This window comes from Dermacentor albipictus, chromosome 2 (assembly GCF_038994185.2).
Source record: "Dermacentor albipictus isolate Rhodes 1998 colony chromosome 2, USDA_Dalb.pri_finalv2, whole genome shotgun sequence".
NCBI classification, from domain to species: domain Eukaryota; kingdom Metazoa; phylum Arthropoda; class Arachnida; order Ixodida; family Ixodidae; genus Dermacentor; species Dermacentor albipictus.
Window position 1 is genome coordinate 27,850,952 of NC_091822.1, and position 981,464 is coordinate 28,832,415.

At 45.5% G+C, this 981,464-nt stretch overlaps 4 protein-coding genes, 1 long non-coding RNA gene and 1 other non-coding gene across 19 annotated transcripts; 4 read left to right on the forward strand and 2 right to left on the reverse strand.

Moving 5' to 3' along the window:
- Positions 1-179,327: 179,327 nt before the first annotated feature.
- LOC139055901 (uncharacterized) lies at positions 179,328-306,539 on the reverse strand. 11 transcript variants are annotated; one of them, XR_011511987.1, is made up of 7 exons: positions 306,281-306,539; positions 268,952-268,985; positions 243,403-243,433; positions 242,553-243,261; positions 239,311-239,381; positions 216,200-216,485; positions 213,893-215,143 (listed from the first exon to the last, which is right to left on the reverse strand). XR_011511987.1 is itself a non-coding variant. In XM_070533535.1 (2 exons), exons 1-2 carry the CDS (start codon positions 237,905-237,907, stop codon positions 220,405-220,407), a joined length of 1,311 nt encoding a protein of 436 aa, XP_070389636.1. In that variant the 5' UTR covers positions 237,908-238,211; the 3' UTR covers positions 220,243-220,404. The 11 variants fall into 11 exon arrangements, 2 of the variants coding, with proteins under 2 accessions (XP_070389636.1, XP_070389635.1); XR_011511988.1 differs by having other exon boundaries at positions 243,171-243,261; positions 306,281-306,533; XR_011511989.1 differs by lacking the exons at positions 239,311-239,381; positions 242,553-243,261; positions 243,403-243,433; positions 268,952-268,985 and having other exon boundaries at positions 306,281-306,530.
- LOC139055900 (gonadotropin-releasing hormone receptor-like) lies at positions 246,038-809,420 on the forward strand. Of its 2 annotated transcripts, none has more exons than XM_070533533.1 (3): positions 246,038-246,776; positions 803,319-803,502; positions 806,601-809,420. In XM_070533533.1, the coding sequence occupies exons 1-3, from the start codon at positions 246,210-246,212 to the stop codon at positions 807,305-807,307; spliced, it is 1,458 nt and encodes a 485-aa protein (XP_070389634.1). In that variant the 5' UTR covers positions 246,038-246,209; the 3' UTR covers positions 807,308-809,420. The 2 variants fall into 2 exon arrangements, with proteins under 2 accessions (XP_070389634.1, XP_070389633.1); XM_070533532.1 differs by lacking the exon at positions 246,038-246,776 and adding an exon at positions 674,471-675,461.
- Positions 324,553-324,740, forward strand: LOC139056474 (U2 spliceosomal RNA). Its single transcript, XR_011512368.1, has one exon. It is a non-coding gene; the product is annotated as a U2 spliceosomal RNA (small nuclear RNA).
- LOC139055353 (uncharacterized) lies at positions 383,948-388,635 on the reverse strand. Of its 3 annotated transcripts, none has more exons than XR_011511698.1 (4): positions 388,421-388,635; positions 387,491-387,582; positions 386,393-386,511; positions 383,948-384,344 (listed from the first exon to the last, which is right to left on the reverse strand). It is a non-coding gene; the product is annotated as an uncharacterized lncRNA (long non-coding RNA). The 3 variants fall into 3 exon arrangements; XR_011511696.1 differs by having other exon boundaries at positions 386,393-386,520; XR_011511697.1 differs by having other exon boundaries at positions 386,393-386,520; positions 387,484-387,582.
- Positions 809,421-818,572: 9,152 nt separating the features above from the next.
- LOC139055672 (uncharacterized) lies at positions 818,573-961,514 on the forward strand. The gene is made up of 5 exons (XM_070533202.1): positions 818,573-818,692; positions 873,902-874,032; positions 936,966-937,039; positions 958,341-958,421; positions 961,378-961,514. The coding sequence occupies exons 1-5, from the start codon at positions 818,573-818,575 to the stop codon at positions 961,512-961,514; spliced, it is 543 nt and encodes a 180-aa protein (XP_070389303.1).
- Positions 841,740-846,076, forward strand: LOC139055902 (uncharacterized). The gene is made up of 4 exons (XM_070533536.1): positions 841,740-842,004; positions 842,259-842,438; positions 842,760-842,955; positions 843,264-846,076. Exons 1-4 carry the CDS (start codon positions 841,811-841,813, stop codon positions 843,723-843,725), a joined length of 1,032 nt encoding a protein of 343 aa, XP_070389637.1. The 5' UTR covers positions 841,740-841,810; the 3' UTR covers positions 843,726-846,076.
- Positions 961,515-981,464: the final 19,950 nt, after the last annotated feature.

A 981,464-nucleotide genomic window follows, 5' to 3' on the forward strand; every position in this document is an offset into this window, starting at 1 on the left:
ACTTTGACTTCTGTTAACCAAAGGACCAGGAGGGATTTCGTAAAGGCTACTCTACAACAGACCATATCCACACTATCAATCAGGTGATAGAGAAATGTGCGGAATATAACCAACCCTTATATATAGCTTTCATTGATTCGGAGAAAGCATTTGATTCAGTTGAAACTTCAGCAGTCATATAGGCATTATGGAATCAAGGTAGAGACGAGCCGTATGTAAAATTACTGAAAGATATCTATAGCGGCTCCACAGCCACCGTAGCCCTCCATAAAGAAAGCAACAAAATCCCAATAAAGAGGGACGTAAGGCAGGGAGATATGGTCCCTCCAATGCTATTCACAGCGTGTTTACACAGGAGGTATTCAGAGACCTGGATTGGGAAGAATTGGGGATAAGAGTTAATGGAGAATACCTTAGCAACGTGCGATTCACTGATTATATTGCCTTGCTTAGTAACTCAGGGCACCAAATGCAATGCATGCCCACTGACCTGGACAGGCAAAGCAGAAGGGTGGGCATAAAATTAATGTGCAGAAAACTAAAGCAATGTTTAACAGTCTCAGAAGAGAACACCAGTTTACGATAGGTAGCGAGGCATTGGAAGTGGCAAGGGAATACGTCTATTTAGGGCAGATAGTGACCGCAGATGCGGATCATGAGACTGAAATAATCAAAAGGATAAAAACGGGCTGGGTTGCGTTTAGCAGGCATTCTCAGATCATGAACAGCAGGTTGGCTTTATCCCTGAAGAGAAAAGTGTATAACAACTTTGTCTTACCTGTACTCACCTACGGGGCAGAAACTTGGAGGCTTACGAGAAGGGTTCTACTTAAATTGAGGACGACACAACGAGCTATGGAAAGAAGAATGATGGGTGTAACTTAAGGGCTAAGAAGAGAGCAAATTGGGTGAGGGAACAAACACGAGTTAAGGACACCTTAGTTGAAATAAAGAAAAAGAAATGGGCATGGACAGGGAATGTAATGAAGAGGGAAGATAACTGTTGGTCATTAAGGGTTACGGACTGGATTACAAGAGAATGGAAGCGTAACAGGGGATGGCAGAAAGTTAGGTGGACAGGTGAGATTAAGAAGTTTGCAGGGACAACATGGCCACAATTAGCACATGACCGGGGTAGTTGGAGAAGTATGGGAGAGGCCTTTGCCCTGCAGTGGGCCTAACCAGGCTGCTGCTGCTGCTGCTGCTGCTGCTGCTGCTGCTGCTGCTGATGATGATGATGATGTTTCGGAGACGGCATAAAAAGTTAGACAGCTCGAATCGTTCATTCACTGTTGTCAACGCTCTTTACCACGCCAGCGTTGTGACTGCGAGTGTCCGTTGTCATTGAGTAAGATTCGTTCGTGCTTACCTGTGCACGCGTGATAGTATGCTTGCTAGATTAATCGCTGGAATTTGCGCGACACATAAAACTAGGAATGTTAGTTTGTGTAGATGTCGAATAGTTTAGTACCGCTATCAATTATCCTTACGCTTAGGGCGAAACTGTGACATTTCTGAACAGAGCGCCACTTTACACAGTGAAGCAATGTTGCCATTCATTTTTATTTAAGAAGACCGTATGCAGCAACCGAAAAAGAAAACACTACATAAGCATACGCGACCTTTGACTTTGCCCTACGTTTGTCTCTACGCACTAATGTTGCGTTCAAATTCACAACGACATGATTTCAAGCAAGAGTAACGATAATAATAAATAATGGGATGTTGAACAAATGACAGTGATGATAAATAACTAATAAGAACGTTTTATAATAAGTGATGTTTTTGGAACATCTCTATATCTATATTTATTACGCAGTACTATATGGCTAAACTTCGAACAATTTGAAAGCTGACCTTAGCACGACTTCCTCCAGCAAATAAACTAGAATATGTACAGGTCAAATATATTCTGATTTTTTGTTTTGTGAATTTCAGTAGCAGAAATACAGACTATTATTTCAGAGTGTGGTCACATAGTGAAAGGCCAACCATGTGATCATGAATTGTTATCTTTTGAGTTTTGTTTTCTTCTAAGGCCATAAAGAGGAGACTACGAAAGCAGATTGACCTTTTATATCTTAGGGTGACATTCATGTTTTCAGGTGAATCGTATTTAGAACTTTCTTCTTATATGTAGGCATTCAAGTTCTTTCAGAGGCAGCAATAATATAATATATAGGTGCAGACAATATTTTCATTTGTGCAAACGTGCTGATATCTCTGAGCTTTTTTGAGGCGATTTGATGCTTACTGGGACAACGGTAGAGGTCTTATCTGAGGAGGTCGGCGAACTCTATGTAAACCCCGGACGAGGTTCGTAGCATTAAAGTGGCCTTGTCGCTCATCTGTTTGTGTAGGTGAAATTACCTTGAAGTAATTACGGTGTAGAAATGAGTCGGTTTGGCTTCTTGTTTTTATGGAACCGGTTACGAACTTCTCAGATAAGAGGTTTCAAGTCTAGGATTGGCGTTAAGAAGGGCTTATGTTTGGGCTAGTTGGTCTTGCACTGCGTGCGTATTTGCTTGCTCTAATACCCCTCATCAGCTTGCATTGTGAATAATCGCCTGACTCCTTGGGCTTGAAAGCTAGTCTAATTTATCAGTTATTGTGTACCCATTACATCGAGTATTTTTAATACATGTGCCTCTATGGTAAGTATAAATCCGAGGGAATCGGTGAATTATCGCGTCTTCGTCATGTTTAGGAAATTTCGAACGCATTTTCTGAAGCGCTATATGTATTGTAAGATTTCTCACCCGCCTCCTACCTGGGCCACGTTCAAAAAAAGATGACGGGGTTCCAGGCCTTCATATATATCTAGCATGATAACGGACAATGTAATTGCTAAGTTTGAAGACAACTATTGCGTATATTTTGACATTTGTACCTCTCTGTTAAAAAAATTTGATCTTTTAACTCAGTAAGCCTTTGATAGTTTCCTTGCCAGCTATGAGATGGATTCAAAAACTCCGGTGACTGCGCAGAGCAAGCGTTAGGATAAAGCGGGGCTGTACCCTAATGTACAAGTGGTGTTTCGCAAGCAATGCACAGTAATGTAAGCCAGCTTGTCCACATCGACTCAGGAACCTCAGGGTCGCGCTTCGCTTTTGGCGCTGTCTAGTACAGCGGGCAATATTGGATACACTTTGGATATTGCAGCTTTTACCTGTTGCACGCGTGTACTGACAGTTCCCCCAGACTGAACCGCCATCCGAGGCAGACATGCGTTCATCCAAAGATACACCTATTTCACCACGTTCAAAACGCTTGTACAGCGCCCCTGCCTGCACCATAATGACCCAGCAGTTTTGCTGCATTCATACTGCATTTGAGTTCAAGGAACTATTGAGCAAAATTCCCGAAAACATTTTTTTTTGCTGATGTCTTAGCGAATTTCAGGGGGAGGAGGGGATATGTCTGATTACATATCCATCTTTGATGGACATGAAGGTTTAGTTCACAGAGTGCCAACACGTGATGTGGTGGCCATAAACTTTTCAAACTTCCCACAGTGACGTAGTGATCCCGTCAACGAAATAAAAATAAAAAGAATGAAAGCTGTCCGTGCGCATTGAACTTCACCACAATGGTTCTCCCGCCGGCGTTATCGGTGTTCTTAATAAAGAGTAGCCGCTCGTCCGATTGAAATTGCTTGTCATCCTAACAACGTTTAGTCGCAACGAGCCAAACCCAGCGGTGACTGATTCCGGGCTTTTCAGAGGCTTCCCAAAAGACCACCACGGCTTTTTTCTTTTTGAATGCTGCGGAGTCAACGTGTTCGGATAATCTTCGGAAGCACTTCGCGGCAGCTTTATCTCCTGCCTAACTCCGATGTCACCTATTCAAATGCATTTAAAACGCAGAAACGCTTTTCTGATATAACCACAAGGCCGATTCTAATTAAAGTTGTTGCATTGAAAATGGCATGTTGGATTATAGTGAATGGGAGAAGCATAATTTCAAGTTTGTTCTGGATGCCTGAAAAAGAATTTTCAGGAACTGGTAAGCTTGCAAAAAAAAGAAACATGGAACGCGAAGCTTGCAAATTTGTAGCTCGGCCCCTATAATAGATATCACAGTTCTGTAAACTGCACTCATGAGAGCATCCAAAGCGGCCAACTTTGATATGTTGATTTACATCTTACATGGATTTGTTACGTATAGTTTACGATGATTTTGCAAAAGATCTCACAAATTAGTGGTATCTTTGAGAGTCATGTATAATAAATCAATTTTACCCGCTTTAGATGTACCTTTAGGTGCAATCGACGAAATTGTTATATCCCGTTTCATTGCTGAGTTAGCGATAGTTTCGTTTTCTGAAATTATGTGATTTCTGCTAATTTTATTTAAAAAATGACGACATTGATTAAATATTTGTAGCCAACAGTAACTATATTTAAAATGTTTGTTTTAAGTGCAACACACCTAATTGAATTTGGCGCTGTGGTTGCGGAGAAAAACGATTTCTCGATCTCCATGTGTTTAGGAGCAGGTCGGAGCTAAAGCTTTCTCAGCGTCGCATAGCGTTTGCGAGAGACGCCGTCGTGGAGGTGTGTATATTTTCACCTATTGGCTTCGTTAAGATGTCTCCTATTATTTCCTTAGCAAGACGCTGCGCAAGCAGTCACAGCAGTGTTGCACATGTGCAGCGGCTCCATGTGCCCACTCAGGCGTCCTCGAGCGGAACACAAACAGCAGGAACGTTGACACGCGTAAATTGCGGATTTGGCTGTTGCACGCACGCCCGTCGTATGTTAAAATGAAACTCACGGAAACTGACGCGATATGTCGCACATGCCTAAATCATTGCCGGATCTCTTTGACAGACAGACAGACAGACAGACAGACAGACAGACAGACAGACAGACAGACAGACAGACAGACAGACAGACAGACGGACGGACGGACGGACGGACGGACGGACGGACAGACAGACAGACAGACAGACAGACAGACAGGCAGACAGACGGACGGACGGACGGACAGACAGACAGACAGACAGACAGACAGACAGACAGACAGCCAGACAGACAGACAGACAGACAGACGGAGAGACAGACAGACGGAGAGACAGACAGACTGACGGACGGACAGACGAACAGACAGACAGACAGACAGACAGACAGACAGACAGACAGACAGACGGACGGACGGACGGACGGACGGACGGACGGACGGACGGACGGACGGACGGACAGACAGACAGACAGACAGACAGACAGACAGACAGACGGACGGACGGACGGACGGACGGACAGACAGACAGACAGACAGACAGACAGACAGACAGACAGACAGACAGACAGACGGACGGACGGACGGACGGACGGACGGACGGACAGACAGACAGACAGACAGACAGACAGACGGACGGACGGACGGACGGACAGACAGACAGACAGACAGACAGACAGACAGACAGACAGACAGACAGACAGACAGACAGACAGACAGACGGACGGACAGACAGACAGACAGACAGACAGACAGACAGACAGACAGACAAGAAAATTTATTTACCTGCCGTGGCTGCCCAGTGGCTATGGCGTTGGGCTGCGGCACACGAGGTCGCGGGATCGAATCCTGGCCGCCTACGTTTGTCGTAGTCACGGGCCGGAACCGCGAAAAACAAGTTTCAGGTATAGTTTCAGGCATTTTGCAAAAACTAAGGCCACTGACTCAACGGTGTTGTGTCACAAATGGCATGTGATGTGTGCTAGGCTTAATTATGGAATCATCAATGGTCATCCTTCAGATATGTTGGCTCTTCGTTTTGATAACGTAACAGAATCGTGAGCCAATGTCGTGATTACGTGAATCCCAGAAAATTGTTATCGTATTGCTCCATCTGATGGCTGGCTCTAGAATATCTGAACTGGTGTTTAAGAGTTTTTCCATTCTGTACGCTGCCATTTGCTCTAAGGCTCATTGTAGGGGAACGTTGGCACGTCCCCAGTAATAATCATATCCAATAAGTTTTCGACACGTTTCAAGTATCAGTCATGACGTTACAAATGCTATTTTACAATGTTGGGCCTGCACGTGGTAAAGGTATTTTGGAATTCGAGCCACTTGTAAAACAACAAATAGGGAAAATAATGACCAGTGTACAGACACGTGTACTTGTTTATCTTTCTAGGCTTAACACGTGTTCGTGTTTATATTTTCAACGTCCAACAAATGGTATCGCTCAGCGCAAGACGCGCCCGCATGTATCGGAAATTTCTCGAATGGTACGGATGGTTCTATCCGCTGTGTGTTGTCATCGAACCTTGTGTAATGGGATTTTATGCGGGGCACGAATTGTGTAGTACTTTCACGAAGACACGTGGGCACCAGTGATTACTCTAGAACATTCGATCACTCACGTACAAAAGCCGACGCGATTTACTTGCTGGTCACATTTTCGCCGTTCGCTCACTGTGTTCGTCGCTATCGTTGTGCGTTCAGCAGTGCAGCCTGTCTTTTTTCTGGGCACAGTTTCGCACAATAAGGAGTTAGTTTCGCCTTTCGCACTTCTATTATGTTCTTGATCGTCAACGTGACAATATAAGTAACCTGCCAGGCCATGCAGAATTAGTCATTCATTTGAAAGTTCACAAGCATACTCAACGTTGTATATACCCGTGCTCGTTGATGGGTTCCTGCGCCTTGAAAAATACTCGTACGTCTTTCCTTCACATTTCTAAGCAATGAAAACTCTCTCAGATAAAACATGTGCTGCACATTCTAAAAAGATGTTCAAGCAGATGACAAGTGTAAGCCTGAAGAACCTCTTGTTACCATTAAAAACGAATAGAGTGCTCTTCCTTGCTGGGGACATGTGGGGCGTCAAAAGTTAACGGCAGTAGCCAATCCGAACGCGGATACATCTGCGACTGGCGAGATAGCGGTACAGTCAGGAAATCCCCCACAAGACGGCGCGCCATGTGGAATATTTTCTTTAAAGAACTGCCGCGCGGGCGACTGTTTACGCGTGTTAAAAGGTGCTGTCTTACAAAGTACACAAATGAGTCTTCCCCAAATGCAACCTCATGGTCACTGTAAAGCAAATCAAAACCTCCTGCTGTGGCTGATTTAGGGACGTTCGCGAAGCACGTGAATGGGTTGGGATGCACGCATGTGAAAGAGAGACCCCATTGCGGCCTTTCGAGAGAACACTCCGACAGCTTTCACAGGCGTGCTCGGCGGCCAGGCTTCTGGGAAAGCAGATTATAGCGGAGGGACGCCGGATGCGAGGTAATTTACGCACGTGATGCATTGTTTTGCGAGGACAGCATCTGGTGCGGTATTCTGGGCGGTGGCAAAACTGAGGGGAGCAGACCAGGGCGTCGCTTGCGAGGATAAAACGTGCGTTCGGTCTCTTTGTTGACGCGACAGCGTTGGGCGAATGCCTATAGCATAGACGGTGAAACTAGCTGAGCTGTACCCTTGCCTACAGATTTTTCAACCAGTGTGAGAAATTGTAGTGTATGTACAGTGTCGGCGCAGCTTAATGCCCGTGGTGCAGTGCTCCTTTCCTTTTAGCTTCTCTTTCAATGCGGAATGACCTTATTTTGCAACTGTTAAGTGCACTCTTTCAAATAAAGAAATAGTTTGTTTCTTTTTCAGAATACTTTCGCTGTCGCGAAACCTCTGGCAAGGTACTGTCACGATTGATGCATGACTTTAAACCACTCAGGGCCGCGTTAAAAGTTCCCGAAATAGGTAGGGCCACCACAAATGAACGATAGCCATGCATAAGTTCATCATGTTGTCAGAGCATTACTCAAGTGGCCAAGTGGGCGAATTCTGGATCCATTAACACTGTATATATATATATATATATATATATATATATATATATATATATATATATATATATATATACAGTCTTTTTTTTCTGTTTCATGAAATCTCGATTATGTATCACTGTACCGCATTCTTCGCGATCGGGTGGCCATATAAGCCACATGCTGCTCAAGTAAGCATTGCTGACATGTGTGTTATGAAAAGCCTCACGTTCACGTCAAAGTTCGCGATAACTATTTGCCACAGCCAGTGGTTGTACCATCCGTGCCTTAAAGTGCTAGTGCGAAAATTTGTATCTTTTGTAGAAAGGAAGCTCGGGAGCAATACTTAGAAAGTACACAATTTTAGCAATCGGAGTCAGCAGTATTCTAGACAATCGACGACAGGCACAAAACATTACAAAACAAAAAACAAAATTGAAACCACGATGTACATGGCACAGTCAGTAAATTTACACTTCGTTTCTATGGTATTTCACTTTGGAATCGCATCCCTGTTAATATTAAGTCATCTCTTTCATTGCAGTTCTTTAAACACAATATGAAAAGAATACTGTTAGCAGAACCATCTTTTCATTTGTCATAAATACATTTTCATATTTATTGCATTTCCTTTACATTACTTCTATTATTGTATCGTTAGGCTTCATATTTCTGTAAAACACTTTGTATTTTTCTTTGTTCGTCATATGCAGAAGAGCCGAATTTTCGTTACAGATTACTAGATATCCCTGCTTATGATTATTTGTTGTGATATTACTAGATAACGCTGTTATTAATATATATCTATTTGTCTTCTATTTGTTTGCACTTGTTCCCTACGAATTGCATTTCTTGACGCGTTTTTTTCTTTTTGTTATGTTTGTTTGTTCGCCCTCTACTTGCTGCTCTAATACTCTTATGCACCCACTAATGATAGGAGGTCCCCCTGGCAGTTTCTCACTCTGGGACCTCCTGATGCTGTATATAATATGTAAGCCCGTTTCTTGTACATGCAATAACAATAAACTTGAACTTGAACTTGAACTTGAATTTGAATTCGTTGCGAGGGAAGAAAATTAAGTCCCGTTACAGCCGATGGTGTCACATTCATAGAAGGTTACGGCCGCTTAATTGAAACAGGAATTCCCTTGCAGTGTAAGTAGCGCCTCCTATTATTTCCTTAGCAATTCCTTATTTCCTGAGCAAGACGCTGCGGAAGCTGCAGTATCCGCAGCTTTTTCGCCGTCTCCCCCTTTTCACACACGTTTTTGTTTGGTGAAAATAAAACGCTGACTGACTGAGTGCTCACTGCTGTGCACTCGTACAACACGCTCGCCCACACACACACACACACACACACACACACACACACACACACACACACACACACACACACACACACACACACACACACACACACACACACACACACACACACACACACACACACACACACACACACTCACTCACACACACACGCACACACACGCACACGCACACACACGCACGCACGCACGCACACACACGCACACACACACACACGCACGCACGCACACACACACACGCACGCACACACACACGCACGCACGCACACACAAATACCCCGGCGATATTCTTGTGCCATTTTATAACACTCCTGTTCACAAATATTCAGTTTTAGTCTGTTCTCAAGAAATTACTTGGGGCGCCCGTGCTAACGTCTGACGCGATCGAGGCACGAAAAAGAGATATAAGTTAAGACGGTTGTCGATTCTAGATTCTATACTGAGGAAGGCAAAGAATGCACATAACTTTTTACTTAGAATTACGTAACAATTACTGTAGTACCTGTTGTTATTTTTTCACCAAGAATGTCCCTTGCAGCGAAGTTATGGAGTAAAAATATAAGGCTGCACTTCTGGCAGCGCATGACTTATTGTTGTCTGACCTTGTTTTCCAAGGTTTTTCTATTTCTCTAATCAACCACGCAAATTTTACAGCGACGGCAAACCTATACTCTGCTCTTTACTGACAACCAGGATTTGTATGAAGATGACGGCAAGCACAGAACTTTTCATAAATTGGAAACCTTTCTGGAGTTCTTAGACTTATCCGTGGAAACTCTACTTGATGAAAAGGTAGTTTTCGGCACTGTTGCTAATGTAATTATTTAATAAATGTCAGGTTTGGTAGACAGAATTAACGGTTTCATGTAAATGAGGACAATAATACGACACCGAATTCACGCCGCGGGTAGAACAGAGTTGCAAGGTGCGAATGTTTTTTATTAGCAATTCAGATTCAACGGCGTGGTGATTTAGATGCCATAAAGTCGAACTCAATCTCAGAGAGAAACATTTATCTCACCGAACACTGCATGAACAGCCTCGAGGGGCCATTTAATGTCTGTTAAAACTAAAGCTGAATCAGTGTTCTCTAGGCTATTCATAATTATATCCAGAGCAGTTCTGCCGCAGTCGGACAAGTATGATTTAAAACGGTAGCGCCCTCATAAATGCACCAGTTTACATTAGACAGAGTCGTTCGTTGAGCTACCCTTTTCACTAAGGTTAAGGCACCCTCTTCCGAAGCTCGACAGGAAACTTTGGATCGACACCCAGAACACGGTGACCATCTTGGGAGATCATGGCGGCGTCGATGGTGTGCACCGGCTGACCGCAAACATTTAAGACGCTAGGTCTTGCAGGTTCGTAGTTACTAGAGAGTGTGTTGCCACAGCCACTCCGTCGTCTCCGTCCAGGATACGCTGTCCTTCCGCTGCTCGCAAAGGTCGCAAGAGTGAAAAAACGAATATACGCGCAAAAAGAGACACGCCTTGTACAGCTGTACTACATGGGCTTGGCTCTCGCATTTTACGATCTGGCACATTTTCTTCAAGACAGCGTAGAGTCTTGTAACATACAATGCACGCTGTGGGAGAAGAAACACATAACTAGATGGTTCATGAACGACATAACCCGCTGGAAGCCAGGGTGGCGAGAACGCAGGGAGCGACATTGAGATTGGTTACAGTGCACAATTTACCAAACACAAAGTGTAGTCGAGTATACTGGCGGGCTAGTGGGATTGCATCTTAAGAACAGGGCTAAAATAAATTCTTATATTCAGGGTGGTTGCTTGGGCTAGTTGGTAATTCATGATCAAAAATAACGTACAGCGCAAAGGACAAGGACAGCGATAGACGACATACACAGCGCTGTGTATGTCGTCTATCGCTGTCCTTGTCCTTTGCGCTGTACGTTATTTTTGATCGTATGTTCAGCGTGACCGGCTAGAATCTAATTATGAGGCATGCCGTAGTGGGGAGCTCCAGATTGACTTGGCCATCTGGGGTTCTACAAAGTGCACCTCTATATCTAAGTATGCGATGGCTTCTGCATTTCGCGCACATCGACATGCGGCCGGCGTGGGTGGGATTGAGTCCGCGACCTCGAGCTTAGCAACGCAACGGCATAGCCGCTGTGCTACAGCGGCGTAATTGAGAACAGGGCTTGACACACACCGAGCGAAGAGAGAAGGCACATGGACGAGGCGTTGATTAGCAAATTATCTGGTATATACAGCATCTTGCTCAAGGCAAGATGTATATACCACAGTATCGAACCAAAAGCGAACCGAAACCGAAAGCCGTAAATGAACCGGATTTCTAGCGGGAACAGAACCCGAACGCGAACCGATATTCCTTAAACGTGCATGAAACAGAAGTAAACCGGAACAAAAAATAATAATATGGATTACCGGTTTGGCATGAAACGGTTCAAATATGCAAGGTTCAAATATGCTCTACCAATTGAACTACCGCGGCGCCGTTTTCCCATCCACTTTCTTGAGTATTTATGTGTCCTAGTAGAACCCTGGGAGTGTTAGCCAGCGCCACCGAAGGTTAGCCAGTGCCACCGCGAAATGCGAAGGTTGTGGCTTCGGTTCCCACCTGCGGCAAGTCGTTTTTTCATCCACTTTAATTTCCATTATTCTATCGTTTCTTTATTTCATTTATTAAGCACAAGTAATTTCCCCTATGTTGTCCTTGGTGTCAGTGTTTGTTGGCTTATGATATGACTAATAAAAATCGGGCCCCTCGGTTAACCCCCTTTCTTCTCGTTCATTACATAACGAGGGTCTCGAATCCGGCAACATTGATGCCTTCAGGTAGCATATGTGGGTTTATTGACCAGTTGCCTTCACCCTAAAAGATCACGTTCTCGTGACGCCTGTGGCAAAAAAGACGTTCCATGTCCTCCGCCAAGGTCTGTGAGTGGTGGCGCTGGCTAACACTCCCAGGGTTCCACTAGGACACATAAATACCCAAGAAAGTGGATGGGAAAACGGCGCCGCGGTAGCTCAATTGGTAGAGCATCGCACGCGAAATGCGAAGGTTGTGGGTTCGGTTCCCACCAGCGGAAAGTTGTTTTTTCATCCACTTTGATTTCCATTATTCTATCGTTTCTTTATTTCATTTATTAAGCACAAGTAATTTCTCCTATGTTGTCCTTGGTGACAGTGTTTGTTTGCTTATGATATGACTTTGGCTTGCAGCGTGATTCTTGTCCATGGACTTGATTATTCAAAGCTGATATTACTGGCACGAGAAATCAAAGCACATATTCAACTAATTAACAGAAGATATCTACTTATCTTAATTAGTTTACGGCACATATTGAAATTTAGAAATTATAGGCAGTGAGCTTGCAAGACCTATCCACTTGGCATGAATTTTCAGGATGACACCACTTTCGTGACATTTCTCAAACTGTGGAATGAAATACATGGGCGTTCCAGTTACTTTTGTGCTTCAAAATATAAAAGAGCGTTGTGTTAAAGAAGTAAGCCGAACAACAGTGAATATTTACACAGTGTTTACACAACAATGCAAGCGTAATGACGCATATCTCCAAACTGGCGTCATTCTGCATATTCATTCGAAGTGGATGGGCCTTGTAGTCTCATTGGCTACAATTCGTAGATTGCAATAGGTGTCGTAAAGTAATTATGTCTGAAAGGTAATTCGTGTATTTTTGTTAATTAGTTAAATATACGTTTCGATTTCTCTTGCAAGTAATGTCCGCCTCTAAGAATAATCAACTGCAAGAACTAGAAATGCGCTATCTACAACAGGCTGTTTCTTTGTTAAATTCCACAGAACTTAAAAATGATCGCTCTGTATAGTGAGGAAACGCAGGCTCATATATGGGCAATCATGCAAAATAATTACTTTTAAATGGGCGTACTGCATGCGAACATCGATACGGCTGACGAGTGACGAGTTGCGTGACCGAGGGCAGCATACGGAAAATTACTTCTGCTAAATAAATGAAATAAAGAAACGATAGAATAATGGAAATGAAAGTGGATGAAAAAACAATTTGCCGCAGGTGGGCAACGATCCCACAACCTTCGCATTCCACGTGCGATACTCTACCAATTCAGCTACCGCAGCGCCGTCTCCCCATCCACGTTTTTGGGTATTTATGTTTCCTAGTAGAATCCTGGGAGTGTTAGCCACTCGCAGACCTTGGCGGCGGATGGAGAACATCATTTCTGCCGCAGGCGTCACGAACACGTGATTTTTTTTTGGTGAAGGCGACCAGTCAATAAACCCACACGTGCTACCTAAACGGTGCCGCGATAGCTCAATTGGTCGAGCATCACACGCATAATGCGAAAACGTGGGATCGTTCCCCAGCCGCGGCAAGTTGTTTTTTCATCCACTTTCTTTTCCATTAATTTATAATTTATTTAGCTCATTTAATAAGTACAAGTAATTTCCCCTATGTTGTCCTTGCTGTCAATGTTTCTTGGCTTCTTATTATATGATTATTAAAAATCGGGCCCCTCAGTTGACTCCCTTTTTTCTCTTTGCACATGTAACACTGAAGTCAGCTTTTTGTATGCACTTATGATTTTAGCACGAAGTCTCACTGCTTTCGTGTCTTCGCGCTCTTCTGGATGCGAAGCCGAGTATACCAGTACATCAGTTTCAAAATTATTACAGTTTACAATTATACGGACCTGAGTGCATGATGACGTTATTGGGCAGGCTGTTTCAAAAATTATTATAAAGGGATCGCTGTTGGCAGCACAGTGCAACGGTGTGCAGGAGTAACTAATGAGAGATGAACCTACGAAATTTTAATCCAAGGATGAGCGGGACTGATTACATATAAATGTAGGAACTCTAGAGTAAAGACAAGACATATTATTATAGATTGTCCAATGCTGCAAGTCTTTACAGCATTGGTCAGTTCGAAAACTTCAACACGTGTGATGGGAGCTGGCATATCCATCAGGAATTTCGTCCTTACACCGTGAAGTCATAGCGGAACCCAAACATCGAGTTTTCTGCACACCCGCAGAAAAGTATAAATTTAATAACGAGAAAGGTAGGCACCCTGGTACAGTTTTATCTAAGGCAATAATTTCATATCCGAGAGGCATATATTTATATGAAATATTTGCCTTAAGACTAATTATATTAGTGATAAAGGAAGCTAGACCTCCGTTCTTCAATGAACGGTCCAGCCGGAAAGATCGGTAGTTATTGAATTGAAAAGATAGATGTCCGGAAAGCCACGTTTCTTGCAAAGCAATTATATCCAGGGTGACTTTCAATGATAAATACAATAAATCTGTTGCTGCAGAATAAATTGATCGGCAATGTTCCAATGAAGAATTTCGAGGAATCGCATGATTGCGAAAAATTGACGCCTTACTTAAAATGCTTTCCTTTGGGAAATATTCCTTTGGAAGGCTGTCTTTCGGATCTTCTGGTCTTTGAATCACTTAGTGTCGTAGCATTTTTGCGGAAGGGGATCTACATTGTTTTAACGGTCGAGGATTCATGTCCATTTCATTTGAGCCCTGTGTGTTGTTAAAGATGCCTTCGCATTGGCTCTGGTTGACATCGATGGATGGGCCTGCAATTTGGGCATCTTGGGACGTGAAATTGGGAGTTCTGCATTTGAGAAGGATGTGGCCATCAGTTTTTTGAGAAGGGATACCACTAGCTTTTATTTTACCGAATATCTATACCATCTGGTCCATTTGGATTTGTGTCACAGACTCGCAAAGGTTTTTAGCTAGGCGCTCCATGGCTTTTTTCATTGCTCTTTCTACAGCATCAGCAATAGAGAGTGAAAGAGATGCGTATGTTGCTGCCACACGACGGGCTGTTACACCGGCGTATCCCGGTGTGCTAGGCTGAATTTCAGCTGTGGATCTTCTACTTGAACAACGTCTTTTTTCAACAATTTCTAGGATTTGCATTTCCCGGGCCTTCGCTGAGCAATCAGAATAATTATCAGAGTGCGCATCATTGCAGAGGCACCACCTTTCTTCCTTACTTTTGAACCCGCTGTAACTGCGCTCCTCAGCACTAATTCGGCACCTGGGAGCAGACCTACATCCTTTCGAGGTATTTGCATAAGGTCAGCACTTTACACATTGGAGGAGACGAGGGGACATAGGTTGAACTCTTTAGATCAGGGGCCATGCCTAATTTCTTATGGTCAAACTGTCCCAGCAAATGTGAAAAATGACAGACTCAGTAGGGATACTGTTTTTGTCGTCCACACGTCAACACCGATACACTTAATTTGCACCTACTGGCGAAAACATCTGTAGAACTCTAGTCGGTGTCGCCGACGCCACGGACAAGCTCTTTCACGGGAAGACGTAAATGCACTCATCGGATTAACGGAAAACAGCGAACACTTTAGAAGGTCTTGCACACAGGGCTGGGGTACTATGCAGGATGCGCCGAGTTTGGTGAAACTCGAGATCTTCACGAGCTCTGGCGACACCCCAAGATGAAATAACAAATGGCACCGAGACACAGTTTATCTTTCGACAAGCCTCCAGCTTCATTGGTTTTTCTAGATTCACTTTGGCTGGCTATCATTCCTTGGGAGCGGCCTTCTGGGCGGTCGACCAACTGCGGCTCACCTGAACATACCGTCGGTGCATGATCGTGCCTTCTTTAACTTGTTTGCCGTTCCACCTAGTGCATCACATGCAGAAGCAAGTTATAAAACAAATGCATTTAGTACAATATTATTACTTACTATACCGTGGTTTAGAAGCATTTTAATGCTTACAAGATGTGCACGGAATGCGTCTTAGACTAATTTGTAATTTAGTACGCTTCGCATTATACCACGAGGGAACGCTGTCACATCCATTCACTGTGAGAGCATGACGGTTAAGCATCGGAGAGGCCCATTGTAAACAAACTCGTACAACAAGCTTGCAGTGCGCGGCGTAGTTAACAGGCTCGACGATGGCCACTATTTCTTGGATAGTTCTGTTCCTCCGTGAGCAACATTTGCGTGCACCCCGTAAGACTGCCAAGAGCTTCGGCGATTTTACAGATTGCATCACGCTTCTGCTGTTCACGGCGTAATACTGAATAAACAACTTGTCCGGTGCTGTTTCTGTGAGTGCGCTGAGTTCCTGGACTCTGCGTGACGGCGAGCGTCACGAATATTACATAGTGTGTGCAAAAGGAAGACAGCCTATATAGCTACGATTTGACAAGGAGGTGGTACCAACGATGGATCTCGCTACCAACACAGTGAAGGAGACATCGACAAACTGCAGATAACTATATTTCTACTGTTTCATATTTAGCATAATAAGAGTGCACGGATTAAGTCGCTTTCGTAGTAACAAACTTTATGTCCAGCTGTTTAAAAAAGGCATTGAGAACCAATGAGTGTTCGTGCACATGCAAGTGGGCCCGCGAAAATATGGAAAAGATGAAGGTAACCTTCACTAACCTGTTGAGGTAACAGAAATTCATGAGTGACATTCAGCCCGCAGAATCTATGGAAGAGTATCTTCAGCCAGGTGAAATATCAATAGCAGTTACTGATATAAAGCAGGAAACATATACAAACATTTCATGGGTTGAACAGCACATGGAAGGCATTACCGAATCGTGATCGCCACGTTACCGATATCCTTGAAAAAATCAAGAATCATTGCATTCCACCGGTTGTGCAATATGGGACATAAACATGGAGGCTAACAAATAAACTTGAGAAGTGGAGAACTGTGCAGAAAGCGAAGTAAAAAATAATTGTTGGAGATAGCATTAATGCTGGAAGACAGTGGCGTAGTAAACCGTGGCAACTGATATGCTAGTTGAGATTCAGAAAAGAAATGCAGTCTGTGGGCAGGCCATGCACGTCTTCAATCACTTGTTGCCGATAGGTAACAGGTGATTACATAAGCGTGACAGAATGGATGTCAATGAGAGAGAACTGCAGCCGAGGATGGTAGAAAATTGCGTAATGGGACAAAAATATGATGTTTGTAGGCATATGATGCAATCAGCTCGCATAACTCGGGATTGTAGGGAGAGGCATTTGTTTCGCAGTCAACAAAAATAGGTTTGTGGTGCTGACAGTAGAGGCTCGTGAAGGTGTGGAGACACCTCAGCTGCTGGCACAGTAATCAACATGACAATTGGCTGTTAAAAAGACAACCCCAGTTATGAAAAATAAACCAACGTTGTCCCAACCCATTGTTTTATTATGCATACTACACTAAAGGCTTCCACAGTTAACGGCACTTAGTACCAATAGTGCAACGAGCATTTTCTTTGTAAATAATGGTTTATATGCGGTGTTAAGAATGGCCAGCTGCAGTGCAAGATTGCCACCCACTTACGACAATGATGGCAACCTCCCGGCGCTGTTAAGAATGGCCAGCTGCAGTGCAAGATTGCCACCCACTTACTACTATGACGGCAACATACCGGGAGCTTCGCCGCCAACTTCTAGCCACAGCGTGACTAAATAGACTTCGTGGCGGAATGAGTCCGGTGGGCCAACTATTGTTCCCAAACTCCCCAACGCGCTACCCGGAACGACTCCGAGTTCTACGGGCCCCTTTGACGTCGGCTCCGGACATTAGAACGTGTGTGCCTTTGTGTGTGTAGGCCGTCCTGCGGGAGGCGGCTAGTTTGCGTTGACGAAACGAACGTTCGCCGCCTTGTATGGCCGGAGGACCGAGTGTTTAAAAACTGCTGTTGTGCGGATGCTCGACAAACTTCTCTTGAGCAGTCATGTTGGACTGACACTCTCTCTCAAGCAGTCATGTTAGGCTGATGTACTTTCTCAAACAGTCATGTTAGACTGATATAAATATTGTAAATAAACCTGTATTCCTCGTTCTCATTGAGGAGCACTCCTTCCCTTCATCAACGTCCTCAGCGTGGATACGTTGGACGACGGCATGGGCCAGCTACCTTCTAATTCATGCCCGACTCCAATCTTGACAACGGATCACGAACGATGGGATTGAGCCCCCAATGCTGACAGCGGTTGATTCATTCCAACGGTCCACTTTTTTTGCAGCAGAGCATTCTTCTGCTGGAAGCACTGAGCCACCTGGTGGCAGTAGGCGAGCGCCAGGCACGTGCTCTTGACAGTGTGACAGAGGTCCAGAGGGCTGATCTGCAACAGAAGTATCGGTGCCCTCACTGCTCTCCAGTCGAGCCCCCAGAAGACAGCTTATAAAGGTTTATTATGTTGTTTATTATTCAAAAGCATGAACAAAATTATTGCAGTAAACATTGTGCTGTGCGGATTAGTAGACTTGTAGCATGCACTTGGTGCCTCTTCGAAATGGGAAAAACGTAAGACAACCTGTGCCACTCTTGGACCATGTAGATGAAAAATACACTAATGCAGCATACACGTCCTTGTGCTGTTTGTTCTATGTGCAAGAATACAGTGCGTGTTAATAAGCCACAAGATGAACGGTGTGTGCATTTCAACATGAAAAGACGAGAAACACAGCAGGAGCCTAATAATGCTATCAAATATAGACTGTTCATATGAATGCAACATTCCCCGATTCAAACGTGCCATTACATGCATGTTCAGTACCATGTATTCTTTAGCAGCGTCATATATTTGCATTGACTAATTTTCACACAGCTTAAGCCCTCGCATAGCTCACTTGTGATGTATCCGTTTCATAGGCCTAATAATTGTACACTTTGTCCTTTTGTGTTGTACGAAAAGTTGCATCCTCTACAGTCGAATACAACTTCAGAAGACGGCAGAGACCCCACCCAGATGACGATAGCGCAGCAGCCGATTGCCTCCACGTCTACAGAAATAGTCCTGCTCCAACGAACGGGTATAGTGCGTCCGGCAGCACGATGTCAGTCTAGAGTGCTTGCCCATTGGTGCAGGCTTGTGTTCACTTGACTTTGAAGTGTAGATTCCGTGGCCTCCTAAAGTGGTATCCAACTATAGAATCAGGCAATACCTTGCACTGGTTGCACAGACTTTAGTAACTTGATAGCACACAATGATCAGGAACAGAATCATCTAAGCAAAGCTGGCTGGCCACACTTCCATTATGAGGGGCTGTAAAAAGGTGTTGCCAAATATTGCCATGACTTCATTGAAAAAGAGATGGTGTTTGGCTCTTGTTTAGAATCAAAAACAAATGCTGTGTACCACATCAAAACAAACTGAACTTGGTTATCTGCACAGCATGTAATGGAAGCTTGTTCTTCACATAGGAAAGAAACTGCTCTGCCGAGTACAGTTGTTGGGTCCGGTGCGGCGCCTATTATGTACATAGTGTCAATATACAAACTACACTTTTCAAAGGCCAATAATTTCACCCTTATTTTCGTATGAAGGTTCTTTCAATCAGTGCCTGTATTATATGAACAGGTGTAGTTGAAAGCAAAGCTTTGTTTGCAAACCTTCAGACTTCCATAATTGTGTGGCAAGGCACTGGCCCGTTGTCGAATAGCTCACACTTCCTCGGTCCTGCACCAAAGAAGCCCAATGCTCTATTTGAAGTTGGATCACGCAACGATTCGACGGCACACAAAGAAAAGTAACACACACAGCAGAGCGTTCCGCTGTGTGTATTTCTCTGCTTTGTGTCCCGTCGAATTGTTGTCCAATTCAACTTCAAACTCCTATAGCAATACACCCAGTCATCAACCTCACCAATCTTCTAGTTAATAGGCCACAGTGGCGCACATCCTTGAAATGTTCCAACACGAATCAGCTCTCCAAAAAGTCACCGCAAGTGTTGTATTTTCCAGCGCAGGTGTGTGCACGTGCCATATTCTTAACCACTGAACTCACAGGAATCAAAGGGGCAAGCATTAAGCAGCCTTACTGCTGCCGTTACCATCACCGCCACGGCACCAAAGGGAAGACAGCGCCACGTTTCAATAAATGGAGTGCCGAAGGGAAAGGCGTGACAGCGAGGCTTACAATAAAAATAGCAGTTATAAGATGTTCAATGCCAAAATATGTCGGTAACACAAAATGTAAGTGGGCTACGCAGATGTGACAAATTTGGGAATATGGCGTGTCTAGACATTGCTTCAATGCTAATCACAGTAACGCTGACATTCAAGGCACCTTAATTCCTACGTACATTCTGTCGACACACCCGACAATGTTCGTAATGTTCCCGCGAAGTAGGAAGCGTTCTTTTATACATGTCCGCTCAGCCGCAGTCTTCAGGAAAGCCAGCCACTGCTTACGCACTGCCGCATGGAAAAGCGCGTCAGACACATCTCTGACACAGCGGCTCACAGTAGGTTGATGACGTCCAATGTAATGCTCGGCGCCGATGCTTCCCTGAAAGCTCCCAGTCCTGTAGAAACGGAGGGCGTAGAGGACTCGCTCTTCGGTGGTGAGCGAATGAAGGCCGCCACGCTGTCTCCACAGACGAGAGTCTTCGCCTAGCTCGTCACACAGCCAGTGCACTGAAGTCTTCGACAGGCGAAAATGACGCTGAAACTCCACGGCGGTCATGCACGTGAACGGGTCCAGACGGTCATACTGACGCCTGCTGCCGCTGGATGCAATGACACAGGCTGCTGCTGCCACCGCCATGTTCCCGAGTTGAACTCGGAGGGGGTTTCGCGATGTACAAGTTTAGCACGAGTTCACCTGTCAATAAAAATCAGAGGTCACGCCCCGCGCAAGGCATGTAACTCTTCTGCGCGCACCCACCACGGTTGGGCCACGTCCAGAGAGAGAGAGAAAACTTTTATTGTCAAGTTTGAGTGGAGGTTTCTTTCCCAGCGTTGTGGACTAGAGTGGCGACTGCTTTGCCGCGACGCTATCAGCCTATTCCGCCAACCGTATCTGGTCTTGCGGGTTGGAAGTTTTCGTCTTCATCTCCCACTCGTCATGTGAGGGAGCTCGCCTAAAGAGTTCTCTCGGGGGAGGCTTCTTTTGGCATCCCCACAAGATGTGTTCGTGGTCCGCCAGGGGGCAGCTACAATGTTTGCAGTTTGGCAGATATTCACCACCGGTCATTACAGCTAGCGTTTTTGGACTAAGTACAGATCTAGTCTGTACTCTCCTGAGGTTAGGGGCCTGTATTCTTGTCAGTGTCTCGTGCGGGGATGGGTATATTCGCCTGGATTCGCGGTAATAAACGGTCATTTCGCTATAGGTGTGGATACCTTCATGTCGGTCAACGCCGTCGGCAAGCCCACCTCCCGGTTACTAGCTGCTCGGGCGGCTAGGTGGGTGGCCTCATTGCCAGGGTTGCCCGCATGAGTAGGTACCCACACCAACTTGAATTGCTTGAGGTTTTTGTTGATGATTCTGAATGCTCGAGGGGAAATGAAACCTGTGGCGTAGTTACGAATCGCTGTTTTCGAGTCGGATATAATAATCTTGGTGCCCGGAATGGAGGTGCCCATGGCGATGGCTGCTTCTTCCGCCTCCACAATGGAAGGTGTGTTTACCGTCGCACAGTTGATGGTGTGTCCATCGCCATTAGTGACGGCTATGGTGTGTCGACCATCACTGCTGCGAGCAGCATCCACGTATATGGCGGGTTGGTTTTTGTAGCATTGCCAGGGTGCCGTCGCCCTAGCTTTGCGTCTACCGCTGTTTTCAGTGCTCATGTTTTTCGGAAGCGGGGGATAAGGATCTTGGTCCGGATAGTGTTAGGTATAATTGAACTGTTTGAGCCCATTTGTGGGCCCAGTTTCTTCTTCACTGTTTTTAGGCTTCCTCCGTTCCTGAGAGCATGTTCAATTCTATCCATATTATACTTCCTTATGTCAGCTGTCTTACGCTTGTTGATTAACTTCGAAAGTTATGCCAGTTCTATTCTAGCTGTAGGGTTAGAGGCTTTCATACATTGGCGTTTCTTGATCAGATCTTTCGTCTCCTGCGATAGTTTACTGGTATCCTGCCTAACGGAGTTACCACCGACTTCCATCGCACACTCCTTAATCATGCCCGATCAGCTTACTGTCCGTTGCCTACAAACTATTTACTAAGGTAATCGCAAATAGAATCAGGAACACCTTAGACTTCTGTCAAGCAAAAGACCAGGCAGGATTCCGTAAAGGCTACTCAACAATAGATCATATTCACACTATCAATCAGGTGATAGAGAAATGTGCGGAATATAACCAACCCTTATATATAGCTTTCATTGATTACGAGAAAGCGTTTGATTCTGTCAAAACCTCAGAAGTCATGGAGGCATTACGGAATCAGGGTGTAGACGAGCCGTATGTAAAGATACTGAAAGATATTTATAGCGGCTCCACAACCACCGTAGTCCTCCATAAAGAAAGCAACAAAATCCCAATAAAGAAAGGCGTCAGACAGGGAGATACGATCTCCCCAATGCTATTCACAGCGTGTTTACAGGAGGTATTCAGAGACCTGGATTGGGGAGAATTGGGGATAAAAGTTAATGGAGAATACCTTAGTAACTTGCGATTCACTGATGATATTGCCTTGCTTAGTAACTCAGGGGACCAATTGCAATGCATGCTCACTGACCTGGAGAGGCAATGCAGAAGAGTGGGTCTAAAAATTAATCTGCAGAAAACTAAAGTGATGTTCAACAGTCGCGGAAGAGAACAGTAATTTACAATAGGCAGCGAGGCACTGGAAGTAGTAAGGGAATACATCTACTTAGGGCAGGTAGTGACGGCAGATCCGGATCATGAGACGGAAATAGTCAGAAGAATAAGAATGGGCTGGGGTGCGTTTGGCAGGCATTCTCAGATCATGAACAGCAGATTACCATTATGCCTCAAGAGGAAAGTGTATAATAGCTGTGTCTTGCCAGTACTCACCTACGGGGCAGAAACCTGGAGGCTTACGAAAAGGGTTCTACTCAAATTGAGGACGACGCAACGAGCTATGGAAAGAAGAATGATAGGTGTAACGTTATGGGAAAAGAAAAGAGCAGATTGGGTGAGGGAACAAACGCGAGGTAATGACATCTTAGTTGAAATCAAGAAAAAGAAATGGGCATGGGCAGGACATGTAATGAGGAGGGAGGATAACCAATGGTCATTAAGGGTTACGGACTGGATCCCAAGGGAAGGGAAGCGTAGCAGGGGGCGGCAGAAAGTTAGGTGGGCGGATGAGATTAAGAAGTTTGCAGGGTCGACATGGCCACAATTAGTACATGACCGGGGTTGTTGGAGAAGTATGGGAGAGGCCTTTGCCCTGTATTGGGCGTAACCAGGCCGATGATGATGATGATGATGATGGTGGTGGCGGGCCTCTATGGTTTCCTCAACGTTATTACGCACCCCTAGAACAAAGAGTGCCTCCGTATTAGTCCCTTTTGGTAGCCCAAGAGCCAGTTTGAATAACGTTCGGATTAGACTGTTAATACGTTCCAAACCCCCCTTCCTGAGATGCAGGTAAGGGAAGACATACGCCACTTGGCTCAGAAAAAAAGCTTGGATTAGCCTGCAGGCACCTTTCTCCTTAACTCTGTACCGTCGGTTGGAGACCCTCCTGAGAAGGCTCTGTAATCGCCCAGCTGTAGTTTGGAGTCGTGCTACGGCTTCTTGGTTGTGCGTGTTTTGCTGGATCCACAATCCTAACACTCTGAATTTAGGAACGGGTGGGACCGGTTGTCCAGTTACCTGTACCTGAATGTGTGCGGGCATATTGGCCGCCGGATCTGCGGGATTTCGCTGCAACAGCGACGTGGTGCCGAGCTGAGAGGCATCAACAATTTTGACCGCCGATATAAAACACGCACAACGCAGTGTCATCGGTGATGTACTAATTAAGTAACAATAGCAAAAACAACGCGTTGACTGTCGCTGGCTTATGCATATATCTTTCGGGCTGAGATGGTCCCACAACACAGTCTCATTGCCTGCATTGTGGCGGCGTAGCGCACAGTGAATAATTATCGGCATGTCACTGTAGCTGCTTGCAAAGCGTCGAAGCGCCGAGGTGGACGACGATGTTGAGGAGTGCGTATCGCAGCAGTCGTTTGAGATGGCTGCTCTGTCATCGGTGATGTATCGGAGCCACAGCGTCGCAAACATGGTCAGCGTCCGAGAATCGCTCGCTTTTCTAGACCCAGTGCAATGGCATTTCTCCATCACAAGCACTGCGCACTCAACATTTCCAACGCCTTCCTCCGTTCGAAGTCTCATCGCATAACTGCACGCAAGAGCCGTCACCTACCAAAATGCGAGTGCTGCGGCGTCGTTACGATATCCATCTGCGATCGCTGCTGGCTCCAGCAGAGGTAATCCGCAAGCACCTTCGACTGCACAACACACTCATATACTGCGTACATGCGCTCAGAGGCACATTCACTTAGCAAGCGATGACAAGCGATGAATTGTGTCGCTGGGAAGCACGCACTTCTTCGCAATGCATCTCATAAACTTCGCGCACAAAGACAAACTGGTGCATTTCCACTGTATTGCGTCGCTACGGACCCTAAAATAACGTACCGCCATTTTGCAGCGACAACCGTTGCTCCCGTATCTATGACTCATGTGTCGTTTTTAGTTGGTAAAGCGGGGGCCTTAATATCCTAGTGAAACGCCTGCGTTGAACAGCCGTACCGAGGCACGGTGTTTCCATTCCCGTAATAGAGAAAGAGTGATCATGACCCTTGATGGGCGTTGAGGGGTGATGAGGTACTTAATTACTAGCCGACTGCTGACCGTATGAACTCCCTCGTGCGTGTGACCCTTTTTAAAATTTAATAATTTGCTCGATCTCTGCTTGTCATCCGAAATTTCTAGCATTCAAAACGAAAAACAGATACTTAAAGAAATAAATATGTTCAGTATTCTATTTGTTGTATTTTAACTTATTCGAGTGAGAGAAAGTGTAGGTGCAGGAATGCGGCGCATGTACCCTGTTCGCATTCGACGGAGGATAGAAAGATAGCGCCTGAAAGAAGAGGCACGCCCTTGACGCGCCCGGGAAAGGCGTGGCAAGCGGCTCACGGCAAGTGTGCACACAGTAAGCTGAAAAGCCCTCATATTTAATCTATAGAAAGATAGAAGCTGTTTATTCGGGCGTTTTGCAAACCTCTCTGCAACGTTCTAATTGAATTTTCTTGGCCTAGCTTCACTGCTTCCGAAGTTATTTTAATAATCTTGACTAATTTTCTAATTAGGCAAAATAAAGAAAGGTAGCGTGACACACTGCATACAAACGTGAGAAACCTGCATTTGGTCGCGTCGTCTGAGAGTGCATCCGCATATTTTTAAACTCTGGCAAAAGTTAGCTGAAACACCTTGTATATAGCGCAATGCATTGTAAATATATTTTTTGGTTGCGTCACAGCGTATCTTAAATACTCAATACAATCCTATATAGCCTAGTCAAACTGAGATGCACGCATACCTGGTATGCACTAATGCACTGAAAAAGTGCCAAAGCATTTTTGTAAGTAAGGAATGGTTTTCGTGCCCTTGTTTAGTAAGCATCCATGAAATAACCAAAGTCTATAGTGACTTTAGCATAAGCTAAACAAGATGAAGGTGAAAGCCTGCGCGCTCGCGAGAAATTCATTAAATTACAGGACATTCTCATTCGCATACGTTGCTGCTTCGCACACTTTTTACCCACAACTCTACCCTAATTAAATGTGCTCTAATTAGATTCACCGTAGTTAACGCCACATGTCAATGGTTCGAGTGCCGTAATTATCTCTGTAGTAACTGTACATTATTTAACTACGCTGCAATTAACACCAGAGCTCGAGGGCTGGACTCAGAAAAAAGGTCGAGGGTTCGGCTCCAATTCTTGGACTATTGAAATTTGGTGCCATTGAATTTTCCGTACGGTCAAATTTTCGACCCAGGAGCCTTAATAATGATAAAGAAAGCTAAATGCGTATTAGTTTGTGCATGCGGGTAGGTCAAGTGCGGCTGCCCGGAGCAATGCTCCCATTGTAACCTCAACCCCTATTGCGAGTGCGTTATCGTGAGTGTCTCCGCAACCTTTCCAGTGCAAACCATTAATGTGCTCAACGTGCGCGTGTAGTGGAAGCGGGGAAAACAGAGAGGGGCGGGCCATGGCCGATCTCTCCAGAGCGACGTGACGTCACGTCCGAACTGCTGGGCTGCGCTCGCGACCACGAAGATACGGTCGGTCGGGTCTGCGGGTTGGGAGAGGGGGCAGTGTACCCGTGCACGGTGCCTGCCGTGTCACACAACGGCACGCGATGAAGACGGATGAACATTTCGTCCACGACCGAAAATTTGGGGCGTCCTGGCAGCGCATAGTATTTCATTAATCGTCGCGCTTCGTGGTCTCTGATTTGAAAAGCGCTGATCACTTTGGGTCAAAGCTTCAGAATGCACTCGAGGCAAGTGTGCACATCAGTGTTGCAGAATAAGTGTTACAGAATCAATGTTATACTAAACATTTTCCATACCCGCCGTGGTTGCTCAGTGGCTATGGTGTTGGGCTGCTGAGCACGAGGTCGCGGGATCGAATCCCGGCCACGGCGGCCGCATTTCGATGGGGGCGAAATGCGAAAACACCCGTGTGCTTAGATTTAGGTGCACGTTAAAGAACCCCAGGTGGTCAAAATTTCCGGATTCCTCCACTACGGCGCGCCTCATAATCAGAAAGTGGTTTTGGCACGTAAAACCCCAAATATTATTATTAAACATTTTCCATGTATTTGGTTATCAAGCATTGTGTTAGCTTCCGCAAAGCGTTGCCAGGCGGAGCATGCTTGTGTAAAGTCTGTATGACATATTGCAACTAGAGCGACAAAAATCAGTGGAATCGCACGCGTCGCTATGCGATATTTAAGGGTCAATCACACTAATCCGACCCGACACCAATTTCAGTCTGCCGGCTGTCGGCGACAGCGTTTTTTTCCTTCTTGTCGCCGCCGCTGTCACACTGTACTGACGCCGACAACATGCCGACGGTCACTAGAGAGATGGGCGTCGGTATAGTGTTACAGAGGCGCCGACACGAAGGGAAAAAGTGCTGTTACCCACAGTCGGCAGACCGAAATCGGTGTCGCGTCGGCTTAGCGTGAGCGAGCCTTTAGAGGGCTCATTTCAGACGATTGCGATTTCAACAATGCGACTGGTACGTGGGACGCGCAGGATTGCTTGCAGTCAGGTTTGGTGGCACATATGGATGGATGGATACAACTTTCTTGTACGTCCGGCAAGGTTTAACGCGACCCGGGCTCAGGTCTCCCATGGAGGAACGTCAAGGCCCTGCCTCAACGCCGCCTCACGGGCTTGCTGGACTGCCCACGTCTGGATTCCGAGGTCTGAGCTGCGCAGAGCGGCGGCCCACCTCGACGACAGGGTCTCCGGAGTAACTGCCATCCCTCCCATAACTACATTGCACTCCCACAGCATGTGTTTGAGTGTTGCTGGTCCTTCCTGGCACAATTTGCACGTGTCGTCCTGATGCTTATCTGGGAAGATGCGTTTGAGACGGAATGGATTAGGGAACGTGTTTGTCTGGAGTTGTCGCCAGGCGACGGCCTGCCTCCTGTTCAAATTGGGACTCGGCGGGGGGTATATCCTTCTGGCGTTCAAATATGCACTGGTGATGTCGTTGTATCTTGTGAGCCTGTCCCGTTCTGCTCGAGAAGCGTTCGCTATCGCTCGAGAGGCGTTGCCCTGTTCGGCGCGGCGGGTCATGTCTCGCGCCGTCCGGTGCGCCGTCTCGTTTAGGTTCGGGAGCGCGTCGCCTTCCGTGGTGACGTGCGCGGGGAACCATATGATCCTCGAGCTCGCGGTTTTGGATCTGCCCGCTTTGGCCAGAATGGACATGGCTTCCTTGGAAATTCGACCTTTGGCATAATTCTTTACTGCCGTTTGCGAGTCACTTAGTACGACTTCGCATTCCTGTTCTGTGAGGGCTAGCGCAATCGCTACTTCCTCCGCTATTTCTGAGTGTTTGGTGTATACACTACATGTGGTTCTGATTTTTGATTCTGCGTCTATGACTACGGCGGCGTATGTTTGGCCGTTCGCATATTCGGCTGCGTCAACAAAGCGCGCGTTTCTGTCCCTGCCGAATGAACGGAGCAGAGCCTCGGCTCTTGCCTTTCGTCTACCTCGGTTGTAATCGGGGTGCACGTTTCTTGGGATGGTTGCCACCGTAATGGTCTCTCTGATTTGTTGGGGATTTGCATTTTCTGGCCGTGCTGGTTGTGGTACGTTATGCCGAGCGTGTTCATAATGTGTCTTCCCGTCGTGGTGGTCGACAGGCGTTCGAGCTGCGAGATGCGTTGTGCTTCGGCTATTTCTTCTATGGTGTTGTATATGCCCAGCTGAGTCAGGAGCTCGGTGCTCGTCGATTCCGGTAGGCCCAGGGCTATCTTGTACGTTTTCCTTATGAGCGTGGTGGCACACACCACAAAATTCTTTTAACGTGATGAAAAAAGAACGTGTGCGTTTTAATATTATTACCTGGTCTGTATTAGGAGGAAATGTTACGCGTGTTTTGTAATTTAAAAGTGTTTTCAATTTTATATTTCTTTGGAGTGCGCAACGGCGGTTGCTGAAGTTCAGTGCGAGGAGGCACGGAGCACGTAAACAGTTGTTCGCAGCTGGTTGTTCAGGGTGGTGTTTTTTCATGGGCCTTATAGGTTCGTGTCGCTTTGCCTGCTCTGCACCAAATTACAAGATGACCTATCAACCGGGCTATATTGCTAGCCTCACCGCAGTATTCGGCCACAGCAAAGTCATCCTGTCGTCAGCGCAAAGAGGTCCTCGCGCTACCAGTGTTCAGCGCAACCTTCGGAAAACATGATGTGCGCATATTGCTCGTGACTGCGCATAATCGGTGTCTGCTCCTAAGCATATTTCTGCACCCAATACAGCAGCAAGCACCAACCCTCAAGCTCATGTCTGGCCCCGAAGGAGGCCGGAAATTATTTGTATGTGCTTGTTGGAATGGAATTTGTGTTGTTAAATTCAATCTTTGCACTGACTTACATTCTAGCACACACTCTACTGTAGACTTTTGCGTGCTACATGTTGATTGTGTTAAAGCCTTCGCCAAGGTACGGCAGAAACGCTTCATGTTTCAAATGAAAGAAATAGCCTTTGATTCCTTTGCGATCACCAGCGTTTCTTTGAAGCGGTTTTGAATACATTGTAAGCAGCAACTTAGCCTCTTCTCCCAAATGGCATTGCATCTACTGTGCAGCAGTTTACCGATGATTGTGTCATATACACAAAACTAAGTTCATGGTGCAATAGCGCAAAATGTAACGCACATAGCTTTTTCGATTATTGTGTGATGCATAGACAAGTTGCCATCTGGCAATAGTTTAGAGCGCAATCTGGACAAACTGAGTTGGTGGTGCAGTGTAGGCTTATAGCATGAATACTTCGACAAGCAAGTTCACAGCTCCTTTGCGACTAGGAAAGGCTGGCTCTCCAGGGCTCGCGTATCAATAATGTTCCTTTCATAAATATTTGGGCATTCATCTCACTTGTTTGTCATGCGATACGTAACAGCCTGTCAGCTCTACGTTGGGTTTCTTTCACGGTCCTTTGTGTACCTCTTAGCAGTGAGAGTAAATGAGTTACCTACAAAATGTTAATTAGCTGAGAACTGGAATATGCGTCCACATTAGAAATTATCATCTGATTGTCCTGAAAAAAGCGTTTGAGGTATTTACAAAAGAAAGCAGCTCATTTTATTCTTCAATGAAATTTAATTCAGATTCTTGAGCTTTGCTCACAACGCTAGAACCAAGATATGATTACGAGGCACGCCATAGTAATGGACGTGGATTTATTTTGAAAATCTGGGATTCTTCGACGTACACTCAATGCACAGTACACGGGTGATATTGCAGTTTGCCCCCATTAAGATGTGACCGCAGTGCTAGGGATTACATACCGCTACTTCATGCTTAGCGGCGCAACGCCATAGCCACTAAGCCTCCATGTTAGGTGCCATTTTAGTCTTTCCCTTTGCATCGCGCAAGGCAGTGTCTGCTGTAATAGAGGCTCTCTCTACAGAGGCTTGCTGATAGGTACTCTCTTCGTTCTTTCATAAACGGTATCAGACAAAGTCCTCTAATAAAGTTTCTGCTGCTTAGAGCCCACTCATATCTACCAGAGGGAAAAACTCTTGAAATATGTTTTTTTTTGTCTGCTATGTGCATCATGCAGTACGAGCTTTCATTGCTGTTGGCACTCATACGTCTCCGTCTGCCCGATAGAGTGCTTATTATGCCTCATCACGCTTATTTGTGTAGCGCTGTTCAACAATAGACATTGACGCGACGAATGTTTTCCACGTTTGAAGTAGCGGAAAGATGCTTGTCTTACAATTGTGCTGTTTCCTTTCGGTTGAGGTTAGTATTGCTTCTTAGGTTGCACATGCATGCCGCTTCCCCTTATGCAATACCATTTGGAAGTTTAAGAGTTCAAAAAATGACGATGAATTCAATCTAAGTGCAATAGCTTTTCTTTAAAGCGACTATCCACCGAAATGTAACAGCCAATGCTGGCTATTCTATCCCACACCTTGTGTTAGCAGCAGAATGCCATAGCCTCACTGGCAAGTTGCAAAAGAAATTTTGTTGTGGACATATTTGTTTTTTTTTCTTGAATATATGTAGGTAAGCATTGCAATAAGTGATTGTGTCATTGCAGAAAAAAGCTGCTTGTGGCACTTTATTGAATAAGCTGCAATTCTGCATAGTTGAAATGCAGAGAGAGAAAGAGAGAGAGAGAGCAAGGACAGGAAAGGCAGGGAGGTCAACCAGGCGAGCCCCCAGTCTGCTACCCGACAGTGGGGTGGAGGAAAGGAGAATAGAGAGCAAATGCAGAAATTTCTTTTAAAATCCCAGGGTGAGATGTTCTTGCAAGTAGCATGGTACTTCACTAGTTATAAAAGCAGTAATGAAATAGGGTGTCATTTTATGGGCTTACTCACTAATAAATGTGACCACGAATTTATTAGAAACGATATTTCTGCACACTTGATTACCTGCGGACGGGCAAGAACCCTTTATACTTAAAGAATGTAATCATTTAGTGGAAGGGACGCAAATGGTTGACTTCATTGCACTATTTTGATTTGCTTTCATTTAACCCCTCGTCTTCTACTGCTTCACCAACATAAGAACAAGCTATTTGCCTGCTTGTCGCATTGTTTTGCAAGAGTTTTACATGCCGCTGAGGCAGGGTACGTTGTCACTGTGCAACTTTACCAAACTATTAATGTTATAGAACTGTGCAGTTAACAGCTGGTCGAAGCTAGGTTTAATACAGTTGCTGTAAAGATACAAAGTGGGCAGTATATTTAATTTTTTTTTGTTTCTACACAGAACCAAAAGATCCTCCATCAAAGAAGAGATGCATCTTAACGTGCATGAAATATTCGAAAACAAATTGACCACGCTGTTTATTCAAACCACGGAGTTAAATATGCTATCGCAGAAAATTAGTTACGATAGCCTACACACGTGGCATGTCAAATTTATTATTCAGGGGAGGTAAGATAAGCTTTCAAGATATATCGAGAAATTTACGCGCGACAGGAAAACCGACGCCGAAGGAGTGCAACTGAACGGTTGTGCGTTCAGTGCAACGTCTAGTCTTCGGGTATTTTGCTGTCCTGTCGTACGCCCTTGCCGAGGTTGCAATTATTTACACTACTCTACACGCGCGAATTTTGTACGCTTCTCAACAATTAGGAAAATTGTGACGACCCCCAAAGGCCATTTCGTCTCGTGGGTGTCGAACATCTCGTAGTAGTGGCCACTCGCAAGCTCTGCAGTAGACATATAGCATACGATGCACACGTGAAAATGCACTTCATTTTCAATGTAGCGTGTCAACAAAAGCGTAAAAACGGGAGAATGGAATCTGCGGTAGACGTTTTCTTATGCTCCCTTCGTGTGTAGGTGCTACGTATCTTCTTCGGCAATCCACATCTCCATGCATTGCACTTGTTGAGCGAGACGCCATTTCTAAAAACAACCCGCGAAATAGCTCTCGGCGCCATTTCGACGAAAAATCATAGAAGTTGCTGCGATCGGTACGATGTCGAAAAAAAAAGGGGGGGGGGGTTAGCAGTGCGACTGAGATTTCCGTTGCGTGCAACGGATCGCGCTTCCGCTGGGATGAAAATCTCACCATGTGAAACAGACTTAAGGCAAGAAAATGTCTATGACGAAAGCTGGACGATGGGATGACAGCACCATGGCCACGACGACGCCGTCGACGATAGTGTAACGGTAAGAGCGATGACACAACGACCGATTTGTTCACCAGAGAAGAAACGTTGTGGTGTTGTGCCGGACTGGACAAAACCTTAATCTCATGTGATGTTTATCTTTTTCACCAGTCACGGGAGCCCATTACCCTTAGGATGTTGCACCGCTTAGCTCGAGGTTGGGTTCAATACCGGCACCGGCAGCCGCATTCTGATGGGGTCGCAATGAAGAAGTGCTCGTGCGCGTACATTCGGTGAACATTAAAGAACAGCAGGTGCTAATAATAATTTCAGAGTTCCCCTCGATGGCGTGCCTCATAATTACACCGTGGTTCTGGCACGTTAAACCCAAGAAATATATTTTTTAATCTTTTTTTTTCAATATACTGTTCAAAAGTTGCGCTCAAATCAGGAGGATGCGCAATTGGAGGTGTCGACGCCGCGATATGACTACTGAGGCAACATAGACACCTTGCCCTGAAAAATAGAGCACAGCCACGCAGGTACTGATGTTGCTTGCGAAGCCCGCTCACACTTTGTCCCTTTTATTTCGATAGCGATTATATGAACATTCCAGACACATTTCTTCCGTCGGCGTGATGTTCCTTATGAAGTCCAATGGCGATAACATCGTCGCCGCGTGCCGTATGCAGCATGTGCGAGTGAAAGCGTGCGAGGGTGAGCCGACGATGTCGGCTTAACGTTGCGCGCACAACGTAGGGAAAACACGGAGGAAACATTCCGTCATCTGTCGCGCGGAAGACACCGGGCGAGGGGAGGGACAGGGTGTCTTACTTCAGCTGTTGCTGCTTATGGCGCGGCCGTGCACAGCTGCGCGGGCCCTATCTTGAAAGTGATCGGTAATGGGGACAGAGAGCACCGAGTGCTGCGAGCTTCGTGTGCGTTGTGTTTTCGCCTCTTCGTTCGCGTTGAAGCGAGAGTCAATAGGAAGGTCAACTGGCTTCTTGTTCCGACCACTCTCCCTCACGCCAGCGTTATGATACCGGGTATCTGCGCTAATCGAGATGTGTATGATGTGAGAGCTTGACACCAAGCTTGTTAATTTAGTTAGTTAGCGAATGCTTGCGATTCGGTATGGCCGATAAGCATTCAATCATTTACTTTGTATAGCTGTCTATAAATTTGCTATCGCAATCGACGTTACGCCTTTCAGATAAAATTGGAACATTTCTTTTTCGTTACGTCGATCGTTGAATGGTCATTAACATCTTCTGGAGCGTCTTTGTTAACATCCAAGTTTCTGTCCTAAATGTCAGCACCGGTAGAATGCAATGATCGTACCCTTTTCAATGAGAGAGGGAAGCTCGCAGTAAAGATTTGGTAATGACTGCCGTACGCACTCGAACCATTTTTATTCTGCAGTAAATTTCCTTCTCATTATCAGGGTTCCCTGTGCGTAATTGACCTTGATAAATGTTTTCTTGTAGAGACTTTAGAGGTTGGCAGGCGATTGTGAACTCTTGTTCGATTTCCTGGTTATTGGACATTACCTCTGCCTTCTTCCCATTGTTACGGAAGGATGAAAGAGAGGAACAAGAATATCGCGGGACGCTGGCTGCTGCGTGTTGTTAGTGGTCAGCCACCTTTTCTAATCTGACTCATTTTGTATATATATTGTATATACAATCTTCTGTACCCCCAACATCTCCGTAAGATATTGGTGAGAGGTGCGGGGTACCACGGCTGTAAACGGAGTTCCGCAGTGGACGTCGCATCACTGTCCGCACCATGAACAACGGTGAGCACTCGGGATCAACGTCGTTGCCGCCTCCTACGTCACTGTAGCAATGTATGTCGCTGTCACCTTCGGTTGTCGTTGTTCAACCCAAGGATCCTGGAACGTCCTGCGGGACGGATGGCGCCAATGTTGAAGAGTGGGTGACATGTACGAACGTGTGAGGGGAATCAACAGATGGGACCCTACGCATATGTTAGCTAACCTGCGGCGCTATAATGTAAAAGTATTCCAAACTTGTCTATTCCAATTGTGCAATCAGCCCACCGCGATCGGTCAAAAGCTTTTTCGGACCACCGGCAACGTCAGGCGATGTCATGAAAACCGCGACAGCTCCCCATGATTTGGCGTGTACACACTGATTACGCATAATTTGAGTAAAAAAAAAAACAAAAATACCTATTTCTGATTCGACGCCCTTATGCCATTAGCCCTCAGTTATTGGTCAAAAGTTTTCGGGCTGCACCCACTTCAGCTGCCTCCCACGCGACGACACAAAACCGCCAAAGCTTACCGCGTCAAAGTGACGCATGCGCGTTAAAGATGCATTAATATGCCGAACAAAGCTGAATTTTCTTCTGAATAGCCACAGGCTGCCCCGTTCCGAAAGGAATAAAAGATGGCTGCCGCCGATCGCTCCGGCACTGGCTAGTCGCACCTGCCGGAGAGCATGGGTGTATTTGCGTGTAATAAAACATTCTGCGTGGCCGTGTAACGTTTTCGAGAACTTTCGGCACGTTTACGACCTCCTTCTGCCAACTATTCTTTGCTGAGGATCCGTTTTAGTATCATTCTTAAGCTTTATTTGCATGCCGCCGCGATTGTCGATGAACCACCGCAAGCTAAGTAAGAGAAAGTGCACCAATCGCAGACGCTGGCACCACCCTCTCCATCCGGCTATCGATATTCAGGGCAGTTGCTCGGTCCCATCGAATCGCTCTCCACTTGAGCATTATCCTCGTCTCTTGTGAGCCAATTACATAAGACAAGCCGCTTAGTGAAGGCAATGGTTTTTCAAGCAAACAAAAGTGACCTCCTATGAACGAGGGGAGCATTTGATAGGTTTGTTCAAACAACCCTGCGGGTGACCACCCGATGCTTGCGTCGGCGGTTACGCAAATTTGACGTCAGGAAATAGGAATAAAACATATTAGAATAGTTTTACGTTATACGGCTCCGGTTATTCTAAGAGGCACGGCAATGATGTGGTACGAAAGCCAGGAAGAGGAGTTAACTAGCTGGGACCAACGCAAAGAGAAATCGACAGAGTTGTTTGGCAAACCAGCCGGCCGTAATATTGCCGCAAAGCAGTAACTGGCCTCCCGTGCCCAATCTCCCCCGGAGTCCTATGTCTCGTGCACACAGGACGTACTGGCACTTTGTCGTAAAGCCCATCACGACATGACAGAACCTGAAAAGGTCGGGCACGTGCTTAAGGGCATTGCTGAGGACGCGTTTAATCTGCTCATGTGCAAAAGCTGCTCTACAGTAGATGAAATCATCAAAGAGTGGCGACAATTCGAGCAGGCCAAAATCCGACGTGTCTTGCAACCATTCGCCCGACTTCCCAATACTGCCGCAACGTCGACGTGTAAACATCAACCCGCACAGCTGCATGCGTCGCCATCAGAGGACGTGTAGCGAATCGTTAGACGTGAACTGGATGCGATGACGCCCACAACTTTCTGTTCGCGTAGCCCTGATGCTACATTTTCAGTTCCCCTTGTACAAGCCATCGTTCGCAAGGAACTTGAAAACATTGGTTTACATTCTCTGTGTGCTGTCGCCAATCCTAGAGCTAACGCCCTTCTACACTTTTATTTTTATTTATTTATTTATTCAATACTGCCGGCCGCCTTTTGGTAGCCAGGGCAGGAGTGTGTACATGACGCTTTTCATATTAATGGTCCGTCAAGAAAACAACAACAGTAACAGTTACGACAGACAACCACATAGGCACACAGTAAGGTTACTGCGAAGCAAAGCAAACAAAACAAGATGCAAACGCGTTACATTCAAATCCAAAAAAAGAAAGAAAAAAAAACGAGCTCACAAAGGTTATTGGCTAGAACTGACTGCTGAAAAAAATGCATCGGGGGATGATAAGGTGGCCACATCGTAGGGCAACTTGTTCCAGTCTGCTATCGTTCTTGGAAAGAACGACAGCTTGTATGTGTTGGTTCTGCACTGAGGCATTATACTTGTTTTGTCGTGTTTGTGTCGAGTCTGTCGGGTTATGTTGTACTGCATGTAAGTGTGTAATTTTAATTTGGTATGATTATTAACGATTGCAAATAGCAACTTCAGACGGTGCATTTTTCGACGAGATTCTAAGGTGGGAAGACCTGAGCGGCTAAGAAGATCAGATATCGATACCTGTCTTCCGTAGGCGTGGTATATAAATCTCAGTGCCTTTCTCTGAACCCCCTCAATACTTTTTACATTCGTTTTAGTGTGCGGATCCCAGATCACGTCAGCATATTCCAGTAGGGGACGCACGAGCGAAGTATACGCTACAAGTTTTGTTTTAGTGGTTGCATGTTTTAACCGCTGTCTTATTAGCCATAGTCTTTTGGATGCCACTGAAACCATGTTTTTAATGTAGGGGCTCCAACTGAGGTTCAAGCTGATCGTTACGCCAAGATAGTTAAATTGTTCTAATGGTTCTAGAGGAGCGCTATTAATTTTGTAAGAATACTTCAGTGGATCTTTCTTTCGGGTTAAGGTTATTTGCTTGCATTTCGTGACATTTAATGTCATCGACCAGTTTTGGCACCTTTTACTAACAGCACACAAGTAGTTATTTAGAATAAGCTGGTCACCTTCGGTAAGCATCGTGTGAGAAATTACGCAGTCAACTGCGAAAAAACGGGCCCGCACAGGAGAGTCAAGTTTTAGGACATTTTAAATATACAAGAAAAAGAAGCGGCCTAAGGACTGAGCCCTGTGGCACTCCATAAAATACTGGAGCGGTGGGCGAGCTTAAGCTGGATATCTGGACGTACTGTTGCCGGTGAGATAGGTATGAATCAAGCCACTGTAAAATTTGTTGATTCTGTAAGATGTGTCTAAGTTTTAGCAAAACTTTACTATAAAGTACGCGGTCGAAGGCTTTTTCAAAGTCCAGAAAAATGGAATCTATTTGTCCTGCTTTGTCAAGGGTTTTACAGAAATCATTGGTAGTGTGAATTAGCTGTGTCACAGTAGATAACCCGCGACGAAATCCATGTTGAGCTTCAGAAAAAAAATTATTGTCTTCCAAGAATGAGGCGATGTGTTTGAAAACAAAGTGCTCCATCACTTTACCTGCGGTGCACAACAAGCTAATTGGCCTGTAATTAGCGACATGGATCTTGGTACCAGATTTGTGCACAGGAATAACCTTAGGTAGCTTCCATTCACTGGGAACGTCACCCTCTCGTAGACTAGTACGCAATATAATAAAGAGGAATTTTGATCACCATTCCGCGTATCTGGAAAGAAACGTGTTCGGAATATCATCTGGTCCAGATGATTTCTTTGTATTCAGGTGTAGAAGGGCGGAAAAAAATGCCTTCTTCGCCTATGCTAAGATCGGGTACCTGGAAGCTGATTGATCTGAAATTGGTAGACGGACCACCACCACGCAGGAACACAGAAGAAAAATAATCGTTGAATGTTGCCGCTATTTGTTGTCCGTCTCTAACGTCCACGTCATTTATTCTCAATTTTTGTATGGGGTCCTTTTTTTTAGCTAGATAAGTCCAGAATTTCCGCGGGTCATTAATGAGGAAGTTGTGCAGTTTTACATTGATGAATTGGAATTTTGATTGTCTTATTTGATTTCTTAGCTCTCTACGAAGTGTCGCCACAGTACTGTGTGCAGCCCTCGAAGTGTTACGGGAAAGTCTGCTTACGCGACGTTTTAGGTGAATTATTTCTTGTGTAATCCATGGGCTGTGGCTATGAATTTTCTTTTTCTTCAGCGGGACGTACCGATGAATACACATATGTACCGTACTTTTAAAGTGCAACCACAATTCATTCGGACTTGTGTGGTCTTCACTGTACCTTGCAAAAAAATTGTCGTATTCTTGTTCAAGAAGATCTAAAATACTCTCGTCTTCAGCGTTATTGAAATCGTAAAACTGTTTTGTTGATCGGCGTGTGATTGGTCGTGCCATATTGGTCTTGAAAAGCACTAAATCGTAGTCGGATATACCAGGCATAATATTAACCGTGAAACCCAGTCTTTCAAGAGCATCAGACACAAATACAAGATCTAGAAGTGAGCCCGTGGTAGCAGTAACTCGCGATGGTTCAGCCACAACCTGCTTCAAATGAAAAGAAAAGGCAATATCGAGTAGCAAATGAGAGTGCCGGCATGAAGATGAGACGCTCAAGGATTCCCAGTTGATTTTTGGCAAGTTAAAATCACCACACAAAATGACATGTGAATATCGCTTTTTGTGCTCATTCAAGAAGTCATATAGCGTCTCGAGCATACCTAGATCTGAATTTGGTGGCCTGTAAACGGCGCCAATAAAGATGCTGTGTTTGCAAGTATGAAGCTGGATCCAGACCATTTCTATGCTAGTATGGTGTGGTACAAGCGTGAAATCTGTTCCTTTCTTTATCACAATAGCTACCCCACCCCCTCTAGAACTGCGGTCATGGCGGATAATTTCGTGCGAATGAGGTACCACATCCTTATGGGATATGTTATCATGGAGCCTCGTTTCGGTCAGCACTACAACATCAGGCTCATACGTTAAAAGAAGACCTTCGAAGTCTTCTGTTTTATTCCGGATGCTGCGGGCATTATTGTTCAGAACAGAGAACTCGCTTTGAACTATGGCTCTATGGCCTAAAGTGCGGCTCTTAAGCGGACTCTTTTTCCCGAAGTTACAGTTAGGCCGTCATTTTGAAGCTAGCGGGACTATTTTATCTTGAGTGTCGTCCCATTGGAACAGTTTACCATTAATTTTGATTTTGTCGAATGACAGCATGACCTTGGCACCTTTCTTCCTGTGTTCAGCAGCAGCAGCCCAGAGCTTCTTTCGGATTGATTGTACCCGCGGGGAGAAATCTTCCGATATGCTATAGGCTGTGTCTCTCAGTTTGTTACAATTCTTCAAAATATTGGCCTTATCTCTGCCATCCATAAGTTTGAATATGACTGGTCGGCATCTGCCCTCGGCTGCGCGGCCAATTCTGTGAATACGCTCGATAGCCACGTTTGGAACCTTTAGAGTGTCAGTAAGAATGTTTTTAGTCACGACTTGTTCGAGGGATTGCCAATTTTCTTTGGTCGATTCTTTTATGCCATATACAATCAAGTTCTCTCTTCTACTCCTATTCTCCAAGTCGTCTACTTTCAAAGCCAGTTTTTCGACTTCTGACTGCAGCTCGTCAACCTTGCTCGTGTAATTAGTCACCGTAGCGGAAATATCGTCAAGATTCTTGTCAATTGAAAACAGCTTAATACTTGTTTCGTTAATCTTGCTGTTAGTAGCTTGCACAGTGTGTTTAAGTTCACGAACATCATCAATTAGGGTCTGAAGCATCTCTGCAGTAGACGGTCCCGGGTTAGTCTCTACGTCACCATAGGTAGGCAGTAGGTTCACAAAGCAATGGTAAATTGCAGTAAGCATATCACTCAAAGACCGTGGGCACGGCAGAAGCAAGAGGCAAACATTGTCACTGCGATAGGTATACGTTAGGCGATAGTCTCTCACCTGAACAAAAAACAGCAAGGGATTCGTGAGCGGCATTGTCGCTGTGCCTCTGCCGCGCCCACTGGCCGGAATCCGCGAAGTGGCCGGATCTTCATGCTGCCAAAACTCTGACGTAACCGATGACGGCGAGGAAAATCCGGCAAGAAACGGTGCCCATGTGCGCATGTCCGGGAGCATGTCGCTGGTATCGCATCTCAGTGGACTGGTGGGCCTGAAGATACAGTATTCCGTCGTCTCAGCCGCAGAAAGGCCACAGCATGTCTCGATGGCTGGGGGTGTCCGGCAGATGAAGAGCACGGCCTGAACGAAAAACAGCAAGGGATTCGTGAGCGGCATTGTCGCTGAGCCTCTGCCACGCCCACTCCGACACTTCTCTCCGTTTTATCGCAACCTGGCTGAGTGAAGATCTGCGGATGACCAGCCGATATGTTTCACCTGTCGCCGCATTGGTCATGTCGCCCGATACTGTCGCCACTCGTCACCCTCTACACTTCGCACGCCGACCAACTTGAGCCGTGTTAATGGCAATGCCCGCAATGTTTCGCCCACCAGTGAGTCGAACAGCGCCGAAAACTCTGCTCGGAACACGTGGTACAGTTGCTCACCATCGCCGTGTGGAGACCAGTCTCGTTCACCGCAAACACGTCGCCCATCTTCCCGTTCGCCGCAGCGACGTCGCCTTTCCTCCCTTGTGGCTTTTGGCCGCAACTTTGCGGAAAACTAAGAAATGCAGCTGTCGGAGGTGGTGCTGCATTGCTGACTACTTCACCAAATTCTCTGTCTGTGCCACAAGGAGATGTATAATTGACGTTAAAATAGGCGGCGTACCTGTCCAAGCACTCGTCGACACTGGAGCCCACGTGTCTGTGATGAGTTAAGCTACGTAGACGTTTAAAGAAAGTCCTCAACCCAGCAGTGTCACGATCCACACCGGGCTCGTGAACAAGGGAGGTCTTGTGGCACCCTCCGTTAGACGGACGCTCCGCAGCGTGGTGGTGCTGAACGATGACTGACCGGCGAGCTGCCGAGCTCGGCGTGCGTCTATTTGCCGTACAAAAATCCCTCACGTGACCTGATCCTAGGTGCCTAGGGACAGCATCGTTTAGGGATTTTTGAGAAGGCGCGATGCTGGCGCCGAGCGATGCCGTGGCGTGTTCGTCCTCGGCGTGACCGTCCTCTGGCCCGCACGTTGTTCAACATTGCTCATGTGATTCTGCGTGCGTTGCTTGTGTGTTGGTTGTAGGTTCTGTGTTACTTGGCGGAAAGCCGTGAGTAGTGGCGGTGCAGCAGTGCGGCTTTGGCCTCGGTGAGCTCTGGCAGTGCAGAATCTGCATTGTGTGACTCGTGCTTTCTTCAGAAACCGGCGGTGGTGACAATTGAAATATCGAAGTGGCCTAGCGCCTCGGCAGCGAAGTTCTCCGAACCGCGATGTGGCGTCGCCGTGTCGGACTTTGCTTAACGGACATCGAGGGATGTGCTGCTCGCTGCAAGTCATGTAAATGCAACTGCGTCGACCACCCACTGTTGAGCGCTGAATGTGTGTTTGGTGTTCTGAGCTTGAAACGAGTGGTGCAGCCGTGCAGCGGGGGTGGCGGAGGAGCACAGTGGCTCAGGGGCTCCGTTTGTGTGTTCACAGACATGTGCTCTCGTCTTGGTCTCATTAGCGGCTGTCACGGGATTGTGCTGTGCTAGCTCCTTGCCTAGTATGAAGTTTACGGCGCTAACACACAGCATGTTGACGTTTTTCCGCGCTATATGTCATATGCATGACGGCCGAGTTGAAAACGAGACACATCTCTGTGTTGTTTGCGTTTGTGTGTTGTAAATTACTTTCTATTGTGGAAGTTCTGGGAGTCTTATTACGCATCCGCTAGTGCGAACGTACACATAAACACAGATGTGTATCTGAAATATTGAATTACCCATACTACCCTTTACGACTGATAAGTGGGCTACACGGCCTGTGTGAATCAGCTACCGTATGTTGCGACGCTCATCCGTGTGGTAGACTGATGCATGGTGCGCGTTTATTTCTGTACTGTTGTAGAAACCATTTGTTTATTCACTCAATACAAATGTATGGCGTCTTTACCGCAGTACATTTTAGTTACGTGGTGAAGCATACTAAAAGTGGGAGGGGGCCGCTATCAGCCAGCATAGTATGTCCACTTAGGCAACCTGAGATGCGGCGGGTGTGCGAGTGTATAATTAGATAACTCTTATTATGTCCAGTGACAGTGGCCCCTTTTCACTTTTAGTATGCTTCACTGCAGTACATTGCTTAGGCTTCACCGCGAAGTATTAGTGTTTTGCGAGAAAGATAATCGTAAAAAGCCTGATTATGCAACATTTCTTTTGTAGCTTGCTACACCGCAATACGGGGGTGTAGGCAGGCATCGTGCAGCAAAGCATACTAAGAGTGGAAAGGGCAGATAGGTTTACACTGTGCTCATTATTTTCGATTGTGACATAATTTGCAAGTGCATCTGTGCTCGCGGTAAGCTTCATCGACAATTCTTTGTACATTACAAATTCATATTGCAGGGAAGCTTACTAAAGCACATTCGCCATTATGGTAAGTGTTATTCACCTTCAATGTAGGAGCACAATGCGGATTTTGCCCCTGCTTTTGGCTGGACTGCACATACTGTTTGAGAATTGATTCATTGTTCATAAGTGCACTGGTACTTTACTCTAAACTGGAGGGCTCAAGTTAGTATGGAAGCACAATTTTTATTAAGGGGACAAGATGTTGCCGAGGTGGATGCAGCACAGCTTTTTTTTTTCTTCCAGGCATCTTTTCTACTTGAAGATTCCATTGCAGTGTTTCACGCCTCTTTGAACCAGCACATAGTGCATATAAAAATTGGACACTGATTGGGAACATCACCTAAGTTCATACCTATCTATAGTAAAAAAATGTAGCACGACCAGACAAAATAAATGAAGGGGGTGGGCTCTAGCAATACTAAGTGTTAAATGGTGCTTCATCCTTTCCCCTGAGTTTTCTGTTTTTGTGCTTTTTATGGATCCTTCGCAGTAACCATGTGAGTGCGGAACTTGAGCTTGTTGCTTTCAAGTCTCATGGTTGTTACTAACAGAACGGTGTGATAAATGAAGAAGGGCTTGGAAGCAACTGTTCACCTTGCTTGCCCCATGGTGCTGCTTTATAAACACCGTAAGCATCCAGGCCAACTAGGAAGGGAGGTTTGTTGCAATTGCTTCTGAACATTATTGCCACCAAACCAACAGTGCTCTCAATGACAGCTTTTGGACAGTAGAATGCTTGCACCCAGCAAAGTCTTAAGAAGGAAGCATTCAGGATTGTGCAAAATGGGCTTTTGAAGCTGGCAGCATTACTGAAGGGGCTTTGCCCATCTGCCCTTTTTATGGATGCACAAAGATTATTTCCTCTTTAGGAGGGATTGTTTCAGAGGTCGTCACATGACAATAGTGTTGGGTGTTTAGTAGCTTGTCTTTGCCCACTGTTAATAACCTGTTTCTTCTCCAGTGGCCCTGTGAAGTGCCTACTTTTTGGACACAATGTGCTCTCCATGCATGCATGCATTTTTGTCTCGTAAAGACGTCTATTACCCCTGGCCTCAAACTGGTCATTGCTGATGTCACCCAAGAAGGCTATGGGGAGTATGGCAATGTACGCTTACAAAACACTTTTGATACCAGTGAAACCAAATTAATGGAGCTGCTGTTCTTTTTTTTGTCCACTCCATCCCTGTTAGTTACAATGAGCAATGTCCGAACGGAAGGCATATGCAGTTGGTCGTGCATAGCCTGTGCACTAAGACTTGTTGGCATGTTATGACCTTAGCACAGTGTTTATGTGTAAAAACCTTCGGATGTGTTGATGACTTCCTTCTCTTTATCATACTTTGCTTGATGGAGCTAGCAAGTAGCGGGTCAACCAGATGTTCAACAGGCTTCCCACTAGTTTTGTCAGAGTCTCCTTTACCAGGGTGCTGCTCATAGATTTGTTTTCTTGACCTTGCACTGCACTTCAACCATGGCCACACCTGCTAAACCTATAGCATGCGATCAAAAAAGTGCTATACATGATGTTGCTCCAAACTCGTGACATGTGCTACAAGGCCTTGAGGAACACCCTCATTTATTTATGCCCTCATCACACTGTACGAAGCTTCGCATGATAAGTGCGAGAATTAACATCTGCTGGATTTTCAGTGTTATTCCTGTCCAGCTTGCTGAAAGCTATCCTGAGTGTTTCAAAAGCAAACGACCACTGCTGGACAAGAAGTGCTTAAAGCAAGGGTCGCTATAACCACATATGTCACACGAAATGAAGAAGGCCACTGAGTATACAGGCGGTTTGCTTCATACACAACAAGCTTGGTTCTCCCTTTGCTAGTGAGTGAACTCAACTTGCCCCGAATACATGGCCAGTGACAAACTGTGTGCCAGATGCTGTGTCCCCTGCAAAGCTGAAGATGTGTATGAGATCCTGACACCCTGCAGTGGCTTCTACACTGGACAAACAGGCTACTGTAAAAACGACTGCCTTTACTAATATGCTAATAACATGAAAACGGGCAGAAATTTGGCTATTCATTGGACCCAACTGCAGGTGCAAGCAACTCTTCCACCAGATGTGTGTTCACAGAAACTGGAGCTATACAAGTGCAGATAAGGACAATGATGTTTGAACTATATTCTGCTCAAGCAGTGCTACTTGCAGCACTGGTACCTTGTAGCCACAATTCATGGCTGCACCACCATGCAAAGGCACTATTGAATTATTACCTTCTATTATATCTGTGGTGGCCATATATTGCAATCACATCTCATCCACATTGTGTGCAATATGGTTAAATTTCAATTATGATAACCATTCCTAATCTGAAATGCAACAAAAGAGCAAATAGAGGCAACAAAATGCAATTCAAAGAGACAAAAGACAACCAGTGCACAGGATAAGTGACAGACTTCCTTTTATTGAAAATGAAATGTGACATGTTTCATGCCACCAGCAGTGGGTAGCAATCTTTCAAGCTTGGGTGACAGAGCCAAAACTTAGCAAAATGCTACAATCGCGCTGTAAAACGGCCTTGGACACCAAAAAACGACATCATATTGTACAGAATGAAAGGGCAAGACTACATCTACGAACAGTCTTTCGCACCACATACTTGAAATGGTGTAAAAAATGTTGACATGCCCTACCCATAAAGAAATAGCAACAAGCACAGGAAACACGCCTTAAAATGCAATGTGCTGAGTCTGAAACCAAGGAAAAACAACCTGAAAAAGGTTTCGCTAAGTCTTTCAACGATTAAAATTGTCAAACTGTCTCATCACTTCTCAATGAACCTGCACAGCTGAAAAGGAAGGAAAGCCCAATAGCAGGGCTGCAGAAAATGTCGCCGAATAAATATACTCTGCTTACCAACGATACCTGTGGTTTAGTTGTGGTCTGTGTATAAACTTTTCTTGTTTAGAATGGTTTAGCGGATAGGGAAAAAATGACCATAAGAGCACCAGGTGTATGCGTAGTCTACGCACAAAAAGCCACTGCTTTCTTAATTCTATTTCGCTCTACTACTATCCATGAGTAATTAAGTGCCTTAAAAGCACTGCTAACATCCTACTGCAAAAAACACAAAATTGGGCAAGTTGTGGCATAAAGAAAATTGCAGTTTCACTCATAATGTGAAGCAATGATGCCGTAGCTGGTGAAATATGCAGTTTGTTGAAGTGAACACTTACTTGCCAATGCAAGTCGGTAATATCCTTAAAAAAGTAAAATAAGTAAGAGGGGTATTTATTTGTGGGAGTTGTGCCTCCCAGTGTTGAAGTGGAAAGACTTGGCTTTTCTTCCTCCTCTTTCATATCCGGACTTGGCCACTGATCTACACCAAAACAACCCTTTAGCTTCTTACTGCTGAATTCGTTTTGGTTTTCACAACTCTGTATTTGGGCTACCCGTTGCTAAGTCTCGCGCTTTGCTTGAGGAAAACAAGACACCAACAGCTCCATCCAGTAAATCTGAGAAGCCAAGCACTAGAAGAAGATTAATGAAGCAGATGCACCCAATCATTGTCATCACATATAAGAAGAACATTTAACATAGGACTGCCTACACAAGTGGGAAGGTGATGTGTAAGAACTTGAAGGTGTGGATGCCAGCTCTATATACAGTATGCAGACATTAAGCAGGTGTTAGCCAATCATGGCACCTATTGGCTAGATCACGCTCTCCGGGTACAGTATTCACCACGACTGTACCTTCAGCAGAGTGGGTAAAATGTAGAATTGTCGACTGCCACTCTTTTGATCGTATGCTTGAATCCTCGCAGCACAATGAGAACTTTATTTGCAATATTCTAGCAAGAAATTAGGGAATTCCAATGACAACACCAGTCGACATCAGAACAACCAGGGGAATTAGCACATAGCAGCTATTGCTGTAAAAAAGAAGACTGGCATAAGCACAAAAATTGACATGGGCATACTACATGCCTTTGTTCTGGTAGTGGTCCACTACTTTGGTGCTACAGTTAATGATCTCCACTGTCACTGGACATAATAAGAGCTCTTTAATTATACACTCGCGCACCCACCGCCTCTCAGGTCGGCTAAGTGGACATACCATGCTGGCTGAGAGCAGCCCCGTCCCACTTTTAGTACGCTTCACCGCGTAACTAAAATGTACTGCGGCGAAGAAGCCGTACATTTGTATTGAGTGAATAAACAAATGGTTTTTACAACAGTACAGAAATAAACGCGCACCATGCATCATTCTACCACACGAAAGAACGTCGCAACATACTGTAGCTGATTCACACAGGCCGTGTAGCCCACTTATCAGTCGTAAAGGGTATTATGGGTAATTCAAAACTTCAGACACACATATGCGTTTATGTTTACGTTCGCACTCCTTGCGTAATAAGACTCCTAGAACTTCCATAATAGAAAGTAATTCACAACACACAAACGCAAAGAACACAGAGATATGTCTCGTTTTCCACTCGGCCATCATGCAAATGACATATAGCACGGGAAAACGTTAACATGCTGTGTGTTAGCGTCGTAAACTTCATACTAGGAAAGGAGCTAGCAGACCACAATCCGGCGACAGCCGCTAATGAGACCAAGACCGGAGCACATGTCTGTGAACGCGCAAACGGAACCCCTGAGCCACTCTGCTCCTCCGCCACCCCCGCTGCACGGCTGCACCACTCGTTTCAAGCACAGAACACCAAACACACATTCAGCGCTCAACAGTGGGTGGTCGACGCAGGTGCATTTACATGACTTGCAGCGAGCAGCACATCCCTCGATGTCCGTTAAGCAAAGTCCGACACGGCGACGCCACATCGCGGTTCGGAGAACTTCGCTGCCGAGGCGCTAGGCCACTTCGATATTTCAATTGTCACCACCGCCGGGTTCTGAAGAAAGCACGAGTCACACAATGCAGATTCTGCACTGCCAGAGCTCACCGAGGCCAAAGCCGCACTGCCGCACCGCCACTACTCACGGCTTTCCGCCAAGTAACACAGAACCTACAACCAACACACAAGCAACGCACGCAGAATCACATGAGCAGTGTTGAACAACACGCCATGGCGTCGCTCGGCGCCAGCATCGCGCATTCTCAAAAATCCCTAAACAATGCTGTACCTAGGCACCTAGGATCAGGTCACGCGAGGGATTTTGCACGACAAATAGACGCACGCCCGCGCTCATCGGTGTTCATTGTGGTGGGGTGACCAATGTCACCTGCCGAGCTTTAGCAGGCCACCGAGCTTGACTGGCGAACCAAGATTATGCCCGAGGGGGCGTCACATACTTGCTACAAGCAGCTGCCCGAGTGCTTCGTGTGGCCGACGGTGGTGTGCTGGTTGTTCTTGGAATGTGTACTGCACGTTTAAGTATAGTCGGCCGCCACACTTCTGCTTTCTTTGCTGAGATCGACAACTGCTCTCACGTTGTTATCCTTGGATTGGAATTTTCATCCACTCATTTTGCTCTCATCGACTGCGCGATCGGCGTTCTTTAGTTAGAACTGCCTCAGCTAGCCGATGCTACGAGCACCACCCCACCGCACTTGTTCTCGCTTAACGATGTGCGTCTGTCACCCGAAGCAGTTACTTACATCACTTTGACCGCCCAGCCACAGGTTCCTGACGGTGACTATGTGCTTGGCCGCCATCATCGACATGCTTTTGAACCGGAACGTTGCTGTTCTGCATACGTTGGTCACGGTTACTAATAGAGTGTTTCAGTTGAGCGTCTTTATGGTACGCTCCGCTCCGAGCTGCTCCGCTAAGCCACAGCGGAGCGGCGGGCGACTTTCACGTTTCAGTTATACTTTTAGTGTAGCGGAGCGGACCTTTCGGAGTTGCAGCGCCCCCTGGCCAATTTCAGGGTAATCAAAGAAACTAAAAACAACAATTGATCACTCTTATACATTAAAATGTATATATATATATATATATATAATTTCTTCATGAAGTATCTAGACGTGCGCTTGTCATACGTTACCGGGCCATTTTATCCATTGGAAAATAAAGCACCGTCTTGGAAATACAGCATTGGAAATAGAGGCCTCGTCGAGTATTTGGAAGGGAACACCGACGTTGTCCCTAGGGCATTTAAGCGCGGGTTGTCTTCGTTCACGCTACAAAACAATCTACTCGTGAAAAACAACTTCTCACCAGTCTGCGCCAGCTACCTTTTTTTTCGTTGTACCGTCAGCGCTGCGTCCAGAAGTACTGCACGCCCTACACGACGATCCAACCGCTGGGCACCTCAGATTCTCCCAGATGTTGTCGAGGATACAGGAAAGGTACTACTGACCGCGTCTGACCGCCGACGTCGCCCGTTACGTCAAGACATGCCGAGACTGTCAGCGACGCAAGACACCACCAACAAGGCCAGCAGGATTACTACAGCCGATCGAACCTCCTCGCCGACCATTCCAGCAGATCGGGATGGATTTGTTGGGGCCGTTTCCGACGTCAACATCCGGGAATAAGTGGATCGTCATAGCGACGGACTGTCTCACCCGTTTCGCTGAAACTAAAGCTCTACCAAAAGGCAGCGCAGCCGAAGTGGCGAAATTTTTCGTCGAGAGCACGCAGCTGCGACATGGTGCCCCAGAAGTCCTCAGAAGTGCGTTGCTCAGAAGTGAGGAGGCAAAGTAGTTCATTCACAGCCCTCCTCCCCCAACTGTTCAAAGCGGGCACTGTCTTCTGCATTCTGGCAATTTAACAATACAACAGCTCAGACGAAGTTGCTTTCCGAATAGCACCCACATAAGGATGTTTAATCTTTATTACATATTGCGTTCTTGGGCAACTAAGATTGTCTTGGGGAGGAAGACGACGACGTTTCCACGCAGACGTGGTTTCCTTGTGTTCCTTGGAAATTGCTCGACAGCAAAGAAAATCTCGCCCTTATCCGGATACGAAGCTCATCGGAAGCCTATGGGGACCTGTGGACTCTGGTGAGGACTCTTCTTTGCCTTGTCCTACTGATCCTGCTCGTCCGATAGACTCAAAACAAGCACGGCTGGCGCTTAGGCTTAGTGCGGCCGAGCCACCGCGCTCGCCCGACGAAGAAGTGTCTGTGCCAGATGTGAGCTCTTCATCTGTACCTTCCCCTGGACTGCTGCGCGTGACAACATCCATGCCAACTATGCAGCCGAAGTGTGCATCCGATAGGTCGAATACCCAAGATGCAACGCCGAAGGACAGTCCTCTTCGTGATGTGATTGTGAACCTATCCGCAGTCGTGCCGACGGACACTGGTGACCCTATGGACGTGCAGCCGTCTGGCGGTTCGATGAATGCAGCCAAGCGAGGTCCCCCTATCAACGTGCTTCAACAAGACGCCATCGCATCGGAGCAACCGGCAAAAAGGTAAGGGCCACCCCAGACTATTCCTCCATGGCCTCCCCTACGCCCGCTCCCTCTCAGTCTTACCCAACGCCCACCCCTTCTCAATCATATCGAGTTCATATACGGCCCCTTTCATGCTACGACATAACTTCAGTAGCCACAAAATATGTCCAAAGGGTGATCGACCAATCTCTTGAAACCACCGGATACAAAGGGTTCGCAGCATATAAATCTACCAACTCGATCACTGTGCACTTGGCATCTCTCAGTGATGTGCAGAAAATGTGCGCTTTAACATCTATCCCGCTGTCAGAAGATCAACACCTGCCTGTGCAGTGCTACTTTGCATCGGGCCCTAATATACAGAGGTGTGTTGTCTATGGCATTGACCCAGAAGACACCCCTGAGGTAATATGTCGTGAATTGACCTCCACGACACACAGGGTGCTCGCAGCTAGATTCATGGGCAAAAGCCATACATGCTTAGTGACGGTGCAGGGCCCTCAATGTATCCCAGAAAGGTTTTATTACTATGGTTGCATATTGCGACCTAAACCCTACCTCCCTCGAGCAATATTCTGCTACCGCTGCTTTCAACGTGGACACATGCAGGCATTTTGCCCACAGCGTACTATTGATCCAGAAAAGCTCACACCAGAAGGCCAACCACGATATCGATGTGGCTTATGTAAATCTGATGAGCACGATTTGACAAGCACAAATTGTCCGACTAAACAGAAGGCCACAATACGGATACGAAAGGCTATACCAAAAACGGCTATAGTAACAACACACAATCGTTATGAGGTTCTTGCAGAAGAGCCAGAGATGATCCTGGCAGAAGACGAAAAAGCCCCAGAAACACAACTGTATTCTTCTGTTCTTAAACCTGGCAAGCAGTCGCAGACAAAGAAACAGAAATTAGCGGAACCTCTGCATCAGTCAGATGATGACCATGATGACATTGACGCTCGGATAGACCCATTGGCCAGAGAGATTGAGCGACTACGCAAACATAAAGAATTGGTAATTCTCCGTCGTCAGAAAATGGGACCGACACGTGACGCATCAACCACTGCTAATGCCACCGTTACGCCTGGATCCAGTCCGGCACCACAGGTCAACCAAGCTGTTTGGACAGTAATTTTAGATCAACTTGCTCAACTAACGTTGCTCATTCAGAATTGCCTGCATCATGGCTAATTCTCTGCAGCAGCTGTCACAGGATGGAATTCTACAGTGGAATTGTCGGGGCCTAAACTCCAAGTTAGGAGAAATTAAAACCAAGCTTCAATACAATAAGCTACATGTGTGGGCACTGCTTATTCAAGAGCATAATAAGCTATGCTCCCTATCCAATTTTAATGGGTACCATAACCCAACTATTAGAGATAGACGAGCTACAACAATGGCTTCAGCTCCGGGAAAAGCTGCAGTTTATATATCATCGCATATTGCTCACACAGTGATTGACCTGGAGCCATGGTGTAGTGGTAATCAAGAAGTTGTCGGGGTCCTGACACGACCAGTGAAGACTCCTGTCATTCTAGTGTCATTCTACGCCAGACCGCAGCGCACACGTTTGAACTTGGGGTGGATAGCCCATCTCCGGTCTACGTACCCGGGAATTCCTATTCTCGCGCGTGGAGACTTCAATGCCCCACATGCAGAATGGGGGTACAAGTACAACTCCCGAAGAGGATGCCAAGTTAAAAACATCATGAGCGATGCCACTTTTACACTGCTGAACCATCATGCTGTGGCTACCTGTGTTGTACCCGAAGTATCTAGAACAAACGCTCCGGACCTCACGTGGTGGTTGGGTCCTGGAATGCCGCAGTGGCGGGTGGAACCAGATACATGGGGCAGTGATCATATGCCAATAATGATTGGTTTGCACAGAACGTGCATAAAGAAAATTCGACGACGAGTAACCGTAACGCATTGGGATAAGTTTCGGGAATCATCGAATGATAAAGTACCCTCAGAGCCCTCAGAAATTCTTCCCGCTTTGAAAGAACTGCTACGGAGGAACACCACTGTAACCACAGTTGACGAGGAACAACCTCAACCGGACCTCGCCCTTTTGCAACTTTGGGCAAAGCGACGTCAGGCAGAATTGTATGCGTCGAGGAATCCCGATGCACCAGGTAGCCGTGCACGTGCTAACCATATTGCGGCGAAGGCGCGTCAGCACGAAAAACAACTTTCTCGACGACGATGGTATGAGTGGTGCGAGAATCTTGGATCGGGCATTGGAAACAGAGCACTTTGGCGTACGTTCCGGTCAATGGAACGCGGTCATAAGCAACCCTGCAGCGAGCGTTAGGTTAGCGATGCGGAGTTCACCGCATCAATTTGCAGAACACGCTGCTAGAGCGTTTTTCCCGAAATACGACCAAGCGTCACCTATAAACTGCCCCGAAATTGATGAGTCTGACACAACCTCCAAATCCGATATCTCCAGCCCTTTCAGCATGGCCGAACTAATAGCGGCGATTGAAACTTCGAAGCAACGAACAACACCTGGTCCCGATGGTATTCCTTATGAGGTTTTCAAAAACATGGAAGGAGCAGCTCTCAACGCACTTCTTCAGGCTATTATTAAAGTATGGGAGACTGGAAACGTTCCACCTGATTGGAAGCATTCAATTGTTGTCGCGATTCCAAAACCAGGAAAGTCTCCAAATAGCCTGCAGTCTTTACGCCCAATTTCACTAACCTCAACTGTCTGTAAAGTCGCTGAAAAGATGCTGGCCACACGAGTTTCCTGGTGGCTTGAACGCCACGATAAATATCATCCTGCTCAAATTGGATTCCGTTCTTACTTGGTAACTGAAGACGGACTTTCTATGTTATCAGACGATGTTTTACAGGTTTCTCCACACAGTCACGCTGTGCGCACGGTAGTAGCAACAGACATAACGAAAGCTTATGACAATATAGACCATGAAATCATTATAGCCAACCTCATCGACCTGGGACTTCCACCGCGGGTGATAAGATTCATCTACTCATTCCTTCAGAATCGCACATTTGCGATTAGAGTAGATGGAAGGCAAGAAGGATACTTCACATCGAACAGAGGAGTCCCACAAGGTTCGGTTCTGGCTCCTCTTCTCTTCAACGTTGCTCTAATACCTCTAGCCTGGCAACTACATCGGATTCCAGATGTGAGGTTCTTAATCTATGCGGATGACGTCACTTTGTGGTCCGTGCATAAAGATATATCTAGACAAACTCAACAGCTTCAAGAAGCCCTTGATGTGCTGAACAACTACGCTCGGAAAGCAGGATTGGACATTTCCGCCCAAAAATCAAGCTATGTTGTGGTGGCCAACAAGAAAGGACGCACAAGAATCACGCAGCACCCCTTTACATTTAGACTCGGCGCACTGACAATCCCTGAGGCTTCTGAGGTCCGCATACTGGGTCTCGATATTCACCAATCCGGCAGTGGTGCACACTGGCTCCGTAAAACCAGACAGAGTTCGACAAAAACACTTCACCTTATTTGTCGCATTGCAGCAAAAGCAGCTGGAGCTCGTACTGACGTAGCTCGACGGTTGGTGCGTGCAGTCTTGCAGCCAGAAATTTTATATCAAGCACAATTTCAACGGCTGACTTTGGCACAGCTGGCACAGTTAGAGACGATTAATCGCGATGCTATGCGCACAATCACAGCACTGCCCCGCATCACTCCGATACCAACCTTACAGGAACATGCCCAGCTCAACACAATTGCAGAGCTAATTTTGCAACGTGAAAAAGCACGTGAAATAAAAAAGCAACTTATTCCGGCTGTCGCTGCGTTGCATGCTCATTTTCACCGCGGCTCTCGGATTGACAATCAGCCCTACCCAATGCCTCCCTGGGAATTCACCAGCATCACAACTAATAAGCCAACGAAGTTACGACGCAGCGATACAACAGGTACTGTTGACGAACACAACATCGTCGATGCATCATGCGTTAACACCTGCAAAGTCTATACGGATGCTGCCATTCTCCCACACGGCGGAAGGACATCATTCCTGAGTACTACGCATAATTTCATCAGCGGCCACCAGCGCTATTTATCTACGGAAGCCAGCGCTGTAGTAATGGAACTTCAAGCCATCCACGACGCTGTGCAAGATGCGACATCTAAGCTGCCTACCATCAAGAATCTAGATATCTTCACGGATTCTTTAGCGGCTATTCAGGAACTCAAGAAGGTTGATAAGGCGATGGAAATCTGTGAGAGAATACACACTATGAATAGTAAGACAGCTACTTGCGTCAAGGTACACTGGATTCAAGGCCATTCAGCGAACCCTCACAACATTGCTGATGACCAGCAGGCACACTGCCCTCCTAATCCTGATCCTCCACCTATTCCCCTCCCACCCCAACCCCGTAACTCGCTGCGAGCCCGTAAAAATATTCTCCGGCAGGACACACGCGCTCTTATCCAACCATGTGTCTGCTCCCTCCCTCTTCACCTTACTAGGGCGGAGGAAGTTGTGCTTAGGAGGCTTCGGGCCGGGGTGGCCCTTACACCGGCTGTTGTCTCAAGGTGGAACTGGTCGCATTTACCACTGGGTGCTACATGTCCATACTGCTCCGTTACTGTGGTGGAATCAGATGCATACCACCTAATATGGACATGTACGGGTTTACAATCGGAACGCTCGCGTCTCCTACTGCAAGCCGGCCTCCGCTACAGTGTGACTATGACCGCTATGACCAGCTATGACCGCTGGATACATGACAACAGATTTCACAAAACACTGCTTCAATTCATACACAACACAGGCCTCACAGCACACATATAATACACACATACGCTGCAAGAATTATGCCTTAAGCGCAAGCCTTCGTCGCAATAAAAAACAACAACAAAAGATTGTCTTTCAGATCTTGCGTCCACGCGCTGTAGCGGATGACACTCAGATGGCCGCACTAAGCTGTTCAGGGTTAAGGATCATTGTGGTGCCTGTGGGACGCACCTTGCATGCTTGAAACATTGAGGAAGCTGTCGTTGGGCAATGCAAAGCGAGTTTGATATTCCTTCCCTGGCATCATCGCGTGCTTGTTAGGGTAGTCTAAGCTAACCATCTTTGAAAACACAAAATGAGGTTTGCTTTTTTTAATTTACCGCGTTGCCAGTTTAGAGATTCTGTCGCTAGATTTATTGACGCCTTGTATGCTATTTAGGGATTAGTTTGCTATTTAGGGATTAGCGACATTCTTTATTGATTTCAATGAAGAATTGGCGTCATTTTAGCGAGTTATAAGTTAGCAAAGTTGCTTCGAAAATGACCTTCTAGAACACAGTTTATTATTCAAAAGTTACATCGAAGCGGGTGGAACTCCCTGTGCGATGCAGAGTTCGTGACCATGACGAAGCAACGGTTACCTTTACATTAATAATGTGCTTCACAGCACAGTGGTCACCACAGCGCTCACACTGGGCTCACAAAATTGATGTTTCTTTATTCTTTACAAGGCCTATTTGAATGAGATTAAGTGCTGCCGGTTCAGCGTCACTAAATGTGACTAAATGCATTCCATTGGTGGGCGTGAGCAAGCATAAAGTAAGCTAAATAATCAAATTCAGATTGCATATTCTTTTTCTTCAGATTTAAGACCCAGTAGGTGGATAATAAGTAGGAACCGAAGAATAAATGAGTGGTTTGTGGTCGGTGAGAATAGAGCACTGACGCCCTTCGAGATTGTGACGGAAGTGGCGGGTTGCGAGGTAGAGTCATAGCAATTCACGACCGAAAGTGCTGTAGCGGGTTTCTTGCGGTGTCAGCTGCCTTGAAAACAAAGGTATAGGCTGCAATGTTTTGCAAGCCAGTTGTTGAAACACGGCGCCAACAGCTATGTCAGAGGCGTCTACGATAACGGACATTGGAGCGTCTAGTTGCGGGTACGCCAGTAGAGTAGTGGTAGCCCGGGCGTTCTTGGCAGGGATTAAAGCAGATTCAGCCGCATTAGTCCATGATATAGGCGCGGTAGCTGGTGGTGTGCCAGAGCGTAGTATGTGTAGAGGCTGTAAAATTGAAGCAGAACGAGGAATGAAAGGACGATAGTAATTGATAAGGCCCAGAAATGCTCGTAATTGCTTTGTGAAAGACGAACTTGGGAAAGCAGTAATGACTTGGACATTGGAAGGGACGGGTTGGATGCCATGCTCATCTACTCGATGGCCCAGGAAATTGAGGGAAGCAACGCCAATGCGTTGTGCTCTGGAAGTTGTTACGTGCTCTCTGAGGAGAATTCAGCCGCTATGCTGGGATGCCGCATTTGCTGAGATGACAAATGTTGTGAAAGGATTGGAACACCGCACGACGGAAGGCAGCCGGAATAGAGGGGCGAGTTGCAGCCGTAGACATGGAACGCCAGAGCGAGCCAGGCTCAAGCGGGTGAGGAAGGAGTAGTGAACAGATGGAACGGGGATGTTGGCGCAGCCCTTGCAGCTTAGCGCCTTTCATGTGCGTGCCAGCTTGACGTTCCTAGTCCACAGTTGATGTAGAAGTGCCGAGATGGTTAAGCGGGAGAGTACACCAGCTGTCTCGTTTTCGGTGCCTTTGATGTGCCGAATATGTGTAGTGAACTCCGATAAATAGGTAAGTTAACAAAGTTCACGTGTGACGTACTCGGAAGAGGTTGTACTAAAGAGATACGCCAGAGGCTTATGATACGTTTTTATTTATTTTTTATTTCGGATACTTTCCTGGCCCGAAGGCATTACAGAAAGGAGTGGTAAGTGAACAAAAAAAGTACATCATTATACAATAATAGGTATTACAAAACGGCAGAAAATACAGCAGTTTTGAAGTTGCCAACGTCAGAAATGGCAGCGATGGAGGGAGGAAGGTCGTTCCAGTCGGCGCTGGTTTTAGGAATAAAAGAACCATGACACATCTTTGTTCTAAAATATGGAACACCAACTTTAAACATGTGATCGAAACGGGATGAAATGTATGAAGGGCGAGTAATAAGATGATCCTTTAATAGTGGGTTGTGGTGATACAGCCTGTGGAAAAGACACAATCTAAAACATTTACGGCGCAATGAAAGCTCCGGTAATGTAAGTGTGTTTCATGGAAGTAATGCTGGCGTAACGGGAATAGTTAGATAAGATAAAACGTGCTGCGCGATTCTGGATGGATTCTAGAGTGTTTATCAGTGTGAGTTGATGGGGATCCCATACGGTGGATGCATATTCTAGCTTTGGTCGCACTAATGTTTTGTAGAGGGTAAGCTTTAACGGCATAGGCGCAGCAGAGAAATTTCGACGCAAGTATCCAAGAACCCGGTTAGCGTTATTAGTGACGTGTTTGATGTGCGTATGCCATGATAAGTTACGTGAAATATGGACACCTAGGTATTTGTACGAGTTGACGGATTCAAGAGAAGTATCGTGAAGTAAGTAAACACGCGTATTGTCAGTATTAGTGCGGCTTGATACATGCATTTTTTTGCATTTATTAACGTTTAGTCGCATGAGCCATTTATCGCACCAGTTGGATATGCTTCTAAGATCGTCTTGAAGCCTATCAGTATCAGTGTGGTTAGTTATTTTGCGATAAATGACGCAGTCATCTGCGAAAAGCCTGATAGATGAATGGGAAATGCATTTAGGAAGGTCGTTTATGTAAATGAGGAAAAGGAGGGGTCCCAGTACCGATCCCTGTGGTACACCCGATGTTACGGAAGTGCGAGAGGATGAACATTCATTAGCTGAAACGTACTGAGTTCGATTAGACAGAAAGCTTTTAATCCAGTTTAGTACATTAGGGTCAATGTTAAGCATGCTAAGTTTAAGAATGAGAAGATTATGTGAAACAGTGTCGAAAGCTTTTGCATAGTCCAAAAACACGCAGTCTACATCGAAGCCCATATCAGTATGGGTAAATAGGTCATTAGTAAAACATATGAGTTGTGTTTCACATGAAAATGTTTTCCAGAAACCGTGTTGTTCAGTCGAAAAGAAGGAATTAGACTCCTTCTTGGAGTGGCTGATCCTCCAAGAAGTGCTGGAAGTGCTGAATGGTAAAGGAGATGGCGAGCAGAATCGCGGCCAATAAACACTGTAGCGAGGCTCGCCCGGTTGGAGCTTCCAAAAGAAGAAGCCCAGTGAACGCCACTCGGAATTAACTTGCTGCTGGAGAACCGTGCCTATGGCCACAGTAGAAGCATCCACGATGATGTGTAGGCACGTTAGTTTTCGGGTGGGTGACAAGTGCCGAATCGCGACGTCATTTTTCGCAGCTTTGAAAACAGCTTGAGCTTCGGGAGGCCAGGAAATCACGGATCAGGATCTCTCAGTCGTGCGAAGGTCAGTCAGTGGGTGCAGATGCTCAGCACAGTGCGGAATAAAGTATCGGGGAAAATTCATTAGGCCCAGGAACTCATGCAGCTGGCATAGGGTAGTGGGTCCTGGGAAGTCGTGCACAGCCTGGACGTGGGAGGGAAACGGACGCATTCCCGGCGCCGAGATGTGGTGACCCAGGAACTCGAGCTCGGAAGACCCACAGAGCAATTCTGGGGGCTAACAACCAGGCCAAAGTGTTGAAGGTGTTGAAGGAATTTCCGGAGGCGACACTCATGATGTTGTGGATAAGAACTCGCGACGAGAATGTCGTCGATGTAAGCAAATACAGTGGTGAGGCCACACGTTACCTCGGCAATGTATCTTTGGAACATTTGAGCGGCGTTACGTAGCCGAAAGGGCACTTACACATAATCAAATAAGCCGACGGGCGTAGTAATGGCCGCGTTCGGGATATCGGCAGGCTCAAAGACGATTTGATCGTAGGACTTGGGAAGGTACACTTTACTGTTTTTTGTCCTTCCATGTGGCCAGTGCAATATTGAATGAGTAAAAGGGGATGGCTATCATGGGCCGTGTGAGCGCTAAGCGCCCGGTAGTCGCCACACGGACGCCCGTCACCCTCTTCTTTCGTGGGCACCAGATGGACTGGGGAGGCCCAGTTGCTGGACCAAAGGCGAATAATACCCAGGTGGAGCATGTGCTCGAATTCTCGTTTAGCAATGGCCAAGCGCTCACCAAAGAGGCGGCGCGGAGGACCTGCGACGGGTGGACTACGGGTGACCATGTGGTGGGTTAGTCTGTGCCTGGATGGCCAATTTAAATTGCACGGCCTCGTCACCTCAAGCAAGGCTATGCGGACTGGAGCGTGTGGGCATGGTTAAACAAGGGCGCGGATGCCAGTGGGAGCGGTAGCCGACAGAGTCCCAGGGATGGAGGATCGCGTCTTCCTGTCAGTCAGGCGGCAACGGTGCATGCTGACGTCGAGGTCGAAATGGGTCAGACACCCACAGCCGAGGAGAGGCTGATTTACGTAGGCTACGAGGAAGACCCACAGAAACGTGTGTCACAGGCCAAGGTCGAGGGTGAGGGACCGTAGACCATACGTGGCGATTGAGGTACAGTTCGCCGCGTGGAGCGTAGGGCCAGCTGACTTAGAAGCGCGGTCGCGCTTAAACAGACCCTCACCAGGTCTGGCCATTTTGAGCTGACAAGCGCAGAGCATACATTGCGTGATAAAAATGGTGTCTGCAAAATATTACATTGCTACGCGCCTCAGAAAGATCTCAAATTTCAATCCCAACGCCGTTTCCCTCTTCACTAGCGGCCGTCGCGCTCTAAGCCGGACGGTGACATAATCGTGCCCCTGCACCTGCGTAATCACGTCCGCAGTGTGACGTCGCTCGTGCTGACACGTGACTTCGAGAATTATTCAAGATAACATCTGTTATCTGTGTGATTATTGCTTGAATTGACGAATTGAAGCTTAGAGAAATAATACAACAAACAAACGGAATGTGTGCATGTCTGCGTCTGCGTATTACTTCGCACCGAAGCAAGAGAGATGTACTTCCGCTTCATCAGCTTCTTCCCACGGTCGTGCGGTCACTTGCGCAGGTACCGAAACTATGCCATTTTCTACCACGTTCCAGCACATGATCCCGCTCTGCGATCCGCTTGTTCTGGCTCAGTATTCGTGTAGCACTGAATTACACCGCTAGTAATGTTTCCTTGTGCACAACGCGCAAAATCGTGCGCTGCTCTAAAGAGACAACAGCTCGTGCGCGACGCCGGCGGTGGAAGTGCGTAGCGCCGAATAAAAAAGCGAGAAGAAAAAAAATGAAGGCGGGGCCTGTGACGTATGCGTCACGCGATCCTTGAGGTCCGGTATGGCAGAACGCTGGGAAGGAATTTAGATTGCGTAGGCTAGACAGGGCGAGTGGAGTGAGCGTCTTGCTTGGCAGTAGAGCCCGTCTGCTGAAATGATGGGTTTGCGGCAGTGAAATATTTCTATCTCGGCTATTGTTGAGCCGATTTGAAAACCTTTTGCGGTAAAGCGCCCCTTAGTGGACACGTAACAACTTCCAACGTTTAACCGAAATTTCCTATTGGGCCTAGTGAGGGGCCCTTTAAAGGTCGGCAGTATGCTGACCTTGGCACCCGTGCCTATAAAGAAGTGCAGGCCGAAAATGCGATCCATGAGTATGAAAAGGCGGCCGGGTTGTAAGGCGAAGTCACACGCCGCCGTCAGTGATCTTGCTGTGCATTTCCCGACCACTGGCACGGGGGCTTGCACTGTTTGGCGCGGTTCTGGAAAGTGGAGATTATGCCTGCAAATAGGCAAGCTCCGAGGGCTGCACAAGCAAGGATTGGTCGGGTAAGAGGGGCGGCGGCTAGGACGTGAGGAGAAGCCGCACTTGTCGTGAGAGGATGACCGAAGGGCGTCAATGAAGACGGCGAGCTCGTCTTTCATGGAATTTAAGCGGACCATAATAGAGGGCTCAGATGTTGAAGAGGGCCTTGACAGAAAGAGGAGTCGCGTCTTGGAAGGCAGGTGGACTCCAGCAAGCACAATAGGACGAGCTGCTTCAACAGCGCACCGTTCGCGTCAAGGTTGCTTGGGCCAGGAGCCGTGGCAGGCTGTTGAGTATCTGGGAAGGGCGGGGATCTCCAAGCTCCTCGGAGGTGAGCAGATGCTGGAGACGCGCGCTCTCCGACGCCACGATGTGGTCCAAAATACTTTTCTTCATTTACTGCTATGGGGCATCCCTCGAATGTACAGCGGTGACGACCGCCACTTCGTGAGCAACATCAGGATACAGGTTGGCAAGTAAGCGGTGATACCGAGAAGCCTCCGAGGTGGTGTGGTGCAGATCAAAGGAGGCTTCTACCTGGTTGAACCAAACCTAAGGGTCCCTGCGCCAGAATGTGGGCAGGCAAAGCTGTACAGCTGCGACGACCTGTGGGTGCAAGGTAGCGTGAGGCATAAGGTAGCCTGAGGGTGCTAGGTTGCTGGGATCGGTCATTGTGTAGTTCGGAGTCACCAATGTCGCGAACCAAGGGGGTGTAGCGGAGCGCCAGACAAGAGGACCAGCGTAGCAGGTTCTTAGAACGGGCTAGAGCGTGCCGTGCTTGCGTACGAGCACGCACCGCCAAACTTCATTTTCACCATATTTTGCAGTGCCGACCGAGAGCACCGACCTTTGGCACCTGCGCGTAGCAGCGTCGGTGCGCGTAACACCGTCAATTGGTTCCAGCAATGCATTATGGCATTACCTCCAAATTCATATTGTCCACCGTCACATTACCTCCAAATTTAGCTTGGGCCATGTCCATACCACCCCCAAATTCAGGTTTGGCAACGTTGATATAACCTCCGAATTCAGGCTGGCTCAATCCCATATCACTACCAAAGTTAGGTTGGCCCACGCCCATACCACCCCTTAATTCAAGTTGCGCCGCCCTCATATCACCCCCAAAGCTACTGGAGCATATCATATATAAGGATATAACAGAAGACCTTGACTTCAGTAGACTTCTCTCTGACATACAGCATGGATTTTGTTGTGCTTTCTGCAGAACACAAGCGGCGGGATTTTCACACGACATTACTAGCAATCTTGAAATTATCATTCAAATTGATGCGCTATTTGTAGATTTTTACACAGCTTTCGACACGGTTATACACAACAAGCTACTAAGTAAACTAAACATAATTTTAAGTAATCCTAGACTGACCAACTGGACAGTTGGCTTTCTAAGCTCTGGCTTTCAATTCGTTTCATTTGATTCCACTTTGTCCTCTACTGGAAATGTAACATCAGGTGTTCCGCAGAGCTTTGTTCTGAGACCCTTGCTATTTTTAATATTTATAAAAAGATCTTATCAGCAATATTAAGTCCAAATTCCGTCTTTATGCGGAGGACTGCGTCTATACCAGCTAATTTCTCCTAGTGATCACCCCTTGCTTCAGCGTTCCTACAACAGATTTTGCATCTAGGGCACGGACTGGCCGAGGTACATTAATTTTCGAAAAACTGTAATAGTGGCATTCACGAACCGTCATTTTTCTTCACAGCAAGTGTACGCTTTCAGCAACACAATAGTTACCCGGGCATAGGTGTATAAATGCCTGCGAATTATGTTCACACACTATGCAGTGGTCACCGCATATCGAACACATTACGTCTATAGCACTAAGCAATTTGGTTACTTAAGACGAACATCATCTAAGCCTGCAAAACGCTATAAATTGCAAATATATGAAACGTTCTTTTACTATGTATTACAGTAGGCTTCTTGCGTCAGGAGCCCATATAAACTGTGCGACACAACAAAAATGAATCGGTACAAAGAAAGGCTCTTTGTTTTATTTGTCATCGCTACGTTCGTGATTTCTCGCCCTAGTCCGCAATGAATTCTTTGAATTTACGTATTCTGTGCAAAAGACGGCATATCGATTCAATGAAGGCTATTACGTTCAATTATTCAATCGTCTTGTCGACTATCCGCTGATGATTACATTGTGTATGCCAGTGTTTTTCATTCTAGACGTCACCGCCGCAACATAAAGCCTTTCTTTGCGCGCACTAACACGCTCAAACACAGTTGTTTCCCGAGGGTTGTCGACTGCTGGAACGAGTTACCCGGTCCTGTTCGTGCATTGGCACTGTCAGAGTTTGTAGAAGCATTACTGTGATAAGGCTGCTGCCCCTTTTTTCCCTTTCATGTATTTTGTCCAGCTACCTTTTTGTGTGTTTCTTGCATTTGTTGCACTCCACTCCTGCAAAAGCCCTCAACAGGGCTGCTGTATTTGAAAATAAATAAACAAAAATAATAATACTATCACCTCCAACTTAGCTTGGCCCACCCCCATATCACCCCCAAATTCAGATTGGCCCACCACCATATTTGCGAGGACGCACAAACCAGAAGTGCTGTTTCGCAGAATTGTAAGTGAAGGGGGATCTTGGCAGCACTAAAGTAGCCAATTTCTGCTTAAGAGGAAGCTTTACTTCGGGTGCTCCTATGTAAATACACGTTAAAGGAGAATTCGTTTTCGTCTGCAACCACTGCACGAAAGTTCACATTGTTTCATTTAAAAGGAAAAATTAAAGTCTAGTGACTGTTCACTTCGAATTTCTTACTTAGGCTGTCAAGTTCTTGCTAAAAATGTGGAAAAATCGCAAATTTTCCGACAACGAAACTATCAAGTCTACAACTCTGTAACTCAGCAATGAAAACTGAAATCACAATTTTGTGAATATTACATCTAAAGCGGACAAAATTCACATGTTACACATAAATCTGAAAAAGTTTAGTAATATGTAAATACAGCTTTTGAAGAACCCTTGTACGCAACATAAGAAATTCACTTAAGATATAAATTGAAATATCGCATTTGTCCGCTTTAAGTGGTCTAATGGGTTCCGTTTACAAAACTGCGATATCTGTTCTTGACGCAGAGCTATTATTTCGTAAACATCGCGCTTCTGTTTCTTCAAGCTTTCGCATTTTGAAAGCTTTTGTTAACAAATTCAGACCCTAAATAAAAATTTCGCCTACAACAGCCACTAGAATTTAATTTTCTCTCTCAAATGTAACAAATTTCACGAAAATCGGTCCAGGGGTTATCTCAGAGAAACGTGTTTGCGTTTTACATGTATTTGAATAGGCCGCGTCGAAGTCGGGGCCGAGCTGAAGTTGCCTCTTACGCATTCAAAGCGGTTTGTAGTCATTGATCCCTTCGCCACGTAGAATTGGGGTAAAGGTGTGCGGTATTTTCAGGAACGGAATTCTATTGAGTATTTCATCTCTGCTAATATAGACCATTTGTTCAATTGAGTTCCACGTGGGCCTTTATTTGCTTCTGTTCGTAACTGCGTGGAAGCCAGTGGGGTTATTACATTTCAGAATTCCGTGGGCCTGTCTGTCGACAATTCTTTGATTTTGCTTCATTTGTTTTCTTATTTCTATTTTTGTTTCATTTGAGAACGAATTTTCCTGCTCAAGCTAGATGTTTGCGTTAGACTTTGTGTTGCGCCTGTTTTATATGCAATATCTTCTTAGGGGACGTTCACCGTTGTTTGAATAGTGTTTTTGACGAGAGTATTGTTCTCGATGTTTTTAGGTACTTAGATGACTTTTCAATCTTTTTAAAGAAGCCTCATGTGGCCCTTGAGAAGTCTACTATTTTTATCCTTGACGCATTTGGACAATCTGGGAAGGGCTTACGATTACCTCCACTTACCTCCACTTACGAGTTACCGTCTGACGACTCACCGCAATTTTTGTTATATAAACTTAGAGCGCTAAAAACACAAAGGACGTAGAAAAAGAAACACACACCGCACGCGCGTCGTGTGTGTTTCTTTTTCTACGTCCTTTGTCTTTTAACGCTCTAAGCTTTTATTATAACGCAGTACCAACTAGCCCAGCTATATACCCTTCTGAAAAGTATTTCTATTACACAAGGCTATTTTCAATGTTTCTATCCCCCTCTTCAAGACACCGCTAGAGCGCGTGTGGTGTGTTTCTTTTTATACGTCCTTTGTGTTTTAACGCTCTGTTCTTATTATAATACAATACCAACTAACCCACCTATCTATCCCTTTGAAAAGTATTTCTGTTACACAAGGCTTTTTTCGATATTTTAACCCCTCTCTTCAAGACCCCGTTAGAGGGCGTGTGGTGTGTGTTTCGTTTTCTACGACATTTGTGTTTTTAGCGCTCTAAGTTTTTATTATAAAGAAATGCCAATTAGCCTACACCTATCCCATCCTTTTGCAATTTTTAAATTGATCCCTCTTTCCAGGTAATCATGTATGTTGGGTGTACAGCCCCAGAGCACGAAAGGCGCTGTTGCAACATGATTCTGCGCAGTCTAAGTTAGTGCCGAGGGGCATCGTTAAACTTTGCCTGGGATCGGCTCTCAGAAGATTATACCAACATGCAATGCGGAGTAATTTTAATGATCATGTACGGCGATTGGCTAATGCCGAATACCCTTGCGTAGTCGTAACAGAAAAAGCAAACGTTTTTCTGCGTGAAGCAAAAGCAGCCCGCTCCAGAGTGAACACAGAGAGCTAAGTAGGAGTCCCTCTAGGAGTGTTATCATAATTCATCGCCTATCCCACAGCCTAAATAAGGTAGCCCGCAGGAACAACGTGCCGAACGTTTCTTCTGGCCCGCTTAGGCTGGTTTGCTTTTGCCCCGGAATCTCTTCTGAATAGAGGGAAGAGCACGGAGGTTGCGGCGAAAAGCATGTTCGGCAATTTGCGAAATCCGTAGTCGGTGTTGTCTACGAGATTCCGTTACCTTGTGGAAAGTCGTATGTTGGGCAAACCGGACGTTGTGTTAATGATCGCGCAAAAGAACATGAACTTTCAATTAAAAATGAACATCATGCGCATTTGCCTATGCATTGTCAAGCTTGCATGTGTGTTCCAGATTTCCGAAAAATAAAGATCTGCGCGGGAGCTGATAGAATCTTTCTGTATACCTCTTAGAGGGAAGGCTTGCGTAAATGACACAAGTATTTCTTTAATGGATAGCGAGAAGTGTTTGTGCTGCTCGCTCTAACCTGTGGTGGTTACAATGTGATTACATGTTTCACGCATGTACGACTAAAGACATATATGGACTAGCGACGAAGTTGAAAGTTATTTTTGTCTGTGTCTCCTGCTACGACCTTGACTTGAACTCCATGCAGTATATTTATTTCCTCACAATGGCACGAGCATCATCATCGTCAACAGCTGGCCCCGTCGCCGCTCAACGTTCCTGCGTGGAATTTCGCTTCTGTCGTAGTGATGGGGAGGCCAAGTTTGCGAAGGCATGAGCCATTGCTTAACGGGATAGAGGCATTCATTGTCCTACATGACGGACAGCTTTAATAACGGAGGCGATACGCGAATATGTGTGCGTACCTATATCGCCACGATGACCGCAGATTAGGACACTAAATATGTTCGTACCTTTGTTCAATACTCTTGGTCACCTCTGCGTCGTGCGCTAAACAGCTTCGCTGGTCATCCAATTTCACAGAAATGAATGGCTCATGATGTTTTTTCTCCTAATGTCAATTATAATATCGGTTTTCCGCGTTCGCTCTCTGATCTACACCGCTCCCGTCCTCTCTCTTAACGTTACGCCTAATATTTCTCGTTCAATTGCTCTTTGAGTCATTCTTAACTTGCGCTCGAGCTTTTTTTTCAAGCTCCAAGTTTTTGGCCGACATGTTAGCACATGTAGAACACAGTGGTTGTAGGCCTTGCTTTTCAGTGATAGTAGTAAGCTCCCAGTCAGGATCTAACAATGCCTGCCGTATTATCTCTAAGCAATTTTTCTTCTGTAAGTTTTCTTCTCTTGATCAGGGACTCATGTCAGTAATTGACCTAGATAAACATGCTCCTTCACAGACTCTAGGGGCTGGTTCGGTGATCCTCGCATTCTTTTACCAGGCTATTGAATATTATCTTTGTCTTCTGTACGATCATGTTTAACCCCACTATTATACGGTGTCTGTTAACATCCTCAATCGTTTGTTGTAATCCGTTACAAGTACTGCTGAACAGGACAATGTCGTCTGCAAACATAATGCTGCTGAGATATATCTCGTTGACCCTTACTCCTAAGCCTGCCCCTTTTGATAACTTGAGCACTTCTTCCAAACCTGCAGTGAATAGCATTGCAGAGATTGTGTCTCCTTGTCTGATTCCTCACTTGATAGGTAACTTTATACTTTTGTGTGCGGAGAACCAAGGTAGGTGTGGAATCTCTGTAGATGATTCCCAAGATATTATCGTGTGCCTTCTGTGTTCCTTGATTACATAATTACTCTATGACTGCTGGTATCTCTACTGAATTAAATGCCTTTTCGTAACCTGTGACAGCCATGTAGAGGGTTTGATTGTACTCGGCAGATTTCTCGGTTACCTGATTGATGAAATGGATGTGATTCCATTGTAGAATATCCCTTCCTGAAGCGAGCCTGTTTTCTTGGTTGATTGAAATGAAGTGCTGCCTTTATTCTATTAGAAGTTGGTGAGCATACTATACAGCACCGAAAGCAAGCCAATGGGCCAATAATTTTTCAATTCTTTAACCTCTCCCTTTTTGTGGATCAGTATAATGTTGGCATTCTTCAAGTACTCAGGAACCCTTGAAGTCGTGAGGCATTGCGTATAAAGGGCCAAAAGCTTTTGAAGCATGATATCTCCTCCATCTCTGAATTAATCGACTGTTATTCCATTTTCTCCGGCCACTTTTTCCGGGTCATGGTTTCCAAGGTCCATCTAATTTCATCGTTAGTTATAGAAGAAGCCTCTGCATCCTGTTCTTTACTACTTTGAATGAAGGTAGCGTGGCTATTGTAGTTAGTGTACAAGTCAGTATAGACATATTCTACTGCTTTTACTATATCTTCTAAATTGCTGATGATACTGAAACGTGTTTAGCTTTATTGACTGACCGCATTTCATCGTCTAACAAACGCTGTCGCTCTGCACAGGCTATGCCTGCATGCATCGGAAGTTTCTCGAATGTTATCGATGGTCCGATCCGCTGTCTGTTGTTACCGAACCTTGTGTGATATGATTTCACGTATGCGTGACGCGAATTCTGCAGTACTCTGTGGAAGACACGCGGGCACCAGCGAGGACTCTAGAACCTTCGATGACTCATCTATAAAAGCCGACGAGCTTGAGCTGCTGAAAAGATTTTCGACGATCGCCGACTGCGTTCGCTGTTGTCATTCTTTGAGTGTAGCCTGTGCAGGTCAGCTGCTCCACTGCCGACGTGCTTCAGTTGAGTGTCACTTGGAAAAGAATATTCGATGTGTTAGCTCATGAGATGGTAATACTACTTGAACTCGTAATTTCACGAAATTCGTTAGAGAAGTTGCATAGATGTATAGTAAGTCGTTTAATATGTAGAAATTTGCACTCTTTGTGCCTCCCACTTTTTAAGTTGCATCATTTTGCGATTTGGTAACGAGATTGCTACACTTTCTCTCAGTTAAAGGGGTCCTGAAAAGATTTTGAAGATTTTCTACACAGGTACTGATTCGTTAGAGTAGGTCCTTCTGATGATTAATTGACGCATCTACGTATTCCGCGTAAAGCATGTAAATAATTGTAAGGTTTTAAAAATGTACATCGCTGCCGATCGCAGCATACTGCTCGGCGGAACTTTCAGCCACGCCTACCCATAAGGCCTAAATCACCCAATTGACGTCATGTGGGCGAGCTATCCGATTGGCTGCCCAGGGCGCGGCATCGATAATTTTTCCACCTTTATGATGGACAAATGATGTTCGTAATAGTTCGAATGTTAGCTAATCTATTTCTATAATAAGAAAGTAACAGAGAGAGAATGCACAAGAACAATTTCTCAGTGCACTTAAGCACTTCAGGAACACAGCAAGGGTCTTTTGCTGGTGTTAACACGTGCTCCATTTTGACCAGAGCTCCGCGGTCAGAGTCAGTCTCAGTCTTTTCGCGACCACTATGATTCGACTTAGTTGCGTTGTGGAGTGCAAACGTAGCGACTGGCAATATGTCATGCCACGACATCGTGTCCCTCTGCTAGGCAGCAGATGAGCGAACTGGCTGCAGCGCATCGGACTGCCGCTATCCAATCGGCGCAGGATTTGCGCGTTTACGGCCGTCACTTTACACCGGAAGATTACTAGCGCAATAGCGTTTCGCGAGTCCGGTATTAGGGTTCACCCAAGCGCAAGGGGACAGGGCCTGGCTATTTGAGCGTGTCGTTTCACGGGATGAGCAGAAGCGCAAATGTGAATGGTCTGCACGGTGCAGCCACCTGGTGGCACAGAGCTCAACCACACACAGTACCAATAACAAAATGTATTCTTCGTTGCTGCAGGTGTAAATTTTTCGCACAGTGTAATCGTTAACACGTTTTTTTGTAAAAGTTTCAGATGTTTTACACTTGATTAGAGCAATATTAGCTTTTTGTTTGGCTGGTTAAGGTCTGCGCCAATGGGTACGTTAAGGCAGCTCACGTACGTCTACGCTAAAGTTCCTTCATCAGCGTGTGTTCATGCCTCCACCGTTCCATCGAAACACCCGGCTCGCCTGTGGTTACCGGAACACCAGGCACGTTCGGCGCTGCGACAGAATGCTCGCACTTCGATAGCTCTCGCTTGGGGTCGACAGCCAAGCAGCTGGCGGAGAGTTTGGAGAGGCTTCGCGCGCTCGCTCCTAGATAACTGCAAGTCGACGACAGGACGTGCCATCAAGACGCAGAGCCAGTGAAGGCGGAGCTGAGCCCCGATCACTCGCTGAACGAGTTGAGGAGGAAATGTAAGACTATGGAGGAGAGTAACTTGTAGTCGTCCGTAGCTCTCTTAATATGAGACGTTTCACACAAATTGTGGCGCGCATGATTAACTTTAGCCTCACCCTGCGCGTGTACAAACTTTGTCCAAACCGTTTCAGGGACCCTTCAATATTTTTTTCTGGGTGAAACAGACATGTCGGAAAGCAGTGTCACTTGCGTTGTGTGGAAGGGTATTTGTGGCAAATATAGAAAGTTTTGTCAAACTCAAAAATAGTCGGTTCCTGGACTGCTATTCTGCAGTGGCGTCAATGCGCTTTCCCGCTAAGCTGGGACATTTGGTCAACGGTTATCATTTCATGAGCAGGTTTAGTTAGTAGTACCTGTAGTAGTTTTCTCAGACCAGCCTTAAACAACTGGTTTTGCGTATTCTCGCTTGCTTGCTACATCAACCTACACCCATGAAAAAGTACGGATACAGGAGCCCTCAAAACCCAAGTTACATTAATTTCGCAGCTCGGAAGAGGCAAAATAAGATGCAATCTACCCGCCGTGGTTGCTCAGTGGCTATGGTGTTGGGCTGCTGAGCACGAGGTCACGGAATCTACAACCGGCCACGGCGGCCGCATTTTGATGGGGGCGAAATGCGAAAACACCCGCGTACTTCGATTTAGGTGCACGTCGAGGAACCCCAGGTGGCTGAAATTTCCGGAGTCCTCCACTACGGCGTGCGTCCTAATCACAAAGTATTTTTGGCACGTAAAAGCCCATAATTTAATTTAATTTTTTAAGATGCACTCTGAGTCACTGTACTACCGCGCGAACAGCGAGCTCAGAAATAATTATGAATGCGATTTCGATTTTAATATTAAAACTACACGCATAAAAAGGGTGGTCATACAGGACTCCAAGAAAAGGTCTCATCGTTCCGTCTTCAAAAGAAAAATAAATACATGCTTTCTGTAGTACTACATATATCCTTCCTGCATATAACATTCCTTTATAGTTTTAATAAAGATCACCGAATATTGCTTTTTTAAACGCCTTTTATATCGGCGAATTTTCTATACTTTGGCAATCTTGGCGTTACAGGAATTTTATTACAGAATAAATTTGTAGTGAAGCTGCACATTCTTTTTGCATTATATTGCGAGAAACCCTTCGAAGATTCATCAGATAATTTTACAGCTTCATCGCTTTAGCTCAACTGGTGCCACATAGCCAGACGGCATCAGTGAGAGACACTCAGAAATCAAAGCTTGGAATTTAAGAAAGAATTACTATGCTGACATAATCTTTAATTTCCTTGGACCAATATGTTTATTACTCTGAAATAACAAAAAGAAAGCTTTTGGCCCCGTACAATATTTTAACTTTTGAGGGATACATCATAATTGTGAAATCTTCAAGTCGGTAAAATGTTCTTCTCCACGTGTATTCAATTATATCTTTCTTCTCAGAAAATCTGCGCTGCGCCTCGAAAGCAAAGGTTGATTTCTTTTTACAGAAACAGTTGGGCACCTCAGAGGAAGTTTTCACTGGAAACAAAGATTGATTGGCAGCCCCTTAAGTTTGTCCTTATCTGAATGAATTCTGGAATTTCACGTGCCAAATCCGCACTTTGATTATGAATAAGGTCGTAGCGGAGAACTCCCGATTAATTTAGTCCACTATCGTTAACGTGCCCCCAATGCACGGGACACGGGAGTCTTTGCATTACGCCTGCAGCGAAACGCGACCGCAGTGGCCGGGATTCGATCCTATCCTTATCTGAACACACCCTGCAGCCTACCATGTATTTTGCCGCGATTGATCCTCGCGGAAAAAATTGCATTATCCGGTGCATTTAGCTTCGAATAATAAGGTTTTTTCGTAATATTACCTTAAACGCCTTATTGTGGCATTACATGAGGGGTGGGTGTCCAAATGTTCAATGCACACGTGAGTTAGGAATCACAGAGCCTATGCGAAGTTTGAAATACAGCGCACATGAACGACGTGGGTAAATAATTTCATCAAGGAAATACATAGAATAGCACAAATATTGAATGCTAAAACATATGTAGTAGATTTTTTTATTATGGAAGATGACCTTCCAGAATAAAAAAAATATTTTTTGCATGAATGTCGGTGCACAGGTTAGGATGGGAATATTGATGGAGAGGGTGTTCCAATCTATCGCTGTGAGAAAAAAGAATGAGCCTGAAAAAGTCGCAGTACTCCGAACACGACCAATTTTGTCCGTGTGCGGAGTGCGATGCGGCATGCGGGCCTCGGAAATAATGTATGGTGGTTGATTTGGCAAATTATGTTAAGACTTATTAAAAGAGTGAGAGATTAGATACGTCAGTGATTAGCGAGGTTTGACTGGCACAAACCTAACGTAAGTTCTTTGCGAAATGCGCATCCTTGGCACCTCTTTGTAACCATGTTCCGTTATATCCCACAGTAGATACTCAAAGAGTCCACAGATTCTCTCGATTGAATCATCTCCGTTCTGAACCTGGTTTTTAGAAGTCGTTCATGTCGATAACTCCAATTTATCCGTTGAACACGGCCTCTTCTATGAAGATACGTTATTCAGTGCACTCAAGATGTTGTCTGATATGCTGCTTTATAAAACTCGAAGTCAAGCTGATTGACGTTGATGGAGAACATGTCAAACGTCGTGTGAGGTATTGTGAAGCAAGTTTTCACGAAAACAGCGAAAAAGTAAAGGAGACTCTGCATACGAAACGTTAAAAAGAATACGCGAGTACTGGCAAGCCCAGAATGACCTACGAGCGACCTGTAGAGGCCGAAAACGTGGACTCGACGTTGCAAATTTCTTCGTATTCTCAAGACACGGTTACTCCAAGAAGCGTACCTCATGTGAAAAGCGGCGTCACGTTTTTATCCCAATCGCACTTAAATTATGGACGGTCGCGCACGATACACACCGAGCCAATTACTGCTTGAACATTTTGCAAAGTTCTTGTCCACAGCCGCAGTCGAGATCACTTGGTGGGCACGTCACTGTAGTCTATGTTGAGTTTCCGTTTGTACTCTCACTCACAATTCCGCCAGACGCTGTTCCTGATACTTTGTGAACACTTAACCTGTTCTCTATGCATCTGCGCCAACCACCGCTCGCCTCCCGCCTTCGCTGTAAACGGAGCCCTTCTGCGTCGAACGGATACTTCTTGCTCTGTTTGGCTGCGGTGGTCTACTGGAAGCCGTGCACGCCACCGGAGGAGGAAGGGCTCGTCTGCACGCGGCACTGCTCGTGACGTGGAGGAGAACTGGCGTACACGGCGCTGCGAACCACACGACAACACATTATTGGCGCTGTGTAGCTCGTGTCGAGGGAACATAGCCAAATACGTGCGATGTGAAAGAAACGAAGTCGCAAGGTAAACAACGCGTCACGGTATTAACGAGATTATAATGCACAAGAGCTTATACAGAGATATAAACATTTTTTTTAGCATCCGACGCCTACGTATCTTTCCACACAGTCCCCGAATCACAGATTGTTCGCCCTGAAACACACGTCCTTCGCAGCTGTTCCTTAAATGACTCTTAAAAACTGGAAGAAACGCTCATTTTTTAAATTTTTGCAAAACTGTGCAAAGCGAGCAGCCTACTCAAACAGTCTCGAACGTGCGGAAGTTGGTACATCTATTTAACTTGGCGCCACTGCATTGTCGTACCCTTTATGGAGAGCCGCTTATATAGGAGCAAAAAAGAAAAGAAAAGAGGTTCAGGGCAGAGCACCAAACGCGTCATGGTCATCAACATCATAAACAAGGCAGGACAGTTGAAAGGAGGGACATTTTTTCGCCCACACAATAGCCTCGGAAGCGGCATTTTTCGACGCATAGGCGCCAGTGGCGTTAGGGCGGAAGAGCAAGGGAGGGGAGACGACACGCGGTGGAAAAGTTCAGCGTGCGGGTCCAAAGTGCGCGTGTTATGATATCAGCCCCAGCAGTTCGGCCACTCGGAACGATGTAAATAGAGCGACGAATCATGACGGCGTTAAGTAGGAGACACCTGAATAAATGACGCTCATCTGGACGCCGACCTTCCAAACGTGCTGTCAGCAGTGTCTAAAGCGTGCAGAACGTGCTACACGGCGGCGCCTTTAAATGACGCAGAAGTGTGTAATAGTCAACACTGCGACACCCCGTGGCTGTTCTGGCTTCTTGCAAACAGGCAGAAAGTGCCGAGAACTTCTAGCTACCACCATGAGTAGCGTGGCCAAAATATTGTTCTTTATTTTAATTCTCCCAAGACTTACCGCTCCCACCCACACACACGCACACAGGCACACGAAAACTATAGAAACGCTAAGATTAGATTCAATAAGTGTTTACGAAAAAAAGGAAATATAAACGTAATGTGAAGAAACAATAGCATTTATATGCTAAAGGTAACAAATGTGCCAATGTCGTATAATGTTTCCAGGATGTAAGGAAAGTATCATAGCAATCCTGTACTCCATTGTCGCCTATCCACGTCGTGGCCATTCGCAGTAGTTGGAGACAAGACACAGAATGCATACATGTAAATAGTGAAGGAGGACAGGAAGAAAGAAACAGTAGACGACCAGCTAAGAGTTGGTTTATTAGTTACTATGAGGATATTGTTTTCAAGAAGTCCGTCGCCCTTCATGTGCCAGCCAGCAGCTTGAGTGAACAAAAGGCTTGAAAGAATTCAAAGACGAAAAAATTGCTACACAATGAAATGTTAAATACCTGAGCAATCGTAGGCCTATTAGCACAAAGTTATTTTGGAAGAAAATCCCACAACAACTTCAATTAGGTCAGCCTATTGAACATGCCACATTTAGGAACAGACATTCAAAAGGGAATCACATTCAGCAAAACAGTAATGCAGTCGAGAATCATGCAGGATATATTGATCAACCCCCCTATCTGGCCTTCATAGGTTACGAAAAGGTGCTCGATACAATGCAGATACTAGGAGCCATGGAAGTTTGAAGTTTACTTTTACGGCATAAAGAAATATAGGTTTCTAGGTGCTGTGTTACAAAAGTGATACATGAGAAGGTTCCAAAGTAAAAACTAACTCTCAAGGATCTCATATAAGCGCGGTATCGATTGATTACATCGCACTGTGAGAAATTAAGAGAAAAATCAGTGACAACCTTAAGTAATATCTAGAGATTCCACAGCTAGCATACCTTTCACAGGAAGAGTAAACAGTACCAACGCAGAAAGGTGGTACCTATGGAGACACAATTTCCCAATTATTATTGACCGCTTGCATGTACACAGTAGTACTGGAGTTGTGTTATTAGGAAGTGTCACGTGCAAGTATCAATGGGAAAATGTTTGTGACATGCAGTTTATATATGTAATGAACATGTATAACAATACATGGTATAGCTTACAACAAACTGCTGCAGACCCAAATGGGCGAAGTTGTTTAATAAGCTTGCTGATTAATATGAAGAAAGTGCAGAAAAAAATATTGAAGTCAACGCCACCGCGCTGCACCCGTCGCCCGGCTGCCCGTGGTACGAGGACGAACTGGTCGCTATGGCACATTTGCTTTGGGAGTGGCAACGCCATGAGGAAGAAGGACCAAGAGGATGGGGGAACACAACAGCAGGGCCCGCTGAAGCGGAGCGCATCGCTAAGAGATGGCAAGCCGCCCTCCTCAGCGAGTCACCCGAAAACCAGGAGCGGGCCGTCCAGCGGGCCAGGGCCATTGCCGAAGATCTCGGAAGATTCTCCTCGGGCGATGGATCCCTGGCAGCCAAGCCCCGGGCACCAACATCAATAACCATTGGACAAATAAAGTTTATTCCTGTCCTATCAACGCCACCGAAGATTTCACATATACATACGTCCCTATCATTTACCTGTACCTTTTAAGGGGCGATATTTATTTGCTGTAGGGTGACCCTTCTAACGTCAGCCAAGCTGCTCAACAACAACAACACGAAAAAAGAATAAATATACCGTGAAAGACACAATTTTAAGACTTATGGTTTTCGGTTTTCACGACACTCAGGGCCGAACACCAGTGAGTCTTATAATTGTATGTTGAGTCGAGTTTTCTGAATATTATTTTTTCGTTGAACAGCTTGCCTAAGGTTGGCTGGGACACACGGTATACTCAAACTGCCTTGTGGTGCACCACACAATTGTGTCGTCAGCGAAATGAGCAGGTCTGCGCGAATAAACGATAGTCATCGAAAGTTCTTCTCCACAACAAATACGCAAACCAATAACCTGTAATGTTATATAATTTTAATTCGTAAGCAATCTTTGGCGACTACCTCAGCAAAACATGCCCATGGCGAAAAAAATGTGTCACGCTAGTTACTTTAAAATAAATGCATAGTTAGTGAAAATAAGACATTTAATCGTTAAATAGTGTAAATGTTGATTATTGGTTGCTTTAGAATCGACAAGGAAGAAACGAAAAAAAAAATTGTTCTCCCCATGCCTCCTTGAAAGCTCACTTCCCAGATTACTGGTGAACATGCAAAGAAGCCTGCTTTGGGATTGAGGAGCATAGAAATGATAGTGTATATGATTGATGATGTGATAATAGTGCAATAGTAGACGTTTCGTAGCTTCAAAAGGTTGATGATATCACTGTAGCCACATGTATGTCGGAACAAAAAAGGGGAGGGGGAAAGCTTGCCATCCCGAGCCTGGGGAAGTGTATTTCCAGCGAAGCTGTTGAAAATTGACATTTGTGATGCAGGTGTTTTTCCTTTAATTGTTGAAGACTGTTCCCCGAGGCGGAGCCTCCGACAACTCAATTTAGGACAAGGCCGTTTCTTCCATAACGCGCACGACGCTTTTAATGCAATAAACGAAAATAGAAACACATAAAGTAGCTAATCAATGAAGAACTCATAACCGGAGACAAAATACAGTACGAACTATCACAGTAGCCACAACACTGAAATTGAGGATACATGAGCGTGCACGCAACAGTTGGACACGGAGGGGCGGAGACGAGGCGTCGAGAGAAGTGGCGTTGGTCTCACCGCAGTGTTGGTGCAGTTGACCGATGAGCCAATGGCCAGAGCGCAGCTCGTGCTTGGGGAGTGGACGCAGGCGGCTTGGTGGCACGGGTCGATGCAGGTGGCGTCTCGGCCAGGCAGCTGGTCGCAAACTCGGGCTCGCAGCCCGACTGCTCGCGCTTGACCTTGGGACGCAGAAGTTCATCAGCCGTGCTCGGTAAGAGTAGCGACGCCTGGGAATAGGATGGCAGGAGGCCCGCATCAGTTGAAGCCCTGGTGGCTCGGGTTCGGAACCCGACTGCCCGTCCTCAGCTACCGCTGTGTTCTTGTCTGTAATCACACTGCGATATATCACTCTTTCCCATCATGCACGTACACAGAGTTAGCATGCGCCCGTCCTCACTTAACGATGACTTACAATGTGACTCACACCGGCCTCTTCCTTTAATTTTGTCGTAGTCTGTTTACCGAGCACATCTGCACTGATCCTGCCATCTTGACCTACCTAACCTTCAAGGACGCAGGCAGGCAAACTCACCCTCTCTTGAGGCAAGTTATGTGCGTGGTCCTCCCAATTGACGAGGTTACTTGTCACCACCACAAGTGGTACACCAGATGAATGGGCGACTGTCTCCTTACACGCCTCGCATTTCTCGAGGCCATTGGCTATGCGACCCATTGCCCAAACCATCTGGCTTTCTACAGGCACCGGCGTCTCCTTGTCCGATGTGTAATGTGTTTATCCAATGCGGATTTTGTGATGTGTGAAGTGCGGCAAACAGTGCCGTGGTAGAAGAAAAGCAAGAAGAGAACAACAGATTGCTTGCGAGGAGGGGAATTCAGTGCGGAATGGAAGACGAGGACGTCGAGGAGCGTCAAGCACGCGAACACGCGGCGCAAGAAGAAATCAAGCGCCTTTCCTTTCTTTAGATCACTAAAGAACTATCACGAAAAGGAAAATCACCCAATTGGGAAAGTGCACGAAGTTCCCAGGGGCCAAAAGGAAAATACAAATCGGCCAGAGGGGCAGAAAAAAAAAGCGCGCTGACGGAAAGAGGGGGAGTTCGAGGAAGCGACGCAAAGGTCAAGATGATGCACCGAACCGGGAGTTGAAGACGGGCCGTCGGATTCCGGCCCCGAGTCACCAGGGCTCCACCCGACCGCGGCCTCCTGCCATCCTGTTCCCAAGCGTCGCTAGTCCACCCGAGGCCGGCGAAAGTTTGCCCCCGCAATCAGAGTGCGAGCGATCGGGCTACGGGCCCGAGACGCCGCTTCCATCAGCCTGTGCCACCAAGCCGCCTGCGTCACCTCGCCAAGCTGAAACTTCCACGCGTTGGTCGCTTGCTCATCGGTCAACTACATCGAAGGTGTAGTGGGATCAACGCCACTTCTTTCGCCGCCTCGTCTCCACCCCGCCACGTCCAACGGTTACGTGCGCGCTCACACTCATAATCTGCCCTTAATTGGAGTGTTCTGGCTACTGTTATAGTTCGCGCTGTATTTTGTTTCCGCTTATTATTTATTCATTGATTGGCTGCTTTATGTGTTTCTATTTTCGTTTGTTGTATTAGAAGTGTCGTGTGCGCTTTGGAAGAAAAAGCTTCGTCCTAAATTGAGTTCTTGGAGGCTCCGACTCGGGGAACCGTGTGCGACAGTTAAAGAAAAAGAACCTGCATCACACTACTACAACTGCTGAAGGAGTTATGCAATGTGTAATGGATTTAGAGTAATGGTTGTAGTGATATTCAAAGAATAATGGTATGAATGGGGATAATGCTAATTTTGGCAGCACGCCACCACCCATAGCGGTGATTCAATAACTTTGAAATCAGTTGCTAGGCTGGTTATCTTATGCAGTACGAAAGGCTGTGGACGTCACACCCACGTCGCAACCGGGCGTCGCCGGGGCAGCTTGCGCAAGAGTTTATCAATTATGTGGTTGGGATGTTTGTTTTGAGCTTTTACTGAAACCTATGCTGTTCAGTATGTTGTATGCGTGATTCTAAAGAATGTATGCACTGTTCGCTTCACTTTGGTGAGTGCTTGTAGCCTCTGCCTTACACGGCTAGGAGTCATTGGAGTTCTTGCTTGCTTACGGGGGTATCAATCATTGATGATTATTGTTTTCGGTCAACGGTGGCGAAAGAAACCCAGGATCTTAGCCATATAAACTTCGCTGTAAAAGAAACAAATATTACTTATAAACTCCTCGGTGAGTTGTCTAAGTATGCGTAAAAATTCTACTGCTTTCACGTTTCTACGCAGTCTGGTGTCATTATTAATGTTATGAAACTTGATACGATCAGTGCACACGACAGATATGAGGCGACACGAACTGCCGCCGACGGCGGCGCAAAGTGAATTGATGACGCAAGCCAATTACTACACGTGGCGGCGCTAGCTGAGCTGATGGCGTTCCAATAATTATAAGCCGTTATCACTCCTTAGAGCCTTATCTATTTGGTGTCGAAACATTACGACCTACGATAAACCACACACCGGATGTGACTGCATGAGGCGCGGCCACTTGGGTGGTATCTTGAAAGCGATCTGTGATGGCGACAGACAACGCCGACTGCTGACGGCCTCGTGTGCTCTGTTTTCTCGGAGCTGGGCTCGCGTTGAAGAGAGACACATGGGCCCCAACCTTGAAAGTGATCTGCGATGGGGGCTCAGTGGGGCGAGTACTGACAACTTCGTGTGCTCCGTGTTCCTTGTCGAGAAGCTCAGTGCGTTGAAGCGAGAGGTAGCACTCGCTGCCGCGGGTGCTATCTTGAAAGTGAACGTCTTAAGGGATGGACGCACAGTTTCCTCATTGGGTAAGCACAGAAGCGCTTACGCGTTTGATAAAAACAATGGAGAGGCAAAAAAAATACTGGTGTGATGTTTTGGCTCTGTTAATGCGATATATTTGCAAAATAAATTGATAACTTGTCAAGTATAATAACGCATGAATGAGTAAAGGTAAGGCGCAACATAGCAGGACTGAAGGAGGACACAAACAACAGGAGCGGTGCCTCTGTCCTTCTTCAGCCCTGGTCTTATGCGCCTTCCCTTTACTCATTCAAGCATGAACCAACTAGCCCACGCAAGAGTTTTACTTGTTCATATTAATGCAACAATATTGTAATAGTAGATGATTGGTAGCTCTGGGTAGACATGCATATGCTAGCTAAATAAACAAGCAAAAGCAAAGTAGCCGCCGAGCCAAACAATGCTTACGCATTAGTGCGCAATTCTCAGAAATTTTGTTGTATTTTTCTTTTTTTTCAGTGATATTTTCAGCCAATATATCGGGAATCACGCACCGTGCAGTGGCTTACCAAGAATGCATGCATGTTCTTTATTCTACAAGCGCCTCCGTGTTGACATTCCGGGTGCTGCCAGACAATACGATTTCATTTCAAACAAGGGCAAGTGCATTCTCTGCGGTATAACTGCCTTTGCTGTGCTGCGTTGTAGCAGAATTGGAGTGGAAGTGTGGAGGTCGCGCAAGGCTGAACTTACTTGTCCGTAAAATAATCCGATCAGTGTAATGCAGTCTATATACCTTGAAAACTAGAAAACATTATCTGGTGACGTCGAAGGCTGAAGAGTGCTGGCAAGAGGGTACCCCGGAAAAACACGAAATTTTGCAGAAAAAGGAAAAAAGATTACGCTACTCATAAGTAAATTACACTTCTCGAAAAGAGAACCATATAACGCACCTTCGATTGTAACTCTGAAGTTCATAACAAATGAAATTTCTTCGAATGAGTCAGTTAATCACATTTAAGGATGATCTTTAGATTTTTTTGGTCATGAAACGTGCTTATGAACAGCAAAAGGGAGTCGCTTGCTGAAACCGATGTAACGTAAACATGAATAATGTTATGCCTATAACATTACCATACTACTGGTGAGCCGTAAATTGGCATTGTTGTTTAGAAGAAAGAAACCATTACTCGACCAGGCAAGTGTTGCATGAGCACATAGCGTTGCTGTAGCGCCGTGCATGATGCAATCGGAGCGAAATTTAGCCTTGTGCGCGGTTTTCAATGAGGCCTAGCTGGGCAATTCATTTCTACACCCGAGCAGAAATAGGCGCGTTTAAGAGAGCTCACTATGCCACTGCAGGTACAATTTATGAAGCTCAAACTGGTGTTATCAAAAGTTGTAAGGGCCGACAAATGTGCAATATATCGCAAGATATTCACGCTTGCTTGGCTACGCCCCTTGCTTAGTTACAGCAGACGCTGCAATTTACATGCGATATTTACCTTGCAATTTGGCTTGAACCTAATAAATGCGCTTACAAGGCGGATAAATGCCTCCAAGCCTTTCCATAAACTTCTGATGGTAAGGTGAGTCGTTCTGCAATGTAATAAAAACACTAATATTGCGTGAGGCGAGTATTGCTTACGCAAAACTTGCTATTACTGTCACCGTTCTTCGTAACAGCTTTTCATAAAGAGTGTTCTCTTGAGGAAAAGTGTGCACGTTATAAATAGCGTACACCTCCGTAATACCTGGACAGCAGTCACCTAAAATGCATGTTTTGTGGGAAAGAGGAAGCTTCAGCTCAGGGCTTTTACAAGCGGGACTCAGAAGCGCAGAGGTAGCGTGAGCCGTGTGGTCTGAAGCTTGACCAGCCGACCTAAACAGAGACGCGAGATTTATTTATTTATTTATTTAGAATACCCTCAGGGCCCAGAAGGGCGTTACAGAGGGGCTGGGTGCAATAATCATTCAACACACAACACGTTCAAACAATTATTAGTATTTAGATTGATAAACTCAAAATATAATCAGTTATTGCGACCTTGAAATATGATGCCTTCCCGATGCACGCGATGGAGGGAGGAAGGCGGTTCTACTCGGCACTGGCTCTTGGCATAAATGAATCGGAGAAAACATTTGTGTGACAGAAAGGAACGAACGTTTTAAACCGATGATCAAGACGCGACGACGTGTACGAAGGCTCTGAAATGAATTCTTGTTTAAGTGAGCTATTTGGTAAAGGATCTTTTGAAAAAGGCAGGGACAGGAAATATTTCTTCGAAGCTGCAAATTAATAAGGCCATGGTTTCACTTCATTAAAGAAACGCTAGCTGCGCGGGAATAATTTCAAAGGATCAAACGTGCTGACCTGTTCTCAACTGACTCAATGGTGTCTGCTAATGTTTTTTGACCAGGATCCCAGACAGATGATGCATACTCTAGCTTCCGTCTAATTAGTGTTTTGCAGATCAGTAACTTCAAGTGGGGTGGGGCTTTAGAAGAATTTCTGCGAATGAAGCCAATAGATCTGTTTGCATTTTTCATGATGTGTTCGTTGTGCGCATGCCACGAAAGGTTATTGTTTAGCTGGATTCCAAGATATTTGTAGGAAGTCACAGGCTCAACGTTGGTTTCATTGATAGTTGGTGAGTTTGAGCGACGCGAGACAGAGATAATTTTCCATTTAGTCGGATTTAAGAACATTAGCCATAGCGGTGCGAGACGCGCTCGCTACACCAAACATTTCAATGCATTTTGGTGCATTTCAATTAGGCGCAAGCTATGGGTCGATGATTACTGCTGTACACAAGTTCATTGAAGCGTCGGAAAAGTTTAGCTGCTATCTGGGGTACTAACCGTGGGACACTTCATTTTCATTTTTGGTTAAATTTATGAATGGGCCCTCTCAAAATTTTTGTTAGCATTCAGTTGCCTAATGCTTCGTTTTGAATGTTTACCTTGACCCCCTTTTGGTATTTGCTTAGATGCACTTTTCAATAAAGTAAGAGTGACCAATCTCACCGGTAGGTACGAGCCGTGTTTTGAGGCAACAAAAGCAACAACAGGTCAGTAAAACAGTTCGCTTTAGCGCGTCCTCCATGACAATGCGCAGCGAGTCAGTTCAGTCAAAATGACAGGCTACATTTCCAACTACCCTCCGTGGTTGCTCAGTGGCTATGGTATTGAATCACGGCCACGGCGGCCGCATTTCGATGGGGCCGAAATGGGAAAACACCCGCGCACTTAGATTTAGGTGCACATTAAAGAACCCCAGGTAGTCGAAATTTCCGCAGTCCTCCACTACTGCGTGCCTCATAATCAGAAAGTGGTTTTGGTACACTAAACCCAATAATTTAATTTTTCATTTTACATTTGCTGCTTCCAAGTTATTTTTTGAGAATGGTATATTTCCATATGTCGGACCAGTTTTCTTGCTGGTTGTACAATTATAAAAAAAAATTTAGGTCGATTCTGATGATCGTGCTATAAATATGTCCGCTGATCTGAAAGGTAGTGTACTCTAAAAATGTGGGCCTAACCTGGTTCGCGGCACTGTATGATGAAAGAAAAGATCCTTTCAAATTTTTTTCCAGTGCTGGCGGGAATATTTAGGCGGATTCCTCAAGCGCAGATGGCCTACCTTCTAGCGTGCTGCGCCACTCAGTCATTTTTTTCCTTGCTCCATTACATGGGAGCCGCACTTTCAGAAAAACAAAGCACTACAGAAAGTTGGGGTGACTGAAAACACACTTGAAAGTTAGACGAAAACGCGCAATCATACAATAAAGCTTGGCAAGAAACACCTCCACTATATGTTTCTTTTTTTCCTTTCTTTGTTGCATGAAAAAAAAAATAGACAGCTATAAGCTACGCAAACTAAGATGACTAGGTACAGTAAAAAAATTACAGCCGGTTTGGCTGCGCCAACTTTGGAATATCGTGCGAAAGCCGTCGCAGCCGTTGCGAAAGGCAGACGCTCCTCGGCCTTGGGTTGCTGGCATGCAACGTCCGCGGCTATATAGTCGCGCTTCTCGCTGTTCAACCGTTTCGGCAGCGCGCTTGGCACGTTTGTGCAATCCATCGTTCTGCAATCGCTTCTGTTAGTCACTTGTAGTTTTGTTGCCACGTTTCAACGTTATCAACTATCTTCTCTGCTGCAGTAGTCGCAATCGCTTGGCGACATCTTCGTCGGTCGACTCCGGCTGACTCTGTCACTGAGCTCGTTGTTCGCTGCGCATGGCGCGACGAATTTTTTCTTTAGACATTTCCGACAATGATCTCGATTCACTTTCCCTATTAAGGCGAAAGCCTTAGGTGTCTGTGTTGGCGGTGCCCTTGGCGAAACTGCGCCATGACAAAAAACAAAAAAAAAACCCCGGTCGACACCGAAAAGAGTAAAAAAAAACGTAAGATTGACGTCACGTTTCTCATCGAGGTTTCTTATGGTTTCCCATAAACAAAGTAAATTAGTGGCTTTGAAGAAGAAGAAATTTTGGTACATTCCTCTCTGGGTGGGAAGTGAACCCGTACTTCCGAGGTGCAAGACGAGCACGCTCCCCTGAAGCCACGGCTGCCTTTTCTTTTCTTTCATGGTATTTATTATAGTAGCATTCAACTCGACATTCACTAGTTCTGCATAGTCAGAGAATGGACGGCACAATGAAAGTCACACACAGAAAAGGCAGCGTTCATACTGTGAGTAGAAACGTTGGTTTCACTTTAGAAGGGTGGTAAGGACAAGCACCTCACCAAAATAGGGTACCAGTCCGGTTGTATATCGAGTCCATCATAAACATGCTTTAGGTGTACGGTCATTTGGATAAAATGTACCCTTGTAGGTACCACCATTTAGGCGTTTCGGTCCATCATTCACGTTTTCCACAAACTGTGCATTCCCATGAGAAAAAAACATATCGAAAGGTGCACTGTTATCAGAGATTGACAGCAGGTATCGCACAGTATGAGCATTAATCTCAAAGTTTTTCTTTAAAGACCGTTGGAGAGCATCCCAAAATAGGATGGCGTCGGTGCAGCTAATAAAACAATGTTCTATTGTCTCCGGTACATCACAAAGGCGACAGTTAACAGAAGAGACAAACATACCCTTACGTTGTAGCCATCTTTTTACCGGTATTGTTTCACTATGAAGTTTACAAAATAATGTTTTGCAGCAAGGGGGTAAATACATTTTGCGAACTCACTTTAGTACACCGTGTTCAGGCCATTTAATGCATAGTGATCGGTAAAATGGAGGCGGAAATAGCATGCACATTAAGCCTTTGTACAACGTTTTACGCGACACAGAGTACAAGTATTCAGTGCAAAACCGAACTGTCAGGAAACGAACCGCAAAGTAAATTTCTTGCATGAACCCCCACAAGCACAAACGCGAAGAAAAATGTGAAGAAACAATTAAATAAGGTAACGCCTGAACAAGTGTGACTTGCATGTATGACCCAATTATAGAATGCGAAGTATCGCGAAAAAAGAAGAAACGAGACACTATTTGCCACACATAAAGATGTACTAAGCCCAGCCCACCTTCACTAACAGACCTGAAAATATTGTCTCGCCTCATGGGCTCAAAAGTGGAAGACCATAAAGGTTGCAAAGATACGGCGAAAGTGTTGGATGTATAGCCTAGCACAATGAATCCCTTCCAAATACATAGTTAATTTTCGTTGCCAAGAACTTACGGCTTTCCCAAAAATAGAAAATGGTTGGGGAACGAATGTCTCACGAACGAATGAATTAGTGTTCCTGATTCTATTTGCGATTACCTTAGTAAATACTTTGTAGGCAACGGACAGTAAGATGATCGGTCTATAACTTTTCAAGTCTTTGGCGTCCCCTTTCATAAGAATTAGGATTACGTTGGCGTTCTTCCAACATTCCGGTACACTCGAGGTCATGAGGCATCGCGTATACAGGGTGGCCAGGTTTTCTAAAACAATCTGCCCACCATCCTTCAACAAATGTGCTGTTACCTGATCCTCCCCAGCTGCCTTCCCCCTTTGCATAGCTCCCAAGGCTTTCTTTACTTCTTCTGACGTTACTTATGGGATGTTACGTGTGGGATGACTTGTGGATGCTTCAATACTTACGTCACTGTAAAGCAGTAACAAAGAGTTAGTCTTAGCAATTACACACATGCGCTCGCAGGAAGGTGATACAACTAATGACATATGCTGCATAATATTTCTTTTCTGCAGAAAAGAAAAAAAAACTCGAGAAGCCTGCATCAGTCCACGCTAGCTTCCTACTGCTAGTATTTTCTTACACGCATATTCATGCCAAACAGATGTCAAGAAACAACACAGCTTGCAAAGATCAAACTTTTTTCTCGCAAATATACAAAGAAAGCGCAGCGGCACGCTCTCTGCCAGCGAGCTAAACGAGATTCGTAATTATGGAATTCCGGGTACCAAGAGCCAGGATATTAAAGGCCATGCTTTTGCCGTGCCTCGGGCGTCTGAAAACCGGTAGCGTCATAGCCGCCACGCTTTGGAGATCTATTTACCTATAAAAACAGTACTAACAATAGAAGTCAGCATTATTTTGTGCTGGGCACCATTAAGCAAATGTTTGTGTTTGAAAGCTGCGAGTGCGAACGGATGTTTTTGCGCTAAATAGAATAACCGCATAATTTACCCGATAAAATCCTATTTTTCTATTTTTATGAAATTTGGAGAAAAAAATTTGGTTTCCAGAACAGTAATTGTCTCGAAAGATAAAATTATACAGCCTTTAACTGCACAACAAAATTAGGCCAGATGTCTTGCCAGGTTCTTTTTTTCAACTTCGACCATAAGGTACGTTCCTCCATCTAAGTGCAGTTCCCAGAAAGGGATCCGTACAAAAAGGCCCGCCACACCTGATACCGAGAGGTGATGAATGTCTAGGTGTCAGTGAACCCTCGCAGGGGGGGGGGGGTGCATGGTTCTGCTTAAAGAGGGGCTTTAGTTCGACGGTGGTCAAGGAAAGAGTGTCACACGCCTCTCTCGCGCAAGCGCACAAATTTCGCACTGGCCCGAGTGGAGCCAAATAAGGCGGCCCTCGCCATTAGTTCCTTTGCAACGCGGGCGTGGTATGGTCGGAGCAATGTAGGTGTTTGGTCGCGTATTGTAGCAACAATCTGGCTATTTTACTTGCTGTTTATGCTTATGCTGTGTTGTAGCTGATTCATCGACGCAAGTCAACCAGTAACGTGCTTGCGAAGCCTGCGGCTTTTTCTTCGTTCCGTGATGTGAACGTCTCTGCAACTTCTCTGCCAGCTGCGAAGCAGTGTCGTGTGAAGTGATAGTGCTTTAATATTCGCACTGTCCATGTTTTAAACTGCCCTTTGCACAAGTAGCGAACAGCTGTTACTCAAGACAGCACTACGCCGAAGTTTTGTCTGTCTTCAAATTATAATAAAAGGTTTTTCTTTTCCATATTTTCCAGGAACATATTATTTGGTTTAAGTTTCCTACGCCGCATTTTGGCAGGTTTTTGTAGCGCAAACTTTAATGACGTGAAATGTTTTAAGAACAATTTTCTTACATGAACTTCGCAGTGGCGTGCGGTTCGCTTGAAGTTGCTATAATCACGAAGCGCACAAACACTACGTTTTCACAGCCGTCCCGATAACTTAGTGTGTGTGTAAATATTGTCTGATCGTGGATTCATTCTTTGCCCTTTCCTACTGTGGCTGTACAGGATGAAAAGGTAGTGAAATATTGAGCGTACAGTCTCGTGGTTCACAATGACATAGGTTGCAGTGGTTAGACAAGTGCGAATGATTTTCTTTCGCATTCGCACTTGTCTAACCACTGCAACCTATGTCATTGTGAACCGATATTTTTGCACACTGATATTTTGTTGTCGAATAAAAATAAACAAACACGTGAAATCACAGAAGCGTTCCATATAGTAAGGCGTGCTTAAAGATGCATCAATCAGCCATTGCTTGGTATTACTGACAAAGAACGTGTATTCTTGAATACTGCTTCAAACTGTGTAATCTGCTTATATAAAGATTGATGACGCGTTTTGCACATGCTCGGTGCAGCAAGCTGGCGCTTTTATGTTCGGTGTCTTTGGAAAAATAAACAGTTGTGAGTAAGCGCTCTTGTGTCCGCCTTCTCTGCGTCCTTGTACGCGCTACAAATTTCCCCATGAATAAACCATGTAATTGACTTTTTCAGTGAATAAACAATTTACGCAGAAAATAAGTTAAGAAAATATTTGGGGAAACTGAAATTACTCAGGCCACAACTTGGGGTGGGGGGGGTGGCGGGGTATTATAACAATAGTTTTAGGCCGCTCCCTCTTTTGCCGAAACACTTTGCACACCTTCCTAATTTTAATAACACGTAGTAAATAGAACGCAGCCAAGGATATGCATTGCAAGATGTGCCCCATCCTTGCACTTTCATCTGCAAGTATACAGCGATGAAGGCTACAGGTTTAGCATTCATGTGAACTTGAATGTGAACCTTGTTAAAAAGGTGTTCTATATATGTCATGCGCTAACCTAAATATAAAGTTAACACTGACCATCTTGTTTCTGTGCAGGGTTCACTCTGCAAACAATCTCAAAGACAGCAGCTCTGAATGTAAAAAAATGCGTTATCATCGATGCTTGCTAGACAGTATGCGGCAGCTGCCATTCCGTAATGAACTAAGTCCCTTTTTATTTATCATTTTATTAATTTCTCTCTTACTTTGCTCGTAATATTTTGTAAATATTATTGTGTAAATAACCTTCTTTTATAGCAAACTTGCATCTGTTTTTGATGCACATGCTCCTTCTAGGTTGCACATTGCCTTTTACCAACATGTTCCCACCTACTGATAAATGTTTACATTATGCTCCTAGCGCGTATGTAGAGCAGATGTTACTTGGGGGCTAATAAAACGGCAGTATACCAAGTGCTTAAGCACACCTAAGTAGAATATTGCCACACTCTTACTAGATAGCCTAAAGACTTGTATTGGCTGACGATTAGTAGAATGTTTACAGACCATCTATGAACACGCTTCGATTGAAGTACGGTGGCCAATTGTTGACAGGGTGTTACAAGGGTGTAAAAAAACAAATGTTTAAAAGTTGTTGGTAAGAAGTTAGCAGAACGTTTACAAACATTCTTCAGTTGGAAGATTGTCAATATAGTGTATAAAGAAGGCCTGTTCATAGGGAATTAATAGGAAGTTGGCAGAACGTTTACAAACATTCTTTAACTGGAATAATGCTAATAAGTGGTTGCTAGGAAGTTTATAGAAGCTATATAAACATTCTTCTTTTGAAAGAATGTTGCTAGGGTGTATAAAGAAAAATGCTCATATGAAATGGGTAGGAACGTTGAAGACATCCTCCGTTTCTATTCGGAGTTGGTGGTCAATTGTTTTCAGGGTGTTACTAGAGCGTTGTCAGGATGTATAAAGGCATTTGGCAGGACTTCAAATGACTGTTGGTAGGCTCTAGTAACAATAGTCTAAAGACGGTCTAAAAAATATTGCTAGAAATTTTTATAAAGACATGCATGAAACAAAGAAACAAATGTGCGAGAGCTAGGTTAACAACTTGCGTCCCTTCTATTTACGTGGACGCTTAGATGACTACGCATATGGGCCCGCCTAAGTTCATCGTCGCCTGTCGGCTTGCATAACGGGTCGTGCCAAGGAAGTTGAACTTTTTCTCTCAAGTCTTCAATGCAGCTCATGCCTTCGTAATATGGTTTCATTTATTTATTTATTTATTTATTCATTCAAAATAGCCCCAAAGGCCCTCATTACGAGGGTATTAAATGGGGGGGGGGCGATCACAGGCACTGGTAATAATTTGTACATACTAAAAACAAGAGAATGTAACAGAAGTAATAATACAGTGAAAGATAGGTAATATACAAGATTATTAGGTCACAATTATTACAAAGAAAATATTAGTACATATTAGGAGAACATAAGTCCACTGCAATGAAAAACACCAACAAACATGGAAAACACTGTAAAAGTCCCAAAAATAATAATAAGATTAGTCGATAAGTCGTGAGTGAACTAAATGTTGAAACTTAGTCAGTGTGGTTCCGTGGCAATGACTGATGGTAAGGCATTCCATTCAGGTATTGTGCGTGGTAAGAACGACTATGCATAATGGAATGACTGGCAGTTAATGCGTTTGACTTTGTAAGGATGGTCACGGCGTGGAAAAATAACTGTTGGTGACTGAGAGAAATCATCGTGAAGTGATGGATGGTGATAAGGCTTATGGAAAAGCGCTAGGCGAGAAATTTTACGGCGAAATGCTAAGTTGTCCAACTCGGCTTTATTTTTTAACGAGGTGACGCTGGTGTAACGTGAATAATCTGAAGATATAAATCGCGCAGCATGGTTCTGCAAGGCTTCGATGTTACTGATGATATAAGTTTGTTCGGGATCGCAGATGGCAGACGCGTATTTAGTTTAAGATGGATTAATGTTGTGTATGCTAGTTTTTTAACACGCATTGGGACTTCTTTTAAGTTATGCTTAATAAGCCCGAGAGTACGGTTTGAAGAGGCAAAGGTAAGATTAATATGAATATTCCATGATAAGTTAGACTGAAGATTGATGCCAAGGTACTTGTAAGTAGTTGCGAGCTCCACAAGGTTGTTATCAAAGGAGTAGGTGGTTGGAAATCGTGGCCTATTGGTGAAAGACATGAGTTTAGTTTTGGAAATATTTAATTACATTAACCAATTAGAACACCATGCACTTATTGCGTCCAGGTCAGTTTGTAGTAAGTGGCTATCAGTGTTACTTGTTACACATCGATAAGCTACACAATAGTCTGCAAATAGTCTGATTTTGTATGACACGCAGCTGGGTAAATCATTAATATAAATTAGAAAGAGTAAAGGTCCAAATACGCTGCCTTGTGGAACGCCAGACGTAACATCGGCATAACATGAGTTGGAATTGTTAACTGATGTAAACTGTATTCTAGATGCGAGAAAATCGGTGATCCATGCAATTATAGTAGGGTGAATGTTAAGCTGTGAAAGTTTAAGTAACAACCTAAGGTGTGGAACACGGTCAAATGATTTAGAAAAATCTAAAAATATTGCGTCAACTTGGAACCCGGTGTCTATTAGTGCACGCATGTCGTTAATAAATCCGGCAAGTTGGGCGTCGCATCAGTAGCCCTTGCGAAAACCGTGCTGATGCTTAAAAATAATGCTATGGTCTTCAAGAAAGTTGATGACTTGACTGCGTATGATATGTTCGAGTAATTTACAAATAGTGCTGGTTAAGTAGATGGGATGATAATTAAGGGGAGAAGCACGATCACCTGATTTGAAGATGGGTATTATTTTGGCAATGCGCCAGTCATTAGGAATACCACCAGTAGATAGTGACTGGGTAAATAGTGCGGTTAACATAGAACAAATACTATGCGATGTATTTAAAATTTTGTTATTAAAACCTAGATGTTCGGCACTAGATGACATTTTAAGATTGGTTAGTAGAGATAGACCACCAGCCTCACTGATGACTACTACATGCATTGTGATTCCCACTAATGTCTTTAAAGTTGGCAATGAGTTAACGTTTTCATGAGTGAAAATTGTTACAAACGTATCATTAAGAAGTTGAGCGCAACCTGAATCGGGGAGAGGGACACCATAAGAGTCAATAAGAATGATGTCACTGCGAACTGCAGAGTTCACCACATGCCAAAAGCGACGAGTATTATTTTTTAGCATGGATGGTAAATCATGAGAAAAAAAGTTATGGCGAGTAGATTTTAGCAATGCCTTATAAGCCTTTTCACACGCTTTGTGTTTATCATGGTTACTCGCGAGACCAGTCAGCTTTGCCTGCCTGTAAAATCTCTTCTTTTTGTTATTAAGTCGACAAAGCTTGTTGGTAAACCAAGGAGAACTGCTTTTGCAAGAAATGGATAACATAGGAATGTAAGTGTCAATGAGTGAACTGAGGGTGCCTTTAAAGAGGACCCAGTTCTGTTCAATGGAACGCGATTGAAAATTGACCTGAAAATGTTGTTAATTCATTGTTAATTGCGTTGTTATTTCTTTTTGGTAATTCATTGTTAATCGCATTGTTATTTTCTTTTTGGTAATTATTCGTTTGCTCACGCAAAATTTAATGCATAAAGTTAATGACGGATCCCATGCTCTCGCCGTCTTTCTGCGAGATGTAATGAACCTTTGTTCTAGATGCCAAAAATGGGTTGTTCTATAAATCCAGATTGCGTTGACGGATTGACTTCATTGAAATATGTATCAAGCGTAGCACTTGTACATAGTGTCATTAAATACAGCATTAAACAAATAACACGATGAAACGCTCTCTTGAGTCAATCATATGTTGAAAGAAAACACTGTGGCATTCGAATGCGCTTTTCGTATTGCAATAAAGCTTACGGTAAAGACGCGTTATACAGCAGCAGCAAAAATATTCTGCAGCATAAGCTGTTCGATGCTACGAAAGTGCGCAACTTGTGTCATGATCTAGCACCGATTAGCCGACATGAAAAGCGTGAAAGATGGAAGCCACGGAGTACCCCTTGTGCGTGGGGCGCTATCAGGCGGCTCACCAGCTGAGTTCTTGGGCAGACGCGAAAAGTCTTTGAGAGGCTAATAATGCGAAATGGCTGATCAAGAGGCTGCGATTCCCGACCGCCACAGTGCAGTGGTAGCGAAGAGCAGGAATGGTCACGTAGGTGCGCTGCGACAACCACAGTTGGTCAAAATGAATCCGCCGTGCCCCACTAAGCGTCTTTGGCATCGAAGGTGCTTCTTTGAAAATATTAACAGATGGGATATTAAAACTGAGGATAGTAGCGATACAAAAAAATGCTACAGAAATTCGTAGAATTGTCCACTAATTGGTATGTATTCATTGGCTCAGCAAATAATCGATGGGTCGACATGCATAAGCTAGCAATGTAAGCAAGCAAAAGCGAAGTAGCCGCCGAGTGGAAGAATTCTTACGCATTAGTAGACAATTCTCAGAATTTCGGTAGCATTTTTATGGCATCAACTGTCTATGTCGAGGCAATGGCGATATGGCTAGTTCTTTTTAATCAATTTGAGACCTGCGAATCATATACAGTTACACTATTATGAGGATAAGATAACTTGGCCAACTACGCGCTTGTTACTCAGTTACAAGGCACTATGGGGCAGGCACGGTTTCTCCGGGGTACTCGCCAAAGAATGTATTTTTATCGCTGATAATATACGAGGCAAATGTAATATATGTAATATATTACATTTGTATATGTATGTATATGTAATATATGCAAATGTATAGTACTATAGCAATTAAATATCTTAGCATGACCAAGTGCGCAATAATTTTCCAGTTACAAGGGGTCAAGGGTCAGGCACGCCTTTTTCGGGGTACCCTTCAAAGAACGTGTGCGCATTAAAAGATCCGCTGAGATCATAACGTCCAGCTAGAATATTCTAGCGTACAACTTAAGCTCTGTTCTTTGAGTTGTAACCAGGGAAGGAAATACGGCTCACATGAACAGATCCTGCTGTTTTCCATGCGAACTTTGTTTCGCCAGATACATTCGATAACAGTACGTTTGCTAATACCCTTGGCCGGTGCTTCGGCAAACTGTACATAGTGCTAATTATTATGGGAATGTCGGATTAAACTGGGGTAGCGAGCAGTTCAATGCTATTTCTTTTATGACTTCATGCGTGCCGTTATGCCCTTGTCATCACGGCGATTGGCCGGCAGTGAACGATTGGTGATAACGAAGGAATGGACTACATCGAAATGAATTATTACGTTATGCTGGCCCAGCTCACAATGGTTTCCCATAACAAAGAGGAATTTCCTATATAGCTACTGATTATCACTCGCGGCGAGCGCACTCGATGGGTAAGCGTTTTTCATGAAATTGTCAGCTCGTACTCATTTAAATAGTCAGCACAGCTACGAAAGATAATACAAGTGTTTTAAAGCAATGCTGCGAGCATTGTTCATTTCATGTGTGAATCGCACTTGAAACTATAAGGAGAAGAGGGCACAACTGTTCCGTTACCTCCCGTGAGGGCAAATCGTGCTCGGCATCGCAACAAAAGCATGCGCCATTCGTAGTGCGAAATTGGACGAAGCTTTCAGTTCAACTGCCAAGGCACGCATTGCGTGAACTACTACCAGCATCGACCAGCGTTGTTACAAACGACCTGCAAATGGCTCGAGACTACCTGCCTATTCTAAAGTACGTCTGGCAGTAAAAGTGAAAATGCTCAGCTCTAGAATTTACGATACGAGCGCAGACGGAACTAATAGTCGGCAAGGGTCGGCGACAGATGAGCTGAGGGTAGAAGAATGTCTGTCCTGCCCGTTTTGTTTCCTTCTACTGAACATTTCGCACCCTATTTCAATTCTAGAATGGAAGGCCTTGTATTTACCTGTGTAACGTTTTCGCTGCTTTGCGCACGTGTAAAGAGAAAGAGACTCTACATTGATGTTTCGTCAAAAAATAAGCTCATTCATAAAACTTGTATTGGTTTCAGCTCTTTGCTGACCTGTAGAAAGACAGTTTCTCTATACATTTTTACTAGGACGCTGCTTGACGCCTTCAATATAGAGGAAGTTTCAGTCAAAGTGCGGTGCTTCATGAAGTGGCGGGAAGTGTGTCGGGCGGAACGGAATGGGTTGACACATTTTTATGAGTTTTATGACTGCAGCTAGACAGCGATATCTTGAAATGGCGCTGGCTAGCAATGCCAGGATTTTATGCCTGTAGAAGTGCTTTGTCGGAAGCACTCGGGTGAAGCATTTTATTGCCTGTGCATTGCGCGGTGTCCTATCGACACGGAATGCATAGAGGATACTACGTTCATCTTCTGTAATAAAGACAGCCAGGCTGTTTGTGAGACAAATTTTTCATAGGCATATCAAATGCACTTCGCTTACATGACCGTTTGCACTGAGCTCAATATAGCCTGTGTGACAAATATTACATCTGTATTGTAAACATCTATAAAAACTACACAAACACAAAGATCAAAAAGGAGCATGCAGGCTCTAAATTGTCTCCTGAAAGGCACACCCAGCTTATCCACGTAAAAAGGAGAAAGAAAAAGGGAAAACATCGAAAAAGGTGAAAGGGAAGAACGCACACCACCTCTCTGTAAGCCCAGCCGTCCCAGTGGCTTAGTGGCAGTGGCGTTGCACTGCTAAGCACTAATTCGGGGGTTTGGTTCGCTGCAGCAGCAGCAGCCGCCCTTTGATGGGGCTTGGGATGCAAAGACGCCCACGCGCCTAGGTTCAGGAGCATGTTGAAGAGGCCTAGAAGTTCAAAATTATTCTGGAGTCTCCCACTACGGCGCGAGTCATGAGCAGACCGTGGTTGGGACAAACACACACACACAGAAAAATTAGAGTTTTATTCAGGAATAATTTCAGCCTATGACTTGCGATTGGTACAGTTATAGTTGCACAACGTGCTTAAAAGAACGACCGCGCACAGATTTGTGTTTGAGACAACTTTTGAAAACGTACATTGATTTCGTGTTGTGCCTTTCCAAACTGAATGAACGTGGGCGAGGCATGTGATGGGGAAGTTTACACTGACGCTTCACGCTGTGGCTCTGAACTTATTGCTTGAAGAAAGAGCGTGCCCCCCTTCAGCTATATTAGATAATTTTACACAGGCCAGTTTTTACATCTTTTTGTTAAGTTGTTTGACGTCAGGTGGTTTCAGCACCGCCAATTCAGGCAACCGTTGCCATACTTGTGTCATCCAGTCGTTTATGAGCACCTTGAGATCACTATTCTAGATTCATAGCGGACAGCGAAGCAACTCTGTCTGCTACTTTGATCAATCTTGATTCAGTTTTATTGAACGTATTCACATGATCGAGTTCAATGGAGAGTAAATTTTCTATTACCACGGCCTAGGTTGCAAGTCATTTACCACTTTAGTAATATCACGAACAAACCTGACGCCTGGGTTATTGGTGGCCCCAGATTTGACTGAACATCGCCGGCTAACAACGGTAGTTTCCACAGAACGCAAGCCCAGCTAGACAGATGCAATTTCACGGGACCGGCGTAAGCTCAGTAGCGCGCAAGGGCACGGTAACTTCTGCTTTGTGGAAAGACAGGGGCAGCCATTTTCCTGCATCAAAATGGCGTAAGTCAGCACCGACTATCCAAGCCGCGCCTCCGGGCAAACTTTATGATGATAGGGCTCGGCTTGGCTTTAAATCTGAGAAAGCAGTTTCTGATATAGGAGAGGAACTTACTACTAGTTTGGTGAGGGAAAGCCAAGGTAGTAGTAGCTACGGCAGTGGTTTGTGCTTAGACAGCGCGAGCCGGAATACGGGCTTTCCAGAGTTGCGAGGACAGTACCTCAGCGTCGCTCGTATCCGACGATTGGCAGCGTTTCGTACCAGCTCCATCTCAAGCTAGGACGCCCAGTAACTCGGGATGGCACTTAATATGAAAAGTAACGCAAACAAGACCGAACTTATGAGCTTCAACATGTGAAGTTGTGTACTTCCTTTCGTATATGCGGCAGATTCTTCGCGTAAACAGCCAGTTTATTGTTGCAAGTATATTGGAGTACATTTGCTTACCAACCTTTCATGGGACACTCATATAGACACTACCCACACTGCCTGTTGAACTTTTGAAATAATTCACTTCTATTATGCACTAAACATCAAACATGCTTCATTTAGTGTAGCCCAGCTCAATTGAATCTTATCCATAAGTTATAAACATTGCAAAATTAAGTAGTTTGGTTTATCCTTACCAATTTAGTTATTTATTTACAAGTGCCTTACTTCGACCTTGTGAGGCATTGTGTAAGGGGGTAGTGCAGTAAATGCATGCATAGAGGTCAAAATACATTAACATGTTAACCAAATTAAACAGTGATTAGCGTAGCAAGATTAGACTGAACCCACGAACTTAACGTGATAGACTATAGAAGGAATGGAGTAACAATATTAATTATAATTCAAAGAAACGCAACAAAGAAAAAAATACGAATCATACCTCAGAAGAAACAGTGCTATGGACATAGGACTTCATATAGTTACTTGGAGATAATTGTAGCGCTAGTGTCTACGGCAGCTGCAAGCAGGCCATTCCAGCACGTTAATAATGTCTAGGACATGGATTTGCCTAAACTTCATCCTTCTGGTTTTAAATGGCTTAATGACTTTGGAAACTGACGATTTTCAGGCAAACACTGCGTTATAAATAATTAGGTATTCCATTTTTTTTTCCGATGGCAGCATTCGGACATAGAACCTCTCAAAAAGAAGCCTGAAATTTAAACCATGGCGTGACGGACGCAGAAACAAGTGGAAGCATGGCAATTGGCAGCGAACATGAGTGTTTGCAGAGTCTTGTGTTGCCTTCTGCATTTTGAAAAAGTATAGCTCGCTTTACAGTTGTAGCGAATAAAGGCAGATACGGCGCATAATAGAGAAATACCCAAGCCCGAAGATCAGACAAATCAATGTGCTAACCATCCCTCCCATGATCCCTGAACGATCGCAGCGCCAGAGCTCTCTCTAGTGATTATTGTAGGAAAATGTAGTTATGGAGAATAAAGGTATCACCAAGGATCGTTCTCCAGTAAAGAAAGAAAAACGTATGAGCAAGATTAAGGGCGAAACAACAAAATCTTTCTTACCTCAGTAAGGAAGCCTTCATTGCGATGAGGCCACCTTATGTCACTCTGAAAGCTTCCTTACTGAGGGGCCCTCGGTGAAGGCTTCCTTGGTGCTTCATCAGCGTAAGGTAGCTCCGAAGCTACCTTCATGCGTCCTTACGCCGCTCCTGGCCCTGAACGAGCGCTTCACCTAAACGCATAGGCATGTGACGTTTCCTTGCGCATGCGCGCTGTCGCCCACCTGCGGAGAAGCGCGAGCACGGTACGTCCTGCCAGGCATGTTGGTTTCAGTCACGCATGTGGCATGAAAGCGTTGATAGGCGTTGCTGGGCGTTGCACGACGCCGGCGTGCCAGCGTTGCTGGAGCACATCAAGTTTCGCACTGTAATATGGTACTTTTTTTACGTTTAGTGAGTAAAAGTAGAAAAATACACCCAGGCATCTTTATATTAGGTCTTCAAATTAAAAACTGTGTGACGATACAACATATTTTATTGAATAATGGTGTTCGCGTAAAGCTTTTAAGAGGTAATCTCGAACTGAGGCATGTGACAACCGCGCCTCACGTGAGGACGGGCGAAGGGAGTTTTCAGAGTACGCTTGGTTCCTCCATCGGTCCTTCACTGTAAGGAGGCCTTACATAAGGTCAGGAAGCGCTCGAATGAAAGGAACGTTTCATTGTTTGGGTCTAAGTTAGCACCAGTAGGCATGGCAGAAACCTCCACAACAACGTGCTAAGAAATCCCTTTGGTTTCATGCTGTAGATTGTGGTAATTCTGCTGGGAGCCGAGCCATCATCATGCGGCTGCACCACGCAACAATAAAAACATGGGGGCGTACCCAGTATTATCGGCATGTGCCGATGACATCTGCTTCGTGGAAGATCGAGACGCCATGCGAACTGCATTTACGTCGGAACACGTGACCCACTTCCCCGCTATGAAAGGCCGGACCGTACCGAGCTTCACCAGTGGGAATAGCAACAGCCTCAGCGGCAGCATGCACAGGCATCTCTTATGTTTCGCTCTTCAGGTTAGTTAGTAATTACGTACTAAATGCTGCGGAAGCGATAATCACTTTTTGGTGGTACTGCCCTGCCCGCTATCTGTGACAAATGTTTTCAGTTATGTGATTTAAGTTTCAAGGGACCTGTGGCTCTGTGGCGATGTTGAGGCAAATCCGGGCGCTGCAGAAGATGACATGCTATCGAAATATTCGGCCAGGGAAAGTTGACCACATTTGTGGAAGCTTTGCAGAGTTCTCAAAACGATATTGACATGAACGTTCTAGCACTGACCAAAGGCCAAGAAGGCTTTGAAAAACAGCTGGCTGGTTGGAACGCAATGAGCAGCCGTGTGAAAACAATGAAAACAATGAAAGAGAGCAAAAACACGTCGGCTTGATCGATTTGCAAATCATCAAGTATGGCGATAAGCAAGGTGCTCCTTAGTAGAATCTCTCCAGTCCCGCAGTCAAGTGTAGCGCTGCATTTACGTAGGCAATCTATGCCAAAAACATCATGAGTTCCGTGGACCAATACAGTGAACTAGGTTCTAAAGCTCTGTCCTCCGATGGCAACCAAAAAGGAACAAACACCAACAGGGCGCAATATTTGACCTCCAACTCCACGAAAAGTTTTCTTGCGATCCCAGGCGAACATACCTTTCTGTCCTAAGCGATCTTTGAAGCGAAGGCTCATACCATAAATAGTGACAAACACCTATGTCATTGCGAACCGCGAAACTATAGGCTCAATATTTCACTACCTTTTCATCCTGTTCAGCCACAGTAGAAAAGGGCAAAGAATGAGTTCACGATCGGACAATATTTCACGGCTGTGAAAACGTAGCGTTTGTGCGCTTCAAGCTAACCGCATGCCGCTGCGAAGTTCATCTAAAAAAATTGTTCTTAAAACAATTCTTAAACACACACACACGCACAAACACACACACACACACACACACACACACACACCTTGTTCTTCAGGGTAACAACAGAAGGAGGAATTAGCGAGTCTGATCGTCCCGCGATCGCACCTCCACCGGCCAGCTGCGGCGGGGAAGGCGACCGAAGACGGCGTGGGGATGGCGAACGGCGCAGTCTGGTCGGCGGCTGTATAAGGCTGCGCTCTGAGACTAGGGGACTCATCGTGCGATTGGTACAACCACTGTTGCCGCAGAGGATGAAGTGCAAATGGCGCGGGCGCGCCTTCGTGCACAGGAGCTGCGTACGCCAAAAAATATGGCGCTCGCTGCGGGTGACTGCGACAAAAGCGCGCAGTATGTCCTCGGGAACCGCAAGCGTAGCAGACGGGCAGGTCGTGGTTGAAACTAAATGGATCAGGTACGCGTGGCCCCAGGTAGAATTCCGCAGGAGCTTGTAGTGGCACTAGGTATTGCACAGGAACACGTCGTCATGTTGCGTAGTACTCCGTAGTGTCCCGACGGACTGGCGAGGACTGGCGGAAACTAAGATTCGCCGGGAGAGACTGAAAGTTCGTGTTATTTAAGTGTGGTTCTTCAGAAGGCGGTCGGCGGTCGATACGATGTTCTCGTGACCAGGATGGTAGTTCGGGAATGCACGCGCATTGATAACCAGCGTCTACTTCCTGAAGTCGTGCTAGCTCTTCTTGAACCACTCGACGCACGATCGAGGCGATGTAACCGCAGGCAGCGATGTCCATTCTTGCAACTGTGTTGACGTTGTCCAAGCGTCCAAACTTCGTAAGATCCTTCGGGTCTTCAGACCTTGAAACGCCTGGCATTGCTACCTTAATTCGTAAGGAGTGTTCAGGTTTCTTTCGTTATTAAAATATTGAAGACATCTTCAGCGATGCCTTTTAGCAGATGTCCTACTTTGTCTTCATCCGACATATTCACGTTTACAATTCCGCATAGCTCCTATATTTCTTCAATATACGTTGTACACATTTCACCAGGGAATTGGGCTCCGCGCGAAACCGTGTGTTCCGCTTTCTTTTATTTGGAATTAGAGTCGCCAAAGCAGGCTTTCAATTCCTGAACAAATGCTTCCCAAGTGGTCAGCACGCGTTCATGATTGTGAAACCAAAGGTGCGCTGACGTACTCCACCCGTTTGCCGGCGTACTCTCTCTCAGTGTCTCAGCCAGTCATCCACGTCTTCATCTGTTTTACCTTATAATATGCTTGGTTCTGGCGTCCAGTAGGTAGGGTGCTTTGGTCTCTGGCTGGCTTGCACGATGCCTTCTTCGACGGTGTTCGCTGACCGGCCTGCTTGGGCGTCAGCCATGCTTGTTGGCTCTGGTGGTAGTCTAGCCAGGCGTCTGCATCTTCGAAGATCTGGTGAACTGGGTTGTCCAGGGCGTCCAGTACCCAGCTCTTCCATCACTTCTTATGGATGTAGAATGGACTAATTTACACTGAAAATGGTAGAGAATCAATGAGACGGTCCGAAACAGCTGATGATGATGATGATGATGTCCTGGATGAGTTTGGCGCTTACCCACTCGCGGGGATTGGCCAAGAGTCGGGCAGACTTTGCTTATGTGTTCAGAAAAGGAGGTAAAAATCTAAAATTTTGTTACATGAATTTAGGCGAGGGAAAATCGAAATGGTTCAGTAGATTGTCATGCTACGTAGAGGAGAAAAAAAAGTATAAAAAAAACAGCTCATCATTTAAAAACCTCGCGCCTCTTCTTCTTTCTCTTCCACACTCCTCCCATGCGGCGTTACAATATATTAATAATATTGTTTGTAACATTCCTGTGAAAATTAGACTTTACGCTGATGATTGGTCACTTATATAGAAATAAGAAGTGTCTCAGATTAACTACTACAGAATAGCGCGTTGCAAAAAGTTTCCGCATGGTGTGAATCATGGAAAATGTTCATTAACTTTGAAAAAAGAAACTAATTCTGAGGATCACTCACAAAAAAATGTCTTATTGTTTGATTACAGTACCGACGGTGTGACACTTACAGAAGTAACAGTATAGAAATATCTAGGCCTCTGGGTCACTAACAATCTCAGCTGGGATAGACATGTTGATTTCATAACGTGTAACGCTTGCCGTAAGTTGTTTTTCTTAAGATAAGCATTGCGGTAGCCCACTCCTTCTGTCCGTCTCCTTGCTTACAAATGCACTATTTTGCCTACCTTAGATGATGTGACCATCATTTAGGGCCCATTCATTAAGACTAACACATACAAAGTAGAGAGGGTTCAAAGGTGGGCTGCTCGACAAATATATAACGATTACGGACGTACACCACTAACACATACTATAATCAAAGCTGGCGTGCCGACAAACACTCAGCTAAATTGTTCTGCACGACTTAAATTCATGCAGAAATTATTTAAAGAACGCTAGAGAACTGAAGTCACGAGTTTACTTTTTGTGTTCGTCTGGGTATGTGGCCTAACAATGACATCAGCTAACTTTAACTCCCTTTCGCTTTCGTAATACCTGGTATATATACTCATTCCTTCGACGAACTATTATCGATTGGAATAACCTTACTAAGAAGCTGTTACTCGCGTCGTTAGCACAACATATTACCTAGTGTGTTTTACTGCATTCTGTCCGTTTATTGCCCACTGTATATTTTATTTTTTACTGTTTGACATATTGTACATATGTTGTATTTCTGATGCTGACTGCATGCTTAAACCTGCACCATTATTTAAGTGTTTGCGAAACTCTTTAGTTATTTTGTCCAATACGTTGGCCAACATGGCCAACGTATTGGCCATGTTGTATTGTTTAGCTTCCATCTCCATGCACTGACCTCATGAGATTTCTTTATTGTATTTGGTTATAAACGACTGGAACAGACCTCCAAGCAGAACTGCTTGCATTACTAACAATGAGCCGCTTATTCAAGAATTAAAGATGCCGTATGAAATAAGTGAGGGATAAGTAGTATTCACGTTCAGTGTTGAATTTTAGGCGTTTAGTGCACATGATTGTGTACTACAATAAATGTACATGATATCCGCATTCAATATTTTATCTATTGATACTTCTTGCTTGTATTTTCCAGGCCTTTAAGTTACGTGTATATAATTTGCTTGTTACGCTAACTGCCTAGAGTTGATTTCATAACGTGTAACGCTTGCCGTAAGAGAGAGAGAGAGAGAGAAATAACGTTTATTTGCACCCGCAAAAAGAGCCCCGAATTGTCAGGAGTCTACCTGTCTCTTCGGATTGCTCCTCCCTTTTCAGCTGGCTGACGCTCCTTGGAGCTCAGCGGTGTCCAGGGCCATGCGGATGACTTCTCTTTGATCATCTTCCTTCGAGCTGGTCATTAAAGTCTCCCAGGATTGTCTATCCCTGTCTGGTTTTTCTTAAGATATGTGCTGCGTACTTCAACATTTTGTTCTCGTTAATGATCTGTGCCCACCCATGTAATGCATGTGCACGCCTTCAGGGCAAAAACAGAAAAAAATGAAATGAAACGAAACGAAAATCGGAGTAATCCGTTATGGAACCAGTTAAGATTTTCTTATCCGAAGTGAAGCCACAGCCAACGGCGCTACTAGTTCTGTTGTTTTGGTAGTCCATGATTTTGGCATGCAACATGCTGTGACAGGTTAACGGGCCTTGTGCCTAATGCAAGTGCTATGAACAGCAAAAAAAGACTAAATTATGGGGTTTAACGTGCCAAAACCACTTTCTGATTATGAGGCACGCCGTTGTGGAGGACTCTGGAAATTTCGACCACCTGAGGTTCTTTAACGTGCACCTAAATCTAAGTACACGGGTGTTTTCGCATTTCGCCCCCATCGAAATGCGGCCGCCGTGGCCGGGATTCTATCCCGCGACCTCGTGCTCAGCAGCATAACACCATAGCCACTGAACAACCACGGCGGGTGAACAGCAATTCAAGGGGAATTCGTTGCAGTGTCCTTTATTGAGCAGTTGTTCGCACTGATGTCTATAAATTTAGGTGAAGCAGTTGGTGATACTACTCACAATACGGAACGAAAAGAACAAAATTCACGGCCGCTAATTAGAATAAACAAGAGTACAGAAACTGGAGGCGTCAGGATAAGTGTTTGTTGTCATCGCCTTGGATTGCATCAATGGGCAGATAAGCGTCTAGGTGAAATTCCAGCCTTCCAGCGATAAGCTGCATCTCAAAGCACGAGCACTTTGACTTCTGCGAACGTTAATGTGAACCTAATTAGCGGTAGTGCAGCGCGGCTTAAGAAAGGTACTCACATTGGTTTTGCTGATATAGATCAATGATATTTCTACATGCATAATGGGTTGTTGCGTTTGGACGATGCGCGTGGGCGCCCGGACGAAGAAGACGAACTTTAGGCGTAAGGCGGACGAACAACTTCGTCCGCCTTACACCTAAAGCCTTGATTTTCGTCGATTTGCTTTCATACTTCCCTGTGCCCGATGAAAATTAGGTTGTGACACTTGTTTATGATGTCAATTTGATTAGCAATATCCATGTGCCTCACTCCGTTGACACCGTTACCGATAACCGGACGTGCCTCCTCGTTGTTAATTCCGGCCTGACAAAGCAAGTCCTACCCCAGGGCATATCGATTGTGGCGCTGCGTGCTTTAGCAGATGCCCACGTTACGACTTTTTCATTAGACGTCTGCTCCGATTCATCAGCACGTCCACAGGATGCAATTTGTCTCTACGCCACATTTATTCCAATGATTGCTGCGCTCCTACTACCTACCGTAACATCTTGGACCTCAACAATCGACAATTGGCTCAGACTTCCCTTGTTAAACATCACATAAATGATGGTGATGCTAGTCCCATACATCGCCGAGCATATGGAGTTTCTGCGTCAGAGCGTAAGGTTATTCAAGATGAAGTGAACAAGATGCTTACCATAGGTATTGTTGAACCCTCCCTGAGCGCTTTGGCGTCACCTGCTGTGATTTCTAAAAATAAACATGTCACATGGCGTTTTTGCTTAGATTACCGTCATCTAAACAGAACTAACAAAAAGGACGTCTACCCTTTCCTCGCATTGACAACGGCCTCGATTGCCCCCATGGTGCTAATTATTTTTCCACAAGAGACTTTCGGTCCGGTCACTGGTAGATTTCTGTGGATGAAAAGAACGAAGAGAAAACCGCGTTCGTCACCCCTGATGAATCATATCAATTCAAAGTGAAACAATTCAGTCTGTGCAACTCTCCAGTAATATCCGAAGCTATACGGAGCCTTTGCTTCAAGGGTTCAAATGGTCGACATGCCTTTGCTCCCTAGACAACGTTCTCGTATTTTCCCCTACATTTGGGACGTACACCTCGAGCGCTTATCTGCTATTCAAGTCTTCTGCAAGCCTAGGTTCCAAGTGAATTCATCGAAGTATCACTTCGATGAAGTAAGCTGTTGGTCAAAGCCGTCCGAAGTTTTGTAGGACCATGCGCCTACTTCAGCCGGTTTGTGAAAGATTTCGCAGCGGTTGCCCCGAACCCTTACAGATTTTCTGAAGAAGGATGCGCTGTTTACGTGGCGTCCTGCTCAAGCTGCCGCTTTCGCCTACTTCACTACCATTCTCACCCAGCCACCTATACTGGCCCGCTTTGCCCGTCCTCTTCTGAACAGCTCCGTACAGGTACCAGTGGTCACGAGATCGGAGCGGCGTTAGCCCAATGCCAAGGGGCTAATGGCCTACGCTGACCGCTTCTTCACAGCAGCAGAGCGCATCAGTTCGATTACAGAACGTGAATGCCTGGCTATCGTCTGGGCGATTTCTAAATTGGGCCCGTGTTTGTATGGTACGCACTACGCGGTAATCACGAACCATAGCGCACTCTGTTGGTTTTCATCATTCAAGAATCCTATCGGTCATCTTGGTCGCTGGGCTCTGTGTATATAACAATATACCTAACCTGTACAGTACTGTACGAGTCACACACTAGACTGTTTATAACGTTATCCACTGGACAAATCAACCGATATTATTACACTGATACCGACGCTTGCGTTTCCTCTGTATCTCAATTGATCCACGTCGCCGACAAGCAACGCCGTCATGCCGCCTTGCGCACTATCATTGATGGCTTGGAATCTTCGTCTTCCGATTCGTTCATTCACTTGTGTGACTTCTGGGATGGTGTATTATACCATCACAACATTCACCCCGATGATAGGGCCCTACTTCTCGTCATTCCTAAAGACCTCCGGTCAGCGATTCTCCATGAATTTGTAGACTTACCAGCCGCTGGTCACCTCGGTGTCTCCAGCACTTGCGTCAAAGTCCGCCGAGCATTCCTCTTGCCAGGCCTTTCCCGTTCCGTCAGGAAATACTTTGCGGGTTGTGAGAAATATCAATGCCGAAAAACCCAATCCACGCTCCCTGCCGGGTGTCTTCTGCCATTCGACGTCCCGGAGCCGTTCTTTCCCGTTGGCTTGGACTTGCTTGGCCCTTTTCCTCTGTCATCGTCCGGCACCAAGTGGGTCACTGTGGCAATAGATTACGCCACGCACTACGCAATCACCAGTGCGCTTACAAGAAGCTGTGCCACAGATGTCGCCGATTTTTCCTTATACGACGTAATTTTCCAACATGCAGCTCCGCGCCAACTGCTCACGGAGCGTGCCCAGACATTCCTTTCGAAAGTCATCGTCGACATCCTACATTTCTGCTCAACCAGGCGCAAGGGAACTACATCTTACCACCCGCAAACTAACGGTCTCACAGAGCATTTGAATCTAACCATGACAGATATGCTTGCAAAGTATGTCTCGCCCGAGCATACTGACTGGGACCGTGCTCTACTCTATGTCATATTTGAATGTACTAATTCTTCACGCCACGACAGTGCCGCTTTACCCCCGTTTTTTCTGCTGTTCAGCCGAAAACTAACATAGGGACTGAACAGATTCGTTCCATCCGCCGCAGAAGAAACCAGCGAATATGCACTTGACGCCATCACCAGGACAGCGCAAGCACGCGAATTTGCCCACGCTCGCCTCCTGACCTCCCAAGAGAGCCAACGGCGGTTTTACGATCGACAACGTAGTGACGTGCAATTTTCCCCTGGATATCTGGCACTGCTGTGGCCCCCGATCCGTCACATTGGGCTGTCGGAAAAACTCCTGTCGCGGTACACAGGCCCATACCGAGTGCTGCGTTCCGTGACTCCAGTTACGTAAGAGAGCTGCCCCAGTGAATGCCAGTGCTTCATCTGCCCCGCATTCCACTTACGCTGTGCATGTCGCACGTCTCAAGCCTTATTACTCCCATATTGACACCAATACTTAGACGTACGAGGATGGTGCTCCTGCCGCCGGGGATAATGCTTCACTCATCGCGCGCTGTTGCTTTCGGACGATGCGTGGGGGCGTCTCCACGAAGGAGACTAACTGCTCCTGGATCTCGAGCTGTCGGCTGAACTCGCCAGCGCTGTAGTTGTTTTTGCAAATATACATTGTAAATATTCTTCAGTGTTTCAATATTCGTTCGTGCAACCATATATTGCAGCAGCAGCTTTCTGGACTGACGTGGTGGTGGATGAATGGTGACTGAACTTAACATTGTGGAAAGTTATCTCTCTCCACTTTAGCAGCACCATGCGCAGCCTAGGTAATATCTGTGCGACATTTGTGCATGATGTGTACGGAAGTATGCATCGAAAATTGATTTCATTGTCACTGTTGAACACAGTATGCCAATGTTGCCTTTTAGGGTGTTTTCTTGGGTTTAGGAGTTGGACACCTAATATCGTAACACCATTAAAAGTCCTAAAAGGTACTCTTTGCCTTTACACATCAAATTTCACTCTTTTAGTACATATGTCATCAGAAAATCCGATAGTTAGGGTGTGCACATAAATAATGTGGCTGTTTACCGTGAACAAGCCCAGTAAATTGAGGACTCAAGGGGGCTCAAGATACCGATGCATGAATTTGGGCACACGCGCTCGTATAGTCCACGCACTGCGCAATACGTCGATGCATTGATTTTTTTGTCAAAGGCTCTCATGTTAGTGCTACGGCGGTTTCTCCGAAATGTTATACATGTTTACTTACACGTCGATTTACAATTTTTGATTATCATTCGTGGTTGTGTCCACAGTATAATCAAGGCGCCTTTAAATGCATCCAAAAAATCTCCACAAGGAAGACAAAAACCTGCAAGCAACATAGACAATATTGTAGGAATTTCGCAGTGCCCCTGACAGTCCAACAAAAAGTCACGAGCCTAAACAAGCTCTCTTGATAGATTAGATAACAAACAGGGACGTGCAGTTTCAGGAGCATCTGCTCTAGAGTGGCATCAACGTAGGTTATATTTCAGGAAACCTTAAAGACGACATTTTTGCGGCGTGGTTAGGCTGGAAGTTCTCATACTCCCCTGAAGTCTCTACGTAGCCTGCCGAAATGCTTCCAAGCTTTATTAAGCTACTTTTGCACTTTCCAAGCACATCCTGACACGCTGTTGGTCATACTCATCCCATATTAAGGAGCTGGCGTCATCAAAGCTGAAATTGGTGCTCCACAGCTCAAGCTCTTACGAGCGTAGCCTTCGGTCCCCTCATTGGTTTCCGCAAAAGGTACCGACGTTTCAGAGAACTAGGTGGTGTGATGAAATTAGGAAATTTGCAGGCATCAGATGGTGTCAGCTAGAAGAAAGAGGAATAATTGGAGACCGCTGAGACAGGTGTTAGTACTGCAGTGGGCATAAATATACTAGCTGAGGTTGATTTGAGAGAACACATTCGGAAGTCTTTAAAGTTTCCGAAACTACGATCCGAACCAACTTCGTCGAGATTGCCTAACGGCGGCGATGTGCATATTTACACGGACAAGCATAAAAATTATGCTAATTTAGTTTTCAACCTACAAAGTCGGATGACTGATCCTAATGCCATACTTGAATTCCGTCAACCAAAATGTTCATAACATTTTTCATGCATGCATGGAAACAATGACGCCACTAATTCCTACAGCGTAATGAATTGCGGACAATAGCACTGTGAAAATGGAAACATGAACTGCGGAGAAGCAGAACTGTCCATTTTCGGCAGATCAGGGGTGACGTGAATGTTTACGCCTCACCGTTACACAATCAAAATTACCATGATGCGGCCGTCCTTGCCAAGCCACGACCTGGCTGAAGCTTTAACGCTTTACGCTGTGGCCTCGCATGCTAGCCTCGTTCCGACGCAGCGCGTAACTTGAGCGTAACTGCACAAGAGCGCTGACGGTCTCGTTCAGTATCACGATTAGTACGCAGTCCCCCCCCCCCCCCCCCCTAATGCGGCACAGGCAGCGTCAAAAACATCAACGGCATTTTAGCGGCGATGAGAGAGAAATGCCTGAGCATTGCGCCGCACCACTTTGAGCGCATGAATTCATGAAATAAACTACGTTCCCCACATTGCGAAGAATCGTTCAAGAGCTCACTGAACACTCCTCCTGCCTTTTGAATTAGCAGTTAGCAGAGCTGCCGGCACTCATCCCACAGCAATGCCAAGTCGTCGCGCTGTCGTGGCTTGATAGTGACACATCGCCTTCGAAGTTTTTTGGAGATTGTTTGAGGGCACTAAATTTTAATGTGGGCGGACGGTCAAAAACGCGATATTTATCAATTCATTCCGGTAGCCATTATATGGACACTCCAAGCGCATTTCTGCCATCGCCATGGACGTCACCGTAAGGTTTTGTATGAAGTCTAAGGCCGATAAAATCGTCGACGTGCCCCGTATACTATATGTGCGCGTGAAATCTTGCGAGAATGAGCCGGTGATCACGGCTCAATCTTGCGCATGAAGGAGGCGAAGCGTGCCGTCTCCATCACGTGCAAGGCTCCGAGGCATGGCGGAAGGAAAAAACTGAAAAGAGGCCCGACCCCCTTCGCGTGATAGGAGAAAAGTGTGAAGGAAGTGACGTATATTGTCTCTCTTTTCTTGCTTCATCTTTTTTTCGCTGTAGCGGCCATGTTCGTGGGCAACAATGGCCGCTATGTTACGGTTATGTGCGGTCACACATGCTGCTCCGTGGGTTCAGTAAGGCGGCAAAGGTGTCGTGTGTGCTGGATTGCATTAGTCTCCGTGCTTTTTACGGCTGTGTTATCCAGATTGTGCTCTCCCGGCTGTGGTTGTGGCCAGGTGGAAGTGGAAGTAAAAAGCGTGAAATGAGCGCGCGTGCAACACCGTACACAACGCCACGGACGTAGGACGACGTGGAGATATTTTTCCCTTCTTCGCTAGATTCACTCTAACCTGTCTTCACAGACTGAAAGCGCTGTGCTTCAGATTATGTGCAATAAACACCTTGCCAGTAAGTGACAGCTGTGCAGTGTTGCTGCTTTTGATAACGGACGCTGCATTCATGGCCCGTAACACAGCCATGTGGAAGGACGGGAATGAAGCGGCTGCTGTGAGCTATAGGGACGCGTCCACTTTATTGCACTAATGTTTGTGCTCGAGAGACGCAGGGAAGTCAGGGTTGGCGGATGGGGTGCTATAGTTAACAAGGCTCGACGGAAGAACGTACGCACGCCTGCACGTACGTAGGCCCGGTGAACGCGCTAGCCGCACGCATACGCGCTTACGGTTCGGCACCGCAGTACATTGTTTCCGTGAAATTTCAGTTACCGTGAGAACACTATACATCAGGCCGCAGTCCGTGTATTTAAACGCGCAACGACGTTATCGTCTGCCGGACTATTCGTCGGTCTTCTGTGGCTCGTGGCCTCTCCGCTGTGAGTGGCCACCCCAAAACGTTTCCAATAAAGCAAAGCGATTCCGATGAAGCCACGACCAGCATATGTGTTAGTTGTCATGAAAACTGCAGATGGACTTGCCATAGGTTGAATCGCAATGGGATACACCATGATTAGACCATTGGTGAGATCGCTACGGCGTTCAGCGCGGCGTGGTTGCGCCTGCGGCAACGCGCCGAAGGCGAGAAATGCAAACTAAAGGATGGCGGAGTAACGCCGACTTCTGGCGTCACTTTGCTGCACAAAGGGTGACGTCAGGGCCCCTCCTTAGATTCTCCTTTCTCCATGATCGCGGCTCAATCTCGCGAGCCATGTATGGAAGATAGAAGGGAGGCAGCGCACGAGGGAAGTGGGGGGGGGATGGGCTTCGACTCCGCCAAGTGTGTAGTTCACACGGCCGAGTGCGGTCGCGCGCGCCGTACCTTCAAAGGGATCTGCACGCGGCTCATACCGTTGTGCGCGCTGTGTTCTCACCACTCAGTTCACATTGAAGCGAGAGGCAACGCGAAGGCCACTTCGCTCGCTTTGGCAGCCGCGCTTGCGCACACCAGCGCCTTGACAGCAGCGACTGTCTGCGCTCATCGAGTGTGATGTGTTCATGTTTGCTTGTGCGCGCTTGCACCATGCTCGTTAATTGAGTTAGTAAGCGGATGTTTCCAAGTTTATATGGATGATAAAACTACTAACCTTACTTCTTATAGCTTGGTACGAATTCGCTATCGCAGTCGGTTGTTCGCCTTTCAGGTAAAACTGCGACATACGTTTTTTCACCACCTTTCTTTATCATAAGAAAGATAAACTGTGAAGAAGTACCTACCTCAAACTATATGACAGGTTTGAGTTCCTTTCAATCTTCTGCAAATTACTCATTGGCAGTGCGCCACATAAAGCAGTAGTTAAGGTAATTGCAAGTTATGAATAAATTCAATAGACTCATCATCATCATTAGTCCACTTCACGTCCCCTGCAGGACGAAGGCCTCTCCCTGCGATCTCCAATTACCCCTGTCCTGAGCCAACCGATTCCAACTAGCGCCCGCGGATTTCCTAACTTCATCGCCCCGCCTAGTCTTTTGCCGTCGACTGCTCTTCCCTTCTTTGGGTACCCATTCTGTAACCCAAATGGTCCAACGGTTATCTAACCAGTGCAATGCATGACCAGCCCAGCACCATTTATTCCCTTAATATCAATTACTATATCGGCTATAGTCGTTTGCTCTCTGATCCAAACCACTCTCTTCCTGTCTCTTAAGGTTATGCCTAGCATTTGTCATTCCATCGCTCTTTGCGCTGTCTTTAACTCGTTCTCAAGCTTCTTTGTCAGTCTCGAATTCGCTGCCCCATATTTCAGCACTGGCAAAATGCACTGATTCTTCACTTTCCGTTTCAATGATAATGGTAAGCCTCCAGTCAGGAGCTGACAATGTCTGCCGTATGCGAACTAACCCATGTTTATTCTTCTATGAATTTGCTTCTCGTGATCAGGGTTCGATCCCTGTGGTTAATTGACCGAGGTATACGTACTTTTTCACAGACTCTAGAGGCTGAGTGGTGATCCTGAACTCTTGTTCCCTTACCCAGCTATTCATCATTATCTTTGTTCTTCTGCATATTAATCTCCAACAACACTCTTGCACTCTCTTTGTTAAAGTCCTCAATAATTTTTTGTAACTCGTCTGAAGTAATGCTGAATAGAACAATGTCATCGGCCAACCGAACGTTGCTGAGATATTCGCCGTCGATCCTTACTCGTAAGCCTGCCCAGTTTAATAGCGTGAGTAATTCTTCCAAGCACGCAGTGAACAGCATTCGAGAGATTGTGTCTCCATGGCTGACCCTTTTCTCTGCAGGTATCTTCCTACTTTTCTTGTGTAGAATTAAGGTAGCTGTGGAGTCTCGGTAGATATTTGCCAAGATATTTACGTAGGCGGTCTGTACTTCTTGATTACGTAATGCCTCTATGACTGCTGGTATCTTTACTGAATCAAATGCCTTTTCGTAATCTATAAAAGCCATATAGATGGGCTGATTGCAGTCTGCGGATTTTTCGAGTACCTGATTTATGACATGGATGTGATCAATTGTAGAGTATCCCTTCCTGAAGCCAGCCTGCTCCCTTGGTTGACTAAATTCCAGTGTTGTCGTTATTCTATTGGATATTATTTTCGTAAATATTTTAAGGAATACTGGGAGTAAGCTAATGGGCCTATAATCTTTTTCAATTCTTTAACATCTTTCTTTTTGTGGATTAGTATAATGCTTGCATTATTCCAGTTTTCAGGGGCTCTTCTGTCAATACACACTTCGCATAGAGAGCCGCCAGTTTTCCAAGCATTGTTTCTCCTCCATCTTTAATTAAATCGACTGTCATTACAGCTTGTCCTGCCCGGCTTCCCTGTTTCATGTCTTGCATTAATGCTAAATCACTGGCGGCTGCTCTACTCGACTGTGAACAACACGGACTGGGTTATCTTCGCGTAGAATGGTCCGTATTAAAAAAAATAGATGAAAGTGTTTTACGTGCCAAAGGCATGATCTGATTATGAAGCACGCCGTATAGTGGGGAATGGGGAACACTAGAAGAATTTCGACCACCTGGGTCTTTAAAACATGCACCAAAATCGAAGTACACTGTTGCTTTGGCACGTCGCCCCCATCAAGATGCGGCCGCTGTGGCCCACTTGAAAAACGCGTTGCATGTTGCTGTTACACGCTGCATATATATATATATATATATATATATATATATATATATATATATATATATATATATATATATATATATATATATATATATATATATATATATAAATATATATATGAGTATATATTTATCTATATATATATATGAGTGGATTTTTCCAATGGCCAAACATTTAGAAAGACGAGAAGTACAACTTTCCGATAAGCTTTGGTTTCTTAACCAAACACTCTTGGCAGGTGGACTGACCGTTCTCAATGGATAAGGTTGGTCCACTGACCGAAACTGCTGGGTAAGTAAACAAAAGATGACCGTGAAGTTGTGCTTCTCAACTTTCTATTTTTATACATATATCACGCGCGTATTAAGCCTGTAGGTAATGAAGCCTTGAGGAAAGCATAGGGGCAATTCGCTGTGGTTGAAATCGAAACGTAGAAAATAGTGAAGAAAAGGGAAATGAAAGTGGACGAAAAGATAAGTTGCCACCAATGGGGAAAACTCTGGCATCAATGGTCACTGTCTTAAAATGACCATTATCGGTTCTTGTCATTCAAAGACACACACACACTCGCACCTATATATATATATATATATATATATATATATATATATATATATATATATATATATGTATGAAGGCTGGCCCAACTATCCTGCGCCAAGATTTAAATACGTGCCACGTATATGGACCACACCAAAGCAATCTGGTAGGGCGTCGCCTGCAGATACTCGTATTATATTTTTCCGCCTAATTGCATAATTATCGTTAATTAATGAATCAGCTCCTCAAATATCGTAATTTGATGAAAAGTGTCAATGAGAAAATTGTAGAGCAACTTGAAAAACTCCCAATGCACATTTCTATTGCTCGATACCTGTTACATAAGTGTTTATCTTAACTTGAAAGAAGCCCCGAATACATGCAAAGTGCCTCGAGCGGCCAGAGGCACGGCAATTTTTGCGTATCCGTGGACTTCGTCAGCGGAAAAGCTGCGTCAAGTGCAGCAGGCACATACCACTATCGTAGTATGTATGTATGTATGTATGTATGTATGTATGTATGTATGTATGTATGTATGTATGTATGTATGTATGTATGTATGTATGTATGTATGTATGTATGTATGTATGTATGTATGTATGTATGTATGTATGTATGTATGTATGTATGTATGTATGTATGTATGTATGTATGTATGTATGTATGTATGTATGTATGTATGTATGTATGTATGCGCATACATACATAGACGCTCTTCTAAGCACCCGCATCCCCTCTCTACCTGTACCCCGTGCCCGGCTTCCTACACTTCATGCACATTCACTTTTTTCCCCACTTTGACTCTCTTAATGCCAACGCATTAAAAGAACAGCTTGGTAAGAAACGTTTTGGCAATGCCGAGCTCACCGCTTTAGCGCCAAGCCACAACGAAATGACAGAAAGCAGACGGCTATGCGAGCAAGCGAACGCGACCACTCACTGCCTAAGAAAAAGCGACCGGAAGTGACGTGAAGACGATTCACGGTTGCCTAGACAATCCAGCACGCTCCGGAAAGGAAAGGCAAAAGTTGCTGCATTGTCGTATTCGCTGCTGTAGCTGCGGCAGATGCATAGCATCGTGAGATGGGCCCGAATACTTGCTGCAAAAGGCTAATTGATGGTTAAGTGGACAGTGCCCATCTAAAGTCTCGTTCCAGTTCTCACAAAACCCTCAAAGAAGACAGCTTCGCGAAGTGAAAAACGATGAAAGCCACTTTCCTATCCAAATATGTTGGCCACTGAGCAGGAAACTTGGGAACACGACGAGAAGGTCGTCTGCGCATAAGTAACGTAGCCGCGCTTTCGTATGCGCCTTATGTAAGTCACGTTGTGTGTGTTTTATGTTCGCACACGAACGTGTGCTTCTTTAGCCTTTTCTTGTTGCCGGGATGATGCGGGAGCTTAGAAGAGCTTCTATGTTTATGCACATACATACATACATACGTACGTACATACATACATACATACATACATACATACATACATACATACATACATACATACATACATACATACATACATACATACATACATACATACACGCTAATTTGGTGTCTCTTGAATTACAGCTTATCGTTACCTATAGAAATATCTCATAATGATCTTAGCTGAGATATTAGTGTGGCATGATGGATGCCATGCTTCCAGTCACATGCGGCACCTTCATTGATGTCAGGTTCGTGGGGGATCGAATTTCTCAATAGCAATTGGCTCACTGCCTCAGCTTGGGGATAGGACTCAATTGAGACGTTGAAATTTGATTACGTTCCGACACGATCGCAATCGACAATGCCCTGTCTGACAAGAACGTTTTTGACATACGTTGCGCGCTTGCACCGGGCGAAGCCGCCTGCATAGTGCTGCATGGTTTCTAAGCGCTACAACGCTTAGAAATATAACGCTTTTGCGAGTTCAGCGCGCCTTGTAACAGCGCGGCTCGCATTTAAGAAAAATGTCTGCAATTTTCGCGATGGGTACGAAAACAAGTGACGACAGGTCCCGCCGCCTTTCGAGAGCGCCGGTGCAATATTGGCTCTCTCTGGAGCCGTTGCGTACTGCAGTCGCTGCTTGCCGAATGCCTTTCTTCAGCCTGTTTTCGGCTAGCTTTGCGTGTTTTTTGTGTGCTTGTTTGTGTGCGTGCGTGCGTGCGTGTGTGTGTGTGTGTTTGCATGCGTATGTGTCCACGCGTGTTTTTGTGAGAGTATGCTTCTGTAGTGCATGTCTATGTGTGTGTTTGTGGTTATCTGCCTGTGTGGATGAGCGTTTGGGTATGTGTTCGCGTGCGTACTTGTGTGTTCGCGCTTGTGTGTTCGAGCCAGTTTGTGTGCGTGCATGTGCAGTCGTGTGTGTGTGCGTGCGTGTGTATTCTATATGCTTGGTAGGGTTGTCACCACCGTGAAAGCCGGGCTTGGTTTCGACGCAACTTAGACGACTGCAATATGAGACACCGTCTGTCGAGAGAACCAGTAGGATGGCGTCAGGCGTAACCTTCCACCTTCTTTCCTCCACCCTGATGAAGTCGCTTGTTTTTGCAATCAATCAATCAATCAATCAATCAATCAATCAATCAATCAATCAATCAATCAATCAATCAATCAATCAATCAATCAATCAATCAATCAATCAATCAATCAATCAATCAATCAATCAATCAATCAATCAATCAATCAATCAATCAATCAGTCAATCAATCAATCAATCAATCAATCAATCAATCAAATGTGTTTACTAAATTGCCCAGGAATAACCTCGAGGGTCTTGGGGCTGACGCACTCGGCAGAACATTGCACAGGAAAAGCCGTGCACGGCCACACACATATACAGACACACACACGTGCGCAGACAAAAAAAAACAATATTTTCAAGAATACAGATTTTAAATTTGCATAAATGTGTACATGAAGAGCATACAAGGCAAAGGTTGAGAAACAAAAAAAAATATTATAGAATGACGGCACACACAACAGATATGAGAGTTTTTGTACAGTTATTGAAATTCCTCTTTCACTCCTTCCAGAAAAATATTCAAATTAGGTATGACGTTATCCGGGCAGTGTGAATGGGCGTTGTATGTCGCCTACACTCTAGATATAGGATCACAAAAATCGGAAGGCTGAAAGGCGCGCTGCGTCCTTGTGGTTTTCTGCCATGCAAGTACGAGCAGCAGATTTATCCATGCATTATTTGTCTAATAATAATAATAATAATAATAATAATAATAATAATAATAATAATAATAATAATAATAATAATAATAATAATGTGTTACACGCATCTCAAAGACCGTGCTTACAGTGAGGCAGAGCGTACAAATTAGGAACACGGGTATACAGATATTAAAATGTATTGCGATGAGCAATATGAAAGGGAACACAGGAACGCGTAGAAAACACCCTCTGACCCAGCTATGGGTGATGCGCCGCGGCGCCGGCGGAAACAAAGTGGAAAGGGGAACGCTGTTCTAACAACTGTTCCCACTCCCGCCGTGCGTATGCAAAGTGCGGAACTTCGCATCGCCAGCAGACAGTGATAACACTGCTAGCTATTGCGCCACTGGTAACGTTTTTGCGACAAATCGTTATAAAAGGTAGCACTGTTCCTTACTTCGATATTGATTTATGGTAAATCTTGTAAATCGAGAAAGAGTGGGCTGTAAGGGTGAGTTCAGAATAAGTTTATTGGCGCTTGCCCAATATTAAATAGATATTGAAGCAAATGAAATAAGGCTATAGCGTCATCCTAGCTTATGATCGTCGTTTGGTTTGTTCGTTGGTGGCCTAATAACGCGTCATGCCACCGCCGACTTGAACGACGGCCTCTATCTTTGGGGCAGAGACGCGTGGGGAGCCTCGATGAATGCGGTATCAGGCTGAAGGCGCTTCCACTCATGTTCTGTTGCTTCCCATAGTTGGTCGGAGTTCGCGAATTCTAGGGACCTCATCGACAGGTTCACTTTAATACGGCCCCAAACATGCTCTATAATGTTCATGTCGGCACCCTTCGAGTACCACTGAAGTTGCATTTCCCCTCGCTCTTCCAATAGGCGCGCCATGTCCTTCGATGTGTGAACGGGAAACAAGTCCTGCTGGAAAAAATAACACCCATCTGGGTGCAGCCCGCTCAACACATAGGGAATTATCTGGTGCTCGAGCAGAGTACAACACGCAGCACTGGTGAACCTTCCATCAATTCTCACCAGTGGGCCTAGGCCTTCTTGGGAAATTGCACCCCAGACGTTCACAGACGTTCACAGTCCGCTGGTGGCCGCCTCCTGGATATTCTGCGGACTAAAGCATGTTTTTGGTCCACCACACTCTCATTCGTTGGTCCCAGCGGCTGGAGAACGTGGACTTATCAGAGAAAACCACATGCTTCCACTCGCTCTCGCTCGAGCTTCGGTGTTCTGTAGCGAACCTCAGGCGAGCTGCTTTGTTGGCTGTGGTGAGCAGAGTTTTCTGTGTGACGATGCGACTTCCCAGCCCTGCTTCTCTAAGCCTTCGTAGTACCATGCTGTCACTCAAGTTGTCCAGGCCAAGAGCACCTAGAACGTCCTTTGTACTTTGAAATGGTTTGTCGACGACGGCAGCCACGATGCGAAGGTCTTGGTCGTTCATTGTTGATCGGGATCGTCTGCGGTGCCGCGCATCGCTTATACGTTCTTCGTCTCGGTAAGCCTGGATAATCTGGTTGACCGTTTTCAATGGGCGGCCTGTCACGAGATCAATATTGCGTGGTGCATAACATCTTTTAGAAATTTCTATTATATCTTCCCGCTGTTTAGGAGCCACTCGAGGCCTCTTGAGGCTATAAAATCGCAGTTGACAGCTCTGCGTGGGCCACTGGAGTGTGCTACGTGAATTTTTCTGATCGAACTTGGTGCAACAATGTCGCACGAGCGACAGTTTAGCGACGTTCTTTTTTTTCATTTTTTTATTATGGTCGTCTGTCGTTATTGGTTGGAGCGCTACCGCTGTTCGAGGTGCCACTGAAAACCGGGTGCGTTGATTGAAATAAAGAATCGGTTTGAAATACAGGGCAAGCTTGGTCTAAGAGTACTATCAAGCGGTTGCGCGAAGAAAGAAAAATGAATGAAAGAAATGAAAATGAATCGGTGTAAGTCACTGTGACAATTACCATCTGATCTGCTGTCGGACGATACCATATTATCGGCGAAATGACGTAAGCTGCAGCTTTGCAGCAATGCCAGCGTGGTGCGATGGCCAACAGTTAGTGGCAGGGCGCCCTCCTTTCCCCCTTTGTTTTTCACAGCGCCATGTGCGTATCGCTCCGAGTCGGTTTCGAGGCTGTTTGCCACGCGTTCCTGTGTTCCCTTTCATATTGCTCATGTTAATACAGGGCTCTTTCCTAAACGTCTTTAGAAGCGTGATCATTCTTTCTACATAGCACACGTGGACGACACTACTCCTAAAACTCCAAAGACTTTCTGGATACACGTTCGTGAACAGTCACACAACATAACGAAACAAGATATCTCGCCACTCAGTGGCGACGGTCAACCTGTTCCAGATGTCGCGGGCGCCTTCGCCCTGCACTTCTGGTCTGTGTACGGTGAAGGCTACAGTGACGGAGTTGTGAGTTTTCTAGTCACCCTTTTCTGGGCTCAAGTCTATCGGTCTCAGAGGACTTTGTCTTCAAGAGTATCAAACGCATGCTTAAAGACGTACGGGTCGTTTCTTGTTCCGGTGCGTACTTGTATTTGTAGTTCTGATTCAAAGACGAAACACATTCCCAGAGGCTTGGAAAACAGCGCGGGTCGTTCCCGTGTCTAAGTCAGGGGTAAAAATTGCTACAAGTAAATAGAGGCCTATTCCTGTCCTATGCGCAGCATATAATTATTCAAGTCAACTCTACGCTAAATAATTTCATCCTCCATTAAAAAATACTATAATTCCTGAGTAGCATGGACTCATATCTGGGATTTCTGCAACTGTCAACCTCGTTAGCTTCTGGATGCACGCCTCAAGCAATGTGCAAGGATGGACAGCTGGATGTCATTTATTTTTACTTCAATAAGGCGTTCGAGGTTGCATACCTCGAAATACTGCTTCTAGCGCTGGCACAACGGGATTTACCACGCTCTCTCACAGCACTGATAAGAAGCTGTATACTCGACCGGTACTGCTACCTTAGCGCAAACGGTCAGTCGTCAGAACTTAGTGCAGTTCCAAGTGGAGTTCCTCAAGAGTCTGTCCTAGGCCCTCTTATTTTCTTGTTGTTTATTAATGACCTTTGGGCAGTCATTAAAAACTCCTCAGTTCTGTTATATGCTGATGAGGAGAAACATTTCAAAGTGGTAAAAGATGTTATTGATTGAGCCGCTGTTCATAAGGGCATTCGGAATTTTGCCTCATGGTGCCCTGGAAAGCAGTTGGTCTAAAATGCATCAAAAACGAAAGTTGTAAGCTTCACGTGGAACACTAACAGGCCTTTATTTCCCTATAGCGCTATAGACGTTCTCCTGCCAAGAGCTCAGGGAACGAAGGACGTTGGAGCGTACTTCGATAGCTCTCTGAGCTTGTCGCCCCACGTTCAACAGTCGAGGCAGCATGCACTTCGTATGCTCGGCACAGTATGTCGGTTGACCGGTCACTTCAAACAATCTGGTCGATTTGTAACTTTATGTAGGAGCGTATGCCTTCCAGTTCTTGAGTGCGCTTCAGAGGTTTCGGGCAGCACTTTTAGGTCAAATGGTGAACTTGTCGAGAGTGTACAAAAAAGTTCACGTCTATACTTAAGCATAGATTCTCTCAAGAGCCTTTGATCTCCATAGAGCTAACACCGACACTCGCGTTACCTACCCTCACTTGTACACGCAACAAATCTGATGTTTTTCTCCAGAAATTATTAAATGAAAAAATTGCTCCTCGCACTTGCTTTCTAATGTGCGTTTTTACATACCGCTGAAAGGCACAAGGAAACATTGGGCTTTTCAGCCTTCCGGTTATTGTGATCCCCCATCCAGAGTGTAGGCGACTTATAACGTCCATTCAGAGTGCCTGGATATCTTCATACCTAATTTGTATATTTTCTTGAAAGGAGTTGCAGAGGAATTTCAATAACTGAACAAAAACACTCTATTGTGCAGTGTGTTCCCTCATTCTGTAATCCTTTCTTCTGTTTTTCCACTTATGCTTTGTGTTCTCTTTGCGTACACATTTTATGCTCTGTTCAACTCTGTATTCGCGATTTTATAGTTTCTTTACGTGAGCGCGCGTCGTCCGTATGTATCTATGTCCGTGTGAGTGTGCACTGCTTTTCCTGGACATTGTTTAGGCGAGTGCGCCAGCACCAAGACCCGCAACCTTCTTCCTGAGCACTTTGATGAACACGTTTCACTGATTAATTCAGTGATTATTATTATTATTATTATTATTATTATTAGTTTCCCAATTTCGAGAGGATAATGAACGCCTTAGTAGGGACCACTTGCGTGGCGTGGAGCAACAGACCCAAGTCGTCACCTCCGTACGAGCGTAGGTTCGTTGTCTGCGCGATGAGCTGTCGCCTCGTCCAACTGCCAAGTCGCTGAAATCGCTTGTCGATTCAGAAAGGTCTTCTGCTTCTCATACTCCTGCCTCGACGCGACATGATCTGCCTGTGTTCTTTCGCGCTGCAGAGCAACGAGCTGTTTCTTCAGCCGCTAAAAATTCCCCTAAGACTAAAAGGAGAAAGAAAAGCAAGAGTCCTGGCTTAGTTGGAGCCCTAAAGAATACGGCATTGTCTGTAGCTCAGTAGCCCCGAGGACATGAGGCTATTTTTCTTTCTAAGTTGAGCACTGAAACACCATCTTCTTACCTGAAAAAGCACTTGAAGGCCTTCAGTATTTCTGCCCTCTCCTGGCAGCGGCGTCTTAGAACAAATAACTGTCGCATTCTTTTTCATGTAGCTGGAGATGATGAAGCCCTTAGTGCCTGAACAAACCGTCAGTGTGGGCAATAGGATGCCTTTTCAAGCCGTTCCGTAGGATGATGCACGACAACGTGCTTCATACTTCCGAGATATCATCCAAACGTCAATGCGGCGCGTAATTTGGACATCATTTACCAAAAGAATCATAGACTTCTCATCAAAACGCGTAAACTTTTCTGCAATGTCATTTCGGCTTGTTTTCCTATTTTCGTTATTACTAAGAATTCGATTTGCAGTAAAATTTCCTCTTCAGACTTATTTTCACCGCATTACAACGTCTTCCGCAGTGACCGGGACATCAATGGATCTCAACAAAAAGCTGGTGGTGTGCTGGCTGCTGTTGACAACTCACTAAAATGTGCTAGACCCAACGACACTGAAAGTGTACAGGAGTCGATTTGGCTACAAGTCAGCCAAGCGCGCTGTGAAAAATTGTTCATTACATCTTTCTATCTACAGTCGAATATTTCCCCTGTTTTGTTTGATGAGGTCGTCTCTTCTATTAAAGGTGAAATACATTCTTATAGAAAGTACAGAGTAATACTTCTTGGTGATTTTAATACAGCTGGAATTGTAGGAACACGCTTAGATATAATCATTAAAAGCATTACACAGACAACAGATGTTGTTGCACTTTCTGTCCTGTTCACTTCACCAGCATAACCTGATCGTCAATTCATGTGGCAACGTTTCAGACCTTTGTGCCTCGAATGCTCAAGTTTTAGATGTCTCTCGTTCTGACATGTCACTTGTGGGTCCGGAGAAGTTTTTTCTTAATTTAATTGTAGCCTCAAGACCACTGTATTACAGGGTGGAGTGGACAACAAACATATACATAAGTAAACAACAAAGCAGCAAGAGGTGGTTAGTTATTACAGCAAAATTGATTAGTTAATTGTATCCGGGAGTGATGATGTCTGATAACGCCGAAAAAACTTTTGAGCTGTCCTTGATTGCGATAACTGCGCCGGGAAGGTGGTTCCATTCCTTAGAGGTCCTGCGAATAAATGAGTTGTAACAGGTTCTGGTGTGGCATTGAATTATTCAAGCATTGTGGCTATGATCAATGCAAAAGTAAATGTAGGTAGGAGATTATATAAGACTATCGCGCCAGTAGGAGTTGTGGAAACGTAGTTTATGAAATAAAGCAAGGAGAAAGTACATACGTCAGGCTGAGAGAGGAGCAAGTAGCAAAGAGTTTTTCATGGCAGTTACGCTTGAGTTACGAGCGGCTATAATTGCTACAAATGAAGCGCGCGCCATTGTTTTGGATTAGTTCAAGTGATTGAATAAGGGTTTTGAGGTGTGGGTTCTAGATATTTCATTCGTCTCTTAAGATAACTGCCTCTGTGTCAGCCTTGAGGCTGATCTCCTCCAGTGGAATAAATGCATCCTCACGCTTTCCTTTCAAGCGTGGTGATTATCTTGGTTTATACAAGTTCTTGTCCACTACCGACTGATCACAGGTTACAGACAAAGCCAGTTTTGATGACAAAGTTGATCAGTGTGCGGAACTGACCCAAATGCTCTAAATTTCCCCACTGGTTCGCGTCAGAACTCATAATTGCCTTAAAACATTAAATATCGCGTGCACTGAAAGTCTAGAATTCATCTGCTCGTGAGTGGAGAGAAGAATTCGGCGTTCTTCGGGGGGGGGGAGGCTTTTTGTAAGCGGGTCTATAAACGGGACCAAAACTCATCTTGAATTTTTGTGCAATAACGCCTCTCACAGGCCGGCGGAATTTAGGAAGTGCCTGCGTAAACGCGTTAATATACGTGGAGAGTGTTTTCGCCTGCTTTACTCTGGAGGAGCAGGAGTCCAAGCAGTCGCGGATTGTTTTGCTGCCCATTTCTCATCATGATATAAAGCTGCAGGTCTCAACCCTGGAGTCCGTTAGCTGCACACGACGATTCCTACATGTAGTGCTTTATTATTTGATGAAAATCTCATCCACGAATGCCTTAAGCGCTTGAAGCCTTGCCTTTCTTTCGGCCGCGATGGCATCCCCTACTCAATTCGAAAATCTTAATTTGTTCCAGTATTGTAATCTATATATTTAAACCCTTAGAACTTCCACTTTGCCTCACATATGGAATACTGCTCGCGTTTTTCCTGTACTTAGGTCTGGCCGTAAAACCGATGTCTCGAATGATCGCCGTTTCTCTTCTCACTGCCTCGTCGAAGAGTTTTGTGCTTGCTCTTCACAACATATGGTCTTCTACCGTGAATAACTCACTCATTCCGAATAACAATGGGTTTCTCACCGGCTGCTCGACTATCACAGATCTCGCAGATCTCATGACACAGATCTCCGCACCGGTACTTCAAAGGAGGCCAGGTGACACCGCTTACTGTGACCCGAGCAAAGCATTTAATGCAGTCTGTCACTCACTGTTTCTGATCAAGCTTACACGCTGTGATGTTGACTCGTCAGTTGTCAATCTCTTGCGTAGTTATCGTCTTGGTAGATCATGTTATGTTAACGTCAATGGCCAAAGTCATGTTGAAGCCTCAAAAAGTGTTTGTAGAATGCTGATAGGATGTTTACAAAAGTCTGCAAAGATTCTTCTACTCGATGTAGCGCATTTTTCTCCCGTCCCTCTTCTTGTGCCTGCATGCAAGAAAGAAATAAAGAGACTACTACTACTACTATTAATACTACTACTACTGGAAGAAAATGAGGTTACATTAAGGAAAAAAAATTTTTGAAGAGCAATTCTGCCTTTTATCTACTGTCGCGCTGTACTTATCTGGGATTACTAACTAGGCTTGGTCGCATACATTGCTTTTTAGTGCGTATTAGAGAAGTGTCTATGCCTCCCGAAAACAGATTGAAAGAAGCAGGCCAGTTCATTCAATTAACTATATCTATAATGACGAAAGTAAGCTTAAAGTAGTCAACACGTTTTAGTAATTGCTCAAAAATTTTCGTAGAGCAGTGTATGATAAGTATAAACATTTACACTTTCAAGGAAGTAATTGTGATCCGTAGCTTTTTATCTGCAACGTGCACAAGTTTACTGTAGCTATGGCGGTGCGCTGCTCAAATTGAGGACGCAGGTTTGATCTCGGCCGAGGCGGGTGCATTCGCGCGGGAGCGAAATGCAAAAACACTCGCGTACCTATTTTTAGGTGCACGTTAAGGAGCCGCACGAGGTCAAAATTAATGGCGAGACACTGCGGCGTTCCCCAACATCTAATCATGGTTTTGTCACATAATACCTCGCATATTCGTGTGGGGTCGAACAGGGCTCATGAGGCTTGGACGAAAAAGCATCCCGAAGCTTTCGGCATCGCTGCGGCTCGGAAATTCGCAGCAGTGGATAGGTCCAAGCGGCTAGCCCGAGCACAGAAAACGCACGTTGGACTTGCCGTGCAAACAGCATGGCTGCTAATGTACTTTTAATTCCACCCCCTTCCTTAGGTACCCGCATATCTTCCTTTCCCCTTCATGAGGTATTTGCCAAGAGAGGAGGTATTATCGTGTGTAGGAAGCAAAACGCTTTACCACCGCTAACCCAGGACTTTTGGGGATTCCGACTTCTTCTATGTCACTGGGGCGATGGCAACGCAGTCATGTAGAGTTAATAGATGATAATAACCATTATTATTCTAGTGCCATTGCCAAAAGAATACCTAAGCTGAAATATGCAGCAGCCAATGCCTCGACACGCTACGAGCGAAGTGCGCAGTACATAGAGATACGCGCTATACAGAGTGCACTATAAGTGCAACGAGTCGTTATGATAACCAGAATAAGCTACAATGGGAACACACATATGAAGGGCAGTTTTCTTTTAATAATTTTCGTTAGGCGAGACCAGCTCTTCGAGCCCAAAGCCAAGTAATAGCATGAACTTGAATGACAAACATCGCACATACCGGCGAAGACTGCCTGATTAAAACACAAGTGTTCGTGCCACTAAAAGATATTCAAATTAAGAATAAGATATTCTTTGGCCTCTCAGAGGTCTCTGCCGTCGTTCTGATGGCTTATCGTACCCAACGGCGCCAAAAGCACCGGCCTCAGGGTGCTTTAAATGCACCAAAACGTCCCTGCGATGCTCGAGAAAACTGCTGCTTGGGTGCAAAGTTATTTCTATCAGTATTTCAAACTATCACTTATATTAGCATCTCCGGCATCGGCAAATATTTTCTTCACGTGCTTAGAGGAATGCCCACTGAAGGATGCAGTACGTCGGCACAACTTCCGGCTCTCTGCAGAGCTAGCGGCTCATCGGACAACAAAATTTCTTTCGCTGATGTTATCTTGGCTGTTTTCATGACAGACATGCGCTGCTGGAATAGGCTCTTCAAGGACAGTTGTGTTGTTGCGGCTCGGCCAGGACTCACTGTTACAACGTGGCATGTTACTCAAGAAATCACCTTTTAGTAACACAACGCAGCAACGTCATCGAACAGATCGTGTTCAGCGCGGCGCGCCAAACCAACTGGGATAACTTGCCGACGCTGCGGAAGAACATCGAGTATAGCATGCAGAAATAGGAGCACGCCAGACAATGACAACATGCACAGCTGTATTGCGCATTACCATTATCACTTAGACGACATCCATGCCGTTCGTCATTTTACTACGGAAACATGATTTCTTGTACACGAAAGCCCAGTCACGGCAAATGTTACTCTGTATGTTTGATGTGCGAAAAAATGTGGCTTTTAAAGTACTTCAGAGCCATCTGGCCATGCAAATCATGTTCGATTTGAAAGTCATAGTAAGCTCTGTGCTGCATGGCATTCGTATAGCTGCCACGTTTACATCCTACATGCCTTTTGAATCAGAATAAGATTGAGTTTGTGATGATTAGAAAGATTACAGAATTTGAACTTACCGAAGGAGCTCCCGAAGTCAAAGTCAACTCCTTTCCAAGCTAAACATAATAAAGCGCGGATGATAGCAGTTGCATAAAATCGTGAAAAAGGAACAATTACAGCGTATAGCATAAATTGCTAAATAAAGAATTGAATATAAATAAGTAAGAAGCATATAAAAGAGCAATGTAGCATAATTTCGTAAAAATGAATAAATTCAAAGCATAAATGACACGACGTACATGCATGATTGGCAAACTCGGATACATGTGGATAACAATGACGTCAACTAACCTTATAATGGTTGGATAATGAAAACGAAATTAAGGTGCACTGAAAGAATGGTTATGAGTATGAACTGAGCATCATTATTGGACAAAATGCATTCATTGAGTTGTTTCTTAAATTTGTGAATTAAGATTGTTTTACATCTAATGGTACTGCGTTCCAGAAAGCAACGCATGAAATATGGCCACTGTGCTTACCATGAAAATAAAGTATTTTGGGCAAAACGAAGTCCCTATTTCTTGGAAAGTTAGTAACGTTGGTTAACGTTGAAAGGAGTTGGGGGGTAAAGCCATCGCATCATGTGTAATTGATTTGTACGAACAAAAAGGCACCGAGGTTATATTTCACAGGTTTAGTGACTGATAAAAATGTGTTTAGTTTGGAAAAGATATGAGCGTTATCGTTGTATGGGTTTAATGTCATTATCCTAATAGCCAGATTCTGTAGGATTCGCGATGTGTTAAAGTGGGTTTCGTCAGTGTTTCCCCAACGAGTAACGCAGTAGTTATTGTGGATGAATAAATAAATGTATAAGAATAGTAATGTTTGATGGTGAAATGTGTTTCGTGATTTTAGAAGCATTAGAATGCCACGGGTAATATTCTGTATTAGTTTAGCTGTTTGTTCAATAAATCTAGGACTTCGGCGAGGATATACACCAAGGTATCCACAGCAACAATTTTAAGGGATAGGACAGGCGCCAAGGAATTAGGAGGTATGGAGTGAAGTGCTGGTTGGTGGGAAGTGAATACTACAAATTTTCTTTTCGAGGGGCTTGTCTGTAGCTGGTTGGTACGGCACAATTGGAGCAAGCTGTACAAACCGTCATTAAGGTTACATATTGGAGCTGTAAGAGATTTATCAGAGTTTATCATAGTAGTATCCCTTAGATAAAACATATATATCGAAGAAGTGCAATTAGGAAGATAATTCGCGAATATTAAAAAAAATGCAATCTCGCCCCAAAGGCGAAGTATCGATTGCGACAGCCTATTAGTAGACAGCTATACGAAGAAAAATAGTTTTATCGGCCGTATCAACATGTAAACATAGCCACACCAACTAAGTTAACAAGCAAGGTGCCCGCGCGCACAAGCAAACATGAACACGACTCACTCGATGATCGCGGAAACTATCTTTCGAAGTGCTGAAGCTAGGAAGCGCAGCAGTAGCAGTGAGCGAATCGACCTTCTTGCTACCTTTCGCGTCAACGTGAAATAAGCTATGAAAACACAGTGCACGGCGGACTTTAGCCCGTCGCACAAGGCTTTCAATTAGGATGCTGCGACCCTCCTCTCTGGCCTTCCCCCGGAGCCTGGCGTGCGACGAAAGACGGCGCGCTTCCTCACCCTTTTCCTCCCTTGCGTGCGAGAGTTTGAGCGCCGATCACGGTGTAAGAATTCTGACACCGTGGCGCTGATCGCTGGTTCGCCCGCACACGCTTTCGCTCGCACACGCAGCATACGGCGAGCGACGACAATCTTATAGCCCTTGGACTTGACACGCGGCCTCACGGCGACGGCGGCGGCAGAAGTGCGACTGGAGTGTCCATGTAATTGCTTTCGCAATAATAAAAAAAAAAACGTATCGAATATGGATTCCTGGGGAACATCAGTATTAGTGAGCATCGTTATGGAAAAAAATGCCTGAAATAGTTACAACCAGCATTCTGTCTTTTAAGTTATTTTGTAGTAACAACCGTGCTGGGCCAGGGATTGTTCCAGTTTGTTGAAACTGTTGAAGTTTATGAACTAAGATTTTATGATTTACTTGCTGAAATGCTTTCGTTAACTCCACAAACAGAGAAACTGCGTATTACCCTCACCGATAGCGAGCTTTTGTTGATCAGTTAGCACAATAAGAGCAAACTCGGTCGAGTAACCCAGACGAAAGCTGTTTTGTAATGCTTACAGAATGCTGAGTTTTTCTAACTTTATTAGTTCAGTGTTCTGTAATATCCTTTTCAATTACGTTTCTTAAAGAAAGGTAGCACACAGATGGAGCAGTAATTGCACAATAAAGATCAGTGATCTTTCTGAAGAATTGCAGCGATCCGGCCTTTTTAACGTCCCTGCTCGAAAGTACCCTGTTTAAACATGATGTTGATAATGTCCGCAAGGATATCGCTTATTAAGGATGCAATAAATATTGTATGAAAAGGGGGTAATTTTTCAATGCCGGCGCAGGTTATCTTCTCGTTGTTCATAACGTGTAGAACTTAGTGGGATGCCGTTGGAAATAAAAAAGTAAGACTAGCAGGCGCAGGGGCACGGGATTACCATGCGCAGGTGTCTGTAGTTCACTACTGAAGAAGAAATCAGTGGACGCGCGTTCACTGATTTAGAGAAGAAAGTAGAGAAGTTTTGAGGTAGAAAGAAGAACACTATGGAGTTATATAGAAATATGCTAGAATTAAAACGTGTATAGCACACCTGAATAAACCATACAGGCTAGGTGACTATTTGTCTCTTCCCCGTTTCAATGCGGATGACAATAAATGAGGATATTATTCATCATCAGTGGCAGAAGCAGCATCGCATCCTGCTGCTTGTAACGTGATGTGAGGTGCGTGCGGCGTAACGCCGATACGTCCGCACTTCGCATCGCACTTGCGTTCTATTCCACCAGGTGTCATTACATGTACCGCTTGCATCGTATCATGCCACGAGGTAACACGTGCGCCGTGTGGCCTCTATCGCTGTGTGTGCTCTGGGGTACACGTTATGGCGCCTCTTCGCAAAGTACGAACCGCTGATGAAGAAGCGAATCGTAGAGCTTCGCATACGGTTGCAACCGGGCACCGTTGGTTTCAGCAGGCTGAGAAAGACGTTGCCAAAAAATGAGCTGGTGCGCATCAGCTCTTTCCTTGGCAGTCTTAATCACCATGCCTTGATAAGCAATTGCTGTTATTGCTTCGCGATTATTTGTCCAAGTTAAGAAGTAGCTTACAGTATCTAATTTTCTTACGTTTTTACCGAATTCCAATATTTTCCTCTCGTATCATGTTTTGTTTTTCAACGTGACAGAAAGCTGGTTAGAAAAATTCTATGAATGGCAAAATGCTCAGTAAATGGCTGTCGTTTTGTTATCTTGTAAAGATTATCTTTTTTTCGCAATAAAGCGAAGAGCTTATCCGTTTTCTGTGAATTCTGAGGCGCCAAATGTTTTTGTTTTCTATTTAAGTTGATCGGAATTGAGATCGAAAAAGGATCTACGCATAGAGATAGTCTTTGTAGGTAAGATGTGGGGCCATTCAAGATTAAACACGGCTTCAACAAGGGATTGTTTGTCTAGAAGAAATTCTGACTACGTGATCTTTTCGGAGCCATCAGTATAGCAAAAATTTATAAATGTAGGATAGTGATAAGCTATGTTGATGATTGAATATCTGCATTCGGCAGATATGTCAAATTTGATCATGCATGGTCAATTAATGCACCATGCTGCCAGTGAAGCGAAATAACCAGATAATCGAAGCATCTAGCATTCAAGAAATCTGACATTATTCGGTCCTTTCATCAATGACGCATGAGGTCAATCCGATACGTGACAACCTGGTTATGACCGATGACAAAAGCAGCGACACAGCGCGAGTTCTTCAAAATGTCGTTCCATGGCATAAAATTTCGGCTTCCTAAACTTGAACCATCCCCCATCGGTGTCACTGTGCGCCTTCCATGTGGTTAAATATAGCGGAGATCAAGAGACACCGAGGCAAATGACTTTTAAACCTTTCCAGATGCACTGATTTTTGCAGAACTACCCATTTCTCTTCAAAGAGCTCAACAAGAACTGAAAGTTGGGCGCGTTTGCACGGCTTCATAGTTGACTAAATAGCTAGAAAAAGTTGAAACAAAGGAGAAGTAGATCTGACAAGCGCCGACTTCAAGCTGACGTTTATTGGATGACAAAGGCACAATTTTTATCATTATGTCTTATTTATCCTTGTGCCGTACCATACGCTGTGGGTTGGTTGAGGTGTTTCAATTTATTGTTCTCTTTCGGCAGCAGTTGAGAAGTCTGCGGTCTCCGGCAATAAACGTCAGCCGGAAGTCTGCGCTCGTCTTATCCATTTATTAACCTGTATATGTTTTCTAGTTTGGCGGAGTTGAGTCGAATATTAGGAGCTTGCAGCAGCTCAAGCTCAAGGCTGGTCACTTCCCGGTGCTTATGTCCATCAAATTAAGCAAACGGAAGTTATGGCTACATATCAAGATTTCCAGCACGCTATAAACTTTATTTAGCATTCTATAAGCCACCGAATTTATTAATAAGACCAAGCGAAGTCGGCACTCGTGTGTTGTCATTGCAATGAATCCCTTAAAAAGAGAGAGGTTATAAAAATCCTGATTGTACGGATCAGTATCGGTACAACGAGATACTAATACGGCCGCATGAAAAACACGTATAGCTTCCCTGATTAAATCAAGCGGGCTAGGTGACTATTAGACACCGCCCCATTTCAAAAGGGATGCCAATGAATCATCATCAGCGCCTTCATCATCATCCACAGCAGCAGCAGCATGTTTCGTGGCGCTTGTTAGCTGCTGCGGAAAGATGCCCTATACAGGCGTCCTAGCGCGCGAGGAGTCACGCGATGTGTGATGCGCACCGAGTAGCATAGATAAGTGAACACTGTAAATTGCAGTAGTGTATTATTGTATCAAGTGGCACGCTGCGTAGAAGTTGGATAGGTAGCTGTACAAGGTACATATAGAAGTTTTGAGGAAGAAAAGGAATATTACGGAGTTATGTTCAAAAATGTAAAATGAACCCATGTATAGGAGATCTGAATAAATCATGCAGGCTAGGTGACTGTTGGTCAACTCCGCGTTTCAAGGTGGATGGGAAAAAGTAATATTATTAATCATCATCAGTGGCAGCAGCAGCAGCGCATCGTGCCACTTGTCACGCAATCTGAGACGCGCGCGGCGTAGCGTCGATGCGCCCGCACTTTGCATTCCACTTGCGTTGTATTCAACCGGGTGTCGTTACATGTAGCATTTGCATTGTCTCGTACCCACGTGTCAATGAAAGTGACACGTGTGCCGTGCAGTCTGAATCCCTGTGTTTACGCTCCGGTACACGTTATGGCGCCTCTTTGCAAAGAACGAACCGCTGATGAAGAAGCGAATCGTAGAGCTTTGCATCCGGCTGCAACCGGGTAACGTTGGGCTCAGCCGATTAAGAACGACGTTGCCTGACTAACTTTATGTGAAGAGCAGTGCAAGGTGCAGCCAGTGCGCGGCAAGGACACTTTGCAATTGTATTGTGATACGATACAACATACTCGAGTAGGAAGTACTTGAGATACATATAAAAAATAGCACCGCAACTGTTGTACCCGATACGATACTCTCCATTTCTGTCTTATGATGCTTCGATACATTGAGAAATTTCTATTTATATCTATATAATATCGCAGCAAACGTGTGAAAGCCATATGACGTATGTCGACCCCATTCTTGCATTCTTCAGACTTCGTAACAAAGCACCACGCAAGTGAAACTTTGATAACGACACTGTAGCGGCATCAGAACTTGCGCAAAAGTCGCTGCATGTATTGGCGTATGCAGCGCAGAACGGTGCCTACGAGCAAGTGCCATGCAACCGATCCAATTAAAAACAATATATCCAGAAAACGAAAGACCGTATTCGCGCTTTCTTTATTCAAGACGGTGGGAGCGCCTCCACGTGATTCCGCTCTGCCAATAAGAACACGCAGATCTCATCGCCTGCCCTCGTTGGAGGGACCTGGCATAAAGATAAAATAATCTCCTTTCGTGAAGGAAACCGCGTAATAAATTGGTATTTAAAATATATAACAAGACTGGTATTCACAGATACATTTATCTTAAACTGCCGCACTACATATCTCAATGATCTATTTATTTATTATTTATTTCAAAGTAGTGTCACTCCTCTAGCGAGGATTGTTACAAGAGTGGGAACAAAATAGCAACATTACAAAAGCATAGGTAACAACTCACTCAAGAAATATAATTCAAAAACGTAAACAACTGCCTCTTATTTTCATGAAGACGTTTGTAATATCTTTATATGCACACAATATACAACATTACAATACTGTGGTTTCAAATGAGAAGAACACAGGAACGCACGAAGTAAGGAATCGTTAAATGAAAAGTCTACAGATGGACGTAAGTATTAGGAGCTTGGGAGCTCCAGGATATCTTCAATTCTTTCTAGAAATCCTTCCAGTGCTGTCTGGGCTACAGTAAGTGGGCCAAGCGCATTTTATTCCCTTATTACTTGAGGAAAAAAAAATTAAAAACGGAATGTATTGTTGTTGCAAAAATATTCTTCAAAGATTTGGTCATGTATTTGGCGCATGTTATTTTTTCTTGAGCACTGGCGAAGGCTGTGGCATTGGTTTTAAAGTGGCCGTTTAACCATTGATAAAATAATTTGAGGCGATGTATTTTGCCTCTGTCACAAAGAGTAGACAACTCTGCTCGGTGCAGTAGCTCTATGCAGACTCTTCTATGCAGAATCTATGCAGACTTTTTACCGGTTCTGATATTGAAGAATTAATAGACACAGTGAACATATCATTAAACAAACTCCAATTCATGGTCTATTGCAAATTTCCTAAATATAAACTACTAGAAAATTATGAGCCATTCCACTCTGTGAAGGCGGATGGCAAGCGAAGCTGTTTAGCATCGACGCAGAGGTGACAAAGAATATTTACCAAAGGTGTGCTCTCATTTACCGTGACTTTATACACACTCATGCAGACAATGGGACCACCCAAAGCAACCGGAGGAATCTAGACACGCGTTACGTGGCGATGATACCGCCACCACAGGAGAGCGAAAAGAAAGGATATATGCAAGCGCTTTGAAAGCCGACAAAGGGCGGGTGGTGTGAACGTAGACATGGCCGACGCGGATCAAAGTGGAGTATTTATTATCTGATGCGAGTTGCATATGGAGCCAAGCTATCAAACTTATTTTTGCAAAAATTGGGGAGTGCTTGAAGCCTGCTTCCCCCTCGCCGCGGGTGGGCGCGGTATTGCACTATCTTCGGGATCGGCCCATGGTTTGTGGTCTATGGACATTAATCCGCTGGAAACTAGCTATATACAGCTTCGCTCTAAAACAGAAGCTATTGTATTTCACTCAACATCAACTACGTGCAAGCCTTCTAAACTTTCTCACAATGACATTGATTTTTCGACGATCGCTAGAATAAAAGGTATAATTTTACGCGAAAATATGCTTGGGACTACAACATGCGTGATGTTGCTGTAAAACTCTGTCCAATTTCAAGTGTTCTTAGAAGAAGCCGACAGCCCCTTCATGTGAAACAAAAACTCTTTACTGACAACTCACTTACTCACGGTCACCTGTGATGTTGTCAGTTTGGAGCAACTGTTCATCGAAAGCGCTAAGCTAACCTACTACTTTGCGGAAAGATGCTTTGCAAGCAATTCATAACTTGGAGAACTGCGATCAGTCTGGACCTTCCTTCTCAAAATACAAAGTAATAAAATAGCTGGCTTCAGAGGCAGCAACTGAAGTGGGAGGCAAGGTACCAATCCAACCGGCAGGCAAGCTCTCCCAAGTAACGAAGGAGCTAATAAAGAAACGACGATGAATGAAAGTGTCCAACTCAGGAGGTAAGATAGAATTCGCAGAACTGTCAAAACTGATCAACAAGGCGAAAAGAAGAGATATTTGAAATTATCACGTGAGAAAGGCTGAGGAAGGCGCAAAAAATGGACGCGGCTTGAAATCAGTGAGTAGGAAACTTGGCATAGGACAAACCAAGATGTATGCACTGAAAGATAAGCAGGGAAATATCATCAGCAATCTCGAAGGTATAGTAACAGTAACGGAATAATTATGTACTCACCTGTACAGTAAGTACACAGATAAATCAGAATGCCTCCATTCGAAGCAGTAACGAAAAGGATTCAGAAAGTCCTCCTATAACTAGTGATCAGGTCAGAACGGCCTTGCAAGACATGAAACGAGGAATGTCGGCAGGATAAGATGGAATAACTGTCGATTTAATGAAAGATTGAGGAGACATAATGCTTGCAGAACTGGCGGCTCTATATACGAAGTGTCTATTGACTGCAAGGGTCCCTGAAAACTGGAAGAATACAAATATTATAGTAATCCACAAATAGGGAGACGTTAAAGAATTGAAAAATTATAGGCCCATTAGCTTAATCCCAGTATTATATACCATATTCACCAAAATAGTTTGCAATAGATGAAGGGTAACACTGGACTTTAGCCAACCAAGGGAAAAGGCAGGCTTCAGGAAGGAATACTCTACAATAGATCACATCCCATCCATGTCATTGATAAGGTAATCAAGAAATCTGCAGAGTACAGTCAGCCTCTCTATATGACATTCACAGATTACGAAAAAGCATTCGGTTAAGTCGAGATTCCAGCAGTCATATGGGCATTACGTAATCAAGGAGTACAGGCCACCTACGTAAATATCTTTGAAAATATCTACAGACATTCCACAGCTACTTTAATTCTGCACAAGAGAGCAGGCGGATACCTATAAAAACAGGGGTCACACAAGGAGACAATCTCTCGAATGCTATGCAGTGCGATCTTGGAAGAAGTATTCAAGCTATTAAACTGGGGAAGCTTCGGAGTAAGGATCGACGGCGAATATCTCAGCAACATTCCGCTTGCCGGTAACATTGTTCTATTCAGCAATACTGCAGACTAGTTACAACAAATGATTGAGGACATTAACAAGAGTGCAAGAGTGGGGTTGAAAAGAAGACAAAGATAATCATGAAATGCCGGGCAAGGGAACAAGAGTTAAGGATTGCCAGACTGCCTCTACAGTCTGTGAAGGGGTACGTTTACCTGGGTCAATTTATAACAGGAACCCTGATCATGAGAAGGAATTTCACAGAAGAATAAAAATTGGTTGGATCGGATACGGCAGACAATGTCAGCTCCTGACTGGAAGATTACAATTTTCCTTGAAAAGGAAAGTGTACAATCAGTGCATTTTACTGGCGCTTACATATGGGGAGACTGGAGACTCAGAGACAGATAAAGGAGCTTGATAACAAGTTAAAGACCACGCAAAGAGTGATGGAATGAAGAATCTTAGGCATAACGTTAAGAGAGAGAAAGAGAGTGGTTTGGATCAGAGAGCAAACGGGTATAGATGAAATTCTAATTGAAATAAGAGAAAAAATGGAGTTGGGCAGGTCATGTAATGCACAGGTTAGATAACCGTTGGACCATTTGGGTTGCAGAATGGGTGCGAATAGAAGGGATGCGCAATCGAGGACGGCGCGATTCTAGGTGGGGCGATGAAATTAGGAAATACGCGGACGCTATAGAGTTGGAATTGCTTGGCGCAGTACAGGGGCAATCGGAGATCACAGGGAGAGACGTTCGTCCTGCAGTGGACATAAAATAGGGTGGTGGTGGTGGTGAGGATGATGATGATGATGATCAAAATCGTTTCGTGTTAATGTTATTTACTTTTATCTATTTTGCAAACTGAACTTCGTAAACGACATAAGCTACGCAACATTGCTAATGCGAGGGAATATATGTGCATTGGAAACTATGGTTTCCAAAGACTGGCTAACTCTCTTCCTCGCATACTTTCTTATCGCTCGCTACGCCTCGTTCCTAAAACCAACCTTCATACTTCATGCAGTAATTCACGTGTTTACTGAATTATATTGAATCGTCGTTGACATTGTATAACGATCATGACTTATTGCACTGTCTAGCCTGCAACTTAAATTTCCCTTTCCTTGCTCGTCTTGTTAATTCCCCAAGGTATGTACCAAACTGAGCTGTTGCGGGTCGGTGAAGTGGAGGTGGGGCTAGTCAAGCTACTACTGTTCATGCAGCTTTTTTCCCGCCTTTCTCGTCCCAGTTTGTACAATCTCTACATTTTTGTGTGAAACAAATACCAATAAAACCACCTTTGTTTAAATGCATACATTCTCAATTTCAATAATATCAAGCCAGGCTATGATAGGGTATGCTTATCCGCCTAGTGGACTGCCAAAATGTGCCTTCGGTCCTAAGCTCGTCAGGTGGTTGAACAAAATTAGGCACACGAGTTCCGTCAGAACAAGACTTCTGAAGCCTTGTGACGTATCCTAAAATAACAGAAACAGTGCGAAAGTTCGTAAATACAAATTTAAGATGCAAAGAATACCAGTGAGCACAACTTATTCTTTAAATTCAAGGACTACACACGAACCTTAAGTATAAAGCAAATCAGTTCAACTGATGGTTTCATTGCATCACGTGACACGTAATTACTACTGCTGTACATTGACGTACTTTCTCGACACAATGCACTAAAAGCCGTGCTATCTTTAACGGCGCCTGTTACGTATGTACACTATGCCTTGAGTAGCCATCATACGTTAATTTTAGTGTAACGTTATGAGAGACAGCGCATTTACGCAAAAAGGACAGTGTGTTTAAAGCTTTCTGATTGCATTGACCTATTGCCTCTGTAAGTGACAAATGCAATGGCAAGACGAAGGAGGGCTGCATATTTATTGTTTTCATTCAAATTTTTCTTCTTAAATGTCTTTTGTGTGCGCTATAGCATGGAGGAACTGATGGAACCTTCTACAAATCGGTCCATGCAAATTTAGGTCCATCCAGATGGAGAAAATGAGCGGTATAGAATTCGGTTTTATGGAAGAAGAAGCATACATGCCAAAGTGAATGCAGCACAAAGAAAAACAACACTATCAATTTACTCTCTTTTCGCAGCATTAGGTCAATATGTAGAGAGGTAGGAGTACAAGAAAAAATCAGTTCTGTGGGTAGAAGCCCGTTAGGCGGATCTGTTTCAGGGAGTGAAAGTAAGAACACGGAGTGGGAATGCACGGACATCGAAGCATACAAATGATCGCAAAAGACCCATAACGGCGGTAAACATATGCGGCCTCAACTATGTTCGCGGAGAGAATGTGCCTGCTCCTTTCGGAAAAACTCGACCAGAGTACAATGGGAGCTGGAGAGAAAGACAGGGGCGAGCGTCAGCCTTCCGAGTTGCTATGGAGACGGAAATAGAAGGAACGTACGTGAAGGGAATACGAGAAGCCGCTGTGTGTGGATGGAGCCGGATGGTGTTCTCCCTTGGAAACATTTATTCGTTGCTTCCACTAGCGGCATGCAAAAAAGAGCGAGGTGCAATGAAGCAGCACGGAAACTGAGAGATGCCTGCAAGGGCACTGCCTAAATTGTTCCATAGACGTTTTCACACTCCCACCACTGATTTCAGTGACCGTAAATAGAGATTCAGCTAAATTCCCAGCGTCATTAAACTTATCACCGGTTCTTTGAATGTGCAGTCCTTTAAAGAGAGATGACATTTGGAGCACTTACAAATGAGCAGCAATGTTTCCATAGTAAGTTTATTAATTCAATCTCTTTTCTGTCGTCTGTTCAAGGAGATTTTCGTTAATAATATTCTTGTGAAACGCCACTTTTTATTTTCTTCACAAACTCCATGTATACTTTTATACCCTTCTTCACTGGCCGACTGCATTTTTCTTGATTACTCTAAACCAGAAGAGTGCTAAATAGGGAATGTTGGCATTCATATTGGAACTCAATACAGCAACCACGAGGGGGACTGCAGGAACGTCATTTCAGCGTTTTCTACTGTTTTCTACTGCCAATAACGTACGTGCTGTTGACCATTTAGCTTATATTCGAAAATTTTGGCAAGGTGTGTCGCATACTACTTCTTTGAAACCTGAGGAAGTTAAATAAGAATGCCGGTCGCGTAGCACTACTCAATAACTTATTTATTTATTTATTAGTACCTCAAACGCCCCAGTGTGGTATGAGGGAGTGTGATTGTTTCAATGAAGTGCGGACTCCATGACAGTCTCGAAATTACGCGGATTGGAGTTGTGCACGATGTCGGCTGTAAGGTCATTCCAGTCCCGGGCGGTCTCCCTTAAAAAGGAATGAAGATGCGAGCTAGTCTGAGCAGGCACAGGGTAAGGAGTCTTTTTGTGATTTATGCCGCATTATAGGCGATGTGCTAAAAGTACGGCTGAGGTACTATGAGAAGAATTAAGTTTCTGATGAAGATACACACTAAAAACATGACCCCTTTATCTAGATTAGAATGAGAAATTCCTGATGACGATGATCTTTGAGGTTTAATGGCGCAAGGGCCAGGTATGGCCAAAGAGCGCCACGCTAGTAGCAATGAATTTGTTGCGGTCTAATGGGCGCTCTGAATTTAATGTGACGTGGCTGTAAAGGGCCCTAAAAGAGTTGGTGTAAATTACGTAAAATTTGCACGTAGTAAAATTATGGCAATGATTAATTACGTGTACTATGATCACTAAAATGCATTAAGAAAGAATGATGCATTATATAAAATATGCGAGATGCTAAATTGGTTAGAGCACTACTGTTTCGCCAGAGCCCTTGAAACACAAAGGCCTAGAGGAATGCGCTATTCGAAATAATTATCACAGCGGTATCCTCTGAAGAGAGGAGGTGCTACGAACTAATGGGGCTAATAACATGTGGCTCAACATCTTTCAGGAAACCTTGGACTGCGCTGGTATCAAAAAGCGGTTCTGCACCGAGTAACATAACAGGATGAAGGGGGATGTGCTGCCGGTATGCTAAGGGAAAATGTTTCGTTCTTTCAGATTCGGCTTCGCGACACTCCAAGAGGACATGGAGGACGGTCAACCTCTCCTAGCATCTACCACAGGTTGAACGCTCATTTCCAGTGAGTAAAAAGTTATGGGTGCCAAATGTGCGTCCTCTTCTTAGACGGCAGAATAGGACATCTGTTCGGTGTGATTTTGTTGCAGAAGGCCAGAAACCTAATTGTGGCTTCATTACGTGCAGCTTATTATTTGTTTGCAAGTCCCACAAGTATTGCCAGTAGTTTCGTAGTTTCCTTCTTAAAAAAGTCTTCAGGTCTGTGACAGGGACCGAAGCAGTAGGATAAACTGCATGCAATGAAAACTGATGTGGCCATCTGGTCCGCTAGAACGTTCCAGGCACCCAGTATATAGTCACATGTTCATTCGAAAATTTGCGTAGCGAAATGCAGTATTTTTTGTTTGTGCACTTATGTGTTCTTTGAAGCCTAGTGGGTCTAAAGTCAGATCCAAGATTCGTCATCTCGGCGCAGAGCCGTGTTGTGGCATTTCTTTTGCTGTTGCCTGTCCTTGGTGGATGTTTTTGGGTGGTGTCATTATTTCGCAGCTGGTCGCTGCAAGCCATGGCATCCCCACCCCCCCCTTGCCACCAGCCAATCTCTTCCTGCCCAGCAGTTATCAGCACTGGCCAGTCAAGATTTTCCGGGGCGTGGAGAAGCTGGTGGCACTGGTGGGATAAAAAGGCGCCTGCTCGGGGCACGACCCATGTCTGCAAGAGCCCTCTCACCTCGCTGTGGTCAGTGAAACCTGTGCGCAAGTGAGTGCGTAAACCCTCCCCCTCAAAGGCGGGTCGGCGACGAGGACTTCGGACGCTCCGAATTTGCCGACGGTTGAACGGCCCTTTTCCCTCACCTAGGGATCTAGGGAGGACAGAGTGTTTATAAGCAGCCGTGGCGTTGCTGCTGGGTGTGTATTCTCTTTCAGTCATGCTAGACTGATGAGCGGTAACGTTCTCATGTAGATATTGTAAATAAATCTCCTATTCCTCGTTACGGATGAGAACAAGTCTCTCCCTTCAACAACGCCCTCAGCGTGGATAAGTTGGACGATGGCATGGGCCCGCTACCATCTATTTCATGCCCGACCCCAACCATTACAATAACGAGAACATTGCTCTACCTCAGCGCAAGATACCGGTAAGTTCATCGGCCTCGATGGTGTTGATGAAGAAGAATGGTTGAAGATATATGAGGGCGTCAGCAAGGTGAGCAGGTGGGATCCAACCATAATGCTGGCCAATATACCTCAACGGAACACCGCGAACATGGTCTTACACACACGAGGAAGAACTAACAAACTGGGACTTGTTCAAAGAAAAGTAGTCCGGCGTTTTTGGTAATCTGACCGGTCGACAACTAGCCGCCAAGCAGCAAATCGCCACGCGTGCCCAAACTGCTTCCTGGTAGTATGTCTCCTACATTAAGGACGTCCTAGCTCTCTGTCATAAAATCGACGCGTCCATGCCAGAGGCGGACAAGGTTGGACATATTATCAAAGGCATCACGGACGACGCATTCAACCTTCTAATCTTCAGAAACTTGTTGACTGTCGAAGCCATCATGAAGGAATGCCGCCGTTTCGAGGAGGCAAAGAGTCGCCGTATATACAATCAGTTTACATGGTTTCCAAATACTGCAGTGACCTCTTCCTGTAGCGACCCCACCAGCCAATCTAGCTCGCCACCACCAAGCGAAAACGTGACCCGAATTGTACGCCGCGAACTCGAAGCAGCGTTTCCTGCCTCGCCTCAACAGATGTCTTGGAACAACACTGCTGAGACGATACCGCTGATCCAGTCCGTGGTTCGCCAGGAAATCGCTAATATGGGTCTTACCAGTGCCTGCTCCTTGAGTAGCCGTGACACCCGCCCTGTTCTTATGCCTCGGCGCTATCGCATTAGTGTTTGTTATCCCTATACTACAAGGAATCCCTCGGACTAGCGTACACGGGACGACAGGCCGATCTGTTTCTGCTGAACACCTTCCGAAATTCAAGTTAGCCTCGAAGTTCCTCACCCCTTCTCTTCTACGACGCTTCCGACGCCACAACCTCGACTCGCCGCTATGCTTGCTCAACCTCGCCTCAACGTCACCAGCTACGTCCACCACAGCTTCACCGCTCGCCCTCGCCGACCTACCCAGGACCGTTCCAGCAGGGAAACTAGGCCCTGCGGCACCTCGACGTGGTGCTGCAATGTCAAATTCACCACAAAATCCTCCTTTGACGCTGTTTATGAGACATAAACTCCTTCACGTCGAAGTTGATGGCACACCCGTCACAGCGCTCATAGATACCGGATCACACATATCGATTATGACCAGCCGCCTACGCCACCATATAAAGAAAATTGTCACGCGTACCGTTACTCGGTTCGTATGAATCGCCGACGGTAGCACGGTGACCGGGGTCAGAATGTGTACTGCACGTGTGAGCATTTCCGGCCGCCATACTGTCGGCGTTTTCACTGTGCTTGACCACTGCCCACAAGATTTCATCCTAGGCCTAGACTTCCCTCTCCACCCCTTCAGCGCTCGTCAATTGTTCCTCGAGTACTGTGCCTCTTGACCTGCCTTTACTGGACGTTCCTCCAACACCACACGAAATTCGCCTAAGACCGACTGATTTTGCTCACGTTCCACCGCAGGTCTTGACACACATCGAAATGTCGCCTTCAATGCCAGTTCCCGATGGTGACTACATCTCCACTCCCATAAATGCCATGATTATCACCCACAGCGTTACTTCCCCACATACAATACTGAGGGTCACAGAGAATCGTACGTACCTCCCTGTTGGGAATTTAGGCCTGGCTAAGCGAATTTTGCCTAAAGATATCACCCTGGCTACAATCACTGCTCTAGAAGTTAGTTGCGTTGAGACTTTTGCCGTCGAGGCATCTTGTGAGCCTTTCCGGTCTGCCAAATGTACTGACAACAACATTAGGAAAATGGTCACCCCGAATCTCACTGCTGCGGAGATTGAACAGCTCTGCAGTCTATTGCTTTCCTATACAGATATATTCGACCTTAACAACCGACCCTCAGGCCAGACGTTTTTTGTCAAACATCGTATACATACAGGCGGTAGTCCACCCATCCATCGGTGACCCTTCCGAGCTTCAGCTTCGGTACGTCACGTCATCAAAGCGGAAGTAGACAAGATGCTAGCGAAAGGCAATTGAGCCAACGTCAAGTCCCTGGGGGTCCCCTGTTGTGCTGGCCAAAGATAAGGACGCCTCATGGAGATTCTGCATTGATTACCACCACCTCAACCGCATCACGAAGGACGTCTACAAATTGCCTATACGGGGCACAGTATTTCTCGGCCATCAACCTATGATCCGGATATTGGCAAATGGCTGTCGATGACCACTTCAAAGTTATACCTTTTGGGCTATACATCGCTCCGTCTACCTTTGAGCATATGATGGACTCATTACTCTAAGGATTCAAGTGGTTGACTTGTCTCTGCCACTTAGATGATGTTATTGTATTCTCGCCCTCATTCAGCACACACACTGAGTGCCTTTCAGCTGTACTTGTCATTTTTCGCAAGGCCGATCTACAGCACAATTCCAAGAAATGTAACTTCGGCAATCCTGAGATTACTGTTCTTGGACATGTCGTCAATGCGACTGGCATCCACCACACCCATAGAAACTTCGCGCCGTGAAAGAGTTCCCTGTTCCACGGTCCGCTAAAGATGTCCGAAGTTTCGCGGGCCTTTACTCTTACTTCCGCCGCTGTGTTAAAAAATTTGCCGCCATAGCATGCCCTCTCACATATCTCATGAAGAAAAGTGTGCCGCTTTCATGGGGTCCTCTCAGGCCAGCGCCATTTCTCGCCTTACTAAAATGCTCACCACCTCACCGATTTTAGGACACTTCGCTACTTCAGCCCCTACAGAGGAGCGCACCGATGCCAATGGCCACGGCATCGGTGCCGTCTAGGCACAAGTTCAACACGCTCGTGAACATGTCATCGCGTTCGCTAGGCGTCTTTTGTCACCTGCGGAGCGGAATTACTCTATTATAGAACGCGAATGTTTGGCAGTTGCGTGGGCAATGGCGAAATTCTGCCCCTATTTATACGGCAGGCCCTTTTCCATTGTAACGGACCACAACGCTCTCTGTTGACTTTCGTTCTTAAATGATCCCACAGGGAGGCTTGGACGATTGTTTTTGCGGCTACAAGAGTATTCCTCTTCAGTGGTGTATTGGTCTGGTCGCCTACACAAGGATGCTGACTGCTTGTCCCGTTACCCTGTACACATGCCCACCAACGCCGCATGGACGCTTCCTCAAGTGTTCTTTCCATTTCCCAGCTTTTGAACATGGCCAACGAGCAACGCCATGACGCTACATTGAGGACCCTCATTGACCGAATGGAATCTGCTTCTACTGATACATCGCTACGGTGGTTCGTCCTCAATGACGGGATATTGTACTGACGCAGTTATCATCCTGACAGTCCTATCATTCTCCTTGTCGTTCCTCAGTACCTCCGCTCAACCGTGCTTCAGGAGCTCCATGATGACCCAACTGCTGGTCACCTTGGGTTTTTGGCACTTACGACCGCATGCGCCGCCGCGTCTACTGGCCCAGCCTTGGCACGCTCTGTACGGCGCTATGTAGCTGCATGCAAGCCCTGTTAACATCGCAAAAAGCCAGCAACACTTCCTGTCCTGTACTTAAAGCCGATCGACATTCCACCTGACCCATTCTTTGGCGTAGGTTTGGATCTCCTTGGCCCCTCCCCCTCCCCCAGCTCCGGCAACGCTGTCGCTACTGATTAAGTGACGCGCTATGCCATCACTCGGGCACTTACCACGAGCTGCGCAGCCGAGATCGCAGATTTCCTACTCAGGGATATCATTGTAATGCATGGCGCCCCGCGACAGCTCCTTACTTATCGCGGCCGTACTTTCCTCTCCCAAGTCATCGCCGATATCCTACGCTCATGTTCTACCAAGCACAAACTCGCTACATCCTATCATCCCCGGACCAATGGTCTTACTGAGTGACTTAACCGGACCATTACTGACATGCTATCGAAATACGTTTCACCCGACCGCAAGGACTTGAATGTGGCGCTACCTTATGTCACGTTCGCCTATAATTCATGATGCCACGCTACTGCTGGGCATTCCCCTTTTTACTTATTCTTCGATCGGGACCCTGTATTACCATTGGACACTTCACTCCCCTTGATACAGGATTCGAGGACCGGGTACGCCCGCGACGCCGTCGCCCACGCTTACCATGCGTGTCAGCTTGCCCGTACTCGTCTGTTGGCATCCCAGGGATCTCAACGACACGGTAACTCACCCCCCCCCCTCACCTCGACGCCATCATGACACATATTTCTAACCAGGCCCTCTCGTGCTACTTTGGTTCCGTTGCCGCCGAGCCAAGCTCTCCGAGAAACGCCTTCCGAGATACAAAGGCCCTTATCGTGTTCTACGTCAAGTGACCAATGTCACTTACGAGATAATCCCCGAGACCTCCATCATGCCACGCGGTTCCACATCACCTGACGTAGTACACGGCTGTAGGCTTAACCCTTACTATGGCCTTACTGACCGCCCGTATGAAGCACCGGGACGGTGCTTTTTCTGCCGGGGGTCCTGTTACGGTGGAAAAAGAATACAAGGTCATCGACGGTGAAGACGACGAAGTGACAACAGCCTGTCAGAATTTTCGGCTGCTGTTTATATACGCCTTGTAAGCACACCGGATAAATAGTTTTATACCCGTGGCAATAATGTATTTTTTTCGGTTTTAAATTCTTTGTGCAACACAAGTGCACCAATATTAAGGCATAAAGCTGTTCTTGGGCACTTTAATAAATACATAATTAAATAAAAATGACATCGTCGTCACACACTCATCGTCAAGCCATTGTCCTCATACTATTATATGCCATACTCATCAATAAATCTTCTTCACTATGCATTCGTTGTCATACCATCATTGTGATGCCATCGTGCTTGTTCCATTGTCATCATTCAAACTTCGCCCTGCCCCCTCGCCAGCCGTGCTGGCCACAACATCGTCGTCACACAGTCGACCTATCATTGTCATTACGGCGTTGTCGTCACCCTGTCATTTTACTATCGTTGCCACGTAATTACCGTCATGCAATAGTCAAGCCGCCATCGTCGTCTTATTTCCTTGTTTGTTCCATACCATTCTTCCTTTTCCGTAATCCTAGGTATCATGCCGTTTTCATTCAATCGTGACTATGGCAATTGCTGTCATCGCATTATAGTCATGCCGTGGTGGCTTGCATTGCCCTCACACAGTCATTGTGCATTCGTTGTCATAACCTCGCCGCGATGCCGTAGTGGTCATTTACCTTCATCACTCCAGCTTCCTCATTCGTCTATTGTCATGTCGTCATCTGGTCGTCCAGCGTTTACAGATACATCATTAGCTACCGAACCCTTCGCCTCATCTGTGGGTAGCAGGCGACCCACCTCCGTGCGCGCTACTGCAACGCTACAGTCTACCTTTCTGCCAAGCGTGCGAGCGTCGTATACCTTGGCGCGGTTACGGTTGATTGTCGCAGAGCTCCCATTTTAATGGGACTTGCTGATTAAAGGAGCCCCGTCTTGCCTCACAACTTTTGATTCGCTGCATATTCTGCATGCCTGTTTTATTGTCCATATACAAACAGCCTAACTGGGAGGATAGGTACACGCGCCGTGCATTGTTCGAGTCTGAATAAAAGCGGCGCGTGCTGTAAGCAACCGCCTTTTTAAGTAAAATGACAGCAGTTTCCTGGAGATATTCGACGCTCCGCGCAGGAACCGTGTGATGAGGCTGAAAACATTTTGCCGTAAAAAAAAGCAGTTGAAATTGGACCTATGTAGTGACGTGGTTACACGAAACTATAATTGTCGCGTAACCGATGGCGCACCAGAACGATTACGTCATCGCTATCCACGAGCAGAGTGTCTTGAGTGCAGTTCGAAAGACCCAAGCTCGCATACTTTTCATGTACTTCTATTTACAAATCTCGTCGACGATCGCGGCATTTTGCCAACTTGCATGCACGCTAATAAGCTGCTATTTTTTGTTAAAACAGAACATTTACTTAAGGAAAGAATGCTCACTCGCGCCGAAATGTTGCCCTGTTCAGACGTCAGCTAGCTGTATTCAAGCCCTGAAGCTCTGCTTTTTATCGTTGAAATTTCAAGGATGGTACATATGTGCCAGATCTCCTTGGTGCACTCATCTATCATAAATTACTGCAAACTTTAACCACATCATTCAAATGTGCTTCAAGTTATTCAAACGTCTATGCTACATGCCTATAGCTAGGCGATAGTTAAAGCGTAATCCAAACCTTGCGTTAAAAATTAATTTCATGTTTACCATTCCCCTACGAGTTAAGGATCACTCAGAATGGCATCTTTGTAATTTTTAAGGTGAAGCTGTATATGGCTAGCAGGTTCGTTCGTGCGTCTGTCGGTCGCCTGCAAAAAGAGAGAGAGAGAGAAAGAGAAGCACGTGATTATCCAACACCACCAAGATATCGCAAGGCCTGTTTACTCTAATCGATTATGTCCCGCTACCTGGCCCAATATTTCCATTGGCAAGACTGGCGTGGTGAAAGCGGTGACGTCAAAATCACTATTGCCTACTCCGGAGCATCCCTACTAGATTCTGTGGGAGTCAGGCCAGGTAGCATGACTGCATGGATCAGAGTCAAAGGCTTTGTGCTTTTGCTGTGACACACTTACTAGCGCTGACAAGGCTGACAGAAAAAAAAGTTGGACAGGACAGAATGCTAGTGCTCTGTCCTCTTCCACCTTTTTTGTTAGTCTTGTTAGCGCAAGTAACTATGTCACAGCAAATGCATCATCACCAACTAGCGGATCTTTCTGCGTGAATTATCGGCCTTGTGTTATCTAGATGGTGTTGGATTAACTGCGTGAGCATATGACGTCGTTGCTCTCCGTCACATCAGGGCGTGCGGGCACCAGTTTCTCTTCGGCACGTTAGGAGCAGGTAGCCTCGATCAACAACACCGCGAGGAGAACTGGGAACGATCTCGTCTACGCTGTGCTGCTGCTGCAGCCCGGGAACAAGGACAGGCTCGCGCAGCGTAGCAAGAGCGGCAACTGCATACCGAGGTTCTGGCAGCCTACCAAGAGTTCGTTTAATGAACCGTCGCGATTAATCCAGTGATAAAACACCGGGGCCGGCCGTTTCAGCTTCGCTGTCATCAGCACGGAGTGGTTGGGCGGTAATTTTGTTTTTATTGAAACAAAGCGCTTGTCACGAGCACAACAGTCCGTGGTACTTCAAAATACATCATTAGAGTTTGACTTTCTCATACGCCCGCTGCGATTTAATTGTACGGTTGCTTTACTGGTACCTCACCGGTGTGAAAAGTGCATGCGCGTAACAAAATAGAAAATAGCTCCAATTCATTGACTTCGAATTTCATGGAGCGCAGCACTAGTCTTGACCCCCCGCGTCCTCCATTAAAAAAAATGAAGCTGCAGGTATACGTCTGAAGGAAGGCGTGACTACTGCGGAGATTTTCTGGACATGCCGCACCGTGATTCCGATGCTTGCTCATGCGCAAGCTCCATTTTGCTTGAAGACCTTCAATTTTTTTTTCTGTAGGTGCAAAACTAGGCTGGAACGACTGGAAGCAAGGAACTGTGCGTTTCTTTATGCATGCCCTTGCACCGTGCTCGCTTTCGAGGACCTCACCGCTAAATCGATGTGACTTGATTATCTCACCTTCCTGGAGACTGTAAATAAAAAAACCTTGCATGTCTTCCCTAAACTTTTCTCCGCGTAGGAAATGTATCCTTGCCACTACGCACCTTTTTCGCGGGCCTAATTTCCTGCGCCTGCTAATGAAAACAGACGTGAAATACGTCGGTGTGTTGTGAACTTCTATAATCTGAAATAGAATATGGTACCAAGAGTCAGGTTCACCTCAGGAGGCGAAAAAAGTGGGCCTATAGACCGGAGCGTGCGCGAGATATAAACACTCGGTGACCCGCACGTAACAGGTACTCGTGTCTCCATGAGTGCAGCACTTGTAACGAACGCAAAACACCTTGACAACCGCCTTGTGCACGCGGGCAGTGATGAGGCACACACAGTGAGAGAACGGAATCTGCGACCAGCACATGACGCCGCGCAAACAACCTCAACCATATGTCAGTAGAGCAACGCCGCTTACTTGGCGCAAAGCTGGGCTGCAGCGCCCTCACAATCCTTAGGAACAGGTCGCGTCTTGCTCGAGAGCAGGAGTTGCGAAACTAAAATGTATCTATCGACATCACTCTCGCCGTCGTCGTCATACAGTCTTTGTGGTAGAGTAGTCGTCACACCATTGTCGTCATGTCGTTGTCATGCCATTGTTGTCATCGCTGTGTCGTCCTGCATTAGTTGTCGTACCGTGCTCGTCACTCTATCTTCGTATACAGTCGTCGTCATACCGTCATCATCACTTTCCTTTTTTACCATCAACATGACTTCAGAAGCTTCATCCCATTGTCGCCATACTGCCTTGGTCGTTCCAGTGACTTTACTCTTCTTCGTCATTTCAGCGTAATCCTGCTGCCGTCTTTCATTTATGCACCCGTTCTCATGCCATCGTCATCACTGCGCTGTCAGCAGAGATTCGCCGTCATGCATTTGTTGTCACACTATCGTAGTCATGTCGGCGTGGCCGTCCCGTCCTCGTCATTGCAACTTCGCCATCCGGTTCTCATCATACACTCGTTGCCGTTACATGTACTCATGGTGTCGTTGTCATCATTTCAGAATCATGGTCTCATTGTCGCCATGCACCGTCGTCATAATGCCTTTGTCGTTCTATTGATGTCATTCCTTCCTCGTCACTCTATTGTTGTCACTGCGTCGTCGTCATGCTGTTATCGTCACGCCGTCATGCCCATGGGCGACCTTGGCAAGTGAGGGTCATATCAAATTGGGCACATGCAGCAGACAGTGCCTGTTGCACATATCGAATGCAAAGGAAATCTCAGAATAACCACTGTGAAACAAACATGGCTTCATCTATTTGGTGTGTCGCTATGCTGCTTGAATGATAATTGTGTTACCATCGACAGTCGTCGTGAGATGAGTTCTGCCGTAGTTATTTCAACATACGGCAACCACTTTTTTCAAATAAAATAAACTACTGCTACTCAGCGCAAACTATAGCATCAACTACAACAAAAATTGTTTGCACTGATACATTGCGTCGATGTTCCAGGTCATTATGCTGCTTACCATATTAGCCTGTTGTGAACGGATGTGTGAGGGTGGCATGACTGACGGTAGGGATAGCGTCACTTTGGCTATTCAACGCGTTGCACTATCAGGCAGATTGAACTCATGTCTTACCAGCAGAACTCTTGACGAATATTTCTTGAGCCATGTCAACCGCACACAGAAACAAATACGTTACTTTGTCCCCATATAGATAAATTCGTGAAAGAAGGGTCATTCACTGCTTTACTTCTGGTCAGAAAACATCCGCGAAAGATTTATATGGAGGCACAGGAGATGGCAGGAGAGACGCAGGCTAAGTAGCCGCAAGCCATATGACTATTTTTCTTCACCGCGTTGCAAAGGGGATCATCGTTACTTGGATAAATACGCCAGACTGGGACGATCCGGCCTGCATGATCCCCCGAATGTTTCACTAGCAAGGGCGTTTATCAGGCATTTATTAAGATGGACGCCTTACGTGTCTATGTTGGCGGTGCCCTTGGCGAATCTGTGCCGTGACAAGAAATGGCCGAGGCCGCAAATAGTAAAAAAAAACCGTTACCTAGGAACGTCACCAACGGACTCATTTTATGCGCTCATCCCGTGGCCTCGTCTCCTCCCCCCCCCCCCTTCCTCCCCGCGCATAACATGAGCGCGGTGATGACGTTCCGAGGTAAACAAACGGTATAATGCTTTCGCATTCCCACACGTACGCAGTCTTAAAGGGCCCCTAAACCACCCAGAGGTCGAAATTTAGTTGTGCTGTTGCAGTTGTGTACGAGTCTTCAAGGAACAAGTATATCATATTCGCCGCTAATAAAGATGAGGACAGGGGAAGAGAACATAAACGACGACACAGGGGGTAACTTTAACTGATTTATTCACGGCAACGCGGGGCAATATATGCACAAATATAGCTTGCGCAGAATGCAGGAACAAGACCACTTATCAGCCTAGCGAGGCGAACACTTATAAAAGAAATGTATCCCCCATTCAAACAGCCTAATGGAAGTATCGCTAAGAGAGTCTTGACCGTTCTTTCTTATATGATATACTTACGGAGGGTTCTTTATTAGCGGTCAATATGATATGCAGAAAATACCAAACAGACTGAACTGATGTCCTTCTCATCGAACACGTAGCCGCAAGAATTTTTCGAAACGGTGCCGTAAATTGGATTTACACGCGTTTGATGATCGAAACGCGGCCCTCGCTCGTTTCGCTGTTTCCATTGCTACGCTCCGTCCGTGGGCTGGTCTCACGCCGAGTAATCCTCTAAATATCACACGACTTACGCCATCGCCAACGCGCTGTTCAAAACACTGTGTACTTCCGGTCACCGCGATTCCGCGCTTCTCGGCTACCCTATGGTGCTTCCGCGCCGGCCAGTGCTCCTGCGCTAACGTTCGCAAATGCCATTCTGTGCCTAAAATAGGCTATTCTGTAGGCGTTGAAAGCTAACCAAAGGTCGGTAGGCCGGTTGGCTTTGGAGGCAGGGCAATCAGGCAAATGAGGCAGTGCAGGGGGACATGGGTTGGCTCTCGTTTGAAGTCGCCGAAGCGAAGAGCAAAATTAGCTTTGAAGATAGGCTCAAGAACATGGGACGATTCAAAAATATATGGGGGGCTAAATAGCACAAGTATCTCTACCCGGAAAGCGTGGAGAAAAAAGGGAGCAAGAAGTGAAGAAATTTGGCAACCAAGTACCCAGTAGTTGAAAGTTTAAGCGGACAATCTGGGGTCACCAGAAAGAAAGTGAGAAAAGTAGACAGTGAATTTGGTGCAAAGTTTAGGCCAACGTGTGTCGCTGCATTTCCGCACAAAGTCACAAGCCTCGCAGCGCTATGTGGCCCGCATACATCGGCCAAGGAATGTTTTCTTGCACTCTTCACCCCTCTATCTGCGCCAGCGCCGCGGTGCGTCCTCTGCTGGCTCTATATGAAACGCTCCATTAGCAATATGCTTTAACTTCGTGGCTAGAGTCCAAGCTAGGTTCTCTCTCACGAAATGTGCAGGTATACTAGTTCCCGTAATAATCCTCATGCTGCGGTGACTTTGCTCATGCACGTGGATTAATATGTCGCTGTTGCTAAAATAAATTAACATCTGATAATTTTTACTCGTACGTAGTGATACGCGAATCAATACAACCTTTCAACAATTTTTGGCTATGAGGAATAGCTCTCGCTCACCTTCTTTCACCGTATGTTATGAATGACGGGTGCTTCAGCAAGTATGTAATTATCTTAATGCTATGCAGCTCTCTGGGACTGGCAGAAAGTTCATTACGAAGTTACACCGACATATTATATCCTAACAAAGTCAAAGGCTATCTCCTCGGTGGCGCATAAGGTTACGTACGCTCTAAAGCAATGCCAGTTGCAGCGCAACGTGGATACATTCATACAAAAAATACATAACGCCGAAGAAAAAAAAGTTCTGCGCAAAGAAAAAACAAGCACGAGAGGTGACACTAGGGGACAAGGGCAATGTTGCGCTAAATGCTCAATGTGCGGCGTTTATCCGCGTCGATACATTTTAGTGCTTGTCTATGTTTGCACTGTACTTTATGCTTAATTATTATGAGCCAACTCACCTAACAACAAGTTTTATTAAAATATATAGCGTCTGAAGTGTTGTAAAACCTGACATGAGCGCAACTATTTCATGGATTCAGCCAGCTTCAATGACTTTTTCATAACCCCTAAGTAATGGCGAGATACAAAACATGTTTTTGGAATCAGTGTTTGTAGTCCTCGCCTGTTAGTTTATTGATTCACCGAGAGAAATGTTCCACGTATAATGCACGCCTAGACATGGGTTTTCCTAAGAATAGGCATACGTTAAAACACTGAAGTGCTTCCTAATCCGATGGATTTCGCAGAATTAACAATGAACTTTAGCGTTCAGTATCAAAGTTGCCGGCTACAGAACTGTTAATGTTAAATTATCTTTCGATTCAACCAACTTAATCTGAGCGCTACATGCCTTTTCTCTGATGGGGCATCCACAGTATATTCTGTTGCAACCTAATGAGGTTCCTCGTCTTGATACTTTTCGCACTGCCTTATTGAATTTTTGTTTTGCTTGCTTGTTCTTCCAAAGCTTTGCAACTGCGTTCTCTTCTGTAGTCGTTACGCCGAAGACTTATCTTCCACGTAGCGAACTCGGAGTTTAATTAACAGTGGCCGCGAACTCATTACAGCGGGAAACGCGAGAAGGGCGAGCATGAATCTGTATAAAACACTAAAAAATTCGAAAACTTTAAATAAAGTTGACGTCCGCAATCTTGTACGTTTCTAATAGGCTATGTAGCGATGCTACCATGGAGACAGTTTCTGGCTACCGTTTAGTGCGTATTTTATGGATACTTCCTCGCATTACCGCTTAGTGCCTATTTTATGGCGCATATATGGGATATGTGGGACACATACTTCTGACTGTTACAGCGCCATCACCAGGAAGCAAATATATTTGAACACAGTATGGGAGACAGATATACGCAAGTCGCTCGGCAATACTGCGTGTATTTATTTATTTATTTATTTATTTATTTATTTATTTATTTATGTATGTAGCACACCCTCAGAGCCATTACAGCAGTATAGTGGGAAGCGGTTACAAGCGAAACGGGTAAATTCAACAAAGGGGAGTTAATAAAGCAGAAAGCAGAAGCAGAAAGCAGACGCAGAAATATATATATATATATATATATATATATATATATATATATATATATATATATATATATATATATATATATATATATATATATATATATATATATATATATATATATATATATATATATATATATATGTATATATATATATACAGGCAAATAACAACTGGCACCTAGATATACAAAGTTAGCTATGACGTTTGTGAGCATAGGTTGAACGATGGGAAGAAAAAGGTTCCTAGTTATACAGTGCTAGCTATGACATTCTTGAATAATTTGGCATCTGCGATGGTGGCCGTCTAGAGGGGCAAATGACTCCACTCGTTGGAAGTGCGTGGTAAAAATTACTGCAAGAAAGTGCTTGATCTGCATAATGGACGGCCGACCTCATGAATGTTATCTTGTCTAGGTGATACATACTGAGGCGGGGAAATAAGTTTATTGCCTAATAGCGGGTAATGAAATAACTTATGAAAAAGGCACAAACGGAACATTTTGTGGCGTGATGAGAAGATAAGTTAAAAATTGATTTTATTGTGCTGATACTCGCGGTTCTGTTATAGTTTGAAATAATGAAATGAGTACAGTTATTCAGAACCATTTCCAGTGAGTGCGTTAGTTTTATTTGTACTGGATCCCAGATTGAAGCTGCGTACTCAAGTTTCGATCGTATTAGAGGTTTATAGAGGAGTAATTTTGAAGAAGAAGGTGCTTTGGAAAAGTTGCGTCGTAAGTAACCTAGCATTCGGTTAGCGTTATTTATCATATGGGTGATGTGGGTAGTCCAAGTGAGATCGGATGTAATGTGAAGACCAGGGTACTTGTAAGTTGTTACCAAATATATTGGAGCGTTATGAAGGGAGTAAACAGGTGGTTCATTGGTAGTTATACACACACGCATGAATTTGCAATTGTTAACCTTTATTTCTATTAAACACGAATGGCACCATGCAAAAATGGCCATTCGCGGACTTCGTTCACCCTGGCAAAAACACTTTTATGCGGCACATATTCCCGGACAGCATGCTGTATCTGGAGTGTGTCATGTTTCTCTACAATTTTCCTATTGCCAGCTTCCGATGTTAATAGTAATACTTCCGGTGAAATTCAATAATTAAAGCCAATTCTATAACTAAGCAGAATGCACGAAAAACATTCTTAGAATCTCGAAGCGACGGCAAACAAGATTACCTTGGTTCTGTCCACCTATGTGTCGTTGGCATACTTTTAAATCTTGGCGCATCACAGTTGGCACACTCGCTATATGATAATGAATAGGGGAAATATTTCAGCGACATTATAGGAGTGTGAAGAAGCAGGGTGATTGGTAGATAGCGCTGAGCTGTTTGGGATTCTGCGTTAAAGTGGTGGCGATAGGTTTTAAGAGGACTGAAAAATCACTAATGTTCTTTACTCACTAGGCACTCATGGCTGACTCAAAATGGGTGTCAGTCTTATGCGTTTATGATTTAAGTTCCGTCGAGTGAGCCCATAGCCGCGTTTACATAGATAAGGTAAAAAAAGTTATCGTATTAGTTTACCGTATTGGTTAACTCATGCGCTAACCTTTATATGAATGTGCGTTTTCCTGTGCCACAAACTAACGCCGCCTAGTGTCACATGTTAAAAGTGGAGCTCTTCCGATAAGCTTGCTTTTGCTGCCTGGTTGTGAAATACACTGAAAGTACCTGCCGGGTGTCGGCTACATTCCGTCGGGTTCGCCTTGATTTGCCTCCGTGGAAAGATTTACGCGGCGTTCATTTTGCAGAAATTCATCCTGTCGTATTAGGAAATTCAAATTTCTCAGCCCATCCGCAACTGTTTCCAAGGTCTAGCGGTAACACAGTGCGGACGTCTCTACTTTCATCTCGCCAAAGAGCACTTGTCTACTTTAATGCGGCGAATGAAGTAATTCACCAATGTTAATGTCATTTGTAGTTGATAAAAAAAGATACTATTTGAACGCGGGCAAAGTACTCACGAGTGAAAAGAAATCGCGCACTGCCTGCTTCGTAAGCTGCCATGTTTGTTTTGATCTTACGCAGAGCGGCCGGCTGTCGTCGCAAAGAGATCGTGTTATAATTCCTGATACGGTGCGCTTCTGTTTGCATATTCAAAACCAATAGAACCTTCTTCTTCGTCATCGCCCAATCTCCCTGACCCACTAGACGGAGTACGTTAGTGCTGCAATCGTCGTCGTCGTCTGCATAGAATACACGCGTCATTCGCCCTCCCTACGATAGCATCGCCCCGATGCCAGACAAGAAATGTCACTTGCGGAAATAAGGGCCGCTTGCATAGTTATTCGCTCACATACGCCTTCATGTGGACAACGTGGACAAGTTCAGGATGGTGTGCGCGGCGGGGCGTACAGTTGGGATCATCGGGAACGACCTCGTAGGTGACATCACTGAGTCGCCGCAATACTCGATATGGTCCGAAGTATCGCCTTAACAGCTTCTCGTAGAGGCCTCGTTTCCGTGTGGGTGTCCAAACCCGCACTCAGTCACAGACTTCATAGATAACTACTCTACGGTCTTGGCGGCCTGCGTCGTAGTCTTGCTGCGGGCAGATCCGCAACTGCGTGAGCTGTCGACCGTCAGCGCGTTGCGTAAACACATCGGTGTCCGTATGAGTGTCTTCAATGTCGTGTGGAAACATCGCATCCAGCATCGTTCGTACATCCCGTCCGTAAACAAGGGTGAACGGAGTCATGCGCGTCATCCCTTGTTTCGCTGTGTTATAGGCAAAAGAAATATAGGGTAAGATGTCATCGCAATTTTTAAGTTCAACATCCACGTACATTGATAGCATGTCTTCAATGGCTTTGTTTAAGCCCTCTGTTAATCCATTGGTTTGTGGATGGTAGGCGGTTGACTCCCGATGGGCCATTCCACTTAGCAGCAAGACGTGATCTAAAAGTACAGCCGTAAATGCGGTTCCTCGGTCTGTTATTACGACGGCTGGCACGCTGTGTCGCAACACGACACGCTCAATGAAAAAGTGCGCCACCTCGGCTGCTGTGCTTCTCTGGATTGCCTTTGTTTCAGCGTAACGTGTGAGATAGTCGGTTGCGACGATAACAAAGCGATTCCCTGACGTAAAAGTAGGAAGTGGGCCCAAAATATCCATTATGATTTGATGAAATGGTCTTCGAGGAACCTGGACAAGTTGTAGGAGACTTTCTGGTTTCGTCGGAGGCGACTTGCGCCTCTGGCAGTCGAGACAAGTGCGAACGTGGTGTTTCACGGTGGTGGTAAGTCTGGGCCAGTAGTACCTTTGCTACACTCTAGCTAATGTTGGCGTGTAGCCTAAGTTACCAGAAGTCACCTCTGTGTGGCAAGCTTGAAGTACTTCCGTACGAAGAGCCGCAGGAATGGCGAGCAGATAGGGGGACCCAATCGAAGAAAAGTTTTTTTTTGTAAAGAACCTTGGCCCGTAAACAAAACGACAACAGTCCTCTTGCGAAAACTCTAAGTGGTTTCGCATATATTTCCTTCAGGTAATTCACTAGTTCAAGCAACTCAGGGTCATCCTGTTGTTGTTTCGCGGTCACGGATGTCGCCATAACACAAAGAAATGCTGAGTATTCCTCTTCGGACGGAGCAGGCGACTCTATCAGCGATCGAGACAGGCAATCAGCATCCGTATGTCGTTTCTCCGACTTGTACGTGACAGTAATGTCAAACTCTTGCAGCCGTAGGCTTCAACGCGCCAGTCGTCCAGAATGATCTTTAAGGTTTGTCAGCCAACGTAGTGAATGGTGGTCGCTGATAACTGTGAAGTGGCGGCCATACAAACATGGGCAAAATTTAATAACCGCCCATACCACGGCGAGGCATTCTTTCTCTGTTGTGGAGTAATTAGCCTCTGTACGTGAGAGTGTTCCACCTGCATAGAGAAGCACTCTTTCTCTGTCTTCTTGCCACTGCACAAGAACAGCTCCCAAGCCAGCATTGCTGGCATCAGTGTGAAACAATGTAAGAGCAGTCTCATCCAAGTGAGCATGCACAGGAGGTGTCTGGAGACGTTGCTGCAAGTAATTTTTTGCACCTTGGTCTTCGTCGCCCCATACAAAAGCAACGTCGTCTCTCGTCAGGCGAGTTAACGGCAATGCAATGCGAGCAAAGTCTGCAATAAACCGACGGTAATAGGCACACAGGCCGAGGAAGCGCCTGACAGCCGTTTTATCGGATGGTACGGGAAACTGTGTGACGGCGGCATTTTTTTCGGAATTCGGGCGGAAACCTGCCTGGCTGACCAGGTGACCGAGAAACTGCAGTTCCGCGAAGCCAAAGTGGCACTTCTCCCGCTTCAGGATGAGGTCGGCGGACCGTATGGACTGCAGAACCGCTTCAAGGCGTTCGAGGTGTCCTTCAAGCGTTGTGGAGAACACGATGACGGCGTCGAGATACAATAAGCAGGTTTTTCACTTCAGACCCGAAAGCACAGTGTCCATGAGGCGCGGGAACGTAGCAGGGGCAGGGCACAAACCGAAAGGCAAGACTTCAAATTCGTATAGGCCATCTCGCGTCACGAAAGCAGCCTTTTCACCGTTTCTCGGGTCTACTTCAATTTGCCAATATCCCCTTTTTAAGTTCATTGAAGAGAAGTAACGTGCCTGTCGAAGCCTGTCGAGTGAATAATCTACACCAGGAAGCGGGTACACTTCTTTATTTGTCACCTGATTTAGCTTTCGGTGGTCCACACAGAAACGCAAGCTGCAGTCTTTGTTCTTGATTAGAACTAAAGGAGATGCCCAGGGACTCGTTGATGGTTGACTCACGTCGTCTTCAAGCATTTTTGTCACTTGTTGTATGGCTTCACGTTCTCTGGGAGCCACAAGATATGGATTTCGGTGAATTGGTCTTGCCATATCCTCTGTAATTATTTGGTGCTTTGTTAGAGGCGTCCGACTGACGTTGGACGTCGACGCAAATCAGTCGTTAAACTTTGCCAATAGCGTAAGAAGCCGCTCTCGTTCGTGCTGCCACAAAGCAATGCTAACGTCAAGTACAGGAGCTGGGTCTTGTGTAGGCGCTTCTTCGAGTAGTGAACAGCAGCTACGAACATCCGCAATGCCGTCAAAATAAGCCACAGCGGTGCCCTTGGGAAGGTGCCGTCGCTCTGCACTAAAATTTGTACAGGTTCGTGCGCCCATCGGTGACATTCATGATTCCTCGTGTGACCATGATACCGCAAGTAAACAACAGCGTGGTTATTTGGTCGGCAACTCCTTCGCAACGAAACGGTATGTCACATGCTACCGAAGCAAGAGCACATGGTCGAGGGGATATGACGACGTCGGCTTCTGTTAGACGAAAGCAGTTGTGTTGCGGCGATAAGGAATGGACTAAACGGGAGCTCTTATAAAACGTCACCTTGTGGTCCGGGATGCTAATCGCGGTGCCATATTCTTTTAGGAAGTCTATTCTCATAATCAAATCTTTGCAGCATACAGGAAGGGTGATGAAAGCGGCTACGAAAGAAGAATCCCCGATGTTAACTCTAGCAGTGCATCTTCCAGTAGGCATCAGTAATTGGCCGCCTGCCGTCCTTATGTGAGGTCCCGTCCATGGCGTATTTACTTTGTTCAGGTGGAGCATGAGTTGCTGGCTCATTATATAGAAGTCGGCACCAGTGTCAACTAACGCTGTCACCGGCTGCCTATCCACGAAAGCATCAATGTCGGCACTTACAATTTCTTGAGTGTTTATCGGCTTCACGTCATTCTATTGGGGGCTTTTGTTGTTGGGGGCTTTTTAGTGTCTTGCGGCGGGCCCGCAACCTTGCCTCCAGAGGTCGCCGCCTTCAGTTACCCCGATTGGGACTGAGCGAACTTCGTCCTCGGAGGTCCGCAAAAGTATGTCCAGTAGATAAAGCCTTCTGACGTGGAGGCGCTGGAGAGCGTGACCGACGGCCGAAATCGGACCAATCATTGGGCACGGATTCGTCACTCAGGTGCGCTATTGGAGGTCCCTTAAAAGCAGCGTCGTCGCGTCGTAGCATGGCGTCGTCATTTGCACGTCTACCATAGGACCATGGACGAAGAGGTCGAAATGATGTGTCACGATGCCAGCAATGACGCGAAATATGGCCGGCGCCTCCGCAGGGAAAACAGAGTGGGCACCTATCAACAGTGCGCCATGCAGCGGTTCTCCGAAATTGCGGCCGTCCCGTAGCATCGTTGTGCGGGGGTGACCATGACGCGGCGAACGATGGCTGGCGGTGTGACTGAAGTGGCATAACGGCTGCACGCTTCGCAACCTCCTCTTGCGGCGGCGACCAAGGAGCGGCTGTCTGGTGGTACGGCGATGCGGTTGCAACCGGTGGTGGACATCGGACAGCGGCGGGGTAACTCAGGGGTCGCTAGTGGTCTTGAAGATCGATTACCGGGAAAGCATACCGGATCTCGTCGCGCACCACTTCAGCGATTGACGCTAAGGGTCTATCTAGTGTCGGTGTCAGAATCTTGAATTTCCTCTCTGATTAGCTGTCTGACCAACTAACGCAAGGAGTTCTCACACTCGGCAGTCACTGCGGCGGCATTGCTTGTAGCGCTCGTGGACAGTCCATCGTATTGCCTGCATCTTTGATGAAGGGCCCGCTCAACAGCTGTAGCCTCTTTGATAAAGTCAGTGACAGTGGGTGGCGAATTGCGCACAATCCCCGCGAACAACTGCTTTTTTACACCTCGCATGAGGTAGCGCGGCTTTACGAAAGAGGCGGGCCATGTCCTCGGTGAACATTGTGACCGACGTATTAGGCTGTGGCACCCGTAGCTCCATCATTTGCTGAGTGTGGTCACGTCGACCGGCACTCACAAAAGTATCCGCGATCTTCTGTCGAAAGTCATGCCAGCTCAGGAGGCTACCTTCGCGGTTCTCGAACCAAGTACGGCCACTGTCGTCAAGGGCGAAATAGACGTGGGAGAGCTTTTGTTGCTCAGTCGACTGATTAATCTGTGCGACACTTTTGTACTTGCCAAGCCAGTCTTCAATGTCTTCGAAGACTGCACATCGATAGCGATCGGGAAGCAGCGGACACAGAACGGTTACCTGTTGTGGGCTCGGAAACCGGCTGCTTTGGGGTGCTTGCGGTGGCCTGGTTTCGGCCATTGCGAGATGTGTGCATCTACTGGCGAGAGGTGGTTGAAGAGCGGAGAACTCCGGGGCAAGGCCTAGCACTCGACGACTAAAGCAATGCACGGGTGTCGTAAGTGGTGACAGTGCGTTCGGGCTAGATGAATGACTCCCAGAAATACTCCGTCGCATCAGACGCAGTAAGTACCCCACTCCTCCACCAGTGTCGCGGTACAACGCGGACAGAACACAGGGAGACGTCCTTCAAGAACAGCAGGACAATCTGTTCAAAAACCAACCGAGCAGAGACACGTCTTCTTCGTCATCGCCCAATCTCTCTGACCCAATAGAGGGAGTCCGTTAGTGCTCCCATCGTCGTCGTCGTCTGCATAGGATACACGCGTCAATATAAAGACATCATTGAATGTGACATAAATAACAGAAAAACAAGGATAAGAACAATAACCGTCAGCCACGGAAATAACTCAGTTCTTTTGTTGAGAGCGTGAGGGACGCAGAACTGACGCACGCGTCGCCACTTTTGAATATAAAAAATACCTCGAAGATTACAAACAAACATTAAAACATTACAAACATTCAAAAGCAAACAAACATTTAAAAAATTTAGAAACAAGCTAAATGCTGAACTAAGAAAAGCAAAGGCGGCGTACTATGAGGACTTATTTGCAAAGGTTTCTAGACAACGCCCAGAGATTGCGTGGCAAACGATTAATCTTGTTCTAGGCCGCCGCAAGAACGATACGCACTTGACATCGATGAAGCTGCGCTCACGTGAGATAACAGGCACAGCGCTTTCCGATTACTTTAACCACCACTTCGTAACTGCACAAAGCGATATGGCTGAAGGAAATGATAGCATAGGGGTGGTTTGTCATAGCGATGCTGTTCGCGAAAGCGCATTCTTTGCACCTACTGATGAATATGAAGTATACAGTTCATATTCGTACGTTCGTATGGCCCTACGTTCCTAGCCAGTCATTGAAGACATCATGCGTGCCTGCTCAATACAGCATAAATTTACCAACTCCTACCACCCTCAAACGAACGGCCTCGCTGAGCGTTTCAACCGCACCCTTACAGACATGCTATCTAAATACGTTTCAGACGACCACCGTGACTGGCACCAGGCTCTACCTTATATTACATTTGCGTATAGCTCTTCCCGTCTCGAAACTGCTGGCTTTTCACCTTTTTACCTCTTGTATGACCGTGAACCGACGCTACCACTGGACACTGTGGTAGGGTAATTGTTTCGAGGAAAACCTTTGAAATATGGCTACTAGAAAGAACACAGACACCTTTTTGGGTAGCGCAGCCAGAAACAAAGGGAGAAATGTTTTGCGAGAATGACTGCCTTTCTTTATATGGGAATGCTCCTATGTTTCGGTCAGCAAAATTAAGTCACTGCTGCAGGTATTTTGGGTGTCCGACATTTTTCTAGCAGAAACAATTTTCATTTCACTGTTTCATTTGTGTGTGTGGCTTGCCTTGATGGCTTTAACGTTCGCCACCAGCTGAGCTTAATATTTCGCTGACTGCATTGCACCTGCTTGTAAATCTATTTCTCATTAATACAAACGACTTACTGTCTCCTGTTTATTCCCGTATTAGATTACTCGCTGATTGCGTTATTTTTTGTAACATTTCTTGTGACATTGAACGCCTGGCTTTACAAAAAGATCTTGACGTACTCAATTACTGGTGCCTCTGCTGGCTAATGCATTTAAATTTTTCTAAAGCCGTAACGGTCTGTTTAGGTAACAACATGTCCGGGTAGAAAAGTACTAGTACAATTATCAACCAACCGGTGAAGCTTAATAGCACGCAGAAGTACCTTGGACTGCAATTACAGGCTGACTTACAATTCTACTAACACATTGACCATAAGCATGCATCTCCGAACCACTCATTAGGACAACTAGAAGAGAATCTCCAATAGACTCCGGCGTACATTTGTTACCTTGCCTAGGTATCATTAATTCCTACGAATGTGTAATGTGCGTCCGCCAGCTGGGACTCGGAGCAGGCTTACAATATTGGTAACATAAAACCCTTGCAAAACGGGCTACATTTGCTTTAATTACTGAATTTTCATGAGGGTCACTGCTCCTAAACACACGTTAAATTCCCTCAACTATCGTGCCCCCGCAAAATTGTTTTGCCTTTCACTTCTTCACAAGCTTCATTACCATCCAACTATGAATCACGATTTCTTCCACAAATCCACCGCCACGTTTCCACGCCGAGATTTCGCTTATACAATCAAACGCGTAATGTAGAAAAGAACCTCACATTGCCAGGTCATTTATTTATTACGCTATAATTTGATTGAATAATCTGCTAGTAAAAATCGCCGCTTAGCCTGACGCAATGCAATTCTAAGAATTATTGCACAAATTGAACAAAGACCAACAAAGGTTTAGCGATTCATCCTCAAGTTTCACTTAATAGCATGCGAAAGTGTGTATATTTATGTCCATGCTTGCTATAAATTTGCTGTCACTTAGCACTTTCGTGTATATTTATTTACGTGTTACGTTGATTTTGTTAAAGATGTTGTTTTATTATAATAGTTTTTCATGCCTCTTTTTATGACTATCATTGCTTATTTATTGACGTGTTTTTTTAGTCAGGTTTGTCGCTTCATATCTTGGCCCGTGATTTTTTATGTGTAGTGCGTAAACGTATCTTGATGTGCAATTTTATTGTTTGTTGTTTATTTGCAAATTTCTCCCTTCGTCTTTTAATTCTTTTAGTAGTATGCTTTGTTCAAGCTTTTGTAACAATAAATACCGCTAATTGCAAAATTGTGTATCTTGGTGAAAATTTGTATTAGTTGGGCGCCCCCCCTCCTCACCTAATAGTGTCGTCCAACACCATTAAGGGGTATTGTCGAATGCTTAAAAATAAAAAAAGCGAGGAAGTAGGTCCGTCTACTCAGCAGGATTATCTCACAGTTTATCTACTTCCTCTGATGCGGACTGTCGAATACCAGGTTCTAGATTTTGCTCAATGACAACAAAGGTTACCGGCAAGAAGAAAAAAAGAAACTTTGAAAAACATTCACATGCGATGTCATAAAAGGCTTGTGAGCACGGGAGGAAAATATGACATGGGTCATCATTCATTTTAGCGCATGTCTTTAGCGCATGGCTTACGCATCTGCGAAAGGCGAGCACGAGGTGGGTAAGCCACGTGGCCGCTGCTGCACTCGTGCCCACTGAAAATGGCTGTTTGGTGGAAGCATTTTATGTCGCTCTGAAGAATTGATGACGTAGGCGATCCGGATAGGCAACTTAAGCATCAGGGCGGCAAATAAAAGAGATGATGTCTATCGTATGTTGTCGCATCTGAGACTCCACCAAGCGAGGTTTACATGCTGGCACGTCCTGCTCACGCCACACGGAAAGCAGGGTGGACATCGCGTAAGCATATAGCGCGTAACGAAGCGAATCGTCGCTTGTTTTGACGAGGCTGTTCCCGTGTCCATTGAAGACAACAGGCGGCGACCGCGCATCTAAATCAGCCGGAAATGATCCCGTCGACGATACTGCTGGCCGGACGAAGAGGACGGCGGATGATAGGCACCAGTAAAACCCCTCAATCTCCAAATGTAGCGCCAACAACTTTCCTCCTCCTCCGTTCGGCGAGGCTGGTGGCCCTGCCGTAGCAGACGACGGGTAACACGCTACATAAAGTTTATTGCAGTTTAACAGTTTTCAGAAGCTACGTCTGATATGCAGTTAGTGGGTATATTTTTGCATGGTTAGCTGTCCTTCTTTGCACATAATATTGCACAAGCAAAAGAGCTTGCACGTAAGAAAAACAAGAACAACGACAAAAGAATAATTTGCATTTGCTGGCTCCATGCGCATCGATCTACATGTGTTGGTTTTTTTTTTCCTTTTTACTTGCTTTATTGTTCATTCGTACCCATGGCGCGCTTACAGCAGCGCCAGACCGCCGAAATAAAAGCCGAGCCGGCAGAACATCAAACCTTTATTAAGTGTAGAGCGTATATAAAGAAACCGAGCGGCCAAGAGACACAGAAGAATACGAAGAGAGCGACGGGCAAGGTGAAAAAAAAATCAGTAAACGCACACGAGAAGTTGCAGCAATGTTCAAGCCACTTTACTCAAATGGTAAAGGAATTCAAATACCCAGTGTTTGATAATCACGTTTTCTGGTAATTGAAGTTAAAGTCAATTTCTTGGTTACATGGTTTTATTGCTGCTGCCGAATGACAGGTGGAATCCATACCTCGTTTAACCAACCTAAAACGGGACACTGTCCTCATTTTATACTGGTATGCAAACACAAATATTCGCGGTAACAATGATGGGAAAAGCAAGGGCGTTTTCAAGCAGGTTTCGTAACAGCAAAAAGGTATTATTTAAACCAGATTTTCTAGCAGTGAACAATGATGACTGTAAATGGTTGTCGGCACGACACTGTTCCTGCGCGTCAAAAATGGTTCCAGAATACTGGAACATCACTGCGAATATTTCCGAGACAGATAATCCACTCATAAACAAATTAAAACCATCATGCGGCCACAACAAGCCAGCCTGGCTGCTCAAAAAGAAAATACCACGTGTTCACAGCGGTAAAGCAAGCCGCACAAAGGTACAAAAAAAAATAAAAACCTCCGAGCAATACAGTCACGTTGTACGCATAATGGCCAATCGAACACTATTATTTTAGGGCCAAAGTAGTCTAGCTAGTTAAATTACACAGCTACAAATGCGCTGGGTTTCGAGCACACACTGATAAACGCGACGCAGCAAAGCAGCCACTAACATGCAATGGAGTTAGTTTCAGTTTGCTGGGCGCCATCCCAGATGGTGCCAAACGCGCAAAGTCGGCGCCGTCGGATGCGGAACCACTTTCCCACCAAGGCAACGCCACCGGTACAAGTGGGAACGTAAGACCAGCCAACAACGCGGAATGGGCAGAGTGCGCACTACTTTGCCCGACAAGACTTCGTCCTAAACTACGTAATACCCACTAAACTGGCACATATATTTTCCTAATGGCATACCGCGAACATGCGCGAGCGTGCATTGGACTAGATCGGCTCAGCGACCCCTTATCTCGTTTAGCCTCATGAATGGCAGGATACGGTACGAAACTCTTGGCATAGCGTGGTGGCGGCCGCCACCTGGCTCTGACTACAACTACTTTTTTGGCAGTGACCGCCGAGATCGCATGGCGCGGCTGGTCTTGGAGCAGGTTTGTAGCAGTTTCAGTCGTTTGTAGCGTGGTTGTAGCTAGTCTAACGGAATGTAGCAGATAGGAACGATTGTAGTAGTATTTCCATCACTTCTGGAAGTAAAAGGTCGGAGAGCTGAATACAAGTATTCTGGGACATTTTGTGGCAAACACGAAGCCCACGGGAAATTCCAGCGAAAGTTGGCAACATGTTAGCTACTGCATCATCAAAATCAATACAAGACCACTTCTTAAGAACAAGCCGATAGTCATCTACATACATGTGCGTGTTCATGATTGGTATGCGAATTAAACATTCCCGCATGCGTATGCCAACTATGGATCAAGAAATGTTGCAAGACATGGAAGCTATGGAAGAAAGTATGCATGCACTGTAGTTGGATACATGATAGATTGTTGGATGTAAATGTTGCCGTCATGAGAAATGGGGGCTGGTCGAAATTGTTTGCTGAATAAGCAACAAATGATCCCAAGGACTCCCGCACACAGCTTGACATTACAGGTAGCGTGCACGACAACTGCCAAATCTTTCGGACAGCACATGAGGTTGTCATTGCTGAAGACAGCCTCGATGCCTATGACTTCTAGCAAAGTTATGATAGAACGAGCCACGACTTCTAGTACGAGCCAAGAATGGAAGGCCATAAACTCCTCGCCATAGCCAGAAGTGTTGCAGACTAAGGAAGAAGGCTGTTTAAGGTTAAGAAAGAAGCCGTCGCTTTGCTTCACCACCACAACTTTTAGAAACTAGCGAGTGGCATCAAGAAGGCTCAAGAGCCACACCTAGCTACTTTCTTTACGGCAAAAACCCGCAACGAAGACATCCCGCTCCGGGCAATCGTTTCCGAGCGCAATGCCTGGCAATTAATGGCCATGGACGTACATTTCAAAGCATCTGGGAAGTCTCACTGGGAAGGATGCATTCATCATTCCAAATTCTGAGGCAGTGGTAAGTCTTCTCAGTAAAAGCAAGCAAGGACAGTGTACCGCTTTGAGCGTGGACATTGAAGACTTGTACTACTCAATTCCAAATGACGAACTAATGAAGAGCGTCCAGGAGTGCACCTCACAGCACAACGACAAGGCTAAATTTTCCGCCAGTGGCACTATAACGTAAAGCTATTCCTAACTTTTCTAATCCGATTCTGCAATCAGCCCTCGTCGATTGGTCACAAACATTCTAGGACCATCCCCACTTCGCCTGTGTGTCACGCGACGACACGACAACCACGAAAGCTCCCCATCTGATATGGCGTGTACGTACTGATTATGCCTGATAGGACCGAACAAAAGAATAATAGTTATTTCTGATTCGACGCCTTTTCGCCATTAGATCTCACCTATTGGTCAAAAGCTTTAGGGCTGCACCCTATACACCTATCTGTGGCGCGACGTCACAAAATCGCGAAAACTGAACGCGTCAAAGTCACATGTGCGTGTTACAAATGCTATAATATGCCGTACGAAACGGAATTTTTTTCTGAATAGCTGCAGGCTGACCCGTTCGGAAAGGAATAAAAGATGGTTGTCGCTGATCGCTCAAGCACTAGCTACTCGCAGCTGCCAGAGAGCATGGGTTCATTTGCGTATACAATAAAGCTTCTTGCGTGGCCATGTAAAGTTTTCGAGCACTTTCGGCACGTTTACGACCTCGCTCTGCGAACTCTTCTCTGATGAGGATCCGTTTAAGCAGCATTCTTAAGCTTCCGTTGCATGTCGCCGCAATTTTTGACCAGCCATCACAAGCCAAGTAAGGAAAAGCGGACCAATCGCAGACGCCGACACCACCCTCTTCTTCCGGTTATCAATTTTCAGTGCAGTGGCTCGCCTCATCAAACCCCTCTCCACTGGAGCATGCTCTTCGCCTCTTGTGAGTCAGTTAACTGTTACTTTGTTTAAAGCCTAGAAAAGTAATCTCCTATAAATGAGGAGAGCGTTTGATTTGTCTCTTCAAACAACCCTGCGAATTACCGCTCGATGCTCGCATCGGTGATTGCGCAAGTTTGTCGTCAGGAGATTGGAATGAAATATATTGGAACAGTTTTACGTTATGGACCCCAGATGTGGCGCTTCTGAGGGGTCTTTTTTTAGAAATACTCATGATTTGTCTAAAGTCTACGGTCATTGGATGGAACTAGAAATTTTTCGTACAGCGAACTGGTATTCGTATCGGGTCACACGTAGCCTCCGTCCTTACCATTTTTCTGGCAAAGGTAGACAGATCCACAAAACACAAATCAGGTGGGCTGATTTCAAAAGCATGTCGGTGCGTAGATGACACCTTAGTGTTGTCTTCGGAACCTATCGAGCAAAGTGCCATCGTCAACTTACTGAAACTTTTTAAAGAGTGCGGCCCTGGTCTTAATTTTCCAGTAACAATTGCTAGAGACCGAAAGCGCCAGTTCCTAGACCTGTCTTTGCATTTTCGCCCAGGTCTGGGTTAGTCTCCTACACTGTGTATTCTAGGCCAGAGTCCATTTACTAGAGCAAGTGAATTAAACTAGGAATTATATACATCAAATAATCTTGTTTAGGACACTAATGTGAAAATCGGCAAGGTTCTTTGTGCATTCGTTTCCAAATTTGTGTGGATATATTTTAGGACTGGTTTCATTATTGCGACAACAAATATTTGTTTATTGTCACACTAGAGTTGGCTGGCCCCATTTGTATACAACCCCTCTACAGGCTAAAAATTCAGCGTATTACCCTGTTTACTTGCATAATCATCGCACTTTTTTGTCAAAAAAAATTTACTCAAATTCAGGGGTGCGATCATTGCGCAGAATAAATTTCCCACAAAAAGAAAAAAATTCATCTGGCATTTGCTACGGGATGACAACAGGTCAACAAATAGGCGGGTGCCACTGTATGTAGTGTGGGACACACACAAAAAAAGAAAATGGTGGCCGGAGGAGCAAGCCGAATGCGTCGACCACTATTTTTTTTTTCTCGTGAGTACATTACGTGCATTAGAACAGTTTCTTCCGTATCAGTAATGAATAATATCGGCAGGTTTGCGGCAATAACATAGCCGTGTCCACTTTGAAGGGACAGAAACAGATGAGCGCGCTTAGCTGCCAGTGACATAGGAACACATGGCGGGCATGCTGCGGAAAATGCGGCATTTGTCTTCACTGCTATCCTAATACGGGACGTTTTTGCGAAGGGTGGGCGAATATCTTAGCTGTGTTACAGATGTTGGCGTATGAATAGGGTACACTTCTAACGTATCAGTGTAAACGTGGCTGCTATCGTTGCCGCTCACGATTTGTTGCGTGCTCAGGCGCGCAGACTAGAAAAATCGAAAGGCGCCTTTTTTGTTGTTTTTGTTGACCACAACCATTATAAAGCCTACACATAATAAACGCAAATTTGGTTGTAGCTTTTTTTTGTCATGGGAGTGTGGAAAGGGATGAAAGGAATGAAATGGGGCATCTGCTTAAGAATATTTGGTGCGTGCAGACCGCTTGGTTTGTCTTTCAGAGTCGTTCGCATAGTATTCGACAGATGCTAAGCGCTATCATCATTAGCTAGACTTGGCACACGACATATTGCAGCGGCAAGTTCGGGGTGCAATCATTACACGAGAAATAAAAAAAAAATCAAATTTTGACGAAAAATTTAGGGGCGTGATCAATACGCGAGTGCGATCATTATGCGAGTAGATACGGTAATAGGCTGTTTTTCGTTTTGCGCACTCAATGTTAAGGGATGGAAATGGTGATATACAACAGAATGCGAAAATGACCAAGGAGTGCAAGCAGGGGGTGGGGCTTTTTAGGCAGATGCGTGCGTGCGCTCTTTATAAAACTCCCCATGGTATGCCTGAAGGCGAAAGCCTGAAACATAAATAAATTATCAGTATAAGTGTTGCTGTACTTATTTTTGTAATATGGTCAGTTATGAAGTTTTTATACACTGTTGCATGTTGCATGACAGAATGAAATTGATGGAAAACATTTTAATGTGGTGTTCTTCAGATCAATTTTCATCTCATGCTAACATGCACAAATTGTGTGGGAAAATATGCCAACAAGAGTATCATAAAGTAAGAAAGCTGTTTTTACTGTTAGATTGGATTATGAATTGCGAACCAGTTGTTTTAAGCAAGCATAGTATAATGCATTGATTATGTAATCTAAGTTGGAATATTGTTTTTATTGCAGTTCATTATCTGGGTATCCTTTGTACATAAGTGCAGCATTTCTTATTTGTTATATGTAGCTTACTTGCTTAGAATGTTAAGTCGTAAGTTAAGTCATTTAGGAGATTGAAATAGGTTTAACTTATCTGCCTGATTTACATAATATTTTGGGGTCTCATTATGGTTATGAGTAGCATTGCGGTGTCATGTATATGCAACTGCAGACTACATATTGGATATTTATTTAATACTTTTTTTGCTTGGTTGGCTATTGATTCCAGATTAATAGTAATGAGAACTTTCTTGCTTTCATAGTGATTCTGTGCTGACTGATACATTTGAATTTTCCAGAAGGCAATAACAAAGATTGATGAAATATTAGCTTTTTCTTGCTAATCTGCCATGTGCTTTTTGGCAAGTTTACTATGGATTCTTTGTTATCCTATGTTGTCTTTTCACAGTAGTCTTCTTGAGAACTAGCCGTAGTCGTGTGTACTTACAGCAAGAGTAGCTGACACATTTTCAAAAGCGGCTCGACACGGCCATCCAAGAGGGAAACGACTTACATGAATTAGTTACTTTACTTTATTTGCAAGAGACCGGCACCACGCACTAAGGGTAACTTGACACACTGCTGGAGTCATCAGACTCATCTAGAATAGCTATCTAAACCCTTCTTGCAGTGGTCATGTGACACTTTATCTTGAGTCATCTGACTCATCTAGAATAGTTAACGGACTCCCTCAGCACTAGTTTCGTAACTCTTTTGAGAGGGTTAGGGGACTAGTACAACAGAGACTGCATCACTATTGTGTGCGGAGTCACGTAAACACCTTGTATCGAGCACAAATTGTCTCGGGACTCTCTGCCAAAAGAGAGTTCGGGCGTCTCCCACAAACTGTGTCGTATACGTGACAAGTCCAGAGTCTTCGAAAAGAGTAAGGGATACTCTTTTTTTTCTTAGTGTGTAGGCATATGCATAGATTTCTCTAAGGCACCTGATTGAATTAATCATTTTATCCTTCTTAACAAATTAGAAAGGCATGGTGCGTGCGGAACCACCGACTCGCTCCATAAATCTTATCTTTGCAACAGGTCGCAGTTTGCAGATAGTGGTAACGCGAAATCTTCAAAGAAGCCAGTTATCACTGGTGTGCTGCAAGGAAGCATTTTGGAGCCACTTTTATATTTCACTGCCACAAATGACATTATGACGCTACATTTTTTTCGTATGCTGATGACACAACTGTCTTTATTACATGCAACTTGCAATCAGATATAGAAATAAATGCTAACAAGACGCTGACTCATTTAGAACGCTGGGCCGCGATGAAGTGAATGAAAATCAAGCCTAAAAAAACTAAAGTAATTTTGTACATGCCTAGAGGTAAAATGTTGAACACTAAAATAAATTTGCGTCTGGGTTGTCAGCAGCTTAAGATGGTATTTCTGTTAATATGCTTAGAGACCATTTTTCAAAGTACGTTACCTGGAATGAGCATGTTGATTACCTCCAATCCAAAAAGTCATCTGCCATTGGTGTCATTGCACGTATGCGACGTATTATCCCTACTAAAGGGAAGGTAATGCTACATAATGCTCTGGTGGTATCTAGCATGAAATACTGCATCTTGGTGTGGGGCACAACTGGCGCGACAAATTTGCACAAGCTGCATTTGCTGAATAAAAGGGCCGTTCGTTACATAGCCCCCTGACGTACATTATACTTATCCTCAAAAACCATTTTTTCTAAACATGAAATTATTCGTGTATTTTCTTCTAACAGTTACACGTTGATGTTGTCTTCGAATGGCTTCGTTAAATTTGGTATTGATGATGCAGTTCACCTGGCAAGAGTACGAGTAAATACAAGTAAGTGTTCGTCAAACCAGACAAAGAGTTATGGTTCGTACCCACCCCTAGAACTTGCTATGACGAACAATCTTTGGTTTACACACGACGTTCGGTGCTAAACTTATTAAACTGTCAATATTTCGATCCTTATTGTAGCCAAAACTGCCTTATCAAACGTTTCTGCGAGCTTATTTATTTTAAGAACTAGTATATGCCTTCCATATTTTTCCTGTTCTTGTTGACCGCTGCTGTTCATGTTGTTGATTAATTATACTGCCATTCTGCTTGTGTGAAGGTTTGTCGTTTTGTTACTTTCGTTCTGTATTACATGTCACTCCATTATGCTTGTCTACTTTGCAATTCTTATGTATGAGTTGCTGTCTTCTTTCTGTTCTGCCAACTTGTAAGGCGTCGAGACCTCGTCAAGCTGTTCGAGCTTTTAGTCCCGTACTTCCCCTTTTCAAAGGAAAACATATGATTGACTGATACGATTGATCGATATTGCAACAACTATTCGCCATCATCTTGGACCACCAACCACCCTCGACACCGCGAGGGGCATTTACCAAAGCTCCCCGGTTTAGCCGGGAGCAGTTCTTCGCAGGCAGTTACGTGTGCTCGAAGAAATCTGGGGAGTTCCTGCTAAGTAGTGATGATTTTCTATGTGGCTTCGGCTACGTGCAAATGAGGACGACGTGCGTTGCTCTGTTTCCGCGCAAATGGGATCATAGCGGCCGATACAGAGTTTGAATTTTTGTCGTCAGTGGTTGGTCCGTGCCACTAAGGAGCACGTCACACGAGGTTTGCCGCTTCCCAGTGGGTCGTCGGCCCTCTGTCAGTGCTAGAGTGGTCAGCGACGGGAGGCGTACGTGTCACATGGGCATATGCGCCATCCAGCCATGAACATGAACTTGACTTGAATATGAATATGACTTGCATACAAATTACAGAACGAAAAGCTGGGTGCGCTGGTGATTAATCGTAGCAAAACAAGCGTGGATAAAGAACGAAGGATACAGGCAGGGCATCTACTTGCGTCATTTGTTCTTTGTGCGTGCTAGTGTAACCACGAAGAACTGTAAATAAATAAATACATATTTTATGGTAAAATGAGGTGGCAGTAATACCTCGTAATTTTTAAATAGTATGCGACCGTAAAACCAGCATCTACCTCCTGATCGCGCACCAGGGCAGTGCAGTTTCGCAAAGCCCCTTCTTTCGTTTCTTAAGCGACAGGTTCCCTGACGTCACAACCGGCCGGCTTCTGGTCGTGGCCGCGTGCCAAGTGGAGCGAGATCCCCTTCAACCCCCCCCCCCCCCCCCGGGTAATTTGATACATGGCGCGAACCCAATGCCCCAGCCAGCACGAGCGGGCGGGAGAGCGGAAGCGTTTCCCGGCCGATTGCTTTACGAACGCGATAGAATGCTGTGCCTGTGGCACTTCAAGTGATGGCTAGCGACCGTCATGGCTTTCAATGCGACCTTGCCGCACCCGCTGCGAAAACAAGCGTGTTCGCTTCTATAGTGCAGCAAATATTAGATAAAGCCACGTAGACGTTCTTGCGGGGAAACCGCATCCCACTCATTGTGTGTAGTGGAATCTTGGTGCCAGCACGGATGCCGGGTGCAGTGGTTCTGACCATGAAAAGTGTAGGGGAGAGTCAGCACGTCTTCCGTTTACGCTGGGAGCTCGACAAACCATCGCCAAAATTTACTCGTTTTTTTTGTTCGCGAATGTTCTCTCGAAAATAATCTTCAAATGTAGATATCGCGTCCCTTCTCTCGTGCCTGTTTCAACAGTTTAGAAGCGGAGACAATCACTCAAGTGTCTTTACGTTCGTGGTTTGACGCAGCTCAAGAGACGAAAAAGGCGAGCTGACTGCTGCCACAGAACATGGGGTTTCTTTATTTATTTATTTATTTATTTATTTATTTATTTATTTATTTATTTAGAATACTCTCATTGCCGGATCACATTAGAGAGAGCAGTTTTTTATGTATTTATATAATCAGTGTTGGATTAGGCATCGTTAAACGATGAATGATGAGGAGTGCTAGTGAATGAGGCTGGAGATAGTTTTACTCAGATGCAGTCTTCGGCAGGAAAAAGAACGCCAATAACCTTTGTTCATCAATTTGGCAATGAGACCTTTACGTTATGGGCGATTCGCGGTGGGTCCTAGACAAGCGGTGTAGTAATATTGTTGCTTAGTTCTGGATTGATAAATATATATATTTTTTATTTTTATTTGGAAAGACATCACAGCCCTACAGAGAGGCATAAGGTGAAGAGGGCATATGACACAATTGGTCGCAATATAGTATCGGTAAAAATATATCGAAGCATAAATGGATTCAAATATTTGCACAAAACGACGACATTTGAATATTTACAGAAAGATGTCAAAAAGAAAGAAAAAAGAAAAAAGAAATGAGCAGATGAGCATTGCATAAAAACAGCAAGAACAGCTAGAAGTGTTACATAAAAGCAGCCAGCTACTTTGCGTTGACACGTAATACATTGCGTAATGTTAAAAAAAGAGAAAACAAACACATAGCATAACACGTGGCGATGCAATGAAAACGTGTGCGTAATGGGACGGATAAGAACCCGTGTACTCACTCAACCCTAGGAGTGTGGAGATAGAAGTTTAACGAAACTACTGCAAAAGGCCTCATGATTTTTGAGTGAAGCAATGCTATCCGGAAGGCTGTTCGAGAGACGAATAGCGCGAAGCAGTGGTCAAAAGTCAAAAGCTTGTGTCGCTCCATATACGCGGGCATAGTTACAATTATTGTGCAATCTGCACGATGCGAAGACGTGGTGTTTCAAGCAAGCTAGGGATAATCCGTGAGAGCGAATGAAATTAAGGAATAATGACAGCAATACGATATCATGGCGAGTACTCAACGACTGCAACGATAGTTCGGCTTTGATCTGCGTTATGTTAGGCTGGGCCCTGTAATTATGAATTATGAAACGACTTGCCCTGTTCTGAATAATTTCTAAGGCTTGAACTAGGTATTGCTTGTGTGGAGACCGAATGGAAGAGGCGTGCTCAAGCTGGGCTCGCACGAACGATAAGTAAGCCAGTTTACACAACGCGGAAGGAACACTGCGTCAGTTTCGGCGCAAAAACCATAATGATATGGACGCATTTTCAGCGACACACGTAATGTGCGCAGATCATGATAGGTTAAGTGCATAGTGCACGCGAAGAAACTTAAATTGTGCAGTCGGGGATATAATACTGCTGTTAATGTGGTAGATAAACTGGGAATTAACCGATTTAGGGGTGACAGAGATTGTTTTCCATTTTCTTTTACATTGTTTTACATTTATTGTCATGAGCCACGTAGTACACCACTGGTTCACTATCTCTAGGTCTCGTTGGAGCGCTACATGATGATCACTATTAGTTACTGGACGCCAGATTATGCAATCGGCGAATATTCGTATGTAAGGTGATATGTTGTTAGGCGGATCATTTATATAGATTAGAAAGAAGAAAGGCCCAAGGACGCTTCCTTGTGGCACACCAGAAGTAACGTTACATTTGGGGGAATTGAAGTGAATGAAGAGATAAATTAATTGCTCTTCATTAGACAGAAAGTTATGTAGCCATGACACTGTACAGGAGTCTGATTTTAACGCACATAGGGCGGCAATGTGCAACACGATCAAACGCTTCGGAAAAGTCAAGGATTAAGCAGTCGGTCTATAAGTAGTGGTTCACGTAAAGGTTGATGTCTGTTGTGAATTCGAGTAACTATGTCTCGCATGAAAGACCTTTTCTAAAACCGTGTTGATTGCGGAAATAGAAACTGTTAGAGCCGAGACGGTTATAAATGTGCGAAGCGATGACATGTTCGAGCATTTTGAAGAAAATACAGGTAATCTAGATGGGCCTGTTATTTTCACTCGAGTTCTTACTTCCATTTTTGTAAATCGGTACAACTTTGCTATTGTCCAGTCAGAAGGAAGCATACGAGACATTAGGGACTGCCTGAATATATGAACCAGGATGACACTTGAAACAGTGGTGGTGTTTTTTTTTTATATCTCAGAGCATAGTTCATCAACGCCAGAAGAAGACAACACTTTAAGGTTGTTTATGAGCGAAGTACTGCCATCGATCATGATTTTTATCGGTGCCATGTAATCGTAATCAAAATCAGGCACGAAGGGCACATTTGCGCTTTTCTCACTTGTGAACACGGATGTGAAAAAAGAATTGAAAACTGTTGAACACTCACTCTTAGAAAGAGGGATTGCGTTATCATCGTGTAATAGAATGAGATTACTCTCTTCACCAAGGCCTATTGTTTTCCAAAATTTTATTGCATTGTTTTTAGGTAATTCTAGAAGGTCATTAGAATAGCACTTGCCGTTTGCTGTACGTAAGGCAATGCAACATGACTTAAGGTAGGCTTTATATTCAATCCACGATGAAGGCGTTCTTAAGTGCCTTGTGCACTTGTACAGCTGCTTTTTTTATTCTTCATGCGCTTAAGAGTTTTTGTGAAGCAAGGGTTCGATATATTATTACTTCTTTTTATGGGGGAATGTATATATCAATTAACGAGGACATCTTTTCCTTGAACATTAACCAATTTCCTTCAACTGATCGGTCGTAAGATGACGGCAGCATCTGCTGCTCCCAAAATTCTTCTAGGTCAGTGGTGATTACAATGTAATTTCCTTTTTTATAATCGGGAATGAGTTTTGTCGACATATTAGAAAGAGGAGAAGGTATATTTAGGGTATGTTAAAGCAAATTATGATCACTAAAACCGTCTAAATGTTCTATCTGAAGTAGTGTTTCAGGATTGTTTGTAAGTATAAGGTCTATATGTTAGAGCCACGGGTTTGCTGCGATACAGTTTGGGAGAGGTTGTTGTGAAGTTTCAAGTCGACGATTCCAGTCGACATGTTGCATGGTGATGAAACTTTGTCGCAGTCAATTATTAGAAAGTTGATGTCACTAAACCGATAGGTAATGTCAGCGAGGAAAAGCGCAGATGCCTTGTCTGTGCTAATGCGCGACTGATCTATACAATAGCTGTTTGAATATGGTGGGTGCTAAAAGCAGACGATCAGTATCCTGATGGAAAATACCGCGCAGGCAACCCAAACAACTTCAATGTCAGAACTAGTATTCACGAGGAATAACGTAGGATATTTTTTATGCCTAACAAGACACCACGAATATGGGCGAATGTCATTCTCAATGCCAGGACCGGTAGGTCAAGGCAAGTTTTGATAGCTGATACACTTGCACTGCGGTAATAATTGCACGGGATTGAGCGCGCGTACCTGTGTCCAATGGATTAAAATAAACATGTCAGCTTCGCTATGGATAGATCCCAAATGGATGCAGCACACTCTAGTTTAATCTTACAAGTGTTTTATATAAGATGAGTTTAAGGGAAGAAGGAGCACGAGAAAAATTGACACGCAGAAAGGCAATTGTTCGATTAGCAGCATTAATTATATATTCGATATGGGTTAGCCATCATCGATTGTTAGTGATGTGTGCACTTAAATATTTATACGATGGGACAGAGCGAAGAAAAATGTTGTTAGTAGCGTAGTTAAACGCGCGAACAGCACTATGACGCGACAACATCAATGTTTTACCTTTATTGACGTTTAGTTTCATTGACTATGACCACATCACGAGGAGACGTTGTCAAAATGTGGAAGGCGAGGGGGTATTCTGTATGTATCCCGCTAGTGGACAAGTCCATTTTGTCCGCAGGTGATGTCCTGAATGACTGGGCTGGGGTACGCTTATGACAAGGAGACAGGCACCCCCAGCCAATCTGCACTTCACCAGCAGATGAAATGGAAACGTCCACTAGGTGAACAGGGACAGAACACACCCCCCACCCCCCCGCCTCTTGGTTGAGATAAGAGGAATTCGTCCGGGTTGTTTATTTCACGATGAATCGCAGTTACCAGTAAAAAAAGCTGGATGCTGGATGGTAACTTCCTCGGGAGATAGTTATAAGAAATAACAAAGGCCAAGGATTCAGCCTCGTGGCATGCCAGAAGATACAAGACAGGTTATTGAAATGAAGGTGTTAACTAATACGCATTGTGTTCGATTATATAGAACGTATTCAATCTGGGTGATTAATTGTTGATCGTTAATGAAAAATCTGGGACGACGCCTAAGGCAGCGCAATCTGACACAGCGTCTCACAACTCTAGCTATATCGAGGGAAGAATGTGGAAAGTTTCTACGTAACGCAAATTCGAAATGTTTTATTGAGCAATTTTGGCACGAGGAAGCATGTGTGTGATCGCGCCTTGATGCTTAGAGCATTTGGCGGCTGCTACGGAAGACGGAGGTTGGATCCCATTATCATTCATCATCCTCATAGCATTAGTGGCGGATGCACCTGCATTGAATGTATCTAACCGAATATCCCATTTGTGTTGAGCGTACGACTGCGTGAACGAAATCGCAAGTTTATGAATAATATAAGCTGTAAAAGCGTTACTTTTGTTTATAGACAATGTGCAAGGTAGTTCACCCGCGACCAACGCGCATGCAGGTATGGATACGTCGCAATAGTCACATTCTAAGTATGCTGAGACCTCGGTGTACCATTGCATACATATAGGGAGTTACCGGTGCGAACGTCTGGCAGTTTTTTTGAACGGTGACGCTTCTTGACCACCGATAGGATGCCAGCCGTGCTGAAAAGGTGAAGCATCCGCTAACAACGACCGCAGAAGTCATACAGGCATATCTAGTGGCCAACGGTCTCAAGTGTTCGCCGTCCAAATGAGAACCCTTTCTCGCAGGCAAACCAACCCTGGCTACGCAGGCGACCCTTAGAATTACAATCAGTGGCAAGCCAGTGGCCTAAGTCCCCACCATATATGTGCTCGGGATTTTCCTTGAGCAAACCATACGCGGCCTCGAGCACACAGCCTGACAAATCCAAGGACTACTCAGGCGAATCACGAATAAAAACCGGAAAGGGAGGCTTGCAGGCTTATGCAGGCCTTTTTCATCTGTCGTATAGCCTACGCCTGCCCTTGTCTGTACCTGCGCAGAGCGCATCTTGATAAAATCAACCGGATGATCCGTTCCATTTATAGAACAGCAGCCGGAGTCCCCACGTGGGTATTAATGACAAGGGAGGTGGGACTAGTCAAGCTGCCGTTATGCAGCTTTTATCCTGCCATCCCTACCGCTTTGTATACATCAGTGCACTTACGTGGTAAAAATAAACTTGTTCTTCTTCTTCTTCCTAAACTGCTCAGTCTGGGGCTACACAATAATGAAATCACCGGTGCCAAACGTGCAAGAAGCTGTCAAGAGCACACCATAGACACGATGTTCTGAAGCTGCTAAACCTTCCACCAAGCACTGGTATCAATGCCAGGGCCAAAATGCCCCTTGAGATCAGAAATAAGATTGTTATCCCACTGCAGCTCAAGAATATAGGTGAACAGAACAAGGACAAGTGGCCCACATGCATAATTGCTTCAACGCACCCTAACAGGCAAGCCAGCCTTCTCCGTAGATGCAACCCCCGCAGACAGTGGCTTGGCTAGGATAGCAGTGGCTGACGGACAAGGCGGGATCTTCCACACAGAGACCATCATAGTGCCCATCATACGCGAAGACAAAGAGGTTGCCGTCGCTCCATTTGCCAATATCACAGGTACATGCTATATAGTGTCGGATTCAATGACGGTCATTAAAAATTACCGTACAGGATGTGTTAGTCGCACAGCCCTGCGGAAACAACGATAGCCACAGATGACCATCAGACTTCTTTGGGTCCGAGGCTACAAAGGCAACCCGGGCAATGAAGCTGGCCACCTAGCCACCCGCGCAATCACGAACCGGGGGGCAGGGGTAGCTCGCCGAGGTGCTCTTGAAGAGGCGTCAAAGAGCTATGAAGATGGCTTACACAACAGTGTCAGGAACGACGCGCGTATCCACCTCCATGTAATACTCTGGAAGGATACCAAGCGGCCTCCTTCCGGAAGGATCAGACCCACGGGTTGGCGGCCATTATCAAAGATGACAGCATGTCCGGGTGCACGGATAGCGGCTTGACCCACGCAAGGCAGGAGTACATAACGTGGGGGTGTATCCATAACCTACCCCCGGGTGACCTGAGGTGATCGGCTCCCGTCGAGGTGGCCTGGGATCGCGTACTCCGAACATCAAAACACCTACTCCAAGCCAGGCTGGCAGAATGGGGGGCGAAGGTTACGGCTCCATGGGCCCCGACCTAACCCCCCACACTGCAGCCTAGCCCCCGTCTTCCCCTTCCTGATAAAATAAAGTTGCTCCCGCGGCGAACTGTTCCGCATTTCCAGAGGTTTCTGAAAACTAGGGTGTTTATTCGGGCAGCGGGAGCACTCCTATTTGTGCTAATATGCTACATATAAATTCAAGCCATTCCGGCCAGGTTGTACGAAGCGACTAAAAACAGCTGCCTCACGGAGGCCCTAAGCTATATGTAATCTTAATGTTCTCTCGATAGATATTGCACAACGAAACGGATATTCAGTAATATGTCGAGTGAAAGAAACGACTCCTATGAAACACTATCGCTTTTGTTTCTCTTCACCGAGAGAAAACTGCTAGATCTTAACGAATCATAGGTAAAATTGGCCTTAGGCCACCTCATTAGGTCCTGTTCAAACGATAAATTAAAATCTGAAGTTGAGTAATGTGGAAAGCGCCTGAAAAATAATTGTATTGCGCGAAGACTTACTTTCATTTCCGCAGTTGTAGGAGCTTGCGCGAGACTGACTCACAAAGCAGCTGCGTATTTCATCAGTGCTTCTCTCAATATACCACCATATCAACTCTGTCTCAGATTCATTAAACCCTTCGTGGAAGACTGGGCCACTCTTCGCAGTCGACATCTTTATACTTATTTCTGTCCTGAAACAAAAAAAGAATATTGTCTTTAGCTTCTCGCGGCATTATTAGGGCCAGAATCCGTAGCTACCGACCAGATCGATTTAGATCACCGCCCTGCGTTAGATCAAATGGCAAATTTCGGGCGAGAGAGTTCACTTTTGCACGCAGAAGACCCTTGATACTTTTTTTTGATCTCATCTCTTTGTATGAGCGGGAAATTTGCCATTTTCAAAAAAAATGAATATATAAGCAAAATATCAAATAGCGGAAGCTGTTCATTCCCTATCTCTAAGAGAGTTTTGCTTTGTTCTTTATGAAGAGTTTTTCGAGACTGCATGAATAGAAGAAATGAATGAATGAATAAAGCCTTTATTTTAAGAAAGAGGGTGGCTCTAGGCCGCTGATGGGGATTAGGAGGGAAGGGAATGTGAGTTTCCAGACTGTTGGCTGAAGCACTTCTTCATCTCAGTCTTGGATCTTCCGCTTTATGCAGGCTCAGGTGCATGTTCAGTTCCGCCGCTCTCACATAGGCTGATCGACCCCTTCTACACTACTAGAAACAGGACACTATTTTTCTGTCATATGTCGTAATGCCTTTCTGTGTTTCAGGGTTAGTTTGTATTGCAATTCCTAGTGTTCTGATGTCTCCGTGTAGTAAATGCTGAATGTTCGATCTCCCTTGTGAAAAAGCTGCACAGCTCCAAATGAGGTGTTGCAAGTCTGCTCTGCATGGCTCCTGGCAATGTGTACATCGGGTAGAAGTCTTCGCAATCGTAGCTTGTCTGGGTTGGTGCCATTTCTCAAGCTTGCTTCTCCTGCAAGAAAAGTTGCTTCTGCAAAGGGTATGTAATTCGATGAAATCTTTTGGGCAATCCAATACATGATTTGATGATATTGGTAGTCCTGCTAATTTTTCTTTGCATATATGACAGCTTCGGATGACTATCACAATATGCGGGAAAAATATCTGTTGCACTGAAAATGAAAGACAAAGCCCTTTTTAAGCTGCCGTTTGAGGTCTGTCTGAGTGCCTGTGGCTGCTAGGTGGCGGTACCGTTAGCACAGCATGCATTCTCATTCTTGTATGCTGTAGCCATCGACGATGACCGTCAATGTAAGGGCATAGGCAGAACAAGTGAACGAGCGAGTGACGCCCATGCGCGCGAGCGTGCTCCGGAACGCCACGTGAAGATACTCGGCATTCCAATTCACGAGGATGGAGAGGCGGCTACCTGGCTAAAACAATGGCAGCCTACGTGGAAGAAACTCTTGCCCCTCGTGAAACGCACATCGCCGAAGCGTGGAAGAGCTGGCACCAATACAGCTCGCACTTTTACGTCGGCAGTGCTTACGTCGAGGGCTTGCTACTGTGCGGTATGCTTTGACACTGTCAAAGAGCAAACAACACAACAAGCTCGAAAGTATGAACTGGTAGTGTCGTTGGGGGATCACGGCTCTTCCCCGCAAGGTCGCGTGGAAGACCTGCAGCGGCAAGCCAGACTTCCTCCACTCAGGGACATTACCATAGAAAGCAAAGAGGGAGATGACCACCATCGCCGTCACACACACTCGCGGCAGCAGATCTTGCTTAGATGGAGAACGTTCGTCGAACAAGGTCGAAGCGCTTCCTGATGTCGCTCTTTAGGTCGACGAGCAAGCTCGAGTCACATTACATGTCATTTGCCGGCAAACGAAAGACTACCACACTGGTCATACAGCAAAACTCGCAGAACGGGCTGACTTGAAGGAAAATGCTATTTTCACAGATGCGGCCTAGGATCCTACCACCTCCTTAGCGGCGCTGGCCGTCGTTAATGGTGAACAGTACGATTGTCCGCATCCCCCAATATTAGCAAGAGTCGACCATTCAGTCACTTGAACTGCAGGCCATATTATTTGCCATAGTGAGACTGGCGAGAAAGGCAGAAAAAAGTGCGGAAGGTTACAGAAGCAAAGAGTTCACAATATTCACCGACTCCTTGGACGCCCTAAGGGCGCTCAGGGGGACGCCTACACTAGGCACATGGGCAAAGGATGTTAAGCTCTCAAGGGCATGCCTTCATCGGGACTGGGTTCCGGTGCACTCGGCCAGCATCGCCAACGGTGCGGCCCACAGTGCAGCGACGTGCTAGTATTTTCTCGCTGACTTCCCCTGGACCCGGTCCCTCTCATTGCTGTCCGCGTGGACCGGGAGGAGGAGCGCGAGCGACTCAAAGTGCAAGCAAAACGGGAACTGAAGGCGAAGTTACCACACAATGTCAGGCACCTATAGTGGGACTGTCCCGGTCTCGCGATAGTAAGAGACAAACACAAGAGACCCGGCATTACCTCACTAGAAGCATGGACCCCGCCAGCCCCTCAGATCAACTTCCGGTGAACTGCCAGCTCTTTATACGAGTTTGTGCGCGAGGCTGGCTTTGCCGGCTGGTTATAAACTTGTATTGTTTTATTTGTTTTGTGTTCTGGACTTTCTCCTTTTTTGTTTGATTGTTTGATGATCCCTATCCATGACCCGCACCCCTGATTAGGATACTGAGCCATCCTTTTCATTAAAGTTCATTCTCTATCTCCCCGCAGCTCTTAGCAGCTTGGCTGCTCGAGAGCACGTGCCCATTTCCTTGGCGCGATTCCTCGGCTTCCTTCCCCAAAGTCACACCGTCGTTGTACTATCGAAGAAGAAACTTTAATAAAGAATAGTCCGGCAGTGCTTGCTGTTGTGGCCTCAGGTGACGGCTCGAAGTCCTTGGACTCGAGCGGCATCTTCGGCTTGCCGGACGGCCCAGAGCTGGTCTGCCAGCTCTGAACTTCTGATAGCCGCCTCCCAGCGGCGGCGACGCCTACGGAGAAGGTCCCCGGCGGCTCCCGCATCCGGGGCGGCGTCGGGAAGAAGCGAGCTCGAGCCTTCTCCCACCCTGGCAACGGCCGCGATTATGGACGCGTCGCTAACGGAGCTGGTCTGATTGCAGTTGTTGCCGGCACACTCCCAGAGCATGTGTCGCAGCGTTGCTCTCTGTCCGCATGTTTTACACGCGTCTGTTGAATATAAACGCGGATAGCAGTGGTGTAAGATAGCGGGGCTAGGGTAGGTGTGTGTTTGGAGCAAGCGTAACGTTACGGCCTCGTTCCTGTTCAATTTGTCGTGCGGTGGCGGGAATGTGCGTCTTTCGAGTCTGTAGTGTTGGGTGAGGTCTCTGAACGTGGTTAGGCGATCGCCCCACGCCCAGTGTGCTTCTTGTTGTGTTTCTGTTGTAGTGTCCCGATCCGGCAGATCCGATGCCCCGCTCTCGGGGGCGGAGGCGGCCACATAATCAGCGACGGCTCGGCGTGTGAGACCTCGAGCCGTGGCGTGGGCCGCCTCGTTGCCCGCGAGCGGAACATCGGTATGTGCCGGGGTCCAGAGGAGGAAGACCGTAGAATTTTGGCGTTGCGAGGGCGATGACGAGTCGCCGTCGTCAGAAATTTGGAGTATGCGGGCCGCTTCCCGCGAGACACGACCGCGCGCGAAGCCGCGGATTGCCGCCTGCGAGTCGCTGATCACGATCGCAGCGTTCGGCACCGAGACGAGTGCTAGGGCTATCGCGGCTTCTTCGGCCGCCTCCGTGTGTCCCGTGGTCACCGTGGCGCTCGCGAGGCACCTACCCGAGCGGTCTACAACCGCTATCGCGTGAGCGCTTCTCCCTTCTCCATATGGAGCCGCGTCTACGTATACCGCCTCGTTGCTGTTACCAAACTTCTTCTGTAGGTCGCTTGCTCGTTTGTTGCGTCTCCCGGTGTGGTGCGTAGGGTGCATGTTCTTGGGAAGCGGCGGGATGATCAGGCGGTCGCGAACAGAGGCGGGAACCGCCGTCTTCTCTCCATGTTGGTTGTGGTACGCGATGCTGAGCGACTCGAGGATGCATCGACCTGCCTTCGACCTCGATAATCGTTCGTATTGTGCAATGTCGTGCGCCTCGATTAACTCGTTAAGGGAGTTGTGAACTCCGAGCTCTAGAAACTTGTCGGTGCTCGCGTTGAGTGGAACGCCGACCGCCCTCTTGAAAGCCTTTCGGATCATGCATTCGAGTTTGTTTTTTTCGGACCCGATCCACCTCACGTAGGGGGCAACATACGTTATGCGGCTTATCGCGTACGCCTGCACGAGACGGATCGCGCACTCTTCACGCATACCATTGCGTCTATTCGTGATGCGATGCAAGAGTCGGATCGTGTCATCTACCGAACGACGAAGTATTCGCACCGTCTCTCCGTTATGGCCGTTTGCTTGCAGGTGTAACCCTAGGATTCTAATTTTCTCTACGTGTGGTACGGGAGTACCATCTGCCAATGTGATGCGTATTTTGGAATAATCCCGTTCCTCTTCGAGCAAGGTTTTACGACCTCTCCTTGTGGGTTTATAGAGTAAGAGTTCGGACTTGGTAGCCGAGCACTCGAGGCCCGTTCCACGCAAGTAATTCTGAACCGCATCTACTCCTGCCTGTAGCGTTCGCTCGACGTGACCGTCACATCCTCCCCCGGGAACCCAGAGGGTGATGTCATCCGCGTAGAGACTGTGATATAATCCTTCTATTTCTGTTAATTTCTCGGGTAGACCAAGTAGAACTAAATTAAAGAGCAATGGTGATATGACGGATCCTTGCGGCGTGCCGCACGGACCCGTCTCAAATTCCGGCGATTCCTCGTCGCCGACGACGACGCATGCGCGCCTGCCCGCGAGGAAATCTCTAACGTAATTATACATTCTTTGGCCTAGTCCTAATGTTCTAATTGTTTTTAAGATCGATTCGTGCTTAACGGTGTCAAAGGCCTTTTTAATATCTAAGCCTAGAATTGCCTTAGTGGAGCTGGTAGTGTCGTCTACGATCTGGTGTTTAAGCTGAAGCAATACGTCCTGTGCGGAGAGGTTGCGGCGGAATCCTAGCATGGTGTGCGGGAACGCGTCATGATCTTATATCGAACTACCACGAAAATGGCCGTAACAGTCAAAGGACACTATTCGCTTCTGAAAGTACGCACGAAGCGCTGAATTAAGAGCTTCATTTTACAGGGACAAATCGTGCATAGGAAGGCAGGGAGGTTAACCAGAGGTAGTTGCGGTTACAGAGAAGCTGCTAAAAGGAATAGAAGCACTCGCAAACGTTATATATCAGTTTTCACTGTTTTCTGTAGAAATTAACTCACTCAGTAACGTTATCTTTTGAGGAAATATGGGACACTTCGGTATCGCCCAAACAAGCGCAAAGCACTGTCACCCCGTGGTAGAATAGTTGCGCTCAGTCGTGGACAGAAGAAGGCTTGCGTAAGCGATAACGCACTCTTGACCACGCTGCAGCTGGGTAACAACAGTGCCAGTGCCGTCACCACTGGCATCTGTACGGATTTCAGTGGGTGCGGAAGGCTCAAAATGGGCTAAAATTCGGGAGCTCGTGAAGAGACTGATGAGTGCTGGGAAGGCTTCGGCCAGCCGCTGTCCCCACGCGAAAGCGACGTCGTTCTTTGAAAGCTTGATGAGAGGACGCGCAATGTCAGCAAAATTTTGAACAAAGTGACAAAGGTACGAGCATAAGCCTATGAAGCTGCGAACATCCTTAAGTGAGCATGGCACAGAAAAGTATTGCGCGGTTCGAGCTTTGGCCGGGTCAGGTTGAATTCCATTGTCGTATACAAAGTGCCCAAGAACGGGTATTTCGCGACGATCGATGTGACACTTCTACGAGTTCAGCTGAAGGTTCGCAGCGCGATATACAGCAATCACAGTTGCGAGACAAGCAATGTCAGTTTCAAAGGTTGGAGCAAAAACGATTTCGTCGTCGACATAACACAGACAGATGGTCCAATTCAAGCCTCGGAGAAAGGTGTACATCGTTCTTTCGAATGTCGCTGGGGCATTGCGAAGCCCGAAGGGCCATGACACTGAATTAAAAAAGTTAATCAGAGGTTAAAAAGGCGATATTCTAGCGATCCTTCTCATCATCAGCGATCTGCCAGCAGCCCGAGCGGAGGTCAATTGATGAAAGATATTTCGCCCCATGTGGGCAGTAAAGTGCATCACTGATACGAGGCAATGTATACACGTCCTTCTTGGTGATCCTGTTCAGATGGCGATAATCAACACAAAGTCTCCAGGTGTTGGCTATTTTCTTGACCAGGACCACTGGTGAGGCCCACGGGCTAGCGGAAGGCTCTAGGATCTTCTTCAGCATCTTCGCGATTTCGGTTTGAGTGATGCTGCGCTCTGCAGTGGTCAGTCACGCAGTAGGGACGGCGATAAACGGGACTTGCGTCGCCGGTGTGAATCCGATGAGTGCGGCTGTCTGACCGAGAGGGTGGTCATCGAAATAAAAAATACTTAGGTAGCTGAACAGAAAGCGCCTAAGGTCTTCAGTTTGAGCTGGAGAGGGGTCGGTAGCGATCATTTTATCGATGTCGCGGTAGGGTGACGAAACTGAGCAGAAACACGGAACGATACGGCTGACAGAGGCAGAAATATTGGGCGCGAGCGGATATATCTCGTACTCGTTCACAAGTGTTGGACGGGCCACTGTTATGTTACCGGGAAGAACATGTGCAACATACTCGAAGTTGAGAACAGGAAGCCAAGTGGAATTATTTACAAAGGTGACAACGGTACTTCGGAGGGCGCCGTCATACTGTATATTAATGTCTACAAGCGGTGAGACGATGTAGTCGCCATCAGGAACATTTGGTAGAGCGTTACGAGGTACTGTAGCAGCGGCTAGAGGTGGCAATCGGGCGAATTCGGCAGGAGACAGGGGCGGATGATGTGCATTAGAAACAAGGTAGCTGCCAGAAGGAAGGTACAAATGCAGGACATCTGTAGCACCGTCTATTAGGGCAGAATGGGTCGAAAGAAAGTCGAGCCCCAAAATCAGGTCATGCGGACATCACTCTAACACAATAAATAAGGCTGTGCTTTGATGGCCGGCACATGTTACTCATGCTTTACGCATGCCGACAACCGGTGGCCTGCTGCCATCGGCTACGTATACTGCGCACGGTAAGGCAGGCGTGAGGACCTTTCTGGGTCTTTTGCGAAGGGCGGCACTAATTACAGACATCTGCACGCCGGTGTCGACGAAGGACTTGATTGGGACTCCATCCAACTCAACGTCTAACATACTTCCAAGGGCAGGCAATGCGATTTGAGGGTTTGCAGGGCGGGTCGTTGATGTAGCGTCACCTCCGGGAGCTGCACTGACTAGCTTTTCTGTGGCACAAACACAGCGGAAGTAGAGCGGCGGGCCTGCGGCGAACGAGACCGACGATTTAGGGGCGATGGTGACCGGCTGGTTCGGAAGGTCGCAGGTACTTTGTTGGCATTCGTAGATGAAGGACACACAGAGAAACGGGGAGCACCTTGATCTGGATGGTCGGTAATGCTAACTAATGAGGCGGGAAGATTGTTCCAGTCAAGGCTGGTTTTGGGCAGGAAAGAGTGAGAGTACGTTACAGTGTTTTGATGAGAGACATGGACTTTGCGGTGGTGATCAAGTCGAGATGAAACAAAATTAGGCGATTTAATCAGTCGGGTCCTAAGAGCATGATTATGATGATAGATCTAAATTAAACAACGCAAGTCGATATAGTTTCCGTGTATTTGCAAGCGGGGTCAGATTAAATATCAATTTCATGTTAGCTACGCTGGAAGTTCGCTGGTAGTTACTCAGGATAAAACGTGCTGAGCGATTCTGCATTGCTTCTAAGTTATTGGTAAGAGTTGCAAAGCCAAGGTCCCAGATTGATGTGGCATATTCCATATTACATCGGACATAAGTGATATATAACTGTCGCTTGAGTGATGAAGGTACGAGAGAGAAGTTTCTTTTCAGGTAACCAAGCATGCAAATGGCCTTTGATGTTACGTGCTCGATGTGGTACTTCCATGAAAGGTCATTAGTAATATGTACACCGAGGTATATATATGTAGTTACGGATTCAAGCGTTGTGCTGTGAAGAAAGTAATTCGGGCAAGGCATGCTATTTGGCGATACTCTCATTGATTTACGTTTAAGAATGTTAAGTTTCATTTTCCACATTTCGCACCATGCAGAAATATTATTTCGGTAAGTTTGAAGGATTGTTGTGTCAGTATCATAAGAAATGGTGCGGTAGATAACGCAATCATCAGCAAAAGACAGACAGAAGAAGCGATGCTAGTAGGTAAATCATTAATGTAAATCAAAGATAGTAATTGGCCTAAAACTGAGCCTATTGACACTCCGGAGGAAACAGGTGCCTCTAGAAAATTTATTCCGGAAGTTTCATTTCAGGAAGCCGTGCTACCCTTCTGCCTTTCACCTCTGTTCCCAAACACGCTTAAGACGAAAGCGCTGCATGAAGACCGTCGTTAGTCCAAAGCAACGAGCTACTGTAACTCCCCTCGCCTGTAATTCTGTCATTTAGGCTTAGATAGGAAGTATATATTTTAAATCGTCGCATCACGCATCCGAAAAGAGCTGCCCGCGACCAGCCCAGCTAGGTTTCTTTCATTTCGTAATTCGTCCTAGCGGCTAACAGTAGCTCACGGAGCAGAGCGCTGAGTGTGGATGTGGCCGAGAAGGTGTTCGATATACTGTCTCGTCACCCACCAAAAATTGCACGCCCTGCTGCTAGCCGTTCCTAGAATATTCTATATGTGACGCCCAGCCATTTGCAACACAGAAACTTTCTTTTGCGATGGGAGAGTCCAGGTGAGAGACAGGGTGGTTATGGAAATAACGACACGCTATTTTCTGCGACAAATTAGGAATGCATGAATAAATGCCTTCATATATTGAGAAAAAAGAGGAGCAAGCATCAGTGGAAGCATGTCTCAGCAGATTGGGAAAGCAACCGCGGATAAAGGAAAGCTGGAGCCCGGGTGGCAGGCGACGTCGCAGTTTAGGGTCGAGAGAATACAAGCAAGAGTTGGTGAAACCAGTTCAATTCCAGTGTAGATGTGTGATGTGGCGAGTGAATGATTGGAGTCACCGCACAGCATCCGTCCTTTGCGCTAGTATAAGCACCCGCCGTTCTTAGTAACAAACGTTTACTGAAAACCAATCTTCCCAATTAATTATTCATCAGCTATGCCTCGCCACGTATTCCTTACTGGCAGGGTCTGCATTACCACTACGCTGTCGCGACAAGTTATGACCATACCGTGAAGCTTGTGGTTACAGTTGCCATACTCTTGACTCTTACTATTGCTGGAATACTATAAACTTGTGTTTACTGCACAAGTTAAAGAGACATTTCAGAACAGCGTTTCTCGCCTTGCAAACACTCAACGCAAGCACCCTTGCAGTATGTTACAGTGCGCGTCCCTTCAAGACAGAAACGCGAGCGCAAACATAAGAACGCGTTAGAAGATAGGCTGCCGTCTTGGGCATCGTGCCAAACATATCCAAAAGGGTTGAAATCTGGGCCAGTTGGTACATACTTGAACGAAAAAACCAGTCAAAAACACAAAGGACAAGAGGAGAGGTTCACACCACAACGACTGGACTATCAACTGAGATTTACTAGAATCGGTGTAGTCACAGCAAAGCCAGCAGAGCATGCGCAACTGCATCATCGCTAATCACATAACATGAAACGACAAGAAACGTTTCTATCGGAACCGGCTTAGAAATTCAAATTCTTTTTCATGTAAGCGCACCGAGGTTGTACTAACACAGTCATCACCTAATAAACTGATGTAGTACGCTTCCAAAATTTCTCGCTCTTCTTTGCCCTTGCCCCTACCAAGAATCGTCACATTGCTAAACAAAGGATAACAACCACACTCATTGCAATGGCGAGGAAAGTTTGCACCGTTATCTGACCCCAGGGAGGAGTGGTGCTCACGCAGGCGGTCATTAATACATCGATCGGTTTGGCCTATGTAAAATCTTTCGCACGTCAGAGGGAACTTATAGACAACCCCTGCAGCATATGGCGTAAAACGGTTTTCATGCTGCGTTGTGCAAACATGGTTCCTTGCCCTGCCTCGAGAAATGCGCGAGCACAGACCCGAAAGCTTACAAGGGGCAGAAAACACAACACTTACTCCCTGCTTGGCGGCAACCTTCTTGATATTGTGGCTCACTTTATGCACATACGGCACAACTTCAAATTTCCTACTTGCAGTAGCTCCACCATCTAACAGCTTTGTACGTTCCTTCGTTAGCCTCTGAAGCAGCGATTCAGCCACCGCTTTCAAAAGAGGCGGAGGGACTCCTGCGGCTTCTAAACGTTGGGATTGTGCGTCAAAGCTACTTTTAATGGCGTGGTGACAGCTTCTTTCAAGTGCATTGCGGAAACAATTGATTGCTATCCCTCTTTTTACAATCTTTGAATGTGCAGATCCAAATGGTAAAAGAGCTTTCTTGCCCCCAGGTGAAAACATCCAGCACAAATGCCCGTCATCAAAGAATGTTAGTTGCAGTTCTAGGAACCTGATGGAATGATTCCTAGGAAGTTCATGAGTGAAATTAAGAGTGCGTGAAGAAGCTTTAAAAGCAGTCAATACATCGTCTACTGCTGCGGGCAGAGTGTCATTTGGTAAAAGCTCTAAAAGTACTAAACAATCATCCACATACCTAACAACTTTGCATACACGCTTGTTTAGAAGGAAGCCTTGAAGTTTCCTGTCAAAGTTTGCTGAAAATATCTGGGAAAGCACTGGGGCAACACTAGAGCCAATACCTATTCCTTTTTTCTGAAGGAACGAGGAACCTTTGAATTCAACAACAGTGGATGACAGATAAAAGGATAGGACAGGACAGAAATGATGACTCCTGTCTGCGTGACCATAGACAGGACCACGGTCCAATCCCGGTGCTCAGCGGAAATATACATCGACAGCGTGTCAACTAGCGTGTAATTGATACTTCATTAAGGTCGTTGCGTGTTTGTGTTGTGTCTACGAGGAGCGAGTAGTGTAAGAGATGACACTGGAGAAAACGCGGTGAGCGAAGTCCGCGAAAGGTACTGGAGGATAGCCATATTGAACGTCGACACCGTGTTGAAGAAAGCCTTAAGAAAGACTTCGGTTGCTCAGCCGCCAGAAAGGCTTGAGTGGTAGCATACCGCTGGGCGTGTTTCGTAACCACAGCGATAGACACACACTTTGCGTAAATAAACAGAGCAAAGGAATGAAGTGAGTTGGCCGGTCTTTTCGTCCTCTTGCATAGTTCGAAAAATAAATGTGGCGAAGTATGACGCACAAAATAGTGTGTGCCATGCCAAACCAAATTATTCAGCGTAATAATATTTGCGCGACACCCCATGGTGGCCTGCCACCAGGACATCATGAAGTTGCAGTGATGACAGTTTTCATTGGGTACTTGAGAATAAAAACGAGCACATCATAGATGCCCGAGGGACGTTTCTGCGGTACAAAAGCTCATCGTCGCCCCCCCCCCCCCCAAAAAAAAAGAATTCTGAAAACGGTGTAAAAAGGTCTTGTGATGTATGTATAAGAGCCGACAATTGCATATAAAATTGATGCATATTATAAGAACTCTGGGAATCAGTGGACTGGACAATAATTTAATGTAATCGCAAGCTTGTGTTACTGCCTAATATAGTGACAGCGCGTAATGTTAACAGCTGATGTGTTACGTTATGTTGGTGCCATACGCTCATGCCCTGTGCGTGGGACGGTATTGCTTGCTTGGAAGGAATAGACGGAAATTAATTACGTTGACTACTTTTCCAGGATGGAATGGAACCGCCGCCCCTGCTGGAACCATGCCAGGCGACTGGCGCCCAACAGCTGTGTGGGATACCGATCTTGATGGCGAACAAAGCTTGAAAAAATATATTCTAGGAATTGCGGGAAAGCTCATAGAAATAAAATACTGATATACTGGATACTCCTATTGAAGCAATGCCACAGAATATATATTTTGATTTGTAAAACATAGACGCAAAAAACAACCATACAGATTTGCAAGTTACACTCACAAAACTGTATAGACTAAAGAGAACGTAAAGTAAATACATACCGAATAATTTCGCCATCCCTTACCAGTGACACATCTACGTTCGTTAACCTGGTGAAAGTGGCTGATTTTCACTGGCAGCGTTCACTGAAATGCTGTTTACACTTTCCAGACTCTTGTGAAGCTTGCATCAATACTACATGTTTGTTGCACTAGCAATAGACGTCTCTCTTGCGCTCGAGGTCCTGTGTGGAACGCTGCCTTTTCGTCTCTGTGAATTTGAAGCTACTTAGTGGGAGACGCCACTCCCTTAACTACGGCGATGGACGAGGAGTCGCCTGGAGAGGTTCCTGGTCCTTCTACGTCAACAGCGACCGCACCGAGAAAGCGGTCTAGTCGCCCGAGTGACACCTACAGCGAGGACACTGTGATCTACTCAGGGACCAGTGATGAAACCTCGGATGACAGCGACTTCGTGCCCGTAGCGAAGCACAAAGCAAAGAGAAGACTCGTCAGGACGTCTCCTTCCACAAGTAAGGCAACTGTGATCCCGACGCGAAAGCCATCAGACCTCACCATTTTATATGTGCCTGTGGCTGCTAGCGACAATCTAAACCGGATCAACCGCCAAGCCACATCTGTATCGCTCGAGGCACACGTTCCGGGTCAGATCAAAGATATAAGGATCAACGCCCGTAAGAACATCCTCGCTATAGATGTCACAAACCGCAGCGCGCTAGACATTCTAAGCAACGTTAAGGTGCTGGATAGCATCAACGTACGCTGCTATAAACAAGACCATCATGACTCTACGGCCGGCGTTGTGTATGACGTAGATAATTCCATAAGCGATGCTGACCTGCATATACTCATCAAGCCGGCGACAGAGGGAATTGCCATATTGCAAGCCCGTCGCCTGGGAAACTCGCAGTGTGTCAAGTTAACTTTCAAAGGAGACAGCCTACCGTCCCACGTCAAGGTCGGTCACTTCCGACACATTGTACGGCCTTTTGTGCCAAAGCCGCTTCAGTGCAGGGAATGTCAAAGGATAGGGCACGTTAGTGCGGTTTGCACAAACGCTGCCGTGTGCTCCCGGTGCTCTGGGTCGCACAGCTCCGACGCCTGTCGTGCAGAAAACCAAAAGTGCGCCAATTGTCAGGGCTCTCACGATGCAACTTCGAAGAATTGCCCACATGTGAAAAATGAGGCGAAAGTCTTGAGGCAAATGGTCAGGGATGGTTCCTCGCACAGGGAGGCTGCCGCTAAGGTGCGACGTCGACGTTCACGTCGCCGGAGTTCTAGGAAACCCACTGCTATTGCTAAGGATGCACCGCGTCCACTGACAGTCCAGACACTTCCGCATACAACTAGCAATAGCAGCAACGACGTTACTCAGCAGAAAGTCTCCAATCTCATTGCCTCAAGCGAGGAGTGGCCGCCATTGCCACGGCTAGATCCACCAGCGGAGCGACAAGATGTAGCACGCTCGCCGAATCATGCTTCACCTTCTGGCAGCAACCAAGACAACGACAAACAAGTTGTCACCATGATAAGGGCCCTTATGAACACGCTACGAGCACTACTGACTGCCATACACACTCCGGCGGCTCGAGGCGCACTTCAAATACTGGATGCCCTGTATCCGGTACTTTCCGGTCTTGAGAAGTACCATGGCTGCTCCTCTACATTCGTTCCTTAAAGAGGTAAAGGAAGCATCTATCTTCCAATGGAATGTCAGAGGCATTAAATCGCGCATTTCGGACCTTCGGCCGTTTGTTTTTAAGAACAAATTTCCAATAATTGTCATTTGTGAACCAAACGTTGAGAGCGCCATCCGCCTATCAGGATATGAAGCTTTCATGTCTGCCACCTGTACCGACCGCAGCAAAGTCATCGTTTATATCAGATGCGATTTCACATATGTTTTACACCCAGTGGCACCTGATGACAACAATCAGTATGTGTGTTTGACTATAAAATGCAAGAACGTCGCACTCACGCTCATAGGTGCCTACATCTCACCTTCGAGTCGATTTGACAGCGCAAGACTAGGTGGAATTTTAACAGCGACATCTGGACCATGGGTTATTACCGGCGACTTCAATGCGCATCATCCGCTATGGGGAAGCTTAAAGATGGACTGTCGAGGAAGACGTGTACTATCCTTCGCGTCGGACCATGAGCTCTGCTGCCTAAATGATGGCAGTCCCACCTTTCTGCGGGGATTGACATACAGCAGCTGCCTGGACTTGACTTTTGTTTCAAGATGCCTCAGTGCCAGTGTGAAATGGTTCACGGACAACGAAACGCGTGGTAGTGACCACGTTCCAACGTATGTTAAAATCGACGGCATACGCAAGTCACACTCTACTACAGTTCTTCATCACATCGACTGGCCTAAATACACGTTGCTCATGGAGAAGAATTGCCAAGAGATCCGGGACTGTCTGCCTGGCAACATCGAGAAGCTAATTAACGCCGCTGCTCAAGAAGCCACAAGATCTTTTAGGCCTATTCCTAAATTCTCTGAATTCGAAGCAGAATTGGAGCGGCTTCGAGCAATCCGCCATCGCGCGGAAAGAAGGTACAGGCGCACCAAGTCCATCTACGACCTAAGGGAGGCGAGACGCATACAGAAGAAGATCCAGCGTCGGATCAACGCCCTGCAGTCTCTAAGATGGAAAACCTCCTGTGATACCCTTGATCCGCATAAACCCCTGTCACATATATGGAGAACAGTGCGTGGTCTTCGAACATCACCGCAACAACGCCACCCCTTCAAATGCCTGGCTCTCTACCAAGGTCGCAGAGAGCTCGACGTAGCGGACGACTTCTGTGTCAAGGTCGCTGGTCTACCGCCATCGTTCGCTACACATGATCCCCGTGATGTTCCAATCTCGCGGGATTCTCGTATGGACAATCTGTTTTCCATCGAGGAGTTGCAGGCGGCGTTGGCAGCGTGCAGACGTTCCTCATCGCCTGGGCCTGACGGGGTGACATACGCAGCTCTTGGAAACCTCGGTCACACAGCCCGGCATGCACTTCTAGACGTGTACAATAATTCATGGCGTGAAGGAGAAGTTCCAGCTACATGGAAGTCCAGCCGCCTTGTGCCTTTGCTCAAGCCAGGTAAATCACCCCTAGACGTGGCGTCTTATCGTCCCATTGCTCTGGCCAGTTGTCTAGGAAAGGTGATGGAGAGGATGGTGCTGACGCGTCTAGAGTGGTATCTAGAACATTACAAGTTATATCCTGACGCTATGGCAGGCTTTCGACGCGGACGCTCTTCTATAGACAACGTCATAGATCTTGTCTCGTCTGTTCAGCACGAAAAAAGCCTCAGGAAGCTGTCAGCGGCGATGTTCCTGGATGTTAAAGGCGCATATGACAACGTAACCCATCAAGCCATCCTGGACGCCTTGGGTGATGTCGGCCTAGGCGGCCTTGTTTTTCGGTGGATATCCAGCTTCTTGAAGGACAGGTCATTCTTTGTGCAAACAGAGGACGGTGCGTCATCACAACGCAAAACCTACCGAGGCGTACCACAAGGCGGAGTCTTGAGCCCCACTCTATTTAACCTGGTGCTCATCGACATGGTTCATACCCTTCCGGAATCCGTCCATGTGTCGATCTATGCAGACGATATATGCATTTGGTCATCAGGAGCGACGCGTCCTCAGGTGCGCGCCAGACTTCAAAAAGCGGCCACACTAACATCAGGTTATCTTCGAGCACGAGGTCTGGAGCTGTCCTGCGAGAAGTGCTCTATAGTCGCTTTCACGCGTAAAGCAATGAAACCATACGTTATCAGAATTAATGGACAGCCAATTGCCTACGAGAAGACGCACCGCTTTCTAGGAGTGATAATAGACCGAGACCTTTCCTGGAGTCCTCATATCTCCTACCTAAAAAGGAAATTAGTCATGATAACCCACGTGCTCAGATTTCTTGCGGGAAAGTCATGGGGTGCGTCTGTGAGTGCGATGCTCCAACTCTATAACGCACTGTTCCTCGGTCTCCTGCGCTATAGCTTACCTGTACTGGGTGGGACCGGCAAGACCAACCTCCGTGCCCTCCAATCTGTACAAGCTCAACCTCTGCGAATTTGCCTTGGTCTTCCTAGATGTGCGTCCACGGCAGCAACAATAGCCATCGCGCATGACCACCCTATCAACACGTATCTTCAAGTCGACACTTTGAGGATGCATATCAGGCACTTCGCCCGACTTCCATCGCATCATCTCGCCTCCCTTCCTGCCGCTCGACCTCGTTCAGCGTTTAGCAAGATTATTGCCGCCAACAATGGAACTTTACCGTCAAACTTCACGCCTGCAGCACGACCATCTCAACCGCTGTGGTGCCTCCATCCACTCCAGGCTGTCCTTGTTATTCCCGGTATCAAAAGGAAAACAGAGATGTCAACTTTTGCCCTCAAACAAACCGTGCTTTCAGTGCTACATGAACAACACAGAGGACGCATCCACGTTTACACTGACGGTTCTGTATCCTCTAATAGTTCAGCTGGAGCAGTGGTGATTCCCACAGAGTGCGTCACCCTCAAGTTAAAGACATCTCACATTACATCATCGACGGCTGCAGAACTCGCAGCTATCCGTGCTGCTCTGGAGTTTATCGTTCAGAAATCATCACATTCATGGTCCATCTTATGTGACTCAAAGGCAGCTCTTCAGTGTCTGATGTCCCCTTTCAACCATGGACCTAATGAGCAACTAGTCGCAGACATCCGACTACTCCACCATCACGCAATCAACAAGGGACACAACATCATCTACCAGTGGATACCGGGTCACTGTGGAATTTCAGGAAATGACAGTGCGGACGACGCTGCCCGGTCGGCTCATGATGGCGCCCAGATTATACCCATACCACTGTCAAGAACAGATGCAGCCACAAGTCTTCGCTCCCTCGCCCGCGAGCTTACACAAAATCTGTGGAACACCAGTGACTTCACGAACGCACGTCTCCACAAATTGGATCCACGTCTGCAACTCCGCCTACCACCAGGGTTGCCACGAGCGGAAGCAACACTTCTGTGCCGCCTGTGGCTCGGCGTGGCGTTCACGAACTCATATTCATTCCGTATCGGAATGGCCGACAGCCCTACTTGTGACACCTGCGGCTGCGAGGAGACGATTGAACACCTCCTTTGTGACTGTCCCCGTTACGCAGTGCGAAGAACAGTGCTTGTGACCGCTCTCGCAAAACTGGACAATCGCCCCTTTACAGAGGAAAAAGCTCTAGGACATTGGTCCAGACGGGCTTCGGCACTGAAGGCCTTAAGGGCTTTGTTGAAGTTTTTAAGGACGTGCGAATTGTGTGACCGCCTTTGAACGTTGTAGAGCGTAGTTTCGCGTTACTCTGTGAATTTCCCTTTTTTTTCTTTTTTTCCCTCTTCTTCTTCTTTCTCCTTTTATTCCCTTTACCCCTATCCCCAGCACAGGGTAGCCAGCCGGTACTTACACTGGCTAACCTCCCTGTCTTTTCCCTCCTTTGTCTCCTCCTCCTCCTTGCGCTCGAGCGGAACGATTCATTTTTTACTGCCAGAAGGGGCCAACCAGACCACGTGACCACGCTACATATAGCATAGCCAGGGAGCCAGCCAGACATTGGGTCATGCAGCCAGCCAACTGGTTCTTTAATAAGGGAGACAGTGAGCCAGACAGTGAACGAAAGATGCGATTGTGTTAAGAGTTGGTAGATAATGTCGGCCTCATTTGCGATATATCAAACTGCTATTATAAAAGACCAAGTTCCAGCGTATTCAAGTTACACAATACTGTCGTGTGGTAGTGACGTTAAAGAACACAGTAGCAATACTGTTAAAGACAAAGCTAACTTTTAATGGGCCAACCTGTTCCCACAAAAACAGGCTACACTTAAAGCACAACGATAGCGGCGAAAACAGTCGGCGATTGTCGAAATCTGATAAGCGGGTCAAGCGCGTCGGCTTTTATATATAAAATATCAGTCGTCGAATGTCCCAGAGTAATCGCTGGGACCCGCGGGCCTTTCACAAAGTTCTACACCATTCGCATCGCGCATACATGCAATCAGATTACACAAGGTTCGGAGACAACAGACAGCGGATAGAAGCATCGATAACATTCTAGAAACTCCGATACATGTGGAGGCGTCGTGCGCTAAGCGATGACATTTCTTAGACGGTAAAAGCGCTCACCCGTAAACGATAAATGAGTTCACGGGTCATTTGCCCCTCTCAATAGGCATCGTCCCGATGCTGCAAACATTACAGGAGAGTGAAACACAAAAGGACACTTATTAAACAAACAAAACAACAAAGAAAGAAAGTCCAAGGTGACACAGTCCAAAAAATGTCCAATGTTAAGCTATGCGAAGACCCCAAAGTTCATTAGCGCTGGTGGAACGGCTTAAGTCCCACAACATAAACTACTTCAGGTCTCGAGTGGCGCTGCTGTGATAGCGAAACGCCGTCTGGAACGACCTCATAGTCGAGTGCGCCAATGCGTCGGATGCACTCGTATGGTCCAAAAGAGCGGCGTAAAAGCTTCTCGCTAAGTCCTTGTCGGCGTATAGGGGTCCAAATCCAAACACAGTAGCCGGGCTGGTACTCAACGTAGCGTCGTCGAAGGTTGTAGTGTCGGCTGTCGGTGCTCTGTTGGTTCTTGATTCGCAGATGGGCGAGCTGTCGGGCTTCTCCGGGGCGCTGGAGATAGGCGGCGACGTCAAGATTCTCTTCGTCGCAGACGTGCGAGAGCATGGCACCGAGAGTAGTCGTCGGATTCCTGCCGTAAACTAGCTTGAACGGCCTGATCTGTGTTGTTTCTTGCACCACCGTGTTGTAAGGAAAGGTTACCTATGGCAGGACCACGTCCCACGTCTTGTGCTCGACGTCGACGTGTATTGCTAGCCTGTCGGTGAGGCTAGCAATTCATTCGTCTGTGGGTGGAAGGCAGTTGTCCTCCTGCGGCTTGTCTGGCTGTATTGCAGAATGGCTTGGGTTAGCTCTGCTGTAAAGGCCGTTCCTCTGTCGGTGATGAGGACTTCTGGGGCACCATGTCGCAGCAAGTTGTTCTCGACGAAAAATTTCGCTACTTCGGCTGGACTACCTCTCGGTAGAGCTTTAGTTTCAGCGAAGCGGGTGAGATAGTCCGTCGCCACGACCATCCACTTATTTCCGCATATTGATGTAGGAAACGGTCCCAACAAATCCATCCCAATCTGCTGAAATGATGGGCAAGGAGGTTCGATCAGCTGTAGTAATCCTGCTGGCCTTGTCGGTGGTGTCTTGCGTCACTGACAGTGTCGGCATGTCTCGACGTAACGGGCGACGTCGGCGGTGAGACGCGGCCAGTAATACCTTTCCTGTATCCTCGACAGCGTTCGGGAGAATCCGAGGTGCCCAGTGGTTGGATCGTCGTGTAGGGCATGCAGTACTTCTGGAAGCAGCGCTAACAGAACAAGAAGAAGGTAGTTTGCGCGGACAGGCGAGAAGTTCTTCACGAGCAGGTTGTTTTGGAGCGTGAACGAAGACAATCCGCGCCTAAATGCCCTAGGGACAACGTCGGTGTTCCTTTCCAAGTACTCTACGAGGCCTTTTAGCTCCGGGTCAGCTCGTTGCGGTTTAGTGAAATCTTACGCGCTCATTATTTCAAGGAAGGCGTCGTCGTCCTCGTCGTCTTGCGGCGGGACATTGATGGGGGCACGTGATAGGCAGTCGGCGTCAGAGTGTTTTCGTCCGGACTTGTATATTACCGTGACGTCATATTCTTGCAGTCTGAGACTCGAACGCGCCCTCCGTTCTGAAGGGTCCTTTAAGTTAGCGAGCCAATATAAGGCGTGATGGTCGCTGACGGCTATGAATGGCCTGCCATAGAGGTAAGGGCGGAATTTTGCTCTAGCCCAAATGATGGCGAGGCATTCCTTTTCAGTCGTAGAATAATTGCCATTCGCTTTTGACAGCGACCGGCTAGCATAAAATATCACCCGTTCAAGTCCGTCTTTCCTCTGGACTAGAACGGCACCGAGGCCTAGGCTACTAGCGTCAGTGTGTATTTCGGTATCGGCGTCCTCGTCGACGTGTGCAAGTATCGGCGGTGACTGCGTGCGTCGTTTGAGTTCTTGAATTGCATGGGCTTGCGGCGTCTCCCACATGAACTCGACAACACATTTGGTTAGATGTGTTAGTGGCTCCGCGATGCGTGAAAAGTCCTTGACCAAGTCCTTGACATCCTCGATGGGCTGCGGGAACTTTGCCATGGCAGCTGTCTTCTGCGGGTCGGGGGGAACTCCTGATTGGCTGATGACGGGGACTGGAAATAGAAGCTCATCGTAAGCGAAGCGGCACTTTTCTGGCTTCAGAGTGAGCCCTGATGACTTGATGACCTCCAGTACTGTCGCAAGCCGCCTAAGGTGATCGTCAAAATTTTTGGCGAAGACGACAACGTCATCCAAGTAAACAAGACAGGTCTGCCACCCCAATCTTGCTAAAACCATGTCCATCACGCGCTGAGACATTGCAGGCGCCGAGTACAGTCCAAATGGCATAACGTTGAACTCATAGAGACTGTTTTGCATGATGAAGGTGGTCTTTTCGCGATCCCTTTCGTCGACTTCTATTTGCCAGTAGCCAGACTTGAGGTCCATCGACAAGAAGTATTTAGCGTTGCAGAGCCGATCCAATGTATCGTCTTTCCGTGGGAGGTGGTATACGTCCTTCATCGTGATCTTGTTCAGTCGACGGTAATCGACGCAGAAACATAGGGCTCCGTCCTTTTTTTAACTAGGACAACACGAGACGCCCACGGGCTTTTCGGCGGCTGGATGATGCCGTCGCGCAGCATTTCATCGACTTGTCTTATCTATAGCCACAGGTTCTCGCGTCAAAACTCTGTAAGGGCTCTGGCGGAGTGGTCGCATCCCCACCAGATGCCACGTGGTAGTGACTTTAAAGAACACAGTAGCAATAGTGTGAAAGACAAAATTAACTTTTATTTGTGAACCTCTACCCACAAAAACAGACTACACTTAAAGCACAACGATAGCGGCGAACACAGTTGGCGTTCGTCGAAATCCGTTCAGCGGGTCAAGCGCGTTGGCTATTAGAGAGTTTTAGCTTGAGCGTTTTTACGGCCAGCGGAGCGGAGCGGACGAGCGCAGACGCCACTGCGCATGCGCACGTCGCTGGGCCGGCCAGCGTTTTTACGGAGCGCAGCTTACGCCCGCTGGGAAGCCCTCTCCAGCGGAGCGATAGGCAGCGCGCGAGCGTGCGTAAAAGCGCGCGGGCGTGTATGGGTATTCAAGATGGCAGCCGTCAACACAAGCGCCGGCGCTGCTGCGTTGTCGATGGCGACCGCTGCTCAGGCCCGTTTAGAAGTTTGACCAAATAACTAACTAAAAACACATAACCTACCTTTATTAAAGAGTTTCAGCGCATTATTAGCAGGTTTAATTGATATTCTTTTCACTCTAACTCGAATTGTGACCAATAGGTGGAGCAGCAGAGCAAGTGACTCTACTCCGCTCGAGAAGATGGGTGATCCGCCCGGCTAAAACTGTTTTCTCGCGCGCCTCTCCGCTGGTGTATCCGCTCGCCCGCTCCGCCCCGCTGGCCGTAAAAACGCTCAAGCTAAAACTCTCTATTATATATCAGTCGTCGAATGTTCCAGAGTAATCGCTGGGACCTGCGTGCCTTCCACACAGTTCTACACCATTCGCGTCTCGCATGCATGCAATCACATTACACAAGTTTTGGCGACAACAGACAGCGGATAGAAGCATTGATAACATTCTAGAAACTTCCGATACATGTAGGCGCGTCCTGCGCTGAGCGATAATATTTATTAGATGGTAAAAGCGCTCACCCGTAAAAGATAAACGAGCTCATATGTCAATATGATAAATCAAAGGAAATCGCACGCTGCAGAACGCTTGGCGATGGCGAACACCCGTACATTAACTTCGGCAACCGTTCTTTTACTTCGGCAAGCAGTTTCGAAATTTCCATATTTAATGATCCCTTCACTTGTCTGAAACTGGCAGTTTGCCCTGCGGATTAAAGCGGGTGGGGCATCTCATATGTAGTCCCCTAGAGAACAGTACGCGTACCAGTCATTCCACGAAACAGCGGATTTATTTATCTGCGTATGAGTGTAACTCAAAACTCAGAACTGCATTGCTAACTTGGCATTGAGAACTATCTCGTACACTGGTGAGTTTCACTTTAGGGATGGGAATTACAAATAAATCCTGCCTTTCTTTTGTCGAGCCTGCGGTCCGTAAACTTTCGCTCACGGCTGTACAAAGTAGCTCGTCTGCTTCAGTGATATTTAGCAAGCCAATACGGCGCGGACCCTCGATCACGAAAGCGTAAACCGACGAAGAACTAAAATCTTCCGATGATTTCTGTTGGTAAAAGTTATGGGGTTTTACGTGCCGAAACCACTTTCTGATTATGAGGCATGCAATAGTGGAGGACTCCGGAAATTTCGACCACCTGGGTTTCTTTAACGTGCACCTAAATCTAAGTACGCGTGTGTTTTCGCATTTCGCCCGCATCGAAATGCGACCGCCGTGGCCGGGATTCGATCCCGCGACCTCGTGCTCAGCAGCCTAATACCATAGCCACTGAGCAACCACGGCGGGTGCTTTCTGTTGTAGTTCATACGACTACATCCACATGAAAAAGTACTCAATGCATGCGCACTGAAGCTCTCTGTGTAGCGCAAAACAAGCAATACTCACTGTTCATTACCAGATATTTAAATAAATGTTTTTGTCATTCTACGCTTTGAAGATGCATGACCAGCGAAGCTGTTTAGCTTAAAAGCACTTCTTGTTGGGCTAGTTGGTAGCCTTTCATTAAGAAATGTAAAGACGCCAAATAAACGGACGCACACAAGAGAAAAGAACGCGACAAGCACCCCGTCAAGTTCTCTTCTCTTATGTGTGTTTGGTTATTTGGCGTCTTTATATTTTATAATGAAGCTGTTTAGCGCACGACCAAGAGATGACACTGAATTTCGAATGAAGCTATGAACATATTGTCACGTGGTAGTGACGTTAAAGAACAAAGCAGCAGTACTGTTAAAGAAAAAACTAGCTTTTATTGGGCGGACCTGTGCCCACAAAACAGGCTACACTTAAAGCGCAACGATAGCGGCGAACACAGTCGGCGATCGTCGATAATCTGATCTGCGGGTCAAGCGCGTCGGCTTTTATACAGCAGTCGTCGAATGTTCCAGTCTAATCGTTCGGACCCGCGTGCCTTCCACAAAGTTCTACACCATTCGCGTCACGCGATGAAATCAGATAATACAAGGTTCGGCGACAACAGACAGCGCACAGAAGCATCGATAACTTTCCAGAAACTTCGGATACATGCAGGCGCGTCCCGCGCTGTGCGATAACATTTGTTCGGCGGCCAAACGTGGTCGCCCGATAGAGATAAGTACACATGTCAATATTTATTGTCCCGATCGATAGTCATCGTGACGACACGTACGCAAACACATTCACGTATCACCCGTGTTATTAAACGTCTTTTTCCCGTAAGACACTGAACGGCTCATACCCCCTTAAGCAGTGGTTCATACCCCCGTAAACGCCGCCTCCCCATTACGACGACAGAAGAGTAGTGGAATTCTAAGCTGGAACCATGAGCGGCAATGGTGTCAACTACGCAGGAAGACGGTGACGACGAACGCCTGAGCAGTGCCACGAGCGCGTTCGCGTAGTTGCGCCGAAAGGCCGGAACGAAGAAGACAACGATGCTCGAGCCAATGCTGATGATGACAATTTCTGCTCGCATAGGCCACGATACCCCGCGTCTGAGCCACATACAGCTTCGCAGCAAAATTTCTCTTGGTCGCCTAATCAGGCGCACACTACGTCACAAACTACGTCACAAATCATGAGGCAGACATTGAAAGAAGCCTTTGATTTTGTTCTTGGCTCTTTCACCCTCTATTTTTACGGGACAGTTTTTCCGAGCGGACGCCATCAAGTCCCGGATCCTAGCTTTAGACAGCTTAGCCTAAACATCCTTACATTTACCGAATGTGAATTCGCTCGTGCTAAGCGGTGTTATGATCGGCCAGCGGGACCAGCGACCTTCGAGCCTGTTCTGCTTTCGTGAGATCAATCGGCTTTTGTGAAGCTCACGAGACGTCCCCTCGGTCAGACCAGCGGCGACATCAAGGTGAGACACGTCGTATGGATACGGGGTTGATGGATGACACTAGGTCGCCGACCTCGACGCTAAGACCAAGGAATCCTGCGAAAGTGCCTGCTACGCCGGTTCCTTGCGGCCGCTGCTAGCCGATGTTAGATACGGACCCGTTTCTTGGCATCAGTCGAGTTCCCCGACCACATCCAATCGCCGTCACATTCCAACTAGGGTGCGCAGGAGCGCTTCTAACACGTTCCCGGACCTTTCAGGCAAGTTGGCGACCCCAACCTCGTGCACCGCACGTCCAGCTATTGTCTCCACCCCTGCTTGACTCTTCCCGAAAGTGCAACGGGAGCTTGGCACAGTTCCAGGTAGTTGATCTTGGTCCCGAGCAAAGCTGTTTCGCAGGTCTGAAAGCTCGTTTGCAGAAGAACCCGTCTTCGCCAGCTGAGCGCTTGCGGACCAGGGGGCAACGCAGGTGACAAGTCCACCATCCGACAGTGGAGCCATTGGAGCAACCCGATCTGGCGATGGTGACAGCACTTGAAGGCCACGAGGCAACGCCGGTAACAAGTCACACAGTGGACACACAGTCACACAGCGTCCGACAGTGGAGTCCTTGGAGCAACCCGATCTGCCGAATGCGACGGCCCTTGCACGGGCGCCTACCATTGGAGGAAAATGACGACACGTGAGCGAGCTCGACGACTAGCGGAAAATGACGTCACACCAAGAAACCGAAGAGGTTAAAAGCGAGAAACAAGGATAAGAGACATGCATTCCTTCATTCATTCATTTTTTTATTCTTCTTGCGACGGGCCGCAGCGTCCGATTTGCTGCCGGCCATCATTGACTTTATGTCTATTATATATTGTGTTATTACTGCAAATAATGTAAATAAACCGCCAGTTTTTTCTCAAAATCGTCCTCAACGGCAAGATCCAATACCGCCCAACCCGATCGACAGACGAACCAGCTAATTTTGCTGTGCCATCCCCGCAGTCATTCCGTGCCAACGGAGTCATGCGTGGCACCTGCTGTCTACGAGCATCCCCGCCTTTAATTGGCGGGCCAGTTAAGCCTGTGGGTATTTCTACGATTGGGTTCGTGAACGAAGGTGCCAGAATGATTGTGTGCAGACTCGCCCTTCGGCGACTACAAACGCTCCGATTGAAGGATGGTGTGACCACGGCTTTCCCTGAGCTTGGGATCTAGGGAAACCAAGGGGATTTAAGCGGACGTTTTTGAGCGTGCTTTGCTGTGGTTTCGTCTGTCCCGAAGTGCACTCCGAATACATGTAGTAAGGCTTATTGTGTAACTCGTGATAGGAGAACGACGTACTGCGCTCCGTGTTCTGGCCCGTTCGAGTATGCCTTTTTTTAAATAAGTTTACCTCATCTACGGAAATAAACTCCCAGTTCCGTTCCCCATCCTTTCGACCTCGTACGTTTCACGAAAGAAGCAACCCTTATTCAGGAAAACCCGGACGACGGCGTGGGAGCACTCCGCCTCCGTTTCACGGTCTGGTTGCTTAGGCGAGCTACCCGTTACGAGGCGCACCGGTAGCGTAGGCTAGAGAGAGCGACCCTCTGCCTGAGGGCAGACTACGTGGCTACGACCCCCGAATCCTAAAGCGCAAACAGTTGGACTTTTTTATACACCTGTCACGCAGCATTGGCTTTGACAGTCATAGACAGTCAATAGAGCATCAGTCGCGGCCTCTTTGGTTGACTTCATATAAAAGCGCGCACGTATTTACCTGCGGCACGAGCCGACAATGTCCATCTTAGCAGCCCACATGTCGATCATAGTGGCAATGATACCCAACTACCGTTCTCGTTTTTCTTCAGCAGACGTAGTGAACGCGCTTGTCATGCTTTCAGCCAACTTGCTTGTCTGATCTTCGACTTCGTTTGACTTGGTTATCAGAGTCGACAAGTTGGTGATCAAAGGCATGGTGTGAAATGAAGGATCACATATTCCAACGTATATAATGCGAAATATTGATGGTACAGAAGTAGGTTTACCGCTCTTTTTTCCTCATTCTTTATTATCGCCATTGACATCATGTTAAAATTCTATAAGGTTTCGCGCTGCGGCAGCGCAGAGTGATAATGGCATAAACGTCAACAAAAGTCCGTGGTTAGAAATTACATTACATTTGCCATGTCACGTGTGTATTTATCAGGCCAATAATCTGGAACGTCACGCACAGCAGATGAACATCTCACAAAGGGAATCTGACAAGCACGCTGTTTCTTGGCGCATGCGCAGAAAATACGGAACCAGACAACGTGCAAAAGACAGCGCTCGCCGTGCACTGTTTATCGATGTCTGGCTGAAAATAACGAACTACAGAAGCAGAGCCATTCGCAACCACTAAAAATTGGTATACCTTTATTAATCAGGGACCGCTCTTCCACTCCAATACCACCAGCCTGGATTTAGCTGGGTCAGCCTAGAACCGCTCTGTCAAATGGTCCAAGAGAGGCCATAACCATTGTACATCTGCTCCCATTTGTGACTCTAATTGTAATTTCTGTAAGACCACACACGTCAGCGAACTCACTGCAATTTCCTTCTTTCCTTCCCTCCGCTCTCTCCCTGTTATCTTTGTTTTCCCTCTTTCCCGCTCCCCCGGTGTAGGGTAGCCAACCGGACGTGATTCTGGTTAACCTCCCTACCTTCTTCTTATCTATATCCCTCCCTCCCCCTCCCACGTCAGACCCTTCAGAGCTCACCGTTTAGCGTCGTTTCGTCATTTGTCATGCCTGAAAAATTGTCAAAATACCGCGTGGACATGAGTAAAGAACAGCTCAAAGCGAAACCAATATTCAGAACCCAAAGAAGCGATGAAAAATTACCTCCTTCTAGGCACAGGTTAATAAGGGAAGCGCACCTCGGTCGTCACTCAGGTGGATCCGACTCCTTCTTGTAATTCAAAACGCAAGCGGTGATTCCTACGTAATTCAATTTTCGTTTGGCTTCTGCCGTGTTTACGAAGAATCAAAGCTGGTGACGCCTCAGCAAAAGAACGGGTCAGTGGAATGTCCTCCAGCAGACCGAATTTGCTCAGCAATCATACAAATACGCGCAAAATATTATCTGCAAGTTTTGCATTCATGCAAAAAAAAATGGCTGTGGCTTAGGTAAGGTTAAGCCCAGGATGCGAAGCATACTAGCCTTTATTTTAGTTGTTGAACCACTGTTTAGCCTGGTGAACTGCTGTTGCTTGGCTATATTTGGTTCGGCTAGACGAAGAAACAACTCATGCATTACTTCTTCGCCTTCAAGAGTGGAACGCGACAGCGTTCCCGTCGACCCGCCAAGGGGTGTAAGACAATGGGCTACAGGGCAGCGACTACGCGCCCCGCATTGGACGCGGTGAGCGTCGAGCAAAGCAGCGTTCGGCGCGGCAACGAAATGTGCGCCTGAGCAAGAGACGCACGCCTTAGAAACAGCGCGTTTCTAAGGCAACACCGCATTCACTAGAGGCGCTTTTGTACCGCTTTGAAGCGTTGTACTCGTGGCTCAGTGGTAGCGTCTCCGTCCCACACTCCGGAGACCCTGGTTCGATTCCCACCCAGCCCGTCTTGCAAGAGTTGAGCCAAAGCCACTTCTCCTCTGTCGTGACGTCACGGTGTCACGTGATTTCATGGTCACCGCCGCGCCTGAGGAGCTGGGTTGAGCCCTCGTAATATGCTTCGCATAAAAATGAAAGCCAAGCACTAAAATTTAATGAAGCGAAATTCCTGTCTAGCTTCGTCTAGGATCAGTCGGCTCATTGGCAACTTTCACCAGTTATGTTGATTTTCTCATGGCACTGCACTAAAATGCTCCGCGCCAAACAAAAGCTATATGTAGTAGAAAGAAACTGCGGATGATTTTTCGCTTTGTCTTATAGCTTTTTTAAAAGGGTTGCGCTTGCTTCTTTTATGAATACTGCCACAAAAGTGTGCTTGCCTCAAGTTCACGGAGCAACAGATGATTCCGTCCCGCTGTTCTTCCTCGATCTGCCACACCACACAGCCTGACATCACGCTTTGTTAACTTTCTCCGGTATTTACCAACATTACCGGAACATTCTAGGTCACAGAAAAAAAGAATTTTTAACCGAGAACTTACACGCAAACTTGCACACACCCGCCATGGTTGCTCAGTGGCTATGGTGTTGGGCTGCTGAGCACGAGGTCACGGGATCGAATCCCGGCCACGGCGGCCGCATTTAGATGGGGGCGAAATGCGAAAACACCCGTGCACTTAGATTTAGGTGCACGTTAAAGAACCCCAGGTGGTCAAAATTTCCGGGGTTCCCTACTACGGCGTGCCTCATATTCAGAAAATGGTTTTGGCACGTAAAACCCCAGAATTAAAAAAAGAAATACACGTGTATTGAGAGCGGTAAGAGAAGACTTTCAGAATCGAAGCCGAAGCGATAACAGTGAAAGCACTGCCCGTTGACGAAGAAGTTAAGTAACTAAATACAAATTTCGGATGCCAAGAAAGAAATTGGCGAAATCACATTTATTTCTGCACATAATTGCGTCAAGCTATTAATCAGTAGGCTGCAAGAGAGAGAGAAATATACAAAAATCGTTGAATTCTCTGTTGGCTGCCAGCAAAATGGCGACCCTTTATTGTGAACACTCAAGCTAGCCCAACTGTCCACCCACTGCGCAAGACCACAGCATTCACTCGTTCGCAGAGAAAACAGCAAGATGAGTTCCGTAAGTGCCATTTAGATACAAACCGACGGCTTCAGTCTGGCCATGACTGGCCTCACGCTGTGGGCAACCATGGTCCCTAAATACGTGCTATGACCATCACGCGTTACCGTGGCATGTCATAGGGAATTATATCATCAACAATATAATAATAATAATTGGGGTTTTACGTGCCAAAACCACTTTCTGATTATGAGGCACGCCGTAGTGGAGGACTCCGGAAATTTTGACCACCTGGGGTTCTTTAACGTGCACCTAAATCTAAGCACACGGGTGTTTTCGCATTTCGCCCCCATCGAAATGCGGCCGCCGTGGCCGGGATTCGATCCCGCGACCTCGTGCTCAGCAGCCCAACACCATAGCCACTGAGCAACCACGGCGGGTATCAACAATATCCATGGGGGCTGGTAATTTGAGGGAAATAAACAGAGTTCGAAGAAATTATAGATTTGAAAAGAATATTGAACGCGTCTGCGCCTGCTTCGCTACATATGACGTCAATGAGGGACACCAGAACATTGCGCTGACGTCATTACTGACTACGTACCAGTGTAATTGCTGTACGTTCACTTGTGTACATTAAGCGCACGCATTCGCGGACAGATCATGGTGATCTTACGCTTCAAATCACGTGACTGGACTAGAAAGACGAGATGATTTTTTTTGCAAGCAGATGCTTTCTATAGGTGTTGTAAAGTGGCGACTAAGGTAGGTAATGCTCATTTATTGCTTTTTTTTCTTCAAGTAAGCAATAGCGCCGCACACATAAGCGGCAACTCCTTCCGGCAAGCGACCTGTCCTGGTCGGGAAAACATGCGGAGGGCAGCCGACACAGGCCGCGTACAAAAAATATTGTTTCGATCATCCCCGTGTATCCAACTTCCCAGTCTCTAAATCACTCTGTCTGCAGCAGCTCCTTAGGTGGGACATCGAAATCCACCACAGGATAGCGGGAGTGCAGAAATGAAGTCAACAACAGAATAAGTATAACAATTTTTGAAACAATACCGCTCGTAAACAGTGCGCAACTGACAGTCAAACACATTTCGTGAACTGTCTGTTGTTGGAAATGTTTTTCTGTAACATGCTATATATTGTTGTTTGGCTTCTGTAGGTCGTATTCATACAATCGAAGCGTCGAATATTCTAGAGTGACCCACCGTTGTAGCTAAGTAGCTTTGGCGTTACTCTGCTAATCTCGAAGTCGCCGGTTCCATCTCTGCCATGGGTCCGACTTTCGAGGGGAGCGAAATCAAAGAATGCTATTGTAAATTGCATTTGCATGCACATCAATGAGCTCGAGGTGCGAAAATTAATTTGAAGTACTCCACTGTACGGCATGCTTCATCTTGAAATCGTGTTTTGGGGCACGTAATACCGAAGAATTTGTTTTTATTTGCTAGAGTCTGTTTTTTTTCGTGCATGCAACACATGTATTTGCAAATCTTGTGTTCATCTCGTTTGAGGTTGCAAGCTTGTTCGAAGTCACCGCAGAAGTCTAGGTGGGTGACGGAGCTCTGACGAGTAACACTGAATTCCTAAGACCCTGTTTCCATTCTCGAGAAATGAAAACGCTTGCTCCTCGGTTCATTCAATAATTCATTCTTTTGTCAACAAAAGTACTGCTTATCCTCAGCACAATAAAAACTAAAATGCAAATAAATGTTTTCGTAAGGACTTCGGTATTAAACGACGACGTCTAAAAGAAAAAGCTTAGAGTGCGCCAATTACATCCTTTAGTGCATAATTATTGACAAATTGAAACTTGGCGCCACCACGCAGAATGTTCAGGAAGATTTTATAGGTTACACGTAATTTAACTTTTGCGGAACAAGTAATAGATAGGTAAAAAAAGAACCTGCACTTTCAGCTTCCGCGACTGTGGACTGAGAGAGAAACTAAACTTTTTAGAGAATTTGAAATGAATCAGTGAATTTCAAACATCTTCATTTTAAGTAATTTATATGGAGCGTGTCTCGTGCACGAAGTCATACAGAAGTACGTGTTAGTGCGCCAGAAAGAAAAAGTGCACGCAAGCTGTTTAGATGTTTAGAGTCCTCTTGAGAAACCAATAGCAATGCTGTGTTCTCTGACATCCAATAGGACTAATGAAATTAGCTAATTTTTATCGCTTGCTCTAATTGTCAACATGTCAATAGAATTGTAAGAAACGATAGCAGTGCCAGTGATGTCCTGTACTCGTCTTTCCCGCGTTTGTTTGCGCTACAATGGCTTCAAACTTATATGAGGTGTTCAGATTTCCTGAGAAGCGAGAAAGCACATGTAATATGAAAAATACTACGTGACCAAGCACTCCTGCGCGCGTGATAGCAGCTTCGGTAAACTGCCTGAGACGGAAAGCAAGATGAACAAGATTTCAATCTATAATACACATACGAGGGAAGATTGGCACTTTCGGTAGGAAGATTAGCACTGCACAAAGAAATACCCCATTCCTGTTTTGAGTTCGTGATGTCTTGCATAAGTATTAATGCGAAAGCATTATGTCCCCCTGAGGCAGAACAACAGGTGTTGTAGGCAACGAGTGGCACCAAAAGACGTCAGCACCAGTGACGTCACCAGCGTCTTGTATGACGTCAGTAGAAATACAGAATTAAGCTTAGATGAATTATAAGTAAAGAGACTGAAGAGGGAGTGAAGTGAATTAAGGTAAAGCCAAATGAATGTAGGTGAAATAAACTGCGTTGAGGTGCATTCAATCAGATTAATGTGGTTTAAAGTGAAATAAGGTGGATTAAGGTTGGTACAAATGAGACCAAGGTGGAGTAAAGTGGATCAAGGCTGGTATTAAATTGAGCAAGGTCGATTAGGGGGTATTCAGATCGAGATGTGAAGGACTCGTGACTTCGTATGACGCTACGTATGAGGATCTAATTAATTAGAAAAGTCATAATGTTTTGACAATAATAATCACGTTAGGTTACTTAAGTCAATGACCATTTTTTTCAACTATACTGTTTAAATGAGTTGCGCAATGGTTTCCTTGCGGTGGTGAAATGCACCTTCGTCGTCGATCATCAATTGTAGGTCAAACAGAGAACCCATTGGAGCCCGTTTCGCTTTCAAACGTCATGACCAAAGATTGTAAAAAAAATTTACCTTGAATGTATCTCATACGAATAGACGATGGCTTACATGCCTGTTCCTTTTAATCTGTTATTCGTCACTTTTGTTTCTCTCTTGACATTCTAACGGCTAAACATTGAATGTCAGCTGAACCTTTGCACAGCTACGGTGGCGCAAGCTGACGCCATCCTGATGCAACACAGCCTGTGGGGCAGTTATCTTTAAGTGCAGCTTCTCTTATCAACAAGAATGATGAAACATCAGAATGAACGCAGGTTGTAAGCATGATAACCGATATAATAAACATCCCTTTTTAAACAGGCGCCAGAATGCTGTTCTCAAACTCAGTTCTAATGGGATACAGAGAAAAGCAAAGGAAAGACAGGGAGGTTCACCAGAGGTTATCTCCTGTTGGCTACCCTGTACTGGGGTAGGGGCAAAGAGATGCGATAGGTGAAAGAGAGAAACGAAGAAAAAGAAAAAAAAAATCTAAACAGTATACACATGATACCCACGAACACTTTCATTGTGTGTGCACTATCACGCAGTCTGAGAAGGCGTTCCTAGTATTACGCATTGTCACCGTCGAATCCTACGTCACACAGTGTGCAGTCACAATTTGTCAGAAAGCCCCGTGTCTATTAAGAACCGCAGTAGCACCTTCATACCAGATCACGCTGATGTTCGCGTAGGCCTGTTTCCAAGGGTGTTGTTTCCTGTTATTGGGCGCTTGTCCAGTTTAGTGGCTGCAGTGATCTGGCTGTGCCCAAGCTGCGAGCGAGCAAACAGTCACCTAGTGCTTTCGATGTGTGGGAAAACTCACACAGCTTCGATGTATCACTTGCCCGACTGAAATGCTTATGTCAAGGTTTTCTTTGATAGCTTTATCGGTATGGCGCGAAAATGAAAACAGTGGCATGATTTCGTGCCAGCTCGCGCTACACGTGTAATCGGAATAGTGTTTCGAAAAAAGTGACCTTGCTTATCTACCTTGGCAACCGCCTGCAAGTCACAAACTGTCGGCTTTCGTGTTTTTTGAAGTGTTTAAGCAAACACAAATGGTAATGGGTGAAACTGGTTAAGACATTATGATACCTTTCGTATGTGGAAGCTGCTGCGTTTTTGTGCCGTTTGCTTTCCGTGTAGTCCTGCAGACGCACCAGGGTGGCCCTTCTTGGGATCATATGGAGGCCGAGAATGTAATTATCAAAATTGTTGGCATCATTCTAACACTGAATGCTACGTTAAATGCCTCTAAGTTCGTTTCTGTGCACCATAAAAGCAAGCAGGAGTTATGTATTATTCTGCATGCCTCTTATTTTCTGCGTCATGGCCAAACCACGGTTAATACAATGTTCCAAGAATTCGACTTATTGGAATAATTCGACAAAAGCGCTTTCGAAAATGTAATAAAGGAGCTTCGGTGGTCGGGACGTCCAGTGATAACTGGAACTGAAAGCGGTAATATAGGACACTGGTAGTTTAACGCAGTACAACCAAGAAGATCAAGTTCAACTATGCGCTTTACACAGCAGCAACTGCCACAACCGACATGTAAGCGTGTTTATCGGTTCATTCCTCCCTCAAACGTGCTGAAAAAAAATCGGATATATTTTGACTACACTCGCCGCCTATTCTCTCGTAAAGATCAGCAGCTTTTCGGGCAGACGCGCCAGTAGAATTACGATCACTCGCTTTGATGTCAGGACGCAGTTTCCCCACCATTATGAATTAAATTCTGGCGTAAGCAGCACGCCCACCCTGAAGTATCGAAACGAGGGAGTTCATGCTCAAAGCTATCTCCCCCGACGCCAAATGTCTGTCGAAACAAGCTGCTCCAACAGTAGATGTTCCGATTGCGTGTGTTATTAGAGCTTTGAATACACCATTCATCGGCGGCGGAGTGCAACAAACTTGCCGAAAATGGGGTTTAAAGTAATAAGCGAAGGCCTGAACAGTGCGAACGTTTAACTTTTTTCGGGCATTTCAGATGCAGGGCAACATACAGTACTATAGTGTAGTATCCACTACGAACGTCGCCTTGTATTTATTCACAATGGCAGTCGCACAGCAATATTAGGGAGAAAACATCGAGGTAGGCGCAATAATGTCAGAAACCACTCGAGGAGCCCATTGTTGAGGAATATCAACTTTATTAGTACAATAAATTAATAATAATACCAGTAAAATCCAATAAAACCCAATAAAATTTATTAAAATCCAATCAAAGCCAGTAAAATCGTAATACGTTGACAGTTACAAAGTACAGCAAATTATTTAAACAAGGAATTTCGCACATCTAATTTTATTTAGGCGACAGGATATAAAAAGTTCGCTGAGCTCATGTCACACACATGGGAAGTGGTAAGGACAATCCGGCAGTGCGTTACACGTTTAGTGATGACAAAGGTTAAGGTCCTCCTTTGATCCACGGTACATTTCTTCATCGTGGAGAAAGATACGGAGCATTAGCTTTCCGTCTCCGAGGGAACGGTCAAACTTCAGCGAGGCCATTTTTTTTTACTAAAACGTAAGTGAAAGTGTACCAATGACTCAATAATACACTCGCAGCGACAACAGTCGATATCAGAAGTGAACAAATTACATTGCCCTTCTGCAGTAGTCACCGCCCTCACTTGTCAAATAGGCGGCAAACACCTAGAGTCCTCCAGTATGCCGAAAAGCGCAATCTCCAGAGTGAGAAAAGCGACATTAGCGCAACAAGGTTTACATACGGCAAACGTAAATAAAGTACGTGTCCATCATGCGCCACACTAATTTGAGCAAACTTGTTCCTCGGTCCCTGATACTGAATGAGGGCGTCACAGTTTTACAAGGTCTGCAGATAAGTCACATATTTGATTGTTTGAATTCAGGTGGCTGTAGTAGTGGTCAAATGCCGTACGCCACCGTGCAAAGTCTCAGAATAGGCAATTACACTGCTGGCATCAGGATAAGAGGGGGAACTTGGCGCAAGTATTCCAGAACATCGCGTGACTGGTCGGCTACGTGATACAACTTTCGAAGCATCATCGCCTTTTCAGAGTGCAACAACAGCGACGACGACGTGCTCGCTTCCTCCGACGGAAGTTGCCGATACATCAGCTGGTCCGACACAGTCGACGAAATCGTGGAGATGATTTGATCCACCTGGCCTTTTAAATTCTGCTCGCATGCTCCGAGCTCACGAGTGATCTTGACTTGACTTCCTGGCTTCTCACTTGTTCTGTAAGGTCATTCAACTGACTGAGTCACTGTTAGCAGTGGTTGCCATGTAATTGCCTATTGTGAGACTTTGCACGGTGGCGTTCGGCATTTGACCACTACGCTATCAACTACAGCCACACGAATTCAAGCAATTAAATATGGCTTATCTGCTGACCCTGGAAAACTGACGCCCTCATTCAGTATCAGGGACCAAGGAACAAGTTTGCTCAAATTAGTGCGGCACAGGATGGACACGTGCTTTACGCTTTACATTGGTCGGGGTTGAGGCATCCCAACAGCGCTTTCACGTCTTCAAGGGCAGCGTTCACTTATTCATGGTCAGTGCTGTAGGTTGCCTGGACTCGGCGATCGCGAAAGAAACACGGCCAGTGCATCCGGCCACGTAGTGCGTTGACAGGTCTCTGTGCTGGACTCCCATCGCCGCATCGGAAGCACTGCGCAGTGTGAAACCTGCACTCGCTCTCCTAGTGTTCGAACACGCGTTCCATGGCGCCCGTGTACTCGCAGCCGTTCGCTTCGCTCCAGCGATACACCTTTCAAAGAAAAAAGTAATGACAACACAATTTTATGGGTACACAATAATTTTTACTAAAGGCGTGTTGTATCGCTGCCCTTAACAATTACAACATACATTTACACGAAATCTTGTTTGGACCAATGTAGGCGTGTAATTCTACAGGGAAGTAAGTATGCTCAAGATAACCAGGCACTATCTGTCGCTGTCTAAACATTAAACAGGCATCATACATGAATATTAGGTCAGCGTGAATCACATTAATGCTGCTTCTAATATTCTAATATGAAGGAAGCCAGTGTTGCACAAAAGGCAGGCTTGATAAGCAAGTATCGAGCGAGAAAGCGACGATACTCCTATTATTTCTGCCCCGGCGCAACTACGCCTACACCAGCATGCTTGAGTATAGTGGAGACCGCAATCATATTCTTATTTGCTAGCTTCCTTCACAAGTATATGCGTTACCAACGAGGGTCCTAAATAGCTGTTATAGACCAGTTGGTTGGGAAAAGGGTGGCCGGTTGTGGAATACAGTCCTAAAGAAAGAATTCCACAAAAATGTAACGTCGGAAGAACGCTATTGCGTATGAGAATGACGAGTAAATATTCGTTTGAGATATACCCTACTTTTTCTCATGTTTCATTGCGAAGTTCCAAAGACGGAAAGCTGATGTTTGAACAGACAGAGATTGTTATCACTAATTGAAACCGACCAATTTCTTCTTGAATTTCACATCGAACCGACAACGCGGGCACGTCAGTTTGTCGTCACAGATGTTAAAGCACTGCGATATTTATTTAGGTATTTTGCTCTGTCAAACTAAGAAAAGAATAAATATCGACTTCCCACAGAATATTTCACTTGAGCCTACAGGCAGCTTCTGTTATATTGTGTTAGTTTTGTTACACACTACAAGCGAACATTTACTCAAGGTGCAAGGGAGATGAAAGTTCGGCAATAGCAAAACGGGCACTCCTCTAGTTACGCATGTAGATAGGGCAACTATTGCTAATGCACAATTTGCTTGCCTCATTCAAAAACCCAACAACAGAAATAATTTTTGTTCTTCCTCACCTTCAAGGTGCTCGCTTTCCTACTAGGTAATTCATAACCGAAGCACTCCGCTTGTTCAACTTTCTCTTCATACAATGGACACTGGCCAACGCCCCCTTGGAAACTGCCTGCGCGGCAAGATTGGCACAGAGAGTGTGAGCACGGCAACAGCACCGCCCATGTTGGCATCATGCGGCAGAGGCCGCATACACGTGAACTGGGAATCTCGTCGACGAAGCGCGCCTCGAGAGCGGTGCACCCGTCCTTGTCCAGGATGCGGCATTCCGGTGTTTTCCAGGCACGAATCCTGCGTTTGCACAAGAGCGCATTGGCTTTCTGGCGAACTGTATGGCTACTGAGCGTCTGATGCACTTTGGCTAAAGCAGCAACAGGGAAATATAAAGTGATTCCTGCAAGGCTATCGCGTACAATGGCGAGCACTTAACGCACCTTGACCTTTGCAACGCTGCACCGAACAAGTGTTTGCTTACGGACGGCGACAGCCGTTCCTTATAACTACCATGGATGCGGCAGCAGCAGGTGCATATATATATTTAGCTTGTTTTGTTATCACGTGCCATCGTCTGGCTATTCGCAATGGCTAAGCAACTGAGAAACGACCAGAAAATGACAATTTTTTTGTCCTCGGCCAGCATATCGCCCGTTGTGAAGAAAGCTTCGACGTCTAAGATAATATCACCGAAACAAGAAACCAATCCGCCTTTTTCGACGCCAAACTGCGCATGCGCAGCGCCCATGCGGCTGAGAACAGAAGCAATTTGGCAGGCACACGGTCGGACTTGACTCTCCTCCGAGTTAGCGGAATAGGGCCGTGGCAGGCGCTGCAGTTGTCAGTGGAATAGGGTGCCAGCCGTTTCTCTTAGGCTCTTACAGACCGGTACATATCCGTGCCTTGCTGTTCTACACGGTTTACACCGACGTATATCGCGACGACGCCTGCCCATCCAGCGGGAAGTCCTCCACTCTAGCACACATGTTCCGAGATTGCGGGTTGAAATACCTCAAGCTCCGAAGGGAGGAGTGGGAGTCACGTTTACGTAGCCCCGCTCTAGACAAGCGAATCATGGCTGTACGGCATGCCCATGACTGGGCCGGTGGGCTAGACCTGCCGGTCCCTACGTGGAACTAGCCGGGTGGACGACGAGTTCGCGTCATCGGCGCGGAATTCCAATATAAAGTTCTTTCACTCATTTGTCAGCCTTGCCATTCTCTTTGCCGCGCGCACGGAACGCCTTTCGAACATTATTGCCATCGAAATTTGGCGCGATGCCAATGTCGTGTCTCGCTTAAGGCTGCACCTCCGGTTACCATCCCGGCAAGGCAATGCGGATTTTCCGATTTCCGTCGGTAAAACGCGATCGACAGCGCTTTGAAGCCAGGATTTCGGCATCATCTTGTGTCAGGTATGTATTGGCATATGCAATTTACCTCTCCGTTTTTGTCATTACTGACTCATACGAATAATATCGACGAAGACGCAAATTTACTATATTTGAGCCAGCGAAACACACGATCTCTGAGCTCGCGCGACCTGGTCGAGTGAAACGGGAAGTTATTTTTTTTCTATCGTGTCTGTGCGTCCATCGCTAGAACGCCGTCATCTCTCAACTTAACACTGTGCACACTTGCAGCTCTATAAACGCTCAGCGAATGCTCGTGTTGTCGGCGTAGTTATCTGTATGAGCCAAGCTCACCTGAACTGCCGGGCTGACATGGAACAACATATCGTGCACTGTGGAAGTAGCTAATAGTGCTAGTCAGCAATCGTTGCTAGTTGTTTCGTCATTCTTGTCGGCACCAAGTAAAGTATTATTTACTTGCAGAAGGCTTTTATCTTCGTTTAGCGAATCGGGATGTAATACGCTATGTACAAAGGCTCATTTTTCTGTGGGGTATGTTCTGGAATCGAGTGGCGCATCTTACTGTGTAACTAACACATTTCAGGGGCGCCTTCACTGTCGCCCAGACGTCTGGACTTCATACTGACACATGTACTTGTTCATCTTTTTCGGGTTACCAATTTTCACCGTCAAACAAATGTTATCGCTCAGCGCGGGACGCTTGCGCATGTATCGGAAGTGTCTTCAGTGTAATCGATCGTGCTGTCCGCTGGGTGCCGTCACCGAACCTTGCGTAATCTGATTGGATTTATGCGCGACACAAATGGTGTAGAACTTTTTGGAAGACACACGGGTCCCAGCGATTACACTCGAACGTTCGATGGCTGACGTGTAAAAGCTGACCCGCTTGACCCACTGATAACATTTCGACGATTGCCGACTGTGTTTGCCGCTATTATTGTGCTTTAGGTATAGCCTGCATTGTGGGCACAGGTTCGGCCAGTAAAAGTTAGTTTCGTCATTAACAGTATTGCTGGAAGAAATTGCCGAAGCCCAGCAGCGCGCCCAGCTTGCTAGGCTTTCGACGACGCCTCCGGGGCGCACGATCCTAGAGAAGCTGGACTTTGCTCAAGGAGACATAGAAAAAGACTTTGCGGATCTCCCACGCGACATCCGCGCCAAGATCACGGTCCGCCCTATGCACAGAAACGCACACCCCGAAAACAACAGGCGCAGACGACGAGCGAGAGGACAATTCCTTCTTAACCAAGCCTTGGCGAACCGTGAACGCTCAGCTTTTGAGGACGCGGCGGCGTACGCGGGAAACAAAGCTTTCGCAGTGGTGGTTGTGGACGGCCGCGGATCCACAAGATGTGTAGCCACGGTAATTGCAAGGAAGCCTGAACAGGCCGAACAGGTTGCGATCGCTGTTGCGCTCACCGACGAGAATCTTTACCTTATCTACAGCAGCTCCATAGCCGCTATCAGAGCTTTCCAAAAGGGCACGGTCTGCGCACAGGCTCTCAGAATTGTTTCAAAGAAAGAGATTAAGAACCACGTCATATACTGGTTCCCGGCACACTTAGGGACAAAGTTCGGCGACGACCCACACCTTCACCCACGCGGCTTCACCCGACCACTCGGAGAATAAGGACGCCGCCACTACATACATTGAAATCGCTAAACACTACCATCTGCAACGTAGACAGTATAGCACGCCACACCACATGCTCACTCGAGCTCAAGCGGTTACACTCAGCATGCTCCAAACAGACATACCCCACGCAAAACAGATTACACCATTACATGCCTGAGCTCTACGACAAGTCTTACTGCAGCATTTGCAATACATCCCCTAACGTATATCATTTACTCTGGCCATGCTCGCAAGCTCACATAAGCTGCGAACAGGACAAGTGCAAGTTTGAAGAAGCAATCCGGAGTGAAGAACTCGCTCCCCAACTCTGGGCCGTCCAGGTGGTCCACGACGCCGCCAGGAAACTCAACCTCCCGGTGCCGTCGTGGGAGACGCCCACTCCATGAGAGCCCAAAGCTCTCGCGGCCTGCAGGATCTGAATAAAGGTGATTTCTTTCCTTCCTTCCTTCCTACTGTGTTCTTTACCGTCACTACTAAGTGACAATACCGACGCTGTTTGTGTACGCGCACCAGCTCAAAAAAAGAAAGGACGCGGTCAACCGCTATGTTCGTACCGCGGCGCGTTCTAAGAGGCAAACAAGCGCCCAGAAACAGGAGGTATCACCGATGTCGGTCATTCAGACCATGCTTTTTGGCGTTTTTGTAAATGTACACACACTTTATTTGGGTAGAATATATTTGGGTAAGACCCGTGTCCTTAGATTTAGGTGCATGTTAAAGAACCTCAGGTGGTCAAAATTTCCGGAGTCTTCAACTACGGTGTTACTCATAATCAGAAAGTGATTTCGGCACGTAAAACCCCATAATTTAAGTTTAATTCTTTTTATTTGGGCAAATATCGTACGCAACTCGGCATTCTGTTGACCTCCCCACTGCCTGTGTATGTACGCACGCTTAGCACATGGCACAACACAACGGAAGACATGCAGTGGTGAAACGTGATATTCGCCATAAGAACTACACCTCCTGCCCTATTTGAGTCACGCGTTTTTCGTGCGTACTCACGCTGTTTTATTATTTATTCACTTTACGCCACAGGTGCAGCGGTTCCAAGCGAAGAAGGAACTTGTAAAGCGTTGCCGAAGCTCTTCTTCCAGCCTTTCCCCAGGCTGAAGAAACCTCCTAGTACAAAGCATTCACCAGCGGGCTCGATGGCTGGCTGACGATGACAAAATATGACGGCGCAGGCACTTTGTTTCGGTTTTGTCTCACACGCTGCTTGTTTGGCCACGAGTCTTGCATGCGGTGGCTGTGGCAGCGGGAAACGGCGCCTGCAAAATTGTTTTTTGTGGCCACCGCACAATGGCGTCACAATGCATCGCAAAAGGCGGATTACGCGAATGCATGACGTAACAGTTGTGCGAAAAGCCGCTAGGTGGAGAGATGTAATGTAGGAAAATAAGACCTAAACCCATACGTAGCGATTGCTCAAAAGGAACCCCATACGTGTTTCTGAAAAGAAAAAGCCTCGCAGTTGAAGAAAAATGGGTCCTGGTCCGGCACCAGGACATGCGTGCATGCGTCCATCCTTGCACCAAGTCCACCGCTGGTACACGGGTGTTCTCGCATCTCTCCCATCGAACTGCGCCAACCGTGGCCAGGACCGACATTTTGTTAAAAAACGTGAACAGAACACTTCATTTTTACCGGAAGTTTGACTGCGCTTATCTCAAAGCTGGCGGTGCTGTTAAAATTTGCATCAAGTGGGTGAGCTTTTGAAATCATTGGCTTCAGTTGCTGTATATTGAATGCGCTAACGCAATTTGTCGAATACGGATTCATTGAAATGTTGTTATTAGTCAATTATGCGCATTGATATCCCTTGTAGGCAATGTATACCTCTGAGTATTTCAGCTCAATAGGCATATTTGTGCGGAACTCCATACGCGATCTTAAATAAAAGTCATAATAACCACGTTATAATATAAGACGCACTATAATGTCGTGTCCATCTGTTGTAGCAGTTGCCCACTGTGGCATCCGAAATACGCGCACACGCGGCTCGGATCTCTGAGACTCGATGACGTGGAACGCACTACCCAAATTTTGAAGCTCTGAAACAGTGCTATTACGCAGTTATTATTGCATTCTGCTCCTCACTTATCATTACTAAATGGTCGTGGGCTCGATCCCCAGGGGTAGTAGTGGGTGAGCTTGGCTTTCCCTGCGATATATGAAAAATCAGAAGCGTAGCATAAAGAGGTAACCATTCGAGTACGGTGCAATGGCAAAGGCAGGCAAAGCAAACCAAGCTTGAAGCTATTGCGGTAAACCACAGCGCCGATAAACAACCAATGCGATTCGATACTTATTGTCGCGCGCGACCTAATCTTTCGGGGCAACGGCGATCGACTAAAACGTGACTGCAAGGAAACGATGTAATGTCAGAAAGCTCACTCGCGACCACAGAAAGGGATCCGAGACTTCTGCAAATACTTCAGTGCGCATAGACCGCATGTCACTTTCCGCCAAAACGGGGGGAGGGTGCTTCATTTCGCCACAACCGTTATCTTATAAAGTTGGCTTGTTGTGTATGGTATTTAGTAGAGCATTCCTGCAAACGGTATGTACAACTAGCCGGAAATTATGCGAGAAGACACAGACAGAGAAACAAGGGGAGTGCTGGAAGCGCCATGTAGATGTAAGCTGACAATACTTTCTTGAGGCTAACCACCTTTTCCTCTATGCAGTAGGCAACCATGGTCCCTCCTTAGATATGTGCTGTGGCCGTCACGTGTTATCGGGTTGTGTCGTCTGGTAATAGATTATCAAATTCAAATTTACTGTTTGTTATTGCATTGCCATGGATACTCAAATTCAACAAGAGGGGACACTCGGCGAAAACTGGCAGCAGGAATCACGTCGCGCCTAGTGATCGCCCTATCCGATAGCTGGCGCGGGTATTGGAAAAAATACGAAACCTATTTACAGACAACGTTTCATTTAATTTCTTTATTAATTCCCACTAAAACTAAAGAAGGAAGGAAGGAAAAAGTAGAGAAGGAAGGCAGGGAGGTTAACCAGTTTAGCTTACCCGTTTGCTACGCTACACATGGGAGCGGGATGAGGGGGATCAAATATGGGGAAGAGAGAGAGGGGTTCTATACCAAGGCGCACACATCGTTAGTTACAGTCTGTCACTTTTGCGCGGTACGTGACATCACTGTCACGGCCGCTTGTCCACGCCCGTCTCCTTCATAAACCAAAGTAGTCCCTTCGTCGCCTTCAGCTGCGATGTCTGCTGTCGGCGATATGTGAAAATAAATGCAACTGACAATGGTCTATTGTAAAGGTGCGCTAGAACGGACGCCAGGGACTGTCTCTGAACATTATATTCAGGACAGTCGCACAGGATGTGTTCCAGCGTCTTCTCGCAAACACAGGCATTGCAGAGAGCGTTGTCGGTCATTCACATGCGAAACGAGTAAGATTTCGTGAAGGCCACCCCTAGCCATAAGCGATAAAGCAGGGTGGCCTCGCTTCGGCGGAATCCAGTTGTCCAGCTGGCATACAAAGATGCATCAAGGAGGGCAAGTCATGTTGACGATTGCTCCGGTTGGTCTGGCTGCTTGGTGTGCACCACAGAGAGAGCGCGGTCTCCCGTGCAAGCACGCGAAGTCTGCTGGTTGCGTCGGACCGTGAAAGGGGTATGGCCTCTTCCTGTGTGTCTTCATGAGCTGTCCGAGTGGGTTTATCGGTGTCTTCATTTCCTATGACGCCGCAGTGACTTGGCAGCCAATAAAACATCACGTGATGTCCTTTCTCAGGTAATGCGTGGAGTAGGCATCTAATATCGAGCACGAGCTGTTCAAATGGTCAGCGACGCAGAGCTGATAGCACAGATTGTAGGGCGGCCTTTGAGTCACTGAAAATTGACCATTGTCCAGGTGGATCCCGATTGACGAAATAAAGTGCAGCGCGAAGAGCAGCTAGTTCCGAACATGAAGATGTCGTTGGGTGGTCAGTCATAAAGCTGATGGTAAGACCTCTTGCTGGGACGACCACAGCACCAGACGAACACTGGATGTTTGTGGAACCATCAGTATAAATATGTGCACTGTCCGAGTATCTCTCGTGCAGAAGAAGCAGAGACAGTTGTTTCAGCACAGCCGGTGACAGCTCAGACTTTTTCCCGATTCCTGGTACGGTGAGATGGACTGTGGGGTTGACAAGACACCAAGGGTTTAACGATGGGTTAGATGCAGCGGTGAAGCCCGAGGGAAGTTTGTCGCTTTACTTGACGATAGGTTTAGAGAATGATGCTAGGTGCCTGTCTGAAGGTAGTGTTTCAAGGTGGTGATAGGGGGGGACGTGCAAAATACCTGGTGTGCGTTCTCAGGACTTCCACCATGATGTGAGTTTGCAATTGGATGGCCCCGAGCAATCGCAAGAGTTGCCTTTGTTGACGTGTATCTGGGCAAACTAAGGCAAACTCTGAGTGCTTGAGCTTGTGCTGCCTGTAGAACACGAATATTTGTTTTGCAGGTATTCTTCAGTACAGGTAGACTATATCTTAAAAAACCGAGAAAGAGAGCTCTTTAGAGTCTCAGCACTGCGTCTACTGACATCCCCCACGTCTTGCTTGTCAGGTATTTAAACAACTGGGAGGTTACTGTCAGGCGCCGTTTCATGTAGGCCACGTGCGGGCTCCAACAGAGGCCTCGGTCGATAATTACGTCAAGAAAGCTGTGGGTTCCGACATAAGAAATGGTCCGCCCATTGATTGAGATGCATAAGGCGTCATTTGTTTGCGAGGAAATGCCACTAGAGCGTATTTTTCTGGTGATATGCTGAGACCTTGTTCACACAAGTAGCTCGCTGTCAAAGTAGCCGCTCTTTGAAGCCCTGCACATATCTGAGGGCGTGTCACTGCCGAAGTCCAGACACACATGTTGTCTGCGTATATTGAAATTTTGGTGGTAGTTGGCAAGTATTCAGCAAGCCCAATAAGAACGAGGTTGAATAGCGTCGGGCTGAGAGCACCGCGTTGAGGAACGCCCCTGCTGGTATAGCGTCGCGTAGTTAGGCCATCGTCAGTTAACACATAGAATGATCTTGCAGATAGGTAACTTGCAAACCACAAAAATACTCGACCACCTAGGCCAACCATCACAAGAGCGTAGAGAATGGCCTCATGTAATACGTTATCGTATGCGCCTTTCACATCTTGGAATAAAGCTGCAGATAAACGCTTACGGGACCTTTCCTGCTGGACATATGAAACGAGATACACTAGATTGTCGATGGAAGAGCGGTCACGTCGGAAACCAGCCATGGAATTCCGATAAATCTTGTAGTGTTTAAGGTACCATTCCAGGGGGCCAAGGATCATCCGTTCCATTATCTTTCCTACACAGATGGCCAGCGCTATTGGGTGGTAAGAGGAGAGCTCTAGTGGGGATTTGCCCTGCTTCAAGAGTGGCACCAGGTGGCTTACTTTCCATTCGTCAGGAACATTTCCCTCCTGCCATGAGGTGTTGTAGAGACTCAACAATTCTCTCCTTGTGGATTCTGCGACATAGCACAAAGCTCGGCATGATATACCATCTTGACCCGGAGATGAAGAGCGCTTGCAGAGAGCTAGTGCCGCCGCGAGCTCCTTCATTGTAAAAGGAAGGTCCATGCGGCAATCACGGCAGTGGGGGACGTCATCTCGGGCTGGAGGATCTGGACGAGTCGCTTTGTCTGCCGCCCGCGAACAAAAGTCTTCTGCGACACCGATGTCTTGCCGCCCTTGGAAGACTTCGAGCCCCTTGAATGGAAAACACTGTTCCGGAAGGCAACGGAGACCTTGCACCGTTTTCCAAATGTGAGACAGTGGTTTGCGGGGGTCGAGTGTCTGGCAAAACGTTGCCCAACCTTCCTATGCTAATCTATCCATTCGACGCTGAGTCTTCTTCGGCATTCTCCTGGCTACCCTAAGGTCATGAATTGATTTTGTGCGCCGATATCGACGTTCCGCCTGGCGACGAAGTGCTCGAAGTCGCTCTAATTCAATGTCGAAGTCGTTTCGCGTGTTAGAGATCGTCAGGATACGAGTGGCATTTTGCATCGTATTTTTAATTGTTTGCTCTAACCCAGAGGGTAGGCCCTCGCGGCAGGCATCTTCCATATCATATTTAAAGTTGGCCCATTGAATCGTCTGAATGAGATTCCGTGGACCAGATCTAGAGGACAAGCCTTTTACGTTCAGATAGGTGGGAATGTGATCACACCCATATGTCTCAATATCTGGAAACCACTTCACAGATCTAGCGAGAGAGAGCAAGGTCGAGGCAGCTGCCGTATGTCACGCCTCGAAGAAAGGTGGGGTTACTATCGTTCAAGAGAGTAAGGCCATAGTTGTTGGCGATGCATGCTAATCTTCGCCCTCTTGCATTTGTCTTTGTACTTCCCCATGCTGGATGGTGTGCATTGAAATCTCCTATGATTACCCATGGGGCGGGACAAACACTCAAGATAACCGCTAATCTTTTAGTCTCGAAATTGCTGGAAGGCGATATATACGCGCCTATGAGAGTAAACACCAGTTAGCTTGTTTAACTGAGATGCATATATATTGATTGTAGTCGTGGGGTGCAATTGGTTGCAAAACATAGGTGAGTTCATGACGAAGAAAAACGATTATTTTGCTGCATGCACCATTTGTTGATGACATGATACATTCGTACCCTGACAGTCTGATCGGTTTCAATAAGTTGGGCTCACACATGACGATGAGTGGAAACACATTGGTGTACAGAAACTGATGAAAAACTGAAAGACGTAATTTTAGCCCTCTGCCGTTTCATTGGATGAAGGACGCTGCCTTGACTTCTTTTCGGAAGGATGGGGTATCGGTAGCCATCTTTTTAGTTGAGGAATTCAAGCACTGCGCTTAAGGTGTCGAGCATTTCAAGTGCGCTTCGAGTAGACGGTGTCCCCATGTCCACTTAAATCATTCGGATGGCCTCCATGAGGGAACGTAGCACCGAGATGACTTGACAATCTGTTTTAAGTGAATCATCAATGGCCGGAGGAGGCTCTGATGGAGCCGCGACCCTCTGAGGTTCCTTTGCAAGGCAGCGGCTCGGTAGCGTAGGCAATTGCTCTAAAGAAAGAGTCTTATTCCCTCGTGGATGTGGTGGACCCTTTCGCGGCGCGACTATGTGGTACCGTAGTGGAGCGGGTACTATCACTTTGCGCATGCACCTTCTTTGAAGACGTACGATGGTGCCGACGTCCATCCCGACGCCGGACTACTTCGGCTTCCTCCTTGTGGGCCGAATTGTCTCTGGCCATTTGCTTCTAAACCGCGCGCTCCCTCTTGATGCGGGGACAGTCTTTCGACGAGGCCACGTGAGGGCCGCTACAGTTGGCGCACTTCAGAACTGTGGCACCACAGGTCTCTTCTACATGAGGTTCAGCGCTACGGGGACACAATAGCGCGTTGGGATACACGACCTTGACGTGTCCTAGCCTGAAGCACTGATGGTATTTAAGTGGCTACTAGATGAATGGTCGAATCGGATGTCGAAAATGTCCGACTTTAACGTGGGATGGTATACAATCCCCCTTGAAAATTACTTTTACGCAGCGCGTATTCCCAAGACAGTGCACTTGCGTAATGATCGTGACCTCGTTTGCCGGCTTGATGAGGCTAGGTAAATCATCATTGGGAATGGCAATGTCAATGTCGTTCATTACAGCGGCTATGAATGTGTGGACTATGGATCGAGATGAAGGGGCGCATTTTGCTTCCGCCTAGCTCCGTGATTTCTTGAAGTTTTCCAAGTGCACTCCCGTTGTACACGTCTACGGCGAGTATATTCTTGCGTGGATTTATTCTCATGTCTTTAATTTGATCAGGCACCACACATTTCAGAAAAATGGATAGGGCTTACGTGTTCAGCAACCGTAGGTTGCTTGACGGTTCTTCCGGCATAAAGATGATGACGTGTGAACAGTTGACAGGAGTTGACAGTGCTGTGTTGAGGATCTTTCTCTCCGCCCTTTTACTCCGAACGGGTATGAAGCCGTCGTCGGATTAGTCGTCTTCCGATTTAGAGTACAGCTCGGTGTCCTCGGTGTCGCTGGGGGAGCCACCTCGCTTTCTTGCGGTTGACGGTCATGATGACTTCTGGCCAGGCGGGCCTCTGGCATGCTCCGCGTCCATGGCCGCAAGACGGGGAGGTGAGGCACCCGAAAGGCGAAGATTTCACCAAAAATTTACAGCGCACAGAAACAAGTGTTCTGTCAAGAAGACACTTCGTCGTCTTCTCCACACTAAAATTAAAATGTTCTGCGTATAAATGAGCTTATACTCTGCGTCTTATTTTTTGCGCCACCTAGCAACAAGCTATCGGCACGCCAGACGCGCCATTTGCATGCATCATGCGCCAGACATGCAACCGAGGCGAGAGAAACTGCATGCCGGCGCGTGTAAAGTTCGCCCGTTCGGCGGCCCGTCTCTTTTGGGCGTAGCATGTTTGCTGGGCTCCCGGCGTGTTCTTGCGTTCCTTCTGCACTTTGACACGGCACCGCCACACTATTGGACTAGGGCAAGTTGAGAAATCTTGTTTCACAGTCTGCGACGCCTTTCAAGCAATTTGTAAGCTTACATCACGGAAATACCTAGACATGTAACGCAGTTAGCGGAAAACAGGGGTCCTGGCCCTGTTAATTTGGCTCAATGACTGGGAGATGTTTTCGACACTTTCTTTGAGCCCCAACGCTATTGTAACCGATTTTGGTTGTCTTTCGGCACGTTCGCCGCATGCGGCTTTGCGACGCAGTTAGCGAAAAGAAGCTCGGCTGTGAGTCGCAGTTGGTTTCGCATGTACTGAATCTTACTGGGACAAGATTTTTTTTCAGTTTCAGTTTATTTCATTAATAAGGAGGAGACATACATGTTTACACAAGCATACAGAAGGAGGTCCCAAAGCATGTGGCTGAAAGGGGACCTCCTGTCAGAAAATATATACATTAAAGGAAATACAAAGCATAAAACAGCAATACAGTAGTCACTATGAGAAAGATTATACAAAGTATGTGTACAAACTGTAAAGTAATATAAAGCCAATAGCTAGTCGTAGAATTAAAATAGTAGTTTGAGGCTTTCGCAACCGAACAAACCAAAATACTTATAAAGGCTATAAATGAGAAAAAAAGAACTAAAGGAAAAGAAAAAAAAACGGAAAAGAAATGAGCAGGAGGGAAGTGAATATCTTAGATATGTGGATTATTTTGGCTATGTAGTAGAAAAGTGAATAATGTTTTCTTGAAGAAACCCAAAGACGAAGAATGCTTGACATTTAGCGGGAGGCTGTTCCAAGTGGCTAATGCTGCGAAATAGCCAGATTCTTTTCCATAATTAGTATGTATTAGTCGCAATAAGAAATTGTTGTTAGCTGCAAACCCTGTGCGGTTTAATTAAACCAAAGTAGCCGCAGAGAAAATATGTACTGGAGAATCATTACGTATTACCTTAAATAACATTATGGCTAATTTATATTGAACAAGATTTTTTATTGAAAGTATTCTGTGGTTGAAAAGCATATCAGAAGCACTCCACTAGAATGGGCTGAATGACAATATCCGGATGGCTAGATTCTGCAAATGCTGTAGTGGTGCTATATGAGTTGGATATGTGTTACCCCATGCTGTAATGCAATAATTGGGATGGCTGTCAATAAAAGAATAATACAAGGTCAGCAATGTTGGTTTGCTAAAACAATATCTAGATTTAAGTAAAGTTCTAATACCGGTAGAAACTGTGCGCTTAAAATAGGCGATATGCTTTGTAAATTTTAAGTTTGAGTCAAGAATTACTTCAAGAAATGAGCATTCATTAACTGCCCTGATGTGAGTAGATTTTAGGTTGACAGTGACAATGAATTCTGGTGTCTTATGATTCGAATGAAAAAGCATAAAATACGTTTTGGTAGGATTCATGCTTAGCGATTTAACCTGGTACCACATTAAAATATTTTTCAGATCAGTGCTTAGCTTAGTAGTCAGGGAAGTTAGTGAACGATCGGTTGCAAGTAATGTAGTGTCGTCGGCGTAAAGAAAAGCCTCAGTTTCTGTTAAACAACCGGGGAAATCATTTATATAAAGCAGGAAATGTAGCGGGCCAAGTACAGACCCCTGCGGTAGCCCTTTATTGGTTATTCTGAAATTAGAAAGTGAGGAACTAAAATACACGGCTTGTTGTCTATCTGTTGGGTAAGTTTTTATAAGTGCTAATGCTGGGCCATCGACGCCTACTGCTAGTAGTTTAGCAAGTAAATTGACGTGGTTTATGGGTTCAAATGCTTTGGATGAGTGGATAAAAACTGATCCAGCGTAGAAACCGGCATCTATAGCACCTTTTATTTTATCCGTGAAAGAAAGTATAGCACAATCAGTCGAGGACCCTACCCTGAAGCCAAATTGATTTGGCGATAGAATGTTAAATTTTGAGAAGTATTTCGTTAGGCATTTTTCAATACCTTTTTCGATAACCTTGCTACAGAGAGGTACAATAGCAATAGGGTGATAATTAGACATGTAGGAGCAGTCACCCTTTTTAAATACTGGAATTATTTAAAAATTTTTTAGTTGACTTGGAAATACTCCAGTCTTAAAGATCAGATTGATAACAAGATACAATGGGCGAGCAATAAGATGAGCCACTAATTTGATATTAATAGAACTGATTTCGTCCAGACCTGCTCCTGTAACCTTTAAATCATGTGTTATATTGATTATTTCATCTGGGCCAGTTGGAAATAGGTACAATGATTGTAAGCAGTGCTGAAATTATAGTTGATTATCAGTGGTATGACCAGAGGAATGGTCACAGAAGAAGTCATTAAATGCGTTTGCGATTTTTTCTGCTTGTTCATACGTGGCGTCTGATGAATGAAGCGTACTTATTGGTTTAGCCCGATGGTTTCGGTTCAAGAAGGAATTTATTATATCTCACTGTCGTTTTGAGCCTGCGCCGGCTTCAGCTATATTTTCTTTTGGCTACCCTGAGCAGCCGGTTTAGCAAGTTACAACAGATCTTATAGCGAGTTTTGAGTCGAATGTTAAAAGGGCGTTTAACTTTTCGGTACAGGTTATCTTTTTCACGTAGACTAGTGAGTAGACCATTGGTTAACCAAGGGTTCTGTAAAGCTGGGACATCTCTTCTGCATTTTACAAAGCTTGTAGAATTAGCGATACATTTCTTTATGTTCTCCGAAAAGTCATTAAATGCAAATTCAACGTTTCGCTCTGAAAACACAGAACACCAATTTAGCTCACCAACGCGAGCGATGAAGTCGTCTTTATTAATCACGTCTTTATAGAATTCATGATAAGGTCTATATAATTGATAAGGAAGCTTAAAAAAGACAGGAATATTGGCAGTGATATTAATTTCAAGCACACCGCAAACTGGAGGGCAGATAAGGTTGGAAAACATGTGATCTATTAAGGTGGCCGAAGCCCCTAAGTGCTAACGCGCTTTCTTTGACCCCTAACATTATTGGAACAAATTTCGTGTTTTTTTTTGCCTACTTTTGAAGCACAGTGGTCGCGTCCGGCGTCGTGGCGCCGTTACTGAAAAGCAGCTCGGCCGTGTGGCGTATAGTTTGCTTCGTGTGCCTTGAACCTTTCTGGGACAAGATTGTGACGCATTATCTGCCCCGCCAAGATTATTGTGAATAATTTCGTTACTTATTGGGATATCTTTGAGGTACGCTCGCGACGCCTGACGTTGTGACGCAGTTAGCAAAAAAGAAAGCCGACCATGATGACAGTTTCGCGTGTACTGAGTCTTAGTGAGACAAGTTTGTGACGCTTTCTATCAACCAACACTGAAACATATACCTTCTTTCCGTACTCACGCTTGTCGAAGACATGACGAGCGATTGACACGACTGTTTTTTGCGACGGCAGCACGTGATAAAGATAACGCCGAGGAGCTTAAAAACCAAGAACCAAAGTTCTCTCTTCTGAACGACTGAAAACAGGATTTGCAGCCGCAAATTTGTCTTGAGTGCGAATAGAACGCATCCTGCGAGCGTCTACAATGTTGAGCATGCTGAGAGACTTTGTTGAGGCCACCTACGTGTATGTAGCGTAGTACTACGGCATCGGCAGAGGTCAATGTGCTTTGGAAACGCGCAGTCGCCCATGTATTTGTGCCCTCAAAGTGCAGGAAATAATCCAAGGGAATGGGGGAACATTTGGAAGTCAGATGTTTTCTTCATATCGACACACGAACGAAGGATTAAACCTGGAATTTACAAAGGATAATGCAGCGCTGGCCAGTTGAGTCAAGAACTCGAGAGGCAGACAGCCTTCGTCGTCTTCGTCGGGACGCCCGCGTGCATCGGCCGCCAGAAGCACGCAATATGTATGTATCAATATTATATGGTACTGCTTGGGATGAGTCCGGTATTATCTTTGCCATGTATGTAAGAGCGAATTGCTTTTGTTTGTAACGCCGCCAGTTCGCCACTGTCGCACATTTCTCGTCTACACGCATTATTCCTATAAGGTCTAAATACTGAAATGGCACATGCTTGTAATTTAATTTCTCTGCTGATGCCTTTCGATGGAGCATCGTACAACAACTACTGCTACTTACCTGGTGCCACAACGTTGGATGAATGCACAAAAATCACAGAATAAGAATATATACAGACCGAAATAAACATTTGCTCATATACAAGGCGTCTTGCGTCTACTTTATGAAATTGCACATGGCACAGATATGATGGAGGATGGATTCGATGATGGCGATGGAGGTTCGATGATGACCGAGACAAATATGCGAAATTCATTGAAGTTTTCGTTGGCTACAAGCAAATGGCGACACTTTATTACCAACACTAGCCCGACTGTACACCCACTGCGTAAGACCCCAGAATTAATTCGTTCGCAGAAGAAACAGCAAGATGAGTGCTGAAAGCGTCATTTAGATGTAAGGCGATGGCTTCAGTCTGGCCACGATTCGCCTCACACAGTGGGCAACCATGGTCCCTAAAAACGGGCTAAGACTGTCACGTGTTATCGTGGCATGTCTTCGGGAATTATGTCAGCAATATGCGTAGGGGCTCATAATTTAAGGCAAGTAAATAGCGTTGGAAGAAATATAGGATATGATAGGATAGGATAGGAATAACCGTTATTCGTCCAACGATTATTGATGTTGGCGCCCGAGGCTAGGCTGCCAAGGGTGCATCACCCGAGGAAAATATTTCGAGATTCAAAAGACTAACAACGGCCGAGGTCTCGTCATTAGAGAGAGAGAGAAATAACTTTTATTTATATAGCCGGCAGATTCGTGGGGGGGCCAACCCCGCCTAGATGGCGGCCAGAAGCCCTTGAGCTCTAGCGGCATCCTCGGCCTGCTGGACAGCCAAAAGTTGGTCTTCGGGGGCCGAGCTGAGCAACATGGTCTCCCACTGCTTCCGGTCCTGAATTTTTCGGCCCTGTCGTGGCGCCCGAGGGCAGGCCCAGATAATGTGATCCAGGTGCGCCCTTTCTTGACAAAGTTTACAATTGGCCGAATATTGGTCTCGGTAATAATGATTATAAGACACCGGGTTCGGATATGTATTTGTTTGAAGGAGGCGCCATGCCACCGCCTGCTGCTTATTAAGTGATGGGTGTGCGGGAGGAAAACGCACCCTCCCCAATCTGTAATGATTAGTTATCTCCCTGTAGCCAACCATCCGGTCCCCTGTCAGCCCCAACCACGGCACCCCGGTGGCTCGGTTTGTGAGTCCTCGAGCCACAGTGTCGGCTGCCTCATTGCCGGGGAGAGAGGAGTGCGCAGGTGCCCAGATGATATGGACCACCCGCTCACCGCGAAAGTTTGCCAGGATACGTTGTGATTCCGGCGAGATGCGTCCCTTTGCGTAATTTAAAATGGCGGTTTTAGAATCACTGACTATTATCGTGGCCAGTGTGGAAGCCATTGCGAGAGCAATGGCCGATTCCTCAGCCACCTCGGCTCTGTTAGTTTTAATAGATCCGCTGACCTTACGCTCACCTTGCGAGTTCACTGCAACGATACACATATTCTGAGTAGTCGTGTACTCTGCCGCGTCGACGTACACCACGTCCTGAGAGCGTTGGAATCTCCTCTGTATAGCTCTTGCCCTTTCCTCCCGCCTTTCCCTGTGGTGTTCAGGATGCATGTTTTTGGGAAGCGGTGGGATAATAAGCTGCTTTCTTATGTCGTGGGGAATGTCTACTTTAGTGCCATACTGTGATGCGTATGTTACTTTAAGCTTGTTAAGTATGTGTCTGCCAGTAGGTGTTTGTGAGAGTCTTTCATATTGCGCTATCGTATGGGCTTCTATGAGTTCTTCGAGCGTGTTGTGGACACCTAAGGCTAGGAGCCTGTCATTTGATGTGTTTATCGGCAAACCTATGGCTTGTTTGAATGATCGTCTAATGATGCCGTCGATTTTTGTCTTTTCTGCTACTTGGAGATTTAGGTAAGGGGTTACATATACTATGCGGCTGATGACAAACGCCTGGACTAGACGTACCAGATTGTTCTCTTTCATCCCATAATGGCGATTAGCTATTCTCTTAATTAATCTCAGTGTTTGTTGTGCGCTGTTTTCTAGTATTCTGATTGTTTCCCCGTTGTGACCGTTCGCTGATACGTGGAGTCCGAGGACTCTAATGCTGTCGACAATAGGTATTTGGGTGCCATTTACAAAAAGCGTGATGTTTGGTTTACCCGTAGAACTCTTACGGCCCCTGCGTGTCGGTCGGTATAGAAGTAATTCTGATTTTTGCGGCGAGCATCTCAATCCTTTATCCATGGCATATTTCTCAACCGTATGTATGGCTGTTTGGAGGACTTCCTCAATCTGCCCATCACTTCCACCTGTTACCCAAAGGGTGATATCATCGGCGTACAGGCTATGATGTAATCCTTCTATATTTTCTAGTTCTGCTGGCAGGCCAATCATAGCTACATTGAAAAGAAAGGGAGATAAGACTGACCCTTGTGGTGTGCCCCGGCTTCCGAGTTTTATCTCTTTGGATTTCACTTCACCGATTGTGATTTGCGCAACACGGTCGGAGAGAAAGTCTTTAACATACGCGTGGGTTCGTTGGCCCACTCCTAGGCCTTGTAAAGTTTCTAAAATAGCCCTGTGGGTGATATTATCAAAGGCCTTCGTAAGATCAAGACCAAGGATAGCTTTTGTATCTAGTGTTTGAGGTCCCGCGTCTATTATTTGGTGTTTTATTTGCAACATAATGTCTTGTGTAGACAGTTTTGGTCTAAACCCAATCATGGTGTGCGGGAAAAGGCCGTTATCTTCCATGTAATAAGTTAGACGTGTGAGGATGACGTGCTCCATGAGCTTGCCAGCACACGACGTTAACGATATAGGCCTGAGATTCTCAAGGTGAAGTTTCTTTCCCGGCTTTGGAATCATTATAACCCGAGCGGTTTTCCATTGACGTGGAGTATTACCCTGTTCCCAGCAGGTGTTAATATACTTGGTGAGGGCCGAGATAGATTCATCATCGAGATTTCTCAGGATCTTGTTGGTGATTCCATCCGGGCCTGGAGTGGATTTCGTGTTGAGCCTCATGAGTTCCGCTCGAACTTCAGCCTCGGTTATGGGGCTGTCAAGATACGGGTTCTCCTTACCAGTATACGGATGTTGTTGTTCTTTGGTTGTATTTCCTACGTATAGCCTTTGTAGTTCCTGTAGAAGTTCTTCTTCCGTGCCTTTGTATCTGTGAACTATTTTGTACAGGCAGTGTCGTTGTGTGGACTTGCTGTTTTCCGGGTCTAAAAGATAACGCAGAAGATTCCAGGTTTTAGGTAGCCCTATCTGTCTCTCCATGGCGTTGCACGCGGCCTCCCAATTTTGACGGCTTAATCTATTCGCATAGTCCTCTATTTCCTCATTCAGCATGGCGATTTTCCTTCTCAGGTTTCTATTAAGTTTTTGCTGCTTCCAGCGTTTCTGCATGCTGCTTTTTGCCTCCCACATATGTAGGAGTTTGCTGTCCGCCTCCTCTATCCCTGCTTTTTCCGGAATAGTCTTAGTGGCTCGTATCACACTTTGATGAAGTTTTTTAGTCCAAATATCGATGTCTTGTATGACCTCATCAGCTTCCTCCTCCCGGATTTTACGGAAGAAGTCCCATTCGACAATTGTTATTTTCCTGCCTTTCTTTCGTGATGGGCCTGCGTGTACAGTTGTTGCTACAATGAAGTGATCACTACCCAGATTTTCTTGTGTGTTTATCCATTTTGCATCAGGTGTGTTCTTTGTAAAAGTTAAGTCTGGTGTGGTGTCATTGCTGACACTGTTACCCATTCTAGTGGGCGCCTGTGGATCCGTTACGAGAGTGAGACCCTCCTGCTGAGCGTCTAGCCATAGATTACGACCCTTGACGTTCTCCAAACGGTATCCCCAAGCCGCGTGGGGTGCATTAAAGTCCCCTACAATTACCATTGCATTTCTTTCTGATAAATTTAAGGATTTACGAAAAAGCGGGCCGAATCTCATCTTGTGTCGAGGGCTACTGCATACATTTAAGATGAAAAGGCTTCCTTCTCCCTTGCGCGTGGGAATGATTTCAATCAGGACGTGGTCTACACCGGTCACGCCAGTGGTGTGTTCTATGACCGTAAGGTTTCTATGTACGAGAGTTGTAACAGACGCCTTCTCGTCGGAAGCACCATATGCTTTGTAACCGGATAATTTAGCCAGTCCCCCCGTTTCTTGCAGGGCGATGACGTCTGGGGCCTCCTTGCTACTTAGGAACTGCTGTAGGTGTCCCCGTTTCCGGCGATACCCGCGACAGTTCCATTGCCATATTATGTATTTATTACGCGGTATTTATTACGCGGTATTTATTATGTTTAATTGTTTGATTCTCCCCGGTGACTTTACTGGTTTCTGTCACTACGGGTCGATGATATGGTTTGGTGGTCGCTTTTACCGGTCCCACTCCCGCAGGCCTCAAATCCTTTTGCGCGTTTTCAACGACTGTTAATCGGGTGTCAATGCCTTCTATTCTTTGTATAATTTCCACGAACTGTGCCTGTAACCCGGCGAATTGTTGCTGTAGCGTCTTAGTTAACTCCACAAACATTCCCTCTACTTGCTTTTCTAAGTGCGTTGAGACGCTGCTTTGCGCGTCTGACGCGTCTTCGGCTTTTCTTTTGTGGGGCGGCGTCCCTGTCATTTGCGCGAGAGCGGGCGTTGACTCGCGGCTAGGCGTCTGTGCCGTACTGGCGGTAGGCGTATGACTTGGCTCGTGTGTCCTATTCTGCTGAAGCCTAGCGTTTTCTTGCTTTAATTGTTGAATTTCCTCCCTCTGCTTAGCATTTTCACGAGTAATTTGCGCTAGCAATTTTCTAATTTGGATCATTTCCTGCTCCAGGGCGGACCCTTCTATATTAGGTGTTATATTAGACGGAGAAGCAGCGCCGGAGACCGTGTCTGCCCAGCTCACCTGCGTTTTGTTGCCGTCGGACCCGCCAGAGCCCTCCGGGGTTCCGTGTAGTGGGGATCCTCTCGATCTCGATTCAGACCTGGGCCGGGACCTGGACCGGGACTTGGAGTTGGACTGGCCGCCACCGCCTCCACCGGGGAGTCTTGGGAAGGAACTAGAGCGGCTCCTGTCGCGGTGTCTGCTGCCGTGGCTGTTGGTCCATGTCGATCCCTTGTGCGATTCGGTGCTGCCCGACCGCTCCCTGGACCGACTTGGGCGATTGCCCGCCATAGCTTTCTGCGGTGGATGTTCATTCCGTTGTTGTTGTTGGTGTTGTTGTTGTTGTTGTTGTTTCCACTGCCTCTTTCTGAGAAGATATGGGGTCTTGAACCGTTCACGGCACTTTTTGTCTCCTGTGAGGTGTCCCTTCCCACACATGAAGCATCTTGGCTCGCACTGATGATCTTCGGGTGGGTTGAGAGTTCCGCACCCGCGACATTTCTTGCTGTTCGGTGTCGGGCAAACATCCGCTCGGTGGCCGAGGCGGCCACATGTGGTACATGTCTCGTACTGCTTGCGATATAGTAGGCATCGGTATTCAGCTGCGCGGTAGCACACGTAGTGTGGTACGTAGGTACCTTCAAACACTATCACAACCGAATCGGTGCGTCCCATGCGTCTTGCGTGTAGTATAGTCGGGTTTCTGCAGTTCACCAGGCTTTTTTCAACGTCTTCAGACGTGTCGTATTCTGGTACACCGTGTATGACTCCCTTGGAGGTGTTCTCCGGCACAGTAATGTAAGCGGCCGTACTGTAGGTGTTCGATCCAAGTTGGATTTCCCGTATCTGGCTGTAGCGTTTCGCATTCTCCAGTTTCGGTGTGCTCATGATCATGGTGTTTTGTCTTGGATTGATGCGTAGCGTATCTTCTCCGGCATTTTCTGGTGTCAATGCGGCTGCCAGCAGAACGCCATCCTTTATGTACGCAATGCGTTGCTGCGCCATGTCGAGCCCACCTCTCGGGCGGATCACGACCTTGTAGCCTTCCTCCGGTAGCTGCGGTTGCCTCGGGGCCATTGGTCGCTGTAGAATTCGTGCGTTCTTGGTTTTCCACGCCGTTGAAACCGGCGAGTCTCCGATGTTCTTCGATCGTTCATCGAGGCCTGGGCGTCTCTTGGCGTTACTGCGGCGTTCGTGAGCCGCAATCCAGCCCTGGTCGTCATATTCTTCCGGGGAAATTGGCTCCCCTTCCACTTCTACGACGTCCATCCTCGCGTCTCGTGGCGAAGCGGGGGCCCGCCCGCACCCGAGTCAGGCGGCGTTCCCGCCGAAGTGGTGGGAACAGTGGCGTCGTAGACCCAGCTAGTTAGGGTTAGCCAGGCCGCCGGCGTGGCAGTGTATTAAAACTGCCTTTGTGGCTCAAAAAATCGCCCACCTGGGATAATCCCGATGTCTTCGTAGTCCGTCGACCTTCCTGTGTTAGGGGTGGTAGTTCTAGACTCGACAACTGCCTTTTTCCGCCACAATCAGGGAAAGTTTTCGGAGCCCATGTGTAGCCCGTCTTGTCGGCTCGGCCCCCTAGCGGCGTCTCCTCGTCATTAGAAAAAAATATATTCCGTGCGTCTGCGCGTGATTTGCTACATATGACGTCATAGGGGGACGTCAGTACATTGAAGCGACGTCATTTGTGACTAGACACCAATGTAATTGCTCTACCTTCGCTTGTCTACATTAAACGCACGCATTCGCGGACAGATCATGGCGATTTTAGGCTTCAAATCCAATGACTTGACTGGAAAGACACGGTAAATGTTTTCTTGCCCATGCTTTATATGGGTGTTGTGAAGGCGCGTCAAACGTCGTTAATGCTCGTTCATTCGTCTTTTTTTTTTAAATAAGCAAGAGTACCGTACGCATTAGCGGCAACCCCTTCCAGCAAGCGACCTCTCCCGATCGGGAAAGCATGCGGAGAGCAGTCAATGAAGCCCCCTTACAAAAGCTCATTTTGGTAGCAACGTTCCCGTGTATATCTTACTTCCCCATGTTTTAACTCACTCTGTCTGCAGCAGCAACAAATACAGGGCATTCAAATCCACCCCAGGATAACGCGAGTGTACAAGTGAGCACAAGAATAAATAGAATATTTTTCTGGCCATACGCTTCGTAAACTAAGTGCGCAACTGAGAGTTAAACATATTTCGCTAATTATCTGTTGTTGCGATTTTTTCTCCGCAACTTGTTCTTTCCTTTTGTTGTTGTTGCTGCTGCTTTTGTTATTGTTTGGCTTCTGCAGGTCGTATACACACAATCGAGGCGTTCTATATTCTGGAGGGACTCACCATGGTAGCTTAGTAGCTTTGGCGTTTCTCTGCTAATCTCGAAGCGGCCGGATTAATCTCTCCCGCGGGCTCAGCGTTTCGAGTGGAGCGAAATGAAAGGATGCTATTGTTAATTGCATTTACGTGGACGTCAATGAGCTCCAGGGGGTCTAAATTAAGTCATAGCACTCCACAGTTAACCGTGATTTATCTTGACATAATGTTCCGGGGGCACGTAGTATCAGATAATTTGTTTTTATCTGCTAGAGTGAATTCTTTCTTTCATGCATGCAATACATGTCTTACCAATCTCAAGTTGATCTTGCCTGTCCGCACAAGCTATTTGAAACTCACTGTGCATGGCTAAGTGGGTGCCGGAACTCTCTCGAGCAGCAGGGTTCAATCCCATAGGCACCTGTCTTGCTCTTCAAGAAAGAAGAACGTTTGGACATTCATTCATTCATCTGTCAATACAAGCCTTGTTTATCCTGCTCACAATAAAAACATAAATGCAAACTAAAGTTTTTGTAAAAACTTCGGTGTTAAAACACGATGGCTAAAAAAAAACTTAGAGCCATGAAATATGTGTTTCATTGCATAAGTAGAGACAACTAGAAACTTCGCGCCACAACATAGAATTTTCGGGGCGATTTTATAGGTTACACGGAATTTAACTTCTGCGGAACCAGTGACAGATAATTCAACAAAAACTGCGACTTCACCTTCCACGGCTGTGCACACAGAGAGAAACTGAACTTTTCAGCTCATTTAAAATGAATCCATCAAATTGAAACATCTTCATTTTGAGTATTATATATAGAACGTGTCTGAGGCACCAAGTTTTAAAAACTAGTTATTTGTACGCAATTAAGAAAAAGTGTATGCACGCTTTTTATTCTTGTTGAGAAACCAACAATAATGCTTTAGTCTCTTCCATACCATTGGGCTAAACAAATTAGCTAACTTATATCGCTTGCTCTAATCGTCAAGATGTCAATAGAATCGTAAGAAATGAAAGCAGTGCCCCTCGTGTCCTGTGCTTATCTTTGCCGCGTTTATTTGCGCTACAGTGACGTCTGCAAAAATGAGCCGTGTTTACATTTCCTAAAAAGCTAGAAAGCCCGCGTAATATGAAAACCACCACCTTACCATGCACTCGGGCGCACGTGATAGTAGCCTCATTAACCTGCCTCAGTGGGCAAGGAAGAGCAACAATGCTTTAATCTATAACAATTTAAGTTAGCACTGCATACGGAACTGCCCTATTTCTGTTTTCAGATTGTGATGTGTTGCGTAATTATTAATACGAAAGCATTATATGTCACGTGAGGCAGAAAAGCCGGCGTTCTAGACAACGAGTAGTACCAAAAGACATCAGCATGAGTGACCTCATCAGCGTCTTGTTTGACGTCAGTAGAAATGCAGAATTAAGATGAGAACAATTATTAGCAAAGTGACTTAAGAGGGAGTGAAGTGAATTAAGGTGAAGTAAAGCGAGCATAGGTGACATAAACTGCACTGAGCTGTATTAAATCCTATTAAGGTGGTTTAAAGTGCATTAAAGCAGATTAAGGTGGATTAAGGTTGGTACAAATTAGAGAAAGGTGGATTACGGTGGAATAAATTGGATTAGGGTGAATTAAGCTTGATAAAAATAAGAGCAAGGTGGATTATGGTGCATTTAGGCTAATACTAATTTGAGCAAGGTTGACTAGGGGACATTGAGGTTGAGATGTAAACGACCCGTAAGAATGTATGACGTCACGTATCAGGAATAAAATCGAGAAGTCATAGTCCTTTGAGCATCACATTCTCGTTAGGATACTTAACTTACTGTATTTTTTTTTCATCGAGGCTGTTTAGATGAGCTCCGCAACAATTTTCTCGTGGTAATTAAATGCATCAAACGTAGTGTGTCCGAGCTCCGAGTTTGCTTTGAAACGTATAGACATAAGATTATATAATAAAGCTTACCTTGCGTATATCTCATTCCAATAGAAAATGGCTTACATTGCCTCTGCCTTTTAACCTGTTATTCGTCACTTTTACTTCTCTCTTGACATTATAACGGCTCAAAATTGTATGTCAGCACAGCCTCTGCACAGGTGCGGTGGCCGAAGCTGGTGCCATCCTGCTGCAACGCAGCCTGTGGGGCAAGTATCTCTGTGCGTGGCTTGTTTGGTGCACAAGGATGATGAAACGTAGCAAAAGAATGCAGGTTGTAAACTTGATAACAGGTTTAATACGCATCCTTTCTGAAAATGCTACCAGACTGCTCTCAAACGTAGCTCTAACAGGTGCTGCGTACTGGCTTCAAGCAAGTACATGTGGCGGTCTACGTGAGAGGTAGCTGTTAAGGCACTTAATCTCTTCCTTATGTAAAGTAATCGAAGGCTGACACACGCACGCACTTCCACCATTATAAGTATGACATGCCTCCACCATTGAACGGGTATCTTCATTCTTGTGCCTGTACAATATCGCGCATGCATCTAACTCTGGCGTGCAGTTACAATCTTGGCAATGTAGGGAAAGATTAGAAGCCGATCCACCAGCTAACGACCTTGTATGTTCCATTAGGTCATTGATACTCCGACATACCACTAGAGGTAACATAGTATCTAATGGGTGCACTGCCGAGTAAGCCATGGTTATTCTGATGCCACCACTTTCGTCCCACAAGACTTGGCAATGGAAATTGCAGTACAAGTATTATGATGTCATAATTCGGACTATACATGCCTTCAATGTAGGCACCGCTGGTTCAGCCGGCCGGGTAAGACACTAAGTTTGAGCGTGTGGTCAGATGTTCAAAACTCACTACTGCCAGCGTTTTCCCTTTCGAATTCCTTCTGTTTTTTATACATTAATTACTTTATAGTGATTGCCGAGGCTACGTTAAAATGCAGGCTAGACCTTCTGCGGACAAGGAACGCGCAGATGACACAGGCTTCCGAGAGTGAGGGTGACATGGCGTCGCGGCGATACTCTCTACCCTCATGCAACGCTTGGCGTGGTACCAGGCGTACCCTTTGTCCCACTCTGCTCCATCGAGCGTCGCAGGAAGTGGGAATTCAGGTGCCGTTGCGCTGCTACAGACGCCAGCTTTTTCTCTCAAAGGGCCATTTGATGCTTTCGCATCAAAAGTTCGAGACAACCCATCTCACTATGAATACCTTCCTTAATTTGATTAGCATTGAAGCAACGCAGCAACAGACTGTATTGTCACTACCGAAGCGCATCATGTACAAGGTGTGTAGGCCGCCGGATGGAGTCTTGTTCATCTTCAAGTTTCCGCGGCTTCTTGTGGTAGTGGCCAATCAGGCTGATGTACAATTAGTACAGCTGAGCAGAATATCATAGATTATTTCTGGGGCACAGCAGATGAATGCGATAGTGTAATGATGATCGCATTAATGTTGACAGTCATCATTTCCTCTTTGCGCTTCTACCGCTGCTTGCTGGCGCAAGCAGCAGTGGAACATCCTTCAAGTTTCTGCCCGAGTTGCACGGGTAGGGAGCAATAACTGAACACAAAGAGGACACAGGGAAGTTTATGTGGTAATGAAAGTTAGTATGTGGTAATGTGTACATACGTGCCACTTTTCAACGAAGCTCTTTCACCTCGACATGGGTCATTCTAGATGCGGTACTGCGTCGATACCGCAGTTCAATGAAGCTCTGACGCTTACTTGGAGCCTTGTGTTTGTGCCACTGGGTCTGTGCTGGTATTCAGTGAATCTCTTTGATGCCAATTTGGATCCCGGGGCGTGTTCCTGTAGGTGTGTGCCTCTCTTCAATGAATGTCTTTGCACCAACTTGGGTAACTAGGCGTCTGCCTGTCTATACAATATAGTGTACCCGTGTGTGGTATGGCTCACAGAAAGATAGAGGTATCCCCCTCTCTCTCTCTCTCTCTCTCCAGCCTACCGGTGATCCTTCTAGTTGCAGGATTCACCTGTAACCAAAGTTAGACCTAGAGTTGTCTTGGATTCAACGAAGTAGAAGGTTTTCGTTTTCCTTAATCCGGTAGCCCCAACGTCCGACCAGGTGCAGGGTTCACCACTTTCAAGCCGCCGCGTTCACGGGACAGTTAACCGCATGGACCGCATACGAGCAGTCCACACTGGAAAGGGGCTTGTTGCTCCCACATCGCCGTTTCCCCTGATAGAGCTGACCGGATCTCCTGCCGCAGGTCAGGTCAGTTTACTTACAGGGCTATATATCTATTCAGCTATATGGCATTCAGCTATGTGGCTTCAGGCAACATGTGTTCGGCGTGTGGGGTCCGTTTTCCCTTGTCAGCTGTAAGGACAGTAAAAAAAACATAAAAAATTTGGTGGCTGTCGCTTCACACGGATTAATACATGGCAAATGGCAATCAATATGGAAAAAACTGTAGTGATGTCTGTCACAAATAAGAAAACAAAACTTAATTTCTCTTACGGTACTGGCAACGGCGTTCTCAGAACAGTAACTGAAAAGAAATACCTTGGTGTGATTATTTCTGATTATCTCAGCTCTAAAACCCAAGTACAAAACATTACCAAAAAAGCAATGAACAGTTTATACTTACTTAAGCGCACCTTGCGCTTTGCGACTTCAGATACCAAGTTACTCGCATATAAAGTCCTCATCCGTCCAATCTTAGAATATGCAAACGTCGTCTGGTTTCCATATATGCAAAAAGATGTACACATGCTCGAATCAGTTCAACTAAAAGCTGTTCGTTTTATCTATCATAGATACCGGCGCACTGATTCTGCCACAGAGCTGCTTTCCTACACAAGCCTAGACACCTTATCAAGCCGCGTCACGCTCCATAGACTCAAATTTCTTTATCAATTAATTCATAACGCATTTAACAGGGATCCTGCTACTTACATTAGTTTTAATAGTTCTAGAGAAACACGTCACAAGCATGACTTTACGATTAATGAATACTCTTGTGCTAACAACACATATTACTTTTCCTTGTTCCCTCGAGCCATAAGAGAATGGAACAGCCTAGACAAATCTATAACTGCGCAGGATTCCTTGGAAAAATTCGCTGAGCTCGCAGCCTCGTCAGTCTTGTTAACAATCCAGACCTGATGATCATGTTCAGACTGTATTGATTTTGTGTTGTTGCCTACTCGGTGTGTAACTGGCGTATTACGGTACTGTACTGTATACTGTTTGTATTGTTGCCCGCTTGGTGTGTAACTGGCGTATTATGTACTGTACTGTATACTGTATTCCTGTATCTTGCTGATAAATCCACTCCTGTAACAGTCCCAGTGGGACTAACAGTGTGTTAAAATAAAATAAAATAAATAATAAAAGCTTGTGCGTTGCGCCACTCTATGTGCCGCTTTCGCGGATGTCTAGATTATAGCCGAAGCTATGAGAATAAGCGCCTAGCTTGCAAAACCTACACCGCCCGAAATTTGCAATATGTGCCCTTCACAATAAAATTATCAAGAAAATTTCAAACTGAACGTTTAGACATTTCGGATTTTGCTAGCTCAAACAAAATTCAATCCCGCATATTACGTCTACCTTATGCACTATTGTTTTTAGACTACTCGTCGACGGTCGATATGCAGGATGACTGGCTCGCCTCATTGTGACAATACGGCCACATCTATGAGAATATATCTATTGAGGCTATGACGCTTCCGTAAGAGAAAGCGTACGTGAGAAGTGTAGTGAGGCAGCGAGCTGGGCGAGTCGGTACATCTACATTACCACCGCAAGTAAAAAAGGTGGCAGATCCCACTCCCTGCGGGAATCGATGTTATGCGAAGCAGTGTGCGGAGAACCTACCAGGTTAACGAAGCGACCTTGAGAGAACCAAGACGTAGACAGCTGTTTCATTACCTACATGACACGCATGAGGGAGCAAACGCATGGGGGAGCGAACATGGGTGAGGGAACAAACGCGAGTTAGTTACGTCTTAGTTGAAATCAAGAAAACGAAATGGGCATGGGTAGGATATGTAATGAGGAGGAAAGATAACCGATGCGCATTAAGGGTTACGGACTAGATTCCAAGGGAAGGGAAGCGTAGCAGGGGGCGGCAGAAAGTTAGGTGGGCGGATGAGGTTAAGAAGTTTCCTGGGACGACATGGCCACAATTAGTACATGACGGGGATAGTTGGAGAAGTATGGGAAAAGCCTTTGCCCTGCAGTGGGCGCAACCAGGCTGCTGCTGCTGCTGCTGCTGATGATGATGATGATGACGATGGCACGCATGTGACACACCTATCATTTATGTTCGTCATATACTGTTGTCATACTATGCTAATTTTGGTACATACCAAGACGTAGGCAGTGGCTTCGTGAGCTACATGACAAACATGCCACGATATTCATATGTTGAGCGATCATTTATGTTTCATAATTAAAAAAAACAGCGCTATAGACGTACAGCGGAGAGCAAAATAGAGGATTGGAAACGCACGGCGCTAAGCTACAACTGCGTTTATCCATCCCAACCCATCCAATTTTCTATTCTGTCGTGCGGTGTAGGTCTTTAGCGCTGTTTTTTAAACATACTCGAAACCACCAACTCGCCGAATCCGCCATTCTTTATTTATGTTCGTCATATACTGTTGTCATACTACGTAAATTTTGGTGTATACCAAGTTAACGAAACGACCATGAGAGCACCAAGACGTAGATAGATAGATAGATAGATAGATAGATAGATAGATAGATAGATAGATAGATAGATAGATAGATAGATAGATAGATAGATAGATAGATAGATAGATAGATAGATAGATAGATAGATAGATAGATAGATAGATAGATAGATACTGCCAAAGTGGCAAATGTTCGCCACGTAAGCTTCACACTTAGTAACAAGTCAGAAGGCTTTACGGAAGCTCTAGGCATCTGCTCCCAGACCGCCAACCGATGCACTTTCGGAACCATGCGTGTGACTGCAGCACCGAGAGCGAGACACCAGGGAGAAAACGCGGCCGTTTCGCTCGTGGGAAGGTGCTCATCGATTCCTGCTGGCGCCATCTAGTCACCAGGGACGGAAACCGTCGCCTCGCGGGGACTCAGGTCGGTCGAGAGCGCCTCACTCGCGGCGTGGGACTGGAGAGGCGCACGCTGCTGGCACAGCGGCGTTTGTAACCGCGTTCTGGCGCGCGGTGCGATCACTCTCTCGGAAACGGTGCGCGTGGCGCGCTTTGCGGCGCGTTTACCCCTCGCTCGCCGTGTCCCGCTGCGGTGTCGTCCCGAGCCGCTTGTCATCCGCCATGGCTTTGCTGCATCTGCCGGCCTCTGCCGTGTGCTCGGCAAACGCCACGTGTCTGCCGCTTGGAGACGAAGAAGCCAACTCGAGCATCGCGCACGTCTTCTCCGACGGCAACTGGACGGCGTCTCCACGTGCCGAGGCAGCTCCTCAGCTGACACGAGCCGCGCTCGTGCGGGCGCTGGTGCTGGTGCTGATCGCCGGAGTGTCCCTGTTCGGGAACTCGGCCACTTTGCTCTCGATTTGGGCCATGGGCCGGGCTCGTCGCTCCTCCCTGTACCTGCTGCTCGCGCACCTCTCCGTCGCCGACCTCATGGTGACCGCGTGGTGCGTGGTGGCCGAAGCGGCCTGGACGGTCACAGTGCAGTGGTTGGGTGGTGAGCCCCTGTGCAAGCTCTTCAAGTACATGCAGATGTTCTCGCTCTACCTGTCCACTTTCATCCTGGTTGTGATAGGCTACGACCAGTTGCTGGCGCTTCGGTACCCCATGGAGCGTGCTCGAAACCGCCTTCGTTCCAAGAGGCTAACTCTGGCCGCGTGGGTGCTCAGCGCGCTGCTAAGTCTTCCGCAGGTGAGCGCCTCTCTTCCCTCCGCTACCTCCTCGCACCATGACATCGCTCACAGGGAGCGCTGATAGCCGGTTTCTTCAACCTTTACATTCTGTAAAGGTTGAAGGTTTACTTAGAATCGAAATGTGCAACTCCGACCCTCCCATCCAATTCTGATTGCCATGAAAAGGACACTCCTTTCGGATAGCACAACAAGGGCCACGTATATCTAATGGTCATTTCTATATGAAATTTTTCTTTACCTAGCGCTCTTTATTCTCAGCTGCGCAAAGCAAGGCGTGGAGAGTTACCGTTGATTCTGAGCAAACCTGCGCATCGTGTTCATGCTGCTAGACATATATACAGTGATGTTGCAATAGCTTTACAAAAATAATTTTATAAGTAGAAATTGCAAATAAATTTTCCAAATGCTCCTAAGTAAACTTGTAATGCAAGCTATGTTTCAAACAAAAGAAAGCTTCCTAAGCTATAGCCTTCGAGTCTTGCCGCTGAGCCGTAAATGATTGAACTGACCACTATTTTTCTACTGAACGTAACTGTATTGTCACTGAACTCAACCTCGCCACGGCATTCTTCAATAGGCGATGCGGAAAAAATAATATTTTGATGTATTTGGTTCTTCGTTGTTCGTGCTTTTTCAGAGCGCCTTCTCATTGTACGAAGTTCTTATCGTCATTGAGCAGAGGTTACGCCATAGTCAAGTAGCGAAAATCTCACTCGGAATAAGAAAAGAAGAAATAAAGAAGAAGCACCAGAAAACTCCTATTATGTTGACCGTTGAACACGAAACTTTGTCACCAGTAATGTTGTCTCCACTACAGAATGGGGGTGACAAAGTACTGACAAGATTTTTTTTTTGTGGATGGATTTTCAACCACCATCACCGGAGCTAATGTGCTAGTAGGTGGGAGGCTCCTTTCGCTTGAGCCTTTCATACTGTTTCGACAATTTGTGCGCTGCCTTTAACGACAAGGACCGAGTTCTGTTTATTTTCAGTTTGCAGCATAAAATTTATCTGAAAATTTTGGACGTTATAGGGAAGTGCGTTCTAGAAACTGAGAAAGTACGCATGCGGCCCATTGCATGCTTCCTACAAAATCCACAAGAACATTTATGTCACTATATTGTAACTGTTCACAAAACACTAACATTTTTACTCTCCCCAATGGCGCCACCTACGCGGATATATTCTGCGCTTTTATTTATGTAGGTGAGTAAATTTCGAGGAACAGTAAAGACAGGCAACTTTCTACCCGGGATGAGAACAGCATGCTGCTTTCATGTGATTTCTTTTCAATTATTTAGAAGGCTGTCATTGCAGCAGTGTGAGAGTAGGTATTCAGATAATCCGCTCTGCGGCGAGTGTTGTGTTGTCTCCGAGGGGGAACTCCATCTTAATCCTGTGCGGGTTGTTAACCGGAAAACTTCTGGTAATAGATTTGGAGGAGCAGTTAACTGCTCCTCCAAAACTATTACCAGAAGGTTTTCTGAACCTTCAATAAGGCGTGTGATCGCAAATATTCCCTGCAGTTGAAATATCTCGTTGGCTGCAGTGGGGGCTAAGGGTTCGTCGCGGTCGTTATAACCACGTCGCAGCGCCGCAGGGTGCTTCTGCAGTGCGCTAGCGACATCTTTGCTGGACATCAACCGAGAGAGTAAAATTTTGTTGCTTGTAATCTGATGAGTCGTGCTGCACATCTATGCACATTGAGCAAGTTTCAATAGAGCGCAGCTCCCCCTGGTGGCTCACAGGTGCGTCACGATGCCGCACGTGAGGATTAAATGAGGTGAGACCCGCCGTTGGGTCGTGACGAATTGGGTAGTTCGAGAACTGCTGCCGCAGTGAACGTATTAACGAGCAGCCAATTAATTTAGGAAAAAAACTCTTTGTCGCCGCCACATCCCCTACTACTTGTAGAATATAACTAAAGTGTGAGAATCTGGATGAAAAAAAGCGTTACGTATCAACTGATTGACTGAATAGGTATATTATTATGTATGCAGTGATAAAACCCTGAGTTTACAGACATGCGAAAAGTTAACCAGAGAAAGCATTTAAATTGCGCAGACCGTAATTAGGTTCGTTGCCCTAGAGCAAAGTACTACTTTTTAACAACATATTGCTCAATGTGTCACGGTGAGTGTATAGCTCCGAACCTGTATATCAGCGTCAGAAATTGAACGGAAAGCCAATATCAGCATTCTTGATACGCTGGAGCTTCAGTTGTATATAGTTTAGCAATGAAGTTATTACTTACCTAATTTATTTATTTATACATTAATTAATTTAAATAAATCTTATATAGTTGTCTAGCGTGTCCGGACATGCTCGCGATGGACAGAAGCAAGGTAAAACAAGTTGTTCTACGCTGGTCTTCAGCACCTACGCGCAAAGATTTATGCCCGCTGTTATTTTTGGCAGCATTCTGAATTGCGCTCTGCAAGCCATCGCACGCCAGTTAACGCAGGCAATCTTTCAAACGGGCGTGATATATCGACGTGAAGTGTCCTGAATACAATACATAGGGTAGATCAATACACAGTGGTAGGTGATGGGCAGCTTCGGCATTCACCCGTAGGGAACGTTGGAACATAGGAGCTTTGGCCCCCGCCCTCCCAGTGGTGAAATGCACGCTCTCCTTTAGGATAGACGTGCTAATACACGGCCATGTTATGTTAATATGATGTAGTGTCTGCAATGCTCGGCAAATGTTTCGAAGTGCAGAACGGCACTGATGAAATCGTGCGCGCAGGAGCATGGAGGCATTCACGTTAACGTAGTGCGCGATGTTCGTGGGCTAAATATTGAAAGTAAATTCCTGTGTCTTCTGTAGAGCAACGAAGTCAATCAGCCATTTCTTGTGCCCGCTTCTGATGTAACTTTGTAAGTGTGAAGGTAATTTTTCTGCGGAGCGCAACCGCTTGGAATTTTAGAGAGTGGTGTGACCGCATGCCTAACGTTTTAGAGAAATGCTGAGGAGGAACGTGCAGCGGTTCCATGAGTCAGAAAGCCGAGTAGGGAAGTATGGCGAAAGCGTGAGAAGAAAAGCGTAGTGCCGCGCAAGACGGGCTCTGCTGCGAGGACCGCTACGAGAGGGCGCCAGAATAGCGCGCCGTCTATTGTTCACCGACGGCATGCGGCGAGCTCTTCTACCAATACCATATATGGAAATAAGGCGCTGCATGAGCGTAGATCTGTCTGCAGCGGCTGCTGTGAATTGCGCCGATGCGTCACCCACGTGCTGCCTCTCGCCCTCCCCCGATTAGCGAGGTGGTCGGGCCACACGTCGCTGCATTGGCAATGTGCCGCACGAGACAGGTTGTGCACGCCAGCTAATATATCAGAAAACGAAAACACGTTAGAAGCGCGCTGAAATTTCGCATTAGAGAATACCGTAATCGTCGGTGAATTTTTTTATTTTCTTTACGTTTTATGGTTTAAAGATTTAATCGTTAAATTTTGAAGAACCGCATTATTATCTTTACCGGCGTCAGCCACAGGCACCTCCATGAAGGCGTTATCCGAATGTGACATCAAGGATTCAAAACCAGCTCCCCCTCCATACTGTTGGACTTGCTTGGGCGATAATTTTCGGGTGGTGCGAGTGTCGGTGCTACAGAGACGCTAAATTGAAGCAATGAATCAATCAACATGGCTAGGCGAAGCATTTGGAAAGATCGTGAAGTTTTTTTATGGCGACTTATTTCTAGAGAAAACTATGACCTTTAAGTGTTGCATAATACTTACATAGTTTAAATAGACCGCGGCAGACGACTGCGACGGCAAATGTTTTTATTTACTTTCGTATAGCACTCAGGATCCCGGAAGCCATGCACTATTAGGCCTGCTCGGGGTACAAAGGCCCGAATATTGTTCACGCCACACTACTGCACATAGTGGAAGGTGGTACCAGGTAAAACCCCGTAAGTTACGGAACGAGTAAATAAAGCAAGCTATAAAAACCGTAAGCAAGCTCTTAGGGTCGTACAAAACTGAGACAGTGTAGATTACACGAGAAGGACGTACTCTTTCCATGGAAGAAGTGGAGTACAGTCGCTACCTGGGCGAGTCGGTACATCTTCATAACTATTACACACAGCGTGCACTGAAACATACGGACGAAGAATAGACAAACACGAGCGCTGACTCATGACTAAAGGTTTATTGCGTTTGAACGCACACACATATATATATAGAAAAACTGATACATGCGTACACACGCGCACCAACATTCCCCAAACCAGAAACAAAACAAGAAATGCAGCGATAAAACAAGAAATCCGATAATGTTAACGATTACGCGCTACACAACATAGAAATAGCTTTTTTAGACACATCTAATCGTTAACATTATCGGACTTCTGGCTTTGTGGCTGCATTTCTTGTATTGTTTTTGGTTTGGAGAATGTTGGTGCGCGGGTGTACGCTTATGTCAGATCTCATATATATATATATATATATATATATATATATGTAATACGCATGAGCTGAGTTGATGTCAGTTGACGGTTAAATGTTCAAAAACTGGACGACAAGGCGGCTATTTAACTCGGCTCCCTAAATGTAAGCCCAGGGGCGCACTTGCTATGCGAATACCAGGCATATATTCGTTTTTGGGACTGTCTTTTTTCGCACCGTAGCTGGAGCACAGAGTTGCCGTAACGGGCCGTGCCTTGTATATGTGTACTTTGACACTGTGTTTCTTTCCTCAAGTTGCTGCTCTTCTGTCTTCCTTCTGGGTCCTTTCTCTATTGTGCTCCCCGCCACCCGATTCAACTTGCCCTCTCTCCCGCTACAACGGCAGCACGCGCACTGGGGCCAGATTCTACTTCGGTTCCGTCTCCGAACCGTTCCTTTCCGGAGTGACGTCAAAATGACGACAGCGAAGAACGCGAGGAGAAAGAAGGGGAAGCGAACGGCCAATCGGCGAGCGCCCGACCTCGCGGGAGCCCGGCCCACGACTGCCTGGCTTTTTCGGGGGCCGTACACTAAAAGATAGGTTGTTTTAAAAAGAAATCAAATATCACAAATAAATGGTAATACATACTATTTAATAAGAAGTCACAGTACGTGCAAGAGAGTGCAGTAAATAACCATTTTGACGTTTCTTTTGATACATGTTTATCTTTTCTGTCGGTAGAAGGCGTCGCATACGCGCGCGCGCGGTGCCATCTGGGAAATTGTGGGCTCTTTGGCGCGCGCTTTGAAGTTTCGTGTTAAGGGCGTAGTAGCCCTTTCTGGTCATGAATGCCTGCGTTTCACCGGGGCTGAGGCCTTTGGGCTGACTGATGGCAATGAGGGTTCCATCGATGCAGCCAACAACACCAGGAATTCGGCCGCGGTGCAAAAATTCTGCCACTGCCTGCTGCTTTTCCGCTGGCGTGGACGGAAAGGTTACCCACCCTCTTTGCTTGCCTACGCGAGTTATAGCTAGTGCTACTGCGCTGATGCAGCGGCTCATTGAGGATTGCGAGAGTTGGATGGTCACCTCACTGCCGACAGAAGTCTGAAAGCTCCCGGTCGCAAAAAACCGAAGCGCACAGAGAACTTTCGCTTCTGTTGGTAGTCCGGTCGGCCCCTTCGTCCCGATTTCGCCCTCAAGATCACCACACAGCCTACGCACCAGCGCTTTGCTCATCCTGAAATGGCGGCGGAAATCCTCCTCCGGCAGATCGAAGGCGTCTTCCCTGTTTCTCGGTCGTCTCTGCCCAGTGCGGCCGCAAAGAGCCGCGAAAAGATACGGAGTCATGGGCGCCGCCATGTTTGTTTACAGCGGTTCCCGCGAAGTGGACCTACTCGGCGCGGTTCTTGTGCCGGCCGGCGAAACGGTTCCTTTCGGCGCCGTGGCCACGCCCCGTGACGTAGGCGAAAACTGTGGAGCCGCCTCCGGAAGTTTTTCGTCACGCCGGACGTGACGACGGTCGGCCAATGAGAGGAGGCGAAAGGAACTGGTTCTCGAACGGAACCGCAGTGGGATCTGGCCCCTGGTCCTGCGCAGCGACCTTTTTCTCCCTCCTTGCCTCGGGTGAACGGGAACCTAGCTGCCGCTACTTCCCGCCCCCCTCACTCTCCGACTTTCGTCTCTCACCTCCTGTGGGCTTTTTTCCTTTTTTTCTTTCTTTTTTTCGTTTCTTTTTTTTTTTGTCACTGACCTCCTTGCTATACATACATGGAACTCTGCCTTCCCCCTGCCCTGCATAGCTGCAAAAGACAGCTGTAAATCTGCCAAAGGGCCTAAAATCAATCACTGTCACAACTGTCCCTCTCGATTTGATGTATCTGAGAACGACCTGGCACCCGGTCTGGTGTCTTCACTACCAGGGCCGAACTGCCATTTTTTTGTAAACCCTGATGAAGATCGCTCCATCGATCGAAACTGTTGAAATTAAATACTTGTTCTGTTTACCTTGTAACACCACTCAAGTTATTTACGTTTGAAAGGTAGCCTGAAGAATTCCTCTTTGCCTCCTCTTTGTGTGTGTGTGTGTGTCTAAACGCAATAAATATTGCGTGGTGAGTCAGCGCTCGTGTTTGTCTATTCTTCGTCCGCGTTTTTTAGAGCGTGCTGTGCTTAATAGTTATGAAGATGGAAGACGTACCGAGAAAAGAAAAGGCGGCGAGTGAGCTCGTGCAAGGCAAAGCTAAATACAAGTGATTATTGGGTGCATGGCATTCGCGCAAGAGACGAAGGCGTGCCGAAACGATTCGGGAACCGTGTAAGAGCGGTAGGAGCACCAACTAAAAATTGGCAAATATATCCTACTGGGATGAAGACGGTAACACCTTCGAATGGGACGACGCGCTGCGTTACATGAGAGACGACATTAGTGATAACGTGGGCAAGAAAAATAAAGCGCAGTCCGGTCTCCACCAGATCCAGGAAAAGACAAGCTTGAGAGATCAAAATTTAACGCAGAAAACTAAAAAAAAGCCGACGAAAATCTCCCTAACCACACGGCAGAAGGATCAGAAGAAATCCCAGCACAGCTAATGAAACAGTTAGACCCAAAAAGCAAGGTGCCGCTGCGATGAAGCCTGTGGTTAAAGCAAATAAAATCCCGATTAAACGGCGTGAAACTCACAGCATTTGCGTCACTTCCTGCAATGCGCCAGTGGTGTGCGGGACAGGAACTAAAGAACAGCTTTGATAATCGGTAAATGTCTAGAATTTTCAGAATTGTTTATCATCTTTACTGATTTTAGGTGGTGAAAAATACTCTCCTAAATCTACCGTTTCTCATGCTATGACGGTAGTATTTTCCGATTGCCACGCACATTTGAAGCTGGCACTTGAATTACCGATCGCAGGTATCTTCATGATTTTAGACCTTGGTCTACATCCCTGTTCTAGTCATGGTTGTTTCTCTAACGTAGCGACGAGCCACAAACCTGTCCCCATCTTTCAGCTGGCTCATTCAAAGCTTGCGAAGAGAGCGATTGTTCACCCATGCCTGCACAACGAACTTCTAAAATCGTTTGATCACAACTGGGAAAGCAGCTTCATAAACCAAGGCAGCCGCCTCATGCACACCGGCTACCCTTCGAAACTATTGGTTTAATATGTGAGGGCCACTGGAAAAGTTGACAAAAGCGGACGGTGCCATATCCTGTGATAGGAACTGTAAAGATGAGGTGGTTATCGCACACTATATGCACACACCATTTACGGATGTATTATTACGGATGTACGGTTAATCAAAGCCTAATTCACTGTATTCCAGTCGTCTATCTATACGCTTCATAAAGCGTGAACAGTAATGCAGACCGAGGTATTCCTTGTTTCACTCGTTTTTGTTTTAGTCATTAGTGGCTTCTCAAAGCTTCATTGCATTTCCGGTCTTTCCCTGTATACCGGGCTATCATTTCTTTATTTTCCGCAATTTTTTTTTAATCCGCCTGTAGGAGATAGCATAATATTTGTCCTTGAGCAGTTTTATCCGAAAAGGGGGACATTGGAACCTACTAGCACGAGAAATCGATAGAACTATCTTACTAATTAACAAGCATTCACTAATTATCCTAATTAATTACGTTAGGGCACATATTGCTCTTTACAAATTGTAGCCGGTGAAGTTGCAAGGCGTATCCACTTGGAATGAATTTCCAGAATGACACCAGTTTGGAAATATGGGTCATCAACTTAAAAATGCACTGTTGCATTTTCCTAACAAATCGCTCGCAAAGTAACTGGAACGCCCATGTATTTCTCCCACACTTTGCAAATATCTCAATGCGGTAATTAAATAAATGAGCAAGATAAGTAGAGAATGTTTGGTAATTATTTAAATATTTGTTTCGATTTCTCAGGCTAGTAATGTCCGCCTCTTTGAATAAGTCAGCTCAAGGACAGGAATTATGCTACCTGCCACAGGCGATTTTTAAAAAATTCTGGAAAATTCTGGAAAACAAAAAATGATCCCCCCGTATATAGGGAAAACCGAGAGTAAATCATATGGCAAGGCCGGAAATGCGATGAAATTATGGAAAGTCACCAACGACTGAAACAAGGAGAAGTGAAAGAACGAACTTTCGGTCGGCATTGTTGTTCACGCTTTATGAAGGGCACAGAAAGACGACTGCAAGACATTGAATTAGGCTTTGGTTAATAAAAGAAAGTGAGAAAAACAGAGACAGTATATTGGATGCAACCGATTGAAACAAGAAATACCACAGAGATTTAGAAAAGTGGGAAGAAAGGAATTAGAAAGGAAAATCTGTACGATAACACAAAGGGCAGTGCCTTGTTATTTGAGGCCCCGGCCGGTTGCCTAGCCCTTTGAGGTACTTTGTACATGTACGTGAATATTGTGCATCAGCGGCAAATGGATTGATGGAGGTAACGATATATGAAATGTGTCGTATACATCTTAAAACACATGTGATTGGAACTGCGCTGCAACATTTAATAACATGTGCAATAAATTATAGGAAAACGAGTGGTGGTGTGGACGGTTGGCTATTTTTTCTCGTTGAGAGTAAGTCATTGTATGCACTGCGTTACTCCTTTCATGGCTTTTCACAATTTTTAGCGCCAGGCATAATTTTCAAGTGGCTTAATAAGTGCTTATCAAGCTTGCCAGTAGTTGGTGTTCTCATATCTGATGTTCCTGTACTCTTTCGCACGGAGTCGACATTCTCTAGACTTGGCACACCTCACTGAACAATTGAAATAGTTAAATTCATTATAAAGCTGTGCGCTTCTTATCATTCTGAAGTTGTAAAACTGCGACTGAAGCAAGCTTTATAACAATAAAGTCAGTTGATGTCTGAAAAGAATAAGGACAAAAGTACACCAGGAGAAATATTCGCAATGAATTGAGTCATGTCTGTGCTGCAGCAAAACTCCGAAGACAACTCAGCGCATCCTAATGGAATGCGAACGTATTCACACTCCGAGATCCCTAGTCATCGTCCACCATACAAAAGCGTGGGTGTTTACAGTGGATGGAACCAATAACAGGTCGAGATTCGAGATAAGCGAGATACGGTTATAGCACTGGTGAGATGAAAGCAAACAGGAATTGATACGACCGAATCCGTTATAGACATAGGTACCAACTACAAGGTAGATTTAGAGGTTTTAAGGAACAGAGAAAAGATTAAGGGGGCATGGACAAAATGCTTGAGTGATCAATATATTTAGATTACTTGATTACACTAAAAATCCACGCTCATCTAAAGGGTGCGTTTGCAGTTTTTTTTTTTTGCACGCTTAATCTATGCGTGAAATTTCCCCATGCTTACGGATCACGCCTGCTAGGATTGATCAGCAACCCCTATTCGCGCTTAGCAGTCGTGATAAGGACCCCTGTTCCCACACCTATTGTGGCGTGACGAATCTCCACGCTTAGAGAGGGTTACCGAGGGAGCAAGGGGAGGAAGTGAGGAGCATGCCCCCCTTCGCCCCTCATCTGCATGCATTGGAAGCAACGTAGAAGCACCGGCCCTTGTCGGCTTGGGTGCTTGGGTAGCTTCTGTGAAGCGAGCTTCGCTCACAAAGGTCTTCGCAGTGCTCTTCTTCAACTTCTGCTAGGACGGCGCAGACTGTGACGAACCAAGATGCAATTACAGGAGCATTATGTTGAATACGCTGCAGAGAGACTGCGCAAGATGCTCTCACCAGTGACACTGAAACTAATCCACTAAGAAGGGGATTTGCGAACCCCTGGCACATTTCATCGACGCCGAGGAATGTAAAACGTTAACAAGCCCCTCGGCATCTCCTTGCACGAAGGACGAATGCCCTGTCAACCGTGCTTTGCGGTACCGGGCGTTCGAAAATAGCGAGCCGTGTGCTGGATAAGGACGTCATGACAGAATGTCCTGCATTAAAGTCATCATGCTATTGCACTCTTTCTCCGATTGTTGGCCCAAAATACCTGATCAAATTCTTTCTCGCTAGCTCCTTTTTTCTAAGAAAAACCAACATTTTATCTACGCAGTGAAAAAAGTATGACACACATATTTCTTCCTGGGGTAGGTCTTTTATTCATAATATTCATTCCCAGAAATATACAATAAAACGTCGATGGTTAAAAACAAAACTTACAGAGGTGAAGCGCTTCAAATCGCTGAGACTGCGTAAGTCTATATGTGAGTTTTATTTAAATGCGCAACGCGGTGGACAAATCTTTTATCGTTGTTTGCGCCCATGATATGTCTCCGATAATTCTTGCCCTTAAGTAGGTTGCACAATAATTGGCCATATGCCACTGGATATGTTATATATTACCACAGTATAGGTATAACTGCATCACTAGTGCCTTTTCTAGGGATGTTTCGTCACTGATCTCAATGCTTTCCTGCTCACAGCCGCAGATATGAGGAGCTTTCTTTCCCCACAGACAATGCATGGTCATACTTAACGCTATATGAAGAAAGAAAAATAGAAGAAAATGCCCTAATACCCAAAAATAATACTTCAGAGGTGAAAACGTGTTTATTTTGGACTGAGTGTAGTAACGAAGACCGTTTGCTTTTTCACTGCTTTTGCGCTGATTGCACTTCTCATATCTCTCCTACTGACTGCTCTTAAAATGTTGCGGTTTGGAAGTTTCTAGAAGTAGGCGATATGGGAAATATGGTCTAATCACCGCACTAATGAGAACATGCATTACAAGCCTGGGTCGCAAGCACGCTTCTAAAGCGACGTATGAAGGCTCCGAAAATTTCAGCATTTTTTAAAAGATCAGAAGAAGCCTTCTCAATTTTTGTCTATTTTCATCAATACTACATCCAAACCTTTATTCGCTTTCAAATGTGGCCTGAAAAACAATAGAAGAATGTGCAAAACGCATTTAGGTGAGACACTATTTAGGTGAGACACATTTAGGTGAGACTGATATTGTTCCATCATGCTCTTCATAAAAATAAATTTTAAAAATTCGAACTCAGCTGCCAACGTTTTCAATAAAACCTTTTAATAGCTATTCAAAAATGAGTTACAAATACGTAGTTACGCTTACTTCACAACGCAACGGAGATGGAAATTTTGATAACAATGACATTCTACGTGAACTCTCACTGCGGGCATAGATGGGTTTGCAGCTGGAAATCAAGAGCTGCAATGGGCAGACTATTTTCATGGTCATTGAACACAGTCACATCTTCTCTTTTTAAAGCCCAAAATGTAAAATATGCGGAGCTACACTAGATATATATCTTAATTTAGAGTGCAATTGAGGTTGCAAATTAAGTAGCACGTGTGGTTGCTACCTCGCATGCAGTGCTCCGGAGATGGAGGTTACTGTTAGTCGACAAATAGCTGACAAAATTATGAATTTTCGCTTTATAGGCAGTGGTATGCTATGAGCGCCATACGTGGCAACTACGCGGCATACACGGCATACCACTTTGATACGCCAGTAACCGAGTTCTAAATCGCGAGAAAAAGCACGGTGCAAAATGAAGAGTGGCAACTTCCACCTCGCCCCCCTTGCCCGAGGCGAAATAGCACTGGACAGATAGATAGCGGTGAGCTGGCTTATATAAAATAAAAACAACAGATATCGTGGGAATTTGCTACTTCAGCACAATAAACTGAACAATTCAGAGGAATTAATCAGTCGAGTGTCACAGCATGTTAAAAAAGCCCGAGGCTGACAGCTCTGTATTTCGATCAACGCTACTGCTCGCGTAAAAGGTTCTAGCTTTCCAATAAATGTACCATTGCGTAAAATTTTGCAAAATACATCCTACATGCACACAACCGAAATCATGACAAATTGGCAATTAGCCGCTATTTAGTAAAAGCAAACTATGACTAATGTTCTTACCTCTATATTTTAACCGTTCATGAATTGCAGATGAGGGACCACGACATATCCAGTATCCATACGGAAATGCTGCTCTGGAGCCTTGAGCCTGCGGTGGATTCTCTCTCGTAAACTTGACACAGTGCACAGTGTATGCATACACCACCCGCGTTTTACGCCATGAATTCCTATAGAAGTGAACATGGAGATACACACCAACTCTGACAATTAGACCGGAAGCTCTATGCTGCAATGAAAGAACGTCGATCGTGGCATTTCGCCGGAAAGTCCACACCAAGAATGGCCGAGCGCACTCTTGAAAACTCCACGGTCTCCTACAGCCTCCCCAAGAAAAGTTTCGCATTCCCCGCAGGGCAGTGAGAAGACGCAGAGCGTTGTTCTCCCTCGCCCACGTACCACGCAGATCACGTCGTATATCACGCATCCCCTATTGCGATATTTAAAAGCGTGATGGAAAGTTCCCGCGGGAGCGCTCCGCGGGAGGTTGAGCGTGTGATTTGCTTTTCTCGCGCGTGCGGGGTTCGCTCACCCTCGCACGAGACAGAACCATGGCAGGCAGTCTTGTCCTCACGCTTACATGAAAGAATGTCACGCTTATTGTCGGTCACGTGGTGCTTGAAAGGTCATCCGCGCCTTATTTACATGCGCGTCATGCTTAAACTTACAGTTTAGCGTGAGATTAAGCGGGGAATTTTTTAGAGTGTACAAACAAACATGTTATTAGCAGATAATTACAAACAGGCTAAGCGTTGGTTTGTCGCTGCCATGTTTCGGAGGGGATCCCAATAAATCATCATAATCACGATCATCATCATTCAAGGAATTTATACATCTGGATTTCTACATAAAAGAAGCAAAGCAGCTACTAAAACAACCGCCGAAATAATCTGTGGATGGAAGGTAAGTGGCGTGCCACTATAATAAAGCTTGGAGCACATTGTGGCTACAATAAACATGAGCTGGTGCGAAAAACCTATGAAGTATTAAGGGTGCTGGCGCTAACGCTGGGAAATGCCATCCTGTGCCTTAAATCAGAGATCTTGCCGAGGCTGGAAGTGAGCAAAGGGTCATTGGGCCAATTGGCACTGGCGGTCTTCATCTCATGACACACGTGATCCAGGTGACCGCTCATTACACTCTCTCTGGGATCACGCCGTTTTCAGGAGCGACCCAGGTTTCCATTTTGCTATCTCCAAGACCAGTTCCTACTAGACGTGCCTAACCACGGGAAAGAAAGCACAAAATTCTTCCCCTTAACAGAGTGAATTAGGCGCTTGAAGACATATCTTTGCTAAACTCAGAATATTTAGGCACCAGTTCTTGTTTTTCTGCGTGATTCTGTAAAGAACAAAGCCGGTGGCCGGCACTTTTTCAGTGGCAGTAGAGTTGGATTGCATACAGGCCGACTCGTTATGCAAGTGCATCAAAGCTATCGGACAAGACGGTAGCGCAACGTCAAGCATCACTCGAGACGACAATTTTGAAAGATGTGATCTTGTAGAAAATGTACGAAGTACATTCAGGAAGTACTTCGACCTCGAACGTGACAACGGTGCACAAGCAGCAAAATTATCGACATTCTACAAAATTCTAACAAATGTGTAGAAAGCAATAAATGCAGAATTCCCGCAAACGGGGGTAGAGGAAACACCAGCCATGCGGATAAGACGGCAAATTTCAGAACTGCCCAAAAAAGCAACAGCTAGACAAGGACTCCTCGAACGTCGCTCAGATCATCCAACATGGCAGGCGGTACAAAAACAATTAAAGTATACTAAGACACTAAGTACGTCTGTAAAATATTCTTTAGTTACAGTATTTATTCTACTCACGATGTTTGTCATTTCGAAAAGGAGGAACGCAGCAGTAGTGAATAAAAAGCTTTAAAGAGTAGCTTTCCCCACTTTGACAAAAAAATTACTTTTGTTATGGGAGATACTGTCGCACGAATTAGAGAAAGACGGGGAAGCGTCTTTTATAAGACGCTGGCGCGGAATATTTTTCAAGGTAAGGGAACGTATACTTGAGATGTCATTGATACCGTACTGAGCAAAGTAGAAATAGACACAGAAGAAATATGATCCGAATATAAATGAAGAGAAATGTAATTTACAAAGAATGCAATACGAATGTTGTAAAGTCGTATCATGTTGTATATGAATGCATATCGTTGAAATGTATTGGAAAAAACAAACAATTTGTAAGTGTCCGCCAAACATTTATATGGTTGCATATTGCTGTATGCGATTGTGTTACCTTGTATAACATAAGTAAAATCAATATAACATCGCTCGAATGTTGGACAGAATTAAGAGTATGTAGGTTGTCAAGAAGAACAAGCTGCAATACATTTCCTTCTTGAAGCAGGAGAAGTGCAAGCAGCAGCAGCAGCCGCCCGCGCCGTGGTGAATGATGTGGGCGAGGTTTCCTCTATAAAGTTTCGCGGCTATGTGCATTTGGGAGCTGTGCGCGCATAATCGAGATTATAGGTATATCACGTAGCTGTAGAAGTGGACAATTTTTCGGGAGTTTTGTGCTCTACGCGGACTGTAAAATTCACCGCGTAAGCGTAAATAGTTCGCGTATCACGTATTTCGGATGCTGCAGCAGGCGCTTCTGCAACGGGAGAATGCGATGCATAGCGCATCACGAGGAAGTTGTCCATGACAATAGTCGCTTGAGGTAAATTGCTGCTGTTGCACTAAACGACTGACGAACCCGGATGAATATTTGGAATGTGCTAAATTTATGAACGGCAAACTATTTCACACGGGAATTGATTAGGTATTTTCAAGGCAGTGCTCTGCAATGGTCATTATGTGTTAAGAATACGTCAATATTTTCACATGCAGCTACGTATTACACAGTTTTAACGCCTGGCAGCAATTATCTGTGGCATCAACACGACATTATTTACCCTTTCTGTCGCGCTGGAACACATATATAACTTATGTCTCGGAAATATACCATATTTCCATTGCTCAAAACAAACTTCACATGCGGGATAAACTGATGATTAGAATTATGATAAGAACAGGAAACAAAATTAGAAATGCGCTAATGCCACAGCATAGATTCAATAAATGGTTTGGGCTCTCCTGGCGCCAATGGCAGGGAAATATTCCCCTACGCGCCTATTTTGCGTATAAAACGGCAATAGCACGTGAAAAATGATTTTTCTAACTAGGGTAGCGACTAAACAGGCTGAAGAACAATCAGATATATGACTCGATATTAACGCCACTAGTGCGTACTACGGACCTCGTCAAGCATGTGCACATTCAATGATACGTCGATCAACTGGGTGCCGTCAACTTGTGAAAATTCCACTGATTTGAATTCGACTGCTTAGGCATCGCAAAATTTTATCCGCCCGAAAGTTAGGCTAGGATGTGTTTGGCACATACGTTCGCTTATCTGAGAATTTCCATTTGTTTATTGCTTTCTGTTAATTTAGAAATCGGTGACAACTGCGTTCGTAGTACTTTTCGCCACCTTTCAAGTTGGCGCTTACCTAACTGTAATGAACCATTGGTTCTGCCTGCTATTTGTTCCCCATGTGTGTTGTAAAAGATTCCTCCCAAAGCGGCGTTGTTGCTCCGTTTGAGTGCTTCTATGAGTTTCACAATATTCTCGACAAGCCGTACACTGGTAGGCGCGAACGAATTTCTCCAAGAACGATGGTTGTCAGCTCGAATATTTGTGCATCGTTGTGGTGCGTCCTGTCGTGCCGATTTGTTTCAAGGCCGCAAATAATCTGACGTAACAGTAGGCACGTGCGACTTTATTTAAATGACTTGAAGCCGAACACTACAACCACTACCTAACAGCCAGCTGCGAGAAGGAACGGATACCTTATTTTGTACCGATCTGTTTTATTTTGCACACTTTTATTTTGCTCTTTGTTATTCGCTGGGACGTGACTCTGACGCTGCAGTGCCACCGTCGTAGCAGGCCTCGTCACCAGGCTCGGCGCATGATAGCAAACGACGAATGGAAACGGAGCGTCGAACAATGCGGACCCAAATTGCCCCGAGGCATCGCAGCACGGACGAACGGCGATGGCATGACACCAGGCTCGACCTGGTGGCGCCTGGCCCGGTCATTGGTGCGGACATGTGCGCTGTGCGATCTCCCTTCGCTTGAGTGTTCCACGTTTGGCGCATTGCGCAGTCACGCAGTCTCGCAGTCACTGGGTTCGCGCCTAAAATAATTTCATGTGTTTTGCAAGGTATTAAACTCTTTTTTATGCCGCGTCAGTTATAGATAAAAAAAAAGATTTGAGCTTCAAAAATGAAGTGTCACACTAGTGCTATGAGATTGTTTTACTTTAATTTGCTTTTGCAGTGAACGCTTTTCTTTTTTGTTCTATTTCGCGAGCAGCCCATTGTTGCGCGCTTCGCCTGTGCTTACTCTGCCTGCGCGCAGCAAAGCCTAGACTGGCCAGTAGTTGCATCGCATTGTCGCGTGATCTTACAAGTCTTATATTGCATATAAGACGCCGCGCGTAGTTTCCGTGAGGCAACCTTCCAACTGGCCATAAAAAAAAATAGAAAAAAATTTATCAAAGAGCTTAGTGTGGAAGCCGCGTCCTTTTCATTCAGAGCTGTATTTCTGAGCAATTCTACCACAGAATGCGTTAAGTGATACTCTCCGTTGAACAAAATTATAGCTTATCTTCCACCGCGCTGCACGCTGAATATGAAACAGCGCTCAGCGGTCGTCTTGCAGTGGCCGCACGTCCTTTCTGAATGGTTCACGGGTTCTTGAGAATAGTTTTATAAAAACTCACCGAAATATTGTAAAAGCTACCGGGTAGTTTTGGCTAACCGCAGGTGCCTGTCTCGTATATCGAGCTTGCAAAACGATGGCCCTGCCTGTATCGCGAGTCTGCTTTCGTGGTGTGGCACCGGACGGCAGGGTGGCGCGTGTGGATACGGACGGGGAGAAATAGGACAAACAGATGCGTCTATTGAATTTTTTCGTAGAATTGAATAGTTCGGATACTGAGTAGTTTTTTAAGTATTTTAGAGCATAATCGAGGAGTCTGTTTAGCTAGCGTCATCGCGGCTCCGAAACTCCCCATGGCGGGATAGACGAAGAAAAAGTGCAGAACCGAAAGGGAAAACGCACTGGGGTGCAACATCAGCAGTGCGCGAAATGGTTAGCGTTGGAGGACACGAGTTTTTCGACTGCGGAGGAGGCCGACGACGCGGATTTCATGTGCAGGCTTTGTGTTATTATTGCGCGGATTGACCGTTTGGAAAGGCAAAACACTGATTTTGAATTGTATGTGGCCGTACTCCAGAAGGGGCTATTGGAGCAGGAGAAGGAGGAGACAGGGGTTTCGCTGAGAGATACCAGTGCAAGCAGCCATAGCGGAACCGACAGATTCCGGTTCGGGGCCCTATGCAGCCGACACTAGCTTGCAGGTCAATGGAAACCGGCAGAAGGAGGTCAGGGCTAGCTACGACGATAGCCTCGATAGGAAGTGTGAAACGAGAAAGGTGAGAAAAGGCAGAGGAGTGAACGGACAGAGGGAAAGGGGAACGACAGAGATTTTAGCTGGCGACTCCAACATGGCCAGGTGTCGCAAAGCAGTAGGTGATAGGGTCAGGTCGGACAACCGAGTCCATGTTGAAGCATTACCCGGAGAAATCGTAGAACAGGTAATGAATAAAGCCGTGGACAGTTGCGAGAGAAGAAGGAACAGCGGACTCTCGTTCGTTAATGAAACGGAGGCAGCCTTACCCTTCCCCTTTTGCAATAATACCCCTCCCTTTCCACCGCGGCGTCTTCGGCGCATTTTAATGTGGAATAAACGTGGTTTCATTCATTCATTCGCGATAATAGCTGCTGGTTTGATTGATATTCTGGCGGGTCAAAGGAATTACCATCGCAGCAGAAGAGCGACAAGAGTAGCCGACCTGCCCAAGACGGAACCAGATGTGAGTATCGGCACTGTCACAATACCCGAAGTGAAGAATCAATGAATCGAAGTAGAGCGCGATATACTAGCAGCAAACAAAGATTTGGGCCCTAGAAAATGAGCTCAGGCTTGAAGTAATAGATATGAATAAACAGGTTAGGAGCTTAGGCCACCGAGAAAGTTTTGGCCGTGATGGTATTCACTTCAGAGATAGGCTGAGAAGCGCAGTTGGCTCGCGACTCGCGGGGAGGGCGATGGCTTCCTTTAGAAAGGCCTCATGCTCTTCAGAAACGGTCCTCGATGGTAGCAGTAGACAGCTCTTTGTGTCCTATAGACCAGCTGCGAAAAGACGGGAAAACATCAAAGAAGAGGAGCAATCAAAAGATACAACAGGAAGGTGATCAGCTATACAAACAGGCAAGAGGACTAGCGGCAGGAGAAGTGGCTAGAAATAGAAGAACAGCTCATTAAAGGGGACATTACTATGTATGCAGTAACAGACACACATTTCGCAGATTTAGGGACGCCACCGAGGATCGCCAATTTTCTACGGGAGGGGTCTAACAAAACGACGAAGGAAAGGAAAGGAGACGGAATAGGCATGCTCATTAAGAATGTGAACTGGCGAAGAGTAAATTCAACATGTAAAGATCTTGTGTGGGTTAAGGGTACACTTGACAACAAAAGCACACTTATTGGGGAAGTGTATTTGTTGACTAGAAACAATTGCCAGCACGAAAACTAGTAAATAGTGCAGCGTCCCTCTAAAGATTTAAAGAGCTTTGGAGCTAATGCTGAAGTAATCTCGTTAGGAGATATGAATGTTCACATTAGAGATTTAGATGGTTACACCGACTGCAATGGTAAACATCCAATCAACCTTAGCGAGTGGCATAGCCTCGTAATTTTAAGTAGAGAATGTAAATATGTGGGGCAATTTACATGGGAACATGGAGATAAGCTGTCCAACATAGACTATAGCCTGATGACGGAAACATTGTGTGATAAACTGGGCAGAATAACAATAGACGAGTATGGAAATAACAGCCTGGGAGGGGATCATAGACGGATCAGGATCAGGAGTCAAGATCTAGAAGGAGAAATTTCAACGTTCAAGAGGTGAACTATATAGTGGTAAACATTTCAAATGTGATCGCAAGACATCCAAAGAAACAGTGAAATTACAGAAATATGGAAAATCTAATGCAACAGGAAATTCGGAAAGAAAATAAAAAAATTTCTCGGAAATGAAAGAGAAAGCCGTGGAGTTGGTGGAATAAAGAGTTTAAAGAGGCAAATAAAGATACATGCAACGCATCGAGAGAGCAAAGAAAAGCTAAACGCACTCAAATACCACAGGAATAAGTCGACAATATGCTGAAAAGAGAGAATAGGTGCAGATTCTAGTGCTAGCCAAAATTAAAAGTGCTTATTCATAAGGTTTTAAGATAGACAGAAGAGAGCTAAAAGAGTGCAAAGAAAGTTGTAGAACGACATGAAAGCACAAGGGAAGAACGCTGAAACAAAGCAACAGTATATCACAGAAAGTCGGGGAAATATACCCGCTGGAGTTGAAGCGATGAGATACATTATAACGACTGTAAAATAGGCATTTCGTAGCAGAGGCGATCAGGATGCGGACTCTGTGAACATACTTCCAGAAAGAATGCTGACAGAAGGCGAGTGATCTAGGCAGCCTAGATTGGAAAAAAGCGGGAGAGAAAGGTGCTAAGGGCACAGAGACAGGACAAGATGAAATTCCAATCAGATAATAAGTGAACTGGGTAAGGAATACAAGAAGTCGTTGTTAGATGCGCTGAACAGCGCATCTAACAACGACTAAAAAATCCCAGATAGCTGGCAACATAGCAGAATGAAATTAATTTACAAAATAAATAGGTAAGAAAGGCAACATCAAATCCTACAGGTCCTCAACTATAACGTACGTATTATGTAGAATGTCAATGCAGGCAATAAAACTGGAGTAGTATTTGGAGAACTACAGAACAGTTTTAGAGTGAAGGAAGATTGGATGATAACTTATCTGTGCTAACAAAGTGTATTGGAATAGCTAAGACTGACAGCCGATCGTCGTACATAACTTTCTTGGACAGAAATAGTGCGTATGGTAATGTAAACAGACAACAATTGTGAAATATTCTGAAAGAAGGGTGTCCGAATGAATGCATTGTATAACTGCTAATTAAATTGAGAGAAAATAAAGTTCACATTTCGTGCAAGACATAAGTATGGAAGAAGCAGTGGATGTTAAGAGGGCTGCGACAGGACTGTCCTCTGTCACGGCTTCTGTTCGTGATTTACATTAGGGGAATGGAGAGGGAGTTGGAGAGCACTAAATTAATGTTCGGTCCCTCGCATCATCAAAATGTAATGCTGATAGAACAAGCATTGCCAGGCCTAATATGCGTAGATGACATAGTCCTAATAGCAGGTAACCAGAGATATCCAATGACTTGCAAATATCCGCTGACAGGAGGACGGCACGTTGGGGCTTAGAGTAGACGCACTTAAAGTAAAGGCGATAGAAATGCAACTATAGTGAAGCATCGAGCACTATGGGGGTACAACTGGTCAGTGGACTGTGGAAGGGCGTAATGGGGCCTGAACTTACATTTGGGAATGCAGTGCTCTGTTTCAAGTCAGAAATGCAGTCTAGGCTGGAAGTAAACCAAAGCGGAGTAGGTAGATTAGCATTGGGAGCTCACGGAAAAGCGTCAAATGAAGCAGTACAGAGAGACGCGGGATAGGCATCGTCTGAGGTGAGGGTAGCACAGAGTGAAATATCTTATGAGCAAGGACTGGGCGACATGGAGCGCAGTCGATGGGCAACTAGAGTATTTAAGTACATGCATAGACAAAATGTACACTCCCAGTGGCGACGAACCAGGAAACTGGCGGGAAAACGTACGGGCCATAGTATTAGTGGGACAAAAAGTAACATAAAGCTTCAAGTTAGACAGACGGAATGCGACCATTGGTAGAGAAGATGGAAGGAAAGAAATCAATGGCATGCTATACATTACGGAAGAAACAGATCAGAAAAAAAAACTTTCGGTGATAACTCAAGAGGCAGCGCACTTCTTTTTGAGGCTAGGTCGAACTGTCTGAGATTTATCCGAGAAAATGACTTTTATATGGCATGCGGAAAAAACTTGAGGAAACATTACATATATCTTGTTGGAAAGCCAGGGTACACATCTAGTAGTAAATAGAAGTGGGTTCTGTCTTCGCGAAGCCCTGGCGTTTAAAGACGGCACCGAAGAGTTAAACATTGGCGCGGTAAATGTAAGTAAGAGACGGCTGGAGGATTGCTGGCCGATAAGAAGAGAGAGGGACGGGGAAAAATGTTCGTCACTACAGAATAGAACAAATATATAAAAGAAGATAGACACATGAAAATTTTTGAAATTAACATAAACATATAAACAGTAGACTATAGTGTGGTGACACATGCCACCACCCCGCTTCAAAGGTACTCCTAACCACCACCACCACCACCACCACCACCACCACCACCACCACCACCACCACCACCACCACCACCACCACCACCACCACCACCACCACCATCATCATCATCATCATCATCATCATCATCATCATCATCATCATCGTCGCCTGTATGCAAGCTCTGTAGACCGGAAATGTTTTGGGCAGTTTCGAGCTAATAAGTCCGATAACTAGCAGTATAGTTAAAGAACTCAGTCAATGGAAAACTGAACTACGTTTTTCCATCTTGAATATATTTTAAAGAGAGAATAATATTCGCAATTCATTGCGATTACGGTCAATTGCAGATGAGTCGTACGAACGCTCTCCGGGATGCTGATAAATCTTCAGGCTGACTCTGCTAATAATATTCCATGATAAGTTCGTGTATTTGGCAGAAAGCATGCTACGTCAGTAACTTGCGTGATATATTTTATTACGCTAATTCAGGCGTACGCTCACCTTTCGTAGCACGCCGTTAAAGAAGTGTGCCATCCTAAGTGAACGGAAGCAAAAACATTTTCATGATTTTAATATTTCAGTCGAAGAATCAGTGTGAGTTAAATATTTTATCATAGCACGTTTAGTTGAGTGACAATAGTTGCGATTCCATCTGAATTTCAGTGTTTGTATAAGCTCTGACGAGTCGTGTTGTGCTCTGCCTGAAGAATGACCTAGCAAAGCTAAGCAGTGTATCACGAAAGCATGGTGCAGAGCGCACAGGACAGTACATTTTTTTTAATACACTACGTGCGTCTTTCTTCCTTGCCCGGCCACCTGTGCTGTGCAAACTATGAACATAAGAGAACGTAACACAAAAGGACACTTATTAAACAAAAGTAACAAAACAACGAAAAGAAACAAAGTCCAAAAGAAAGTATTGTCAATATTGTACGTAATGCCGTCCGGCCCAGCAGCAGACTTTTTGCGACATGATGCAATTGCACATTGAAGCTTGCTTAATGTGAAAGCATGATCTAATTAAGGATATTGGGCGAGCAGTAATTTTCTGCTTAGCTAGCACTGCTGAAATATCAAATTCTGCACATTGTTATGGAAAAGTAGGTCTGGAAATAAGCTCGCAAAATTCATCTGCAACTATTGTCTCACACGTGTTCCACGCTGCAGCGAGAGCAAGAAATGGGAAGCTCTGTGTTACAGGTTCGCCTAAAGAATGAATTACTAGAATTGCACCAGCGCTGTTTGCCGAAAGTTTCCATGCGTCTGCGGATTACATTGTGTATTTTCGGAGCGTTTCTGTATGCTCCTAAACTTCCTTTCTGTCAGTATACGCTCTTTTGGATCTTCGTCGGGTGGCTCTTAAGTGTTCATGCTCTCCGTCAACTGCAGCATAATCTTTTGGAATTGAGACCTTCTTTTTGCATATGTTCATATTTACCTGCAAAAATTCTGTAAATCTTTCCACCGTTGCATGTTGATTATTTTGATCCGTTAAGCGGTACTGAAAAGCTTGCTAGTTGGTTAGTCTGCTCTAGCGCCTGATATCATAGAGCATGCTAGGGTGATTTAGAAGAATGGGAAAATGATCACTTCCGCGCGTTTGCGCATCTGCTGTCCATCCCACACCATTCACTAGATCATGTGAACACAGGGTAACATCTATGCAGCGTGAATAATTATATCCACAAAGAAATGTTGGCAACCCAACGTTTAAAACAGTCAACTTTCATTTATTTGTGGCGCACTCACTAACGTTACCACGTGCATCACAATGATCATTACCCCAGATAATGCTGTGTGCATTTAAGTCTCCACATACAAATTCATTAGAATGAGCTATTTTGAAGATATCCATTAGCGCTTCTACTGAAATCCGGTTTGAAGGTTGTAGATATAGATAAATCACTGTTATGCAGAGCTTACTAAAGGATACGTTTCATGCGATGAATTCTAGAAAGTCTGAATCACTGGACTGAATTTGATAAGATGGTATGTTCTTTATGGCGCACAGGAACACCCTGATAACAGCACCTCGACGAGAAGTCTTGTACATCACATAATTCGAGAGGAGAAAATCGTCATTGATTCCCACCCCTTGAATGCAGAGTATTGGGAAGGTGTATTGTACAAGCAGTTTACGAGAATCAGCACACTTCCACACTCCCGCAGTTTTGGCCCGGATGATTAACACAATAGTGCTTCCAGAGGCAACACGGCTGGTAGGTTGTTTGCTTCCGGCACAGCAGATAGGATTGCCTTAAGAGCTGCGAAAAGCATTGGCAAAATCAGTTGTGTCACTGATGCGGTGGTACGTTCGCGATTCACTTCTTCGGGAAGAAGAAGTGAATCAACCACGTTGTGCTTATATGAGAGAATCAGCACGACAGGCCGACGTCCTATAGAGGCTAAGTTGCCATGCGCCAGCCAAAGCGTAAAATAAACCCGTTTTGGTTGTGCTGCTGTTCAGCTTTAGCTATTGATATTTTTATCCGGGAGGGGAGAACCTCGTCACTGGGCTGTGCCGCGTGAACACATAAGCACACGCGGCAGCTTCCGCGATAGTATTGCGCGGGGGTCGACACACAATTAGCACAGCCCAGAAAGAAATATGGTGGCTTCCAGGAGGCTATCTTGAAAAGGGCTATATTACGTCATGCTTTTTTGTTCTCTTTATGTGGCCTTCACTAGGTCACCAAACGCTATCAATGCATTAAAAGACTTCAAACTCAAGCTTTTTGTCCCTGTCTAATAAGAGTAAGAAAGGTGACTTCCAGCATGATCATTTTGAATAAACGACTGTCGTGCCCCGTGCCGCCGGTTGTTAGCGAAAAAGACGAATCGGAATTGCATTGAAATCTCGCCGCCAGTGTTCCTACTTTCGGTTACGCTGCAGCTCCCAGTCGCTACGTTTAGCTACAGCTAACATGAGGAGCCGTTCATGACTTTGCTCAGATACAAGTGGGTTTCGGCGTACACCTGAGCTCAATAGGCTTCATGTTAGTTCTAGAAGCCAGTGCGCTTCAAAACTAGAGACCTCGAACCACCCCATGGCCCATACGATCCAGATGGCTTCCCTACACTTCAGCACTGTGAATCACATCTTGCTCATTTTGCTGCACATCATCGCCTTCGCTCGCCCTCGCGTCACAACATCCGCCCTCCCTCACTCTCACCAGAAGCCGACGCACACCTCGCCGCATGAGGGGTTGGCAAATGAGGGTAGCGACGCCCGCGGGCGGGCTTACCCTCACCATATCTGATTCTGAGTTTTTTGCGTCTCCCAAATTACGCAGCATTATTGACTGGCCAACAGACTCGAGAATGCCACAATCACGAGTACTGCGTGCTATTATTAAACGCAATACTTTACATATGTCCACAGGGCGAGTGTTACAAACTTAAATAGAATATCACTGACTAGCATCTCCTATACATTTCTCGTGTCACGAGGGCGAATCGAAAAGTATTTGCCGCTTTTTTTTGTTAGCCAAAATAAGGTAAGTAGAGGTAACTACAAATATCGCGTACTATATTCTACGCACCCTACACTATTTATCACATACACCCCACACTGGTTCAGACATTTGTCCCATCGCACAACTAAATTTCAGATGTCCTGTGGTAGAGTTCGTCAAGCTGACTGTGAAACCGCCGTCGGACTGCTGTCTTGGCTTCATCGTTGCACGTGAATTGCCGTACTGCAAGGAACTTCTTCAGCCGACCGAAAACGTAGACGTCACTAGGGGCGCGGTCTAAACTGTGTGGCGGGTGGTCCAGAATGTCCCACTGAAATAACCGGAGCTTGTCGGCGGTTCTGACAGCCATATGTGGCCTCGCCTTGTCGTGGAGGATAACCGCGTTGTCCACATCGAGAATCCCTGGACGTTTTCGCCTGATGGCAACCAGCAGACGTGACGGATTGGAACAATAACTGCCGGCATCGGTGGTTGCACCTTGTGGCATGAAATCCAGCAGGAGTGGTCCTCGGTGATACCAAAAGACCGCCAACATCACTTTCGCAAGAGATGACACTGAACGGATCTTTTTTTTTTTTGTAACAGGCGAACCCAGATGTTTCCACACGATGCTCTGCTGGTTCGATTCTGGCCTGAAATGCAGTATACACGTTTCATCGCCAGTAACAATGCCATCCAAGAAATGTTCACCCCCCTCGGCATAGCGTTGCAGGTGATTCAGTGATGTAGTTATTCGCTTGCCTTTCATCATGTCATCCAACTGCTTAGGCACCCACCGAAATGACACCGTCCAGTACATTAAGGACCGGTGGGCGATGTCATAAACACTCCCATACGATGTTCCAAGCTCCTGGGAAATGTGTTTCAGGTGCACACGCCGATCCGCTTTCTTCATTGTATCCACGCTGGAAATATTGTCGTCAGTGAGCGACACACACGGCCTTCCGGAACGCTCATTGTCATGCAAGACTTCACTGCCTTTTGCGAACTCTCAACACCGCCCACCTTACACTTCTCAAAGCGAGACACATTTCCCCATACATGGGCTACATTTCCCTGTGGATTTCGATGAGCGTTCAGCCCTTGCTTTATAGAAAACCAGTCACACTTGGTTGCTCATACGCCGTGCACGTGTGAAGCACAAATGCCATCTTCGACAACCGACAGCAGTGCCGTGCCGCCGAGCTAAGGTCAGAGACGGCCGGACTGGTCCAAGAAAGGTTCGCCGCTGGGAATGGATCCCTTGACTCCGGATTTACAGCCGTAAATGAGATTGGAGCAAAGGCTTTCTGACTCACACTAGTAAAAAATCCTTCACAATAGTTCAATTTTGCTTTCATAACCATAGTAATTTTGACTAAAATCAGCTATGGAAATGCGGCGCAAAGCTGGAGTCCTATAGAACCAGCCACGTGGCCACCACTCTCGGCTACGCCGGCTACACGTTCCTAGAGGGCTACTTAAAAAGACATCCCCGCTCTGCAGCAACAAACAGTGGCCTCGTCCTCTGGCACTGATCTTCCCATCAAGTGTCGTCATTACGCTCCGTAACGTTAGTACTAATGCTCCAATGGGAATTTACATTGCTTTTTACGAAAAGATAAAACAGCTATGCGGTCGACAAAGCATAACTCGACAACAATTAGGGTAATGCCAATGGAAGCCAGCTCTTTTATGTGGAGATTTCTGCAGAATACATGGTTAGAATGCTTAGCGTCAGGCCTCCCCTGCCCCATTTGGTTCATTTCTGGAAGGATCAGTACCGTAGACGCACAGACAGAAAGAAGTGCGAGAATCCCGTATGGTGGCATTGATATAGACCTATAACAAAGTAGTGAGGCAAGCTGACCATCGTGCTTAATCTTATGGAATCACGTTCACGTTCCGAACCTTTCATCAAAATTGTTTAGGTCGCATTATTCGTCTTATGTAGAATATACGTAATGCGCTATGAGTACAATAACAAAGGTCTCTGCGTCGTCTTCTGCATTATTCATTGCTTATGCCTGCAGGTACTGTGAACATGTCAGCAAACTAATACAGTACTGATGTAGTTTGTGAACATTTGAAACTATTTTCCATAACAAAATTTTAGAAAATATCAAGCTAGGTGCCTAGTAAAACTGTGTATTAAAAACTTTCACGAGTTCTATTGTTCTGGTTGCTGGAGCGCTTTTTGAAGACAATTAGGTGTGGCCACGTACGTCGTGGTATAAATGGACGCTGTCGTAGTATCGACAAAAAAATTGCAGGGGCGTGGCACACGGTAGTGTACCGGAGCCTTTGGAAGCATCGAATAAAAGCTCATTCAATCAATGCATAATTTATTGCACTTTTCTTTGGACCACGCCTATAGGTGTGCGTAGAAACAGGAGACGTCAAGATTGCAGGCTGGCGTTCATTCAGTGAAACAAAAGTGACAGCAGAACTTTTCCCTTGTTATCTGAAAAAAAAATGAAAAAGAAACGGAGCAAGTTTCCCAGAAGTAAACATAAATGCCGAAAGGGTTTCCCGTTCATAGCAGCCAGGCGCTCTTATATTGCGATATCGCGTCACGGCACCTGTCGTAGTGGTTTTGTTAACGTCGTCAGGACTGAATTCTTATCTCTGAAGTTATTTTGCTAAACAGCGCCAAGCGGCTGCACGCTTTCTTTTTTTTTACCTGTAACAGCGTCTTCACATATCTAGGAGTCTGAAATGCAGGTGGCCTTTCTTTTCCTGGTTTGATCTAAGGCACAGTGCAGCGCTTATGGGCACGGAATCAAAAAAGCAGTTCCTATACCAAAAATATGAAGGAAATCCCATGAGAATTGTCTCGAAATCTTGATAGCAAGAGAGGGATTGACCGAAGTGTCAACCAATCACAGAGGTATGACAAAAGTCATAACAGAAAAAACAACAGGAATTGCGCATTCATCGTGCTGCTCATGTTCCCATGGATCTACGAAGTGACTTAAGTTCACAACAAGTGGGGAAGCGGACGCTTCGTTCGTCTATTTGCGACCCGCATGGCAGCACAATGCATAACGGGTGTCTGCAAAACGACTAATCCTTGTGCAATGTACGGAGGGTGGTCCTTCATGCGCATACATTACTCCGTTAAGAGAGGCAAACGAATCATTCAGGCGACTCGCCGGGAGCTTATAAGTGACTTCAAAACTATTGTCCAACTCGTCCGTTCTGCGAAGGAGAGCTGAGCAAGTGATCGCCGATGCGTCGCCGAGTCACAAAAAGGGAGGGGGGGGGGGTCACATGCGCCGCGCGATAAACTGCTGGAGAGAAAACGGGTTTTAATGAAGGCCGCAGTCTATTGTTTCGACTGCGTGCGCGTAGAATGCTGGAATAAAATATTCCAGCGTTTCCGAAGCCTGAGCTGTTGTTCCCCTTCGGTGCTGTCTCCAAGGAAAAGCCGTTTCAGCAATTCATAAACGCGCCTAGTGTGTTTCTGGCACTAAGCGAAATGATCCTTTCTTTTTTTTGGAAGCGCATACGCGGCAATTTTACAAATGAACACTTGGCGATGGCTCTATGGAGCTGCAAATGTTTGTCCTTTAGCCATTCCAGCAGCATGGCGCCGAAGTGCGTGATGGAAAAGACTCGTCTTCTTCGTTTGTAGCGGCTGGCACGAATGGATTTTTTTCGCAAACAAATATACTTTGATCTCCTAAAACTAGTTCTCCTTCAAGAAATACCATTCCTCGCGATCAAAACAAAATGCTCTTTCTTTTTAAGGCGTAAGTGCGCAGCATGAAGACAGTAAAGCAAGTTCTACGACGGTGAGTGAATGTGCGGCATCTGGATAGAAATCGTCCCGCTTGCCTTTTCGTCCCAGATTGTTTCGCAAAGAGAGCGACAGCGAGTACTGAACGATATCACGAAAGTCCGCTGCGCAACAAGAGAAGCTCCTAAGCTTCTGTAGTAGCTCCTGATTCCCAACTTGGGAATCAGAGTTTTGTTGTTTAGTCTTACTTGCGCATATCATCAGACTTCTTACAGTGCTACAGTGTACCTATATGCAAACGGAAAAGTTTGTTTAGCCGACGGAAGGCCAACAGTTACCGTCTTGAGCAACGCATATTAAAAAAGCGTTGAATAAATCACAGCTCAAGAAAACTTCTTTCAAGAAAGTGAGCTCCCTAGGAAAGCCTGTACTAGTGACTCGAAATAACAAACAGCCCATAAACATGATGTAGAAGCATGACAATTAAGAACACGCAAATTTATAAAGGGCGTCAGCAGGCTTCAGCGTGGCGGCCTCAAAACGACTTATACCGACGAGAGGGATTACCGAGATAGAAGGTGATGGCACAAGCAAGAAAAACTGCCTAACTGCCGATACTCTACTCGGTGGTCTCGCTGTCAGAGGAAACGAAACATGTGAGAGTGAAAACTTATGTGGGTATTTCATAAGCGCTCAAACGTCAGCTTTAAGTGTCACCTAAAGTCAGCAGCCATGGAACGGGCAGAATCGTATAGGTATCATGGCGTCTAAATAACAAACTCACTTAACCCATTACAGCGCCAATTTTTAATTGCATGCGAAAAAAAAATTTGAGGAGCCTTTGTTTAGGTGAGATATACTTAAGGCAATCTCCATTTTTGAAGGAAACATTTGGTTGAATATTGTTGAAAAGAAAATGGTAGCGTATCATCATGAAATCAAAGGTGGGCAAACTTCCTCATAATGCTCCGCCTCACCTCAACCTCAAATCTGATTTGACGACCTCGTTCAACCTCAAAATCATTTCTTGAGTTCGTGGTCGGGTATTCAATGCGGATTGTCCTTCCTGTGCGTAAACGTAGATAGCATATTCTCATTAGGCATGGAAAATCTTCGGAAATTTTCTGCAGGAGAAAAACAAATTTTTCCCTTTTCCTTAATAAAATTTTGGTAAAATGGCAAGTGTTACGGTATGTCAAAATTTTGTTGGTTCTCATTTGTTTTCTTTGTGTGGAAAATAGAACGCAGAAAATCCATTCCTGTCGCCAATCTCTGCGTGTTCTTTTTTCCCCTAGCATCTCTAGTTCCGATGTCTCTGATGTATGGGCTCAAAGGTATGACAAAACGAAAAATGCCTATAATACTTTACTGAAAATACTCGTGTAGTAGTAGGTTCCAGCTGCGAAATACAAAATAGAGAGAAAGAAAAAGATAGGGTTTTTAATGAATTCAAGAGAAGCTTGACTAGTGGCATGTCATGCTACTCTGGATAGATATTTGAAATGAAATGATATTCACATGTATATCACAGATACGCAACATGTACAAAACACTCTACAAAACACTGTACAAAATAGAGAGAAAGAAAAAGATAGGGTTTTTAATGAATTCAAGAGAAGCTTGACTAGTGGCATGTCATGCTACTCTGGATAGATATTTGAAATGAAATGATATTCACATGTATATCACAGATACGCAACATGTACAAAACACTCAACAAAATAGAGTCTGATATTGATCTGTGTCTTATTAAGGGACATTGTGTTTTTGGCTATCTTTCGTTTAGGTAAACTATTCGACTCGTGTACATCAGATAATGGCACTAAGAACGGTACTCTGGTGTACTGGTACTGGTGACGCCATCTGGGGGAACCGCCTTCGTCGTCTCCTACACTCTGACTGCAATCTCTCAATGTTTATTCACTTAGCCTCACTTTGGAGAGAGACGGAAGGTAGGAAAAGCTTTCGGCCAGTTTCTCGCTACTGTCTGTTTCCTTTTTTGAGGGTTAATTTTATAAACATAAGTATTTTAACAAATCAACGCTATATTTTATGTTAGCCTCCCGTAGGAGCACAGCCGTCATGCTCACACACACAATCTCGCGACTCATTCGTAAAACATCAAGCCAAGTGAACTGTAACGTCGACGCAGCTGTAGAGTGGAAGCAGGATTTGAGCCCTAATGAAAGTCCCGTCGACTAAACAAGAGTGCAGGTGAACGCAAATTTTACATTGCGCGCTGAATTCCTCTCATTTGGTTCTACATAATAGTGTACTTAATTACCAAAACTCACAGTCTCACTGACAAGAGGTTACTCTCAAGGCGTCGTTGCAGCATGTTTTATAATATTTTGCAATCTTCTAGCACATTTGCACCATCATTCTGCAAGTAATCTTGTGATCACTTTCAAATACGAGAATTAACTGGTAATTCTAGCTAGCAGGACAGAACTATGTTTTTTTAATGCGCTTTTACTAAGCACAAACCATAGCAAAGCGCCCCTTTGTCACTGCAAGAATAAAAATGTTTTATTCCTTGAAAAATAAACGTGCATGAAATCATTTTAAGGTATCCGGGCAGCATACTACTTCTAACGAAGCATGTGTGCGTAGTCTTGCCTGTCAATGTAAGTGTAGCGTTTCAATTATTTAAAGCTTTGTGAACGAGCGCAAAATTACCTTCTTGATTTCATTTCAACATAAACCTGAGACGCTTACGGAAAAATATATTTAATGCAATACAGGAACTATCTGGCTGACGTTATCGCGTTCTAAACGTGAAATGCTTTTAGCTCCTGTTGTCGGAGATCTTCAAGTTACCTTGGGCCAAAAGCATGAGCCGTTATCCGGGCATTCAAGCGAGAACACCCGGGCAAGCTCCGTCAAAACGAGCTTATCCGGGCAACCAGTAAAAACTTTGAATATGTGGTCTCTGGGCCACCAACAGTTTGTACAGGACCGCATTACATACGCTGGTTACTGCTCAAACAAGGTACAAAAAATATTGCTTCAAGGATCTTCCTAATGCTTGTTCGTGATATCACTCGTGCTGTGACTACGAGTACGCCGCTGAAGTTTTAATTGTCATTTCTAGTAGTGACGTCCAAAAGCCAGACACGGGGCATGGTGCACTTCATTGTCACCATTCGGTGCTGAGCGTCGAACGCCAGCGGTCCGCGAGTTCCGCGGCGCGGGTTTAGCATCAGCTCGACAGATGACGCCAAGCTGCATGTAGCCTCCTTCAGGCGTTTCTGCCCGCCGTGGTGGCTTAGCGGTTATGGTGTGGCGCTGCTAAGCACGAGGTCAGCGGATCAAATCCCGGCCGCGACGGCCGCATTTCGATGAACGCGAATGGCAAAAGCGCCGTATCTCTTGCATTGAGGGCACGTTAAAGATCTCCTGGTGGCCAAAATCAATCAGAAATCCCACACTACCTCATAATCCTGTTGTAGTTTTGGCAATGCGAAACCCCAGGATTCAATTCGTTCTTCTTCTTGCTGGCCAGTGCGCTCTGTCTCGCTGGCGCCTTTCGCTGCCTGTCGTGCGGCTTTCAGCCGGTTTTACAGCGTCCATATGGACCAGCACAGAGTATGGCGTGGTGTGGTGCGGTGCGAGCGAGCGAAGCAACTTTATCAGGAATGCCTGCAGAACGAGTAGCCTTCCCCTGTAAGGGAGGCGTCACCGTGACGCGGCCATGACGTCTTCCCGGCGTGTGGCGCCTCTACTCCAGCCTTGGCCACACTACTCCCTTTGGTCGACCGCGCCTGCCCCTGTTTTGGGGTTGCAGCATCCCTTCGATTTCGCTCGGTCGTTGCCTTTCGAGAGCCGCCGAGGTCTGCTCGACGGCCTGCGCTTGGACCTCTTGATCGTAGCACCTCGTTGCGGCCTCGAGCCGCGGTGGTGCGGCGTCTGCGTTGTGCGGGAGACCCAGCAATTTTTTCTTACACTGTAGTACATGCGTGCATTGCTGGAGAAATCTACCTCGTGAGTTAGACGTACCAAAGGCAGAAGCAAAGAAAGAAATTTGCATCAGAGCTCCTGTATTCTTGCGCGTTGTAATGTACCTTGGTGAGCCTCTTCAAGTGCACATGCGACTAGTTATCTCCTTTTATTTCTTCCATTCTTTCTCTTTTTTCACGCGTTTATCTCCTCTTCCCCAGTGCATGACAGCAAACGGGCACCCGTCTCATGTCGAGAAATATTGTACACCGCCCCTACAGCTACTTGTCAAACTTTTGCGCAGAGCTCCGCCGTAACTCAATGGGCAGCAGTTTCAAAACAACATACTTCAGGAGGATGCCTGAATTTCAACAACACTTAGTCATATCGGGAGTGTGAGGCCTTTTTTAACAAGCGTATTTAGGGCACTTAGTCGTAACGTATTTGCTGCGTTATGGCAGTGTTTTGGGCCAGATTAAAACACTTCTATAATGCAACAGGGCAGTTACATATAAGCGCCGAAAGTACACGTATCATTAGCAGGGCGTACCGTCTCAACGTTCGTAACCAAATTCTGTTGAAATTGCTGTTGAAGCCACCCGCCCCCCGCCCGGCTTGCGCCTTGCCTGTTCATCGCTAAGGCAGCATTGCAGCAATTGCCACATTTTGCTAGACTGCTTCTAGAACACTGAATTGATACATACTAGTGACTGTTTAATTTCATGAGAGCCGCGTTAAATGCCTTAAATACTATTCGTAAAGCGCTCGGTGACGCTGGACACAAGCACTGAATTTATTGCAGCACAGAGAAGGCAGTACCATGCAGCAGGCATGCTCCATTACTTCACTAAAAGAAAGACACGTTGGTTATTATGGCTGCGTAATAAATGTGTTTGGAAAGTGTTCGCGAAGGAAAGTGCTTGCAAGATAATCACGCCGTACACGCTTGTCTTCGCGTGGACCACTAGCACACAACTCGAGCAGTGATTCGCCTTGAGCATGGTTACCTTCCAGGTGACGAGTCCGGCCGACTGATGTCCCGGCGAATAGCATATTACAATACAAAGTACCCTGTAGTGCAAATTTGAAGAATCACGAGGTCGTGAAAGAGTGACATGGGAGAGGTCCACCCACCACGTCAAGAAAGCTTCATGTAAGCGTGCACGCACGCGGCTCGGCAGCGGAGTCTCCGAGGAGACGTCACACGTAAGAAGACGCCACTCAAACTTTTCGTGGCTACTACTTACCTGTAGACACAGTTATTAGGATGCAAACACTTACATCAGGGCAAAGTCGAAGTAATGCGGTGGAGCACGTGGGAAGAAAAGTGCCTCAAAACTCGACCGCACAGAGCAACCGACCTCACTCAACCTCAAACTCACGCATGACGTAGCGGTCAACAATGTTTACCTCAATCAGAGATCTTCTACAGGCCGCAAACCTCACTTTGACCTTGCTTCGCTTTGTGAGGTCGAGGTCAAATCGTGTTTGACGCCGGTTTCATGAGGTGGGAACGCCAAGAGGTTGCTCACCTTTGTATGTGAAACAGCCTGCGGTTACAGGTATGCTCCTTGGCAGTGAAAAAGATCACGTCAATTTTAGGAAACTTACTAAAAATCGGTTAACCGTCGGAAAAGCTGGCACATTGTTTAAAAGGTGGAGCTTATTTCGTACAGCACCAGCTACCTGAAGTTTTGTTATTATTTGATGACGTTATCCTTGGTTGACAAATTCACACCTTTAATATCTAGGCCAGCTAAATTATAGGCCTTGCTTTAGGTTATATTTTGTTTTGCACAGTCTTTGCGAATTTGGCACAAGCCGAGAAAAAAGTCTTCCTGAGAGTTGCTTGTTGCTTCCATAGATGTTAGCGTCTGCAACATGGTACGCAGCACGCTTTTCACCGTAAACACTTCTGGAATTTTCATTTATTACCACTTCCGCACCAGTAATGGTTATAAAAGAAAGCATAGATTGTGGAAACAATAAACAACACTGCAAAATCAGTTCCTTAGAGAGGAAACATATATCTACTGTCCTCCATGAAACAAGCCAAAACTGCATGCTATATTATCATCAGTAGTAGTAGCCAATTTTTATGTCAACTGTTAGGACGGCAAGAAGACCTTTCTCACTTATCTCCAAACTAGGCCTGTCTTGCGTTAGCTGATTCGAGGTTGTTCGTGCAAAGTTTCTTGTTTTTATCCCCCACCTATTTTTCTGCCGCCCTTGAATGCGCTTCCTTTCCCTTGGTGCTCATTCTGTCAGTCTACTAGACCCCTGGTTATCTGCTCTACGCAATGCATGGCGTGTACATCACCATTTTTTTCTGTATCGTATTTGATACAGCAATAAATGCGTGTCCCATAGCTCACGCGAATGTATTTCTAGACATCACAATAGGCGGCTAATAAAAACTGAATAAATATCCTGACATTCTTGTGCGCTGCGTTAAGCTGTGTAAATTGTGGAAACAACCTGTTTCTTTACAAAGTTCTTTCGCGTTCTTGGCGAGCTGCCACCTAACATTTCTTTCAGGAGAAATAACTAAAACATTTCAAGGGCTAAAGTCGCTAGTATTTCATTGCTAAAAATGATATTTTTTCAGGCTATACACAATTTTATATGAAAAAAGTAATAAGCGCAGTGAACGTGCCGTTTTTGCAGACGAGTTTCAACGCGATGCGGACTGCTTTGCCGCCAATAACGTAAGCTTTAGGAGGATAATTGCCAAAATTCATTAATTATCGTCTTTATTAGTACTTTGGAGGCAGTTTTCTAAAAGGCAAAATTGGAAGCAGAGACATTTTTATGCGCACCCGTGTTTTCTTAAATAATGAAAATCGAAACCTAGTTTCACATATGTAACATCTAATTTCGAAGCTCAATCGCTGCAATATCGAACCTGAGCGCGTGCCGCTGCTCGTTAGACGGAAACGCCCCGTAAAGAAAGTCGGGGGGCGAAGTTCAATGCTAGCGTGCCGCCAAAACGTTCCTGACCCGACAAACAGCCGCACTGCTTGCCAGGCAAAGCGTGGCGTATCAGTAGCTACTTCCTCGCGCAAGTCATCACGCGGCATGTTTCGGTCTCGTGTGATGATGGCGGGGACGCCTCCTCTGCGCTTCCGCGGGGCTCGGTTTCGATATGTCTTGGACTTACCGTTGAAATTGTACGTTAAATATCACAATTTACGTGCGATTTGCAAGATTTTTTTTTCTAAAATGAGGGTGTAGTAAAACGTGACTCCCTTCAAATTCGCCTTACGAACAACCGCTGCTAATGAAGAAGGTAGTTAATTCGCTTGTGCTAATTAGTCATCGCATCCTCACGTTATTCGCGGCAAAGTATGTTGGGCTCGACTAGAAATTCTTCTGCAAAAACGCCACGCCATTTATAGAAAATCGCCGCTAAAAAAAAAACAGACTCTTTAGTGTGACTATGTAGGATATTCGTTCTTTTCAATTATCCCACTCTGTGAGAAGTTGTTCTATGCGAATCGTATGTGGTACACAAGCGGTTAGGGGTTGACTGGTCTATACACGCTTTAAAAAAAAAATTCTCTATTGCCGCCGTCTGGATTCAAGCTTGTTAACGAAACCATCGTGCAAGCAAAACTCACCTACATCGTTTGCCATTTGGTTCCCTTCGCAAATGGCTTCGAGTGGCCGGTTGTGCGGCAATTCGGCGTGCATTTGCGGCCTTCTTTCGCGCTCGCAAAAACACTTTTATGTAGCACGTATTGAGCAAGAGAAAGCCGTATCTGGAGTTTATCATGTCGCTCTACAATTTTCTGATTGTCACTGTTCACCTGATTATAATATTTCAGAAATTGGCTAATTAGATAAGACTGATCTAATTAGGCGGAATGAAAAATAATAATTTGGGTATCTCCAAGCGACGGAACCCAACATTACTTTGGTTCTGAGCAGGTACGTGGCATTCGCATATTTTCCAACTCCGGGTAAATTTACCGCTAGGACACCCTGTATATATATATATATATATATATATATATATATATATATATATATATATATATATATATATATATATATATATATATATATATATATATATATATATTCAAGGAAATGTTCTGTAGGTTCGGTGCATAGGTAGTTGCATAAACGAAGGAGCACACTTACGAAAAAACTTGTAACGTTCCGGCCATGGCACGGCCTTCGTCAGAATACCACAGAATGGTATTCTGCCGAAGGCCGTGCCATGGCCGAAATGGTGCGACATTAAAAATGCAATTTTCTTAAGTGTGCTCCTTCGTTTATGCAACTACCTATGCACCGAACCTACAGAACATTTCCTTGAAATATATATACATATATATATATATATATATATATATATATATATATATATATATATATATATGTATATATATATGTATATATATATATATATATATATATATATATATATATATATATATATATATATATGTGTATATATATATATATATACACCCTGTATATATATATATATACAGGGTGTCCTAGCGGTAAATTTAATTAAGTATTTAGAAAATTGCATCGATTTGCGCTACACGTCACTAATCAGCATTTATTGGTGTTAAGGGAGATTTACCATGATGCATGAGCGCCAGGTAGTAATGCGGCCGAGATGTTCCCGGAGAGCTACATGGTTGTTGGCTGAGGGGATTTTGTGATAAATAATGCACTCGTCGGTGAACAATTTGATTTTCCAGGTGATGCATATTGTTAAGTCATTAATTTAAATTAGAATGAATAATGGGTCAATTACACCGCCTTGGTATGTGCCAGGTGATACATAGGAAGATCAATAATTATAAACTGAATTGAACTTTTCACGACAACAGAAGATGTTTCTTATCCAAGAAATTGAGAAGGAATCGAGGCGCACAGAAGACAGTTTTGCTGTTAGACTATAATGCGGCACGCGATGGAAGGCTTTAGCAAAGTCGAGGAATAAACAGGATATTTCAAGACTTTCGTCCATTTCCAGTAGCTCGTTAGCAAACTCAAGTAGTTGTGTCTCGCATGATAACCCCTTCGTAAAGCCATGATATTTTCACAAAAATGAAACCGTTGCTTTCTGAATGTAGTGCCATGTTAGACGCAATGATATGTTCAATAATTTTGCAAGATATGCATGTTAGTGATATTGGGAGATAGATAGCAACGTTAGATCGGTTTCTGGATTTGAAAACTGCAATAGACTTTCCTAATTTCCCACTTGCATGGTATTTCACCTGTAAAAACAGATTATCGAAAAATATTAATGAGTATGATGCTGTACACCACGGTATGCTTCAGAATGTTTAAGTTAATGCCATCGACACCACGTGGAGTAGTTATTTTTAAATTATTAATCAATAATGCAATGCCGTTAACAGTAACGTCTACGTGTCTCATGTATGCAGAGTCATAATCAGGTGCCAATGGACAATTGGTATAATCTTCCTCCCTGAAAGCTTAAGCAAAAATGTTATTAGGAGACTGAGGGCATTCATCTTGGGCGATAGAGTTACCAGCTTCATCAACCAGCAAAAAATATGCCGACATACGAGCAGGGGAAATTGTTTTCCAAATTTTTTTTGGATTGTGTTCAATGAGGAACTGAAGAACTTGTGACATGAACTTATGCCTTGCTTTTCGGAGGGCCGTACAATATTATTTGTCAGTGCTCCTGTGTATTTTCCATGACGCTAGTGTTCCGAGTCGTTTAGCTGTTTTGAAAAGTCGCTATTTTTGTTCATTAAACTACGATGATTCCTTTGGTACCACGGTTTAGATAAGCTAGCACGAAAACATATGCGAGGTATGTAAATGTTTGTCAACTGGGTTAATTCCTCTTCATACTAGCGTCAGTTTTCATTAACATTTCGCTGGGAATAGGATTGCAGAAAATAACTTCACATTTACCGCAACCCAAGGTGAATTGCATCGTAGTTTCTCCTGTTTTCAACGAAGATGTGTTTGGACGTTACGCTGGGTGGGCGAGAGGGCATTTTACGGCGAACTTAAGTAGTATGTGATCACTGAGACCATCTAGTGAACTTATACGCACACGTATACTTATATATGTATACTGAACTTATGTTGTTAGCTACGTGAAGAATAAATTGGTATTGATTGTTGTTGTTCATTGTCAATATGTTTTACCTAATATTTACGGTAGTAATATCTACAGTAATTAGATATTCGGGTGGCGCATACGCACTGTCCTTCTCTACTGCTTCTGTAGTTTCGGTTTTTACAGTAAACGCTTAGTTGGTGCATGCGTCTTGTCTTCCTTCATCACCTTCTCCCTCGTTTCAAGAGACGTCTCAAACACAAATCAGAAAAATAGCCATCGATTGTTTTGAAAACATAACGAAATTCATTCTTCGTTTTTTACAGATGTTGGGTAGATATCAAATGATTTTAGGAATATCATCGTCCTTTGCAAAAGTCATCAGTCTGGAGGCAGTCATAGCCGCTGTGAAAAGAATGACATGGTCTTTTTACTGGTCGTCACCTATTTCCAAATATGCGATGTCCATAGTTATGGATTTGTTTTATAAGATGTAAGCGTAATGTGTGCTCTAATTCATCACAGATGAAAAATTAGTAATCTGTACACGAGATACTCGTACGTAACGAATTACATGTAAATAATTATATGTAATTATTTGCATCATGTCGTGATCTTAATGTTTATTAGGAAACGTTCACTGTAATTTTATTACTTTTTTGACTTACCGATAACGCGTAACCAGTTAAAAGGCCACAAAAGCTTTGCTGCGATATTTGAAAGCTACTGGATTGAGTCAGCGTCTGTGATCCGGACTGAGTGACCGAACGATATCCCCAGTAAACTTTCTCTTCTTTTAATCTTTCTGTCTCCTTTTCCCTTTCCCCAGTGTAGGATAGCCAACCGGGCTCAGTCCTGGTGAACCGCATTACGTTTCCTTTCTCAGTTGCTCCCTCTCTCTCTCTTCTTGACGAGAGAAAGTATAGCGGGCGCCACAGCTTTGAGCGCGTGAATTTAGTCGGAATTACTGTAGAGTGTTTGAGATCGTGCCAAGCAGCAGACACGTGGATGCACGTGCTGGCAAACTCGGGAGCGCAGTGTTTGTTTGCTCGCCTTAACAGGATCCGCCACATGTCGGCCAACGAATTGCACCTGTTCTTGTGTGTTACGATAACGATGACCACTTAGGACGGTAATGCCAAGAAATCACCTACCGACGATTTTTAATGCGTTAGCATTTTCAGGGTAGTTCACGCGCTATCCGGGGGCTATCTATGTATCTATCTATGCAAGTTTGTATCAAACCGTCATCCCGCCAACCTGGGTCTCTGAGTAGTCAGTGGTGGGATGGCTAGCACATCGGGCCGCTGTGTTGAGGTAGATGCTTGTTATAATTTGGTGTTTTAGTTCATTTGGTTACATAATGTAGTTCCCATCTTACATGTATGAATTAAGAAACATTGCTGCTGTTAGCTTTCGTTATCATGTTTTATTTACTTCTCCTAAAATGTCCGCTATCCCTTAACAATTAATTATTGGAACTTGAACACTCTGCGTGTACTCGTATTATTTAGTTCTGATAAAGTTTCCGCTGATGGGTACTGGGAGGTGGGGCCAGTCAAGCTATATATGTAGCTTTTTTCCCACTTTTCCAAGCACATTTCATGTGAAATTTCCTTTTGTATATTGTGTGTGTCAAAATAAATAAATCAAATCAAATCAAACAGGGTTAGAAATCGGCCATTGGATCAACTAGGTTACTGAGTCTGGGGCAATGTGCCTATAAGTGCCGTTCTTCAAAGAACCTCTTCTACTCATGGATCAATGTAGACGCTGGACTCGGTAGGTACCCCTGCCCGAAGAAACTCTGACGCCGACTTATATCACTGGTTATGTGTCACTCGGCCTGTGCTAGTCTCATATGAACCTCTTTGATGCCAACTTTGGTGAAGAGGTATGCGTCACTGCGAATGTGCCACCCTACAATGATGAATGAGCTCCCTTAAATTTATCCGATGCTGAGCGGAATCGAACCAACGTCACAAGATCCTGAAGGACAGCAACCTGGCGCTTTAGTAGCCTACGGCACAAAAGCAATGGGTATTTGCACCTTCTCAGCGAACGCCTGTCGCGACAACTTTTAGCTGGAAGCGCCATGAGTGCATTATGGTATGGGCTGCTTTTCACTGAATATCTCGCCCACTTCTGTTACTATGTGCCACTGGGCGTGCAGGAAGCGAGAGAACAATTTTCACTGCTCGCAGGCACCGGCATACCACGCTTCTCGTCTCGGAGGCAACGCGAGCACTTAGGTGGCGCAGCATGTCCAGAAAAAAGCGCGACCGAGGATTCCGGTTGCCACATGACGAGTTTCTCAGGCACCTTGCATTTCGAAGGCCACGCGCAGGATACGCAGTGGAGGCGCTAGATGGTATTGAATGGTTTTAGGGAAGCGCGAAATAGGAGTCCTGCTACAGTGCACGCCTCATACATAGCTCATTTCGACGGTGGCAACGTGTTGTGTCGCTATATCGATTCAAAGCTAACGCATTACCGTCAACAGTCATCGTGAAGTGGGTTCTGCCGCGATTTTTTTACCTTTCCATTGGCTTACCCGAAACCGTCTTCTCCAAGTCTGCTGTCGATGTTCAGCACCGTTTGCTGAGGCTTCTGACGACGGTGAGGTTACTTTGTATAATACACGAAGTGTATTTACATAATTACAACTTTGACTGCAGGAAAAGCTATGGGGTGATATGTGACCTTCGGTCGTTTAGTTGCTTTTGACCGGCAGAGCTTCCCCTTGCGTAGGTCCCTCTCACCCTTCTTTCTTGGTCGTCACATCGGTTTGTCTTGCAAAGGGGTAGTGCGAGGCCGGTTTCACCGATGGAAGGGAGACCACGGTCGCTCAGTCACCTTTACCTTCGCGGTGGAGAGGTGGCCAAACTTCAGGGCACTGATCTTAGGCGCGCCAGCTGGCTGTGTACATGAGGACGTTGCCGCGAACGCGGCTGTAACGCGAACATGAGCATATGCTCAGCAGCTCGCGCCGGCGTAGGACGGATGGAGGGACGGACGGACGGACGGACGGACGGACAGACAGACAGACGCTGAAGTTTGCAAAAAATGCTTCGCATTAAAAGATACCGTGGCGCTCTTTAGCCATTCGTGGTCCTTGCGCCGAAAAAGAACACTATGCATCATAATCAAAGATAGCGAAAATCGCCCAATGACACACCATACTAAAAGACGGACGGTACTCTCCTAAATTTACGAAGGAAGGGCCACACATAACTACACTAATAGTTTAATAAAGAAAAAAAAAGCAGGATGGTTAACGAGGTTTCTGCTGCCTTGATAACATCTACGGTGGATGAGATCAAAAAAGGAAAATTTTGCCGTTCGCCTCGCTTGTGCGGGAATTCGCATTAAGGGAAGCTTTCTTTGATGTTTACGCTAATGTGATGCAGATGTAACGCTAATGAATGCAACGGGACATTTATGGAAATATGACGCGATGACGGTAATCGAACAATATGTCACAAAATTTCAAAATACATGCTGCCTCTTTTTCAACGCGACAGAAATGCACAATAAACTGATTACGTAACTCACGTGTTGGTCTTTTGCACTGCATGCTAACACTAGAATAGCTCATCAGACACAGTTGCTTCACGTTAGGCAACGTCAAAAAATGTCGCTATTCTGACTCCCCGGTGCACATTCAACTGAGATTTCACACGGTTGCATGGACGTCGTGTTTTCTCTAGTCTATTCTTGCTTTTTGGAGATATTCTTTACTTGGCACAGTAGCGTGAAGTAAGCGCGCCTCGAGGAACGTAACGTGAGATATCCAACGTGCTGATCCTTCTGGTTAATACGTGACCAGACGCACCACCAGTTCACAACGTGGGCAGCCACGGCTGGCTAGATTCACAGCGGCCGAAACGCACACCGGAGACGTCTTCCACATAGATCGATAACCAGCGATTTTTCTAGGTGGATGGTGAAAGCTTCCGGGGTGAAGACCAACCGCATCGTGTTATCGCGGCTGTTGGCGTTAACAGCCTGTACAGAACGAGTCGCGCACAGGCCAAGAAACGACACTCACTCGCTGCCCGCCCGGAGGCATCAATCGGCTGCCCCCACTGCTCGTGTCCCCCACGCGTCTTGATATCGCTTCGTGTTTACGGCCTAGCGTTAGGCTCACGTTGTACACCACGCTACGCAGCGTAAAGATGAAATTGTTGTTCCACAGTATGTTCCATTCGGACATTTGTCTTTTCCGCACTAGACATGCTTTCGTCCTATTTTGTTGCTAAGAGGGTTTGACGCGCTGCAGTGATATCTGCACTCGGCTGCTTTTGTTGCCAACTTCTTCAGTTCTTGCCGCTGGTTGCACCACGTTGCTAGAAACAGAAGGCCGCGGCAGCATTGTGGCGACACCTATTGAGCCCAAGCGTCACGTAGAGGTGCGACTTGTAGGCAGTAGCCGTAGTGGGCTGTTAGGCAGTCCCGTGGTGACATGGACGATCAGAAATCAACCAATCGAGAACATTTACTCACGCAGCCAGCCTTCGTAAGGCAACTCTTCGATAAGGTATTCACTGCGATTTTACTTTCACAGTATCAGCCCAATACGTGACCTCTAAGACTCGGCCTATTTAACCGTTAATACGGCGTATTAGCAATATAAGTTCGATTCCAGGTTGTTTTTATTCGATGCGCTGTTGGTCGAATAGTTTGGCCGCCCTGCCGTAGCTCTGCCTGCAAAGTGGCAGTACAAAACCCTACCGTGCGCTCTGAATTGAAGATCACGTGTTGAACCGATACGCCTGGCTTCGATCGTGTTGTTCATTACTCTCTCTTTATTATTTCCTTCCTTCAATGGTAGCTGTTAGCGGGTAGTGGTGTTGGGTCCACTAGACAACACAGCTTGCATCCAGCACCTACAAAGAGAAGTGGTGAAGCAATGAGAACTTCGCTTAAAAAATGCGAAGAAGGGCACATATATTTGCCCGAACTGGCTAAAGCAGGATGCAAGAAAGGCCATTCCTTGTGGAGTCGGGGAATAGGCATTGCTGTCGGCAAAGTCGCCCCGCAAGATGTCTTACGAACGACGGAAGGAAAACCGCGCAGGCATAAATTCGTAAGAGAGCTTTCTGTTGAAAATTCCACGTGTCTCTGCTCTTCTTTACACAGGCGTGGCTGTGTGTACCTATTAAGAAGGGAAGGAAAAAGCAGGAGCATCTTGGCGAGAACTTCATGGCTGGGATATTGCAAAAATAAGTGCAGCAACTATTTGAGCATGTGCAGCAATGCAGCTTGCTGGCAAGATGGGCAGAATAAAGCTGCAATTTCCACTGTATGGACTTTACAACAAATTTAGGAGCTTTACATGCCAAAACCACAATATGATTATGAAGCACGCTGTAGTGCGAGAATCCGGAATAATTTTGACTACCTGGTTTTTTACCCTGTGCCGAATGCACTGTACAGGTCCGTCTTTTTTTTTTTCATTTCGCCGCCCATCGAAATGCGGACGCCACGGCCTGGACTGGATCCCGCGCCCTCGGGCTTAGCAACGCAACTTGAAAGCCACTAAACTACCACGATGCATGACTTACATTGAGTCAATAGCAACTTAGCTAGTGTAGTACAAAACGTTTTGCAGAAACCGTCGACCATTGTAGTCAAAGTAAGCTAATAAGCTTACGCTTCTAGAACACTATCTGCTTTATTAAAAGAGTGGTGCGCTTGAAGGCGTGAACTTCTAACAGTGAAACATTAAGATTGCTTCTGTCATTGCGTGTATACGCAGACAACAAAGCCATTAACCAGCTCATCTATAACGGTAGTGTTAGTGACTACGCGTATAGGCCAATTCGTCATATGTGCGTAGCCTGCAGTGGCGCTATCGCCAGTGTGGAATGCGACAGCCATCCTCCTCTTCCTCAACTGCTTCAGGATAGAACAGCGGGGGCCGACCTTCCCGAGCATTACACCACATGACGTAAGACGCGCCACAGCTATTGCGTGACATGATGCGTGTCTCAACGAGTTGCAGCAGTTGGCATTCGGCGAAGAACACTCATGGCTAATGGACTGCGCGAAAGAACGCGGTTATTTGCATCGGCACCTATGCAACGGAGGCACAAGTGCGACCACCGCCAATTAAACGGCCAACGAGGCAAGCTATTTGCCTTTAATTAAAAAATGATTTTGTCACGAGCGAGAGCAGATAACGCTCCCTTCCTGCCTCACTCAAATTATGCGAAGCAGAGAGAAGAGTAGCGGTGAGCTCGCAAGCTCACGTGCTTCCACGGAGAAAAAGAAACCAATTAATCTTTTCTGCCTGGGCTCCATGGCACCTGGATCTACGAATTTACTCATGGCCGCAGTGGCGCGTCTCAGATATTAATACTAATTATGGTTGCCAACCGTTCCAAATTTCATGGCACAGTACCGACTTTTGACAAAATGCCTCGACTTTTGCTTTTTTTCTACTAAACGGTGAATAAACCAGATCTACTTCCTACAGAGCGGGACAGTTCGCTCGCACATTGTTTTCGTTGGTCTTCCGTTGAATCGCACAAGCATAGAGGCGCTGTCGTTTTTGTCATGGTTCTAGTTCTGTGGTACGCCCTAACCGTTCACAGTATCTGTATCTCTATTGGCAAAGTCCTTTTAGTCAGGCTGCCACTGAAACTTTCTTGTTTGTACAACTTGTGCAGCATTGTTGCTCGTACTGGCGGCTCCTCGGACTGACAGGTTCGGTTGTCGCCAGCCAATCCAGCGTACTTACGTTACTTACTCGTAATACAAGAACCTACGCTAATAAGCACGTTACCTTCTCTGTTTGTACAAATGCTCATGCGCAAAGAGTAACCAAATGTCGTAGTCATGATCATCATCCTAAGTTCATGTCTACTACAGGATGAAGGCCTTTTCCAGCGATGTACGCACAACTTCCCCTGTCTTGCGTTAGCCGATTCGAACTTTCGCGTGCAAATTTGCTAATGTAACCGAATTTATTTGAGCGTTAACGTGGAACTCCGAATAATGCTAAAACTAATGGTAATTGAGCAGTGCTATAGAAGCTGGTATTGATTATGTAAATAGCATACTGTAGTCTTTCGTATATTTTGTATTTTTTCTTGCCTGTTCATAGTCAATTGGTGTGTATGGTATAGTTGTAATTCCAAAGAGCAAAGCACAGGTTGGTCCGACGAACCCGACACTGTTACGATTGCCATGGGGTCCAACACATTTTTATATTTATACCGTAACTCTTTCTCGAACAATAAACAAAAGGAACAAAAACCAGCTCAACTCAAGCAGTGTGCCGAGGAACGTGGGGACTCGCAAATTAATCGAACAACAGAGAAGCAGTGACCGCCCTTACAACGCAGTGCAATAGGCGAGAACGGCGTGCGCCATCGATTGCCGATAAAGACAAGGCTGAGCTTTGCCGAGAGGAAACGGTACAGGGACGCCGGGGGCTTTTCCCGGAAATTGCAAAGAAGCTATGAAGAAGGCTCGCAAAAGTCGTCGGAAGACCGGCCATTAATACTGCGACGTCAATACAGGCAAAGGACAATACCAGCGGCAAGATAAGGTGGTATATACAAGACGTTACCACAGTACACTGATAAATTGATTTTTTATCATTTTGCGGGCAATTCACCGCTGTGAACCGCTTTAACTCGCCCGTTGGTGACATCACATCTGGCGTGTCTCGGGCAGCGTCCTCGTTTTCTTGCTCTTCTTTAAATTTGTGTCAGCGATTTATCCACTAATATTTTGTACCGTGTGTGCCTTTTTGCTAACAATTGCGTCATTTATTGTGCAATGAAAACTAGTGATCACCACATAGCCCTTCAATATTCCCTCAGCTTTTTTTCCAAAAATCGTGTCACATATCGAAAAAAACGCTCAACTTACCAAAATACAAAGTTTTACCGGTTTATCGCAGGCGTGCGAATTGAAATTTCCCTAAGTGCATTGGCAACGTACCAGTGAACAAGAATAATAACTGCTAGAAATACATGATTTTGGCTTCTAGCGCGAAGTGAAACACGGACACAGAAAGGAACAGACAGGACTGTCCTGTCTGCTCCTTTCTGTGTCCGTGTTTCACTTCGCTCTAGAAGCCAAAATAATGTTACCGTACCAACTCGCCCAACTGTCTATCCTTTTGCTAGAAATACCTTGATTTTCACTTCGTAGTCGACTTCTCAGCACCAGTTCATATCGCCGTTTTATGACACATTATCAACATTATTTAGGTACTTACGTGGTGACGTAGGAAAATTGTTAATATTCCTAAACTGATATCTGAATTACGTTCGTCCACAGATAGGATTTGCATTAATGACGTGGTGTCCTTAAGGCACATATCTACTCAGTGACCAAATACTTTCAAAACAAAGTAGCTCGTCTTGTATCAGGTATTTGCAATTGTGATTATAACCAATATTTTCTTATACAGCCCCTGGAAATTCACGGAACTGTGCCTCTTTTGTGCTTGATTCACAAATATATCCACGCTCATCGGCCGTTTTTACAACCGCTGAATCCAGCTATACGCATGTGAAGCCTGATGCAGAATCGCCCTTGTTCCAAGATTAAGCGGTCTTTAAACGGCTTTTCACTCCTCTTCCTGTTACAATCTACCGTGACCGAACAAATAAAGCAATGAATAAGACTCCTGCAGAGCGCATTCTTTCATTTCTTCAATCGCATATCTTCAATCGCACACTTACCTGGCATAAGCGATCATTGTATCCTTCATGCCGCTTTCAACTCTCAAGTCCCAAAGCAAGAAATAACGGAAAATTATTCACAATTATAAAAGGTGTGATTTAGACGCAACTAACAGGGACCTAACCTCATTTCAGACGACTTCTTCCATGATTTTAACAACCGTAAAGTCCCAACTAACTGGGACTTGTTCGTTGCTAAACTAAACGAAAGAGTGTTCTAAATCCACAAGCGGCTTCGTATGGTTTCTATATCAGGTGGCTCGCCAACCGAAAGAAACGTTTTTTTTTTTCGCTTTGCTGAAAACTGGCCGACGGAATCAAGATGAACTACATATAAATTAGCATTTGATGCTTAGGTCACTGCACTAAAAGTTGATAAGCATAAAATTTTGTCTAGCACCCTTCCATCGATGCCAACCAATAACGTTAAAGAAAAGTTTGGGAGTTATCAACTCACTATCGAGTGACGAGATCGCTTCAGACAACGCTTCGGCTTCTTGTCTTCCGTACGATTGGTGCGCTGCTGTCTTAAACAAATCCTTTGATAGAAACATTTCCAACAAGCGTTAAAGAGTTCTGCCCGCCACACGTGAATATCACTATAATGAAATGCCTCCATTTACTGTTGAAACATCTGGTGTCCTGTAAAGCTAATCAATTCTCACGACATTAATTCATGGTCGTACCCACGCAAACAAGGATCAAGACTCCGCCTGGCTACAAGACGCATTACGCAGCACGGACCTGGCGGAGCAGCTCTGGGCCGTCCAGCGAGCCCACGATGCGGCCAGGGAGTTACAACTCCCGGTCCCAACGTGGGAGTTGCCCGCTCTATGGGACCTTGCGCCCCGTAGCTCGCAGGACCTTTCTATAAAGTAACTCCATCCATCCATCCAATTCATCTTCCGGCTATGACTCAATTGACACAACATTCTTAGAGAGTACGAATGCTTTTAGTTCGCTTGTTACAATGATTTTGCACCAGTTTCTAGATAAATCAACACTACCTAATCCGCCGTGGCTGCTAAGCGGCTATGGTGTTGGACTGCTAAGCACGAGGTCGCGGGATCGAATCCCGGTCACAGCGGCCGCATTTCGATGGGGGCGAAATGCGAAAACACCCGTGTACTTAGATTTAGCTGCACGTTAAAGAACCCCAAGTAGTCAAAGTTTCCGGAGTCGTCCACTGCGACGTTCCTCATAATCAAAGTGGTTTTGGCACGTAACACCCCATAATTTCTAACACTACCTAAGGAATGTACGATCTGGAAGGTGGCTCCGCCACATAAGACAGGTAACTAAATTTCACCAAATAATTACCGTCCCGTTTTGTTGACTAGTACGTGCTGTAAGCTGCTCATAATTTTCTCGCGTATAGTTAATTATTAACCACCAGCACAGCTTGGCTCTCGCAAAACATTTTAATGTGAAACACAACTGGTTTCTGCCAGTTGCGTACTACATCAAATTTTAGATTGGTCTTTTTTTGGACACTGCATTTTCTTAGATTTTCTATAGCGTTGGACAAGGTTTGCCATCGACTTTTCTTGTACAAATTAGGTAAACTCGATCTGGATCATAATCTGCACACGTGGATTAAGCTCTTTGGAACAAATCGCACTCAGTTTGCTACAACCAATGGTTTCAGCCCTCCTTTCAGTGATTTGCATATTGGGGTAGCCCAAGGATCAGTTCCGGGCCTTCTTCTTTTAGAGCGCAGCTCTTAGCCGCGCGTTCCTGCGTTTAGCGTCGGCGCGCCTCGACCACCCTTGTCGGGCCTCGTAACCGAGCGAACGAGCACAACGAATGTTGAAAGCGATCGCGGAGTGCGACCAGGGCCGCTATTTTGTAGCGATGCCTTATGCCTTATTCTATGCTATTCTTATCATCCACCACACACGGCCGCCTGATTCCGTTGATAATGTGGGCAGACCGTCGCTCTGACCACTGGCCAAGCGCGAAAAGCCTGAAAAAGCATAGAATAGGAAAAGGCATCGCTACAAAATACCGGCCCAGGTGACGAAAGACGGCGATAGCGAAAAGAACGCGAGCAGGAAAGCGGGGGAAGAAGGTACGACGAAACTGTGAGAAGCGTAACGCTGCGGAAAATGGGCTCCGTGGCGACGATGGCTACGAGATGGCGCCAGAGTAACGGGCGTCAAACATATGGAAAGAAAGCGCCGCGCGAGCGCAGGTCTGTCTGCGGCGACTGCTGTGAATGACGCCCACGCGTCACCCACTCTGTGCCTATCACGATTTCCCGATTAGCGAGGCAGTCGCGCCAGACTTCGCGTCGTTTTTATCGTGCCGGACGAGGCAGATTGTCCAGGCCAGCCAACATATCGCGAACACACGTATAGAGCTGCGCTCAGATATGGCATTAGGGAGTATCGTAATCGTAGGCGAATGTTTTTCTCAATTAATGACCAAATCATGCTACATTATTCTCTAACGTACACTTCTTCGCTGGTGATTGTGCGATTTTCCGCGAAAAAAAACAATGAAAACAACGTTAACAAGTTCCAACTTGACCTTAACACACTGTATAAGTAGTTAGTTAGTTAAATGTGGTTTAGTGGCGCAAAAGCGGCTAAGGCTATGCTGCGCCAAACACGAGGTGTTTTATAATACTATTTAACAGGAGAAAGTCTGTGTTAATCTATATGTTATGTAAGAAGCCAGTGTCGTCTAAGAATTTACGCAGGTCAGGTAATGGGACTATCGAATCATCTCCTAAAATTAAAGCAGGATGTAAAGCTATGTGCATTTGATATAGGTTGTGCAAAAGGTTTCGTCTTTGTACTTCAATGTGTGTGCATGTGAGTAATGTATGCATGACTGTTAGCTGTTCTTGGCATTTTTCACATGTCGGCACGTCTTCTTTTCTAAGTAGATAATTGTGTATGAGTTGTGTGTGCCTAATGCTTAGTCGGCATAGAACTACTTCAAAGAAGCGCTCCTAGTGGATGCACGACTTCCACTCACCAAGTAGGGTTTAGTGAGATGTAACTTGTTTTCTGTACAATGGTCCCAGTCGTGTTGCCACATTGACGTCACGGCCTTCTTAATGGCACGGATACTATCTTGATATGGAAGTGTTGTGTTTATTATGTCTTTGTGCGCTGCCATCCATGCACATCTATCTGCTGCTTCGTTACCCGGTATCCCAACATGACTTGCTACCCAGCAGAAGCGGATTGATCTTCCGTATTTGTTAAGCGCAACCATGTTTAGTATATCTCCTAACAGGGGTTCATACTCAGATTTCACATTTAGAGCCTTCAGTGTAGTTAACGAATCAGTGTATATGACTGTGTTTTTGTACTTGCCAGTAATAATCTTTTTAACTACAACCCATACAGCATAAACTTCAGTAGCGAAAACAGAGGCAATTTTCTGCTACGACCCCTACACCCACGTGTTCTTTTGTTTTGGAGCCATCAGTGTAGAATTCCATGTGATTTTGAAATTTGTCCTGAAGAGCACGGAATTCTTGTATGATGTGTTCGTGTGGAGTGTCTCTTTTCTTTAAATGTGTTAATGTCCAGTCGCACAACTGTGTGAAATCGTACCACGGGGCCAAGCGTTGCGGTTTCTTGGCAACCTGGAGGACATCGTGGGGAATGTCATAATCCCGACAGTATTGTTAATACCGCAGGACAAGTGGTCTAATCATGTTCGGTTTATTTGTATAGTGTAAGCGTGAGTTGCATTGTGTGAGGATGTTGTAGCATATGTGCTGTGGTGATGACTGAATTCTGAGTGCGTAGGAAAAGGTGAGTAATGCTCTGCGCTGCTGTAAGGAGGGTTCATTACACTCGACGTATAAACTTTGAATAGGTGAAGTTCTGTAGGCACCACTTGCCAGTCGCAGCACAAGGTTATGTACAGGATCAAGTCGTTGGATGTAGGACTGTCTGGCTGAGCCGTAAACCACGGAGCCGTAGTGTAAAAGGCTACGCACAAGAGACCGGTCAATACGTAAAAGACAGGTTCGGTCGGAACCCCAGTGCTTATGAGATAAAACTTTAAGGATATTTAGAGCTTTATTTGCTTTAATCTTTAGTGTTTTAATGTGGGCAAGGAAGTTTAGTTTGGTGTCCAAGGTTACTCCTAAAAACTTACGGTCTTGTTTCACCGCAAGTATGACGTCATTCAATTTTAGCGCTGGATTGCTGTGTAGTCCTCGTTTCTGAGAGAACAAAACAGTGACTGTTTTCTTTGTGGAGAAACGGAAGCCATTTTTGTTAGCCCATTGTGTAAGTTTATTTATTGTGAGTTGAAGCTGTCTTTTACAGGTTGGCAAATTTGAGGCGTGACAAGCCACTTGGAGATCGTCTACGTATAAATGGTGCATAAAAGACGACGGTATGATCTTATTGACTGAGTTCATTTTTAGTATAAACAGTGTTGTGCCGAGAACACAGCCTTGTGGAACAACATTTTCCTGTTTAAATGTACGAGATTGTATTGAGCCCAGACGTACCTGACGTACCTGTATAACTAGTGTCGCTCGTGGCTAATAGTAACAAATGTAAAGTGCTGCAGGTATCCGTGTTTCTCGCCAGCAAGCCAGTTACGACTTAAGAAGGAGCTTTAGCTTGGGTGCTCCCATCAAAATATATGTGCAGGGGAATTCGTTTTTTTCGGCAACCACTGCACCAAATTTGGCGAGGTTTGTCGCATTTAAAAGAAAAGCTTAAACGTTAGTGACATTGATTTTGAATTTTTTATTTCGGTCGTCAATTGTTTATCTAAAATTGGCAAAATCGTAAATTCTTAAAAACTAAACTATCAAGTTTGCAACTCTGCATCTCAGCAATGAAAAACAATATCACAATTATGTGAATTACACCTAATAGCACATCTAAAGCGGACAAAATTGAAATGTTACACATGACTATGAAGAAATATATTGACTTAAAATACAGCTTTTGCAGAATCCTTGCGCACAAGGTAACAAAGTCACTTAAAATATGAACTGACATACCACATTTGTCCGCTTTCAATGATCTAGTGGATGCCGTTTAAATAACCGCAATATCTGTTTATGATTCAGCTATATTAATTTGTAAACTTTGTGCTTCTATGTTTTCAAACTTCTGAATTTTCGGAAATGGTTTTAACAATATTCAGGCCCTAAGTGAAAAGTTCGCTTTCAACTGTCATTACAATTTGACTTTTTTCTCAAATGCAACAAACTTATTGCAAATCTGTTCAGGGCTTACCTCAGAAAACATTTTTGCCTTTTACATGTACTTTATTTGGCCGCGTCGGAGTTGGGCTGGAGCTAAAGCTTCCTCCTAAAGAAACGTTTCTTTAAAGCAGTTAACTCTTAAAAGTATCTAGGTGTCCGTACCCAGAATACGGTTGCTCAACGTGCATCGAAAGCATCGGTACGCGAGCGTTAATACACATGCTACTTCCATTTTAATGCCGCCGCTGCCACCGGAGATCGAACGCACCACCTTACTCGCGCCATTTAGCCATTGCAGAGGGTACTGATTCTGCAGCGTTTGAAGGCCTGGCATATAGATTTGCAAATATTGAACACTGTGTGGATCGTTTTGTTTATTCTTTATTTTTTGCTACTTATATTCTGCTAGTCCTCACTTTTTTAAAAAGTCACATACTTGCGAGTGATTGTAATCCCCTCTGTACGTTATCTTGTGACCTTCCTATTCCCTCGATACTCTAGTCGAGCCTGTTCGAGCCTGTGAGGTAATAGGAATTTTTAAAAAAGAAGGAACAGCGGTGCTGTCTGCACGTATTAGCAAAAACATGTGAAACCGATATGCTATACCATATACATATTTGGAAAATTTCTCGTAGAACGTAACGGAACAAAGCAAAGTCATTCAGTCAAAAGCAATTAACACGTCATATCTGTCTCGCGGTCAAATTGTGCTGAATTTCTTTGCGGAAATTTTACAATGAACTATCGTTACTCACGGAGTAGTCATAGAGAAATTAGCAGTGGAGGGTCAGATAAGGAATTTTAGCACAGGCTTTTATTGCTAAAGGCATCTATTACAATTGGTCTGCTGCTATAGTATCTTCGATCTGCTTAGCTACGTGTAACACCTATTACAAAATCATGTTGATAAGTATAAGGTGCCGCGCTTGTCCGCCCGGGAGCTATTTTTGTTTATATATTTTATTTACAACTGTATAAGCCGTACTGTGGTCAGTAGCCTGTGCGTCGTCATACGGTCAGTGGGGCTGGTCGAGCAGTCGGTCTGCAGTGCTGAGTGCCCTTTCATGTCTGAAATGTTGCTGCTCCGTCCAGTCTTCCGAAAAAAAAAAAACTTATGTAATCTACTTTCAACGATGTCTATGACGCACCTTATAAGATGAAGCTTTAGCTCGAGGCTTACTTTACAGATACGTGGGACCACACTGCTTTCATTAATCTTGTGGTTTGCAAAGGGACTGTCTACCGCTCAGAACATGTATCTGGATGGTGATAGGAATGAATAGATTGTGTATCACATTTGTGGGAAGGAACATGCTTGTATCCTATAAACATCGACTTAAGTTTTTAATTTGGACCGGAAAGTGATGCATAAATGACATGGGGCTTCGCCTGATGATGAAACAGCGTTAACCAATCTGTACACCACCGGCTAACCAAAAACCCATACGGAGAGATTAATTTCGGGTAGATGCATAATTGTATTGCCTAATAATGTATTTTATCCCACTTCTGCTAATTTTTATTATCGTGAGAGAGCAACTTCTTTCTTAATTACACTTAGTGCGTGTAGACGAGAGACGCTGCCTTAGTGCCGACGAGGGGCGTAGTGCGTGACATGGCGGCGCACAAGAGCAACGCGGTGGTGGTTTGGGAGTGGCGGGAGGGTGTCAAAAAAGCGTTGCCCGTTTAAGGCATGCCAGCGTCGTCCCAGTACCAGTGTAGGAACTCCTTACCACCACCACACTAAAGCTGTGGTTTGACTACGCATTTTCGGCTAGTTTGGAGACACGCGAGAGTAGTGAGGAAGAAGCGAAAAAAGGCTAATGACTTGTGCAACATGCTTAGGGTTATAACTTGGTGAATTCGTAATTAGGGTGATGATTTCAGTGTTTTACTCGAAGTATAGACATTCCTGCAGAAACCAGAAACACTCCAAGTTTCTCACTTTTAAGAGCAAGGCATCGCCTTCGCGTCAAGTACTCAAATACAAAACTATACAATACAAAATTTCTAATTTAAAAATTTCTACCCGCTTTCTAGACACTGGCTGTGTGTGCACTTCAAATTATTCGATTTATATTCCGCTAGCAAAGTTCCCCTAAACACGGTAGAATATCGCTTTAACAGAAAAAAGTTTAGATATATAGTGACTGTAGGAAACACATTCTTTGGCCTTCATTGTTTAGCGAAATCACCGAAAATTGCGAAAAGAAGTTAGTTATCGGGTTAAGGAACTCTAACTCGCGAATTAAAAACAATATTGCAATTCTGTATACCGCGCATACTCAAACATCGAAAGCAGACACGATTGATAGTGGTATATTATACACCACTCTGAATATTCCACATACATACATACATACATACATACATACATACATACATACATACATACACACACACACACACACACACATACATACATACATACATACATACATACATACATACATACATACATACATACTTTATTATACATTTCACTATTCTATATTTCATCAATCCTGCGCCACTTAACCACATGTGCTTGTGTACAGCAGTGGCAGCCAGCAAAACATTTTGTGGTCGTTTACACTAAGCAAGTAAACGCAATTTCCAGCGTAGTTGCAACAAAATGTGATCGTCAAACTTATTCAATGTAACGCATGACAAATACTGTTCTGTTCAACAACATGGCACCAAACTGCCTTGTCCGCATGTTATACATAAATTCATATTTTTGCATTTTGATAGACATAACCTACAAAAATACAATGTAACCAGGTAGCAATAACGTCAGCTGTGTCCCGAATAGAATTCACAAGACTCGTAAATAACATGTTTCGTAGTGCTTGCTTGAGACTTATAATCGAGCTTCACATAAGATGTAAATTAATATGCCAAGTTCGTCCGTTTGCGATACAATAAAGTAAGCAGCGTACAGAACTGCGATATTTGTTTTGGTCCATACTTACAGATTTGTCAATATTGTGCTTCAATTTTTTTTGGCGTATCAGTTTTCGGGAATTATCGTGAATAATTATAGACCCAAAATCTAAACAACTGCTTCACTGCAACTTGAATTTCTCTCTCAAAACAAGACATCTTTATCAAATTGGTCCAGCGGTTCTTCCATAACAGGATTTCTGCGCTATACATGTATTTGAATGGTTAAATTGGAGTTTTGCTTTTGAGTTAAAGCTTCCCTCTTCAGGAAACCACCGAAATACTTTCTTTTATAAACGTAAGCTGCAGTGTGAACAATATATTGCTTGAATCCCGTAAGGCACTTTCCACTGCACTAATTCAGACTACTTTTATCGGGTTACCTTGTGAAACCTATCGTAAAGTATCGTAAAGAAAACGATCAAGGACAGATCCGCCGAATGTGCGTTCCTCCTTAGAGCTTTTTTAGGGCTCAGAGGAAAAATTGAAAAACAACGCGCAGCAAAGTAGACATACACAGCGTTACATTCAAGAATGATTTATTAGAAGCCAGATCAATCAGTTTATATACGGAAGACAAAATCGAGCATGCGCAAATGATGCGATAGTAAGAAATGACAGTGTTTTCTCGATAAAGATATCGATGGAGTACTAACTCAGACATGGCCAACATTATCTATTCTTCCGGGTTCACTTATCAATCTCATTTTTTTTATGCCTGCGCACAACAAAGCAATCGTAAAACAAAGGTGAACAACGACACGTGCTCTGGCGTGCGGCTAACAATAAATCATGTCCTTTGTTAAAGTTATTACAGTGCTCTCTAAGCCCTGTCGTTCAGACACAATCCGATTTCCTCCACCTAGTGTTTACGACACGAAAGTGGAATCTGGTAAACAATGCTTTCTTGCAGCGTACACGCCGCGTCCTATGTTCATTGTCGCAGCAATGTGTTTCATAAGTGACTGGGTTGCTGATTCTGCATACCTGTCTCAATTTAGTGGAGGCCGTGCACATGATCCTCACTTTTGCGCGTGCACCCGCCTTTTTAATATTTTGGGAAACTTTGTGCACTTACGACATAATGGCAAATAAACAATTAAATATTGGGGTTCGATCTGCATGCCAAAACCACGAAATGATTATGAGGCATGCCTTAGTGGATGACTTCTTAATTCTTAATTATTTGACCACCTGAAGTTCGGCGTGCATAGTACACGGGCGTCTTTGCATTTCTCCCCCATAGAAATGTGGCTGCCGTGCACATGGCCAGGACTTGATCCCGCACCCTCGGCCAATGGCGGCTATAATCACAATTATTTGTAAATGGCTTTGTAAATTTCTTTTTTAGTTGATTTTTTCATCGAACTTACCGCTCTTTCTGTGTCGATGTCTTGTTCAGTAATCTTGCTGATGTTTAACATTATGTATTACTACTTGTCTTACACAAAATAAGAGTTTTCGACATGCAGCCTGATGCTGCTGTTGCTGATGATGGTGTAAAAGGGAGAGAAAGCGCTTTATAGAAAAGGCAGAGTTTTAGCCAGCGTATTTCCGCCTGCATGCTACTCTGCAGGGAATGGGACACAAGAGAAGAACGACCCTAAAGGCGGGCACAAGAAAAATAAAAAAATGCAGTTCTGGTGACATTATCAGCACTTCAGTAGGGTGAGAGAGATGCGAATGAGACGAAGTCAGGGACGTTAACCAGAGTTAAAGATTCCGGTTTGCTGCTCTGCACTAGGGAAGGGAAAGGCGAAGCAAGGACGGAAAGAACAGCGAGGACAAAAAGAAAGGCGTGAAAAAAAATTAAGAAGGGGAACGGGATGGGATCATTCTAGTCTTTCTAATAGGCCACTGCCACGTAAAAAGGTCAACAAAGCCTTTAACGACTTTCGGTGCGACGGCAGTTCGTGTCGGCATTCCTAGACTGTCTGTTCTGAAAGTGGCTTGTCGTCAAGGCATGGCCAACAGGGCTGCTAATGACATCCGGTGCGTGCAGTATCGCGCGCATTAGCAATTTCAGCGAGTGTTCCATAGCATCGTCACCGCCACAGTGACTGATTGCCGCGCTCTCATCCATACTGACTCGGAAGGCGAAATCTCTTGTGAAAGCGACACCAAGCCACAGTCGGCAAAGTACTGCTGTTTCGAGTCGAGAGAGTCCAGATGCGGGTCGAAGTCGAAGGGATGGGTCCAGTAGGTGTAGATGTGTGTGCTTCAAACTTAGTGTGTTCCATAACGACCTTATGGCTACATTTGCAACCACACAAATTTTCATTGCTGCGTCTGTTCTTGGCAATGGAATGCAGTCTTCCAAGCCCTCCCCATGTGCAAATCGTGCTGCTGCATCGGCATGTTCATTGCCAATTATGCCACAGTGGCTTGGAATCCACAGTAACGTGATGTTGTGTCCTTTCTCAACGACGTGGTGAAGCAGCAGTCTGATTTCTAGAACTAGACCTTCGTGGGGTCCGCGGCGTAAGGCAGAAACCAACCAATGAGCCTTGGTTGGTTGGAGCAGCCTTGGAGTTACTGAACATGCTCCATTTCTTGGGCAGTTGATCAGAAATTACGCGAAGGGCACAACAAATAGCAGCGAGTTTCGCGGTAGTCGATGTAGTCTGGTCAGATAGTCGAATCTTTACGGTGGAGATTTTTGCAGGTAAGATCACCTCTCCTGCAGACGCATTCACCGTGGTTGAAGCGTCAGCATATAGATGATGATGCTCGTTGTATGTCTCATATAGAAAGAGCAGTGAAAGCTGCTTGAGTGCTAGAGACGAGAATTGTGCTTTTCTTCGTATTCCTGGTTTCATTAGTCGAACTTTCGCTTGAGCCAAGCACCATGGGGGAAACGGAGCTCTCGCTGGAGCTCTATAACCTGATGGAAGGTATGCACGATTGGACAGGACTGTCTGACAAAAGGAGGCATGTGGTCGATCCTCTGGCAGTGAGGCTAGATGATGGACAAGGGCTCGAGCAAGGTGTCTTACGTGTGCTCTGAATGCGCACATGACTAGAATAAGTCAGCAGAGCAGTAAAGTGTTCCATGCGACGAACGTAGACCGTAAATGCAAAAAAAATCTATTTGATGAGACGACGAGTCAGAGTACAGACAGCAAACGAATTGACGCAATGTATAAAAACAAGAATCCGAGGACGTTGCGTTGCTTTGATGGGCAAGGCCGTCGACCCAGCATCGGTGCAAATGCCAAGGGGCCAACGTCGAGCATTTCTATGTTCATTTTGTATTGACGTCGTTCGTATCTGTAAGGTGGGCACTCAATCATGATGTACTCTAGAGATTCCAAGGCGCCGCCGTTGTCATAAGATATATTTGTGGTCTCGCCATTGCGAAGAAGAACATTGTTCGTGTATGCAACCGCAGTGTCTTGGAAGTCACTGAAATACTATCGCATGTCCAGCGTTAAATGCCAAGCGGTGTAGGTATGCTATGTCCTGTACCAAAATGTAATGGCTTGATTTGGTGCTTTTCGTGCAAAGGATTTGGAATGCTGCTTTCGGGCGTGTGAAGATTGTACACTGTTGTTGAAGCTGTCGTAGTACGTATCTTAGCACTAGATTCATCGCGTACAGCTGAGACAATGTTGATGACGCTACTCGCTCTAAACGCCATGAAATTATCTGGTCTGTGGCAGTAACAAAGATACCACAGGAAGAGCTATGTTGAGTGGAGGATTCGTCAGCAAATATGTGCTTCGTAGTGTAGTATTTTATGCTCATGCAGGCTAGTGCCGTCTTTGAAATAGCGACCTGAGGTGATCCACACTTACTTTGGGTGAACACGGCTTAGCGTGGCATCGCTCCGTGGAGCGCCAGTGCGTCCTGTGCGGCCGAGCATTGAAGCGAAGCGGCACCGGCGCGCAGGTACCCAGGGGAGGTGCTTCGCCCCGTCTCCTACAGGGCTCGAGCAGAGCAACTTCCTTTGCTGTGAGTACGCTCCTCTAAACATAGGCAACCCAGCGCCCGAGGCGGCTTCACGGGAAAACGCGCTCCACACTCTGAAGCATTTTCCGGCTGGTATTGTCTACAGCTTGTGACCAGCCTGCTTATTCAATATGCATAAAGGGAAACAAGTTTCTCGGCGCATAATCGACTTCGCTTTTTTTTTGCAGGTGATGAGGGTAAAAGAACAGTTATTTTTTGCGCGCTCTTCATTAGGCTGGGCCGTTTTATTTTACTGCCACAGCTGTTGGGGCAGTGCATCCGGAGAAAGCCATCAGGCGCGTTTTCATAATTGGACTCATGACGTTATGAGCCTAGCGCGTCGTTTCGTACATATGTTGATGATATAACGAATTGGGTTAATTGGCTTAAGAAAACGACCGACGCCCGTCATAATTTCACATAAAATTAAAGAGGGATTGTTAAATCGTGCACATATACTTGATAATGTTTGTCCTCGATTCTACAATTAAAGATGGCAAAAAAGAGTACTTCTACAGCAATGAAAGAGTGACATCCGCTGCTCCATGGCTCTCTTGTTGCCATGTTAATGCACGCGATGCTTTCGTCATGCTATTGTCGGCACAAGTTTGGTGTTTCGAGTGGCAGCTTTAATACCTCGGACAAAGGTATCGTCGAAAGAACCCTAGTCTGTGCATTTAATTTAATTTCAGTTTTATTTTAGTGAAGGCATCTTTAAACGAGAAGGCGATATTGGAATCCGCTAGTCTTCACTGCCCCTTGTCTCGAAGTCAGTGCACCGGCTAAACTTTTGTACAAAAGACCTCCACACATGGACAGATCAATGCAGCTACTGACTCATGGCCCCTTCAGGTAAGTAACGCTACCATAGTTTCATGGCTCAATGCGATGGTCCTTTGAAACAACCCTCTGAAACAGAACACATTCCATTAGAATGGACATTTTTCTTGTTTATTTAGGTTTTTGAATATTTTGAAACCTAAAGCTAGAATAATTTAAACAGAAAGTTCGCCTTATTGCGTATTCAGCTGCCTAGCGTCTCTGATATCCCAGCTCTTCTCTACTAGCAAAGGCACAACTCCATAGGGCGACAAGACAACGGGCGAAAATTAGGAAAATGTATTTCATATGCGAATACAAATAATTGAAGGTTTTATTTGTAACATTACGCGGCTAGCAGACCAACTAATAATAGTTTAAAACACGACAGGCTAGTGGCGACTCCACGTTTCCACCAGTGAACATGGCCAGTTTATTCACCTCAGCTCGTAGACGGCAAGAACCGTGACCAGACAGATCCTTTCTCCACTCCCACTCTTTGTGCATGCCCTTTTCGCGTTTCTGGTTTTTATCGCAGCTACTGGTGAAATTGCTGCAAATAAGAAATAAAAACTTCTTGGGCTGCAGTGAACCGTGACCTCCCCAAGGACCCTCGATTGAATAAATGTTTGCTTGCAGTTGCACTGCCATCTTTCACTCTGCGAAATTTAATTTCGGTAACCCTTTTCTGTTAAAGCCACGTTCCCGGAAAAAAGTTGGCCTACCTTTTTTGGTTCTTTGGTCAATTTAAACCGGAAAGGCTGAACCTCCACTGTTGCATGCATAGGGCTCAGGGCTTTAAATTTCCATTTCCATCCGAACATGGAATGGTTAGTGTATTCTCCCAGAGAAAATTTCATTCTACTCTTTTTCTTTTTTTGTACGTGTGTGGTCAACTTTCTGCATTGACCCCTTCGTTTTATCTCTTCAGTGAATATCATTCTCGCTAGTTTCGTAGACGCTGATGCCCGGTGTGTGGCTGCAGCTTATGCTATTAAACACTGTAATTATAACTAGTGTACGGAATCAGTGTGCTTGCGAATCAGCCTGGCAAGAAAACAACGCCATACAACGGCTTGTCTGTGCTGGAAGTAGGAGTTCATTTGAATTTCGATCAATACTTGCGAGAATTACATTTTATTTGTAGCCTAATAGTCCCCACAGCCCCTCGCCTCCCCTCCACCCCATCGCTACAGCGCTCACCCTAAATAATTCCCTAGGTAGACATGGCTGTGGCTTACCATGAGAGCACCTGACCATCCACCGCAGTGGCCGCAGAGTGAAGTGAATGAATACAAATGCCAGGATTCCTTGACCCGGTATCATGGGTCCTCCCCACTTCCATTCTCGGCGCAGCAAAATACAAGACGGGTGCAAATAGGAAAGCGAATCAAAGGTGGCAGGCTGTGAGGTGACGTTGTCTTCGCAAGGCATCTTGCATCGGAGCACGTGGCTCTCGCAGCATCGCAGTTTTCTCAACAACAGTCCAATTCGGGAAAAACAAGTTCGCTATGTTTTTCCCGCTCTAAACCGTAAACACTGCACCGTATGTATACGTTTTATACCGTTTAGCATCAGCGGCAGGCCTCCATGTCAGGTATATGATCATTATCTTAGGACAACATATAGTCTTCGGTCAAGTAGTGTAGGTATCTTTTACCCTGTCAGACGGGAAAATTTAGTGTCACTTTCTCTTAGTACACATTGCCGTTGGTGTCGTCGAGAAAGTCACGAGGAAATGTTTTGAATGGTTGGCTGCCGAACAAGTTAGCGTGCGAGGCTGATCGTCAAATTCACTCCGTCGCTTCCAAGTGAGGAGGCTCCATGGAAGCCCTTGAGATCTGAAGCAATAGTCCGCGGATGGTGAGCGCGAATTCTTAAATCATTTTCTGTGATTGAACATGATTTAAGCGCCCCTGAATATGAGAAGAGTAATTGTTTCTCTGCCCTCAAAATTAGTGTCGCTTTCTAGACGCCGTCACTCTGTCACAGCAACACGTATCGTAACACGTATCGCGCCGCTTGGCTGTTTGATGCAGTATCGTGTGGTCTTAGCTGGTGATAATCATCGTGTTAAAACTAGTATGCAAAGATTGGCTGAAATAACGAGACTATTATGGGCTGGCTGACTTACCGATAGGCGCTGCCATCAATATGAAATGACTCTTTCCTTTCTCGTCAAGCAGCGTTCCGTCAAACTGACACTGGACGCGGCGAAGTGCGCTCGCTCTACATGTCACTAGATTTGCCCATCTGACTCCGGTGGGACATGTGTAGCGTTCAAAGTAAAGTGGGAAGTGCGTCTAACATGCATGCAGCTAAAGGCCTACATGGTCATTCCTGCGTGAAACTGTGTGCCATACACGTAGGGCGTTCGGAAGAAACAGAGCAGTTGTTGGATGCGTGATTTCTTCGTGTGCGCAAAGTAAATGACGGTTCCTATGATTTCCTCATTTCGACGTCTTCTTGCAACATATTCAAGATAAAAAAATATTTACAATAGTGGTAGATGGATCATGTCGTGGCTGTGGAGTTCGTGGTTCAAATCCAGGGGGGGGGGGAGTATTCTGTAAGTGTCCACCAAATGGACACGTACATGGTGTCTGCTGCTGAAGATCCGATTGGCTTGGCTTGAGTATGCGTCAGAAGGAGAAGGGCGCCCCCAGCCAATGAGTACTTCAGCAGCAAAGTGGACATGTGCACCATATGGACACCTACAGAATGCATCCTCTCTCCACCTCAAGCTAAGCACAAGATGTGTTTCTTTCTTTGTTTTTTAGGGTGTTGCGAAGTCGGCCTTGCTGATACCCGCCCTCCGTTCAAGCCAGACTGAAATCAAAGTTACGTAAACTAAAGCAATGATTTATAAAAATTCAATAAAAAAAATAATGAGCGCGATGCTTTCCCTCATCCACATAACAGCTGGCCATCATCTCAGGCCATCGTTGCCTGTCACCTCCGGCCCTAAGGCGCACAAGCCATTTATATGTTGGCAGTGTGCATCAGTGCGTGTCGTAATGTGCAGCACGTGGCAGTTATGCCACATGTCATAGTACAGGTACGCTGCGGCATCCCTAAAGCAAGGAATAGCCCGAGTGTTAGGCAATAACGCCTTAGCACAGTAAAATAAAAAGTCACTGGTCACATGGAATTCGTCGGGCGCATGACAACGTGAACTACTGAGTCCGCAGTCATTTGTAGTGACGCAGTTGTGGGACCTGCTGCGTAGGATGTGACCCTCGAGGGAGCTCCCCTTTCAGAACCACGGTCATGTGGGCGACAGTGACAGTTATTTTGTAGCAGCACAACTCTGGTCGTTAGAATGTATAATTTATATAATGTATAATGTATAGCGTTGTCGAGTGGCAATTCTGACTAGTCTCTTGCATTAGCGCAGCCCGTACTTTCTTTTTAATGCTTGAAGAATACCTTTTGACCCGCTATTTGTTGAAAAAAAATTAATTATGGTGTTTTCCGTGCCAAAACCACAATCTGGTTATGAGGCATGCGGAGTGGGGACTCCGGAAGATTGAACCACCTGCGGTTCGTTAACTTGCACTTAAATCTAAGTATACGGTTTTCCTTAATCATTTCGCCCCATCGAAGTGCGGCTGCCGTGGCCGGGATTCGATCCCATGACCTCGTGCTCAGCAGCCTAACACCATAGCCACTAACAAATGGCGGCGGTTATTTTCTTTTTTCTTTTACTCTGGCGTTATTTTATTCCAGGAAGGAGTCTTGCTACTTTATATTCGCTATGACACCGCTTCTTTAGTGAGATGTGGAACGCCGCCTATAAAAATGATTGCTTCAGCTTCGGTTTACCCGCCTCCTATGCGCGCGCCGCACTGCATCCTCTTGTCGCAACAAAGGGGCTGGTGCTCTCTAGTGGTTGAAAGAAAGCTAAAAAGCACGAAGTCTCTAGGTACGCTTAGCTTTAGTTACTCTGAATGTGTTCGTGTAATTTGCGTTAGGAGTACCATCTGTACCAAAGCGCCTGCGCAACTCTTCGTTCAAGTTACTATATATGCTGTAGATCAATTGTCAGTTTGTAAAAAAAAAAAGAAGAAAATGAACTATAAGTATTAAAGCATGCAAACCCAAGTTATCCGTCAGGTAAATATCAAAATACAAGAACGAGAAGGGTTACCATCAACTCCGATTTTCGTGGTTCTGAATCCCACATTTCATTCAGCTATGACATCTCAGGGTGGCGCCTTTAGCATTCAGACTTTTGCGGAAGTCGGCGCGTCATGGTTGCCAAGTCTTCTCGGCCTTTTATATTGTTCCCATGGCCTCGGCGATTGGGCAGGGCGTGGTCCGATCTCGGAACTCATGGCGCCACCTCTACAGCTACAACAGCTTCCTCGAGGTTGCCACTGGCATGCCATGCGCTCGGAATGTTAAAGCACCGTTCGCGCGATTGCAACACTTCGTCCTAACTGTGTGGTAATCGGGCGATGCTTAAATTGCTGTAGCACTAAACACCGCGGTCGTTTTTTTTTTCAGAACTCGCAACATGGTCGGAATGTAAACCGCACAGTAAGCTTTAAGCCAGTATTCATTGTGACTCATCGTGACTCATCATCGCGATTATTGTACTCCAAATTGCCGCATCGTAATGCTGATATCGGGGCTACCCAAAAAAGGTGACTCGGGAGCATTGCAAGGCCGCTTTAAGATACACAATACCTTAGTTGTTATGCCGAATCGTAATACAATGACACTTCTTGGCGAATGTATCACGATACACATAAAAGATGCACAAAGAATATTTGATGATAGCATCTAAGATGTTTGCATCTTAGATACAGCTGGGCTAGCCTTGGTTACCGCACGATAATCAGCCTATCTATGAAAGGTGGCTCCGCCCGTCAGGTCGGTGGAAGACAACGCCACGTGAACTCACCGACGGGTAACTGAAATAAGCATTCGAAAAGAACTATTTGTTCAATACTGAAGACGTTTGAGTGGTTTGATTATCTGAGTCGTGAGATAGTCTACGTTAGTGCGCGCGAGCGCCAAAAAATAGAAGACGGCATGTTTGTCAGATCTTGCAGGATTGCAGCTCAATTTTCGGCGAAGCTGTTTCCTACGTGGACGTTTAGCTGCTTATAATTACACTACAAAAATTAAAGCTTTGTCCGAATATGACGCTTTCAAGCAGTCGTATAAGAAACTTTTAGCGAAGGTTGTATCCTCAACTCTCGTACTTTTGGCTTCGTATGTACATCAGCCATAATTTTCCCAATATTTTTACTGAAGTCAGATTTCTGTGGCTGTTATAGCTCTCCCAGTAAATATAGTTAAATTATACGTCACCTTGAAACGTTCATAACACACCACAGATTTTCTGCCCCCTATTTGCACCAAATTTATACAACGCGACTTTATTAAGTGAGAAGATGGCGATCGCCTAAGAACTATATTGAGTAATTATTTACAAGTCTCATAACAAAGCAAGACACATTCAAGATATATCACACATTACACATAATATGCCCTAACTTCCCTCCCCCTATATACACTAAACCTAAATTTCGTGGAACATAGAGTTCGCTAGGGACATTGTTGGTTCTTTTAAAGCTGCATGAAATCTTTATAATCCTTTCAAATAAAGCACCTATAGTGGCAGTAAATGAAGACGTAAAATTCTTATTTAGCCCATAACCGACCCGCACTCAAAAAAATGGTAATGCACATCTCCCCAGGCTTCCCTTCATGTCTTCAAGATAGCAAAAGTTTGGTGAACGTTTTAGTTCTCACAGAACTCGATGAAAACCCGCACACAACGTTTTAGACCGCTTCTAGTCGTACTAAAAACTTCACGGTAGTACGAAAACGTGTCGCTACCATTTTAACACAGGAATGTAGCTGTTTTCTTTCCTGCTCACACGCGTGCCTTCCTATAATAAGGCATTTGATATCCGCGTACACTTAACATGCGTGCACTTACAGCATGTACTTAGAACAACAACAACAAAATAAAAGACCACGCACAAGTGTTTTTTTTTTACTTCCACTAAGGAAAGTTCTGGTGATGAATCGAGAATTTGAATATGATGGCGTCAAATGCTAACAAACATTAAATAGCACAAAATCGTTATAGGTCACTAAGAGGCTCCTGCACATATGAGAGAAGTACATAGGCGAAATTATAATGTTTGCCTGCGTATTCATATACAGATGAAAACTGCACAAGCTTTCAGTTAGGTAGCGGTGAACTAATTTCAAATAAATTTGTTACATTTCTAAACAGGTTAAATTACACCAACTTCTGTCACTTGTTTGTATTGAGGCAAAAAAGATGTGCTTGTCAAATTTGCAGAGTGTGAAGCATCATTTTTAAAGATTGTGTAGATACGAAAAAAATACGTTGTAAGAATTATAATGTAGAAACAGGAAATATCACACGCACTGGTATGAAAGGTACCTCTAAATTGAAAATCCTTACAAAGAGATTACGTAAGCACTGTATCGCTCTCATGCAGGTACTAAATTTAAGCTTCGTAATGGTCAGCTTTGCAAAATTATTAGCATTTATATTTTTTTATATTTGCTTTGGGAGTTGATTTACATAGTGCAAACTTGTTTCTATAGGTTGTTATTCTTTTGTTTTTCTTGTTTACCTACGCTTTGTAATTCTTGTGGTCAATGGCGTGCTCAAAAATCAAATCACAGTGGTTCGGAGGCTTTGCGAATAAAGTAAATGCTAAGTTTTACTATTTCTCAACTGGGCTATTGAAGGTGGCCCCATGGTAAAGGTTCGCTTTTACAGGGCAACGCTACTCATCCATCTGCTTGATGGCTGCTGATGGTAACTGCTGCGCAGTCCAATATGTATATTTGACATATATATATATATATATATATATATATATATATATATATATATATATATATATATATATATATATATGTGTATATATATATATATATATATATATATATACACAGTGAAGTAGACGCGCGTATGAAGCGGCTTATTGACGTTTCGGCCGGGGTCCGGCCGAAACGTCAATAAACCGCTTCATACGCGCGTCTATTTCCCTGTGAATATTTACCCGGACCCAGAACTTACATATATGAACGAAAAGAAAGGGGGTTAACCGACGGGCCCGATTTTTATTAGTCTTATCATAAGAAGCCAACAAACACTGACACCAAGGACAACATAGGAGAAATTACTTGTGCTTAACAAATGAAAATGAAGAAACGATAAATAAATGGAAATTAAAGTGGATGAAAAAACAACTTGCCGCAGGTGGGAACCGAACCCACGACGAGGGCCTCGAATCCGGCAACATTGATGCCTTCAGGTAGCATATGTGGGTTTATTGACCAGTTGCCTTCACCCAGAAAGATCACGTTCCCGTGATGCCTGCGGCAAGAAGCGCGTTCCACGTCCGCCGCCAAGGTCTGTGAGTGGTGGCGCTGGCTAACGCTCCCATGGTTCTACTAGGACACATAAATACCCAAGAAATTGGATGGGGAAACAGCGCCGTGGTAGCTCAATTGGTTGAGCATCGCGCGCGAAATGCGAAAGTTGTGGGTTCGGTTCCCGCCTGCGGCAAGTTGTTTTTACATCTACTTTAATTTCCACCAATTTATCGTTTCTTCATTTCATTTGTTAAGCACAAGTAATTTTCCCTATGTCGTCCTTGCTGTCAGTGTTTGTTGGCTTCTTATGACATGACTATATATATATATATATATATATATATATATATATATATATATATATATATATATATATATATATATATATATATATATATATATATATATATATATATATATATATATATACGACTTTTACTTCCGTTTTGATCGCTTAAGAGGGTGAAGAGCGTCATTAGATTGCTGTTATATTTAGTTCATTTCCTTGCTTAGTAATGTTAAACCAATTTATGGCCATTCGTACATAAGCAACGTCCTTAATACGTTACGCCTCAAGCTATCCGTCTTACTCAGTAAAATTTCTTCCTGTTGCAGTGCGCTGTTTGCTCCACACTTTACGGTATCTCTTCCCGATATTTCTTTTCACGACTCTGCTGCTTTGCGAGCATTAGGCGTATAGCTAAGGGCATGGATCCCAATTACGTGTGTTCGACCTTCCTGGAAAAAAGGGTAATGTATTGATTTTCGCTTGGAGCGGACGGAAATACCCTTCGCAGCTTCTCGAGGCACATTTACTCTTCTTGAAGTTTCGAAAGAAAGCACTTGCTGTCAGGCTGGGACCTCGCTTTTAGGGCGGTTATGATATATATATGGTCATTAAAAGGCTTTCTGTTTTTTTCGAATATTTAGCTTTCACAGAGAGTAAAAAAGCGTAAGAACACATCTTCGGCGTTTAAACAGTACAGATGTTTTCCGGGAGAAAACTTGAACCAAGTCGAATCTCTAAGAAAAAGGGAAGGCCCTCGAAGGGAAACTGTGGAGTAATCATCTTTTCTGGCAGTCATAAGAAAAGTTGGGAGGTTTAAAAGGCGTCTCTTGCTGCCACAGTACGTTGAAAGCTCCCACCTGGTTTTCCTCTGTCCGTGGGCTCTTTGCTTGACGCCATCAAGTCTTTGTTACCGTATCGTTGTCGTCAAGCCACCCCCTCTACGTTATTTTCACCATCATCCTGCAGCAAAGATACAGAAAAAAAATCAACTCTGCCGTCGCTTTGGTGATGATCAGTTTTTATCCTGGCGATCGTGGTGCTGTGAAGAGAATTTAAAAATTTTCCCTAAGCCTTCATTTTGGCGATGAGCAGTTTTTTTTTTAGGTAGACGCGCTAACCACTGCACAGTCGCGGAGCTCCGTTGAGGCTCTCTGGTGCGGGCTGGATTATGAGCGCCACAGGGACAGTGTCAGTGGCAGTGCACCCATGTAGGAGGGCACACCAGGCTGTAAGGCACAAAGACGGCGTACGTTGTATTTTCCATAATTGCTCTGGACAGATCAAACGTTAAGACAGTGCTTAACGAGCTTACGATTATTTGCACATAAACAGCGATTATCCGGTTCCTTTGCTGTGAGATAGTGCCACGACTTAGGAGTTCATAAAATTATTGAGCTGTGCGTGATTACTGCTTTGATAGCAACACTGAGTCAGCGAATTGTCATTTTTTCCGCTTCAGCGATAGCTTTAGGTATGTATGACAGATTGAGTGCTGTTACGGAAGTCCTAAGGCCCTGCTTACGTTTCAACACTGCTTGGAATCCTGTTTAGCTCCTACGGCGAGACGTTTTTCGGCAGAACGTTGCCGCTGCCGCAGACGCCGCCGCCTTGTTCACACATGGGACAGCACTCATGTAATGAATCGGTTTATATGGAAGCCCTTCTATACTGCCGCTACGGATATGCCGATGGCTGGCTCTGTTCTCTGCAGAATTACGCAGCCGTAACAAGAAGTGCTACCTGAATATTCTCACTTCAATTAGACTATGGCGCTAAGAGCTTAATTCCTTTATTAGACTTGAGCTTTCTATGTCGCGTCCCTCGATGTTACGCAAGACCGCTCTCTCGGCTTCTTTGCGAGTCAGATGAGCCGGTGCGGAAGAGAGTGCATCAGTAACCAGTGCGGACCCCAGAAATGGCGTGATGAAAAGTGGAACGATCCCGGAGACCGAGTAATTCCCAGCCTCGTATGTCACGTGGGTGGCATGGTTGGGGTGTCTGTGTTTGATGATTTGCCTTGCAGGAGCGCAATTATTTATCTGAAAAACCTGTCGCAGCCGGTAAACAGCGTTATAAAATTTAATTAACCTTCCCACGAAAGCTTCGCTTCACATATATTCCAAAATATGCTATGCGTAGGATCTTCACACTTTTTTGTTATGCGTACTCACAATTCCTTCACGGGAATCATTTGCCCCTCGTGCGCGTCGGTGAATCCACTAGCTCATTTTCATATCACGCTGGCTGGGTGCACATATTGCACGTACGCGTGTGCATGCATGTGTGTGTGTGTTTGGGCGTTTGTGTGTGTGTGTGCGTTTCTTTCTGTGCGTTTGTGTGCTTGGATGTGTGTGTGTGTGTTTGTGCGTGTGCACTCCTTTTTTCTTTAATTCTTGAGCGTTTCCTCGATTCTGTCCATCTCCTTACTGCCACAAAGGCGCGGTGGCGCAGTTGAGATGCGCACCTGACTGCCGAACAGTTGCAATGCCCGCGACCACTACTTCCCATTTCCTCGAAAATAAAATACTATGTTCAGTAAAGTCGAAAGTTGGGCTAGTTGGTGAGTGATCATCGTACCTTGCTGGTGAAGCAGCGCACTGACACGGACACAGAGAAGACAAACAGAAAAAGACGACACTCGCTGCACTCGCAACTATTTTATTTCAGAACACATACTTCATATATATATACCCGCGCACCCTCAGGCGTCAAAGAAAATCAAGGCAAGATTACAGGCATCTTTTAACAATCATTTTCCCGCGCAAACTCGGGCGTCGAAGATATGGCACCTATCTATCATGGTGTGCAATCCCATCGTAAGTAGCAACCCTAACGACCATTTTTATTAAACAGTTTTTTTTTCCTATTTTTAGTGTACTTCCAAAAAGGTAACCTCACCATTGTTTAGATGTACAGATGGCTGACTGATACAACCCTCTCCCCTCTTGTGAATATGAAAGGCTTCGATTATTTCCCTGGTTAGCTGATCCTTATGGTGTGATAGAACTGTGGTGTCATTGTAAAGCGGCCAGCACCCATGTTGTGTGCAGTGCCCCTTAATGTGGGAATGAATGTTTCCCCCCAATGACCTCTTGTGCTCCGAAAGTCTCGTGTTTACACACCGACCCGTTTGGCCGATGTATACTTTTTCCACATGATATGGGCAAACAGTAAACTACACATGACCTGCACTCAACAAGTTTTTCTTTATGCTTGACTGTGCACTTACGACCATTTACTTTTACTTTAGTTGAAACTCTACGATCAAGTGCGGCACATATTTTTCCGAGTTTGTTAGGCGCTGAAAAAACTACTCGTAGACCATATCTGCCACCTACGTTTTTTAAGTTATGCGCAATTTTGTGTGCATATGGTAGTGACACAATTTTTTTGCTTTCAATCTCTTCTCTGTTTCGCTCTTTCTGATAGCCATTGCGCACATAACGAATCAACTTATAAGCTGATGTACAGAGTACATGTTTTTCATATCCTGCATTCTTTAATCTGCTAACTTGTTGGCTGAAAGTTTCTTTTATTTTTTCCGGACAAGACTTGGTTAAGGCCGCCCTCAGACATGAGAAAGCTATGCCACTTTTTACAATTTTAGAGTGTCCCGAATTATAGCTAAGCAAGGGTTTTTCTGATCGTGGATTGTATGACCAGCAAACGTGGTCCTGTGCGTAAGTTAATGCCAAATCTAAAAACTGTAGCTTGCCATTCTTCGGCAACTCGACAGTGAAAGCCAGTCCTTGGCTGTTGTCTTTGAACACATTCAAGACTTCATTCACTCTTACGTCCAAAACACCATGTTCGACTATAACCAAAAAATCGTCCACAAAGCGGAACACTTTCACCGCTAGGTCATTAAGGTTTGCATCTATCGCTTTGTCTATGCTACCTAAAAAAATTGTGCTTAGTACCGGAGCTACTTTTGAACCTATACATATACCGGACTTTTGTCTGTACATAACATTATTCCACATTACAAAGGTGGACTCAAGGTAAAATGTTAATAATTCAAGAAAAGTATTAACTGATACGCCACATTTGCTGACAAATTCCATCTCGTCGTTGTCTTCCGTTATACAATGCCTAACACTCGATAATAAGGGACCATGCGGAATATTGTAATACAGATCCTGTACATCTATGCTGAAGAATTCACATCGTCCAGGGTTAGACGTGCTTAAGTACGTTACTAAAGTTTCAGAGTTTGGTAAAACGAACGGATCGGTAACTATCAAGCCATTAAGGTGGTTTTGAAGTGCAACCTACACCTCGAATTGTTTTTCGTGGCAAAAACACATAAGGTTGACGTCCCGTTCAGAGCCATAGTATCAGAAAGGGACTCGTGGCAGCTGGTTGTCTCTTCATTTCTTCAAAACCACCTTAATGGCTTGATAGTTACCGATCCGTTCGTTTTACCAAACTCTGAAACTTTAGTAACGTACTTAAGCACGTCTAACCCTGGACGATGTGAATTCTTCAGCATAGATGTACAGGATCTGTATTACAATATTCCGCATGGTCCCTTATTATCGAGTGTTAGGCATTGTATAACGGAAGACAACGACGAGATGGAATTTGTCAGCAAATGTGGCGTATCAGTTAATACTTTTCTTGAATTATTAACATTTTACCTTGAGTCCACCTTTGTAATGTGGAATAATGTTATGTACAGACAAAAGTCCGGTATATGTATAGGTTCAAAAGTAGCTCCGGTACTAAGCACAATTTTTTTAGGTAGCATAGACAAAGCGATAGATGCAAACCTTAATGACCTAGCGGTGAAAGTGTTCCGCTTTGTGGACGATTTTTTGGTTATAGTCGAACATGGTGTTTTGGACGTAAGAGTGAATGAAGTCTTGAATGTGTTCAAAGACAACAGCCAAGGACTGGCTTTCACTGTCGAGTTGCCGAAGAATGGCAAGCTACAGTTTTTAGATTTGGCATTAACTTACGCACAGGACCACGTTTGCTGGTCATACAATCCACGATCAGAAAAACCCTTGCTTAGCTATAATTCGGGACACTCTAAAATTGTAAAAAGTGGCATAGCTTTCTCATGTCTGAGGGCGGCCTTAACCAAGTCTTGTCCGGAAAAAATAAAAGAAACTTTCAGCCAACAAGTTAGCAGATTAAAGAATGCAGGATATGAAAAACATGTACTCTGTACATCAGCTTATAAGTTGATTCGTTATGTGCGCAATGGCTATCAGAAAGAGCGAAACAGAGAAGAGATTGAAAGCAAAAAAATTGTGTCACTACCATATGCACACAAAATTGCGCATAACTTAAAAAACGTAGGTGGCAGATATGGTCTACGAGTAGTTTTTTCAGCGCCTAACAAACTCGGAAAAATATGTGCCGCACTGGATCGTAGAGTTTCAACTAAAGTAAAAGTAAATGGTCGTAAGTGCACAGTCAAGCATAAAGAAAAACTTGTTGAGTGCAGGTCATGTGTAGTTTACTGTTTGCCCATATCATGTGGAAAAGTATACATCGGCCAAACGGGTCGGTGTGTAAACACGAGACTTTCGGAGCACAAGAGGTCATTGGGGGGAAACATTCATTCCCACATTAAGGGGCACTGCACACAACATGGGTGCTGGCCGCTTTACAATGACACCACAGTTCTATCACACCATAAGGATCAGCTAACCAGGGAAATAATCGAAGCCTTTCATATTCACAAGAGGGGAGAGGGTTGTATCAGTCAGCCATCTGTACATCTAAACAATGGTGAGGTTACCTTTTTGGAAGTACACTAAAAATAGGAAAAAAAAAACTGTTTAATAAAAATGGTCGTTAGGGTTGCTACTTACGATGGGATTGCACACCATGATAGATAGGTGCCATATCTTCGACGCCCGAGTTTGCGCGGGAAAATGATTGTTAAAAGATGCCTGTAATCTTGCCTTGATTTTCTTTGACGCCTGAGGGTGCGCGGGTATATATATATGAAGTATGTGTTCTGAAATAAAATAGTTGCGAGTGCAGCGAGTGTCGTCTTTTTCTGTTTGTCTTCTCTGTGTCCGTGTCAGTGCGCTGCTTCACCAGCAAGGTACGAAAATACTATGTACTGCGTTCGTTGGCAAAGGCTGCTCTTCGCTCCAAAAATATAAAGGATAGCGTCGAGCCCTTGACAGGCAGAAGACTTATCGCTGACAAGCAGTACAACCATCTGTTCCTCGAGAAAGTTTGCTCCCTCGCACGGCCAACAACATCCTGCCACAATGTTCCCAGGCATTAGGCACTGCGGACACGCTCTTTCCCTTCACTTCGCCTCGCTCTTAGCAGCTCAGCGCCGTGTCTGCTCGGGCAGCCGTCGATGCCTTCTGGAGACATTTCAGACAGGCGCCACATCGCTCCAAGTGCGTAGGGTCGCTTGTACCGTGACGCTGATTATAAAGATAGAAAGATACATCGCGAGAAAGCGTATGAGCAGTCGGCCTGAACCAGTGCCTTCTAGCCAGCGACTCACAAAGGAAAAGGGAGAGAACAGCGATGAGGATGATTATTGTAAGCATCGCACGAGAAAGAAACCGAAATAAGTAGCTTGTCGCACACTGAGTTTGCTCTATGTCTCAAAATCCATATTTGCTTTCATCGTCTGACGAGCAAAGAATTCTGGCAACGGACCTCAAATAACTCTATCGGAAAAGAGCCAGTTGTCGATGCACAAACCAGATAGTGGCTGAGTCTCGTTCTCTCTCACAAGTACAAAACACAGCGTCGTCGGCATCTTTAGCATAGTGCCCTACTCTCATTGTCGATTGTCCATCGGGCCATTAGGATGAAGGCGGTGCCGAATGGAAACGCACCTAATGGTAAACGGGAACGATAAAACCACTACAATTTCCGCACTCTTTCTTCCTACGTAGGTTGTCGCTTCGTATCTCTTTTTCTTCTCATCCTTCTGTTTAATTATTGATTCGCTTACGGCGCACCCGCTATAAGGACTCCCGTATCGTTTCCTTCATTAGCCTTCTGAGGACGCAAATGGTTCGTTCATAGCTTGTTCGAATAACGCTGAAACTTGAAGCATCTCTTGTCAGCATTTCGCAGCATCCAACCAGTGATTAATGTCGCCGAATTTACCGGTATCGGAATTCTTTGTTTCAAAAATGTTCTGTGAAATGTATCTGAATCTTTTTGGCAGAATAGAATAAACTCGCTGGATGAATAGGGGAATAAGGGAAGAAAATAATTTAAATCATATGATTTACAGTCTTAAATTTGAACAGTTGGCCATGAGGGACACTGTAGGGTGCCTGATTAATTTCCACCGCCTCTTTATTTATTTATTTTTTTGATAGCGTTCACCTAAAGCATAGCAAACGAGCGCTTTCTTCAATTCCGCTTCTACTGGAGTGCAGCCACCACGTCTTGAAATTGGAAAAGTGGATAATACAAATCATGCAGGGCAGATTTATTTTTTATGCAGAACCGGTTATGTTATTTAGAATTTGTCTTATAAACAAGAACCATGTAGCTTGTTCGCCGAAGGTAAACTTATAGAAAGGAATGAACAATGGGCTTGGTAGTACCAGTGACTATCCAGTTTCATACACGATTTTCATTAAGTGCATCCATCCAGGCACGAATGCATTGACCTTTGCTCTCTTTGCAAGAGCAGGACAGAAAGTTAAAACATTTGTAAGAGGGACTCGCTGCTCGTGACCGGTGTGGTGAGATATGTAGGCGGGTGGCGTGATGTAAGGAGCGCGATTAATATATGAATAGAGACACACTGCGGAGCGGACAAAGTGTAGCTGTGCGTCGGCGTAAACATAATGTCCACTGTTCACATTCGACTTTTTAGGCTGGTATCTGTTGCATTCTCCAGGGCAGCGTGCCCCACCGCGGCCGAGTTGTTGCGACGCCTGTTTATCGAATCTCGATTGACATTACTATTGGGTAGCGTGGCGTTGTCGGTGGGCTGCAGGCATCCGGTAGACTACAGTGACCAGGCAAGGACGAGACGAGTTCTCGTGCGAAACTTGCATGGTTTATTCATTGGTTGGTGAAAGCTAAGAAGAGAATGAAGTGAAAAAGTACGTTGCAGGGCCCATTAAATAGGTCCACCAAAATCGTCACTTAAATCCACTTACGTCAACGTCACGTGATATGCACTGAGTTACACAGCCCTTGGGAACGGCACCCATTCACCCGGCGACCTTCCAGGAGCGCGCCTCTGCAGGTGACACTCAGCAAGTGACCCTGTAAGTCATCGTCGTATATTTGCAGCAGGTTCAACTTTAGGTGGGCCTTTCTTCCAGGCGACGATGGTTCGCGGAAGTTCTCCCGTAGAGCTTCATAGTTCGTGGAAAGGGCTTCTGGTTGTAGATAGGCGGCTGATCCATTGTCCCAGTTGACGTCTTCATGAGCATGCCTCCGCCAGTGGCACTCAATAGGTGACGTTGCAAGTCCTCGTCGTGGATTTGCAGCATGTTCCAGCTTCGGTGGGCATTTCTTCTAGGCGACGTTGGTTCTCGGAAAGTGTTGACAGTTCGTGGGAATTGTAAGCAGCTGATCACTTCTCTTTCGCGCGTCGTTGGTTCGCGGAAAGGGCTTTCACGCACACACACAAAGGGCCCTGTGAACACTGCGGTGCGTCCGCCAAACCGGTAACCACTCGAAACCACCAAGACGAATTAGTAATCCATTCTTCGTTTCGCTTAGGCATGCACACACACGAAGGGCCGTGCAAGCACTGCGGGGCCCCGCCAGACCGGTCATTCGCTCGAGACAACCATGGCAGATTAGGAATCCGTCCTTCGTTTCGATGAGGCATGGTGGCAGAGCATCCTTCTTGCTTGGGGTGTTGCACGCCAACCGTAACATAACAAAAGATATGTTGTGTGAATGAACTTGGTGGCATGCTTTAGTAATGCGTCATTGTCATCTGCGAGGCATGTTCTAGTAGAGGATCTTATTACTGACGCACACAATTGTATCGGACTGGTAAGTGATTCGTGGGCTAACAAATTAACGTGTTTAGATGCGTATCGAAGGTGGCGCTTAAAAAAATCAGCGCCATTCCACTCTGTGAAGGGGGATGACCAGTGAAGCTGGGTACGGGGGCCCCTAATGGCAAACTGTTTTTTGCCGTGCGTCAGACGCCGTATGCACATAAATGGGAGGCGAGGCGCGACTAGCCGCTCCTCCACGATGTTGAGCCTCAAAAGATGATCAGCCACGGGAAGTATACATACCCATGTATTGTTGCAAGCTGGGGCACGACACTTTTTACTAACGAATACCGGCACGTGGAACAGACTCGCACCTCAACGAAGACACACTGTTTCTCCGCAGCCAAGGCGTTCGTGCGTTGCTCGACGTTCCGCAGTGCAGTAGTGGTTCCGAGGTCACTCGGAAACCGCATGCAGTCACACACTACCCAGGCCAGGCAAAACTGTTTCCCCACAAACTCCCTCTGACCTGGCCGTTGCTTCGGGGAAACGTTTTGAATTTACGGGATTGGGGCGACATGGACGACTCGCATTTATTGCCGCCTCGCGGTCCTGGAGGGCAGCACGCTTACATTACCGCCACCACGGGGGAGCGGAAGCAAAGTAAAGGCGATTGCGCAAGCGCTTGAAACGCCGACAAAGAGAGGGCGGTGAGACCGTAGACAAGGCCGACGCGGGTGAAAGTGTAGTATCTATTCTGATCAGCCTAATTCTGATACGGGTTGTATTTGGACCTAATATAACAAGCTTATGTTTGCAACTTGGCGGAGTATTTAAAGCCTGCTTCATCTCCGCACCGGGTCGGCCCGGTTTGGCACTATCTTTGGGATCGGCCCACGTATGAGGAAAAATTCTCAATATACACGGCTCCATGGACGCACGCATTTTTTTCCGGACCTAGTCATATACAGCTTCGCTGTAACTCGAACTATTGTTTGACGGTGATATTGTTGAGGGTAGGGTCCACCGCTGGCGAACGCAGGACAAGCATTTACAGAGGGGAACCTGTGACTCGAATAACGAAAAGAACTAGTGCGGCCGCAGAAACATGTGCGAGCATGGGGCATGGTCGTCTAACAGAGAACATCATTCTTGTATGGCTAGTATTTAACTACGGCCAAAGAGCATGCGCAGAACTATTATGAGTCGTCGCCGTGCTTGATACGTTGGGCCTGTCGAACGTAACAAACTGGTATCGGGGTAGGTCTGCGCGATCGTAAACGCGATAATACTCGTAACTTAAGGGTCACAGCTGCAAAGCCCGAAAGGCACGTGGCAATATCACATTAGTAACATTCGTATGCCACGAGAGATTATAGTATAGCCTACACGTTTCAATAGTATTACAGGTTGTAAATGCCGCTTAGTAATTGGGTGCAGGAAAGTAACGGATTTCTTTGGCGGGTAGCATTAGAATGCTAAATTAGTCAAGTTAAAAGTCACATGCCACCTGCTGGCAACATTTCTGGACACAGTATAAATATTACTGAAGGAATACTGCGTCGCATTGTAAAAGACATCGATAATATACGCAAACGTAAGCGAAGATGCGTATGTGACAAAATAAATGTTCGTGGCAGTTCGTTATTATAGCTATAGTAGGCATAGGCCACGGCTGAGAGCACAATCCTGGGGTCGATCAACTGGCATAGGAACAATGCCAGAAGTATTGGTACTAAAAGGTACTGATAGTGATAGGTTGAAGAATAATTCTATCCAATTTAGAACAATGACCTCCTAGATGAACGGAGCTAGATTTAGCTACATTCATTGGTGTGGCCATTTACCGAACTTTTTTTGCGGAATCGAGAAAATGCCATCAGTTTAAGGTTCGCGTCGAGCTTAAAGGGTCCCTGTAACTCTTTTTTTTTTCGCCCACTATGTTTTCTCTAGATTCTATTCTCAGCACATAAATGAACAAATCGTAGAATGAATTGCGATAATTATTACATGAAAACAAAAGTTGTCATAAAGAGAAATTTCAATATACAGCTATTATTTCCAATTTTCACGGCGCTACCTGCAATTTAACTCTCCCAGGGTGGCGCCTAAAGAACATTGGCGGCAGTCATGGTTGCCAAGTCTGCTCAGTTTGTTGATCACAAGCATCGGCCATGGTTCAGGGCGGAGCGCGATCTCGAAGGCAATGCCGTCACTCTTAGGCTACAACCTTGAGGTGGCTGTGGACGCGCATGTTGATACGTCGTGTCCCTAGATGAAACACCTTCCTCGTGGCTGAGTAAAAAAATTTGACGATCCTTCAAACTCTTGTAAAAGGTAATGCCAAAGTATTTTTTACTTTTGCCATATCGTAAGAACTTCAACCGCACGCAAATTTCTAAACAATGATCAAAGTGCCACTCTTCGAGGCCACGCTTAACGCATGAAGTGCACGAAAATATAGAATCGCGATGCGGCTGTCGTTGCCACGCAACAACGTTTTTCGGGTGCGTTGCATGGCCCGTATATATAGCGTGCAACCAGTTTGTAAGATGACCATGTGTCTGTCGCATGAGAAGCCTCACAAAATCCATGATCGCCGAGATGGAAAGAAATAGTGAACCAAAGCTTTCCTTGCGTCTTTTCCCTACTTCGCGGGTGCTGTCTTGCCGTCTAGACAGCAATTTGGGTTACTGGGTACCTGCAGGAATGGACAGCTTTAATTACCGAGTATGTGGAGTTTTGTATGCACCTCTGGATATGTGCCAATTCTTGGTCAAACACTCACAAAACGTATATGCGGTGGCGTATATGCCCGAACAGATAAAAGCGGCAAGTGACGACGCCGCCCACAAAAAAAAAGAAAAAAAGAAGAAGAAGAAGCTTGCAACAGAAGCAGCCGAGTGTGGAGGAAAAAAGTGATGTGAAGAATATGCGTGATGAACACTCACAACAACAACAACGAAGATGACGGGAACAGCAAAATGGGATCCGTGCGTGCATTGTTTTTGAAAAAGTTGGAGGCCCTCAAGAAGTGTCGAGCGGAGCAAGAACCCGGTCGTTTCATTGCGAAGCGGGGTGAATTTGCTGGCTTGGAAACGCGAAACGGGGCGATGACGCCTCCCAGCCGTCGGCCGTGAGGCATAAAAGTCAAATGCGCAAGAGATCGAGTTCTTGAGCATTTCTCATTGCGTCTTGTATTTCTCGACAGTCGCACGCCCTCCAATGACGACACGACGCCCACAAAGCAATAATAATTAACCTTCATAGGGGAAGTACCAACGCCAGCTGCGAACACAGAAATTATCGGCCGGGCGTATGACATAAGTATACTCTCAAAATAGGCAATCCGAAAGAACCATAGACTCGTGCGTCACTCATAAAACATGTAACATTGATTCCTCTCGCGTTGATACAGAAACCGCGCTATACAACGAAATATTTACATTGTTTGTACTTGCTTAATTATTACACTCAGTTTGCGTCAATAGTTTGACGTTCTCTTTACATTGCATTGCATTTGCATCATTGCCTAACATTTGCTTTAGCATTCCCGGAAACATATAAAGAACGAAACACCTTCTCCTACCAATTATTCACGCACATCCTTCGGTTTGGTCGATTTTCTGACCGGGAAATCACATGATGTAAGAACAAATGACATCCTCAATCATACTGCACCGGATGCTTGTGAATAAAATATGGCGCTTGGTTATTGCGGAATTGTTTTTACCAGATTTGTAGACCGGACGGCTGTTTCCACATTTCACTTGTTTGGCATGTACCTAAACAGAATGATTGCGAAAAAGCGTTAAGGGGAAGCATTACCATGCCTACTTTTCTCTAACATGTAATTTACTTCACCGAGGCCGGTCTATGGATAAAGTTTCGTACCGCCTACCAAATTTAAAATCCCATCACAAGGTATTCCGAGACGAGACTCAGCAGCTGCAATCCTGGCCGGAGGCGTAGGCGAGAAATGCAGACAAAAAAGGCACGCAAACAGCAGCAAGCAAACAAAAACGGATATCAGGCAAAATTATACAATGTTTTAAAAGGTCCGTCGCAGTACACCTAAAACTTGCTCTTACCTGACACCCTTCTTGGACGCATATCAGTTATTTAGTTCGAATATGCTATCTCAAAGTTGACCGTTAGCAAGTAGTGCTATTGCGCCTTCTAAGGCTGACTCCTATAAGTCAACTTTGAAAAGACGTAAATTACCTCCCCGATTAAGGACGATGTTCAAGTGAGTAGCTAAGTAGGAATATTCAGTATAACCTTTTAATACTGACTTAACAATCCGTCCGACAGCTGCAGAAATCAAGCCGGGTGATAATCAATTGTCTACAAAGCAGAAATTTTGCGACTACAGCGCAAGTTCTGTGGTATACATCCGCAAAACCTGATGAAAGTTCCAATAGAAACAATCAATAACACTTACCAAAGACGGCTTTAGTTCCTTCAAGGTCCTCTGGAAATCCTTTGCGTAGCGACTTTAGCATGCCACTTCCCCTGACTCTCCCCACTCGCAGTAGCCCCTGAAATTCTTTTACGTGGAATTACCCCAGTGATCCGTACAGCATCTCCAGGATTGGTGCAGTTGGCCACCCCAGTGTCTCTCCGGCATTTGCATGATTGAGTCAGCGAGAAACCAACGCTCCAGGAAGAAGGAAAATGAAATTTCACCTTCTTAATAGAACGGCATTCTGTCACCGAAGGCGAGCATTTGTGGCATTGAGGATATTCAGGTGCGCCTCTTTCTTTCATCCCGTAATTTTGCAGAGAGCTGGTCACCGGCACATTTGTAGCGGCGGCAAATCAGGCCATATAACTGATTTTTTAGGTAGTAGCTGTCTCACGCAGCTGGACGCGTGTGATTCCTCCACCTCACTCGCCACAGCAGGAACTCCAGGTTCCTTTTCTCACTGCCACAAGAAATGGCGTCTGTGACGTGTTTCCGGCGCCACAATTGCTTCCGGCACCTGCAATCAGCAAAAAAAAAAATGGCCTTGGAGATCAGCTTCTGTTAGCCATAATCAGCTGTCCCTAGGGGCCGGGCATTTGGACGCTACCAATTGCTTTACACCGCCTTCAGTACATCTCCGCTCGCAGTCATTCGGGCCAATAGTAAACTGTTTAGAGGATTGGGTTGTCGCAAAAAAAGGTACTGCTTAAAGCTGGGCATGCGCGAATGGTTGACATTTGAAATAGAAATCGTATGCTGTTTACGATCTATTTCGCTTTGAATTGAGAATTCACATTTCGGAATTGTCGAATATTCCTTTCTCTTCAAATATAAGGAATAACGACACTTATTCGAGGTCTCGACGACAAAGAGAGAGAGAATATGGTGACTACGTTTTCTATGAGCGTCGCAGGAGAGCTGCAGCTCTTGCAGGGAGACATTATTTCCTGAGTGAGAGAACGAGGCAGAAGACATTTACTAGTTATTTTCAATCAAGAGATCAGAGTTATTTATTTTGACAGCGTATAAACGAATTTGCTGTCTTCATTTAGCCAAAGCATTGTGTTGAACCTAGCTCACTGTATTTGCATCCCTTCAAAACAATGTGTGATGCTGTAGTATCGCACTTGCAACAGTCTATATTGAACGGAGGTTGTGTTATTTGTTTCATTACTATCATTGGCATAATTTTCCAGAAAGCTGTAAGCATTGGTCTTTGTCAGTTACAACATCCTTACTTAACCCGATGGCCAGGTCTGAACGGAATTGCAGGGATGCATAAAATCAATGAGTAAGCCTCGTTTTATTAGAATCCGAGCTCCACAAAGACTCAGTTTGTTTCGATCTGACACAATATTCTGTATTTGTTTCCATAATTGAGCATCGTTTTTATATTTTTTATTATATATGTATTCAATTCGATTCGGAAATTTAGCTTTTTTCTTACAGCCCTATTTATTATGCGTTGGCACTGTAGTTCATATCAGTTCATATCGCTTTTACCGGCTAGCGGTTTGCTTTGCAATACTGTTATGTACAGCATTTTAGCATTTTTTGTAGTAATTACTGTGTGTAGAACTCTTAGTGGCCATCACACACAGGCTAGTAAGGAACTTGGTACTATGCTGCTTTGCGTGCGGGCCAAAAGGCACCATCAAACTGCCTTTCGGGAGATGCTGACTGGAGGAGCCCTAATAAACTCGTTGGAAGCAAACCTTTTGCTTGAGTGATTACTTTGCAATATTCGGATTGAATAGTACTTAGTATTAAACTTTTTGCGAGTGCCTCAAGTAACTCTAACAAGTCTTTAGAGGGCAAGAGTATGCTGAACTGGGCTGGCAGCATTCTTACATACTTAGCAGTTCATCAGCTTTCGTAGAAGTTAATCGAACAGCACTTCGGGCAGGAGGGCAAATGCACAACTATTTCTGTCATCCGTACGTTATCCTGTCTGAAGGACCGTTCCATTACCAGCCTTTGAAAGAAAAGTTCAAATTAGACCCACTTCATGTTTTACACAGTGGCCTTCATATTACCTACCGTGACGTTTATTTATGCAAAAAAATAAATTTTCGTGCTAAGGTATTTGAAACGTTGTAGAAACTTTTCAGTGACATCCTATGAAATTGTTTACAGGACGTTCTATATTTATGAGGTTCTTTTTCCGGCGTCTGACGAAAGCCAGCGATTTATAGAGAAAACATTGGCGATCTCATTATGCCGGCGCGTGCCCGGTTTTACTAGTTCTCCGGCGCTTCTTTGAAAGAATCGAACCCACTTGCCCATTGCAAAATAAAGAAAATTAAATAATAATAACATTAATAATTATACAATAAATATAATAACCACTGGGACCAGCCGTTGTCAGTAGGTTCCTTTAAAAGGCTTCTTTTCCTTCACTTATGTCGAATACCTACAAACGTCCGCAGTGCATACGTGAAGGGGTATAAGAACATTGAAATTCCAAAAGTTACATATACGTAGAAAAATGCAGATCGATAAAATTTCGTAGCAGTTCAGATACTCTTTCGAGAACAATTCAACAATGGACAACAAATGTTCACGAAAACTGAAATTTAAAAGACAAATAGCGAAAAGAAAACACCAGGCTCAACTGTGACCAGCCTAACACAAAATTATGAAGCGAGGATAAAAGTGTTGAAGGGGAGCAGATACAATTTCCTGGGGAAGGTTATTTCATTAGCGTATTGTACTGGGAGAAAAGTGCATTTACATAAGTTGATCCTGCATGCAAGCTCTCGTACCTTCAAACAGTGGTGTCTGCAGGCAGATACGTAGGCTCCTTGATGCATTTTTCTTTCTGAATACCCGTCGTGCCTAAAGGAACTTACAAGCGAAAGGCAATCGTAAATATTTTCGCATATTTTCAAGGGAAGGCCATCCCAACCCATTTTTGCATCGGAAGTGATCGCACGAAAAAACCGTCTTGTTCTGTGACAAAATGGGCCGCTCTGAACTGTATAGGCCTCAAAGCGGCAATGTCAACTTTAGTAAAAAGGTCCCAACCACTGCATGCGCATGCTTACTCTAAATGAAAAGCGGGGGAAGGGGCCCTTGGCATATAAAAAGTGTCCCTTTTAATGGCTGGTGCTTGCTCAATGTTGCGTTGCGTAATGTTCAATTAGTTCGTAGGTTCAGATAGCGCGCACTTTGTGTATTCTAGGTTAAATGATCGGAAAAAATAACTTCTACATATTTGTTCTCGTCTACAACAGACAATTCAGTCGTCTTTAAGAAATACCTTTATATAATTGATGAGCAAAACGTGAACAAGGTGAATGCAGGAGCCAAAGTTTCGACAAGTGGACTTGTCTTCTTCAAGGCGACATATGCTTTCCTCGCCACAGTATATATAAGTGGGGTTCTTCTAAAGGGAAAATGGTGTGAGGCGGGAGGGTGTGGAAACGAGGGAAAATTTGTTAGCGTGTCGAATTGAGAGTAAAGAAACGCTGTGTACAAGGTCAATGCCAGCCCCCCCCCCCCCCCCCCCCTCACCCCGGTCTGTTAACACACGCGCGTTAGCCTGCGTGTCAAGGGCGTCAAGGGCGATTTTGTGTTGAGCGGGGGTCAAATTGTTGCGCTTCCGGCAATGCTGCGTTGACTCTAGAATTTCCTTTGATATCAGTTTCAAGTATAAATCGAGGTCTGGGCACTGTTCGGTGTCCGGTGTCCACGTGCTAGGTGGTCTAAGAGAGTCTATATCTCTTCCTACATCAGGTCTGCCGAGAAAGAACTCCTTGATGCGCATGCGTCGTGAAAACTCTGTTAAATCTTTGTGGAGTTCGTATTCGTTTACTGCGTTGTACGCTCAACTATTTCGAATTCGATTCTATACACTACCTACAAATTTTCGGCACTATCATGGTGACGCCATTCACCCTCACGTATGCGAACATTTTCATGGGACAGCTTGAAGCAGACCGGCTGAAATCCTACCCTTTAAAACCCCACACCTATCTTCGTTACATTGGCGACATATTTATAATATGGGAACACGGCACAAGCGGCTTAACAGACTTAATTAGCCATTTCAATCGTGTTCACCCGAGTATTAAATTTACTGCTCACCACTCTCCTAGTCAGATCAACTTCCTAGACACGACGGTCTACATAGAAAACGGAAAACTGAGAACGACACTTTACCGGAAGCCTACAGATAGCCAGCAATATATAGACTACAACAGTCATCACCCGCGACATTGCAAGCAAGGAATTCTTGTCGGAGAAGCGAAACGTATAAGAAGAATCTGCAGCGAAGACCACGATTGTATCCACCACCTAAATGACCTTAAATCAACGCTAGCAGAAAGTAACTATCCCCAAGTTGCTCTCGATAGAGCGTATGATGCCGCGTCAAGATAGGAGAGACAGTCGGAATTGGCGAAGAGCCCACATTAGAATCTGACAGACCGCCGGCGTTTATAACAAAATATTCTAATGCACTCCCAAACATAAACAACATCCTAAGAAAATACCACCCAATATTATCAAGTAAGGAGCGTCTGCGAAAAGCGTTGCCGGATGTACCCAGGGTTACCTATCGCCGAAACAAGAACTTTAAAGACATGTTAGTGCGCGCAAAAGTCAGCCAGCAGCATTCCCCCGTAATAAAATCATGTTGTTGCCCTAGGTGCAAAACCTGCAGGCACCTTCAAAGTGACATTAAAATTAAAAGCACCGCAAATAGTTATACACATGAAGTCAAATCTAGCTTCACTTGCACAAGTTCAGATGTGATTTATTTGCTTGAATGTTCCTTCTGTAAGAAACAATATATCGGTGAAACAGGACAATAAATGAACGTCAGATTAAAAGGACATCGCGCGGACACAGCTAAAAAGCTTCCCAAAGCCGTCGCCGAGCATTTCAACCAACCAGGTCATAACTTTGATGAACTTAAACTCTACATCTTACAGTCAAATTTCCATGCTGAACGAGAAAGAAAATACCGAGAATCATGCCTTATCCATAAGTTCAAGACATTGCAACCAATAGGCATAAACGTTTCAAAGGGAGCTTTAGAATCTATTCGCTATGCTAAACTTCAAGCTATAGGCAACAACACTTAGTTTGATTTTTTGGCGTATCCCCCCCCCTTTTTTTTTCTTCTCCCCTTTCCTTTTCCTTTTTTTTTTGTCAGCCGGCGTGTGAGACGCCCCTGACACGCCGGCTAACGCGCGTGTGTTGGCAGACCGGGGTGAAGGGGGAGGAGGGAGGTGGCGATGCATTGACCTTGTACACAGCGTTTCTTTACTCTCATTTCGACACGCTAACAGATTTTCCCTCGTTTCGGCACCATCCCACCTCACATCCTTTCCCCTTTAGAAGAACCCTACCTATATATACTGTGGCGAGGAAAGCATATGTCGCCTTGAAGAACACAAGTCCGCTTGTCGAAACGTTGGCTCCTGCATTCACCTTGTTCACGTTTTGCTCATCGTCTTGAATTTCCATCTCCCGCATTCCCCGTCTTTTCTCTAGCTTTCTATAATTAGTTGTTTTTTGTTAGTAAATCTTAATATGTTAGACTTTGACGAGTTAAGGTTATGTTCGAACTGTCGCACCAAGATAAAGCATAATTAAGATGATTCTGTAACTGGTCGGTGTCTGCGTCAAATGATTCTTCCAGGTAAGTGCAATAATCATCCGAATATAATCGACCATGACAAACAAATTTTCTGCAAAGTCATTTATAAATTTATAAATATGACGAGATTCTATTCCACTATGGTCCTAAATGCTTGAATGATAAGAGATAGGTAGGCCCTGAAAAGGGTCGCAAACACACTTGTGGCTTCCTTTCGTTTTTCCTCGACGTGTGTGTTCTCTGAACCTCTCTAATGCGACCTATGTCTTAATACGAATAGTTATAATTGTATAATGAAACGCAACTACTCAGCTAACTTCTCGCACTTCAAGAAATAGTTTGATGTACATTCAGCTGGTCGCTTTCAAGCGCTCATTCAGAACGCGATCGTAAAAGCTCATTCAGAGCGCCTCGCTCCAGCTCAGAGCACTGCGAGGCGCCAGCTCCCACCTTCAGGAGCGCAACCGAGATCCGACAGAAACTTGACCACCTGGCTAGTCAGATTGCTCTGGGAGCAGCCACCGCGTTCGGCTGGTGCATGCTTTCAATGGCTCCGATTTAGAGAGGGCTCGGCATCGCTGCAAGCCGGGTCGAAGCACACCAGGAACCAGTCGGATGTACCACGAAAAACATGAAACGACTACGAAAAATGTGCCATTCATTCTTTTTAATGCCGTGAAAAACAGTTAGCACACAGCGAAAGCGACACACACAAGCACCATTAGGAAATTTTTATTAAAACCAAGGCCTCAGCAGAAAGAATAATTTTTTTTTCGCATGCGCAATAGATTGACTGTTCTAACATCGTGATGTATTTTCCTTCACTATGCTTATCAGGCGCACGCGTAAAATAAAAGCGTATTTTTGCTGAACGCAAGAAGATTCACGGGTTGCTAACAAATATCGCCCTTTGGTAATATATAGAATACGCTTAAAAGTCCTTGCGATGGTTTCTCCGCACTCTTGGCCAGAATCAGGGCATGCAAAAAGCAAGGCTCACAGGAAGAAATTCTGTAATGCGTAGCAAAGTGCGCACCTTTGCATTCAAGAAATTTTGTCAAGTGCTCCTTGAGCCGGTGGTTACTGCGTCTGCATGTTTGTCCTGCAGGCGGAACCTCCCGCAGCTTAGGGCGATATTGTGCAACACAGTCATAACGGGAAGCACGAAAGGCTTGGCATGTTCGTTTGTGCCTCCTCGCTTTGCATCGCATGTAATGTGAGGGCACAACCTTGCCAACTTCTTTGGGTGCGGAAAACGCCATAGGAATAGTGTGCCTGCCTTGAGCGTGTGGCTGCGGATGGTGTAGATAGTGGCGTTTTTCACTGGTCCATCTGGAGCGGCCACCGAAATCTTCGAGCGAGCACTCGGGTTTAACAAATCCCATTCGGCCAGTGGAGAGCAAAAGCACCCCGCGAGGCATCACACGGAAAGTCGGCGTGCACGTCACACAAACCGGTTCCGGAAACCATGCCAGATTTCCGCCCTGTACGTTTCCACGGCAACCAAAGTCGCCATTCCCCGTGCGTAATTTGACCGTGGCACTCGCAGAGTCCGTAATTTCGATGTCGCGCCCGCAAGTATTGTGCATTGAGAACGTACACAGAAGGCGTCGTACAGCACCTGCGCCACCTCGTAATCGCGGTCGTCCGAGCTCTCATCGCTCAACGCGAGCTCTGCAACAGCACCGAACGCAGCCACTTTGCGAAGCAACCCAATGTTGTGCGTACCGAGCGGGTACCGATTTCGCTTGAAGGCGAAAGGGACGCCAGCCCCGAATCTGCGTGTCGGTGGCGGAGCATGCGAAAGGGATCCGGCGCGCGGCGAGTTGATCCGAAACGACCAGCGGAAAGCGCGAATAGATCGACCAGTGAAATTCGGATTCCTTTCCACGTAGCTAGAAATCCTGCTCCGAATGGGCCAAACGCCACAAGGCACAACTACGGCTCTCACAGCTCTCAATCCCTCTTGCGCATTAGAGCGCGCTTCTTTTCGCTGCTTTTCACGTTCTGAAGAAAGGACTCGGCGATAGCAACCAATTCTGATATGAATATACTGATATGAATATTAAGTTCGCGGAATTTGCCAGCTGGTTCTTTACTGGCTTTTTTAGAGCGTACTGTTCAAACTAACTGGCTTCCTTTCAAAAGTACACTGTATGAGCTGATAAAAACATACGTACCAACTATCACTGTGACCGAAAAGCAGTCATTACCTTTGTTTAATGCGACACCAAAGCGTATCAACAATAAAAAATAAAAAAGGCGTTACCACACCGTCAGGAGCTCTGACTCTGAGTCTGTATGGCATAAATACCGCGCCGCTCAAGAAACGTACCTATCCCTTGCTAATCAAACTCTTTTTTTTCTACTACCTTACCAGACATTCTTCGGCATATTCCTAAGCGGTTCTGGAATATTTTAAATCCAATGCGATCTCTGCCACTATCAATGTGTGACGAGCAACACAATATATTCTTGATCATGAAATCTCCCAGGTGTTTAATGGTGAATTCTCTTCTGTGTTTACCAGCAAAGCATATGGTTAACTCCCTGAATTGCCATGTTTCAATTACGATACCTTGCTCGCAATCGCCTTCAGTTCCAATTGCATCAGTAAATGTATTGACTCCTTGAAGTTGTCATCGTCATCTCCCATCCATGGTATCAACGCTAAAGTCTTGACAAATATTCACTGCATTACAGTGTAGATCTTATGTCCTATATTCAGCAGTCTTTATGATCAGGAGTAGTGCCCGATGACTGGAAAGAGGGTAAGGTTATAGCACTCCCACAGAAAAATCTTTTATCATTATGCAGGAGTTACCACCCAATTTCTATAACCAGCATCTGTTCGAAATTAATGGAACGTGTACTTTACTCTCACATTGCTACATTTCTAACCTCTGTCAATACCTTCCACCCTTACCAGTATGGCTCCCCTTAAGGTCTATCTTGGGACATCCAGTTATCACTATTCATAAATGCCATAAGCTCTAACCTTGATCAAGACATCCCTCTTGATGCCTTCTCTTTAAATTTCAAAAAGACTTTTGACAAAGTTTCGCGTCACTGGTTTCTGAAGCTTTCTCGCTTAGACTTTGATCCTCTTCTTGTAGACTGTATGCGTATTTTCTTTTCTAACAGACAGCAGTGTGTGTATGCTAAAAACTCCTCATCTAGAAGACTGAGGCGCCCTTATCTTCCTTATATGTATAATGATTTACGCTCTATAGTCTCTTCCGACATTCCTCTTTGTGCTGACTATTGTGTGATGTATCGCCCAATCCTTGCTAGTACTAATGACTGCACATTGCAAGATGATCATGACGAAATTGCCCACTTGGTGAAACTTGTGGCTAATGTCACTGAATACTACAAATATTTAGTACTACGTTTTCATCGGTGGAAGCATCGCCATAATTGGAAGTACGTTTTCTGCAACTAAGAAATATCGTCTGCAGAGTCGTGCAAGTACGTTGGCGTTGTACTTTCAGATAACCTCTCTTGGTCTTCTCATGTTACGAACATTAATAACGAAGCCAGTCGCACGCTTGGTTACTTCCGCCGCCACTTGCGCGTTGCTCCCTCCGGCTTAAAGTTACTAACTTATCTAATTTTTGTGAGACCTAAGCTAGAATACGCATGCTCTGTTTGGGACCCACACCGACCTACCCTTTCTAACACTGCAGAAGCACTTCGAAATCGTGCAGCTCATTTGATTCATTCCGATTATTATTACCACAGCGTTCTCATTCCTGCCCGCTAATATTAAAACCAGGAATTTCTGATTTTAATCTATATACATAAGGCGTTAGTATTTCGACTGCTTCTTTATCAGACAGTTTATCATTTTTTTCCTAGTACCTCAGCTATCCTTCCAGCGCACCGTACATACTGCTGCATAAGTAAAAAAAGATTTGTGCATCCCGCGCCGGTTCAGACTATCCCTTTTCGGGAAGAACGCACGGGACTGGAATTACATTCCCGGCGAAGGCGTGCACCACTCCGACCCGCATCATTTCAAGGCAGCCATAGATTGTACACTTCACTGAAGTAATTGCCCGTCGCTTATGGAATACCTTTGATGTACTAATAAACAAACAAATGAATGAATGAATGAATGAATACCAGGAGGAAAGCCAGTTGTTCAAGTTCCACGTAATTGAATGGAGAAAATTGCCTGCGTATTGTGAGATCATGATTTCCCTCAGAATGAACTACAAGTCAAGCGAGGCGATTCCATGTTCCACCACTTTCAAATGAGCCAAATCACACAGCATAACTCTCATTCTTAAGTGACGCAAGTCAGAGATGCAAATGTGGTCGGGCAAAAACTGCATGCCGAAATCTAAACATTGCAGAGTAGTAGGTAAAGAAATCTTGAGCACCAATATCAGACCTTTCTTTTTGCGCCTCATCAATTCGATTGAAACCACTTTGTATGTGTTCTGATGCTTGGACGGACACCGTTTCTAAGAAATATCTAAAACACCTCCAACGTTCCCGAACACCCTGAAAACAAAACTGAAATGCCGCAGAGCGCTGGCCAACGCATAATAAGGCGTATATCGGAAGGGTGTTTCGTGACCTGTGCAGTACCATTCCTCTGCATTTGATGATCCTTTGTGAAAGCGAACCAAAATGCCGTTAAGAAGAAAAAAAAGGAAATCATGAATTTAGCGACGGTCATTCCGGCACTCTTCCACATCAACGCGTACGCCAAGGCACTGCCTTTATGCGATGTACAGGTACAGGTACAGTGCTGTAACGTGAAGGTACATTGCATTATTTCTTCCAATTTCCTGACGTCACATTTACGTAACGGCTTACGCAAGCACGGGCATTGATCCTCAAGGTTGTTTCAGCAGCCTATTCGAACGCTCTCCTCGTTTACAGGAGGTGATTTTAAACGCGAATAGCATTGCTTATCGCGGGAGTGTAGCTTAAATAATTACCTGACGAGAGGTGAGGAGCGCGCAGAAGAGATGGTTTCGGTGGCGCCGAGCTAGTGCAATGATGAGAGAGAGAGAATCAGCTTTTACTGAGCCCTTAGTAAAGGTTGTTGCGCGCTGGTACCAGATGGGGTGGAACCTTCTTCTCAGGTCCCATATGCGTCCAGCATTTCCTGGCCTCTAGCCGCCAGCGCGAGCTGGGTCGGTAGGTCGGGGCTGGACAAGAAGGTCTCCCATCGCTCGGGGGGGGGGGGGGGGGGGGAGGGAAGGATGGTGGGGGGGTTCTTGAGCTTAGTGCACTCTGCAAGGATGTGTGCTAGAGTGCCTTCCGGTCATCTGCAAAACGGGCATGAAGTGTCATGCTCTGCTGGAAACATCTTGTGGAAGATGGCATTCACTAGCGACCCCGCTTGCGCGCGTCGCACGATCGTTTGCTGCCTTCGGCTGAGTTGCGGATGCGGACGGGGAAGCCTACATCTGCCGGCTCTGTGCATTTGGGTGATATCTTTGTAATTTGTCATGGGGTGCGGTAGCTCTGGCTCGTCCTCGGCCCGGTTGACAGTTCTCGGGCATAGTGGTCGGCGAGTGCGTTGCCTTCCACTTGCGAGTGAGCCGGGACCCACGCCAGCTCAACAGCCCATCCCGGTGATTTTCGTTTTGTGAGGATCGCTAGTGCCGCGGGAGAGATGTTACCCTTGCGGTAGATTGCTTAGGCGGTCTTGGAGTCTGTGACCACGGTCCTCACTCCTGGTTGTGGGAGTGCTAGGGCTACGACCACTTATGCTTCAGCTGTATTCGTCGTCCGTATCGATGCGCCTGTGACCAGTTTATCGATGGTGGTGACGCCTGCCGTCGCTCTGGGGCCATGCTTGGGAATCGAGGTGTCCACGTAGAGAAACTCGGGGTCCTCTTCCAGCTGTCGAGCCCGTGCCTTGGCCCGCACAGAGCGTCTCTCGTCCTTCCTCCCCGGCTGCATGTTCCGCGGGAAGGTCTTGGTCTTAATAATGTCTCTCCGCGTTGTGGGGAGCGGCTCCGTTGTCTGCTGCTGTTCAATTTGTCATCCTATCTTGCGCAGGACGGCCCGGCCGTGCTCTGTCCGGCTCAGCCTTACTCTCTGGTGGGATAGGTGTGCTTCCACCAGCGCTTCGACGGTGTTGTGGGCACCCATATCCAGCAGCGTCTGCGTTGACGAGTAGACTGGGATGCCCATGGCGAGTTTGGCTGCTTTCCCTATCGTCGTGTTCAGCGTCTCGCGGTTCACCTTCGCAAGCTGGAGGTACGGGGCGGAGTACCTTACGCGTGACACGACGAATGCTTGCACTACGCACAGTCCGTCTTCTTCTTTGATCCCTCTTTTCCGGTTGGTGACTCTTCGGATCATGCTCATGACCTGCTGTGATGTGGTCTTGATTTTGTTTACGGCTGCGTGCGCCTTGCCATCACTGCGCAACAGCACGCCCAGTATCCGGATCTGCAGCGTTGGCTTGATCTCTGTGCCATCGGTGGTGACAATTATGTTTGGTGGTGGCTCTTTCTTTAGTCTTCCGGGCTATACCATGAGCAGCTCAGATTTCTGTGGAGCGCAGCTCAGGCCGCAGGTCATGGCGTACTCGTGGACGGTCGTTGCCGCTCTCTGCAGTGCTTCCTCCGCCCAGGCATCGGATCCCGCGCGGCTCGTCCACACCGTTATATCGCCGGCATAGAACGCGTGGTCCACGCCTTCAATCTGATTGAGTAGTTAAGCCAGGGGCAGGAGGGCCAGGTTGAAAAGCAGAGGCGACAGGACCGACCCCTGTGGGCTACCCCTGTCTCCAAGATCCACAGGCTCGGACTGTTCCTTTCCTACCTGGTTAGTCGCCATTTTGTTGGTTAGGAAATCTTTCATATAGCCGTAGGTCTTGCGGCCACGCCCCGTCTTGCGCAGGTTCTCGAGTACGCTGGCGTGCGAAACGGTGTTAAAGGCCCCCTTGGGGTCCAAAGCCAGTATACCGTGGGGCGCGTGCCTCGTTGCTCTCTTAATCAATAGTTCGTGTAATTGGATCAGGACGTCTTGGGTGCGCAGGTGCTGGCTGAATCCATGCATGGTCGCCGGCATCTGACACGTCTCGTCTAGGTGGGCTTGAAGTCTTCTGAGGACCATGCGTTCCATGACTTTGCCCACAAGGTAGTGTGCGCGATCGGGCGCATGTTTTCGATCGTCAAAGGTTTGCCGGGTTTCGGTATGAACCGTACCTCGGCCTCTTTCCGACTTCCAGCTTTCCCAGGTTCTGTTGATGTGATCCAGGAGACCGTGTGCCACAGCATCATTCATGTTCTTGAGCAGCTTGTATGTAATGGCGTCCGTTCCGGGTTCGCTCGTCTTATTACTTTCGTCTATGGCTGTTAACTCCGTGATGGTGAATGGTTCATCTAATGCCGGATTTTCTGGCCCCTGTACTCCTCCGGTACCGAAAATCGCCCTCTCTCCGTCTTGAGGTGGATCGCCTTGAGGTCTTCAGAGCCTTTGGCCGTCGCCATCGTAAGCCTGAAATTGCATAACCGGGTTAGAATGGAGGCTTGCGCGACTGGTCCACTTGCTTGTCCTGTCGTGGCTTGTCGGCGTGCAGCGCGGCCTTAAATATGACGCTTAGATGGACGCCCATGAAGATTTGCCACAGTGGTATCGTCTTTATGTCGAAATGACTCGGTAACCCTTACACAAAAGTTTTATTATAGGCGAAGAAATAAATTCTCGCCGGCAGCTTCGAGTACACGGCGCCAGAGCGATCAGCAGAAAGCCACCTTCTACTCGTTTTTGAAATGTGGCAGTATCCGTCTAGTTCAAAAAAGAAAAGCAGAACAGTTTAGTTTTGTTGAGGATGTTGATGCTTGTTTATGTTATGGGGTGTTATGCAAAAAAACCATATCTGATTATGAGGCTCGCCGAAGAGGGGGGGGGGACACCGGATTAATTCTGACCATCTTGGGTTCTTCAACGCGCACTCAATGCACACAACATGGGTGTTCTCGCATTTCGCCCCCATCAAAATTCGGACGCCACGACAGGGATTTCACGCGGCAATCTCGTGCTTAGCAGCGCAATGGCAAATCCACTAAGCAACAATGGTGGGTATTAATGTTTCCTGAGTGCTCACAGGTCACTTTGACGTAGTGAGTTTCTGAAGTTTTCTGGCCTCGTGTGACACAGGCTATCTAGGTGTGTAACGAAAACGATGCCACCTTTTCACCAATCGCGGAAGGCTAATGGTAACAAAATCTTAGAAGCAGAGAGCAACGTTTTTTTTTTCACCCTGATTTTGTATGATCCGTGGGTGCACTTTATATCTAGATGAAAGAAATGGGGAATTGTCGGTGTTTTTGTGCGTCTCGTGACAGACAGGCGAATCGGGCATGACAACAATAATGTTTGGCGTATGGCACAGGCCTAGCGAAGCGAAATAGAGTAGCAACATATTTGAAAAGCATTACCTTATAGCGAGCTCACAGCGTGGTGCCCAATAAAATGATTCTTCCGTATCCACAGTATAGGCGTACTGTATGTTTTCGTTAATGTAGAAAACCGACTGACTTCGTGAATATCTTTTTTGCCAGAACGTTGCTTGCCCCTATCTAGCACATTTGAATACTTTAACATGAAACTGCTCACTTGAAGCTCTAAAGTCCTTCGCTCACTAAAAATTATCCTGAAGGGTGTACCTTTCTTATAGGTATCGCACTGAATAATAATGTCAGAGATTCGTCTTTATGTTTTAAAATTTTGTTTGCCGAGCGTTTCATTCTCAATTTCTTCACATAGTTTTTCCACTTGCAAACAGCCAGCTTTTGTGTCAATAAATTTTTAGTAACGACAATTAAAGCTTTTTCTTCATTGAAGGTTTATTGGTATCGCGCCACGACGCCGCGATTTCCTTCTGACTGCAGCAGGCACAAGATTGCTTTTGAAAAGCACCACCACAGGTTGGACGGTACACATTTGACGTCTAGTTTTTGTCTTCGATACAGACATCTGTACACTGCCCCCACCATCAATAAACAGTTTTCACGTTACTCAACAGGCACGTTCTTAGCGATTCGGCGATCGACTGCCAGAAGATGATGCGCTGGCACGCGGGGCTCTAACCAATACTACTGTTTTTTTTTTATGAAACTAACGCGCGATCACTTCACAATGTTTCGTTCGCCTAACACTCTCAAGCGCCGTACCTTTAAATAAGTGTAGGCTGTGTTCACCGAGAGGCTGACCAAACTAGCAAGCATGCTTCGCCACGAGTGTGCTTAGCTTAGCTGGTTGGAGCTTGCAAAGATTTCTTAAGATGGGACATATAGGGCAGTCGACAGACACAGCTTTGATGCTTCTCCACATTGACGCTGTCGTTTGGCTGGTTGTACTCCTGAATTCCCTGAGCTTGTCTAGACAGCCACTGTGGATATAGTGTAACCTGGCACCAGAGCTCCCGAGCGTGGAATTTTGCTCACTCTATTAACGTGGCTCCACTACGGCTGCGCGCTACAGATGATGGAAATGAGCTCTAAAGGAGCAAATGCTTTCTAAATGCAAAAGCCATAATTCTTTGACGATGTCGTGTGCCATATTCTTGAAATACGGAAGATTTGATGAAAGGCGCGGATAATTATTATGGAAAAGGCATAGTAAGCGGCACCAACTTGCTTAGCAAAATTCTTTTGAATTGTATGTTATTGGCGTAATTTGCTTAATGCGTACCATTCTGTTTCTAAAATTTGGTTTAACTTACGGGAAAGAGAGAGAGAGACATCTTTACTGAGCCGAGCTCGACATCTTCTTAGACGCCGTCGATGGCAGTGGTTCCCTCTTCACGGGACCCATATGCTTCCCTAGCCGCCTGGCCCCTGGACATCAGGACGAGCTGGTCTTACGGGAAAGACTCAACACTAAAGCAATGTACGATGTTCGCGTAAAGCAGCACAAGAATTCGCCCCAATGGCATATTTTCCTTTCTGCTGACTCTTTCTCGTGCATGAGGCCAAAGGGGATGCCTTAATAGAGTAAGTAGAAAAAGAGGAGCAAATTGTCTACCTTTTGCCTTCACCTTTTCTTTTTTGACGTCTCCGATGAACAGAAGAGCAGTAGCCGTGTGCTTTTCTGTACTACAGCGACTCCTATTTTAACCGGGGCCCCGTTCCATTCCCCAAAGAAAAGGCGCGTACACGTACACGCCTGCGGGTACTGAAAGAAGGCCATCATCGAGAGTAGCTCGGAGACTTTCAGAATGTGGCTTCCGGCCAGTGGTCTTGCAAAGCGGAGCTGTCTTCCTATTTCACTCCTCCGTATTGGTCGGGCTCGGTGAGCTGGATGAAGCGCGTGGTGAGCTAAGCGTGCTGGTCATTTCAGCAACATGAGCAGACTAAAAAATACGGATCCGTCTTTTGGACCAGCGCTAAACTGTCTATCTATAACTCTGAAGAAAGCCGGACGAGGAATCATTTACGAGTACATCGTTTATAAAGGAGCAATAAAAAAGACGGGAGTGGGGCAGCTAAGAAACTGATACCCAGCAAGATGAAGAATAAAGAAGAGAAAAGTGCCTTAGCGCCAGAGTGTGGTAAAAAAACGCAGCATACAAAAATAGAAAGCCCCTGTAATGTCCTCGCTGTACCGCCTTCGGTAGTGTTTCTCTTGCGCGTGGCACGCACGCGGCAGAAATGACCGGGAGTTATGGCTCTCCGTCATCCTCCAGCGTTGCGTGTGGCAAGAGATAAAGGAAGAGGGAAACAGGCTATGGCAAAGGGAGCCCAGATTGTTGCGGAAAGTGAAGAGAAATACTCAACACTGGAAAAGACATGAAATGAGCAGGTCGTATAATAACGCCGCGTCTAAGCTTGAATCACTTACAATTACATCGAATATTTGAATAGGAAGCCGGGCTGCTATTAACTTCTTTCTTTTTAACTGCACCTACGTCAGAAATCTATGGGACAGATATCGAAAAGAAAGAAAAAAAAACGATTGAAGAACGCAAGCAAAAGCGCGCCATGTATGCTGCTTCTTCGTAAAACACAAGAAACACATCTTCATAAAGGGTGCGAGATGGTGGCTTGCGGGATAGTTTTTTGCATATCAGCTATGCGGGAAGATGACAGGCTTTAAAGACTCGTGCCCTAGCGGCCACCATAATTTCTAGCGGACATCAATACTCTGGCGTCCAGACGTGGCAGCATACAACGGAGCTCTCTGGCTAAAAGCATTTGCAGTATGGCGGAAGCAACAACAAACAAACGCAGACCCTTAAAGATAGCATAAAGTAGGAGGAATTAGGAGATCAAAACCGCGCTGTTAGGCCCGAGAGAAAGAACTTCTCCTGGTCGTCCAAGAAAACATTTATTCCGTCTATGTCCGGCTGCCCTCAGCTCACGGGTGGCAAGGAAGTCAGTCGTCTGATGCAGCGTTTATTTCTCGCAAAGTAGCTCACCATCCTTTGTTAATCCTGACGTTGACAGATCATCTCTCCCCGTCGATGACCTGCCGTTGACAGAACATCGACAGACACAGAGTAAATAAAACTTACGCTGCCCTGAGATATCTATTCGTGTAATATTCATGACCGAGTTGGTTGGTTCTTCCTTTTGTGCAGAATAAGAAAATTAAAGGGCGTCGCAGTGTAGGAAACGTTCGCTTCCCTAGCCTGTTTGTTCAGTGGTATTGTTCTCCACATATGTTGTTGTCATTGCTGCGCTGTGGTCTCTAGCATTATCTCAACGTTTGGCTCAAATAATGTTTTTAAGGAACTGCTGGACCATTTCTCACGTTGTCTTCGGTGTGCAGAGGATGCAGTACAATATCCGGTAGGAGACGAAGAAATGTATTTATGTTTTACGATTAGTCCGGCGAATGAGAACACTAGTAGAATGGCTGGAAAATAAGTACGGAAGTAAAGTACGTTGACTATACTGGGATTGCCATTGAAGCATAAATAGCTGTTAACGTAACTGTCTGCCATAAAAACGTATATATGTGACGTATATGTACAGGGGGATCATTTTCAAGGTTTATTGAAAGTTTAAAGATTGTATGTGGCAAATAGCATAATTATTGTCCTTGAGCTGGATTATTCAAGCAGGCATAAATTACTAGCGAACGAAATCAAAATATATATTCAACTAATTCACTAATTATTTCTTAATTACGAAATTTAGGGCATGAATTTACGTATTCTAGCCGGTGAACATGCACGACGTATCCATTTGAAACGACTTTCCAGAATGACTCCAGTTTCAATATATGATTTTCCAAAATGTGGGAAAAAGTAGATGGGCGTTACATTTACACTTTTGCTTCAGTGCATAAGAGAGCGTGTTGTTAAAAAAGTAACCGGAACAACAGGGTGCTTTTATGACCAGTTTGATGGCGCATATCTTCAGACTGGTGTCATCCTAGAAATTCATTCCAAGTGCGTAAATTTTCCAAGCTCACCTGGTATATACAATTCATAAATTTCAATATTTGGGCCAAAGTAATTATTTCTGCAGTTAATAAGCGATTATTTCTAATTAGTTCACATGCTTTTCAATTTCTCGTGCAAGTAATGTCCGCCTCTCTGAATAATCCAGGTCAAGGACGAGAATCAGCTTTTCTGCAATAGCAAATTTATAAAAAATCACGTAAATACACAAAATCATCTTGTATAATATGTACCTGTGCAGTATGAGTGCGAAGAATATTTATTTAAAATGTTGTACCGCCGTCATAAGTATCATCGCTATGCTTTGCTAGTAGATGCTTCTCTGCAAAAGAAAAACGCGGTGTGTCCACACGACAACAGTTTTATCTCTTGTCCACATGCTGGCGTGCCCCTTTAGTGGTGTCGTCGTTGTCGTTACTGTTGTCGTCAAGCTAGCTAAGTATCTGCTTGCGGTTGCACGTACTTAACCCGTTTATGACGGGCTTTTCCGTTTCTTGCTTCTTAACCGTCATTCACGATAGTTTCCAATATGAGACAGATATGAGACAGCTTATATTTTCCTACGATTTTGAAAAGTATAAGTTTACATTCCGTTGTGTGTGTGTGTGTATATATATATATATATATATATATATATATATATATATATATATATATATATATATATATATATATAGCACGAAGCACTGTGCGCCACGATGAGTTCTGCATCACGACTCAGCAAAAGTGTACGCGCCCGGTCGCAGTGATGACAGGGCGAGTGTCAAGATTCAACTGAAAATGCAACGATTGCCTTTTCTGATGCATCGAAAGCAAGAAGTGCTGACACTTCCCGATCGAGAACGCAATATTACCAGAAAGAAAATGAAACTATCTTGCACCGTAGCATTTGCACAACAAGTGATGACGCGTTCACTTATTTACACACAAGATTGCCAGATGGTGCGCTCGGCACAAGCGGCCATTATGTTCTATTTGCCGCTTTTTTTTTCTGGTGCTGACATGCCCCCAAGTAGGATTTGCATACATGAATTCCTAATACTAATCTTCTGACCATCCAACATCGCTTACAAATATCACGGATGAAATGTCGTCTGTACATCGAGTAACAGTGCGGCTGGGGTGTTCACTTGGTTTCTCACTCGCTTCATATATTCGCATATATATATATATATATATATATATATATATATATATATATATATATATATATATATATATATATATATATATATATATATACGTCGTCGTGAAGTTAGCTTTTTCGATGCATTGGCGCGGAATCTCACTCCGCAGGAAATTTCACCGTCGCGGTGTTTTCATCCTTCGGTTACTCCTCGACAAACTATGTTCGTCACTGGCAGCAGCGCCAACGATCTTCTGTAGCAGAGCTAAGCAAATTCCACAACGCGTGAATAGAGGCTCATTCAGCCTATCACCTTTGGACTCCGCAAGCAGTACTACGCTGAGGAGGCAATGAGTTTCTGAAGTCATAATGTATTCTAATAAGCCCTACTGTATATATATAGCAATAGGAGTGGTGGAGACAGTCAAAAGAAAATTCTGATAACTGCTGGAGTCGTTACACTTATTGATATGAGAACCAATAACCTGAGTACTGGCTTTATCACCGCGTTGCAAAAGAGCTGACGAAAACGCTTAGATGTCCTTTCCCACTCGAGAATTATGCGATGCATGTTCCCAATGTACGTTGGTGATGTTAGCATAATTTTGGATAAAGATAGCCGTTAATACCATATACAAAGGCCAGTTTCTGAAGTCTCTTTTACAGCCAATATCATTCGTTTATGGGCTTGATGAAAGTTTTTTTTTCTTGCCAGGAAGCATTATGACAAAAAAATGGCGGTCTCTGACCAAGTCAAGGGGAAAAACACAAGAATGTTTCGGAAGCCATGCGGTTTACTTGGTCACACTAAAACAGACAAAATTAAAAGTAAAGCAGAAGCAGTCTGCTTTAGTGTGAACTGGGCACCCCTGCAGATTCCGCAACATCTTTGTGTTTTTTACGTCGACTTGGTCAGAGACCGCAATTTCTGCGCCATCCAATATGATAAGTACACGAGGCTAATGATGCATCGTGAACGTTTGTAGTTGGGCTCCCAATTTTTAGCACGCTTAGGCGCTGTTCCGTGTGGTAATCCTCGTGTGCTATATGGAAAGAAGCCAGTGTAAATGGTAATCTGCGACATTGCATCCCTTGTTTTGTAGGCAGATACTAGTTTTGAAGTTGTCTCACTGTTTGCAACTGTTCTCTTATTCGCGACATTGCGTCATTTCACGGCACCCGTGTTGCCTTTTATGCGTTTTCCTTCTGTGTCTATTTTGACTTGCACCAAAAAACATGTCATTTCACGTCTGGCGCGCCGAAGATTGAGTTGGAAATTTACCGCGTGCCAAAGTTAAAACGTTGTCGTAAGATGTTTGATGCATACGCGGCAAGTTTCATTCGAAGGCGCAAAAGGAAAAAAAAAGGGGAGCCGGCAGAACTTCAGGGGGCTACTGCAGAAGCACTAAAGGGAACATATTGGGGCACTACATTGCGAAACTATTATGATTCACTTTTGTTTCCCAATGTAGTCCCCCAATGCGTTCCCGTTGGTGCTTCCGCAGTAGTCCCCCCAAGTGTTGCAGACTCCACCAATTTTCTTTAATGCAAACACGTGTATTTAGAACCATCACAATCTCCTATTTATTTGCTCCATTGACGAACGAGTTGGCGGTGTGCTAGCTGGTAATGGAGGCTCAACGCCAACCACCATATCGAACCCTCGACTTGGTGCTTAGCAACTCGTAGCCATGACCGCTAATCCACCTCCGTTGGGAAAAGCACAAAGAAGGAGTTTTATTGACTGCTATGTATTCGCTAGTTTATACAAGCTTGTGTTCTTTCGAATAAGCAGGTGGTTAAGGGAAATAATTTTTAGCTACAGCGCCTTCCACCCCCGTCTGCAGGAGGGTCCAAAGTCACTGAACCGTTCTCGGAATGTGGCCCACGTACTTAATTTTACCAATAAAAGTAAGCGCGCAATATACTGGTGATATTATACAGAAAGCATCTTGGCTAAAACAAACAAAACACTCGCTTTCATTAGCCGCCCACTACGCCACACTGGCAAAAACAGCAGGCTTGTCGCCAAAGCTTGCATAATGGGCTAGGAACTTGTGTGTGACTCATGCTCTTGGAGTTTCTATAAACACTACTTGATTAATAGATTGGAGTTTGTACAAACAAGGCCGATTGTTTTATCGCAAGAAAAGTTGTTCATCCTGTTACCGCTATAAAAGAGAGCTACTTTCCCTAAATGAAAGAAGAAAAATCGCATTTTCCACAAAATTTTTCATAACCCAACTAACTACGCAGCTGATACAATTACTTCTGCAAAGTGCTTACTTTCTCGTATCCTCCTTGGCAACAAAGATGAAAATCCATTTTCGCGTACTAATCTCCTACGGTTCCCATTTCTTCACTCAGTAGCCAGAAAATGGAATCGACTTTGGGGGCCTACTACGCAAAACACTAACCATGCTACCTTCGTAGCTGCTCTCAAAGGCGCTGCGATGAAACATACTCTAAAGTAAAAGGGTATAAATATAGGGGAAGAAAGGCCCTGCTGATAATTATAATCTCGTGAGCTCAGAGTATGTATTATGTTTTCCTCAGTTTTATCTTGTGCTTCGTATTTGAACGGCATTACTTAGTTCATGTTGAAATTGTTTGAAAAATGTTGTTTGTGTTGGTGTAACATGGTCTTAAATATAGTATAGTACTGTGTTTTTATAGGTACATCATTATGAAGTAGGTAAGGAGTAATAATCTATTATATTGTATTATGCTGTCAATTAATTAGTTATTAATATTTTGTATTCTCCCCTTTGTGATGCCCTGATTTAAAGGGAGCCTGAAAGGTAAATAAATGAAAAAAAAAGTGAAGCAACCCTCTAATGCGAATAAGTGGGGTCTTGCTGCTCTGCTCCGGTCTTCAGTTCTCTGGCAGAGTAATTGTGATCGCTGATGTGGTATTTTGGTTATGGATTTTACTAGCTCATCGCTAGGTAGTGGGTTCAACTGTCGGCTGCAGCAGCTTCATCCAATGGAGGCACCATTAAGAAGCGCCCGTGCGCTTACGTAAAATTTGGGTGCCCGCGAAAAAGACCGAGGTGAAGAAGAGCTCTTCAGCGCGGCATCCTTCAAGGCTGCTGCGCAATGTCAAACTCCGTTAATCAAGGCCGTGTGCAACGGCTTCGGCACACCAGGCCACGTAGCCAGATACCGTAACCGAGGCCGGCCATCGGGCTTTGGGCAACCCATGCCGTCTTCGTGGCACAGTGGTCGCATCTTGGACACACAACGGCCAGGGTACTCCACACTAGGAGCCCACTTCCGAGTGGACACGTAACCCGACCCTAGGAAGTTACTCTGGAACAGCAAGAACCCGCAGCCGTTCGCCATCTTCCGATAGCACCTGACAGAACCACCAGCTTTCCGAGCGTACCAGTCACCATGTCCCCGGCGCCATTTCACGTCGTCTTGCTTCTCTAGCCGTCCGTCTCAATAGTCATTCGTGCTCCTTCCGCCCTCCGTTACGAGATCTCGTGACATTAGTTTATTGTTGATATCGTATTATTAATAGCAATAATGTTATTATTTAGATAAAGACAACAAAAAGCACAAAGCGAAAACAAATAACGAACACGATGAAGACTGAGGAAAGGGAGTAGAACAGAAAGGCACATCACTACGCATCACATCACACGCCGAATAGAGACGTTGCGGATTAGAGCGTAGTGTCCCCGTTGACAAAAATTCTAGTACTTCTTTGTCAGCTTCATATAGCTTTGAAGCACGACCTTTCGGAAACAAAAGAGCGCGTAAAAATACCGCATCGAAATCCGTCCCCTCCTTCTGCTGGTCCTGATGTCACTGGTCAGCACGGTGGAGCCTGCTCAACTTGGCAGCTTATAGAGCTGCTCCTTTTTCCAAGTGCAGCTCATGTTTCACGACCTGCAGGAAGACAGGAAGCCGGGGGTTCACGCAGAGAGCAAGGGGATAGCCGCGGCACCGCTGCCGGCACACGCCATGGAGGAGCTTTTCACGTGTGGTGGGCCGGGACGCTTTTTTGCAAACAAGATTACCGCGAGGGGTGGGGAAGACCTACGTGGGCGATGCGTTACGCTACGAGTGGGAAAGCGTGGCTTAGAGCATTCGAGGCGGGTGGTGAAACTGAGAAAGGTGAGGCAGTTCATCACCGCAGAGATGAAAGCTCTGCATCCTTCGTTTACACGACATGGTCTCGCAGAGCGTGCCTGTCATGCGACACTGCCTAAGTGGATGTGCCCCTGGCTTGCTCACGTTGCGTGCAAAATGTGCCGTGGCTTCGTGATTACGGCTTGCAGGAGGCTCCAGCTGTCGGCTCTCCTTTCGGATGCTCGAGCAGCGGGACAATTTCTGTCGTGGCCTCCCCTCTGACGTTCGTTATTCGCATATTCGGTGTTCACCACTTTAAGGCTCTCCTGTCGTGTTTCGCAGAATAACAATAATTGCTCTACACTCGCCCACTTTTCGCGCGAATTTAGCACAATATTTTGTTCCACTTCGCAAACTTGGTAACACCGTGCGGGGCAAAGTCAATAGAGATGTCTTGATAATGACCTGTTATCGTGAGTTATACTATTTTTAAATGCGTTTCCTAAGTACGGCATCATTTATTTTGTCCATCACCACTCTTTAGCGTCCTCACATGTTCTCGGAGGTCGGATTGAATTCCCAGTATTCCTAAGAATGAAGAGATCATTCGTCAGTCGTTTTCACTTGATATCGCATTTAAAGCGCTCCAGATTAGCCATCGCTGCAGCGATGGACTGCCTGACGAATGCCGAAATGCAAACCGTTAAAGAATGCATTTTATTGAGAGAGTATTTTGTGAACACGGGACCTGTTTTGCATTACTATATTGAACGGTGTTGGTTCTTGAAGCCTGGTATTTCTTACCAGCTTTCCAACTGCTCCTCCTCTCAGCTGGCGCACCCGCCGTGGTTGCTCAGTGGCTATGGTGTTGGGCTGCTGAGCTCGAGGTCGCGGGATCGAATCCCGGTCACGGCGGCCGCATTTCGATGGGAGCGAAATGCGAAAACACCTGCGTACTTAAATGTAGGCGCACGTTAAAGAACCACAGGTGGTAGAAATTTCCGTAGTCCCCCACTACGGCGTGCCTCATAATCAGAAAGTGGTTTTGGCCAAAAAAACCCCACAATTTAATTTTTTATAGCTGGCGCTGGTGTTATGCTGGATGTACTTGGTTCTTTGTTCATACTCAAGTGCTCACTTCTGCACTGGGCTGGTGGTAGGGCGAACGCAAAGGGTGGAAAAGTCACGTCTGTGACACAGAAACGCACGATGGTCCTCTATGGGCAATTAACGCTCGCTACGCCGTCGTCCTAGTGAATACGGAGTGACTACTGAGATAGAATTTCGCCTGCAAGCATTTCTTGCCAGGAAACAAAAGGATGGTCAAGTGACGCACACCTTAGTCTTCGACTCAGCTCCAAGGTATAGAGTGCAGCTACATAACGAAGTAAGAGCATTTTTGCTCCCGTAAGAAGAGGGTGCATGCGAAGATTTGCGGAAGCTCTACGTCAGCTACAGGCTTATTAGGTCTAGCCAAGAGGTATGGCAGTCGCCAAGCTTACAGCGGCTCTAGCGTGGACAAATGGGCTCGCAGAGCTTAGGCACCACCGGTGAACTACCACTGCTAATGCGTGAGCCCGAGCAGTCGAGCCTGAAGGCGAACTGCAAAAAGAAAAGCTTAGACGTAAGCGTTGGGCTAATGGGCGTAGGATGGTAGGAGCAAGACAGGCGGGATGATGCATTCACCGTGCTGCTTGCACAGAATGACAGGCGCCTTTCCGCACAGGAGCATTTCAAGCAGAGCGTAGAATATCGAACGTTGGCCTCCTCCTGAGCCTTAACTGCGAGGGTGTTCGAAAAACCATGAGTTCCGAAACTTGTCGAGGGCACGGTCGCGTTAAATTCAGGAACTTCTGACTGCGATTCGGCAAAGCAGACTTACAACAGTCGTTCAGATCGGCATTGGTTGAAGGGACAGTGAAAATATTAGGTCGCACTTAATTCATAGATTATTCGTCCGGCAATCTCGCAAAAAAAGTGCCGTCAAACACCCCACTGCCGTAGCTCAATTTGTTCCACCTGTGCCAAAATATACTATTTGGCGTTATCTCCACGTGACCTCCCTCTATGCTACGCTCTGAATCAGCCACAGTTGATCCCGCACCATATAAAACAAAGTGTAGGAAGCGTGGAAGGAACGCGGGTCCTACTGTCTCTACGGTCACGATAGTATACTCAGCGCAACGTAGAACCTATAGTGGCGCAATTTTCAGGTGAATAAAATAGCAGTTTAGAGGTAGCGCTGCTTGTGTCCCCACCTTCAACTTTTGGCAACGCTTAACGTGCACCCTCACCGGGTCATCCACTGCTACCTGGTAAAAAGGTCTATCTACGCTCGTCGATAGTGTAAACTCTAAATTTTTGTATCTCTCGACAACGCAGAAAACAGTGCAGAATGTAAATGGAATGATGCTAAGTGGGATATCCTACATTCGCTTATTCCAGAATGGCACTTGTCAACCTTGAGTATTTGCCTTGTTTATAATGTCACGTGTCGTTAATAACAGGGCTTTTTCAGTTTTTAAAGGTCTATCAATTTATCAGTTGGCCACTTCCGTCACTGAGGGCGCACACTTCAATAGAAAAGTAGCATTCAGGGGGCGTAGCCACCACGGCATCGTGCACCATGAATATGACACCACAGAAGGACGTTCTTCGTGAGGAAGTCACCGCCGATAACTCTTATACTCAGGGCAAAGTCGCCCAGACGTTGTCGCGTGTCAATAATACACGGGCCTTTGAGGTTTTGTCGGCTGTATCAAGTTATCAGTTGGTCGCGTCCGTCAAAGAGCGTGAATAATACAGTGGAGACAAGGGAAAGTAGCATTCAGGGGCCGTATCAATCGCAGCATCGTGCACCATGAATATGACACCACAGAAGGACGTTCTTGGTGAAGAAGTCGCCGTCGATAACTCTTCTACTTAGGGTAAATTCGCTCACACGTGTCACCTGCCGATAAGACATGGGCCTTTGAGGTTTTGTCGGCTGTATCAGTTGATCAGCTGGTCGCTCCCGTCAAAGAGCGTGAATAATACAATGGAGACGAGGGAAAGTAGCATTGAACGGCCGTATAAACCGCAACATCGTGCTTCATGAATATGAAACCACACAATGACGTTCCGGCTGAGCAAGTCGCCGCCCAGAACTTTTCTACTCCAGGAAATGCCGCCGCGAAACCCCCATCGTATTGCATCGTGGTCTCATCTTTGCAGAAGCAGTTCACCAGAGTAAGCAGCTAAGTCGTTTGCGAATGCCCCCATTTTAGTGAGTGAGTTGGAAAACCAGCTCGGTCGATTGTTGAGAACGTTGCGTCCTTATGCAGGTTAGCTGCTACACTCTAAGAAAAATCCCGGGGAAAATGGGAGTAACTGGGCCGTTAGCAACTAAAAAGGGCGCTTTCGTACCTCAAAGGACTAACTGCATGAATGTGCGTGGAGTGTGCAAATTTTGGTGAGTAAGTATTGAGTCCCTGGTCGGAAAGAGAGCAACGGGAGGACGAACGACAACAGTTACTCCCCATGCACTTCGCTGTTTTCGTCCGGGTCATGAAGCGATGCGGCGAAAACGGTATTGTGTATAAATCGTGAATCAGAACGGCAAGTTGCGCCAGTTGGTTGGGATTCCTGGTAAGGGTTGTAACAGCGCACACAAAACAAGGACAACAGAAGGAATAAAACGACGACACCGCGCTGTGTCGTGGTTTTATTCCTTGTGTTGTCCTTGTCTCGTGTGCGCTGTTACAAGCCTTACCATGTATCAATCGTGAATTGTTTGAAGTTCGTGCGCTGTCTGTTGAAATACATGCACAGCAGCACCTTGACTCTTCGTGAGAAAATTGCGTGAAACTTAAGAGCTGCAGTGGGAAGAGCCATGTCTTTCGTGCGCACACCATAAGTGAGCGACACACATTAAAGGCGCAATACATTGACAGACAGCTAGATTTTCTTGGTCAATAGTGCCTAAGTTCCTTTCGTTCCAAGGAGGTTGCGAAGTGAAGCGATGTGTAGCTCAAACGGGACATGCTAAGCGACAGAGAAATTGGCCTTCTCTGTCACATTGGGTGCCCCGTTTGAGCTCGCTACACGTATACATCGTGTAATGCCTCAGTTTAGATCACCCTGAGAATACTCGGGCTGATTTCTTTTCGCAGTCGCTTATGGTTGCAAGTACACTCTACGTTAGACTCACGCTGCATAGCATGCACAAAATGCCAAGTCGCTTTTATATTGCCGCACTTGCGTTCCGATGCTTAACAAATAACCATTGCTGACAATCGAGCACCGTGGTGAAGTGGTTAAAATGCCGGACTTGTGAGCAAGGGGACGTGAGTTCCAAACCTGCTTTCGGGCACGTTTTCTTTTTCTTTTTTAGCTCGATAATTTTTTATTAGGGCATAAATTACTACTTTCATTAATTCCTCCTTTGCGGAGCATCGCAAAGAAGTACAGTTACTCCCTTGAGGAGCATCGGAAAAGGGCAAGATTTAGTCCTCGAAGGAGTAAGCGCATGGGGAGTCACAGTTCATCCCATGTCAGTTAGTCGCCAAAAGGACTGATGGTTGTGGCAAATCAGTTAGTCCCAAAAAGGACTAACCTCCCTACCCCTTTCAGTCCTTTTTTTCTTAGAGCGTATATGTTCCTTATTTGCATCCCTCGAAGCAACACTTGGTGGCCAGTTGGGGCGTGGAGTAGATCGTGAGATCGTGCGATCGTGAGATGGTGACATCTAGTAGGCGTGAGATCTGCAGCCGTTCGTGAGCGTCTTCTTCATGAGGGCGCTTCACCTTCTTTCACTGAAGGTGTTCTGATAGCTACTTAACGAAACTCATTATATTAAAGAAGACGTACCATTGCGTAGCCCTCGAGCCTGGAATCGTGCGCCTGCTTATTAGCGAAGCGACAGCCATTAGCACGTTGGCATGTGGAAGCACACAAACTCTCGGAATGCGCTAACAACGTCATTTTGTTTCCGCTGCGACTCTCAGAAGTGCAGTGCCAGGTCATTCCGCTGTTCGGCAGATGGAACATGCATGTTTTCTGCGGTTCTACTGGCCATTTCCAGTCAGTTTGTAGCAAAACAACAACGGTCTCGTGGGAAGTTATCGAGCTTATTGTTGATACAGACTGGAAGATAGCTAGCTTGTCCTTGTCATGCAGCGCTCTTCACATGGCGGAATTCACATTGCGTTAAAGTTTGCGCAGGTAGTGCTTCTGCCTCTCAAGGAATCCAGCTCTCCGGCTCAATATTGTTCGTAAATGTGGCCGAGCAACATGTAGCTGGCATTTATCTTGTTCTTGTATCGCTAGGCACATTGTCTCATTGTTTTTCGAAACGCCTGTGCCAAAACAGCATTTTACGGGAAACTGTGCCTAGCCTGCGCCAAACCATGCATACGAGTGAAACCCTCCTTGCGTCGATGCTTCGCAGCTAGCAAAACTGAAATCAAAACCATTACCACGCTATCATAATCATCGTGGAAGGAAGCAAGACTCCTCCATAAAGTTTCTTACTATATATAGTGAGACACTATGGGCCCGTCGGGTCGTACGGTTTGACATTCGCGAATTTTTCTCTGATGGTCGTACACTTTAGTGGCGCACTATCATCTTGCTGGCGCTTTGTTTCGGCGTTCATCAAACCAGCGTGGTACCGCAGAGTTTGCCGAAGGAGGATGTCACAATATATGCTTAAAGGTAAGCTTTTACAATGTTTATTGGTGATAGCGTGGCTTTGGAAAAGAGCCGCTGCGATCAGAATCGCACGTGGTGCTTAGTTACGAATGGTATTAGCAAATGAGCTCGAATGCGGTACACGGTAAGAGCGGCCACTTCGACGGGTTCCGTCATATTTGCTGACGCAAAGCTTTTGCGTGGAGCTGGGGTCGCTGCGCTATGTCGGTGGAATAGCGCCGCCGTTGCAAAAGAAAAATCCTATTTGCGTCTCGCGCATGCGCAGTGGTGTTGACGCTTTTTTTTCTTTTTTTTTTGCGGCCGGATAACCTTTAATTACGACCCCTATTCAGCAACTCCCTAATGTGCATAGCATGACAAGTGTATGGTGTGTTCAGTGCAGGCGTGCATACTGGGTCAGTCTTGCAGTGAGCCTTTGCCCACAAGCCCTGACTGTCGCACTCTGTTGCACCCTGGCTTAATAAACACGTGTTTGTTGGCGCTCGCATAGTTGTACCTTCTCGCCGGCGTATCGACGAACGCGGCCACGCCATTTGTGCGTTGCGGTGTGGAGGAGCATCGCGTCCTTTCGTGACCACGCTCGCTGAGTAAGCCTCGTACAAACCCGTCTCCACAACATATCGACTATATCAGTTAAATTTGCACGGTATATGATAAGCATACGTGCGGTGGGACCTGCGTCAAAAATGCTTGCTTCTGCGCCAAATCGGCTTTTTGCCTACGCCAGGATCAGCGCCGAAAGGTGAAGTGGCTGTTCCACCACTTCCAAAGTAACCTTCAGACGTTGTAGTGCACACCTTCTTTTCTAAGTGATGGAGGCAGGAACATGACATATTGGTGTGAATGATATTAAGGCATTGAGAGTTAGTCTCTGCAATGCCTACAGAAACGCCTCTTCTCCCCGCCTTTGGCGTCGTAGGTGTTATCGTTACTACATTCTTAGAGCGGGCAACTCCTACCACGTTTGACTTCAAAAGTTTCTCCTGTTTTCAGTCCTGAGCTCAGTCTCGCAAAAGGATTTCTTCGTATGTTCGAAGCACGCTCCAACATACCGTCCGTTGTTTCAAAGTTTCTGTCTACCGTTATTAGACTGTCCCCAGGTGTCAGCCAAACTCTAGAGGTGCCAACGTGAACACTACAGTATAAGCTATCAGGTGAAGTATATTGCTATAGCAATAAAGTGCTGACCTAATCACGCATTTGTTCTAAGGAAGCCTAAAATTTATCATTATCCTTAAACTATAGTTCCACCTGTACGTAAATGACCTTTATAATTTTATCCTTTATTTCACCAATAGTTTAGAAAATGCTTGCGTGCCATTTTTAGAGGTTTCGGCATCAAACGTAATTTTCTTACACGGCCAGGTGAGGAACACTTCTTAATGGAACCAGGAGAAGTGGGAAGCAGCCTTATGTGGGCAGTGCTCCTGGCGCTCTTTGTGCCGTCACTTTCAAAACAGGAGTGCAAGAAAAGAGAAAAAAAAACACGCCATGATTATCTGAACAAAGGATGGCGCTTTTAGTATTGTGTAAATTATTTCATCCGCCCGCAACACCACCTCGACTGCTTCCGTTGTAACATGGGCTTAAAAACCAAGAACAAATAAATTTAAAAAATACCAGCTCCAGCTGGTCCTTGTGCGCATCCACGAATGTTGTTTGCTACAAATGAGGGACGTCAGTCATACTACAACATGCAAATTTGAATTTTGTGAACTGTTTAGGAACATTTCTTATTGCATATTTTTGTTGTATATGCGAACTTCAGAACTGTTGTCGCGATAGTCCTTCCTCTGTCCTTTGCGTTAAACGTTTTTTTGATCACACGTATTAAGAAAGATCTCTAACAGGCATCGATATATCGATGAACACATATAATCATAAAGACAGTGGTTCAAAATATTTAAGTAGCAGAATGCTGCAGGCGACTGTCGCATCTCTGGCGTGAGGAACTGACCGCACGAGCAGTTATGAGGGTATCATCTCAGTACCTAAGCCTCGTTGTTTAAATTATTGCTTGCCATTAAAAAGCAGAAGCATGAATCAGAAGCAGAAGCAGAAACATTAATACAAAACAACATTAAAGAAGGTAGTCGCTCTCCTTCATGCCTAGCATCTAAATTATTTTTAGGAGCGAAAGATTGTATTGCTGCTTACAAAAGTAGCAGCTACTTGGTAATAAAAAAAAAACAGGGAACATATATAAAATGCACTCGGGTGAACAAAAATCAACCAAGAGTATTCCCTCCATTTCCGCATTTCCTCAATGTATAAGGCATTCAATCTTAGACAATCAAAAGGCCGAGGAAAGGGGTGCAGTAAATATTTCTACCACGTCTGCGCGACTGTGCAGTTTTGCTGACGCAAGCAGTAGCACTAATTTATCCAAAATAATAAACGGCAAATTAGTAAATTACGCAGTAATTGTCGCAAAGTAGAGAAAAATCTGTTCATAGGCGAAGCGCACTGCTTGCCTTAATGCGCACCGCTATCTGTGCTGGCCGGCACTTAGCTTTATTGCGCATTCGATGACGGAAGCCATGCTGCGAGGCCCCCAATCGATTCGGCTGAATATCTGGTAAGCCGGTGCTTGCGTTTCGCCCGCGTAAAGATAAGCGACTCGTTCAGTTGCTTCGGAACTCGGCGTCCTCGGTGTGAGCCCGCCTGCTCTGCGCGGCTGCTTGATAAATGAGGTGGGTCGATAATAAACATCCATGCCTTGTAACTAACTGTTCCCGATCAGCAGCGGTTATAATAATTGTCGCATTAGGCTGACAAAGTATCACGCTTGTTGTAGCATAGCTCTAGAAGATGGTTTTCCTTCTGAGGAGGCTTTAGCTGGAGGCGGACTCTAATTTGCCTATTCAGGTACACGCAAAACGCAGAAATGTTTTCATGAGACAACCTCTGGACCGATTTTCATAAAAATCCCTGCATTTGAGTAAGTTAACCTGCGGTGATTATGGGAAGCAGAATTTTGACTCCTGTAATATTTTTTTTTTGCAGGGATTGCCGAAAATCTGTAAGATAAAAAAAACAAACTTGAAACACGAAATTTGCAGATCCTAATTGTGCACCCGAAATCAAAACCATATACCGCAGTTATATTAACTGCATCTGTTAGAACAGATGGGCTCCGAAGACTGGAACGCGAGAGCCCCACGAGATTGATTGATTGATGATTGATTGAAAACATCTTTATTTACAGGATATTCGTAGAACTCGTGGGTGGGCCGCCTATTCCGGTAGCCCATTGGTTACTGCTGCTGCGCTGGCCCTCCCCACCAGCCAGTGCTGACGGTCAGGATCATCGCTGAGCAGAATAGCCTCCCACTGCTCTTTTGAGGGATTTGGGATGGGGTCAACTATGGGATTAAACTGGCAAGCCCACACCATGTGGTAGAGGTTAGCTACCGCTCCACAGTGCGGGCATTGCGGGGAGTATAGTGTAGGGTACCTTTGGTGTAACTTAGCTGGCGTTGGGTATGTATTAGTTTGTAGCCTCCTAAGAGTGTTCTCTTGCAACTTATTGAGGGATTTATGTGGTGTCGGGTACTCCTTCCTGGCTGTTCTGTATGGTGCGAGAATGTCAGCATACACTGCTAAAGCGGTTAGGTCCCAGCACTCTTCACGGTCATCAGGGGGAGACGCCCGGTATAGAAGAGCTCGGGCATGCCTGTGAGCGGCTTCGTTTCCTCCTGGTAGTTCCAGGTGACCGGGAAACCAGATGACTGAGGCTTGGCTGGGTGGATGCTTAGTCAGCAATGACAACCCTGACCTGTGAATTAATCCATTATTGAGGTTGCGACAGGCGTTCTGGGAGTCAGTGAGCACATCGGCGTTGGGGTTAGATGCTATAGCTAATGCAATAGCTGCTTCCTCTGCGTGAGTGGGGTTGGAAGTTTTCATCGAGGCGCAATTCACCATCGATCCTGAAGGCGTTGAGACCACAATAGTCATCACTCCATTCTTTGGCCCTGCGGCGTCCACATAAAGGCTGTTAGGTTGCTCGTCCCATTTCTTCTGCAGGGCTTCCCCTCTTGCTTTTCTTCTTTCGATGTTATATACTGGATGCATGTTCCGCGGAATGGGGTACACGTTGATGCGTCTCCTCACATCACGTGGTACCTCTTCCCTTTGGTCTATCGTATAGGGCAGATTAATATGGATCTTTTCGAGCAGATCTCTACCTGGTTTTGTGAGTGCGAGCCTATTGAGTTGTGAGAGGCATTGTGCTTCACACGAGAGGAGCGAGCGAGAAACTTAAAGCGGCTAAGGTGAACAGATCTGCTGCATTGTCGCGGTCACCAATATAGAGCCTACTGCGTAATCCCATGAAATCGAAACGCGGTTCCTTGGTGTTCTTGATACGGCCATCGTTTGACACCAGCGGCGTGATGACCCTGAGTTGCTTGCCCTAATTAGATTTTTTAGACGGACAAACGCCAAAAGCTGCTAGAATACAAGTAAAACACAGCTTGTTTTAGTGGTCGAGCCTATATAGGAATTCGTCTTCTCATCTCCGCTATAGGCCGATAAAGGAGACGAAGCCTACAAAAGCGCCCATCATAGTCTTTCTCGTCGACATAAAAGATGCGCGGAAATATGAATTTACAGCTTACGTGAGAATATTTCAGTGCGTGCCGGGGCTTACCAAAAGTCCGACTTACGAACTAGGGTGGTTGCTTGGGCTAGTTGCTAATTCATGATCAAAAATACCGTACAGCGCAAAGGACAAGCTGTACGTTATTTTTTATCCTACTTACAAATTAGAAGTGTATATCGCAGGGCTAACAGGGTGTTGCTATTAATATTTCAAGTAATACCTAAAGATATCCATTTTGAAATAAAAGGGCAGTTCTCTCGTACGCATGCCATCAGTGGTGGTGACCACGGGGAGGTGTTAATACGAAATAGTTAGTCGCCAATTACATAAACTTAATAATCAACTTATGAACATTCAAACACACCGCCGCTGGCTTACGTACGCAGGACGTCGCCTCGAGGCGCGCGGCTTTACGCTCGCTGCAGCGTCCCAGTTTCGCGCCCTGCGAAGGCCGAGATTAGTGGTGCCATAGGTGACCGCATTTTTCCAGATCCAGAAGTTGATATGGCTTGTAAGGAGGGCTCCCGTTCGATTTCCCCATTACGATGAACCCACTGAAACTAAAGGTTGGCGAACATCGCCGTCGCCTGAGAAACAGCTCATTTGCAACGCACACAACGTGTTTCTCTTGTTCCTTATGCATGTCATGGCTTGCGATGGCTTTCAAATACGTACGCAGAAGTGACGGCTCCCAAAGTGCATCACGTTGTGCAAAACACTCCGCGAAACGGGAAAGATACGCGCCCGGAGAAGGAAACGAAATTGGTGAGACGAGCGATATGCTTTCGAGCCTTCATTCGCAATCGCTGTAAAACATTTTAAAGCTTAACTATCAATCCCGTGCATTAATATTTTGATTTCACCGTGCTAAGCGGTGCTTCTTTAGCTTCGGTGGTAAGCTTAACCAGTGTCTCGTAAGTTTGAAAAGCAAGCCTAAGGATTAACCTTAGACTGTAAGCCTTTCTGCGCTTAGATTTTTGTAACACCTTCGAAATACATGTAGCAGGCGATCGGTTCAATCGAGTAACAATAAACTCCCACATTATAGTATGATGCGTGATACAAAACTGGCAAACTATTTTTCCGCCCACAAGAAATTTCAAATTTGTCATTTGCGTTGATATGTGATTGCGTGCTGGTTAACCGCAGCAACGGTGCTCCTCAGGACCGCGTTTCGCCTATCATAATTTCCGATGTCACATTTGCCGTGCTGCGAGCATCAGCGTCGATCCTTCCTATAACATTAAACGCGGTGAATGGAGGCTTAACTCGACCGCCAATTATCTCTGGCAACGTTCATGTCTGTTTGTGACGAATGACATTGGCGATAGATGACGTGATTTAAGTCCACATACTCGACACCAATCGGTTCTTTCTCTTTTTTACGAATTTCGATACATTATTGGTGCTTCTGCGTAGAGCAATTTGTGAATAGATGTACCGATCTTGAAGCTGTCGTTGGTGAATTTCATATTTGCTGCGCAATTTGGCCATACTAAGCTCACATGACATGGTACATACAATATCGGGAGTTCAGAATTCGCACGTTGAGCCGTTAACAGGCGCTAAAGTTTATAAAATAAATGTGAGCTAACTTGCCAGCTTATACGCTCCGTAGAGCTCTCCCTTCAGATTAACCTGCAGGCTAGGTTGGCCGGCGATATATCGCTGGTCAATGAGAATAGAGCATGACTCTTTGCGGTAGGTGGTAGTGGCTAGATGATTTATAGTTGCGTGTCTATTCACCCAAATTTCTTTCTGCCCTTCTTGTTTCTTCTCGTGTTGAAACCGTTAATTTCGCAAGCTTAAGTTGCGCTGTGTGCTGTTATTTCCGTGGCTATTCTAAACTGTGGCAGGAGATCGCATTGTTCTTATCCATACTCTGAAACATGCATTGCACTCAGCTCACTAGAAAGGGCGCGAGGAGTGTGTTTTTTTTAAACATGCTTCGGATAGCTGGAGACGGTAACATTTTAATGCTATCTGTTGCACTTAACTTCGTCTTCACTATAGCTCCATTGTGACCAGTCTAGCGATTTATCTCAGACAAGCAGCTGTGTCAAATACATGAAATCTCACGCAGTTCCAATTCGATGGTTAAAATTCTGAAATGCCAGCACTTAGATGAAATGCACAGAGAAGAACGATACATACAATTTTTCGTATAGGTGATGATTTTCCATAATTTCAACTATGATACACCACCTGGCCGAAGTTTCTAGCTTACTCCAATTGAATTGCACGCTGGCCGCGGCAACGTGGAGAGTGGGGTCTTGCTAAATATGGAAAATATTTTCTGCTGGCGAACGACGAATAAGGGAATTAATGTGCGGAATTGTTTGCGAATCGCAACCACGCAACGACGTCGGGTGAATCAAAGGCTCTTGCGCGATTCTTCACAGTGTCGTGGAGAAGTCAGCGCCAGCAGTGTTCAGACGTTGCAGGCAGCAGCTTTTTTTGTCTAGGCTATTTGGTTCATCACTGCTGTAGTGCACAGACGAAATTTGCAGCCAAGCTGACAAAAAAAATACCACTACAACATGATGATGATGATTGTTATTATTTGTTTCGGAAACCGATATAAATTTAACAGTAAAGGGAAAGCGAGCAGTAGGCTGGTAACTGCCACCGGAAGGGGCACAATGCCTGCCTACTCTTCCGAAGGGAGGAGACAGCAACACAGAAATGGAAGACAGGAAGGAGGGGAGAAAAGAGGAAAGAGAGAGCAACAGGACAAATCTAAATGAATGAAGTAGGGCACACAGTACAGATCACACACAGTAGGCCTGGTCACTGAAGGTCGTGCAACTGCAGAATAGTAAACAGAAGAAATAGTATCGACACTGCAAACGTGAACGTAAGTTAACTGTAGAAAAGTAAGTACAGTGCGATGAGCCTGATCACGTCGAGATGCACAGCCACTAGGGCACAAACATTCGCCGAGTGTCGTACACCGCAGGCAAAGGAAATGATAATCTCTCATTATAGCGACGTGCGCTGCGCCATGAAAGCGGAACTCCCAATATCAGCTGCTGAAGTGCGTGGCAGCAGCTGCCAGACGTACACGATGGACTGGCCACACGTCCTTGTCTGTGTAAACGTGTACGCTCGCTCACGCAGCCAGCCCTCAGCTTGGGTAGTTGCGCTCTAGCGCGACGAGGCACGACCCATGACAATACGACACGACGCATACAGCAACACGACGCACCTGTGTTTCATCTGGCTTCTCCTTTGTCTTGTCAGTAAATTTAGGCTGTATCCTACAATACTCAACGCCAGCAATGCGGGACATCGCCTTTAGTTCGCAGCTTTTACACCACGTGGCGTACGGACCTTCAAGATTCAAAATTCGTGCGATAACGTGCGCAGTGTCCTGGAGGGAAACAGAATACACATAATAATAATAATAACAACAACAACAATAGAAACAGGACCAGGCCGACAGCTTTCACCGCCGAGCGTTAATCGGGAATAGGTGACGTGAGAACCAATGCACAAAGAGCGGCCGGCAAGTCGACTATAAATCAGCAGTTTTGCTGGAATTGATACACGTTTAGAGGTTAAGTCGCGCTTCGAGAAAGCGAATATAGACCGATGTGCGCGACCAGCTTAAAGGTCCTGAAAAACGCCGCGTTGGCTCAGTGGCAATAATGGTCTGCTGTTTTCTATGACGTCGTGGGTTGAAACGCGACTATTTCGGTCGTCTCAGGGTGGCCACTCGCCAGGGGGGGAAGCGCGCCACTCGCCCGCTTCCCCCCTTCGGGCCGTGCGGGGACCGGGGCGAGGATGCCTCAATACCCTTGCGTTTAATAAGTTTCCTCGCTCTCTCCCCTTCCAACTTCACTCGTCACTCGCACCTTAGTGTTTTGGCGACGTGGCTCCTCTTTCCGCTCACAGCGCGATTCCTAGGTGCACCGTCCGATGCGGGAAGCCTCTGACGTGATCGCTGCGCCGTAGCGCGTCTGGTGGGAAAGCGTCCCCTGCGATGCGTGCCGAGCTGCTTCCGATGCGTCTGCGTGGTGCTCCCAAGCGAGATAGAGAACGATCCCTTCGACGCATCAGCCCTATGATCACGCCGGCCTTCATGGCGCGTCGCGGCCCGGCTTTCCGTGCTGATCACGACATTTGGCTCGCGTAGATAATTTCTCCCTCCGAGACACCGAGTTCTTTGGTTCGTTCCGCTTGCTCAGGCGCACGTTTCGTTGCCGCGCCGAACGATGCGTTGCTCGGCGCTCACCGCGTGATTGGTGGATGCAAAGTCTGATGCGGGGCGCCTCATAAGTGATCGCTGCACCGTAGCGCAATGTCTTACACCCATTGGCGGGTTGACGGGAACGCATCACGTTCCACTCTTGAAGGCGAAGCTTAAGCGCTCTCTAATTTTTTTGCATGGCTTAACGCAGCTAATAAAAGCACCTGCACGAATACAAAATGACCCCTCATCAATTTTGGATCTTTTCCTTGTAAGCGAGAGTATACGAACGATGATATATTCAAAGGAATCTCGGACCTTAAACTGTTGTGCTTAAAACCGAAAGTAAAATTCCGATCGAGGTTCACAAAAAAGAGATGTATTGTTCCTCTGTTCTCGCGTGCTAGTGACGTCGATTTATTGGATGATTTAGAAAATTCATTTTCTTTCTTTCTTCATCGTATAAATTGGATACATATTTTGTTTAATATATGTGGTGCACTTTTGAGAATCTTGTATTAACCGGTTTAAAACACTTTCTTCCTCACATATGTTTATTACAGTGCAGCCATAATCCGTGGATGACGAAGGAGAATGCACGCCAGTGGCGCAAATTCAAGAAAGGGCGCAGCTCAGATTTCATCCGTGTTCCAGCTGTTCAGCTAAAATATCGGACCCACGGCAACAACTAAAGGATAGCATTAGAAAAGCCAATGGTTCTCACGAAAGCATTTGCCTAAAAAATTTTCTTATGCCATCGCAAGATAAGTTATGGCGACATATAATGCCAGAAATCTGCCACTACTCGTCGATGGTATACCTGTGATAGGACAGTAATTGCCGAAGCACTTAATAGGTATTTTGAATCTGTATTTTCTATCGATGATGGCCGCACTCCAGAAGTTTGATAACGTAGTTATTAATGATTTGTGTATCCTAGAAAAAGGCATACTTGCGCTGTTGTTGAAATTACACGTCAAGAAATCGCCAGCTGTAGATGGCATGCCTAATATACTTTTAACACGTCATGCAGAATGGAGCTCAAAATATTTATGTTTATTATTTAAGAAATCACTGTTTATAGCGGAAATCCGAGTGACTGGAGATACTCGAAAATCATTCCAATTCCTAAAACAAGCTTGCCTTCAGATGCGTCATCGTATAGACCCAATTCCTTATTATGCACATGTGCAAAGCTCTTACAGGACATAAATTTTTAAACATACATATACTTTTCATGAAAATGAAAGTCTAATATCTGCATTCGTGCGTGGTTTTCGCCATGGCTATTCAACAATAACTCAGGTCGTCGAGACTACCCCTCATATAGCAGCTGCTCTAGACAGACATAACCAGATCGACATTATATTTCTAGATTTTGAACAGTAATTCGACCGTGTTTCCCACCTAAATCTATTGCTAAAGCTAAAACCAATACTAAAAAAAACACAATTTTAGGTTGGATAGAAGCCTACCTTTCATGTAGACGTCGTCTTGTCTATTGACGGCGTAAATTCACTTGCCATTTCAGTACTTTCAGGCATTCGACAAGGATCCGTCCTGTGTCCTCTTTTTCCTCGTGTATTTTAATGACATTGTTCTGAACATTCCTATCAAGATACGGCTCTTTGCTGATGATTGCAATATATATCAGGAAATTACTTCACCTAATGACCAGGTTTTACTGAAGGCATCTCTGGAACTTATACGTACATGGAGTTCAAAGTGGCAGATGACCACTAACAATATGAAAGCAGTCACAATGACTGTTACTCGCAAAACGTATCCCATAAATTTCCTACAGCTTTGATAATGGACCCTTAACAGTAGTAGCCAAGTATAAGCATTTGGGAGTCGTCATATCTAACGATCTTAGATTGAACGACCACATTCACTATATCCATAAGAAGGCGATGAAAAAACTCGGATACCTAAGGAGGTGTTTGGGTAGGTCTACACCAAAAATCACCCGCCGTGGTTGCTTAGTGGATATCGTGTTTGGCGGCTCATCACGAGATTGCGGCATCGAATACCGCCCACGGCGGCCGCATATCGATGGGGCGAAGTGCGGAAATACCCGTGTACTTGGATTTAGGTGCTCGTTAAAGAACACCAGGTGGTCGAAATTTCTGGAGTCCCCCACTACGGCATGCCTCATAATCAGAAAGGGGTTTGGCATGTAAAACCCCATAATTTCTTTTCATATACAATAAATTAAGCTTCTAGCGTACAAAATCTTTATTCGGCCACTACTAGAACACTCCGCAGCTGTGTGGTATCCATACACAAAAAGGAACATTTAAATAATGGGAAAATACAGAAGAAATCGGTTACATTTTTTAACGACACATACAGTTGGCAAGCATTACCTACAGCTCTCCTAGATAACACTAAACTTGAAAAACTATAATTTAGGTGACACCGTGAGAGAATGGAACTAGTCTATCTCCTTTACTACGGACAAATATTTATTAATAAGCATACAAATTTAAGCGGCGTAAATCGATGGCCCACTCACTTCTGTCACATTGAAAAAGTAACTGAGCTTTCGTGTAACACGAATTTGTTCAGATATTCTATTTTCCCAAGAACTATAAACAATTGGACTTCACTTCCAGCAGCTGTAGTCGGATACCCGGCAGTATCTTATATACATGCTTTCGATTCCATAACACATAACTGTGATGTATTACATGAACCTTGATGTCAATTTTTCGCGTCTGTCTGTATGCATATTGATTTTTTTTGTTACTTTGCCGTACAGCGTTCTCTCTAACGAAGCTTCTTTTTGTTATCTTCCAATTTTTAGCCGTTTATTGTTGTATCTACTTATATATGTGTGCTGTATATCTGTTATATGCATTAGAACAATTGTAACCCACTTCTGCCTATGGTCTGAACCCAAACCGGCAGTACTGAAATAAACAAATAAAAAATAACCCAGCTAAATCGGTCGCTGTTGCATATAAAATGCTGGAGCGACCATTATATTAGTCAACTGTGAAAGAATCAGTGGAACTACTGGTTAAGCTTGACGAAACTTTCTTCTTGACGCATCTATTTCTGCTGCTATGGTTTGCAGTGCGTTCGGGAAAATGTAATATAAGGTCAAGTATATTTGTTCTGGAGACAGTTTCTGGATATCACCTTTCTCCATTTTGTCAAAGGAACAGACCAGATGCGCCAGGGAGAAAAAAACAACTCAACGAAAAACATAAAATTTGGCTACTGGCGTCTTTTACGGCGAAGAACCAGGACGTTCCACAGCAATGCGAAATCTGCGACGTCAGGCAATAGCACTGTCGTCAGTACCATTCACTCGAAATATATGCAGTGAAGTGTCGCTCTTAGTTCCGACCTGCATGACTTGCCGGCGATCTTCATTAACAGGTGAGCATTGCTATATTCACGAAAGTTTTTTTATTGTCTCTAAAAATGCACGCAAAATTCTGAGTTTGCCTTTCGTGCCCCCTTACCAGTTCGCGGGTAAACTTAGCAGTGAAAGCGAGGATCGTCGTGCAGTCTGACAAACGGTTCCAAATGTGTGACTTGATTAAATAATAAATAAGCTACCTGCTTATATGTGAAAACCGAAAGCCTCTCCATAAACGGTCGGATGCAACCGCTGCAGCTCAATGATTAGCGCAGCTAGATGAGCTAGTTGGTAGATGATTCTTTACCGCCGTTTGCTTCCAAGTCAACGATTACCGTCCGTGCTACGTGCGTGTTCACGGCGTCAACGCTGCGAGAAGCGTTCGCTAAAGCAATGCAACGCGAACGAAGGCTGACCTCGCCACTGCAACGTGACCGCCAGTCACGTGCCAGCTGTTTTCATCCCGCAGGGACGTACCGCACGTCTCTCTTTCTGTCCCCGCGAAAGCGCTGTGACTGGTTTCTTGTCCGGTCGCATAAATAAATGCAACGGTGATGGATGAGGGCTGTCTCCACCGTAGAGCACGGCGATGCCATTTCGCTGCGTCTTTTTCTGGCATCGTCGATCGAATCAGACCTCGGTGTCGACAGCACTCGCCCCAATGTGCAAATTAGCGGTGTCATTGCGTCTAATCAAAATAATATTCAACCGCCCTCCCAACGTTAAAAGAATACACACGTGTCGTGTCACATATGACCTTGCATCGGCTATTTTTTTTTGTAAGTGTTTATAACGTGACCCATATATTGAAGCTCGTAATCGTTTTTTACAGCTAACAGGTTTCGTTGCTTCTTTCGCCTATTTAAGTGGGTGGCGAGGGTTGGTGGGAGGACGTGCAATTAATAGGCCCCAAGCAAAAGGGCAAGCGCTCTCGATGAACCGAGTAGCGGGGAGGGGCGGGCTGTAGGGGGACGGAGCCGTCCGTCTTGCGCTTCGCAATGAAAACGTTCCTTCGTTCTCTCGCGCCTATAGCTAGTCCTTTCCTTGGTCGCTCACGCATTATTTTGTTCGTTCGTTCTGGGCTAAGCAGTGCTGATGCATTTTTCATGGGCTCCTGCATTTTTCGGCAATTTTCCGGACACCTGCTTTTATTCATCGAAACAGTGGCGTCGACGGAAGCGGCACGGGAAGCGGTACCGGAGGATATCAAGTTTATGAGCGGTACGTGGAATTCCCGTCATTTTTTTGCCGTTTGAAAGTTTCACGTCACGCTAACGGAGCTAACCCTACAAGGCTAAGCGGCCAGCCAAACGCGCGTGACCCGTGACCCGCGGAGCGTGTTCCGTGGCTCGTGAGCGCTCGTGAGCCACCGCTCACTCTCTTCGGGAGCGACTCGGCGCTGCCGCTGAGTGCCAATGACTGACTCCTCCGACGCAGCAAGAACTGAACGAGAACTGAACCAGGAAAACAACGGCACTGAAATGCAGGTGGAGACGACACGAGAGCAGCAACAACTGGAAGCTGCGTGGACGTATGACGAGAGCAGCGGAAAGGCGATAAACATCCAAGAAAGATGGCACACATGGGAGAGGAGGCGCAAAAAGACTCAGGTGCATGTAAAACCCACAGCCAAGGAAGCTGACCAACTACGAACCCAGCAAGCCGGAGCAACAATACCTATTGCGGAAAACATGCCACATTATAGAAAACCGAGATTACCGCCTTTGCCAGTGGACGACACGAAGATCATCTACAGACCTAAGGCGGGCTTACAACCCTCCAAATGGACATTGGTGGCAGTGACACATGCCATCGGCCGAGGTAGCAAGTTGTCCCAAAAAGACTTCTATGACAACATCCGGATTCAAGTGCAACATGTCGAGAATATAATAGTCGCAAATACACCGAAAAGACATGGCGTACGACATGCTCCTCAAGATCACCAGCATCCAGCTTGGAGGGTCTATTTACGAAGTTAAAGCACATGTCAGTACACCAGAGGGCATCAGCAAAGGCTTAATCTACAACATCCCGCCAGGCACGAGCAAAGAAGAACTACTACAAGGGCTACGAGTATCCGCAAGATACACGGTCCTCGCAGCACGCATGCTGGGAAGATCGTCTACAGGACTCATATACTTCGATGGACCGCACGTCCCATACAACATCATATATAAATGCTGTGACTACCACTGCAAACCATACAGGAAATCCGTGCAATATTGCAGAACCTGCGGAGAACTAGGGCATCGGCAAGATATCTGCCCGAAACCCCTTATCAACTTCTGCTACATGTGCGGGATGGAAAATCAACCGGAAGAACATGACTGGCAACCCAGTTGTAAAATCTGTCAACAACCCCATGAGACAGCAGGAAAGGTGGGCCGACATAAACTGAAACCGAATCCAGCACCGTACAAGATCAGACTGCAATGGGAAAACAAGAACCAAGAGCAGCAATGCAGGTGGAATTCAAATTCAGACTCAGACTTCCCGGCAATATCCGTATCAATCAATACCACACTACACAGTCGACGCAGATCCAGAAGTGACTCCAGATCAATTGGCGATTAAGCAAACAATAGACCCCGGTCAAGATCATGGTCTGGATGCCGTACACGCAACCCACAAAAGCGAGTCACGTATGCAGACGCTGCAGGAGGAAACTCACGAGCAGAAGAACCCGCGGAAACCAAACGAGATCTGCGAGCACAGCTCCAAAATCAGCAAGCCCTCATTGACAAGCTCATACAAAGGTGCAAAGAACAAAACACTGCCAATCAAGCCTCGAAACCTCAAAGAAAGCCAAGCATACCACCGCCCCTTACGGGAGAAAGAATCAAGGAAATTGTAACAATGGAGGTGTGGACGCAGATACAGGAGGCCATGACCAATTTTGCAAAGAAGATAACACAACAGCTCCAGCAACACATCACCGCTTAGCTGGCCCCTATCCGTGCTGCCCTTCAAGACCTCAGCAACTACATGTCCTATGCCAAGCAGAACCAAGCAACGAAAGCCACAGTAGAAAAGCTGCTCAACAACACCGACACGGCTCGCAAGAATGCACGTAAAGACCTCCACAATGCAGCCAGACCGGAATCCTTGGCCCGGGGCGAAAACAACGATATCGGACAAGATGGCGAGTAATACCAAGAAGAGATTATCACAACTCCCAATGAAGCTTTGGCAATGGAACTGTCGCTCTATCCGAACTCACTAAGAACTGACCAAACTGGAACAACCAGATATCATCGCTATCCAAGAAACTTATCACACCAATCTGCGCATACAAGGATATGATACACACACTGGATCTCAGAGAACAGCCATCCTGCCGAAAAAAAATGTCACCATGCAAGGTCACACTCCAGGGAACAACCATGCAGCACACCCTAGTGGAAGTGCTACCTGAGAAGAAAACACACCACAGACTATACGTACTATGCTTATATAGTCCACCCAGGGATCCATTATCCGACTTTGTAAACTTCATTACGCAAGTCAGAAGACTATCTAAAGGCCATAAGCTCGCAATAATGTGAGCTTTTAATGCCCCCCACACAGCATGGGGTTACCAGCACACGACCAAGAAAGGAGCGCGAGTGTACGATTCGGCGTAACGGAATCACCTCACCCTCTGGAATGATCCTAAACTACCTACTCGAATAGGCAATAGTGTGTCCAGGGACACAAATGCGGACCTCACCTTTACAATAGGAATATCCAAGGTGGAATGGACCCGACTGGAAGAAAATCTCGGCAGCGACCACCACATCCTTCAGCTTGAAATTATGCACCACAAGAAGCCGAGCAGAACCGGAATGGCAAGGCTGACAGATTGGAAGGCGTTCCGAGAGCATCACATAGAAGAAAACACCGAAAATATTGAAGAGTGGCTCACCGACGTGGTCAAGGTGGCGGAGAAGCATACTAAAGTTATCCAACTCACAATAGACACGTTGGCCATAGACTCTCACCTCCTACATCTTTAGGATGCCAGAAGAGGACTACTGAGGCGGTGGAAAAAGGTTAAACTTAACCGCAAACTGCAGAAAGGGATGGCTCACATAACAAAACAAGCAGAAGAATACGGAGATCAACTGAGCAGTCAGAACTGGCGTAAGCTGTGCGACCAGCGTGAAGGCACGCTCAGCACGAAAAAGACCAAGCATATACTGAGAGCCCTTCTAGCTACCACCAAAACCAAGACCCAGCAAAGACATGACCTCAAGAAAATCATTAATACCCATTCAGGAACTGAGAAACAAATTCTGGCAGAAATCAAGCGTAAGTTTGTCGGAGACAATGCCCCCAAAGTTACCGATCCCCGACCGTACAAAGGCGAACCAAATCTCACCCTCGACAGCCATTTCACGCTTCCTGAACTTCATGCCGCCCTTGCCAAATCGACCCGTAACACATCGCCAGGAAATGCCAAGGTTGCCAACAAGATCGTACGAAACCTCCCAGACAAGGCCCTAAATTGACTCCTCGACTACATGAATAACTGCTGGGAAAAAGGTAAGCTCCGAGCAGAATGGAAGCACGCAGAAGTTATTATGATCCCAAAACACAACAAGCCACTACAAATAAGCAACCTACGGCCCATATCCCTTACTTCCTGCACTGGAAAGCTTCTTGTACACATGGTTCACGATCGCCTCACCACATACCTCGAAGACTCAGGACTCATGCCTGGCACAATGTTTGGCTTCCGACAGCACCTCTCAGCACAAGATCTACTACTACAGCTTAAGAAAGATCTCTTGGACTACCTAGAACGCCACAAAAAGTTATCTATTTTAACAATAGATGTAAAGGAGCCTTCGATAATGTGAAGCATGAAGCAATCCTCCAAAATCTCCAAGACACAAAGTGCGGAATGCGGACCTACCCATACGTATACAACTTTCTCAAAGATCGCACGGCTACGGTGGGTATCGGCAAGATCCGAAGCGACAAGTTCGAAATGCCCAACAAAGGAACTCCACAAGGGTAAGTCATTTCACCTTTGCTGTTCAATCTCGCCATGATTAAGCTCCCACAACAACTCGAAGGAATCGAAGAATTAAGCCATGCAATATATGCCGACGATATAACGTTATGGACAAAAGCGTCCACAAGCGGCCAGCAGCAAACTACCCTCCAAGAGGCAATCGATCAGATAGAACAGTACCTCTCCAGATGCGGGCTCCAGTGCGTCCCCGAAAAATCAGAGCTACTTATACTAAAGGCAAGGGCCCGGGAAAGACCACGAGCCTATGGCGCTCCAGATCCCAACGTTAGACTCAATGGAATCGATATCGTTCAAGTTGGCTCACTCCGCGTCCTTGGCCTCACAGTACATAAAGACGGTTCTGGCGCAGCTACACTCCCGAAGCTTCAGAGGACCCTAACTCAAGTAACCCATCTCATTCGTGGTATAACCACCCAAAGAAGAGGTCGTAAAGAGCAAGAAACTGTCCAATTAATCCAAGCACTCCTTATAAGCCGGATCACATATGGCACCGCGTATCTATTCCTCAAGAAAGCTGAAATCGAAAAACTCAACATCATCATCAGAAAAGCAATCAAGAGCGCACTAGGACTACCCAGTACGACCTCAACCACGACACTCCTAAAACTTGGCCTTCATAGTACCCGGAAAGAAATGAGTGAAGCGGGCAGAGCCAGCTAACTGAAACGCCTTAAGTTGACTCAAACAGGCAGGGCAGTACTTCGCAAGCTCGCACACAGCGAAAACTTCTTAGCAGACTCAGACGCTAAAGCCCGATTGCCGCCACTTCTTCGTGACTCTATTTCAGTCGCTCCAATACCTCGAAACATGCATGCAACATACCACAAAGACAGAAGACAAGAAAGAGTCAGAGCGCTGAGCAAGAAATACTCAAAGGACCCCAACACGATATATACTGATGCGGCAAAATACCCGGGTCGAAGAGCATACGGAATTACCGTGACCAACAACCAAGGGAAGGAGCTAATCGCTGCCACCATACCGGCCAGAAATCCAGAAACGGCGGAGGAAGTGGCCATCGTCCTCGGCATCGCCACATGCAAAGATACAGCAATCATCTTGATCGACTCCACAAACGGCGTGTAGAAACCTACGAAAAGGCCGAATTTCTGCCGCAGCAGTGAAGATTCTGAAAGACATAACAAGACGCCAAGAACTACCCGAAACCTACGCTGCATGGACCCCAGGCCACGAACACCTGGCAGGAAACGAAGCAGCACATGCTGTCGCCCGAGAGCATACCAGCCGGGATTTCCTGCCGCACGGTCCTCGGAAAGCGACCAGGGTTGAGGACATTCCCATCAATTACGCCATAATATTGCAACATTACCGACTGGAAAGAAGACAATATCCTCTACCACATCCAAAATTAAGCAAAGAAGAAGCCACCGCCCTCCGCAAACTACAAACGAATACTTATGTCCATGGAATTATCATGCACCGAATGCACCCCACCGAATTCTTATACCTATGCCGATATTGTGAGGTACCGGACACCCTCCAACACATGGTGTTGGTGTGCCCACAACGCGAGAACAACAGACAAGATGATGCCCCAGAACCGCTACAAGCGATCGAAGAAACGTGGGAGACAATGTTAAAGGCACAGAGCCTGGGAGATCAGCGAAGTCTGGTGGACCGGGCCCGGGCTGCGGCATTAGCAAACGGCTTTCTGGACTAAGAGAGCCGCCCACCTAGAGCGAAGAAAGAACACTTTCTCGCTGTTTCACACAATAAACGGTAATTCCTCCTCCTCCTGGTTCGTTCTGTGCGCTTACACTAACAATCATCGTCGACTGGGTCAGAAAATTGTTTTTGTAGTTCGCGCAGTTGTGCTGCTCTGTATTTGTTCGTTAACCAAGCTCACAATAGCTGTTCTTCGCAGTAAAAAATATCTGCTACATTTTATGAACTGCACAGCCGGTAGAAACATAAGTTGGTGGGTGGCGTGTCATGTGCTCTGTCATAAATTAGCAGGTACTGTTGTTCTGCTGTGATGACAGATGGTAGTCACGTTCATTTCTTCCAAGCGCTGTCGTCATGGTTAAAGCGAGGTTGCTCGATGAGGAAGTCTGCAGTACATTTTGCCATCGCACTGGCGTACGGATACTCTACAGGCATTCATTTATAATGTACACTGATAACAATCATTGTATACGTCATCCGGCAGCACTCTAACGAACACATAAAGTACGATTTTCAGAATTGCTTTTATTGTTACTAAAGCAATGTTCTGTTCGAAAGAAACTGAAATGCGTGTTTTGTTCTCTGTTAGAAGCGGAGAGCAATGCAAATATATCGTGTTTCTCCAACGTGGCTTTCCCCGAACATTTTTCGTCAATGCTCGCGGCGTTTGTTGCCCTGCGTGCCTCACTTTTCTTGGTTGCAGCCTCTGTGCCGCGGTTGCGGTAATTTCACCTTCGCTGTGCGTCATTAAAAGATCAGATGAAATTATTCCTCAATGCTATTATGACTATCTAGAAAACTAGAAATCCACGGAATAGGAAAGAAGCAAGGGAAATGTCTCTGGGACATATTTACCAGCAAACCATGATGCTGGACATAATGTTAGCGACGATGTTCAGCCAATCGCAAATAGCGCTTACGAACAAAAATTCTTGTGAATTCGGCCTCTGGTGTGTTGTTTGCATAAGACAGTACCCCACGTGATTTCCTAGCAAAGCCCTGAGCATGCGTGTGAGCATAAATTAGGTTCTGACAATATTATGAAGGTGAAAACGTAATCAGGGTGCCGGTCTGGAACTAATGTCAGTTCGGTTAGGGTTAGGATTCAAGGTGCTTCGAATTCGTCCCGGTCCTGTTCCGGTTCGGAGAAATAATAACTTATAACGGTTGCCGGCTTGGTTGGTGACACGCTGGCGGTTCGCGGACCGGTTCGGCGCAGTTCATTTTTTCCTGCCCCATGGCGATATGCTGTGTTGTACCATTGACTTGTCCGCATTGCGGATGCGCAACTTTCGTCAACAGCAGGGAGAAATTTACTAATGAATTACACATATGCGTGAGAATTCTCACTTACATATCAAAGAAATAGGTAACTAGCGAGAATACTTGCGTCAGCGTAACGTCTACGTTGCTTCCACACTCGTCACTTTGACAGCGGCGGAGGCAGTTAATGTTCATTTCGCTTCAGGATTTTACTACAGAAGAGGTGGTTAGCCACCTGCGGCATGTGGTCGATGATGTCAAAGACAGCGGGAATTTGCGTTGTGGTACATTGATTCAAACGCCTAATCTGCAGCACAGAAAGAAGTCAGCACTTGGCATTTCGCTCAGTTTGCTGCATTTTAGAAGCACGTGACGTTATGGCGGATTCTGAACGATAAACAGCGACATTTTGTGCTGAAGCGTACGTCGATATTTCTTGCGTATCTGCACGTGTCGCCTAGTGTTGGGCCTTACGAATAACTTTTTTTTCGAATTTTCTTTGAAAGGAATTTTCTTTTGGGAACGATTCTCGCTCAAGGAAGTTTTGTGAATACTATCTGCATGACCCAAATTACTAAAACATGAATGTGCACATAGAAAGGAGGGTCACTGTCCGTCCTTTGTGATCTTAGTTTAACTGAAGTCAGAATATGCCCTGCGAGAATGTCAATTTTATTTTGGTGGTTGCATTAAGTGTTGTTACCGTTTTCTTTAATTCTTATGGACTAAGCGGTTTCTTTCTCCGAAACTTGTATGAGTTTCCTCTGTAGCTTTGTGCTACATTTGGTAGGATGAGACCCGCCGTGGTTGCTCGGTGGCTATGGTGTTGGGCTGCTGAGCACGAGGTCGCGGGATTGAACCCCGGCCACGGCGACCGCATTTCGATGGGGGCGAAATGCGAAAACACCCGTGTACTTATATTTGGGTGCACCTTAAAGAACCCCAGGTGGTCAGAATTTCCGGAGGCCTCCACTACGGCGTGCTTCATAATCAGAAAGTGGTTTTGGCACGTAAACCCCATAATTAAAAAAAATTGGTAGGATGAGAATTTTCATTTTCAATCCCTCAAGACTATGCGGTAGCGAAATTTGAACTAACTTCCAACGTCTTTTACGTACGATTCTTAAAAGTGCACTTCGATGTCCTCGTGGTTTTAATTCCTGCGCAGCGTCCGCTTTCGCACTCTGCGCCGTATTAAACTGTAACAAATGCCGAAGCCACCAACTTCATGACTACTCTGGCACTTTTTGATTGTGGGGCTACGCCAGCGTTACCTTTAAATTATAAATGAATGTAAGTGGAATGGAACTGAAAGGGCGTGGGGAAGCACGCAAGTTTGCGCTTAAGAAACCTTCATTACCTTAAGATATATGGTCACTCGAGAATGACTCCAAAAGTCATTTTATCCACAACACAAACAAAACCGTGAGGTGACATGTTAAGAAAATGGCACCAATTATCGTCACTGCGATCTCGGCAGTATCGCGAGAGCAAGGTTTCTCGAGGTGGCTTGATCGAACGCTGTGGGTGGTGCAGCGGGACCGGGAAGCGGAGGCGATGAAAGCGCACTTGCCCCGACGCTGAGAGGTACCAATTACTTTGGGGAACGCCCTAGGAGCCGCCGAAACCCGAAGCCAGCGGCGATGCTGCTCGGGAAGCAAAGATTAAACACGGGAGCGAGACACCTCTCGGGAACGAGGAGCCGCAAGGAGGCTGTCATTAGGCGGCGGTGCGACGCCTGTTGGGCCTTTCGGTGCGCTGCTGCCACGCGCTTCCTCAGATGCGTCACTGCGAGCGTTATAGCGAGAAGCACTTTGCAGCAAAAGTAATACTGCGTACCTTGGCTGACAGAAGTACGGTTTCTTATGCCTTTTCTTTTTATAGGGAACGAAGGGGATATACAGGAAGAACGCGATTCGCGGACCAGACCAAGAGCCCCGACCGAAGACCCCAGCCGATCGCGCAATCAAACATAGCAACGTGCTGTGAACAGCGGCCGCAAACCGCTTCTCACCGCACAACGTCCATCTGTGCCAGGAATTTATCTCAACGAGTTGAAGTAATGAAATTACTGTGCCGTAACGGTGTGTGAAATCTAACGTAAGAACACCGACCAAATGCTTGATACATCTTGTTTTCAGAATGAATGTGTAGAGGTTCTCGGACAGCAAACGCAACATCAATAAACGTTGCTTACCCACATGTCAGAGGCCTTCGAAATCTATGGGTGGGCAACTCCTGAAAGTTATGGCTACAAAATTTCATAAATACGATGTATAAGCACTTCCGTCGAATAAATAACCATTTCGGTTTATTTACTGCTGTTCGAGCCGCTCGTCCTCAGGTTTCATTTTGGTTATGTCACCACTTCTATATGAGGATTGCTCCGTTTTTCTTTTCTTCTTATTTTCCAAATTGCGTCAATATTTTGGAAATAGATTTTAGCCCTTAAGCTATGTTCACACTACAGTCGTAACGCGCGTAACAGCTCTTTCGGCGTATCGAACGTAACGGCTGTAAGAAAAAGTTACGGCAGTTAAGCCGGCACCTTTGTTCACATTTACTGCTGCGTAAATTACGGCTTTTACATCAGGCCAATCAAATTTGGAGCTGCAGAATCGACGTCACCAGCGGTTCAATATGGCTCCTATCAACATGCGAGTGCTGGTCGAAATCGAAGAAATTCACACTCAAAACAAACTTATAGTCATGTATTTAATCGCACAAAGAAGACGAAGGTGACGCAGAAGGGTTTGGGAGCGGCAAGTATTTCTCGACAGGGCCGTGGACGACGATTTTCACAACCTTTTCGCCAAGCTCTGAGTTGGTGACGCAGTGACGTTTCATAACTTGATGCGCATGTCGCCCCAGCAGTTCCGCTTCCTTGAAAACCTAGTGAGACCACCCATCGAAGTTCGGAGCACGCAGCTGCGGCCATCGATTTCCTCGGCGGATAAACCAGATGAACTGAAAACAGTCTCGCAAGGCGCACTGCACAAATTTTCACGAACACAGCCAACCTAATCGTGCGCACGGAATGGCGGAATGGCAGTTCCCGCGCCCGGAGCTGTCTGCAGACGGGAGGACGGAAGTGTCGTCACCGGTTGTTGACATCTGAAAGCTTATCCGTGATTGGCTGTGTCGCAATAGTCGTAATATCACAGTCGTAAATGTTGCCGACCCTTTAACACTCTCACCCACGATTTTTGCGTGAATTGCGCACGTTGGTACTTTTACGTTCGCAGTCTGAACTAGACGCATACGCTTGTTGCGCTTCCGCTTACGCATGTTACGAAAAATTGGCGCCTTACGAACGTGTTCTGAACATAGCATTAGGCGCCCATTCCTGCGTCGAGCGTCGGCCTTGCCCACGTAACCGAGCGAACGAGTGCAGCGAATGAAAAGGCGGAGCGCAGTGTTGGATAAAGAGAGCTGCGAGAGCGAAGATGGCGCGAGGAAGAAAGTGGAGCAGAAGGGTGCAGCAGAACCACGAGGCGGACAGCGAAGGAGGAGAGGGGGGCGAAAGCGTCAGAGGAAAATCGTAGCGCCTCGCTGGACGCGCACTGCGGTGACGACGGCTACGAGATGTCGCCACAGTAGCGCGCGTCGTCTGAGCGGTCTGTCTGCGGCGGCGGCTGTGCATCGTGACCGCACGTCGCCCGCTGCTGCCTCTCGCCATCTACACACTAAACATTTTAACACCCTTAAGGGTGCAAATCAGTTTGTCGCCAGACGAACACCCTAAGGGTGCTGTTGTCTACACCCTACAGTTGGGGTGCCACTATAGCACCCTAAAGGAAGGGTGTCCAGCAAAATAAATTTAGGGTGTAAGGGTGCTCGTCCAAATTAACATCCATCTGTGTGGGTGTTGGAAGGGTGTACACGCTTTTATTTCTAGCGTGTATGGAAGGCAGATTCGGCAGTACACGCCTTCAATTACTACTATGTACAGCGATCCACGCGCAACTATTGCGTGTGCCAGAAGGTTCAAGTTCGGCTACCAAACGCAATGTCGAACAGCCGGCCTTGAAGCTTCGATTGGCATACACAACACCTATACGTGTGGATCACATTACATACTAGTAATTCATGGTGTATATTGGAAAACCTGTCTTCGCTGCACAAATACAACCTAGCAAACTTGACACTTTTGAGCATGTATATCAACACCAAGGTTATCACAATTTCCATATCCAAATAACATGCAACACAGACTGGCAAGACATATGCTGCATTTTCAAGAAAACGCAAATATATTTATTGCATGCTGCAATACAGAGTACAACATATACATAAATCACATGAAATATAAACATGCACAATCACCAAACACATCGGTAAGTGCAAGAACATGTACATTCCCCACAAAGGTACCTAAAATATATGTATTGATCAAATCTGTTATTAGAGAAGAAACTATGTATAGCGGCACTGAAAGAGCCTGGGTTGATTCGCAGTGTTTTGGGTCACATAAAGGAATAAATTTTTAGTATTAGGCTCCAGTGAACGAAAATTCAAGTTTTGATGCCTTAAAAAAAGGCATATTGCAAAGGTGAATTAGGGAAGCAATTGAAATGCAGAGCAAACGCACAAGAAAGACACCTGTTATTTTGTACACTAATGTAATCGCAAAGCATTATGAAAAGTTTCGAAAGTCGATGTAAAGCATAACTGGCCAACATTTTTCAGACTGAAACAATACTACTTTCCAAGCACAGACATGCTTTAAGTGAGGTTTATGTCAGGAGCCTTATTGCTAATTTTCTATTTCCAACAAGATTACTTGAGCACAAAAAATACGTAGAATTTTTTAGTGCCTACATAGTTTGTCCTCTTTTGTGAAACGAGAGTTCTCTGGGCTAAAGGTGCTGTGTAGCGGTTTTTCTAACTACAATACCAGTTTCTATAAATTTTTGTTTTGTAACTCTAAGGCACTGGTACATATACAATATGTAGTTTGAAAATAGGTTCTTTTCTTACTATAAATCAAAAGAGTGCATATTCCACATCTACTAGTGCCTGGGTGCAAAGTGCAGTAGGAGGCCTGATAAAAACAAACCACTGTTGATTAAACGATTTTGCTGAGCACAAAATGCGGACAGTGTTTTAAAATACATAGTAAATTTCTAAATTATTTGCACTTAGATGCAGTAATTCAAGATTAAGGCATGCTATAGCATGTGAGCATGCAAATTAGCAAATATGGTTTAATAAATTAGCCATACTCTGGTTACTAAAAGAACACAGGCATAGGCAGTCATGCAAAAGTTCAAGTTAAATATCACACTGTTAACATTTGCCAGCAAATGGTCGTATCAAACATAATTATACTGAACAAGGGTAGTTTCTTGGGATAGTTTGCAATTAATGAGATAAAATTACGTACAGCTTGAATGACAAGAACTGTGAGAGATGACAGACTGCGGTGACTTCCAACAATATTTAATTACGTTGCCACATCACGTCTATTTGTACAAAAGCGGGCATGCGCAGAATATGAGTCACAAGGGGTGTCTAACAGCAAGTGACTCTATTAAGAACATCGTCCTTTGAAAAAAATAAACATTAGAATTTCTATCTGTTGAGATACAAGACTTCACTAGGGGTCAGCACGACAGAGGGGTCACTAATGCACACACTAACCAGTTTTCTAGTGAAATCTGCTTCTATAGTTTCCCGGATGACCCGTGTCTCGCTAAAGCTTCCGTACCTTCAAAGAGGGGCACGCAGCCGCAGTCCCAGCAATGGATGCCGAAGTGGCCTTCAGCAGTGTTATGGACGTTGTTATCGTGCTCTCCTAAATGATTGTTTAGGCATTGTGTTGGCTAAACACATCGCCTGGCAGGCGTCTGTCCAACATGTTTGTTGGACAGACGCCTGCCTGTCTGTCCAACAAAGTCAAATGCGATATTGTAAAGCTTTGCCTCCTTAACAGCCTCAATAAATCTTGCTCACACGAGATGCAACATAGCGTTGGTGCACAGGCTGATTGCCTTTCTTGGGTTGGCTACCCTTTGGCCTTAATTTCAGCCATAGCGGAACAGCTTCTGAAGTGCACAAAACATGATGAGCGCGCTCGGTCAAGGAACCAGCCGGTTGAAAGACACAGGTTTGCAGTGCTACCGTATGTTCATGATGTCTCCCATAGGCTAAAAAATATTAGGGAACCTGCAGAAATCAGTCCTTTTCTCAGCCCCGGAAAAGCTGGCAAGGCTCTGTAAGTGTGTAAACGTGCCTAAATCACGTCAGAGTTGTTGCTCTGCCGGGCACAGAAAACGTTTTGCGATGTGTGCAACGAATGTGGTTTCCCAAATTCCCATTTTGAGGCAGTAAATATATGGGACAGACAGGCAGGCGCCTAAATGATCGTTTAAGAGAGCACTATAACAACGTCACTAACACTGTTCAAGGCCACTTGGGCATTCATTGCCGGGACTGCGGCTGCATGCCCCTCTTTAAGATACGGAAGTTTTAGCGAGACACAGCTCACCCGGTAAATTATTGAAGCTGATTTCACCAGAAAATTGGGTAGTGTGTGCGTTAGTGCCCCCTCTATCACGCTGACCCCTAGTGAAATTTTGTATCTAAACAGATAGAAATTGTGATGTTTTTTTTTTTCAAGTGACCATGTTCTTTTTACAATGACTTGCTGTTAGAACACCCCTTGTGGCTGGCTTTCATTTTCTGCGCATGACCCCTCTGTGTATACACACACAATGTGGCAACGCAATAAAATATTGTTGAAAGTCAGTAGAGTGTGTCTCTCGCAGTCCTTGTCCTTCACGCTGTACGTCATTTTTTATACTGAACAGCCAATATTGATTCAAAATTAGAAAAATATAGTACACATCTGAGCTGCAAAAATGCAAGTGATGCAGCAAATGGCCTTTAGCTTTCCAAAAGAAAAAGAAATGTTCACGGTTAACCACGAGGTGCAGGGACTCCATTCTCTGAGCATCTTGACCAATAAATGCAGCGCATGGCATTGCTGGAATCTTGCATCCTGCATTAGCAAAATAAGAAGAGAATCATGAGAATTCAGTCCGTGCAATTACACATGTACTTTGCGGAAAATTTGATAAAGCAACAAGCTCCTCAAAGTAACAAACTTAATTAATGTGACGGCAGAATGCACCTCTCAGGCAACTGGGCAAGACAAGTGAAAGGTAGAAGTTTCTATTTTGCAAATTAAGGAATTGCATGTTACTGTGAATGCTAAACCACTATGTCATTGTGAACACAAGGCACATACAGCAGCAAAAACATAAATTTACAGTAGCCTTTTCACCATAGAAAATAAGAGTGAATAAAGTTTAAAGACTACCAATGACATCTCTCAACAACAGACATTTGTCCAAGAGTGTGTATGTGACCTTAATACAAAATTGACATTATGAAATCTGCAATATATCTGCATTACACTTTATAAGTACTGCAGGTGAGAAGCTTACGGGATATGGCACATTAAGAGTGAAATGCACAAGGCATTAAAAAATGACTGTTTTTACACAACATTATTACACTAGGAGACAAAGAGAATTGTTTTACAGAGTGCACACAAAATGAAAATGAGGGAATCCCCACTGGCATTCTCATTTGCCCTGCAATACATGCATCCAGCCCAACAATATCCAACTCTCCAATGCAGTTTATTAGACACTTTCTGCGTCCTAAAATTTATCGTGTATTTCTTATTAACTAATTTAGTAAGAATTGGCATTTTGGCATACTTTCCTCGAAAATTTAGCATGTGTTGTCAACTATTTTTCTTAGAGCACGCCCCCTTCTTTCAATGGCTTAGCTTGGCAATGCACTGACAAGTAGTATTCCCTTATTTAAACTTATGATCCTTCCTCATGCTCCCACTTCATGCTCTAAACTGTGATGCCACTCCAATGCAGTTTATGTTAATCTGTGACTATTTACATGGTCCTTCTTTCTGTAGCCTCTCAACTAGAGCCTGAAATTTCTTGTCTCCTAGAACAATCGTCTTGCCCAAACCATATTGCACGGTTACCCCTCATAGGGGGGGGGGGGGGGTACTGTATATGAGTTTTCACATATTCAATGAACCTCAGACACAACCATTTCTCATCCTGTGTTGCTACTACCCGCATGAGTCACAATGGCTGTAAATTGGCTACCTGCCCTCTCTCGCTTAAAAGTACATTTTGCATGTGGAAAATAACCACAAGCATCACATTTCATTGAATGAGTGCTCCTGTGCATGTTTTTTTTCCGTCCTGTAATGGCTAAGTTCAACATGGTCAAGTCGTTTGAAAACTGTCTAGCCTCAACCGATACTTTGTGTAGTTTCAAAATTATGATACATTCATTTTTCAAAACTTGTCCCAAATTAAGCATGAGACATTTTCATGATGCAAATGAGGTAAGGTTGTGCTCAGAGACTATGATAGGCCTGCTATATATCCTGCAAAACTATGTGAAATGAAATATGCTTGCAATTTTCGTGAGCAGCTAGCTCAGTACAATTAGGCGCATTACCTGCGGAAACGTTTTTTTAACGCTCCCGAGAGGTCCTGGTTTCTTGTAATTTCTTCAGATCCCTTGCAGTCTAGATTGCAATCCGGTGCATTTTGATTTTGATATTGTATTCAAAATAAAAACAGCTGAAATTTTAAGGTTTTGATAATTATATGGGAATAAATTAAAGGTAGAAGAGTGTAATGCAATGAGCAAATAACAAGCTCATTGCAGAGAGTAAACAAATATTCCTTTCCTGCAAATAAATTGGTAGCAGGAAGGTCATACGAAATTAGCAGTGAATGCACAATAAAGAATATGATGCTACAATGCCCCGGCATTCTGCGATATTCTTGCACAAAGAAAATCCTCATTATGAAAGACCATCAAGCAAATGCAAATGTATACTTTGGATCAGCAGTCATACCTGCAGTATGCACTGTACCATCGGCAATATTTACAACCACAGACAACTGCACATCATATCAAGCTTAGGCGGCCAAGGAGCCTGAGTTTTAAATTATAACTTGACTTATTATATTACACTACACAACTATATCTACTTACAATGTTGTCTTCTCAACCGCTTTCAAGAAGACATTAACCATCTGTCTGAAGGCGAACGCAAGTGGCTTGCTCTTGATGGGGGGCGCCAAGGCTGGGCATTGTGAAATTGCTGCTACCATCTGCATGACCTGCGAGGAACGACGCTCTAAGTACAAGATAAACAAATGCTATTAGAGCAAAAGACAAGATCATTGGCAATGAGCCTCGTTTTGGTTTGCACGAGAAAAGCCAAGAATATGGACTTAGTGCTGCTTACTGAAGAAGCAAGCCTCCTTCCAGATGTTGCAGTCATGCATTAAGATTGTCACACAGCTGCATGCTTGTATGCTGCTGTCGCCAGTACGCCAGTATGCTTTGAAGTTTATTATTTCAAGTTAAACTGATTATTGTGTTTTCTTGCCAATTCTTGGCAAACAGACCAGCAATGAAGTAGCTCACTTACACACACACTCCCTTTTGAGGATAATTCACACACACGCACGCATGCATGGGCGCACACACACACACACGCACACACATGCTTCTACCACATGAGCAGCTTCCTGTGCTTGACACACATACATTTTTTTTATCCTGTGTCACTCCTACTGCTAAGGCATAAAAAATCCTTTGTGTTACCAACCCCAAACTCCTCAACCTACACCTCCAGCTTAAACACTTTCTCGAGAGCCAGGACAAGCCTTCTAGCTTCCCCAGTGCTCCAAACTGTAGTTGCGAATTTCAATAGGGCTGTAGGCGACAGCTCTCGAAGGGCATGCAAATTACCCGGAGACCTTAAGCTTGTATATGATACCTCTAAAGCACAACACTTCAAATTTTCAAAATTCATTAAAGCTCCTGAAGACAACTGCTATATACGTAAAACGTCTCGAATAACCTGCCGCTAACAATTTCAGCGGTTGTCTGCATCAAAAGAAATGTGGGCTAATAGGAAATCCACGTCTTTAAGATCGGAATTATTGTAATGGCGAAATACACTACCAGATTTCTTAATCATTTATTTATGCTCTGGATGTAACGTTCCTTTCACAATAAAAAAACAAGGATATCGATTCATCAGGGCATGGGAGGAAAAAGGACGAAGCGTATACTTGACACCTTCCCACTGGTCCTCCCGAGAAACGGCGCCTCATACAGCAGTTGTCCAGGGTGGCTTGAAACCAAACTCGGCTTTCAGGCGGGAACACTCGCTGCACCAAATCGGAAGAGTTTTATTGCGAGTAAAACTCTACTGGCCTCATGCAATACATACGCACGCACACAAAACGCACCCACACGCACACACAGGTATACGCACTCTCAAAGCGCAGACACAAAAGCGCACACGCGCACATTGATGAACACAAACAAGCACACATACATGCATGCAGGCAGACACGCTAACACGTGCACGCACACACAGCGACCCATAGACAACACACTCACAAAACACGTACGCACTAGACACGCGCAAACACGCCGGCCCATACAAACCGGCATGTACTGAACGCACGCACGCACGCACGCGCACGCACACACACACAGCGAGCCGAGCGCACGCACGCACACACAAATCAAGCCGAGCGCGAGCACGCGCAGACGCACAGACAAAGCGAGCCGAAAAAATGCTGAAGGCGTCCGGCAAGCAGCAACAGCAGCACGCGACCGCATCAGGGAGAACCAATACCACGCCGGTTCCTTCGAAAGGTGGCTAAGCCAGTCCTTTTTCTACGCGACGCAAACGTGGTCGACCACGTTTAACTGAAGTGCGAACGACCGTATTACAAGCAGCCGCGCTGAACGCACAATAGAATCACATCAATGAACGTTCAAGCGCTGAGAAACAAAGCGTAACTATGCAGGCGCACCACGCCCGATGTAGATTTGACAAACATTAGTCACACGGGACGCGATCTAGGTAGTTAACTTGCCCTAGTAGGAGTGCAGCTGCTCTTGCTCTTACATTAGCGAATTATGAATTATGCTACGAGATCACAGTGAGATATTTCTAAAGCGAACAAAACAAATACCAAATAAAGGGGCACTTGCCTGAAAGTTTCCATCTTGCCAGTACTACCGACCGGGCACGTTGCAACTTCTCGTTTCAGCCTTCGTGGATCCATCTTCCAGTGCGTACGAACGCTTTGCTTTGAAGTGGGGCACGAGTAATACACAAAGCATGGGCCACATCTTTTTCTACCCCGCGCGCAAAACTAATCACACGTTTAAAATTACTTCGCACAACGCGCAACGCGAACGCACGCGAAAACGAGCATGATGGCGCAGCTTCCGCCTTCCCGTCCTGCCGCGCGCGGAAGTGATGGTACAGCGTCGGCCGTCACTTCCGGTCGCTTTTCATTGGGCATGGGGCGGCCGCGCAAATTGAACGTTTATTCTGACAGGTTTGCTTGCTCGCATGGCCGCCTGTTTGCTGCTGCTTCGTTGTGGTCTCTAACTAGAGCGGTGAGGCGGGTAGTTGCTACTACGTTTCGTGCCGGGCATCTGATTTTGGGGTGGGGGGCGCAGTCTGTGCTGCATCACTGAGGGTACAGTACACAAATCGGGACCGTGAGCGAGACGATCGGCGCTCTTCTGCTGGTGCGATTAGATTATTCGCTGCGTCCGAACGAAGCAACTTTGCGAGGTCACAGCGTAGATTCAGCGATATCATGGCTCGATAAAGACGCTCACATCTTGGTCGTACGACAGCGACGCGTAAACATTCATGAGGAGACTGAAGACTGCGTTTGCAAGTGCATATGCTCTGGATAAGAAATTACAGCTTTGACGACACCAGCCCTTAATATATAGGCTCAGCCTTACAAGCTGTATTTAATAATATTTGGGGTTTTACGTGCCAAAACCACTTTCTGATTATGAGGCACGCCGTAGTGGAGGACTCCGGAAATTTAGACCACCTGGGGTTCTTTAACGTGCACCTAAATCTAAGCACACGGGTGTTTTCGCATTTCGCCCCCATCGAAATGCGGCCGCCGTGGCCGGGATTCGATCCGGCGACCTCGTGCTCAGCAGCCCAACACCATAGCCACTGAGCAACCACGGCGGGTGCAAGCTGTATTTGAGGATGCACTTAGAAAGCAGATCAGTAGCGTAGTAAACCTCTGAATGAATTAGGCAAGGTACGTGGAAATTCGGGTTTGAGAACTTCCAACGTGATCTCGCCCCTATAAGTCTTCTTTATGGTTTCACCATGCAAATTGTACGTTGATGCCATTGTACAGCAGAGGCTCGTCCAACAGCACGTCCCTGTTTGTTCAGCAATGTATCCAAACAGCTTCTTCCATTTCACCACTTTTGTTGGGCTATTAAGGGCACCGAAATATTAGTGCAGAATTGCGCAAGTTGCTCTCGTGTTTTCGCTCTGCTACTGCAGTTTTTCTAGAAGTGTTTAATTGCATGTTAATATTCCTGTGAGCACGAAAAATAATGATAATGGAATTGTAAGTGAAAGGGCGTTCTTTTTCTGGATGATACATTTTTGGAGTGGCCGTCATGCCAGTAACATCAGAATCCTTGAAGAAATATCGACAGTCACTTAGGAATGGGAAAACTTAATCGCTTCACGCATCTACACTTGCAATTGTCACGTGACCATGATACGTTAGTTCATACATTGTCACGTGTTCTTCACAATTCTACCTTAATCTCCCGTAATCCACCATGCTATAGTTTGTACGAACCTTAATGCAATTTATTCCACCCTTATTCACATTATTTCACATTATTTACCCATAATTGCTCATACTTAACGTTGTTGTATTTACTACCTTCTGTATCACTACTGACGTCATACAAGACGGTGATGACTTCACATTTTATTTATTTATTATATACATTCAAGGCCTAGTAGGCACAACAGAAAGAAGTGGTGAAAATATGCAATAATTGCAATGCAGCGCAAAAATAGAAAATCAAACCATAAGATAATTTGAACAGCGACCTTGAATTAGTGGTGTCGCAAATTGAGACTGTGGAGGCGGGAAGGCGGTTGCATTCAGTGGCTGTTCTTGGCAAAAAGGAAGAATGGCACATCAATTTTGTATTGGTGGTCGATGCGAGACGAGAACTTGGTGTGGTGAAAAGATTTTCTTTACGAGAAGGGTTAAATTAGCATATTCTATGAAAAAGACAGAGACGAAAGTATTTGCGACGTAACCAAAGGTCAGGTTCACCTAGTGTTCTTTTCATGGACGTGACGCTAGAATGAAGTGAATAATTTGAGAGAATAAAACGGGCGGCGCGGTTCTGAGTGCTTTCTGAATGCTTTCAAGGGAAATGACAAGATTTGCATGAGCAGGGTCCCGTGTGGATTGTTGTTGCGGAGAACGCCACCTTTCCTACCTGAAAGGCCATGAAACGCTTTCGCATTAAAAATGCAATACATACACACATTGCTCAATGCGTGGACGTGTACACGTTACTCAGATTTATGCATCAATACGTTCAACACCCTTCAGGCGTCGATTTAACACCCTTCTTTGAGCAAAGTCACACCTTATGTGTGGTATCCACCCTTGTGATAGGGTGCTTTGGCCGAAAAGGGTGCTAGAAGGGTGTGGGCATGGGTGTAAATGCCGAAAGCACCCCTATTAACACCCATAAGGGTGTAAAAATGTTTAGTGTGTACCGACTAGCGAGGCAGTGGCGCCACACTTCGCTCCGTTTGCAGTGAGCCGCACGAGACGAATTGTCCGTGCCAGCCAATATATCGCGAAACGAAAACACGCACAGAGCTGCCGTCAAATGTCCCATTAGGCTTTATCGAAATCGTCGGTGAATTTTTATTTTATTACACGTGAACGTTCGTGCATGCACACTGAACGATGCTTTCTTTCCCTTCTCTTTCCGGAAAATCCGACTTTTGTAAATGCTTGTTGAACGGAATTCATATAACGTTCATATAGCCAACTTTCATATAAGTAAACATTATTAAGCAGTTTTTATGTCCTTTTCTTGCGTATTACACCGCGTAATGAATTAAAACAATTCATACTCATTAGTGTTAGTGATTCAGCCTCCTTAAAATAGCTAGGAAACTTTTTTGTGTTTTGTTTTCGATATTAACATGCTTCCATATGGTGAACTAACGCGTAGCTTCATTACACGGATTGTTTATTTTCATTTCATTCCATGTGTGTGTATGTGTACAGTACGTGTATGTGTCTGTATGTGCGCTTGTACATTTTTTACAAATGATGATATTCGAAAATGGAATGCCGACGTACCCATATGGCCACATGTGAAACATGTTTCTGCATGGCACATTGGTATATTTCCCGCTAAACATGAAATCATTATAATATTCCTTCCTACTTTTACTTCGGCTGTGCCCGGTTTCTTCGGTCCAGTCAAGCTGCTTACGGCAGCTTTTAGCCCAGGAGGATGTTTCTACTGTATAGTAGAAGATTTATTAAAGTTGAACTTGAAGTTGGTGTTGAAGATCTTTACAATCGGTCTGAAAATGGGTGATCACTGCAAGATAAAGGTTTGTCGTGGAAACGTTTGCATGTGTATGAGCCAAGTTGCACGTTCAATTATATTATTGTGGGGGGTTCCCTCATAAACGAATAAGTGAAACTCACAGACCCTGATTTTTTCTTCGTAAATTAACTATTGAACTTTGGGCAGCAGGACAGCGAAAAAAGGTAAACCCGCCAAGTATTGTAGAAAATAATTTTATTGAAAAAATACGAAAGACACCAGTCTGTGCCACTTGAGCATGAGAGCGTCCTGCCACTCATTCAGTTATTCGTATTGCGCACGCGTGTGGAATTTTCGGACACTTTAGTAGCAAAAACAGCTCCTTGTTACCAGCGATCAATGCGAGTGATTAAGGCACACAATCCACTTTGCATCGGTTGTTCACAATTCTGATAGTGACCCGTCTATATGAGATTGCACAACCTATACGTGACTTAACAAAACTCACAAGGGTGCTTAAGTAGTGAGAACGGGATGACAAAGGAACAGACGCGAGTATAGGTGGTGCTTCGGGGCACCTAGTACAATATTCATACTGTTGGGGCAGGCGTTTCTTGTACGGTATCCTGTCAACTGGAGTGCCGACGAGGACGAGATATTGTTGGTGCGCCCCCTTGGAGGCACTACCGCGGCCAAATCAAAACGAATGAAAAAAAGAAAAGTGAGAGAAGACGCAGACACGACGCCAACTTTGAAAAGCAATAGTATCCGAGACCATATACTTGCTTCATCCTGCTATGCACGCAACTGAACACATCTACGAACATGATCAAAATAAAATGAAAAGGATCTGAGGACCTTATGCGCTGTGCGGATCAGTTTATTCGAAGCTTTCATTAGTGTTTGTGGAGAGTGCTGTTCCTGCTTAGCCATTTTTCCTGCAAACCGCCTAGCTCAACATAAACTCGTTGCAGTATTTCGTGTGCATGCCACAGGACGAGAACGGAATGACAATGACGGCGCGGTCACGACGACACAAGAACGACCTCATGATGACGAAACAACGACAATTATGTAATGACTGCGACGGCATGACGTCAATGGCGTGATGACACTGGAATGACTACGCCATTAAGACGATGGAAGGACTTGAATGGCATGATCACTACTGTATGTTGGCCATAGGATGACGACGATGGTACGCTGAGGATGTGAATATTAGAATGACATGACGACCTTATAATGACGGCTAAGATGTAACCACGACCGCGTGTCAAAGACGGCGTCATGGCATTGGGACGATCAAGGTTGAGCGAGGACGACACGATGCGCTCGTGGGGTGGAGGCGACGGCGGCGCGACGCGGGCATGCCGACAACGCGATGATGACAGCGAAGTGCGTACAAATAAATGGAGACGACAAGAGGACCACGATGGCCTGACGGCGATGGGAGGACAATGATGGACTGACGACGATAGATGATGACGACGGCATGAGAACAAGGGCGTGTTGATGCTAAAGCGCACGTCGGCGCTTACATGCATTACCTTGGTTCGGTACATGGTCGCCTTGGTTCGTCCTATATCAGGGGTTTGTTTGCGCAATGCCCAGTACCAGCCAATGGTCCAAGAGCGTAGCCAGGAGCCAGCGTGGATGAGAATGGTACCCCGACAATGGCCTGATGTGATGACGACAGTGGAACGACCGCGACGGCATAACACTGGCTCTGCGACGACGATGCACTGACGGCAGTAGCACGTGGACGATGAATGGCGTTGACGGCATGAGAAAGATGGCGCGTCTGCGTTGGAGCTCATGACCGCGCTTACGCACGTCGCATGCCGCAGTGACCTGCCTCAATTCGCACTATGGCCGGCGTAACTGTAACTAGCAGCTGGCAGGAATCAGAGTGGCACGACGACGACGGCGTCATTACATCATTACCCACCGCGTGACCCACACATTCTGCAAGAACAGCATCGATTAGCACTATATCCTGTGTTTTTTCGTGCCAAGTCCGATACCGGCCATCATCAAGACTGTAGCCAGAGGCGATCAAGACGGTACGACGGCAATGGCGTCGTGGCAGCATCATTTTTAGTATGAGACACATATTATACAAGAGATTTTTGGCACGACAGCAGCCAGCAGCAGCGAGGAAGTTGAAAGAAGATACAAAGAAAGCTTTGCTTTAAATCAGGAAAGAGAAATCACAGAAAGAAGTTAGTACAGTTTAGTGAATGTAATATACCGCATACCGATAAGGACGCTCCTGGCATAGAGACCAATATTTATATGTTAGACTAAACTATACGAGAGCACATTAAGAAACTTTTCTGGACAAAATGTTCTAGGCATGGATGATGGCGATAACGCGCTTCATCAAAGATCGCCTCATTTGGTGACTTCTGTTAGTAAAGCTTCCCCTGCATTCCCAAATGAATGAAGGAATGAACGCCTATTAAAATTCCAGTGTCTTAGGCATAATGGTTTCGAAAGATTAGATTGCGAAATTAGAATATTTGTTTAAGTAATAAATTAACTCTTTTGCACCTCATCACAATTTTGTTTGCATTATGCGATATATTGTTGTAAGCCCAAGACGTCTTTATTACTAACGGGCGTGTTTTTTCGGAAGTTGATAACCGTGCAACTACGACGCTTAAGATGTAGGATACAACAAAATAAAGTAAAAATAAAGCTGAAGAATTAGAAACGCAAGGGTACTGCTAAAATACAAAGCGCGAAAAGTACAAGAAAGCAACATATACTTGAAAACCTAATGTTCAGGCCATTATGCACTTAGTGGAATCCAAGCGACGCGAGTAATGCGGTGCGGTTGAAAGACCGTAAGCACAGCGTAATGAGTTGGGGTTAAGTTGGATCCACATGCGAGTAATGCCTTTGTCTTGCACTCTAAAACTGGTACAGCGCAACATAGAAAGGTAGAAACAAGCTGAGCCGGCCAGATAAAGGAACAGAGTGCTTCTATGTTGCACTGTACTAATTTTAGAATGCTTTACCAACTCGCCCAATCCTCAACCCTAATTTGTATTGCACGTTTTCCTTTCTTTATTTGTAGTAAATTGTCTCGGCGCATCTAATGTCATTGATTTCTTGACGCAAGTGACTTGCTCGCTTCCTTCTTAAACTTCTGGAGCGGCTCAGCTAGTGCGAGACTGCAGTCGTGCTGTTATTGCTGCTGCTCTCTGCGTGTCCAAGTTCTTTTATATAGCGCACATTTGTACATGCTGTTCAGAAGTAACGCTATCGTCACTATGGCAGTTGTATTTGTTAAACTTTCACGCCAAAAAATTTGGCTATGGTAGTCAGTGAACTAAACAAGAACTCTTATTTTGTACGCCTCGTGTTCAAGAAGACTGAAATAATAGTCGGCCTTGTCAACTATGAACGACATTGGAGACAACAACCACGGTGTAGCTTGTGGCCAAGATGAGCAAACAGCCGGGCAGGAGACGTAACCGAACCTAGCGACTGGGCGTGCGACGCTTTCCCGTTGCAGTGCGGTGCATGGGGGAGGAAATGGCTGGATGGAGGCGAAAGGTTCTCTGCGAGTACGACACGGCGAAGGACTAACGACTACTGGCGAGCTAACGAGCTCCCCTAGAAAAAGCGTTCAGCCTGCCACTGGCGACGGGGCCAGAGACTCTAGCAGCGAGCGCTGCGACAAACGTTAGTCTCGAGGGACAGACAACTCGTCTGTTCGAATTGGTCCTGGTAATTGCTCGACTCGGTGAATGTTGAGCGAAATTGCGTTGCTTTGTTAGAGAAGATTCACAAATGCCGAAGAAACGCGAGTGATTTCGTTGTGTGCGCAGGGCTTGCTCATTTGCGCAAGAACAGTGCGGCGGTTTTCCTCTTAGAAAACACGACGCGAGGGAATAGACGATGACTTTGTGCCTTTACCGTGCGACCTTTTCCAATTCAGCAAAGACCAGACACAATGGTATTAGTCAACCTGTGTAATAGTAACAAATGCACATATTGTAGCAGGTTTCTTTAGACACGCTTTGTGCCTTGTGTTTTCGCACTATATACAAATAGGAAACAATCTCGAATCCCGTATTCAAGATCGTGTTACGAGACTTAGTGACTCCTAGGCTTTCTTCTACGGTTGTATTACATTTTGAGGAAACTGCATTGAATTAGGGTGGAAGTCTCGTATACAGACTAGGGAAAGACTTACAGCTCGCATTTACGAGGGCAGTCGTGAGAGAGTCCCTTCAGGTTGTTTACGTAGTTATAGCTTTCGAGCCTATCTTAATTTTTTGAAGAAATTGAAGAGAAATGTTTTTCCCTGTCTCAGAAAATCTGGCGCCGGTGTCGGACGTCGCTTCGACACAAAGAATTTCGAAACAAATGCCGAACACGCCTACCCAACCACTCTTCTACCACCAAAGTTACTCATGCATTGTATTTCATTCTTTAGAAAGCTTCTTCTTCGCAATTTTGAGAACGGCAGCCACAAACAAATGCGATGAATAAAAAAACATCGACAGTGCATTTCTTCTATGTTAGCTCCTGTCAGAGTGAAATATTAAAAGGGCGAAACAATAACAGGAGTACAACTCACGCGAGTGGCGGCGTTTCTACGAGAAAGCTTTCCTTCGTGCACGGCGTTCCCAGCCGGCGTTTCCCGGTAAGCATTAGGGTTACATAAGCTGCAGTTGGCAAGAAGCATATCAAGCAGTAAGGGCTCTTTGAATTCTATCGCGTTCCACTCTTAAAGGCGAAGCTTAAGCGCCCTTCAAATTTCGCCTTACAGGCACGCAAAATAACGTAAGATGACGAGCGCTCTGTTAATTATGGCTTGCGATTGCGCACTTTATTAGTTTAACACATCTAAACTGTGAATTTAAAGAAAATTTTGCCCATAAATGTTTAACAACTTCCAGAAGCGAAGACCCTGTTTTCCAAATACTTGTCGGTTATATAGAAATGACGCTTCAGTTAAGCGCAAACATGGTATTCTCCGCTAGTTTAGCAAGAAAGTAAACATTTGGCCTGGTTAACCGCGGTTAAACAAGTATGTCGAGCGATAGCACAGTTTCGCTCGCTTTGGGAAACTGCACAGGCGCTGCTCGGTGCCGTTAGCAACTACCGAATCTACAATTGCGCCACAAGGCAACCTACAGACGCTGCACTGCGAGGCAGCAGCAGCGAGCGAATTGAGCTTCATGCTGCCTGTAGTATATCATAGAGAAACGTTCGAGAGTAGCAAGTCTTATCATTTTGTGTACTTCTTGCTTAGAAACATAAGACCCACTGCGTGTGATGGAAGTCAATTATTGTAGGTATTAAAAATATATATTGTAGGACGAGCCTCCAAATCGCAAGGACCTCACTTCTGCTTTGTCTCTCTCTACGGCAAACATGGATTTTCCTACCTGAGATCTCCCTTTATGTCAAAAACTGCGCTTTCTTTATAGGACGAAATTGGGGAAAGGAGGAGACCCGCAAGGAAAGAATGCTTGACGTTGTCACGTCTGTCTATCCTCGGTTCGTTCTTAACACTCGCGTCGCAACGGTGATAAATAAACGTGGACCGACATTTTTGATAGCCGCAATGCAATCTTCTGAGAGTCTTGCCGCCTACAAAAAGAGTAGTAACCACTTATATTATTACTGAATGCCGGCAAGTGCTGCGGCGATGGCAGTGCTAAATTTCAATGCATTGGAGCGCAGTCACGGTAAGTCACGAACAATCACAAAAGAGTAGATTTCTTCTCGAAAGGGAAATTAATCTGCGTACCTGGCCATGCACCACCGAAATTGCAATTTCATAGTCGACCTGCACCTAAATGGCAAGCAGGAGGCACCAGGAAACGAAGCCTTTAATAGATATCATGGAGGTCATGTCTATGGATCAAACTGCACCGTTTTCGCTTTGAGCTGTCTATTGCTTTAGGTGGCAAATATAAATTATTTATGCTGAGTCTAATAGAATGTCTATGGTGCCGTCGGCGTCTGCTTGGAGAAGATAGAGGGTCACACGTATCCCGGTCTACATCTCCAGCGCCAGGCAATATGCATACGTAAATATGCAATTAGGGGCTGGATTGTGAATAAATTTTATCATCCTGTGCTTTCGTGCTATCCGCTCTTTAAAGGTTGAGCTGACAGTACACATTTACAATGACGCATTATTTTCTTATTTCTCGGTGCCGCAGAAGGAAGGAAGGAAGGAAAAAGTGGAGAAGGAAAGGTGGGAAGGTTAACCAGTTTAGCTTAACCGGTTTGCTACCCTACACATGGGAGCGGGATGGGGGGGATGAAAGATAGGAAAGGGAGCGAGAGCACATTGCAGAGCAGAGAGAGAGAGAGAGAGCACATTGCACAGCACACACATCGTCAGTTATAGTCCATCAATCTTTCCGTGGTACTTGATATCACTGTCACAGCCGCTATGTCCAATCCCGTCTCTTTCAAGAACCGAAGTAGTCCCTTCGGTGCCGCAGATGTTTTTGACTTCCCAATGCGCCGGTTTAGTCATGACGCCGAAAGTGTGGCATAGCTTCGTCCACATCCCAATTTAGCCGAAGAGGACTTGCCAATTTCTGCATATGTAATAAACGGCTGTCTGTGGGCTAATTAGCTCTTGCACACAGAAGTCAAGTTGCGCTGAATAGTTCTAATGAAACGCACGAGAAAAAGAAACGCAATGATCTTGTGGACTTATCGTGTTTGAAAGCGAATCTTTCTTTGCTTACTTTCCCGGGTTTTCGAGTGGCATCCCTCACTTGACACTGAGAAGCGACGTCAAATACCTGAAAAAATTGACAAGGGCTGCCATAAGAGAAGAGTTCTAGAAAAGTGAGGCGGTCGAGCCCCCTGTGGCGCGGCTTTCTGCGGCGAAGATTGTGCGAGGCGAGATTAGGCAAGCCATCCAAGTTCCTGAACGCGTCAGGGCACCACAGCAGCAGGAGCAAGTACGGATGACTTATGCGGAAGCCGTATGACGTCCATCGCTGTAGAACGCTTCAAACGTCGCGCGCACAGCGGAACAGACGGAAGTAGGCGCCAGGGGTCGCAATCCACCGTTCATCAACGAGTCCAAGCCAAGAAATAGTACTCACCACAGTCCCCTCCGATTTTATTGCGGTTGAAGCGGCAATATCTACAGGACGTGTCCTTATACAGTCGCCTGAGTCACCGTAGGTTCTCCCCAAATGCGCCTCATCCACAATGTGGTGAGCGGCCGCTGGAGGTTGTGAGCTTGGTGGCAAGTTCAAACACTGAGGTGATGGAAGGCACGTGGCAACATCGGATATAACTGAAAGCATAGACTACGAAAAGGTAACATGGGTGCTGACAGATCGCTTATGGGCAGAGAACTTACCGCTAAGCTGAAAAACGTTTATATGGAGCGGACTGGGTCGCAGGTCCGCACTGCATGAGCTTATCTCTTAACTGCCGTGGCCAAGTGCACAGCTCGGGTAAAAATTCGCGGGTTTACGTACGTAGGGAATTCTTCTGTATAGTTGTTCGAGGAACTTAATACTCGAAATGGAATTCCTGCTAGCGAATACGGCCAGTATTGAATTTGAATTGAATTTAATTTGAGTTTGAATTTATTCAACCACATGGCAAGTACATAGTGCACATGGACGTGGTTAGGGGTGATGGGAAAAAAGCTGCATTTGATAGCTTGACTGGCCCGATCACCCGGAAAACAACGCTTCATTACAATATTACAGGCAGCGGAGAGCGACAATACAAAAGGAACACACATGTGGCCCGTCACAGCAAAGCGCAAAATAAAACTCTGAAATATATAAAAAATACAATAAACAACAAAGCAATAGATAATGCATGACATTAATTAACTATCATGAAATTGACCTAATATTACATGAAGAGGACATTCAGGACATTCTATGTAGTATATCAGTATTGGACAAATTACGTAAGCTTTCAATTGTTAATTTCCATTTGTTCAGTAAACTCGGAAGGCAAAAATGTAATGTTTGCAGTCCATAATTAGTACGAGGACATGGTACGTACCAGATCTCTGTATGTCGGGTAAGGCGACTGGCCAAATTTGGTTGCAAATCGGGCAACGTATGTAGGATGGGATTTCGTCTGCGTATTTCTGATTTAAAAATTGACAAGAGCTTATATTCGTAATAAATGTTCACTCTTAAAATTTTATACTTTATGAATAATGAAGCAGTGTGTGCGTTATGCGATGCACCTTCAATTCACCGCAAGGCATCATTGGCAGCACGACCAGATTATTTAATGATGGTTTAGAGCCTGTGGACCAAACGAGATGACAACAGTGTAAATTCGAAGAAAAAAGAGCGTTATATAATAATAGTTTTTTGTTTTACAGGTAATATATTGTGACACCGACGCAGCACACCGAAAACTCTCCAAAGTTTCTGGCTCATGTGTTCCGTATGGTGATTCCATGCCATGTGTTCATGGAAGAGAACACCGAGAGTTTTAACAGTTAGGAAAAATTCAATTTCGTTATTATTAAGGGTTAGCTTGAGAGTCGTTTCGTATAATTTGGATTTCGCACGGAACAGTACAGCTTTGGTTTTAGAGCAGGTAATGTGTAGTGAATTTGCTATACTCCATGCATATATTTTATTTAGCACTCCATTTGCAGACACGATGAGGTCATCAGCCATTTCACCAGAAAAAACAGACTGGTATCATCAGCGTAGATTACATAATCTACAGAGCCGTCAATTTGTACAATATCGTTAATAAAAAAATGGCCGTGGCTTAGCTAAGGTTAAGCCCAGGATGCGAAGCATACTAGCCTTTATTTTAACGCGACAGCGTTAAGGAGCTCGTGTCGCAGAAAAGCAGGTGTCGTCGGCGTCGGTGTCGGTGTCTGCGGCATTGGCCGTGAGCGATAAATCCCAGCAGGCACTTCATGAATAAAAAACAACTTGCAAGATGGGCTGGGTGGGAATCAAACCAGGGTCTCCGGAGTGTGAGACGGAGACGTTACCACTTCGATGCTTCAAAGCGGTACAAAAGCGCCTCTAGTGAACGCGGTTTTGCCTTAGAAACGAGCTGTTTCTAAGGCTCAGGCGTGCGTCGCTTGCTCAGGCGCACATTTCGTTGTCGCGCCGAACGCAGCGTTCGGCGCGACAACGAAATGCGTTGCTCGACGCTCACCGCGTCCGACGCGGGGTGCGTAGTCACTGCGCCGTAGCCCATTGTCTTACACCCCTTGGCGGGTCGACGGGAACGCTGTCGCGTTCCACTCTTGAAGGCGAAGCTTAAGCCTCCGCTTTGCAGCTGTTATGACGTCATATGGTAGCTACGCGGCCGCGCGCGGACGGCGCAGCAAGGAAGAGCGTGGTTGTGCGGCTAGTATGCTTCGCATAAAATATTAAATAACAGGGGTCCCAATATGCTTCCTTGAGGTACCCCATCTTTAACTTTCATGGGTGTTGATAGCTCTCGGTTGATTGAGACGCATTGTTGCCGATTAGATAAATAGCTTTTGATTAAAGTTAAAATAGCACCATGAACTCCATAATATTGAAGTTTTTCTAACAATGTAGCATGATTTATCCTATGAAATGCCTTGGAGAAACCTAGGAATATTCCTAGGGTAAGTATTTTTCCTTCCACATTCCTTAGAATAAATTCCTTTTGGTAAAGTAAGACACTTTCTGTAGACAGGCCTGACTGAAAGCCGAATTGCGACGACGTAATAACCTTATGTCTATTAAAAAACTTACACAGTCGAATGAAAATCAGCTTTTCGCACCCCCTAGAAAAAACTGGCAAAATTGATATGGGTCTATATTTACCTAAAATGCCCTTGTCTCCGCCCTTATATATGACCGTTACTTTAGCGGTTTTCATTCTTTGGGGAAACACTCCTGTGGCAAACATGAGATTATAAATGTGAACTAAGCAGACACATATACGATCCAAGATAAATATTATAGGTTCTAATGTTAAGCCATCTATGTCCTCGTTTTTACTCATTTTGAATTTGCGAAACGCACTGATGACCTCCTGAGCGTCTGTGGCATTCGCAAACTAAGTATCAGTTAGTGGGGGAGGCAAATAATCTAATGAATCACAATTTGAAGTACTGTCAACCAACGACGTAAAATACTCATTGAACTTGTTTGCATGAACTGCACCTTTCTATAATTCAGTGTTGATAGAGAGCTAACAAATATCGTAGTAACTTGTCTAGCAGATGTGATAGAATTTAGTTTTTTCCACATTTTTTGGAATCAATGACACCATCAAAAATCATGAAGTAATAATTAAGTTTGGCTTGTTTCTGTATGTTACTGAGTTTGTTTCTGTATGCATTGAAAGCTTTGAATTTGTCCGGGTCTCGCTTTGTGAGAAACGCTAGATATAACCTATTTTTTCTTTTATCATATTAAGTATTCCTGAAGAAATCCAAGGTTTGCGCGCTCGCCTCTGTGTCTTAAAAGCTTTATAAGTAAAATGTTTTTATACACAGAACATAGGGCATCAATAAAACTATCCTAAGCGAGATCAGCGAAGGAGGAAGATAGAACGTTACTCCAATTTATTGTGCTAATTTCTTCTCTGAAAGCGGATAAGGTTCGTGGATTTATTTGTTGAAAATAAGCAGCAGGAAAGCTTTGACCCCGCTTATTAGTTATGTTGTCAAGGACTAAATATATGGGAAAATGATCGCTTATTGGGGCATCAAGGACACCTGCCTGTATTGTACTATTTGTACTTTTCGTAATGAACAGGTCTAGCAGAGTAGAACTGCTATCGGCAATACGCGTTGGCATATTGATTACGTTTCTTAAGAAAAAGGAAGCAAGAATGTCAGAAAATCTCATCTGTTTAGGTGTATTGCTCAACATATCTAATAATAATAATAATATTTGGGGTTTTACGTGCCAAAACCACTTTCTGATTATGAGGCACGCCGTAGTGGAGGACTCCGGAAATTTCGACCACCTGGGGTTCTTTAACGTGCACCTAAATCTAAGTACACGGGTGTTTTCGCATTTCGCCCCCATCGAAATGCGGCCGCCGTGGCCGGGATTCGATCCCGCGACCTCGTGCTCAGCAGCCCAACACCATAGCCACTGAGCAACCACGGCGGGTACTCAACATATCTATGTTAATGTCTCCTCCCAAAATCAATGTATAATTAAGCTCATTAACAACGAAAAATATATTTTCTAAATGTTGTATAGATAAATCAATATTGTCATTAGGTGGCCTGTGCGTCACTACAAACATATAACTTTGATACTTTAAGGTTAACGCCGCAATGACCTCTGTACACAGAGACAAATCTTCTACATGTTCGTACACAAATCCGGCCTTTACATGTATGCATACACCGCCGCCAATTTTTGATTTTCTATTTTGGTATACAACATTATATCCGTCAATGCGAAACACGTCTGTATCACTACGGTACCAAGTTTCAGTCATCATCATAACGGAGAATAAACAGTTGAATTCATCAAGAAATAAAAGAAAATTTTCTTCTTTTGAACGAGCTGATTGCATATTAATATGAAGAAACGTCAGCAACTGCATATGATGGTCGCTTACATACGAGTTCAATTCAGAGACACTGGAGTGCTTCGCCATTGTTCCCCAGAAAAATTATACTAATGATGGCACTAGGCTGGACTACTTTAGTCAGATCGGCATCAGTCGCTATATGTAAAAGGGGGGTCCCGTCTGTTTTCCTCATGAAAATCTTGCCCTGTGATACCCATGCATAATTCCATTCCCTTTCACACCTTGCTTGCCGTGCTTTACTGAGCAGGATCTTCAATTCCATGCAGAGGTGCTCATTTGTATAAACTGGGTTATTCTTGTCAAAACCAAGGCAGCTGCTGCCTAATTTAGCCTTTTTTGCGGCAGACAGCACCTTGTCTCGCGCAGTTCTAGTGAGGAATTGGACAACGAGGGCTTGCAGGGCTTGTGAACGGTGCGATGCATGAAGATAAAGATTCCATGATAATGAGGTTGTGAGCTGCAGTGTGTGAACATAAATATTCCGTGAGATTACTCGCTGCACTGCAATGAAGTAAGCAAACTTGTACGCATCTCCGTTGTAAAGCATTTAATTACCCCGTTTTATGTATGGCTTTGTATCACATAGATTCCAAGATGTGCGTTGGATCTGCGTAATTTTATTCTTTCATGTTTCTTTAGAACTATGAAGCAGAACGGCTTCTATGTTCTACCACTCGCGGCGCCTCAGACGAGACAGCGCCGCCAAGGCTCAGTGGATCGATAAATTTCTTGCGCCACTAAACGCTTCTTCCCTGCGCCTCGCTCGACCGTCGTTCGTATGGCACGCATAATAAAATGGAACGGACCACCCGTCCGCAAAGATGCAACATCACAGAAATCAAACCTGAGTCAACATGCAGGAGGCCGCTTGCATAAAAGTGTTAGGGCTTTCAGAACCGTATTTGTAGTGCCATCAGTCTTCGCTAAACCTCTCGGAACCTTCGCAACGATGTATTTTCTTCAACGGTTTCGCTAATTTCATGTACACAGCGTTGCAAAAAACCGCAGGATTGAGTAGTCAGTTTGCTTAGAAAGGGCAAAAATCTGAGGCTGAATGTGCCTTATATGCACTATAACGGAGAGGTGGTGCTTGACTTCCAAAGATGCTATTAGCGGCGGGTGCCTGTTCTTGTAGCAACCTTATTTGCGGCAGTGTGGCACATTTTTGTTCGCTAGCTCACGACTGCACACGGATCGTGCACGCAGTAGCGCTTTGGCATCTGCATTCGACCACAGAGAAGCATTAAAAGGCTTATTGAAAACGTTTAAAAAGGGTGGGTTGACAATTCATGAGCTTTATCAAAACTTACATTGTCATATACGTCTTCGGAACTGCGTTGCAAGTATGTGGCAAAATAGGAAATATGTATTGCAAGTGTGCATCGCAAGGCGTACTTCGCTGCTACGCCAAGCCGGAACTCAATATGGCGGTCATTTACTAAGTGCGTTAAACCGCATGGTTTAACGCACTTAGTAATATTCACCATTCCCATTGTCATGGGCATGGTGAATATCTGCATTGGCGCGCTTGCTACTGATTAAAACGATGTATCTTAGGAAAAAGGAATGCTTTACTTTAACACTTCTCTGAGAATTCTTGGCATGGAATCGAATGCAGACAGAGTTTTGTTTTCCTTTTCCATTACGCCGAACTGTATGAGTCAACACCCCCCCCCCCCCCCCACACACACATTTTTCTTTGGACAAATTTTTGCATTTGGATACGAAAGACCTGAAGCGAAGGAAGGAATGATGTGACATTTACGCCTCTTTCGGAGTATCCTTAAAGGCCGTTATCCATGATCACACCCAACTTGTATATAATTTGCAGGCGCAGGGAGTTTCCGCTATTTCTACACATGAAGACGTGGTTCTAATGAGTCCTCTGAATTACGCACATGTTTACCAGCTAGAGCTTTGAGGCGCTGTGTGACATTCTATAGTATTGGTTGTCGGCCAATTTTACCCATCGCGCTACTTTCGGCACCAACCCAGGTCACAGCGGAAGCTGTTGTAACCGGACTACGATAATTCAGTCACTACGTCCTCGTCACCCTACCATTGTCGCAAACACACGGTCGCGTCACACACAAATGATCGCCCAACATGGGCACGTTGCTTCATGTTGGGCATGTTGCTACATTACCGAACCTTGAATGATGCAAGATAACAAGTCTGATGCAAACTGCTTCGCATAACAGTGTTTTCCGCAGTGTGCGGTAACCGAATAATTTTTCTTTGCTTCCTTGTTGCCTGCGTCTACCGTTAGTAGTTGGATAAGATATCCTAAGTTGCTCGCATTTCGTACACGCTAACAACGATAAAACGCAACTGCATTTTTGTTAGCACTAACAAATTCTCCTGCTCTTACGCAATTACTTTTTGCGTGCTCGCGAAGGTAGGCTATTTTCCCTGTCCTCGCCCAGCGATAGTAAAAGAACTCAGCTGCTGAGCATGAAAAATGGGGAAATTTACGGCAAAGGCTCAAGTAACTACCCAAACAGTGACCTTCAAACAGCTTACATCGCTGCAACCAAACTTGATCGAGCCGAGGTCCTCAAGCCCCGACCGAGGATCACAAGAACAACAACGCCTCTTCTTACTACTAAATTCTCAAACGCACTCCCAAACGTGAATAACATCGTAAGTAAATACTACCCGATTCTCACCAGCAACCAGAAATTTAAGAAGATTTTTCCCGACCCTCCCAGAGTAGCCTACAGACGCAACACTAATTTTAAAGATGTTCTTGTGCACGCCAAACTACAGAAAAAGAAAAAGTTGGGAACCAATCCCTGCGGCCGCCCCAGGTGCTCTACATGCAAACACATTCAATCTACTACTACAGTAAAAAGTACAGCGTCGAATTACGCACACAAGGTAACTTCGGCTTTCACCTGCACATCAAGCAACGTAGTCTATTGTCTAGAATGCGCCGCTTGTAGCAAACAATACATAGGTGAGACTGGACAACAAATTAATACAAGACTCAATGGTCACCGCGCGGACACAAAACACAATTTACCCAAAGCAGTAGCCAGCCACTTTAATGAACATGGACATATGTTTGACAAAGCAAGGCTCTATATACTACAAACAAATTTCCGTTCCCCTCGCGAAAGGAAGTATACGGAATCATACCTAATGCATAGTGTAATTGCCTACACCCGACAGGAATTAATTTGGCACGCGGCAACTTAGAATCTTTAAAAGCTGTCACTTAAATCCGAAACTCTCATATCATCAACCCATACACAAAACACATTAGGCCACCAGCCAACTTTAATTCTTAACCTCACGTACTCTTCCATTTCGAAAAAAATTTTTCCTGCCGACTACTCAATTTAACGTACTCTTTCAGGTTTTTACGTCTATATCAATTGTACGATCCCCTTCTTCCATGTACACTTGCCCCCTTGTGCGCGCGTCACCCTCCTGTTTGTTATACCGGTTTCGGCCCCCTCCCCCTCTCCCTTCCCTCCCCCCTTTTTTTAATCCTTTTTTTTTTCTTGAAATCCCCTCTACAACACATTCCGAAGTCAATATGCCTTTTTCGGTGCCTCAACCCAGAGTATCGCCATCTCTGGATGCCGCCGTAACGACACCTACGTTAAGCGCGTGGGGCAGTGCCCCTTGAAAGACCATGCCGCTGCCTTTCAGTCACCCCAAGTCACCCCATACATTGCACCGCAGAATCCTCGTCACCACCTTAACTATTTCAAAATTACTCGACGTATTACTACTATGCTAGTCAAGTCACTTTCAACTCATGTTTTTTTTATGTGTGTGTCTGGGTTTTCTCCTTTCTCTTTTTTTTGTCTTTTGTGTTACTCGCGCGCTGACCGCTTGACCGGCCGTTTTAATGCCTCAAAAACATGCCGCCAACGTCTCCCCCTGAATACCTCCTAACCTTTCGCATCCCCAACACGCTCCCAAGCCCTCGTATTTCTTAAAGATTTCACTTTTCTCTTTCTTTTTCTTTCACTCCCCCTTTTTTGTCTGTCTTGGTGCCGCCTTGGCTTCCCCCCCCCCTTTTTTTCTTTTTGTTTTCCTTTTTTTCTGCTTCTATTTCTTTTTTCTCCCCGCGTGCCCACTCTCACGCTCTTGTCCCCTCGTCTTGAGAATGAAGCTCACAGACGTCGGACGACAGCGCTTGTTTCCTCTTGTAATCTCTCTCTTTAAAACCAGCCGCCAGCGACAACACCCGCACGTGACGTCACTGCACTAACCCTTTAAAACCAACACGCCGAGGATGACGAGGCCGCCTTTGACGAAGATAGGTCCTCCTATCGAAACGTTGGCCAGCCTGTCTGAGGCACTTCATCCCTGTTACAAACTTTATACCACAGTGTGCTATTCCATCTGACAGCCCCTTTCTTGTTTTTGGACGCCTGCAAAAGAACGAGCTGCTTCCTTCCCCTCCCCTTCTTTCTTATTATACTGTACGAACTGGTTACCTACCGATTTCAGTAAATGTTTGCTGCTCTCTAGAGAATTCTAGAAAACTCTAGTTATGTTCATATGATGGACAATATTGATAGCAAAACCTATATTCATATTATCAGTGAAACCTTCAATGGATTTTTGAGACCAACGTAAACAGAAGAGAAAATAGTAGGTTTTTTTTTATCCTGCGTTGGCACAGAAGTGGTCCCGAAACGTCAGTTTGCTGCCAATATCTTAGCACGAAGCGCAGTTCTGCATTGTACGGCTTTATGGAGCTCAGGGATGCGAGTAATGCTTGCCATTGTTATTCGCCGCTGTCAAATATCCTAGGACGAAACATGCGTGAACAAAAGACATACCATAATGCATACATAGCTAGTGCTGAAGTTATCCTATGTGCAATGCTGAGAGAGGTGAGGGAAGCGGGGGGGGGGAGGGGTGTTTAATGGAGTCGTCGGCATGAGTGAAGTGCCTGTAGCCTGCTCTTCCCCACTTTGGAACGGGTTTGGGCAAATGACAGAGACGGAGTGTGAAAAGGACGGATGGTGGTATGGTGTACTTGGATGTTGGTACTCGTACCTGCACGGTTAACAGTACATGCATGCTCTTGCAAAGGGGTTTAGGCTGCTGCAGAGTAGCTATAGCCGGCTGTCTGTAGCGTGCATAATGCCGACGTGATAATAATGGTATTGTGTTACAACTCGCCAGGCTTGGAGAAGGCAGGTTAGCTATATCCGAAAGATTCGCTTCCTTCCTCCTCGCATTTTGGTCTATTTATCCCTATCTTCCCGTGAGGCGTATATATCTGATGTTCAGTCACATGCAGCAGCGTACGATGAGGGTACGAGCTAGCTCTGTAGGAAAATTAGTTCTCTCCTGCTTAATGATTTTACGCGCGCATATTTGCGGACGTTACGCGACGGGAACTAATTAATGCTCAGACGGGAAGTTTCATGGAATGCTTTCAGTTATTCGGCTGGCCTAGCAAAACTAAAGGTGGTGAACTTCTGCCTTTCGAGATCATGAGGGCCACGTCATACGCGACGTGTGCCAAAACACTGAAGAGTAGATTAATTAGACTCTTCTGAAGTAACGACTGAATACTCGTTTTCTCCCTGTTTTCTTGCTCCATACAACCTCCGTAGTTAATTTTACGTGTCTTCTCGGTGAACCGAATCAGGAACGTAGTTCATATTTCACTAAAGTATGAAGCTTGTGGGTGATGTCAGAAAAAAATGTTTAATCGGTGTACATCACTTCAGTCTTTGTGCAAATTTGTGTATGCAACTTCCCGCAGCTTATCAAGGGCAATGTACGAACAGCGAAGGAAGTTTTTCTCAGTGTCCCGAAAGAGTTAAACCTGCCAAAAAGTTGAGATTTCGGTGGCGTTGGGCGCATCTTGTGTGTTATGTGTGCAAAAAATTTCAAAAGCGTCAGCAAAATACGGAAATCAAGTATTCCTTAAACAAGTGGTGCACAGGTTAATGCGATTGTTAGACAGCCGCAATATGTGTGTGCGTGTGTGTGTGTTTCATTTTCCATTGACGTCGGGTTTCCATTCGGCATAACTGGGGGAAATGTTGGAGGTGATTTGCGCCGAAAGTTCTATGTTTCTGGCTCATTAAGACCGTTCCAAATAATTACTGCATAATCGATTTCTGCCAATCTCGCGTTACACGAGGTTTGTGGCAAATTTCTCGGTATCCTTGAGGAACCGCACTGAACACCTTGTTTATGTTTAAGGAAAATAGAAGGAATGGCATAGGTGATATGTAGGTGAAGTTCAGACTGCGTGGGTTTATTACGGCCTTTGGAGTTCGTTCCGTATGCAGGGACTTCGAACTACTATCAACATGCTTCACGAACAGTCATAATTTATGGAACTGTCATATAAAAACTGTAACAACTATCGTGATTCTATTCATTGAACATCTGCGAAATATGACTGCGTTATATATAATGTCACATGCGAGTTTGTGCTGCTGTGGACAAAATGACGTTGGGAGGTGAAGAGGAGGTTGAAGTGTCTCGACGATCGGTAGATGGTGTTACCCTGGCTACAACCTCTTAACTGTATATGTTGTAAACAAATATATTTTCTCCCCGTAACATTCTGGTGGAGGTGCGGGGTACTATCGCGACAAGCCGGCCCTGGATCTTCGTAGCGTGCGTCACATTGGTTGCGCTATTATGGCTACTGACGCTGCCTCCGCCGCTCAGACACCAACGGAAGTAGCGCTAACCCAGCTACATCACACGGGAATCTTCATCGGCACTGGCAAGGTTGACGTCGAAGACTGTCTTACGTCGTATGAACGCGTCGGTAAGCACAACAAGTGGGATGATACACTTTTATCAGCCAACGTGATCTTTTACTTGGCAGGAACCGCGAAGGTATGGTTCGAGACTCATGAAGCCGACATTAGAAGCTAGGACTCCTGCAAAGAAAAGCTAGGCGATCTTTTCGGAAGACCTGTGGGATGTCAAATGGAGGCCATGCAAGAGCTAGCGTCTCGTGCCCAGACATCAACCGAATCGTACGTCGCGTATATTCAAGACGTTGTGGCTCTCAGCCGTAAAGCGGACGCGGACATGTGGGAGGCCTATAAGATTGGACACACCTTGAAGGGCATCGCGGACGTTGCGTTCAACCTTCTGCTCTGCAGGAACTGCTCAATGGTTGAGTCCATCATTAAGGAATGCCGTAATTTTGAGCAAGCGACGAGCAAACGCATCGTACAGCGCTTCGACCGACTTCCTAATACGGCTTCCACTTCCTCCTGCAACGACCATCCGGCTTGACATCCACCTACAACGCCAAGTTTGACACGTCACCCGTCGCGAACTTGAGTCTATGGCTGCAAGTTCTCACTGCCCCCATACGCATGACAACATGACCATCTCGTTCATTCAAGCTGCTGACCGCAAAGAAATTGCAAACATGGGTATCCAGTCTGCCGTCGGCCCACGTCCCACACCTACCACTCCTGTCATTGCCTCTGCTGCACTTCGACAGTCGTTCCCAAATCGATATCAAAACTCCTCTGAGTGGCGAACGCCGGATGACAGCCGAATTTGCTTTGCTTGCTCCCGTGTCGGTCACGTCTCCCGTCACTGCCGTAGTAGCCACTGGTACTCCTCGCCTCGACCATGTGCTTATCGGCGCTTCGACCGAGACCGTCGGCCTCTGTCGACCCTCTCTAAACCATACCATGCTGGCCTTTCCTCTCGGGGAAAAACTATTAGCCGCTAGCGCTCGCCGCAACGCCATCAGTCCCGTTAGCCTACACCTGGACGTCCCTCGTCCCCATCCTGCGCAGGCCGCTTCTCGGGAAACTAAGCAATGCAGACCCCGGAGGTGAGGCTGCACTGACGACTTGGACTGCAAAACCTCTGCTAACCCCTGCTGCACGACCGAACCTTGTCGAAATTTTTGTTGATGATGTGCCCTTTAAATCCCACATCGATACTGGCGCTCAGATGTCGGTTATGTGATCAGATCTTCGTAGCCGTTTCCGTAAAGTCCTGATACCTGCCTAGTCGCCTGCGTCCGAGTAGCTAATGGCAGTCAAGAGCCGTGATGGGAACGTGCGCCTCCCGTATTACCGTCGCCGGCCGTCCAGTGTTAGTCCTGTTCCCTGTACTGGCCCAGTGCCCCCTTGAAGTGATTCTTGGGATAGAGTTTCTGACTGCCCATTCAGCACTTATTGACTGTGCAACCGGCACCCTTCGCCATGAACTGCCCCACTACTTTGCCGACCCCACCGACGACCCCAAGTCCCGCCTTCGTTCTGCTAAATTTCATCGACGGCAACCTGACGCTGCTACTTACGTCCTCCTGTCGCCTTCTCCACCACTTCGATATGGTCTTTAAGTGATGTCCCCACTTTGCGACGTCCTCGTGGGCCGTCAAATAGTACTACCAAGCTCAATTGTAACTCTTCTCAACAATCAAGCGTGGCTTCCTCTTCTGAACTTTGGTTCGTGTCTGCAAGTGCTTCCTGAGTGCTGTCCTGTCCCCTTTGAAAGACTGCGGAGTAACTGCTCTTACACCCGAACCACGATTCAACGCTGATGCAGCTTCTGCCCCTCCTACTTCAGGCAACGACAAATTTACACCAATGATGGCTACTGACTTGCGACCTGCTTACGCCGACGTTCTTCGCCGTATTCTGAAGTCCTATGAAGACGTCTTTAATTTTGGCAATCGCCCACTAGGTGGAAGCTGTGTCGTCACCCATCCAATCCACACTGGTGACGCTCCTCCTATATACTGGTGGCTACTGAGCTACAACCTTGTAACTGTAGATATTGTAAATAGATATATTTATCCCCGTAACAATACGTTGGTAAATTAGAGCCTTTGAAGAAACCTTTTTCATCATGGGCTCGGAAGTGTTACGCGGTCATGATCCGCTATGTTTACCAGCGTGCCCCGAATACTCAACGTCACATTGAGGTCACATTTGGTTGTAAAGTGTAGCTTGGCAAAATGTAATGTATTACTAAACTTATCATTTCTGTCCTAAGTATGAGCTTTGGATATATTTCCTAAAATCTCGTTTTCTCCTCTTTTTCAGGCGTTATTTACGATTTCAGGTGATGTTGTGCACTAGAAATATGTATGAATGTAGTGCAGTTTTCGCTAAAAACCCTGTTAGTAAGCTCTAGAAAACGTTCATGCTGTGGTTTAATTACAAGCACCTAAACTTCTTTAAAGCAATTGCTCGCAATAAACAGCTTTGCGGGTAGTTGAGTTGTGATCCTGCAAGTTCGCACAAGTCTTGTGTGTTTTTCATCTTTGTGTCAAGCCGAAAGCGAGTTACCTTTAGACATATCGATAGCGCCCGTTAAGTTATAAGGGGAAATTCCTGCCGTATTTTATTCTGTAGGGTGACATGGCGATACCTAACTTAATTAAACTAAGGTTGTGTGCTCGGTCGCCTACAGTGCTGTGGTGCCACTGGATGACAAAAAGAAAAAAAAACAACCCAGAGTGAAAAAGACAGAGAGCGCACCGTCTCATTACACTGGAGATGTATCGCAGCGACGCTCAGCCCTCACAAGTGCAAAGTAAAAGCAGCCACTAAGCGTTAGTTTATGCAGTGCTCCTAACATCGTCCTATGTAACATATACCCCCGAAACGACGCCATCTAATTTACTTGTGGCAGCAGCCGTGCAGGTTTCTTGCCAACGTCCTACATTCTCAGTTCACTATGCGCGTTTGTTATTCACAAACGCCATGTGATCACAGCGCCACCAGCAGCAATAATAATAATAATAATATATGGGGTTTTACGTGCCAAAACCACTTTCTGATTATGAGGCACGCCGTAGTGGGGGACTCCGGAAATTTCGACCACCTGGGGTTCTTTAACGTGCACCTAAATCTAAGTACACGGGTGTTTTCGCATTTCGCCCCCATCGAAATGCGACCGCCGTGGCCGGGATTTGATCCCGCGACCTCGTGCTCAGCAACCAGCAGCAATGAGCGGCCTTTGTGCCCCTTCATACGTCAGCGGTGCGAAGAGTTTGTTCGGTTTTCCTTGCCGCAAACGAGCACATCGGTATGTTTCAGACGCATACCTAAAGGTCTCTTGTCCAAGTGCATATTTATAAACTTTTCCAACTGACTAGTAAAATAATTTTTTCCTTTAGTTACGTACCTTCCTTCACTGCACTTATCTATACATACTTCTCCTGCTGAGTAGCATATTCAGGTCATGTTCCAAGGCTTTCGAGACTCAGGTTATCCGCAGGAATAAGTAAGATCCGCTGCAGAAGCTGCATTTGATGCCTGTGACAGATGCGCGTCCGGTCAGTACCGCCAGGAGAATTTGATGGAGTGCAGGTTTCGCCAACTTCTTGGGGGATTAATTAGTTCGATGTTTACTGCTGGCACGTGTGGGCGCGTTTTCGCGTCTCTTCTTTGCAACGGTGCTGGAGTAAATGATGGAGTGAGCAGCAACATTATCGTGGACATTTATAAAACATGGAGGTCTCTTATTAAGTCTGTTTGTTGATCGTGTTTCTGTTCCAGCTTTTTGTTCCAGCTGTGTTTTGTTAACTTGTGCTAGATCGGAACTACTTATTGATTAGGGACAGCCTTAGTTTTACCTGGAAATTCAACGTTGGCTGAAAAAGTTATGCATCGAAAGACTCGTTCAATCGTGTACGGTTGGTCCGACAACCCGTTAGATGGAAGCTATGAGGTGAATTGGGCGAGAATCTGGGCGAGCAGGCTGCAAAAACATTGGCATGCCAATTACGGAGTTCATTGCGTAGAAATTGCGTAGTTGTTTATGAGGGACGCAGTGGCGGAGAACTTAGGAATAATTTCGATTACCCGGTGTTACTGACGTGCACTCAAACCCTGGTGCACGAGCGTTGCAATACACGCCCATCGCAAAGCGGCAGCCGCGGCCAGGAATAGCACCAACTACCTCGTGCTCAGCAGCAGAACGCAGTAGCCACAGTGACAAGCAGTACGTTATAGACGTTTTCAACACAGGAACGTAGCCAGGGTTGTTTACTACTATTAGGGAAAGCTTGGAAAGCCTCTTTCTTCACGAAATTTGACATTTCTGTAAAATTAATAAAAAATGACCAACCCTTTCCCTACCAGAAAATGGGGGCTAGTGAAGCTTGTCATGCGCGCACCTGATCTTCGTCATGGTTAAGTAGCCCACAAGTAACGGTGCCGGATTGCTTCGGCCTCCCGCTCTGTCAGCTTGGAATCGTCTCACTGCAATCCCATTGCCTGGGCTCGGCCGGTTCTAGCGGCTATATCGGCGTGCCGACGGTGAGCCATTTCACGGGCGAGTTCTCGCCGCCGCTCGTCGAACGCTGCCCTTCCCTCGGGGCAACGCTGAACGCGTGACCATCCCATCCGTTTTCCTGGACTGAACTGAACGGAAACGAAGCCGGCGCAGCGCACGCAAAACCTCATCCTGCCTTTACCCTCCCCGGCAGAAGGCAAACAGCTATGATTGGTTGGACGCGTGGCATGAGCGCGTGCCTATGCAGCTGGAATCCTTGCTAATGGCAGAAGCTCCGGCGCTTGCACAGATGTCAACTAATCCAACCGCCCTTTCCCGCAGGTGTTCTGCACTGGGAGCAACTGTTTTTTTTTTTGCGTGACCACAACGCCACTTGTGAGCCAATGCACAGCTTCGCTTGAAAATACGAAATTCTCACCACGGTTGCTTTGAGTCAGGGAAATTGCTTCTTAAAGCGGCTATGACAAAGCTAATGGAATGCCAGAATGGAGAAAAGCATTAAAATTGGCCTATCCAATACTCATACAGTGCAGTCTCATGCTGATTTTGTGAGGCTGAACTCAGCCCGGGTGGTTCAAGTGCTGTGAAAGACGTGATTCAGCCAAACCGGAGAGGGCATCCCACTTGATTTATAGCTTGCTTACTGGTTGCAGTTGTTAATGTTATCAACTGGGCATTGCAACTCAGCAAGCTATAAATCTCAAAGTAGCTTGCTTGTGCTAGAGCTTCCAGTGTCACGGACGGCCAGAAAATTTTCTAAACACTCATGTGAAAGCTGAGGAAATTATGGAATCGGAAAGCGTCCAAGTAGTAGATATTCTGATACCGCCGTAATAACAAAGGAAGAAAGTGACGCTTGTTGTTTGCACATTCTTCCCTTTCACGCGTGTTACCTTGAGACAGATTACACATCGAAAAATAATTGCTGTCTTTCCCGTAATCCAGAGCAGATGTGAGCATGAAATGGCAACCGGGAAATGGGATTGGTTCGAGATGACACTAGCCACAATCTTAAAATGGGTGTAGCGCATGTTTGCAATGGCACACCGCAGAGAGTTTGTAAATAAATGCCCTAGAGGGAAATGTGACGCTAGTGTCTACGGGGGCTCTCATGAGCTTTGCCTCAATCTACATGGGAATGATGGGAAGTACAGGATTCGGGTTGACTTCGATCTTTAAACTAGTGGCATTTGCTTGCGGCGCAGTAAACGAAGCTGCACTCAAATATTATCGCGTAAAATGGAATTCTATTTCTGCAGTATGTTATATAATGTACAACACGCTACATAAACATTGTATGACTTTGAGATGGAAGCACGGTTTACTATGGTTTATCACAAGGGCACACCAGGGTATGCCTTCTTGCGCGATTCTATTCCCGATTTAACGCCAGAGAAGAATTATTTATTTATTTTTGCAACTGCAATACCAACCGTGCATGTTTTATATAAAAATACTTATCAAGTATTTATGAAAATAACAATGTTGTATTGTGAGAAAGTGTTGCGCCCTTGAGCGGAAAGCTACAAGTGTTTGCTACGGCTAGCTCGCTGCAAACGCGAGACTTTTCTCGCAGATGACAGGCACTTGCGAAATCTCTCGCTCTTTCGAAAAGCTTCATTGGCTGTCCCGATTGCTGAACGTCTTCAAGTACTTTTAAGCACATCTGCTGCAGTGCGAGACTTTTAGGACGCTAGTGTCCTCCTACGAGTATGCTTCATCATATGTTATATGGACGTACCGCTTACGAAACGTTATGGCCTAGCTTTGCACTTACCCATTCTGCGACACTAGACTACAGCCAGGAAGCAGCAACCTTTCCTACCACAAGTAAGTTTGTGTTCTCAAAGTCCTAAAACACGCATTTCAATGAGCACATAAACGATCAATGCATAATGAATCCCTGAATAAAATTTGATTGTCAAGCCACTAGAAGTACAACTGTCTATGTCTTGTATTAGTAGTGCCTCCTTTTTCTTATTCTGAAGTTTCATAAAGCACGTAATGCTACAGCGCCAACCCAACACACCTAACAAACCAAGGTCCAACCGGTCGAAACATGTTCTTTCATCGTTTACGATGCCGTCGATCGCTTTCTCGTCAGGGCTTCGACACCACACCGCGACATAAATATCGTCCCAGCCGCTGGCACAGCGCGCTATCGCCATTTCGAGCAACATAACAAAGGCAGAGAGAGAGAGAGAGAGAAAAAGAATAATGCAGAGAAAGGCAGGGAGGTTAACCAGAGGTAGTTCCGGTTGGCTACCCTGCGCAGGGGGAAGGGTTAAGGGAACCCTTCCACTCTGTTTCTTTTTTTTTTAAAGGCAGAGAGCTTTGCGTTGTACTGTCCCACTGCAGGTTATAGCAATTGCGCTTGAAGCGAAACAAAAACTGCGAAAAAAAAATACTTGTAGACAGGTTCGCCAGTCAACAAAAGGCCAATGCGTAGCCTGTACTTCCCATCATTCCCGTAATGGTTGAACGATCACAGCGCCAGATTTCCCTCTAGTTATACTAATATGAACCTTTATGGGCACACCTCTTTCGCAATGGCACAATGTTTGCAATGGCACAGTGACATATGGACGCTGCCCAGCTGCGGCATGAGAAACAGCGAAAAGCGCAAGGAGGACAGTGTGCACTGCCCAGCAGGAAGAAGAAAAGCGCCTGACGCATCTCCCGAGGTGACGCAAAAACCACGCCGCGAAACTCGCAGAACGCTGGCGTTCAAGAGAGCACAGACAACCCTTTCTCAGCGCCAAAAGATGACAATGAAGTGTAAGGCACCATGTATCTGCTTTTTGATCGTAGTTATTGAAAATTGCAAATAATACTTCAGTGTACTAGAAGTTACAGCTTGAGTGACATTGTGAACAAACATTAGGAAGAACTTGGAAGCAATATTTGTGTCACATATTTGGGCTGTAAGATAGCACATATAATGCGTTCCTTTACAAAGGGTTGGAGGCCAGAGACTGCATTTTCAAAAGTGTTGTTAGTTGCCCGGATCTGCACGTTTCAGTGGCGGGGTTACAGCTCTAGCTTTTGGCTGAAGGTCGCCAACAACGGGAGCTTAATATACTTTGAACTAGACGCAATTCAGTGCAACGAGCGGCGGGGGCAGTGCCTTGCGGCGCGTCACCCACAATGGCACCCGAAGCGGCGACGCTGCCGTCAACCACTCTTGAAGGCGACCGGTCTGGGCACGCACGACCATTGCATTTCAGTGGTGTGTTTTGGTTGCGACTTTTTGTTCTGTGCGGTTGTGTTTCGCAAGCGTTCTCGTCTGCATACGGCTACTTGCATCAATGAGTGCAAAGCAACGTCTCAACCACTGCTATGCTCCAGGGTGTAGCACAGACTACGCCAGAAATAAGAGTACGACGCAGCTGTCGCTATTCAAGGTGCCTGCAGACCCGGAACGGAAGTGCGCGTGGGAGAGAAACCTACATAGAGCTGACACGCCGCTAGCCACAGACTGCGCGGTATGTGAACTGATGTGAAATGATGAAGGAGGTTTGTTTTGCTTCTCAGTGGAACTGTTCCGTTTTATCGCAGAACTTAAAGACATTTTCATAAATTGTTTTAGGGCACAAAAAGTTCATCGGGAAAGTGTAATTGACATCCTGCACATGATTCATTGTGCCGCTCCCTTGAAGGTGAGATGCAGAGCTCATGCAGATAGCCTGACTCCTCGCATATATAGTCAGCTTTTATGTCACCGTATGGCTCCGTATTTTTATCAGGTCTGAACAAAGCACATATTCTGTCAAAAAGAAAGGCAGCACAGAACCTGGAGCTAAGAAGACTGACTTAGCTCAATTTCTACACTGCTTGTTAAGTGCATTAAAGCTCTCGGGATGATTCTTATGCTATTGCAGAACGCCTGAAATAAAATCGTATGGGACAGAGAAAGCAGTTTCGTAGTTGTTCTTCCTTCTTTTTTTCTGCTCGTCATATTTCGTCTTCTGTAGCACGTGCTTTAAAATGAAGTGCTTTCTCGTGTAAATATTAAATCCGCCCTAATCGGCCGGATTCCTGTGCATGTGCACGCTAGCACATACTGCAAACAAGGTGTGTTTTGCGATCGCGAAGATTATGCGAATGTTTGGACCCGCGGATAAGTATTGCTTCGTAAAATTTAGTACTCGCAAATTCTTCCGGTATTGCCATCTAGCCCACGGTGATCTAGCCCGAGTTGACGTCTAAGTGTGAAAAATAAAAAAATAATTGCAGCGCATCGACTCTCCTTCGTCTGCTACTGGTTTGCTTTGTAAGACACGCCCGAAAACATACGGCCAGCTCAAACACCTCTGCGCACATAAAGCACCAAAAAATAATCGCAAACCCAAGCTGAATTACGTTGAAACAGCGGCTGTACATAACCAAATACGCTTTCTATTTTTCTGCGCCACGTACGCTGCAGAGACGAACCAGGGCGAGCTTTCAAGAGCGGTCGATTGCAGCGCCGCCGCTGCAGGTGCCACCGCGCGCGTTAGCGGAGAGGCGCGGTCGTGCCACTGGAAAGTATTCTAGCACTGTACTTAAAGCATCTTAATAACCTGTCTGGCAGCTATGGGTTTGAGCAGCTAATCATAGATAAATAATTCAATAGAGCGGACACTCCCATAAAGCCCAGTGGCCGAATTGACCGCAGCGCACCCAGCCGTTGGCCTAGATACCTGAACCACACTTCCGGTTTCGGTTTTAGACGCGCACGCTTTCAACACTAGCTGGTACGCGTGATGCCTGCTGCGCTGATCTGCGCGTTTTTTCTTTTTGATTCTGCAGCTCCACCGCGCACGGTCTTCTTGCGAAATCGTTTTATTATTAAGTGAAATTGATTGCGAACTATCATTACAAGTCTTCATCGAATATGTGCCACGTACAATTTCATAAAGATGGAAGACGTCTTGTGAAATTAGGAAATGTTTATTTTATTCTATATAAATGATTGTTGCAGACTTTTTGTCCATTCAACTAACGTCGTGGCACCAGGCAAGCAGGAGTAGTTCCTGTACGAAGCTCCACCGGAAGACGTCGGCTGAAGAAAGTTAAATTACAAGCATGTGTCATTTTAGTATTAACAGATACGAATAATGCGTGTAGAGGCGAAACGTGCGAAAGTGGTGAATGGGTGGTATTACAAAGAAAAGCAGTTCGCTATTACAAATTAGGCTTAGAAAATACCCGACTCATCCCAAACAATGCCGTACATACTACTAAAACATTCTATTTCCAAGCAATCCCCTCTTCCCAGGCCCTATTTCCGGCACTTTAAGAGCGCGAATACACGGGCTACTGCGCGTTTCCAAAAGAACTTGGCTACCATTCACACGATAACACGCTACGAATACACAGAGGTGGCCACAACGCAGGCCCTAAACCAGACCATGCTTTGGTGGACGCTCGCGGAATTCCTTCTACTCGCACTCAAGACAAATGCGTGGGTGCAAAGCGTGTCTTGAGTCGTTCAGAAGACAGACTTTCCGAGTTAAAAGTTCCTGGTGATTGAACTCTTTGGTGTTATCTATTGCGCATCCTGCCAGCACAAGCAACACACTTCCGCGTTATAACTCTTGGCACTTGCTCGCCGCGTTGACAAGCACGTGTACCGAAGGAAGGTTTAAGTTGTTACGAGGCCATAAAAATTGTCACAAACTGTTTGCAGTAAGATTCAGTATACGGCAAACTAACTTTGTCAGCTCGACCGAGCTGCTTTTGGCTAACTGCGTCACAACGCCAGGCACGGCCACTGCGCTTGGAAAGTACCCTAAAAAGTAATGAAATTATTTACAATCGTGTTGGGGATTTGAGGAAGTGCCGAAACTTGTCCCAGTACGACTCAGTGCAAAAGAAACTGCGTTACATCGCCCTTCATTGCGCGATCTGCGTGCCGAAAGACTACCGAAATAAGCTAAAATAATGTTGGGGCTCATAGAAAGCGTCGGGAACATCTCCCAGTACGAGGAAAACATTGAACTTAACTGTGCCATGACGGCCGAGCCGTTTTTCGCTAACTGCGTCGCAAGCCTAGGTTCTGTGCCCTAAGCCTAATTGCTTGAAATGCGTCGCACACTGTCGAATGAAATTTCTCACCATGCCGTAGTACAATAGTGCAGTGGTGCCGTGTAGAAGTGCAGAAGGAGCGCAAGAATTCGCCGGGAGTCCAACAAACCAGGCTAAATACAAGAATAGAAAAACAGGCAGATGAGTCGCCGAAGAGGCCAACGCTCAGATGCGCAGCCGGTCTCACTCGCTTCGGTGTCGTGTCTGACGAATGACGCATGTATCTGGCGTGTCATTCGCCTTTCACTTGGCCACGAAAGTAAGCCGCAAAGTATAATTTAATTTATATGCATATACCTTTAGCTTTGCTGGGAAACAATAAAAAAATGAAACAATGTCTGTTAATTTCATTTCACGTTCTCTTTTTTTTTCGATGCTCGCGGCAGCAAACAGTAGCGTGTATTCTAGCGCGACGTATTTCCTGTTGCCAGTTTTCGCCGAGTATGTCTTCCTGTTGAAATCCTTTCTCTGTGAGCTGATCTCGAGGTCACGGGTGCCATCCCGGCTGCGTCGGCGGCATTTTGAAGAAGCCAAGATGCGAAAACACCTGGGTGCTTAAATGACCGGCACGATAAAAAAATCAGGGACGTCAAAATTTGTTCGGAGCCCCGCACAATGGCCAGCATCTTTATCGCATTGTGGGCCTGTGAAAGCTGATAATTTGTTTATTCTTAATGGCGAGAAACACTCGGCGTGCCACGCTAGGAGTTCAAGTTGTAGCTTCCCTTGGTGGAAAGAATCGGCAAAACCGATCTCACGATGAGCGTCCACAGTATTGCGTTAGCATTGAATCAGTGTAGCGACAGTACGTATTGCCTTTGTCGAAATGAGTTATGCACAAGTGAACTGGAGCGGGAATCCTCTTTCGCACTTCCCTAGGAACATTCGTTGCCAGCTTGCCGCGCCGCCGCGAAGCCTACTTCTGGCCTTGAAATGTATGGCAGATCGGTGATTGTCAACGCTGAGAAACTCCTCCTGCGACAACCTAGTTCCTTTCACGCATTTCTTTCAGCACACGCTGCGCTATCTAGTGGCGTTGTCGAAAGGCCCGGGCTGGGCCTCCGAGATTAGAAATGTGGCGCGCTGGTGCCTGCGAACGCTGCTATTCGTTCCTTCGTTTGCCGTGCACTCAGTGGCACATACTCAGCTGCACATGTGAGCCAGACGTTCATTGAAGAGCGGCAAATAAACACCCAGTGCATTCACGGCGGAACGCGCTACAGCGTCGGTGGGAAATGTATTCATGAAAAAGTGGCGCATGCCGAGCACCTTTGTGTCGCAACCTGCTAATGCGCCGGGTTGCTGTCTGTGCGAAACCCTTGTTGGCGTGGGTTCGATTCCCCTCATCATCGCAGAAACTTTAAGGATACTTTCTGTCATTGCAGAGCAGCATATTCCCAGCAGCACTTACCAAGTTCACCAAGTTCACTTCAAGGATGTTCACTGGAGACCAGCACGGACCGAGTGGCACATGTCCAGTGCTCCAAGTCCGCATGAAAGAGTTTCTTCGAACAGCGCGATACCCACCCAGTCCTGCATCTAAAGCAGGCCTCTTCGTTTTTTCGAAGCTGTGGCAGCCCGCTGGCAGCCACACGGCAGTCAGCTAGTTCTGGTCCTGATAGAAAGTCATGTGGGCTCGGATCCCAAGACAACCAGAAGCTGCCCGAAGTTTGCAAAACCAAACGCCGGGGCAGTTTGCCGCGGGATAAATGTTCACATGCCGCAAGCATGGGAGCGCCCGGCGAAGCCAGCGCGCACTCGGCCGAGTCGGCCTGCATTTCCAGCTTGACAATATGCAGCTTCATTCAGGGATATGTTCAATTTCGCGAGACTTCACGCGATTTGGCATAGGGCGTGCAATGGGCTAACTTCACTTTGCGCAGCGCAACAGACGGCCTCCGATGGGAAGACGCGAAATTGCATGTAAGTGATTGTATCCCAGGAAACTAACGCTCGAGGATGCCTGCTCGCTCTGATCATGTCGCATACCGGCGAAATTGCTGAGTTGTGTCATTACTTTAAAAGACATCAGAAAGCAGGATGTCGGGTACGTCTAGTACGCATAACATTTCGTGCCCAGCTGGTTGAGCTTCGATTTCAGAAAGTTTATTTCGGCTTGCTGATGATGCTTCTCTTATGACCCTCGGGAGCTGGGAATCCGGTTGGCGCATGAAAATACACGCCGCCTATGACCAGCGAAAAGTATCACATGAAAAACAATATTGGTCACTATCATGAGAGCAATAAACTAACGTTCGTGTGCCTATTACTCAACCAGTGCATTTTTAACATAAAGCCCTGCTGTTATAACACATATCGGCTTCCAGCTGCCACCCAAGCATATCACAGAAAGAACGATTGAATTCCGGCTAGGCTGCGACGCCCTAGCTCACTGCAGAGAAAGGACTCAGACATCGCGGCATATAACGCGAAATATGCATAAAGGAACACCACCAAAGCAAGATAAACCGAAAATTCACCGCAGTGTGTGTGAATCAGCGTCTACAACCTGCGTGGAAGACGATGCACATTGCATGCATGCAAGAGAGCCCGGCGCCCTGTTCACTCCCAGAAAGAAACTTTCAGGACACAACACACAACACACAAACACGCGCACGCACACGCACGCACACACACACAGAGAGAAAAAAAGAAAAACCTTCAATTGGGTCGCCTCCGCTCGTATCCCACTATCTCGCAAGGTGCAACGGTGCGTTAGAACGTTAGAATGATAACGCCAGAAGGAAGACAATCTGAAGGCGACCGTAGCCATGAACTTGGCGACCGAGGTGAAAGTCCTTAAGCGCCCGCGTTGAAATCCTTCTGGCTTCTCTTATGACCCTCGGGAGCTGGCAATGCGGCTGGCGCATGAGACTACACACCGCCTATGACCAGTGAGGGCGGCGAGCGCTCATCGCCTCTTTTAATCATCTGCGAGCCAGAGCACTTCCAGAGCACGCAGACCAAAATCGTCCTTGCTTGTTCTGATAGCCCGCAGGAAGCGAGAACCGTCCAGTACGTGTAAGACGAACCCCCGGTGGGAGTGCGTGGTGTGGTGGGCGGAGCAACCTTAGAATAACGAAGGTGCTCTGGCTGGCTCTGGCAGACCGCGGGTAGCCAGAAGTCGTAAATCGAAGAGGCCCAGTTACCCATGTCAGAGGTTCGCGATAAAAAGTCGCAGTTTAGCCCACAAGGCGCAGCATCGATTGCGATAGCAAATTAGTGCACGGCTATACGAAGTTAAGTTAGTACATTTTATTGCGCGTATAACTTTGCGAAAATTCGCTTGATTACTAATTTGATAAGAATTGTGTCAGCGCGCCCGGGCAAACTTGAACGCATCACATTCGGTGAGCATGGGCAGTCACTGTCAAAACGCTAGTGTGAGCAAACACGGCAGCTGCAGCGAGCGAAGTGACCTTCACGTGGTCTATCCAACGCAAGAACAGCGAGAACACAGCGCGAACAAAAGAATGAGGCGTCTGCAAATCAGTTTCAAGATACGGCGCCCGCGACAGCACGCGGCCGTCCAGAGTACAGAATTGTTGGCGAAGTCAAAGTCGCCAAGCTCCCTCCCGCGGTGCCTCTCCGCTTTCCTCCATATCTTGCGCGCGAGATTTAGCCGCGATCATCACATCCCCTTGCGCTCGGTCACGAAATGCGCAGTTGCTGCCAGGTAAGAACGCCGCCCCCTCTCTCTCCCTCCCATCTTCCCCCGGTCTTTCACGCGACGGAAATCGACGCGTTTCCCTCCGCTTTCATCATTCGCGCTGGCCAGATTGAGCCGGGGTCGTCGGCTTTCCTCTCTAGCTTTCATTCGTACATGCAGCAAACGACGGGAGGCGACGGTGTTATCGTCCTTGGACTTGATAAAGAACATCACGGCGGCGCCGATGGCGACGTCATAAATGCGCTTGGAGTGTCTACATAATTGCTATCGCGATAAAAGACAGTTATGTACATATTGTCACATTTCCAGTGACCCAAGTTAGTCGGATGGTCGGTTTCAAACCCTGTTACCTCAGCAGACCAGCCTGATGCGCTATCCATTCGACCACTGAGTCCTTCAGTGATCAAGGTAGGTGGGAAATCGGTTAGATAAAACAAACATAAATAAATCCTAAATACAGTAGACTCCCGACAAACTCGAAGGGACTATGAAAATTTGTTCGTCTTATCAGAAGTTCGTCTTATCAAAAGAATAACTGGCAAAATGACCAGGTGCATCCCAATATCTTACTTTAAAACGTTAAACGAAATATACCTAGGACGTGGCGAAAATGGCATAAAAGCATTTAAATGACCTAAAGAGCATTTATTTAGCTGAACTTCACAGAAAACTGTTTTCAAGTGGAACTCTTGCTTGGTTTCATCAGGTCCGCGATGGACGTTTGGCGGTTCTGTGCACACTGGCGAGCAGCCACAAACAATGTCATCTCACCTAATGACCTTAAATATACTTTTGTGCCTTCACGCTGCTGGAAAAAAGTTCACTAGGGAGTTCACTAGGGAGCAGGCATCTGCCGCCTCACAGCTCATTGGTGCAGGCTCCGAGCTAGCGAACGTACGGAGTGCGATGAGCGCGCGGCAAACAACGCAACCTAGATGAAAATCTAGGTGACGTTCAGCCAAGTAGGGAAGGAGAAACGAGGACAAGCGTCGCGGAAGAGGAAGGTACGAGGAGGCACGCTGGGTTGACCTCCTCTGGTTGCTCCTACAGGTTTTGTTTGCGATACGGATGTACTGTGTTTGGCTCGTAATAGCATCGTTATCACGCGCCGTACCCTGCGCGTGCGAGCGAAAGCGTGCGACGCTGAGCCGACAACGGCGACTCAATCTCGCGTGCTCAAAGGAGGAGGGGGGGGGGGGAGCGCGCCATCTTCCGTCATGCACATGGCACCGGGAGGGGAGCGAGGGGGTGTTGTACTTCGGCCACGTGCGGTCGTGCGGGCTTTATCTGGAACGCGATTTGCTTTTGGGGGCACTAGTCTACGTCGACCGACCGCTCGTAGCTCTGCGTGAGCTGTGTTCTCGTCGCTCACTTTTAGTTGAAGCGATGGACAGCTCGAAGGAAACTTCGCTCGCTGCTGCTGCCGCGATTCATCACGACAGCGTTCTCACAGCGAGCGCTCGCGTTCATCAAGTGTGTTGTGTTCATGTTTGCCTGTGCGCGCTGACACTATGCTTTGATTTAATTAGTAAGCGAATGCTTATAAGGGGCGTTCTACTTCGGCGGCTGCTGCGCATGGCGTGTACGAGCGAGCCCTGTCTTGAATACTATCTGCGATGTGGACAGTCTATGTCCACCGAACGCTGATAGCTTCGTATGCGCTATAGCACCCATACGCCTGCGCGTCATCTGGGTTCACAAAGGGAAACATCACTGTCATTTTTACAGCGAAGCTATATGCTTCTACCGTCCAACTAAATTTTCGTGTCGTTGTAAGCAAAAAGTTCCCTATATATGGGGTGACACCGAATATAATGCAATGCCGGGCCGACCAGCGGCGGAGGTGAAACAGGCGTTAAGCACTCCCCTTAATTGGGCCGATCCCGGAGATAGTGCATTGCCGGGCCGACCCGCGGTGGAGGTGAAGGAGGCATTAAGCACTCCCCATACACAGGGCGATCCCGAAGATAGAGGAATACCGGGCCAACCCGTGGTGGAGGTGCAGTTCGCCATTAAGGAGGGCCCGCATACACAACTTCGCGTGTCATCCTTCTTCACAGAGTGGAAGGGCATTTAGATTTTTTGTTTTCTCCTCTTGTTTTCGCTTCTGTCCACGAGCGATGTTTGCCGCAGGCCTCCAGTAGGGTGCCTTGATATGCGCGCCCCCGGGAATGTCGTATCGAGGCAACCTATCCTCCTAGATCATAGTAGTGGTGGTCACTCCGAATGTTCGTCTTAACCGAAGAGCACGTCTGAGGCGGTTCGTCTTAAGCAGACTCTTTTTTGCATTCACTCTATAGAAAACCAAACGAACGTACCTATATTTTTCGTTGTATGCGATAATTCGGCTTAACCGAGTTCTTCTTAACGAGATTTCACTGTGTTTCTTATATACGAGAATTCGGCTTAATCAAGATCTACTTAACGAGATTTCACTGTACAGTGAAATATCGTGCGTCTAACTGTGGCTCTAATCATTTCTTCGCCATTGTTTAAACAAAAACGTCTCCTAGACTTTTTAATTTTTTTTTTCAGAATGAATTATACTCCATTAAAGGGGTCGCATGGCACCCTTCGCGTGCATGATGAATAAACCCGCTCAAAAGCCAGACAATGCTGTCACCGATATGCAGAACAATACTGCACCTCTGCGCACAGCGACCAGCGTGTAGTTCGCCCACAAAAATTGATTCTATGCTCTTAGAGCCTTTGAATATCCACGCCACCCTTCCTGTCTCATGGACGAAAACTTGTAAAAAGAGTGCCCGTGGACAGGCACTATTCATAGAGGTGTGATGAAAGAGCAGATCAGACGAGGAAGTGATCGACCTCCCTTCCTTAAAGAAAAATAAAGAATGATAAATGCGTGCGGACAATCAGAGAACAGAACACATTACATTCTGTGCTGAAAACGGCAGATTCGCAAATCCATAATTGTGGAGCACATACAGGCGAGGTATGAAAAATCAGCAAGAGCTGCTGGATTATGAGGTTTTGAATGGTCAGCAGATCCTCATCGCCAGCGGAAAGCAGCAGTTTCTAGCATGCTGGCTAATGTGTAGCTGTACGTTATAGGTATACGTACTTGTACATGTATAGCTGCAAAGAGGAACCGCTGCCCCCACTAAGGCTGCCGGTGAACGTTATTTATCTCAGATAAAAAACATGAAACCTGGCAAGAACGTTCAATATAAGGTGTTACAGGAGTTGTATAAAGACAAAAGAAAGTGATGGGTTTCCAGAAACCGAAATTGAATGTTAGACTTAGAGGGAACTTGGCTGACATAGACTGCTTAGGATAAATTTGACTGCAATATTAGGGAAGTTATCCTTCTTTGCATGTTTTAAGGTTTCATTACTATAAATAATAGGTCACGAATTTGTAAAAAAAAACCGTTCTGTAGACCCAACGCATTGCTGGAATCAATTTTCTGCGAAGCGTATTGCAGGTAGCTGGTTATCCAGCTTTGAAGTTACTAGTCGGCAACTTCTTACGAGCTGGGAACTCCAAACAATGTGTTATCTTCCTTCCTTCCTATGGTTTGTGCACTGAAAAGGATTTTCCTTCTCTATTGAACGTTTCGCAAACCAGCCGAAGCAGCCGCCCTCTTCACAGGTGGACCAACCTGTTTGTCTGCACAGAGTAGTTGCGCGTGTGATGCGACCGCATGCGCGTTTGGGGCTACAGTGGCAAGATTACGATGACGACGAGAGAAAACACGGAACGAAATAAAAAAATTGGTTTCATGAATTTGGAATGTCTAACATTAAAGCGGGCGTGGCTATAAGTGGAACCGAAATGAAAGACTCTACATGAACCATTACTACTAGTAAATCCTTAACATAAGCAGCTACTCATTACATGAGTGTTTAAGCATAGATTATGTGTATTTGGTGTCGAACCATTTATCAGCAAAGCTTGGGCTGATTTTAGTGAGTTCCGGAACGCCCGAACTGCGGTTCTGAGTCGACCATTGTGTAGGTAAGTACCCTTTGTTGCTTTACTATTGTCCATCGTCTGGTTCCGGCCACCCAAAATTAATATGACTCACATACTGGCGCAAAAATTGAGAACAGAACATAGGGAGACCTGGCTTGCCAACGAGGAAAAGTAGGCCCAAGAGGAACCCCTCGACCAAGCACGGCGGGCTGCTGAGATCAGTGGATCCCAAGACTAGGGGCCCCAACCGCCTGCTTCCACAACCTTTTGCTTAGGAGTAAACATTGTTCAATTCAATTCTAGTTTGCTACAAAGTATTTCCCATGCATCTCGGGAGCAATTACACTTATCGCGAAGCATTGCAAAGCAGGGACACGGAGAAGGGAAACGACGCAGCGAATATCTAACCTCTTTTTGTTGCCATGTAGGGAACGTAATCTAACTCGCCCAGTTTTGTAATTATATGAAGCAATTAAACATTCGTCCGAAGCTTGGGTCGACACTTCATTGTCAGAGATGAGAAGATAACGCGACAAAGAAAGCGAAGTGTTCTGTGTTCAATGGCAAAATCGGCAACCAGTATGTTTCATTAGTGAAATATACGCTAGCATGTACATACTTTCAAGTATTGGTTAGAAAATTTTGACCATTTCGCCTTCACGGGAAGTCGGTCGCTGTGGCTGTGAGTCGAAACTACGCATTCGTACTCAGTAGCTGGATGACAAATCTTGGGTCTGGGTTAATTATTAAATAATGATGGCGTTTTACGTGCCAAAACCACGATTTGATTATGAGGCACGCCGTAGGGAGGGACGTCAGATTAATTTTAAGCACCTCGGTTTCTTTAACGTGGAACGAAATCTAAGTACACGGGTGTCCTTGCAGTTCGCCCCGAACGAAAATCAGCCGCAGAGACCGGGACTTGATCCCGCGACCTTGTGCTTAGCAGCGCAAAACGAAAGCCACTAAGGAACCATAGCGAGTCGGGCCTGGATTAGACTTTAAGAGTTATATTGCCAAAGGGCATTTAGCTAACGAACAATGCCACGCTTTGTCCTAATCACTTTTGTTTTTTCTATTGAACACTGACCCGAAAGTACGAAATGCTAATTAGCTAGTGATCACTGCTATAATACGAGCATACGAACGTCTCGCTTGTGCTATGTGCGCTTACTATTGATGTATGTCTAGCAGCGGAATGAGCGGATGAACTGTGTACGGAATCGAAGGTAAGTGCTCATTAAGATACTAGAATTGCTAATGTGGCGTATATGTTTTTTTTGAGACGATAAATATACTGCCTTGTCTATTGTGTTATTCTATAGAGGATACTCGTGCAAATAAATTATCTTGCGTATGTGCGTCGTTGCATAGCACTAATAAAATCTGCCATATGTAAAGTCTTTCTACAGTGGGAACAAAGCAGCATATTGAACAAGGATTCCGCGTGTAAGGCGAAACTTCTACCCACTTTCACAACACCATTTTGGTCGGTGTCCTATTTATCGTGTTTGTAATAGAGAGGGCGCATCAACGTACATGTGCTATGTTATGTAAAATCCTCAAAAGGGTCACTGCTCTTGAAGAACTTGCAGTAATCTACTCTCCCGGCCATATTTATGCAAGCAAACTTCATAAATTCTGGTAGAAACGTACACAAAGTTCTTCTTTCCTTTCTTTTTTTTTTGCAGAGTGGGCCTTTTGACGGAAGCTGTGATTAAATACCAGGTTGCTTCACCGTGTTCTAGATTACATTATATTTCACAAGCTGAACCTTGACAATTTGAGAATACAGATGATTATATAAAATAGCCGTTATGTTTGTTCGTGGCCTCATTTCGCGTTTATCCGTAAATAAGCGATTGTGAAGCATCAGATTCATTTTGAAACATTGCCAGCGCAGTGCATTATAAATGGTAAAGATCCGAAAGCAGAGTTTATAGCGTCTACAAAAAACACACTGCGACACATTCAGCAGAGCATTTCCGTGTCACTATTCAAGTCGACACGTTATGCAAAAATTAAAAATGTAAAGCCGACGGGACCCCATTGATGTATAAAGACAAAAAGCATGAATGTGCTAGACACATTGTGGCGACAACAAAAACACCATGTCATGTGAACTGCGCAGGGCAAACTATTGAGAAGTGGCCAGAGACGGTCGGGATAATGAAGCTCCGAACACAGCAACAAACTCACGTCGCCTCTGTTATCGTGGTCGTCCGGTCGTATATTGTGTTATTGTTTACTTGCGTCATGTAAGCTTACGTGTATTGTATCGCACCGAAACAAAAGAGGTCAGATTAACGCCTTGTCACTGGTATACAAACAGTGCTACACAGTGATAAAATGGCGGAAATCCTTTGACGTGTAGGAACAGTGTTTGTCCCTTCTAAACTATCGACGGAAGCTTTTGAGACCAATTTTCATGGATAAATATTGGGAAGGGCGTTCCAGAGACAAAAGAAAAGTGTGCACGGCGAAGCGTGCCAAACGGTACTTTGACAAAAAAAAAAAAAGGAAGCGGTAATTAGAGGCGACGCACCCTATGCCATAGCCTGCTCGTATAGGTGCCAGAAGTTGCACATGGTTCCCCTACAAAGCCGCTTTACGAGCAAGCTTTTCATGGCTTATTTCTGGTACATCTTTGCAGCACGATAGTTCGGGTGCAAGCTTTCACGTCTGGCGGTGATTTTTCATGGCCTTATCTCATGTGGCACCTGAAAGGCTCGCTCTCCTTATTGTGTCACACGTGAAAGTGGGGCAGATTTTTTCTTTTTTTTTTAAGCAAATCTGCCAAGAACAAAAATATCCTCAATACGCTCGATACAGTTAACCAAGATGAATTATGTTAAAATAGGAAGGCCGCAGCAGTGAACTGTATTGGTAGCTGAGAGACGAGTACGTTGAAAAAATATCGGCACTGCAGCAAAGCAAGCGCCATCGGACTTGCTCGGTCGCCTGATTTGTGGCACATTGCTTAATTTTACATTAAATTTAATTACATGCGCGACGGGATCCCCTAATGACAAGAATGTTTTTCAAAAGCAGGGTTCCGAGTTGGGGGGGGGGAGGGGGGGAGGGCTCATTCTTGACAGGGCAAGAGCCCACGTGCCCGTTATGTTCCTTTTCGTCGCGCCCTTTGTTTCGCCCTGGCCAGTTTTAATTAGCATCAAGCATGTGGAATACATTGCGCAGAATGAGTTCCTTTCCTTTTTCCTTCAATTAAGTCATAATTGAAACAAATTAAGCGTGAATTCATCCAGAAACTTTTTCAGCGCTTCAACACTCTCTTCAATACTCTAAATTGTGTTATTTTTTTTTTCGCAACGAAGGTTGACATAGTGTTTTAGAATTTTCAGCGGCAGCAGTTGGAAACTGCATTTTTTTCGCCCATTTCTCTTCCTGCTGACGTCGACATTTGCGAAAACGCCCGTGTGCCGTGCATTGAAGGCGAGTTCAGGATCCTCTGGTTGTCGACATTAATCCGAAGTCCCCTGCTACGGCGTGCCTTATAATCAAGTCGTAGTTTTGTCACAAAAAAACCCAGAAGTAAAAAAAAAATCAGTATTGCCTTTGTTAAGTTATCCTAAGACCACCTTTTGGTTTGTACGCCTGCGATAATCAAACTTATGCCGGTGGGGTAACGTGCAGTGGGGAGCCACGAGAGGTGTGTCAATGCATCGTCGCCCAGAGTCTTTGGCGTTTGGCCGCTCTGAATATGCACTCTTAAGCCCCAAAATGACACCCTTTTGCCACACAACTATAATCGTCATCTGCCTGGTCCCCATTTCCTTTTCTTTAACGCGGCGAGCCCGGTACTACCGAGTCACGAACATCAACAGCATGAAAGAGCGTTCTCGACAGGAAAGTAGTGAGCGCAGCGTTTTCAAGGAAGAAGATGCAAGCAAGGAAGATGACGATTATTACTGTGCGGCGGTTATACACCCCAAAGGGTGCACATTTGCATAAGAGTGCGGTGACCCACGCTGGCATTGAAAGCCGCGGCGTCTGTGCATATAAATCTCAAAGGCTGCAACAGGAGTTATCGTAGCGGACGAGAGCAGCTGGCGTCGGATGGCTATAGGTTTTTCTTTTTCTCGTCCTTACCGCAGTGACGTGTTGTTTGCGAAATACAGCCTTTTATCTCTATACAGTTGACGCTTGATGATACTCATGCCTTAGGCATTTTTTTTTGTTTCATATAGACCTCCCTGCTATTTGCTCTTGGGGCCCATGCGCTAAAATGACGCCCCGCTGCTTGTCGATTGGTCCATTTCTCAGGCAAAGGACGGGTAGAGAACCGCGCTTGCAGAAGCACGATTTGACGCCAATCGCTTCTCCATGAAACCTAGCCATTTTGCCAATTTACAATATTGCAAATGCATTCTTCCAGTAAATTTACACGTTCACTGCGAGCCCTCCCGGATTTTTACCTTGTAAGAAGGAAGAAGGTTAGCTGAACCTAGAATTGTAGACATCACAACCTCCTTACTCTTTCCCAAAGCTATAGCATACGTGTAATATAAGTGGTTGGAAAACCTAAAGTAGTAGCAACAACTTTACTAATCTAAAGAATACATAATAGCGGTACAAGGTTTTAGAGGATTTTTGCTGCTGTAGTAATCGACACGGAATGTTATAGCTTTGCCATAATGCGAAAAGAAAAAGAGGATATTTGAAGTAGCCAGTACTCTGAGATATGTGTATATCGTTTTTTTTTAGTTTTCTTTTTGTCAGTCACTTGGCAGGGAAGTTTCGGGATCGCCAATGTGGCCCGGTTCTTCCAATGAAAGTATTTTAACAGGCAGCACTAACGCGAAGGGTACGTCCGCAAGCACCCATTTATTTATTTTAAATGACTCTCAAACCTTTTTTGCGTGGATCTTCCTTACTTATAGCTTTTTTTTTATCGGCAGCAAAATATGCAAAAACACTTGTGTACCATGGTCTCGTGTGCAGGATAATCATCGGGTAAAGTATTCCAGTCCCTGTACCTCAGAAGCATGCATGCTGGCTCACTCACGCACGCACTGGACAGATAAACACAAACATTAATAATTTTTTCCACCACAAATGAGGGGAGGCTGTTAGTTTTGCCTCAAAAGCAGTCACTGGCCACCTATGTGCTCTCCCTGTATTAAATAGTAGCCCAACAAACGACACAGCCTTTTGAAAGTGAAGAAAGATCGGTAAGTTTCTTTTCTTTCTCATTTTGAAAAGAATGCTGATTGCTTTAATGAAGAAAGCGTATATATGACTTCGCAGCGATGCCTACGATTCTGAACTACAAACTAGCAGCGGAGCGATTTTGTCGTTTCTATGAACAAAACGCCTGTGCCACGTGCCTCCGGCTTCAGTGACTCGGTGGGGCACGTGAAGTACAGCAAAAAAAAAAAACCAAAAAAACACGAGAGAGCTCCAAGCATACACCGCAGCCCCAACCCGTGCTTGGATATTGCTCAGTCCTGCGGCCACCGTCTTTCACGGCGTCCAAGGAGACGCGTGCTTCTACGACGGGGTGGAAGCCGTAAAGTACTCGAAGAAGAGCGCAGGAAAATCACACTGGCGCGAGACTCTGTGGTGGCGCCATTCGCCCACCCTGAGGGCTCCGGCTATGAGCGTGGCTGCGGTCATCATAAAACACAACTCGCCTGCGTGCTTCCAAATTACGGCAGCGAACGTAGAGCCTGGATCGATAATGCCATTCCAAGTGGAAAGATACCGTTCCTCGAATCGAGCTTAATTGTAAAAATCGGCACTAACTTCGCAAGGATCGCGGGAACATTTTGTCTGGTTTCACGATTAAAAAGTTTTGCCACATAATTTTTAAGCGATCAGTGAGCAATGCAGAACAAAACTACATGCTCATTTCATTATACTGTATAAGAGATGTTGCTTTTTTGTGCTGCTTTGTCGAGATTTTAAGCTCCACTACATGAAAGCACTACGTTTATTCCCTCTCCTATGTTGAATGTATAGCAGGTCGCTTCGTCTTGAAGGGTCAGGTGAAATTTCAAACATCTGTTTCACACTGACAGCTATTTGAAAGGATTTCGAGCTTTTCGTGTCGTCAATGTACTTAGTACAATACATTCGTAATAATATAGTGAATTTATTATTACCCACAATCTGATCCATACCGATGACCAACAAAGGAAGGCATCCCATATATTTTGAAACTATGCCCGCGCTACTGCAGCTTGCGCTTGCTGCGGGATCGTGGTACCATTGCTTTTCCATCTCGACCACGTGGCAATCGCGTTCGCATGAACAACTAAACGAAAAGCACGGGGAGTGTACAAGCGGAAACATATAATGCGTCGGTTCAGAAGAACAAGAGACGAGCCCATTCATTCATCATCATCATCATCATCATCATCAGCCTGGTTACGCCCACTGCAGGGCAAAGGCCTCTCCCATACTTCTCCAACAACCCCGGTCATGTGCTAATTGTGGCCATGCCGTCCCTGCAAACTCCTTAATCTCATCCGCCCACTTAACTTTCTGCCGCCCCCTGCTACGCTTCCCTTCTCTTGGAATCCCATCCGTAACCCTTAATGACCATCGGTTATATTCCCTCCGCATTACATGCCCTGCCCATGCCCATTTCTTTTTCTTGATTTCAACTAAGATGTCATTAACTCGCGTTTGTGCCCTCACCCGAATCTGTTCTTTTCTTATCCCTTAACCTTACATCCATCATTCTTCTTTCCATAGCTGGTTGCCTCGCCCTCAATTTAAGTAGAACCCTTTTGGTAAGCCTTCAGGTTTCTGCCCTCTTGGTGAGTTCTGGTAACACACAGCTGTTTTACACTTTTCTCTTGAGGGATAATGGCAACCTGCTATTCATAATTTGATAATGCCTGCCAAACGCACCCCAGGCCATTCACATTTTTCTGATTATTTCAGCCTCATGATCCGGATCCGCGGTCACTACCTGCCCCAAGTAGATGCATTCCCTTATCACTTCCCTTATCACTGCCTCGCTACCTATCGTAAACTGCTGTTCTCTTCAGAGACTGTTAAACATTGCTTTAGTTTTCTGCAGATTAATTTTTAGACCCACCCTTCTGCTTTGCCTCTCCAGGTCAGTGAGCATGCATTGCAATTGGTCTCCTCAATTACTACACAAGGCAATATCATCAGCGAATCGCAAGTTACTAAGATATTCTCCATTACCTCTTATCCCCAATTCTTCCCAATTCAGGTCTCTGTATACCTCCTGCAAACACGCTCTGAATAGCATCGGAAAGATCTTATGTCCCTGTATGACGCCCTTCTATATTGGGATTTGGTTGCTTTCTTTATGGCGGACTACGGTGGCTGTGGAACCGCTATATATATCTTTAAGTATGTTTAGATAAGGGTCGTCTACACCCTGATTCCGTTATGCCAGCATGACTGCTCAGGTTTCGACTGAATCAAACGCTTTCTCGCAGTCAATAAAAGCTATATATAAGGGTTGGTTATATTCCGCATATTGTTCTTTCACCTGATTGATAGTGTGAATATGGTCTATTGTTGAGTAGTCTTTACGAAATCCTGCCTGGTCCTTTGGTTGACAGAAGTCTAAGGAGTTCCCGATTCAATTTTAGATTACACTAGTAAATACTTTGTAGGCAACGGACAGTAAGCTGATCGGTGTATTATTTTTCAAGTCTTTGGCGTCCCATTTCTTATGGATGAAGATTATGTTGGCGTTCTTCCAAGATTCCGGTGCGCTCGAGGTCATGAGGCATTGCATATACTGGCTGGCCAGTTTTTCTTAATCTGCCCACCATCCTTCAGTGAATCTGCTGTTGCCTGATCCTCCCCAGCTGCCTTCCCCCTTTGCATAGCTCCCAACGCTTTCGTTACTTCTTCCGGTGTTATTTGCAGGATGTCAAATTCCTCTAGACTATTCCCTCTTCCATTGCCGTCGTGGGTGCCACTGGTACTGTATAAATCTCTATATATCTCCTCAGCCACTTGAACTATCTTGTCCATATTTGTAATGATATTGCCGGCTTTGTCTCTTAATGCATACGTCTCATTCTTGCCTATTCATGGTTTATTCTTAACTGCTTTTAGGCTTCCCCCCTTCCTGAGAGCATTCTCAATTCTATCTATATTATACATCCTTACGTCAGCTATCTTACGCTTGCTGACTAACTTGGAATGTTGTGCAAATTCTGTTCGAGCTCTAGAATTAGAGGCCTTCATACATTGGCAGTTCTTAATCCGATCTTTCGTCTACTGCGATAGCTTACCGGTATCCTGTCTAACGAAGTTACCACCGACTTCTATTTCGCACACCTTAATGATACACAGAAGATTGTCGTTCATTCTATACATATCAAACGCGAAACCCTGACTTACGTAAGTATTATCGTACTGGTCTGTCGCTTGTGTCGCCGTGTCCTAATGCAATCCTTTATTTGAAATCACAAGGCCAAAGAACATCATTGCGCCAAATGGCACGTTTCCTTTTACTATGCTGGGACTCGCGTCGATGATTCGCCGCCCAGTGGCATTTTTCTGGGGGACGTAACTTAGCAGGATCCATTCGTAGCCTCGGTGGTCACATTTTTGTGACAGCAGCTTACGGATTCTTAGCATGGATGATATCATGATTGTGTCGGTTAGTGTTTATGGTCTGTGGCTGATGGCTCTCTTTACTAAACACAGCGGTTGACGATGCAGCGACTCTGACGATACCTGGTTCTGTGGCGACGATCAGTAAAAGAATTGTAAAGTGTTTAGTTAGACCACACTATAAAAGCATCAAACATAGCGGAATGACATCAGTAGCATAAGTCTCAGTAATCCAAAATTACTTTTCTTGAACGCTAAGAAAGCTAAGTCATTTAGAAAGGATTGTGCATGTTCTATGAGTACTTTAAAAAAAAAATATTGACAATGCCCAGCAATGAGGGCATGCAAACAAGATTGTGAACGTGGGTGAACCAGTTGAGAAAGATGCTCTAAGCCGCCCTCCGGTAAGCTAGCGTCGCGCTTCCATTTTCATGCATGTTTGCCTCAAATAAATCAGAAAGAAATGCGCCGGTGCTTTCTAAATGTAGTGTTTGTTGTACGCACCTGCCTTTAGCCCGCTTCCCACGATTTTCGTATGGATTTGCTGCCGGCCTAAGGTAGGTAATGAAGCCGCAGCGGGGCACAGAGCCAAACGTTTCCTTGGTAGTTATGGCTGTAAACGCCATGAAGCACCCGCCTGGCTCTATAGGACAAGGAGGGAGTCGCATGTTCACCAAGCACAATAGCGTACTGAAACGGTGTTGTGGGTGAGGAAATTGTTAGCGACCTCATAAAGAAGGAGAGAGAAAGACGGGACGCTCACCACAGGTGCAACCACAAGAGACATCTGGGGACATGTATCAGAAATGCGACAGAAATGGGAAGCCCACCCATTTAGGCTCATTTCTTCGAAGCAAGCATGGCGTCTTACAAAAAGGACAGCAGCAATAAACAGGAGCTTCGTAAGAAGGTATGAGCGATGTCCACCATGCCGACGCCCTAAATGACCAAAATGCTCAGGCGCATGTCGATTGCGGAAGCCATGAGACAACTGGGCAGCATCCACGGCCTGTAATTAATGGTGCCCTCGTCGCGAGCGGAAGAAAATGCCGGGTGCTCCGATGCACCTGGCTTACTTTAAAGGTTCACGTGATGGTACGAATCGTAACATCGCCTGTGAAACGCAGTAGTTCATGCCGGTTCTTGTAGATTACCTTTACCGAGTCCTAATATTGTTATTTCCACATTTAGGCCACAATAACAACACATATTGATTCAAACTAGGGAAGGAGGTTCTAAGCATGGAACCTGTCCAAGAGGCCTTCCGTTATATTATTTTTACTTTATTTTAATTTATTCTCAATGCTCTCAATGCCCATAAGGAGCCACCGAGAGTGGTGAGTGGCATGATATAGTTGTAGCACAGTTTCATAATGATGACAACAGTGCGGCCAGAAAAATATTTCGAATATGTGCTAGCGACGGCGTGAATTCGCTAAGGCAAACACTCGTGTTCAATATTGGCACTCCAAAGGTAAAGCAATTATAAAGCCTAAAAAAAAGCTACATGGACCAAGCAGGAGTTTTTCAGCGACAGAGTACAACAACAACAACACATACACACGCCATTCTTTCGTGGCAGTACAAGGTCAGATGAAGAATAGTGGTTATGAGGTGAGACGCTAAAATGACGAAAATAACTGGACAAGGCAGCGTGGTTCTCTATGGACTCAAGAATCTTTGTTAAACGAGCATACCGGGGTTACTGTGTGAAACATGCGTGTTTGAATATGAGACGCTATATCCTGTGTGTGTGGTTAATTTACCCTTGCGATATTGGCAGATGAGAATTACCTTGCAAGTATCCACAATACAATTAGCGCTGTTAGCTATGCACCCCCAATGTAAATGCCAAGAACGGCGTCACGTTTTCAGAATTCCAAGGTGTCTATATATATATATATATATATATATATATATATATATATATATATATATATATATATATATATATATATATATATATATATATATATATATATATATATATATATTGTAAGCACTATTAACGTACTTCGTCGCTTTCATTTGTACATAGCCATCATCATCTTCCCTCTTCTTCGACTTCTTCGCGCGTGAGCTGCGGGCGCTGCCTTTTTTGGAATAAACAGCGCTGGGCAACTTGATCGGTCTCGGTATTATAAAGTGGTGGAGGTACGTCAAGATCCCGACGTCCTCTCGCGTTCCCGTCCTCCCTGGAGCTCCGTTCCGGTCGCCGCCTGCACCCAGCTACCCCTACAACAATGGACACTTCCAACCCCGGCCCTTCCGGCGCCTCTATCCCTCCCACAGAGACGACCCCGCCTGCGGCGCCCTCTTGGACTGTGACGAGCCCTCAGCGCGATCCCCCTGTCTTCGCCGGACTCCGCGGTGATGACGTAGACGATTGGATCGACCACTACGACCGCGTGAGTTCTTGCAACAAGTGGAATGACACCCAGAAATTGAGGCACGTCGCCTTCTACTTGACCGGTGTTGCAAAGACGTGGTATTTCAACCACGAATCCGACATCGCGGATTGGTCCACGTTTACCTCGAAGCTGCGGCAAATCTTCGCTTCCTCGTCTGGCCGTGCGGAAGTCGCCAAACAGAAGCTGGGAACGCGGCGCCAACTTCCCCAAGAGTCTTACACCTCATACATAGAGGATGTCTTGGCTCTGTGCCGCCGTGCGAATCCTAGCATGACGGAAGCCGAACGCGTTCGCCACATCTTAAAAGGCATTGGGCCTGTCGCATTCAACGCCTTAATCGTGCAAAATCCGGCTTCTGTCCAAGACATCACTTCAACGTGTCAACGCCTCGACGAGCTGCAGTCTATTCGTCTTCCCCATGACAGCAGCGATCCTCAGGTTCCCCATTCTCCAGATCTACGTGCTCTTATCCGCACCATCATCCGCGAAGAGCTTCACCTACAAGACCTCAGCCGTCCACCTGCTGTCTGCGCCCCAACCCCCACCTTCGACTTGCGCGAGGTCGTAAAGCAGGAGTTGACAGCGATGACCACGCCCACGACGCATCTTGCTCCGGTAGCGCGCTCCACACCTACCTACGCGGATGTTGTTTCGCTACCCACCCCTACCGTGCCTTCCGTGCCTTCCGTGCCTACTGGCGTTTCCTATGACCATTTGGCTTCGATGGGACCCAGAGCACTTGCTGCGCCATCGTACCCTCAGTGGCGTCCACCTCGTCCGGTTTGTTTTTACTGCGGTATACGCGGCCATATATCCCGCTTCTGCCGCCGGCGCCAGCAGGATGAAAGGCGAGGCTATGCTGAGCACGAAAGAGACCGCACTCGCCGATCAGCCGACTACTATTCCGGACCGTACTCGTCCCCGCCACAGCGTTCTCCGTCTCCACCAGCTGCTCCCAATCTGCCTCATAGTTCCCGTTCGGCCAGACGTCGTTCTCCATCCCCTTACCGGCGCTCTACATCACCGCTTCGCCCCACTTCCCATTTTGTCGACCAGCACTCGGAAAACTAACTGTTGCAGTTTTTGGAGGGGAAACTGCTTCTTATCGGTCTTCAAAAATTCCTCCTGTTCGCCCGGCCAACATGCTTTCTGTGACTGTCGAAGGTGTTCCCGCGTCAGCTCTCATCGATACCGGTGCCGCCGTTTCTGTTCTGCGGAGTGATCTGTGTTCGCGGCTCCGTAAAGTAAAAACGCCTTATCTTGGACCTATTTTGCGTGGTGCTAATAATGCATTCATTCACCCTGACGGACAGTGTACTGCTCGTGTTCTCATCGACGGCATACGCCACCACATCGAGTTTCTCATCCTTCCAACGTGTATCCATGAAATTATACTGGGTTGGGACTTCCTACATTCTGCTTCAGCCGTCATTTCATGTAGAGAGGAAGTTGTCCACATCACGGATACAGAGCTTGAACCTGTTGCGGACTCTTCACTTTCATGCGTGAACTTGACCATCGCTGCCGACTACGTCCTGCGTCCTGGTCACGACGACGTTGTAGCCGTAACATCCAGTCAAATCGCCGACGGAGACGCCCTAGTCGCCCCTTCTTCCCGCTGTACTTCTCGCGGAATTCTCATTGCCACCTGTCTCGTCCGGTTTTCACGCGGCTGCGCCCTTCTGTCTGCTTGCAACACGACCCCAGATCCTGTGATGCTGCCCAAAGGGATGACTGTGGCAACCCTCGCGGACACTCAACCTATCTCTCTAGTCACGCTTTGCCCTTCTTCATCGCCAGCCCCAACCTCAGGTTTGGATGATTCTTTCCCTCCTCCAGCCGTTCTTGGTTCTGACCTAACAGCCGCGCAGTCCGAAGCCCTAATGGTGGTCTTGGCAAAACACAAAGCCTGTTTCGACAGCTGTTCCCCTGTGTTGAGCCAAACTCCTGCGGCTACACACCGCATCGAAACCGATGGTTCCGCTATTATACGACGACGCCCCTATCGTGTATCGCCGTCCGAACGAAAGGTCATTGAACAACAGGTTGCTGACATGCTTGCGCGGAAGATAATACGACCTTCATCTAGCCCATGGGCGTCTCCCGTGGTCCTGGTAAAGAAAAAAGATGGCTCAGTTCGCTTTTGCGTGGATTATCGAGCGCTCAATTAGATTACACGCAAGGACGTATATCCAATCCCTCGAATTGACGACGCTTTGGACACACTACAAGGGGCGGAGTATTTCTCCAGCCTTGATCTTCGGTCAGGATATTGGCAAATTCCGATGAACGAGACTGACAAAGAAAAGACCGCATTCGCTACACCGGATGGCCTTTATGAATTTAACGTGATGCCTTTTGGCCTTTGTAATGCTCCTGCCACATTTGAACGCATGATAGACAACGTCCTTCGTGGTCTAAAATGGAAGACATGCCTCTGTTATCTGGACGATATTGTCATCTTTTCGTCTGACTTCAGCCAACATCTTCATCGATTAGACGAAGTTCTCAAGTGCCTTGCGAATGCTGGTCTCCAAATCAATACAAAAAAATGCAAATTTGCAAGCAAAACAATAAAAGTATTGGGCCACGTCGTCTCAAAAGCTGGCATCCAGCCTGACCCCGAAAAGATTAGTGCCGTTCTTCAGTTTCCTCGCCCCCAGCAACAGAAAGATCTACGTAGTTTCCTCGGCTTGGCGTCATATTTTCGTAGATTTATACGCAACTTCGCAGCAATAGCAGCTCCTCTACACAAGCTACTGGTTACAGGTGCCTCTTTCACGTGGACTAGCGACTGCGAGTCGGCTTTTCAAGCTCTCAAGCGGCATCTTACTTCCGGACCAGTGCTTCGCCACTTCGATAATCGTGCCCCCACCATACTCCATACTGACGCAAGCGCACAAGGTATTGGCGCAGTACTTCTGCAACGTGATAAAGAATCTAAAGAGCAAGTCATAGCATATGCCAGCCGAACACTTTCTCCAGCTGAGCGGAACTACACCATTACAGAGCAAGAGTGCCTGGCTATCGTTTGGTCGATTCAGAAATTTCGCCCATACCTTTACGGCCGCCACTTCACCATCGTCACCGACCATCATGCTCTGTGTTGGCTGTCATCAATGAAAAACATGTCAGGACGCTTAGGACGCTGGATACTGCGCTTGCAGGAATATGACTTCACTATAACATACAAGTCTGGAAAACGCCATCATGATGCAGACGCATTGTCTCGTTGCCCACTCTCACTCTCTCCCGGTAACGCGCCGTCGTCTTTCCAACCACGTCGTTCCGATGATACGCTTGCCTCCCACCAACTCTCGATAACGCCCCTGGACCAAGTTACGCTTTCATCACGCTCTGATTTCGTCTCGCTTCAGCGGGCCGACTCCTACTGTCGAGCTCTCATGGATCGCCTTAGTGGGTTCACCGAACCACCCAACAGCCGCTTGCGACGCCAACTTCGACAATTCCGCCTTCAAGGTGGCGTGCTACACCGCTACGTTTACCACCCAACAGGTCACCGGTGGGTCCCAGTTCTACCTCGCTGCCTTCGCTTGCGGGTATTAGAGGCACTTCACGACGATGTATCGGCTGGCCACTTAGGCTTCCACAAGACTTACGACCGCATAAAGACCCGCTGCTTCTGGCCTGGCCTATCAACAACGGTGGCCAAATACATTGCCTCTTGTGCGTCATGTCAGCACCGCAAACGCTCGACATCCCCTCCTGCCGGTTTACTACAACCTCTCCCTTGCCCGGACGCACCTTTTGAATTTGTTGGCATTGATTTATATGGTCCCTTGCCGTTGACACCCTCCGGTCACCGTTGGATTGTCACTTCGGTCGACCATTTAACAAGATATGCCGAGACTGCCCCTCTGCGATCCGGCACCGCTTCTGAGGTCGCCGACTTTTTCTTGCGCGCCATCGTCTTGCGCCACGGGGCTCCTCGCGTTCTTCTCAGTGACCGTGGCAAGGCGTTCATTTCACAAGTTCTCGAGGAAGTTCTTCGAGCCACTAATACCGTCCACAAATCTACTTCTACTTATCATCCGCAAACCAATGGCCTTACTGAGCGCTTCCACCGTACGCTGTCTGACATGATTGCCATGTACCTCCGTCCTGACCACACTGACTGGGATAAAATTCTTCCTTTTGTGACATTCGCATATAATACTGCTATTCAACGGACTACCGGCTACAGCCCTTTCTTCCTTGTGTATGGACGATCTCCTTCCACCATATTCGACAGAGAACTATTTTTCGCACCTTCTTCGCCTAACGCGTCGCTTCCAGAAGATTTTGCTGCCCGAGTTGCACATTGCCGTCAAATCGCCCAGCAAAGCACGGAAGCTACCCAAGCTGAGCGCAAGCGTTACTGCGACAACAAACGCCGTGACCTACGTTTTCACCCAGGAGACCAAGTCCTGCTTTGGACTCCAGTCCGCACCCCAGGCCTCTGTGAGAAGTTCCTTCCACGCTACATTGGTCCATACACAGTTGTGCAGCAAACATCTGCAGTGAACTATCTCGTCCGCCCAGTACACTCCGTCACTGACCGGCGCCGCCGGAATGCCGAAATCGTTCACGTGTCGCGGATGAAGCCCTTCACTCCCCGTTTAGATAATCTCTCATCTGCGGCCAGGCTGGCCGCTTCCATGACGGGGGGAAGTTAGTGTAAGCACTATTAACGTACTTCGTCGCTTTCATTTGTACATAGCCATCATCATCTTCCCTCTTCTTCGACTTCTTCGCGCGTGAGCTGCGGGCGCTGCCTTTTTTGGAATAAACAGCGCTGGGCAACTTGATCGGTCTCGGTATTATAATATATATATATATATATATATATATATATATATATATACATATATATAATGTTACACACGAGGTGTTTTAATGCAGAACCAGATGAATCTGGTTGATAGGCGCGGTTGTTGAAGAGCGGTCTCGCGGCAGCTTGGCTCACGTCGTTCTCTTCTTTCTTTCATCTGGTTGTTTGCGCGGCAGGCGTGGTTCATGACAGCTTGTGACATTTCCCCGCTGGCAGACGAAGCCCGCCGGGCGAGTCAGTCATCTCGCGGATTGTAACGCCTCAGACGCGCGACGTGTGTCACTTCAGCCTTGGCCGAGCGTCGTCCACTGCTCGTGAGACGCGCAATGCGGTAGTTTACATCGCTGAGGCGCTCCAGAATAACGTAAGGGCCGACGTAGTGGGCGAGAAACTTCTGGCACAAGCCACGCTTCCGCAACGGCGTCCAGAGCCACACAAGGTCACCAGGATCGAAGTAAACGTGGCGGTGACGCCCGTGATAGCGTATCTTGGACCGGTCCTGCGATGCTATGGTGCGTAGCCTAGCGAGGCGTCGCGCTTCTTCTGCTCGACATAGGAGCTCATCAATTGATTCGTTGTCATGAGCGAAGTAGGGAAAGATTGTGTCGAGGGTGTAGCGCGGCGGACGAGCATACAGAAGGAAAAAGGGTGAGTAACCAGTGGTCTCGTGTCTCGCGGTATTGAAGGCATAGGTAATGAAAGGCAAGATACTGTCCCAATTCTTGTGTGCTGAATCGACGTACATGGACAGCATGTTGGCAAGCGTTCTGTTTGTGCGCTCGACCAGACCATTAGTTTGTGGATGGTAGGGCGTAGAGTGGCGGAAGCTACATGAACACAGACGAAGGGTTTCTTCAACCACGTCCGCGGTAAACTGCCGCCCACGATCGCTGATTACTATGCGAGGAGGTCCATGTCGGAGTATAATGTTAGCCAGCAAGAAGATAGAAACTTCTGTAGCTGTGGCCGATGGCAATGCGGCGGTCTCACAATAGCGGGTAAGGTGATCTACGCAAACGATAACCCAACGATTACCCTTGGAGGATCGCGGGAAAGGGCCCAGAAGATCTATACCAACTTGCTCAAAGGGGACGCTAGAAGGGGGAACTGGTTGAAGCAGGCCATGTGGCGCTTGTGGCGGACGCTTGTAGCGCTGGCATGTAGAGCAGCTGGCGACGTACCGTTCGATATCTTTACGCATCTTAGGCCAGTAAAAACGTTCTTGAGCCCGGTAGAGTGTCCGTGTGGAACCAAGATGACCGGAAGTTGGGTCATCGTGCATGGCGTGTAATACTTGGTGGCGAAGGTTCGTGGGGACAACTAAAAGGTAGCGTGCACCGGTGGTCGAGTAGCTCTTCTTATACAGCGCGCCACCATCCCGTAGGCGAAAGCGACTGCCCGCAGGTGACTCCTGTGCTGCCGCGAAGGGCGGTTGTAAGCTCTCGTCCTTGTGCTGCTCGGATATGACGGTACCCATATCCGGAAATTCCGGGGACACAAAAGCGATATACTCATCAAAATTGTCCGCATCACATTCAGTTGTTTCAAGTGGCATCCGAGAGAGACAATCAGCGTCAGCATGCCGCCGACCACTTTTGTAGCAAATAACGAAATCGTATTCCTGTAGACGGAGGGCCCAGCGCGCTAGTCGTCCTGAGGGATCCCGCAGATTCACAAGCCAGCATAGCGAATGATGATCTGTTACGACAGTGAAGGGGTGCCCATAGAGATACGAACGAAACCGTTGCACGGCGAAGATGACCGCCAGACACTCTTGTTCGGTGACTGTGTAGTTGCGCTCGGAGCGGCTCAAGGACCGGCTAGCGTAAGAGATCACGTGCTCTCGGTCGCCAACACGCTGAACTAGCACAGCACCGATGCCTACGCCACTGGCATCGGTGTGAATCTCAGTTGGTGATGAAGGATCAAAGTGGCGAAGCATTGGTTGGGATGTCAACAGGAACTTGAGCTGGCGAAATGATGAGTCGCAATCTGCAGTCCATTCAAAGGGAACGCCTTTTTGGAGAAGGCGTGTAAGGGGATGAGCCATGTCAGCAAACCGGGGAATGAAGCGGCGAAAATAGGAGCACAAGCCCAAGAAACTTCTTAACTGCTTGACAGAGTTGGGTACTCTAAATGCTTCTACGGCCGCAGTCTTTTGCGGATCTGGTCGGATGCCTTCTTTAGCGACCAGATGGCCTAGCACAAGAGTTTGCCGTTCCCCAAAACGGCAATTTTTTGAATTGAGCACAAGACCCGCTTTCTCTAAGCAGTTCAAGACCAAATCCAAACGTTTGTTGTGCTCACTAAACGTTCGCCCGAAGATCACAACATCGTCTAAGTAGCACATGCAAACTTCCCATTTTAAGCCGCGTAATATCGTGTCCATGAACCTTTCGAACGTTGCGGGCGCGTTACACAACCCGAAAGGCATCACGTTAAACTCGAATAGTCCGTCGGGTGTTACAAATGCTGTCTTTTCTCTGTCGTCCTTGTGTATAGGAATTTGCCAGTAACCTGACCGTAAATCGATTGAGGAAAAGTAAGATGCCGCAAAGAGACAGTCGATGGCGTCGTCAATTCGGGGGAGCGGATATACATCTTTCTTAGTAACGGCGTTTAGGCGACGGTAATCAACACAGAACCGCCACGTACCGTCTTTCTCCTTCACCAATATTACGGGGGCTGCCCAAGGACTAGATGATTCTCGAATGACGCCTTTGCATAGCATTTCTTGGACCTGATCACCGATTATCTTGCGCTCTGATGGGGATACACGATAGGGTTTTTGTCGGATTGGCTGGGCGGCTCCTGTGTTGATGCGGTGACGAGTTCTGGACGCAGGAATTGATGGCGGTCCATTGTGCTGCGCAAAGTCGAATACCGAGGTATGTTTCGTAAGCAGGGCCATCAAAACTTGACGCTCATTATCGCTGAGTGACTTATCAATCATGGAAAGTATCTTCGAGCTCCCGGAGCTCGAGACACTGGTTGCTCCTTCATCGGGGAGTTCCGCAAGTACTGCCACCGATACGGGAGAGTCTGTCGGAAACGTGGCAATCTTTAGGCCTTGAGGTAGCACTGCCGCTTCAGTGGAACAGTTTAGCGCCCACAGCCCCGCGCATCCATTGGTCACTGAGACCACGCAGTGCGGAACTAATACGTTTTTCTTGAAGCAGTTCCGATGTACAGGTTCCACTGCAGCATCGAACGAGATAGGAGTCGGAGATGAACAGGCAACGGCAACACGCATCGCGGATAAGGCGGGCACAACTGTATCCTCAGACACGCACAGCACACTCTCCGGGCAAGCTTCACCTTCAAAGAGCACAGGTGAAACACTGGTGTCGACACTGAGTTCTCCCGTCCGGCAATCAACATTCGCACCACACAACTGCAAAAAGTCGATCCCCAGAATCACGTCATGCGAGGAGCGAGGAAGAACAGTAAACTCTGCATTAAAAACTTTCCCACCCAAAGACACATCCACGTTACACACACCAACCGGGTATAATGCTTCACCACTGACTCCACGGAAACTTGTGCACTGGTCCCAACGAAACATAACCTTGCGTCCCAGAAGGCCTTTAAACCCCACACTCATGACCGAGACAGTTGCTCCCGTGTCGACTAAAGCCATTGTGGAGACCCCATCAATCAGTACATGAACCTTATTCTTTAGCATGAAAATAGTTGGAGGCAGTTGAGTCGGCAGCACATATTTTCCAGCGACCTCACCTCCATCGGCCGCGCTGGCTAGTTTCCCGGCGGGGGCGACACGAAACGGCGCCGAGGCGATGGTGACGTGAATCGCGGCCGAGGGGATGGTGATCGGGAGGCTCGGAAGGCTGGTGGTGGCGTCAGAGTACGGTCGGAGGCAGGGGAGCGGTAGCGGTTCCGGGTTCTTTCTGCTCCAAAGTAGGTCTCCTGGGCGGTGCATCGGTCCTCTCGAAAGTGGCTTCCTGAAGAGGAGTCTCCTGGCCACTGAGTGCGCAGTGTACGACCGCTAGACCGCGTAGTCGGCGCTGACGATCCGTAGTTTGATGCTCGGCGTCGGCTACAGTACCTAGCTATATGGCCAGGCATGCCGCAGCAGTAACACACTGGCGAAGGGCGACCTTCAGAATGCGGATTGAAGTAATCTGCCGAAGACATCGGTTGAGGGTAACGAGGCTCTTCCCCTTGAAAGTCGTAGGTAGCGGCGAGTCTTCGTGGAAGAAAGTTGCGTGGGCGTGGATCAAAACGTTGAGGGGGCGAATCATTGCGTGGTGGTTCGGTCGTAATGTAATGCGGTTCGTCTCTGGAGCCGATAAGATCCGCGACGTTCACGGAGTGGTTCCAAGTAGCCGAAGGGGGTTCCCGAAAAGTGTCTCGGAAAACGGAGGAGCTGCAACGAGGCGCCGCATAACGTGCCTGTTCGTCATGTCGCTGGAGCTCCTCGCGGACTATCTGGCGGATGGCGGACGAAAGGTCTGGGAGCAGAGGACTCGTGTCAACACTTGCTACAGTCGTTACATTGGCCAGCCGTCCAAACTTTGGTGTAATTCGGCGAGTCTTCAGCGCCTCGAACGTACGGCAGTGCCGTATCAGTTCTGATACAGTGTGCAAGTTCTCTTTACCAATGAGGAAGTTGTACACGTCTTCCGCTATTCCTTTTACCACGTGCCCCACTTTATCTTCCTCTGTCATTTGAGGGTTGACGGTGCGGCACAGCTTCAAAATTTCTTCGATGTAGGTAGTGCAAGTCTCGCCGGGTACCTGAGCTCTCTGGGCTAATGTGAGTTCCGCACGTTTCCTCTTTGCGTCCGAGTCACCAAAACACTTTTTGATTTCCTCAACGAAGCGTGTCCAAGTAGTTAGCATGTCCGCGTGGTTGTCGTACCATACCAACGCCGTGCCGGCCAAGAAGAAAACAACGTTCCTAAGCTGACTGGCAGCGTTCCAGTTATTGTATTGGCTTACCCTTTCGTAATGGGTTAGCCACTCATCCACATCTTCCTCTGCCTTCGCCGAGAACGTGCGTGGCTCTCGGTAGTGCTGGATAGGGACTGGGCTCGCCGAGGCACTGCTGGTGAGGGTATTTTGCTCTGTGGCCATGACTGAGCGCGACGGCGAAAGTCCGGCTAGGCGACGGCTTCGGCGTAGCTCTTGTGCTGGTGGCTCCGTTGTAGGTCGTGGGAGTTACCCCGCACAGCTCCACCAAATGTATATATATAACCGAGAATTCACAGGCTACATAACATTGCTAACGCGTCATGGCAGCTTATGATTAGTTGCATACCATGCGAGACACACATGCTTTTGCATTTACTTGGGTTCAGCTTTGTTATAGGATCAACGCACTAATGTAATAAGTTATTCATACGTTTCCGCTGTATTGCATTGCCAAAAAAGGTAGTGCTAGTTTGATAAGTAACACAGTCATCAGCAATAGTTAGATCTCTGTTCTAGTTTGTTAATTTAGTCGACAGGTGGTTAACCTAGATAAAAATAAAATTGTGGCCTAGTGGTAAAATCCAAAGTCATAGGAGCTGCTCTACAACCATATTTTAAATGACCTGAAAGAAAACCTTCGATCCTATTGTAAGCTTTAAAGTTATGGGGTTTTACGTGCCGAAACCACTTTCTGATTACGAGGTACGCCGTCGTGGAGGACTCCAGAAATTTCGACCACCGGGGGTTCTTTAACGTGCACCTAAATCTTAGTACACGGGTGTTTTTTCATTTCGCCCCCATCGAAATGCTCGCCGCCATGGTCGGGATTCGTTCCCACGACCTTGTGCTCAGCAGCATAAAAGCTTTGGTATCGAGGTAAAGGCTGTTTAATTTATAGAAAGGTAATTAATGTACGTTTCAATGAAGACCTTTGGCAATATTCTGGAAAACGCAGTGTATCATAAGTCCAGCACCAATGGCCCGAATCCATTTAATATTAAAGAACATAGCCATGTATCACAAAACACAAAGATGTCTTCGCGAAACCCTGTTGACAGCAGGTCAAGTGTAAATTAACCTCGAGAAACTGAAGTAAACGTGATTGTAACGTTTTTTATAGCGAAGCCTTTCTTGCCTATTTTCTCACGTTTGGCGTGATTATCTTGGCGACAGCATACATACATACATACATACATACATACATACATACATACACACACATACATACGTATACGCCCACACCACACACACAAGCATTATATATATATATATATATATATATATATATATATATATATATATATATATATATATAGGAAGCAGAACATTACGTGATGTCTCAGATCAGCTGCAAACATTAACTTCAAGATCTGAGGGCGCAGGAAACAGGCTCAGACGAAGTAATTTGCTGTTTTTCTGGATAGAAGATGACCCTAAAGAGGACAGGGCTACCCCTGAAAAGAAAGTCATAAAATTCTGCTCAGAAAAACTGCAAACTGCAACAATCAGTTCGCAATTCGAACGCGTACATAGGCTTGGGAAATACCAAGACGGAAAGAACAGACCTATAATCTCTAAAATAACTTTTTTTAAAGACAAGCAACGCATCTTGTCATCTGCACACAAATTAAAAGGCTTAAAATATTCAGTCGGTGAAGATTTCTCGCCAGCTACGCGACAAGCTAGAAGGAAGCTGCTTGACTTCACCAAACCTAAAAAGTTCCTTTTAAACTGTCGGTAGATCGGCTGCTTATAAGTAACCAGACTTACACGTACGACATAAACACTGATACCGTTGTCATGTCGCAAAGATAGCTAGACATAAGCACTTGCCCACGGGCTCTTCCACAGTCAAAGCTACCTATCAATGGGTCTTTCTTGACACTATCTTACGCAAACATACGAAGCATCATGTCCAAGCGCGAATTAGTTTGCTCTCTGCTTGACGATAATAAATCTAATATTCTTGTTCTTACCGAAACATGGCTAAACCCGGACATTACAGACGACGAAATTCTTCCTGATAACCATTCTTATAATATTTATCGCAAAGATCGAACTAGAAAGAGAGGCGGGGCCGTTCTTCTTGGTGTTAAAAAATCATTATCTTCACTTATTATCGACTCGAACTCATCTCTTGAGATTGTGTGGGTTGAAGTAATAATAAATACGACCAAACTACTGGTAGGTGCCTGTTACCGTCCACCTGACTACAGCACTTCTTTGGTTACAGAACTACGCAATAGCATAACCACGGCCCTCCAGCTCTGTCCAGCGCATTCTGTTTACTTATTCGGTGATTTTAACTTTCCGCTCATAAATTGGCGTAATCTATCATCATCTTGTCGAACATCTGTGGATTTTCTTAACTTTATATCTTAACCTGTCCCAGGTCGTTAACAAACAAACCCGTGGTACTAACATTCTAGACCTTATACTCACCAACACTCCCGAAACGATTGAATCCTTAGTTCGTCTAAACGGCTTTAGCGATCACGATCTACTTCAGGTAACAATCAGTGTTCCACTACCCTTTTCAGGGACCTCAAAGAAAATAATACGTGATTATAACAAAGCAAAGTACTCTAAAATAAAAGATGAACTTGAAGTATTTTTCAACCGCGTGCTACTTCCTTCTTTTTATAATCGCTCGGTAGAAGATAACTGGGTATGTTTCAAGAATAAAATGTCTGCTCTAATTAACAAATATATCCCGTTGATCTCGATAACAAATGACAAAACAGATCCTTGGTTTACTAATGCCCTACGTAAGCTCAGGAATAAAAAGAAACGTCTGTACGCTAAACGCGTCAATAATGCTCCTTCGTGGGAAAGTAAAAGCCATTGCTTAAAAACGTACTGTTCTGCCTTAGCTGCAGCTAAAGATAAATATTTCTCCACAGATTTACCTTCTCTCTTAAATTCGAATCCGAAAAAGTTTTGGCGAGTTATATCACCTGACCGTGACTCTAACCGGATAGCCTTGTATAGCGATACAAATACTCCCCTCCCTGACAATGAGTGCCCCTCTGCGTTTAATACGTTTTTTTCATCGATTTTCTGCCGCGAGGATCATACCAATGTACCTGATGTTGCTGATTATGACTCGCAATTCATGGAAAGTATTGAAATCTCGGTGGAGGGAATTGCATGTCTTATTAATAACTTGAAGTTTTCTACTTCATCTGGTATAGACAATATTAATAATAATAATAATATGTGGGGTTTTACGTGCCAAAACCACTTTCTGATTATGAGGCACGCCGTAGTGGGGGACTCCGGAAATTTCGACCACCTGGGGTTCTTTAACGTGCACCTAAATCTAAGTACACGGGTGTTTTCGCATTTCGCCCCCATCGAAATGCGGCCGCCGTGGCCGGGATTCGATCCCGCGACCTCGTGCTCAGCAGCCCAACACCATAGCCACTGAACAACCACGGCGGGTTTGACAATATTAGTTCCAAGATATTAAAAAATACAATTTCTATATCCAGTAACATTCTGTACCACATATTCAAGCGAAAATCATACCCATATTTAAAACTGGGAATAAACACTTCCCGGAAAATTACCGTCCAATTTCATTGACCTGCATTTGCTGCAAGATGCTCGAACATATAATTGCTTCTCATATTTATAATCACCTAGAGTCCAATAATTTCTTTTTTCGCCATCAACATGGTTTCAGGAAAGGATTATCATGTGAGACACAGTTACTCAAGTTTACGACTGACCTGCACCTTAACATGAACAATACCCAGCAGACAGATTGCATTTTCCTTGACTTTTCCAAAGCATTTGATCGTGTAGCTCATTGTCGCCTTATTGCTAAATAAACTGCACTTCGAATTGACTCCTTCACCCTAACATGGCTTCGTTATTTTCTTTCGAATCGTCAACAGTACACAGTAGTTAATAATATTGCTTCGTTTCCTACTAACGTTACTGCTGGTGTGCCTCAGGGTAGCGTTTTGGGCCCTTTACTCTTCCTAATTTACATAAATGATTTTCCACCTAATGTTTCTTCTCGCTTACGTACTTTCGCTGACGACTGCATCATTTACAGATCAATTAACAGTACTGACGACCACCTGGCCCTTCAAAATGACCTTAGCCTAATTCATAATTGGTGTAACACCTGGTTAATGGCTTTAAATGTATCAAAATGTCATCTAATTTCTTTTAGTCGTAAGCGTGACAACTCACATTTTTAATGCAACGTCAATAATAAAGAGTTGTTACATACAGTATCGTATAAATATTTGGGTGTTCATCTAACCGAAAACCTCTCCTGGACAGACCATATTGCAGCCGTTTGCGCAAAAGCTTCAAGGACATCAGGTTACCTACGTCGTAATCTGGGTAATTCACCTTTCAACATCCGCAAATTGGCCTATCAGGCATATTTTCGTCCACAGCTCGAGTATGCATCATCTATTTGGTCCCCACATCCCACATACTTAATCGATATGCTTGAATCAGTCCAGAACCGAGCTGCCCGTTTGATTTCACGTAATTATAGCCATCACGCCAGCGTAACGCAAATGAAACTCGATCATTCCATACAGCCTTTTGTTCTTCACCCTAATATCGCTCTGTTATCCTTGTTTCACAAATATGTTTATAATGCCACACAATCCACACTACATATCCAGACCGCCTCGAACACGTCTCGCCGATTAAATAACCACTTAAGTTTTGCGCGCATGTACGGTACGACACATGCTTTTAACAATTCCGCACTCCCTACGGCCATTCGCTTGTGGAACAATCTGCCTGATTACACTGCTTCCGAGTCAGATCAGGAAAAATTTCGTCATCTCCTACACGAGCATTTTTCATAATAGCACTTACAAATCACTTTATCTTGTTTCTTACACTTGGCAATGTGCTTCGAACTTCTTGTGATATTGATGCATTGCTATTTCGCTCTTATGAATTGCTTTTTTATGCTGCGTCACGTGTTCACTTGTATTCCCTGTATATATTATTGCTTTTTCGCGTCTTTTTCCCTGAATATCACTTCAAGAATTGTACTCCCTGATATGTTCATTTTTTGTGTATTTAACTTTCTAGTATTAGTGCCTTACGTGAAGTTTTACTCATATTATTTCCTTAAGTTTACATTTGTGGCCTTTCATTACTTCAGCTGTTCCTGTTTCATGTTGTAATCTTGGTAGTAACGTTGACGAGGCCTGTATTGAGGTGTATCTTTTGTATACCCCGCTTCAGAAGGCTGCCTACTCTGTAACCCCACCCCCCTTACACAATGCCCCCATAAAGCCTGTAAGGTATCTTATATATATATATATATATATATATATATATATATATATATATATATATATATATATATATATATATATATATATATATATATATATTTACTCATTTGTTTCATTTATTTATTTCATAATACCCCTAAAGGCCCCCGAAGGGGTATTACATAGGGAGTACAGATACGTGGAAAAAATGTGAGCTTTGCGCGTTCCGGAAAAAAAAACAACTGAAGTACACAAAACTTATACAAAAATTTTTACAAAAGAAAACACAAAAGTTATACAAAGTATGATATTTAGCAAAATACACAAGTAAAACAATATACGAAATACATTAGGCAAGTGAAACTCAGAAAATACAAAACTGTCTGAGAAAATAAATAAGGGAATTATATTGGTACAATTTAAAAGAAGTAAAACGGGGTGTTGGTCGTCGAAACTGCGTCAGTTGTCACGTTAACAAATTAATGAGACATGAATTGACTTGTACAGTGTGCACGCAGAATGGTAAGACAAATGTTCAAAACAATATATACACTGAACAACGTATGAAGAAATGGTACATGATGGATATTTACACGTACCTATCGCGTAAAAGTTCCTGAAAGGTTCCGAAATCGGTTTGAGTAGCAATGTGTGATGGTAGGTTATTCCATGCAACAATTGTTCGGGGAACAAAGGAGTTATCATAGTTAGCTGAGCGACAACTGATCCGTTTTATCTTGAAGATATGGTCTGTGCGTGGAAAGAAGGCTGTCGCTGGTTCGAAGATACGGTGAAGGTGCGGATGATGATAAAGTTTGTGCAGCAGTGAGAGGTGGGCAATTCTGCGGCGATGAGAAAAGTCGTCAAGCTGAGCGCGAGCTTTTAGTGCTGAAATGCTAGTATAGGGTGAATAATCAGAAAAAATGAAACGGATCGCGCGGTTTTGCAGTGATTCGATTTCTTGGGTGATATATGTTTGAAAAGGATCCCAGATGGCTGATGCATACTCAATTTTTGGGTTTATTAATGTGATGTGTGCTAGTCTGCGTAGTTTAGCTGGAGCATCCTTAAGGTTGCGTTTGAGGAGGCCTAAAGAACGGTTAGCTGATGCCAACGCAGGCGGATGTGATGATGCCACGTTAGATCAGACTGTAAGTGAACACCAAGGTACTTATATGAAGTTGTAAGTTCAATTATGTTGTTAGATATTACATGCGATGTTGGAATAGGGTGGTTTCGCCTAGTAAATGATAATAACTTCGTTTTAGCTGTATTAAGAGTCATCAACTATGTTGAACACCATGTGGTGATAGCGTTAAGATCGGTTTGAAGAATATCTGTGTCATTGTCGCATGAAATTAATCTATATATTACGCAGTCATCGGCAAAAAGTCTGATGTGGGAAGGCACACAGTTAGGCGGGTCATTAATATAGATTAGGAAAAGTAGAGGGCCAAGAACGCTGCCCTGCAGAACACCGGAGGTTACTTTGGTATAAGAGGAATTACTGTTAACAGACGTATATTGTACTCTGGATGAGAGGAAATCCTTAATCCATCCAATAACGGTTGGGTGTATGTTAAGGTTCATTAGCTTCAGTATTAGTCTATGGTGAGCAGCGCGATCGAAAGCTTTCGAGAAATCCAGGAAGATAGCATCAACTTGAAACCCTAGGTCTAGGTTTGAATGTATATCATGTAAAAAGCCGGCTAACTGTGTTTCGCATGAATAACCACGACGAAAGCCATGTTGGTAATCAACAATAATTTTGTGCTCTTCTAAGTAGTTAATGATTTCAGTATACAAAATGTGTTCAAGTAATTTACAAATAGTACTAGTTAAGGAGATGGGGCGGTAATTTAATGGGTGAGTTCGGTCTCCGGACTTAAAAATGGGTATGACTTTTGCCACCTTCCAATCGTGCGGAATAGTGTTAGTTGATAAAGACTGCGAGAAGAGTGCACATAATATAGGTGATAAACTAGGTGACAAATGCTTTAACACTTTATTATTAATGCCAGTGTGATCAGAGGCGGAAGAAACTTTAAGTTTATTTAGTAAAGAAGAAATACCTGCTTCGCTAACAATTATTTCTGGCATTGATATGTTAATGAGATTGCCAAGAGTTGGTGAAGATATGGTGTCTTCCTGTGTAAATACAGATGAAAATGCGCTATTCAATAAATCAGCACATTCCGAGTGGTGGACCATATCACCGTGCTCATCTACTAGTATTAAATCGGGATAGCTCTTCGGGTTTATTACGCGCCAAAAACGTTGATGATTGTTAGTGAGCATAGAATATAGGTCATGGGCAAAGAAATGTCGTTTAGATGATTTTAGCAGTGACTGATATTGCTTATCGCAGGTCTTATAACGGTGCCAGGAATCTGAGTCGCAGGTTTTATCGGCTTTACGATATAAACGCTTTTTCTTATTATTAAGGCGCCGAAGATTTACGGTAAACCACGGGGCTGTCGGGGTGCAGGCTATTTTTGTTAGAGGGACGAATCGATTAATTAGTTCAGTAAGAGTGGTTTTAAGTTCAGCCCAGTTATGTTCGATGGTTTGAAATTGGCATCTATTGAGGAAATGTAAAGAGAAGTCAGATAGCGCGGAGTTTATGCTGTCAAAATCCGCTCGATTGTAACATCGGATGTACTTATCAGAGCACGGACGTCTTGGAAGGGAAACTGCAAGACTGCCTGTTATGATATCATGGTCAGATAGCCCATCTTGATGAGTTAAGTTGAAGCTAACGTCAGGATCAGTGGTTAATACTATATCTAAAATATTAGCGGATGTAGCTGAAGATCGCGTAGGACGGGTGGTAAGCTGTGGTAAAGAAAAGTCGAGACATGACTGCAGGAAAGTGTGGGCCTCAGATAGGTAGGTTGCTGTTGAAAGGTTAGCCCAATCAACTTCGGGAAAATTAAAATCATCGAAAATCAGTACTAGAGATTTCGAAAAACGAACAGCAATGATTTCAAGGAGCCGTTGGAATTCGCAAGAAAACGTATTGCCCATGTCAGGAGGTCGATAAAAAGCACCAATGATTATTAGGCCTGCATTATGTTTTATGGAAACCCACACACACTCTAAAAAAGTGTCAAGGTGAATACGTTTGACGAAAAGATTTTTTTGCACTGCCACCAAAACGTTACCATCTATTCGATTTGTCCTGTCACATCAAAAGTAGTTAAATGAAGTCCAGCTTTCCAGAATGCAGGTATCGGGGACAGTATCGGTAAGCCATGTTTCAGTTAGTATCACTATCGATGCTGAACATGAGTCAATGATGGATGATAGCTGTACTGTTTGAGAAATGACACTTCTTATGTTTGTGTAAAGAAAAGGAATGTGGTCTTGGGCGTCATTCTTCCTCAATATCTGTCCAGTGGATTGATGGTTAGTGTGATCACATGACAGTCGTCATTCTGTAGCTCTTTCCGACACTCCCTTTGCGCGTTTCTGATCGCTATCCCAGATATAAACGTCATTATTAATAAACAACTTGTTGAACACGAGTCGCACACGATCGCCTTCCTTTCGTATTGTTTTGGAAAATAGCAGAAGGTTGCGGCGTTTATTTCGCACTGTTTCAGAGTAGTCGCGGGAAATGCTAAAATGTTTATCTTTTAGTTTGTAACCATAGCCAAGTAGTGCATCAATTTCTTTGTCATTGGAAAACTTTGCAATGATTGGTCGCTTTTTATCGTTCGAGAAACGACCTAATCTGTGCGCTCTTGCTATTGAGGACACTTTCATACCAAGATGATTGTCGCAAAATTCCTGAACCAGGCGCTCAGAAGTTTCCCATCGTTCGTTCTGTTCAGAGTCAGAAAGCCCGCAAAATAGTAAATTGCACCTGCGGGAGCAGTTTTCTAAATCGTCGACCTTATCTTCTATTTTGGAGATGCTCAATTCGTGAGTTGGAAGGGAGTGCGCATTAGCCTCCCCTGGCAAAAGCCCTGAAGTTATCTTTCGCTCGAAATCGTCGATTTGATTCTGCATTTTAGAAAAGCGTTCTTCGCAGTTAAGTGCTACTTTCTCAGAAACATTGGACAGAATTTTACTTTCAAGTTCAGAAACACGTCGACTTAGTTGGTCTAGGTCACTTTTTATGCCAATATAGATTTGTAGTACCTTATTAACAGATTCCAAAATACCTATACTATTAGAATCTAGTCTCTGAACAGTGTTGAATACAAAATCAAGTTTTTCTTCTTGTGGTTTAGTCATGGGACCCGGGTTTGCCTCCACGTCACCCCCAAGCAGCAAAAGGCGCCATAGATGCAAGACACAATCACAAAAACACTTCATTGAATCGGGTGGCCACGACACCGCTAATAAGAACACATCGTTATTACGAAAAGAAAAAGCACCATTTAGGCTCGCCTGCACAAGCATGAAAAGTGAGCGTGGCATCACAGCTGCGGTGTCGTGGCCCGAAGGGTTGTCGAAATGGGTGTGCTTTAGTACTGTGCATGTCGTAGATAAGGTTCCATGTTGCCAGCCGAGCAATGCAGTCGTATCCAGAACTGGTGGTTGATCCGGTGACGGACTCGACGATTGACTGCGCATCCAACGTAAACCTTTCAGCTCGGTGTCTTCATTAGGTCCGGTATTTTCCGTTGGATAACCCCGGCGCTGCAGTGCGATGGCCGACGGTGAACCGAGCATCGCCATCAACACCTGCACAAGCATGAAAAGTGAGCGTGGCATCACAGCTGCGGTGTCGTGGCCCCCTGCGGTGTCGTGGTCCCTATACATATATATATACAGGTGTGTGTGTGTGTGCCAGACTGCGGTAAAACAGGTAAAACTACATGCGGGAGGCCTTGCTTTAGCTCACTCGGCTGATGACACAACATTGCGTGCGTAGAGCATATCAGCTTAAAAGTGAGGAACAGCTGCTGGTGGGTCAATCAAAACGCACAGAATTAGAAGCGGTGAAATACGAATTGGGCAAATACGAGGGAAAGAAAAATGTCATCATCCAAGAACAACAAAGAAAGAAGCGCGAGCGTGACAATGTCCCAACGGCCACCGGCAACGGTTGTAGAAGTCATGATTTTGAACCCGAAGCTACCGGTTGTCCGGAAGCAACGAGCGAAAGAAAGCACGAGACAATCGGCAATGCCTCAAATGTCATAAACTTCTCGAGTAGCTCATTGTTCAGTGTACAACTAATTCTCCTATCGAAAAGTATAACTTCTTGTCCGGCATCCGGAAACATGAACGAGTTTCAATTGTTTCAAGATGTGGATGATTTCGCGAGAACTGTAGAGGGGAGTCGCGATCGGCAACCTGGACTCTCCTATCAATCTTGGCACGCGACAAATACACGGGCATGTACATTTGCGCGGTTCAAAAAATACATTGTAAAAGAGTATAAGAGGCATCGTCGCGTCCGCAGTAACCTGTCAAAAGGGTGAGAGGAGGCGATGCGAACCTTGCGTGACGATCACACGATTGTCGTTAAGCCAGCGGACAAAGGTGGTGCAGTGGTAGTTATTTGAAAGGGAAATGAGGGACGTCCTCCGCACTATCTCAAGGCAGGAAAGAAAACCGATCCGACGTTCAAAGCCTTGATACAGAGAAACTCTAGTCGTGGCCGTTTCTACTTACTACCTAATATCCACAAAATAAGCGATGCCAGCCGTCCCACTGTTTCCAGCAATGAAACAGTGACTGAGAAAACATCCAGCTTTATTAACATTCTCATTAAGGACATTCCACCTTCATTCCCTTCGCACATTAAAGGCACAAATCACTTCCTTTGGCAGGTATTAAACCTGGCGGTACCGGCGGTGATTTACTTAGTCACTGTGGATATCGTATCTTTGCATACCAGCATACGTCACGCCGAAAGGGTGGCTTCCACAGTTTCCGCTTACGCTGGGTCCAGCCAACCTAGCCCATTAAAGAAAGATACAATTCTCACTCTTCTAAATTTAGTGAAGAAATATAAACACTTCGAGTTCGACAGCAAACATTTTCTGCAGATTAAAGGAATCGCCATGGGACCGAAGATGTTGCTAGATTGTGCAGATATCTATATGGCATCGTTCGAAATCCCGTTCCTCGCAAACTGGGCAGCAAAAGAAACATTTTACAAGCGATTCCTGCATGATATTTTCGTTGTGTGGCCTGACAATGAAAAAAAGTCAGTTGCACTTCATTTCTAATTCCAATTATTGCACCCGTCAATTTGCCTTACGCACAACTTCTCCCAAGATAGTGTTCACCTCCACGACGTCACTTGTCATTCCGTGGCGGTCGCTTGTATACTTCTCTATACAAAAAGCCGACAGATCGCCAGCAATATCTGCAGTTCTATAGTAGCCACAACCACCACGGCAAAATGGGCATCCCCTACTACCAGGCTCACAGATCCAGAATTACCTCGTCCCAATCTGCACGATTTGAGAGACACGCGTAGGAATTAAAATCCTTTCTTGTACGCCAAAAATGCGTTGCGTATTAGCTCAGCTAACCCTCGAAGCTAGGTTGTCACGTGGTTAACCTTTATTGAGGTATAATTAATATAATGTTAATCCATAAGAAAGGGGACGCCAAAGACTCCAAAAATTAGGGACCGATCAGCTTATGTCCGTTGAATACAAAGTATTTACTAAGGTAACCGCAAATAGAATCAGGAACACCTTAGACTTCTGTCAACCAAAGACCAGGCAGGATTTTGTAAACGCTGCTCAACAATAGACCATATTCACGCTATCAATCAGGTGATAGATAAATGTTCGGAATATAACCAACCCTTATATATAGCTATCCTTGATTACGAAAAAGCGTTTATTCAGTCAAAACCTCAGCAGTCATGCAGGCATTACGGAATTAAGGTGTAGATGAGCCGTATGTAAAAATACTGAAATATATCTACAGCAGCTCCACATCCACCGTAGTCCTCCATAAAGAAAGCAACAAAATCCCAATAAAGAATGGAGACAGAACGGGAGATATGATCTCTCGAATGCTATTCACAGTGCGTTTGCAGGAGCTATTCAGAGACCTGGATTGGGAAGAATTGGGGATAAGAGTTAATAGAGAATAGCTTAGTAACTCGCGATTCGCTGATGATATTGCCTTGGTTAGTAACTCAGGGGACCTATTGCAATGCGTGCTCTTTGACCTGGACGGGCAAAGCAGAAGGGTGGGTTTAAAAATTAATCTGCAGAAAACTAAAGCAATGTTTACTAATCTCGGAAACGAACAGCAGTTTACGATGGGTAGCGATGCACTGTAAGTAGTAATGGAGAGAGAGAGAAAACAAGGACAGGAAAGGCAGGGAGGTCAACCAGAAGAGCACCCGGTTTGCTACCCTACAGTGGGTGTGGGAGAAAGGGGAATGGAAAGAGGGAAAAGGGGAGACAGTAATCTCTGAATCCGTGTGGCAGGGAGACTACACAAAGGGACACTATAAACGGTCTTTTAAGCAGGTGCTCTGCAAGTATTGCACTAGTGCACGAATCGCTTTTCGTGCCAGTGACGGGTGTGGCCACGGTCCGAGTATCTTTGACTCAGTGAACGGTCTTGAGTCCAGTCGGTGCAAAGTCACCCGCAGAGAGAGGCAGTGTACACCGTAGAGAGGGCACTACAGAAGAGGTGCTCCATGGTTTCCTCGTACCCACAGGATTCGCACATCGGGCTCTTAGCCATTCCCATTTGATAGGAGTATGCGTTCGTGAACGCCACTCCCAGTCACAAACAGCACAGCAAGGTTGTTGCGCAGCGGGAAAAGCTAGATGGCAGTTGTAGGCGTAGCGTGTGGTCCAGTTTACGTAATCGGCAATTGAAGGCACTTGAAATCCAGAGATCTTGGGACGTTTTGCGTGCAAGTAGGCGAAGTTCCCTGGCAGCGTCCGACCTCGCCAAAGGTGTTGGACGCGTCTGGGTATCTTCGTGGGCGGATCGGACAGCCTTGTCAGCTAGGTTGTTACCGACGATGCCACAGTGAGCAGGAATCCACTGAAATATGATGTCGTGCCCTCTTTCCAGAGCATGATGGTGCAATATCCCTGATGCCAGATATCATCTGCTCGCAAGTTCTACGCTTAATGCAGAGTTGATACTCTGAAGAGCTTCCTTAGAATCACAAAATAAAACCAATTTCTCTGTTGGCTCTTCGGTGACATACGTCATAGCGGCATGGAGAGCTGCAATTTCTGCCGACGTAGATGTATTCGTGTGTGACAATTTGAATCTATCTGTAACCTGCTTAGCTGGAACGACAAATGCGGCAGTTGAGCTGGTAGGTGAGGTCGAACCGTCGGTATATATATGTATGCGGTCATGAGACGTCTGCTGTAGTAATAGGAGCTTAAGTTGCTTCAGAACCGGCGATGGATGATTTGACTTTTTGTAATTTCAGGAATAGTAAAATTCACTTGAGGCTGTCACTGGCGCCACAGTGGAGATGAAGACTTCACCGCCGGTGTAAAAGATGACGGTACGCACTCTTGATGAGCGTTAATCACTCTTGAAAATGTCGCTTGAGGTCTCTCGGCTGGTAGGGAGGCCAAATGATGGTCGGGGATCCTTGACAGATGGTGAATGTGCGCTCTGAGAGAGTCACAGCTACATGTATCCGGATCATATGGTCTGCCGCGATGGCAATTGTTGCTGCTGTTGAGGTGTACCGAGGCAGCCTTAAACACGTGCGTAGGGCTTGACCTTGTATGCTCTCTGAAGTGCGAAAGTTCGTGTTCCATGCATTTGACAACACTGGTAGACTGTAACGTAATGTGGTAAGCGAATGCATCTACTTAGGGCAGGTAGTGACCGCGGATCCGGATCATAAGGCTGAAATAATCAGAAGATTAAGTATGGGCTGGGGTGCGTTTGGCAGGCATTCTCAGATCATGAACAGCAGGTTGCCAATATCTATCAAGAGAACAGCTGTGTCTAACCAGTACTCACCCAGGGGGCAGAAACCTGGAGGCTTACGAAAAGGGTTCTACTTCAATTGAGGGAGACGCAACGAGCCATGGGAAGAAGAATGATCGGTCTAACGTTAAGGGGGGGGGGGAGGGGGGGATAAGAACAGAACAGATGCGGTGAGAGAACAAAGGCGAGTTAATGACATCTTAGTTGAAATCAAGAAAAAGAATTGGGCATGGGCAGGACATGTAATGAGGAGGGAAGTTAACCGGTGGTCAGTAAGGGTTACGGACTGGATTGCAAGAGAATGGAAGCGTAGCAGGGGGCCGCAGAAAGTTAGGCGGACGGATGAGATTAAGAAGTTTGCAGAGACGACATGGCCACAAGGAGGCTCGATTGGCTGTAGTGATCCGGCTGGCCGTGTCCGCGGTGTCTTGCGTCACTGACAGTCTCGGCATGTTCTGACATAACGGGCGAGGTCAGCGGTCAGGCGCGGCCAATAGTACTTTTCTTGTATCCTGGATGGTGGTGGTGGTGGTAAACATTTATTGCTTGAGCCTTCTTACAACATTACTTGTGAGGGGGCTCAGCAGCGCGTAGGGTGTCCGGGAGTTTGTGGCCCTCGGCGACCCTCAGAGCCCAGTCCACCAGCCGTATTTGGTCGGCTGGGTTGGAGCTAGACACCGCGGTCTCCCATCCCTCTACGTCGGTGAGTTGCCCCTCAGAAGGTGGCTGGCGCTCAGGGCATAAGAACACACTGTGATGGAAGTTAGCTCTAGGTGCGCCGCAGAGCGTACATTCCTGTTTATATAGGCCTGGGTGAACCAGGGCGAGAAAAGCTGGAGAAAGAAAAGTTTGTGCCTGAAGCTGGCGCCAGGTACTTTGTTGAAATTTTGTTAAGGATTTATCTGGGGGAGGGTATCTCAACCACATTTCGCGGTAGTGGAGGGTGATCTTGTGATATTCCACCAATCGGCCTCTGGCGTTATCCAGGTCATCGGACGGCGTGGCTCGGTTGACGGCAACTCGAGCGATAGAATGGGCCATCTCATTGCCTGGATGGCCTGAGTGCGCGGGCACCCAGATGAGCCTAATTGGTCTGAGGGGGGTCTGATGATTGAGAATTTTCAGTGCCGGTTCATGAACTCGGCCTTTCGAGTATCCTCGATAGTGTCCGGGAAAATCCGAGGTGTCCAGCGGTCGGATCGTCATGTAGGGCGTGCAATACTTCTGGACGAAGTCCTAACGAGACAACAAGAAGGTAAGTGGCGCGGACTGGTGAGAAGTTCTTCTTCACGAGTAGATTGTTTTGAAGCGTGAAGGAAGATAATCCGCGCTTAAATGCCCTGGGGACAACGTCGGTGTGCCCTTCCAAATATTCGATGAGGCCTTTTAGCTCCGGGTCTGGCCGTTGCCGTTCAGCGAAGTCTTCCGCGCTTATCATTCCAAAGAAGGCGTCATCATTCTCCTCATCTTGCTGCGGTGGGTCAATGGGTGCACGTGATAGGCAATCGGCATCGGAGTGTTTTCGTCTGGACTTGTAGGTTACAGTGATGTCGTATTCTTGTAGTCTGAGGCTCCACCGCGCCAGTCGTCCTGAAGGATCCTTTATATTCGCTAGCCAACACAACGCGTGATGGTCACTGACGACTTTGAGTGGCCTGCCATAAAGATAAGGGTGAAATTTAGCTGTAGCCCAAAGGATGGCGAGGCATTCCTTTTCGGTCGTAGAATAGTTGCCTTCCGTTTTTGACAGCGACCGGCTAGCGTAAGCTATCACCTGTTCGACTCCGTTTCTTCTCTGGACTAGAACGGCACCGAGGCCTAGGCTACTGGCGTCAGTATGGATTTCTGTATCGGCGTACTCGTCGAAGTGCGCAAGTACCGGCGGCGACTGGACGGGTCGTTTGAGTTCTTCAAATGCGTCGGCCTGCGGCGTTTCCCACTTGAACTCAACATCACATTTAGTTAGGCGTTTCAACGGCTGATATCGGTTTGAAAGATATGCAGAAAGCCAAGTAGCAATTTTAGCATTACCCACAGTGACATCAAGTTTGTGGAGTATCTTCTTGTGGGAAACCTTGTCAAAGGCTTTCGAAAAGTCCATGAAGATTGCATCGACCTGCTTGCCTGAATTTATTGCCTTAGCGAAATCGTGTACAGTAGTTACTAATTGTGTACATGTAGAGAAACCCTTTCTGAAGCCATGCTGATGGCATGATAATATTTTGTTTGAAATGAACTCAGTAAGATGTTTATGTATTATATGCTCCAAAAGTTTGCATGATGTTTGAATCAAAGACGTGCTGCTTATTACCATTTTTGGAGATAGGTTTCACTGCTGCCGTTCTCCAGTCGATTGGAATCTCGCCTTCATTTAGTGATTTAGAAAAGTGCACACTCAAATATTTAGAGACCCATGACGCATAACGCCTTAAGAATTCATTGGCAAACCACCAGGACTAGGTGATTTTTTTAATATCAAGGTTAAAGAGCATGTTAAATATTCCACTCTCATTAATAGTAATGTCAGACATAGGGGTGTATGAAGCATGCCTGTATGGCAATGAACCATTGTCTTGTGTAAACACGGATCTAAAATCTAAGTTAATTGCATCCGCTATTACTGCACTATCATTACTCACAACACCATTTACGACGAAAGCATCATTAATTTGCTTACTGGCAGAGATTAGCCCCCAGAACTCTTCAGGAGATGTTGAAATAAATTTAGGAAGTTTCTCTCCAAAGTAGCGTTGCTTATGTGAAGAAACTTTCATTTTTAGCTCAGAGGAGAGTTCGGAAATTTCAGTAAGCAAAGTGTCCAAGTCTCTTGCGGTACCTCTTTTTGTCTTCAGGCACTCTAATCGTCGTCTTAATAGCAATGTGTCTCGTGAAATCCAAGGAGATTTGCCTTTCCTTTTTTTAGCATGCAAGAGACAAAGCGGTTGATGAAATCATTTAAAAGATCTTTAAATAGATTTCATAGTGTATGAATTTCTGCGTTGCTGTCTTGAAATGAGTCAAAACTAAACTAAAGCATATCTAATATGGCGACATCATCTGTGCGCGAGAAGTTGAGCACGGAAGTGACATCAACAGATTTCTTCACAGAGGCGCCCGAAAGGGTCTGCAACACAGCAGAGTGATCGGAAATTCCAGGCAGTACTTCGCACTTTGCTTGCCCCGTAAGAGATCCACTTAAAAAAAGAGAAACAGATCAAGGATGGAGCAGCAGTTACCTTGTATTCTAGTGAAACTGCCAACTACTTGCCGTAGATCAAAAGAAAAAAATCATATCAAACAACCCTTCTTGTAGCCTGTCATTAGAAACGTTTAGTGTGAAGGTCGACCAATCCACGTTTGGCATATTGAAGTCTCCGCCTAGAATTAATCGATCACCACGCTTCGCATGAGCAATCAGGTAACTTTGCAAATGAGCAAAGAAATCAGGAGAGGAATTAGGTGGTCGGTAAAGTGCTCCCAATACATATCTAATTGCGCCATGATAAGCTTTACAGAATATGCCCTCAATGTTCCGTATATCTGGCATTCTCAAAATATTAAAACGCTCCTTGAACAGCAAAGCCACACCTCCATCTTTGCTACTTCGATCTTTCCTTTGCACATTGTACCCACGAGGAACAAATTCGTTATCTTTGATAGAATCATTTAACCATGTTTCCGTGAGAATTATTTCAGGGTTATGGGCCTCCAAGATTCCCTCCGGTTCTGTGACTTTGTTAACCACACTCCGGCAGTTCACGTTAAGTATATTAAGCTCCTGAGGCTTTTTGTACAAAATGTCAATTTTGATTTTCTTTTGTTGAACACGTGTACCTTTCTTTTCGTCCCAGCCAAAGATTACGCCGTCTATGCTCAGTTTATTGTGTGAAAGTTTGACTTTCGAGCCATTATTTCTTTCTAGAGTAGAACTGTTCCAGAGTTTCTTTCTAATTTCTCGAACTCTACGTGAGAAATCTCGCGATATTGAAACAGTGGTACCCTTCAATTTGTATGCAGCCTTCAAAATTGACATTTTCCCCATAGTCGAGAAACCCAAGCATGACTGGTTGTGTATGGCCAGCATTTCTGTTTCCAATCCCATGGTCTTTTTCTATATTCGCCACAGAGATACCAAGTTTGCTGCGAAACAAATATTTTTCTCTCTCTTCAAGATCAAGGGCCAGGGTTTGCCTCAACGTCGCCAGAAAGCAAAAGATTTACCGGAATATTTTTAAGTCGAGCAAGAAGGCATTCAAGACACAGTGGGCAAGGCAGCAGTAGTAAAAACCTATTATCGCTATGATAACAGGCCGCCGGCAAACATCTACTGACCTGGAATACGTAGAAAAAAGTGCTCCTGAGCATGTTGCCCATTTTGCTGCTGCGTTGCCCACTGGAATAGCACGGTGCGGGCTTCACTTTTAAGTCCTCCTGCAGGGTCACGTGAGTCGACGTCACCTATGGATGATCCCGTGTCTACGCTGTGATGCCAAAGCTCGATATCTTGTTGACGTGGCACATGTCACCAGGATCCCATAACGGGATGCGAAGCCATCCTATATCGTGATTCCACGAGGCAGTTGCAGAACGGCAGCCCAACAAAAGCTCGAACTTTGCCAGGAGAGCCGCAACCTGGAATACTTAGAAAAAAGTGCTCCTGTCAATGTTGCCCATTTTGCTGCTGCGTTGCCCAGTCGGTTAGGGCGTGTAAGCTTTCAAGCGCAAAGCTAAGGCGTATTATATTAACTCTTTAACGAACTCCTAGTATGTTTCATGTGAAGTAAACATTATTAAATATATTTGTATTGTAGTGTTCCCAATTTTCTTTTTATATATTCTTTATTTTTTCTGTCCATGTCAATAGTTTCCAGCATTGCTTGTTCCCTATGCTACCACCACCTAATTCTGCATTAAAACATTGTTTTTTTTTCTTCCCGATGAAGACTTCCGCGTTGCATCTTCCACACTACGACACTTTTGTATTCAAAGCTCTTTTTTTTTCTTCTTCTTAGCCAGTCTTTTTTTTTGCTGACAAACACAACTTTTGTATGATGTAGCCTGCTACTGGTGCCACAATTTTACTAACCTCCGTTTGTTTCTTGTTTAGGAGGTCCCCCCGACAGTTTTTACTTCGGAACCTCTGATTGCGCTATTATACTACACCTGTTTGTACTGCTTTTTATACTACTTATGAAAATAAATTCAACTTCAACCAATAAAAGATGACTGAAATGAGATGTTAAGACTACGAAAAGATAAATATGTCTAACGACAACTTGTAACGACTACAATTCATTAGAAATGACTAAATTGCTTAGTAATGACAAGTAATGACTATGATATCACCAACATGTCTCACTACGGCTTGTAATGACCACAGTTGATTACAGATGACTAAGAATGCTTAGTAGTGAGCAGTAATGACTAAAAGAAAGAATATAAAGCGAAGGGGTAAAGTGAAAGGCGAATGATTACGGGAGGAACAGCAGGCTTTCGCCGTTCACCTCTTAAGAGAGATAATAAGAGACCCTATGTTTTCTATTTCTTTTCTTTCATCTCCTCCAAAAACTTTTAACCACCTTGCTCTTACCGATGCAGAGTAGTATGTTAGCAATCGTATGCGCGCAGGCAAGCCCATCTGCCTTCGAATGAAGAGCTCTTCCTTCTCTCGAGATGAGGTGTGGTGGTAAAAACGAATGTTGAAGTTTCGGGGAGTTGGTACGGATCCATCGTGAAATGAGGGCAGCGCAATAAACAAGGACGAATATGAATATGCACCGCAGTACCTTGCTTGCAACTAAAGCTTTATACGAAAAAGAATTCACCTAAATGCAAGCAATGCTAAATGAGCATGCGCCATCAATCTACAAACGAGAACTTCTCACAGGTGAAAATTGGCAACGAGACCAAGAATAGAGGCATGAGAAATACAATGACAGAAACAGAAGGCGCCGAAATTCAGCAAGACCGGGCCACACAACTCGGACACTGTTAAGGATGCATCGCGAAAATTTATATCACTGTGCGACAGTGCCACCGAGGGCAAATCGTAACGCAAGCACCACTACCTTTCCTGAGAAAACGAAGTCTTACTTATTCCACGCTCAGGACATAACTGATCAACAAAAACATTAACAATGTGAGGATTGGAGTGTGTTTTGACCGAGTTGTGCGAGTCTGTGCGTCGAGGTGGGCCTCTTTTTCTTTCATTTTACAGCGAAGCTGTGTATGGCTAGGGTTCCATGCATGTTTGTTCTTCGTGAACAAAACTATCATCATCAAGCACCCGTACGGGTGCTCATAGCCCCGTAAGCAAGCAAAAAATACAATGGTTCATAGCACCGTAAGGCAGAGGTTACAAGCACTTAGACAAGTGGAGTGAACAGTGCTTCAATTCTATCTAACCATGCATACTACATAGAGAAAAGCATGTAGAAAACTGTCATCATCAATGGCTCATAACTCCGGGAGCAATAGTTCATACCCCTGTAAGCAAGAAAAAATGCAATGACTCATAGACCCGTAAGGTTCATGGCTACTCACTTTTCGTGAAATAGCTGCGATGGTACTCCCCTGTTGTCGTTGTCGATGATCTCTATGTGGATGTGTCGGTACCGAAAAGGGAGCAGTTTCCGCATTTCGTGTTGCAGACGTATTGCTTGCGATGCCACACCGATCCGGCCCAACCGACCACCCAGTGGTGTACGTGCATCGATTTGACATTATCAAAGCATGTGATTGCAGTTGCGAGTGAGAGAATAACCGCAATCTAGACAATAAATGAGTGTGCGTACATTTGTCACGGTGACCACCCATCAAGACAATAAATGAGTCCGTACTATTGTTCAAAATTATGTGCACTTCCACGCTAAACAGCTTCGTTGGTCAACCACCTTCACAGAGTGGAATGGCTCATGATGTTTTCTTTTTTACAGCGAAAGCTGAATATGACTAACCTTCGATAGGTTTTCGGTGTTCATCAACAGACATAAATCATCATGTGGGCCGATCCTGGTGATAGTGCCGAAAGGGTCCAAGCTCAATGGCGTATACCCCTGTGGGCTCGGGAACCTCTAACGCGCCCTTAAACAACCCTTGGCAGAGCGTAGTTTAGGGCCTGTTGGTATTCCATAACTGAGGGTTTTTTGCTTTCGAAAAGGAGCGAGAGACAGAGGCAAAACGCGGACACAGCGCTAACTTCCAACAATTGTTTTATTCCACGAAGCGGTACACATATATATAGGTAACAGACAACACCGTACGCATGCGCATATGTACTGGTTTCTGATACTGAAAGGGCACTGATATGTACCCTTGGCACACGTGGGAACCAAAGAAATCCTAGGCACAAGGGTAAGAAGGTAGTTTTTTCGGCGTCCGGGAATGGAAACGGACTTAGCGATTTCTAACACCCATGCGGGTGCAGTGCGGCGGCACATATGTCAAAATGTGGAACAGATTAGAACACTTGCCCTGAACAATAGCTTGACGTCAAGGTTATCGCAGTATAAAAGCAGGAGAGGTATCGATGCTAAAAACAGCTGCGTTATTGAGGTGGTGAGCACCTATAGTTCGTACGCCCGGAGAACAGCATGCGTACGAAGAGCGCCTGAGGGAACAGCAACGAGAATGTAAACAGCGCCGGCGCGAAACGACCACCGACGAAGAATGCTCCTGCGATGCTGAACTAAAACGACAATCCTGAGCCCGGGCACCTCCGAACGAGCAACAACGCCAGACTAGCAGAGCAAAATCAATAAATAAATAAATAAAATGACAACCATTCCATTCAGTGAAGATCAAATGGCGGCGAAAGCACTTTGCTTTTCGTGTGAGAGCTTTAACTGTCGTCAGTTTTCGCTGCCATTCCATCTTCGCAGAGTGGAATGGTCGTCACTTTCATTGTCCTTTAATTAAAATGCAATTTGTCAACCAGCGCCTTTTCTGTGTTCTTTCTATTACGTTTCTCGTAGCTTTTGCGTTGTTTCACAATGAGAGATAGTGAGAGAAATGTTTATTAAACATGTTTTTATAAAGACCGCCCCTGTGGCCAAATTAAGTTGTCCGTTCTGCTCCTCATTAAGCCGCAAGCTGTCGCACGTGGCTTTGCAGTGGGCAGTGGTCGCACTTGGGATGATACAGTCATTTAGCGTAGCCACTGAATGCTCTCGTTACGTTGCGCGACTGAATCTTCCCCAGAAGGAAAATACAAACCTTTTTCTTCTTCTCATCGGACATGGTAGCTCAGTGGGGTTTCCCAGCATGAGCTTGCTGATTTGAACTATGAAGGGGGGATATACACACGATCACTCGGGCAACATCACGCATCGGGTTCATGCATCGCGTTCAAGAACCGCAAGTGGTCGAAATTATTCGCAAGCCCTCCACATGCTGTCCCTTATAACCCACTGGGCACTTGTACAGCGCTAAACAAAAATGAAATCAATTTAAACTTATGCCTTTCGGTTTTATGGGCCATAAATGTTCTCGTGCAGAGAAAATGTGATTTTCTACTAGATATATTTGTCATTGTAATATAATTGTACGTGCGTTCACGGTGAATTTCACCACGTTTTCTATTGTGCAACACTGTCCTTCCCCCCCATCCCGCTTCTAATTTTATTAAACCAGTTGTTAGACTACGTTTTCACTTTCTTCGTATTCCTTTTTCTGTGTTTGGTTAATTACCTGGCTTGTACCATTAGTTAACAATATTTCAAGTAAACCACCCAGCCCCTCAAGGTGTTCCACTGTTCTGAACCGCAGCGCTGCGTTAGCCGCCTTAAATGTAGGTGTCGCGACATTTTTGGTGCCGTCGCAATGCATGCAGAATCTTTTCAGGGAAACCCTTTTCCTTAAGCATTTCGGATCGCAAGTTCTACTTTATAGAGTGGAATGTAATCCCTTGCCTTTGCCAAGGATTTCTGAATTCATATATCATTTGCAGCGGAGTGAACCTATTCTGCTTGGCGTCGGCGAAGGCGATGATGCGGCCAGCGAGAAGGCAGCGCGCGCTTTGTTGTTTTTATTCTGCCACGCGTGACTCCACCGGCTGCTGGCTCAGAATCGGCCCCGTTCACTCCGTTCGCTGCCACTGCCATTTTTTTTCTTTCTTGCATCGGCTGTTCGCGTGCTGCACTCCTTTGATTCTTTGTCACGTTTCAAGGAACCTGGGCTACAGTCATTTGTCACGGATTTACGTCAACGAGCAGCACGATGGATGGCGGGGATTTCAAGCGACCGCTGGCAAAAAATAAAGCACCTTTTGATTGGGATTTAAGGCTTGCTCCTTGGCGCAGGCGGCCAGTATCGTGAGGCTCAACGTTCGTGACATTACGAAATGAGGGCTGTTGTAGATTATAAAATAACGCAGGCCAATAAATGAGCCGCTAGATAGCCTTCTATGTCAATATCATAAATAATAAACCTCAAACTATGAGACAAACAAAAGCCGGAACACGAAACATGAAACCAAAAATAAAAAGCTGGCATGAGCGTATGAGTTTATATTTGTGTGTCCTCTAACCATTAATGCTAGAAGTAAACCAAGGTGCAAAATCCAAAATATTGGCTAATAGCGAACACTAATAACTTTAGAAAGGATATTTGTCAGACGAAAAAAAAGACATTTAATGTGTAGTATGTAGTAGCAATCATAATCATCATTATCATCATTATCATCATCATCACCATCATCATCATCATCATCAGCCTCGTTAGGCCCACTGCAGGGCAAAGACCTCTCCCATACTTCTCCAACTCCCCGGTCATGTACTGATTATGGCCATGTTGTCCCTGCAAACTTCTTAATCTCATTCGCCAGACTAACTTTCTGCCGCCCCCTGCTACGCTTCCCTCCCCTTGGAATCTAGTCCGTAACCCTCAATGACCATCGGTTATCTTCCCTCCTCATTTCATGTCCTTCCCATGCCCTTTCTTTTTTTTTGATTTCAACTAAGATGTCATTAACTCGCGTTTGTTTCCTCACCCAATCTGCTCTTTTCCTATCCCTTAACGTTACACCTATCATTCTTCTTTCCATAGCTCGTTGCGTCGTCCGCAATTTAAGTAGAATTCTTTTCGTAAGCCTCCAGGTTTCTGCCCCGTACGTGAGTACTGGTACGTGAGTACACTTTTCTCTTGAGGGATAATGGCGACCTGTTGTTCATGATCTGATAATGCCTGCTAAACGCACCCCAGCCCATTCTTATTTTTCTGATTATTTCAGTCTCATGATCCGGATCCGCCGTCACTACCTGTCCTGAGTAGATGTGTTCCCTTACCACTTCCAGTGCCTCGTTACCTATCGTAAACTGCTCTTCTCTTCCGAGACTGTTAAACATTACTTTAGTTTTCTGCAGATAAATATTTAGACCCACCCTTCTGCTTTGCTTCTCCAGGTCAGTGAGCATGCATTGTGATTGGTCCCCTGAGTTACTAAGCAAGGCAATATCATCAGCGAATCGGAAGTTACTAAGCTATTCTCCATTAACTTTTACCCCAATTCTTCCCAATCGAGGTCTCTCAATACCTCCTGTAAACAAGCTGTGAATAGCATTGGAAAGATCGTATCTCCCTGTCTGACGCCCTTCTTTATTGGGATTTTGATGCTTTCTTTATGGAGGACTACGGTGGCTGTGGAGTCGCTATAGATATCTTTCAGTATGTTGACACACGGCTCATCTAAACCGTGATCCCGTTATGCCTGCATGTCTGCTGAGGTTTCCACTGAATCAAACGCTTTCTCGTAATCAAAGAAAAATATATATAAGGGTTGGTTATATTCCGCACATTTCTGTATCACCTGATTGATAGTGTGAATATGGTCTATTTTTGAGTAGCCTTTACGGAATCCTGCCTGGTCCTTTGGTTGACGGAAGTCTAAGGTGCTCCTGATTCTATTTGCAATTACCTTAGTAAATACTTTGTAGGCAACGGACAGTAAGCTGATCCGTCTATAATTTTTGAAGTCTTTGGCGTCCCCTTTCTTATGGATTAGGATTATGTTAGCGTTCTCCCAAGATTCTGGTACGCTCGAAGTCATGAGGCATTGCGTGCACAGGGTGGCCAGTTTTTCTAGAACAATCTGCCCGCCATCCTTCAACAAATCTGCTGTTACCTGATCCTCCCCAGTTGCCTTCCCCTTTGCATAGTTCCCAAGGCTTTCTTTACTTCTTCCGGTGTTACTTGTGGGATTTGAGATCCCTCTAGACTATTCTCTCTTCCAATATCCTCGTGGGTGCCACTGGTACTGTATAAATCTCTATAGAACTCCTCAGCCACTTGAACTATCTCATCCATATTAGTAATGATATTGCCAGTTTTGTCTCTTAACACATACATCTTATTCTTGCTTATTCCTAGTTTCTTCTTCACTGCTTTTAGGCTTCCTCCTTGCCTGAGAGCATGTTCAATTCTATCTATATTATACTTCTTTATGTCCACTGTCTTACGCTTGTTGATTAATTTCGTAGGAATATGACATCTCTAATCTAGCAAAATACACGAGCGACAGGAGACAGATGATCTTAGCATATAAAAAATTACAGCATTGGCTGCTTTTGTACAATATAAAGGGTTTGTAGGCAAAAATTATGAGGAATTTGCGAATATTTGAAAAATCATATACCAAGCAAATAGTACTTGGTGTTCGATTCGTATACGACACTACAATCGACGAATTGACATTGTTGCATACCCCAGCTTGTGCGACTATAAAGCATAAAGACAACGCTTGGCGACTACAAGTAAAAAAAGGAAATTCAAGTCCCAAAGGAGTCTAGTGCATACGGAATGTCTGTTGCTGCTTAGAGGCACCAGTTTCTGAACAAATGTACAGAGTAAAAAAAAACGGGAACACGAAACATGAAATAAAATATAAAAACCTGGCATGAGCGTATGAGTTTATACTTTTGTGTTCTCTAACCATTAGTGGTAGAAATAAACTGTGGTGCAAAATCCGAAATATTAACTAATACCGAGCACTAGTAACATTAAAACAGAAGATGTAAAACGAATAAAAAACATTTTATGTGCACTATGTAGTAGGAATATGACATGTGTAATCTTGCAATATATATGAGCGTCTAGAATACAACAGCAGCCAGTGATGAAACATTTTATGTGCTTTAGTCTTCTGTTTCCAGTCGCTCGTATATTTTGCTAGATTAGACATATCGTATTCTTTCTAGATACTCCACATTAAATTTTTTTTTGCATCTCGCGTTGTAATGTTACTAGTGTTAGGTATTTGTTAATCGGATTTTACACCATGGTTTATTTCTAGCACTAATGGTTAGTGGACACAAAAGTATCAGCTCATACGCTCATACTAGCTTATTTATTATTTTTGTTTAGTTTGCTCAATAATTTCCAGTCCTCAAAAAAGATTGTTTCAGGTTTAGCGATCTAAGAACTTGTTTTATCGATTTAAGTAGGTCACACTATATCGCATAATAAAAATAATATTATCCTTTATTTCATGAAAATATTACAACTTGAAAAACCTGTCAGCCCAAGCCACGAAGGCTTGTCGGGCTGTACCGGGCAGTCAGCGACAAGTACTCAAAAAAATGCAAGGCTGCCAAGCCATAAACTGAAGCATGCTACAAAACAAAAGCAAACTACAACACAAAAGGAGGCTACAACATCAAAGCAAAGTACCAAAAACAAGCGAGAGCTACGAACAAAAGCAAGCTAAAAAAGATATAAAGTGAAACAAACACGGATACACACCATTCTAGGCCAAACGAAACTGATCAAAACTATATCAAGGGCTTTAATGACAATTAAAAGAAGAATAATTGGTTTTCAGGTACAGTTTGAGTGTCCGTTTTGGTGAGATCGAGTGCAGTTCAGTGGGTGAAGAATCAAAAACGTTAGGAACATAATATTTTGTTGTATAATGACCAAAACAGGTATTACAACACGGGGTAGTGAAAGTAATATGGTGTCTCAGTGGTCTGACAGGAACGAAAAGAAAACGAAAATCACTGTTCCAAAGATGTTTATCACCACATTTTGAAAAAATGATGCGTCAAAAAAGGGTAACTCCAAAAAGGAAATTAGATTATTATTAGGGGGAATGGTCTCATTATAGGCAACATTTCGAAGAACCGATTTCAGGATGAAATTCGCGCCATGTAAATAAACAGCGATAAAATGTGGTGTTTCCGTATCTAAGATAGCTGTACACAGGTGCTGCAAGAATGACTTTCCGGACAGAAAACGGCAACAGGTATCTAGAGTTATAGAGAAAACAAGATATTGTAAGAAGCTTTTTGCTAATACCTGTAGTGTGAGTGTTCCATACCCTATCAGAATCAAATATGATGCCTAAATATTTTACGTTAGTTGAGAACTCTAATGGTATCCATTTGTAGTTTATATAGTTAGACTCATGAACAAGAAATGGAACTAGGCGATCAATCTTTCTGTGGGGATTATAAAAGAAAACTAGTTTAGTCTTTTGCGTGTTAATTCCGTTATTTGTACACCAGTTCATTACAAGCGTGGCATCTGGTTGAAGGTTAGAAACACATGTATTAGATGATGCTTCATTTCACAGAAGGAGAGTGTCGTCGGCGTACTAGAATATGCGGCATTTTGATACAAATTGAGGCGAATCATAGACGTACAGGTTAAATAAAAGTTGATATATAACAGACCCCTGGGGAACACCCAATTTTAACATTATTTTTCTACTAAAGTACCCAAATGAACACTCTGATAGTGTTTCTATTGCTTTAGAAGGCTGTGCGGTTGTGCATTATTAAACTTCGCTTCAACATCTGATATCGAATTTTTAAGCTTCTCAATCGTAAAAGATGCTTGCCATTTGCCAGTCGCTTTGCCACAGTGCCTATGTGACTCTAAGGCAAACAAATCAGTGTTTGCAATTGGTGTGACATCACAATACTCGTAAGCAGTTGGTATATGAGATCTAGAACGGGTGGCACGATGCGATATTTCAGTGGCTGCCTTGGCACAAAGTCATCGCTAATCGTGACTTCGCAGACGAGGTTGTTCGGTGCGCCCACAAAAGAGCCTGAATGGTTCCGATCCTCTCATCCGTAGCCGCCGCCACCTGAAAACTGCAAGAAAATGGTAGCCGCCAAATAGCTCATTTGCGTGTTCCGTAGAAAAGCCGCTAAAGCAGACAGCATTCACTACCGCTGAATGTCACCCCCATTTTCTTGCGTGGCAGCATAAGTCTTCGCTGGATGAGGGAAATACAAAAGAGTACGCATCTCTCTCTGTCTTTTTTACTTTATTTTGAATTAGCAACCTAAATAATCTCCAAATGCCGGCGTCAATACTTTTGTATTGTTTTAGAATCCACCTCCGGGCCATTTAATCTATAGCGATGTGTTGTTTAGAGTTTAAAGCGCCCCTGAAAGCTTCCAAGTTCTCTTGTATGGGGGGCACCTACCACAGCTTACCGTTACTCAGTGGAATAGATGATACAATCAAGTGTGAATAAAGCGGGAATGAAGAAACTGCTGAAATTCTTTTTGCCTTTGTCCACGCAGAGGGTGAACCACGTACTCCGTTCAGCGTTGCACCCGCTCAATTCAAGACGCATTCGGAAACAAATATCCTTGGAGCGACAGTGCGCGTAAATCATGAAGAGACGAACGAGAGCATCAGTGCAGAGACACAAATTGACATAATATCTGCGACTGTTTATAGACTTGCTGCACACATTCAAGTGCCTGCCCATTTAGTTCTCTCTTTCTTCCCTTTCGCTTCCTAATGCGATCACCATTTTTTTTTCTACTTCAGGCATTTAGAGCCTGCCTGCATATCTATCTATCTATCTATCTATCTATCTATCTATCTATCTATCTATCTATCTATCTATCTATCTATCTATCTATCTATCTATCTATCTATCTATCTATCTATCTATCTATCTATCTATCTATCTATCTATCTATCTATCTATCTATCTATCTATCTATCCATCCATCCATCCATCCATCCATCCATCCATCCATCCATCCATCCATCCATCTATCTATCTATCTATCTATCTATCTATCTATCTATCTATCTATCTATCTATCTATCTATCTATCTATCTATCTATCTATCTATCTATCTATCTATCTATCTATCTATCTATCTATCTATCTATCTATCTATCTATCTATCTATCTATTCTGCTAGGCCGACCCAGTGGCCCAAGTTGGCTAATAGCCTGGGCCACCATGAATTGGGCCACGACGGCCGCATTTCTACGTGGGCGAAATGTGAAGAAAACACCTGTATACCGATATTAAGGTGCACGTTAAAGAATCCAAGGTGGTCTATATTATTACAGACCCCCCACTACGGCGTGCCTCGTAATCAGATTGAGCTTTTCGCACGTAAAACCTCATAATTTGGAATAAGCGTGAATTAATAGACAACGTGTGTCACTACTTAGCTCGAATGCTAATCATATTACCGTCAAAAGTCATCGTCAGATGAGTTCTGCTGTAGTTTCGTTTTCTCCACACCACCAGTAGAGGGTGGCACACCGGGCCTGTGTCGGGCTAACCTCCGTACCTTTCATTACTTCTCAACCTCTCTATGTTGAGTAAGAGCGTTTTGTGAATTCGGCACAGTCAAGTGCTCTTCCTGGGTGCCATTACTGTCGCTTTCCTTTTTCGCCAAATACGATGACCTTTTAGGTGCGCCACACTGCAAGCTTCTCAGCTGAGCCGTAGTGCAGTTATGGTCAGCTATGTATGTATCAAGCGATATCAATGAGACTAGACGAATGTTTCTTTATAAAACGCTCTTCATTGCCCTTTTATAGTTTACTTTGTTTAGAAATGAGAAAATGTTCGCTTTCCAGTTTTATTAAAAAATCTTTCTGTAATTTAACAACCATACATGTAATTTACATTTGCAGGAAGTTCTGGCACATCAAACGTTCTTGGCGAAGGCCATTGGTCTCCTGCTAGAAATCAACATTGAACACACCGTCATCGCCTAACGCAGTAGAGTGTAGAATCAAATTATTATTGCAGAAAAGGCTTGGGCGTTTAGAGCATTCTCTTAGGCCAGCGCTCATGCCGTGGCGCCATCTGCTAGGTGAAAACCAAAACAGTTTCCCGGCTCGGTGCCGTCTCCTTTGGTGGATAGAGTTAATTAACCAACTCAAAAGGAAAAGATGAGTGAAACGAAGTGGCACCTTCAATGGCACCCACATGTTACTATGACCCATTTTTGTTACGCGAAAAATATTCAAAATAATATGTAAAAACAAGCATTGACATGTAGCACGTTCATTCGTATACATTTGAGTCGGATGCTGTTTTAGAAAATTTTGATGGAAAATTTACGGTGTGTGAAAAGTGGCGTTTGCAGGCGCCTCAACTAAAAGGCGCCACCATACCGAGGAAGGCTTGGGATCGCGTTGATTGCGCGTCTTGTCCGAAGTGCATCTCCTCGTCTGGGCCTGTGCGTGCGCAGAGACCAGCAACATAATTCTGGGGTCTTACGTGCAAAAAACGACGATCTGATTACGAGGCATGCCGTATTAGGGGGCCTTCGGAATAATTTTGACCACCTGGTGTTCTTTAACGTGCACCCAATGCGCAGTAACCGGGCATTCTTGCATTTCACTCCCATTGAGTTGTGGCCGCCGCGCCCGGGATTCGATCCTGCGACCTCGTGCTTAGCAGCGCAACGCCAAAGGCACAAGGGGGCGGCGCGCTTGCGGCTCCCGTTTACAACGCATGGGCGCTATGGGGAGACTTTTCTCCAGAGTTCTTTGTAACTTGCTTAGGGCTATCAAGATTACTGCTTATCTCAATAATTACGTGAAAACATGGCTAATACTTTGTGCGTGGCGGGAGATTGCACTGAGCAAGAGGCTGCTTTTAGCATCAATTTCTTTATGTCATCGCGGGTAGCAAGTAGGCAGGCCAAATTTTGATCGAAGCAGCTGGTATTGCATGATCTGGGCGCTACCATATTCTTATGCGATCACGGTAATCTGCCACTTTAGCTAGTGGCATAAGTCATGCATGCATAGTGGAGATAGCGTGTACTTTTCGCTAGCGTAGTGAAGCTAGCGTATAAAATTTTGAGGAAAACGCTTTACCACCGAAGGGTCAGCAAAGACAACGGCTTGCTCAAAGAGAAGGGATTTTCAACAGCAGCTCAATTAATCGCAGCAAAGTTTGAAAAATCTATCGCAGACACACGCAAACTTGAGCAAGTAATAATGTTCCAAAGACAACGAAGTTATATAAGCGGGCCCCACCGAACACCGAATAAAGAGAAATCGCTCAGAGGAGGCATACCAAAACTGGCAAGTATCCTAGTTTGCACATCCTCAATAAAATACATCCCACGAGAAACCATCCTCGCGGCCCATGGTGCTCAGCTAAAACCAGCCTGTAGCATATCACGAGGGCGCATCAGGCCATCACTGCCATACCTCCCATACAACACCCTTCATCGGAGTGATTTGAGAAGCTGCTGGCCAGCGAGAGCCAGGATGATCAGCTGAGTCCGATTTACCGGGCCCGCAGAGCGCTAGGCGCAAGCGGAGCCCTGAATTGAGGGCCCCTCACCGCAAGCAAAGAACTGCCGATTACCACGCATGGGTGCTATGGAGAGCTGTAAAATTCACCACCACCACCCTCACCCACTTCGAAAGTACTAAGGGTCCGTTTGCCGACTGTATTTGGGGGTCACAATACAGCCTCGGCACTCGATTGACAGTCGATGCTAACAGCGGCTTTCACTGCGCTAACTCTTCGCACATGCCCAACGTGGAGCCGCTGTCACCCTACATGAGAAACAAAAATTACGTATTACTGAAAAAAAAGAAATCACGCCAGGGAATCGTCTAGTTGAGGGCGATAAACGTAAGGCAACTTTGGTTTACTTATATTATTGATAATTACGTTTCAGAATGAAAATTCGGGACTCTGACGCAGGTTCTGTTGCTTGCTGGCACCGCGAACGCCATAGCACTCCTGCCTTCAGAGGTGCATAAAACTGGCTGTGAAACTTGCCTTCACTGCTTTGCTGTTCCGATATGGCGAACGTTGAACGTCATAAATGTATAAAAGCAGATAAAAACCCACGGACACTGGATAAAAAAGAAAGTCGCAGTTTCGCCCAAAAGGTGAAGCACCGATTGCGATAGAAAATTAGTAGATAGCTATATGAATTACGGATGGTAGTTTTATCGGCCGTATAGACATTTAAACGTTCGTTTACCAACTAATTACCCGTGATATAATGTGTAAGCGCCACTGAAAGAGGACATAGAAAGAAACACCAATAGGGAGAGCGCTGTTTCTTTCTACGTCTACGCTCAGTCGCGCTTACACGTTCTATCACGGATTCAAACCAACTAGTCCGTCAACGTGCTTTAACTAAATTAACAAGCATGGTGTCACGCGCGTACAGGTAAACATGAACACATCTTGCTCGATGAGCGCAGAAACTCGCTGTCAAAATGTCGGAGTGGGCAATCGCGGGCGCAGCAGCGATCGAATTAACCTTCGTGCATCTCTCGCTTCAACGCGAACGAAACATCGAAAGCACAGCGCATATGAATCTACAGGCCCCCCACTACGCGCATTCTGTAAACATCGCAGATCGCTTTGAAGATAAGCCCTGCGCGCACGCGCACTTGGCCATGTCACAAATGGCTTCGAAGATACAGCGCGCGCACGGCCGCGCTGTAAGCAGTAGCCGCTGGAGAAGAACCCCCTCCCTCTCTTCTCATCCCTGTGCCCCGCGCAAGTCGGGAGAGTGCGCGTTTCCGGCCTTTATCCGGCCTGCCTTCCTCGCTCGCACACGCGAGGTGGAGCCGCGTTCGCCAGCTCACCCTCGCAAACTTTCCTTCCCGCATACAGCATTCGGCAGCGGCGACGATTTTATCGCCCTTGGACGTTACGGCGACGGCGACGGCAGAAATGTGCCTGGAGTGCCCATATAATTGCTATCACAAGAAAAAAATTCGTGGGGCCGCAATATTCACATGGAGACGGATTACGAGCGAAGCTGTTTAGGCTGCATACGTGGACTGCATCCATAGGCTGTATACATTATTAAACGTTACATTTTTTTTATTGCGGCACCACACTACGCCAACACAAGCGCCGGCGCGGTCACCGCACCTCCGATGCATATGGAGCAATTGCTGCCGCAGCCGCGCTGGCACCTCCGTCGTTCGTGACGTTTTTACCAGAAAACAGAACTGGATTAATATCTGGGGTTTTACGTGCCAAAACCACTTTCTGATTATGAGGCACGCCGTAGTGGAGGACTCCGGAAATTTTGACCACCTGGGGTTCTTTAACGTGCACCTAAATCTAAGTACACGGGTGTTTTCGCATTTTGCCCCCATCGAACAGCACTGGATTAAGGGGCGGGGGGCTAAGGGGGCTGTAGCCCAGGGCCTTACCTCGGACAGTAGGAGAAGGCCGCCCATTTATTCTAACGTGCTTAGTATATGGAACCATGGGCAACGGAACTTCGAGCGACATGTATGAAGTGGGAAAACCAGAACGAGCAGACGGGGCCCCCCGCCTAATGTAACAGCATGCGTTTAGCCTGATAATTTGGGGAGAGCTTGCCGAGCTGCAAAAACAGGAATCTCCCGCCACACCACCGGGGCCCTCTTTCTTACGAAGCGAGGTGCGTTTGTTTGGAAGAGTTTTCCTGGTTTCCTGTCAGTCCGTCTGTCCAGTGCTGTCTGGAGAGGTGGGGCAAGGGGGAAACACCTAAAATATGTAATGTTGGATGAGGGCCTAAATCTCCCTTGCCTCTCTTCATCACCATGCCATCGTCCACCTCTCAAATAGTTCCGCCGCTGTCCTTCTCATAGAAATGATGTGCTGCAGTACCAAAGAGTGCCTCTCATTGAACGGTTCTTTACCGTATTGGTAATTTGCGCGGGCGAGGATGAGTCCGATAGCAGATGATGATGAGTCTGATGGCAGAATCTAGGCAGGAAAGGAAAGAAGACGTCACACATGCTTTCGTCCGCATGCCGTGGGGCATGGAATATTCACTGTTCGAGCTAGGATTGTGGAAGAGTGAAGGAGGAAGTTGGAGAGCAGGACAGAAAGGCCTGTCTTCAGGGCCCATTCATGCCTAGTGACTGCGCACCCTCGAGCGCGCTCGACGGAAGAAGTAGGTCATACTGGCTGCCGAACTTTCCAGAAAGAAATGCAAAAAGATGACTCAGAGGTGACGGAGGGCGCGTAAGTTCGGCCGCGCTAGGAATCGCCCTCTCCTCTTCGTTCTCGTGCCCGGCTTCGATAGGGCGAAAGAAAAATCGAGAACCTCCCAGAACAGACGATTGCTCCTAGCCAATACGAAGATGAGACCGGAACGAGAGAAGGTGTGAGTTTGTACGGAGAAGGAAGAAATTTGTACAAGGAACTCTATGCGTATTTGAACGCCTGTTTTGGCGCTAGTAACAGACAGACGCGGCGCGCGTCTATAAAAACGAAGTTGATCGTGGGCTGCGATTTTGCCCCGAGCCGCCGGTTAAGCGTCCATAAGCCCGCCCGCTGAGGAGCTCCCGGGGGACGCACCACTCTTGGCCAGCCACGGACCATCCAGGCAGCGTGTGTCTGTCATCGGGAAGGCCACCGTTGGACACTTGCGGTCGCGTCGGACTGACGAAGAGCCCGGTGAACAATTAGCATCCATTCATGCGAAAATGCTCGTCGGAAGCATTAAAGTGGTGCGTCTAAACGAAAGGCGAAGTTAGAAAGTGAAGAGCTTGAAAAAAAGCTACCAAACATGACAAATTACCTACCTACTGATCATAACGCGGAGCAGTATGAGCGCTCTACCCTGACTCCGTGTCAAGCTCCCAATAGCACCGACGGTGCTTCTATGGAGGACTTGCCAACTCCATTACCATGGTTTCCTGGCAAGAAGCAAGGTTTGACTCATCTTGGTTGTCTGGATCCGTCGGTGCCAACCTCGGTCGTTCATATTTCTGAGCAACCGATGCTAACGAAGTCCTGTCCTGTTCTTGAGTAAGCAACGTCTATGATACTCGGCCGGGCCCCTGCCACAGTGCTCCAGGTGTCGGTCCGCCAGGCCCGATTTCTACTACTGCTGATCAACAGGTGCCAAGCCTTCCCGATGAGCCTCCTTTTACTGACGAGCGCCAGGAAACAACACTCCAAGAACTGACTCACTTGTTTCCTGTTAGGTTGGCTTCAAATAATCATGTTTCCACCCACAAAGTGTGCTTCGAGAGGACGAATGAGATGGCTTCTCGTTGCTGCAACAGAGAAGTAAAGACACCCCGGAAGCAAGAGGTATGTTGCGATATTATCCGAAATGACCCTGCTAAGTGGCCGGACGTTATTGCTGACAGCTTTCGGAGTGCATGCCTTGACAAAGCGCCATTGTATTTTCAAAATCTGGCAGAAAATTTTTCATCTTCCGAAAGGCAATACAAAACACAGAAACGCTATACGTCACCTCATCTTTTCGTGCGAAAGGCTGTAAATAGGGAGGAGTACTAGCGACACTCGTTAATGTACTCGGTGTCCAAAGGTTCCGTTTACTGTTTCATATGCAAACTATTTTAGATTTCAAGCAACCCCAGTGCTTTCACCACGCACGGCTTTTCTGATTGTAAAAGAGCAGAAGAAAAGGTTTGCGCACATGAAAATAGCCTCGAGCACCGGAACTACGTGGCAGCATGGCTCGCCCGCTCGAACTCGAGCAGCACAATTAACAAGGCGCTGGTTAGGCATCTTGTCACTGAGACCGCTTACTGAACAGATGTGTTGAAGCGCGCAGTCGTTGTAGTTAAGCATCTAGCTGAGCGCAACCTAGCGTTTAGGGGCAGTAAGGAGATTTTGGGTTCACCGAGAAATGACAATTATATGGGAGTGCTTGAGGCCATTGCCAAGTTTGATACCTTTCTAGAGGAGCACATCAAATGCTACCGGAACAACGGAAAAGGGCACCCATCGGATGTGTCAAAAACCATTTGTAATGAACTTATCGAGTTCCTTGACAGGCTTGGCCTGTCAAGGAACATCACGTTGACGAAGTGAAACGCGCTAAATACTTCTCTTTAATTGCATATTGGACTCCAGACCTTACTCACGTTGATCACCTGTCAGTTGTTTTACGATACTATTTAAATGGGAAGGTGTGCGAACGCTTTCTAGGATTTGTTACAATTGAATCGCATACCGGCTTGCATCTTCTCGATACCGTGATGTCCTACTCGAGGAACAATGGCATCTCAATTCATGTTACTAGGGGCGAAGCTCATGGTGATGCGAGTAATATCTCAGGAAAATACAAAGGACTGCAAGCTCAGATCAAACACCTGAACGAATTGGCAGTCTACGTCCCGTGTGCTGGTCATTCACTGAACTTTATTGGCGCGTGTAGCGTTGACAGCTGTCTTGAAGCAGTCAAATTTTTCACTGTTTTCACAGAGTGTATGTGTTTTTTGCTGCGTAACCTAAGCGATGGAGGTATCTTCTGGAGAGCATGGGCGGAACTGGCCAGCAGCTTGCTTTGAAAAGTCTCTGAGACCAGGTGGCCAAGACACGCTGAATCATGTAAGGCCTTTCTGAAAATTTTCAATGCAGTCTTGTGTTGCTTTGAAGCTATATCAACGAATATGGAAGAAAATCGTGACACTAGGGACGAAGCGCACTCTCTCTTCAAGAAAACGACAAAACGAGAGACTGCATTCATGGCGATTTTCTGGAGTGAAATCTTGCAACGCTTTGAAAAAACGAGCGTAGCACTTCAGAAACCAGGCCTAGACATTTCAACCTGCTGAGCTATCTAGAAGGCTTTGTTAATTCTTTGCGACCTTTCTTTGATAACTTCGAAGAGCGAGCACGCACGCTAAGTACCCATCAGTGTTATCAATATGAGGGCAAACGCATCGTTTTGAGTAAGCACCCGGACGTAAAAATCGATAGTGAGCTACAAGGTAGAAAAAAGTTTATCGTAGAGACCTACAATGTTGTACTTGACAGTCCAGGCTCTGCTGTGCGAGTGTGAAAGGCTGCCCACACTGAACTCTGAGAAAGGTTTGGATATTTAAAATTGCTGACCGAAGTTGCGAGCGAGGCCTCTCTGGCACAGCAGGCTGAGAAGTTGGTAAAAACCTACAAAAATTATTTGGAGCCAGCATTTTCCACTGAAATCGTTCAGTTTGCGAACTTTCTGCAAAACTCTGTGTGCCAGGACACGAGCCCCCTGGGAATAATGAAGTTGCTGCACGAAAGAAAGATTATTGATGTGTTTCCGAACCTTTCTATTGCTTTGCTTATGTACTTAAGCATACCCGTGGCAAACTGTGAGACCGAACGATTGTTTTCCAACTTGTCGCTGATAAAAAATCGCCTTCGTTCGAGCCTCCTTGACGACAAGGTGAACTCGCTTGCTATCATGTCCATTGAAAGTGACCTCCTCCGCGATCTATCCTTCGAACAGACTGTATCTGATTTCGCCAAAGCGAAGCTGCGAAAGATGCCATTTTAAAAAAGGACTGCGCTATACATGACTAATTCCAATAAGTTCGTTGTGTCGCCTCCCAACCTCCACGTTGCCAATAAAACGCTGAGCAGTGTATCTCAAGATATGAAAATATTCGTTGTTCGTCTTGTTCTTCTTGTGATATTTATAGTGCTTATCAAGAAAAGTATTTTTGTTGTTTTTGATAGCGCCACGTTTATTTGGTCTCGTCCCTGCTTGTTTACCTTTAACGAAAATATTTTCAAATAATGTTACAGTCGGTAATTTTCATCTATATTCTAGTGCATTATTACGGTGTTTGTATTGCCTTAAGTATTGTATATATTTATTGCATATTTATAGAGTAACGTGTGTAATGATTACTGCAGTCTGATGCTTGAATTTTAATAAAGAATGTTTTGGATACAACCATGCGTCTCCTCACGGGATTAAACTTAGGGATGCAAACAAAGCCTAGCTTTTGCTGAAAACAGAATGCAGATTAATCACAAAGTGAACATATGTATTGGTGTTTACAAGAGCACGCGTTTGAAGCAAGTTTTGTTGTTTTCCTTATAATAATAATAATAATAATAATAATAATAATAATAATAATAATAATAATAATAATAATAATAATAATAATAATAATAATAATAATAATAATAATCCCTTTGATTGCACTTCGTTCTGTTTAATTTGGTGCAATTAAAATGAAACGTGGCATATTTCCAGTAGCGTAGCAGCCGACAGGGGGCGGGGGGGGGGGGGCAGTATAGGCAAAGGGGGCCTGCACGCGCATTAGCCCAGGGCCCCCATTTTTCTTAATCCCGCCCTGCCAGGGAAGCGCAGGCAAGGTGCACAGGCACGGTCACCACACTCTTCCCCTCTCTCATTATTCGTCAAACATAATTTAGGGCAAATAAAGCGCATCATAAGCAGAGTAATATCATCAGTCATTTCGAAGATACAGTAAAAGCAGCGGAACAATTCTATACTGACCAATATAGTACCTAGAGCAGCCACGCTACCTCCATTCAAAGCAGTTTCGAACAGGATACACAGGCTGCTATAAGTTTCAATGAAGTTATAGGGGCCTTGAAAACCATCCCCCGGGGAAAAACGTAGGTAGATGGAATGACACTACATTTAATCATATATGGAAGAGATAACATGCTTGGAAAACTTGCGGTCTTTCATACGAAGTGTATCAGAACTTCAGGGGTTCTAGAAAAATGGAAGAATGGCAACATTACACTAATACACAAATATGGAGAGGTTAAAGGATTGCATAATTATAGGCCCATTAGCTTACTCTTAGTATTGCATAAAATATTCACCAAGATAACTTCCAATAGAATAAGGGCAACACTGGACTCTAGTCAACTAAGGGAACCGGGTGGCTTCAGCAAGGGATAGTCTACGATGGATCACATCCGTTTGATGAATGAGGTAATCGAGAAATCCCCAGAGTACAATCCACCTGTCTACATGGCTTTCATAGATCATGGAAATGCATTTGACGCAGTAGAGATGCCAACAGCCATAGAGATATTACGCAATGAATGAGTACAGGAGACATACGTGAATACATTGGAAAAGCAACTGCAAAGATTCCACAGCGACCTTGGTTCTTCACAACAAAAGCAGAAATATCCCTATAAAGAACGAAGGAAGGAAAAACTTTATTGCTCTATTTACAGCTTTTAGCGGCTAACAGAGGTCTTGATGTTTTACTGAAGTCTCCGTCGTCTTGAGTGGTCGGCGCCCCTGTTCCAAAGCACCGCTGAACCTGGCCACTTTGAGAGCGTGCTGCACCAATTCTTTTGGGACTGTGAGCACGCCGCTGGTGAGCAGCCCTCCCCTCCCCCCCCCCCCTGTTCCGCACTGTTTTTTTTTTCTTTAAAGGAAGGGGTCAGACAAGGAGACAACTTCTTCAATATTATTCCTGCATGCTTGGAAGAAGTATTCAAGCTATTAAAGTTGGAAAGCTTAGGAGTGCGGTTCAACGGCGAATATGTCATCAACCTTCTGTTTGCACTAGACATTGTCCTGTTCAGCAACACTGGGGAGGAATTACAACAAATGATTCAGGACCTTAACAGAGAAAGTGTATGAAAGCGGTTGAAAATTAATATGCAAAAGATAAATATAATGATCAATAACCTGGCAAGGCAACAAAAGTTCGGAATCGCCAGGCAACCTCGAAAATCTTTGAAGGAGTGCGTTTACCTAGGTCAACAATGATAATGAGAAGGGAATTCACAGAGGAATAAGAGTGGTTTGGAGTGATACGGCAGACATTGTCAGATCCTGACTAAAAGCTTACAATTATCATAAAAAACAAAGGTGTACAATCAGTGCATTTTACAGGTGCTGGCGTACGGGGCAGAAACTTGGTGACTGACAAAAAATTTCGTGAACAAGTTAAGGAGCGCGCGAAGTGCGATGGAACTTAAAAATCTTAGGCGTAACGTTGAGATACAGGAAGATAGCGGTGTGAATCAGAGAACAGACGGGAATAGCGGATATTCGAATTTACATTAAGGAAAACAATGGATCTGGGCAGGCTACGTAATGCGTAGGATGGATAACTGGTGGACCATTAGAGTTACACAATGGATTCGAAACGCAGGGAACCGCGTTCGAGTTCGGCATAAAACTAGGTGGGCTGATGAAATTGGGAAATTCGCTGGCCCAAGTTGGAGACAGTTGACGCAGGACCGAAGTAATTGGAGATTGCAGGGAGACGCCTTCGTCCTGCAGCGGGCATCACATAGACTGCTGCTGCTACTGATGATAATGATGAAAGCACATGAAGTCCAACTTGCTACACTAAGTGCATTTTCACACACACACACACACACACACACACACACACACACACACACACACACACACACACACAAACACACATGTATATACATGTGTGTGTGTGTGCACTACACTAAGTGCACTAAATGCACTTAGTGTACCAAGTTGGACTTCATGTGCTTTCATCATTATAATCAGTAGCAGCAGCGGTCTATGTGATGCCCACTGCAGGACGACGGCGTCTCCCTGCAATCTCCAGGGACACACATGTATATACATGTGTGTGTGTGTGTGTGTTTGTGTGTGTGTGTGTGTGTGTGTGTGTGTGCGTGCGTGCGTGCGTGCGTGCGTGCGTGCGTGCGTGCGTGTGTGTGTGTGTGTGTGTGTGTGTGTGTGTGTGTGTGTGTGCGTGCGTGCGTGCGTGCGTGCGTGCGTGCGCGCGCGCGTGCGTGCGTGCGTGTGTGTGTGTGTGTGTGTGTGTGTGTGTGTGTGTGTGTGTGTGTGTGTGTGTGGAACGGATGCGGGGATGCATGCAGGGGCTAGATGTAAACAGCTTCGATGCAAAAGGTGTGGGCTGCCGCGTCAGGCGGGCTGCACCTCCCGGGGAGTGAAGGTGAGAGCCGTAGTAGTATTCGCTTGGCTGGGCCCAACGGCGCTAGCTGTCGGGGATGGGACGCGTCGGCTTCCACGGGCGATGACCTTCCCAGCGCGTCACTGTCGCATTTCCTGTGCCAATCCCAGGCAATGGTCTGCGACTGGTGGCACCGCAGCAGATCACGCCGTTTTCGGTGCGCGCGGAGGGCCCCACTCTTTTTTATTCAGTGGCCGTGAATACGCCTTTGTTGAAGTGGAATACCATGTGATACATCGACTAAAACGATGCCGGTGTTGCCAATTTGCGCATACAACACGGCAATATTATAAATACATTCAAGTACGCAATATGATCCGCAACAAGTCCCATCGACATTTACTTCTGCAGCCCCTGGAAGATACAAATGGCTCGATACCCGCTGCCAGCCTCGTGCTCTCACATTTCTTGTTCGGCAGGGACTAGTACGGCGTATTGATTACCGCTGCGCAGGCTTCTCTTCGTGTCCCGAGACCCATCTCAGACGCTGGATGGCAGTTAGCGTCAGGATTGCTTCTCGCGACCCGATATCAGATGAAAGAGGCTCATTACGCGCTTAGGATGCACTGTCGTTCTTTAGTGGTGTCTTATCAGCAGCGGTGCGTTGCTGGAACACTGCCACACGAGAAAGCCAGTGGGGTTAATTATACTCAGCTTTGGTCGCCTATAGGATGTGTCAAATTGATGCGCGTGCCCGACACCTTTCGCAGATTTTCGTCGTCGCGATGCAGACCCACCCGATGTGCGGTGTTTCTGCGACATGAAGATACGGGTGACTGTTCCTCGGGAGAAGAGGTACAATTTTATGCCTTGCAGAAAAACCAACGCACCTGCTATAGTTTACCAGACTTGTACGCTCCTTCTTGAAATCGCAAGATATAATCAGCAAAAGATTATTGTTGCTTGACTTTTCGGTAGCCACCACACAAGGCAGCGGTGGATGTGATAGTGATAATATCGACCCGAAAGTCACGCCCATGACCATTTCCAGGGAAAACGTGGGTGCAATTTCGCACATGCATGCCTTATGGAATGAAATTTTCCTATAAAATTTACATAGTGTATTAAACTAAAACACCCCAAGAAAAAAAAATTATGGGGCCTTACGTGCCAGAACCACTCTCTGATTATGAGGCATGCCGTAGTGGAAATTTGGACCACCAGAGCTTCTTTCACCTGCACCTAAATCTAATTACACGGGTGTTTTCGCATGTAGCTCCCATCGAAATGCGGCCGCCGCGGCGGGGATTCGATCCCGCGACCTCGTGCTTAGCAGCCCGACACCATAGCCCCTAAGCAACCACGGCGGGTTCCCCGAGAAAGTTGCCTTCATTAAGCATACTGAAGCATAATTCCCATCTGCAATAAATGCTGTTGATGAGCTTTTGTCAAGTTTCGCTCCCACTAAGGGGGATAGGCGAAAATCGGGTGACAGGAGGTAGCTACAGGAAATTCTTATTTGAAGACAAAAAATTCAAAGTAAAAAAAATAAAAAAGTTTATGTAATAATTAGACTAGCATGCGAGCGAGCAGTCAGCCTAACTTAATGGTGTATGTTAGAAGAGAGTACAACGAAGGAGAAATTCATGTTAATAAAGACTTTAGAGAAACCAATTTAGGTGAGATGAACGCATATTTCCTATCTAGAATAAGTATACAATAATTAGCAGGTCAATACTTTTGTTTCAGTTAAATAATCAAAACAAAATACTGTGGAGCAAATGTTTCTGTGACTATTGCCTTGCGTAGTGGTCCCAAATTGTAATAAATACAGGTATACTTAACCATAATCCCATTTTGCAGAGTGGAGCTTCGAGTAATATCTGTTTCTGGTGGGAATATCGTCTACATGACAAAAAGTAGTGGTCTATTGATTCAATTTCCTTACAATTGTGGCATAGAGGGGACATTGTCAGACGAGCTCTATGTATATAAAAATTCAGTTGCGGGATGCGACAGCGTAGTCTGGTGTATGTAACTTCCAATTGCCGATAAGGACAGCACTCTTGAATCAGGCGACTTTCTTTTTCTTCTTCAACCAAACAGTACTCCACCAGCGCCCATCTCTGCCAAAGTCGGCGTAGCCGAGCGTCTGAGCTATCAATGGTAGTTTATCGATTATTATAAAGTACGAGTTAAAATACACTCATTTATTTACAGGTATCCATCTTGATCACTTCTTTCTCTTCCCCCCCGCTGTTCTTGTCTCTTCTGTCTTCTTCTTCTTCGCCGGAACATCACATCCTCCCGGACTTCGGTTTTCATCCCTCCTGGGATGATAGGGTATGACATTTCCCACTGTTGCTATTTCAGTTTTTCCTTCCGGTCCGAAATAGTGTAGCGATTTCAAGATTCCTTGTTGCTTGACGGTCTTTATCACTGTGTAGGGCCCAGAAAATTTGGACTTCGGTCCATCTAAACTCCTCCGGACTAAAACTGTATCTCCAGGCTCTATTACAGGCATCTTTGGGCTATGTCGCAGATCGAAGTGTCTCTTCATTGTTGATCTGTAGCGTGAAAGCTCCTCTTCTGTTTTGTGCCTTTCCTGCAGATCTACTTTCCCAACGATTCCAAGGTCGTAGTCGGCCGGTAGCCAAGTTGCTTCGCCTGATGCAGCAAAGTTAGGCGTGCATCCTAATCCCATGGTATGAGAATGATTGTGGTGCCTAACTGCTGCTTCCAAGGCACACTTCCATCCTCCATGGAAATCATGGTAAATTGCGATGAATGTTTTCAAATCCCGAATGAGCCTCTCAGCTAGGCCGTTTCCTTCCGGATGGTAGGGTGTGGCAAATCTCAGGGCAATTCCTCTATCACGGGCCCATTCTTGAAGCTTCTTACTGCGGAAAGCTGGCCCGTTGTCGGAGACCACTACCTTGGTGTTCTTGAACATATTCCGCTCCAGTAACGTCAAAACAGAATTGGCGTCTTCCTTTCCTGGCTTTGCAGCAGCCATGCGTGTGCATTCATCTATTGCGACAAGGAAAGCCTGAGTCTTACTGACTCCCTCTCCTCGCTTTTTTAGTTCGGCAAAATCTAGATGAATTACTTCAAATGGGACTTGGGAATGATGGGCGATGACCATTTGATTCCCTCTTGGACGATACTTGGCCTTGTTAATTTGGCACTGGTGACATGTTTGCACGTAGTTCTTGATATCTTCCTTCATATTTTTCCAGATGAATCGACTTTTTATCTTCCAATAAGTTTTCCAGAATCCATCATGCCCTCCTGACTCTGGGCTGTCATGGTACAGCTTCAAAACCTTTTTCACCAAAGTTCCTGGCACACAAAATTTGCCATTATTGCAAGTCAGATCTTCGGTGCCTTCCCACAAGCTGCAAACATGTTCATGATCCGATGTTCTCACTTCTGTGATGTGAAGCCTGGAAAGTGCATCTGCGTCAGGAAGCTTATCACCAGGTCGATGGCTTACATCGAAAGTGAACTGTTGTATTTCACTGATCCAACGCGCCACTCTGCCCTTGGGCTGGGTTAATCCCAAGAGGTAGGTTAACGCTCGGTTGTCAGTGAAAAGCCGGAAATGACGACCCTCTATGTAGCTTCTGAAATACCGGAGTGCCATCACAACAGCCAGAGCCTCTTTTTCTGTGGTCGTGTAATGTTCTTGAGCTTTTGAGAACGTAGAAGAATAATAGCCAATCACCTTGAGCTGGCGTCCTTGCTGTTCCGTTGTGTCTCGTTGATATAGAACGGCCCCTGTACCATATTGTGAAGCGTCCGTACACAGCTCGAAAGGCTTGTTGAAGTCAGGTAGCACAAGCACAGGATCCGACGATATAGCTCCAACAAGGTACTCGTACGCTTTCTCGCACTCTTCACTCCAGATAAATGGCACATCCTTTTGCGTCAGCTTGGTGAGGCATCTTGTCTTCGCAGCGTAATCCTTAATGAACGCACGAAAATGACCGGCGAGTCCGAGGAAAACACGGAGTGAGTGTAGGTCATATGGCTTGACGAGCTTCTTCATCCTTTGTATAGACTCCTCTTTGGTTGTTTTAGTTTTGCCGTCAAAACCTCTTCCTAGAAAGACAACATTTGTCTGAAAAAATTCACTCTTGTTCTTGTTAATCTTTAACTTTGACTTGCTGAGGGCTTCTAACACGCACGAGAGGTGTTTTTCATGTTCTTCTCTTGTACGTGAGTATATGATGATGTCGTCAATGTATACGTTACAAAACTTTCCCAGGAACTCATCAAGAATGCCATTCATCATTTTCTGAAACCAAGCTCCAGAATTCTTCCAACCGAATGGTAAGCGGTTGTACTCGTACACATCGAAAGGTGTTACAAAAGCAGTGTACTGCTTGTAATCTTCTTGTAGTGGCACCTGCCAGTATCCTTTACAGAGGTCGATCCGAGAGAAAACATTTGATCCACCAGTTTCATTGATGATCTCGTCTATTCGGGGCATGGGAAAAGGAAACAAATCAGTCTGGCCGTTGATCTGCCGGTAATCTGTGCAAAGGCGAAATGAGCCATCGTCTTTCGGTACTATGGTGACTGGTGACGCGAAAGTGGATGTTGATGGCCTTATAATACCGGCATTTAGCATTTTCTGCAGTTCGGCCTTTAGCCAGGTCTTTTTCTCGAGGGAAAGACTGTACGGCTTTTTACGCACTACTGTGACGTCACGAAGCTTAAACGGTACCTCGAAGACATCTGCTGCTGGCGGGTACGTCTCAACACAAATAAGTTCGGGAAAATTTGTCAGTATCTCATCAGCATTTCTAACTCTTCGATGTGAATTTTCAATTCCACGCAAGTTAGGCTTAAATGATCCGTCAATAGTCACTTCGTCTCTCCAAGAAATATTCATCTTCAATCGCTTCATATCAGGCCGAGATAAAAGAAACAGGAAATCAACACCCTGCATGACAAGGGCATCTACTTTTAGGTGATGTCCACCAAATTCAACCTCTACTTCTGCCCAGTGTTGCAACCTTCTAGTTTTTCCATCATAGCTTTGAACACTAACTATTCTTCCTTCATAAACCTTGCTCGGTTGGATGATTTCCTGATTTACCAGGCTTACAGATGCTCTAGTATCAACCAGGGAGTCCAGACATTTTCCATTTACCATCATTTTAACAAATAGGAGATTTGACTTCAGAAGGTATACATTTTCCATCGTGTCACATTGGTCGGACTCGGTATTAAAATATTCTACCGTTTCGCCATGTGCGTCAATGCTCAGTGGTAGAGTACTATGCCTTTTGATGGGACCGTGAATCAGAAAATCACTGGACACATACTTAAGGCAAGCAAGTAAGTCATCCGTGGAGGTTGGACGGTGTACACAAACCTCTCTTTGCGATTTGTTAGTCATGCCTTGAATTATCAGGGGAAGGATTGCAGAGTCTGGTAGATTAGGGTCGGCAATGTAGAGTAAACGTCTCTTCTCGAAAAAATAATCCATGACTGTCCCTTCTCTGTGTCTGAAAGCTAATGCGTCGTCCCATCTGTCAACCGGATTTCGCTCAAAAGCAGAAAGAAAACTATCTTTCCACTTCTGCCATGAATCACGGCATTGACTTGCGATTCGCATGTCCCACCATGTTCTGGCATTGCCAGATAAAAAACGGCGCATGTTACACACTTTGTCATCCAATGACGTCCAGTGGTTTTGCGCACATGCATATTCATAAAATCTGAGCCACAAGTTGGCGGGATTAGACACCCCATCGAAACTATCGGGCTTGAACTCTTCTTGATGTGGTTTCTGTGCTCTTAGTGAGTCGCTAACTGCTTCGAAAATCAGTCGCTGTTGCTCATACTGCGTGGTCTGCTGCTGAAACAGCGCTAGCAACAAGGCGTTATGCGAGTGCTCAGTCTCGTTCTTGGAATCTATCCTTGAATGTCCCGGAAACATAACCTCAAATTCAGACATAGAAGCATCGATTCTTACCACACCTTTCTCAACGAGGGCTGCTTCGTTCAGTTGACTCTTCTCAGCGATGATGCGAAGCAGTTCCGATGAAGTCGCTGATTCCTGAAGAAGCACTGGATCTTCGCCGTCAAGCTGGTAGGTCTTCACGGTCGTCTGCCCATCTGTTCTTCTTGCCAACGTTACCTCGAGCCACATGGTCGGCTGCGCCAAATATAAAGTACGAGTTAAAATACACTCATTTATTTACAGGTACCCATCTTGATCACTTCTTTCTCTTCCCCCCCGCTGTTCTTGTCTCTTCTGTCTTCTTCTTCTTCGCCGGAACATCACAATTATGATTGAAGACACTCTCAGATAAAATTAATTTCGCTAAAGGAAACTTGTGGCTAAAATGCCAGTCCGAATCTGCATCAGACTTTTTCCGATTTCTGTCATCGTCACAAAATGTACCATTATCCGAATCTTTCCCTGCAAAACACACACTTATCACAAAGATAGCTAGTGACTCCTGCCCTCACTTGGATGAAGAAACACGATAACCGCCACTATGCCTTAACAATCACCGCATTGAATTTTGCTGCCCCGTTGATGTGCTGGAATACTCCACGTTACTATTAATAACTAATCACTGGCCTCTGCCGAGCACACTGCACCATAACGACACCTTTTTAATGGCTTTTAATAACAAAGTCATCGACTTTGTTAGCCTTGAAGGTTTCTTTTTATAAATGCAGCGTTCAAAACGAATAATTTTAGTGATATCGGTGAGCTTGCGTAAGTTGCTGACAACCTCGCACCGAACAGTTAGGCATATGCGGTATCATTTTAATGCACTCAACTAAACAGATGACGGCCTGTTCGCAATCAAAGAGTCTAGCCATAGAGCAGCGCTTTTCCTACTTTAGTATTACACTTTTTTTCCTGCACAACCCTCGATGTTACCCAAGCGCTTCACATACCATTCGAGAAAGATGTGATTAGGAGCAAGAAGAAAACAAGAACCCTCAGGAAACGCAGTCCTACCCGCTCTCACTTTTTCACTTTTCCGAAAATATGTGACACTTGCCTTCCGTCTTTTCGCCGCAGATCGCGGTCTTGACATGCTCTCAGCCCAGACACCGAATAAATGTTTCCCATGGGAACCGAACACGACTCTATCAACTCTGCGCGCAGCACCGCCTGCCGCATTCGCTTCGCCTCGGCTCTTTCCCGGCCCTGCCTTCGCCGTTCCTTGTAGCCCTCGTTGTACTGCGGCCCGCAGTTCGCGAGAGGAGAAGGCGCTGTCCGGCCGAGAACATCGTTCGGCATCGCATATATTGACCCTCCGTGCGGCCCCGTCTTTTCCAATGTTTCCGTCTTGCCTGCAATCCCACCGCCGCTGCTTACACTCATCTGCGCAGCCCATTCCGCCCCGGGGCGTCATTTCTCTGTTCCCTCCTGGATATCAGCGACGTTTCTTTCTTTGTTTGTGTGCGTTCGTACGACGCGAGAGGAGAAATTCTCTACATTGAACCAGTTGCACCTCTAACGGTGGCAGGATTGACACAGGCTCGGAGCTGCCTCTTCTCTCGTATATCTAATCACATAGACAACAAAGTGGAATGCATTTCAGGAAAGCAATCCTAAACGCATGGCTGCATATCACACACGCAATAGTGATGGTATTTGTGCCGCTGTTTTTTAGTCAAGTACATGCGAAGATTGCAGTAGAAGGGCCTACTTTCGGTTTCATGGCAATTGGGATGTCTTATAATATTTCTTTATTTTTTTATCTTTTTTCAATACTGCCACTCTCAGTTGAGAGTATAGCAGATGGGCATTAGAAAGACAATCATGTTCAAAAAGGAAAAAAAAACACAGAAAAAAAGAATTGACCAGGAAATACCGAAGAACATCCGTCAGGGTAGCACTAAAGCAACAAATGTGGGTTAAGCAGTTTTTCAAGCAAAAATATCAATGTTACAATAAAGTTTAACAGTGCACAATCAAGCACCCCCATTGAGAAAAAAAGTTTAAAATACAAGATATTATTCGATGAAAAGAGAAGAAAGCAAGCTTCTATACACAGCAAATAAGGCAAAGATCACTTACGAATTCAAATTAACATTTCGAAACCATGCATGCTGCGCACACGAAATGAAGCGCAACCACGAGGATGGTTGCAACCAGTTTGCCAAGCAAAGGGAATTAACGCCGTATCAATCATTCGCAATGTGCAAACACCACAAAATAATATTGAAAATAAAAAGCGAACCACAACCAGGCACAGGATTGCAATCTGTTACAGAAATTGGAATGCAATGATTATCGTGCCTCTCATCCTGCCTCTCGATACGCCCTACAATTGGATCAGTAGTTACTCAACTAGGCGCACTCGGCATGTTCTCGTCAATGGAGTTTCATCAAGTCACCGTAGCCTCAGGCGTACCACAAGGTTCAGTTCTCGGGTCCTTATCTTTAATTTACATAAATGATATTGCGGAGGGCATCGAATGGAAAGCGCATTTATATGCAAATGGTTCTGTTGTTTCTAGAAATGCACAAAACATCCGGGATGTCTGCTGCGTACAGAATGTCCTCACCAGGATTCGCGGGTGGCTCCAGAAATGGGATTTATCCTTGAACAGTTCAAATTGTCAGTTCATGTCATTTACCCGAAAGCGTCTGCCGGTTAGATCACTGTATAACGTAGATGGCCTTCCTCTTGAATTGCTTCAGCACTATAAATATCTTCGTGTCTTCTTTTTTTTCTAGAAAACATGAAGTGCCATAAACCTATCGGATATCTCGCTTTAAACTAATCCAGAATACTTGACTTTACCAGACGTAATTCTTATCAGGCCCATTTAAATGTAAAAGATTAACTTTACGTTGCAAATGTGCGCCCAATTCTTGAATGCGCTTCTGAAGCGTCAGACCCATAAACCTCGCACCTTGTTAAAAACCCAGAACAATTTCAAAACCGTGCTGCAAGGTTTGTTTCTGGCAATTATGACTTTCGCAGCAGTGTCTCAGTAATTAAAGAAAATATGGACTGGAAATCACTAGCCGGTCGTCGAATTACGCCAAACTGCAACTGTTTTTCGAGATATATTCCGGTGTCACTGAAATAGACAATATCTGTACATTTGCCTCCCCACTTTGTCTATCAGCGATGCGATCATGATTATAAAGTTCTTGAATTGCGCTGTCGCACTGAAGCTTTCCGTAATTCATTCTTCCCGCACACTTCTGCTCTATGAATTGGCTCCCTAAGAGCATTAATCAACGTGAAACCTGTTCCGAGTTTAAATCTTTCTTATTGTTAAATTTTTCATAGCTGCATATTAGCACGTTCCATTTTTTCACTTTTGTCTTGGTTTGTGGCTTGCCTGTTGCAATAATTTATCTTTTAGCCTAACTGTTTTCTCGATTACCTTTGCCTATGTTTTCCTGGTGATGTTAGTCTTACTCTCCTTTCTTTCTCTGAGTTTTCTGCATATTTCCTTTCCGGAGTCAGTCCTGTCTGTACTAGTGTATCTCTGTAGTGCCTCCCCCTGGTACAATGCCTTTGTGGCGCTCCATCTATTCGCATAAATGAATAAATATCTTAGTAAGGACGAATGCTAATTGTTTGTGCACCACGTGGTGTTGCGTTAGAAATGAAGGACATCGGCATAACTTTCGTGCAACGTTTAACAAAATGAGCTGCGTTGTCAGTCGTAGTGTTGCATCTATTTTCCTTTATGTGCCATATTCAGTTGCCTTCCAATTTCACCGTGCCTATGTCAGTGACATGGTTCAATGCCGAAGGCACATATGTTTTGTTCTTTGTTATTGTTACCACCGCAGTATGCACAGGAAATCACAAATATGCCTAAGAAGAAGAAGAAGAAGAAGAAGAGTTTATTCTTTCTTTCAAAATACAAAAGAAAGTGAAGCAAGAGCTAAAGGCAGCTTCTAAATATAACCTGACAAGTGTTCTTGCTCATGATAGCATTTCAAGCGCAGAAAACGTGCATACAAGAAATGAAATGTGACGCAATTTCATTGTTGATATTGGCACAAATTGTACCATTAACTATAAACTAGCAATTTAAATAAAGAGTAATTATTTTGGCGGAAATTTACAAATATAAAGCTGTATTCACGTATATGGTGTAAATGCACTCCAATACACAACAATATTGAGAATAATAATTTTCGCTCCAGATAACTCAGAGAACTATTTAAAACATTTTTTTTTCACATATAGGGTTGGATATTCACACATGCACTTAAGGTATTCAAAACGCACAGAAATGAAATAAAAGTAAATTTTCCATGAAAAGATAGAAGAAAACCATGTTTTGCTCAATATTATACTATAATATTAACCTTATTATATGTTTTTATTGATGTGTTCAATAAAGTTAATTTCCTGCCCTATTACATTTAACGAAATGGGAATTTGATAGTTTATATGCTGTCTACCATATTTAGATTTCATTTGAAGCGTTGTCATTATGTGTATTCTCAGGCAATACTGTGGTGTAGGTTTAATTGACGTAATTTTGTATAATTGATATTTTATATGCTGTATTAGTTTGTATGTATATACCTTGTTTACGGTTAGTGTTTCATGCTTAAGAAACAATTGATGAGTATGAAAGCCCTGCGGTTGTCCATGATAGTTGTCAAAATTTCGCAGAACCTGTTTCTGGAATACAGTAATTTTATATAAATTCTGGTTGATTGTAGTACTCCATAATAAGCAGCAGTATGATATTCTGGAATGAAATAACGCCTAATAGAGCGCCTTGTCTAACCACAACATCAGCCACTCACTAAGTTTAAAGAGGCAGCCAACAGCTTTCCTTAGTTCTGCCGTTAACTTTTCTAAATCCGTATTATAACATAGGTCTTTCTGAAACCAGACACCTAAAAATTTCTCTGCCTCCATCTCCTATATTTTAGTTTCAATAAATTGTATTGTTTTGTGCTCGTTAAAGGGCTTATTTCATGGCCCGAAAATAATTTATTTAGCCTTGTTTACATTTAACTGTAGTTTGTCGTTACATAACCAAATTAGTAATAGATTTGAACACTCATTCGCTACCTGCTGCATGTGCGAAAGTGTTTTTGGCCACGAAAAAGACGTTGGCATCATCGGCATACATAATTAAACTCTGGCAATGTTGTAATTCAGCTAGATTTTTTATGTATATATTAAATAATAATGACCCAAGTGTTGACCCTTGGGGTACCCCTCTGATTATTTTCAATTTTTGCGACACATCGTTTTTCAAGGCTGCATACTGTAGAGTGTCTGTTAGGTAATTCTTCATTAGGTCAAGTGCAATTACGCGGATGGTATAACAATTGAGCTTGGACAGCAGCACGTCATAATCAACCGAATCAAAAGCTTTCTGATGCTCTAAAAAGAGACCTATGTGTATCTTATGTGTTGTTTGTTATTGTGTGCTTCACGTCCAGTAGCGCCTGCTCAGTAGACAGACAGGCAGACAGACAAGAAACTTTAATTGGTTATAAGAGACTACGTTGTCGTAGTCGCGGGCCGCACTCGCGCCGGGGGTGGAAGACCGTGATTTTCAGCCCCGTCGAAGGACCTTTGGATAGCCCCAAGCTGGACTTAAAGGTCGTCGCTCTTGACGGTTTCATCCCAGCCTTCTTGCCTGCAAAGGTGTGTGGCGCAACGCACAACATTGCCACAGCATGTCGTTCAAGGTGGACCGTTCCTCGTCGCAGCCTCGGCAGCGGGGATCCCCACCCGGAGTGTAGTGGCTCAGCCTTGAGCGAGACGGACAGGAGCCCGTCTACAGCATTCTCAGCACCGAGGCCGGGGGTGTGTATAGCTTCGAGTGAGGAGCCCGAAACTGCCTGCGTCCCAGCGGGTAGTGCGCAGTGATCTCGTGGAAAGTAAGCAGCGGGTCCGTGGTTCGGTCGATACCCTGCGAAACCGGGCCCCTCGGACCGGCGCGGTTGACGAGACCTCGCGCCTGGTCGTGGGCCGGCTCATTGCGATTGATCGAGCGGGGGGAGACGTTCTGGCCCATGTGAGCTGGGAACCAAGTGATGACGTGACGGGCCGTGGCTGTCTTGCGGTTCCTAAGCGCCGCCGCAGCCTCGGCCGAGACCGAGACGGCAAGAAAGGCCATCGCTGCCGACCTGGAGTCCGTGAATAACTGCGTGCGCCCGGTTTCGCGCAGAGCCAGCGCCACTGTGACTTGCTTTGCGACGGATGCCGTCGAGCGTTGCATAGACGCCGCATTCAGAATCTTGCACTGGGGTTCAACCACCATGGCCACGTACGAGTTTGATCCGGGATACCGCTCCACCTCAACAAAGCAAGCGAGCTCTGGGTTCTGCAGGGCAGTCTTGATGAGTGCTCGGGCTCTGGCTGCGCGCCGGGCCTCGTTGTGTTGTTGGTGAACGTTCCTCGAGAAGGGGGAGACTCGAAAGGCGTCCCTTTCACCCTGGCAGAGCGGGATGGTGCACGACTCCTCGGCCGTGGCTGCCAGACCCACCATCTCGAGTATTCGGCGGCCGGCCTTGGTGGTAGAGAGGCGAACGATCTGTGTCGTTTTCTGCGCTTCGACGACTTTGCTCAGGGTGTTGTGGACCCCGAGTTGGATCAACTTCTCTGTGCTGGTCGTCATAGGGATGCCGATGACTCGTTTAATACTCTTCCTCATGAGTGCGTCAATCTTGTTCACCTCCGACCGGGACCAGTTTAGCGCAGAAGCCACGTAGTTGATATGGTTCATGAGAAAGGCGTGGCAGATGCTTATGAGGTTGGCTTCGCTGATGCCCCTCGTCACTCGTGAAACGAGTCTGAGCATGTTCTCCGTCGTTACGCTCAGGCACGCGATCGTTCGCGCATTGCTGCCCTTTGCATTGAAGACCAGTCCGAGCACCCTGAGAAAATCCACCCTCTGGATGCTGTGACTCGTCTTCGTTCTGAGTTCGATCGGTACTTGGTCCAGCGTCGTGTCGAACTTGCGGCTTTTTCTGTCAGGCCGATACAGCAAGAGTTCCGACTTGGTCGGCTAGAGAACCAGTCTTGTGCCCTCGAGGAATTCTTCCGTGACGTGCAAGGCCTTTTGCAGGGCCCGTTCCACCGCTGCGTCCGACCCACCGCCGCACCAGACGGTGATATCGTCCGCGTAGAGAGCGTGATTGATAATTTGACGGCCCTGATTCGGTCGAGTCGGACTGATATGCATCTCATGGCGATGTTGAAGAGCACTGCACCCTGCAGCGTGCCGCAGGCTCCCAGCGCGTGTCCGTCCGACTTGATCTGGCCCAAGTTGATCGTGGCTTTTCGATCCCTGAGGAAAGAGATCACGTATGCGTGAAAGCGTTCGCCGAGGTTTAATCTCGTCACAGAGTCGAGGACGTGCTTGCGCTTGACCGTGTCGAAGGCCTTGGCGATGTCCAGTGCCAAGATGCCTCAGACGTCTCTCGTGACCACGTCAACTATCTGCCTCTTGATCAGCAGCATGGCCTCTTGAGTGGACAGCGAGGGTCTGAAGCAGACCATATTCGACGGCAGGAGCTGTCGTTCCTCGACATGCCTCGATATTTTGTTGTGGATGACATGCTCGCCACCTTGCTCATGCAAGACGGGAGGGAAAAGGGTCGCAGACTGTCTATAGCTGGTGTCTTGCCGACTTCAGAATTAGGATCACCCAGGCTTCCTTCCAGGCATCCAGTACGATGCCGGCCTCCCAGGCATTGTTGATTTCTTTGGTGAGCAGTTCGACGGAGCCATCGCCCAAATTTCGAAGTAGTCTGTTCGAGATTCCATCCGGCCTGGGCGCCCATCTTCCGTTGAGGCCTTGAAGGGCTGCTCTGACTTCCGAGATGGAAAAGGGGGCGTCGAGCTCCTCGTCCACCTTGCCGCTATAGGCCAGGTAACCTTCCGGCCCGGACTGCCCGATGGGGAGGTAGTAGCGTGCGACTTCGTCCATCACTTCGTTCGTAAATGCGCCTTCGTTATTGAGCTTGTGGACCAGCCTATCGATGGCCAGAGTGTGGTTTCTCCTGGACTGCGTGTCGCCCAGTAACTGCTTCAGGAGGTTCCACTTGCCTCCTGCATGTATCTGGCCGTCGACCGACGCGCATACTTCGTTCTATTGCTGCTGGAGGAGCTCTTTGCAGTGTGATTCGATCTCGCGGTTGAGGGCCGCGATCCTCCTCCTGAGGTTGCGATTCAGCTTCTGCGTCTTCCATCTGGCCGTGAAGGAACTCTTGGCTTCGAGCAGGTGCGCCAATTGAGCGTCGATGCGGTCGAGCTTGAGGTCCATTTCGACGGTCCTGGTAACCGCAGCTACATCCTTCTTGAGCTGCGCTATGAGGTCCGCAAACGACTCGTATTTCTCGTGGTCGTCCTTCCTTCTGTTTCGGAAGGCGTCCCAGTCGACTATTTCGAAGGCCCTCTGCGGGGCCGCGCTGGCCGATAGGGAGATTTCCACGATGTAGTGGTCACTGCCTAGGTTCTCTTGTAAGTTGCGCCACTGCGCTCCTGGCGGGTTCTTCACGAAGGCCAGGTCTGTGGTGGTGTCTCTCCAGACCGAGTTTCCCATGCGCGTGGGAAATGGGGGTCAGTTATCAGTTGTAGGGAGCTGTCAGTCGCTCCCTGCAGGAGTCTGCAGCCTTTGCGAATGCCTCTCACGTAGTCCCAGGCTTCGTGCGGCGCGTTGAAATCTCCAGCCATAACGAGCGGGGTCTCCCTTGCCTTGGACGATGTCTTGGTTGTTAGGCTGTAGAAGGTATGCCGGTTGTCCCTAGGAGAGCAGTACACATTGATAACGTAGACGCTGTTCTTGAGCCAACTGTTGGGTATGATCTCGATGAGAAACGCTTCGAGCTTCGTGTTGCCATGACGAAGATCGTGCTCCTGGAAGCCGCAGTTCTTTGTAATAAGTACCACGATGCCAGCCCGTTCTCCGCCAACGAGCAGACAGCTCGGTACCCCTGGAGGGAAATCATTTCCATTCCCGTTTCCTGTAGCAAAATGACATGGGGCCTCTCTTGCGGTTCCCGGGCCTTGATGAACTGCAGCAATTGAGGCCTGCGACTCCGGAAGCTGGCGCAGTTCCACTGCCACATGATGAGCTTACTATCCGGTCTGGCCCTGGTTGGGCATGTTGGAACGGAGGTGGGCTGGGATGCCATCTTGCTCGTCAGCACACGACTGCTGGTTGTCGTGTAGCATTTCACTGAACATCGCCTCCGGCCTGGCGGCGTCGCCGTAGTCAGGTGACATCGCTTGGCAAGCTCGTCCTTAAGCAGTTGCACACTGAGTGGAAGTTTCTGGTTACTCTGTACCAGCTCGACAAAGGATTTTTGCATGCGGTCGAAGGACCTCTGCATGGCAGCCTCCACCGTGCTCGCGTACTCAACCGTACCCTGAGAGGAGGTGGCTTTGTGCTCGACCGCTCTTGCTGTGGCCCCTTCTTTCGTAAACGTTTGCCTTGACGCGGCCGCTTGGACGGCGCTGGCGTTTCGGAAGGTCTCAAAGTCGGCTTGCGTTCTCCGGATTTCCTCCTTGAGACTGTCATTTTTGTTCATCAACTGCGCGATCCTGGGATCGTGCGTCCGCTCGCTCTCATGTGCGGCGGCTTGCTGCGTCCGGCCCTTCTGCTTCGTCTGTTTCACTTTGGCGGCCCAGGTGGGACCTCCTGCGATGCGCACCTTGGACTTGGAGTGGCCCCTAGATTCAAAGCGCCCTCGTTGCAGGGAGCGCGTTCTAGAGCGGGAAAGACTGCGCGAGCGGGAGGGCCCCCTCGAAGAACTCTTCGTAGGGCTGACGTCAGTGCCTGTCTCACCTCGCGTGCCGCGTTGGTCCCTTTCTTGGCTTCGCCAGTTTTCTTCCGCCGGCGCCTTAGGCGTCTCTGCCTGATGACATACCGCGTTTGGAAGCGTTGCTCGCACTTACGATCAGCCGTTGGGTGAGAGCCTCCGCATATGCCGTATTTCACATCGCACTGGTAGCCTTCTGTGGGGGAGCGGCTCCGCATACCCTGCACTTCTTCATACTCGGGGTCGGACATACATTTCCACATACATACAGTTCCCCACAACCGTATACAGCACACATCAACTTGCCTTCTGTATAAAGAGCAGGGTAGCATTCCCGTTCCACACATGACAAAGTTCGGCACCCTCAGTCCGTCGAACAGGATGATAACCATGGTGGTGGTCTTGATGCGACGCACTTCCAACGCGGTGGGGTTCCGCTGTTGCACGATCATTGCGCGGAGCTCAGCGTCGTTGAACTCGACGTCGACTCCCCACATAACAACCTTGCATGTATTGTCCAAGGCAGCCCTGTACGCGGCCACTTCAATGACCCATTCGCGCAGGTGGATCTGTTGAGCAGGGCAGCATTCCCGCTCCACACATGACAAAGTTCGGCACCCTCAGTCCGTCGAACAGGACGGCAACCGTGGTGGTGGTCTTGATGCGACGCACTTACAATGCTGTGGGGTTCCGCTGGTGAACGATCATTGCGCGGAGCTGAGCGTCGTTGAACTCGACGTCGACTCCGCTCACAACACCCTTGCATGTAGTGTCCAAGGCGGCCATGTACGCGGCCATTTTAACGACCCCTTCGAGCAGGTGGATCTGCTGAACCATCGCGCAAGCATACGTGTTCCTTTCTTCTGGTGTTGAGACGACGCACATATTTTGCACGTTATTTCGGCAGATGATGTCTTCGCCAACCTCATTGGGTGAAGGCGCCGCCGCCATAGCCAGCGCTTGTGCCACCCTGATAGTGCTGATCTTTTTCACGTCGAGGCCACCCCTTGGCCTAACGATGACACGACTATGGTCCCGTGGCAGTCTCGGGAGCTTTGAGGCTGCGGCCAGCTTCTTCAGCGCGTTCCGCGGGGCTGCCGTGCGGCGGCCACCCCTGCCGCCTCTCTGCTTTACCGGGCTTGGTGTCGACTTGGAAGTTTCTTGCCTTACCTTCCTAGTCTTGCCCGTTGCCGTGGTCCAGCCGGGGCACCTTGCTTCTTCTACCCCCTCCACCATCTCGACTTCAGGCTTGATGCTCCACCACTCCAGAGTTAGGCCAAGCCCTAGCCCGTACTCCTCACCGGCGTTAACCTGTTACAGTTAGCTCCGCCCGGCGTGGCGAAATGTTCCAGAAAAGTTCCAGAAAAGTGCCTACCGATATAAATGCGTTATCGGCTTGATCCCCGCAAGAAACTGCGTCGAAGGATGCACCATGTTCAAGCGTTTTCGCAGACTGTACCACCGAAAACATTTGATGAAACGGGAGCCGATATTTGCGCGCACGCACTTCTCGGCGCGCCCTGGCGACCTACTGCTCAGTAGAGAAATTTTTACGGAAACAGAACTGTGATCCAGACATGATTTTGTTTCCGCAGAAACCTGTTAAACGATCTCTGATAATTATTTCAAACAGTTTTGATAACACGGGAAGTACAGAGTTTGGCCTATAATTATGAACATTCGTATCTTCATTCTTTTTCATCACTGGATATCCTCACTATCTTAGATCCTCTGGAAATAAACCTGACTCCAGCATGCATTTAATAATGTGCGTCAAAGGTTTCCAAATAATGACAGAGACATGCTTAATCATTTCAGGTTTAATGTTATCATATCCTACATATTCTATTATTAATCTTTGTACCTCAATGTAGGTCAATGAAGGCGTGTATTCACCACTGTAGCTATAAAATGCGCGTGTAATTTAGTGGCTGTAGTAAGAGCACCTTGGGTGGTTGGCAGCTGTAGTGTGCGTAAGAGTGTTAAGCTCATGCCAGATTTTGTTGCGGTCGTTGCGAATACGCGAAAACAGTGAATTATAATATTCTGGCTTCGCTTTCTTATGTTCACTATTTAATCTGTTTCTGAATTGTTTGAACTCGGTAAGTTTACAAGAATACCATGATTTGACTAAAAGATGATGCATTTTATTTTCCCGGTGAATTTTTTTAGTAAGAACTGTCGTCATCCATGATTTTTAAGCTTTTTTATTATGTTCTTTTCGTACTTTATGTGAAAATGCAACCTCGCAGCACGCGTTTAAATTTTCTAAGAATAATTCAAAGGCTTTATTGACATCCAGTTGCATAACAACGTCATCCCAATTTATATCAAGTGCTCGAAACGTATTCAGCGTGGGCAAGCTAATATCACGATAGGAGCTCGATGTAGGCACGTTTTCATGATTCTTGCTCGCAATGGATAAAAAACAAAGGACAGAAAGGTGATCACTAATACCTCATGATAAAATACCAGAAGACGTCATTGACGCTTACACGTCTGTGATACATAGGTCCAACAATGTTGCAGTTTCATTATTTATGCGAGTGATCGATGAGATAAGGTTTGTACAAGCATAAGACTCGAATATATTACTAAGTTCTGTTGCATATGTATCGCTCGCTAGTATATTACTATTAATATCTTCCATTGTTACAAATGTATCGTTATAATCACAAAGGAAGTTAAGCATTTTATTTAAAAGGTGCGATTAATTTTTGTCTTTTTTCAGAAGGTGGCCTGTAGGCCACAGAAACTGTAACTTTCTTTAAACAGAAAGTTAGGCATTCAAAATAATCATCAATAATAGAGCACACCTGTAAAACTTCATGGTAGGATTGTTCAAGTAAATAGATAGCCACACCACCACCACGAGCAGCAGCCCGAATGCGACCAAAGTAATCCTAACCGCAGAAGTGTGGCGGATTTTTATCTATAATTAACCATGTTTCAGTAACCATTATTACATCCAAGTTGACCTTGATTTTGTCAATCAATCAATCAATAATAATGTAAGGAATATTCTTTGCTATGGACACTTCTAGCGTTCGGATGAATGAGGGACAGTTGCTTCTTAAGGTTCAGGCTTCAAAATGTTTCTATGAAAGAACTATATTCAAAATATTTTGTTGGCGTACAGTACGATGAGGGCATTATGCAAACTGGAATTGTACAGCGCGCGTGTAAATCACACAACTTTCATCTTCGAATGTTTTAAAGTCGTCCATAGTGCCGATGCGTAAACAGGTGATGTCTCGTGTCTTCTGCCAAAGACTTTACCGCCCGCTGCCTATAAAAATTTCCAATTCACCTTTTTATTTTGCTTAAGAGCTGATCCCAACAGTTTTTTTTTTATTTTGCTTAGTTACATGCTCATTGACATAAATAGGATGATACACGCCCAGGTGATGCATTCGCGTTTCAATTTCTGTTTTCTTTGTTTTGGACAGGAAATCATTTGTTTTGTTGCGTCGTACAAATCGCAAAACTATGTTGAATCGGTCTTGTCTAGCAGTAGGCACTTTGTGACATGTATCTATATCTTAGTCTAACATCTCTTCATTAATAAGCTGGCCAATTTTCTTTACCACGTTGTTTGAACATTGATCATGTTCCAGTTCTTCCAACCTTTGCGACAGCTTTGCATTATGAAGCCTCAGCTCTCTGTTGTCACGAAGCACTTCTGCAAGTTGCCTTTTTATGCACTTAAGATCACCCACATCTTTCTTAAGTTCTTTGAACTCATTCAAAGCTTCCATGATGCCCTCGAGTTCTTCTTTAAGCTCACTACTGAAATCTTCAATTGCCGTCTTATCCACTGAGTCATGTATGTAGCCGAAAACTCAGCAAATATAGTAATCACATGAGGCAGTTAAATTTGGCAGTGGTGCACACCCATATACATAAAAAGAAATAAAATGCTGATTACGTCTCACCAAGAGCAGACAGATTAGCCTCGTAATTTAGGTGCACCAGTGCCGAACTGCAGGTTCCAGCCAAACTGACAGTGCTTATATCCATTTCAGTCTATAGCGCCCCTTTGTAGAAGTAACCAGGAACTGCTATGACGAACATTTAGTGAAAACATCAAATTCCATCGCCATTAGACAGTTTCCACAGAGAAGTGACCCCCCCTCGCCCCCCTTCGCATGCGCTCCCCATTCTTTAGGTAAATTCGAAGGCCAAGCCTTCTGTTCCGGTAAGGTGCCGATATGTTTCTAAGTGTAGCGATGTAGCAGTATATAATTTTGCCAATCATTTTACCGTTCTTCATGTTTCTATTTTTTTGCGTTCTGGGGGCATGAGTTGCGATATGATCTTTTGTATTCGACTGCTTTCTTCCCATTATTTTTGCGCCATCTTTACCGGGGATGATATTTACAAAGAGTTTGCGTGTTATAATGATGTCACCGCTGCGTTTACGCAAGAAACAAAAATCAAGGCCAACACTCGTATAACCCCTTTTGTGTAAGTTCAAGAGTGGGCATGACTGCGGGGACCATCCTCCTCGCAAGTCCCTCGTCATCATGAGCGCCGGCCACTCGAAATCTGGGCTATCAAGACACTCGCTTGTATAAGTCCAAAATCAAGAAGGGGGCTGACAGATGGAATAGCACACTGTGGTATAAAGTTTGCAAACAGGGATAAGGTGCCTCAGAAAGGCTGGCCAACGTTCCGAAAGGAGGACCTATCTTCGTCAAAGCCGGCCTCGTCATCCTCGGCATGTTAGTTTTAAAGGGTTAGTGCAGGGATGTCACGTGCAGTTTTTGTCGGTGGCGGCTGGTTATAAAGGGAGAGACTTCAGAGGTACTGAGTGCTGTCGCCTGACGTTTGTGAGCGTCGTTCCCAAGACGAGGGGACAAGAGCAGGAGAGTGAAGGCGGGGAGAAAAGAAAAGAAAGAAAACGAGAGAAAAAAGCGGGGTTGGGGGGTACACCAAAAGAGAAAAAAGGAACAAAGAAAAGAAAGAAAAGAAGGGTGCCATGGCATGGCGTTGGGGAAGCGAGATCTTAGGGAGCAGTTAGGGGTGTCGTTGGCGGCATGTTTTTTGTGGCATAAGAAGAGCCGGTCAGGCGGTCAGTGGGCGAGTAACACAAAAGACCCCCCCCTCCCCCCCCCCCCCCCAAAAAAAAACATGAGTTGAAAGAGTGACTTGAGCAGCGTCACAGCAATGCGTCGAGTAAGCTTGAAGTAGTTAAATGGCGACAAGGAGTCTGGGTGCAATGTAACCGGAAGGCAGCACCGTGGTCTTTCAAGGGACGTTAGCACCAGTAGCTCAACGTAGGTGTCGTTACGGCGGCCTACAGAAATGGCGATACCCTGAGTGGCTGAGACGCAGAAAAAGGTATACTGACGTCTGGAACTTCGGAATGTGGTGGTGTGGGTGTTTAAAAAAAACATATAATAAAAAAACAGACAAAGAGAGGAGAAAAGATAGGGGGAACCGAAACCAGAATAACAAATAGGAAGGTGGCGGGAGCAGAAGCGGGCGGGGGCAGGTGCAAAAGGGGGACTACAATTGATACAAACGTAAAGGAATTAAAGAGTATATTAAATTGAGTAGTATATATATTTTCCTTTGTGCAGCTGAATTGCTCTAGGTCACGTGATTGCACTCACCAAGCGTGTCGCTACTGTGTATACAGGTAGGTGTAATGTTAAAATAAGGCGATTTTTTCAAATTAGGCTTATCATTAGATAGCATTAGCTCGCAATCCTTTTACAAAGGATTGTTCTTTTACTTTTTCGTACATAATTGCTGGGCAGTATCCCTCAGCCGCACATACTGAGCCATCCAATGGATGGGGGATTCACTCCGAGCACCCTGGCCATACGACGTGGCGGGCGAAACAAATCTGTTGCCACTGCTACCAACGCTGCAGGTAAAAATCAATCAGCGTTGGTGACGCGATCCTGCCCGTCAGGATTATGACGCAGCTGGTTACTGCAATAACAGATGAGAGTTCAACACACACTCTGGCGTCTCGCTCGTGCGTCTGTCCCGCAGTTCCAAGCACCGTACTATGAAGCACTGTTGGGCTAAAGATTCTTCGCCATACGGCGGCATAAACGCCAAACACGTTGATATAAAAGGAGGTGACAGTGGGTGCGCTGACAGTGGGAATGCCTCTTATGCCTATAAAACAACATACTGCGGCCAGAACAAAGCAAATACAGCAACAAATAAGGAGATATATGCGGCCCCTTGCAGGCTCGTGTTTGCTCTGAAGCTGCCGCTTGCGCGCTAAAACAGCAATTGGTGCGCGTGTGTGCGTGTGTATGCCTGCGTGCGCGCGCGCGCATTTCAACCTAGGGACGTGCCTGTTGGCACGCTCGGTGATTTTGAAAACGGGGCGTATTTTTAATTTCAAGTATGCATGCGTTACCAAGCCGTCCGTTGCACGAACAAGTGCGCGTTCCTTTAGCGGCTGAGGTCTAGAGGGCGACAGCGTGCGTGGCATGTATCCCTTTTGAGCCATTCGCGTGCTCTCTCTAGTGTGGGTGATATGTGTCGCTTATTCTGCGGAAGAAACGCTCACATATAAATCAGGGAGCCAGGGCGATATATACCGTGATCTTTTTGTAATGTTTTCCTGCAGTGTTTGGTGCTGTTTCTGCATCATTTTTTACTCCGTGTGCTGTGTACTTTTGATCCTGCTGCTTTCATGGTGCCAGATATGCCTAGGCACATCGCTGTAATGATAAAACGTCCCGCGCTGCTGTGAAGGTGGCTGCTCAGCGAAGCTGTAGATCTGTTGCGCCTGATGTAGGGCAACTTGTCAAACATTGATCCCATGATGAGCGCCTATTAGGAATCAATGTTTGACAAGTTGCCATTGATCCCATGATCCATCGCTATAATGGCACATCGCTATAATGATAAAACGTCCCGCGCTGCTGTGAAGGGGGCTGCTCAGCGAAGCTGTAGATCTGTTGCGCCTGATGTAGGGCAACTTGTCAAACATTGATCCCATGATGAGCGCCTATTAGGAAGAAGAAGACGACGAACCTGCTGCTAGCCTGTCTGAGTAGCTGTGCCTACATTTATCGTTATTCTCGTTATTTTCTGGTAATATTACTCGTCAGAACGGTTCAAGACGTCTGTCGACTCGAAAAGGTACCTTCCGTATCGGAGACCGACGGGTGCTGCCCCACCCGCCGCCTCACAAGGTGCTAGAAGGAACCAAGCTGGCACCGACGAGCACCCCGCCATGACCTCCCAAGGGCTGACACCGGGTCAGAAACGCCAGCTGGTTTGTACAAGCCAGCCTGACTGCAAGCGACAAGACACTGGTGAATTTGAAGACGAGTCAACTGTCATCGACGACGACAACGTGGCAAACCCTTCAGACCTGGAAATGGACGATGGTGGTTTCCGAATTGTGCGCCACCGTAAAGACAGGGCGGAGGGCATTCCAGTGTTAATCACTGCAGCATCCGAAAGAGATGATTTAAGGCAAGCAAACCCTATTGTCCTGTATTCTGAGCTTGAAAGGATTCTCGGTGGAGCACCAGTGAAGAGCCACTTCACAGCACAGGGAGCATTGCTCTTAGATGTAGAGACAGAAGGACAAGCCAACGTCCTTCTAGAGACCAAGAATATCGGCGGTATATTCATATCTGCCCGTGTCCCACACAGTTATATGAAAAATACGTGCATTGTGAGAGGAGTCCCTAAATGGTACTCGGATGAAGAGCTCCTCACCTACCTGAGACCTCAGGGAGTGTTTCATGCAAGAAGAATCATCCGTCGGGTCCAAACCTCGTCATCTGAGTGGGAGTCAAGGCGCACTAACACGGTGGTTCTCACTTTTGCTCCAAATTCTGAACGCCTGGAGAAGATCAACCTTGGTTTCACCAGACATGAGCTTGTCGAGTACGTGGAGACACCACCATGCTGTTTTAAGTGTCAGCGCTTCGGACATATCGCTAAGTACTGTCGTGGGGAACAGAGGTGCAAGCGCTGTGGGGGACCTCATGACTTTAAGACGTGTGCAAGTAAAGATAACTTTGTGTGTGCAAATTGCGGCGGTGACCATCCTGCTAGCTACGGTCGATGCCCTGCGCGGACAGCTGCTCTGCGAAGAAATAAGTTGTTTGTTCTGGGTCCAAAGAGTGCAAGCACACCATCGAACACGAAGAAGACATCCAGAGCGCCACAACTAACTGGTTTGGAAACAGAATACGCATCCCACTTCCCGCGTCTCACACCGATAAATGCAGTTACTGAGGCAACGCAAACGGTCTCAGCGGCTGAGAAACCTTTTCGAAAAGAGCCCGAAAGACGCACCTATGCGGCCGCAGTAAACCGACCTCAAGTACCACTTGGCAACAGTCAGCAGGAAAACTGCCAGCATGTGATACGCGCTTTGTTCACGGCATTACGTTCCCACGTCGCGAAGATGCCTGCTAGTTCGACGAAGGATATGCTGGAAGCAGTGCTGGCTCTTGAGTCAGTAATACTCTGCTCTAGTTCCACATACACTCAGTAGCATAATGGCAATGTCTCGCCCACTTGGTCCATTCCGTCGTCCAAAATTGCCCTTAATAATGCAATGGAACTGCGCCGGTATTCTACAGCGTCTTTCGGAACTCAGCCTTTTCCTTCGAGACATACCTATACCAATTCTAGCCCTCCCGGAGGCCGGTCTCCCAAATGGAAGGACGATCCCAGGGTACATCAGACATGGAAATCCGAGTATACCATCTTTTGCAAATGGAAGTGCGATGATATACATCAGGCGAGAAATACCTCACGTCACCTTACCAGTGCAAGACCTTTGTTCTACCTTCTTGGAAGTCGCCGCTGTGCAAGTGTGCCTAGGAAAACGAAAACTCAGTGTGGTGTCGGTGTATGTAAGTCCGCGCAGGCAGGTCTCCATGGAGGCGTTCATAAAAGACCTTTGCATTCGTTGCCCCTCTCCTATAATAATCTGTGGCGACTTTAACGCACATCATTCGCTTTGGGGAGATAAGACTGCAGATTCCCGAGGCAAGGAACTTGTCACAGCCGCGGATGCTGCTGACTTATGTATCGCGAACGATGGCAAACCGACTTTCTCCAGACCACCAGATTCATGGAGTGCCATAGACATCGTGATCCATTCTACAGACCTTGTCGTATCGTCAACAACGGCCCCAGACAGGATGGGCAGTGACCACTTTCCGATCTTCACGAACATCACCGGATTTCACACTGCTGGGCGACAATTCTGTGCTGTGACCCGCTGGGACGCATACAGAGAAGTGTTGGACGAATCCCCAGCTGAGCTGTTCGCAGATATGCTGCGGAGCAAAAGAGTGGCTACCTCAATGTTGAAACTGCCAGATCATTTCCCTACTCCTGATTTGAAACTAAAGAACCTCTGCGCAGCGCGTAGGAGAGCGGAGCGAAAACTAATGAGAAAAACGGGCAATCCATCTGCGAAAACTGAATACAACAGGATAAACGCTGTCATCCGTCGTCACACAAAAAGGTTAAGACGAGTTCAATGGGCTGCTTTCTGTGAGAGTTTATCGGGGTTTACTCCCATGACAAGGATATGGGGAGTAATGAATAGCCTATCCGGAAAGATTCGCCTGCACAGGCCATTCGAAGCACTTGCTTTAAAGCAAGGAAAAGATTTGCAAACCCTTGCAGAAGATTTTGCAGACGTATACACATCTGGCAGATCAACAGGAGTATCGAACCCTCTGTTGTCTGAAGCATCACATACCATGGATACGCCGTTCACCCTTCGTGAGTTGGATTTGGCGCTTAGCAAATTAAGAAGACGCTGTGCTGTGGGTCCCGATTCGATCAGCAATCAGATGCTGACAAATCTGCCATATGACCGAAAACGAGCACTACTGGATATACTTAATCACGTCTGGAGCACAGGAGAGATCCCAGAAGCGTGGAAGACAGCATGGGTGGTGCCAGTGCTCAAGTCGGGAAAGGATCCTGCAAACCTCACCTCATACCGGCCAGTATCGCTAACATCATGCGCATCAAAGTTGATGGAAAGACTAATATGTACGAGGTTAACATGGTATCTCGAGCAAGAAAATAGACTGCCATCATGTATGACCGGATTTCGTCCACGGTTGAGTGCCCAGGACAGTGTCTTGGATCTACTAAGCCATATCGAGCACCATCGCGCAGACGGCCTTTCCACACTCGCCATCTTTATGGACGTTGCCAAGGCATACGACTGTGTGCTTCACACAGGCATCATCAACGGACTCCGAGCCATGGGCGTCTCGGGAAATGCTCTTCGATTCGTCCATGAATTTCTCAGTGATCGATGTGTCCAAGTTAAGCTCGGAAGTATAATGAGTGACAAGCGACGTATTTCCCTCGGCGTCCCACAAGGAAGTGTCCTATCCCCCTTGCTTTTTAACGTTGCCATGGCCAGCCTTCCAGATTCCCTGAAAGTAGGTCGGACGGCAGTTAAAATGTCCATCTACGCAGATGACATCTGCATTTGGATCTCGGGGTACCAGCACAAACGTTTGGCCCGAATAGCCCAGGCCGCAATCTCCACTATCGATCGCCACTTATCGATGCTTGGCCTGTCTTTATCGGCAGAAAAATCGGCCTTCATGCTTTTCCCGCGAGTGAGACGCAAGTCAACACGTCTGACGCTGAATATCAGAGGGCATTCGATTCTTCGTGCAACTTATGTTCGATTCCTGGGCGTCACCATCGACAACAAGCTGCTATGGCGTGGTGCAGTCGAAAGTGTTGTGGCTGCATCAGTGCAAAGAATCAACGCACTTCGTCGATTGGCAGGTATACGTTGGGGAAACAATCCTATATCCATGCTTAAACTGAACGCTGCACTGATAACAAGCCGCATTCTCTATCAGCTCCCTCTGATATCACCGTCATCGAGCCAATTCGAGCGCTTGGAGGCAGTGCACAGAAAGGGACTTCGCTTGGAGATGGGAGTTCCAACGGCGGCTTCAAACAAGAAAGTCACTAATGAGGCAGAGTCTCTTCCACTCCGCCTCTTGGCATCTCAGGCCTTGCTGACGCAGCTATTAAGGCTGGGCCAGTCACGCGCAGGCACGGCGCTTCTCCGGCGGCTAAGAGCAAGAACTCGCTCACATTTTCATGCGGCGCTGAACACCTTCCGATATTTAGGATTGGAATGGCCTAAACGAAGTCGCCTTGACCCGCCATGGTCTTTTCCGGACGTTACCTGCAGCCTCAATGTACCCCACCTACCGACGAAACGCACCATTTCAACTGCCGAAGCCAAGTTCATTGTGCTGGACCACTTGAGCACTGTGTTTCAAAGCCATCTACAAGTGTACACAGACGGTTCTGTGTGCGCACAAACAGATAGCTGTGCAGCGGCATTCTGCATACCATCCCTTGATGTGTCATGGTCTGGCCGTCTGGATCGCGTAGTTTCCTCTACAACAGTAGAAAGCGCCGCAATCACCGCGGCTTTGCGGAAACTACGGGCCTTTTCTGCACGAGATGTCGTGGTGCTGACGGATTTCAAGTCAGCATTACAGAGATTACATCGGGGCCTACCTCTAGAGAAGTTTACAAGGCAGTCTCTGGCACTTATCGACGACCTAACGAGCAAAGGATTTAACATCAGGTTTCAGTGGATTCCATCACACGTAGGAATTGATGGAAACGAGGAAGCTGACGCCCTTGCACGCCTAGCGCTGACATGTGTCCCAAAAGTGAAAGCTCCAAAAGCTTTTCGAAACCCTAAGGGTGCAATCCGCCTTCACTTTAGAGAGATGTTCAAGAATCCACACGAATCCTGTGTGACTCATGGATTTACACGTGAACAAGCGACGCTTTTATACCGCATCAGGACCGACTCCGCGTACACCCCAGCTTGGTTATTCAAGACTGGGCTTCGCGCTTCCCCACTCTGTGTTTTCTGTGGTGACATTGGCGACATCGAACATTTCATTTGGCTATGCCCTCAGTTTGACACAGAAAGAAAAGTGATGGTGGACAGCCTACAAAAAAGCGGTCTCCCGCACAGGACCTTTGAAGACGTTGTTTTCCCCGGAGGGCCCGCGGCATTCAGGAAGAGAGCGCAACGACTGCTGATAGCCTTCCTGCGAGACACGGGGCTCATCGACACCTGGTGACAAACCACTGATCTCAACTCAAAGGAGGATCAGGCGGAACAATTGCCGGCTATGTATGCCAGGCTAACCCCGCCTGCTTCAACATCACCACCACCACCACCACCACCATGAGCGCCTATTACGCACGTTGAAACACACGTTTGAATGCAGGTTGCAAAAGCTTTATTTTATTTATTACTTTGAAACGATTGCTATAACCGCTTTGTGGTTGCTATGATGCACGCTGATGTTTTCCGTTCTTACCCGAGAAATGTTTTTGACCGAAGTTTAATCGATGCATGACGCGTGTACGGTGGTTGGTTGACTCGGATCGTCAAGGTGACTGAGGCCAAACTCTTGTGCGAAACGTAGTTTATGGTTCACCCGCTCTCCCTCACATTGGATACACGCAATACTGCCGCGCGCCTGGCCTCGCGAGGCACTTTGCGCCTGTTGGGAGGCTTCTTTCATGCTATAAAGAGACACTTTAAGTGGCACGTGTTGAGCAGCAGAAAGCTGCGTCGGGAATTTTTCATGTCGCTCTAGAATTTTCTCATTGACACTTTTATCAAATTATAATGTTTGAGAAGTTGATTATTTAATTAATGCTAATTAGCTAATTAGACGGTATGCAAAAAAGTAATATGAGTATCTCCAAACGACAGCAAACAACATTATCTTGGTTCTGTCCATCTACGTGTCGTTTGCCTATTTTATTATCTTGGTGCATGATAGTGGGCACACTATCATGCACTGATACGTCAGTTCAACTGACGGTTATCTGCTCAGGAACACCGACGATTGCACTTTGCTCCTCAAAGAGGCAGGACGTTTGTCGAGTAAGCTCCTGCACAACACTTTGCAATGCGCTGGATGTGGTTAGGATCATGGACCCGGAACCCGTGGCACATTAACCTAATGCATTTGTCTCGTAGTCACCGTAAATCGGCGCTAAATGTTTTTCTAAGCGATAGGTTACTTGGGCTCTTTCATGGCATTTCGCATCCGTCCGCCTTCTAATCGTATACTGAAGCGTGCCTTTCAAGGGAAGGTGTCAAGAAGATGATGCAGTGGAAAATACGCGCAAATATCTGACCTACGAAGAAACAGCTTAATTTTCACCCCTTTAACACGTTCACTGTGGTGGCATTTCTTGTCGCATCATTTGCTTTGCTTCGTGATCCGCCGGTAAGTCACCAAGGCGTTGTTCGCGATTTAAACTTCCGCAAGGATCATGCACATTCCACCACGACGCTTCAGAGCAGAAACAATATCTTTTTTTTATTTCCGTTGATTTCTGGGAAAGATGTAGCTTGCTCACAGCAAGATAGCTCTGCTCGCTGTTTTGTAGCGATGCCCTTTCCGATGCTTATCCTTTTTTTGCGTTTTCGCGTTCTCAAGTGGTCGCGTTCGACGCTCCGCCCGTAGCGGAGCATCCGTCTGACCGCTCACGAGCGTGAGGAGTGCTGAAAATGCACTTAGCATCCGAAAAGGCATCGCTAGAAAATATCGACCCTCCATGGCCACACAGTGAGAATAGCTGCGTGATCCACCGGTGACCAAAGCCCCAGTCAATGTGGTTGAGTTCTTCTAGTCGAAGATAGCCGGATGAGAAGAAGAGTCTTTCTATACTGCGTATCCGTCAGTTATACTTCAGTAGGATGTGGAGGATACGCAATCTCGCCGTAGTGATACATACTTAAGCAAGGTTGACCGTGAATTAGACCGCTCCTTCGATGACCGTGTCCTCAAAATTTTGCATTTGGTGGAGGATTACTTGGTGTTTTGTTCTAGTGATCACTTTGAAAGTGATATTTCTTTCGTGGCTGAAGAACCCAAAGTAAACGGACGGGGGAGCGTGAAATTTCAACAGAACTGGTATTTGGGTAAGTGGCACCTACTCCTTATAATAACAGCGCAATAAACATTCGCACAAAAGCTAATGATTATGCGTTCTTGTCCGCTTTTTTTATGTTGTTGCGAAAGATTAAGGGAAGTCAAGGTTCCCGAAAGTGTTACTTCCTCTAAACAGCATGGAATTTATAAATAGTTTATTGACTTCTTTGAGCCTGCACATGCGTTGGCAATACTGTTCGAGATCTTAAAAACCTTTGCTGAAGTACTGCTCCAAGCGTCATAAAGTTCTAAAAGAAACGGACTAGTCACGTCTAGCAACTTGAAGTCCTGTCTGACCCAGTCACGTGTGCATAAGATGAGCTCCACATGATGAGTGCGCCGGTGACACGTTTATTAGAAGCATATCTTCATTGTGTCGCCGTTGACAGTGTTTCAGAACGCATGAATCATGTCTTTCATTTTTCGAATGTTTGCAGAAATTTTCAAATGAAGAAGATAGTCGTTTACATGTATAGCTTACATTACCTTACCTTACCCGAAAATGAGAAGAGAATTCGCAGAGGAATAAAAATAGGTTGGAACTCATACCACAGGCATTGCCAAACCATGACTGGAAGCTTAGCACTGTCGTTGAAAACAGAAGCACACAGTCATCGCATTCTACCTGTGATAACATACGGACAAAAAGAAGCCCGTGAATAAGTTAAGCACCGGGCAAGGTTTAATGGAACGAGGAATGTTAGGCGTAACGTGAAGATGCAAGAAGAGTGCGGTGTGCATGAGACCGCAAAGGGTAACGGTTAGCCAATATTCTAATTGACATCGAGAGAAGAAGATGGAGATGGACAGGCCATGTAATGCAAAGGGCAGATAAGTGGTGGACCGTTAGAGTTTCAGAATGGGTGCCAAGAGAAGGGAAGCGCATTGGAGGGCGACAGAAAATTGAGTGGAGTGATAAATTAGGAAATTTGCAAGTGCAAGTTCTAATCAGCTGCAGAAGACAGGGGTAATTGGAGATCGCAGGCCTTCGTCCTGGCAGTGGACATTAAGTTAGGCTGATGACGACGATGACTATGATACCTTACACTCGTTGTGCGTCACATGAAAGACCACCTTGCGTGGGCCAGCTAAGCGGCTTTGTCTCGTATGTCCTGCTTTAATATAGATCACGCTGCGTACATAACGGGGTAGATGAAAGCTAAAAACATATTGAGTGTGCGGACTAGCCTCTTAGCTTTGTCCATGTGTTTCCACACGTCATTGCAGTCACTTCTGAGCGCTGTTGCTCCTGCATGTTCTTCTCAAGAACACGTAGGAGTCTGCAAGTGTGTCCATGATTCTGTGGTTTGCAATTGCTGTTCGCAGAAAGTGAGTGACGAAAAAAAAAAAGAGTCCTGCGATTCGATTTTTTTTTTCGTCGGCCCATGTCGTACAATGATGATAAAGCTCTTCCTGTTGGCATCTCGACCAAACCTTGACGAATAATTAAAATAGTCCACGTATAACAAAGAGTACACACAAGCATTTATGTGAGATGGTGGCTGTATTGCAGCGCAATGCTTATATATGAGCCGAACCAGGAACCATACGAAATATGTAGTCAGAAAGCTGACAGATTTTTAAAGAAAGTTAATTACTATACAGCAAATTCAAGCCTTAATAAATTCGAAGTGGGAAAGCTCCTAGCGCACTCGCAAAGGCCGCACCGTAGTAATCTGGCGAAATCATATTGCATCCAGGCAGAAGCGTTTTCAATTCCCTCCATGCAAAAGACGTCATAATGCGGCCTTCCTGTGGGCCACTTGGAAAATACATGTATTTTCTCTTGCTCTCTGCATGATTCCAACATTAGAGCTCGAAAAGGCTCTGAGGTCTCTTCAAGGAGTGTGTCAGGCGTCCTTAAGTATCGCATCAAGGCTTAAGAAAAAGGTTTATGGTGGTGTTCCTGCTGGCGAGCAAGCAGACAATAGATTTCTTTTTTTTTTCAAAGCATATGGAAGAACAAAACCTGTTCGAGTTTCTTGGCAAATCTCGAGACTAAATAAAGAAGGTACAACAGGAATATTCTCGCCACCTGCGCTCCTAGCTCCGGTGGCGAGGTGGTATAGCTCCTATACAAGACCAAATAATTTTTAAAGGGAATAGCTTTATTTGCCCCATTAAGCAGTTTTCTTGGTTCGTCGTTGAGCAGTAGTCGAACTCAGCAAGGTTAACATTCATTCGTTCGTTCGTTGATTCGACTTCTCGTCTGCTCGCTCGCTCGCCCTTTTGTTGTTGTTTTTTTCAGGCTATTCCCTTACATTCGCAATCGTTTGCGATGGTTTCTGCACAATTTGATTACACGACATGTGCCGCTTTCAAAGGAACTGCAGTACCTGGCCCGGCGAGTTTTTGTCGCTAAACACATAGAAGAAAAAAGAGTTAGGCCCAAACAATGAAACGTTCCTTTCCTTCGAGCGCTTCCTAACCTTACGTGAGGCCTCCTTACAGCGAAGGACCGATGGAGGAAGCAAGCATACTCTGAAAGCTCCCTTCACCCGTCCTCACGTAAGGAGCGGTTGCCGCCATGCCTGGGTTCGAGATTATCTCTTAAAAGCTTTAGGCGAACACCAGAACACCCCTATTCAATAAAAAAGGTTGTATCGTCGCACAATCTCTAAGTTGATGAGCTAATATAGAGAAGCGTTTTTAGACGCTTGAGACGCTATTTTTTAGTTTTGTTTACTAAATCTAAAGAAGCAGTGCATTACAGTGTGAAACTTGATGTGCTCCAGCAACGCTGGCACGCCGGCGTCGTGCAACGCCTAGCAACGCTTCCATGCCGCACGCGTGACTGAAACGAACGTGCCTGGCAAAACGTACCGTGCTCGCGCTTCTCCGAAGGTGGGCGACAGCACGCACGCGCAAGCAAACGTCACGTGGTTAAGCAGTGAGGCGAAGTGCTCGTTCAGGGCCAGGAGCGGCGTAAGGACGCATGAAGGTAGCTTGGCCCAAACAATAAAACGTTCCTTTTAGGGGTGTGCGAATATTGAAATTTTCGATTACGAATCGAATACGAATAAGGCGAAGAACTCTCTTCGAATATCGAATCGAATATCGAATACATGTGTAGTATTAAAAAATTGCAAGAGAGGTAACAATAGCTTTATTACCCTTTTAAAAATAACATTGCATTTTACAAGGTTGCTTCAAATTAAAGAGGTACTCAGTTATAGATAATGGACTCAGGTAATGCCCTCAGTCAGGTAAAACGCTTGTTACAGATTGTCGTGAAGGAAAATTAACTGCTCAATATGGCCAGAAAGTAAACGCTCTCTATGCACTGTCACATTTCTACCGGTAGAAAAGACTCTTTCACTAGGAACTGAAGTGGCAGGGATCGCCAAGTACTTCCGGGCGAGTGCACTTAAAAGCGGGTACCTGAAGCGGCCAATGGACTGCCACCACTCACAAGGATTCATGCCCCTTTCCAGAAGAGGCTTTTGCGCGTAGTCTGTAACTTCCCTCTCAGGGGCAGATGCCAAATGTGTCTTCTCTTTGTTCATCACTAGATCGTCAAAAGCATTCTATACACTCGATGCCACCAGTGGACACGAAGTCGACGCTGGCACGGCGGTGTCCCCACGGTGTTCCACGACGGCTTCCTGGAGCTCCCTTGTCACAAGGTTTTTCAGCCGGATCATCTGACCAGATGCCTGATGAACTGTGGCCATAAAGCGCGGATCAAGAAACATGCCTAGGCTGGCCACTTCATGAAATTTCCACTCCGCACAAAGAGCCTTGATACATTTTGAATCAATGTTAGCAAACCCTGAGTTGCCTTTGCAACCTTCAAGGCAATGGGGCATTCCAAAAATAATTGGAATTATAAAGCTTGGTGAAAAATAAACCGAAACTGATCATGTCTCAAATGCCTGAAGCAGATAGACTGAAACAGAGCATACAGATAATGGCAACTCAGGGTTGCAAAGGCAACCCTGAGTTGCCTTTGCAACTTTCAAGGCAATGGGGCATTCCAAAATAATTGGAATTATAAAGCTTGGTGAAAAAGAAACCGAAACTGATCATGTCTCAAATGCCTGAAGCAGATAGACTGAAACAGAGCATACAGATAATGAGCGGATCATGCGAAGTTCTCAGTTAATAAACATGTTCTTAGGAGAATGCGGAGCAAGCATACAATTGATTAATTGCTCAATTATTCGCAGTCTATCCGAATATTCGCCGTTTCCACCGTTATTCGGCCGTCCTCGGATATTCGTGAATTTGCGAACATGCATTTCTCAAATCGAATACGCTTCGAATATGGAAAATATTCGATTCGTATTCGAAATTCCGAATATTCGCACACCCCTAGTTCCTTTCCTTCGAGCGCTTCCTAACCTTACGTGAGGCCTCCTTACAGCGAAGGACCGATGGAGGAAGCAAGCGTACTCTGAAAGCTCCCTTCACCCGTCCTCACCTAAGGAGCGGTTGCCGCGTGCCTGGGTTCGAGATTATCTCTTCAAATCTTTCCGCGAACACCATTATTCTATTAAAAAAATGTTGTATCGTCACACAATCTTTAAATTGAATAGCTAATATAGAGAAGCGTGGACGCTTTCTTCTAGTTTCGTTTACTAAAGTTAAAAAAAAGTTGCGCATTACAGTGCAAAACTTGATGTGCTACAGCAACGCTGGCACGCCGGCGTCTTGCAACGCCTAGCAACGCCTAGCAGTGCTTGCATGCCGCACGCGTGACTGAAACGAACATGCCTGGCAAGACGTACCGTGCTCGCGCTTCTCCGCAGGTGGGCGACAGTGCGCATGCGCAAGCGAATGCCACGTGGTTAAGCAGTGAGGTGAAGCGCTCGTTCAGGGCCAGGAGCGGCGTAAGGACGCATGATGGTAGCTTTGGAGCTACCTTATGCTGAGGAAGCACCAAGGAAGCCTTCACCGAGGGCCCCTCAGTAAGGAAGCTTTCAGAGTGACATAAGGTAGCCTCACCCCAATGAAGGCTTCCTTAGTGAGGTAAGGAAGATTTCATTGTTTGGCTTCTTATGCTGAGGAAGTACCAAGGAAGCACCAAGGAAGCCTTCACCGAGGGCGCCTCAGTAAGGAACCTTTCAGAGTGACATAAGGTAGCCTCACTGCAATGAATGCTTCCTTACTGAGGTAAGGAAGATTTCGTTGTCTGGCCCTTAGCTCTACCAGAATTTGCGGGAAAAAAAGTGATGCATCCTGGAGCTGGAGCTGCATACTGGAGTAATAATGTCCAAGTTGGTCTCAAAATTTGAAGTACAATATACGCGGTGTGTATAGAAATAAATGATGTATCTCAATGATCTTACCACATGCCATACCTATGAGAATTGTGTGGCTGCAGGCTCTTTAACTGTGCCATAAAAATAAATAAAAAGGATACGGGACGGTAACAAAACGAATCCCTTTGTCCTCCTCTTCCTCGCCGCTATACTAATACCCATCGTCCTAAGTGAATCAACATCAGTGTAGATATTAAGGGCTTGTGGGTGTAACATTTCGCAGTTTTTTTTTTCTGTAGCGCAAATAGCACAAGGACGTACAACAGCGCGTGTGCTTCCATTTTCTCTTCTACGTCCTCGCGCTATTTGCGCTGCATGAAGAAACTGCCGAACCAACATCATTTGACGACGCATGCGATTGCCCGTGACGGGAAAATCCAAAGAGCTCCTTTGTGGCGAAAGAATAGGGGTGGCGTCACCATAAACGTAGCCGTTCCAAATGCCTCAGAACAAGGTAGCGAATCAGCGATGGGTGGGCGACCCGGAGCGCACATAGGACGCAGAAGTGGCTGAAACGTGGGGGAAATACCGAAGGCCTTCTTGTAGCGGGACTCCGTGCCTCAAGATTTCAAGCGCGGTGGTTCGCAAGCGACCTCTGAGATAACGAGTTATCCTCGCGGGAGCTTTCTTACACATTCTGCGCAGACGGCACCTTGCAAGCAGAAAGAAAGGCGATCGAACCTCTCGCCAAAGGCAAAACTCGACAGTATGCGCTCGCCACCGGTAGCGAAAGGATCCTCTCGAGTGAAGGAGCAACGTATAATACTTTATGGCGCTTGAAAACAATAAATGAAGAGTAGATCGTTTTCTCAAATACTTCTTACGCTCAGAGACTGTTTCAGTCTTCGTAGATCACGCATAAGCGGCCGCTTATACGGAAAACCCTGCATCCCCTGGGCGTATTCTACATTACACTTACTTACTGCAGTCTAGTTACTGCACGCTTTTCTGTCATACGCCATCCCAAATGTGCGCAATCAGCAATGTAAATACCAGCGGTCTTTTGGAACGTTAATAAAATATAAGAAAGTGCCTGTTGCATGTATCCCTAATCTAGTTATAACGCTGGAATAATCAAAAAGGTGAGAAATACTTGCTCGAGATATGATAATGAATAATTCAATATTTATGAGCATTTAGCTAAACAACTATGAAACGTTTGAGCAGATGTTGCAATTTGCTAATTGAAGAAAGGCCGGCTTTTACTTTGTACGTGTACTTACGGCCTCCCCCGTTGATGTGAATATGGGTCTGTGGACAGTTTCACGCTGGTTTTTCCTTCTTGTAAAGGTGATTTATAGTGTAAAGTATTGGTTTGTTTCAATTCTGTAAATTTTGGCTATGGTGTTGGGCTGCTGAGCACGAGGTCGCGGGATTGAATCCCGGCCACGGCGACCGCATTTCGATGGGCGCGAAATGCGAAAGTACCCGTGTGCTTAGATTTCGGTGCACGTTAAAGAACCCCAGGTGGTCGAAATTTCCGGAGTCCTCCACTACGGCGTGCCTCATAGCTACAAAGTGGTTTTGGCACGTCAAAACCTATAATTAATTTGAATTCTGTAGTTTTATTTTCAGTTACTATTCGCTCCGTGTCACGTGTGCTCGCGTGCCTTTATTGCACATATTTACACGTGTACTTATCTATCCCTATCTCTGGAATTGCGTATTACCCACTAAAAACTTCATGTCATCGCTATTCGCAGGACGCGCCTGCATGATTGGAACTTACTCGAACGTTATCGTAGATTCTGTCGGTTGTCTATGCAATCTTTTGTCATCATATGTACGCTTCTGTAATCAGATTGTTTCTGCGACATGAATTGTGCAGTGCTTTCTGTAAGGCATGCGGGCACCAGCAATATACAACATAGACAACAGATAGAATATACGAACATGGACATTGGCTTTCGATCAGTGATGTACTAAAGCCCGCGCGCTTGATCCGCAGATAAGATTTTAGAACCGTAGCTCTACTACTCCAGGTACAAAGCCAGAAAACGCCTCGTTCCATAAATCTTACCTTCAAGTTCAGCCAAAGTCCAACTGGGACTTAGCCTGCCACTACAGGCGGGTGCTGCGTACGCCGCGCGGGCGCCCATACCTTGAAAGCGACCGGCGATGTGGACAACGTGCGCCGAGTGCTGGTAGCGTCGTATGCACCGCGCTTTCGACGCTTACTTCGCGTTGAAGCGAGAGGCAGCATGAAGGTCGATTCGCTCGCTGCTGCTGCCGTGCAGTGCAGAGTCTGTGTGTTGTCTTATGGTGCAATTGTAGATGCGGTAGTTGCTAACGGGGCCGAGCAGTGTCAGTGCACTTTCCCAAAACAAACAAAACCGTGCTATCGCTCGATAGACTTGGTTTACCCGCGTTCAACCACAGCAGCTATTTCAACGATCGCCGACTGTGCTCGCCGCTATCGTCGTGCTTTGAGTGTAACCTGTATTCTGGGCACAGGTTCGCCCAACAAACGGTTAGCTGCATGACTCACACTTTTTACTAATGCGTTTTTCAACGTCACTAAAACGGGATGGGCAAAAAACACGACCGCTTGTGTTTGTCTCCTCTCTTGCCAGTCTCGTCTAAGTTTTCAGCGCTAAGCATTAGAAGATATGCTGTGTAAGCATAGATTACACAAACTAGCGCAAATGTCACTACTGTTACACCTGACTCCTCATTGAGAAAAGTGTTCCAGATTGATTTTCAGCATTTCTTGCTTCTGCAACAGCATTTCACGGAAAAAAAGTGAAGGTGAAATATTTGACGCTGTACCAAAGGGAAAAAGAAGACGATTGAGTTAATTCTTTAAAATCGTCCACCTATAGAAGAAAATAAACATGTGGTATAGTCGAACAACTTCGTAAATACTGTGCTGGGCGTCTCCTGAATGTAACAAAATGTATTTCTCGATTGCCGTTGACAGAAAAACAATAAAGCTTTTTCGCAGAATTGTTGGGGCACAAGGGAAGAAAACGTATCCTTTGCTTCAAACCTTTAGTGCTCGACATATGTTGCGTAAGTGACAATTACGTATCCCTTTATACATGGTGTCGCACCTATCATGCATGGAGCTGTAAACGTAACGCACCATCCAAGCAAGTGGAACAAAGAACCAGAAGAAGCAAGTCACTGGTGCCGGGCTCGTACTGTACTGGACGTACTGTACTACTGGACGCACTAGTACTGGACTGTACTAGTATGGCACCGAGGCCGACGTTACTCGCATCGGTATGAACTTAAGTGTCGGCTGTCTCATCAAGATGGGCAAGGATTGGAGAAGATTGCCGGCGTTTCCTTAACCCGTCAAATGCGTCTTGTTGTTCGTTTTTCCACATGAAAGGTTGATCTTCGCTTGTTGGTATTGTAATGGGCTCAGCAATGTATGAAAAGTTTTCCTCAAATCTCTGTAGTATGTGCATAACCCCAAAACACGTCGCACTGACTTTTTGTCTGTGGGTGTCGGGAACCTCGTAACAGCTGCTGTCTTTTCGGGATCTGGCCGAGCGCCTCCAGCACTGATGACGTGTCCGAAAAACCGAAGTTCATCGAAGCCAAATTGACATTTTTTCGGCCTAATTGTCAAGTCTGCTGCGCAAATAGCTCCTAGTACAAGTCGCAGGCGCTCTAGATGTTGGTCAAATGTGGTGGAAAATACGAACACATCATCCAAATACACTAAGCACAACTGACATTTCAATCCTGCGAACAGTGTCCATCATTCGCTGGAACGTTGCAGGCGCGGAACAGAGGCCGAATGGAAGCGCTTTAAATCATCAGGGGTTACGAATGCTGTCTTTTCGCGGTCCCGCTCATCCACCTCTATTTGCCAATATCCACTCTTGAGATCCAGGGAGGATAAAACTTTGCACATCGGAACCGATCTAACGTATCGTCGATACGCAGAATGGGGTACACATCCCGCTTAGTTACGCTGTTCAATTTACGGTAGTCGACGCAGAATCGAAGTGTGTTATCTTTCTTTCTTAACGAGCACTACGGGAGACGCCTATGGAGTGCTGGAAGGCTGAATAACGTCATCTGAAAGCATCTCCTCTATTGTCTTTGTGATGATCTCCCTTTCTTTTGGCGAAACTCGATACGGGTGCTGGCATACCGGTCTTGTGGCGTCCTCTGTTCTGATTCTGTGCCTTGCAACAGACGTGCGCCGTGCCTTCGAAGAAGTGGAGAAACAGTCAGATAAATCCTTTATCAGGGCATATATCTATTTCTTTTGTGATTCCGGGAGTCTCGAGTTGACGGTAATTGATCTGTCGACACTACAGCTTCCTGGCAGGGCAGGTGACGTTGTAGTTAGGCTGCATTATTCGGTTGTTACACCGAACTCGTGGAAATAGGCCATAGCTGTTCCTTGTGCGATGTGTTGGAATTCATTTCCGAAATTAGTAAGTGCAACATTTGCACGGCCATCGCTTAAGTGAACAAGACCCCGAGCCATGCAAACACCTTTGTTGAAAAGGAGCTCTATGTTTCCGTCCGCTATGCCTTCGCGGTCGTAAAATCTTTGATTCTCCACAAGAACCATTATACTGCAGCTTGGCGGCACAGTAACGTCATCATCGACGACGCGCAGTGCAGCGAGACGTCGCTCCTCCGATTCTTCCACAGGTATAGCTTGTTTTGTCGAGAATGACACACTGGACCTATGTAGGTTAATTATGGCACCATTAGCTTGCAGAAAATCCGTTGCAAATATAAGTTGCCGTGAACATTCTGGCGAGTCAAAAACTTAAGTGAAGCCTTTTATCGTAAGCCTTGCGCTGCATCGGCCAAGGGGCGTAATAAGATGACCGCCTGCCGTGCGTATCTGCGGACCAGTCCCCTGCGTCACAACTTTTTTCAGGTGCTTCGCCATCTTGAAGCTTACTACCGAATAATCAGTGCCGGTGTCGACTAAGGCATTGAGCTCGCATCCGTCAATTATCATACACAAATCTGACGTAATGGTTTCGTTCCTGCACCTGTATACTGGAATTATCTCGTCATCGCACTGGAACCGCGTTGGAGGATCTTCGTAACTCTCGTTATCAGCGGCCTCACCTCCACAGGTCGCTTGCTTCAGGTTTCCTGGTGTGGACTTGGTGAACGACGCCTAGGCAATCTTGGAGACGTGCGTGGGCTAGGTGATCGGTAGCGCATGGGCGACAGTGACCGTGGTTGACGTTGGCGAGGAGTAACGGGGCTTTGGCGCGTGGACAAGTATTCTTCGATCTCCACTGGCCGTTTACCGTTTCGGGGGCATTGTGCGCTTAAGGGAAAGCCCCTTATTCCAGCTTGACGGTACCGGCAGAACCTATACAGGTGACCCGCTTCTCCGCAGTGAAAACACAGAGGCCTGCGCTCGTGGTCACGCCAGACGTCGCTTTTTCGGAGCCAACAATGAAGGCGGTAGAAACATGTCAGACTGTGAAGTGAACCTCGTATCGGAACGGACATATGATGACTAAGTAAAATGCGTGGCGTGGCGTGCGCAGACAAAAATGAACAGCGAGACGACCGCCAAAAGCCTCGGTGATGTCACGATGGGGAGAAATGCATGCTTGTCCTGACACGCAACACTATACAAAGTATATACAGCCCTGCAGTGGAGGTGCGCAAGGTGTGCAGGAGCTTTCACAGCCTGATGTGGCTGCCATCGCAGTGTCAGCAGATCACGTGGCGTGCAACGCTCGGTCGAGCGGGCCGCGCATGCTATCAGCCGCACACCTCGGATGTCTGTACAATGTTTCTTACAATATTCATATCAGAATTTCTCTGGCCGTATTGCATGAGCTGTTTGAAGTACAATACATATCAGCTTGCATACAAAGATACGTAAATTTTGTTAGTCGTCCAAAAGCACAATTGAACAGAGTTAGAGTTGACTTCAGGGCCACGAGAACCGCCTTGTATTGGCCAAATATGAGGGATATTGTTTGCTCTAGACCTGTGGTGCGACTAATTTGTAAAGACGAGAACTAAAGAAGTTTCGTTGCATGTAGTCCAACAGTCCGATACGCAAACTGCGTCGTATGGATACATGACGAGCCCCTAGTTTTCACGTCGGGGAACGTTCACATCCAAGTCCATAACTGCAGGTTCTGGTCGGTGTTCAGCCTTCGCCTCCTGCTCGCGCAGCGCAGCGTCTTGGCGTCTCCAAGTTTGAAATGTTACGCGTTCCTGCGTCTGGGCGCGTGCGCGTGCTTGTTTAGATCGAGCGCGAAACTTTTCTTGTTTAGCTTGAGCTTGTTTAGCTTGTTTAGCTTGAGCGCGAAGCTTTTTGGTGAAGCTACAAGGACAGCGTTGTGAAAACGTTCAATTTGCCCCATCAAGCATGCGAGGAACGCGTACGCAAACAATGGCAAATGCAGGCAGCTTCTGCGTAGTCTCTGTTCACTTAAGCAAGCGAAACAGTTTAACATAAAGTTGCGGAAGATAGCACCTGCTCGACGCCAGTTTGATTGAAACAAGAACACGCCTATACATCTTTCTCCGCCTGGCATTCAAATTCTTACGCAAAAGCAAATCTTAAAAATAGCGTGTGTCCTTCAGAAAAAGTATTAAAACTCAATAAATTATTCTTTCTATGTGTATTTATCCATTAAGCGAAGGTTGCCTGGAGCGTCCATATAATTTATAATGCAATAAAACGCGCCAAGCGTCTTAACGCACTGGCTTACATTTGGAAAAATGTTGCTTATCATCACCGTTCTTAAGCAGAGTATAAATTGCTTATTATGTGGAAAGCCGCACAGATGGAGCACGTCTTTCTTTAATCTTAGTGTGCAGTTATCTTCTGGTTTTCTGCAACGTGTGTACTTTGAAGAAAAACTTGCCATTACATGCTCATGCATTAAGGTTTTTGCCAGTAAGAAATTATGACGTTGTATATGATAATGTTTAAATGATACTGTGTCTGCACAGTGTAAGTACATCTCGGTTGGCTCTCCGCCACAACGATGTTGATGCAAAACCTGTCCGCGATTACTCTCGCGAGGCTGCAGTAGCTTTTCTCCAAGTGCCTACAACAATTTGAGTTCCGGAGTGGGTGCTGTGTGAAAAAAATCATACTAAATACGAAAAAATTCCTATTGCAACAAGGTCAACTCACATCTGGTTGGCATCCGCAATATGTTGTAATTCTTTTGGTATTTCTGCAGTCGAGTTTCTTTACATGCATTATCTTTTGACAGCAAAAAAAAAAGACTAAGAACAGAACCGGCCGCGGTGTAATGGCTATTGGAACGGGCTGCTGTGCTAGTGGTCCTCTGTTCGACTCCTCCCAGTGGAATTTCGATTTACATTTATTCATTAAATATGTATTGTTACGTTGTGGCAGTCACACAGAATGATGTATTTACAATATTTACAAGAAAGACAACGATACTCAGACAATGTGGCTCTCAAGATAGATTTCATCTCGATATGTCAAATCGTCTTCATTGGACTTCGGCGCCACTCTTGCTTGCGTCGAAACCTAATCCCCGCCTCTACAGGGGCCGTCTCGGCGCTAGCTACAATGGAGGTGAACTCGTGGCAAAGTAGGCCTTCAGCCAAGAAACATGCACAACGTAAGTAGGGACACGCGAGTCCACCGGAGTGATTTCATATTTACCATCGCTAAGCTGACACAATGGCGTGTAAGGCCCTGTGTAGTGCGGCAGCAGCTTTTCAGACAAGCCGATGTGACTATGTCGTGTCCATAGGAGGAAAATGGAGCCAGGGGCTAATCAAATGTCCCAATATCGGCTGTCGTGACGGATCTTCTGCACGGCGTGAGACTCAATCAGCCGGGAGGCGGCAATCTGGCACGCCATGTGAACTCAGGCGAAGACGCCTTGGATCAAACCTCTACAGCAGCACAACGGACCAACACTGGTGATGCTAGGTCAATTCATCAGTGACCTAATCGAGTATCTGCGACTGCTTGTGATTCCGGAACATCTGTGGCCGATCGTCATGGCTCAACTTCATGACGTACTCATGGCAGGCCACCTCGGCGTTTCTTTTACATATGAGCGCTGGCGCCGATGATTCTACTGGCCGGACATGTATCCACCTGTGCACCAGTACCGGCTTCGTGCGAGCTCTGCCAACGTCTGAAGAAGCCCATGCTTTCCCCTCGTAGTCCCATTGAATCGCTGGACATGCCGCATGCACATTTCTTTCACGTCGGCGTCGAAGCTTGCGTGGCCCTTTCCCATTGTCCTACTCTGGGGACAAATGGGTCGCCTTCGTAACAGATTACGCCACATGGTACGCGATCGCGCGCGCTCTCCCTACAATCTATGCAACTGACGTCGCCGAATTCGTGTCGCGCGATGTTTCACTTCAACACGGTACTCCTAAGCAATTGCTTACAGCCGCAGTTCTCTTCAAAAATAATCGCCAACTTTCTTACAATCTGCGCAATTCAGCAAAAGCTCCCCACAGCTCATCATCCTCAGTCTAACTTCCTAACAGGACGCTTAAATCGCACGCGGATGGGACTGTTGTGGACGCGTTTCGGATATCAGGGTGATTGGGACAACACGTTATCCTTCGTGACCTACAATTCGTAGAATTCACCCTCACGAGACCCCTGGCTTCTGTCCCTTTTACCTCCAGTTCGGCATCCACCGTACTTTGCTGTTTGACGCACTGGTTCCTCCCTCGTTGAACACTCTCAGTCCCTCCATGGAAAAACTGTATCCCGACCGAACAGCAAATAAAACGTAGAGAAAGCAGTGACATCATGGCGTTATGAATTTTAGGCGAACGTCCCGAATGGAAGGTTAGTCTACCAGTCGTCATGACAGACACATTTCTGTCAACGTGCACTCGAGGCGTTCCGTGAGTCTGTTTGTCTGGGGTAAGTAGGTGGTAGAATGCTTGTGCTTGGCAGAGCAGTAACGAATCAGGTTTCCAGCCACTCGGGACAAGAACGGACACGCAGGTGCGGCCGCAAGACGCGCCTTCTTGTCCCGAGTTGTAGAAAGCCTACATGGTTCTTTCTGGGGTGTGCCGGGATGGAGGCTGACGTCACGTAAAAAGAAACCCGCCACCTCAGTTGCACAGCTTATGGCCAAAGCTCGCGTGATCGCGTAGCAGTTCGCGAGTCAGACGCGACAACGACCCGCTTATTGCCAGATTTCGACTTCGGAAAAGGGCTAAGAAGATCCAGAGCAACGTGAAAGAGCTGCTCTGAGGGCACACAGAGGGATTAAAGGCGTCCAGCGGGCAGCAAGCATGGTTTTGGGGTGCTGGCAGAGCGTACAGGCTGAAACGTAGTGGTGCATGGAGCAGTACTATGGGCGTCACCAGTAGAAGCGGCGCCATAAGCGGTCGTAAGTACAAGAAACGCCGAGACGGCCGGCAGTAGATGCGTCATGCAACTGCTCAAGAACTGAAGTCCGGAGATGGCGTTGTACAACGAGTAAAAATGCTGCTCCATTTGGGCGTGAGCTGCGACCGTAGATAACGTCGTCATGGAGCTGGACAGGCGCAGGGTGGGCTCCGCATCTGCAGAATTGAGATAATCGATGAGAAAATGTAAGCCGTCACCCCGCCGTTGTTGAATGCGACTGTGAAACAGATCATAAATGGTCAGGACGCAAGCGTCGGTGTCATGCGCATAATTTTCAGGGTGGTAGACGGGATGACGGGAGAGGCAGTCGGCACCCTTGTGTAAATGGCCTGACTTCTATAGAAGAGCAAATTAATATTCTTGGAACCGCAGCGTCCGTCCACCTATTCGTCTAGTGGGGTCCTTAAGGGACGAGAGCCAGCACAAGGCGTGGTAATGGTTAACCATGGAAAATGTGCGACCATACAAGTAGGTGCGCAACTTGGCTACTGCCCGAACGAAAGCCAGGCACACCCGCTCACTGATTGAAAAATTCCTCTCACCAGCTGAAAAAAGGCGGCTGGCGTATACAATCAAGCGCTCTGCGTTACGCTGCCATTGAACGAGTACACCCCCAGTTGCATGACCACTGGCATCCGTGCGAACTTCAGTGGCGACAGACGGATCATAATGAGCTAGCAATGGGGGAGCCTTTAGCAAACTTCAGAGGGTGGATAAGGTTTCGGTTTGAGCAAGGCCCCATGAGATAGCAACGTCCTCTTTAAGTAAGTCGGTTAGTGAGCGAGCCGTTTCAATGAAATTCATATGAAACAACAGAAATATGTCCGCTGTCCAACAAAGCTTCTTAAGTGTGCAGTGGAAGACGGAACAGTAAAGTTCTGGACAGTGCGAATATTGTCCGGGTCGTGTTGAACGCCAGCAGCACTGAAGAGATAGCCAAAGACGGTGATTTGATGACGTCCAAAGCAGCACTTGGTTGAGTTCCATTGCAGGTTGACGCCTCGGTAAACATCAAGAATGGCAGAGAGGCACATTAGAAAACTCGCAAAAGTTTGTGAAAAGAGTATCGCATCACCTTGATAACACCGACATGTAGCCTATTTGTAGCCGCGAAGTAAGGAGTCCACCACTCTTTCGAAGGTTGCCGGGAAATGACAAAGGCTGAATGGCATAGCTTTGAATTGGTAGAAGCCGTCAGGTGTTACGAAAGCAGCTTTCTCGCGGTCCATGTCGTCTACCGACATTAGCCAATAGCTTGACCGAAGATCTATGGACAAGAAGTAGTGGGTTTCGCACAAGCAGTCCAAGGCGTCATCAACAAGCAGCAAGGGCCAGACATCCTCGCCTGTGATTTCGTTGAGGTGTCGGTAATGGACACGCAGACGCCAAGTACCGTCCATTTTGACAAGGACAACAGGCCACGGACTGGAAGGTAGTTCGCTAAAGCCTTTAGTCAACATCTCATCGACTTCTCTTTCTGTCACTTGTCGTTCAGCATGGGAAGAACGGTACGGATGACGAAGTATCGGATAGGGGTCTCCGGTTTAAATGCAATGGGTTACCACCAATGTCTGGACTAATGCGTGGCCGTCAAGCTAACAAATGTTGCGGTAAATTTACAAGGACTGCTGGTGCCTACAGGTCGTGCAGGAAGGAAGTCATGTGCAATTATGTTGCTAAGTTCGTCTGTGTCTAGAGTCGGTGAATGGGAGGTTCCTGTAAAGGCCAACGGAATTTCGACGTGAAGCGCCGATATCTCGGAATCGTAGACAGGCAAGATGTCGCCCGACGCTATGCTTCTGGGAACAATTTGAGTCGAGCAGTTAAAATTAACGACAAGGAGTGATCTGATTGCCGGCAACCGCGAGCACGGTATGGGGAACGGCCAAATTGCTTTCAAGCAGTAGGTCAACTGTGAGACACAGCACATAGACGCCGTCAGGAAGAGATGAAAATGACATTGCAGTGACATCTGTAGTGGCTCGAGGCGACAGGCGAATGTATTCGGGAGAGCGTAAACGTACTTGTGTGAGTGGTGGACTGTAGCCACCGTGGGACACTTCAAGCTGAATGACACTAGACGCGCAGTCAAAGAGGCCAGACTGGACAATAAGTCTAAACTGAGTGCAACATCGAAATAGCATCATTCCAAGACGGCAAACAAAACACTTGTTAAACGTCCCACGATGCCAATGCGAGCAGTGCAAATCGCCAGCATGGAAGGCGTTCCTGCGTCGGCGACATGGAGGGTGCTTGATGCAGTGAATGTGAAGACATTTTAAGGCGTTGGCTCATTTGGGCAGTTGGCTGCGCGAGTGTCAGTGAGTGCTGGAACACTGACGCCATCGACTACAACGTCAATTAACTTCTGTTTGGTCGGCAAAGTGACCAGGGGGTTTTGTGATCGAGTCGTCAATGCAGCGCCACCTCTGGGAGCTACATCGCTTAGTTTTCGGAAGACGGACGTCGGGGCTGCATCGGCTATGGTGGGCGACGAGCTTGCGGCGACAGGGACGATGGCCGACGAGCTGATGGCGAACGGGACTGGTGACCCTAGAATGACGACGAGGGAGTGTTCCAACTGGCACGAGCGTCATTGCTTAGCTGTTGAAATTCAAATAGAGGCTAGTAACGACGCTGGCTGTTCTCTGAGTGATAATAAATGGCGAATGGTGGTCGAAAAGGGGAGAAGAGTACGGTTACTACAATGGCAAGCAACGTGACCGACACAGGCAAAACAGATTGACCAATCATCTTCTGTTCGTCACTAGGCTGGATTTCGGTAGTGTGCGGGGTACCGCTGACCAGTGGAGTTTCGGGTCCTTTCGGGCCGCGCCGTTTCGGGTCCTGTTTCGTCCGTCATGTTGTCCAGTAAGAAGTGATGACCACTGTGGAGCTCCATTGTTTTCTCTCGTGAGTACCCCGCACCTCCACCGATTTGTTACGTTGCGAAAGACACGTACAAAAATATATTTATGATATGTACAGGCAAAGGAACGATACACAGAAAAGATGGCTGTCGGAATCGATATCACCGCGACACGTCATATCGTCTACTTCTGATTTTAGCGCCACTCTTGGTTGAGCCGTAATAATATATATACTCGAATGAGAACAGCCGAACGCCAGTCCATGCGAGCCGCTTCCTGTTCTCCTTCAACTCTTCGTCCCCTTGTCCCGTGTTACCCAGTTCGCGCTTCCACTTCATTACACACGGCCACGCTGCGTTTTTGAAACTCGGCGCACAGTGCCGTAAGATTTGTTGGTGGGCGCTATTATTGAGACGCGACACGTGGATGCGGAAGTTATTTTTTTTTATCTTGCCCAAGCTTCCCTATTCATCCACAGTGCGAACACACGGAGTGTTTTCCCCGCGGCGTTCTGTGATCGAGTTTTGCGCATACTTTCTTGCCCGGTGATCGACTACCTCGTTGGACTCAAAGCTCATCTGCTATCAGGTACTGCGGTGCGGGACGATGCTGACGGTCGTAGTGACGCTTTTTTACGTCTGTTGCTTTCGCAACACTTTTGCGAGCGTATTCTCTAATGTCTGTCGCATAACGGGCGTCGAAATGTGATGGGGGTATCCAAATTTAGCACGTCAAGTCGGGTTAGCTGACCGTAAACTATTTGGTACAGCGATATGCTAGCCTCTATATGTTCATTCCAGTCAGCTTCTCCCGGCTTACTATTTCTGCAGTAAGCGGTCAAACGCTCTTGATTTGTCGGATTGTCGCTCTGCGTGAGACCGTTTCTTTGTAGATGGTTGCTTAGGCACAGTGGTGCTCAAGTCTAGCTTGGCGGAGTAGGCGTGGAGTTCGGAGCTGTGAGAGATGGGTGCGTGATCTGATATTTTGTTCGGAACATGGGGCCTCAGTTCAAATCGGTTTTTAAAAAAATATTGTGCCGTAGTTCTATACCAGACCAGGCTGTGTGCGTACCTCCACAAATTTGAATAGGTGGTCAACAGCAATCAGGATCCACGGATTGCCAGCCGCTATCAATATAGACGGGCCAACATGGTCTATGCCAACCGTGTGAAATATAGTAGCAGGTAGTGAAATGGGCATGATTTGCCCAAGCTGGCTTCCTGGACGCCGCTTGTATCTCTGACACATTGAACAGCCAGTGACGCAAGAGGGAACACTCTGACTCACTTTTGGCTACCAGAAGCACTGCTGTACATTTTTCAGCGTCGCTCGCTGAACTATGCGTCTGCCATCGGGTGTGTCGTGTATGGCGGGAAGAATACCAGGCCGAAACAAAGGAGGCATGAATAGAAGGTGTTCTTCATTCTCTCATTGACGGCGATACAGAATTGCGTCGTGCATGACAAATTTCACGCTGTCTTGGGCCTCCACAAGTATAGCTACGATAGCCGCCACATGAGCGTTTTGTTGCTGGCTTTCGGTGACGCCTTGCTATGAAAGAAATTGAAACTCTATTCGAGCCTGTGAAGGCGGTCGACCAGCGAAGCTGTGTTTGGCGGTGCGATTGCATGTACGTAGCACATGTTTATACTGAAATGTTTTGAACCAGCACACGCACACGTCCTCCAAGAAGAATGGCACCAGGTGTCGTTTCGGCGCCCCTTTTATGCCGAGCGAGAGCACCCTGGTGGTTGCGATTCGCATTTCTTCCCCCACCACCGAGAGCCTATACGAATATAATACTAGACGAAGCAAGTTGTTCTACTGAACGTCTTCTTTAGACGAAAGTAGGTCGCGTCACAACACTATCGTTTGCTTTACGGCTGCCGTGTATTTCGCCGCTACAACCGTCGATGGCGCCTGCGCGGCTTCGCTAGTCACCACCTTCACGGGGGTGGACTTGAGCCCAATGTTTTGTTTCTCACGGTCACATTCGGGCCGCTGCTCTCGCCGTCGTTCCTTGTAGATTCGTTTTTCCTCAGGCGTACAAACCTCTCGCGGTCGTCCCATGGCAACGTAGGAGCGAAAATGAGCCCCTTGCTCCTTATCGGACCGGAACTACGTCACAGACATGTGGTTTCAGAGACAGGTGGCCGTTACAACCGCGCTTCGTTGCGAGAGAGTTCTCTGTCCCTTTATGGTTACACGTCGGAGCCAACTACGTCATAGACAGGTGGTCTCACACACAGATGGCCGCGAAAACTGCGCTTCGATCCGAAAAAAAAAACGGACGTTCTCTTTCCCTTTATGTTTTTTTTTTCGCGCCCTCACTCGGTTTTGCGCTCACTAGCTCGTCTTGTGGAGGAGGGGTTTCTGCTCTCTAACAAACGGGTTTGGCCTAGCTATAGACAGCTTCTCTGTAAAGTATTCAGACTTCCTTCATTCCAGGCTAGTCTTCCCCACTACAATTTTGCAATGCGTCTGCTTATTGGTTCAAAGTACTGGGGCAATGTCGGGCGCAGCAGTCATACTCTTGGAGTCGTATTATCCAGTGCGCAAACTTATGCTTCATGTGCTGCTTTGTTAACATCCACGAAATTGCTGCATGGTCTTTTACCACCGTAAGTGGCATCTAAATAGATAGTGTCTAAGTTTATCGCCAACGCTTCACACAATGGGTAGGCATTCCAGCTCGTTGGAATGGCGGTGACTTTCACCATTTGATAGCTTTCTGCTTGCGTAGGCGACAACATGCTCAGCACTATATGGATTGTGCTGCATAAGCACTGCTCCGAGCCGAATATGGCTAGGGTTTATGCGCACCTCTGTCTTCACTGAAGTGGCTCAGTATAGGGCGATCCGCCAGCTGTTTCAGCTATTGGAACGCGTCATTCCTCTGATTGGCCCCTTTAAACTGTGCTAATTTCTTAGCAACTAACTTTGGTAGGTAAGCCGCGATTCCCCCCAAAACGGCCAAAAATGCTTATGGCATTTCGGTGCAGGGAAGTTCGCACCGGTCGATATTTTTTCAGATGGTTTCTGGACGCCTTTCTCAGGAATTTGTAAAGCAAACACGCTGTATCTGTAAGTCCAAATTGGTATTTCCCACCTTTCAGTCGGAATCCGGTGTTGTAGAGCCGTACAAGAACTTTATTTATTTATTTGTTTTTATGAGTAACACCTACATCGATCGAAGGCATTGTTGTAGGGAGTCCAAAAAAAAAAAACATCGGTAACTTGGGTCAACCACACTGAAAGCAACCTGTATGAAAACATCTTTATAAGGAAAAGAGGACAAGCGCAAAAAGAAAAGAGAAAAAAATCCAAGTAATATAATAGAATCAGTACAATGTTCAGTCAAAATGGATATGTTGCTTAACAAAGACTCAATATCACTAATGAAGCAATACATGAAAAATATATCCACAGGTGCACATTACAAGCACTCATAGTGTGAGGAAAGTCTGAGAACTGGAATACATCAAGGCGACATCTATACACCCTGGCTTTTTTGTATGTTCATGCCTTGTTGATGCATAAAATGGTCGCCTAATATACCTATATTTATCTATCCTTGTCTGCTGGAGAAAAACTTAAGCCTTTGTAATCTTCGACAAAACTGTAGTTATTTCCAGGCCGGTTGGTATTTCAACTGGGGGCTTCATATGGTGAAGTCATAATTGTCGGTCACAAATCTAGCAGCCTGTTTCTGTACCCTCTCTAATTTAGCCTACAATACGGCTGTACAGGGGTCCCGTGCAGCATATGCCTATTCTAAAATGCACCTAATGTTCGTTATATTCAAGGTTGGCATCAAGTTTTTCGGTACTTGCTTGAAATTTATTCCGCACGAAGTATAGAATTTGAAGCCTTAAGTGCAATTTGATCAATGTGACATATCTAATCTAATGTGGAAGAGAATGTAATACCGAGGTCTTGAAATGATCAGTCGATATGATAATAAGGGATGAGATGTAAGGGCATAATAACCGGCTACTCGTTTTTTTATTATTTGTAAATATAACGTGAATGTATTTTGCTACCTTTAGGTTGATGTGCCAGTCATCGCACGATGTCAAAACATTTTTGGAGGTCGGACTACAATACAGTAATGCCATTCACACGTTACGCTGGATACTACAATGCACAGTCATCGTCACAGAGTCTTGTAGATTTCAGAAACTTATAAAATAATTGATGAAAATCGAAAACACTAGGAGAACCAGGATATAGCCCTAGCGTACACCAGACAGCACATCCACGGATGATAAGGCCGTAGCATTTGTAAGCACGCAGTTGGCGGTAATTAGATAGTCTTTCCGCCATGTCAACAAAGATTCTGGAATTCCGAGAAGGAATAACTTGCAAAGAAGTAGGCAATGGGGCACAACATCAACATCTTTCTTAAAATAAAAGGAAATGGCATCCAATGGAACATGTTTATACAAAAATAAAGCAATATTATCTACCAACTCGGTTAACGCGTTGTAGAAGAAAGCTCTTCGCGAAAACCATGTAGGGATGGAAGAAAAAAGTATTATTTTGGAAATGTTCTACAGGGCATGAATAGATGATCTGCTGAGGTATTTTACAACACACAGCGATATCGGCTCGCACGCGATCATCATCTATATGCATGGGCGCAATGTTGGCTATTTTTCAATGTTGAAGGAGCTTTCTCTGTCAAAATGATGGGCGATAGAGTGCAACCAAAAATGGAGCAATATGATCGGCGCGGCGTTTCGAGATCTAGTTCGATATGCCATCGGGAACATCAGCAGAATGCAGATTCAGTTTATCCAGAAATTCCCGACACCCTCTCCCGTTATATAATTTTCACTTATTTCCTGTGGTTTCACGAGTGTCGTGTTGTCAGTACCGCCAAAATACGCATTAGAACATTTGGCTTTTTGCATGTCATCTTTTAAAACCTCATCATTCTTTAGTATAATCCGGATGCCGGTAGAATCCTCTTTATTATATTTAACAAAGCGCCATACTTCTTAGGGGTTTGATTTCGTTTTATCTGCCAATGAAGACAAATCTTCGTCATTTACCTGTTAGAGTTGTTCTTTTTTATAAGTTCGAAGCACAGGCGTTTTAGCTCTTCAAGTAAACCCGTAGTTTAGTTATGAAGATAAGCTTTATATACCTTAGACTTTTTTTTCATAGAGGCACGTAGAGCTTTACTGATCCAAGGCTTATCGCAGCGGCAACTGAATGTCAAAATTTTTATAACAATAAAATTAATCATTAGGGTCAATATCTTTCTATTAAACAGTAGCCTCAATGCTTCCATCTAAAAGTGACGGCTGTGTTCTGTGAACGAACCTAGGTACGCACCTAGGTTGCTGTTTATTGCATCAAAGTTGCCCTTCTCATACAGGCATACCATTGTTTGGCGTGATATACTTAGCTAAGTTCTTTTTTTTTGCATATCACCCTAGTTGCCACTGTGTTCTGATCAGTGATACCGTGTGTCGAGATAGATGGTTCAATTTGGCTCCTGCGATTACTAAACACTAAATCCAGAACATTGCTGCTTGTTAAGGCAACAAGAGTCGGAAAATTACGAAACTGATAGAAGTAATTGCTAATCAGCTAAAAAATCTAATGAAGCTCTGAGTCTGTGTTCTCTATTGTGGGTAGCTTATGTCAAACAACAAAGGGTATATTAATATCTCCCGGGAGTAAAATGGCCTCTGAAGAAAGGGCTGAAGGCGTCCTAGACAAATTGAGTAATGGCGTAACATTTGTACTTCCCAGTCATCTGCAAAACAAATCCACAGCTTAGTTATCTCCTAGTGAAAAGTGAAGGCGGCACCACAAGGTTTGAGAATTATCTACACATTAAATTGGCATGCTGCGTACTCTGTCTTTAAACAAACGAAACACGTCAAAGCCATGCACACTACGGTTCTTTCGATAGGCCGGATATCTAGACGGGAAACTCTCCTTAAATAAAATGTGCCCATGCTGCTCTGATTGAGTTCCAAATACAATATCAAGTTGAGAAATTTGAATTAAATTTCGAATTATGTTATCTAAATTTTTATGATTCTACATTAGATAACTTTAGATAACAATAACATTAGATAAACGCCGGGAGGAAACGCACCTAGGCGCCTTGTTTAAAGTACACTACTGCGGGACGCAGTGCCAATCGATTGCCATTGTTTAATGTGCTCTCGTGCAGAGAAGCTATCGGTGTCATAAATGTAAAGCCTGTTTCCTATCTCGCCTCACATTCCGGCTTCGCTATACTTTATCGTCATTTTCACTTTACTTTCCTGTGCATAGGCAAGCAGCTTGACGCTGCTGTCTCTCCACCTTGGAATAATCTTCAACAATAAAGAGATGTGTTCCCTTTAGCGTGCAATCGCCAGACAGTGCCCGTTGTTTATTCTTGTAAAGGACGAATTTATCAATATTTGGTCTAATAATAATAATAATATATGGGGTTTTACGTGCCAAAACCACTTTCTGATTATGAGGCACGCCGTAGTGGGGGACTCCGGAAATTTTGACCACCTGGGGTTCTTTAACGTGCACCTAAATCTAAGTACACGGGTGTTTTCGCATTGTTGTCTGTCGTACATGTGTTCTTTCGTCCGCGTATTCGTAGCGCTCATTTCATCAAGTCGCATTGCGCCCCCATCGAAATGTGGCCGCCGTGGCCGGGATTCGATCCCGCGACCTCGTGCTCAGCAGCCTAACACCATAGCCACTGAGCAACCGCGGCGGGTGATATTTGGTCTAGGTGTATTATTTGTAAGTTTTCATATTCTGTGTGCTCTTTCTGTGGATGAGCCGTTTACAGCGACACTGAGCTTTTTTCTGCTCGCATTTTAATAATCTTAGCTTGCTAGTTTGCCCTTGGTTTATCATCTCACTCAGAGACACCAAAGAAGAGTAAGTTATTTCCACGAGAACAATTGGCAATATCGTCCTGATTTTTTTAGAACGTTTCTCATGGTATATGCCAGTTGGTCGTGCTAGGCGTTCAGCTGCGTTTCTTCATTATTGTATTAGCAACCAATGCCCCCTGCTATCTTTTTTACATTTAATTCAAGGTTTTCATTTTTTTTTCTTTGAACTCATTTTGTCTCGTCTATAATTCCATAAGCTCTTTTAGAATTTGCTCCCGCGTCTATAATATTTTAGGAAATTTCCCGACAATTTTCATAAGTGCACGGTCCCATTCAGCACTCATGGGACAGGGATTTCGTTCAACATCTCCGGACGACAGCAGGCACACCCCCACCACATCGAGTTTCACAGAATTTGACATGTTTATAAAAGTAAGAAATGCATTCGAGAAACCGCAAAAAAGTAGCGAGGGTTCTCGCACGGACTTTCGAATTGCATGAGTCTTTTTTATAACGGTAAAGTGTACCAACCTGCAGAAAGAGCAGCTGTAAGTGTGCAGTCCGCATGTCGGCATCTGAACACGATAGGCCCGTACGAACTAGTTGCTTATATAGCCTGTCATCACATGGTGCGCAGTGTTGATGATTATCTAAGAAGCTCTCGTCACACGTAGCACAGTCAATGCGTCAAGTCGGCGCATCCACACTCGTCAATGGTAAGAGCGACGCTGGCTCCGAAGATATTCTTCTCTTGTGCCCTTAACTAAGATATTATCCAAGTACGAAACAGAGCCGTGACACTTAAGTTGGCCTAGTACAGTGTTCACAGCATGCTGGAACGTGATGGGAGTTGTTCGTACGCCAAATGGCATACGGTTCGACTCTTAAAGCCTTGGTGGTATAGGTACGGAGCGCGGTTCGAAATTTGTCTTCTTCAGTTTGCCAATACCCAGCCCACAGGTCTAACGACGAAAACAATTTTGCATTCCGTAATGCACGAATGCGATCCTCAATGCGGGGCACTGGTAGGAGTCCGGTATAACATGCTTGTTGAGCCACCTATATTCGCTACAAAACCGCGAACTTTCGTTCCTGTTGCCAACAAGGACAACAGGCACGGTCTATGTACTCCACGATGGTCTAATGACGCCGCCAGCTGGCATCTCACGTACTTGGCCGCATTGACATTCCGTTCGAGTTCAGCTTGCCGTCGCAGTGGTGCGCATATAGATGGGTGGTTGTCTATTGGAATGCGCTGCTGAAGCAAGTCAGTAGCGGGAAGCTGGGCATTCTAGTTGGCAAACTGGGCATATTGTTCTTCGAGAAGTCTAGAAGGAGTCTTCCTCCGGGAATGCTTACTTCTCTGTGACTCACTCGGTGGCACGTACGGCGTCGTGCAGTGGAGCTCAACTTTACCGCGCTCAATGATCACTTGCACGTCGCCACAAAAGATGTAGTCCGCGCTTAGCATGAGGTTGGCAGTTAAGTCGTCGAAGACGGGGGCCTCGCACAGGCACTTTGTACCACATGTTATATGTCTCTGATGGCCAATGGTGCCTGCGGCCTGTAGGTTTCTCCCATGCTTCGCAGGGGTGGCTGGGTTCAGGGCCGGAGAGGCGGAAGGGCGTGCCGCCAGAGTAGCGCTGAACGGTCAGCGTCCGTGTCCACAAGCGCAGTCAACTCTACGATACCGTAGGTGAACTGACAACAGCGGATGCTTGCTGCTGTGGTATCGCGTTTGCTGTCTTGTAGCGGGCAACACATCGTTAGAGCAGCGCCTAACGATACCAACGGAAGAGCTTCCACATTGTAACAGCTTCCACATTGCTTTTCTTATTGTTTATAAATGACCTTCCCAACACTATTGTTTCTTCCGTAAGATTGTTTGCTGATGATCTGATAATATATAGAGAAATTACAAGCATTGCCGATACTGTTATTTTGCAAAATGATTTAGTTGAACTACAAAACTGGTGCAGAGAGTCACATATGCAAATAAACACACAGAAAACTGTCCACATGCGCTTTACTAAAAAGTGTATGCCAGAATCCGTATATTATCTCTCCGGTTCCCCATTGCAGATTGTTCACGAGTACAAGTACTTGGGTGTATTCCTCACGCCGTCCATGAGTTGGCACAGGCATGTTGATTTCATTACAGCAAAGGCATGCAAAGTGTTAGGATTTCTACGGCGCAATACAAAACTCTTTCCCCAGCAGGCTCGCGATCTTCTGTACAAAAGCTATGTTAGACCCATCTTAGAATATGGATGTACCGTATGGGACCCTCCTACGTGTACCGACCGAGATAAACTTGAGAGAGTTCAGAATATAGCAGCACGGTACGTAATTGGCAACTATGACAGAAACCTTAGTATTACTAGCGCAAAACAAACATTAAAATGGGACACCTTAGAAAAGAGAAGGCAGGCATTACGCTTGAAACTTTTTCACAATATATTTTATGGCCAAATCGGAATAGACCGTAATAAGTATATTCTTCAGCCACATTATATATCCAGACGAACAGATCACGAGCTCAAGGTTAGGGAATACACTTGTAGAACTAAACTTTTCAAAAGCACCTTTTTCCCCAAAACCATTTTAGAATGGAATCGACTGCCTGCTGCCGTAGTTAGTATACTTAATAATGAACATTTTGCAAATGCTCTTTGAAATTTTCTTCTTTATTTTTCAGTATGCAGTAATTGCAGAGTTTGCTATCATTATATAGTGCTTTATTACTTAATTCTATGATGCCGTTTCCTGCGTGCTGTACATTGATATCCTGATGTACCATTTTTGTCATGTCATTTTTGCGTTTTTTTTTCTCTTTTTCTCTTTCATTGTACTGTATAGCATAATACTGTTTATTCGATGCCATAAGCTGCTTACATTGATGTATGTAACCCCCCCCCCCCCACTGTAATGCCTAAATGGCGCTGTGGGTATGAGAGTAAAAAAAAAAAAAGAGGAGCTTGCGAACTAGCACACAGCTGTGCGGTGGCACGAGAGCGTCGTCTAGCTGTATCCTGTAAAACTGAAGCCTTGCAAGCGAAACCGTCAGGTGCTGTCTCTACGCATACGTAGACAAGATACAGCATGAGTGAGGTCATGGATGCCGTCTATGACATGCTGCTTGGCAGGTGGGCAAGTCTAGGCAAGGTTCCAGGTGCCAGGGAGCCGCAGCTTTTTGTAAATGTATTCGGCTATGTCTTCATCCAGAGTTTGCCAGCGTGACAGGCATCTGCGTAAATGAAGCCTCAGAAGCTCTCGGGAGTGCTACAAATGCAGATTTTACTATACCACTCAAAGTCACTTGTGTAATATACATGATCCTCTGGAAGCGATGCCATGCTTGGGCTCCGCCTTGGAGGCGATTTTCTGCGAGGGATTTATTGAGGGTCCCCGGCCAAGACTGTTGGGAGGGCAACATAGTTCATGGTGCAGACCCAGACAGACGAATCGTGGAACTCGGCAGCGTTCTGTCGGCATGCGATGGAACTGTGGTGCATCCGGTGCCCGAAGCGGAGGTTCTTGCCATGTTATGTAGCTGTAGTGAGAGCATGTAAGTAGCTCGGGCAACATCGCCGGCGTTTTCCTGGTTTGTAGCAGCCGCCGAGTCCTGCATGGCACCCCCGGAGGGGGCAGCGGGTACTTGGGGCGCTGAAGGGGCAGTGGTAGCGTGGAATACATCCCTTCGTAACTCAGAGGTTGAGACTGCACAGGTAACCTTGCCATAGCAAGAGAAGCCTGGACAGTGTTTCCTGGAAGGAAGGTCCCGGGACGTCGAACATTGACGAGGATACTGTTTTTTTTTGTAGACTGCGTCAGTTTAATGGAAACAGCTGAAAGCCACACCAGACGATCATCATCCTGTTCTCGTGCACTTCATTCTCTTCTTTCCCTTTTGTGCTGCGTTACCGAGTTCGCGTTTGCCCTTAGTTACAATACATCTATATACGAAACTTCACTGTGACAGCGAAAATTCGCCGGTTATGTCCGTATAATTGGTCTCACAAAAAGATATGCTCTTTATAATTGTAGATTTTAATATACCGTCCTTCAATGCAACAAGCCTCACCGAAATCGCTGAAGTGCTTCCCGAGCAAAGGAAGTTCTTCGTTTCGATGCAGTGAGGGGCTCCAGAGATACAACTTCTGCTCAAGTGACCAAAATTACACTGTGGAAGCATTGGTGCAGATGTCGATATATTGAAATGCATCATGCAACGTAGCTTCTATGTTTCTGTAACTTCAGATGTACAAGGCAAAATAAACATTTATTAATGTTCAGGGATCAGTTCAGTTCAGTTCAGTTTTATTCCTTAAAGGCCCCCATTTTAGGGAGTGTTACATAAGGGGTGGGATTACATTTGTAGTGAGGAAAACAAACAGTGATGGTGATTTAACATTGAAGGTGATCTGTTACGCGTTCTTGAAAAGTAGGTGTTGAAGCGATGGCGACGATGTCATGGGGTAGGCCGTTCCAGTCCGTGGCTGCTCGAAGAAATAACGAAGCAGAAAACGTAGTAGTACGTGATAGTGAGCGGGCAACTTGAAGGGGATGACTGGTGCGGTGAGATATGCGTGATGCAGCGGCGATATACGGTGCTTGATTGAGAGGAGAATAAAAGAATTTGTGATAAAGGCTGAGGCTAGCAATGCGACGACGAAAAGAGAGGGGTGGCAGTCCGGATGTAGCTTTCAAGGATGAAACACTGACGTCATATGAGTATGAGGAATGAATGAATCGGGCAGCACGATTCTGCACAGCTTCCAATGTGGTGATTAGATATATGCTTGATGTGGGCTCCAGATGGGGGATGCATATTCTAATTTGGGTCTTATAAGTGATTTGTACGCGAGCAATTTAACATGTGGTGGGGCAAGATGAAGGTGACGTTTTAGAAAACCGAGTGTTTTGTTTGATGGTGAAATGATATTACCGACATGAACCTGCCATGATAGATTAGAAGAGAGGGTGACTCCTAGATATTTATATGATTGTACTTGCTCAGTCTGTGTGTTAGAAATTAAATAATGAAAGAGATATTTATTGTGACGACGAGTGAAGGACATGAGTTTACATTTACTAGGATTGAGGGACATTAGCCAGTTATTACACCAATTTAGTACGTCGTTAAGCTCTGTCTGAAGAGTGTATCGATCGTGACAGTTATTAATCGTGCGGTAAATAACACAATCATCTGCGAAAATTCGAATACTACAGGAAACATGCAGGGGCAAGTCGTTAATGTATATTAAGAATTGGAGGGGACCGAGGACAGAAACTTGTGGGACGCCTGAAGTAACCGGGAGAGATGTAGAGAGATGGCCGTTAAGATATACTGACTGAGAACGGTTATTTAGGAATTCTTCAATCCATTTGAGAATATTAGGGGGTAGGTTCAGCTTTGAGAGTTGTAGTAATAGCCGGCGGTGGGGAACCTTGTCAAAAGCTTTAGCGAAATCAAGAAAGATGGTGTCGGTCTGCATATTACGGTCTAGATTAGTGTGCAAGTCGTGAAGGAAAAGCGCTAGTTGGGTTTCGCAAGAGAGGCCCTTGCGAAACCCATGTTGTGAAGGGTGAAAAAAATGGTTGTGGTCCAAGAAGTTTATGATTTGGGAGTAGATGACATGTTCCATGATTTTACAGGGCACACTAGTCAATGAAATGGGGCGCCAATTAAAGCTCGGCTTTTCCCGGCTCCCTTCAACTCCTTTTATGACCCGTGATTTTTTCTTCTCCGAAGGCGTCGAATAAATTGGCATCTCGAGGAGATCCTATTACATCGATGGTTTACTGCATTTTATTTTTAGGTGAACAAGTATTGAGGTCAACTTGTTCAACCTCGCAAGTTTTGAATATAAAATATAACTTCCGATGTGGAAGTTTCAAAGTGACGCCTTATTCACGGAATTTTAACGTGACACCTATAACGCAATAAAGCTTTCACGTCATAAATAAAAGCCCTGCGCTATAAAATGACGTGCTCGGAACTGATCGGAGTGCTATCAAACGTGCTTCGCATGGCCGATACGTATCGTGCGCTGCCGTTGAGGAGGTGAGAGCAGGGATGCGCAGTAGATGGCGGTGAAGTTCACGCCAGCCTCTACTGCGCTTTCCCGAGCAACAGGCCCAGTGGTCGTTCTTCAAAGCTAAGCAGATTTAAGCAGTGGAAACTCGCTGCCTTTTCAAATTTCCCAGTGGCAAGCGCGATATACGTCTTTAAAAGCACTATCCGTTCATGCATGGCACGTTCCAAAGCACTTAAGGTCGCGTTGTCTAGAATGGCGCTATTTTTATTGGGCGTCCTTTCTTCATGGCACAGAAAAATGACTTCGCAGTGCATATCGTAAAATACATAGGAAGTTTAAGATATCACAAGATGGACATTATCAACTGTTTATTTTCTTGCGTTAAATTAGGGCGGTAGGGCTCTAAACTAAAGAAAAAGATATAAAGAAATACCGGCCGGCTACAGAGCACCCTAAATGAGCTATTATTGCGATAGCAATTATATAGACACGTCAAGTGCATTTATGCCGTCACAGTCACCGTGGTGTTCCGTGTAAAGTTCAAGGGTGACAATATCGCCACCACGAGCCGTGTGCTGTATGTGCAAGTGAAAGCGTGCGAGGGTAAGCCAACAATGGCAGCTCAATCTCGCGCGCACAAGGCATATGAGCGGGGACTAAGCGCGCCGTCTTCCGTGGCGCACATGCACCTGAGGGAGAGAGCGAGGGCGTTTTACTCCGATGGCTGCTGCGTACAGCGAGCGCGCGCCCGACCGCGTGGGCCCTATCTTGGAAGCGAACTGCGATGGGGACAGTGCGCCGAGTACAGGTAGCTTCGTGTGCGCTGTGTTTTCACTGCTTAGTTCACGTTGAAGCGAGAGGCGGCAGCAAGTGCAAGTCGCTCGCTGTTGTTGCCACGCACCCTCACTCCAGAGTGTTGACAGCGAGCTTCTGCGGTCATTGAGTGAGATGCATTCATATTGCTTGTGCACTCGTACATGCCTAAGTTAGCTAGTAAGCGAATGTTTACAATATTATACGGACGTTAAAGTCATTATCCTTACTTTTTATAGCTGTCTACTAATTTGCTATTGCAGTCGATGTTTCACCTTTCGGGACAAACTGCAACTTTTTAATAGCGTTTCCTAGGAGGTGACTGACTTTGTCGCGACGTGATGAAATAGAAGGTTGTGATGTGGGAGTAGCAGAATACAAAATGTTGGCATTCTCTCCGGCTCGCTCGGATGTCTTCTGTGCGGCTAAATCAGGTCTTAGACGGAGCAGGAGCAAACGCGTAGCAGCATAAAATGATCCATATCTCCTTAAATTATCATGCTCAGATGCTCAGAAGGTAAAATATTGATATAAGGAGCGAATTGAAAGGGTGAGATGTAGGTAGAGTTGCAGAAATAGAGTTCACTGCCTCAGAATAACGATGTTTACACTTACTATGAATAAGAATAAGATACGTCTGGATAATCGGAAATAGTGTGTCATGGATAGATAGATAGATTTTATGGATAGGAAAGACAGAGAGGTTGACCTGAGCTAGTGCACTACTCTGCACATCGGAGGAGGGAAGGGCAATGAAAATACTGGGATGATTGATGGTAACAGAAGTCGTGAGTATTTATGTACATTAGACAGTAGCCTACAAGAGCCGCCCGTCTAGTTGCGTGTCATGCAGAAACTTCAACAGCGCTTTCGTCGTTCATACAAAAGTTGCAGTGTCAGACCATGGGATGAGGATAGCTTCCTCCCACAATGGTTGTCTGCAAACGTTGGCTAAGGAATTGTTAACTTCCTTCGTTGTAGCACGTATGCTGGGCAATCGCACAATATGTGTTCCAGCGTTTGAGGCGTCTGAAATTGATTGCAATCAGGGCTGTTCGACTGACCGATGAGGTCTGCGAGCGAAGGGTGTAACCTGCGTGGCAGTAATTTTTTGCTCCGCGTAACCTTTCGGGGTAAACAAAGTTTACCTTCTGGGTGGATCACACGTTGGCATCTGGGGATGCTGTCAGCGCCGGCTCTCTATGCCTTCGTAAGGCATTGCACGAGTGCCTTGATCGTTGAGTTGGTATCAGGTCATGAGTAGACAATTCGTACTTCGTGAGAGGAAAAGAATGCCAATCTTGCCTCGCTGTCGACGAATTCATTGCCAGTCACACCACGATAATCAGGCACCTATTGAATATTGATCAAGTGGGCGCCTCACTTGGCACTGTGAAGATGCTATGTGATTGCCAGCACTAGTAGATATTATGGTCATTTCTTCAAAACGCATTTTAGCGCCTGCAACACTGATTTTGCGTCGCAGAACATCGTCCATTTCTGATGTGTCTGCGTTCTCACCAAACGGACCGCGTCCCGCATTGTTAAAACGGACGTTTGGGGGAGTTGTTAAGCCATTTTAAACGGAACAGCGCGTATTTTGACGGGAACCAAGAGGGAGACACGACACGGTGGTGCCGTGTCCGTTTAGTGTCTCCCTCTTTGTCCCCGTCAAAATACGCGCTGTTCTGTTCAAAATGTCTCGTATTGCCGCCAGGTCCGCAACTGTGGATGTCGATTTGGGGGCCAATTGGAGTTGCCGAATGATGCCAAGTTGCGGTATAAGAAATGCTGCCGTTGCGGTAGATGGTGTGACCGAACTATCAGTATTACTAGAATTACTAAATTAAATTACTAGAATTACTACTACTACATTACTACTAAATTACTAGAACACATAATCTCATCGGCCATCATGAGCTATCTGGCGAAGCATAACTTCTTTTTTGCGAATCAGCACGGCTTTCTCCACGGTCGATCTTGCGAAACACAACTGTTCGAATTAATTACTGACCTTCATCGCGCTGTTCATGCTCACTCTAAAATAGACGCCGTATTTGTAGATTTCGCCAAAGCGTTCGACAAAGTTCCACACAAACGTATAATTAAAAAACTTGACAATCTGAACATTAATTCGAAGGTTATTTTTTGGATTAACAATTTTTTGGCCAATCGCTACCAATCAGTCTTTGTTAATGGTTATTCATCAACCCTCTCCCACGTTAAATCTGGAGTACCACAAGGGTCTGTACTTGGACCTATCTTATTCTTAGTTTATATTAATGACGTAAGCAATAACCTGAGTTCTACGGTCAGATTGTTCGCAGATGATTGCGTGATATACAGGCAAATAATTGAACCTTCTGATTCACTTCAACTACAATCGGACTTAGACAAGATTAACAATTGGTGCACACAATGGCAAATGGAAATTAATACCTCGAAAACAAAAGTCGTGACATTTTCCACAAAAACTGACCCAGAACCTTGCCATTACTTTCTAAACGGCATGACCGTAGAATCGGTACCGGTCATAAAATATTTAGGGATCCATTTAGCATCCGACCTTTCATGGAACATTCACATAGATGCGGTCATTAACAAGGCTTCTAAAACACTCGGATTTCTCAGACGAAATCTGCGTTCAGCTAATGCAGACACTAAGTATTTAGCATACACCACATTAGTGCGCTCGCAGTTGGATTACGCCTCTTTGATCTGGAACCCATACCAAGCATACTTAATAACAAAATTAGAGTCTCTTCAAAATAAAGCCTCTCGATTCATATCGAAGATCTACTCGCGTACGGCAAGCGTCACGGAAATAAAGAAAGCTCTCAAGTTACCTCCTCTCGAAAGACGTAGAACGCTTTTCATACTGTCCTTTTTCCACAAATTATATCACAGCCACTCTTCCTTTGCTATATCACATCTCACGCCAGCGCATCGCATATCCCCACGCATTGACCACCAACTCAAAGTCGAACCCATTTTTGCTGGCACTAACCTCTTCTTTCATTCGCCGCTCGTCCTAGCCATCCGTCAATGGAATCTTCTGCCTGGCACCATTGCATCTGTCATTGATTACGAAACGTTTGTAACCAGCCTGAAATGTCACCTTGAGCTGTAACTTTCATTCTTACCCTCTCCTCACTTCACAAACGTGTATGTATATATAACGCTACTCTCTGTAACAATTGAATGTTTGTTGATTATTGTTGATATGTATCTCTATATTTTGTTTTTATATTTAGCATGCTGTTAATGGTAAGCGACTTCTGTACACATCGTAGTACTGCGTTGCTTTGTACTAACTGTTGTTCCCCCCCTATGTAATGCCTCCTGGGCCTTTAGGGTATTTGAATAAATAAATGAATAAATAAATATACTTGTACAGTCCTATTATATATAGTAAATATATAGGGTGAGCTACTTCTAGCCAATGGAAGAAACTTGGGATTACTCTATTATTGAAGGTATTTGAAGCCTCACTAGTGGTCTCGGTAATGTCCAGGGAATTGTCTCGGGGGGATGTTGGTGGCCTGGTACCGTGCAGGTATAATGCTTGCGTGACATGCAATTGCTTTAGGAAAAGTAGTCAAGGTTGGTTCTTGGAAGTGATGACAGAGGATGATGTCAGTCAGGACAACAACTGAAGAAATGTTCGCACAGGTTCACAGAACCTGTATACGGTGATCGAGCAAGCCCGAGGTTCATCTATTGTGCTCTTAGTTGATGTACAGCGTGGAAAGCCAAAGTATATCCGCAGTCCTTGCACGTGAAGACTCTCCAACTTGTGGACACAAGATCCCCATGTTAGGCAGCAAAGGAATGATGCAGTGTATGTAGCCCACAAAAAGTGGCTGGTACACTGGAGCAAACCTATTTCAGGAGGTCCCATCTTAGTTCAGATATAACGCAAAGAACGTGCGTAAACTTTGTCAGTTTAACCCTTAGCGAAGTATCATACCTGGAAGAACTAAGTTCGCGGTCTATTATCAGGCCAACGAGGTGCGGAACTGAAGCGAGCTCCATTCCATCGACAACGATGGGATATTGTGAAAGATTTGCGATTGAATGGCTACACTGCGCGCTTAGTTGCGGAGTTGCAGGCCTTTACGGTGCAAGTACTTCACCGTGGTGGTAACCCCACATTCATGCCTTGCACGCACTTGTGGGCGTGTGACCCCAATTCATCATCATCATCATTAGCAGAAGCAGCAGCCTGGCTACGCCCACTGCAGGGCAAAGGTCTCTCCCATACTTCTCCAACTACCCCGGTTATGTGCTAATTGTGGCCATGTTGTCCCGGCAAACTTCTTAATCTCATCCACCCACCTAACTTTCTGCCGCCCCGCGCTACGCCTCCCTTCTCTTGGAATCCAGTCCGTAACACCTAATGACCATCGGTTACCTTCCCTCCTCATTACATGCCCTGCCCATGCCCATTTCTTTTTATTGATTTCAACTAAGATGTAATTAACTCGCGTTTGTTTCCTCACCCAAACTGGTCTTTTCTTATCTCTTAAGGTTACACCTATCATTCCTCTTTCCATAGTTCGTTGCGTTGTCGTCAATTTATGTAGAACCCCTGATGATCTGATACAAATGCGGAGTCGCGGAGTCGTACGTAGAGTTGTAGAACGACAGGAGAATTTCTCGCGCTTCCACACCAAGATCACAAATCACAGAGTATGTGCTTCCATCTGGGCCTGTACAAGATGACCAGTGGGAACCAGATATCGCAGAGAAGAGCGCCTGCATAGTAAAAGGCGCATCTAAACGGTTACCACTAGATGGTGGAAAAGTCAATCACGTTTACGCTAATAAACTGGTACAGGCACTAGCAAGTAATTTACAGAAGTCGTTGGGGACCTGAACTTCACGCACGCCTTGCCCTATGGCGACAGCACTGAACGATTGCAGCTGTTGTGGAGCTGATTGGAGGCTTAGCACTATTTGCCAAATTCTAGAGGGAGGTCTTATTGAGTCTAGAGAGCCACATTATGTTCTCCAGCGTTGTTTGTCGAGCTTACCAAGATGCTCTAGGACATGATTTGAGCCCGCCAGAATGCAGCGACGTCTGTTTGTCATTTTGTTCTTGGGTATTTCTGTTTTGCTCGACGCCATATTGCGTGAAGTCACTCGCACTGGTTATCAATAGCTGATTTGGGTCAGGTGGGCTGAGGTATTTTTTTGTGTGTCGTGCAGTTGAAGCGACGACATCTTGGACATGGTTTGCTTGGCAGCGTTCAGATTCTTGAAATGTTGGCCAGTCGATGCAACGCATAGTTTGCGGAGCTGGGGCATGTAGCCATTTCATCTGGATATAGGTTGGCGAATTGCCACTTCCATGGGTGCCGAGATCAGCACACCATCGTGCAGCAGACAGCGGACTCCTTGAAACAAACGCAATGTCGAGACAGCTGCTACATCGAGGCAAGTTGACGAGCCATCATTGATAACCATCAAGCCTTGACGAAGCGTGAAGTCAGTCAAGTCTATACAGCGGGCGTTTGCCAAAGCAGAGCCCCACACGGGGCTGTGGGCATTAAAGTTGCCGATGAATACGTGAGGACCTTTACAAATTTGCAGTATGGACAGCAAATATGAGCAGTCTATGCTCGAGATTGCATGTATATATCCTCCAGTTACTGAGAATTCGCGCTGCTTGTACTTAAGCACTATGAAAACTTACTTGTTGGAAGTATGTGTCTTTACCAAGGTACACTAATTCCTTCCTTGAACACAGGGGTACAAATCCAGATGTGCGCAGTAAGGAAGCCATATTTGGTAGACATATAACAGCCACGGGGAACTGGTACTTGAGCATCCATTGCCGAAAGTCTGCGAGGAGTAGGTCTCTCGCATTCCAATGCATTATTGCGGATCTTCGGCAGCAGCTGTGGTTCGGGCAGCTCAGCGAAGGTTAGTACAGAAAGCTAACGTGCAACTTCCTCTCGCACGAATTCTTGGACTTGTGTGAGTAGGGGTGAGTGATCGGAGTAGATGGCCATGGCAAAGAGGGCCTTGTCAGCCACTGAATGGTGCCTGGTCAATTATCTGTGCTTCCTCAGCTCGTCATAGCCTTGGCACAAGTTCATGAGCTCGGTTGTGGTACGCGGACTCTTGGCGATCAGCATGTGAAATATGTCATTGGCGATGCCCTTCCATATGTGTTTCACCTTGTCATTTTCGGGCGTAGAAGTACCCACACGTTTTCACAAGTCTAGAACATCTTCACTACACCAGGTGAATGTTTCACCAGGTTGTTCGGCTCGCTCTCTTAACCGCTGCTTGGCGCGGAATTTGTGGACGGTGGGGCGACCGAAAGCTTCAACTAAACTGGTTGTGAACGCTGACCAGGACTGAAAGTCGGCTTCGTGCTTTTTATACCACAGGTGAGCCACACCCGCAAGAGAGAAGATGACGTTACTTAACTTGGAGGTATCGTCCTATCGATTGCGCAAGCTCTCGTCCGTATGAAGAAAGCCAGTGGTGACGTCATGCTCGTCCGTACCAATGAATACCGCTGGATCTCTGTGCCGAAGAGCGACAGAGGAGTCCACGGACGGTGTCGGCGACGTGTGCTGGACAGAGTCAGACATGACTGGTGGCAAAGTCCGAGACCGGAGTTTCAGGTTTGAGATGTTCTTGAATACCCAGCACCTACACTAATTGTGAAGGGGTGTACTTAATAATTCAGCTGGTAGTGTCAAGCGTAACCGAGAAGTCAGGTGACGCAGAGCAGGAACCGCTCGATGGCCGAGTGACTGTCTCTCGTTCCAAGCATTGGCGATCCGGCTGGCTCAGTGTTTGTACTGCAAGTATCCAATAGAAGATCTGGCTGGCCTTGTCCTTGTGCTCTTCTTCCTTACAGTGTGAATGTGACTAATGGAGACAGTGATAATTGATTGCTTTTTTTACATCTTTCAACAGCAACTTCGCTAAGAGGGGCGCTTGAGTTCATTTATTTGTTACCCCTTTTCGGCTACTGCATCGTATACGCGTATACCTGGCCGTGATGTTTTACAGTTTCAAAGCTCTAGCTTTTCTTAGTTAATTGGTCACTTTTGCACTAGTGGCACTGTAATGCCATGAAACGTCCATTATGGTGAAATGTGACAGAGGAAAGCTGGACCTTCAGACCTTCAAGCAATTTGGCTAGCTCGAGGTAGAGAGCAAAAATGTCTAGCTTCCAACTACCACTAACGCCTAAACGTTGGCGTGTGAGCGCAAAGGTGAGTTTTATCTTGCTCATCTCTGCATATCATAAGCACGCGTAGATGTTTCTCATCTTTACAGATAAAGTTGTACAGATAATGAATAGCATGCGTCGCGTCTTTGTTGTCGTCATAGTTCGAGCTCTGTGACAATAAAGTTGTCTCTTAGAAGTGGCAGAGGCGCGAGGTACATTACATAGTTGCAACCGTCCTGTGAGCTTTTTTAGTGCATCACCTTCACGACGGTGGCCACAGATTGAACGATACTATGCGCAGGAGTGAGTCTCAGCCGTCGGACTTCCAGCTAATAAGTACCAAGCAGAAAAAAAAAACGTTACGAAAGTATGCACGGTGGAGAGAAATCCATGCTTGGCTGTATGTGCGCTAAAGGCACAAGTGCACGCAGCATCAAATACGTTTCGAGCGATAATTGGCAATATCAATGTAGGCCTCTGTACTACAAGAATCACGGTTGTTCCAGATTCTAGATAAACAAGTAGAAAACGCAGCAAGCGCAAATAAAACGTTGTTGCGCCATATAGTTCGTCTGTGCGCTATACTAGCGAGAACCGGCGTATTCAGCATGGTATGGCCGATGGCAAAATGAAATGGAGGTCTGAGCGAGTGCGGCGCATACCCGATAAGGGCTCGTCATCTGTGTGCACACAAGCCTAACAGCGAAAGCGCTCTTGCGTTCAGCACCAATGTCAGCCCAGTTATCGCGACCGAGAAACCACCCGGTGACATATCGCACTCATCGGCAGGCCCAGTGGGCCACACCCAACAGGCAGAGATGTCGGAACAAATTTGCACTCGGTGGATAGTACGCGGCATTCTAAATATGCGGTACTGACGGTTTACTCAGAACAAACGAACGGTACACAGTGTGACGACATGTTATGCGCTGTTCAACTAATTGTACCAATGATAGGCCGCTATCTCCCGCAGTCCAAATCTAAACAGCGTTCTCGGGCCTGGGCAAGACAAAAAAGATATTCTCGCGCTTCTGTTGCCAGAACCACGATCTCATTATGAGGCATGCCGTAATGGGGGACTCAAGGTTAATTTTCACCATCTGGGGATCCTTAACCTGCGCCTAATGCACCGGACAAGGGCGTTCTTACATTTCTTACAAATCGAAATGTGGTGGCCGCAGCCGGGATTGCTTACCGCGACCTCGTGTTTAGCAGCGCAACACCATAGCCGTTAAGCCACTGCGGCGGGTTTTGGAAACAATATTTCGTAATGGCTGATTGCGACTATTGCAGAACGCTGTTATAAAAAAAAATTATGGGGTTTTATATGCCAAAACCACTTTCTGATTATGAGGCACGCTCTAGTGGAGGACTCCGGAAATTTCGACCACCTGGGGTTCTTTAACTTGCACCTAAATCGAAGTACACGGGTGTTTTCGCATTTCGCCCCCATAGAAATGCGGCCGCCATGGCTGGGATTCGAAACCGTGACCTCGGGCTCAGCAGCCCAACACCATAGCCACTGAGCAACCACGGCGGGTGCCGAACAATGTTTTATTCTCTGCATGCAATGGCTGCACTCCTTACACGTCTTCACAAGACAAGCAGCTGCTATCTTTCCTGTCGTATATCAGATAGGTTCCTGCCAAGATAATGATGGCCGCAAGGAAGTATAATTAGGAGAATAATGAACAATGCATGATTCCATCGCACCGTTTATTTATTTATTCATTTGTTTATTTATTTGTTTATTTACTTATTGATTTTTCCGCCAGAATCCCTTTGCTCTATACAGTGCTACGCTTTGTACGAACCAGGAGAAGACTAGTCGTTTCTAAGTTCGCTCTTTTTTTTTCTCTCTATCGAATGCGACTTTTTCGTCATAGAGAAAGAAAGCCCATTACGACTGTTAGATTAAACAAAAGATCGCCCTTCATTGTCACCTTCTGGGGGCGTCCAATTTTCCATTCGCGCTTAATTCCCTTTCTTTCACAGGGCCCCAAAAAAGGAAACCCGTGAAGCGGTGTTCCAAATGGTTTCAAGCCTAATTGCTTTTCTCGGCTTTCTAATTGAATTTAAGCAAGAAACTATAAAACCAAGCTTCTTGTATACAGGCCCTACGCTGCGCATTCTATTTATTTTCGGCATTTGAAAACGGGAACCTGCCTAAGGGTTTAACACAATGATACATGAAATCCCCTTCGTAAATTGCTGCTGCTGGGTCGGTATTTTGTAGCGATGCCTTTTCCGATTCTATGCTTTTTCAGGCTTATCGGGCTTGGCCAGTGGTCCGAGCGACGGTCTGTCCACATTATCAACGGGATCAGGCCGCCCTGTGTGGCGGAAGATAAGACTAGCATAGAATAAGGCATAAGGCATCGCTACAAAATAGCGGCCCTGAATTACTAACTTACAGTTCTTTTTTCTATTCGCAGTGGCTTTCGCATTGCGCTGCTAAGCTCGAGGTCGCGGGATCAAATCCCGGCCGCGGTGGCGGCATTTCGATGGGTGTGAAAGGCAAAACCTGCATTTACCGTGCATTTGGTGCACGTTAAGGAACACAAAGTGGTCAAATTAATCCGCTGTCCTTATGCACTGCGGTGAGCCTCATAATCGTAACGAGGTTTTCGCACGTAGGAGCTCAGAATTTAATTTATGTTCCTAACATTTTGTTAAGCAGCAATGATGTTTTAAAGTTCTAATGCTCAGCATATGTCCACAACTTAAGTACGTAGTCTGCAACGGAATATACACGGCAGGCAAAATATGGGTTCGGAAGCACATACGGCGAGCGGAAATTTAATCTCTCTCCCCGAAGGTTTAATCCGGCGAGATTAGCGTAAACTTGGTAGACGATGTCATTAAGGCGGCGCTATCAGTGATGCTCGTACAACTTGGGTGTTTGATAAGGAAAACGCGTTCGTTTGGGCGGCAGAACATGTGCAGGGCTATAGTAGTAACCACAGGAAGCAGAAACATTGTCGGCAACATTTCTGTTATTTCTAATATACGTAAATCACATAACTAATGGTATCCAATCTCGGATGCGTTATTCCGACGATGATTGCGTGCTATACAAGGAACTAAAAGGCGTTGATGATGCAGCTGTTCTCCAACAAGATGTAGTCAAAGTTAGGGAATGGAGTGTAAAGTGGCGTATGAGGTTAAATAAAAAAAAACTGCGTGCATGACATTTACCCGAGAAAAGTTCACATGTGAGCAGATGTAATCTGATCAGCACACTTTTAAAACGAGTATCAGATTACAAATTGCTAGGTGTTGATTGAACAACTTCGTTAAGGTAGCAGAGACACGTTGATTACGTTGCAGCAAAAGCTGGGAAAGCGTTGAGCTATTTGCACCGAACTGCAAGAACTTTTCCTGTAGCTACCAAAAGATTATTGTATAAAACCAATGTTAAACCAACTCTTGAATTGTCTGCACAGTCTGGGACCCTCAAGCAAAGAGAGACAATCATAAATTGGAAAGGATCCTAAATTTACCTGCTGGTTTGTGTCAGGCAATTACCGCAGGAGTTTTGCCGCGGAAAGTTTGAAAGAAACACTGAATTGGGAGCATCTAGATAATCGTCGACGTAAGTTGCGATTGAAATTTTTTCATGCTGTTTACCGTGATCATGTCGAGATTGAGAAGAGGAAATATTTGCTTGCACCTCACTATGTCTAAGAACGCGTTCATCTTAAATTCAAGGTTCGGGAAGTCGCATGCAAGACTGACGTATTTACAGTGTCTTTCTTTCCTAAAACAATTCGCGAATAGAACCAATTGCTGTAAAGCATTGCCTCTGTTATGTCTAGTCATGTTCTCCTTTCTACACTGTAAGAAAAGGACTATTATTTTAACAGGAATTTCCCCCTTAATATTTGGCTGCCAAGTTTTCTGGTAGAAAGTACTGCGTGCAGTTTCTTTTTTTTTCGTTTTACAGCCTGTGGCAAATTTCACAGTAATATTACTGTGAAATCCAAAGGCCCTGAACTGTGAAAATATGCCAACCTTTTACAGCTAAATACAGTAAAACTTACGTCGCCCTGTAAAATCAAAGGAGATCATGCATATTTATTTACGTTATTGCACAGTACAATTTACAAGTAGCAGTTAAAAATACCTAATTAAATGCTTTCGAGCTCATTTTATACACTTTTGCGACACAAGACTCGCTATTTGCAACGCTTCACAGCTGACGGCTTTGCAGGCTGCTATGCTTTTAATTCAGCCATATTATTGAGTAGAGAGCACCCTCCACTCTATTCTTTGTTCCGCGTTTTCACCGAGTAGCTTCTGCGACGTGCAAATACCAGGCAAAGACGATTTTTTCGGTCTACAGCCTTAATATGTCGTTTTTGCGTAGTACTTGGCGTAAAAAACAAAGTACTTGTTAGAGTGTATGTTAGAGTGACCGCGTTTAAGTTTTTCTGAAGACATGTGTATTTGTTTGACTGATGGTGATTGTATAGTGGTTATTTTTATCGGCTTTGTGACTGACACTCTATATCTGTTTTGTCCTTTTGTGTATAGACTCTCGCATTGCAATACTTGTTAAGGTGCTGTGGAGAATAAAATAAACAAATAAATATAAATAAAAATAGGAACATTACGGGGGGTGGGACTTGCTTTTCAAGCGAAGCTTTCTTTGCTTGAGCCTCCAGCGTTTGGCGGTAGTGCTTCTGCTGCTTTCTGCTTCTTGGTCGGTTAGTATCTGGACGAATATATTTGTCGATATTTGTGGATTGTGGATACAAAGCTTATATGTCCGCCGAATGCAACTACCGCAAGGCGAGATTTTGCTAAAGAACCTGTAGAAGTAGCCCGAATTAGTACATCTCTGTTCTGCATGGTTAAGAAATACAGAGAGAGAGAGAGATAAAAGAAATGAGAAAGACAGGTAGGTTAACAGGAAGATAGATATCCAGTTTGCTACCCTGCACTGGGGAATGGGGTAAGGGGAGACAGACAGAAATTTAAATAAAGTGCACACACATGAGAAGAGTGGGAGAGGGACAAAAATTTAAAAGCATACACAGAAAGGGACGCAGGAGTGTCGCAGTCATTCAAGCAGGTCACTCGACCGGAGAAACCTCAGTAGTACCGTCACCGCCTTCTGGTGTGAAGGTCGCAACGGTCGGCACTCCAAGATTGTCTGTTAAGAAAGCGGCCGGTCATCGAGGCGTAATAACACCGTCATGAGCGACTGTCGCTGGCAGTTTTAGCGAGGACAATGACAGAAGATATATTCGATTGTTTCCTCGCTGCTGCAACTATCACAGGCAGCACTGTCAGTCATTCCGATGGGGCAAGCAAACTCTGTAGTGAAATACAGTTCTAGCCATATTCGGCAGAGAACAGTTGTCTCGATACGGGATAGTCCAGATGGAATGCGTAGTCGAAGGCATGGGCCGAGGCGGTGCAGTTGAGTATGTGGAAAAGCTAGCGTGTTCCACATGGATTGTGTGGCATCACATACTAGTAGACAAAGCTTTGCTGCTGCGCCAGCTCTTGATAGGGGGATGCCTTTCTTAACGGCATCTTCGTGAGCCCTCCTAGCAGGTTCGTCAGCGTTTTCGTTTCCCTTGATGCCGCTGTGGCCTGAGAGCCACTGAAAAGTGATTTCATTGCCTTTCTCTGCTAACTGGTGATATAACTTCCTTATTTCTAGCACAAGTTCGTCTTATAGACTAGGATGTATAGCGGATAGCAAAAAAAAATGCAGGGCCGCCTTCGAGTCGATAAATATGATCCATCTTCGGGGTAGGTCTTCACGGATCATGCGAAGTGCTGCAAGTTCTGCAGCAGTCGACGTTGTCTGGTGAAATGTTTTAAACTGAATGGTAACGGATTTTTCGGGAAAGACCAGAGCTCCTGTAGATCCGTTCACGGTTGTCGAGCCATCAGTGTAAATCTGGAGATGGTCCTTGTATGTATCGTGCAGCATGAGTAGAGAGAGCTGCTCCAGGTGACGAAAGTCCTGCGTTCGTTCGAATTCCCGATACTGGGAGTCAAACTTGCCGGCGAGTCGAATACCAAGCAGGTGCAAGGAGCCTCTCGGCAGGGGTATAATCTCTAGGGAGGCAATCACGGCACGCCCATATCTCCTGACAAATAGAGGAACTGGGCCGTCCTTTCGGCAGTGCGGTGAGGTGGTGGAAAGGGGTACGGGCAACATGCCTGGTGTGTGCTCTGAGCACTTCCAATGTCATATTATTTGTGACTGGGTAATCATGAGCTATCATAATTGTCTCCGCTATTGATATGCAGCTTGGCAGTCCAAGACAAGCCCTGAATGCCTGCGCCTGTGCACTCTCGATTGTGCAGATGTTACTTCTGCAGGTATTGCTCAGTACAGGTAAAGAGTACGTCAGATACCCGAGAAACTGCGTCCTGTAGACTTGTACCATCGCGTGTACGCACGTACCCCACGTTTTCCCTCCAAGAAATTTGAAAAGGTGTGAAATGGTAGTTTGGCGCTTTTTCAGGTAAGTCACATGGGGACTCCAGCTAAGGTCTCAATCAAGGATCACCCCTAAGAATATGTGCATCATGGTGTCACACACATTTTTCCTATTATAAACAACTTCCTGTTTGACAATAAGTTTGGCATGTGCATAAGAGGCCCATAAATCAAATAAGTACATCTTTTCCAGTGCAGGCTGGTAAATAAAGAAGTTTTTGGCTTCAGTAGACAGCATAGGTGACATCGCATCTGATGACGTCACCCTATTGACAACTATGTCTTCACCGATAAAATCCTCCCGCATGTCCATCACAACTGTTGACGATAACGAATGACCAGAAGAAAAGTTATGGATGAAAACGGGAGCCAAAGCCTGAGAAGAGGCAAACCGGCAGACCTATCGCCAGAGCTCAACACGTCGCCAATGCGCACATGCGTGGATTTATGTTCCTCCACTACAGTGCTTTTGTCAAGGGGGCAAACACGGTAAGGAACCTGCTCCGTAGTGCCTAGGCACACATTCAAGGAGCAAAGGCCCCCAGATTTTCTCTCTCGCAACCGCTTTTATTCGCGCCTGCGCAGAAACGCCGACCACCGCGAGAAGCACCACGCCCCGCTGTGCCTACTAGCGATTGTGAAAATATCATCTAGCACGGGTGTGGGCGGTAGCAGGGGCTTTATCTCGAATGCGATTTCCTTTGGGGGCAGTGTTTCTGTGGGCCGACATCTCGTAGCTATGAGTGTGTCGTGTTATCGCTGCTCAGTTTGCGTACAAGCGACAGCACGAAGGTCACTTCGCTCGCTGCTGTTGCCGCGCTTGATGACGCCAATGCCTTGACAGAAAATGCCCGCGGTCACCGAGTGCGATGTGTGCATGTCTGCCTGTGTGCGCTGACAACGTGCTTATTAAAGGGAAGCTGAAGAGTCTGTCGAATTCAATAAGACGCTCATATACGGATGCGGGAACTTTACTAACCATGAAGGTACAATTTTGAGGGGGATTTTTCACTTAGGAGCGACGCAATCGTCGGTTAAAATTGTGGTGTAGCTCCGCCCCCCCGTCGAGCGCCGCGCGCTGCTGCTGACGCTGACGATGCGAGCGGAGACCGGAAACCGCGGCTTAGTGACGTCAACACTGGTGTTCCGCTCCTTCGCAGTCCCCACGACCGTGCCTGACCGGGCTTATTTCTGCGTGCGTGCCGTCCTCATCTGCTTCGCTTGACCCTACATTCCTTTATTTGTGTGTATATAGGAGTGGTAGTTGACTTGCGCATCATCAATTGAACTTGTAGGCCCATCGTGCCGGTGTTCTGTGCAGCCTACGCTTGCACGAACACCAGCGGCCGCGACGATGTTCTTATGTTTCATTAGTTCCTGCAAGACAAGAGGCTTTCAGCTAAGTGGGAGGCTGCTGTGAAGCGAAACAACTTCAAGCGCTCAAGAACAAGTGTTGTGCTCTAATCACTTCCGTGACGATTACTACCGGAGTTTATGAATAATGCGTGCTTTGGTTTCTCCTTCGTGTTAGCACGCTGAACGGAAGGTGCATGTTCATCACCCACCCTTGACGCAGGTTTCCTCGCCAAGCGCCGCGAATTTTCTATTCGCACGTGTGTTGTGAAACAGCTTGCATGCAACTACCATAACGCAGTGGAAGCGTAAAGTTTGCATGTGTTGGAAAGCCTGCTTACTCCAAGGCGCTGCGCTCCCCCTTCTCTCGCACACATAAGAAACCGACCATCTCACGTAGCCGACGGAATTCGCCGGTTACGAGTAGCGTGCGGATGGCGCGCTGATGCAGGTTCTATACTACACGTGCTACAACGGCCGGTAAACTTTTCCGGCGTTTAAACCGTCTGTGTAGATTGCCGACAGCTTTGGGGCAGCGCACAAATGCTGGAGATCGCATCACCGCTAACGTTCTACGAGGAGGCATGCAGGAACATAACAGTACAGTTGTTTGCCCGGAAACGTACTCACTGGAACGCTGAATGCAGCTTAGCAAAAAACATACTCACCAAAAACATTTCCAACACAAGGAGATGCTAACACTTCGCCTTCGTTCGCGTGGAAAGCAGTGCTTGCACCAGCATTTTTTGCTTCTTGGAGGGGCCGGCTCTTCGCAATAGGCTCGTACATGTAGGGAGTAAAATATAAACCCCTTACAATTGATCTTGCACACGGCAGCGACAGCGCTACAAGCGAGGCGATGGCTGCCGCGTTCACTCGTCGTCTGCAAGCCGAACTCCACGCGAGCGACGGCTTTGAGCGACGACTTCCCGGTAGGAGGGCAGCAATATACGCGCCGAAACTAGTGTGACGCATGCTTTATCAATTTATGTTGATGTATTTTACTGAAGAAGGAGCATAAAATATTCCTGAAGGTCTTGCACTAGGTTCTTATTCTTGCACGTGTAAAATTCAATAGTTTGCTCGTTCCGTAGTACAGTAGTATTTGAGTTATGTACATCACGTTTCGGCTTCGCACAATTGGCTAGTCGCTCATAGCATTTCCGGGCGACGAGCGACGAGTTCTAGAGTTCTAGAAACGAGTGATCGAGCGACAACATCGAGCGATCTGTTCAAGCGATGGCCCGTTTTGACGCTCGGAGCCGTCGCCCGTCCCCGTCGCGCGCAAGATCGCTCTCGTAGAGTTTGGACTTAACGCCGAACTCCTCAGAGAAACGCAAGCTCTCGAAAATTTCTATGACCGCCTCAGCAAAACACCACCAAACTACTTTGCACCGTGCTTCGTGTGTAGCGGCAGCAGTTGGTCCGGACGGACACCATTGTTGACGTGACGAGGCGCCCGACCAATCGCAGGCGGAAACGAGGCGCGCGAGCTGGGCGTGTCTGCTGGTGCACTTTTCGTCGAAATAAAATATGTTTGCGCTTTCTTTCGCTCAATTTCAATGCGATATTCTAATTCAGAGGGTTGAAAACCACGGCGTACTGCTCTTCATCATTTTTTCTGGAAAAGCTTTCAGCTTCCCTTTAATTTAGTGAGTAAGCGAGTGTTTCCAACTTTCAATGGCTGGTAAATTTACTATCGTTAATTACTATGGATGTCTACTAATTAGCTATCGCAGTCGATGCTTCGCCTTTCCAGCGAAATTTCAACTTTTTTTGTAATGAGACTGAGAAATTTCATGCGTAAGACCGATCCTCTGTGCCTGATAACTTGCTGTCTTTCTCGCTCGCGAGGGCACCCACTTGGTCAGGCACGTACCCAGGGGGGGGGGGGGGCCGGGGGGGCCCGCCCCCCCCCCCCCCCCGAAATCAAGTGGCATACCCCCTTCCCACCCACGCCACCACTCCTCACACATTCCTAAAGCGCCACCAGATCAATGTTGAGACTTGACAGCTGTACATCGGTCCGCATTATGCTGCCTTTTTCACTCCTTTTAGATGGCGGTAGTTATCGCCATCTCTTGTATAGTGAAGGACAGTTTTCTCGTAGATTCCGCACCCGCGCGATTAACTCGAGATGCGTTCAGTTGTCACCATCTATTCAGCCGTCACGCGCATAGCTGTTGCTTTTATTAGTTCAACCTTCTTTGTTTAGGCTGATCCTGGGACAAGGAGAGGGATGCGGCTGTTACTCAGCTGGTCTGTACTCTCATGGAACGAGTTGCGGCCGGAGAAAACGCCAATTGCGTTTAACTTATCCGTTTGCTTCATTTTTTCCTTGAGTTACGGCTCGCCGCGACGCTGGTAGATGCCCGGAACCATATACACGTGATATGGCTTAGATAAGGTGGGAAATGAAATAATGTGAAAGAACGTCCATCATGGAACCCTGCAATAACCCTTAGACCCATAAGCAAGATGACTGTCGCCCGTTACCTCGTCTGTTTTTCCCTAACTGTATAGCACTTTTCGTGCAAAATTGGCAACTGGAAACAAAAATCGCAAGGAGTTGAGAAATTAAGCGATCTACTAAGGGAGAAACCAAGGCAACAACCAAACTGCCAGCAAAAGCGAATAATAAAAAAGTTAACCGTTGTTTATGAGACTATTTATGGATCAACATCTTTTTATTTAAAAAGGAAATAGAGAAAATGCCGCCGGAAGTGGAGAACAATTACTTGTTTTGAATGACGCTTCCACAGTTATCGGTCGAACCGCCTCACGTAGCCACTTCTCTGCTGTGCTTATGTGGGTGTTTTTCTAACCTTTCGCAGTGAGCGCAGTACGTCTAGAATCGCAGAGTCCTGCGCTCTACGCGGTTGTATGGGACTGGCGGCCGCACAGCGTTACGCAATTCGCGGAACTGTCAAAACTGATCAACAAGGCGAAAATAACTGATATTCAAAACTATAACATGAGAAAGACTGAAGAAGCCGCAAAAGACGAACGCAGCCTGAAATCAGTAAAAAAGAAACCTGGCATAGGACAAACCATGATGTATGCACTAAAAGATAAGAAGGATAATATAATCAGCTATCTCGAAGATAAAGTAAAAGCAGCGGAAAAATTATAATCTGACCTGTATACAGTACCCAGAGGAGTCACGATAGTTCACTTAGAAACAGTAATGAACAGGATACAGAAACTCTCCTATCGCTAGCGATGAGGTCAGAAGGGCCCTGCAAGAGATGAAACGATGAAGAGCGGGAGGATAAGGTGGAATAGCAGTCGATTTAATCAAAGATGGAGGAGACATAATGCTTGGAAAACTGGCGGCTCTTTATACGAAGTGTCTATCGACTGCAAGGGTCCCAGGAAACTGGAAGAATGCAGACATTATACTAACCCACAAAAAAAGGAGACGTTAAAGAATTGAACAATTATGGGACCATTAGCTTGCTTCCAGTATTATATAAAATATTTACCAAAATAATCTCCAATAGAATAAGGTTAACACTGGATTTCGTCAACCAAGGGAACAGGCTGGCTTCAGGAAGAGATACCTTACAATGGAACACATCCATGTCATCAATCAGGTTATCGCGAAATCTGCAGAATACAATAAGCCTCTTTATGTGGCTTATATAGATTACGAAAAAGGCATTTGATTCAGTAGAGATACCATCAATCGTAGAGGCACTACGTAATCAAGGAGTACAGAACGCTTACGTAAAAATCTTGGAAAATATTGCTACATGCGTGAGGTATTTGTTTGTTTGAACGAGGCGCGTAGGCGCCATCACTCCAGAAAAGAGGAGGAAGAACGAACTAGGCTCGCACTGTGAATCTAACCGGTCAGCGCATCAACCGTTGTTGTAAATATAATCTGTAAATAGTTTCTTGTCTTACTGACTCGTCTTTCGCGTTAGAATATGTACAGAGATTCTACAGCTACCTTAATTCTACACAAGAAAAGCAGGGAGAGACCAGGAGAGAAAGGGGTCAGACAGGGAGACACAATTTCTCCAAAGCTATTTTCTGCGTGCTTAGAAGAATTCAAGCTATTAAACTGGGAAGGCTGAGGAGTAAAGATCGACGGCAAATATCTCAGCAACCTTCGGTTTGCCGATGACATTGTTCTATTCAACAACAATGCAGACGAGTTACAACAAATGATTGGAGACCTTAACAGAGAGAGCGTAAGAGTGGGGTTGAATATTATTATGCAGAAGATGAAGATAATGATTAATAACCGGGCAAAGGAACAAGAGATCAGGATGGCCAGTCGGCCACTAGAGACTGTGAAGGAGTACGTTTACCTAGGTCAATTAATCAGAGGCAACCCTGATCATGAGAAGGAAATTCACAGAAGAATAAGAATAGGTTGGATCGCATACGGCAGACGTTGCCAGCATACCATTATTATTGAAAAGTAAGGTGTGCAATCAGTGCATTTTGCCAGTGAAATATGTCCAGTGCCAATGCATTTGCCAGTCCATTTCCCAGTGCATTTTGCCAGTGCATATGGGGCAGAGACTTGAAAGCAAGTTAAGGACCACGCAAAAAGCGATCGAACGAAGATTGCTAGGCATAACGTTAAGAGAGAACGAGAGTGGTTTGGATCAGAGAGCGAACGGGTATAGACGATATTCTAATTGACATCAAGAGGAAAAAAATGTAGCTGGGCAGGTCATGTAATGCGCCGGTTAGATAACCGTTGCACCATTCGGTTTACAGAATGGGTACCAAGAGAAGGGAAACGCAATCGAGGACGACAAAACACTAGGTGGAGCGATGAAATGAGGAAATTCGCGGGCGCTAGTTGGAATCGGTTGGCGCAGGACAGGGGTAATTGGAGATCGCAGGGAGAGGCCTTCGTCCTGCAGTGGACATAAAACAGGCTGATGATGATGATGATGATGATGATGATGATGATGATGATGGTGATGATGATGATGATGGTGGTGGGGGTGGTGCCCCCCCCCGAAAATGAATCCTGGGTACGTGCCTGCACTTGGTACTTAATTATACCGAACTAAACATTCCTACTACAGATAAATGCATCTGTGGTTTAATATTTGTTATGCGGACACTTCTATTTTTACTCGACTCGCATTCGAAACAGTTTACATTCGCCAGTCCCTATTGAACGTATATCCTTGTAATGGAGTTCACGGTTGGTATGGAGCTTCACACACGGTAAGCGTTTAGGCACCCGAATACTCATACGGTTATGAGGTTATTGTCGGCCATCAGGTCATTCCAGGAAAGTATGAGCCAACTCTTTCAGCCAGTGATCTTGATAATTGGTCTTCGCTAAGAAAATTCCAGGCTATAGCCGCAAGTAGTAAGTGATGTGCTATAAGGGATATCTCTTTCGCATCACAACATGTTGCTCTGCTAGTTAATTCATTCTTGTTATCGTTGGAATAGCGCGCGAAACGGCATGAAGTTAGAACAGCGAAGGGCGTTTCTCCGGTTCTGTTCTTACCTTATATTGTTTTGCGTCCTATTCAATCAATAACAGGAATGGCTGTGCTGATTTCTTCGTGTAAGCTCTGTCGCTACTGCAACGGTGCCGTATTGCTAAAATAGCTAATCTACTCCTGTATTGCAGCTCGTGTGGTGCAAACGTTGTTATCCAAGCAGGCCTTTAACAAAACACGGATTGGTGGCAGACGTACGTCATATAGCAGAGTATAATCGTTGAAAGATTAATAATGATTGTAATAAATTGTTTCTAGCCTACTAGGATGAAGACCATTAGCGAGGTATTTGTTCAATATGCAATATTTGCTTTTGCCACCTTGATCATATCTTGGGATACTAGTTTATCGACGAAGTTTCAACGTTTGTGTGGGTATATTTCGAGGCCAATCAGAAGTAGTTAAAGAAGTTAATGGGAAATTATTAAAGATCTAGAAAATGGCGACGCCATCATTAAAAAATATTCAAAGGCGCACAGAGTACCGCCTGTACAAAAACCAGCAAGTACCGGCAAAGGGTTATAAAAAGCCATTGATCAGGACAAATATTTCCACTCCTGAACTGAAAAAAAGTTCAGGATGGGACGAGGTAGAAAAGTAGACAAAGTTAGCGGACAGCACACGTACTAAAAACACTCGTCGCTAATCTTTTTCTCGTGCAGTAAACATTTAATGCATAATGGTGCCGTCAGCTGCGGAAAACAATTGCTTATTTAAATTCACTTGTCAATCTACATCACTATGTGGGAAGCTGAGCCGCACGTCATCTCATGCGCCATTATGCCTTTCCCGCGCGCCATCATATCGCATTCCGAAGATATGCAAAATAAGTCCATTCTTTTCGTGCTCGCGCGCACGAATAAACAACAGACTCCCCATGCATCAACGTATGCTGTCTTTACCGAGTGAGCTTATTCCAAGCGCGGCGTCTGTGCATTAGTAAGAATGACAGGTTCCTAATCTGATAATGGTGCCTGGCGTGAGCTTCACAGCACTGTTTTTTTTTTGTTTTTTTTTTTCGTGAGCAAACGGCTGCAACATTAAGAGACCATCCGTTTGATGCACTCAAAATGGCTCGAGGAGGGAAGACCGAGCACGAGCGGAAGTTCCGTCCCGCTCGCGTCTCAGCCAATTGAAATGTTGTCCACGATTTCGCGTCTCGGGGCGCGACTGAGGAGCACCGCCATCGGCCATCGATCGAAGCGGGCGCCGGAACAGGCGTCGCTTTGTGCTCCGGAAAGCATCCATTACAGGAAACGAAAATGGACAATGCTGTGCCGGGCCTGGCAAAGTATGCTGGCCTAAACAACGTCAAACAAATCAGCCGTCTTCTATAGAACGACGAAAGGAAATGCCTGCGTAAGCGACTCTTCATCGTCCTTGCTGCTCTTTCTTGTTTTTCATAACGTCAGCTGCTGAGCTAGAATTTTTGAATAATTCTTCCAGCGCCTCTCTTCCCTCCCCCTCCCCACTTTGTTTCTTCTTTTTTTTTTTTGAAGAACGTTTTTGGCCGTCACGTTTTTGGCCGTCTCCCGTCTCTAACACGGCAGCAGTTTACAAATGGCAGGTGTTTGAATAAAAGAACATTTTTCGTTTCGTGCAGTATGGCCCTCGGAATACAACGTATATTAAGATGACTTGGACTCCCGAATGAAAAATGAGTCATCGTGCGATACCTTCGCAGATGTCTTACCCATGAGTATAAAATGACGACAGTAGCAACATCAGCATACGTATAGATTTTTCCTCCTCTTGTAAACCATGGCGATCCGTCTGCTGCAAAATGGCGCCACGACGTTGGGGTTTTAAAGCTTATAGGTGAAGCTGTACTTCCGTACACAATAAATGTGGCCTTGAAGTTGCCCGTTCACGGTAAACACACTAAACTCTACGTGAGAATACCGGGAAGTGCTGTGTTTGGATTAACATCTGTCTCGGAGAACCAGGTTACTTCGAAGATGTTTTTGGCGAACGTAATTTCTGTCTTTCTGACCTCCTGAGTTTACGCTAAAAGAGCTTATAAAATGCAGATTTGCGGTAATATTATGCATGAGTACTTGTTATTAACACGTATGCACGCGTGCAAGGGCCTTCATTGCGACATATGGTTATATATTGGTTACATCGGAGCCTTTAAATTTGGAGAAATAATTAGGACGTCTGCGCTCCTTGCGCATCGGTATGCGTGTTCTCGTTTTATTTGTTTGTTCGCAGTACATGTTGCGCTATGTACGAGTAAACATTCATGAAAAAACGTACAACACAATAACCAAGATATTCAGGAAGGTCATTGGATAATATTGGATGATTTGCGCGTGTATCACTATGTATTAGGCTGAGCTTCGTTCATCGCAAGCTGAACCACACATATACCGCCATAATGCCACTCCTGGTGGCACTTTGTGTTTTATGAAGCTCGCACGGGTGGCCGTGCACAGTCTTCAATGTCGGTAATATTACATGTAACTCTATACTTAAACAGGATGCACCGGCCCAGGTGCCTACAGGGTGACACGCGGCTACATTTTATGTAGCACGGAGCGCAGGAAACGCTCCGCGCGAAATCGTCCTTCTCCACTCCTCGGCCGTTGGCTGCAGAGACAAGGCGATATTTAACACGTTAGCAACGCTCAAAGCGCATACATTAAGAAAAAAAAACAGAACATATCTGCAATCAAATGGAAATAGCCTACAATAACAGCAAGGAGCAGAAACGTGTTGACTGATGTCGTGACAGGGTAGCAGCAGCATGAGCAAAGTGGCCGGCAGCATGGATGCAAGACAGCCAGTACGGGATAATTTGTATCTTTTGCGAGCACCGAAGACAAATGACTCCGTGCCGGCGGATGGTCGGTAAGTGGACCGCGGCCTTTGATATGAGGTGGAAGGGACACCGTTACCGTACGTTGCGAGTGGTCGGAGTGCTATTATCAGCGCCGAGAAGCGACTGGAGTCGCCACTGTTATTGCATTGAGGGCTGACATGTGCCTTCGCCTTTCCGTCGAGCCGGTCTACTTCAGCATAACAGACTATTGAACGAGATGGGCTACCAGCAACATTCGTGCAAGGGCACTCTAAGCGTACACAACTTTCACATGGCGTGTATACGATGAAGAAAATCTTCCGCTCTTGACAGGATATGTTAAACCAGTCAGTAATGGGATCGTGAGTTTTGATGGTTTGTACTGTGAGCCTTCATTTACTTACAGAGTAGATTTACTTGCATAAATATGGCCTATAACCTCGCTCTCATAATTCGTGCAAAGCCACCGTAACGGCAGCGATAGACGGCAACTATTGCTGAGCTTTCTACTCCGACTTTGCGTCTGTCAACACCAGTAAAGCAAAAAAAGAAATTGCAACAGCATAACTCCACTTAAAGCATGCGCTACAGGCGAACCCTTCTGGGATTTTGTAGGCGGTGGCTTCTGCTGCTGTTGTCCTGCTAAACAGTTCACACAGAGGACGTAACTCGAGTAACACGTTGGCGTACTTGTCGCCCAATGTGCAGCTAATAGTCACTAGTCATAGATTTGCACCGGCGGCGCCCGGCTCTGTTCTAAACTAAATCAGCACTGAAACTTCAAATATGGTACCTGAATATATTCAATGCAACGACTAGATGCCTTCAAGCGCATAATTCCTTTAAGAAAGCAAACACGCGTCCCTACACGTCTGCTAAGGTGTTTTCTCGCCGAGTAACGTGTACCGGTCCCGGAGATGGTGCAACGCTTCTTCTCGTGGATCACGTGGGTCGCGTGGAGGGACTGCTGCGTCTCGATGCGTTGCAGATCAAGCATGTAATTGATGTGCCGGAAACGCGCGGTAGAAGGTGAACACTTTTATAGAAGTTAACGAATTGTTTCACGAAAATTTCCTTTCACATTTATTTCCATATATGCATTGGATCTGCACAGTTTTGAGATTGTGGACAGCATGACAGAAGTGTCTGAGATCATCCACGCGCATGGGATGCCTAAAGTGAAGAAAACATCGATTATAACAGGTAATGAAGCAATTCAGCTTCCGTGTAATTCTTACTAAAATATTTTCAATTCAATTGCTGCATTATTCGCCGCCATCAAATTCCTCTTCTCTTCCAGGCTACAAAAAAAAAGCGAAATTATTCTGCTTTCGTTCTAACTCAAAGAGAGTCACACCCTAACGCTGAACCGGAGCCTTGCATTTGCGCATGCCTCTTCACCTTCTTGCCCGAGAGCGCAGCACGAGATGGTATTTGCTCGTTACTCAGCGAGCATACTACATATTGCCGCATCGCTTGTGAGCACAGACGTGTTAGTACCGCAAATAAGTTTCCTCCTTCCAGGCAGGTCACTTCGGCTTCGCTGTCGATTTGCCATACATCTGCGGGGAACACAAATTACTCAAACTACCGAGTTTTCACGCATATAACCGCTACCTGGACCTTCAGCATTAAAACTTGCAGATTAAAACCTGTACGCTAAAATAAGCACCGATTTCTATTCAGATCCACGGTACGTAAGTGATCGAGCTATTCCTGAAAATGGATAGCTTTGCAAACAGGATCAAACGAAGTGTACAGTTTATTATTGCAGACTGGCACTACAAGTGCAAGTGGCCCACAAAGGTTTCCGTTTTAGAGAAGATCAGTGAGCGAACATAAAAAATGAGAGCGAAAGTGGCAACTAGCTTGTCGAGCGGATTTTACTACACTTTAATATCATAAACATTGCTTTGCATTGTTGGAGTTTGTGTACTCGATACCAACATCTATATCACTTGCGACTTAAGTTTGCTTAATGTAGTTTAAATTATCGTTAAATAGAAACCAATGAATCTGTTGAGTTAAGATGAAGTAATCTTGAAGAACGCTAACGTCCTTATTGTTGCAGTAGTACGTTCATTATTAAAATAGTAAATGATGGTCAAAATGTGCTTTTGAATTTTGGACCAAAACCCCAGTAGCGCGATCTTATTGTGATGAATTCAGGAATTACAAAGCATTTGCCTTGCATTTCGGCCACTGTGGCTTAGAAAAGGTTCTTAAAACTTCCTAAATTTATTTCGTTGGAATAGAAGCTTCTGCTTATTGGTTATTCATCCAACAAGCCCAAGCGCTGTTATCACAAGGTTCCTAAATTTGTTCGCTGGATATCTTACAGCACGCTGCAGTCCGTTCTTGCGGATCGAAATTTAAGTAGGCCCAAGCAGATGGCGACTGGTGCGTAAACTTGAAGGTGGCATCGCCACCCGTCTTGGCGTCTGTTCTCACGTCCATCGCTTTCGCATGTCGCTCAAAGTGGGATAGCGCGTGGATGTGGTCCAACACGTGTACTCACCCGCTCACGCTCTCCTACGCACCAGCAGCATGGGGCGTGTGGGGCGATCCCTTATCGCGATCAAATCTAAGGGAACATCTCGGTGACGGCGACGGTGACGACGACCGCGAAAATATGCTCGTAAGGCGAAAATGCCATACAAGCCCAGAGGGCATTGAGTATGGTGGTTTAGTTAATATAATGAAAGCACAAGCAAACTAATAAGGAACAGCGTTACGAAGCAAGTGAACTTCAAAACGCAATGCAACAAAGTAAACTCCAAATAAAACGCACGGCAAAAATGCAAGTGGCAAAAAAAAAAGCAGAAGAAAACGCAACCCAGCATATTACTTTTGCGAAATCAGCACTAAAAAGCGTTTGAGCGGTAGTGAAGAAGAAAATACAATACACCACAAAGTAAGCAAATTAAGAACTTAAACGACGAGTCCGTCGTACAGCGCTATTGCAAAAAATATGTACCTTTATGGTTCTGAGAAACGTATCCATGTTATTATCTGAGGCGCTGTTATCGGAAAGATCATTCCACATGTGAATGGCTTGTGGAAGTGCGGATGTGTAAAAAGCGTTCGTGTTACCAAAGATGCGCGTGAAGCTGAGGTCATTATGTAGCCTTCGTGACGTGTAACGAGAAGTAACTAGGCTATTTTATTGCTGTAGACGTACTTGGGAAATAGGCACAGGAGGGACATTTAACGGCGAATAGCCGGTGGTTGAAGTAAATGATCGCGTTTAAGCTGTGCTAAACTTGAATAATTGTCATAGTTTCTTGACATGTAATAGGCGGCTCTGTTCTGAAACGCTTCAAGCATGTTAATTTGATAATGAGCGGAAGGAGACCAAACAGATGGGGGATATTCAAGTTGTGAAGGGACGAAAGATAGAATAATATGCGAACATAAGAGGGACAATGGCGGATGTCGCGTCTTGAGCACCATGATGTTTTTGAGGCTTTCGAGCAGGAAGCGGTGATGTGATCATACCAGGAGAGGCCTGGTGTAAGGTAACCGCTAAGATATTTATAAGATAATATCCGGGACAGAAAAAAATTAGAAACATCACCCTTGCGTCCAAATGAAATAATTTTACCCTCGTTAGTACTTAGGGTCATGAGCCAGGTGTTACATCAGTTGGAGTTAATGTTAAGATCGTCTTGAAGGACAAGGTGGTCGTCAGAACAATTTATTGGTCTCTATAACACGCAGTCATCAATAAAGATTCTAATACTTGATGACATGTTATTGGGCAGGTCATTTATATAGATCAAGAGAAGTCGTGGGCCTAGAACGCTGCCCTGTGGAACGCCAGTAGAGGTGTAGGATGAGTGTGAGGAAAAATTATGAACCGTTGTGAACTGCTTCCGAATGGAAAGAAAATTTCGATGGAACGGTAAAGTGAGGGAAACATGCAGCATGGCAGATAGCTTAGAAATAAGTCGGCAATGGGCGAGATGACCGATAGTTTTGGCACAATCAGGAAAGGTGAGATTGGTCTGTATGCCATTCAAGCTGGGCTGTTCATGTTCACGGGACAGCACAGCGCTTGCGCTATTCAGCCTTGTCAGTGTGTCTTGTGTAATTTTATTTTACTTTATCCATCGATCCTTAGTTGCGTTTATCCGTCAGCTCGTTTGTCCATCCATCCATTCGTCGTCCACCCATCCTGTACAATCGAGAGTACACACACACACACACACACACACACACACACACACACACACACACACACGCACACACACACGCACGCACGCACGCACACACGCATACACACACGCATACACACATGCATACATATATTCATACATACATACATACATACATACATACATACATACATACATACATACATACATACATACATACATACATACATACATACATACATACATACATACATACATACATACATACATACATACGTACACACATACATACATATTTGTCTGTCCTTATTTCTGCATTTTAATAAATATTCGCTGCTTGCTGTTTGCTGAAATGGCCTAGCCTCCCTATCTTTCTTTCTCGTATCTCTCCCTGGTCGGAAATCTTCAACAAAGCAAATTCAGTAGAATGCTTTGCAAGCGCACACACAAGGAAAGCTTAGGAACTACATTGGAAAATTATCGAGGTACCGAATGAACGGTCTTCTCGCGGCGCTTTCGAAGCTCGTTTTTATTTGAAGTGGCAACCTTGTAGGACGCGTGATAGCCAGAACTACGGCTTGACCATTGCACCCTGCGAAATACGGGCGATGGTGCCGAAAGTACGTCGTAAATATCTCCTCGCCGCTTTAGGGATGCGTTAACGACTCCGGAGGAAATGGGTGGCGGCGTAATGAACGGCACAGATTAGGCGGCGATGCTCTCCTAGCTAGCATATGCTTTCCGTGTGCGCTCTAGGCTCGTTGCACAGCTTCACACTTTCTCGAGGCTCCTCGACGACATAAAAAGCCCCTAAACGGGCCTCAACATTCCGAATGTAAAGGCGTAGCGCGGGCAGCACAACGTCGTAACCATATGTGGCAAATATTGCGGCGTCACGCGTCGTGGCCAGCCAGCTTAAAGGAGTAAAAGATGGGCCGCTTGATGGCAGCATTTATTTTCACCATGCGTACCAGTCTGGTGTGGCTGGAATTGGCGTGACCCGAGATGGGTGTATGTGGCATCCCAGTTGTGCTTTCGATTCGGTTAGTCACAGGCGCTGCGACTTGCAACAACTACCAGGTTTCCCTCGCCAGAAGAAACGCCTTTCGCATGTCGTCTTAATTTTCTCGTTTGTTATGTAGTCCCTTAGGACCAAATAAAGTTTCCTGTCTGTCTGTCTGTCTGTCTGTCTGTCTGTCTGTCTGTCTGTCTGTCTGTCTGTCTGTCTGTCTGTCTGTCTGTCTGTCTGTCTGTCTGTCCGTCTGTCCGTCTGTCCGTCCGTCCGTCCGTCCGTCCGTCCGTCCGTCCGTCCGTCCGTCCGTCCGTCCGTCCGTCCGTCCGTCTGTCTGTCTGTCTGTCTGTCTGTCTGTCTGTCTGTCTGTCTGTCTGTCTGTCTGTCTGTCTGTCTGTCTGTCTGTCTGTCTGTCTGTCTGTCTGTCTGTCTGTTGCGTGCGTGCCACTCGTGATATACGAAAACACCAAATTTGTAGCACGGTATACTTATACCGCCCTATGTATTACGATTAAGCCTATCGCGTACGGAGCAATTTAAAGAATATGCAACTAGCCTCAAATGCTTTACCGAGGTCGTATGTCGCACTCTCCGATTGAACATTTAGTTGTAGTCCGTGTCGGCGTCTCATTTAAAGGTTTAGTTACTTCCTCTCCAAGACGCGATCGCTTATCAAGCTCGCGAAGCAAACGTGTATATTAAATACTGTTATGAAATTTGTACAATAGCACATTCAACGCTTTCACTAGGAATAAACAGCATCGTCGATTCGTTTACAAAGCGTTAATGTATGATAAGCCTCATTAAAAAATTTTGCCCATTTTTACAGCCAAACTGTATATAGCTAGACTCCCGGCGGTGGTCCATGTCCCTCCGTCTACGCGTCGCGTCGACATGAAAAAATTTGTCTCCAGTTTCTCGCGCATACTCTATAGCTCTCAATTTAATGTAGATATCTTGTAAAAAAGTATACTGACGCTGGGTGCTAAGACTATTCTATCGTTAAACCGATCGAGTTTCATTTACTTGCCATAATTTGTTAGTATCAGTGAAATTGTAAGCATTACAGAATTTCTGTCTGCTGTCAATACATGGCCGTCTAGGGAGGAAGTATGGGTGCAGAAAACGGCTATAACTATTCTTTTGTCGAAAATGTTTCGAAGCAAATTATGTGTCAATTAGCCAGTAAGACGACTATAACATTACGCCGAGTTTCACCTACTTTTCGTAGTTACGTAGCTCACAGTGAAAAAAAAAAAATTGTGGGGTTTTACGTGCCAAAACCACTTTCTGATTATGAGGCACGCCGTAGTGGGGGACTCCGGAAATTTCGACCACCTGGGGTTCTTTAACGTGCACCTAAATCTAAGTACACGGGTGTTTTCGCATTTCGCCCCCATCGAAATGCGGCCGCCGTGGCCGGGATTCGATCCCGCGACCTCGTGCTCCGCAGCCCAACACCATAGCCACTGAGCAACCACGGCGGGTCGCTCAGCTCACAGTGAAGTTCTAAATGCTGTGGAATTCCCGTCTGCCACGCAGCGGTACTTGCACACGTCACTACTTCATAAAAGAATGAGAATGAACCACTCCACAGTCAGAACGTATATTCGTTGTGTGTGTACTTCATTAATAATAATGATAATAATAATAATAATAATAATAATAATAATAATAATAATAATAATAATAATAATAATAATAAATGGTATTTATAAGTGCCCAGGTTTGCCTCGACGCTCTGGCGCTGCCGCACTCGGCAAAACAATGCACAGGAAAAACGGCGCACGCCCACAGGCATACCTACACACGTACACACGCGCGCACATTAAAAAAAAAAAAATCATAATTTCGCGAATACAAATTTTAACAGCGCATAACATGTGTACACGAAGAGGAGACAAAGAAAAGTGCAGAAACAGAAAAAAGATATTACAGAAGGACGAAACATGCAACAGATATAAGTGTTTTTGTTCAGTTACTGAAATTCCTCTGCAGCTCCTTTCAGGAAAATATATGAAATATGAATGTTATATGTCACCTGCACTCTACATAGAGCTTCACAAAAATATGAAGGCGTAAAAGTGCGCTGTTTCCTTGTGCCTTTCTGCGGAATGAAAAATAAAAGCGTGCATTAGAAATCAAGTGCGAGCAGCAGATTTTTCCATGTAATAATTTGTGGAGGAAAAAAAAACATCCGATGTGTTGCCCCTGCAGTTAAGCGTAGGTAACGCGAGTGTCTGTGTTAACTCTATGGAGATGGAATGCTTTTGACAGAATCGATGAATAAATATACATGTGAACGTTCTCTTTTTTTTTGCGCGCTTTCGAGAAGTTCGCAATATAACCTACAAGTGCTACCCACAACGACGGAGGCGTATTCAAGAACTCGAAGGCATACGCTCTGATATAACGTCACCACCGAGCCACGCTGTTTCAAGCCTTTCGTCACCCGACATACTGTGCCGAGCGTTCGAATCGCACGCTGCCTCATCTATTCAGCGTGGGACGAGAAACTCAGAGAGCTATCGAAGTACACTCCAAGGTTTTATTAAAGATAATACTTATATATACATGGATGCGTCTGTTGATGTAAAACAGAATCATTCTTCACAGAGTGGAAGGCCTGGTGAGTTTTTTCTGAAGTATCATATTTTTTCATGCACAAAAAGCACAGATATGAAGTATGCTGCATACTTTTTATCATTACTGCACCAATAGTAAACTTCTGCTAAAAGACACTTGCACATAAATGTTACCTCACGGCATTGAATTTATTTTTTTTATGCTGGTCTCAACATGTCAGTAAGAATTCTAAGAAACTTTTTTGCGACAAACATCCCTACCTTGCTTCTTTCTGTCTACCTTGTCGAAAGCAAATCCAAGAACGTGGAGAGGAGGCAAACACTTTGTTTATATGAACAGAACGCATTAGGCAAAAGCAACTCATAATTGTACAGTCAAGCCAGCCAATGGCAGCCCTTCCTGCGAAAGATAGCCATCTTTCAAGCGCGGATGGTTCTTGCTAGTTCACAGCTAATCGAGTGTGCAAAGATATCACGAAGCATAGGCTAGGCTAAACAAGACAGAAGCAAAGTAGCTAATCACTTTATAATTCCATATTGTCAGACAGTAGTGACGGTGAAGAACAGAGTAGCAATACTGTGAATGATGAAACTAACTTTTATTGGTTGAACTTGTGCCCACGAAAACCGGCTACACTCAAAGAACACCGATAGCGCCCAACGGAGTCGGTGATCGTCGAAATCAGATCAGAGGGTCAGCCGCATCGGCTTTTATACACGAGCCATCGAAAGTTCCAGAGTAATCGCTCGTGCCCGCGTGTTCTCCAGAAAGTTCTACACCATTCGTTTCGCGCATACCTGCAATCAGATTACGCAAGGTACTGTGACAACAGACAGCAGATGGAACCATGGATAACGTTCCAGAAACTTCCGATACATGCAGGTGCGTCCCGCGTTGACTGATAACATTTGTTAGAGATTAAAAAGCGCTCACCCGAAAAATACAAGCCAAATTGTCAACATACAGTATTACTGCATGAACTCACGCAATCACATTCTGCCATTACTGCCTTTATAGCTAAATATTATGCAACTTGAAAGGTTACATAGACAGCATGGCATTCTATCTGAATGTTGCTTTTATTGGGTTGCGGTATGTAGCTGCTTACTGATTTAATACATGACGGGACTTAATGGCGTGTGTGTGTTCAGACTCACCATAATTCTACTCAGCCGAGCTCAGTCGGACCCAGATTCAGCAACTTCTACCAATCGCACTCAGACTCAGCCACAAGTGCACTTTGCTGAACTTGCTCCGACTCAGACTAAGCCACAATTCAGCTCAATCGAGTTCAAGCGGACTCACATTCACCAAACTCTACTCGACCAAGATCGCTCATACTCGAGCGACTGCCAAACGTTCACTCAGAAGAGTTAGTTCGGACTCATATTCACCAAAATTCTACTCAGTCGTACTCACACAGATCAGCCTCACTAGTCCGTCTGTGTCTCAGTGAGCGGACTCTTGAGCGAGTTCACCGACTTATCGACAAATTACATGGCATTAAATTTGTGAGCTGTACGGTGCAGAAGCACACATTGCAGAGGAGTACGTGTTGCATCGGATGAAAATAATGAAATTAACACACATTAGAGTTAATATTATCGAATTTATTTGACCATTTGGATGAAAGCAACACCTCATGTCAATTCCAGCAAGTGCACTGGTTCTGCATCATATTTTGCAGATACTGCTGGCCATTACTGGGCGCCCATATCTGGTACATTTCAACGCAGAGTTTACTGTGGTGCGACATATTTATAGAACGCTTACATGACTTCAAGTATAACAACAAAAAACGAGACGAACACATGCGCATAATACTATGCACACGAATGCTAAAGACATGTATACACACGGAACCACACTTCGGCCGAGTCGGCCGCCATCTTTCGATAAAAAAGAACGCAGGCTCACACCGCAATGAGACTATGCATGGTCTTGCCGGTTGCCGGTTCCGTGGGCTGCAGGAGAAGCGTACGTGGAATCTAGCAGCTCCTGCGAAGTAGCACCTACGGACGCTCGTGCAATTCGCAGCCGGCCTCTCAACCACCATAGGCTAGTGGTATTCAGTGTGTACTTGTATTATGGCACACTTCGATTGGCTGTATCTAACGGTCTAATATGGTCCCTTCAAAAATTCTATGATATTCGGCGTCTGAAGCTAAATAAAAAAAACATTATTTCATTGTTGATAATTAACAAACCACATGCAAAAACGTAGATGTTTCAAATGGCTGACACTTTAATAAAATCACTATATATTATGCTATTCAGATTGAAGCAGCTTTTAACAGCAACAAAAGGAAGCCGTCTTCCCTGTTTTGAGCGATTGGTTTAGTGGAGGCAATTCAAGCGGGCGTACAATTATCCTAATACAATTTGTACGGGAATACCACATTAGATTGTACGTTATGCTTTCCTTGCACTTTCTAATTTTCGTCCATTAATCTACTTTGCAAGAGCGCCTGTTAGCATGTTCTAACATTTATTTAATGCAGGTTAAGTACATGAATAGTTCAATAAATTGGGATACTTGCTTTAATTTCCTATGAACGAACCACAACATTTGCTCCTGTTGCATCGCATTTTGGTAATATCGGGGTTTTCGTCCCCACTTTAACATAATGTGTTGAAACAGGTAGAAGCACACGCATGTCAACAAGATTGGCCAATAGTCTTTATAGCTTCCTACTTTACACCCCCTCCTCCACCTTGTCACTACGAATACAATTCTAACGGTGTATTTTGTTGATGAGGAAACATACTCCGAACAACGTGTTTCGTGCTTACCGTGCCTATACGTAGCCGCACTACGCACGGCAGCATGTTGATTAGCCTTTTTACTAACGGCACGAGTCACAGGACGATAATGTAGACGACGGCCATTTTAAAATACCATGATGCTGCTTACACAGGTGACAGCAGCACCTAAAAAATGTGGTGTCAACTGCTATGCCTTCCGAAAGATTCAGAGATTTCTGTATATAGTTAAAACACACCCGCCGCGATGTGAGAGGCAGGCTAGCGTAAAGAATGAAGTTCGCAACTGAAATTCCATTCCACCTTCAGTTCTCACAAGCAGGTCATTTGCGGCTACCTTCAGCGGCAGACGTGATGTTTCAGGTTGGGGTTTGCTGCTGCGTTTAGTGCAAGAATATGGCTAGGAGCAGGTGCCGCTTAGGCAAAATTATGAGCAATAGGCGAAGTTAACGCAAATCTGTGCACGAATGATCATTTCCGCATGGTTGAATCGCCCTGCTTGCAGCTCCCGCCGACACTAGTGGCACTGCTGTATGAAACTCTATGCATCAAATGGTATAATTTCTTTCGTCGTTGCACAATTCGTAGCCGGTGCCACCATACCGCTAAAAGTGTTCGACCTAAGAGGCTGTTTATACGTGCAAAAAAGTGCCTCGAACTCGGCAGGAAAGTTTCACCCTCAAACCATCTAAGCCTTCACGCTTGAGCCGCGTACGCGGCTTCGATGGCGGGACAGCACGATGGTGGTGGCGCCGACGGCGGGAGAGCCCCTCAAACGTCTGTACAATTGCTGTCGCAATAAGATGTTCTGTAGCTGTAAGTTTTAATAAGTACCTTTGTAGCTACCTTTTGCCACTCTGGGGTGACATTGTTGTGCAGCCTCTGCCTCGAGGTGGCATGTACAATGGCGTACTCGTGCGGCACCGCAATGGGGGACAGGCTGATGTGCGACCCTTGAGAAGCAACAGAAACTTTTTGAACACCGTTTGTGTCTTTGTCTCCGGTACGACGTCGGACCTGAGCCTCCCCGAGCAGCAATAAAGCAGTTGGAGTATTCGAATAATAAGGAACCATCTGCAAGCACTAGAAAAAAGACAACTACAACGGGGGAGGTTTCATTTTCCTCGTTTCCATATTGGGATTATGACCGTGCTTTATTACCTTTGTGGGCACAGTATTGAGCTCAAAGCGATCTTTCCTGCTTGGTGCTGGTGTGCCATCGTTCTGGTATTAAATGGATAAAGATGGTTTTGGCGTATCTATGGTGGCATAACCGCTGCTTGAATCCTTTGGTGACTGCTTTATATATCCTCTAAATCTGCTGCAGCGGCCAACATAGCTGAATTGAAACGAGCGAAATTTTCCATTCTTATTCAAAATTTTCTAGCTGTGGTAAAAAATAGTGCTAAACAATTTTCGAGTTTAATACAAGGGAGCGAATGCAGCACAATGATGTTGACGTTAGACGGCCACCTGCTGCCCGAAGTAGAATGCGCTTCTGTCTTAAATGGCATAAGCATAAAAACCTTTTCTCGTTTAGTAGGTGCCAAAGAATAACACTTCCTGTCCTTAGCTGATTACTTACCCATGAACACCATTTTATTACCTTTGAAGGTATAATGCCGTCATCAACAACCTTAAAGACTCATCGTCATGTGACGCCTAAATTCTTCAAATGTGCTGCTGAATTCCCTTTTCGCCGTTTTTGCATTGTTACGCCCCAACACGGCTATAGGCCTTAATTAGACTTTTTCCACGAGCCCCCCCACCCATTTATGAGCGCCTACCAAGAAGTCGACGCAACGTTGACACCGACTGCTGGCAGGTCCACAAAAGGCACCCACCCCACCACTACATGACAGCCTGAACTAACGATGAACAGGGCCCACGTCAAATGCTGCCGAAGCCCGGCGCCTACTGTGCAATCCCAGGTTGCTATTCTGGCACGTATTCTACACCATCGGGCATGGGAAGCGGGGTTACAGGAAAGCGTCGCGATAGCATGGGCGTGGTATCGCAACGAATTCGACGATTGTGATTTGCTGCTATATAGTCTTCGATTCTCTGATCGACTCGCCTAGGGAAGACAACGGTCGGTATTCCTAGCACAGGATTTTCGGACAGTGGGGCTGACGTACCCACTGCCCCAAAACTCGAACGTTTCACATGCCCATGCATGGAGTGGGCTTCGGTAACTGCATATGGAGCCGTGCAACTAATATCAAATCGCGTTTCCTTCATTCTTAGTACTGGACCTACTCGTGGATGGTCTTGGTGGATTCTTTGCCCTAACGCCACCTCGAGCCGCAGCAACATACATTTATTCACAGTATCTGCAGCATTCTAACCTTCCATATGAGTCGATGATAGAGAAAATTCCCTCCGTTCAAGTCTAGCGTAACATACAATCCTTGAAATTTCCGTATGATTTCTCTTATATCTGGACTATGCAAAATTTTAAACACATTATTTTCACCCACTCCGGATTCATAATAGATCGTGTGTCTTTAGATTTCTCATAAGAAATCGATAGTGCTAGTTATCATTTGCTGCTCCTTAAGCTCCGCCAATTTCAGGTCATCATGTGCTGGACTGGATTTGAGTTTTGCTTTCTAGACATACTCAATTTGTTTCCACTAATAATGTTGATTCGCCAGCCCACTTATTGCTCTAGGGAGTTCCTCAAAAGTATATCATCGGCTGCTTACTTTTCCTAGTTTTTATCGGCCACTTACTGGCTCACATCTCATCAAAGTTTTGCCTATTCGCGAATGAATGCGCAATTCACTCTGAAATAGCTCAAGAAGACGATGTTGCCTCTGTCAGGACTATCATGCTTAACTTACATATTTGTCTGGTGCCAATGGCGGAACATCGAATTAGACATATCGAAATGCCACATCAATGCGCTTTTCTCGCACCTCATTAACATATCTACACTGTCAATTTGATAACGACCGTGTTACGTCGGTTTCATCACACAAATATCATGGTTCCTGTACCTCCAGTTACCTTCATGAAATCACAGCCTAACCTTCGAAACCTTGCCAATCGGCGAAAACAGCCCAGCTTACTCTTATCATAATCAACAGTCGTCTTTACGCGCGGTTCATGAGGCCTCTTACGTTAATATGGTATAGTAGTTACCACTTACAAAAAGCTGATTGTCCTCGTTGTAGAAATGTTACCCATTCACATGTATTTTCACTAGAACTACTTCTGAATAGAACTGTGTACCAGCAGCAGCTGCTGCTATCACGGATACAACACATTGGAACAGTTTTTTTAATAATTAACCCAGATAACTGCGTCTCTTGGTGTTCTTTAATTCGTGGTTGATATTGTGTTATACCAGCTGACTTGTTTCTTTTCTTCTACATCCTGTGCTTCTACTTGCGCTCTTGTTTTCTCTTACTTCATTTTAGTTGCTTTGTTCAGCTCCGCTCTTTTGCACAAATGTGTCGCTTGTTTCATACCTACTACTACGGCAACTGTTTCCAATTAACACCTTGTAATAGAGCCCTTTTCTCTGTAATGTGTAAACACTGAGATTAAAATAAGAAAAATTAGGAAATAAGTATATAGGGGCTTATTTTCATGCACAGGGGGTTCTTAGGTTTAAGTGCATGTTAAAGAACCCTAGGTGATGAAAACTGATCCAGAGTTCCCCAATACAGCCATCTTGTACTCAGATTTTGGTATTACCGCATAAAACTCCAGAATTTAAATAATTTTAGTGCACAGTGACTAAACACCCGGAATACACTATAGTACTGCTCTCGAGAAGCACATTTAAGTGCCTAGAATTCTCATATTGTTTGGATATTTGTGGTTTATGAATGCTTCGTATAAAATGTTGAGGAATTTAAACGATTCTTTGAAATAAGCGGTCTCATTATACGGAAACTATTAATTTTTTTATTCAATTACAAAAATTAAATTCACCCACCCTTATCGATACCACCCGCGTCACTGTATTCGCCACTCCCCTGAAGAGCTTAGCTTTAAAAGCGACTACAATTCGTTAGACTTCTTTCGCCGACGAGCAGAGGCTTCTTTGCTCGCAGTCAACATTAGGACTGCAGATGCCCACATGTTTGGTTTGCGTTCTTTTTTTTCGCTTCCTTTTGCGAAGCAGTCCTGCTGCGCCTAGCGTTGCGGCGTCTCCTTTCTTGCTGGTGAGTTTGCGCAACGGTATCCAATGATGTTGCTATTCTGTAGCTCTACGATTGGTACAGGCTTGCTTGCCTTCCACCAGTTTTGGCTATTCTCGGTACTGAACAGTGATCGTGGCTACTTTCTCCGTGTTTGATGTGTTATATATGTGCAGCTGGATTAAAGAGTCCGCTGCTGGCTTCTCTTGCTTATTCTGTTACCAAAACGTTGGCTTGCTTTTTTACGTTTGTTTAGCTATTTGAACAGACAGCGGCCAACCACTGCGCCACTGTTGGTTTGCCAATTTCGAAAGAGGATTGCTTTAATGGCTCTAAGCAGGGCGTTCTTGGCTGGAGGAACACACAAATAACGTATAGAATACTCACACGCGAATAAAACAGTGGAAGAAATATTAGCTCTGGTACTTTACTGTGAGTTTATTGGGAGTGCAGACAGCGATACGCTTATGAAAAAAGACAGATGCAAGATTCAAGACAGCGTAAGAAAAAGGCGACAGATATGAAGGCGGGCAATCACAAGGACTAAATAACAACAGTGGCTTTAAAGCAGCAAGGCTGGTTATAGCTGGTCATATTAGCTAGTATAGTCGATGCTTGCGTCGTACCTCTTCCAATCTGTCCTTGTCCTTCTGCTGTGTCAGAAACTTGAGAATCCATGCAACATCAACTAGACCAATACCGCGTGCTGATACGGGTGAAATCATAGATAATTACCCTCACTTTTAGAACTGTTTTGATGTGCTAGTATTTTATGAATTACTACTACCAAACGGGCGCTGCAGTGTCTTCCGCAGGTCGATCTTAATATGAGTGCAGGATATGTTCTCACGATGGTGTTAATGCTGTGCGTTGCACGGGCCGACCGCAAAGCCATTGTGATTAATGGCGTGGGTGGTGATACCAGTGGGAGAAATGAGCGCCCGAACGTGAGAACGGGCTTTAGAGATGTTCACTAGAGGGCTGAAGATTTACGGTCTTGTTAGTTGGTTTATGATTAAATGAAAGGAGCGCTACCAGAAGGGAAAAAAGCGAAAGAATAAGGCGCACACACACTATGTTCATGTGTTCTCCTTTGGTTATGCCTCGGCAGTGCGACGTAACGCAAACAAAAAAAGAGGGATGAAGAAACTAAAGAGGAAACCGTATGTGCTCTGTGTTATTCGGCTCTCTCTCTCTCTCTCCTTTTTTTTCTGTGCAATACGTCGCATTGCGCAGGCAAAGCCAGGAAACCGCATCACATTGTCCACTCTTCAATCCCTATTCAGCGCTCCTTCCAGTTCGGTCCCGTCTGGTAGCGCTGTTTTTATCAAAGTGATGGAAAGCAGTGCCGCAACAGAAGGAGCGGTGGCGGTGGCGGAGGTCGGTGGCTGGCGCACTGCATTGCACAGTGTTCTCTTATTACTGCACCTCCAGCACTAATGAAGCCATATAACGCTCGTTCTGTGGCTGAATTCACTTTCAACACATTTATGTTACTGTGCTGCTATGGCAAACAATAAACCACCAATCTCAATGCGACGACGTTCTGTATGTAGGCGGTACAGGTAGGTGCCGATGTTGACGGATTGCAGTCGCTATTTCGTGTACCATGTGGAATCACGCATAACTACCAAATGACTCATTTCGACATGTTGTGAGTTGAAGCACACGTGGTCCTCCGAGTTGGCAGAAGACCCGAAGAAAATGCGCGAACAGTACTGAGAAAAAGTCTATGGCTTCTCGTATAGCTGGAAAACTTCGTCGGCTGTAGCCGACATCTCACATGGAGTTATTGCCTTGCTGAGCTTCGCACCTGTATCATGCACCACCACTTTTACTTTAGCCCTCAACATAGAGATAAATGAACAAACTTGTCAAATTTCTCTGACTGACCTCTTGCTAGCGCATTAACGGATGTCACCTGAGGAGGCGGGCTCCAGCTCGATTTTTTATCGAACGCAACTGCGGTGCGACGCAAAAAGCCAACACTACAGCGCTGCTTCCTAACTTTAATATTCCATGAAAGTTTTGCAAAAATAGTTTCTCCTGTAGTATGTGACAATTGAAATGTGAGCCTGGACGAAAGAAATATAGTGAGCCCCCTCCCTAACTTGAGATGATGGTAAGAGATGATGGCCTATGGATTCTCTCACTTCGCATTTTTCCGAAGCCTATTTGCCAAAAAGGTACCTAGGTATTTACGCTTTCATAGCAGACTGCCCACAATGAACACACAAGTCGGGGCTTTGTAGAAGGCACAACGTGAGTGCCAGCACACATTTGCCCCGAGGACAACAGACGAACAATGCACAGCTGGCCGGAATCTCTGCATGATAGCCGCCCAATCTTAACGGGCTAGCGTCGCAGCGTCATCGATTTCTTGAGAAGAGGCGCCACCTTTACGTGACGACAAGAACTACCTCCAGTGACTGGCGCTCTGCGGAGTGGTGAGAGCGCGATAGTGGTTGCGTCAGTCGCTTGTGAAATGGATGTGCGCTTTTTCTGCACTTTCGGGACTTATAAAATCGTAGAGTTGTGGTATAAACAACTCTCGTCGTCTTGCGCCAGCTGCACATGGCAATGAAGTATCAAAAGAAAGAGAGTTAAAGATGGGGAAGCCGCTTGCTTTTATCTTTCCTTTTTAACATATGCACAATTGTGGGAAAAACTGCCGGCGTTAGCACACCATGAATATTATTGATGATTCAAACTTGCATACAGAAACATGGTTTTGAATCATGTATCTGAGTTGTGACTTATTCCCAAGTGATCAACATAAAGATAACCGATCTCTATGTTGATAACCGATAAACTAAAACCGATCAATGTTCAAAACACCATCTCCTAACACATAGCAAGCGTTCCAGAGTTAAGTTGCTTACAGCGCCCGTGTCACAACTCGAACTATGTTTAGTGCTATATTACAGCTGAATTTTGACAAAGTTCATGCGCATCGAAAGGCGTTTAGCTAAGCAATATTCATCCACGATTGTGGAGCCAGGTCCCTGTAAGTTGTTCCGCCAGCACGTCGGTTTAAGTTAGTGGTTCTGTTGCGTAAACAGCCTGCAAACTCAGCGGTATTTTACAATATTTTGCGCATGAAGGCTTCAACTAATCGCCTGTCTGAGAACAAATCAGGAAATTCACAAAACAGCTTTTTTTATTACACCGCGTTATTTTCCTGATCATGGTGACACGTGCGTGGAGAATATGAGAACACGTGCGTGTTATATGTTGACCTTTGCAAGATAATTTTTGGAGTCAAGCATGTGAAGCTGTGCATGGCTTAGCGCACAGCAGAACAATGTCACTATAGAAGTAAATTTTTTTTGTGTAAAACAAAAAAGAACATGAAACGAGCATATGGTTAACTTATTTTCGCATAAACTTTGAGAACGACCACTTTGGTAGTCCCCAGATGTCCTGCTGTCTTCGCATTCAGAATACTGTATCAGATATCGGTGGCTGTGTTATTACTCCGACAGATATTTTGTGCAGGAAGCCGAGGAAATCGAGCACGCACCCGATTTCACATTCATTGCGCCGTGTTTTGAGTGAAATGAAGGAGCGTGGAACAACCAGTTCTTTATTTTTATTTTTTTCTGCTACATTGTTGTACATTGTAACCGTTCACGATTTCGGGGTGTGGCGAGACTGTTGTACACAATTTTCAGTAAGCATGGACCAGTTCAGAGCTATTTCTCATTTGATATCGTCACTTGAGTGTTTGGTATTCACTAATTTGTGATGAGTAATTGGGGCTACAAAAGGAGTCCAGAGAGGCTGTGCGCAGCAAGCGTGCTGTTCACTGTCCTACATCAGCAGGTAGAAGATTTAGCACCGCGATGACTGAGACCACAGGGAGGCCCGAAGCACTGACGTCGAATTGAAATCCTTGTGCTGAAAATTATTTGAATATAGAGTCTCGGATCTGCTGAACGCCCACCAAGTACCAGGGTCTGGATGGCCTCTGCCATTGTTCTCGACGACCCGGTGAAACGTTGAAAACCAGTGAGAATTTAGGCCGGACGCTTTCGCTTGATCGCGCGATTTGGCGTAGGGAGTTGTCGCAGGGGGCTCTGGCCTGAGGCATTGGCTGCTGCGAAACACGCGTATTCTGCGAAACACGCCCCATTTCAACTGGTTCCAGTTGGTCCCCATCGCAAATGCTCCGAGTTGATTCCTATTGCGACTGGTCCCAGTTGGTCCCTATTGCAACTTGCCCCTGCAGAAGCCTAACAAAAGTGTGTTCTGCTGATCAATTTCACAGAACAAAGGCAGTTCAGCTTTGATTTCAGAGCACAGCTCCTAGACGCCCGTTCCCACGTTTCGCGTGGCCGTCGGCCTCGCCGTAACCAAGGTCATCATCCGCACGCTACTCTAGCTGTGCGCGCTCCTGCTACCATCTCTCGCACACGGCACGAGTCTTGATCTCCCCTTCTCCTCCAAGGACGGATCTTCTGTTTTTGCCTATACTTTCGCCCCCTTCCTCCGCGCAGTACCGTTGCAGTGACTCGCCGCTACCGTCCACTCCGCCCTCACCGTCCCTTCTGCCGCTGTCGCGGCACTACCGCGTTGCCGGTGGCAGGCGCTCCTTTCCGCCTCGCGCGTGATCCGCGGCTCTCCGCTCCTCCATCTCCACGTCGCATGACTGTGCAGCTCTCAGCTGTGTCTCTCGCGTCCGCGTCGTTTGCGGGGAGTGTTCCTCAGTGGCATTTGTCACCTCTGGCAGTGCTTCCGCCCGGCTATCCTTCTCCCGCCTCCACTCTTGCCCTATACCTCCCCTTACCTGGCGTAGTGCCATTGCGATGAGTCGAAAAACAATTATAGCGTATCGTCCCCCTACTTATACTTCCCACCCCAACCTCGTGCGGCCACACTGAAGCCTGTCTGTGAGTATGAGTGTGTGATCTCTATCAATACCTCTGTTCTCCACCCGTTTCCTCGCCCCAGCTCAGAAGAAACGTAAAATAATAATTGCTAATGCCGCCTCTCCGTGGCGGTGACCCACTACAAGATGGCGCGATAGCACGTCGCTGGAGCGCCGTATCGATAGCGGCGGATCGGGTGCGTGCTGCCCAATCCAAAACGCACAACTGCCTCCGTTCGGGACTGCGTATTCTGTATGCAGTTGCCTGTTGTTGAAATAAGGGAGCAGCTGCGCTGAAAAATCGCATTACCAAGAAGCGTAATTGTCGGCCATCTTTTTTATTGAGTTCAGCCTTTCTTTAAAATTTGCATTCCAGCATTCGCAGCGCCTTGGAAACGTCTTGGATTTTTTCTGTGAGAAGGTGCGACAAATTTTTCAATGTGTCAGACATACCCGTCTTCTTCTTCTGGCCCAAGTGCTGGAGGGTAGCTGAACAAAAATTATAATGTATGTTGTATAAGTACAAAAAATAACTTCACAAACTATACAATAATAAAATGATGCAAAGGCAACATAGAAGAATAATATTCTCATTGTAAGAAAATGGCAACTTATCTGTAAATGAGATTATCTTCACTAGCATTAACTTAGGAAGGAAGTGGCAAATGTACTGCTGATTAATTCATGGAGGATTTGTACAGATGCTTCAGCCAATCACGTCTTCTCATTCCTATAACACCGCAATAAAGGTATGCTCTTTTATTATAAAACGTTTTGGCCGTGTGAACATTTTCTATGTGCCGAAAGACTAGCACAATAAACACGACCCTTGTGTTATTTCATCAATTAAATGGCTCAGTTGAAACGTTTTTCCCTTAAGACCACTTTTGTTATGCAATTTCAGATATAACGCTCTTCAATGTAATTAAAATTTTTAGGTCATTACTTCAGAGATATTTGTCTGAAAATTGAGCATGTAGCCTAGTCTTCCAGTGTTAATATGTGTTTGACAGTGTACACATAATCGTTTTCAAATCATTTGCGTTGATTTCATGGTTTGCAAAATGTAGCAATATAACAAAACAATACACTCCCATAGATGACAATTATGAACGCATCTTGAGAACTACGTTTTCAAGCACGGCAACACAGAGAAAAAATGCAGTCTGGTTCTGTAGAAGGGCCTTGCACAACGTTATTAGGTGCCCAGCGAGCAATGTAAAGTAGAGGCAGAACAAAAAATTTAAAGCAATGGAAAGAAATACTGTGCTGTCTTCCATCATTCCAGTGTAACCACAACCCACTCCAAATTCTGCTGTCGAGTGAACTACAGCATTCAAACCCAAAGCTGCAAATTTAGCGGTGGAATTACCATATTGTGACAGATCACCCACTACTACGGCCAGCTTCTTTGGTGTCAAATGCTATTTTGGCAGCTCGCCCAATTCCCTCTTGGGGGCTGCATATCCACGGACGCTCCTAGTGGTAAGGACCGTGTTGCTGCACAGTGCCTGTGTGGTATCCTTTTCTTGTTGGCAAATATATTGGCTGCTTGCGCACCAAAATTGCAAAAGGCATCCTTTAATTGAAACCGCAGGAAACAAAATTGCAATGGTCAGTGCTCGCCAATGATCTTCAGACTAGTTTACATAACATGCACACGCATAACCCATGACAGTAGAGCAAGTGGCAGCCTCCAAATTAGCTTAACAGACTGTCACATACAGGCTACAGGTTCTGCTGCTACGACCAGGCCACTGCATTTTTCACAATGTTCATCAAAGACAAAAACAATTACTACCATTACTACTCTTACCACCTCAAACACTACTACCGCCTAAACACTCCAATTCAGTTTTCACAGGTCGTTGCTTGACCCAGTTGAATTTGTCTTACAGTATGTCACAGAGTTGCATGCCCGCGCTCCTCTCAAGATGGCCGCCATTGCCGCAGCAGCAGCAACGCCGCTTGAACGGAGATGAGGGAGAGCGCTCCCCATTGTCCCTGATCTCGCCAGACCAGTTTGGTCACGTGTGTCGGCTGAGCGCGGCGGAGGGACGACGCGGCTCGGCGAGCGGCAGAGCAGTTTGGAGAACGAAGGAGTGGGGTCGTGCACCGGGGGACAGCTGAAGATGTGGTCGGCAAGCTGAGATCTCCAGGCCGAAGCCTTCGCCGGTCGAGCGACAGACGGTGCAAGTCCGTCAGGATCATCGGCAGCGAGGTTGCAGCAGCCCGACACTCTTCAGATCGGGACCTCGGCAAGCACGCCCCAGATAAGCCTCGTGTTCCAGGCCGCTCTCACAACTTTCCGCCGGACTCTCTTTTCCGATCTCGTTTAATCTTTCCTTTGTTTATCCATCGAGTGTTGTTTCTTATATGTTCTGTTAGTGTAGCGTTTGCCCTATTTAATGTCGCGGATATTTTGTATTTGTGTCGCGTATTTTATTGTATTTCGCGAGTGTTAACGGTTCCCACGTGGTGGGCTTAGTGTCGCGCGAGTGGTGTCAGGGCGTGTGCTGTGTGACCCGCACGCTCTCCGCGAACTAGGCCCCGCTAATGGTAATTTGTATGTTTTTCGAGTATGTCTCGGACATGATTTTATTGTATTAAATTGAGTGTGTGTGTTGTACGACGTCGCCTCCCGTCTCATGCCTCTGGTTCACGGTCGATCAGGCGTGGACCTTATCGCCGGTCAGCAGTCGAACCCTCAATAAACGCACGCGGGGTGGGTTTGTTGTCGCCCCATCCCCTCCTGTTCGGAGAGTGCGAACTACCCCACCATCAATCTTTGACAACTAGTTGTCAAAGATTGATGGTGGGGTAGTTCGCACTCTCCGAACAGGAGGGGATGGGGCGACAACAAACCCACCCCGCGTGCGTTTAGTGAGGGTTCGACTGCTGACCGGCGATAAGGTCCACGCCTGATCGACCGTGAACCAGAGGCATGAGACGGGAGGCGACGTCGTACAACACACACACTCAATTTAATACAATAAAATCATGTCCGAGACATACTCGAAAAACATACAAATTACCAGTAGCGGGGCCTAGTTCGCGGAGAGCGTGCGGGTCACACAGCACACGCCCTGACGCCACTCGCGCGACACTAAGCCCACCACGTGGGAACCGTTAACACTCGCGAAATACAATAAAATACGCGACACAAATACAAAATATCCGCGACATTAAATAGGGCAAACGCTACACTAACAGAACATATAAGAAACAACACTCGATGGATAAACAAAGGAAAGATTAAACGAGATCGGAAAGGAGAGTCCGGCGGAAAGTTGTGAGAGCGGCCTGGAACACGAGGCTTATCTGGGGCGTGCTTGCCGAGGTCCCGATCTGAAGAGTGTCGGGCTGCTGCAACCTCGCTGCCGAAGATCCTGACGGACTTGCACCGTCTGTCGCTCGACCGGCGAAGGCTTCGGCCTGGAGATCTCAGCTTGCCGACCACATCTTCAGCTGTCCCCCGGTGCACGACCCCACTCCTTCGTTCTCCAAACTGCTCTGCCGCTCGCCGAGCCGCGTCGTCCCTCCGGCGCGCTCAGCCGACACACGTGACCAAACTGGTCTGGCGAGATCAGGGACAATGGGGAGCGCTCTCCCTCATCTCCGTTCAAGCGGCGTTGCTGCTGCTGCGGCAATGGCGGCCATCTTGAGAGGAGCGCGGGCATGCAACTCTGTGACACAGTATTAATTATACATTTACTTCCCAGGTTCCTTCTATTAATAACACATATTATGGCACAACCAGGGTGATTGCGACAATTTAGCTTGTGTGCTTGCATAACACCATAAGGAAATCATCAGGCTAACAATGAGCACAGAAAAACATAAAAGGACTGGGCGTGCTGTAACTAGTTCAATCGTTTGTGACTTACTTCAATGGAAATATGACCAAAGCGAGAACGAGGTGGAAGCAGAAGGCAAGGTTTCGTTAAGTGGACTTGTGTTCTTCAAGGTGATATATGCTTTCTTCGGCGCAGTATATATATAGGCAGGCTTCTAAATGGGAGAGGGAGTAAGGCGGGTGGGTGTGGCAACGAACGAAATTGTGTTAACGGCGAGGGTGTAGAATTGAGAAAAAAAGGAATGCCGTGCACAAGGCCGGTGACGTGGCCCTCTGTCAGTCACATGTCAACGGCCGTGTGTCAGTCGGCGGGTCAACGGTGTGCACAGCACCCCTCTATTATCTACTTCGCTTGTGGTCCTGTGCTATCTTGTCTCTGAAAGACAGAACAGAAGGAGCCCCAGAAACCGGCGCTCGTGAAAAAAATGTATAATGAAACACTGAAATGGAATAAATAAATAAATAAATAAGTAAATAAGTAAAAGGAAAAATGGAAAGAAGGGCGATCAAAAAAGAAAAAGAAGAAAAAGAGCACTAAGCTACTAAACTACGTGTTGTTGCTTATAGCTTGAAATTTAGCATAGCGAAGAGATTCTTAAGTTCCCTTTGGAGCATTTATGCCTATTGGTTGCAAAGTCTTGAAGTTATGTATAATGTACGATTCCCTGCATTTTCTTTCTCAAACGAGACAGAAAATGCGTGAGAAACATGCAGGTTGTGCAAGTCATACACAATTCGCAAAATAGTCCACAACCAGATAGGGCATATGTATATTCTCAAAAAATAATATTTAATGCCCTATGTTAATTTCAAGAAAGCAGTTGTTTAGCAATGTGAGCCAGAAGGGCCATGACCTGAAAGTGATATTAGGAGAATACCGTATTGTCGAGAAAAGACGTTAATAAGTGGCTGGTGTTGCTCTTAGTACGTGTCGTTGGAAACCGTTTAAAAAAGAACTTGGTTTTGCTGAGACAAAAAGTCAAAATAACAATAATAATAGCTGTGGACGCGATGATTGCAACTTTAGGTGCGCTTTGTACCTTTCGGCCAGAAAAAAACGTTTTTTTTAATGGCTTCTGGATAGCGCTACGATACTGTGCCCGTTTTCTCGTGTATGAGAGCAAAAAGTCTTATCAGTGTCCATGAAATTAGTGAAGGCACATATGCATCCTCAATGTATATGTGTACCTCGGTTTCAAATAAACCATTTACTAGAAATTTAGTGCTCGTTCATACTGCTAGTCATGGCAGTATAGTCTGAATAAACATATGAAGCCACGTGTAAAGCAATGTAATTTACTGTCTAGATAACACAAGCACAGTGGCATCGACCGGGGTGAGATAGTGCAAATTCAAAGCATTGCAATTTTTTGAAATTTGCATAGGTTTCGTGGCAAGATGTATGCCGGAGGGAGGTCATGCAATGTAACCCCTTCGAAAAGATGGACCCCTGTCTTAAACCACAAGGAGCACTAAATTGTATTTAAATGTATTCCAATAACAACTGGAATTAACACGTAGAACTACATGCAATGCTCATTTAACTGAATGCTCATTTGAATGATGCGAATGGTTGTGACCTACGAATATCATTGGTAGTACAAATTTATGCTGTATAAGATTACCTTCAGTCTGGGCCGGCTGCGATGCAGGTGGCTCAGCATTTGGAAGGATATACTGCTGAACCGGCGTATTGCTTGACAGATCTGCATAAGGAATATACAGAAAGCATGCATACATTTTCCCCACGGGTTTCATCAAAGATGAACGTGCTTCTTCAAAAGTTCAGGTGTCAACAACAGCAATATAATGCTAAAAACGTCCCTGTGAATAGCTACATCGCTTGGACCTTGCTCAGCTTACCATTTCCCTGGTCATCCCATTTATTTGGCATTCGGGCCCTTTCAGAGCCTGCAGCAGTTGTAGGCACGCCAGATGCGAATAAATTAAATCTTGCTTCCAGTAAAACAATGATTACAACACGATTTATATCTTTGATGCAATTGTGATTGTCAGGCGTACATTACTTGCAATGCAAAATTGAACACAAGTATAAAACCGTAGTTAGGGAGGCTTACAGTCAAATATTTAAAAAATTATGGGGTTTTACGTGCCAAAACCACTTTCTGATTATGAGGCACGCCGTAGTGGAGGACTCCGGAAATTTCGACCACCTGGGGTTCTTTAACGTGCACCTAAATCTAAGTGCACGGGTGTTTTCGCATTTCGCCCCCATCGAAATGCGGCCGCCGTGGCAGTTAAATATTTGTGATGGAGGCAGCGTAGTTTTTTTGTCTTTGCATGTCGATGGCCCATTCCTTCGATACTTTTTCTTCTATAGTTGGACGCAACTCGCTTCTCGAACAAAGTGAGTCGCTTTCACAAAACGAACATCACGGAGGTCGCATCCGTTTCGCGCCCTGCAGGCAAGATAAATGTCAGCCTTGCCAGACATCTCGGCTGCTTTGAAAATTCAGGTTGCGCATAACTTGTTTTGCCCAACTCGGCTTGTTAGCACACAATTGCTGCTGATTAATGTAGCCTTCACATTCAACTGTAAGGTTTCGTCATATGTAGTGGCCTTTGCTGCTGCACGATCATGCTTGTCTCTCTACAGACAGAAAAAGGACGGCATGCACACTTCCATCGTGAAAAACTATTGGTGGATCGGCACTACTATCCAACGGCTCATATGTGTGTACGCAAGAGCACAGTTATAATTTAGCCTAACGAAGTGTGCAAACAATGCATGCTATACTTTGTTGATGTATTTGGTTTATACTACTGCGGCAGTTAGCAAAAACATCTTTACGTTTCTTTCTTCCTTGTCTTCTTCATCGGCGGCTGTATCTTCATCCACATACAGCTTCGCTATATGCGCCCGGTGTTGTTTGTCGCTTTTCCAAGCCGTCTCGTGTGCTGTTAATCAAAGAAACCAAGAATTATATTTCTATCATTCCTAAAAAGTTTAACCTGACCTTTTAGCAGCCAAGGGTAGATGCTGTAAGAAGTTTGTGAAAGCAGTGGCCGTCCAGTGGTGTAATATTTATTTAATCAACAAAATGAGTGAATGTACTGCACCTGAACAATATTACCATAACTCCATCGACCAACTTCCCATCTATCACAGTTTAATTTTACTTTCTTCTTTTTTTAGCACACATATACATATCTTCTTTACTGTCATATATTTTCGCACATCTTCATCTACATATCTCTTTTCGGGAAAACTTCGTATTTCCTTTCAGTTTAGCGGTCTTGCATTCAAACTTCAATAGTGATTATCACCATTGAATGAATCGGCGCCAATTAAAAATAACTTGTCTGCAATAACTTTCACGCGGTCTATTGGCGAGTTTACGTTTTATAAGTAATTGGTTACGTCCTGAAATGGTTCTGTTCGGAAAGCGCGGCCTGCTGATTTGCGAATGTTGCGAGTGACTTCAAAATTTTCACAATTGCCAGAGAAATAGGAATACTTTTATAAACGAGAAAGTGTAAAGAACTTACGGTCCAACATCAGGATCAGTCCACGGTGCGTTCCCGTGTTTGCTTCGTTGATGTCATCCCGCCACATGACAGAACAGTATGTTGTCAAAATCCATTTCGTCACTGGGGTTGAAGTTTTCCAGGTCATCGATGTGCACGACATGTAGACGTTTGTCCTCTTTGCGGACAAACGAACTAGTGCACACATGATCTAACACTAACAGAATTAAAATAAAAAACACTAACAAATGAGATTAAGAAAGGAGGGGGTTGCTAGAAACAGAAATTCGGAAGGCAAGCGAAAATTAAAAGGTACGACAAAAGCTGAGCTATATATAGTAAACGAAACGACGCGCGACTAAAACGCAAACAATCGACGACATACAACTAACCACTGACGACAGACACAAGAAAAACGGGAAAGACCGATAGCGATAGGCCGCGCATCGGCTTTTATGACGCTGTTGATGTCGACATCACCTCCCCCGGCCAAATTAGTTCGACGCCATATTCGGTTGATATACATCGTGATTATTTTCTTCATTTCACGCTACTCTACACATTCGTCAGTACCAGTTGGCCTAATAAGGTAATTTTATATAGTAAAGCCAAACAAAACTACCTGCAAACATTTTTGCTAAGCAAATTGGTTGTACGTACAGCAGGGTAACAGTATATATTCATAATAAATGTTTATTATGGATATCTATTTGTGGCCGTGTTTATTATTTTTTTGTTTTCTTTTGTGTCTGGTTAGAGTTTTATTGTGGATACGGTTTGCGAAAAGAAGGACAATGGTCTGGCTTGCGTTCATTAACTGCGAACTGTACAACTTGTTGCCGTCGCCATCGGCGTTATGTTGTGTGTCATTCTCGGTTGTGACGTGGTCGTGTGTTCGTGGTGATTGTCGTGGTTTGTATCCGATCGTGGTTCGCACTGAAGAATGTTGAGGATCGATGGAATCTGGCACAAGTATGTTAAATTAAGCAACTCCGGTCATTCTGCGCCGTATTTCTGCGTGTAAACCAGTGTGTAAACGCGTTATGTCGTGTTGCAGCCTCACGTGTGGACGATTAAGCGTAGGAAATGGGGTCTTGACTGTGATGGTAGCAGTAGTATCGCGAATCCCCCGAGGACGACCAGATTTCATTTGATGGGAACTCGTTCAGGGGACCCGCTCGTGGCAGGCGCACGAAGTGCCTCTGCTGTGTCGGTGTCAACTGCTACGCCACTACCAGAGCAGTCTGACGGACGCTACACCCCTTCGCTCCTTAGACACAAGCAGCCGTGCAGCAGAATTCGGCGTTGATGGCCGGAATGAAGCTGAACGGTTTTCCCAGTTTTCTGATAACAGTGAATGTTCAGCAGTGTCTGGTGACACTGCCAGTTCCGGTCCAGTGATCCGAGCAGTACTAAAGCAGCTTCTCCAGAAGGTGATGGTGACCATGGAAATGCACACAGGAGTGTCCCGCCGCAAAGCCTGCTTGCTTAACAGTCAATTTTGCTATAAAGTTCGGGCTTCCCTGGAATGGTGTCGAAGCTCTAGAGAAGTTTAACGCGTACGTTCTTGACAGCAACGACGCTCCTGCAACCAAATACCTTTTCAAGAAGTATGTTGATGCAGGTGTTGCAGCTTCGAGGTTTCACTTCTACTGCATGGGATACTATACGTGGCTAGCTGAAACTTCAGGAAAACTCCAAGGAAGAAACAGCGTTGACGGCTGCTGTTCAATGCGTCATAAAAATTACTGTGGCCCTAAAATGGCCAAATTTTGATGTTGCCATTCCAACCGTACCTCTCCTCTCCCCTCGCTGATACATCTGTCGTAGCTGCCTCTTTAATCTGAAGACATTGCTCAGAACAGAGATAACAGCCAAATGACTGATTTCACTAACGGTCAGTTGTATAAAGACATTAGGGTGAAGATTTCCTTTCGCAACTCAACCTTTCTGCTCAATGTAGATTGGGCACCTATTTTCAGATCATCAAACTATTCAATTCGGCCCTATTCATGTGACCATAAATGAATTGCCACCACATCTGCATAGTAAGAATGTTCTGATACCAGCTTTTTCGTACTGACGGTCCCATGCTGACATGGCTATGTTCGTATAGTCATTCGTGGAACATATGAATCAGCTTGAAACGGCCGGAGTCACGGAAGGCTAGATCGCAAAACTTTCACTCCAACGTAATTGAACTCAGTCAAATGTCTGTGATAACTACTTAGTAGTATTTTAATTACACCTTTTCCTTTGTCATTTCAGGTATACTGCGTTAGTTGTACGGCTGATGAATGGTCAAGAGCACTCCTGCAGAACATTGTCCAGTTTAATGGCTCTGATGGTGGGGCGTGGTTTCTTCACTCAGGGAAGAGTGTATATGTTGCTAAAATTTTGGTAGCTACCCGTTTTACGCTTTCTCCACTGTCTTCTTTATTTCTCTTCTTTCTTTCACCTCTTTCTCTGTGGCATGTATAGACTTCATTTAAGACAAAGATACTGTGGAAATTACTACCTCTTATTATGATGAGGCTTCATCATCATCATCAGCAGCAGCAGCAGCAGCATCAGCAGCAGCAGCCTGGTTAAGCCCACTGCAGGGAAAATGCCTCTCCCATACATCTCCAACTACCACGTTCATGTACTAATTGTGGCCATGTGGTTCCTGCAAACTTCTTAATCTCATCTAATCCGCCCCCTTAACTTTCTGGCGCCCCCTGCTACGCTTCCCTTCTCTTGGAATCCAGTCCGTAACCCTTAATGACCATCGGTTATCTTCCCTCTTCATTACATGCCCTGCCCATGCCAATTTCTTTTTCTTGATTTCAACTAAGATGTGAATAACTCGCGTTTGCGCCCTCACCCAATCTTCTCTTTTCTTATCCCTTAAAATTACACCCATCATTCTTTCCATAGCACATTGCCTTGTCCTAGATTCAAGTAGAAGCCTTTTAGTTAGCCTCCAGATTTCTGTCCCTTCGGTGAGTTCTGGTAAGACACAGCTGTTATAAACTTTTCTCTTCAGGTATAATGGCAACCTGCTGTTCATGATTTGGGAATGCCTGCCAAACGCACCCCAGCCCATTCTTATTCTTCTAGTTATTTCAGTCTCATGATCTGGATCCGTCATCGCTACCTGCCCTGAGTAGATGTATTCCCTTACCACTTCCAGTGCCTCGCTACCTATCGTAAACTGCTGTTCTCTTCCGAGACTGCAAGATGACTTTAGTTTTCTGTAGATTAATTTCCAGACCCACCCTTCTGCTTTGCCTCTCCAGGTCAGTGAGCATGCCTTGCAATTGGTCTCCTGAGTTACTAAGCAAGGCAATATCATCAGCGAATTTCAAGTTACTAAGGTATTCTCCATTAACTCTTATCCATAATTCTTCCCAATCTAGGTCTCTGAATACCTATTGTAAACACGCTTTGATTAGCATTGGAAAGATCGTATCTCTCTGCGTTACGCGTTTCTTTATTGGGATTTTGTTGCTTTCTTTATGGAGAACTACAGTGGCTGTGGAGCCGCTACAGATATGTTTCCATATTTTTACATTCGGCTCGTCTTCATCCTGATTTCGTAATGCCTGCATTACTGCTGAGGCTTCGACTGAATCAAACGCTTTCTCGTAATCAAAGAAAGCTACATATAAGGGTTGGTTATATTCCCCATATTTCTCTATCACCTGATTGATAGTGTGAATATGGTCTATTGTTGAGTAGCCTATACGGAATCCTGCCTGGTCCTTTGGTTGACAGAAGTGTAAGGTGTTCCTGATTCTATTTGCGATTACCTTAGTAAATACTTTGTAGGCAATGCACAGTAAGCTGATGGGTCTATAATTTTACAAGTCTTTGGCGTCCCCTTTCTTTTGGATTAAGATTATGTTGGCGTTCTTCCAAGATTCCGGTACGCTCGAGGTCATGAGGCATTGCGTATACAGGGCGGCCAGTTTTTCTAGAACAATCTGCCCACCATCCTTCAAGAAATCTGCTGTTAGCAGATCCTCCCCAGCTGTTTCCCCCCCTTTGCCTAGCTGCCAAATCTTTCTTTTGCTCTTCCGGCGTTACTTGTGGGATGTCAAATTCCTCTAGATTATTTTCTCTTCCGTTGGCGTCGTGGGTGCCACTGACACTGTATAAATCTCTATAGAATTCCTCAGCCACTTGAACTATCTCATCCATATTAGTAATGATATTTACGGCTTTGTCTCTTAGCGCATACATCTGATTATTGCCAATTCCTAGTTTCTTCTTCACTGCTTTTACGCTACCTCCGTTCCTGAGAGCATGTTTAATTCTATCCATTTTAAAGTTCCTTATGTGAGCTCTCTTACGCTTGTTGAATTACTTCGAAAGTTCCGCCAGTTCTAGTCGAGCTGTATGGTTAGAGGCTTTCATACATTGGCGTTTCTGGATCAGATCTCTCGTCTCCTGCGATAGCTTACTGGTATCCTAACGGAGTAACCACCGACTTTTCTTGCACACTCCTTAATGATGCTCATAAGATTATCGTTCATTGTTTCAACACTAAGGTCCTCTTCCTGAGTTAAAGCCGAATACCTGTTCAGTAGCTCGATCCGGAATTCCACTATTTTCCCTCTTACCGCTAACTCATTCATCAGCTTCTTATGTACCAGTTTCTTCCGTTCCCTCCTCAAGCTTATGCTAATTCGAGTTCTTACCATCCTACGGCCACTGCAGCGCACTTTGCCGAGCACGTCCACATCTTGTATGATGCCAGGGTTAGCGCAGAGTTAAAAGTCCATTTCATTTCTAGTCCCGTCATTCGGGCTCCTCCACGTCCACTTTCGATGTCCCGCTTGCGGAAGAAGGTATTCATTATCCGCATGTTATTTTGTTGGGCAAAGTCTACTAATACCTATCCCCTGCTATTCCTAGTGCCTATGGCATATTCCCCCACTGCCTTGTCTCCACCCTGCTTCTTGCGTACCTTGGCATTGAAGTCGCCTATCAGTACAGTTTATTTTGGTTTGACCTTACCCATCGCCGATTCTACGTCTTCATAGAAGCTTTCGACTTCCTGGTCATCATGACTGGATGTAGGGGCGTACACGTGTACGACCTTCAATTTGTACATCTTATTAAGTTTCACAACAAGACCTGCCACCTTCTCCTTAATGCTATAGAATTCCTGTATCTTACTAGCTATATCCTTATTAATCAGGAATCCGACTCCTAGTTCTTGCCTCTCCGCTAAGCCCCAGTAGCACAGGACCTGCGCGCTTTTTAGCACTGTATGCTTCCTTTGTCCTCCTAACTTCATTGAGCCCTATTATATCCCATTAATCCCTCTAACTATCCCTCTCATTCCTCCAATAGCACTGCTAGACTCGCCTCACTAGATAACGTTCTAGCGTGAAACGTTGCCAGATTGAGATTCCATTGGCGGCCTGTCCAGCTTATATGATGATTCTTATAGCGCACTAAATGATCAGGACACAGAAATAAGTGGCGCCTCTGTGTACAACCTCTTTCTGTGTCCTCGTCCTTTCGTGCACTGTAAGACTAATCATGGCATACCGGCACTCCCAAAACGCTGCGTTACTGTACCTCCTATCCAACATTCTGTTTAAGTGCACGGCCATCAACACAAAATTTACTTTAACAGAATTGATTTTCAAGGAACTTGGTTGCGATAGGTTTGTTTGATTCACCGGCACCAATGTGAAATAGTTCACGGCAAGGCTACAGATGGTCAGAACTTACTGAGCTGGATTTTAGCAGCGCAAGTAAAATGTTACAATTGAGAGCAGAAGGCTGAGGTGGAAAGGTAATGCAGGCCTTATGTATGCCGGCACAATTAGCGGTATCTGTGCAAGTTTGGTAGGCCCCAAACTGCAGTTATATGGCGACTTCTTAGGCGTTTGGTCTTAAATAAAGCAGGAAGGAGCATATATGTACGTGATATACTTTCGGTGAATGAATAAGCATTCTTACGCTACTAAAGAACAATCAGTCTGTAGAACCTAGCTAAATTTGTCGTGCCTTCTTTGGCAAACATTTGGGTGATTCTTTTTTCCTGTAATATTATTGCTTAGCTTTAGAGGGCCATATATACACTAAAAAATGCCGCCTACGCTGACAATCTTACAGTAATATGTTGTATAATACAAAATAGCATTGCTGATTGATGAGCACAAACGCCTGAATTGTTGGCTATGGCAAATACAGATACATAACATCCTAGTATATACGTCTGACGTAAGGACACCCCGCGTTGAATAGACACAGCAGATGCACGCGAGCAGGGTTTCAATGGGGCTTGTGCCCGTGTGCTGCATTGTCTGCTTCGTACCTGCATGTGCGCAGTGACACGGTACCATGAAAAGAAAAGATACAGAAAAATCGGGAACGAGCCCAGCACCTTTTTGTAGTTTGGTTGAGGGGCCGCCATTGCCACTGCGCTGAAAGAAATGGCACGATACAGCATTTCGTGACCGGTTCAGGTGGTGCAGGCAATTCAAAAGGACCTCATATAGTAAAAGATTCTAGTTTCATGTCTAATATACCCCGTTGATTAATTTCTACGCTTAAAATTTTGCAGCCGTCAAAACATCAAGCATATTGTATTCAGCATGCATTGTTCTATCTTAATGTTGGAGGACTTTGTATTTTTACTAAAACATTGCATTCTTTTCAATTGTAGCGAAAGGTTGAATATGTCGAGGGTCTGAAGAAATCTCAACTGGTCGGAAAGAATCACGGCGAGGATGGCAAATAGTCAAAACGGAGAAAGAATGATTCCATCAAAAGTACGGCAGTCTGTTGTGTGGTATGGTTAATTTCTACTTTTATGTACATGAATCTTCTCAAGTACCCCTCAAGTACCCAGCAGACAGCATTCCCAGAGAACAAAGGCACGACCTAACACTTCAACAAATGGCTGAAGCTCCAACATCTCGGACTTCAATCAGTAGTATAAAAGGATGGTCTCCTCTCATCAACCTGAGACCCTTTGATGTAATTTGGGGCTTTACTCCTGATTGTATGTACTTCCTGTTGCTTAGTGTAGCTCGGCAGCTCACCGATCTGTGGCTAACAGATGTCAATTAGCCGTATAAAATGGAGCACTTAAGTTTTTTTACTGCTGCACAACCGCCTTCAAAGTCTAAAGCCGCCACTCTGCTTTGTTCGCCTTCAGCATCCTTTGGCTTTGGGAAAGTATTGGAAAGCTACAGTATGACAACACTGGTTTTTGTACTGTTAACTTCCACGCCTTCAATAAACGTTTCCATCAGAATATTTGAAGCTTTTCTCACTTTTTGTAAAAGGCATTCGCCTCTTGCTGAAGCACTGTGCCTTCAAGAGATGACACAAAAAGCACACATTGCCTGGACGCACAGTGGACGCACAGTTTCTGTGCAGCAAGAAGCAGAAGACTTCTAATATGCATGAACTCATCCACTTGCCGAAACGTGTATTTCTTCAGGGACCACTTTGTGCATATACATGCTTTGCATTTGAAACAAACATTGGTAAGCTCAAAAGCTAGTGGTAAACGGCATGGTTGCTCAGTGGCTATGGTGTTGGGCTGCTGAGCACGAGGTCGCGGCATCGAATCCCGGCCATGGCAGCCACATTTCGATGGAGGCGAAATGCCAAAACACCCGTGCACTTAGATTTAGCTGCACGTTAAAGAACCCCAGGTGGTCGAAATTTCCGGAGTCCTCCACTACGGCGTGCCTCATAATCAGAAAGTTGTTTTGGCACGTAAAACACCATAATTTAAAAAGCTAGTGGTATCAGTCAAATGTGTTGCATTGCAAATTGTTGAACGCTTGCTGATGAGTAACAGCAGCAAGAAACTGAAAGCACTGGCCACCAAGCAAACACAGAACTTCATGTCAAAAGCTACGAAAGCCTCATGCAAGAACGCAGTGCTGCAGTTATGCAAACCATGTGAACTGCATGGATCAGTCCTTGACTTTGTTAAATCTGAGCTTCATGACAGTGTAAGTGATCCTATTGCTGAACACGACAGAGTTCAAGTTTGTGGGTATGTGTTCCATGGTGAGCAGTACAGCAGGCCCTGTAAGACAGATTCCACAGCTCTCATGACCTCTTTATTGTAGGTTATCATAGCGAATAATTTATGTAATATTGGAAGTAAGCTAATTGGCATATCATTTTTCATTTCTTGAACGGCCCCGTTTTTTGGTTTTGTATAATATTGGCATTCTTCCAGTTCTCTGGGACCCTTGAAGTCGATAGACAGTTCGTATAGGGTCGCTAGTTTTTCGGACATTATATCTCCACCATGTGTGAATAAATCCACTGGCAGTCCATCTTCTCCTGCCGCTTTTCGCCGTTTCATGTCTTTCGAGGCCCTTCTAACTTCATCGCTAGCTATGAAAGGAGCCTCTGTAACCTGTTCGTTACTTTTTCCAATGGAGGCATCGTGGCCGCTTTGGGTACTGTACAGGTTAGCATAAAATTCTTCCGTTGCTTTCGCTATATCATCGAGACTGCGGATGAGACTACCCTGCCCGTCTTTTAGTGTATCATCATCATCATCATCATCATCATCATCCTAGTTACGCCCACTGCAGGGCAAAGGCCTCTCCCATACTTCTCCAACTACCCCGGTCATGTACTAATTGTGGCCATGTTGTCCCTGCAAACGTCTTAATGTCATCCGCCCACCTAACTTTCTGCCTCCCCCTACTACGCTTCCCTTCCCTTGGAATCCAGTCCGTAACCCTTAATGACCATGGGTTATGTGCCCTCCTCGTTACATGTCCGGCCCATGCCCATTTCTTTTTCTTGATTTCAACTAAGATGTCATTTACCCGCGTTTGTTCCCTCACCGAATATGCTCTTTTCTTATCCCTTAACGTTGCACCTATCATTTTTCTTTCCATAGCTCGTTGCGTCGTCCTCAATTCCAGCAGAACCCTTTTCGTAAGCCTCCAGGTGTCTGCCCCGTAGGTGAGTACTGTTAAGACACAGCTGTAATACACTTTCCTCTTGAGGGATAGTGGCAACCTGCTGTTCATTATTTGGAAATGCCTGCCAAACGCACCCGAGCCCATTCTTATTCTTCTGGTTATTTCAGTCTCATGATCCGGATCCGTGGTCACTACCTACCCTAAGTAGATGTATTCCCTTACCAGTTCCAGTGCCTCGCTACCTATCGTAAACTGCTGTTCTCTTCCGAGACTGTTAAACATTACTTTAGTTTTCTGTGGAATAATTTCCAGACCCACCCTTCTGCTTTACTTCTCCAGGTCAGTGAGCATGCATTGCAATTGGTCTCCTGAGTCACTATCAAGGCAATATCATCAGCGAATCGCAAGTTGCATAGGTATTCTTCATCAACTTTTATCCCCAAATCTTCCCACTCCAGGTCTCTGAATACCTCCTGTAAACATGCTGTGAATAGCATTGGAGAGATCGTATCTCCCTGTCTGATGCCTTTCTTTATTGGGATGTTGTTGCTTTCTTTGTGGAGGATTACGGTGGCTGTGGAACCGCTATAGATATCTCCCAGTATCTTTACATATCGCTCATCTACACCCTGATTCCGTAGTGCCTTCATGACTGCTGAGGTTTCGACTGAATCAAATGCTTTTTCGTAATCAATGAAAGCTATATGTAAGGGTTGGTTATATTCCGCACATTTCTCTATCACCTCATTGATAGTGTGAATATGGTCTATTGTTCAGTAGCCTTTGCGGGATCCTGCCTGGTCCTTTGGTTGACAGATGTCTAAGGTATTCCTGATTATATCTGCGATTACCTTAGTAAATAATTTGTAAGCAATGGACAGTAAGCTGATCGGTCTATAATTTTTCAAGTAAGAAAAATAAGAGGTATTGTTCAAAAGAACATGTCCTTAACCTTAGCCGAACTGGACATTGAACGCGCGCACAGGATCGGTAAGGCTGTAACGGGGAAAAAGCGACCAATAATTGTGAAATTCACGCACTACAAAACTAAAGAACAGGTCATGGGCGCAAAAAGCAAGCTAAAAGAGTCCGATTTCTCGATTAATGAAGATTTTGCTCCGGACACCAGGCATGCACGGAAAAAGCTTGCTGAATTCGCAAAGCAAACTGAGCCCGGTGAACCGTTTAGTCTTCGTTTTAATAAGCTTATTCTGAAGAAAAAATGCTATACCTACTGCCCTATAACTGATAGCGTTCGAGAAAAAGATGAAAAACTTGTTGTAACTAACTCTGGTCCTTTGTCTCCTAGATAGCTCAACGAACATGAGCACCGACCTGCGCAAGCACCACATAACGTCTCAGTTCTTTTTACTAATATACGCAGTGTCATTGGCAATCGTGATAGTTTATCTTGCACGGCCGATACTACAGCAGCCGACATCATTGTACTGACAGAAACTTGGCTCAATGAAACTGTAAATAATAATGAAATATTTTCAACGGAAAAGTGTTACCGTGTATTTCGCTGTGACCGTTCTTTTGGTCGCGGCGGTGGTGTATTAATCGCTGTGTCCGACAATCTAGAATGCTTTGAAGTTAGTGTTGGTACTACACTGGAGTTCAAATGTCTACAGGTATCAATTAACCATAAAGCTCTATTATTTTGTGCATGCTACCGCGCACCATCTACGCCCGTCGGCTTTTCTAACGACCTTCATGATATTCTGAACATAATTCAAACAAAGTTTCCTGGTCGTCCTATCTTTATTTTTGGTGATTTCAACTTCCCGAACATTAACTGGTCTAGCCCTGCAGTGGACGGTGACGGATCTTCCGAGTCGGCAAGTTTTTCAGCCCTCTGCTCCTTCTTCTCGCTAACACAAATGGTTACTCAGCCGACAAGGACGACAGCTACCAGTTCTAACGTATTAGAGCTTTTGCTAACGAGCGCCCCAGATTTTGTTTCCGAGGTAAAATACTTGCCAGGCTTAAGTGATCATTGTTTACTGCACGTCACGTTGAATTTACCGTCGAATAAAACGCCAAATAAAACGAAAACCATTTACAATTATGCTAAAGCAAATTTTTCTGCAATTAATGATGGCCTCCAGTTCTTTCTCGACGATTTCGTCCTGGCATTTGCCGAACGATCTGTTAACGACAACTGGTGCATGTTTAAAGAAAAACTGCATGATTTAATCGAATTGCACGTCCCTCGTAAAATAATCACGACTAATCGTAGGTCCCCATGGTTCACTCGTTCCTTAAAACGCCTCGGGAACAGAAAAAGGCGGTTATATGTCAGGGCGCGGTCGTCCGGAAGATCGGAGCATTGGTCAGCTCTAAGAGCCGCAGTTGGCACTTATAAAAAATCGTTAAAAGATGCTAAACAACATTTCTTTAATGTCACACTGCCATCATTTCTTTTAACTGACACTAAAAAATTCTGGAACGTTGTTAATGGGTCAGATCAGCCATCAATCTCTCTCCTGGATTCTCATTCAAATCCCATCCCTAACAGTGATAGTGCTAATGTACTTAACGAGACTTTTGCTAATGCATTTTCTGTCCCTTTTAGCGCATCACCACCTGACTATACTCCCGATATCATATTTCCTATGGATCCCATTCGTTTTGACTTTGAAGGCATTATAAGTATCATAGATCGTTTAAAGTTATCCTCTTCATGTGGTCCCGATAATATCAGCACTAAAATCCTGAAAAACACTAAAGTATATTCTTCCATCATACTATCGAAAATATTTGAGCAATCCCTTCAAACTTGTGACGTCCCAGACGACTGGAAATTGGCTAAGGTAGTTCCGCTCCATAAATCAGGCGACAAGCACCTATCACTCAACTATCGGCCAGTATCACTAACCAGCATTCCTTGCAAGATAATGGAACATGTAATCTTGTCATCCCTAGCAAACTTTCTTGAGTCATCATCCTTTTTTACTCATGCGCAGCATGGATTTAGAAAACACTTTTCTTGTGAAACACAGCTAATAAATTTTACAAATGATATTAACTTCATACTTGATCGTGGCAGTGAGGTTGACTGCATCTATTTAGATTTTTCCAAAGCATTCGACAAAGTCTCTCACAGCTTGCTTCTTCACAAACTAAGTAAACTTAACATCGACCAAAATGTACTACGATGGATTGAATGCTTTTTGTCTAACAGGTTCCAATACGTGCACGCTAACGGCATTAACTCATCACCGGTATCTGTGACCTCAGGCGTCCCACAAGGTTCTGTTATCGGTCCCTTGCTCTTTCTGGTATATATTAATGACTTACCTAACAACGTAACATCCACAGTGCGACTTTTTGCGGATGACTGTGTGGTTTATCGGGAAATAAAAAATACTAATGACACTGTACTACTCCAGGAAGACTTAGCTACTATATCTAACTGGTGTTCACAATGGAAGATGACACTTAACGATACTAAATGCAAAGTAATGCGTTTTTCGCGTCGCGTCAATCCGTGCCCCGCTCCCTACACTATTTGTTCCTCCCTGCTAACACCGGTAACATCTTACAAATACCTCGGTGTCATCATAACGTCAAACCTAGCTTGGAAGGCACATATCATTTCTATCATCGCGTCCGCTAACCGCATGCTTGGATATCTGAAACGGAATTTTTCCTTAGCCCCGACACCTATTAAACTTCTTCTGTACAAATCGCTTGTCCGCTCCAAATTACAATACGCTAATTCAGTATGGGACCCTTTCACTAACTCTCTTATCGACGCCCTCGAAGCCGTACAGAACAGAGCAGCCCGTTTCATCTTTCGTAACTATGATCGTTTGTCCAGCGTCACAGAAATGAAAAACACATTGTCACTAACCCCTCTCTCAACGCGCAGAAAAATATCACGCCTGTGTCTGTTTTTTAAAATTTACCACATGAATTCCACCCTTAAAGATACATTACTCACGCCGCCAACATATGTTTCATCCCGCTTAGATCATCCATGCAAAGTTGGTGTTTCACAGTGCCGTACAACATCCTGCAGGAATTCTTTCATTCCAAAAACATCATTGGACTGGAATCAGCTACCATGTGATATTGCACTTTCGAAAGATTTTGATGAATTTAAGAAGAAATTATCAACATATTATTGCTTGCCATAGCTTTGGTTCCATTTGCATTTTTCTCGTTATCATGCGCATCCTTTCTGTATTTTCCCCCCAGATTTGCTGTGTTCATGTTTGTGCTAATGGTGGCGTTTTTCAATTTTTGCGATTTTCGACTTTTCTGTGCGTGACTTAGCGTTTTTTGGTAATTGTATAAATTTTGAACTCGCTTCATGTTCTGGGTAGTGAATTATGTATTTGTTCCGGTATATATATATATGTTTTATATATATGCGTTGTCTCCTTTTGTACAAATTTATTGAAATGTGTGTACCACTCCCCTCAATAATGCCCTCTGGGCCATGAGGGTATCTGAAATAAATAAATAAAATAAAAAGTCTTTGGCGTCCCCTTTCTTATGGATTAGGATTATGTTAGCGTTCTTCCAAGATTCCGGTACGTTCGAAGTCATGAGACATTGTGCATACAGGGCGGCCAATCTTTCTAGGACAGTGTTCCCACCATCCTTCAACAAATCTGCTGTTACCTTATCCTCCCCAGCTGCCCTCCACCTTTGCATAGCTCCCAAGGCGTTCTTTACCTCTTCCGGCATTACTTCTGGGATTTCAAGTTCCTCTAGACTGTTCTCTCTCACCTTATTGTCTTGGGTGTTACTGGTACTGTATAAATCTCTATAAAACTCTTCAGCCACTTGAACTATCTCATCCATATTGTAACGATATTGCCGGCTTTGTCTCTTAACGCGCACATCTGATTCTTGCCTATTCCTAATTTCTTCTTCACTGCTTTTAGGCTTCCTCCGTTCCTGAGAGCCTGTTAAATTCTATCCATATTATAGTTCCTTGTGTCCGCTGTCTTACGCTTGTTGATGAACTTAGAAAGGTCTGCCAGTTCTGTTCTAGCTGTAGGGTTAGAGGCTTTCATACATTGGCGTTTCTTGATCAGATCTTTCGTCTCCTGCGATAGCTTACTGGTTTCCTGTTTAACAGCGTTACCAGCGACTTCTCTTGCGCGCTCCTTACTGATGCCCATAAGATTGTCGTTCATTGCTTCAACACTATAGTCCTCTTCCTGGGTTAAAGCCGAACACCTGTTCTGTAGCTTGATCCGGAATTCCTCTAGTTTCCCTCTTACTGCTAACTCATTTATTGGCTTCTTATGTACCAGTTTCTTCCGTCCCCTCCTAAAGACAAGGCTAATTCGAGTTCTTACCATCCTATGGTCACTGCAGCGCACCTTGCCGAGCACGTCTACATCTTGTATGATGCCAGGGTTCGCGAAGAGTATGAAGTCGATTTCATTTCTAGTCTCACCATTGGGGCTCCTCCACGTCCACTTTCGGCAAACCCGCTTGCGGAAAAAGGTATTCATTATCCGCATATTATTCTGTTCTGTAAACTCTACTAATAACTGTCCTCTGCTATTCCTAGAGCCTATGCCATATTCCCCCACTGACATGTCTCCAGCCTGCTTCTTGTCTACCCTGGCATTCAAGCCACCCATCAGTGTAGTGTATTTTGTTTTGACTTTACCCATCGCCGATTCCACGTCTTCATAGAAGCTTTCGACGTCCTGGTCATCATGACTGGATGTAGGGGTGTAGACTTGTACTACCTTCAATTTGTACCTCTTATCAAGTTTCACAGCAAGACCTGCCACCCTCTCGTTAATGCTATAGAATTCCTGTATGTTACCAGCTATTTCCTTATTAATCAGGAATCCCTAGTTCTCGTCTCTCCGCTAAGCCCCGGTAGCACAGTACGTGCCCGCTATTTAGCACTGTATATGCTTCTTTTGTCCTCCTAACCCCACTGAGCCCTATTATATCCTATTTACTACCCTCTCATGCATCCAATAACACTGCTAGACTCGCCTCACTATATAACTTTCTAACGTTAAACGTTGCCAGGTTCAGATTCCAATGGCGGCCTGTCCGGAGCCAGGTATTCTTAGCACCCTCTGTTGCGTCACAGATCTGACCGCCGCCGGGGTCAGTTGCTTCGCGGCTGCTGGAGACTGAGGGCCGGGGTTTGATTGTTGTATTAACGCGACAGCGTTAAGGAGCTCGTGTCGCAGAAAAGCCGGTGTCGTCGGCGTCGGTGTCGGCGTCGGCGGCGTTGGCCGTGAGCGATAAATTCCAGCAGGCACTTCATGAATAAAAAACAACTTGCAAGATGGGCTGGGTGGGAATAGAACCAGGGTCTCCGGAGTGTGAGACGGACACGCTACCACTGAGCCACGAGTTCGATGCTTCAAAGCGGTACAAAAGCGCCTCTAGTGAATGCGGTGTTGCCTTAGAAACAAGCTGTTTCTAAGGCTCAGGCGTGCGTAGCTTGTTCAGGCGCACATTTCGTTGCCGCGCCGAACGCTGCGTTGCTCGACGCTCACCGCGTCCGATGCGGGCGCTTAGTCGCTGTGCCGTAGCCCATTGTCTTACACCCCTTGGCGGGTCGACGGGAACGCTGTCGCGTTCCACTCTTGAAGGCGAAGATTAAGCGTCCTCCAATTTTTTTCATATAGGAGGTTGTGGCCAATTACTGCACCAGGGTGGCCAATGCTGCTCTGGTGAGAGAGTGCGTTACCGCTTCTGGTCACCGGGATCAGGCCGCACTCCAGGCCTGTTTGTGCAATTTTCTCAACACACGGTTTCTTTTTTTGGTATTTTCCGGTGGAGAATTGTGCGGCACCGGGATTTGAATAACGGCCCTCTTGCACGGGAGGCGGACACTCTACCGCCCCCGCAGGAGTCAAATTAAAGAATAAGTTATAGAGGTTTGCGTGACAAAACCACTTTCTGATTACGAGGCACGTCGTAGTGGTGAACTCCGGAAATTTCGACCGCCTGGGGTTCTTTAACGTGCACCTAAATCTAAGTACACCGGTGTTTTCGCATTTCGCCCCCATCGAAATGCGGCCGCCGTGGCTGGGATCCGATGCCGCGACCTCGTGCTCAGCAGTCTAACACCATAGCCACTGAGTAACCACGGCGAGTCCCGCAGGAGTTGTATGCCTCGTTTAACCTACAATGGTGCCCAATTTGATCAGTCAACGTGGACCAATCTGAGTTCGGTTATACCGCACGGATGGCACTCGGCTAGAGAACCTGGTATTTATGACCTGCAGATGTGTGGCCATACATAATTGAGAATATTTATCTTTTTTTTAAAGAGGGTTCCCGTACAATGATAAAATAAAGGAAAAGACATTAAAAAGAAAGAAAAAAAGAAAGAAAGGGGGGAAAAACGGACGTAACAGGTGATTTGAACTCGTGACCCTTGGGTGTTGCCTGGAAAGATAGCTCAGTCGGTTGGTTCATCAGGCCCCACGTTACTTACAAGCGCCATAACTCCTGCTCCGAGCCTCATACTTACGTGGAAAGGGACTTGTAAAGGGTTGGAAGGCATACTTTCTTGGAAAAATTGCCGCCCGAGGAGAAGAGCGAACTCGTGCGGCTTTAGAGACTAGGAAAACTGCCTTAAAATATTTAGACTTGAGGGAAAGCTTCATTAACAATCTATAACACGGCGATCAGCACTCGGATACGATGAGAGAAATTATTGAGACGTGTAAAATTCCCTTGAAATAAATATGGTTTGCGAGACAAATGCTTGTAAGTATTGAACCTCTTAAAAGATTTCAGCGCCGTGGTTTTAAAGCGCACCCGTGGTAGAGAAACGGAAGGAGATATAAGCGTGCCTGGCCATGATACGCACACGACAAACTGCCTTAAAATATTTAGACTTGAGGGAAAGCTTCCTTAACAAACAATAGCACGGCAATCAGCACTTTCCTATGCCTAGTTTCCTTCTCACTGTTTCCCGGCTGCGTCCATATTTTACTGCTCCCTCAGTCTCTCTCACGTTATAATTTCGAATATCCCTTATTTTCTCCTTGCTGGTTAGTTTAGATAGCTTGACAATTTGATTCTTTGTGCTGTCTTTATTAGGTCCATTGTTAGATGGGGGAGATGACAGAAGCTGTCACGCTTGACTCAAGCTGGGGCGTTTTGGTTCCTGGTATGACGCCGCATTTAGCTGGTGCGTTTGTCAAACGACCGTGGTGGTTACGGGAGTTCGTGGGGAAAAGCCGTAGAACACCCTCTTTCAGGAGTTTTATTCCGTCCAATGGTCCGTGAAGAGGACAGCGAACCAGCTTACAACACTCGGTCCGCTAAACGTGTCTCTCTTTGCGGGCGCTGGTAGTCGGTCCGTGGGGGACGCATTGTCAGCTTCACGAAGTGGTTCGTCGCAGTTGGGTAGGAGAGGCTGGAAAATCACCCCCCCCCCTCCCCCCGCTGGCCGATCGTAATAATAATCCATCGTAAGGTAGCCTGCGCTCATGGCCGATCGCCGGATCGGGAGTCCGAAGAACCACAGGGACGTCTGCATAAGGAGTGTAGTGGTGCAACCAGGAAACCGAAAGTGCAACTGGTGGATGCTTCTCACTGGCTTGGATAGAACCGCCGGTGACTCTTGATGAGGCGTCGTCTCCATGTGTCGAAGAAATAATGAACCTGGAGGCCATGTCATCGACTGCTGAGACGTAGTTTCGGGCTCTGGCAGTGGAGACATTGTGTCCGTACTGACAAAAGTTCCGAAAGGCGCAGCGGGCACAGACGTCCGTGATTTGGGTCAGTAGCCTGACTGTCTGAGGGCTCATCTGTTGAGGCTCTGCCAGGTACAGTCACAGCGGCGTAGTAGTGCTTTTCGAAAGCTTGGTCCTCGAAAGACCCCTGATTGGACTCATTGGAAGCAAAGCGGAGTTTGCCGAAAACCTTTGTCAACGCTGCAGAGCGGTCTATCCATACGTGTAATTCGTACCTGTTAAACACTTGGGTGCCGCCTCGAAACCTCCCCTGAGTAAATGATCGTTTGACGAGCTCGGACCAACCATGATGGTCGCCAAGCGAGTCAGCGGTCTACAACCACGACCTAGGATCGTCTAGGAGTCCGTGAAATCCCGGCAGTACGGAGTCACATGGCCACAACAGCATATATCATACGGGACAGCGGACGCCAGAGACTGGGTTACGTCTTAAATTTGCCAAGGTTTTACACCAAGCTAGACGAGCGGCTGTAGTAGGGCGACCGTCTCGTATACATAAGCACTCACCAGCTTTCTTATCATCATCACCGATCCCAGTACTTTCACTCTCCTTCCCTCATCCCCAATGCAGAGTTGCTGACTTGAGCGTAATAGCTTAAGTCGACCTCTCTGTCTTTCCTGTCAATAAATTATGTCTTATCTTACGGGGGTATGATCCAATGAGAGGCTCACGTGTTTTTTAAGCGTGAAATGCTTTTTCGCTCCCGTTGTCGGCCACCTTCAAGGGACCTTGAGGAAACATTCGGAGCCCTTACCCGGGCACTCAAAAAGAGAATGGGTCGAACATCGGTGAGAACAAAACAAGAACATCCGAGCATCGTTGCGAGAGCAAAACAAGATCATCCGGGAAACGAGTCGAAACTTAAGAAAATGCGGTCTCTGGCTCTCAAACCCTTGTACAGGACAGCATTAGATAAGCTAGTTACTGCCCAGAAAAATTACAAAAGTACTGCTTCCGATTCCTTCCTAATATTTGTTCACAAGATCACTCAATGTAACTTATTCCACGCTGAAGTATAATTTGTAATTCCCAATAGAGACATTCAAAAGGCAGATACCGTGCAACATACACTTCGTTGTCATCTTTTGGCGCTGAGGCAGGCTTGCCCGTGCTCTTTTTCAACGCCAGCGGTCGGCGAGTTCGGCGGCGCGAGTAATGCGCCGCCCGCCTCCTTCGAGAGATGGCGGCATGCTGCTTGAGCAGGCCGTCAGCGTCCGATGCGCCGCGGGTGTTTGCGAGATGGTTGCGAGTAAACGTCGTAGTTACTCCAACCAGTCTGCTTTGCCGCCAGGCATTTCATGCTTATATCTACTCGCGATTACGGGAAAGCCACCATTTCCTGTACCACTCGACGAGACGCCGCGTTTCTGTACGTTGTATGCGTGACTCCAATTAATGTATGCGCTGCAAGCTTCACACTGATGAGTGCTTGTAACCCCTGCGTTACGAGAGGTATGAGGCATACCTTTTTTGCTTTCTTTAGGGGTACACGCCATTCGTGAGGATAGTTTTTGTGCCATTTGGCCAGACGACGCGCTTTCTTCGAGGCTGTCGGTAGTATGAGCCACTTAAAGGGAAACTGAAGAGTCTGTCGAATTCAATAAGACGCTCATATACGGATGCGGGAACCTTATAAACCATGTAGGTCAAATTTGGGCTTTTTTTTTCCAATAGGAGCGACGTAATCGTCGGTTGAAATTGCGCTGTAGCTCCGCCCCCCGTCGAATGCCGCGCGCTGCTGCTGACGCTGACGATGCGAGCGGAGACCGGAAACCGCGGTGTTGTGACGTCAACTTTAGTGTTTTGCTCCTTCGCAGCCTGCGCGACCGTGCCTGACCGTGCTTGTTTCTGCGTGCGTGCCGTCGTAATCTGCTTCGATCGACCCTGCATTTCTTTGTTGGTGCGTCTGTGTGTATGTAGAGTGGTGGTCAACGTGCGCAGCATCAACTGATGTGGTGGGCCGATCATGCCGTCTTTCTGTGCAGCCTACGGTTGCACGAACACCAGCAGCCGTGACGATGTTGTCTTCCATTGCTTCCCACAAGACAAGAAGCTTTTAAGGAAGTGGGAGGCTGCTCTAAAGCGAAAGAATTTCAAGGCCTCAAGAACAACACCTGTGCTCCAACCACTTCCGTGACGACGATTATCACCAGAATTTCCACTAGCAGGCTTTCTAAACGCAGCGCGAAAAGATCGGAGCAACGAAAACAAAGACGGCACGAGTGCGGACTGACTGATGATAACTGGTGTTGGAAGGCCTTATGAATACACGAACTCGCCCAAACCTGGATTTTGATTTACTGCGAGCTCCTTCATGTTAGCACGCTGAACGTAAGGTGCATGTTTATTTCCCGCCCTCGACGCAGGTTTCGTCGCAAAGCGCCGCGAATTTTCTATTTGCACGTGTGTTGTAAAACAGCCTGCACGCAGCTACCATAACGCAGTGCAAATGTAGAGTTTGCATGTGCTGGAAAGCCGGCGCACGCCAGGACGCTACGCTCCCCCCGTCTCTCGCGCACAGCGAGAAACCGACCGTCTCACGTAGCCGACGGAATTCGCCGCCTTTACGACTTCGGTTACGAGTAGTGTGCGGATGGCGCACAGATGAAGGTCACTACACGTACTGCATGAACCGGGAAGCTTTTCACGCGTTTGAACCGTCTTTGTAGGTTGCCGACAGCTTTGGACAGCGCACAAATGCCGACGATCGCATCCCCGCTTACGTTCCACGAGGAGGCATGCAGGAACACAACACTGCAGTTGTTTGATCGGAAACGAGCTCACTAGATCGGCGAAAGATCGGCGAGATCACTAGATCGCTTTGCAAAAAACATACTCACCAAAGAGCATTTCCAACACTAGGAAATCCCAAGACTTCGCTTTCGTTCTCGTCGAAAGCACTGCTCGCACCAGCATCGTTTGCTTCTTCGAGAGGCCGGCTCTTTGCAATCGGCTCGTACATGTAAGGAGCAACGCCGAACTCTTCAGAAAAACGCAGTCTCTCTAAATTTTCTATTACCTCTTAATTTTCCATTACGGCACCAAACTACCTGGCACCGCGCTTCATGTGGAGCGGCAGCGGTCGGTCGCTAAAGTTGACGTCACGGGTCGCCCGACCAATCACAGGCGGAAACGAGACGCGCGAGCTGGGCGTGTCCGCTGCTGCACTTTTCGTCGAAATAAAATATATTTGCGCTTTCTTTCGCTCAATTTCGATACGATATTCGAATTCGGAGGGTTGAAAACCATTATGTACACATGTTCACTCATTTTTTCTGGAAAACCTTTCAGCTTGCCTTTAAGGCTTTTGCCTCAAAAAGCGTTAAGGACAAAGATTTGTGAAGAATAAAGAAAAAGACCGTGGGGAGACAGCCCACGCATACTACTGTTAAGGAGACAAGTGTGTATGCAGCACTGTTTGCCAACGAGACCCTGCATTCAGATCTACGGTGGATTCGTTAAAATTGAGATGTCCGGAGGTGGCCTCTTTTCTATCGTTACTAGATTAGGTTATACAGAACCGTGCCCCTCTCTAATAAGTTGTGCTTTCTGCTTACAGTCTTATGGGTGCACTTCGAATTCGTGCGATTAAATTTGCATAGCTATGCGCGACTTTGTCACGTATTTAAGATTAATGTAGGCTACAGTAAATAGGACGTAATGTGTACGTAAAGAAAAAGAACGCTGAGGTCAGCCTTCAATATAATAAAATAATATCTGCGTAGCCATATACAAGACAGAGTATCTTGTGTCCGGTAATTTTATAATAATGTAGGTTAACAGTAAACATGACGCATTAGGCAAGAAGAAGAAGAAAAGAAGAAAACGCTGAAGCCACCCTCGAAAAAAAAAAGCATGACGGCAGCCGTTGCCGATTTTACAGGAAGCACGTTTTTTCTCTTTTTGACAGCTGGAGATTAATGCGCCCCATGCTTGCACAGTGCACCAGTAACCGTAGAGCTTCGGCGGCTCTACTTTCTGACATGACCTGGCGCCGGCTCGCGTTCGTCATTTTTCATGGTGAATCCGCTCTTCTTTTTCCTTTCTTTTTCTGTCGAGATTTTGTTCTGTCTGATGTTAGGAACGGCCACGGCAATCTTGCGGCACAAATGTGGTGGTGGAAAATCAATAAACTGCGCTAACAGAAAGTTTTTCTGATCAGACAGGCGGCTCCGTTGTCTTCGTTCCGTCTTTCGTAGTTCTTCCCATCGCGATATACTGACCAACGATGCATCATCGGAAGGTTATTTTGAGAGAAATGACATGTTGCAATAAAAAAAAAAACACGCGTCCGGGACTTTGTCAGTCTCATACAAGCAATGATTGAGGGAGGAAATATTCCAGCAGAGATAGGAAAGGAAGCGCCGCTATTGATGGCGCTGTTTTCCAAAAATAAAAAGATTCACCGGTAGAACTGCAATAGCTGTATACCCGGTAGATCGAGGTTTGTTATGTCCGATGGTTATGTTCGACGCACCTGCGTATTAATTGAGGTTATACTAGCACCAACTGCATGAATGTGAAACCTACCAGTTGGAAAAGTGGCCCGTTGTTGCGATTTCTGTTGAGCAGTGATTATCCCACAATTCTACGAAACAGAGATTAAGAGAAAGCTCTCGCTTCGGAGCTTCTATCAGAAAACATCGGAGAGAAAAATCATTTTTCCTTAGCAACCACTACACTGATTTTCATGATGCTCGCTGAATTTAAATGCAACATTCAGATTTAGTTAATAAGGTTCATCCATCCAATTTAGTAATGCAAGAAGTGGGTGTTGAAATAATACGATCAATGTTTTAGGAAAATTCTTCAAAATCGCAAAACTCAATAAAACGCGTGTGTCAAGTTTAAAACACTGGAACTCTGCAAATGAAGACAGATATCACAAATCTATACTGTACCGAAGCTTACATCGAAAGCGGATCAAATTAATGTAATATACACTGCTATGCAATCTACGACTAATAATATGTGGGCACGACCTCTGCGAAACCCTCGTGCAATTTTTACAATTTCAGGTAAACTTATATACCAAATAGTACATGCTTTAGTTGTTCTAACAGATACAGTTTACTGAACTGCAATATGTGTTTTTTGTGCTGTATTTACGCATTTGTAAACTTCGTGCTTATAGGTCTTCAAACATCGATATTCGGTGTATTTGTGTAAAAACAATGAAAGTGTTACATCAATAGGCTGCTTTCTGTATTTGCTAATATTTGAGTGTATCCCTCAAATGCGCAAATTTCACTCAAAAGAGTAAGCGACTTTCTCGTAAAAGCATTTCAGCGTTCGGCATATGCGCGACTAGGGAAATCTGAGTTGGGGCCGAGCTAAAGCTTGACGGTTTGCGTAGAGACGACAAGGTGAAAGTGGACGGTCATGCAATCGGTTACTCATAGGGGGTTCACTGCGAGTGACTGTGCTACTATTTCTGTATATATACATAAGAGCACGACGTAAGTGTTTTCACAACGAATTTTTGTCTTGGCTAGTGCACCAGCCGAAACAAACATCAGAAATATACTTGGGAAGAGCTGCGTATGCCATACTCTTTTCTCCGAATAGGGTTCTCAGAGGACATCGTGATTCGTATCTGTATATGGATATGTACGTATATATAAATGTACTAAACAGGTGTTCTGACGGACACCCTAGCCCCGTCCATGGAGCAGTACTGGTCAGAGTCACCGCAGGCATAGAAGAGACAAAAGCAGCTGCCAAATCTGCATGCCATTGAGGCCATGACCGGTGTCTTATGCCTTCGCACTCGTGTCATGCTTTGTCGACACCGCGAAGTCGGTTGGCTGCACTCGGCTATTTTTGCGGTCCTGCCGAGCCAGGCGACCGGCTAGCGCGTTGGTTCTTCCCCCCAAAATGCAACGCTATCCTGAAACCCGTAGGACTGCGGGAGCCCCCAAGCACATGGCGATGATAAAGCTGTAGGCGAGGATTCGGAAGTCGCCGATGTGACCTTGTCTAGCTGATGTGAGAGCAACGAGGTGGCTAGCATGAGGTCTGTGAGGCCGTCGGGTGAACCTCCCGAGCAGCCACAGGCGGCCTCCTTCGAGGATACGGCAGCCCCGATACTCACTCCAGCAATACGCATTTCGAGGAAAGCGTGGACGGCGTTTCCTGGTCGCAGGAAGTACCGAAGACGCCGTGGTACTTCGAGTACTACCGTTAAGGCTTAGCCGTCTTAGGCTGCGTTTTCGTAGGCGGCGCCATTGCAATACAAAGAGACAATGGATCGTGCGCCAGAACGCATGTTTATATATATGTAGATGTAGAGTCTTGGGGTATACTGGCACATACCGACTCTGGGGGATAGGCTAAAAATTGTGTAGGTCAAAAATACACAGCGCTATACATACAGCGCTATACACACAGCGCTACACACAGCACTATACATACACAGCGCTATACACAGCATACACAGCATTATTTTTGATCATGAATTACCAACTAGCCCAAGCAACCATCCTAATTGGGTAGGTCAAAGTAAAGTAGAACATAACAGGAAAACATTTTTAATAGGTAAGTTAGAATCGAAAGGGAGGGATTGGATTGTCTGTCTACATTTATGAATATAGAGATCTTACCGTACCCATCATGACGAAACAATTCAAACTCAATTTGCGCGTGAAAGAAAAAGAAGCTTAAAATTTTGTATTCAGAGTTTAAATCCAATAGATCCTAACAGGAAGCCTTGCATGGCAGCGCTAACCTTCCCGTCGCTGCGCCCAAGTGTGGAGGCGCCCAATGATAGTATATTATGAACAGTTAAATCAAATCCACGAAGGCGAAAGAGTGTTTGTAAGGTTCATAATCTTAAGCTAATAAGCCGTCGACAACAAATTGTTAGACATTTCTATGGTCTCATCTTTCCTCCACGTATGACAAATTGGTGAGGGTGCCAGACCAGTGCTGTGTAAATAAATATTAAGAAAGAATGCTTCAACGAAGCCTACTAATAGTTACTTCAATTTTTCTTAATCGACATAGATAGATTTCAGGGGTACAATAAGCGTTTAAAATCCGAGGTATATGTTATTGGTGCTACAGAGAATTCTCGCAGCATCATTTGCATCCGAAATCTTGCAGCTGTTATCAAGGCTGATGTAGGAAGAATTTGAATGGCTCGGCCAACTATGGACCCCTTTGCAATTGAATCTGCCTTTTCACTTAGAACTAGGCCTGTACGCCCAGGTACCCAGACGAAACGGATGAGTGTTTAGGTGCGTGCAAAACCTGAGATTCAGTAGGTGCTACGAGCAAAGTTCACAAATAGAAAGAATCAGTTACAATGACTACGCAATCTGTTGGTGGCCTTTATTTACGAAGGGCCAGTACTACCCCAAAAACTTCTGTCAGAGAAACTAGTGCAAAGTCTGAAAGCCGAATGGAAAATGACCAACCAAAATTAGGGCTTAATTGCCACAGTGGCATCAGTCCCTATGACCACATTTGTTTGTGATTTCAATGAATAATTCTGTAGAATAGCAGGTCACATTAGCTAAGACAGGTGTTTTGCATAATTTGGAAAACTGTTGTTAAATTGTATGTGAATAGAATTTGCTTCGTCGCAAATGGTCTTCCCCTCCCCGATTCTAACTTTCAGCATATCGACAAGAGTTCATACAAAATGAAGAGGAAGCTTCAGCTCGGGTGCTCCTATTTAAATACTTGTGTTTTTGACCTGTGCAAGTTCTTTATTTGGGCAAAACAAATGCAAGGTTTGCCGCAAGGTAAGGCAAAAGGAGGGCGTGAACCTCCTAACGCCTTTACCTCGCTGGAGGTCATATAAAAAGAGAATTCGTTTTTCTCGGCAACCACTGCACCAAACTTGACGAAGTTTGTTGCATCTGAAAGCGAAGCTTAAGATATAGTTGCGAATTTTTTTAGATCGTAAATTTTTTACTATAGATTGGCAAAACTCTTAAATTTGCAAAAAAAAAACAAAACTTTGAAGTTTACAACTCCGTCACTCAGCAATGCAAAAGGATATCACAATTCATTGAATTGCATCTCATAGTACATATAAAGCGGACAAAATTAATATTTTAGACATGAAACTAAAAAAAATAAAATAATGTATAAATGCACCTTATGTAGAGCCCTTGTACACAACATAACAAATTCACGTAAAATATAAATTGACATATCGAATTTGTCCGCTTTGAATGATATAATGGATGCCATTTCCAGAACTGCCATATCTCTTCTTGACGGAGAGCTATTAATTTGTAAACGTTCTATTTTTTCAAACTTTCGTATTTTAGAAATTTCTTTCAACAAGATTCAGGCCCAAGCCGAAATTCCGCTTCCAAGTGTCTCCAGAATGTAACTTTCTCTCTCAAATGCGACAAATTTCATTAAATTTAGCCCAGGGGTTATCTCAAAAAAGCGTTTTTGCGTTCTACATGTGTTTAAATAGGCCGCGTAGGAGTTGGGCCCGAGCTAAAGCTTCATTTTAACTTGAGGTGCATATATTCGAGACTAATATACATCGAAAAATATGCTAAGCTCAGAAATGAACAATGTTTGGCAACGTCTTATTGGTAATTTGTACGCGCTTAACATGTCTCTACAGAAGGTACAAAAAATCGAGTTACAGGAGAAGGAATCCTTCTTTCTAGATGAAAATAGCATTGGCTACAATGTTATGCAACCCTAAACGCATTCCTAATGCCTGCTTTTCCAGAAGAGCAAAGATACGAAGCATAACACACACCGGCATTCCAGGCCAGGGCGTACATACATACGGTAGAGGGATAAAACGGTTGCCTGTACCTGGTCGACTGTTGCTCAATCCACGTAATAATCGCACCGCTCGAACAGCCTTTGCTGTAATATAATTTATGCGCCTATGCCATGAAAGAAAGCCGTTTTATATAACGCAAAGCTACGAAAAAGCATCCTGAAAACTGATGTCGAGCCGGTGCGACAGAGATAGATGTAGTGGATCATTCAGAGGAAATATTAGCAACGAGCAGTTGTTCACGTTTAGAGCAAGACGAACGGTATTTAGCCAGTCTGCTAGAACACATAAATACGCTTGCAGGCTTTCATAAAATGTGTGTATGTCCTTTGCTGATGCGAAGAATGCTACGTCATCCGCATACCCGTAAGTTCGCACGTCCCCTTGCGACGGTATGGAGCTAATCAAAGTATTTAAAAACACTGGAGATAATATTGCTCCCTGTGGAACTCAAAGAAAAGTGGTTTAAATCAATAAATTTCTCTGGTACTTAAATATTGCGTAAACCGTGCTTGTAAATATATGGAGAAATTAAGATCTCGCAGCTGGCTTGTCAGCGCTACCTTATGCTTTCGTGATAGTGTTACGGAAGGATAAAAGAAGAGGAAGAAATAAGAAGACCGCGGGACGCTGGCTGCTGCGTGTGATTGCTGGTCAGTCATCTTTAACTACACTGTATCTGCTTGTGTATATATTGTAAATACAGTCTTTCTAAGCTTCCAACATCCCCGTAACTATATCAAGCGAAACCAATGTCGCATACTGGCCTTGGCGCCCTACAATTTGCATACGGCTTTCAAGGTCAATATGCGCCTGCCATATTAAGCACCCCGGCATGAGAGTAATTTGACATGGGCTGTAAAACATTCTCTCATTAATAATATTGACAACATGAACATGTAAGGACATTTCTATTAAGTTTACAAGACTTGATTTTAGGGCAGTTGACGTGATCTTGTCTCAGATGTAGCCCTCTGTCCGTGGTTTACATAACGGTATCCTCTTTCCGATTTTCCATTCTGGCGGAATGAAAGCCCCTCTCACAGAATAATTTAACATGTTTAGTAGATCTTCTTGCTACTCTTCATGCAAGATTTTTAACACCGCCGCAGTGACTTTATGAAGGCTTGGAGCCGCCGTCGTAAATTTCCGTAACACATTTGACAATTCATCCAAAGATATATCCATAAAATCCTCATTAATAGAGAAAATTAACGTAGGGGCAGGAGCATTAGAGGCACAGTGATGCTCGAGCTCTTTAGCAATAACTTCCAATTTCTCCGCCATGTCTACTGGAGATATGACTACATTCTATGTTTACCGGCAACAGAATCATTTCCTTTCGTCTAAGAAAGGCAAATAACGTGCTTTGGTTACTGGGTATTGAAAGAAAATAAAGATGCTTTATCTAATATTCATCGTTTGCTTTGGAAAGAGTATGTTTAAATGTACTTGCAAATAATTTATAGTCTGCCCGATTTTTCGAGCATTGGTTCTGTAACAATTTCTTCGAGGCGGCTTTTGTTCTTCTAGCCTTCTTCTAGCCATCTGAGTACTGATTAGCTGGCGTAAACATTGTGGGAAGCTGGCGACTAATCAGTACATCATTTTTATCATCGCCTTTTCGAGTGAAAGCTTGAACTGTCGGCGCAAAGTTCGCATTTATGAAAAAAGTTTGGCGTGCGGTAACTTCAGCGTACCTCTCGGTCTTCACCTTGAGAATCGTCGTAGCGTCTCTCCTTGAGCACCTCATGTTGTCAATAACTTGTAGCACTTGCGTTTCTTGCACACTTACGGGACAACTTGAATAGTCCACTATGTGCGCACCTTCACAGAGGCTACATTTGTCAACTTGGGCAATGCAATCGAGATCAGAGTGGCCTTCTCCACATTTGCAACAGCGCCATGTAAATTTGCACCCACCAGCACCATGGCCGAATAACCAGCAATGACTGCATTGTAGGAGACGCGAAGCAGGAGGTTTAACGCTGAAGACAAAAGGCCTCACTTTGATTTTTGATGTGCACTATGTACCAGCAAATGTCGCAATGACCGACTCAGTTGTGGCCCTATTAGTTTCCACAATGCGAATACAGCGGCAAATCGCTACAACTCTGAGGGCGAGCTTCTCCAGGGTTTCAGATGGTGGTTATTGAGAGCAAACTCTGAGCACGAGTCCCTTGGTGCAAGCATTATGTGGTGGTATGAACGAACTTAGCGGGACAAAAGCAATGACAAGCACTTCAGTTGGTCCGCCATGGAAGCCTGGTCCGGCGAACTGCACACTATGCCTCCACGACCGAACTGCCACACATCGGTGATACTCTGGCCGTGGGGAGTCACAGCATGAATTCGCTCTTGAATTGCTTTGTTCAGCCTGATAGAGCCATTACCCGAGGGCACCTGCGTGCCGAGAAAGATGCGTAAGCCACTGCGGAGAGAGGTCTGCAAAAGTAATTCATAAGGTTTAAGGGAGGCTGTCCAGGCGGAACGCGCCTGCCAGGTATAGTTCCAGGACATACATGCAGTCTGAGATGTATGGCTGCAAATGAAGCTCATTCCAGCTTAAACAAGATATATATATATATATATATATATATATATATATATATATATATATATATATATATATATATATAGAGAGAGAGAGAGAGAGAGAGAGAGAGAATAGAACAAATATATATGGAAAGAAAAATATAGAAAAGAAAAAGAATAGAAAAAATAGCTCCTGCTAAGTGGAGCAAACATTTCAAGAAGTCTACGTTGAAAAGCGCCACAAATGTATTCTTGATGTTCCACCGGTCCACAGCCGCAACGTCAAAAATCAAAATAAATTTGTTTATTTTTCTCAACGCGGATTTCTGCATATAGAGGGTGTTCCAGGTAACTTTAGCGAGAGTTTAAGAATAAGCAAATGGCACGTAGCAGGACAGAACAAAGGTACTGTTGTTTGCCGTCGATTGTAGATACTGAAACTATTTTCTTCGCTCCCCTAATTAGATGAGTAGTCTTAATTGATGAACTTCTTATTTATTTATTCATTTATTTATTTATTTATTTCAGGAGTACTGCCGACCTCTAGTATGGGGCTTTTGGTTGGAGTAGGTTATAACAAAGAAACAGATTTGAAAGCATTGAGAAACAATTCGATAAGTGCGACAGGAAAATTTTCCAAAGCCAGTACAATGCAGGTACCAACCAGAACATGATTCATGCCCAGGTACAAGAAACTGAAACGCTAGAAACTCGAACACTAGAAATTATACAATTCAAGGGCAATTATAGAATTCAATATTATAATTAGATGAAAAGCGTCAATGAGAATATTGTAAAGCGACATGAGAAACTCCTGATGCAGCTTTCAGTTCCTCAATACGTGCTACATAAAAAGGTTTCTGCGAGCCTGAGCACTCCACTATTTCGGTGCACCTGATCAATGCATTAGGCGACCGCCATGACTGACCACGCACCGAAAAACGGCTGGTTGCAGCGAACCTGCTTCGAGATGGCGCCAAGGCGTAGGATCAGTATGCAGGCCCCAAGTACCTGTCCTGGGCAGAATTGACTGCAGTTCTGATAGCTGCTTTCGACGGTATTTTTCATGAGGTTTCTTTGCCAGTCAGAAACAAGTGTATACGAATAGAACACCGCAGTTATATGTTATCTGGGGGTGCGTGCAAATGCCTCACTGACAATTTGACAATTACGACAGTACATATTGAGTCAATTGAGACAATCTCAGCAGCGAAAGAATTACTGGCGGCTACTTCACTGCACTGGATACAACATGCACTACGTTTTCTTCTAGTAACGCAACTACTTCTTTTTTAAGTCTTGGTGCATGATAGTTGGGGAACACCACATAATTCGCTCAGTAACCGAAATGAGGCCAAGCCGGATTCACTGAAGATCACAATCAACAGCAGCCATGTGTAGCAGCACTTATACTAGAACTCACAGAACAAGAAAGAGAGAGAGAAAAGCTGCAATGTCGCCGGAAAGGCGACGCAGTATTCGCGATAGCCAAGTATACAACATATGACAATTACACTAAAGAAGACAACACCACCGAGACGACTCGGGATGCGAAATTGAACTGTCTCCTACTATGAGGTCCTGTATATACTCATATAATGCCGTCACTTCAGCGAGCAATTCTTCGAGGTAACACGAACTTTCACACACACACACACACACACACACACACACACACACACACACACACACACACACACACACACACACACATACACACACACACACACACACACACACACACATATATATATATATATATATAGAGAGAGAGAGAGAGAGAGAGAGAAAAAGGGGAACGATCAGTGTGAAGCCGCGTTCCAAGAATTCAAGTGCGCATGAACATCGCCACCTGTCTTTGTCATTTTGATGACAAGCGCCCACAATACTGCAGACTAACGCTAGTGGTCAAGGAATTCTGGTCCATTCAGAAATTTCGTCCTTATGTCCACAGTCGACATTTCATGGTTGTGACCGACCACCATGCCCTACGTTGGTAGTCGACAATCAAAAACTTGTCTGGACGCCTTGGCCGCTGCATACTCCGATTACAAGCATATGAGTTCGATGTTATATACAAGTCCGGAAGGAAGCACCAAGATGCCGGTGCACTTTCACGATGCCCATTACCACCATCACCGGAGCACATCACAGCACCTTGTCAAATTGGCTGCGCGGAGGACCCATCGTCCATTACACCGATTTCTTCCTTGACGCTATCAAATCGCCCTTCAGTGTTTTCAACTCACCAGCGCGCCGATTCTTATTGCCATGGTATCATCAATCGCCTTAGCGGTGTTTTATCTCCACCCAATGCCAGGCTACGGAAAGAGCTCAAACTGTTCAAGTTCGAAGACGACATGCGCTACCGGTACATTTTTCACCCGGAAGGCCATTGATGGGCTCCCGTTTTACCGCGCTCTCTTCGCGCTGCAATTCTGCAGGCCTCACACCATGACCCTGCGTCAGGCCACTTGGGTTACAACAAGGCACACCAGCGCATACGCAGCCGATTCTTTTGGCCAGCTCTTTCCACGAGCATAGCTAGATATGTTGCCTCGTGCACGCTTTGCCAGCACCGTAAGCGTCTTACTACTGCTCCGGTCGGGACGCTACAACCACTTCCTTGTCCAGCACAACCATTCTCTGTCGTCGGCATTGATCTTTTCGGGCCACTCCCACCTACTCCAGACGACAACAGATGGATCGTCATGGCTGTTGACCACTTGACCCGCTAGGCTGAAACAGCCTCAATGCGTTCAGGAGCTGCCTCAGATGTAGCGGCCTTCTTCTTGCATGCTAGCTACTTACGTAACGGGGCGCCTCACGTTCTCTTGAGCGACCGAGGCAAGGCATTCCTATCAAACAATCTTAATCGAGTTCTACAAGCGTCCAACACCATGCACAAGACAACGTCTAGCTACCACCCTCAAACCAACGGCCTAACAGAGCGATTTCATCGCACGCTGTGTGACATGCTATCCATATATATTCAACTTAACCGTCGTAACTGGGATGCGATTCTCCCATTTGTAACATTTGCATACAACACGTCTGTTCAACGGACCACCTGGATACTCTCCGTTTTTCTTAGTATACGGCCGCCACCAGCCTCATCACTCGACGTTTCTTTCTTCTCTGGCCCTGCCAACGCTTCACCATTCATTTGCGACCAGTTTGTGTCTCGTCTTGCCCAATGTCGTCGTCGCGCCTGTATGAACACTGAAGCCAGCCAAGACGATCGCAAACATCGGTACGATGCCTCTCACCGCGTCGTTTCCTACCGCCCTGGTAACGATGTGCTCCTATGGACACCTGCACCAACACCCTGTGAGGGGCTTGTCTCGATATATTGGCCCGTACAAAGTCATAGAGCAGACCTCACCGGTGAACAATCGTGTTACACCTGTTAATGCCCCAACTGACCTACGCTGCCGCGGAACAGAGATCATGCACGTTTCCCGCCTGAAGCCCTTTCATCTCCATTGCACTGTCTAATGTGCAGCTAGGCTGGCCGCTTCCGTCCACGGGGGAAATTAGTGTAAGCACTTATGCAGACTTCATCTTCATCTGTACAAAGTCATCATTAATCATCGGCTCGTGTTCGTTTTTGCATCGGCGCCATTTTTCCTTGCAATAAAGCATCGTCTCGACCGTGGTATTTCAATCTATATATGGGGTTTGGAGAGCTGGTGGTGCCCCAGCCCCGCCCCGGAAAAATAAAATCTCTCCGCCTATGGTTTGAACCACAGGGCCTTTTCATGTCAGGCGATGACGTGAACAAGTCCCCATGTTACAATGTTCGCCGTAGGCTGAAGCTTCTCTTGTACGGCAATTTGATGATGACGACGTGTCCTCGTGATGAGGCAGAGCCAAATACAAAAGAACGCGACAGAAATGACAGCCTAAGGCATGCAAAACACGATATCGAAAAAATTATGTGTGAGATTTCTTGTTACGCACCTGTTTGCGTTATCATTTTTCCATGTAACCGCGTATCTTGGAGCAGCGAGAAAGCGTGTATCGTTTGTTGTCGATGAGTCTGGCGCGTGTTATCAGGCTAAACTTGCCACTTTGTGGCATCGTGATATCGCAAGCGGCCTGAGCCCGAGTGCATATTCCGTTAAACAAGGGCAATATTCAACGCTGCCACTCGTGCAAAGCAGATCTATAAGTGAATTAGGCCGCGCATGCTCCTGGGCGAACCACCTTAGAACCCGCTACCGCCGCAAGCTGTCGCGCCGCAGAGCACAGCTCGCTGCTCGCGCGCTCTACGCGGGAGTGGACGGCACTGTGCATCAATGCGTTGAGCAGAAGCGGAGTTGTTGCCAATCATTTTCAACGCGGTGCTCCCGCTCCTTCTTCAAGGACGTGGAAAGCGAAGCCTACGGCGGAGAAGGCCTGTCCACAACGCTCTCTTTATTGAACGTCACCGTGCCGTGCAGTTCAAATTTGATTTTGGATGTTCACATAGGAGCCACTACTTCCAACATTTGGCGCCTATGACGCACAAAAGGTGGTTGTCATAAGCGAGCCGAAGTGCGCTCAGGCAGCGGAATCGTCGCGGCGGCCCGCGGTGGTCGCCGTGTCTATATACGCTATGCAGCAGACTGTAACTGCATTGAGTATGCGCAGCGCGTGCTTTGTGCACGACGGTGCTTCATCGCGCTCTTATGATCCAGTATGGCCGTGCTATGTGTGTGCGTACCGGCTTTGTCCTGAGCCAGCTTCAACGACGGACAGTAGCCACATCCAAGTTGCGCATTTCAAAGCGCTCTCGATAGCTTAGTACTAAACGAAGTCAGCCAAGGCGTCTAACCAGGAACGGCCATGAGAGAGCGTGGTGGCAACCATGCGTCTAGCCTCACATTAAGTTTCCAGTAGTTCAAGGCTAGTCGAATTTTCAAAACTAGTTGAAATTAGCGAGACCCGACGGCTACGAAACAAATAAGCAGGGTGGCCAGCCGCGGCCGACCATGAGGAGGCGATAGTCGGCTTGTTCCGGAAGTACCTGATTATCAAAATTCGAAAGCAGATTTTTGCTCACTTCAGCCTGTTTATGAAACTGCGCCAATAAAAATACACAGTAATGGTCGGAAGAAAAGCACTCATCGAAACACCCTTCTTGACTGACATCATCTGTGGACCAATCACAACCGAGTATGCGAATGCGCTATATTACGAGATAATGCGTCCAGAAAATAGTGAGGGGCAGGTTTCTATTTAAGGAAAAGCGTTTGATAGAACGGTGACTTCACACTTCGCTTGCGAGCTCCACGTGTCGCGAACAGCTTCAAAACTGGGCTGGGATGTTCAAATCAGTGCATGCTATTAGCGGACTGCCTTTCTTCAACAAGTCCGCAGGGTGTTTCAAGACCCGTTTAGTTGGTGCGGCCCATTCGTTGTGAATAGATCGCATTTCAGATCTGCTTAGGCCTAATAGCTGATTATCGATTTCACAAGTGTTGTTACCGGCACTTTGCTATCTTGGAAGATTTGACTTTCTAATATGCACGAGTCTGCCCCGTAGAAACGCATTTTCTTCCTTCTTTCCTTTCTTTTTTACTCATTTAAATTGCCAATGTCTCAATACCGCCTTAACTCTGCCGGCGGTGTGGTATTGAAATGTTACACACGGCGAAATAATTTCTCAAAAGTACCCGCCTCGATAGGCGGACGCATCTGAAGCCAAGGTGAGAGGTGTCAAGTGCCCGTCCGAAGTCACTGCGCAGTGAGGTAGGCCCGCATCCACAACCGGCTCTGCCGTCGTGTCGCTTGAGCTGACGTGCACGCCACTGCTCGTCTTGAGCGGCGTAACATATGTCAGGGCTGTATCCCTGCCTGGCGTCCGCAGGCGTGCAGGCGTCATTAATGGTGTTCTCGGGCTGCCTACTCGACAGTGGTGTCACGTTCTGAGAGCGCGGACCCCGCTCAGCCGCTTGGCTGCTCTCCCTCGCTCGCCTGCGTTGCCGGCGTGTGGGCGCAGTGGTGAGAGAAGGGTGGTCTCTCTCTCTCTCTCTTTGGCCCCATGCCTTGCGTGAGCGATTTGAACTTGTTTCTTCGATCAAACATTTTCTTCACTGCATTGTTTGAGGAAATGGACGTGAACGAAATGCTCACCCACTGTGACGGAGTGCGTGGAGCCTTCTCTCTACACCGGTGTGCTGCCATAGCCACGCAAACAAGCGCTCTTCAGCGCTTAAAAGAAGCACCGCCTCACGCTGCGCTTTGTGACATTGAAGGCCGCACCGTGGGTGGCATGTCATCGAGCGCATTACGCGTAGCGAGGTGAACGAGCGCGCCTCTGCGCTTCGTTTTTGTGCACTTTAGCGGCAAATTCGATTAGGCGGTGGCACTTTGTTTCTGTTTTACGACCTGCCGTTTTCCCTGTTCGCTGTGTCGCCAGTAACGTGTGCTCGCTGTAACGCCACGCGGACATGTGCGATAAAGTTAGGCATTTTTCTACCGGCTGCATATTCGCTTCTTGATATTGCTCGTTAGAGAATTTGCTGTCGGTTAATCTGTGCTTTAGACCACCTCTTGCGCGCGTTCAGTGTTGTTCCATGATTTGACCAGGCGTCATTACGCACCTAGAATGCAGAAGAACCCTTTTCGTGCTCTGAATATTGCGACATGCGCCTGTCATCTTTTGTGTAAGGGGCCTTTCGTGCCTGTGTGAGACTTACGCCACACTTTTCACTATCTTCAACTCAGACACATGTAAGCGCTCTACTGCTTAGAATAGCTGCGTGGTGGAACTGCCTAGGCTAGAAAATTTCCGTTCGTTATATAGTGACGATTGCTTTTTTCTAAAAAAATATACAACACTTTCGTAACCAGTAACAGTGGGATGTCGTGGTCTGACGAAAGGACATGACCACACAGCATAACTTTTTGTTGTCTAAAGTGAATTCATCGTACTTGCATGCCTCCGCTCGTATTGGTTCCCTTCTAATTTTCTCATTTCGAGATATCTTAGATGTTAGCCTTGTACTCCTTGATCGGATCCGGTATACACTATTATTATGAAGTTCACGTTAGACGGTTGATCACCGTTTACATATAACTAATGTAGTTAATGATTGGCCCGTTACAGTAAGCAGGTAAATGCCGTTGTAGCGTCTATAAGTTGAACGTCTCTTTTTCACAGCCCACGTTACTCTGTTCGAACTGGACGACGGGTCTGTTCAATAGGCTTAATTTTTTTTAGAAATAATATGGCTTTGTCCTTACACCTCATTTGACATAGCCCCTATTTTGGTTATTGCAGTGGTATATTTCGTGAAACGACACAAGAAAACGCGATAAACACTGGCGTGCTTGTCACCGCATATGGTTAAATCGCTCTTTAATTTCAAAATGGATTGCTACCTATTGGCGTTACTGCTCGTATTTGACAACGCCAGCACACACATATACGTATGCATACAGGTACCTCAAGCTCAATTTTAAGGTGCAGGGATTATATGACCGATCACCATTTGCTGTACTGCGCCTAGCTGGCGGCTTGCAGAAGCATGAACATTGTGACGATTTCAAAAGTGTCGCAACATTATTCAGCGCAAGAATCGCGTAATAAAGATGAGTATATGAAGACGAGTATAAAGTTAATATTTTTCCATCTTGTTTAAGAAGTTTAGCACCACCATTCGGACGAATGCGGCAGAACGTGAAGGAGTGATGCAGGCTAGTTTGATCATTAAAATCTTTTATTGCACTCATCATTGACATAATTGAATAGCATAATTCACACTCGCTAAAGCGTTTGCAGCGCGTAAATACAAAGCATAACTAAAACAGGCTCTTGTGAAATGGAGGATATATTTCATAATAAATGTATTGTCATGATGCGATACTACGTCCATTGTTAACGAACCAAACTTTATTCTGTGAAAAAAATTATGACTTCTGGAAAGAGGCAGTCATATATGCAACTAAAACTTTTTTCTAAAATTTTCTGGCAATAATTAAATAATAGAAATTCGCGTATATTTCTCAATACCGTTTTTTTCTTCTGTATTTACAACCACAAAAAGCCAACTTTCAATGAAGCCGAAAAAGCATAGGGGAAATTAAGAGTTCTTTTAATTGGAATAGAGAAGATGGCAGAGTGAAAGTGGCAAAAGGATAATTTCCGCAGGTGTGAGCCAAACGCACATCTTCTGCATTACGCGTGCGATTCTCTAACATTGAGCTACCGTGTCAGCCAGAGCCACTCATGGTCACGGTGGCAGATGCGGAAGATACTTTGAACGGCTGACCTTACGTACTACTGGATAATTATACCTCGCAGGCTACATCATGGCATGACAGCTGCCGAAGTCGAGACCCTCATCGTGAAATGAAACAGGTGAATCGGAGAGCATAGCGGTGAGATTCTTTCTTTTTTTGTAAGTTATAACCAGTTCAACCATACAGAATAGCATCATTGACACTTGCTAAAGCGCTTGCAGCGCGTAAATACAAAGCACACCTAGAACGGGCTCTTGTGAAATGGAGGATATATTTCATAAGAAATCTATTCTCATGATGCAACACTACGTCTATTGTTAACGAACCAAACTTTCTTCTGTGAAAAAAATTACGACTTCTGGAAAGAGGCAGTCATATATGCAAGTAAAAGTTTTTTTCTAAAATTTTTTGGCAATAATGAAATAATAGAAATTCATGTATATTTCTCAATACCGTTTTTTTACCTCCTAAAGGGTTTTCACAACGGCTTTCTTCAATTTTCCTGATTGGGTTCGGTGATTAGGAATCCGTTTAACATAAAAAGCGCAATCTCCGATAGTCACCAACGAAAGGGTGTTTCGTGCTGGAGCGAACGTTTCGACAAGTGGACTTGGCTTCGTTGGCATCCATTGTTTAGAAGTTGCGCCTGTCGACACACCAGCCACCGTAAGATGTTCCTTGTTCCTTTGCCCTCTGTTTTTTTTTATCTTACCGTGGAACCATCTCGTAGCATGTCCCATAGTGTACAAACTTTATTTGGGAGTGTAGACACCGACATTTCATCTATTTCTGGTGGCTTGCTGAGAACGGAAATGAGGATAAGCCGGCGCAAGATCTCTTTTGATAGCGTAGGCAAAGACGCCGTAGTAAGCACAGGTAATTTTGGCGTACAGGTACGTTTCTGTGAGAAAACATTGCGAGAAGCACACGTGAAGGCACGAATGAGAACTTCAACCATGGCATACTTGCTTCTTCCCGAAAGGAAAAGCAAGAGTATAAATAATAATTTTCAATCCGCATAGGTTGATGGAGAAAATATGATGAAAAATTGTGAATCCATGAGACTGGGTTCCTGCCCAGTTGATAAAAAGAAATGGCAACAGGCGACGAAAACAACATAAGCTGTAAAGGCAATTAATAAATTAGCCGAGATTTTCACGGTAGGTTAAGAATGTAAGATCAGCTTAAGGGAAAGATTATTGACAGCGTGCACTATCAAACTACTGCCGGTCAGACAACGAAATCTGGTAATGCCTTGTATTGACAATTGTAAATTGACCATTTTTGCGGTGAACCAATTGTTGTAGAATAGCGCACCGCACCACTCACAATAGACTGGGCTAAGCACGTTGAACGAGAGAAAGCCTTAATTTAAGGTGAACTAAAGACTAAGTTGAATTCAGCAGAGACTTGGTGATCAAAATCACGAAGTTATTGTGCACACTTTTCCTGATGGCGTGTGCAACTACACAGCCCAACTTTCTGCACCATTGTTCAGGGCATGGTCTGCAGAGAAACCGCCGAGTGCGGACGATAAACTTAGAGATCGTCAAATGCCGCTGTCGCCTCCCTAGCCGTCAAAGTTTGTTTTGTTTACATGCACTTCATAATTGTAGCCTTCGTTGACATATGAGTCTTTTCAGCCCTAGATTAGGCTTTGAAGATGTCGTCGGTCGTCAGTTATTGTTGCATCATTACGTCGTTATCAGTTGCCATGTAATCGTCAGCCGAAGCACCCTCTGGTGCTGCACAAGAAATAGCATACGACATGAGTGGTTCCTGGAGTAGTGCAGCAGGAACGTAATACCCGCTCGCCCTGCCGTAAGCGCTACTGCACAACACAGCTCTGTCGCATCCGCTGACGGCAGTGGTGGCGCCCCTAAGTGACGTTCGTTGTAAACCAAGGAATTAGCTGTCAGGCACGCTTAAGTTTGCTCGTTGTACAGGCTAAATCGTTGTAGAGGATTTTATTTACTATACACATGAGGGATAATTCGGTGGCGACATAATGCAATCTTCATTCTAGAGGTCGTTTCATGCTAGAGGCGTCGGTTCTAGAGGCGCTCGGCTATAAATTACGGACGCGCTTGCCTAGTAGGTCATATTTCGAGGAATGAAGACTCTAGTCGTCGTTATCGTTGGGCTGGTGTGTTACTTGTTAGCTCTGCAGCACAAATTCGACCAATAAATAGTTAGTTTTTAAAATTTGCTGTTGTGCCACTGCAGTTCCTCACCGTTACTGTGACGTGAAAATATGAGAAAACATGATTTTTCACAGATGTTACGATAATTGTCATGTGCCCATAATTATTCCTTGTGGTAAGTGGCATCAAATGAGATTTATGACAATAAGGAAGCAGCGATCCAGATAGGTGCCTTAAGGCTAATCTGCATACCTACTATGTTTTTCTGTATAACTACTATGTGCTCCATTTTGAGAGACACTAGTTATCTTAAGTAAAACAAAGTATTGATAGGAATAAGGCACCTTGAAGTGACAAACTTCAAACATTTTGACAAGTCCATTCGATGCCATACTTCACAAATTACGGTTGTCAGACAAATATCACGCCAGTGCTACATAAAAAATGGGCTTGTGAAGAACACTTTGACAAGTTTCTATGGGAGCTTAATCACCAATTTCTTTGAGTATCTAGTCGCCGTGAAAGCTGCCCGTCACCATTAAAAGTGACAGTTAACTTCATGCAGCAGATAAAACTGCGACGGCGCGGGAGGAAATTGACTTCACTGATACTATTGACAGAGAAATACCTCAGCCTAGAGTATTGCTTCCTTCAGTTGAAATTTAGGCCTGCCGTCCCGTATACTAATTAGAGTTGCGATATCTTGAGCTGTACTTTTATTCAGATGGACAATAACTGTTTCGTTATTACCATTCACTAAAGCTGGAAGTGTGGGAGTGTTTTCTTCGGTAAATATGAAAACAAATGCTGAAGAAAACTTTGTCATTAGCTTTTTCCAATCAATATATGTGACTACGTTATCTTGTAGCAAGGCAAGCGTGGTATTTATTTTAGATTATTTGTCTTTTTCGCTATATTATAGGCCCTTGGTCACCGATGCACGAATGGTTTCATTCAAATTATACGCGATACCAACAACGTACGAGAAGATGAGAGTGTATAGCACCATACTTTAAAATAATGGCTCAGTGAGGCAAGGGGTTGCAGCCGCTTCGCGTTCTTGCACCACCCTCTCCTTCTTATCATGTTACTAAGAAATCAAAGAACGCCCGAGACGCTTAATATTATACTTTTTACGACACCAACTTGTGCTATAAAAACGTTGCCTATAGCATTATTAATATGATGATTGATGATGGTTCCTTCAAAAATAGCGCAAACCAAGTGTGGGATTAGGCCAAGAACCCAATGGCATTATAACGAAGAATAGGCGAAATATGAAATACAATGGTTTGAATGAATAAATTTTAAAAAAGACACCGTCATTGCCCTGGCCAGATGGACTGTGCAGATGGATGGGATGGATTGTGCGGGGATTACTGTCGCCTTCGCATGACGTAGTGCTCAATCAGCTAATCAGCTCATCCTACTTTGCTCCAGCAGCCAATTAGCACGCGTCTGAAGGTGGTACTATCGCCGAAAGCGATCGTCGCAAAATTCGTCCGTTAGCACAAAATCACTAGCTGTGTTGCTTCCATGCAAAACTGTGGGTGAGAAATTTACTGGGTGATATTGTGAGCCGGATCTGGGTTCGTGGTTCGGACTCAGGGGTCATACAGCGCACCGCTTGCATTGGCTGTCGGAACGCCTAAAATACGGTAACTGGCTCGCTATGCAGGGGTTTCGCATTAAGCTCGGTAAGCGGACCCATGGCCTCGTCCGTATCTATCACCGAAAGTTGTTTGTTGATGAGGAGATAAGGTCGTAAGGTTGACCGAAACGAGAAACCAATTATTTTACATATGTACACAACTGGCTCCGGATATGCGAGCACACTTCAAGTCGGAGCATGTTGCATGTCTGAGTATACACATGTCAGCATATATCTCACTGCAGCAAAGGTGTCCGCGTTTAAGCAGTTCCTTTTCCCTATTCTCTACTCAACGGAATTCGATAATCTTATTGCGGCCCATCAGAGGGGTCGTATACTGCTCGCAACACTGCGCCCATAGTCGCACCACCTAGCTGGACTCCGCTCCTGATATCCAACTTTCGAAGCCACCTACGAACATTTCAAACTTCCCCTCCCTCGTCTTCCCGGGGCGTTTCGTCGGTCTCAAGCAACAGCTGGCCCACCTTTATTGCGCTCTCTCGGCGCTAGGTCTTGACATTTATTTTTGTTACGGTTAAATTCCATTATAAGTATATCATATTAGGCACGTCCTTACAGAATAAAAATAATTATGTTGAAATAAAATGTGATTGCTTTCAAACTTGCCCCTTGACCAACTGCCCCTAAGACACTAACAGAAAAAGTTAAGTATTACATTTTTGTTAATTATTGTTTTGAACCTCGCGTTATCAGCAGTGAAGTATGTCCGTCTCGTTAAGGAACTGTTCTGAAAAAAAAAAAAACGCCACGTTCACCGCACATTTAAGCTTTGTTTATATATACCCACAAAGTTATCTGCGGAGATACAGCCCTAGCAGGAAATCAAGGGCCACGGGAGGCTAGGCAAAGAAATTGATGCGTGCTACAGAGTAGCCAGCCTTGCATAAGGGAGAACCAAATAATTGAGGATTCCGTATCCTTCAGCACAGCAAGAGCCACTGGCACTATGGGAGCTCGTCATTTTCGTTCAACTTCTGCACGAAGGCCACTGCTTCGTACTCGCGACAAAACTGCTGATGGGGGGTGGGGGGGGGGGGGGGGATCGCCTGACTGCAGTGCGCATTAAAAACCACAGCCCAAGTTTCTGACAAACTTCACGGATAATTGCTTGCAGTATAACTCACGTTGGCACGTTGAGTCGCCTTTCTTCGTTCTCGGTGGTTCAGTAGTGCCGTGGTAACAGCAAAGATCGTCGTTAATAATGAAGGGCCCCATAGAAGCCAGAGTACTCTCGATCCCCACTCGCACAATTCATTATTCATGACGGCGGGCCCTTGCATGCCAGAAGCGGGTCTAATGTCCAACCACACGAAGCGCGGTAATTGTCTGAGGACGCAGAGACGTGCGACGCGCACTCAACGCCGGATATTATTTCAGTGTGCGCTTGTGCAGCGTAGCCTGATTTGAAATACCGCAAGAATAGCGCATAATACCACTGTTAATAATTTAGAATGGGGTCACATTTCATAAAACGCATTTTCTATACCGGCGAGTCAGGAACAAGTGCTCACATTTAGTGATGAGCGCTCTAGAGAGAGGTATCTACATAGGCGCGAAGCAGTTTGAGTGGCATCGTTTGAGTTTGCAATTATATAAGGAAACTGGGCTGCCGCGTAGAGCGCCTGCTTGATACGCGACATCTGTGCAAAGCGCGCCCGATCGACCGGCCCTGCTCGAGTTTTACAAAGCGCGTGAATTTACGAGTTTTATCTAAATAGTTGCACTAAAGTACAACTTAGATAATTTGAGAACAATAAAGGTGGACAAGTTCGGTGCTCCTGGGAGCGGAAAAAACTAGACTCCTCCTTAGAGCTGGATTCAAAAATATCGGAATCGTGAATTTATGAATTTATCGAAAATATCAGTTTTAGTTGCCAGTTGATGGCGACTTTGATTTTAATGGAAGTTGGTGATTAAAACGCGTATAAGACCGTAACTTTGCTTTTAGCATATTTTCTATGAGTGATACACACCGGCGACATGATCATATTCTCCGTGAAAATAAGTTTGTGATTTCTGCAAGCGCATGCAGCGTCCAGTAAAAGGCCAGCGAAAAACATTTGCCAAGCAAAGATGCGTAGTCAACACTGTCCTGCAGAGGGAAATTAAGTGTTATTACTTCATCCGTGCCACTAACTAAGAGTGACACGTCGTGGATTGAGCTTGGCTCCTGTGTAATGAATTTGGCTCAGCGTGTGCGTCAAACGGAAGGAGCAAACATCCCTAGCCAGGCTCTCGTCGCAGACCCTTTTTTTGCCCCTGCCGCTGCTACAGCATATGCTTAACTGGCGAGAGCTGTGCAATAATGCGAACAAGCGTTTTAGTGTTATAAACGAGGCGACGTTCTCAGTGGAACACAGCTGCAGTTGACGTATGCTTGGTAACATTTTTTTTTTCTATGGGCATGTGTCGTGTACCTTCAACTTAAAACAAAGAATGGCAGTATAGGCATCAATGCTGCCTTTCTAAGGGACATTCGCACGTATTCCCTCAAGCAATAAGATATTTTTATTCTGTCACTCATAACGTAGCGTGGTGAGAGTAGCTTGAAGACAAAACAGCGAAAGACAACGGAAGAAACACTACGTCATGATAATCGAGTCATATAATTATCCGCCATAAAAAAATGATAACTAGATTCATTTTTTCCACAAGGAAGCTCAAGCAGTCTAGGCGCAGCACAACAATTGTGCATACCGGGCAGTACAAATGACCTTAGAACACCAAGTGTAATAGCCTGTAAATGTAAGGCATATGTTAAACACTACTGACACTACGAAGCAGCCGAACAGAGCTGGCGGTAAGCGCTGTATTCAGGCAACATAGACGCACATTTACGAGCTAACTATGTTTTGACGATAATTGCACGGCTCAATAAAAACAGTTATATCGCGCAACATTGCCTTGGCTCATCCGAGGGTGGCTAATAATTCAACTGGAACCACTCGGTTGCCTCATTTTTACCGACAACCATGTATGTGGGAGAGAAAATTGAAGGTTAACGAATAAGCTCGAGTACAAGGACCACGGAAAGAGTGATACTACGAAAATTGTCAGGCATAACGTTAACAGACAGGAAGAGAGCAATCAGAGAGCAAAGAGAGCAAACGGGGATAGCCGATATTGCAGTTGAAATTAAGAGAAACAAATGCAGCTGATCCAGCAATTGGAATCCATATAATCGAAGCTTGGTGTGAGTACATAAGGAGTCGAAACACGAGTACACGCATGCACAAACGCGGGCGCACACAAATTATATCGATCCTTCTTTAAGCGGATCGAGTTCCTGACTACTAGCGCGTACGACGGACGCCTTGAACGCAGCACGGTTTCAGAGGCAGCATGCGCATACGTACGTAGCGCAATTCAAATCCTTTCTATCCGCAAGAAGCGTTTGGTTCCTCATTGCCGTGCAGCGCCGGATGCGCGATGGCCAGCTTTCTGGTTCTTGTTTATCCGCTGATGATGATGATATTAATTCTTTATTGGCACCCCCTTTGAAACAGGGCGATAGCAAATCGTAAACTGGACTGTTTGGTCTTATAAAGTATACTGTTCATGTGTTTCATTCTAGCATTTGTTTATACATCTTCATAATCTTTTTTTTTCTCGAAAATGATCTGTCTGCCTCGCATCGCTCTCTAATCTTGTAACCCATCCGGTCATATCAATTTCTTCAGTGCTTCTTTTTTTTCACCAATACTCTAAAGTTACCTTGCTTATCTCGCCAGGCGACCGGCTGATGCTTGCGTCCACTTTAAATCCAAGCGCTTCAGAAGGTGCACGTTGCCTCGCTGTGTGAATCGCATCGCATTCTATTAGCATATGCTGAGTGGTGTCTGGATTTTGCCCTCAGCATACAATACATATGCCTCATCTTTCTGTGAATAATTCCTCTGTTGCATCTTGCTCGTGGAGCAACCAGCTCGACGCTCCAATAGCAAGGCGCTTTTCTTTGTGTTACCGTAGAGTTTTCCCCTTCTAGTTTCTTTCTTAGCATTCTTATAAATATCCATGGTCAGTATTTGTTTCCCTTCTATGCATCTAATTCACTTTCTCTGTATCTCTCACTTTCTCTTGACTCCTGGTTGTCTATTTACATATTGAATTACCAACTTCGTAGCCAACTTCCTTGACCTCTTCCTCCATTCTGTAGCCACGCTTTTCAGGTGAACATACGTGGGCACTTTAGCCACCCATTTATTCTGATCCATGTTCCTAAGTCTTTCTTGAAAACTAATTTTGCTCTGCGCTTATGTGACTTCAAAAGAAGCCGAAACTATGTTGCATTGCACTGCCTAATTCGTGGCTTTACCGAGGGCTCCCAAAGTCAAACATCATACCGATCTTTGGTTAACTTACAACCCAAATAAGATATCCGATTTAAAACGCATGATGTCATTTTGTAACGTTAACGCTGGCACGACTGCTCCTTTCCGTATATTATGCATTACCTCATATTTCAACCGCCCCTTTATTTTCAGATTACCCTTACTGAGGAGGCGCTCTCCTCCGCACTCCAATTTGCGGATGGATGGATGGATGGATGGATGGATGGATGGATGGATGGATGGATGGATGGATGGATGGATGGATGGATGGATGGATGGACGGACGGACGGACGGACGGACGGACGGATGGATGGATGGATGGATGGATGGATGGATGGATGGATGGATGGATGGATGGATGGATGGATGGATAGATGGATGGATGGATGGATGGATGGATGGATGGATGGATGGATGGATGGATGGATGGATGGATGGATGGATGGATGGATGGACGGATGGATAGATGGATGGATGGATGGATGGATGGATGGATGGATGGATGGATGGATGGATGGATGGATGGATGGATAGATGGATGGATGGATGGATGGATGGATGGATGGATGGATGGATGGATGGATGGATGGATGGATGGATGGATGGATGGATGGATGAATGGATGGATGGATGGATGCATGCATGCATGCATGCATGCAGGATGGATGTACGGAGGGACGGATGGAAGGATGGATGCTATGAGCGTCCCCTTCGGAACGGGGTAGTGGGTTGCGCCGCCAAGCTCTTGTTATTATATTGCCTAATGTTCTACCTATGTTAAAAATGAAAAAAGAAAACTGGAAGGGAAACATGACGAATTCCCATAACCAAACATTCGGAACCTCTAATGTGAACTTTGTTTTTGCACGTATCCGTTGTTTTGTCGTTTCCATATTTTTTTTCCACGAATCTTTTAATTGCTGCTTACTAATCTCTACTGCGGACATGTTCATTTTCACCTTGCTCTCCCTGAACCCAAGGGCTTCAAGGAGTCCAATGGTGCCTAAATCAATGGTGCCAATGGTGCCTGAGGACATATCTTCACATTTTAATAAAACATATGCTCCATCGTTTCGCTAGCTTTACCACAGCAACTACATGCTTCACCTTCGTTCCTGCATCTCGCTTTATAGATGCGTATTCTAAGGTATCTTGATGTCGCTTCGAAAAGTAATGAACTTCCCTTTGACTTATCATGAATCGTACCTTTCCTGACTTTGTTTTTTTCCTTGTAAGAGTTACTCACGGTAGGCTTCTTTTACATTGCCATCACCCATGAGATCATTTCAGCTTCTCTGACTTTCCGCTTTACGTTCTTTGTTGCTTTGTTGCTCACCTACAGGCCGCATAACTGCTGGTAAGCTTCCTAGTTCTTTTCCTCCACTGTGAATCAATGTTTTTTTCTGTACACATGCCTCAACACAGTCCCAGCCCGTTTACTTTCCTCTATATTCCTCAGTCGTTCTTCATAATCAATTTTACTGTGAGCTTCCGTGACATCAAAACTTGTCCAGCCCACATCACCGTGCAGAGCTTTATTTGTATTCTTCCCGTGAGCGCCCAATGCGAAGCGTCGCACTGACCTTCGGGTGCCATCGATTCCTAATTGTACCCTCGATTTCAAACAAACAACCGCATTTTCAAAAGTAACTCCCGCAACCATTACATATTTTCACATACGCCGAAGCATCACGTGCATGTTGTATCCCGATAGCGCTCTGTGCTTCATTATGACTGCGTTTCACTTCCCCTTTACTGTTACTGTTTTTTTCCTGTGTTTCCCTATGTCTATTGCCTTCGTTGACCTTTTTATTTCTGAACTACGCCACTAAGAATCTATTGTTTTTTTATAGCTGAACCAAATTTTTACAGGTTGCCAATGGCGGATAGCACAATTCCAATCGTTGATCTCAATTAAGAGATGAGGCAGCCATTGTTTGTACGATAACCGAAAACGTTAAATTGAATAATTAAAGTAATCACGGTAATTATATTTTTAGTTAATTATCTTACGCCACGCATTTCAATCAACGAATTTTAGCCGCAGAGTTCGCAGGGCGTGTCCACTTGGAACGAATTCTCTGGACAGGATCAGTTCCGAGATATTAATTTTCGAAGTGTCCGTCGAAATGCATTGGTGTTCCAGTTACTTCTGCATTTCAGCGCATTGAACAGCGTTTTTTGTGTCATAGCCATTTTAGTGTCATTAGGTGTGTACTACTGGTTATGTGTAACTGCGTATGTCTGGTATGTCTCACCTATTCTTGACCAATCTTACAGAATCGATATGTGCCACTGTGACAGTATAAGGGACAGAATCCTTTGATGCATGTAAACATGTCATCATCCTTATTCTCTTGACCTGCATCCTACATCGTCTCCATCCTCGGGACATAGCTGTTTCGACGTCTCACCCTGAACGAATCATGCTCCCTTAGTGCTTGCATTTAGACGTATTTTGTAAACGGTGTAACATGTCAACATTGCATAAGATTACAGTTTTAAGCTGTGCGGCGCAGGAACATTGAGACTGCGTATGGTTAGCTGTCGCATAATGTGAAAAAAAAAGCATTTGTAAGCATCGCATTTAGTTGTATATAATTTAATTAACCACTTCACCTACAATTCCCTTGACAGAGATGCCAACATATCCGTAGTATGTGTGTAATATGTATTTGTGTGCATTGCGATAGTATTTGTCTATCTTAGAAATTACGACAACGTGTATTTTATGCTTATGTGTATGCTGTCTCAGCAGTGCAGTTTATGACGGGCCCTATTGGGCTGCTGCCAGCCGACGCGACCTCGCCAAGCGATGCAGCGAAGTCGCTGGCCCAGCAGGCAGCGGCTGTCCCGCGCACTTTGTTGCCGGAAGTTCGTGCTCTTCTGCGTGATCGGCTACCGGAAGAGCATTAGGCAGATGAGACAGTCCGCCGCAACGGTCCGATACGCGTCGCGTGCTGCAGAGTTTTACGATGCGTGTTTACTCAGCCGCACGCAGCACCCTTCTGTCGTGCGCAAGGAAAATGTAGACATTTCTTGCGAAAACGTTCCTTGCGCTGTTTCATTAAGCACTGCAAGTAGAACACCGTCACGTCGTTATAAAACAAGCGCAATGACATTGAGTAACACCATTTTTGTCAGTAATTAGGTTTTCAACATTTTCGCTTCGCAGCAATGACACAGCCATTACCACCTTCTCTTCAACGACCGGAATTTCACGTTAGCGCGCTACTGGCCACTTGAGAAAATGTAAAACAGCGAAAAATGTAGTTTATGACTCGCCTTTCATTACGAGATGATCAGTGAGCTTCCCGACGGCAGCTACCTCCAAGACTTACCCGCCAAAACTTCAAAGTGCACTGCAGTCTACAGACAAGGACTCACAACTATGGGCCGTCCAGCAGGCCCGGGGTGCGCTCGAAAAGCACAAGCCTCGTGACCCACTACAAACGGGCCCAATGGGGCTAGTGCAGAGTAGAGTATAACCCCGGGTCGACGCTTGGCCAGCGTCACGACTCGTTAAATCGTCGTTTGCCGGCACTTTACTAAAGTTATTCCTATCATATCCTAAGCAATAAGCTCTTTAGCGGCGTCATGCGCTCACTGCCGCTTTTAAACTAAATATGCGGATCGTCTAAACAAAACAAAAAAAGGACAAGCGTCTCTACGACGAGAAGAAAATCTGAGGCAGTAGTGTTCGCTCTAGCATCAAGTTACAAGCAATGACGCATGGCGACCGGTGTTTTCTTTTTTCTTTTTTTGACTAACTTTAAACAAAATTATCCGCGCTTACGTTGTGCTTTTTAGTCAAATGTTGATCACATTTCCACCTCTCATTCTTCCTAGAAGCACGCTGAATGGTTTATTCCCTTGTTTGCTTAGAAAAAAAATGAAGCCGCCATCTGATGGGCAACTTATATTTCGAGAAGCATGTTTTTGCTGGTACGTGGACGGGATTCACTAACAACCAGACACTTTAGTCCGGAATAACGAGGCAATTGACGATTCCTAGTACGCGTATATTATTGAGCGGGACGCAAAAAAAGAAACGCAACCTTTTTGTAAGATTTTAGTGAGAACAAGGGTGGCGCTATAACACTTGTTTTGAAGTTATTAGAAGAAAAACGGAGGGGGGGTGGGGGAAGGTAGTCAATGTTCAGATGGATGAAAAAACCGACAGAGAGAAAAGAAAGAAGGCAGGTGTTAACTGAAAAGCATGTGGTTGGTGACCCGGCACGGAAGATGGAAACATCCGAAAAGAAATAGCTGTAACGAATATAACTCATGCATCATGAGGTCCTGTTAAAATGAGAAGAAAAAAAGAACAGAGAGGGTTTCGAATCTAGCCGGTTTGATGCCTTCACCTAGTGCACATAATTTATTGGTCAGTTGCATGTCCCTAAAGTTCACGTACAACGCCAAGCCATCGGTCAAAAGGATGTTGCCCGTCCTCTGCCTTGACGACGAGTGGCGCTGGCTAATGCTCCTAGGGTTACGCTTTGACCACATGCATGAGTATCCAAGAATGTGGACATGGGAAAAGCCGCCGCCGTAGCGCAACTGGTCGAGCAACTCACGCGTAAGGCGGAGACTGTGGGTCCGGCTCGCATCGGCTGTAAGATGACTTTTCGCCCACTTTCATTTCCCTTTACTAATTACAGCGAAGCTGTTAAGGCCTACATTCCCCACTCTCGTGTCCTCGTGTAGAGAAAAAAATTCCTGAAGACAATACAACAACGGGCCGACCCGCGACGGAAGTGAAGCAGGAGTTAAATACGTGAGCCGATCTCGGAGATAGTGCAATGCCGGGCCTAACAGCGGTGGAGGTGCAGTTTGCCATTAAGGGGCCCGCATACACAGCCTTGCTGGTCATGCTTCTTCTTAGAGTGGAGGCTTAGGCACTGAGGTACTTTTATTTTGACGCTTCAGTGTAAAACAACAAATTATTTCCCTTCTGGTTTTGTCGTCTTCGCGAACTGTTGGCTTCGTATGGTATGGTAGGAAAATCTTTATTCAGGTCCTTCAGGTCGCCCTAGATTCCTAGCCAGATGCGGTCCGCTCCCACGTCGGGACAGAAAGGCTCCTTGGTTTGGTCCCTTTATTTGCATTGAGGGTGGCTTAGCACTGGTGCCAGCAACCCAAAGGGATGTATTGTGCCTGTCTCTATATGTTAGAATACTGCGACCGGTTTTATATCAGATTGTAAAAAAATGGTAAAGATTCGGTAAATTAAAGTACAATTAGCGATATGCGAAGTGTGTGAAACGCGCAGGAAATTTTTGAGATTTCACTCGAGAAAGCGTGACCCGGTAACGTGCCTAGAAGAAAGACGTGGTACGACAACTCAGAATCAATGTTTCGTTGTTGAAGCTAAACATACGAACATAAGGTGCCCCGCTGCACGATTCGCTAGAAGTCAAGTTAGTCAAGTTAGTCGAATGCAGAGAGTTAAAGCAGGACACCGGCTTGAAAATACCAGTCAACATTCAAAACAGGAACTCAACAAGGGTATTGATCACAGCTGTGCACCTGCATCATGGCATTGGACAACAATACTCACGGGCGATGAACACTAGTGGCTAAAATACTGCAAACTCTTTACGCGACTGCAATACTGCAATACCTATGTTTATTTTGTTGGTTTTAGATCCAAGACATTGATATTCTCTATATTTACGCTTAGGTTTCACGGCATGCCAAGAACACGCTTTTGCAGCCCTATCCAGCTTCATTAAAACTTATTTCTGGGTGAGTTGGTGCATACTTGATTTAAAGATCTTAACAGCCCTTACACATGCATACACAAAGTAACAAGGACGTGAAGCACTTGTGTCTCGTCCTTGTTACTTTGTGGATGCATGTGCTCGCGCTGTTACGATTTCCAAAGCAAGTATCCAGCTTCCTGGAGGCTTTCTTCATGCGATGAAGTAGTGAACGTTTTCCTTTTTTTTTTATCGGCGCCACCATATTGCATTAACAGTAGTGCCATCTATGAGCTGTCTGCTTTCGCCGCCATGTTGTATTTGGGCTAAGGATCCGTGTTATGGGCGAGATATAAATGCTCGGCGGCAGTTGCTGATGGTTTTACTCGGGCTCACACAGTCCACACACTATAACGCGGAGTCCTTTAAGTTCGCGAGCGTTCTCGGAGACGCACTGAAGGTGGCATGGCGGGAGTTCCCCGCTTCCGTTGAGCCGGACGGAGCACCCAATGCTATGTGTGCGAGAATGTTTAAGCCTACAGTCCGCCTCGGCGATGAGTTATGTATTTCTCAAATTCGTTTCATGATTGTGACCTCATTACAACATTCTCTCTGTAGTTCTAAGCTGTGGTTTAGCAGCAATGAGTATTTAGTACACTTGCATCACGATGGCAACAGTGTACACACTAAACATTTTAACACCCTTAAGGGTGTAAATCAGTTTGTCGCCAGACGAACACCCTAAGGGTGCTGTTGTCTACACCCTGCAGTTGGGGTGCCATTATAGCACCCTAGAGGAAGGGTGTCCAGCAAAATAAATTTAGGGTGTAAGGGTGCTCGTCCAAATTAACACCCATCTGTGTGGGTGTTGGAAGGGTGTACACCCTTTTATTTCTAGCGTGTATGGAAGGCAGGTTCGGCAGTACACACCTTCAATTACTACTATGTACAGCGATCCACGCGCAACTATTGCGTGTGCCAGAAGGTTCAAGTTCGGCTACCAAACGCACCGTCGAACAGCCGGCCTTAAAGCTTCGATGGGCATACACAACACCTATACGTGTGGATCACATTACATATTAGTAATTCATGGTGTATATTGGAAAACCTGTCTTCGCTGCACAAATACAAGCTAGCAAACTTGACACTTTTGAGCATGTATATCAACACCAAGGCTATCATGATTTGCATATCCAAATAACATGCAACACAGACTGGTAAGATATAGGCTGCATTTTCAAGAAAATGCAAATATATTTATTGCATGCTGCAATACAGAGTACAACATATACATAAATCACATGAAATATAAACATGCACAATCACCAAACACATCGGTAAGTACAAGAACATGTACATTTCGCACAAAGGTATCTAAAATATATGTATTGATCAAATCTGTTATTAGAGAAGAAACTATGTATAGCGGCACTGAAATAGCCTGGGTTGATTTGCAGTGTTTTGGGCCACATAAAGGAATAAATTTTTAGTATTAGGCTCCAGTGAACGAAAATTCAAGTTTTGATGCCTTAAAAAAAGGCATATTGCAAAGGTGAATTAGGGAAGCAATTGAAATGCAGAGCAAACGCACAAGAAGGACACCTGTTGTTTTGTACACTAATGTAATCGCAAAGCATTATGAAAAGTTTGGAAAGTCGATGTAAAGCATAACTGGCCAACATTTTTCAGACTGAAACAATACTTTCCAAGCATAGACATGCTTTAAGTGAGGTTTAAGCCAGGAGCCTTATTGCTAATTTTCTATTTCCAACAAGATTACTTGAGCACAAAAATACGTAGAATTTTTTAGTGCCTACACAGTTTGTCCTCTTTTGTGAAACGAGAGTTCTCTGGGCTAAAGGCACCGTGTAGCGGTTTTTCTAACTACAATACCAGTTTCTATAAATTTTTGTTTTGTAACTCGAAGGCACTGGTACATATACAATTAGTGCCTACATAGTTTGTCCTCTTTTGTGAAACGAGAGTTCTCTGGGCTAAAGGCACCGTGTAGCGGTTTTTCTAACTACAATACCAGTTTCTATAAATTTTTGTTTTGTAACTCGAAGGCACTGGTACATATACAATACGTAGTTTGAAAATAGGTTCTTTTCTTACTATAAATCAAAAGAGTGCATATTCCACATCTACTAGTGCCTGGGTGCAAAGTGCAGTAGGAGGCCTGATAAAAACAAACCACTGTTGATTAAACGATTTTGCTGAGCACAAAATGTGGACAGTGCTTTAAAATACATAGTAAATTTCTAAATTATTTGCACTTAGATGCAGAAATTCCAGAATAAGGCGTGCTGTAGCATGTGAGCATGCAAATTAGCAAATATGGTTTAATAAATTAGCCATACTCTGGTTACTAAAAGAACACGGGCATAGGCAGTCATGCAAAAGTTCAAGTTAAATATCACACTGTTAACATTTGCCAGCAAATAGTCGTATCAAACATTATAATTATACTGAACAAGGGTAGTTTCTTGGGATAGTTTGCAATTATTGAGACAAAATTATGCACAGCTTGAATGACAAGAACTGCGAGAGATGACAGACTGCGCTGACTTCCAACAATATTTTATTAGGTTGCCACATCATGTGTATATGTACAAAAGCGGGCATGCGCAGAATATGAGTCACAAGGGGTGTCCAACAGCAAGTGACTGTACTAAGAAATCGTCCTTTGAAAAAAATAAACACTAGAATTTCTATCTGTTGAGATACAAGACTTCACTAGGGGTCAGCACGATAGAGGGGTCACTAACGCACACACTAACCAGTTTTCTAGTGGAATCTGCTTCTATAGTTACCCGGATGACCTGTGTCTCCCTAAAGCTTCCGTACCTTCAAAGAGGGGCACGCAGCCGCAGTCCCAGCAATGGATGCCGAAGTGGCCTTGAACAGTGTTATGGACGTTGTTATCGTGCTCTCCTAAATGATTGTTTAGGCGCCTGCCTGTCTGTCCAACAAAGTCAAATGAGATATTGTAAAGCTTTGCCTCCTTAACAGCCTGAATAAATCTTGCTCACACGAGATGCAACACAGTGTTGCTGCACAGGTTGATTGCCTTTCTTGGGTTGGCTACCCTTTGGACTTAATTTCAGCCATAGCGGAACAGCTTCTGAAGTGCACAAAACATGATGAGCGCGCTCGGTCAAGGAACCAGCCGGTTGAAAGACATAGGTTTCCAGTGCTACCGTATGTTCATGATGTCTCCCATAGGCTAAAAAAGATTGGGGAACCTGCAGGAATCACAGTCCTTTTCTCAGCCCCGGAAAAGCTGGCAAGGCTCTGTAAGCGTGTGAGCGCGCCTAAATCGCGTAAGAGTTGTTGCTCTGCCGGGCACAGAAAACGCTTTGCGATGTGTGCAACGAATGTGGTTTCCCAAATTCCCATTTTGAGGGAGTAAATATATTGGACAGACATGCAGGCGCCTAAATGATCGTTTAAGAGAGTACTATAACAACGTCAATAACACTGTTCAAGGCCACTTGGGCATTCATTGCCGGGACTGCGGTTGCATGGCCCTCTTTGAAGATACGGAAGCTTTAGCGAGACACAGCTCACCCGGTAAATTATTGAAGCTGATTTCACCAGAAAACTGGATAGTGTGTGCGTTAGTGCCCCCTCTATCCCGCTGACCCCTAGTGAAATTTTGTATCTAAACAGATAGAAATTGTGATGTTTTTTTTTCAAGTGACCATGTTCTTTTTACAATGACTTGCTGTTAGAACACCCCTTGTGACTGGCTTTCATTTTCTGCGCATGACCCCTCTTGTGTATACACACACGATGTGGCAACGCAATAAAATATTGTTGAAAGTGAGTGGAGTGTGTCTGTCGCAGTCCTTGTCCTTCACACTGTACGTCATTTCTTATACTGAACAGCCAATATTAATTCAAAATTAGAAAAATATAGTACACATCTGAGCTGTAATAATGCAAGTGATGCAGCAAATGGCCTTTAGCTTTCCAAAAGAAAAAGAAATGTTCACGGTTAACCACGAGGTGCAGGGACTCCATTCTCTGAGCATCTTGACCAACACAGCGCATGGCACTGCTGGAATCTTGCATCCTGCATTAGCAAAATAAGAAGAGAATCATGAGTATTCAGTCCGTGCAATTACACATGTACTTTGCGGAAAATTTGATAAAGCAACAAGCTCCTCAAAGTAACAAACTTAATGTGACTGGGCAGAATGCACCGCTCAAGCAACTGGGCAAGACAAGTGAAAGGTAGAAGTTTCTATTTTGCAAATTAAGGAATTGCATGTTACTGTGAATGCTAAACCACTATGTCATTGTGAACACAAGGCACATACAGCAGCAAAAACACATAAATTTACAGTAGCCTTTTCACCATAGAAAATAAGAGTGAATAAAATTTAAAGACTACCAATGACATCTCTCAACAAGAGACATTTGTCCAAGAGTGTGTATGTGACCTTAATACAAAATTGAGATTATGAAATCTGCAATATATGTGCATTACACTTTATAAGTACTGCAGGTGAGAAGCTTACGGGATATGGCACAATAAGAGCGAAATGCACAAGGCATTAAAAAATGACTGTTTTTATACAACATTATTACACTAGGAGACAAAGAGTACTGTTTTCCAGAGAGTGCACACAAAATGAAAATGAGGGAATCCCCACTGGCATTCTCATTTGCCGTGCAATACATGCATCTAGCCCAACAATATCCGACTCTCCAATGCAGATTAGACACTTCCTGCATCCTAAAATTTATCGTGTATTTCTTATTTACAAATTTAGTAATAATTGGCATTTTGGCATACTTTCCTCGAAAATTTAGCATGTGTTGTCAACTATTTTTCTTAGAGCACGCCCCCTTCTTTCAATGGGTTAGCTTGGCAATGCACTGACAAGTAGTATTCCCTTATTTCAACTTATGATCCTTCCTCATGCTCCCACTTCATGCTCTAAACTGTGATGCCCCTCCGACGCAGGTTATGTTAATCTGCGACTATTTACATGGTCCTTCTTTCTGTAGCCTCTCAACTAGAGCCTGAAATTTCTTGTCTCCTAGAACAATCGTCTTTCTTGCCCAAAACATATTGCACGGTTACCCCTCATAGGGGGGGGGAGGTACTGTATATGAGTTTTCACATATTCAATGAACCTCAGAGCACAACCATTTCTCATCCTGTGTTGCTACTACCCGCATGAGTCACAATGGTTGTGAATTGGCTAACTGCCCTCTCTCGCTTAAAAGTAAATTTGCCATGTTGAAAATGACCCCAAGCATCACATTTCATTGAATGAGTGCTCCTGTGCATGTTTTTTTTCTGTCCTGTAAAGGCTAGGTTCAACATGGTCAAGTTGTTTGAAAACTGTCTAGCCTCAACCAATACTTTGTGTAGTTTCAAAATTATGAAACATTCATTTTTCAAAACTTGTCCCAAATTAAGCATGAGACATTTTCATGATGCAAATGAGGTAAGGTTGTGCTTAGAGACTATGATAGGCCTGTTATATCTTGCAAAACTGTGTGAAATGAAATACGCTTGCAATTTTCATGAGCAGCTAGCTCAGTACAATTAGGCACATTACCTGCGGAAACGTTTCTTTAACGCTTCCGAGAGGTCCTGGTTTCTTGTAATTTCTTCAAATCCCTTGCAGTCTAGATTGCAATCCGGTGCATTTTGATTTTGATATTGTATTCAAAATAAAAACAGCTGAAATTTTAAGGTATTGATAATTATAAGGGAATAAATTAAAGGTAGAAGAGTGTAATCCAATGAGCAAATAACAAGCTCATTGCAGAGAGTAAACAAATATTCCTTTCCTGCAAATAAATTGGTAGCAGGAAGGTCATACGAAATTAGCAGTGAATGCACAATAAAGAATGTGATGCTACAATGCCCCGGCATTCTGTGAATATTCTTCTTGCACAAAGAAAATCCTCATTATGGAAGACCATCAAGAAAATGCAAATCTATACTTTGGATCAGCAGTCATACCTGCAGTATGCACTGTACCATCGGCAATATTTGCAACCACAGACAACTGCACATTATATCAAGCTTAGGCGGCCAAGGAGCCTGAGTTTTAAATTATAACTTGACTTATTATATTACACTACACAACTATATCTACTTACAATGTTGTCTTCTCAACCGCTTTCAAGAAGACATTAACCATCTGTCTGAAGGCGAGCGCAAGTGGCTTGCTCTTGATGGGGGGCGCCAAGGCTGGGCATTGTGAAATTGCTGCTGCCATCTGCATGACCAGCGAGAAACGACGCTCTAAGTACAAGATAAACAAATGCTATTAGAGCAAAAGACAAGATCATTGGCAATGAGCCTCGTTTTGGTTTGCACGAGAAAAGCCAAGAATATGGACTTTGTGCTGCTTACTGAAGAAGAAGCAAGCCTCCTTCCAGATGTTGCAGTCATGCATTAAGATTGTCACACAGCTGCATGCTTGTATGCTCAAATGCTGCTGTCGCCAGTAAGCCAGTATGCTTTGAAGTTTATTATTTCAAGTTAATTTGATTATTGTGTTTTCTTGCCAATTCTTGGCAAACAGACCAGCAATGAAGTAGCTCACTTACCCACATACTCCCTTTTGAGGAGCGAATTCACACACACGCACGCATGCATGGGCGCGCACACACACGCACACACACGCCTCTACCACATGAGCAGCTCCTACGCTTGACACACATACATTTTTTTTATCCTGTGTCACTCCTACTGCTAAGGCATAAAAAATCCTTTGTGTTACGAACCCCAAACTCCCCAACCTACACCTCCAGCTTAAACACTTTCTCGAGAGCCAGGACAAGCCTTCTAGCTTCCCCAGTGCTCCAAACTGTAGTTACGAATTTCAATAGGGCTATAGGTGGCAGCTCTCGAAGGGCATGCAAACTACCCAGAGATCTAAAGCTTGTATATGATACCTCTAAAGCACAACACTTCAAATTTTCAAAATTCATTAAAGCTCCTGAAGACAATTGCTATATACGTAGAACGTCTCGAATAACCTGCCGCTAACAATTTCAGTGGTTGTCTGCATCAAAAGAAATGTGGGCTAATGGGAAATCCACGTCTTTGAGATTGGAACTAGTGTAATGGCGAAACACACTACCAGATTTCTTAATCATTTATTTATGCTCTGGATGTGATGTTCCTTTCACAATAACAATCAAGGATATCGATTCATCAGGGCATGGGAGGAAAAAGGACGAAGCGTATACCTGGCGCCTTCCCACTGGTGCTCCCGAGAAACGGCGCCTCATACAGCAGTTGTCCAGGGTGGCTTGAAACCAAACTCGGCTTTCAGGCGGGAACACTCGCTGCACCAAATCGGAAGAGTTTTATTGCGAGTAAAACTACCGGCCTCATGCAATACATACGCACGCACACAAAACGCACTCACACGCACACACAAGTATACGCACTCTCAAAGCGCAGACACAAAAGCGCGCACGCGCACATTGATGCACACAAACAAGCACACAAATATGCATGCAGGCAGACACGCTAACACGTGCACGCACACACAGCAACCCACAGACAACACACTCACAAAACACGTACGCACTAGACACGCGCAAACACGCCGGCCCATACACACCGGCATGTACTGTACGCGCGCGCGCGCGCGCACACGCACACACACACACACAGCGAGCCGAGCGCACGCACGCACACACACACAAAGCGAGCTGAGCTGAGCGCACGCACGCACACACAAATCGAGCCGAGCGCGAGCACGCACACACGCACAGACAAAGCGAGCCGAAAAAATGCTGAAGGCGTCCGGCAAGCAGCAACAGCAGCACGCGACCGCATCAGGGAGAACCAATACCGCGCCGGTTCTTTCGAAAGGTGGCTAAGCCAGTCCTTTTTCTACGCGACGCAAAAGTGGTCGACCACATTTAACTGAAGTGCGAACGACCGTATTACAAGCAGCCGCGCTGAACGCACAAGAGAATCACATCAATGAACGCTCAAGCGCTGAGAAACAAAGCGTAACTATGCAGGCGCACCACGCCCGATGTAGATTTGACAAACATTAGTCACACGGGACGCGATCGAGGTAGTTCACTTGCCCTAGTAGGAGTGCAGCTGCTCTTGCTCTTACATTAGCGAATTATGAATTATGCTACGAGATCACAGTGTGATATTTCTAAAGCGAACAAAACAAATACCAAATAAACGGGCACTTGCCTGAAAATTTCCGTCATACCAGTACTACCGACCGGGCACGTTGCAACTTCTCGTTTCATCCTTCGTGGATCCATCTTCCAGTGCGTACGAACGCTTTGCTTTTAAGTGGGGCACGAGTAATACACAAAGCAAGGGCCACATCTTTTTCTACCCCGCGCGCAAAACTAATCCCACGTTTAAAATTATTTCGCACAGCGCGCGACGCGAACGCACTCGAAAACGAGCATGATGGCGCAGCTTCCGCCTTCCCATCCTGCCACGCGCCGTAGTGATGGTACCGCGTCGGCCGTCACTTCCGGTCGCTTTTCATTGGGCATGGGGCGGCTGCGCAAATTGAACGTTTATTCTGACAGGTTTGCTTGCTCGCATGGCCGCCTGTTTGCTGCTGCTTCGTTGTGGTCTCTAACTAGAGCGGTGAGGCGCGTAGTTGCTACTACGTTTCGTGCCGAGCATTCTATTTTGGGGTGGGGGGCGCAGCTTGTGCTGCATCACTGAGGGTACAGTACACAAATCGGGACCGTGAGCGAGACGATCGGCGCTCTTCTGCTGGTGCGATTAGATTATTTGCTGCGTCCGAACGAAGCAACTTTGCGAGGTCACAGCGTAGCTTCAGCGATAAAGACACTCACATCTTGGTCGTGCGACAGCGATGCGTAAACATTCATGAGGAGACTGAAGACTGCGTTTGCAAGTGCGTATGCTCTGGATAAGAAATTACAGCTTTGACGACACCAGCCCTTAATATATAGGCTCAGCCTTACAAACTGTATTTGAGGATGCACTTAGAAAGCAGATCAGTAGCTTAGTAAACCTCTGAATGAATTAGGCAAGGTACGTGGAAATTCAAGTTTGAGAACTTCCAACGTGATCTCGCCTCTATAAGTCTTCTTTACGGATTCACCATGGAAATTGTACGTAGATGCCATTGCACAGCAGAGGCTCGTCTAACAGCACGTCCCTGTTTGTTCAGAAATGTATCCAAACAGCTTCTTCCATTTCACCACTTTTTGTTGGGCTATTAAGGGCACCGAAATATTAGTGCAGAATTGCGCAAGTTGCTCTCGTGTTTTCGCTCTGCTACTGCAGTTTTTCTTGAAGTGTTTAATTGCATGTTAATATTCCTGTGAGCACGAAAAATAATGATAATGGAATTGTAAGTGAAAGGGCGTTCTTTTTCTGGATGATACATTTTTGGAGTGGCCGTCATGCCAGTAACATCCGAATCCTTGAAGAAAAATCAACAGTCACTTAGGAATGCGAAAACTTAATCCCTTCACGCATCTACACCTGCAATTGTCACGTGACCATGATACGTTAGTTCATACATTGTCACGTGTTCTTCACAGTTCTACCTTAATCTCCCGTAATCCACCGTGCTATAGTTTGTACGAACCTTAATGCAATTTATTCCACCCTTATTCACACTATTTCACATTATTTACCCATAATTGCTCATAATTAACGTTGTTGTATTTACTACCTTCTGTATCACTACTGACGTCATACAAGACGGTGATGACTTCACATTTTATTTATTTATTTATTATACATACATTCAAGGCCTAGTAGGCACAACAGAAAGGAGTGGTGAAAATATGCAATAATTTGCCATGCAACGCAAGACTAGAAAATCACACCATAAGATAATTTGAACGGCGACCTTGAATTAGTGGTGTCACAAATTGAGACTGTGGAGGCGGGAAGGCGATTGCATTCAGTGGCTGATCTTGGCAAAAAGGAAGAATGGCACATCAATTTTGTGCTGATGGTCGATGCGAGACGAGAACTTGGTGTGGTGAAAAGATTTTCTTTACGAGAAGGGTTAAATTAGCATATTCTATGAAAAAGACAGAGACGAAAGTATTTGCGACGTAACCAAAGGTCAGGTTCACCTAGTGTTCTTTTCATGGACGTGACGCTAGAATGAAGTGAATAATTTGAGAGAATAAAACGGGCGGCGCAATTCTGAATGCTTTCTGAATGCTTTCAAGGGAAATGACAAGATTGGCGTGAGCAGGGTCCCTTATAGATTGTTGTTGCGGAGAACGCCACCTTTCCTACCTGAAAGGCCATGAAACGCTTTCGTATTAAAGATGCAATACACACACACATTGCTCAATGCGTGGACGTGTACACGTTACTCAGATTTATGCATCAATACGTTCAACACCCTTCACGCGTCAATTTAACACCCTTATTCGAGCAAAGTCGCACCTTATGTGGGGTATACACCCTTGTGATAGGGTGCTTTGGCCGAAAAGGGTGCTAAAAGGGTGTGTGCATGGGTGTAAATGCCGAAAGCACCCCTATTAACACCCATAAGGGTGTAAAAATGTTTAGTGTGTAGGTACCGTGCTCGTATAGAACAGGTTCTGCTGTTTGCTTTGACAAGGTTTTAAAATATTGGCAGGAAATACATTGCGCGACTACCTCGTTTGTTAAGGCAGAACCGCATGGCGCGATTCCAGGCGTGATTTACGCGCGGATGGTGGGACGCGCGCGTCATCTTGATGCGTGCCCAACATGATCCCCTATGAAATCGCGCCGCCGCGTGCAGCTACTACGAGTAGAAAAAAACGACTCGTGCGGCGCGTCCGCCAATAATAGTTCAGGTAAGTCACGTGGTATTTGGTCACGTGTAATTTAGGTGTCTTGGTTTTGCCACCAGGTGGCCCTGCTCTCTGCGCATCTCAAGGGGTTTAGACGTGGTTTTCGCTTCAGAATCAAGAAACTTTAGTTAGCAGTAACAGCATGCCCTACCGTGTGAATCGCATTAGCCTATAGTGGTCGAATGACCGGTGGCGGACCACGTGAGTGTCCGAAGCAGCTACTCAGCAGTAGTAGCTGGGCGTAGATCTGTTCGCATGGGCGGAGCATGCGGCATAATTATAGCGGGTCTTATTGCGGCTTTAGGACGCGTTCATTTTTCTTATTTTTTTACGACCCATGACGATCAAACCGACCGATCCACTTTCTTTTTTTTTCATAAGGAATTTCGCTGCTGCTACAATAGTACGCAATACTCGATTCCACAATAGTTTCTGGAGCGATTCACGCAGTACAAGTTTCAACAAATAAAAAGAAATTTAATTCCGGCGTTACACGTGCAGCTATGACCTGATTGTGAGGCAAGCCATCGCGGGGCGTGCACCTACGTCTATGTACACGAAAACCGATCCATTCTTGTTTTTCTTTTTTTTTGTACCCGTCCACATCGCACTCACCCATCTTGTGGATATTGTATCCTCACAAATAGGCACTGTATTTTTTTATGCGATCCCTATTGAATATTACTGCTATACATGGCTGAGTCAATGCCGAAGAACAAAGCTTATTTTCCATGTTTTACAACCGCAGCGATGGCTGCGCTGGGCCCCAGCAGCACCATACAGGCGGCTAACGTAGGCATAGCATAGTAGACTCGAAATATTTGAGAATGATGCCGAGGGCTGATGAAAAATATTCTAACGCTTGGCACTCAGATATTTCGGGGTTGCATTGGGTTGGCCTTGTACTCTTGTGTTCAGTTCATACGCCAAGCGACGAAATGGAGCATTTTGCACTTCACGTGAGCAATCAAGGAACTGCTGTTCTTCGTCAAGTGGATCACGATGCAGTTCCACTCGGCTCACACAATTCACTAACTGCGCGTATGAATCTCATGTTTAGGCAGGCCGGGCACTTTTCTCAGCTCCTTCTGCACCCAAAAGCTGCATTATGGTCCCCTGACGAGCAGGCATCAAATGACAGCACTGTTTAGAACGTCTCCCAATCGTTGCGCAGCACACAATGGCAACACATTAAGGTGCAAGCCGCAGAAAAGGCTCGCGGCGCTTGCCAGTCTTCTCCTCCTCTGGCGATGAAAAATGCTATATGCCAAGAAAACTTCCTTGAGAATATAGGCGCGCAGTTGCGCACTATCTCATATTCAAGGGTTCGGTAAAAAGTCGTCTGGTGGCGCAAACACATGAAATGTATGGTGAAGGAGAGACCCATTTGATGCTGGCAGAGCTGCGTCGAATGCCGCGATCTCGCGAATGGATCCCTCACCTTAAGACCAGCAAGGACGCTCCAGAAAAATGTGCCACAGGTGAACTAACGCTAACTGATTGTAGAAATGTATTTCCATGCTTCAGTCACCATGTTTGGTGCCGAAGCTTTTTTTATAAACGATGTCCCTCAAGATGCGTGGTATGATATCACGCACAACTCAGCAATGCCCGTCACCTAAGACAATTCTTTACTCACGAATTTGCACAACTGCTCCTGCAACTCGTGTAGCTGTCTGAAATGGCAGGAATCGCGCGGGAGCGGAAATACTTTTCGTTACTTTGTTTTTTTTTCCTTTCAGAAGATGCTTGGATGAATCACACAGTCACTCTTAGTTAAGGTCACCGAGCTTACTTCCGGGACTCTACTCGTAGCGGTGGCTGCACATTTATGAGCAACATAGCCAGTGGCCGCCGAGCAGACGACGCAGGCGACGCTGTCCGCCTGTCTTTTCAACTTTTCAACTTTCCCGAACAAATAGCGATAGAGCTGAATGGATGTTTACCCTAATGGCCTTCTAATCTTCTGTCAGGTCACACCCAGAAGAAATCTAATTTATTTCACTGTGCCCCATTTATATCTTTCTTCTTCAATCAAGGCTCGCATCGTTGTAATATCATTGAAGCGACGTTTTTCGTTCTGCCTCGAACGACAGCTCTTCCGAGTTTCTTGATTTGAAATGGTTCAATTTCTTTTTAGCGCCTTTCCTGCAGTCCATAAAGTTCTCATATTCGGCAATTTCATTTCACTTAAGCATGTGGGCATGCGGCTTTGTATATTCAGGATATTCCATCTCCCAAGTGCAACTTTGTTGGCATCCTGATTGCTACGCGCATTTCTATTTCCTTTAAGTTTTGCTCGTGATCTCCTGTGACCAACTTTTTAGCTAATGTATTAAAATTAGTATTCAAAATTTTTCTATCAGGAATTACGCTGCTGCTGCGATGTTACACAATACTCCATTCCACTATACTTTCTGGAGCTATCAAACAAAAAAAAATGTTTCGGCTGGAGGCGCATATATATATATATATATATACCCGCAAGAATTTTGAGTGTAGTTGTGAGATCATGGCGGCACAATCGCAAGAATAGCTTGCTTGAAGAAGGGTACATAGATATAGAGCACCCCTTTTCTGCCACCAGGATTTGTCTATTAAATGGACAAAAAAAGACGTTAATATATATATATATATATATATATATATATATATATATATATATATATATATATATATATATATATATATATATCGCTGTGTGAACCATTTGAGGGCGCTACCGATCGACTGCTGCAGTGACAGTCCACTCTGTCAGAGCTCATGGAAAATTCATCTTCATCCTTATCGTCAGCCTATTTTTATGTACATGACAGGACGGAGGCCTGCGTCTGGCAGTGATCCCCAATTATCCCCGTCTTGTCCTGGCTGATTCCTAGCTGTGCCTGCAAATTGCTTAATTCCATCATCCCGCCTAGTTTTCGGCCGTGCTCGACAATGCATGACATGGCCTACCAAGCTTTACCTTGTTCTTTTTATTATGAAACAGAATGTCTTCTACCCCCGTTTGTTCTTTGATCACGCCGCTCACTTCCTGTCTTTTATCGTTACGCCAAACATTTTTCGTTCCATCGCTTTTTGCGCGGTGCTTAACTTCTTCTCGAGCTTCTTCGTTAGCCTCCCAGAATTTGCCCCATACGTTAGCACCGACAGAATGCAGTGACTGTACATTTTTTCCCCAACGACAATGGTAAGCTCCCATTGAGGATTTGGTAATGCCTGCCGTATGCACGGCAATCAGGGTCCCCTCTGAGTATTTCACCTAGATAAACGTACTCCTGCAGACTCTTGAGGCTGGCTGCTGATCATGAATTCTTCCGTCCTTGCCAGGCTAAGGAACATCACATTCGTCTTCTTCATATAATATATAGACCTACTTTTATACTTTCTCTGTCCTCAATTCTGGCCAAGCACACGAGCTTTAGCCAAGCCCAGCACCACCTGCCTTTCTCTGCTCCCTGCACCTGACCACAGCTACGTCGCGAGCGGCGCTGCTCAAAAGCGAGCGTGTAACTGCTGCAATTAAGTGATAACGCTTTATTGCCCACTTTGTCGGCCGAAACCCTGAATTATTAATAGGAAATGGTCTCCAGCTTTGCTGAACACGGATAATGTCATCTACATACCGTACGTTGCTGCGATCTTACTACCAATCCTTCCCGGTCGAATAGCTTGAGTACTTCTTGTAAGCATGGAATGAATATTTGATCTCTGGGATTTTACTTGCATCATGGGTTTAATTGCTTCGGGAAAAAATTGAGATAGAAGACGAAGAGAGAGACGTGTTCCAGGATATATACAGGACGCAAAAAGAAGAAAATGGTGAGGCGGTGACAGGCCGGAAGCCGAAAGGGGAACGTGACGAAGAGAAGGAGAATGTGCTGAAGTGGTCGGTCAGTGTGTGACGTGGCCTCGGGCAAGTGCGGGCGCGTCTCCAGCTGCTGCCCTGGAGATGGCAGTCGGTGGATAAGACTGCCTGGCCCAGAGAGGGGGCCACGCACCGTACATGCATCAGTCTGCAGTCCCTAGAGCGCTGCGATTGTTCATAGCAGTATCCTGGCAGGTTTCTGCTGTCAGTCCGCGCCTCGTCTGGTGCCACGGGGGTGAGCGCCCGCTTCAGTGCATCACCACTCACCGAGCCCCGTCCTATGCAACAGCGTTCAGCCAAGCACCGAGCCTGGGTTTGTGCCACGGTGGTTCCTCCGAGACCAGGGCACGTCAGCCAAGAAGACTTCCAAACGACCAGGACTTTTCATGTAGGACGTGTGTACATTGTGCCGGGTGTTTCTCCGAAGACTGTGGGCAATCTTTAAAAATAGTCTATGGCAGATAGAACAATGATAATCCTTGAGCGTGATTTCTCAAACGGGTGGACGTTATATCGACGAGAAATCGAAATGCAAGCTCAACTAATTAAAAAAAATGCACTAATTAGGTTTGAACTTATTACTTTACTGCACGTACTGCAATTTCCAAATCGTAGATTGGTAGACCACAAGGTAGACCCACCTGGAACGAGTCTCAGAATGGCACCAGTGTCGTGATAGCAATTTCAGAAATTTGCGAAGAAATTCATTAAAGGTCCAGTTACACTTGTGGCTCATTGCACAGAACGGTGTTTTGTTTGATGGTGCACATCTCGAAAGCAGGTTTGATGGTGCACATCTCGAAAGTGACGTCATACACAGAATTATTTTCATGTTTATATTCCTGGCAGCCTCACGAGCTACAATTTGTGAATTGCAATATGTGTCGTACGGTTATATGTTACAAATATTTAGTGAATTTTTTCAGGAGTATATTACGCATTTGGATTTCTTGTGCAAGTAATATTCCCTTCTTAGAGTAGACCATTTCTGGGTGCATAATTGTGCTATCTGCCGTAGGCGATTTTTAAAAATTACTTAATAACCTCGCAGAAACACCCGGTGTAGAGATTTAGGTGTCCATAACGGGCGTGCACAGTTTAAAGTATTTTTCATCACTGTTTGTTTCTTCGATTATAAATGGTTGTTCTTGATGTGCAACTTGTGCCTGTCTCTCTCTATATATATAGTCTGCCCGAATTTGTGACAGCATGCCATAACAAGGAGATATTGGTGAGGCATGGTGCAGAGGATGACTCCGGGTAGTTCTGACTGCCTGGCGTGCTTTGGCGTGCACCAAATGTTTCGGTACACGCGTGTATTCTGTGTTTCGTCTCCATCGAAAGGTCGACGCCATGACCAGTGTGGGCCACTATGCTACCATGGTGGGTTCGCAGTGAATGGTACTGTAGAGAGTGTGTCTGTTTGCCTGACTTCTTTCGCTGTAGTTATTTTACCGCTTTCCTTATAAAGAATTAATGTAGCTGTGGAGCCTTTTCAAATAATTGTTGATATTCAAGTACGCTCTCAGTATTCATTGATCACGCAGTGCCTCCATGATTGCTGGAATTTCCGCTGAATAAAATGTCTTTTGATGATCATGAAACCCAAATAGAGAGGTTGGTTGCCCTCCGAAGATTTGCCAATTACCTCATTGATGACGGGGATATGATCCATTGCAGAATACATGTTCCTGAAGCCAGCCTGCCGTCTTCGTTTATTGAAGTGTTGACCTCATTCTTTCGGAAATTACATTGGTGAATACTTAATACAATACTGAAAGCAAGTAGAAGGCCTGTAATTCTTCATTTTTTTAGGTCTCCCTACGTATGGATCAATGTTATGCATGCATTCATCCAACTATATCGTACACTCGAAGTGGTGAGGTGTTGTGCATAAAGGGCAGCAAGCTTTTGAAGCATATGATCTCCTCCATCTCTGAGTAATATGAATAGCCAAGGTAAATTTACCTTGTGCTCTCGTGCAGTTCTGACAAACGCCTCACATGACGAAGGCTCTCCACGACTGTAACGCTGCTGCCGGCATTCCTCATCGTGCCAGCCTTGTGTCACTGTGCCTGGCATCTTCGAGGGCATCATTCCTGCTGCGCGGCAGCATTTGTCTCCCCTGCTGCGTTGTGCCATATGGTCTCCTGGTATTGTTAGTAGCTAGAATATTGTAAAAAAGAAAACTGTATTTCTCAACCTACTTGCTTTAAAAACCCTGCGAGGAACATGAGCGCAACTCTACATGTCGCTATCGCTTTCGGTGCTTCAGATCCGGGTGAAACATCCAATGTTTTGCTTTATTAAAGCCAAACTTTTGCGCACAGTACAGCACCCTTAACCAACCAGTTTCTGCGTAGCCACCCGTACTGCCCCTTGACATGCCCGGTTCGCCGGCTCTGTTCTCTACGTGAGTAGGTACGAAATTGGAAATGGTTCCTGAATGTAATCACTGCAACAGATATGCGCTGTCGAGCACATCAGCCTTTCATTAAACGAAGTTTTTTGTGCCTTCTGTATTTGGGCTTGATTCACTTGCTCGGTTGCTCGCTCACCGAATAAGGTCGGCTGATCCTAAATTGGGCTGATCATGGAAGCGGCGTAATTCACGGTTGCGTGGGCGACATGGTCGGGCGTCCCCGCGTTCTGACGATTTGTCGGGCCACGTAATCGCTACGCTTGAAAACACATTCTGGAAATGAGCAGTTCTATTATATCTTATTAAGCGCTTCACGAAAGCTTTGCTTCACTCTGATTCCAGCACATGAGTTGAATTCGCATATGGTTCTGTTTCTCCATGAGTAATATTCAATCCGCCTTTCTCCTGCGCCGGCTCGCAAGCGCACCTTAGTGGCACCATCTTTCCTGTCTGTCTCTTTTTGTCTCTTTTTTTGATCACGCCTCCTTTCAATAATTTTGTGATCGAATATCGAGCCTTGAACCAATTTCAAGCTGTCTGGAAACTTTGCCATGTGTTCAATGAGAAATCAAAACTGGGAAAAAAATCACGGGTTCTCTTATGTTGTCCCTAAGACGACTTGAAGGGAAAAGCCCAAGTGCCGATGCGTTAAACACGGATGCATGTACACATCTCCCTTAATTCGCTTACTCTACTTCGCTTAATCATCCCTTTAATTCATTTACTTCACTTAGTCATCCCTCTTAATTCCAAAGGTCCAGGGTTCGACTGCCATTCAAAGTCGTGGGTTAGAGTGCCGTAATTAACTCTATCTTATGTAACTGTGCCTGAATTAACTTGCCCTTTATTACCACCAATGGTCGTGCTTTCGACTCCCACGAAAGTTCCTGGGTTTGAGTGCCTTAAATCTACTTTAACTAACTTTGCCTTCATTAACGCGAAAGGTCATGGCTTCAATTGGCACAAATGGCCGCTGGTTCTTCTCCAACCAAAGGTCGAGGGTTCATAGTTCTAATTAACAACAGAGGTCTTGGCTTCGACTCAGACCAAAGACCTGGGGTTCGTAGCCTTTTTGTACCTTTCGTGTTCGTCAACGCATTTTCGCTCAAGGTCGACTAACCGATGAGGCGTATAAGGCTTGTGCCTGAATGCGACAATTTTCCTTATTAGGCATAAATGACACCGACTCCTGATAGAAGTCTTCACATAAAAGAAAAAGAAAAAAATTTAAGAGCGGTTGGAGCCAGATCCTGAACGACTTAAAATGGTTACGTCCGGTTTAAAGTGCCCTTGTTAAACTTTGTGGCTAATCACTCATACATATCAAGTGGCAGCAGGCATGCGTGATTCGAAAGGAGTAAAGGTGCTGAGTGCCTTTTTCTCACTTTTCTTCTGAACCCTCCTTGGCACTCGATGTGGGTAATACCGAATTTTCGCCTTGTGTGCGCGAGGCGCCCCGTGCGCTGTATATACTTGAACATCTCTTTCGTTTATTATTTTTCAATTACAAGCTTAGACAATGTGAAGTTGTATCACGAAATATAGAAGACTTCTTACATGAATGTTCGGCAGCGTTTTCGCACCTACCTATGCGAATAGCTCGGGTTGTCGAACCCCAGTTGCGTGCATTCTTCAAATTGTCCGATAACGTTCTTGCGGTGGCCTAGCCGGGATCAGAGGCGTCTTTGCTGCCCCAACATTTGGCGACCTTGTACCCCAGAATATCCTACGATTGCCCGTTTGAAACTTCCTCTATTGCGCGGTCGTGACACAGTTTTGGTTCGTTAGCATTTTTTTTCTCTATTTTCAATTGCTTCAGTACCTGCAGTCTATTGGGTGTGACGCTGTGTTCAAAAGGAAACCGAGCTTTTTACCTAGTGCGCCAGCCGGCAGAGGGAGCGCGCTGTGGCTGCTGAGCGCACGTGATGGTTGTTGGACACAACTAACTGCCATTTCCCGCATTTCGCTCCGACCGTTAGTTGGTGAGTTACGGCCGCTGAAGTGAGAACGTGCACAAGCTGTTCGTTCGATCAGTATTAAAGTGACAATGAAAGAGCTTGAAGAACAACGTGTGAGGGGAGATTTTGCTAGAAGTTTCGCAATACATTCACATACATTTTAATTGCTTAGCAAAGCATACGGAGAGTCCTCCATGAGTCGTATGCAGCGCTATGAGTGGTTTAAGCGTTTTAACATGGCAGAATATAGGACGGTGACGATCCCAAGCCTGGACTACCTTCCACATCAAGAGATGATGACCATGTCGAAAGTGTTCGTGCTGTGAATCGTGGAAATTGTCGTTCAACTGTTCGAGAACTTGCTGATGAAATGGGCACCAGCGTGTGATCACGCCATCAAATTTTCAGTGACAAACTCCAGATGTGTTGTATCAGTGCAAAATTACTGCCGCATTGACCTGCGTCGAAATCAGCCAGGAACTGCTTGTCACTCCCCATGACATTGAAAACTTCTTTAAGAACATCGCGAAAGGCGATGAGACGCGGGTTTTTGGCTATGATATTGAAACGAAGGTGCAGCTGTCCCAGTGGTTGGGGAAAGGGTATCCTGGTCCAAAAAAGAAAGCACGTTTGAGTCGGTCAAAGATCAAGGTGATGTTCATTGTGTTTCAAATGCGTAAGTATATCTATGCTTACCCAACGAGAAAACCGCCCATCCAGTATGACGACAGTTTTCGAGATAGCACCCGCAGCAGCGAAGCAAATTCACCTTCGAGCAGTCTTTCCCCTAAACGCCAACGAAGCGGCGGGAACGCAGCGCTTGCGGTGCTGTCAGCACACGCCTCACTCTGGAAATTTCGCAGATCGCTTTCAAGATACAGGCCCGCGCGTCTCTCTTCAATGCTAAGTAAGCAGTGAAAACAGAGCGCGCGATGCTATCGGCAGTTTTTTTGTCGACGTCGCAGATCGCATTCAAGGTGCGGCGCACGCGATGGTGCCATACGAAGCCGCCGCCTGAGTACGTTAAGTAACGGTTCATAATGGTTCGACGCGGATGCATACGGCGTTAAAGAGCTATAACGGCTTTTAACGGTCGGAACATCATCACTGCACCTGGCGCCGCCCCCTGTAGTACTGTGCTTGTGTCATCAATGCTCCTTGCGCCGCCGTCCGCACCAGTTCGCGTCGCCACTGCGACGTTGTTACTACTGACTGATCAAGTCTCGTAGCATTCATAATGATACCAGACTGCTTGGAGATCACATCAGCAAGTGAAAATATGCTTACGCATACTGGTACAACTCCCAGAGGAGTTTCTGTGTGACTTTTTTCTTACTTCATGGGCACTGTCCATCAAGAATGGTAAACGAAGAACTCTAAATCTAGCAGGGCATTCTAGCGCGCTTGAGGGATGCTGTGCTCAGTATGAGGTCTGAATTGTGGCAAAACCAGACTTGAAAGTTGGATCATGACAGTGCGCTGGCCCACACGTCGCTCCTTGTCCGCAGCTCTCTACAAAGCATCACACTCCCGTTCTGCCCCATCAACCGTTTTCTCCGGATCTAACCCCAGTAGACTTTTTCTGTTTCCCAAACTTAAAACCACATTGAAAGGACGCAGTTTCCAAACCATAAAGGATACTCAGGCCAATGCGACAAGAAACCTCCACGTCATCTCAGAAAATGTGTTTCAGGAGACTTACCAAAAATGAAAAAAGAAAGCCATAAGAACAGCGTATTGCTAGTACAAGGGCTACTTTGAGGGTTACAGTGCTTAGAATGTTGTACATTAAGCAACAAAGACGGTATGGCTAATGTTCTGCTTCTTTTTAAACAAACATTCTACTTCCCGTTTTACATGAAATGCTCCTTTACCGAAATGTCAAGAGGGTTAAAAAACAGTTTGCTCAGTGTGAGGTGCTTTTCCAAGATCTGAGACCCATTGATCAGACATTTGTAATATCTTTCCTCGCGTATATCCAAACGAAAGAAATGCGTGTAGTTCTAACCACCTGTCATAATGGAATATATCTAATGTAGTTGATCTTCGAAGTAACAAGGTGAGCTGTAAAAATAATAATAGGTATTAAACTTTCATTCATTTCTGTTGGTTGTTTGAATGTTGCATCTGCGGAAGATAGGTCAAGCAAGACTCATATTATAATCTACTGCTATAAACAGTATGCTTAGAACCAGTTTCAAGAAATAAGTTTTTAACACGCGTCTTGAAATGGGCTGCTATTTTAGGTAGATAGGAAAGTGTTCCAAACCTGTGTCACACACCCTTACCCGAGGAATACCAGCGTGTTCTCCGACGGGGCTCCAAGTTTTCGATTGAGCACTTGTGCCGTGTGTCACTATCTTCGTCTTGCGAAGAAAGTGATGCGACGATGAAATGTTAACTAGCCCACTTTTCCATCCTATTGCAACTTTACATTAGACTGAAAATTGTCGGCTTTTTCATCACCTACATTTACTTTGTCTGACGGGGACAAAGTGAAACCAAAGATGTTCATTTCTTGAATAGCGCGAATGGAAAAAAGACGCCACAAGATCACAGGGCTAGCAACGCATCGTATCGCTGAAGCCATGTTTATTTAAAATCTGTAATGGCCATTCTGGGACTTTCGTCGGGTCGGCTACAAGTGAAATGCTGTTTCTTTCTTACCGGCACACTGTGCTATGGCAACCGTATGGCAAGGCTTCCCATCAGCATGACGGCATAACGAAGACTCCGTGACGACGATGTAATGACGAAGAAAGATGGGCGTCAATGGAACGGACCCAGGCGGTAGGACGACGATGAATTGGTCACAACGAGATGACGACTTTGAAATGATGACCGTGGTAGAATAACTACAGCGAGATTAATACGGCATGAAGACAATGGGATGACGGCGGGATGGTGATTGTGGCCTGACTGCGATGGTACAACGACAACCGCATAACGAGGCTGGAATGACGGCGATATCATGACAGCGGTGCCATAATCGCGATTAAATGTCGAAATGTCGACTGCCATGTCCACGCGACCGACAGCGCTAGCGTTGTTTGGACCGCGAACTGCGAAGCGTAGCTCCTTTGCGAGACATTGGAGCTGCGCGGAGGAGAAGGGCTTGCAGGAGGGCGAGGAGGACCGCGATCGGTGAAGCACCGTCGGCGGAGTCTCCGCACAAGCGCCGTTGGCTGCGGCGCGTGCCCGGCCCGTCCCGGCGGCGTCCCGCTGTGCTCGCGTGCGCGCGCTTCGCCCGGCGTGGCGCGCCGTAGGCAGACGCCGGATCTCTGGCACGCGGTGTCGTTGCCTGACACGCACCTCTCTTTGCCTCTTCGGGGGCATCGTTCAAGTTTCTTGTTTGATTATTTCTCTCTGTCTCCGTGCGCTCTCACTTATTTGTGCGACGACCTCCTATGCCATGCGGCGACGGCCGTCCCCAACCTGCCAACCGCGATTCCATCAAAGCGGTGTTACGTGACCTTCATTGGCTCGGAAAACAAAGGCGCGTGCGTTGCAGCTGCATCTCCCGTTTCACACCGCTCCGCGCTATCGGCTTGCTCGTGGGAGTCGAGCCCGAGCGGGGCAGAGGCATGCCGCCACACGAGGGAAGCAGGAAACGCTCTCGCACCTCGTTCAGTCCAGAGGTGATATCGCTGACGTGCATTTTGTTGGCTGTGCCGGATGTCAGCGCAACCGTTCCAGCTTACGCAAGAAGAATGAGCTTCGAGGACTTGAACGCGACCAGCGGGACCGGTGCTCAGCCGCCGACCCCGTGCGGGGAGCTGTGCGAGCTGCCCTCGGCGCCCGTCTTCAAGCCCTCGTCGCTCGTGCGAGTTGTGGTGCTCGCCGTGATTGGCGCCCTGTCTCTGGCTGGCAACGCGGCGACGCTGGCATCGATATGGACGCACCGGCGTCGCCGTTCTTCTCTGTACATGCTGCTCGCCCACCTGTCCGTGGCCGATCTTCTGGTGACGTTCTTCTGCGTGTTGGCGGAAGCCGCCTGGACGTGGACCGTGCAGTGGGTGGCCGGTGACGCGCTCTGTAAGCTCGTCAAGTTTCTCCAGATGTTCGCCCTGTATCTGTCCACTTTCATACTGGTGGTGATTGCGTTCGACCGCTTCGCCGCCATGCGTTTCCCCATGCGACGTCCCAGTGCCCGCCGTACTGCCACCCGCATGGTGGCAGCCGCGTGGACTTCAGCGGCCTTGCTCAGCTTGCCCCAGGTACGATACGGCCAAGTCACATTTACTCATTCTGCCAGAAACTTAAGGTGTTGTGAAAAAAAAACTATTGTTTACATACTACTTCACTGGTTTATAGGAACTACTGCCAAAAATTGATCTCAAAACAATGGGCAAAAGATTGGCCAAAGTAAAAGACGAATCCTTTTACAATGCCTACCAACACAAGCCTCGCAGACTCATATACCGTCATTCCCATGACAGCACAGCGCCCCTTAGGAAACTACCATAGACGATGGCCCCAGATTTCTCTCTAGGTGTTTAGTGAGAGCTATGCTTGATAATTATAGCAAGGCCGATCCAACTGGACTGCGAAGCTTCGGGCGGAAAGCGGTCCAAAAGCAATCGTCTCCTATATCAGCAAAGGGAGTTATGGGAGCTGTGATTGAAGTGCGACTATGGGACGAAGTAAGAAACACTGCGAAGAAAGACGTTTTCTTTTTTAATTAAGACGAGAAATAGTTTGATATCATTCATCGAAAATAAAAGTCCTGAACACAGTTACGTACGTGTGGCGAGGAAAGAAAAGCAACTCTCTTTTACTTCATCATTAACAATAAATGCCCCTTTTCAGCGCCCGCTATTGAAGTATGCATAAAGGCGTGCTCGTAAAGCCCACCTTCTGCTATACGCCCCCCTTACACGTTGTGTTGCTTTGCTTGTATACGCGTGTCTGAGTTCTAGTGGCGCATCGTTTGCGCGCCATGTTTCATCGTTGTTGTGCGTGTTCACCCAAATGTAGTGAGCTGCGACCACCAGATAGCCTACTTTAGCTGCCTTCGTGCGAATGCCCTGGAGGACGGGCTAGGCGTCTGACAATGCGACCTGCCTACAACACCCAAAGCTTTTATTCATCGTCTGCAGAGAAGTTATATTTTGCTCGTTGGTGCGATTTTGACACCCGCAGCATTCACGTTTTGCTGCATTATTCTGAGTGTTAAAAACACCCACCGAGTCAAATTTCCAAATACAGCTCCAATGGTAGGCCACGAAACCAATTTAACGCCTTTCAAAATAAGATCACATAGCTTATGTTTTTTGACGACAACCTTTAACTTTAACGTCACACTGTTTTTTGTTACGGCGGAAGCATTCCCTCTTGACATACATGACGCTAATCTCCATGAATGGCCAATTAACGGTCATTTTTGGACGTATGGCCCTCTTGGAAGCTTCGCTACTAGGTAGATTTACCATGGTTACGATGTCACGTTCTTGTTCCGTGTTTGTTTCTTGTCGTTCCAGGAACGTATTCATAGCGCAATTGTGATGAAAATAAACTGGCCATTTATTTATTTACGCATTTCTATTTATTTATTTATTTATTTATTTATTGGAAACGTGCTGTTCCTTGTCACACAGCGTCAGAAAGCGCTAGCTGTCAAAAGGGAAGAATGCGAGAAACTGTACATGAGGCATGTGGCCAGAAATTCCATATAGCGATTTTGGCACGAATGCAGCATGCCTGCCATTGTCGGCCTAATGATTAGAGTATTAGGGTGGCCAGCCGGACCAAATTTTAAGCTGTCTAACAAAACACTCGAGGTGTGTTGACGTATACGCGAGTGCGTCACAGCGTGCGCGCAATCTTGTACCGCATCATGATACTACTTCAAAATACCTTTGCGCAGCCCTGTCCAGCATATATATCATCGGGCATTATTTGTTTACTGATTTTCATTCCTTTACTATTTAAGCAGTGTACTTCGCTAATTATATTACATAAGCCTTCATCAGGAGACAACGGCTTTCATTGTAACATCGACGAATGCATCAAACAGGAAGGAAACCAGAGGAAACTATAAGGAAAACACAGCGTAATAAATAGGATGGGTGCCGCTCTTTGGTCTCTATCTCTCTCGTGCTTTTATTTTCATTGCGGTTTTCTCCTCGTTTGCTGGTAGTACCCTAAATATAATACCATGTCATAAACCAACTAGCCAGACAAATTGAATTGATATCTGTGGTTTTACTTGCCAAGCCCACAATTTGATTATAATGCACGCCGTGGTGGAGGACTCTGAATTAAATTTGACCACCGCGAAAACGTTAACGTGCCCGCAATGCACGGAACACGGGCGTTTTCGCATTCCGCCCCCATCGACATGCGCCCGCGGCGGACGGGGTTCGATTCCGTGACCTCGTGCTTATAGCGGCGCGACATCATAGCCGCTAAGCCACCGCGGCGGGTAAAAAAAAGATTACTCTTCTGTCCTGGCTTTCTTTAGAATACGCGCCGGGCGTTAGTGACGTAACGTCCCGCGTTACTTCCACGGACGATCACGTGGCGCCGTTATATGCAGTGACGTCTGGACATTGGCAAATATGTTGCAGCACTGGAAATCTAAAACCGGGGACGAGAGAACTTATTGCTTAAACCAGCATCTTGCAGTGCCTGCCAACGTGAAGTCAAAGCGTGTTATAGACGACCGCCTTCTAGGTCTGTCGGTGCGTGCTGCTCACAGAATTGCGTTCATAAGCATCACCTTGTCCAGTACCAGGATTTACGGGCATGTACATTATTCGGTAGTTCCTTCCGTTTGATAGGCGAAAGCGAGGAAAATGAGAGAATTACGTGCCTGGTAAGAAGAGTGGATTTGTTGAAAAAAGTGACACCGTCATTAATGAATGAAGGCACATCAGCGAATGCCAAAGTTCGGCCCGCTCAAGTGTTGCTCTGACATCAGCATTACACGTGGCATAAATAAAACTGGTTTATAGGGAAATGGCCCTCAAAGCTGCTGCACTTGAGGTGAGTCTCAGGCATACTGAAAGCAAATTCAAGGTACATCGGCGTTCACAAAAAACGCTCTAAAATAATTTCAGTGCCGATTTAGTGGCGAATGTGAGAGAAATGCGTCAGGATTACGTGGTGCCTATGTCAGGTTAAGGATCCGCGATTTAACCGCGCTCGCCATATTGCAGTGTTGTTCAGGAGTTCATTCGACGCACATCCTCCCTCCTCGAGGAGCAAAGTGCAAGAGACGGCTGCCCGGAGCAGCCCTTTGCCAGTTGGTACACGAGGTTCAAGCGTGATCGCCGGGTGCTCGCATACCTTGCGCAATATACAACAGCATCGGCGTAGCGCAAACAATCTGCTTACACAAGGCTCGGCGAGAACATGCCTGGCAGATAGAAAAAATGATAACATTCGAGTAAGTTGCAGGTCATGCACGTGCGGCTTGCGCTGATTGATAACGTTAAGTTCTTAGCGGGGGAAGTGTATTCCCCGGCAAAAGGATAAATAAGAACACGTGTCCATATATGCGGGCTGTCCCAGCTAACTTTAGCCAGAGTTCTATAACTTGCGAATTCCAAATAGCTGGACAGAACCAAGGTAGTGTTGTTTCCGGTCGCTTGGAGATACTCAGATTATTTTTTCATTCTATATATTTACATAAGTAGTCGTAATCAATTATTCAACTTCTCAAATATAATAATTGGATGAAAAGCGGCAATGAGAAAATTGTAGGGCAACACGAAACACTCCCGGTACAGCTTTCTGTTGCGCAATACGTGCTACATAAAAGTGGTTTTCTTTTTTTTTTGCGAGCCAGAAAGAAGACCGTGAATACGCGCAAGGTGCTTCGAGAGACCAGTCGTGCAGCAATTTTACGAGCGTTGGTGGGGTTATTTCTCGCTCGGAAAAACACTTTTGTGTAGCACGTATTCAGCAACAGAAACCTGTATAGGGACTGTTTCATGTTGCCCTACAATTTTCTCATTGCCGCTTTTCATCGAATTATAATATTTGAGAAGTTGAATGATTGATTACGACTACTTAGGTAAATATATAGAATGAAAAAGTAATCTGAGTATCTCCAAGCGACCGGAAACAACACTACCTTGGTTCTGTCCAGCTACGTGGCAGTAGGTTATTTTTAAACTCGGTGTCTTGTATATACATCTACCGCCGTGAACGTCTTACCACACTTCACACTCATACACCTTCTTTTCACTTTGATACTCCTAATTCGAACGCATTACAACGTATTTTTTCCAGGAATACTAAACACAAGCACAGAACAAGCTCTAGATAACAGCAGAAATTTTGTTCAGTAGGAGAAAGAATGAAATCAAGTACTCTACTTAAGCGGGAGTACACTCGTGACAAAGCTTTTCCATTCCAGCTAATCTCGTACTGCAAAACAGACACACAAGGTCCTAACCGCTAATATTTTTCTGAAAACTAAACTCAGCCAACCTTGTTTTAACGAATTGTCGAAGCTGTTCATTTTTTCTACACCATGTAAAACCGCTCACTAGCAGCGCGGATGATGTTTCCCGCGGCCAGAACGGTCCATTATATCGTCCGGCATTACGAAAAGGCTAGTTCCTGTTTCCTTTATTTATTTTTTTAGTATCTTTTTTTTGCAAAGAAAGGCGAGGGGGAAGGGGTGGGGAAGGAGGTTGAATTGAATTGGAGACCCGTCGCGGAATGTGGCCTGCGGACACGCCGCGAAATGGCATTTCATTTAGATGGTAGGAAAGTTCGGGCAAGTTGATATGGATCCAGTTCACAGCGATGAAGAGCGGAATAAAGGACGCCACTAAGCGTGTGCATGTGCTCGCTTTTGTGCCTCGTTGTTGCCGTGCTTTATTGCGTCTTTGATCGTTAAAAAAGGGCATTTCTCTGCCTCTAATGGCTTCTTTTTTCTTTTTCTTTTCTGGCTGGAAGGCATGCTTGTAATTTTTCTAGTTTAAGAGCGAAACATGACACTATTGCATCCCTTAACAATGAGTAGAGCGATTTACTAGGCGTGCGATATGGAGGCAGCGAGCTACACACCGCGAAAAGCAACCTTTCTGTTAAGAGGACTACACAGTGCGTATAACTGTATTGAGCCTCTGCTTACTCAATTACGTACGCAATACGTGATGCTCGCACCCAATTTTAACGTGATAATGTTCAGGCATATCTTATTCCGTAGATAAGATATGCAAGCATTAGCCCCGAGAACGAACTACAGGGGCGCTGCTAGCGCCGCTCGCGTGACGTCAGGGCACGGACTCGCGCCTGTCGTCTGCTACAGTTCGGGGACAGTGACTATAGTTCGGGTGCTGTCTGGGTGCTTTCTACAGTGTTTTCGTTTGTTCCCCGTCGTTCTGTCTGCTTGTATACCTATGGCGGTCGTCTCAAAAATATTCTTACGACGTCTTCATTCTCGAAACCTTATTTAAAGAGCTCATTTCTTAGAAGACAATGCAGCTATCAAAGGCAACGCTACAGTGCCAGCCGAAGGATCGCAGAACAGCCCATTGCGGGTTTTTCATGCGCTGATCCACAACCGCAAAAACGCAGCACATAAGAATCCAGTTAAGATAACATACCTGCTGCGGTGCCACAAGTATGTCACAAACGCTGGCTATATATGACTTCTACAACAGTTACTTTGATTTTATTCCGCTAAAACAGGTTTGCTCACGACGAGTGGTTCATTGTATAATAACGAATTTTCGCATTTCTTCAGAGAAACGCTCGGCAGTAACACGAGGTATTAACTAACACTGCAGTTTAAATTCTACAAGCCCCACTTGCTTTTTTATCTGCTTCTCAAAATTAGGCTGTTCTTCACGTGTTTATTTTAAGTAGTGGTATTTTGAAGTAAAGCTAATGAAGGCGTTTAGCTATTTGCAGAATACGACAAGGAATGTAGCATTATATATTCCCTTTACCATGCTACTCGTTCAACTCGATCAGTTGAGAAATTTACTGGTGCTAGTTGCTTGAGGAATATGCATGGCGAATCTCTTTGGCGAACTGACGCAGGCTGCCAGGCCCAAATTTTTTAGTGAAATATGCCTTTGGGAGCGTATTGTTGCAGCCAGAAAGACGTCGAAGCGTCAATCATGCGTGGTATGGGACATATTGAACATATCATAATTCCCCGGTGGAGGGTCAAAAATCAAGTGAAATATGCAAGGCTTGTGGTGTTTTCTTTATGAAGGCTTGCGAGGTTCTCTTTTATGTACCGATGAAGCGAATAGTTGTCCATTTCTATAATTAAACAACGCTGGACCGAGACGTGGTGAGGCAGAAGGTGCTTGAATTTTCCTTTTCTAGGCAATCTAAGCTGCGCTGCAGTACCTCGAGAATACTTTAGGTATTCCGATTGGCACTGTAAAAAAATGCTTTACTGTTTCAATTCGAAGTTGTAGTGAACTGATGGGTTTCGCGAACAATGGGTGCCTCGCCACACCGACAGTCGGGTGCCACTGTTGCGTGAGGGGTGTGCCATACTGTCGATAAAGGCTACTGAGAGCCACCGTGAAACATTTCATCGCTTGCAATTGATTGGCTCTCGATGTTAACCACGAAACTTTTCTCTCAAGTGATTGCTACTATGGTATTTGTGAATTAACTACGTAAATACACTACATGACGCGCCGTCGTGTTAGCTGCCATGAGCAATTAATTTTTTGGAGGCATGTTTCAGAGAGGGTTTGTGAAAGTCGCAGCAAACTTTTTCATAAGAAATAGTCAAGTATGGCCACTTAATAATAAAAGAAAGAGATAGGCACGCAATAATGCGCGCCTAACTCTTTTTTTACGCATTAATAAGTGGTTATACTTGACTAGAACGACTCACCGGAGTAATAAGAATCCTGACGGCAGCTTCGCCGGGCAGTGTCTTTCTAACACTGAAAGCATGTTGATGTCATTTACCAAGATTTTTCTTACTTGTGAAATGCAGTGTGTCTCAACGCTAAATACTGAGGGAGTGTTAAGTGTTTAGTGAAGCATCATACATAATTTCACGTGTTAATTTGCAGACATTCTTTTTACGCAATATTTAAGGACAGACACGGCGTATATATGCATTGTAAAACTAGTAGACCCCTTCAACGCTACATAGCTTGCGATATCCAAGCCGTAAATTTTCTCAACTCACGCGCTTTTGAAGAAGAAACTGTGGTTTATGCATCGCAGCAGAAAGAAGCCGACATGCCCTTCAGTAAGTACGGCTCGAGCCACCCATACCCGAGGCATACACGAAGGGAACGAGTGCGAGCGGCAGCCGAGCGAACCGCAGCGAGCGGCGTCCTGGCCGTGACGTCACTCGCGAAAGGACGCCAATCCAAATTGTCGCCGCTAATATTGTATCTTGTTTGTCGCAGCAATAATTTAGTGTTCAAACGGGCAGCGATAAAACCCATCAGTGCATTAGCTTAAAAGCTCATTGTTATGTGAGCATTCACATTCAGAAAACATAAGCATTCAGAAAGAAATAAAGATTGTTTTTAGTTCACTATGCAAGAAAACTGCCCAAAACTGTTTCAAAAAAAAAGGAATGAGAGACATGATAAAACTTTCAAGAGCCCTTTCGCACTTGTTTTGTGTAGCTATTTTGGAATGCAGAATTATTATCTTTTTTTTTCGTTGTCTGCACGAGGTAGGTAACGTGTCAGGGTATTTATTCCATAAATAAGTTTGCCATATTTTGGAGAATCTGTCTTTTAACAACTTTTTCAGCGTAGTCATTAAGAGTCCTGTCAGCGTTTCGGAATATTCAAGGATTTGACGTTTTCGCAAATTTGATCGGATCACTCTGTTGTAATTTGCAAACGTCAATGATCGTTAATCACATATTTTTAATGCGATTTTTTGTGGGACACCTTATGACGGGATAGTTTGCAGTAGTTACTTTAAACCTTTGGCAGCCATGCTGAATAGCTGTTGTCGATATTCATAGTAATTAGCAGTAACGCTGTATGTTAAAAACACACTATAACTACATATTTAAAAGACCTCGCCAATTTGTTTCGGTTATTGACCCCAATCTAATAGTAAATAAATATCAGTATATGCTTTCCATTAGCACATTCATCTTCGCCATTAGAGCAGTAAGTAAACTTCACAACGAGTTGTTCTCTCACATATCTCCGATTGCTCCTGCCCTGCATCAACGAGCCTCAGTCTATGCATTCCATTGCGTGGCATCAACAGTTTTCGACTCGTGCAATGTCAAAAGCATATATTTCGTGCATCCCCGTACATACATGTTAGACCATTTATTTCGCCCAGAACAACATTAAAACAAGGTGTTACTGTTGTCTCGTCTGAACGGCTGCTGCTGAATATCTTGCTGTCTTAGGCAAAGGTTCAGCAGAGCACATAGTTTTGCATTTGTATGCTCTGCTTAAAGCACTCGAATCGTGTAGACGTTCAGTACATGCGAAAAGTTTGGATATTTTTGGCAGATTTACAAATTTATTTTCTCCCATATGGTATACAAGAAAATGGTGAGCGGTGCAGCCATACGAAGCTAGAATTAGAAACCGGTTGCAATTTATTTGTTTCGGGAAACATTTTGCATCCTTGACTTCGCCATTGTCATGACGGTAATATGATGACGATCGTTTAACCATGAACTTACAACGGTAAACCGCTGCAGAGTTTATTGCAATTTTACTGAGAATGAAGTGGATGTAAACATTTGTAAGGAAGTCAACAGCGCTTGGGTGAAATACATAATACTTGAGACAAAAGGATCAACTATAGCGCGGAAATGCAGAAAAAAATTACTTACACTCTAAAAACAGAGAGTTCCGGGCACTCTTTTCGCGGGAGTATCTGCTTGTCCCATATTTCACTCTCTTTTCGAGAGTAGATCGACCCCGTTTGAGCGGAGAATAACTCTTCCTGACACAGTTTTATTACTCCACCGCAAGGGAGGGCACGTACTCTTCTGCAGTGTGCTAATACTCTCCCCACATGGGTAATAGTACTCCCCCAGACCGAGTACTTCTACTCCTCCAAGCCGAGTGTTTCTACTCCCCCAAACAGTGTGTTTGTACTCCTTCAGAACAGAGTGCTAGTACTCTTTCTAGTAGCGTGAAAGCACTATGTAGAGCCATGGTCACGTTAGAAGGAACTTGCAATACTTGCATGTGGGGATTATTTGATTCCTTCATCAGCAGCTTCTGCACTTATGCTTGGTGAATGGGATGTAATCTGTAGCCGTTGAATTACTCAAATGATACATTTTCTCTCTTAAAAGCTCAAAATCTTTATTGATCAGTCACAAGATAAACTGAACAATCGTTTGAGAAACATACTGACAAACACATAAAATCATATTACAATGATGCCCATGAACTTTACAACACATGTTGTAATAAAACATAAGTACATTCTCTGCAGTTTCATGAATATTACAGTGTAGAAATATCCGGTGTTTTTCAATTCGCTACACCTTCTCAAAAATAAAGTACACGATGGAAAGTTAAGCATACAACAAACGTGTGCACACTGACAAAGTATTGACACTATGATCGACGAGAAATCTGCGCCACATTAGTGGTAAGCAAACGCAATTCTGACACAAAACACATACACTTATATGGCAGAGGTTAACAGATAAGCTGCTAAGCATGGGGCTGGTAACGTAGATAAATTGTGCAAGAAACTTTTTAGTGTGTCATATTCTAAGACAGCAGCTCGTTTGATAACGTCCTGTACAGAGTATGGATGTTCCCGACAGAGAGTACAGTGCATTTAGAAATGTGTTGTATATTCTCATGTGAGGCCGCAGGTCCAACTAGCTTTGCTTATATTTCACATAAAGTTATTCTTGTATGGGCCCATGGTTTCTAAGCGTGCCTTGTCTTGGCTCTGCAGCCATATCCGGCCCGCTCTCAAAGCGGTACAGAGGTGTATGACAATTCCTATTCGGTTGGCCTCCTCACGAAAGTAGTCTCCCGTTGCTGTTGGGATTGATTCGTTACATTTTCTCACAAATAAATTATACTAAATTTACAATGTTATCTAGTGTGTAGCAAATCAGTATAAAACTGCGAGGAGCATTAGCAATAAAATCTTCCGCAACAAATTTCTTCCCATATAAGGTAGCTTTTCGTTCACATTACGGTAAGAATGCTATACTTCTGAGGAGCAGCTTGCGTAATTAGGTGATCAGTTATTATGACTATTTGAAAATGCAATCTAAGTATACTATGGCTTCAGATGTGAACGAGAAATCAGATGTGATGAATATGATGCATCAAAGGCGACATAAGCATAAGTACAGGCCGGGAAGTGCACGAAAACGACAAACAAAGAAGCAAATCATAAATTGGGAAGGCACCATCTTGTTTCACATATCCCTTCCATGCAAGTGAAATTTGCATGCGGCTATGCATGTACTTGCACAATGAACCAATTACCTGAAACCAAAGCTTATTTCTTACTCAACTGGTTAAGATGCGCTATAGTAAGAGAAATTATCGCACTTCACAGAACGTTATCTTCGTCTCAAAACAAGTGCATATGTTTCTGGGAAGATTAATACATCGCCTCACTGTCCACTCTATCTCAAGTCCAGAAATTTACCACGTGCAAAAATGCTTTAATTTTATTTAGCCATCAAACTAAGGGGCTTTTACTTGTTGAACAATATATGTTCACATGCGCCAATTGATGAACAAGTGTTCCACACAGGTGCTCTCAGTTTCCTGCATTGAAGAGACCTCTGCCTCCACCAGCATACTTGGTTGGCAAATAGATGGAGTCAGCCTCATCAAAATATCAGATACCTGCTAGAAGCTATCACAGGAATACTTCACAGAAGGAGAAACCATAATTTTGCATTTTTCAAATAATTTTCAGTTGCAATTGACTCTGTGGCTTCTAAGACGTAAGTTGCGCACCACGGTGTACGCAGTTAAAAGCCTTAATTGCTCCTTGCTTTACTTCGGTATGCACGAGCGGTTCTAATGAACTGGTTTCATGAACATGCACGTAAACGATTACTTCTTAAACATGGGATACTCTGCCCACAATGCTTCCCCTTTCTCGAACCTAAGAGGAGGCCATACTTCTAAAATTAGGTGGAAAATACATAAAAGGGAAGACATCAAAATCTGTCTGCGTCGTTTCAGCATATAAAATACAGAATGACAGCGGTTTGTATTTGCATGCTTGCGCTTAAGTGCTGTTAAATTATGTAAACACCTAACCAAGTATGAGCTGTTGCTTTTTGTAGGGAACACAGGCACCGTGCTCATTGCAAGTATGTATCGTGTCACTAAAGAAATATGCAATTTCATTGTATCACTATTTTTTACCGCATGGATGTATCTGTTGAGAGGCAGGACAAAACGCCGTCACTTCTCACAAAACTAATCAGCTGTTTTTTTAAGACACATTTATAACTTTTCAATGACACTTAATCATATGCGCTTGTCTCCAAAATGCATACTTGATTTTGACTTTCCCGTCAGAGACATTACATATATATACCATGCTAAGATGACTGCCTAGAGCACGTGAGAATCATCATCTTGGTGTGACATACTCTGTTTTGATTTTCTTGACATTTATTCAAATGGTACACCCAATATACCCATATTCTAGTTTTCTCGTCCCAAATTGCATGGCAATGTAGTTTGATTCTTTGGCGTTCGTTCCTCTGCACTACGTGGAGTCGCGCTTGGCTGGCTCTTTGACATGCTCGTGTCCTTGCAGCTGCCTTCTTGCATTATATCAGGCGGGTGCCTGAAAAAAAATATCGTGTGCAAAAGTCAACACGAGGACATGGTGTAAAACAACATCAAACATTCAAAAATAAGGTCATGGCACTAAAAGAAAGTCTTAGCTCTTATTCTTCGCATGGAAATGCATGCGAAAAATCTAAATGACTGCAACAGTCAACGGCTAAAATAATTTCACTTTTGATATTTAAAGAAAAAAAATAGCCGACAGTTCATCCTTGTTCAGCATCAATTTTACAATACTCCTACTAATGAATTGAATATTGGAGATTGTCAAATGTCATAAGCCTGTCATTAATAAGCATCTCATTAAGCATCTCATAAGCATGTCATTAAGCATCTCTTAATAAAGCTTAACATGATCTTGAAAAATTCTCACTTGGTTAGTTGCATTGCCAGTTTCCTTTCTCATCGGTAACAATACGTTTGTTATAATTCAACTAATTCTTCTTCTGTTGACGTGTCATCTGGTGTACCCCAAGGGTCGGTTCTTGGTCCTTTACTATTTCTTCTATACATTAATGACTTACCTCGAAACGTCACTTCACACATACGCCTTTATGCGGATGGCTGTGTTTTGTATCGTGTGATTAACACACCAGACGATCATCTTGAACTAAATTCCTCATTTGCCAGCTTCTGTACCTGGTGCAACACTTGGCAAATGAAAATTAATTTTACTAAAACTGTGATAATGTCATTTTCTAATAGTGCCTCTCCTTCTTCATTGGCCAATTACACTTTCAACGACTTAACCTTGCACAGGGTCTCAGAATACAAGTATCTTGGCGTCATATTTACCACTAACATGTCGTGGTCACAACACTTTAATTTCATTTGCACTGAAGCACTCTGGAAGCTCGGGTATTTGAGGCGCAATTTTAACAATTCTCCAAAGGAAACTAAGTTACTAATGTATAAAACTTTAATTCGCCCAATCGTAGATTCTTCTTCTCCTGTCTGGAACCCTCATAAGCAGTGCGACATTAACTCCATTGAGAGCATACAACGAAAATCTATTAGGTTCATATATCGTCGCTATGATCACTATTTTTCACCCTCTCGTGCCTTATCTTCTTTGAACCTAACCCCTTTATCCATACGCCGTCACATTGAGTCACTGAAGTTTCTGCATGGCATCGTCAATTTTTCTTATCATGTCTCACATCCCATATATATATTCATTCAGACATTCCTCGGTCAAGTAGGAGTCACCATAACCTTAATATTAAGCCTTACTTTGCTCGATCTAATAAATTTAAATACAGCTTTTTCCCACGTACCATTGAATTCTGGAACCTAATTCCCGGAACAATTAGGTCACTGCCATTACACGATTTCCTGTTAAAAGTTAACCACACCTGATTTTATGTATTCTCTTGTTCTTACAGTCTATTTACTCATTCTCGTTTTTGTACTGATTCTCAGTGTTGCTGCTATTTTGAGTTTCATTTGTGTCATCTGCCTTATTTCTTGTGAATTTTTAATGTTATTGTTTACTTGGTTTCTTGTATGACTTTTTTTGTCTAACCCATTCCTGCGATAGCCCCATATAGGGGCTGCAGTATGTACAAATAAATAAATAAATAAAGTAGTCTTGTGTGTTGCAAACACCACTTGTGACACATTTTAAGCACGTGCCCAGTTTGACCCCCGCACCATCTCTAGTTGTGCCACTCACTGCTCAAGCCGTAATTTGAGGATCATATCTGCAAACATGATGCTTAGTAGGGATGAAAATATGTTCCTGCAATTCAATGGATGCGACTGGATGTGCCTACGAGAATGAGCAACAAGGCTTGTTATGGCAAGCTTACCCACATTTCAATACTAACAAGAAACAGTTCACTGCAGCCTGAATCTAGGCTTACTGAAAGCCATGAACTTATTTCATTTATGAGGTGCGCAATGATCGAAGTTCATTTTTTGCAGACTCGACTACTGCTGCAGTTTGAAATGTAGCATTTTACATTCTTAAAGGTATGTCAAAGTTGCAGTTAGACAGCATGACATGACATGACAAGAACTTTATTTGAGTCCTGAGGGACTGAGACCTCGGGGAGCCAAACCAAAGGCTCCCGAAGATCAAGTCGGTGGCTCCGCCCACGATGGAACCGGGAGATCAAGTCCCACGGCAATGTCGTGGGCTCTCTGGACAGCCTGGAGTTGAATGTGGAAATTGCTGCTCTTGAGAGATTCCTGCCATTGTTCTTTCGTGATGGGTGGAGAGGCGTTAAGGGCTGGGCACAGCCAGAGCATGTGGTCAAAGGAGCATGAGTCATGACCACATCTGGGGCACGACTGTGAGTGTTCAGGATCTATCCTGTTAAGAGACCGAGGAGTGGGATATGAACGGGTTTGCAGTAGTCTTAGTGTGGTAGCCTGAGGTTTGTTCAATTTGGGGTGAGGGGGTGGAAATGTCCTTCTGCTTAGTCGATAATGGGAAACAATTTCGTGGAATGTACTTAATGGATCTTTGTGGATGTTGACCTCGTTCCAAGCCTGGCTACCAGCGACAGCGCGGTGCGTGAAATCGCGTGCTCTCTGGTGGGCCTGCTCGTTAAGATTGCATCCAAGCGGGTTAAATAAGCTATCTAGATGGGCTGGGAACCACGAGATTTGGTATCCTCCTTCGGTACTCTCCCTAGTCCTTTGAAGTGCTTTGATCACAATACTGTACGGCTGTTCAGATATGAGGAAGGACGAGAAGAATCTAACCGCTGTGCGCGAGTCCGAGAAGACGATAGCGGGAACTTTTGAGCTGTGAAAAGCCAGAGTGATCGCCGCTTCCTCCGCCACATGGGCAAACTTAGTATAAAGAGAGGCCGCATTGACTAGGTTGCCCCCCGCGTCTACCACCTAGACAGCGAACTTATCCCCGCTGTCATATCTGGCAGCATCGACAAAGAGGGCATCTAGCTTCTGCTGATTGATCTTTTTAAGGATGGACTTGGGCCTCGCGAATCTTCTTCCCTGGTTATACACTGGGTGGATGTTTAGCGGGATGGGGTCAACCATGATGCGAGCTCTGGTTTCCCGAGTATTACAGCAGGTATTAGTTTATTAGACCAACTCTTTGATTTTTGTACGACAGATGACTGGTAACACGTATTTTAAGCAACGTTTTATTTTTATACTTTATTTCTCCACTAAAGATATTAACGCGATAAACGCACTTTGATCTGCCATGCAATAGCAAAATGCTCACATTACGCTTCTAACCTCCAGAGAAAAAGTGACTTAGCTTTTAATATGACATAACTCGGAAGAGCCAACTCATATTAGCAAATGCACAGGTATGTCCAGAGCAGTTAGCGTATGCAAAACGCCCCTGCAATTGTAATTCCAAACAGGAGCCGTTATATTCGATGGCGATGCATAACTCGCCGCTTGACAATTCACGGAGTTCGTCGACATATGCCCCCTTTCGGATCTGCGCCGTGCTCGAAAACCGCAACAGGAGACACAAAATCAGACATATAATAATACAATTTCAATACATGAGCAAAAATAGTTCAGTCTTAGGGCCAAGCCCCATGAGAGCAATTTAGTGTGCGACGGCGACGAGCGACGGCTTCGAGCGACAAAACGGGCCGACGCTTGAACAGATCGCTTGGTTCTGGAAATCTGGAATTCGTCGCTCGTCGCCCGGAAGTGCTATCAGCGACTAGCCAGCAGCGTGAAGCCGGAACTGGATGTACAGTCAATCGCAAACGTTTACGGGACGCAGGATCTGCAAATAAGCTGAATTCTCGCGAAGCGTGTTCACACAGCTTCGAATTAAATGTTCCAGCATGTAGTAGCCTTCGCCACCTACACAGTGATTCATTAAATACGAAGTGTCATGTCTTAACAGTCCAGGAATTCACATTTCAAGGGGAACTTTTGCTGTTCACTGTACATCACTCAAATAATACCGACTGTCGCGCGGAACGAGCAAACAATTGAATTTTTATACGTGCAATGATAAGAACCTATCGCAAAGCCCTCAGAAATATTTTATGTTAGTTTTTTACTGTGAAATACATCAACTTAAATTACTAAAGCATGCGTCACGCTAGTTTCGACGCGTACATGCAGCCCTCATACCGCCAACACTGAGGACACGCTGCTCAATATCGTCGCTCGCTCGGAGTACGACTTGTAGGCGACTAGCGAACGCGAGAACCATCTCTATCGCATCTCTTGTAGCTGTCGCGCGCAAGATCACTTATAGGGGGCTTATACTTTATTCAGCATGAAACGAATTCCTCATGCGTTTCCGTAAGTTCAACACAACGCGCCCAACTGACCTCTTGCAGCATGCAGCTGAATGCCTGCAGCAACCTGCGGAATGGCTGCGGCAACGTTTCTAACTAGCACTGGCGCTGCACGTAAGTTCAGTGGTCGCAGATTACCCATGGGCGCTACATCGTCAAGCGCGGGGCTTATTTGTAACGAAAGCATGCCGCCAGCAAAATGACGCTTTCTGCTATGTGACTCCTTATTTCAGCAGCGTTTCGTACACAGTAGACTGCCAAACTGAATAAATTCAAACACACGAAACGCACGCTAAGCACGCTCCGCATAGGCTCGGAATCACGGGCTGTTGAACAGACCATTTTAAGCGTCCTCTCGCCTCACGTCTTATTGAACATACCATGGTTCTGGCAGCGTTTGCGGTTTTCATAGCTCTTACGGATACTGGCAAGTGATAAAACCACATGCAGATATTGCGACTACTTACTTTTTCGATTGACATCGAGAGAAACAGCGCGTTTGCCTAGTCCGTTGTCAATCGCGTCGGCAAATCGCCGCGACGACTTCCTGGCGGTAGCATGTCATACACGCAGAATGTGCACCTAAGTTAGAATTCACTTACTGTGGAGGGTTTGTTGTTATAACCAACGAATGGCGAACCACTGTTGTGTTTTCGCGGCGGCGCGAGATGGCTGACACACGATCTCCATTGGATGGTCTTCGTTGGTGCTCGCTGGACGGATCGCCAGTTTTTCCAGGTCCAAGGAGGTAGCGTAGCCCACAGCTAGAAAAATTCTAGCCCAAATGTAGCCAAACGAAAATTGCAAAAAGAAGTAGCCAAATACTGCCATTTATATCTGTCCTTTTCTTTGCATATGCATTTTCGCCTTCGACTACGGCAATTCGTTTTTTGCACAACCCGTAGAAACAAAATTTTCGTAACGCCGTGACGGTCGAAAACAGCTATATGATGCTTAAAATCTGATGCTTAAAAATATTGACCACGTCAAGAAAACACCTCCACTCCGCAGGGCTGCGACCGTGAGCACATAATTTCCCGCTAGAGGCCCCGTAACAAGCATAAGTTGTTCATCTGTCTGGAATTTTTCACAGCATTCATACGAGCAAGATCATTTCTAATCAGGGTGCCTACCAACTTGAGATTTTCAAATTCTCTGAGTTTTCCAGGTTTTCCCTGAGCGACACAAAACTTTATTTTATGTCAAGACAGGCTGACACCACGTCACTCGACGCTGTCACTCTCAAGTAAGCATTTCAAAAAAATAAAAGTAAGCCTTATCCAGTTTAACTAGTATGTAGTTGTGTTTATATTATTCAAAATAGAAAACTTAAAGTAGGGGATAGGAAAATGCACAGCATTTATAATATCTTCAAAAAAAAAGGAAAATGATAAAGTCCATTGTAAATCGAGTCGCACATTTTCTAATACGAATAAATAGAGATGCACACAGAGGCAAATATTTTCGAAAGTGCACACAGAGGCAAATATTTTCGAAAGTGAGCTATTTCTAACAAGTGATAGCAAGATCATTGGTATTAGGCCCGAACTTTCTCCCAAGTGAGATTTTGTCAGTACTTGGAAGGTCAACATTAACTGTTCTCACATGCTCTTAGCCCATGCACAATGCCTCCGTTTTGTGTTTCGCTGCTTTCATAAATTTATTTGGGTCAGCCAACACTTTGCTTTTTGAGCTGAAGCTCCTTCAAAGAAGAGGCGGCGCAGTTCCTTTCCCGATCATTCCTCAATGGGATGGTGATTTCTGTTCTTGTTCTCGTTCCGCCACGCGTTTGCCCCATGGACCATTCCAAGCATCAACTTGGTCAGTTGTTCGGTCAATGTCCTATTTTTCGTACTTCCTAGGGGCGACGAAATCGTAGGAAACATCAACTCGCGCTGTTCTAAAAAATAAATGCGTCTTTTACTAGTACCCTTGAGGGCTCATATACTCAAAGACACGTCCGACAAAGCTGTGAACGCCTGCCAATGCACTTATTAGGCATATCGGTGCTCGTACTGTGACAGGAGACGGCGAGTGCACGCGTGTGTAATTATGGAATGCGTGCTGTGTCCCGTGCGAATCGCCCCTTCCCACGCTTGTTTAACTTCACTGCAATACTTTACGCATGCTTCACCGCCTAACACAACTGTGCTGAGGCGACGCTGCCTTTCGGGAACCGGCCTTATGGAACGCGCCATGCTTTCTACGCTTCGAAACCAATCGCGAGGATTACAGAGGCGGAGTCGGTGGAATTACTGACAGCGGCGAATTCTTTCAATGAGAAAGACGGCACCGAACGGCAAGATCCTTAATAGCGAACGTCGAAGCAGCTAAGCCTAGCGTTGCCGATGCGGCGGTGGCTACGGCTGCCAGCGGATCGGCGTGCGAGAGCGCTTGTTCGAGGCGGCGAGATAATCAAAACGGCGGCGTTGGCTTTGATCAACGCCGTATCGGACCTGCGGTCGCGGCAAAAAGCGCGGAAAATCGGACAGCGAAGGGTTCTTGCGCCTGAAGTTAGAGACGTTGTTATACATTGACTTTATGAGGCACGTGGCGGTGCTACGAAGCCGTCTGCATTATCGTGCATTTCACAAAAATTGGGCGTCCGGAAAATCGTTCGTTGACTGTACAGTGGCAACTCCTCCAGGCAACGAGAGGGCGCCGAAGACAATTCGTTACGATTTCTCTCTTTTACTCGAGCCAGCAGTAGGGCAACATTCTTTCCCTTTCAATAAAATGACAGTTAATTTCCCCCTGATTGAAGCACAAGTTCTCTGAGTTTTCTCTGAGTTTTTCAAGACTATTCAATATTCCTGAGAATTTTCGGTTTTCATGGTTTTCGGGGTTGATAGACACCCTGATAACGTTCGTGTCGCCAGTTTATTTCTGTGATCGGTCTTAGACCAGGCAGCGTTTGGCACCGGCAAGCGCAAAGGCGTGCGAAAATTTGGAGGGCGCTTAAGCTTTAGACAGACTTGAAAGCTCCATGACCGCTTGTCACGCTTCCCGGCCACCGCAGCTTCCTCGCGGATGCGTACGCAACGGTGTTGTTGCAAGGGACCGAGCAGGCCGCGCCGCTCGGAAAAGGGGTTTGTGCTTGAGTTCCCGCGCAACAAAATTACGTTTTCTGGTATATTCAAATTAAACTCCGACGCTATTATGCCAGTTGGCTGTGTTTAGGTCGTACTTTACCATTTTTCTCGTGTATCGTATTTGGACATAACTGAATTATTTCAGCAATGCCTCTGTGCCACGCGAAGGGCCTGCGTGGTTCTGCTTCGGAAGGATTTTTCGTTAAGCGACGTCTGACAGCGACATCAGATTTCTTGCGACGCGGGGTTCTTAACGTAAAACCGTTTTCGACAAGTTTGGAAAGAGAGGCTCACCAGCAGCGTTTTTGTTTTTCTTAATAGCACGCGAAAATGCAGCCATCATTTTCCACCATCATCTTCGACTGTCTCCTCCGCATGGGCGCGCGTACAAGAAAGGGCGAGGGGAGTGGAGTTGCAAGTAATACCCCTATCAACCGGGCAAATTAAGTGCACTTACTGAGACTGCATTCGGCTTTATGTGCGCCTTCCAAAACCTAAATGTCGCAAGCGGCGTGTACTCGCAGAAAAGTGCACTCCGGTCGGAGTGCGTTCACGGAACGCACTTCGCTGGTCGGGTGCGTAGCCTCGCTGCCAGTGGTGTCAACGATACAAAATTCAATCCGTAGCAAAAGGACAGGAAGTTCATTCTAGCCGTTGAACAGCTTTTAACAAAATAATCAGAACATAACTCGCTGATATTGTGTTCTATAGCAGGATAAAAGGCGCCTCGTCGCACGCCGCCATTTTGTTCTGAATTGGCTAGGCATTTGTCTTGGCCGGCCTTGACTTGCAATACTCTTATGATAAAAATAATTTCGTTTTTTGTGGAGTAACTATAGATTATGATAGATTATGATTGTTTTTCATGTATAATACAACTAAGGCAACGGCTTTTTAGAAGTTTTTTCTTAAATTTTAATCTACGTATTCAAAAACCTGGTTTCAGTCGTTCGCCATTTTTTTAGTGTGAGTGCACTCTGTTTTCCCGTTTAGCACCGCGTAGCTAAAGTGCCACTTAAGGTCATGAAGTGCACTCGCCGTAAGTGCACATAACTTGCCCTCGTAACAGGGGTATAAGCGTGCGAAAGAAACGGATTTGCTTTCCCGCCCGCCTGATGGACGATAGATTGACGGCGCTGATTACCTACACTGTAAGAACAGTTGCACCCTTTGGAGTTTATATTTGCCTGACAGCAGTGGTCGTCATCCGCCTTTCGCCTTCCTTAAAAGCGCTGCGCTCTCTACTTTCCTGTCGAGAATGCTCTGGCATGGCGTTTGTCACTTGGAAGTACCGGGTTCGCAGCTATAAAGAAAGTAAATGCGGGCAAGACGGATGGTGATTATTGTTGAGGCAAATATACAGCCCAAAGGGTGCAACTGTTTTTAGAGTGTAGGGCGCGTAATGCCACGCTCCTCCGTGGCAGGCGGCGCTAACATCAAAGGCACCCCACTGCCGTCGAAGCGGCGGGGTTCCCGAGGCCGGCTTTAAGTGCATCAAAGATCAAAACCACCCGCTCAGACAACGACGCAGAGAAGGCAGGGCTGGGGGGCATTTCGCCCACGCACACACGCACAGCTGCACTGCTGGTTCGGCGAGCTAAAACATAGCCTTCGAAATTTCTTTTTCTGCTAGGTGAGAGCCACCTCTGTAACGTGGTTTAGGGCGCCACTTATAGCCCAAACAAAGCCAAGTCGCAGATTTTCAGTAGCCCAAATATTGCCACATAGCCAAGTCGCCCACGTCGACGCGAAGTTTTTTTTTTTGGTAGTCCAATTTCGCTATATATAGCCAAACTTGACGACAATGTGGATCGCCTTTCTCCGGTGCTGTGCTGTTCTGCGATGTTGTGCGTTCGCGCGATGGAAAATCTCTGAGTTAAAAAGTAGAGCGCTCGCTCCGCGTTCCTTTGAACTGTGGCAGCCTCTTCTCTTAAAAGGAGAACGCTGTGCTCTTTGCTCAGCGCGCGTGAGTTCTACATCGCCATTTTTGGGGCCAGCCTCCTAGAGATGAAGTAAAAGCTTACGCTACGTTTTGTGCCCTATTGCCGCAAGAGAAGAACGGGCATTCTACTCTCTCTCAGAAAGACAGAGTGAAAAGCACATTTCAGTCTCTCCTTTCTGACGGAGTGAACAATGCATTTCACTCCACTCGGCATTTTCTTAGAGTAAAACAACGCATATAAGAGTAAATTGGTCTCGTCACTCCTGCGATACCCTCCCTAGTGTTTAGAGTTTATGTGTTGTTCAGTGATTGTGTGCATTAATGTTTGCAAGATAAATATTTCGCTTTATGGTTGGGATCTGAGCTTTTCATTTACATTATAGACCGTGCCTTCCCTAATATCCCAAACGTCCGAAGAAGCTGCTGCGAAACTACCCATATCAGAGGTGGCCATAAGTCTGCTATGTAGACGGAACTCACTCAGGCTCATTCATGAAATATAATTCTTTGCCTAGAGCTCCCTCATGCTCAGTTCACCAAGCTCTACTCAGCTGTGCTCACGCAGATACACAAAACATAATTGTATTCAACCTGTTTTGCTCGGACTCCCATATCCACTGAGCCCGGCTCAATCGGACTCGGGCACACGTTTTAATACAAATCTGAGCGAGTCGACTCATGAGTGAGTTTGCTGACTTGTGTAGTAAAAATAAATATGTTGTCCATTATTACACCCACCCTTAGACAGATCTTCGTGAAGCCAAAAAATGAAAGGTGTCTCAAACTGTCCTTCCGCATAAAGCGCCACTGTGAGGGACGGTGAAGCCCGAATACAGACGCGAACATGCATCGGGTAGCCGTGTGACCACTTTGAGCGAGACGGCGAGTACTAGCGCCGGTATACACAGAGAGCAAGTGTCGTTCCTGTCGTAATTTTGCCCCACTCATGCAAGCTGTGTGTTACTAGGGTGTGCGCATAGACAATACAAACGCGAAGAAATGTTGAAGGTGTGTTTGGACGCCAGAGTGCTAGTGGAAGAAAGAGCGCTACTGCTTGCTTCCCGCACGCGCAGGTACAAAGACCTTGACAGTGAGGGACGGCCTGGAAAAGCGCCCACCGCAAGCAGCGCAAGGAAAGGTGAAGTGTAAAACAGAGGGAAAAAAACGTGCCTCCGCTGCGACGACCGCTTGTCGCCATGGCGAACCCGATAGCAATGGTTCTATAGTTGGAAATTTCCTTTTGCCATATTTTCTCTTTGGCGCCAGTCGGCCGCCGGCCTTCGGCACCGTAGCTTCTGACCCTTCTCGTGCGGTCGGCTCGTGAGCCATGGTAGCCAGACAGTACGGCGTGAAGGTGCCTTCGAGGGTCCACGCAGTTACTGCCGCAATAACAGAGGGGCAGCCAGCTGATATGAATCAGTGAAATAGCTAGCAGCTTACGACTGCTGTTGTTTAGTGCAGCCGAATACTGTAATAGCGCGTTACCAATGCGGAACTTTATGGTAGCAAATCAGTTCTGCGGAAGCACGCAAGGTGGACGAAAGTACATGAACGGTAAACATTTATAGTGCCTGTTTAAGCAGTGATACACGATAGACGGGCTCGACCTCCTGTAAGCGGGGTTTCTGCACTGTTCCGTTTAGTAACATGCTCACCTCACTGGCTGGGCCGTTTACTACGCCTTTGTTAATTCAAGATAAGAGTGCCGCAGAGGGCAACTAGTGATTGAGATAGCTGAGCTCTGTAGGAAGGAACGTACTTTTTAGCCTCGCGACTGCTTTTATTTTGTTTTAACAGACTTTTCTAGGGCTTAGATGTGGCGATGGAGCCTCGCTCGCAGAGACAAAAAATGCATTTTATATAGTGCACATCCCAATAGTACTTTATGAATGCATATGCGAGTATGTATGTATGTATGTATGTATGTATGTATGTATGTATGTATGTATGTATGTATGTATGAGACGATGATGATGGTGGTGATGATGACGATGACAATGAGACTGTTGGTGTGTGAGCCGTTTGTTTGTTTCAGCGGTCATTTTCTGCATCGGTATTTTCACCGAACATCTGCAGTAGCGTGTCAGGACGTCAACTATGCTAAGGGTGCACTCTCATGTTTCACATTCAAGTCAGCATCTCTCTCTTCCTTTCTCTACTCCGTTCCGCCAAGTTTATTAAAAGAATGTTGAAATATATAGAATTAGAAATTTAACGAGATTTGTCAGTCGAGCTGTGGCTATCTCCAGAAGTAAACTATACAATACACTAGAGGGCTAATATTCTATGGGCATAATAGCCATTGTTCTGCATAGAATGTCACGTTTCGAAATTGTCGTGGTCTGATTTGCAGTATCGCGGCTTCTCTTACGCGTTGTTCTGGAGGTAGTATCTGTCAAAAGTAGTATGTCAGTGTCGGAGTTGCTGTCTTGTTGTCCTTCCGTACCAATATGTGCTACTCCCTACATTTAGTATGAAAATACGCATCGTGCATGGTGACCTTGCACGTCACGTTTATTCATTAGGAAAGAGAGAAAACAAGAGATGCAATTCAGAGAGACTAATCATGGAGAGTAACCGTGTGCCTGGCTCCTCAGCAATAGAGAAGAAGAAAAGGTTGAAAAGATGCAGAGAAACAAAGAGAAATAATTAGAAAAATCTGCGTGCACAAATATGAGGGAGGCGCCTGACAAGGACTAGCCTTTGACACAGTCCCAATGCTTTAAGAAAAAAAGGAGCATACATGTGTTCATTATGCAAAAAAGGGGGTGAGGCGTCCAGACAGGACACAAGAGAAGAGAAGTGGACAAGACGAACATGTTTTCTCAGAGCAATTCGGGCTGCCATCTGCGTGGAGCTGGACATAAGAGAGACAGAGAGGCACAAAGACAGGAAAGGAAAAGCATCATATAGAGCGGGGGAAGGGGTAAGCATGCACAAAGGAAGGAAGAAATGCAGTAGGAAAAATAACAAGTGATGCGTGCGCACACACACAATAGCGTCCACCAGGCATTCGAAGACGGTCGCACGGCTGAAAAGCCTTCAATAAATGCAGCAGCACTCAAGTCGAAAAAGTGCGCATCCTCAAGGGTACGGTTGGTAAGCTTAACTATTTGCAAACATTCCACGGAAAGTTGCTCACGGTTAGCAGGAAGAAACTTAATTCTTATTCTTCGTACGTTCGAGGAGCCAATTTTGCAGACCCTCGGACCCAAACAGTGCTTCCACCTTCTTTAGGCGAAGCGATTTAGCTGCGAGGCGATTTCGCGTTTCCACGATAGCGTCGGTTAGTGCACGGTCTAGTTTTCGTTATCTGCATTGGCAAGTGAAAACGGATCTTGAGCCGAACGGCAAATCGCGGCAGTTCGGGCAATCCCGTAAAGTGCCTTTTATTTCCAGAGAACCTGTTCGACTCCCTTCTCCCGTACGTGTCGCAGCGGCATGAGCGCCCTAATTTCGTTGATAGTGCCTAGCAATCAGGTGGGCTTCTTTTTTTATGAACTTCGGTATGGTTTAAGACTTGAAACGGCAGCATACCATCATTAGGGTTTCTTCCGTGTGCGGTTTTTATTTTTTGTCCTTTTCTGTCAGCTTGCTTTATATGCAAACAAGAATACTCATGTTCGAGTGAATGAATTCTCGTGGAAAACGTATTTATTACGGCTGAAACAAAGATGGTAATTTACATAAACCATGTATCCTATGGTACAATGCCATATCGACTGCTGGAAGAAATGTACTGGCAAAAAAGTAATGCCACGTATCCGTCGTGTTTGATTTTTTATTTATTTGCATACGTGCATTCGCTCTGAGGCATTATCGTAGGGGGTTGTTTAGGCTGGAAAACTTACAAAATGAAGGAGAGTCACAACTTAACAAACATAGAAAAAATAACCAACATGAACAATGCATTGCTAGGGAGGAAAATATAGATACCGTGCATAGCGTGATTACAGCGGCATAAAAACAATCAATGTACAGTCGCGGACAGAATATTATGGACCATGAAACCTAAGAAAAAGCGGAATATCTCCGCAACCTCACAACGCAATCTGGTATTTGCATTTTGGACCTCGACTAGAATATGCGAACAACGTTGTCGTGGGCAGTTTTACTGGTTACTGCTACAGGCTGCTCGGGATTTTAACGTTTTCGGAGATACTGTGGTCCATTTTATTCTGTCCGTGACTGTACATCTGCACTTACAAGTCATTAAGAGCTGTGCTAAAGTGCTGCCAGTGCGCAGCGGCAAACATTTCACTAGACGCCTGAAATGAAGACGTCAGGCATGAATAGCCTCGGATTTGCTTAGCTTTGTCCGTTTTAAATACGTACGTACGAGGATGGAGGTGCCGGTGCCGATTAATCACCAACTCCCCACAGGCAATCTGCTTCAAGAATAGACACCATGAACAGGTGAATCGGACTTTGAGAGCGTTCCATGACACAAAATGCGTTAAGTTTGTGCCACTAATTACGTAACACTAATATCGTCGCAAAGCTTGCGGACCGATTTTGCCTCCAAGGTATTAATAATGACTTTTCTGTTGGGGTCCCACACCAAAGAAGAATATTCCAGTATTATACACGCGTTACAAAAATATAGAATTTGTGTGAGAAAGGTCCACTTGGTGGTCCACGGCACTCCACTTGACGTACTAACGTCAAATGGAGCTTTCTTAAAATTTATTTTCATAAAGTTTAGGACACGTCCTATTCTTAAGGTTATGTAGGGCGCGTGCTTTTTTTTTCATTTGTGGCCTGCGCGCCTTTCTTCCATTTAAGGTCTGATGAGCAAAAAGAAGCACCCAGGTATTTTGCTTGATCTACTTTTTTGTTTAGAGTAAAACGTTTTTTAGATGGTAGTTGCAAAAAATGTCAACTCACTGTCTGCTGAAGTGAATGTGATTACGTTTTGCGTTATTGAGGTTCATGTGCAATTTATGGCACCAATCAAGAATTCGGTCAAGGTCAGCTTACTCAGAAGAAGAACCATCATGATTTTCTAAATGCTTATAAGGGGCACAATCATGTGCGTATAACCTAATTTGAGATGCTATGTTAAGACATGTCGTTGGTCTATACGAAATATGAAGGCGATCCTAAACAAACCCTTGTGTGACTCCTGAAGTGATAGCCGCAAAGTATGATTCCAAGCCGCTTATGACTACCTCTTGTATTTATGCACCCAGCCAAGCACGGAATCAGGGAGGTGAAGGTAAGACATCTAAAGGCGTAACTGTGACTGCTGAACAGGGTTGAATGCCTTTTCAAAACCTAATAGAACGCGATCTATTTGTTTTCTAAAATCAAAAGAAGAAAATATGCCATCGGAAGACTCAGTAGCAGTGTGACAGTAGAAAAGGCCGCACTGAAAGCGTGTGGAGGACGGTTAAAAAGATTGTTGGTGTCTAAGTTGTGCAAACTGGTTAAATATAATACATGTTTCAATGCCTTGCAGCACAGACTAGTAAGATATATATAGGGCTCTAGTTTTGTGCAAATTTAGGCGAACTTACATTAAGAATGGGCATGACATTAGCGGCCTTCCAGTCCCAAGGAAGGTCACCGGAACTAAAAGACGATCTAAACAAAACATTAAGGAAGGTGCAAGTTTTCAAAAAAGAATAAATTAGGAATGAGGTCGGGTCTGGTTGCTGAGCTTGGCTTCAGCTTACGAGAAAGTTTACACACTCCTTTATGGGATACATACATGGGGGGCATTACCTCTGTATAGTCAGGCAGCGAAGTATCACAAATATTATTCGCGGGGGCAGAAAACACTGACATATAATATTAATTGAAATGATTATCTTTATATGGGTCGCCGGCAATATTTCCTTGAGGATCTGATATTGTTAATATTATACCTTATACTTTTCCATTAAATTTCACAAACTACTACACGGAGACTTCTTCCTCACAAGCTATTCATATTGTCTGACAAATAAAAATAAATTTTCAAGAAATCGAAATTTTTCTCTGTTCTAAAACACAAGCGTATTCTCCAAATGTAAGTGACAATGCGCCTATATCACATTATGCATGAGCGCGTGCTCATGCAAGCAGCAGAGAAGAATTAGGAAATCATGGGGAACGTAAAAAAACACAACTGCACCTTTAGATGTTTTGCATGCCAAAGGAACAGCTCTTCATAACGCAAGTGATACATGTGCATGGTTGGTTGCCAAGGTAGCATTGTGTGGGTACCAGTTTTATGATGGATTCGCAAATATTTTAATCATATTTTCAGTATTATTAATAATATCAATTTAATATTATCTGCTTGATGTAGCTGATCGGCTGCTGTATTCACTGTCGCTGTTTCTTTTGTGTTTACTTTTACGGTGTCTCTTGTTCTTATAGTGGATGCGAACCTTCTGTTGCGCCCATGTTTTTTTGAACACACAATGACTTATGTCGCATACCGTTTTGTGTATAGTCAACATATATATTGATAATCGTTTGTGTAACGATAGAAAGTTAGTTTTGCTTTATAGGCAGCCTTTTAAGTTGAAATGTCAGCTTGGGTATGTTGTCACTTTGACCAAATCCTCTAGTAGCGGTACTGTTATGTCGTGTGCACTATAATAAATATTTATTTTATTTTATTTAAGTTGAGTCCCTACACTCGAAGAATTATCTAAGGCGACACAATGCACCGAAAAGTCTGCCAACATTTGTCTTAAAAGGCACGCTATAACTACCCGCATGCAGCAGGGAAGTGAAAAGAAGGGGACCAATGTCACAAGACGTCGCATCACACAGAGGCCGAGGAGAGGCCGCGAGTGAGACGAATCGAGTACCAAGGCTCAAAAGAATTTCACTTTTTTATTTGCAGCGCGTCAGCTTGATCATTCACCTTTTGGGAATGAAAACTCAGTAAGAGAGGATTCTCTAAAAAGACGCACCTAAATAGATATATATATATATATATATATATATATATATATATATATATATATATATATATATATATATATATATATATATATATATATATATATATATATATATATATATATGTTAATCTCGTAGCACATTCTCCTATATAGGCGGCGCATAAGTAGGGCCTTGCGCTCCTTGTATGCGTGAAGCCAGCTTCCAGACAAATTCCGGTGGACGTCTCTCTCTCTCTCTCTCGCACTGTTTCGTGCCACTGCCTGCCGCACTGTGGTCTTGGTGAGTTAGTTCTTGCGAAGCCTATACCTTTACTAACGGACTAGTTTTCCTTAACAAGGAATACCGGATTCACATTCAAAAAGAAACTGTTGCGAGCGCTTTGCACGTAAACCATTTGAATTGCGTGGAAGTTAGCCTCACAGTTTTAATATCATGATTCAGAAAATATCCGCTCACTTATTTCATTGAGAGTAACGTGATTTCTAAAGTGCAGAGAGCTAAACAGCAAAAAGAACGAAAAACAGAGTGTTAAGGTGCGCGTCTTTTATGAGAAGCCGCTTATTTAGGAACGTATCATCCTGCCAATGTGTACAAAAAGCAACAGACGGCTCGATGGAATTGAATCTGGTTGACGTTTCAAAGTAGCACGCGATCAGTAAGGGACGCCGTAGCAGGGACTTCTAGAATGATAGTGGCCAGCCACGGGCCTTTTTTGTTCTTAACTTGTACTCAAAGTACGTTGTAGGTGTGCGCATAGACCATGACAAAACCCGTGACATCGTGCTAAACGACAGAACGGCATAGGGATTCATGCAGCGCGTCTGGTGATGATGATGATGCCACAGGTGCTTTACGCACAAATGTGGTCCGTACGTACTAATGATGTCCACCGTTAAATAAACAAAAAATTAGTTGCTAAGTTTTCTAGGAACCCGTCTTTCATATCATATTGTAGCCTTTGTACACGTCGAACATTTTATTCACTACAAAGCAGGAGGAAAATATTTCTCGGTCACATTAAACATTTGCCAGGTTTGAGTGTGGTCGCGAAACCCGTAATAACGACATAAGATAGGCGTTTAAGAAATACTGTTCAACATTCCCTTTACACGCAGGTGGTACGAGCAGAACTTCTCTTCCTATTTAAAGATGCAAAAGAAAATATAGACGCAAGATTTACTTGATATCGTACGCATTTCTCGTGAATCGTCGTCTACGCGAGCGCATGTGTGCTGCCTAAGAACATGTGTCGGTGCCGCGTCCAACTTGGCCAGCTGCCAGCATTTGACGCACTCAATGCCGCAGCGCAGGCGCTGAGTCGTGTCTTCCAGCAACCGAAGCGCACGACGCGCATATATCCCTGCGGACAGAAACGCAGAACACCTTGGCGAATGCTTCTGCTAGACGGCATCTGCAATACGTCGACTGAACACTTTCGTCGCAGATCGACCATTCGGTGACGCGAGCCCTGTTTACTCAATGAATGAGATACGTGCGAAAACGCACGCGCAATTTCCTCGAGCCTTGGAACAGAAGTGCCGAGCATACCGGCCGTGGTTGCGAAGTGGCTATGGTGTTGGGTTGCTAAGCACGAAGTCTCGGGATCGAATCCCGACGACGGCGGCCGCTTTTCGGTGGGGGCAAAATGCCAAAACACCCGGGTACTTTGATTTAGGTGTGCGTTAAAGTATCCTACGTGGTTAAAATTTCCGGAGTCCCCCACTACTTCGCGCCTCACAGTCAGAAAGTGGTTTTGGCACGTAAAACAGCATCATTTTAATTTAAGTGACTTACTGTGTCCCGAATCCGTGTTTTCTTTGGCCCCACGTCACCAGTGTATTTATGTGAGTAGGCTTTACGTTTTAGGTTTTATGTGTGACACATATGTTTTATGGGACGTTTTTAATGGATGTCTCTAGTGTAAATATATGACTTTACTTACGCGCTAGTTGGATAGACTTTTGTCAGCTTATTTCAAATTTCTATTTATATTGCTGACGCCCATCTCTTGTGGACCGCGTCTGAATATACGCGATATTTTTCCTGACATGCGTACAACTTTTTTATATATGCTCAACCCTTACGGAGAACATGCAAAAATTGAACTCCGTTTGCTTGCAATCTCACTTTCTATGAAGGCTGGACCCAGGCTGAAAAGTTGAAATGAAATCTTTGTGGTTGGTTTTCTACGTGCGCTTGCACATACATACATACATACATACATACATACATACATACATACATACATACATACATACATACATACATACATACATACATACATACATACATACATACATACAAATGTGTGTGTATGTGTTCGTGTGTATAGAGTAGTAGGCCTTCCGTTGCCTACTACTCTACACTGGCAAAAGGCATGGGGAGGAAAGGAACGATGATAGGTGAAAGAGGTGTGCATAAGACAAGTCCATCCCCCAGCCGCAACCCTAAAGCAAAAGAAAAGCAATTTACGCATCACCGATTACATCTACACACAGTGTGGTATAGAGTTCGTAAACAGGGATAAGGTGCCTCAGTAAGGCTGGCCAACGTTTCGATAGGAGGACCTATCTTCGTCAAAGGCGGCCTCGTCATCCTCGGCGTGTTAGTTTTCAAGGGTTAGTGCAGTGACGTCACATGCGGGTGTTGTCGCTGGCGGCTGGTTTTAAAGAGAGAGATTACCAGAGGAAACAAGCGCTGTCGTCCGACGTCTGTGAGCTTCATTCTGAAGACGAGGGGACAAGAGCGTGAGAGTGGGCACGCGGGGAGAAAAAAAAAGAAATACAAGCAGGAAAGGAAAAAAAAGAAGGTGGTGGGGGAAGTCAGAATGGCACCAAGACAGACAGAAAGGGGGGGGGGGGAGAGTGAAAGAAAAAGAAAGAGAAAAAAGAATTTTTTAAGAAATACGGGGGCCATGGGAGCGTGTTGGGGATGCGAAAGGTTAGGAGGTATTCAGGGGGAGTCGTTGGCGGCATGTTTTTGAGGCATTAGAACGGCCGGTCAAGCGGTCAGTGCTCGCAGTGGTGGTTTAGCGAATTACAAAGGTATTGTGACGCTTATTTTATGGATTTATATTTGATGCGCAGTTTACGCTGGCGTGCTCTCACAAGAACTTTAAGAAGCACGTTGTTTATAAAGATTTGGCTACTAACGTGTTTTGACTATAGTACAGGGCATGTCCGAAAAGTAATGCCAATGAGTCCAATAAAATAAAAAGATTTATTCAACAAATCGGTACAAGACTTTTAAGGTTTCATAACAGGCTGCTCCTGCGTCGATATATCGCTTCCTGAGAGATTTGCGGGAATCGACACGTCAGGGTAGGCATCCTCCTGAATGTCCTTTAAAGCCTCTGTTACTCTGTCACTCTGTCATGAATGTCCTTTAAAGCCGCACTCTGTCAGCTGTGCGAAAATGATGTCTTTTCATGGCAGTTTTCAAAAGCGGAAAAAAATAGGAAGTCTGAGATGTTGGTGACACTGGCACAGTTGAGTTTTGGAGCTGAAGGTATACTTTCGAGTCGTTGAGATTCATTTCTTTGCTACGCTTGTCGACTCTCCACTGAAAAAGTTCAGCAAACCTTGAGAGTGCCCTCGCTGGCGATCAGGCCACTTGTGTTTACTGCGGCACATTAAAGCCATATGCAGGTCCTACCTCTCTGTGTGACCGCATCGCACAGCTTTCGTGCTGACTGACCTTTGACTGAGATTCAATGAGCTTAATGCACTTCAAATCAGCTCAATTATGCGCGGAGCGCAAGGTGTTTGAAAAAGTAGTCTTACGTGTGCTATTTTGTTGTTTACTAACTGCTGATGTATGAAAAGTTTAACTAGTGAATAGCATCAATTCCAATATCGTAGCCAAAAACAAACAGACAATAAACAACGTTGGAAAAGCATCAATATAGGTGGTCCCAAAGAGATCAAAGCGTCTCAAAATAAATGTATATAACATACTGAATGCCTTATATAAGTTCACGGAAACATTCATATTATGTGTAATGTGGGGCAGCGCATGACCTGAGATACAGAGGTTAAAAATTAAATTATTGGGCTTTACGTTCCAAAACCACTTTCTTATTATGAGGCAAGCCGTAGTGGAGGACTCCGAAAATGTAGACCACATGGTGTTCTTTAACGTGCACTTAAATCTAAATACACGGATGTTTTCGCATTTCGCCCCCGGGCGATGTAGAGGTCCGGGCGATGTGGAGGTCACTTGCGCTGAAAGACTGATGTGGTATACCGAAGCACATAAAAAGTCACTAGCCGGGTAAACGCGTCATGGCTAGAAATTGACATCTAGTAAATAAATGACACCAAGGGATGACACTGACGCGAAAAGTGATGTTACTACACGGTGCTAAAAATTACGTCAAGCAGATTACACAGTACTATTTCGAAAGAAATAAAAATCTCACCGTCCTCAAGAAAATTGCATTCAGCTTTCACAGCTTCTTTAGCTTTTCTCAGGTAGAATAATTTTTTTACTGTAAGGGATGCCTATCTGACAGGTGAAGGCGATCACAAGATTTCTCCCGATAGTGATCGAATTAATGGGGATGTGCTCTACACAGGCTTACAGGATACCATAATGCCCGCAGTCTGAAGAGGACGTTTTTCCTGTACGATAAAGAAAGCGAGGAATGTGAGTAACATTGAAAAGTAGATGATTTGAGACTGTATCCAGGAGCCATTCTATAGGTTCGGCCTTACAGACTCTAAAACAAGCGAAAACGTTTCCCTGATACAAGCTCTAGAACCATGGGTGAGTTGAGGTTGCGACCAGTATTAGTCTCTATATTGAAAAATAAAATTATTGGGTTTTACACGCCAAAAGCACAATCGTTCGGAGGCACGCCCTACTGAGGGACTCCGGAAATTTGGACCACCTGGGGTTCTTTAACGTGCGCCTAAATCTAAATCTCTATGTTGACTTACGCGCTACGGTGCAGTTATCGGCAAAATTAATTTCTGGTGCGTCGTTGCTTTTAGGGTGCTCAAAAAAAAAAGAAAGGCTTGCGATGAAGTGGCATATTCCCACTTAGAAATGGCTTTTCTTTTACTTCTGAAATACTGTGTACCCTTATAGTTATTTTTTTATTAGAGCGCTCGGCTATTTGTACTATTTTTTGCTGATTACCGGGCACGCCAAACTTAGCACATGCGCACCCTCTTTTGGGACAATAAGCGTATACGCCTGCGGGGAATTGCGGAGATAGAGTTGCGTAAGGCTGCAGTTTAGCACCGCTTTCTTTCTTTTGCAGTTCACCGAATTGTTTGGCTTGTATGCGGCTAGGTGCGCAGATTTTACATGTGCGCTACACGTCTTTCACAGTAGTTACTGATATCCTTGGAAATTTAGCACCTTACCAATGCTACACCATGTGTCGCTAGCATAAATTGCAATTACTGTGGATTGTAAAGAAGCAGCAAGTAAAAAACGCCTCTAGCGCGTTATTACTTCAAGACGCAATAGCGAAAGCTATAAACTTACGTCTTCTTGTCATCCGTAATGACGCTGATATCGCAACCGCAGGGGCAATTTATTTATTTATTTATTTATTTATTTATTTATTTATTATACCCTCAGGGCCAAAGGCATTACAGAGGGGAGTGGGTAATACAGGTTACAAAGACAATAAATACAATACAGTGAATTTTGTTAGGACATAATTTCAACATTCTCCAAAACAAACAAAGGTTGTTAGTGCATCACGAAATCGTTGATTATCCTCAATGGCTGCAATATCGGGAGGGAGGCGGTTCCATTCGACAGATGTCTGGGGAAGGTATGAGTGAAAACAAGCTTTAGATTTGCATTTTTGGATGCCAACCTTGTGCCGATGATCAGTGCGATTGGAGATGTATTCCGGTGGTGTGATAAGATCGTCATGTAGCGTGACGTGATGATATACCTTGTGAAATAGAGTGAGGCGACTGATTTTCCGACGGGATTTTAAAGATGGGAGAGAAAGGTTAGTTTTCATGGCTGTGATACTTGCAGTACGGTTGTAATTTGAAAAAATGAAGCGAACGGAGTTATTTTGTATAAGTTCAAGAGAATATATAAGATTTTCGTGCCCAGGGTCCCATATAGATGACGCGTATTCAAGTTTAGGTCTTATTAGTGATTTATAAAGTAGGAGTTTTAAGGACGAAGGAGCAGAAGAGAAGTTGCGACGTAAATACCCTAACATGCGATTAGCGTTATTGGTAACGTATTCAGTATGGGCATTCCATGTCAAGTTTCATGATATATGTACGCCTAGATATTTATATGATGTGACGGAATCAAGAGGAATGCCATTAAGACAATAAGAAGAAGGGGGAGTGTTAGAGCAGCAAGAAACACGCATGACCTTACATTTGTTAATATTTAATTCCATTTTCCAAGTTTTACACCAGTTAGAGACCAAATTAAGATCGGTCTGGAGATTATTAATGTCGTTGAGGTTACGTATTTCGCGGAAAATTACACAGTCGTCAGCAAAAAGGTGGCTGGCAGAAGATAGGGTGTACGGAAGGTCATTAATATAAATTAAGAATAGAAGGGGTCCGAGGACGGATCCTTGTGGTACACCAGATAGTACGTTAGTAAGCGGTGAGGTTGAGCCATTAGTGAGAACAAACTGCCTGCGGTTGAGAAGGAAAGATTGAATCCATCTAAAGACATGTGGATCACGATTAAGATGACTTAATTTATAAAGCAACAATTGATGGCATACTTTGTCAAAAGCTTTCGCGAAATCTAAAAAGATGCAATCCGCGAAAGATGACTGGTCAAGAATGCGATGCAATTTATCAGTGAATGAGAGTAGCTGCGTTTCGCAGGAGTATGTTTGACGGAAACCATGTTGCGTAGAAGAAAAAAAACAGTTATCATCAAGAAAGGTGGCGATGTGTTTGAAAATTATATGTTCTAGTAATTTGCAGCATGTGCTAGTGAGTGAAATGGGACGATAATTTTGAGACAAGTGCTTATTACCGGATTTGTGAAGTGGGACCACCTTCCCGATTTTCCAGTCGTTAGGGAGACTTGATGAATCAAGTGACTGCTGGAACAATTTTGTTAATATAATTGAACTATAAGTGCGGGTACTTTTTAGGAATTTACAACTAATTTCATCACACCCCTCTCTTGCATTTAGTGCTAAATGCAAGAGAAATGGGTTAGCTTTATGTCGCACCTCTTTTAGTCACCGGTTCAATGAAATAAACTGGTCAAAACCGTAAATGGTAATACGCCGTCAACTTGGCGCTTGCTCGTCGCATTTTGATACAGACTGATGACAAACCTTTGACGTGTGTTCTGCGCATGGCGATCGGCCAGGAAAAACAGTATAACACAACCACTGCGCCCAATATGGGTACTAAGCTATGATTTTCTATAAAAAAAATGTAATAAAGTCGTGAGTCCCGATGAACGGCTGTTCACTAATAAGAAAAAAAAAACATGTTACTTTCGCATCACGTGCATGCCCCCTTACCGTGCGCACATACTTAGGCTAAATTTCGTGTTTACGCGGGATCATTAAGCGCAACTATATTACATCGATTATAATTCTTCCTTACGTTGAAAAAAAATGCGCGCCATTAAGATAATCGGTGCTCGCTCTTTTCGCACATCATTCTTACTAAAGCAAAGTCTCCAGTGCTGCGGTATCTGCGCGTGCTATCGCTGCTATCGCGTTCCCCATGAGCTGCATCGCGTGAACCATGGCCGGAGCTACTCTCCGGAAAAAAAAAAGAAGTGGGGAGAGTTACGTCACTCTAGCAATGCGCATACCCCCGTATCGTCATCTGCATCAGTTAGTACAGGAATATTACACTGGCCTGCCGAGCAGTGCTTGCTCATTCCCAAAAAAATGTATAGCGGTAGGGAGAGAATAGCTACGAATTGATTAATGCCGAAAGCGATTCTTTTTCATGGTAAGCGGTGCCCATGCGGAAGCACACTTTTCTAGGGGATCTGCGCTTCTCGGCGAGCCAGTGCATTATCTCTCTGCAAATAAAGTACACGGCGGAAATCATGGTGGTATACACATTGCTGGAATGGCGACACCTTTCCCACTATCTTTATTGCGATTGATATGGACACATCAGGCGCATTTTTGCCATCGTCCTTGCGGTGATGTTCTGTATGAAGTCTAAGGCATGTAACTTCGCCGCGCACCTGCATGCTCTATGTGCGAGTGAAAGCGTGCGAGGGTAAGACGACGATCGCCGCTCAATCTCGTGCGCGCAAAGGAGGAAAGCGGAGAGCAAGCGCGCCGTCTTGACTCGCGCACAAGGAACGCAGGGGAGGTAAGGGATGCGCTGTACTTGGGTAGCAACTACGTGCGGCGCGGTCGCACGTGCTTTATCCTGGAAGCGACCTGCTTTGGGGATGGCCGACGAGTCTCGGCGCGCCTACGGCTGTGCGATTGCTGCGTTCCCGCCGCTCAGTTCGCATTGAAGCGACAGACAGCACAGAGATCACTTCGCAGGCTGCTGCTGCCGCGCTTCCTCACGCCCGCGTTTTGACAGCGAATGCCCGCGGGCATCGAGTGTGATGTGTGCGTGTTTGCCTGTGCGCGCTGACATCATGCTTGTTAATTCAGTAAGCAAACGAGTGTTTACAAGTTTATAGAGCTACTATCTTTACTTGTTATGGCTGTCTACTAAGTTGATATTGCAGTCGATGCTTTGCTTTTCGGGTGATACTGACAGTTTTATCACACCTAAAAGAAAAGGGAACATGGAGCTGCCTTCCCATGGTGAAACCGAGGTGGTAGAACCTCGGTTCTCCAGCACAGCAGATAGATGCTATGAGCATTAGGGGGTAATCTTTTTTTATGGTATTTATTTCATTAACGCATGGCTCTTGCGGGAAGCAATCAGATAAAATAGCTATGAAGTCTCTTCTAGCAGCACGATGACGAAGACACATACGCAAAAGACCACCCAGAAGGCGCTGCTCAGGTCGCAGTCAATGTTTACAGCAAAGACCAAAATGGTGCTGAGCCTATGCACCTCCCAAATCGATCATACCAATCTGGAAGAAACTCGCATTGTTCGTATAAATTTTTCAACTGGGCGATCATTTGAATAAAATGATTTGCCGTTAAAATTATTGGTTTGGCATTTTTGACCCAACATGCGTGTTTTCCACAGGCTCTGCATTCCAATGAGTAGAAACATGTCAAAAGATACAGCGTCACAGCTAGTTCGCACCAGATATCACGCGGAATGAGCATTTAAATCAAAGTCCTTGTGAAGAGTTCTTTGAATCACATCTGAAAAAAAAACTACTATTCCTGCAGCCTATAAAGCAAGGTTCAATGGTTTCAGATACATCACACAGACGGCAATTAACGGACGTCACGAAAATGTCTCTTCAATGCAGCCAAGTCCTGACAGGGAAGGCTTCAGAGTGTAAGTTAACATATGTGTGCGTAAAATGCTTCTTCATTTACAAAACCTTTTTTATTGAAATTGGGCCACAGTCGCCCAAGTACTTCTATAGCGTGCCAACGCCAACTATACTCTGTTTCATATATAAGGTGCAATGCTGTGGAAGCTGCGCAAGTGGTGCAATCTCCAAATTGTATCACTCCGCGCGTTTTGTGTATGCTTCGCTGGGCGCCTGCGGCGTTTGCTCGCGCGAGCATGCACCTGAGACTGCCGCGACGGGATGGAAATAAAAAACAACGAAAAGCAAATTGATATAATACAACGTGTTAGCAGCTCAATGAGCGCATGGTTTGTCTGCTTCTAAGGGTAAATTCTCATTTTTATTAAGGACAGACGTTATATAAAGAACATTTTCACAAAAATCGGTCAAAAGACACCGAACTATGTTTATGTGTTAACGCAGCTCCTGCAAAAAGTATATCTAGCCTCCACAGCGTTGCAGCTGATGTATGAAATGGAGTGTAGCTCCTTGAGATGATCGTCATCTGTGTCACGTTGCGTGGTGCACGCGAGCACATGCGAGCCGGCCAGTTTCCTTTGCGCGGGAGACGCGGGAAATGTAACTTTATAGCGTTTGATTACACGCTTGACTAAAGCTTCGCTTCACATACGTTCCCAGACGTGTGTTGGATCTGGATCTCGGGAGCGTCGCTGTCTTCATGGCTCCCGCGTTACTGCTCATATTGAATGTAATATTACCTCAATACACTCGTCCCACCTGACGTCGTTCTACTTGGCCGTCCCGCTAACTTAAGGTACATCATCGAGGATACTTTGTGACACACGACCACACCTCTTTTGCATGGGCACTTTAGGAGTCCAGATTTATAGTTAAATACATAAATACAATGGAAGAGTTATTAGATCTGTAGAAGATGGAGAGAGAGGCACAGGAGTGACAAGGAAAATTAATGATACATAAATAATTAAATCAAATGATTTGAATATGTATGAAAAAATAGTAAGTGGCATGTGTATGTATATAAGCTGGTTTTACCCGCTTTAAGAGGTGTACGGTATTGCTTTTCACGGCAAAAGTGATCCGAGCACACCGGTTAAGCGGAACACACGACTAACCTAGAATGCTCACATGCACTTGCGGAAATTTTTAGACTACGCTTTAGTCAAAGTCAGCTGAAAGTTTTTTATCGAATGTCCGTTTCCGCGCTTCTTTAGAAAACGAACGTACAATTTTTTGTTCGTCCGTAATTCTCTCGCCTATACAATTATGCGCGCAGTTAATTCCGTTTTGTGGTAATCCCATTAGTTTGGATGATATGCCGCCGACACCACGTATTTTTTCTGGCTTCACATCATTCACACGAACTGTTCTTAAGACACGAATAGGAAAGCGTACTTATCGTTACAACAGTTCAGTTTCCTCGTAAAGTGCGTGCCATACTATGAGTCAACTGCATTGTAGATTGACGCTCCGTGTATACTTAGGGCATGAAATACCTATTCAGTCATGCGCCAGACGTGCGTCGTTTGTAGGTCAATCATATGAGCCTCAAGAGACACCAAAGAAGAGCGCCAACTAAACAACGGCGTCGTCTATAATGAACGCTGTAGCTGCAGAGGAATTAGCTGCTTAACCTTCCGTGATACCAGTACTTTGTTGCAGAACACGGCCTTGCTGCTGGTGCGCGGACAAGCTTTAGACGTGTAGCCCGCAGGAACTGACGTCGTGATAATGCCTCTCATGGGCCCTGGACGACTTTCCTAATGTTTTTTTTTGCTTAAATAAAAAAATAAATGAATAGGGTGGAGGAAGTTTCTTGGTAAACAGCCCTTCATGGTCTGGTGCAAGATTTTATGGTCTACGACTAAAAGCCTCCGGGGATTGCGCCGATGGCGTTCGGTCGCTTCGTGCAAACCAAAAACCATGTTTGATTTAGTGGGTTTACTGAACCATTTAGCTTAGTGGGGCGTACACAAATAGAATAAAAATGGCCATAATATTTTGCCATGTATGACATTTAGTTTGGTATGAATGAGTTCTTTGAAGCAAAGCACAGTAGAGGGTAAAATAATGAAGTATTTTTTCGTTCAAAAGGTGAATTGCAGTGCGGTTGGGACGAGAACTTATTAGGCCACTGCTTTCCCTCAGGTACATCAAACAACCAGAGTGAATGCACAAAACAATAATGGAAGCAGGAACTGGGAATTAATTCAGTTGATTTCGAGAAAAAGCTTCGATTATTTTGTTAATTGTAATATTGAGTAGCAACGGTTTTACTCGACACTTTTATTCCAGAAGCACAAGCTCGCACGCCGACAATGAAGATCCGAAGCGATGGTGATGGGAATATGTACATACGAGGAAGATGACGCCCACAACACAAATCTTCAATCTAATCGTCCCCGTCGATGGGAGCGGCCAGCCTGGCTGCGAATCAAGCTAGCGTAGGGCACCGGCTTGAGGTGGGAAACATGCACGATCTCTATCTCGTGGCAGCCTGGGTCAGTAGGTGTGGGAACAGGTGTAACGCGGTAGTTGACTGGGGAGGCCTGATTGATGAGTTTGTAGGGGCCGATGTACCGCGATTGAAGCTCTTTACATAAACCAGGCATTCGCACAGGGGCCCAAAGCAGTACATCGTCGCCAGGGCGGTGGAGAACAACACGGTGAATGGCATCCTAACGACTGTTGTGGTGTTCTTGGCTCGCCTGGGTGTTTATGCGAGCACGACGGCGACATTGGGCAAAACGAGACAAACGACAGAAAGCTGACCTAGTTGGTAAGGATTCGTTATGCAAAAAAGAAGTGAGGCGTGCAGACAGGACACGAGTGTACAGAAGTGGACAACACGAACGCCGACTATCAACTGAAGGCAGCACTGAGGCGAAAAAAGAAAGAAGACACAAAACTCATCTGCGCATGCTCAGGAATGGTAACACCACGTGTCAGTCGGGTACACGTGCCGGTCTACGTGAGAGATAACTGTTAAGGCACTTAATCTCTTCCTTATGTAAAGTAATCGAAGGCTGACTCACGCACGCACTTTCACCATTATAGATATGCCATGCCTCTACCATAAGACGCGTATCTTCATTATTATGCCTGTACAATATCGCGCATTCATCTAACGCTGGCGTGCAGTTACAATCTCGGCATTGTAGCGAAAGATTAGAAGGCGATTCACCGGTTAACGACCTTTTATGTTCCATTAGCCTCTGATTGATACACCGGCCAGTTTGCCCTACGTAAAACTGGCCACAGCTAAGGGGAATCTTGTAAACCCCACCCATACGACAGTCAGTAAAACTGTTTTTCTTATTGTGCTTCACTGGACAAATATCTGTTCGTTCTTTGCCTTTTACCCGCTCCTTTTTATTCTGTACGGCAGCGCATATCTTACCCAGCTTATTGGGAGCAGTGAAAGCAACATTAACATCATCATGAAGTTAATCTAGAATCCCCGAAGGTGCTAACAACGATAACATTGAGAAACTAGGCATCTACCAAAAATTTGGGTGAATGCGCGAGTGCGGTCCTCATAGCTCAAAGAGAGTGGCTCGGCTCAACGAACCAGGGACGTCCAGTTTTACAGGACCTCCGTTTCACGTCACGACCGCTATACTGAGGCGAGGGCACAGTGTTACTGGACAGGGACACGAGATCTCACATCATGGTAGCACCTGCACTGAAGAACATGCACCCAGCATATCATATCCGTAGAAGACGAGCACGAGCCGTCACCCTGCGGAATCGTTTTGGGAAAGGTTCGGCCGCGTACTACACAGACGCTAGCAGAGCCAGTAGAAACACGCGCACGCTAGCGGTCACCCACAAATAACGTATGATAATGGCCGCAGGCGCAACTCGGTTTACGTGTGGGGCTGAAGCGGCTGCTATAGCCATGGCCATTGTAGACGCGGAACACAGAAACGAGTCGGCAGTCATACTATCCGACTCGCAGACGGCATGTCACCCGTTTGGCAATGCAACAGTACCCAAAATGGTACGCATAGTTCTGGGACGAGCCTTGATAGAACATCACGACATCATTTGGTGTCCGGCCCACGAGGATTTGGAGGGTAACGTTGCGGCAGGCTGTATAGCTCGAAGATTCAACAACCGAGCTGCGGCCGAGCAGAGCGCGGGACTTCTTCCAAGCACTCGTCACATTCTTCTACAACAACGGGAGAACTATGGTCGACCACACATAGCCCTTAACAGACAGCAGAGTAGTGTTACGTTTCGCCTACGACGCGCGGTATAGCCGGCGCGGATGCAACGGACGCCGAGCTTCGTTTAAAGCGGCGGACATTTTGGCCCGTTCAGAGCTGCCGCAAAGCATCCCCCCAAGCGCGTCCAAGCATGTTTCAGTGCCACGTGTCTTCGTGTGTGCGTGTGTGTGCGTGTGCCCACGCTTGTCAAAGTGCGGCAGCCGGGGAGAGGAGCTCCCCAAGTGTGAAGCGAGGTGGTCTGACCGGCGCCGGCCCGGCTGATGCGTCACTACACTCGTCTCAACATGTCCCTCAGCTTGTCCGTGCCCCCGCTGTCACGTGGTCACGCCCCGTGACGTTCCCTCTTGCCCTCAACTCCGAGAGTATAAGAGCAGCTGCCCCCGGACGCCAACAGATTTCTTCTGTTGAGTAACGTGCTCTCCCGTCTCTCCACTTCGGTCGACCTGACCGGCCGCTCTTTTGCGATACTAGAATAAACAAGTTGTTCTGTTAGCAGTCGACTCATGCTTTGCCAGGACCTTCGGATGCTTCCAGTTGTGCCCCAGGCCGCCAGGCCAACGCTACCCTTGGGGCTTGCGACCCAGTTGCAATAACGGGCGTCAGTGCTGAGATTCCAATAGCTGGTTGCCAGCGGTGAGATCGCGACAACGGAGGCCAGCAGCGAAGATATGCGGTTGACTGTATGCTGAGCAGCACAACGACCATCCGGGAGCAGTGCAACGAGCCCTGTGTGATGACTGGTTGCCTGCAGCGGAACGACTGCACTGAATTCTTGGCTGCGAGGTTTGGTGAGTGCGGGACTTTCTTCTTCTGAGTTTTGCCAGGCTTTTGTTAGTGTCATAAACAGAGCTGGTAATTGTGGTTGTCGTTGCAGCCGGGTTAGTTTGCGGCAAGACAATGGTAGGCAGTAGAGAAAGCAGCATTCAGAGCAGCCATGGATTTGAAGTCGTTGCGCAAACCGAAATTGCTGGAGCTTGCAAGAGAGTTGGGTTTGGATGTCTCAGACAAAGTCAGAAAACCAGAACTGCTAAGGGCTATTCTTGAGTTGGAAGCTCAGGATGACGAGGTGTCGGAATGCCTTGATGCCATTGAGGAGAGGGAGACGGCAAGAAGACAGGAGCGCGAACTTAGAGAACAGAAAGAGAAAGATGAGCGTGATCGAAAAGAACAAAAAGAGAAAGATGAGCGTGAACGTAGAGAACAGATAGAACGAGAACAAAAATGGCAACTCTCCCGAAGTCACTTTGCAGTGTCCTGTGTGAACCTGAACGTGAGAACGAGCCCTTCTCTGTGTGCTGCGCTTAATAAACGCCGGGGGACGACTGACTTCGTTTATGAGCATCATCGAGCGACATCCCTCCGGACAGCGGATGCAGTCCCCTGACCATCGGGATCTCCTTCCCCCGGCGGGGCGGTCTGTTACGTTTCGCCTACGACGCGCGGTATAGCCGGCGCGGATGCAACGGACGCCGGGCTTCGTTCAAAGCGGCGGACATTTTGGCCCGTTCGGAGCTGCCGCAACGCATCCCCGCCAAGCGCGTCCAAGCATGTTTCAGTGCCACGTGTCTTCGTGTGTGCGTGTGTGTGTGTGTGTGCCCACGCTTGACAAAGCGCGGCAGCCGGGGAGAGGAGCTCCCCAAGTGTGAAGCGAGGAGGTCTGACCGGTGCCAGCCCGGCTGATGCGTCACTACACTCGTCTCAACATGTCTCTCAGCTTGTCCGTGCCCCCGCTGCCACGTGGTCTCGCCCCGTGACGTTCCCTCTTGCCCTCAACTCCGAGAGTATAAGATAAGCTGCCCCCGGACGCCAGGAGAGAGGCTCTGATTTCTTCTGTTGAGTAACGTGCTCTCCCGTCTCTCCACTTCGGTCGACCTGACCGGCCGCTCTTTTGCGATGCTAGAATAAACAAGTTGTTCTGTTAGCAGTCGACTCATGCTTTGCCAGGACCTTCGGATGCTTCCAGTTGTGCCCCAGGCCGCCAGGCCAACGCTACCCTTGGGGCTTGCGACTCAGTTGCAATAACGGGCGTCAGCGCTGAGATTCCAATAGTAGGGACTGGCGACACATTCAAACAAACAGCTTCCTCAACCTGCATCACCTCAGTAAAATACACCCAACATAATTTCTGGATGTTTGTCCATGTTCTTCTAACAAACCCACACTACAACATATATGGGAGTGCCTGGAAAGGCCTTTCGTATATCACTAGCCCATACACAAATTCACACCCACTCATGTTAAATAGGCACTGGGAGGCATGGCTTGCGGACGAGAGAAAGGAGAGCGCAGTGGCTCTCCTGGACCAAGCCCAGCGAGCCGCTTGCGCCAGCAGAGGCCTGGACTAAGGGCCTAACCGCGCTCGCCTAATTTTCCTTTTGAATAATAAAGTTTCCTTCCTTTCTTCGACAGGCGTGCTTTTTGTGATTCGGGTGTTTCGTAGCACTTCTCGGGTGCTTACAAAATCTCTATGCCCACCTTATGCCACGAATGTCACCGTGCATCAAATTCCATGGTCACAATAACCGATTTCCCAGCGTGCGTTTCGCGGCAACAGATCGACGCCGTGCAAAGAAGAGGAAGAAGAAGACTCCGAAACGCCTTTAACAAATCCCATTTGCATAATGAACCCTGCCAGCACCAGTAGTATTTCGTTCTTACTGTTGTTGAGGCCATAAAGCCTGCTTACCAGCAGCAATTTCAACTAGGGACTCCGAAAGATGCATTCAGGAACTAAATCAGAACCTCAAGAAGTATTCCCACCATGTTGTCTGGGAATGAGTGCGCAAAAACCACTTTGTTGGATTGCGCACGTGGAGACTCGTCTCATTAGACGCAGTTTTCTTTCAAACCCCGTGGCAGGATTGCTGTAAATAAAATTTTAAATGGTCGGGCATATCTCCTTGGCGCTCCTCTTTTCAATGACTGAGTGAGGCTGACCGCAGTTGGATGGCAAGTAACGAGATGGCAAGCAGAAACTTAGGGAAAATGTGCCTGCAAATGTATGTTTGAATGGTGGCTACTGAACAATTTTCTCACTGGAATAATATTTGCGAGCGAAATTAAAATAACAATGCTTTAGAACTTTATAGCTAAGTATCTCAAAACGCTCTTTTGCAAGATAGACATTATTATCAAAAAGCATGAAAAGTTAAAGAGCAAAAGTTTTCTAAGCAATATCTACGCATGCATTGACAGCTAATGTTCCAGAATCACAGAGATCAACGCATACGTAACTGTTGCAGAAGGAAATTTACGCACAGGGGAAAGCATAACCAATTGGGGTCTCGGAGAAAATGATAAAATCAATATCTTTACCTGTAAAGTACTAATTCTGTTCGTCTATTAAGAAGAAAATGACGAATAACATAATATCTACATTAGGGTGCTATATTTAGCAGTTTCTAAGATTGTACCTAAATATGCCTAAAATACAAGGCAAGTATGACGCTGCACTGGGAGGCTATCCTTCGCGCTGATGACTCTAAGGGTAGCGAACCTAACGTGCGTCTCCCTGGTTGACCTCCCTTCCTTTCCTTTCTTCCTTTTCCTCCTGACCGGCAGCAATGGCTCCTCGGTCGAACCCTGGCAGCGGAGGAAGCCAGAGGGCGACCAGACTAGGCTGCCCTCCCAATCAACTCGTAGAATTGTCCTGTCGAATAAAAATGAAGCAGCGCACCCAGTCCACAAAAGGTCGCAGAGATCTGTCAACTTGAAATACCGTGACAACTCCTGAGTTCTACAATTTTGCGCTTGACCTCAGAACAACTGAGTATTAACGCGGCGGCGCACGTTCAGTAGTTGAAGGCTGTTAATGCGTGTACTTTCTTAGGGTACTTCGAGCGCTTTCCCGGGCGTATGCGTGTGTGTGTCTGCGTGCGTATGTGCGTTCGTGTGTATGCGTATGTATACGTATGTATGTATGTGTGTATGTATGTATGTATGCATGCATGCATGTATGTATGTATGCATGCATGCATGCATGCATGCACCTCCTGAACAACGTGCTCTCCATGTATGTATGTATGTATGTATGTATGTATGTATGTATGTATGTATGTATGTATGTATGTATGTATGTATGTATGTATGTATGTATGTATGTATGTATGTATGTATGTATGTATGTATGAAACCGTTGTCCCGCCTAACTGGGTCACTGGCACTTAGTGGTCGAATAGGTAACGCATTGGGATGCTGTACCGAAGTAACAGAGTTCGAGACCAGCCATCACAACAACTTGGGACGCTGAGTTTCTGTGCCAATGTGTACATACTTGCCGCTCTTCAACGAACCTCTTTCATGCGGACATGCGCCACACTAGATGCGTGACTGGGTGTGCACCGCTGTACGAAGAAACACTTTGAGGCCTACTTAGAGCACTGGGTATGGGCCACTTTGTGCTTCAATAAACCTCTTTGGTGCCAACTTGGGTCAGTGCGTATGTGTGCCAGTGCCTGGCTGCTGCTCATCAATGGACGCTTTTGACGCAAACTTGGGCATCTACGTATCTGCCACTAGAAATGTGCGGCTCCACAATGAACAAAAAGCCCCTTAAATTTATCCGATACTGAGCGGAACGAACCCCACGTAACCTTACGCATTAGCAGGATGCTCCACAAATGGACCTTCAATGAACACCTTTCAGGCCAACGCTTTAGCAAGCTGCGTGAAATGAACCGCTCGTCAACTTGGGTCACTGAGTGTGCGGCACGCAAGGGAACAATTCTCAGCGTTCGCACCCACCGGCACGACACAGCTCGCGTCTGGGAGGCCACGTTACTAGGTGGCGCAGTGAGTCCAGAAAAAAGTGCGATAGAGGAGGCTCATTTCCGCACAACGTGTTTTAGATCGCAGCTCCTAATGTTTCGCTCCTGCGGCGAGCGTCGGCGGCGTAACTGAGCGAACGAGCACAACAAAGAAAAGTGAACGGAGCGAAAGATTAAAAATACGAATAGTGGAGAGGCACAGACCAATGAGAGTGGCCCCTTCAGTGACGTGAGCGCGGGAAACTGGTTTCATGCGGATCCGCCAGAGGTCTCGTTTCTTGGTATCGTTTGCTCGCGTCAGCTCCCGCTCGCGCATATTTGGTTTGCTTGGTTTCATCTTGTTCGCCCTTGTTTCGATTGTCTTGGTTTGCGATTTCTTTATTGTATACGCGACCCGAATTGTGTAGTAGTTCTTGGAAGCCAAGCGGCACCACCGGTTACGCTGTAACCTTCGACGACTCATGTACAAAAGCCGAGGCGCTTGTCTTCTACTACACGCATCTCTCAAAATTCTTGCCTCAGTAGATCGCGAAATGAAAACACGTGTATAGCTGCGCTCATATTTTCGCATTAGGGAGTGTCGTAATCGTCGGCAATATTTTTTTTGGCGTTTGCACGCACCAGCGCGCCATGTATTTTTTCAGAGGCCACGCGTAGGCTTCGCGGCGACGGCGCTCGATGGCGACAAGTGTTCTTAGGGAATCGCCAAAGAGGATGAATCACGCTGCAGTACACACCTTATACGTAACTCGTTTTGACAAAGGCAATACGTACTGTCGCTATATTGATTCAATGCTAATGCATTACCATCGACAGTGATCCTGATTTAGGTTGTGCCGAAATGTTTTATGCTTCCATGAACCTAGGAGTTAACGCGTCCTATCTAGACTGCCAGAGGCTGTACGCTCTTACACTGTTGCACAAAGACTGGCAGGTGTAGCGAGGTTAGTGCTAATGTCGCTAGCTCTGGCTTGTGGAAGAGGGTAGGGCGTCATTTGGTGTAAATGGGTCGATGACGATGCGTACCGTGGTGAAGGTCAACGTGCAGTAATGACTGGAGCATCCTGATGTAATCCTAATTTCTGTAGCGTCCAAACAGTAACTTCTCTTGTCAAGTCACAATAATACCACAATAGCTGCCAATGAAATATTTCACTGGCACCCAATTTGGGGTCAATAGAGTCCTGCGTATCACGTAAATTAATATTTATTCACCCAGACTAAGACGTCTTGTTAATTATGCCCGTTTGTTCTGCACAAGTTATTCCTGGTTAGACCGAGCTGTCACAGTCAGCGCTGTGGATGGGGTGTCTATGCTGCTGGGAACCTGGTTGCATGTTTGATGCTTGAAGGACATGCTTTCTATTACACGCTTGAATACATCACCAAACAGAAAGAGAAAAGTGAACAGCCATTTGGTTGGATATGAGTTTTTCTGAAAGAATCGGAAGTAGTGGAACTTTGTTCGAAGTGCGCTACTGCCACGTCAGTCGTAGCAGTGGTATATCTCAATGACTAGGTATTTATCCTCCGTATATTCTTCGGCGCATTTTAGGCCGTATGCCTGTGTACATCCCTCTCATATTCCAAGAGTAGTGCGAATGAAAGGGCTAGTGGAGGATATTTATATAGTGATACTTAGCTGTTTAATCATAAGAGGACTGCGTGGCGTAGGCCCCACGAGCGCGTCTGTCCCCGTGCCCTCCGCAGCAGCGCACCGGGGCCGCTCGAAGCTGCAAAGCACCGCAGGAGAAACGAAAACTCCTTAAGCCGAAACTATGTGATCCCACGGATTAATCACTGTTTCTATCAGCAAAGAAGCTTATAACTATTTTCTATGTTTTGTACGTCCCTCTGCTTTTCTGTCTTGTTCCTGTGCTAGCCATTGTGAGAGTATCTAAACAAAACGATGAGAATAACGCGTACTTTTGGTATCCGGCAGTATAGATGCCGAATGCCACCGATATAGTTGTGTTTTGATGTTTTCTGGACCTGGTCAGTATTTCAGAAAATTGAGGGATGACAACTTCAATAGCGCTAAATAATTCCAGAATAAAATGTATTTGTGTTCGCCAGGGTATTGTGATAATATTTTACAGGAAGGCAACAGTGTCGTTTGAGAGCGAAATGGCACTACTATAGCAGCAGTGAAAAGAGCTTTAAAGTAGAAAGCGAGCAGTTGTGCCCAAAATTGTGTTAGGAAGCCGCCGAAAAGTAAACCAATACCGTGCGAAGCAGTTGGCCTTCATGTAAAAGCAGCATATTAAATTTTGTATTATTAATTATGAATAGGCTTGTTACCATTCCCTTATGAAGGCCAGGCTGTAAATGTATTTTTTTCTCAGGCTTTGCCGAGCACGACAGCCAGAGACAGCGCGAAAATGAGCTGGGAATGGCAGCCTTTGGAGGCTCGGCGTTGGTATGAATTTTTGGATACCATATGGCATTCCGCGCGTACAGCTACGCTACTCTTATGCAGAAGTTATAACCAGGCATATTTTATTTAATGAAGATATATTCTTCGTATATTATGCGCAAACTTTCGAGAATGATCTGCGCGAAAAATCTCACGCCAGTGCAACACATACTTGTTCTCCCCCAATGGGGGCGTGAACAACTGGCACTGGCATCTTCATTAGCACTAATTGGCAACGCACCACTGGGCGAAGGCGTCCTAATGAGCCTTGTGACGTGCATTTTAACAAAGATCTCTGGCATGAGTGCACTCCATAAGCTTTCCAGCACCGTGAGTTTAGATTCGCAGCTCTTAACGCGGCCCGCTTACACAGTTTTCTGTATTCTTGTCCTGCACTTACTACCATTCTTCATAGTAGTCTGTCTTCTTTATTTTTTTTTTCAGCTGCCTGCGCAGAGCACCAGCCTATAGGAATATTATACTACCGGCGGACCAGGGGGCAGTTCCTCGAACTTTCCGCTTTCTCTCTGCATCTCCTGCATTGTTCTCTCGATCTTTACTATAGATTAGCCCGTGTTTTGGCTTGTCTTGTAAACTGGAGTTCTTTAATTTGGCTCACTGCAATTTTCTGCCTGTATGAACTCATCATACTAATACGTCCGTGTCAGACGCCTTTAAATTTGAAAAAATAAATATTGATCAGAACATCGCTCAAGAGGCTTTCGTTATTAAATGACTGGCATTGCAAGAATTACTGAGTTGGTAAGAGCGACAAGACACGCAGAGAGCAGACGACGTACACCTCCTTCTTGTTTTTATCTCGTTAGCCTGCTCCTCGAGACTAAGTGCAGTAGTCATACCAAATACAAAAGTGTGCGAAGATGGCTATACTTTACTACCGCTAATATCAATCATGTTCCTTCCTTTTTCATTTGCTTGACGGTGGAGGGGGGAGATGGCATACGGAGAAAGAAGTGGCGTCGCTTATGCAAGATATAACTAGACTAGCAGGCTAGGCAAACATGAGCAGAGCACACAATCGTGGACTTTGCCGCTGGCGTAGGTTATACGTAGTTTCTACTTATATTTTTCTCTCCCCCCTCCCCCCCATCTGCTCCTTAACTACCGCAAGGTGCGTCATATATCGTTTCGTAAGCCGCAAATACCCGAGTGACTGCTATAGAAATTGAGCTGCTTAGTATTCTACCACGAAATCATTAAAATCAACATGAAAACGAACTTTTAGAGTCCATTGTTCATTCGTATTGACCGCAAGATGGGAAAGAGAAAAATAAACATCTTCTTTACATAACATACACCAGTTATGGTTAAATTGCACTAGATTTTCCCGTTTTCTCTTCCCTGTCTAACGCGCACCAGCTTCTCAAGCGCTCGCTTCCTCGAGTTGATTTCACTGTTGAAGCATGCGTTCGCGGGCTAATGGTTAGAGCATTAATAAACTGGGCTGATTAGTTCAAAACCGACCATTCGTCATTTATATATATTAATTAGAGTTTATTTGGCATTTGGCCTTCAGGCTAAGAACATACGATATTAGAAAACGCCTCAAAATCACAATAATCGTGTAGATATTCATATCAGATCTGTTTAAAGCGAAGCTTTCTTTGTCTACCCACGCAGGGACCGACAGGAAGCAGTGGTAGACAAAGAAATTTTTGCTTTAAACAGGTTTGATATGAATACTTATGAAATTATTGCCAATGAGTTGAGGCTTCCAAGAACGTCAGCTCATTTCACGAAAGCGGTGAAAGCACAGCTTACATTTCTTTTGCCGTCACTTTAAAGGCACACTAAAGGTTAATATTAAGTCAGAGTGGACTGTTGAAATACCATCCCAGAAACCTCTAAACGCTTGTTTCGTGCGAAGAAGAGACTTATTTTAAGAGAAAATGAGTTCTGAAGCGTCCGCGTACCTTTAGCGCAGTTCGAATCACCCGCCCTCCGATCGAGGAGTATTGACGTGATTGTCTCATAGTGACGTTGCACCGTTGGTGAGTAAAACGGCTCCCGCTGACGGCGCTACGGCTTTTCTGCACAAAACGCAAACGCGCGGCCAGAAACAGAGCCAAGACAGAGCCGACAGCGGCGCGAAAGCGGAACTATGTTGGCTAGCGGAAGGGAAAGCGCACGACGATAAGCTGGTTCTTTATTTTATGACGCCAACTTCGACGCTCACTGCAATGGATGACCCTGACAACGACACATTAGCTCGCGATGCTGAGTTCAGCTATTTAAGCACAGATGAACGTGACCTGCTGTTCATGGCTCGCGCTGCCGGCGTCGTTGCGTACTACTACGACGACGGCCTGCTTTGAAAGGCACTTCACGCGACTTCAGTAAGTCGGCGTTGAACTCGCAGTCCTCTGGACGAAGGTGCAGCGAGCACACTACGTGATTTTTCGGCTCTTTGCCAGCGCGCTGTGGCAGAGGTACGGCACTTAACCACTTAGAACGGAGAGGTTCGCTCGTTGGCACACAGTGATAAGTAACGTTAGATTCGCCGCTGCAACTGCCCTTGGCCATGTTCCACGGACCATTCGCGCATCCCACGACAACACATGGACGTGGCATTCTCGCTGCTTGTTCCAAATGCAGGTTTCGCGAGCCAGCAGAACCACCGCAGCACGACGCGATAAAGGAACAACTGAAACTTCACTCCAAAGAGCGCGCGGCGCAAAGTCGAGCGCGCAGAGCAAGCTAAACCTTTCGATCACCCTTATACTTCTCAAGGGTAACGTCAAAATGTTATTTATTTCTTAGAATCTAATAGAAGTACACAAGTGGCATTTTCTTCGTCTTTTAATCTAATGAAATGATCTTTTTAATACGAGTAGTGGAGTACTAGTTACATAAATTATGATGGGGAGTGCTTTCGTCATCGGGCTAGTACAGGAATGTCGCTGGGGGGTCTCAAATCGTGTCACACATTTACATCATTTTCTCGGTTACTAAAGCTCTGTTCACGATTATTTTGACGCCTTAGACGTTCTAGAGCATTGCTTTATCACTTTAACTTGACTTTCTGGTAACTTGTAGTGTCCCTTTAATACTACGGCACAATATTGGTAATTTTTCTAGTAAGCGCAGAATTTTTTCTTCGTCTCTTTCTTTTAAAGCATACAAATCGGTGTGTTTCTAGTTCACACCTGAACAGAGCAGCACGAACGAGGATAGGCGATGCAGTTGACCCGGTCTCGTGTATCCTCCCGCTTCCGTTCTATTCATGCGGTTCTAGTCAAGTTGCTCATGAAAATACCTCTGCAGTTGTCGAGGGCCGCAGCGCACGCCGAGTTGACCTCATTGCGCAGTTGGTATAAAAATCTTCTTAATCTGATACTTCTTGCTCGTCAAAATTTTACCACAAGTGATTGGGATCTCGTACACAATATCTTTAAAGCACTAGCTGTGCTTTGTCTTAGATTCACACCTTTCAAGGGAGGTCGCAGAAGCTTGCCTGCAGTTTTCAAGGTCGAGAAGAAACAGTATAAACGTGCATATCCTGCTTTACATTACTGCAAGTGTTCTTAGGGCCAAATTTTGTCTTCGTCGTCTTCCTCCGCTGTTACCCCGACAGCCGTGGATAACCATCGGGCTCAACTGGACACGTTAACCTCAACACCCTGTGTTTTATCTTCTTAATAATAATGAATGTTCTGTAGAATAAATGTTATATCGGAAGCGGAAACGCTACCGATCGTCAATATTAGCCGAAGGATGTACAGAGATGTCTTATAGAATTGCTTTGTACAGTTGGTATTCCCTGCCTGGTCTATCTTTCGGGCTGTGGAGTCAGGTTCTCTTCTCTAACCTCCTTGCATTAGAATTCTGCAAGATCATCAAGAAATAATGTTGGCAAGGCATCGTCTGAGAGGGTAAGATTTACAAACTTTACAAACTGGAACGGCAGGGGTGTAACAGAAATGACATTCTACATATTTTCCTCGCAGCTGACGCACTATGTATAAGAAACCTAGAAACATATTAACATCTTGAATAGAATTATTAGATTGAGCGTTAATTAATTGATTGCATCGCACATTTGAGATTAGAGCTTGCAATCCGCTTATCGCTTGGCGGCCACCTTTGAGCATTCACGGTAATTTAAGCTACGGAATGCTCTCTATTCTGCATGCCCTACTGTGATCTAATGCGTCCTAATTTCGTTATCATCAGCTCGCTTTGTGCTAGGCCACACTGTGATCATTAGTAAACAAGGTCCAGCGTTCACAGGACCTACATCTGCTAGGAAGTTCTGGAGGGCTTATTCGGTAACCCTTTCCCTACCAAGGACAAGCCAGGCTAGGCTAGACGAGCTTCCGGAGGACAGTTCGTTGCAGTTTTTAGACCTTAACCTAACACTTAAGAGTGATCACGTTTGCTGTGCGTACTTCCCTCGAGGTAAAAAAGAATTGCTACAATATGACTCAGCGCACTCTAAGACTGTGAAGCGTGGAATCGCCTTACTTTGCCTTGAATCGGCTCTGCGCAAGTCATGTGTGCATGCAATGCAGGCGAGTTTTTTTCCATCAACTTGAGAGACTTCAAAAAACAGGCTACCCTCAGTCTGTCTTAAATGCCATGGTTGAGTCCCTCCTACAGAAGCTGAAAACTACCGCTGCGAGTGGGAAAACGCACTCGAAGGAAAGGGAGCGAGTAGAAACCAGAAGTGTGAGCACCGTGTGAGCCATAACCTCAAGAAGGTAGCTACCAGATATGGCATTCCGGTTGTCTTTTCGGCTCCCAACAAGTTAGCTCAATTGTGCCCCCGGATCACATGCGAGGTGCCGCGGGGCTGCCAGAAGCAGCACGCCAAACATTTCAGGGACTGCGTTGAAGGGGTGGTCTACGAGATACCCCTAGATTGCGGCAAGTCATACGTCAGACAAACGGGACGTTGTATTAATGACAGACTTAGGGAGCACGCTAACAGCATCGGCAAGTCTGACAACGCGCATCTTCCTGCGCACTGTAAAGCCTGTCGTTGTAGGCCATGCTTTGAACAAGTATTGATTCTTGGCAAAAGTAGGGACCAAACTGCAAGGGAGTTGTTGGAAGCGTTTTATATTAAAAAGAAAGGGTCTGATTGTGTCAGCGATACATCTATCGTATTATATTCCACAGAAATGTGCTTCATCCAAAGTATGTTATCATGACCACGTTGTTCTGTCACACTTTGACTCCCTGCGCATGAGCGGAAGTTGTATTTTCCTTCTGTACGTTTGCTCAAATTATGTGGCTTTACGTGCCAAAATCACTTTCTTATTATGAGGCAAGCCGAGGTGGGGAACTCCGGAAATTTAGACCACCTGCGGATCTTTAACGTGCACCTAAATCTGAGTACACGGGTGTTTTCGCTTTTCGCCCCCATCGAAATGCGGCCGCCGTGGCCAGGATTCTATCCCGTGACCTCGTGCTCAGCAGCCCAACAACATAGCCACTGAGCAACCACGGTGGGTTATATGTTTGTTCAGGCTGTCATTAAACAGTTGGTAGTTTGGCGCTTCACTGTCTCCCTTTCTTCTGTCCCTTTTCAAGAAACGTATTTTGCGCCACAAAGTATACCTAGGAAATGCTATATGCAGGTTTTCACGGTGTCTTGCAAAAACTAGGTCATTTGCATGGTTTACGTTCACAGAAAGTATAGGTCATGTTAAGGTTGATGTGCAGGCCGATATTGAAAGTTAATTATAGTGGATGAAATAAAATTGCTCGAACCTGGCTTTGTGGAACACCTACCCAAATTTTCAGCTTGCATGAAACAACTAAAAATGGCAGCAACTTTATGTTTGGAAGCCATATGGTTCATGTAATGGGTGACTGCCATAGAAGGTATACAGTGTGTAGGTTAGTTAGAGCCTGTGCAAAAAAAAAAATATTACACGAGCGTTCGAGATGTACATTTTGTGCGTCTGGCGTATGGGGCGATGTAGAATCAAATCCAGGCCCTAAGAGCGAACCTGAAGCCGAGGCATTCGCCCATCTTGAGGAAACACGTGACCTCAAGAAAAGTTATGAGTCTTCACTTTCTGAACATGCTACCGCTGAAATCGAAATTAAACAACTCAAGCGTAAAGTAGAGACTCTAGGGTAAGCCAATGTGGCACGTCCTGCAGACGGGGCTGTTGCGGAAGCGGGTGGCCTTCGAGTTGTGTCCGACAGACTGAAAGCGGCCGACAACGAAATCAAGCGCCTAAGTACAGAGGTAACTCCGCTTGTAGAAGTAAACGTCTTCTGTTCGCGACCGCACCTTACGGCGCTGTGGATGCTTCACGTAATGTGACGCACCGGCTGTCAACAATTGCGAATGGATGCCATGATGCAGAAAAGAGGATGTGTTGCTCCAACCTCCTCTTTCTTAGTCTACAAGGGGACCCTATGGAGGACTGGGCAACTTCAGAAAAAAATTATGAAGTTCTGTCTCGATAACCTCGACTTTTGCAGAACATGCCGGCAATTCGACCGTGCTCACAGGGTGTACAGGTGCAACAGGGAAAAAACGAAGGCCTATCATGGTCATGTTTACCTTTTTCAGGGATAAAGCACAGATTCTGTCAAATGCACACAAGCTCTATAGTGATCTTTTTATATACGCGAAAGTTTTCATCTGACAACGTGACAAGTGCGTCAAAAGATTCTGGAATGCGCAAAAGCGCAGAATAACCCATTCAAGCTTCCCGTGGGCAAGTCTCGCATTGGTGCTAACACCTATGTTTTTGACACTTCAAGCAACGTAGTTGCACAGCCTGCCAGATAGCGTGAGGCTAGCACGAGCACGCGTAAACAGCGTGAGGAAAAATTGCCATCATTATCGGCATGTTTTACAAATATTGGAACTTTCTCGCCTAAGTGCGATGAGTTGTGTCCTTACTTAAATGGCTCGCTTACATATTACATATACAACTCTCGCTCGCTTACAATTTACATATACTGCCATCTTGCTATGCAAGATGGCAGTATATGTAAATAAATAAAATAAATAAACATATTAATACTCGCGGAGACCTCGCTGTATTTTGACGTAACAAACGAAAAACTTTTCCCAAATAAAAGCAACTATGGTACAGGTACATGGGCGTGAGCGGGCTGAAAAAAAGGAAGGAGACAACGTGTTAACAGTGGTCATGAAGACAGTCTCATCACTTCCAACTGATACTCACCCTAAGATAGAAATAACTTTGGATACATGCATTGCATCTGCTAAATAACTTCTAGGATCATGTAATCGCCCACCTGATGCCCATTCATTCTTCACTAGGAAACTACACGATAACACAGCGCGCACTCCACAACTGTGTCCAGCCGACGTAATGTATTTTTTTGGTGATTTTACTTAATCTCTGATTGTTTCTTCTGCTATGTTTACCACGTATCGTGCCTCAGCTGATTTTCTCGATGCAACACTTGACTACAACTTATCGTGAGTAGTTCACCAAAGCACTCGCGGCGCTAGCAATTTGGACTTGATCTGAACGACTGCACAGGACAATGCTCGACTGGTTTTTTACGTCGAGGGCTTTAGGGACCATAAGCTCTTCAACTTCACAATTAACCTACTAATAATGTATTCAGATGTAACGGCTAAAGCTATCCGATATTGTAACCGAGCAAATTGCGATAAACCCCGAATTAGATTTTCAATGAACTTTTCCTGCCGTCGTTTCCGTGACGGTTTGAATGAGAAGTGAACACAATTTAAACGCAAAAATTGGATTTCCTTTATGACTATGTGCCACTAATCTCTACCGTAAACGATAAAAGCAACCCTTACTTTACTGTGCAATTTCAATTATTACAAAGTAAAAGGAAACGGTTGTGCATTAAACACAAGGAATGCCTACAACCTTGTCGTAGAGTATTAGACGCTGCTGAAAAGAAATATTTCTCTCAGGACTTGTACTAGCATATCAGCAATTATGTTAATATGTTCTGGAAAGTAATTGGACTTAATAATTGTACTAAACATATTGCAATACACAATGCAAAATAAACTCCTGTTTCTGATCAAGATTCTCAAGTTAATTCCATTGCGTATTTCTCATCTGTTTTACACGGGAAGGTTGTTTCTCTGTTCAGTTTGTTCCGGAGGAAAACTTCGCCTTCATAGAACCAATCGACGTCACTGCCAAAGGAGTCTCTAAGATGATTACCATTGTTGAATTTTCTACTTTATCTGGTAAAGAAAACAAACTCAACATGCTAAAGAATACTACAGATATTTCCAGTCGCATTCTGTATCTCATCTTTAGTCAATCATTATCATCTGGTGAACTACCTATGGACTGGAAGATCGTTAAGGTTGCCCTCCTTTTATATCTGGTGACAGGCACTCTAGTGGTAATTATCGGCATATTTCACTAACATGAATATGCGGAGAATTACTGCAGCATGTTATAGCTTGTCATATCTACTGTAACCTTGAATCCAATAACTTTTTTCATCTCTAATCATCATGGTTTCAGGGAAGCTCCTCCTGTGATAGGCAGTTATTTGAACTTATCAGTGACTTTCACTTTAACAAGGACATTGATTACCAAACTGACGGCTTTTTTCTTCCTTTGTCTAGAGCTTTCAAAACTGTACCTCATCGCCGTTTGATTTCTGAGTTCTATGTTTTTTGTTTAGAAACGTTATGGCTATATTTGCTTTTAACTTGTGTCAGCGTCAGGAAATTACGATAGCGAATAACATTTCGTCTAACATTTGGCATGTCACGTCCGATGTCCCATGCAATAATGGCTTACCCTCTGACATATAACCCTCACCTAGGTTGTTCGCTGGCGACTGCGTACCACACAATTAAATATTTCGATGACCGTTAAACTCTGCGAAACGACATTGACGTAATCTATAGTGCAAAACTTGGTAGATGTCCCTGAACGCTTCTAAATCAAATTTAATTTCATGCAGCTGTAAACTCACAAGCTTAGGGTTTCACTACTCGGTTACTAATACCACAATTTGTAATACCCTATCGTGCAAATAACATTGTGTCCACTTTGCACCTGATCTTTCCTAAGCTACAAATCTAGCAGCCATCTCTTCAAAAGATTCTAAGACCTTCAATTATCTGCGTAGAAACTTGCGTAACACACCTTCTAATTTAAAGAAAAAAGCATTTATAACCTATGTTCGTCCACAATTACAATTTGCTTCATCCACATGGTCACCATATCAGGAATACCTGATTGGTATGTTGGGAGCTGCTAAGAACAGAACAACCACGTTCGTTTTGCGTAAGTACGCCCAGCTTTCTAGCATTACTTGAATAATAAAAAAGTACTCCTGACTTCAGTCAATAAAAACTGGCCGCGTGATCCCTCTTTATGTCTGTTTTACAGGTACATTCATGGAAAAAAACCTCACCGTCTGCCGATTCATGCAGTTTCCGCACGTCACGACGTCTTCGCAACACGTCCAGTTTCATGCGCATACGTGGTCAAACGCAGTCATTTAGCTCATCGTCATTGCCTCGCTTTATCGCACATTCGAACAATCTTCTGGACGACATCGCATGCGTGACAGAACACGAAGCGTTTCGGGATAACCTGAATACGCTCTCTGATAATACTGTACAGGCCCACATAAATTGAGCCAAGAATTTAAAAACGAAAGGCGTGCCGGAAGCGAATTGAACCAAACGTGTACTATTCGCAACAGGGTATAGTAACTCGGAAAATGTTTTGTTTTCCCCATAACTCATTAATTAACTGCAATTACCCAACTTTTTAATTATTGGCCAGGGACTCAAAGTATCATAACCAGATTTGTAGAACACCTTTAGAAACCACCGATCGAGTTGTTTGTTTTACGATACGTCTCTCGTAGTCCTTTTTTCCGGGTTGCAAAGAAAGCCCGTGAAATTTGAAAAAAAAAGCCACGTGATGGATCGCTTGCACCGTGATATTGTGCTGCTCTCAAGCGTGCGTTCGCTGAACAAGGATGGCTCCCGCCATATGACGGCGAAAATGCATGCTGCTAGCCGAGCGCTCCCGAGGAGATAAAGAGCGCCGTGCCGCTTCCTCGTCGCCAGTAACGATGCAGCCGACCTTGTTCACCGAACGCACGCTTGAGAACAGCACGATACCAATGCGCAAACGCTCCCACACGTGGTTTTTAACGCGACAGCGTTAAGGAGCTCCTGTCGCAGAAAAGCCGGTGTCGTCGGCGTCGGCGTCGGCGTCGTCGGCGTTGTCCGTGAGCAATAAATCCCAGCAGGCACTTCATGAATAAAAAACAACTTGCAAGATGGGTTGGGTGGGAATCGAACCAGGGTCTCCGGAGTGTGAGACGGAGGCGCTACCACTCAGCCACGAGTTTTTTTTTTCTTCTATGCTTCAAAGCTTTACAAAAGCATCTCTAGTGAATGAGGTGTTGCCTTAGAAACGAACTGTTTCTAAGGCTCAGGCGTGCGTCGCTTGCTCAGGCGCACATTTTGTTGCCGCGCCGAACGCGGCGCTGCGCGACGCTCACCGCGTCCGATGCGGGGCGCGTAGTCGCTGCGCCGTAGCCCACTGTCTCACACCCCTTGGCGGGTCGACGGGAACGCTGTCGCGTTCCACTCTTGAAGGCGAAGCTTAAGCGTCCTGCAATTTTTTTTCGTATTGCGCGGGCTTTTTTTGCAACCCGGAAAAAAAAGACGATGTGAGTTGTATCGTAAAGGAAGCAACTCGATCGGTGGTTTCGAATGGTGCTCTACAAATTTGCGTATGTTACTGTGGGTCCTCGACAAAGAATTATAAATGTGTTTAATTAAACTTAAGTAATTAGCGAGTTATGGGGTAAACAAACATTAACAGAATTACTATAGCCTATTGAAGATAGTATGCGATCGGTTCAATTAGCTTCCGACGCACCTTTCATGTTTAAATTCTTAGCTCAAGTTATGTGGGACACCCTGTGTAATGATGTTCTCCTGTACTCTTTGTGACAACAGCTGTGCTACCTCTTTCTTTGTTGCTAATTTCCTTTTGCTGTTCTGTAGAGACTGTTACTCACCTTAATCACCTTCAGTGGGACCGAATAAAATAATGTGTATTACGAACCGCATCAGAAATTTGCCCAATTTCTTGAAAGTATTGAAGATGGCCATAGAGTTAACACTTAAATGAGACAGGCCTAAATTTACGATTGATGCGTGGGCAAAGCTCCTGTAGCGGCACTTAAATAAGGGCTTCGTAAAAAAAAGAAACTTCTTAAACAAAACGTCTGAAACGTTTACAATTGCTTATCATCTATATTTCTCAACGTCCCTAAAGACGCTAAGTAACTCCGAGTTTATATTTGGCGAAAATAACGCACATATTATGTTAATACGCAGCGAAACTTTAACGTTTGTGGCTTAGTTATTAGCTTTGGAAATAAATACTAAATCTTTGGTGTCAGCGTATGTTCATGCGCTTCAAGAGTCACGTATCAGGTTGGCCGCAATGTCCCCGGTGAAGTGAAAGCACCGCTCCATTTACATTTTTATAAAATAGGGGGCAAGTTGTCGGTGATGTGTGGGCGAAGTGCGGATTGTAAGGGTGCACCTTGGCAGCAACCTACGTAGGAAAGATATATGGTGCGTTGTAACTGTGTTTTCATTGCGATAAGCAAAGTATTTAATTTGCCGTCTGTACCGAACTATAATTGTGAGAGAGTTCGAATTTAACAAAAATGAAAGAGGGGTTATCTTCGAGGTTCAGGGTCGTTTCAATGTTCAAGGATAAATCACAGGATTTAAAAAAGAATTGTTTAACAACTATTTGCTCAACAGCCTTATTCAGGCGTTATCATCAATGTTTTTCAGTGTACCGAAAATACGTCACACTGAGCTCACATTCGGTGGAAATAGTAACGATGCTGGTTTATACGCGTGGACAGTTTAACGCTTATCGGGTCATTACGTTCCTTGTAAATACATGCTGAACACTCGACTTTTCCCTGTCTTTTTTGTTTATATGAAGTACTGTTTATATGAAGGATGTGATTGGGGGGAGGGGGGCTAAACCAGTCACTTTGTTTACATGTAATGGTCATAGGGGGCAGGGTATGGGTGACACACTGGCAAACTGGCGTATGCAGGAGTTGCACACTCATCTAGACTTCCAACATTTGGCTTTCGGGGCAACAAAAAGCATCAAGCCGGCGTCTTTTTCGCCTCACCCTGGTGCGCGTTCTCTCTCACCGACAGCATGTGGCGCGCAGTGCTCGATCGTATCACACTCGAAGTGTATGTAGAACCTCACGTCGACGGTGACGAAGGGTGTCCGGATAAGTATTATATAAATAAATTCATGTTCCGCTCCAAGCGCGTATTCCCGCTAATTTATACACTTAGACAAACATCGCCACTTCGAAAAGGTAATATCCACGTGGTTTGGCAAATGGAAGTAAACCAGTGCAATTCAACAGCGCTACCGGGATGGGGAAGGGGCGGGGGGCGTTGAAGGAAGGCGGGCAGTAAATTTAAAGTCTTTGTGATGAACTGACCAGCAAAGCAATTTAAAAAGGCAAAGATTTCGGTAAGTGCAGAGCGAAAATCGGGCGCGAGCACATGGAGCTATAATTCTGAGCTTGAAACCTCTCTCTCTCTCTGTCGTGTGCTATTCTGCCCTATGGAGGTTCCTCTCGTGATAATAGCTTGGGCTGCTCTAACTTTCATGGTGGGAGCGTATGTCGGCAGTTAATGAGCCACAGTTCAAAGTATGTTATACGCATCTAGTTAGCATCCTGGTGGAAACTCTGAAAGCAGTTGGCGTATTGCAAACTCAGCATCTGAAGAGCGTTCAACTTCAAAGTGAGGACTTCAAAAGCGCCGCCGACTTCTTTATTGGCTGGCATGGCCCAAAGCGTGCCACTCGCCGGATCTCTTCGACCGTGTACGATTGATCGCGGTGATCTCGGCACTTGTTTTCGGAGGCGAAAGCAGGGGATGGGGAGAATACGCTAATGAACGCTCGATGAGCCCACTGGCATCGCACAGCAGATCGAAGCTCGATTTGCTATTCTGTGTACGACGAAATGGGCGAACGCGAAGGCCACTTAGTCACTGAAGGGTTTGGAGCCCGGTTGTTCTGTCGATAATTGGGGCACGCGCGTCAGCTGACGCCTGCAGATGTCTCAAATTGACTTACGTGTGAGCTCGAGATAGTTTGGAATTTCACGCAAGGCCAGTGGCTAACATAGAAAGGAGCTGTTGGCATTGAGAAAGCAAACTTTCTTGTCGAGAGGTGCCATCCAAACTCCACAGCTTACTAGCGCGAAACAGAAAGATTTTATCTGCAGTGCTCGTTGTTGTAGTGCATATCAAAGGGGCCACCCGTCTCTAATGGTAGAACGAAATTATAACGCCGCATTGACTCCCTAGGTGAACGCTAAACGACGCGAGAAAACATGTCGTGGAAGGACTGAAAGATGCATAATGTAGGAACGCTGTATGAATAAATGGCTCTGGATGGCCCTGATAACATGCACAATTTTATTTCTGAAAATACGCAAGGATCTCCCAGTTCAATAATTACGTGTTCCCTGCAGTGGTGTCGCGCACTCAACCCACTGATAGCCACTTTGAGTATTTGGTGAAACAGCACGCCAACATAATGTGCATCGTTTCTGTCTAAATGAAAGCTAATTGGATTATTACACCCTGACTGAGCCAGAATCCCTAAAACTTGGCAAAATGAAGAGGTACATGCAGCCGAAGAATACCCAGTCTTTAGTCTTCTTAAAGGTTTACTGTGGCAGCTGTGAAGTCCTCAAAATTTTGCTTGCCTTGTTGGTCGCTCGCGTCCGTCCGTCCATTCTTATGCGTTGAGGACAACCGTTGTCGACATCGACAACTCACAGCGTCGATTGCGTATATATATATATATATATATATATATATATATATATATATATATTATCGTTTTTGGTTACTCCGTTATCCCGAGCTTCACTATTGCCACAGCGTAAAGGAAGCGACAACCCCTCTCCACGACCATCTCGACTAGTATTCAAACTCGTGCCAGCGAATCAGTGTGCATATGGAAGTCGATCGCGATAACCACTGAGCTATAAAGCTCACTTGGTGTTAATACGCAGTCGGAACACATACATGCCGTATTCAGAAAATAAACGTTTGAAGATTTCACAAATTTTAGCTGCAGCTCAACCTTGATACCGCTGACACCGTATTAAGACTAATTTAATGCTATCCATGAATTGACGCTTCGCAAATGCTGTGGCAGACAGACATTTAGCGCATTTTGGGCTTGGACGAAACCAACTATACTGTCTTTAAAATATTGCCTGGCCGAGCGGGCGTCGTCGCTTGCATGTCGCATTGCCATTCCGCCCCACCATTTGCTATGCAGAGCTAAAAGAGTGATAAGATCCACGGAGCTGCCTTCACCAGATTCAACGGACAAGAAACGGATTGCGTATGGATTAATGGGAAGTTTTTTCTATAGTATTTACGTTGCGATTCTGCATTGTCGTGCTCGCGAAAACGGTATCGGCGGCGCAAAGGAGGCTTACATGGCAATGATGATGATAAACCTCGAGCATGGCGCGTGCCCACAAAAGAGGATACGCCGAGAATGGGGTGGTTGGGGGAAAAACAGCGCTGAATGTATGGACAGCGTCAATGCCAAAAGTGACAATGCAGCGACAACGCCACATTATTTACACATGAGCTCTTAAGATTCAAAGCCGCCATAGTAACACTGTAAATAGACTAGAAAATAAATTCGCCGAAATCTCGTACCTGGCACTGCGTCATTTCTTAGTGACATCAATTGCAGTATAGAAGTATTGGCCTTAGAGTTGAATAGTACCGAGGCGGGACAATAAAATTGAGTCATCGAGCCTCATAAAAACGAAGCCTTTAACATACGAAGCTCCTCTTGACCTGCAGCCTCAATATTTATTTTTGAACAACACTGCATTTAGGAGTTCTCTAAGGATACTTCAGATTTTAAGGTCACCTTAACTAATGCTGTACAGTCACGGTGAGCTGGTGAGTGCTTTGTAGGTACGTTGTCCTACTGAATGGTGAAAGTACAGAGATGTGATTGTTTAACACGAAGCTAACAAGTATAAGCATGTTGTGCGATGATTTCCTGAGGTAAATGTATTTTTATTGCAAAATGTAAAACTGCCTCGCCTTTGGCGACGCAGCTGCTAATAGATGGTTTCATTAGGCTATGCGTTTTAACTAAATCGAGCTCCCTTAGACGGGAGTAATCTGAGACTGGTAGTCAGTACATGTGTGTAATTAGAATTCCGGTATATGAGTTATTACGCAATAAAGAAAAAATGCGTACATCTAAAAGACAACAGCTCTTGTCTTTTAGATGTATGCATTTTTTTCTTTATGTGGATTAGATAAACGTGTTCTAGAACACGTTTATCTAATTCACATTGTTCTCTCCGTACTATCAGATAATTACATTAACCTTTTAATAGCATAACATACCTTTATTTAGGGTTTGAAATTATTGCAGAAGTGTGCAATGCGGGCTAGTTGGTTAAGCATGATGTAAAAGACGGGAAAACACTCAAAAACGACGACACACAGAAGACGAAACACACACCAGAAGCGCTGATATTTTGTTTCGCTGTAGCAATAAGATAAGAAGGGGGGCGGCAAAAGAACAGGCACGTTCAGCAAGCCGTGTCGCATGGTAAGACAGACGAGTTGAGAGAGCATCAAACAAAATCTAAAATAAACGGAAAGAAACAAGCTCACAGACACTTGCACTAATTTATTATACGCTTTCATGGTACGTAATCTGGCTTTCACTGAACGTTAAGAAAGGAAGAAGGGCCGCATACGCATGGTTCACCTCTTTGGACAATCGCAATGGCCTCACCTGTCAGGCGGCCATGAGTACTTTAAAGCGTCCCGTGACCTGTCATTTTTCAAAGCCCGGGATGCACCCCCCCCCCCCCCCGCACTGCAGTAAAGTGCCACGTTGCTACCTTGTTTTTGTCAATGATTGTTATCAGTGTTGGCTGAGTTGCTGGTGCAAACACCGACCTGTTTCTCCATTGTAGGTCTTACGACAAGAGAGTGCAACTTCATAGAAGACGTTGGCCATACAGTTCACAAAAGGCCTTGCTTGCTTTGTGTTGCACGTAGACTTGTTGGGCCCTTCAGCGTAGGCGCGCCTACATAGGTGACTGAGCTTGTTGGGGCAGAAAAGAAGACTGCCACGCCTGATTTTTGAGCGACTGGCTCTTTCGTTAAAATCTTACAGAAATGGGAGTGAGAGAACCACTTTGAATATTTTAATCGGTGGCTGAGATTTCATCCTTAACAAATGGTGACATACTACTGTAGAATAAATTCTAGACTGAAGGCTCAAACAAAAAAATTTGCGATAATTTAAAGAAAAAATTATTGCGAGACTGGTCACACATTACAAATGAAAAGAAAACGGCAGAAAATAAAGAATCCCTGACGAAGTGCCTGCTTGGCACAGAAAGGGTGCTACGTAACTTGACAGAGAAATGTGTCTCGTATGAAAGTAAAAAGCGCTTTTGCAGCGCGCAAACCAAAATCAGCGTTCTACCAGGGTCCGAAAACACGTCACATTTCTAGTCGCGCAGCTTCATGCAAGGTTAACCAACTCTTTAAATTCATTCTCGAGGCTACAAAGCGCCTGTAGACCTATTAGCTCGATCAGTATCATTTCTTAATCCTTTATTTTCCAACGCTTCTTTAACCACTTCCATTATACTTCTTAGTTGCATATGAAGTGCATTTGTTTTTGTTTTGTTTTTTGTGTCGCTTGTATGTGTTCTAATATTGCAGCTTAATGCACATTCCATAATCACAGCTTGCGACATCATGACGCACGTGTTCAAAGCGCTCTTTAGATGTCTCTTTTGTAGTAGCGCTTTTCTTGTCTTACATTTCTACCATTCTCGTTGCTTTATTATTGATTGTGAAAGAAACAGTTGATAGAAATTGTTCTTGTAAATAGTGATCTAATAATAGTCATATTTACATTTTTTGTATATTCTGTATGAAGTAATCGAATCAATTGCCTACTATGTCTCAGCCCAAACTGAGCTGCATTCAATCTGGATAGACTGCATCTTGAGCGCATATCGCACCAGGTTATCAAATTTGCGCTAGGATTCATGAAGGCCTAAGCCTAGCATTTTCAAGTTCAAGTTCAAGTTTATTCATCAACGATGTCAGTTTTACAAGACTTGTATGTAAAATTAGCACTACACAGGGAGTCCCAAAGTTACAAACTGTCAGGGGGACTACCATACATGAACAAAATGAAAAAAGAAAACAATACAGGTCAAGCATTGGTTGTGGTGGCTTTACAGACAATTTGATAAAGTAAGAAACATCGCGAAAGAACAAGAATATAAAGCTGTTTAGTAAGACAAAAAATTGGGCAGAAGACTTCCGTAGTGAACTAGCAATGCAAATGTATAATACAATAAAAATAGGAGTAATATAACATCTAGTATAATAGCTAAGTCAATTATGATTGATTGCAGTCACAAAAGTCAGTGGTTAGGATGAAGAGAGTTGCTGCATAAAGTATTTCTTAACTTGATTCTTGAATATATGCTCTGTGGGGGCTGATGTAATGGTATGTGGAATAGAATTCCATAGTTTTATTCACGCAAATGTGGTAGTGAACTTACCATAGTTTGTGCGCACTTTAGCCAAAAGAAGATTATCGAGTTCAGAGAACGTAGCAGTGTTAGTATTTACAAAATTTCAATAACAAAGCCATTTTTGTGTGCAATAATACGAAAGAACTTATAGATCACGATTGTTAACTTTAACTGAAAGAGCTGATGAAGAGGGTGAATGTTCAAACTGCAAGAAAGTGCCGATGCATTCGATAGGAAATGGTTGAAAGTCATGAGGCGAATCGCCTGATTATGCAGGCGTTGAAATTGGCTGAGGTGAGCGAGTTATGTGTTTCCCCATGCTGATATGCAGTAAGATAAATGGCTGTGAATGTGTGCATGATAAAGGGAATGGATAATGTGTGGTTCAAAATATGAGCGGGTTTTCATTATGGCGCGGATTCTAAATGATAGCTTACGGACAAGTGACTGCGCATAAATATTGCATTTCAGATGCCTGTCTAAAACTACGCCAAGAAACTTAGTGCTATCAGATATTGGTATTAAGCTGTTTTCAAGACACACCGATATAGAGTTCGAAATTAGTGTCGGGAAGGAATGACAAGCCATGAAATCCGCTTTTAGCGGATTGATGCAAAACACGTTTTTTTGACACCAGGAAGTTATGTTATGCAGATCAACGTTAACATTTCGCTGTAGCTCGTCGACATTGTTAGCACAAGTAAAAATAGTCGTGTCGTCTGCATATAATATACAGTTCGTAGTGGTCAGAACATTAGGTAGGTCGTTAATAAATAGCAGAAGCAGCAGCGGGCCAAGGATCGAGCCCTGAAGAACGCCTTGATATATGTACTTAGCAGATTAGAGTTTGCCGTCAATCTGAACAACTTGAGTACAATTAGTTAGGTAGCTAGAAATAAGCTGAAGTGGTGGGCCAGTTATCCCATAAGATTCAAGTTGATGTATTCGAATTTTGTGAATAATGTTGTCAAAGGTTTTTGTTAAATCTATAAATACACTTCCAACCAGCAAGCCTTGGTCGATTGCCTTTTGGACTTTATCAGTGACGGTTAAACGCGCAAGCTCGGTTGAGCTCAGTTTGATTGCAGTTGTACATAACACACGAATAAACTACGTATTAAGAAGTCGTGAACCACCCACATGCCTGAATCTCGGGATGTTGTGGATAAATGATTTATCTAGAATATTTGTGTCATTTCATAAGGTTTAGAACGCAATACAACTCTCTTGATAGCACCACGCCTGGTATGAATAAGACAATGTCTCGTAAAAGGGCATGACCCGTTCAACCTTCATGTCATTAAAATGGTGGCTGTAATGAAAGAGTGATTTGGCTAGTAGCGACATTACAATGCAATGACAAATGCACTAGCTTCTCCAAATACGAAAAACATCTGCGCAAATGCACCAGTCATTGGGGTTTCTTTGTTTCCATGAACCGTGGGTTGACACCGCGCTTCTAAAGCGAATAAAGGAACGCGATAGAGTTCTCACTACTTTTATATAGATAAGGCCACCAGAGTACTTAATGAAATACAAAAAGGGTCAGGAAGGTCGGGAATAAGTTACGCCGTGATACAAAGCTGGCAAGGGAGACGTATTATTAGAATAATTTCACTCATTCTTAATGATAAAAAAAATTTAGAAAACATTGAATGATCTGCTTCCGAACAGTGACTGAAATTCTGTTTTTGAGGTTATGGCTAAAGACGTATCTTTCACAGGGACTGCGCTGGCCGATATTTTTATTCAGCATTTCTTATAATGTGGCGCGTCTGACGCGTTCGATGCTGATAGCCGAATTTACAGGTGTTATATTTCATGTAGTATTAGCAGGTCGCTATTTCTTGCACCAACACTTGAGGCTGAAATAAGTAACTTATTTCTAAAGTTAAATAATTCCACAGGATGTGGTTTGGATGGCATAAAGGCAGAACCAAGAAAAGCTGTGGCGCTGCAGATTTGCAGAGCAATGTCACACATATGGAATTTAATTTTGTGTACTGGCGCATTGCCCGGTGAATTATAGATTGCACGGGTATCGGTAGTTCTTAAAGGGGGAGACACAAATGACGTGAACTACAGACCAATTTAAGTTCTCCCAATCTTTTCCAATATAGTAGAGCAGGTCATTAACGAAAGAATGTTAAATTTCTGTACACAAAATAATATTATAACAAAAAAGCAATACGGTTTCCAAAAACACCAATGTGCTGAAATGGCGTTTCTAAAGATCAAAGAGAAAAGAATGAGTAACTTTGAAGACAAGCTGTACACAACAGGAATATTTCTTGACTATAAAAAGGCATTCGATTCCATTAAACACGATATCTTGTTAGAACAGTTAAATCAGTACGGCATTAGGGGAACTGTTCTTAACCTAATTAAAAATTATTTAACCAAGCCACTACAGTACACATATATTTGTCATTCCAAATCAGCAATGGGTGAAATCAAATACGGTGTTCCGCAGAGGTGCAATCTAGGGCCACTTCTTTTTTTATTGTACATTAATGACATCACAAACGTGCCTCTAACACCTGACATAATCATGTATGCTGATGAGACTAAACTTCTTTTATGGTGGAAACTTGCTTACTCTCGAGCAAGAAGCAAATATTTGACTCAGTAATCTTTCAGACTGGCTTAGAGCAAATAACTTGAAATTAAACAGTAAAAAGACAAAATACATTATTTTTCGGCCTCGTAACAAGGGTATTGATGATAGCTTAGTTATACAATTCTGTTATGAAGTCATTATACGTTCTACGTCCCAGAGGTTCGTTGGTGTTACGTTTAAAGAAAATTTAAACTTGCCCACTGATGTCGGCAATATTAAAACCAGCATTGCAAGATCCATCGGTGTTATTAATGAATTCAAGCATCTGCTACCCTATAGATTAAAAAAAACAGTTCTACTATAGCCCAGTGCATTCGCACCACCAATATTGCTTGTCTGTCTGGTGTACCACGACGAAAACCAACATCCATACTTTAATAACCTTGCAGAAACGAATGATTCGGGTAACTGAGAATGCACTCTATAGGAGCCACTCCACTCCGCTTTTCAAGAAGAATTGTATCTTAACAATATCAAGGCTTATTAACAAAAAAAAAACAGCCATTGCAATATTTGAAGAGGTAAGACTCAATGAAACCGCCTTTTTTAAAGCATACCTCCCAAATGAACATAAATAGAAGACAAGGCAATTAACTTACAACAAGGGCGATATCCGTACAAATTACGGCATGCAAAAGCAGACATTCATAGTTGCAGAGTTTCTGAATCATAATCCTGGCTTACTAACTATAATAAATGAATCACCGTCCGTAAGCACTTTCAAAAAAAAAAAGAAGTGAACATGTATTTGCTGTCGCGTCATGTATGACTGCTCATTCTTTTGCACACAAATCGCATTCAATATTTCTGTTACGTACCTTATGTACTTTTCATTTTTTTTGTGTATGTGTGCACTTTGTGTACCAAGCTTACCCTGTGTGCTTAAGTGTTTTGTGCACTGGGAACGGGTCCAGGGAAGGGGACTGATACTTAGTCATGCATTCGTGCCTATTTGTCAGCCTCTTTGATAGAGATTCTTTGTATTTTTTTCTTTCAAAACAAACATTCATTCATTCATGACGCCAACAAGGAGGCCGACTTCTTTCATTGACAAAATATTTTAATAAATTTTTGCTTTTTCATGCGAAACCAGTATATAAATATAAGGCGTGTCGTAGTGTGAGTCTTCCGTATTACCTATGACCAACCGTCGTTATACAACATACGCCTATCCAACGCACCTTCAACGTACACTTGCATTTTATCGTCTTGACTAAATCGAAATGCGGCTTCCGCGGCAGGAATTGAACTTCCATTATTAGCGTTTCTGCTGAACAGTCAGGGAGCGTGGAGCACAAAAAAGCAAGTGCAGTGCGTTTTGGTTTATAGAATTTCTACTCTGTTATTAGGTTATCCCTGATGTCTCGGTAACTATGCCTATGGTGCAGCTATCTCTGTAGTCATGGGTAGCGACTTCTGCCTTTCGTTTTCACCTGTAACTTACTGCCCTAGCCACCTTTTTCTCGATACTGCGCGTACGTTCAGATGGGGAAGAAAAATGTCAATTTTCATTTTCTTCCTTTCATGAGCTTGGCAAGTATACTGGCGTCACTAGTTCCTTTTACCTCGTCCTTCAAAAGATTGATGTCTTCCTGCAAAAGCGTACAAGCACGATTGTGCAAGACGTAATATTTTTTCCCACCATCACAGGGCCACTTGAAAGTCGTTTGCTGGTAGACACTGCGCCTCATTGGCAGCAAAGGCTGTCACCTTCCGTCTCGGTTTCTTCCGTCGTCAAGGAAATTGACTTGTCACTCGGTGGGCTAACTGTCTCTTGGGTGCTAACCTTTCCTTGCAATGCCTTTCATTACTGCGAATCCTGGGTTCCTTGCTTAGCTCAGAAGTTCAGTTGCTCATATCTCAAAATCGTATTCTAAACAGGATAGATGGGGAAGTTATGAATATGTAGCAAGAAATAGCAAATTATAGATAGCAAATCAATGATTAAATTAACGACAAAGGCACAAAATTCACTTCAGAAGTATCATATGAAGGAGCCTCCCGCTTCTTACTCCGTCGAGCTGTCTCATTAATCACTAGGGCACAGGAAAGAACAAAAGCACTTCCTGTGGTGTGGATGGTAATTAAGCTTACGAATACGGTGGCGAAAAGCATTCCCGAAATGTAAGGTTCGAATATTTTTTTTTTTCATCCACACATTGGGCTGCTGTTCTGGCTTGAGAGTGCTAAGAAGAAAAGCGCTAGTTATATATTTGTCGCAATCAAAAAGGTGACTTTTCGTTCCTCCGGACTTCTAGGCGACGAAAAGACAAAACGTTACGACGGAAATTGTACGTAGTGCGGTGCCATATGCGACGGGTTTCCTCATCTGCCTAGCTCAGCTGGTGTAAAAAAATATTTGAACTGTCCCTCTTCTCCAACGGTCCCACTCTTCGTGCCTCTCCTCTGTTTATTTATATTGATAGTAGTAAGACGAAGAAACATTCGGTCTGATCACTGCAGAATGCTAAAGGCCAATAAAAGTAAAGAAATAAATGTAAGTAGCTTATGCGGTGAACCCATCGCAACACACGCAAACCACTGCGCAAGTGTTTTCAGAATGCCAAAGCAGTGAGATACCGTGAAGACTTCGACCAGCTGTTGTGGCTATGCCGCGATGCTGAGGTCTGGTTAGATTCATGGCCGGCGATGGGGAAAAGGTGTCTGCAGCAAAAAAAAGAAAGAAAGAAAAAAATTGAAATAGGTATCAACAGTCTAAAAAACGCCGCCGTCTTTTAAAATTACTCAAATCTCACAATGTTCTACCCAGCGCTTCTCAATCGTTAGACAATGAAAACGCTTTTGTTTTTCTGCAGTAAGCGGCCCATTATCAGCCCTGCAGCACTATAACGTAAAACTACCCAAACATTTTGCATGCGAATCTCCTGTCGTCAGATTTGCGTAACCGCCAGTGCAAGCATAGGGTGGTGCCCCGCAGGGTTGTCTGAACAGACCAATCAAACGCTCTCATCGATTATAGGAGGTCAATTTTGTTTGCATTAAAAACGAATAGCATTACCTACACTGAGCGGCTTGTCTTATCTAATTGGCTGACAAGAGGCGAGGAGCAGGCTCAAGTGGAGAGAGATTTGATGAGGCCGAGCGAGTGCACTGAAAATTGATAACCGGATAAAGAGGGTGGTGCCGGCGTCTGCGATTGGTCCGCTTTTCCTTACTTAGCTTGCGGTGGCTCTTCGATAATCGTGGCGGCATGCAACGGATGCTTAAGCAAAACATTAAACAGAGCCTCAGCAAAAAAACGCTGGCAGAACGAGGTTGTAAGCGTGCCAAAAGTGTTCGAAAGCGTTACACGGCCACGCAGAAAGCTTTATTATACGCAAATAAACCCAACTCTCCGGTAGGTGCGAGTAGTCAGTGCCTGAGTGATTGGCGGCAGCCATCTTTTATTCCTTTCGAAACGGGGCAGCCTGCGGCTATTCAGAAGAAAATTTAGTTTCGTTCGGCATATAAATGCGTCATTAACGCGTACACGTCACTTTGATGAGGTGAGTTTTTGGGGTTTTGTGACGTCGCGTGACAGGCAGTTGAAGTGGGTTCAGCCGGAAAACTCTTGACGAATAGCCGAAGGATAATGGGGAAAAGGTGTGGAATCAAAAATAACCATTTTTTCTTCTCTTTGGTCAAATCATGCATAATCAGTGTGTACACGTCATATCATATGGGAAACTGTCGCGGTTTTCGTGACGTCGTGTGATAGACAGGTGAAGTGAGGGTTGTCCAAAAAACGTTTTTGGCCATTCGCGGAGGGCTGATTGTAGAATTGGAATAGACAAGTTTGCAACACCTTTACGTTATACGTTATACGTTATACACCCCTGTTGACCATTGATCCCAGGGCAATTCTTTGTAATACATAAAGAGAACACTTCATAAGTGTGTGTGGTGTTGCTTCAGTGTGTCGCTTTATTAAGCTAAAGCAAATGAAATAATTGAAAGAATTGGAGACGTACCCGCCGTGGTTGCTCAGTGGCTATGGTGTTGGGCCGCTGAGGACGAGGTCGCGGGATCGAATCCCGGCCACGGCGGTAGCATTTCGATGGGGGCGAAATGCGAAAACACCCGTGTACTTAGATTTAGGTGCACGTTAAAGAACCCCAGGTGGTCGAAATTTCCGGAGTCCTCCACTACGGCGTGCCTTAATCAGAAAGTGGTTTTGGCGCATAAAACCCCATAATTTTTTTTTAGAATTTGAGACGTAAACGCGCTTAGGGTAGATTCGTGTACTATACGGCTGGGGCTTAAGCAAGCCCATTGCCAACTCAAGGCTTCACGCTTGAGCCACTATACTGGGATGTGCTGCAGCCTATTCGCTCATATCACGCTCCGTCCGAGGCGTTTTCTAGACCGGAGCACAGTTCAGAAACCGTGAATGGATGAAGGTAACATGTATAATCTTTTTTTCTTGAAGGAACATTCGTAAAACACTCTGCAGTCCCACCGGCACAATTGGCATCTTGAAAAATCGCACGACATGTAGTAAAATGTGATTACGTGCTTGTTCTCGCATATTTCCTCGCTGATTATCAGCGAAGTCTATCGTAGCATCACGATGGAAGAATACTTGCGAGTGCCGCTCAAATACAGCTCCTTACGTCGCAATCTCCGGAGCTATAGTTAATTTATATCTTGGCATTGGTAAGCGCAAAGGCAGAAAGCTCCACTGGAAGAAACCCACAGTCGGAGGCAGCCGGATGGATCGATGCCACGGGGCATCCTTCGCGAGTTGTGCACGGATCTCACGTAACAGACGGGCATGAGAATGGCGCGGTGGTGTCGGTAATTGGAGCTCTGACGCCATTCAGCCGACAAGCCCACCATAGCGCGATCCTTACCCCGGCCTCGACGGGACGCCAGCGAAACCAAGGCTGGAACACCCATCTCTCTCGCTAGGTGGCGACAAGATCGGTGAACTTCCAGAAGAGAAGGTGGAGAGCCAGACACCCGGCAATGCCGGAACGGCGCATCATCAAATGCGCATCTCGCTCATCTCGAGGCGATGCGACAACGAGCAATTAACCACGGGGCTTCGGCTAGCTTTCTGGCCCCGAGCGCCAAGCGAACGCAATTACACGCGGACTCGGCGCCAAGAGTCAGTGGCACGAGGGGTGATTACACTGTATAGGCTGTGAGCCAGCCGCTCTCGGTTTCAGTGCCAGAGTATTGCGTGCATCACTATATAAACTGTAGTAGGGGCACCCGTATGAGCAAGCTTTGAAGATGGTCAGCACATTCCAATATGCCCGTTGCACGGACTGTCGATATAGGGAACACTCACTCACCTATGAAAGTTGCTATGTTTGACGTGCCACATCACGGAAGCTCTTCTTTTGAAGCGAAGCCTGCTATGGCTCTTTTCTCGAGTTTTCCACTGCTTCTGCTGCTGCTGTCGCTGTATTCTGCACCATGTCGCGAAGTCGTGCATAGCACGCGGTAATGATGCGGGAGAGGAGATCACTTCCATTATTGCCAGCCTATTCTTATGTCGACTGCAGGACATTGCTCTCTCTGAGGGATCTTCAATTACCATTGTCTTTCACTAGCTGATTCCAACTTGAGCCTGCAAATTTCCCAATTGCAGCTCTGCCGTCCTCGACTGGGCTTCCCTTCTCTTGGCATCCACTCTGTAACTTTAATGGTCGGCAGGTTACTGCATGGCCTGCCCAGCTCCATTTATTTCTGCTAATGTCCACTAGCATATTGACTATCCCCGTTTGCTCTCTGATCCACACAGCTCTCTTCCTGTCACTTCACGTTACACCTAACACTTTTCCAATGAGGTTCCGGTGATGCTGCCGTGTGCACTCCAAGCCATTTTTATTCTTCAATAATTTTCCTGATCATGACCAGGGTCTCCTCTCAATAATCAGTTTAAACAAACGTACTCGATTCGGCAGCGCATGGAGAGGCTGACTGCGAATCATTGGTTCTTGTTCTTTTGCCATGCTACTCACCATTACCTTTGTATTCTGCATATTATTCTTCAATCCTACCCTTACACTTTTTCGGTTAAGGTCCTGACTAATGTGTTACAATTCACCCCCAGTGATGAACTTGACAATGTGATCGGCATACCGAAGGCTGGTATTCGTACTTGATCCTCACTCTTGTACCTGCCCAGCCTAACAGGCTGAAAACTTCTAAGCATGCAGTAATAGCATTGGAGATATTCTCTGTAGTTGCTTGACTCCTCTCTTGATAAGTCATCTTCTACTATTCTTTTTGTACACCCGCTGTGGTTGCTCAGTGGCTATGGTGTTGGGCTGCTGAGCACGAGGTCGCGAAATCGAATGCCGGTCACGGCGGCCACATTTCGATGGGGCCAAAACACCCGTGTACTTTGATTTAGGTGCACGTTAAAGAACCCCAAGTTGTCGAAATTTGCTAATAATCAGGAAGTGGTTTCGGCACGTAAAACCACATATTTCAATTTTTCACTCTTTTTGTAGAAACAGTGTAACTGTGGAATTTATGTAGGTATTCCCCAATGTATTTACGTATGTCTCCCGTACTCCATCACTGCGCAATGCATATATGACTGCTCGTAATTCTACTTAACGTTTTCATAATCTATGAAAGCTATATAGAAAGGTTTCTCAGTTACCTGATTGATGACATGGATGGGATCCAATATAGGATATTCTTCTTGAAGCCAGCCTGTTTTCATGGCTGAATCATTGTTGCCCTCATTCTATTGAAATATATTTTCGTGAACATTTTGTAGAATACTTAAAGCAAGAAAATGTCCCTATATTTCTTCAAAGCTTTAATTTTCCATTCTTGCTGGATTAGTATAAGGTTAGCATCATCCAGCTCTCTGGTACACTTAAAATATAGTGAGGCATTGCGTATTAAGGGCCGCAAGGTTTCCAAGCACATCTCCCGAATCTTTCATTAAATCGGCTATTAAAGCGCAGCTTTTCTTGCCTCTTCATTCGACTTTCCCGCTGATGCTGCTGCTATGGGCTGCTGTGGCTGCTGTGGCGGCTGCTGTTTCGCACAGCGCGTCGGGGGATGGTTCAGAACGTTAGAAGGGTCGTGAGGAACTCGTTTGAGCCGTGCCGCGTCGAATGTGCACAATGCCCTCTCGAGCTCCCGGGTCGTCGCCATCTTAGCTTCTTCACAGCTGTAATTATCCGTGATCCCCCGCAAGCGCTTACCTTTCTACCAACGTGCAGGTCCAAAGGGAAGCTAGACAGAATGGGGGAGGAGAGGGAAGAGAATGCAGAGAATGGGTAGAATCGACGCAGTCGCGAAACTATCGAATAGCAGCATGGCCACTCTTCGCTCGCGGTTTCAATACAAATACAAGGGGGGGGGGGTGAGAATAGTGAAGACGTGAGAACGCAAGGGAACGCAGGATTAACTTAAGTTCAAGGTAGTGGTGTGGTGCGTTTCTCCTATTTCTGAAAAATAAAAGCATGCAAATATGTCTAGCAGACAACTTACGCAGGGCGTGCAGAAGCAGAGCCACATTAAATAAAGCGCAACGCAGGGTCTAGGCGACACAACGGAATCGGTCGCTCGTCAAAACACTTCTGTGCCCCTGGCGATAGCTCTGCGGCTGTGGCATTGCTCGAGGTCGTGGACTTGACCGAAACAGCCGCATTTTGTAGGGGGCGAAAAAAAAAAGCGCTCGCGCACTTTGGTGTAGGGACACGTTAAAAAACACCACGGTTCTAAAATTAATCTGGAGTGCACCACTACGGTCTGCCTCATAGTCAGATTGTGGCTTTGGCACGTACATCCCCATAATTCAATCCAAGTTTAACGCTTCTGTCACGATGAGATGCGCCATGTGAGCCAATGACAATGCTTAACCCTCTCAGAGGTTATGAAATATGGCGCATAAAACGCCTCAAGCAAGCACCTCTCCCTTTGTGTTTTGTGTACTACCCAGACAAACAGCAGCGGTGCACGCAAGGTACCGTTTAAAATGCGCTCACCACTCTCGTGTTGGACAAAACGTTGAAAAGATGAAACATTTGCCGTCAACATCACCGCTAACTATCCTCAATCAAAGCAAACAGCACAGAAAGCTTCGCTTCGATCAATTCTCACAGAGTGTGGGATCTGCATAATTTTTACATAGTCTTCTACTAGTCTGGTCATGGCTCACATACATGGCGCAGGAGGGGGGCAATGCATTTGTCGTTAGGGGTCGCTTTAACGAAGGAAAAACTATACTGGACGTTGCAACAGTTGATGTCTAAGCAGACGATACGCTACGTTTCTGCTGCTTCCGAAGATAAACGTCGTGAAACGTTGTAATGCTATGGGTCAAGCCTAGCTATCTTGTAGCGTTAAATTTAATGCTAATATTGTGCTTTTGCAGCTTGCTAGGATTGATGTCGTCTCAGTAGAAATTGATTGAAGGAGTGGCTGTCACGCTATCCTCTCCGCTGCCAAAGTTGCAGTCTTTGGCAATGCCGCCTAGTGACTCTACGTAATTCTTCACGGACTCCGTTGATCTCTGATCATTTTTCTGGAAGCGGTACCAGCTCAGTCAGTCCGAAGGCTTCAGACCGACCCAGGAACTTGACTATTACCATGAAGTTGACCTCTGAGGCGTTCCGCGGTGACAGAAGTGCTCGCAATGTTTGAAACGTCCGGTTGCCGCCGAGAGTGAGTAGTGTGGCATGTTTCTTAGAAAACTGCATACTGCCACTCACTTCGAAATCGAACTCGAGGAGTGCCGCCTATCATGTCCAGTCGGCGCGGAATACAAATTCTTGCCCTTCGGAAATTCTACAAAAGTTGCCCGAAGTCTTTGGTGGATTTAGTTCCATCCTCGTCGCCAGGGTTAATCTGGTTTCTTGTTTCACAAGGCCATCTGATTAGAGTAATCTTGCCTCTACTCTCCACTGATTTGGTGCGGCTATATGATGAGGGCATATTTTACAAGGAATAAATGTTAAAAACACAAGTCAAAGAACAGATTTAAAGCGAAGTTTTCTTTGCCTCTTCCCTCGACTTTCGTCCTGGCGCTGCTGCTGCTGCGTGAGGGGGGGGGGGGGTTGAAAACCTCTACAAGGTACATGGTACGGACGCGGGAGGGGGGTGTGTGAGCCCTTTCCAACGAGAACTTCGTGGGAATTGCCACACTGCCTCCTAGAATTCCCTGGTCGTCGACAGAATGTCATCTGGATGGCTGTAATTGGCGTTAGATTCCCCGCCCCCCTCTAAAGCAGCGCAGATGCAGCAGCGCTTACTTTTGTACTCACGAGAAAAAGACCAGGGGGTTGATAGTGTGGTGGGAAGATCAGGCATATAATGCGTAAATGCAGCACCTTCAAGGAACGGATGAATAATGGTTGCTCCTCCCTAGTGGCAACTTGTACAGGATGAGCGCCTGAGAAGGGTAAAGGTGCCATCATATAGCATACGTCGGTTGGGGTCTCTTCAATAAAAGAAACGCTACTACTAGACACGGCAAAATTTGTAGAAAAACTGTAAAAAATTGAATTCAAGGTATGATGCAGCACGTTTCTGCTATTTCTGAAAAACGAACACTGTGTAACTTTGTATACGCTTACAACTGACGCAGGGCTTGCATGCGCACAGCCGCACTAATGCACCGCAGTGTGAAGACAACATGCCGGTGCCAGTCAGGCAAATCTGCACGTCAGCCACGATGCGACGTGCCCGTGTGAGGGAATGACTGTGCTAATTTTCTCGCAGGCTACGAGGAACGACGCACAAGAACTCTTCGAACAAACACGCCTCGTCGTGTATTCTGTGCACTGCGTAGACAGGCACTAGTTTTGTACGCAAGGTAAAATTTAAGATCGCATCACGACGGCTGTATGGCGTCAACGTCACTGCCAAATATCGTCAATGAACGCAAACAGCACAGAGAGCTTCGCTTGGGTTGATTCCAACAGTGTATGGGATCTTTAAAATTTTTTTTACCATTACTAGCCGCCGAGAAATTCAACAATGGAGAGTGAGGGGTGAGCAGACGCTCCCAACGGCCACTGGTTAGGTGCACCATGCCTGCTTTCTCTTGGAGTAAAATAACTTAGCACTGACCGGCACGAGGATAAGAAGAAGTGGAAGTGGAGTAGCTTTGTAGAATTCTAAGTAGTTAATACGTTCTCTAGCGTTTTCTCTTTATAAGTGAATTCAGTAGTTGCTAAACAAGAGATAAAGAAGAACTTCAGGTCACGCAACAAAGCAGGTAGTTTACAGACACGTAAACTATATCAGTGCCATAACTTTCTCGTGTCTGTGTGGCACTGTTGGTGCACGTAATTTGCAGAACACCAGGGCGTACGTGACGTGCCTGCAAGTGTGCCTGTCTATAGAATGGCTCACCGGGCCACATCGCCAAATTGTCGAAGAATCTTATTAGGGCCAAAGTGTCGGGTAGGAAATTGTCGCTGAGTGCTATTTCGGCAACCATCCAATAAATATATTACAAACCTAAATAAAAAAGAGAGATGCACGTTCTTTGAGTGCGTATTAGTCGCTTCGGAGTAAGCTAGAACTCAGACAGCCTAGCTCTAAGTCCTTTATGTCGTTGTTAAATACATGCCTTCGAGCTTTGTGGTCCCTGAAAGTGCTCGAATGCAGCGATTTCAGTCTAACCTCGATTAGGTGTTAGCTACAGTTCTGTTAATACCAGTTTTGTTCTCGTATATATTAAGCGCAAGGGCATATTTTATAGCCATATACACCTTTATTTTTTTCGTTAGCTTTCTACTTTACGGTTTGTAGGTTTTTAATCACTTATGGTCAACATGGGACTCTAGGCGTCACGAGTTATGTGCCCGATACATACACATATACACAAATTTAAAAAAATCAGACCACACCTAAACACTTCTTATGAGTTGTGAATGCGCAAGCATTAATGCCCAATTGAACGTCGCTCAGCGTTTCTTTGAGTTATGGCCCCCTCGCAGGCAAGCGAGCTCGTTGAGACGCTTGGTGTGTGTTAATTTGGCCGTACCGAGGCACAGTCAAAACGCAGCGAGAGCTTGCACGGACAAGGAACACGCGGATAACACAAGCTTCCGAGAGCGAGCGCCAGGGTGACGTGGCGTCGCGGCGATGCCCTCTCCCTTCGCGCAATACCGCTGTAACAGGTGTTCGCTTTCGCACACTCTGCTCCGTCGATGCCCAGCAAAGCCAATGGGAAGTTTCGCTGCTACAAGCACCGTCGGCTTTATTGCTCAATGACGCTTTCACATTAGATGTTTCACGATTTCGCATCAAACGTCCTAGGTATAGTTTCTAACCCTGGTCCGTCTTCATATTAGCCGATGCTCTAACCATTAAAGCACGGATGCATGCCTGAAAAAAGAATGACACACTCTTCAGAATTTTCTCCATCCAAACCAGAGCTTGCAATGGATGGCGTGTAATGGGCGTTGCATAGCAAAAATGTACTTATCAAAAGGGAGCGCGCGCGTCTGCAGCACCACCAATGAGGCAACGTACCGAAAGATGGGAAAGAGCTACCTCCAACGCCGTCCGAGTTTCCCCGCGTTCACGCCGAACGCGCGCAGTTTACGAGGTGCAATTCTTTCTCTATGGTGCAATGGCGTAAATACAAGTAAATACAAGTAAACACAGATCTACTACAGGAACCTGTTGTATCAGAAACGTTGTGCGATGGGGCAGGGGCAGCGACTTCCGACGCTACATGTCGAGTGAGCCCAACTCTCCTTCCAGTGTCTAAACTTGCCGAGCCGCCGTCTCCGTACCAATTTGACAATACCCTGAACTCTTGCGGCCATGTACTAGACCTATGCCTTAGTAATGCAGAAGCTATGAATGTGTCCTGTTGCAATTTTGCCCTTGTTAAGCCAGATGAATATTACCCCCGCTTCATATTTCATTTCAATACGCAATACCTAATAGCAGGAGAATTAAGGATACAGTAACACCTCAGTGTTTAAATTTCTGAAGTCCAGATTACGTGGGTCTATCTTAGTTCTGCTACTGAAGACCAGTCCGCATTATTAAGAGATGTTAATGACCAAGTCACCACATTCACGAATATTTAATCATTACGGAATGAAGAACTTTCTACCACTAAAACCTGCTAAGCGCTCTAAATTTCCCCACTGGTTTTCTGTTGAACTGAAAACAGCTTTGAAGCTTGAAGACCGTGCTCACCGGAAGGATCAGCATACAAATCAGGGACACTGGCATATAGATTTTAAAATGTACAGGGCACTTTCCAAACGTCTTTACAAGCGTGATCATTCCATCTCTGTAGCATATGTGGAATCTCGTACTTCTAAATATCCACGGTCTTTCTGGAGACACGTTCGTGAACAGTCATCCAATAATACGAAACGAAGATATATCTCTACTTAGTGGCCATCGTCAACCTGTTCCAGATGTCGCGGGCGCCTTCGCCCTAAACTTCGGGTCTGTGTACGGTGAAGGCTACAGTGGCGGAGTCAGTGAGCTTTCCAATCACCCTTCTCTGAGCCCAAGTCTATCGGTCTCAGAGGAACTTGTATTTAAGAGCATCAAACGCTTAAAACTGCCTTTTTCGTTTGGCCCTGATGACACTCCACCTGCTTTTATTAAGACGTACTGGTCCTTGCTTGCTCCAGTGCTTACATAATCGTATTTCTAAATCTGATTTAAAGACGGAACACATTGCCAAAGCCTTGGATAACAGCGCGGGTCGTCCCCGTCTGGGGTAAAAACTGCTGCGAGTAACTACAGGCCTACTCCTCTCCTCTTCGCAGCATCTAAATTGTTCGGGTCAATTCTGCACTCAATAATTTCACCCTCTATTAAAGATACTATCATTTCTCAGCAGAATCGGTTTATATCGGGACGCTCCACAACTACCAACCTCGTTAGCTTCATGATTCATGCCATTCAAGCAGTATATAAAAAAGGACAGCGCGATGACATTTATTTTCACCTCAGTAAGGCGTTTGGTGTTGTATGCCACAAAATCCTCCTTCAAGAGTTGACAAAACATGATCTGCACCAGTCGATCACGGCGCTGATAAGAAGCTACCTATGCGACCGGCACTGCAACGTTAGCGTAAATGGTCAGACTTCAGAACTTTACGCGGCTACAAGTGCAGTTCCTCAAGGGTCTGTCCTAGGCACTCTTCTTTTCTCGCTGTTTATTAACGAAGTTCCGACAGTCGTTCAAAACCCTTCAACTTTGTTATAGCCTGATGACGCGAAACGTTTCAAACTGGTGAAATAGCTTAATAATTGCGCCGCTCTTCGGAAGGATATTTTGAATTTTGCGTCATGGTGCCCTGGAAACAAGCTAGTTATAATTACATCAAAAACGAAAGTTGTAAGTTTCACGTGGAAGACTAACAGGACTTTATTTACCTATAGCGTTGAAGCCCCTTTAGTGCCAAGAGCTCAGACTACAAATGACCGTGGCGTGCATTTCGATAGCGCTCTGAGTTTCTCGCCCCACACTAAACAGACGAGGTGGCGTGCACTTCGAACGCTCAGTATAGTTGGTCGGTTGACGAAAGGACCCAAACAACCTGGTCCATCTGTAACTCTATGTAAGAGCGTATGCCTGGAAATTCTTGAGTTCTCCGTGGTCCTCCTATGTTCGGGGCGGCAGTTGTAGGTCAAATTGTGAACTTCTAGAAAGTGTGCAAAAAAGTTCACATCTATATGCAAACATCAATTTTTGAAAATGGTTTCCATCTCTGTAGAGCTAACACAGAAACTCACGTTACCTACCCTCACCTGTAAGCGCAACAAGTAATATGTTCTTTTTCTTCACAAATTATTAGATGGAATCATCTGCTGCTCACACGTGTTTTCTAATGTGCGCTTTTACATTCTGCGGAAAAGCACAGAAAAACAGCGCGCCTTTCAGCCTTGCAACTTTTGTGACTCTCTATCTAAAGCGCAGGCGACATATAACGCCCATTCAGAGTGCCTGGATATTTTCCTGAAAGGTGTTGCAGAGAAATTTCAATAACAATGAAAACTCCTAATCTGTTCTGTGCTGAGTCATTCTGTAATCCTTTTTCTGTTTCTCCACCTTTGCTTTGTATTCTCTTCCTGAACGCATTTTGTGCTCTGTTAAAATCTGCATTCGCGAAATTATTATTTTGTATGTATGTGCGCGTGTTTGTATGCCTGTGCGCGTTTGTAGGCGTGCGCTGTTTTTTCTGTGCATTGTTTTGCCGAGTGCGCCAGCGGCAAGGCCCTCGAAGTTGTTCCTGTGAACTTTGATAGACACATTTGATTGATTTGATTGATGAGGTAGCCTAGACGACTAGGACGTAACCACAACACACAACGCCCACTGGTGGTAACAGTGTGTATAGTACGCAGGTGGCCGTTAAACCGAGCCTCAATGCGAACGACAATAGGCTTTTACCGGGACCCAGTCAAAGGAGCACACGAAACAAAACACGTTTGTTTGTAATTTGCGATCGAGCATATTTCCTAGTTAATTAGCTGAATGAAATTTGTAAGGAGTACAGTTCGATTCTAGTCATTTTAATCTATGTAATTTTACTTCTATGTAATGTATCCTATGTAATTTCCATTTTATTCTATGTAATTAGGAGAAATACAAAGAATAATCTGGCTTGCTCGAAGCAAATCAAGGAACATCACCTTGGTTCTGTCGAGCTACGTGGCAGTCATATATTTTTAACACCCAGCATATGGCTTTTGTTTCGTAGGTGTAACAGTGCCTGAATATCGTTCCTGTGGTAATGGTGATGATGAGTGTTTTTTTATTTATTTTCTAGATGCCAGTGTTTTGTGTGAATATATGAGATCTAAAATTAACACACATACTTGGTAACCGAGATATATAGGCCGTTGTTGCGTGAATACGAATGTGTCATCCTGTACTGCCAATTCTTGTTTTATTTTGCATGGTGAAGTGTTTTCGTCAAAGGTAAATCGAATATTTGTCGTTTTTGTTTCTTAAGTTAATTAGGGTCAACATGCTTGTGTTACCAACGTACTGGCGGGCATTGATAAATTAAAGAAAAAAGAAAACTAAGTCAAATATGTGGCGATCTAACAGAGCAAAGAAAGGAGCACGGACACTTCACGAAAGAAAATGATAGACGCGGGAGAGCCCGTGAAGGGTTATGCAATATACCCGGATAATATGACACCACCTGCGCTCTTTTCAAGTTAAATGCCCTCCCTACATATTCTACGTTAGGGTAAGCCTACTTCCGTGTGGACTTGTAACAAACGACGTTGGGATTACGGAAACGGAAAGAGAATTGGGCGGGGCTCTCTTGGCCGGCTCGATAGTGAGCCCTTTGGCTTAAATTCCGCAGCTTTCCGAAAAAGGCATGTACTAAAACGTCTCCCTCGGGGGTTGGAAGACTGGGTGCAAAAAGTTTTAAAGAAAGACATGTCTTGTCGCCGGTACCTACATTTCTCCGCAGGAGCTGGCACATAGACGACCATCTCCTTTTTGGTCGATGAAGGACTCAAGCCATCAGTGCGAAACGCGAATTTTTCACAGTGAATTAAAGAGAAAAAGCAAATGGCGCTAGAAAAATGTATTGCAAACCAAGAAAAAACGTCCTGCAGGAGTTTCTCAATCCTATAAGTATGTAGCAGAAGGGAGGGGCTGACCTAGCACAAACTACAGCGAAAAAAATCGATAGGTCAAGCATCCCTCGGCAGCTAAAGAATGGGAGAAGATGGTGCGGCGACGCCATAGTAGCCGAAAGGCGTGGTCGCCTCGCGTCCTCTGCCAAACGAGCGGGCCTGATTACACGGCATACGAACGACTTCGCTCAAAGTATGCGCCTGCATAGAAAATATTTTGCAGCAGTTACTTCTAAACTAAGGGAATTGTACTAACGTACAATGAGATCGTTGAGGTACTAGGTATTACTGATTCCACAATAAAAGTAGTTTGTACAATTTTCTTGACAGATGCCTATATATCGGCGTTGTATAACACGGTATAATATAGCGCATAATACCAACCGCAAATTTTCGATTTTATGCGGACAACATCCGCCCTTTTGTGACAGTAGAATTTTGCCATACTTTGCGTGTTATGCAGTTATTAGAATAATAATAGTTCGCTCTACTTACTTTCCCTAGAAATAACTAACTTATGTTCACATTTGTAGCGTCGATACTATTTCTTCCATTGAACATTACGTAGTAGCGTGAACTTCAGTTACCGGCCGTAATGTGTGTGATCTGTACTTTACTTTTTTCGATTTGTCCTGTTGCTCTTTCTTTCCTCCCCTCTTTCCTATCTTCAATTTCAGAGTTGCTCTCACCTCCCTTCTGAAGAGTAGGCAGGCGTTATGCCCCTTCCTGTGGCAGTTGCCAGCCTGCTCCTCGCTTTCCTTTTCCTGTTACATGTACATATGTTTTCAAAACAAGAAATAATGTTAATGATCGAAGTTAAGAGAACTGAGTTCCACTTTTACAACTGTGCAACAAAGATAAAACAATGAGCAAAGGTGAAGCTTCTGCACGTTAGCTATTTCTCCACTGAAGGACATTTAAGTTAAAGTAAGATTTATAAATTAAAGTAATTGCTGTATTTATTTATTTCAGCCAAAGTAAAACATTATTTTGAAAGACGCGGGTAAACGCATTCTTCCATGACATTCCATTCTACACTAATGGGCGCAGCAGCAATACACTTTTTGCCATAACACAGCAAAAATAAAGAAAAAATATGCAACACGAAACACTCACATCATCATAATCAGCCTGGTTAGGCCCACTGCAGGGCAAAGGCCTCTCCCATTCTTCTCCAACTACCCCGGTCATGTACTAATTGTGGCCATGTCGTCCCTGCAAACTTCTTAATCTCATCAACCCACCTAACTTTCTCCCGCCCCCTTCTCTTGGAATCCAGTCCGTAACCCTTAATGGCCATCGGTTATCTTCCCTCCGCATTACATGTCCTGCCCATGCCCATTTCTTTTTCTTGATTTCAACTAAGATGTCATTACCTCGTGTTTGTTCCCTCACCCAATCTGCTCTTTTCTTATCCCTTAACGTTACACTCATCATTGTTCTTTCCATAGCTCGTTGCGTCGTCCTCAATTTAAGTAGAACCCTTTTCGTAAGCCTCCAGGTTTCTGCCGCGTACGTCAGTACTGGCATGACGCAGCTGTTATACACTTTTCTCTTGAGGGATAATGGCAAGCTGCTGTTCATGATCTCAGAATGCCTGCCAAACACACCTCAGCCCATTCTTATTCTGCTGATTATTTCAGTCTCATGAGCCGGATCCGCCGTCACTACCTGCCCTAAATAGATGTATTCCTTTACCACTTCCAGTGCCTCGCTACCTATCGTAAACTGCTTTTCTCTTCCGAGACTCTTAAAGATTAGTTGAGTTTTCTGCAGATTAATTTTAGATCCGCCCTTCGGCTTTGCCTCTCCAGGTCAGTGAGCATGCATTGCAGTTGGTCCCCTGAGTTACTAAGCAAGGCAATATTATCAGCGAATCGCAAGTTACTAAGGTATTCTGCATTAACTCTTATCCCCAATTCTTCCAAATCCAGGTCTCGGAATACCTCCTGTAAACACGCTGTGAATAGCATTGGAAAGATCGTATCTCCTCGCCTGACGCCTTTCTTTATTGGGATTTTGTTGCTTTCTTTATGGAGGACTGCGGTGGCTGTGAAGCCACTATAGATATCCATCAGTATTTTTACATAGGGCTCGTCTACATCTGATTCCATAATGCCTCGATGACTGCTGAGGTTTCGACTGAATCAAACGCTTTCTCGTAATCATTGAAAGCTATATATAAGGGTTGGTTATATTAGGCACATTTCTCTATCACCTTATTAATAGTATGCACATGGTCTATTGTTGAGTAGCCTTTACGGAATCCTGCGTGGTCCTTTGGTTGACGGAAATCTGAGGTGTTCCTGATTCTATTTGCAATTACCTTAGTAAATACTTTGTAGGCAACGGACCGTAAGCTGATCCGTCTATGATTTTTTAAGTCTTTGGCGTCCCCTGTCTTATGGATTAGGATTATTTTAGCGTTCTTCCACGATTGCGGTACGCTCGAAGTAATGAGGCAACACTTACAATGTAACAGCAAATGTAGGAAAGATAACAATACCCAAGGAGCCATAAAGAAAGACATCAGGGGCCTACATAAATTTCGACGCTAATGCATCGGGCATTCGACTTTTCTACGTTTTATAGTTCAAAAGCAAGAGGTCCTGACTTTTGTGGAAGCAAACACTAATGTCTGCAGGGTGACTAGGTGGCCATTCATTTAATAAATGTGAATTCATGAATGCAATCTTTCGTCCCCTTAGTCACTGAGGGAGCGTGCTTTCATTATGAAAATTATGCCTGATATTAGCATCGACTGTTGCGTGCGTGATATTCACTGTAAAAGTAATGATTTATTTCATGTTCTTCGCTTAGAATTTACAAAGATAGGTGGCATGTAGATAATTTCCTGGCGTGAAGTATTCGGAATTCCTTGTTGTACACCACATTCTGCTCGCTTTTCACAAATAAATTGTTTCTTCAGCCTCGAAATTAGGGCAGGATTTGAGCAATGAGCTTTTTGCAGCTTCCGTATTTGGCCTCTTCCACGGGTCATATTTCCTAATGCCCCATTTTAACGCGACAGCGTTAAGGAGCTCGTGTCGCAAAAAAGCCGGTGCCGTCGGTGTCAGTGTTGGTGGCGTTGGCCGTGAGTGATAAATCCCAGCAGGCACTTCATTAATAAAAAACAACTTGCAAGATGGGCTGGGTGGGAATCGAACCAGGGTCTCCGGAATGTGAGACGGAGACGCTACCACTCAGCCACGAGTTCGATGCTTCAAAGCGGTGCAAAAGCGCCTCTAGTGATGACGAGTGGTTTTAAACGAGAAAATAGAAGAGATAAGTACAGCGCCGTTACTGCCTCTCGTGCAAGGGCACCTCCACAGCGCTGTACAGGTAAGGGGAATGAGTTAAAAAGAGGAGTGGAGAAAATAGTGCATAGAGAGATAGCCGAGTGGTAAGGGCGCCTCTAGTGAATGCGGTGTTGCCTTAGAAACGAGCTGTTTCTAAGGCTCAAGCGTGCGTCGCTTGCTCAGGCGCACATTTCGTTGCCGCGCCGAACGCGGTGTTGCTCGACGCTCATCGCGTCCGATGCGGGGCGCGTAGTCGGTGCGCCGTAGCCCATTGTCTTACACCCCTTGGCGGGTCGACGGGAACGCTGTCGCGTTCCGCTCTTGAAGGCGAAGCTTAAGCGTGGTCCATTTTTTTGTTTTGCAGCTGCGGGGTATTCTGTAAGATATTCGACCTAGTGGACTGTCCATTTCGGCCGCTGCAGATTGGCTAGGGCCGCTCTTCTCCTCCTCTCTCGCACAGCCGCATCCAATTAACAGCGGCCGAAATGGACAGTCCGTAAAGAATGGCCCCTACCCCAGAGACGCCACAGAAACGCACGCTGAGTGACGTCATCCCGGACACGACGGCGGCGCGGCAGCCTCTGAGCTGTGCCCGAGCGAATGCTGGCGGGCGAATGGAAATGGAACGCATACTCTGGAAATGTGGCCACGGGCACGGTACTTGTTAACAGGGCGTAATAGCTTAGCTAAAGCTTCCTCCACCTTGTAGATTTTCGTGGAGCATAATTTAATGAGCTGCTGCAAATTTGCCAGATATTGTGTTAGTGCCCATTTTGGCGACATTGCGCTGTGATCTGTCTGTGGATCAGACAGGTGGTGAAGCGAGTGCCCTTATGAGACAGTGGCCCCCTTATTCATCCCCGAACCGTGGATGTATTTTTTTTCTTAAACGCAGCTGTTTACTTGCAAAGGTCACGGAAATTGGCCATTTTGTAGCATTCCACTGCAGGCAGCCGAGTGGTAATGTTTTCCTTCTACAGAACTTCGACGCAACTGCGGATATCCCGAGATTATATATTCTGGTATTCTCTTACAGGCGTGAGGAACCGGCTCACTGCAAGATACTGTTGCAGTTACTGCTGTGCACTTTGACAGGTGAAATGCCATGCAGCGAAACCAGAGCTCTTCGTTAAGTGACACACTGTTACCCTTTTGTCATTGTATATTTTTGTATCTTATACGGGCGCTTGTGTATTCTTTAGCATATATGCAGGTCGGCTGCAGCTGAGTGTCCTTTGGTATTCCGCGATAGGTTGTGCTTCCTCTCAGAAATCCATTTGACATTGCGATGGCCGGCGTATTCTAGAACGCACAACAGTTCTTTTTAGCCACAAGGACCAGTTATCTAGAGAGATAATTGAAGCTGCTTGTTTTCAGAGGCAGGACGCCGTGTATCTACGCCAACGTTCCCTGCCCCTTTTACGCAGTGAGATGCCGTTTCTAAACCCAAGGTAGTGAATGTTTTTTGAGAGACTTGTAATGGCCGTTATCATGCCAGTGTTGACTTTACCCTCTCTTAGTATTCCTTAAATCTACCCATGCTCTGTACCACACCACGGCTTTAAAAAAAATCAATAGTTTAGTTTTAAGGGCTGCAAGCTTTTTGTTCGATTTGATGAGATTTGCTTGGAAAAGATGGGTATTTACCTAAGTGTGTTTCTGAATAAGCTTAGTTTAAACTAAGCGCTTGCCACGTGTATTTGTTTTCATAGTGGGTCTTCTTCCGTTGTTCGTTATGCAGTGGTAATGCCTTACGAAAACCGCCAATTTTTCGGCTCTGTCCTTGGAAAAACTATGAACGCAACTGATATCACACTTAGCGAGAAATTTAGTGGTGTGAGGGGGCGACAGGGAGGGGGCACACTTAGCGAGAAATTTAGTGGTGTGAGGGGGCGACAGGGAGGGGCCACTACGACAAATGTTCTGTGGAAGTACATATTTGTGTGGAGGAAATTCTGTCTTTGTAAAAATTTCTTTACAAGGACCTGCTCTAGAGCCTATATGCGAGCAAGGCTTCAAAAGAAGCAGTCATATACGGTCAATGTTTTCAAGTAGGTCGTTTAATTACAGGCAAATCAAACTTTCATTGTAATCGCTTGTAATAAACTGCTTCGATGGAAATTGGGTTTTGTTCCTTCAATGTTGCAGAAGTCTGCTTAAGTTTTTGAGAGTATCAGTAGCAAGATTGATGGGCTGTAAATTATACGTGCATGTTATTTTAAAATTTTTATTGTTTGATTCTTTATGTCAATCTTAAGCGCGAGAACTTCAAACGAAGCACACTGCCGTAACGCAAGGCTGTATTTATTTGTTTGTTTACTAATTAATTATACTAGGTAATTATTTAATGAAGACCTCCTATGTGTCACTTAAAGGTGTTAAATAAGGGGTGCAACGCTTATGACAGCAAACATTCTTCAACGCACTTCTCGATGCTGGCGGCTTGGCTGTGCAACACAATGTCAGGAGCGAGGGCATTTCAATCCTTCGTACTTTGTATGAAGAAGCATCGGTGATGGGAAAAGGTGCGAGTGGGGCCAGGGTTAGCACCTTTTTTGCGGATTACACGATGATGTAATCGCTGGCTAGGAGTGCCGAACAAAGTACCGAGCTGTGGATGATAAAATATACATAAAAAAGGCAGATGCGGGATATCTCACGTGTGGATTTCAAGCTGGAAGCGTTTGTACGTGCTTTCGCTTGAGTTACGCTGGAATGGTAAGAAAAATCAGGAAAGAAATGAACCTGATTGCAAGGTTCGAAACGCTTTAAAGGGTTTTAGATAAGTATGCATAATGGAGTTGCGGACGCACTGCAGTTGAATAACCTAATAATTTGACAGAAGGTGTGGCTGCGCGCATATGTTACGCCGAAAGTAGCTTACAACGTGGTTAGCGTCGTGGTGATGCGCGTAACGTGATATGACCAAGTAGGTTCGTGTGGTACGGTTAAACCGAGGTTTTTTCGTGAATGTGCAACAGATGTGCAAGAGGTATCGACCGTGCAGCTTCGAGGCACGTGGTTGGACCTTCGGAAGAAATGAGGCTAACGTGGTTCACATTTAACGATACGAGCCGTTTCCTACGCCAATGCTGAACGCGGTCGAGATCCTTCTGGAGAGCGTAAGCATCGGTACTGGTGGTGGTGGGGTGGCACAGGTCGGTATCTTCTGCGAATACGCGAATGTTAGAGGACATTCATGATGGCATGTAATCGCTTTAAATGAGAAACATCAATAGCCCTAAGATTCTACCTTGAGGTACGCCGGAAATTACGGGAGTTACAGAGGACAAGGCCGAATTGGCGTAGACAAATTGTGAGTGATTAGTAAAGAAGTACTGCGCATCCATTCGAAAACGAGTTGGTCAAGATTTGAAGGTGAAAGTGGTAGTAAAAGCGAAAAGCATCTGATTTGGAACTTTATCGAACACCTTTTCAAGAACGAGAAGAAGGGCGTCGACACGTAGCTGAATGTCGAGGCTGCGGTACTTCATGAAGAGGGCGTGCTTAGTTTCACAGGACCTACCTTTTCCAAAACCATGCTGAGTATGATGGGAAAAAAAAAGCTGATATTTTGCAGGAACTTTATAATGCTATACGAAACACTATGCTGCTATAATTTAGAGCAGATGTATATAAGAAATATAGGACGTTAGGTCAATATATAGATGATTTCTGTAAAGGAATATACTTTCATATCCTCCACCCATGTGGTACTACGCCCCGGAATAACGACTGCTAAAAAAATGTCGGATCAAGCGACACTAGTATTGTTTTGAGTTTTCTTCGAATCTTAGTATGTATTTTATCTACACCAGCGGACGAAGTAAGGTTAAGGCATTTGAATTTATTTCGTGACATCATAGCTGTCAGAAGAGACGGGGAATAAGCGGATTACCTTCACGTGGAAATTGTGGGATGTCTTCCGGAGGCTCATGAGTGAAAACTGACAAAACGAACTGTTTAAACATTTGGAACATAAGAATCCGGGATGGGAACGCTACAATTGTCTGTTAAACAAACGTTTTGATTATATTGCAATCTTAAAGCCAACCAGAATTGCCTCGGATAATTAATGAACCTTGCGCGTACGCTCCCACGTATGCCAACATTTTCGTGGGACAGCTTGAAGCAAACCTGATAATATATACCCTTTAAAACCCCACACCTATCTACGTTACATTGACCACATATTTATAATACGGGAACATGGCACGTTAACCGACCTAATTAGCCAGTTAAACTGCTTTCACCCGACTATTAAATTCACTGCCCACTACTCTCCTACTCAAATCAACTTCAGCGACATGGCGGTCTAAGTAAAACATGGAAAACTGAGAACGACTGTTTACCGCAAGCAATATTTAGACTACAAGACTAATCACCCGCCGTGCCGCAAGCACAGAATTGCCGTCGGACAAGCGAACCGAATAAGAAGAACCTCCAGCGAAGACAGTGAATATATATATATATATATATATGTGTGTGTGTGTGTGTGTGTGTGTGTGTGTGTGTGTGTGTGTGTGTGTGTGTGTGTGTGTGTGTGTGTGTGTGTGTGTGTGTGTGTGTGTGTGTGTGTGTGTGTGTGTGTGTGTGTGTGTGTGTGTGTGTGTGTGTGTGTGTGTTCTACCTAAATCACCTCAAAGCAACGTTAGAAGAACGAAAATATCCAGAAGTTCTCAGCAGAGCTTATGACCTCGCGTCAAGATTAGAGAGGGGGTTGGAATCAGCTAAGAAACAGCCTACACCAGAATCTGGGGGACCACCATCCTTTATAAGAAAATATTCTAATTCCCTCCTAAATATAAACAACATCCTACGAAAATGCCACCCAATATTATCGAGTAATGAGCGTCCGAGAAAAGCGTTCCCGGTGGTACCAAGGGTAACATATGGCCGCAAAAGGAACTTGACATGAAAAGGCATGTTAGTGTGTATGTGCACGCAAAAGTACGCCAATATTATTCTCCCGTAATAAATGCATGTTGTCGCCACAGGTGGAAAAACTGCAGGCACTTTTAAATTGACATTAAAATTAAATCCACGCACCGCACATAGTTACTCGCAGGAAGTGAAAACTAGCTTTACTTGCACTACTTCCTATGCAATTTATATGCTTGAATGTTCCTTCAGCAAAAGACAATATATTGGTGAAACGGGAAAATCAGGGAACGTCAGCTTATACGGACATCGCACGGACACAAATAAAAGGTTCCACACGCAGTTGCAGAGCATTTCAACAACCAGCTCAAAACGTTGATGAGCTTAACCCCAACATCCTACGTTCAAAGTGCCGTTCTGCGCGTGACTGAATATACAGAGAATCGTACCTCATTCATAAGTTCAAGACTTTGCAACCAACAGACATACAGGTTCTAAATGGAGCTTTAGAATATATTCGCTGTGCTAAATTTCAAGGTATAGGCTTACTCATTTTCCGTTGTTTTCTGGTGTTTTTTTTTGTGTCACCTGTTTTTTTTTATTTTTTGAAAGTGTTCACGGAAACACCCTGTATGTACTGTGCCGAGGAAAGCATATGTCGCCTAGAAGATATCAAGTCCACTTGTCTATACGTTGGCTCTTGGTTTTACCTTGTTCTCATTTTGCTCACCATCTTGACTTCCCATATCCCGCCTTTCCCGTGTTTTTCCGGAAAGCCTAGCAAGTAATTTACATGAAACGAACGTTCGCTTGGTTTTGGGGGGCAAGAGACCCGAATTCCTTCTCAGCAAAATAATACTTATTCCAGAGGAGCGGGCTCTTAGAACGTTTACCACAGCGGAACGGCATCCTTTTCGTATTGTTTAGACATGTAAGGGCGGTAATGAACCACGGCAATGACGCGCACTCTCTGATTGTTACGATACCAAAATAAGTCTTTAAAAGCCTTTGCATCATTGCTTTAAATAGCGACCACTTTGCTTCGACGGGCCGCTCTGAGAATGATAGGATGAACCCTGCGCAGAAGCTGCAAGTTCACATTTAATGTGTTCATAGGCCGTCTTATCGTTCGAGTAACGGTCTTTTTAATACTGTTTGGCCGAGGTGACGCAACCTAAAATGAGCCATAACAAACTGCTTGGTGGCCATGGCCAAGAAGGTAATCGAGTGAAGGTGCGTAGTCCGGACGTTAAGTGAAATGTCGAGCGTGTCAGAGCTGTGGCCAGTGCTTTTTGTGGGACATAGTATAAATTTTGAAAGATTAAAGTGTTCACAAAATTACTCTCAACACACCGATTCGAAGGTGTTGTCACCACAGCCCCCCCCCCCGCCCCCCTTGTTCTGCCACCGCAGAAGCACTGCTAGTGAGCTCCTTGCCATCGCAAGGAGAGAATTCCACCACATGATGCTGCTGGGTATCACCCGGCCCTCGTCGAGCAGTTGGTCTTCAGCTCTCCACGCTGTGCCAAAGCGTGACCCACAGGATTCGCGCCCTTGCAGCGGCTACCGTGAGCTCAACGCACGCACCGTCGCTGTTCGCTCTCTGTCCCCTCACATTCATGGTTTCGCAGCCAACGTAGATGTAATGGCCATATTCAGCAAGATGTATTTAGTGAGGGCTCCTAGATCATCCCACAATGGCTTCTAGAGAAGATGTTGAAGCTAGATCTTCCCACATTGTTGCAGGGAAATGGAAAGCGCCGAACGAAGCAATGAGAGCGGGACGATACACAGCGGCAATCGAATACAGCGCGGCATGAATATCGGGCATCAACGTAACGTCAGTGTTGGGGGTGGGGGGGGCGGGGTGGCATGGTAGCAGACGTCGATAGTAACTTCGCGATAGAATCGTTTTCAGGAGATGACGAAGATTCCAAGGTCGCACGCAACACCTACAGGTTGACATTGAAGGCTACGGTGAGCTGCAATGAGAAGGCCCCTACCACGCCTGCTACTGCGGTCATCCCAGAAGATGTCAAAATTCAGCAAGAAAGATAGGAATTCGTTATTAGATACGGAAGAGGATAATCAAGTTTGTGTTATCACAGCAACATGGGGTTAGTAATACCATCGAACGACTACGTCTTGTTCATACATCAGTAACCTGCCATGTCGCAGCTTAAATAGTTTTGAATTTAAATCGGGAATTTCTCGTGCCAGAACGACGATTTGATTATGAGGCACGTCGTAGCGGAGGACTCTGCTTTATTTCGACCGACACGGGATCTTCAACGTGCCCGCAAGGGACGGGAGACGGACGTTTTTGCATTTCGCCCCCATCGAAATGCGGCAACTGCTACCGCGATTTGATCCCGCGACCTCGTGCTTAGCCGTGAACACTATAGCTGCCAAGCCACTGCCGCCAGTAAAGGGCTTTCCCTGTGACTTAGCATAATCAAAAATAATAGTGCTCACTGTCCGACTAAAGGTCAAACGCACTTTGATGTTGTTCGAGTAGTCTTTTAGCTTATTCGTGCACGAAATAACACACTCATTATTCTTGAAATGAGCTAATTTTACAAGCACGGGCCGAATCCTGTTGTCGGAAAATTTCCAAGTTTGTGTGCCTGTTCAATATCCGTTGTTACAAGCAGGATTTCAAAATGCGAACTGTAAAAGTCAACAACCAATTTCTCAGACTGCGCCTACGACTGGACGCCAGTGTTTCCCAAACCGAAAAAAATTCACAGACAATTACGGTACTTTCTAATGTGGAATTCAGCGGAGCACTATACATGCTTTCATTTCGCGATATATTGGCACCGGTGGAGAATCTGCCTCATGCGCACATTGCAAATGGAGTGAAGTGTGGCCCGTCTGCCTCGCTAAACGCGAGATCTGCGAGACGCAGCGCGTGGGTGACGCGTGAGTGCTATTCACAGCAGCCGCCGCAGACAGACCTCCGCTCATGCAGCGCTTTGTTTCTATATATGATATCGGTGAGTGCGCTGGCCCCAGACGACGCACGCTACTTCTCTGCCACCTCGTAGCGGTCGTCACCGCAGAGCCCGTCTTTCGCGGCACTGCGCTTTTCTTCTCACGCTTTCGCCACATCGTACTCCTTCGATTCTCGCCTCTTGGTTCCATTACACTCGCCTCCTCCGCCTTGCTGCTTGCGATATCTTCGCCATTGGCATCTTTCATCCTTCGATGTGCTGTTTCGCTCGGTTACGTCCAAGGACGCCGATGGTAAACGCAGGAACGGGCGCCTAAAAGCTGTGCTCTAAAATAGGTTTAAGTGACGGGCGTGGTCTTCAGAATCGTTTATTCTTTAATTAATGGTCGCGATATGATTTGCGTTCTCTTCGCATGAGGACTTGATGCTCTCGACCTGGACTTTTGCTTGGGAAATCAGGTTCAATCTCAGAAAGCCTTTGCCTAATTTCATCGAAAGTTTTATCATTCTTTGAGAGGGCTGTTTGAATAGTTTTCATCTTGTTCAGAAGGGCTGTGTGACAAGATAAAATTTCGTGCAGGGCAGACGTGATGTCACATGCATCTTGCGTAGGTGAGGTGCGAGTGCTTGGTCCAGGATTAAATTCAACATCACCGCACAAAGCTAGCAATCTTAGGAGAAGACGAGAGCAGTCAGTAACTATAGCCAGAAAGCACTGAGGTCTGGGCAGGACAATTAAACCAAAACAAAGCGCGTTCGTATTGTGTAAAAGGAATGGTTTACCTGCAAGATAAAGAAAAGACAGTGAAGGTTAGCAAATGGCCTTGTAGGCGAGATTCGAGGCTTATCGAGCGGCGTGCAGGTTTGGGATGGTCTGAGATGTAGTTAGGTTTCCTTTTTGTAATAAAGACATTCTACATGGTGGTTTCTCAGCTCAGACTGAGTCGCCTTGCTCCTACATTTTCATTTAGTTCGTTGTATGGGTCACAAGACGCAAAAGTAATTGATATGCACGCTACAATGTTTCGAGAGATTGTCAATTTTCGCAACAAACTTCCTGTTTTAAATTACGGGTTGACTGTCTTCGCTCGCATTTCGAATGCTCATTCACCACATAGCAGGGCTTTTATCTGACTTAAGGTTAGTATTTCCATTTCTTCTCACTTCAAGAACCACCTTTTTATTGACCATAATGAGCTACTTCACAGTGATTTCATTAGGGCAGTGATGACATGGAATTCCTGTTAAAGTACCCCTAAAGTAGGCTGTTCAAACGTTATACATATTGCGCATTCTTCAAGCCTCTATATTACGGTTAGCATAAATGTCATGGGTTGACAATAAGACTACGGCATGCGTGGGACCAGCAATTCTGTGGCTTGTGGCCAAGTAAATACCTTAATCAAGACCGCATTTCGGCAAGGATCCCCGGATGAAGACATCCGCATTGCTTTTTTTATAATAAATACAGTGACGTGCGCGTGGCGCGAATGCTGTTAGAATGCAATAGCAGACAGGCGCTAAAATTGCTCCTGGAAGAAATTAAAGAGCCATTGAATTTCACGGGAGCTCAGAGGGCAGTACAATGTTTGCTTCTCAATTTTCAGAAAGGAAACTCTTTTTACGAGTATTTTCCTTAAATGTATTACTTAAGTTTCATGAAATGTGCCACGAACATTTGTTTCTTCCGCTATACGCTGAGGGCACATCAAACCCTTGTCGCGAAATTTCTCTTCGTGTCTCTCGGTTGTGATGGACTGGTAAACTAGACCACGCGTTGCGGAAAACGGGGGAAAAATATTCCATGCATGTGTTAAGGCTACAAAGCAACCGACTTCACATGGCCAAACCACTCGCAGGAAAGAAGGTGCGCGAGGCGACAACGTGGTAAGAGTCTTACATTATGCTATATTTAGCTACAAGATCAAGGGGAGATGTTGGAAGCGCGTGCTTGCGCTATGGACTATGATTTTATGAGTGATGAGTGATGAAACTAATCATCATCAAATGTGGTGAGTCTTTTGCAATCAGGAACGATTCCGGCGAGTAGCCAGGAAATATTCGTAAAAGTAACCTAAAATACAAAGAAAGGGGTGTTATAGTTGCAGCCTTCTTTTTTTTCGAGAGAGAGGGAGATACATGGCGTTAGTTCTGTATTGCGGATGTTTCATACTATATCTAACCTTCTTTACGCTGACATAACCAGGCAGCGAATGCACTTTAGCTGCACCGTAGTTTGTCGCAATTTGTCACTGTTTTGTTAACGTTCTGACTCATATGTGGCCTTGTGCGCTGTTCCTTTCTTTACAGGAAAACTTAATGTTATTAACGCACAAGATGCATTTTGAAATCAAAATTTGTGCTCGTGAAGTGAAGGAGTCGTTATGGTTCACCTTTTCCGTGGCATCGAGGGCGCCAGACGGCAATACCGACTATCGCAGAAAAGAAACAAAAAAAACTACCTTCGGTCTATGCTTCCGGCCGCTTACTTTTTCGCTGCTTTAGTGCATGTAAGGGAGCGAAAGCACGCCGAGGCCAGCTGCGGGCCATTGTTTCAGCGCTAGTGCCCCCGCCCAGCCGCCTGATGAATGAACTCCGTCGGGCGGCCGCGCGCGAGAGGCTGTTGTTCATGTTCACGTTCACCAGGGAGCGGCCGAGGAGAAGAGCGCTGAAAAGAGCACTTCATCCGTCGTTGCCTATAGTCTGCGTGTTTTGTTTACGCCGCCCTTTGCGCGAGAGGTCTCAGCTAATGACACTGCCATTGGCCTGTCGGCCACATTCAGCTGAGTACATTGTCCGAAAAAAGCAGTCATCGTATCCCTGTGCGACAAAGCTCCCGCGTCATTACCCTTGCCTAGGAGACAGTTCCTACCAGTACGCTTCACCGCAAAGGACCTTGAATGGTCGTAGTCTTTTTCGGGTCATCGGGCCTCACGGTCTTCTGGCATTATCACTACGCTGTTGTGAGCTATGGGAATTGTTATTTTTGGTCTTGGTCAAATAACAATGTGAATGGCATTATATTGTCCTACAGACCTTTACGACTTAAGAAGTTCTCCCTACCATTTCTTGCTTTATCAATATATTAATGCCGAGTTTCTTAATGTTCGCTCTTTCTTTGTCCCTGTAAATATGCTTATATGACCAAGTGAGCAAGAAAACTGCGCACTCTTCCACACTATTCCAGTGCAGTCTAGGACTGAATTACCTGCAATATCACAAACACGACAGAAGCACAAACGGTGGTGCTTCAAACGTTCCCGGTGCGAACAAAGGCGCATGAGTTTTCGGTCGCCTGCCGGGCCTCGCGCGTTTTCACCGAGGCCATCACAGTCGATGCACAGGGTACACAAAATAATCGGAAAATTACAAGTGCCTGCTTTATATATTTTATTCTTTTCTAGTATAAATTTTCAGACAGCCCATTTTGCTAGAGAGGGCGAGGACGCGGAAGCCCAACTTGCCGAAGGGTTGTCGACCAGGTGGAAAACCTCGCAGGAAGGTTTGTCGTTACACGGCAACAACAGACACAGTTGAGGCATCGTACTCGTTCTCTGTTCATAAAATTAACGTAAATCTTCACTGTGATTCCAGTAACCTAGCGTACAAAATTCGATGCGAGGCGTGTAAGCAGGAATATATGGGACAAACCGAAACCACTTTTCTCTTGCGGTTCAACAATGTCAGGTGAGAAGTATCCCGAATCTCCAGATACGGTCGACAGCCAGGTCGCTCCTTCGAACGCATAAGCGTCGTGATTTTGCGCTCTGGTTTCCAACACATCCGTGCAGTGCGAGCAGAAAGAATATTTCTTCATCCATAAATCAGAAAAGTACGCTGAAAGAATTAGATACAATATGCTGATGCAATTAGGTGCAATAGATGCAATGTGCGCCAATTAGATACAGTGATTTAATAACTCTCTGAGGCGTTCGACGTACTTTCGCATCAGGATTTATTCACAAAACTATGGACTTTTCGCATTCCTAACAAAATAAAATTATGGACTTCCGATTTTTTTAAAAAATCGTAAATATAGAATGTAGTAATCGATACTCATCTCTTACAGCAAGTTGATGGCTACCTAATGGTTTGGTTCTTGCAGCACTCTTGTTTGTGTTGTTTATTAATGACATCCAGTTTTATTATGAAAACTCGTTCCAGATACGACTGTTCGCTGATGACTGTGTTATGTACATAGCCGTACATGGATCAGTCGATCTAATAGAACTTACCAATTCACTCCACGCAATCTACTCTTGGTGTAACACTTGGGACATAAAATTAAACAAATGAAATCTCAGTGGATCTCATTTACAAATAAGAAAATTACTTAACATTACATGTAAGGTTGGAAGAACTGAGATCAACAAAAGTAATCAGGTAAAATATGTCGGCAATAAACCACGTCTAACCTTAATTAGGAGCCAGTTATATCAGCCATATATCAGAAGTCCCAGCGAAAACTATAATTGCTGTTAAGGAAATTACCTACTGCTCCAGCATGTGTCAAACTAAATACTTACAAGACACTGATAAGGCCACGCTTAGAGTACGCCGATTTAATCTGGAGTGTCCATCAAAAACATATCATTCATAAAATAAAGCGCATTCAAAAACTAGCAGTCAGATTTATAAGCACGGTTACTCAAGGCAGTCTAGTGCTTCAGGTTTGCTCGCAGGGGCAAGCTTTGCGCAATTTTCGGAGTTAAAAATAATTTCACGGCTGCAATTTATTTATGAGTTACACCATCGCCATTTCAACATAACACGTTTGTTTACTAGGGAGAATCTTACAAGCACTCATCGGTACTAAATCATTCCAAAACAATCAGACAAGCATTAAGTCATGTTAATGCTCGCAATTACTGTATTTTTCCGTCGGCTATCTTCTACTGGAACAATTTGCCTAATGATATTGTGTGTCGCGATAACATTAACTCGTTTATGAACCTAACACAGAGTATTGAGTTTTCACCATGAGTAATTACAAATGTTATGTACTTTCTACTACAAATGCACTTATGTACCCCCTAATGCACGGGCCGTCAAGGGCCTGCAATATATTCAAATAAAAAGAAATGACTTAAACAGAGTCCGGAGCGGCCGACGTTCCTTCAGCATACGCAGTCAGAGAGGGGAAAGAGAGAAGGAGAGCGCGGATATACGTTCACTACTCGAAAATGAAGTTTCGAGTAGTGAACTTGCTGTTTTTTTCGCGTGCGCTTCTAGGGGGCGAGCGGAAAACTCATAAATCCAGTTTCCTCTGCCCTGGAACTGAAGTAGCCATTCCGAGTTACTAGTTGCCCCTTCTAGGAATACGCATATGCTGACGTGGTGCCAGTGGTCCGGTAAACGTTCGAAAACTGCACACACACGGAGGCTCCCTCACTCGGCTCCCCAAAGCTTTAAGCCCAAGGACGTAGTCGCTTTGCGAACTGCATGTATATATTCTTTTTATGTATTTTTTTTTCTTTTCTCTCTACAAATATAGGTCACAAACATTGCCGGAACGGGCCCTGCCTCGTATATGTGTATTCTGACACTTTGCTACTTTCCACAGCTTGCCGCTTTTCTGTCTCCTTTCCCGGCCGCTTCCCTATTGTGCCCCCCGCTGCCTTATTCGGGTTGCCCTCTCTCCCGGTACACCGGCGACATGCGCCCTGGGGCTACGCAGCGACCGTTTTCTCCCTCCCTGCCTCGGGTCAACGGAAACCCAGCTACCGGTACTGTCACCCCTCTGCCCTTCTGCAACTTACACACACACACATATATATATATATATATATATATATATATATATATATATATATATATATATATATATTTATTTATAAACGAGTGGAAAGGGGGTTAACCGAGGGTCCCGATTTTATTAGTAATATAAGAAGCCAACAAACATTGACACCAAGGACAACATAGGGGAAATTACTCGTGTTTAATAAATGACATAAAGAAACGAAGAATTAATGGAAATTAAAGTGGATGAAAAAACAACTTGCCGCAGGTGGGAACCGAACCCATTCTGGGTTCGGTTCCCACCTGCGGCAAGTTGTTTTTTCATCCACTTTAATTTCCATTAATTCTTCGTTTCTTTATTGCATTTATTAAACACGAGTAATTTCCCCTATGTTGTCCTTCGTGTCAATGTTTGTTGGCTTCTGATGTGTATGTATATATATATATATATATATATATATATATATATATATATATATATATATATATATATATATAGATAGATATATATATATGTATATGTATACATCAGAAGCCAACAAACATTGACACCAAGGACAACATAGGGGAAATTACTCGTGTTTAATAAATGCAATAACGAAACGAAGAATGGAAATTAAAGTGGATGAAAAAACAACTTGCCGCAGGTGGGAACCGAACCCACGTCCTTCGCATTTCACGTGCGATGCTCTACCAATTGAGCTATATATATCGCTCGCTTGCCATACGTACGTGGGACTCCGCCTACTCCTCGCCCGGCATCGTTGCCAATACGGCTGCTGTAAATCTGGAAAAGCCTCCCGAAAGAGTCGATCACTGTCACAACTGTCCCTTTCGGTTTGATTTATCTGAGAACGTCTGCGCACCCGGTCTGCTCTCCTGACTGTCAGTGCCGACGTGCCATTCTTCTTCTTGCAAACCCTGATAAAGACCGGTCCGCCGGTCGAAACTACTGAAATTACACAGTTCTGTTTACCTTGTAGCATCGCTAAAGTTCGTTGCATTTGAAAGGTAGCCTTAATAATTTTTTATAAACAATAAAGATGGGCAAGAAATACCCAAGGTGAAGCAGATTAAGATGCTCGGACTCATCCTAGAATCGAACGGCACCAACGGAGAAACGCCCAGGCATTTGGAGACTAAGATCACGAACACGATGAGGCTAATCAGAAGAATCATTAACAGACATCAGGGTATGAGAGAAACCAGCGTCGTCAGACTCTCACACACCTTCGTTATTAGTCACATTACATATGTGACCACCTACCACAACTGGTACGTGGCTGAATATGCCAAACTGAACACCCTCTTCAGAAGAACACAAGATAGCACTGGGACTTCCAGACAGTACAAGTACGGAACTTCTGCTACAGCTGGGCGTCCACAACACGATCGAAGAGTTAATTGAGGCACACCAAATCTCGTAACTCGAGAGTTTAGCGAAGACACGAACGGGCAGGAGCATCCTGGACAAACTCGGGATAAGTTATTACAAGCAGCATGGCGACAAGGCATCCCTTCCAAGCGTGATCACAGAAAAGCTGCAAGTGGCTAATCTGAACATGAACATAATCTGCAAGAACATGAACCTCGAATTCAATTAGGGTCGAAGGGTCGAAGAGAGAGTAGAGCCAAGGTGTGGTGTCTGGCTCAGACCAGACGCATGACACGGGACCACGCAAGCGCAGTATGTAACTCTCTTTATTCGTCACAGTAAAGCAACTTATATAGGAAATCATATTGAATGACGATGACGATATGTACACTTAAAGAAATGAAACTGAAACAAGGAAGAAGGATACAACACAAGGCTTTACTCCAAGCCTTCAGTAGGCACAAGGAAGCGCTGTTCGTAGACGCTGCAGAATACGAGGATCGACGTACTTTCGCAGTGGCAGTCCTCAATACCGACAAACAATTGGTCGGTTGTTGTATTATATGTGGCAAAAACGCCGAGATAGCGGAAGAGGTGGCGATAGCCCTAGCCACCGTTAACCCCAGTTGCAGATACTCAGTGGCTCGCAGACGCCGGTCAGAGACTATGCACAAGGCAGAATTTCGCCGAAGGCTGAGGCTATACTCGAAGCCAACGCAAACTATGTCACCTCCGAGGAGACGGAGGAACGACACATTATATGGTTCCCTGCTCACACGTACCCCGACACCCCCGTACCCAACCTCAACGAGGAGGTTCACCGCGTAGCGCGAGGTCTCACATTCCAAGGCCCGTGTAGAAAGTATCCTAGAAAAGTATAAGAGCGAGTAGACTTCATTACAAAGCTTCTTCAGTTGCAGGGTTTCTATGTGGACTTGTTGGTAACTCATATTGAATTGGTTTACCGTACCATCAGGAGTCACACCAACGTGAACATCTTAAACAATCAAAGCGAAAATGTCATACAGTGATGTATCAGGGCGTGCGCAACAATTTCAATTCTTTATCACAATGAGCCAATGACGGTTTGCTCACACAGGATTCCCCGAGGGCAGTAGTCTGCTCAGCTTCTAAGTCTAGTGAATTTCGCACTTATTTCTACCAGTAATGGTCGTTGACCGAAAGAGAGGGGAGCACTGATGCTGCCTACAATAAAGAGAGAGAACCCCATTTAACGCTACTTTGCCGACTTTATTCGTGTGCTCACACAATCCATCATTCATACTTCTACCCGATTGCCCGACGCAATACTTTCCACAGGCGCTTAATAAACGAAATTTGGGACGAAAAATTTGAAATAACGTTTAGTATGGTGATTCGCTGCGCTAACATTGAGATGATGGTAAAGGCGCGATGATACGTAATCATGAATGGAGAAAGATCCTTTGAAGTTTTTATGGAAGCAATAAATTTTATGAAATACGTGCAGTCAAGCTAAGCAGCATAGTGCAGAAAGGTCAGGAAGATCTAAAGCTAGATTTTTTTTCTCATTTGTGAAACACTGGATTGGCGCGAAGTACTAGAAAGGGCGAAGGGTGCAGAAAGATCGTGAAACCATTCGAGGGACGTGATTAGAGATTTAGTTTGGGGATCTCAAGCAGAAGAGTCATTTTCTGCTTTGAATCAGGCTATGGTCTTGTATAGATGAAGTCTTACGGATACTGGGGAATGAAAAAGACTGTGGCGAAGGAACCAAGTATGCGATTGGCGTTGTTAATAATATTCCCGGCTTGCAAAACCCAGGTAAAATCATTAATGATGTGGACACCTAGAGACTCCGACAATAGCATTTGAGCAGCTGATTATTTATTAAAACTTCTTTCTGGGCGAGTTGGTGCATACTTGACATAAAAACTGTTTACAGCGCAAACACATGCAACCACAGCGCTTGTGTCCTGTCCCTTATACTTTGTGGTTGCATGTGTTTGCGCTGTAAACAGTTTTTATGATTATTTATGAAACATAAACATGTAATCGGCGAAATAGAAAAAGTAGTCTGACTTGCTCCAAGCGACGGCAAACAACGTTAATTGGCTCTGATTAGCTAGGTGGCACTTGCATATATATTAAACTTCTGGCGCACGTTACGTGCGACTCACGGTACTTTGTGGCATACGGAATCAAACGCTTGCTTGAGGTCTGCAACTAACCATAATGTATGCTACTTTCTGAATAATTACTAGTTTTATATGTTTTATAATATGAAAACCTGCTTTGCAAGACTTATTTTTTTTTAATTATGTTAGAAGGTGGGAAAAGAGTGGGGGGGGGGGGTGTCGTTGGTTATGGTATCCTTACAGAGACACTTCCGTAGAAGTTTTTAAGGGCCCATGAATTGTCCGACCACTTTCGACTGTTGTTGCGCGTGACATCGCGTTACTGCGTGAATTTTTCTCGTTTTTTTTCTCTCTTCTTTCTCTTTTTCTTCCCTATACCCCTTTCCCCAGCACAGGGTAGCCAGCCGGTAATTACACTGGCTAACCTCTCGGTCTTTCCTCTCCTTTTATCTCTCTCTCTCTGTAATCTAACGTTCCGGGCACTTCGAAAAATATTATATTGAGAAGGTAAAACATATATCGGGCGGTAATTTGTTTTTAAATGCTTATCGCCCCCTTTGCCAATGGGGCAACCTCACCCTCTTTTCAGACAATCTGGAAGAATCCCAGTTTCAAGCATTACCTTTGTGATACGAAGTAAATAACTTGCAAATTAGTGCCAGTCTAACATCATTATATCCGTCAGAGACATTGTTCATGATTTTATGCAGCAGTTGTATAACTTCAGAAGGTGCAACAGGTCTATGTATCGCGGAATTAGTAAGACTGAATATGTTCAATACAGGAGTGGCTACTGGTTCCTTCAAGTCGGGGTGCTGGGTACTGGAGTCAAAATGTTCATTCAAAGCAGGTGCTGCTTCTCTGCCTGTCGACACGGTCAGTCGTTATGTTTACTTCTGTGTTCTAGGGTGACATATATTTTAGCAAATAACTGGCCATAGTACTTAAGCTTTGTGCGGCCTACTTCCACGGTGACCTTATTTCTATATTTTTTTTGTTATCGCAAATCACTTGAAAACTTTTGGTTTAGAACATTTTCAGTTCATTAGAAAACTACTCGTATGCCTCCATTTTATTCGTTTTTCGTGTACGCATCCCCAGTCTGCTGATAAGATATGGGAACAAAAATTTCGTAACGACCTTATAAGGATCCACAGCAATCACAACATTCCCGCAACGCAGTTGGTTGGGTGCATACCTGTTGCACAGAGAGAGAGAGAGAGTAAACTTTAATGAGCACCAGCAGTTCAGTCGGCTGGGCCTAGGCCTCCCACGATGGGACGTCGAGGTCTTGCCTCTTCGCCGCTTCGTAGGCCTGCTGGTCGTAGACCCAGAGTTGGTCGTCGAGATGGGAGCTGCGCAGGGCGGCGTGCCATCTCGACGAGAGGGTCACGGGATTAAGGTCTGGGTATTGATGTTTGCACTCCCATAGCATGTGAGGGAGTGTTGCCGATTCAGTTTGACAGACCTTGCACGTCTGGCTCGGGTAGATGTCGGGGTATATAGTGTGATAGCGTGTGAGGGAGGGGTATGTATTCGTCTGTAACAGGCGAAGGGTGGTTGCCTGTGCCCTGTTTAACTTGCGGTGAGGGGTGGGGAAGGTTCTTCTTGCAAGGTAAAATGACTTTACAAGGTCGTTGTACCTTGTAAGGCGGTCGCGTCCTGCGGGTGCACCTGCACCGTCTCCTGCACGGTTGACTAGTCCTCGTGCTACGGAGTGTGTAACCTCGTTGAGGTTGGTGAGGTGCGGGTGGACAACGCCGGCGTGTGCTGGGATCCAGACGAGTGTGATTTGATTTTCAGGCGAGTGCGGGGCTTGTCGTAAGATACGGAGTGATTGATGAGAAATACGACCTTTGATGTAGTTGTTGACTGCTGTGCGAGAATCACTCAGTATAGTGTGACAGGCTGGGTCAAGAGTGGCCAGAGCGATGGCCACTTCCTCGGCCGTCTCGGCATTTTTGGTAATGATGCTGGCAGCATGTCGGAGCAAGCCGCCTACTGTGGTAACCGCCGCAAAGCGCCGTCCATCTTGGTATTCAGCTGCGTCGACGAAGGTGACGCCCGCGGTGTTGGCGTAAGCTTTGATGAGGGAAGTAGCTCGTGCCTTCCTACGTTCTTTGTTGTAGTCTGGGTGCATGTTTTTCGGAATAGGGTCGGCGTGTATCCATTGCCGAATGTCGCGTGGTATTGGGTGTTTGTCTCCATGTTGACGGTGGTAGGTGATATTAAGCTTGTTTAGAATGCTACGGCCCGTTTCCGTGAGAGTAAGCCGCTCTAGTTGAGATCGACGTTGGGCCTCGATTAACTCGTCTAGCGTGTTATAGATACCTAATTGTAATAGAAGTTCCGTGCTGGTGTGGTTGGGTAGTCCTAAGGCCTGCTTATAGGCTCCTCTAATGATGATGTCCAGTTTAGTCTTTTCAGCTTTGTACCAGTTGAGAAAGGGCGCAACGTAAGTAATGTGACAGACGATAAAGGATTGGACAAGGCGGATGAGGCTTTCTTCCTTCATACCCGCTCGCCGGTTGGTCACTCGTTTCAGCAGTCTGGATGTATTGGCGGTCTGTCGAAGGATCTTTGAGATAGCCGTAGAGTTAGCTCCGTTGGCTTCTATGGTCATACCAAGAACGCGGATGCAAGGGACCACGGGTATGGGTCTGCCATCCCTCAAGTGGAGTTCGATTTCCTCGTATGGGCGTTTAGTCGTGGAGCCGCGCGGGGGGCGTCCACGGAGTGTGGGGCGATATAGGAGAAGCTCCGACTTTTCAGGGGAACAGCGGAGTCCCGTGCCTTCAAGATAATTTTCTACGATGTCAATGGCGTCTTGTAGGGCAGTTTCGATTTGGCCGTCACTGCCCTTTGCAGCCCAGATTGTAATGTCGTCGGCGTATATGGTGTGTTCAATGCCGTCGAGTTTTTGTAGTTCCTGTGCTAATCCAAGCATAACCAGATTAAACAGTATTGGGGAAATGACAGAGCCTTGCGGTGTGCCCGTGCTGCCGAGGGAGAGTACCTCCGATCGGATGTCTCCGACCGACAGGAAGGCCTTCCGATTGGATAGAAAGTCTCTTACGTAGTTGTAAGTGCGTTCTCCAAGGTTGAGCAAGGAGATACGCTCGAGGATGGTGGAGTGCCTTATATTATCGAAGGCGCGCTCGAGGTCGAGGCCCAAGATCGCCTTCGTGTGACGAGATTTGCCATCTAGGATTTGATGCTGAAGTTGGAGCATAGCGTCTTGGGTGGAAAGATGCTGTCTAAAGCCAATTATCGAGTGGGGGTAAGCGCATGTGTCTTCGAGGTGAGTGTTTACACGGGTTAGGAGTGCGTGCTCCATGACCTTGCCTACACATGAAGTTAGCGATATGGGCCGGAGATTGGCGAGGCTAGATGGCTTACCGGGTTTGGGGATGAGAATTACTTTGGCCGTTTTCCATGTCGAGGGAATGGATCCCTGGCGCCAGCAGTTGTTGATGTATTCGGTGAGTTGTTGCACCGAGGGGTCATCTAGATTTCTTAGTGTTTTATTCGTAACACCATCTGGGCCTGGCGCCGAACGGCTGTTCAGCTTATGTAGGGCAGCATGAATCTCTGCCACGCTGAAGTCTTCATCAAGGGCAGGGTTGCAGGTCCCTGTGTATGGGCCGTGAGGTTGAGTGGGCCCAGATGGGATGTACTTTTGACATAAGCTCTTCTTAACGTGGTCCTGGCCATGCGTCTTGCTTTCTGTGAATAAAAGCTTGGTGAGGCGATCTTGTTGATATGAGCGGGTGGTGGTGCTATCAATCAAATGTTTGAGGATTTTCCATGATCGGGGGTGGTGGAGTTGCCCGTCTAGAGAGTGACAGAGCTCTGTCCATTGCTGTTGATTTAGAACGCGGCAGTGAGCTTCAATTTCCTTGTTGAGAAGTGCGACCTTCCGTCTGAGTCTTCTATTGAGCCGTTGTCCCTTCCATCTAGAGAGGATGGATGATTTGGCCTCGATAAGGTGAGCGAGTCTACTGTCCATGCGCTCAGTCGGGGCGTCTGTTGTGATAATGCGGGTGGCCGATTTAGTATCAGACAGTAGATCGCATGACCATGATTCTATGTCGGTAATGGGAGTGTCCGTCGTTGCTGTTATACGGCGTTTACGGAACGCATCCCAGTCCGTCCAAGTAAAGTCCCTTGTTCTTCTCATAATGGCTGGTAGGTGTGGGAGAGTAATTTCGATGATAGAGTGATCACTCCCGAGGTCGTGTTGGGTGTTGCGCCAATGGGCGTTGTCTGCGTTTTTGGTGAAAGTGAGGTCTGGCGTCGTGTCTCGTTCAGTAGAAGTGCCGAGGCGAGTGGGGAAGGCTGGGTCAGTAATGAGTGTAAGCCCGAGATCATGGGAGTCTTGCCATAAGTTACGACCTGCAGCAGAGCTGTGTCTGTAACCCCATCCTGTGTGCGGGAGATTGAAGTCACCTCCGATGATAAGGGGGCTGCTGCCTGCGGTGTTAAGGGCCTTTTTGAAGAGGGTTAGAAATCGGCTATGGCGTTGAGATGGAGTATTGTAGATATTGAGGATAAATATTCCTTCCTTTCGTTTTCTGTGCGGGATGAGCTCAATGAAGAGGTGTTCGGTGCGCCGATCGTTCAGGTCGTGTTCGATTGCGGTAATTCTTTTTCGAACGAGTGTGGAGACTCCGCGCGGAGCGTTGTTCGCAGTGAAAGAGTTATATCCTGGAAGGCTGACCGGATTATTGTGCGTTTCCTGGAGCAAGATTACGTCGGGTTGACATGCAGTAGTACGGAGGTGTTGACGGAGAACGGGTTGTTTATGGAGGTAGCCTCGGCAGTTCCACTGCCACAATGTTGTGTCAGTTTTTGTGTTTTTTTTTTTAGTTTTTTCTTTAGCTGCCTCAAATTAAAAAAGAAAATGCCATGACAGGTAGCAGAGTCGTAACACTTCAGCTAAATTATTCAATAAGGCGGCCACTACTTCTACAAGAAATCAGACTGTTCGATTGAATAATTAATATAGTTGCAGTAATTAACTTTTCTAAGTTAATTACGTTACCGCAGCTATTACAATCTACCAATTGTAGCAAGTGAGTTTGACTTGGAACGAATTTCAAGGGTGGCACCGGTTTTAACGTATGCGCCATGAGATCTGCGGTAAGAATGCACTGTCGCTCCACTCACATTTTTAAGGAAACGCTGTTTTGTGCATTGAAGCACAAAAGCAACTGGAACGCCAATGCATTTAGTCGTACGCTTAAAAAGTAGTGTCTCGAAACTGGTGTTGTCCTAAAAATTCATTTTAAGTAGATGCGCCTAGCGGGCTCACCGCCTTAATTTGTTTAATAAAATACGTCAAGTAAAATAATCATTTAAAATGTTGATTAGCTTAACTATGTAATTATTCAATTAAGCACTCAATTCTAGTTACAGTAATGTCAATCTCATCGGATAATTTAGCTCAAGGGTGAGAATTGTGCTATCTGCCACATCTGCCACAGGTATTTTTAAAAAAAATTTGATGCATTTCAAAGAAAGGAGACCTGGTATATTGGGTAAAGTAGCTGTTTGCGCCATAGTTGGTTTCCGTGATTACGTTTGTGCACATGAATGAATTCATTCGAACAGCAATTTGTCTGTCATCGGACAGCATATTTAAATTTACGTCGCCCGTTATAACAAAAGGGGAGGGCAAACGGCTCATAAAATTTAGGAGCTGCCCCAAGAAATCGAAAAAAAATACCCTTATTCGCCAACGGCGGGCTATACACAACCACAGCGGTGATCAATCTTAAAAGTGCCGCTATACATTCTACATTGTTTGTTAGAAGGGAAAATTCCTACATGACTTCATGTGCAAGGGATTGCTTAACACAGGCGGCCCCAGTACCTCCTCCGCACTTAGTTCTTTCTAATCTATTGTATGTGTAAGTTTCTTAATAAATGGTGTTATCATTCACAGTCAGCCGTGTTTCAGAATTGAATAAGACGTCAAAATTTTTTGCGATTGACCCGAACAAGCAATTCAACTTGTCCGCGTTGTTATTCATGCTCCCCACGTTTAGCTGGAATATTTGAGGCTGTTTACTCGTGGAATAAACTGAGTTAGTGAATGACTCAATATCATAGTGTGTGCTATTCATGCAGAGAATCCAATGGCATCGTGGGCTGGTCGTTTTGAAGCGCTCTAGATCATTTTCGCGAGCAGCGCTTTCTTCGAATGGTTGCAAGAGAGCGCGCACCTTGCGTTTGGCTGTCTATAGATGTCTTGCTCGCCCGCTGCTCTGCACGGAGCGGCGGGCGAGGAGGACGTGGAGGCACTCGAGTTCTGCTGGTTCTTTTCTATCGCTCTCCTCTCGTGTCCAGCACTCTCAGGCACTGTGAGCCCTGTTGTCGAAGCAGTAGTCGAGATAGAGAGCGTTTCCAGCCGCGTCATCGAAACACAGTGTCGCCACTGTTGGCCGTGGTTGACCGAAACGTAGGCCACTGCATTGCTCGCGTCTCAACAAACGCTCGTCGCTCCGGTGAGTCCGCCGCTTTTCGCGGTGGCGCCCGGTAACGTAGGCGACATGTGACGTTTGCTGTAGTCGCGTGTTCTCACCTCTGCAATTTGCTTATGCAAGCGCGAGTCATACATTCGGTTCGCGTTCTTTTTCTCTGCCTGTCAGTTCGGGCAACGCCGGGTCCACCCAACTACGGGTCGGAGGATCTAGGCGACCAGTCGAAGACACTATAACTGTGCCTTCAGAGTAAAACAACTGGGCAAATAAAAAAAAAATTGAGGAGTCATTCCACTCTGTGAAAGTGGATGACCAATGAAGCTACAGCACATCACACAGGGTGGGACACGGGTCCAGGCATTTATTTGGTAATGGTAGTGACGATAGCTTTGTGATTAGTGTTGTATGTAGCGATTGATTCGGTTGGAACCGTAGACATGTTCTTGGTCAAAGTTGAATCTTGGTCAAAGTTGAATCAAAGTTGAAACTGCTGAGTAGTTGAGTGATTTGGACTGGTGTGGCACATAAAACCCAACTCTTCTAGCGCCATCTGATTGAAGCTCTTGCGAGTCAAGGATGTGTGGTTGCACGTACATTTTGTCCTTAGCGTATATGGCAACGCCTCTTGCCTGAGAGTCCATGTGCTGTTCACAAACGATTTCGGTATGCCCATCAACTTAAAACAATGCACAGAGATTTATTCATTTCATATATTATTATTATTATTATTAATATTATTATTATTATTATTATTATTATTATTATTATTATTATTATTATTATTATTATTATTATTATTATTATTATTATTATTATTATTATTATTATTATTATTATTATTATTATTATTATTATGGGGAAGAGTGCTTGAAGCATGCTGCACCTCCACTGCAGGTCTGCCGGAAATGCGCATCCCCGGGATCTGCCCACGTTCTACTTTCTTTGTTCTTGACGCACGAAGTGGAAAAATATATCGAACCCGAGCCATATATACCTTCGCTGCAAAATGTCATGGCGCACTCGCTGTCATCTTATCTACGCCTTCCACGCTGGCGATTCGAACAACTGGTGAATTTTCATCCTTGCGTACTAACTCCTTTCCGCCCGCTGTCCACACGAATCATCATCGCAATTGCTTCTTCCCTTCTAATGCGGCAGCAAGAAGTCGTTTGCCACAAGCTTTGAGGATGGCCCAGCACCTTTATATCTATTCTGATTTTCTTTGCATATCTAAGAAAGGTATTCATCGTAGTTACGCGGACAAACACGACGATCATATTTGTTTTATCACCCCGAGCAGTGGACACTCGGTGACAGATGTAGAAATTGGCCTCTGTGACCACTTCCTTACTCAACTAGCGAATTTGCACCATACCGATTTGTTGTGTGGAGAAAAAACGTGGCATGCCCTCTGCCTAAATGGTATGTTTGAGTTGGTATTGTTACAATTTCTCAAGTCGGTGCGATAGCCTGATATTCTCAGCATGAACATTGTGGTTCAATGCTTCCACAACCTGTGTTTGTGCTTTCAGCTCCGCGACTTGCTTAGATTTATCTTTCATAGTCCTCAGGTCTGCCCTGAGAACCCGCCTCAAATGTTCAATGATTTTGGCATCTTTCAACATTGCGCAACAGAAATGTACGCCAATAAACTAAAAAGATCAGCGCCCCTTCCAGTCCGTGCAGATGGTCCAATAGCGAAGCGGTGTTAGTTACACCGACTGTTGCACCATGCGATTCAAACTTTGCAAGCAGTTTATGTTGTATATACTTTGTTTCAGGATTCTTTCACCTCATTTTCGCTTTCGCGTGCTTCTCGTGGTGAGCAGGCTTTAGGACCGCTTTTTTGTGTGGTTCTCTCAATGTTATTCTTATTATTTATTTATTTGCGCGCGTTAGGCATGCCTTACGACGACGAGCCCGTTCACGATCCCACTCTCGCTGACGCTCGCGGTAGGCAGCTTCTTTTATTACTTGTAGTCTTCCTATAGTTGTAGCTGGGATGGAATGTGCGGAAGCACTAATCCAAAGCCCCATATATTGGGAGCTAGACCCACCACTGGACATGCAGGCGCTGCAGTTGCTTTGATGATTGGGTGCCGGGACATGCAGGAGTAGCAGGGAATGAAGAGGCGGACAGGGTAACTCGAAGGTATACAAGCCGAACACCCGAAAAATTCACGTTTGAAAGTTTTACCGTCTGTTCCAAATGAATACCCGGCTTGATTGGCACGCTACAGAGAAACCAGGACACGACACGCTACCCCCACATAAATCACTCACGAAGATGGAGGCCACTGATTGGAGACAGCTCCAGACAGGGACTTTCCCAACTTAAACCTACTGAATAATATGTACCCCACCTGATACGCAGCCAACTAACTGCTCGGGGAGCGTTCAGAGAGAGAGAGAAGTTTAATGGTACAAAATGCAGAAAGGGCAGCCTGAGGTATATTCCTCGAGCCAGGTACTCTGCGTCGGGGGAAGGGGAAGAGGGAAAGAAAGAGGGGAAGAAACAGGGAAGAAAGAGGCGCATGATGGGTGACGATGACAAGAGAAGGAGGATGTAAAACATGTGGCAAGCAATTTGGCATGCTCAAAGCCTACAGTCCAGAACCGCACTTTTTTAAATGTTCGGTAACGCCTGGATGGCCTTGAAACTCGATTGAGCGGTCAAAAGCTTACCTCGTAACACACCACATAGGAATGCCAACTTGTAACAGCAGTTTTCAAAATCATAAATCCAAGTGCGGAGCAATGGGTGGCACTGCTGGCCAGCAACCGCTGCGAGGACTAAATAGGTCTCGTGCAGCGAGCACGTACGGCGGCTGAGGCCATTGGAGCCCTGGACAAAGGGCCCCACCCATGCTAAACCCAGTCAAGAGTGTCCAAGAAGACGCTGACGGACTACAACAAAGGACGCCAGAGTAGCGCGCGTCGTCTCTATGGAAACGAAGCGCTGTATGAGCGGAGGTTTGTCTGCAGCGGCTGCTGTGAATCACGCCCACGCGTCACCCACGCGCTGCCTCTCGCGATCTCCCGAATAGCGAGGTAAAGGCGGCACAGTTCGCTCCGTTCGCAGTGTGCCGCACGAGACAGATTGTCAGCGCCAGCCACGCTACTTACAGCGTTCTCTTCCTAATTTAAACCGTGTACCTATGTAAACAAAATACAAAATATTGACACGCCATATAGAAATGCCTGTACAGCGGCGCTCCAATTTCGCATTAGGGAGCTTCGTAATCGTCGGTGAATTTTTAGTCATCCCCATCGTGACGTCGTCGGTCGGTCCCTTCTTCCGCCATCGTCAGCCTGTTTCGTCGAGGAGTCGCAGTGGCTGAACGGGCGCCGTCGATCCTCCCTTTCCTGATAGGGACTTAAAAGGACGTCTTGTTGGGCGAGTTGGTCACAATTCATCTTGGCTACTAGGCGCGAAAACACACACGACACAAGGAAGGGGACGGGAGGCGCTCTGTCCCGTCCCCTTCCTTGTGTCGTGTGTGTTTTCGCGCCTAGTAGCCAAGCTGATAGGGACATCAGATCAATTATTATGTGCAGCGCGAAATTGAGACCGATGGTTTTTTCAACCGAATAGAGAATGCAGTCAAATAAGCCGAGATTAAGTACGCACGCTTGTAAAACTCTTCTGTGAGAGAAAATTGACAAATGAAATGCCGTACCCAAACCGAAAGAGCAATTTAATAATAATGTGATTTGATTTGATTTGATTTATTGACTTCCATTTTCACACACACATGTACAGAGGAGTGGTAAATGGAGGTGGATGAGGGAAAAAAGCCGCACAGACGCGGCTTGAGGTAACCTCACCCCCTTAGGTACAATATGGCTGCATGGGGTTACACATCAAGCGCCATATAAATTACATTTATCTAGTGGCCATAAAACATTGCAATTATATAATATATGAAAGAACAGTGAAATGTTTCCACAATAACAATGCAAAACACACTGCTGCATTGAAATAAATAAATGATATACACTTGGTAACAGAGAAAAAAAAGAGGAACATCACACACATTATTAATCATTAACAAACGTGCTCTGAAGTGAAAGCAATAGAGTTTTAAATTCTGACAGTGATAAATCCTGTAAATTGAAGCCTGCTCTGTCGTATAAATTCAGTAATCTTGGAAGGTTGTCACACAACATTTGACAACCGTAGTTAGTTCTAGAGCGCGGAACCTTCCAGACTTCAGGTGTACGAGTTGTATAACGGTATGAATTGACGGATAGATTTGCAAGTTCTACATGTAAAGTATTGTTACGTTTGGTGTTAAAGTAATACTCGCGTAATAGTCTGCAGTTATAGATTTTATGGGCTGTCGCAATGTTGTATTTCTTGAACAGGTTTTCAGTATGGGTGACAAACGGTACATTAGCGATGACACATATTATTTTCTTCTGCATACGAAATAATTTACTCAAGTTACATTCAGTTGTGCTGCCCCATACAAGATGCCCATAATGTATGTGAGACACGAATAAGGCATTATAAATTAATAATTTTACATAGACGGGTAAAGTATATCTGTAGCGATTTAAAACACCTGTTATGCGGCTAAGGTTTTGGAGTACAAAGCTTACATGGTCGTCCCATTGCATGGTACTCGTGAAGTGTACCCCTAACACCTTTGCAGAAAGTGTGAGTTCTATATTTGTGGATCTATACGCTAATGTTAGATCTGGAGGAAGAAGACTCATGCCTTTGGTATGAAAAATTACGGCCTTTGTTTTCACCGTATTTACTTTTAGACAGTTCTCAGTGGACCAATAGGATAGGCTGCGCAAGAAGTCATTTGCCATACTAATTAAATTGGCACAAGAACCGGACGAGATGAAAACACTTGTATCATCCGCGTAAATGATAAATTTCGCCTTTTCGTAGATGGAAGTAATATCGTTAGCATATAAGTTAAACAGCAACGGGCCCAAAATGCTACCCTGTGGGACGCCACAAAGTATTTCTTTGGTTACCGATGTATTGTGGCCTACATAAACAAACTGGCGTCTGTTATTAAGATAAGATTTTAATAATTGAAGTGGAATGCCTCTAATGCCATATTTCTCTAGTTTGTAGAATAAAATGTTGTGAATAATATGATCAAACGCCTGTGTAAAGTCGACAAATATGCCTATTGTTAATAGCTTATGTTCGAAGTTCTGCAATATAAATTCCTTTTGATCGAGAAGAGGTAATTCCGTCGATTTTTGGCAGCAGCGGCAGCCACCGGCACGCACGACAAGTGAAATCTACTCTGTATATTTACAGCGTCCTTCGCCTGTGGACCAAAGTTTCCTGGCCGCCGAGAACAGCTCCGGCTGCGCTGGTGCAACTGAAAACCGATCGTCGCCCGAAGTTTTTTTCCTTCGCTGTGGAAGCGAGACAGTTCTGGGGAAGGCAAATCGCCACCTGCATCACCGACGCCAGCGACAACTGACGAACAAGCAGGGACCGAGGGGGCGTCTCCCCGCATTTGGCAGCAGCGGCAGCCACCGGCACGCACGACAAGTGAAATCTACTCTGTATATTTACAGCGTCCTTCGCCTGTGGACCAAAGTTTCCTGGCCGCCGAGAACAGCTCCGGCTGCGCTGGTGCAACTGAAAACCGATCGTCGCCCGAAGTTTTTTTCCTTCGCTGTGGAAGCGAGACAGTTCTGGGGAAGGCAAATCGCCACCTGCATCACCGACGCCAGCGACAACTGACGAACAAGCAGGGACCGAGGGGGCGTCTCCCCGCATTTGGCAGCAGCGGCAGCCACCGGCACGCACGACAAGTGAAATCTACTCTGTATATTTACAGGTTGGTCGTCTTTACTAATAAGGATTAGACTCTTTTTTGTTGCCGACCCTGCCGCTGCTGCCACGAGTACATTGTTTTCCTGAAGTGTATTTGCCTTTGCACCGCACGACATGTCGAGATGTTGTACATGCCGCTCGCTTGTGCCTGAAAATGTGCCCTCTGCCAGCTGCTGTGAATGTAAGTTTAGTTTTCATTTTGGCGACTGTTCTGGTATAACCGAAGAGGTGTGGCAAACAAAACGTGTGAAAAAAAACTGGAAGTGCAATACATGCAAACATGGCCACACTGTGGAAGATGGAAGTGAGAAGCTTAGTGCAGAAAAGGAAGTGTTAACACGTTTGCTCAAAATTGAGGCTAAACTTGACGCTCTCCAAACCTTGCCCAAAAGAATTAATGAATTAGAAGCCTCAGTGCAGCTTATCTCAGATAAGTTTGACGAATTTCAAAACCGGCTGACTGATCAAGAAAAAAACACCAAAGAACTTTGCCAGCGTGTAGACAAACTTGAGAAGGCGGACTCGGCAAATGAAATTGCTCACCTAAAGCGTGAAGTCGAAAGCTTAGAGTGGCGAAGTCGCCGCTTAAATCTTGAAATACATGGCGTTTCTGAGTCCGTCGATGAGGACCTACTAGAAAAGATAAACGAAGTGGCTACCAAACTGAATGTACCGCATGTAACAAGGAAGGATATAGCTGCCGTGCATAGGCTGCCAGCGAAGGCCGACAAAACGCCAGCTATTATCACTCGCTTTTTGAGGCAAGAGGACCGTGACACTTGGCTGGCAAACAGACATTTGCTGCAAAAAGAGAAAAGCTTGTTTATCTGCGAAAATATCACGCGGCTCTCCCGCACATTGCTAACCTCGACAAAAGAATGGGCAAAAAAGAATGGCTACGCATACGTTTGGCATGCTAACGGAAAAGTTCTGCTGCGGAAGCAGACCGGCGACCCCGCTTTCGTCATTCGCAGTGAGCAAGATTTTATCAACTTGCAGTAACGTGCTCTTGTAGCACCCACGATGTGGGCGTTCTTTGTGTTCTTTAGTGCAAGATGATGCACTCATGTTTTGACCTTCCTTGTGAACCTGCTTTCTTAAAAAAAGACACACTTTCTTTGTTTCATCTTAACGCTAGGAGCTTAAAAACTAAACTTGATGAGGTAGACTTATTCCTAAATGACCTTAACTATTCTTTTGACATTCTTTGTTTCACTGAAACGTGGTTTTCCTCTGATGATGAGTGTGCTTTTCTTGATGGTTACGACTGCATATCCGTATGTCGCGCTTTCAAACGTGGTGGTGGTAGTGCGATGTATATTCGCTCACACTTCAAGTACAATGCACTCACAGAATATAATATTATAAATGAAAACATTGAATGTGTCGTTGTACAACTTTATGACATCCTGCTAGGAGTGTTTTATCGCCCGCCATCTGGATCCTTGAACCATTTCTTGAACTGTATGGAAGAACTGTTTGAACTAAGTCTTGAGTTAAAACTACAGTGTGCTTTTGTTGGCGATTTTAATCTCAATGTTTCATCAGATACCTCCGGCTATTCGCGCCTACAAGAGCTGTTTGTGTCATACGCGTGCTGTAACTTAATAGATATGCCAACTAGGATTACTCCTACCTCTCAAAGTATTTTAGACCTTTGCATTACAAGCTTTCCGCCTGACGTTGTCAAATCGGGTGTATTGAAGTGCGATTTAAGTGACCATTTGCCAATCTACTGCATTTTACCTCACAAAAGGCCTAATTCAAATAAGCAACCAGTTTTTATCCGCCATTACTCTGAAAAAAATATCAGCAAATTCAAATATCTTCTCTCAAATCAAAGGTGGGGCTCCATTTTAATGGAAACAGATGCAAATAAAGCGTACGAGGCTTTTCTTTCCTGCTTTATGGCTGCATACGAGAAGTGTTTTCCCCTCGAGCCATGGGTAAAACGAAAAAAGATAAGGAAGCCTTGGATCACTCATGAACTGCATATGAGAATCAAACAAAAAAACAGGCTGTTTGAAAAATTCCTGAATACCAAGCATGAAAATGACTTTACACTGTTTAAAAAAGTTCGAAACAAATTAAATGCAGATATTAGAAAATCAAGATTTGAATACTACATAACAAAGTTTGCAGACATTACGGGTAACTCACGGCTAATGTGGCAAACCGTGAGGGAGGTACTCTCGAAAAATTTCCAGCACAAAAAGGTTCCGTATCAAAACGACGCTATGACTGACAACGAAGTCGCAAATTTATTTAATGACCATTTCATTGCAGTCGGATCATGCGATGGGAATTCAGTTGATTCACCGTGCGAGCAGTTCATTGCATCAAACGCCGCAAACACATTGTTTTTAGCACCCACTGACGAACGTGAAGTGCTAGATATTATTCTGACACTAAAAAATGGCTGTGCTCCAGGAGCAGATGAAATTAAACCGAAACCTCTAAAGGCTGTAGCTGAAATAATCAGTTGTCCGCTCTCTCACATTTGCAACATTATTTTATCTACAGGCGTTTTTCCGCAGAAAATGAAACTGGCCAAAGTGACTGTTGTGCACAAGGGTGGCCCAGCGAACGAACTAACAAATTATAGGCCTATATCAGTACTACCAGTATTTGCAAAGGTAGCCGAACAGGTTATAAACAAAAGATTCGTCCGTTTTCTCACCGCGCAAAATATTATAGCCGATGAGCAATTTGGCTTTAGGAAAGATAGATCAGCCGAAACCGCACTCCTCGGGATAAAGGAAAAAATTCTAAACAACATTGAAGAAAAGGCACACACCCTGGGAATTTTCCTCGACTTCAGAAAGGCATTCGACTGTGTTCAGCACGATGTTCTAATAAGAAAGCTTCCACTTTACGGATTCCGTGGCGTGTCGTTGACCTTAATTGAGAGCTATTTAACGTCAAGAGAGCAATTTACTGTCATAAATGCTGCAGCCTCACACGTAAAAACAATAAAATATGGTGTGCCTCAGGGATCTATTCTCGGACCTGTACTCTTTATTTTATACCTGAATGATATTGTGAATATACCAGGCAGCGAAAACCTAGTGTTGTACGCTGATGACACTAATGTCTTTTTCTCAGGTATTGACCCCTACGCGCTCGAAAGAAAGGCTAACTATTGGTTGACCGGCTTGAGTACATGGTTAAAACTAAACAAGATGCAATTAAATGCTAGTAAGACCAAATACATTCTCTTCAGAGCAAAAGGTGTAAAAGCTCCCGACAACCTAAACTTAAACTTTGAAAACACTCAGCTGAAACAGTGCTCGCAAATTCGTTTTCTAGGTGTTCTGTTTCAAGAAAATCTCTCTTGGAATTCGCATGTTGATCAGCTTCGAAGTGATCTTTGTCGGGCGGTTGGCATTTTAAACAAATTGAGATATCTCCCGGCGTCCATAAAGCGGCAAATATACTATTCATTAATACATTCCCGTTTAAGCTACTGTTCCCTTGTATGGTTAACGACGACACAAACAAATCGAGATTCCCTCTTTGCAATTCAAAAGCGGGCGTTACGAGCTATTGGGAAAATACAGTTATTGCGCAGCTACTGGCCCTTGTTTAGGTCTTATGGAATACTAGAAATAAGTAAACTGCACACATACAAATTATGTCTGGAAATATTACGCCAGTACAAACTAGACAAAATAACCTTCGAAACCACCTATCACACTAAACTTAGCACATACGAACTTAGGAAACAATGTATGGAAACACCTCGTGTACGCACTAATTACGGTTTTCAGAGGTTAGGATGGCAAATTCCCGACTTAATTAATCAATACCCCATTATTCTGGATACTGTACGCAGCACTCCCTCTATACGTAAATACAAAATGTTAATTAAAGCAATGCTCATGAATGAACCTTAAAGGTGAAAACTGAACGTATACCTATCACTAGTGTGTTTTGTAAATACTGCTATGGTCGAATTGTGCTTTAAAGTATGCTGTTTTGTTTTTCCGCCGAAAGCCTGTGTTTTGTAAGGATGTCTTATGCATTGTGTAAAAAATATTGAATGTGTGTTCTATTATGTAATGCTCTTTCTTGATTTTTGTAGCCTGTGGTGCCGCCTGTCATCCGGGTGGCGTGGCCTCGTCAGGCAAAGTATGCCTTTTGCCACGTCACCCTGGACAACCTTTTCGTTGTCTTAAATAAATTTTGAATGAATGAATGAATGACCTGTTTTTACGGAAACCGTATTGAGCATTTGAAATTATATTGTACTTTTCACAGAACGAAGACAACTGACTTAGAATAATTTTTTCAAGACCTTTTGAAAAAGCAGGGAGGATCGAGATCGGGTGATAATTTTTTATATCCAATTTATTACCCTTTTTAAATAATACTACTACCTTAGCAACCTTCATATTTTCTGGAAATACGCCTGTGGAAATGCACAAATTATAAATATGTGTCAAAATAGGGGCAATATCATATATAACAAATTTTATAGGTAGAATCTGAAGACCATCGGCATCGCAGCTGCGAGATGTCTTGAGTCTTAGGTACACAGAACATACATCCGCAGGCATGAGTGGCTGAAAAAATATTGTGTTTGCGTTCGGAGTGCGGCATGGGATGATTGAGGTCAACCTCTCTGTGTACAAAATAATCACTGAAAGCGTTTGCCAAATCCTCCTTTACCAGCAATCTACCGTTTAAACTAATTTGTTCAATTGGATCAGGCCCGCATAGCGCCCATCCTCCTCGCACCCTCCTTTCTCTGCTCCCTGGCGGCACGAAACGCTATCGTCACCCAGGCAGCGACGGCGAGTGGCACATGGTCGGCCGCTATAACTCCTTAGCGGTTTCCTGCAGTCGTTCAATTCACGCATTTATTTGATATAATAATTATATGGACTACCTAGTAGCTGCTTACGGACGAAGATAAAGCACTGGGTATGAAAACGTAATGTAGCTTATGTCGTGAGCGTGCCGAAACAAATTAATCAGTTTTTACAACCGCTATATCGAAGGTTCATGAAACTTACTCTGTTCCCGCTTATCTGTCCTAAAACAACTATAAATGGGCATTCAGCATACGTATTTTCTTAGATTGATAACTTCATCAGCGTCACCGGATATCTAAAGAAACTATAACATTCTATGATTGCAGATACCTGCTTGCAAAAATGTGCATATTAACTCTTCAGCTGAGTGAAATAGGCACCGTTAGAGAGCTGACGTCGCTATCTATGTGGATTGTGTACCCGTTTTCAGATACAAACGCAAACTCATACGCTTGCGTCTCAGTTTGAGACGATAAATTTAGGCATATTTCACTCGCGCGGCGGAAACGCAGAGCACCCCCAACTTAAGCGCTTGTCGGCGACGCGAAGCGCGAGCAGCCGCTGTCCCGCCATAATCTCGGACATATACAACGCGGTCAGTCCACAGCGATTTGCAAAGCGTCACTGCGCAGCGACTGCATCGGCGGCCGACCATGTGCCACTCGCCGTCGCTGCCTGGGTGACGATAGCGTTTCGTGCCGCCAGGGGGCAGAGAAAGGAAGGTGCGAGGGGGATGGGCGCTATGCGGGCCTGCCATCCGGCTTCCTCACAAGGTCCGTCTGAATAGATCGCGAAGCTTCGAACGAAAGGCGTGCCAAAACCTATCGCCAGATATTTCAGTCAGTAGTGCACGATTAAAGCGAGGTTTGGTGAGGGGGACAAACACTGAATCTGGAGAACCTATCTGAAAAAAAAATTTTCGAAACGTTTTAATCAGACTACTGTCATACCAGTAAATATTCCGCGGGTGCGGCGTTTTCAAGAAAGGAAACGTAAGCAAGGCAGGTGATGATTATCGTTGTGTGGCAGAGATACACCTCAAAAAGTGTAAATTTGCATAAGAGTGTAGTTTGCGTGACCTAACGCACGACATTAATTAGCGAAAGGTGTGAATGCAGGTTTTTTGTTATCGGGCAAGTGTTCTGTTATCGCGTAAGTTGACGCTGGGACATCTGCCGCTGTGTGCCTCGTCGTGACGATAAATGCAGAACGCTCCGCGAAGAAACGCCGCGCCATGTTCCTTGACTCTCCTAACCCAGGCTTTGAGTGTCCGAGGGGCAGGAAATTTTAGTAAGTCGAATGTTTCCTAAATAATAATATGGGGCAATGCTGTCTGATAATTGTTGGATATGGATATGCGGTGTTCCACGCCGTTGTACATTATTCTGGAAAAAGGTTTCGCATGTCTTGCCATATATTACGACTTTGTGCTGGCCACGGTACTTTACATTCATTCAAACACTTTTTCTCTCGTCAATTACATTGGTTGCATTGTTCTAGACGAATAAGAGGGAATTTGCTTTTGGAACCCCTGTGGCATTGTCCTTTACTTGCATCCAATTCGCTCTCCTTGCATAAGACTTGCTGGAGCAGTTGCCGTCAATAACAGCTTGTGTCAGCGATGTAAAGCGATGCAGCCAGCGATAAACATCAGCGACACAAAGTGTCAGCGATACATCTATCCTATTGTCATCATCATCCTCAGCCTGGTTACGCCCACTGAATGGCAAAGGCCTCTCCCATACTTCTCCAACTACCCCGGTCATGTAATCATTGTGGCATGTTGTCCCTGAAAACTTCTTAATGTCATCCACCCACCTAACTTTCTGCTGTCCCCTGCTACGCTTCCTTTCCCTTGGAATCCAGTTCGTAACCCTTAATGACCATCGCTATCTACCCTCCTCGTTACATGTCCTGCCCATGTTCATTTCTTTTTCTTGATTTTAACTAAGATGTCATTAACTCGCGTTTGTTCCCTAACCCAATCTGCTCTTTTCTTATCCCTTAACGTTTCACGTATCATTCTTCTTTCCATTGCTCATTGCGTCGTCTACAATTTAAGTAGAACCCTTTTTGTAAGCCTCCAGGTTTCTGCCCCGTACGTGAGTACTGGTAAGACACAGCTGTTACACAATTTTCTCTTGAGGGATAGTGGCAGCCTGCTGTTCATGATCTGAAAATGCCTGCCAAACGCACCCCAGCTCATTCTTATTTTTCTGATTATTCCAGTCTCATGATCCAGATCGGCGGCCACTACGTGTCCTAAGTAGATGTATTCCCTTACCATTTCCAGTGCCTCGCTACCTATCGTAAACTGTTATTCCCTTCCGAGACTGTTAAACATTACATTAGTTTTCTGCAGATAATTTTTAGAGCCACCCTACTGCTTTGCCTCTCCAAGTCAGTTAGCATGCATTGCAAATGGTCCCCTGAGTCACTAAGCAAGGCAGTATCATCAGCGAATCGCCAGTTACTAAGGTATTCTCAATTAAACTTATCCCCACTTCTTCCCAATCCAGGTCTCTGAATACCTCCTCTAAACACGCTGTGAATAGCATTGGAGAGATCGTATCTGCCTGCCTGACGCGTTTCTTTATTGGGATTTTGTTGCTGTCTTTATGGAGGACTAGAGTGGCTGTGGAGCCGCTATAGATATCTTTCAGTATTTTTACATATGGCTCGTCTTCACCCTGATTTCGTAATGCTTGCGTGACTGCTGAGGTTTCGACTGAATGAAATGCTTTCTCGTAATCAATGAAAGTTATATATAAGGGTTGGTTATATTCCGCACGTTTCTCTATCACGTGATTGACAGTGTGACTATGGTCTATTGTTGAGTAGCCTTTACGGCTACTCAGTGTAGTTGAGTAGCTTTATGCTACTGTATTCTGCACAAATGTGGTTTCTTCAAAATAAGCGATCATGACCATGCTGTTCTCTGTCACACCTTGGCCCTCTGTGAACGCGCGGACGTTGTCTTTCTTTCTATACGTTCTTGAGGCTGTCATTAAACAGTTCTTTTTTCTGTCCTTTTTCACAAAATATATTTCGTGCCACAATCAGGTATACCTAGGAAATAACAACCTATTTATGTTCGCATTAATACATACACCACCCCTATACTTTAACGACACGCTGGCGCTTCAGCTAATGCGAGTCGCAAGCTCGCCTCAGCCTCTACAGGAAAACTGCGGGCGTAGCTGTGAAAATGCCGGACACTAAAGAAATTTAAACCTACGCGCCAGACAGCATAGGATTTTGACGTCGCAGCCATTTCGGTTGTGGTGTCTTTTTATTTTTTACTTGCTCTTAGTTGTCCTGCCGATATGTAGATGGCGGCGGTTGTAACGATCCGCCATTTTCTTGATGGGTGAGCGTCTATGGAAACTTCGCTTCCAGTTCGCATATACCTTGTTCCTCACTCTGGAACTGAGCTTCGATTGGCCACGCCAAACCACACTTATCAATTCAGAAGCAGCCAATACTATTACTATGTAACAAAAATGAAACTAATCTGAAAATGTTTCCAATGAAAAAAGGGGTAATCTTATTCGTCCAGAATGTATGAGCCCATGAATTGCTTATTACTGCCTTAATGAAGAACTAAGTGGCCTTTTAGGTTGTCTGGCAATGCAGTGGAGGTTATGGTAAAGGAATCACTGAACTTTGCTTGCCAGCCTTGTGGTTAGGCATTTGTGAGCAGCACTGTTGCCAAATTAGCGGTGGTTTCCTGGGTTGCCTAATGGGCAAATTCGTTCATTAGCGGATGGTGGGTTTTTGTGGTTTTTATGTTGTGGTGCTTTCTTTTATGGCAGTGCAAAAAGTATGATTTTTGGGAGAATAATACGTGTTTCACATGTCTCAAATATGCAGTTTATCCATGCCTCTTCGAAAGCAAGACGAAATTATGATCATCCTCCACAAAACGTGCCATTCGGATTTCTTACTCTATATCTTCATGCCTCCTCTGAACTAGAGCTCTATCATAACAACATATTGTAGCGCGAAGGCACAATGACAGAGAAGACGCACAGACACATGTCACAAGCGCTACTAACAACTTGTTACTGCTTTCTTACTTACGCGTTGTCAAAAAGGTCTGTGATGTATGTTTGCGTGTCTTCTTTATAATTGTGTCTTTGCGCTACAATATGTCGTTAAGCAAACACCAGCTAGACCGACTTGTCTTCCTGCACAATACGGTTCTAGCTGTTTGAGCAGTTCGTAGCAGTTTCGCTTTTTGCCATTTTTGAAGACGCATTTCAAGGACCTTTGACTCATTAGATAGCTTTGCAGAAATGCATTCAGGCATTCATTTGGCAACTTTATTTTTCTCTGCACGGTTGTTGCGTGATCCAACACTGACGCTGAGCGTGTTTGCAGCCAGCTGAGTATGAATAAATCTAAGTTAAGCAACAGAATGTCCACTGAAGTGACCATTGTCATCCTTAATGTGCGGGATGGTCTCGGAAGAAATGAATATGATGAACACTATGGCCGAGCACATTGATCGCAAGATCAGTACAGATGGAGGTCTACGGCGTCACCAATGGCACCGACCCTAGACGCAAATAGCTACGCCAATGCCAGCGAACAAATACGCACCCAAGACGCACGAACATGCCAAGATGAAATAGAAAACTTTTCTTTAAACATACTAATTCTCCCGTAGTTTAATTTGATTTCCGGCCAGTGATTGCAGTATACGCAAACGTCTCTTTTAGTTCCGTTTCGCACTACGTTTCTACACTTCACAGTTGCACAAAAATCACTTATTAGCATTGATAATCTATATTCTTTATCCCGTTATGGACGAAAAAAAGCACATTTCTACTCAATGCACCTTTTTCTATACCGTGTTTGGGGCAGGTGTCGTAAAACACATTTTGAACGCGATTGTGAGTGTTCTCTCCATTTAGTGGCCCTTTTAGTGGATTTCAAAGTACCTCATATTGCGAATTTTGCCGTTTTTAGGAGTCTTGATCAGCAAAGCATACATTGTGGTTCGTGAAACACCTTTTCATATTCAAGGGAAGCTTAAACCGGGCATTCTTCTAACATTTAGGCGCCTGTAGCACAATATTTCACCTCGTTTTATGTGGTTTAACCGGGAACGTACATTCCGGTCTTATTGTTTTGAATATGTTACATCATATTGATGGTAAGGGCAACCTTTGGGTTAACGAAAGTAGAATGTACAAATATTTTATACATATAATGTAGGAAAGATAATATGATGACCTAAGGAAATCAGGTATTGTCGGAGGTAATTGGTCAGACATGCTGGTTAAATTGTTATAGCTCGAGAAAACTAAGCCAAACAAACACACATCGGCAGGACGGGCGCTCGTGGTCCACTCGATGCTATGTAAGCTCATCTGCCTTGAGGAATGAAGTTAGCTTGTATGCTGGGCGCCTGCTCTGTCGTGTGTACTTCACCTTCGGTCTTTCGCCATACGAGCGTGTATTCTGTAAGTGCCCACCTAGTGGACATGTCTGTTTCGACTGCTGCTAGAGTGCTGATTAGCTGGATTGCCTGTCTGCTTCTGACGTGGACACCAACTTCGCCAATCAGAACTTGAGCAGCAGACGAAATGAAAATGTCCACTAGGACACTTAGAGAATACCCCTCAGTACGTAGGTCGCGATCAGCAAAAGGCTGCTTTTGAATGGTAGCCGCTCTATTTCTTGGGAGTTTGCCGCAGTCATTTATTTCCTGCATTGGTGTCATTCGCTTGCACCATGCAATCTCTTGTTCACGTCCTACCTCCAACGTGTCGAAGTTATCGCGCTTCAGCGCTCGTCAATGGGTCGAGCGCTACACGTCTGGTAAGAATTGCGGCCTATGAAACAAACCGTGCGATTGAGGTCGTTGATCAATATACGCTTGCCATGATGGGTTTTTGTCGCCACAAGGTTGCGTTGCTGCTCTTCATCGCGGATGCACATAAAGCTCCGGCTCTCACAGCGACGCTGATTCGCTGCGCCGTTTCTCTTATTTAAACGCGCAGGTGTTCATCTTCCGTGTCCAGCGAGGCCCGTTCGCGGAGGAGTTCTACCAGTGCGTCACGTACGGGTTCTACTCGGCGCAGTGGCAGGAGCAGCTGTACACCAGCTTGTCGCTAGTCTGCATGTTTCTACTGCCTCTCGCCACGCTGGTCACCACCTACATCTGCACATTCTACACCATCTCAGGTATGGCGCTGTTTTCTGTGGAGACGCACAACCAATATACACCTCATTATTGATATACTCCCACTATACGGGACCTCGCTGTAGTTTAGTCTCAAATCGCAACGTATGCCAATTTTGAACTACGATGTTATAATTTTCGTGTTTCTTTCAAAAGCTTTCCTTTCGTTCAAGTGGTTCAGACAGCAGAACGCCGCACTGACAGAGATAGGACAATTTGATGACAAATTGAATGAGAATAGAGACGTGAAGAAACGGCAGACACAGCCAAATAGTAGTAACTCGTGAAACCTGCGCTTTATGGTTCTTTATTTTTACTGCGACCGCAGTGATACGCCCGCAGTGTAACGCTCGCAAAAAGAATTTTTGTGCACGTCCATTCGGCCCTTCAGTGCCACTCCGGCATTCGTCATCACACCAGCATTGAAACTGAAACATAAACTTTATTTTGCAAGAACATAAAAAATATATATGTGCAAATAATATCTGGACTGATAGCCTAAAATGGCTAGTGGCTGGTCCGGTGCAATATACAACAAATACGCGCAGATCAGCTTAAGAATTCAAAAAATATTACGAATATATAAATATATATATATATATATATATATATATATATATATATATATATATATATATATATATATATATATATATATATATATATATATATATATATATATATATATATACATAGGTTGGCTGAGATTTATTCTGTAAGCAACATAGGAGCATATAGTGAGCATAAATCTCAGTGATGTGTCTCCACAGACTCGCAAGTTGACAGGTCTGCATAGACAGAAAAAAATGACTTACATGCCAACCCGAAATTACGTGCAGTTTTTATTTCCAGGGGAATCATGCTGCAAGCTTTAGTTCTATTAAATTCTTTTCATCATTCCATATAAACGTTACGACATTTGGACATGTTAAAGTTACCGCTTGAAGCATGAGGCTCATTGCGTACAGGAACGGGGAAAATATCAACAGGAAGAGGCGCGTTTCTATTAGTTATATTATTGATTGAAACAGCAATCTTGTAATCGCGCAACATCGGAACTGAAAGAACGCGTTGTAATTGAAAAATATTACCTATAGGTTTATCGTGGCTTATGACTGTCAACATTCACTTTTGGAGTCGTTCTAGAGCTCTTAGATAACTAGTGTATGTGACACCCCATGAATCCAGGCAGTAAATCATGTTACACTGACATAGTGAAAAGTACAATGTACCAAGTATAGCTTGTGGAAAATATTGGTGAGCTTTTATTAGAGTATAGCGTCCATAGGCTTCCTTTTTGCATACATTCTGTACTTGCTCATGCCAGTGCAAGTTCTCATCAAAAACGGCCCCTAAATATTTGAAAGAAGGGACTTGTTGAATAAGAATATTGTTTATATAATGATAGGTGAAGAATTGCAGTATCAATATGTTTCCTGCGAGAGTCAAATGCAACGTATTTTTGTGTGCACAGTTGATAGTCAAGTGATTCTTGGCAAACCATACCGAGATGTTTGACAAATCGCTCATCACGTCGTTCTGGAGAGCTGGAAGGAAGTGTCGTCCACGTACATTAATACCTTTGACCTCTGCACGGCTTCTGGGACATCATTTTTATAAAGGGAGAACAACACAGGGCCCAAAACTGATCCCTGTGGTACCCCACAGTTAATATTGCTTTACGATGAGTTAATGTGATCAATGACAACCTTTCGCTTACGTGCCGATAGATAACTAGAAAAGAAATCAGGTGTCATCTGTGATTCCAGAGGCATGCATTTTTTCGAGTAAAATGGAATGACTAACTGCATCAAATGCTTTCTCAATGTCTAAAAGTACTACTATTACTATGTTGTTTTCATGCAGTGCGGAATTAATATATTTCGAAAGCTAACAGCCGTAGAAGTGGACCTGTTAGCAACAAAACCATGCTGCTGGGGACAAAGAATGTTACGATTACGCAGAAAGTGCTTTAATTGTGACGCAGTTAATTTTTCGAATCTGGTGTTGACACCAGTCAGGACAGATATTGGTCTGTAGCTGTCGGGGAGGTAGCTGTCACCAAATTTGTGTACTGGTATTACTTACTGACTCTGTTACTTTCAACGTCCTCGTTGAGTCACGCTTACATATTCTATCATTGTTAATTTAGTTAGTAAGCGAATGTTTAAAACCTTATACAGCCGGTAAAACTACGATCCTTACTTCGTACAGTTATCTATTAATTTGCTATCGCAATCGGTGCTTCGCCTTTCCGGTGGAACTGCGAATTTCTTTCTCGTAATGTCAATTAGAACATCAGCTATCCCCGTTTGCTCTCTGATCCACACTGCTCTCTTCCTTTCTCTTAACGTTACGCCTAGCATTATTCGTTTCATCGCTGTTTTCGCAGTCCTTTCACTTATTCTCGAGCCTCTTTGTCAACCTTCAAGTTTGAGCCCCTTATGTTAGTACCGGTAGAATGCATTAATTGTACACCTTTCTTTTCAATGATGCCATAACCATGAAAAATTATCATGCCACCGTTCTCATTCCATCATCGTTGTTGCTTCGCCGTCACACAGACGCTTCCATGCATCTGTGGTAATACCGCCGTCGTCATGCTGTCTTGGCCGTGCCATTGTCGTCGTTCCCGCTTCCTCATCCGGTTGCCGTCACCGCCATGTCATCTTTGTGATACAGTCTTTGTTTCATTGCCCTCATGTCGTCGTCATTTTGTCGTCTTTGTAGCAGTGTCATAATTTACTAACCGACATCTGATTGTCGTCATGATGTCGTCGTCATACGCCTGCGTCGTTCAGTCAATATAATTCCATCTTAGTCATTTCATCGTCACTACGCCGGCATCATACAGTCGTCGTCGTACATCCATGCTGATGGGTCACCTTCGCGAGTGCCATAAACAAGGGATACGAAATCAGCGTAGGTGGCACACAGCCGGTGTAACAAAAGTCTCAGAATTACCGTTAGGCGTGTTAGATGAACGTGAATTTAGGGATATAGTGCTCCGCTGCATAGTTCGATTGTTGTTCGCATTACCACCAGCATTCATCTTGAGATAAGTTCTGCCATAATTTTTCTTTGTTTCGTCTTCTCGCAGTGCAGCGGAGCGCCTTTGTTCCTGCCAGAAAATCCAGCAAGGAACGGGGTTCCCGAAAATATGGACGCAGGCGTGCCGGCGAACAGTCCTCATGTTCGGAGGATCGGCCCCCGTCGTCAATGGAGGAAGCCCGGCGGCGTCTCCTGCACCGGGCCAAGATGAAGTCCCTCATGATCACCGTGGTCATCGTGGCCGCCTTCATCATCTGCTGGACGCCCTACTACAGTATGATGATCATCTTCATCTTCCTCGAGCCGGACGACCAGCTGACGGAGGAACTGCAGGCTGGCATCTTTTTTTTCGGAAGCTCGACGGCCATGATAAACCCGCTCATCTACGGCGTCTTTCACCTGCGGCATCAGAGGCCTTCGAGGGGATCGCGGCAGTTCAATAGCAGCGCCGCGTCGCGTGCAGCCGACCACTCGACGTTGCTCCTGGCGGGGTCGCTCAACAAGGCGCCTGCTGCTCCCGCGGCATCGAAGACCGAGCCACCGCTTCAGTGCGGCGAGGACTCAGTGAAATCCAGAAGTGTGCGCGGCTGTTCTGCTTCCGAAGCCACCACTGCCTTAGTGGTGGGCAACGGTTGCCCCACGCGGATGGCGTCGCATTCCTCTCTGGTGACACAGCACAGGAAAGAAAAACGGAGGGAAGGAGAATCAAATAATGAGAGCCACACCGAATGTCGCACTTCACAAGATGATAGTTAGGACTACTGTTTGTGTCCGTGAATATGGTAAGAAAAAAGAAAGAACATTGTTCCGTACGTGTATTGACTTCATCTGTCATAGCTAACGGTGAACGTGCAGGTTCTGAGTACTCTTCAGGACTGAGAGTGTCGCTCTTCATGAAATGGGGCATCAATATTTTTGAGTCATTTACAGAAGCGCTCTGGAGCGTATGAAAGTAGGGTCCTTGACTGCTCAGTGACCTAAATACTGTGTTCAGTGCCGAGTTTGAGTGCAAGAACAGTGACGTAGCGAGTGCGTTGTACAGCAGTTGCGTTCCCTTGGCAGAACGTTGCTTTTACATAGCTTTTAATGGCAAGTAAGAGCTAGACGTACGCAACTATTAAAATATTTGCATAACGAATGGAATACAACTTGATTTAATATAGTGCTCGAATCGAATAGTTTGCAACATCGAATATTTGCAACACAGGATATGTATTGCAGAGTTTTTTAATAATCAGCAGCGACTTTCGAGCACCAGAACAAAGAAAAAACTAAAGCAGCGAGGCTGGGTTCATCTTTCGCATTTTCATCCTTTAACTACATGAATCGAACGCATAGCGAAATATTTTATGCCACTCAGGGCATGCCATTTGCCGATAATTGATTTGCCTGCCTATTCGATTTGCATTTGATTCTGTTTCAATATTACTATTTGCAGACCCCTTGCAAAGCCAGAATCATCATCGAAAACTTTTTTTGTTTTTCATAATGTTTGTTTGTTTTACAACAAGCATCAGTGCTGTATTCTTCTTTCTCAAGAGTAATTAATTTCATCAAATATTAAAACATGTTCAAGAGCTCAGCTTCAGAACTACTGCACGCGTGTACGTTTCCCAAATTGTGAACGACAGTACCGACCAACATGTAAACATATAAGCACTATTTTCTTTGGTGATAGTTCAACCATGGTAGCGTCCTACCTTTTCTATAGTCATGATATTTCTCGCGGGAGGTTTCGGTAATCATTACTCATGGCTGTCATTATGTTAGTTTTGATATTGGTAAAGATAAAATGCGCCCGGAAGACGTACGCAACAAAGGCACATTTGACCGTCTTTGTTCTTTCCCGTTTCTTTCTATACAATCCTTTTTTTTTTGTGCAACAGAAGCCCCATTTGCCTAGCTTTTCATTTTGCCAAAGGCCTGCCTTTATGTTTCTGCCTTTCTTTCTTTTTTCGGAATCCATTCCTTATAGTTTCGCATGTGCTCACTCTTCATTCAAAACCAGGTCATAAGTTGTTCAAATTGCAAGCATTCAGTGCGCATTCGAAACTCTTACAGAAGCTTTCACTACAAGTTTTCCCTCAGAACTCTATTTATCAATAGAATGGTTGCTGACACCACTACTACGGAATTCGGAATAACAACGCCAGCGGGTGCGCTACGCTAACACCGTGACGATTGATTTGAGGTGCCCATTCATTTACACGAGTGTATGTCGCAGACATTCTTGACAAACAAATCAACGTTCCGGCCTTAACGAAGGGCACTTCATGAGTCCCTCTCGGTTGGGAAACAAGCGAACACGCCCTAGTCTGACACCATGAAGGGCAGGCAAACGCAGTTATCGAACAAAGGCACATGTCTTATGCGACATGGCGTCACATAACACGCACCCGAAATTACTCCATGCAAAAAAAAACAAAGAAAAACAAAAAGAAAGCATGCCGAAGAACAAATTCGCGAAATATTTCATCTGAGTAGGTAAGTACAGTATTGGTCGACCGAAGTGTAAAGAACGTCTTGATCCGGCGCGCACATCAAGTTCGGCACGGCTGTACATGTAGCCTGGACGATAACAAAACAGGAGATTGTGTTCACTGCCCCTGTACACAGAAGATGCTGCAATCAGTATTTCCGAGCTCGCGCTTCATCTGTTCTGTGCTTGTTCGACTTCATTATTCCGTGCTCTCCAAGAATGTAAGCAAGCAGAGAGCGCACACATGGCAATGTTGCATGGTATAGCCTTGCAGAATGTTGAAACGCAACCTTGCACTGTCCAAAGAATGGCTCCCCACAATAGAAGAATGGCGTGAAGTATGTAACGGAAAACCAATAAATGTACCAAACTGCCTCTTGTGGTACCCAATGACTTTTGTCTGTCACTGAAACTTAAGGAGTGGCGACATGGTCGTTCACTATTGCACTCTAAGAACAAAAAGAGTAATAAGTGAGTCACGGCAATTTCACTCTCTTTTCCCTTCCGAAGATCAATTTTTGCGCAAGTAGAGTCACAAAATTGGGGTCAACATTTCTGCATGGGTTGTTTGACTCAATGGCACGCGAAGTGTCGTCGTGGAAGATCGCGACTCATGTGCAAATGCAGAAGTCTTGGCGAGGGTAAGATTAAACTTCAAGAGCAGACAATCTCGACAATTGCTTTTGTAATTTTTTGTTTGTGTGTGTGTAAACACGTTCCCAAATAAAAGTTTCTTAGTTTAACGATAGGTCATATCAGCGTAATACAGTTACTACAGAGTTCCACACACGTTTTATTGTTGAACAAATAGGAGATAGTCATTATACAATATCACTAAAAATTATTCCGAACGGTGAATACAAGGGCAGTGTGGCAAACATGATAACAGACTGTTCAAATATGGTAGGTTACAAATAACTAAGGAACCATCAATACAAATCAAGAAAGTAATTTTATGCATAGAAAGGTTCTATATTATACCCTCGTGGTATCCCTGATACCATCTAGAAGCACACGGTGAAGCACATGGTTACAAGGTGAATTCGGTGTTTGTATACCTACACAAAAACTATAGTATGGTAATCTGATTGATTTAAGTGCATGACGATAATAAGTATTTTATAATGGCACATTTAATTACTTACTCTAACAACAAAAATTGCTTGCATTAGTTATTTACATAATACCAATAGTGGTAATGCGAGTTGAACGCATATGCAGGCACTTTTAAACTACACTGAATTACAGTATTGTAGACAAGGCAATGAAAATATGAATTACCAGATGCATGAAAAAACGTATAGCCTTTAAGGACAACTCAGTAATAGTGTCAATAACGACATTAATCAAACAACACAGCTTCAAATATTGTGTCAACTTCTCCAAAATAGAGGTCAAGGCACACTGGAAGTGCTCCGTCTCCGGGTTTTGAAGCTGACAGTGCACTTTGCGATCCGTAAGAAATATCGGTGCCTTCTTAATTCTAGCACTTCAAGTCTTTCTGCTAAAAAAGCAACTTCACTGCTTGCAATGAAGATGCCAATAATCTGGCAAAACTCTGGGTCATCCCTTTTGCGCATTACACATCTGCTACTTTGTAGTTACCTGTCGTAGTGTCAATAATTTTGCTTGCCACATAATGCCAACTGACTGCGCCTCTTAAAATGCATGGGTGAAGCTCAGCCCTCTCCACAGGTTTTACACTGCTCGTAGACAGGGCACTGTCCAAAGCTAATTCATTCAACTCAAAACTTTGAAGCAGCTTGCGCCTTTCTGCAAGGGTCTTAGAGATATTCCTGATATTGTTGACACGCATTGCAAGGCTCATAAGATATTGTTATTTGCCTCAAACCTCATGCACCAAAACTACTTCAGTGTCCCAAAAAGAGATATCTTGTGGTGGTAGAGTACTGGGTAGTGCATTTTTGAAGTTAGACGGACAGATAGGTAGCGACTGAAAAAAGAGCGAAGGAACAGTTTAAATTTCATTTCCAGGTATGAAAGGGTCTGCAGTGGAAGATTGTCTGACAGAAACATGTTTGATATTTCTCTGAGGACAATTATAATTCCCTGTCTTCATTTCCCTCTTGAAAACTGCACCCACATATCTGGGGCAAGAGACCAAAAAGACACCATTTCTCTGATGCAGTGGCCTTCAGAGCACTTACTCAAAGCTTCTTACACACGCGCACACAGAGAGAGCTCTTGTACAATGGCTTCACTTGGTGGCAGCGGTTTGTTTGTCACGTCATTTCGACAGTACTGAAACTTCCTTATTTTCAAGGTCTGATGAGGACAAAATGGGCGCATCAAACAACCCCTTTAGCCCATGTTGTATTACAAATGTCAATGCTCCTTCAAGCATATCATGCATGATATCCAGTGGTGACTGCGATGTAACATCAAAGTCTTTAAAAGAAGACCTTACTGACTCAGCATTCAAGCCACACAGCCGCTTATACAACGCTGGGTTTATTTGAATGGCTTTCAGGTATTTTTCATGGAACTCTTCAGTTCTTATTTTGCATGAAGGTTCTCTTGTTACTGATGAAAGGGTTTTAATTTGTGCCATGCAGAACTGGAAAACAGATCCGTGAATAAAGTTGCCGGAGAAGCCACCCAAGCGATGCATCGGCAAGTTCTATCCGCAGAAAGCTAAAACTACTATTTTTACACACTCTTCCTTTCCATCCAACATTATATTAAGGCCCCTGTGGGCAAATGTGTGGGCGCAGGTCAGCCAGACGTGCTAAGGAATCACTCAAGTCAGAGAGCGACGAATTTATGCGCGGACTGTAGACAAGAGGCTAGACACAGACACATAAGGATAAGTACAGATAGTACATTTAACAGGTTTGCCGCTCCAGTCGATAAACTCAGTTCAGGTTCTGCACCACTCACAATTCCAATGGTGGTAGATTCGAGCCGAAGCGACCGGGTAGTGTTGGCTGGGGTGTAGCTCAGCCGCAAGTCGTTATGACAGGTATGGGAGCCGGGGTGCAGCCTGGCCACGGGGGTGAGCAATGGCGATGAGCGACGTAGTGCGGCTTATCTCGGCAACACAGGAGCTGGGGCACAGCTCGGCCTCAACAGGACAGCATGGCGATGAACGCCGCAACACCGCTTGTCTCTGAAGCGTCAGGAGCCGGGGCGAAGCCCGGCCATGGCAGGATCTGCCAGGCAGTCTCCGAGGAGAGCGCTGTAAGCCGGGGGGAAGCCAGGTTCAGCAAGGGCAGGACCTGGGACGTCGGGACGTGGCCCGCCGCTCGATCCGCAGTGCCCGGTGAGAGCTTCTCCTGCTGTCCCGCTCCGCTCAGTTTGTCGACGCCGTTGCTCCAACTAATCTCGCGGAACCCGCGCAGCAATCACGCGCACACTCGCGCTTTTTGGCCCCGCACACCGACGCAAGCAGCGGCACTATGCATACCTCTGGCTGCTCTAATTGGGTTAGCAATTTCAAGTTCATCTGTATGGAATAAAAGGTGAAGCAGCTTCTCATTACAGTTCGAAAACATGCCAGCCACATCGTTCTTATAAATCCTGCCTTCACGAAAGCTTTGTAATACTGCTGCTTCGGCAGCCTCGGCTTTCTTTATCTGTGCAGAGATACCCTTGCACTGATTAAAATTGCGCAAATCACTACCTACATGAACGTAGTAGAAAGAAGCTCGGTCACTCTGAATATATATGCACTTCTTGGCCTAAGTGAAAGGGAAGCCGGATTCAGCACACTGAACTTTTTGGTAATGCGAGCGAATATAATCAATAAGGCCTTCAAGGAAGTTTCAGTTCAACAAATTATTAAGAGGTTAAGGCACAGGAGAGAAAGATAAATTCAGCGCACACCTTATTCGCTCTACAAACTGTTGCATGGTCCATCTAAGTATAGCCTGAACTTCTTGGAACAAAATTTCGCAGGTCTCACTGGGCACCTTTCGTGCTTCAGCAACACGTAATAACAGGTTCGCAGGTAATTTTTTTTTTCAATCCTATGGCAAACTGTTCTATTGTTGGGGCTCCGGCATTTCCTGAAATCTTGGATCAGGAGAAGCAGCTGGTTCACGCTGCGTATGATGAGCGATGAGCTGGCCAGTAACACCCGGAGCGCAAGGGTCATCTGCTGCTTCACCGTTGAGCTGTTCTAGTCATCGGCCGCGCAAGATGCCGAGAAGTTCCTCATAAACGCACAACACATAGAAAAGCAGGTGCTCTACGAGGACTTCTTTTATCTTTTGAGGAGTTTGTTCTGCAATGAACAATAACACAGAGTGCTTTACGCACGTTGATAAAAAAGGCACTCTTTCGGGCACGCTGCACCGTGATTTAAGCAAATTTACAACGCCGAGCAAGACGGAGGGTTCACGCGCGCCGGCACATAGTAGGCCACGGTCCATAGGCGTCGCCTTTGGCTCTCAACGCGCATGAGCAAGTATTTCGTCAAGCAGCCGCACATGGCGCCACGCGGAGCTCGGTCGCTCGACCGACTCCACGGCACCCAAAGGTCCGTGGGATGCCTCGCATAGCGCACCCAAATGAAACGGTGCAGGGTGATATGGGCTGGTCAAAATTTCAAGTCAGAGAAGCTCAGAGTAAAATTGATATTGAAGAACAACTTAGAAATATGGAAGAAAGTAAATGATTTGAGAGAGAGTCCAGGCATTTGTACAGGAAAAACATTGACCCGCAGTAGAATACAAGTACAAGGAAACTTACCAGCAAATATGTGACTGGTATATTAAGCAACATGTCAACAAATAACGTCAAACACAATGTCACAGAGGCGGAGACATTCTTATGGGTGGTGGCAATGGAAAAGGAATGTGCTATGAGTAACTACCTCAGAAGAAAAAAGAGGAAATCAGGAAAGAAACAATTTATGGTACTTACAAGGGAAGCTCTTTACTTTTCGAAGCACGATAAGAAGCGCAACCTCAGAAAGCGTAGTTCTAAAGCGAAAGACGCCAAAGAAGCATATGATTGCCGCGTTAAAGCTAGGGCAACTATAGAACATATTTTGTTAGAATGTCAAGATATCTGCCCGACGGTCGATTTAGCCTCCTCTAGCCTCCTTGAAGCCTTTAGATTCAAGGATAACAGGGAGAAAGTAAACATGTCAGAAAGAGAGATTGGTAAGCGGTGATTGGATATTTCGTGGGAGAAAAGTCGGGACGCCATCATCAACGGAGTGGTATAAAAACAAGGACGCCAATAGTTGTCCAGAAAGTCAAATGCTGGGAATTACTTGTTTTTCTTTAAGATAGGTAGGACATTAGGCAAAATAAGAACAAGAGCTAGGTGGCGCTACCCATCGCCCTGTTTCAAAGGGGACGCTGATAGCATTACCCATGCATTCATCCATCCGCGCGCTTGCGTGTTTAATCTAAAGGCCCCTTTACAATCCGGCGTAGTGATGACGCGCGTGCTCACTCGGCACGACGCCGCTATGACAGCCAAAGCCCAGCACTGTTTTGTCGAGGGTGCCACCATTTTGCGATCACAGTGTCATCTATCATCCGGCGCCATGCTGGTACGTGAAACCGCGCTGGAGGATGCCTGCGAGGATTACTGGAGGATGCACGGTGAACCTCCTGTTGGCGACAAGTTTTCCTGCTTCCCCGAGAGGTGTCAACAAGTCGTTCGGATTGTGGAACTTAGCGTGTCGTCACTAAGCTTTGGATTCGATACAGCCGCAATATGGAACAGCGACGCCTAGCACACGATAGGAATAGGAGGTCAGTCAAGTCTGACCATTGTCAATACGTAACGTATACATGTAACGTGTTATTATTGTATGTCTGGCCTTGAAATCCATTAGCGTATCACTCAGGCGACAAGAATCAGAGGTGTCTTCATGTTTCATGCGGTGTACCGCACGACGCATGGAACAGCGCGGAACAACGCATTGTTCGCTGGGTAATTGTGACCGGCTGATGGTGAAGTGTAGTAGAGACAAGTCAGGCGATGCCGCTCTGGCGGTGCACGATCGCTGACATACAGGCGCAGAAACAGCGTGTCGCTTTTTAATATTGAAACGGGCAGAGATATACGTCTACGTTGGACCGTGTTTAATCTACAGAAGATATGGCTGGCACAAGCAGTATGGCCGAACGTTAGGTTAGCCCCCACTACATCTTATCTTTCATATTGTTGGCGATCGTCGTCTTTGTCGCTCTCACGGCATCGCGACATAACTTCCGGCGGCGAAGGCGCCGGCCCGGCGCCTTCTAGATGGCGGCCGCATGATAGGACTTGAGACGACCCACGTGGATGACATCAGTTGATGTGGATGACGGGGAAGCATCAGCTGGAGCTACTTCATAAGTCACATCACTGCGCTGTCGGATGACGCGGTAAGGGCCAGAGTACCGGGAGAGTAGTTTTTCCGAGAGGCCCACACGCCGTGAAGGAGTCCAACGGAGGACAAGGTCGCCGGCAGAGAGCTGGACATCACAATGACGGTTGTGATAAAGATACTTCGGTCTTGCCTGCGACTCAGAAAGGCGTTGGTGGGCAATCTGGTGTGCTTGGGTGGCTGTGGCGATAGCGTCGCGAGCGTACCCAGACGGGGATCCGAGAGCAGTTTGTAGGAGCGTGTCGAAGGGCAATGTCGGGTCAGGACCAAAGAGGAGATAGAATGGGGAGTAGAGAGCGGTGTCGTAACGTGATGAGTTGTAGGTGAACGTCACAAATGGAAGCGCGGCGGCCAAGTCACGATGATCTGAGGAGACACACATCGAGAGTATATCTCGAAGTGTTCGGTTCAGCCGTTCAGTCAGGCCGTTCGTTGGGGGTGGTATGCGTTCGTGAACTTGTGTTTCGTGGCACAAGAGCGAAGTAGATCTTCAATAACTCGAGAAAAAATGTAGCCTCCCCTGGCAGTGAGAAGCTGCCGCGGAGCTCCGTGGCGTAAGATGACGTCTTGCAGCAGGAAGTCTGCGACGTCGGTAGCACAACTGGTCGGGATGGGTTATGTGACGGCGTAACGGGTTGAATAATCTGTTGCGACGGCGATGTACTTATTGCCAGCTCTGGAGCTAGGGAAAGGGCCCAACTGGTTGAGGCCAACACAATAAAACGGTTCGGTGGGTATATCAAGAGGCAGGAGGCTTCCAGCCGGAAGCAAAGCAGGCTTCTTACGACGTTGGAATGGTTCACAAGCAGTGACATAACGTCGCATGGTACGGTAGAGCCCAGGCCAGGAAAATTGCCGTCGGACACGGTCTTACGTCCTGAAAACACCTACATGGCCAGCGGTGAGGACATAACACAAACCTGTCGGCACACATGCCCGTCTACTGTAGGCATGCAATCTTTCACTTAACGAATGAATAGTTCCTTTTTTTTGCCTCTTATGCAGCTGCCTTGTATCGTCGCCTTAAGTAACGTCAGATTTGTTGTCATTTTGACGCCTGGTAAACAACCCGTCTGTCGCGATTCGCCAATAAAGGCTACTTCCCCCTATAAAGAATACTCGCCATCCCAAAGATGATGAGCAGCAGAATCCGTTCTTAACAGAATATGAGTCGGTTTAATAAGCTGTATACTTTCGAGAAATTCGCGGAACCTTTTTCGCGCCAGCACACATGTCTTGCCTGAGAATTTCAAGTAACGTTGGCACGACTACACGTGAACATTACGTGGACACACGCACAGGTCTCGAGATGCCCCGTTGTGCACAGCGCATCGGTCACGGGGCACACAAGTGGCCAGGTATTTTGGGTTTGACTCCACTAGTCGACGGCAATCTTTCCTCAGAATCAAAAAGCACCAATAGCAATCATCTGCTGCCCGAATAACACCGCCATTACGCTTGGCCGCCCAACAGTACATTTCGCGCGCCTCTTCGCGCACCGTAATATAGCAAAACTATCTTAAATATTGGCTCAGCGCGAAGGGACGCGCCGTTAAAATGAAGCTGATGACAGGTCCCTATCTGTGCTATTACTGCTATCATATTTCTTCTTTCCTTTATCATTTGCTCTCTCTCTCTCGCTATCATATTTCTTTAGGGAATCTAACATCTAATATAGCGACTTTCTTAGTAAATCGCATTGTTATCGAAAATTTGCAAATTTATGGCGGCCCTCCGTGTGCGACATTTCACTTCCTCGTTTAAGCGAAAGAATCAAAATTTGGCTGCCCATGAATAGATTTTTCCCCCTTCGAGGAAGGGTACAGCTTTACGTCACGTTTCGTCGTCCTGACGAAAGGGTGTGAAAACCTTTTTTGAAAGCCTCTGTTTCCCTGCACGAATTTCCAAAAACACTGCTTTGCTACAATTAGAGAACAACATGGCGGATTATGGCGGCAATGCAGCAACATAGATGCGCGTGCGGAATAAAGCGCTTCTTCGTATTTGACGAATGCTGAAAGCGCTTGCCGTTGCTTGCTTTGTGCTTAAGCTCGCCGAACAAAATTTTTGACACTTTTAAACTCTTTCTGGCAGTGTTAGTCTTTCTTTAACAACACGATAACAACATTTCTCATTGAAAGGAGCGCAGTTCTTTACCTCCCACATGAAAATCGCATCTTTACTCAGAAGCGCTATCAATAAAGCAGAATGTAATTTCGAGCAAAGTCGTGCACTCATGGCCTTGTAGAACAAATGTTTTCAAGAATACTGACACGTGCACTTGTTTACCCTTTTCTCTAGGACGACCTTTAACCCGCTAAGAACTTAAGCTTATCACTCAGCGCTAGAAGCGCCTACATGATTTGCAACTTACTCGAAGGCTTTCGCTTATTTTATCTGTTGCGTATGTTCTCGCCGTACTTTCACGAGGTAGTCACATCAAAACCTGGTCACGACGGCCACATTTTGATGGGGGAAAAATACAAAACAACCGTGTACTTAGGTTCCAGTGCAGGTTAAAAACTCCAGATGGTCGAAAATGATCCGCAGTCACCCAATATGGCGTGGTTTTGCCACGTAAGACCTTATACTTTTTAAGTGTGGAGTACATTCTCGAAGACACGCCAGCATCACCGATTACGCTTGAACCTTCGACGACTCATGCATGAAAGCCGAAGCGCTTGACCAGCTGATGAGATTTTTGCCGATAGCCGACTGTGTCCGCCGCTATCGTTGTGCTTCGAGTTTCACTTGCTTTTGTGGGAAGAAGTTCGCCAAATAAAAAGTAAGCTTTATCACTCACAGTTTTGCTATACTCTGTTGTTCACCACCACAACAAGGGGGCTATGCTTACTACAATGCTCACATAAGCCTTGAATAACGTGTGAAATCTTGGTTAATTTTTTGCGTCATTGCTTTGTGATAAACCTCCAGGGTATTAACGAAATCACTTTGATGTAAGCGTCTCCGATGGCCTCAATTCTCATGCTGGGCCACACCGTGCAGGTGCACCTGTGCTTGTGCACACACATATTAGCTCTCGATATTGAATCATGCGCCGATAGCAAACAGAATGTTCTAGAATACGAAACGGGAGTCTCATTTGGCGCTGAAAACGCGTCTCGACGTCGGCGCAATCGAAGGTCCCGTAGAGGACTCTTATTTTGGTACACCTAGCCCTCAAATGACGATGGAGCCAGCGACGCACGTGAAGCTTATGTGGCGTGCTCTCGCAATTGTGTGTTTCTGCTCACACCTAATGGTCACTGTCTGCAGCCTGGAACCAATGAAGGGCTTCGAACCGGAAAAGGTCAGTAGTCTCATGATCTAAGGCTTGAAATTTGCTTAATTGAACATTCTTTGTTCCAGCTAGACATGCTAGCATTTTTTTCCAAATTTGATTCGCTGGATTTGATGCATCTGATGTCTCAACGATGTTCAACAGTGAGCACTCTCCATAGAACGCCTTTAGTTATTCCCCTCGTAAGTCGACGTACAGCGCAATGGAGCCGTTCGAGAACTTCTCTTGTTATTCCTTAGCCTTATGCACAACGATCATGATTTTGTAAGTGGCTTCCTGCCACTTCCTAGTGTCCTGCATTTTATAGTGGATGGAATGTTGCAGATGTTGCAAATATAGTGAGACCGTAAACAATTCTCAGCACAAGCACGGCAGCCAAATCTAGGTGTTACGAAAGGATTTGGGCTTTTTTATTTTGCCAAATTATCCGTGAAATTATTTAGTTGTGTTTTCGTTGGTTTTCCTAAAGGTGGCATAATGTGCTAACAATAAGTCTTAGATATGTCAATTCATTGCCGTACATATTTGTGGCTATCTGTAAAGCACTTGCATTGTACGCTAGTATCACTGTGTCGTCCATATATATCAGCCCGGAGACCCTCATCATTACGTACTTACATGAATCAAAATCTAATTCAATGCTTTCCAGTCCTCTTTCAAGGCCCTGAACATAAAGCGTGAAGAACAATGGAGACAAAGGACATTCTCGCTTCTGTTCTAGATGAATTTCTACTAGTTACTCGCATGTACTGCCTACCTATAGAAATTGTACTCGGTTGTCTCTATGGTATTTGGCACAAAAGATAGTTGAACAACATGCATACTATACCGATAGTTCGACCTCACCAACCAAATCATCAGCAGCCGTTGTTATTCCAGGATACTAGGCCACAATAAAATGCAGTGTCACACTTAACGGCACCTACGGCGGTAGAATATGCGCTAGTGATTTTGTAAGCTTTCGGAGTGCTGAACCCTGCCCAGTGACTCGAAATTAGGGCAGGTAATTCCAATCCTTAGGTGACGCAACCTCGGATCCCCCGAAAACTATCGTCAAATCTCTTTTACAAGCATTCCATGTAAGATCTTTGAAGACATCATTTCTGCGTATGTTGTAATTTTTTTAGAACTCTGTAATTCCGACCAACATGATTTTAGAAAAATCTTTTCTAGCGAAATTGAGCTACTATCGTTTGCTAAGAACTTATTTCAAATGCCAATTCTGGTTCGATACTGCCTGCGTTTATCTTCACTGCTTACACTCTGCTTGGACCATGAGTCCGTAGCATTGTAGAAATAATAATAATAATAATAATAATAATAATAATAATAATAATAATAATAATAATAATAATAATAATAATAATAATAATAATAATAATAATCTTTATTAAGCACCCAACAAAATCAGTACACCAAAACGGGCCCGTCTAAGCCTATGGTGACTAGTGTGACATGGCCCGGCATCGTCAGCTAAGCGATGTGGTTGCAGTATACATGTACAAATTTAAAACTAACAAGGAAAAAGGGAAACAAATGAGCGTGATAAACGTAGATCAGGTTTCCGAAGCATCGAAACAAAATCATATAGTAATCACAACTGCGACAAACAAAAGGAAAATGAGTACATACATCTGTGTTACAACATGTGTAATATCATAAGAAGCCAACAAACACTCACTTCTTATGACTTTTTATGACTTGGCTTGTTATGATATGACTAATAAAAATCGGGCCCCTCGGTTAACCCCCTTTCTTCTCGTTTATAACATGTGTAATAGACACTTCAATTTAGACCGAGAGCCCTCAGAAAAATAGTCGTCTGACAAATTATTAAATATCTTGGCGACATACACGCAGCGTCTTGCTGCTTCGTATCTAGTAGATACGCGCGGTACAACGAAACGCTTTTCTTTGCGCAGTGGTCGCGGGGAGGCGTGCGGTTGCCTAAATTCATCCGTCCAGAAATGGCGCAGCACAACCGTAGAAATGAATAAAGATTGAAAGGATGGGAAACCAAGATCATGAAAAATATATTTGTTTGATGGTGTCACGCGATTATACGGCACACTTTTTAATGTATTTTTTAAGACTTTATCAAATCTTTCATGCCAACGTTGGGAGCAGAAAGTGAAATCGTTATACCATACCTTAAGGTGCTGTATGCAAGGGAGTGTACTATCATTCTTTTAGTCTGAAATCGCACCAAATATTTAATGTTAAAGAGTAAACATGCAACAGATCTTAGTTTGGAGCATACATGTGCCCCGTGATTATGCCATGACAAGTCACTATCGAAATGAATGCCGAGATATTTAATTGAGTTTGTATTTTCGACAGGAGTACACTTACAGGATAAGTAGCCTTGGGTATGAAGATACACTGGAATGACCGCGGTTCCAATCTTTAGGGGATTTTTTAAGCATATAATTTTTGTCTTTTTTTGATTGACGGTAAGTTTGTTTTTAAAATGCCATACCGTAGCTTCATGCACCGAATGCTGCAGATATTCAACAGCCTTTTTGTAGTTAACATGTTTTGTTAGAAGGACGATATTGTCTGCGTACTGATACACTTTACCATTTGGGAATACTGAAATGAAATCATTCACAAATATGTTAATCAGAAGAGGCGATATAATTGACCATTGAATGACACCAGCACCAAAGGATAATTTGCTGCTATAGTATCTGGTACCTATAACAACTATTTGAGACCTGTCCGTGAGATAGTTTTGAAGTAGAGTATAGAAGGGGCCCCTAAAACCAGTTAGATATATTCTGCGAAGTAATATGTCATGACAAACTGAATCAAAGGCTTTGGATACGTCGAGAAACAAAGCACAGCTAAAGAGATTGAGTTCAAAAGCAGAATACAGATCATGTGCAAATTCTTCCAGGAGCGAAATTGTACCCCGGCCTTGTAGGGAACCAAATTGTCGGTCAGACAAAATTGAAAAATTTTGAATGAAAGAAGTCATGACCTCCAGCAAAAAAATTTTCTATAACCTGAGATAATACGGGCAAAATGGATATATGTCCGTAGTTTTCAATAATATATTTATTTCCTGCCTTATGGAGTGGTTTAACTAAAGCTGTTTTTAGATTTTGCGGCAGAGTTCCAGTATCTAGGAAGCCATTTAATATGAAAAGCACAATATCTGAAAGCGCCTCAAAGTTTCTTCTCAGCAAGCTTGGAGATATTTCATCTACTCCAGGTGGTTTTTTCGTTCGAAAACTGAAAATGATCCGGGCAAGGTCAGATTTTGAAAGCCGCGGTAAAAATGCACGTGCTGTCAAAGAATCGCCAAGCATCACATCTTGTCGAGGCTTAGATAACGCCTCTGTTGAAGTCTGACTGAAGAAATGATTGAACAAGTCAGCTGTTTCGAGAGGGTTTCCAGGAAAATGTTCTATCACCGATTTCACAGTCCCGGATTTCCCTCTGGGGTGGTTTATCAGCGACCAAGTTTTGCTAGCCATTTTGGACGATTGATTAAATTTGTGTAAGAAAAAGCGACGTTTTCCACCACGGAGAAGAGCAACTACTTTATTTCTTGCAATCTTATATTCTAATTGGAGGTCTTTATTGTTCGGGGTGCGTTTATTTTATTTCCATAGCCAATCCCTGTGAGATATGGCTTCTAAATTATCGGAATTAATCCATGGATAGCTTTCCCTGCATTTTTTCCTCAAAATTGTGCAGTGCCTTTCAAAGTGTGCTAGACGCTCACAAAAGCTATCGTACACTTGGTCTGGGGGCCTACCGTCAATCAACGAAGACCGGGTAAAATTCACAATGAGGCTTTCAAGTTTCTTTTCATCCACAAACTGAATCTGAAATTCTGACGTGGTTCTGACCTTGTCACTTGAATACTGCGTGCCAATGAACGATACACTTAGGGATACATGGCATGCGACAGCATAGTGGTCAGATAATCTACGATTAACACAAGAAGTGAGCGAATGATTAGGCATTCGAACCGCAATATGGTCTAAGCAAGACGTTACAAAACGCCCATTCAAAATTTCCTCTCTTGTCGGGGCAATCACAGTTGACGTGAAACCACAAGATGCCAAAACGGGTAAATAATCTGATACTAAGATGTTTGTTGGACACAGAATGTTAGTATTGAAATCCCCTGCCAGGCAAACTTGATATATTGATGACCAGCTGTTCAACGCTTCTTCTAGTTCCAAGACAAAACGAGTTGCACTATTACTTGGGGGCCGATACACTGCTAACAATAACAGTTCATAATTTACAGAATGAACCCTTACGGCGAGGCATTCCGCACGTCTGAACATAAAGTCTACCAGTGAAATGTCAGATTTTGAATTTACAAATATAGCAATGCCGCCGCCTCTACGGTTAGTCCGTATTATACTGCAACATGTGTATTCATTTAACGGGAACATATAGAACATATAACGAGAACATAATAATAATAATAAAAATGTAATAATAATAATAATAATAATAATTATTATTATTATTATTATTATTATTATTATTATTATTATTATTATTATTATTATTATTATTATTATTATTATTATTATTATTATTATTATTATTATCAAATCTGCAAGTACAAGTACAGAAATCGGGTTCGCCTAAGCCATCACAGTGGCTTGTCACGCGAAACCCGGCAGTCAATAACAAGACTCATCCAGAAACTGAGTTTTCTTTCTTTTGCAAGAAAAATAAAACAAAAAGACATTGAAAACTAAGGTAGCGACTGATAAAGTACAAGGCAAAAAAAAGAGAATCACGAAAAAACAACAACAAAGAAAAAGAGAAGCGAAGAAAGGACCAGAGCGAAAACATGTTTCAACAATGACAGGAGAAATAAAAATACGACGCCTATAATCATTCTGTGTACAATGCCCTTAAAGTTTTGCGAATTTCGCGTACAGACTTACAGGAAGAAATTTCAGAAGGAAGTGCATTGAATATATCTGGAACATAAAAGGCTCGAGTATATCAGCCAAATCTGGTTCGTGTGTGAGGAACTGAAAAAGCAGGTGCACGCCGTAAAGGACGGCAAGGCACAGTGGGGATTTTAAACGTATCCGACCAGAAGTGTTTCAATACCACTGTTTGAACAAACAGTGAGCGCATATTTGGCATTTTTAGCATCTGAAAAAGGTTCATCCCTTGTGGTCTGTGTACGTCATAAGTAACACTTTTTAACATACACTTTATCAACCTATTTACACGGTGATGCCAGGTACTAGAACAATGTACAAATGTTGTAATACCATATCTGAGCACACTGTAGGCTAACGAGTGGACCAAAAGTTTCCTAACAGACAAGGGTAAAAATACTTTGATGCGGTACAGTAAACAGACGATTTTACGAAGTTTGGCACATGTGTAAGACAAGTGAGTAGAAAAAAGAAGACTAGAGTGAAACCATATGCCCACATACTTCACAGAGTCCGAAAATTTTATTGGAGGGCAGGAACAATTAATACATCGAGAGCTGTGCAGATAAAGTGAAGAAGAAAGTGAAACACGTTTCAGAGGGCTATGGAAGCAAACCAACTTTGATTTAAAATGATTGATGTCAATTACATTTGCACCAAGATAATCCATTAATTTCCCGACGTCGTTTTGAAGTATTGAGAATGCGTCTGGAAAATTCACATGTGTGGCTAAAATTGCAGTATCGTCTGCATATTGAAATAACTTGCAGACAGATAGCACGTGGCACATGTCCTTAACGTATATATTAAAAAGTAAGGGAGACAGTATGGCACCTTGTGGCACACCGGCCTTCAGAAAAACACGGGAACTGCAAATGTCTGAAATGGAAACAATTTGGGAGCGATCTGTAAGAAAATTGCGTAGCAATCGGAAGAAAGGTCCTCAAAAACCTGAATTGTAGAGTTTCTCTAGCAAAATCGAATGGCATACCGTGTCAAAGGCTTTTGCCACATCTAAAAAAAGTGCGCAACAAACAAGATTTTTTTCAAGTGAAGAAAATAAATGGTCACTCAATTCTTCTAATAAAGCCTGAGTGCCCCTTTTTTCAATAAAACCGTATTGACAGTCGGGAAACCCCCCGCTTTGTTAATAAAGCTGTTCATTACTAAGAAGACATGTTTTTCTAGAACTTTTGCTATACTAGGCAGGATAGAAATGGGCGATAATTATGCACACACTTAGCTTCACCACCTTTTAGAAGTGGTCGAACTACGGCGGTTTGTAACCGCGTAGGAATACTTCCGCTTGTAATTATCTCATTTAGGATTTCTAGCAAGACATTTTTCAGAAAGCCGAAGTTCCTGCATAGATCAAACATGCGAATTTTATCGATACCTGGTGATGGATGCCTGCCAAAGCTGCCTAATAACGAGTAAAGCTCTTCTTCCGTCATAGTGGGCAGGAAAGCGGATTCAATTACAGGAGTAGCAGTGCTACCAGTGTAGCATGATTGCTTAGATACCCCAGAAAACTGAGAGAAAAATTGGTTGAAATTGTCAACGACTGTTGATAAATCTGAATCAAAATGATTCTGAATATGTTTAGCCGAATTTGAAGGTAGTCCCCTCACCTCGTTTATCAGAGACCATGTTTTCTTAGGATTTCTACGAGATTCATGAAAGCGGTTTCTGTTGTACGAACGCTTGGCTGCACGAATAAGGGCATTTACTTTATTTCGAGAAGTTTTAAATTGTGTACGCAAAATGCAATTATTAGGCGAACGTCTGCACCGTTGCCAAAGCAGGTCTTTTTCTTTGATAGCGGATAATATCATGCTGTTCAACCAGGGCTGGTTCGGGTGGCGTTGGCGAACGTAAATTACCCTTTCACTGGACTTATATATAATGTCCATCGAACGTGAAAATTCATTATATAGCTCGAGCCTGTCGGTATTTTCAAGCAGGCCTGGCCAATCGAACAAGGCGACCAGCTTATCAAAAGTAGCCGTATCGGTAACAGCGTGGCAAGTGTTGGGGCTAGAACATGATAACGACCGAGAAGGAAAGCGTAACTGACAAGCTATGAAGTAATGGTCGGCAACTTTCTGTTGTAACACTGCACCATGAACTGAAGCAGACTCCGTGCGGATGTTGAAGTGATCAATACAAGACTTTACTAAATTATTAAGAAGCAATTCTTCCCTAGTTGGAAGATCAATAATACTTTCAAGGCCATGTTTTGCAATGATATCTAAGTAATCGCATACCGAGGTTGCAATGGGATTAAGAATATCTATATTGAAATCGCCTACTAGGCATACGTTAGGAACTAACGTCGTTCTTTGTAAATGAGCCTCCAGCTCATTGAGAAACAAGGACAGGCTACTTGAGGGTGGTCTATATATTGCCAAGAGTGAAATATGACTAAGTTGGTTTGAAATGTTCAGTGCCGAAGATTCCGCACTAGAAAAATTAGCCGCTACCTGTTCACACTCGAAGTATCCTGTACGAAAATTGCTATCCCTCCGCCTCTTTGAGTGTCTCGAGTGAACCAAAAGGAAACGAATCCTGGAAGAGTGAACAGGTTAGTCTCGGACGAGCATATATTTATTTCAGTAAGAACAAAAACGTCCACTTTATGTAAAATGCTATTAACGTAAGTACAAAATGTGTCCCAATAATAATAATAATAATAATAATAATAATAATAATAATAATAATAATAATAATAATAATAATAATAATAATAATAATAATAATAATAATAATAATAATAATAATAATAATTTCTAAACACGACTAGGCAATCATAGAACAGCGGTTTACACCCGCAATCATACCAATGCACAGAGACCTGTCCATCTCGATAACAGCAGCAGCAAATGACTTTATTGTGGTCCTGAGGAGCTAAGCGGGGGCCTGCAGGTCCCTACCCAGCCGCTGGCTAGTCCCATGTCGGAACAGAGAGGCCATGCCTCTCCGCTCGTTCACGGGCCCTCTGGACAGCCAGGAGCTGGACGTCCTGTCTCGGGTCTGTGATGGCCTTCGTCCAGTCTTCTTCTGTATTAAAAATCCTGTAACACAGGGCACAGCCAGAGCATGTGGTTTAGTGAGCTAAAATCAGTGCCGCAATCTGGGCAGAGTGGATCGATGTCCGGGTGGAGCTTGTTCAAAAAGCCCCTAGGAGGGGTAGGACCCCGTCCTGGAGCATGCGAAGCGTGCTAGCTTGTGGCCTGTTGAGCTTATGATGGGGGAAAGGAAAACTCTGCCTATTCCCTCTGTAATGAGAGGTGATTTCCTGAAAGGTAACCAGTGGATCACTGTGGACGAGCTCTCCCGAACTCACCCGAGACACCATCCCGTCGCGGCATACGAAACCTCGCGCACGGTCGTGGGCTATCTCATTGGGGTTCAGGTGACCCGGTAATACGTCCTGGTCCCATGTGAGCTGGGAACCAGACTATGTGGTGAACAGTGTCAGAGGGGTGTGTTTGCCGTTTAGAATCCTGGCTGCTTCTTTGGCTATCAATCCCGATGCGAATGCTCTAACAGCTGCTCGGGAGTCCGTGTACACCGTAGTGCGTTTTGAGTCAAGTAATGCGAGAGCTATAGCAGCCTGTTCCGCCACATCGACCGAGGAGGTTTTCAGCGAGGCTGCCGAGAGGAGTTCTCCCCTGTCATTGACTACGGCTACGGAGAACTTGTTGGCACTGGCGTGTCGCGCCGCGTCAACAAAGGTCTCCGTTCCGGATATGTTCTTTAAGAAAGCTCTAGCCCTCGCTAACCTTCGACCTTTATTGTGTTGGGGGTGGACATTTCTTGGAAAAGGGTCTACAATAAAGGAGTTCCTTGTCTGAATATCAAGTTGCGTGATATTTTCCTGATTGAAGCTAGGACGGAGGCCGGCCGCATCCAGAAGTCTTCTGCCTGCTTTGGAGTTTGATAATCTAATAATTTGTGCTGATCTTTGTGCTTCTATTAATTCCGAAGTTGTGTTGTGTACTCCCAATGTCATGAGTTTCTCTGTGCTAGCCGTGATTGGCACGCCGATCACCTTTTTGATACTTTTGCGCATAAGCCTGTCTAATTTATCCATTTCTGTTTTCGTCCAATTGAGGGCTGCGACTATGTAAATGACATGGCTGATGAGGAAAGCATGGTGAGCCCTAAGGAGTATATCCTCGCCTATGCCACCTTTCTTGTTGGACACTCTCATGATTAATCTAATAATGTTTTCAGTTTTCGTGGTGAGTTGGGCTATAGTCTTAGCGTTGCATCCCTTTGAGTTTATTGAAAGCCCTAGTATTTTGATAGAGTCTACTCTCGGGATGGTGTGCCCATCTCTGGTACGAACGCTAATTGGCACCTGATCGAGTGGGGTGAGTCCCCTAGCACCTCGTCTAGCCTGTCTGTACAGCAGGAGTTCCGACTTTCCAGGCGAGAGTGCCAGTCCCGTACCTTTCAAGAAAGACTCTGTAACATCCAGAGCCTCCTGTAGAGCTTGTTCGACCGTAGCCTCCGATCCTCCAGGACACCAGATTGTAATATCGTCAGCATATAATGCATGACCTACGCAAGGAATTGCTGCAAGGCTTTCCGACAACTTGCGCATTGCTATATTAAACAGAAGGGGTGAGATAACTGCCCCTTGGGGAGTACCCCTGTTTCCGAGTGTGAAGTATTCCGAGACTGATTGCCTCAACTTTATGGCCGCCGTCCTGCTTTCGAGGAAGGATGCAACGAAGGAGAAGAATTTAACTCCTAAGTTCAAGGCCGATATCTCCTGAAGGATATAGTCATGTGCAATTGTATCGAATGCCTTGGATAGATCCAGTGCGAGGACGCCTTTTACATCTTTGCTTTGAGAGTCGATTATCTGTGTTTTGAGCAGGAGCATAACATCCTGCGTTGAAAGCAAGGGCCTGAAACCAACCATATTGTACGGGAATAGTTCGTTGCACTCAATATGTCTCGATATCCTGATATGCACTGCATGTTCCGCTACTTTGCTAATGCAAGAAGTAAGGGAGATAGGACGGAGGTTCTCCAAGCTGGGTGATTTACCTGGCTTGGGGATTAAGACCACTGTGGCCTTCTTCCAACTCTCCGGTACAACGCCTTCCTCCCATACCTCATTTATCTCCTTCACTAAAGCTTGAATTGCTTTGTCGTCCAAATTTCTTAAGAGCCGGTTTGTAACTCCGTCGGGGCCTGGGGCAGACCTTCCATTTAAATTCTGCAGCACTTCCCTGATCTCAGCTTCCGAGAAGGGGACGTCCAGCTCTGGGGCAGGCGCGCCCTCATACTGAGGGAGGGGAGAACCTGGGCTTTGGCCAATGGGAAGGTATTTGTTCGCTAGTTTCCGAAATATGGAGGCCTCTGAGATGCCTTCCATTTTTTCCTTATTAATTAATCGGTCTATGACTAGTCTCTGATTACATTTGGATTGTCCATCGTCTAAGAGATGTTTGAAGAGGGTCCATTTGCCTCCTTTGCGCATTTTTCCATCCGCTGCCGAGCAGGCGTCTCTCCATTGCTGTTTATTAAGTTCTGAGCAATGCTCCTCAATGAGTTTATTCAGCTCCGCGATCTTTTTCCGTAGCCTGCGATTGAGTCTTTGTGTCTTCCATCTCTCGAGGAGAGAGCGCTTGGCTTCCAGGAGATGCGCTAACCTTGCATCCATCCCTGGGGCATCAAAATCCGTAACTATTTCCTTGGTGGCCTTCTCGACATCCATTTGTATCTGTACAAGCAGTTCACTGAACGTGTCGTATACTGCCTCATCTTCACCTCTTATTTTCCTAAAGAGGTCCCAGTCTGTGTACTTATAGGTTTTGGGAGGAGCTGCTATTATTTCCATCCTGAGTTCTATTATGTAGTGGTCGCTCCCCAAGTTCTCCTGTAAGTTGGACTACGTGGCCACAGCATTTCTAGTGAAGCTGAGATCAGGGGTCGTGTCTCTGGCGACCGAGTTTCCCAGCCTCGTGGGGAAACGTGGGTCCGAGACCAGCGTCAGGTTTAGGTCTGTACTCGCTGCAACTAGGTTGGCCCCTTTCTTTGTTCGTGTTATATAACCCCAAGCCGGGTGGGGAGCGTTGAAATCTCCTGCGACTATTAAGGGCTGCGATTTCGCAGCGGTTGCGACCCTATTTAGTAGTGAGTGGAGATTATGCTTATGAGCGGAAGGAGAGCTGTACAGGTTGAGAATGAAGATCTTTCGTCGAATTTTTCCGTGGGGGATGATTTCAATTAACTGTGCCTCGAGACCGGATTTCTTATCCGAGTTACAAATTTTGACTTCGTGCTCCTGAAAAGAGGTGTCTTTCCTGACGAATGTGGCAATACCTCTGCCATTTTCTCCTTTTTGGCTAACCGAACGGTAGCCCGATAAATTTACCTTCTCACTAAGTGTTTCTTGCAAGAGCAGGACGTGCGGCATTATCGCTTGTGCTTTGATGAGCTGCAATAGAGCAGCCTTGCGCCTTAAGAAGCTGGCGCAATTCCACTGCCAGATAATTAGGTTTCCGGTTTGTCCCGCCATTTTGATTTCTATTGAGCTAGCAGAGCCTGCAGGGGACTCGTGTTATCGGGATCCTGCTGTACTTTCTTAGCTTTTGCAGTGGTGCCAGTGGAGATGCTTTTGATTTTGCTAGCGTCTATCATTTTCATTTTAGACTCGATGATGCCAACTTTACGTGTTAGGTGGGAGATGTTACTGTCCAAATGCCCGACAGTGCTAGATTGAATAGCTAAGGCCTCTCTCATCTGCGTGAGCGATTCCTCAATTACCTTCAAAGACGCGAGTATGTTTGGTTCTGGCTTAGGGTCATGAGCGGGGGACTCGTCAGTTTGCATTGGCTCTCTTTCCGTGGTCGCAGGGGGGGAAATAGCTTTGCGCTTATTCGACCCTTCTGCTTGTACTGGGATGGGTAAGGCTACTTCGCGGGGGTCACGCGAGTTACGGAAGAGCTCGAACTCAGCCCTCAGCGTCCGTAGTGCCTCTTTTAGCTCTGCATTTTCCTTCTTAAGCATTAAAATCTCAGATTGCTCTCTTTTATGCTCCGGCGAGATGCCCTGTGTTACCTGTTTGCCGCTTGAGATGCTCATCCTGGCCTTGTCTGCCCAGGACATTGGTTCCTGGATTCGGACCCTGGAAGCCGATCGTCCTCTCGAAAGGGAGCGTCTGCTGCTATTGTCGCGCCCTCTGGAGCGAGAGCGCGATCTGCTGGATCGCCCTCTGGATCGGGAGCGGGAGCGTCCTCTCGATGCCGATATGTTGCGATGGGGGTAGTAGAAGGGTTTCTCTCCCGCCATTGCTCCTCCGCCGCTAGCTGTGTCGAAGCCACGCGGTCCTGCCGCCCGCTGCGCGTGCTGTGCGCGCCTGCGGCGCCGCCGTCTTTGGCGCACGATGTATGGCACCTGGAAGCGCTGTTTGCACTTGCGGTCTGCCGTTTGGTGTGCCCCACCACAGATGGCGCACTTGGGATCACATTGATGATCCTCTGATGGTGTGAGCATGCCACATCCGCGGCATTTTTTCTGGTCTTCGCCCTTCGGGCGAAGACCATCTCGATAACAGTTCACTTTTTGCTTGTGTTCTCTTAAGCTGTCATTGAGGAATCTGCCAGTCTGTCCCATGTACAGTTTGCCGCACTAGAAAGGGAAGCGATATATGACACCTTAAGTGCAGTGCACGTTTTATCTAAAGTCTACCCTTGTTGAATGTGACCGGCTCATCTATCTTCAGGAGGAAGGAGTGTATCGGACTATGCCTGGCCTTGAGCGACCTGTTTCTCGCCCATCACGACACTTCTAAAAGGAAAACTAGCGATGACAAAGCTTTCTGAAACCTTTAGATACATGGATTCTACCTTGTGATGTATGATTTGAATTCAAATGAAATTGAAACAGCGAATGACTTGGTTGCCGTGTTCAACGAATGCCTTGAACTACCATCAGCTACCAAACAATAATGCTGTCCAGTTTTTAAATGTAAAATTCAATTTGACTGCCAATAATTGCTGTTGCGAATATCACCCTAGGGAAACAAAGATGCTGTTTCCACGTGACTCGTCACATTTAAAGTTGGTGAAGCGAGCAATCGCAAACCTATGTTTTTTTAATGTACTCCGAAAATCATGCCCCCACCGGATGCCTGGGAGTTTTCTGAGACAGAAGGAGCGGCTGCTGGAAGCAGGCTACCCTATTCACGTACTTTTGCCAATGGCGGAAAATGTGCTGAAAAATCTAGCTGAACCGGGTGGTAAGTACGTGCGCAACCATGAAAGGAGAAAGAAAGTGGTTGTACCGTACGTGCATAGTGTATCACTTGGTTTAAAGAAGGTTGCCCAAAAAGTGGAAGTGGATGTCGCATTTTATGCTCCACAAAAGCTATCAAGCATATGTAAGGCCACCGATTCGTAGAGAAAGATGAGCCGAGGCTGCGAGAACCATCGGCCGCCGTTTGTGCACTGCGCGCAATGAGTTGCATACCACTTCCCTTTCTCGTGCGGCAAAGTGTACATAGGGCAGACATGCAGATCCCTCAATGGCTGGCTAAGGGAACACAAGCAAAAACTGAACTCTTATCGAGATGGACACGTCTGCGTGCATTGTGATGATTGTCGGTGTAAACCATTGCTTAATGATTGTGTAGTCGTGTTTAGAAATGCTGATAAAGGTACGAGGGCGATTGTAGGAGCAAGCTTGACTACAAAAGAAGGGTGCAAACTGTGTCAGTGCTGCGTCGATTTCTCTGAGCAGGAAGGAAATGACCCGCCTGAAACATGCTTGGCTGCGCGTGCGACGATTGTCACTCGTTTGAGCTGGTATAAATACCACGATTTTCTGAAACAAAATTCAATTGATGGTTAGCGGACGTCCTGTCGACTTTCTTGTCAGTGTCAATCCAGCGCTATGACTTCAATTGCTGCTGTGTAGGTGACCCGGCCGGGCCAGGCTACGCATTTGGTTTCATTATCTTCGGCTTCATAGGGAAGCCCTCGTCAGCAAGCAATACAGGAGCAACGCAAACACCCTGCCGTAGTTTTGTTTTGCTTGTGAACAGGATCCTAGCCAACACTTTGGGAATCTGTCACCAGTGGAAGACAATTCCATTGTAATTTCCTTCCAGGTGGCCCTACATTAGTGCGTATAAACTTATATGTGCGGTCGACATGAATCGACAACGTAACCCTGTACTACTCTTTATAAGTAATAAAATCAGTGGCATAGTCTGTTGGGATCTGTGGCATCCTTCCAGGGTGCCCATGCCTTGGGGAAATCCAGAGACAGTTACGAAAGGGCGCCAGTGCTCGTCCACATCGTTTCCTCTCAGGAAGCTTATGTAAGGTGATTCCAACCTCCCTAGAATAGTGCCACAAAATTCGCGCAATGCCACACTTACCGTAGAATTGCTAACCGCAAGAAACTGTCCTCAACAGAGGTAGCGAGAAGATACACTCGTATCGCTACATGGTTATCTAATGTAATCACATTTTCCATGTTCGTGTTTAGCCGTCTCATAGGCTCAGAAACACTCCCAATTAGGGGTGTGAGAATATTCAAAATTTTGAATACAAATCGAATATTTTCCTTATTCGAAGCGTATTCGATACGATAAATGCATGTTCGGAAATTCCCGAATATTCGAGGAGGGCCGAATAACGGTAGAAATGGCGGATATTCTGACATGCGGAATAATTGAGCAAGTAACGAATTATATGCTTGCTCCGCATTCTCCTAAGAACATGGTTATTTCCTGAGAACTTCGCATGACCCCCTCATTATTTGTATGCTCTGTTTCAGTGTATCTGCAACCACACCCGTGAGACACGATCAGTTTCAGTTTCTTTTTACCAAGCTTTATTCCATGGCTCTTTCATAACGTTATATGATATACTTTAGGGTTCTGTAACTATATGCGATCAAAAAATATGTATCCCAAAAGTGTTACCTGGAAAATTCATAGATGTTTGGAACTTAAGAAAAAATATATGTCCGAGGAGAACGTTGCATCGCCATTGATAACTCCCGCCTTGTGTTCCGGCCTTTCAAATGTAATCGCCGGCTGTCTGCAACCCGCTGCGCTGCTGCTCCGTGAGGCAAACCCCAACCGCGCTAACTTCTCCACTGCGCTATTTGCAACTAACTCAGTACTCATACAGCCCTCGGTAAAGCATTTTTTCCAAGAATGGCATCAACTGCAGATGACGATCCACCGTGCACGCAAGAAAAGAAAGCCGGAAAAAGTTTCTTTTGGCAGTTCTACAAAAAACTCTCGCCGTCGACAGCTCGGTGCAATGCGTGCGAACATGTTCTAAAAATGCCAACGGGAACAACCACTACTCCTCAAAATCACTTGAAACATCACACTTTGTTGATGGAAGAGTACAAAAAAGAGGCCGCCGCAAACGCTCCGTTGAAGAACCAACCGACACTGGATGATATACTTGAGCAAAGACAGCAGTCATTGTCTCAGAAGAAAGAAAACGCACTTCACCAGAATGTGGCAGCTATTTATATATTCATGATTTCTACCACATCAGTTCAAACCACTGGTCAAAGTACAGTTGTGCTACAGTCTCCCTTCTCGAACAATATTGTCGCATGTGCTCATCCCTCGCCTGCAGGACGACACAAGAGCGAAGGTGCGACACGAGCTGCGAAAAGCACTTGAACACGGAACACGCACTCTCGCTTTTACGAGTGATATCTGAACTTAGCGTGCCAACGAGGATTTTGTAAGCCTCACGCGTCATTTTATTACGGTGAAGTTCGACATAAAAAAGCTCACTTTGAACACGCGCCATATGCCGGAGAGTCACATGGCTGTGAATATTGCTGCGTCATTAGAACAGCTATGTACCGACTGGGAGATACCAATCAACTGCGTGAAGTACATCGTGACGGACAGAAATACAGTCTCCTGGCTTTATTTAATAACGCATACATGTTTTCATTCCAGCAGTTGTGTATACATTTCCCTAATCTTGTTTTTCTTCCTCAGACCTTCTTTATCTACCTTCAACCGTTACCAATGCAACTGATATATGGCGTGCCACCTAGTGCAATAATATGCAGTGGCAGCGCCAAGTGTGCACTTGTTATTAAATAAAGCTGGCTAGGTGACTATTTGTCACCATCCCGTTTCAAGCAGGATTCAAATAAATCATCATAAGCATCGAATCGTGCCACATATAAATCGATGCAAGATGCGCGCCGCATAGCATCGATACGTGCGCACTGTGCATTGCACTTTCCCATTATTACACCAGATGGCACGCCATGTAGCAAGCTAGGTGAGAATTTGTCGTGCCCACTTTTTCAATGAAAATGCCAATAAATCTTCATTATTAATCAGCAGCACCAGCAGCACATGTAGCGATACAAGGTACATAGAGAATGTTTGAGGAAGAAAAAGGAGATTCAGGAGATCAGTACGAAAAGTGCTAGAATGAATCCTCATGAGCCATTTTACTCTGTAAAGGTGAGTGACCAGCGAAGCTGTTTAGCACACGACACACAGGTGACATAGAATTTTGAGCAAAGGTACCAACTCATTTACTGTGTTTTTATATACATTCGCGTTTACGACAAGACCGCCGCTTTGATTAACCGTAGAAAACAAGAGACGCGTTACGTTTCGACGGGACTGCCACCACGAGTGAGCCGGAAGAAAGGAAAGTAGATACACAAGCGGTTGGAATGCCGACAACGAGAGGGCAATGCGAACGTAGACACGAACGACGTGGGCCAAAGTGTAGTATCTGTTCATATCAGCTTAATATGTAATAGCAGTTCTATTTGGACCCAAGACTGTTCACTTATTTTTCCAAGCTGTTTGAGCGCTTGCAGCCTTGCTTGCTGAGCGCTTGTAGCCTCTGCCTTACGGGGGTCTTAGATATTGCATTTTTGGCTTGCTTACGGGGGTATAAGGCATTGCATGTTTGATTGCTTACGGAGGGATATGAGCAATTGCTGATGAACAAAGATGCTTGTTTTTAGCTGGTTATTTGTTGAAAAGCACGCTGTTCCGTACGTTGTATGCGTGCTTCCTAAGAACGTATGCACCGTCAGCTTTACGTTGAGTGCTTGTAGTCATCATCATCATTATCATAATTTATTTTTCCTTATGGAGCCCTGTCGGGGTATTACATAAGGGGGGTTGCAGAAGACAAGGATAGAAACAAAGATATGGTTACAATTTCTTACAAGACTCAGCCTGTGGACGAGGCAGATGAACCATTGCATTTTGCTGGCTTAGTGGGGTATGTGCCACTCCTGATGACGATAATTTTTGTTGTCACATACGAAAAATACATAGAACCCTCAGCATAAACAACTACGCTGTAAACCATGTATGCTTACCTGATTAAATCAAGCAGGCTCGGTGAATGTCGCTGCCGCATTACAAAGCGAACGCCAATAAATAATAATAATAATAATAATAATTGCATTTAACATTTATAATAATAATAACATTTATAATAATAACATTTGTCACGCGATGTGACATGCGTGCCGCATAACGTCCATCTTAGCAATTTCACATTGCAGTCTGGTTGTATTCCTCCAGGTGTGCCGACATGTAGCAGTTGTATGTTGCATGTAGCTGGACCTAGTTAAATCAAGCAGGCTAGTTGACTACTCGCCACCGTCCCATTTCAAAGGGAATGGGAATAAATAACAACATCCATGATCATCAAAAGCATCGTATAGTCTCACGGGCCAAGGGAAGTGACACGTCTCAAAGCCTATGCTTGCTCTTCGGTACACGCTATGGTGCCTCCTCGCAAGGTACGAATGGCTGCTGAAGAAGCGAATTGTAGAGCTAGGCGCGGCTGCAACTAGGCAACGTCGTGCTCAGTAGGCCGCTGTGCATAGAAGAGGAGAAACCATCGCACAAGGCGCAGCTCATCGCCGAAGCCGGGCGGACAGTTCAGGTCGTTCTCGCGAAAACGATGCAAAGCGACCTTTCCGCGAAGACCTTGTAGTGCGTGGTGCCCAAAAATGCAGCTCCTACGGAGCCGCTCCTCCTGCTTACAGATTCATTATGCGGGGTGTGCCACACAGGCCTGTTGTTACTTTCTGATTAGGCTTATTGGAAAAGTGAAATTTTCCAATTGAATCGAATATGAATATGCGAAATAAAGTCTCGGAATATCGTATCTAAATCGAATGTTTTCTCATTTCTAAGGAAAGTGAAGGAAGCTAGTGCGAAGCACATTTGATGCTAAAATGACGGTGACAGATTATTAGACATATACATGTAAAACAGCTTAGAACTGGGTGCCCGGAACACTGTGCAGCGTGCACATGTGTAATAACTTGTTTCAGTTATCTGGAGTACCATCGCAATGATATTAGCGAGGGAACGACACTGGGTCATTACAGGTGCAGTATCGTGTTCATCGAAGGAGATAAGTGGAGTACTACAGTTCTGTCTTTAAGAAATGCGAACATGGTAACAGTCGGCAAGTAATAACTTGAGATAAATTCCTATACGGGCTACCTAGAATGTCACAATTTCACCCTCGGCTTTCTTCGCGCACTTTCGCTCGCACATACAGCATACAAGTGTTTTATCGCCCTTGGGCTTTATACGGAGCATGACGGCAACAGCGGCGACGAAAGCAAAAATGCACCTGGAGTGTGCATATAATTTTGATCGCAATAAAAGCGAGTCATTCCTAATGAATAACTGGAGCTTAGTGATTCAGAAATCTTGTGCCCCGTTTGTTCGATCAAGAACTCCATTGTGCTTGTGGGCAGCAAGTATCAAAAATACAGGTATTTTACATACAATCTCAAATACTATTTGGGTATCTTGTATTTGTATCAGTATCTGTATTTCCGATATATGAAAGAATGTAATGTGTATATGAAGATACAAGATACAGGCTATCGCAACATCACCGTGCGAAACTATAAACGCTGGCTCAACTCCGCTTCTCGAAGCTGATACTGCTGCCACTAAGCTCCCTGAATAAAACAAAGGCAACGACTTTCTCTTTTCTTTCCGCCAGAGCAGGGTCACGTGCTGGCACTCGCGCCGTCTCTACAAAAACAAGCACGCGAACGTGTGCGCGCAACCGATCCTTTGTTTTCTTGATTATTTTGTGTTTAATTGCACGGCTGCCATGAAACTTGTTCGTAGCCACTAGCAGTTTGCTGCGTGCGCCAATACGTGCGGCGTCTTTCATGCAAATTCTGATGCCGCTTTAGTGTCGTTATCCAACTTTGTCGTGCGTGGTGCTTTGCTACGAAGTATGCTGCATCTGAGGAAGGGGATTCGGAAAATATTATATTGCCAAATACTCCGTTTTTCACATGAGCGTCCACTTAAGCCATTTTAAGCTATTTTCAACACGTACTAAATATTTTATTGTCTGACCTTATCAAGTAAGTTCGTAATACTTCATGCTTAAATACCATAGCTATTAGTGGTGCCGCATGTATCGTGTTTCTATGTATTCAAAGTGATTGTGCAATACGGAACTGCCTTTCTATTTTACTTAGATATATTTTGTGTCTTTTAACTCGCCCTTAAATTTCTTACTGTTACAAATCACTAAGTAATCGGGGCTATGAGTGCCAGAATTGTTAACAGCGGCGGCATCCTGCGACGCTTTGTACCATTACAATTTGTATAAAACGTTCTTGGGCTGCACAAGTTTTCACGTGGAAGAAAAATCTTAAAGGTTGCGCGTTAATGAATATGTCGCTAACGAACGCTTTACGCCAGCATATAAGCATAATACGAAAGGTCATTGTGGCTTTATGTGCTCTCTGCATACATAATCCGTCACAAAAAGGCGTTTCACACCACACACGGTTAGACAACGGTAGCTATATATATTTTCAGCATTTGGTATTGATAGTGATTACAGTTTTGTCATTACTATGATATAAACTGATTGGTTCGGTTGAAATCTTAAACAGAATCTTGGCCAAAGTTAAATCTATACAAGCTCGTTGCTGAGTAGCTGAGTGACTAGGGGCCGTCTAACGTAAAGCTATTCCCATATGTTTTTATTCCAATCTCCTGACGTCAAATTCGCGTAACCACCGTAGCAAGCATCGGGTGGTCACTCGCAGGGTTGTCTGAACAAGCCAATCAAATCCTCCCCTCGTTCATAGGAGGTCACTTTTGTTTGCTTGAAAAACGAATAACATTGCCTGCACTGAGCGGCTTGAGTTATCTAATCCGCTCTGAAGAGGCGAGGAGCATGCTCAAGTGGAGAGGGATCGGATGGGGCCGAGCCAATGCACTGAATACCGATTACCGGCTGAAGAGGGTGGTGCCGGCATGTACGATTCGTCCGCTTTCTCGTACTTAGCTTGCGGTGGCTCGTGAACTTCTCGACATCAGACTTGGGTGTGCTGGGACACTAGATATCACAATTATCTCTTTGGTTTGTGCGGTACAGACATCCCCACAGTAGTTGGACTTGTCCTCTTGCGAGTGAAGGGTTTATGGTTGTACATATATTTGGGTCTTTGCGCATATGGCAATGCCTCCTGCTCATTAGTCCATGTGCGGTTCACAAACGATTCCAGTACACCTATCGACTTGGAAGAATGCATCCTGATTGATTTGTATCAGTTACTGTTTATTGTTATTATTATTAGGGTTCTTGAAGTGCTTGAAGCCTTAGGGTACAGTGCTTAGGGTGCCTTAGGAAGCCTTAGGGTTCAGCATTAGGGTGCAGTGCTTGAAGCCTGCTTCACCTACACCATGGGTCAGCCCGGTGTTGCACTATCTCCGGGATGAGCCCACATCTTTGCCCACAGACACTCTAGATGCATTGGGTCTAGAGGCACGCGGCTGCGCTGTAAAATATTTTGTGCTATCGTGCAGAGGCTTTTTATTGCTGTTCTAGTAATTAGATGGTGACCGGCTAGTTGGTCAGCAAGTCTAGCAGCGAGTCGCGTCAATTTTGAAATACTGACAAACATTTCATTCAAATGAAACAAGCTTGGTTGGAGTGAAGAAACATCCAAGCAAACATTTCTTGCATATTTTATGCACTATATTATATAGCCACATTATATAGATCAATAATAAAAAAATGCAAATATAACGAAGTATATTAAGATACTAATGGAAAGTATCGTATCGGATACAGTAATTGCGGAAGTATCTTGTATCGTATCATGATACAATTGCAAAGTATTTTTGGCCAGCCGTGCCAAACACCCAGTTCTGAGCCTTGGCCGAGAGGTGTTTGGACGCTTTCAGAAGGTTAATTGTAATTGTTACTCTTGTTTACGCCCCCTTATTGACATTTAAGCAATAGTTCTGATTATATAAATCTAATGCCTTGTTCGTTTTAAAGCTAACCTCCATTTATCCTTTGTATTCCTTGCTGTATGTTCTTCCGATGAGGTAAAGATTGAACTACAATGGCTCTGAAGACACGAAAAGACAACGCGACCTGGCTGGACCCTCTTCCACCTCTGTAAACGTAATGTGTCTTTGCAAATACATCTGAATGGTTTTATACTTGTAGCAATTATCTTCAGCGCAAAGCCCATTAACTAAAACAGCATAATTTTAATTACATGTGGCACTGTTGACTACGTCTACACTATTATATGTTGTTCGTGAATGGGGGGGGGGGGGCTAACTGCAATAATATTTCTATGGATCGGGAGAACATCATAAAAAAGGTAATATATAGAATTTAAACAAATTTTGACCTGCGGCTCACCACTGTCGCACAATATTAATCTGTTTCGAAATAATTCGGCGGTTTTGCATTCTTTGTCAACCATGGTTACCATTAAAGCAATAAATGTGTGGCACAGATGATATACACAGCAAGCTCCAGAATATATATTCTTGAGTAACGTTTTCATCGTTTGAGGCTTGCGCAACTCACAGATTGTGATTTCTTTTTCGGCAGGGCGTTATGCAGACATTATACCTGAGAAACATGGTGGAGTATTGAAGCGATGAGACCCCAACAGAATCTACAGTATAGCGAGCTCTCAGCCGCTGCATCATAATAAAGAAGCCCGATACCAATGTGCCTCGCAGTCGATCCCGCAGTGAAATAAGCAGCGTCCGCTGTTCGGGTGACCATATCAAGGAGTTCGTTTGCCGTTCTTTCTTGAGCCCATGGGAGAAGACGCACAGCGCATTCAAGCTCGTCTTGCCTCGCCTATAGGCTGACGCATGGCGTACGCTGCTCCAGCCATCAACGTGTATAAGAGTCCTATGCCAAATAATAATAATAATATTTGGGGTTTTACGTGCCAAAACCACTTTCTGATTATGAGGCACGCCGTAGTGGAGGACTCCGGAAATTTGGACCACCTGGGGTTCTTTAACGTGCACCTAAATCTAAGCACACGGGTGTTTTCGCATTTCGCCCCCATCGAAATGCGGCCGCCGTGGCCGGGATTCGATCCCGCGACCTCGTGCTCAGCAGCCCAACACCATAGCCACTGAGCAACCACGGCGGGTTATGCCAAATAGAAAAAGAATGTTACAACGAGATTCCGTAGATCCTGGCCTGAGGACGGTCTCTCGAGGACCGTCCGTTCCACTGCGCACCTTCTGCCGTCTTGTTAGCGCGCTCCGTTGGCGGCCGGGGCAATTCCACTTCGTCCACGATGTGTCACGGAAAACAGGTTGCGCGCAGAAGAGGATTTTCATGTTTGTGCGAAGGGATTCGAGAGTTGACGCAAGAGCAAAGACGCGGCCGTACGTCGGACAGTATGAAATTGCTAAAAGAATAAAGAAAACCAGAATTGGTACCGAGAAGATGGTGGTAAAATCACTTCGTGTGAGGTCTGAACCTCGCAAAAAAATAAAAGAAACCAAACTACCAAATTATGTAAGTATGGTGAGCTAAAATCTGCGGCAGAAGAAAAAGAAAGGAAAGAGCCACAGACTCTTTGGGACACGAGAAAGCGGAGGTTTGAACGTATCGTGTCTGCTTCGTAGATTTTACCAGCAAAAGCAAAGAATGAGGGTTAAGGGCGTCAGTGGATCGAAACATTTATTCTCCAAAAATGCTACCCTAAACCCGCAGGTCTCAGTGTCGCGTATCCTAATTCGTAAGCACACCTATAGGCCTCGTGCACTGCAGCTTCAAGCCGCGCACGTAGCGCCCTCTGTCGCGGGTAACGGCGATTATAGGTTGGGGGTGAATGCGAAGTGGACGCGTTGACAACGTAGGGGAGCATGGCGCCTCGTCGCGTGGTTGTGAAAACCGGGTCCAGGAAAGACAATTCGCCGTATTGCTGCGTTTATGGCTGTCACAACAGCTACAGGAACACTGCTGGAAAATTGCCGCCGATCAAATTCTACCGTTTTCCTTGGAAATCGTATGAGACTGAAAGAAGACAGAGGTGGATCGCAGCTGTCCGCCGAGCAAGGTAAACATGCCTTACTATCGATTGATGCCAGTTTAATGTTGCACATTGGGCTTCTTGGCATATCATGATGGAGGCAAAGTAGTTGCGCATCAAAAACAGAACAAAAGAACACAGACAACACACACCAAAGCGCCAAATGTGTGTGTCGTCTGTGTTCTTTTGACCTGTTTCTGATGGGCTGCGCCTTTTGCCTTTATAATGCCAGTCTGTGCGCCTTATGTATTCAGACACGTTATCTTCTTGCTTTCTAACAGCTCAGAGGGAGAGCTGTGGCAACCGAAAAGGAATGAAACGCGAATATGCAGTGCTCACTTCGTGGGAAACGAGAGAAGCAACATCGCTCAGCACCCAGCGTACATTCCAACAATATTTCCACCTTGCTACAAAAAGAGTGATGCCGCCTTGCCCCAGACAAAACTGGGAAGATTTGAAAGGTAAGTAGAGAATAGTTTCGTGCCGACTTTTACTAGTGTAGCATGATTATCGGAAGTTCGGAATCATTGTTTGGAAAACTACGTGAGCGTTCGGCCGGCGCGCGGGCGCCCGCAACACGTGAAAATAATCGGCATGATAAAGGTGAAGTCGCAGCGCCGACGACCAATCATGGGCAGTACTACGTAAGGGAAGTCTTCTGAGTACAAGTTTTGAAACACTTGGTGGAACCTTGAAAGTGAAACTTCGTAGTTTTGCCCCGATGGTGCATTCGGGCACCTTCTTACGCAGTAACACTCATGCTTTCTGTCTCGTTCTTCTAGGATTCAGCGACGGAGCGCGCTGCGACCAGTCATTGCTCCAACGTGTCAAACTGCCGTCTCCTTGAATTCAGAGGACGACACAGCGGCACTGGAAGAACGCAACGAAATGTCAGACTTGGAAGCCACCGTTTGCTTCAGTCCTGACTCGGCACAGGGCACATCCGCGTCGGAAGAATGCAACAAGTTTGCGTCCGTGGTAAGACTCTCGTTTTTTTACACAGTACACAGTCGGTTTGTGTTCCAAGCAGGCGCATCTTGAAATCTTATGGGCTAACATTAACTGTTGTGCTGATTACATTCTGTTGCTATTTTCTGTTCTACAAAATATATTTTTCTGTACCTAACTAGCTGATACTTATACAGATAGGTTCAAAGATTTTTGTCCATGACTTGTATACTGTTCCAGACAACATACAATGCCTATATTTTGGTCTGTTTGATCATTTTCATGGCAACACAACAATAAGGTGTGACAATAATATATGTTAATATTGAATTTTTCAGATGACTCAGACAGAGAACAGTTCATTCCAGGGGCCATGTAGCTTGTTTCTTTCTGTGGTGTCACAGTGTGATGCATCGACACAAGTGTCTCATATTGAAACTAGAGACAGCAGCGTGCAAGCAGAACCTGCAGTGAGGTCAACCGCCACTGGGCCAGAAGAGCGAAGCTGCGTTTTCCTTGGATACAGCTCTCTTTGCGAAAGGAAAGATGCATTCACAGAACTATGTGGAGTCAGTGCAAATGTGTTTGCCATGCTAATGTCTTTATTTTCATCTGTAGTCGTGAGGTCTGTTGATGTCCCTATCCCTCAAAAGATGGTGATCTTCCTAATGAAGATGAAACTTGGCATTTCATTTGCAAGTATAGCTGTACTTTTTGGCCTGCATCGTACAACTGTTAGCCGCATCTTTTTTTTTCGTTTTGAGGAATCTTCTTTACTCAATGCAACACTTCATTCCTGAACCGCCGCAAGCTGCTGTCAAGGCAACTATGCCAGCATGCTTTAAGGTACACTACCCTAACTGTCGTTTTATTATAGACTGCACTGAAGTGAGAACGGAAGAGCCACCTACTGTAGAACAGCGTCGAGCTCTTTTTTCACACTACAAGGGATGCTACACATTGAAGTTTTTAATTGGAATCTTGCCCAATGGTGCAGTGACCTTTGTATCAAAGGCTTATGGAGGTCGAGCTTCAGACACGCACATAACTCTAGAATCAGGCTTTCTCAATCGAATTGAGCCAGGTGATGTTGTGTTAGCCGACAAAGGTTTTCCAGGCATAAAAGCACCAGCGGAAGGAAACAAGGGCATTGTTGTCTTGCCCCCTTTCTCTAAAGGAAATATGCAATTTACATATGATGAGCTCCAGCAAACTTACCACATTGCTCAGGTACGCATCCATGTTGAAAGAGCTATCCAGCGAATAAAATTGTTTAATATTCTTAATTTTCGAGTATCTAATGATCTCATTCCTTATATGAGTGATATCATGCGAATGTGTTGCATCCTGGTGAATCTGCAACCGCCAATTATAAACACACAAAAGCTTGAGCAATCTTAAGACAAATGCCGTAGAACATGGTGCTATTCATTCCGAATTAGGAAATGAACCTTCTCACCCTGTCAGCCTATATTATATGTTAATGTACATGCTACAATAAATTAAGAAATTTCACGAAGATTTACTCCTTCAAATTGAAACTGGCGTGAAAAGGTTCGCCTTCACTGTTGTATTATATGCATTTGAAGGCAATTCAGGACAGCATTAGTCGTTTTACCAGCATTTATCATGTAGGGAACCTTTGCATGTGACCTCAGGTGTGTATTGCAAGGAGTACCTAATTGTGAGAGCTAGGCCCATCATTCTTCTTGTGTACAGATTTTATAGGAACTGTGTTGAGTTTGAGGATTTTCACCTTGGTATTAACAATGGAACAAGCTGTAGCCTTGGGCAGAAATGCAAAAGACCTCTGTATGTGAATTTAATGCACATTATAAGACCCAGGCAGCGAAAATTAATGCAGAGCCCTCTACCATGGTGTCTCATAGCTCAAACAGAGCTTCAGTAACCATGCTTTAGAGTTGAAAAGTTAAAAAAAGCAGCTGCAACATGTTCATCTATGTTGTGTGTAAAATAACAAAATTTGACTTAACAGAGTGCACATGGCGCTGTGTACAGTACTTTTAATGAGGTTCCTTTTGATATAATTTCGCTAAAGTGGAACTCAGTGAATGCAAGCTGCATCATTTGCACTCTGCTGTAATAACACCAAGCTTGTTTCACATTTATTGTCTTTGCACTCACGCTTGCAGACAAAGCATAAGAATATGTAATGGAAAAGGAAAAAAAGTCAACTATATAAGCAACAGGTTTGTGGCTTGTAGGCAACACTAGGCAGATCACTAGCAAACTACCAATGGCCTTGTGTGGAACTCGTACAGATATTTCTTAGTGAAATATTTAGCGCGCACAATTGGAAAGGGCACAGTGAAATGGGGACCCACGAGCGCTTACTCACAACTGTATTATTTTCGGAAAGACACAGAACATAAATACCCCAGCTGTCAGCACTGAGCATGTGCAACAAGAGTCGTCAGTATAAACAGAAACAGATTAAAAAGGTTCAACCTGTATTTAAAAAAGCAAATTCTTTGTCAGTGATTGCAACTGATGTTTGGCTTACGCATTTTTCAGCACACATTTGGATATGAAATGCTTCTTTCATGTGTTTGTTTTTATCCGAAAACAAAATGTCGGTGTCGAAAAATACCAGATCATAATGACATAGATTACAGTGGTTTGACAAGTGCGAATAGTTTTCTTTACTGAGAGAATGCTCATGTTCTTTTAGACGGGTGTTTATGCACTGACCGGTTTGTCCTATGCACACGTTGCCACAGGTTAACGGAAGCCGGTACACAACACCTATTCTGCATTTTGTGAATATTTGGTCTTCTGTATGACTGCAGCTGCATTTTTTACCCTGTTGTCAAACATTTGAAATAGCTTGGCACAGTTTTCTCATCAGATCGGAAACAGGGGTGTAGATTGCATTTTGTCTGCATTACCTGCTGGATACCACTGTGGCTGGATATCTTAATAAAGAATAATAATGAAGTGTATGTTAATAAAAAATCAAACCTCCTTACGGCAGCCTGGCCCTTGGTGATTTCGGCAATCTCTAATATTTGATCAATGTTTTTTTGACGAATTGTTTGTAGAAATCTTTTCCAGGGATAGACATCTTTGAGACCATGTTTTGACTTTTCAGAATAAAAGGAGAGGTCGAAGTGACCCTTAGCGCACTGTGTATGCTGCCCTCCGTATCCAGTTTTTTTTTAGCAACTCTCGGTCGAAGCTGTCGTCTGCTAGATGTGCCGTCGACGGCACCTGGATCATGTCCCTGCGCTCCTCAAGCTCCTTAATGGCACAATTTACACCTGCAAACTGCGAGAAAAGAGCTGCAGGGTTCACCATCTGCAGAATTGGTTTTCGCGAAGGTCGACTTGCAAAATTGATTGCGTCAATCAGCGGGAAAGTCGCATCACACACACAAAAAAAATAAAAAACGAACTTCCCGTACGGGAAAAGACTTCCTTGATTGATTTTTTGACATCGACGTTGGGACGCGATGATGGTTTCTTCCATGCGCATGGAACATCCGTGCACGATGTATATTCGTATTCATTTACGAATATCGCCATGGCCGCGGCGTGCTTGCACCAGCCTCCACAGCCAGCTTTGCATGTACAGCTTGCGTGCAAAATATTTCTGGAATTTTCTGACAACTAAAAAAGAAAAAAAAATGAAGCGGTTAGCGATATTGAGGCACTTATTTATTTATTTATTTTTTTGAAGAAAGGATCGGTTCACCTCAAGACGCACATCGTAGTCCACGCTTTTCATCTGGGCGACACATTTGCCGACGATGTCCGACGGGCCTCTTGCGTTCACCGATTCTTCTCTTACTGCGTAAACGTGCCTGCTATAGTACAACCTCGCACCCATGCGTAAGCAGCTCTTCTTGAAGTAGCCATCGATATTTTCTATCTTTAGAAAGCCGCAAAACAACACACGCCGATCACTCGTCAACGCCATCTCCACCCATAGCGCAGTGCGCGGCGCGGCCGTAAACAGCAGTGCCCCCAACCTGAAATCTCCGAGGATGGCCGCATGTGGCGCTGCATGTACCGGTACAGTGGCGCCGCGTGACCAGAGCTCGAGGCCTATATCCAGAGAAAAGGAAAAAACGCTTGAAAGGCAAACGCGGAGGTCCTTGGTTTGGTGCTCTACAAGGAATAAAGATAGTACCGCAAACACCTCATAAAGAAGAATGAGATCAGAAATTGCTGCTATACAATCACAATTTACTCTTCATGAGTAAAAAAAATGGCGCAACGGCTTAAGTATACACCAGCCCATTTCTGAATCTAAGCAAAAATTGCGCTCTTTGAAGCTTTTGCCCTTGAACGATATTCGCCATCCATCTCGCATGCGTTTCCTTCCTGCAAAGCTTCCCTCACGTCACGAACAGCTTGAGTCAGACATTTTTTTATGACGTTGCACATGTTGGCGACTGTAGTGTTGCGCAGTTCTCCAGAAACGATAAATTTGGTGAACAGTCACAGGATGATTATATCGGGTTATACGAAAAAAAGTTTCCGCATTGCATCCTTAGCAAAAAAGTACACAGCGTGCGCAGAGTTTTGAATAAAGAAAGTAAAAGCAGCATTATTTACGATCATTTTTCAGGGACAAGATAACCTCCAATTTCTGGAAAATATTTTCATAGTGTTCTCATATATTACGGGACGCTCAGGAAGGGTTTCTATCTTTCATTATCACTTTTAACAAATTCCAGCGTAATACTTTTCAAGGATCAAGTCATTTTGGTGGGACGCATTATTAAAGTTTCAGTAATGTTAAGGGTACTTAGTATACAGAAGGAGCTCCATAGATAAAATGATTTCTAAGATTCCGTTATCTGCGAAATCAGAAACTAACTGAAACGCTTTGCTTTAGAACCCTAAAGAAAGCCGATATCAAAACGAAAGCGGACTCCTGGTGCTTTGTAAAGGCACTAATCTAACACGAGTCATTTTTAAACCACTATTCAGGCATCTTTTTGGCATAGTTTTTTCAGCGACTGGTATCTGCATGTCCGACAAAGAGAAAAAAAATCAATAGAATGAAAGTCTTTTTCTTTCTTTCTTGGTATCGCTTTCGGTATTGTCTCGTCATAAGCGCAAGTTGGCTGCTTTATGATTGCACGTTCTGCGAGCTACCTTTAGTTTTCTGACGCTATGGCCACTAATGACCTAGGAATTGGGCTATCATTATAACGTATGTCACGCTCACGCAGCACGAAAATCAAGAATTCTGAAATAAACTTTGTCTTTCCTTTTTTTTCTCTCTTCATAATATAACCCTTAAAACCCTGTAGCCCTCGAGAAAAGACCTCTTACAAAGCAACAGAACGAAACATGCACCATGAGTTTGATCGTACCATATAAAGATAGTTGTAATTATGCAAAGCTAACTAATGCTTTAAGAAACAGTTGGCTATCTGGCATGGTTACGAAACATGAGACAATGAAATTACACTCCCGGGGAGCAGAGAGTATGACGAATTAAAATAAAATAACCTCTTCTTATTGTATTATTCACTTCACACCTTATTACCGTGATGAATACGGTTGAAAACGGACTTCAGCCACGGAATGAAGTCGTCGTAGAGTGTAGTACGACAAACATATTTATGAGAGAACGAGCAAGGGGTGAGTAAGACGGGTGTAGTTAGTGTACAAGCGATATAGGCTGGTTAGATAAGCTGTACTCGCAGTACGGTTTTACTTAGAAAGAATGAAAGGTACAGTATAATTTCGTACTAATGGAGGGGAATTAAGTGGCTTATCGACACTAGGGTTTCATTAATTAGGACGGATAATCAAGCATGGATCGCATCACTGCTTTGTAGAGCAATAGCTTTAACCCAGCAAGAGCGTTGACAGTGTTATAGACGCACGCAAGTAAATATTGTCATGAAAATGTGCGAGTCGTTCGTCGTTTGAACGGAGGAACATCATTAGCGCCTTCGTCGCCCTCTGGTGTGAGGACTCTAAGAGCCAGCACTCCCAAGATCGTCCGCTTGGAAAGCAGCCTTTGTACACGTTTCTCTCAATCTTCTTGAGTATGTTTTTCGGTTCACCTTCCTCTATCGTCTTACGAATTTCCCACTGCAGGTAATCAAACTGCTACTTTCTTTTCTGGTTGTTATCCCCGCTATTTTCATATTGCTTATCTCTCTCTTGGCGGCATTAGCTAGAAATATCCAACCGTGCAATTGCTACTGGTAATGAATTGTCCAATTAAGTAGCGGTGGTTTTAATGTGCTCACTGAGCTATTTATGCGACGTGAATAAATCTAGGGACACTGTTAAGATCCTAGGCGCCAGAATGCGGAATAGTTTCTAGACATGCTGTGGTATTCACCCTAAACCAAATCACCATGAACCAAATCAAACGTTTACTTCTTCATCCTTATCATTATCGTTTGCTAACATCCGTAGTATTATGTCAAAGCGCGATCTTGTTTCTTTTCTCGACGATTGCAATTGAGATGCTCCTGCTTTTACCGAAACCTGGTTACACCTTGAAATAACTGACAACGAAATCTCCCCCGCTAATACAACCTAGAACACATACAGGTGCGACCGTGATAAGAAAAGAGGGGGTGGTGTCATGATAGGAATTAAAAAGAATATCACATCATTTGTTGTTCAAACCCATACTAGTCTCGAATCATTTGGGTAGCCTGCTCTGTATCATCCGTGAAGGTACTGCTCGGTAACTGTTACCGTGTACCGGATTCTGATTTTTCCTTCGTAACTGCATTACATGACAGTATGAATGAGGTAATTGGTCTGTATCAGGCAGATATAATGTGCCTATTCGAAGATTTCAATCTTCCTTTAATCGAATTGGTTAATCTATCCTCTTCGTGTCATATGTGCACAAGCTTTATTTCCTTAACATTAGATTTTAACCTATTTCAAGTAGTTAATGTACCGACTCGTAATTCCAATCTTTTTGATCTCATTTTAACAACAGCTCCAGAAACTGTCACACATATAACTTACTTAGATGGATTCAGTGATCACCAGCTACTCCAAGTGACTATAGATATTCCATGCGCGTCCACTGGTTCCATAACAAAGGAAATTAGAAAATACAATAAAGATAATTATTATATCATCAATTTAGAACTAGACAGCTTTTTGGTTGATGTATTGGAGCCATTTCTTTACAGCAGATCTGTCAACGAAAATTGGGTTCTGTTCAGAGATAAGTTGTCTACATTGATTGAAAAGCACGTTCCTCTTGTTACTATAACTAACGATAATTCCAACCCATGGCTTACTAAAACTCTTAACAGAATGAGACATAAGAAACAACGCCTATATGAAAATGCAAAGCGCGTACAAACAACATTGGCTTGGGATAAATACAAACGTTATCTAAAAGAGTACTGCACAGCTTTATTGGTGGCCAAGAATAAATATTTTTCAAAAGACTTACCGGCAATTCTTACAAGCAATCCAAGAAAATTCTGGAACATAGTTAACCCTAGTAATAAGTGCAGTAATATTTCATTGCAGGATAAAAACAACGCGCCTATTCCTGACAGTCAATGTCCGACAGCATTCAACTCATTTTTCACATCCGTCTTTACAAGAGAAGATAGTTGTAACATACCTTTTGTTCCCGATATTGATTTCCAGTACATGGCTCCCATCACTGTCACTTTAAAAGGCTTAGTCGATCTTATAGATAACCTTAAGATGTCTTCATCCTCTGGTATAGATGGTAAAAATTCTAAAATACTAAAAAACACAATATTAGTATCAAGCAAAATTCTGCTACACCTATTTAACCAATCGCTTACAACTGGTATGCTTCCTACAGACTGGAAGATAGCAAAAGTAGTTCCTGTCTTTAAGAAAGGTAACAAGAGTTCTAGTGGTAATTACCGTCCTATATCACTAACATGCATTTGCTGCAAAATGTTGGAACACTTTATCGCATCCCATATATATTCTCATCTTGAATGTAATAACTTTTTTTACCCAAAACAGCATGGTTTCCGAAAAGGATTTTCTTGCGAAACCCAACTACTAGAATTCACGTCAGACTTACACTTTGATATGAACAGTAATAAACAAATTGACTCTATCTTTTTGGATTTCTTGAAAGCATTCGATCATGTAGCCCATAGTCGCCTGATATGAAAGCTCTCAGCAATTAAACTCGACTCACTAACCCTATCATGGATTCGTAAATTTCTTACTAATCGCGAACAGTTCACTGTTTTTGCTAACTTTTCCTCTGGCCTCTCTGACGTCACCTCTGGTGCACCTCAAGGCAGTGTACTTGGGCCTCCTCTCTTTTTAATTTACATTAACGACTTACCGAACAATATATCATCTTCTGTACGATTATTTGCTGACGACTGTATTGTATACCGTTCGATTAACTGTCCCTCTGAGCACGCGGCACTCCAAAATGATCTTGCACATATCAGTGATTGGTGTGCTACGTGGCTCATGTCCCTAAACGTGTCGAAGTGCAAAGTAGTCTCCTTTTCTCGAAAAACTGTTAACTCTCACTTTTCTTATCATCTGGATTCCAACATAGTTGACCACACCACAGAATATAAGTACTTAGGAGTGCTCCTTACACATAATCTCTCATGGACTAAACACATCACCTCCATTTCATCTAACGCCTCCAGATCATTAGGATTTCTGCGCCGCAATTTAAGAAGTGCGCCTTCACCACTATGAAAACTAGCTTGCGTAACTATTGTACGGCCACAAATTGAGTACACCTCATGTATATGGTCTCCTCATCAAAATTACCTCATCGAACTCCTGGAGGGCATCCAGAATAGAGCGAGCCGTTTCATTTTGTAAAAATTATAGTGACCTGTCAAGTGTAACCCAAATAAAAATCGATCTTTCGTTGCAACCACTAACTACTCGCCGTGATATTTACCTTCTATTATTATTTCATAGATTTGTTCACACAGTTGGCCTAACCTTATCAAACCTGAAAAAAGCATCCTCGACATCACAATGACTGAACAATCAGTTCAGCACCACCCGAATGGATGACAACTCACACGCTTCTAATTTTTCAGCTTTGCCCCGTGCAGTCCGTTTATGGAACGCACTACCAGATACCATTGCATGCCAATCTAAACACACTGCATTTCGCAATCTGCTAACCGATAATTATACCGTTTCAACCGTCTAAACAAGCCATGTCTTTTGTAATTTTCTTGGATTTTTTCTACAAGTTAAAGAATTTGAGTGCTCCCAATTTTTTTACAATATTTACTGCTGTATAACATACAAAAACGTTTACAATGCTATTATGCTAATATGTTGTTGTTCACCATTTATTCTTATTGTTCTACTATTGTATTTGCTAATGAATTAATTTTCCATGTTGTGTGCGTACTCCATTGATCATGCTGATGTTTATTTCTTTCCCGATTCCATACTAATATGTTACCGTATTTCCCCCCTTGCATTATGCCTTCTCGAAGGCCTGTAAGGTACATGTAAATAAATAAATATTATTTCCATGTGGTATTATTTAGTTCAATTAACCACTTCCAGCAACAATCAACTATATTATTCAGATATCGTATTGTAATATTGTAAGCACTACTAGTTGCCGTGGAGATAACGTCGCCGAAAAAGTGAATGTTTGAATAAATCGTAACAGTAGGATCACTAATATAAATCAGAAATAATAGAGCTCGTAGAACGGACATATGTGGCGCGCCTGGCAAAATTTCAGGGCGTAGTCACTGAGGACGCTTAGCGTTAATGAGCTGAAAGCGACTAGCAAAAACGAAAGTTGAAAGGCGATTGAACCTCCACTTGATATCAAAGAAAATGTTTTCGTGGGCAAGTTGAGGGTGAGAATGGGGCGCAGCCGATGCGCCAGGCACCCTATCACAAGGCCCCTCGCGTAAGAGGAGTAGTAACAGCGTCGGAATGCTTCAATTTTGTGACTGCAGATTCCTCATGATGGGCCCATATTTTCAGGCTTCACTACATTCGGGCCGTTTCAACGCTTGAGGGCGTGCTAAATACTTTTAAATAATTTCTGGCTTTTGGCACGCCAAATCAACGATCTGATTCTAGGGGGTGCCGTAGCCACGAAAAACACCCCTGGCATTACGGTTACAGTACCGGGCCTCTGTGCTAGAGGTACTCTGTTTGAACCGAACATCGTACAATTTTATTTGTCTAATGGGGGGCGTAACACGCCGCCGCTCCAGTCCGGTGCGCTGGCATGTTGTCTTCTCGCGCTACATATACGTAAGCCGTCTTCTGCACCAGCTCGGGCGGCGATAGTCGCGCCGCTACACTGTACACTATATATATATATATATATATATATATATATATATATATATATATATATATATATATATGATGAACGAGCAGGAAGGGGGTTGACCGAGGGGTCCGATTTTTATTAATGGCATCATAAGGAGCCAACAAACAAAGACACCAAGGGCACCACAGGGGAAATTACTCGTACTTCAGAAGGTTGTGGGATCGTTTTGCACTTGCGGCAAGTTGTCTTTTCTTCTACTTTTAATTCTATTATTATATAATTTCCTTATTTCAATTAGTAAGTATAAGCAATAAGTGTGTGTTGTCTTTGGTGTCGTTGTTAGCTCCTTATGGTGTGTGTGTGTGTGTGTGTGTGTGTGTGTGTGTGTGTGTGTGTGTGTGTGTGTGTGTGTGCGCGTGTGCGTGTGCGTGTGTGTGGAGGGGGGGGGGGAAGCGTACCAGTCTCAGACTCCTTCAGCGCCTTCTTCATCCGGTTATCTACTTTCACTGTGCTGACTCAGCCCCATCGAGACGCTCTCCTCTTCAGGGTGCTCCTCGCCTCTTGTCAGTCTATTAGAAAAATTGCTCAATGTAGGCAATGCTATTCGCTTTGAAAGCAAAAACCAAATCACCGCCCCTTCCAGTCCATGAAGATGGTCGAGCAGCAGAGCTGTGTTAGCTAAACCGAGTTTAATACCAAGCAAGTCAAACTTCGCCGTCAGTCTATATTGTAAATCGTTGCGAAGAGGTTGAGTTGCGTCAGGTTGTACTCGAACCAGAGTCTGTCGCAGACCTTGCCGCTGTGACCGAAGTCTCGATCCAGCAATTTCCGCTTGGAGCGAGCAGTGGCTGCACCGTTCAGGGTGGTTGCTTATCTGCGTTGGCGCCGTTATAGAGCTTCTCGTTCGCGGAGTCCGGGTTGTACATTACGACGCTGCTGATGTGTTTCCGGGTCACGGGCGCGCACTTCGCGATCGGCCTCCCGGCGCGGCTGTTTAAACTTGGCATCTCTGGCGCGCAGCTCGGGGTCGACCCTGCGACGACAAGCTCGTTAACGAGCCAACTCACGCTGACTCTCACGGTAAGCAGTTTCTTCCTCAGGAGTGCGCACTACTCATGGTCTTCCCGTAGTTGTGGCGTGGTTAGTAGCATCCGCCCGGTATTCCCGCTTTCGATTCTTCAAAATTAAATTGCTTCAAGTTTAAATCCCTCCGTCGTGTAAGACAATGAATGGCTCATGGTCCCGTAAACACGGCCTCCCCATTACGACGACCAAAGAGAAGTGAAATTCTACGTTGGAATGGCGAGCGGCAACAGAGCCAGCTGTGGAAGAAAGCGACGACGCTCGAGCCTTGCTGATGATGATTGTTTTAGCGAAGTCTGTAAAAGACAGCACAGGGCCTGCATAAGCAGCTTCGTTGTAAAAAAGTCACCTCATATGAACGGGGAGCGCATTTAATTGGGCTTTTCAAACAATGTTTCGAGTTACCTCCCGATGCTTGCGTCAGTGGTTACGTAAATTTGACGTCAGTAGACTGGAATAAAACAAGATCGTAGTAGCTTTACGTTCTAGGTCCCCAGAAGATGTCCGCGCCGGGAAGTGATTCCCTCTTTTCGAGATGAAGTGGGCTGAAGCTTCGGGGACGCAGCGTGATCGCTTCTGTCGCTTTAGTCGCTTCAACCAGTACATCGCAGGGGAAGCGTTCCAGTGGTAGCACGCAGGGATATTCGACAACAGGGAATTATGGGAAAACATAAAGGGGGGCAGGCAGAACCGCTTTGCGATGAACAAGATGCTTTCCGGCATTTCATTAATTATTGGCAGAAAGCAGGACAGACGATCAAGGAGTACTACGACTAGACAAGGTGTCTCGGCGCCTTCGCCTACCTTACAGAGCGGCACATTATCTCTGGGTTTACTGAGGTTGTTTCTCCTGACGTGCTGACGTGACCAGCTGGAGTGTCTTCCACCTCACATTCAGAGTGACTCGCCGCTATGCAAAACTTGAAACATCCATGAAGCGGGTGAGAGGACTTTCCTTTACACGAATTCTGATTACAACGCCAAGAGATCTAGTTCTCATCAACAGACTGCAGGATTAAACTTTTACAGCTACCCCAGCCCATGTGTTCCAAGAAACGAATGTAGATACTGCTCTTCTGCTATTTTTACCCGATAGTTTCATTGGCACAATCAATGCCCACGCCGTGGCAACGTGTCTGCTCGTGAGACTGCATCGGGAAATGGCGAGAACAACGCAGAGTTTCACTAATAGGCATTTAAAACTCTACTCAAACGAAAACCTATCACTGGCACTCCAGATAAAGGGGCTACGATTACTGGTATCAGTCAGGCTGTGCACAGAGTGCTGCCACTTCAGTTGATGAGAAAGTCTAGATTCACACTTCAGCAGTTGCATCAAGCATTCGAACGTTGGGTCACGTAATCATTCATTTACGGATTGGAAACATTACAAAGAAAGTGGGTGAGCACGTGCTTCAAGGATTGATAACGCAGTTGATCCTTGGCCTATACAGCGCCTCGTACTTCAATCTTTCTGTAAACTTAGAAAGGAAGATAGTTACACAAGCACGTGACATTTTGAACGTACACAATCCGTACCATGCGGAAAGCACGAAAGCCTCTCTAATCAAAATCCTCAGAAAGCGCTCTTTGGCAGAAGGCAAGATACCATAGTCGAATGTCTTTTAAATAAATATGTAGTTGCCTTCTCGAAATCCCAGTCCAATTTCGGATGCATCTCGTCTGAGCAACATGTCCCAGTCGTGGTGGTCCTTGGAAACGTACTTGGCCAGCATATCGGTAAGAGTACGGTTTAACCGCTCTGTCAGGCGATTGGTTTGAGGATGGTATGAAGTAGTCAGTTTGTGTTGAATGGAACAGGAATGCACAATGTCAGCGATAACTTTCGAGAGGAAGTTTCGACCACGGTCAGTAAGCAGCTGTCGCGGGGCGCCATGAAGCAAGATAATGTCACGCAAGAGAAAGTCCGCGACGTCAGTGGCGCAGCTGGTAGGGAGAGCCCGAGTGATAGCGTATCGGGTGGCGTAATCAGTCGCGACGGCTACCCATTTGTTCCCAGAGGATGACGTGGGAAAGGGACCGAGCAGGTCTAATCCAACACGAAAGAACGGTTCCACAGGGACGGTGATCGGCTGGAGATGACCGGCAGGTAGCACCTGAGGTGTCTTCCGACGCTGGCAGGGATCACAGGCAGCAACATAGCGTCGAACGGAGCGAGCGAGACCAGGCCAATAGAAGCGGCGGCGGACGCGGTCGTACGTGCGGGTTACCCCAAGATGTCCTGCAGTGGGTGCGTCATGCATCTCAAAGAGCACAGTCTGTCGTAGATGTTTTGGCACGACAAGAAAAAGATCAGGGCCATCAGGGAGGAAGCTCCTTCGGTACAGAATGCCGCCCTGGAGGACATATCGGCGAACGGATGCGTCGGTAGGTGTAGAGCGCAGACGCTCGATGAGTACTCGCAGCGATAGGTCTGGGTACCGCTCATCGGCGATGTTAGCGAAGGCAGACACAGAGAAAATGCCGTCGGCGGTACTACTGTCGGCGTCGTCAGGCTCGTCTACCGGGTAGCGAGACAGGCAGTCAGCGTCCTTGTGTAGTCGGCCAGATTTGTAGGTAACAGAGAACGAATATTCTTGGAGGCGTAAAGCCCAGCGACCAAGTCTTCCTGAAGGGTCTTTCAATGAGCATAACCAACAAAGCGCGTGATGGTCTGTGACAACGGAAAAGGATTGGCCATATAAGTATGGGCGGAATTTCGCAACCGCCCAAACTAGGGCCAGACACTCACGCTCAGTGATGGAATAGTTGCGCTCCGCGGGTGAGAGGAGCCTGCTGGCGTAAGCGGTAACACGGTCGTGGCCACGCTGGCGTTGTGCCAGTACTGCTCCAATTCCGTGACCGCTGGCATCAGTACGGACTTCGGTAGGCGCAGAAGTATCGAAATGGGCCAGAACGGGAGGCGTTGTGAGAATGTCGATTAGATGAGAGAATGCATACGCCTCGTTATCGCCCCACTGGAAAGGAGCGTCTTTTTTCAAAAGGTCGGTTAGTGGTCGTGCTATGGCGGCGAAATTTCTCACGAAACGGCGGAAGTACGAACAAAGGCCGATGAAGCTGCGCACATCCTTGACACACTTCGGAACAGGGAAGTGCGTAACAGCATGGATCTTGCCTGGGTCCGGTTGCACTCCGTTCGCGTCAACGAGATGTCCAAGGACGGTAATCTGGCGACGGCCGAATTGGCACTTCGATGCGTTGAGTTGCAGACCGGCTCGCCGAAAAACGTCCAGGACTGCTGAGAGGCGCTCGAGGTGCGTAGCGAACGTTGGGGAGAATACGATAACGTCGTCCAAGTAGCACAAGCACGTGGACCATTTGAAACCCTGAAGAAGGGAGTCCATCATGCGTTCAAAAGTAGCAGGAGCGTTACATAGGCCGAACGGCATCACCTTGAATTGATAAAGACCGTCGGGTGTTACAAAGGCAGTCTTCTCGCGGTCGAGATCGTCCACGGCAATCTGCCAATAGCCGGAGCGAAGGTCGATAGAGGAGAAATAGCGAGCACCGTGGAGGCAGTCAAGGGCGTCATCAATCCGAGGTAGGGGATACACGTCCTTTTCGGTAACCCTGTTAAGGTGCCGATAATCCACGCAAAAGCGCCATGAGCCATCCTTCTTTTTTACCAGCACAACCGGTGACGCCCAAGGACTACATGACGGTTCAATAATGTTCTTGGCAAGCATTTTGCGAACTTCTGCGTGAATAACTTGACGCTTAGCTGGTGACCCTCGATACGGGCGGCGATGAATAGGAGGGGCATCGCCGGTATTAATGCGATGTTTGACAGCTGTAGTTTGGGCTAAAGGACGATTATTAAAGTCAAAAATATCGTGGTAGGAAAACAGAACGCGGTAGAGTTCACGAGCGTGCTCGGAGGGCAAGTCGGGGGCAATCATTTTCCGTAAGTCAGCGATGGTACAATTTGTCGACTGCGATGGTAGAGAAGTATCGGATGAAGTGTCGTCTACTGCAATGGATGCTACTGAGTGATCCTCCAACGAACAAAGCTGGACCAAAGACATCCCACGTGGCAGCACTTGTGTCGTCAAGCCAAAGTTGACCACTGGCAGGCAGACGCAATTCACCGTAATAGATAAAACTGTATGGGGTACTGTGATCCCGTGTGTAAGGACGACGTCTTGAATAGGAGCCGCGATGTAGTGACCGTCGGGGACTGGTGGGGATGACACTAGGTCAACGTAGGTCAGTGCCGAAGGTGGCAAGCGAACGAAGTCGGCGGAACTGAGGCGACTGGGGTGTGGTTCAGTAGGATCCAGAACAGGCAGGTCAAGGCGGAGAGTACTGGCGGAACAATCGATGAGAGCGGAATGTGCGGAGAGGAAGTCTAAGCCGAGGATGATGTCGTGGGGACAGTGGGCGATGACTGTGAATAGCACGATTGTTGAGCGATCGGCGAAGGAGACGCGGGCGGTACACATACCAATGACGGGGACTGTTCCGCCATCGGCGACACGGACAACAGGCGTCGTGGCGGGCGTGATAATTTTCCTGAGCCGGTTACGAAGGTCAGCACTCATTACGGACAAATGCGCCCCAGTGTCTATGAGAGCAGACACAGAAACACCGTCGACTTGCACGTCAAGAAGGTTCAGATGAGTGGGCAAAGTCAGTAGAGGATTTGGCGGCGTAGGGGGCAATGCAGCGTCACCTCGAGGCGCTGCATCGTCTAGTTTTCCGGCTGGGAGCGGCGTCCGAAGGGAGTCGGCGAATAGGAGCGACGGGGCTGGGGAGAGCGAGATTGTCGTCGTTGGGGCGAAGGCGAACGAGAATAGGGGCGGTTCGTTGCAGGAGAATCAGTGGCGGCATTATCGGAGCGTGCGGCATAGGGACGAGAAGGGCCACCTGAGGGGCGAGAGTAGGCAGTAGAAGTAGACCGGATCGGGGAACTCCAGCGACTACGACAGTGCCGAGAAATGTGCCCGATGCGATGGCAGTGGAAACAAATAGGCTTGTCGTCAGGAGTGCGCCATTCAGATGGGTTGCGGAAACGTGGTGGGTAAGAAGATGCGGGACGGGGCGAAATCGAAGAAGCCGGGCGGGTAACAGGGCGATGGGCCGAGCAGATGGTGTGAAGACCCATGTTTTCCAACTCCTGGCGGACAACTGCCTGTATCAGTGAGACCGTGACTGCAGATGTGGGGGTGGGACTGGAGTCGAAGGCAGCCGGATAGGCGGCCTCGATCTCACGCCGGACGATCCTGGTAACATCGGCAGTGTTGTTGGGACGAGGAGCGTCGGCACAGGAAGATGTCGCTGGGGTGTTGGGCAGACGGGCAAACTGCTGGTCAATACGTCGGCTTTTGGCGAGTTCCAGGCGGCGGCACTCTTTTATAACAGCATCCACCGTGGCTACGTTGTTGCAAACGAGCAAGTTGAAGGCGTCATCGGCAATGCCTTTGAGGATGTGGGAGACCTTGTCGGACTCAGTCATGTGTGCGTCAACTTTGCGGCACAGAGCCAAGACGTCCTGAATGTACGTGACATAGGGCTCCGTTGACGTCTGCACACGACTGGAAAGCGCCTTCTGCGCGGCAAGTTGGTGACCGTAGGGGTTGCCGAACAAGTCTCGAAGCTTTTGCTTAAGCGAATCCCAACTGGTCAGCTCATCTTCGTGCGTCCGATACCAAACTCGAGGTGTGCCACCGAGGTAAAAGACGACGTTGGCGAGCATGATAGTTGGGTCCCACCGGTTATTGCGGCTGACGTGTTCGTAAAGGCTGATCCAGTCCTCGACGTCTTCCCCATCTTTTGCCGAGAATACGCCAGGATCTCGGGGAGCGGAGAGGGTGATGTAGGTCGTCGAAGTGGCAGCAGGTGTCGGAGCCGGTGGAGTCGGGTTGGCGTCGCCGGGAGCCATGAAGGTAGGCTCGACGTACCGTCCACTGCGAAGCTCCGTGACGAGGTACAGGGAACGTCCACCTCCACCAAATATGTTACGTAGGAAGACGCAGACGACAAGCTATGTACAAATATATTTACAAGGGAAATAGGCTGCGCTTGGCCAAGAGGCAACAGCCCGCGCTAGCTTCTAAATCGTCGTCGTCGTCTTTACACTGCTGGCCTTTCGTGATCGCACATATTGTGCCGTAGCAATATGAATGCACTTACCATGCAGTGTTCCAATTTATCGAGCACCATGCAGATGTTCGCAAGCAGATAAGCGAGAAATAAAAAAAAAACAAGTTGACATCCAAGTTAAGCAAGGGGATGAGAGGTCTTCATTTTCCCCGCGAAGAAGCGCCGGTCATCCTAGTGGAAAAGAATGGCTAGGGACGCAGCAATTTATGTATTGACTACCGCAAGCTGAACTCCTTAACAGTGCCCTACTATCAGCCAAGTCCACGAATTGCTGTTGTCCTTGACCCCTTTGGCCAAAAATGTAACGTATTTTACTGCTTTGCATGTAACTTCTGGATACTGGCATGTCCTCAGGCACCCTGACGGTGTTCGCGAAGTTGCATTTGTCCCGACTAATGTCTAATTTGGATGGCTGTGATGCCGTTTGGGTTAAAGAGAGCTCCTGCTGCACTTAAAGGAGCCGTGAAGTCAATGATAGCGAAACATCGCCTGCGTAATGTAATCGACTACTTTAGCGATGTTGTCGTACAGTCAGAGAGGTTTGACGACCATCTGAGACATCTAGATGGATTACTGAAATCTTTTAATGATGCGCTACAAATGTGCAGTTTTTTAATGAACGCCTTTCACTCCAAAGCTTTAAAGAGTTGCGTTGTTAAGCCACTGGGTATGTGCGACAATTCATCAACCTCTCGCCAACTTCTGTCATTGAGCATGTCACTGAGTGTACGGCCGAGCAAAGGAACCAGCCTCAGCGTTCGCAGGCACCGGTGCGCCGCGCTTCCCGTCTCCGCAGGCATGCGCGGACTTCTAGTGGACGAACCGCGTGGGGTCCGATGCCTGGGCGGAGGAAGCCCTGCAGCGAGCGGCAACGACCGTCCACGAGTACGCCACGACCTGCGGCTTGAGCTGCGCTCCACAGAAATCGGAGCTGCTAATGGTACAGCCCGGAAGACCAAAGAAAGAGCCACCGCCGAACATAATCATCTCCATCGACGGCACAGAGATCAAACCAACGCAGCAGATCCGGATACTGGGCCTGCTGTTGCGCAGCGATGGCAAGGCGCACGCAGCCGTCAACAAAATCAAGACCACATCAGAGCAAGTCCTGAGCATGATCCGGAGAGTCACCAACCGGAACAGAGGAATCAAAGGAGAGGACGCACTGCGCCTGGTACAGGCATTCGTCGTGTCACGCGTAACGTACTCCGCCCCGTACCTCCAGCTTGCGAAGGTGAACCGCGAGACGCTGAACACGACGATAAGAAAAGCAGTCAAACTCGCCATGGGCATCCCAGTCTACACGTCAACGGAGAAGCTGCTGGAAATGGGTGCCCACAACACGGTAGAAGAGCTGGTGGAAGCACACCTATCCCACCAGAGAGTAAGGCTGAGCCGGACAGAGCACGGTCGGGCCGTCCTACGCAAGATAGGATGGCAAATCGAACAGCAACCGACAACGGAGCCGCTCCCCACAGTGTGGAGAGACATTATTAAGACCAAGCCCCTCCCCCGGAACATGCAGCCGGGGAGGAACAGCGAGAGGTGCTCTGCGCGGGCCAATGCACTGGCTCGACAGCTGGAAGAGGACCCCGAGGTCGTCTTCGTGGACGCCTCGCTTCCCAAGAACGGAACCAGAGCAACGGCGGTCGTCACCACCATCGATAAACTGGTCACAGGCGCGTCGATACGGACGACGAATACAGCTGAAGCAGAAGAAGTGGCCGTGGCCCTCGCACTCGCACAACCGGGAGTGAGGACCGTGGTCACAGACTCCCAGACCGCCTACGCAAGCTACCGCAAGGGGAACATCTCTCCCGCGGCACTAGCGATCCTCACCAAATGCAAATCACTAGGACGGGCCGTTGAGCTCGTGCGGGTCGCGGCTTACTCGCAAGTGGAAGGCAACGCACTCGCCGACCACTATGCCCGAGAACTGTCAATGCGGCCCGAGGATGAGCCAGAGCTACCGTACCCCGTGACAAGCTACAAAGAAATCACGCAAATGTACAGAAGTGGCAGATGTAGGCTTCCCCGTCCGCATCCGAAGCTCAGCCGAATGCAGCAAACAATCGTGCGACGCACGCAAGCGGGGTCGCTAGCGCATCCCGTGCTCTTGCACAAGATGTTTCCAACAGAGCATGACACTTCATGCCCTTTTTGCAGACGGTCAAAAGGCACTCTAGCACACATCCTTGCAGAGTTCACTAAGCTCAAGAATCCCCCACCATCCCTACCCCCCACCTTCCCCAGCCCCATCCCCCCCGAGCGATGGGAGACCTTGTTGTCCAGCCCCGACCTACCGACCCAGCTCGCGCTGGCGGCTAGGGGCCAGGGACTGCAGGACACATATGGGACCTGAGAAGAAGGTTCCACCCCATCTGGTACCAGCGCGCACCAACCGTCACTACGGGCTCAGTACAAAAGTTGATTCTCTCTCTCTCTCTAGGCAGTACCACTAGATGGCGCAGCGCGCCCAGGTAGAAGCGTGAAAAAGAAGTCCCAGTTGCCGTATGACGTGTTTCTTAGTGTTCGCACGGACCGGCGAGCCATGCATTTCGGAGGCTTAGCGGCGGCAGCTCTAGATGACACCGAGTATTCTTAGGGAAACACAAGAGCCCCGCTGCAGTACATGCCTCATCCATAGCTTGTTTCGATGGTGGCTCTACGTTGCCTCGCAATACTGATTCGCTGCTAACGCATTACCCTCGACATTCATCGTGAGATGGGTTGTAACATGATTTTTTAGAGAGCGGCTCTTAGGCGACCGTTCTTCGTTCGGCGACCGTTCTGTGCGTTCCTCGTAACCGAGCGAACGAGCACATCGAAGGACGAAACAGTGAATGCGGAGCCCAGCGGGCGATGAAAGACGGCGATAGCGAAGAGCGTGCGACGAGAAAAGCGAATGATGAGGGTGCAGCGGAACCATGAGGTGGCATGGAGAGCCGGTAACCATCGGCACGGAGAGCCGGGCCGTGACGTGCCATGAAGGCGGACACAATCATGGGGCTGACACGTAGATCGGGTCGTCCTCTTTCTCGCTTGGAAGCACCACGCAGACGCATGACTCCCCGCCAGCAGCATGCCACATATCGCAGGGGACGCTTTCCCACCAGGAGCGCTACGGCGCAGCGATCACATCAGAGGCGTCCCGCATCGGACGCTGCACCTAGGAGTCGCGCTGTGAGCGGAAAGAGGAGCCGCATCGCCTAAACACGAGGGTTCAAGTGAGGCACGCTGGAAGTTGGAAAGGCAGAGAGTGACAAAACTTATTAAACGCAAGGGTATTGGGGCATCATCGCACCGGTCCCCGCACGGCCCCAATGCGCTCAAACGAGACGAAGGGGAGAAGCGGGCGAGTGGCGCGCCACCTGTCGGAGCAGCGCCGTACATTGAGAGGAGGGGGCCTTCTGTGTTTGCCGCAAGATGGCTCTGCGTCTGCGCCAAGCGCAGAAGAAATGTAGCAGATACGTATTTCGCTACGCGTTTAACTGCGACTTCTGTAATTTACATGCTCATAATAACCGATATACATGGCAGTATAACTTTCTACGGCGCGTTTCTGAGGCAACACCGCATTCACTAGAGGCGCTTTTGTCCCGCTTTGAACCATCTGACTCATGGCTGAGTCACTTCCTCTTCAGCCACCGAGGTGAGCGGACACGGTATGTCGGGCTCTTCCCGAGCGGTCTCAGCAGCCCACCCGGGACGCGGTAACAGGATGATAGCAGAAGTCGACAAGGATTTTGACATTATTTTGTCGCATTTGCCAACAGGACGCGCCGTTTTCAACACATTGTTCTTGCACGGAAATGTTCGAGCGCGGACCTTCAGGGTCGAAGATTTCCGGGACGCTTTGCACAAGGAACGGCTGCTCCCTGACGTTGTGGCTTTGGGTGCCTAGCTACCAGATGAACCATGTGTGGGCAGTGACATTAAACAGCCCAGAGGCGACGAAACAGTTGGCTGGATTGAAAGAACTTCAGGTCACAGGGCGACGCTGTCTCGTCATCGACCCGCAGGAGCAGCAGGAGACGCTTCGGCTTCATTGATTGCTACACGGCCTGAACTGAACAACAAGGCGAAAATAAGTGATATTCGAAGTTATAACATGAGAAAGACTGCAGGAATCGTAACAAATGGACGTGGTCTGAAATCCGTAAGAAGGAAACTTGGCATAGGACACACAATAATGTATGTACTGAAAGATAAGCAGAGTAATATCCTCAGTAACTTCGAAGGTATTGTAAAAGCAGCGCAAGAATTCTATAATGACCTGTACATTACCCAGTGGACTCCGGATAGCTCAATTAGAAACAGTAATGAACAGGATACAGAAACTCCTCCTATAACTAGCGATGAGGTCAGAAGGGCCTTGCAAGACATGAAACGGGGTAGAGCGGCAGGAGAAGATAGAATAACTGTCGATGTATTCAAAAATGGAGGAGACATAATGCCTAGAAAACTGGTGACTCTCTATACGAAGTGTCTATCTACCGCAAGCGTTCAGAAGACTGGAAAAATGTCACGATTATACGAATCCACAAAAGGGGATACGTTACAGAATTGAGGAATTATAGGCCCATTACCTTACTCTCAGTATCATATAAATATTCGCCAAGATAATCCCCAATAGAATAAGGGCAACACGGGACTTTGCTCAACCAAGGGAACTGGCAGGTTTGAGGAAGGGATACTTTACAATGGATCACATCCGTGTCATCAGTCAAGTAATCGAGAAATCCGCATAGTACAACCATCCTGTATATTTGGTTTCCATAGATTACGAAAACGCATTTGAGTCAGTAAAGACACTAGCAGTCATAGAGGCATTACGTAATTGAGGAGTACAGACCGCTTACCTAAATAGTCTGGAAAATATTGCCACTTGGTGTGGCACAGCAAGGGGACTAAAGAAGAGGACAAGGAGGTTCGTCTCGGCATCGTCATGAACGAAATGGCTGACAGTCTCGCGAGAGCGGCCCTCAGTGGCCCTGTATTACCATTACTTCCTACAATAGGTTACCTAATGACTACTAGATCCGGGAGATATACAATCATTCAAGACTTTTTGAACCCAGCTGTAGCTAATTTTTCAGAATAACGGCACCTCCTATTTCCTTGGCCCAAAAATTATTTTCACACCAGAAAAACTGAAGTCATCTTTACCCGATTACATTGTCGAATACCAAAATTAAAGTTCTATCGTCACAGGGCTGGTCTGGTGCCCTCCCCTCTGTGCCCAGTGTGTGGAGAAGATGAAACAATAGATCATTTTTTCATATTCTGCCACCGTTGTACTTCTTTAAGAAACAAGATTCTACAATCAAGATTTATACAGCTTGGTTTAAGCTTTTCAATTATAAATATTCTTTCTCTAGGAGCCTCCTCTCTTCGAAAGTGCCACAGGCATATTTGCTCAAGCGTGGAGGAATTTATAGTTGCTACAAAGAGATTGTCTTGAACTCTTAAACATTTTACTTTTGTTCGTTTTCTTCAGTTAGCTTACCAATTTTAGTATTTAATAAATATTGCCTAATTTCACCCAAACCTTGGCCAATCCCCCACAGTTGGTGTGCGCCATCGCATAAGGAATACCACACCATACCATACCATCGCCCGTCAACGGTTACGTTTCGGGAAGTACAAACGCCTGGATCCCCATTCAGCGTGTATACTTCAGCAGGGTACACGCGACAGTTTGGTGGAGCTTGCTGGGTACACCCAACTTATGCAGGAGACCCCACTGGGCAGCAAGAACCTCGCACAATTGGAGTTGACTCCAGTTCGCCGCACAAGCCGGCGAATTCGAGGGCTCGGTCCAGAATTTGGAAACCTCCAGGAAAAAGTGATGACTACTACGACTGCGACATTCACGGAAAGGGTGACACCGACTTATCTAACGCTGCTGAACCCCCAAGTGCCGACGGCTTTTCATGGCGACACATTTGAAGACGTGGAAGGCTGGTTGGCGGAGTTCGAACGCGTGGCTGCGTTTAACGAGTGGGAAAACAACGCCAAACTCAGAAACGTCTACTTCAGCCTCCAGGATTGTGCTCGCACGTGCTTTATGAAGCGCGAAAGTGCCCTGTCATCCTGGCTTGAATTCCAGCGCAAGCTACTGGAGACTTACTCCAGCGCCGAGTGAGCCCTTGAGTCACACGTCCAAAAGCCCAAGGAGAGCGTCACGATGTATGTGGAGGACATGACGCGTCTCTTTCGGCGTGCCGATCCGAGCATGTCGGAAGTGAAGAAGGTACGTCATCTGATGAGAAGCGTAAAGGAACAACACTTTGGCGGTCTTGTTCGGAATACGCCCAAGGCTGTCGCGGAGTTCCTCACTGAAGCCACCGTAATGGAGAAGACGCTTCTGCAACGGTCGAACATGTACAACCGACAAGTAAATTCCGCCTGCACTCCGGATACGCCAGCTGGCATAGGGTGTGACATCGCCTTGCTTGGCAGACTGATTCGCTCAGTGGGTCGCGACGAGCTGCAGAAGCACCATGGTACGTCGCCACCGCCAGTCAGCTCCCTCGCCAGCGTCGTACGCGACGAAGTGCAGCAGGCACTGCAGGCATCTCTTTCCAGCAGTGAAGCGCCACCTCTGCCAAGTGAGTCCCGGCGCAAGACTTACGCAGAAACATTAGTGAGCCCCGCCCAAGCTTTAGCACCTACTTATGTTGCGTAGCCAGTCGCGTTGCAATCGGCGCAAACCGCTCCGACAACTGTGATACCGTACTTCGAGGACTGCCGAACACCAGCGAGGAAATCGGAGGTTTGGCGAGCACCCGGTCGACGACCTCTGTGCTACCACTGCGGCGAAGGTGGTTATGCGTATCGGGAGTGCCCCTATCGACGACTCGGACTGCGGGGTTTTTCTATTGATTCGCCTCGACCTAGGTTTGGCCAGAGGCCTCCCGACATCGCAGAATTAATCGAACAGCAGCGCAGGCCGGGCACATCGCAGCTGCAGTCACGCTCACCCTCACCGCGGCGATATTTCCCTGCTCGTGATACCATGTCGAGGACGACGCAAGGGCGATCACCAAGTCCATGCCGGGAAAACTGACGTCAGCGATCTTCTGAGGCGGGGCCGCTGATACTCGACGCACTGAAGACCTCGCATCGTGCCGACCGCAGAACAATGAAAACCCGACGACGCCAGAACTAGTTTCTGTGAACAAGATTTCACTGGACATACGTGTGCTGATCGATGGCAGAAAAATGAGTGCACTTGTAGATACCGGCGCCAATTACTCTATTCTTAGTGGCAATCTAGCGAGCGTTCTGAAAAAAGTTACGTTGCCCTGGAACGGGGCACCAGTTCGTACGGCAGGTGGCCATGTCGTCACACCGCTTCGCTTATGCACGGCGAGAGTAGAAATTCGCAGTGCTGCTTTTCTCGCCACTTGTCTGGTTGTACGCGAGTGTTCCCGCGATCTAATTCTTGGAATGGACTTTCTCCGGGAATATGGCGCCTTTATTGACCTCCGCGAGCGCTGCATCACTTTCTCGACGCAAAGGGCAACATCACAGACCGACGCCGTTGGACACAGCTCCCCACTTGGCGTTTCAGAGGGCAGCATCATGATATCGCCGCGTGCGAGCGTTATGGTTCCAGTCAAATCCGACGAGCTGCAAGATGGTGAAGCCATTGTAGAAGGCGACATTTCTGTGTTGCTGATCCAAGGTATTTGTGTAGCGCGAAGCCTTGTGGAACTTCGTGATAGCCAGACCGCGGTCCTCGTTACCAATTTGCTTTTGAGCATCGGCACATTTTTCGTGGCACTGCCGTCGCCTACGCCGAGCCATTAACAGACATCGCCGTGTGCTTTGCTTCTGAAGTGGACACAGACGACGGTTCGCTCAGAGACATCGATGTAAACTCCGAGCTTACGGACTACCAAAAGAGCGCACTGCAGGAACTCTTGAACCAATTCCACGCATGCTTCGCTCGGTATACCAAGGTGGGCCAAACGCCAATCACGAAGCACCGAATAACGACCTCCGCCGACGCACGCCCCATCAAACAGCCTTATTGTGTCTCGCCGAAAGAACGTGAGGCAATTCAAGCCCAAGTCAAGGAGATGCTAGATGATCTCATTCAGCCTTCGCACAGTCCGTGGTCGTCCCCAGTCGTTCTGGTCAAGAAAAAAGATGGAACGCTTCGTTTCTGTGTTGATTATCGACGCCTGAACGATGTCACCAAGAAGGACATGAACCCACTACCACGTATCGATGACTCTTTAGACAGGTTGTGGCGAGCTAAGTATTTTTAGTCTCTCGATCTAAAGAGCGGTTACTTTGCGGTTACAATTGCAGCAGATGAACGAGACCGCGAAAAAAAACTGCTTTCGTCACTCTACATGGCCTTTACGAATTCAGGGTACTTCCTTTCGGGCTCTATTCATCACCAGTAACTTTCCAGCGAATGATGGACACCGTTCTCGCTGGTCTAAAGTGGAAAAGCTGCCTCGTCTACCTCGACGACGTGGTTGTTTTTTCGGCGACATTTGACTACCATCTGAAACGACTGCGGCAAGTTCTCGAAGCCATCCGATCGGCTAACCTCACCCTTAAGCCTAAGAAGTGTCATTTCGGCTACAAGGAGCTGATGTTTCTGGGACACGGTCAGCGCGGAAGGCGTTAGCCCCTATCCCACGAAGACTGCCGCTGTAGCCTCGTTTCCAACACCGACCGACAAGAAAAGTGTCCGACGCTTTCTGGGACTTTGTGCATACTACCGGCATTTCATAGAAAATTTTTCGAAGGTGGTGGAGCCACTGACTCGACTCACGAGGGACGATGTATCGTTCGTCTGGGCCTCAGAGCAAGAGACTGCTGTCACTGAGCTTCGACAGCTGGTGTCAGCACCAGTTTTGGCCCACTTTGACGAGGAGGTGGACACGGAAGCTCATACAGGTGCCAGTAACGTTGGTCTTGGTGCGGTGCTTGTACAACGGCAGGAAGGTATTGAAAGACGGATCGCCTACGCAAGTCGCATGCACACTATCACGTGCACAGACCAACTACACCACTACGGAGAAAGTGTCTTGACGTCGTATGGGCGTGGGCGAAATTTCCACCTTACCTTTACGGCCGCCCATTCAAAGTTGTAACCGATCATCACTCGTTATGCTGGCTTGCTAATCTGTGGGACCATACTGGACGTCTACATGGTGGAGTCTACGTCTTCAGGAGTGTGACATGACCATCGTGTACAAGTCAGGCTGCATACACGAAGACGCTGACGCACTCTCGCGCGCCCCTATCGACACTGCCGACAAAGACGTTGAGGACGACGGCGTTTTCCTTGGGGCCGTAAGCGTTACTGATTTGTCCACACGGCAGCGCGCAGACGACTCACTACGGCCTCTATTCGAACATCTGGAAAGACGAAACCCAACAATACCCCGGCATATCGCTCGAGGATTGTCGTCTTTTTGTTTACGACATGGCGTCTTGTATCAGAAGAACTCCGCCGCCACCAGTAAGACATACCTTTTGGTCGTTCCAGCAGACCTCCGTGCCGAAGTTTTATTCGCCTGTCATGACGAGCCTCCGTCTGGCCATTTGGGTTTTACGTGAACGCTTGATAGAGTGCGCAAATCTACTACTTCTACTACGACTACTGTAACTACTACTACTACTACTACTACTACTACTACTACTACTACTACTACTACTACTACTACTACTACTACTACTACTACTAAATCTACTACTGGCTGAAACTTGCCGAGTGTGTTAAGCGGTACATCCAAGGCTGCCATGAATGCCAGCGCCGAAAGTCGCCAGCTGTGAAGCCTGAGGGTTTGCTGAATCTGATTGACCCATCTGGCAAACCTTTCGATCAGGTCGGCATGGATCTTCTGGGCCCATTTCCACTGTCATCTTCTGGCAACAGGTGGATAATCGTCGCCACAAACTATTTAACGCGGTATGCTGAGACAAAGGCGTTGGCTCGAGGCACAGATTCCGAGGTTGCCCACTTTATCATAAAGAGCATCGTCCTACGGCATGGCGCCCCATGGCACGTCATCACAGACCGAGGCAAAGCCTTTACAGCGCAGCTCATTGAAGATGTTTTTAAACTCAGCTGCACAACCCATCGAAGGACAACTGCCTATCATCCGTAGACAAACGGCTTGACCGATTGACTGAAAAAAACGATGACTGACATGCTGTCTATGTACGTAGACGTACAGCACAAGACGTGGGACGAAATACTCCCATGCGTAACGTTTGCCTATAACACTGCTGCGCAAGAAACAACACGCTTCACACCGTTTTACCTCGTTTACGGCCGTGAAGTGCAGACTATGTTAGAAGGAATGCTGCCATGCGACAACATCGATCACCTCGATGTCGCCCAAGATGTCGACCGCTTCGTGCAACGCGCGGAAGAAGCCCGTCAGCTTGCCCGAGTGCACATAAAGAAACAACCGAGCATTGATACGCAATGTTACAATCTCCGCCATCGACAAGTCGAGTTCCAACCTGGTGATCAAGTTTTGGTCTGAACTCCCATGCGCCAAAAATGACTTTCCGAGAAGCTTTTGTGTCGCTACTTCGGACCTTACAAAGTGTTGCAGCGAATTAGTGACGTGAATTACGAAATCCTTCCTGACGGAAGCAAGCCCCGACGTCGACAACCGCAATCTGAAATTGTGCACGTTATGCGGTTGAAACCGTACTGTAGCTCCTAAAATTCGACGTTTCAGCCGCTTAGGTTAGTTTTTGTTGCTGCTGGTCCCTCGGTGCCTTGTGAATATATCGCACATCACAGTGATTGTGACTATAGCCTATGTGTTCGTCTTAGGCCATCTCGGCGCTCTCACGTAAAGCCTATCTATGTTTTCATTCTTTCATTTATTTATTTTTATTTTTGAATAGGGGGCAGTGCCACATGGTGCGGCACAGTATGGGAACTGAAGAAGAAGAGAACGAGGTTCGTCTCGGCATCACGCGTCAACTGTTACGTTTCCTGAAGTACAAACGCCTGGATCCCTATTCAGCGTGTATTCTTCAGCAGGGTACACGCGACAATGTCTACATAGATTCACCCTAATACTCCACGAGAAAAGGAGGAAGATACCTACAAAGGAAGGGGGTCAGACAAGGAGACAAACTATCTCCAATGCTATTCACTGCGTGCCTGGAAGAAATATTAGGCTTTAAACTGGGAAGGCTTAGCAGTAAGGATCGACGGTGAATATCTCAGCCACCTTAGGCTTGCCGATGACATTGTTCTGTTCAGCAAGGCTGGAGATGAATCGCAACAAATTATTGAGGACTTTAACAGACAGATGTAAGAGCGGGGTTGAAGATTAATATGCAGAAGACAAAGATAATGACGAATAACAGGGCAAAGGAACAAAAGTTCAGGATCGCCAGTAACACCCTAGAGTCTGTAAAGGAGTACGTTTACGTAGGTCACTTAATCACAGGGAACCTCCTCATTCACGCCGTCCGCATCCGCGGACGAGGCTCGGCACGCGAGATCTCGAGCCAAACTGTGAGCCGACGCGTTGCCAGGCACAGCCGCGTGAGCGGGGGTCCACACGAGGGTTTTCAAGCCGTTTAGGGGCGTCGTATTGGGACATGGTACGCCTGTTTGGAAATTCTACCATGGACGAAATTGCCGATGGCCTGCTTGCTGTCGCTGATGACGGTATTCGCTTCCGCATGTATGGCCATGGCAATCGCGGTTTCTTCCGCTTCCACCACACGGCCAGCCATGATTGTTTTATGTTCTATGAATCCTCCATTGTGATCCGCTACCACCGCGGTCATGAAGTCGCCACGAGGGTGTCTGGCTGCGTCTATGTAGACGACTTCATCTTGCGAGCCGTAGCGTCGCCAAATGTAGATGTAGATGTAAATGTAGATGTAGATTGTTATGTTGCATAAGGAAGCCTACATTTGCCTTCATTTCTTTCTGGTTTTTGTTATGACGCACTATTGGGAATTTGAACGCACTAATAGGACGCACTGTTTATGACGCACAAATAAACTTCAGTTGCGAGTCAGCGTCAGCGTCGTGTTCTTCTTTGCTTATGCCCTTGCTTGTGGAGCGCTGTCAGTTTTCGAATTATGAACTACCACCAAGCCCCCCAAGTTTCCCTTCTAGTTTAGCATTAAAACTTGAGGAGAAGCTAGGGACCACGCAGCGAGTAAATTTACCCAGAATTGTCTGGCTTAATTTTAGGAGAGGCGAATGGAGTAGTGTATATTATACCAGTGTGAAACATACACATCTGATCTCGATCCGGGCTGATCCGGGTCGGATTTCTCGGTCGCAATCAAGAATGGTCGCTGCTACACGGTCCAACGATCCGGCTCGAGTTATCGTGTGTTGATCGTCAGAAACTCCCAGAACTATATAATCTATTAGCTACAAATTCAGATTTGCAAAATATGGTGAAATTTAGACAATAATGCAGTATTACAGCTTATTATTCCTGGTAAAAGATTCTTAAACTTTTTCATTGAGCTGGCTTCACTTCTTGTTTTTAGCGTTTTCAGAATCCTGCGCTAGAGGGCGCAGACGTCAGCCTGCGATCTTGGTTAAGGGGCTGGTCGCGATTCTCGGATCGCGATCACCCAGATCCGGATCCTATAGGACCGCGATCGCAAATGACCGTGTAGCAACAGCCGACCCGGATCAAGCTCGATGTGGATCGGCCCCGATCGCGATCAGAGGTGTACGTGTGACCCCGGTATTAGAGAGCAGGCGGTGATTACTCATGCTGTAGTTGGGATTGGCAGAAAGCAATGTATTTGGGCAGGCTATCAAATTAGCAGGACTAGTAATCGTTGCTCTATTAGAGTTAAGTATGACGACCGAAGAAATGTAAACGCAGCAAAGCACGGGAGCTAACTATGTAGTGTAGTGAAATTAGGAAATCTGCAGGCATGAAAGCAGTCAGCTGATGCAAGATACGGCAATTGGAGATCGCCAGGTGAGGCCTCCAACGGACTTAGCATAGGCTGACAATAATGAGAATTATGGTAGCGATGTTGTACTACTAGGTACAGTCTAAAAATCACCTATATATGTATGTTAATGGTTGAACCATTACATACATGTATTTGAAAGTAGCTTAAGTGCAGATGGGCTCACTTTCATTGTGGTTTACCATGCTTTAATATAAATCCTTTATAGTTCTCGCAAGTCATTCCCAATAATTGTTGGCTGGCCAAGGGCGGATTGGAAATCAATTCAACCTTATTCCGTTCCATAATCTACTCTAATCCGTAGAGCGTCAATTAGTGGCATGCATCAAGGGGCATGCCACAGTATCCTAATAAAATCAGACTGCGTGAATCGATCACTTAGGCTTAGCGGTAGTTGTCATTATTCCTAGCTTTCCAACGAGGGTCTGTGAAATGCGCCAGGTGAATTCGGCCACTGCACCACTTTAGTGGCCCGCATGCCCCGTGCTGCGATCCACTTGTGACGTACGCGTAAGGTCCTCCCTCTGACGTGACACTATTTACTTTTTAGTTCCTGGGCAAGTGGTGGATCGTGCGAGCCACAGCCAACGTGTTCCACCAGGGTGAACAGTGCGCGCACTTCACGGTCAACCGCAAGGCAGAGAAACTGTACAACATGACAGCTGAGTTCCGTATTGTCAAGTAAGTGATACTTTCGTATTGGCCGGCTATTACAGGGTGTGCGAGGTATTTGAGTACATTCCTTCGAATATACAGTAACATTATCACTCTGCCAAGAACATCATCATATCATATCACTCAAGAACATTTGTCTTACGATACCAAATGGCCCTCCGGCAAAGAGGAAACCACAATTAGTCATCGTCGCCTCAGACAACGGTCACTACTTTGCTTGAAGTTGAAGATTATTGGTACCGCTGGAGAAAACAACCATACTTCTTCAGCTGAGCGTTAGGAGGTGACACAGTAGAACTATTTGGGGGACCTCCTGTTTCATAACGCATGCAAGATAACGGTATAAACAGCAGGAAGATGCATCCAACAAACGATTACACACATCAGCTTGTAACATAATTGCAAAATAACAAGATCAATCAATAAAATAAATATCTGCGCTCATAAAAAAGGTTATTTCACTATGATAAGCTAACAGAGGCATAAAGACAAATTATCAAGATCGTTTATGAAACAATTATAACAATATAACATGAAAGTATTTGCTTAATATCGATATCAACAATAATAGTGAAGAAATTTACATATAGTAAAGATTACCACAAAAAATACTAGAAAAACCGCATCCGTAGAAAAAAAAAGTAAATTGAGAAAAAAAAATACGGAAACAAGGGAAAGATAACCGAGAAATCAGCTCTCCTAAAAATGTATTTTTAATTTGTATAAAAAGGAGTGCAAAGAAGTGCTAATCTTCCTCTCTGCAGGAATTACGTTCGAAAAAGTGATACTCCCGAATCTGAGGGTAAACTTTCCGTAATTTGATGTGATCTTGTGTAAAAGGTGGCTATTCTGAATGAAGCGAAACAAGAGAAGTGATGACTTATGTTTAAACACGTACAGAAGAGATAGAATACGAAGAAATTCGTAAATAGGCAGGGTGTGGCAGCGCAGTGGTCTAAATGTCATTCCTTGGTTTTGAAGGCGTTGTAAGAGCTTGAGGTGCATAGGATATATTTTCCCATGCAGACAAACGGTATGTTAAATGGCTATCTATTAATGCATGATATAACGATGTAAGAATATGTGGCACAAAGTATGCACGTGTTTTGATGAGAACATGAGTACCAAATGACACTTTTTGCAGTAATGGTCTGACATGACAGTTGTATTTTAGGGAAAACATGGGGAAGGCGGGAGATGGAAATTCAAGACGGTGAGCGAAACGACAACAAGGTGAAAGCAGGAGCCAATGTTTCGACAAGTGGACTTGTTTTCTTCAAGGCGACATATGCTTTCCTCGCCACAGTATATATAGGTGGGATTCTTCTAAAGGGGAGCGGCGTAAGGCGGGTGGGTGCGGCAACGAGCGAAGGTGTGTTAGCGGCGAGGGTGCAGAATTGAGAATAAAGGAGTGCTGTGCACAAGGCCAGAGGGACGGCCGTCTGTCAATTGCGTGTCAATGCCCGTGTGTCAGCCGAGGTGTCAACGGCGTGCACAGCAGCCCTCTATTAGCTGTTTCGCTGGTGGCCATGGGCTATCGTGACTCTGAAAGAGATAATAGGAGCGGCAGAAACCTGTGCTCGTGAAAAAAGAAAGAAAAGGAAATACTGAAATGGTATAAATAAATAAATAAATAAATAAATAAATAAATAAATAAATAAATAAAATGAAAAGTGCTGTTGCCCATAGCTTGAACTTCAGCACAGCGAATAGATTCTAAAGCTCTCTTTGAAACGTTTATGCCTGTTGGTTGCAATGTCTTGAACTTATTGATACGACACGATGCTCTGTATTTTCTTTCTCGTATAGAACGGAAATTTGACTCTAAGATGTACGGTTTAAGCTCATCAAAGTGATGACCTGGTTGGTAGAAATGCTCGGCGTGAGCTTTGGGAAGCTTTTTAGCTGTGTCCGCGCGATGTCCGTCTATTCTGACGTTCATTGGTTATCCCGTTTCGCCCATATATTGTTTCTTACAAATGTAACATTCAAGCATATAAATTACATAGGAAAATGCAAGATAGTTTACACTTCGTTTGTATAGCTATTGGCGGTGCATTTATTTTAATGTCACTTTTAAGGTGCCTGCAGGTTTTGCACCTGGGGCGACAACATGCTTTTATTACGCGAGACAATGCAGTTGGCTTACTTTTGCATGCACTAACATGTCTTCAACGTTCCTGTTGCGGCGATAGGTAACCCTTCATACTTCCGGTGACGCTTTTCGCAGACACTCGTTACTTGATAATATTGGGTGGTATTTTTGTACGATGTTGTTTATGTCGGGGAGTGCACTAGAATATTTTATTATGAAGGCCGGTGGTCTGTCAGATTCTGGTGCAGGCTGTTCCTTCACTAATTCCGACTGTCTCTCCAATCTTGACATGACACCATAAGATCTATTGAGAGAAACTTGTGTATAGTTTCTTTTTGCTAGCGTTGTTTTAAGGTCATTTAGGTGGTGGATATAATCGTGGTCATCGCTGCAGATTGTTATTATTCATTTCGCTTGTCCGACAAAAATTCCTTGCTTGCAGTGTCACGGGGGATAACTATTTTATTCTAAATATTGCTGACTATCCGTAGCCTTCCGGTAAAGTGTCGTTCTCAGTTTTCCGTTTTCTATGGAGACCGTCGTCTCCAGGAAGTTGATCTGACTAGGAGAGTGGTGAGCAGTAAATTTAATACTCGGGTGAACCCGATTGAAATGGCTAATTAATTCGGTTAAGGCGCTTGTGCCATGTTCCCATATTAAAAAAAAAGAATACGTCGTCAATGTAACGAAGATAGGTGTAGGGTTTTAAAGGGTAGGATTTTAGCAGGCCTGCTTCAAGCTGTCCCATGAAAATGTTCGCATACGTCGGAGCGAATAGCGTACCCATGCTAGTGCCAAAAATTTGCAGGTAGTGTACAGAATCGAACTCGAAATTGTTGAGCGTGAGAACTAACCTAAGGAGCGATAAGTAAACTTCAGGAGCATGCGCTTGGGGATTGATTGCGAGGGATCTAGCAACGGCTTCAATTCCTTCACTCATGGGAGTGTTGGTGTAAAGGGCACAAACATCCAAAGTGACAAGAATAGCGCGATCGGAAAGGATTTGGTTGTCGTTGATGCCATCGATAATTCGAAAGAAGTGTGGCGTGTCTTGAACGAAGGATGGGAGGGTGGTGGGAATGTTTGACCGGTGGTGATTTAAGAATTTAGATAGTGGCTCAGTAGGTGTGTTGTTATTAGACACAATAGGCCGACCTGGGATTTCTGCTGTAAATGTTGGCAGGTGAATTATCCAGAATACGACGTAGGTCCTTGATGTCCTTGACGCTTTTGCGCAAACGGCTGCAATGTGGTCTGTCCAGGAGAGGTTTTCGGTTAGGTGAACGCTCAAATATTTATACGATACTGTATGTAACAATTCTTTATTATTGACGTTGTATAAAAAATGTAAGTTGTCACGCTTGCGACTAAAAGGAATTACCTGACATTTTGATACATTTAAAGCCATTAACCAGGGGTTACATCAATTAAGAATTAGGCTAACGTCATTTTGAAGGGCCAGGTGGTCGTGAGCACTGTTAATTGATCTGTAAATAATGCAGTCGACAGCGAAAATACGTAAGCGAGAAGAAACATTAGGTGGCAAATCATTTATGTAAATTAGGAAGAGTAAAGAGCCCAAAAAGCTGCCTTGAGGCACACAAGAAGTAACGTAAGTAGGAGACGAAGCAATATTATTAACTACTGTCAACTGTTGATGATTCGAAAGAAAATTACGAAGCCATGTTAGAGTGAAGGAGTGAATTCAAAGTGCAGTTAATTTTGCAATAAGGCGACAACGAGCTACACGATCAAATGCTTTGGAAAAGTCAAGGAAAATGCAATCTGTCTGCTGGTTATCGTTCATGTTAAGGTGCAGGTCAGTCGTAAACTCGAGTAACTGTGTCTCACATGATAATCCTTTCCTGAAACCATGTTGATAGCGAAACCACAAATTATTGCACTCTAGGTGATTATAAATATGAGAAGCAATTATATGTTCGAGCATCTTGCAGCAAATGCAGGTCAATGAAATCGGACGGTAATTTTCCGGGAAGTGCTTATTCCCAGTTTTAAATATGGGTATGATTTTTGCCATTTTCCAGTCATCGGGCAGCTGTCCCGATGACAAAGACTGCTTGAATATGTGGTACAGAATGTTACTGGATATAGAAATGGTATTTTAATATCTTGGAACTAATATTGTCAATACCAGATGAAGTAGAAAACTTCAAGTTATTAATAAGACATGCAATTCCCTCCACCGAGATTTCAATACTTTCCATGAATTGCCAGTCATAATCATAGAGTTTCTCACTACATTACCTAGAGGAAAATCTGGCGCTGCTGCGCTGTGGTATGCATGGGAATGCCGGTATATTGTGGATTCGGATTGGCATCGTTCTCGTAGAGATAGGACACCTTGAAGACGCGCTTGGCAAGTACCGTTCCGTCTGTTACAATGATTCATTTTCTACTAAAACAGCACGTGAACAGCTGTTTTAGCTTTATTATTACGCGAAAAGATGTTTTGTTTAAATATGAGAACTTGTTATTGTGTGTACGACTAAATGTTACGTAAAAAGTATCAGCGGGCCGCTAAAGTTGGAGGGCAGACGACAAGGTTCGCGCTCGCTTTGAAACAGTTGGTCGTCTGTTCTTGCTTTTCTTCACTTGGTCATGCATTGTGGGTGAGTAAAGATGTAATATGCGTGAATGGAAACATTTTATGAAGATTCTACTTTGAGAACGCGTTATTTGTGTAGCCATATCCACGTTTTAGACGAAGCCTCTTACAACACCAGCCAACACGAGCCTCGCAGACACATATACCGTCATTCCCACGACGGCACGGTGCCCCCTTAAGGAACTCACATAGACGGTGGCGCCAGATTACCCTCTTGGTGTTATAGTGAGAAACTCTATGGTCATAATCAGCAACATCAGGTACATTGGTGTGATCCTCGCGGCTGAAAATCAATGAAAAAAAACGTATTAAACGCAGAGGGGCATTCATTGTCAGAGAGGGGAGTATTTGTATCGCTATGTAAGGCTATCCGGTTAGAGTCACGGTCAGGTGATGTTACTCGCCAAAAGTTTTTTCGGATTCGTATGTAAGAGAGAAGGTAAATCTGCGGAGAAATATTTATTTTTAGCTGCAGTTAAGGCAGAACAGTACGTTTTTAAGCGATGGCTGTAACTTTCCCACGAAGGAGCATTATTGACGCGTTTAGCGGTATTGTACAGACGTTTCTTTTTATTCCTGAGCTTACGTAGGGCATTATTAAACCAAGGATTTGTTTTGTCATTTGTTATCGAGATCAACGGGATATATTTGTTAGAAAATGTTCCAAAAGCCTCATGAGCCTCAAAACTCATGCTTTTCAAAGGGCCAAGAAGGGTACATCCGTAACTGTATCGGATACGTGAGAAAATGTTCCAAAAGCCAGGGGAACTCATGCTTTTCAAAGGGCCAAGAAGGGTACATCCGTAACTGTATCGGATACGTGAGAAAATGTTCCAAAAGCCAGGGGAACTCATGCTTTTCAAAGGGCCAAGAAGGGTACATCCGTAACTGTATCGGATACGTGAGAAAATGTTCCAAAAGCCAGGGGAACTCATGCTTTTTCAAAGGGCCAAGAAGGGTACATCCGTAACTGTATCGGATACGTGAGAAAATGTTCCAAAAGCCAGGGGAACTCATGCTTTTTCAAAGGGCCAAGAAGGGTACATCCGTAACTGTATCGGATACGTGAGAAAATGTTCCAAAAGCCAGGGGAACTCATGCATTGTGTACTGACGATGCCACCCGCATAGGTGGCGAAACGTCTATGTTTTTGTTATACTTTGTTGTTGAGTAAAGCCAGTGAAAACAACACTTTGAAGCATATATTTGTTAATTAGAGCAGACATTTTATTCTTGAAGCATACCCAGTTATCTTCCACCGAGCGATTACAAAAAGAAGGAAGTAGGGTGTGGTTAAAAAATACTTCAAGTTTAGAGTAGTTTGCTTTGTTATAATCCCGTATTATTTTCTTCGAGATCCCTGAAAAGGGTAATGGAACGCTGATTGTTACCTGAAGTAGATCGTGATTTCTAAAGCCGTTTAGATGAATTACGGATTCAATCGTTTCGGGAGTGTAGTTGAGTATAAGGTCTAAAATGTTAGTACCACGGGTTGGTTTGTTAACGACCTGGAACAGGTTAAGATCTAAAGTTAAGTTTAAAAAATCCACAGATGTTCGACAAGATAATGATAGATTACGCCACTTTATGAGCGGAAAGTTAAAATCACCGGATAAGTAAGCAGAATGCGCTGGACAGCGCTGGAGGGCCGTGGTTATGCTATTGCGTAGTTCTGTAACGAAAGAAGTGCTGTAGTCAGGTGGACGGTAACAGGCACCTACCAGTAGTTTGGTCGTATTCATTATTACTTCAAACCACACAATTTCAAGAGATGAGTTCGAGTCGATAATAAGTGAAGATAATGATTTTTTAACACCGAGAAGAACGCCACCACCTCTCTTGCTAGTTCTATCTTTGCGGTAAAGCAAAGATTGAACTAGCCAAGACGTCTCACTTTTTCAGATATTTGTAGTCCATAATAATTCAAAGATATTGTTTGGGGCTTTAGTGTTACTTGTGGTGGACTGTGGAAAGGACAAAATTTGTGTTCTTGGTTGTTTAATTGTCTTAAGCCTCGTGCTTGTAATGCAAGCACGAGGCCAACAGACAGCTAAACAACCCAAAACATTACCGTAAGCTAGATAACCATCCGACATTATCCTACACGCTGACAATTACCAACAGGCCGAAATCCCTTTTGCCTGATGAATTGATAACACCGTCAGAATACAAATTTCTTAAACCAAGCAACAAAACTGCCGGACGTTTCTACCTCCTCCCAAAAATTCATAAAATTGCATCCACTGTGCTATACACCGCTATTATCTCCGGTCGCCCGACGGTATCAAACAACAACCCCCCGACAGAGAGCATCTCCACATTCCTTAACCACTTCCTTGGTGACTTTCCAAAAGCACTTCCGTCATTTGTACAAGATACGCCTCACCTGCTGAGAATTATAGAGGACATTAACACTCAAGACACACTACCCCACAACATAATTCTCGCAACACTAGACGTCATGGCCCTGTGCACCAACATCACAATCCGTGATGGTTTATTTTCGATAAAAACAACGCTGTCTCAACACAATGGCACAACACTCTAGTGAAGTCCACCTGTCCCTCCTTGGATTAGTTCTCACACATAACTACTTCGAATTTGAAGAGAGTTACTACCTACAGATACATGGTACAAGCATGGGTACGCCTTCTGCACCAACCTACGCGAACATATTCATGGGCATTCTAGAAACAGATTTCCTATCGCACTGCACTGACAAGCCCTACACATACCTACGATACATAGACGACATATTCATAATATGGGGGCATCGTGAAGACAGCCTAGATAAATATATAGCATTTCTAAACTCTTTTCATCCAACAATAAAATTCACATCAATATCTTCAACTGAGCGCATAGACTTTCTGCACACCACAATATACATTAACGATGGGGCGATAAAGACAACCCTGTATAGGAAACCTTTCGACAAACAACAGTACCTACAACATACGAGCCATCATCCCAGACATTGCAAACAAGGCTTTAAAGGCCAATTCACACGACTGCGTCGCATTTGCGTTGAGAACCAAGACTACATAGATAGACTCGATCACCTTAAAGAAACCCTATCAAACAGGAACCACCCAAACAGTGACCTTCAGAAAGCCTACACTGCTGCAACCAAACTTTATCGAGCCGTGGTCCTCAAGCCCCACCCGAGGATCACAAGAACAACGCCTCTTCATACTCCTAAATTCTCAAACGCACTCGCAAACGTGAATAACATCCTCAGTAAATACTACTCAATTCTCACCAGCAACCAGAAACTTAATAAAATTTTTCCTGATCCGCCCAGAGTAGCCTGCAGACGCAACACTAATTTTAAAGATATTCTTGTGCATGCCAAACTAACGACAGAGACGAAGTTGGGACCCGGTCCCTGTGGCCGCCCCGGGTGCTCTACATGAAAACATATTCAATCTACTAGTACAGTAAAAAGTACAGCGTCAAATTACGCACATAAGGTAACTTCGGCTTTCACCTGCACATCAAGCAACGTATTCTGCAGTGTAGAATGTACCACTTGTAGCAAACACTACATAGCTGAGACTGGACAACAAAATCACACAAGACTCAATGGTCACCGCGCGGACACAAGACACAATTTACCTAAAGCAGTAGTCAGTCACATTAATGAACATGATCATATATTTAACAAAGCAAGGCTCCATATACTACAAACAAATTGCCGTTCACCTCCCGAAAGGAAATATACGGAATCATACCTCTGCAATGTACAGTTATGTACCTTGAGGGTATCACAAATAAATAAATAAATAAGTAAATAAATAAATAAGTACCTCATACACAAGTTTAACTGCCTACACCCGACGATAATTATTCTAGCACGTGGCAACTTAGAATCTTTGAAAGTGGTAACTTAAATCTGAATTTCTCATATCATCAACCAAGACTAAAAACACATTATGCGACCAGCTAACCCTAATTCTTAACCTCACCTATTCCTCCATTTCGAACCTGCCTACTACTCAATTTAATATACTCTTTCATGTCAATTGTACTACCCCCTATCCCCATGTACACCGGCCTCGCCTGCTTCTGCGCATGTCACCCTCCTATTTGTTATTCCGGTTTCGGTTCCCCCCTCCTAGTTCTTTTTTTTTGTTTTCTATTACATGTTTTTGAAACACCCTCACCAACACATTCAGAAGTTCGTGACGTCATCGTACCTTTTTCGGGACCTGAGCCACACAGGGTATCGCCATTTCTGTATACTGCCGTAACGACACCTACGTTCAGCTGCTGGGGCTAACGGCCCTTGAAAGACCATGCAGCTGCCTTCCAGACACGCCATACATTGCATCCCAGACTTCTTATCGCCACTTTAACACCTTCAAAATTACTCGACGCATTGCTGCTATGCTACTAAAGTCACGCTTTCAACTCAGGTTTTTTTTTTTTGCCTGTTGTGTTACTCGCGCCTGCCCGCCTAACCGGCTCTTCTAATGCCACAAAAACATGCCACCGACGACACCTCTGAATGCTCCCTAACCTCTCACTTCCTGAATGACCTCCCATGCCCCCTTTCCTTTTTATTCTTGTTCTTTCTCCCCTTTCTTTCTCTCTCTTTTTCTTTCTTTTCTTTTCTCCCCGCCTTCCCACTCCCGCGCTCTTGTCCCCTCGTGTTGTCAACTGCGCTCACAGATGTCGGGCGACAGCGCTCATTACCTCTGAAGTCTCTCCCTTTACAACCAGGCGCCACCGACGACGAACGCACGTGACGTCACTGCACGGACCCTTTACAACTAAGATACCGAGGATGACGAGGCCACCTGTGACGAAGATAGGTCCTCCTATTTAAACGTTGGCCAGCCTTTCTGAGGCACCTTATGCCTGTTTACAAACTTCATACCACAATGTGCCATTCCATCTGTCAGCCCCTTTCTTGATCTTGTACTAGGTACAGTACCAACTGGAGAACTGTTATTAGAAGCGACAAAAGTTCATGATATGCGTTCGCAACTTCAATATCTCTGGTGTATTCATGATCACTGAAGGCAATTTTTCTGATGCCCGGATCAGACTCATTATGATTAAGAAACTGTCTAGTTTAGAATTACGCCTGGTATCGTTTCCATTCTAACGTATTTTCTTTTCGTAGTAGTATCGCTTTCCGCACCTGAGAATGGAAGAAAGAATGCTCAAATATGTACGGAGGCTATTTTTCGAATTTATGTTTAGGCACTGTGAGTGTACTGTTTTGTGAGGATTATTTCTTCTGGCTATAGAATGCAACATGGCTTCTGTGATCCAAGGATATCTTGAATCACAGATGCCATGTTCCGCGCACTGGTCCATGAATTTAGCGATTCTGGAATGGAACATAGAAATTGGCTTCTCAGGACAACCTTACAAATACATATATATATATATGTATATATATATATATATATATATATATATATATATATATATATATACGTCATTCCTATTTGTGTCATGAACAGGATGAATAAACGTTGTTTTGTTGAATCACAATGTCGCATTAATTTTAAAATTGCTAACTGTTTCTGAAGCTAGACAAAAACAAAGGGTAATAATGAGTCATTGAATATTCGGTTACTCCAGAAGAGCAATACAATCAGAATCGAATGTATAAAAGATGTGATCAATCAGTGTGGAAGAGCCTGAAAGATCCCGCTTAGTTGCAGTCTCAATCAGGTAAGAACAGCCATAGCTGAGTACATAAGTTGCATAGCCAAAGCAAAACGGACAGTGGAAATCGAGACTAATAATGTTTATGTATCTGCAAATTATTATATATTTATTCTAAGTCGTTAACGAATGCTATTTATCTTCCAACTGAAAACAAATTTCCGCATATGAGGTTGATGGTGAGTGATATATAACATCTACTTTTGCACAGCTATTACTGACTGGGAGATAATTGCGGTCAAACTCAGCCAGACGGATTCGCATTATAAATCCCGAAATGTACAATTGTAACGTTGAACATAGGGCAATGATGATCTCATGAAAACAGGCGATCCGCTTCTTAGGCTGCAAGCACGATTCTTCATTTCAGATTCGTAGTTAGACAGACCATACAAATTGCCATCAGCTGACGTTACCCAGGTCTCTGATAAGCACATCAAGGAAGAAGTGTGGTAAAGCGTGGAAAGAAATTTCAATAGATTGTCATGCTGCTTGCTCAAACTACGAGTGTTGCAATGAAGGCAACAGAACGTTGGCGATTTATCTTGCGAGAAAGATTTCATTTAGTCCCAATAAAACATAACCCAAAACAGACAAAATAGAGATTGTGGTGAATGGAAAAATGGCTTGAAAGATCACAGAATGATCGCCAGATTGATCACACCACTGATGAGACAGACGCGGCTGCTGTCTGATTTGCTCGCTTTAATCCCATAGTTGTCAGTCCACAGGTACTTCCAACGTTTACCATTTTTCCAGCTCGAGACCCTACGCAAAGGGTCGTTTGTTATCAGGCGTGAGGTGATCATTGATAAAAATTGGCTTGTTGTTACTCCGAGAAAAACCGACGGCTCATGTGATCAGCCTGGCCTTACTTGGTTTGGCGGCAAACTCGACGCGCTTAATTCTTGAATAAAAACGTGCAATAACGTTCGTGTCCTTTTTAGCAGGAACACAATGCACGGCGTCAATGCCGGATGCCATGATAAGACAGCCAATCCTATCTCCAATGGCCTACACATCCTCCGAGCAATATTCGCCCTGCCTAGGGGGAACGCCCATTATCTCGACAATATTTTGACGAGAGTACTGTTCCAGAGCCGAGAGACGCTTCGAAAGGAGTTCATTTTTATCCTTCAGTGATTTTCGCTTTCGCCAGAGATCCATTTTGAGTGTTCGTGGACTCGTACAGCGCATTAAACATGCTTATACTTTCTTTCATGGAAGAAACCTTTGTACGGAGGGCTGTAATATTTTTAGCTAGATCAGCACATGAATCCATTCTGAAAGAAAGTACAACAGTTGACTAATGGCAGCAATGATAGCCACAGCAGGCTTATAAATAATTTCAAAAGTGGCGAGCGACCAACCTCTACAGAGTACGGTGAAAGAGTTAGGAATGTTGTCGTAGCGGCACCGTTTGCTGCCAAATGGAAGGCACGAAATCCGGCTATTCCTTAAGTAGAACTGCCACTCAGGTAAGTGCCCCTTGAGTTGTTTTTAGTCCATGACGTCAGATCAGGCGATCAGCGTTGTATCTGCCACGTGCGCCATTCAGCAAACTGTATTGCGTAGACCTGCTGCAACGCGTACAGCGTACGGTGAAGACGTTAGCTACGTTGCCGTAGCCGCACCCTGTGCTGCCGAAAATCGGCCCTTACTAATATCGGCAACTACTCGAATGTGGCAAAATTATTCGCCAATAGGGATGAAACAGAGCTCACGTCTCATTCTCGGCCGCGACAAACACGAAATACATTCGTCACATGTTCTTCAGGCGGTTGAGTTTTTCTTGCAGGTGGAGCCTCTCATGAGTAAGGACGCTGAAAAGCATTTTTTATATTGTTGAACAACCTTTAAGTGGCAGAGTCAACAGCCACGCTTTCTATGCACAAAAATCTTACGCGCCATTGTACGTTTTCTTCCTCCCGTGAAAACTGTGCGACCGAATAGTGGCTTGCTGCGAATTGTGGTCAACTCGGGTTCATTGAAGAGTCCTAGTCTTTCATTTTTATTTAGTGCCGCTACGCTGTTATGTATGGCATACATCACTGAGATAAAGACACACACAGTCACAGTTTGATAAAAGCCCACTCAAGGCTGCTGTTGTCGAATATTTTCCAGCAATGGTAGGCACCATTATACTAAAGTGTACAGCAGTTGTAAGCACAAATTCAACCATCTAAGAAGGCTGATGATGACTTTGTTGAACAGCGGTAGCATGCAGTGGTGAAACCGCGGAAAAATTTTGGAACGAGTGTGTTGCATCTTGTCTTAAATATTGCTGTTATTCCTGAAGTTATTAGTATGTCTGAGTTTGTCGACCATCAAGTATATCTGACCCCTCCTTTGAGAAGTCAGAGAAGCACCTCCGATTTTTACCTGAGCTGAAATAATACTGAACTCGATTTAAATGCTCCTTGGACAGATATGTCACATTAACTTAATAGGGTGTCATTGGTGTCAATTGAAATTGGCTGGTCATGAGGTCAGGCTACAAGTTATTGGCATCAGTTTGAGAGAAGTCCAAGTTAATAACACCTATGTACCATTTCTGTGGAATGTCAATGTTATTATTATTAGTTTCGATTGCGATGCTCGCGACGCGCGTCAGCGCAGCTCAGCATCGCGGCTTTCGGTCTATACTCGTCAGGCTCAGCTTAGTGCAAGAAGCAGTGTCCTCCTCTAACTGGCATGTATGACATAAAAGTAAGACTATGACAGATCAGTGCTGCGAAAGGACGCAGAGTGTAGGAAATGGGAAATACCAATTATTGCTTTTGATAAAAAACATAAATAGGGCCTAGTCAACCAAACAAAAGGGTAAAACTTTCCAGGGCTTTTGTTGCAACCAAGCAAAGTTGCCATGGGCAATCTTACCAAACTTTGCGGATCGTATGTACCTCATATTGTTTTACACTCTACGAGGTTCACGTACAGTTTCACACTGCATGAGGCACTTATACAGTTTGACAATGCATGAGCCACTCACAGTGCTTGTCATTTTATTATTGACCGTCCTGCAAGGACCAAATTGTAGTCTGCAATATGTCATAAAGAATACATTGTTAGTGTGAATGAAACGCAACCTAATGATAATGCTATGACAACTTCCTTACTGCAGATCCTAACACTCAATTGTATGTTCGATGAAATTGATGAGGTTTGTAATCGTTCAAATGTGTGTCCATGTCTATATAGGTGCCAAGAAGTGCAGCAAAGTATATACAGAAATGGAATGAATCGTGCCATTGCCTAGATATAATACTGTAATGTTATATAGCTATCTACGGTTTATGTGTAGAAAGATACTCAATATGTTATTCTTATATTTTATTATAATAACCCTACGGCTTTCATCCGCCTCGAACAGCAACAGAATGGCATCATATAGTATTAAACATAACGCAAAACATTTGTTACAATTTCAAATTGTGTAAAGAGTGATGTTTTACATTTACATTGACATTCACCACAGGCAGATGAACAAGCCATAATTCCCATACATTTATTGCTGGCTTGATTCAGCTAAACTTTGTTTGATAATGCGATTCGTTCCCAAGAAGCTCTTTAATTGCTATCTGTCTCATCGCTTTCAGTGTCACTACAAAATTATGTCACTAATGCATTCTGAAGAATATAATGTAAAGTACTTCATGTACATAAAGTAAATAACAGCGCTTTAGTCAAGGCGCTACCATATAAACGAGGCACAAATGAAGGTATTCTCAATAATTTATTAAGTTCACCCAGTTTGTTCGAAAAGCACAGTTTTTTGCAACCCATCAAATAAAAAAAAACCCGAGAAATTCTTATGCCAACTACGGAATATTCATCACTCGCACTGAGACTTAATTGTGCTAATATGTTATGGTACGGCTGCAAAAACAGTAAGTTTTGCAGTAAAACAGTAAGTAAGTCTTTAAATACTAACAAAAATCTTTCAGCAATCCCTGAGCCCATTCATGCTTACAAAAGAATTGAAATTGAGAAGGCGGTTCCAATCCATAATACCGGCCACAGAAATTCGCCTCTTAATTACCCGCCCATTTCGGTTACAGGCAGTTTTTGCAAATTGTTGGAGCATGTCAAATACACAAATCCTGCAAAACTTCTAGTGTCGTACTTCCAATTTCACTAAGGCACAGCATTGTTTTCGAAAGCGGTGTTCCTGTGAAATTCAACGTTTACCCTGCGCTCATCAGTTGCATCGCTTCCGAGATCAATTGTCCTGTGCACACTGTCCTTTTTCTTTAATTTTGTGTATTTTAGTAAAGCACTTGACCAGGTATGTCTAGAAATATTTCTTTTTAATTTACGTTTTCTAAATATTGACCCTAATCTCCTGAAATGAATTGAACAACTTCTTAGTAATCACTTCTGGTTTATTACCGCTGGCGGACATAATTATCATTTCACTGAACTTTGATCAGGTGTACCACAACTCGCGTGCTGGGATCTATATTATTTCTCGATTAATGATTTTACCGCTACAATACCCCCAACGTACACTTATGCGCCGTCGATTGTGCTACTTTCGAGAAATTGTTCATGCTGACCATACTAAAATACTTCAATCTGATTCTAATAATATAGGTGATTGGTGCGGGGAATGGCTAGTGAACTACATATTACGAAATGCAAACTAATGCATGTATCTGGGACTAATTCAAATCCTTGCGCACATCTTCGTAACAATGTCACGTTAAACTTAGTCAAGTTATACAAATATCTCAGCTTGTACATACCAAGCTATTTAGCTTAAGCCATTCATCTAGAATACATATTAACGTTGCTAATTGAATACTCTGTCATTTGCGGCGTAACGTTTATGAAGACGCCGTCTAATTTTCAGTTACTACTCTGCAAGACACTAACAGGCTTAAAAATTAAATATGTGTCGGCAGTATGGTATCTTAGTCACGTTAAAGTTCACGTCAAGATTCGCTTAACTTGAATTAGTAAATAGTAGTACTATTTTCTCAACTTTTCAAACTATGATCGGACTACGACCACAATGAACAATAACCTAGCCCGTGCCTCTCTAACTGTCAGTGGCAGATTTGCCAGTTTTTCATTGGTTCATATGCTATGCCTTGTAATTACTCCCCTATTGATTGCCATATGGCCCTGACACAGTTTAAAAAAAAATAAATTATAATATCGGACATGTCTTTAAGCTCTTGTCCCAAGCACTGACGTGTTATTCTTGTATTATAAATGGATTTTGCAGACACGTGTACATGTGTGTTTCTTTTTTCGTTCCAATGCCCACGTAAGCATTAGTGCGTATCATCTATTTCTCCTCGCAACACAAATTTCCATTCGTAGCGTCTATCTTCAGCACAAATTACGGATACACCTTTTCTTCGATGTTCATTTTTTCTTCTTATTTTTTTTTATTTTAAACAGTTATACCGCTTTTTTTCTATATATACAGTTAAAAGTATGCCTATGTAGGCACATGCGCTACGTAGTTTTTTTTTTTAATTGACACGTTATACATTCATTTACAAGGTCAGTCGTGGAGATCGCCAAGCTCATACGGCGAGTGCCTGTGACCTTAGCAACAATGCATGTAGCTATAGGTTGATTGGCGTTAAGTGGAGATGTGCACAACATTCACATACGTCCGTTTTATTAGAAACAAATTGCAATATTTAGCGTGTAAGAGCGAGCGTACTTTTCTTGTCCTTCCTCGTACTGTGGACGTTGCACAAACTTCGACAATGATGGCTACCAACTCACTCAATTTTCCATCTTAATACACTGTAAAATTCTTTTTCAAAAAAATGCATTTTTTTTCGAATACATTATCAAATTTATAATATGTTCTCACTGAACTCGCAGTTACCTAACATCGAAAGCCAGGAAGACCTTTCAAGGCTAATTGCAACATTATACGTGAAATCGAAACGCATTCTTAGTACATACAGCTACGGTTACTAATCGCAGTGAAGCGTTTACCGCACGGACTTCAATCCGGAAGTGATTGCCTGTTGAAATACATGTGTATTGTTCTGCAATTATCGAAAATGAAGTTCAAGATACTTGTCCCACGTGAGCAACACTGCTTGCTCTAGTTGTCAGTATTCGCGCCTGGCAGGCCAGACGTATGCTAGAATAAGGCAGGCGATATTGCATAAGCGCCTGTCTTTCTTTCTGTTGGGCCGTCCCGTTGCGCTATATTTGAAGATGGTTCTCACGTCAAAATACCCACTAGCCCAGCATTCAACTCTTTTACCGCATATTTCAATATGGCATTCGGTTGCATATCACGGTTCACTAGAGGCAACACATGGGTAAATGAGAAAAAAAAAACTCTAACAAGTAACAAGGCTTGCAATCACACGACATATATAGCTTGCATGATCATATAAGTATTCAGGAGAATAAATGTCTATGAAACGGACTTCCATAGAATATGCAATTAGTGTGGGCTTGAAACAAGTGGGCTTGAGAAATTATTAAAGGCGAGTAATGAAGACAGCCATCAGGAGATCTAACCAGCCTGCGTGACGCAGACCATCTTTTATAGAGAACTATCTATAGTAAAATATGTTTCTGCTGGCAAAACGAGATATAAAGCTCTCAAAGTCATGCATGGAAGACCTAGGGAGCCCTTTAGTTAAATAGCTACACAAAATATACGTAAGAAACGCTACTTCAGGCCTACAATCTGAGGTGATTCTTAGCGGACTGCGAGAAGGGAATTTCATCAGCAGATGGCTGCGGAATTCGCGTTTAGGGTGTGGGAATGAAACTAATAACGGTTGCGGCCATGGAAGTGGAATAAAGCAATCCCATCGAGGAATGATAGAAGCTGCGTTTTTTTTTATTCTCATCGCTTTAATAGAAGAGCTAACACGAACAGCGGCGACGCCTGGCGGAGTATGCGCGCCTCACCACCACTACTTCTGCTGTTCACCGACAGATGGCACGAGCTACGGGGCACAAATACTGGACCCAAGAGGACCAGGCGTTTTCTCGCGGGTACTTCCAGAAGTCTTAGAGAATGGACTGCTAGGCTAGTTGTATCCAGTGGCGTAGCAACAGGGGGGGCCGGGGGGCCGTGGGCCCCGGGTGCAGGGGCCAGAGGGAAGGTGGGGGGCGGGGGTGTCATACGCCTGAAGACACCCCTTTTCCGCCGGCTTGACTGGGCGCAAATGGCAAAGAATGCTTCGGTATCCAGTAGCCCGAGCTCATGTACCCGATGCGTTGCGCCGCAGAATTGTCGGCTGCAGCTCTATCAACACCCCATGAAATAATTGCACGAATGTGCGGGCTAAGAAATTTAATTCCCAAAATGGTCGCTAAACTATTCGCCTTAGCGGAATGTTTCATGTGGGGTGTGCCGTGCGTTCATGCTGGGAGCAGGAGTCGCTAAACATACAGTAAGGCGTTGAGGCTCTTGGGTCCCTCCTCCGTTCAGAACGCGCAGCGAAGGCGAACAAAGACAGCAGCCAGCGGGCGTTCAACGAGCGCGCCCGGCACTCTCGTATACGGCGAAGCGTTCGTTGAGAGCGACGTTGCATAAGTGCGGCCGTCAAACGTCGCGAATGGGATTCTCTGCATCGTCTTTAGACTCGGTGCGGCCGAAGAGTTTGGCGGCAAATGACTCGACAGGCTGTATACAGTCGCGGGCGCCGCGATGTTCAGCTCGCTTTTACTTCCCGAACTCTCCCGCTTGCTCCGAGAAGCCGCTGCGAAACCTGCCGTTATGTTTCACGCTTTCCTTCTTACCCTCGAAAGTGTCAGAAAACCGTTGTTATTGTGTGACTTCATGTCAAGTACAGTGTGTGTCAGCTGCACAGAATTAAAAAAGAAGGTGAATTTTGTAAGGATATTTCCGGATATTCTATGAAGCTATGTGTCTGTGATTACTAGGAACTCGGTAGCGTGGAAAATATGGCAGGTAAGTGATAACCATATCCTTAATATTCCCCTTATTAGTGCTTATAGAGGAAGTACTTCAATTCCAGAATTGAGGATTCAAAGTCATATTATTAACTCAACAAAAACTTCTTAAACAAAATCGTTTTGGGTGCTACAACCTACAGTACTTCGGCACTGCGGGCGGCGCCTAGTATGGCAGTAGTGAAAGAAATGAAATAGTGGACCAGTCAGGTTGATCCCTCAACCTTCTCCATTGCGAGTGCAGGCCAACAGGTTTCGCTGGCACGGGCTTTATCGAGGTCCTTTATTTTTTTTTATGGTGACGCCAAGAATCGACGCGAAGCGTGCTCTATTCTGTTCCCAATCTTTTGGTGGTACCACAGCTAGGATAATCACGTTTGTCCGTATAGCAGCAAATAAAAACAAGGCTTTATTGATCACAATAAAGTGAAGTCGTAATTGTCATAACAACGGCGCCCGCGCAGCAGGGAGGCTGCAGGTGGCGTTTTCCGTTTTCTAATAGGGTGGGGAGATCAGCGTCACTGAGACATAACATAATTTTCGTTTTCGTTCAGGGCTGCCCACAGCCAAAATACTGCGGGCCATAGTACCTACGACAATTTTTGTGAAGTTGTTGTTGGGCAAGATATGAATGTCGGCCTTCAATTTTGCAAATGCAATGTTGCCGCTAAAATTGGTAAGTAAAACTTTCTAATTTTTTTTTATTTGTGACGTGAGCCGTATTTGCGACGATGTCGCATTTGTATTGCTTGCCTAGCCTTACAGTCTGACAGAAGATGTGCACATGCGCTTATCACAAGTTATCACTGCAGCACACTGTGTTATTTGGCGCAGAAAAAAACAGCGTGTATTGGCTTCGAGCTCCACTATGGTATAGCTCCACCACTGGAAAAGCTGGCGCATCGTCGGCGTGTCGTGCTATTAGGGATCACGTGGACATAGCGGCCGCGTCGGCTGCTTCGGGAGCGCCGAAGCGAGCTGAAAAGGAAAGTTTAGGTTCCCTCGTACGCTGCGGTCCTCAATTATTGGCGGGATTTTCCCGCTTCGAGTGTCTCCTTTACAACGATTGAAAGCACTAGAATAGGTAGTGGCTGCCTTTGAAGGCGCGCAACATGGTAGGCTACTGCTCGGTGCCGCAGCGCCAGACTTACGCAATGGAGCCCGGTGTCAGCATTATTCACACGTAGCCGCAGGACAAGAAGCTGCGTGAAGCTTGGCTAGCGAAACATAAAACCGGCAAACGGTCATCGGCTACGACTCGGGTATGCAGCAAGCACAGACGCGAGGAAGATTTCTGCTTGTGCGCCGTGTCTGCAATGCTCGAAAAACGCGCACTGAGACACTCGCCCGAGTCCGCTGCCCGACTAATGTCATGACGGTTTGGTCGATGAACATGTCGATGCTATATATACTGGCAAGTTCACTGCAGTGGATAGGGAGTGGTAAGAAGCACAAAAAAAACGCATGGCATATGGTCATGTTTGTGTTATGAAATAATGCACTGGATTACAAAAAAAGAAGCAGCGGGAAATCGCACGCTGAGAACACCGATAAACATATAATGCAACGCAGCTCGAGAAATAATATTTAAACGTCCAAGAATTTAGAAAAAAAGCAGATTTAATCGTCGCGACGTCCGGCACATCAGTCCCGGTAGGCGTCGAAGTCTCTACAATGAAATTATTTTTGAACAGCTCTGATAGCGCCCACGCAACAATGGTTGCTTGTATACTGCCAAATTCTCATAGTCTGCAGCCTAAAACTCATGGCACGGTGCGAAAACGCGCACGCGGCGAAAGCGAAACAGTGCGCGCACAAGCATGCAGACGCACGCAGTCGGTCGCTGCGAAGCTGTGCGATCGCTGCATTGAGGCTTCATTCTAGTACGCTCCATTTAGATATACAAACACTATAAGACCATATTTCACATAGTTTGGTCTCGGCGTTTGCCTACCTTTCACGCAAGAAGCCGGTTCGGGAGACTAAATCGCGGCGACCGCGCACAGTGGCGTTCACTGTACGTATTCGGTAAAGAGATAGCATCTGTAAACGATTCTGTGCTTTCAGTTTGCCCAAGATTATTATTTAGACAGTAAAAAACTTCTCTCGTTTCGAAAGTACTTACAGAAATGTCCGGGCGAGCTCGCGCGTGGTGTTTTCAGTGAGCGCTGACACCAAAACCTATGAGGAGCGCGCCGCGTGATCCCTCATACTACGCCAGCGAGGCGCTTCTTATAGATGGCGACTCCGTAACTCCTCGCCGCCAATACCTGCTCCATTCGCGACCTCTGGGAAAGAAAGCGAAGGATCGGGGGACCCGGGGGACGTGCGCGGTGTACAAGGCGGCTGTACTGGTGCTGAAACCCGGAAATTGTCGATATCCTCGCCTTCCTCGAGTACAAACGGGGGGGGGGGGGGGGGGTGAGAGAAGACCTGTGGGCCCCGGGTGCCAGATGACCTAGCTACGCCACTGGTTGTATCATGCGCATAGCTACAATACCGAGAACGAAGTCAAAACAAGACAAGGAAGGGGATTGGACGTATGCGCATTCTGAACTATTTTGGCGTTTCGGGATCCGTACAGATCTCTTGATCCCACTTAACCAGTAATTGCAAGGAGGCTGTCTGGAATATCATGCACAGAGATTTAAAGATATGCAAATGCTACGTAGCTGAACAGAACCAAGGTAATGGCATTTGTCACCAGTTGACGACAGTCAGAGTAAGGATTGCATTCCGCCTAATTACGTAAAAATTCTTATTTAATTATTCGTCACATCAAGTATTATATTTAGATGAAAAGTATCAATGCGATTATTGTATAGCAATATGAAAAGCTCCCGATACAGCTTTATGTTGCTCAATAAGTGCTTCATAAAAGTGTTTTTCAGAGCGTCAAACGAACCCGCGAATACATACAAGGGTAGCCGCACGACTGACCGCTCGAGGCACTTCGTGTGCATTCGCGGGCTTCTTTCACGCTCTGAAAAAAAATCATTTTTATGCAGCACGTACTTAGCAACAGAAAGCTGTATCGGGAGTCTTTCATGTCGCTCTACAATTTTCTCATTTACACTTTTCCTCTAAGTAATATTTGAGCAGTTTAATAATTAATAAGGAATGATTACGCAATTAGGCGAAATGTAATAAATGCTCTGAGTATCTCCTATCGAAGGCAAAGAACATTACCTTGGTTCTGTCCAGCTACGTGGCATTTACAGTTTTCAATCTTTGTGCATGGCAGTTGGGACACCTTGTATATGCTTGAGCACTCAAGCCAAATATGCGTTCAGTAGATTATCATAATGCGCACCAAGTTTGCGCAATAAAATGGAAAAACATGCAATTGGCATAGAAAAATTTTCAAGAAGGGCAATAAAACTATATTATCGAAAACCTGCCTTCGGAACTGTAGTATGTGTTTGTATTACAAGTAGTTTGACTGATTACTTGTAGTGTGCTTTGTTTTAAATCCTTGAGCTTTTTTTTACGTTTCTGTGATATAGGCTTTCGCATTTTCACATTTGTGTACACTTCCCTATTATGTTGTTTGTCTATGTAACAAAATAATATAATCACCATTTACTACATATCGACAATCCTCATGATATATCTTATACCTGTATTAATTTTCTGAAAAAATGTGATATTTTTTTTTCATTATAGGAAATTGTAAATTTTCCTGTTTTCTTAGTGCACAATAATTACATTGCTTATATTTTTATGCGACGCAACGCCTTTTGTTCAAAAAATGTCAAACAAGGAGGATATTTCGTAATTCACATGTGTTTTCTAATGTATCTGTTCCCTTTGTATACTAATATTCTGGTTTTGTACTTACTTTAGTTATATCAATTGGTAAATATGCGAACCAAAACGTGTACTTATGCATCGCCATTATGTGAGTTTTTCTTCTGCCAAGGATAGGGGCAAGGTCCATGTCAAGCTGCTACTTAGCAGCCTTTTGTTCTTGTCCTCGCGTTCTTTATGTGCAGATGCTGTAACGAATGCAAAATTGATTGATTGATTGATTGATTGATTGATTGATTGATTGATTGATTGATTGATTGATTGATTGATTGAATGATTGCACATATTGGGCATTCTATAAACGAGGGAACCCATAACTCTCGCAGCAGTTGGAAAAGGGTTCTCTAGAATGTATGTTTTTGTGTAAACATAATGAGTGAAGGAATTTAAGAAAGGGAAGAGTGTTATCGACAGGTCAAATCTGTTGCATTCTCATTGATTCAGTGTTGTATGTATGAAATAGCGAAAGCTAGTTTTTTAAGAAAGAAATTACTGTTATGATGTTAGATCTGCTAATAATTTATTCCACAAATGTGAAGCAGTATACGCAAAGGAAAATGAGAAAAACCAAAAATTAGTGAGGAAAAGAAAATTAGTGCGGCCGTTATGCACGACTAGAGTGTTCGGTGTTGTTGATCGTAGTAAGCATGCATTACTCGGAGACATATTTTTTACTTAAAGGCATGAAATTATTTTATGCACGTTCTTGTAAAGCAAAACGAGAACATTATATTGAATGCGATCATTTCCGGGTAGCATGGTAACCATGGGGTAACCGAATTTACCGAGTTCATTCTTTTCAAGTAGAGCGTGTCACGAAGCGGAGTATATTGCGCAACAATAATGGGAAATAGGGCGGTAGAGTACGCTGTCTGTAAATCGTAATTACGTACATAATATGCGAATATATGAAGTTTATGTTGAGAGTCCGAAATGAACGTGCTGGAAAGACATGGCATAGTTTATTATTATGAGTATTGGAACTTTCTTGTAGGTAGAGTAGTTTCTTGGAGGTGATTATGCCACTCCAAGTTACCTGTGAAGATAACTCCTAAATATCTTCCTTCCTAAAAGCTACTCTAAACTTTAATAGCCTCCTTTAAATTCCTAAATTATAACCTTTGCGAACCACAACTAAGAAAGCTTATAGATTTCGTGCTCGTTAATGAAGCGTTTCTCGCACCGAAAACAACGTATCCTTACTTTTAGGTGTATTAACTGAAAAGCAATTATCTTACGCCAGTTTAGCTGTTTCCACAGAACATTATCATCTCTTTTGCAAAGTTCAGTTTTCATGTCTGCTGTAATGAAAATATAATTATCATATGCGTATAAAATGCAGCCTTCGGAGAAATAGCCATTTGTATCATTATATGCATGAATAGGAAAGGGGCCCAACATAGATTAATGGGGTATTCTCCTTTGGGTTATCATCCGTGAAGACGCTACATGATTAACTTCTATATACCTTTGACGGTTTCTCAGATATATACTAATGAGGCTTAAGCATCCGCCATGAACACCATATTTCTTAAGTTTCTTCAGTAATATAACAATCAATAGCAGAATTGCTTTTATTGTGATAATTAGAGAGATTATAGCAGAAGGAGAACCCCAAGTCGAAGACTGAAATAGAACCTCGTTTCCAAGAGAGAGAGAGAGAGGGAAATAACCTTTCTGTATGTAGCCGGCAGGTGTAGCCGGCAGACGGGGGGGCCAGCCCCGTCTATATGGCGGCCAGAAGCACCTGAGTTATGGCGGCATCCTCGGCCTGCTGGACAGCCAAAAGTTGGTCTTCGGGGGCCGAGCTGAGCAGCGCAGTCTCCTGCTGCTTCCAATCCTTAATTTTTCGGCCCTTTCGGGGCGCCCGAGGGCTGTCCAAGATAATGTGATCCAAGTCCGCGATTTCTTGACGAAATTTACAATTGGCCTAATATTGTTGTGTATGATAATCATTATAAGTCACCGGATTTGGATACGTATTGGTTTGAAGGGAGGCGCCATGCCACCGCCTGCTGCTTATTAGGTGATGGGTGTGCGAGAACAAATCGCACCCTCCCCAACCTGTAATGGTTAGTTATCTCCCTGTAGCCAAGCATCCAGTCCCCTGTCAGCCCCAGCCGCGTCATCGCGGTGGCTCACAGCTTGTGAGTCCTCATTTCCAAATTAAACATAATAGATCACAGATTACAGTAGTTGCAACAAATTGTGAACAAGGAACAGTTACAAGTTTCTGGCATAGATAGCACAAATAATCAAATTTGCGTAGATAAGAAGCACATAAAAGAGCACTGTAGCATGATCTCGTTGAACACTAACATAAATTACCAGTGTGAATGGTATGAAGTATATAGCGTACTTGGTTAATTCGAACATACCCGCCGTGGTTGCTTAGTGGCTATGGTTCTGGGCTGCGTAGCACGAGGTGGCGGGACCGAATCCCGGCCACAGCGACCACATTTCGATTGGGGCGAAAGGCGAAAACATCCGTGTACCTAGATTCAGGAGCACGTTAACGAACCTCAGGAGGTCTCGTCCGATTTCCCTTACGACTCGTCCGATTTCAAAATGATTAACAGTAGCGTTGCAGCATTTTGACATCAATAGAAAATGTCGTTCGCCTCGTGGCTTATGATGACAGCTTCTGGCTGGTCGTGAAAACTACCGTTTTGTTCTCGAACGCGTAAAAGGTTGCGCCTCTGGTCGGAGTATGCCAAGAATGCTATTCGCATCAAAAGAATCTCCGCTAGGAGGAGTCGAATCCACAACCTCTGCAAGACGCGTGCGGTGTACTACCAACTTTGCGATTTTCGGCGGCTGTTCCCATGTCTACATTCTGCCGTATTTGTGTAGGTGCGCAATATCTAAGGCGGGGAGTGCTAGACCCTGAGGTGATGGTGGTAGATGCGCAACAACCTCTTGACCCGTAGCGCCACGTAGAGCATGGACTTTGGCAGTAAGCAGCTCACCAATAAACTCTCGTGTGTTATCGGAAGATATCAAGCCTGCCGAGGTCCAAACCATCGCAACGAGTGCGCGAAGAAAATGCAAACTGGGATGAGAACACTATTTATTTTCACAACAACGTGAACCAACAGACAACGATACCAAGGAAATCATAGGGGTAGTCATTTCCAGTTGTATTGCGATAGCAACTAGATGGACACTTCCAGGTGCATTTTCGTCGTCGCAGCCGTCAGCATCGGCATAGCCGTGGTGTTCCGTGTAAGTCCGACTGCGATAATATCGTCGCCACGCGCCCGGTCTTTAAGTGCGAGTGAAAGCGTGCCAAGGTGATTTATATTATTCTTATTTGAATTATTTCTACATACTCCAGCGCAATTTGTGCTATAGCAGGAGTAGGGTGAGAAAAGGTACAGACAATGCATTTGAGTATACAGCGGTAAACACAAGTGAACACTTTCACAAAAGAGCACTAATGAAAGAAAAATACACAAGAAGTTATACAAATGCTACCGGGAATTGGTGAGCACGATTATGCATCTAGGATGGCGGTTGCAAAAATTCGGGATGAGCATGAGAGAATGGGCCCCGGTAATGAATTCAATTCTTCGATTGAGCGGGGAAAAAAACTGAATTTGATCATGTTAGTACGTGTGTCGTAGGGTATCAAGTTTAGGTCATGATGTCTTCTCGCTGATGATCCTGGCGCGAAGTTTATGTAATATCATTTGAGAGCCTAACCAAAGAATTGACAATGGAATGCAAGAATTTTAGTGATTCGACACGGTGACGAGAAGAGAGCGTGCTTAGGTTCGAGGAAGAAAGTGTTGAAGAGGGCGAAAAGTCGCGATCGTAACGAAGACATATAAATCGCACAGCTTTTTTCTGCATTGCTTCTAGCTTATTAATCTCTAACTGCTTATGCGAGCCCCAAACTACAGATAAATTATCAAGAACATTAGTAACGTTGTGTCTTTAGGATGTCGGGTTAGCATTCTCCTCAAGTAACCCAATTCTTTAGTGATTTACTGCATATGTAATCAATGTTTTCAGACCATGACATGGTATGCGTAAAAATGACACCAAGATACTTATACTCCGAAACCTCATCTACAGCACTAAAGGCCGTCCAGCAGGTCTCGGCAGCTCTAGAGAGGCAGCGATCGCGCGAAACCGAGGAAAAGGGGGGCAGCACCCCTAGGAAGGGGGCGGCGGCCCTCTCGGACCCGCGGAACCAGCGAGGAACCAAGACCTCGAGGAGCACAACGCACGAGACTGACGTAGTGGTCGCGTCACGGTAAAAGCTTGTCCTCCCTGTGGAGAGAGCCTAACCGACTCTGCAGGCATTTTCACTAAAGTTGTTCTCTCTCTCCCTCTCTCTACAGCACGTCCATTGAACGAGTAGCTAAAAAGAGGGGGCAAGATTTGCTGCAGAAAGACGTCAGAACGGTTTTATTGAAATTAATGTTCATTTGCCAAGTGTTACACCAATCGCGAAAAGTAGAAAACGACTCTTGAAGGCGATAATGATCATTAGAAGAGTTAATCACTTCATATAGAACGCAGTCATCAGCCTAAAGACGGATGTTAGAAGAGCAGTGAAGTGGCAAATCGTTTATATATAATAAAAAAAGAAGCGGTCCAAGGACGGAGCTTTGGGGCACACCTGATATCACATCAACAGGAGCGGAGTCAGTGGAACTGTAAGAGACGAACTGGGAGCGATATGAGAGAAAGCTTAAAATCTAGTTAACTAAATGAGGATTATTCAGTACAGCATTAAGTTTAACAATGAGTTTAGAATGTAAAACGCTGTCAAATGCCTTCGGGAAATCTATAAAGATGGTATCAACCTGGTTGCCTACATCAAGGTTAAATGAAATGTCATGCCTGAACTCAGCTAGTTGCGTTAACGTGCTGAAACCGCACCTAAACCCATGTTGCATGTTAGACAGTAAAATATTTGATTCCAGAAAGCGCGTGATGTGCTTATGATTGACGTGTTCCATCATTTTGCATGACTTTGACGTCAGTGAAATTGTCCTGTAGTTCGACAAACACTCCTTATCTCCAGATTTATAAAGAGGGAGCACTTTGGCTAACTTCCATGAAGAAGTTACAGTAGCGAATGATAAAGACTTTCTGAATATGACTGACAGATATTTCGATGACCACAACGAATAGCGAACAAGGAACGCGTTGTGTATCCCGTCCGGAGCGGTGCATTTCTCAACATCCAGGTTTAATATAAACAAGGACTGGAAATACTTATTGAAAGCATCGGATATCACCGCCGGTTCGCTGATGACGGCGTTATCTATTGTGAAAGAAGTGGATGAAACATCGCGAGGAAAAATAGAAGACCAAAATTTTCGTAGCTTAGTTTTTAAGAAATTGTGCAGGTGAACGCGAAAAAATAAATCCTTGGCCTTTTGCAACTGAAGATTGAGTTCTTTCTTTGCCTTAACAAATCTATTCAACGCCAAGGGATCACTGCCTCTTCAGGAACGCCTTCACCATCGAACGCGACGGGACAAATTCAAGATATCACGGGTCGTCCATGGAATGTCAGAATTATTTTCTTAGTTTTAATGGGCACAAAACGTTCGATACATGATTTGACAAGACGCTCAAAGTAATTAGCAAGGCAGTTGACGTCCTGGTTATCTGAAAGTGCACTACACGTATCGAAATGATCAGATAAGAAAATCTGATCCAGTAATGGAGTTGTCGTCCGCACGAGTGAAATCAGGGAAACTAGTGAATGTGTAGGGGGATTTAGAAATTGGACAAGAGAGTGACACTAAAACGCCTTTATGGTCTGAAATACCATCGATTACCTCGCAAGAAAAGTCACGTTCGGCTAGGTTAGTGCTTAGAAAAACTAACTCAAGGCCGGAATTTAACCTGGTTGCACTAGGAACAACCTGGGTGAGACCAAAGGACAAGGAAATGTTTATTAGTTCTTTACAAATAGCTGAGTCGCGGCCGACTGCAGACAGTGATAGCCAGTGGATGCCAGGGGCGTTGCAGTCACCCATAAAGACAAAACTACACGAAGCAATGGTAATATTGCTCATAGAATTTGCAACACTACGAAGGACATCAAGAGTGATCCCGGCGGGACGATATATAACATTAATCACAATACACTGATTATGTAGGTAAATTTTACACCAAACGGATTCCGTTTCTGAATGAGAAGGCAAGACTGCGAATCGTAGATCCGACCGGATAAGCAGTGCCACGCCACAACCAGTACCACAATTCCTGTCTAAGCGCACGGCAACAAAACCGGGTGGAGTGAACTCAGATTCGTAAATACCATTGTGCAGCCAAGTCTCTGTGATGCCGATAACATGGGGGGAATTAACAGATATTAGGGACAATAAATCTGAAAACTTTTAAACGGTACTACGAGCGTTTATATTCAAGACAACAAGGTTCTCAAAATGGCCAGGATGAATTCAGGAAGTGGACGGAACGGAAGTCAAATGGCCAGGCTCAGAAGAAACACGTTGAGCCTGAGCGGGTGATATTACCAATGAGTTTGAACTGTCATCCCAGTTATAACGAACCTTGTCAATGAAAGCATGCTCATATCTCAACTTCACAACACAACCGCTGTCCCGAAAAGAGGCTGATACGTCCCAGAGTTTTTTCCGAATTAACCGAACCCTAGAAGAGAAATCTTCTTTAATGACGAAATTTGAGCTCTTGAGTTTTGAGATGTTCCTAAGAACCTCGGTTCTGTCGTTGAAGTTAGAAAGCTTTAGAATGACGGGACGAATGTAACCAGTGCGTGCTCTACCGAGCCTGTGGCAGCACTCAGTATGAGGGCAGCTAGTCTTCAGGTGCTCAGTAAATACAAATGAAACTGCAGTCATCAGTGTGGTAGCGTTTTCATCCAGACCTTCAGAAATACCGTGTATTATCAGATTGTTTCTACGAGAATGCTTTTCAAGACAGTAATTTTTTAAGACCAAGTCTGTTACCTTAGTAGTCAAGGCATTTATATCAGCACGTAAATCACACAGTAAAGTACAGTCTTCGGACATAGGAGTGGTTTCTAGTGCATGAACACGTGACTCTAAAACATCAAAGCGACGCGCAACTGTTTGCTGAAATGACTTAATTTCCGCAACATCTAGTGCCAACTGAGTCTTCCCCTCCAATAATTTAGAGAACATTTCGGATATCGGAGGGCCATTGTTGTTATGGCTATCAAAGGAAGGGCAAGCGTCATCATTCTCATCGAGAGCGGAACCGGATCCACGCCTATACCTAGACCGAGGGCGCGGGCCAGGGTTGATTTCCACATCTCCGCTCAAGAGGAGACAACTTGCGCAGTACACTGCATTGCGAGCAGCAGGATGCAAGACTTTGTGGGCAAGGGAGCAGCAGCAGAAAGCGATTATCAGATCGGATACACCCGGCATCAGAATAGTAACATACCTGCATGAAGAACAAGCAGCAATTAAACATGGTGCCGGTGCCGCTGCAGCCTAGCCCACTGCAGCCTAGCCCACGCGCTGGACATTTATACCGATGGCTGTGGACGTCACAGACCGAGAGTTGTCGATAATTGGCTGATCAATGGACAGGACATCGGGGTGACTGGCATGCTGTAGCTTGAAGAAGGACGCGCCGAGGCAATCGCATAAGGAAGCGACAGAGCAGTTCCTGGGCAAGCACTCGGTGACATCCATGTGCTCGACCGTAAAGGGAGCCAAGTCAGACGAAGCAGTTCCAAGCCATGTGAGGCCGCAAAGGGGGTTACAGCATGGAAGCCGAAGAACTGCATGAAGAACAAGCAATAATTAAACATGGTGCCGGGGCCGCTGCCGCCTAGCCCACGTGTCTCGAATCGAGACACGATCCGACGATCGTGTCTCGATCACGCGAGAACGCGAGGTGCGTTCCTGTCTGCCTACCTGTGCGTGACACCATTCTCGTTAATCTAGTTAGTAAGCGAATGGCTATAAATTTATACAGCTGATAAAACCACTATCCTTACTTCGTATAGCTATCTAATAACTCACTATCGAAATCGATGCCTCGCCGTTTTGGTGAAAGTGCAAGTTTTTTTTTATTGAAACGTAGTTTTGATTTGACGTGCAGCTGCCTTCTATAAAGGGCGCGTCCTGAAGTCCATGTACAATCGGTCAGTAAACTGTGCCACATCGGCCGCCATTGTCTTAGTGGCGTTAAGTAAGGCTCCCTGCGTTAGATCTTGTACACGTATATAAATACGCAAGAATGTGGACGTTGCAGAAGCCGCATCGTAGCACAAGAGGTATTGCAACCAAGAAGAAGTGGTAGCTTGGCTAGTAGGTAATTCATCCTAATAAGTTGCTTCTGAGCGCAAAACTACTCACTTACATATACGCACGCACATACAAACTCCGCAAAGTACTCCCCCCCTCCCCCCATACACTTTTCCACATTTGAGTTTCGTGATTGTTAGAAGAAGTAGGGCGGTTTCCCTTCTGGGGGTATTAGCGTGTGTAAGTGCTTGGGTATACGAGTGTGCTGCGCAGCGCTCAGAAGCAACTTACTATGATATAGCTAAAGTAACTAACGCGGTCACATCTCGCTCAACCGCGGATACTGGCTGTCAGAACGCTCGCGTGGTGAAGAGCGGCAGCAGGGGTGCGATAATTATTCGTCGTGCTGCCTCTCACATCAGTATAAACTGGAAAAGAAACGGTCACGGTCTTATGAGGCCGCAGAACTGCTTGTGCGCTCGGCGCAGGAGGCTCCGTTCCACCAATGCCCTAAGTGCTGCCCACTATTTCTCTACCATAGCACCACAGAAAAATATAATCTATATAGAAGTAAGGACTGCAAACAATCGGAAAATGGTCTTTGATCGCATGACATTGATTGGAGCATGTTGTAAGATGTAAATTCTCTGCTAGTGCAAACTTGGGCGAGTTGCGTTACGAGGACTACGGCGTTGCCTTACGCTACTTTTCCGTGAATTCCTTGACGTTACCCCTTGGGAGACCAAAGCCCGGGTCGCGTTAAACCTTGCCGGAAGTTTCATAAAGTTGTATCCATCCATTCACTCCAAGTAGAATTCTTGCTGGCTACACCTTCATAAAATGAGTATGGTTGAGCAAGGTAAAACAAATACCCAATACTGGCAGCTGCGTCCGTGGCTTTAGAAATGTTAGTGGGGCGATCGCAGCTTATTCTAGCTTGTTCTACGGAGAGGGAACAAGTTGTTGTAAACTCATTTGAGGTGTCCCAGTATCGGTACCATTGCCTACATGTAGCCATAAGGACAGCCTTGAACGCGCATCCGATTGTGTTCTTTTTTATATTAATATGAAAAAGCTGCGCATGAAAAGGCAGGTGGTGGAAAAGAATGCACCACTTGAGATGAATTATTTACCCTTCAAACCTTGTTCTCTTGTGCCTCATTAGTTGTCAGCCAATTACGGTTTTGCATGTTCCATAGGTTGTGTGCATAATCTTGTTGGATAATAGTATAAAACGGGTGAAAATTGAGTAAGTTAATAAGGATCCATGATACTGAAAGGCTGGCGTGCAAACATGTAAACTAGAGACAATGTTAACGGGAAAACTTGACGAAAGAAGTCCTTGTCTATTCCCTGTCTCAAAATGTTTGTACTATGGTTTTAACGATTATATCTTTTAAAGGGGAACGCAGAAGTGTTGCGTGAAAGAAGAGCCGCAGAGAAGAAAGACGCTAAGAAGACTGCAAAAAACGACTTTCGTGTCTTGGTTTCCTTTCTTCCGCAACACTTCTGTGCCACACTTTACGAGATACATTGTGAAACCAACTAGCCCAACAGTTTAATATTCTACAAATGATAGACCGACTTCTCCAAATCTCAGTACCTCTGCAGATATGATACATACTAGCATAACGAAAGCCTAAAAGTACTCTGCGTGCTTGAGTGCTCCAAGCTGTATAATCAACGTTGTTGTGCCATTACCACAAGCCCGGATTCCGAATCTGCAAGATGCAGAATCTATCCTGCGAGCGCCCTAATTCTCCCTTCACAAGTCAAGATGCTGAGCCGTCAGGCAGCGGTGTCCTGCGGGAGAAGCATCGGCAGGCGACGTGTTTAGACGTGTCAGCGTGTGCCAGACAGCCCGGCGCCGCACCTCCTTTTGCATGGAGGTTTCCGCGCGCGCGAACTTTGAACCGGGTGGCCAGCGCGGTCGCTGGTTGGACCCCTCGGACGACCGTCGTGTGTTGACTTTGTATTGGGCCGTTTGAGTGACAATGGTTCCTCGGGGATTATAAAAGCAGCGACGCGCTGCCTGAAAACAGGATCCGCCGACCCACCGGGAGACAGTGTCGCTCCCGACTGGGGTGAGATGTGTCACGCGTTTTCGCCGGACGTCGCCGTGCGGGAACAGTCGCGGTTGTGTGAGCTCTCGGCCCCAGTGCCGATCCGATCTTGTCCTGTACAATGACCTGTATATAATGTATAAAATCCCTTTCGTTATTCTCATCGACGCCTGGCTCGGAGTCTTCGCTACCAACGCTCTGTCACGAAACGGGTGACGAGCGCTACGGGACCACAAAGTCGTAATAGTGGTGCAGCGGTACAAAGTCGTAACAACGTGTAGCGTATGGCATTTATACCGGAACTTCGCAGCTTCCAAAGTTAGCTGCGATGTCAGAAACAAGCTCATAAATAGGAAGAGTACGCTGGTAAGGCGGCTTATTTGCTAAATTGCGCCAAATCAAGCAAAATTGGAACGATAATGTACGGGTGCAGCTCGAGAAACAGCAAAATTGCGTTTTAAGGAGGACGGATTATTGCGTGCATGTTGTAATGCGAACATGGGGCGTGCTGGAGGAGGTTTAGAAAACTACGTCCAATGAAGAAAAGCTAATGGACCAACAGCAGCAGGTGCCACAGATGGGTAAAAATTTGCGAACACAAGCTTCGCATGCTTGTGTACACAACGACACTATGAAGTTGTGATATCATTATAAAAATCAGCCAGCAGCAAAATCACAAGCTGCTGAACAACTAATTCTCGCCCACGAAGTCTGTGCTCGGCGCCTGTGAAGCGTTGCTCAGTTTGCGGCCGCGCGGCCGTAGCGTGACACCACCGCCAGCCATTCAAGACACAAGGTCATGCATTCATACCAGTGTGCTCATGTCCAGGAATTCTGGACATTCTCCTTCGGAACTTCACAGCAACGCACAAGTGTAACTCAATGGGAAATTTTTTTTTTTAATTTATATTTCAGAATATTGGGCGAGGGTCAAAAAGTTTCAAATGACTACAACAAGAGGGTAGTCCCTTCTAGCAACATATGCATTTTGGCACTTAGTCGGAACATTGGTGGTACGTTAAAGCAGTTAAAAATAGTCAGACAGGGGCGGTGAAGTCCAACGACAGGAGAAAATCGTTTTGCACCCTCCCGCCAGAGGGCACATTGGCTTGAAAAAGCGCCAAATTTAAACCATAAAGCGATTTATTACAGTTGGCATTGAGAAGGTATTGGTAGAGGGAGTGTTATGCAGCCTGTTGGCACGTGCAGTCTTTTGAGAAGCAGCCGAGATGGTACAGAGTGGTTATGCATGTGCATGTCTTGAGCGTGCCTGGGTATGGTTCTATGCGCATGTTCGCTCTGTGTATGAGTGTGCGGGCGTGTGCCTCCGTATTTGCGTTTGCATGCGCGCGAGTGCGTGCATGCGTGTGTCAGCGTTCGCAACGTGTGTGAGCGTTCGCAGCGTATGTGAGCGTTCGCAGTATGTGTGCGTGCGCATGTGCGCGCGCTTACGGTGCATGCGTGGCCGCGTGTGAACGTGTACGCGTGCCAACGGGTTTTCGAATTTCAGCATGCACGATTGCGAATAAATTTGTGCGTGTTTGTGTGGATGGCTGTGCGTGCGTATAGTGTGTGTGTGTGTGTGTGTGTGTGTGTGTGTGCGTGCGTGTGTGCGTGCGTGCGTGCGTGCGTGCGTGCGTATGACGGATGGAGAGAGAGTACGTGCGTGTGAGGGAGTGTGCGTTTGTGTGCGGGGGAGACAGAAAGTGTGTTTGTGTGCGAGGTAGAAAGAACGTGTGTATGCGCGAGGGAGAGAGAGACTACGTGTGTGTGCGTGCAAGGGGAGAGTGTGTGTGCGTGCTAGTGCCTCCATATTTGCAAATGCATGCACGCGAGTACGTGTATGCGTGTGTGAGTGTTCGCGGTGTGTGTGCATGCCTGGATCTGCGTGTTAGTGCATGTGTGCGTGCGCTTGCGTGCTTGCGGCGCATGCATGGCGGCGTGTGAATGTGCACGTGTGCGACCGTGCGTATTCGTCTTTCAGCATGCATGCCTGCGGACAAAAGTGCGTGTTTGTGCGCGCATGGATATATGTGCGTGCGATGGAGAGAGCGTGTGAGTGCTTGTAAGTAAGAGAGTGTGTGCTTGTGCGAGGGAGAGAGAGTGCGTATGTGTGCGTGCGGGGGTGTTTGTGTGTTTTCGGGTGTGAGTGAACATTTTCCTGCTTACACCTACTCTTGGAAACAAACGCGGTGTGGAGAGCAATAAAACCCGTGTTTAAATCCTCGAGACAAGAACGAATGACACTGCATTTGTAGCATTATCTCTTTGTTAAAGCGAAACCGGCGAAAAAATGCGCCTGTGACGTCAGTATTGCCGCCCTTGGCTGGCGCGGCCCCGTACGAAGCAGCCAAGCAGTTCAACTTCGTTATCTTGCTTCCGTTGGCGGCATAGCAATGCCTTGAGAGCAATGACGCGCTAAATCTGCACTATCATTCAATCGTGCATCGTTTCTGCGACCAAGCACGCTTTCGGCAGCGCACCTTCGTTGCTACATTGACATTTAAAGTTTAAACGGCTTGCCTTCTGAAAAACGATGTGAATAAATATCTACAGTCGCCTGGCCGCAAGGACTCACGGAGCCGTGCCATTCATCGCAATATCTCGAAAGGCTGGAAGCGGTCAGGTCGATGCTACCCACGATCGTTTTCCGCGTCAGTTAGGCTTTCAGAGAACGCTTAATTACAAAATATTTGTTCTTAGCTCTTACAGAAGCATGATTATTAAGCATATATTCGCTCAACTACAATATGTCGAAGACAGGCTCCAGACTGCTAATTTGCTTTAGCCACCCAAAACAATTATTTAAATGGTAATTAACATACATTCGTAAATTGCGCACACGACTGCTCAACTTGATCCGTATCCGGAGGTTACTATCTGAACACTCGAGTGATAAGAATAATGTCAGGAAGATTTACATTGATCTATTCCTTAATATTCGGTGCCGTTAAAGAAGACCGCCTGTATATTGTTGGTGCAGCAGGCACCTAATAAAGCAGGTGCGAATACTCGGACAGGTTTTCTTGACGCAATTCAAGTTGAACTTAGAACAGATGCACCCAACCGTGCACCTCTGTCTTCACAATGTTTTCTCCTACATTGTACAAGAAACGCCTCCGCACCATGGTACATCAAAAAAAGGTGTGCGAGAGCATTATTTGCGCTAATAGATTTCTGAGCATTGGTGGCATCAGGCTTGGTTTCCTTGCGTCATCAGGAATGAATGGATCACATAGCTAGGGGCCCAAGCAGGTAGGCTACTTCCGCCACTGGGTCGGCGTAAGATTACAGACAGACAGACGGACAGACAGACGGATGGACGGATGGACGGACGGACGGACAGATATGTTCGAAATGGCTGAATAAAGGCAAATAATGCTATTTACCTTAATAGCAACTCTCTGAGGGAAAGCATTGGATAATGTTTTTCCGTAATTCGTAACAGATGGGGCAGTGCGGACCCGATTAGATCTGGGTTGGGACGGAAAATATCGGAATTTTGAGTTGAGTGCTTTGCCGCGAATAGAATGATTGTTTAAAGTGAATTATAATAAATCCTTCGGTGTTACGAGCAAAAACGACGATATAATTATCAGGCACATCGTAGTCGCAGACTCCCGATTAATTTTGCCTACCTGGGCGTTCTTTCAACTTCCACACAATGCACGGTACGCTACACTTCTTGCATTTCGTTGCCGTGGAAAGGCGCTCGCCTCGGCTGGCATTCTAACCCACACCCTCTGATTTAGCGGCGCCACGCCGAAGTCACAGCTTTAGGGTGGCTGGAAATGGGAGGCGTGAAAACCGACCTCTCCAAGCTTGTCGCGATGCGCGATCACTTCAATGTGGCACTGTTGTCGGGGGCGGGGTGGGGGGGGCTACTGGAAAACAGTTAATTAGGGTCTGATTTATCTTACATGAGTAATAGGCAAATCGCGCAACAGAAGGTCCCCGGACTGATGTACGATGACGACATTCTGCCACTAACGGACAACGCATGTGATTTAGACAATTGCGAATATTTGTGGCAAGGCAGCGACAAACCTAGACCTTAAGTTTACACAGAGAAGTCGGGACTTGTGATCTTTAATAAAAGGACGAATAATTACATGGTGTCAATTCAATAGAAAATCATACGCATAGTCAAACAATGTATATACCTATGCGTATATACAGGGTGTCCCACGTAACTTGAGCCAAACATTAAAAATATGCAAACACAACGTAGTTGAACAGACTCAAGGTAATGTTGTTTGCCATCGCTTGGAGATACTCAGATTAATTTTTATGCGGCCTAATTAAATAACTAGCCCTAATTAATTAATGACCTTCTCAAATATTATAATTCCCTGAAACGTGTCCATGAGAAAATCGTACAGCAACACGAAAACACCCAATCAATCAAAAAATGCAATCCCTCATAGCCCCGTAAGACAGAGGCTACAAGCCCTCTGTAAAGTCAAGCGAACAGTGCTTAAATTCTTTCTAATCACGCATACAACATACAAAGCAGCATGTCGAAGAATGTCATCATCAATGGCTCATACCCCAGTAAGCAAGCAAAAAATGCAATGACTCATAGTCCCGTAAGTTTCATGGCTACTCACTTTGCGTGAATTAGCTGCGATGACACTATCTCTGTTGTTGTTGTCGGTGATTTCAATGTGTATGTGTGGGTATCGAAAAGGGAGCGGTTTACGCGTTCCGTGTTGCAGACATACCCCTTGCGATGCCACACTTATCCGGCCCAACCGTCCACAGCGGCGTACGTGCACCAATTTGACATTCTCAAAGAATGTGATTGCAGTTGCGAGGGAAATAATGACGACCCTCAGGACAATAAATGAGTTTGTACCTTTTGTTCAAAATTATGTGTCACCTCCGAGTCATGTGCTAAATAGCTGCGCTCGTCAACCACCTTCACGGAGTGGAATGGCTCATGATATTTTTTTACTTTCTCTTTGTCTTTCTTTTTTCGTTTCTTTCTTTGTTCTCTCTTTCATTCTTTTGTTCCTTCTTTCTTTCCTTCGTTCTTTTTTTCCTTTGGTTTCTTCATTCATAATCAGCCACTGCATCTTTACTTCCTTACGAAGGTATTAGCCATTCCTGATTAGGTCGTTCTTTTTTCGGGAAGGAGCCATTGCTGCTGGTATTTTTTGTACCATTCCTCTACTTTTCTTGTATCACTCTTCTAATTTGTATCACTGGACTATACACCGCTTATTGGGGGAGGGCGGGGGGGTGTATGAGCAATTGCTACGAGCCACTTGAGCCCTTCGCCTTAATAAAGCGTGTGTCAATGTAGCCGTGCGGTTTGGGGCTGCTTCCACCACGGGCACTGGGGTCGGAACTCATGTTTCCCTTGACTAGCATACTTATGTCAACATTAATTCTTTTAAAAATCCGGTATTTTCTTTCTTTATGTGTTCACAATAGACACTTAAAATATATTCCGCAAGGAACTCACCCCAATACTTCAGTACTTTTTGTTCTAACACACACGTGCGCGCTACTCTATTTGATACAATGTACTAAAAATTATCCGTTGCTCTCCACCCGGCAGCTTAATGACGCCAGAAAACCGACCGTGATGCCACCAACGCTTATATTGGCCTCGAGCTCCACCACTGGAAAAGCTGGCGCCACCGTCGGCGTGACGTGCTAGGAGGGATCACGTGGACATAGCGGCCGCGTCGGCTGCTTCGGGCGCGCCGAAGCGAGCTGAAAACGAGCTTAAATTCCCTCGTACGCTGCGGTTTTCATTTAGAGGCGAAATTTTCCCGCTTCGAGTGTCTCCTTTACAACGCTTGAAAGCACTACAATAGGTAATGGCTGCCTTTGAAGGCGCGCGACATGGTAGGCTACTGCTCAGTGCCGCAGGGCCGGACGCACGTAACGGAGGCCGGTGTCAGCCTTATTCGCACGTAGCCGCAGGACGCGAAGCTGTGTGAAGCTTGGCTCGCAAAACATAAAACCGGCAAACAGTCATCGGCTACAACTCGGGTATGCAGCAAGCAAAGACGCGAGGAAGATTTCTGCTACGGCGCCCGGTCTGCGATGTTCTGAAAACGCGCACTGAGACGCTCGCCCGAGTCCGCTGCCCGACTAATGTCATGACGGTTTAGCCTATGAACTTGTCGATACTATAGATACTGGCAAGTTCAGTGGAGTGGAAAGGCAGCGGTAAGAAGCACATTTAAAGAAAGCATGGCATATGGTCATGTTTGTGTTATTAATTAATGCACTGGATTACAAAAAAGGAGCAGCGGGAAATCGCACGCTGAGAACGCCGATAAACATACAGTGCGACGCAACTCGAGAAATAGTATTGAAAGGTCAAAGAATTTAGAAAAAAAAAGATTGAATCGTCGCGACGGCACATCACAGTCCCGTAGGCGTCGAAGTCTGTACAATGAAATTATTTTTGAACAGCTCTGATAGCGCCCACGCAACAATGGTTGCTTGTATACTGTCAAATGCTCATATTCTGCGGCCTTAAGCTCATGGCACGGTGCGAAAATGCGCGCGTGGAGTAAGCGAAACAGTGCGCGGACAAGCATGCAGACGCGCAGTCGGTCGCTATGAATCTGCGCGATCGCTGCATTGAGGCTTCATTCTATTACGCTCCATTTAGTTATACAAACACTATAAGAACGTATTTCACATAGTTTGCTCTCAGCGTTTACCTACCTTTCACGCAAGAAGCCGGTTCGGGAGACTCCATCGCGGCGACCGCGCGCAGTGGCGTTTACTGTACGTATTCGGTAAAGAGATAGCGGCTGTAAACGATTGTGTGCTTTCAGTTTGCCCAACATTATTATTTAGACAGTAAGAAACTTCTCTCGTTTCGAAAGTACTTACAGAAATGTCCGGGAGAGCTCGCGCGCGGTGTTTTCAGTGAGCGCTGACAGCAAAACCTATGAGGAGCGCGCCACGTGATCCCTCATACTACGCCAGCGAGGCGCTTCCGATAGAGGGCGACTCCGTAACTCCTCGCCGCCAATAGTAATCGGGAGCACGCACAATGTTCTCGCACACCTTGCGTGATATACCGTAGCGCTGAAGTGTTTCTTGTACAGCGTAGGAGCAGAAGCAGAAGTGCAGTGTTGGGCACAGGTACTTAAGTTGATGAAGTTGAATTGCGCCAAGAAGACCCATCGAAGCAATCGCACCTGCTTTTTAAGAAGCCTACTGCACCATGAATATCAAGGCAGTTATATTTTAACGGCGCCAAACTTTATTAGAGCAATATAAATCTTGCTGACATTATTGTTATCATTCGAGTGTTGAAATTGCTAGCCTCTAGATACGGTGTAAGTTGATTAGTTGTTTGCGTAATAAACGAAGGTACGATAATTAAATTGTCAATAATTGATCTTAGGCAGCTAACGGACATGATTAGCTTGGAGCCAGTCCTCGAGATTATCTAGCTGAGCGAATAATTATTAAACGTGCATCTGTATTGCACAAATGTTTTAGAAGTAATCTATTTGAAAGCATAACTGATGCTGAAAAAGAACGTTTATAAGGGCGACCTGACCGAGCCCAGTCTTTTGTGATAATCTGATCAATCGCATCGCTCCGTAAGCACTGTACATTCCTTGCGGCCCGTCCGACGCCTACGAAAAAACGGTCTATAGACCGTTTTTTCGTAGGCGCCGCCATATTGTGAACGCAGTGGCGCCGCCTATGAGCAGCGCCATACTGGCTTGGGTGAAAGCGGTCTCTTGCATGGCATGTATACGCTCGGCGGCAAGTTCTGGCGTTTGTTTTCGCGGTCGTGCGGTGTGTTTAGTATGACGTGCGTTTTCTACGTGGTAAACGGTTCTGTGAGACGTGCTGAAGTGGTTTAAGGCGTCATGGCCGGAATTTCTGCTGGCGTTGAGGTGGACGGAGCACGCAGCGCGATGCGTGCGCACATGCACAATCGTGCCTACAATCAGCCTCGGAGATCACTTGTGTATTTCTGAATGTTCCAATCACTAATGTGACCTTATTGCAGTGTTATCCTCTGTTTCTGAGCTGCAATTTAGGAGCCATGAAACATACGCGACGATCGTAACAGCGTGAGTGTTGGTATCGTTCTGCTACTATAGGAGCTGTGATGTTATACTTTGACAAGCGTCCAAACTGTTCGCTGCAGGTTACATTGCGTGACTACTTGGTTCGATGGATGAGGTTTCCGCCCCTGAATAAAATAGTTTTGGCTGGTGATAGCAGCATGCCTTACTGTCTGAATTACGCTTGTCCAGCAAAGGGACTGTTTACGAACTGCGCGAGCGTCCTAAGCAGTGGTAGGTGCTGGATTATATATATCTTTCTTCTATATACACCGCATGGTCCAAGCATACCGCATCAGCGCTTATATATTTATAAACGTTGTGCGGCGTGACCATGCGAGGCGCTATTGCGGCGTTAGCCCGTTTTCTCTTGCTTTTACGAGAAAGAGGATGATAACCGAATTTCTTTTTGTTGTGTTCGTTCGTTGTGTTCGTTCCGTTTTCTACGACGCACACACACGTATTACGGAAAGCTTGTCCTCAAAAATAGACATCGCATTCTTTTTTATGCGATCCCTCATATATTATGGCTGTATGCAGGCAAAAAGGCAATGCTGAAGCGCACAGCTTACATATGTACGGTGCTGGTTCACCAACCGCAGTGACTGCTGTGTTGAGCAGCGCCATCGGCCTCATGCAGGAAGGCTACCGTAGACGTATGGTAATTTGAAGCCTACTAGACTGGAAATGCGCGATAACGATGCCGGTGCATCACAAATATTTGTTTGCGCCTTCCGGTTAGATGTTTCGTGATATCCTGAGGTTGGCCGTGCACGTGCATACGCTCTTATGTTTATGTTTTACTCCCTACGTGAAGCGATCAGATTTTGAGCAGATTTACCATTTCATGCTGCTAATACAGAGACACCCGTTTTCTTTGTTGAATTAAAACTGATAAAAGCAAGATAGTTCACAACACATACACACACCGCGACTGATAATGTGCGTACACCGCGGCTGATAAAACGCGTCACATTTTTGCGCCCCCAAAAGATATTTCCGCCTACTGTAGTTACCGATGCACCGAAAGGCTTCCCTGACGACCTCATATGAACGGACATGGCGTAAATTTCACAAAGTACCATCTAAAACTTCTCAAAATTGTTCCGCAGCATGCGACAGCAATACTTTCAAGCAACGCCGCGCCGGATCGCCCAAGCCAGAGAGGAGGAAAGGCTCTCCGCGCGCCCTATCCTCCTCGTCCGATGAAACGGTCTATATGCAGACGAGGAAATGTATGTATACTACCATACAACCTTGACTCGTAAGAGAAGAGGGGCACCGACTGTGGAGTTGTGTGTGCTGTACAAACGAAAGACGGAATTATGATATCCACAGTGTATATATATTCAGGCACACCCAACTGTGGTATTAAGAAGTTCATGACCACGCACTTTGCATTGGTTAGCCGCGATGACAATACCCTTGTGATCACCATTGGAGGCTTCAATGTGGGCATTTCAAAACCAGAAAAGAAATGGTTCACTGAGATTATGCAGCAAGAATTTGGTTTGAAGTGCTAGACCAGTCGAAGTAACTCAATTAAGTAGCAACGGTCGTGCATAGATTCTACTTTGGCCAAGATTCTGTCTAAGGTTGTAACCGTGCCAACCCGCATATATCACCGTAACCACAAGGCTATCGTCAGTACCATTACCAAATGGTGAAAATAAATACATGACCCCTTGTCTAATCCTGTCTGATGTGCTACAGCTTAACTGGTCATCCATCTCCACAGAGTGGAATGGCTCCTAATATATATTTTTTTCTTTGTGCGTTGGTTTCGCTTTCAGAAAGTGATAATGGTATAAAGGCAGTGCCATTCAATCTTGCTTCTGTGGATATAAATAAGATTCAAGTAAACTCTATATCCGCGCCGTGCTTGCTTAGTGTGTGTAGTGTTGGGCTGCTAACCCTTACAAAAATGACTTTAGACTGTCTATAGAAAGTCTATAGACTTTTTATAGACGACCTTGCCTTTTTATAGATTCTGTAGAATCTATAGATTTGGACTTTTGTTGATACAAAGTCCATAGACTGTCTATAGACAAAAGTCGATAAAGTTTCTATTTCTTTTTGTCTATGCGCAGTCTATAGACAGTGTATGGAAAAAAGTCGATATGGTGTTCGTTTCTTTTTTGTCTGCTTTTCCACAACAGACACCTATAGACAAAAGTCGATACTGCCTCTATTTATTTTTCTCTATCATTTGTCTGTAGACTTTCTATAGACAAAAGTCGATAAGATTTTTATTTCGTTTTGTCTATTCGCAGTCTATAGACAGTCTATAGAAAAAAGTTGATACGGTGTTCCTTCCTTTTTTGTCTACTTCCTCTCTATACACTACATATAGACGAAAGTCTATACAGCCTCTATTTATTTTTCCCTGTTATTTGTCTATAGACTTTCTATAGACGAATGTCGATAAGAATTCTATTTCTTTTTGTCTACTCGCAGTCTATAGACAGTTTGTAGAAAAAAGTCGATACAGTCTCTCTTTATTGTTGTTCATTCTTCGTCTTTAGACTGTCTATAGACGAGAGTCAATAAGGTGTATATTTCTTCGTGTCTATTCCCACTCTACGTAGTTCTTCAAACATGCACATGCACACACACAGATACACACACACACGCACACGCATACACATACACACATACACACATACATACACACATACACACATACATACACACATATACATACACACACATACACATGCACACACATACACACACACATACACACACACATATATATATATATTGCTGCGCGAGCTGCCCGAGTCACATTCCTTATTACGTCCTTATTCTATACCAACGGTCTTACGGAGTGGCTTCATCGAATAATAACAGACATGCTCTTCATATATGTTTGTGATGACCATCGTGACTGGGATATTGCTCGCCCGTTTGTCATATTAGCGTACAATTCATCACGCCACGACACTGCACGTTACTCGCCGTTTTATTTCTTGTGCGGCCGAGATTCAGTATTGCTTTTTAATACAATATTGTCTACCCCTCAAGAGTCCGTGTCTTAGTATACAAGCTATGTCATTGCTCGAGCCCAAGAAACACGCCAAGTTGCTCACCGTCGCCTTTGTGCTTCTCAGAACAAGAGTAAAAGCATTTGCGACAGTAGTCACCGGGACGCCGATTATATTCTCGGGGATCTTGTCCCTATTCGATCTCCCACCCGCCATTTCGGCGTCTCGAAAGAACTGATATCCCGCTACTCCGGCGCTTACCGGCTCCTCTGTCAGGTAACTTACGTAACCTACGATATGTCTCCGGTCACACCTACTACTCGCTTCATCCAGACTTCCCATGACGTCGTTCAGGTCAGCCGCCTAAAACGCTACCAGTCCTTTTCTGCCTAAAAAGCAGCGGAACGGCGCTTCCACGCCTAGTGGAAATCTGTTACGCAGCTCTGCACAAAGCTGAGGAACATGAGCACGAGCTTAGGTCTGAAGAAGTGAACGGTTTAATGACTAGCCTGCTTTGTCAATTACTGTAAAAAAGTGTACATTCTGTAAATAAAAAAAATATGCGGTATTACGTGACAAGACCATGATCTGATTGTGAGGCATGGTGTAGTAGGGGAATCTGGAAAATTTAGACCACCTGGGCATCCTTAACGTACACCTAAATTTAAGTACATGTGTGTCTTCGCATTTCGCCCCCATCGAACTGCGGCCGCCACAATGTATATGCGCTAATCGTATTGCTTCTTCTCTACAAATACAAGTTTAGACTAATACAAAAGTATTAGTCTAAACCTAACTTAACGGGAAGCTTTAGCTCCTACCTGGGAAATCATCAATCCTTTCTTCTTACGACAACTGCACCGCAATTCATGAGTTATGTTGAACTTAAAAGAAACAGTTAAAATTAGATTTCAGAAACTCAATTTTTATTTAGCTTCCAGTTTTCTAAATTCAAAAAATTGCGAAATCTCAAGAAACTAAAGTAAAGATGATGTCGGAATTCGCTAAGCTGCACCTAATATTTCATTTAATGCAGACAAAAATGATATATCATATGCCACCCTGAAATACACCACCAACTCCTGAATATGGTATTCGCAAAATCTTAACAGGCATTGTAACTTCACATAAGTTATAAATTCATACATCGAATTTGTCCGATTGAAATGCTCCAAGGGATGCAGTTTAGAGGGATGCGATATCAGTTTTCATCCGGACTAACGGATTTGTAAATTTCGTACTTCTTTTTCAAATTTGCCGATTTCCGATAATTCTTGTCAGTAATGCCATGGCCTAGATCAAAATTATTATTGCAGCGATCACTGTGATCTAACGTTCTCTCTTGAATGCAACAATTCTCTTTCATATCGGTTGAGCGATTTTCTCATAAAATCATTTATGTGTTTTACATGCATTTGAGCAGCCGGCATCGAAGAAGGGCCCGAGCTAAAGCTTCCTCTTATTGAATCACACTGGTTCTTAGAAAACACAAGAAAAATAACGCTGACTATACCGAAGCCCGCGGCCGCAGTTGTGCACAAATAAACAGAAAAACAACAAAGAAAGGGAACCCAATGCAAGCTTTGCGGGAGCTGTTATCTCGGCCAGACATCTCACCCGGAATGTCGACGAGCTGTCTTGCGAGGTGTCTAGAAAATCGTGGATTCATTGCAAGTCGAGCAAGTAGCAGGTTGTCTTCAAGATAACGCTGATACATAAGCGCGCTCGTTTCCAAGTGCCGAGGGGAAGCAACAGTCTCAGGGTGTGCTTCTTTTTATTGTGTGTTCTTTAGTCCCGCGTCATTGCATACGTCACGGCGCGAATTTCAAATCTTTAAGGTTGATACGCCACGTGGTGGCGAAAAAAGAAACTAAACGCATGTCCATTATTGCTGGGTATGCACATATACCAACTTGAACGAGCTCATATCATGATAGGACAAAGCACCTACAGAGGTTCAGAAATTGGATGGACTCGCTATCCATTGAAAAGTGCGATGTTGATATAGGCTTAACGAAATTTCCAGAGTTAACTTGATCATTAATTTCAGGAAAGGCATCGAAACTTGAACACTGAAGGCACACAATGCTCGCAACATGTCAGCACAGTATGAATAATGGCAACAACATTAAGTCCGAGGCAGCTTTCGGTGGTCTATATGTGTGCTCCAAGCTGTATTATGCATTTATGCAATGCATTTCGTTTCCACGCTAACGTGGAAACGAAATGCATTGGTAATAACTGTACTGTGGATAATATGTCGAGGGACACAGTTCTTAATACGAACCTCTATAGGAAAAGATTGCTGCGTTACGGTTCTTCAGCGTTCAATCCAGTAAACTACTATTTGTTGGTGTTCAACGTGCAGAAAATTGGGCATATAACGAAAAGCAAGAAGGTTTTAATTTTGGCAATCCAGACAAGATGAGATCAACATATACATTGAGAATGGCCATACAATATAGATGTTGCAGTCTTCCTTTGCATGAAAGCGCAAGTAAACATATTGTAACAGATACGAAAGGCACGGACAAGAAGAGAAGAAAGAGAAGACGAAGAGAACGAGGAGTTTGAGAGGCCGGGCTGCGCTTCGATCACGCTACGACCATCGCCCATATTCTGTAAATAAAACCATACCTTCGCAACTCATCTTAACAGTTGTGGTGGAAGGTGCTGGGTAATCGACACCTCGACACAAGTTCTTCGACGGAACCGTCGCCTTGCTGGACTCCCACCGAATCCACCGGAGTTGAATATGTCCCACGACGCAGACGAACAACGGCCCATTCCAACTGCTGCACCGACCAGTTCCATTCTACAACTGAGAGATGCGCGTCCCTTCGCCGGAAGATCGGACGAAGACGTCGAGGAATGGCTCATCCATTATAACCGGGTGAGTGCCGCTAACAAGTGGAACAGCGCTGCTCAGCTTTCGAACGTCGTGTTCTATCTAACGGATGCTGCGTTGTTGTGGTTCGACAATCACGAGCAAACGTTCACGACATGGGGAAGGTTTGTTTCGGAAATCAAAGAACGATTGGGCGACTCCGCGACGAAAAAGAAAAGGGCAGAACAGACGCTACTGCAACGTGCGCAAGTGCCAGGTGAAACCTGCACGACCTACATGGAGGCAGTAATAAAACTGTGTAGGATGGTGGACTCTGGAATGTCCGAGGAAGACAAAGTCGGGCACATCCTAAAAGGAATTGCCGAGGATGTTTATAACTTCCTCATCGCAAAAGACAACCTGACTTCTGTCGCTGACATCATTCGGCACTGTCGTACTTTCGAGCAACTGAAGACAAGGCGCGTCACGCCGAAGTTTGGCAGGCTAGCCAATATGACGACAGTTGCTAGCGTGGACACCAACCAGCCCCTCAATCTGGCATCAACGATCCGACAAATAGTTCGGGAAGAGCTAAGCCGGCACGCGCAAGTGACACATCCAGGCACTCATAGCTGCCGCCTGTCACCAGATTTCGAGCCTAACGTAGCATCCTCCTCCCCGTATCCTGCGGCGAGAGGCACTGAGGATTATGAACTCGCGCCCCGACAGCAGCCACGTCTCTACGACAGAGGCCCTACTTATGACGCTCGGCCACAACGAGAGCAGCCGCGTTTTCACCCCCGAGGCTCTGTGACTTCTGTCAGGCCGCGACGAGAACAGCACCGACCCTATTACCACGACGCGACTTACGCACGGTATAACGGATTTCAGCAAGCAGCAGAGCCACGTTGTCCACATGACAACGAACTTTCTCGCCGACCGCAGCCGCCTACCATTCGTTTTGAGGAACACGCTGTGAACCGCGACCCTCCCGTGTGCTACAATTGCGGTTCCACAGGCCATATAGCTCGGTATTGTCGCCAAGGCCGTCAACCACGTAGGACACCACCGATGTTCTTGCCACCCAGAACTCGTACTTCATATTGTTACGTAGGAAGACGCAGACGAAAAGCTATGTACAAATATATTTACAAGGAAAATACGCTGCGCTAGGCCAAGAGGCAACAGCCCGCGCTAGCTTCTAATCGTCGTCGTCTTCACACTGCTGGCCTTTCGTGATCGCACATATTGTGCCGTAGCACTACCCCCGGCTGCAAAAGCGCCGTCCCGGAGCGACTAAAGATCGGACTCGGGAGCAGTGTAGTAGGCCTTGAGCCTACTGACGTGTGCGACATCACTAGATGCCACAGGAGAGGACGAGGTTGAGCCCACAGGAGCAATTTCGTAAGTCACAGGCGTCACCTGGCGCAGCACGCGGTAGGGCCCTGTGTATCGCGAAAGAAGCTTCTCTGAAAGCCCGACGTGACGAGAGGGCGACCACAGGAGCACGAGCGCACCAGGTGAACACTGTACGTCACGAAGTCGGGCGTTGTACTGACACTGCTGAGTGGTCTGTGAGGCCGTAAGTCGAGCACGGGCAAGCTGGCGTGCATGGCCGGCGAGGGCGATGGCGTCGCACGCATACTCGCTTGTTGAGACCGCAGCAGGAGGAAGTGCCGTGTCTAGGGGCAAGGTAGGTTCGCGACCGTACAGTAGATAAAAGGGAGAAAATCCGGCGGTGTCGTGCCGGGAAGAATTGTACGCAAATGTTACGTAAGGAAGGGCTATGTCCCAGTCGTGGTGGTCCTTGGAAACGTACTTGGCCAGCATATCGGTAAGAGTACGGTTTAACCGCTCTGTCAGGCCATTGGTTTGAGGATGGTATGAAGTAGTCAGTTTGTGTTGAATGGAGCAGGAACGCACAATGTCAGCGATAACTTTCGAGAGGAAGTTTCGACCACGGTCAGTAAGCAGCTGTCGCGGGGCGCCATGAAGCAAGATAATGTCACGCAAGAGAAAGTCCGCGACGTCAGTGGCGCAGCTGCTAGGGAGAGCACGAGTGATAGCGTATCGGGTGGCGTAATCAGTCGCGACGGCTACCCATTTGTTCCCAGAGGATGGCGTGGGAAAGGGACCGAGCAGGTCTAATCCAACACGAAAGAACGGTTCCACAGGGACGGTGATCGGCTGGAGATGACCGGCAGGTAGCACCTGAGGTGTCTTCCGACGCTGGCAGGGATCACAGGCAGCAACATAGCGTCGAACGGAGCGAGCGAGACCAGGCCAATAGAAGCGGCGGCGGACGCGGTCGTACGTGCGGGTTACCCCAAGATGTCCTGCAGTGGGTGCGTCATGCATCTCAAAAAGCACAGTCTGTCGTAGATGTTTTGGCACGACAAGAAAAAGATCAGGGCCATCAGGGAGGAAGCTCCTTCGGTACAGAATGCCGCCCTGGAGGACATATCGGCGAACGGATGCGTCGGTAGGTGTAGAGCGCAAACGCTCGATGACTACTCGCAGCGATAGGTCTCGGTACTGCTCATCGGCGATGTTAGCGAAGGCAGACACAGAGAAAATGCCGTCGGCGGTACTACTGTCGGCGTCGTCAGGCTCGTCTACCGGGTAGCGAGACAGGCAGTCAGCGTCCTTGTGTAGTCGGCCAGATTTGTAGGTAACAGAGAACGAATATTCTTGGAGGCGTAAGGCCCAGCGACCAAGTCTTCCTGAAGGGTCTTTCAATGAGCATAACCAACAAAGCGCGTGATGGTCTGTGACAACGGAAAAGGATCGGCCATATAAGTATGGGCGGAATTTCGCAACCGCCCAAACTAGGGCCAGACACTCACGCTCAGTGATGGAATAGTTGCGCTCCGCGGGTGAGAGGAGCCTGCTGGCGTAAGCGATAACACGGTCGTGGCCACGCTGGCGTTGTGCCAGTACTGCTCCAATTCCGTGACCGCTGGCATCAGTACGGACTTCGGTAGGCGCAGAAGGATCGCAATGGGCCAGAACGGGAGGCGTTGTGAGAATGTCGATTAGATGAGAGAATGCAGAGGCCTCGTTATCGCCCCACTGGAAAGGAGCGTCTTTTTTCAAAAGGTCGGTTAGTGGTCGTGCTATGGCGGCGAAATTCCTCACGAAACGGCGGAAGTACGAACAAAGGCCGATGAAGCTGCGCACATCCTTGACACACGTCGGAACAGGGAAGTGCGTAACAGCATGGATCTTGCCTGGGTCCGGTTGCACTCCGTTCGCGTCAACGAGATGTCCAAGGACGGTAATCTGGCGATGGCCGAATTGGCACTTCGATGCGTTGAGTTGCAGACCGGCTCGCCGAAAAACGTCCAGGACTGCTGAGAGGCGCTCGAGGTGCGTAGCGAACGTTGGGGAGAATACGATAACGTCGTCCAAGTAGTACAAGCACGTGGACCATTGGAAACCGTGAAGAAGGGAGTCCATCATGCGTTCAAAAGTGGCAGGAGCGTTACATAGGCCGAACGGCATCACCTTGAATTGATAAAGACCGTCGGGTGTCACAAAGGCAGTCTTCTCGCGGTCGAGATCGTCCACGGCAATCTGCCAATAGCCGGAGCGAAGGTCAATAGAGGAGAAATAGCGAGCACCGTGGAGGCAGTCAAGGGCGTCATCAATCCGAGGTATGGGATACACGTCCTTTTTGGCAACCCTGTTAAGGTGCCGATAATCCACGCAAAAGCACCATGAGCCATCCTTCTTTTTTACCAGCACAACCGGTGACGCCAAAGGACTACATGACGGTTCAATATAGTTCTTGGCAAGCATTTTGCGAAATTCTGCGTGAATAACTTGACGCTCAGCTGGTGACACTCGATACGGGCGGCGATGAATAGGAGGGGCATCGCCGGTATTAATGCGATGTTTGACAGCTGTAGTTTGGGCTAAAGGACGATCGTTAAAGTCCAAAATATCGTGGTAGGAAAACAGAACGCGGTAGAGTTCACGAGCGTGCTCGGAGGGCAAGTCGGGGGCAATCATTTTCCGTAAGTCAGCGATGGTACAATTTGTCGACTGCGATGGTAGAGAAGTATCGGATGAAGTGTCGTCTACTGCAATGGATGCTACTGAGTGATCCTCCAACGAACAAAGCTGGACCAAAGACATCCCACGTGGCAGCACTTGTGTCGTCAAGCCAAAGTTGACCACTGGCAGGCAGACGCAATTCACCGTAATAGATAAAACTGTATGGGGTACTGTGATCCCGTGTGTAAGGACGACGTCTTGAATAGGAGCCGCGATGTAGTGACCGTCGGGGACTGGTGGGGATGACACTAGGTCAACGTAGGTCAGTGCCGAAGGTGGCAAGCGAACGAAGTCGGCGGAACTGAGGCGACTGGGGTGTGGTTCAGTAAGATCCAGAACAGGCAGGTCAAGGCGGAGAGTACTGGCGGAACAATCGATGAGAGCAGAATGTGCGGAGAGGAAGTCTAAGCCGAGGATGATGTCGTGGGGACAGTGGGCGATGACTGTGAATAGCACGATTGTTGAGCGATCGGCGAAGGAGACGCGGGCGGTACACATACCAATTACGGGGGCTGTTCCGCCATCGGCGACACGGACAACAGGCGTCGTGGCGGGCGTGATAATTTTCTTGAGCCGGTTACGAAGGTCAGCGCTCATTACGAACAAATGCGCCCCAGTGTCTATGAGAGCAGACACAGAAACACCGTCGACGTGCACGTCAAGAAGGTTCAGATGAGTGGGCAAAGTCAGTAGAGGATTTGGCGGCGTAGGGAGCAATGCAGCGTCACCTCGAGGCGCTGCATCGTCTAGTTTTCCGGCTGGGAGCGGCGTCCGAAGGGAGTCGGCGAATAGGAGCGACGGGGCTGGGGAGAGCGAGATTGTCGTCGTTGGGGCGAAGGCGAACGAGAATAGGCGCGGTTCGTTGCAGGAGAATCAGTGGCGGCATTATCGGAGCGTGCGGCATAGGGACGAGAAGGGCCACCTGAGGGGCGAGAGTAGGCAGTATAAGTAGACCGGATCGGGGAACTCCAGCGACTACGACAGTGCCGAGAAATGTGCCCGATTCGATGGCAGTGGAAACAAATAGGCTTGTCAGCTGTGCGCCATTCAGATGGGTTGCGCAAACGTGGTGGGTAAGAAGATGCGGGACGGGGCGAAATCGAAGTAGCCGGGCGGGTATCAGGGCGATGGGCCGAGCAGATGGTGTGAAGACCCATGTTTTCAAACTCCTGGCGGACAACTGCCTGGATCAGTGAGACCGTGACTGCAGATGTGTTGGTGGAACTGGAGTCGAAGGCAGCCGGATAGGCGGCCTCGATCTCACGCCGGACGATCCTGGTAACATCGGCACTGTTGTTGGGACGAGGAGCGTCGGCACAGGAAGATGTCGCTGGGGTGTTGGGCAGACGGGCAAACTGCTGGTCAATACGTCGGCTTTTGGCGAGTTCCAGGCGGCGGCACTCTTTTATAACAGCATCCACCGTGGCTACGTTGTTGCAAACGAGCAAGTTGAAGGCGTCATCGGCAATGCCTTTGAGGATGTGGGAAACCTTGTCTGACTCAGTCATGTGGGTGTTAACTTTGCGGCACAGAGCCAAGACGTCCTGAATGTACGTGACATAGGGCTGTGTTGACGTCTGCACACGGCCGGAAAGCGCCTTCTGCGCGGCAAGTTGTTGACCGTAGGGGTTGCCGAACAAGTCTCGAAGCTGTGTATTAAGTGTATCCCAACTGGTGAGCTCATCTTCGTGCGTGCGATACCAAACTCGAGGTGTGCCACCGAGGTAAAAGACTACGTTGGCGAGCATAATAGTACGGTCCCACCGGTTATTGCGGCTGACGTGTTCATACAGGCTGATCCATCATCGACGTCTTCCCCATCTCGGCCCGAGAATACGCCAGGATCACGGGTAGCGGGGAGAGTGATGTAGGTCGTCGAAGGGGCAGCAGGTGTCGGAGCCGGCGGAGTCGGGTTGTCGTCGCCGGGAGCCATGAAGGAAGGCTTGACGTACCGTCCACTGCGAAGCTCCGTGACGAGGTACAGGGAACGTCCACCTCCACCAGATATGTTACGTAGGAAGACGCAGACGAAAAGCTATGTACAAATATATTTACAAGGAAAATACGCTGCGCTAGGCCAAAAGGCAACAGCCCGCGCTAGCTTCTAATCATCGTCGTCGTCTTCACACTGCTGGCCTTTCGTGATCGCACATATTGTGCCGTAGCAATATGACTTGCGGACGAGCGATTTGCCCCCAATGGACCACTTCTCACATGAGACCAGGCGCAGCGATTCGCTAGCATCTGAGCGGAGTTTGACGCCACCAAATAGCCGTCCCCGTCGCTCTCCGTCCCCTCGGCGCCGTTCTTCCTCACCGCCGCCGGGAAATTAGCATCCGCGGCCAGTGGAGGTGTGGTCGCTGGACGGTCTTCGCAAGAAATACCTCTGCCTATTGTGATGTTCAAAAACAAAGTGAATGTCTCGATTGATGGAACAACGACCATGGCGTTAGTTGATACTGGGGCGACTGTGTCTGCGATGAGCCTCGGTTTCAAAAACCGGCTAGGCCACAAAGTTATGTTTTCTTGGAACGACGGTATTACCTTTCGTGGAGTAGGCGGTGAGTGGCTTCATCCCCTTGGTGTTTGTGCTGTGAGTGTTTTGTTGGCTGGGAAAGCGTTTGTGTCGGAATTCCTTGTTTTTTCTCGTTGTTCGCACGACGTTATTCTTGGTATCGATTTTCTTGAACAGTGCGGCGCTTCCGTGGACTGTGGTTGTGGTGAAATCTCATTCAACAAGTTATTTATATCAGCACATTCCGAACAAAGCTTGGGTGGCGAAGACGGGGACACAGACACACTCAGTGTTCTTGATGAAGTGATTGCACCATCGTGGTGCCTGACGCCCGTTCGTGTTTCTACAACTACTGTTAATGCTGATTGTGTTGACCTTGTAGTTAGGCCTCTCCGCGTAAACTGTGCTAAAAAAATATACTCATGCCCTGCTCTATCGTGTGCATGACGAGAGGAGTCGCCACATTGTGGGCGCTGAACTGTTCCGCCACGCCGGTCGTCCTTCCTCGCGGTATGAAAATCGCTCTTTTCAATGAAGCCGCATGTAGCTCAATAGCGGCACTAACTACGGATGTCTCCGCAGCCTACTCTTCTTGCGATAATCGCCATTCTGAAGAGCTAATGCTTGGCATGATCAGCAAGGCTCTCAGTACATCGGAACGGCAAGCACTGGTGCAAGTCCTTGCCAGGCATGAGGCTGCATTCGACTTCACGCATGGAGATGCACCCCTTCATTTACCGTCGTCCCGCGCTCGTCACAGAATAGACACTGGCTCAGCGCAACCCATCCGCCAGAAGCCCTACAGAGTGTCATCGTCCGATCACAAAGTTATTACCGAGCAAGTCAAGGAGATGATGAACAAAGGTGGCGTTCAAGAGTCATCTAGTCCATGGGCAGCCCCAGTAATCCTGGTCCGAAAGAAAGATGGCTCCTGGAGATTCTGCGTGGATTACCGACATCTAAACGCAGTGACGAAGAAGGATGTCTATCCACTAGCAGGAATCGATGACGTCATTGATTGCTTACACGCTGCTTCTTACTTCTCGACACTTGATTTGCGATCGGGGTATTGGCAGATACCTATGGACCCTGCCGACAAGGAAAAGACCGCTTTCGGGACTCCAGATGGCCTATTCGAATTTAATGTTATGCCTTTTGGCCTTTGCAATGCTCCTGCCACCTTTGAAAGATTCATTGACACAGTACTACGTGGTCTAAAGTGGGAGATATGCATGTGTTACCTCGATGATGTTGTAATCTTTGGCCGCACGTTTTAAGAACATATCGAACGCCTCAGGCTCGTTCTCGACTCCATTGAGAAAGCTGGACTGGTTCTAAACTAAAAAAAGTGTCGGTTCGGCGAACGTCAAACACTAGTCCTGGGACACTTAGTCGACAAGGATGGCGTCAGACCCGATCCTCGTAAGACTGAAGCAGTGAGCTCCTTCAAGCCACTGCAGTCAGCACGAGAACTCCGCTCATTCATTGGCCTATGTTGGTATTTTCGTCGTTTTGTTCCCCGGTTTGCCGACATCGTTTACCCATTGACAAGTATTTTGCGACAAAATGCATCCTTCCATTAGACACCAGAGTGTGAGGCATCATTCTCTCAACTGAAGTTTATACTAACATCAGCACCCCTCTTGCGTCCCTTTTATCCATCTTGCCCGACTGAAGTTCACACTGATGCTAGTGGAATCGGGATAAGAGCGGTGCTTGTACAACGTCACAGTGGCGCAGAACATGTCGCATATGCCAGCCGTTGTCTGAGCAAATATGAACGCTATTATACGGTTACGGAACAGGAATGCCTGGCAGCCGTTTTCGCCGTACAAAAGTTTCGCTGTTATCTTTACGGTAGACCATTCAAGATTATCACCGAACATCATTCTTTATGCTGGCTGGTCGGTTTGCGTGATCCCTCTGGTCGCCTCGCACGTTGGGCGCTGCTCCTCCAGGAATACGACTTTGTGGTATCGTACAAGAGTGGCCGTCGTCACGCTGACGCAGACTGCCTCTCTCGGATTCCTCTTGCGACTACCGACTGCGATGCTGAGAATTTCGACGACTGTCTCGCTGCTGTTACTCCTACGTTCCCTGACGCGGCAGACTTTCAGCGAGAACAACGGGATGATGCTACCCTTGATCCGTTTTTTGTCGCCGCCCGTACTTATAAAGGCAGCGGTCGCTTTACTGTCCGTGATAAATTGCTGTACAAAACTAATTACTTCGGGCATGGAGCGCGATTTCTGCTTGTTGTCCCCGAGAGTCTCCGTTCCGACGTTCTACGCGCCATGCATGACGATGTGACATCCGGCCATTTCGGCTTCGTACGAACGCTGCACCGCACGCAGGAGTGCTTTTACTGGCCCAAGATGTACGAAACAACCAAGCGCTATGTCGCTAGTTGTGAAACGTGCCAACGTCACAAGCGACCGACCACCGGAGCCCCGGGTCCCCTTCGGCCATTGACACCGCCCAGTACGCCGTTCGAGTAAGTAGGCACATCCCTTTTGGGGTCCATTCCAGTTATCCAACAACAAGAACCGCTGGATAATTGTCTGCGTAGACCATCTTACACGGTATGCAGAAACTGCAGCCATACCGTCTTCCACCGCTGCTCGCGTGGTGGTCTTCCTGCTGCGTTCCGTGGTTCTTCGTCAAGGCCCACCACGCGTCATCATCAGCGACCGTGGTCGCCAGTTCACGGCGGATGCTATTGAAGAGTTACTTCGTTTGTGCACTTCAAAGTTCCGTCATTCCACGCCGTATCATCCACAGACCAATGGCCTCGTCGAAAGGACAAACAGAACGCTGACTAACATGCTTGCCATGTACGTCTCCTCCAATCATAAGAACTGGGACGACGTGCTGCCTTTCATCACTTATGCGTACAACACGGCGAAGCACGAAACCACGAACTATAGCCCATTTTATCTCCTGTATGCAAGGTTACCGCGAAGCCCTCTGGACACTTTCTTACCCTTCGTTCTGCACAGTGATGATTCTGTATCGGAGACTTTGTGTCTCGCCGAAGAAGCGCGTCGAATAGCTCGTATTCGTGCTCTGGCCTCGCAAAGTCGTTCGAAAGAGCGATACGACGACCGTCACGTACAAGTATCGCTGCAAAAAGGTGACTTAGTCCTTCTTTGGACACCGCAGCGCAAGCGTGGATTGTGCCAAAAGTTCCTGTCACAATATTCAGGCCCATATGTAGTTGTGGACCGCCTGAGCGAACTCACTTACGTCATAGCTCGCCTACTGTGCAATGGTCGGCGATCAAGCAGAACTCAGCTGACTCATATTGCTCGCCTGAAGCCTTTCTGCCCTCCTTGTCTATACTGACTCGCCCCACGGTCTTCGTCTGCTTGCGGGGAAATGTAACAGATACGAAAGCTACGGACAAGAAGAGAAGAAAGAGAAGACGAAGAGAACGAGGAGTTTGAGAGGCCGGGCTGCGCTGCGTTCACGCTACGACCATCGCCCATCTCCTGTAAATAAAACCATACCTTCGCAACTCATCGTAACAATATATATGTTCTAGCGTAACAGTTCTTCTTTTACGCCAAAATGTTGCCTTTGCTTCGAGTTGTTGATGAATTGGACTTCGCCCTGCAATCTCCAGGTAGCTCAGAGGGTAGGGAGGCTGCCTGATAAAGGCGGTGGTCTCGGGTTCAAGTCCCCCGACCAGGACGAATTTCTCTTCCAATACGAGGCTTTCCTTTCGAGTAACCCGTATAGGTTTCCTTTGCAGCAATTGCTAAAATTTGGTGGATGCCTTATTTTCCCTATAATAATATATATGTATTGAAACCCAATTTTTTTTTAGGCGAGAGGATATGGCACTCATTTTTGTAAAGGCAGTGCACTTACACATACACAGACGAACGCCAAACCATCCTAAACACGTGCGCTGAACTGTAACTAAAGGCTTGTTTCTGTGCGAGAAGCGTTTACGTTTATTCAGTCGAATCGAAAGCTTGCCTAGGAGAAAAGAAACGGAGAAACTGAAGGGGCAGATCGAAGAGATAACTTTTTAGGCTTCAACGCTGAATACTCGAGACAAGAAAACGAAACAGAGGCTACAAGACCAAGTGAAGCACGGCGCTTGACTCCACGGTAATCAGACGCATAAGAACACTTTTTCGAATTGTAGCGAAGGGGATTGGTGGTCGTTTTTATATCCATTTCACAACAATAACGGCCACCCAACTAGCCCACCAATATTTTCTCAACAACCCTATGTAGTGGAGTACTATATGCTAACAGGGCAGAAGTTTATCGGAATATGGGGTCTCGATGTCGTGAGCAGTGGTCTAGCTAGGAATCTCGCTGAACCTGCTCAGACATGTATTGTCGAAATGTTGCCTCCAGTGACATTACTAGGTCGACCGCAGAATACTTTCTGATAAATATGTTCAGCACTAAAGCTTATTTACTGACAAGACACATCATAGAGATTTAACAATAATATTTAAATGTATAGCTTGAAGTTATAATCTTTTCCAGATGTGTTCTTGGTGAAATTCCCCGCCTTCAATAAAAACTTAGAGGAAATATCGTTCTAACACAACGATTAAAGACGTGGGCAGGGATAAACAGCAGAGAATAATTCATAACGCAACACAAGTAGCCAACCAGGCTCACTATATTGAGAGCGGGAGAGAAAAATGGTAAAATTGGCAGAGAGGTTCGCGAGGGTGGTCCCGGGTCTAGCAGAAACTACAGTTAATGCAAAGGCATAGTTTATAAAACTAGAGAAGGAAACAGTAAGAATATGAGCTGTGCTAGTTAACAACAGAGGAGTAGCGTGAAAGCAAGATATGAATGAAGGCGGCACAGTGTTCATGTCTTGGTTCTGAGCTGCTACTTGTCATTTTGTGCAAACAAGTGAAATCTCTACTTGTCTCTAAATCTACGAATTGCAGCTAGTGAGTTCACAATGTGTACACGTTCACAACGAATTCTCGAGACTTCACCAGTTTCGAGGTATCAATTTGCAACATGTGCGACGAAATGTACTGGTGTTCCACTTTCTTTCGAGCTTCAAAGCACGTAACAGTGTTTTTTTTTTACAAGGTAATTGGAACGCCAACGCGTTTCGTCAGACAGATTGAAAATAATCTTCTCGAAACTTGTGTAGTCCTGAAAATTCGTTCCTTGCGAACTCACCGGGTATAATTTGTAGATTATATTATCTGCGCAAAGTAATTATTTCACAGGATAATTAGCATAAATACGCTAACTATTCAGTTAAATATTTCAACTATTTAGCAAATGGTCGCTTCATCGAGTAATTTATATCAATAATTAGAATTGGGATATATGCCACAGGTGATTTTTAAGTAATTTGGTACTGCTAGAGAAAAACCCTACAGAGAGGTTGATTGTGTTCCGCAGATTTCACAATTACATGATTGATTATATGGACGCGATCTATCGTATAAAACCGTAAAAACACCATAGAAAACCCCTTCCTGAATCCAGCCTCTTCTAGTGGTTGATTGAAGTAAAGTGTTGCCCGGAATATATTGGACATTATCTTGGGGAATATTTTATACTATACTGAAAGGAAGCTAATGAGCCTGTAGTTCATAATTTCTTTACCGTCTCCTTTCCTATGAATAAGTATAACTTTGGTATTCTTTCGGCTCTCTGGTACACTTGAAGTCATGAGGCATAGTGTATACAGGGCAGCAAGTTTTTCAAGTAAATCATCTTTTCCATCTTTCAATAAACGGACTGCTGTTCCATATTATTCTGCTGCTTTTCCCCTGGAGCTCTCTTCTAAGGCTCTTCGCCCTAGATCTCTCGTCGCAGAATGAAGCATCTTTAGATCGTTAAACACTACTTGCAATGATGGTTGCGTGGCTGCTTTGAGTGCAGTTTCGGCTGGTGTGGGTACATCTGTACAGTACCCAGATGTGTATCAATGAAATCCAATAACTGATTCCTGGAGCGAACGCTTGCTAATGTTGTTGTTTGGTGGTTCATTTCTACTTCCATCTCTTTCTGTCCTTCATCCGTAATGTTACTTGAACATGTATCAGGACGAATGCTTCCTCATTACAACTACAGTGCTTTTTCGTAGTTCTGTGAATAATGGTTTCTAAGTTGTGTGCTTCAATTTTTCTTATGTGACGACAGCAGATAAGAGTAGGAAATTATATTTGCCTTGTCCGTCCATTCAGCAGTCAATGACGACACACCACAAAGATTTTCTGTTGTGGCAACTTCATCATTCCTAGCCTCGTCAATACTAAAGCGTGAAGAAAAATAAAAGTTCTCGGCAACATGCTCCAAGGCGTTTTGAACCCATGGCAGTGAACCAATATACATTTGGGAGACGAGTGCACTAACCACAGAGCGGTCGCCAATTGAAGATTGATACTTGGCAATGAGGGCAAGGTTTCGCACTCTGCGAGCAGTGTCATTTGTGCACGTATTTCGGAGGCCATAAAGAGAAATAATAAAGAGAAATAAATTAGCGTATGCGCGCAGCACAGAATTTTTTTTTTGACATAATGGCGGTGCATTTGCTAGAAATGCTTCTCTGTCACGCTCTTTAAATCAACCTTAAATAGGAAAAAGATGCGTACATGACAATGATGATTATATGCTGGAAACATTGCACAGACCTAAAATAGAGGATGCGCCGAGAATAAGGTTGTTGGCTGAAAACGGCATCAAAAGCATCGACAAATTTAATGGCCACCGCCACGTCGCAACGACCACGCCACGTAGTTTACACAGTAGTTCACAGTATTCAAAGGTGCCAAGTGCATAATGTAGTAGTACTGGAAATGTACAGAGATAATGCAAATGTTAAAGCATTGGCACGTCTTCATTTCGCTCGTTACGTCCGCTGTAGAAGTTTTGGTTTCGGAGTCTACCTCAAATTTCAGGCCGGAGATTTAAAACGACCCATCGTGCCTTAAAAGCGTGAAGGTTTTAGCAAAGCAACTGCCTCCTCGAAAATGACCTAAATATTGATTTACACAGGAACTGAATATAGCAAATGTAGTACGGTCATCTCAACTACTACGTAGCCTCGTCAAGCATGTAGGCGTTTGGACGTTGTGCTACTGAGCGATTAATACAAAAACGGACTGTTTCAGCAAAACAAACGAAAATAAACACGATGTACCAGAAATATCCAAGTGAAATCTATTTCATTTGTGAAATTTCGAGCCACCACGAAAAAAAAAGAAAGAGTAAACATCTTAGCATAAGCATTTGTCTAAACAATTTCAAATAAAGTGCCTTATAGAGCTGTGCATTTTAACTAAACAAGTATAGCCTACTTATACAAGAGGAGGCTCAGAAAGCTAAAATCTATGAACGTAGTTACTTCAATTCTTACTGCATGCAATGCTATGTCATGCAGAAAGTAGACTACATACCTTGCAGATAAAAAAAAAACGTAGAACTGATTTATTCCCCACTATTATTTTCTTACTATCAGAAATTCTAATTAGCTATCAGATGTTATACTACATTTTGGATTATTTTTATTGTTTCTTTAAATTATAAGCTTTTATGTAAGAGCAGCCTTCCTGCCTAAACAACCACTCTAGCCGCTGGGGCCTCCCCCAGTTCGGCGTAGAAGTGGCCGCCATTTTTTATAAAGATGCAGAAAACCAAAACCAAAAAAGCAAATAAGATGCTAGTCATCAATGAAGGCGAAAGCTGCTCTCGAAGTACATTTCAGAGGCGAATGAACTACTGACGCGTGCTGCCTTTTTCCTGTCTGGTTGCGTATATTGTATATTTTTACGAAATCGATGCACAATGGCTGACTTACGTAAAGCATTGATGAGCTTGCAACTCGTCACAACCTTTCTGGTTGCTTCGTGAATGTCTTCATTTTTTTTTCTTCTGCATTTTTGTGCAGTGTACCACACTATGTATTGTATTTCTTGTATGTGCTGTCAGCGCGCTGCAAAAAAAAGAGGAGAGCTGGGTCTGGTCAAGCTGCTTTAAACCAGATTTTGCCCCATCTTCCTCACGGGACATTGTGCGCCTCGTGTACATATTGCGGGGAAATACGGTCAACCCAAACTTAAGTCGTGCAACCACGCATTGCTCTGACTACAGCGCTTGTGTACACCCTCTTTCCTTAATCCAGGAAAACAAACACCTCTAAAAACGGGGGGAATAAACAAGAAGACACCAGATGGTGCTCTTTTTTAGCCGACTTCTTAGCGTAGTTTGTTTTCCAAGTCAGAGAGCCTAAATGCCGGGAGTGAGCAAAATTCATTAGTCATTAACGCATCAAAAACAAAAGCTGTCATTTTTCACTCGCTCATGCAGATTACTTCTCCAGGCGATGCCTACGCTCAGGTAGTGCGACTACTGAAATTGTAAAGACTGTTAAAACTGTAGGAGTGTTTTTTAATTGTATAATCTCATGGTAACCACAAATTAATAAGATAATAACTAATATTTCCAAATGTTTACGTATACTTGCACGACTGCGTTCCTTGCTTCCATTTTCCATAAGGATAACACTTTATAACAGCTTGTTTTTATCGCATGTCAGTTATTGTTTTTTGGTATGGAGAAGTACAACAGCAGAGAACATTATTAGACTACAGAAACTACAGAAAAATTGGTTAGGCAGATTTCTAATTTTTACTATTATGCCCATACGGGTGAATTATTTAAGTGGTTTAACATTATCACAATTCATCAGCTTTACGAGTATTACCTAGCAATAAGATCTAAAAATCCCTGCTCAACAGCAATCGCGCTTTTTTGGATATTTTTCAACTAGAACCATACGTTATCCCATATCCCATTCGTCGCCAACAACACTGGATCATTCCATTGTGCAGAACACACTTTGGCCGACAAATGCTTCGTTTCACTTTGCCTGTTTTATTAAGCAAAATAATTCAAAAAAGGATAATAATTGAAAAATGTGGCACACGTGTTATAAGGGAAACACTTTTATCGTGAAATCAACACAATATTATTTATCACTAACTAAACTTTCAGTGTATGTTGTAATTTATCTTCATGTATTCTACTCTGTAATTTAATCGTAGAGGAATATAGGTATCTATATTTTCAGGTCATGATGAATTTTTGTGTATTACATCTTGTAAAATATTAACCCCTTCTTGCTATGAATGAATTTTGTTCGTCTGTCCTCGCTGCTATACATGTATTAGGGAGGCTTGGGTTCCCCTCAAGTGACTAATGTCACTTTTATCCCGAGCCTGCCCTCATCCTTGAGATGAGAATAAACTGATTAGATTTGATTTGATGTACCATCCAGTCAACCAACGAGCGTTTTGGCGTTCTTAAAGCGAAAGCCTTAAGTGGCTCGTAGCCCCGATGATCTAGAAAACGCGGTGTGTGGTACTGAAGTCGTGTGAGTCCACTTCGTGCAGACGCGCGCTCGCACCACTGCTTGCACGTTCGTCGGCCTCTTCCACAGCTGGCTCCGATGCCGCTCGTCATGCCAAAAAAAGGCAATCTTAACTGAGATAACGTTATTTCGCGTACCCGAACCTACGATTATCGCTGGGAGTCGAACCCTCGAGCTTATGGGGATGTCAAACCCACGAAGCTTGGCGTTAATGTGAATTAAGGCACTGTGTATTATTATAGACTTAATTACCGCACTCGAACGCACGACCTTTGGTGGGTGTCGAACCCACGATCTCTGCTGTTAATCAGGGAGATGTTGATTAGGACAAGTTAATTAGAGCAGCATCAATTAACGCACTCGAACCCACGACCTTTGGGGTTAGAAAACGAGCAATAAGTAACGCATTCGAAGAAGAATGTCAAGTGATTTAATGGATGTCTCTTGAGCGCTCAGTCTTTCGCCGTCAGCCACTTCGGAGCAAGCTGAAGTCACCGCCAATTTTTGTTCATTTGTTTTTAGATGAACAGAGACAAGCGGTGTTCGGTGTCTGGGGCGGACTCTGCTTATTTGTTGCATTTATGTCACATATAATAAGAGGGTATTTAAACGACCCCTCGGACATGGCATGCTGCTTATTCGAAAACACTAATGTTATTCCGTGTTGCTTTTCTTTTTTCTGCAGAGGCCGCACCCGCCGACTGTCTCTTGATCTTGCAGACGATGAGAACCCTGCCCAGTACACAGCTTCACTTAAGGGTAATTTATATTTACAGGGAGATTTTCTTCGAACTGCTACATTGGTGTTGCAGTATTGCTGATTATAAACCTGACAAATAATTTATGAATGCTCTTAAAACTACAGGTATATTCGCTGAAATAGAGCTATTTATTCCACAGGGTAAATTTTTTATTAACCTATTTTTTTTATTGTGCACGCAGTTGAAACTACATCAAGGCTTTAAAGTGCACTTTTGTTTTCTGCCATACTGCGCAGGGTTGCAGAATATGTGTTTTTAAATATTGTGTTAACCTAAGATCCTCTGTCTACGCGTAGCCACTGTTAATGCAAAACCCTGGAGTAGAAAACTGGATCTGCCCCTCCTTACCCTCTAACAAATATCGCCGTAGTGCAATTAGGCAAATAGGTGCCAGAACTAAGTGACGGACATAAGCAGATGGACGGACGGACGGACGTCCGTCCGTCCGTCCGTCCCTTGGTGGATGGATGGATGGATGGATGGATGGATGGATGGATGGATGGATGGATGGATGGATGGATGGATGGATGGATGGATGGATGGATGGATGGATGGATGGATGGATGGATGGATGGATGGATGGATGGATGGATGGATGGATGCTATGAGAATCCTTTTTGGAACGTGACAGCGGCTTGCGCCACTAAGCTCTATTTTTCTTATTTTGCTGTCTTACGTATCATTTTTTTTACATAGGATAAATGTCTAGCATTATGTATTATGGACCATTATTGAGAATTTAGTTTTTGTACTCCTCATTTCTTTGTGGTCTCCCTACTTTCATGGCACCAAACTCCAACTGCCTTTTACTAATCTCTGTTTCGGACATGTTTCCTTTCCCCTTGCTATCCCCGAACCCGAGGGCTTTAAGGTCAGTGGAGCCTAAACAGATGGACGGGTAGATATCGTCGCGGTGTCAGAAACTCGAGGCACAAATGCAGTAGTAAGCAGCAACCTTAACAAGAGCGGACTGTTTAATACCACGCGCTAGTCACTTCCTCGCCTGCTTCTTCTTCGCTGTGTTTCCTTTAAATGCCGATATATGTTGTTCTTATCGTCACTTTTCTTGCTGCTCTACAGACGCAGCATTTGCCTTCCTTTCAAAGGAAGCAACGCCCCGATGCTCAACTTCAGCGTGTGCATGCTCGAAAGATTAAAACATTGGCCATTTGGATAGGTACGGCTTCATGCGCACCTCATGCCCCACTTCGTGTAGGTGCTCGCGGGGCCGCCAACAATTTGCACGATGTGGCACGACCTCGTAGCGCATGTCGTTCAGGTGTCGGATCCCAAATATCGCTTTAGCAGATTTTCAGAAAGTCCCCGATGCTCTATGTGTATTTAAACTCACACGCTTTCGCCGGTTGTGTCGGCAACGCATTTGTGCTGACGATGGCACCGCGTTGCACCCTTGTCTTGCTGGTTGGTGGTGGGTGCGCACACGTCTGGCTTCTTCGACGGGTTGAGAAAATCCTTCAGCATCTGCATGGATGTCATCGCACTCGTGTGGCTGTATGGCATCCAACGTTGTCGTGGCTTGGAGACCGGGTAAAAAGCTGAACGGTGTCACATGATCGTCTCCTGTCGATCGGTGTTTTATGCGAAGGTTACATAAGGCAAAATGTCGCCTCAGTTCTTATGTTCCATGTCGACGTACATGAAAAGCACGTCTGTGAGTGTTCTGTTCAAGCTCTCCGCACGTTCATTCGTCTGGGGATGATAGGCTGTTATTTACCGGTCAGCAGTGCCACTAAGTTTGAAAATTGAGGCTAGAAGTCCGACCGCGAACGCGGTTCCCCTGTAATTACTTACTACCTCTGGGGCACCTTGCCTAAGGACGACGCTCTTGACAAAAAATCGAACTGCTTCAGCTGCTGTGCCCCGCCCGCTACCTTTTGTCCCCGTATACCACGTAATAAAGGTTATCGGTGGCGGGAATCATCCACCTGTTCCATGTAGTAGAAGTTGTAAATGGCCCGAGAAAATCCAATTTTGGCGAAGGGTATGCCCGGTACCTCTATAGGATGTAAGAGACCAGCTGCATTGTCGGGTGGCACTTTGCGTCTTTGGCAGTCAGGACACTTGCGTACGTGAGGCTTAAAAGCGGCTGGCAGCTTCGGCTAATGTCACTTGCGCCGCAGTGTGGAGAATGTTCGTGTGTAGCTTAGATGACCATAGGTGGCCTCATCATGACATGTTGTGAGAATTTCATTTCGCAGCGAAGCAGGCACTACCAGTTAAAAGGTACTGCCTGCCGAAAAAAGAAGTTACAGAGAACATTACCCTTTAAACAAAATGACGCCCGCCTTCTTGCAAACAATCGCAGCACGTCTGTAGCTCGGTCTTCCAAGAAGTCGATAAGTGGAAGCAGTTCTAGGTAGTCGTGCTGCTACCGTGAAATTGCAAATGTATCGAAGGTTACTACGAATGCAGTGTCCGTGTCCTTATCCTCTGTGGGAGAAGGCTGTTTTGGAGACCAAGAGAGGCAGTCGGCATCATTGTGTGCTTTTTTCCTGACCTGTGTGCGATGGTCACGTCGAACTCCTGAACCCTGAGGTTCAAGCGCGCCAGTCGACCAGATCGGTCTTTTAAGTTTGTCAGCCAGCAGAGAATGGTGGTCGCTGACGGCAGTTTAACGAGTGGCCATACAAATAAGGGTGACATTTAATTACAACCCCACACTACGGCTCGACATTCTTTCTCGGTAGTGGAGTAGTCGTCCTCAATGCACGAGACAATTTTGCTAGCGTAGGCTATCCCTTTTCCGGCGCCATCTTGCCACTACACCATCACGGCACCTAGACATATATACAATGATTGCGTCGGTATGCAGTGCTGCCGAGCCGTCCAGGTAAAAGTGCGCAAGAACGGGGGGCGTTTGCAGACATTGATATTACTCGTTAAATGCCATTTGCCCTCTTTCTCCCCAAACAAAAAGAACACCCTTTCGTGTTATTTGCGTTAACAGTGAGGCAATAAATGATAATTCCGTAATAAACCTTCGGTAATAGGAGCCCAGGCCCAAAAAGCGTATCACTGCTTTCTTGTCAGATGGTGTGGGGCACTTTGTGACCGCGTCTATATTGCGTAGGCCAAGCTGGACACTTTCATTACTAATGACTTCGCCTAGAAATTGGAGTTCCTTCAAGCCAAAATGGCTTTTTCTGGCTTTAACGTGAGGCCAGCCTAGCGTTTGGCTTGAAGAACAGCCAGTAGCCGGGTTAAGTGCCCTTCGATGTAGCTGAGAAAAACGATCTGATTGTCTAGTTGTGCCAAGCACTTTTGCCCCTTTAAACCTGAAGTTACGGTGTCTACTAGATGTTGAAGAGTTGCTGACGCTGTACATAAACCAAAACGGAGCACCTTAAATTCGTAGAGACCGTCGGGCGTCACAAAGGCAGTTTTCTCCCGAGCTCTATCATCGATTTCTCGGATACAATACCCGCTGCGTAGGTCCATGGAAGAAAAACAACGTGCGTGCCGCAACATGGCAAGTGAATTGTCTTTGCGTTGTAAGGGCTTGACCTCTTTATTTGTTACCTAATTTATCTTGCGGTAGTCAATACAGAAGCGTACGTTGCCGTATTTTTTCTTTTTTTTTGCCCAACACCACGGGGAACGCCTAACTACTCTTTAAAGGCTGGATCACATCATGCTTGAGCATTTTCTTCATCTGTATTGTATATTTTTTTGCGCTCCTTCGGAGCTACAAACTAGGGGCTCTGTCAGATTGGTCTTGTGGCGCCTTCCGTAATTATTCGATGCATATGGTCAGTGCTGTTTGCTTGATCTTCGACGTAGACGAAGAGCAATCCTGAAACTGCGGTATGAGTTCCATTAGGCGCTGCCGCTCAGCGGACAACTTGGTGCCGCAATGTCGACAGATAATGTTTCCGGGTCTGAACAGTCATTTCATTCATTCCGTGATGCAGCACAGCGAAAAGTCCTTTACTTGTTGTGTCTCATCACTGTACGCAGTTGGAGTGCCCTTTGGGACGTGAGACGCTCGTTGTTAAATTTCGTAAGGAGCACGCTTGCATGCCCATTATTTAATACGAGGGTGCCTCTTGCAGTCGAAACGCCTTGTGGGAGTGGAAGCAACAGTAGGCTGATCTGTTCCGCTATCGCATCACCATGGTAAGGCCTCCCACTAGAGTAAAACATTTTAGAAAAATATAGTACTGAGAGTGTGTGGGAAGAACCCCTAGTCCTAGGTCCCTCAAACGATCTCAGCAACAGCACGGGCCCGTTGAACAAGAGACCGGCTGACGTCGGGAGGCCCGTCGCAAAGGTCATCTTCTCCCCGGTCTTTGGTGCGGAAGGCGTGCACGAAAACTGGCAGGGGAGGGAATAATGTTGTGGCACACTCCACCGTGACAAAAACGCCGTGAGAGAATGGCCAAAGAACGGGCAAGAGCCTGCGTAGCGGTCTAGGTAAAACTCATGTAGAGAGAGGAGGTGTGTTTAGAGTTGGCAGAGTGTCACCCCTTCCTCTCCCGAGAACGACAGCGGTGGCGGTCCCATGGTGCGTCTAGCCCATGTGTAGTATTTTGTGAGTGGAGGGCCCACCTGATTGGACTCCCATCCTCGCCATGCCGGGCAGCTCGAAGAGTAATTTCTCGAGCAACCGCATGTGCGCGGTCATTACCCGACAGTGAGGCATAGCCAGGAGTCTATACCAAATGGGTGCGTTCTGGGGCACATGTGTCTGTGTTTGGTGTCTGGCGCAGGATGTTGAGAGCCACCTTGTTGGAGCCAGTGCGGTCAAAAGGGCGCGGCATGCTTGCTGGGAATCGGTTAGGATAAACACCTCCCCAGTAATCTGGAAAGCGTGTCGCCCAGAAAGCGCTACTGCAAGAATTTCTCCGTGTGTAGGAGTAGATCTCCGCAAGGAGGCAGCAGTAAGAAATGTTTCAGCGCCATCCAACACTACCGCGGAATGCCAGTTGCGGAACCGGGTGGCATCCGTGTCTAGGGTTTTCATCCCGGCTATATTATTGAACATGTGCATCAGGTAACGTACACGGGCGCGCCGGCGTCCCTGTGTCAATCTCAGGACGCATGTTTCGTGGTAGTGGCTGTACTTTTGAGGCTGTACGGTCCCAAGCCCTAACAGTGATGGCGATGTCCTCATCGTCCTTATAGAAACCCGGATATCCCAATCTCTAGAGCAGGCGCAGCCCAGTGGGTGTGAGCAAGAGACATTGTCTTTGAGTGGCCCACTGAGCTTTCAACAACTAGCCGAGAGTTTTATGCGTCCCTAGGGCTAGCAGACGCTTTGTGATGGTGTAGTGTGTGAGACCATGGGCAAGCTTTGTCGTCTTTCGCAGCATCGCGTCGACCAGTACCGGCTTCGTCTGGGTAAGTCGGTGGAAGGGGAGGTGGTAAGTAACGCTACTGGTTACGCAGCCGTCCACTAGATGCAGTACGTCCTGTTCTTGTAGACTTGAGCGCCAGATGGATACCAGCCGAATCGCGGCCAGAGTCTGTTCAGGATGCCGGGACATGAGAGATACAGTGTGGTTCGCCTTCCCCTTTGCTTGAATGTGTAGTCTAAGAATGCGAGCACAGTCCACCTTGCGTACAGGAACGTCATGCACATGCACCGTGATCTCGGGTGGAGTGGTGATGCTACGCGCGCGGATGAGAACAAGTTTTTCGGCACTGAGACAGTTGGCAACCCGCCCTCCGGAGCTCCCGGCTGCTAGTTTCCTCGGTGAGGACACGGGGAGCGGCCTCTGATGACGTCAGCGAAACTTTGGTGTCTTGGTGAAGGGTAACGTAGAGGTAACGAAGACTATCAGCAGTGGCGTGGTGAAGCAGCTTGGTTGGTCGGCAAGTAATCCTCGCCCTCAGTACGACGGTATTTAAATCACATGGAAGCTGGACGTGGAAAGCCTGCAAACACGACTTGTAGATTAAGCAGTAATGGGCAATGTGGCCCGGTTTCCCGCAGTAAAAGCAGAGTGGTGGACGGTAGACAGTGCGCCACAAGTCAGTTCTGTGAGCTGGTGGTTTTCTCGCAGGCTCACGCTGCCACAAGGGGGTGGTAACAGGCCGAGGATGACGACAGTGGATGACGACGAACTACATCAGCATAGCTTAACGGGCGTGTCTCGGGGCAGTACGCGGGCGATGAAAAGTCTTGCCGCAGCTCCTGGTGCACGACTTCGGCCACAGAAGCGCCTGCTGGCTCAGTAGAGGTAGCGCCCAGGGTTTGTAACACCTTACACAGTACTCTGCAAATCCGCTTCCACAGAGAGCTGTTGCGAGTGGTGGCATCGAGAGCGGCGGTGCTGATCGATGTGCCGGCATCGTTGCTGAGGTGCCCGTTCCATTATAGTGGCCTGTTTGATGATTTAGTCTACCGTGGTATGTGGGTCTTGTATCAGGCTTGCAAAAAATTATTCTTTAATTTCTCGCGGGAGGTGGCGCACTTCCGTAGTCCCAAGCATATCAAGCTCAGCTTAGCGAAATAAACGGGCCACGTCCTCAGCCTACATGGCGATGCTTTCCTTGGGTTTCTGAAAGTGCACTTTGATAAGCTCCTGCGCGTGGTCCCGTCGGGTGGGGCAGGAGATAGTATCTAGGAAGTGAGGTCAAAAGTCTTTCCATGTTTGGAAGCACGCTTCACTGTTCTGGAACCGTGTGCGAGCGCTGTCTTCCAGTGCGAAATAAGAGTGCAGAAGTTTTAAGCATGAAGTTATTTTAGCACGCGTTGTCGACAAGCTTCAAGTGACCTTGAGTCCAAAGCCAGAGCCGTTATCTGGATACTCAAACGTGAGCATCTGGGCAAGTGGCGAGAACAAAACGAGATTATCCAGGCAACCAGTGAAGATCGCATTACAAAAGCTAGGTATTTACGAAGCAAATTACAAAAAATTATTGCTTCCGAGTTCTTCGTAATGTTTGTTCACAATATCCGACAAACTGTAATTTCTAGTATGGTGAAGTTTTATTTGTCATTTATAATAGCGACGTTCAAAAGGCAAATACAGTGCACCATACACTTGATTTTCAACTTTTCGCCCTGAGACTAGGTTGCTTCTGTTCTTTTCAACATCAGCGATTCGTAAGTTCCGCGGCACGGCTTTTGCTCCGCCTCCTTCCCAAGATGGCGCCACGCTGCGTGACCAGGTCGGCAGCGTCCTGCGCGCCGGGTATGGTTGCGAAAGGGTTGTGAGTAATCGTCGCAGCTAGTCCAACTAATCTGCTTTGCTGGTAGCCATTTCATGCTTACATCTACTCTCTATTGCACGAGCGCCCATATTTTTTTTTAAAACTTAAGCAACTCCAAAGAATACCATGCACACTATGACGATTTCCCCAGTAATCTTGTTGTTACCAACAGCCTTGTGTCGCTTTAAAAATAAGCCTTAGATCAGCGTTTACACAAGGATGTCGGGGAGGGCCAGTGACAGGCTGTTGCGTGTGCCGAGGTATGCGTGGCCGGCAGGAGGTCTGGACCCCACTTCACGCAGAGTCAGAGTCGAGGAGAGCTTTCTCGGCGAAGAATTCTTTATACAGTATGTACAAGTTGGCGTGGATAACAGGAGAGACCAACCGAGCAGCTCCAAGCTGCTTAAATAACACTTCCCCGTCCCCAGATTCCCCAGATAGTCCCTAAGGACGAACAAGTTCGAGAGAGAGAGGGTCCGGGCAGCCTCCGTGGTCCCAACGCCGCTTTCGGTGGCCGGCGCCTCCGGGCACCGCGCTGCGCCGTCAGGCTAATCTGGCGGTCGGTCGGTATGGGGCGCCGGGCAAGTTCAATGGCCCGGCATACGACAAAGGGAACGAACGATCTGCAAGGCAAGGTGTCGAAACATAGTCCTTGGGTGGTCGGTAAGAGGGTTGCCCCTGGCGCCGCCGCACAAAGGCAGGGGTGGGGTGCACTGCTGTCCGCACGAGGAGGGGGCGAATAGCAGTCGGTGAGCCGACGGCCGCTTCCGTCGTTGACGCCGTGCAGCCGCGAGGACACCCACGCCGTAGGGACACCCACCATGGGGGGATTAACGCTGCCTCCACGGTCGACACACCACAGCACTGGCCTAAGGCACAAACATCCTAAGGCACAAACATAACAGCTCCTCCGCCGACGGGGAAGATCTCGTACGGTGAGAAGTCTCAGCTGCTCGACGGAAGAGATCTGCTTCGCCTCCTGTCTCTTGATTTTCTCCTAAATCACGTAGGACGAAACCACTGGCTCGGCAGTGCAAGCCGTACTCGCCAAGCGACCAAGCTGACATTGACAGTGAAAACTCCTATACATGTACTTCGTTAACTTCTGGCAGTCACACAAGTGTTCTCGCTTCTTCACAATGCAAATAAACAAAACTATACAGTTGCAGTCAAAAGAAATCTAGTACAAGCTGGCAAGATAAACTAAAAGGCGCGGCTTAAAGCATCAGCATTGGCGTTGGCCGCTCCCTTTCGATAGCGCACGCTGAAATTCAGCTCCTGAAGTGCTAGACTCCACCTTAACAATCGGGGATTCTTGCCTGGCATTTTAGCCAGCCACTTTAGCGGGCAATGATCGGTCACAAAGACAAATGTCGTTCCGTAAAGGTAGCAGGCTAGTTTTTGAGATGCCCAAACAAGGCATGCACATTCTTTTTCCGATGCGCTATAGGCCTCCTCTCGCACCGTGAGCTTTCGGCTGGCGCATAACACTGGGTGCTCTTCACCATTGTCACCCTCCTGACACAACACAACCCCCAACCCACGATTGCCTGCATCGCACTGTACAATGGAGGGTCGGTCGTAGTTCGGTGCACGCAACACGGGAGAAGCCGAGAGAGCCGCTTTTAGCCCCTGAAACGCGTCCGCCTTGGCGTCATCCCAAATTACTTTTTCAAGAGCCGATTTTCTTAGACATCGGTCAGTGGAGCGGCTTGTTCTGAATATTGGGGAATGGGACACATCTGATCTTTGGTTGTCGCATTCAGCTTCCTATATTCAATGCTAGGCGGTGGGTCTTTACCCGGGACCTCTACAAGAATGAGCGGAGAAGCATAGAAGCTCTCGCAAGGCTCGATTATTCTAAGTTCCAGCATACGCTCAACTTCTCTTTTTAACATTTCCTGCTGTCTCGGTGCCGTCCTGTAAGCTCGTGACTTCACTGGAGTCTCGGATGCGAGTTCTATGTCGTGAGCCATCAGTTCCGTCTTTCCTGGATTTTGAGGAAACAAATCCATGTTCTCTTCTACCAAGTTATTTGGATCAGCCAATCGCAGGTCTGTCAAAGCTACCCGAGACGCAGCGACCCTCATCACATCTTTCGCACCCGTAATTTCCTTCATTTCGCTTAGACACGGAATTTCTGTCGCCACTTCCTCCGTCATGTTGAGAGCCAAATTAACTGTTTGCTCCTTCATGAGAACCTCTCTCGTCACTTTTGCTAGCATGCTATCTAGTGAACTAGAGCACGGCAGGACAAACAACCCGTCGACACATTCGACGTCCTTCATCAATGCGCTCTCGAACTTGGTTTGTCTGCCTGATTGCCCAAGAGCCTTCACCGCTGCATTTTCTGCAATCTCTCTCTCATGCTTAACAGTCTCTCCCTCACTACTCACTGATATTGAAGGGCTTTCCGGCTCAATTTCGCACTCATCGCCGAGTGGATTGCTCACTTCCACGTCAGTATCCTGTTCTTTAATTTCCGGTTTAGGAGCCAAGGCACGCGCTTTAGATGTCGTTAGAGCCGGAACGCTACCCTCTACCCAAAGTTTATTCTGGTCCCTCAGTAGGCGATCGGTGCGGTTAGAGAACAAGTAAGTGTACTGCGGCGGCAGCTTGTTAGAAACAGCTGCCTCAGTACACACTTCACCGAACGGCCCGCTGAGCACCACATCTGCGACCGGAAGGCAGACACTCGTGTCTTCTAACACAGGCTTTATCCAAGCGCATTTGCCATTGTATTGCTCCTGCTTCACATAATCTGGGTGCACCAAGTCAATGGTTGCTCCACTGTCCCGCAACACGTTGCAGGTTTTCCCATTCACCTGCAGTATAGACAGGTGCGGTTTGAGCAGCTCATCATTAGTCTGCGAGTCAGAAACGTACGCAAACACAACCCTTGGTTTGCGGTAGCCGACAGCTATGTGACCGGTTTCGTTGCAGTTAAAGCACGTCACCGGCCTCCGTTCTCCGAACAAGCTCTTCTGTGAACGCTTCTCGCGAATCTCTCTATCTTGTTTCCCTATCGGCTGCTCGTGAACCTTCGGCTCCACTTCTTTCGCAGCATCTTTCCCATTACTGGGCCTAGCTGTACCCTCCCAGCCTCTCTTTTCCCTGGCACTGGCGATCGTAGCCTCCTCTTTAATTCCTCTGCGTGAGGCATACTGATCCGCCAGGTCAGCGGCTGACTGCACCGACTCGACACGATCCCTGTCTTGGATCCAAAGTTTCATTGCCTCCGGCAACTTTGAATAAAACTGCTCCAAGGCAAACACTTCTAACGCCTTTTCGAAGCTACCAAAAGCTTTGGCACCCTTTAACCACTCGGCCAAATTTACCTTTAACTCATAAGCAAACTCAGCAAAAGTGGCGCCCTGCCTTTTGTTCAGACTTCGAAATCTCTGCCTGAATGCCTCTGCTGACAAATGAAACCGCTTCAATAGGCTCTCTTTTACCTGATCATAGTCGTCAGAATCATCCGCAGGCAACGTCGCAAGCACATCTGCTGCCTCGCAGGGCAACAAACAAAGCAAGCGCCGTGCCCAAGTGCTGCGAACAAATTTTGACTTTTCGCAAGTTCTCTCGAAATTTACCAGATACAGGCCTATGTCTTGTCCAACCTTGAAGGGCTGCATAAGTTTAGATAGATCATATAGGTCATGTCTACCTGCTCCCTCTGATTCCGGAACCACACTTGTCTTTCTCAACTCGACTTCAAGTCGAAGTTTCTCTATCTGAAGCTCTGTTAGCTTCTGCTCGTCCGCCTTGCGCCTTAGGATTTCGTTCCACATTTCTACGATTTCCTCTTTCGCAAGATCCGTGCTCTCAATCGCTTCAATGATACTTGCTTTCGTCATTTGAAGCTGAACTTCAACGCCTAGGTCCTCGCAAAGGGATATGAGCTGAGTTCTAAGCAACCGTTTGAGATCCATCACGAAACACTGGTGTGACAATGCCTCGACCTCTACCCAGAAGTACCAAAACACACGCTTCTGCGGCAGGTCCCTACCAGCGACTAGGATTACACCTCTATCCAGTCAGCCTGGTCACTCAAAGAGCAAAGCCAACACTCACCAGCCCTGAGCTGTCCGTCCCCGTGATCTCGGTGTGCTGTCGTCCGTCATACTTCAGGCTCGATCCCACCGCTCGCCATCCAGCTGTTGCGTGTGCCGAGGTATGCGTGGCCGGCAGGAGGTCTGGACCCCACTTCACGCAGAGTCAGAGTCGAGGAGAGCTTTCTCGGCGAAGAATTCTTTATACAGTATGTACAAGTTGGCGTGGATAACAGGAGAGACCAACCGAGCAGCTCCAAGCTGCTTAAATAACACTTTCCCGTCCCCAGATTCCCCAGATAGTCCCTAAGGACGAACAATTGGTTCGAGAGAGAGAGGGTCCGGGCAGCCTCCGTGGTCCCAACGCCGCTTTCGGTGGCCGGCGCCTCCGGGCACCGCGCTGCGCCGTCAGGCTAATCTGGCGGTCGGTCGGTATGGGGCGCCGGGCAAGTTCAATGGCCCGGCATAAGACAAAGGGAACGAACGATCTGCAAGGCAAGGTGTCGAAACATAGTCCTTGGGTGGTCGGTAAGAGGGTTGCCCCTGGCGCCGCCGCACAAAGGCAGGGGTGGGGTGCACTGCGGTCCGCACGAGGAGGGGGCGAATAGCAGTCGGTGAGCCGACGGCCGCTTCCGTCGTTGACGCCGTGCAGCCGCGAGGACACCCACGCCGTAGGGACACCCACCATGGGGGGATTAACGCTGCCTCCACGGTCGACACACCACAGCACTGGCCTAAGGCACAAACATCCTAAGGCACAAACATAACAAGGCTTCTATTTAAGGCGGCGACAGAAACTATGTGGACTCGTAGCTCGATACGTCATTGTGCTATCCTGGTATCGACGGCATAGACGCGGCTCGTGCGTAGAAGCATCGCCTCCTTGTAGAAGGTTAGGAGAGAGAGAGAGAGAGCATAAACTTTATTCAAGAACCCCGGTCCGGGTTCACCCGCTTGGCTCTAGATGTCTGCCAAGCCGAGCGTCGTGATGAGGTCGGTCATGGCTTGTAAGTAGTCGGAGGAGTAGTCCACCAGCCACTCCTCAAGTGTCGCACGTCTCTGGTTCGGTGAGAGTTTCGCAAGGCTAGCCTGAATAGCGGGACGGCTCCCGGGACAATCCCACAGAATGTGAGCATTATCTGGGAAGCCACCACATGGCATGCAAGCAAGTTTACCAGGCAAACCTTGTATGCAGTGCTGGAATTGCGAGGACAAGACAGAGTGCGTCTGCGCACGCCTCCATAGTACATCCTTTCTTCGCTTCATGTGTGTGTTCACTTTTGGGTACTTCATGGAGCTGTTTCGTAAATCGTCAAATTTTTCGCCCCTTTCCGCCCGCCTGAAGGCGTGTTGATCATTCAGACTGAGGGGGTCCAGCCACCACAGAGGAGGGCCCGAGAAATTTGCGTGAGATATGACATGTTAGGTGGTTTGCACACACGTGCAGTACGCTCAGCTGCGACAAAGATGAAGCAAGTGGACGCACCGTCACGCTCTCAAGCGTTTCTCCTGGAACCAGGTTCAGCACTCTTACTTCCTCTGCTGGCATGTGCGTGCGGTGTTTGCGCGATATCGTTCGCGCTGAGTTGTGTGGATGCTACACCAGTGGCATAGACACTTGTCTTAGCGGAAGAGATAGCAAATGTCCGCTAATTCTTTTTGGGGGGCTTTGAAAATACGTAGACGGTTTTCCATCGGTTTCATATTTGCTTCGTTTCAGAAAATAGGTGTAACGCTGTGGAAGGCAGGCAAGAAGTTTGGTAACGAATATTTATCACTCCCCGCGTTTCGTCTATGCTTCGCTTCGTGCCAACGGCGTCTGCTCGCGCGACTATGCATGTGAATCTGCGGTGAGGCGCTGAAAAATAAAGCCCAGGACGGACAACAACTACAAGCAAATTGATGTATAACAATGCACTAGCGGGGTTATATCACCGTTATCTTGTTTGTAAAGAATAAGCTTTCTTTCATTCAATAACGCGCCTATATAAAAGACAGTTCCGGGCAAGTGCCATCAAAAAACATTCAATTATTTCTTAGCGCGAACGAAGCCACTGCAAAAAGTTTCTCTGGACGTCACAGCGTAGCATCTCATGTCTGAAATGCAGTATACAGCGCAGCATACATCGCACCAGCTTTGGGACACATCTGATATCTGTCGGGTTTACTATCTTGGACCATGTCAAATGTCGCCATATTGTCAAATTATGTAATGGCGAAATCTGGAACCAATCAGAAACTGCCGCTTGTTTGGCTCAAAACACCGCCATTACCAAATTTCACGATGTGGTGAAATTTGACAATGTCCCTAATAACACCCCCTTCGTGCTGCGCAGCAAGTGTTGTCTCACAATTTCACCGCCTATTGTGAAAACACCACGCGATGGGTCGAACGCAAGGACTTATATCGCATTCGCTACTGAAACTTCTATGGGCGAAACTGCTAATGCTTGAACACGGTTTAATAGTTAGCATACTGTAGTAGGAGAGTACATTAAGTGCTTTGTTTTTTTATATAATAGAAAAACATTCTTAATTTTGGACTCATTCATACGAAAATGCGCTGCCCGGACACTGGATCAGTGCATTTATGGGAATTCTTTTCCACTCTAATAGTGGTGGAGTGTTCCAAGCAAGATGGTAGCGACTCTTGCGTATTTTTCTCGCAGCACATACATTCCGACCAGAAAAGCTTTTGCACTATTAAAACACCTGTCAATTATAATTGTTAAATGCTTCTACACAAATTTTAGGACAAATTCACTTAGATTTGTGGCCACTGCGCGCAACTTTTGACCACCCGAACAGCGTCAATCTCTCCTTACTTGTATTGCTTAATATTTCGAAATGCCTTGTAAAAAACGTTAGCGGCGATTTAGCGCTAAATGCGAGAGGAATGTGTAGCCTTACATGGAACTTCTTTGAGCTCCCCCTATTCATAATTTAAACCTCGTTCGCTACATTCCAAAGTGCTTATAATGTCGACCTGCCTGTTTGAGAAGTGCAGCTGACGGTGGTCCGGAGCCTACCATAGTCAGATAGAATATCTATCTATCTATCTATCTATCTATCTATCTATCTATCTATCTATCTATCTATCTATCTATCTATCTATCTATCTATCTATCTATCTATCTATCTATCTATCTATCTATCTATCTATCTATCTATCTATCTATCTATCTATCTATCTATCTATCTATTGTAAGGAAGATAACGAACGCGCGCAAACAGTCAGCAGCATCGGCAGCATCAAGCGCGCAGCAGAGGCTCAAGCTCAGGAACCGCTCGGTGCATCCTAGAACCGGCGGTCACTACGAACCCCAATAAATCTCATAAGTGGTGGAGCCGTGCGGGGCAACGTTCCATTCTACCATCCTGGAACTCCGTTCTCGGACGCTACCCTCCGCCATGCCGGACGCCGACCAGAAGACTCTTCCATCACCACCCGTCCGTAGCGCTGGCACCGTTCGCCAGCGGGAGCCTCCTATCTTCAGCGGAAACGACGACAACGACGCTGAAGAGTGGCTGTCATCCTACGAACGGGTAGGCGTTCACAACAAATGGAACTACTCGGACAAACTTGCTTACGTATCATTCTACCTCGCGGGCGTGGCCAGTCTCGGGTTCAGAAATTATGATAGGGATATCCGAACGTTAAAGACATCGATTACAGAAGTATTCGACCGACCCGCCGTCAGGAAACTCCGAGCCGAACAGCGTTTGCGTACACGCGCACAGGACACGGGTGAGACATTCACCAGCTACATCCGGTCGGAATCTACTTCGAACGGCGACTGCTCAAGCTATTCGCCCTACCTCGGCTTGTACTGCCCGTGTGACCCTACAGGACGTTTTGTACACGATTGAATTCATAGTTCTTCCATCGTACTCCCACGCCGTTATTCTAGGATGGGATTTTCTCTCATGCCAGAGTGCCCATCGTCAATTGCGCTCGGGCTGAGATTGAACTTTTCCACCTTGGTGACCTGGCCTACGTCGATGCTCATCCTGCCACTAAAATTGTCGTGAAAGAAGGTACCTGTATTCCCCCGTGCTCTTCAGCATTCGTACCAGTCTTCTGTAGTACCATATCCGACGGGACGGTCTTCTTCATGCCCCCGCATCACTTTGTTACCCCAAAAGCTCTTCCTTTGCCCTTTGCAGCTCTTGATCTTGACGCCGGTGTCAGCGCGATGCTCATTTACAATAATCTTTCATCGCCGCTATCACTGCTCAGCCGCGAATGCCTTGGGTTCGTCGAGTCGGTCGATTCAACACGAGTTGTCTCCGTCCTCGACGAAGTGCCTTCTATTGCCGTCCATGAACTGAGCGCGCTCTCCGTACCCGACACAACATGGACTGGTGTGTTCAGCCCATTCATCGCCGAAGATCGGACGCATTCGCAGCGATCTCAACTTCTCGCAATCCTTCAGCATTTCCGCTGTTCTTTCGACGTTGCGCAAACATCTCTTGGCCGTTCATCGACGGTTGAACATTACATCGACACTGGCTCTCACTCACCGCTGCGACAAAGACCATATCGCGTGTCCGCTACGAAACGTTGCGTCATTGCAGACCAGGTCGATGACATGCTCCGTCAAGGCGTCATTCAACTTTCCCAAAGCCCATGGGCCTCTCCCGTGGTCCTCGTCACAAAAAAAGACGGTTCCATCCGCTTCTGTGTTAATTTTCGACGGTTGAACAAGATCACGCTGAAGGACGTCTACCCATTACCACGAATCGATAATGCTCTTTACTGTTTGCAGGTAGCCGAGTTCTTTTCTTCGCTGGATTTGTGGTCAGGCTACTGGAAGGTTCCGATGGCAGAGACTGATCGCCCGAAAACTGCCTTTGTTACACCTGACGGCTTTTATGAATTCACTGTCATGCCTTTCGGACTTTGCAACGCACCTGCTACGTTCGAAAGAATGATGGAGAATGTTCTGCGTGGCCTCAAATGGAAAATCTGTCTGCTATCTTGACGACATTGTGGTGTTCGCCCCTGATTTCGCAACGCAGCTTCTCCACCTCCAGCACGTACTCATCTGCTTGACCAACACCGGGTTGCAACTTAACCTGAATAAGTGCCGATTTGCTGTTCATCACCTCACAATTTTAGGCCATGTCGTCTCAAAGGAAAAACCACCTGGAAAAAGATCCGAACGTCAGCAATGATATGTTGAGAATGTTGCTGTGCTTGTGCCAGCACCAGTTCGCAGTCGCGGCTCACGTCAAGGAAGCCTTCTTACACATTGGAATTAAGCCGTGCAACAGGAACGTCCTTAGATTTTTTTGGTTTGCAAAAGCATGCACCAGGTTCGCGAGTACCGCATGACTCGCTTGCTCTTTGGTACTATGACAAGCCCCTTTTTACTAAATGCGACATCACTTCCAGCGAGTATCCGTAAAGCACCGTCGAACAGCTGAGAAGTTGGGGAGTTTATTTTATGCGGATGACATGCTCATCAGCGCTCCTACTTCCCAGGATGTCTTTAAACTTACGACCATGCTACATAAATATTCGCATAGGCTGGAATGAAGTAGCAGAAGTGGGCGACTAATTGCACTAACACATAAAGACGTATAGAACGACTTGAGCAAACGAAGATATTCGGAGTACTGTGGAAGACCAGATCAGGCAACTTAAGCTTGAACGTTGATCCGGTTACTGAGTGTTTGCAAGAAGCTCAGTGAACGAAACGTTCCATCTTGCAGACCTCAGCTCGTATGTTTCGCACTCTAGGTCTTCCAACTCAATTATTGATCCGCACCGGGATCCTCTTCCAGAGCAATTAGCAAATAGAACATGATTGAAGTAGCTAGACACCAACAGAAGTTGCCCAAGAGTGCAATTCGTGGTGCAAATGAGCCTCTGATAATACAACTCTTTCAATGCCCAGGCTTTGTTTATTACCTGGCGACTTGCACTGATATGGGCCCCATGTATTTACGGACGCAAGCAATGCAGCCTATGGTGCTGTCGCCTACCTGAGGCAGGACCACAAAGAAGCATCGGTAAATATGCTCATTGCAAAAGCACGAGCAGCTACGCTTAAACATCTTTCATTTCAATGGCTCCAACTTATTGGGGCTTTACTGGGTGCCCGACATGCGAAGTTTATAGCTGTCACATTGAGAATCCCTTCTTCGAAATGCAGTTTTTGGGCCGATTCAACAGTGGCCCTTCGTCGGATCCGAGGTGTTGCTGCAAGATGGCAACAGTTTGTCATAAACAGGGTCGCTGAAATTCAAGATAATACCAACTCTCAGCGAAACCACTGTTTTGGAAAAGCAAAATCCAGTGGACCTAGTTTCTCGGGCATTTCTGTTCCGTCTCTGATTGCCAGCGAAATTTGGTGGAGAGGACCGGCTTGGTTAACGAGACGTGAAGAAGGGCGAAAGCACTCGGCTACCAATCCTACTATTGTACAAGACGGGGAGCCAGAAGTAGACACCGTTACGCTCCATGCTTCAGCTACATCAGTGCATCCTGTCTCCGACTCGTCAAGACATCGTCACATATGTCGTCAAGACATAGTCGTCAAGACATAGGCGGGTGCTACGGGTTGCCGCATGAATAATGAGGTTCGTCGCAGCTTGCCGCGGCTTGCCGACCCCTAAAGAACACGTAACGTTGGAGGAGCTTGCCACTTCGGAAAGGTATTGGCTTTCTATTGCTCAAAAGCAGCGATTCGGCCTTGAATTATCAGCCCTCCAGACCGAGCGAGAGCTCCACTAGGCGTAGAAAATTGATTGCACTGTGAAGATTTCTCGTTTACATGATTGGTAGCATGGATGTGATTCATTAGAGAATATCGTTTTCTGAAGCCAGCCTGTTCACTTTCTTGACTAAACTCAAGTGCTACCCTTATTCTGTTGGAAATCATCTTGGTGAATATATTATACAATACTGGAAGTAAGCTAATGCGCCTATAATTTTTCAATTCTTCAACGTCTCCCTTTTTGTGGATATGTATAATTTCGGCATTCATCTAGTTCTCAGGGACCCTTGAAGTCGCGGGAGATTTCGTATAAACGGCCGCAAGCTTTTCCAGCACATCTACTTCATCTCTGATTAAATCGACGGTTATTCCATCTTCTCCTGCTGCTTTTCCCTGGGTCATGTCTGGCAAGGCCCTTCTAACTTCATCGCTAGATCTAGAAGGAGCTTCTGTATACTGTTCATTACTACTTCGAATTGAGGTAGCGTGGCTTTCATGGTTACTGTACAGGTCAGTATCAAGTTCTTCTCCTTTTCCTATACTTTCGAGATTACTGATGATATCATCCTACTTATCTTTCAGTTAACGCATCTTGGCTTGCCCTATGCCAAGTTTTCTTCTCTCTGTTTTCATGCTGCGTCAATCTTTTACTGCTTTCTCATGCTTTCTCACGTTATAATTTGAACAGCCCTTATTTTCTTCTTGTAGATCAGTTTTGACATTTCTGCGAATTTTATCTGATCCCTTGAGTTGGACACTTTTGTGCTTTGTCGTTTTTTTAATATGTGATTTGTTATTTGGGACAGCTTACCTACTGGTTGCCTTGGTGCCTTACCTGCTTATCAATTGCTGCTTCTGAAGTCAGCCTATTTACGGTTTTATTCACTACCTCTATGGCATATTAATCTCCCTGCTTTTAAGCTGCGTATGCGTTTGCAAGTACCAGGCTAAATTGGTCTGCTTTTCCCCTTACTTCGTCTTGGTTGGCCTATTTCTTCTTGAGTAACTTTACTTCTATAGGAGGGACGTGCCGAAAGTAGGCTTCGTCAGTATTTGATTGAGAAGATGATACACCAGGTGAAAGGAACAAATAAAATGCCTAATTAAATAATGAACATAAATACGGTAAATTAATTTTGTATTTATTAACATTATGGCCACGATATCAATCTACGAGTTATAGTCGGTGAGTTCGCAAAGTGTATTCACTTTTAACAAATTCCTAGGACTGCACCATTATCGAGATTCGAATTTTAAAAGTATTCGAATACATGCATTGGTGTTCCAGTTACTTTTGTACTTCAATGAATGAAACCGCGCCTTATTTAAAAAAAAACGTAGCTGGAATGCCACTGCATCTTACTTCCACTTTACTTTGCCACTTTACTTCTATAGGAGGGACGTGCCGAAAGTAGGCTTCGTCAGTATTTGATTGAGAAGATGATACACCAGGTGAAAGGAACAAATAAAATGCCTAATTAAATAATGAACATAAATACGGTAAATTAATTTTGTATTTATTAACATTATGGCCACGATATCAATCTACGAGTTATAGTCGGTGAGTTCGCAAAGTGTATTCACTTTTAACAAATTCCTAGGACTGCACCATTATCGAGATTCGAATTTTAAAAGTATTCGAATACATGCATTGGTGTTCCAGTTACTTTTGTACTTCAATGAATGAAACCGCGCCTTATTTAAAAAAAAACGTAGCTGGAATGCCACTGCATCTTGTCGGACACGTTGAAAATTAATATCTCGATACTGGTGCAGTCCTGAGTATTTGGCTATAGTTCGTAGATTGAAATAGCGGCCGCAACGTTAAACATTTAAAAAGGTAACGTAATTATGGTACTTAATCCGCTCATTATTTTCGTTTATCCTAGGAGTGATGGCCACCTAATGCAATAATTTACATCAAATATTAGGATTGTGCGGCCACAAACATTTTTTAATAACTTGGTGCAGCTAGAGAAACATACACACACACACACACATATATATATATATATATATATATATATATATATATATATATATATATATGTGTGTGTGTGTGTGTGTGTGTGTGTGTGTGTGTAATACCATGTGAATGGCTCCCCATACTTCACGCACGTACCCGCCGCAGTGGTTTAGTGGCTGTGGCGTCACGCTGCTAAGCACGAGATCGCCGAATCAAATGCCATCCGCGGTGGCCGCATTTCTACGGGGACGAAGTGTAAAAACAGCCGCTTACAGTGCATTCGGCGCACGTTAAACGACGTCACTGTTTGAATTTATTCCGAGTCTCCCCCCCCCCCCCCCCTACGGCGTGCCTCATAATGGTATCGTGGTTCTGTCACGTAAGACCGGAGATCCTTTTTTTTTAACTTCAGGTAGATAAACTTTATTTTTTCACTTTGACAATCCTACTGCTAACGGAATAAAAATAGTTGTGGAAAGATGATTTCTTTGACCAGAGAGCACAGTTAACGCACTCTTGCGAAATTCACAAAAACCACCTTCTGTAAATCGGGCAGTCGTCAATTTCGTACAGCATGGACACGTTTTCGCAGAATCAGTGATGTTATAGAGTGATAGGCTGGTTCATTCCTTCAAAGTACTATATATATAGTTAAAACTCGATCTGACGTAACCCGATTTTACGAAGTTTCCGATCAAACGAAGAAATTTGCATTCCCTGGCAAGTACCCATTAGGTTCAATTTTGTCATGAACCCGCAGTCACCAAACTAGCTTTCATTAAACCCGATTTAAAAAAAAAAACTTCTCCAGAACTAAATCAATAATAAAAGCTCTGTTCTCTTTGTAATTTTGACGCAGACGGGGTTTTTTTCGAGCGTGCGCTCAAATGCTGTCGCGCTAGAACATCTAGGCACCTTAGTCCCGAACCTAGCTTTATTTTGGCGAGGCTGCACGCCTCACCCATGCACGTAACAACAGACTGAGGAGTCGTTAGCATTCGTAGATACCATATGGCGTTGGGGGCGGAGGTAGTTGGGCCACCCTCGCAGAATTTGTACACGCGAAGGCGTAGCTTAGCGGAAAATACAATGCAGTGGCACATTTTGGGCGTCGCTACGTTACAATTTTAGATGTTGAACGACCGAAGAATTCCTTACTAGATTTCCTGAACTTTTTGATTTAACGAAATAATTCGAGCGTGTTCATCACTTCGTTAAATCTAGTGCTTTTAGTTTATTTTTTATTGAAGTAAACTCCTGCAAAGATTTTCGTTTAGTGAAAGCACCGACCGCTGAGCACTAAATATGGGCCTGTATCTTAAAATTGTAAAATAGATGTTGCTATCTGTTCCATTTTAACTTTATTTCTTGTTGCAGACAAACCGATAATCTGGGCAACAATTCTCGGTACCGATTACGAAAACTGGGCTGTGGTGAATATACGTGAAGGCACATATGGTAAGTAGCATGTTTCGTTCCGTTTAGGCAATGTACCCTAAATACCCAAAGGTTCTGCTTCTTAGTCACGATCCGTCATGCCAAAAGAGTCGACGCTTGAAAAACGCTTCATTTCAAGCCACTCAACCGGTAATAATGCTCGGCACCAAAGAAGTATAGTACACAACACTGAGTGCGAGAAATTGGTTCGAGCGCAATAATCAAGAGTGAAACTGCGGTACTTTCGGAGATGATCAGGAGATTGTAAAATAGAGAACGCGGCAGTGCCACCACAGAAAGGAGTCACACAAGGACACGTGCACTACCCGTCGGAAGTAGACAACGGAGCACCGAGTGCGCATGTTCTTCACACGGCCAAAACGCGGCACACCCAAGTCGGACATATCATTCACTTCTTTATTTAATCCGACAAGTAAGAATTGATAGCACCACAACACAATTATTGATTTTTCAATTGATATTCCGCATCTGTTGTAATGGCCGAGCGTAGGGCTCGTAATACTCCCTGGCAGTTAAGTTACAAATACGGTTTAGCCTTTTCGGATTTTGTTTTGATCCAAATTTTTTTTCTGCGGCTATGTGTATCTAGATGAGCTATCACAGCACGTTTTTGGTGGAAAGTTTCTACCCACGAGAATAATGGTTTGTTTTGCGCATTTTTTAAAATTAATTTCTAGCTCGCTAATTTAGTTGACGCTGGCGCCTGCCGTATAACTGCAGATTCTACTTTTCAGAAACGTAGTTCTCTTGAATATCAAGAATTACGAAGGTTTTTAGAAGCACTTGGCAAAGGCACAGTGTCACTTGAAAGTTAATGCATTTGAAATTCGAACTCAAATTGTACGAATACTTTCTTTGTAAAGTATCGCATGTATGAAATTTCAAAGAATATTACATAAAAAAATTACGGAGTAGTTATGGCTATCTCACGAGCCACTGCAGGAAAAGACAAAAACATTGAACATTGAAGGACAGCCAGAAATAATAACAGTAACAAACGAGACAGAAATATACGAATTCAACGATCATTTTTGCCAATATGTACATGAGGTGACTGCCACCAAACGGTTCAATTTCTGAACCGAGTTTTCCAGTTGGCGAAAACGTGGCTTTCCGGCCAAAATGTGCAGACCGCAACCAGATGTCACACGTGCCGCACGTGACTGCGGTGCACACTGCCTGCGGGATCGGTTCAGTTTTCAACTGCACCATCCCTGAGGTAAGCGCAGTAGACTATTGCGCTTTTTCTGGGGCCGGCCTATTACTCTGCGAGAGACCAACCGAGCAGATGCGCCAAGCCCTAGAGAGGACGTTATAGAGAGCTTCGCCCTAATAAAGAAATTATGCCCTTGCAGGTGCATATTTGCGACTTTTATGGCACTTATATATCGCTTGTTTTTTAATGCGTAATTCCAAAGAGAACAGAGCCAGTCACGGTAGCATATGTTTGGATTATACATATTGCTACAAACAGCCGATTTGTCATATGCGCGCTCGCCTGTGTCTGTAAGCTATTAGGAAAGACAGCAGCAGAATGGTGAGTGAAGTCCGAAAAAGTTAGCGAATATAGCTTCATCAATTTTAAGAAGTGAAAACTGATTCCACAGAGGGTATGACGCGGGACCTGTCCAAGCACCTTTCATTGCAGAGCACTAAGCTTCCAGCAGTGCTCCCGCGCGTTCTCTTAGTTTTCCGAATAATTTCATTTCACTGACACTCTTTAGCTAACCCGAACACCAGTTGTAAATCATGCCCATATATTCGCAAGAAAATGGCGGATCATGAGAAGAGAGAGAGAGAAAAGAAAAATATGAAATGCAGGGAGGTCAACCAGAACAGCATCCGGTTAGCTACCCTACACTGGGGGTGGGGGAAAGGAAATAGAAAGAGAAAAAATGGAGAGAGTAAGCAATGACTGCGTATGGGAGGGACACTATACACAAGGACACTATAAACGGCCTCTTAAGCCGGTGCACTTCAAGTATTGCACTAGTGCACCAATCGCTTTTCGAGCCAGTGACGGGTGTGGCCAGGGTCCGAGTATCTTTGACTCGGTTAACGGTCTCGAGTCCATTCGGTGTAAAGTTGCCCGCAGAGAGAGGCGGATCGAGAGCCGTCACTGTATAGCTGGGTTCACAGGGCATCGCTACAATCGTGTGGAGGTTGCAGGTGCGGTTCCCACCTGCGGCTATAGTTGTCTTTTATTGTCCAGCCAGTTTGCTTAACTGTAAGAATATAAAGGTAAGTTGTCAGAAATGTATCCAAGACAACCACATGCCCAGCTTCTTTAGTACAGTTCAACAGAATAATATTTAATATCCCCTATACTTGCGCTGTCTTCCTTGAATGTTGTGTCATTTCATCGGTTCTACCGTTTTCCTCGCTCTCATCCACAACGAAGGCGATACGCACCCGAAGCACGAAGAAGCTGGGATAAGCGGCAGTCGCGTCAGTGGCACTTTATCCTTGAATTGAAAGTATAATACTTTAATAAGGACTGACATTTCCCATCACAAAGCACCGCAGCGGAATACGAGGCACGCAACGGTGGAGCTATTCTGATAACTTTTGATTCCTTAGCGTGCCCCTGAATTTAAGTACTTGGGCTCTTCTTCATTGCGGCCGGGATTCTATCTAGTGGCACCTTCCTCGAATGGACAACGCCATAACCAATTCGCCACCGTGGCATCACATGCAATTTGCTTTCACATACCATGTGTTTCCTAACTGTGCGATCTCTGGCTTTTCTAATGACAGGATGTTTTTCAAAGCACGTTTTACTAAAAAATAATCAGCTTATGACGCTGCTTTGTGTAGCCGTACGTCGCGTACGTTGAGCTGAAGGCCTTTGTTTCGTGGGTACAGTGCACTCAATCTATTCACCAAACCATTTACTCGGCTGTGCCACTCCGTTCAAAGTCAGGTTCAAAAGGTAAAATTCTTTCCTTGTTTGCAGTGTCAACTGTTGTGGCCTCTCGGAAGCCGACCTTGGACCCTGACTTTCATAAAACCGTCCAGTCAATCGCCGAAAAGAACAAGATTATGCAAGATTTCCACGGCGTGCTCACAGAAGAATGCCGCGACAGCATTTAAGAACTACAAGAAATATCATGCGCTTACTGGATTTATTGACCACGTCAATCAATCCGGGCGTCGGGAGAAAAATAAAGTGCCTGCATTGAAGCAGTCCGAGGAGTTTCCAAAACCAGTGTCTTCCTGAGAATGAATACTGCTAAGCGTCAGTATGTGGTAGTGTAGTGTTCTTAAAATACACAATGACGCTATCAAGCCACAAAATGATAACAGTTAAAAGCGGACACCGACCACAAAACTTCATAAAAGGGCTCCCGCTCGGCAGCGTTGTTCACAATGAAGTTCAAGGCTGAAATCGTCCGGATATGTAGGCTTTAAGAAGTGACGAAACCAACCTGCGTATGTGTGGATAAAGTTGCCGTCGCTGCGATTAAGTGTGTGCTCGGTGGTCTGGATTGTCCGGGATTCAAGAAAAAACCATAGGGAGAGAAATTCTACTAGCGGGGTCACTCGGGCGAAAACTAGCAACAGGAAACACGTTACCCTATAACTAATGTCGACCGTTTGCTGCCGCGAGCATTGGAAAAAAAAGTGAGACGAAAGTAACAGACATTGTTTTATATTGTTTTATTGTTTCCCGCGAAAATTAAAGATATCTACTTATCAATTAAGTTATACTTTGCAGGTTACTTTTTTTCCATTGTCTAGCGACAGGCCAATGACAGGCCAGAGGCATGTGTCATGCGTCAGACACGCCACCGAAGCGAAAGAGGCCGGCTGTGCATGTGAACGTTGGCCTAACCGGCTGCCTGTTATTTGTTTATTTATTTATTTATTTAGCCTGGTCTGTGGGGCTTCCGGCACGTTCTTGAGTTCCTTCTGCACTTCGATACGGCACCACTGCACAATTGGACTACAGCAAGGTGAGAAATTTTATTTGATAGTCGGCGACGCATTTCAAGCAATTAGGCCTATGGCATGCAACCTAGACTTGCGACACAGTTGGAGAAAAACAGCTCAGCGGTCCTGGTGCAGTTACCTAGAGTTAAGGACTCCTACTGCGAATGTTTTCGACGCTTTCTGTGAGTCGTACATTATGGTAACTAATTTCGGTAGTTTTTGGGCGCGCTCACCGCGCCTGATGTTGTGACGCAGTTAGTGAAAAACAGTTGGGCCGTGTGACGCACCTATTTTCGCGCGTACAGAACTTTACTGGGACAAGTTCGTGACGCGTTCTCTGACCCTTAGCAATATTGTAATTAATTTCGTTACTTTTTCGGATACTCTTGAGGCACGCTTGCCGCGCCTGGCGTTGTGACGCAATTAGCGAAAGGCAGCTCGGCCATGTGACGCACTTAGTTTGGCTTGTACTGAATCTTAGCGGGACGAGCTTGTGACGCTCTTTATGGCCCCGCAACAACATAAAGCTTGTTTCGGTACGTGCGCTTGTCGAAAACGCCACGAGCGATTCCCAGTAGTGATATCACGGGAGTGTTATGCTTGCGCAAGAAAAACGCGCAAAAGCTAACGCCTATAGGAGCTCAAGCATTTGGAACTTGTAACTTAAAAATTCTGTCTTGTGGACAATTGAAAACAGGCTTTGTACCCCCGCATATGTCTTGAGTGCGAGCAGAAGGTATTTTCCTCCACTGAGATCCCGGACAACAATGGCAGCGGCTGCCCTCTGAGTCACCACGTCACGGCGGGTAAGCTGCCTCGCGACGAGGTGGGCGCGCTCGTTTTGGTTGGGCGGGGTGTTCGTGTGTCTTCGGCCATTAGCATTGTCATTGTCGTTGTTTTCGCGGCTGTTGTTGTTAGTGCCAAGTTCCCCGACGTGCGTGGGGAACCACTTGAGGGAATTGTTTGTAATCATGCCGGACCCAAAGTCCCCGGCCCTGGCGTCTAGCGTGCGCGACACATCCGCGGCCACTTAACCTGTAGTGTAGTTCCGAATCGCTGATTTGGAGTCGCTAATGATCAGAGTCGTTAATGACCACCTCCGTGGAGTACCGCGAGGGCTATGGCTATCCCCTCCGCTGCTTCGGCCGACGGCAGCCTCGCTGATGTCGTGACTCGGATTCTTTCCTTAGTATTTACGACTGCCATGGAGAAGGTGGGCGCCGCCGCCGTCAGCCGGCCATGTCGATCTGTTGCTGCTGCCGTTTTTGTCGTAGTAGTAGTAGTGATGGTGGTGCTGGTAACTCCGGTACGACTCGCACATTCCGTTGTAGCGGTGATGATGGCCGTCGTCCCTCGTCGTCATCACAGTCACCGGCTAGACGTGGGTGCATCGACGAAGAGGACGCCTTCTCGTCTTGCGTGCTCCTCGATGATTGCTACCGCCCTGTGTTCATCGCATGCGCATGTTCATCGGCATGTTTTCCGTCTCTATGGCGTCCCTGACTTTCAACGAGGTTCAAAAGCATGGCGGAGAGTACAGAGCCCTGCGGCGTTTCCGCACCACCCATTCAGACCGTTCGTGGCGGGGCCCCGTCGATCTTGACCGTCGCCTCGCGCCCATTCAGGAAGCTGCTGACATATCGGTGGGACCTCGCCCCGAGATCGAGTCGGCTGACCTTGTCCAGTATGGCCGTGTGCTTCACACTGTCGAAGGTGCTCGCTAGCTGCTGACATATTGGTGGGACCTCGCCCCGAGATCGAGTCGGCTGACCTTGTCCAGTATGGCCGTGTGCTTCACAGTGTCGAAGGTGCTCGCTAGCTGCTGACATATTGGTGGGACCTCGCCCCGAGATCGAGTCGGCTGACCTTGTCCAGTATGGCCGTGTGCTTCACAGTGTCGAAGGTGCTCGCTAGCTGCTGACATATTGGTGGGACCTCGCCCCGAGATCGAGTCGGCTGACCTTGTCCAGTATGGTCGTGTGCTTCACAGTGTCGAAGGTGCTCGCTAGCAGCTGACATATTGGTGGGACCTCGCCCCGAGATCGAGTCGGCTGACCTTGTCCAGTATGGCCGTGTGCTTCACACTGTCGAAGGTGCTCGCTAGCTGCTGACATATTGGTGGGACCTCGCCCCGAGATCGAGTTGGCTGACCTTGTCCAGTATGGCCGTGTGCTTCACAGTGTCGAAGGTGCTCGCTAGCTGCTGACATATTGGTGGGACCTCGCCCCGAGATCGAGTCGGCTGACCGTGTCCAGTATGGCCGTGTGCTTCACAGTGTCGAAGGTGCTCGCTAGCTGCTGACATATTGGTGGGACCTCGCCCCGAGATCGAGTCGGCTGACCTTGTCCAGTATGGCCGTGTGCTTCACAGTGTCGAAGGTGCTCGCTAGCTGCTGACATATTGGTGGGACCTCGCCCCGAGATCGAGTCGGCTGACCTTGTCCAGTATGGCCGTGTGCTTCACACTGTCGAAGGTGCTCGCTAGCTGCTGACATATTGGTGGGACCTCGCCCCGAGATCGAGTCGGCTGACCTTGTCCAGTATGGCCGTGTGCTTCACAGTGTCGAAGGTGCTCGCTAGCTGCTGACATATTGGTGGGACCTCGCCCCGAGATCGAGTCGGCTGACCTTGTCCAGTATGGTCGTGTGCTTCACAGTGTCGAAGGTGCTCGCTAGCTGCTGACATATTGGTGGGACCTCGCCCCGAGATCGAGTCGGCTGACCTTGTCCAGTATGGCCGTGTGCTTCACACTGTCGAAGGTGCTCGCTAGCTGCTGACATATTGGTGGGACCTCGCCCCGAGATCGAGTTGGCTGACCTTGTCCAGTATGGCCGTGTGCTTCACAGTGTCGAAGGTGCTCGCTAGCTGCTGACATATTGGTGGGACCTCGCCCCGAGATCGAGTCGGCTGACCTTGTACAGTATGGCCGTGTGCTTCACACTGTCGAAGGTGCTCGCTAGCTCCTGACATATTGGTGGGACCTCGCCCCGAGATCGAGTCGGCTGACCTTGTCCAGTATGGCCGTGTGCTTCACAGTGTCGAAGGTGCTCTCTAGCTGCTGGCATATCGGTGGGACCTTGCCCCGAGATCGAGTCAGCTGACCTTGTCCAGTATGGCCGTGTGCTTCACAGTGTCGAAGGTGCTCTCTAGCTGCTGGCATATCGGTGGGACCTTGCCCCGAGATCGAGTCGGCTGACCTTGTCCAGTATGGCCGTGTGCTTCACAGTGTCGAAGGTGCTCGCTAGCTGCTGACATATTGGTGGGACCTCGCCCCGAGATCGAGTCGGCTGACCTTGTACAGTATGGCCGTGTGCTTCACACTGTCGAAGGTGCTCGCTAGCTGCTGACATATTGGTGGGACCTCGCCCCGAGATCGAGTCAGCTGACCTTGTCCAGTATGGCCGTGTGCTTCACAGTGTCGAAGGTGCTCTCTAGCTGCTGACATATTGGTGGGACCTCGCCCCGAGATCGAGTCGGCTGACCTTGTCCAGTATGGCCGTGTGCTTCACAGTGTCGAAGGTGCTCTCTAGCTGCTGGCATATCGGTGGGACCTTGCCCCGAGATCGAGTCAGCTGACCTTGTCCAGTATGGCCGTGTGCTTCACAGTGTCGAAGGTGCTCTCTAGCTGCTGGCATATCGGTGGGACCTTGCCCCGAGATCGAGTCAGCTGACCTTGTCCAGTATGGCCGTGTGCTTCACACTGTCGAAGGTGCTCGCTAGCTGCTGACATATTGGTGGGACCTCGCCCCGAGATCGAGTCGGCTGACCTTGTACAGTATGGCCGTGTGCTTCACACTGTCGAAGGTGCTCGCTAGCTGCTGACATATTGGTGGGACCTCGCCCCGAGATCGAGTCAGCTGACCTTGTCCAGTATGGCCGTGTGCTTCACAGTGTCGAAGGTGCTCTCTAGCTGCTGGCATATCGGTGGGACCTTGCCCCGAGATCGAGTCAGCTGACCTTGTCCAGTATGGCCGTGTGCTTCACAGTGTCGAAGGTGCTCTCTAGCTGCTGGCATATCGGTGGGACCTTGCCCCGAGATCGAGTCAGCTGACCTTGTCCAGTATGGCCGTGTGCTTCACACTGTCGAAGGTGCTCGCTAGCTGCTGACATATTGGTGGGACCTCGCCCCGAGATCGAGTCGGCTGACCTTGTACAGTATGGCCGTGTGCTTCACACTGTCGAAGGTGCTCGCTAGCTGCTGACATATTGGTGGGACCTCGCCCCGAGATCGAGTCAGCTGACCTTGTCCAGTATGGCCGTGTGCTTCACAGTGTCGAAGGTGCTCTCTAGGTCTAGCCCGAGCAAGGAGCGCACGTGCGTGCTCGGAGCGTTCACGACCTGTTCCTGGATCTGTAGCATGGCGTCTTGCGTAGGAAGTCCCTTCCGGAAACCGAGGGATGAGGGAATGTTTGGAAACCGGAGGTTTTCGTGACATGCAGGCAGGGGCGTAGCAAGGGGGCGGGGGGAGGTGTCTTATGGGGCGTCAGCCGCCTCGAAATTTTTTTCTTGCTGTCATGCACCGCCTACCAAAACAATCGCTGACTCTGAAAATCGTTCAGGATTTTGTCTAGAATGTCTTGTTTACGCTCGTCCAGGCATTTCGGCCCGAATATTGCAAACTCTGATTGGATTTCATGGCAATGCCCATGAACCTGGAGTCACATAACGCAAGAAGCCGCATCTGAACACGAAGTTTCGAGGGCGTTTTGGGGGCGAGCGGACTCATCGAGGCGTCTCGCGGAGGCCGCGGAATGTACAGCGAGCATGGATTTCAATTCCGACACTTTATGGGTATAAATTTCTCATTAACTATTGATGCGAAAGGTGCGCTGGAATTTCCAAAGTCGTGCTTTACATTTTCTGTTATGGAACTTAGTGGATTTACCGTTATAAACACTTTACGCTAAAGTTGCATTGACTTTTCTAAAGTCGTGCATCGGACCATACAACGAGACCAGCCAAATCAACACACTCTCAGACAAGTTGGCAAAGCACGTAACGAGGTCCGATGAGACGAAGCACTGTGGTGGTTTATTTGTGCCGTCATGTCACAAAAAAGAATATCAACATTGTTTTAACGTGCTCCTAAATCTAAGTACACTGGTGTTTTCGCACTTTGCCCCTATCAAAACCAGCCGCCGTGGCCGGGATTCGATCCCGCGACCTCGTGCTCAGCAGCCCAAAAGAGGTTGAGATTATGTAAGGTTCTCCGTACGCGGTGATTTTGGTGTGCTACCCAACAAAAGAAAATTGTGACGACCCCAGAAGATCATGTCGTTTCGTGGGAATCTAACACCTCGCAGTATTGACAACTCGGAAAGGTGTATGAAGCAAACGTGAAAATACATTTTTTGCTGCGTAGCGTGTCAACGAACGCATAGAAAGGGTAGAATGGTATCTGCGGTACCAGTTTTTTATTCTTCCTTCGTGTACGTACCTAATTCGGCAAACAACATCTCTGCGCATTGCAGTGGTTCAGCGAGTCGCCGTTTCCCAAAACAAACCGGCGATATAGCTCTGGGCGCAATTTCGGTGGAATATCGCAGCGATCCCTGCAACGGTGCGACTGTGCGACCAACCGGTTGGTCGCAGCCGAAAATCGGGTGTAATCGGCACTGCGACTGCAATTTCCGTCGCAAACGACGGAAATCGCACTTCCGGTGCGACAAAAATCGCATCATGTGAAACAGGCTTAAGGGCGATAATATCGACATCGCACGCCGCATGCTGTGTGTGCGAGTGAAAGCGTGGGTGGGGAGGGGGCGATGGGTGAGCCGACGATGCTGGCTCAGTCTTGTTGTGCAATGGAGAAAAGCGGGGAGGAAGCGGGGAGAAAAGGCGCCGCTTTCCGTCGCGCGCGATATAACAGGGAGAGTGGAGGGAGCGTGGGGGGGGGGGAGCATTAGGATTTCGTGATCTCTGAGTCTGTAATTGTGCAACATATTTATTTGCCTTGTTCGACGCATTATATACAGAGACTTTTTCTTAGATACGTAGGTTTATTGGAGATTTATACGAATATTTAAATATATTTTTGCGAGATTTTGTGTATACGTGCAGTGAACTTTGTTTCCAATGACACTTAATTGTCATTTATCAAGCTGTATCTCGGCATTTGTATATTTCATTGTATCTTCGCATTTCTAATACACGGAGGGGGCCTCCGCGATTTCTTCTATTGTGTTGTGCGCCCCAAGACTCATGAGTTTGTCAGTTGCAGCGTTACTGGGTATCCCTAGGGCTACATTAACGAGCTTCCTGAGCATGACATTAGGTTTGTTAGGTTCTACCTGCTTCCATTTGAATATGTCCAAGATTTTCAACCACTGCCAGAAGACAGAGAGGTTCGGCGTTGCCTTGACTCATCTGATCCGGTATCACACCGGATCAGATGCGCTTTTGTTTGCGACACCGGTATCGGTGTCGCAAACAAAAGCGCATTGCATTTGTTTGCAATGCCACCCTTTAACCACTTTCGAATGTTTCACTTCTACACGCATTATTCATATAAGGTGTTAATACCAAAATACACGTTTGTCATTTACTTTCTTCAGCTGACGTCGTCCCGTGGAGCTTCGCACGGGAACTACTGCTGTTTACCTGGGGCCACAACTTTTGATGAATGCTGCAAAAGTCCGGAACGAGCATTTATAAAAATAAGAACATCATTTTACAAGGCGTACTGCGTCTTCCTTACAATATTTCACGTGGCACGTATTCGATCGAAGCTTGTACACATCGTTCGCTATCATTTTCGGTTTAAAAAAAATGCCGCGCAAGCTGACTGCGTCTTACCATCCACAGACTAATGGTCTCACGGAGCATCTGAATCGCACGCTAAAAGACATGCTTGCAAAGTATGTCTCGTCCGAACACTGATTGAGACCTTGCCCTACCCTATGTCACTTTTGCGTTTAATTCTTCGCGTCACGACAATGCCAGTTATTTCTTGTGAACGAATTCTTGTGTGTTTCCGAGCAATAACATGGTTGACTCTTTTCAAGAAAACTTGACTGCGTTATTTTCGTGAACATTGTGCCCTGTATTCCCACCCTGTAACAGCCCGGCAGGGCTCACAGTATTGGAAATAAATAAATAAAGTAAGTTTCCCGTTCTTTCTGTTGTCCGGCCGAGAACCCACATTGCCACTGGACGCATCCCTCCCATCCGCCGCAGCAGAGACCAGCGAGTATGAACTTGACACCATCACCAGGGCAGCCCAAGCACGCGGAATTGCCCGCGCTCGCCTCCTGATCTCGCAAGAGCAGCAACGGCATTTGTACGATCGCCAAGACAGAGACGTCCACTCTTCGCCAGGATCTCTGGTATTCCTGTGGTCCCCGACTCGTCACGTTGGCCTGTCAGAAAAACTCCTCTCTCGGTACTCAGGCCCATATCGAGTGCTGCGTACCGTGATTCCAGTTGCGTACGAAATCGCCCCATTCAGTACCACTGCCGCATCTGGCCCGAATTCTACTGACGTTGCGCATGTCTCAAACCTTAAACCATATTACTCTCCTGTTATAACCGATATTTAGACGCACCAGGACGGTGCTTCCGCTGACGGGGAGATTGATACATGCACATTGCGTGCTTCTTGTTGCCGATGCGCGCGGGCGCACCGACGAAGACGACGAACGCTCTCTGGCTCTCGAACTGTCGGCTGAACTGGCCAGCACTGCAGCTACGCCTTGTAAATATACCTTATAAATAACTTACAGTCTCCAGTCTCAGTTATTCGTTCGCTTAACAATATGTTTAACGCGCTAGGCACCGACAATATCCGAATGTTTGTGGCAAATTTTATTTTTTTCTTTATTTATTTTTAGCAATTTATTTTTCTTGATTTCAACTAAGATGCCACTAACACGCGTTTCTTCCGTGACCCAGTCTGCTCTCTTCTTATCCATTAACGATACACCTATCATTCTTCTTTCCATAGCTCGTTGCGTCTTCCTCAATTTAAGTAGAACCCTTTTCGTAAGCCTCAACGTTTCTACCCCGTAGGTGAGTACTGGTATGAAACAGCTGTTATACACTTTTCTGTTGAAGGATAATGGCAACCTGGCTTTTCATGATCTGAGAACGCCTGCGAAACGCACCCTAGCCCATTCTTATTCTTTAGTTATTCCATTCTCATGATCCGGATTCCCGGTCACTACCTGCCCTAAGTTGATGCATTCCCTTACCACTTCCAATGACTCGCTGCGTATCGTAAACTGCAATTCTCTTCCAAGACTGTTAAACATTACTTTACTTTTCTGCATATTAATCTTTAGACCCACCCTTCTGCTTTGCCTCTCCAGGTCAGTGAGCATGCATTGCAATTGGTCACCTGAGTTACTAAGCAAGGCAATATCATCAGCGAATCGCAAGTTACTAAGGTATTCTCCATTAACTTTTATCCCCAATTCTCCCCAATCCAGGTCTCTGAATATTTCCTGTAAACACGCTGTGAATAGCATTGGAGAGATCGTATCTCCCTGCCTGGCGCCTTTCTTTATTGGGATTTTGTTGCTTTCTTTATGGAGGACTACGGTGGCTGTGGAGCCGCTATCGATATCTTTCAGTATTTTTACATACGGCTCGTCTACACCCTGATTCCGTAACGCCTCCATGACTGCTGAGGCTTCGACAGAATCAAACGCTTTCTCGTAATCAATGAAAGCTATATATAAGGGTTGGTTATATTCCGCACATTTCTCTATCACCTGATTGATAGTGTGAATATGATCTACTGTTGAGTAGCCTTTACGGAATCCTGCCTGGTCCTTTGCTTGACAGAAGTCTAAGGTGTTCCTGATTCTATTTGCGATTACCTTAGTAAATGGTTTGTAGGCAACGGACAGTAAGCTGATCGGTCTATAATTTTTCAAGTCTTTGGCGTCCCCTTTCTTATGGATTAGGATTAAGTTCGCGTTCTTCCAAGTTTCCGGTACGGTCGAGGTCATGAGGCATTGCGTATACAGGGTGGCCAGTTTCTCTAGAACAATCTGCCCACCATCCTTCAACAAATCTGCTGTTACCTGATCCTCCCCAGCTGATTTCCCCCTCTGCATATCTCCCAAGGCTTTCTTTACTTCTTCCGGCGTTACCTTTGGGATTTCGAATTCCTCTACACTATTTTCTCTTCCAGTATGGTCGTGGGCGCCGCTGGTACTGCATAAATCTCTATAGAACTCCTCAACCACTTGAACTATCTCATCTATATTAGTAATGATATTGCCGGCTTTGTCTCTTAACACATGCATCTGATTCTTGCCAATTCCTAGTTTCTTCTTCACTGCTTTTAGGCTTCTTCCGTTCCTGAGAGCATGTTCAGTTCTATCCATATTATATTTCTTTATGTCAGCTGTCTTACGCTTGTTGGTTAACTTCGAAAGTTCTGCCAGTTCTATTCTATCTGTAGGGTTAGAGGCTTTCATATATTGGCGTTTCTTGATCAGATCTTTCGTCTCCTGCGATAGTTTACTGGTATCCTGCCTAACGGAGTTACCACCGACTTCCATTGCACATTCCTTAATGATGCCCACAAGATTGTCGTTCATTGTTTCCACACTAAGGTCCTCTTCCTGAGTTAAAGCCGAATACCTGTTCTGTAGCTTGATCTGGAATTCCTCTATTTTCCCTCTTACCACTAACTCATTGATCGGCTTCTTATGTACCAGTTTCTTCCGTTCCCTCCTCAGGTCTAGGCTAATTCGAGTTCTTACCACCCTGTGGTCACTGCAGCGTACCTTGCTGAGCACGTCCACATCTTGTATGATGCCAGGGTTAGCGCAGAGTATGAGGTCTATTTCATTTCTAGTCTCGCCGTTCGGGCTCCTCCACGTCCACTTTCGGCTATCCCGCTTGCGGAAGAAGGTATTCATTATCCTCATATTATTCTGTTCCGCAAACTCTACTAATAACTCTCCCCTGCTATTCCTAGTGCCTATGCCATATTGCCCCACTGCCTTGTCTCCAGCCTGCTTCTTGCCTACCTTGGCATTAAAGTCGCCCATTAGTATAGTGTATTAATTTTCACTCTACCCATCGCTGATTCCACGTCTTCATAGAAGCTTTCGACTTCCTGGTCATCATGACTGGATGTAGGGGCGTAGACCTGTACAATCTTCATTTTGTACCTCTTGTTAAGTTTAAGAACAATTCCTGCCACCCTCTCGTTAATGCTATAGAGTTCCTGTATGTTACCAGCTATGTTCTTATTAATCAGGAATCCGACTCCTAGTTCTCTTCTCTCCCCTAAGCCCCGGTAGCACAGGACGTGCCCGCTTTTTAGCACTCTATATGCTTCTTTTGGCCTTCTAACTTCACTGAGCCCTATTCTATTTGCTGCCCTCTAATAGCACTGCTAGACTCGCCTCACTAGATCATGTTCTAGCGTTAAACGTTGTAGGTTCATATTCCAATGGCGGCCTGTCCGGAGCCAGTGATTCTTAGCAACCTCTGCTGCATCGCAGGTCTGACCGCCGCCGTGGTCAGTTGCTTCGCAGCTGTTGGGGACTGAGGGCCGGGGTTTGATTGTTGTGTTAATATAGGAGGTTGTGGCCAAGTACTGCACCAAGGTGGCCAATCCTGCTCTGGTGAGCGAGTGCGTTACCGGTTCTGGTCACCGGGATCAGGCCGCACTCCAGGCCTGTTTGTGCAATTTTATCAACACGCGGATTTTTTTTTTATTCCGGTGGAAAATTGCCGGCACCGGGATTCGAACCACGGACCTCTTGCATGCGAGGCGGGTGTTCTACGTCTACGCCACCACTGCATTCATGGTCGATATCAAATGTAAATGCAACGAAACATGTGTCCAAACAGCGAATTCGCCTTCGACCCTAAGCATAAATGATTGGGAAACAAAAATTATCTTGTGCACTTCTTATTGGAATAGACAACAACGGTTTAGCCAATTTATTAGTAGTGCTGCTTCGTTTAATGTTCATTTGTTCTATTACTGCGAAGCCGTCGCCACGATCACAGAATCCCACGAAAATTTTAGATGCCAATTTTCAGGCTTCTTTAGGAAACTGCCCAACTCACACATTTTATATTGTCAGAAAATGTGGCGAACAATATGGATAATAATGAGGCAATTTTGGAAGAATGTGTGTAATTATGGTCGTCATCATCATCCTCACTAGCCTATTTTGTGCCTGCTGCAGGACGAAGAACTCTGCCGACGATCTCCAATTAGCTATATGCTGCGCTAGCTTATTCCAACACACGCCTGCGCATTTCCAAACTTCGTCCCCCCACCTAATTTCCTGCCGTTCTCGGCTGCGCTTCCCTTTCCCTTTAACCAAGTCTGTGATTCTAATGGTTCACCGGTTGTCTGCCCTGCTCATTACATGGCGTGCTGTAGCGTCTCGGGGTCCGAAGACGTGGAATTGACTTTGCCTCATGGAGGAGTGAGTGAACGTGAGGCTGGGTTCGATATTTAGGACGTTCTACAAACACGTTTATATTTACATATGTACAGGAAAATGCAAAGTAATATTGAAAATTTGATGATGTAGCTCTAGCCGCCGATAACACTCGGCGTCCGTTGATCCTTTTATGCCTTGCCAGATTTATTGTTCAGTCACTTCCCCCAATTCGGTGTCAGAAGACCGATGACATCAGGTCCGACCAATCCGGAGGTCGGTTTCCCTTTCCCTCAAAATAGGGAACTTGGTCGGAAACGCACGCACATCACTGGGCACAAACAGGGAAAGCTAGTGAACGTACGCGGACTCCGATCGTATTCTGACAGGTGATGGCCATATCATCGCACTGACCGCGTCTCCGGCTTGGACATTCCAATTTGTGTGGCTGAGAAATGATGGCGGTATCATGCTAATTGCTCAAACCTCTTCTGAACGAAGTACTCCCGTGCTTGCCATAAATCATCCGTGTAGAGAACTGTTTTGATGAGGCCGTCGGACCGTTCCCCATAATCGTGCGGGCCCTGACCGGTGGTTGTCGTGGGGCGAACGGCCGATCACAAGAATGCCCAGCCCCATTTGATTTTTCTGCTATAGTCAGCTATAATATCGCTTAGCGCTATGTTTACTGTATTACACGCAAGTGTAAGTGTCCAGCTCTTCAAATCGGTGGTGCCTGTCTGAAGCCGCAAAGCAAGCTAACGAGGAAGGCGTGCAGAGGTAACGAAACCAGAGAAAGTGCGAAGGAGTGCGAGCGCGCGGCAATGTAACGCAACTTAAAGTCTTCGTGGCGTTGACCGAAGGCGGAAAGCATGGTTGCTAGATTTGGTTATTAGTAGCCAAATTAGGCTCCTTTTTGCGGGTTGGCGTCGAAAATTCTGAGTTGGCTACATGGCTATGTTTGGGCTATTCTTTATTAAGGACTTCCGAGTCACAAGGACCCCCTCAACTCTGATAAAATTCGGCAACGCCCGCTGATGAAAAGCCAAAGATCATTGCTGCTACAACTTTATGCAGGCAATCTCCAAGGCTGTGTTTTTAGGCAGTGTCGGCGCTGGCAGGATGGCATTAAGTGATGGCTCCAATATCTATACGTCATTCCAGCGCTAAGCTCTTTTCTTTTTGTTTTGCGTTCGGCACGACCTGCTGCCAGTTCACGCGTGATTCTGTGAGAAACGGAGTGGAGCTGACAGCTTTCGAGTACGTGCTCCCTGCCGGCTGGTACAGAGCAAATTATTATGTGGACTTATAGTACAGCACAAGTATACGTGCGCATGTCGTTGCACGTTATTTTTACCCATGTTCATTAAATGTTTATCAAGGTTTCTTCGAAGCCTATTGCTTGGCCTTCCTGCAAACCAGCGCATTATTTATTTCACACAGTGCGCGTCACAACGCTGACGCGCACTGTGACTGGTGCGCGTCACAAGTCTGACGCGCACTAGTCTTGACTGTCGACCAAACGAAATATTCTGCTCTAGTATCCCCAAGCATCACCAAGTTATGGGCTACCATCAGGAATGCAAGGAAGACTGCCGGAAATCTAATATTCCCCCTGCTGTCTGAGCTTGCTTTGTGTCTATTTGCACTGCCAGTTTCCAACGCAGCCATCGAAAGCGTGTTTTTCTGCCAGGTTACGTTGACAAAGAATGATCTGACAAACCGCATGTCGAATGAGACACTGCCTTAAGTTAGGTACTGGCAAAGAGTGGGAACTGCTGCAAAGATTGTCAATCATGATGAACAGTATCTGTACGTATCAACTGTGCAGTCTTATATGGTCCAAGTGGCAGTGGGCATTAACTCAAATGGGGCTAGGTTGTATATTTAATCCATTTGCGTAAATACCCAGTCTCAAAAGTGTCAACTGGGACTCTACACAATATCTTGTTTCGTTTGTTTTAGTCAAGTAGCTTTGTATTACGTGAATGTTGGGATTGTTCTATGGTACTTTTCGAGCGTTTCTAATTATTACAATGATAAGATCTGTATATATGAAAAGAATGTTCGTTTATAGTGAAGACGGCAAGGGAATTGCTCACCAAAGGTTGGTGACTGACTGCCTTGGCAACGTCAGGATGATAACTCGTCGATTTTCATACCGTACTGCTGTGACAATGTTTTTTTCCTTAAGACTGTGTGCGTACGAGTAATTGCCATTATGATTTACTTTTTTATGATCGTACTTTCAGACCATTGTAATGCATCTTTGTTCGTCTTACTACTCATTACATTGTACATTGCTCACGCGTATCATCGAACTGTGATGGGGAAAAAACTTTCAAATTACACTAACAGTATTGTAGACAGCCCTCCCCAAAAATTTGGCAGCGCATTCACGGCTTTAGTCATAGAAACTTACACGTTCTCATATTGCACTAATCTTGCCAGTGAATCCCTTTTACAATGTTGCGTAGTTCCACTGTTTTCGATACTCATACTACCTGGATTATTGCCAGCGCCGTAATCCAAGTGACAATTAAAACGCGTGGGGTTCTCTCCCGTGCTCTTCGGACAAAGGAGCGACAATATAGTAGTGCAAACAATCGCAAAGTCATTTACTGCACCTTTCGTAGACCAATGTCTGCTAGCCGAGTTGCTACCCACAAAACATGTGGATGGGCGCGCGAAAAATCGCAGAAGTCCGTCTCACCGCGACTGGATAACGAGCGAATATGTTCGCCTCAAGCTGTACACCAACGCCTGATTGTTCGCGCGTACGGTCGCGCGAACGGTGGCGCGCTCGAACTATCGTGTTCGTCCATTCCGGCGTAGGCCTCGGGAGATGGTCTCGCAGAAGCACAGATCGGCGCACGCGCAGAACGTCCGCGCCACTTGCCGAGCCCGAGCTAAAGAGGAAGAGCCTTCTCCTTTTTGCGCCCAAGTAACCCCGCCGTTAGGAGGTGATAGCAGAGCAACACTCACGCCATCTCTCGTACTACCCAGCAAGCACAGCGACCACCATCGTAAATCCACGCGGCGAAGCCATATTACAGGTGACGGCAGCTATGCGGGAAAACAACATATCAGGGGACACGTGAGAGTCGCGCATCCCCACAAACATTAAGTTTAATTCACCTCTTGTGTTATCAGCCAACAGTCTGTTCTGTTTGTTCCCACTGAAAGGCCAATATCAGTCACAACTGCCGCTTCTTCGCACGAGGGAAATGCGAGGTTTCAAGTTTCTCCAGAGTCCAGTGTGCCTCCAAGCAGCAGCCTTTCCTCACTCAGCGTCGAGCTGCTTCCGAGTAAGCTTAGAGAGGAAAGAGAGACCGGGAGAGAAATAACATGTTAATTTTATAAATCAAGCCTATAGGAAAGGCATCCCTATTTTGATGCCTTGAGTTTAGGCCACTTCTTGGGCACTTGATCGCGACCAGCCAAATCTGATCCTTCAGCTTGCAGCTGGCATTATATTGTCTGAGTCTTATAGAAAAATGTGTTGGGTAAAGCGAGACCTGAACTAAAGTTAGCTCAGAGTGTTCCTAAGTAAATATCAATAATGCCATGAGTAAATCGCAAAAGAAATTCTTCGGTTTATTGTGCCAATAACTGGTGTCCAAATCCACGTCTCAGTGGAAGCTCTTACTACAACTCCTTACGCAGGCCTTGAGACCAGTGTTGGGCACGCGGTGTAAGTAACTTTAGAGCTGGAAAAATACGTCTACACTATATACCGTCTACACAACATATAAGCCACCTGCAGAAAATCATGAAACGTTTTGGCTACGCTTTAAAGCTAAAGCTTTACTGGCCGTGAACTTGAGATTTCGCCGTGGCGGTGCTCCGAGGAGGCACATGGTGTCACAACGCGTGCCTCGCCGCGCATATATCTCTGTCTCTATCGCTCCCTAACCACAACTGCGCATGGGCCGCTAGTAGCACCGAGCCACAGGTGTTCTGGCACTGCGAGGCACCACGCACTTCCGCCGCCGCCATTTGGTATGATGTCACACCGCGCTTGCCTCCGCTCGCTTCGCCAGCTCAGTCGCATGCTCTGATAACATGTCGGAGTATTGAAAACGAGAGCTCGCGTGCGCCGTAACCACAGTTGAGGCGGCAGTATGGACGGCGACAATTTTTATAAGCAGGAGGAGGCCTGGAATCGACATCGGAACGAGATGAATAGGAAACAAATTACCCAGGAAACAGACGAACAGCGCGCCGAACGGCTGGCCAAACGCCGCAACATAGCTACACAACCAGACTAACCTGAACTTGCAATCAAGATTAGCCAAAGTTAACCATGCTGTGCCTTAGCTTTCGCTACGTATATCCTGGCATAGCCGAGCTAAGCCGCTGCCATTTTTTTTTTAAGATTCTGCACTCATGAATAATTTTGGTTTGGCTATTTTCGGGCTACATTTTGAGATCATTTGGCTATTATTTGGTGGAACAATGTAACAACCCTGGCGGGAAGGAGAAGCTTGACGGGGAGGCGAAGCGTCGTGGAGGACGAAGTTAGGCAGATAGAAGGATGAATAGATGTTATGGGCGTCCCCTTTGGAACAGGGCGGTGGGTTGCGCCACCAGCTCCTGCTATTATACTGCCTTATGTCCTACCTAGGCTAAACTAGATTCCCGCTGGACGGACGTACTCTGGCGGCTGCCACAGGTATTGTTTGCGATACAGACGTACTGGGAAGCATCGTCCTCTCGCGCCGTACGCTGTGTGTGCGAGTGAAAGCGCGCGATGGTGCGCCGACGATGGCGGCTCAATCGCGCGTGCGCAAGCGAGGAAGCGCGCAGTAGCCCGTCGCGCGCATGGCACTGGGGGAGTGCAGGGAGGCGGGACGTTGTGTTTCGACCACGGGAGGCCGCACGAGCTTTATCCTGAATGCTATGTGCTTTGGGTGCGTAGTCTAGGAAGGCCTACGGCTCGTAGCTTCGCTTGCGCAGTGTTCTCATCCCTTAATTTGCGTTGTAGTGGCACTTCGTTGGCTGCTGCTGCCGCGATTCCTCACGCCGGCTTTATCACAGCGAGTGTCCGCGTTCATTGGGTGTGAACTGTTCATGTTTGCCTATACAAGCTGACGCCATGCTAGTTCATATGGTTAGTAAGCTAATCTTTACACGGAAGCATTCTATTCCGGTGGCTGCGGCGAACGGCACGGGCAAGCGAACCCTTCCTTTAATGCGATCTGCGATGCAGACAGTGCAGGCGTCTAGGCGCAGCGAGGGCCGGTAGCGCTGTGTGCGCTATAGCACCCATATAAGCTTGCACGTCAACTGCGCTTACGAAGTGAAACATCATTGTAATTTTTTTTAGTTGCATTGTTTTTTGCGCGGTCCTTAACTACTTTTTAACCTTCTTTGTTAACCTCCAAGTTTCTGTACTATATGTTTGCACCGGCAGGCTGCTATGATGTAGTCCCAGTCAAGATTTCGTAACGCCTGCCGCACGCACTCCAACTCTTTATTTTTCTGCGCATTCTAATGATCAGGGTCCCCTGTGAATAATTCACCTAGCTAAAGGTACTCCTGCGCAGACTCTAGAGGCTGACTGACAATTATGAATTCTTGTTCCCTAGCCAGGCTATTGAACAATACTTTTGTCTTCTGCATATTATTCTTTAATCCTACTTTTACACTTTCGTGGTTATGGTCCTCAATCATTTGTTTCAAATCATCCCCAGTATTGCTGGACAGGACAATGTCACCTGCCCACTGAAGGTGGTTCAGATATTCTTCGTTGATTCTTACTCCTAAACCTTTCCAGTCTCATAGCTTGACTACTTCTAAGCATGCAGTGAATAGCATTGAACTCCGTGCCTGACCCAATTCTTCATTGGTAACTTTCTACTTTTCTTGTGTAGAACCCATACAGCAGTGGAGTCTGTAGATATTTCCCAAGATATTTATGTACGTGTTCTGTACTCCTTGTTTACGCAATGCCTTCATGACTGCTAGTATCTCTACTGAATCGAATGGCGTATCACTGTCTATGAAAGTAATATAGAGAGGTTTATTGTGTTCTGTAGATCGTTATATTACCTCATCGAGGGCATGGATTTGGTACTTTGATGAATGTCCCTTGCTAAAGCCAACATGTTCTCTCGGTTGATACAAGTCAAGTGTTGCTCTGATTGTATAAGAAGTTATGTTGGTGAATATTTTATACAGTGCTAAAAGCAAGCTAACGAGCCTATAATTATTCAATTGTTTAACGCCTCTCTTCTTAAAGATTAGTATAATGCTGTCATTCCAACTCTTTTGTAGATTTGAAGCTGTTAGGCATTGTCTATAAAGGCAGGCATGTTTTTCAAGTACAATATCTCGCCCATCCGTGATTAACTCGTCAGTTATTCCATCATCACCTGCCGTCTTTCCGCGGTATATGTCTTGCAAGGTCCTTCTAACTTCATCGCTAGTAATGGAAGAAGATCTGTTCAACTCTACTTCCAAGGAAGGTTGCGTGGCGGCTCCATACATTGTACAAGTACACAGCCGAGAGACACTGGGGTTACACTACTCCACGTGCAACCAAATTAAGATGGTCCACACGGCTTCAACAAAGACACTCCCTCGCGACCACAAGATTTGGCTTCCCTGGTGCAGCATTCGGCGACCATCTCCATCGTGACTCCTGTGTGCGAATTAGGGGTTAAATAAAAATAGCTAAACCATAGTTTTCTGGCCGTTTAGAGGTGTTGTATGAAACTCTTCCAATGTTTCTCCGCTTGCCTGAAAACACTACAACAGCAGAGAATTAGTATTTCCATGGAATCCGGGGCTCTGCTACGTGTGAGACGAACTATTCAAGTTCTGCAAGTTTATCATGTGAATGCTCACCTTTACAAAAAAGTTCTGCGTTCTGAGTTGCGTGAATGTAGCAGATTACGCTTGAAAGCTATAAGGGGCTTCATAGGTTTAAAGTTTCTCCCAAAATGCCGATTTTATACGGCTGCTCTGGGAGACCCGTGAACGCAGCCTAAATAAAATTTACCAAACATCTGGGAGGGGGAGGGGTATGAGGTAATTTTACTCATATTCTTACTGCTCGAAATAAACAACTTAACTGGAAATTTCGTTGTGATTTTGCATGGTCGCACTAGTCTGCTGCAATTTTTTCTCATCATCATCATCATCAGTCTGGTTACGCCCACTGCAGCGCAAAGGCCTCTCCCATACTTCTCCAACTACCCCGGTGATGGATTTTTTCTCAACTGCGTGTTTAATGCTCGTAAAAAGATTTTAACGCATGTGATTACGCAAGACGTTATATGCCCGGTATTTTTCGTCCAGTACTCCGTAATTGTTTCTCACATTACCTTATTCCGACGCTACGTTGGAGGTCGCCGGCCGCATGTTTCGCGGCTGTGTCCATTAAATCGGCCGCAGGGATATTGCAATCCTTCCTGCATGGGAGCCGTCAACAGCCAGCCATGACTCTGCTAGAACGGAGCAGTCAGGCTTGAACGTAGCAGCAACTGCTGCGTCGCTCGAGCGAGGCTGTGAGTCAGCCAACATGCCCCTAGTGCTCCCGAAGTGTTTGAGAACTCGCTTATATCGTTTCGTTGTTTTTGTTGTATCAATTGCCAGATTCAAATTCATCCGCGAGGTATTTTTTACTAACATGCGCTTGATTCCCCTTTCCGCCAAACATAGTTTGGACCCTATTGCTAGTTGAAATCTTAGTGAAAAAGACAAAATTACGTTTGAAGCAACACTGGTCCACCACGATCGTCTAA

Coding starts and splice junctions, on each gene's coding strand:
- LOC139055901 (XM_070533534.1), bottom strand. CDS start 237,907: ATGGACGTCGTAGAAGTGGAAGGGGAGCCAATTTCCCCGGAAGAATAT. Junction 232,645..236,659: donor CCGACGGCAACAAAACGCAG/GTGAGCTGGGCA, acceptor GCGCCACGACAG/GGCCGAAAAATTCAGGACCG.
- LOC139055900 (XM_070533532.1), top strand. CDS start 674,652: ATGCCATGCGGCGACGGCCGTCCCCAACCTGCCAACCGCGATTCCATC. Junction 675,462..803,318: donor CCTTGCTCAGCTTGCCCCAG/GTACGATACGGC, acceptor TTAAACGCGCAG/GTGTTCATCTTCCGTGTCCA. Junction 803,503..806,600: donor CACATTCTACACCATCTCAG/GTATGGCGCTGT, acceptor GTCTTCTCGCAG/TGCAGCGGAGCGCCTTTGTT.
- LOC139055672 (XM_070533202.1), top strand. CDS start 818,573: ATGGAGCCAGCGACGCACGTGAAGCTTATGTGGCGTGCTCTCGCAATT. Junction 818,693..873,901: donor AGGGCTTCGAACCGGAAAAG/GTCAGTAGTCTC, acceptor TTTACTTTTTAG/TTCCTGGGCAAGTGGTGGAT. Junction 874,033..936,965: donor GCTGAGTTCCGTATTGTCAA/GTAAGTGATACT, acceptor TTTTTTCTGCAG/AGGCCGCACCCGCCGACTGT.
- LOC139055902 (XM_070533536.1), top strand. CDS start 841,811: ATGGCGCCTCGTCGCGTGGTTGTGAAAACCGGGTCCAGGAAAGACAAT. Junction 842,005..842,258: donor GCAGCTGTCCGCCGAGCAAG/GTAAACATGCCT, acceptor GCTTTCTAACAG/CTCAGAGGGAGAGCTGTGGC. Junction 842,439..842,759: donor AAACTGGGAAGATTTGAAAG/GTAAGTAGAGAA, acceptor TCGTTCTTCTAG/GATTCAGCGACGGAGCGCGC.